Source organism: Mobula hypostoma, chromosome 12 (assembly GCF_963921235.1).
Source record: "Mobula hypostoma chromosome 12, sMobHyp1.1, whole genome shotgun sequence".
Lineage (NCBI taxonomy): Eukaryota > Metazoa > Chordata > Chondrichthyes > Myliobatiformes > Myliobatidae > Mobula > Mobula hypostoma.
This window is the reverse complement of record NC_086108.1, coordinates 17872530-18870056: the sequence shown is the minus strand read 5'-3', so window position 1 is coordinate 18870056 and position 997527 is coordinate 17872530. Positions and strand designations below refer to the sequence as shown.

Here is a 997527-nt window from a genome sequence, read left to right as displayed (position 1 = left end):
ATTTTTCTTAGTGTTTTTGAATACTTGATTTCATTCCTTCATGTCTTACCATTCATGTCCAAGGGCAGTGGGCTTATAGAATATTCTCAATACCTCCTGACGAGACAGAAGGAAATCATCCAGCTTCTATGCCCGCTCCCACAGCACTATCATCAGTGTTGTGTTGCACAGAGATAAAAATTACATTGCACTGATAGACAGCTTTCCCCTCACACACCTGTCCAAACATAGCCGAGCCTTAGATTCTCTCTCCCCTTTCTCTATCTACTGTCTCCAGTTATCCCTCTCTCAACCTCCCCCCTCTATCTATTTCTCTCTCTGCTTTTCTGTCTCTTTTTCTCTCTCTCTTTCTCTCTCCCTATCACTCTTTATAATGGCCAGGCAAACCAGACTATACATATTCTTGGAAATTTGATCTCATGACCTCTACTTTCTAACTGTCCCAACCAGTTGAAGAATGCTTATGTCCCACTCCTCTCCAATATGTTTGCAACTAATGAACTACAATGTTTAAAGAAGATGAAGAGCTCACAGTTGTGTTTAAATGCCTCTATTATTTTACCTCCAGGATGTTTAGCTTGCAGCTGTGCCCTGGAGATTAAGTATTAATTCGCAGGGTCTCTGGGAAAATCCTGGAAATCTGTGTGTCCCTTGCTTTGCTGTTGATATTCCTCGGATTCTATGGAAAACTGTAGGGATCTTCTATTTTCAAAGGGATTAGTGAGTAGTTTTTCTAACCCAGTCGTGGTTTTGTGGAAACTGGAAGTGACCTGATCAGGTAAAGCCTGGAATAAAAGCATATGGGCCACAGGCTACCCCAGCTGGGAGAGAGCATCTCAAGCAAAGAGAGCCTGCCTCAAGGACTGACTTCTCCCTTTATTCATCTTGACTGCTAATAATTCTGAAACATTCCTTTCCATTGCAGAGAGAAAAAAACATGAGCTGAGAAGGCATCCCTGAGCTCAGACAAGCAGTCTTTTTTCCTGGGGAACAGTTCAAAGGGCAAAGATCAAGAAAATATATGTAAACTTTGGAAACAAGCTCTCGACGCTGGGGGACGACACAAAGGGCTGGAGTGAATTGCTCTTGGCAAAGTGTTTACCTTCACTGATCTCCACTCAGTCTTTAAGCCCTCTCCTTTTAATTAAACTTTTTATCACACTCCTTCTGGAGATGGGGGTGGGGCTGGTGTTCGGTGGTAGAGAGGATGCATTCCCCATTTCATTTTAAACAAGAAACATCTTTAAAGCCCTGTGAGGAGGTGTCCAGTGATATTGTGGGGTTGCAGAGTTGGCCTATTTTTCATTAGGGGTGGTGGTGTGGGGGGAGGGGGGAGATGATGCAGGAGGAATTTAATAACTTTGACAGAATTTACTATTCAACTCACATCAGGCCTGAGAAATCTCAGGACACTTCCAGCCATGGCTTTCAGAGCGGCTTCACCCAGAAGTTACAGAGCACCAGAATCAGGTTTATTATCACTGACATATGTTGTGAATTTTGTTATTTTGCGGCAGCGTTTCAGTGCAACACATAAAATTTACTGTAAATTAAAATAATATATATGTTAAATAAGCAGAGCAAAAAGAGTGAGGTAAATAAGTAGTGCTAATAAGAGAGAAAGGTAGCAAAAATGGTGATGTAAAGAAGATCATGGGTTGACAGAGGTCTTGTGAGGTTGCCCCCTTTCCTTCTATCCTGAGCTGGGAATTCTAGAAACACTTATCTTACTGTATCAGAAAGCATCCTTCTGAACAAACACATTGCTCATAGGACGGGACATCGGAGTGCTGTGAGGGATCACGGAGCCCAGCTGCAGCCTCAGGGCACGGAGCCTAATATGGGATAAAGGTTGGGGATGCTGAAGGAAGTTTCCCGGGGGAATGGCATGGTCCAGGGGCTGAGAGTTTGGTGGGTGGGGGGAAGGGTTCAATAATCCCAATGGTTGATTTACCAGCTTTGGTCCTTCTTGAGCTGTGTGGAAGTAAATCCTGCTGTCCCAGAGTGAACACTGCTCTGTGACAGGACAGAGTGAGCAACTCCCATCCTGCAGAGCCACATGGGGAGTGATGTGATCACGTTTCGTACCAGGGGCTGAAGTCACCCTTCACCCTGGCTGGGAATATCCAGCCGAATTTCCTGCGAGTAACATTGGGAACGAAAAATACAGGCGTCCCCCGCTTTTCGAACGTTCGCTTTACGAAACCTCACTGTTACGAAAGACCTACATTAGTACCCTGTTTTCGCTTTGAGAAGGTGTTTTCACTGTTATGAAGAAAGGCAGCACGCGATAAAAAATCAGTGCGCGAAAAAATCAGCGTGCGATAAAAGGCAGTGCGTGCCCCGAGCAGCCGCTCTCCCCAGATTCGGAACGGCATTGCTTTAACACATGCCTCTGAGCAGCCATTTGCAAGATGAGTTCCAAGGTGTTGGAAAAGCCTGAAAGAGCTCGTAAGGGTGTTACACTTAGCGTAAAACTAGACATAATTAAGCATTTCGATCGTGGTGAACAAAGTAAGGACAAAGTCAGTTTAGCTTGTGGAAGTTGACGAAGATGATGTTGAAGAGGTTTTGGCATCCGATGACCAAGAACTGATAGATGAAGAGCTGATGCAATTGGAAGAGGAAAGGATAACAATCGAAACCGAATGCAGTAGCGAAAGTGAAGCAACTGCGTGAGATTTTTGACTTTAATTTTGAAAGGGTACGTAGGTTTAGGGGATATTTGCAGGATGGTTTGAGTGCTTACAAATAATTGTATGATAGAAAAATGCGCGAGGCTCAGCAGTCAAGCAAGCCTTCCACATCAGCCACAGCAGACAGCGAACCTCGACCTTCGACATCGAGGTGGGCAGTCATAGGAGAAGATGAGCTGCCTGCCCTGATTGACGATGAGATGACACCCCCATGTCCCACCATCCCAACCCCCAGGCTCCGGACAGATACTGTACCGATTCACGGAGAATGCAGCGGTAGCCGGGAGGCACACAGCACATCTTTAAGAAAAAATCCGAAATAAACTTGCTAATTAATTAGGTGCTGCCTAGCACATAATTGTCAGCCCAGATCAGAGGCAATGCAATCTGCAATCGCCTCTGATCTGCACCAACATTTACGTTCCGGGCAGCGCCTAATTAATTAGCATGTTTATTTCGGCTTTTTTCTTAAAGAAGTGCTGTGTTCCTCTTGGCTACCGCTGCATTCTCCGCGGCAATGCATCGGGTCGACGACCCAGAGGGTGGGGGCCACTGCACCACCCAACCTGCAACGACTCAGTCTAACACACCATCATAGTGTGCTCGGCGCTGTTTTCCCAATTCCGGTAAGTGAACTACGCGGTACATACATTATTTCTATTTTATATAGGCTGTGTATTTTTATGTGTTATTTGGTAGATTTGGCAGCTTCATAGTTTAAAGGTTACGGGAGAGCGCGTTGATACCAACAGCGCTTGCGTGAGATTTTCTGCCGAGAGCGCTTGCGTGAGATTTCCGCTATGGAGATCTGTGCAGGCAATCGTTGTAGAGAAGTATTTCTACTTTATATAGGCCGTGTATTTATCATATCATTCCTGCTTTTACTATATGTTACTGTTATTTTAGGTTTTATGTGTTATTTGGCATGATTTGGTAGGTTATTTTTGGGTTTGCGAACGCTTGCAAAGTTTTCCCATATAAATAAATGGTAATTGCTTCTTCGCTTTATGACATTTCGGCTTATGAACCGTTTCATAGGAACACTCTACCTTCGGATGGCGGGGGAAGCCTGCAGAAATTCTCACATTAATCACCTGCGAAGACACTGGTGATTGTACTCAACACAATCTCTTAATGGTGTGGTAAAGGTCGTCACGGTTACCAGTCACTATACATGCCACAATCTGAATTGAACTACCACTCTCCAGGTGTGACTGAAGTGTTCGGATGTAGGTCTGGGTCCGGTCATCCTTCAGCTCAACGTAGGCAGGCTGCAGGAAGGTCATACCGATGGGCTGTGCCACCTTTGACATCAACTTTACCAGCTCCTTGGCATATGTGGCACTTTGCTTTGGGAAAAAGAGAGCCCAGCAATGCATTGGAACCCCATAGAAATCACATGCAGGGAGTGAAAACAGAAGCTAGAAGTTCTGAATTTAGGATAGTCCAGATCCATGCATTCATTTTTCAGCTGGAAACACTGCACTTTCAAAGAGAAGGTCCACATCTGGAATGGTCTTTATGGAGCAGCAGAGGCCACAATGGAGATGGAGATGTGTTGAACTAAAAGGTTTGGAACCTTCAGCAGAATATGTTAAAAGAGTCGGGGGAGAAAGAAACCTGAGCACTGTACATAGGGATATGGGGAAACAAAACCAAGACGGGAATGAACAGTTATGGTACAGATTGATAACCAGATTGTACTCCAAATCCGGTTCACCAGTTCAGTGAGGAGACTGACTGTTAGGAAGCTGTGTGGCCTCAGTTGTTGTGGGTACCAAACCCTTATGCTGCGGCCTCGTCTGCTGCAGCTGCATGGAAGAGTAGACGCCGAAGGCAATGTGGGAGAGAGCAGGGGCGTGGTGGGTGTGCTGGAGTCTGTGCTGGGATGGGGGCTGGCCCCTCTCTTCACTGCTGCTCTCCAGCGTTTGCTCAGTGGAAGCCAAGCTGGATTGTGTTCATCTGCAGCCACATTCGACTGTGATGGGGAACTGCTGCATGCTTGGTCTTGCAGAAACATGGCTCCAGGATATCATCCTGTGCACCCCCAGTCTGCAGACCATGCCAGTCATGGACTTGGGCTTCATTTTTTTTTTGTGACTGTCTGTTTTCGTATTACAAGCTGCACCTTCTGGGATTTAGACACTCAAAGTGCCCAGAGTACACTTAGCTGACCCTTTAAAAGTTCAGGACGGTCCCGTTAATTGGTAATCATGTTTCGAGCGCCAAGAATTGAGTATTTAAGTAACACTGAATTAAGATTCGATGCTCAATCATAAACCTACTAGTAATATCACCTAGCATTTTCTTCGTTCCCTGATCCAGTTTGATGCCTTTTCTTAAACCTTTCTTTGGATACCCCAGCCTTTGGGTCCAAATCACCCTCGTCACAATACGTGTTATGTGTGCTATGTGCTGTGTGACTGTTGCTACTGTGTTTTGCACCTTGGCCTGGAGGAATGTTGTTTTGTTTGGCTGGATACATGTGTATTGTTGAATGGCAATTAAACTAGACCAGACCCAGAGATGGTAACAAATGGGGTTAAATGCAGACTGACTGCCTTTCAAATAGTGGTACTGTGTACGGGGGAGGGAGTGGGTGGGGCCACCTTCCAGTTACTAGTTGATGCTTGGAATATCAGTGGCCACAGGGATGGCAAATCCAGGTTACTTTAGACTTGGAAACTTCATCCAACAGTATCTAAACCCTAAACTTCCCACGGAGTCAAGCAGACTATTGTTTCTTCTCTCCAAAACATATGAAGACTTTCTCTCACTGGTTAGACAGAATATTATACATAGATACACAATTTTGATGCAGGAAATGATGCTGCTCCTGAATATGTAACAATGGAAAAACCAGAAAACCTAACAACGAGGAGGAACACATTGCTATCCCCCTTCTTCCCTCTATTTCCATGGTTTCTGGAAGAATCACCACGATCCTGAAGAAATACCGGATTAATACCATTCACAAACCCGTAAGGAAGCTGAAATCACAGTTTACGCGGGTCAAAGATGACCTGGGACACAGGATGGCTGGCGTTTACAGAGTTCCCTGTGAATGTGGAACAGCATATATTGGCCAGATGGGATGCACGGAGGAAATCCACATCAAGGAATATAGGAGGTGTATCTGTTTGGGTTACTTGGAGACATCGGCGGTAGCAGAACATTGCATACGCAATGACCACAGGATTCACTTTGACGGCACAAAACTCCTCTGCCGTGCTAGTGGTTCTTGGGATGCCCTGGTGAAGGAAGCCATTGAAAAAAGACTAGAGAATAAGAATTTCAACAAAGACAAAGGTCTTTCTCTAAATAAGAACTGGAATACAATTTTTAACAAGGTGGGACAGCAGAAGCCTGATTGGTTGAGGACTAACCAATCAGGAGGGTCAGACGGCAGGAATTGAGTATATATACCACAGGACTAGGCATGCCCTGATGAAGATGGCAGAGTTTGAAATCGAAATATCGGTTCAAGTCAACACCTATACCCAACTGGAAGCCCAAGAAACATTTATGCGCCCTTACATTCATGATGAATCCTACCCTGGTTTGATTTCCTAAAATGCGATTCTCCACATTTATCTGGATTGAAACCCACTGGCCAATCCTCAGTCCACATACTTAGCTGATCAAGATCCCCTGTCACAATGGGGAGCACTGGGAACGGACCCAAATGTGAGACACAGACACTGAAGTACAAGGAACAGGACTTGACTAGAGTAGGGACGTGACAGGATATAGACAAGGAGCAGGGACAAGAACGCTGACTAGGGCTTGGACCCCGAGCTAGAGACTGAACAAGGACCCAGACCTGGGTCTTCCCTCGGGCTCGGGCCCCAAAACCAGGCATGGATATGACATGACTGCAGGACTGGAGGCTGGGGTCTTGAGGCTTGGAGCCAGGCTTGGGGTCTTGAGGCTTGAGGCTGGCGTCTTGGTCTTGAGGCTTGAGCTTGGAGACAGGCTGGGGCCTTGGTCTTGAGGCCTTCAGGCTGGGGTCTTGGTCTTGAGGCCTGCAGGCTGGGGTCTTGGTCTTGAGGCCTGCAGGCTGGGGTCTTGGTCTTGGGGCCTGCAGGCTGGGGTCTTGGTCTTGGGGCCTGCAGGCTGGGGTCTTGGGTCTAGGGTACTTCGAGGTTTGGGTATGGATTCCGAGCCAGAGACTGGGCAAGGACCCAGAACCTGGGACTTGACTCAGGCTCAGACTCCAGAACTAGGCGAGGACAACACGAGGCTACAGGACTGGACATGGCTTGAGTGTGGAACTCCTGGGTAGGGCGAGACACAAGGGCAGGTAAAGGCATATGGACAGGACTCGGATAGGACTGGACTAGGCACGGACTGGACGAGGGCCTTCAGGAGCACAGAGCCTTGGACTAGAAGAGACAGGAGCACGGAACACAGAGCTGGGACCCCTCCTTGGGAACAGGACGTAGGGCCGGGACTCACAAACATAACACAGAGCCAGGACCCCTCATTGGGAACAGGACCAGGACTCATACACAGAACACTGAACATGAAGAGACGGATCCCAACACAACGTGGCAGCAAACAGCCGGACCCACCTAGCGAAGGCGTGGACACAGAGAGACAATTCCACACAATGAAAGACAGTTCCTTATCTTGACCTAACAAGGCTCCAGTCTTGCTCTGGCGGTAAGACTTCAGCGATACAGGCAGGGTATACAGGCGGGGTATCCAGGCTAGATGAGCAGGTAGAGAGTCAGGCGAGGGGGGAAAAGACAGGGAGGGGAACAAGACAGTCCAAAAGCAAATCCCTGGTTTGCAGAGGTATTTATGTCTCAGCCCCAAAACGAGAAACGTGTGCCCACAACAGAAACTGAGGAAAACCAGAAACCCTGGAACAAGGAACCATGGACCAGACCGTGAACCGGGACACAGACTTCACGGACCGGACTATGACACCCCCAGCAACTTTTTTATAACCTGCTACACTGCCTATTTCAGTACCATGCAGTGGACAAACTTCACGTCACATGATAATAAACCTGATTTTGATTCTGATTGTGAAAATATCCAAATTGTTTAGATAAGTGCAAACAACAAAGGTCCCAGCCCTGACCCCAGTGGCACATGACTAGACATAGCCTCTACTCTGAGAAACAACCTGAGTCCATCACACTTTGCTTCCTTCCACTGAACCAATTCGCTATCATCCTTTGAATCCAATGTAACCTAACCTTCCAGATGAGGAACCTCGTAAAAGTCCATCTTGAAAGCATCCATCTCTATGCTCATTGACCTTCTCAAAGAACTCCAAGTGATTTGTCAGACATGACTTCACACGGACAATGCTATGCTGAGTGTTCCGAATCAGGCCCTGCCTCTCCAAATGCTAGTGGGTCTTTTTCTTAGAATCCCCTCTTGCAATTCTCCCAGCACTGATATCAGACTCACTGGCCAGTAGTTCCTGGCTTGTTTTTACTGCTCTTTTTTTTAATCATGCTACCATTTTAGCCACTCTCCAGTCTCCAATGAAGCAAAAATCATTGCAAGCATCTCTGCAATTTATATCTGTAAAACTGAAGCATTAATGGTGGAGAGTGGGAGGGGATTGAACCAAGATAGTTAAAGCTCAGTGCCCACCAAAGTAATGTGCTGTGGTGAAGTGGGCACAGAAACCCAGACCGAGGGTTACAGTCAGGCACTGTAGCATTGTAGAAGTATAGTCTCTGAACACCAGTGCTTTGAGGAAGCCGGTACTGCAGGCACATCCCTGCCTGCTTTAGTTACTCATATGATCTGAAGAAAGAATAGGTAAGGTATTCTCTTCCTGAGTCTGGAGGACATCTCTAAAATAGCAGTGAGCAGCAAAACTGTCAAATGTGTGCGGTCAGCACTAGTAACCTGGAATGTTCCCAAGGCCTGACCCCTGACCCTGCCCATGACCACCACAAGAAGAGTGGTTCAGGCATCTACACACACCAGGCTGTGTATCAAATGAAGCAAAATCTCAAATCTCAGTCACACACACACACACACACACACACACACACACACACTCACACACACAGCACACACACACAACACACACACTCTCACACACACAGCACACACACACACACACACACACACACACAACACACACACTCTCACACACAGCACACACACACACACACACACACACACACACTCACACACACTCACACACACACACACACACTCACACACACTCACACACAGCACACACACACACACAGCACACACACACACACTCACACACACTCACACACACAGCACACACACACTCACACACACACACAGCACACACACACTCACACACACACACACACTCACACACACAGCACACACACACACACACACACACTCACACACACAGCACACTCACACACACACAGCACACACACACACACACAACACACACACACTCACACACACTCACACACAGCACACACACACTCACACACACACACACACACTCACACACACACACACACACTCACACACACAGCACACACACACACACACACACACTCACACACACAGCACACACACACACACACAACACACACACTCTCACACACACACACACAGCACACACACACACACACACACAGACACACACACACTCACACACACAGCACACACACACACACACACACACAGACACACACACACAGCATACACACACTCACACACACAACACACACACTCTCACACACACACACACACACAAAGATACACACACACACACAGACACACCACACACACACTCACACACACACTCTCACACACACACACACAGACACACACACACACACACACACACACACACACACACACACACACACACACCAGCATATGTTCCAGGTTGAACAAGATCTCAAATCTCAGTGAGCTTAAATCCCGACCAAGTGTTAAATAGTAAGGCCTTGCGGTGGTGTAACACCTAGCTTCTCTGTGTGTAAATAAGTATTATTACATCTTAGGCTGAAAACCCCACTAAAGGTGACAGCATCATTAGCATCATATGGGTAAATCTTATGCCAGTTAAAAAGGGCCTAGAGTACAATGACATTTTCCTGAGAAATCAGGAGTGGAATTTTCTGTGGGTCACAAAACAGTTTGGAAAAGGATCCAGTACTGTTCTCTCCTGTTCTAAAACTTCAGCTGTGCGTTTCTAAGTTCAGGAATGTCTCCCTTAAAGTCCTGTCAGTTTTTGTCATCCTCGCCCTGACCAATGCCCCTTTCTCCATTATCCATGGTCCCTGCTCTTTGAACTTTGACCCAGGGGCTATGTTATTTGGTCACTTGCAACAGTTCCTAATTACATTGCAGTTTTCTAATTGTCTCATTGTTTCTAGCACAAAGAAGCAACTAATAAGCTGCTTGGAGAAAATCATCCATTTTCACTCTCTGATTGGTCCAATCTTCTGTGGGGGAGGGGGAAGAAAATAATTATAACCATATAACCATATAACAATTACAGCACGGAAACAGGCCATCTCGTCCCTTCTAGTCCGTGCTGAACTCTTACTCTCACCTAGTCCCACTGACCTGCACTCGGCCCATAACCCTCCATTCCTTTCCTGTCCATATATCTATCCAATTTAACTTTAAATGACAACATCGAACCTGCCTCACCATTTCTGCTGGAAGTTCGTTCCACACAGCTACCACTCTCTGAGTAAAGAAGTTCCCCCTCATGTTACCCCTAAAATTTTGCCCTTTAACTCTCAACTCATGTCCTCTTATTTGAATCTCCCCCATTCTCAAAGGAAAAAGCCTATCCACGTCAACTCTATCAATCCCCCTCATAATTTTAAACACCTCTATCAAGTCCCCCCTCAACCTCTTATGGTCCAAAGAATAAAGACCTAACTTGTTCAACCTTTCTCTGTAATTTAGGAGATGAAACCCAACCAGCATTTTAGTAAAATCTCCTCTGCACTCTCTCAAATTTATTGACATCTTTCCTATAATTCGGTAACCAGAACTGTACACAATACTCCAAATTTGGCCTTACCAATGCCTTATACAATTTCAACATTACATCCCAACTCCTATACTCAATGCTCTGATTAATAAAGGCCAGCATATAAAAAGCTTTCTTCACCACCCTATCCACATGAGATTCCACCTTCAGGGAACTATGCACTATTATTACTAGATCCCTCTGTTCTACAGCATTTTTCAATGCCCTACCATTTACCATATATGTCCTATTTTGATTAGTCCTACCAAAATGTAGCGCCTCACATTTTTCAGCATCTGCCATCTTTCAGCCCACTCTTCTAACTGGCCTAAATCTCTTTGCAAGCTTTGAAAACCTACTTCATTATCCAGAACGCCACCTATCTTAGTATCATCTGCATACTTACTAATCCAATTTACCAACCCATCATCCAGATCATTAACATATATGACAAATAACATTGGACCCCATACAGATCCCTGAGGCACACCGCTACACACCCTCCTCCAATCTGACACACAATCTGACCACTACTCTCTGGCATCTCCCATCCAGCCACTGCTGAATCTATTTTACTACTTTGATATTAATGTCTAATGATTGAACCTTCCTAACGAACCTTCCATGTGGAACCTTGTCAAAGGCCTTACTGAAGTCCACATCCACCGCTTTACCCTTGTCAACTTTCCTAGTAACCTCATCAAAAAATTCAATAAGATTTGTCAAACATGACCTTCCATGCACAAATCCATGTTGACTGTTCCTAATCAGACCCTGTCTATTATTATCAATAATAATATTATTACCCAAATTATCAATACATTTCCTACATCAAATCCTTGACAACTTCCATATTGTCTTAAAACAGTGACAGAAGCAATGAGCTCATTGCGTCTGTGGCCGCTCACAGGCCGTTCTTATTCCCTCACTTCTCTGTAACATTCTCTCCACATTCCAGTCAATTTTTTTATTACTCAAGGCTTCCCTTGACACTGTGAAATGCCCGTCTCTACTAGCTGAAAGTTAGCCCAACATCACTCAAACTCCAGAATGCCAGAAGCATCCCTTGGACCAGGCAGTGTTTGTGGAGTCAATATTTCAAGTTGAAGACTCTCCATCACAACTGAAAAAGAGAGGAAACGTTGATTTTACAGTTGGGAGAAATGGGTTGGGTAAAAGGATCTGCAGTCTTTGATTTTCAAAGCCTCAAACCAACTACTTAATTGCATCTCATTTTTGCTGTGAGATCTTCTCTTTATATCTGTACTGCACATCTATAAAGTGCCTTAGGACACCTCAGGGCCGTGAAATGTTTGATTGAAAGACAAACTGTCTTCTGTCTTGTCTAGGCAACCAAGGCAGTTTTAAATTACAGTTTATTTTGGTTAGGTGCTGGTGCTGACTTCCCCTCTCCACAGTAAATGTCTCTCGAATATATACAACTGCTCAGCTTCCTCAGCTCCCCTGGTTCAGGAAGTCCATATTCCAAACTTGGGCACCATGGTAGTGTAGCAGTTAGTGCGATGCTATTACAGCTTCGGATGTTCTCAAGTTCAGAGTTCAATTATGGTGCTGTTTATAATGAATCTCTGCACATCTTCCCTGTGGAATGTGTAGGTTTTCTCCAGGTGCTGTGTTTCCTCCCACAGTTCATTGGTCATTGTAAATTGTACTGTGATTCGGTCAGGGTTAGAAAAAACCATAGAAACCATAGAAACTACAGCACAGAAACAGGCCTTTTGGCCCTTCTTGGCTGTGCTGAACCATTTTCTGCCTAGTCCCACTGACCTGCACACGGACCATATCCCTCCATACACCTCCCATCCATGTATCTGTCCAATTTATTCTTAAATGTTAAAAAAGAACCCAGATTTACCACCTCGTCTGGCAGCTCATTCCATACTCCCACCACTCTCTGTGTGAAGAAGCCCCCCCTAATGTTCCCTTTAAATTTTTCCCCCCTCACCCTAAACCCATTTCCTCTGGTTTAAACAGGTTTGTCAGGGGTTGTTGCAGCGATGTGGCTCCAAGGGCCAGAAGGGCCAACTCCTCACTGTATTGCTAAATAAATAAAATACGTTTACATCCCTCACATTAAAAGGCGGCTGTTAGAGAATGACACAGTGGCACATCTGCTTCCAGCGCCAGAGACCCTGGTTCAATCCCGACCTTGGGCACTGTCGGAGTGGAGTTTGCACATTCTCACTGTGATGGCAAGGGATTCTAATTTCTCTCACATCCTAAAAATGTGCAAAGCTGATCTGCGATGTTGAGGAATCTCCAGAGATTACCCCGTAGGACATGATCCAACTTTCAACAATGGCTGTAAATTCTGGAATTGCTCAGTAGGTCACTCAGCACCTGGAGACAGTAAATTTTCTGAGTTCTGTTTATGAGTGATGATGCTCATAGTTGTTCCCAGCATACATAACAGTGATCTAAGGTACACTATATTGAATGGCCACAAATCCAGATCATTACTTCAACACACAATGTGCTGATGAGGTGCTTATTCTGCCTCATCATGTGGAGTTCATAGTTCAGTTGCAGGCTGTCTGAGTTTCCATGACCCAGTGAACCATCCCCTTCACTAGGAGTAGCTACTAGGCTCCAATCACTACTGCACATGTAGTCGTTTAAAAGACTTGTTCATTGGTGCCCATACGAGAACGGTGAACATAGAAAGTACAATGCAGAACATGGAATATGGAACCCAGACCGTACAGCACAGGAACAGGTCTTTCAGGCTACAAAGCCTGTGCTGTCCGTGATGCCAATTTAAACTAACCCCATCTGCTAGCTCATGATCCACATCCCTTCTTTCTCTGCCTGTTCATGTTTGTCTAAATGCATCGTAAGACATTCCTATTGTATTTGCTTCCACTGTTTTCTAGGCACGTACCATTCTCTGAATTAAAAATTTGTAAAGTAAATCTCCTCTAAACTTCCGTGCCTCTCCCTATCTTTAAGCTATACCCTCTGGTATTTTACATTACCACTCTTGGAAAAAGTCAGTGACTATATAACCTATTTATGATTCACATAATTTTATCTAAGGGCACCTCTCAGTCTTTATCTCGCACTCCAGAGAGAGCAATCTAAATTGGTTCCACCTCTCCTTACAGCTAATACACTCAAATCCAGCCAACATCCGAGTAAACTTTTTTGTACCCTCTCTAAGCCTCCACATCCTTCCTCTAATGCAGTGACCAGACTGCACACAAACCTCCAAATATAGCCAAACAAAAGCCATGACATGACTTGCCAACTTTTATATTTAATTCACTGACTGTTGAAAACCAATATGAATGATGCCTCCTTTACCACTTTATCCAATTGTGTGGCCATTTTTAGGAAGTGATGCACCCCAACCTCCCACTGTACATTAATGTTCCTTGGGGTTCTGTTGATTACTATATATTTTCCTCTTAATTTGACCTCCCAGAGTGCAACACCTCCCACATCCAGATTAAGCACTACACAAGACCATAAGACCATAAGACATAGGGGCAGAATTAGGCCATTCAGCCCATCGAGTCTGCTCCGCCATTCTATCATGGCTGATCCTGGATCCCACTCAACTCTATACACCTGCTTTCTTGCCATATACTTTGATGCCCTGACCGATCAGGAAATGATGAATTTCCACCTTAAATATCCCCACGGACTTGACCTCCACCGCAGTCTGTGGCAGAGAATTCCACAGATTTACTGCTCTCTGGATAAAAAAATTCCTCCTTACTTCTGTTCTAAAAGGTCACTCTCAATTTTGAGGTTGTGTTCCCACTAGAGGAAACGTCCTCTCCACATCCACGCTACCTAGTTCTTTCAATATTCTGTGGTTTCATTGAGATCTCCCCACATTCTTCTAAATTCCAATGAGTGCAGGTCCAAAGCTACCAAACGCTCCTCATATGTTAACCTCTTCATTCCTGGAATCATCCTTGTGAACCTCCTCTGAACCCTCTCCAATGACAACACATCCTTTCTGAGATATGGAGGCCCAATACTGTTGACAATACTCCAAGTGCAGCCTGACTAGTGTCTTATAAATGCTCTGTATTATCTCCTTGCTTTTATATTCTATTCCCCTTGAAATAAATGCCAACATTACATTTGCTTTCTCTACCACAGTCTCAACCTGTAAATTAACCTTCTGGGAGTCTTGCACGAGGACTCCAAGTAAATGATATCCACTGCCTCCTCTTTGTCCACCCTGCTTGTTACTTCCTTGAAGAACTCTAAAAGATTTGTCAGACAAAATTTCCCTTTACAGAAACCATGCTGACTTTGACTTATTTTATCATTAGTCTCCAAGTACCCCAAACTCTCATCCTTAATAATAGTCTTCAACACTTTCCTAACCACTGAGGTTGGGCTAACTGGCCTATAATTTCCTTTCTTTGCCTTCCTCCCTTCTGAAAAGGTGCAGTGAAATTTGCAATCTTCCATTCCTCTGGGGTCATGCTAGAATCAAGTGATTCTTGAAAGATCATGATCAATGCATCCGTTATTTCTTCAGCAACCTCTGTCAGGACTCTGGGATATAGTTCATCTGGTCCAGATGGCTGATGGTCGATTGAGACCTTTCAGTTTGTCTAGCACTTTTTTTCCCTTTGTAATAGCAATGGCACTCCTTGACACTCCCAGACACTGTTTGTGTCTTCCACTGTGAAGAATGATGCAAAGTATTTATTTAGTTCATCAGTCATTTCTTTGTCCCCCATTACTATCTCACCAGTATCATTTTCCAGTGGTCCAATATTAACTCTCACCTCCCTTTTACTCTTTATATAACTGAAAAAACTTTTGGTATCTTGCCTTATATTATTGGCTGGTTTGCCCTCATATTTCATCTTTTCCCTTTTTATAGCTTTTTTAGTTGCCTTTTGTTGGATTTTAAAAGCTTCCCAATCATCCAACTTCCGACTTACTTTTGCTCCCTTATATGCCCTTTCCTCAGCTTTTATTTAGTCCTTAACTTCCTTTGTCGGCTACAATTGCCTGCACCTCCCATTTGAGAACTTCTTCCTCTGTGGGACATATTTATCCTGCGCCTGTGAACTATTCCCAGAAACTTCAGCCATCTCTACTTCAGTCATCCCCACCAGTATCCTCCTCCAATCCACCTAGGCAAGCTCTTCTCTCATGCCTCTGTAATTCCCTTTATTCTATTGTGATACTGATACATGTGATTTTTGCTTTTCCCTCTCAAATTCAATAATATTATGATCACTGCCTCCTAAGGGTTCCTTTACATTAAACTCCCTAATAAGATCTGAGTTATTACACAACACCCAATCTAAGATAGCCTTTCCCTGAGTAGGATCAAGCATAAGCTGCCCTAAAAAGCCATTTGGTATGCATTCCCCAAATTCCCTCTCTTGCGATCCAACACCAACCTAATTTTCCCAATCCCCTTGCATGTTGAAGTCCCCCATTACAATTGTGACATTACACTTATTATATGCCTTTTCCAGCTCTCTTTGCAATCTCAACCCAACATCTTGGCTGCTACTTGGAGGCCTATATATGATTCCCATAATGGTTTTTTTTTACCTCTGCAGTTTCTTAACCCTACCCACAAAGGTTCAACATTCTATGTCACTTCTTTCTAAAGATGTAATTCCATCTCTTACCAACAGAGCCACGCCATCGCCTATGCCTTCCTGCCTGTCCTTTCAATACAAAGTATATCCTTTGATGCCATTTCTCTACCCACATTACCAACTGGCTTACAAACTGCTAAATTGTTTAATAATCTTCCCCACTAGACCCAAGAGCTAGCAGATACTGGAATCTGGAGCAACACACAATCTGCTGGAAGGTACAAAATCATCAGTGGAGATGTGAGATGGACATCATTGAGGGGGTTCCACAGAGAGACCACATAAAAACTTGGCCTGCAAAAGTCTGTGAACATTTTAGTTTTCCCCTATCCACAGGGCTACTTGCAGTACAGCCTCCACAGACAACGCTGAAGGAAAGACCTGGCATTCTCATGCAATTGTTCACCACTGCACTCAAAACAATGGACTAGGGGTGAAAAAACTGAGATTGATACCCAAGGTTCACTCACACCAATGAACGACTTTTGAATGTAGTAGACATGCTGGACGTCTGAAATCAAAATAGAGACTGTAAGAGATACTCAACACATAAGCTGGCATCTACAGAGAGAGAAAGAAAGGAACATTTCAGATCAATAATTCTGCATCAGTAAATGTAGACATGTTGAGTACCTTGAACATTTTCTGTTTTATTGTCAGATAGATTTGAAGTAGATTCTTGTGGTAACTTGGGAAAACACTATCTGTCTACAGGCAGACCTTTGTCAATGGGACAGGGGCTGGCAGAAACTAAAGGAATAGGTTGATTCTTGAGCTATGAGGGGTGTGTGTGTAAGAAGGAAAGGAAGTGTGAGGAGAGTGTAAAAAGGAAAAAGGACAACTGTCATTAATGGATGAAAATATTAATGGAGAATGAGAGAGAGAAAGAGGGGGGAAAGGAAAGAAAGTGGGATTGTCAGAGAGAAGATAAAAGGGAGAAGGGGCGAGAGTAGGAGAGAGTGATGGGGAGAAAATAAGAGATATAGAAAATGAAGAGGGTGCGAGAGTGGAGATGTGTGAGAAGGAGAAAGAGGTGGTGAGAAAGAAAAAAAGAGAATGGGGGAGAGAGAAGCATGGGGGATTGATGTGCACCAGGCAGATGGATACCTTGAGGCTCTCCCTGGCAAAAGATAGGAAGACACCTAACAGTGTTGGATATGAGTACTGTCCCCTCACACCAGTCAGATCTGTGTAGTGACAGCAATCGAGATGCAGTCCTCCGTTACTTACCTTTCAACTTGCTGAACACACACCCGTACTTCAAGTGGTAATTAGGGCATCCATGACATTACAGAATTCCAGGCAGCTTTGTGTCATTGTATCCGAAGTAGCCCAGGGCTGGTATGTTAAATCAGCACCATCAGCTTGACTGCTTACCAAGAGCCTGGAGCCCAAGGGCAAGTGAGCTTGCTTCTCTTATTTCGATACGACTGTCAACAAGTATCTTCATTCAATGAGCTTTGGTCCTGAGCAGCAATATCTGGGACTCTGCCAGCTCACCACCTGAAACCAGATATGTGAGCAGGACAACGGCTCATTGTACAGGAGATCCTGATATCAGGGAGCAAGGCCTGTCTGACATGGGCAATCAGCCAGCATGCTAACCTGCAATACCATTGTCTTGGATGGAAGGGCAAGTGAGGTGGGATCAGGTTCGGCTTAATCTGAGTTCATCTGACACACTGTGTGTGCTGCAGCTGACAGGTTTACTGGGGCTTTGGGATGTGTTCCTAGAGACTGACAAAGAGCAGAGCATTCAGATTCCACTCTCTCTGTCTCTCTAAGATGTACACATCTTATGCACACACACACACACACACACACACACACACACGCGTGCGCACATACACACACACTGACACACTCACATGCACTATACACACACACAAAAATACTGTACACACACATACACACACACGTACTATACACACACACATACTATATAAACACAAATACTGTATACACACACATACATACACTCACACACATTACACACATACACATATACACCCACACCCACACACACATACACTGTACACACATAAACACACGCACGTGCCACACACACACACACACACACACACACACACACACTGTACACAGATAAACACACACACACAGGCATGTATGTACATACACATACTCACATGCAGATGCTTGCATACTTGCACACAACCAGGCATCCCCTCAAATTCTTCCCACTAACACACATGCATAGATCTTCTTCCCTTCTCCTCATCCTGGTGCTCTACTGTAGGGCAGGCAATGGCTACACCCACATTATCACAAAGGGTTGAGGATGGATTGGGATACCCTGCACAGACCTGGCACCAAAGTGCCTGCTTGTCAATTGTCTTCATATTGCTTATTGGTTGTGATAATGATTATGTTTGGGAACCTACAGAGGTGAGCCATGGATGTAGGGTGATCTTTCTCTACTGAGAACTTTATCAAAGGGTTTCAGCCCACAATATTTTTGCTGACACTATATTGAATTAAATTAAATTCCTTCTCTTTGTTTATGATCCATATTCCACTATTCCCTGAATATTCATATTCCTATCTGTGCTTCTATTGCATCTGCTTCTGCCACCACCCCGCCGGATTTTCCAAGCACCCATCACGCCATGTGTAAAAAAAACCTTGCCTTACACACCTCCTTTGAAGTTTCCCCTTTCACCTTAAAATACATGTGTTCTATATTAGACATTTCTACTCTGACTGTCTACCTTATCTATACTTCTCATAATCTCCCCTCATCCTCTGCTGCCTCAGAGGAAACAACCCAAGAATCTCCATCCTCTCCTCATAGTACATGCCCTCTACTCCAGGCAGTATCCTGGTAAACCTATTCTGCTCCCCTTCCAAAGCCTCCACATCCTTCCTGTTGTGTTCTTATTTTTATACGTACTGTGGGTTAACAATAAAGAATCATATTCTGGAAGAATTAGAACTTTTATTTACAGCAACAAAACCAAACCATGTTTTTACCAAGCCATGTTCCAGATCATTCTAACATTTCTGCTCATGCTCAGAACTCTTTCCAATCACGTTCTGACACGTCATATCACCACATCTTCCTTTCCTTAAAAAGAAAAACAATTAGCAACATTGCCCAAAGCAAATGCATAATTTAACATGTCTCTATCAGTCTCTCTGGGGGTTTACAAACACGAGTAGTCTTTCTAAGTGGTTCACACAGTTCTTGTGTTTCATTGTTATTTCCATGTTTTGTCTGGTCTGCACCAGTTAACTGAAACTCTGAAGTTGGCTCTTTCTTGAGGTCTTTGCAATTTCTTTTTAACACTGCTCCTTCTTCTGTTCGGACCATGTATGATCTGGGTCAAGTACTGTAGCTTTCTCTGTCCATGTGTTCATTTTGTCTTGTATCCTTACTTCATCTCCTTGGTGCAGTTCAGGTAATGGACGAGAACATCTGTCAAAGTATGTTTTCTGCTTGGCTTTGTGTTCATCTTTCCATCTTTCCACTTGTTCACCTCCCTCTGTTCTCAGAAGGCTCTCATCTATTGGCAGATTGGATCTCAAATGGCGTCCCATCAAGAGCTGAGTAGGTGAAAATCCACATTCAAGTAGAGTACTGAGATAGGCTAACAAAGCTTTATAAAAATCACCTCCACTATCTTTTGCTTTGTACATTAGTGTTGTACTGTACCGGCAAGTTTGCCTCTGTCCTCCTGCAGAGGTGAGATTGTGACGGAATGCATGGCCCCTTGATGCATGTGCGTTACTTCCAGAGGGCAAAATTGCAACTCCTGGTTTTGGTGGCAATGCTTTGTCAGATGCTGGTGTTACGTACCAGCAGCAATAGATTGTACACTGAGTTAGGTTTTAATGTTAAAACCACTATCTTTATTAGTATCTACTTAAAATATAGTAACTTAAACAAAGTAAACAGAAGTTAACAGTGTTATGCATATATATGTGTGTGTATATGTAGCTCCCAAACTATCAAGTTTGGGAACAATTCTTAAAGTCTTAAGATGGCAAGTTAATAAAATTCAGTAATCCACGAAATAAATGAGTGACGGGAGAGATTTGTAATCCAGGATATAATGGAGAGAGTAGGCGATTATGAGGGAATTCCACGAATTCCCTCTGGGTAAATGAAATAACCGTCATCGAAGATCCTGTCTGTCGAGCTGTTCCGAAATCCACTTAGAAATATCACCAGGTGACCGTCACAGGAGTATTGTCTTCAAGTGGTTACCACCACACCCCGATTCCAGGTAAAGGGCCAACAAAAGTGGTACCACAGGATACTCCAACAAATCCACACATATGGATTAAGTGACAGTCACACATCGTTTGTGCACTACGTGCCGATAATCAACCCAACTATTTGGTCACCATAGCAGTGACAAGCTGAAGTTCTAACAGCTTGTCCAGTCTCTCTCTCTCTCTCTCTCTCTCTCTCGGTGTGTTTAAGTCCACAGCAGGCTGCCACAGCCTGTGACTAATGTCATTGTCCCACCTCACTCAGGCGCTCTTAAAGTAACACTCACAGTACGAGCCTGCGTTTCTCATAACACTGGTGATGAAGGGATGGGTCTGGGAGCTTTCTTTATGACTTCAAGCCATTCCATTCTGTCATTGTATTCTGACTCTGTGTCACTGACCAGGACTACTACTCTTTTCACCAAATTCAGTCTCTCACAGGCAGATAGACCCAGTATTGACTGTGCATTCTTTGGCACCCCCACAAATGAAAGCGTGTGCACAATATTTTTGTGTGATACTTTTGCCACACATGTTCCTTTAACTGGAATGTCTGCACCTGAATACCCAGCCACTTTTATATTTGTCTTTTGTAACTTTGGTCTTGGCTTTAATGCATTAAACTCAGATTCTGCAAGAACATTTACTTGTGCTCCAGTATCAAGTTTAAACAGAATATTGTTTTGGTTCACTTGCAATGGAATAGTCCAGTCATTCCTACTTTGTTTTCACAAAACACATCTATATAAAACTCCTCAAGTTCATTTTCAAGCACTGCATTTACTTGTTTTATATTCTTTCTATTTCTGCAACAGCGTGAAAAATGGTAACTCTTACCACAGTCGTTGCACATTTTCCCATACGCTGGACACTATTTTGGCTGATGCTACCGCCTACAGCGATCACATAGCTTTTTTCTCTCAGATAACGTCTTGCTTTCTGTCGGTTTTGTTGTCATTTTATTATTTTTTCTAATATGTTTGCGTTTTTTTACAGCATCTATGTTGTAGCTTTCAATGAAAAGTTCTGTAGCCTGCGACATCGTGGTTTCCAAAGCTTTGCAGAGCATCAAAGCTTTTTCCGAATCTAAGTCTTGTTCTCATAACAGTCTTTCTCTCAAACCATTATCCCGAATGCCATAATCAATTCTGTCTTTAATGAGAGAGTCTGTCAGTTCTGCAAACTCACATGTTTTACTCCGATGTCTCAATTCAGTAACATATTGATCAATTGTTTCAGCAGATCTCTGCGCACATGTAAAAAATTTGTGCTTTTCATACGTCACATTACACTTCGGTATACAAAATGCTTCAAATTTGTCCATTATGGATTCCAGCTTTAAATTATCTCCATTTTCAAAAATAAAGTGATTATATACCTCAATTGCGTTGTCACCTATTACATGGCGCAACTTTCATTTTTTCCGGTTTTTCATCAGCTTCGACCGCCAATAAAAACAATTCAAAACCCTGTTTAAATTTTCTCCAGTTCTCAGCTACATTCCCAGACAATTGAAGTGTTGGTGGAGGTTGCAGCCCTTCCACTTGTAAAACTGTTAGCGCACCAAAACAGTTCAAACTCTTTTCGATTATCTTCGATTCTCCCGTGTTAGGTAATGGATTATTCTTCCAGAACGACTTCTGACACCATGTTGTCTTCCAGACCCACTTCTAACACCATGTTGTGTTCTTATTTTTATACGTACCATGGGTTAACAATAAAGAATCATATTCTGGAAGAATTAGAACTTCTACTTACAGCAACAAAACCAAACCACGTTCTTACCAAGCCATGTTCTAGATTATTCTAACATTTCTGTGCATGCTCAGAACTCTTTCCAATCACATTCTGACATGTCATATCACCACACTTCCAGTTGTTAAGAGTTGAACTTCCAAAACTGCTTCAAGTGAGGGTGTCCTGGAAGACTAAGATCTGCCACAAGCACCTTCATGGTGGTTGTGCAGCTCTTAAACAGTCTGTGTGTACCAATCTGTCTTGTCCATGAGCAGCCCACTTCTCATGCGTGGAACCCATACATTACATGCTATCATAAGCCTATGAACCCAGGCTCAATGTTCTCCATTGTAGGAAAAGATTACTCCTCTACTTCATCAATGGAATGTTGTGAATGCAGCAACGAGTTAGACTCTGCAAAGGATGCGAGAGATCAGAAGGCACACCCTGAATGACCTCAAGGTGAAGTGGCTCAGTTCTTCTAAGGTCCTCAGGTCCAGAGGCATGAGTGCCAGGTTTGAGTTCTGTCTGCAATGCTCAGTGATCACTTACTGTTGGGACATAAAGTCAAAGCTGAGTTTATTGTCATATGCACAAGTACATGTATCATCAAAACAAATTGATGAAGGTAGAGTGGTGGGTGTAGTGTATATGGATTTTAGTAAGGCATTTGACAAGGTTCTCCATTGTAGACTCATTGAAAAAGTCAGGAGGCCTAGGATCTAGGGAAACTTGGCTGCTTTTTTATTTAAAATTGGCTTGGCAAAAGATGGCATAGGTTGCAAGTAGGTGGAGTGTATTCTCCCTGGAGGTACATGGCTACTGGCGTTCTGCAAAGATTTGTTCTGGACACAATGATTTTTATAAATGACTTAGATGAAGAAGTGGAACGGTGACTCAGCCCAAAATGCTGACAGTTTATTCTGTTCCATAGTTGCTGCCTGACCTGCTGAATTTCTCCAGAATGTTGTGTGTGTTTATCTGGATTTCCAGCATCTATAGAATCTCTTGCGCAAACGTTGGGTTAATAAGTTTGTAGATGACGTAAAGGCTGGTGGTGTTGTGGATAGTGTCGTAGGTTTTTTTTATAGGTTACAACAAGGCATTGATAGAATGCAGAGCTGGGCTGAGAAGTGACAGATGAAATTCAAGCCAGAAAGCACTTTGGAAGGTTGAACTTGATGGCAGAGTACAAAGTTAAAGGAAAGATTCTTACCAGTGTGGTGGAACATCAGGATCTTGGGGTCCAAGTACCCTAGATTCCTCAAAGTTGCTGCACAACTTGATAGGGTGGTTAAGAAGGCATATGGAGTGTTGCCCTTTGTTAAGATGAGGGATTGAGTTCAAGAGCAGCAAGGTAATGTTGCAGCTCTATAAAACTCTGGTTAGAATATTGGAATATTGTGTTCGGTTCTGGTCTCCTTATTGTAGGAAGGAATTGGAAGCTTCAGAGAGAAGACTTACCAGGATGCTGGCTGGATTAGACAATATGAGCAAGCAAGGGCTTTTTCTTTGAAGCGAAGGAAGTATAAGGAGATTGGATAGAGGTGTACTGATAAGGAAGATAAGAGGCATTAATAGAGTGCACAGCCAGTGCCTTTACCCTTGTTTGAGAGGACATATTTTTAAGGTGATTGGGGGAAAGTATGGGGGAGGAGTCAGATTTAGGTTTTTATTACACAGAGTGGTGGGTGCCTGGAATGCACTGCCAGGGGTGTTGGTAGAGACAGATACATTACTGACATTTAAGAGACTCTTAGATAAGCACCTGGTTGAAAGAACAATGAAGGGCATGTGGGAAGGAAAGATTAGGTTGATCATAGAGTAGGCAGAAAAGATCAACATTATGGGCTGAAGGGTTTGTAATGTACTGTAAATGTTCTATGTATGTATGCATATGTACAATGAATAAGCCCGAATTAAGCATAAATTGTCAAAATTGTACAAGAAAGAACACAATTGGATCAAAATAAAACCAAGTACATTGTTGTGTAAAGTGATCGAAGTGGTCACAGTGTGTTTATACTGAGATAGTGATTAGGGTTCTGTAGATTGATTCAAGATGGTTGAAGGGAAGCAATTGCATTGCTTCTCAGAAGCAAAGATAGGAACACTCAGTAAAGGCCCAGGCATGATTGTTCGAGATGGTCAGGATCCTTCTCCCTTCCTCCTTTGCTCACCTTTATCTAGCATTTAACCCTTTCTTCTGGTCAGATATCCAAAACCAACAGAAAACCTCCCATTGTTCCCATAGGAACAAGCCTGTGTGACCTTTGCAGCTCCCGTGCTTTTCTCCATTGAACACAATAAGGTCTTCTCAAACTCAACCCCAATAAACCTGAAAGTAATTGGCTACCCTTCTGAATGCTGCAAGTGGAGTGTACTTCTTGCCATTCAGCCAATTTAACACAGGCAAAGAACGTTATCCAATCTCAACTCTGCCATTATTTTATGCTATTAAGGATATTCACTTTGTTTCACCCATTGCTGTCTCCACTAACTCTGCTACCTGGACTAAATTGTTTCCTCTCTGTCTCAGTTCCTATAAAGACTCTCAGACAGTAGTTTGTCTTTTTTATACTTTTTCAACTATTTCCATGGAACTTCAGCAAAATGGGGCAGATGCTTAATTGGATCAAAATGTACTGATTCCAATGTGTCCCAACTAATGGAATCCATTTCAGAACAGTTTCTAACTCTGCTTTCTAACATTTCCCTCCTTTAGAACAATTCCTAACTCTGTTTTCCAACATTTGCCTCCCTCAGAACAATCCCTAACTCTGTGTTCCAATATTTCTCTCCTCAGATACTTTGGAAGCCACTTATTCATCTTTCTCCAAGATGACAGCTTTGAATATGAATTATAAATTCAGTTTCCTTTCCAAAATATTCCCAAATTGCTTTTTGTTGAGATGACGATGGACAGCAGAGCTCCCAGAGCTACAAGAAGGAACCATTATCTCTTGTTTCAAAGAATTCCCAGTCAGCTGAAATGTTCTTTTCACAGTCCTACTATTTTTTCCCAGCTAGCTAATAGTTATTCCACAGTGCTATTGTGTTGCTTATGATCACTACAAAGGGCTTTACAAAAGGTCCAAGCACAAAACAATCAAACCCTGATTACCTGGCCTCCTCAGGACTTCAGTGGTGGTGAACTAGCAGAAATTCTGGACTACAGGCCATCCCTGGGCAACAAACAGTTCTGCTTTTTCAGATATCCTTGAATTGATTTGGCCATTAGGTTGGAAAACACACATCAACATGAATCGCATCAAAAACACATTAGACTGATATAAAAGGACAACTACTATAAGAAGAGAGAGAAAGGAAACTAGTTGTAGCTTTTATGGGAACTAATGTATTATGAATGTCAGACTTTTGAATTTAATAATATTATGGGAGCTCATTTATATTTTGGGGTGCCTGTAAATTTAACTTTCATAACCTGGGGTCAGCCAGTAATTGGTGTTTCTGTAATTAATATTGTTACACACATTTATTTTGCTTTCTTTTTAAGATCTTACTCAGCAGTATAATCAAATTTTCAGTGTATTGGAGATGTTTAAAGGGACTGTAAGACTTCTCCCCCCCCACCACCGAGTTTAAAGGGAGATTTGGAAACAAAGCCCCAGTGAATTTAAGGGGAGTGTGAGAAACAGGGCCCTGGCGAGTTTAAAGGGTATATGGGAAATGGGGCTACAGTGAGTTTAAAGGCAGTTGAGGAAAGAGGGCTGCAGCGAGACAGGTGCCAAACTATTGACATTTCTGATATCAGATTATCAAAGTTTTGTTGTACGTTCAATGTCCTCGTCAGGTCATGATCTACATTTTGGTAATGACCTACTCTTGTTCCATTAAAACACTGTTCTCTGCACAGCAATTACTCCCATTAACTGAGGCATGAGGAAATCTTCTTCCCTTCACAGTTTTCTTCCCATGCCATAAACTTTCCAGCAAAAATCTGCCCCATTATACAAATTCCTTAACTAATGCTTATATAACTTCAGTCTGATAAATCAGATTTCAACATTTTCGGAAACCTGACCATCCCCGTAAGGCCTGTTAACCTGGCACACTTCATCCTGGCATCCACACAGCTTACTCATTCATACACAGCTTAATTCTTCATTAATCTTAGAGTCATAGAATCATGAAAAACTACAACACAGAAATGGGCCATTCTGGCCATCTAGTCTGTGGCAAACTAATTAAACTGCCTGCTCCCATCAACCTTTTCCAAGCGAATAGCCCTCCATACCACTTCACCCATGTACGTAACAAACTTCTCTTTAACGTTGAAATCAAAATAACATCCATCACTTGTGCTGACAGCTCATTCAATATCCTCACGACCCTCTGAGTGAAAAAGTTTCCCCTCATGTTCTGCTTAAGTCTTTCATCCATGACTTCTAGTTGTAGTCTCATCCAATCTTGCTGCAGTTGTGCTTAAATCAGTAAAGACTTTACATTTACATCATTGCCTTCATATTTTTAGTTATGGATATGCATCAGACTTCAACACAGCTTCCATTATCGATATTATTAATATAAAATTCAATTGCTGCATGTTTCAATGTCTGTAGATATTCAATATCTATAATTCAACATTCACACTCTCCAGGTGTCATATAATCTTTAATTGTCTATACATTTCAATGTACTTTGGTGTCTACATTTTTAGCAACTATTTATTGGAGTCCATCCGCTCTGAGCTCCAAACATTCCAGTGACAAGAGATTGCAGAGTATGTTATTCCAATATTTGTGTATTTCATCATCTAAAGCATTCCACTATCTGTATATTCCAGCATTTATATATTTTCAGATGTCTATATATTCAGTATTATTTGCTCCATGATTTCTATAACTCAGTACCCATTTATTCTACTAAATTTTCCATCAACATTTTGAACTTCTATATATTTCATTAAATGTATGTACAGTTTCAGTGTGCAGATAATCCACAAGTATATGTAGACCATGTGTACACCACTTGTACACCATGTGCTTATATTCAATATATTTACAGTATATTCCAAGGTTGCTACAATCATGCCTTGTGAATTAAAATTCAAATACTCATTAATTTTTGAAGCACATCAGAGAAAGACAGCAATCCAAATCTTGCCTAAGAAAAAGAGTTTGAAGGAACATCTCAAAGACACAGTGTATTTGGGAAGAATTCTGGAGCTGGGGGCCATGACTGCTAAAGGAACAGTTACGTGTGGTGGAGTTGTGATAATTGAAGATGTACAATAGAACCAGTCCATGTGGGTTAGCGTGTTAGTGAAGAAGTGGGCTGAACTGTGAAGCAATGATCTTGAAAGAGACAAGAATTTAATCCAAGCCTGACAGACTTACTTTGGAACTTGCAGGACAGAACCTCACAAATATGTCTATAATCAGTTCCAATGTTTACCCAACAATAGATCAAGTCAACAAAACTAGAGCTTATTTGATACAGGACAAAAGAAAGATATGCTTATTGGCTTTGTGAGTTAGTGATTCCATTTTCTATTCAACTCCACTTAAAACTCACTGCTCAAGTGTTCATTTCCCTCACAGTTATAGACCTGGCAAGACATCACACTCACATTCCTCCTAGACTGAAAATTGTGGTTCTACTCTGTTTCCCTCCTCCTCGTCCATCCACAACCCTATGCCTTCACCAGCCTTGTCCTGGTGGCACTTGGAAAGAAATCTCATCTGGCATTTTGATGCAGTACTTGAGTGTGACAGAGCTTTGAGTGAGAGAGATGTTAAATCCATATTCCTCTAACTGGCAATGGAAGATCAAGTTGCAGTGAAGAAGTCAAGGAGCTCTTCTGCTATCCAGGTCAATATTTACCCTTCAACATCAGAATTAAGGAAAATCTGTTCATTATCTCATTGACCTCATGTGACACAAATTGGATGGAATGTTTCCTACACCGTAATGACAAATGTACAAAAAGCATTTCATTGATTGAATGTTTTTTGGGGAAAATCCTCAAATTAGCAATAAAAATCCATCCTTCTTCCTATTTGGTCTTTCTGATGATTAATCAGTTTATTGGGATCTTGAATTTATCTGGTCAATAATTGGTTTATGGCCTGGCTTGGAAGGACAATATACAATCTATTAATGATCTGTGCCCCATAGTGTAGTTGCTTATTAGATCTACCCAGTAGAGGCTCTCAGACTCTCCTGACCCTCCCCAAAACCTGTGGAAACTGTTCAGTCCTGAAGAGCCTCAGCAGGAGGCAGGTTCTCATATGTAATACCTTATGCATCTCTTGTAGCATGCACGTTCAACACATTGGATCCAATACCCATTAAAGAGACTCTGTTCATTATCTCCAACTAATAGGATCTGTGCACTTGCACTTAAAACAAATTACAGCATGGACTGCAGTCAAGGTCCATAACTCTTGCATTCCCCCTTGAAAACAAACTGTATTTTCTCCCGTATCATGGTGACTGTCATCGATCCAATCAACAATTAACAATGGAGAATTATCAGTATATAAACCAGCACCCAATAGACTGTTCATGGGAATATCAGCACCCATTCTAACATGCATTAATGGCAGATAAGGAGGAATTTCTTTAGCCAAAGAGTGGTGAGCATGTGGAATTCATTGCCACAGGCACTGTGGAAACCTGTGTATATTTTAGCAGAGGTTGATAGATTCTTGATTGGTCAGGGTAAGGAGGGATATGAGGAGAAGTCAGAAGGTTGGGGCTGAGAGGGAAAATAGATCAGCCATAATGAAATGGCGGAGCAGGCACGATGGGTCAAATAGCATAATTCTGCTCCTATATCTTACGGTCTAACCCCTTACTATGGCGACTGCCATCTTCACTCCAACAATCAATAAGCTCCAGCTTCTTTTGAACTTTGCCCTGTCATAAAACCAAAGTCTGCTCTCAATGTACATTTAGGATCCCATGATAATGGTCAAGTTTACACCTGTGGCTATCAAGAATTTGTGGGAGGGTTATGTATGTCCTGGGTGTTGTGTGGCAGGTTACTTTATACTTGTAGAATCCCTGAGCACCCAGGTGATGGGATTTTTAAAAGGTAAACACATTCGTTGACAGACAGGTGGGAGAGTGAATAGTAGGACCACTCTCAGTGTCTGTGTGGAGAAAATAGGCTGAGAGTCACATTTTTTTAGCCTGAAGTAAGTTGACAAAATATATTTTTACTCTGTGAAATTAGGATCTGGGATGCTCTCCCTGAGACCTGTGTGGTAGAAACACATTGCTGCTTTTTAGGAGGGAACTGAATGGAAATAATTAGCAGGATTAAGGGAAGAGAGTGTTGAGTAGGGTAAATTGGTTTTCTTTTGGCTCTTACAGTGCAAGTATATATGACTCTATACCATGAAAGAATCTAATATTTAAACATGAATGTCAGACAGAATCTAACTTGATGTTATCTTTTGCCTTTCAACAGTCAATTTTATTGATGATATACACAATAAATACAATTGGGACACACCTTTCCCTCTTTCCCTTGTTTCATTAGTTCAATACAACCTATTGAAATGTGTCAATGCCACTCACGTTTCCTCCTTTTCCTTGGATTCCTGGTATTGTCTGGACAAAGATGTCCAATATTCCATGTAAAATCACAACAAGAGTCTGAAATTCATCCTCCCTTGAGTGCAAGTGGCTCAGACTCTCTCACGTGTGATTAATTTGTAGTCAGTGGAATCTTGCTGAGTGCATGTTGAGAGCTAGGGTTTCCGATTGAGAAAATTGGTGAAAATATTGTCTGCTGGCTTTTCATGGTGCTTTTCGGTGCAATGGATTCATGGAAGTCTCTTCTAAAATACAGGTTCTCTGACTAGTGTTAACCTGTCGTATGAAGAAATGTTAGAGAGTGCAACAGTCCCAGTACTACTGATCTGGGCATGGACTAGAGGCTGAAGCCCCAGTAGCAGGTGAGATGATATTGTCCATTCACCTGCGAAAGTTAAAAGGAAAGAGGAAATGTGGGAGACATGCAAGAGGAAGTCGTTGCCTTCTTTTCTAAATTTCAAATCAGCAGGGGTGGGGGAAGAGAAGACACAAATAAATGGGAAAGCTTATGGTCTGCTATTCGAGTCCAAATGTTTTAATAAAGAGGGAATGTGTAAGGCCACATCAGGGCCAGGGACTGGCAGTGCACAGAGAAGCAATAAAAAACAGGGCTTTGAGGAATGACAGATTGACATTTCAGCTAAACCTCGTATATACATAAACCCCTCTCTGTGCACGTTTTGGTATCTTAATAAGGTGGCTCGTCTGACAGACTTTTCAGCTGGTGAGTGGGGTCTTTCATACCTCAAGGGGAACTACTGTGATTATTAAGTCTATGATTATACAAATTTAGGCCTTTATTAGTCCTCTGTGCCTTCTCTCTTGAAGTTTGCCAGATAATGTCATCTCCTCTGTTCCCTTTTGAAGCTCAGAAGGACTGTCTCCCTAATTAAAGATAAATTGATACAAGCTGCTTTCAAATTGAATGCCTTAACAAGTCAGCACCAGTGAAGGCAGGCTTTGTGGCTATTCCTTGGAGGAGGCCAAGGATGGGGTGGAAGGTTGTTGCAGAAGACTCTGCCTAATGTAATTAAAACTGCCTTTTCTCTTTCTCACTCAAGCAGGAGGTTCAGCAGCCATCAGATAACCAAAAAAAAGGGAAACAAATAAAAGCAGATCATCATTTGAAAGGATGCGTAATTCTGTCTGGATGTGAGAACTCAGCTTGGTGAACTGTTGGAGGCCAATCTTGTAAAGATTGTTCTAATAGCTTTGAAGAACTACATTGGCGAAGGTAACAGCTCTCCAAGGAACCCGGGAATGGAATCACACTCTTACCTCCCACGCTGGAGAGCTGGACAGGGTCTGGGAGGCTTGACCTCAGCCCAAGGGGTTCAACAGCAGATTCGGAAGGTTAGTGAACTAGACTGAACTTCCAGTGTGATACTGAGGAGGTGCTGCTTTGTCAGAGATACTGGTTATTAAGTAAAGTCTAAAAATAAAGCCCCAGCTGCTCTCTCACATTGACTTGTTACCATCATAAGGAAGAACAGGGAGTTATCCAGATGTCTATGTTAACATATAGCCCTCAGCCAGAATCATAGCAATGGGCACTCTAATCATTATTAGACTCCTCTTGGAGATCCTGAAGATCAGAAGGTGCTACATAAATACACGAGTTTCCTTTCTGCAGAAGATAACTCTAAACCTGCTGTTCTGCTGGAGATGGTCTCAAACTTCAGTTCCAGGACTTTTAATAATATTTCAGAGCTTCTCCAGAATTTCCTTGGATAGGGGACTGTAATGCTGCCATTGTTCTGACACACTGCAGGACAGTCTCTGGTGTCCCATTGGAACTTGTCTGTAGCAAATCTTCATAACTAACCATCACTGATGCTCCACTGGGATCACAAGGCAACTCGTTCTGAGCGATCAGAGAATAAGGTAGCGTGCTGGTTGAAGCTTCTCTGTTGCATATTCTTCTCTCTCCTCAGTTCACTGTCTTCAGACCTGAGTAATGCCCAGTCTTCCAACTTGCCATGGCTGTTCCCACCCTCCAAGCAGAAAGTGATGTGGTGTGTTTGGTGTCTCCTGTACTGATTCACAGAGAGGTCTCTGGTGTAGATGAACAAGACTTGTGCCTAGATTGTAAGTCTTTCACTGGATACCATTCCTTAGAGAGGCAAGAGTTACCCCACAATGTTAAGCATGGAACTCAGCCACGGTCTGGAAGGTAAGGATAAAGATTTGACTTTTCCTGTCAACGGTACCAAGACTTTGCAGCCTTATTTAGTTTCTGTGAGCAAATTAAACCCTTGCAAATGACAGTGCTAAAGACCTTGTTGACAGATCCTAAACTAATTGATATTAATATTGATGAAAATTACTGCATTAAGTATTTTGCTATAGTTATTCTGTCTTTCTAGCTTGTTTCTGTTTTTCTGACCTAGCACCATGAAGTGTCTGCGCACATCTCCAAAGGGTCGTATTAGAACTATCTGGTAAGACATGAGTGTAAAACAAACCTCTTTATCACAATGAATACACTTTCTAAACTACAGTTTTGAAGCACACAGAAAATAGAGCTGGGGTTGCTTCATTCAGTCTGTAACAATCTGTGGATCTCAGTCTTAACCACAACACCTTCAGCTGCAGGGTAGGGAATTACATTGGTTGGAAGTCCTCATGTTGGAGACATTCCTCCTTGTTCAGTCTTGTCCTGACACACTCCTGCTGGAGCAGTCAGTCTGTTGTTAGTTATTGCAGGTCCTATAAGACAAGGGCTCAATCAAATTCAGTTTAGACTGGTGGCTCCTGTCCTTCAATGGTCTTGGTGTGAATTGCTAAGTTTACTCAGCTTATTCTGAGAATAATATCAACATTTGAGTTAACCTATCTAGTTGGAGCAGAAACTGGGCAACATGCTCCATTGAGATCTACAGTCCATTGGAAAAAAATAATTACATCTCCAGCTTTCAAAAGTGACCATTGCAGATTTCCTGAGTTCAGCCTGTTGGCCATGGGTAACACTCACTCCAGTTTGGGAACAACAACCCCTCTGAGTCAGTGTTGTCACCAGTAGAGCATTATCACAATGCAGCTCTGCACAGTCAACAATCATCAAGTACACACACACACACACACACACACACACACACACACACACACACACACTTACACACGTACCAAATTACAGAAACATGCAAACTTGCACAAACACACATAAAGATGCACGAACATGTAAATATACCGTATATAGATGCAGACATACAGACTGATACACTCAAACAAGTGTGCACCCACAGACCCGCTTGCATACACACCCATGCACATACACAAGCATATGTATATGCTCTCAGAGACACTCTCTCATATGCACACCATTCATGAACACACACATGCACAATCACACACCAGATCTCTGATATGTACATATAGTGCATGCACATGTGCTCGCTCATGTATGTTCATACACAAACACACATATGAACATAATAAACACGGCTTTGACAGACACATTGAATGGACGCATGTGCACACACACTCACTGACACGTGCACCCATAGTTGGCAGTGAGACCCCACACCACACTGACTGCACTAGGCATATTGAGGATATGTTGCTGCAGCACCTTCCAATTCAGCAAACACCCATAAATGCTGGAGGCTTACATAAAATCCTGGCTTCCTTGGCTGGTACACAGCATCCCATCAGCTTGCTAACTGGAGAGTCATGAGCTCTCCAAACTCTCATAAAACTTTATTACCTCAGCTCGTAAGTCTGTTTATATGTAGTCCTGATCAAGGTAACTACACTTTGTTTCTCGAACTTCACTGGCCCAGTAAAGCTTTATGGACAGGAGCACAAAGGTTTTCTAAGTTTGTAAATAAATACATTAGCAACTGTTCTTTTCCAGGAAACAGAAGGTAGTGTTTGTTTGCTTTTAAAGGGACATTGTGCCTCTTTAAGGAATGGTCTGCTGATTTTTATTTTACTTCCTCATTACATCACACCCGCATGGTTTGTTGCCTCCCGGGTGCCAGGGTCCGGGATGTCTCTGACCGGGTGCACGACATCCCGGTACGAAAGGGAAAGCAACCAGAAGTCATGATACATGTTGGGACCAATGACATAGGCAGCAAGAGGGATGAGGTCCTGAATTGTGAGTTTCGGGAACTAGGCAGAAGGTTGAAGAACAGGACCTCAAGGGTGACGTTCTCAGGATTGCTGCCAGTGCTGTGTGATAGTGATGGTAGGAATTGGAGGAGATGGCAGTTGAATGCATGGCTGAGGAATTGGTGCAGGGAGCAGGGTTTTAGATTTTTGGATCATTGGGATCTCTTCTGGGGAAGGTGGGACCTGTACGGATTGGATGGGTTGCATCTGAACCCGAGGGGGAGGTAGGTTGCAGGTAGGTTCGCTGGCATGGTTCGGGAGGGTTTAAACTAATTTGCGAGGGGGATGGGACCCAGAGCGATAGAGCAGTGAAAGAAGTGCATGGAGTAAAGCCAGATCTAACATATAGAGAGGCTTTGAGGAAAGAGAAGCAGAATAAATGGTGTAAAGACAGTAAGGTAGAAGGGCTGAAATGTGTGTACCTCAATGCAAGAAGCATCAGGAACAAAGGTGATGAACTGAGATCTTGGATACATACATGGAATTATGATGTAGTGGCCATTATAGAGACTTGGCTGGCACCAGGGCAGGAATAGATTCTCAATATTCCTGGATTTCAGTGCTTTAAAAGGGATGGGGGGGGAGGGGAGGAGGGGTGGCATTACTGGTCAGGGATACTATTACAGCTACAGAAAGCGTGGGTAATTTAACAGGATCCTCTTTTGAGTCAGTATGGGTGGAAGTCAGGAACAGGAAGGGAACAGTTACTCTACTGGGGGTATTCTATAGGCCCCCTGGTAGCAGCAGAGATGCAGAGGAGCAGATTGGGAGCAGATTTTGGAAAGATGCAAAAATAATAGGGTTGTTATCATGGGTGATTTTAACTTCCCTAATATTGATTGGCACCTGATTAGTTCCAAGGGTTTAGATGGGGCAGAGTTTGTTAAGTGTGTCCAGGATGGATTCCTGTCACAGTATGTGGACAGGCCGACTAGGGGAAATGCCATACTAGATCTAGTACTAGGTAATGAACCGGGTCAGGTCACAGATCTCTCAGTGGGTGAGCATCTGGGGGACAGTGACCACCGCTCCCTGGCCTTTAGCATTATCATGGAAAAGGATAGAATCAGAGAGGACAGGAAAATTTTTAATTGGGGAAAGGCAAATTATGAGGCTATAAGGCTAGAACTTGCGGGTGTGAATTGGGATGATGTTTTTGGAGGGAAATGTACTATGGACATGTGGTCGATGTTTAGAGATCTCTTGTGGGATGTTAGGGATAAATTTGTCCTGGTGAGGAAGATAAAGAATGGTAGGGTGAAGGAACCATGGGTGATGAGTGAGGTGGAAAATCTAATCAGGTGGAAGGCAGCATACATGAGGTTTAGGAAGTAGGGATCAGATGGGTTTATTGAGGAATATAGGGAAGCAAGAATTGAGCTTAAGGAGGGGCTGAGAAGAGCAAGAAGGGAGCATGAGAAGGCCTTGGTGAGTAGGGTAAAGGAAAACCCCAAGGCATTCTTCAATTATGTGAAGAAAAAAAGGATGACAGAAGTGAAGGTAGGACTGATTAGAAATAAAGGTGGGAAGATGTGCCTGGAGGCTATGGAAGTGAGCGAGGTCCTCAATGAATACTTCTCTTCAGTATTCACCAATGAGAGGGAACTTGATGATGGTGAGGACAATATGAGTGAGGTTGATGTTCTGGAGCATGTTGATATTAAGGGAGAGGAGGTTTTGGAGTTGTTAAAATACATTAGGACGTGTAAGTCCCCGGGGCCTGATGGAATATTCCCCAGGCTGCTCCACAAGGCAAGGGAAGAGATTGCTGAGCCTCTGGCTAGGATCTTTATGTCCTCGTTGTTCATGGGAATGGTACCGGAGGATTGGAGGGAGGCGAAAGTTGTCCCCTTGTTCAAAAAAGGTAGTAGGGATAGTCCGGGTAATTATAGACCAGTGAGCCTTACGTCTGTGATGGGAAAGCTGTTGGAAAAGATTCTTAGAGATAGGATCTATGGGCATTTAGAGAATCATGGCCTGATCAGGGACAGTCAGCACGGCTTTGTGAAGGGCAGATCGTGTCTAACAAGCCTGATAGAGTTCTTTGAGGAGGTGACCAGGCATATGATGAGGGTAGTGCAGTGGATGTGATCTATATGGATTTTAGTAAGGCATTTGACAAGGTTCCACATGGTAGGCTCATTCAGAAAGTCAGAAGGCATGAGATCCAGGGAAGTTTGGCCAGGTGGATTCAGAATTGGCTTGCCTGCAGAAGGCAGAGGGTCGTGGTGGAGGGAGTACATTCAGATTGGAGGATTGTGACTAGTGGTGTCCCACAAGGATCTGTTCTGGGACCTCTACTTTTCGTGATTTTTTATTAACGACCTGGATGTGGGGGTAGAAGGGTAGGTTGGCATGTTTGCAGACAACACAAAGGTTGGTGGTGTTGTATATAGTGTAGAGGATTGTCAAAGATTGCAGAGAGACATTGATAGGATGCAGAAGTGGGCTGAGAAGTGGCAGATGGAGTTCAACCCAGAGAAGTATGAGGTGGTACACTTTGGAAGGACAAACTCCAAGGCAGAGTACAAAGTAAATGACAGGATACTTGGTAGTGTGGAGGAGCAGAGGGATCTGGGGGTACATGTCCACAGATACCTGAAAGTTGCCTCACAGGTGGATAGGGTAGTTAAGAAATCTTATGGGGTGTTAGCTTTCATAAGTTGAGGGATAGAGTTTAAGAGTTGCGATGTAATGATGCAGCTCTGTAAAACTCTGGTTAGGCCACACTTGGAGTACTGTGTCCAGTTCTGGTCACCTCACTATAGGAAGGATGTGGAATCATTGGAAAGGGTACAGAGGAGATTTACCAGGATGCTGTCTGGTTTCGAAAGTATGCAGTATGATCAGAGATTAAGGGAGCTAGGGCTTTACTCTTTGGAGAGAAGGAGGATGAGAGGAGACATGATAGAGGTGTACAAGATAATAAGAGGAATAGATAGAGTGGATAGCCAGCACCTCTTCCCCAGGGCACCACTGCTCAATACAAGAGGACATGGCTTTATGGTAAGGGTTGGGAAGTTCAAGGGGTATATTAGAGGAAGGTTTTCTACTCAGAGAGTGGTTGGTGCGTGGAATGCACTGCCTGAGTCAGTGGTGGAGGCAGATACACCAGTGAAGTTTAAGAGACTACTGGACAGGTATATGGAGGAATTTAAGGTGGGGGCTTATATGGGAGGCAGGGTTTGAGGGTCGGCACAACATTGTGGGCCGAAGGGCCTGTACTGTGCTGTACTATTCTATGTTCTATGTTCTATCACCTGTGCATGAAGCCAGGCCATGGAAATCACACAGATGTGTTCCAAGTAAAGTTAAAATTAAAATTTATTATCAGAGTGCATACAGGTCACCACATACAACCCTGAGATTCTTTTTCCTGTGGGCATACTCAGCAAATCTATAGAATAGTAACTGTAAACTGGATCAATGAACAACAAACCGTGCAAATGCAAATATAAATAAATAGCGATAAATAACGAGAGCATGAAATAACGATAAAGAGACCTTAAATTGAGATTAGTGGTTGTAGGAACACCAGAAATAGAATGAGTGTAGTTGTCCTCTTTTGTTCAACAACCTGATGGTTGAGCAGTAGTAACTGTTCTTGAACCTTGGTGGTGTGAGTCCTAAAGCCTGATTTATACTTCTGCATCAACTCGACGCCGTAACCTACGCAAGTGACCGACGAGCATTGTGAGCATTTATACTTGCGCATTGGTGTGTCTGCGTCGCTCTGCAATTCGCGCACATCATGCATGCGCACACACCTGCCCGTGCAGGGCTTCATGGCCATTGTAGTCTTTCTCGGGGTAAACAAGAAATGAGCGTCTTTTTTCATAAAAGCAAAATGTGTCCTCCATAATTTCGGAGGTCTGTAAAGCTTTATGGAAAGTATTGCAGCCAGAGTTTCTTCCCTGCCCTTCAGTCGCCCAATGGGAAGCTATTGCAGCGTAGGATGAAATGCGATGCTACCAAGCGGACCAATCACAGCTGTTGCGTTCTGCGTTACTGTGACGCGTAGTTACATTTTGGGAGAGGTGCACGTCAGGCTACGGCGTAGGGATCCGCGTCGGCTATGTGTAGGATTTGCGGCAACGCAGTACTTACGGCGTCGAGTTGACACAGAAGTATAAATCAGGCTTAAGGCTCCTGTCCTTTCTACCTGATGGCAGCAGTGGGAAAAGAATTGAATTGACTTTATTTCTTACATCCTTCACATACATGAGTAAAAATCCTTACGTTACATCTCTGCCTAAATGTACAATATGCAATCATAGTAATTTATAATAACTTATAATAAGTAGAACAGTAACATAGAAGTACACTCAAATCAGCAGGAGTTAATCAGTCTGATAGCTTGGTGGAAGAAGCTGTCATGGCCTGGGTGGTGAGCGTCTTTGATGATGGATGCTGTTTCCTACGACAATGTTTCATGTAGATGCGCTCAATGGTTGGGAGGGCTTTACCCCTGATGTACTGGGCTGAATCCGGTACCTTTGGTAGGATTTTCCACTCAAAGGCATTGTTGTTCCCATACCAGCCACACTATTTACATTATAACTTCCTGCCTTTGTGTTGGTAATGCTTTATTACTGTTCCATGCACTGAGATTTTTTGGACAGCAGGCCACTCAAACAAATCATTCCAGATACAAGTACATCAAAATTGCAAAGAAGGTGAGGTGCTGCGCTGAGGTGAGTGATACACAGTAAATGCAGGAAATATGATTGCAACTATAGAGGAAAGACAGAACAGGTGGACAAATAAAGTACAAGAGCCACAAAGGGTAGTTGGTGAGATTAAGACTTCCTCTTTAATGCATGAGAGGCCTGTTCAAGAATCTGATAACACTTTGGTAAAAGCTGTCCTTGAACTTGGTTGTACATACAGTACTTGCAAAATTTTTTATCTTCTGCCTTTTAGGAGGAGAGAGGAGAAGAAATGACCAGGTTAGGAGGAGTCCTTGATTTTGTTGGTTGCTTTCCCAAGGAAGTGGGAAGTGTAAATGGAGTCAGTGAAGGGCAGGGAGCTTTTTATGATGGACTGGGCTGTGTTCACAGCCCTGTACAGTTTGTTGAGGTCTTAGGGAGAGCAGTTGTAAACAGAGGCTGGGACAAATTATGAACAATCTTGAAGAGTTGGCCATCTCCTTTGGGGACGGTGTTTTTAGTTACTTTGGGCTGATGGACATCCTGGAGAAGGTATAATTGCCAAGGATGTCTAGAGAGAGCCCATAGGTGTTTCTGGAGCAGATTAGCAGAATGGCGGGTTCAGTATTGGCTTGGAATGTTGGTCCCCACTGCATTCCTCAACTGATCTGCTCTTTGCACTGACTACAGCCCAGAGAAACACCCTGTCACCCTTAGAGTCACAGAAACAGGCCCTTCAGTCCAACTCATCCATGCCACAAGACCATAAGTCCATAAGATATAAGAGAATTAGGCCATCTGCCCATCGACATTGTTCTGCTGTTCAATTATTTTTGAATCTTTGTTCCATCCCGTTCTCTCGACTTCTCTCTGTAAACCTTAACCCTCCTTACTATTCAAGAACCAGACAATCTCTCTCTTAAATACACCTAATGATGGTCTTACAGCTGTCTGCGGCAATGAATTCCACAGATTCACCAACTTTTGGCTGCCGAAATCCCTCCATATCTTAGTTCTAAAGGGATATTCCTTGATTCTGGGGATGTGCCCTCAGATCCTACACTCTCTTACTAATGGAAACATCCTCTCTTTGCCCGTTCTATTCAGATTGGTGACCAAGATGCACATCTGAATCTGCCCATTTGCCTATGTTTAGCCCATGTACCTGTTCACTGTTAATCCTCTGTAGAGGAAACTTCTCTAAGGAAAGGGCAGCTTGTGAGGTGGCTGTTGGGTGGTAATGGAAGTGATCTTCTTTACAAAATAGCAGTGATGTTGTTGCTCTGGGCTCCAGAGGCACTGTTCATTATGTATGCAGTTTGTTCTGTATGAGCATCACTTCCTGTCTGTAAGCGTAGTAGATATATTTGGAAGGAATATGAAGGAAGTATTATGCATATTGTTTGTCATTATTATTGTGCCACAAATTTACTCTCGTTTACATGGTATAATGGAGTGTTGCATGTGTGTGTTACCTTGGTTAAAACCAGTTGTGAGAATAATTAACAATGTTCGTATATTTGGGTGCACGGTGGTTCTTTCGAATTTCCCTCTCTCTCTGGCTATCCATCCCATAGGATGATGATGGTTCCTTTCAGTCAGTTAGTGGGGTGGTACTCCACTCCTCAGAAACGAACAGCATGTGCGTGAATGGATTTTAGGTGAGTAGGGCATTGCACAGGTCCAGACCCACCGTCTTGACATCCCCTCCCGGATACAGCAGCATGGCGGGGTTCAAGACAGCTGGGGGAAGTTCTGTTGCAGTGAATGGCCAGACCAAGCTTCGATACAAGGGATGCCCTTTCCGCGCTTTACAGCACGTGTTCGCTAGATGGCCGTTGACCCTACAAGAGGGTTCATCTGCCCTTTGACAGGTCCTATTTTTCATCCTGTAGGGTGTCAAGCCTGGGGGGGAGCCGGTTCAGTCGCCGACCACCCGACCATGCAACAGGTAGTACCGGGTTACGTGGTACCAGTAACACTCAGATGAGTGACCTGAGCAGAAGTTAATACGTGTTTTACTTAACTTTCTGTAGGTTCACAAGTAAGATCTCATTTAAAAAACCCTGAAGGAAGTTTCTGTCTGGTGCGATTTTTGAGAAGGTGTTTAACTCACTGCATAGCTTTGTACATGTGCACTGCAAGAGCTATAGTGTAAGGTTTAAATAGTAGCACTGCAGAGCTGGCTCAATGAGAGTCAGAAGAGACACCTGAAAACAATACTAGAAGGAGTTTTGTCTATGCCCTGGCTTGTTCATAGGTGGTGGTGGTACCAAGCAGCACTTGTTTTGAGGAGCTCACTGACTGTGCAAAGAGGTCTCTCTGGAAGTGGGATCCCAGTAAAAACATTGCCTTCCCCTCCATGCCCTGGCAAGACAGCAGAGCTCCTGACTAAGCATGGAAGCATCTCCCTCTGGAGCTGCCTTCCTACTCTTGCAGGGTTCCTGCTGGTGCCTCCCAGATGCCATGCTCTGAAACTGTTCAGATATTGAGCATCATGATGTCCTCACCATCATCATAACTTGCACAGTTTGGAAGCAGAAACCTTCTCTATTGAAGACAAGGTCGGGCTTCTTCAAGGGCGCCAATGTGAGGTCATTAGGGTAGTTAATGAAGGCAAAGGAAGAGCAACAACACCAAGCAATCCTACGACCTAAAATCCCACCAATTCCTCACTGAAATCATTCTACACACTGAGATTTTTCCATTCAGCTAATGGCCTTACTGGAACAGTTTGATCTGGAAATGACTGCTCACACAGTTTACTCTGTGGAAAATTGTGTGGTATAGTGCTGAAGAAAACATTTCTACCTGATCCGGTTTCTATCCAGCAATTTATGTCAAACATTATTCCCTCATACCCATTCATACACACACACACACGCAGACACACACACACACACACAGACCCACACTCTCACACATGCACACACACACACACTCACCCACCCACACGACACACACTCACACAGACACACACACACATGCAAACGTACACACTCATACACACACACAAACATACACACTCAAACACACACACTCACACGTACACATTCTGACACTCACACTCATACACCCACAATCACACTCTCACATTCACACACACATACCCACTCACACAAACACACACACACTTATATAATCACACACACTCACACAAAGACACACACACTCACTCATGCAAAAGTGCACACTCATACACACACACAATCACACTCTCACATTAAAACACATACTCACACAGACACACAAACACATATGCACACATATAAACACATACACTCTCACATGCAAATATACACACTCATACACACTCATCCACACATAGACACATGCTCACACATGCAAACATACACACTCATACACACACACACACACAATCACACTCTCACATTCACACAAACACATGCACACGCCCTCACTCACAAATTCACACACAAACTTATACTCACACACACACAAATATACACACTCATACACATACACAATCACACTCACACATTTGTGCACACACACACTCTCACACTCACTCACACAAACACACACTCACACACACACACTCATACATGTACACTCACACAAACACGTTCACAAACACTCTCACATATTCCCACATATGCACATGCATATACACACACACACACACACACACACATCAGAGAGGGTTTGATAATGATCTCATCTCTCACAAATCTCTCCCTAGACCACGTGAAGAGAGCTGTTACCAAAAGTTGGGCACACTTTTATCGCAGTATCATAAAAAAAATAGAGGAGGAATGAAAGCCAAAGATGTTTGTGGGTCTGCTTTTCCACAAATCCCTCTGGATTGTTCGAAAGACAAGGGTAAAAGTTCAGACCAATTTCCTCCAGAGTCTGAAGTTTTCTACCATGTTTACTTGAACCATGTCCTTGCCCCGATCCCCCTCAAGATTCATTTCCTGTGCAGTGTTAATGGGATCTGGAGGTGGGAAAACTCTGTGTGTTACAGTAAATGTGACAGATCATTGATTGGCAACAGGTTTGACTTTGCATTCACCTCGCAAACTGGCCTTTGGGAGCACTACAACACCTCTTCCTCTCCTTCATAGCCACACATGCAGGGTTTTGGGAGGTTACGTTTGAAGCTGTTGGCTCATGCTTTTATTGAGGAATTTCAAACTTTTTTGTGAGCCCTAATCACCTTCACACAACATGAAGCCCAGAGATAAAGATCTGCGCAGTAGTGGCTTAGGGGCCAGACACTGGAAATTGCTACTGGTGGTTCCCTGTTGGGGAGTGTCAGGCAGTTAATCAGAGCTGCCAGTGTAAGCACAAGTTCAGTGCCATCAGATGAATGGGTTTGTGAGGCAGTGAAGTGGTCGCATGTTAGGGAATGCTCACCTGAAAGAATATCGGACTTGAGGCTAGCCAAATGATCTTGCTCCAAATATCACCACGTGGATACAGTACCATGCAAAAGTCTGAGACACATGTATATAGCTAGGGTGCCTAAGACTTTTACGCAATACTGTAGTAATTTTATGTACTGCACTGTACTGTTGCCGCAGAAAAAAAAACAAATTTCATGAAATATGTGAGTAATGATAAACCTGATCTGGGTCTCGATTATGGACTAAGAGTGGGAAGTGAGTAGGGAGAGGGGAATCATGGTTGGGAAAAGGGGAAGGGAGAGGGGAGGAGTGGGAAGTCACACTGTAATGATCGATAAATTGATTGTTTTGAATCAAATGACCTTGCCTGGTGTCTCAGAGCTGGGTGTGTCTGCACCGGCACCAACCCCTGCCCCTGGCACTCCTTCTCTGCCACCTGTCCCACACCCCTCCCACGGTGCTCCACCCTTGCCATTCCCAACATCCTTTGCTCCCACCAGATTTACAAACTTGCTCTCCACTTCATGCTGACAAATACAGTGCTCTGCAAAAGGCTTAGGCTATATATATATGTGCCTAGAACTTTTGCACAGTACTGTAGACAAATTGATATATTAGGTTATAGTTGGATTTATTTATTGACATATACACCAGGGTGCAATGAAAATCCTTGTTCACATGAGGCTCACAGGTAAAGAGTGTGCATAAATACAACAATGAACACAAAACAGCAGGAAGGTGCAAAGGCAGTTGTGCAATTTGAAGTAGGGCAAAAAAGAAATGCTGAAGTGACAATAATGGAAGAGGTAGAATTAAGAACGTGAACATGGCTGAACATCTGGGAAGGGAGTGTGATTAGTTCAGAAATCTGATAGCAGTGGGGAGAAGGCATTATTAAGTCTGGATCTCCAGGCTTTTAAGCTGCTGCCTCTGCTCCCAGAATTGTCACGAATTTCCCAAACTGGTTTCCTCCTGACACTCCCACTGTCACAGCCACCAGCCTCCACCCAATTTCATTCACTTACAAGAAAGGGCTGAGAATATCCAATATACAAAGGCTAGGGACCAGTCAACATCCTGACCTGACCCTTCTGAAGAGCTGTACTCCAGAAATAGCTGCACCTCTAATTATATCTCTGGGCCAACCCCAGCAAATCGGCAATTGCCCAGTTGTGCCCTGATCATAAACAGCAGAATGAATCCAATCCAGTAATGCCATAAAACACAAGAGAAGAGTTAGACCATTCGTCCTATCGAGTCTCCTCCGCCATTCAAACATGGCTGATTTATTATCCCTCTCAACCCTATTCTCCTGCCTTCTCTCCATAACCTTTGACGTCCTGATTAATCAAGGGCCATTCAACCTGTGCTTTAGACATAGTTAATGACTTGGCCTCCACAACTATCCATGGCAAAGAATTCCACAGATTCACCACCCTCTGGCTAAGCAAATTCTTCCCCATCTCTGTTCTAAATGGACATCCCTCTATTCTGAGTCCGTGCACTCTATCTTGGCCTTTATTTGATAGGTTTCAATGAGATTCTCCTTCATCTTCTAAACTCCAGTGAGTACAGACCCAGAGTCATTAAGCGCTCCCCATACTTTAACCCTTTCATTCCCTGAATTATTCTCATGAACGGTTTTCAACTTTCATCAATGCCAACACATATTTTCTTAGATAAGTGGCCCAAAACTGCTCATAATACTTCAAGCTTCAGCTTTATCCTTGATCCTATATTCGAATCCTCTCAAAATGAATGCTAACATCGCATTTGCTTTCTTTACCATCAACTCATCCTGCAGGTTAACCTGTAGAGAATCCTGCACAAAGACTTCTAAGTCCCGTTGAACTTCTGATTTTTGAATTTTCTCCCCATTTTGAAAATAGCCTGAGCCTTTATTCTTTCGAACAAAGTGTGACCATACACTTCCCTACCTCTTCCATCTGCCTCTTCTTTGCCCATTCTCCCAATCCGACTAAGTCCTTCTGCAGACTCCCTGCTTTCATTACACAACCTGCTCCTCCTCTTATCTTTGTATTGTCAGCAAACCTAGCCACCAAGCCATCAATTCTGTCATGCAAATCTCCAAATCATAGACATATAATGTGAAAAGAAGCAGTGTCAATACCACATCCCCCAACCCCCGTGGAACACCACTAGTCACTGGCAGCCAACCAGAATAGGTCCCCTTTATTCCCACTCTTTGCTTCCTGTCAGACAGCCAATCTTCTATCCATGTTGGTATATTTCCTGTAATACTATGGGCTCTTATCTTGTTAAGCAGTCTTATGTGTGGCTGCTTGTCAGAGGCCTTCTGAAAATCGAAGTCAACAACATCCACTGACTCTCCTTTGTCTATCTTGACTGTTACTTCCTCAAAGTATTCCAACAGGTTTGTCAGACAAGATTTCTCCTTGAGGAATCCATGCTGACTTTGGCTTTTTTTATCATGTCGCTCGAAGCACCCCGAAACCTCATCCATAATAATGGATTTCAACATCTTCCCAACCACTGAAGTCAGGCTAACTGGTCTGTAAATTGCTTTTTCCTGCTTCAATCCCTTCTTCTAGACTCATCAGTAAAATGATGGAAAGTGTCAATGCTATGGTGGCATCTCTTTACCAATAACCTACTCATACATGCCCACTGTGATTTTTGCCAGGAGTACTCACCTCCAGACCTCGTCATGGCCTTGGTCCAAACTTGAACCAGAATTGAGGTGGCTGCCCTTGACATCTAGACATTTGGCCAAATGTGGTGTCAAGGAGCCCTGATAAAACTGAACTCACCGGGCAACAGGGGAATAACACTCCAATGACTGGAATCACAACGCACACCTGCAGTTGTTGATGGGTCTATCATCCCAATCCCAGGACATCTTTACAGAAACAAGTCTTACCCATGGCTAAGAGAGTGGGACAGCAGGCTGAGTTCTGGAAATATTCAATGGTCGTTCTGCCAGACTCCATTGTGATGGGTCAACTTGAACTTCAGTAGTATTCTCAGAGTGAGCTGAGTAAGTTGTGAGGCTCATACTAGCAGGATCAGAGGATTGGAGCCACCAATCTAAAATGATTGGTGATTCCAATCCTCAGTCAATTCATAACCTGTAGGACCTGTTGTAATCAACAACAGACCAATTGCCCTGGCAGGAGAGTGTCAAGACAAGAAATGTCTTCATCAGGAGGACTTCTGACTGATAGAATTCCCCATCCTGGGGCTGTAGGTATTGGGCTTTTATGGTTAACATTGAGATCCAGGACTGATGAAGGTTCTTAGCCCGAAAAGTTGACTATACTCGTTTCCATAGATGCTGCCTGGCCTGCTGAGTTCCTCCAGCATTTTGTGTGTGTTGCTAATAATCTGGAAAACCTGCCAAAATCCGAAGAATGCTGGATTAGGAGTGTTTTACTTCCTGTCTGGATGGCAGTTAGTAGGCAGTTTGGCATTCACTAGTTCAGGATGTTTATCTGTGGTTCCTACAGGGGTATGGAGTTCTGTGAGCGATTGATGCAGCTGGACCTGGGTTGGAGCCAAGGCAACATCAATTGGTTCTGGTGATGTGATGTATTACTGTGAGTCAACTCAAGCTTAACTCCTGAAAGAGATAGGCCATCAGGGAGAAGAGAACCAGATGAACATTTGTTTATTGGATGATGCACGATCTTGGATGAAATAAAAATGGAGGGCTATGTGGGATGGGATGACTTTATTGATCTTGGAGTAGATTGAGTGGTTGGAACAACAGTGTGGGCTGAATGGCCAATACTCTGCTGTGCTGTTCTGTGCTCTGTGTTCTTATAACAGTAGTGGTTCAATGTTGCAGCTCCCTCATTGTTGGGTTCAGTCCTGACCTCGGGTAATGTCAGGGTGGAGTTTGCACATTCTCTCTGTAATCACCCATGTTTCTGGGTGCTTGGGATTCCTCCCACACCCCAAAGATATTGGGTTGGAAGGTCAATTGGCCACTGTAAATTCTCCCTAGTGTTTGTGACTGAGACAATCTAGAACAGATAATGTGGGGAGAATAAGGATTAGTTTTGGGCCAGAGTAAATACATGCTTGACATTCATCATAGTCTAAAGGGCTTGTCCTCATCTGTAGACTCCAGAACCATCTGGTTTATATTTTCAAGGAGTTTTTCAACAAAGCCACAGTGTAAGCCCTCTGCATCCCTCAAACAACAGTCATAATGTTCTGGTCTCTGCCCTAATAAACCTTTGATATCAACCTCCTGTGTCATGTCACCTAGCACACACCTCACTTCCAGCTGGAATTTTATCCAACATGCAGTCCTAACACAGTTGATGTGCAGAAGCATTGCAATGCAATCAATGGTCAACATTTTATAGATATCTGTCTGGGAGTCCCCTTTCTGACTAGTCAGCCCTCAAGCCGTGCCTCACTGGAACTGAACTCAGTTCAGTAAATGGGTGAGAAGAAAGGATTCCAGTGAAGCAGGTGGATTCGATGAAAGTCATAATATAATCATCTGCCATACTTCAAGCACTCTGGCCTAATGGTTTCACTAATACGCAGTCATCAGGCGTGTCACTTACCACCTCAGGCACGATAACATTCCACAGGCATAGTCAGAATGTTTGTTCAGAGACAAATGGAATGTACACTGCAAAATCTTTGGAGGAATGAAAATGAAGGGATTTGACACTACTCGAAGGAAAAGCGTATATTGTTCAAGGGTATGTGTAGGGCTCTATGTATGAGTTTTGTACACTTGTCAGAGGGAGGTTATTAGGATTCTATACCTGTGTGTGTGTGGTGTCTGTGAGTGTATGTACGTATAAGGTGTGTGTGTGTGTGTCAATGCATATCTGTGCATGTACGTGTGTGTGAGAGGGTATGCATGGAGCTGTGTAAATCTGTGGATACTATTGTGTATTTAGTAGAGAGTATGAACTGATGTATGTATGTGTATATGTGTGCACATGTGCATATCTGTGTGTGTGTGCGTGTGTGAGTGGGTGTGTGTGTGTGTGTGTGTGTGTGTGTGTGTGTGTGTGTGTGTGACTGAATATCGACCTAACAGGGCAGGATTATGTTTGTTATACTTGGTGCAGTCAAAACCTATGCATGAAGCAGTCTTTTCTGGAAGCCTCCCCAGAGCCTACAGAAATAGGTTATCAATGGCATCCAAATGCTGTCAGGGAGGGTCTGTGTTAAGAATTCTTCCTTAAAGGCTTCCTTCTTCTGTGCTGTTGTTGCTGCCTAAGCATCCATTGGTATTTACCCCAATCTCTGTTCCTCACCCCTATCATTGCTCAGCTCCCCGTCCTTCAACCTTTGCACCAACTCTTGCTCCAGCGCCGTGTGAATCGCCTCCTGAATCGCTGTCACCCCATTTCCTATCTGTTACTCACCCGCTGGCCACTCACTGAATTGGTTACCAGCCAATGCTCCCTGAGCAAATTCCTGCCATGATTACTCCTTCCTCCTGAAGTTCTCTTTACTCTCCATGGTGATCAGGCAGTGCCAGGAATGGGTGCTGCTCTGGATACCTGAAAGAGAAAGGAATAGTTAATGTGGAGAGAAGTGAGAGGAGGCTGATGTGTACCTAATCATAGCACCACCTTCTTGGGCTGAATAGTCTTTCTCTATTTTGTCAGTTCTACTGATGTTTAATGTCCAATTAGGTATCTTGGCCCTGTGGGCATCCATATAAATGTGGTCAGTGTCATCAGATTGTGATTGGACACGCGACATGTTGACTTCCTTGTCTTCTATCCCTGAATATGGTGTTGTCTAGTGGGGCAGCTGGTAGAGCTGGTGTCTTACACTTCCAGAGACCCAGGTTCAATCCTGACTTTGGGTGCAGTCTGTGTGGAGTTTGCAAGTTCTCACTTTGACTGTGTGGGGTTCTCCCATTCCCCCACAGCACCACATCCTAGGGACGTGTGGGTGAATAGGTTAATTAGCCACTGTCAATTGCCCCTACTGTGTCAGTGAACAAAGGATCTGGGGAGAGTGTGGAGTTGATAGGAATGTAGGAAGAATATAAGAAAGGATTAATGTGAATGAGTTGGTGTGGAAAATGGTATGTGTGCACATCTACATACATTAACACCTCCCCCACCCAGCCTACAACCCTCTGCCCCCTGTGGTTCCTGCAGCTCACTCTCAGTCTGTTACGTGCTTGAGCACTGAATTAGTCTGGATCCGATGCCAGTGTGAGCCAAAAGAGGTGAAGTCCCACTCCAGTGAGTTAACCTCAGTACTGACTGAAAGTCACACTAATGGAGGGGCCAGCCTTCAAATGAATGGTTCATCTGTCTCCCTGTGCAAATGAGCATTAAATATTCTGTGGTATTACTACATTAAGAGATATCTTGTGACAACATCCATTGCTTAGCTAGCATGTCAGTTCTGTGCTTCTAGTCCTCTTGAAATGAATGAAAACATTGCATTTGCTTTTTTGACTGCTTACTTAACCTGCAAGTTAACCTTAAGGGAATCCTGAACCAAATTTTTTACATCCTTTTATGTCTTTGATAACTGAATATTCTTCCCATTTATTTCCCTTTATTCTTCCTATCAAAGAGCATAACCTTACACTTCACTATTCTGTATTTCATCTGCCACTTCTTTGCCCACTCTCCCAACCTGTTCATGAGCTCCTGCAGTCTCCCTGCCCCTGCAACACAGTCTATTCATCCACCTATCTTCATATTGTCTGAAACCTTGACCACAATACCATCAATTCCTTCATCCAGATCACCGATGCCCTGAAGCAGCTCGGCATGTTTGTAAAGAAAATCATAAAGGCTTTCTACCTTTTTTGGTCACAGTATGACCGGCAGTCTCGAGGCACAATGGCTTCAGACCCTGCTGCTTTGCTTTGAGTAACAGATGCTGTTTAAATGGCCTTTTGACTGAATGTAGTGTATCTCTGTGGTCAGCTTTATGTCTGACAGTCCGATTCTGTAAATCAAGTGGAGAAGTGACTTGGATCAACTTCTATTATTAGACAGGGGCTTGACCTCTTTTCCCATCCATCTCTTCTTGCAGGTTGCCCCCCACCCCCAACTACGATCAATCCCCTCCTCTCCACCATCACACCCACACTCCAGCTCTGTAGGGATGTCTTTTACGGAAGAGACCAGGGTCATTGGTCAAAGGTCAGGATCTCGAAGAAGTGCATTGCACAGCATGAGGAGAATCCAATCCTGTCTCTTCAGCTGTTTTTATGTGCTTGGGTCAAGTCAACTTTACGTGACATCTCTAGAGTTCAACCCTTGGAGATTCCTTTAATATTTCACCTCGAAGCTTGGCAAATTGAGTTTGTCAGATACGCTCATATGGCAAAATTTTGCAAGTATGAGGTACAGGATGTTCCACGCAGAGTGGAAGCAAGTTATCCTAATTTTCATATTTACCAGTGATATAAAAGTGTCTTTCTGGTGTGGCAACAACTTGCATTTACATGGAATCTTTCATATGCAGACCACTCTATAGGAGAATTGTCAAACAAAGGTTGACACCCAGATCAAGAAGGTGATTAAAAAATGCTGATCAAAAACGTATTTGGAAGGACAAATATGGCCGGACTGTCATATGTCGAAAGATTGGAGCGACTGGGCTTGTATACTCTGGAATTTAGAAGGCTGAGAGGGGATCTTATTGAAACATATAAGATTATTAAGGGATTGGACACGCTGGAGGCAGGAAGCATGTTCCCGCTAATGGGTGAGTCCAGAACCAGAGGCCATAGTTTAAGAATTAAGGGTAAGCCATTTAGAACGGAGTTGAGGAAAAACTTTTTCACCCAGAGAGTGGTGGATATATGGAATGCTCTGCCCCAGAAGGCTGTGGAGGCCAAGTCTCTGGATGCTTTCAAAAAAGAGATGGATAGAGCTCTTAAAGATAGCGGAATCAAAGGTTATGGGGATAAGGCAGGAACTAGATACTGATTGTGGATGATCAGCCATGATTCACAGTGAATGGCGGTGCTGGCTCAAAGGGCCGAATGGCCTACTCCTGCACCTATTGTCTATTGTCTATTGACAGTAGGATTTAAAAGCCAGAGTAGGCTATTTAGCTCCTCATATTTATTCTGTCAATTAAAAAAGTCATGGTTGACCTTTAACCTCAGCGTCGTCTGCTGTTCCAACCCCATATCCCTCCGGTGATTCTTTTAATATCCAAAATTAATCTATGTATCCAAAATTCCAAGAAAGTTAGTGGAAGTGAGAGTGTGAAAAACCTGGAGAGGCTGAAGGAGGGAATTCCAGTATTTAGGATTCTGATAGCAGAAGCTGCAAATGCCAGATTCTGGGTGATCGGTATGGGATTGGGGGCTGGAGGGGCTGGAAACGGAGGAGTGCAGGAGGAGTTAGAGAGCCTATTTGTAGACTAAAAGTCAATACTGTAGAGGGGCAGGGTTGGTGTTTGGAAAAGTATTTCAGAAGCAGGAAAGATAAGATTAGGCTGGAGTCATGTGGAAATTGGTGATATTAGTGATGGAAAAAAGAAAGCTTGATATGATGCCAAGAATACCTAGTATTGTGTAAGTTCAAACGAATAGCAAAGGATAAGTAGGGCCCAGTAGGGAGCATATGAGGAATTTGTGCGTGGAGTCAGGAGGTATATAGTAGATTAGGTCCTAAAAATTGTACATTTCATGAGTATTCACAAAGGAAATAGACATGATAGTTGGAGGGTTCACTAAAAAGGTAGGTGAAAATCTCCACAAATAAAGAGTAGCTAGTCGAAGCCTTTGCAGATTTAGTGAACCAGTGGTATTTATCCTTAGGAAGGTTGCTATGGGATGAAGGCGAGGGTTGCTATGGGAGTTTGATGGGGCTCTGGCTGAGATGTTTAAGTATTTGCTGGACACAACTGAGGTACTAGATGACTCGTGAACAACAAATGTGGTCTTTTTTCAAACAAGGAAAAGACTGGTTGTGTGGACCAGTGAGCCGAACATCAGCAGTAGGGAAGGTGCTGGGAAAAATTCTGAGGGACAGGAGTAATGATGGGCAGAGATTAATTACAGGCAGCCAGCATGGCTTTGTCAAAAGTAGATCTTGTCTGGTCAATCTGATTGCATTCTTTAAAAGTGTGAATTATATTAATGATTGCAGGGTAGTAGATGCGATTTACATGACTTTAGTAAAGTATTAGATGAGGTCCCACATGGGAGACTGGTTCAAAAGGTTAGGGGGCTTCTGGGATCTAAGGCAAGCTGATGGAGGGCAATAGAGGATTGTTTTGTGGTTGGATGCCTGTGACTACTGGTGACCTACAAAAATCGTCACTTGCTGTTTCTAATACCAGTTAGTGACGTGGGTGTGGATATGGAAGGAGTGAACAGTAAGTTTGTGCATGACATGAAGACTAGTGGAGTTATTAATGGTGTGGAAGATATTTTTAGGGCGTAGAGAGATAATCGAGGGGAATTGCTGACATGGGTTGAAATATGGCTGATGTGTGAAATGATACATTTAAGTAGTACTAATGAGGCTAGGACACACATTGTGGATGGTAAGGCCTTGGGGAGCATTGAAGAACTACGAGACTTAGAGTACTGTAACATAGAAACATAGAAAATAGGTGCAGGAGTAGGCCATTCGGCCCTTCGAGCCTGCACCACTATTCAGTATGATCATGGCTGATCATCCAACTCAGAACCCTGTACCAACCTTCCTTCCATACCCCCGATCCCTTTAGCTACAAGGGCCTTATCTAACTCTCTCTTAAATATAGCCAATGAACTGGTCTCAACTGTTTCCTGTGGCAGAGAATTCCACAGATTCACCACTTTCTGTGTGAAGAAATTTTTCCTAATCTCGGTCCTAAAAGGCTTCCCCTTTATCCTCAAACTGTGACCCCTCGTTCTGGACTTCCCCAACATCGGGAACAATCTTCCTGCATCTTGCCTGTCCAATCCCTTCAGGATTTTATATGTTTCAATAAGATCCCCCCTCAATCTTCTAAATTCCAATGAGTATAAGCCTAGTCGATCCAGTCTTTCATCATATGAAAGTCCTGCCATCCCAGGAATCAATCTGGTGAACTTTCTTTGTACTCCCTCTATGGCAAGGATGTCTTTCCTCAGATTAGGGGACCAAAACTGCACACAATACTCCAGGTGTGGTCTCACCAAGGCCTTGTACAACTGCAGTAGTACCTCCCTGCTCCTGTACTCAAATCCTCTTGCTATGAATGCCAGCATACCATTCGCCTTTTTCACCGCCTGCTGTACCTGCATGCCCACTTTCAATGACTGGTGTATAATGACACCCAGGTCTCGTTGCACCTCCCCTTTTCCTAATCGGCCACCATTCAGATAATAATCTGTTTTCCTGTTTTTGCCACCAAAGTGGATAACCTCACATTTATCCACATTAAATTGCATCTGCCTTGAATTTGCCCACTCACCCAACCTATCCAAGTCACTCTGCATCCTCTTAGCATACTCCTCACAGAAAACACTGCCGCCCAGCTTTGTGTCATCTGCAAACTTGGAGATGCTGGATTTAATTCCCTCATCTAAGTCATTAATATATATTGTAAACAACTGAGGTCCCAGCACTGAGCCTTGTGGTACCCCACTAGTCACTGCCTGCCATTCTGAAAAGGTCCTGTTTATTCCCACTCTTTGCTTCCAGTCTGCCAACCAATTCTCTATCCACATCAATACCTTACCCCCAATATCGTGTGCTTTAAGTTTGCACACTAATCTCCTGTGTGGGACCTTGTCAAAAGCCTTTTGAAAATCCAAATATACCACATCCACTGGTTCTCCCCTATCCACTCTACTAGTTACATCCTCAAAAAATTCTGTGAGATTCATCAGACATGATTTTCCTTTCAGAAATCCATGCTGACTTTGTCCGATGATTTCACCGCTTTCCAAATGTGCTGTTATCACATCTTTGATAACTGACTCTAGCATTTTCACCACCACCGATGTTAGGCTAACCGGTCTATAATTCCCCGGTTTCTCTCTCCCTCCTTTTTAAAAAAGTGAGGTTACATTAGCCACCCTCCAATCCTCAGGAAGTAGTCCAGAATCTAAAGAGTTTTGAAAAATTATCACTAATGCATCCACTATTTCTTGGGCTACTTCCTCAAGCACTCTGGGATGCAGGCCATCTGGCCCTGGGGATTTATCTGCCTTTAATCCCTTCAATTTACCTAACACCACTTCCCTACTAGCATGTATTTCCCTCAGTTCCTCCATCTCTCTGGACCCTCTGTCCCCTACTATTTCTGGAAGATTATTTATGTCCTCCTTATGAAGACAGAACCAAAGTAGTTATTCAATTGGTCCGCCATGTCCTTGTTCCCCATAATCAATTCACCTGTTTCTGTCTGTAGGGGACCTACATTTATCTTGACCAATCTTTTTCATTTAATATATCTATAAAAGCTTTTACAGTCAGTTTTTATGTTCCCTACCAGTTTTCTCTCATAATCTTTTTTCCCTTTCCTAATTGAGCCCTTTGTCCTCCTCTGCTGGACTCTGAATTTTTCCCAGTCCTCAGGTGAGCCACTTTTTATGGCTAATTTGTATGCTTCATCTTTGGAATTGATACTATCCCTAATTTCCCTTGTCAGCCACGGGTGCACCCTGATTTATTCTTTTGCCAAGCTGGGATGAACAATTGTTGTAGTTCATCCATGCGATCTTTAAATGCTTGCCATTGCATATCCACCGTCAACCCTTTAAGTGTCATTTGCAAGTCTATCTTAGCTAATTCACGTCTCAAGTGTCATTTGCCAGTCTATCTTAGCTAATTCACGTCTCACTTCAAGGATCTATGGACACACCTCTGTATGTCCATAGGTCCTTGAAGTAACTAACATATGGGACACTGACCTTCACTAGACAGAGCAATGAATTCAGAAGTAGGGAGGTTATGCTCCAACTTTATAAAGTCTTGGTCACGCCTCAGCTAGAGTATTCAGTGTAGTTGTGTCCACGAGGATGTATGAAGGATGTGATAGTGCTGGAAAAGATGCAGCGGAGATTCACCAGGATGTTGCCTGGGATGGAATAGTTCAGTTATGAGAAGAGATGGGAAAAGCTAAATCTGCTTGTCTTCATTGCTCAGGGCATTGGGTGCAAGAGTTGGGACGTCATCTTACAGATGTACAAGACTTGGATAGGACAGTACTTGGAGTGTTGTATACATTTCTGGTTGTTTAGAAATAGGAATGATGTCATTAAGCTGGAAAGGCTGCAGAAAGATTCTCAAGGTTGTTACTAGGATGGATGGGCTTGACTTATAATGAAAGACTAGATGTTGGCTCTGCTAGCTTTCAGGTCACCTGCTTATCCCCCCAACCCCTGATCACAATCATGTGAAACCATGGGAGCAGGTAGTGGATGGTTGTATGAGCAGCTGGTGCATATCATAAGCCCTGGTTCTACAACCTCTGGTGCCAAGCAGACAATCTCGGAAGAGTATTGATAATGCTTGGGGTCAGATGGGTACAGATGGCAGATGATGATCGCCCACATCATAGGACATGGCACAAAATGATGGTGTAGGAGGCTGAGGGGTGACCTCTTAGCCAAGTGTGGGGGGGAAAGGATTAACATGGAAGGATGGAGACTCAGTCACCGAGGATATTTAAATTGGAGAGTGATAGGTTTTTAGATATTAAAGCAATCAAGGCTTATGTAATATTCCCCAGCTTGATAACTAATTCTCACTCCACACTTTTCCCTTGTTTAATTAGTAATTCTCGCTTTGCACTGATCCCCAGTGTAATAAAGAAATATAATATTGCACTATGAAAGCATATACACAGTTAACCAGTGTAACCATTAACTCCTCTCAAACCAAGTGTAATGACTGTTCTGAAAATGCTCCACTGAATTCTACACTTTTGCTCATTTCACTTTTCCAGTGTAAGGTTTGCATTGCTTTCTACTGTAATAATTAATTCTTACACGATGCTGTTCTCCCGTGTGGTAACTAAATCTTACACTGCATGTTTCCACAAGGCATTCTCACAGAATTAGAAACTGGTTTATTGTCATGGACATATGTCATGAAATAGAAACATAGAAAACCTACAGCACAATACAGGCCCTTTGGCCCACAATGCTGTGCCAAACATGTACTTATTTTAGAAATTACCTAGGGTTACCCATAGCCCTCTATTTTTCTAAGTTCCATGTACCTCTCCAAGAGTCTCTTAAAAGACACGAGTGTATCCACCTATACCACAGTCGCTGGCAGCCCATTCCATGCACTCACCACTCCTTGCATAAAAAATTTACCCCTGACATCCCCCGCTACCTATTTCCAAGCACCTTAAAATTGTGCCCTCTCGTGTTAGCCATTTCAGCCCTGGGAAAAAGCCTCTGACTATCCACACGATCAATGCCTCTCATCACCTTGTACAACTCTATCAAGTCACCTCTCATCCTCTGTCGCTCCAAGGAGAAAAGGCCAAGTTCAATCAACTTATTCTCATAGGGCATGCTCCCCAATCCAGGCAACATCCTTGTAAATCTCCTTTGCACCCTTTCTATAGTTTCCACATCCTTCCTGTAGTGAGGTGACCAGAACTAAGCACAGTACTCCAAGTGGGGTCTGACCAGGGTACTATAAAGCTGTAAAATTACCTCTTGGCTCTTAAACTCAATCCCATGGTTGATGAAGGCTAATGCACCATATGCCTTTTTAACCACGGAGTCAACCTGCACAGCAGCTTTGAGTGTGCGGTGGACTCAGACCCCAAGATCCCTCTGATCTTCCACACTGCCAAGAGTCTTGCTATGAACACTATATTCTGCAATCGTATTTGACCGACCAAAATGAACCTCCACACACTTATCTGGGTTGAACTCCATCTGTCACTCCTCAATCCAGTTTTGTATTCTCTCATTGTCCCGCTGTAACCTCTGACAGCCCTCCACACTATCCACAACACCCCCAACCTTTATGTTATCAGCAAATTTACTAATCCATCCTTCCACTTCCTCATCCAGGTCATTTATAAAAATCTCGGAGAAGGGATCCCAGAACAGATCCCTGAGGGACACCACTACGCAGAATATGACCCATCTACAACCATTCTTTGCCTTCTGCAGGCAAGCCAATTCTGCATTCCGGTCCCCTTGGATCCCATGCCTCCTTACTTTCTCAATAAGCCTCGCATGGGGTATCTTATCAAATGCCGTGATGAAATCCATACACACTACATCTACTTACTCTATCTTCAACAATATGTTTAGTCACATCCTCAAAAAATTCAATCAGGCTCGTAAGGCTCGACCTGCCTTTGTCAAGGCCATGCTGACTATTCCTAATCATATTATGCCTCTCCAAATGTTCACAAACCCTGCCTCTCAGGATCTTCTCCATCAACTTACCAACCACTGAAGTAAGACTCACTTGTCTATAATTTCCTGGGCTATCTCTACTGCCTTTCTTGAATAAGGGAAAACATCTGCAACTCTCCAATCATCCAGAACCTCTCCTGTCCCCATTGATGATGCATAGATCATTGCCAGCAGTCAGCAATCTCTTCCTCGCCTCCCATAGTAGGCTAGGGTACGTCTCAAGCAACACACATCAAAGTTGCTGGTGAATGCAGCAGGCCAGGTAGCATTTCTAGGAAGAGGTGCAGTCGACGTTTTGGGCCGAGACCCTTCGTCAGGACTAACTGAAAGAAGAGACAGAAGGGTACATCTCGTCCGGTCGCGGTGACTTATCCAACTTGATGCTTTCCAAAGCTCCAGCACATCCTCTTTCTTAATGTCTATATGCTCAAGCTTTTCAGTCTGCTATAAGTCATCCCTAGAATCGCCAAAGTCCTTTTCCATAGTGAATACTGAAGTAAAGTATTCATTAAATACAAAGCATTTGTTGCTTTGTGGTAGCAGTCTAGTGCAAGATATAAAAATTACTATGTTACAAAAATAAATAACTAGTGCAAAACAGTGTAATAGTCCTATGTACTACCACATTGTTTGCCAGAGTAATTACTTTTTCTCATACTGGACTATTCCGTACTCAGTAACACAGGTCTGGCAATAACTTAGTAACCAGTTCATTCCTGCACTCACTGCTCCCAGTTCAATCATTCTTTTCCACACTCACTGTTCTCAGAGTAATAATTCATTCCCAACTCACCATTTCTAGTCAGATAATTCATTTGCACACTCACCATTCTGGTGTAATAAATCACTCACACTCACTGTTTCGATGTAAGAAATTATTCCCACACTCACAGTCCCCAGTGCAATAATTGATTCCCATCTCACCATTTCTAACGTAACAATTCACTCCCACACACAATATTCCCAGTGTAATAACTCAATCACATACTCAAAGCTCCCCAGGTAATAATTTATTCTTGCACTCACCATTCCTAGTATAATAATGTATTCCCTCTCACACCTTTCCCCAATGCAATAGTTCATTCCAAACTCACCACTCCCAGTGCATGAACAGTGATTTTCCTAACTTCAGTAATTTCTCCCCCCTCCCTTCCCCCTTTCTCCATTCCGCACTCTGGATTTCCTCTTACCCATTCTCTTTTCCTTACCTCCTGGTACCCCCTTTCCTTCCATTTCTCCCATGGTCCACTCTCCTCTCCTATCAGATTCCTTCTTCTTCAGCCCTTGAGCTTTTCACCTATCACCTCCTAGCCTCTCACTTCACCCCCACTCACCTATCTTCCCCTTACATAACACTTTCCAGCTTGCACTCCTTTCCAGCACCCCTCCCCCATCTTATTCTGCTTTTTCTCCCTTGCTTTCCAGTCCTGTTGAAAGGGTTCAACCTGAAATAGGCCCCTCCAAAGATACTGCTGAGTTCCTCCAGCATTTTGTGTGTGTTACTCTGGATTTCCAGAAACTGCCAAATCTCTTGTGGTTATATATTTACAGGCATCCGTTAGTCTCATGAGACCATGGATTTGAGCCTTGGAAGGTTTCCAGGGCGCAGGCCTGGGCAAGGTTGTATGGAAGACCAACAGTTGCCTATGCTGCAAGTCTCCCCTCTCCACTCACTGATATGGTCCAAGGGAAGGGCATTAGGACCCACACAGCTTGGCACCAGTGTCGTCACAGAGCAATGTGTGGTTAAGTGACTTGCTCAAGGACACACGTGTTGCCTCAGCCAAGGCTTGAACTAAAGACCTTCAAATCACTAGACGAATGCCTCAACCACTTGGCCACGCACCAACACATATACAGTGGCATGCAAAAGTTTGGGCACCCCTGGTCAAAATTTCTGTTACTGTGAATAGTTAAGCGAGTAAAAGATGACCTGATTTCCAAAAGGCATAAAGTTAAAGAAGACATATTTCTTTAATATTTTAAGCAAGATTACTTTTTTATTTCCATCTTTTACAGTTTCAAAATAACAAAAAAGGAAAAGGGCCCGAAGCAAAAGTTTGGGCATCCTGCATGATCAGTATTTAGTAATACCCCCTTTGGCAAGTATCACAGTTTGTAAACACTTTCTGTAGCCAGAGAAGAGTCTTTCAATTCTTGTTTGGGAGATTTTCGCCCAGTCATCCTTGCAAAAGGCTTCCAGTTCTGTGAGATTCCTAGGCTGTCTTGCATGCACTGCTCTTTTGAGGTCTATCCACAGATTTTCAATGATGTTTAGGTCGGGGGACTGTGAGGCCCATGGCAAAACCTTCAGCTTGCGCCTCTTGAGGTAGTCTATTGTGGATTTTGATGTGTGTTTAGGATCATTATCATGTTGTAGAAGCCATCCTCTTTTCATCCTCTTTGCCTCCAACTTTCACCCTGCCCTCAAGTTTACCTGGTCTATTTCCGACACCTCCCTCCCCTTTCTAGATCTTTCTGTCTCTGTCTCTGGAGACAGCTTATCCACTGATATCTACTATAAGCCTACTGACTCTCACAGCTATCTGGACTATTCCTCTTCTCACCCTGTCTCTTGCAAAAACGCCATCCCCTTCTCGCAATTCCTCCGTCTCCGCCGCATCTGCTCTCAGGATGAGGCTTTTCATTCTAGGACGAGGGAGATGTCTTCATTTTTTAAAGAAAGGGGCTTCCCTTCCTCCACTATCAACTCTGCTCTTAAACGCATCTCCTCCATTTCACGTACATCTGCTCTCACTCCATCCTCCCACCACCCCACTAGGAATAGGGTTCCCCTGGTCCTCACCTACCACCCCATCAGCCTCCGGGTCCAACATATTATTCTCCGTAACTTCCGCCACCTCCAACGGGATCCCACCACTAAGCACTTCTTTCCCTCCCCCCCTCTCTCTGCATTCCGCAGGGATCGCTCCCTACACAACTCCCTTGTCCATTCGTCCCCCCCATCCCTCCCCACTGATCTCCCTCCTGGCACTTATCCGTGTAAGCGGAACAAGTGCTACACATGCCCTTACACTTCCTCCCTTACCACCATTCAGGGCCCCAAACAGTCCTTCCAGGTGAGGCATCACTTCACCTGTGAGTCGACTGGGGTGATATACTGTGTCCGGTGCTCCCGATGTGGCCTTTTATATATTGGTGAGACCCGACGCAGACTGGGAGACCGCTTTGCTGAACATCTACGCTCTGTCCGCCAGAGAAAGCAGGATCTCCCAGTGGCCACACATTTTAATTCCACATCCCATTCCCATTCTGACATGTCTATCCACGGCCTCCTCTACTGTAAAGATGAAGCCACACTCAGGTTGGAGGAACAACACCTTATATTCCGTCTGGGTAGTCTCCAACCTGATGGCATGAACATCGACTTCTCTAACTTCCGCTAAGGCCCCACCTCCCCCTCGTACCCCATCTGTTACTCATTTTTATGCACACATTCTTTCTCTCACTCTCCTTTTTCTCCCTCTGTCCCTCTGAATATACCTCTTGCCCATCCTCTGGGTCACCCCCCCCCGTCTTTCTCCCTAGGCCTCCTGTCCCATGATCCTCTCGTATCCCCTTTTGCCTATCACCTGTCCAGCTCTCGGCTCTATCCCTCCCCCTCCTGTCTTCTCCTATCATTTTGCATCTCCCCCTCCCCCTCCAGCTTTCAAATCCCTTACTCACTCTTCCTTCAGTTAGTCCTGACGAAGGGTCTCGGCCTGAAACGTCGACTGCGCCTCTTCCTATAGATGCTGCTTGGCCTGCTGCATTCACCAGCAACTTTGATGTATGTTGCTCTTTTCATCTTCAGCTTTTTTACAGACGGTGTGATGTTTGCTTCCAGAATTTGCTGGTATTTAATTGAATTCATTCTTCCCTCTACCAGTGAAATGTTCCCCATGCCACTGGCTGCAACACAAGCCCAAAGCATGATCGATCCACCCTCGCGCTTAACAGTTGGAGAGGTGTTCTGTTCATGAAATTCTGCACCCTTTTTTCTCCAAACATACCTTTGCTCATTGCCACCAAAAAATTCTATTTTAACTTCATCAGTCCACAGGACTTGTTTCCAAAATGCATCAGGCTTGTTTAGTTGTTCCTGTGCAAACTTCTGACACTGAATTTTGTGGTGAGGACGCAGGAAAGGTTTTCTTCTGATGACTCTTCCATGAAGGTCATATTTGTGCAGGTGTCACTGCACAGTAGAACAGTGCACTACCACTCCAGAGTCTACTAAATCTTCCTGAGTGTCTTATGCAGTCAAACGGGGATTTTGATTTGCCTTTCCAGAAATCCTCTGATATTGTAGGATCTCTCAAAAATTTTTCTTGGTCTTCCAGACCTCAACTTGACCTCCACCGTTCCTGTTAACTGCAATTTCTTAATTACGTTACGAACTGAGGAAACGGCTACCTGAAAACACTTTGCTATCTTCTTATAGTCTTCTCCTGCTTTGTGGGCATCATTTATTTTAATTTTCAGAGTGTTAGGCAACTGCTTAGAGGAGCCCACGGCTGCTGATTGTTGGGACAATGTTTGAGGAGTCAGGGTATTTATAAAGCTTTGAAATTTGCATCACCCAGCCTTTCCTAACGATGACTGTGAACAAGCCATAGCCCTAACAAGCTAATTAAGGTCTGAGACCTTGGTAAAAGTTATCTGACAGCTCAAATCTCTTAGGGTGCCCAAACTTTTGCATGGTTCTCCTTTCCTTTTTTCCACTCTAAAATTGTATAAAACAAAAATAATACACTAATCTTGCTTAAAATATTGAAAAGAATGCTTCATCTTTAACTTTATGACTTCTGTAGATCAGTTCATCTCCTACTCACTTAACTATTCACAATAACAGAAACTTGGACTGGGGTGCCCAAACTTTTGCATGCCACTGTATATTGAGTATGTTCATTTAAATTTATATTATCTTTTGTCTGTGTTGGCCTTCTAATGTACTGTGCTTTTGCTGCAAATCACTCACTGTCTAAAAGTATTGTTCCTCCTGTTATTCTTAATTCTCTGTGCTGTTATGTTACACCTGTAACTTCTGGTCCTCAGTAAAGGGAACAATTTCCTCATATCCACTATGCCCCAACCCAAACTTCAAAGTTCAAAGTAAATTTATTATCTAAGTATATATACAGTATGTCACTATATATATATATACACACACACACACATATATGTCAACCTTGAGATTCATTGTCTTGTGGGCATTCACAGTAGGTAAAAGAAACACAATCGCATCAATGAAAAACCGCACACAAGACAGATCAATAACCAATATGCAAAAGATAATAAATTGTGCAAATACATAAAAAACAAAAATACAAAATAATAATAATACATATATAAACAATAAATATTGAGAACATGAGATGGAGAGTCCTTGAAAGTGACTCCATAGGTTGTGGGAACTGTTGACATATTAGATAATTTCTCCAGATCTTCCTTCAGCCTTCTCCAAAGAACAAAGAGCTGGCCTCCCCTTGTAAATGTAGTTCTTCATCCTGGGAATCATTCTCATAAATCTTTTCTGGACCCTCTCTGGTGCCTTCACAGCCTTCCTGTAAAATGAACTCAGTATTCCAGCTGAGTTTGAATCGGTGCTTTATGTAGGTTCAGTATACAGTATAATTGCTCCTTGCACTTTTATATATTCTATGCTTCTATAGATAAAGCCCAGAATTGTGTATTCATTGTTATCTACTTTCCCAACCTGCTCTGTTACCTCAAATTCCTCATTCCTTTATTCTCTCCTGTCTCTGCTCATTCTTCCCAACAAAATGCATCACTATTAATTTCCCTACATTAAACTCCAGCTGGCATATATTTGCCCATCCCTATCACTTTCCTTTTTTTTTGCATCATCCCCAAATTTAGAAATTGTAGACACAAGAAACTGTAGGTACTGGAATCTGGAATTCTGCTGGAGCCTTAGGAAAACAGACAATATGATCAAGGACCTTGTCCACTCTGGTTATTCTCTCTTCTCCCCTCATGCATTAGGCAGAAGATACAAGTGTGAAAACACATACCACCAGGCTCAAGGACAGTTTCTTTCCCACTGTTGAATGGAATAATAAGGATGAGCCCTCAGTCTCTCAGTCTACCTTGACATGGTTCTTGAACTTTATTTGTCCACCTACACTGTACTTTCTCAGTAACTGCAACATTATATTCTGTATTTTGTTATACGTTTTCCTGTTTTACTAACCCAATGCATGGAATGATCTGTCTGGATGGCACACTGACATCTTGGTACACGTAATAATAATAACCAAATTACCAATTACTTCTAAGCAGCACTGGCCAGAATTCCTCCATGTCTTTGTAAACACCTTCGTTCAACAGAAGCAATGGGAAGGCACAGGCAACTTCAGGAAGCTTCAAAATGGTGCTGGTGCTTCTGTTTGCTGCCATGACCTGTCTGACAGAGCACACATGATCACACCCCTTTACAAACATGGCATCTGCTGCCAGGATGTGTGCACGCTCCAGAGGTGCCTTTCTGGAATCCAACAGGGCTTTGCATTACCCAGCACTCAACTAGCATTGAGATGTAGCCTGTGCTAAAACATTCCCAGCGTTAAGAAATATGTTTTGCTTAAGTGGATCTGGCATAGAGAAATATGGTTCATTCAACCAACCCAGGGACTGAGAATTATTCGACTGGCAAATATCTCTACGTGAGGAAGCTGAGTGCTTCCCTGTGCACTGATTAATGAAATTGCCAGCCATGAAAGTACAGCTCTGTATGTTGCAATGATTAATGATTGCAATAGTGGGTTTCCACTAACTGAATTTTACCAGGGAATGATTAGTGCTGCTGTTGGTGCAGGAAGACACCAGGTCAAAATGTTAGGGATTATCCAGTGCTCTCCCACTGCCTCCTGGAATGAGGCCTTGGAGGAAAATCCCAACTGTAACTTGACTTGATGATAGGATGGAACTGTGCCTGGTTCTTGAGTAAATGGTCAGATGTAATATCTGTTTTTGCTAAGACTATTTTTCCTCTCCATAGTGAGGCATGCTGTTGTGGTGGTAGTAAGTTGTCACTAAGTTAAGCATTCCCAGCAGTCTGGTGCAGGTACAGCTCACTTTATATACACCCATGCATGCAGGCTTGGCTCAGTGGAAGACAGACTGTCAAACTATTTCCTGGCCTTTGGTTTACAATATAAAAAACCCTTTAGCTTTCCCCACTCACCTGTCTGCCTCTACAAGAGGCAATGAGTTAGGGTGTGTTATTTCTAGTTAAGGGTGTGAATGATAACAATCTGCTTATTTTCCTATTGTTTAGTGCCTATTGCCAACAAGAATGCAATCAGTTTCCTGGGATTCAAACGGAAAACTCTGGAATTACTCAGTGGGTCTGGCTACTTCTGTGGGAAGAGAAACACCTTAAAGTTTCAAGTTGAAGTCAGTTCATAGAACAGTACAGATCAGGAACAGGACCTTCAGCCCATGATGTCTATCCCGTCCCTCCAATATAACTGCCCATTTTTCTATCGTCCATCTGCATATCTAAGAACATAAAAACTTAAGGAATAGGAGCAGGAGTAGGCCATCTGGCCCGTCGAGCCTGGTATGCCATTTAATAAGATCATGGCTGACCCTGGATTCATCTCCACCTACCTCCCTTTTCCCCATAACCCTTAATTCCCCTACTATGCAAAAATCTATCCAATCTTGTCTTAAATATATTTACTGAGGTAGCCTCCACTGCTTCATTGGGCAGAGAATTCCACAGATTCACCAGTCTCTGGGAAAACAGTTCCTCCTCATCGCCATCCTAAATCTACTCCACTGAACCTTGAAGCTATGTCCCCTATTTCTAATCTCACCTACCAGTGTAACCAACTTTCCTGCCTCTATCTTATCTATCCCTTTCATAATTGTTTATGTTTCTATAAGATCTCCTCTCATTCTTCTGAATTCCAGCGAGTACAGTCCCAGGCGACTCAATCTCTCCTCATAGTCTAACCCCCTCGTCTTTGGAATCAACTTGGTGAACCTCCTCTGCACCGCCTCCAAAGCCAGTATATCCTTCCTCAAGTAAGGAGATCAGAACTGAATGTCGTACTCGAGGTGTGGCCTCACCAGTACCCTATACAGTTGCAGCATAACCTCCTTGCTAATAAATTCAGGAGTTTCTTAAATGCCCCTAATGTACCTACCTCTACCACCACCCTTGGCAGGGCATTCCACACACCCACCAATCTGTATAAAGAATGACATCCTTCTGGCATCCCCCTATACTTTTCACCAATCACCTTAAAATTATGCCCACTTGTATTAGCCATTTCTGCCAGTGAGTAAAGGTCTCTAGTAAAAAGAACTCACAAAGCTGTCTCATTTTTAGTCCATTGAGTCCACATCAAACATCAAGTAGGGGTTTGGGAGATTTCAGGGTAGAAATAAACAGCAGTAGACTGCAAGGCCGTGCATAGGCACAGCTGTCCCACAATTCCAGTTGTGCAGGCTAGTAGCTTAACTGGCTGCTGTAAATTGGCCCTTGTGTGTAGGTGAGTGGGAGAGGGTGGAGTTAAGGGAAAAGTGAAAGGGTAAGTGGAAGCGAATGCTTAAGGTTTGAAGCAGTGGGCTGAGGAGCCTGTTTCTGTGCCTAAAATGCGATGATTTGGTGAATTTCTGACCATTTGGTGAATTTCTGTACATGAGCTTCCAACTCAGTCAAATTGTCATGAAGGGCAGGGCTTCTCCCGATCATAGAAACCATAGAAACCATAGAAACTACAGCACAGAAACAGGCCTTTTGGCCTTTCTTGGCTGTGCCAAACCATTTTCTGCCTAGTCCCACTGACCTGCACACGGACCATATCCCTCCATACACCTCCCATCCATGTACCTGTCCAATTTATTCTTAACTGTTAAAAAAGAACCCACGTTTACCACCTCGTCTGGTAGCTCATTCCATATTCCCACCACTCTCTGTGTGAAGAAGCCCCCCTAATGTTCCCTTTAAACTTTTCCCCCCTCACCCTAAACCCATGTCCTCTGGTTTTTTTCTCCCCTTGCCTCAGTAGAAAAAGCCTGCTTGCATTCACTCTATCTATACCCATCATAATTTTATATACCTCTATCAAATCTCCCCTCATTCTTCTACGCTCCAGGGAATAAAGTCCCAACCTATTCAACCTTTCTCTGTAACTGAGTTCTCAAGTCCCGGCAACATCCTTGTAAACCTTCTCTGCACTCTTTCAACCTTATTTATATCCTTCCTGTAATTTGGTGACCAAAACGGAACACAATACTCCAGATTCGGCCTCACCAATGCCTTATACAACCTCATCATAACATTCCAGCTCTTATACTCAATATTTTGATTAATAAAGGCCAATGTACCAAAAGCTCTCTTTACTACCCTATCTACCTGTGACGCCACTTTCAGGGAATTTTGTATCTGTATTCCCAGATCCCTCTGTTCCACTGCACTCCTCAGTGCCTTACCATTAACCCTGTGTGTTCTACCTTGGTTTGTCCTTCCAACGTGCAATACCTCACACTTGTCAGTATTAATCTCCATCTGCCATTTATCTGCCCATTTTTCCAGCTGGTCCAAGTCCCTCTGCAGGCTCTGAAAACCTTCCTCACTGTCTACTACACCTCCAATCTTTGTATCATCAGCAAATTTGCTGATCCAATTTACCACATTATCATCCAGATCATTGATATAGATGACAAATAACAATGGACCCAGCACTGATCCCTGTGGCACACCACTAGTCACAGGCCTCCTCTCAGAGAAGCAATTCTCTACCACCACTCTCTGGCTTCTTCCATTGAGCCAATGTCTAATCCAATTTACCACCTCTCCATGTATACCTAGCGACTAAATTTTCCTAACTAACTTCCCATGCGGGACCTTGTGAAAGGCCTTACTGAAGTCTGTGTAGACAATATCCACTGCCTCCCCTTCATCCACTTTCCTGGTAACCTCCTCGAAAAACTCCAATAGATTGGTCAAACATGACCTACCACGCACAAAGCCATGTTGACTCTCCCTAATAAGTCCCTGTCTATCCAAATGCTTGTAGATTCTGTCTCTTAGTCCTCCCTCCAATAACTTACCTACTAGCGACGTTAAACTTACCGGCCTATAATTTCCCGGATTACTTTTCCATCCTTTTTTAAACAACAGAACAACATGAGCCAGGAACCTAACAATTTCAGAACAGACGGCAACGAGACTGAAGCCAGAAGAGTTAGAAATGTACTCACCAAATACTTTGACCCATAGCTTACTGAATAAATAAGTATACTCGCTTTGCCCTGTTTTCTGTCCTTGCTTGTATGAAGGTGGTTTACCTTTTTATGTAAGTACTTCTCTGACAATAGATGTGTTACAGCCTAATGTAACATTGTATGGAAATGCAAGATAACACTGATGCAGACATACTTTGTACATTTAACAAAGTGCTTTATTAATGCAACAGAGTTAGTCAGTTTTTCAATGTTCGTCATCAGACCGGTCATACTGTTGGTTGCCTCCATACGCTCCAGTATTTGTTTTTTTCAGTTTTAAGTCCTCCTGCATGAGAGCCAAGAGCAATTCCTTTTAAGTTTGTCTACTCTGTAACTGGACAAACGCGCACCAAGTACACCGTTTCCTCTTCGCTTGTTTTCGCTTGGTTAGCACATGTCACAATAACTTTAACTGATTTCAGCCACTAGTCTTCAGATTCACATATGAAATGTGGATTAAATCTAAAATTCAGCTCTGAACAATGGGTTCCTAAGAACTGTGAACCAATTTAGTTGGAAGAACAGACAATGCTGATTTAAATTCACTACTTCTGTGTATTTCTGTTCTGTAATATAGGTGCGAACACAGAGGTGTGATGGTGGGAAGATCCAGGCATTTGAAACTGTTACATGTAATTCAAAGAAAGCATTGTAAATATGGAATTGTCCTTTGATCTTTAGCATATAAAATATCATGTAGTGTACAGCTAGGCAGATCTCTTGCTCCAAAAGTGTCTCTCTCTTTCTCTCCTCTCTCTGTGTCTCTTCTGACTCCAAAGGCGTCAGCTTATTTGTGATATTGTGATATAAAGAGACCGCTTCATATCTACCAGGACTTTCCTCCAGTGACTTAATTCATGCAACAAAATCTGGTGTCAGGAGTGCAATGCCTTCTTGCAACCCATCGTATGGTCAGTGATCTCAGCAGGCTAAGTCTAAGTATTTTTAAAATTAAAACTCACACTTGGACCAGATTGGGTTGGTGTTTACGGGATCTCTAGGAATCATAAACACGACAGAGAGCTGAACTGGTAGATATAAAAGTAGTGTGTGCGTGCCTGCATGAGTGTTTATGTAAGAGGACGTAACTTATGAGAATAGGTTGAGTGAACTTGGCCTTTTCTCCTTGGAGGACGAGGGGTGACCTGATAGAGGTGTATAAGATGATGAGGGGCATTCATTGTGTGGATAGCCAGAGGCTTTTTTCCCAGGGCTGAAATGGCTAACATGAGGGGGCATAGTTTTAAGGTGCTTGGAAATAGGTACTGAGGGGATGTCAGGGGTAGGTTTTTCACACAGAGAGTGGTGAGTGTGTGGAACGCATCTCCGGCGGCGGCGGCGGTGGAAATGGAAATGGATACAATAGAGTCTTTTACGAGCCTCTTAGATAGGTACACGGAGCTTAGAAAAATAGAAGGCTATGCTGTAGGGAAATTCTAGGCAGTCTCTAGAGTAGGTTACATGGTTGGCACAACATTGTAGGCCGAAAGGCCTGTGATGTTGAGTAGATTTCTATGCTCTATGTTCTATGTAAACTTTGTTAATTTGGTGAGATGGGGCCATCAGTTGTGAAGGGTAGTTATTGAAGGTTCAGGACACCAGTGGGGGCATGTATGATTGATCTGGGAACTGTATTTTAGCAAACGCATTTGTGAGTGTGTGTACCTCGGTGTAACAGTTAGATGCAAAGGAATAGAGCACGCATGAGTTTAGACGCACTTTTCCAAGTGGCAAATTGCAGCATGCATACTCTGTGGTTTTAAGCGTGTACTGTTTAACTTGTATCCATCATTTGTGTTTTGCATTGTTTGGGAATTGGTGTGGAGATATTTCAGGGAGAGGGTTTCCCCAGATGTATCTTTCAGGATGACACCTACTGAGGTCAGGCAATGTCAGGTTGAGAATCCTGAAGACCTTTCTTGTTGCTCCCACAGACACAGCATGGTCCAAGCGTACTCAGTGACCATATAATTACAGAGAACCTAAGAGAGGAACACCAGACCTGACCACAGTTGATAGAAACACATCCACAGCAAACACAAAGGCAGAAGACACTGTGAGTGTGAGAGTAATGGTGACGGTACTCTGTAACGAAAGTTGGTTGCTGAAGGTAGATGATTAGTTGAATAGCATAGAATAGAAAAGATATTGAGGAAAACAGATGGGGAGAGATTTAAGTTAAAGCAAGTTCCACAACTTCAATAGCCTGGCAGACTGAGAAAATTTGCACATGGCTCCTGAAGGCACACTCCCCCTGCCTCAATGGGGAGTGAATTCAAATGAGCTGGGCCCTTTCAGCATTTGGGGCAGTGATGGACTGGATAGTTCGGAATGGAGTGCCACTGGGAAGAGGTCTTTGCAGTCTTTCAAATAGACACTGCCCCAAACTCTTCCTGTACATTGATGAGCAGGTCTGTAAGCCCAATTCATTTATCTTGCAGGTGTCCCTGGAAAAAGAGAGTTTTAGCTATCAGAAAATGAATGGATTTAGACAAGGAATGTGATTAAGCTGCAATCGGCTATCAGGGAAAGAGCAAACAGGCATTTGAACGAAGCTGCATTTCTAAAGACAGTGTTCAAATTTTTGGGACAATCTCTCTGTTTAACATTTTGTAGCACTGTGGAGGGACCTTGGGGTCCAGGCTCATCATTCCCTCAAATTTGTCATGCAAGTTGATGGGGTGATTAAGAAGTGTGTATCATGTGTTGGGCTTCATTAGTTGGGGTATTGAATTCAAGAGCCTCTTTAAAGGATGGATGTAGAAGCAGAGAAGGTTTACCAGGGCACGGCCTGGATTAGAGAGCATGTCTTATGAGTGAGCTAGGGTTTTTCTCTTTGGAGTGAAGGAGGGTGAGGTGACTTGATGAAGGTGTACAAGATGATAAGAGGCATAAATAGAGTGCACAGCTAGAGACTTTTTCCCAGGGTGGAAATAACTAATATGAGTGGTTATAATTTTAAGGTTGGAGGAAAGAATTGGGGGGAGGTCAGAGGTAGTTTTTTTTATATACACAGAGAGTGATAGGCTAAAGCATCTCACTGCCAAGGGTTGTGGTAGAGGCAGATACACTAGGGACATTTAAGAGACTCTCAGATAGGCACATCATTGGAGACTATGTGGGAGGAAAGGATAGATTGACCTTGGGGTAGGTAAAAAGGGTTGGCACAATATAATGGGTGGAAGGGCACATACCATGTTGAAATGTTCTATTTTCTCTCCATGTTTTCTATTGTAGAGCCTCACCATGCCCAAAGGATTCCAAAATAGCTGGGAGGGTTTTCATATTCAACTTTTGAATGTAGGCGATTAAATTCCATTTATATCCTCTGAAAATAATATCATTCTTTTTGATTTCCCCAAGTGTGCTGGTTTTACTAAAATGTTGCAAAAACATATTGTTCTGAATCCATACAGCCAAGTTTCCCTGTATCCCATACGTCCTGACTTTCTCAATGGTGAGCCTACTATGGGGAACCTTGTCAAACACGTTACTAAGCTCCATTACACCACATCCACTGCTCTTTGTTTTGTCACTTCCCCAAAGAACTCAATCAGGCATGTTAGACATGAACTGCCCCTCACACAGCCATGTTGTTGATCACTAATCTAGTTATGTTTCTCCATCTGCTTATTAATCCTGCCTATAAGTCCTCTCAAACAATTTGTCCACTACTGACGTAAGACCCACTGGTCTATAATTACTGTATATGTTCTCTATCTTTTTCCTGTACTCTGACATATCGTTATTTTGAAATGCAGGTCACTGCAGTGGTATCATCTGTAACACTGTGGTTAGAGATAGAGCAGAATCTGGCCACACAGTCCTGATTGTTTGTGAGTAGTGTGACAGCTAAGGATGTAGCCTTGTGAGTCACCAGTGTTTAGAATAATCATGGCAGAGCTGTTACTGCCTATCTTTACTTATTGTGCTCTATTGGTCAGGAAGTCAAGGATCCAGTTGCAAAGGGAGATGTTCAGTCCTGGGTCTCGGAGTTTGGAGTGTTTAGAATTACACTCAGTGGCCACTTTATTAGCTACATCTGAACACCAGCTCGCTAATGCAACTATCTAATCAACAGATCATGTGGCAGCAACTCAATGCATAATAGCATGCAGACATGGTCAAGAGGTTCAGTGTTGTTCAGACCAAACATTAGAATGGGGAAGAGATGTGATCTAAGTGACTTGGTGCCAGATGGGATGGTTTGACTGTCTCAGAAACTGCTGAGCTTCTGGGATTTTCACACACAACAGTCTCTAGAGTTTACAGAGAATGGTGCCAGAAGCAAAAAAAACACCATCCAGTGAGTGCAGTTCTGCTGGTGAAATTGTTGTTAATGAGAGGGGTCAGAGGAGAGTGCCCAGACTGGTTCAAGCTGACAGGAAGATGTCAGTAATCCAAATTACAACAGTAGTGTGTAGAAGGGCCATCTCTGAATGCACACCACATCAAACGAAGTGGATGGGTTGCAGCAGCAGAAGACCATGAACGTCCGCTCAGTGGCCACTTTGTTATGTACAGGAGGTACCTGACAAAGTGGCCACTGAATGTGTAATACTGAAGGCAGAGCTGTAGTCAATAAACAAACATAAGTGCTGTTACTCTCCAGATGCACCAGCACCATAGAGCTGGTATCCACCTAGAACCCTTCAGTTAGCAGCAAATTTCAGTGTGCTGATGTTATCTGGAGGTTGGAGCTGGTGTATGTCACGATTAACCTCTCAAAGCACTTTATGATAGAGGATGTCAGAATGACTGAGTGGTAGTCATTAAGACACACTTCCTTGCTTTTCATAGGTACTGAGAAGTTAATGGTCTTAAAGGAGGTGGAAGATTGAAACAGGGAGAGGTTAAAATATCTAGTAATAACCTTGCCATATGATCTACACAGGATCTAACAGCGTGGCCACGGACATCATCCAGGCCTGATGCTTTCCCCAGTTTCATTCTCTGGAAGGCCGATCCTACGTCTGCATGCTTTTATGCATTGAGTTGCTGCCATGTGATTGGCTGAATAGATATTTGCAATAACGAGAAGATGTAAAAGTGTACTTAAGAAAGCAGCCACGGAGTGTGAATTCTGCCACACTGATAGCTAGTCTGGGTCTCACTGTGAGATGGGTTTGTCTCTTGGGATCCCTGATGGCTTTATGGAGGTCATATCTCAATTTGTTGTACAGGTCAGGGTCACCTAATTTGAACCTGAGAGTCCTAGACTTCAGTAGAGAGTTAATCTCTGGTTCATCCATGGTTTCTGTTTTGGGATACCTGGGTTGTCCTCTTTAGTACACAGTCCTCAACACATTTGCTGATGAAGTCCACTAAAGTTGCTGATACAGTGCTCTGCCTGTGTTGCTTCTGTGAGTGAGTTTCCCATTGCTCTTGTGCATACATGTACTTGATAATATAACAATAAACTCGACTTTGACTCTTTGACTTTGAAGAGCTACCCATTGGTTTGCCTGCACAGATGCTGCCTGACCTGCTGAGTTCCTCCCGTAGTTTCTGTTTTGCTCCATATTCCAGCATCTGCTGGCTCTTGTGTGCACACTTTGCCAAAACTGTCCAGGAGATTAAATAATTTCAGCAACAGTGTCAGAGTAGAGAAGCTTAGATTGTTGCCCTTGGAGCAGGAGACATTGACAGAGAGGTGGACAACACCACAGCAGGTTACAGAGAGACAGAGACTGCTCCCAACAGAGTGCAGCATAGAAACAGGCCCTGTGGCGTATGCCAACCTATTTACCTATCTGAACTAATCCCACTTGCCTGCATTGGGACTGCAACCTTCTGTACTTTGCCTAGCTGCATGTTTACTTAGTGGTTGGTTTAAAAGCAGGTAGAAGAGATTTACTTTGAGCTAAAGTCACAATGTGGCTCTGCGGAACAACATTATTACTGAGAGTGGTTTGTATCAGGAACTCACTGACTCTAGGAGGTGTCCCACAATATCTACTCCAAACAGAAACCTGAATTAAACTTCTGTCTGCATAGCCCTCCATTCTCTGCTTTTTCTCGTGTGTCTATTTAACAACTATTTAAACACCTCTATTGTAGCCGGTTATACCCTCCTCTGGCAGTCTGTTCCAGATCTCACAACTCTGCACATCTCCCTTAAACTTTCTCCTTCTCACCTTCAATACATGTCTTCTAGTATTTGACATTTCTACCCTTAGAAGAGATTCTAACTGTTTGATCTATCTATGACTCTCAAGGATAACATGGTAGCGTTGCAGTTAGCATGACCCAGCTTGGGAGGGTCGGAGTTCAAAGTTCAATTCTGATGTCATCTGTAAGGAGCCCTTAAGTTCTCTTCTTGATCACTTGAGTTTCCTTTGGGTGCTCTGGTTTCCACCCACAGTCCAAGACTGTGTTAGCAGGCTAACTGGTCCTCGTAAACTGACCTGTGATTAGACTAGGATTAAATTGGGTTGCTGGAAGGTGTAGCTCGAAGGACTGGAAGGGCATATTCCACACTGTATCTCAATAAATCAATAAATCAATCAATAAATTAATTTATAATCTTCTCTCAGGTCTCCCCTCAGATCTGATGCTCCAGAGAAAACTACTCAAGATAGTCCAACTGCAGTTTACAACACACACCATTTAATCTAGGCAGCCTCTTCTACACTCATTCCAAAGTCTCCACAATAAAAGGCTCCTGCTCTAACTCAGCAAAGCACCTACAAACTTATCCTTAAAACTGCTCCAAGCTCATTGGAAATATTACAACTTCTTCTGACTGACAGGTAGGTAATAATTCGTTTTATGTAGTGCACAAGTGCAACTTGCCCCTGCCTGCAGAGCCCATCCCCTGCGTGTGACCCATGAGGTATATGATCTACGGCCATGACCCCCGCAGTTTGTCCGTCCATCATTTTCATGCGACATCAGTAATGCTACAGCAAAAAAAAACAGAGAATGTTGAAAATACACATACTGGAGGAGCTCAGTAGGTGAAAAGATCATTAGGCCGTAAGGCATACAGTAGGAGTAGAATTAGGCCATTTAGCCCATCGAATCTGCTCTGCCATTCTATCAAAGCTGATTTATTATTCCTCTCAACCCTATTCCCCTGCCTTTTCCCTGTAATCTTTGACTACATGACTAATCATGAACCTATCAACCTCTGCTTGAAATATATTCAATGACTTGTTATTTCTGTCTGCCATGTCTTTGTCCTCCTATACTACCTCTCCAGAATCATTTTCCAGTGGTTCTAATATCCACTCTCACCTCTCTTTTGCTCCTTAAATATCTGAAAAAACTTTTGATACCCTTGTTTATATTATTGACTAGTTTAACTTCATATTTCACCTTTTCTTTCCTTGTGGCTGTTTTAGTTGACTTCTGTTGGTTTTTAAAAGCTTCCCAATCCTCTGACCTCCCATTAAGTTTTGCTATATTATATACCCTCTCTTTTGCTTTTATGCTTTCTTTGAATTTGCTTTGAATTCTCCCTTTAGAATACTTCTTCATCTTTATTCAACCTGTGTCTTCTGAATTGTGCCCAAAAATTCCAGCCATTGCTGTTCTGCTGTCATCCCTGATAATGTCTCCATCCAATCAACTTTGGCCAGCTCCTCTCTCATGGCTCTGCAATTCCCTTTACTGCACTGTAATGCGAATACATCTGATTTTATCTTCTCCCTCTCAAACTGCAGGGCAAATTCTATCATATTATGATCACTGTCTCCGAAGGGTTCCTTTACCTCATGCTTCCTGAACAAATCTGGTTCATTACACAACACCCAGTCCAGACTTGCTTTCCCCCTAGTGGGCTCAACCACAAGCTGCTCTAAAAAGCCACCTTGTAGGCATACTATTGAGCTACCTCTTTTGGGACCCAGCACCATATCTGTTTTTCCCAATCCCCTATGACTTTCATAACATTGTCCTTATCTCCCTTCCATTGCAATGTATATCCCATATTTTGGCTAGTGTTTGGAGGCCTCTATATAACTCCCATAAGAATCTTTTTACCCTTGCAGTTTCTTAACTCTACCTACTATGATTCTAATCCCTCTGGTCCAATGACACCTCTTTCTAAGGATTTGAATTCATATTTTACCAAAAGGGCCACCCCACTCCCCGTGCTTACCTGTTTGTCCATTCAATACAATGTTAATCCTTTGGCTGTTAAGCTCCCAACTATGATCTTCAATCAGCCACGTAATGATACCCGCCAATCTCTAACCGCGCTACGGGATCATCTGCGTTATTCTGTATACTGCGCACATTGAAATATAAGACTTTCATTTCTGTAGCCATCACCTTCTTGTCCCTATCCACATGTCGCACTTCAACTCATCCCACTGTCTGCAATTTTGCCCTATCATCTATCTGTCCTTCCTCACAGTCTCATCACACACACTGCATTTAATTGTACACCAACTGCCCCATCCTCAGCTCTGTCACTCCTGTTTTCATTCCCTGCCAAATTAGTTTAAACTCTCTCCAACAGCTTTAGCAAACCTGCCTGCAAGGATGTTGGTCCCGCTTGGGCTCAGGTGTATCCCATCTTTTTTTAGAGGTCATACCTTCCCCAAAAGAGATCCCAATTATTTTGAAATCTGAAACCCCTCCAATTATTCAGCCACTCTTTCATTTGTACCATCATCCTATCCTGCCCTGACTAGCATCTTGGATATTGCTCTACAATCTCTTCCCTAACTCCCTATACTCTCTGTTCAGCACCTCTTCCCCCTCTCTATGTCTGACATTGGTGCAAATGTGCACCATGATCTCTGGCTGTTCTATGCTCCCTTTTGAGAATATTCTGCATCACTCTGAGACATCTTGGACCCTAGTACATGGGAGACAACACACCATCCAGGCATCTCTTTCATGGATACAAAATTTCTCATCCATCCCCTAACTATCAAATCTCCTGTCGCTACTACTCTACTTGACTGCACCCGTCCCTGCTGAGTCTGGCTGCTGTTGCTGTGTCCATAAGATAGGTAGCATTTATGGTAAGGAATAAACAGTCAATGTTTCGGGCCGAGATCCTTCATCAGGACTGAAAAGGAAAGGGGAAGAAGATACTACTCTCAGTGCTGGAAATACTCAGCAGGTTAGTCTGCAGCTTTGGGAAGAGAAGCAGAGTTTAGCAGTTTGAGTCAGAGGACAGGGAAGGACTAGTAAGGAGAGAAAAACAACTTGCACAGTTGCTGGGAGGTTGTACATGGGTGCTGGTTGGGATAAAGTGAAACCAGAGTTCCCATGGGATTAAACTATTATTGAGGTTATCTTCTCAGTGTGTGAATGGCAGCAGTTAGAGAATGAGAACATAGACCAGAGAGTATAGGAGTTGCAAAAGGCAGAGCAGGAGGATGCCTGGCAGATCAGGCTGGACATGTCCTCCACTCCCAGATGGAAAATAAAAACCTCCCAGGGATTAGAGACTAGGGTAGAGGCAGGGTGGAGTCCCTACAAATGGGTTGAAGGGGGAGGTGGGACATTGAAAATAGAGGTGTTCTGGAATGTTCCCCATCATATTCCCTTGAAACCCAGAAAATAGGGGAGGTGTGGGAGGATACCAGGTAAAGTAATTCTGGGGGAGATGGGATAGTGGAGGACAGCGATTCTGGGGAATAGAGGAGGTGGAGGAGGATCCCAGGGATTATGAGAAACCAGCCTCCACCAGATGACTATGTTGGAATGGATGCCAAAACCAGGCACAGCGTGGCAGAGCTACAGGAATGACAGAAGCAATTGTCTTTGCCACTGAAGAATGTCACAGAAAGTTAGCCAACTATCAGAACACCAATGAGGAGCCTCTAGAAATAGCATACAAATTGCCAGTCCACGCACTGCCTCGCCATCAGTGGCTAGATCACAGAAAATAAAGAACACTAATAGACGTAACATTTGTTTTACAACATTCCTATTTCAAAGAAGCTTATGTGATTGGGTCATGTTGTCACATGCTGCTGGCAACCCACAATGAACTCCGGAATCTAGATCTGCTAGACAGTTGCTTCAAGTCCAGGCTTCCTTAAAGAAGAGTTCTTATACCTGGAGTTTGTGCTGAATGGGTAAAAGTTTGAAACATGAGTGCTGATGCAGGGTGTTAACCCAAGGACATCGACCATCCCTTACATCCACAGGTTGGTATTGGTTGATTATTGTCACATGTACCGAGAAAGGCTTTTTTCATAGACCATGCCATGCACGAGTATATCAGGTAGGAAAAAGGAAACTATGCAAACAATATTGGAGATACAAGAAACTGCAGCTGCAGATACATTGTTGTGGTTACAGTAAGTGCAGTGCAGGCAGACAAATAATCTGCAAGGGCCATGTCAAGGTAGATTGGGAGATCCAGTTTTCATCTTCAGCATATGAGAGGTCTGCTTGAGAGTCTGATAACAGCAGAAAAAAAGACATCTTGGAGTTTAGTGGTACATGCTCCCAGACTTTAGATGCTGCCCGATCCACTGAGTTACTCCAGCCAGTTGTTCCTTTCCATTGTCTGATTTGCTATTGGCTGCTTTGACAGTGGCATGAGAGATAATAGATACTAGAAAACTGGAGCAACATCCAACACATTGGAGGAACTCAGCAGGCCAGGCAGCATCTATGGAAGAAAGTGAACAGTCGACATTGAAGTGGCCCAGAACGCCAAACTGTTCATTTTCCTCCATAGATGCTGCCTGACTTGCAAAGCTCTTACAGCATTTTGTGTGCTGCTTTTGACCGTGGTTACAACCTCTTAGGCAATTTATCATCCTGGAAAGGCTTCCACTACTACAGAGAGCAGAGAAGTGAAAAACCTGAAGGTAGGGTAACAGAAGGAGGCAAACTCGACAGCTGGAAGAGGAGGGAAGCTGTGGAATTGTCAGTTTTTGGCATAGCCCACCTACTCACCTCTGCTCTTCCTCTAATTTTGCCCTGGGTGTACTCCGCCATCAGCCACTGTAACCCACCTTCTCAGACCTACTAAACATCTCTCTCCTTTTGAGATTCCTCTTTATCTCCAAACCAATATCTGCTTTGCAAGACTTGCTGTCAAACTTTGCCTGATTATTCTTTCCAAGGCAATTTACAATACTTTTGGACAATAAGCAGTCTGCATTCCCATGTTTGCTGGTGTCCCATCAATAAAGGGACACCCTCTAGCTCAAGAATAGTGGTGAAGAGGCAAGGGAGGGATTACACTGCCTGTTCTAAGTTCAAGACGCAGACATACTCTCTGGGTGAATCAGTGCCTCAGTGACAATGTTTTCCTCTGAGCTTCCCTGGGAAGTAAGAACGAAAGCCCTGTGTATTTGTAAGATAAATAAGCCTAGCAGCATGCATGAAATAGCATCTAAATGAACTTGATAGCTTGGATCATCTGATTATTGTTGTAACCTTTCCCAGACTGAATGAGTTGTTGGGGGGTGGTGGTTGGGAATGAATGGTTCTACAGCCTTGGAGCAGTACTGTCACACACAGGGCTTCCTGTGTTACTGCACTTCACAAAAGGATACTGTAAGACAATATGATAATAGGAGCAGAATTGGTCCATTCAGCCCATTAAATCAGCTCTGCCATTTAACTGTGGCTGTTTTTCTTCTCAATTCCCATTCCCCCACATTCTCCCAACATCCATCAACCATTTACCAATCAACAACTTATCAATGCACTCAATGGCTTGGCCTCCACGGCCTCTGTGGCAACAAATTCCACAGATTTATCAACATCTGGCTGAAGAAATTCCTCCTTATTTTAGTTCTAAAATAATGTTCATTTATTCTGAGACTATGACCTCAGATCTTAGATTCTCCCATTGCTGGGAATATCCTCACTATTTTCACTCTATCCAGGCTTTCCTTATTTGGTAGATTTCCATGAGGTAACTCTTCATCCCTCTGAATTTCATCAAGTAAGGCCCCAGAATCATGAAATTCTGCAAAAGGCAGCGATTTGAACTCAAACATTTGGTTACATTCCTGCATGTTGTAGGGGAACAGTGCAGGGGAAAGTTGGCTGATTGACTAGGCCACCATTTTCCTGCTCCTGGTCTTTGGCATGTGAAATGAAACCTGTGGAAAGACCCTTGTATTTTATACACTGCTTGAGTTCTAGTGAAATAAGACCATAAAACAATAATACAGGAGCAGAATTAGGTCATTTGGCCCATCAAGTCTGCTCCACCATTTCATCATGATTGATCCAATTTACCACTCAGCCCCAATTTCCTGCCTTCTCCCCATACCCCTTCATATCCTGACTAATAAAGAATCTATCAACCTCTGCCTTAAATATACATACAGACTTGGCCTCCACAACTGCCTTCAGCAACAAATTCCACAGCTTCACCACTCTCTGGCTGAAGGAATTCCTCCGTATCTCCATTCTAAATTGATGCCCCTCTATTCTGAGGCTGTCCCCACTGGTCTTAGACTCTCCCACCATAGGAGACATCCTCTCCATATCCACTCTATCAAGGCCTTTTGATAGGTTTCAATGAGGTCACCCCACATTCTTCTGAATTCTAGAGAATACAGGCCCAGAGCCATCAAACGTTCTGAATAAGACAAACCATTCAATTCTGGAACCATTTTCGTGAACTTCCTTTGAACTCTCTCCAGTTTCAACACATCCTTTCTAAAATAAGAGCCCCAAACTACTCACAATACTCCAAGTGAGGCTTCACCAGTGCTTCATAAAATCTCAACATTACATCCTTGCTTTTATATTCTAGTCTTCTTGAAATGAATCCTAACATTGCATTTGCCTTCCTCATCAACAGACTCAACCTGTAAATTAACCTTCAGGGAATGCTGTACAAAGACTTTTAAGACTCTTTTTGCCTCAGATTTTTGCATTTCTCTCTATTTAGAAAATAGTCAACCCTTTCATTTCTTCTAACAAAGTGCACACTCTTCCTGACACTATTCCATCAGCCATTTCTTTGCCCTCTCTCCTTCTGTAGCCTCTCTATTTCCTCAAAACTACCTGTCTGTCCACCCATCTTCATATCGTCTGTGATCTTTGCAGCAATTCCATCATCCAAGTCATTGACATATAAAGTAAAAAGAATCAGTTACTGTGGAACACCATTAGTCACCAGCAGCCTACCTGAAAAGGCTCCCTTTATTCCCACTCTTTGCTTCCTGCCAATCAGTCACTGCTTTATCCATGCTAGGATCTCTCCTGTAACACAATGGGCTCATAGCTTGTTAAGCTGCTTCATGTGTGGCACTTTGTCAAAGGTTTTCTGAAAATCCAAGTACACAACATCAACCAATTCTCCTCAGTCTTTCCTGTTTGTTGTTTCTTCAAAGAATTCCAACAGATTGGTCAGGCAAGATTTTCCCCTGAAGAAACAATGATGACTATGGCACATTTTATCATGTGCCTGTAAGTACCCGAAAGCTACATCCTGAGCAACATTTTCCCAACCATTGAGGTCAAGCTAACTGTCCTATAATTTCCTATCTTTTGCGTCTCTCCCTGCTTGAAGAGTGGGGTGACATTTGGAATTTACCAGAACCATTCCAGAATCTAGTGATTCTTGAAAGATCATAATAATGCCCCCACAATCTCTTCAGTCACCTCTTTCAGAACCCTGGGGTTCACATCATCTGGTCCAGGTGACTTAACTATCTTCAGACTTTTCAGTTTCCCAAAAACCTAGTCTCTACTAATGGTAACTTCACACACTTCATGACCCCTGACACCTGGAATTTCCAGTATACTACTTGTGTCTTCCACAGTGATTTAAGATACTTACAACACGCTGGAGGAATACTTATTCAGTTCGTCCATCATATCCTTGTCCCCCATTACTACCTCTCCAACATCGTTTTCCAGTGGTCCAATATCTACTCTCATCTCCCTTTCACAGTTTATATATCTGAAAAAACTTGAAGTATCCTCTTTATTATTATTGGCTAGCTTACTTTTGTATTCCATCTTTACCTTCTTAATGGAGTGTTTTAGTTGCCTTTTGTTGGATTTTAAAAGCTTCTCAATACTCCAACTTCCCAGTAATTTTTGTTCTATTATAAGCCTTTTCTTTGGCTTTTATGTTGGCTTTGGCTTGTCTTGTTAGCCATGGTTGTGTCATTTTGTCCTTAGAATACTTCCTCCTCTTTGGGATGTAAATATCCCGGGCCTTCTGAATTGCTTCCAGAAACTTCAGCCATTATTGTTCTGCCGTCATCCCTGCCAGTGCTCATTTCCAATCAATTATGTCCAACTCCTCTCTCATGCCTCTTTAATTCTCTTTACTCCACCGTAATACTGATACATCTGACTTTAGATTCTCCTTCTTAAATTTCAGGGTGAATTCGATCATATTTGGAGTATTGTGTGCTGTTTTGGGCTCCTTGTTGTAGAGAGGATATATTGACACTGGAGAGATGGTTCAGAGAAGATTCACAAAAATGAAAGCATTACCATATGAGGAATGCCTGGCAGCACGGGCTGTCTTCACTGGAGTTCAGGAGAATGATGGGGGATCTCATAGAAACCCCGAAGGTTAAAAGGCCCGCACAGATTAGATATGGCAAAGTTATTTCCCATGGTAAGGGAGTCTAGGACAAGAGGGTACAACTTCAGGATTGAAGGACGTCCATTTAGAACAGAGATGTGGAGAAATTACTTTATTCAGAGAGTGGTAAATCTGTGGAATTTGTTGCCATGAACGGCTGTGGAGGCCAAGTAATTGGGTGCATTTAAGGCAGAGATAGATAGGTTCTTGATCAGCCACGGCGTCAAAGGGTATGGGGAGAAGGCAGGGGAGTGGGGATGACTGGAAGAATTGGATCAGCCCATGATGGAATGGCAGAGCAGATTCGATGGGCCAAATGGCCTACTTCTGCTCCTATAACCTTATGGTCTTATGGCATTATATTATGATCACTCCTCCCTAAAGGTTGTTTTACCTTAAGTTCTCTAATCAATTCTGGTTCATTGCATGACACCCATTTCAGAATAACTCATCCCCTAGTGGGTCTCTACCATGAGTTGCTCTAAAAAGCCATCTTGTAGGCACTCTAGAAATCCCCCCTCCTGGAATCCAGCACCAACCTCATATTCCCAATCCACCTGCATACTGAAATCCCCCATCATATGGCAATGTTGCCTTTATGGCATGCATTTTCTATCTCCCGTTGTAATTTGTAGACCTCATCCTTATTACTGTTTTGAGGTCCATATACAACTCCCATTAGGGTCATGTTAGCCTTGTAGTTCCTTAGCTCAACACACAATAATTCAACACCTTCTGACCCTATGTCACCTCTTTCTAATAATTTGATTTTAATTTTTTACCAACAGAGCAAAGCCACCCCCTCTGCCTCTTTGCCTGTCCTTTAGATACAATATGTATCCTTGGACATAAAGCTCCCAACTATAATCTTCTTTCAACCATGATTCAGTGATGTCTATAACATCATACTTGGCAATTTGCAACTGTGCTACGTTCATCTTCCGTATTACTTATACTCTGCAATTCAAATGTAACATCTTCAGTCTTGTATTCACCCTTTTTGATTTTGTCCACCTTCTATGTTGCAACTCATCCTGTTGACTGCAATTTTGCCCTATCAACAGCCTCTCCTCACTACAAATTGCTTCTGTTTATAAACCAGCTACCTTATATTTGGCACTATCATCTGTCTTTCCTATAATACTTCTTGCATTGAAATATATGCAGCTCAGGACTCTAGTTACACCACACTCAACGTTTTGATTCCTAACTTTGTCGAGGCGAAAAGACTGCAACTGGCGGGGCACTGTCTACGCCACCCCGAGCTACCTGCCAGCCTATTCATCATACGGGAGCCCAAGCATGGGAGGATGAACCCTGGGCGCCCTCCCAAGACTATGGTCAACACGCTCCTAGAAGACAGCAGCGTGGCTAATGTAGATGAACTGAACACACTGATGAGGGAGAGAGAGAAGTGGAGAGTCCGTCATCGTGCCCAATGCCGGTCCCCTAGGCCTGAGTCGACGTAGTTAGTTAGTTTGTCTGTGGTCTTACCAATATTTGCCTCCACAACCTCTCCACTAACTGTTCTGGCACTCTGGTTCCCATCACCCTGCAACTCTAGTTCAAACCCCACCATGCAGCATTAACAAACCTTCCCACAAAGATTAGTTCCCCTCCTGTTCAGTTGCAAGCTGTTCTATCTGTACAGGTCCCATCTTCCCTGGAAGAGAGCCCAATGATCCAAACTTCTAATGCCCTCCCTCCTACACCAACTCCTTAGCCATGTATTAAACTGTGTAACCATCCTATTTCTGGTCTCACTAGCATGTAACATGGGTAACAATGCTGATATCACAACCCTGGAGGTCCTACCCTTTAACTTAGCACCTAATTCCCTGAATTCCCTAAGCAGAACCTTGTCATTTGTACTACAAATGTCATTGGTACCTACATGGACCACAAATTTTGGCTGTTCACCCTCCCATTTCAGAATGCTGACAACTTGGTCTGAGATATTCTGAACCCTGGCACCTGGGAGACAACTACCATCCAGGAATCTTGTTCTTACCCACAGAATCTCTTGTCCATTCCCCTAACTAACAAATCCTCTATCACCACAGCCTGTCTCTTCTCCCCTCTTCCCTTCTGAGTCTGTTAAGTCACTGTGCCCAACATTATCCAAAGTGATATATCTGTTGTTGGGGGGATGGCCACGGTACTCTGCACTGGCTCCTTAACACCTTTTTCCTTCCTGACTGTTACCCATTTTCCTGTGTCCTGCACCTTGAGTGTAATTACCTTTTTATATGTCCTATCCATCACCCCCTCAGCCTCCCGAATGATCTGGAGTTCATCCATTTCTAGCTCCAACTCCTTAATGCGGTTTGTTAGAAGTTGGAGCTGGATGCACTTCTTGCAGTTGCAGTTGTCAGGGACACTGCAGGTCTTCCTGCCTTCCCACACCTTCCAATAGGAGTGTTCAACTATCCTGCCTGGTGTCTTTACTGTACGATATTCAAAGATGGGAAGGAGAGAAAAAAAACTTAACCTTGAGATGTTCTTTTTTTGCTTTCTCTGAATTAAGCCTCCCTTCACTGATAGCTCGAAGAGATCACCACTCAGACATTGTCTATTCAAACAACAGTTGCTGCGCTTGCTCCTGCCTTCCTTTAATGTGCTCTTGTTAGTCAATCTCAAATGCTGATTGGTCACTGGTCAAAGGTCCTTTTCGCTTTTCGCTCCTTTTGGCTTTTCTACTCGGGCAGTGGACCTGAGTGAAATCCCTTCAGTCTGAAATCCAGAAATACCGGTACAATCTAAATCTTGATGCACAACTGGTAGTTAATATGAGGACTAGATTGTCAGCTATTCAAATTCTTTTTTTTTGTAATTTATTTTTTATTGAAGTTCATCATCAAACAAACATTTCCATAAGATGTATTTCAGATATTGTACATATATATCATACAGTCATATTTGCCACAAATCTTCACATAATATTTATCTGAGGTACACACTTATAGAAAAGAGAGGAAAGAAACAACAAGCAAAATGAGAAACCTATGTACAAGTAGGGAGTGATTTTTTTTTACAACATATTCATTGATTGGTGAGAATAAAATCAGGCCTATGAGGTGTTATGTAATTAAACCATTTTTCCCAGTATGAATCAAATTGTTCCAACTTATGATTAACAGATGCTGTTATCTTCTCCGTTTTGCAAATGTCCATTGTAATTTCCATCCATGCATTTAAGGTTGGGCTCTCCTGTGATAACCATCAAATTCTAAAGTAAATTGATTATCAAAATACATATATGTCACCACATACAACCCTGAGATTCATTGCTGGCATACTCAATAAATCAATGAAAGATCACACTAACAGAGCGGACAACCAGTGTGCAAAAGACAACAAACTGTGCAAATATGAAAAGAAGAAATAATAGTAATAATAATAACAATAATAATAAATAAGCAATAAATATGAAGAACATGAGATGAAAAGTCCTTGAAAGTGAGTCCATAGGTTATGGGAACGTTTCAGTGATGGGGCAAGTAAGTGAGTGAAGTTATTCACTTTTGGTTCAAGAACCTGATGGTTGAGGGGCAACAACTGTTCCTGAACCTAGTGGTGTGTCCTAAGGATATTGTACCTTCTTCCTGATGGTAGCAGTGAGAAGAAAGTATGACTTGGGTGTTGGGGGGGGGGGGGGTCCCTGATGATGGATGCACCTTTCCTGCGACAGCACTTCACATAGATCTGAATGATGGGAGGGTTTCACCTAAGGTTTGCTAGTGCTACTCTGGGGGGGGGTTTAAACAAGATTTGCAGTGGGAGGGGAACCAGAGTATTAGAGCAGATAGTGAGGTGGAGGAGGATAAAGGTCATGAGAGAACTGCAAGTATAGTGCATGGAGTAAAGCCAGATCTAACATATAAAGAGGCTTTGAGGAAAGAGAAGCAGAATAAAGGGTGTAAAGGTAGTAAGGTAGAAGGGCTAAAGTGCATGTACTTCAATGCAAGAAGCATCAGGAACAAAGGTGATGAACTGAGAGCTTGGATACATACTTTATACTTTATTGTCGCCAAACAATTCATACTTGAACATACGATCATCACAGTGATATTTGATTCTGCGCTTCCCGCTCCCTGGATTACAAATTGATAGTAAATATTAAAAATTTAAATTATAAATCATAAATAGAAAATAGAAAAATGGAAAGTAAGGTAGTGCAAAAAAACCGAGAGGCAGGTCCGGATATTTGGAGGGTATGGCCCAGATCCAGGTCAGGATCCGTTCAGCAGTCTTATCACAGTTGGAAAGAAGCTGTTCCCAGATCTGGCCGTACGAGTCTTCAAGCTCCTGAGCCTTCTCCCGGAGGGAATAGGGATGAAAAGTGTGTTGGCTGGGTGGGTCGTGTCCTTGATTATCCTGGCAGAACTGCTCTGACAGCATGCGGTGTAAAGTGAGTCCAAGGACAGAAGATTCGTTTGTGTGATGTGCTGCACCATGTTCACGATTTTCTGCAGCTTCTTCTGGTCTTGGACAGGACAACTTCCATACCAGGCTGTGATGCACCCTAGAAGAATGCTTTCTACAGTGCATCTATAAAAATTAGTGAGGGTTTTAGGGGACAGGCCAAATTTCTTTAGTTTTCTCAGGAAGTAAAGGCTCTGGTGGGCCTTCTTGGCAGTGGACTCTGCTTGGTTGGACCAAGTCAGGTCATTTGTGATATTGACCCCAAGGAACTTAAAGCTTTTGACCTGCTCCACTTCTGCACCACCGATGTAAATTGGGTTATGTGGTCCGCTACTCCTTCAGTAGTCAACAAGCAATTCCTTCATCTTGCTGACGTTGAGGGATAGGTTATTGTCTTCATACCATGCCACCAGGTTCTTAATTTCCTCTCTGTACTCAAACTCATCATTACCCGAGATACTGCCTACAATTGTTGTGTCATCAGCAAACTTATATATTGAGTTCGATGGAAACTTGGCTGCACAATAATGGGTGTACAGTGAGTACAGCAGGGGGCTGAGTACACAATCTTGTGGGGCACTGGTGCTCAGAGTGATTGTAGAGGAGAGCTTGTCCCCTATTTTTACAGCCTGGGTCCTGTCTGTGAGGAAGTTGAAGATCCAGCTGCAGATCTGAGTGCTAAGGCCCAGGTTCCGGAGCTTAGGAATCAGTTTATTTGGAATGATGGTATTAAAGGCAGAGCTGTAGTCAATGAAAAGGAGCCTTACGTATAAGTCTTTATTCTCCAGGAGTTCTAAGGGGGAATGTAGGGCCAGAGAGATGGCATCTGCCGTTCACCTGTTGCTTTGGTAGGCGAATTGCAAAGCATCGAGGTTGACCGGTAGGCTGTGGTTGATGTGTGCCATAACCAATTGTTCGAAGCACTTCATAGCAATTGATGTCAGAGCCACAGGTCGATAGTCATTCAGGCATGCCACCTTGCTCTTCTTCAGCACTGGGATTATCGTTGCCTTCTTAAAACACGAGGGGATCTTAGACTGAAGCAAGGAGCAGTTGAAGATATCAGCAAACACTCCAGCTAGCTCGCTTGCACAGGCCCGGAGAACCCGTCCTGGGATGCCATCTGGGCCCGTCGCCTTCCTTGGATTTATCTTCAGGAAGGCCCTTCTAACATCCTCCTTGATGATGATGAATCTTGATGCCACCAGGTCTAGTTCATCCGGAGGGAGCAGGACGCTCCTCTTCTGTTCGAATCTTGCGTAGAATACGTTAAGTTCCTCAGGAAGAGAAGCGCCACAGTCACTGATATGCCCAGTCTTTTCTTTCCGCCCAGTGATCTCATTTAGACCCTGCCATAATGGCCACAACATACATGGAATTATGATGTAGCGACCATTACAGAGACTTGGCTGGCACCAGGAGAGGAATGGATTCTCAATATTCCTGGATTTCAGTGCTTCAAGCGGGATGGGGGTGGTGGGGGAAGGGGAGGAGGGATGGCATTACTGGTCAGAGATACTATTACAGCTACAGAAGGGTGGGTAATGCAGCAGGATCCTCTTTTGAGTCAGTATGGGTGGAAGTCAGGAACAGGAAGGGAACAGTTACTGTATTGGGAGTACTCTATAGGCCCCCTAGTAGCAGCAGAGATACCGAGGAGCAGATTCGGAGGCAGATTTTGGAAAGATGCAAAAATAACAGGGTTTTTATCATGGGTGACTTTAACTTCCCTAATATTGGTTGGCACCTGATTAGTTCCAATAGTTTAGACGGGGCAGAGTTTATTAAGTGTGTCCAGGACGGATTCCTGTCACAATATGTTGACAGGCCAGCTGGGGGAATGCCATACTAGATCTAGTACTAGGTAATGGACCGGGTCAGGTCACAGATCTCTCAGTGGGTGAGCATCTGGGGGACAGTGACCACCGCTCCCTGGCCTTTAGCATTATCATGGAAAAGGATAGAATCAGAGAGGACAGGAAAATTTTTAATTGGGGAAGGCAAATTATGAGGCTATAAGGCTAGAACTTGTGGGTGTTAATTGGGATGATGTTTTTGCAGGAAAATATACTAAGGAAATGTGGTCGATGTTTAGGGATCTCTTGCAGGATGTTAGGGATAAATTTGTCCCGCTGAGGAAGATAAAGAATGGTAGGGTGAAGGAACCATAGGTGACAAGTGAGTCAGGCTGCTCCACGAGGTGAGGGAAGAGATTGCTGAGCCTCTGGCTAGGATCTTTATGTCCTCATTGTCCACGGGAATGGTACCGGAGGATTGGAGGGAGGCGAAAGTTGTCCCCTTGTTAAAAAAAGGTAGTAGGGATAGTCTGGGTAATTATAGACGAGTGAGCCTTACATCTGTGGTGGGAAAGCTGTTAGAAAAGATTCTTAGAGATAGGATCTATGGGCATTTAGAGAATCATGGTCTGATCAGGGACAGTCAGCATGGCTTTGTGAAGGGCAGATCGTGTCTAACAAGCCTGATAGAGTTCTTTGAGGTGGTGACCAGGCATATAGGTGAGAGTAGTGCAGTGGATCTACATGGCTTTTAGTAAGGCACTTGATAAGGTTCCACACGGTAGGCTTATTCAGAAAGTCAGAAGGCATGGGATCCAGGGATGTTTGGCCAGGTGGATTCAGAATTGGCTTGCCTGCAGAAAGCAGAGGGTCGTGGTGGAGGAAGTACATTCAGATTGGAGGGTTGTGACTAGTGGTGTCCCACAAGGATCAGTTCTGGGACCTCTACTTTTCGTGATTTTTATTAACGACCTGGATGTGGGGGTGGAAGGGTGGGTTGGGAAGTTTGCAGACGACAGAAAGGTTGGTGGTGTTGTAGATAGTGTAGTGGATTGTCGAAGATTGCAGAGAAGTGGCAGATGGAGTTCAACCTGGAGAAGTGTGAAGTGGTACTCTTTGGAAGGACGAACTCCAAGGCAGAGTACAAAGTAAATGGTAGGATACTTGGTAGTGTGGAGGAGCAGAGGGATCTGGGGGTACATGTCCACAGATCCCTGAAAGCTGCCTCACAGGTGGATAGGGTAGTTAAGAACGCCTATGGGGTGTTAGCTTTCATAAGTCAAGGGATAGAATTTAAGGGTCGCGATGTAATGATGCAGCTCTATAAAACTCTGGTTAGGCCAGAATTGGAATACTGTGTCCAGTTCTGGTTGCCTCACTATAGGAAGGATGTGGGAAGTTTTGGAAAGGGTACAGAGGAGATTTACCAGGATGCTGCCTCGTTTAGAAAGTATGCATTATGATCAGAGATTAAGGGAGCTAGGGCTTTACTCTTTGGAGAGAAGGAGGATGAGAGGAGACATGATAGAGGTGTACAAGATAATAAGAGGAATAGATAGAGTGGACAGCCTGCACCTCTTCCCCAGGGCACCACTGCTCAATACAAGAGGACATGGCTTTAAGATAAGGGGGATATTAGAGGAAGGTTTTTTACTCAGAGAGTGGTTGGTGCGTGGAATGCACTGCCTGAGTCAGTGGTGGAGGCAGATACACTAGTGAAGTTTAAGAGACTACTAGACAGGTATATGGAGGAATTTAAGGTGGGGGGTTATATGGGAGGCAGGCTTTAAGGGTCGGCACAACATTGTGGGCCGAAGGGCCTGTACTGTGCTGTACTATTCTATGTTCTATGGTGGACTGGGCCGTATCCACTAATTTCCACTCAAGGACATTGGTGTTGCAGTACAGTTATGGGAGGGATAGCAGTGAGCAACACCATCCTTTTCTGTCCCTGAATCCCTGTATCAGGACTATTCAAGTGAAAGCTCCACATGCCTCAGAAAGCAGCAAGGGCATAAGAGTGGACAAGGCCAGTCAGTTCATTAAATTCACAATATGTTTGAATCCGGAAACTCAGTCCATTGGAATCTTATATAAGCTGCAATTAGATCTTTGTTGATCTGTATTTTTCAGTTCAGTTTTTGTTTATTGTCATTCAGAAATGCATGCATTAAAAAAATGATACAACGTTCCTCCAGAATGATATCACAAGAAAACACAGGACAAACCAAGACCAAAACTGACAAAACCACATAATTGTAACATATAGTTACAACAGTGCAAAGCAATACCATAATTTGATAAAGAGCAGACCATAGGCATGGTAAAAAAAAAAGTCTCAAAGTCCCGATAGACTTATCATCCCACTCAGGCGGCATAAGGGAGGAACTGTCCCCGCCATGAACCTGCAAGCGCCACCAACTTGCTGATGCAGCACCATTGGAAGCACTCGACCGCAGCTGACTCTGAGTCCGTCCGAAAACTTTGAGCCTCCGATACAGCCTCTCCAAGCACCATCTTCGACTGAATGCTTCAACCCCACCCGGCTGTCGAGCAACAAGCAAAGCCGAGGACTCGGGGCCTTCTTCTCCAGAGATTCTGGACCACACAGTAGCAGTAGCAGCGAAGCAGGCATTTCAGAAGTTTCACCAGATGTTCCTCCGTGCTCTCACATCCGTCTCCATCAAATCAGGATTGTGCACGGCACCCTACTTGACAAATAACAGATATCACCACCGAGTGGCCGCTGCGAGCTACGTCATGCCACCATCTTCCCATATTTCTTCCCATATTTTAACTCCAGGTATCTGCTTTGTATTTGAAATTTCCCCCAAAAAAAGATCAATTCAGTTTCCAAATCTTTTCCCCAAGACTCAACAGCTTTCAGGGGAGAGATTTGGTAATTCCTGTGCCCTTTGGACATGAAAAAGCTAGGTCCTAGACATCACAAGAAGAAATCAGAAGTATTTGCACTATTAATCCCTTCAATCATCTGCAGCACTTGGTTTGGATGACCTCGACCTTCTGTACCCTGTGAGATACAAGCTTAGTCATTGCCACCTACGTTCATAATCTAAAACCTCTGGGACTGGGGTCTTTATGGATAGCATTCTCTCCAAATCTAGTCCATCATTCCCAAGGCCCCATGGACAGACTGAATACAATATCCAGAGTAGGTGTCAGTAGAATTTTGGGGAACCATTGGCATTTCCAGTCTCTTTGAGATAAAAGACAAGAAATAATCCATTTTCTGCAGCAAAAAGCAAATTTCTGGAGAGTCAAGCAATATCTATAGTGGGATTGGAATTGCCAACATTTTGTTTCAAGACTCTGCATTGGTCCCGATGGCAGCAGATAAATGGGTAAACCACTATCTACAGGTTCCTCTTCAATCTGTCATTAATCCTTCGTTGTCACTGGGTCTAAGTCCTGGATCTCCCTCTTGAACTTCACCATAGAGGCCCCTTTACTAGAAGGACTATAGGATACAGCAGCACCAGCACCTTCTTGAGGACAAAGAGAGAGGAACAATAAATATTGGTCTTGCCAACAGTCCTCAGATCCAAGAAAGTACATAAAGGTCATTAAATATTGTGTAACATGGATTTGGAAGATGGGCTAAAACCCAATGTCTTGTCACTCCAAATGCGTGGCTGGATTCTTCTCTAACACTATCTACAAATGTGAGATGACATCACCGTAGGGGCCATATCTCAAAATATGGTGCAACAAATTATAGAAAGATGGTAAAGAGCTTAGTGACATGGTGTCAAGACTCCATCTTCTCCCTCAATGTCAGCAAAACAAAAGAGCTGGTAATAGACTTCAGGAATCAGGGCAGAGTACATGCCCCAGTCTGTATTGTATTGAATTGAATTGACTTATTTCTTACATCCTCCACATACATGAGGAGTAAAAATCTTTACGTTATGTCTCCGTCTAAATGTACAACGTGCAATCATAGTCATTTATAATAATTTAAATAAATATAGCAGTCAATGTAACAGAAGTACACTCAAATCAGCGTGAGTTAATCAGTCTGCTGGCTTGGTGGAAGAAGCTGTCCGGGAGCCTGTTGGTCCTGGCTTTTATGCTGCGGTACTGTTTCCCGGATGGTGGCAGCTGGAATAGCTTGTGGTTCGGGTGACTCAGGTCCCCAATGATCCTTTGGGCCCTTTTCTCACACCTGTCTTTGTAAATATCCTGAATCATGGGAGGTTCACAACTACAGATGCGCTGGGCTGTCCGCACCACTCTCTGCAGAGTCCTGCGATTAAGGGAGATACAGTTCCCATACCAGGCAGTGATGCAGCCAGTCAGGATGCTCTCAGTTGTGCCCTTCTAAGAAGTTATTAGGATTTGGGGGCCCACACCAAACCTTTCTCAAACGTCTGAGGTGAAATAGGCACAGTTGTGCCTTTTTCACCACACAGCTGGTGTACACAGACCACAGGAGGTCCTCGGTGATATGGGTGCTGAGGAACTTAAAGCTCTCAAACCCAGATCCATGATCCAGATCAATGGTACTGACATGGAGATGGCTGAGAGCTTCAAGTTCCTAGATGTAAATATCACTATCAACTTGTCCTGGTCCAGCCACATAGGTGTTGTGGTCAAGAAAATGCACCAGCATCTCTAATTCCCCTTAAGGCTAAGGAAATTTGGCATGTCTCCAATGACACTTGCCAATTTTTACCAATGTCTCATAGAAAGCATTTGAGATGGATGTATCACAGGTTTGTATGGCAACTGCTCTGTCAAAGACCACTAAGAAGTTGCAGAGAGTTGGAATGAAGTCTAATCCATCAAGAAAGCCAAGCTCCACTCCAGTAAATATCTACAATTCCTGCTATCTTGGGAAAGCAGCCTCCCACCCCAGTCAGCCTCTCCCCATTCCCTTGGGCAAAAGATACAAAAGCTTGACCATATGTTCCACAAGGCTCAAGGACAGCTTCTATCCTGCTGTATAAAGACTCTTGAATGGACCTTTGATACAACAAAGTTGAACTCTTGAACTCCAAATCTACGTCATCTTGGCCCTTGCTGAAATGTTGACCTGCTCTGCAGTCTCTCTGTAACGTTATGTTCTTGTTTTTCACTCTGTACTACCTTCATGTACTTCTGTATATATGGAATGATCTGTGCTGATGGCACACAAACAAAAGCTTTTCACTGTAAAGTTCAAAGTTCAAAAATTCAAAATACCTTTATTATCAAAGTATACATTCACAATACATCTTTGAGATTTGTCTCCTACAGACAGCCACAAAGCCAAGAAACCCAAATGAACCCATTAAAAAAAGACTGTCAAACACCCAATGTGCAGAGAAAAATAAACAAACCATGGAAACAATAAACACAAGCAAATAGCGTTCTGAAGTCCACAAAGTGTGTGTTCCCAGATCCTTAATTCAGCACAGAGCTGAGTGGCGAGCTGAACTGGCCCATCGCTTGCCTCAGACACCGGCACCCTGACAATTTCAACATTGGGTTCAGTCCCTTCAGTACATCAGTGGCTTGTACCCCGTCGCCTCTATTCGGCCTGTACCCGACCATTCCAACTTGGCCTGGCACTTAAATCGATCAATCCTCAGGTCTTCCTTGCTCTGGGTAATGAGCCCACTGCCTCACCTCGCCTCGTCTTGGTCCTGCCACAGCGAATTGCCTCCAAGGTTTCAGAGTGCTTGGACAAAAGGTGAGAGGCTATGAACTTCCAGCAAAGCGCATAGCATGTGAAATAAAGTCAACAATCTCTCCAGTATTGTCTCTCCTTACTGCCTATCCAGTGCTGTCTCCCCCTGCTGTCTCCCCCGCTGTCTCTTCCTGCTGTCTATCCCTATTGTCTCTCACTGTTTTCTATCCCTGCTGCCTCTCCAATGTTGTCTATCCCTGCTGTCTCTCCAGTGCTGTCTATCCCTGCTGTCTCTCCTGTGTTGTCTATCCCTGCTGTCTCTCCCTGCTGTCTCTCCTGCGCTGTCTATGCCTGCTGTCTCTCCAGTGCTGTCTATCCCTGCTGTCTCTCCAGTGATATCTATTCCTGCTGTCTCTCCAGTGATGTCAATTCCTGCTTTCTCTCCAGTGCTGTCTCTCCCTGCTGTCTATCCCTGATGTCTCTCCTGTGCTGTCTATCCCTGCTGTCTCTCCAGTGCTGTCTATCCCTGCTGTCTCTCCTGTGCTGTCTATCCCTGCTGTCTCTTCCTGCTGTCTATCCCTGCTGTCTCTCCTGTGCTGTCTCTCCTGCACTGTCTATCCCTATTGTCTCTTCCTGCTGTCTCTCCTGTGCTGTCTATCCCTGCTGTCTATCCCTGCTGTCTCTTCCTGCTGTCTCTCCAGTGCTGTCTATCCCTGCTGTCTATCCCTGCTGTCTCTCCTGTGCTGTCTATCCCTGCTGTCTCTCCTGTGCCGTCTATCCCTGCTGTCTCTTCCTGCTGTCTCTCCAGTGCTGTCTATCCTTGCTGTCTCTCTTTGCTGTCTCTCCTGTGCTGTCTCTTCCTGCTGTCTCTCCAGTGCTGTCTCTCCTGCTGTCTCTCCTTGCTGTCTCTCCTGCGCTGTCTCTCCTGTGCTGTCTCTCCCTGCTGTCTCTCCAGTGCTGTCTATCCCTGCTGTCTCTCCTGTGCTGTCTATCCCTGCTGTCTCTTCCTGCTGTCTCTCCAGTGCTGTCTCTCCTGCGCTGTCTCTCCTGCGCTGTCTCTCCTGCGCTGTCTCTCCTGTGCTGTCTCTCCCTGCTGTCTCTCCCTGCTGTCTCTCCAGTGCTGTCTATCCCTGCTGTCTCTCCCTGCTGTCTATCCCTGCTGTCTCTCCAGTGCTGTCTATCCCTGCTGTCTCTCCTGTGCTGTCTATCCCTGCTGTCTCTCCTGTGCCGTCTATCCCTGCTGTCTCTCCTGCGCTGTCTATCCCTGCTGTCTCTTCCTGCTGTCTCTCCAGTGTTGTCTATCCCTGCTGTCTATCCCTGCTGTCTCTCCAGTGCTGTCTCTCTTTGCTGTCTCTCCTGCGCTGTCTCTCCTGTGCTGTCTCTTCCTGCTGTCCCTCCAGTGCTGTCTCTCCTGCGCTGTCTCTCCTGTGCTGTCTCTCCCTGCTGTCTCTCCAGTGCTGTCTATCCCTGCTGTCTCTCCTGTGCTGTCTATCCCTGCTGTTTCTCCTTGCTGTCTCTCTTTGCTGTCTCTCCTGCGCTGTTTCTCCTGTGCTGTCTCTCCCTGCTGTCTCTCCAGTGCTGTCTATCTCTGCTGTCTCTCCCTGCTGTCTATCCCTGCTGTCTCTCCTGTGCTGTCTATCCCTGCTGTTTCTCCTTGCTGTCTATCCCTGCTGTCTCTCCTGTGCTGTCTCTCCCTGCTGTCTCTCCTATGCTGTCTATCCCTGCTGTCTCTCCTGTGCTGTCTATCCCTATTGTCTCTCCCTGCTGTCTCTCCCCACTGTCTATCCCTGCTGTCTCTCCCTGCTATCTCTCCTGTGCTGTCTATCCCTATTGTCTCTCCCTGCTGTCTCTCCTGTGTTGTCTATCCCTGCTGTCTCTCCCCACTGTCTATCCCTGCTGTCTGTCCAGTGCTGTCTCTCCCTGCTATCTCTCCTGTGCTGTCTATCCCTATTGTCTATCCCTGCTGTCTCTCCTGTGCTGTCTATCCCTATTGTCTCTCCCTGCTGTCTCTCCCCACTGTCTATCCCTGCTGTCTCTCCCTGCTAGCTCTCCTGTGCTGTCTCTCCCCACTGTCTATCCCTGCTGTCTCTCCAGTGCTGTCTCTCCCTGCTGTCTCTCCTGTGTTGTCTATCCCTGCTGTCTCTCCCCACTGTCTATCCCTGCTGTCTCTCCAGTGCTGTCTCTCCCTGCTGTCTATCCATGCTGGAGGAAGCCACCTGGTTTGTGACTACTTCGTCTTTTTTCCTTGAAGGTAGGAAAAAGGTTTGAGCTGCGAGCTGGAGGGTTCACATTTCATGTCCTTTGTCCACCTTCAATGCCAACTTGAACTTCACAGTCAATCTACCTTAGCTCCTAAAAAGCCATGAATTAAACCTTTTCCCTCCTTTAGGGAATGTTTGCCTGTCTTGTTCCTGGCCACTCAGCTGCTAGTAATCTTGTTGATGGGAAAATCTCAGTGGGTGACACTTTGATACTATGTTGACCCATGATCAATCTTAATTCCAATTTCATTCCTGATTATTGTCCTGATTCTGATATTCGTAAGGCCAGTGATGTTGTAGGGATGGAACTGGACTCTCTCACGGTGGTGTCTGAAAAGAGGATGCTGTCTAAGTTGCATGCCATCTTGGTCAATGTCTCCCATCCACTACATAATGTACTGGGTGGGCACAGGAGTACATTCAGCCAGAGCCTCATTTCTCCGAGATGCAGCACAGAGCATCATAGGAAGTCATTCCTGCCTGTGGCCATCAAACTTTACAACTCCTCCCTTGGAAGGTCAGACACCCGGAGCCGATAGGCTGGTCCTGGACTTATTTCATTATTTACTGGCATAATTTACATATTACTATTTAACTATTTATGGTTCTATTACTATTTATTATTTATGGTGCAACTGCAACGAAAACCAATTTCCCCCGGGATCAATAAAGTATGACTATGACTACTATTGATCCCAACCCCTGTTGCTGGTGATAGACCCTCGTTCAGTCAAGAGAACAATTTGTTGGGAACTATTTCATTAGGAGCTTGAGGAGATTTGATTTGTCACCTAAAACACTGGAAAACTTCAACAAATGTACTGTGGAGAGCATTCTGACTGGCTGCATCACCATCTGGTATGGAGAGGCTGCTGCGCAGGATCAAAGTAAGTTGCAGAAAGTTGTAAAATTGATCATGGGTACGAGCTTCTGTTGTACCCAAGACATCTTCAAGGAGCGGTGCCTCAGGAAAGTGGTGTCCATCATTAAGGACCCCCACCAAACAGGACATGCCCCTTTCTCACTGTTACCATCAGGAAGGAGGTATAGAAACCTGAAGGCACACACACTTAGTAACAGCTTCTTCCCCTTTGCCATCCTTTTCCTAAATGGACATTCAGGAACAGCTTCTTCCCCTCTGCCATCTGATTCCTAAATTGACATTGAACACTACCTGACGAAGGGTCTCGGCCTGAAACGTCGACTGCACCTCTTCCTACAGATGCTGCTTGGCCTGCTGCGTTCACCAGCAACTTTGATGTATGTTGATTGAACACTACCTCACTACTTTTTAAAATTTATTTCTGTTTTTGCATTACTTATTTTAACTTAACTATTTAAGGTACATACATACATATATACTTACTGTAATTCAGTTTCTTTCTATCATTATCATGTATTGCATTGCATGGCTGCGGTAAAGTTAACAAATTTCACGCCATACGCCAGTAATTCCAATTCATTCAGCATGGTCAGATTCATACCTTGTACCTGGTTGTGATTCGGAGCAAGAAAGGGCTAGGCTGGGGGAGGGAGGAGGGGGTGCTGGAGGAGATGAAAGGCTGCCAGGCAGCAGCGAGTAATATTCCTGCCTGACATTATACAACACTGATCGACAAGCCTGACAGATCCAGTGAAGGATGTGAACAATTGGACCACTGTCTTCAATCTTCAGCCTGTGCAGGTGTTCTGTGGTCATGGTCTGGGGTTAACCCTACCATACCTGAGATGCTTCCAGCCCAACCAGGATCTGGCTCTAACAAAAGCTGTGCGAATGGGAGGGAATCAACTCTGGACCAGGGTGCTTAACATAGGTAAAGAAATGAAGGCAATAGGCACAGCACAGTAGAGTTCTCTGGCTGGTGTTTGTAACTTTCCTTTGTCTTTATGTTGAACTGTTCTACACACTGCCCGATCCCCTCCATAAATAACAGTGACTCAGACCCTGGCCTTCAGTCACAAGCTTGAATGCATTTCAAACTGCTCTGATCCAGATGGATCCTAGTCCTAATCCTGATTGAAATTCCGTCTGTCCTTCATCCTCATTCCAGCTCAAATCCATTCTTTATCTTGATACTTATCCTGATCCTGATGCCTACTCCAATCCCAATTCTGATCCCAATCTTGAATCTGATCCCACACCAAATGCAACTCTGATCCTGATCGTAATTCTGATTCTGATCCAAATCCTTGTCATAATGCTGATCCCAATCTCAGCCTCAGCCTTAATCATGTTCCACATTCCAAACCCAATTTTAAACCTTCTCTCAATCTTGATTCAATTCCAATCCTGATCACTGTCCTGACCTAGATCCTGGTCTTGATTCTGACCCTGATCCCCATCCCACTCGAGATCCAGATCTTGATCCCGGTCACAATCCTTCTCTCGTGATGTACCCACACACTGCGATACACCTTGTTTCAGTGTTACGCACCATAGCCCACAGCCTTGCAAAACACAACGATTTCCCTAAACTCTGCAGTACACACCTATTCCCTAAGCCCTGCAGTACACACCTATTCCCTGAGCCCTGCAGTACTACCCTTGTCTCACACATACCTTGTCCCACAGCTCTGTATTACACATTTTGCCTCACAGCTCTGCGTTACACATTTGGCCTCACAGCTCTGCGTTACACGTTTTGCCTCACAGCCCTACGTTACACGTTTTGTCTCACTGCTCTGCATTACACATTTTTCCTCACAGCTCTATGTTACACATTTTGCCTCACTGCTCTGCTTTACACATTTTGCCTCACAGCCCTGCGTTACACATTTTGCCTCACAGCTTTGTGTTACGCATTTTGTCTCACAGCCCTACATTACATGTTTTTTCTCACAACTTTGTGTTACACATTTTGCCTCACAGCCCTGCATTACACGTTTTGCCTCAGAGCTCTGCATTACGCATTTTGCCCCCAGCTCACTTAACACAACTTGGTGGATCTGTTTGTAACCTTGACTCACATTCCTGTTTGCACATGGCAACCTTTCATATCCTTGATTATCAAGAACCCATCTACCTCTCCATTAAGTATACACTGAATTCTGTTTCCACTGTTCTTAGAGGGAGAGACTTCCAAAAACACATAATTCTCTGACATGAAATTCTCTGAGAATTCTCTGAGATGAAATTCTCCTTTCATCTCTGCCTTAAATAGTCAACTCCTTATTTTAGAACAGCTGCCTAATTTTCTCATAAGAGGAGGTATTCTTCTTCACATATAATCTTCAGGATTTTACATATTTCAATCAAGACCTCTTTCACTTTTCTAAGCAAATATTTGTGGAGACATGCCTGGCCTTTCCAAGTTTTCCTCAAAAGACAACTAGTCCACTCCAGCAGCAAGTTCAAGTCTATTGTCAAGTACAAGTACATACACACACAGGTTGTAAGTGCCATGAACATGATCCTTTTGCAGCAGCAATTCATTAGAAGATGAGGACAAACATAAATGAACATAACTTAAATTATCATAAATTATTCATAATTTATACATGTGCAAAACTAACAGCAAGTAAATATAATGATGCGTACAAGATTGAAAGAGAGGAAAAATGACAATTTGAGGTAGTGCATGGGCTTTCCAGATCAGTTCAAGATCCTGATAGTGGTAGGTAGGGAAGAACCTGTTGTTGAACCTTGAGGGGTGTATTTTCAGGCTTCTTTTGTATCTCTTGCCTGATGGCAGCACTGAGAAGAGAGCATAAGTCATTGATCATGGATGCTGCCTTCTTGGGACTGCCTCTTGTAGATGTCCTCACCAGTAGGGAGAGTTGTACCCGTGCTGGGAATGGTTGAGTTCACCGCTCTCTATCGGCTCACTAGGAGACCCAGTCTGAAACGTTAACTCTTCATTTCCCTCAATAGGTGCTGCCTGATCTGCTGAGCTCTTCCTTCTTTTTGTGTGTGAGGCCACAGGTTAACGGTATTTGCCGTCTCCAGTGTGACTCTCTGCAGTCACTTGCATTCTAGAACATTTAAATTTCCATACCAGGCCTTGATGCAACCAGTCAGAATGCTACCAATCATCAAAGACTTACTTTTAAATCTTTTATTTTCATACTCCCCTCCTTTAATGTGCTTGATGTGATCAAAATCTGTATCCAAGCTTTCTGCCATCTATCCTTATTGGGAGGAATGTTTGTGTGAGGAGCAAATGGAGCAGGTGTGGAAGGGAAATAAATTGAGAGGTAGGGGTGTTGATTGGTGGGGGTGGGGCCAAGAGTGCTGCAAAGATGTGGCTTTGTGATGGGTCAGGAGAGAGAAAGACAGAGGGGGAGCAGGTCTCTTGAAAATGGAGAATTCAGATGGAAGATGAGATTCTGTTCAACACACATCAAAGTTGCTGGTGAACGCAACAGGCCAAGCAGCATCTCTAGGAAGAGGTACAGTCGACGTTTCAGGCCGAGACCCTTCGTCAGGATGAAAGGTCCTGATGAAGGGTGTCAGCCTGAAACGTCCACTGTACCTCTTCCTAGAGATGCTGCCTGGCCTGCTGCGTTCACCAGCAACTTTGATGTGTGTTGCTTGAATTTCCAGCATCTGCAGAATTCCTCTTGTTTATGAGATTCTGTTCTTCCAGTTTGTATTTGATTTCATCCTGGCTGTGGAAAGTTGGAGAACACTCAAGCTAGTGTGGGAATGGGAAAGGGGGTTAAAATAAGACAAAGGAGCAGAAGTCAGCCATTCGGCCCATCGAGTCTGCTCCGCCATTTTATCATGAGCTGATCCATTCTCCCATTCAGTCCCACTCCCCCGCCTTTTCACCATAACCTTTGATGCCCTGGTATCAATCTCTGCCTTAAATACACCCGATGACTTGGCCTCCACTGCTGCCCGTGGCAACAAATTCCATAGATTCACCACTCTCTGGCTAAAAAAATTTCTTCGCATTTCTGTTCTGAATGGGCGCCCTTCAATCCTTAAGTCATGCCCTCTCATACTAGACTCCCCCATCATGGGAAACAACTTTGCCACATCCACTCTGTCCATGCCTTTCAACATTCGAAATGTTTCTATGAGGTCTCCCCTCATTCTTCGAAACTCCAAGGAATACAGTCCAAGAGCGGACAAACGTTCCTCATATGTTAACCCTCTCATTCCCGGAATCATTCTAGTGAATCTTCTCTGTACCCTCTCCAACGTCAGCACATCCTTTCTTAAATAAGGAGACCAAAACTGCCCACAGTACTCCAAGTGAGGTCTCACCAGCGCCTTATAGAGCCTCAACATCACATCCCTGCTCCTATACTCTATTCCTCTAGAAATGAATGCCAACATTTCATTCGCCTTCTTCACTACCGATTCAACCTGGAGGTTAACCTTAAGGGTATCCTGTACAAGGACTCCCAAGTCCCGTTGCATCTCAGAATTTTGAATTCTTTCCCCATTTAAATAATAGTCTGCCCGTTTATTACTTCTGCCAAAGTGCATAACCATACACTTTCCAACATTGTACTTCATTTGCCACTTCTTTGCCCATTCTTCCAATCTATCCAAGTCTCTCTGCACTACCAGCCCCTCCACCTATCTTTGTATTGTCAGCAAACTTAGCCACAAAGCCATCTATTCCATAATCCAAATCATTGATGTACAATGTAAAAAGAAGCGGCCCCAACACGGACCCCTGTGGAATACCACTGGTAACCGGCAGCCAACCAGAATAGGATCCCTTTATTCCCACTCTCTGTTTCCTGCCAATCAGCCTATGCTCTATCCACGTATGTAACTATCCCATAATTCCATGGGCCTTATCTTGTTAAGTAGCCTCATGTGTGGCACCTTGTCAAAGTCCTTCTGAAAATCCAAATATACAACATCCACTGCATCTCCCTTGTCTAGCCTACTGGTAATTTCCTCAAAAAATTGTAATAGGTTTGTCAGGCAGGATTTTCCTTCAAGGAATCCATGCTGAGTTCTGCCTATCTTGTCATATGCCTCCAGGTACTCTGTAACCTCATCTTTGACAATCGAGGATGATCCGGGGAGATCCTGGATCATACTGGGAGATCCAGGTGGCCATTGTGGACAATGCTTGTTTCTTTGGCTTTTTTATTTGTAGACTCAGGTATATCACTTACAGGGAAAGATCATCTTTGTCTCAACTTAACCACACTGAACATAATCTCTGATCTTGAATCAGGTGGAGCCTAACTGTATTGTCGAACTGAATTATGAGCTGCAGTGTTGAGTACTCACCTGCCTCCTGTAGTGCAACAGGACACGTACATATGCATCCAAAAACACACATACCCAGTCGTGCAAAGCCACCCTTGTTTACACTGAGCTCAGTCTGAGCAATAAGCACAGACGAATGAGCAAACACTGCCTTGTTAATTAATGCTGAATAACAAAGGGAAGTGAGAGGCTAGTCTTTATACAGAGAACAGGGAGCAGATTTAATGAGTGAACCAGACAAATATTTGTTGATGTGCTTCCTGCCTCATTCAATCCATTTATGGCACTGGGATCTGTTCAGTCCAATATCTCGCAATCAACTCAACTTTAATCCCTTCATCCAGAAATATTGGCCCAGGTGAAATTAAATAGAAACTAGTCAAAGTGATGTCAGACTCCTGTAAACTACCACTGCCAGTCCAAATGAATATCATAGCAATAAAGTAAATCACAAATCCACTTTGTATCTGGTTATTAACATTTAATTTCAAAAATAAGGAAGTCATTAATACCACTCTATGTGTAAAAACTTCCAGGCAATGGCTCTGTAGTTTATGTGTAATAAAATGGTAAATGTCACTGGCTAGCTCTCTGAGTTGCAGTGTTGTGTCCTGAGTCTCATGCCAGAGTCAATAGTTTGACATAAGGCCTTCAGATAAGTCATGGAGTTCAGACCTGATGGGAACCAACACATCTTCTGCCCTCTCTGGGAAAGGAGTTATCCCCAGAGACAGATTCAAGATGTATCCATATTATATATGAAGTTCTGCTTCTGAAGGTATTTCTTGGGATTGAGAATTACCTGCTTCCCCTCCTGTTCTGTGGGTTCTGATGTGTCTAATGTCACAAAAGGGTTAGGAGGTACTTGACAAGACAGGAGTGGAATGGAAACTCAAGAGACTGCAGATGTACTGGATGAACGTAGTAGGTCAGGCAGCATTTTGGAGGAAAATGGACAGTCAATGCCCTTCATCTGGACAGTGTCCCTCCAGCACTTTGTGTACTGTTGAGGACAGTTGTATACTTTGTGACATGGTCCATTTCTTCTGCCACTTACACAGGGCCTCCATGTGCTCTTGGTGTATGTATTCAAGGTTCTCTGTCATTTCAGAGTCAGGGCAGGAAAATGGATGAGACGGCGAGTGGGAAACTTGTGAATTGGCATGCTCCTTCTACCCTTACACAGACTTATGTGAACTCCCATTTCAAGGGTTCAACACAACCCCAAATGCTCCTTCTGCACTTCAAGTGGTCATTGGTCAAGGATTCCTTGGGGATATTGGGAGAACTGCCCAAAAGGAAGAAATATGTTGACAGATTGATTTTGAACAGGTTTCTGTGGATAATTTGTGGGAAGCATGGTATTCAGTTAGTAGAGCTGTTGGCTTACTGTGCCACAGGCCAGAGTTCAATCCTGATTTCAGCTGCTATGTTCAGTTTGATTTTCCCTGTGGTATGTAGGTTTCCTTTGGGCATTCTGTTTTCCTCCCACATCCCAAAAATACATGGTCTGGTAGGTTAATTAGCGCCTGTAAGTTGTCCCTAATGTGCAGGTGAGAGAGAGCATTTGGGAGGGAGTCGATAGGAACGTAGTGAGAATATACAGTGGGATTAACGTAGATTAGTAAAATGGTTGATTAACGGTAGGTGCTTCTGTATTATGAATCTATGACTCTAATTTTATTGAAATGTTGAGGATAGTACATTTCTTCAAGAAGCTTTTGATTGTGTCCTCTGTCCACCTGGTAATCTCATAAAGTTTAGAATCGTTTGTTCCAGAAGTTCAGGGTCATGTGAACACCGTTGCTTGCCCTGGATTCATTGTCTTGGGAAAGACCACTGACATTGCTTCACTTAAACATGCAGTGGATTTGGAGGATTTTGAGGAGATTTTATTTGTGGCATTTTCTGGGTGCATTGGTGAGCCTGCTATAGGTAGTAGAAGCCTGCAGGAAGGCAGGGAGCATAGTTAATGTATCATCAAAACCATTCCTGGGTGGTTTTCTTTGGAGCGTTGTAGGCTGAGTGGTGAGCTGCTGCATGCGTATCAAGTTATAAGAGTCTTGACAGTCAAGTATTGATATGGTGAATGGTCACAGTCTTATTGACAGTGTGGAAATGTCAAAATGCTAGAGGGATAGAGAAGTGATATGTTTAAGGGAGTTGTGGGAGGCATGTTTTTGACATAGAGTAGTAGATGCTAGCAACATATCGCTACAGGTAGAAACATTTATGAAAGTGATTTTTAGGAAGCATTTTGACAGCCATATGAACTGGGTGGAAATAGAGAGATATAGATTGTTTACAGGCAGATGTGCTGCTTAAGCTGATGGTCAGCACAGACATGGAGAGCCAAAGAGCATGCTTGGGTGCTCTATTGTTCAATGTTCTATGTTCTGTGTTCCATGACAATGAGTCAGGGCGAAGGACACTTGTGTGCTTCTTGAAAACATGGCATAGACTACGAGGAAGTTTCTCTTCTGGGGGAAATGGGAACAACAGGCAATACAGCGATTGCTGCCTCAGTGAAATTCCCCAAATTAATGAGACAGGAAACATGGCAGCACAGCACCTCTGGTTAGCAAGCTGGGCAGGACATGTTACCTATATCCCAGAATAGATACCAGAAGCAAATGGTCTTTTCGGAGATCTGCCATGGGAGATTTGACGATATGCTCAGTGTTTCCATAAGGAAGACCAGAATTTTTTTTGGAAAAAATGAGCAATAACCACTCAAAATGGAAAGAAGTAGCATTCAGAATTGAGTTGAGAACCTTGCACTGGGAGTTCACAGAGCCTGGTGTAAGGAGGAGGGGCAGTCCACTTCATAAGCTACCATTATCCACTATCTACTATCATTCAGTTCCTGTCCTGTCTATGATTCCAACATTAGTCTCATCAGGAAACTCATAACCCCCAGTCCCGAAGGACTGCCTGAGCAGGAGCAGATAGTCAAACAGAGAACTCAGTACCAAGTGAAATAAAGAATGTTGAGAAGTAAACAGGGAGTTGAATGAAAAGGAAATAAGACGAGTGAGAAGCATTTAAAAAACATAAGGAGGGAAAAGATAAAATATGTAGGTAAGCTAGCCAACAATATCGAAGTGGATACCAGAAGCTTTTCAGCTATATAAAGTGTAAAAGAGAGGCAAGAGTAGATATCAACCACTGCAAAATGTCACTGGAGAGGTAGTAATGGGGGACAAGGAAATGACAGATGAACTAAATAAGCATTTTACATCTGTCCTCACAGTATGCCAGAAGTTTGAGAGTGTCAGGGGGGCAGAAGAGAGTGTGTTGCTATTACTAAGGGGAAGGTGCTTGGGAAGCTGAAAGGTCTGAAGGTAGATAAGTCACCTTGACCAGATTGACTGCACCCCATGGTTCTGTAAGAGCTAGCTAGAGATTGTGGAGGTATGATCTAGCTTCTGGAATGGTTCCGGAGGACTGAAAAATTGCAAATGAGACTCCAATTTTCAAGAAGGGAGGGAGGCAGAAGAAAGGAAATTACAGGTTTGTTAGTTTGAACTCAGTGGTAGGGAAGATGTTGAAGTCAATTATTAAGGATGAGATCTCAGGGTACTTGGAGGTATATGATAAAATCAGCATGGTTTTCTAAAGGGAAAATCTTGCTGGACATATCTATTGGAATTATTTGAGGAAATAACAAGCAGGATAGATAAAGGAGAGTCAATGAATGTTCTTTACTTAGATTTTCAGAAGGCTTCCGACAAGGTGTTGCACATTAGGCTGCTTAACAAGATAAGAGTCCATGGTATTGTGGGAAAGTTACTAACATGGATAGAGGATTGGCTGATTGGTAGGAGCCAAAGAGTGGGAATAAAGGGAGCCTTTTCTAGTTGGCTGCCGGCGAAAGGTGATACTCCACAGGGGTTGGTGTGGGATCACTTCTTTTTACATAATATTTCAATGACTGGATGATGGAATTGATGGATTGTGGTCAGGTTTGCAGATGATACAAAGATAGGTAGTATTGAGGAAGCAGGGAGACTGCAGAAGGACTTAGACAGTTTATGAGAATGGGTAGAAATGGTAGATGGAATACAGTGTTGGGAAGTGTATAGTCATGCACTTTGTCAGAAGGAATAAAAGCATTATTTTCTAAGCAGGAAGAAATTCAAAATCCAGAGGTGTAAAGGGACTTGGGAGTCCTCATACAGGATTACTTAAAGGTTAACTTGCAGGTTGAGTCAGTGGTGAGGAAGGTAAATGAAATGTTCACGTTCATTTTGAGAGGACTCAAATATAAAAAGAAGGATGTAATGCTGAGTCTTTATAAGGCACTGGGTAGGCCTCACTTTTGGGGCCTACTTTGGGCAGTTTTGGGCCCCTTGTCTAAGAAAGGATGTGCTGACATTGGAGATGGTTCAGAGGATATTCACGAGAATGAGTCTGGGAATGAAAGGATTATTGTATGAGGAGTGTTTGATGGCTCTGGGCCTGTACACACTGGAATTTAGAAGAAGGAGGGGAGATCATATTTGAAACCTATCGAGAATTGAAAGGGCTAGATAGAGTTGATATGGAGAGGATGTTTCCTATAGTGGGGGGGGGGTCTATACAAGAGAGAACAGCCTCAGAATAGAGCGATGTCCATTTAGAATGGAGATGAGGAGGAATTTCTTTAGCCAGAAAGTGGTCGAACAGGACCCCACTAAGGAGCACCAGGACATTGTCTCTCACACCTTCACCAGCCTTATTAACTCTGGGGATCCCCCATCCACCGCCACCAACTTCATAGTTCACGCACCCTGCATCTCCCATTTCTACCTCCTACCCAAGATTCACAAACCCACCTGTCCAGTTTGACCCATTGTTTCAGCTTGTTCCTGCCCCACTGAACTCATATCTGCATACCTCGACTCTGTTTTATCCCCCCCTAGTTCAGTCCCTTCCTACCTACATCTGTGACACTTCACACGCTCTGGATCTTTTCAATGATTTCAGGTTCCCTGACCCCCATCTTATTTTTACTATGGAAGGTTTCAAAGCTCTCCGTTTCTTTCCGAACACCAGACCCAACCAGTTCCCCTCCACCACCACTCTTCTCCATGTAGTGGAATGTCCTCACTCTTAATAATTTTTCCTTTAGCTCCTCCCACTTCTTTCAAACAAAGGTGTAGCCATGGGCACTCACATGGTTCTGAGCTATGCCTGCCTGCTTGTTGGCTGTATGGAACAGTCTATGTTCCAAGCTTACACTGGTGACTGTCCCGCACTTTTCCTAAGCTGCATCAACAACTGCATTGGTGCTGCTTCCTGCGCCCATGTGTAACTCGTCGACTTCATCTACTTTGCCTCCTACTTCCACCTTGTCCCCAAATTTACCTGATCCATTTCCGACACCTCCCTCCCCTTTCTCGATCTCTCTGTCTCTGTCTCTGGAGACAGCTTACTTACTGATGTCTATTACAAACCCATGGACTCTCACAGCTACCGGGACTATACCTCTTCTCACCCTGTTACTTGTAAAACCACCATCTGAATTCCTCCACCTCTGCTGCATCTGCTCTCAGGGTGAGGTTTTTCATTCCAGAATGAAGGAGTTGTCTTCATTCTTCAAAGAAAGGAGCTTACCTTCCTCCGCCATCAACGCCGCCCTGAACCGCATCGCTTCCATTTCACATACGTCTTCTCTCACCCCATCCTCCCACCACCCTACCAGGGATAGAGTTCCTCTTGTCTTCACCAGCCTATGCATCCAGCACACAATTCTTTGCAGCCTCTCTCACCTCCAATGGGATCCCACCACCAAGCACATTTTTCCCTCCCTCCTACTTTTGGCTTTCTACAGGGATCGCTCCCTTGTCCATTTGTCCCTCCCCACTGATCTCCCTTCTGGCACTTATACTTGCAAGCATAACAACTATTACACCAGCCTCCTACCCCTCCTCCCTCACTACCATTCAGGGCCCCAAAGGGTTCTTCCAGGTGAAGGGACACTTCACCTGTGAGTCTGTTGGGGTCATCACTGTGTCCAGTGTTCCTGGTGTGGCCTACTGTATATCAATGAGGCCTGACGTAGATTGGGAGACCGCTTCGCTGAGCACCTACGGTCCGAATACCAGAAAAAGTGGGATCTCCCAGTGGCCACCCATTTTAATTCCACTTCCCATTCCCATTCTAGGTTGGAGGAACAACACCTTATATTCTGTCTGGGTAGACCTAATGGCATGCACATCAATTTCTCGAACTTCGGGTAATTCCTCCTCCTCCTTCACCATTCCCCAACCCCTTCTCCCTCTCTCACCTTATCTCCTTGCTCGCCCATCACCTCCCTCTGGTGTTCCTCCCCGCTTTTCCTTTCTTCCATAGCTTTCTATCCTCACATATCAGTGAACTCCTGATTACTGCATGTCTTCCCTCATATGCAGAACAGGAGGGAAAAGTGTGTGAACTACTGGAGAAACTAGACCATGGACAGAATGAGGAGGAGTGACCAAACAGGCAAAGGGGCAAGGTTAGCGGGAGAATTAGCATTGCCAACCTGATCTGTCACGGAGGGAAAATGGATCAGCTATGATGGAATGATGGACCAGACTCGATGGGCTGATTGGCCTAATTCTACTCTTATCTCTTGTGGTCATATGGCCATTTTAGTATGGAAGGAATAATTGGTATGGACTGGACTAATACAAGAAGTAGAACAGAAAATTAAAGTAACCAGAGTATAACTCAATGTCACATTTCAAAAATGTCTAGGAATAGATATTAGCAGAAATTATTCTAAGATGAAAGGGAGAGATTTAATGTGATCCTGGGGTCAACTTCTTCACTTAGACGGTGGTGTGGAAATGGAATGAGCTGCTAGAAGAAGCGGTAGAGGGAGGTACATAAAGAACATTTAATGGGCACTTGGACAAGTACATGGATGGGAAAGATTAAGAGAGATATACTGTAGGCCAAACGGACTAGATTAGATATGAATCTTTTTCAGCTTGGCCCAGCTGGGCTGAGGAGCCCACTTCCCCTGCTGTATGGCTCTGTGACTGTATGACTCTAAATGTGAGTGTGCAGAAAAATTGCTGATTTGGGGCAGAGAGACTGCAAGGAGGTGAAATTAATTGGAAAAGAAAGAAAACCAGTGGCAGTGTTGTTTGACATTGATGCTATTTTTCAGCAGCAGGTAAGATTTGTGTTCACAAGGCAAATCCCCCAACTTCTTGAAAGTTAGATGGTGAGCAGTGGTTTTGTATATGAGGGAAGACGTGCAGTAATCAGGGGTTCTACTCAGAACAGAATAGGAGTGTTTAGCAAACTTGCTGCCAAGCCTTCACTTAGACAGCGGAACAAATACGATGGCCTGCCAGACTGGTGCCAACAACAGGATTAGTGAGAAGGAGTGATTGGGGGTCAGGACAGTAGGAAGGTGGTTAATTTGAGGTGACAGGCGACATATGTTAACTGAGTTTACTCCACAACTACAGAAAATCATAGTCCAGATGACGGATCTTGACCTCAAATGTTGACTGTCCATTTCTCTCCACAGATGCTGCCTGATCTGTTGACTTCCTCCAGCTGTTTGCTTTTATTGAGAACAGCATAACCTGGTGAGTTAACAGTAACTCTTGGCCATGATTTCAGAGTTCATTCATAGCATCCTTTAATGAATTATTTCTATTTTTTAATGTTCGATGTTGTATATACAAATCAAGTAATTTGTTTAGTCAGTAAACCACATTTATGGAACATCATTTAACTTGGCTGGCAGGTCTTTGCTTCACTTGATCATGTCCATAGTGACGCACTTTAAGTGTTTACAGCTCTAACAATGAATATTTCCAATCATTTTGTTTTACTGCCTGGAGAACATATCCTTTGGATGTTCATGGTAAACAGTTATAAAGTATTTTTAATCACTGTCATTCTGAGGGTGACAGGCCATTACAAGTCTCCATGGAAACGGTATCAAGCTGGTTCTATTTCCTAAAGGTTTCTCCACAGGCACAAAGTTAGCCCAGCTGTTACTCCACATTGCTTTTAAAGTACAATGTTCCTCTTTGTACCCAGACCACGGCAGTGTTTTGCTTTCCTCAGGCGAGTTTAAGGAGGAAAGATATCGCCAACTCATGACGGAGGAATGTGCATAGCTAACTCATATGGAGAATTATTAAATTAACTCATGACAGCAATGAATTCAAACTCAGGAAAATATGCAGTCAATGCAGAATAGGTGACTTGCGACTCGTGAAAGAGGTGAAATAGTACCCACTGGATAATTGACCCACATTAGCATTCCTGACATTGTTTCATTGTAACATGTCCACCTAATTAATTCACCATTTGGACTATTTCTATTTCCTGTGTCTTTGACATATGAGGGGTGATTGATAAGTTCATGACCTAAGATAGAAGGAGTGAATTTTAGAAAACCTAGCACATTTATTTTTCAACATAGTCCCCTCCTACGTTTACACACTTGGTCCAGCGGTTGTGGAGCATACGGATCTTGAGCCTCCAGAAAGTGTCCACAGCATGGATAGTTGATAAGTTCATGGCCGAAGGTGGAAGGAGATGAGTTATACAGCTCTCGTTACATGCACATGCATTTCAACTCTTTGAGTGATTATGCAGAAAGTTTGAAGTTAATAACTCATCAGGGGTGATTGATAAGTTTGTGGCCTAAGGTAGAAGGAGATGTTATTAACTTCAAACTTTCTGCACAATAACCCAAAGAGTTGAACTGCACGTGCATGTAAAGACAGCAGTATAACTCATCTTCTTCTATCTTAGGCCACAAACTTATTAATCACACTTGCTGTGGACCACTTTCTGGAGGTCCAAGACACCGACTTCTATGAAGAAGGGATATTTATCCTCCATGACCGCTGGACTAAGTGTGTAAATGTAGGAGGGGACTATGTTGAAAAATAAATGTGCTAAATTTTCTAAAATTGACTTCGTCTACCTTAGGCCACGAACTTATCAATCACCCCTCGTAGATTGGAGTTCAAACGTGTCATCGATAACATTTTTGACATAGTTTCTTGGAGAAATTATTAGCAGAATATGTCCCCCTGTTACCCATCCCAGCTCACGATTCCACTACGTCCTCTGGTTACCCAGTCTTCAGCCTGTGGAAATGGTCACTCTGTTTTTTGTTCAATCAAATCAATTAACAATTGGAAGCTCCTTTATTGAACCATCTTTCATCTTCTAAGGGGAAAATTTCCAGCTTTCTGGTGATCGGGTCCTTGACTTGGACTGAGAGGTCCTGATTGAAGTTGGCAATCAGACCAACTTTAGTGCACTGAGTGACAGGGTTATGTCAATGGATCACATAGGTTCACAGCAGAGCAGGAAGTAGAATTCAACCTAGAGAAATCTGTGATAAGCTTGAGCCTCTGTATGGCCAGTATTTAATCTGGAGTTGAGGTAGATACATCTTTGAAAGAAGGGGTGATTGAGGGAATAGGGGATCTGACACAGAGGAAAGCACAGGGCAGCATACACTCAGTGACCACGTTATTAGGTACCTCCTGTACCGAATAAAGAGGCCACTGACTGTATGTTCATGGTCATCTGCTGCCACTACAAGGTTCATTGTGTTGTGCATTCAGAGATGCTCTTCTGCACACCACTGCTTTAACACGTGGTTATTTGAATTACTGTTGCCTTGCTGTCAGCTTGAACCAGTCTAGCCATTCTCCTCGGGCCATTAACAAGGCATTTTTACCCACAGAACTGCTGCCCACTGGATGCTTTGTGTTTTTTTGCATGATATTCTGTAAACTCTAGAGACTGTTGAGCATGAGAAACCTAGGAGATTAGCAGTTTCTGAGATACTCAAACCACCCTGTCTGGCACCAACAATCATTCCATGGTCAAAGTCACTTAGATCACATTTTTTTCTCCATTCTGATGTTTGGCCGGAAAAACAGCTGAGCTTCTTAACCATGTCTGCATGCTTTTATGCATTGAGTTGCTGACTCATGATTGGCTGATTAGATATATGCATTAACGAGCAGATGTAGAGGTGTACCTAATAAAGTGGCCACTGGGTTTCAACCAGCCATGATCTTATTGAATGGTAGATCAGGCTTGAGGATCTAGTTGCTCCTATTTTCTAGTGTTCTTCTTGTGTTCTTGTGAGGTGATGAATTATGGAGGTAGACAAGAATGGGGATACATGGGGTGCAAGTAACACTCACTAAGCCAAGGCTGACGCTAATCAAGTCACTGCCAAGGCATTATGAATTCAGTACTGACCTCAGTAAATTGACTAGTAAATCATCAGCTGAGCTGTTGTTCCTTGAGTTTGGACTGTTTTTATTGAAATGGTACTGAAGACATGGATAGAGTGGACAGACCATCCTTTCTTCTCTACTTCTTATGATTCTATTCATGCCTCCTTCATGGTTAAACTTCCAAATTCACCTTTCTTCCCAACTCACTCTATTGACCATGACCATTTCTTCCCTGTATAGAAACAGGTAAAGTACAGAGTCTCTGGATAGAGTGGATTGTGTTGCCCCAGTATTTTGCAAATAGGGGATTCAGGATTTCAGGAGAAAGGGTCAAATCAAGTTAAGTCAAAGTAGAGCTTATTGTGATACTCTCAAGTACATGTATGCACAGGTGCAGTATCTTCACATGTTCATAACATTCACAAGCTAAACATAAATTAAAAATAAATTATACAGTAAAAACACAATGAGAACAGTCCATGGTAATGCAAAGTGGCCACAATGGTCATGATGTTGCTATGAATGAATAGGGTTGTGCAAGATGGTTTAAAATATGAATAGTTGAAGAGAAGTAGCTGTTACATAGAACATATAACAGTATAGCACAGTACAGGCCTTTTGGCCCATAATGCTGTGTTGGCATTTTAATCTACTGCAAGATCAATCTAATCTTTCCCTCCAATATAATCTTCACTTTTTTCATCCATGTGCTCATCTATAAGATATCTGCCTCTACCACCACGCCTGGTAATGCATTCCACGCACCCACCACTCTCTACATAAGAAACCTATCTCTGGTGTCTGTCCATAATTTCCTTCAATCATCTTAAAATTATACCCGCCATTATATCAGCCATTTCCATGCTGGGACAAAGGTGCTGCCTGTCCAGTCTATCAATGCATCTTATTATCTTATGCACCTCTATCAATTGGGGACCTTTTCTGGTTGGCTGCCAGTAACCAGTGGTTTTCCTCACTTGCCAGTGTTGGGACTGCTTCTTTTCATGTAATATGTCAATGATTTGGATGACAGAATTGATGGCTTTGTGGCTAAGTTTGTGAATAACACAAAGGCAGATGGAGGGGCAGGTAGTGTTAAGGAAGCAGGGAGTCTGCAGAAGAAAATAGACAGATTAGGAGAATGGACGAAGAAGTGGCAGATGGAATATAGAGTAGGGTCATATACTTCGGTAGAAGGAATGTACTATTTTCAAAAAGGGGAGAAAATTCCAAAATCAGAGGTACAAAAGGGCTTGGGAGTCCTTGTGCAGGATTCCCCTAAAGGTTAATATGTTGTTCGAGTCAGTAGAAAGGAAGGCAAATGTAATACTGTATTAGCATTCATTTGGGGAATACTGGAATGTAAAAGCAAGGATGTGATACTGAGGCACTGGTCAGACCACACTTGGAGTATTGTGAGCACTTTTAGGCCCTTTATTTTTTAAAAAAGTACTGGCATTGGAGGGGGTCAAGAGGAGATTCATGACACAAAGCCATCGATTCCATCATCCAAGTTATTGACATATAATATGATTAGAAGTAGTTCCAACAATATCTCCACAAAAGTCACTGGCAGCTAACCAGAAAAGACACTCTTTATTCCCACTCTTTCCATCTTGCCAGTGGTACGTCCTGTACATTTCCTGGCCTGTGTTTCCTCATTAACCTGTGTTGCAGTTCCCTGGGACACCTACAATTACCTTTCAATTGCCAACACCTGCTGGGGACTGATGAAAAACAAGGGCGCTCCCGCTCCCATTCCCATTCCCACCCTCTCTCTCCTATTCTGCAGCCAGCACTACCACACCACACATCATCCTTTTCCTTTTACCATGTCTTTAATTTAATTTAATATCTTTTGTGTGCAATTCCTGTTATGGTCTGACTCCATTGTGTTACTTCCTGACAGCTGAGGTTGTAACATAAGGGGGGGGGCCTCCTCCATTTTTTTTAATTTTGAAAGGATGGGCTAATTTGTGTTTGCCCCTAGATTTTTTTGTAGTGTACAGGCCTTTTGTTTGGTTGTTTCTTTATTTTGTGATGTATTGTTGCTTTGCTATTCATCTCCCTTTTGGTACAACTGCTGCTGGGTGAGCACGGTTGTTAGAGTGCTGTTATGTTAACCAGTGCATGAGTAATCCGGTAAATTAGGGGAGTGTTCCAGCTGGACTGAGTAACCAGTTCTTCCTACAGTTTACTCCTTTATTATTTTTCCTTTATTGTTTTCAAAGTTATCCCAAGTAGTGACTTGTTCTTTGGTGGGAGTAAGTGTTTCAGTACTGCATGATCATTAGCCTGAATGCCTATGCTTCCTGAAGTTTACTTTTGCTCAGTTGACCTCAGAAGATAAGTTGGACAAAGCAAAGGCTAGGCAGGTATCTGGAGGATTGCTCATTTGTATGTTTCTTTTGATTTTCACTTATTTTGTATTGTTTAAATTAGTACTCAATGGCCATACTCACTTTACACTTTGAGTGTGCACTTAGTCATTTGGTTAGAGTTGCTTTGTATTAAACTCCCCATTCATATGTGTGTGCTGATCTCTACTTTGTCAGTACTTTAGTGTGGTATAGGAAAGCTTTTTAAATATGGCATCTCTTCAAGAGTTCATTAAAGAATCTCTGAGGAGCTTCTTGAGCTGCTTACAAATTATCAACTTTTGCAGCTGGCTCCCCATTACAAAATTGAGCTTACTAGCACTAAAAACGGTTAAAAGGGAGTGTAAGAACTGTCATCAGGGAAGTGTTGATAAACACTGGGGTTCTTGAGGTTAGTTCAGTACCCCCAATGCCTAAGCCTACTCCTTTGTCAGAGGCTGCCATTGAGTTGAGGCTAAAGGAGATGACACTGCAAGAGAAACAGTTAGATGACAGACACAAGGAACAATTGTTAAGGGAACACCATCTGCATTTAGAACATGAGTATTTCCTTAAGGAATTAGAGTTTAAGAAGGCCGATGTCTGATCCTTCTGTATTTGATGTAGGTAGCCATATTGTTAGTTCCACCATTTGCAGAGAAGGACATAGAGAAATATTTCTCTCATTTTGAACAGGTGACTACAAATTGGCCTGAACATGTCTGGACTCCGCTTTTGCAGAGTGTTTTCAAAGTTAAGGCTCAGGTAGCCTACTCTGCTCTAAGATTTGAAAAGAACTCAGATTATGATGAGGTCAAAGTGGCTATCTTGAAATCTTACAAGTTGGTTCCTGAGGCTTACTGCTAGCGCTTTAGGAGCGAAAGTAAGTTTGATCAGCAAACTACATTGAGCAACGCACATAAAAGTTGCTGGTGAACGCAGCAGGCCAGGCAGCATCTCTAGGAAGAGGTATAGTCGACGTTTCTGGCCTGACGAAGGGTCTCGGCCTGAAACGTCGACTGTACCTCTTCTTGGAGATGCTGCCTGGCCTGCTGTGTTTGCCAGCAACTTTTATGTGTGTTGCTTGAAATTCCAGCATCTGCAGATTTCCTTGTGTTTGTGTTTTTAAACATACGTTGAGTTTGCCAGAGAGAAAAAGAAACTGTTTGCGGTGGTGTTTTGCTTAACAAGTAGAAATATCCCTGATATTGTCCTCTGTGGCACCCCTATGGCCAAAGGTGACATAGATCTAACTGGGCTTGGCCAAGTGTTTCCCTCTCTTGAACAGCTGGTGCTTGAACAGAAAAGGTATCCTTCCCTGTCTCCTCTGTATGAAGAGGTGGTCTCACAGGAAGCAATTGTAGAGTCCTCCTGTGACTATTTTAGCAATGGCGTGTTAGTGAGACTGGCCTGACATATTGTGTTTGGCTAATGATCATTGCTTTGGTGGTCATTTAGGCACTAGGAAAACTCTTGGTTGGGTGTATAGGGATTTCTTCTGGCCTGCTGTGAGGCCTGATGTAGCACAGTACTGTAGGTCACGTCAGGTTGTTGGTAAGTCTAATCAAAAGATCCCTGTTGCTGCTCTAATCCTATCCCATCCTATGGAGGAACAATGTATCATTTCTTAATGCATGCTTTAATAAATGACAATAAACGAGGACTGCGTGTCTTCATTAATCTAATCTAATCTAGTATAATATAATATAATCCCTGCCTTTTGAATGAATTTTAGCTGATTGTGTTGGTCCTCTTCCCCGTGCCAAGTCTGGTAACCAGCATTTGCTGACCATTATGTGTACAGCTACGTGGTTTCCTGAAGCTGTTCCATTGCATTAAATTTCTGCCATTTCCAAAACTCTAACTAAATTTTTCATAGTATTTGGCTTACTGAAGGTTGTCCAGTCTGACCAAGGGTCAAATACATCTCACCTCTTCTTCCAAGTGCTAAAGCAGCTATCTATACAGCATTGTACCTCATCTGCTTACCATCCAGAATCACAGGGGATGCTTGAAAGATTTCATCAAACCTGCAAGTCAATACTATGAGCCTACTACAAGGAGTTTAAGAGGGACTGGGGTGATGGCATGTCCCTTTGTCTTTTTACAGTGAGGGAGGTGACTCAGGAATCTCTCAGTTTCGGTCCAGCTGAGGTCATATTCAGCCACACTCTGAGAGGGCCTTTGAAATCATTGAAAGAGAAATGAACCTTCTCCTACTAACTTGTTAGATTACGTATCTAACTTTTGCTTTAGGCTTAGTGGGGTATGTGAGCTGGTTAGGGAAAGCCTGAAGACAGCTCAGGAGAAGATGAAAACTTGGTATGATCAGAAGGCACTGCTGAGTGGAAGGGATAATGCACTAGCAGATGCCCTTTCGAGGTTGGAAGTGTACCTGGCATCTCCATACACCCTATATCCGTTATTGAACATACTGTGGGCATCATTGGGCAGTTCTAATTTGTCCCAGAGCAACCTTTATCAGGACCATAATATCTAGTAGCAGAATTCAGCTATGTGGCCCATCAAGTCTGCTCTGTCAATTCATCATGGCTGATTCAATTTTCCCTTCAGCCTCAGTCTCCTGCCTTCTCCCAGTAACCCTTCACGCCCTGACCAATCAAGAATCTATCAACCTCTGCCTTAAACATACATATTGCCATAGAGGGAGTACAAAGAAGGTTCACCAGATTGATTCCTGGGATGGCAGGACTTTCATATGAAGAAAGACTGGATGAATTGGGCTTGTACTCATTGGAATTTAGAAGATTGAGGGGGGATCTGATTGAAACGTATAAAATCCTAAAGGGATTGGACAGGCTAGATGCAGGAAGATTGTTCCCGATGTTGGGGAAGTCCAGAACAAGGGGTCATAGTTTGAGGATAAAGGGGAAGCCTTTTAGGACCGAGATTAGGAAAAACTTCTTCACACAGAGAGTGGTGAATCTGTGGAATTCTCTGCCACAGAAAACAGTTGAGGCCAGTTCATTGGCTATATTTAAGAGGGAGTTAGATATGGCCCTTGTGTCTACGGGGATCAGGGGGTATGGAGGGAAGGCTGGGGCGGGGTTCTGAGTTGGATGATCAGCCATGATCGTAATAAATGGCGGTGCAGGCTCAAAGGGCCGAATGGCCTACTCCTGCACCTATTTTCTATGTTTCTATAAACACTTGGCTTCCACAGCTGCCTGTGGCAAAGAATTACACAGACTCACCACTCTCTAGCTAAGGGAATTCTTCCTCATCTCTATTCTAAAAGGATGCATCTCTATTTTGAGGCTGTGTCCTCTGGTCTTAGACTTTCCCACCATAAGAAACATCCTCTTCACATCCACTTTATCAAGGTCTTTCACCATTTGATAGGTTTCAATGAAGTCACCTAGTTCTTCTGAATTCCAGTGAATATGGGCCCAGAGCAATCAAACGATCTTCACATGACAAACCATTCAATCTCAGAATCATTTTTTGTGAATCTCCTTTGAATCCTCTCCAGTTTTAGCACATCCCTTCTCAGATAAGGGGCCCAAATCTGCTCACAATACTCCAAGTGAGGACTCACCAGTGCTCTTTAAAATTTCAATATTGTATCCTTGCTTTTATATTCTAGTCTTCTTGAAATGAATGCTAACATTACATTTGCCTTCCTCACCACAGACTCAACCTGCAAATTAACCTTTAGGGGAACCTGCACAGGGACTCCCAAGTCCCTTTAAACCATAGTTTTTTTGTATTTTCCCTTCATTTAGAAAGTAGTCATCTCTTTCATTTCTTCCACCTAAGTGCATGACCATACACTTCCCAACACTATATTCCATCTGCCATTTCTTTGGCCATTCTCCTAAACTGCCCAAGTCCTTCTGTAGCCTCTTTACTTTCTCAAAACTGCCTGCCCCCACCCCACCTATCTTCCTATCATCTGCAAATTTGCAACAAAGCCATCAATTCCATCAATCAAATCACTAACATTTAAATTAAAAAGAATCGGTCCCAACACAGACCCCTGTGGAAAACCACTAGTCACCGGTAGCCAGTCAGAAAAGGCTTCTTTTATTCCCAGACTTTGCCTCCTGCCAATCAGCCATTGCTCTATCCATGCTAGAATCTTTCCTGTAATATCATGGACTCATAGTTTGTTAAACAGCCTCATGTGTGGCACCTTGTTAAAGGCTGTCTGAAAATCCAAGTACACAACATCAACCGATTCTCCATTGTCTGTCCTGCTTGTTATTTCTTCAAAGAATTGTAACAGATTTGACAGACAATATTTTCCCTTGAGAAAACCATGCTGACTATGACCTAATTTATCATGTGATTCCAAGTACCCTGAAACCTCATACTTAATAATCGATTCCAACATCTTCCTAACCACTGAGGTCAGACTAACTGGCATATAGTTTCCTTTCTTACCTTAGGTAATTTCTAAGTCAGTACATGTTCGGCACAGCATTGTAGGCCAAAGGGCCTGTATTGTGCTGTATGTTTTCTATGTTTCTATGTTTCTCCAGCCTTGCGTATTCCATCTTTACCTTCTTAATGACTTTGTTAGTTGCCTTCTGTTGGTTTTTAACAGCTTCCTAATCCTCTAACTTTCTACTATTTTTTGCTCTATTATATGCTCTCTCTTTGGCTTTTATGTTGGCTCTTGTTCACCACGGTTGCATCATCCACTTTACAATACTACAAAGGGTGAGGTGATATGTCCTGTACATTTCCTGGTCTGTGTTTCCTCTTTAACCTGTGTTGCAGTTCCCTGGGACATCTGCGACTACCCTTCTATTGCTGGCACCTGCTGGGGACTGCGTAAACACAACACCACGGCCACTCCACTCCCACTCTCTCTCTCTCTCTCCCATTCTGCAGCCAGCACTACCAAAACCACACATCACTCCTTTTCCTTTTACCTTACCTTTATTTTAATAACTACCTTTTGTGTGTAATTACTGTTGTGGTCTGAGTCCTTTGTATTACTTTCTGAGAACCGATGTTGTAACACTAATCAACTAATTTTCTATCCATTCTAATATCTTTCCTGTAATACTACGGGCTCTTATATTGTTCAGCAGCCTCATGTACAGCACTGTGTCAATGGCCTTCTGAACATCCAGGTCATCCACATACTCTTTCCTTTGTCTTCACTTTTCTTTCCTCAAAGAATTCCAACAGAGGTGGATCATAACGCCATAAGACACAGGAGCAGAAATAGGCCATTCAGCCCATTGAGTCTGTTCTGTCATTCCATCATGGCTGATCCACAAACTTTGCCACAAAGCTATCAATTCCGCTATCTACATCATTGACAAACAATGTGAGAAGTAACAGTCCCAATACTGAACCCTGAGGAACAGTACTAGTCACCAGCCCCCTTTAATCCCACTTGCTGCCTCCTGCCTGTCAGCCATTCCTCTATCCATATTAGTATCTTTCCTAGAACACCATAGGATTTAATCTTGATAAGCAGCCTCCTGTGTGGCACTTTATCAAATGCCTTCTGAAAATCCAAGAAAATGACATTCACTGCTTTGTCCACCCTGCTTCTTACTTCCTCGAATAATTCTACCAGATTTGTCAGGCAAGATTTCCCTTTACAGGAACCATGCTGACTTTGACTTCTTTATCATTAGTCCCCAAGTACACCGAAACCTCATCCTTAATAATAGACTCCAACACTTTCCTAACCACTGAGGTTAGACTAACAGGCCTATAATTTCCTTTCTTTTGCCTTCCTCCTTTCTTCAAGGGTGGAGTAACATTTGCAATTTTCCAATCCTCAGGGACCATGCCAGATTCAAGTGATTCTTGAAAGATCATGACCAATGCATCCATTATCTCTTCATCAACCTCTCTCAGGACTCTGGGATGTAGTCCACCTGGTCCAGGTGACTTATCCACCTTAAGACCTTTGAGTTCACTTAGCATATTTGCCTTGGTAATAGTAATGGCACTCACTTCTGCTCCCTGATAGTCAAGGACCTCTGGCACTCTGCTCGTGTCTTCCACAGTAAAGACTGATACAATGTGCTCATTAAGTTCATCTGTCATTTCTTTGTCCTCCATTACTAGCTCACCAGCATCATTTTCTAGTGGTCCAATATCAACTGCTTTACATTATTGGCTAGTTTGCACTCATATTTAATCTTTTCCCTTCTTATAGCTTTTTAGTTGCCTTTTGTTGGATTTTAAAAGCTTCTCAATCATCCAACTTCCCACTCACTTTTGCTGTCCTTAACTTCCCTTGACAGCCACGGTTACCCGCTCCTGCCATTTAGGAGCAACTTCTTCTGTGGGACATATTTATCCTTCACTTCGTGAATTATTCCCAGAAACTTCAGCCATCTCTGCTCTACCATCATCCTGCCATTACCCTCCTGGGCAAGCTCCTCTCTCATGCCTCATAATTCCCTTTATTCTAGGCAAATTCCCTCCCTTGCAATTCATCACCAACCTCATTTTCCCAATCCCCTTGCATATTGAAGTTCCCCGTAAAAATTGTGACATTAACCTTATTGCATACCTTTTCCAACTCCCTTTGCAATCTCAGCCCCACATCTTGGCTACTATTTTGAGGCCTATATATGATTTTCATATTGTTTATTTTACCCTTGCAGTTTCTTAACTCCACCCACAAAGAATCAACATTCTCTGACCCTATGTCACCTCATTCTAGAGATGTAATTCCCTCTCTTACCAACAGAGCCACACCACCACCTATGCCTTCCTATCTGTCCTTTCAATACAAAGTATATCCTTTGATGTTAAGGTCCCATGTTGATGCCTTCTTTCAGCCACAACTTGGTATGTCCACAATGTGGTATACTGATCTCTAATTGTGCCACCTTATTTTGAAAGTTATGCACATTTAAATACAGCACCTTCGGTCCTGCATTCTTGACCCTTTTGAATTTTGCCTTCATGGTACAATTTAACTCTTTGCCCTGTCTGCATTTGTACCCAATCATTGGCTTGTCCTTCCTTACATTCATGTTATATCCATCATCTCCTTGTAAGCCTACTGGCCCAGCCTCAGCTCTATCATACTGGTTGCCATCCCCCTGCCATGTTAGTTAAAACCACTCCCAACAGCTCTAGTAAACCTGTTTGTATGAGTATTGGTCCCCCTTAGATTCAGGTGCAACCTGTCTCTTTAGTACAGGTCATACTTCTCCAAGAAGAGGTCTCGATTATCCAGAAATATGAATCCCTGACCCCGTTTCAATTCTCCAGCCATACGTTTATCTGCCACCTCATTCTACTTCTATCCTCACAGTCGCATGGCACAGACAGCAATCCCGAGATTAGTACCCTTGAGGTCCTGCTTCTCAGCTTCCTTCCTAACTCCCTGTATTCTGTTTTCAGGACCTCCTCTTTTTTTCTACCTATGTTGTTGGTACCAAAATGTACCATGACTTCTAGCTGCTCACCCTTCCATTTCAGGCTATTGTGAACACGTTCAGAAACAACGTAGACCCTGGCACCTGGCAGGAAAACTACCATCTGTGCTTCTTTTATGCATCCACAGAATCGCCTATCTGTCCCCCAACTATTAATGCTGCTATCCTCTTCAGTTCCCTACCCTTCTGAGACACAGGGCCAGACTCAGTGCCAGAGGCACAGCTGCTGTTGCTTCCCACAAGCAGGCCATCTTCCCCCCTCCCCCTAACAGTACTCAAAATGGAGTACTTATTGTTGAAGGGGATGGTCACAGGGGTGCTCTCCTCTATCTGACAGTCACCCCTTCCCTCGCCAGACAGTCACCCATTTATCTGTCTCCTGTAGCCTTGGGGTGTCTACCTCCCTGTAGCTCCTGTCTATCACTTGTTACGTACCCCGTAACTGGGTTGCCAAACCAGCAGAAATGGATCACTCAGTTGGAGTCTGGATTACTAGAACTAAGAAAGTTTTATTAAAGAAACAAGCAACACTGTAGTCGAAAGGATAATAAATGCAACAGTTCAGCAATGATAAACACACATGTGCACAGAATTAAGATAACAGCATCAATCAAGCTCTATCGTTGTCTAGGGATAAATGACCAATTTCAAAGTGACACAAAAGTTCAGTCCAATTTAGTTCAGTTCGCAGTAATCGTTGCCATGGCGATGGACAACGTGGGGGGAGGGAGAGAGAGAACGACTGACCATTCAGAATGGCTTCCACTCACAGACCGGCGATATTGCTCACAAGCAGCTTTCCGGGTGGGTCCTTTGTGATGTCACCTGAGGTCACCGACTGTGACCCCTCCTCCAGATGCGGTCGATCCTCTGCAGTGAACCCGGCACCCAAGCGAGGGTGGACACACACCGGGTTCCCGCTGATCGTACCTTTCCACCCTGTGCGTTTAAGGTCCAGTACTTCCCACCGACTCGTGAGAGGCGCACCGCTTCCAGGGTCTCGTTACCTCGGGTGTCGTGTGTGTCCTGCCTTAGTGAACCTGTCCCTTTTTATCCCCCTGCTGGGGTATCGCCTGTCCATCACTTCAAACAGTTCAGGGTTCAAAGGGGGGAGCCGCTCCAGACAGCTCTCTCTCTCCCATCCCTTCATTACACATCTCCAGATGCTGCTTCATTGTTCCTTATCTCTCCTTCCCCTGGGGACAGGTGGCAGACCAACTGCTGATGCCACTGATGCTAACCCAGGCCAGCAAACATCTTAATTTTATGTGTATTCTCGTCACACACTGCAGAAAGTTTTTGAGCTGCAGCCCCAGTTCCCTAAAACGGTCTCTAAAGAGCTATATCTTGATGCACCTGGTGCAGATGTGGCCATCGGGGAGGCTGGTAGTCTCCTGGAAATCCCACATTTGACCTGCAGAACAGAATACTTTAAGATGATTCTAAACTGTGCCTTCTGAAATGTTTCTAGAAATTTCAGCCATTGCTGATTTGCCATCATTCTTGCTAGTGTCCCCTTCCAATCAACTTTGGCCTGCTCCTCACTCATACCTCTGTAATTCCCTTTCCTCCACTGTCATACTTATAGGGCAAATTTTATCATATTATGATCACTGCTCCTAAGGATTCCTTTACCTCAAGCTCCCTAATCAAAGCTGGGTCATTACATAATACCCAATCCAGAATTGTCATTTTCCTGGTGGGCTCAACCACAAGATGTTCTAGAAAGCCAACTCATAGGTATTTTACAAATGCTCTCTCTTGGGATCCAGTACTAATATGATTTCCCCAATCTACCTGCATATTGAAATTCCCTATGACTAACGCAACATTGCCCTCTTTACACACTTTTTCCATCACCTGTTGTACCCTAAAGCATATCCAGGCTACTGTTTGGAGGCCTGTATATAACTCACATCAGGGTCTTTTTAACCTTGCAGTTTTTTTATCTCTACCCACAAGGATTCTGTCACGTCCAATCCTATTTCACCTTTTTCTGAGGATTTGTTTTCATTTTTTACAGAACTCCTTTGCCTACCCACCTGTCCTTTCAATCCAATGTGTATCTTTGGATATTAAGCTCCCAACTCTGATCTTTTCAAAACCACGACTCAGAGTTGCCCACAACATGATTCCTGCCAATCTCTTACTGCTCTCCAAGATCATCTATAGTACCTTATTCCATAAACTGTGTGCATTCAAATATAACACCTTCAGTCCTGTATTTGTCACCCTTTTCGATTTTGCCTCGATGTTACACAGCAATTCATCCTTCTGATTGCAATTTTGCCCTATCCTGTCCTTCCTCACAGCTTCACTACATGCTGCATCCACTTGTATAACATTGTTGAACATTGACTTCTCTAACTTCCGTTTATGCCCCACCTCCCCTTCGCACCCTATTTATTTATTTATTTATTTATCTATTTATCTATCTAGCTATCAATTTATTTATTTATTTATTTATTTTTCTTTTCCCTTTTTTTCTCTCTTTTTTCTCCCTCTGTTCCTCTCACTATAACTCCTTGCCCATCCTCTGGGCTTCCCCCCTCCCCCTTTCTTTCTCCCTAGGCCCCCCCTGATCCTCTCCCTTCTCCAGCCTCGTATCCCTTTTGCTAATCAACTTTCCAGCTCTTAGCTCCATCCCTCCCCCTCCTGTCTTCTCCTATCATTTCGGATCTCCCCTCCCCCACTTTCAAATCTCTTACTATCTCTTCTTTCAGTTAGTCCTGACGAAGGGTCTCAGCCCGAAACGTCGACTGTACCTCTTCCTATAGATGCTGCCTGGCCTGCTGCGTTCACCAGCACTTTTTATGTGTGTTGCTACCAATATTCTGTTGTAAACCTATAACAACTATCCACCACACCACCTACCTTTGTATCATTTGCACACTTATGAATCCACCATTCCAATTCCTCAACCAAGTTATTTATAAAAATCACAAAGAGTAGGGATCCCAGAGCAGATCCCTGTGGAACACACCAGTGTCTGACCTCCAGGCAGAATATGGTCCCTCTACTACCACCCACTGCCTTCTGTGGGCAAGTCAATTATGAAACCATACAGCCAAGTTTCTCTGGATCCCATGCTTCCTGACCTTCTGAATGAGCCTACCACGGGGAAGCTTGGCAAACACCTTTTTAAAATCCATATATATCACATCCACTGCGCTATCTTCACCAATTTGTTTTGTCCCTTCCTCAAAGAACTCAATCAGTCTTGTGAGGCACATACTACCATTCACAATGCCATGCTGACTAACTCTAATCAGCCAATGCTTCTCAATCCTGTCTATAAAAATCTTCTCCAACAGTTTGCCTTCCACTAATGCAAGAACCTCCGGTCTATAATTCCCAGAATTATCTCTATTACCTTTCTTTCTGGTACAAGTCCTGTGGCTAGTGAGGATGCAAAGATCATCATCATCGAAGACTTCCTGTAGTAACCTGGGATATGTCCTGTCTGGCCCCAGGGACTTATCTATCCAAAGTTTTTCAAACGTTCTGGCACATCTTCTTTCTTAGTCGACATTTTTCGGCATATTAGCCTGCTCTATGCCATCTTCAGATTTGTCAAGGTCCCTCTCAGTGGTGAATACTGAAGCAAAATATTCATTAAGGACACCCTCTTCAGACTCCAGACACATGTTTCCTCTTCTATTCCTGATTTATTCTACCCCCACTCTCGTCATCCTCTTGTTCTTCATGTATGTGTAGAATGCCTTGAGATTTTCCTTAATCCTTCTTGCCAAGGCCTTGTCATGTCAATTTCTAGCTCCCCTAAATACCTTCTTAAGCTCCTTCCTGGCTACCATAGCCAAGAACTTTGTCTGATCATTTCTTTCTAAATATCAAGTACGCTTCTTTCTTCTTCTTGACTGGAGGTTCCACATTTTTTGTCAATTATGGTTCCTTCACCCTACCTACCAAACTTTCCCTGCCTCAATGGGCACAACCTATCCAGAACCCCATACAAGAGCTCCCTAAACAACCTCCACATTTGGACTATTCCTCTTCTCACCCTGTCTCTTGCAAAAATGCCATCCCCTTCTCGCAATTCCTCCGTCTCCGCCGCATCTGCTCTCAGGATGAGGCTTTTCATTCTAGGACGAGGGAGATGTCTTCCTTTTTTAAAGAAAGGGGCTTCCCTTCCTCCACTATCAACTCTGCTCTCAAACGCATCTCCCCCATTTCACGTACATCTGCTCTCACTCCATCCTCCCACCACCCCACTAGGAATAGGGTTCCCCTGGTCCTCACCTACCACCCCACCAGCCTCCGGGTCCAACATATAATTCTCCGTAACTTCCGCCACCTCCAACGGGATCCCACCACTAAGCACATCTTTCCCTCCCCCCCCTCTGCATTCCGCAGGGATTGCTCCCTGCAGAACTCCCTTGTCCATTCGTCCCCCCCATCCCTCCCCACTGATCTCCCTCCTGGCACTTATCCATGTAAGCGGAACAAGTGCTACACATGCCCTTACACTTCCTCCCTTACCACCATTCAGGGCCCCAAACAGTCCTTCCATGTGAGGCATCACTTCACCTGTGAGTCGACTGGGGTGATATACTGCGTCCGGTGCTCCCAATGTGGCCTTTTATATATTGGCGAGACCCGACGCAGACTGGAGACCGCTTTGCTGAACATCTACGCTCTGTCCGCCAGAGAAAGCAGGATCTCCCAGTGGCCACACATTTTAATTCCACATCCCATTCCCATTCTGACATGTCTATCCACGGCCTCCTCTACTGTAAAGATGAAGCCACACTCAGGTTGGAGGAACAACACCTTATATTCCGTCTGGGTAGTCTCCAACCTGATGGCATGAACATCGACTTCTCTAACTTCCGCTAAGGCCCCACCTCCCCCTCGTACCCCATCTGTTACTCATTTTTATGCACACATTCTTTCTCTCACTCTCCTTTTTCTCCCTCTGTCCCTCTGAATATACCTCTTGCCCATCCTCTGGGTCACCCCCCCCCCTTGTCTTTCTTCCCGGACCTCCTGTCCCATAATCCTCTCGTATCCCCTATTCCCTATCACCTGTCCAGCTCTCGGCTCTATCCCTCCCCCTCCTGTCTTCTCCTATCATTTTGGATCTCCCCCTCCCCCTCCAACTTTCAAATCCCTTACTCACTCTTCCTTCCGTTAGTCCCGACGAAGGGTCTCGGCCTGAAACGTCGACAGCACCTCTTCCTACAGATGCTGCTTGGCCTGCTGCGTTCACCAGCAACTTTGATGTATGTTCCACATTTCCATTATGCATTTCCCAGAGTACATCCATCCCCAATTTACACACCTAAAAACCTGCCTAATAGCAGGGTCATGGAAGCCTTTGGAGCAGGTGGTCGATGGTCTTATGAACAGCTGGTGCATATCACAAGTTCTAGTTATGTGACAACTGACACCAAGCAGGCAGTCTCTGAACAGTATTGATAATGGCTGATGTCACCCGTCTTGTAAGGTCACTGCCCAGAAGAAGGCAATGGCAAACCACTTCTGTAGAAAATTTGCCAAGAACATTCATGATCATGGAAAGACCATGATTGCACATGTCAGGACACAGCACATAATGATGATGAATAGCATCATAATTCACACCAACTCTTCAGATTAAAATTTTTCAAACCAGCTGATCCTATACCTCCCCATTGCTATGGTAAAGGTCAGGGAATTTTGTTCACTGTCCCTATAATGGTCATCCACCAAGAGAACTGACACCTGACCAGCTTCATTGCCTCATACTAGATTCAGTTCTTGAACATTATGGTATGGGACTTCAGGCTTCTGAACCTCTTGCCCAGCTATAGTTGTGAAAAAATGATGGTGGGGATCTTTGATTATAGATGTTGCCTTCTTGGCACAGCACCTACTGTAGATACTACCAATGGAGGAGAGGGATGTGCCATGAGTCCTTGAGATGAGTCCACTGTCTGCAGCTTCTCATGTTCCTGTGCATTCGAATTGCTGTACCAGACCATGATGTAGCTGGTCAGGAGAAATTCAGTAGATGGAAGTGAAGAGTTATTTTTACTTTCATGGGTTAGTGAACAGTACTTGTGCCAAGCAAGTCCCATGTTGTGGATTCAAATTCAATTTTAAAGTCTCCAGCACAATATTCTGGTGTAGCAGTATCTTTCAGGTAGGATTTTAAATGTGGGCTCCCAGGTGAGTGTGTTAAAAAAAAGAAAAAAATCCCTCTGCCATTTGTGAACTCCAGCTCTACTTATAAAAATCTCTGACATCTGCTGGGAAATTGGTCTGATTTTCCTCCAACACTTTGCTAAGTAATTGGGGTCTGTTAGGTTCCACCTGGTAGTGTGGAGACACAAGAGACAGCAGAGACTGGAATATGTAGTAATACACAAGAGGAGCTCAGCAGGTCAGAAAAGAATTGTGGGAGGAAAGGACAGTAGATGTTTTGGGTGAAGACCCTTCAACTGATGTGTTCAGATGAAGCGTCTTGATCCCAAATGTTGACTACCCGGTTTTGCCTGACCTGCTGAGTCCCTCCAGCATCTTGTGTGTTGTTCCACCTGGTGGTATGTTTGATACAGTTACTGGGCTCTAACATCATGGTTAGTTTCATAAAAGTGACCTAAGTGATGCTGTTCTATCAGCACAGATCAACAAACAGCCTTACTTGTTACCTCTCTTCCTGGGCTTTCAGTTGCACTTGTCTGTATTGCATCTCATGAGTTAAATCTCACAAACTGGAATTGCCTGTGGTTCCCTGAGGGTACTGCCACTGTTGCCTGAGCTGTATTTGGATTTTATGAGTTTCTGTGGTTTATCTAGTGGTTTGAAAGCACAAAGGAGAGTGAATTTCAAATGCATACTTGGAATAGTTTTGGATTTAGGACCTAAATCAAATGTTTGATTTTTGGTTTAGTGAAGGAGCCGAGGGCAGGTGTCTTCCTGTCTTTAATTTGCAACCTTTCCATCCTTGAAGTCATATTGCAAACTGCACATCTCAAATGTTGTGTACTCTAGCCCCTTGCATCTCTCTCGTTCCCTGTCTCAACTTCAGCTGTCCTTCCTGCCTTCCTCCCTTCAGCTGTTCTCTTGTCAACCTATCCTTCATTTCCTCAAGTGGGTTGATAGGCATGACGGGGAGTTCAGCCGTCCCATAGCTCCAACTGCCCAGGTTCAATCCTGGAAGGGGTAAGGACCTGACATATTAAATATTGGTGAAGGAGAGCTCATCACTGAACTGGGAGCCACTGGGATTGGGCAAGCAGCAGCTGATATGTGAAAAAGGGTGTGGTCAGATTGCGAAGCAACAGAGTGGAATGGGAAAGGGTAACGTATTGGAATAACACACTGTAATGTGAAGATGGATCATCAAGAATTTGCCTAAGGCAGAGAGGGATGACAGAGATGAAGAAGGCCATTTCAGTGATGACATGGATTTGTGATAAGACCTTAAGACCATGACATAGGAGCAGAATTATGCCATTCAGCCCTCGAGTCTGCTCTGCCATTCCATCATAGCTGAATTATTACCCCTCTCAACCCCATATTTTTGCCTTCTCTCTGAAGCTTTGACACTCTAACTAATCAAGAACCTATAAATCTCCATTTTAAATATAACCAATGATGGCCTCTACAGCTGTCTTTGACAATGTCTTTCACATATTCACCTCTGGCTAAAGAAATTCTTCCGCATCTCTGTTCAGAAAGGATGTCCTTCTATTCTTAGACAGAAGATTGTGAGGAAATTTTTGATTTCCTTATTTGCAGACCCAGGGCGGTTTGGATTAGCAACATCTCCTCCACATTAGCACAGGTGCACCACAATGCTGTGTGCTTAGTCCCTGCTCTACTTGCTTTACACTTATTACTGTGTGGCTAAACACAGCTTCAATACCATATTCAAGTTTGCTGATGACACTGCTGTTGCAGGCTGAAGCAAAGGCACTGATAAATCAGCATATAGGAAGTCGATTGAAAATCTGGCTGAGTGGTGCCATAACAACAACCTTTTACTTAATGTCAGCAAGAGCAAGCAGCTGATTATTTGACTTTAGGAGAAGGAAACCTGTGCTCTTTGGGGGATCAGAGGTGGAGAGGGTCAGCAACTTTAAATTCCTTGGTGTTATTATTTCGGAGGACCTGTCCTGGGCCCAGCTCAGAAGTGCAATTACAAAGAAAGCTTGGCAGTGCCTCTACCTACTTAGGGAGTTTGCAGAAACTCACTTTCAAGGACTCTTCATCTCATGTTCTCAATACTTATTGCTTATTTATTAATTTGTTATTTACTTATTTTTGTATTGGCAGTGTTTATTATCTTTTGCACACTGGTTGAATGCTCATGCTGATGCGGTCTTTCACTGATTCTATTATGGTTACTATTCTATTATGGAGTATGCCCCCAAGAAAATGTATCTCAGGATTTTATATGCTGACATATATGCACTTTGATAAGAAATTTACTTTGAACTTTGGAATACTGTTACCAATCTAAACTGACTGGGGTCTGCCAGTGAGGAAATCAAGGATCCAATTGCGCAAGGAGCTACGGAGGCCAAGATCATGATACTTGTTGATTAGTTTTGAAGGGACTGATAGTATTGAATGCTGAGCTATGGTCAATAAAGAGCATCCTGATGTATGCATCTCTGCTGTCCAGATGTTGCAGGGTTGAGTGAAGAGCCAATGAAATAGCATGTGCTGTGGACCTGTTGTGCTGGTAGGCAAATTGGAACAGATCCAAATCACTTCTGAAGCAGGAGTTTATATGTTTTATCACCAACCTCTCAAAGCACTTCATCACAGTGGATGTAAGTGCTACTTGACGATAGTCACTGAGGCAGGTTGCCACATTCTCCTTGGGTACCAGTATAGTTGAAGCCTGCTTAAAGCAGGTGGATACCTCAGACTGCCAAAGCAAGAGACGAAAGATTTCTGTGAACCCTCCAGCCAGTTGATCAGCACATGGTCTTTAGTACTTGGCCAGGTACCCTACCTGGACCAGATGCTTTCTGTGGGTTCACTCTCTTGAAGGATCCTCTTATATTGGCTTCAGAGACTGAAATCACAGGATCATTGGAGGCTGTGAGAGGTCGTGATGGTTCCTCCATGTTTTGATGGTTAAAGCAAGCACAGAAGGCATGGAGCTCATCTGGAAATGAAGCCCAGCTGTCTCCTATGTCACCTGATTTCACTTTGTAAGAGGTGATAGCCCTGCCACAGCTGTCCAGCATCCTTTATTGATGCTTTTAGTCTGGAATTGCCACTTGGACCATGAGGTGGCTTTCTGGAAATCATACCTGGACCTCTTGTAACTTTCTTGATCACTAGATTTGAATGCCACCGATCTTGATCCCAGCAGATTGCAGATTTCATGGTTCATACAGGGCAGGGATGTCCAACCTATGGCGCATGCACCAAAAAGTGGTGCATTGGATGATTAGAAGTGGCGCATTGCACCCCAGTGATAATAATAAAAAAGTAAGCCTACTCATGCAAAAAGTATTAACCAAAAACAGATTTGTAGAAAAAAAATCTATAACAGGAATTCAAGTAGCTTAGAGCTAGAAATGGGTTTTACTGAGAATAAATCTAAAACTTAGCAATTATCTTGAGCGATTTTATTATTTCGTGCACATCTTTTGGCGAATGTTATCTTCTTTCACATTAGTCTGTTTTCAATTTAAAAAAAATGTTCAATGAGTCAAACTAGGAAAGAAGGACTTTTGTTCTGCAGTCGTTCCATAACTGTTCAATACACATTTGATACTTGTTTGATCCTGAGGTGCCAGGCGTCTGCACCAGCGCCGCGTCACAGGTTTATGCCAGTCAGTTTACAATAGACACTCGTGCGCTACGGAGTTGTGCTTTGTTTGTCCTTTGTGAACATCTGCAGTTTTGTACTTTTTTGAAAATTAAGCCTTGTTTTTACATTCAGTTACCCATCACAGTGTAAAATAAAATGAGCAAAAGAAAAGCAGAAAGTGATAGTAAGCGTGAATTCAATGAGCAGTGGGAAAATTAGTTCTTATTTATAGCGGATCCGTCAGGAAAACCGTTGTGCATTGTTTGTGAAAACACTTTTTCACATAATAGAAGACATGATCTTAATAGACACTATAAAACACAACATCAGACTGAAATAGAAGGAAAACTAAAGCTAGTGCTTGGGTCTGAGTTACGGAAAGAATATGTGATTAAGAAAAAGGAAGATATCAAAAGAAGACAAAATATGTTTGTTAAAAGTCTCATTAAGGTAAGTAATGTTTATTTTGCTTTTATATTAAATCAATATGTCATGTAAAAATGCTAAATATGTCTATATTAACATATTTTTACAAGAATTGAATGGGGGTACAAGAGTTGTATGGCACATCTGAACTCGTGCGTGAAAAAATTGACGCATGAAATGTGGAAGGTTGACCACCCATGATCCAGGGCTTCTGGTTGGGGGGGGAACTCTGAATGATTTAGCAGGAACACACTCATGTACAACATTTATGAAGTCTTTGACAACCATACTGTATTCATTCAGATCCACAGATGAGACCTTGAACATGACCCAGTCCACCGACTGGAAACAATCCCATTGCCAGTCCTCTGCCTCCAGTGACCACTTTTTTGTTGTCCTCATCTCTGGAGCCTTGCTCTTTAGCCTCTGCTTGTATCCAGGTAGGAGATGAACAGCAAAATTCAAAGGAGACGTCAAAATATGTACATACAACCATAGAACCATAGAACACTACAGCACAGAAAACAGGCCATTCGGCCCTTCTAGTCTGCGCTGAAACTATTCCGCTAGTCCCATTGACCTGCTCCCAGTCCATAACCCTCCAGACCTCTCCCAGCCATGTATCTATCCAATGTATTCTTAAAACTTAAGAGTGAGCCTGCACTTACCATGTCAGATGGCAGCTATTTCAACACTCCCACCACTCTCTGAGTGAAGAAGTTCTCCCTAATGTTCCCCCTAAACCTTTCCCCTTTCACCCTAAAGCCATGTCCTCTTGTATTTATCTCTCCTAATCTAAGTGGAAAGATCTACTCGCATTTACTCTGTCTATACCCCTCATAATTCTGTAAACCTCTATCAAATCCCCCATCATTCTTCTACGCTCCAATGAATAAAGTCCTAACCTGGTCAATTTTTCCCTGTAACTCAACTCCTGAAGAGCTGGCAACATCCTAGTAAATCTTCTCTGCACTCTTTCAATCTTACTGATATCCTTCCTATAGTTAGGTGACCAGAACTGCACACAATACTCCAAATTTGGCCTCAGTAGTGTCTTATACAACCTCACCATAACAACCTTGAGATTCCTTTCCTTACAGATAGCCACAAAAAAAGAAAACCAATAGAACCCATTAAAAAAAGACCACCAAGCACCCAATGAGCAGAAATAAAAAGCAGATCATTCAAACAATAAAAGTAAGGAAATGCTATGTTTGGTACTGAAGTTCACAGTGGTGAGTCTTCAGCTATCACTGCAGCTGATTCAGGAGCCTGTTAGTTGCAAGACACAACCTCGGTTCTGTGCAGAGATGAGTAAATCTTGCAGAGCAGTGAGCTGAACATCAACTTGTCCCTCGACTCTGGCCTCGACACCCTGACCTTTTCAATCTGGCCTGGCACTTAAGGACTCCCAAATCCATTTGCACCTCAGATTTTTGAGTTTTCTCCCTATTTAGAAAAGAATCTATTTTTTAATTCCTTCTACCAAAGTGCATGACAATACCATCTTGACACTGTATTCCATCTGACATCTCTTTGCCCATTCTCCTAATCTAAGTTCTTCTGCAACCTCTCTGCTTCCCCAACACTACCTTCCTCTGTATTGTCCATAAACTTGGGCCCAAAGCCATCAATTTCATCATACAACGTACAACAGACCTCCGTGATCACCAATAGTTACTGGCAGCCAATCTGAAAAAGATCTATTTCTGCCAATCAGCTAATGCTCTATCCATGCTAGTATCTTTCCTGTTACATCCTGGGCTCTTATCTTGCTTAGCAGCTTCATGTGCAGCACATTGTCAAAGGCCTGAAAATTCAAATGCACAATATCCACCACGTCTCCTTTGTCTATCCTGATTGTTATTTCCTTTGGAGAATTCCAACAGATTTGCCAGGCAAGACTTTCCCTTCAGGAAACCATGCTGATTTTGGCCCATTTTGTCATGTGCCTCCAACTACACTGAAACTACATCCTTAACAATTGACCAATATCTTCCCAACCATTGAAGTCAGGCTTACTGGCCTATAATTTCCTTTCTGCTGCCTCTCTCCCTTCTTGAAAAATGGAATGACATTTACAATTTTCCAATCCTCCAGAGCATGTCGGACTCTTTTGATCCTTGAAAGATCATTACTAATGCCTCCACAATCTCCAATTACTTCTTTTAGAATGCAGGAGTGTAGTTCATCAGGTTCAGGTGACTTATCTACCTTTAGACCTTTCAGTTTTCCAAGCATCATCTTGCTAATAATAGCAACTGCACTCATTTCTGCCCTTTGACACTTTCGAACTTCTGGCATACTACAAGTGTCTTCCACAGTGAAGACTGATGCAAAATACTTACTTATTCAGTTCATCCGCCATTTCTTTATTCCACCCCCCCCCATTACTATCTCTCCAGAATCATTTCCTAGTGGTCCAATATCTACTCTTGCCTCTCTTTCACTCTCTATATATCTGAAAAAACTTGCTATCATGTTTGCTATTGGCTAGTTTACCTTCATATTTCATGCTTTCCCTCCTTGTGGCCTTTCTAGTTGCCTTCCAGGCGAAGTTGTGTAATCCTGCCTTTAGAATACCTCCTCTTTTTTTGGGATGTAGTAATCTTGTGCCTTCTGAATTGCTCCCAGAAACTCTAGTTATTGCTGCTCTGCCGTCATCCCTGCTAGTGTTCCCGTCTAATCAACTTTGGCCAGTTTCTCGCTCATGCCTCTGTAATTCCCTTTACTTCAACTGTAATACTGATACATCTGACTTTAGATTTTTTCTCTCAAAATGAGGGTGAATTCTATCATACAGGTGTCCCCTGCTTTTCGAACGTTCACTTTATGAAACCTCACTATTACGAAAGACCTACATTAGTTACAGAAGACCTACAGAAAGACCTATATTTTCACTAACAGAAGATAACTTCACTGTTACAAAAAAAAAATCAGCGCGCGATAAAAGGCAGCGCGCACCCCAAGCAGCCGCTCTCCCCCAGATTCGGTACGGCATTGCTTTAACATGTGCCTGTGAGCAGCCATTAGCAAGATGAGTTCTGAGGTATTGGAAAAGCCTGAAAGAGCTCGTAAAGGTGTTACCCTTAGCGTAAAACTAGACATAATTAAGCGTTTTGATATTGGTGAACGAAATAAGGACAACGTGAGTTTGGGTTGTGGAAGCTGACAAAGATGATGTTGAAGAGGTTTTGGCATCCCATGACCAAGAACTAATAGATGAAGAGCTGATGCAGTTGGAAGAGGAAAGGATAGCAATCGAAACTGAATGCAGTAGCGAAATGAACGTGAAGCAACTGCGTGAGATTTTCGCTGCAATGATAAAGTATGACTTTAATTTTGAAAGGGTACGTAGGTTTAGGGGATACTTGCAAGATGGTTTGAGTCCTTACAAAGAACTGTATGATAGAAAAATGCGCGAGACTCAGCAGTCAAGCAAGCCTCCCACACCAGCCACAGCAGACGACGAACCTCGACCTTCGACATCGAGGAGAAGATGAGCCGCCTGCTGTAATGGAAACAGACGACGAGATGACACCCCAGTGTCCCACCACCCCAACCCTCGAGCCACGGACAGATACCGATTCGCGGAGAATGCAGCAGTAGCCGGGACGCACACAGCACATCTTTAAGAAAAAAGCCAAAATAAACATGCTAATTAATTAGGTGCCGCCCCACACGTAAATGTCGGCCCAGATCAGAGGCGATGCAATCGGCACTGATCTGGGCCGACAATTACGTGTCGGGCGGTACCTAATTAATTAGCATGTTTATTTCGGCTTTTCTTAAAGATGTGCTGTGTGCTTCCCAGCTACCGCTGGACCCCTGCATGCTTCGTGGCAATGTACCGGTCGGCAGCCTGGAAGGTGGGGGCCACTGCACCACCCAACCTGTGACGACTCAGCTTAACACACCATTATCAGTGTGCTCTGCGCTGTCTTCCCAATTCCAGTAAGTAATACTGCACTGTACATACATTATTTCTACTTTATATAGGCTGTGTATTTTTATGTGTTATTTGGTATGATTTGGCAGCTTCATAGCTTAAAGGTTACTGGAGAGCACTTGCGCCGTGTTTCTGTGGAGAGCGCTTGCGTGAGATTTTCTGCCGAGAGCGTTTGCGTGAGATTTTCGCTTCGGTGAACAGTGCTGGCAATGATTAAGGAAAAGTATTTCTACTTTATATAGGCTGTGTATTTATGATATCATTCCTGCTTTTACTATATGTTACTGTTATTTTAGGTTTTATGTGTTATTTGGCATGATTTGGTGGGTTATTTTTGGGTCTGTGAACGCTCACAAAATTTTCCCATATAAATCAATGGTAATTGCTTCTTTGCTTTACGACATTTTGGCTTACGAACCATTTCATAGGAACGCTGTACCTTCGGATGGCGGGGAAACCTGTATTATGATCATTGTTACCTAAGGGCTTCCATTACCTTAAGCTCCCCAATCACATCTGATTCATTACACAACACCCAACCCAAGACTGCTGATCCCCTAGTGGGCTTAACCACAAGCTCTTCCAAAAAGCTATCTCGTAGGCATTCCACAAATTTTCTCTCTTGAGATTCAGCATCAACTTGATTTTCCCAATCCATCTTGCATATTGAAATCCCCCATGTCTAATGTAACATTGTCTTTATGACATACTTTTTCTATCTCCCACTGTAATTTGTAGACCACATCCTAGCTGCTACTATCTGAAGGTCTGTATATAACTCCCATCAGAGTCTTCTTACCCTTGCATTTTTTTAACTCTACCTACAAGGATTCTATATGTCACCTCCTTCTAAAGATTTGATTTCATTTTTTACCAGCAGAGCCGCTCCTCCTCCTCTGCCTTCCTGCCTGTTCTTTTGATAGATTGTGGTATGTAAATTGTGGTCAGGATTATGGAGGAGAACTCTCTTGGTAAATAGAGCAGTCAGCATTCGATCATTAGGTGCTCAAGGTCAGAGGAACACAAGTATGACAAAATCGCCACTTCGGAGCACCACAGAGAGTTTATCATGAAGCGTACACCTCCAGATCAGCCTTTTCTGAATCAGCAGTTTGGACCATCCTGTTATAGAGAAGCCTTCAGGTCTGATCACCATATCTGGCATACTCTTGAGTAGGCTATGTCTCGGTAAAACCCTGAACACAACAATTTCTCATTCCTTTTGAAAGAGCAATCTTGCCCTCAGGCCCTCAGTTTTGTTCTCCGGTGACGGTACGTTTGCCAACAAGATGCTGAGTAGAGGGGGCCTCATCCTTCTGGGTTTCAGCCTGGCTGAGAGACCCCCTCCTGCCTTGCTTCCAGCCATAGTGATGAACCTTCATCTGCTTAAAGGAGCTGTACCTGCTTGCTTGAGAATTAAGTCCACCAAGTCCTTCAGAAGACTCTGAAATCTGTGTTCATTAAGTCGATTTAAAAGTATGTTGCTTAAAGGAAATTATATGCTGCAAATTGCAGTGATAGAAATTCAGAAGAGGCGTATTTAGAAATATTGTACATAGCCTGCAGAATGTCACTGTGGTTCATTGGCACCATCTTGCCTCTCTTTTACTCTTTATGTATCTGAAGAAACTTCCAGTGTTATAATACAATATATTAAAAACTACTTTACCATCATGTTTCATCTTATCTTTCCTAATTGCTTTTATAGATGCTTCTGTTGTTTTTTTAAAAGCTTCTCTATAATCTAAGCTTCCCATTTTTTGCAATATATATGCCTTCTCTTTTGTTTTTATGCTTCATTTGACTTCCCTTGTCAACCATGGTTGCCTCATTCTCCCTTTAGAATATTGCTGCTTCTTTGGGATGAGCTGGCCCTTCATCTTCCAAGTTAATCCCAGAATCTTCTACCATTGGTGCTCTACCATTATCCCTGCTGGGGTCCTCTTCCAATCAACTTTGGCCAGTTCTTTTTTTACACCTCCGTAATTACACTGGACAACAAAGATTTTGCTTCCTGAATACTTTTGGGTATCTCTTATGGATTTTGGCAGCTGATCGTGAAATCATCGTGAAATCATACACCATTTTTTGAATTTGCCTATATTTATTATGTCAATTCATAATTCAATTCAGAATAACAGATGTCAAGATTAAGGAAGGCATTTTTTGTTGGTCTACAAATCAAACAGGCCATCAATGACAGGTAATTCAAAGAACAAAGAATAATTTCTCTAGTGGGACTGGAGAAAATCACATGGAAGGCATCCAAGGAAGTTGTTGAAAATTTTCTTGGCAACTACAGAGCAGCAAATTACGTGCAGCTGGTTTACAATATGCTTCAAACATACAAAACCATGCTGTGCAAAATTTCACTAAAGATTCATTTTCTGCATTCCCATTTAGAATTCTTCTCCACAAATCAGTGATGAGCATGGTGAAAGGTTTCACCAGGACATTGCGATCGGAGGGGAACAGTAATAGGGCAACTGGAATCCATCTATGCTGGCTGATTATTGTTGGACACTTAAGCAAGAAGCCTTAGATACTGAGTACAAATGAAAGTCACCAACAAAACATTTTTAGCTTAGATGTACTATTGCAAAGCGATAGCACCATTATGCACGTAAATATTCAATAAAAGTCTCTCTAAATTTCAATGTGATACAAATATTCCAAAATTATATTTGTGCTCAGTATCATAAACAAAAAAATTATGAAAAAGCAACACTTTCAAAAAATTTGTAGTCCAGTATTACCTTTTCTCAAATGTAGACCATAAGACCATAAGACAAAGGAGCAGAAGTCGGTCATTCAGCCCATTGAGTCTGCTCCAACATTTTATCATGCGCTGATCTGTTCTCCTGTTTAGTCCCACTCCCTCGCCTTCTCACCATAACCTTTGATTCCCTGGCTACTCAGATACCTATCAATCTCTGCCTTAACTACACCCAGTGACTTGACCTCCACTGCTGCCCGTGGCAACAAATTCCACAGATTTACCACCCTCTGGCTAAAAAAATTTCTTCGCCTCTCTGTTCTGAAAGGGTGCCCTTCAATCCTTAAGTCATGCTCTCTCGTACTAGACTCCCCCATCATGGGAAACAACTTTGCCACATCCACTCTGTCCATGCCGTTCAACATTCGAGATGTTTCTATGAGGTCCCCCCTCATTCTTCTAAACTCCAAGGAGTACAGTCCAAGAGAGGTCAAACGTTCCTCATATGTTAAAACTCTCATTCCGGAAATCATTCTAGTGAATCTTCTCTGAACCCTCTCCAACGTCAGCACATCCTTTCGTAAATAACATAGAAACATAGAAAATAGGTGCAGGAGTAGGCTATTCGGCCCTTCGTGCACCGCCATTCAGTATGATCATGGCTGATCATCCAACTCAGAACCCTGTATCAGCCTTCCCCCCCATACCCCCTGATCCCTTTAGCCACAAGGGCCATATCAAACTCCCTCTTAAATATAGCCAATGAACTGGCCTCAACTGTTTCCTGTGGCAGAGAATTCCACAGATTCACCACTCTCTGTGTGAAGAAGTTTTCCCTAATCTCGGTCGTAAAAGGTTTCCCCTTTATCCTCAAACTGTGACCCCTCATTCTGGACTTCCCCAACATTGGGAACAATCTTCCTGCATCTAGCCTGTCCAATCCCTTTAGGATTTTATACGTTTCAATAAGATCCCCCCTCAATCTTCTAAAGTCCAATGAGTATAAGCCTAGTCGATCCAGTCTTTCATTATATGAAAGTCCTGCCATCCCAGGAATCAATCTGGTGAACCTTCTTTGTACTCCCTCTATGGCAAGAATGTCTTTCCTCAGATTAGGGGACCAAAACTGCACACGATACTCCAGGTGTCGTCTCACCAAGGCCTTGTACAACTGCAGTAGTACCTCCCTGCTCCTGTACTCGAATCCTCTTGCTATGAATGCCAGCATACCATTCGCCTTTTTCACCGCCTGCTGTACCTGCATGCCCACTTTCAATGACTGGTGTATAATGAGCCCAAAACTGCACACAGTACTCCAAGTGAGGTCTCACCAGCGCCTTATAGAGCCTCAACATCACATCCCTGCTCCTATACTCTATTCCTCTAGAAATGAATGCCAACATTGCATTCGCTCTCTTCACTACCGACTCAACCTGGAGGTTAACCTTAAGTATCCTGTACAAGGACTCCCAAGTCCCGTTGCATCTCAGAACTTTGAATTCTTTCCCCATTTAAATAATAGTCTGCCCGTTTATTTCTTCTACCAAAGTGCATAACCATACACTTTCCAACATTGTATTTCATTTGCCACTTCTTTGCCCATTCTCCTAATCTATCCAAGTCTCTCTGCAGACTCTCTGTTTTCTCAGCACTACTGGCCCCTCCACTTATTTTAGTATCATCAGCAAACTTAGCCACAAAGCCATCTATTCCATAATCCAAATCGTTGATGTACAATGTAAAAAGAAGCGGCCCCAACACGGACCCCTGTGGAACACCACTGGTAACCGGCAGCCAACCAGAATAGGATCCCTTTATTCCCACTCTCTGTTTCCTGCCAATCAGCCAACGCTCTATCCACGTATGTAACTTTCCCATAATTCCATGGGCTCTTATCTTGTTCAGCGGTTTCATGTGCAGCACCTTGTCAAAGGCCTTCTGAAAATCCAAATATACAACATCCACTGCATCTCCCTTGTCTAGCCTACTTGTACTTTCCTCAAAAAATTGCAATAGGTTTGTCAGACAGGATTTTCCTTTAAGGAAACCATGCCGAGTTCTGCCTATCTTTTCATATGCCTCCAGGTACTCCATAGCCTCATCCTTGAGAATCGATTCCAACAATATCCCCCCCACCGATGTCAAGCTAACAGGTCTATAATTTCCTTTTTGCTTCCTTGCCCCCTTCTTAAATAGCGGAGTGACATTTGCAATCTTCCATTCCTCCAGAACCATGCCAGAATCTATTGGCTTTTGAAAGATCATTGACTTTGACTTGACTTGATATAATAGCAACTCATCTGATTTTAGCTTCTCCCTCTCAAACCGCAGGGTGAATCTTATCATATGATGATCACGTCCTCTTCAGTGTTCATTTACCTTAAGCTCCCTAATCAAATTGCACAATACTAAATCCAGTATGGAGTCAAAGACAAGCTGCCCTAAAAAGCCATATCAGAGGCATTGTACAAATTTCTTCACTCTGGATTCAGTGCCAACCTGATTTTCCCTGTCTACCTGCATACTGAAGTTCCTGATGCAGAGTGGTACTGACAGGGAAGCCGGGGTCATCACATAGAACATAAAACATAGAAATTTACAGCATGTTACAGGCCCTTCGGCGCACAATGTTATGCCAACCATGTAACCTACTCTAGAAACTGCCTAGAATTTCCCTACCGCATAGAACCTATATTTTTCTAAGCTCCAGGTACTTATCTAAGATTCCCTTAAAGGACCCTATTATATCCACCTCTACCATTGTCGCTGGCAGTGCATTTCAGGCACCCACCACTCTCTGTGTGAAAAACTTACCTCTGTCATACTCCTTGTACCTACTTCCTAGCACCTCAAAACTATGTCCCCTCGTGTTAGTTATTTCAGCCCCGGGAAAAAGCCTCTAGCTATCCACACAATCAATGCCTCTCATCATCTTATATACCTCTATCAGGTCACCTCTCATCCACCAACGCTCCAAGGAGAAAAGTACAAGTTCACTCAACCTATTCTCATAAGGCATGCTCTCTAATCCAGGCAACATCCTTGTAAATCTCTTCTGTACTCTCTCTATAGTACCTTCTTGTAGGGAGGTGACCAGAACTGAACACAGAACTCCAAGGGGGTCTAATTAAGGTCTTATTTAGCTTAAACATTACCTCACGGCTCCGAATTCAGTCCCAGAGTTGATGAAGGCCAACACACCATACGCCTTCTTGACAACACTGTCAACCTGTGCAGCAGCTTTGAGTGTCCTATGGACATGGACACCAAGATCTCCCTGATCCTTCACACTGCCAAGAGTCTTACCATTAACATTATATTCTGTCTTCAAATTTGACGTACTGAAATGAACAACTTCACACTTATCTGGGTTGAATTCCATCTGCCATTTCTCAGCCTAGTTCTGCATCCTACTGATGTCCCGCTGTAACCTCTGACACCCCTCTAGCCTATCCACAACACTCCCAAATTTTGTGTTATAAGCAAACTTACTAACCCACCCTTCTGCTTCCTCATTCAGGTCATTTATAAAAATCACAAAGAAGAGGGGTTCCAGAACAGATATCTCTGGAACACCACTGGTCACCAACCTGTGTTCTGTGTGGACACAGAATACCAATCATTTATAACTACCCTTTGCCTTCTGTGGGCAAGCCAATTCTGTATCCACAAAGCAAGGTCTCCTTGGATCCCACACCTCCTTACTTTCTGAATGAGCCTTGCATGGGGTACCTTATCAAATGTCTTACTGAAGTCCATATCCACTATATCTGCCATGGTCCTGACCGTTAAATCCCCTATTTTCTCCTAATTCCCTTTGATTGTGCCACAGTTCCGACCGTTAATTCCCTATGTGCTCTTAATTCTCTTTGATGATGGCACACCTGGTTTCCATCAAGGCCTGCAGCATTAAAAACCCCAGCTTTACAACCACTAGTTGCCAGATTGTTGGTTTTGCCTGTGTGGTAATGAAGGTTTCCCAGCCGCTTAGGACTGTGCGTTCTAAGTTTTGCTCCTGTACCGAGAATTACCTGTGAAACTTAGTCTCTTCGTATCAAGTCAGTTTTCTAAGTTCTACTCCAGGTCCGAGGTTTACCTCTGAAACCCAGCCTCTCCGCGTCAAGATAAGTCTTCTAAAGTTTTACTTCAGTACCAAGGTTTGCCTGTGTAACTCCGTCTCTCCGTGCTAAGAAGAGTTTTGCCTGCTGTTTCCCTTTCTATTGTTGGGCACGTGGCCAAGTGGTTAAGGCGTTTGTCTAGTGATCTCAAGGTCGCTAGTTCCAGCCTCAGCTGTGGCAGCGTGTTTGTGTCCTTGAGCAAAGCACTTAATTGCTCTAATGTCTGTTCAAGGAGTGGCGCCCCACACAGACTTTGAATCTACGCCTTGTAAGGCATGAAAATGCCCGATGCAGGCCTCTCATGGTCTGAGTCCACGTTCCTTCCTTCCTTCCCTTCCTATGCTCCATGTCAAGATAATTTTGCCTGTCTCCTGCCTTCCTGCTCTCCCTCCTGTTTGCCGTTCACGTCTGCATCCTAACTAAATCTCTGTGCCTGTGTCCTGCACTTGGGTCCGTCTCATTCGTTGCAACAGAACGATCTGGCCACAATGGACCCAGTGAACATGAATACCCTGCAACAAGCCCTCACCAGCCATGGCTCCCTACTGAGTCTGCTCGATCAGCTTCTCTGGGATGTCACAGAGAACCTCCGTTCCCTGTCTGCTAAAGCAAAGAAGATCGGTGACCAGGTGGACCGTATATCCACTCATTTTACCCCATCCACTCCCAGAACTCTGTCTAACCAGCCCAGACAGCCTGTAGAGGCAACCCCTTATGTGTCAGCAACACCCCCGCCAAGAGAGCTGCACGTACCTGAACCAGAACACTACGTTGCGGATTTGGGGAAGTGCCAGGCCTTCCTTCTGCAATGCTCCTTGGTGTTCGAACAGCAGACATCCACGTACTCCATGGATAAGTCAAAGATAGCTTTGGGGTTGTTGTGGGGAAGTGCCTTAGCGTGGGCTGCAGTTGTTTGGGATAGTCAACTGAGATATCTGCTCTTCTTTCCCCACCTTTATCGCGGAAATGAGAAAGATCTTTGACCACCCCATTCATGGTAAAGATGCTGCTAAGCATCTACTCACTCTCCATCAGGGCTCACCCAGTGTTGCGGAATATTCTGTGGAGTTCTGGATGTTAGTGGCCGATTTGGGGTGGAACGATGAGGCACTCCAAGAGGTATTTCGGAATGGTCTCAGCGACATGGTGAAAGACAAGTTGGCGGCAAGGGATGACACCGAAAGCCTGGATTCCTTGATCTCCCTAGCCACCAGGTTGGACAATCATCTTCAAGAACGCTGTAAGGAAAGAACTAGTCGTCCACCACCTTTGGCCACTCCATGGGACTTATTACCGTCTCCCACCAGCACAAGCCTCTCTTTTCCTCCTGCTCCTAGAATAGCTCCCAGCCCGGCCGTTTCCACTGCCCCGGGAGAGGAACCCATGCAGCTGGGATGAAACCATCTTTCTCCCACAGAGCGACTCCAGAGATTGAGAGTGGGGGAGTGTCTCTATTGCAGCCAGTCCGGCCACTTCCGTGCTACCTGCCCCCTTTGGCCAAAAGGGAAGGCTCACCAGTAGAAAGGGGGACCCTGGTGAGCCAGACAACATTCCCTTCCATCCCCCGAACCCGGATGCAAATCCAAGCTACTTTACGTTACAACCAACAGTCCCTGCCTCTGTCAGCTCTAGTGGACTCCAGGGCTGAGGGAAACCTTTTGGATGAAAACATAGCTTCCCGGGCCGGAATTCCTCGGGAGTCCTCTGGAAGCCTGGGCACTGGACGGTAGACTCCTGGCCCGAGTCACACACTGCACACCACCCCGTCTCTTATTCTGTCCGGGAACCATTGGGAACAGGTACAATTTAACTTAATTTCCTCTCCTCAAGCTCCTATAGTTCTTGGGTACCCCTGGTTAAGCCGCCATAATCCCCACATTGACTGGTCCACCGGGAAGATAGTCAGCTGGAGTCTGTTCTGGCAATCCACTTGTCTACAATCGGCCCTTTCCCCTGTGAAAGTCACCGTGACCTCATCTGCCGCTGAAACCCCCGATTTATCCAAGGTTCCAGCAGAGTATCACAATCTGGGAGAAGCTTTTAGCAAACAACGGGCTCTTTCCCTGCCTCCACACTGCCCTTACGATTGCACAATTGACCTTCTCCCCGGAATCCCTCTACCCTCCAGTTGGCTGTATAACTTGTCCCGGCCAGAAAGGGAAGCAATGGAGGCTTACCTTAATGACTCTCCCGCGGCTGGCATTATCTGACCCTCATCTTCCCCTGTAGGCTCAGGGTTCTTCTTTGTGGGGAAAAAAGACGGCTCACTGCATCCTTGCATTGACTACCGTGGCCTGAATAGCATAACCATAAAAAATAACTATCCGCTGCCCCTTATCAACTCTGCTTTCGAACCCCTTCACGGAGCCGCCATCTTCTCTAAGTTGGACCTACGAAGTGCCTACCACCTGGTCAGGATAAGAGAGGGAAATGAGTGGAAAACAGCTTTTAACACCCTCCTCGGTCATTTTGAATATCTGGTCATGCCATTAGATCTCACCAATGCCCCCACCGTTTTCCAAGCCCTGATAAATGATGTCCTTAGGGACTTTATTAACCGTTTCATTTTTGTTTATTTGGATGACATCTTAATCTTCTCCCGCAGTCTTCAGGAACACACCCACCATGTCCGTCAGGTTCTGCAGAGATTTTGGGAGAACAAACTATTCGTGAAGGCTGAGAAGTGCGAGTTTCATGTCCCTTCTGTCAGTTTCTTAGGGTACATCATCGAGAGCAGGCAAGTGAGGGCGGATCCCAAAAAGAGGTGGAGTGGCCAAAACCCATGACACTCAAGCAACTCCAGTTTCTTCTGGGGTTTGCAAACTTCTACTATCGCTTCATCAGGGATTACAGCCGGGTGGCAGCGCCCATTACTCAACTCATCTTTTCACTGACCCCTTTTCACTGGGACCCCGAAGCGGACTCAGCCTTCTCGGAGCTGAAGAGGCGTTTCACCTCCGCTCCCATCCTGGTCCAACCTGACCCCTCTCGTCAGTTTATTGTGGAAGTCCACACTTCTGACTCTGGGGTGAGAGCAGTCCTCTCCCAACTCTCCGGCCCAGACCAAAAACTCCATCTCTTTGCCTTCTTTTCTCGCCAAACAGAACTACGATGAAGGGAAGCGGGAGTTACTGGCCATCAAACTTGCTTTGGAGGAATGGAGGCACTGGCTGGAGGGAGCAGAACATCCATTCATCATCTGGATAGATCACAAGAATCTCGCATACACCCAAACCGCCAAATGCCTGAATTCTCGACAAGCCCGTTGGGCATTATTTTTTGGCCGTTTCAGATTCACACTCACCTATCATCTGGGGTCCAAGAATGGGAAGCCTGATGCTCTCTCCCGTCAATACGTCTCCGAGGAGGGCCTTCCCAATCCCGAGACCATCCTTCCACAATCCTGTGTAGTGGCCGCCCTCATCTGGGAGATCGAAATCCATAGTCAAAGAGGCCCAGTGGACTCAACCTGACCCAGGCAAGGGGCCCCCAGTCGCCTCTTCGTGCCTGACTCTGTTTGGTCTCAGGTCCTCCAGTGGGGGCACACTTCTCGTTTCGCCTGCCATCCCGGAAGTGACCGAACTCTGTCCCTTTTGAAGAGACATTTCTGGTGGAACTCCATGGACACTGACACCCGTTCCTTCGTCTCTGCCTGTCCTGTTTGTGCCCGCGGAAAAGCCTCCCACCGAACACCTGCTGGGTTGCTTCATCCCTTACCTGTCCCTAGTTGCCCCTGGTTTCAAATTGCGCTGGATTTCGTTACTGGGCTACCCACTTCACATGGGAACACTGCTGTACTCACCGTGGTGGGCCACTTCTCCAAATCTGTGCACTTCGTAGCCCTTCCCAAACTCCCCACAGCCCTTGAGAGAGCCGACCTCCTTGTTCATCACATCTTCTGCCTTCATGGTATTCCCTCTGACATTATTTCTGACCAGGGTGCCCAATTCATCTCTCAAGTCTGGAGATCCTTTTGTCAAGCCCTTGGAGCCTCAGTAAACCTGTCTTCCAGCTTCCATCCGCAGACTTAATGGTCAAACTGAATGAGGAAACCAGGATTTGGAAGTAGCACTGTGCTGCATAACCGCCAACAACCCCTCATCCTGGAGCACCCATCTCGTTTGGGTTGAGTACACCCATAACTCCCTGGTCAGCACTGTCACCGGAATATCTCCCTTCGAATGCTCCCTCTGTTTCCCACACATGAAGATGACATTGCTGTGCCTTCTGTTCAGGCCCATCTCCACCAGTGCCGCAAGATCTGGAAGGTTGCACGCGCGGCCCTGCTCCACTCAGCTGACCGCAACTGGAGGATTGCCGATTGCCATCAAATTCCTGCACCAAATTATCGGCCTGGGCAGAAGGTTTGGCTCTCGTAAAAAGACATCCCCCTCAAGAATGAACCCAAGAAACTCGCCCCTCGCTACCTGGGACCATTCAAAATTGAGAACATAATCAACCCCTCGGCAGTCAGACTCAAACTGCCTAGATCTATACACATTCATCCCACGTTCCATATCTCCCAAATGAAACCTGTGTCTGTCAGCCCTTTGTGTCTGTCTCCAGTACCTGGTCGATTGGGAGGGATACGACCTGGAGGAATGCTCCTGGATTCCCTGCTCCTTCATCCTGGACCCTTCCCTCATCTGAGATTTCCATCAAGACAATCCGAACAAGCCTGGTGGTTCGCCTGGGGACTCCCGTTGAGGGGGGGCGGTGGGTATTGTCAAGGTTCTGACCTGCAGCATAAGAACCCCAGCTTTACAACCACTAGTTGCCAGATCGTTGGTTTTGCCTGTGTGGTAATGAACGTTTCCCAGCTGCTTAGGACTGTGTGTTCTAAGTTTTGCTCCAGTACTGAGAATTACCTGTGAAACTCAATCTTTTCGTATCAAGATCAGTTTTCTAAGTTCTACTCCTGTTCTGAGGCTTATCTTTGAAACCCAGCCTCTCTGTGTCAAGATAAGTCTTCTCAAGTTTTACTTCAGCACCGAGGTTTGCCTGCGTAACTCTGTCTCTCCGTGTTAAGAAGCGTTTTGTCTGCCATTTCCCTTTCTACACTCCATGTCAAGATAATTCTGCCTGCCTCCTGCCTTCTTGCTCTCCCTCTTGTTTGCCATTCACATTTGCACCCTAACTAAATCTCAGTGCCTGTGTCCTGCACTTGGGTCCGCCTCATTTGTTGCAACAATATCTACTGCTCTACCTTCATCAATGTGTTTTGTTACATCCTCAAAGAGTTCAATCAGGTTCGTAAGGCACAACCTGCCCTTGACAAAGCCATGCTGACTATCTCTAATCAAACTACGTCTCTCCAAATCCTCATAAATCCTGCATCTCAGGATCTTCTCCAACAACTTGCCCACCACTGAAGTAAGATGCACTGGCGTATAATTTCCAGGGTTAGCTATACTCCCTTTTATGAACAAGGGGACAACATTTGCAACCTCCCAATCCTCTGGTACTTCTCATGGCTCTAATAATGATGCAAAGAGCATTGCCAGAGGCTCAGCAGAAGCTTCCCACAGTAGCCTGGGGTATATTTTGTCTGGTCTCAGCATCTTATGTGACTTAATACCTTCCAAAAACTCTAGCACATCCTCTTTCTTAATGTCTATACGCTCAAGCGTTTCAGTCAATTGCCAAGATCCCTTTTCCCTGGTGAATACTGAAGCGAAGTATTTATTAAGTACCTCCACTACCTCCTCCAACTCCATGCATGTTTCCACTATTGCTCCTGGTTGGTCCTTTTCTCACACAGCTCCTCACATACTTGTACACGCTGACACTGACACTGTACTTCTGGGGCAGGAATGGGTAGAGTCTCAATGAGAAACAGGGAGTGACCAAGGGTGAGTCCTTTGTGCAACCAGAGATAGTGGAATTGGAGCAGAAAGAGAAGAAAGTGTTTGCAGTCCTTCAGCTACCACAGGATGGGTCTGGATTGTTGCAGCCAATGTGGTCCCACCCAAATGTAAGAATTGGTTTGGAATAGTGCACCATTGCGGCAATCACATGGGATGCTTAGTGATGGCTTTGGTAAGTGGCCTCTGACTGTGGAACACTGGAGAGATGGAGTCTGGCAGAGATGGATGATAGAATAGATCATTCGTAATTGGTAAAGTGCGAAAACCATGAGTCTAAGAGAGGAAAGAGAAGGAATCACCATCCTGCAGGCAGAACTAAAGACATGACTGTTGACTCTAAAGAGGGCAGAAAACCTCAGGCTTTGAAGAAGGAATAAAGAACACACTCAGACAAGATTCTATAAGGACCCCTATAGGTCTGTGAAAAGATTTTCCATAAAGCAAAAGAATGGAATTGCTAAGATGTCAAAGGAAGAGTTGGAAAATCATCTGAAGCTGACATACTCAGACAGCCAGAGAGCTGAACACATCTCAACACCTTCAGATATGCCAGCCATCCTCCCTCTACATCATCAGTTTGACATCAGTCACCCCAGATTTAGTGAGATAATAAAAGCAGTAGAGTGGACAAGGGCTGTTTCAGTACCAGAGTCAAATGGAGTTCCGTATAAACTCTACAAAAAATGTACCAAGAGTCCTGGACTTCTTATGGAAACAGATGAAGGTGGTCTGGAAGAATAAATTTATTCCTAGAGCTTGGTTGCGGACAGGAGGAATTTTACTTCCTAAAGGAAAAGATTCCTTGGAAATTGGACAGTTACAGCAAATAAATCTATTAAATGTTGAAGGGAAAATATTTTTCAGTGTCATAGCACAAAGGTTGTTTACTTATCTGGAGGAAAACAACTTCATCGACGCATGTGCAGAAGGCAGGGATACTGGGTTTCTCTGGCTGCTTGTAATTTGGCATCAGATACAAACTGCTAAAAGGGAAAGAATGACCTCCATGTCTTGTTCTTGGATCTAGTCAATGCCTTTAGGTCAGTCTCACATAACCTCCTGTGGTCTTCATTAGAATTCTTCCGTGTACCAGAACGTGTTACAACCCTGGTCAAAGCCTACTTTTGAGATCTCCAGTTCTCACTGATAACCACAGAGTACATCACAGCCTGGCAGCCTGTGGAGATAGCATAATGACAGGTTGTACCATCTCTATGCTGGCCTCTACCATGGCAATGGAGACAATCATTAGAGCTTCTAAATGGGTAATAGGAGAAGAACAACTGGTCAGGTCTATACCTGCCACCAATCTGGGCATTTATGGATGATTTAACCATCCTGACAACTACCATCTCATGTATCAAACAGTTGTTTGAGAAGCTCCATTCAAACATCAAATTGGCCCAAATGACAATTAAAACAAAGAAGTCTAGGATCATTTCGAAAGTCAAGGGAAGGCTAGTCAACTATAAGTTCCATGTGGATGGGAACGTAATTCCTACTGTGTCAGAAATACCAGTTAAAGCTTGGGGCGTTGATACGACATCAATCTCAGTAATACAAATCAAGTGAAATTGCTGAGAAAAGAAAGGGCTTAAAGACATTAATAAGACCTTGCTGCTGGGAAACCTCAAGCTCTGGTGGCTTCAGTTTGGATTGCTCCCTTGGTGTTGTGGTCACTGACTCTATATGAAGTCCATCACTCCTGTTGAAATGCTGGAGAGGACATTTAGTTCCTTCATTAAGAAGTGGATGGACCTGACAAGTCGCCAAGTAACGTCTACCTATATGGCAAATTAACAGGAGTTGCCTGTTACAGGGCTGACTGAAGAGTTCTAGTGTGCCAAGGTGAGCATTAAGATGACTCTCTCAGAATCTCGTGACAGTGTTGTCCAGGATACTGCACCTAGGACCTCAACAGGGAGAAAGTAGTGTCCAGCTGAGTTAGTAAAACAGGCACTCAGATTTGCAGACATGGTGGGCCAGGTGCAATCTGGAAGAGGGGGCCTTGGCACAAGCTCAAATAGGTCTATTTGACAAATGGTGACAACACAAAAGAAAAGGTGAGTTATGGTGGTAGAGGAAGTACCGTGACAGGAGGAGCAGATGAGATGTGCAAGAGCAGTGTCTCAGGCAAAACGGGGACAGTGCACAAGGTGGGAAAACATTGAGAAAAGAAAATTCAGCTGGAAAGACTTATGGGAAAAGGAAGGAAGAGAGATTAGCTTCCTTATAAGGACTGTTTATGATGTTCTCCCAACTCCCTAAAATCTGAACCACTGGCTCAGTGAAGACCCAGCTTGCCATTTTGTGGAAGAACCGCAAATCTCAAGCACCTCCTCTCATCTTGCAAAGTAAGTCTCACTCAAGGAAGATGCACATGGAGACACAGCCAGGTCCTTGGATATTTGACATCCAGTGTGGAGAAGCAAAGGCTGAATAACAACTCTAAACCCCATATGACTATAAGAATCGCTAAACCCTTTATCCGGCAAAGACAGACAGCGCCACCCTCAGTGACACGGTTGGTGTCAGGCATACTAGAGACTGTCTGTGACTGGAACATGGCTATCAACCTTGACAAAATACCAATATTTTCCCTGGAAATAGCCACTGCCACCCTCAGACGAGACTTGGTCTTGTGGTCCAACAGTCTGAAGGCTGTAGTAATCTCACAGCTCACAGTGCCCTGGGAAGATACAGTCTGTGAGGTGTATGAGTGGAAACATCTAAGATACGCTGAAGAGATGCTAAAGAGTGTGGATGGAAGGTGCAGATTTTCCCAGGGAAGGTTGGCTGCAGAGGATTTGTGGCTACTTCCATGGTCAGATTGCTGAAGGGATTGGGAGTCTGAGGCCAGGGCCAACAACATGCTATAAAAGAACTCTCGGAGGTAGCCGAGCGAAGCAGCCACTGGTTATGCCTGAAGAGGAGTGACAGCAGCTGGGCCCTAAAATGACCCATGGATGGCCAGATGTGAAGGGGGGTGCATCTGGGATGCCGGGTCGCATTATTGAGCCCTCTGGAGATATAGTGGGCTTAAATTGACAAAATATCTAAGAAGAGGGGTGCCCACCTAATGACCCCTGGGAAGCATCTGCCAGCCACCGAGCCCCACCTCAAGATCTCTATGCTATGACCCGAGTTAGGACCTGTTTATCAAAGGGATTGAAGCAACTAGTCCTATGAGCACGAACAAAAATATCGTATGAGAAATCTGTTCAATAATCTTACAATAGTAAGATGGAATCTGTCCTTGAGGCTGGAACTACTGTACATGTTCTCAAGTTTTTGTATCTTCTGCTCAGAGGGAGGGGTTAGAAGAGAGAACGACTGGGTGGGATGGGTTCTTGATTAAGTTGGCTGCTTGCCAGAGACAAGTGTATGTCAATGAAGGGAGGCTGCTTTCCATGATGGACTGGGCTGTGTTCAAACTCTCTGCAATGTCTTCCAGTCTTGGGCAGAGCAGTTGCAGACTAAGCTGTGATGCATCTGGATAGGATACTTTCTGTGGTGCATCTGAAAAACACTTGGTGAAGGTCATCCTGTAAAGAACTTCAATGCATTTGGAGAAGGAATGGCAAAGGAGACACGCAGAACTAGGTTACATAGGAACACCAGATTCTCTTAATGAGCTCCTTCAGCGTTCTTGAATTCCTGCTTCCAGTCTCTTTTCAATTCACCCTGTTGAATAAGCCAAACCCTGTTAACCATGATACAGTAACAGCACCATCTACTGCTGAGACGACATAACTGCAACCTGAGGGCAGACAGACTTCCTGAGGTCCTACAATCAAAGCAGTGTCCAGCTTTCCAATGTTTACTCTATTGAGCAGTGATCACCAGTTCTTCAGGTGCCCATGGACAGGGAGGTCACATCTCTGAACCACCAGGGACCAAGAGCCATTTGACAATGGAACAAATGAACAGCTGGTGTTGCAGATCCTGTTAAAGGAAAGCATGCGAAGTTCACAGCAGAACTGAGAAACTGTTAGACACACTAAGTAGTTCAGAAGTTAATGCAAGTGTCTGACAGGTCCAGGGACTTCAGCAGCTGTCTGCATAGAGACTGCAGTTTTTCTTAGTGACCTTATGATTATTTTGCCTGGCTGCTCTGATTTTCAAGCACATCCCAAAGATGAGCGAGTTGGTTGATTGGCTACTGTAAATGACTAAACTTCCTTATCGGTGGAAGAAAAACCTTAAAAAGAAAGGCAATAAGCACAGTATGAGAGAATAAGGTTCAGGGATACCAAGAGATAAGGGGGCTAATGGATAAGATCATAAGACATAGGAGCAGAATTAGGCCATTCAACCCATCGGATCTGCTCCATCATTCTATCATAGCTGATTTATTATCTCCCTCAAACCCATTCTCCTGCCTTCTCCTCATAGCCTTCGACACTCTTACTAATCAAGAACCTATCAACCTCTGTTTTAAATATACCTAATGACTTGGCCTCCACAGCCATCTGTGACAATGAATATTGCAAATTCACAACCTTCTGGCTAAAGAATTAGTTCCTTATCTCTGTTCTAAAGGGATGTCCCCTAGTCTTAGATTCCTCCACTATAGGAAACATCCTCTTCATATTCACTCTATCTTGGCCTTTCAATATTCGATAAGATCCCTCCCATCCTTCTAAACTGGAGCAAATATAGGCCCAGGGCCACCAAACGCTCCTCATATGTTAACCCTTTAGTCCCGGGATCATTTTCATGAATCTTCTAAAGACCCTCTTCAATGGCAGCACATCCTTTCTTAAATAAGTGGCCAAAACTGCTCACCATATTCCAAGTCTGTTCTGACCAATGCCTTATGAAGCCCCAGCATTACATCCTTGCTTTTATACCCTAGCCTTCTTGAAATGAATGCTAACGTTCCATTTGCCTTCCTTATCACTGACTCAACCTGCAAGTTGTGCGAATCCTACACAAGGACTACCAAGTTCCTCTGCTCTTCTGATTTCTGAGTTTTTTCCCCATTTAGAAAATAGTCTATGCCTTTAGTCCTTTTACCAGAGTGTATGACCATATACAACTGCCACTTATACCACCTGCCATTTCTTTACCAATTCCCCACATCTGTCCAAGTCCTCCTGCAGTCTCCCTGCTTCCACAACAGTACCTGAACCTCCACCTATCTTCAGGTTGTCTGCGCACTTGGCCACAAAGACATTAATTCCATAATGAGCAAATGGTATTGGTTTATTGTTGTCAATATAATTGCATATTATCCTGGCAGATTGTTCCATATATAAGGAAAAAAGAACATATGTCATCAGAGCAGGAGTAGGTCATCTGGCCCATCAAGTCTACTCTGCCATTCAGTGAGATCATATTTGATCTGACTGTGGGCTCCACTCCATCTCCAAGGAGGGGGTGACTGGCTTTCTTGGTAGACTGTGACTTCTTTTGACCAGGTGGGGGTTTCTCCAGCTGGTCTGGTTTCATCCCACAGTCCAAAGGCTAACTGGTTGCTCAGAAACAGGATTGATCAGATGGGCTGAATGGCCCCTGCAGCAATGATTTAAGTATAAGATTAGATTATGTGTGACTTCCTTACTTTCTTCCTTATTTCAAAGGTTTCAAAGGTACATTTAATGTCAGAGAAATGTATATAATATACACCTTGAAATGCTTTTTCTTTGCAACCATCCACGAAAACAGACGAGTGCCCCAAAGAATGAATGACAGTTAAATGTTAGAACCTCAAAATCCCCCAACCCAGCTCCCCTCCCTCCTGCGTGAAAGCAGCAGCAAGCCCCGATCCCCCCTTTCCCACCAGCAAAAAAGCATCAGCACCCACCACCGAACACTCCAGCATGCAGCAAAGCAACAGCAAAGACACAGACTTTCAGTACCCTAAAGACTACTCGTTCACCCAGTGTTCGACATACCACAGGTTCTCTCTCTCCCTGATAAGAGAAAAAGAGATGTCTCAGTTTCACAGTGAGATGGGAGACATAACAAACAACTCGCTGGTTTACGATGTTAAAAGTCCATTGCGTCGTTTTTTCCGAGCTCTGTGCCTAAAGATCTCAGGTCTCTGGGCACATAGCCAAGGATCTTTCAACTTCCACAACACACCCATCTGCCTTGACACCGACCTTCGGTCTGTCCATCTCCAGAGCTATAAAATCTCAGACCCCCGAAGGTGAGTGAAGCTCTTAGGCTGTGCCCTTGGCATGTCGAATAACGGCCAGTCATGAAACCCCTAGAGCAGGTCCCATTCCCACAAAGAACCACAGTTAGCATGTAACTCCAGGTCAGGCCATTCAAAAGAACCCTGAAATGGAAAAAATAGAGATATTAAAGATAGATGTAAGCAAAAGAGTCGCTTTTAGGCGCCATTGACTCTCCTCAGCTCTCTCTTCCTCTTACCCTCCAGGCTTTCTGAAGATTTGAGCCCTCACCTTCTGCAAAAACCTGGACTTTTTGCTATATATGCTGCTCCTAGGCCTCTGTGGGGACTGGAACTGGGTGCTATTCTTTTCATGAGAACATCAGTCCTTGCATCCTCTCTTTGAAAATGGTTCTCACAATCTAGCAGTTTCCAATTCACGGCCACATTATATCCCAGCTTTGTGGGTGTGCCCACACCTCTAGGACTGCAGTGGTTCATGAAAGCAGCTCACTACCATTTTCTCAAAGACAACTAGGTGTGGGAAATTAAAGGAACTTACAAAATGCTGAAGGAACTCAGCAGGTCAGACAACATCTGTGGAAATGATGTTTCCGGCCAAGACATTTCTTCAGGACTGAGAAGAAGGGGGGAAGAATAAAAAGGTGGGTGGAGAGGAAGGAGGATAGTTGGAAGGTGATAGGTGAAGCCAGGTGGGTGGGAAAGGTCAAGGGCTTGAGATAAAGGAATCTGAAGGAGAGGAGAGTGGACCATAGGAGAAAGGGAGGGAGGAGGGGACCCAGGGGGAGGTGATAGGCAGATGAGAAGTGGCAAGAGGCCACAGCAGAGAATAAAGAAAGTGGGGAGGGAGGAGAAATTGATTTTCATGCCATCAGGTTGGGGGCTACCCTAATAGAATATGAAGTGTTGCTCCTCCACCCTTAGGGTGGCGTCATCATGGCACATAGACCGATGTATCAGAATGGGAATAGGAATCGGAATTAAAATGTTTGGCCCCTGGGAAGTCCTGCTTGTGGTGAACACTGAGGCTGTCTACAAGAAGGGTCAGAGCTATCTCTATCTCCTGAGGAGACTGAGGTCCTTTAACATCTGTTGGACGATGCTGAGGATGTTCTACGAGTCTGTGGTGGCCAATGCTATCATGTTTGCTGTTGTGTGCTGGGGCAGCAGGCTGAGGGTAGCGGACATCAACAGAATCAACAAACTCATTCGTAAGGCCAGTGACGTTGTGGGGATGGAACTGGACTCTGTGACGGTGGTGTCTGAAAAGAGGATGCTGTCTAAGTTGCATGCCATCTTGGACAATGTCTCCCATCCACTACATAATGTACTGGTTGGGCACAGGAGTATATTCAGCCAGAGACTCATTCCACCGATATGCTACACTGAGCGTCATAGGAAGTCATTCTTGCCTGTGGCCATCAAACTTTACAACTCCTCCCTTGGAGGGTCAGACACCCTGAGCCAATAGGCTTATTTCCATCTGGCATAATTTACATATTATTATTTAATTATTGATGGTTTTATATTGCTATATTTAAACTCTATTCTTGGTTGGTGCAACTGTAACGAAACCCAGTTTCCCTCGGGGTTAATAAAGTATGACTATGACTATGACTAAATGGTGCAAAGGTGCTCGACAAAGCATTCCCCAAATTATGCTGGAACTCACCAGTGTAGAGAAGGCCTCATCGGGAGAATTGGACACAATAGGTGACCCCAGCTTCATGGGAAATTAAATGCCATCCAGCCTGTAAAGCCTACATTCATTGGATGAATATTTAAAAAAAAGCCAGGCCAAACTTTCCATAACTCAGGTTTGAACTTTTAGTCAAGATCAAGTGGCAAGTGGAGCTCCTCGCACAAAATCCTGCCAAATGGGTCAGTAAGTGATAAACTATATGGGTATAATTATATGTTAGGTCATTCAAACCAAGAGCTGAAGTTATGGCTCTTGAGTAACAGGATAGTCTAGGAGGGAAGATATGCCAAACTTACATGAGTTTAATTATTTTTAGAGTGCTGTATATGATTTTGGTTATCTCATTATTACAAAAAAAAATGGAAGGTAAGGAGAAACTGCCAAAATGATTTAAAGGACAGTGTTCTGCAAAGTCTTATAGTTTCTGGTAGCGAATTTCTGACACAGATGTAAATCTGCTTTGGTTCCCAATGGCACAATTTCAGATGCCAACTTGAGATTTTATGTCATAAATCCAACAGATTGAAGTAATCTCCCAGTAGGACTGAGTCTTCAGCCTATCAAGGAAGAAGGGTTCTTCTTCTTGAAAATGAGTGGCCCAGGAGTGATAACAGAGGTAAGATCTTGAGTTTTATACAAGCTTTCAAATTAGAAGCAGGAGTAGGTTATTCTGCTCCTGGGGACTGCTCTGTCACTCAGCAGGATCGGACTGATCTGATTGTAATCTAGGCTCTGCATTTCCATCTAATCCTAGTAAATCTTCATCCCATTGCTTGCCAAATACCTATCTACCTCAGCCTTAAGAATATTAAATAGGCTCTTCAAGTTCCCCTTAAAAGGGCAATCTTTTAAATAGTGACTCTTAGTTCTAGATTCTATGCCAAGGAATCATCTCTTCCACATCCACCCTATTTATAACCTTCAGGACCTTACATGCTTAAATGAAGTCCCCTCTGTGTTGTCAGTAGCAGCACAGCCAACTAGAGGATTTAGGTTTAGGGCAGGAGCAAGATGTTTAGCGGGAATCAATGAGGGTCTTTCTTCAACAAGGGAATGATTGGAACGTGGGGCACACTGTCTCACAACATTTAAGATCTAGATGAGCGCCTGAATCACTTAGTAATCACAGTAAGTTGATGTGTTTGTGAGAGAAACTAGTGCAGGGTGATTGGACAATTAGCAGATGGGGAAGAAGATTGAAGGACACAAACACGAGGAAACCTGCAGATGCTGGAATTTCAAGCAACACACATAAAAGTTGCTGGTGAACGCAGCAGGCCAGGCAGCATCTCTAGAAAGAGGTACAGTCGACGTTTCGGTCTAAGACCCTTTGTCAGGACTAACTGAAAGAAGAGGTAGTAAGAGATTTGAAAGTGGGAGTGGGAGGGGGAGATCCAAAATGATAAGGGAAGACAGGAGAGGGACAGATGGAGTCAAGAACTGGACAGTTGATTGGCAAAAGGGATATAAGAGAATCATGGGACAGGAGGCCTAGGGAGAAAGAAAAGGGGGAGGGGGGGGAAAGCCCAGAGGATGGGCAAGGGGTATAGTGAGGAGGACAGAGAGAGAAAAAGGAGAGAGAGAAAAAGAATGTGTGTATATAAATAAATAACGGATGGAGTATGAGGGGGAGGTGGGGCATTAGGAGAAGTTAGAGAAGTCATGTTCATGCCATCAGGTTGGAGGCTACCCAGATGGAATATAAGGTGTTCCTCCAACCTGAGTGTGGCTTCATCTTGACAGTAGAGGAGGCCTTGGATAGACATATCAGAATGGGAATGGGACGTGGAATTAAAATGAGTGGCCACTGGGAGATCCTGCTTTCTCTGGCGGACAGAGCGTAGGTGTTCAGCGAAATGATCTCCCAGTCTGCGTCGGGTCTCGCCAATATATAGAAGGCCACATCGGGAGCACCGGACGCAGTATATCACCCCAGCTGACTCACAAGTGAAGTGTTGCCTCACCTGGAAGGACTGTCTGGGGCCCTGAATGGTGGTAAGAGAGGAAGTGTAAGGGCATGTATTGCACTTGTTCTGCTTACAAGGATAAGTGCCGGGGGGAGATCAGTGGGGAGGGATGAGGGAGACGAATGGACGAGGGAGTCACGTAGGGAGCGATCCCTGCGGAAAGCAGAGGAGGGGGAGGGAAAGATGTGCTTAGTGGTGGGATCCCGTTGGAGGTGGCGGAAGTTACGGAGGATTATATGTTGGACCTGAAGGCTGGTGGGGTGGTAGGTGAGGACAAGGGGAACCCTATTCCTAGTGGGGTGGCGGGAGGATGGAGTGAGAGCATGTTAAAAATGCAAACACGAGGAAATCCGAGAAGATTGAAGGTGTCATTTTACAGAGCTAAAATGACCTTATCTTGTATTATAATATGAGACCAGATCAGGTGGTTATTTTTAAATGGCCTAGCTAGCCATTCAGATATTGGGCAATTAAGGATGGGTAATAAATGAACATTATAACAACCTTGCACTACAATTTCAATTCTTTTTCAACACACAAAATGCTGGAGGAACTCAGCAGGCCAGGCAGCATCTATGGAAAAGAGTAAACAGTCGACGTTTTGGGCCGAGACCCTTCATCAGGGCTGGAAAGGAAGGGGAGAAATCATAATAAGAAGGTAGCGTAGAGGGAAGGAAGAAGCACAAGGTAGCAGGTGATAGGTGAAACCAGAAGAGGGGGAGGGGGTGAAGTAAGGAGTCAGGAAGTTGAATGGTGAAAGAGATAAAGGGCTGGAGGAGGGGGAAAAATGCTTGGGGCATTTCTTTTCATTCTGCTTGTGTTCTTTATTGTAAAAATTGTGTGCATTTTATGTTTAATTTTGAATGCTGGTTATCTGATGCTATGTGCCTGTGACACTGCTGCAAGGACGTTTTTCATACATGCACTTGTACAGTTAACAATAAACTTGTTTAACTTTGAGAAATGCCTGATTTCAACTTCCATTTAGGGACATAAGAATGCAGTGATGACACAGTGGTTAAATTAATGGAGTCAGAATCCAGAAAACTGAATTCAAATCTCACCACAGCAACTGTGGAATTTAATTCTTTATATAGTGGGGGTGGGGAAAAAACAGTGCTTAAAAAGGATGACTGCAAAAACCCATTTGCTTCACAAATGGGAGGAAGGCTGTTGTGTTTACCTGGACTGGTCCATGTGTGAGTCCAGGACCAGATCATATGGTTGATTTTAAAATGGCCTAGCAAGCCATTCAGATCTTGGGCAATTAAGGATGGGCAAAAAATGATGGCCTTCACAGATGGCCAAAAAAGAGACAAAATAAGTCTTCTGAATTCAACCACTTCATATACCAGCCAATCAAAATTATGTTCAGAATTACTTGTTCCAAAAGAAGGCTACTGACCTGGAATGCCATCTCTGCTTTGCTGCACAGATGCTGCCTGACCTGCTGAATGTTGCCAACATTTCCTTTCTTAGACAAGGAAAGTTGGGAACAGAGCCACACACTTGGTCCACTGCCCCTCCTGTGATAAGGATACCTGTATGTGCTTCTGAAAAACTTGTCCAAAGGTGGAGTTATATCATTCGACAGGAGGATGTTTGGTGAAAGTAAAAAAGATAGGGGTGTGAGGGGAAGGATATATATTAGAATCAGATTTATTATCACTAACCTAAATGACATGAAATTTGGTAATTTGTAGCAGCAGTGCAGTGGCAAGACATAAAATTACTATAAAATAAATAAATAGTGTAAAAAAAAGGAATAACAAGGTAGTCATGTTCTCACACCATTCAGAAATTTGATGGTGGAGGGAGAAAAAAAACTTTTCCTGAATCATTGAGCGTGGCTCTTGTATCACCTCTCTGATGGTAGTAATGAGAAGTGGTCATTTTCCAGATGGCGAGGGTCCTTAATGATGGATGCCTCCTTCTTGAGGCACCACTTCTTGAAGGTGTCCTGAATGGTGGGGAAAGTTGTACATGTGATGGAGGTGGCTGAGTTAACAAACGTCCATAATCGCTTACAATCCTGTGCATTAGAGCCCCATACCAGGCTGTGGTACAACCAGCCAGAATGTTCTCCACCATCCATCCACAGAAAATTGTAAGAATCTTTGGTGACATACTCAAATTCTATTGAATGGGATTACAAACAATTACACATAAAATATTCAACAATGCACTCCTGTGTATTCCGTACAGAGACACACATGGGCTGCACAGTTGGGACTGGTTTAATTGCTGAGTACCCAACCAATATAACAGGACACCTGATAGGAATGAGGTTTCAGATTTTATTGATCCTATTCTGCCTGCAGTGGTGAAACCATCTGTCTGAAGGGTGTGGTGTTGGATAAACACTCTGTACTCCAGTAATGTTCAGCCTTGCCTTTTTTGCCACATCTTTCACTGCACACCTTTGCTACTCTCCTCTGCAAAGACACCTAGCACTGGGCTAAGTATGGCTGTCAATGCTCTGGAAGATGGAAGAACTGGAGGTGGTGACGGATGGGTCCATGGAAGTGTTCTCACTTGTCCTTTCAGCTAAAGTAGGAAGATGTGTGGCTGAAATCTCTTCCAAAGAATCAGTATCTTGAGCAGCCTCCAGCGCCATGGCACATCATCACTCTCTTCAGTCAGCACCTCTCGTATATCTTTCAGTCTTTGATTTTGTGATCTGTGCATTCATAAAGGGAAGAGACATTGAAATCATGACTGGAAGAAATCCAGGAGCACGTATATAGCACAGGCAGAAAGGGAGGAAATCTTGTTCAGCATGTTTAGAATTCCTTCCAGAGCAGCGATTAAATAAACAGTAAGCCTTCCTTCACATTATGTCATCATATTCCTCCAGAACATGGTTAGATAATGAACTATCCCATACATTGTCCTTTCAAACCCTTTCAGAGATATAATTAGATACACTACCCTCAGAAACGGTTGGATACATAGCCAATGATAACTGTAGCACAAAGATGAGAAAATCTGCTGATGCTGGAAATCCAAGCAACACACATAACATGCTGGAGGAACTCAGCAGGTCAGGCAACATCTAGGGAAAAGAGTAAACCGTCGATATTTCGGGTTGAGACCCTTCATCAGGACTTAGCATATTTTTTTCCAGTCTTGATGAAAGGCTTGGCCCGAAATGTCAACTGTTTATATTTTTCCATAGATGCTGCCTGGCTTGCTGATTTCCTTCAGCATTTTGTGTGTGTTACAATGATAACTGCATCTCACTTCTTTTCCTTCCTTTGTTCAATAACCTTCCTCTTTCCATTCACCCTCAATCCTTTCAGACTGCAAATGGCAGCAAACTCATTAGGAATCAAAAGTCACACTTCCCAGTCTGAGAAGAAGTTCCAGTACATGATGCCAAAGGTGAACAGTTGCTGAATTAATCACAGAGGGTGAGATACTTAAGGTAATGTGGCTTCTGTGTGACTGAGATATCGTGCAGGGTTAGAGTCTCAGAAGTGAGATGGTGTGGATACAAACAAGCTGATGATCCCTTGAGAGTGATATAAAAGTAAGTGAGTAAAGCTGAAGGACTTAATGTGTAACTGAAAGTGAAACTTGAAGTAAAAACAGAGAATATCCTGCAGGTCAGGCAGCATCTGTGGACAGAGAAATAGGGCTAACGTTTCAGGTTAACAACCAAACTGGAGGAACTCAGCAGGTCGGGCAGCATCCGTGGAATCGATCAGTCAACGTTTCGGGCCGGAACCCTTCATCAGGACTGAAGAGGGAAGGGGCAGAGGCCCTATAAAGAAGGTGGGGGGAGGGTGGGAAGGAGAAGGCTGGAAGGTTCCAGGTGAAAAACCAGTAAGGGGAAAGATAAAGGGGTGGGGGAGGGGATAGGCAGGAAAGGTGAAGAAGGAATAGGAGAAAGCACAATGGGTAGTAGAAGGAGGCGGAACCATAAGGGAGGTAGTAGGCAGCTGGGGGAGGGGGCAGAGTGAAACTGGGATAGGGGAAGGGAGGGGGAGGGAAGTACTGGAAGTTGGAGAATTCAGTGTTCATACCAAGGGGCTCGAGACTACCCAGACGGTAAATGAGGTGTGGCTCTTCCAACCTGAGTTGAGCCTCATCATGGCAGTAGAGGAGGCCATGTATGGACATATCCGAATGGGAATGTGAAGCAGAGTTGAAGTGGGTGCCAACTGGGAGATCCTGTCTGTTGTGTCTGCGGAGGTGCTCGATGAAGCGGTCCCCCAGTCTGCGTCGGGTTTCATCGATGTAGAGGAGGCTGCACCGGGAGCACTGGATGCAATAGATGACCTCAACAGACTCACAAGTGAAGTGTTGCCTCACCTGGAAGGACTGTTTGGGTCCTCTACATATCAGGAAGGGAATGGTGGGTTATGGGCTGAGTGCAGGTAGATGGGACTGGGTGAGAGTAAGCGTTCGGCACGGAGTAGAACGGCTGAGATAGCCTGTTTCCGTGCTGTAATTGTTATATGGTTATCAGTATATTGAGGTAGCACAAGGGAAACCAATAAGAGAATGTAGAATAAAGTGCTACAGTTACAGAGAAACTGCAGTGCAGGCAGACAATAAGGTGCATGGCCAGAATGAGATGGATTGTGAGATCATGAGCCCATCTTATTGTACATGGCTTCTGTTCAATAGTTGTATGAAAGTGGGGCAGAAGCTGTCCTCGAGCCTGGTGATACGTGCTTTCGAGCTTTTGTATCTTCTGCTCAATGGGAGCAGGGAGAATATTCCTGGTGGGAGGGGTCTTTAATTATATTGGCTACTTTAGAGTCATAGAAAACTACAGCACAGAAACAGGCCCTTTGGCCCATCCAGTCCATGCTGAACCATTTAAGCTACCAACTCCCATCAACTTGCACTGGGACCATAGCTCCCTATACCTCTCTCATTCATGTACCTATCCAAACTTCTTTTGAACATTGAAATCGAGCTTGCATGCACCACTTGTGCTGATAGCTCCTTCCACACTCTCACCACTCTCTGAGTGAAGAAATTCTTCCTCATGTTCCCCTTAAATATTTCACCTTTCACCCTTAATCCATAATCTCTAGTTGTCATCCTACCTGAACTCAGCCTGCTTGCCCTATCTACACCCCTCATAATTTTGTATACCTCCATCAGTTCTCCCCTCTATTTTTTACCGAGGCAACAAGTGTAGACAGAGTCCTTGGAGGGGAGGCTGGTTTCCGTGATGTGCTCATCTGTGCCCACAACTCTCAGCAGATTTTTGCAGCCTCAGTTGCCAAGCTGCAGGCAGAATGTATCATGTATATTATTCTATTATATATGTTATCTTAGAATCAGAATCACAATCAGGTTTATTATCACTGGCATGTGATTTGTTAATTTAGCAGCAGAGGTTCAATGCAATACGTAACATAGAAAAGAAAATAGCAATAATAAATAAATAAGTAAATCAATTACAGTATATGTATATTGAATAGATTAAAAATGTGCAAAAAACAGAAATACTGTATATTAAAAAGAAAATGAGGTGGTGTCCACTTAGGAATTGGATGGCAGAGTGGAAGAAGCTGTCCCTGAATCGCTGAGTGTGTATTCATAGATTCATAGAATAGTAGAGCAAATTACAGGCCCTTCGGCCCACAATGTTGTGCCGACCCTCAAACCCTGCCTCCCATATAACCCCCCACCTTAAATTCCTCGTATATACCTGTCTAGTAGTCTCTTAAACTTCACTAGTGTATCTGCCTCCACCACTGATTCAGGCAGTGCATTCCATCATTCCATAATGTATATTATTTTATTTTAGTATCCACCTCTAATTTGAAAAACTCGACACATTATCAAAAATGGGGAATTCAGTGGTCTTTGAGTCAAAAACTGTTAATCTAATTCGCTTAGAACTTTGAAGATGCCAGACAAAGAGATTTTCAGATTATCTGGAGTGTCCGATGTTTTGGTAGCAACACTCCAACACATCATGAAATCAATTTCTTTAGATGTTACATGGTAGAACAGTCAATTTTCTTGTGAAGCTGGTGAGTTTTATGGAAGAGCCCGAAACAAGGAGCACAGGAAGGGAGGCCCTGGTGGCTGGGTCGGGAGAATAGAGTGTACTTTTTGGTGAGCCAGATGCTAAACCAATGGGATTTCAGAATAATTAGAGAGTGGGTTATGGGAGTTTTCCTGTTCTTGTTGTTTAAAGGGAAGTGATGTTTACTGACAATATGTTAGTTTGATTGCATTGGGTGAGTGAAGCTGGAAGTATTCCTGGAGATTCCCACATTTCCGTATTTCCTTACAACACAGAATAAAATCATTTACCCCACTGATTCACAGAGCAGTCTCATTTCCCACCAATTCTCCTGCCATCCATTCTCCCCATATTCCCATCAATTCCCCCTGGAACCTACCATTCACAGAAGGGATAATCTACTATGGCCAATGGACTCCCCTAACCCACACATCTTTGGGATGTTGGAGGAAGTCAGTGCACCTGGGGTAAAGCCACCCGGTCCCAGGGAGAACATGCAGATTCCACGCAGAGAGCACTGGAGGTTGGGATTGAGCCAGAGTCACTGGAACTGAGAGGTACCAGCTCTGTCAGCCATGCAGCTCTCCACGGCCAGGGAATATAAAACAGGATGAGCAATAGAAAGAAAAATCAGCATCCAATCTGTGTGAGTATCATGCTCTGAGGAACGAGCATGGGGTTGGGGAGTTGGTGGAGTTGGGAGTTGGTGATGCCTCTATGGACACCCTCCTGCACAGAACATTAGGAAAGAACCCATAAATGCAGACACCTATAAAGGCATCTGTTTCAAGTGCCTTTAAGAGCAACTATTTAAATTCCGAGCATGCCTTTGCTTCTGGTCGAAGGGTAAAAAGACCTATGATACCGTGTGATCCCTCTACAAGCACGGACAGACAGCTGATTGGGAGAACCCTCCCGAGGACTCTCCTTCTGGAATATTTTCACTGCAGGTCAGGTGCGTCACACATTGCCATTTCCCCCAAAGAGCTCTTGGACTTTTCAGTACTGTTCTTAAGAGAGCAAAGGGTTCGAACAAACTCTGGATTAATTACCTGCGAGAGAAGCTGAGGTTGGTCTAAATGAACTGTTACAGGAGGCAGGCTGGGAAAGTTGACCAAATTCACAAAGTGTTATGCAGACTGTCTGGGGAACGTGGAGTCCAGGAGAGACTGTGGGAACCGTCTAAGCACCAGGTGCTGTTTGAGCATGTCAGAATGTATAACCACAGGAGAGAGGCAATGGAAATTTAATGCAAAGCTCACTTTGTCTGCCTGAGTTGCACATGAACAGCTATTTTGAAAAGAAGGCAGGAGACGTTTGGGACCAGTTTGAGTGAATTTAGATGGATTAATCACCCTTAGGAAAGACATGGCCATTCTGGATTTCGAGCTGCTCTTACATTTATCTCCATATGGGTCTCCACCTGTAGAGCACAGAAACTGATCTTGCAGTACACTGAGTGAATGAATTATTGTGACCTGGGGTGGGAAGTGTTGCAAACAGCAGATTCCGAAATTGCTTTCTGGACTCTCTGGTATTTCTGTGGCTGGGAGGAGTCAGTGTATCATGTGTGAGAGGTTGCAGCCTTTACTTGAGTATCTGAGGGGCCTGCTCCGCAAGTTTTGGCTGCACTTCGGCTCCCTGCTCCTGATCTTGGCCATCTAGTGCGGGGTTGGGTGGGCATTTGGAGCGGCTGGTGGGGGTATGTCGGGTATCTCCCTTGCTGGTTTGCGCCTGGCCAAGGTGACCATGGGTCTGGGTGGTGGGAAGTCGTAGGTTCTGCCAGAGCCGATTGCTTGCCCCTTGTACCTTTGGAAAAGGAGCATGGGTACAATGGGGGATTTCCAACATTGGTAAGCACCAGAGGGGCTTGAGTGCACTCTGGATAGAGATGTCTATGTTGTAAACTGAAGCTACTGACTGTAAGTAGTGTGAATCATGGAATATTGCAGGACTATATTATGCAATGCTGTAATCAATGAATAATTCTCTTTTGAAAAGGAAAAATATAATCAGACCCCATTTTCACTACTCTAATTTCATTTTATTCTCCCCACCTTCCCAGGCCATTCCAGCCCACACTGCCACATGGAACAATCCCCTTTCCTAGCTAATTTTTCGGGCAACCTATGGATTAGCAATTAGATGGATTACAGAAGGATGTAGATGACTAATAGGAGATTCCGGAGTGGAGCAGGAATGAAGCAGTAGATGAAGAATGGGAGTGCGATTGGACTGTATAGATTCAGTCTGGAAGGCAGTTATAGAGTCATACAGCACTAGAACAGTCCCATCGATCAATCATTTTCATACTGCCCGTTGTATCCATCTACACCATAGGTTCCCAACCTTTTTTTATGCCATGGACCCTTACCATAACTGAGGGGTCTGTGGACTACAAGTTGTGAATCCCCGATCTACACTAACCTCATTTACTAGCACTAAGTCAAGTGGCCTTTCTATGCCTTTTATGTTTAGAAATCTATCTACGTCCTTCTTGGTGTGTGTGGGGTGTATAGGTAGGGGTAGCACCTCTGTGAAGGGGCTTGTTGAGTCCATTCTGGGGCAGTTCTGTCACCATTGGTCCCCACTGGATTCTCAGCTTTCATCCGTGGCTCCAAGCAGCTGTTTGGTTGTGAGAGCGGCCACTCTTCGGTACACTACTTTGACAGACAGGATAAACCAGGTGAGGGTAGCCAGTGGCATACCTGTCCTAGCATGTGAAGTCAGCTCTGGTGGTCTGGCTGGATGAGATCTACAGTGAGATCCAACGGCCAGGAAGGTGGTAGTGTAAAACTCCGTGGAGAGCGAAGGGCATGACAAGTACAGAAGACATCATGGTCATCCACTGTAACCAAGGAAGACTCCAGTTTGTGATGCTTGATTGTACCACTGGACCCAGACTTCTGAGGTTGAGAGAGTGGGACTAGCCCAGTGCAATGGCTTTTCCACTTTAAAAACTCTCCCACACAGTTTTCCTGTCATCATCGGACATGATGGACAGCCACAACCTCCTTCTTAAATATAGTCAGTATCTTGGCTTCCATAGTCCTGGGGCAGTAGCAAATTCAAAGGGTTCACCACCATCTAAGCAATTAAATGTCTTCTCAACTCAAGCCATAGTCTCTTGCCCTATGATTTATAATAACAAGCATAAATAATGAACAGACAAATTTGTGTTATTTTCTTTGGAGTGTTGCATGCTGGGGGGCAATGCGTTTGAAGTATATAAAATTATGAAAGGCAAAGATAGGGTAGATTATCTATTTCCCAGGATGGAAATGTCAAACACTGGAAAGTATACACTTAAAGTGAGAGGGAGAAAGTTTAAAGATTTAAAAGGCAGTTCTTTTTTGCATAGTGAGAGGTAGGTGTCTGGAACATGCTGCCAGGGTAAGTGTTAATAGCAGATTCAATAGCAATGATTAGGAAGCATTTGGACAGGCAAATGACCCAACAGGGAATAAGGGGATAGGATCAGTGCACAGGCATATGTCAAGTTTAAATTAGCATTTCCTTGTGAAAGGAAAATCATGTCTGACGAATCTCATAGAATTTTTTGAGGATGTAACTAGTAGAGTGGATAGGGGAGAACCAGTGGATGTGGTATATTTGGATTTTCAAAAGGCTTTTGACAAGGTCCCACACAGGAGATTAGTGTGCAAACTTAAAGCACACGGTATTGGGGGTAAGGTATTGATGTGGATAGAGAATTGGTTGGCAGACAGGAAGCAAAGAGTGGGAATAACCGGGACCTTTTCAGAATGGCAGGCAGTGACTAGTGGTTCAGTGCTGGGACCCCAGTTGTTTACAATATATATTAATGACTTGGATGAGGGAATTAAATGCAGCATCTCCAAGTTTGCGGATGACACGAAGCTGGGCGGCAGTGTTAGCTGTGAGGAGGATGCTAAGAGGATGCAGGGTGACTTGGATAGGTTGGGTGAGTGGGCAAATTCATGGCAGATGCAATTTAATGTGGATAAATGTGAAGTTATCCACTTTGGTGGCAAAAACAGGAAAACGGATTATTATCTGAATGGTGGCCGATTAGGAAAAGGGGAGGTGCAATGAGACCTGGGTGTCATTATACACCAGTCATTGAAAGTGGGCATGCAGGTACAGCAGGCGGTGAAAAAGGCGAATGGTATGCTGGCATTTATAGCAAGAGGATTCGAGTACAGGAGCAGGGAGGTACTACTGCAGTTGTACAAAGCCTTGGTGAGACCACACCTGGAGTATTGTGTGCAGTTTTGGTCCCCTAATCTGAGGAAAGACATCCTTGCCATAGAGGGAGTACAAAGAAGGTTCACCAGATTGATTCCTGGGATGGCAGGACTTTCATATGATGAAAGACTGGATGAACTAGGCTTATACTCGTTGGAATTTAGAAGGTGGAGGGGGGATCTGATTGAAACGTATAAAATCCTAAAGGGATTAGACAGGCTAGATGCAGGAAGATTGTTCCCGATGTTGGGGAAGTCCAGAACGAGGGGTCACAGTTTGAGGATAAAGGGGAAGCCTTTTAGGACCGAGATGAGGAAAAACTTCTTCACACAGAGAGTGGTGAATCTGTGGAATTCTCTGCTACAGGAAACAGTTGAGGCCAGTTCATTGGCTATATTTAAGAGGGAGTTAGATATGGCCCTTGTGGCTAAAGGGATCAGGGGGTATGGAGGGAAGGCGGGTACAGGGTTCTGAGTTGGATGATCAGCCATGATCATACTGAATGGCGGCGCAGGCTCGAAGGGCCGAATGGCCTACTCCTGCATCTATTTTCTATGTTTCTACGTTTCTATGTTTCTATCATGGTCACACAGATATTATGGGTTGAATAGCCTGTTCCTGCAGGGTACTGTTCTATGTTCCATGTTCAGTGTTCTATGTTCTATAATTTAAGATTGTGATCTCTCATTCTAGATCTTTACTGCCAGGGGAAACATCCTTCCCATATCCCATCCTTCCAGTAATTCCCTCCCCCCCCCGCCCCTTCCTCTATCCCTATTTCACATCACCTCCCTCAAAGTTCCGCCTCCTTCTACTACTGCGCATTGTTCTCCTGCCAATCACCTCCCTGCTTCCCCTCCCCCACCCCTTTGTCTTTCAAATTACTGTTTTTTTCAACTAACAGCATTCTTCAAACCCTCCCCAAAGTTCTTCCTTCAGTCCTGATGAAGGGTTTTGGCCCGAAACGTCGACTAATCTTTTCAACTGATGCTGACTGACCTGCTGAGTTCCTCCAGCGCATTGTGAGTGTTCCTTTGACAACAACATCTGCAGATTATTTTGTGTTCCCATATCCAGTTTGTCCAGCCCAGGGGTACCCAACCTGGGGTCCACAAACCCCTCAGTTAATGGTAGGTGTCTTAGAAAAAACATAGCCCTTTAGCCCACAAAGCTGTGCCGGACATGACCATAAGACCATAAGACAAAGGAGCAGAAGTCAGCCATTCAGCCCATCGAGTCTGCTCCGCCATTTTATCATGAGCTGATCCATTCTCCCATTCAGTCCCACTCCCCGGCCTTTTCACCATAACCTTTGATGCCCTGGCTACTTAGATACCTATCAATCTCTGCCTTAAATACACCCAATGACTTGGCCTCCACTGCTGCCCGTGGCAACAAATTCCATAGATTTACCACTCTCTGGCTAAAAAAATTTCTTCGCATTTCTGTTCTGAATGGGTGCCCTTCAATCCTTAAGTCATGCCCTCTCGTACTAGACTCCCCCATCATGGGAAACAACTTTGCCACATCCACTCTGTCCATGCCTTTCAACATTCAAGATGTTTCTATAAGGTCTTCCCTCATTCTTTGAAACTCCAAGGAATACAGTCCAAGAGCGGACAAACGTTCCTCATATGTTAACCCTCTCATTCCCGGAATCATTCTAGTGAATCTTCTCTGTACCCTCTCCAACGTCAGCACATCCTTTCTTAAATAAGGAGACCAAAACTGCCCACAGTACTCCAAGTGAGGTCTCACCAGCGCCTTATAGAGCCTCAACATCACATCCCTGCTCCTATACTCTACTCCTCTAGAAATTAATGCCAACATTGCATTCGCCTTCTTCACTACTGACTCAACCTGGAGGTTAACCTTAAGGGTATCCTGTACAAGGACTCCCAAGTCCCGTTGCATCTCAGAACTTTGAATTCTTTCCCCATTTAAATGATAGTTTGCCCGTTTATTACTTCTGCCAAAGTGCATAAGCATACATTTTCCAACATTGTACTTCATTTGCCACTTCTTTGCCCGTTCTGCACCTTCCGATCCTATAGCACCTCTTTCTCATGATTTAATATCATTTTTTACCAATAAAGCCAAGCCACCCCCTCTGCCTACCTTCCTATCCTTCCGATACACTGTGTATCCTTGGACGTTCAGCTCCCAGAGACATGCATCATTTAGCCACGTCTCAGTGATGGCCACAATATCGTACCTGCTGATCTGTAGCTGTACGACAAAATCATCCACCTTATTTCTTATGCTGCGTGCGTTTAAATATAACACCTTAAGACCAGTATTTGGTACTTTTCACTTTGATTTCACTGCAACTTTATTGCACTGCAACTCATCCCAATAGCTACAAATTTGCCCCATCACCTGCCTGTCTTTCCTGACATCTTTACTGCTCACTATCTTAGATTTATTTTTGTTTTCCCCTTCCTCTGCTCTGTCATTCCGGTTCCCATCCCCCTGCCAAATTAGTTTAAACCCTCCCTAACAGCTCTATTAAACTTTCCCGCCAGGATATTGGTCCCCTTCAGGTTCAGGTGTATCCTGTCCTTTTTGAACAGGTCATACTTCCCCCAGAAGAGATTCCAATTATCCAAGAATCTGAAGCCCTGCCCCCTGCACCAGTCTCTCAGCCACGCGTTCATCTGCCTGATCCTACTATTCTTGCCCTCGCTAGCACGTGGCACAGGTAGCAATCCCGAGATTACTACCTTGGAGGTCGTGCTTCTCAGCTTCCTTTCTAACTCCTGGAAATCTCTCTTCAGGACCCCCTCCTTTGTCCTATCTGTGTCATTGGTACCAACATGTACCAAGACAACTGGCTGCTCACCCTTCTCCTTCAGAATATTCAGGACCCGATCCAAGACATCCCGTACCCTGGCACCTGGGAGGCAACACACCATGTGGGTATCTCTATCAGGCTCACAGAATCTCCTGTCCGTTCCCCTGACTATGGAATCCCCTACGACTACTGCATTCCTCTTCTCCCTCCTTGTCTCCTGCAGAACAGCGCCAGGCTCATTGCCAGAGACCCGGTCACCGTGGGCGTCCCCCATCAGGTCATCCCCCTCAACAGCATCCAGAACAAGATATCTGTTGCTGAGGGGGACAGTCACAGGTGTGTTCTCCACTATCCGGGCATTTCCCTTCCCTCTCTTGACAGTGACCCAGTTTTCTGACCCCTGTAGCCTAGGGATGACTACCTCCCTGTAGCTCCTGTCTATCACCTCTTCACCTTCCCTGATAAGCAGTAGGTCATCAAGCTGCAGCTCCAGATCCCTAACACGGTCTCTGAGGAGCTGCATCTCAGTGCATCTGGCGCAGATGTGGCCATCAGGGAGGCTGGAGGTCTCCCAGGATTCCCACATCTGACACCCTGAACAAAGCACGAACCCTGCAGGCATGCTATCTAATTCTACAGGAATGAAACAGGAAAAATGTCTACTCACCCACTTACCTCGCCAAACAGACGAACTTTTTAAACCGTTAGCTCGAACCATTAGCTGTGAGAGCCCTGCTGTTCCTGTCTGTCCAGGCCGATTCGCGAAAGGTGGGGGGGGAGAAAAAAAAGAGTTGGTGCCTTGCTCTCGCCTCTTCCCGTTTACCGCCGAAGCCCGTTGAAGCCAAAGCCCTACACTCTGCTCCCACTCACCCCGCTGCCCACTCCGACAGCTGCCCGCTGTATAGGGTGGTCTTCTTTTTAAACTCTCCATGCTGTCCTGTTGACGTCACGTGCCTGTGCAGTCTCGTCCTTCTTTCACTCAAAGAAGTTTTTAAAACTACTTGACCTCACTTTAGAAATTATCTAGGCTTACCCATAGTCCCCTATCTTTCTAAACTCCATGTACCTATCCAGGAGTCTCTTAAAAGACCTAATGGTTTCCGCCTCCACCACTGTCGCCGGCAGCCCATTCCATGCACTCACGATTCTCTGTGGAAAAAAACTTACTCCTGACAGCTCGTCTGTACCTACTACTAAGCACCTTAAAACTGTGTCCTCTTGTGCTAGCCATTTCAGCCCTGGGAAAAAGCTTCTGGCCATCCACACGATCAATGCCTCTCATCATCTTGTACACCTCTATCAGGTCATCTCTTATGCTTTGTTGCTCCAAGGAGAAAAGGCTGAGTTCACTCAACCTATTCTCATAAGGCACGTTCCCCAATCCTTGTAAATCTCCTTTGTACCCTTTCTATGGTTTCCATGTCCTTCCTGTAGTGGGACGACCAGAAATGAGCACAATACTCCAAGTGGGGTCTGACGAGGGTCCTATATAGCTGCAACATTACCTCTCGGGTCTTAAACCCAATCCCACGAATGAGGAAGACCAATGCACCATATGCCTTCTTAACCACAGAGTCAACCTGCACAGCAACTTTGAGTGTCCTATGGACTTGGACCCCAAAATCCCTTTGATCCTCCACACTGCCAAGAGTCTTACCATTAATGCTATATTCTGCCATCATATTTGACCTACCAAAATGAACCACCTCACACTTATCTGGGTTGAACTCCATCTGCCACTTCTCAGCCCAGTTTTGCATCTTATCAATGTCCCGTTGTAATTTCTGACAGCCCTCCACACTATCCACAACACCTCCAACCTTTGTGTCATCAGCAAATTTACAAACACATCCCTCCACTTCTTCATCCAGGTTATTTATAAAAATCACGAAGAATAGGGGTCCCAGAACAGATCCCTGAGGCCCACCACTGGTGACCAACCTGCATGCAGAATATGACCTGTTTACAGCCACCCTTTGCCTTCTGTGGGCAAGCCAGTTCTGGATCCACAAAGCAATGTCCCCTTGGATCCCATGCCTCCTTCCTTTCTCAATAAGCCTTGCATGGGGTACCTTATCAAATGTCTTACTGAAATCTATATACACTACATCTATGGCTCTACCTTCATCAATGTGTTTAGTCACATCCTCAAAAAATTCAATCAGGCTCGTAAGGAACGACCTGCCTTTGATAACACCATATTGACTATTCCTAATCATATTATGTCTCTCCAAATGTTCATAAATCCTGCCTCTCAGGATCTTCTCCATCAACTTACCAACCACTGAATTTTCCAGGGCTATCTCTACTCCCTTTCTTGAATAAGGGAATAACATCCACAACTCTCCAATCCTCCGGAACCTCTCCCATCCTCATTGATGATGCAAAGATCATTGGCAGAGGCTCAGCAATCTCCTCCCTCACCTCCCACAGTAGTCTGGGGTACATTCCTTCTGGTCCCGGTGACTTATCCAACTTGATGCTTTCCAAAAGCTCCAGCACATCCTCTTCCTTAATATCTACATTCTTAAGCTTTTCAGTCCGCTGTAAGTCATCTCTATCATTGCCAAGACCTTTTTCCATAGTGAATACTGAAGCAAAGTACTCATAGAGTACCTCTGCTATCTCCTCCAGTTCCATACACACTTTTCCACTGTCACACTTGATTGGTCCTATTCTCTATCCTTTTGCTCTTCACATACTTAGAACCATAGAACCATAGAAACTACAGCACAGAAACAGGCCCTTTGCCCTTCTTGGCTGTGCTGAACCATTTTCTCCTAGTCCCACTGACCTGCACACGGACCATATCCCTTCATACACCTCCCATCCATGTATCTGTCCAATTTATTCTTAAATGTTAAAAAAGAACCCGCATTTACCACCTCGTCTGGTAGCTCATTCCATACTCCCACCACTCTCTGTGTGAAGAAGCCCCCCCTAATATTCCCTTTAAACTTTTCCCCCCTCACCCTTAACCCATGTCCTCTGGTTTTTTTCTCCCCTTGTCTCAGTGGAAAAAGCCTGCTTGCATTCACTCTATCTATACCCATCATAATTTTATATACCTCTATCAAATCTCCCCTCATTCTTCTACGCTCCAGGGAATAAAGTCCTAACCTATTCAACCTTTCTCTGTAACTGAGTTTCTCAAGTCCCGGCAACATCCTTGTAAACCTTCTCTGCACTCTTTCAACCTTATTTATATCCTTCCTGTAATTTGGTGACCAAAACTGAACACAATACTCCAGATTCGGCCTCACCAATGCCTTATACAACCTTATTATAACATTCCAGCTCTTATACTCAATACTTTGATTAATAAAGGGCAATGTACCAAAAACTCTCTTTACAACCCTATCTACCTGTGACGACACTTATAGGGAATTTTGTATCTGTATTCCCAGATCCCTCTGTTCCACTGCACTCCTCAGTGCCTTACCATTAACCCTGTATGTTCTACGTTGGTTTGTCTTTCCAATGTGCAATACCTCACACTTGTCAGTATTAATCTCCATCTACCATTTTTCAGCCCATTTTTCCAGCTGGTCCAAGTCCCTTTGCAGGCTCTGAAAACCTTCCTCACTGTCTACTACACCTCCAATCTTTGTATCATCAGCAAACTTGCTGATCCAATTTACCACATTATCATCCAGGTCATTGATATAGATGACAAATAACAATGGACCTAGTACTGATCCCTGTGGCACACTATTAGTCACAGGCCTCCACTCAGAGAAGCAATTTTCTACCACCACTCTCTGGCTTCTTCCATCGAGCCAATGTCTAATCCAATTTACCACCTCTCCATGTGTACCTAGCGACTGAATTTTCCTAACTAACCTCCCATGCGGGACCTTGTCAAAGGCCTTACTGAAGTCCATGTAGACAATATCCACTGCCTTCCTTTCATCCACTTTCCTGGTAACCTCCTCAAAAAATTCCAACAGATTGGTCAAACGTGACCTACCAGGCACAAAGCCATGTTGACTCTCCCTAATAAGCCCCTGTCTATCCAAATGCTTGTAGATTCTGTCTCTTAGTACTCCCTCCAATAACTTACCTACTACTGACGTTAAACTCACCGACCTATAATTTCCCGGATTACTTTTCAATCCTTTTTTAAACAACAGAACAACATGAGCCACTCTCCAATCCTCCGGCACTTCACCCGTAGACAGTGACATTTTAAGTATTTCTGCCAGGGCCCCTGCAATTTCAACACTAGTCTCCTTCAAGGTCCGAGGGAACACCCTGTCAGGTCCCGGGGATTTATCCACTTTAATTTTCCTCAAGACAGCAAGCACCTCCTCCTTTTCAATCTGTACAGTTGCCATGGTCTCACTACTTGATTCCCTCAATTCCATAGATTTCATGCCAGCTTCCTTAGTAAATACAGACGCAAAAAACCTATTTAAGATCTCCCCCATTTCCTTTGGTTCCACACAAAGCCGACCACTCTGATCTTCAAGAGGACCAATTTTATTCCTTACAATCGTTTTGCTCTTAATATACTTGTAAAAGCTCTTTGGATTATCCTTCACTTTGACTGCCAAGGCAACCTCATGTCTTCTTTTTGCCCTCCTGATTTCTTGCACTTCTTATACTCCTCAAGCACCTGATTTACCCCCTGTTTCTTATACATTTCATACAACTCCCTCTTCTTCTTTATCAGAGTTGCAATATCCCTTGAGAACCAAGGTTCCTTATTCCTATTCAAGTTGCCTTTAATCCTGACAGGAACATACAAACTCTGCACTCTCAAAATTTCCCCTTTGAAGGCTTCCCACCTACCAATCACATCTTTGCCAGAGAACAACCTGTCCCAATCCATGCTTTTTGGATCCTTTCTCATTTCTTCAAATGTGGCCTTCTTCCAGTTCAGAACCTCAACCCTAGGACCAGATCTATCCTTGTCCATGATCAAATTGAAACTAATGGTGTTATGATCACTGGAACCAAAGTGCTCCCCTACACAGACTTCCGTCACTTGCCCTAATTTGTTTCCTAACAGGAGATCCAATATTGCCTCCCCTCTAGTTGGTCCCTCTATATACTGATTTAGAAAACTTTCCTGAACACATTTTACAAACTCTAAACCATCTAGACCCCTAACAGTATGGGAGTCCCAATCAATGTATGGAAAATTAAAATCCCCTACCACCACAACTTTATGTTTCCTACAGTTGTCTGCTATCTCTCTGCAGATCTGCTCTTCCAAGTCTCGTTGACTATTGGGTGGTCTATAATACAACCCCACTAATGTGGCCATACTTTTCCTGTTTCTCAGCTCCACCCATAAGGACTCAGTAGACAAGCCCTCTAATCTGTCCTGCCTGAGCACTGCTGTAATATTTTCCCTAACAAGCAATGCTGCTCCCCCACCTTTCATTCCTCTGCCTCGATCACACCTGAAACATCGGAACCCTGGAATATTAAGCTGCCAGTCCTGCCCCTCCTGTAGCCAAGTTTCACTAATTGCTACAACGTCATAATTCCACGTGTCAATCCACGCCCTCAACTCATCCGCCTTCCCCGCAATACTCCTAGCATTGAAATATATACACCTCAGAAGATTTTTACCACCACTCACAGAATGCCTGTAGAATGCCTTGGGGTTTTCCTTAATCCTGTCCACCAAGGCCTTCTCATGGCCCCTTCTGGCTCTCCTAATTTCTTTCTTAAGCTCCTTCCTGCTAGCCTTATAATCTTCTAGATCCAGACAGTGTGATTGAGGAACAGTCACAGCAGGAGGAGGAGCAAGAGGCTCGGGAGAGCGCTGAGTGCTGTGTAGCAGCTCAGGTGAGTGTGCTTTAAAAAGGAGCATGGAGGGCAACTGAAGGGTTAAACAGTATTGATTAGTTGATTAGAGGGAGTGAGTACTTGAGATAATTGGCAAGGACAAATAAAAGGAGAGGTAATTGAAGAGGAACAGCCAGTGTGTGATAGGCTCAGGAGGAGTGGAGCATTGAAGCTTTGGCTCAAGAGACTTCAGAGGTTGAGGATGAGCCTGCTCCCAGTGAGGTAAGGCCGGGTAAGTTCCTTTAATTAATTTAATTAACAGGGGTAGGTAATGGAGGCAGCAGTTAGAGCAGTCGAGTGGTCTGTTTGCAGTATGTGGGAAGTCAGAGGCAGCACAATTGTCCCTGATGACTACACCTGTAAAAGGTGCATCCAGCTGCAGCTTCTGACAAACCGAGTTAGGGAGCTGGAGCTGGATGAACTTCGGATCATTTGGGAGGCAGAGGCAGAAACAGACAGGAGTTTCAGGGAGATAGTCACCCCTAAGAGTCAGGAGGCAGATGGCTGAGTGACTGCCAGGAGAGGGAAGGGGAAGAGACAGAATGAACAGAGCATCCCTGTGGCCATTCCCATCAATAATAAGTATACCATTTTGGATACTGTTGGTGGGGATGACTTACCAGGGACAAGTTGTAGTGGTCTGTCTCTGGCACTGAGACTGGACCCTCAGCTCAGAAGGGAAGGAAGGAAACAAGGAGAGCAGTAGTGATAGGGGGACAGATAAGAGGTTCTGTGGGAGAGACGAGAATCCCAGATAGTCTGTTGCCTCCCTGGTGCCAGGGTCTGTGATAGCTTGGATCAAGTTCTTGGTATTCTCAGGAGGGAGGATGAGCAGCCAGATTACGTGGTCCATGTAGGGACCAATGACGTGTCTAGGAAGGAGGAGGAGGTCCTGCAAAGAGAGTTTAGGGAGTTAGGTGCAAAGTTGAAGGACAGGACCTCCAGGGTTGTAATCTCAGGATTGCTACCCATGCCATGTGCTAGTGAGGCTAGAAATAGGAAGATAATGCAGTTAAATACGTGGTTAAGGAGATGGTGCAGGAGGGAGGGCTTCATGTTTCAAGACAATTGGGTTTTGTTCCAGGGAAGGTGGGACCTGTTCCGACAGGACGATTTGCACCTGAACTGGAGGGTGACTAATATCCTTGTGGGTAGGTTTGCTAGTTCTGCTCAGGGGGGTTTAAACTAGATTTTCAGGGGGAGAGGAATCAGTATTAGAGCAGATGGTGAGATGGGGGATAAAGGTCATGCAAGGACAGCGTGTATAGACAGCCTGTGGATCATCCAGTGCACTCACATTGACCAATATTGACTGTCTGTTTCTCTGTTACTCAGAGTGGGTCATTCTACACTTGTCACTGATGTGTCATTCCCTGTCAGGTCGCAGAACTCATGCCCTCCCCACTCATTGTAACCCCTACCCTCGTTACAAGACCTCGTCTTCATCGTTCACATCTTTAACCTATCTCTCAAGTGAAGTGTGATCACTTCTCTCACCCAAGCCCCTCAGCAAGCACACTAGGTCCCCTCCCCCCACTGTCCCTATCTGTCCTCCCCACCACCTCACTTGATTTCATGCTCCACCTTCCTCTCATATCAGACTCCACCATCGTCCTTTGTCACATCTAACTCTCAACCAGCCTCTATCACTATTCCCATTCTCCCTTCCCCATCCCTCTCACCTGGATCCACCTAGAACTTGCCAGTTCTTGCTCCACTCCTTCTCACCTATTTGTACTAGCTATCTCTCCTCTATTTTTCCAGAAGGGTTTTGAACCAAAACATCAACTGTCCATTTCCCTCCACTGATGCTACCTGAACTGTTGAGTTCCTCCAGCATTTTGTGTGTTGTGATGAGCCTGAAGAGTCTGCTGCTTTTGATCTCTTCTGGCGAATGATCTTGGACTTGAAATGTTAGCTGCTTCTCTGTGGTGCCTGACCTGACAAGTGTTTCCAGCATTCTCTGGTTTTAGTCCAGATGCCTGATCTGCAGATTTTCTTGTGACACTTGTGGGCTGCCCAGCACAATTCTTGCTGATTTGATTTGGTGTAAAATTGTGCATTTCACTTTGTTCCAATGTACATCAGACAAATAAAGCTAAACTTTTAAGGTTGTACCTTAACACAACACCAGCTTATCAAATCATTTGGGCTAGAATTCCTTGGTCCCTGCTTCCCTAACGTTAAACTGTTTAACCTCTCATGACCTGACTAAAGAATCTCTCGTACTGAGAAGATGCAGCAAGCAATAATATAAATCATGAAATGTGTTACCATAAGGAAAAGGATAGATCCTTCGAAAGCCAGACAAATTGATCTTATTTGATGCAGGAGTTCAAACACAGTTATTTTAGGATTAATATCATTTTGTAAAGGGATAATGATAAGCTTCAATGATGGTGAATTATCTGCTGTTGATATTCCTGCTCTTTCATGTAGGGGATTATTGTTATGGACCCCTCCTATGTACCTGCTCCTACCTGTATATCTGTAGTCCTGCATATTTCTGTTTTCTTGCTTGAAGTTGATTAACTCATCATTTCCTGGATGCACTCAGGACCATCTGGGAGGCTCAAAACCTCATAGATGAGACTTTTACTGAGGTGGTCAAACCCAGAGTGCAGATAGTAGTTGGGTTACCACCAGGAGAAGCAAGGGAAGTAAGCAGTCAGTACAGGGTTTCCCTGTGGACATTTCCTTCAGCAACAAATATATCCCTGTGGATACTGCTGGGGGAGAGATGTCCTATCATGGAGCAGCAGCAACAGCAAGGCCAGTGGCACTGTGGCTGACTCCAAGGCTCAGCAGAGAATGGTGAAGTCTGGCAGAAGGATAGTGACAGGAGACTCAATTTCTGTATTACTCCCAGTACCACATACTAGTCAGGGTAGGATAAGTGACTGAAAAACTGGTGCAGGGGTCAGGGTTCCAGATTTTTCAATTATTGAGATCATATCTAGGGAAGATATGATCACAAGGACAGGTTACACCTGAATCTGAGTAGGATCAATATCCTTGTTGGCAGGCTTGCTAAAGCTATTGGAGAGGGTTTAAATTAATTTGGCAGGGGGATGGGAACCAGAGTGATAGGGCTGAAGATGGGGCATTTGGTAGACAAGTCGAATCATTGTGTAGTGAGGTTGTGAGGAAGGAGAGGGCAAAATTGCAGTCAATGAGATGAGTTGAAGTGTAACATGGGGGCAAAATCATAAAGGGTTTAAAGAACAGGATTGAAGGTGTTGTATTTGAATCCATGCAGTATACAGGATAAGGCAAATGACCTTGTAACATTGTTAGAGATTGAAAGGTATAACATCGTGGGCATTATTGAGTCATAGTTGAAAGAAGATCACAGTTGAAGCTTAACATCCAAGGATACACATGATGAGAGTTGTAATCGGCTTCTGAACAAGGATGTGGGAAATAAATTACAATGGGAAATAGAAAAGGCACTTAATAAGGATAGTGTTATGACAGTCATGGGAGATTTCAATATATAGGCAGGTTAGGAAAATCAGGTTGGTGCTGGATCCCAAAAGAAGGAATTTGTAGAATGACTGAGATGGCTTTTTAGAGAAGCTTGTGGCTGAGCCCACTAAGGGAAAGGCAATTCCGGATTGGGTGTTTTGTAATGAACCAGACTTGATTAGGGAGCTTAAGGTAAAGGAGATCTTAGGAAATAGTGATCATAATATGATAGAATTCACCCTGCAGTTTTAGAGGGAGGAAATAGTCAGATTTATCAGTGTTACAGTGAGTAAAGTATGAGAGAGGAGCTGGCCAAAATTGATTGAAAGAGGGCAATAACGGGATGACTGCAGAACAGTAATAGCTGGAGTTTCTGGGCACAATTTGGAAGACACAAGATAGACGCATCCTAAAGATGAAGAAGTATTCTCAAGAGAGGATAAGGCAACAATGGCTGACAAGGAAAGTCATGGACAACATAAAAGCAAAAGAGAGGACATATAACACAGCAAAAATTAGTGGGAAGTTAGAGGATTGGGAGTTTTTAAAAAAAAAACAACAAAAGGAGACAAAAGAAGCAATAAGAAGAGAAAAGATGAAATTTGAAGGTAAGCTAGCTTAATATAAAAGATGATACCAAAAGTTATTTTTCAGAGTAAAAGAGAGGGGAGTGTGGATATCAGACTACTGGAAAATAATCCTGGAGAGGTAGTAGTGGGGAACAAGAAATGGCAGATGAGCATAATAAGTATTTTGCATCAGTCTTCACTCTGGAAAGCACTAGCAGTATGTGAAAAATTCAAATGTGTCAGGGTCAGAAGTGAGTGCTATTACTATCCAGGATGGTTTGTTGCCTCCTGGGTGCCAGGGTCAAGGACGTCTCTGATCGCTTGCATGACATTCTGAAGTGGGAGGGTGATCAGCCAGATGTCGGGTAAAGAAGAAGAGGGGGTTGTATGACATGTATAGGAAACAGGGAGTAAATAAGGTGCTTGAGGAGTATAAGAAGTGCAAGAAAATACTTAAGAAAGAAATCAGGAGGGCTAAAAGAAGACATGAGGTTGCCTTGGCAGTCAAAGTGAAGGATAATCCAAAGAGCTTTTACAGGTATATTGAGAGCAAAAGGATTGTAAGGGATAAAATTGGTTCTCTTTAAGATCAGAGTGGTCGGCTATGTGTGGAACCAAAGGAAATGGGGGAGATCTTAAATAGATTTTTTGCGTCTGTATTTACTAAGGAAACTGGCGTGAAGTCTATGGAATTAAGGGAAACAAGTAGTGAGATCATGGAAACTGTACAGATTGAAAAGGAGGACCAATGACAATGAAGAGTGAGGAGGTCCTGGAGAGTGAGTATAGAGAGCTTCGTAGGAAGTTGGAAAAACAGGACCTCAAGGGTGGTAATCTCAGGATTGCTACCTGTGCTATGTGCCAGTGAGGGTAAGAATAGGATTCTCTGGAGGATGAACAAGTGACTGAGGAACTGGTGTAGGGGACAGGGTTTCAGATTTCAGGATCATTGGGACCTATTCTGGGGCAAGTGGGACCTGTAGAGACGGGTTACACTTGAACTACAGGGGGACCAATATCCTTTCAGGGAGGTTTGTTAGTGCCATTGGGGAGGCTTTAAACTAGATTTGCAGGGGGATGGGAACCAGAATGTCAAAACTGACAGTGTGGCTGGGGTGAAAATAAATGATGTTAAAAGTTCAAGCAAATCTGCTAATAGAAAGGTTGTGAGTGGTGGTAAAAATCTTGAGGTGTATATATTTCAATGCTAGGAGTATTGCGGGGAAGGCGGATGAGTTGAGGGCGTGGATTGACACGTGGAATTATGACGTTACAGCAACTAGTGAAACTTGGCTACAGGAGGGGCAGGACTGGCAGCTTATTATTCCAGGGTTCCGATGTTTCAGATGTGATCGAGGCAGAGGAATGAAAGGTGGGGGAGTAGCATTGCTTGATAGGGAAAATATTACAGCAGTGCTCAGGCAGGACAGATTAGAGGGCTTGTCTACTGAGTCCTTATGGGTGGAGCTGAGAAACGGGAAAGGTATGGTCACATTAGTGGGATTGTATTACAGACCATCCAATAGTCAACGAGAATTGGAAGAGTAAATCTGCAGAGAGATAGCAGGCAACTGCAGGAAACATAAAGTTGTGGTGGTAGGGGATTTTAATTTTCCATATATCGATTGGGACTCCCATACTGTTAGGGGTCTAGATGGCTTAGAGTTTGTAAAATGTGTTCAGGAAAGTTTTCTAAATCAATATATATAGAGGAACCAACTAGAGGGGAGGCAATATTGGATCTCCTGTTAGGAAACGAGTTAGGACAAGTGACGGAAGTCTGTGTAGGGGAGCACTTTGGCTCCAGTGATCATGACACCATTAGTTTCAACTTGATCATGGACAAGGATAGATCTGGTCCTAGAGTTGAGGTTCTTAACTGGAAGAAGGCCAAATTTGAAGAAATGAGAAAGGATCTAAAAAGCAAGGATTGGGACAGGTTGATCTCTGGCAAGGATGTGATTGGTAGGTGGGAAGCCTTCAAAGGAGAAATTTTGAGAGTGCAGAATTTGTATGTTCCTGTCAGGATTAAAGGCAAAGTGAATAGGAATAAGGAACCTTGGTTCTCAAGGGATATTGCCACTCTGATAAAGAAGAAGAGGGGGTTGTATGACATGTATAGGAAACAGGGAGTAAATAAGGTGCTTGAGGAGTATAAGAAGTGCAAGAAAATACTTAAGAAAGAAATCAGGAGGGCTAAAAGAAGACATGAGGTTGCCTTGGCAGTCAAAGTGAAGGATAATCCAAAGAGCTTTTACAGGTATATTGAGAGCAAAAGGATTGTAAGGGATAAAATTGGTTCTCTTTAAGATCAGAGTGGTCGGCTATGTGTGGAACCAAAGGAAATGGGGGAGATCTTAAATAGATTTTTTGCGTCTGTATTTACTAAGGAAACTGGCATGAAGTCTATGGAATTAAGGGAAACAAGTAGTGAGATCATGGAAACTGTACAGATTGAAAAGGAGGAGGTCCTTGCTGTCTTGAGGAAAATTAAAGTGGATAAATCCCTGGGACCTGACAGGGTGTTCCCTCGGACCTTGAAGGAAACTAGCGTTGAAATTGCAGGGGCCCTGGCAGAAATATTTAAAATGTCGCTGTCTACAGGTGAGGTGCCGGAGGATTGGAGAGTGGCTCATGTTGTTCCATTGTTTAAAAAAGGATCGAAAAGTAATCTGGGAAATTATAGGCCAGTAAGTTTAACATCGGTAGTAGGTAAGTTATTGGAGGGAGTACTAAGACAGAATCTACAAGCATTTGGATAGACAGGGGCTTATTAGGGAGAGTCAACATGGCTTTGTGCGTGGTAGGTCATGTTTGACCAATCTATTAGAATTTTTCGAGGAGGTTACCAGGAAAGTGGATAAAGGGAAGGCAGTGGATATTGTCTACATGGACTTCAGTAAGGCCTTTGACAAGGTCCTGCATGGGAGGTTAGTTAGGAAAATTCAGTCACTAGTTATACATGGAGAGGTGGTAAATTGGATTAGACATTGGCTCGATGGAAGAAGCCAGAGACTGGTGGTAGAGAATTGCTTCTCTGAGTGGAGGCCTGTGACTAGTGGTGTGCCACAGGGATCAGTGCTGGGTCCATTGTTATTTGTCATCTATATCAATGACCTGGATGATAATGTGGTAAATTGGATCAGCAAGTTTGCTGATGATACAAAGATTGGAGGTGTAGTAGACAGTGAGGAAGGTTTTCAGAGCCTGCAAAGGGACTTGGACCAGCTGGAAAAATGGGCTGAAAAATGGTAGATGGAATTTAATACAGACAAGTGTGAGGTATTGCACATTGGAAGGACAAACCAAGGTAGAACATACAGGGTTAATGGTAAGGCACTGAGGAGTGCAGTAGAACAGAGGGATCTGGGAAAACAGATACAATATTCCCTAAAAGTGGCGTCACAGGTAGATAGGGTCATAAAGGGAGCTTTTGGTACATTGTCCTTTATTAATCAAAGTATTGAGTATAAGAGCTGGAATGTTATGATGAGGTTGTATAAGGCATTGGTGAGTATTGTGTTCAGTTTTGGTCACCAAATTACAGGAAGGATATAAATAAGGTTGAAAGAGTGCAGAGAAGGTTTACAAGGATGTTGCTGGGACTTGAGAAACTCAGTTACAGAGAAAGGTTGAATAGGTTAGGACTTTATTCCCTGGAGCATAGAAGAATGAAGGGAGATTTGATAGAGGTATATAAAATTACGATGGGTATAGATAGTGAATGCAAGCAGGCTTTTTCCACTGAGGTAAGGGGAGAAAAAAAACCAGAGGACATGGGTTAAGTGTGAGGGGGGGAAAAGTTTAAAGGGAACATTAGGGGGGGCTTCTTCACACAGAGTGGTGGGAGTATGGAATGAGCTGCCAGACGAGGTGGTAAATGCGGGTTCTTTTTTAACATTTAAGAATAAATTGGACAGATACATGGATGGGAGGTGTATGGAGGGATATGGTCCATGTGCAGGTCAGTGGGATTAGGCAGAAAATGGTTTGGCACAGTCAAGAAGGGCCAAAAGGCCTGTTTCTGTGCTGTAGTTTTTCTATGGTTTCTAAGGTGCTTGGAACATCTGAAGGTAGATAAGTTGAGGTGGACAGGTTCTTGATTAGTCAGGGTGTTGAAGGCAGGAGAATGGGGTTGTGAGGGATAATAAACAAGCCATGATGGAATAGCGGAGCAGACTAAGTGGGCCAAATGGCCTAATTCTGCTCCTATATGTTATGGTCTAATGGTCTTATTTCCACATTTTAATCAAAGAAGCATAAGGTGCAAAATATGTACATGGGATGAAATCTGTCCAGTTATAATTGAAGGAAGGATTGAACCAAGAAGGCCCTCATTTGAAAAAGGTTCAGTGAGGTCACTCCTGGACTCTCCCATTTGCTGTCTTTTATCAAAGCATCTACAGATCTATTCAATCCCTTTTACACAACTGGAAATAGTCAATGGACCTGGCTTCCCAAGTGCTATGTAGATATAATAGATATCCAGGAATAGATATCATCAGCCCAGCAATGAATGGACATCAAGCAAGATATCTGACAACTCCAATGCTATGTTGGCACTGAAAGCATGGCGACACCTGTGGGCTATCCAGCACAATCGTCACTGATTTGAGCTGGAGTAAACTATGCATTTCACCATGTGCTTTGATGCTTTAATGTAAATGTTAGATATAAAGCTCATTTTTAATCTTCATGTTTATTGTCATTTTGGATATTGATAAGAGCTTTCAATATAAGGGCTACAGGAGAAATGGAACCTTGATTAGAAGGTGTCAAATGTAGAGTTGTGGGAAGGAAGGAGAGATATTTGATGTAGGAGTGGATAATGGTGCAGTGTGCATAGACAGTTGAGGAGATGGGAGTCAAGAAAAATCTAATAAATCAAATTTATTCCTGTGCCTAGTTACTCCTTAATTTCAGTCCCTCTGTGCTCCACCACATTACATCAAAATGACTCATCTTGTGTAACTATTAAGATAATTAAAAGTTATTAGTCTAGTGAGACTTGTCATTGCAAGGCAAAACTTTGCAGAAGTAAAACCACAAAGTGCATCTTGGGTATGAGGTATGTCATAACAGTGAGCAACCTTTGGAGCAACTTATCATGTGGAAGCTGGATAAGAATACTAAGGTGTCAAAGGTATTTCTCGAACACAAGTTGAAATACTGTTGTGTCATAAACTGAGCACTATTGATTTTGGAAAAAAGGTCTTTGGTTAGAATCAGATTTTGTATGCTGATCTCTATCAGTGCATCAAAATAGAATTGCATTTGGGATTTATTCATCAGTATCCACAGGCCTTCCTCTCAGATGGGGAAGTGTTGTGAAAAACCAGAATAAGAAGAGAGCTGATATCATCAATCAGGAAAGAGCAGCTGAAACTTCTGGGACATGTGCTGAGTGATGGGAAAAATTGTTGGAAGAAAAAGTTGCGGAGAATGGCGCATGACATTTATAAGTTACATCAAGGGATGAACAAGCAAAGTTTTGAAGACCTTATCAAACTCCTCAAATTAAAGACAGATGGAAGACCATGATCGCCTACGGCACATAACGATAATGATGATCCACAAGCCTAAATGGAAGGCATCCCTCTTGCTTGGTTTTATGGGTACTTTGTCTACTTGGCCTGGGTAACCTTGGTTTGTAGATAATTAATTGGTATGAGCTTGTTACAATTCACTGATGGTTGACCTGGAAGTGCCAATTTCACTCCCATCAGACAGGTGGCATTTGCAATCAAAAATTGATCCTGAGCTTTGACATTTTACAAACTAACAGGTAGATTAGGGATAAGAAAAGACTGCCTGGCGGGTAAAACCTATTCCACCCCTCATTTAATAAAATTGTGGCTGTTATGATTGCAACCACAGCTTCACTTTCTTGTCTAACTCCTGGCCTCACTTAGGTATTTGCCAGGACCCATCAGAAAATTAAATTCTGCAGATACTGGATTTCAGTGAAATCACTGTACTTCACTGCCTACAATCATTGCACATCCATGCAACAGCAACAGGTGCAACATGTCCTTTCACCTCTAACCTTTCCCCCACTCATTCCCAAACATTCTCTCCAGTCCAAGCAATGATTAACTTGCTCTGTTTCCAATCTGGGTACTGCATTCACTGTATAGTCTCCTCTCTGTTGGAGGAACCAAACACAGATTAGTTATACATTTTGCAGTGCACCTTTGTTCAGTCTGCAGGGATGACCCTGTTTCCTATTGCCTTCCATCAGGGATGACCCTGAGTTTTCCATTGCCTACCATCAGGGATGACTGAGTTTCTCATTGCCTACTATTTATAAATGACCTGGATGAAGATGGGTGAGTAAGTTTGCGGTTGAACTAAGATTGGAGGAATTGTGGATAGAGCTGTAGGTTGTCGAAGGTAACAAGAGGATATAGACAGGATGCAGAGTTGGGCAGAAAAGTGGCAGATGGAGTTCAATCCGGATAAGTGTGAGGTGATGCATTTTGGAAGGACAAACCAGAAGGCTGAGTACAGGGTTAATGGTTGGTTACTTAAGAGTGTGGATGAACAGAGGGACCTGGGGGTTCAAATCCATACATCTCTCAAGGTTGCTGCACAGGTTGATAGGATAGTTAAGAAGGCCTATGGAATGCTACGCTTCACTAATAGGGGGATTGAGTTCAAAAGTAGAGAGGTCATGTTGCAACTCTACAAATCTCTGGTGAGACCACACTTAGAGTATTGTGTTCAGTTCTGGTCACCTCATTATAGGAAGGATATGGAAGCTGTGGAGAGGGTGCAGAGGAGATTTACCAGGATGTTGCCTGGATTGGAAAACAAGTCTTATGAGGCAAGGTTAGCAGAGCTGGGACTTTTCTCTTTGGAGCGTAGAAGGATGAGAGGGGACTTGATAGAGGTCTACAAGATTATGAGAGGCATAGATAAGGTGGATAGCCAGTACCTGTTTCCCAGGGCATGAATAGCAAATACCAGAGGGCATATGTACAAAGTTAAGGGAGGGAAGTTTAGGGGAGTCATCAGGGGTAAGTTTTTTACCCAGAGGGTTATGGGTGCCTGGAATGACTTGCCAGGGATGGTGGTGGAGGCTAAAACATTAGGGGTATTTAAGAGCTTCTTGGACAGGCACATGGATGAAAGAAAAATAGAGGGTTACGGGGTAGTGTGGGTTCAGTACTTTTTTTTAAGGAATATATGGGTTGGCACAACATCGAAGGCCAAAAGGCCTGTACTGTGCTGTAGTATTCTAGTGTCTAGTACCATCTGGGATGACCCTGAGTTTCCCATTGCCTACCATCTGGGATGACCCTGAGTTTTCCATTGCCTACCACCTGATTTCTCCATCCCACTCCTTCTCTCACCTTTTGCCTGTGGGATTTTGTTTTGTTTCCTCAGCTCAAGCCAGAGGAACTACATCTTCTATGAATCCTTCAGGGACTCAGTACTGAATCCCCCAACCTTTGGTAACTCTTTATCTCTAAGTATCAGAACTAGCTATTTATACCTGTCTTTATTTTGTCTCAGCTGTTCTTTATATAGTCTGACCTGCTGTGGATGCCCCATAGCCTTAACATTGGCAACGCATTACACAGACAAAGAAGTTTAATCTATTCTTAATTTAATTAACTAAGTCACCTGGTCTCACCCTACCAGAGATATTTATTTTTCTTTACCCATTCATCTCCCACTTTCTCTGCTATTCTATCAAGCTGAATCTTGATCTGAAACATTAACTCTGGTTCTCTTTCCACAGACTATCAGGCCTGCTGACTGATTCCAGCATTTTCTATTCTTCTCTCCTTCTCATGTTTTGTTCAAGCCTTCTCTTATTAAACTTCAGGGGATGTAAAGCCAGGCTATCCAACTTTGCCCCAAGATACAAGCTTCTCATTTCATGTATTAGTCTAGAAAACTCTTTCAAAGCTGCTTCCTGTCATTAACATTCTTAAATAAGGAGACAAATGTTGTATGCAGTGCTCCAAATATTTTATGTATGATTTATGTTTATTTATGTTATGTTAATGTTAATTTAAGTTTATGTTAACGTGTTTTTAATGTACTTTTGCAGCTGCTGCAAAAAGCTAATTTTCATGGCATTTGTAAATTGTATACATATGTCGATGACAATAAACTTGGTTTCTGAGGCAATGTGGTGCTTTAGACCATACATGATTGTTTGATGCTCAGGGGTTCTTAATGGGAAAGTTTTTTTTTCCTCCCTAGATTTGTGACACGACTTCTCAAGAAGGCAAAGTTAGATAAAATTAAAGTTTTTTTCAATAGCTGAAATATAACTTTTAACTTTGGTTGAAGTCAGTTGGTAGACAAATGCTAAGAATGCTAATCTGAATAGGATCTAATCGGATAGTCTCTCTCTTCATTGACTTCAATAGAGATAGAGGGATAGTTATGCTTTATGGAAGGTAGTAGTACAGGCAGCTTTGTACACAACCTTGCACTTCACAAAACACCTTTAGCATTGTCAAATGTTGCAAGGGATTTAGCAGGAATATTATCAAGCAGAATCTAAGACTGAACCACATTAGAGGATAACAGAGCAAGTGACGGAAAGCCTGAACAGAAAAGAAGATTTTGAAGAAGGTGACAGAGAAATGGGAGAAATTGAATCAGAGTTCCAGAGCTTAATGCTGTAGGACTGTTGTACTTACAATGGTGGAGATTGAACTACTCCTGGCTGTGGAACAGAGGGATTTAATAAACAGCATATTTCTTATTCTATGGTGTTAACCATGGAGAGGTTACAGCAACCTTAATGTAACTGCAGACACTTACAATAACTACCAACTCTCTTTACTCTGATCACTATGAACCAAACCCTGAGTGCTCACACACTTATGTTCAATCTCTGGAGAAGGTAATGAAACATGACTGCTGGACACTAATCAGGCCACCCATTCCTGACTATTCTCGTGATGAAAAGGATATACCAATAAGGAAGAACCCCTCTCAGTGCCCCTTGTTTTGCATACTTCCATTCCTCATCTAAGCAGTCTGAAAGTCCCACCTCTTTGTCACACCTCATTATATTAGTCTCAAATGCCCACCATTGTTGCTGTTGGCTTTCATTTTCTGTATTATGGTCACAATTGAATTACATTTCAAGTAAACATTTTCAGTGGGAAAACACAGTGGCAATGGAGCAGGAATTTAGATAAGAAAATATAATTTCCAATATTCATCCTCCCTACCTCCTTTCATTGGTTGCACTCTCTGTTTTGTTTGTTGAAAAAACCCAAGTTAATTGATCTATTGAACTGAGCTATATGGACAGGAAGGGAATGGAGGGTTATGGGCTGAGTGCAGGTTGGTGGGACGAGTTGAGAGTAAATGTTCGGCACGGACTAGAAGGGCCGAGATGGCCTGTTTCCCTGCTGTACTTGTTATATGGTTATATTATTACTGAAGAAATGCAATTCTGTAAACAAAGTGATCTTAGCCACACATTTATGGCTTCCTTTGAAGGAGCTGCACATTTATTTTGAAGTGCTGTTCCTTTGGTTTCAACTCAATGACCATCTGTTCCTCTAAGATGCCTAAAGCCTTTTGGGATGAATCTAGACTCTGGATATTTTTGTCGTTACATTGTGATTTTCAGTCTTGTGGATAGTCAAAAAAAAAATACAGACAGAAAATCAAAGAGATGTTGAATTATAGAAAATGTACAAGATGCATCATGGTCTCCTTCCTCTCTCAATATGTTTACCTACAAAGTTTTCTTGGTTCTCTCAAACCTGTAATTTGAGTGTCAAAAACTGCCTCTTGCTGCCTGGTCCTGCTCACATATACGTGTGAACTTCTTGCAGAGGCCGGATGATTCAGGTCAGACTAGCCTAGGCTGCGATGAAAGATCCATGTACAGGAGACAAACTTGAGCAGTAAATAGGCAAGGTATGAATGATTATATGGCAAGGAACAGAATTTTAATTTAAGTGATGATATAATGTAGTGTTATACTTTGTAACTTTGATAAAGTCTCATTGTTAAGAAATATGCCAGCTGATTAATTATTGCAGGGGTGGGGAACTCTTGCATGTAGAAATGAGCCTATTAATTATGATCTGCAGTATTTGGCATCAGTGGATGTTATATTGCTCAGTACACTAACGTGTGTGCGTGCATGTGTGTATCTGTATGTTTGTGCACATGTCTGTATTTTTGTGCATGTGCACATGTGTGTACGTGTTTGCATCTGAATGTCTATGCATTGGTGTGTATCTATGTGTCTGTATGTGTGCCAGACGGAGTGTTTTGAGTATCTCAGAAATTGTTGATCTGCTGGGATTTTTACACAAAACAGACTCTGGAGCAGGGGTTCCCAACCCTTTTTATGCCACGGACCAATACCATTAAGCAAGGGGTCCACAGACCCCAGGTTGGGAACCCCTGCTCTAGAGTTTATGGTGTAAAAAAACAAAAACCATCCTGTGAACAGCATTTCTGAGGGTGAAGGTGCCTTGTGAATGAGAGAGGTCAAAGGAGAATGGCCAGACTGGTTCAAGCTGACGGGAAGTCGACAGTGACTCAAATAACCATGTGTTACAACAGTGATGTGCAGGAGAACATCTGAACACACAACACATCGAGTCTTGAAGCAGATGAGCTACAGCAGTAGAAGACCATGAACATTACACTTAGTGGCCACTTTATTATATACAGGAGATGCCTAATAAAGTGGCCACTGAGTGCATATAAGACAGGGGTTCAAATCTGAGTGCATCCCACACAAACCAAAGTGTTGCCCATTGTGAGTTGCCATTCTAGTTAGCAATGCGTACAATGGATAATGGCTTGCTTTCTACTCCATGTTCTCTATTTTCCATTTACTGCTGTTCTTTTCTGATACAACCAATACTGAGGGACAGGTAATGAGATCCCTACTATAAGCAGAAGGATACACAAGGCCTTCAAAAAGTCCTTCATTCTATCATCTCTCATCACTTCAGGGTGTCTCAGTGATGTTTACAGTGGAGAAAATGCTCTGCATCTGTGGTCATATACAGATTGCTGCTTTGATGCAGGGAAGGGAAAAGCAATGTGAACTGAATGCTTTATAGGTCAGCACCTTCACCAGAACATGGACAACAGAATCACGTTTTCATTCTCTCTGATGTATTCTTTGTGTCATATAATATATTCAACCTCTTCTGTAGTGGAACCTGCATTCCTAATAGTCTTAATCTTCATCATTCCTTGTCAACAGGCTTGAGGCAGTGATAGTGTTAGAAAAAGTGTCAACTCTCTTCCACAACAACCAAAGGGTTTTCATCTACACTGCTTCCAATGATGAGAGTCACTGCCTATTTTGGACCAGACTTGTACTGCACTGGAGCAAGTGAAGAGTGAAACCAATTCCAAGAGGAAAGAAGAACTGTGCAGAGGGAGTATATGTAAGGAAAAGAGAGAGCATATTTTTCGCAGGAATTCTTGCATAATTGTGAGTTATTGTACACAGGGTATTATAGGGATACAGGTAGTTCTGCTGTAATGCAATTGTAAGAAATGTTGCTTTATAAAAAGTTGTATTACAACAGGACAGCTGTAGTTGCCTTCAAAGCATTGATTTAAATAGGTTTCCTGATTGTTATCACACTATAATCAATGTGACTTGTGTAATGCAAATAGTGTTTCTGAATCCATCAATCTCATTATAACCAATCTGCATTATGAAAATACGTTATGGCAGAACTACATTAGTTTTAAAGATAGTTTTAAGTCTGTAAAAAAAGATTAAATGTGGATTATCATCTATAAACCTGCCACACTCTTGACTTGCTTGGCATTGATTCCATCTGGTGAGCAGTTCTAGTGAAGCAATAATTTTCCCATCTTTCACCTTTAACGTTTCATCTCCTTCACCAATTAAAACTGCACACATAACTTGATGAGTTGCAGCAATTCTAATGTCTTGCAATTTCCCTTCAGTGTCCCGGCTCTAGATTTATCAGCTATGACTAACTGGTATACTCTCGCTTCTCTTCGACAGCACAGTGTCAACTTGGCTTCACTCCATCACAGACATTCATTCTGCTCTGTCCAAACCTTGCTCTAACTGCAGCATAAGATACATCAGTTTTCTTATTTTTCTAGTCCTTCATGGATATAAAACGTTGCTACAGTCTGTCTCTGTCTGTCTCTGTCTCTCCCCCCCCTCCCCCCTCCCCAGATGCTGGGTGCTTCTATTTTGCATTTCCAGACCTTGTTTTCTTTTTTTGGCTTTCCCCCTCATCCAATGCTCTCCTCCCAAGCTTCCCACCTGCTTTTCTACTTACCCAATTAAAGCTGGCTTGGCCAAGGCAATGTGACAAGGGTTATACCTTGGTCAACTATCACCCTCTTATTGCTTATGTACATTAGGACCATAGGCTTAAGATCATCTTTCTTGGGCTTTCCCCTTAAGTCACTGAAGATAGTGGTGATTTATAGGCACTCTTAAAGCTTGGGGTTAAAGTATCAAGGGTAGAAATCCCTCTTGAGAGGCTTAACATAAAGATGAGGCTGATATTCCAGTACCACCCTAAAGGAGGTGGTACTTTCCCAATGAGGTGTTACTCTGACATCCACGTTACCCTTACAGGTAGGTGTTGAAGATATTATAGCAATAAGAATAAATTGGAGCATTGATTCAAGAATAAATGAGGATCATTTATGAGGCAAGAGTTTTATGTAGACATTTCAGACATTGACAGGACTGAATCTGGACCTGAAAGTTTGACTGACACCTTTTGCCCCCACAGATGCTGTTTGACCCAGTAAGTTCTGGTTTGGGCACCACGATAGCGCAGTGGTTAGTGCGATGCTATCACAGCTCGGGGAGTCAGAATTTGGAGTACGATTCTTGCATCCTCTGTACAGAGTCTGTATGTCCTCCCCATGGAATGCCTGGGTTTTCCCCAGGTGTTCTGATTTCCTCCCACAGTCCAAAGAATGTACTGGTTCGTAGATTAATTGGTGATTGTAATTTGCCTTGTGATTAGACTAGGGTTTAATTGGGGGTTGCTGGACAGCATGGCTCAAAGGCCAGAAGGGTCTGTTCCACACTGAATCTATAAATAAATAAATAAAATTCTCTGCTCGGGAAGCACAAAGATAATTCAGACTGAATGAACAAATAACGCTGCAAAGAAGTGACTAGAAATTCAATTTTTGTAGTTGAGAAATTACTTTTCAATTGAGAAACTTTTTTATGGAGTGCAAAACACACAAATGGACTGCTTAAGTTCAGAATGGAAATTTAGCTAGCCACTTCTGGTTATGAAACACCCTTACAGGGAGATTTCTGCCGTTCTCCCTTAAGGAAGGTCATGTGGAAGACGACTGGTACTACCTGCATGTACCAGTGACTGGGTTGTTCTGAGAAAACTGCTCTCCCAGCATAGATATGGATAGTGACTTGTGGCAAGACGGCCACAGCATTACATTAACCCACATTACATTAAGCCCTATGCCCAGCAATCATGGTGCTTCAAAGAAACCTCAACACAGCCACAGATTCTGTGATTTCCTGGATAGATCAGTTGAGTGAGTGGGCAAATAAAAATGAAATTGGGAAAAGTATGAGGCTATGTTCACTTGGAGTCTAAAAACAGAGTTTTATTTTTCCATTGAGAGTGGGGCAGATTCAAACAAGTGGACATGAGTTGAGAGTTAAAGGACAAAAATTTATGGGTAACATGAGAAGGAACTTCTTTACTCAGAATGTTAGCCGTGTGGAACGAGCTTCCAGCAGAAGTGGTTGAGGCAGGTTCGATGTTGTCATTTAAAGTTAAATTGGACAGCTATAAGGACAGGAAAGGAATGGAGGGTTATGGGCTGAGTGCAGGTCGGTGGGACTAGGTGAGAGCAAGAGTTCGGCATGGACTAGAAGGGCCCAGATGGCCTGTTTCCGTGCTGTAATTGTTATATGGTTATATATCCAAATTAAGAATAAATTGCAGAAGAGCCAAATATATTAAGACCTATATGTTCTTGTGCAGGAACCCAAAAAAAGTTAGCAGGTAGTTGCAACAAGTGATTAGGAAAACAAATGACCATATTTGTCTCTACTGCAAGAGGTTTGGAGTTTGGAAATAGGTAAATGTTGTTAAAACTTAACAGAGTATTGGTGAGGCCACAAGTGGAATACAATACATGGCTTTGATTTGCTTATTTAAAAATCCAAAAGAAATTCCAGAGTCTATTCCCCGGGTTGAAAGTTTTGTCCTAGCATGATTAGCTAAATAAATTAGATCTGTATTCCTTTAAGTTTACAGGAATAAAGGATGATCTGACTAAAATATTTAAGATTCTGAGAGTGCTTGATAGGGTTAATGCTGAGATGTTCCCACATGGAGGAATCTTGTGTAATGCCCTGGTTCATATTTTTCCTGTTATGCTGTATGTGTTTCATTTTGGCAGCTCTGTAGAAGCAGTCTGTTCTGTTTTCATGCTTGTTTGGGTCACTGTTGAAGATGAGAGATAGGAGAAATGTGTGCCATCCAATTGGGATGATCGGATTAAGGGGAGGCTTCCCTGGTGAGGGACATGAAGGTTGGGCTTGGAGCTTTTGTTCAAGAGAAGATGAAGTGAGAAGACCCTGAGGACAACCGGTTGTAGCATACGATCCAGTGGAAGACCCATTTGTTTGAGATGGATTGTGAGCGATATTCAGATGGTGATGCGTGCTTTCATGTTGACCAAGGGCCCAGCGTGTGAGTGACAGAAGTTCAAGATGAGTTCCAACTTGTGAACATTTGACTGTTTAATTATAATGAGCCCTTTTCTTTTTGTTATTCCTTACTAACCCTTTAGTTAAGATTCATAAATATTATTCCTTTAACCATATGCAGTGTACTGTCTGTTATTCTGTGGCATTAACTTGTAACAGGGTAACAAATGACACAGCATCCACACAAACTGGGGTTTGGGGTGGGATTGAGCATGTTTGGTGGGGCCGGTGGTTGTCTTTCCTAGACTTGTGCAGCCAGGGAAATCAGGGTGTTTCATTTGAATGAAGGGACACGGCTACAAGATTAGGTGTGTATGAACTTCTTCTCAAAGAGGGTGATGGATCCCTGGAATTCCCTACCCCGGTGGGATATGGAGGTTAGATCATTTGGGGAAGTAGATAAATGTTTGGAAGAGCAGGGGGTCGAGAAATGTGGAGAACTGGTGCAGGATGAGATTAGGTGTGAGATGAACCAGCCACGATCATATTGAATGGTGGCGCAGGGTTGAGATGCCAAGTGGCCTACTCCTGTTCTATCTTATTATGTCCTTATCTCCCGGTCCTAAAGCCTCATTTCTCAGTGATTCCACTCAGAATATATCTGCCATGATAAGGCTTTTAGATCCTAAGACCATAAGGCCATAAGATATTAGATTAGATTATGGATACACGCAGTCCTCTTTTATTGTCATTTAGTAATACATGCATTAAGAAATTATACAATATTCCTCCGGTGTGATATCACAAAAACACAGGACAGACCAAGACCAAAAAACTAACAAAAACCACATAATTATAACATATAGTTACAACCGTGCAACAATACCATAACTTGAAGAACAGGCCATGGCACAGTTAAAAAAAAAGTTCAAAGTCTCTCAAAAGTCCCACATCTCATGCAGACGGGAGAAGGAAGAAAACTCTCCTTGCCATGCCCGATCACAATCCGACTCTGAGTCGTCCAAAAACTTCAAGCTTTGATCAGCCCTCCGACACAGAGTACCGAATACCATCTCTGCCGAATGCTTTGACTTCAGCCTCGGTCGCCAGCAGCAGGCAAAGCTAGGGATTTTGGGGCCTTCCCTCTGGAGATTCTTAATCGCGCAGCAAAGCAAACCGGGCATTTCAGAAATTCGTCCAGAAGTTCCTCTGCTTCTCACATCTGTCTCCATCAATATAGGAGCAGAATTAGCCCATCTGGCCCATTGAGTCTGCTCCACCGTTACATCATGGCATTTTTTCCCTCAGTCCCAATTTTCTGCCTTCCTCCAATGCTATGCTTCATCCCTTCATGCTATGACCAATCAAGAATCTCTCACCATCTGCCTTAAACATACATAAAGACTTGGCCTCCATAGCTGCCTGTGGCAACAAATTCCACAGATTCTCCACTCTCTGGCTAAAGAAATTCCTCCTCATCTCTGTTTTAAAAGGACCTCTGTCTTTTCTGAGGCTATGTCCTCTGGTCCTAGACTCTCCCACTGTAGGAAATGTCCTCTCTACATTCACTCTATCAAGGTCTTTCAGTCACCCCTCATTCTTCTAATTTCGATGAATACAGCCCAAGGGCCATCAAATGCTCTTCATATAATAGTACGTTCAATCTTGGAATCATCTTTGTGAACCTAGTTGAACCCTCTCCAGTGTCAGCACATCCTTTCCAAGGGATGCAAAACTGCTCACAAAACTCCGTGAGGCCTCACCAGTGCCTTATGAAGCCTCAGCATTACATCCTTGCTTTTATATTTCAGTCGTCTTGAAATAAATGCGAACATCGCATTTGCCTTCCTCACCACAGACTCAACCTGCAAATTAACCTTTAGAGAACCCTGCACAAGCTCTCCCAAGTCCCCCTTGTGCCTCAGATTTTTAAATTTTCGCTCCACTTAGAAAATAGTCAAACCTTTTATTTCTTCTACTAAAGTGCATGACCACACACTTCCCAACACTATATCCCACCTGCCACTTCTTTGCCCATTCCCCTGTCCTTGTGTAGCCTCTCTACTTCCTCTAAACTACCTGCCCCTCCACCTGTCTTTGTATCATCCACAAACTTTGCAACAAATCCATCAATTCTGTGAAGTCTGTTGCAAAATATCTATTCAGCTCATCCGCCATTTTCTTGTCCCCCATTACTAACTCTACAACATTGGTTTCCAGCAGTTCGATATCTACTCTCATCTCCCTTTTACACTCTATGTATCTGAAGAAACTTTTGGTATCCTCTTCAATATTATTGGCTAGCTTACTTTTGTATTTGCAGCAGGCCAGGCAGCATCTCTAGGAACAGGTACAGTTGACGTTTCGGGGCGAGACCCTTCGTCAGGCCACAATGGTTCAATGCCTTCTGACCCCATGTCGCCTCTTTCTAATGACTTTTTCATTTTCTACCAACAGAGCAATGCCACACTCTCTGCCTTACTGCTCAGCCTTTTGATACAATGTGTACCCTTAGACATTAAGCTCCCAGCTATAGTCTTTCAGCCATGATTCAATGATGCCTACAACATCATACATGCCAATTTGTAACTGTGCTACGTTCATCATCCTTATTCCATATACTACATGCTTTCAAATATAATACCTTCAGTTGTGCATTCACCCTTTTTGATTTTGTCCACCTTTTACATTGCAACTTATCTTGTTGACTGCAATTTTGCCCAATCATCAGACTCTCCTTGCTAGGAGTCTCTGCTTCAACATCCCTAATCAAATGGACAATGCAGCCTGTGTGGAGACCAATTGACTTGAAGCATGCTCATTATTTAGAGGTCTCTGTGAAATGAAATATGGGCTAATGATTAACCTCTGGCCTCTGCTTTCAGAGATATAGTGGGGGATCCAGGGGAGGCTTGACTAGGAGGTAGAAGGAGAGGACAGTTAGGACAATGGATTCCATGGTGTTTTGGGTATAGTACTTTGACCAGGAGGTAGAATGAGAGGACAGTTAGGACAATGAACTCCATGGTGTTTCAGTATGGTACTTTGAAGTTGAACTCCTGTTCTTTTTAACTCCATGTCCACATCAAGAAGGTGGCATCCATTACTAAAACTCTCACCACCCAGGACATGCCTTCTTTTCAGTACTACCATAGGGTAGGAAGTACAGGAGCCTAAAGACCCACACTGAATGATCAGATATAGCTTCTTCTCCTCCACCATCAGATTTCTGAATAGTCCATGAATATAGAAACAATACCTGTTTTTACTTTATTTGAACTATTTATTTTTGTAATTTTTAATAATTTTGTCAGTTTTGCATTGTATTGTTGTTGCAGTTATCTATGTCAGTGATAACGAACCTGATTCTGATTTTGATTCCAACTGTTGTTCCCTCTAAGTGCTGGCTGAATTGCTAAGTGTCTCCACCATTTTAGACCATAAGACCATTTGACTAAGGGGCAGTAATAGGCCATTATACCTCCTGAGTCTCCATCATTTCATCATGGCTGATTTATTATCTTTCTCCACCCCATTCTCCTTCCTTCCCCCTGTAACCTTTGACACCCTTATTAATCAAGAACCTATCAAGCTCCACTTTAAATATGTCAATTGATGTGGCCCCACAGCTGTTTGTGGCAATAAATTCCACAGATTCACCATCCTCTGACTCAAGAAATTCCTCCTTATCTCTATTCTAAAGAGATGTTCTTGTATCCTGAGGCTGTCCTATTTGGTGCCCCACTATAGGGAACATCACTATATGTTCACTATACATCACTATATAGACTCCCCCACTATAGGGAACATCCTCTCCACATCCACTCTATCTAGACTTTTCAATATTGGATAGGTTTCAATGAGATCCACCCTCATCCTTCTAAACTCCAGTGAGGGCAGAGCCATCAAACACTTCTCGTACATTAACTATTTCATTCCCAAGATCATCCTCATGAACCTCCTCTGGACCTTCTCCAATGTCAGTACATCCTCTCCCATAAGGGCCCAAAACTGCTCACAATACTCCAAGTACTGTCTGACTGATGCCATTATAAAGCCTCAGCATTACATCCTTACTTTAATATTCTAGTCCTCTTGAACTGAATGCTAAAATTGCTTTTGCCTTCTTTACCACTGAGTCAACCTTCAGAGGATCCTACATGAGGATTTCCAAGTCCCTCTGCACCTCCGATTTCTGAATTTTCTTCCCAATTGGAAAATAGTCTTTATTCTTTCTATCATACACTTCCCTACACTATATTTCATCTGCCACTTCTTTGCCCACTCTCTTAATCTGTCCAAATCCTTCTGTAGATTCCCTGCTTCCTCTACATTATCTGCCCCTCCATCTTTCTTTGTATCATCTGCAAACTTGGCCAGACTTTACATCATCCAGATCATTGACATAAAACATGAAAAGAAGCAAACAGCACTAACCCCTCTGGAACACCATAGTCATCGGCATCCAACCAGAAAAGGCCCCCTTTATTCCCACTCTTTGCCTTCTGCCCATCAGGCAATCTTCACTCCATGTTTTATCCATGAGATAATAAAAAAAATTACTGTTTCCAGCATTTGCCTGGTTTTGCCTTTGGTTATGTGTTGCCTTGATAAGGCTGTCCTTCTTCCCCACCCATGCTGAAGCTAAATTTCACACCAGCCTGAATATTATATACGGGTGCTCCTACTCAAAACCTAGTTTGCATAAAAGCCGTAGGCCATCATCAAACTGAAAGGGTTTCCAAACAACTTTGCCCAAGCAGACATTCTTAAAGTCTGGATCACAAATCTTAACTGGCCCCTTCTTGCATTGGATATCCCGTGCCAAAGGAGAAAGGAAGTGAGCAGTTAAAAAAATCGGCACACCTTGCTGTCAAGTTCAGTGTTGATTTGCCAAAAATTTATGTCTGTTCCCATTTGCTGTCTCAGCTTCAATGGTTGCTAGCACTTGTGTATTATGTTATCTGCCTGAAAATCAGTCTGAGAAACAAATTCTAAACTATCAATCAGTCCCTCCCAGTGTTGTATTGAGAGATGCCTGAGGCTTGTGGGCTGTGGTGGGACATATTCCTCCTTTCTCTTCCTGTCTGACTCAATCTCCCTCTCACTGTAGTTGACTCTTTACTTTCCACCTTGCATTTCTTCTTCAGTTTTACCCTACCTTTTATTTTCACATAGACTCCTATAGCTTTCTAGGAAGGTGAGAGGTAGAAGGAGAATAAGTAATGTAGAACCCAGAAACTAGAGGCAAACATTTATAAAATGTGAAAAATGTCCTCTGTTCCCCAATGCTCACCTTATTCTGGAGATTGTCAGTATACTTGGATATATCTTGCTTACCAAAGTGTAAATATCATAGGTAAACATACCTAAATGTAATTGTACTTTTTGTCCAGAGGTGAGTCACTTTCTTGCAGGAGATAACCTCAGCAATATTTAAGAGGACAAAATTCAAGAAGGCTGGGGTCCTGCACCTATTGAACAGCCTCTTCAGCTTTTCCAAGCTCAATTTGTGGCACAAAGTGATGTTAAATGGCACTTCAAACCACTCACCAGTACTGTTTAAAGGGACAGAGAACTCTTACAGCTGAGAGTCACGGTGTCATAATTTAATGTAGCACAGAAATAAGCTCACCTACCACCATGTCTATGAGACCACCATACCCATCTATTCAACCCCATTTTCCAGTGCATGGTCCACAGCTCTTTAGAGCTCTTTGTGAGTCAAATGCTCATCTAGGGACTTCTTAAGACCATAGGGTAATTGGTGGAAACATAGATAATTCACAGCCACTTAAGTTAAATTGGGGTCACTTTAAGAGGCTAGTCTGACGAGGTGGCATAATTATGTAAAGCACTTTTACTGAGCTTTGTGTTCAGTGTATGGAGTTCAATGAATGAGTTGTTAGTTTTTCTTGACCATATAACAACTACAGCACAGAAACAGGCCATCTCGGCCCTTCTAGTCTGTGCCGAACTCTTACTCTCATGTAGTCCCACCGACCTGCACTCAGCCCATAACCCTCCATTCCTTTCCTGTCCATATAGCTGTCCAGTTTAACTTTAAATGACAACATCGAATCTGCCTCAACCACTTCTGCTGGAAGCTCGTTCCACACAGGTACCACTCTCTGAGTAAAGAAGTTCCCCCTCATGTTACCCCTAAACTTTTGCCCTTTAACTCTCAACTCATGTCCTCTTGTTTGAATCTCCCCTACTCTCAATGGAAAAAGCCTATCCACGTCAACTCTATCTATCCCTCTCATAATTTTAAATACCTCTATCAAGTTCCCCCTCAACCTTCTACATTCCAAAGAATAAAGATCCAACTTGTTCAACCTTTCTCTGTAACTTAGGTGATGAAACCCAGGTAACATTCTAGTAAACCTTCTCTGTACTCTCTATTTTGTTGACATCTTTCCTATAACTTGGTGACCAAAACTGTACACAATACTCCAAATTTGGCTTCACCAATGCCTTGTACATTACATCCCAACATTCTGTACGCTCAAAATTTCACCTTTAAATGACCTCCATTTCTCTATTACATCCTTCCCATAAAACAAATTGTCCCAATCCACTCCTCCTAAATTCTTTTGCATCTCCTTAAAGTTAGCCTTTTTCCAATCAAAAATCTCAACCCTGGGTCCAGATCTATCCTCCTCTATGATTATATTGAAACTAATAGCATTATCACTGGACCCGAAGTGCTCCCCAACACAAACCTCCGTCACCTGACCTATCTCATTCCCTAACAGGAGATCCAACACCGCCCCTTCCTTCATTGGTACCTCTATGTATTGCTGCAAAAAACTATCTTGCACACATTTTACAAACTCCAAACCATCCAGCCCTTTTACAGTATGGGCTTCCCAGTCTATGTGTGGAAAATTAAAATCTCCCACAATCACAACCTTGTGCCTACTACTAATATCTGCTATCTCCTTACAAATTTGCTCCTCCAATTCTCACTCCCCATTTGGTGGTCTATAATACTCCCCTATAAGTGTTACTGTACCTTTCCCATTCCTCAATTCCACCCAAGAAGCCTCTCTAGACAAGCCCTCTAAACTAACCTGCCAGAGCACCACTGTAATATTTTCTCTGACATGCAATGCAACGCCTCCCCCTCTTGTCCCTCCAATTCTATCACACCTGAAGCAATTAAATCCAGGAATATTTTGTTGCCAATCACGCCACTCCTGTAACCATGTTTCACTAATAGCTACCACATCATACTTCCAGGTATCAATCCATGCTTTAAGCTCATCCACCTTTTTTACAATGTTCCTAGCATTAAAATAAATGCATTTAAGAAATTTTCCACCTCTTACGCTCTGTTTATCACTAACTGTGCAAACAATTTTACTATTTTCTTCTTCTTCCTCCTTCCCTACATCTGTTCCTACACTCTGGTTCCCCTCCCCCCTCGTATCTAGTTTAAATCTACCTCTAGCAAACCTACCCGCAAGAATATTTGTCCCCCTCCAGTTCAGATGTAGACCGTCCCACTGGAACAGGTTCCACCTTCCCTGGGAAACAGCCCAATTATCTATAAATCTGAAGCCCTCCCTCCTGCACCATGCCTTCAGCCATGTGCTGATCTGCGCTATCTTACTATTTCTTAAACCCCCTTGCACGTGGCACTGGTAGCAATCCTGAGATTGCTACTCTGGAGGTGCTGTCCTTTAACTTGGTGCCTAACTCCCTAAACTCACCTTTCGGGACCTCCACACTCTTCCTACCCACGTCATTGGTCCCTACATGGACCACGACATCCGGCTGCTCACCCTCCCTCTTGAGAATACCGAGAACTCAATCCGAGATATCGGGGACCTTGGCACCAGGGAGGCAACAGACCATCCGGGATTCTCGATCTCTTCCACAGAACATCTTATCTGTCTCCCTAACTATCGAATCCCCTGTCACTACTGCTCTCCTCTTTTCCCTCCTTCCTTTCTGAGTTGAGGGTCCCATCTCTGTGCCAGAGACACAACCCCTGCAACTTGCCCTGATAGGTCATCCCTATCAACAGTATCCAAAACAATGTACTTATTATTGGTGGGAACGGCCACAGGGGTGCTCTGCTCATTCTGTCTCTTCCCCTTCCCTCTCCTGACCGTCACCCAGCTACCTGTCTCCTGACTCTTAGGGGAGACTATCTGCCTGTAACTCCTCTCTATTTCTGCCTCTGCCTCATGTTACGAGAATACACATAAAATTAAGATGTTTGCTGGCCTGGGCTAGCATCAGTGGCATCAGCAGTTGGTCTGCCACCTGCCCTCAGGGGAAGGAGAGATGAGGAACAATGGAGCAGCGACTGGAGATGTGTAATGAAGGGATGTGGGAGAGAGAGCTGTCTGGAGCGGCTCCCCCCTTTGAACCCTGAACTGTTTGAAGTGATGGACAGGCGATACCCCAGCAGGGGGATAAAAAGGGACAGGTTCGCTAAGACAGACACACACGCCACCCGAGGTAACGAGACCCTGGAAGCGGTGCGCCTCTCACGAGTGGGTGAGAAGTGCCAGACAACGACAAGGGTGGAAAGGTACGATCAGCGGGAACCCGGTGTGTGTCCGCCCTTGCCTGGGTGCCGGGTTCACTGCAGAGGATCGACCGCATCTGGAGGAGGGGTCACAGTCGGTGACCTCAGGTGACATCACCAAGGACCCGCCCAAATGCTGTTTGTGAGCCATCTCGCTGGTCTGTGAGCCATCTTGCTGGTCTGTGAGTGAAGCAGTGTTCTGAATGATCAGTTGTTCCTATTCTATCTCTCTCTTCCCCCACGTTGTCCACCGCCATGGCAACGATTACTGCGAACTGAACTACTAACTGGACTGAACTTTGAGTCATTTTGAAATTGGTCATTTACCCCTAGACAACGATAGAGCTTGATTGATGCTGTTATCTTAATGCTGTGCCCATGTGTGTTTATCATCACTGAACTGTTGCATTTATTATCCTTTCGATTACTGTGTTGCTTGTTTCTTTAATAAAACTTTCTTAGTTCTAGTACTCCAGACTCCAACTGAGTGATCCATTTCTGCTGGTTTGGCAACCCAGTTACGGGGTACGTAACACTCACAAATGATCCAAAGTTCATTCAGCTCCTGCTCCAGTTCCCTAACTTGGTTTGTCAGGAGCTGCAGCTGGATGCACCTTTCGCAGGTTTAGTCATCAGGGACGATTGTGCTCACCCTGACTTCCCACATCCTGCAAATGGAGCACTCAACTGCCCTAACTGCTGCCTCCATTACTTAAGGTAATTAGATTTATTAAAGGAGCTTACCTGGCCTTACCACACTTGGAGTGAAGCTCTTCCTCAGCCTCTGCTCGCCGAAGCCTTAGGAGCCAAAGCCTTCCTACTCTGTCTTTAAAACACGCGGAAGAGAAAGGGGAACTATGTGTCACACCATGGGGTTTTGGTGAGGGTTGCGTGCCTTTATGAAGGTGTGGACCTTAAAGAACAGATGGTAGGCACATTCAGTGCAAAGGTGTTTATTGTGTGTCACAAGTAAGAAAAATAGAAAAGTGCAAAAAATATTTACAGTGCAGAAAATTGGCAAAATGACAAGAGAAAATACAGACATATCCAAGCTAAACTGCACACTACTGGAGTGATGCAGTAAGGCTGCTGTCAAACAGCTCCGGAGACCTGCTTTTGAGTGTATGTTTAATTTACCTTGGGACTACATGTGTTTCCTTTGGGTGCACTGTTACCCCGGGAGGGTAATTACCTGCTATAAATTGCCCCCAGTGTTGAGGTGAATGGTAGAATTTTGAGGGCCATTGATGAGAATCTGAGGGGAATAAAAGGGATGGTGGCATTGCCGTACATGGCTAGTTAATAGCCACTGTGGTCTGAAATGTCTGTTCTTTGATAACCCTTTTCCAGTAGGCTAATCTCTCAATGAGTTACTTAGAAATTTAATGGAACTATCCAATTATCCTATGGGGGTTCCAGTGGAACTTTCAGCAGGCTTGCTTAGTGGTGTAGACATTGGGTAACACAGTAAGCCGTGGGTTGGGATGACAGTGCAGTTATTAGCTTGTTCCCCGTGTGACATGGGGCAACGTGTAGACAGAGCTAGAGCTTCCTTTTCATTTCCATGACTGGTCCATTAAGCCAGCAGCAGCCACACTAGTTATCCGGGGAACGGGTTATCAGTCAATAGTTGTGTAATGCTCATTTATGATTGACAGCCTGCCCAGCCTCTGAGTGAGGTCCAGAGGGTGGTCTCCTTAGGGTGGCAGTGAGGGAGCAGAAGTCATATAACCAGTTGATGTCAGCATCAAAGCCATCCGCCTGTCGTGTCTATCACCTTGACAGGCTAAGTCTGAGTCTCCATTGCAAAAGTACACAGAAAATGCACCAGTGTTGATCAGTAAGAGAGCTCATTTTTGTTGGTTGGGGCTTGGAAACTGAAGACAGAAAGATGGTGAAGAGAGCGCTACTCATTCAATAACCATTCAGCAGTATACGGTAAGGAAGAATACAGTAAGGTTAGGGAAGGTGTCTTTAAAACACGCGGAAGAGAAAGGGGAACTATGTGTCACAGCATCGGGTTTTGGTGAGGGTTGCGTGCCTTTATGAAGGTGTGGACCTTAAAGAACAGATGGTAGGCACATTCAGTGCAAAGGTGTTTATTGTGTGTCACAAGTAAAAAAAATATTTACAGTGCAAAAAAATTGGCAAAATGACAAAAGAGAAAATACAGACATATACTATCCAACCTTTAGGTCTCGAGTGAAGTAATACAGACCACCCTACCACACCCTCTCTCCTTCTCTCACACCAAAACGAGCCTTTCAGGATCGCCTCCTTAAGGAGATAAGGGATGGCCCATTCTTTGGAATGCGGTAGGGGGAGTTATCATGAGTCTGAACAAATACACAAAGACCAAAACACAGAAATTCACATCCTTCTTCACAATCATAAATGTCCACAAGTACATGCATTATGATAAGCTCACAATGATATTTCACAACCAAAATCATTCAATAACTAACCATTTTCCAGGAGCCAGCACTTTGGCTCATCCCTGAAAATCAACTCTTCCACTGAGCCAGCACTGACCACCACAATTGGGCACCTTTTTAAAGACTCCCACCCATCACTCAGGTCGTGTCAAAGAACCTTACTGCCCTGCAGTGTGCAAGTCTGTAAGTTCATGCTGCATGTTAGCTTCGTACATGCACCCAATGTCAGCTCTGCTAGACAGGGATAATGAAAATATTATTATTTCGGGGGGAGGGGAAGAAATTCTTGTGGCAGACCGTCTCTGTCACACCACCAACTTGAAGCTAACTATTTGCACCAAGTTCTCGCTCATTATTTGTGAAGGCAAAGAGTTCCTTGGTTAACAAGAAAATGCAGATTCTACTATGTATGCTGGCAATGACACTGTGGTTGTAACGCCACACGGTGGTCAACTCTTCGTTGGACAGAACAAGTTCTATGTAAGTCTCCGCTTGTCAAAATGAACTGAAGTTTAGATTGATTCCAGATCCCAGCTGCAGCTGCTGAACACACCCATGTTCCCTCCCCCTGGTTTCTGCAAACTCGGCTCTGACCCCAGTCTAAGCTCCAGCCACACTCCAATCAGTTCCATTTGCAAATACAGCCCGACCTCTTGAGTACCTCGATTGCTACCCTATCCGCACTGGAACAAGTCTGAAGTGGTGGATCTCATGCGGGTTGTAAATCAGCAGGTACCAAGGGCTCTGTGCATTTACTTTCCAGCACAAAGCATTCAAATGCAATTTGTCTCAAGGCCGATAGTGTTGATCAGACACTATAGGAGAGTGTTGGGGTATGTGCACGTTTCCCATCACTCCCAGTTACACACAGTTTACATGGAGAGTACATAGATCCATTGATCGTAGGCCAGTGGTAACAAGGAGGTGTTGTAAACATTCTTTAAGCACTCAGGAAAAGATAAAAGACATCAGTCAGACTAAAATTTTCAGCAGTGGCAAGGGATATGACACAATATTCCTTCTCCTCCGGTGTTGAGCAGGGATCAGGAGCGGAAGGTGAAAATAAAAATGATGTAGCTGCATTTAAAACGAACATGGAAGGATTAAGCAAACTAACCAACCTCAACAAAGGTAAGTAAGTGTGATCTGAATGAACTGCAGATTCAGAAATAGCAGGGAAAGTGCTAACAAGTCAAGTCACTTTTTATTGTCATTTCGACCATAACTGCTGGTACAGTACACAGTAAAAACGAGACAACGTTTTTCAGGAGACCATAGTGACCAATGTTGTTCAGGCCCAAACAATACAAAAACTACACTGAACTACATAAAACAACACAAAAACTAAACTATACTACAGACCTACCCAGGACTGCATAAAGTGCACAAAACAGTGCAGGCATTACAATCAATAATAAACAAGACAATAGGCACAGTAGAGGGCAGTGGGTTGGTGTCAGTCCAGGCTCTGGGTATTGAGGAGTCTGATGACTTGGGGGAAGAAACTGTTACATAGTCTGGTCGTGAGAGCCCCAATACTTCGGTGCCTGCTGCCAGATGGCAGGAGGGAGAAGAGTTTGTATGAGGGGTGTGTGCGGTCCTTCATAATGCTGTTTGCTTTGCAGATACAGCGTGTGGTGTAAATGTCTGTAATGGTGGGAAGAGATGATCTTCTCAGCTGACGTCACTATCTGCTGCAGGGTCTTGCAATCCGAGATAGTGTAATTTCCGAACCAGGCAGTGATGCAGCTGCTCAGGATCCTCTCAATACAACCCCTGTAGAATATGGTGAGGATGGGGTGTGGGAGATGGACTTTTCTCAGCCTCCGCAGAAAGTAGAGACGCTGCTGGGCTTTTTTTGCTATGGAGCTGGTGTTGAGGGACCAGGTGAGATTTTCCGCTAGGTGAACACCAAGAAATTTGGTGCTCTTAATGATCTCTCTGGAGGAGTCATCAATGTTCAGCGAAGAGTGGTCAGAGACAGAGACTTGATTATATTTTCCAGAAGAACAGTTATTACCTGAAAAAATTGGGACAGTTTCAGAAGACCAGTAGATGGCCATTGTATATGGAGATCTGAGATAAAGAATGGAACATGCCCTGGGAATTATACATAGGGCAGCTTAATATAAGGGATGGAAAAACTAATAGAACCATACTACAGGGAGATACGCAGGTTCTTCTTGGGATGCAGGCTTAGACTATTTGGGTGCCACAGGGATTCGGGTGCTGTCCCAATTAGTGACAATCTGTGTGAACAATCTTGTCAAGTGGATCAATTACAATGTTTTCAATTTAGCTAATTACACACTGTATTTTATTACTTTATTATTGTCACTTGTAATGAAATACAATAAAAGGATTTTGTTTTGCATACCATCCATACAGATTATGGTATGATGTAAAGAGGCTTCAAGGAGATACTGATGAAGTGTCCTGATGAAGGGTCTCGGCCCGAAACTTCGACTGTACCTCTTCCTAGAGATGCTGCCTGGCCTGCTGCGTTCACCAGCAAATTTGATATGTGTTGCTTCAAGGAGATACAAACAAGTTTAGTGAATGTCAAAAACATGGTGGGTGGAGTTTGGGAAAATGCAAGGTACTCCTCTGGTTAAAAACACTGACATGTTGAGTTGGAAAGGGTGCAGAGCAGATTTACAAGGTTGTTGCTGGCACTTGAGGAACTGAGTTATGGAGAGAGTTAGCAGTTTGGAACCTTTTTCAATGGAGCTTAGCATAATGAGGGGCAATCTTACAAAGGTACATAACATTATGAGGGGCATAGATAGTACAACCCTTTTCTTGGTGTCGAGGATTAGAGAGGACAGATTTAATAGGAATCTAAGGGACAACTCTTCACTCAGAGGGTGGTCTGTACATGGACTGAAGAGCCAGATGAAGTGGTTGATGTAGGTATATTAATGGTGTTTAGAAATTACTTCAACAGGTACAGGGATAGGAAAGGTCCAGAGGATATGGGATCTTTCAATTTTGTCTTTTATATTCTGTGTTTTTCCCTCTTTAATTGCCGTTTGCATGATTTTTTTTGCTGGGAGGTGGGGTTTGTTGATGTTTTTCTCTGAACGGGTTCCATGGTTTTCTTTGCTTTGTGACTGTCTGTCGGGAAGACAAATCTCAGTTGTGACTGCATGCATACTTTGATAATAAATGTACTCCAAACCCTTTGAAATGTGTGCAAGGAAGACTAGTTTAGATGGGAATTATGTTTGGAATGGATCAATTGGAAGGGCCTGTTTCTATGCTATACAACTTGATGACTACTTGCTAATTGGCGAGAGATTGTGAAATGCTGATGTTCTAGGAATTTCCTTGTGCACAACTCATTACACAGTTAGGATAACAAATGGTACAGCATGCTGGCATCTATTGTTCAATGCTTTAATCACGAGAATAAAGATGTCTCACTCCATTTAATTGGTTGCTGTTCAGAAATACTCAAAGTATTGTGGGTTATATTAACGGTTTCACTTAAAAAAGAACATATTTGCACTGGGGGTGGGGCAGCAAGGATTATCTTGGGGTGGTGGGATTTCCTTATGAATGAACATTAAATAACCTGTATTTGCTTAATTTCAGAGGAATAAGAGGAGATCTCATTATGGTATGCAAATCCTTAGTAGGTTTGGTAAGGTGGAAGTGGGGAGGATGGCTAAGAAGGCTAAAATCAGAGTCACAGTCTTGGAATAACAAGTAAACTATTTATGTATAACTGAGATGTGGAGAGATTTCTTCACGCATGAGGGTCATCAGCCTTTGGAATGCACTACTCTGGACTGCAGTGGATGCTTCTTATAGACTGCATCAACAGAAATCAATGAATTACTGCGCATTAGATGAAAAACACAAGGATAACTAGAGTGAGGGTAGGATCACTCAAGGATAAAAGGGGAAACGTGCTTGAGATGGAGGAGGGAGAGGAGGTCCTTAATGAATACTTTCCTTCAGTGTTCACCGGAGAGAGGGACTTTGAGGAATGTGAGGTCAGCATAGAACAGGCTAGTTAAGGTTAAAAAAGAAGTAGTGTTAGTTTTTCTGGAAAATATTAAGATAAGTAAGTTCCCAGGGCCAGATGGGATATACCCCAGGTTACTATCGAGGAGATAGCTGAGGAATTAACGATAATCTTTGCATCTTTTCTGGCCAAAGGAGTGGTATTGGAGGATGGCAAATTTTGCTCTGTTGCTCAAGAAAGGGAAAAGGAATAATCCTGGGAATTATAGACTAGTGAGTTTTACATCAGTGGTGGGTAAACTATTCGAGAGGATTCTTAGGGATGTGATTTATATGCATTTGGAGAAGCATAGTCTTATTTGGAATAGTCAGCGTAGCTTTGTGGGTGGCAGGTTGTGCCTCACTAGCCTAACTAGATTTTCTGAACAGGTGACAAAATGAAGGTATGATGGTGAATGTAGGTGTATATGGATTATTTGAAAGTCATAAGTCCATGGGAACTTGATTGTGTGGATTCAGAACTGGCTTGCCCAGAGAAGCTAGAGGGTTCTTGAGGGTACAGTATCTTCTGCCTGGAGATCTGTGACTAGTAGAGTTCCACAGCAATCTGTTCAGGAACTCTGGCTTTTTGTGATTTTGATTAATGACTTGGATGAGGAAGTGGAAGGGTTGGTTCAGAAGTTTGTAGGTGCAGAATGTTGTTGTTGGTTACAATAGGTTATAGAAAGGATGCAAAGATGGGTAGAAAAGTGGTAGATGGAGTTCAATCCAGAAAAGTGTGAAGCGATACACTTCAGAAGATCAAACTTGGAAGGCAAATGGCAGGATTCTTGGCCAGGTGGGGGGAATGGCGATCTTGGAGTCCATGTCTATAGATCCCTCAAAGCTGCTATGCAAGTTTATAGGGTGGTTAAAAAGGTATGTTTGCCTTCAGTAAGTCAGGGGTCAGTGAGTTCAAAAGCCATGGGATAATACTGCAGTTTGATAAACTCTGGTTAGACAACATTTAGAGCATTGTGTTCACTTCTGCTTGCCCCGTTATATGTCAATGATTTCGATGAAGGAACTGATGGCTTTGGGGCCAAGTTTGCAGACAATACGAAGATAGGTGGAGGGGAAGGTAGTGTTGGGGAAATAGGGAGTCTGCAGAAGGACAGACAGATTGGAGGAATGGGCAAAGAAGTGCAGGGAAGTGCATGGTCATGCGCTTTGGCAGAAGGGATAAAGGCGGGGACTATTTTGTAAATAGGATACAATTCAAAAATTAGAGGTGCAGAGAGACTTGAGAGACCTTGTGCAGGATTCCCTAAAGGTTAATATGCAGGTTGAGTTGGTGTAAGGAAGGCAAATACAATGTTAGCCTTCATTTTGAGAGGATTAGAATACAAAAGCAAAGATTTAATGCTGAAGTTTTATAAGGCACTGGACAGACTGCACTTGGAGAATTATGAGCACAGTTTTGTGCTGTTATCAATGAAAAGATGTGCTGGCGTTGGAGATAGTGCAGAGGAGGTTTCACGAGAATGATCCCATGAAGGAAAGGGTTAACATATAAGGGGAGTTTGATGGCTCTGGGCCTGTACTCGTTAGAGTTTAAAAAACTGAAGGGGGATCTCTTTGAAACCTATGAAATATTGAAAGGCCTCCATATAATCAATATGGAGAGGATGCTTCCTAAATGTGGGGGAGTCTAGGACCAGAGGGCACAGCCTCAGAATTCAGGGACGTCTATCTAGAACAGAGATGAGGAAAAATTTCTCTATAGTGGTGAATCTGTAGAATTCATTGCCATGGACAGCTATACAGGCCAAGTCATTGGGTATATGTAAGGCAGAGATTGATAAGTTCTTGGTTAATCAGGGCATAAAAGTTTATAGGTAGAAGGCAGGAAAATGGTGTTGAGAAGATTCATGATGGAATTCTAGAGCAAACGATGGGTGGACTGGCCTATTTCTGTTCCTATGTCTTATGGTCTTATTTTAGGTAGGATGTGGACACTTTAGAGAGGACGCAGAGGAGATTTACCAGGATGCTGCCTGGATTAGAGAGCGTGTCTTATAAGGAAAAGTTGAGTAAGCTAGGGCTAGAGCTATTCTCTTTGGAGTGGAGAGGCAACTTGTTAGAGGTGCACAAGGTAATGAGATAAACTGATGGAGTGGATAGTCAACACCTTTTTCTAATAGTCCCTTTGTACCTCTGATTTCTGAATTTTCTCCCAGAAGACACTTGTTTAAGTTAAGTGGAGATGGGAGATGTCAGAGGTAGGTTTTTTACACAGATAGGGGTGGGTGCCTGGAATGCACTGCCAATTGTGGTGGTAGAATCTATAACAAAAGGAACATTTACAAGACTTAGATAGATGCATGGATATAGGGAAATAGAGGGTTATGCAAGGGAAGAGTTAGACGATCATGGAGTAAGTTTATCAAGGACGTGGTCGGCACAACATAGTGGGCCAAAAGGCCAGTACTATGCTGTACTGTTCTACATTATTTGTTCTCTGTAAAGGGATATGAGGACAATGCAGGAATATAAAGCCCAGATCAAAGAGAAACCACAGTCCTGATGAATGAGCAGCAACAGTGAGCCAGATGGGCAATTTCTCCCCATATTTCTTATGATTTTAAATCAGTACACACTATGTTTTAAAACAGAGCAACACTTTAATCTTGACCTTTCCCTTCTGTAGGTTTTGTTCTTCTGATATATATACTGTATATAATTCTCTTGTGATTCTTATGCATTTTTACAGATTGTGGCACTATTGGGGGTTGCTGAAAAATGAATTGTAATTACAGTGGTGATGGTTAAGTATCAATTCCTTAAAGTTGACCAGAATATGCTTCATTTAAATTCCTATTTGTGTTTTTGTACCAATGAGACAAAACCAATCTAAATTAACTGCTTCACTGCTTTCAAAGTGGTAACAGGGAAATTTTACACATATTTACACCCGTGATTCCCAAATGGCAAACTGCCATAAAAATGCCAAGATTTAGGCTGAAGTGCTGTGATGCAATAGTGTCCATCTCCAGGGAGAGAGACTCTTCAATAGATGAGCAAAATTGGGGTGAAGCATTTTAAGTCCCTTCAGAGCTGACTGATAAATTTTCCTAGGTTGGTCTTCTGTATAATAGACCATCAGACCTTAAGACATAGGAGCAGAATTAGGCCATGTAATTCATCGAGTTTGCTCCACCATTACATCATGGCTGATTTATTATTCCTCTCAACCCCATTCTCCCACCTTCTTCCCATGATCTTTGACACCCTGACTAATCAAGAATCTATCAACCTCTACTTTAAATATATAAATGATTTGGCCTCCACAGCCATCTGTGGCAATTAATTTCACAGAATCATTGCCACTTGATTAAAGTAATTCCTCCTCATCTCTGTTCTAAATGGAAGACCTTCTATTTTGAGTTTGTGCCCTCTGGTCCTAGACTCCCACACTGTAGGAAAAATACTCCACATCCACTCTATCTCAGCCTTTCAATATTTAATAAGTTTCCATGAAATCTCCCCTCATTCGTCTAAACTCCAGTGAGTACAGGCCCAGAGCCATCAAATGCTCCTCATATATTAACCATATCATTCATAGAATCATTCTCGCGAAACTCCTTTAGATCCTCTCCAATGCCAGCACATCCTTTCATAGATAAAATGTTCAAAATTGCTCATAATATTTGAACTGCGGTCTGACCAATGTCTTATAAAGCTTCAGCATTATATCCTTGCTTCTGTATTTCAATCTTCTTGAAATGAATGGGAACATCGCATTTGCCTTCCACACCACCAACTCAACCTGCAAGTTAATCTTTAGGGAATCATATATAACCATATAACAATTACAGCATGGAAACAGGCCATCTTGGCCTTTATAGTCCATGCCGAACTCTTATCCTATCCTATTTCCACTGACCTGCACTCAGCCCATAACCCTCCATTCCTTTTCTGTCCATATATCTATCCAATTTAACTTTAAACGACAACATAGAACCTGCCTCAACCACTTCTGCTGGAAGCTCATTCCACACAGCCACCACTCTCTGAGTAAAGAAGTTCCCCCTGATGTTACCCCTAAACTTTTGTCCTCTAATTCTCAACCCATGCCCTCTTGTTTGAATCTTCCCCACTCTCAATGGAAAAAGTCTAACCACATCAACTCTATGAATCCCCCTTATAATTTTAATCACCTTTATCAAGTCTCCCCTCGACCTTCTACGCTCCAAAGAATAAAGACTTAACTTGTTCAACCTTCCTCTGTAACTTAGGGGATGAAACCCAGGCAACATTTTAGTAAACCTCCTCTGTACCCTCTCAATTTTATTGACATTCTTCCTATAATTCGGTGACCAGAACTGTACCCAATACTCCAGATTTGGCCTTACCAATGCCTTATACAAATTCAACATTACATCCCAACTCCTATACTCAATGCTCTGATTAATAAAGGCCAGCAAAGCAAAAGCTTTCTTCACCGCCCTATCCACATTGGATTCAATCTTCAGGGAACTATGCACCATTACTCCTAGATCCCTCTGTTCTAAAGCATTCTTTAATGCCCTACCGGTTACCATGTATGTCCTATTTTGATTAGTTCTACCAAAATGAATCCTGCACAAGGAATCCCAAGTCCCTTTGCACCTCTGATTTCTGAATTTTCTCCCTGTTTAGAAAATAGTCTATGCCTTTATTCCTTCTACCACGCACTTTCTGACACTATATTCCATCTTCACTTCTTTTCCCATTCTCCTAATCTATCTGTTCTTCAGTAGACTCCCTGTTTTCTCAACACTACCTACCCCTCCACTTATCTTCATATCATCCACAGACTTAGCCACAAAGCCATTAATTTCACATCCAAATAATTCACATTATTACATGACATATAGCAGTTCAAACATCAACTCCTGTGGAACACCTCTAGTCACTAGCAGCTACCCAGAAATGGCTCCCTTTTCTGTACCTTTCTGGCTATACCATGGGATCTTATCTTTTTTGTAGTCTCATGTGCGGCACCTAGTCTAAGGCCCTCTGAAGATCAAGTACACAGCATCCACAGACTCTCCTTTGTTTATCCCCTTCAGGAAAACATGCTAACTTTGAACAAAACCTATCCTTAATAATGGACTCCAACACCTTACCAACCATTGAAGTCAGGCTAATTGGCCTATATTTTCCTGTCTTCTGCCTCCATCTCCTCTTAAAGAATGGAGTGGCATTTGCAGTTTTCCAATCTTCAGGAACCATCCAAGAATCTAGTGATTCTTGAAAGACTAATGCCGCCACAATCTCTTTCAGCTACCTCTTTCAAAACCCTGGGATGTAGTCCATCTGGTTAAGTTGACTTATCTAACCTCAGATCTTTCAGTGTCCCTTGCTCCTTCTCCTTAGTAATAGCAACTGCATTCACTTCTATCCCCTGATAATTCTTGAATTTTTGGCATTCTGTTGGTGTCTTCTACATTGAAGACTGACGCAAAATACTTACTGGGTTTTTCGCTATTTCTTTGTCCCCCTTTACGACCTCACCGGCATCTTTTTCCAGTTGTCCAGTATCCACTCTTGCTTCTCTTCTACTCTTTATACCTGTATGTCTGAAAAGTCTTTTGGTATACTCTTTCATATTATTGGCTAGTGTCTATATTCCATTTTTTCCTCTCCTTATTGGTTTAGTTGCCTTCTGTTGGTTTTTAAAAGTTTTTCAATCCTGTAGCTTCCCAATAAATATTTCTATATTATATACCTTCTCTTTTGCTCTTATGCTGTACTTGACTTCCTTTGTCAGCCACTATTGCCTTATCCTCCTTTTGGAATATTTCTTCATCTTTAGGATGCATCTGTGCCTTCCAAATTGCTCCCAGATACACCAGCCATTACCGCTCTGGCAACATCTCTGCCATTGTCTCCTTGCAATCAACTTTGGCAAGCTCCTCTTTCATGTGTGACAAGAATACACATAGGTTAAGATGTAGCTGGCCTGGGCTGGCACCAGTGGAATCAGCAGTTGGTCTGCCACCTGTCTTCAGGAGAGAGAGAGATAAGGAAAACAATGAAGCAGCATTTGGAGATGTTAATGAAGGAAGGAGAGCTGTCAAGAGCGGCTCACCCTTTGAACCCCGAACTGTTTGAAGTGATGGACAGGCGATACCCCAGTAGGGGGATAAAAAGGGACAGGTTCGCTAAGGCGACACACACGACACCCGAGGTAACGAGACTCTGGAAGCGGTGCGCCTCTCACAAATCGGTGGGAAGCTTTTGGACGGCTGATCGCGGGATCAAGCCATAGACGCTCAGGGTGGAAAGGCACGATCGGCGGGAACCTGGTGTGTGTCCACCCTTGCCTGGGTGCTGGATTCACTGCAGAGAAACGATCGTATCTGGAAACGGAGGGGTCACGGTCGGTGACCTCAGATGACATCACAAAGGACTCGCCCGAAAGCTGACTGCGAAGGTCTGTGTGGAAGTCGTTTTGAATATTCATTCGTTTTGCTCTCTCTCTCTCTCCTTCCCCCCATTGTCCATCGCCACGGCAGTGATTACTGCGAACTGAACTGAACTAAATTGAACTGAAATTTGCATCACTTTGAAACTGGTCGTTTACCCCTAGACAACGATAGAGCTTGATTGATCCTGTTATCTTAATTCTGTGTACATGTATGTTTATCATTGCTGAACTGTTGCATTCATTATCCTTTTGATTAGAGTACTGTGTTGCTTGTTTCTTTAATAAAACTTTCTTAGTTCTAGTAATCCGGACTCCAACTGAGTGATCCATTTCTGCTGGTTTGGCAACCCAGTTACGGGGTACGTAACACATGCCTTTGTAATTCCCTTTAATTCACTGTAATACTGTTATATTTGATTTTAGCATCCCCTCTCAAGCTGCAGGATGAACTCTATCATATTATTTGGAAGGGAAATGAAGAAAAATGGGCAAGCTTTGTGAGTAACTTACAACACAATTAAAAATCTTATCCACCTTTCAATGAAATAAAATGATATGATGCAGTATGTCAGACAATGTCTATAAAAAGTGGAACAAGGACACCATCAGAATAATGGATATACTGCAGGCCAGAGGGCAATGATGTTTGCTGCTTAATATAGGAGACCAAGATTTTGGTAGATGGGTAAATTTGTTTATTATTGTCACAGTAGGCAGTGAAAAACTTTGTACTGCATGCCATCCATACAGATCATTCCATCAAATATAAAAGTTGCTGGCGAATGCAGCAGGCCAGGCAGCATCTCTAGGAAGAGGTACAGTCGACGTTTCAGGCCGGGACCCTTCGTCAGAACTAACTGAAAGAAGAGCTAATAAGAGATTTGAAAGTGAGAGGGAGAGGGGGAGATCCGAAATGATAGGAGAAGACAGGAGGGGGAGGGATGGAGCCAAGAGCTGGACAGTTGATTGGCAAAAGGGATATGAGAGGATCATGGGACAGGAGGCCCAGGGAGAAAGGAAAGGGGGGGGGGGAAGCCTAGAGGATGGGCAAGGGGTATAGTGAGGGGTATAGTGAGGGGGACAGGGGGAGAAAAAGGAGAGAGTGAAAAAGAATGTGTGTGTATATAAATAAATAACGGATGGGGTACGAGGGGGAGGTGGGGTATTAGCGGAAGTTTGAGAAGTCCTTGTTCATGCCATCAGTTTGGAGGCTATCCAGATGGAATATAAGGTGTTGTTCCTCCAACCTGAGTATGGCTTCATCTTTACAGTAGAGGAGGCCATGGATAGACATATCAGAATGGGAATGGAACGTGGAATTAAAATGTGTGGCCACTGGGAGATCCTGCTTTCTTTGGTGGATAGAGCATAGATGTTCAGCGAAACGATCTCCCAGTCTGCGTCGGGTCTCGCCAATATATAGAAGGCCACATCAGGAGCACTGGACGCACTATATCACCCCAGCCGACTCACAGGTGAAGTTTTGCCTCACCTGGAAGGACTGTCTGGGGCCCTGAATGGTAGTGAGGGAGATCGGTGCAGAGGGATTGGGGGACAAATGGACAAGGGAGTCGCGTAGGGAGCAATCCCTGTGGAAAGCCGGGGGGGGGGGGGGGTGGAGGGAAAGATGTGCTTAGTGGTGGGATCCCGTTGGAGGTGGTGGAAGTTACGGAGAATTATATGTTGGACCCGGAGGCTGGTGGGGTGGTAGGTGAGGACAAGGGGTACCCTTTTCCTAGTGGGGTGGCGGGAGGATGGAGTGAGAGCGGATGTGCGTGAAATGGGGGAGATGCATTTGAGAGCAGAGTTGATAGTGGAGGAAGGGAAGCCCCTTTCTTTAAAAAAGGAGGACATCTCCTTCGTCCTGGAATGAAAAGCCTCATCCTGAGAGCAGATGTGGTGGAGACGGAGGAATTGCGAGAAGGGGATGGCATTTTTGCAAGAGACAGGGTGAGAAGAGGAATAGTCCAGATAGCTGTGAGAGTCAGTAGGCTTATTGTAGACAGCAGTCATAGTCATACTTTATTGATCCTGGGGGAAATTGGTTAAGTAGATAAGCTGTCTCCAGAGATAGAGACAGAAAGATCTAGAAAGGGGAGGGAGGTGTCAGAAATGGACCAGGTAAACTTGAGGGCAGGGTGAAAGTTGGAGGCAAAGTTAATGAAGTCAGTCCTTCCAGGTGAGGTGACACTTCACCTGTGAGTCTGCTGGGGTGACATACTGTGTCCGGTGCTCCCGATGTGGCCTTCTATATATTGGCAAGACCCGACACAGACTGGGATACTATTTCACTGAACACCTATGCTCTGGCCACCAGAGAAAGCAGGATTTCCTGGTGGCCACACATTTTAATTCCACGTCCCATTCCCATTCTGATATGTCTATACACGGCCTCCTCTACTGTAAGGATGAAGCCACACTCAGGTTGGAGGAACAACACCTTATATTCCGTCTGGGTAGCCTCCAACTTGATGGCATGAACATTGACTTCTCAAATTTCTGCTAATGCCCCACCTCCCCCTCATACCCCATTTGTTATTTATTTATATACACACACATTCTTTTTCTCTCTCTCTCTCTCCTTTTTCTCCCTCTGTCCCCCTCACTATACCCCTTGCCCATCCTCTGGGCTTTCCCCCCTCCCCCTTTTCTTTCTCCCTAGGTCTCCTGTCCCATGATCCTCTCATATCCTTTTTGCCAATCAACTGTCCAGCTCTTGGCTAGATCCCTCCCCCTCCTGTCTTCTATCACTTTGGATCTCCCCTTCCCCCTCCCACCTCCCACTTTCAAATCTCTTACTAGCTCTTCTTTCAGTTAGTCCTGATGAAGGGTCTCGGCCCGAAATATCGGCTGTACCTCTTCCTCGAGATGCTGCCTGGCCTGCTGCATTCACCAGCAACTTTTATGTGTGTTGCTTGAAATTCCAGAATCAGCAGATTTCCTCGTGAGATTGTTTCATCACATCAGTATGTTGAGGTAGTACAAGGGAAAATGATAACAGAATGTAGAATAAAGTGTTATAATTATAGAGAAAGTGCAAAATTATAATGCAATAGATTGTGAGGCCAAGTATCCATCCATGGTAACAGAGGACCACTCAATAGTAATATAACAGCAGGGTAGATGTAGTCCTTGAGCCTGTTCATATGTACTTTCTGGCTTTTGTATCTTCTGCTTATTGCAAAGTCCCTGACCAATGATCAAAAGACATGAGTTTAAATCCATGTATGGCTTCCAGGGATTTACTAATCAGGTAAACCTGCCCTCAACAACAATAACTGTGAAACAGGTAGATGATTGTAATATCCTACATCTATTTTTATACCCTTCTAGAGAAGAAATGTTCTATCCTTAACACTTGCTGGATGTGCAAAGGATGTGGGCAATGTCAGATCAATGTGGGTGCCCTTTCCTAGAGGACAATAAAAGCCAGCAGTGTCCACATTCTGTGACTGACTGAACAGCCCTCCCTCTGCACCCCAATACAACTTCTCACTGTTGTTCTGACTCCACTATCTATTTGGCCAATTTTTCCTCTGAATCCACTTGTGTTGCACAACTTAATGTTATACAATGAAATGAAAATGATTATCTTTCCCCTATCTTTCTCACCAGGCTGAACTAGTTCTGTGATATAAAGTGAGCACCCTTTACAGAGGAGCCTTTGCCCTGCAGTACCTTGTCGACTTGAGCTGTTAACATATCTTTATTTAATATGGTCATGATGCACAAATGATCGTTCATTTGCTGCGTGTGCTAGATAACTGAAGTCCATCAATGGACCCCATCTCTGCATATTTGACAACTATGTGTGCTGTCATGCCAGTTATTGTCAGGACTTCATGCCTGAGAGTTGTAAAGTAACTGGAGTTCACTGCCATTCCCAAGAAGTACCTGCTCTCTCCAGGGTGGACGGTGCTATGAGTGGTTTTGGATAAACTAGAACTGTGCAATCAGTGCTAGGTGGGGCTCATATGTAGAATAGAATGAGTGTAATGTCCAGTGAAGTGGGACTGATATTGATTAGATTAGATTATGAGGACACACAGTCCTCTTTTATTGTTATTTAGTAATACATATATTAAGAAATGATACAATGTTCCTCCAGTATGATATCACAGAAACACAAGACAGACCAAGACTGAAAAACTGACAAAAACCACATAATTCTAACATATAGTTACAACAGTGCCAAGCAATATTGTAATTTGATAAAGAGCAGACCATGGGCTTGGTAAAAAAAAAAAGTCTCAAAGTCCCTATAGCCCCAGTATCTCATGTAGACGGCAGAAGGAAGAAAAACTCTCCCTGCCATGAACCTCCAGCGCCGCAAACTTGCCGATACAGCACCCTGGAAGCACTTGACCACAGCCGACTCTTGAGTCCGTCCAAAAACTTCAAGCCTCCGACCAGCCCTCAGACACTGAGCACTGACCACCATCTCTGCCAAACGCTTTGACCCTGGCCCCGGCGGCCAAGCAAAAGGAAAAGCTGAGGATTTGGGGCCTTCCCCTCCAGAGATTCTCGGTCGCACAGTAGCAGCGGCAGCGAAGCGGGCATTTCAGAAGTTTCTCCAAATGTTCCTCCGTGCTTCCCATGTCTGTCTCCATCAAATCAGCATTATGCACGGCATCCTACTTAACAAAAACAGATATCATTCAGAGTGGTCACGTGTGCTGCGTCGCGGCGCCATCTTCTCCTCCCCTCCAATAGTGGAGGAGAGTCTAGGACCAAGAGGGCACAGCCTCAAAATAGATGCCCTGGAATACAATTGAAAAGACTGGTCAGGATCTAGGAGTCTGAGCTGGAATAGATGGCTCTTTAGCTTAATATATTTAGTCAAAAACCATTCAAGTAATGTGCCAATTATTCGGCTACATTAAAGCAACTCACAAATTTGCCTGTATGCTGCTTAATCCCAACTTTCTCTTCCCCATGACTTCCTGATCTACTTCCTCATCTCAAGAAATCAAAGTTTATCCCTCTCTGTAAGTCATTCTATAACACACTACTTTCTATTTACCTCTGTTTGGTACAGTTGGGCCAGTTTCTGCTGGGTTACCGTGGCCTTGCACTTGGTGTTGGGTAAAGCACATCCTTGGTTGATTGCACTAAAAGTTCACATTCTGTAGCAACTGCTGCCTCTATGTGGGTGTAAATCAAGGGTAATATGAAGATTCAAAGCTTGCCCAAATTTGTCCAATGTTACCTTTGTTGTGCTACCTAGTTTCCAAAAAGCTGGCATGTTAAGAGCTTTCTGTGTGAGATGATTACACCATGGGTTTGGCATTGTAGGCACAATTTCTTTGTTTCTTTTATCTTTTCTTCCCTAAAGACCATAAATCATAGGAGCAGAATTAGTCCATTTGGCACATCAAGTCTGCTCCACCATTTCATCATGTCTATTTATTATCCCTCTCAACCTATTCTCCTGCCTTCTCTCCATAACCTCTGATGCCCTTAATAAACAAGAACCTATCAACCTCTGCTTTAAATATACTCAATGACCTTGCCTCCAGATCCTCTGTGGCAATGAATTCCACTTACTCACTACTTTCTGGATAACAAAATTTCTTCTCATCTCTGTTCTAAATGAGCTGTGCCCCTTGGTTCTAGACTCACCCACGATAGTAATCATACTCTCCTCATCCATTCTGTCAAGACCTTTCAATATTTGGTGGGTTTCAATGAGATCGCCCCTCATTCTTCAAAACTCCTGTGAGTTCAGGTCCAGAGTGATCAAACACTTTTCATTCTTGGGATCATTCTAGAGAACCTCCCCTGGACCATCTCCATTGACTTCTTTGCCCTTTCTCCTAATCTGATGCTGTTCAAAGAATAGGGTTTCTCTTGCTTTACCATTGATGCTTTTCAAAGGACAGGGTTTCCTTTCCACCACCATTGATACTGCTCTATCTGCATCTCCTCCATTTCCCGGACATCCATATTCATCCCATCTTCCTACCTCCTTAACAGGGATAGAGTTCCTCTTGTCTTCACCTCCCACTCCATGAGCCTCTGGATCCAACACATCATTCTCCACAAATTCCGCCATCTTCAATGGGTTCCTACCACCAAGCACATCTTTACTTACCCCAACTCCCTACTTTCCGCAGGGATCACACCCTCCCTTGTCCATTCATCCCTCCCCATTAATCTTCCTTCTGGTGCTTATCCCTACAAACAAAAGAAATGCTACATCTACCCACTAACTTACTCCTTCACCACCACTGAGGGCCCCAAATGATGATTAAACTTGAACTTGACTCCAGCATCTTTCCAATCACTGAAGTCAGGCAAACTGGTCTATAATTTCCAGTCTTTTGCCTTGCTCCTTTCTTAAAGAGTGGAATGACTTTTGCAATTTTCCAGTCCTGCGGAACTATTCCACAGTCTGGTGATTCTTGAATGATCACTACTAATGCATCCCAAATCTCTTCAGCTACCTCTTTCAGAACCCTGGGGTGTAGTCCATCGGGTCCAAGTGACTTATCTACTTTCAGACCTTTCAGCTTCCCAAGCATCTTCACCTTAGTAGTACCACTACACACACTTCTGCCCCTTGATATTCTCAACTTTCTGGCATACTGTTGGTATCTTCCTCAGTGAAGACTGACACAAAATTCTTACTGAGTTTGTCCTCCATTTCTTTGTTTCACAGTACAACCACTCCAACGTAATTTCCAGCGGTCCGATATTCACTTTCATCTCTCTTTCACTCTTCATATATCTGGGAAAAAACTCTACTATATTGTAAGCTATCTTTCTCCTCATTGCTTCTTTTTTAGTTTTTTTTTAAAGGCTTCTTCAAATTTCCTCTAGCTTCCCACTAATTTTTGCTATGCTCTTTTGTTTTTGACCTCCCTTGTCCTTCCTTCTCTCTCTTACTTCACTCTCTCTCACTCCTTTCTATTGTTCTTTTTATCTCTTTCTGCCCTCCCTCCCACCTTGCTTGGTGCTTCTCCCTCCTGCTCTTTCAGCTTTTTCTTGTGGCTAAAGAACAAGAACTCTATCAATGAGCACGTACCAGCATTGACTGCTATAGAAGCTGGCCAAGATACTCAATACTGATCAGAGGCAAGTGGAAGGTGGGCTGTTATAGAGTGACCTGCATAGAGAGAGGTACTTTGATTTCCTGAGATGGGGAAGTGGATCAGGAGGTTGTGGAGAAGAGAAAATTGGGATTAACCAATGTGGGGAAAAAAAACATTTATTAGAATTGCTTTAGTAAAGCTATATCATCAGCATATTATTTGGATGTTTATTTTTCAGCAAATAGATTGCACTAATGACAAGAGTAAGGAGTGAGGAAATCAGAACCCTGGATAACAGAGTGGCAAGAGCTTACAGAACTTTTACTGTTTCAATCTAATGTTCCTTATATTCCCTTGTGACAGAAGAAGGAGACATTTGGCCCATTGAGCAATCCCTTTGATCCTATTTCCCCAAATATCCCTGGCATGTATATGTATGCCCATGAGCTGACTAAGTTTTGATCTCCAATGGGAGTTATAGAATCATAGACACATGCAGCTTGGAAACATGCCCTTTGGATCATTGATTCCTTGATGAACACCGAGCATCCATCTACATTAATCCCACATACGCTCTTATTGGGTGCCTCCTCTGCCTCATAAAGTGGGCACTGAGTGTATTTTTGGAAGTTCGTGGTCTTCTGCTGCTGCATCCACTTCAAGGTTCAATGTGTTGTGCTCTTCTGCATACTGCTGTTGTTACTGTCACCTTTCTGTCAGCTTGAAACAGCCTGTTCTTCTCCCCTGACCTCTCTCATAATAACACATTTTCACCCACAGAACTGCTGCTCTCTGCATGTTTGTTTGTCACACCATTCTCTGTAAACTCGAGATTGTTGTGTGTGAAAATCCCAGGTCGTGAGAAGGACACCCGCATGGTTTGTTGCCTCCCGGGTGCCAGGGTCCGGGATGTCTCTGGGTGCACGACATCCTGGTACAAGAGGGAAAGCAATCAGAAGTCATGATACATGTTGGGACCAACGACATAGGCAGGAAGAGGGATGAGGTCCTGAAGTGTGAGTTTCGGGAACCAGGCAGAAGGCTGAAGAACAGGACCTCAAGGGTGACGTTCTCAGGATTGCTGCCAGTGCTACGTGACAGAGATGATAAGAATTGGAGGAGATGGCAGTTGAATGTGTGGCTGAGGCGTTGGTGCAGGGAGCAGGGTTTTAGGTTTTTGGATCATTGGGATCTCTTCTGGGGAAGGTGGGACCTGTACAGATTGGATGGGTTGAACCTGAACTCGAGGGGGAGCAATATCCTTGCAGGTAGGTTAGCTGGCATGGTTCGGGAGGGTTTAAACTAATTTGCGAGGGGGATGGGACCCAGAGTGATAGAGCAGTGAAAGAAGTGCATGGAGTAAAGCCAGATCTAACATAAGCCAGATCTAACATATAGAGAGGCTTTGAGGAAAGAGAAGCAGAACAAACAGTGTAAAGACAGTAAGGTAGAAGGGCTGAAATGTGTGTACCTCAATGCAAGAAGCATCAGGAACAAAGGTGATGAACTGACAGCTTGGATACATGCATGGAATTATGATGTAGTGGCCATTACAGTGTCTTGGCTGGCACCAGGGCAGGAATGGATTCTCAATATTCCTGGATTTCAGTGCTTTAAAAGGGATAGAGAGGGCGGAAAAAGGGGAGGAGGGGTGGCATTACTGGTCAGGGATACTATTACAGCTACAGAAAGCATGGGTAATGTAGCAGGAACCTCCTTTGAGTCAGTATGGGTGGAAGTCAGGAACAGGAAGGGAGCAGTTACTCTATTGGGGGTATTCTATAGGCCCCCTGGTAGTAGCAGAGATACAGAGGAGCAGATTGGGAGGCAGATTTTGGAAAGGTACAAAAATAATAGGGTTGTTATCATGGGTGACTTTAACTTCCCTAATATTGATTGGCACCTGATTAGTTTCAAGGGTTTAGATGGGGCAGAGTTTGTTAAGTGTGTCCAGGATGGATTCCTGTCACAGTATGTGGACAGGCTGACTCAGGGGAATGCCATACTAGATCTAGTACTATGTAATGAACTGGGTCAGGTCACAGATCTCTCAGTGGGTGAGCATCTGGGGGACAGTGACCACCGCTCCCTGGTCTTTAGAATTATGGGAAAGGATAGAATCAGAGAGGACAGGAAAATTTTTAATTGGGGAAGGGGAAATTATGAGGCTATAAGGCTAGAACTTGCGGGTGTGAATTGTGATAATGTTTTTGCAGGGAAATGTGCTATGGACATGTGATCGATGTTTAGAGATCTCTTGAAGGATGTTAGGGATAAATTTGTCCCGGTGAGGAAGGTAAAGAATGGTAGGGTGAAGAAACCATGGGTGACAAGTGAGGTGGAAAATCTAGTCAGGTGGAAAACGGCAGCATACATGAGGTTTAGGAAGCAGGGATCAGATGGGTCTATTGAGGAATATAGGGAAGCAAGAAAGGAGCTTAAGAAGGGGCTGAGAAGAGCCAGAAGGGGGCATGAGAAGGCCTTGGCAAATAGGGTAAAGGAAAACCCCAAGGCATTCTTCAATTAGGTGAAGAAAAAAAGGATGACAGGAGTGAAGGCAGGACTGATTAGAGATAAAGGTGGGAAGATGTACCTGGAGGCTATGGAAGTGAGCGAGGTCCTCAATGAATACTTCTCTTTGGTATTCACCAATGAGAGGGAACTTGATGATGGTGAGGACAATATGAGTGAGGTTGATGTTCTGGAGCATGTTGATATTAAGGGAGAGGAGGTGTTGGAGTTGTTAAAATACATTAGGACAGATAAGTCCCCGGGGCCTGACGGAATATTCCCCAGGCTGCTCCACGAGGCGAGGCAAGAGATTGCTGAGCCTCTGGCTAGGATCTTAATGTCCTCGTTGTCCACGGGAATGGTACCAGAGGACTGGAGCGAGGTGAATGTTGTCCCCTTATTCAAAAAAGGTAGTAGGGATAGTCCGGGTAATTATAGACCAGTGAGCCTTACGTCTGTGATGGGAAAGCTGTTGGAAAAGATTCTTAGAGATAGGATCTCTGGACATTTAGAGAATCATGGTCTGATCAGGGACAGTCAGCATGGCTTTGTGAAGGGAAGACCATGTCTAACAAGCCTGATAGATTTTTGAGTAGGTGACCAGGCACATAGATGAGGGTAGTGCAGTGGATGTGATCTATATGGATTTTAGTAAGGCATTTGACAAGGTTCCACATGGTAGGCTTATTCAGAAAGTCAGAAGGCATGGGATGCAGGGAAGTTTGGCCAGGTGGATTCAGAATTGGCTTGTCTGCAGAAGGCAGAGGGTCATGATGGAGGGAGTACATTCAGATTGGAGGATTGTGACTAGTGGTGTCCCACAAGGATCTGTTCTAGGACCTCTACTTTTCGTGATTTTTATCAACGACCTGGATGTGGGGGCAGAAGGGTGGGTTGGCAAGTTTACAGATGACACAAAGGTTGGTGGTGTTGTAGATAGTGTAGAGGATTGTCAGAGATTGCAGAGAGACATTGATAGGATGCAGAAGTGGGCTGAGAAGTGGCAGATGGAGTTCAACCTGGAGAATTGTGAGGTGGGACACTTTGGAAGGACAAACTCCAAGGCAGAGTACAAAGTAAATGGCAGGATACTTGGTGGTGTGGAGGAGCAGAGGGATCTGGGGGTACATGTCCACAGATCCCTGAAAGTTGCCTCAGAGGTAGATAGGGTAGTTAAGAAAGCTTATGGGGTGTTAGCTTTCATAAGTCGAGGGATAGAGATTAAGAGTCGCGATGTAATGATGCAGCTCTATAAAACTCTGGTTATGCCACAATTGGAGTACTGTGTCCAGTTCTGGTCGCCTCACTATAGGAAGGATGTGGAAGCATTGGAAAGGGTACAGAGGAGATTTACCAGGATGCTGCCTGGTTTAGAGAGTATGCATTATGATCAGAGATTAAGGGAGCTAGGGCTTTACTCTTTGGAGAGAAGGAGGATGAGAGGAGACATGATAGAGGTGTACAAGATAATAAGAGGAATAGATAGTGGATAGCCAGCGCCTCTTCCCCAGGGCACCACTGCTCAGTACAAGAGGACATGGCTTTAAGGTAAGGGGTGGGAAGTTCAAGGGGGATATTAGAGGAAGGTTTTTTACTCAGAGAGTGGTTGGTGTGTGGAATGCACTGCTTGAGTCAGTGGTGGAGGCAGATACACTCATGATATTTAAGAGACTACTAGACAGGTATATGGAGGTATTTAAGTTGGGGGCTTATATGGGAGGCAGGGTTTGAGGGTGGGCACAGCATTGTGGGCTGAAAGGCCTGTACTGTGCTGTACTTTTCTATGTTCTCTGTTCTATGAGATCAGCAGTTTCTGAGATACTCAAATCATCCCGTTTGGCACCAACAATCATTCCATGGACAAAGTCACTGAGATCACATTTCTTTCCTATTCTGATGTTTGTTCTGAACAACACTTGAACTGCTTGACTATGCCTTCATGCTTTTATGCATTGAATTGCTGCCACATGATTGGTTGACTAGATGTTTGTGTTAATGAGCAGGTGCACAGGTGTACCTAATAAAATGGCCACTGACTATAAGTACCATTATCATCACAATTCCATCATTTCTACCACTTACCCTCACACTATGGGTAATTCACAGTACTGATTAACTTTCCAACCTGCCCCCTTTTGAGATGTGTGAGGAAACAGGAAGTCCAAGAGGGACCATATGAAAACTTTATACAGACAACTCAAGACATCAAGATTGAACCAGGGTGGTTTGAGGCAGCCAACTGTGCCTCTACTATGGATCATATTTTAAAGCATTCAGGCCAGCTTGGCTCTATCTGTGGGACCACTCTTTCCTACACCTCATTGCTTAGCGCAGACCCGTACTGAGTCTTTACAGAGAAAAATGAATTACTTTGAAGTGGATGGCTTCTTGTCAACACTGATGCAGCTCTTTGAAACAATGAAGGGCATGTATAATGTATTTGTAAGTAGCTTGTCATAATTAGCTGTGATTATAGAGGTAAAAGATCGAAATACAAAATAAGTGAGCCTCAAGCATAAATAGAGATTAAAGTGATTTCCTTTTCCAGAGCAGTCGTTTATCTGTGGAATATAATCCTGTGAAAGCCCTTGGTTTCCTTGGCTGCGTGAGTCTAGGGAAGACACTCTCCGGTCCCGCCAAACCCATGAGATTGAGATGGCTCTCCCACCCCAAACGCCGATTTGTGTAATTTGCTACCCTGTTACAAATTAGTGCCACAAAATAGCAGACAGTACGCTGCATACAATTACGGGAATTATATTTATGAATCTTAACTAAATGGTTAGTAAAGAAAAACAAAAAGAAAAGGGCCCATTTTAACTAAACAGTCAAATGTACACAAGTTGGAGCTCAACATTTCAGCATACTCATCGATCCTTCATCGATCTCAAGACCTGGCTTCATCAAATCCTACAACCTGCTTTCTCCAGCGTCTTCTCTCTTCATCTCTCATCGAGCAAAATCCCTGAAACCAGCCTTAGTGTCCCTCACCAGAAAAACCTCCCCCCAGTTCCACTGACCTAATTGGATAGCACACATTCTTCATCAGCCCTTAACTTCAACAATAACCCAAACAGCTGAAAGCAGAACAGACTGCTCTTACAGAACTGCTAAATGAAATACCTACAGCATAGCAGTGAAAATGTGAACCAGAGCATTACACTTGTGTTGATGTAACTTTCAAGAATGACCAAGATAGCTATCTGGTGATGGATAGATATGAATGTGGTACAGATTGGCACAGGTAACCAGGAACACCCTGGAAGACAAAGATTTCTGCACCATTAAGATTCTGAAGGGGTCAGGGGTGGGAGAGAATACTGCTGAGTCTTTAAATTAGATTGGGGTGTGGAAAGGGCACTTACTGTGGATTGTTGGCTTTGGGTGTTGGGCCAGGGTAGCTGCAGGATTTGATGTAGTCTATTGTTTGGAATGGCATACCTATGTGCCCATAGCCACAAGAAAACTCCGTGCTCCACATAACCACAGATTAACAATTTTGAATGTGGACATTGCCCCATGCACTTTACACACTCCTTGCCCTCTGTGAGAGGTTGAGAAGGGTTGGGGTATAATAGGAAGGCATAGTGAAGTTTAACTATACTTCTTGCTGCTGGGTACTGCAACGGCCCGGCTCATTAAACTTCGACACCACCTGTGTAAAGAACTGTGAGCCTCTTGAGAACTCCGAATTTTGCCAGGTAAGGCTCTTTCTAGGGAATGACTGACATTTATTCCACATTCATTGCAGTCTCAGGGCATTCTGAAGTGTGTTGGAGCTGAGCGACATTGGAATGGAAGGATCGTAGCGTTGATGTGCTGAGCACAAACAACTGGGACCTCCGTCCGTTGTCAGCAGACAGGAAAACTAAACTCCCAGTTTGCAGAACAGATCAGACTTCTGGCTGAAAATAAAGTCATATACCATGGAAGCAGGCTCTTTAGCCCATTGAACCACTGGGGATAGGGTTAGGAAGTTGTGGGCATGCAGTGTTGGTACCAGAAGCGTGATGGCCCCCAGCACATCATCACTGATCTGAATTGATGCAAACTACAAATTTCACTGTATGTTTCAATGTACATGACAAGTAAGACTAACCTCTTTATGTACCAAGCTACAGTGACAAACTTTGTTTGTGTGTTATCCATACGGATCATTCCTACATCACGGTAGAGCAAAGGGAAAGTGCAGTGCAGGTAGACTGTAAGATGCATGAGCCATAATGAGGTATTCTGTGAGATCAAGAGTTTGTCTTTATTGTACAAGTGGTCAGTTCAAGAGTCTTATAACAGATGATATTAGCTGTCCTTAAGTCTTGTGGTTTGTATTTTCAAGCTTTTGTATCTTCTGCCTGATGAAAGAGGGGTGAAGAAGGAATAAGGTGAGTGGGAAAATAAGTCAACCATGATCGAATGAGCAGAGTTGATGGATCAAATGATCTAATTCTACTCTTCTGCATGCCACTCTAGCAATGTATGGCGATTTGAAAGTCCCAGGATATCAGCAGTTTCTGAAATACTCAAACCACCCTTTCTGGCACCAACGATCATTCCATGGCTAAAGTAATAGTCATGCAGTGAGCCTCTAACACCAGAATGGGAAGCAGATGTGGCCACCCCCAGCTCTGCATTCACTATTGGAGCTGGTGTAGTCCCAGAATGGTCTACACAGGTTTGTCAAGGGACCCTTTGATATTTGGACACTCATAGTGTATCAGTAAGGGAGGTACAGTATAAGGGAGCTTCCTCTAAACCTGTTCTAGCTTCTAGCAGAATAATACACTGGCATTTCAACTCACAACTGTAGGGCAATTTAAAACTCTTAATACAATAGGGGCATTTAAAAGACTCAGGCAGAAGGATGTAAAAAATGGAAGGTTATGGGCTCTGTGGGATGGCTAAGGTTAAACTTGTGGAATAAATCATGAACTGAAGGGTCTGCACTGTCCTGTACTGATCTATAGAGTCATAAAGCACAGAAACAGGCTATTTGACCCATCTAGTCCATGCTAAAATATTATTTAGCCTCATTCCATTGACTTGTACCTTGACCATAGCCCTCCATACCCCTTCTCATCTACTTACTTAGCCAAACTTCTCTTAAATGTTGAAATCAAACCTGCATCCACCACTTCTGCTAGATGATCATTCCACACTCTCACTACCCTCTGAGCGAACAAGTTCCCCTAAGGTTTCCCTTAAATATTTCACCTTTCACCTTAACCCATGGCCTCTAATTGTAGTTTCTTTAACCTCAGTGTAAAAAGCCTGCTTCCATTTACCCTATTTATAACATGGATGATTTAATATATCCTTTATCAAATCTACCCTCACTCTCCTACACTGGAGGGAATAAAGTCCTACCTAGTCAAAATTTCCCTACAACTCAGGTCCTCAATTCCTGGCAATATTCTTGTAAAGTTTCTCTGTACTCTTTCAATCTTATTGATACCTTTTTTGTAGATAGGTGACCAGAACTGCACACAATACCCCAAATTAAGCCTCACCAATGTCTTATACATCATCAACATAACATCCTAGCTCCTGTGCTCAATACTTTGATTTTTGAAGTCTAATGATGAAGGTAGAGCAGTGGATGTAGTGTATATGGATTTCAATAAGGCATTTGATAAAGCTCATACAGAAAGTAATGAAGCATGGGATCCAAGGAAACCTTGTTTTGTAGATCCAGAATTGGCATGACCACAGAAAACGAAGGGTGGTTGTGGATAGTTCATATTCTGCATGGAGGACAGTGACTAGTGGTGTTCCGTAGGGATCTGTTCAGAATCAGAAACAGAATCGGGTTTATATCATGTGAAATTTGTTAAATTAGCAGCAGCAGTTCAATGCAGTACATAATATAGAAGGAAAAAAATAACAATAAATAAATAAGTAAATCCATTACAGTATACGTATATCGACTGAATTAAAAATTGTGTAAAAAAACAAATAATATATATCAAAAAAGTGAGGTAGTGTTCAAAGGTTCAATGTCGATTTAGGAATCAGATGGCAGAGGGGAAGAGGTTGTTCCTGAATCGCTGGATGTGTGCCTTCAGGCTTCTGTATTTCCCACCTGATAGTAAAAGTGAGAAAAGGACATGCCCTGGGTGCTGAAGGTCCTTAATAATTGATGTTGCCTTCTTGAGACACTGCTCCTTGAGGATGACCTGGGTACTTTGTAGTCTAGTACCCAAGATGGAGATGACTAAATTTACAACTCTCTATAGCTTTGTTCGGTCCTGTGCAGTAACCCCCTGTTGTGATGGAAATGGACAGATTCTTTGGGTCTCAAAGGCAAGGATTCTGGACACACAGTTTTAACAATAAGGAGTTTATTTACAAGGGGAGAAGAGCTTGGGGACATCACAAGTGGCTACAATATTCGCACAAACGCACTTAGAATAGACGAGCGTGGGAAAAGTCAGGTCGGCAGTACAATACATGGAAAAACGGTGTGGGGACAGAGTACAGGTACATATACAAGCAAGGGAAAAGTAACTACGATACTTGCCACCCCTTGACAATGGGCAGGCATGGCTCTTTGCTACAGGGACAACAATAAACGCTCCCAAAACCCTATTCAATGCATAGCTCACCACGTGTCTCCAGCGCTGTTCTGCAGTCTTCAGCCTGGAGTGAAGCAGGGTGGTCCCTCGAGGATGGCAAAAAAAAAGAGAGCGAGCCAAGCACATGTAGCACCCTTTATAGGTAAGGGGGCTGGAGCGTCCAGCCCAGGTGATTCACCAGGGAGCCAACAGCTTGGTGCTAGACGGGTTAATCCAATTAAGGTGGCCAATGGTTAAGTGTGCATTAATTAGTTGGGAGGGGTGAAATGTTGACTGGCATGTGGTGTGCCTTCTGACCAGGTAGAGGGCAGTGCTGAGCCGTGACTGGCACAGCTCTCTGGATACACCCCCCTATACCAGACAGTGATGCAGCCTGTCAGAATGCTCTCCACGGTACATCTATAGAAGCCCTCTGGGACCCCTCCTCTTTGTGATTTTTATAAATGACCTGGATGAGAAAGTAGAAACACACTTAAAAGTTGCTGGTGAACATGGCAGGCCAGGTAGCATCTCTAGGAAGAGGTGCAGTCGACGTTTCAGGCCGAGACCCTTCGTCAGGACTAACTGAGAAAGTAGAAAAGTAGGTTAGTAAGTCTGCTGATGATGCAAAAGTTGGGGGTGTTGTGGATAGTTGGGAGGGTTGTCAGAGGTTACAGTGGGACATCAATAGGATGCAGAACTGGGCTAAGAAGTGGCATATGGAGTTCAACCCAAATAAGTGTGAAGTGTTTCATTTTGGTAGGTCAAATTTGAAGACAAAATATAATATTAATGGTATAACTCTTGGCAGTGTGGAGGATCAGCGAGATCTTGCGGTCCATGTCCATAGGACATTCAAAGCTGAGGCTCAGGTCGACAGTGTTGTTAAGAAGGCATATGGCGTGTTGGCCTTCTTCAGTCATAAGATTGAGTTCAAGAGCCATGCGGTAATGTCACAGCTATAGAAGGCCTTAGATAGACCCCACTTGGCGTACTGTGTTCAGTTCAGGTCACCTCATTACAGGAAGGATGTGGATGCTATAGAGAGAATGCAGAGGCAATATACAAGGATGTTACCTGGATTTAAGAGCATGCCTTTATGAGAATAGATTAAGTGAACTTGGCTTTTTCTTCTTGGAGCGATGGAGGATGAGGGGTGACCTGATAGAGGTGTATAAGATGATGAGAAGCATCGATCATGTGGATAGCCAATGGCCTTTTCCCAGGGCTGAAAGAGCTAACGTGGAATGCACTGCCAGCAAAGGTGGTAGAGGCGGATGCAATAGGCTCGCTTAAGAAACTCTTAGATAGGTACATGAATCTTAGAGGGCTATGCAGTAGGGAAATTCTAGGCAGCTTCTAGAATAGGTTACATGATCAGCACAACATTGTGGGCTGAATGGCTTGCAATGTACTGTAGATTTTCTATGTTTCTACGTTTCTAATGTAACAAAAGCTCTCTTTATGACCCTATTTACATGTGACATCACTTTTAAGGAATTATGGATTATTCCCGGATCCCACTGTTCTACCACACTCCTCAGTGCCCTACCACTTATAAGACCTACCCTGATTGGTCCTTCCAAAGTAAAACACCTCACACTTACTTCATTAAATTCCATCTGGTATTTTTCAGCCCATTTGTCCAGCTGGTCCAGATTCTGCTGCAAGCTCTGATCATCTTCCTCGCTGTCCACTACACACCCAATCTTGGTGGAGTCCACAGATTTGCTCATCCAGTTTGCCACATTACCATCTAGATCATTAAGACAGGTGATAACAACAGAACCAGAACCAAATCTACAGCACTCTATGACCTCTGTGTTCTAAGTTCTATGTTGTAACCTATGCCCATAATGTGATCTTGTAAAAAAAAATTAGTGACATGATGCATTGCACTAGGCCAATGCAGGAGTGTCACATGGCATGCTGACACCTGCCTCTTTAAACCTCCTGCACTGACATCTGCCCTTGAGGAAAGGAGCCGGCTGATGTTGTGTGTTGGAAGTAGCACATATCTTTGTGAAGGAAGTTCTGGCCTTACAAATGATTTCCACAGGACCTGTCCAAGCTGTGTTCCATCTGGACCTCACTGTCCACCTTAGTGGCCACTTTATTAGGTACACATGTACACCTGCTCATTTATGCAAGTATCTAATCAGCCAAACATGTGGTAGCAACTCAATGCATAAAAGCATGCAGACATGGTCAAGAGATTGGTGCAAAAAACAAAAAAATATCCAGTGAGCAGCAGTTCTGTGGGTGAAAATGCCATATTAATGAGAGAGTTCAGAGGAAAATGGCCAGACTGGTTCAAACTGACAGAAAAGTGAGAGTAACTCAAATAACCACATATTGGAACAGTAGTGTGCAGAAGAGCATCTCTGAAAACACAACATGTTGAACCTCGAAGTGAATGGGCTACAGTAGCAAAAGACCACAAACTTACAATCAGTGGCCACATTATTAGGAACAGGAGGTACCTAAAAAAGTGGTCACTGAATGTGCAAATTGCTTTTTTTTGCTCTAATTGCTCACTGATGAGATGGCTGTTGGGCAGGGCTTCTTTGTGCTTGGAGTTGATGGGAATATGGGGAGTAGGGAGTGGATTTAATGGAGCATTAATGTTAATAGGTGTCACGTACCCTGTGACGGGAATAAAGAAAGCAGCAGAAATAGAAAGCACTTTGGAGTCTAGTATTGCTATAAACTATTAATATTTATTAATAACTACGTAATACAGTAAACTAAGTGAAGATAAATCAAACAGGTTAGCAAGAATTATATATATATATGTAAGAAAATCAGTAAGGGTGGAGAAATATGTATGAAAACCAAACACGAGGAATTCTGCAGATGCTGGAAATTCAAGCAACACACATCAAAGTTGCTGGTGAACGCAGATGCTAGGCAGCATCTCTAGGAAGAGGTACAGTCGACGTTTCAGGCCGAGACCCTTCGTCAGGACTAACTGAAGGAAGAGCTAGTAAGAGATCAAGCTCTTCCTAGAGATGCTGCCTGGCCTGCTGCGTTCACCAGCAACTTTGATATGAAAACCAAGCTTCTTTAAGTCTAGGGGTAAAGAGATACAGTCTTACGATGTTGAGTAAAGTTCAGTTCAGTTCAGTTCGTGGTATTTAGTTGAATGGCGGTGGAGAGTGAGAGAGATTGAGTTGAGTCTTCAGGTGAGCTGTTGCCGTCGATTTCCTCGTCATCCTCCGAAATCCTTCACAAGTCACCGACTCTGACTTTAACAACAAAGGGGACCATACTTTGGTGTGGTTGAGCTGTCTACCCAGGCCAGGGTCGGACACATGGACAACTCCCCACTGGTCTTGCCTTTGAATTTTCACGGGCAGAGCACTTGGATCAATCCGCCTGATCGATCCTCCAAAACCCTTTTTCTGTGCGGGCACAACAATGCTCATTCAGTGTCCAGATCATGTGTCTGAGGTCTGTACCATCTGACCTCCTATTTATCTCACCAGGCTGAGCATCACCTGTCATCCAAAGAGTCCCTCCTTCCTTAGTCTGTAAAGGAATGCGAGCAGGCAACAAGTCCTTGGAAGTAACATCAATAATGTCCTGTTGGTCGCCATAACAACCTTCGAGCTGCTCAGTTTTGACCTCCAAAGTAAAACTCCAAAGTTAACTCCCGTGTCAGTCCAACCGTCAATCTTTGTCTCTCTCTCTTTTTCAAACAAACCATCAATGATAAATGTCTCTCTCTCTCTCTCTTCAAACAGTTAATAGGGCACTCCTGGATTCCCTCACATAGGTACTTGATGTTTTACACTGACAGTGGACAAAAGCACATGTAGTCTCCCAGTGACAGTATGGTTGGTTGGTGTACAGGGAGGGCATGTCTGTTGGTGGGAAAGACACTATTTTATACACACCAACGTTGACATCTTTAGTGTGATGCTTTCTGTCTAAAACCTCATAGGATTAATAGCAAGTGCTCAAATAGATTTAAGTGCCATCTGATTTCTCCTGCCGAGTTAGTATCTTGTGTAGGCTAAAAGCATTCTCAAGCATTGTCCAGTCCTTGACTTTGATGCAATTTAGAGTAATTTAACCAGAGGATCTCACGAAAGGTAACATGGAATAACCTTTAGACAGAGGTCAAAGTTCTGAGCACTTTAATGAACAGTCAATAGGGGGACAATGCTTCTGCAAGTAGCCCTCTCAGTATTTTTAGAGCTCCTGGGGAGTTAAAGACAGTAATGGGAGCCAGAGCTCTGCACCCTTGCCTCAGACAAGAAGATCATCCAGGATCTACTTGAAGGCTGTGCGCACTGCTGTCATGAAGGAGCATAAATATCCCCTTGTTTCTCTTTTTAAATCCCACTTCACCCCAGCTACCTCTAAACCTCTGAGCACCAGATAAATTCCAGACACCAAACTTTTTTTTTGGATTGAAGTTGCTGCAAATGAAGAAAAATGTACCTAAGTACTGTAAACACAAGAAATTCTGTAGATGCTGGAAATCCAAAACAACACACATTAGATGCTTGAGTCCTCGGCAGGTCAGACAGCATCTATGGAAATAAACAAGCAGTCAATGTTTCGGGCTAAGACCCTTCTTCAGACAGGATATGAGGTGTTGCTCCTCCACCCTGAGAGTGGCCTCATTGCGGAGCAGGATGAGGCTATGGACCGACAATGAGAATGGGAATTAGAACTAAACGTTGGACTACTGGGAAGTTCCATTTCTGGTGGATGGAGTGGAGTTGCTTGACAAAGCAATCCCCAGTATAATGAGCTCTTCAGCCCTGTGTGGGGTGCCAGACAGCATTGAGCTCCAAAGTTTTTAGAGCACCAGAATTGGTTAATTGTTGTTTAGTGAGAATCCTTAATTGTTTAGAGTTCCTTGTGTTTTCCTCAAGTGACATCCTCTTTGTAATGTAGTCTCCTGGTGCTTTCTGTTTAAGCTGGCTAAGTTTACTTTGATAGGCTTGGGGATTCAAAATCAGAATCAGAATCAGAATCAGGTTTATTATCACCGGCATGTGATGTGAAATTTGTTAATTTAGCAGCAGTAATTCAATGCGATACATAATCTAGCAGAGAGAGAGAAAAAATAAATTAAATAAAACATAATAAGTAAACAAGTAAATCAATTATGTATATTGAATAGATTTTTTAAAAATGTGCAAAAACTGTATATTAAAAAAGTGAGGTAGTGTCCAAAGCTTCAATGTCTATTTAGGAATCGGGTGGCAGAGGGGAAGAGGCTGTTCCTGAATTGTTGAGTGTGTGCCTTCAGGCTTCTGTACCTCCTACCTGATGGAAACAGTGAGAAAAGGGCATGCCCTGGATGCTGGAGGTCCTTACTAGTGGACGCTGCCTTTCTGAGACACCGCTCCCTAAAGATGTCTTGGGTACTTTGTAAGCTAGTGCCCAAAGTGGAGCTGACTAGATTTACAACCTTCTGCAGCTTCTTTCCGTCCTGTGCAGTAGCCCCTCCATGCCAGACAGTAATGCAGCCTTTCAGAATGCTCTCCACCATACAACTATAGAAGTTTTTGAGAGTATTTGTTGACATACCAAATCTCTTCAAACTCCTAATAAAGTATAACTGCTGTCTTCCTTTCTTTATAACTACATCGATATTTTGGGACCAGCATAGATCCTCAGAGATCTTGAAGCTGCTCACTCTCTCCACTTCTGATCCCTTTATGAAGATTGGTATGTGTTCCTTCATCTAACCTTTCCTGAAGTCCATAATCAGCCCTTTGGTCTTACTGATGTTGAGTGCCAGGTTGTTGCTGCGGCACCATTCCACTAGTTGGCATATCTCACTCCCGTACGCCCTCTCGTCACCACCTGAGATTTTATGAACAATGATTGTATTGTCAGCAAATTTATAGAAGGTACTTGAGCTATGCCTAACCTCACAATCATGTGTATACAGAGAGTAGAGCAGTGGGCTAAGCACACACCCCTGAAGTGTGCCAGTGTTGCTCGTCAGCGAGGAGGATATGTTATCATCAATCCGCACAGACTGTGGTCTTCCGATTAGTAAGTCGAGGATCCAATTGTAGAGGGAGTTACAGAGGTAATTTCTGCAATTTCTCAATCAGGATTGTGGGAAGGATGGTATTAAATGCTGTGCTATAGTCGATGAACAGCATCCTGACGTAAGTGTTGTCTAGGTGGTCTGAAGCCGTGTGGAGAGCCATTGAGATTATGTCTGCCGTTGACCTATTGTGGCAATTGACAAATTGCAATGGGTCTAGGTCCTTGCTGAAGCAGGAGTTCAGTCTACTCATAACCAACCTCTCAAAGTATTTCATCACTGTCGATGTGAGTGCTACTGGGCGATAGTCATTAAGGCAGCCCACATTATTCTTCTTAGGCACTGGTACAATTGTTACCTTTTTGAAACAAGTGGGAACTTCCGCCCGTAGCAGTGAGAGGTTGAAAATGCCCTTGAATACTCCCGCTAGTTGGTTGGTACAGGTTTGTAGATCCTTACCAGATACTCCATCGGGACCTTCTGCCTTCATGCTCTTTAAAGACAGTCTAACATCGACCTCTGAGATGGAGATCACAGGGTCATCAGGTGCAGCAGGGATCTTCACAGCTGTAGTTGTGTTCTCCCTTTCAAAGTGTGCATAGGAGGTGTTGAATTCATCTGGTAGTGAAGCATCGCTGCCATTCATACTGTTAGGTTTCGCTTTGTAGGAAGTAATGTCTTCTGTATTACTTGTATTATTTTTAGGAGATGCCTGATTAGCTCTAATCACTTGGTCCTAATTTTGACAATGTTACTTCTTGTGGTGTTGCTCAGCCGAGCTGCTGATGTCCTTTTGGAATTATTATGAATAAACTCTCATCACTGTCTCTATATTGGAGTCCTGGGTTCCAATATTGCCAACACACACCGTGTTACCCCAATTTATGTCGGGTCTCTTGACAGAGCAGTTCCCTAATTTACAACAGGTCTCTTGGTGAATCCCAAATATTGTAGTTGAAGTTGCAGCAAAGAGAGAAAGGGTCATTCACCAGATCCTGAAGGGACATCTATTGTGCCAAACTACTCATTGGAGGAGGAGGCTGAGATCCCAGCACTGACCTGTTCTTGCTGCTATAGTGATTGGCACAAAGCTTTCAGTCAACATTCTGTTCTACTGGCTGGACTCTTCCACCCCTCTGATGATGCTCCCCACCTCCAGCAGGACACTAGTGTGGAAAACTGTGGCCTGAACTTCTAGAACCCTGTAGTCCAGTCAGTGTCTCTGGTCACTAATGAAAGTTCTGTTGATCAGTTCCTTTCACAACATGGTATACACACTCTACATGAGTACATAAACTAAAGCACTATGGAAGAAAGTCCTCATAACAACCTACTCTCTCAGTATCATGTTTATTCAATAAAATGAATTTTGTCATGCAATCTTCCATGAATGAGGACAGGCAACAATGAGATAACTTCCACTTTATATGCCAGAAACACAATCCAAGTTCCTGATAAGTTGAGCACAATCAATGGTGAATATCCAGGAGGTTATCTTTGTGTGATCAGCTTTCAGAGGAATGTTTCAAAAGCACACCACAGCAGGCAGAGGGAAGCAAAATCCTGGGAATGCACTCCCCTCCCTGTGTTTTGGTAGATAGGTTCATTTTAAGCCACCTTTCTCTCTCTGGACTTGAAGAGCAACTACTGAGCTTGAGCAATACACCTGGTGTTTAAGGGCTTAAGCCGACTGGTGAAGGGTTAACAATTGCCTGAGCCAAAAATCAAAGGAAAAAGCAGCCGAGGGATTCTGTAGAACACACAGAAATATACAGGCTGTGGAAGCCGTGCTATCTGGAGCACTGCTCTCAGGCTCTGTTCGAAGCAAACTAGAGTGCAAAGGGGAAGTTGCAACACGTTGCACCCAGTCAACCTATCCAACTGCTTCCAGTCAGCTCTCACCTATGTTCGCTTGCCGTCTGACCTAACCCAGCTCAGCCAAGTCCAGTCTTTATAGGGTTGTTACCTCTGCATCATCTGACCTGCTTACTAAAGGGGCATTTACAGGCCAGTGCTGAGAAGGTGCTCCTCTTTCCGTGAGGCTATCTAAAGACGTGTGTCAGTTTATGAAATGGGTCATCCACTTATGAGAGAGCTGAGCTGGAATTTCTCCTTTCAGATGGTGGTGAAGCTTTGGAATTCTCTAACCGTAAGACCATAAGACAGAAAAGCAGAATTAGGCCATTCAGCCCATCGAGTCTGCTCTGCCATTCCATATTATCCCTTTGAACCCAATTCTCCTTGCCTTCTCCCTGTAACCTTTGATGCCCTTACTAATCAAGAACCTATCAACCTTCGCATTAAATATACCCAATGACTTGACCTCCACAGTCCTCTGTGGCAATGAAATACAAAAATTCACCACTCTCTGATTAAAGAAATTCCTCCTCATCTCTGTTCTAAAGGGATGTCCTTTTATTTTGAGGCTGTGCCCTCTGATCCTAGTCTCCCCCAGTATAGGAAACATCCTCTGCATGACCACAGTATGTAGACCTTTCTATGCCTGATAGGTTTCAGTGATATCCAACCTAAACTACAGTGAGTACAGGCCCAGGGCCATCAAATTCTCCTCAAGTCCTTTCATTCCTGGGATCATTCTTTTGAACCTTCTCTAGACCCTCTCCAATGTCAACACATCCTTTCTTAGATAAGGGACCCAAAACTGCTCACAATACTTCAAGCATGATCTGACCAATGTCTTATTAAGCCTCAGCATGACACTCTTGCTTTTATATTCCAATCCTCTCAAAATGAACACAAACGTTGCATTTGCCTTCCTTTTCACTGAGTCACCCTGCAAATGAACCTTTAGGGAATTCTGCACAAGGACTTCCAGTCCCTTTGCACCTCTAATTTCTGAATTTTCTCTCCATTTAGAAAATGGTCTGCGACTTTATTCCTTCTAATAGAGTGCATGACCATACACTTTCCGACACTGTTCCATCTGCCTCTTCATTGCCCATTCTCCTAATCTGTCTAAGTCCTTCTTCAGACTCCCTGCTTCCTCAACACTACCTACCCTACTGCCTATCTTTGTGTCATCCACAAAGCCATCAAATTTGTCTTCCAAATCATTGACACTTATGGAACACCACTAGTTACTGGCAGCCAACTAGAAAGGGCCCCCTTCATTTCCACTCTTTGCCTCCTGTCAGTTAGCCATTCTTCTAACTATCCTGGTATATTTCCTGTAATACCATGGGCTCTTGCTTAGCAGCCTCATGCACAGCACCTTGTGAAAGGCCTTCCAAAAATCTAAGTTAACAACATCCGCTGTCTCTCCTTTGCCTATCCTGTCTGATATTTCCTCAAAGAATTCTAACATCTTTGTCAGGCAAGATTTCCTGTTAAGTAAACCATGCTGGCTTTGGCCTATTTTATTATGTGCCTCCAAGTACTCCAGAGAGTTGTGGAGGTGAAGACATTGAAATGTTATGATGAGGTTGTATAAGGCATTGGTGAGGCCGAATCTGGAGTATTGTGTTCAGTTTTGGTCACCAAATTACAGGAAGGATATAAATAAGGTTGAAAGAGTGCAGAGAAGGTTTACAAGGATGTTGCCGGGACTTGAGAAACTCAGTTACAGAGAAAGGTTGAATAGGTTGGGACTTTATTCCCTGGAGCGTAGAAGAATGAGGGGAGATTTGATAGAGTTATATAAAATTATGATGGGTATAGATAGAGTGAATGCAAGCAGGCTTTTTCCACTGAGGCAAGGGGAGAAAAAAACCAGAGGACATGGGTTTAGGGTGAGGGGGGAAAAGTTTAAAGGAAACATTAGGGGGGGCTTCTTCACACGGAGAGTGGTGGGAGTATGGAATGAGCTGACAGACGAAGTGGTAAATGCGGGTTCTTTTTTAATATTTAAGAATAAATTGGACAGATATATGGATGGGAGGTGTATGGAGGGATATGGTCCGTGTGCAGGTCAGTGGGACTAGGCAGAAAATGGTTCGGCACAGCCAAGAAGGGCCAAAAGGCCTGTTTCTGTGCTGTAGTTTCTGTGGTTTCTATAGTTTTAAATCATCCACGGTGGAGTTTGATAGGCATTGATTTGACATGGGAATCAAGAGGTGAATGGTAAAGTAGATTGTGCCCAAGACTGGATCAGTTATCGATAGTATTCTGTGCATTTGACAAAGCTAGGGCTTTATTCTTTGGAGAGAAGGGGGATGAGAGGAAACACGATAGAGGTATACAAGATATTAAGAGGAATAGATATAGTGGACAGCCAGCGCCTCTTCCTCAGGGCACCACTGCTCAATACAAGAGGACATGGCTTTAAAGTAAGGGGTGGGAAGTTCAAAGGGGATATTAGAGGAAGGTTTTTCACTCAGAGAGAGGTTGGTGCGTGGAATGCACTACCTGAGTCAGTGGTGGAAGCAGATATACTAGTGAAATTTAAGAGACTACTAGACAGGTATATGGAGGAATTTAAGGTGGGAGTTATATGGAAGGCAGGGTTTAAGGGTCGGCACAACATTGTGGGCTGAAGGGCCTGTAGTGTGCTGTACTATTCTATATTCTATGTTCTATGTATTATCGGCACAAGTGACTCAGATTCAACCCAGTCCTCTGCTGCTGTCCATGTGTGGAATCTGCACCACGTGGCTATAGCTCAGGTGCTCCAGTTTTCTCCCACACCCCAAAGACATGCAGATTGGTGGTTAATTGGCTTCTGTAAATTATCCCCAAGGTATGTGTGAGTGATGGGAATGTGGGGGGGAGAGTTGATGGGAACACGAGGAGGATAAAAAATGGGAGTAAAACACACGTAAACAGCAACTATGGAGAAAAATAAATAGATGACATTTATGGTAGAAACCCTTCATCAGGACTGATCTAAACTGCTAAGTTCCGCTAGTATTTTGTGTTGTGTTACTCTGGATTTCCAGCATCTGCAGAAGCAGTTGTCTTTTTAAAAAAAAAAGGATTAAGTTAGAATGAAAGTAAATGGTGGTGTTTAGTGCATATTTAGTGGGCCAAAGGGCTTCTTTTAGTGCTGTATCTAATAAAGTATAAAGTATAAACGGTATCTCTCCATATCTCTATGAGCTAGGATCTTATTGAATGACAGATGAAGCTCAAGAGACCCAGTGGCCTCCTCTTGCTCCCATTTTCATGTTCCAATACAGACCTTGCGCCAGGGAAACCTGCCCTGGCATTGGGTGGGTAGCAGGAAGTGCTCACAGAGGACTGGCTGAAACTCTATTTTATTGAATATAGTGTGTCGAATATATAATAAACAGTATCACATCAGTCAATCTGTGCTGCTGTGTGCAGTTGGAACTCAATTGTGACTGAGTGGGAAGAAATTTTGTAAGCTTTGGCTCACTGGTAAAAACTTTACCAGTGAGCCAGGGAGGGCATTCCAGCGTGAATCCCCAAGGATTCATTCTGAAATATTTGCAGTAATCTTCTGAAAAGAAAAGCTTTATTTGATTGTGAGCTAGTTTCGCAGATGTAAATAATTTATACTCATTTAAGCTTACGTTAACTTGTGCTTTTCCTTGTCTCGTAATATACTCTGTAGAAAAAAAACAATTTTCAATTTTATTTGCCTAGTAGTACGATAAATATGGTAGACGGCAGGGTTGGGTTTCTCTCCTATCTGCATTGCAATCACCATAAATGCTAACCTGCAGCATCACCACCAACATCATGATTAACATTACTATACCTCCCATGACCATCATTACTATTATTATTACAGATGTGCAAAAGCAGAGTGGCTACCTTCCTGTAGTCACATTCATCCAAAACAACTGTTCTAATCCTACAGCAGAAACTTAACAAAACCTACAACTAACAATGAAATTATCAGATTATTGCTGATAAACCCATCACATTCTTGAACCTCACTCCACCATGGATGGTCCCAAGTCCGTCTGCAAAAGGAGGAGGGTTGGGCACAGGGCTAGCAACCCAAACCTGTAAAACCCAGAGCTACAGAAATGCCAACAGAAGATCCAAAGACCTCACCCCTGGGGGTGGAAGGATACACCAAGCATGGAGACAACTTGAAAGACTCAACCAGGACAGATGACTCTGGTAAACTGCTGACAATGGCCTATGCCCCAGTAGAGGTGATGGGCTTAAAAGAAAATTCTTAAACCTAATGCAATCTTAATCACTAGAGTTTAGAAATGCTATGATCCCTTCAATCACTTTGCACTAAAATGGACTTCTTTCAAATAATGTTCTTTCTTGTAAAAAATTTGTATAATTGATTATTTAATTTATGTTCTTCTTGTGAATGGAATGTTCTGGAAGTTAGTTTTTCATTGTACCTGTGCATACATGTACATGTGACAATAAACTTGATTTTGACAAATGTCTTATAGGAGATAATTCTTCAAAATTTATTCACATTTTAGTATTTTGACAAGGCCAGCCTCTACTGCCCATCTGTAACGACTCTTAAGAAGGTGGTAGTGAGCTTCCATCTTGAACCACTGCAGTTCTTCTGATGAAGGTGTTCCTCTGGAGTTGTAGGAGAGGGAGTTCCAGGGTTCAGACCCAAACCCAATGGAGAACCAGAGAGGTTACTTCCCAGTCAGAATGCTGTTTAACTCTGGGTAGTGGTGTTCCTAGATGGTTGTGTTCCTGACAATCAAGTCGGCTTTGTTCTGAACGGGGTTGAAGCTTCTGATGAGTTATTGGCAATGCACTCATCTAGGCAGGCAGGAAGGAGAATGTCTCATCATAATCTTAATTTGTGCTTTCTCAATTATGGAGGTGAGTCACTCACCAAAAGACACGAATCCTCTGACTTGACGATATAGACACAGTATTTATGTGGCTGGTCTAATTGATAATTGTGGTGACCATCAGGGACTCAGACATTGTGGTGACCATCAGAGAACCCTGTGGAACCCAGCACTAATGATGCCACTGAGTGTTAAGGAATAGCTTTCTCTTGTTGGAAATGGTCATTAGATATTTGGCATTGCTGAGTCACAGATGTTCTTTACGACTTGGCAACCCAATCCTGAATATTTTCACAGTGATGTTCATTAAACCACCAACTGACAGTCAAGATCAAGTTACCCCACGTGAACCAGTGTGATCATAGTCAGTGACATCAGAATTAATCATTGTGGCCCAAGTCTAGCACTGTGACCTTTATTGACCACTACTCCACCAGCACATCTCAAACCTTGAAACTCTACTATCAAGTTGGTAATAGGTAACACCACCATCTGCATGTTCCCTTCCGAACACATGCCGACCCTGACTGGTTCTTCATTGCTGGATCTAAATCCTGGGTCTCACTCCCCTATAACACTGTGGGAGAACCTTCACCAGAGCAGCAGTTAAAGCAGGAATCCAGATTCCAAACATCCCATAAACTATATCCTTGCAATGAAAGATTGCAGTGTGTTACCACCATCTGCCTGACAATGTCTGATGGTATTCATGTACCTCAGCTTTTCATTTAGATGAAGCATCAATATACATCTTAAGTTACATGTTCATGGTATTTTACCTGAATTTAAGTTTTTCTACTGTTAAGAATACTGTATTTAAAACAGATTCATTGCCATCTGCTTGTTGACCCAGACAACATAACTTAATTTCTGTGTCAGACATTTGATGTAGTTTGGAATATAGATGTTATCTCTGCCTGTGCTGGAATTTCTGATTTTTGCCCCAACATGAGATGCTTAAAGGGGAGGGGGGGGGGGGAGGAGAGAGAGAGAGAGAGACAGACAGACACAGTCACATACGTATTGACATGTGGCATTATACAGTGCCTCAGAGCACCCCCAGACATTCAAGATTTGCTGTATTTGTCCTGGTAATAAAAGGAGGTCAACTGAAGGTATCACACACAGTTCACTTCTCCTAAATTCAATCATTGTTGACTTCCCCAGCTGCCTGAAAAGCACAGAGTCAGGATCAAGCAAGAGGTGAGATGTTGGTACAACTGACCTCCCATCTGCCTCTGAACAGCATCCAACAATGAGACACCGATATCTGGAGTTAAGCAACTTGAATGCATTTGGTTGGGGCAAGCGCTTACCCTCGAATTCTCTCTTCTCCCCCTTTCCATTGGGCAGAAGATACAAAAGCTTAAAAACACGTGCCACTGGGTGAAAGACAGCTTTTACCCCACTCTTATAAGACTCTTGAACAGACCTCTTGTATGGGAAAGAGGGACTGTTGACCACATGATTTAATTCATCATGGCATTTGCACACTATTGTGTACCTGCATTGCACTTTCTTTCCAAATGTAAAACTATATTTTGCCTTCTGTTATTACTTTTCCCTTTGTACATTCTTTGGTGCATATGTTTTGAAATAATCTGTCAGCATAGCATTCAAATTAATTTGGTTTGCAGATTTTGACCTTGGTACATGTGGCAATCAATTACCACTTTGCTCCTGAGACCTCCACCTTATTCTTGCCACAACTGCTTTCTAGAACCACCATCCTTGAAGAAAGGGGTGACATTACTATTTTTTAAAATTTGCCTAATAGTTGGCAATGCTAAGTAAATTAATCTTTTAAACTGTGAACTGCTAATAATGTGAATTGCTTTTAATGTGCTTGAGCCATTTTAAAACTCTGTGGCAATTAAGTAGAATTAGAATCACTTAGTAGTATGAGCTGTCAATGGGTCATCAGGGCATTACAGGGACTGACCCTAAATGTCCACCACCTGAGCTCAAGTTCGTGTTCTTCTCTGTATGATGGGATGTCTGCCAAACCCTAACCTCCAGATTGATCAGTCCCACCGAGCTTAAAAGGAATGTACAGCCTGAGAAATGCATGGGGTGAGGGTGAGGGAAGTCACACACAGTAAGGCCTGATTTGTTGGTCTATTTTAGTGAAGAAGTATAATGATGTAGTTAAATGTGGTAATGCACCATTAAGCTGGATGCCAACCGCCGTAAAACAAGATACAGATGTAGTTCAATTGGAAGCAAAGCATTCTGTAACTTATAGGCTGGACTCAATCTCTGTAATGACAAAATGTCATCTCTGACATCAATTATAGCAAGCAATTTGTGTACAGCAAATTTACACAGACCATAAACAAAATATAGGAGACAATCATCTTTTCAGCAGAATGTCCTTGCTGACATAATGGCAGTTTATCTTTAACATGTACCAAACTGGCTTGCTACATTCTCAGTTTAAAATCCTGTTAATGCACAGCTCCAATACTACAGCACTCCCTCAGCCCAAGGATATTAAGGTGAGGGCTTAGGTATCTGGAGTTAGTCATGAAGCTATAACGTCAAACTAGCCGTTGTGTTTTGTAACTCCAAAACATAAAACTTCAAAAGAAAAATAAGGAAGCCCAAGAGATGTTTTTTCACTTTTAAGTGAGGTGCATGCAACTGATATGGTGGCGTAATGACGTATGCCATTCACATACTTTTACATACAATCGATAATGAATTATTTAAATGAACAAAGAATGCTTAATCAATATATTTACAATATTACTCAAATGCTATTGAAATATTAAACACTCCACCTTGCTTATCTGTAGACACCAAGTCAATATAGAATACATTTCGGTGCTGAGATATATCCTAGAATGCACTGGGGCACATCATCAGTGATGTAACCTGGAGTCATTGGGTGTTTCAGGTCTTGCGATATCAAACACCCTCACCCAGGTGACCTAGCCAAGGCTGATCAGGCTGTGGCTTGTGTTGCAACAATAATGGTCCATAGCCATCTGGAGACTCGCTCAGCAGCCTCTGTGATGGTCCTGATGGCTCTTTTCTTTACAGTCCCTATAATGCCAAGGAGAAAGTAAGCTCTGTAAAGTGAGCAGCCAGCAAAACCTCTACACTTTAGCTCTATAGACTCGCATCATGCCCTTCACCCCTGTCTCTGGCACTCCCCTACCAGCTCCTGGTATTTGGCTTTCTTATGCTCAAGCACCTCCTCAATCCAATCTTCACAAGGCAATTTCAGTTCTACCATGACCACTTGCTTTGAAGTTTCTAACTGTATGGGCATTTCAACATCTATGTATATAAAAGAAGGGGTGGGGTCCCTCTGCCTTGCAGGTGAGACTTGTGGCTGTGAAATAATCTCAGGTTCTGAGGCATCCTCTGTGGTGGTTTGAGGAGTCAACTCTGGGACTGCAGGAAGTGGTTCTGACAGCTCTAGACACTTTTCTTCTCTAACAATTTTTGCTCTCCTCAACTGATCGATGTGCTCCCAATGACATCAGCTGCAATCTCCACTATGTAGGAGAGGGGTCCAATTTTGTCTTTAATCTTTCCAAATATCTACATTCATTCACTTCTGTAGTCTCTTGCCAGGCCTGTTTGTCCAGGAATGAAGCATTGAACCTCCTTGTTTGAGGAGCCTTCTATTTGCCTCAGCTGTTCGTCCTCCATACTTCTGAGATTGGGTTTGAGGTGATCCAGACACGAATGCAAGGGACAGCATAACTGGTGATGTTTTGGTTGTGGAATGTGTTGCATTATGAAGGCAAGCTTCTGATTCAGTGTCATTGTACTGTACTCTGCTGATATTGCTCACAGTGCAATCTTTAGACTCTGGACAAATTTTTCTGCCAAGCTATTTAGAACATAAGAAGATAGAAACTTACAGCACATTACAGGCCCTTTGGTCCACAATGTTGTGCTGACCATGTAACCTACTCTAGAGACTGCCGAGAATTTCCCTAGCGCATAGCCCTATATTTTTCTAAGCTCCATGTACCTATCTAAGAGGCTCTTAAAAGACCCCATTGTATCCACTTCCACCACCGCTGCTGGCAGTACATTTCACGCACCCACCACTCTCTGTGTGAATAACTTACCTCTGACACTTCCTTGGTACCTTTCTCCAAGCACCTTAAAACTATGCCCCCTTGTGTTAGACATTTCAGCCCTGGCTATCCACATGAGTACAAGATAATAAGAGGAATAGATAGAGTGGATAGCCAGCGCCTCTTCCCCAGGGCACCACTGCTCAATACAAGAGGACATGGCTTTAAGGTAAGGGGTGGGAAGTTCAAGGGGGATATTAGAGGAAGGTTTTTTACTCAGAGAGTGGTTGGTGCGTGGAATGCACTGCCTGAGTCAGTGGTGGAGGCAGATACACTGGTGAAGTTTTAGAGACTACTAGACAGGTATATGGAGGAATTTAAGGTGGGGGCTTATATGGGAGGCAGGGCTTAAGGGTCGGCACAACATTGTGGGCTGAAGGGCCTGTACTGTGCTGTACTATTCTATGTTCTATGTTCTATGATCAATGCCCCTCATCATCTTATACACACCTCTATCAGGTCACTTCTTATCCTCTGTTGCTTCAAGGAGAAAGGGCTCAACCTATTCTCATAATGTATGCCCTCCAATCCAGGCAACATCCTTGTAACTGAATGGTACAGTGCAGATGTAATATGTCTTATTCCATTCATTTTCTGGAATGACTGAAAGTGTTCTCCTATAAGTTGTGGTCCGTTGTTACTGACTAAGTGTTCTGGAACACTAGTCCTTAAGAAGAGGGTTATCAACATATCAACAGTGTGTGAGGCTTTATTAGAGGATATTGAGAGCACTTCTGGTCTCTTTGTAGCTGCATCCACTACTACTAAGAACTGTTTGTCCATGAATGGTCCAGCAAAATCCACATGAATCCTCTGCCAGGGCAACATAGGCGATTCCCAAGAATGGAGAAGCACTGCTGTTGGCATCTTCTGGATGTGTTGGCATCTCAAACAGTGCATGAAATCTGCTCAGTCTGATGATCTACCCCAGGCTCCAGACAAATCTTTGAACCAACGTTTTCATTTTGACCATGCCTAGATGATCCACCAGCACTTTACTTATAGCTTGGATGGTACAATTCTCAAACCCTAACTAAGGCAGCATTCATCAAGGGCAAGTTAATCCCGGTGCTGGTAAAAATGGAGGAACTGGAATTCCTGCTGCACATTCTAGCCATTTTGAGCCATCATGTAGACCTAAGACAGTGTGGGTATTTTCTGGTTTCCCTTTGGATAATCTCTGCTGTAATAGGGAAATGTTAGATTTGCATCAGGGAGAATACATCAAGAGGAGTGCCCTCTTTGTAATTTTTCAAGTATTTCCTTTTCCAAGGGTAAAAAGGACAATTCATCAACACTTCCATAATTAGTTGTCCTATTGAATTCGATCTTGAAATTGTGTCCTCCCAGAATAAGAGCCCATCTCTGCATTTGTGCTGCTGCTGTTAGTGGACCACCCTTCTGTGGATTGAAAATGGACACTAGTGGTTGACGATCAGTAATGAGGGTAAGCTCTCTCTAATGCAAGTACTGGCTGAAATGTTTGACACCCCAAACCAGACTCAAGGCCTCTTTGTCAATTTATGCACAATTTTTTTCTCTGCAGCAGTAAGGGAACATAATGCAATGTGTTCACTCCCAGCACTCATACGATACGACTGCATTTATACCATTAGGCAGGATGTCACAGGTAAACTTCACTGGATGGTGTGGATCATAATGCGTAAGTACAGTGTCTGATGTCACAGCTTTCTTTACCTTTCTGAAAGCAACCTCACACTGCTTTGTCCATCACCATTTCTTCCCAATCTGTGGTAATGAGTTCAAGGGGCGCAACAAAGTAGTCAGGTTTGGCAGGAATCTATTATAGTAATATTATAGTACCGTTCACAATGATGTTATCCAGGTAACAAGCACTGAGTACCTGGATGGTCGTGCAGCACCTAGTCCATAGCTTTCTGCCAGAGTGCAGGTGCAGGTGCTACTCCAGCCTGTTATAGTGATAAAGCCCTTTTGGGTGATTATGGTGAGAAACACTTTGGACTGTTCTTCCATCTGTAGGTAGGCCTCAGCTAAGTCAACTTTGCTGAAGTGTTTTCCTCCAGAAAGGTTTGCAAAGATATCTGCTAACCTGGGCAACAGGTATTGATCCTCTTTCAGTATTGGGTTGGCGGTGACCTTAAACTCACCACAGATCCTGACAGACCCATCCTTCTTGGCTACTAGGGCCACTGGCATTGCCAATGGGCTCTACTCAAACTTGGAAAGAATTCCTCGGCCTCCATGCAATCTAGCTCACTGCCTACTTTATTGTGGATGGTGTAAGGAACTTTGGTGTGACATTTTCGTTTAACACTATTTTACCCTTCAGTTTTCCAATGCCACTTCTGAACACTGCTGTGGCGTCATCAAATACCTTTCTCAATTTGTGTTCAGTTGACTCTTGCAGGGGGTGTGGCAAGCAAATTGTGGATGGATCTCCAGTCAAGTTGTAGTTGTCTCAGCCAATCATGACCCCACAAAGCTGGATCTCCTGTTTTTACCACATGCAAGCCCAATGTGGCTTGGTGGATGCTTTCCTGGTGTCATGGATCCTTGATTACCTGACCGGCAGACCACAGTACGTGTGTTTGCAACACTGTGTGTCCGACACAGTGATCAGCAGCACTGGGGCTCCACAGGGGACTGTCTTGTCTCCCTTTCTCTTCACCATTTACACCTCGGACTTCAACTACTGCACAGAGTGTTGTCATCTTCAGAAGTTTTCTGATGACTCTGCCATAGTTGGATGCATCAGCAAGGGAGATAAGGCTGAGTACAGGGCTACGGTAGGAAACTTTGTCACATGGTGTGAGCAGAATTAACTGCAGCTTAATGTGAAAAAGACTAAGGAGCTGGTGGTAGACCTGAGGAGAGCTAAGGTACCGGTGACCCCTGTTTCCATCCAGGGGGTCAGTGTGGACATGGTGGAGGATTACAAATACCTGGGGATATGAATTGACAATAAACTGGACTGGTCAAAGAACACTGAGGCTGTCTACAAGAAAGGTCAGAGCCGTCTCTATTTCCCGAGGAGACTGAGGTCCTTTAACATCTGCCGAACGATGCTGAGGATGTTCTACAAGTCTGTGATGGCCAGTGCGATCATGTTTGCTGTCGTGTGCTGGGGCAGCAGGCTGAGGGTAGCAGACACCAACAGAATCAACAAACTCATTCATCAGGCCAGTGGTGTTGTGGGGATGGAACTGGACTCCCTGACGGTGGTGTCTGAAAAGAGGATGCTGTCCAAGTTGCATGCCATCTTGGACAGTGTCTCCAATCCACTACATAATGTACTGGTTGGGCACAGAGCACATTCAGCTAGAGTCTCATTCCACCGAGATGCAACACAGAGTGTCATAGGAAGTCATTCCTGCCTGTGGCCATCAAACTTTACAACTCCTCCCTTGGAGGGTCAGACACCCTGAGCCAATAGGCTAGTCCTGGACTTATTTCCTGGCATAATTTACATATTACTATTTAACTATTTATGGTTTTATTACTATTTAATTATTTATGGTGAAACTGTAACGAAAACCAATTTCCCCCAGGATCAATAAAGTATGACTATGACTATTGCTGTATTTCACTGTCACAAATGTCATTTCCACAGGAGTTATAGTTGAATATCTTCAATATAGCTGTGCTTCAGTTATGAGCCGCCATTGAATGCTTTCTTGTAAGATTCCACAAACTTAAAGATCTCTTAGTGTATCATTAAGCCCATCATCGAGCAGACAATGTGCAGACAATGTTAATTCAGCTATATAAGCTGAAATGGACTCCCCTTCTTTTTGATTTTCTTTATGAAACATAAAGTGTCCTGCAATCATCAATGGTTTTGGTTCTAAATGTTCCTGCATTATTTTTACAATATCAGCAAAGCTCATTTTGGCTGGTTTGGTTAGAGCTGTCAAATTTCTAAGCAAACCTGTATGTTTTCCCACCAATAGCACTCAGCAAAATTGGCATTGGCTATTTCATTTGCGTCAAAATACTGTTCAATTAGCTCAGTATACATTAACCAGTTATCTCTTGTGAAATCAAATGCATCTGTCTTGTTGATGTCGCCAGCCATTTCTGCTTTTTTAAAATTTATGACTATTATCAATCAGTACTCGCCCATTTTATAAACCCACGAATTTATCTGTTTGCTGATTATTTTTAATTCGATCACCTCTTTCTCTCATTTTTGAAGAGGCACATGCCGTGCTTTATTTTTTACACAGCCGTCTCACTCTCACAGTTTGTGAAGAACAGGCAGGTAGTCATCTTGGACTCACTTCAAAACTTACGACCACTGTTGTGGTTTGTAACTCCAAAACATAAAACTAATTGAAAGAAAAACAAGGGAGTCCAAGAGATGCATGTAGACTTCGTTTTTAATTTTAACCGAAGCGCGTGCCTATGATATGGTGGTGCAATGACATATGCCATTATACTTTTAAATATAACCCGCAATGAATTATTTAAACAAACAAAGAATGCTTAATCAAACAACATATTTACAATATTTCTCAAATATTACTGAAATATTAAATACACAGCATTAACAAATCTAAATGGGGATAAAGGAAAGCAGAACACTTCAGGAGATGGATCTCTACAGATTCAAGGGCTAACACAACATCAAAAGTTTTTGCAATCTTGACTGTTTATTCTGTTCACAATAATAAGATCACCAATGAGGGTACTAGGATTTTCTTCAAAAGGTACTTTTTTAAGCAGTTAGGAAAAAGTAGATTTATAGGGGAAGGCTGAGCTCACCATTTCTGATCAATCAGCTATAGGTAGGATGTAAATAAGATGTAAAGGGCTCAGAAAAGATTCACAGGGATTGTAAATGGGTCTGGAGGGCTTGATATATAAGGGGAGATTGGGTAGGCTGGGATTGTTTTCTTGAGAATGAAGGAGACTGAGGGTGACCTGATAGAGGTTTATACAATAGTCAGATTCATAAATAAAGTGGATGGTCATGGTCTTTATCCCAGTGTTCATTAATTCATTATGTACTGTATGTATAACATGGGGACTCATGGTCTTTCCATGACCATGAATGATCTTGGCAATTTCTTCTACAGAAGTCGTTTGCCATTGCTTTCTTCTGGGCAAAGTCTGTACAAGATGGGTGACCTCAGCCATTATCAATAGTTTTCAGAGATTGTCTGCCTGGTATCAGTGGTCGCATAGCCAGGACTTGTGATAAGTGCCAGCTGCTCATATGACCATCCACCACCTGCTCCCATAGATTCACGTAACCCTGATTGGGGGTGGGTGGAGTGCTAATTAGGTGATAACCCTTGCCGAAGGGTGACTTGCAGACTAGTAGAGGAAAGGAGCACTTTACACCTCCTTTGGTAGAGACGTGTCTCTACCCTGCCACCGTATCCCAGGGTAGGGGAGTCAAAAACAAGATACAATAAATTTAAATTAAGAAGGATAAAATTTAAATAGGAAATGAGGAGTACGTTTCTTACAGAGTAGATGGTTGATATACAGAAGAAGCTGCCAGAGAAAGTAGAAGAGAGGTACATTGATAAATTTAAAAGACAAGTATACGGACTGGAAAGATTCAGAGCAAGGGTTCCCAACCCAGGGTCGATGGGTCCTTTGCTTAATAGTATTGGTCCATGGCATAAAAAAGGTTGGGAACCCCTGATTTAGAGGGCTATTGTTCAAACATAGGCTAATGAGACTGGATCAGCTTGGTTGGCGCAGATAAAGTGGGATGAGGGGCCTGTTTCTGTGCTGTGTAACTCCATGTCCCTAGAGCATCACTTCACCTGGAGTGTTCCTTGAATATTATGTTTACGCCCAGCAATCATGGCTGTAGAACACCACTAGCTTGACTGGTGAAATCCATCAGCATCACACAAAAGACATATGGGAATCAGTTGTAATAACCAGATTGATTTAGATCCACCACCTTAGCCTGCCAACATGCATAGAGAGCATCAAGATGGCATGGCAACCATCCAGTTAGCATGGCATCCATAGAACTGTACAAATGTACAAACACTCCCACTGTCTGAATGATGCAGAGTGTAGCACTGGTAACTGGTCAAAAGATATAAGATGTAGGAGCAGAATTAGGCCAGTTGGCACATGGTCCAATCTGCCATTTAATCATGGCTGATCCAATTTTCCTCAGCCCTAATCTCCTGCCTTCTCCCCATATCCCTTTATGCCTTGACCAGTCAAGAATTTATCAGCCTTTACCTTAAATATACATAAGGACTTGGCCTCCAGAGCTGCTTGTGGCAAGGAATTCCACAGTTTCACCACTCTCTGGCAAAAGAAATTCCTCCTCAACTCCATTCTAAAAGGATGCCCCTCTATTCTGAGGCTGTGTCTTCTGGTCTTAGACCCTCCCACCATAAGACACATCCTCTCTACGTCCACTCTATCGAGGCCTTTCACCATTTGATAGGTTTCAATGAGGTCACCCCTCATTCTTCTGAATTCCAGAGAATACAGGCACAGAGCCATCAAATGCTCTTCATATGACAAGCCATTCAATCCTGGAATCATTTTCGTGAATCTTTTTTGATCCCTCTCCAGTTTCAGCACATCCTTTCTAACATAAGAGGCCCAAACCTGCTCACAATGCTCCAATTGCGGCCTCACCAGTGCTTTATAAAATTTCAACATTACATCCTTGCTTTTATACTCTAGTCCTCTTGAAATGCATGCTAACATTGGTTTATTGTTGTCACATATACTGAGATGCAGTGAAAAACTTTTGTTTTGCATGCCAATTAAACAGATCATTCCATACATAAGTACATTGAGATAATACAAAGGCAGCAGGAGAATATAGAATACAGTGACAGGTAAACAATAAAGTGCAAGACCCATGATGTTGTAGACTGCAGAAACAAGAGTTTGGCTTTATTGCACAAGAGGTGCATTCAACTGTCTGATTGCAATGGATATAAGTTATCCTTGAGTCTGGTGGTGTGTTCTCAAACTTTTTTATCTTCTTCCTGATTGGAGAGTGCAGGAAATGTAGGATGGGTCATTATTAACATTGGCTGCCTTCCCCAGATACTGAGAAATAGTCATAGATAGAGTTGTAGAACACTACAGCACAGAAGCAAACCCTTCAGCCCATCTAGTCTGTGCTGAACTATTAATTAGCCTAGTCCCATCAAATTGCACCCAAATCACTTCCCTCCATATCCCTCCCATTCATGTACCTATCCAAATTTCTCTTAAATGCTGAAACCTAGTTCACATCCACCACTTCTGCTGGCAACTCGTTCCACACTTTCAGTGAAGAATTCCCCCTCATGTTCCCTTTAAACATTTCACCTTTCACCCTCAACCCATGACCTCTAGTTCTAGTCTCAATGAAGCTTAGTGGAAAAGTCCTGCTTCCATTTATTCTACCCATACCCCTCATTATTTTGTATACCTCCATCAAATCTTCCCTCATTCTTCTGCACTGTTGGGAATAAAATTAACCAATTCAACTTTTCCTCATAACTCAGGCCCTCAAGTCCTGGCAACATCCTTGCAAATTTTTACTGTACTCTTTCAATCTTATTGACATCTTTCTTCCAGGTATGTGACCAAAACTGTACATATAAAACCTCACCAATGTCTTATACAAATTCAACATAACGTCCCAACTCCTGTATTCAGTACTTTGATTTATGAAGGCCAATGTGCTAAAAGCTTTCATTATGACCCTACCTACCCGTGATGCCACTTTCAAGGAATTATGTATCTGTATTCCCATATCCCTCTGTTTTACCAGACTCCTTAGTGCCCAACCACTCACCATGTAAGTCCTACCCTGGTTCCTCCTCCCAAGCTGTAACACTTCTCACTTGTCTATACTAAATTCTATTCGCCATTTTTCAACCCTCTTTTCCAGCTAGTCCAGATCCTCCTGCAAGTTTTGAAAGTTTCCCTTACTGTTCACTACCTTGGTGATCCAGTTTACCACATTATCATTCAGAGCATTGATACAGATGACAAATAACAATGGACCCCGCACCGATCTCTGAGGCATACTACTAGTCACTCAGAGAGGTAACTACCTACTACCACTTTTTGGCCTCTCTCCAATCTGCTCGGGAGATGGAACTAGATATAAAAAGAAAGTGTGGCCTGTTGAGACGTCTGCAGAGTGGAAGATCACGGAGTGAGTTGGAGACAGTTCCTTGTGGACTTCGCACACCAGTTTTAAAAAGTGAGTGAGGCCTCTTGGAACTAGTCTACAGAGCAGGAGGTTTCTTGGGTTAAAATAACATAGCAAGAGCCAATTAGAAGAAATGAGGTTTAAGTGGAGCTGTCATTGTTAGAATGGGCCAGTGTTGAAGTGGTCCGGCTTTGGCTCGACAGGCTTTGAGAAGAACAGGCAGAGGCTTGAACTTAAGTTTGAGATGTTAGAGGCATAACAAGTGTAGTCAGGATGGCAGATCTGGCACTTGTGGGAAGTGATAACTCAGGGTACCTAGCAGTCTTCCTGATGACTACATTTGCAAAAAGTGCACCCAACTTCAGCTCCTGACTGGCAAGATCAAGCAACAGGAGCTGGAAATAGATGCACTCAGGACCATCTGGTAGGCTGAAAACTTCATGGGTGAGTCTTTTACTGAGATAGCACATCCAGAGGGCAGGCTTCAAGTAGTGGATGCATGACGATCAGGAGAAGTAAGGGGAGTATGCAGTCATTGCAGGGTTACCCTGTGACCATTCCATTCAGCAACAAGTGTACCCCTTTGAGTACTGCTGGTCAATATGATCTATCAGAGCACAGCAGCAGCCAGGCCAATGACACTGTAGCTAGTTCTAAGGCTTAGAAGGGAAAGGTAAAGTCTGATAGAGCAGTGGTGTTAAAAGATTCAGTACTTAGGGAGACAGATTCTGTGGCCACTGAAGAAAAGCCTCAATGCTGTGTTGCCTTACAGGTGCTCGGGTCTAAGCTGTCTCAGAGTGGCTGAAAAGATTCTCAAGAAAGTAAGCAGCCAGAGTTTGTGGTGCACGTTGGCACAAATGTATAGGTACAAAGGGGAAGGAGTGCACAGTGAGTACAGATGAATGAGTGGCTGAGGAAGTGGTGCAGGGGGCAGGATTACAGATTTTCAGATCATTGGGATATCTTCTGGGGAAGGCATTGTTGTGTCTGTGCACAACTACATATTGATTAAATAAAAGCACAGATGCGGGAGATAGCTTTAACTAGTGTACTCACATTGCAGTGAGAGAGAGAAAGAGAACAAAGCACATATATAGACAACAGATCAATACATAGTGCTGGGGGGGCAGGTGGGGTCATTGCTCTAAAAGAAATAGATTAATACACTACACTTCCTCCCCCTTTAGATTAATGCAACATAAAGCTGTATATGTACAAAACATTTGGTTTCCCTTTCATCAACTCATATTTCAAACAAACATGCTTTCATAATAACAGTCCACAACCATCTTCACAGTTCCAAAGGTTCAGTCTTTTGGGTGGTGCTCTGTTTCTTTCAGGATGGTGCCTCTGGACCTGTGGAGTGGCATTGGGTTTGGTAGGTGTCTTGTCAGATACAACGTTCTTGGTTTCCGGTGTCACCTTGCTGTGAGTGACATCATCACTGAGGGGTAAGTCCCAGTGACTGCAATGTGTCCATCGTGTTGGATGCAGTTGACTCAGGTGTGTCTTTTGGTTGAGCATCCAGTACCTGGTCCACATGATGTCTCCATGTCGGATCTCCAACATCCGCTGTGTACACCAGTGGTCCAGTTCTTCTAGCTATCCTACCGGGTGTCCACTTGTCTTCTTGGTAATCATGTGCTAGGATTTCTGGTCCAGTCCAGAAGCTCCTCGCCGCTTCACCTGGCAACTAGCTGAACTGTTTATTCTACACTTCCCTCTGGAGGTCTAGATCCAGGAGCTTTATGCAAGGTCTCAGATTCCTGATCATGAGCAGCATTGCAGGTGTTTGATTTGTCATTACATGAACAGAGTTCCGATATACAGAAAGGAAGTTGTCCACCTTATGCTGTAGAGAAACATCCTCCTTGTCCATCACTTTAATAGACTACCTGAAGGTTTGGATATACCTTTCAGCTAACCCATTCATTGCTGGGTGGTGAGGAACTGACTTGAAATGTCTGGTGCCATTTTTCTTCATGAACAGTCAAAATTCTTCTGATGTGTATTGTGGTCCATTGTCACTCACTCATAATTTCTTCTGATAAGCCGTTTCTGGTGAAGATAATCCTCAGAGCGGAGACAGTCTCTGCTGAGTTGGTTGATTTCATTGGTATAACCTCCAGCCACTTTGAATGAGCATCCACAACAATCAGAAACATGGAGTCCATGGATGGCCCAGTAAAGTTAATATGTGCTCTTTGCAATGGTGAAGAAGGCCACACCCTTGGGTGTAACAGAGCCAGGGAGGTGCATTTCGAACTTTTTGGCATTCCGAACAGCTTTTGGCCAAGTCTTCGATCTGTTTATCTATTCACTTCTCAAACATCTTCTAAACAGGTGATTAGCATTAAGCCGCTGTGACAGCCTTTGGTTAGTACTACCATTTGGGTTGCCTTTGCCTGTTGATAACACACTGACAGCTTTTACTGAGTGCCAGTCTAGTTGGATTTTTCTCAACCACTCTTGTCCACAAATTACTGTCGCTTTTCAATACGTAAAGCTCTAACTTCTGTGTTTGGCCTCCATATATTAAATATACCTTCAGTTTGTATTTGGGAGACACTTTTCAACCTGTGTGGGTCTTTAGCATCACTGAGGTCTTCTCTGATGTAGCTTAGAAAACAATCTGTTGTAGTCAGCCTCTAAAATTATAGACAAAGCTGACGCTGTGTCCAGCTCCATTTTCAGTTTTACACTGGACACATCTATTGTGATCCAGATGATCTTGTATTCTGCTTCAGTTGTACTATGCGATTCTAGGCATACCAGTTCACCTTCGTCAGACTCTATGGTGTCTGATTCTGTTTTACATTTGGTTACTTTATGCATTTGCTTAGTTTTGTGTTTGAGACTTTTTACTCGGTTGTGCTTTCTGTTTGCCTTGCTCATTCTCTCCCTGTGACCTTGTCTGTGGCTCTTTCTGCAGACTTTTTCTTTGAACCAACAGTTATTTACACTATGGAAGAATTTGCCACATCGATAACATCTTTGGCTTTTTGCACCATTCAGGGATATTTTGTGCATTTCAATTTCTAACCTCCTTTTCTGTAGTTCTGCTGTATCCAATGCCCATTTTAAGGTCGGCCTCTTTCCAATAATAGCTTCTTTTGAGTGTTTTGACTATACCATAAGACCATAAGACAAAGGAGCAGAAGTCGGCCACTAGGACCATCGAGTCTGCTCCACCATTTTATCATGAGCTGATCCATTCTCCCATTTAGTCCCACTCCCCCGCCTTCTCACCATAACCCTTGATGCCCTGGCTACTCAGATACCCGTCAATCTCTGCCTTAAATACACCCAATGACTTGGCCTCCACTGCTGCCCGTGGCAACAAATTCCATAGATTCACCACCCTCTGGCCAAAAAAATTTCTTCGCATTTCTGTTCTGAATGGGCGCCCTTCAATCCCTAAGTCATGCCCTCTCGTACTAGACTCCCCCATCATGGGAAACAACTTTGCCACATCCACTCTGTCCATGCCTTTCAACATTCGAAATCTTTCTATGAGGTCTCCCCTCATTCTTCTAAACTCCAAGGAATACAGTCCAAGAGCGGACAAAAGTTCCTCATATGTTAACCCTCTCATTCCCGGAATCATTCTAGTGAATCTTCTCTGTACCCTCTCCAATGTCAGCACATCCTTTCTTAAATAAGGAGACCAAAACTGCCTACAGTACTCCAAGTGAGGTCTCACCAGTGCCTTATACAGCCTCAACATCACATCCCTGCTCCTATACTCTATTCCTCTAGAAATGAATGCCAACATTGCATTCGCCTTCTTCTCTACCAACTCAACTTGGAGGTTAACCTTAAGGGTATCCTGTATGAGGACTCCCAAGTCCCATTGCATCTCTGAACTTTGAATTCTTTCCCCATTTAAATAATAGTCTGCCCATTTATTATTTCTGCCAAAGTGCATAACCATACACTTTCCAACATTGTACTTCATTTGCCACTTCTCTGCCCATTCTTCCAATCTATCCAAGTCTCTCTGCAGACTCTCCATTTCCTCAGCACTACCGGCCCCTCCACCTATTTTCGTATCGTCAGCGAACTTAGCCACAAAGCCATCAATTCCATAATCCAAATCGTTGGTGTACAATGTAAAAGGAAGCGGCCCCAACACGGACTCCTGTTGAAAACCACTGGTAACCGGCAGCCAATCAGAATAGGATCCCTTTATTCCCACTCTCTGTTTCCTGCCAATCAGCCAATGCTCTATCCACATATGCAACCTTCCCATAATTCCATGGGCTCTTATCTTGTTAAGTAGCCTCATGTGTGGCACCTTGTCAAATGCCTTCTGAAAATCCAAATATACAACATCCACTGCATCTCCCTTGTCTAGCCTACTGGTAATTTCCTCAAAAAATTGTAATAGGTTTGTCAGGCAGGATTTTCCTTTAAGGAATCCATGCTGAGTTCTGCCTATCTTGTCATATGCCTCCAGGTACTCTGTAACCTCATCCTTGACAATCGACTCCAACAACTTCCCAACCACCGATGTCAAGCTAACAGGTCTATAATTTCCTTTTTGCTTCCTTGCCCGCTTCTTAGATAGCAGAGTGACATTTGCAATCTTCCAGTCCTCCGGAACCATGCCAGAATCTATTGACTTTTGAAAGATCATCGCTAATGCCTCTGCAATCTCCACAGCTACTTCCTTCGGAACACGTAGGTGCATTCCATCTGGTCCGGGAGATTTATCTACCTTTAGACTATTCAGCTTCCTGAGTACTTCCTCTGTCGTAATTGTGACTTTGCACACTTCTCTTCCCTGCCACCCTTGAGTGTCCGGTATCCTGCTGTCTTCCTCAGTGAAGACTGATGCAAAATACTCTTTCAGTTCCTCGGCCATCTCCTTATATCCCATTACAATTTCTCCAGCATCATTTTCTATCAGTCCTATATCTACTCTCACCTGTCTTTTATCCTTTATATACTTGAAAAAGCTTTTAGTATCCTCTTTGATATTATTTGCTAGCTTTCTTTCATAGTTAATCTTTTCCCTCTTAATGACCTTCTTGGTTTCCTTTTGTAAGGTTTTAAAAACTTCCCAATCCTCTGTCTTCCCACTAATTTTTGCTTCCTTGTATGCCCTCTCCTTTGCTTTAACTTTGGCTTTGACTTCTCTTGTCAAACCACGGTTGCATCCTTTTTCCATTTGAAAATTTCTTCTTTTTTGGAATATACCTGTCTTGCACCTTCCTCACTTCTCACATAAACTGCAGCCACTGCTGCTCTGCCGTCTTTCCCGCCAGTGTCTCTTTCCAGTCAACTTTGGCCAGTTCCTCTCTCATGCCACTGTAATTTCCTTTACTCCATTGAAATAGCGACATCAGATTTCGGCTTCTCTTTTTCAAATTTCACAGTGAACTCAATCTTGTTATGATCACTGCCTCCTAAGGGTTCCTTCACCTCAATCTCTCTAATCACCTCTGGTTCCTTACACAATACCCAATCCAGTACAGCCGATCCCCTAGTGGGTTCAACAACAAGCTGTTCTAAAAAACCATCTCGCAGACATTCTACAAATTCTCTCTCTTGAGATCCAGTGCCGACCTGATTTTCCCAATCCACTCGCATGTTAAAATCCCCCACAATTATCATAACACTGCCTTTCTAACAAGCCTTTTCTATTTCCTGTTTTAATTTGTAGTCCACATCCCTGCAGCTGTTTGGAGGCCTATAAATAACTGCCATCAGGGTCCCTTTACCCCTGCAATTTCTTAGCTCAACCCATAAAGATTCTGCACCGTCCGATCCTATATCACCTCTTTCTAACGATTTACTATCATTTCTTACCAATAAAGCCACACCTCCCCCTTGGCCTACCTTCCTATCCTTCTGATACACCGTGTATCCTTGGACGTTCAGCTCTCAGAGACATGCATCCTTTAGCCATGTCTCAGTGATGGCCACAATATCATACCTGCCAATCTGTAGCTGTACGACAAGATCATCCACTTTATTCCTTATGCTGCGTGCATTTAAGTATAACACCTTAAGACCAGTATTTGGTACTTTTCCCTTTGATTTCACTGCGACTGTATTGCACTGCAACTCATCCCAATGGCTACAAATTTGCCCCATCACCTGCCTGTCTTTCCTGACATCTTTACTGTTCACTATCTTAGATTTATTTCTGTTTACCCCTTTCTCCGCTCTGTCATTCCGGTTCCCATCCCCCTGCCAAATTAGATTAAACCCTCCCTAACAGCTCTATTAAACCTTCCCGCCAGGATATTTGTCTCCTTCGGGTTCAGGTGTAACCTGTCCTTTTTGAACAGGTCATACTTCCTCCAGAAGAGATCCCAATTATCCAAGAATCTGAAGCCCTGTCCCCTGCACCAGTCTCTCAGCCACGCATTCATCTGCCTGATCCTACTACTCTTGCCCTCGCTAGCACGTGGCACAGGTAGCAATACTGAAATTTCTACCCTGGAGGTCCTGCTTCTCAGCTTCCTTCCTAACTCCCAGAAATCTCTCTTCTGGACCTCCTCCTTTGTCCTATCTATGTCATTGGTACCAACATGTACCAAGACAACTGGCTGCTCACCCTCCCCCTTCAGAATATTCAGGACCCGATCCGAGACATCCCATACCCTGGCACCTGGGAGGCAACACACCATGCGGATGTCTCTATCAGGCTCACAGAATCTCCTGTCTGTTCCCCTGACTATGGAATCCCCTACGACTACCACATTTCTCTTCTCCCTCCTTCTCTCCTGCTCAACAGCGCCAGGCTCATTGCCAGAGACCTGGTCACCGTGGGCATCCCCTATCAGGTCATCCCCCTCAACAGCATCCAGAACAAGATATTTGTTGCTGAGGGGGACAGCCGTAGGTGTGCTCTCCACTATCTGGGCATTTCCCTTCCCTCTCTTGACAGTGACCCAGTTTTCTGACCCCTGTAGCCTAGGGATGACTACCTCCCTGTAGCTTCTGTCTATCACCTCTTCACTTTCCCTGATAAGCAGTAGGTCATCAAGCTGCAGCTCCAGATCCCTAACACAGTCTCTGAGGAGCTGCATCTCGGTGCACCTGGCGCAGATGTGGCCATCAGGGGGGCTGGAGGTCTCCCAGGATTCCCACATCTGACACCCTGAATAAAGCACTAACCCTGCAGGCATGCTATCTAATTCTACAGGAATGAAACAGGAAAAATAAGTCTACTCACCCACTTACCTCGCCAAACAAATGAACTTTTTAAACCGTTAGGTTGTACCATTAGCTGTGAGAGCCCTGCTGTTCCTGTCTGTCCGGGCTGATTCACGAAAGGGGGTGGGGGAGAAAAAAAAAGAGTTGGTGCTTCGCTCTCGCCTCTTCCCGTTTACCACCAAAGCCCGTTGAAGCCAAAGCCCTACACTCTGCTCCCACTTACTCCGCTGCCCGTTCTGACAGCTGCCCGCTGTATAGGGTGGTCTCCCTTTTAAACTCTCCACGCTGTCCTGTTGACGTCATGTGCCTGCGCAGTCTCGTCCTTCTTGCACTCGAAGAAGTTTTTTTATAAAACTGCCTTCCTTCAGAATTCAGCTCCCATGACGCTCTGTAGTCCCGATCCAAAAGACAGCCGTTGGTAGCAACCTTCCTTTTTAAACTCTCTGCGCTGTCCTGTTGACGTCACACGCCTGTGCAGTCTCGTCCTTCTTGCGCTCGAAGAAGTTATACATGCCACTTACAAGCCTGACCTTTAATGCATCTGGAAGTCCATCTCTAAAGTCACTGTACTGGGAGTCTTTGTGCAGAACACCTAAAAGGTTAACTTGCAGATTGAGTTGGTGGTGAGGAAGGCAAATGCAATGTTAGACTTCATTTCAAGGGCTCTAAGATACAAGAGCAGGGATGTGATGCTGAGGTTTTATAAGGCAGTGGTGAGGCCTCAATTTGAAACAGTAAATACTTTTGGGTTCCTCATCTCAGAAAAGATATGCTGGCAAAGAGGGTCCAGAGGAGGTTCACAAGGATGATTCCAGGAATGAAAGGGTTATCATACGAGGAACATTTGATAGCTCTGGGATTTAGAAGGATGGGCTTTGGTTCTCATTGAAACCTTTCAAATGTTGAAAGGCCTAGACAGAGTAGGTGTGGACAGGATGATTGTTATAAATGACCTGGATGAGGAAGTGGAGGGATGGGTTAGTAAGTTTGCTGATGACACAAAGGTTGGAGGTGTTGTGGATAGTGTGGAGGACTGTCGGAGGTTACAGCGGGACATTGATGGGATGCAAAACTGAGCTAAGAAGTGGCAGATGAAGTTCAACCCAGATAAGTGTGAAGTGGTTCATTTTGGTCAGTCAAATATGATAGCAGAATATAGTATTAATGGTAAGACTCTTGGCAGTGTGGGGGATCAGAGGGATCTTGGGGTTTGAGTCCATAGGACACTCAAAGCAGCTGCGCAGGTTGGCTCTGTGGTTAAGGAGGCCTATGGTGTATTGGCCTTCGTCAATCGTGGAATTGAATTTAGGAGCTGACAGGTAATGTTGCAGCTATATAGGACCCTGGTCAGACCACACTTGGAGTACTGTGCTCAGTTCTGGTTGCCTCACTACAGGAAGGATGTGGAAACCATAGAAACGGTGCAAAGGAGATTTACAAGGATGTTGCCTGGATTGGGGAGCATGCCTTATGAGAATAGGTTGAGTGAACTCGGCCTTTTCTCCTTTGAGCAATGGAGGATGAGAGGTGACCTGATAGAGGTGTATAAGACGATGAGAGGCATTGATTGTATGGATAGTCAGAGGCTTTTTCCCAAGGCTGAAATGGTTGCCATGAGAGGACACAGGTTTAAAGTGCTGGGGATTAGGTACAGAGGAGATGTCAGGGGTAAGTTTTTTACTCAGAGAGTGGTGAGTGCATGGAATGGGCTGCTGGCAACGGTGGTGGTGTCATAGGGTGGGGTGAGAGCGGACCCAAATGCAAGACACAGACACTGAAGTACTAGGAACAGGGCTAAGCGTGACAAGGAGGCAAGGAAAATGGGGACTAAAGGACACTGGACATGACACAGGCCCTGGACGAGACAAGGATACAGGGCCTGGGCTAGGACGAGACAAGGATACAGGGCCTGGGCTAGGACTTGACAAGGATAGTGGAACTAGGACATGGAACGTGGAACTAGGAGCCTGGGCTTGGACTCCGAACCAGAGACTGGACAAGGACCCAGAACCTGGGTTTTGATTCGGACTTGGACCCCGGAACTAGGCGAGGATATATCATGGCTTGGGTACTTCATGTCTGGACTGTTCTGCCATAGTGTGGGGCAAGAGCGGATTCAAATGCAAGACACAGACACTGAAGTACTAGGAACAGGGCTAGGCGTGACAAGGAAGCAAGGGAAGTGGGGAAGAAAGGCCGCTATTTGTGAGGCCAGCCAAACGAGAATCAGCTGCCTCAACAGAAATTGGGGAAAACTGGAAAACCTGGAATAAGAAACATGGACTGGACCGTGAACCGGAATGCGGATTTCATGGACCGGATCATGACGGGTGGATGCGGATATGATAGGGTCTTTTAAGAAACTTTTAGATAGGTATATGGAGCTTAGTAAAATAGAGGGCTATGGGTAAGCCCAGTAATTTCTAAGGTAGGGATATGTTCAGTACAACTCTGTGGGCCGAAGGGCGTGTATTGAGCTGTAGGTTTTCTATGTTTCTATATTTCTAACTCCTCATCTTGTTCAACACCTGAGAATCTATCTCATTTGGCCCAGGTGTCTGTCCCAATGCATTTGGCCTTTCTAACACTCCTCTACATCTTCTTTTGCTGTGATGCTGCAGAATCTCCTTCCTCGGAAAAGCTCTAATTTAACTCCTCAACTAAATCCATCAATACATTGCTTTTGGTCTTTCATCTGCCCCTAAGGAACGGTTGTGAGTTACAGAAATAGGAAAGAGTAGTTGATGGGGACTGTTAAAGAAACAGTGAGCAGTAATGTAGATCTTTGGTTTAAACAATCCTTCTCCAATGTCACTACCTGTCTGTTGTTCCTATGTTTCTATGTTTCCCATGTGGAGGAGTCTAGGAAAAGAGGGCACAGTAGGATAGAGGGGCGTACATTTAAAACAGAGATGCAGAGAAATTTCTTTAGCTGGAGGGTGGTGAATTTGTAGAATTTGTTACTAGAGGCAGCAGTGGAGGCCAGGTCATTGGGTGTATTTAAGGCAGAGCTTCACAGGTTCTTGATTGGTCACTGTTCAAAGGTTACAGGGAGAATGCTGTGGAGTGGGGCTGAGGAGGGGAAAAATCAGCCATGAATGAATGGTGGAGCAGATTTGATGGGCCAAGTGGCCTAATTCTACTCCTATGTCTTATAGTCTTATGGTCGATATCACAAAAAACTGACATAGTAAAAAGCATTTTTGCTTCTTCATCATTCTGAATTTTGATAATTTCTTCTTGCAAGCTCTCATCCTGTTCTTCCTCCTTTACAGCTAATACACTTCAGTGTGAAGAAGCAAGCATTCAAAGTCTTAATCATTACCTTGGCATAACTGGGAAAATATTCTGCCATTTAATGGATGAGCTCTAATTTTGTTGATATCAGATGTTACGGGAGTTATGCTTGAAAAAAGTCACTGGTGAAGTTTTTGGCGGCAAGATATTGATGATGAGTTACACAATGAATTGTAAACAGACTTGGAATTTCTTTTTTCATAAATGCCACTAAACCAGCATGGTGACCTGTCATATGTGGTGCTCTACCTGTTGCAGAAAAGTCATGTTCTTAATTGGAACACTTTTATCTTCAATATACATTTTCAGCTCGTTGTAGATTGATTCTCCACTGATACTTGTTTTTAACTTTTTGCAAAGGAGTATATCTTCATAAACTTAAAAACAAAAGAAAATCTGCAGATGCTGGAAATCTGAGCAATGCACACAAAATGCTAGAGGAACTCAGCAGACCAGACAACATCTATGGAATAAACTACAGTCGACGTTTCAGACCGAAACCCTTTGACAGGACTGGAGAAAAAAAAGCTGAGGAGTATATTTGAAAGGTGGAGGTAAGGGAGAGAGAAAAATGCCATAAAACATAAGACCATAAGACATAGGAGAAGAATTAGGCCATCTGGCCCATTGAGTCTGCTCCACCATTCTATCATGACTGATCCTTTTTTTTTCTCCTCCTCAACCCAGTTCCCAGCCTTCTCCCCATAACCTTTGATGCCATGTCCAATCAAGAACCTATCAAACTCTGCCTTAAATACACCCAACAACTTGGCCTCCACAGCTGCATGTGGCTATAAATTCCACAAATTCACCACCCTTTGGCTAAAGAAATTGCACCACTTCTCTGTTTTGAAAGACCGCCACTTTATCCTGAGGCTGTGCACTCTTGTCCTAGACTCTCCTATCATGGGAAGCATCCTTTTCACATCTATTCTGTCTAGGCCTTTCAACATTCGAAACATTTCAATGACTCCCCCTCAGCCTTCTGAATTCCAGTGAGTACAGACCCAGAGCCATCAAATGTTCCTTGTATGATAACCCTTTCATTCCTGGAATCATCACTGTGAACTTCCTCTGGACTGTCTCCAATACCAGCACATCTTTTCGAAGATGAGAGGACCAAAACTATTTACAATACTCAAGATGAGTCCTTACCAGTGTCTTATAAAGCTTCATCATCACATCCTTGCTCTTGCTTTTGCCCACCCAGCCAATACACTTTTCATCCCTCTTCCCTACTGGAGAAGGCTCAGGAGCTTGAAGACTCGTATGGCCAGATTTGGGAACAGTTTCTTTCCAAATGTGATAAGACTGCTGAACTGGGCCGGATCTGGGCCGTACCCTCCAAATATCCAGACCTGCCTCTCAGTTTTTTTGCACTACCTTACTTTCCCTTTTCTATTTTTTATTTATGATTTATAATTTAAATTCTTATTATATTTACTATTGATTTGTACTCCAGGGAGCGCGAAGCGCAGAATCAAATATCACTGTGATGATTGTAGACTCTAGTATCAATTGTTTGGCTACAATAAAGTAACAAAGTAAAGTAATAAAGTATTCCAGACCTCTTGAAATGAATGCTAACATGGCATTTGCTTTCCTCACCACTGACTCAACCTGCAAGTTAACCTTCAAGTCGCAAGTTTACACCCAACTCCCTTTGTATCTCAGATTTTTGGATTTTCTCCCCATTTAGAATATCGTCCGCACATTTATTTCTACTACCAAAGTGCATGACCATGCATTTTCCAACATTGTATTTGATTTGCCACTTTCTTGCCCATTCTTCTAATCTGTCTAAGTTCTTCTGCATCCTACCTGTTTCCTCAACACTACCTGCCCCTCTGTCAATCTTCGTATCATCTGCAAACTTGGCAACAAAGCCATCTATTCCATCATCTAAATCATTTATATTCAGCATAAAAAGAAGTGGTCCCAACACCGACCCCTGCAGAACACCACTAGTCACTGGCAGCCAACCAGAAAAGAAACGTGCTGCCTCCAACCAATCAACCAACGCTCTAACCAGTAACTTTCCTGAAATACCATGGGCTCTTCACTTGTTAAGCAGCCTTATGTGTGGCACCTTGTCAAAGGCTTACTGAAAGTCCAAATATACAAATTCCACTGCATCCCCTTTATCTATCCTACTTAAAACCTCCTCAAAGAATTCCAGCAGGTTCATCAGGCAGGACTTTCCCTGAAGGAAACCATGCTGACTTTGTACTATCTTGTCCTGTGTCACGAAGTACTCCAATAACTCATCCTTAACAATTGGCTCTAACATCTTCCCAACCACTGAGGTCAGGCTAACTGGTTTATAATTTCCTTTCTGCTGCCTTCTTCCTTTCTTAAAGAGTGGAGTAACATTTGCAATTATCCAGTCCTCTGGCACCATGCCAGAGTCCAATGATTTTTGAAAGATCATTTCTAATGCCACCACAATCTCTAATGCTACCTCTTTCAGAACCCTAGTGTGCAGTTCCTCTGGTCTGGGTGACTTATTTACCTTTAGGTCTTTCAGCTTTTTGGCATCTTCTCTCTTGTAACAGTAACTGCACCCACTTCTCTTCCTTCACACATTACAACATCAGGCATACTGTTAGTGTCCTCCACAGTGAAAACTGATGCAAAATACTTATTTAGTTCTTCAGCCATCTCCTTGCCCCCTCCATTATAATTTCTCCTGATTCATTTTCCAGCGTCCCATATCCACTCTCATTTCTTTTTTATTTTTAACATACTTGAAAAAAACTTTTACTATCCACTTTGATATTGTTTGCTAGCTTGCTATCATATTTCACTTTTTCCCTTCGAGTGATTCTTTTAGTTGCTCTCTGTAGGTTTTTAAAAACTTCCCAGTCCTCTATCTTCCCATTAAGTTTTGCTTTGCTCTACACCATTTCTTTTGATTTTACAATAGCTTTGATTTCCCTCGTCAGCCATGGTTGTACTATTTTACCATTTGAGTATTTCTTCATTTTTGGAATACACATGTCCTGTACCTTCCTCATTTTTCCCAGAAATGCACGCCATTGCTGCTCTGCTGACATCCCTGCCAGCAGTTCCTTCCAATTTACTTTGGTGAACTCCTTTTTCATATCACTGTAATTTCCCTTACTCCACTGAAATACTGCTACATCAGACTTTACTTTCTCTCTATCAAATTTCAAGTTGATATGCCAGGTGATCAGGTGATAGGTGAAACTTGGAGGGGGAGGGATGAAGCAGAGAGCTAGGAAATTGATTGGTGAAAGAGACAGAAGGCCATGGAAGAAAGAATAAGGGGGGGGCGGGAGGGAGGAGCACCAGAGGGAGGCGAGGCGATGAATGGGTAAGGAGATAACATGAGAGAGGGTCAAAGGGATGGGAAATGGTGAAGGGGGAGCATTACTGGAAGTTTGAGAAATTGCTGTTCATGTCAAGAAGTTGGAGGCTACCTAAATGGAATATAAGGTGTCGTTCCGCCATCGTAAATGTGGCCTTATCTTGACAGTAGAGGAGGCCATGGATGGACATATTAGAATGGGAATGGGAAGTGGAATTAATATGGGTAGCCACTGGGAGATCCCACTTGTTCTGGCAGACAGAGCATAGATGATTAGTGAAGCAGTCTCCCAATCTATGTCCCAATCTCTTCATAAGCTTTTCCATTTCTGATAAACTATACATATGCCATTAACAATACCCAATGTCTCGCACAGTTGACTCATCCTGTTGTATCCCAAAATTTGTTTTTTGTAGCTCTGTACATAGTTGATACTCAATATCTTCAATCATTTCATCAATATGATGAGCCACAGAGTTATTACTCAGAGAATTGATTTTAAAACACTGATATCCATTTTGTGAACAGTAGTGAGCACTTCTGATACAGCAGGCATTATTAATCTTTCATCAATTGTATGAGATTTTCCACCCATTAATACCATTTTGAAAATGAGACCGCTATCAAAGTCATTTTTAGCTTTCTTGGCAAATGACTTGAGTGTGCATTGCTTTTCAAATGCTACTTTCATCTTCTGGAACTGAGTAATAGCATAAGTAGCCTTTTCAAGGCGTCTTTGATGGAAATGTTCCTGGAATCTTGATGGTTTCATGGCTTCATCAGACAGTACAGTATTACAAATAAGGCACATGAGGTGTCGCTGATCTGACAGGAATGGAATAAAACCATACTGCAGGTATGTAATACTGTATTGATGTTCTTTCTGTAGTTTCTGTTTCTTAGCAGAATTAGAATCCAAGGCTTCACTGCTTTCAAACTCATAGAGATCACACAGTACATTTTTATCCATCATTAACGGGGCTAAATTAAAATTAAAAATTAACCCAAACTGGGATTGCCTATGGGATGAGGATGATGGCAGTGAGTTGGCACAGATGGAATGGTGGTGGTGGCATGCAAAGGAATGACGAGGCGAAGATGAAGATGATGACAACAGCAAAAATTATGTTGACGAAGATTCAGATTGGAATCTCAATGTTAGTCAGGATAGAGTTGCCTTTTTACTATTCCAGTTAGTGTGATTCACCAAATACACAAGATCTCATACTCCCCAAAGATGGTTCTTGACTGCACATATGAAGCCAGGGTCACTTTGAACCCCTCAAGAAGAATCCTTGAAGTTGGCAGGTTCACTGATTGGCTCTATTTTACTGTTTGGTTCCAGCCAGCACTGTACTATTGCACTAGCTGTTTCCCATAGTTCTGTAGAAAAAGTTGAGTGTGTGTTCTTAACTTACCAACTGTTAAATTGCATGAACTCATTCCATGCTGTGAGTCAAGGGGAGCTGTTGGGCACCCTGGTTGCTAATTTATGCCTCCCCCGTAATGTCCATTTGGTTGGTAAGGTCGGATAAGATTGTCGAGTTTCAGATGTGCTGTGATTTTGAGTGGTCACAACCTGCAGACCTAAGTTTTTTTTTTGTGTTCCAGTGCTTCATCCTCTTTTTGGAAGTGCCTGATCTACTAATGGTTCGTTAGGTTTCGTGCCTCAAGTTAGGGTGCTGCTTACTACACCCCCCAAGAATCTTGAATGCTGCCCGACAAATTCTAGTTCCCCTAACATCCCCTTAGGACACATATCTACCCCCTTGAGGGTGTGGTACCACTCCTGCTGGGAATCACTGCACTAGCAGAATGCAAGAAATTTGAGAGTGTCAGGGGCAGAAGTGAGTGTAGTGTTAATTTCTAAGAAGGTGCCTGGGAAGCTGAAAGGTCTGAAGGTAGTTGTCACATGGACCAGATGGACTACAGCCCAGGGTTCTGAAAGAAGTAGCTGAAGAGATTGTAGAAACATTAGTAATGATCTTTTGAAAATCATTAGATTCTGGAATGGTTCTGGAGGACTGGAAAATCGCAAATGACATTTCACTCTTTAAGGGGAGGGGGAATGCAGAAGAAAGGAAGTTATAGGCTCTTTAACCTGACTACAGTGGTCGGGAAGAAGTGGAGTTCATTATTAACGATGAGGTTTGGGGGTATTTGGAGGTGTATGATAAAGTAGGTGCTTGAGATTTTTGATTGGAGAAAGCCTAACTTTGAGAAGATGCAAAAGTATTTAGAAGGAGTGGATTGGGACAATTTGTTTTATGGGGAGAATGTAATAGAGAAATGGAGGTCATTTAAAAGTGAAATTTTAAGGGTACAGAATATTTATGTTCCTGTTAGGTTGAAAGGAAAGGTTAAAAAGTTTGAGGTTTTCAAGGGATATTGGAAACTTGGTTCGGAAAAAGAGAGATATCTACAGTAAGTATAGGTAGCATGGAGTAAATGAGGTGCTCGAGGAATATAAAGAATGTAAAAAGAATCTTAAGAAGGAAATTAGAAAAGCTGAACGAAGATATGAGGTTGCTTTGGCAAGCAGGGTGAAAATAAATCCCAAGGGTTTCTACAATTATATTAATAGCAAAAGGATACTGAGGGATAAAATTGGTCCCTTAGAGAATCAGAGTGGACAGCTATGTGTGGAGCCAAAAGAGATGGAGGAGATTCTGAACAATTTCTTTAATTTGGTATTCACTAAGGAGAAGGATATTGAATTGTGGAAGATAAGGGAAATGGGTAGGGAAGTTATGGAAACTATGATGATTGAAGAAGAGGAAGCACTGATGCTTTTAAGGAATATAAAAGTGGATAAGTCTCTGGGTCCTAACAGGATATTCCCTAGGACCTTGATGGAAGTTAGTGTGGAAATGGCAGGGGCTCTGACAGAAATATTTCAAATGTCATTAGAAATAGGGTGGTGCCAGAGGACTGGCATATTGCTCACGTGGTTCCATTGTTTAAAAAGGGTTCTAAGGGTAAACCTAGCAATTATCGGCCTGTGAGTTTGACATCAATGGGGCCGGTAAATTAATGGAATATATTCTTAGAGATGGTATATATAATTATCTGGATAGACAGGGTCTGATTAGGAACAGTCAACATGGATTTGTGCATGGAAGGTCATGTTTGACAAATCTTACTGAATTTTTTGAAGAGGTTACAAGGAAAGTTGACGAGGGTAAAGTGGTGGATGTTGTCTATATGGACTTCAGTAACGCCTTTCACAAGGTTCCACACGGAAGGTTAGTTAGGAAGGTTCAATCATTAGGTATTAATATTGAAGTAGTAAAATAGATTCTGCAGTGGCTGGAAGGGAGATGTCAGAGAGTAGTGGTGGATTACTATTTGTCAGATTGGAGGCCAGTGTCTAGTGGTGTGCCTCAGGGATCTGTGCTGGGTCCAATGTTGTTTGTCATATACATTAATGATCTGGATGATGGGGTAGTAAATTGGATGAGTATGTATGCAGATAATACTAAGATAAGTGGAGTTGTGGATAATGAAGTAGGTTTTTAAAGCTTGCAGAGAGATTTAGACCAGTTAGAAGAGTGGGCTGAAAGATAATAGATGGAGTTTAATGCTGATAAATGTGAGGTGCTACATTTTGGTAGGACTAACCAAAATAGGACATACATGGTAAATGGTAGGGCATTGAAGAATGCAGTAAAACAGAGGGATCTAGGAATAATGGTGCATAGTTCCCTGAAAGCGGAATCTCATGTGGATAGGGTGGTGAAGAAAGCTTTTGGTATGCTGGCCTTTATAAATCTGAGCATTGAGTATAGGAGTTGGTATGTAATGTAATGCATTGGTGAAGCCAAATTTGGAGTATTGTGTACAGTTTTGGTCTCCAAATTATAGGAAAGATGTAAACAAAATAGAGAGAGTACAGAGAAGATTTACTAGAAAATTACCTGGGTTTCGTCACCTAAGTTACAGAGAAAGGTTGAACAGGTTGGTTCTTTATTCTTTGGAGAGTAGACGGTTGAGGGGGGACTTGATAGAGGTATTTAAAATTATGAGGGGGATAGATAGAGTTGACGTGGATAGGCTTTATCCATTGAGAGTGGGGGAGATTCAAACAAGAGGACATGAGTTGAGAGTTAAAGGGCAAAAGTTTAGGGATAACATGAGAGAGAACTTCTTTACTCAGAGAGTGGTAGCTGTATGGAACGAGCTTCCAGCAGAAGTGGTTGAGGCAGGTTCGATGTTGTCGTTTAAAGTTAAATTGGACAGCTATATGGACAGGAAGGGAATGGAGGGTTATGGGATGAGTGCAGGTTGGTGGGACTAGGTGAGAGTAAGAGTTCAGCATGGACTAGAAGGGCCAAGATGGCCTGTTTCCGTGCTGTAATTGTTGTACGGTTATATGGTTATAAAGTCAGCTTGAATTCCTCAAAGGGGAAATCTTGACTGACAAATCTGTTGGAATTCTTTTAGGAAGTAAGAGGCAGGATAGACAAAGGAGAGTCAGTGAATGTTGTTTATTTGATTTTCGGAAGGCCTTTGGCAAGGTTCCACACATGTGGCTGCTTAACAAGGTAAGAGTTTGTGGTTTTACAGGAAGGATACTAGCAAACATAGAAGATTGGCCTACTGGCTGGCAAGAGGCAATCAGTGGGAATAAAGGGGGCCTTTTCTGGTTGGATGCCAGTGGCTCGTAGTGTTCCACAGGGTTTGTATTGGAACCACTTCTTTTCATGTTATATGTCAATGATTTGGAAAGCAGAATTCATGGCTTTGTGGCCAAATTTGCAGATGATAAAAAGATAGGTATAGGGGCAGATAATGTTGAGGAAGCAGGGAGTCTGCAAAGGATTTGGACAGATTAGGAGAATGGACAAAGATATGGCAAATGGAATATAGTGTACGAAAGCGTATGGTCATGCACTTTGGTGGAAGGAATGAAAGCGTAAACTTTTTTTTAATGGGTAGAAAATTCAAAAATCGGATGTATAAAGAAACTTGGAAGTCCTTGTGCAGGATTCCCTAAAGGATAACTTGCAGTTTGAGTCGATAGTAAGGAAGGCAAATGCAATGTTAGCATTCATTTAAGAACAAGGATGTAATGCCAAGGCTTTATATGGCATTGGTCAGACCACACTTGGAGTATTGTGAGCAGTTTTGAGTCCCTTATCTACAAAAAGGTGTGCTGGCATTGAAGAGAGTCCAGAGGAGGTACACGAGAATTATTTTGGGAATGAAAGGGTTAACATATGAGGAGAGTTTGATGGCTGTGGACCAGTACTTAGTGGAGTTTAGAAGAATGGTGGGGGGGAGGGGGGGAACTAATTAAAACATAGTACCTGAGGTCACAGCCTCAGAACAGAGGGACATTTATTTAAAATGGAAATGAGAAGGAATTTCTTTAGCTAGAGGGTAGTAGATCTGTGGAATTCATTGCCACGGATGGCTGTAGATTAAGTATACTTAAGGCAAAGGTTAACAGGTTTTTGGTTGGTCAGGTTATGGGGAGAAGGCGGGAGAATGGGGTTGAGAGGGATATTAAATCAGCAGACTCGATGGGCTGAGTGGCCTAATTCTGCTCCTATGTCTTATGTTCTCTGGCAAAGCCAATATCTAATCTAATTTACTAGCTCATCTTGAATGCAAAGCGTTTGAACCTTCTTGATCAACCTCCCATGCGGGACCATTCTACAGTCCATGCAGCCAATATCCATTGCTTTGCCTTCATAAACTTTGCTGTAACTTCCTCGAAACACTCTATGAAATTGGTTAGATGTGACCTTCCAAACACAAAGCCACATTGACTCCCCTAATCAGTCTTTGTCTATCCAAATGCTTTTATATCTGGTCCCTTAGAATACCTTCCAATAACCTACCCACTACTAATGTCAGGTCACAGGCCTTTAATTTCCTGTCTCATTCTTAGAGCCTTTCTTAAACAATGGAATATTATTATTAACTAACATCCAACCCTCTGGCACCTCAACCGTGACTAAGGATCTTTTAAATATCTCTGCTGGGGCCCCTGCAATTTCTGCACTTGCCTCTCACAGGGTCTGAGTGAACACCTTGTCAAAGGGAACAGCTTGTCAGGCCCTGTGGATTTATGCATCCTAATTTAGATTAGATTCAACTTTATTGTCATTGTGCCGAGTACAGATACAAAGCCGATGAAATGCAGTTAGCATCTAACCAGAAATGCAAAGAATAGTGTTATTTACAAAATAACTGCGAATAAAAAGTAAGTGCTACAGCACACAAATACAAAAGTACTGAGACAGTACAATATGGGTGCAATACCGCTTAGCGCTGTGATATGAGGTTCAGCAGGGTCACAACCTCAGGGAAGAAGCTCTTCCTGTGCCTGCTGGTGCGGGAGTGGAGGCTCCTGTAGCGCCTACTGGATGGGAGGAGAGTAAAACGTCCATGGTTAGGGTGAGATGCATCCTTGATAATGTTTTTCGCTCTGCCCAGGCAGCGTTTATGGTAGATGTTCTCAATGATGGGCAATTGGGTGCCGATAATGCAGCACATCACACAAACCAATCTTCCGTCCATGGATTCACTTTACACCGCAAGCTGTCGGAGCAGTGCTGCCAGGATAATCAAGGACACAACCCACCCAGCCGACACACTTTTCGTCCCTCTTCCCTCCGGGAGAAGGTTCAGGAGCTTGAAGACTCATACAGCCAGATTTGGGAACAGCTTCTTTCCAACTGAGATAAGACTGCTGAATGGATCCTGACCCGGATCTGGGCCGTACCCTCCAAATATCTGGACTTGCCTCTCTGTTTTTTTTGCAATACCATACTTCCCATTGTTCTATTTTCTGTTTATGACTTATAATTTAAAATTTTAATATTTACTAATTTTAACTATTTTTAATATTTTAATATTTAATATTTGTAATCCAGGGAGTGTGAAGCGCAGAATCAAATATCGCTGTGGTGATTGTACGTTCTAGTACCAGTTGTTTGGCGACAATAAAGTATGAAGTATAATCCGCTGGGCAGTTCACCACACGCTTTGCGGTCTGATATGGGACAATTGCCATACCACACTGAGATGCAGTTGGTGAGTACGCTTTCAATGGTACAGCGGTAAATTTGCTTCAGAACAGCAAAGACCTCCTCCTCTGTAATCCATGTACAGTCTCTAAATTCGCTGCTGCTTTGTCTCACTTCTATGGACTCTGTATCTGTCTCTCAAGTAAATAGAGTTGCAAAAAATCCATTTAGGATTTCTCCCATCTCTTTCAACTCCATGTATAGATGACCACTCTTATCTTCCAGAAGACTAATTTTGTCCCTCGCTATCCTTTTACTCTTAGTATATATATAGAAACCCTTGGGATTTTCTTTCATTTGTCTGCCAGAGCCAATCTCATGTCTTTTTTTAGTTATCCTAATTTCCTTCCTAAGTGTTCTTTTGCATTTGTTATACTTCCCAAGTACCTCTTTGCTACTTCCTGCTAATACCTGTAACGCACCCCCTTTTTATTTTCTTAACTAGGGCCTCAAATGCTTCTTGAAAACTAAGGTTCACTAAACCTGTTATCCTTGCCTTTTATTGAGACAGGAATATACAAACACAGAATTCACAAACTTTCACTTTTGAAGACCTCCCCACTTACCAAGTACATCTTTGCCACTAAACAACCTGCCCCAATCCACACTTGCCACATCCTTACTGATATCATCGAATTTGGCCTTTGTCCAATTTAGAATTTCATCCCAAGGACCAGACTCATCCTTCTCCATAATTATCTTGGAACTAATGGCATTATGATTTCTAAAGGCAAGATGTTCCCCTATACAAACCATTGTCACTTGTCCTTTCTCCCTAATGGGAGATCTGGTATTGCACTCTCTCCAGTTGGGACTTCTATGTACTGATTAAGGAAACTTTCCTGATCACATTTGACAAATCTTATCTGATCCAATACTTTTACAGTATGGGAGTCCCAGTCAATAGGTGGAAAGTAAAAATCACCAGCTATCACAACCTTATGTTTCTTGCAATAATCTGCTATTTCTCTACAAATTTTCTGCTCTAAATCCTGTGTACTATTGGGTGGTCTATAATATAATCCTATTGACGTGATCATCCCTTTCTTTTTCCTCAGTTTTACCTATATAGCTTCAGTAGACAAGCTCTGCAGTCTGTCCTGTCTGAGCACTGCCATGAGATTTTTGCTGACTAGTAATGCCACCTTTCCTCCTTTAATCTCCCCCTTTCTATCCCATGTAAGATAATGGAAACCTGGAACACTGAGGTGCCACTACTGTCCCTCCGGCAACCAAGTCTCACTAATAGCAGCAGTGTCATAATTACACATGCTGATCCACATCCTAAGCTCATTCACCTTTCCTATAATGCTCCTTGCACTGAAACATATGCAACTCAGAATATTAGTCCCACTAAGCTCAATTTTTCGATTCCTGACTTTGCATGTAGGCTTAACACTATTTTTCCCCATAATCACGCTACTATCTACTCTGGCACTCTGGATCCCATCCCTCCCTCATCCCCCTGCAACTCTAATTTAACCTCCCCCAATCACCTTACTTACAGAGGTGCAGCATTAGCGAAGCCTCCTGCAAGGATATTCGTCCCACTCCAGTTCGGTTGTAACTGTCCCTTCTAAACCCGTATCACCTTTCCTTGAAAGAGCCCAATGATCTAAAAGTCCGAAGCCCTCCGTCCTGCACCATCTCCTTAGCCACATGTTAAAATGTATAATCATCCTATTTCTGGCCTCCCTTGCACATTGCATGGATAGCAAGCCTGAGATCACAACCCCGGAGGTCATGCCCTTTAGTGAAGCACCTAATTCCCTGAACTCACTTTGCAGGAACTTGTCACCCATCCTGCCCATGTCATTGCTACCAACATGGAACATGACCTCTGGGCTACTCACCTTTCCACTTAAGAATGCTGTGGCCTCGATCTCTCCCCTGGCACCTGGGAGGCAACATACCATCCAGGAATCTCGTTCTCATCCACAGAACCTCCTATTTGTATCCTTAACTAATGTCACTACAGCTCTTGGAGTCAAAGTCCATATCTCCCTGAATGTAGCAAAGTACAAAGTTTGTAGATAGAATGGTAAAGAAGGAGCATGAAATCCTCACTTTAATTGTTGGGGATATGAAGTATAAGAATCAGGAAATCAAGATGCAGTAGTATAAATATTTGGTTAGTCCGCACTTAGAATATCGTGTGCATTTCTGGTCACCTCATTACAGGAAAGACGTGTAGGCTTTGCAGAGTGTTGCCTGGATTGAAGGTATGTGCTGTAAGGAAAGGTTGAACAAACTTGTTTTCTCTAGTATGTCAGACTGAGGGGAGAACTGATAGAAGTTTATAAAATCATGAAAGACAAAGTTATGGGTCAGAATAAAAATGCTGAATCTGAGTGGGTCTAGCTTTAGGTGAGGGGGAGTTTGTAAAGAGGACATGTCAGAGTAGTGGATGTGTGGAAAGGGTGGTGGTGGAAGCAGACACAATAGTGGCATTCAAGAGTAGGCACATGAATATGCAGGGTTGTCACACTCTTCCCCACAACTCTTGGAGCGACGGAGGATGAGAGGTGACCTGATTGAGGTGTATAAGATGATGAGAGGCATTGATCGTGCAGATAGCCAGAGGCTTTTTACCAGGGCGGAAATGGTTGCCACAAGAGGACACAGGTTTAAGATGCTGGGGAGTAGGTACAGAGGAGATGTCAGGGGTAAGTTTTTTACTCAGAGAGTGGTGAGTGCATGGAATGGGCTGTCAGCAATGGTGGTGGAGGCAGATATGATAGGGTCTTTAAGAGACTTTTGGCTAGGTACATGGGGCTGAGAAAAGTAGAGGGCTATAGGTAAGCCTAGTAATTTCTAAGGTAGGGACATGTTCAGCACAACTTTGTGGGCCAAAGGGCCTGTATTGTGCTGTAGGTTTTCTATGTTTCTATGTTACTAACTCCTCATCTTGTTCAACACCTGAGAATCCATCTCGTTTGGCCCAGGTGTCTGTCCCAATGCATTTGGCCTTTCTAACATCTTCCTTTGCTGTGATGCTGCGGAATCTCCTTCCTTGGAAAAGCTCTAATTTAACTCCTCAACCAAATCCATCAATACATTTCTTTTGGTCTTTGATCAGTCCCTAAGGAACGGTTGTGAGTTACAGAAATAGGCAAGAGTAGCTGGTGAGGAAGGTTAAAGAAGCAATGAGCAGTAATGTGGATCTTTGGTTTAAACAATCCTTCTCCAATGTTCGTTGTGAAACTGATATATTAATTTTGATAATATTAACCCATAAAGTTGTAAATTCACCACTGAGAATTCGGGAGCAGAATGGCAGGAGCTTTAAGGTGTTACCTTTTAAGGCAACTGTTTATCAGCAGAAAAATACATTCCATGAGCAATACAGATTAATTTACTTGCATCTTCCCTGGCACCAGAGCAAGATGAATAGAAACACACAGATGTTGAGACAAAACACATACATGCATGTGCATTTTATGCACACTTGTGCATGCACACACATAGAAACACACAGTGAGACATTGACGTTTGGACACATGCCATTATATAGAGAGACACAGACCTATGGAAACACAAGCAGAAATGCAAAAGTGCACATACACACACACACACTCTCTCTCTCTCTGTCCCTCACACACTTTTGCTCTCGCATACTCTCAAATGTTCTCACACACACAATTTCATACACATTCACTCTCACGCATGTACACACATATTCTCTCACACGTTCATGAACAGACATATACTTACACACGTTCACCTTGTTTCACATTGCCTTACAGAAGTACACATGCATGCACAATCTCTCACATTCTCTTTCATACAAACCCACACACGAACTCTCTCACATACTGTATACTCCCTCATACTACATATGTACTGTCCCTCACACACACACTCTGTCATACATACACACATGATCATGCAGATACTCACAGATGCAAGCAGGATAGATGGTTGTATGGAGTAGGTTGACATGCTGACAAAAATCCATGCACAAACAACAAGCTTTCTCTGTTTGAGGAGACCCAAACTCCAGCCTCTTTACTGCTGATATGGTCCGGCTGTCAAGCTCCCCCAGGCATCCTTGGGCTTGCCCATGTTCTGCCACAATGATTGACGCACGCAGTGCCAGTCCCAGAGACTCGGATCTAGCGTCTTCACACATTCCCACAGATTTCTAATGTAACACTCTCAGCTGGCTCCCCGACACACTGCCTTCCTCTCCAACAGATCAGCCTATCTGTTACTTGGAGCTGCCAGACACGTCAACAGGCCATCTGTCATGGCCATAGGTCCATCTTCCATGGGCACCCAGTATTCAAGGTGTACAGCTCAGGAAGGTGCACTAGCCTCCAGAAAGGCTACAAGCTCCTGATAAACCATGGGGTTGGAAAATTTGCGCTTGGTGAGCTCTTTCTGTAACAGCAGGATGTAGCAAAAATGTTCCTTTTGGGGGATTTATTCAATCATTCATTATGTACCAGGTCTTGACGAGGATTGTTCTTGGCATCTTTTATATAAGTTTTCTACAGAAGCTATTACCATCTTCTGGGCAGTGTTTTTACAAGATGGGTGACCCCAGCCATTAACAATACTTCAGAGATTGTTTGCCTGGTGTTGATGATCGCATAACCAGGACTTGTGATATGCACTAGCTGCTCCCATGGTTTAATAGAAACATAAAAACATAAAACCATCTACAAATTTGCTGATGATACAACCGTTGTTGGTAGAATCTCAGGTGGTGACGAGAGGGCATACAGGAGTGAGATACGCCAACAAGTGGAATGGTGCCACAGCAACAACCTGGCACTCAACATCAGTAAGATGAAAGAGCTGATTGTGGACTTCAGGAAGGGCAAGATGAAGAAACATGTACCAATCCTCATAGAGGGATCAGAAGTGGAGAGAGTGAGCAGCTTCAAGTTCCTGGGTGTCAAGATCTCTGAGGATCTAACCTGGTCCCAACATATTGATGTAGTCATAAAGAAGGCAAGACAGCGTCTATATTAGGAGTTTGAAGTGATTTTTCATGTCAACAAATATGCTCAAAAACTTCTATAGTTGCACCATGGAGAGCATTCTGACAGGATGCATCACTGCCTGATATGGAGGGGCTACTGTACAGGACCGAAAGAAGCTGCAGAAGGTTGTAAATCTAGTCAACTCCATCTTGGGTACTAGCCTACAAAGTATCCAGGACATGTTTAGGAAGCAGTGTCTCAGAAAGGCAGCGTCCATTATTAAAATCCTCCAGCACCCAGGGCATGCCCTTTTCTCACTGAGATACAGAAGCCTGAAGGCACACACTCAGCAGTTCAGGAACAGCTTCTTTCCCTCTGCCATCCAATTCCTAAATGGACTTTGAAGTTTTGGACACTACCTCATTTTTTTAATATACAGTATTTCTGTTTTTGCATATTTTTAAAATAATCTATTCAATATACACAATTGATTTACTTGCTTATTCATTATGTTTTTTTCTCTCTCTCTGCTAGATTTTGTATTGCATTGAACTGCTGCTACTAAGTTAACAAATTTCACGTCACATGCCGGTGATAATAAATCTGATTCTGATTCTGATTCTGATTGATCTGAACAACAAATGAACCTCTTGACCATATTTGCATGCTATTATGCACTGAGTTGCTGCCACATAATTTGCTGACTAGATCATTGCACAAACAATCAGGTGTACATGTGTAGCTAATAAAGTGGCCACTGACTGTACGTAAATTGCAAGTTTGGGGCAGTGGGGAAGAAGGCATTGCTGAACCTGCATGTCTGGGTCTCTTGGCCCACATGAAGTCATTTGGTCTTTTACACACTGGTTGAACACCCAAGTTGGAGAGGTCTTTCATTGATTCTTTTATGGTTATTATTACGTAGATTTATTGAGAATGCCCACAAGAAAATGAACCTCAGGGTTGTGTATGATGACATATGTGTACTTTGCTAATAAATTTACATTGAACTTTGGTCTCTTTCTATTTGAGATATTCCCCTTTGTTCTACCCAACCCCTTCCTTCCCCGCTATTGAAAACTCACTTGATTTCCCTCTTCCTTCATTCTGGACCTGAGACGTTAACTCTGATTCTCTGATGCCTGAAGTCGCTTGTCCTGCTGAGTGATTCCAGCATTTCCTGTTTTATGTCCAAAGTAAGCATACAAGTGCACCAAGTAATTATCAATGCTAATAGAACGTTGTCCTTTATTTCCATGTAAGAGTATAAAAGTGGGGAAGTTTGAACTGTATATGGTGTTGGTGGGACTATGCTAGAATTAATGTGGAGAGTTTAGGCCTCTTTAAGTAGGGATATGATTCCACTAAAATGATTCATCTAAATCACAAAAAGCAAGGGAAGAGCTAAAGCCCAGTTGGAAGCAGGACTTCAGTAACAAAAACACATATCATTACGCAAACACGAGGAACACGAGGTCCTAACGAACGGTCTCGGCCCGAAATGTCGACTATACCTCTTCCTATAGATGCTGCCTGGCCTGCTGCGTTCACCAGCATTTTTTATGTGTGTTGCTAACAAGCATTACCCTTTCCTACTTATGGAAATTGTGTATAATGAATGATTAATTTATGTATGCCTTTTGAATGATCCTATTTCCTTGTGAAGCTGCTGCCAGTAAGTTTTTCATTGCACCTTTGCAAACGTACGTATACTTGTACTTCTGACAATAAATTTGGCTTTGACTTCCATTTTGTTTCCTCCACCTGAGACTATCAGGGAAGCAATTTGACACTGTCTCTTGAATTCCATGGGTCTTTACTTTTATGATTAGCCTAGTCCTTGTCAAAAGTGTTGGCAAAATCCATGTAGACAACAACACAGCACTGTAGTCCACCCTCCTTGTTGCGTCATCAGAGAAGTCAATCAAGTTAGTCAAATATGATCTTCCCTGAACAAACTTATACTTACAGACCTTGATTAGTCCTCACCAATGTCCTTTACAACTGACCCATGACCTCTCGTCTTTCATACTCAGTGCCCTGACTGATAAATTGGGGGCCAACTTGCTAAAAGTTTTATTCACCACCCTGTCTACCTACAATCTCCATGTTGTGTCTACTATTGCCATTACTCTGTACCACTGATTCACAGTGTCTCTGACCCAGGACATCTCCCTGCTTGTTCACAGTGTCTCTGACCCAGGACATCTCCCTGCTTTGTTCACAGTGTCTCTGAATCAGGGCATCTCCCTGCTTTGTTCACAGTGTCTCTGACCCAGGACATCTCCCTGCTTGTTCACAGTGTCTCTGACCCACATTGTCCCAGAGCAGCTTGCTGTATAGTGACAGTGTCAGGAGGCAGCTCTATCCCAACACCTTCTTGCCACTTTAATAGTTCCTGTCTCTAACAGTCAACCAGGACCCTTTCATCTCTTGTTGATTGTGCCACAAATCACACTGAAACAGTACGTACCACCTCATAAAAAGATGGTGTGGATACCTTTCTTTCATTGTGTAAGTGCCTGGAGCCCACATTTGCTCAGAGGTTGCCTGTAACCAACCGTGTCCATGGACAGCACCCTGCCATGCTAGCCTAGACAGGACAGGTCCCTGACACTATAGCCAATGCAATTGAACACATTAACTCAGGATACCATCACACCACATTGTCCATGTTAAGTGCCTGCTCTGTTGAAGGATACCTCCCTGCCTTGGTGACTATGACAGCATCCCAAAGTCATCCAATATGCCATGAAATTCAAAGAATTGTACACGTTGAAAAAAAACACAAAAAGAAATGCTGAAGAAACTCAGCAAGTCAGGCAGCATCTGGAGAGGGAAACAGGCAATATTTCAAGTCTGGGGCCCTCCATCGGAAGCCGGAGAAGGGTGGGGGCTAATGGGTAGCTGAAACAGAATATCTCTGATGGTCTAACACTGAGTACCTTAATGTAACATTTACTTTCTTTGTCTGTGTAATATGTTGCTAATGGTAGGACTGGGGGACAGGTGGTATAATAAAAAGGAAGCAGGAGCTTAAAGGGTACAGGAAGAAATGGCCGGTTCTGATACAGAATAAGTTATTCGGATGCTGAGTTCCATTTACAGCTTTTACCTTCAGAGATGCTGTCTGACCTGCTGAGTTTTTACAATTTTCTATTTTTGCTGTGTTCAAAGTGCCAATAAGTTACGTTGACCCTGCATACCTGCCAATGTTACAACACAAAAACATATTGATACAGAGCAACCCTGGTCTTGGTGAGGGCTCTAATACCTTATACATCATCCTTCCATGGTGTCAAAGCCAGGAGCCTGCACTGACCTAGGCCACCTCAGTGCCACAGTACAATGCCAATCACACATGGACATAAGCAGGAAGTCAAAATGACACAAAGCAATTGGTTACAATGAACATTACATCCTGTGACCCAGCACGCTCCCCCAGCCATATTATAGAGTGAGGCCCACACCATCCTGGGACCCTTTGCAGACACATCGATGGTGCCAGCAAGACATACTGAGTAAGGACCTCTGCCAATAAGACATATTGACCCAGAACCCAACCACACTGACAGTACCTTGGGCCTTGACTGCCATTGTCAAGGTCATCATGCCAATTACACAGTAGCACATGTTTACGCCAGAGGTTTATGTGTCAGGAGGATTTTTCCCTGCTGTACAACATCCAAACTGGACCTTCAGCCCACTGAGTCCACACTGAGTTCAATCACCCATCTGCACTAATTTTACATTAATATCTTTTATTTTAATTCTCCCTGTATTCCCATCAATTCCATCATTCCCAGATTCTCCCTCACTGGCCAATTAACCTATATATTAAGAGCAAAAGGATAGTAAGGGATAAAATTTGTCCTCTTGAGGATAAGAGTGGTTGGCTATGTATGGAATAAAAAGAAATGGGGGAGATCTTAAATAGTTTTTTTTGCATCTGTATTTATTGAGGAAATTGGCATGGAGTCTATGAAAATAAGGCAAACAAGTAGTGAGTCATGGAACCTATACGGATTGAAGAGGAGGAGGTGCTTCATATCTTGAGGCAAATCAGAGTAGATAAATCCACAGGTAAATCCAAGGTATTCCCTTGGACCTTGAAGGAGACTAGTGTTGAAATTGCAGGGGCCCTGGCAGATATATTTAAAATGTTGGTATCTACAGGTGAGGTGCCAGAGGATTGGAGGATAGCTCATGTTGTTCCATTGTTTAAAAAAGGCTCTAAAAGTAATCCGGGAAATTATAGGCTGGTAAATTTGACGTAGTAGGTAAATTATTGGAAGGAGTGTAAGAGATAGGATCTACAAGTATTTGGATAGACAGGGACTTATTAGGGAGAGTCAACATGGCTTTGTGTGTGGTAAGTCATGTTAAACCAATCTATTAGAGTTTTTTGAGGAGGTTACCAGGAAAGTGGATGAAGGGAAGGCAGTGGATGTTGTCTACATGGACTTCAGTAAGGCCTTTGACAAGGTCCCGCATGGGAGGTTAGTTAGGAAGATTCAGTCGCTAAGTATACATGGAGAGGTAGTAAATTGGATTAGACATTGGCTCAATGGAAGAAGCCAGAGAGTGGTAGTGGAGGATTGCTTCTCTGAGTGGAGGCCTGTGACTAGTGGTGTGCCACAGGGATCAGTGCTGGGTCCATTGTTATTTGTCATCTATATCAATGATCTGGATGATAATGTGGTAAATTGGATCAGCAAATTTGCTGATGATACAAAGATTGGAGGTGTAGTGGACAGTGAGGAAGGATTTCAAAGCTTGCAAAGGGATTTGGACCAGCTGGAAAAATGAGCTGAAAAATGGCAGATAGAGTTTAATACAGACAAGTGTGAGGTATTGTACTTTGGAAGGACAAACCATGGTAGAACATACAAGGTAAATGATAGGGCACTGAGGAGTGCAGTCGAACAGAGGGATCTGGGAATACAGATACAAAATTCCCTAAAAGTGGAGTCACAGGTAGATGGGTCATAAAGCGAGCTTTTGGTACATTGACCTTTATAAATCTGAATTTATAAGGCTGAATTTGGAGTATTGTGTGCAGTTTTGGTCACCAAATTACAGGAAAGATATTAATAAGGTTGAAAGAGTGCAGAGCAAGTTTACAAGGATGTTGCTGGGACTTGAGAAACTGAGTTACAGAGAAAGGTTGAATAGATTAGGACTTTATTCCCTGGAGCATAGAAGAATGAGGGGAGATTTGATAGAGGTATATAAAATTATGATGGATATAGATAGAGTAAACGCAAGCAGGCTTTTTCCACTGAGGCAAGGGGAGAAAAAAACCAGAGGACATGGGTTAAGGGTGAAGGGGGAAAAGTTTAAAGGGAACATTAGAGGGGGCTTCTTCACACAGACAGTGGTGGGAGCGTGGAATAAGCTGCCAGATGAAGTGGTAAATGCGGACTCACTTTTAACATTTAAGAAAAACTTGGACAGGTACATGGATGAGAGGTATATGGAAGGATATGGTCCAGGCGCAGGTCAGTGGGACTAGGCAGAAAAATGCTTCTGCACAGCCAAGAAGGGCCAAAAGGCCTGTTCTGTGCTGTAATGTTCTATGGTTCTATGGTTCTATGACTTTGAGAAGTGGGAGGAAACCAGAGTACGGTGTAAACCCATAAACCTATGTGGTGACAGGAATAATGTACAATCTCCACACAGACTGTGCGAAAGGTTAAGATTGAACCCAGATATCTAGAGCTATTTTGGGAAGTGGCTCCACTAACTATGCTGCTGTGTCATGCTCCAAACACTCACACTGGAGAAAAACCTCTTTCTCACAGACAGAGTCAGGTGCCCACACTGTTGCAGGACTGCCCAATACTCAGTGACCCACAACATCTCCTGGTCACACAGCCTAGAGCAGGAGCCTGCATTGACAATGTCACTGGCTATCTGTGCGATAAATTACTCTGTCTCTGAAGTTGCCAGTGGTAGAATCGCAGCCCTCTAGTTGATGTCCGATCAATCCCCTACCATGACAACACCTCAGGATTCTGGGCAGAGCTGGTTGGGAGTTTTAGCCTTTGGTCTGGCCGGCTTCTCCAGCACCAACATCTGGCTGCCGTCCGGCAAGAAGGAGCAGGGAACCAAATGCTTCTATCCATCTTCAGCAGAAGACAGAGGTCCTCACTGGTCAGCAGGATAGGACAGCAGGCCAGTAATAACCAACAGGTTAATGTGCCTCCCCCTGCCCAGACTGGTGATCATGCCTCTCTCCCACAGCCTGTCCTGTACAGCACTGAGCTGGGAGATTCAAGAGACAGCAGATACTGAAATCTGGGGCAACACACAAAATGATGCAGGAACTCCATAATAATTATGTGGCTGGCCCACCCGAGTTTCTGGTCATGGTTACCACAAGAATTATGATGGTGGGTGGCTTGGGGATGTCATTGCTGTTAAATGTCGAGGGTGGGTGGTTGGACCAACAAAAACAATGCTGGAGGAACTCTGCTGGTCAGGCAGATCTGTGGAAGGATATGGACCAGTGGCGGTTTTGGGCTGAGACCCCTCAACTGGACTGAAATATGGAGGGAAAGTAGCCAATCTAAAGAGGAAAGGGGTTGGGTGAGAGCTCTAGGCTGACTGGTGGATCCAGGTGTGAGGGTGTGGTGATAGGCAGGTGGAGGAGGGGGGGTGGATGTAAGAAACATAGAAAGTGGTCAGAGCGTGAGTGGGCCAGTGAAGGAGTGGAGCTTTGAGGCTTTGACTCGAGAGATTCTGGCAGTTTTGGCAGTTGGTCTGTGCAATCAAGTCAATCAAGATTTGAATAGATCAGCAGAAAGCCGTTGATTAGACAATCAAGATTTGAATAGCTCAGACTCAGCAGAAAGCAGCTGATTGGGCAGTCGAGGTCAGGTGACCAAACATTTTGAAAAGCTCAAACAGGTAAGTAGAGGGATAGCTCAAGCGAAGCGGCCAGAGCGTGAGTGGGCCAGTGAAGGAGTGGAGCTTTGAGGCTTTGACTCGAGAGGCTTCGACGAGAAGAGGCAGAGGGCAAGCTAGCTCGCAGTTAGTTTTTACAATGTCTCCTGAGACGGTGATGTGTCTCTCATGTGAAATGTGGCAGTCTTGGGGGAACTCCCCTCTCCCTCAGAGTCACATTTGCCAGAAGTGCATACGGCGGGGCGAGCTGGAAGACCGTGTAAGGAATCTGGAGCTGCAGCTGGATGACCTTCAACTCATAAGAGAGAATGAGGCAGTCATAGATGAGAGCTACAGGGAGGTCGTCACACCTAGGGTGTCGGAAGCAGGTCGTTGGGTGACAGTCAGAGGGGGGAAAGCGAGGGTGAGCAGACAGGTAGTGCAGAGCACCCCTGTAGCCATTCCCCTGAATAATGTTTACCGTCCTGGATACTGTTGGTGGGGACGACCGACCAGGTGTGAGCCATGGTGGCAGGGCCTCCGGCACTGAGTCTGACCCTGTGGTGCAGAAGGGTGGGACGGAGAAGAGGAGAGCTGTCATCATTGGAGACTCTATAGTCAGGGGAGCAGACAGGAGATTTTGTGTACGTGAGAAGGACACCTGCATGGTTTGTTGCCTCCCGGGTGCCAGGGTCCGGGATGTCTCTGACCGGGTGCACGACATCCTGATACAAGAGGGAAAGCAACCAGAAGTCGTGATACAGGTTGGGACCAACGACATAGGCAGGAAAAGGGATGAGGTCCTGAAGTGTGAGTTTCGGGAATTAAGCAGAAGGCTGAAGAATAGGACCTCAAGAGTGACGTTTTCAGGATTGCTGCCAGTGCTACGTGACAGAGATGGTAAGAACTGGAGGAGATGGCAGTTGAATGCGTGGCTGAGGAGTTGGTGCAGGGAGCAGGGTTTTAGATTTTTAGATCATTAGGATCTCTTCTGGGGAAGGTGGGACCTGTACAGATTGGATGGGTTGCACCTGAACTCGAGGGGGAGCAATATCCTTGCAGGTAGGTTTGCTAGCATGGTTCGGGAGGGTTTAAACTAATTTGCGAGGGGGATGGGACCCAGAGCGATAGAGCAGTGAAAGAAGCGCATGGAGTAAAGCCAGATCTAACATACAGAGAGGCTTTGAGGAAAGAGAAGCAGAATAAACAGTGTAAAGACAGTAATATCGAAGGGCGGAAATGTGTGTACCTCAATGCTAGAAGCATCAGGAACAAAGGTGATGAATTGAGAGCTTGGATACATACATGGAATTATGATGTACTGGCCATTACAGAGACTTGGCTGGCACCAGGGCAGGAATGGATTCTCAATATTCCTGGATTTCAGTGCTTTAAGAGGGATAGAGAGGGTGGAAAAAGGGGAGGAAGGGTGGCATTACTGGTCAGGGATACTATTACAGCTACAGAAAGGGTGGGTAATGTAGCAGGATCCTCTTTTGAGTCAATATGGGTGGAAGTCAGGAATAGGAAGGTAGCAGTTACTCTACTGGGGGTATTCTATAGGCTCCCTGGTAGCAGCAGAGATACAGAGGAGCAGATTGGGAGGCAGATTTTGGAAAAGTGCAAAAATAACAGGGTTGTAATCATGGGTGACTTTAACTTCCCTAATATTGATTGGCACCTGATTAGTTCCAAGGGTTTAGATGGGGCAGAATTTGTTATGTGTGTCCAGGATGGATTCCTGTCACAGTATGTGGACAGGCCGACCAGGGGGAATGCCATACTAGATCTAGTACTAGGTAATGAACCGGGTCAGGTCACAGATCTCTCAGTGGGTGAGCATCTGGGGGACAGTGACCACCGCTCCCTGGCCTTTAGCATTATCATGGAAAAGGATAGAATCAGAGAGGACAGGAAAATTTTTAATTGGGGAAAGGCAAATTATGAGGCTAAAAGGCTAGAACTTGCAGGTGTGAATTGGGATGATGTTTTTGCAGGGAAATGTACTATGGACATGCGGTCGACGTTTAGAGATCTCTTGTGGGATGTAAGGGATAAATTTGTCCCGGTGAGGAAGACAAAGAATGGTAGGGTGAAGGAACCATGGGTGACAAGTGAGGTGGAAAATCTAGTAAGGTGGAAGAAGGCAGCATATTTGAGGTTTAGGAAGCAAGGATCAGATGGGTCTATTGAGGAATATAGGGAAGCAAGAGAGGAGCTGAATACTGAATACTTCAATGAATACTTCTCTTCGGTATTCACCAATGAGAGGGAACTTGATGATGGTGAGGACGATATGAGTGAGGTTGATGTTTTGGAGCATGTTGATATTAAGGGAGAGGAGGTGTTGGAGTTGTTAAAATACATTAAGACAGGTAAGTCCCCGGGACCTGACGGAATATTCCCCAGGCTGCTCCACGAGGCGAGAGAAGAGATTGCTGAGCCTCTGGCTAGGATCTTTATGTCCTCGTTGTCCACGGGAATGGTACTGGAGGATTGGAGGGAGGCGAATGTTGTCCCCTTGTTCAAAAAAGGTAGTAGGGATAGTCCGGGTAATTATAGACCAGTGAGCCTTACGTCTGTGGTGGGAAAGCTGTTGGTAAAGATTCTTAGAGATAGGATCTATAGACATTTAGAGAATCATAGTCTGATCAGGGACAGTCTGCATGGCTTTGTGAAGGGCAGATCGTGTCTAACAAGCCTGATAGAGTTCTTTGAGGAGGTGACCAGGCATATAGATGAGGGTAGTGCAGTGGATGTGATCTATGTGGATTTTAGTAAGGCATTTGACAAGGTTCCACATGGTAGGCTTATTCAGAAAGTTAGAAGGCATGGGATCCACGGAAGTTTGGCCAGGTGGATTCAGAATTGGCTTGCCTGCAGAAGGCAGAGGGTGGTGGTGGAGAAAGTACATTCAGATTGGAGGATTGTGACTAGTGGTGTCCCACAAGTATCTGTTCTGGGACCTCTACTTTTCGTGATTTTTATTAACGACCTGGATGTGGGGGTAGAAGGGTGGGTTGGCAAGTTTGCAGACGACACAAAGGTTGGTGGTGTTGTAGATAGTGTAGAGGATTGTCAAAGATTGCAGAGAGACATCGATAGGATGCAGAAGTGGGCTGAGAAGTGGCAGATGGAGTTCAACCTGGAGAAGTGTGAGGTGGTACACTTTGGAAAGACAAACTCCAAGGCAGAGTACAAAGTAAATGGCAGGATACTTGGTAGTGTGGAGGAGCAGAGGGATCTCGAGGTACATGTCCACAGATCCCTGAAAGTTGCCTCACAGGTGGATAGGGTAGTTAAGAAAGCTTATGGGGTGTTAGCTTTCATAAGTCGAGGGATAGAGTTTAAGAGTCGCAATGTAATGATGCAGCTCTATAAGACTCTGGTTAGGCCACACTTGGAGTACTGTGTCCAGTTCTGGTCACCTCACTATAGGAAGGATGTGGAAGCATTGGAAAGGGTACAGAGGAGATTTACCAGGATGCTGCCTGGTTTAGAAAGTATGCATTATGATCAGAGATTAAGGGAGCTAGGGCTTTACTCTTTGGAGAGAAGGAGGATGAGAGGAGACATGATAGAGGTGTACAAGATAATAAGAGGAATAGTTAGAGTGGATAGCCAGCGCCTCTTCCCCAGGGCACCACTGCTCAGTACAAGAGGACATGGCTTTAAGGTAAGGGGTGGGAAGTTCAAGGGGGATATTAGAGGAAGGTTTTTTACTCAGAGAGTGGTTGATGCGTGGAATGCACTGCTTGAGTCAGTGGTGGAGGCAGATACACTAGTGAAGTTTAAGAGACTACTAGACAGGTATATGGAGGAATTTAAGGTGGGGGCTTATATGGGAGGTAGGGTTTGAGGGTTGGCACAACATTGTGGGCCAAAGGGCCTGTGCTGTGCTGTACTATTCTATGTTCTATGTTCTATGAAACATAGAAAATAGGTGCAGGAGTAGGCCATTCGGCCCTTCGAGCCTGCACCGCCATTCAGTACGATCATGGCTGATCATCCAACTCAGAACCCTGTCAGGACAGAGGCTGGGAGGTGACGAAGGGCTGCAGATGGTGAAATCTGATTGGAGAGGAAGGTGGGGCATGGAACCAAGTGAGGGAGAGGTAGCAAGGCAGATGGGAACAGTGGGTGTGGTGGAAGGAACTAGTTTCAAGGTGGACTCGAACTCACATCCTTGCACATTCTTGTCTATCTGCGCTGCACTTTCTCTGTAACTGTAACATTTTATCCTGCATTCTGTTATTGCTTTTCCTTTGTAACACCTCAGTGTACTGAGGTGATGAAATGGATGCTATAAGAATTTAAGTTTTCCACATGTGACAATAATAAACCAATTTACCAGTGGGAGGAGTATGTGAGTGATGTCCAACTGGAGTGGGTAGAAAAGCAGGGTGAAAGAGGTTGGGGTGAATGTGGGAGAGAGAGAGAACAGATACAGAGGAAGAGCAGATTACGAGGTTGGAGAATTATATATTCATACCGTCAGGCTGCAGACTATCCTGGCGGAATATGTTCCTCTAGTTTCTGTTTAGCCTCATCCTGGCAGTGGAGGAGGCCGAGGACAGACACGTTAATGTGGGAACAGGGAGGAGGATTTAAGCTGGGAGCCCTGGAGTAGAATACCTTGCCAATTAGCTTCCTGCTGCTTCGCTGGGGAGGCAGATGTGGCCATGACACGAAAACTTCAGAGGTCCGCACCCCTCCCCCCACCCCTTTACCCCTGCACCACCCCTGCATGCCCACACTTGCACGGGTGATAATTAAGACTTCTCTAGCAGAAGCATTGCCCCACTGTCCTGCACGGAGCTGTCACGTCGAGTTAGTCACAGCCAGGCTAGTGTGGCCAAGCCCAAGCTGGCTCCCTGCAGCTCACCCTTCTGTCAATGCACCTCCCTGCTCCTCCAACTACAGAAACCCAAATCACACTGCCCATTAGTCATTGCTTTGTCCCTTTCCAGTCCAATGATAGATACCTTTAATTTTTAAATCCACTTTGCTGCCAGTTCGGGATGATTCAGTCTGGTGTTTGCCCTCATCACAGACTAGCAGAGGCAAAGAGTGGAAAAGGTTGTGTTTAAATAATCACAATCAGGTCTTGGTTGCTTTGGAGAGTCAGGTCCTATTTACGTGAGTTCCTGGCACATCAATGTATTTCCACTACTGTTGCTCTCAGCTCATCACCTCTGATATTCAGATAGTGACAGTAACATGCTAAACTTCAAATATTGTGGGCTGGTTGTTCTGCATCAAGCCTGCTCCAACACTAAGAAGCATGCACTCATGGAAAGCTATGCAAAAGAGCGCAGGAGGCGACAGAGGGAAGTGGACACAGCTTGGTCCATCACGGCTACAGCCTTTCCCCACTATTGAAACTATCTTGCGAAGGCAGCAGCTATCATCAAAGATCCCTACTATCCAGGTCACATCATCTTCTCACTGGTACTATCACTCAGAACATACAGAAGCTTTGTGTTACACACCAGCAGGTTCAGGAATGTACAGAAGCCTGGTGTTACACACCAGCAGGTTCAGGAATGTACAGAAGCCTGGTGTTACACACCAGCAGGTTCAGGAATGTACAGAAGCCTGGTGTTACACACCAGCAGGTTCAGGAATGTACGGAGGCCTGGTGTTACACACCAGCAGGTTCAGGAATGTACAGAAGCCTGGTGTTACACACCAGCAGGTTCAGGAATGTACAGAAGCCTGGTGTTACACACCAGCAGGTTCAGGAATGTACAGAAGCCTGGTGTTACACACCAGCAGGTTCAGGAATGTACGGAGGCCTGGTGTTACACACCAGCAGGTTCAGGAATGTACAGAAGCCTGGTGTTACACACCAGCAGGTTCAGGAATGTACAGAGGCCTGGTGTTACACACCAGCAGGTTCAGGAATGTACAGAAGCCTGGTGTTACACACCAGCAGGTTCAGGAATGTACGGAGGCCTGGTGTTACACACCAGCAGGTTCAGGAATGTACAGAAGCCTGGTGTTACACACCAGCAGGTTCAGGAATGTACAGAAGCCTGGTGTTACACACCAGCAGGTTCAGGAATGTACGGAGGCCTGGTGTTACACACCAGCAGGTTCAGGAATGTACGGAGGCCTGGTGTTACACACCAGCAGGTTCAGGAATGTACGGAGGCCTGGTGTTACACACCAGCAGGTTCAGGAATGTACGGAGGCCTGGTGTTACACACCAGCAGGTTCAGGAATGTACAGAAGCCTGGTGTTACACACCAGCAGGTTCAGGAATGTACGGAGGCCTGGTGTTACACACCAGCAGGTTCAGGAATGTACAGAAGCCTGGTGTTACACACCAGCAGGTTCAGGAATGTACGGAGGCCTGGTGTTACACACCAGCAGGTTCAGGAATGTACAGAAGCCTGGTGTTACACACCAGCAGGTTCAGGAATGTACAGAAGCCTGGTGTTACACACCAGCAGGTTCAGGAATGTACGGAGGCCTGGTGTTACACACCAGCAGGTTCAGGAATGTACGGAGGCCTGGTGTTACACACCAGCAGGTTCAGGAATGTACGGAGGCCTGGTGTTACACACCAGCAGGTTCAGGAATGTACGGAGGCCTGGTGTTACACACCAGCAGGTTCAGGAATGTACAGAAGCCTGGTGTTACACACCAGCAGGTTCAGGAATGTACGGAGGCCTGGTGTTACACACCAGCAGGTTCAGGAATGTACAGAAGCCTGGTGTTACACACCAGCAGGTTCAGGAATGTACGGAGGCCTGGTGTTACACACCAGCAGGTTCAGGAATGTACAGAAGCCTGGTGTTACACACCAGCAGGTTCAGGAATGTACAGAAGCCTGGTGTTACACACCAGCAGGTTCAGGAATGTACAGAAGCCTGGTGTTACACACCAGCAGGTTCAGGAATGTACAGAAGCCTGGTGTTACACACCAGCAGGTTCAGGAATGTACAGAAGCCTGGTGTTACACACCAGCAGGTTCAGGAATGTACAGAAGCCTGGTGTTACACACCAGCAGGTTCAGGAATGTACGGAGGCCTGGTGTTACACACCAGCAGGTTCAGGAATGTACGGAGGCCTGGTGTTACACACCAGCAGGTTCAGGAATGTACAGAAGCCTGGTGTTACACACCAGCAGGTTCAGGAATGTACAGAAGCCTGGTGTTACACACCAGCAGGTTCAGGAATGTACAGAAGCCTGGTGTTACACACCAGCAGGTTCAGGAATGTACGGAGGCCTGGTGTTACACACCAGCAGGTTCAGGAATGTACAGAAGCCTGGTGTTACACACCAGCAGGTTCAGGAATGTACAGAAGCCTGGTGTTACACACCAGCAGGTTCAGGAATGTACAGAAGCCTGGTGTTACACACCAGCAGGTTCAGGAATGTACAGAAGCCTGGTGTTACACACCAGCAAGTTCAGGAATGTACGGAGGCCTGGTGTTACACACCAGCAGGTTCAGGAATGTACAGAAGCCTGGTGTTACACACCAGCAGGTTCAGGAATGTACAGAAGCCTGGTGTTACACACCAGCAGGTTCAGGAATGTACAGAAGCCTGGTGTTACACACCAGCAGGTTCAGGAATGTACGGAGGCCTGGTGTTACACACCAGCAAGTTCAGGAATGTACAGAAGCCTGGTGTTACACACCAGCAGGTTCAGGAATGTACAGAAGCCTGGTGTTACACACCAGCAGGTTCAGGAATGTACAGAGGCCTGGTGTTACACACCAGCAGGTTCAGGAATGTACAGAAGCCTGGTGTTACACACCAGCAGGTTCAGGAATGTACAGAAGCCTGGTGTTACACACCAGCAGGTTCAGGAATGTACAGAAGCCTGGTGTTACACACCAGCAGGTTCAGGAATGTACGGAGGCCTGGTGTTACACACCAGCAAGTTCAGGAATGTACAGAAGCCTGGTGTTACACACCAGCAGGTTCAGGAATGTACAGAAGCCTGGTGTTACACACTAGCAGGATCAGGAATGTACGGAGGCCTGGTGTTACACACCAGCAGGTTCAGGAATGTACAGAAGCCTGGTGTTACACACCAGCAGGTTCAGGAATGTACGGAGGCCTGGTGTTACACACCAGCAGGTTCAGGAATGTACGGAGGCCTGGTGTTACACACCAGCAGGTTCAGGAATGTACAGAAGCCTGGTGTTACACACCAGCAGGTTCAGGAATGTACGGAGGCCTGGTGTTACACACCAGCAAGTTCAGGAATGTACGGAGGCCTGGTGTTACACACCAGCAGGTTCAGGAATGTACAGAAGCCTGGTGTTACACACCAGCAGGATCAGGAATGTACGGAGGCCTGGTGTTACACACCAGCAGGTTCAGGAATGTACGGAGGCCTGGTGTTACACACCAGCAGGTTCAGGAATGTACAGAAGCCTGGTGTTACACACCAGCAAGTTCAGGAATGTACGGAGCCCTGGTGCTACACACCAGCAGGTTCAGGAATGTACAGAAGCCTGGTGTTACACACCAGCAGGATCAGGAATGTACAGAAGCCTGGTGTTACACACCAGCAAGTTCAGGAATGTACGGAGGCCTGGTGTTACACACCAGCAAGTTCAGGAATGTACAGAAGCCTGGTGTTACACACCAGCAGGTTCAGGAATGTACAGAAGCCTGGTGTTACACACCAGCAGGATCAGGAATGTACGGAGGCCTGGTGTTACACACCAGCAGGTTCAGGAATGTACGGAGGCCTGGTGTTACACACCAGCAGGTTCAGGAACAGGTACTCTGCTACAACCATTAGGTTCTTCAACTGACTTAAACAACTCTAATCCAATCTTAGCAATGGAGCAGCACAGACCTCTTGCACTATCATCAACTTGTCTCTGATTGTGTTTTCATTTTGCACTAACACCTTGTCTTTTTTCCTTCAATATCTTGTATAATTTCTATTCTTTTTGCTGTCCGTATCTACATACCTGATACGCTTCTCCAAGCAAATTTTTCATTGTACTCACACATGGTGACAAACTCAGCTATTGATAACTGCTTTGGCAATGGGTCATGCGGAAATTGTGGACATAGAACATAGAACATAGAATAGTACAGCACAGTACAGGCCCTTTGGCCCACAATGTTGTCCCAACCCTTAAACCCTACATCCATATAACCCCCACCTTAAATTCCTCCATATACCTGTCTTGTAGTCTCTTAAATTTCACTAGTGTATCTGCCTCCACCACTGACTCAGGCAGTGTATTCCATGCACCAACCACTCTCTGAGTAAAAAACCTTCGTCTAATATCCCCCTTGAACTTCCCACCCCTTACCTTAAAGCCATGTCCTCTTGTACTGAACAGTGGTGCCCTGGGGAAGAGGTGCTGCCTGTCCACTCTATCTATTCGTCTTAATATCTTGTATAACTCTAACATGACAAAGGATGACAGGAGTGAAGGTAGGACCAATGAGAGGTAAAGGTGGGAAGATGTGCCTGGAGGCTGTGGAAGTGAGCGAGGTCCTCAATGAATACTTCTCTTTGGTATTCACCAATGAGAGGGAACTTAATGACAGTGAGGACAATATGAGTGAGGTTGATGTTCTGGAGCATGTTGATATTAAGGGAGAGGAGGTGTTGGAGTTGTTAAAATAAATTAGGACGGATAAGTCCTCAGGGCCTGACGGAATATTCCCCAGGCTGCTTCACGAGGCGAGGGAAGAGATTGCTGAGCATCTGGCTAGGATCTTTATGTCCTCATTGTCCATGGGAATGGTACCGGAGGACTGGAGGGAGGCGAATGTTGTCCCCTTGTTCAAAAAAGGTAGTAGGGATAGTCCGGGTAATTATAGACCAGTGAGCCTTAAGTCTGTGGTGGGAAAGCTGTTGGAAAAGATTCTTAGAGGTAGGATCTCTGGGCATTTAGAGAATAATGGTCTGATCAGGGACAGTCAGCATGGCTTTGTGAAGGGGAGATCGTGTCTAACAAGCCTGATAGAGTTCTTTGAGGAGGTGACCAGGCATATAGCTGAGGGTAGTACAGTGGATGTAATCTACACGTATTTTAGCAAGGCATTTGACAAGGGTTCACACGGTAGGCTTATTCAGAAAGTCAGAAGGCATGGGATCCAGGAAAGTCTGGTCATGGTGGAGGGAGTACATTTGGACTGGAGGGTTGTGACTAGTGGTGTCCCACAAGCATCGGTTCTGGGACCTCTACTTTTTGTGATTTTTATTGACGACCTGGATGTGGGGGTAGAAGGCAAGTTTGCAGACGACACAAAGGTTGGTGGTGTTCTGGAAAGTGTAGAGGATAGTTGAAGATTGCAGAGAGACATTGATAGGTTGCAGAAGTGGGCTGAGAAGTGGCAGATGGAGTTCAACCCAGAGAAGTGTGAGGTGGTACACTTTGGAAGGACAAACTCCAAGGCAGAGTACAAAGTAAATGGCAGGATACTTGGTAGTGTGGAGGAGCAGAGGGATCTGGGGGTACATGTCCTCAGATCCCTGAAAGTTGCCTCACAGGTAGATAGGGTAGTTAAGAAAGTTTATGGGGGTTAGCTTTCATAAGTCGAAGGATAGAGCTTAAGAGTCATGAGGTAATGATGCAGCTCTACAAAACTCTGGTTAGGCCACACTTGGAGTACTGTGTCCAGTTCTGGTCGCCTCACTATAGGAAGGATGTGGAAAGGGTACAGAGGAGATTTACCAGGATGCTGCCTGGTTTAGAGAGTATGGATTAGATTTAGATTATGGTAACACTCAGTCCTCTTTTATTGTCATTTAGAAATGCATACATGCATTAAGAAATGATACAATGTTTCTCCAGAGTGAAATCACAGGAAACAGGACAAACCAAAGACTAACACTGACAGAACCACATAATTATAACATATAGTTACAGCAGTGCAAAACAATACCATAATTTGATGAAGAACAAAACCATGTGCATGGTAAAAAGAGTCTCAAAAGTCCCAGAGTCAATCGACTCCCGAGTACCCGATAGCAGGCGGCAAAAGGGAGAAACTCCCTACCATAAACTTGCCGATGCCTTGGAAGCAGACGACCACAGCTGACACTGAGTCCATCCGTCCGAAAACTCCGAGCTTCCGAGCAGCCCCTCCGATACAGCCTCTCGAGCGCCATCCTCTGCCGGGCGCCTTCGACCTCGCTTCGGCTGCTGAAACACGCAAAGCCGAGGATTCAGGGCATTCTGCTCCAGGGATTCTGGTTACCACACAGTAGCAGCAGCAGTGAAGTGGGCATTTCAGAGGTTTTCCAGATGTTCCTCCATACTCTCATGTCTCTCCATCAAATCAGAATTGTGCACGGTACCCTACTTGACAGATAACAGATATTCATCACTGGAGAGGCCGCGCGCGCTGCAGTCATGCCACCATTTTCTCCTCCTCTGATTATGATCAGAGAGTAAGGGAGCTAGGGCTTTACTCTTTGGAGAGAAGGAGGATGAGAGGAGACATGATAGAGGTGTACAAGATATTAAGAGGAATAGATAGAGTGGATAGCCAGCGCCTCTTCCCCAGGGCACCACTGCTCAATACAAGAGGACATGGCTTTAAGGTAAGAGGTGGGAAGTTCAAGGGGGATATTAGAAGAAGGTTTTTTACTCAGAGAGTGGTTGGTGCATGGAATACACTGCCTGAGTCAGTGGTGGAGGCAGATACACTAGTGAAATTTAAGAGACTACAAGACAGGTATATGGAGGAATTTAAGTCTAGGGGGTTACATGGGAGGCAGGGTTTGAGGGTCGGCACAACAATGTGTGCTGTACTATTCTATGTTCTTTTTTTATTCGCAGTTATTTTGTAAATAACACTATTCTTTGCATTTCTGGTCAGATGCTAAATGCATTTCATTGGCTTCGTATCTGTACTCGGCACAATGACAACAAAGTTGAATCTAATCTAATCTGTGTTCTATGTTCTATCATGTCTCCTCTCATCTTCCTTCTCTCCAAAGAGTAAAGTCCTAGCTCCCTTAATCTCTGATCATAATTCATACTCTCTAAACCAGGCAGCATCCTGGTAAATCTCCTCTGTACCCTTTCCAATGCTTCCACGTCCTTCCTATAGTGATGCGACCAGAACTGGACACAGTACTCCAAGTGTGGCCTAACCAGAGTTTTATAGAGCTGCATCATTACCTCGCGACTCTTAAACTCTATCCCTCGACTTACGAAAGCTAACACCCCATAAGCTTTCTTAACTACCCTATCCACCTGTGAGGCAACTTCCAGGGATCTATGGACATGTACCCCCAGATCCCTCTGCTCCTCCACACTACCAAGTATCCTGCCATTTACTTTGTACTCTGCCTTGGAGTTAGTCCTTCCAAAGTGTACCACCTCACACTTCTCCGGGTTGAACTCCATCTGCCACTTCTCAGCCCACTTCTGCTTCCTATCAATGTTTTTCTGCAATCTTTGACAATCCTCTGCACTATCCACAACACCACCAACCTTTGTGTCGTCTGCAAACTTGTCAACCTCCCCTTCTACCACCACATACAGGTCGTTATTAAAAATCACAAAAAGCAGAGGTCCCAGAATGAACCTTGTGGGACACCACTAGTCATAACCCTCCAATCCAATGTATTCCCTCCACCATGACCCTCTCCTTTCTGCAGGCTAGCCAATTCTGAATCCACCTGACCAAACCTCCCTGGATCCCATGATTCTGACTTTCTGAATAAGCCTACCGAGTGAAACCTTGTCAAGTGCCTTGCTAAAATACGTGTAGATTACATCTACTGTACTACCCTCAGCTATATGCCTGGTTACCTCCTCAAAGAACTCTATCAGGCTTGTTAGACACGATCTCCCCTTCACAAAGCTATGCTGACTGTCCCTGATCAAACCATTATTCTGTAAATGCCCATAGATCCCATCTCTCAGAATCTTTTCCAACAGCTTTCACACCACAGACGTAAGGCTCACTGATCTATAACTACCTGGACTATCCCTACTACCTTTTTTGAACAAGGGGACAACATTCACCTCCCTCCAATTCTCTGGTACCATTCCCGTGGACAACGAGGACATGAAGATCCTAGCCAGAGGCTCAGCAATGTCTTCCCTCACCTCGTGGAACAGCCTGGGCATATTCCGTCAGGCCCCAGGGACTTATACATCCTAATGTATTTCAACAACTCCAACACCTCCTCTCCCTTAATATCAAAATGCTCCAGAACATCAACCTCACTCAGATTGTCCTCACCATCATCAAGTTCCCTCTCATTGGTGAATACCAAAGAGAAGTATTCATTGAGGACCTCGATCACTTCCACAGCCTCCAGGCACTTTTTCCCACCTTTACCTCTAATCGGTTCTACCTTCACTCCTGTCATCCTTTTGTTCTTGACATAATTGAAGAATGCCTTGGGTTTTTTCCTTTACCCTACTCGCCAAGGCCTTCTCATGCCCCCTTCCTGCTCTTCTCAGCCCCTTCTTAAGCTCCTTTCTTGCTTCCCTGTATTCCTCAATAGACCCATCTGTTCCTTGCTTCCTAAACCTCATGTATGCTGCCTTCTTCCACCTGACTAGATTTTCTGCCTCACTTGTCACCCATGGTTCCTTCACCCTACCATTCTTTATCTTCCTCACCAGGACAAATTTATCCCTAATATCCAGCAAGAGATCACTAAACATTGACCACATGTCCATAGTACATTTCCCTGCAAAAACATCATCCCAATTCACAACCGCAGGTTCTAGCCACATAGCCTCATAATTTGCCCTTCCCCAATTAAAAATTTTCCTGTCTTCTCTGATGCTATCCTTTTCCATGATAATGTTAAAGGCCAGGGAGCAGTGGTCACTGTCCCCCAGATGCTCACCCACTGAGAGATCTGTGAACTGACCCGGTTCATTACCTAATACTGGATCTAGTATGGCATTCCCCCTAGTCGGCCTGTCAACATATTGTGACAAGAATCCATCCTGGACACACTTAATCAACTTTGCCCTGTCTAAGCCATTGGAACTAATCAGGTACCAATCAATATTAGGGAAGTTAAAGTCACCCATGATAACAACCCTGTTATTTTTGCACCTTTCCAAAATCTGCCTCCCAATCTGCTCTTTGGTATCTCTGCTGATAACAGGGGGCCTATAGAATACTCCCAATAGAGTAACTGCTCCCTTCCGGTTCCTGACTTCTACCCACACTGACTCAAAAGAGGATCCTGCTACATTACACACCCTTTCTGTAGCTGTAATAGTATTCCTGAACAGTAATGCCACCCCTCCTCCCCTTCCCCCCGCCATCCCTTTTAAAGCACTGAAATCCAGGAATGTTGAGAATCCATTCCTGCCCTGGTGCTCGCTAAGTCTCTGTAATGGCCACTACAGAGTGGAGTGAACCTTATCAAGGACTGAGGGTGTAAATCACAGCCTGAATTCTGTCTCAGGGGTGGGTAGTTTAATGAACGGAATGCCTGATGCCTAGGATTGTGTAAGAGGTCTAAACTCAAACATAGGTTTACAGATAAATGACAGACATCCAGGAGTGAATTACAGACTAGAACTTAATTAAGGATTACAGGGGATTTAAATATAGAATAACATATAACCTGGAGTATGTTAATAAAATACAGGTTGGAATCTAGTTGAGGGGATTCAGGGGGATTATATGTAGAATAACAGATATCCAGGAGTGAATTATAGACTAGAATCAAATAAATTGATTTGGCATTTTATACAGTATATGGAATAACAGATATCTGAGAAGTGAACTACAGGCTGGAATCTAATCGAGGAGTTTGAGGGAATTATGTATAGAATAACAGATATCCAGGAGTGAGTTATAAACTGGCATTTAATCAAGAGGTTCAAAAGGATTTTATATGGAATAACAGACTGAGTTACAGGCTGGAATTGAATTGAGGAGTTCAGGAGTTTATGCAGAAAAACATAGTTAAGAGTGACTTACTGAATGGAATATAATCAAGATACTTGGGACAGTTTATATGAAGAATTACAGATCCCCAGGAGTGTGTAACTGACAAGAATCCAATTGAATGGTTCAAAGATTTAAACATAGAATACAGATATCCAGAGATGCCTAACTTGCTGGAGTCTAATCAAGGGATCTGGGTGGTTTTATGTATATATAGAATAATAGATACCCATGAGCCACTTCCTGGTTGGAACTCAGTAAAACATTTTGTGTAGTTTATATATAGAATAAACTCCCTGTGAGTGAATTCACATTTTAACTTTATCAAACTATGTGAGTCTAAATTTAGAAGATTAGAAGATTTCTAACAAGAAACTCACTGCTTACACAATCTTTCAAGTGTCTGTCATCCGCACTTAATCTTTTCACAGTAAATTAGAATATGATCTCTTCTCTTTTGCCAGAGATACAAGACAATTGAAATATGAAGACAATGATATAAGTATTATCAAAATACTTACCTGATAGTTTGCCTGGCGGGATAATTGCTCAAGCCTGGTTGTGTTCAAGACTGCCTTTCATGATGCAGTGTCAAATATTGTTTTCTAAGACTAGGTGACACAGAAACATTTCTCTTCAAAAGCAATCTCAATGGGGATTTGAAAACAGAACAATGAGGATGTTCCTGCCCCAAACCCAAGTCGTGCTTCAGGCTGTGGTAGGGCTGCTTTCCTTATACCCACCACCCACTTTGGAGTAATAAATCTGGGGCAGGTTGGGTGGGGTACCTGCTTAGTAATAGATGTGTTATCTCTGGATTGGAGTGATGTAAATCAAGAAGATCTATACAAAACTTAGAGTGCAACAAACTTTAAGTAAGTGCTGAGATGGAATAGAGGAGAAGAGGAGAAAGACAATATGACTCTACAAAACAGTTCTCACCAAATGAAGTGGATACGTGCTCCTTAATGTCTAGATACTTGCCGTCAAACGTCCCACACACAATGCAACACTCACCTGCACAAGGCTGCTCCTATATATTTCACAATACAGTACTCCTATACATTTTGGTCTGTTCCCATGCATCACATGTTGATTCTATATCTAATATTCGTAATGCCACAGCTGGTCATCTGTCACAACTCTACTTTCAGGTCCAATCATCTATTTCTTGATCTTTTGGAACACAAAAATCTATCAGTTTTGAGATTGGACTGAACACCCCTCCCTGGAGTAGGGTATTCTAAGGAATCAACTTCACTAAGTGAAGAAATTTATGCTCAACTCAGTACATAATGTCCAATGATCGCAAAACGTTGACTACCTTGGACATTTTTTTTCCTCCTCTTCCCATCGGGCAGAAGATACAAAATCTGGAAAGCATATTCCACTGGACTTGAGGACAACTTCTAGACCACTGTTATCAAACTTTTGAATAGTCCCATAATACAATATGAATGGCTCTTGATCCTGCAACCTTCTTCATCGTGGTTTTTCACCTTATTGTCTGCTTGAACTGCATTTTCTCTCAAGTGTAATACCGTATTCCGTATTCTGTTCTTACTTTTCTCTTTGTACTTCTTAGATGTACTGATGTATTGATTGTATGCAAATCTATTTATCACTGTACCTCAATACATACGACAATAATAAACCAATTAAAAATTACCTTGCTTCTCAGTTCATTAGCCAAGGAAAACGTCATCATCCCTTCACTGAATCTTACGTGTTTCAATGAGATCGGCTCTCATTTCTTTACTCGAGTGAGGATGGGTCTATCTCAATCAATTTTGAGTGACTGCCTCATCAAGAGTTAATCAAGTGAACCTCTCTCTTCTTCCCAAGACAAGTATTCACCTTTGGAAATGTTAATTCCGCAGTTGACCAAGACATTTTTATTCGTATACTGCATACTGTAGGTGCGAATACCAATCCGTTCCTTATCTCTTGTTGTACCTGCATGTTGACATTTGCTCTTTCATTCATATTGGCATCCAAATCCTTCTGAACATCAGCTTCATACAGTTCATTAACACTTAACATTTCATTACAACCGGGACTGATCAGTGACAATGAACTAGTTATAGTTTGACAAATTCACTATGGCCCACTTATTCATGCTGCCTACTTTCATTTCATGCACATAGTAAAAAAGGTGGGCATTGACTTCAGGATGGAGAGCAGTGCACACACACCTGTCTATATCAACAACGCTGAGGTTGAGAGGGACTGAAAACGGTTCCTAGGAACGAACATTACAATAGCCTGTCCTTGTCCAGCCAATGATCTAGAAAGCTCACCAGTGTCTCTACTTCCTCTGGAGGTGCAAGCAATTTGGCATGTCCCATTTGACTCTCACAAATAAAACACATCCTCTCTAGATGCATCATGGCTTAGTGTGGCAACAGCTCTGTATATGATCGCAACAAAACTGTGGAGAATTGTGGACATAACTTAGCACATTGCAGGAACCATCCTCCCTGCATGGACTCTGTCTTCATCTCTCACGGCCTTGGTAAAACAGACAACTAAATCAGAGACCCATTCCACCCAGGATATTCTCTCTTCTCCTCACTCCCACTGGGCAGAAGATGTCTGAAAGCACACACCACCACGCTCAAGGACAGCTTCTACCCCACTGTTATAAGACTATTAAATAGTCACCTAGTATGACAAGGTGGACTCTTGACCTCACAGACTACCTTGTTGTGCCATCTTTATGGATGGCTTGCAAAACTAAGTTTTCCTCTTGTGCCTCAGTACATGTGACAATAATAAACCAATTTACCATATTACCAATTCCCCAGTTCTCCATCCATACTCAAACAGTGCATACTACCAGCTCCCTTTCACCACCGTAGCACAGCTGGTAGTGTTGCTGCTTTACATCTCCAGTTATCTGGATCTAATGCTGTTTATGTGGAGTTTGCAAGCATTCCCTTTAACCATGTGGCTTTCCCCTAGATGTCCTGGTTTTTTCCAACATCCCGAAGATGTACAGGTTGGCAGGTTTACTGACCACTCTAATTTGCCCCCAGTGTGCAGGTGAGTGGTAAAATCTGGGTGAGTTAATGGGAATGTGGGAGAATAATGAATAGGATTAAGGTGGGATGAGCACAACATGTATGATACTACAAATGTGCTCAATGGGACAGATTCAAAATAGATCCGACAGCTAAAACTGGGCATCCACAGTGCATAGTGAACCATCAACAGCAGAAGAAACATGAATATGTATCATTCCACTTTTACTCTCAAACCAAAGACTGTTCAATGATGAGTGCAACAGGGCATGTGGGAGCAGTATCCGACATACCGAACAACAGCAAGGTACCAGTCCACTGAAGGAAACAGAACCAAGTGTTATCAAGTATAACCAGTATTCTATAAACTGAGCAAGGATTAGGCTGAAGCATTTCAATCCCAGCATATCGGGTCATGAATGATGGTAGACAATCAGATTTCTAATGGAAGGATGAGGCTCTGGAAATATCTCCGTCCTCAGTGATGGGAGGAATCCACACATGAGTGTTAAAGATAAAGTCTGAATACTTGGAGACTTACTCAACCAGAAATGTTGATTGGGTGACCCATCCTGGCTTCCTCCTGAGATCCCCATTATCATGGACAACAATCTCCAGCCAATGTGATTCATGGCAGGAAATGGCTGAGAATTGATGCATACAGTAAAGGCTATGTGACCAGAAAACATCCCAGCTATAGTATCTGCTTTCCAAAAAGAGCTGGGCCTTTAGCCAAGCTGTTTCATTATGGTTACAACACAGGCAGTTGCCCAGCAATGTGGAACATTGCCTAGGTATGTCCCATCCCCAAGAACAGGAAATATCCAAACACAAAATAATCTGCAGATGCTGGGGTCAAAGCAACACTCACAACATGCTGGAGGAACTCAGCAGGTTGGGTAGCATCCGTGGAAAAGATCGGTCGACGTTTCAGGCTGGAACCCTTCGTCAGGACTGTAGAGGGAAGGGGCAGAGGCCTATAAAGAAAGTGGGGGGAGGGTGGGAAGGAGAAGGCTGGTAGGTTCCAGGTGAAAAACCAGTAAGGGGAAAGATAAAGGGGTGGGGGAGGGGAAGCAGGGAGGTGACAGGCAGGTAAGGTGAAGAAAGAATAGGGGAAAGCACAACGGGTAGTAGAAGGAGGTGGAACCATGTGGGAGGTGATAGACAGCTGGGGGAGGGGGCAGAATGACATAGGGATAGGGGAAGGGAAGGGGAGGGAATTACCGGAAGTTGGAGAATTCTTTTTCATACCAAGGGGCTGAGGACTACCTAGACGGTATATGAGGTGTTGCTCCTCCAACCTGAGTTTAGCCTCATCATGGCAGTAGAGGAGGCCATGTATGGACATATCTGAATGGGAGTGGGAAGCAGAGTTGAAGTGGGTGGCCACTGGGAGATCCTGTTTGTTTTGGCGGATGGAGCGGAGGTGCTCGACGAAGCGGTCCCCTAATCTGCGTTGGATTTCACCGATGTAAAGGAGGCCGCACCGGGAGCACCGCATGCAATAGATGACCCCAACAGACTCACAAGTGAAGTGTTGCCTCACTTGGAAGGACTGTTTGGGGCCCTGAATGGTGGCAAGAAAGGAGATGTAGGGACAGGTTTAGCACTTGCGCTTACAGGGATAAGTGCCAGGTGGGAGATCCGTGGGGAGGGACGTGTGGATCAGGGAGTCGCGGGGATCCCTACGGAAAGCGGACAGGCGTGGAGAGGGAAAGATGTGCTTAGTGGTGGGGTCCTGGTGAAGGTGGCGGAAGTTGCGGAGGATAATGTGCTGGATCCAGAGGCTGGTGGGGTGGTAGGTGAGGACAAAGGGAACTCTGTCCCTGATGTGGTGGCCGGAGAATAGGGTGAGAGCCGAAGTGCGGGAAATGGAGGAGATGCAGGTGAGGGCATCATTGACGACAGCAGGAGGGAAACCACGATCCTTAAAGAAAGAGGACATTTGAGATGTCCTGGAATGGAAAACCTCATCCTTGGAGCAGATGCAGCGGAGAAGGAGGAACTGGGAATAGGGAATGGGACAGCAGAAGGGAAACCACGATCCTTAAAGAAAGAGGACATTTGAGATGTAACAGCAGAGGGGAAACCACAGAGTCAACCTGCACAGCAGCTTTGAGTGTCCTATGGACTCGGACCCCAAGATCCCTCTGATCCTCCACACTGCCAAGAGTCTTACCATTAATACTATACTCTGTCATCATATTTGACCTACCTACCAAAATGAACCACCTTACACTTATCTGGGTTGAACTCCATCTGCCACTTCTCAGCCCAGTTTTGCATCCTATCAATGTCCTGCTGTAACCTCTGACAGTTCTCCACACTATCCACACCCCAACCTTTGAGTCATCATATTTAACAGCAATACCATCCCCAAGTGATGGTACGGTAGTGTAGTGGTCAGCGCCATCTGTAAATCGGGATTCTATTCAACTCCCACCACTATCTGTATGTTCTCCTCATGACATAGTGGGTTTCCTCTCACTTTCCAAAGACATACAGATGAGCTGTGGACATGCTATCATGGTGTTGGGGGCCCAGCACAATCCTCCTTAATTTGATGCAAATAACACATTTCACAGAATGTTTCAATGTTTTGATGTACATGTGACAAATAAAATTTATAAAACAGAAGTCCCCCACCATCATAGTTCTTGTGGTTACCGTGACCAGAGAGTCAGATGGGCCAGCCACATAATTATTATGGTTATAAGGGCAAGTGACTCTCCTCCTGCACCCCCAAAGCATTCACACCAGTTATAAGGAACCAGTCAGGTGTGTGGTGCAACAGTCTTCATTAACTTGGATAAGTGCAGCTCCAACAACTCTTAAAGACATTTGACACTATCTGTGATAAAAACATCCTGCCTGATAGGCAAGTTATCCACCACCTTAAACACTGACTCTCTCCAGCAGGAGGTGGCCACAGTCTCTACCATCCCCAAATTCCACTGCAGATTCTCATCTAGGCTATGCTGACAGAATCTTCCAAATGCACCACCTCCTCCACCAAGATGGACATGGACGGGAGGCACATTGGAACACAACCGCCTGCAGATTCTCCTCCTGAGGAACAAATCATCCCAATATGGGAATATACAATATCTATTGTTGTTCACTGTCGCTGGACCTAAATCCTGGAACTCACTCCTGCGGGAAGGCACCTTCGCAGTAAGGACTGAGGCAGCTCACGACCTTCTCTCTCAATGGCAATTAAAGTTGGAATCAGAGAATGGGCTGTTCCATTAAGATAATGTTCAGTGGGAGTGAATGGAATTGGAAGGGATTTGGACCACTGAACTGGTTTGAAGAGTAAAATGACTACCCATTGGAATTCCTTTATAATGAATTGCCCATGCTGATCACCATGCCTTACACAGAGAGCAGCAGTACTGTCTGATTTTGGATCAACCGTGTCGCTTAGCATGCTGGCACAGCTGCCGCACATGCCACTCTCAATTAGCTGCTTTGTAGGAAGTGATGCATTGCCAGCAACCAGGACTAAGAGGGTCACGTGACCACAGAGCAAGCAATGGCACATAGTCCTGGCTTCCAGGAATCATCCTTCAATTAATCACATGCGAAGTGATCTAACTAATGGGTGTCACTTAGACCTGAAGAAGGCTGGCCAGGCAGCTATACTGCAACTCCAATCAAGCCATGATTAATGAGTTCCTTTATTAACACTGGCAGTCCTGACATTGCTATAACACTGTCTTATAAGCCTTTCAACACCCAGGATGGGTGTGGAGAATTAAACCATCCCCTCCAACCACTCACACATGTTTGCAATGCATGAAGAAGATTCATCATCAAATCCCAGTGCAGGAAAGCAGCTTTATTTGGGCCCCTTTAAAAGAGGAATTTTATGCAACTGAAGTAGGATCTCTTTGAAAGAATATGAGTCAAATCTCTTTACTTAAATGGCTAATTAAGTTCAAGTGCATTTGTGGTTACACACCATTGGTTCAATTCACCATCCTCAATGAGGTTCGTCACTCCTTTCTCTTCCACAGTCTTACAGTTCTCTTCCACAATATCTTTCTTCAGCTCACCTCTACGGAATGTGTAATATGGGTCAGGAACAAAAAGATACCATGGTAAGTTTCCAGATTTAAACTCAAGAGCCCTGTTTCACATCAAATTTAGTGAAACAACAGCTAACCTTAGTAACAATGATAAATCTGGGTAGAAAAACTACCTTTTTTACATAGTCTAACCAATATATGACTCCAGTGTGACAGACCCATCAAAAGTCCTCTGAAATATCCCAGAAACCCGCAGCAAAATCTTGTCAAGGGGCAGTCTGTGGTCCCAGCAATGATCAAGGAGTGCTGATAATTGAGTGGAATATGGTGGGGTGGGATCTACAACTTTGTGGTGATATTGTATGTCCTCTGCCTTTGTCCATCTCAGTTGTAGTTTAGGAGGTGTGACTGGAGGAGAAGGGTGGTGGGGTGGAGATACTGTATGCCTCTACCCAAGGAGCTGTAAGGAGCTCCTTACCTCCTCTAGCCTGCAGGTCACCCTTGGGCAAGGTGTAGCATCTGCTTAGCACCCCTGATCAGGGTCATGTGAAGTCATGGGAGGAGGTGGTGGATGATCATATGAACAGCTGGCACATATCACAAATCCTAGTTATGCAACTGTCGATGCCAGGTTTACAGTCTCTGAAGAGTATTGATAATTGCTGAGGTCACCTGTTTTATAAAGACACTGTCCAGAAGAAGGCAATGGCAAGCCACTTCTATAGAAAAATTTGCCAAGAACAATCATGGTCTTAAGGGCCCTGCCATTAACTGTGTACTGTTCCTTTACATTTGACCTCCCAAAGGAAGAGCTGTGGATAGTGAAGAAGGTTGTCAAAGGATACATTGGAACATAGATGAGTTGCAGATATGGGTACTGCAATGGCAGATGGAATTTAATCTGGGCAAGTGTATGGTGTTGCACTTTGGGAAGTCAACTGTTAAGGAACAGTACACAGTTAACAGCAGGACCCTTAAGAGCACTGATGTACAGGAAGGTCTTGGAGTCCAAGTCCAAAGTTCACCAACAGAATCAGAATCAGGTTTACTATCACCGGCAAGTGTTGTGAAATTTGTTAACTTAGCAGCAGCAGTTCAATGCAATACGTAATATAGAAAGAAAAAAAAAGTTAATCAATTACAGTAAGTATATATGTATATTAAATAGTTAAATTAAAAAATAGTGCAAGACAAAAATAATATAAAAGAAAAAGTGAGGTGGTGTTCATGGATTCAGTGTCCATTTAGGATTAATATGGCAGAGAGGAAGAAGCTGTTGCTGAATCACTGAGTGTGTGCCTTCAGGCTTCTGTACCTCCTTTCTGATGGTAACAATGAGAAGAGGGCATGTCCTGGGTGATGGGGGTTCTTAATAATGGAAGCCGCCTTTCTGAGGATGTCTCTTTAAAGATGCCTTGGATACTATGGAGGCTAGTACCCAAGATGGAGCTGACTAATTTTACAACATTCTGTAGCTTCTTTTTGTCCTGCACAGTAGTCCCGTCACACACCCTCTACCAACTCCCCCCATACCAGACAGTGATGCATCCTGTCAGAATGCTCTCCGTGGTACACCTATAGAAGTTTTCAACTTCCATATTCACACTTCCAGCAATACCTTCAAGTTAGACATTTTTTACAAAACTATTTAAGTAATTTTCCTTACATTTTGGAGGCTGACCTGTTAGATACTATTATGAGTATGAATCTTTTGATCAAGGGTTCTATTGGAAGAATTTATAATTTATTATTACAATGGGATAAGCATCCTTTATCTAAGATTAAACAGGATTGGGAAAAGGAACTTAATTTGACTTTTATGACCGAGGATTGGATGCAGATTTTGAAGTTGGTTAACTCTTCTTCAATTTGAGCTAGCCATTCATTGATTCAATATAAAATTGTACATCGTTATTGTTTGACGAAGGAGACACTTTCTAAAATCTTTTCTAATATTGATAGTCATTGTGATAGATGTGAAACTGAGATAGCTACACTGACACATATGTTTTGGTCTTGTTCTATATTGGAACAGTTCTGGAAGTCGGTTTTTTCAACAATTTCTGAAGCACTTAAAATTAATCTACAACCTAATAAATTAACTGTGCTTTTTCACATGGGAGGTTAGTTAGGAAAATTCAGTCGCTAGGTATACATGGAGAGGTGGTAAATTGGATCAGACATTGGCTCAATGGAAGAAGCCAAAGAATGGTAGTAGAGAATTGCTTCTCCGAGTGGAGGCCTGTGACTAGTGGTGTGCCACAGGGATCACTGCTGGGTCCATTGTTATTTGTCATCTATATCAATGATCTGGATGATAATGTGGTAAATTGGATCAGCAAATTTGCTGATGATACAAAGATTGGAGGTGTAGTAGACAGCGAGGAAGGTTTTCAGAGCCTGCAGAGGGACTTGGACCAGCTGGAAAAATGGGCTGAAAAATGGCAGATGGAGTTTAATGCAGACAAGTGTGAGGTATTGCACGTTGGAAGGACAAACCAAGGTAGAACATACAGGGTTAATGGTAAGGCACTGAGGAGTGCAGTGGAACAGAGGGATCTGGGAATACAGATACAAAATTCCCTAAAAGTGGCATCACAGGTAGATAGGGTTGTAAAGAGAGCTTTTGGTACATTGGCCTTTATTAATCGAAGTATTGAGTATAAGAGCTGGAATATTATGATGAGGTTGTATAAGGCATTGGTGAGACCGAATCTGGAGTATTGTGTTCAGTTTTGGTCACCAAATTACAGGAAGGATATAAATAAGGTTGAAAGAGTGCAGAGAAGGTTTACAAGAATGTTGCCAGGACTTGAGAAACTCAGTTACAGAGAAAGGTTGAATAGGTTAGGACTTTATTCCCTGGAGCGTAGAAGAATGAGGGGAGATTTGATAGAGGTATATAAAATTATGATGGGTATAGATAGAGTGAATGCAAGCAGGCTTTTTCGACTGAGGCAAGGGGAGAAAAAAACCAGAGGTCATGGGTTAAGGGTGAGGAGGGAAAAGTTTAAAGGGAACATTGGGGGAGCTTCTTCACACAGAGACTGGTGGGAGTATGGAATGAGCTGCCAGACAAGGTGGTAAATGCGGGTTCTTTTTAAACATTTAAGAATAAATTGTACAGATACATGGATGGGAGGTGTATGGAGGGATATGGTCCGTGTGCAGGTCAGTGGGACTAGGCAGAAAATGGTTCGGCACAGCCAAGAAGGGCCAAAAGGCCTGTGCTGTAGTTTCTATGGTTTCTACGGTTTCTATAATTCCTCAAAATATTCATGGTATTTCTGTGTCTGACCAACATGTTATTGCATTTGTTACATTGATAGCTAGGAGGGCCATTTTGTTGAAGTGGAAGGATACATCAGCTCCCACTTTGTCACAATGGTTCTCTCAAGTGATGCTAAGTCTTAGTTTGGAGAAAATTAGAAGTCGAACCTTTGAACCTTTATTTGATTTTGAAAAAAGATGGGGCTCATTTGCTCATTATTATCATTTGAGCTAACTGATGTAATTTTTCCACGATCTAATTGTAAATTTTTTAGTATATTTTCTTTTCTTGCTGGCAGTTTGATGTTTATTTTTAGAAGCTTTTTGTATGACGCATGACTGCGTGGTTGTACACCTAACTGGTTCTTTTTTTTTTCTCACTTTTCTGCTTAGTAGGTTTTTTTTGTTATCACAAAATTTTTTTTCAATCTTTAAGATAATGTCTTTTTTGAAACATTGTAAGAGTTGTTATTTCAATGTACTCGTTATTTTTTCTGTATAATATAACAATAAAAAGATTTGAAAAGAAAGAAAGAAGTTTTCAAATGATTTAGGTGATCAACCCAATCACACAGTGGTAAAGAAGGTAAATGGCATACTTGCCTTTATTGGTCAGGCGAATGAGTATAGAGGTTAGGAAGTCACATTGCAGCTCTCTAAAACTTTGTTTCTGCTGCACTTGGAGCATTGTGAGCAATTCTGGTTACAATAAGGCTGCGGAGGGTTTGGAGAGTGTGTAGAAGAAGTTCTCCAGAATGCTTCCTGGATTGGTTGGTAAGAGGTACAAAGAGAGGTTACACAAACTTGGGTTGTTTTCTCTGGAGTGTCAGAGGTTAAGGGAAGTCCTGATAGAAACTTATAAAAAAAACTTGGTTGGCAGAGTCTTTTTTTCAACATTAGAAATGACAAATACCAGAGGACATACATTTATGGTGAGAGGGGCAGAGTTTAAAGGAGATGTGCGTGACATGCTTGTTACTCAGAGAGCAGTTGGTGGTCGGAATAGGCCACCAGGTATAGTGGTGGAAGCAGATACAACAGAGGTGTTTAAATAAGCACATCAATATGCAAGGAATGAATGGAGGGACATAGTTTAATTTGGCATTGTGTGAGACACAGACATTGTGAGCCAAAGAGTCTGTTCTTGTGTTGTACCCTTCTGTGTTCTAGGACATATCTGGCTGATTTTCTGTATTATCAGAAAATGCCAGAGATGTAACTGAATTGGAATGCTTGGTCAGAGGCACAACTAGCTGGGAAGTACAAGTCTTAACTGAGTACTACTTCTCTCCCTTGCAGAATACCTCAGATCAGTCCAGATAGATGGAGGGGCAGGTAGTGTTGAGGAAGCAGAGCGGCTACAGAATGACAGACAGATTAGGAGAATGGCCAAAGAAGTGACAGATGAAATATAGTGTCAGGAAGTGTATACTCATGTACTTTGGTAGAAGAAATAAAAGTGTAGTCTGTTTTCTAAATAGAGAGAAAATTCATGAATCTGAGGTGCAAAGAGACTTGGGCGTGTTCATACAGGACTCCCAAAAGGTTGAGTCGGTGGTGAAGAAGGCAACTGCAATGTTAGCATTCATTTCAAGAGGATGAGAATATAAAAGCAAGGATGTAATGTTGAGGCTTTTTAAGGCACTGGTAAGGCCTCATTTGGAGTATTGTGGGCAGATTTGGGCCCTTTATCTAAGAAAGTATGTACTGAAATAGGAGAGGTTCAAAGGAGGTTCACGAAAATGTTTCCGGGATTGAAAGGCTTGTCATATAAGGGACATTTGATGGTTTTGGGCCTCAATTCATTGGAATTCAAAATAATAAAGGGGACCTCATTGAAACCTATCAATAGTTGAAAGGACTCGATAGAGAGGATGTTTCCATGGCAGGGGAATCTAAGACCAGAGGACACAACCTCAGAATAGAGGAATGTACAGTTAGAATGGAGATGACGAGTAATTTCTTTAGCCAGAGAACGGTGAATCTGAGGAATTCATTCCCACAAGCAGATGTGGGGGCCAAGTCATTAGGTATATTTAAAGCAGAGGTTGATAGATTAGTCAAGCATGAAGGTACATGGGAGGAAGGCAGGAGATTGATGCTGAGAGGGAAAGCGGATCAGCCATGATGAAATGATAGAGCAGACTCAATGGGCCAAATGGCCTAATTCTGCTCCTATATTTTACAGCCTTATGGTCTAACTATTTTTCTGTTTAATTCTCCATCCCACCCTCATGCTAACCTTTCTAAGTTCCCCTGCGTATTTCCAATGGAGCTCAGTGGAAGCATGAGGGACAAACATCTCACCCTCCAACGAGGTACATTACAATTAACATTGTGTTTCAGAAAGTAAGACATTCCACTCCATTTGAACATTTCCAGTGTGAATTATTTCTTTCTCCCTTGTTGATAATTTCAGGTTTCATTTATCTCCCGAAAATCAAACAAAGACTGCAGAAGCCAGAAACCTGAAATAAAAACAGAAAGCACTGGAAACACTCAGAGGGTCAGGCTGCACCTGTGTAGAGGGAAATAGTGTTAATGGGAGTTTTTCTTGAAAGCTGCTGCAGTGTGTGATTCTGGGAGTTTGATTAGGTCAGCTGCCGAAAGCCAGTGTGTGGGAAAGCTCCCAGTTTAAGCATTAGCATCCAGATGTTCATATGGAGGATATTCTAGGCACTGTGCAGTTGGGAGCAACTTGCCAGTGTCTGAATCCAGTGCCATGTGAATGCCTCTTGTATTAGTTCAACTGAGACCATTTAACAGCCAACCATTTGCTGTGAGTCTGCAGCCACCTACTGGAAAGAGAAAGTAGTGAGCCAAATAGTCACCATATCTTACTTGACTGCTAAAAAATGAAATCCAGATTAGTTAACAACTGAATTTAACCTCTCAGGTCAAGTTAAGTTTATTGTTACTTACACAAGGACAGTCAAGTGCAGATCTAGTGAAAATCTTGCGCAGCATCCTAGACAACATGCAGAACACAAAGTTTCTTAAATTAAGCATGAAAGTGAAGAGGAATAGGAAGACTGCAAATCTAATAATGCAAAAGGAGGTCCATAAGGAGGCTGAGGATTAGGGTTGTTCAATGACCTGATGGTTGTAGGGCAGTCAATCTACCCTGGGCAATTCAAACTTGCCTCTGGATTGGCAGCCTTGTAATTTAACTGCTGCACTATTTCAGTAAACTTGGAGCCATTTTCAAGAATTTGATAGGAGAGATGCTGTGAGAAAGGACAGGAGGAAAAGGAGATGCAGTGGCCCGGAGATTACAGCCTGATATTCAGATATTACATCAAGGAGCAATTCTATTTCCAATGGCCAATCTCACAATTTAGTAGGTTATATTTCCTGCATCTTATTGTCTATCGGCACTGCACTTTCTCTGTTATACTAGCAATATATTCTGTATTCTCTTTTTCTTTTTGCTAATTCAATATATTTGTGTTTGTAATGATCTGTCCAGATAGCACAGGAACAAAAGCTTTACACTGCACCTCAGTACGTGTGACAATAATAAACCTATTTCCAGTTACCATGCTCGAAGGCGCAGATCCTTGTTCCCATCTTCTTATCCTGGAGCCACTTGGGCTGGAGGCTGTGAAACCAGGAAGCTGTAATGTCAGACACTTGCCTGGATTCACCCCGGCAAATAGAATTTCCACAGGAAATATCTCACTGCAGCTCCAATGTCGGGCAATGATAACCTCTGTGAGGGAAACCCGCCAGTAGGTGAATCCTATTAGTTCTACATTCAGTATTTTTCAGTCCACGCACATCTCACTCTGACAGGGTGTAGAGATGCCCAGAGGTGGGGGGGGGGGTGGGTAGTGGGGAGGGGGAATGGAGGGAGAGAGAGAGAGAGAAGGGGAGAGACTGACTGACTCAGCTGTGTACTGCCTGCTGCTCCCATATCTATAAGAGACCAGCAGATGTTCTACAGGCCACGTTGAAGCCAAGTTTGGGATACCCATCTACTGTCTATATAATTGATAAATGCAGAGGACTTAATGCACTTCCATTTCCCCTTCCCACTCTGCCCACCCATGTGTCTTTATAATGACATGGGTAGATAGGGCAGGGATCCACCAATGATAATTAATCATTGCCCATCTGAAATCAAAACTCCTTAGAAAAGTCCCATGTCAAAAGTAGTTCTCAACAAAAATCAATGGTTCAGCAGCCGTGTTGATCAAATTTCACTCTTTCTCAGCTAGCATCATTAACTTTTGTGTCATCCAGTCTTACTTATTCTCTCTGCACTCGCAAAGACATTCCCTTTGCTCTCTCTACCCCTCCCCTTTCCCTGTAACTTAATCCACACTTAATTCCTACCATTTCCCATTTCTGATAAAAAGCCATTGTGCTGAAACATTGACTCCACAGATGCTGCCTGATCTGAGCATCTCCAGAATTTTCCACTTGGCTCTCCTTACTTACCAACCTGATGGTCTGGATAGTCCCATTGTCTCCGCCTGCTCCTGCCCCCTGAACTCATGTCCTCATACCTTAGTTCCATTCTATCCCCCTTGGTTCAGTCCCTTCCCACCTACATCCATGACACTTCTCATGGTCTTGATCTCCTCACTGACTTACAGTTCCCTGGCCCTTACCACCACATTTTCACCATGGATGTTCAGTCCCCATACATTTCTATTACCCATTAAGAAGGTCTTAAAGCTTTCCGCTTCTTTCTCAATAAAACAACCAACTAGTTTCCCTCCACCATTATCTTCCTCCATCTGGCAGAACTGGTCCTCACCCTCAGCAATTTCTCCTTCAGCTCCTCCCACTTTCTCCAAACTCGAGGGGTAGCCATGGCCACCTGCATGGGGCTCAGCTATGTTTGCCTCTTCGTTGGCTACTTAGAACAGTCCATGTTCCAAGCCTTCCCTGGTAATGTTCCCCAATTCTTTCTCCGCTACATTGATAACTGCATTGGTGCTGCTTCATGAGCTAATCAATTTAATCAAATTTGCCTTCAACGACTCACCCTGCCCCTAAATTCACTTAGTCCATTTCTGATACCCTCCTCCCCCTTTTTAATCTCTCTGGCTGCATCTTTGAAGACAAAATGTTGACTGACATCTTTTATAAAACTATAGATTCCCACAGTTATATAGATTATGCCTTTTCCCACCCTATCTCCTGTAAACATGCTATTCACATTTCTCATTTCCTTTGTCTCTGTCACATCTGTTCCTAGGATTCAGTTTTCCTTTCCAGAACATCAGAGCCATCCTCCTTCTTCTGAGAAAGGGGTTTTCCTTCCTCCCCTATTGATGCTAATATCTCCTCCATTTCTTGAACGTCTGTGCTCACCACATCTTTCCCCTGCCTTAACAGTGATAGAGTTCCTCTCACCCTTAACTACCACCTCTGCATCCAACACATCATTCTCTGCATCTTCCACCATCTCCAAAGGGATCCTACCACCAAACATATCTTTACCATTCCCCCCACCCTGGGCTTTCTACAAGAATTACTCCATCCGTGATTCCCTTGTTCATTCTGCCCTCCCCACTAATCTTTCTCCTGGCATTTATCCTTGCAAGTGGCCTAAGTGTTGCACCTGCCCATACATCTTCTCCCTCACCTCTGTTCAGAGCCCCAGACAGTCCTTCCAGGTGAGGCAACACTTCACCTGTAAATCTGCTGAGGTTGTCTGTTGTGCCCAGTGCTCCCGATGCAGCCTCATCAATATTGCTGAGACTTGTCATAATTTGGGGGACAGCTTCGTCGAGCACCTCTGCTCCGTCCGTCAAAAGTGGATCTTCCCGGTGGCCTATCATTTTAATTCTGATTTCCATTCTGACATGAGGATCCATGGCCTCCTCTTGTGCCATGATGAGGCTACCCTCAGGGTGGAACACCTTATATTCCATCTTGGTAGCTTCCAACCTGATGACATGAATATCAGTTTCTCTTTCCAGGGAAAAAAATCCCTCCCTCTCTCTTCTTCTATTCCCTTCTCTCGCCCCTTACTTCTTCTCACCTACCTATTACCTTCCTCTGGGTTCCTTTTTCCTTCTCTTTCTCCTCTCCTCTCTTATTAGATTCCTTCTTCTCCAGCCCATGACCTCCTCCACCCTCCTGGCTTCACCTGTCACCTTCCAGCTATTCCCTGTGTTTATGATTTACTTAGTGTTCAGGTTTTTCTTCACTCTGTGTTCCTCAGTGAATAGCTTCTGTCCCATGTACACAGTCTGGGTACCACATCTCAACAAACCTCGCCAACATCCAGAACAAGGTGACATTATATTAAAAGTGAAATCAGAAAGCCTTCCTGTTGCACCCCATTCCTGTGAGTGTCATGGAGCTGAACCTCAGAAATGGAGATGCTGCTATAATTCTAATGCTGGTCATGGAATATTTCTTTACATCTATTGATGAAGGCACAATGGGTGTCACAGTGACACAGCAGGTAATGCTGTTATCTCACAGTTCCAGGGATCGGCGTCTGATCCTGCCTTTGGTGCTGACCATGTAGAGTTTTCATGGTCTCTCTATGACCATGTGTCTTTCCTCTTGGTGCTCACTGCTCATATCCCAAACACTTACGGGTTGTAGGGCTATTTGCTGCTGTATTTTACCCAGTGTGGAGGTGTCTTGTGGGAAAATGTGGGAAGTTAATGGATGTATGTAGGAGAATGGTTACAAGACAGTGAGTGGGGAAATGGGGTAGATGGATAACCAGCAAAAACTCAAGCTTATTGGCCTCATTCTACACCACAAGGAAATAAAAATTAAAGATAAGAAAAATACTCACACTGGAAATCTAACTGGAATACTGACGGATAGATTAGTACTTAAATATTGAAAGGTGGCAGCATAATGTTCTGTAGGGGGATCTGGAAGTGCTCATGCATGAATTACAAAAGGTTGGTTTACAGGTGCAAGAAGGCAAATGGAATGTTGGCCTTCATTGTGAGAAGGATTGAGTTTAAGAGCAGGGAGGTTATGTTGCAACTGTACTGGGTACTACACCTGGAGTGCTGCGTGCAGTTCTGGTCTCCTTACTTGAGGAAAGATATATTGGCTTTGGAGGTGGTGCAGAGGTTCATCAGATTAATTCCAGAGATGAAGGGATTGGCCTATGACCTAATTATGTGGAGCAGAGTCCCTGGCTGGATCATACAGATCTTATTGAATGCTGGATCAGGCCAGATGACCGACAGCTGCTCCTGTTTCTTACTTTCTTAACTGCTGCTCTAATGTTGTCATGCAAAAGGAATGAAGGGCTAAATAGCGGCCTCCTGTCCCTGTGTTCCTATCACCTGTAGAAGTGTCTGCCTGTGCCTGTCTGTCTGTCTGTCTGTGCATGCCTGTGTTCAGTATCTCTGGTCTAGAGAAGAATTTGCCTTATTACTTGCACCTCACGATGAACATACAGTGGCTGGTTGCAGCACTGGAGGAAGCCCTCCTTCAGTTTGTGTGTAATTTGCATTACATACAGGAGATGGTGCTAATCATTAATGGTGTGGTTCCAGAGACTGATCTCAGCAGGACTGTAAGCTCCAAGTCCAAATATTAGTGCCTAGGTTTGGAGCATCATACGTCAGTGTTCCAGATCTTGTCTAGCCATTTATAAACTCCAAATAACAAGGATGTTTCATACCAATGAGACAGAAGCCCTTACTTCTCTCTGGGACTCAGTCTGGTTCAGAATGCTGTTGGCTTGCTTCTATTGTTTGCACAATGTGTTTTATTTTTCTCTCTTGTTCTTTCTCTGTGCAGTGTTTTTTGGTTTATTTTGTTTTCTTTTGATTTTTATCTTGTAATTGGGTTATTTGAGTTTCTTGCTTTGTGGCTGTCTATAAGCAGACAAATTTCAAGGTGTGTAATTTATACATTCTCTGATAATAAGTGTGCTTTGAATCTTTGAATCATAACTGTGGTGCCATCTCTACAAGACAGTAAAAAATAGACGTGCATCATTCTGGCTCTATAACTGTTCACCATTCATCAAGATCACAGTTGGTGTTCTATATCAATACCACCTTTTCTGATTTATCCTTGTATCCACTGATGACTTAATATCTAGCAATATATCCATCCCATGAAACAGGAATAGGCCGTGTGAAGGCCTACTTCACCTTGTGCTCTACTTAGCAAATACAGTAGATTCCAGTTAATTGAGACACATCAAGACCAGTACATTTTGCCCCAATTAAGTAGCTGCGCCAATTAACTGAAGTTCCATGAAAATAGTTAAAGGAGTATAAAAAAGACAAATTAGCATTTAACTGAGTAACAAAATATATATTTGAATGAAATACAAAATGAATTAGAACATTACCAATACTGCCACAGTACTATAAGACTGTGTATTGGTTCCTAATAGTCACTGTTTGAGGAATCCATCCAGTGCACGCTGCTGTGTTCTTTTGACTGAGCGTATATGAACAAAATCAGTACAAATACCTAGTGCAGTTAGTGGATTTCCTTCATACAATGCTTCCAATTACTGCATTTTCCAAAACTTCATTTTCATTGTCGTATTCAAGTACTGAAATCATTTCATTTTCACTCACAGCCATTTCTGGCATCTCCAAGCCTGAATGCTTCAAATTGCAGCAAAACAGTCCAGACTTCTCTTACTGATTATTTCTTGCCAAATATCAGTGACAAAAATCATTGCATTTTGAACACAAACACACGCAACTGACGCTATTCAAAAACTGTTCACTCTAAGCATGGTGTAGCATCTAACAGTCATGCAAGTACACACAACTGGTTCTAGTTAGAAACTGTTTGGCAACAATCTCCTGTCCCAAGTAAGTGGCATAATGTCCAAATAAACAAATGGAATCCTGGCTATTTTCTTACTAGCTTTTGTTGTTTAAGAGTTATCCCAAATAAGCGCTGCCCCGATTAAACGATGGCCAATTAACTGGAATCTACTGTATATCTTTTCACACCAAAACTGTACACAATACTTCAAGTGTAGTCTCACCAATGTTCTGTGTAATTATATACATAAACTAGTTAAACAAATTTCATTAAATTACATTCAAAAATATATCAATCTGAAATGATATGTTTAATTTATATTTTTCTTGTGACTGTTGCTTATATTATGCCATGTGTCTGTGATGCTGCTGCAAGTAAATTTTTCATTTGCCCCTTTACGGTCATGAACTTGTGCATATGACAATAAATTCAAGTTTGACTTTAAATACAGTAAGATATCTTTGCACTTTTCTCAAATCCTATAGAAATGAAGATCAAAACACCATCTGCCTTCCAATTGCCCGCTCCACCTGAACGTTAACTTTCAGTGCCTTGTGTACAAGGACATCCAGCTTCCTTTCAACACTGCATTTTCCGATCCCCCGTTTAAAACATTCTTGGTATTTCCCTATTTCCTATTGGTCTCCACCCACCATGTTATTACTAAGTCACTCAGCTTGGTTGTGTTCTCTTGAAGTCTCTCTGCAAACTCACATTCTCATGTGTCATCAGCAAACATGGACATATTACATTTGGTTCCATCCCTTATAGATTGGACTCCAAGCACTGATTACTGTAGCACCCCATTCTTCACAATTTGAACAGGGTCCATTCCTTATTCCTGTTAATATAGCAACTCTCAATCCTTGCTGGTATATTGCTCAGATACAGTATTCTCCAACCTGGTTCACCAACCTCCTGTAATTTGCATTATCAAAAGCTCTTGAAAGTTCACATACACCATATCCACTGATCTCCTCTCACCTGCTCTACCAGATACTCCTAAATACTCCAATTGTTTTATTTCCCCTTCTTAAATCAACGTTAACTCTGTTCAATATATCATTATTTTTGTAGTATCTTGTTATCAGATTCTTTATTATATATTCCAACATTTTCTACTGGTACAAGATTATTAGAGCTCAACTTTCTGTCCCCATCATTTATTTAATAGTGGGCTTACATTTGTAATATTGCACTGGGACAAATCCGGAATCTATGCTGATTTGAAAGATGATAGCAGAGCATTCACCATCTCTAATGTCTCTTTCACAATGCTGTGATGTACAAACGTATATCATCATAATCGATTTTGCCAATCAACTGTCCAGCTCTTGGCTCCATCCCTCCCCCTCCTGTCTTCTCCTATCATTTTGGATCTCTCCCTCCCCCTCCCACTTTCAAATCTCTTACTAGCTCTTCTTTCAGTTAGTCCTGACAAAGGGTCTCGGCCCGAAATGTCGACTGTACCTCTTCCTAGAGATGCTGCCTGGCCTACTGCGTTCACCAGCAACTTTTATGTGTGTTGCTTGATGTGTATCATCATGTCCAGTTGTTAGTCATGTTTCTTTTTCTTATTGATAGATTTAATTTCCTTATTTGAACTTAGATCCTTGGTCCCTGTTATTTCTGGGAGGGATTTTGTGTCAGATGCAGAATATTTATGCAATTCATCTGTCATATCTTGATTTCCCATTGCAAACTCTCCCATCTGTAAGGATATCACATTTAACACTAACTGAATTTCCTGGTCTGTTTTACGTTTCCCAGTAGTTTGTTCTTATATTCCACTTCTGCTTCTTAATCAATAATGGTGATTTGCTTCAGGAAGGCTAATAGTATCATCAAGAATGCTTGCCATCTAGTCATTCCCTTTTCTCTCTTCCACCCCCTGGGAGAGGATGCAGGACCTAGAAAGTCCAGGTGACCAGATTCAACAACAGCATCCTCCCTACTTATTGACAAGCCCTTTGCCCCAGCTGATTGTGTGGAAAATCTTACCATCTCCTGACTGTGGCCTCAGCATCCACAGCACCTGTCCTCATAGACCAGCTGAAATCTGACAGACCTTTGGGAGTGTTTACCTCTTATAGATGTGCTGCAATTCCTTTATGTCTTATGAGGTGGTCTAGACTCCATCTGATGGAGCTGAGAAATGCATAGGGATTAGACTGAGACATAAGAACATGAGGAATTGAGAATGAATGTAGGGCATAGAAATAAGGCTTCCCATTCTGCGGGGGGGGGGGGGGCGAAGCTATATCTAGAGAAGACTACTTAAGTCACAGATGAAGCTTTTTTTTCATTCTTTTGAGTGATGTAAACTTTGGAACTCTTCCTCATAAGGTGGTGGAAGCAATATCTTTGAATATTTTTCAGACACACAGATTCTATAATAAATGGGGAGAAAGGTCATTTGGGTAGGCAGGACTGTGGAGATGAGTTGACAGCATCTACAGGAGATGCTGCTGCAAGAATGCACATCTGTTATCAAGGACCCCCACCATCCAGATCATGTTGCTACCATCAGTCAGGAGGTGCAGAAGCCTGAAGACCCAAGCCACCAGATTCATTAATACTTTCTTACAACCATCAGGTTCTTGAAACAATCTGCACAATCCTAATCCTTCCTCAGCAATAGAACACTACATGACCATGTTTCTGACTGTGCCTATTGCCTATTATTACTCTAATACCTTGTTTTGCACAATCTCTTTTTTCTTCACTGTTTTGCATAATTTATGTATAGTATATGCTCTGTGTTGTCTGCACTTATGTACTTGTGATGCTACAAACAAGCGTTTCATTGTACCTGTACCTCATTGTAAGTATTTGTAGTGCATGTTGTGTATCTAATATTTGAGTGATATTGTAAAGTATTGTTTGATTAAGCATTCTTATTCATTTAAATAATTCATTACGGCTTATATGTAAAAATATGTGAATTGCGTATGTCATGACACTACTATGTGACAAGTGCGTGCCTTAGTTAAAATAAAATGAAACTAAGACCCATTCTGCTGGTCTCCTGTCTTCATCTTATGATTAGTTTTATGTTTTGGAGTTACATAACATAACAGCGTATGTGACAATGAACTCAACTTGATGAGAATGCAAGAAACAACCTGTTTGAGGAATTCAGTGGGTCAGGCAGCATCTGCGGAGGGAGAGAAACTGTCGATGTTTCAAACTGATAAAATACACCAGGACTGAAAGTGGAGAGGTAGGCAAATGGGGGGAGTGGCAACTCGAACAATCCGTGGCAACCAGCCTAACAAAGCAGATTGCAGGATTTACTAGGCTACTCTTGCTCCTGTTCAACGTACCTATCCATTTGTATCAATGAACACCACTTAGCTCTTGGCTTCTCCAATAGAAGGATGGTGCAGGAGGGAGGGCTTCAGGTTTTTAGATAATTGGGCTTTGTTCCAGGGAAGGTGGGACAGGACGGTTTACACCTGAACTGGAGGGGTACTAACATTCTTGCAGGAAAGTTGGCTAGTGCTGCTTGGGGGGGTTTAAACTAAATTTGCAGGGGGCAGGGATCCAGAATGTGAGAGAGGATAGCGAGATGAAGTATAAAGGACAGGTGGGGACTACACGGTTCCGGAATATTAAGTGTGAAGTAGAGAAAGGTGAGGCGGAACGAATGATAAGGAGGATACATGTGCAGAGGGATGGTCTGACGGAGCATGGAGTTAAGTGTGCAGAAAGAGTAAGTAAATTTAAGAAGGACAACAAAATTCAAGGGGCGTATAGCCTGCTGAGAGTTTGGGGAGCTGGGTTATGCACAATAGGCAGCGATTTAAACAGAGAGAGGAGAAATGGGTTAAAAATTCTATATCTGAATGCACGAAGTGTCAGAAATAAAGCGGATGAGCTTGAAGCTCAGGTGTGAATGGGTAACTATGATGTTGTTGGGATAACGGAGACATGGCTGCAGGGGGATCAGATCTGGGAATTGAATGTACAAGGGTATACGTGCTATCAAAGGGACAGAAAGGTGGGCAGAGGGGGTGGGGTGGCCCTGTTGGTGAGGAACGAGATTCAGTCCCTTGCAAGGGGGGACATAGAATCAGGAGAAGTGGAATCAGTGTGGATAGAACTGAGGAACAGTAAGGGCAAAAAGACCCTAACAGGTGTTATCTACAGGCCCCCAAACAGTAGCATGGATATTGGGTGCAAGTTGAATAGGGAGTTAACAATGGCATGTGGCAAAGGAAATGTCGCAGTAGTTATGGGGGATTTCAACAGGCAGGTGAACTGGGAAAATCAGGTTGGTACTGGACCCCAGGATAGGGAGTTGGTAGAGTGCCTACGGGATGCACTTTTGGAGCAGCTTGTACGAGAGCCGACCAGGGATAAGGCTATTCTGGATTTAGTGTTGTGCAATGAACAGGATTTGATAAATGATCTTGAAGTAAAGGAGCCATTAGGAGGTAGTGACCATAATATGATAAGTTTTTACCTGCAAGTTGAGAGGGATAAGGGCAGATCAGAAGTGTCAGTATTGCAGTTGAACAAAGGAGACTATGGAGCCATGAGGGAGGAGCTGGCCAAAGTTGACTGGTCAGATATCCTAGCAGAAAAGACAGTGGAACAGCAATGGCAGGTATTCTTGGGAATAATGCACAAGGTGAAAAATCAGTTTATACCCCAGAGAAGGAAGGATTCAAAGGGGGAAAAGTGGCCACAGTGTTTGACAAAGGAAGTCAGAGATGGCATAGCATTAAAAAAGAAGAAATATAACAGAGTTAAGGTGAGTGGGAAGACGGATGATTGGGAAATTTTTAAGGAGCAACAGAACTTAACTAAAAAGGCAATACGGGGAGAAAAAATGAGGTATGAACACAAGCTAGCTAGGAATATAAAGGAGGATAGCAAAAGTTTTTTTAGGTATGTGAAGAGAAGGAAGATAGTTAAGAACAATGTTGGGCCCTCGAAGAATGAATTGGGAGAAATTGTTATGGGAAACAGAGAAATGGCAGACGAATTTAATAAGTACTTTGGATCTGACTTCACTAGGGAAGACACAAGCAATCTCCCAGATGTATGGATGGGCCAAGGACATAGGGTAACAGAGGAACTGAAACAGATTGACATTAGGAAGGAAACGGCGATGAGTAGACTGATGGAACTGAAGGCTAACAAATCCCCAGGTCCAGATGGTCTGCATCCTAGGGTACTAAAGGAGGTGGCTTTGGAAATTGCGGATGCATTGGTGATCATTTTCCAATGTTCCTTAGATTCAGGATCAGTTCCTGAGGATTGGCAACTGGCTAATGTTATCCCACTTTTTAAGAAAGGAGGGAGGGAGAAAACAGAGAACATCAGTAGTGGGGAAGATGCTAGAGTCCATTATTAAAGATGAAATAGCGGCATATCTTGATAGCAGTGATAGGATTGGGCCGAGCCAGCATGGATTTACCAAGAGCAAATCATGCTTGACTAATCTATTGGAGTTTTTCGAGGATGTAACCAGGAAGATAGACGCGGGAGATCCAGTGGATGTGGTGTACCTTGACTTTCAGAAGGCATTCGATAAGGTTCCACATAGGAGATTGGTGGGTAAAATCAGAGCTCATGGCATTGGGGGGAGGATATTGACATGGATAGAAAACTGGTTGGCAGATAGAAAGCAAAGGGTAGCAGTGAATGGGTGTTTCTCGGAATGGCAGGTGGTGACTAGTGGGGTGCCACAGGGCTCCGTATTGGGACCCCAGCTGTTTACGATTTATGTCAATGATTTAGAGGAAGGCATTGTGAATAACATCAGCAAGTTTGCTGATGATACTAAGCTGGGTGGCAGTGTGACATGTGATGAGGATGTTAGGAGAATTCAAGGTGACTTGGATAGGCTGGGTGAGTGGGCAGAAACTTGGCAGATGGCGTTTAATGTGAATAAGTGTGAGGTTATTCACTTTGGGAGCAAGAGCAGGAAGGCAGATTATTATCTGAATGGTGTGGAGTTAGGTAAGGGAGAAATACAAAGAGATACAGGAGTACTTGTTCATCAGTCTCTGAAGGTGAATGAGCAAGTGCAACAGGCAGTGAAGAAGGCTAATGGAATGTTGGCCTTTATTACAAAGGGAATTGAGTACAAGAGCAAGGAAATCCTTTTGCATTTGTACAGGGCCCTGGTGAGACCACACCTGGAGTATTGTGTGCAGTTTTGGTCTCCAGGCTTAAGGAAGGACATCCTGGCTGTGGAGGAGGTGCAGCGTAGGTTCACTAGGTTAATTCCTGGGATGTCCGGACTGTCTTACACAAAGAGGTTAGAGAGACTGGGCTTGTACACGCTGGAATTAAGGAGATTGAGGGGGGATCTGATTGAGACATATAAGATTATTAAGGGATTGGACAAGATAGAGGCAGGAAATATGATCCAGATGCTAGGAGAGTCCAGTACCAGAGAGCATGGTTTAAGAATAAGGGGTAGGTCATTTAGGACAGAGTTGAGGAGGAACTTCTTCTCCCAAAGAGTTGTGGAGGTGTGGAACACGCTGATTCAGAAGGCAGTGGAGGCCAATTCTCTGGATGCTTTCAAGAAGGAGCTAGATAGCTATCTTATGGATAGGGGAATCAAGGGTTATGTGGACAAGGCAGGAACCGGGTACTGATAGTAGATGATCAGCCATGATCTCAGAATGGCGGTGCAGGCTTGAAGGGCCAAATGGTCTACTTCTGCACCTATTGTCTATTGTCTATTGTCTATAAGGTAAGCAGACATCCCACCTCTCCCGGAAGTTCCGGGAGTCTCCCGCATATTAATAGTGGCTCCCTGATGCCCGCAAATTATATACCATATCACAGAAATCAATTTTTTGACAGCGAACGAGAGAAGCAAGAGAGAGCGCGAGAGCGAGCAAACAAGCGAGAGAGCGAGAGAGAACGCGCGAGCAAGAGTGAAAGCAAGCGAGAGCACTCGAGCGAGAGAGAGAGCGGGTGAGAGAGAGAGCAAGCGAGAGAGAGAGAGAGAAAGCAAGCGAGAGTGCTTGAGAGCCCGCGAGCGACCACGAGAGAGAGAGAGAGAGAGCGCGAGCAAGAGCGCGCCATGGCAGAGTGTTCCAAAAAAATATAAAACTTACATCACCCCAGACTACACTAAAGTGTATCCCTGCCTAATAGAGGTCAAAATAATGACAGTGTTGCTCGCAGCACTGTTTGCACCAATGACTTTTCTATTGCCCATGGTGGGTTAAGACTGTAAAAGACGTATTGAGGTGAGTTTAACAGGTGTCATTCGTTCATTAGCATAGCTAACATTATTTAAACTAGCTGGCCAGCTGCTAACAAGCTACTCTATTGCAGACATCCCACCTCTCCCGGAAGTCTCCCGCAAATTGATGCTACCTCCCTGAAATGAGTTTTTGCAGGGTGGGACGTCTGGGTAAGCATTGCCACGTCTGTGGTTCTGAATCAGTCAATGTAGGATAGGAGCTGAGTGAGGAAATAGTTAATGAAAAGATTGAGGGTTAATGTAAATTGGTGAATTGCTTTTAAATTGATAAATTTGTTTATGGTTGACACAAAAACTTTCTTCCATTTGCACTGACCTTTCTGAGCAGTTGAATAAAGATTCATATGCTGGGATTTTATCATGGGCAGAATCAGCACCAGTGAGCAGGGAGACTTTACTCCATGGCCTCTCACTGCCTGATACTGTCTCTGATAGCCTTATAGAGGTTGTATCTAAATTTCATGTAACCTGATTTGAATATTACAAACCTAGTGAACTGTGTAAAAGTCTTAGCCACATATATCTAGTTGGGTTGCCTAAGACTTTTTCACAGTACTGTATTTGGCAACATGGAGTGGACACTGAGTTTAAGTCTGGTGGGAGAGAAGGATGTTGGGAATAGTGAGGGTGAAGTGCTGCAGGAGGGCTGTGGGGCAGGTGGGAGAGAAGAAGGATGTTGGGAATAGTGAGGGTGAAGTGCTGCAGGAGGGCTGTGGGGCAGGTGGGAGAGAAGGATGTTGGGAATAGTGAGGGTGAAGTGCTGCAGGAGGGCTGTGGGGCAGGTGGGAGAGAAGGATGTTGGGAATAGTGAGGGTGAAGTGCTGCAGGAGGGCTGTGGGGCAGGTGGGAGAGAAGGAGTGCCAGTGGCAGTAGATGGCATGGGTGCAGACACACCCATCTCTGAGACACCAGGCAATTGATTGCAAGCAATTGGTTTATTGATCATTGCAGAATGTCTTTCTGGTGTTTCCTGCTCCCTCCTCTTTCCCTTCCCCTTTTCCCAACCAGGATTCACCTCTCCCTTCCACTTTTGGTCCACAATAAAAACCCATATCAGAATCACTCACATATGTCATGAAATTTTTTTTGTATTAGCAGCAGTACAGTGCAATACATAAAATTACTACAGTATTGTGTAAAAGTCTTAGGCACTCTAGCTATGTATCTGTGCCTAAGACTTTTGCACAGTACCGTAGACTTCTTCAGGGAATGGATCTCCTGTTTCATCCATGGTTTCCGGTTTTGGAGCACCTGTATTGTCCTCTTAGGTCCACATACTTGCTGATAAAGTGTGTGATGGAGGTAACATATTCATCTAGGCTAGAAGCTGAGTCTTTGAGCATTCTTTGAACCTGTCTACTGACTCAAAGCAGTCATGAGTCTGTTTCTGCTTTCCTGAGGCAGTGAGGAGTAGACAGAGTTCATAGAGAAGAGGTTGGTCTTCATGGTGTGCCAAGCTATATCCACAGTTCTGCATTTTCTTGCAGTCTCAGGCAGACATGAAGCAGAGGTGTTGGGTAAACATTCTTGGCCATGTCGTCTACGTAGTTGGGCCAGGATATTTTGTTGGAGAAACTTACACCTAGATGCTTGAAGCTCTCAACTAATTCCATCTCAGCACATTGGTAAAAACAGGACCTTTTGCAAGCCCTACTTCCTGAAGTCAATGACCAGCTCTTTTGTTTTACTGACACTGAGGGAAAGGTTGTTGTCATGAAACCATGTCACTGGGCTCTCTATTTCCTTCCTGTACTCTGACTCCCCCTTATTTGTCATTTAGCCCACATCAGCTGAGTCATCTGCAAACTTAAGCATGGAGTTAGAATAGAATTTAGTCAGGCAGTTGAGTGCATAGGAAGTAGAGCAGGGGGCTGAGTCTGCAGCCTTAGAGCCATTAGAGCCATTGCTCTGTTTATTATTCATTGGAGCAGATAGGAAAATAGCCACAGGAAGATTTCTGTTCTCTTGTCAGCGCCACAAGATGCCATCAAATGGTGTCAGCAATGATAAGCACTTGGAGCTAAACAAACTGAAGAAGCATAAGAGATCGGAAGCAAATAATCCCTGAAGAAGGAGCAAAGGAAAATGTTATGTATATATACTACAGCTATATATATACTATATACTGTAGTATATATACTACAGAGGGGAGACCTCATAGAAACATTTCGAATGTTAAAAGGCATGGACAGAGTGGATGTGGCAAAGTTGTTTCCCATGATGGGGGAGTCTAGTACGAGAGGGCATGACTTCAGGATTGAAGGGCGCCCTTTCAGAACAGAAATGCGAAAAAATTTTTTTAGTCAGAGAGTGGTGAATCTATGGAATTTGTTGCCACGGGCAGCAGTGGAGGCCAAGTCATTGGGTGTCTTTAAGGCAGAGATTGATAGGTATCTGAGTAGCCAGGGCATCAAAGGTTATGGTGAGAAGGCGGGGCAGTGGGACTAAATAGGATAAAATGGATCAGCTCATGATAAAATGGCGGAGCAGACTCGATGGGCCGAATGGCCTACTTCTGCTCCTTTGTCTTATGGTCTTATGGTCATTTAACTAAAAGCATATAAAGCCATGGGAAAGGATACTGCAACTTGAAGAGCAATAGTATCACATTCAAGCTGCGAGCTATTACAGCCAGGATATATTCTTCACGATTCTTCTGATCTTTAGACTGTTCATAGTTCTTATGGCAGTTGGGTCTTCTAGGATACATGGAAATTCTGTTTACTGCACTCCTGAGGAGGAATTCAAGTTCAATGGCTGAGCAAGCCTAGAATCTGCCAGAGCCAATAGGTGGTCCATGCTGAGTCTGGTGAACTTGGCTAGGGAACCAGCTGATTGCTTAATTTGGCTTCTGTGGATGTGATGGAGAGGTGAAATCAATTGAGTTAATACTGGCTTCATTGCCCATCAGTCAGTGTGGGGTAAGTTGGATCCAGAAAAGTGTGAAGTGATACACTTTGGAAGGTCGAACTTGAAGGCAGAGTACAGTGTTCATGTCAGGATTCTTAGCAGTGGAGAGGAATAGAGGGATCTTGGGGTCCACGTCCATAGATCCTTCAAAGCTGTGACGCTGTTTGATTGTAAGGTTAAAAAGTTGCGCTGATCCTCGTTACTATACTTGGAGGATCGAGTTAAAGAGCCACAAGGTAATGTTGCAGCTCTATAAAACCCTGGTTAGACCACATTGTGTTCGGTTCTGTTCACATCATTATAGGAAGGATGTGGAAGTTTTAGAGAGGGTACAGAGGAGATTTACCAGCAAGCTGCCTTGATGAGGAGCATGCCTTATGAGGACGGTTTGAGTAAGCTAGGGCTTTTCTTTTTGGAGTGAAGAAGTGCAAGAGATAATGGTAGAGGTGTATTAAATGATAACAGACATAAACAGAGTGGACAGCCAGCCACTCTTTCTGAGGGCAGAAGTAGCTAATATGATAAGGCATAATTTTAAGATATTTGGAGGAAGGTGTGGGGGGATTTTACACAGAGAGTTGTAGATGCGCCCCCTGCCAGGGGTGGCAATAGAAGTGGATACATTAGCAACATTTAAGATAGACATTTAGATAGACAAATGGATGAAAGAAAACAGAGAGCTATATGGGAGGGAAGGTTTATCTTGGAGTGGGCTTAAAAGAACCCTCTCAGCAATCCTCACAATTCTTTATAGGGTCTTATGGTCAGATGCCTTGCAATTCCTGTGCCAAATGGAGGAGGAGATGGCGGCGTGATGCAGCGCGCGCGGCCACTTCGGTGGTGATGTCTGTTATTTGTCAAGTTGGGGACCGTGCACAATTCTGATTTGATGGAGACAGACATGAGAGTACGTGACAGAAACTTCTGAAATGCCCGCTTTGCTGCCACTGTTACTGTGAGGTCCGGAATCTCTGGAGGAGAAGGTCCCTAATCCTCGGCTTTGCTTGTTTTGGCGGCCGGGCGAGGTAGAAGGCGCTTGGCAGACGATGGCGCTTGGAAGGCTGTATCAGAGGGGCTAGTCGGAGGCTCGAAGTTTTTGGATGGACGGACTCAGTGTCGGCTGTGGTCGGGTGCTTCCAATGCATCGGCAGTTGTCGGTGCCTGGAGGTTTATGGCAGGGAGTTTCTCCCTTTGCCGCTTGCTATCGGGGACTCGGGAGTCGATTGACTCGGGACTTTGAGATGTTATAATTATGTGGTTCTGACAGCGTTAGTCTTTAGTTTGTCCTGTTTTTCTGTGATATCACTCTGGAGGAACATTGTATCATTTCTTAATGCATGTATGCATTTCTAAATGACAATAAAGGAGGACTGAGTGCTCTCATAATCTAAAATGGTGATGCAGCTGGTCAGGACACTCTCAATGGTGCTCCTGTAAAAATTGGTTAGAATCGTGCGGGGGGGGGCACGGTTAAGCCTTGCTCAATTTAATCTGCTCAGGAAGTGAAGGCGCTGTTATGCCTAAAGGTGTGGTGTTGAGGGAGCAGATAGATAGTCTGTTATGTGCACTCTCAGAAACTTGGTGCTCCTATCTTCCTCCACAGAGGTGCTTTTTATGTGCAGTGAAGTGTCCAGCTTGCACCCTCTGAAAGTCCACAAACATCTCTTTAGTCTTGTCCACATTGAGACTCATGCTGTTGTGCTCACACCATTCTACCAGATGCTCTACTTCCTCTCTGCATGCAGTTTCATGTTCATTGTTGATGAGGCCAGCCACTGCGTTAATGATTTGGTTTGAGCAGGATCTAGCAGTGCAGCCATGCGTCAATTATGTGAGCAGCATTGCTGGTACTGGGTCACTGCTGCTCAGCATGATGAATCTAGAGATGTTTCTGCTAACATGGACATCAAAGGTTTACAGTACATTAATTATCAAACTATGTATGCAGGGTACAACCCTGAGGTTCGTCCTCCCACCAGCAGCCACAAAGTAAAGAAACACCAAAACGAAAACATCAAACATCCAACACTCACAAAAAAAGAACAAATCACACAAACATCAAAAATTGAGTGAATAACACACAGAATATTAAGCATCAAACCCCAGAGTCCTTGAAACAGTCTAGAAATGTTCACTTCAGTTCAGTTCAACTAAGCACTGTCTTATTCGTTGACAGCAGGCCACAGAGTCAGTCTGCCTCGATCAAAATAACACAAAATAACAATTAAAAAAAAGATGTAACCAGATACCAGAAACACATAAAACATGGAATGGAGTGCTCTAAAAATGATTCCAATTCACAAAGCACGACAATCAAACTCGATCAGCTTGAAACAGTGAAGTAATAAGATTTTTTGAATTGCTGAGACATGAATGATGACTATGTTCCTGTCAGTTGTCTTTCCCTCAGAGCTGAAGGTGTGTAGCTTACAGCAATTTGGCATCCTGAAATGTGAGAAGATAGGAGCACCAGTGAGAGGTCACTCAATAAAACCCAGGCGCTGACTGTCTGGTCTTACAGTTCCAAGAGACAGTATCAGCCAAAAATCAAGTCCCAGTCCAGCTCTTAGTTGTGGCAGGGCTTACATGCTAAAATAGGATACAAAAATAAATCAGGCAGCATTATTGACAACAGTCCATCACTTCCCGATGAACTTAGCACATTGTGTATATGCTTTGGGGAGAGGGGCATTGGTGTATCACCAGCCACCCTGACAACATCCAAAACATCTGAACCCACAGTCATCATCATGGACATAGGATCAGTCTTAAGGGAGTGAACTTGCAGAAAGCAACTGGCCCAGAGAGTGTCCCTGGCCATGTCCTTACATTCTATGCACATCAGCTGGTTGGAATATTTGTAGACATTTTTAACCTTCTCCTGCTTCAGCCTACTTTAATAGAACATAGAACATAGAATAATACAGCACAGTACAGACCCTTCAGCCCACAATGTTGTGCCCACCCTTAAACCCTGCCTCCCATATAAAGCCCCACCTTAAATTCCTCCATTTACCTGTCAAGTAGTCTCTTAAATTTCACTAGTGTATCTGCCTCCACCACTGACTCAGGCAGTGCATTCAACGCACCAACCACTCTCTGAGTAAAAAACAATCCTCTAATATCCCCCTTGAACCTCCCACCCCTTACCTTAAAACCATGTCCTCTTGTATTGACCAGTGGTGCCCTGGGGAAGAGGCACTGGCTGTCCACTTTATCTATTCCTCTTAATATCTTGTATACCTCTGTCATGTCTCCTCTCATCCTCCTTCTCTCCAAAGAGTAAAGCCCTAGCTCCCTTAATCTCTGATCATAATGCATACTCTCTAAACCGGGCAGCATCCTGGTAAATCTCCTCTGTACCCTTTCCAATGCTTCCACATCCTTCCTATAGTGAGGTGACCAGGAATGGACACTACTCCAAGTGTGGCCTAACCAGAGTTTTACAGAGCTGCAAAATTACCTCGCGACTCTTAAACTCTATTCCTCGACTTATGAAAGCTAACACCCATAAGCTTTCTTGACTACCCTATCTACCTGTGAGGCAACTTTCAGGGATCTATGAACATGTACCCCCAGATCCCTCTGCTCCTCCACACTACCATGTATCCTGTCATTTACTTTGTACTCTGCCTTGGAGCTTGTCGTTCCAAAGTGTACTACCTCACACTTCTCCGGTTTGAACTCCATCTGCCACTTCTCAGCCCACTTCTGCAACCTATCAATGTCTCTCTGAAATCTTTGACAATCCTCTACACTTTCCAGAACACCACCAACCTTTGTGTCGTCTGCAAACTTGCCAACCTACCCTTCTACCCCCACATCTAGGTCGTTAATAAAAATCACGAAAAGTAGAGGTCCCAGAACCGATCCTTGTGGGACACCACTAGTCACAACCCTCCAATCTGAATGTACTCCCTCCACCATGACCCTCTGCTTTCTGCAGGCAAGCCAATTCTGAATCCACCCGGCCAAACTCCCCCCCGGATCCCACGCCGTCTGACTTTCTGAATAAGCCTACAGTGTGGAACCTTGTCAAATGCCTTACTAAAAGCCATGTAGATCACATCCACGGCACTACCCTCATCTATATGCCTGGTCACCTCCTCAAAGAGTTCTGTCAGGCTTGTTAGACATGATCTGCCCTTCACAAAGCCATGCTGACTGTCCCTGATCAGACCATAATTCTCTAAATGCCCATTGATCCTATCTCTAAGAATCTTTTCCAACAGCTTTCCCACCACAGATGTAAGGCTCACTGGTCTATAGTTACCTGGACTATCCCTACTACCTTTTTTGAAGAAGGGGACTACATTTGCCTCCCTCCAATCCTCCAATACCATTCCTGTGGACAACGAGGACATAAAGATCCTAGCCAGAGGCTCAGCAATCTCTTCCCTCACCTCGTGGAGCAGCCTGGCCCCGAGGACTTATCTGACGTCTTTAAGAGGATCACTATCATTCAAGTACCGAAGAATAACACAGTAAAGTGCCTTAATAACAATCAGCTGGTAGTTCTGACATTCACCATCATGAAGTGCTTTGAAGCGCTGGTCATGGCACACGTTTCTGTTTAAGATGGCGCTGGTGAGGTGCAGCAACAAATAACTGGTAGCAATCAAAACAAATAAAACTACAAATGATTGTATTAATCACTGCAATCAATAGAGCCTGTAACTGCCCTTTCAGAGTTGAGGTTTTGTATCCCCTGCACCACCTGAAGTCTTGAAGGTGCAGGACAGTTGTGGTGTGGCAGGTATGGGCAGAGCTGAGACGGTGGGACCCGTGCCTGAAAGTAGGGAATGAGCCAATGTTTGGCCATTTCTGGAGTGGACTTGAAGGTGATTCAATGCAGAAGAATTGAGGCAAGGTGAGTGGAGTTGAGGCAGAGTTGAGGTGGCTGGGCCGTGACCCAGGCCCGACAATGAGAAAGACCCGAAGTTTGATTGATTTAAGTGCTGGGCCAAATTGGAAAAGTTGGGTATGGCCAAATAGAAGTGGCAAGACCCAGTCCTGAGAGTATGTCTAAGTAGCAGGGCCCGGGTCAGAATGAAAAGGCCAGGGTGTCAGGGCTGGAGGTGAGGGATGGCTTGGTTCAGCTGACTGCTCTGCGAGGTTTACTCATCTCTGCACTGAACTGAGGCTGTGTCCTGCAGATAATTGGTCTCAGATCGGCTGCAGTGATGACTGGCTTTCTGGCTCTCGACTCACTTTAGTGAACTTCTGTTCTGAACGTTATTTGCTTACACTTATTGTTTGCATGATTTGTTTTCTACACAATGGGGTTTTTAGCATTCTCTTTTTAAATGGGTTTTGTTGTGTTTCTTTGTGTTATGGCTGCCTGTAAGGAGACGAATCTCAAGGTTGTATATATTATACATACTTTGATAATAAATGTTCTTTGAACTTTGAACATTAAAAAAGGAGGGAGAGAGAAACCGGGGAATTATAGACCGGTTAGCCTAATGTCGGTGGTGGGGAAACTGCTGGAGTCAGTTATCAAAGATGTGATAACAGCACATTTGGAAAGCGGTGAAATCATCGGACAAAGTCAGCATGGATTTGTGAAAGAAAAATCATGTCTGACGAATCTCATAGAATTTTTTGAGAATGTAACTAGTAGAGTGGATAGGGGAGAACCAGTGGATGTGGTATATTTGGATTTTCAAAAGGCTTTTGACAAGGTCCCACACAGGAGATTAGTGTGCAAACTTAAAGCACATGGTATTGGGGGTAAGGTATTGATGTGGATAGAGAATTGGTTAGCAGACAGGAAGCAAAGAGTGGGGATAAACGGGACCTTTTCAGAATGGCAGGCAGTGACTCGTGGGGTACCGCAAGGTTCAGTGCTGGAACCCCAGTTGTTTACAATATATATTAATGACTTGGATGAGGGAATTAAATGCAGCATCTCCAAGTTTGCGGATGACACGAAGCTGGGCGGCAGTGTTAGCTGTGAGGAGGATGCTAAGAGGATGCAGGGTGACTTGTATAGGTTGGGTGAGTGGGCAAATTCATGGCAGATGCAATTTAATGTGGATAAATGTGAAGTTCTCCACTTTGGTGGCAAAAATAGGAAAACAGATTATTATCTGAATGGTGGCCGATCAGGAAAAGGGGAGGTGCAACGAGACCTGGGTGTCATTATACACCAGTCATTGAAAGTGGGCAGGATCAAGTTGAAAGTGATCAATGATTTGGATGAAAATGTAGATGGGTGGATGAGCAAGTTTGAGGATGATACTGAGATTAGTGGAGCTGTGGGCAGTGTTAAGGACTATCAAAGACTGCAGTGGGATATAGATCAACTACATTTATAGACAGATAGATTTTAATACAGAGAAGTGCATGAGCATTTCTCCAAAGTACCGACATCTGAAAGGTGTATTAAGACACAGCTAGGAGAATCTTAGTGTTTCAGAGTAGTAGCTACAGATTTCCTTTCTACTGGAACTTCGGCACAGCTAGAAGAGGTGCAGCTTTGCAACGCTAGAGACCCAGTCCTGACCTTGACTGCAGTTGTCATGGTGTTGGCATGCTGGTGAGTTTACTCTGGTTTCCTTCCCCATCCCAAAGGCATCCAGATTGGTAGGTTAGTCATCTGCTGTAATTTCCCCCAGTGACTGATAGAATCCGCAGGTAGTGAATGGGAATAAGGGGAGAATGGGATTAATGTACAATGAGTATAGATAGGTGATGATATGGACCCTGAGATCCAAAAGGGTTGTTGTTGTACAGTATGGAAAGGACATGTTTTGTTTCTCTGCACAAAGTTTACCCTCTCTATTTCTTGTATCTCATCCCCATTTTAGCTGCAATTCAACCAATTTATCGGTTATTTCCTGTAGCTGACAAAGAGGCCACAGAGTGTGTGTTTGAGGCCTTCTGTTGCTGTAGCCCATCCACTTCAAAGTTTGATGTGCCATGCATTCAGGGATGCTCTTCTGCACACCACTGCTGCAACACATGGTTACTTGAGTTACTGGTCACCTTTTTCTCAGCTTGAAACAGTCTGGCCATTCTCCTCCGATGTCTCTCATTAACAAGGCATTTTCACCCACAGAACTGCCATTCACTGGATGTTTTTGTTTCTCACACCATTCTATGTAAACTCTAGAGACTGGTGCGTGATTATCCCAGGAGATCAGACGTTTCATGCTGCCATGTCATTGGCTGATTAGAAATATGCATTAATGAGCAGGTGTACAGGCATACCTAATAAAGTGGCCAGTGCGTGTGTATCCCTTTTATATTCTCTCTCAGGATGTGGGCCCATAGGCTAAGTAAATTTGACGTGTAAAGTAGAAGGGAACTAGCAAGTGATGTTGGCTCCAAGCATAAGACCATAATAAGACCAGAAGATATAGGAGCAGAATCAGGCCATTTGGCCCATCAAATCTGCTCTGCCATTTCACCATGGCTGATCTATTTTTCCTATCAACCCCAAACTCCTGCCTTCCCCCTGTATCCCTTCATGCCCTGACTAATCAAGAATCTTCCTACCTCTGCATTAAATATACATAATGACTTGCCTTCCACAGCCGCTCGTGGCAACAAATTCCAGATTCACCACTTTCTAGCTAAAGAAATTCCTCTTCATCTCCATTCTAAAAGGATGATCATCTATTCTCAGGCTGTGTCCTCTGGTCTTAGACTCTCTTACTATAGGAAACATCCTCTCTACACCCACTGTATCAAAGCCTGTCACCATTTGATAGGTTTCAATAAGGTCACCCCTAATTCTTCTGAATTCTAGTGAATACAGGCCCAGAGACATCAAACACTCTTTATATGACAAGCAGTTCAATCCTGGAATCATTTTTGTGAACCTCCTTTGAAGCCTCTCCAATTTCAGCACATCCTTTCTAAGATGAAGGGCCCAAATCTATTCACAATACTCCAAGTGAGGCCTCCCCAGTGCTTAAAGTCTCAACATTTTTGTTTCCATCCAGGGGGCCAGTGTGTACATGGTGGAGGATTACAAATACCTGGGGATACGAACTGACAATAAACTGGACTGGTCAAAGAACACTGAGGCTGTCTACAAGAAGGGTCAGAGCCATCTCTATTTCCTGAGGAGACTGAGGTCTTTTAACATCTGTCAGACAATGCTGAGGATGTTCTACGAGTCTGTGGTGGCCAACGTGATCATGTTTGCTGTTGTGTGCTGGGACAGCAGGCCCCATCCATGCTAGAATCTTTCCTGTAATACCATGGGCTCATAGCTTGTTAAGCAGCCTCATATGTAGTACCTTGTCAAGGGCCTTCTGAAAATCCAGGTACACAGCATCAACCAATTCTCCTTTGTCTATATTGCTTGCTATTGTCATGGTCCGGATCGGGGTCTCTTTAAATTTACTTTGTTTATGTTACGATCCGGACCGTTGACTCCCTGTTTCCCTTTGGTTCCCTGTTTTCCCGTGTCCTTCGGCCTTGGTGATTAGAGGCAATTTACTCTCGGCTGAACCGGTAGTTTATAGTCTCCGGCTTTCAGCTGTTCGAGCGAGAGCGGTTGCAAAGTCACCAAGGTACTGCATGCCAATGTCATCTGGCCGGAGCAAGCCTGGTCTCCGCCCGAAGCGAGTGCCAGTAATTCGCCTTTCCTCACCAGAGCAACCCTGTCAAGTTACCTCGCCAAAGCGAGCCTGCAAAGTTTCCTCACCAAGGTGGGTCCGTCAGTTAACCCGCCAGAGGGAATCAAGAACCGCTGTCTACTGTTCCTGGACCGAGTCGAGAGCTCGCCACTACCCGGAGGCTCCAAGTCAAGTCCCGGCCCTGGCGGCATCCTCGTACCGAGTCAAGTCTCGTACCGAGTCAAGTCCCGTCCCTGGCGGCATCCAAGTACCGAGTCAAGTCTAGGCCCTGGCGGTCTGTGATTCCTGTCCTACCCTGCTGTCTGAATCCCTTCTCTGCCCCTCTCGCCTCTAGCCCTCAGATGCAGCCCTTGCCTGCACTTCGGTCTAGTTCTATCGCCGGAGCTAGATAGGTACTGTCTGGTGTTCTTTCGTGTTGGTCTTGTCTTGTCCTCATCTCCGTGGGGTAAGTCAGGCTGTCTTGCTGTTGTCCCGCAGGGGGTCATGAGTCCCGGCCCTATGTCCTGTACCCAAGGAGGGGTCCCGGCTCTCTGTTCTGTGTGTGAGTCCCAGCCCTAGGACCTGTACCCAAGGAGGGGTCCCGACTCTGTGTTCTGTGTATGTGTCCATGGTTCCAAGTACCTGCTCTCCCGAGACCGAGGCTCTGTTTTTCCATGTTCCTCCTCTCCCTAGCCCATGTCATGTCCATGCCTGGTTCTGGGGTCCGAGCCCGAGGCAAGACCCAGCTACTGGGTCCTTGCCCAGTCCCTGGCTCGGAGTCCATACCGTAACCTCTTCATGTCGCCTCTACTGGGATCCGATTCCGAGTCCTAGCCCAGACCCTTGTCCCAGCCTAGTCGTAGTCCTGAGTCCTTGCCCAGTTTGCTATTCCTGCTTCTGCTTTGCTCTCCTGATATCAAACAATAAACTCAATTTACTTAACCTCACAAGATGTGTCTTGCATTTGGGTCCACTCTTGCTCCCTATACCACCCCCCCCCCGGCCCCTTGTGACAGCTATACCTTCAAAGAATTCCAGCAGATTTATCAGGCAAGATTTTCACTTGAGGAAACCATGCTGTCTATGGCTCATATTATCATGTGCCTCCAAGTAGTCCCAAACCACATCCTTAACAGTTGACTCCAACATCTTCCCAACCACTAAGGTCAGACTAACTGGCCTATAATTTCCTTTTTTTTCTGCCTCTCTCCCTTCTTCAAGAGAGGAGTGACATTTGCAATTTTCATCATTACGAATGCCTCCACAATCTTTTCAGCCACTTCCTTCAGAACCCTGGGTTGTACACCATTTGGCCCAGGTGACTTATCTACCATCAGACCTTTCAGTTTCCGGAGAACCTTCTCCCTAGTAACTTCACACACTTCATGACATCTAACACCTGGAACTTCCACCATACTGCTGGTGTCTTCCACAATGAAGACTGATACAAAATATTCTGTTTGTCCACCATTTCCTTGTCCCCCATTACTACTTCTCCAGCATCATTTTCCAGCAGTCCAATATCCACTCTCACCTCTCTTTTATACTTTATGTATCTGAAGAAACTTTAGGTATCCTCTTTAATATTATTGGCTAGCTTACTTTCATATTCCATCTTTACTTTCTTAATGACTTCTTTTGGTTGCCTTCTGCTGGTATTTGAAAACCTCTCAATCCTCTAACTTCCCAGTAATTTTTGCTCAATTATTTGCCCTCACTTAGGCTTTTATGTTGGCTTTGATTTCTCTTGTTAGCCACAGTTATGTCATCTTGCCTTTAGAATACTTCTTCCTCTTTGGGATGTCTATATCCTGTGCCTCCCAATTTGCTACCTGAAATTCCAGCCATTGCTGCTCTGCTGATGATTTGATTTCATTTTTTTACCAACAGAGTAATGCCAACCCCTCTGCCTTCCTGTCTGTCCTTTTGATACAATGTGTATTCTTGGACATTAAACTCCCAGCTATAATCTTCTTTCAGTTATGATTCAGTTCACATCTGCAACTGTGCTGGAAGTTCATCTACCTTATTCCGTTCGATGCTGTGACAAGAATTCACATAGATGTTAGCTGTCCTGTGAGATCAGCAGTTGGTCTGCCACCTGTCCTCAGGGGAAGGAGAGATAAGGAACAATGAAGCAGCATCTGGAGATGTGTAATGAAGGGACGGGAGAGAGAGCTGTCTAGAGCGGCTCCCCCTTTGAACCCTGAACTGTTTGAAGTGATGGACAGGCGATACCCCAGCAGGGGGATAAAAAGGGACAGGTTCGCTAAGGCGACACACACGACACCCGAGTAACGAGACCCTGGAAGCAGTGCGCCTCTCACGAGTCGATGGGAAGTACCGGACCTTAAACGCACAGGGTGGAAAGGTACAATCAGCGGGAACCCGGAGTGTGTCCACCCTCGCTTGGGTGCCGGGTTCACTGCAGAGGATCGACTGCATCTGGAGGAGGGGTCACAGTCGGTGACCTCAGGTGACATCACAAAGGACCCGCCCAAAAGCTGCTTGTGAGCAATATCGCCAGTCTGTGAGTGGAAGACGTTTCTGAATGATCAGTCGTTCTCTCTCTCCCTCCCCCCACGTTGTCCATCGCCATGGCAACGATTACTGCGAACTGAACTAAATTGGACTGAACTTTTGTGTCACTTTGAAATTTGGTCATTTACCCCTAGACAACGATAGAGCTTGATTGATGCTGTTATCTTAATTCTGTGCACATATGTGTTTATCATTGCTGAACTGTTGCATTTATTATCCTTTCGATTACTGTGTTGCTTGTTTCTTTAATAAAACTTTCTTAGTTCTAGTAATCCAGACTCCAACTGAGTGATCCATTTCTGCTCGTTTGGCAACCCAGTTACGGGGTACATAACAATGCACACATTCAAACATAACACCTTCAGCCCTGTACTTGCCCTTTTTGATTTTGTCCACCTTTTACACTGCATACTCTTGTTGATGGCAATTTTTCCCTATCATTGGCCTCTTATTGCTAGAAGTCTCATTACACATTGCCTTTGCTTTTAAACCAACTATCTCATCTTCAGCATGATCACTCTAGCTCCCATTCCACTGCCAAATTAGATTAAACCCACCTGGACAACGCTAGCCAAACCTGCCCAAAAGGATACTGGAACCCCTCAGGTTCAGGTGTAGCTGATCCTTTTTTAGAGGTTTCTACCTTCCCGAGAAAGATCTCATGATCCATAAATCTGAACCCCTGCCCCCTGCACCGTGTCCTCAGCCATGCATTCACCTGCCAAATCATCCCATTCTTACATTCACTGGCACAGGGCGCAGGGAGCAATCCAGAGATTACTCACAACACGCTGGAGGAACTCAGCAGGTCGGGCAGCATCCATGGAAATGATCAGTCAACGTTTCGGGCTGGAACCCTTCATCAGGACTGAAGAGGGAAGGGGCAGAGGCCCTATAAAGAAGGTGGGGGAGGGTGGGAAGGAGAAGGCTGGTAGGTTCCAGGTGAAAAACCAGTAAGGGGAAAGTTAAAGGGGTGGGGGAGGGGAAGCAGGAAGATGATAGGCAGGAAAGGTGAAGAAAGAATAGGGGAAAACACAACGGGTAGTAGAAGGAGACAGAACCATGAGGGAGGTGATAGGCAGCTGGGGGAGGGGACAGAGTGGGATAGGGGAAGGGAGGGGGAGGGAATTACTGGAAGTTGGAGAATTCTATGTTCATACCAAGGAGCTGGAGACTACCTAGATGGTATATGAGGTGTTGCTCCTCCAACCTGAGTTTAGCCTCACCATGGTAGTAGAGGAGGCCATGTATGGACATATCCGAACAGGAATGTGAAGCAGAGTTGAAGTGGGTGGCTACCGGGAGATCCTGTCTGTTGTGGTGGATGGAGCGGAGGTGCTCGACGAAGTGGTCCCCCAATCTGTGTCGAGTTTCACCGATGTAGAGGAGGCCGCATCGGGAGCACCGGATGCAATAGATGACCCCAACAGACTCACAAGTGAAGTGTTGCCTCACCTGGAAGGACTGTTTGGGGCCCTGAATGGTGGCAAGAGAGGAGGTGTAGGGACAGGTGTAGCACTTACGCTTATAGGGATAAGTACTGGTGGGAGATCCGTGCGGAGGGACGTGTGGATCAGGGAGTCGCGGAGGGACCAATCCCTGCGGAAAGCAGAGAGGGGTGGAGAGGGAAAGATGTGCTTAGTGGTGGGGTCCTGTTGAAATTGATGGAAGTTGCAGAGGATAATGTGCTGGATCCGGAGGCTGGTGGGGTGGTAGGTGAGGACGAGGGGAACTCTGTTCCTGTTGTGGTGGTGGGAGGATGGGGTGAGGGCCGAAGTAATCCAGAGATTACTACCTGGACCTCCCTAAAATCCCTCTTCGGGACCTCCGCACCTTGTCTACCTTTGTCATTGGTGCCAATATGTACCAAGACTTTTAGCTGCTCACCCTTGTCCTTGAGAATGCTATGGGCCTGAGCCAAGCCATCCCTGATCCTGACACCAGAGTCAACATACTATCCAGATGAATCATCTGCTTCACTTCATCTTCATTTGTGGATTTAGGAGGTAGTGCTGAGGAAGATTTATTGAATCACTGCTCCACTCTGAACTACATTCTCTAAAGCAAAAACTAATTTTTATTTATTTATTTAGTGACACAATGTGGAGTAGGCTCTCCCGGCCCTTCGAGCCGCACCACCCCAACAACCCAAACAATCCTAATTAACCTTAACCGAATCATGGGCCAGTTTACCTACACAATGCATCTTTGTTCTGTGGGAGGAAACTGGGGAACCCACAGAAAACCACTGCATTCTATAGAGAGGATGTACAGAGACTCGTTACAGTATGGTGCTGGAACTGAACTCCAGAATCCTGAACACTCTGAAATGTAATAGCGTCGCGCTAACCACTATGCACCCAGAAGATACAGGATACACTAAGCAAGTCAGGTTGCATCTGTGGGAGGAGAAATGGAGTTAATGTTTCCGGCTGGAGATTCCTTGTTATTTTCTTATCCCTTGGTGTGAAAATGTTATTTGATTTTCATTATCTACTTGATAAACAGTTCTCTGCCAACTTCTCATCAATTCTTTTTATGGTTTCAGGTTAGACATCTTTCTCCTATTACCAAGGTCCATCTACGTGATTCACCTGAGGTCCTGGGTACCATTCTACTGAGCTATAATTAGCCTTTATTTTAGAGAGCTGGCGGACTGTACTGATCCTGTCATACACCTGTCATTGTTTTAGAGAGCACGCAGACCGTACTGATTCTGTCAGACACTCGTCATTGTTTCAGAGAGCATGCGGACTGTTCTGATACTGTCACACACTTGTCATTGTTTTAGAGAGCACGCGGACTGTACTGATCCTGTCACACACTTGTCATTGTTTTAGAGAGCACGCGGACCGTACTGATACTGTCACACACTTGTCATTGTTTTAGAGAGCACGCGGACTGTACTGATACTGTCACACACTTGTCATTGTTTTAGAGAGCACGCGGACTGTACTGATCCTGTCACACACTTGTCATTGTTTTAGAGAGCACGCGGACCGTTCTGATACTGTCACACATCCATCATTGTTTTTGAGAGCACGTGGACCGTACTAATCCCGTCAGACACTAGTCATTGTTTTAGAGAGCATGCAGACTGTACTGATCCCATCAGACACTCGTCGTTGTTTTGGAGAGCACGCTGACCGTACTGATCCTGTCAGATACACGTTTGTGTTTTAGAGAGCACGCGGATCGTACTGATTCTGTCACACACCTGTTATTGTTTTAGAGAGCACATGGACCGTACTGATCCTGTCACACACCTGTCATTGTTTTTGAGAGCACGTGGACCGTACTGATCTTGTCACACACCTGTCATTGTTTTAGAGAGCACGCGGACTGTACTGAACCCATCAGACACTCATCATTGTTTTAGAGAGCACGTGGCTCGTACTTATTCTGTCACACACTCGTGTTATGCTTCAGGATTCTAACTGAAGCAGAAAATATTACCACAATTTGGTTCCAGTCCCCTGACTGGTCCTGACACAGACAATGATTGGACCAGTGTCACGTCAGAAGGAACTGTCACCCCTTCTTTTGAGCTCCACAGTACACTGGGGTTTCCCTACAACTAAGCACATTAAATTTGTTCATTGCTGAGAACAGAAACCCGTTGGTAAAGGCAATGTTGGTGACAATGATAGGAAGAGACCACCCTCTTCTCTTGTTGCTGAATCTAACCAGAAGGTTTCCAAATGATGTTATTACGAGCCTGGTCATTAGTCAGTGGACACACTGTCTAATTCACTGTGACATTTACCTCATTACATTTGAAAAACAGATGAAGTACCAGCTGGAATCAACAGCAAGAACACTAATCTCCCCGGCTGGATGGCACTTTGTTTCATTGTGGAATCATTGGAAGTATCACTTTGTTGCTTATGGATGCCAGCCAGCTGATTATTTTGAGAGAACAGGATGACAATCAGCCCAGCTGGACAGACTTTGGCCTACTTGTATCTTTTCATCTGATATGCCAATCTGTGGGCAGAATCCCGAAAATCTCCACAGACACTGCTGTTTCCACTTAATCCTGTAGTTTTAACTAGAGCCCACTTTGAGGATACTGACTGAAGAACTCTGCTCAAAGAGTTGGGATCCCACCCGCACTTCACTGCTCCTTAACATTTACTTCCATCCTTCTTCCTCACAGAAACAAACCTGATTGTCCCCACTTTATTCCATGTCCCTCTGTCCATACCTTTTGGTCAAGAGGGAACGCTTCTGTTTGGTCAGAAAGTGATTGAGTCTTCAGGAAGTGGATAGTTTATGCTTTTGCCTGAGGATTTTTGGTACAACTTTAAGGTTTGGTCTTTAACTTTCGTTCACATCTATAAGACAGTGCTCCAGTATCCCATCACCATGGCCATTTTGTCTTTCCTGCATCAGTTGCATCATTTTCCTTCTCTTGCGCACTCTCTAGAGGGTTAATTCCTCAATGCTGAACTCCCAGTTGTGTTCTAAGAGAATGCATGAGATTGCTCCACCATGGCGCTTTATCTCTCTCTCTCTTTCTCTTTCTCCTCTCCTTCTCTCTTCTCTCTGTCCATCTCCTCTATTCACTCTCTCTCTCTCTCTCTCTCTCTCACTCTCTCACTCTTCTCTCACACACACAAATTGTAATTATAGATTCATATACAGTAGTTACTCAGCATATAAACAATCCTTTCAGATTAACTTGTCCTTTCTGATTGAGGTGCCCAACTGAGCTAGTCCCATTTACTTGCAACTGTCTGTATCCCTCTAAACCAGGGGTTCACAACATTTTTTTAAATGCCATTATGCAAGGGATCCATGGACCCTAGGTTGTAAACCCCAGTTCTAAACAATTCCTCTCTATGTATCTGTCCGAATGTCTTCTCCACTGACATTTTACCTACTTCTACAACTTCTTCTGGCAGCTTCTTCCATATCCCGGTCACATTCCATGCCAGATCAAAAATATTAACTTTTTGTTAGCATATTTGCGTAATTTCTCCTGAGTATATAAATTATTAAGCCAGTATCTCATTGAGATATTGAAGACTGAAGGAATTGAAGAACAATTGGAATCTGACTGGTGTTTACCTCAAGAACAAGGGAAAATGAGCCTACAATTAGACTTCTGGTGCTTAGAGATGTCAGGAGTGCTCTTTCCCCGAAAAAACTCGTAGAAATCTGAAATACTCCCAAAATAACAGCACAAGGGAAACAAAATCTTCACTCTGGTGGTTGTATTCCATTCACAGAGACATTTGGAGTATTGAGTGCAATTTTGGTCAACTACCTACAGCCAAGATGGTTGAACGAGTACAGAAAAAAAATGCAAAGATGTTGCTGGGACTGAATGACCTGAGTTATAAGGAAAGATTAAATAAGTTAGAACTTTATTCTCTAGAGCATGGAAACACTACCACTTGAGCCACTCAGACATGTATTTAAGGATAGGGGTATTCCACCCAACAACCAGAGCAGGTAAATGTGGTTCGAGGGCCTTGATCCCAGCGTTAAGTAGAGTGCTAGCCAGTGTCTGGCTGTGGAGAAGGTCACTTGAGGTTAGAGAGGTGCAGCAAGACTTCTCTGGACCGTGGTAAGTTCAGTTTGGCGCAAAGTGGAAGTTTGGTTCGATAGTTTTCTCCTAGCGGGATTTCCCACTCCTTTTACTGGGAATCCATTGCACCCCTCGAGAAGATTTACTAATTACTCTACAGTGTGTTTAATGATGTTCTATGTTCTTTTACATTGGGAATGTCCTTTATTAATTTTAAAAAGTAGACTTCATTCATCATAAAAATTAAATACCAAAAAAGTGCAAAACTTTTATATTCATGACGATTACATCCAGTACTGATAATTTTTTAAAAATTGTTAATTTACTGGATGTGAGCATCTCCAGCTAAGCCAGCACTTATTGCCCATCCCTAGCTGCCCTTGAGAAGGTGGTGATGAGCTGCCTTCTTGAACCGCTGCAGTCCCTCAGGTGACCCACAGTGCTGTTAAGGAGGGAATTGCATGATTTTGATCCAGTGACAATGAAGGAATGGTGATATATTTCCAAGTCAGGTTGGTGAGTGACTTGGAGGAGGATTTCCAAGTGGTGGTGTTCTCAGGTATCTGTTGTTCTTGACCTTCTAGATGCTAGTGGTTGTGGGTCTGGAAGGTGGGTTTCTCTTTTTTAAAAAACCATAGCATTATTCCAACTAGGTCACCTCCTGGGGTAATATACACTTCCATTGTTTGAGGGACTTCCCCACCCAGATCCACCTTTTCATGTGCAGTAATGGAAGGAACCTGAATTGTTGTCCTTCACCACAGAGCCGTAGTACATAGTCCTGCAACCTTGGCTGTGCCAGTCGGATGCATTCTTCACAGACATCTCACTATGCAGAAGACCATGTTGATGACCTTCCAGCAGCACCTGATGTCTGTCTCAGTGTGGGTCCCTGGGATCAGGGCGTCTTCTGTTATGCAGCTGCTGGGGATGAACTGGGATATGGACCCTTGCATCTGTCTCCACAATCTCCTAGTAAACCCACAGTCTGCAAAGAGGTGGGTGACTATTTCTTCTTACTGTAGCCATTCCGCTGCAGTTTGCATTGGGGATGAGAAGTTGTCTGTAAAGGTGACCCTTTTCACAACTAGCCAAGGAAGGTCTTGGTACTTGTTGGTGATATTTGCATTCTATAACCATATAACCATTCTGCCTGATGATTTGGTGAATGCAGCAGGCCAGGCAGCATCTCTAGGAAGAGGTACAGTCGACGTTTCGGGCCGAGACCCTTCGTCAGGACTAACTGAAGGAAGAGCTAGTAAGAGATTTAAAAGTGGGAGGGGGAGGGACGGAGCCAAGAGCTGGACAGGTGATTGGCAAAAGGGATATGAGAGGATCATGGGACAGGAGGCCTGCTGCGTTCACCAGCAACTATGATGTGTGTTGCTTGAATTTCCAGCATCTGCAGAATTCCTCGTGCCTGATGATTTGGACAGGTTGTTTAGGAAACTACCCTGATGTATTCATAGTGTCCCTGTCTCGCAGTGTCTGTTCTACATTCTGCGCTGACCACTATCTGATTCATGTGATCAAAAGTATTTAGAAGAATTCTTCCACAGAGGACAAGTAGTGCAGTAATGTCCAGCTGACTGTGGTGTTATATGGTAGAGGATCCAGGCCAATCTTCCATAGCAGAACCTCAGTACATTGTGACACGTGGTGGCCATGTACTATGGGTCCACACACTGACTAATACAGCCTACACCATAAGACCATAAGATGTATAGCAGGAGCAGAATTATGCCATTTTGCCTGTTGAGCCTGCTCTGCCATTCCATCATGGCTGGCTTATTATCTCACCAGACTCTATTCTCCCACCTTCTCCCTGTAACCTTTGCTGCCCTTTCCAATCAAGAACCTATCAAACTCTGCTTTAATTATACCCAATGACTTGGACTCCACAGCCGAATGCGACAATGAATTCCACAGATTCACCCCCCTCTGGCTAAAGAAATTTCACTTCCTCTAAAGAGATGTCCTAGTACTCTGAGGCTGAGCCTGATGTGTTAGACTCCTTCACTAAAGGAAACATTCTCTCCACATCCACTCTTTTGAAGCCTTTCAATATTCAGTAAGTTCCAATAAGAACCCTCCACCCCATTCTTTTAAGTTCCAGTGGGGACAGGACTAGAGCCCTCAAATGCTTCTCATACATTAACCTTTTCACTCCCAGCATCACTTTTGTGAACCTCCTCTGGACTCCGTCAAGTACCAGCATATCCTTTCTGAGATAAGGGGCCTAAAACTGCTCACAATATTCCAAGTATGGTCTCACCAATGCCTTAAAAAACCTTAGCATTAAATCCTTACTTTTATAATCTAGTCCTCTCAAAATGGATGCTAGCATTGCATTTGCCTTCCTTGCCACCAACTCAACCTGCAAATTAACCTTTAAGGAGTCCTGCACATGGACTCCAGTCCCTTTGCACCTCCAATTTCTGAACTTGTTCCCTATTTATAAAATAGTTTACGCTTCTATTCCTTCTATCAAAGTGCATGACCATACACTTATCAACACTGCACTCCATCTGCCACTTATTTGCCTATTCTCCTAATCTGTCCAAGTCCTTCTGCAAACTCCCAGATTCCTCAACACTATCTATCCCTCCATCTATCTTCATATTCTTCACAAACTTGGCCATCAATCCATCAATTCCATCATCTAAATCGTTGATGTATAACATAAAAAGAATTGGTCCCAATACAGACACATGTGAAACATTGCTAGTCACCAGAGAACTGGTTTCTTCTCACTCTTTGCCTCTTGCCAGTCAGCCAATCTCTTATCCATGCTAGTATCTTTCTAGTATTACCATGAGCTCTTATCTTGTTAAGCAGCCACAAGTGTGGCACCTTGTCAAATGTCTTCTGAAAATCCAAATAAGCAGCATCCACCGACTCTCCTTTGTCTACCCTGCCTGTTATTACCTCAATTCAAACAGATTTGTCAAGCAAGGCTTTCCCTTAAGGAAACAATTATGACTTTGGCCTTTTTTTTTTCATGTGCCTCCAAGTACCGAAACCTCAACTTTAATAATGGACTCCAACCACTGAAGTCAGACTAACCGGCCTATAATTCCCTGTCTTCTATCTCCTGCCCTACTTAAAGAGTGGGGTGACATTTGCGATTTTCTAGCCTTCTGAAACCATTTCTGCCTCTAGTGATTCTTTAAAGATCTCCACAATCTTTTCAGTTACCTCTTTCAGAACTATGGATCCATCTTGTCCAGGTGACTTATCTACCTTCAGTCCTTTCAGCTTCCCAAGCACCTTTTCCTTAGTAACAATGAAAGCGATCACCAGGTGAATACAATGCTAGATACGCTTTTGCCTCCATTCTCTGCGGATTTGTGCATGCTAATCCACTGGGCTTCCTCCATTTTGAACCTGTTGAATTGGAAGTCATTTCAGTCGAATACTGAAGCAGAGGAATGGAGAACAGACCATGCCTGTACCAAGTACAGCAACACTGAGATATATCGTACCTGATTCTCCCAGTTATTAACAAGGAGCACTATTTCTAATTATGCATTTTTTGTTTTACCTTTGTGCTCTCTGTAGTCTTTCTCTCACACAGATATGAATATCCTCAGTACGTCTGCCTGTGAGGATGCGACTGAGCTGTTGTCTTCCTCGAGGCCGTGGGTCACAGAGCTTCCCTTGTGAATGTTTTGGATGAAGAGGCATGAGCATGTCTTATCCTTTTCCACAGTGCAGACCCTGAACCTGAAGATGATCTTGGAGGATTCAAAGGCAAAGGATGCAGCTTGCTGGCTTGCCACCTCTCAGAGTTCTCTCACACCCACCCCCTAGATGACAGGAGAAATTTCTGCAAGTCTATATGGAGTTGGCACAATTCCCCCTGACTGTCAGAACAATTTTGAGGATGAAGAATCTCTTGGTTGCTTCGGACCAATGAATCCCTTGGTTCTCTAACTTGTGTAATCTCTCTTTAGTTTCTCCATGTCTCTTGGGTCAGCAATTCAACCTCCATGTCCCCCTGCCTGCCTTCTGGTCTTCCTGAAGGTGACAAGAGGCACAAAGGAGGCAGTGGTCAGAGCAGAACATTAATAAGTGAATCTTACTGTAACGGTCTTCAACAGGAAGAGGAAGCCTATCTGGGACTGTACTGAGCCATCCAACCTCAATCAGCTGTCGTGGTCCGGTCCGTGAAGTCTCTATTCCGGTTCACGGTCCGGTCCATCGACCCTTGCTCCAAGTTATCCTGTTTACCCTGTTTCTATTCATGTTTAGCTCTAATTGAAGCAGCTGATGCTCATTGGGGCTGGCTGCATAAATACCTCCAGAGACCAGGGTGTGGTTGCTGGATTGTTCTTGTCCTTACTCCTTGTATCCCTTCCTTTGCCTTCTGTTTCCTCGCCTGAAGCCCTGCCTTGTCTTGCCGGTAACTCTTGCCTCGCCTGAAGTTCTCGTCTCGCCTTGCTTTGCTGGAAGCCTTGCCTTGTCTTGCTGGTAACTCTCGCCTCGTCTCGCCTGCAGTCCTGTCCTGGAGCCACCCTGTACCTAGCTCCCTTCCTGTCCCTTGCCTCCATCGGGTAAGCCAGGCCGTCTCGCTGTTACCTGCAGTTGGTTCTGTCCCTTCCTGTCCCTTGCCTCCATCGGGTAAGCCAGGCCATCTCGCCGTTACCAGCGGTTGGTTCTGTCCCTTCCCGTCCCTGCCCAAGTGATCTGTACCCTGCCCAGGAGAACCGTGCCCTGCCCAGGTGAACTGCACCCTGCCCCGGAGGAGCCTGCCTAGCCTCAAGCCTGAAGACTCCAGCCTCCTGCTTAGCCTCAAGCCTGAGGACTCCAGCCTTCTGCCTAGCCTCAAGCCTAAAGACTCCAGCCTCCTACCTAGCCTCAAGCCTGAAGACTCCAGCCTCCTGCCTAGCCTCAAGCCTAAAGGCTCCAGCCTCCGGCCTAGCCTCAAACCTGAAAACTCCAGCCTCCTGCCTAGCCTCTAGCCTCGCCTCAGGTCTCTAGCCTCTAGCTTCAAGCCTGAAGACTCCAGCCTCCTGCCTCCTGCCAAGCCTCGCCTCGTCTCCTGCCTCCTGCCAAGCCTCACCTCAAGTCTCCTCCCTCCTGCCAAGCCTCGCCTCAAGTCTCCTGCCTCTTGCCAAGCCTCACCCTTGCCTGGTTCTGGGGTCTGAACCAGAGGCAAGACCCAGGTACTGGGTCCTTGTCCAGTCTCTGGCTCGGAGTCCAAGCCTGGGCTCCTAGCTCTTTTGTCCTGTCCTGTTCTGGGTTCTCGGTTTTCCTGTCCATGTCCTTGCCATCGCCCTGTATCCTAGTCCTGTCCCTAGTACTTCAGTGTCTGCGTCTTGCACTTGGGTCCGTTCCCAGCCAACGCCTTATGACACCGACAGGGGTGCTGAAGGTATCACACAGCCATGCACCTTTAACCATTTTTGTTGGCAATTTGGAGCTGTTGTTCAGCTCCTGTCAGCACTGTCTGATTGTCCAGATGAATCGATGATGCAGTTGATGTCTCAGCCAGAACAACTTGTAGGGATGTCACCAGCAATAGTGGGAGCTGCTGGAAGATGGCTAGCCCCTTGCTCAGCGTGCACTATGAGTACACATTGATTCACCAGAATGGAGTGTTATGGCATTTTAAATTTGCCACAAGATGCTGACCCCTGACCACTAACTCTTTGACTTCAGTAACTGAGAAGTTGCCTCCCTGCAGCAGAATCCCCAGCCTGGATGCTCTACAATTATTTCCTCCACCGCACCCTGATAATACAGACAATCGCTGGGCCTCCATTGTGACCACCTCTCACACCTGGTAGATGTGAGAGCCCATACTCCTGTAGGAAAATCAGATCCTGTACTTCCGGGGTGCCATCAAGAAGGTGATTCATGCGAGCAGCTCTGATGGATACCATCATATATTGCCATTTCAGTCTGCCACAGCTGAGAACCACAGCTACGTCTAAGGTCTGTACAGTTAGTAACATCTTTTTAAGATGATTAAAATACTCTATTGCTACTCAAAGTTGATGAAACCCGAATGGACTCTGCCCGTTGGAGTAATTCCCCTTTATGGCAGCAGAAGAGAGGTTGCCGCTCTGGTTTAAAAGTTCGTCTAAGGAAGTGTGGCTTTCAGCTCCCAATACCGGCCATCTTACTGGCAAACGTACAGTCTCTGGTAAATAAAGTTGAAGATCTCAGAGCTAGACTGCTGTTCCAGAGGGACAATAAAAGCTGTTGCATTTTTGTTTCACAGAATCTTAGTTATCCCTCGCCATTCCAGATACAGAAATACAGCTTGAGGATTTCACAGTACGCCATCAAAATAGGGCTGCTGAATCTTTCAAAGGCAGAGGAGGTGGAGCATGCTTTATGATCAACTCCATGTGGTGATCAGCATTGTGGTACTGTCCCAGTCTGCTCTCCCAGCCCCGAACATCTTGTGATAAAGTGCCGTTCATTTTACTTGCCATGGAAGATTTAAGTGATCATCTTGGTAGTGGTGTACATCCCACCTCAGGCCAGTGTAAAACAGACTCTAGACAAACTGAGGGATATAATAAATGGGCATAAAACAGCTCATCCTGATGCCTTCCCTATCATTTTGGGGGATTTTAACCGGGCCAGCTTGAAATGTCTCTATAAAAGGAGAAGATTTGGGTAAATCTGGTCTTTTATCAATGGCTCAGAAGCAGAAAGTTTTGGTGTAAGAGCCCTACCAAAGGTCAGGAGAGAGAGGTGTTAAAAAGATGCAGCTTCGGGTAAGGCCATTTTTTTTCCAGCTGCACAGGCGCAGTAAGTGCCGATGTTGGAGGCCTAAACTCAGTAGCAAATAAAAGGAAGTTAGGGACAAGTGGAGTGTCCAGTTTAGGTTAAGTGAAGCATCCAGTTAGGGTCAAGCGGAGTGTCCAGTTAGGGTCAAGTGGAGCAGCCGATGTTTGAATGTGCCAGTAATAGAGAATGGGTGAAGCAAAGCATCCAGTTAGGGTCAAATGGAGCATCCAGTTAGGATCAAGTGCAGCAGCTAGTTCGAGTCAAGTAGACCGTCCAGTTAGGGTCAAGTGGAGCGGCTGTTATTTGAATTTGACAATAATAGAGTATGGGACAAGCGAAGCATCCAGTTAGGGTCAAGTGGAGCGGCCATTAGGGTCAACCGGAGTGTCCGGTTGGGGTGAAGAGAAGCTTCCAGTTTGGGTCAAGTGGAGCATCCAGTTACAGTCAATCAGAGCATCCAGTTAGGGTCAAACGGAGAGGACAGTTATGGTCAAGCAGAGAGGCCAGTTAGGGTCAAGCGAAGCATCCAGTTAGGGGCAAGTGGAGTATCCAGTTAGGGTCAAGCAGAGCGTCCAGTTCGGGTCAAATGGAGTGTCCAGTTAGGGTCATGTGGAGCGGCCGTTGTCTGAATGTGTCAGTAATAGAGTATGGGTCAAGCAAAGCATCCAGTTAGGGTCAAGCAGAGCATCCAGTTAGGGTCAAGCGGAGCGTCCAGTTAGGTTCAAGTGGAGAGGTCAGTTAGGTTCAAGTGGAGAGGTCAGTTAGGGTCAAGCGAAGCATCCCGTTAGGGGCAAGTGGAGCGTCCAGTTAAGGTCAAGTTCACCATCCAGTTAGGGTCAGGTGGAGCATCCAGTTACAGTCAAGCTGGAGTGTCCAGTTAGGGTCAAGCGGAACGGCCAGTTAGGGGCAAGTGAAGCTTCCAGTTAGGGGCAAGTGGAGTGGCCATTAGGGTCAACCGGAGCGTCTGGTTGGGGTGAAGAGAAGCTTCCAGTTTGGGTGAAGCAGAGCAACCAGTTAGGGTCAAGCAAAGTGCCCAGTTAGGGTCAAGTGGTGCATCCCATTAGGATCAAGTGAAGCGTCCAGTTTGGGTCAAGCAGAGTGTCCTGTTAGGGTCAAGTGGAGAAGCCATTAGAGTCAACTGGAGTGTCCAGTTAGGGTCAAGAGAAGCATCCAGTTTGGGTCAGGTGGAGCATCCAGTTAGGGTGAAGCAGAGCATCCAGTTAAGGTCAAGTGAAGCATCCAGTTAGGAGCAAGTGGAGCGTCCAGTTAGGGTCAAGTGGAGCAGCCGTTCTTTGAATGTGCCAGTAAAAGAGTATAAGTCAAGTAAAGCATCCAGTTAGGGTCAAGCAGAGTGTCCAGTTAGGGTCAAGTGGAGCTGCCGTTGTTTACATGTGTGAGTAATAGAGTATGGGTCAAGCAAATTGTCCATGTAGGGTCAAACGGAGCAGACATTAGGGTGAACAACAGGAATTCTGCTGATGCTGGAAATTCAAGCAACACACATCAAAGTTGCTGGTGAACGCAGCAGGCCAGGCAGCATCTCTAGGAAGAGGTGCAGTCGACGTTTCAGGCCGAGACCCTTCGTCAGGACTAACTGAAGGAAGAGTGAGTAAGAGATTTGAAAGTTGGAGGGGGAGGGGGAGATCCAAAATGATAGGAGAAGACAGGAGGGGGAGGGATGGAGCCAAGAACTGGACAGGTGATTGGCAAAAGGGATACGAGAGGATCATGGGACAGGAGGTCCGGGAAGAAAGATGGTGGGGGGGGAACCCAGAGGATGGGCAAGGGGTATGTTCAGAGGGACAGAGGGAGAAAAAGGAGAGTGAGAGAAAGAATGTGTGTATAAAAATAAGTAACAGATGGGGTACAAGGGGGAGGTGGGGCATTAGCGGAAGTTAGAGAAGTCGATGTTCATGCCATCAGGTTGGAAGCTACCCAGACGGAATATAAGGTGTTGTTCCTCCAACCTGAGTGTGGCTTCATCTTTACAGTAGAGGAGGCCGTGGATAGACATGTCAGAATGGGAATGGGATGTGGAATTAAAATGTGTGGCCACTGGGAGATCCTACTTTCTCTGGCGGACAGAGCATAGGTGTTCAACAAAGCTGTCTCCCAGTCTGCGTCGGGTCTCGCCAATATATAAGTGGAGCGTCCAGTTTGGATCAAGTGGAGTGGCCGTTGTCTGAATGTGCCAGTCATAGAATATGGGTCAAGCAAAGCAACCAGTTAGTGTCAAGCAGAGCATCCAGTTAGGGTCAAGTGAACAGGCCAGATAGGGTCATGCGAAGCATCCAGTTAGGGGCAAGTGGAGCATCCAGTTCGGGTCAAGTTAACCATCCAGTTAGGGTCAGGTGGAGCATCTAGTTACAGTCAAGCTGGAGCGTCCAGTTAGGGGCAAGCGGAGCGTCCAGTTAGGGTTAAGTGGAGCGGACACTACGATCAAGTGGAGCGGCCGTTGTTTGAATGTGCCAGTAATAGAGTATGGGTCAACAAAGATTCAAGTTAGTGTCAGGCGGAGCATCCCGTTAGGGTCAAGTGGAGCATCCAGTTAGGGTCAAGTGAAGTGTCCGGTTTGGGTCAATTGGAGTGTCCAGTTAGGGTCAAGCGCAGCATCCAGTTAGGTTCAAGTGGAGAGGTCATTTAGGGTCAAGCGAAGCGTCCCGTTTGGGGCAAGTGGAGCGTCCAGTTAGGGTCAAGTTAACCATCCAGTTAGGGTCAGGTGGAGCATCCAGTTACAGTCAAGTTGGAGCGTCCAGTTAGGGTCAAGCGGAATGACCAGTTAGGGGCACGCGGAGCATCCAGTTAGGGGCAAGTGGAACATCCAGTTAGGGTCAAGTAGAGTGTCCAGTTAGGGTGAATGGAGCAGCCATTGTTTTAATGTGCCAGTAAAAGAGTATTGGTCAAGCAAAGCATCCAGTTAGGGTCAAGCAAAGTGTTCATTTAGGGTCAAGTGGTGTGCCCAGTTAGGGTCAAGTGAAGCGTCCAGTTAGGGTCAAGCAGAGTGTCCAGTTAAGGTCAAGTGGAGCAGCTGTTGTTTGCTTGTGCCAGTAATAGAGTATGGGTCAAGCAAATTGTCCATGTAGGGTCAAATGGAGCAGCCATTAGGGTGAACCGGTGCATCCAGTTAGGGTCAAGCAAAGTGTCCAGTTAGGGTCAAGCGGAGTGTCCAGTTAGGGTCAAACAGAGCACCCATTAGGGTGAAGCTGTGCGTCCAGTTAGGGTCAAGCGGAGCGTCTAGTTAGGGTCAAGCGAAGCATCCATTTTGGGTCAAGCAGAGCATCCAGTTAGTGTCAAATGGAGCGGCCATTGTTTGATTGTGCCAGTAAGAGAATATGGGTCACGCGAAGCATCTAGTTATGGTCAAGCGGAGCATCCAGTTAGGGTCAAGTGGTGCGTCCAGTTAGGGTCAAGTGAACCGTCCTTTTTGGGTCAAGCGGAGTGTCAAGTTAGGGTCAAATGGATCAGCCACTAGCGTCAACCAGTGCGTCCAGGTAGGGTCAAGCGAAGCTTCCAGTTTGGGTCAAGTGGTGCATCCAGTTAGGGTCAGATGGAGCATCCAGTTACAGTCAATCGGAGCATCCATTTAGGATCAAGCGGAGAGGACAGTTAGGGTCAAGCGAAGCATCCAGTTAGGGGCAAATGGAGCATCCAGTTAGGGTCAAGTTAACCATCCAATTAGGGTCAGGTGGAGCATCCAGTTACAGTCAAGCTGGAGCGTCCAGTTTGAGTCAAGCGGAATGGCCAGTTAGGGGCATGCGGAGCATCCAGTTGGGGTGAAGTGGAGCGGACATTACGATCAAGTGGAGCGGCCGTTGTTTGACTGTGCCAGTAATAGAGTATGGGTCAAGCGAAGCATCCAGTTAGGATCAAGCGAAGCATCCAGTTAGGGTCAAGTGCCGCATCTAGTTAAGGTCAAGTGGAGCGTCCAGTTAGAGTCAAGAGGAGCGGCCGTTGTTTGAATGTGCCAGCAATAGAGTATGGGTCAAGCAAAATGTCCAGTTAGGGTCAAGTGGCGTAGCTATTAGGGTCAAGCGGACCCCCAGTTAGGGTCAAGCAAAGTGTCCAGTTAGGGTCAAGAGGAGCGGCCGTTGTTTGCATGTGCCAGCAATAGAGTATAGGTCAAGCAAAGTGTCCAGTTAGGGTCAAGTGGCATAGCCATTAGGGTCAAGCGGACCCCCAGTTAGGGTCAAGTGCAGCATCCAGTTAGGGTCAAGTAGAGTATCCAGTTAGGGTCAATGGAATGGCCATTGTTTTAATGTGCCAGTAGAAGAGTATGGATCAAGCAAAGCATCCAGTTAGGGACAAGCAAAGTGTCCATTTAGGGTCAAGTGGTGTGTCCAGTTAGAGTCAAGTGAAGTGTCCAGTTAGGGTCAAGCAGAGTGTCCAGTTAAGGTCAAGTGGAGCGGCCATTTTTGGAATGTGCCAGTAATAGAGTATGGGTCAAGCAAATTGTCCATGTAGGGTCAAACGGAGCACCCATTAGGGTGAAGCTGTGCGTTCAGTTCGGCTCAAGCGGAGCATCCAGTTAGGGTCAAGTGGAACGGCCATTCAGGTCAACCAGAGCATCCAGTTAGGGTCAAGCGAAGCATCCATTTTGGGTCAAACAGTTAGTGTCAAATGGAACGGCCATTGTTTGATTGTGCCAGTAAGAGAGTATGGGTCAAGAGAAGCATCCAGTTAGGGTCAAGCGGAGCATCCAGTTAGGGTCAAGTGGTGTGTCCAGTTAGGGTCAAGCGAACCGTCCTTTTAGGGACAAGCGGAGTGTCCAGTTAGGGTCAAATGGAGCAGCCAGTAGGGTCAACCAGTGCATCCATGTAGGGTCAAGAGAAGCTTCCAGTTAGGGTCAAACGGAGAGGACAGTTATGGTCAAGCTGGAGTGTCCAGTTAGGGTTAAGTGGAGCGGACATTACGATCAGGTGGAGCGGCCGTTGTTTGAATGTGCCAGTAATAGAGTATGGGTCAAGCAAAGCATCCAGTTAGGGTAAAGCAGTGCATCCAATTAGGGGCAAGTGGAGCATCCAGTTATGGTCAAGTGGAGCGTCAAGTTAGGGTCAAATGGAGCATCCAGTTAGGGTCAAGTGGAGCGGCCGTTGTTTCAATGTGCCAGTGATAAGAGTATGGGTCAAGTGAAGCATCCAGTTAGGGTCAAGCGAAGCATCCATTTAGGGTCAAGCAAAGAGTCCAGTTAGGGGCAAGTGGAGCATCTAGTTAAGGTCAAGTGGAGCATCCAGTTAGAGTCAAGAGGGGTGGCCGTTGTTTGAATGTGCCAGCAATAGAGTATGGGTCAAGCAATGTGTCCAGTTAGGGTCAAGTGGCATAGCCATTAGGGTCAAGCGGACCCCCAGTTAGGGTCAAGCAAAATGTCCAGTTAGAGTCAAGTGGCATAGCCATTAGGGTCAATCAGACCCCCAGTTAGGGTCAAGCAAAGTGTCCATTTAGGGTCAAGTGGTGTGTCCAGTTAGGATCAAGTGAAGCGTCCAGTTAGGGTCAAGCAGAGTGTCCAGTTAAGGTCAAGTGGAATGGCCGTTGTTTGCTTGTGCCAGTAATAGAGTATGGGTCAAGCAAATTGTCCATGTCGGGTCAAACAGAGCACCCATTAGTGTGAAGTTGTGCGTTCAGTTCGGCTCAAGCGGAGCATCTAGTTAGGGTCAAGCGGAACATCCATTTTGGGTCAAACAGTTAGTGTCAAATGGAACGGCCATTGTTTGATTGTGCCAGTAAGAGAGTATGGGTCAAGAGAAGCATCCAGTTAGGGTCAAGCGGAGCCTCCAGTTAGGGTCAAGTGGTGTGTCCAGTTAGGGTCAAGCAAACTGTCCTTTTTGGGTCAAGCGGAGTGTCCAGTTAGGGTCAAATGGAGCAGCCATTAGGGTCAACCAGTGCATCCAGTAGGGTCAAGAGAAGCTTCCAGTTTGGGTCAAAAGGAGAATCCAGTTAGGGTCAAGTGGAGTGGCTGTTGTCTGAATGTGCCAGTAATTGAGTATGGGTCAAGCGAAGCAACCAGTTAGTGTCAAGCAGAGCATCCAGTTAGGGTCAAGTGGAGAGGCCAGTTAGGGTCAAGCAGACAAGCCAGTTAGAGTCAAGCGAAGCATCCAGTTAGGGTCAGGTGGAGCATCCAGTTAGGGGCAAGCAGAATGGCCAGTTAGGGTTAAGTGGAGTGGACACTACGATCAAGTGGAGCGGCCGTTGTTTGAATGTGCTAGTAATAGAGTATGGGTCAACAAAGCATCAAGTTAGGGTCAGGTGGAGTGTCCAGTTAGGGGCAAGTTGAGCATCCTGTTAGGGTCAAGTGGAGTGTCCCGTTAGGGTCAAATGGAGAATCCAGTTAGGGTCAAGTGGAACAGCCGTTGTTTGAATGTGCCGGTAATAAAGTATGGGTCAAGGGAAGCATCCAGTTATTGTCAAGCAAAATGTCCAGTTAGGGTCAAGCAAAGCGTCCATTTAGGGTCAAGCGGAGCAGCCAGTTAGGGTCAAGTGTGGCGGCCAGATAGGGTCAAGCGGAGCATCCAGTTAGGGTCAGGTAGAGCATCCAGTTACAGTCAATCGGAGCATCCAGTTAGGGTCAAACGGAGAGGATAGTTATGGTCAAGCGGATAGGACGGTTAGGGTCAAGCAAAGCATCCAGTTAGGGGCAAGTGGAGTGTCCATTTAGGGTCAAGTGGAGCAGCCATTGTCTGAATGTGCCAGTAATAGAGTATGGGTCAAGTGAAGCAACCATTTAGTGTCAAGCAGAGCATCCAGTTAGGGTCAAGCGGACAGGCCAGTTAGGGTCAAGCAGAGAGGCCAGTTAGGGTCAAGTGAAGCATCAAGTTAGGGGCAAGTGGAGTGTCCAGTTAGGGTCAAGTTAACCATCCAGTTAGGGTCAGGTGGAGCATCCAGTTACAGTCAAGCTGGAGTGTCCAGTTAGGGTCAAGCGGGATGACCAGTTCAGGGCAAGCGAAACATCCAGTTAGGGGCAAGTAGAGTGTCCAGTTAGGGTGAATGGAGCGGCCGTTGTTTTAATGTGCCAGTAAAAGAGTATTGGTCAAGCAAAGCATCCAGTTAGGGTCAAGCAAAGTGTTTATTTAGGGTCAAGTGGCGTAGCCATTAGGGTCAAGCGGACCCCCATTTAGGGACAAGCAAAGCGTCCAGTTAAGGTCACATGCAGCATCTAGTTGGGGTCAAGTAGAGTGTCCAGTTAGGGTCAATAGAGCTGCCGTTGTTTTAATGCGCCAGTAAAAGAGTATGGGTCAAGCAAAGCATCCAGTTAGGGTCAAGCAAAGTGTTCATTTAGGGTCAAGTGGTGTGCCCAGTTAGGGTCAAGTGAAGTGTCCAGTTAGGGTCAAGCAGAGTGTCCAGTTAAGGTCAAGTGGAGCGGCCGTTGTTTGCTTGTGCCAGTAATAGAGTATGGGTCAAGCAAATTGCCCATGTAACGTCAAATGGAGCAGCCATTAGGTTGAACCAGTGCGTCCAGTTAGGGTCAAGCAAAGTCTCCAGTTTGGGTCAAGCAGAATGTCCAGTTAGGGTCAAACAGAGCACCCATTAGGGTGAAGCTGTGCGTCCAGTTAGGATCAAGCGGAGCGTCCAGTTAGGGTCAAGCGAAGCATCCATTTTGGGTCAAGCAGAGCATCCAGTTAGTGTCAAGTGGTGCGTCCAATTAGGGTCAAGCGAACCGTCCTTTTTGGGTCAAGCGAAGCATCTAGTTACAGTCAAGCGGAGCATCCATTTAGGGTCAAGTGATGCGTCCAATTAGGGTCAAGCGAACCATCCTTTTTGATCAAATGGAGTGTCCAGTTAGGGTCAAATGGATCAGCCATTAGCGTCAACCAGTGCGTCCAGGTAGGGTCAAGTGAATTTTCCAGTTTGGGTCAAGCAGAGCATCCAGTTAAAGTCAGGTGGAGCATCCAGTTACAGTCAATCGGAGCATCCAGTTAGGGTCAAACGGAGAGGATAGTTATGGTCAAGCGGAGAGGACAGTTAGGGTCAAGCAAAGCATCCAGTTAGGGGCAAGTGGAGCATCCAGTTAGGGTCAAGCAGAGCGTCCAGTTCAGGTCAAATGGAGTGTCCATTTAGGGTCAAGTGCAGCATCCAGTTAGGGTCAAGTGGAGTAGCCATTGTCTGAATGTGCCAGTAATAGAGTATGGGTCAAGCAAAGCAACCATTTAGTGTCAAGCAGAGCATCCAGTTAGGGTTAAGCGGACAGGCCCATTAGGGTCAAGCAGAGAGGCCAGTTAGGGTCGAGCGAAGCATCCAGTTAGGGGCAAGTGGAATGGCCAGTTAGGGGCAAGCAAAACATCCAGTTAGGGGCAAGTGGAGCATCCAGTAAAGGACAAGTGGAGCGGCCGTTGCCTGAATGTGCCAGTAATAGAGTATGGGTCAAGCGAAGCATTCAGTTAGGGTCAAGTGAAGCATCCAGTTAGGGTCAAGCTGAGCATTCAGTTAGGGTCAAACTGAGCATTCAGTTAGGGTCAAACGGAGCAACCAGTTATGGTCAAGCGTGACGGCCAGATAGGGTCAAATGGAGCAACCAGTTAGGGTCAAGCGGAGCATCCAGTTAGGGTCAGGTGGAGCATCAAGTTACAGTCAATCGGAGTGTCCATAGTTATGGTCAAGCGGAGAGGACAGTTAGGGTCAAGCGAAGCATCCAGTTAGGGGCAAGCAGAGTGTCCAGTTCAGGTCAAATGGAGTGTCCATTTAGGGTCAAGTGCAGCATCCAGTTCGGGTCAAGTGGAGCAGCCATTGTCTGAATGTGTCAGTAATAGAGTATGGGTCAAGCGAAGCAACCATTTAGTGTCAAGCAGAGCATCCAGTTAGGGTCAAGCGAAGCATCCAGTTAGGGGCAAGTGGAATGGCCAGTTAGGGGCAAGCAAAACATCCAGTTAGGGGCAAGTGGAGCATCCAGTTAGGGACAAGTGGAGCGGCCGTTGCCTGAATGTGCCAGTAATAGAGTATGGGTCAAGTGAAGCATTCAGTTAGGGTCAAGCGAAGCATCCAGTTAGGGTCAAGCTGAGCATTCAGTTAGGGTCAAACGGAGCAACCAGTTAGGGTCAAGCGGAGCATCCAGTTAGGGTCAGGTGGAGCATCAAGTTACAGTCAATCGGAGTGTCCATAGTTATGGTCAAGCGGAGAGGACAGTTAGGGTCAAGCGAAGCATCCAGTTAGGGGCAAGTGGAGCATCCAGTTAGGGTCAAGCAGAGTGTCCAGTTCAGGTCAAATGGAGTGTCCATTTAGGGTCAAGTGCAGCATCCAGTTAGGGTCAAGTGGAGCAGCCATTGTCTGAATGTGCCAGTAATAGAGTATGGGTCAAGCGAAGCAACCATTTAGTGTCAAGCAGAGCATCCAGTTAGGGTCAAGCGGACAGGCCAGTTAGGGTCAAGCAGAGAGGCCAGTTAGGGTCAAGCGAAGCAGCCAGTTAGGGGCAAGTGGAATGGCCAGTTAGGGGCAAGCAAAACATCCAGTTTGGGTCAAGTGGAGCATCCAGTTCGGGTCAAGTGGAGCGTCCAGTTAGGGTGAAGTGGAGCGGTCGTTGTCTGAATGTGCCAGTAATAGAGTATGGGTCAAGCGAAGCATTCAGCTAGGGTCAAGCGTAGCATCCAGTTAGGGTCAAGCGTCCAGTTAGGGCCAAGTGGAGCATCTAGTTAGGGTCAAGTGGAGCGGCTGTTGTTTGAATGTGAAGCGAAGCATCCAGTTAGTGTCAAGCAAAGAGTCCAGTTAGGGTCAAGTCTTGCGTCCAGTTAGGGTCAAGCGAAGCGTCCGGTTAGTGTCAAGCGGAGCATCCAGTTAGGGTCAAGTGCAGCATCTAGTTTGGGTCAAGCGGAGTGTCCAGTTAAGGTCAAGTGGAGCAGCCGTTGTTTGCATGTGCCAGTAATAGTCTATGGGTCAAGCAAATGGTCCACGTAGGTTCAAATGGAGCAGCCATTGGGATGAAGTGGTGCGTCCAGTTAGGGTCAAGCGAAGCATTCAGTTTGGGTCAAGCAGAGTGTCCAGTTAGGGTCAAATGGAGCACCCATTAGAGTGAAGCTGTGCATCCAGTTAGGGTCAAGCGGAGTGGCCATTTGGGTCAAGTGGAACAGCTGTTGTTTGAATGTGCCAGTAATAGAGAATGGGTCAAGCGGAGTGTCCAGTTAGACTGAAGTGGAGTGGCCGTTGTTTGAATGTGCCAGTAATAGAGTATGGGTCACGCAAAGTGTCCAGTTTGGGTCAAGTAGAGTGTCCAGATAGGGTCAAGTTGAAAAGCCGTTGATTAAGTATGCCAGTAATAGAGGATGTGTCAAGCGAAGCATCCAGTTAGGGTCAAGTGGAGCATCCAGTTAAGGTAAAGTTCAGCATCTAGTTAAGGGCAAGTGGAGCGTCCAGTTAGAGTCAAGTGGAGTGGCCATTGTTTGAATGTGCCAGTAATAGAGTATGCGTCAAGCAAGGTGTCCGGTTAGGGTCAAGTGGAGTGACCATTAGAGTGAAGCGGACCCCCAGTTAGGGTCAAGCGAAGCATCCGGTTTGGATCAAGCGGGGTGTCCAGTTAGGGTCAAGTGGAACAGCCGTTGTTTGAATGTGCCAGTAAAAGAGTATGGGTCAAGCAAAGCATCCAGTTAGGGTCCAGCGGAGCATCCAGTTAAGGTCAAGCGTGGCGGCCAGTTCTGGTCAAGTGGAGCATCCTGTTAGGGTCAAGTGGAGCGTCCAGTTAGAGTCAAGTGGAGTGGCTGTTGTTTGAATGTGCCAGTAATAGAATATGGGTTAAGCGAAGCGTCCAGTTAGGGTCAAGTAAAACATCCAGTTAGGGTCAGGTGGAGCATCCAGTTACATTCAAGCCGGAGTGTCCTGTTAGGGTCAAGCGGAACAGCCAGTTAGGGTCAAGCCGAGCATTCAGTTAGGGTCAAGCGGAGCAGCCAGTTAGGGTCAAGCGTGGCAGCCAGATAGGGACAAGTGGAGCATTCAGTTAGGGTCAAATGGAGCGGCCATTGTTAGAATGTGCCAGTAAAAGAGTATGGGTCAAGTGAAGCGTCCAGTTAGGGTCAAGCAGAGGGTCCAGTTAGGGTCAAGCGGTGTCCAGTTTGGGTCAAGCGGCGTGTCCAGTTAGGGTCAAATAAGCACCCATTAGGGTGAAGCTGTGCATCCAGTTAGGGTCAAGCAAAGCGTCCAGTTTGGGTCAAGCGGAGCATCCAGTTAGGGTCAGGTGGAGCATCCAGTTAGGGGCAAGTGGAGCGTGCAGTTAGGATCAAGCAGAGCGTCCAGTTAGAGTCAAGTGGAGCGGCTGTTGTTTAAAAGTGCCTGTAATAGAGTATGGGTCAAGCAAAGTGTCCAGTTAGGGTCAAGTGGAGTGGCCATTAGGGTCAAGCGGACGCCCAGTTAGGGTCAAGCGAAGCATCCGGTTTGGGTCAAGCAGAGCATTCAGTTAAGGTCAAGTGTGGCGGCCAGTTGTGGTCAAGTGGAGCGTCCTGTTAGGGTCAAGTGGAGCGTCCAGTTAGAGTCAAGTGGAGCAGCTGTTGATTGAATGTGCCAGTAATAGAATATGGGTTAAGCAAAGCATCCAGTTAGGGTCAAGTAAAGCATCCAGTTAGGGTCAGGTGGAGCATCCAGTTACAGTCAAGCTGGAGTGTCCTGTTAGGGTCAAGCGGAACAGCCAGTTAGGGTCAAGTGGAGCGGCCATTGTTTGAATGTGCCAGTAATAGAGTATGGGTCAAATGAAGCATCCAGTTAGGGTCAAGCGGAGCATCCAGTTAGTCTCAAGCCGAGCAGTCGGTTAGGGTCAAGCGGAGCAGCCAGTTAGGGTCAAGCATGGCAGCCAGATAGGGACAAGTGGAGTGTTCAGTTAGGGTTAAATGGAGCGGCCATTGTTAGAATGTGCCAGTAAAAGAGTATGGGTCAAGTGAAGCGTCCAGTTAGGGTCAAGCGGTGTCCAGTTTGGGTCAAGCGGAGCATCCAGTTAGGGTCAGGTGGAGCATCCAGTTAGGGGCAAGCAGAGCGTGCAGTTAGGGGCAAGTGGAGCGGCCAGTTAGGGTCAAGTGGAGTGACCATTAGTATCAAGCGGACCCCCAGTTAGGGTCAAGTGAAGCATCCGGTTTGGGTCAAGTGGAGTGTCCAGTTAGGGTCATGCGTGGCAGCCAGTTGTGGTCAAGTGGAGCGTCCTGCTAGGTTCAAGTGGAGTGGCCGTTGTTTGAATGTGCCAGTAATAGAGTATGGGTCAAGCAAAGTGTCCAGTTAGGGTCAAGTGGAGTGACCATTAGTATCAAGCGGACCCCCAGTTAGGGTCAAGTGAAGCATCTGGTTTGGGTCAAGTGGAGTGTCCAGTTAGGGTCATGCGTGGCAGCCAGTTGTGGTCAAGTGGAGCGTCCTGCTAGGTTCAAGTGGAGTGGCCGTTGTTTGAATGTGCCAGTAATAGAGTATGGGTCAAGCAAAGTGTCCAGTTAGGGTCAAGTGGAGTGGCCATTAGTATCAAGCGGACCCCCAGTTAGGGTCAAGTGAAGCATCCAGTTTGGGTCAAGTGGAGTGTCCAGTTAGGGTCAAGTGGAGTGGCCATTAGGATCAAGCGGACCCCCAGTTAGGGTCAAGTGAAGCATCCAGTTTTGGTCAAGCAAAGTGTCCAGTTAGGGTCAAGTTGTGCATCCAGTTAGGGTCAAGTGAAGCATCCAGTTAGGGTCAAGCAGAGTGTCCAGTTAGGGTCAAGTGGAGCGGCCGTTTTTGGAATGTGCCAGTAATAGAGTATGGATCAAGCAAATTGTCCGTGTAGGGTCAAACGGAGCACCTATTAGGGTGAAGCAGTGCGTCCAGTTAGGGTCAAGCAAAGTGTCCAGTTTGGGTCAAGCGGAGTATCCAGTTAGGGTCAAATGGATCACCCATTTGGGTGAAGCTGTGTGACCAGTTAGGGTCAAGTGAAGCGTCCAGTTTGGGTGAAGCGAAGCATCCAGTTAGGGTGAAGCGGAGCATCCAGTTCAGGTCAAGCGGAGCAGCCAGTTAGGGTCAAGTGGAGCGTCCAGTTAGAGAATAAATCTACAGCTGTGAGGATCCCTGCAGTACCTGATGACCCTGTGGTCTCTGTCTCGGAGGCCAATGTCAAGCTGTTTTTCAAGAGGGTGAACCCTTGTAAGGTAACAGTGGAGTACCTGGTAAGGGTCTGCAAACCTGTGCCAACCAACTGGCGGGGGTGTTCAAACACTTTTTCAATCTCCCACTGCTACGGTCAGAAGTTCCCACCTGATTCAAAAGGGCAACAATCATACAAATGCCCAAGAAGAGCAGGGTGAGCTGTCATAATGACTATCATCCACTAACACTCAGATCTATGGTGATGAAATGCTTTGAGAAGTTGGTTATGGCTAGAGTTAACTCCTGTCTCAGCAAGGACCTGGATCCACTGCAATTTGTCTATCATCACAATAACTTTGCAGTTGATGTGATCCGATTGGTTCTTCATGTGATCTTGGATAATCTGGACAATACAAATACCTATGTCAGGATGCTGTTTATTGACTACAGCTCAGTGTTTAACACCATAGTTCTGATTGTAAAGCTCCAGAATCTGTGTCTCTGTACCTCCCTCTGCAACTGGATCCTCAGCTTCCTAACTGGGAGACCACAATCTGTGCTGATCGGAAATAACATCTCCACCCCGCTGACAATCAACACTGGCGCACCACAAGGATGTGTGCTTAGCCTACTGCTCTACTCTCTCTTCACCCATGACTGTGGGAATAGGCATAGCTCAAATGCCATCTATAAATTTGTTGACAATACAACCAATTTCAGATGGTGATGGTGACCAACTTCAGAGTGAGATATACCAGCTAGTGGAGTGGTGTTGCAGCAACAGCCTTGCATTCAGTGTCAGTAAGACCAAAGAACTGATTGTGGACTTCAAAAAGGGTAGGACGAGGGAACACACTCCTGTCCTCATAGAGGGATCAGAAGTGGAAAGGTGAGCAATTTCAAGTTCCTGGGTGTCAATATCTCTGAGGATCTATCTTGGATCCGATGTACTGATGCAGCTGCAAAGAAGACATGACAGTGGCTATAAGGAGTTTGAGGAAATATGGTATGTCACCAAAGACACTTGCAATTTCTACAGATGTACCTGAAGGCACACACTCAACGATTCAGGAACAGCTTCTTCCCCTCTGCCATCCGATTTCTGAATGGACATTGAACTCACAAACACCACCTCACTGTTTTTTATTTTTATTTTTGCAGTACTTATTTAGTTTAACTATTTAATACATTTCTATATACACCCTATCCTCGTTATATACATCTTCAGACTATGCGGATTCACAGTCACGCGAGGAACCAATTTCTATCAACGTCTCGTTACATGCGTCCAAAACTCACAGTTATGCGAGGAGCACTGCCTTCCCGCCAATACAAGTCAGGTGCGCACACTTCACAGTCTCTCTGTTGGGATGAGAAGCACCGCTTTCCCGCCAATACAAGTCAGGTGTGCGCCTCACAATCTCTCTCCCACCACTCTCGCATTGGTTTTGGCAAGGTGTGGATGCGCGATCTTAAACTTCTGTTGGTTTTACCTATGGTGCAGTGATTTTGTGCTTGAAATATTTAACTATGCCTCCTAAGCGTCCGATGTCATGTTTTGGGCCGTCAGCCGAGCGGCAGAGAACCGCTTTAACACTTGGAAAAAAGTTGGAAATTATAAACTGCTGAACGTAACACAGCTCTGGGACGCTACTGCCAGCAACAGAATCTTGCCTTTAAAGTTCTTTTGTTGCTTGACAATGCGCCAGTCCATCCTAAACATGTGGACAGCATTCATCCTAACATTACAGTGCGTTTCCTGCCGCTTAACACAACATCGCTGATTCAACCATTCGACCAAGGTGTAATCCACATTCAAGGCGTGCGTATTTTTTTTTTACCGCAAACTATCTCACAGATGCTGCAAGCAACAGAAGATTTTAAAAATCCCAGGAGTTTGCCAACAGTGAGGGAATGGTGGAAGTCGGAACACTTGGCACAAATGGCGATGGACATGGACCCAAGTTTTGAACGGAGTCAGCATTTCAGTCGTTCTCTGCCGTCAACCCTTCTTCCCTACAAGCAAATTTATGCTGAAAAACAAAATGCTGCCAAGCAAACAATCCTCACCATTTTTACGCAAATCACTGTAATCTTCTGCTGCTGGCAGTTCTAAGAGTTCTGTGAGTCTTCCTTCACCCCTTGCTGTGCTTGATATGATCCTGACGACCACAACCATCCACCTTATCCGTGTAAAGCTGCCCGACACCACAACAACCACTCATCTCCCAGAGCGAACACACCTGCCACTGTTGGTGAGTACTGTACACCAGAGGATGTTAACTTTCTATGATTTATTACATTTAATATTACCTTAAATTGATTAAATATAATATAAATATTGTCTTGTAGTACTGCTTTTGTGTCATATTGGTATAAAAATGTGAATAAATTACAGATAAAACATATTTAGGAAGTCCTCTGAAGCCCTCTCTATTTAAATAATTATTGACATTATGCGATGTCACATTGTGCGTCAACTTAGAGGAACGTATCCCTCGCATATAAAGAGGATAGGGTGTACTTACTGTAATTCACATTTTTCCCTGTTATTATGTATTGCATGTACTGCTGTAGCAAAGACAACATATTTCACAACATATGTTGGTGATATTAAACCTGATTCTGATTCTGATGTATTTTGACCTAGGCCAGGTCCTGCAAAGTGTTAACACATCACTCTTCACACTGCAGATATTTACTGAGGCTAGTTTTATCTTCATAATTACTTTCAAGTACAGGGTTGACAAATGCAGTCCATTGTCTATCAGCCTGGGCCCTTGTGTCAGTAGCCTTGGTGAACCACCGCACCATTTTCGGGCTCAGTTTTTGGGAATGAACTCCGCAGGATGTGTGGTCCCTTCTGGTGATGCTGCTGCTTTCAAAGCGAGGTGGGTGGGGGGGATTATTCTGTGTACCTGTCCTGGCCTCAGTACCCGCCATCTTCTAGAGCTGGGGTATGTTAGACTTGGTGCTTCTCCTGGTCTCCCAGAGCTGAGGAGTGGAGGGCAAACTCCTTTCATCACTTGGGTTTGTCTGCAAACTTCCCTCCTCCTCTTTATCACCTCGGTTCTGATGCTTCCTCTGTCTGTTTTGTCAATTTCATCTCCAGGTGAGGAAAGGTTGCTGATGTCTGTCTGTAGCACTACGCTTTTCTTCCTAATACTTTCACTCTCAGATGCCCATTGTCAGAGGTGGTGTTTATCTTCCTTTTCTCCACCCACCATTCTGCTTCTTGCCTTTCTGCCCTCCCCTCTTCCATTGACTCCCCCCTATGGCTAGGGTTTGGGAGCTCAAGGCAGTTTATCTTTCCTCATCTTCTAGTCTCAGTCTGACCTAGGGGATCTACATTGTTAGGGTGTGTGTCAGCCTTTCTCTGAACACTGTTAATTGTTCATCTTTGTTCCCCGCGGTCCGTGGTTTGGTAGCTTTTCCACTCGCAATTCTTGCAGATGACTGAATTGCATTGGGTGCTACTTGCCTGGGTCTGTAGCAGTTACGACAACCCAGTCTGGGTTGTTTTGCATATCACATGTACCTACGGTTGCCTCTGGTGGTGAATACAGAGTATGAGTGGGTAATAGCTCTATCTCATCCACCTTTAGCCTGATCTTCACCTGGTGCTTTCTGGTCCAGATCAAAAACACCTCTTGATCTCCACACAGCTTCCTGCTTCCTGGACATAACGAGGCAGGATGAGGACATCCTCCATGGTCTCATGTGGGTTACGCATGTGTATCATTACCTCGCGCTCCTTCTGGTGGGGAGGAGTGGTTGTGCCTTCAGCAGTGACAATGAAGCCTGAAAATACTGCAGCACCTTCTGATATCCCAGCACTCCAGCAGGACCTCCTGGGTAAAGAGGTCATGATGAAGGGGCTTTCCTCACTGAGGAACTTCACTACCACTTAACAGTACTTCAAATCTCCCATCTTCTTCCCAAGGCACCTGTCACTACAGCCACCCTGATGGAGCTGGGTGGTTAGGACTGAGACATTAAATTGGCTTCTAGTCAGCATCAGGATCGACCCAGGGTAGTGCCTTGTCAGGCAGCCACCTGAAAGCAGAATCACTGTTGTATTCCTTCTTCTTCACAGAGATCACCTACAAATATACCTCTGTGATTTGTGTCCTTGGAAGCTGAGGCTGTTGATCACCAGGTTCTCTCCAGCCAAGCACTGAACAGGGTAAAGTTATGCAGAAGGAAGTGACTGCATCTCCCTGGCCCTGCTTGGATCCCCTCTCACCAGAAGTCCTTGGAGGAACAGAGAGATCTTGGGGTTGATGTCCATAGATCCCTCAAAGTTGCAGCAGAAAGTGATAGGATGGTTAAGAAGGCGTATGGTGTGTTTGGCCTCATTAGTTGGGGGATTGAGTTTAAGAACCATGTGGCAATGTTGCTGTCTAATACAACTCTGGTCAGACTTCACTTGTAATATTAGCTCAGTTCTGGTTGCCTTGTGATAGGAAAGATGGTGAAGTTGTAGAAGGGTACAGTGGAGATTTACCAGGATGCCACCTAGATTAAAGAACATGTCTAGGTTGAGTGCGTTAGAGTTTTTCTCTTTAGAGTGAATAAGGACGAGAGGTGACTTGATAGAGGCATAGATAGACTGGAGAGCCATGGAGATTTTCCTGGGGTGTAAATGGCTAACACAAGAAGGCATAACTTGAAGGTGATTTGGAGGGATGTATACGAGGGATGGCAGATTTTTTTACACAGAAAATGGTTGGGGTGTGGAACGCACTGCCAGGGCTGAAGGTATTCATGAATGTTAAGGTGCATAGAATCTTAGTTATTCACAAGGATACAACAAAATGCTGGAATTCTCACTTATCAAGCACAGCCGAATATAACTGCAGTGTCTGACTTCCCTACCCGTGTAACTACAAATTCACTTAAGCAGCTGAAAACAGGGCTGCCCCACAAGGCAATAGACCACAAGGTTGTGTATTGAGTCCCATACTCTACTTCCTCTTCACTTAAGACTGTGTACCTGCATTTAACACCAATACCATCGTCAGATTCGCAGATGATACAACAGTTATCAGGTTGATCTCCAACAGAGATGAATCAGCTCACAGAGCGGAGGTACAGAACTTAGTGAGCTGGTTGTACAGCAGCTGATTGGAAAGCACTTCAGCGGGTCGTCTCTAACGCACAGAAGATCATTGGGATACAGCTTCCAGCCCTAGAGGACACCTACAGCTCACGCTGCCTAAGGAAAGCTACAAGCATCTGTAAGGACAATACACACCCATACATTCATCTGTTTGAACTTCTTCCATCTGGCAGACGTTATAAGATTTTCTATGCCCGCACTTCTAGACAGAAAAATAGCTTTTTCCCCAGAACTATAATTGCTCTGGACCAATCGATCATGCATCATCCATAAATTGTTATATTGCTACTTTTAATACTGGTTTTATGGCTGTCATGCATCTGAGTTGTGCTTTTGTACTGCTGGACATTTTACTGGCTGGTTACTTGATTTTATTGTTTATTTATTTTATTTGTTATTTTATAACATTGAGTACGAGAGTTGCAAACTCATTTTCGCATGACAAATTGTACTATGCAATGACAATAAAGATATTTCATTCATTTCATTCAGATTTCCCCATTGACCAGTCAGGTATTCCAGACACTTGCCATTCTGCCATTTCACCACATGAGGGCAGGATTGGCACTGATACCAGTGAGAGAGCCTGTCTCCAATGCTCTTCTGCCTTCCAGCCATCAATTAAATACCTCTCCATGGGCTCCCCAATCTGTCAAGGATTTTTAAACTTTTTTTCTCTCTCTACTGAGGAGTGATTTATTGGCAATTATGTCTGAATCTGGTGAAATCAACAAAAATTCAGAGAAAAAATCAGAAAGGCGTCAGAGTTTGTACCTCCTTCACAGCATTACTCGAAGGCCAATATTTCTGTTGTCTGTGCAGTCAGCCTCTCTCTGACTGTCACCTGTCTGCCAGCCATCTCAGGGACATAATGGACCATATTAAGGAATGACAGATACACAGGAATGGGTCACAGCACACTGTAACCAAAGCACAAGACTGTTCAATATGGGGTTTCATGATTCAGAACATTTATAAAGACAGGTGTGAATAAAGTGCCTGAAGGATCATTGGGGACCCGAGTCACCCCATCCACAATCTATTCCAGCTGCTACCATCAGAGAAACAGTACCGCAGCATAAAAGCCAGGACCAACAGGCTCCGGGACAGCTTCTTCCACCAGGCCATCAGACTGATGAACCCATGCTGATTTGAGTGTATTTTTATGTTACATTGACTGTTCTATGATTGCACATTGCACATTTAGACGTAACGTAAAGATTTTTACTCCTCGTGTATGTGAAGGATGTAAGAAATAAAGTCATAGAAACACAGAAACATAGAAAACCTCAAACAACAGGAATTCTGCAGATGCTGCTGGACGAAGGGTCTCGGCCTGAAACGTCAACTGTACCTCTTCCTAGAGATGCTGCCTGGCCTGCTGCGTTCACCAGCAACTTTGATGTGTGTTGCTGGAACATAGAAAACCTACAGCACAATACAGGCCCTTCGGCCCACAAAGCTGTGCCGAATATTCTACCTTAGAAATTACTGGGCTTACCTATAGCCCTCTATTTTTCTAAGCTCCATGTATCTATCCAAAAGTCTCTTAAAAGACCCTATCGTATCCACCTCCACCACCATTGCTGGCAGCCCATTCCATGCACTCACCACTCTCTGAGTAAAAAACTTACCCCTGACATCTCCTCTGTACCTACTCCCTAGCAACTTAAACCTGTGTCCTCTTGTGGCAACCATTTCAGCCCTTGGGAAAAAGCCTCTGACTATCCACACGATCAATGCCTCTTATACACCTGTATCAGGTCACCTCTCCTCCATCGCTCCAAGAAGAAAAGGCCAAGTTCACTCAACCTATCCTGATAGGGCATGCTTCCCAATCCAGGCAACATCCTTGTAAATCTCCTCTGCACCCTTTCTACGGTTTCCACATCCTTCCTATAGTGAGGCGACCAGATCTGAGCACAGTACTCCATATGGGGTCTGACCAGGGTCCTATATAGCAACATTACCTCTCGGCTCCTAAATTCAATTCCACGATTGATGAAGGCCAATACACTATACGCCTTCTTAACCACAGAGTCAACCTGAGCAGCTGCTTTGATTTAATTCAATATCAGATATCCAGGAATAAGTTATAGGCTGGAATTTAATCAAGGAGTTGGAGTTTATATATAGAATAACAGACATCCTCAGATGAGTTAAACATAAGAATCATGTTGAAGGCATTTGGAGATTTTTATTTAAAACCCAGGAATGGGTTACAAGTTGAAGTCTAATCAAGGGGCTTGGGGTATACAGAGAATAACATATCCAGGACTAAGTTACATAACTGGAATATAGTTGAGTGATTTTGGGGATGATTACATAGTATATCGGATAATGGATGTGCAGGAGTGACCCTCAGGCTAGAATTGAATCAAGCAGTTTGGGGGCATGGGAGTAGTTACATATACCCAGGAGTGAGTTAAAGTCTGGAATACAATTGAGCTGTTCAGGGGGCTGGATTGGGACTGTATACAGAATGACAGTACAGGACACCACAAACAAGAAGGTGAGAGTGGATGAGGAATTAAAGCTCTGATTAATAGGACCTTGTGGGTAAATGGAGGTGTTCCACACAGTGGTCACCCAATCTGCATCTGGTTTCTCCCATGCAGAAGAGACAACATTGTGACCTTTGAACGCAGTACTCTAGAGTATGGAAATGAATCGCTGCTTTACCTGGAAAGACTGTGTGGGTCCTGAGATGATGGGCGGACAGGGAAGAGATGAACAGACACATGTTGCACATCCTGGGGTGGGAAGCAGTCAGTGGCTGTGAAAGAGTAGGTCATCATTAGAGGATAGAGAGGGGAGGTTGAGTGGAACTTCTCTGAGGCTGGCAGAAATTGTGCAGGGTAACCTACTGAGCACAGTGGCTGGAGGTTTCGGTGACTTGCCGTATGTCTGAGATGCCTAGCAGTTAGTGCCTGGAAGCAGCACAGTAGCACAAAGCTTTACAGTGCCATTGGCCCAGGTTCAATTCCCATTGCTGTTTATAAGGAATTTGTGCATTCTCTCTGTGACAGCGTAGGTTTTCTCTGGGTGCTCCAGTTTCCTCCAACAGCCCAAAACATACCAGATGGTAGGTTAATTGAACATTGTAAATTGTCCCATGATTAAGCTAAGGGTAAATTGGGACTGCTGAGTGATGTGGCTTGAAAGGCTGGAAGGGCCTATTCTGTGCAGTATCACAATAAATAAATAAACTAAGTAATGAAGAGAGAAAACTGAGAAAAACTGGAAACTTTCAGCAAGTTAGGCAATGTTGGCAGAGAGAGAAAACAGGTAATATTTCAGCAACACACATCAAAGTTGCTGGTGAACGCAGCAGGCCAGGCAGCATCTCTAGGAAGAGGTACAGTCGACGTTTCGGGCCGAGACCCTTCGTCAGGACTAACTGAAGGAAGAGCTAGTAAGAGATTTGAAAGTGGGAGGGGGAGGGGGAGATCCAAAATGATAGGAGAAGACAGGAGGGGGAGGGATGGAGCCAAGAGCTAGACAGGTGATTGGCAAAAGGGATATGAGAGGATCATGGGACAGGAGGCCCAGGGAGAAGGAAAAGGGGGAGAGGGGGAAAAAAACCCAGAGGATGGGCAAGGGGTATAGTCAGAGGGACAGAGGGAGAAAAAGGAGAGAGAGGGAAAGAATGTATGTATATAAATGAATAACGGATGGGGTACGAGGGGGGAGGTGAGGTATTAGCAGAAGTTTGAGAAGTCAATGTTCATGCCATCAGGTTGGAGGCTACCCAGATGGAATATAAGGTGTTGTTCCTCCAACCTGAGTGTGGCTTCATCTTTACGGTAGAGGAGGCTATGGATAGACATATCAGAATGGGAATGGGATGTGGAATTAAAATGTGTGGCCACTGGGAGATCCTGCTTTCCCTGGCCGACAGAGCGTAGGTGTTCAGCAAAACGATCTCCCAGTCTGTGTCGGGTCTCGCCAATATATAGAAGGCCATATCGGGAGCACCGGATGCAGTATATCACCCCAGCTGACTCACAGGTGAAGTGTCACCTCACCTGGAAGGACTGTCTGGGGCCCTGAATGGTAGTGTGGGAGGAAGTGTAAGAGCATGTGTAGCACTTGTTCCGCTTCCAAGGATAAGTGCCAGTTTCAGGTTGTGATCTCATTGAAAGGATGTCAACATGAAGTAATAACTCTTGGTCTCCCACTGCTGGGAGACAACCATCCAAGACAGTCATCCAAGCTAATGCCAACCTGACCCTTGTTCCTTTAAGCCTGGGGTTCCCAACCTGGGGTCCACAGACCCCTTGGCTAATGATAGGGATCCATAGCATAAAAAAAGGTTGAGAAACCCTGCTTTAAGCCTTTCCTATTCATGTACCTGTCTGAATGTTTTCGAATGTACTTATTGTATCTGGCTCAACCCTTCTTCTGGCAGTGCATTCTACATATGGACCACACCTTGTGTTAAAAATTTGCTTTTCAAGTTCCAAATAAATCTCTCTCCGCTCACCTCAAAGCTTTGCCCTCTTGTTCTTGATTTCCCCAGACCTGTGTAAAAAAAACTGAGCAACTGAGTGCACTCACCATGTCTATATCCCACATGATTTTATGCATCTCTGTAAAAACACCCTTCAGTCTCCTACCCTCCAAGTTAAAAGTGGCTGCAGGTCAAGTACCTTAACTTTCATGCCAGCCAGACTAAGATACCTATGTTTTCTAGAGAGGCATCAATGAATCAGCACAGGGGTTGACACACCTGTTCTTCAGGGAGTGTGTACAGTGCTGCTGGCAATTATGAGGTCCTCATGTTGATAAACTGCAGGCTGGGGGACCAGGACTTGTTAATATTCAATAATAACTTCAAAGCGCAAGTACATTTGCTCTCAATGCAAAGGTCCTTCAGAAGTTTGGGGAGAGACAAGAGAATTGGAACATCCTCCTAGCAGATACATGCGGATGAACAGACTCCTTCAGTACTCTCCACACTGCACAGGAATTGTCCTCAGTGCCTTGGCTGTTGTTGTATCTGACTGTTTAATTCTCCAATTAGACTGTTGAACTGTCATTTTCTTTGTGGCTTAACAATTAATTATCTGCTTGTATTTTGTTTAATACTTACATACAAATAACTATGATTCCCAGTGGCTATAGTATGCATGTAAGGAGGATAAAGGTCATGCGAGAACTGCAAGTATAGTGCATGGAGTAAAGCCAGATCTAACATATAAAGAGGCTTTGAGGAAAGAGAAGCAGGTAGAAGGGCTAAAGCAGCGGTCCCCAACCACCGGGCCGCAAAGCAGGAGCTACCGGGCCGCTAGGAAACGATATGATTTGGCGACATGAGTCAGCTGCACCTTTCCTCATTCCCTGTCACGCCCACTGTTGAGCTTGAACACACTCGAGGTCATTACCCGCGCGTCATCCCATGTCAGCGCGGGAAGGAGATCAACTCCTCGAGCTTGCAAATGACGGCGGGCTGAAAAGTATGTTTGACATAACATCTCTGCCGGCATTCTGGATCAAAGTCAAGGCTGAATATCCTGAGATAGCCACGAAAGCACTGAAAATGCTACTTCCATTTCCAACATATTTCTGCAATGAATGCAACGAAAACTAAATCGCGGAATAGACTGGACATAAAGAACCCCCTTCGAGTATCGCTGTCTCCCATCACCCCTCGATGGGACGGGCTTGTTGCAGGGAAACAAGCCCAGGGCTCCCACTGATTCAGTGATATAGGTGCGTTGCAATGATTTTATATGTTCATACCGGGAAAATATGTGCTGTGTGTTTAATATCCAAATGTTACTTAAAATGTGATGATGCTTTTGAATTATAAGTGACTTATATAACCATATAACATTCACAGCACGGAAACAGGCCATCTCGGCCCTTCTAGTCCGTGCCGAACGCTACTCTCACCTAGTCCCACCGACCTGCACTCAGCCCATAACCCTCTATTTCTTTCCTGTCCATATACCTATCCAATTTTTCTTTAAATGATAATATCGAACCTGGCTCGACCACTTCTACTGGAAGTTCGTTCAACACTTACTTCAAGCTCCCCTGTCCTCCCCTGATAATTGAATATAATTCCACTATATTCATGCGAGGAAAATATGCGTTGTGTGTTTAATGTTAAATTTGTTAGATAAACCCTTTTAGAAACGAAATTGAGTGTATTAGCACCTTATCATCTATATTCTGGTCGTGATTAACCCCCCTCCCGACAGAATCGCCATAAACGATTTGTAGAGAAAAATCGGCACATACACGCATTCGCTAGTCACGCATGTGCACTGGTGCCCACGCAAGGCTTCGTGGTCATTGTAGTCTTTCTCGGGGTAAGCTCAACGTATTTGACTGCTACTCTCGTCCGTTGGCAACCCTACGCCCCCCCGGATCGGCCGGTCCGCAAGATTATTGTCAATATTAAACTGGTCCGCAGTGCAAAAAAGGTTGGGACCGCTGGGCTAAAGTACATGTACTTCAATGCAAGAAGCATCAGGAACAAAGGTGATGAACTGAGTGCTTGGACACATACATGGAATTATGATGTAGTGGCCATTGCAGAGACTTGGCTGGCACCAGGGCAGGAATGGATTCTCAATATTCCTGGATTTCAGTGCTTTAAAAGGGATGGGGGGTGGAAGGGGAGGAGGGGTGACATTACTGGTCAGGGATACTATTACAGCTACAGAAAGGGTGGGTAATGTGACAGGATCCTCTTTTGAGTCAGTATGGGTAGAAGTCAGGAACAAGAAGGGAGCAGTTACTCTATTGGAAGTATTCTATAGGCCCCCTGGTAACAGCAGAGATACCGAGGAGCAGATTGGGAGGCAGATTTTGGGAAGGTGCAAAAATAACAGGGTTGTTATCATGCAAACACGAGGAATTCTGCAGACACTGGAAATTCAAGCAACACACATCAAAGTTGCTGGTGAACACAGCAGGCCAGCCAGCATCTCTAGGAAGAGATACAGTCGACGTTTTGGGCCGAGACCCTTCGTCAGGACTAACTGAAGGAAGAGCTAGTAAGAGATTTGAAAGGGGGAGGGGGAGATCCAAAATGATAGGAGAAGACAGGAGGGGGAGGGATGGAGCCAAGAGCTGGACAGGTGATTGTCAAAAGGGATATGAGAGGAGCATGGGACAAGAGGCCCAGGGAGAAGGAATAGGGGGAGGTGGGGAAAACCCAGAGGATGGGCAGGGGTATAGTGAGAGGGACAGAGGGAGAAAAAGGAGAGAGAGAAAGAATGTGTGTATATAAATAAATAATGGATGGGGTACGAGGGGGAGGTGGGGCATTAGCGGAAGTTAGAGAAGTCAATGTTCATGCCATCAGGTTAAAGGCTACCCAGATGGAATATAAGGTGTTGTTCCTCCAACCTGAGTGTGGCTTCATCCTTACAGTAGAGGAGGCCGTGGATAGACATATCAGAATGGGAATGGGATGTGGAATTAAAATGTATGGCCACTGGGAGATCCTGCTGGTTTTTCCACCCCTCCCCCTTTTCTTTCTCCCTGGGCCTCCTGTCCCATGTTCCTCTCATATCCCTTTTGCCAATCACCTGTCCAACTCTTGGCTCCATCCCTCCCCTTCCTGTCTTCTCCTATCATTTTGGATCTCCCCCTCCCCCTCCCACTTTCAAATCTCTGACTAGCTCTTCCTTCAGTTAGTCCTGACGAAGGGTCTCGGCCCGAAACGTCAACTGTACCTCTTCCTAGAGATCCTGCCTGGCCTGCTGCGTTCACCAGCAACTTTGATGTGTGTAGGGTTGTTATCATGTGTGACTTTAACTTCCCTAATATTGATTGGCACCTAATTAGTTCCAATGGTTTAGATGGGGCAGATTTTGTTAGGTGTGTCCAGGACGGATTCCTGTCACAGTATGTTGACAGGCCAACAAGGGGGAATGCCATACTAGATCTAGTATTAGGTAATGAACCGGGTCAGGTCACAGATCTCTCAGTGGGTGAGCATCTGGGGGACAGTGACCACTGCTCCCTGGCCTTTAACATTATCATGGAAAAGGATAGAATCAGAGAGGACAGAAAAATTTTTAATTGGGGAAGGGCAAATTATGAGGCTATAAGGCTAGAACTTGCGGGTGTGAATTGGGATGATGTTTTTGCAGGGAAATGTACTATGGACATGTGGTCAATGTTTGGGGATCTCTTGCAGGATGTTAGGGATAAATTTGTCCCGGTGAGGAAGATAAAGAATGGTAGGGCGAAGGAACCATGAGTGAGGTGGAGAATCTAGTTAGGTGGAAGAAGGCAGCATACATGAGGCTTAGGAAGCAAGGATCAGATGGCTCTATTGAGGAATATAGGGTAGCTAGAAAAGAGCTTAAGAAGGGGCTGAGGAGAGCAAGAAGGGGGCCTTGGCGAATAGGGTAAAGGAAAACCCCGAGGCATTCTTCAATTATGTGAAGAACAAAAGGATGACAGGAGTGAAGATAGGACCGATTAGAGATAAAGGTGGGAAGATGTGCCTGGAGACTGTGCAGCAAGGTCCTCAGTGAATACTTCTCTTCGGTATTCACCAATGAGAGGGAACTTGATGACGGTGAGGACAATATGAGTGAGGTTGATGTTCTGGAGCATGTTGATATCAAGGGAGAGGAGGTGTTGGAGTTGTTAAAATACATTAGGACAGATAAGTCCCTGGGGACTGATGGAATATTCCCCAGGCTGCTCCACGAGGCGAGGGAAGAGATTGTTGAGCCTCTGGCTAGGATCTTTATGTCCTCCTTGTCCACGGGAATGGTACCAGAGGATTGGAAGTAGGCGAATGTTGTCCCCTTGTTCAAAAAAGGTAGTAGGGATAGTCCGAGTAATTATAGATCAGTGAGCCTTACGTCTGTGGTGGGAAAGCTGTTGGAAAAGATTCTCAGAGATAGGATCTGTGGGCATTTAGAGAATCATGGTCTGATCAGGGGCAGTCAGCATAGCTTTGTGAAGGGCAGATCGTGTCTAACAAGCCTGATAGAGTTCTTTGAGGAGGTGACCAGGCATATAGATGAGCGTAGTGCAGTGGATGTGATCCACATGGATTTTAGTAAGGCATTTGACAAGGTTCCACACAGTAAGCTTATTCAGAAAGTCAGAAGGCATGGGATCTAGGGGGGTTTGGCCAGGTGAATTCAGAATTGGCTTGCCTGCAGAAGGCAGAGTGTGATGGTGGAGGGAGTACATTGGATTGGAGGGTTATGACTAGTGGTGTCCCACAAGGATCGTTCTGGGACCTCTGCTTTTTGTAATTTTTAATAACGACCTGTATGTGGTGGTAGAAGGGTAGGATGACAAGTTTGCAGACTACACAAAGGTTGGTGGTGTTGTGGATAGGGTAGAGGATTGTCGAAGATTGCAGGGAGACATTGATAGGATGCAGAACTGGGCTGAGATTTGGCAGATGGAGTTCAAACTAGAGAAGTGTGAGGTGGTACACTTTGGAAGGACTAACTCCAAGGCAGAGAACAAAGTAAATGGCAGGAGACTTGGTAGTGTGGAGGAGCAGAGGGATCTGGGGTTACATGTCCACAGATCCCTGAAAGTTGCCTCACAGGTAGATAGGGTAGTTAAGAAAGCTTATGGGGTGTTAGCTTTCGTAAGTCGAGGGATGGAGTTTAAGAGTCGCGGGGTAATGATGCAGCTCTATAAAACCCTGGTGAGGACACACTTGGAGTATTGTGTCCAGTTCTGGTTGCCTCACTATTGGAAGGATGTGGAAGCATTGGAAAGGGTACAGAAGAGATTTTCCAGGATGCTGCCTGGTTTAGAGAGATTATGATCATTATTATCAGATATTAAGGGAGCTAGGACTTTACTCTCTGGAGAGAAGGAGGATGAGGGGAGACATGATAGAGGTATACAAGATATTAAGAGGAATAGATAGAGTGGACAGCCAGCACCTCTTCCCCAGGGCACCACTGCTCAATACAAGAGGACAAGGCTTTAAGGTAAGGGGTGGGAAGTTCAGGTGGGATATTAGAGGAAGGCTTTTTACTCAGAGAGTGGTTGGTGCGTGGAATGCACTGCCTGAGTCAGTGATGGAAGCAGATACACTAGGGAAATTTAAGGGACTACTAGACAGGTATATGGAGGAATTTAAGGTGGGGGTTATATGGGAGGCAGGGTTTAAGAGTCAGCACAACATTGTGGGCCGAAGGGCCTGTACTGTGCTGTACTATTTTATGTTCTATGTAACAATTTAATGTGTTTCTTGTTATACAAAGCTAAATTCTGGAAACTTCTTTGTTCTGCATTAAGTGAATAAGTGTTTTCTCTTTTGTTATTTTTTACTGCAGTCTGGTCTTAGTACTTTCTAATTGGTTAATTATTAGCTATGGATTTGAATGGAATTCATTTTTGGGTATAGAAATAGCTGTTTTATTCTTGGCACAATCTTTAGTTTCTCCTTTCAAGTAATAGACCTCTGTCCCGTTAATGAAAAATCCCAATGAAATATACCAACAATGTTATGTTTATTAAGATCCAGAAAATGCCTGCGGGAAAGGAAGTGGCTGTTCATGATTTAGAGGTAAGACCACGTGGTCAGGTGGATTGAATTTGTGAGCGATTGAAAGAGTTAACTGGATGAGTAAAGCCTTTTACTAATTGAAAGCAATACAGAACTTGTGATAAATTACAAAAACAGCAGATAGAGACAATATAATGTCTAAAGAGCAAATCTTTGCATTAACTGAATTGGTGAAAGAACAACACAGTTATTCAATTGAAGTGAATTGTATGGAGTTTTGAAGTGAATTGAAACAATGTAAAAAACTGCAGCCATGACTTCAGGTGGCAGTCCTGCAAGTGATGCTGCGAGTGATGCTGCTAGTGATGCTGGCACTACTGGTGCTCTGCCCCTGGGAATCACCTACTTCTGAAGTTCCACCTGAGGAAATACAGCTCACACCAGACAGTCCCTGAGACAGTGACACCATCTGAACTCCAGAGATTTACAAACGGACATGACATGGAATCTACTGCGGCCTCTAGTGACTCAAGTGGAGATAGCAGTGATGAAACAATTAAGATTGACAGCTATGAGCAAGGGAGTGAAGGTGAAGCCATTGTTAATTAATGTATTGAAAAGCTAATGGCAGATCCATCAACTATTGCTCAACTACTCACCCTCTACTGAAGGACAGTAAGTGCTCGGACAATCCTATGACTCTTGATAAAGAACAACTGAAAGCATTTCAAACTTTTAAGGTGACATTGTGACTACACTTGCATTAGGAATCACTGATACAAGTAGACAATTCACCCCAGTGTGAAGCACATGATCGCAGTCTTAATTCAAGAACATGGAAACCAACAGCATCCTGATGGTTTATTACTCTGCCAAAGATCCGATCCTACATACTGATACTCAATGATTGAGAGAGAAATTTGAACGGTTGTTTCTGAAACTGAAATACTGGCATCAGGAAGCATGGCTCCTGGTACCTCTGCACACCAGGCAGAACTAAAAGCTTTAATTCAGTGGTTCCCAACCTGGGATCCATGGACCTCCTTGCTTAATGGTATTGGAGTATGACATAAAACAAATTGGAAACCCATGTTTTAATTGAAACATGTGAATTTGCAGAAGAAAGATCAGCTAATATTTATGCTGATTCTCACTATGCTTTATGAGTTGTTCATGACTTTGGAAACTTATGGAGACAAAGAGGATTTCTTACACTTGTAGGAACCCTAATCAGAAATGACCAGCTGGTGCAAGAACTTGAGGATACAACTGTCAACAGAAGTTGCTGTCTTAAAATGTAAATACCACTGGCACACACAGAGGAAAAACTCTGATCAAGGACTACATTCCCAGATTGGGGATTGCCATGTCACATTGACTCTGACCAAGGAACACATTTCACTAGGAGTGTTCCTCAGGAATTATGTTGACTGATGAATGGTCAACATAATGGTCTTTTTATTTTCCACATCACACAGAGTCATCAGAACAAGTCGAATGAATGAATGGAATCAACAAAGAGTGATTGACTAAGTATTATGATGAATGCGTACGATGGCCTATGATCCTATGATCTTGTGCAGCATCAGAGTAACCCCAAACAAGAAAAATAAACTAAATTCATTTGAGGTGGTAACAGGATGTCCTATGTTACTGCTGGGAGGCCTTGATCTCAGAGAGGCTGATATCCACAAATTGTAGACAGTTTACAATTTTGTGAAATAAACCCAAGCTGGTCAGTTTGCTTCTCAACAGATTTCATCCACATAGAGTGATTCAACATAGGAGGACACACCCTGATTCCTGCTGAATGGGTCCTGATTCAAAATCCACATGAGGATCCACCGGCTGCTGGATGGGAAAGTCCTCATCAAATGCTGTTAATCATCAACTCAGTGGTGAAAGTAGAAGGGAAAAGTAAATGGATACGTGCCAGCCACCGCAAGCACGATAAACTAATATCCAACGAGGACAATAGGGCTGTGGTTAATGTGCTAATGACTTCTTGGTCACAGTACCTGTTCTGCTGGGCTACAGTGAGCAAATCACTAACCAGCCAGGAAACTTCAGCAAGTCACCAACTACTGGGCATTATGAATTTTATTCTTATATTATTTGTTGTTGCAGCCATAGAAAGAGTAAGCAATGACACTGCTGAAGCCTTGGGGAAAGTAACAACAGAAATGGTTGCCATGCATAAAATGATCCACAGAACATAGAACCATAGAACATTACAGCACAGAAACAGGCCTTTTGTCCCTTCTTGGCTGTGCCGAACCATTTTTCTGCCTAGTCCCACTGACCTGCACCTGGACCATATCCCTTCATACACCTCTCATCCATGTACCTGTCCAAGTTTTTCTTAAATGTTAAAAGTGAGCCCGCATTTACCACTTCATCTGGAAGCTCATTCCACACTCCCACGACTCCCTGTGTGAAGAAGCCCCGCTAATGTTCCCTTTAAACTTTTCCCCCTTCACCCTTAACCCACGTCCTCTGGGTTTTTTCTCCCCTAGCCTCAATGGAAAAAGCCTGCTTGCATTCACTCTATCTATACTCATCATAATTTTATATACCTCCATCAAATTTCCCCTCTGTCTTCTATGATCCAGGGAATAAAGTCCTAACCTATTCAACCTTTCTCTGTAACTCAGTTTCTCAAGTCCCGGCAACATCCTTGTAAACCTTCTCTGCACTCCTTCAACTTTGTTAATATCTTTCCTGTAATTTGGTGACCAAAACTGTACACAATACTCCAATTCAGCCTCACCAATACCTTATACAACCTCATCATAACATTGCAACTCTTATACTCAATACTTTGATTAATAAAGGCCAATGTACCAAAAGTTCTCTTTACGACCCTATCTACCTGTGACTCCACTTTTAGGGAATTTTGTATCTGTATTCCCAGATCCCTCTGTTCTACTGCATTCCTCAGTGCCCTACCATTTACCTTGTATGTTCTACCTTGGTTTGTCCTTCCAAAGAGCAATACCTCACACTTGTCTGTATTAAACTCCATCTACCATCTTTCAGCCCATTTTTCCAGCTGGTCCAAATCCCTCTGCAAGCTTTGAAAACCTTCTTCACTGTCCACTACACCTCCAATCTTTGTATCATCAGCAAATTTGCTGATCCAATTTACCACATTATCATCCAGATCATTGATATAGATGACAAATAACAATGGACCCAGCACTGATCCCTGTAGCACATCACTAGTCACAGGGTCCTTCAAAATAGAATGGCATTAGATCTTCACTTAACAGTTAAGGTGGGGGGGAGGGTTATGTGCAGTTATAGGCAAAAAGAGTTTTACTTACTTGATGAATCTGAAGATATAACTAAGTTGGCTGATCATATTTGTAAAGAAGCAGTTAAAGTACATCGATCTGATAGATGGAATTTCTTTGATTGCATTGATTCAAGTCTCAGAAGCTGGGGTCACTCAATATTATGAGTCATATTATTCATATTATGCCTTAACATAAGTTACATTTTTTTTTTACTTGTTTAAAGGCGAACATAAACAGAATAGTTCAAACTCATGTAAGTGTGTCTACTAATCTGCCTAACCACGGCATTAAATGATGCTGATGTCTTTGAGGGGCTCAGATGCTTACCTGGTGTCAGAAGTCAACGCGAGGACTCAACAAGGAGAGTAAATGAATACTGTGCATGACTGAGAAAGAGACTACATGAGTACAAAAGGTGTTAGCAGTGAGAAATGATGTGTGAGATCATTCTCAGGATTGAACAGCAGTTCAGTAATATAATGTTCTAGTGTAAACCCATGCCCAGTTGTATTTACTTAGAACATAACATGACAAGAAATGGCAGACATTTTACATCAGTCTTCACTGTGGAAGACACTAGCAGTATGCCAGATGTTTGGCAGTGTCAAAGGGCTGAAGGGAGGGCACTTGCTATTATTAGGGGAAAGGTGCTTGAGAAGCTGTAAGGTCTGAAGATAGATAAGTCACCTGAATCAAATAGACTACACCCCAGAGTTCTGAAGGAGGTATTTGAAGAGGTTGTGGAGGCATTGGTAATGCTCCTTCAAGAATCACTAGGTTCTGGCATGATTCTGGAGGACTGGAAAATTGCAAATGTCACTCTACTCTTCAAGAATGGAGAAAGGCAGAAGAACAGAAATGATAGGCCAGTTAGCCTGAGCTCGCTGGTTGGGAAGATGTTAGAATTGATCCTTAAGGCTGAGGTCTCAGTGTACTTGGAGACACATGATAAAATAGGCCAAAGTCAGCATAAGGGAAAATCTTGCCTAGCAAATGTGTTCAAATTCTTTGAAGAAATATCAAGCAGGATAGATAAAGAAGATAAAGGAGTCCTGATGAAGTGTCTTGCCCCAAAACGTCAACTGTTTATTCCTTTCCATAGATGCTGCCTGATCTGCCGAGTTCCTCCAGCAGTTTGTGAGTGTTGCCTTAGATAAAGGAGGATATTGTGTACTTGGATTTTCAGAAGGCCTTTGACAAGGTTAGTTAACAAGATAACAGCCCATGTATTACAGGAAAGATTCTAGCATGGATAAAGCATTGGCTGATTGGCAGGAGGCAAAGAGTGGGAACAAAGGGAGCCTTTTCTGGTTGGATGCTGGTGGTGTTCCATAGGGGCCTGTGTTGGGTCCACTTCTTTTTACATTATATGTCAATGATTTGGATGATGGAATTGGTGGCTTTGTGGCCATATTTGCAGACGATATGAACATAGTTGGAGGGGTAGGTAGTGTTGAGGAAGCAGGGAAGCTACAGAAGGAGTTAGATTAGAAGACTGGGAAAAGAAGTGGCAGATGGAGTACAGTGTCGGAAATGTATGGTTATGCACTTTGGTAGGAGGAACAAAAGCATAGAATTATTTTCTAAATGAGTAAAAAATTCAAAAACCCAAGGTGCAAAGGGACCCTTGGATTCCCTAAAGATTAACTTGCAGGTTGAGGCTGTGGTGAGGAAGGCAAATGCAACATTAACATCCATTTTGAGAGGACCAGAATATAAAAGCAAGGCTGTAATGTTGAGGCTTTATAATGCATTGGTGAAGCCTCACTTGGAGTATTGTGAGCAGTTTTCAGTCCCTTATCTAAAAAAGGATACCTGGGATTGGAGAGGGTTCAGAGGAGGTTCGCAAGAATGATTCAGGGAATGAAAGGAGTGATTGATAGCTCTAAGCCTGTACAATTGGAATTTAGAATAAGGGGAGTGGTGGTAAAAATCTTCTGAGGCGTATATATTTCAATGCTAGGGGTAAGGCGGATGAGTTGAGGGCGTGGATTGACACGTGGAATTATGACGTTGTAGCAATTAGTGAAACTTGGCTACAGGAGGGGCAGGACTGGCAGCTTAATATTCCAGGGTTCCGATGTTTCAGATGTGATCGAGGCAGAGGAATGAAAGGTGGGGGAGTGGCATTGCTTGTTAGGGAAAATATTACAGCAGTGCTCAGGCAGGACAGATTAGAGGGCTTGTCTGTTGAGTCCTTATGGGTGGAGCTGAGAAACAGGAAAGGTATGGCCACATTAGTGGGATTGTATTACAGACCGCCCAATAGTCAAAGAGAATTGGAAGTGCAAATCTGTAGAGAGATAGCAGGCAACTGCAGGAAACATAAAGTTGTGGTGGTAGGGGATTTTAATTTTCCATATATTGATTGGGTCTCCCATACTGTTAGGGGTCTAGATGGTTTAGAGTTTGTAAAATGTGTTCAGGAAAGTTTCCTAATCAATATATAGAGGGACCAACTAGAGGGGAGGCAATATTGGATCTCCTGTTAGGAAACGAGTTAGGACAAGTGACAGAAGTCTGTATAAGGGAGCACTTTGGTTCCAGTGATCATAACACCATTAGTTTCAACTTGATCATGGACAAGGATAGATCTGGTCCTAGGGTTAAGGTTCTTAACTGGAAGAAGGCCAAATTTGAAGAAATGAGAAAGGATCTAAAAAGCGTGGATTGGGACAGGTTGTTCTCTGGCATGGATGTGATCGGTAGGTGGGAAGCCTTCAAAGCAGAAATTTTGAGAGTGCAGAATTTGTATGTTCCTGTCAGGATTAAAGGCAAGGGGAATAGGAATAAGGAACCTCGGTTCTCAAGGGATATTACAACTCTGATAAAGAAGAAGAGGGAGTTGTATGACATGTATAAGAAGCAGAGAGTAAATAAGGTGCTTGAGGAGTATAAGAAGTGCAAGAAAGTACTTAAGAAAGAAATCAGGAGGGCTAAAAGAAGACATGAGGTTGCCTTGGTAGTCAAAGTGAAGGATAATCCAAAGAGCTTTTACAGGTATATTAAGAGGAAAAGGATTGTAAGGGATAAAATTAGTCCTCTTGAAGATCAGAATGGTCGGCTATGTGCGGAACCAAAGGAAATGGGGGAGATCTTAAATAGGTTTTTTGCGTCTGTGTTTACTAAGGAAACTGGCATGAAGTCTATGGAATTAAGGGAAACAAGTATTGAGATCATGGAAACTGTATAGATCGAAAAGGAGGAGGTCCTTGCTGTCTTGAGGAAAATTAAAGTGGATAAATCCCTGGGACCTGACAGGGTGTTCCCTAGGACCTCGAAGGAGACTAGTGTTGAAATTTCAGGGGCCCTGGCAGAAATATTTAAAATGTCGCTGTCTACAGGTGAGGTGCCGGAGGATTGGAGAGTGGCTCATGTTGTTCCATTGTTTAAAAAAGGATCGAAAAGTAATTCGAGAAATTATAGGCCAGTAAGTTTAACGTCGGTAGTAGGTAAGTTATTGGAGGGAGTACTAAGAGACAGAATCTACAAGCATTTGGATAGACTGGGACTTATTAGGGAGAGTCAACATGGCTTTGTGCGTGGTAGGTCATATTTCACCAGTCTATTGGAGTTTTTCGAGAAGGTTACCAGGAAAGTGGATGAAGGGAAGGCAGTGGATATTGTCTACATGGACTTCAGTAAGGCCTTTGACAAGGTCCCACATGGGAGGTTAGTTAGGAAAATTCAGTCGCTAGGTATACATGGAGAGGTGGTAAATTGGATTAGACATTGGCTCGATGGAAGAAGCCAGAGACTGGTGGTAGAGAATTGCTTCTCTGAGTGGAGGCCTGTGACTAGTGGTGTGTCACAGGGATCAGTGCTTGGTCCATTGTTATTTGTCATCTATATCAATGATCTGGATGATAATGTGGTAAATTGGATCAGCAAATTTGCTGATGATACAAAGATTGGAGGTGTAGTAGACAGTGAAGAAGGTTTTCAGAGCCTGCAGAGGGACTTGGACCAGCTGGAAAAATGGGCTAAAAAATGGCAGATGGAGTTTAATACTGACAAGTGTGAGGTATTGCACGTTGGAAGGACAAACCAACATAGAACATACAGGGTTAATGGTAAGGCACTGAGGAGTGCAGTGGAACAGAGGGATCTGGGAATACAGATACAAAATTCCCTAAAAGTGGCGACACAGGTAGATAGGGTCATAAAGAGAGCTTTTGTTACATTGGCCTTTATTAATCAAAGTACTGAGTATAAGAGCTGGAATGTTATGATAAGGCTGTATAAGGCATTGGTGAGGCCGAATCTGGAGTATTGTGTTCAGTTTTGGTCACCAAATTACAGGAAGGATATAAATAAGGTTGAAAGAGTGCAGAGAAGGTTTACAAGGATGTTGCCGGAACTTGAGAAACTCAGTTACAGAGAAAGGTTGAATAGGTTGGGATTTTATTCCCTGGAGCATAGAAGAATGAGGGGAGATTTGATAGAGGTATATAAAATTATGATGGGTATAGATAGAGTGAATGCAAGCAGGCTTTTTCCACTGAGGCAAGGGGAGAAAAAAACCAGAGGACATGGGTTTAGGGTGAGGGGGGAAAAGTTTAAAGGGAACATTAGAGGGGGCTTCTTCACACAGAGAGTGGTGGGAGTATGGAATGAGCTGCCAGACGAGGTGGTAAATGTGGGTTCTTTTGTAACATTTAAGAATAAATTGGAGAGATACATGGATGGGAGGTGTATGGAGGGATATGGTCCGTGTGCAGGTCAGTGGGACTGGGCAGAAAATGGTTCGGCACAGCCAAGAAGGGCCAATAGGCCTGTTTCTGTGCTGTAGTTTCTATGGTTTCTATGGGAGGGGAGATCTCACTGAAACCCATTGAGTATTGAAAGCTCTAGACAGAGTGGATGTGAAGAGGATGATTCCTATAAAGGGGAAGTTTAGGATAAATAGACACAGCCTCAAAATAGAGGGTCATTCACTTGGAATGATGAGAAGGAATTTCTTTAGCCAGAGAATTGTGAATCTGTGGAATACATTGCCATGTACAGCTGTGGAGGCCATATCATTGGGTATATTTAAGGCAGAGGTTGATAGATCCTTGATTAATCAAGTTTACAGGGAGAAGGTGGAAGGATGAGGTCGAGAGGGAAAATTTCAGCCATGATGAAATGGTGAAACAGACTTGATGGGTCAAATAGCCTAATTCTGCTCCTATGTCTTATGGTCTTATTCATGGCATATTCTTAAACACCACTAATGTACCTGTTTCCAACACTACCCTTGGCAACCACTCTAGAAAAAGAAAGATACCAACTGTCTACTCTATCTAATCCTCTCATAAGTTTATAAGCTTCTGTCAGGTCTCCCCTCATCAAGCCATTCTTACCAAATATAACAGATCACACACTGCATACAATTATAAAGAAGTACATTTATGAGTGTTAACTTAACCATATAGTTAGTAAAGAAAAGAAAGAAAAATAAAACAAAAAGGCCCATTATAATTAAAAAGTCAAATGTGCACAGGTTGGAGTTCAAGTCTTCCAAAATCCATGTGTACTGATCCTTGGTAAACCTCTGCACGTTGGCTCCATCAACTTGCGTTTTCCCACCAGATCAAATCCTACGACCAGTTCCCTCCAGCATCTTCTCTCTTCTCCCACCGAACAAAAAACCAAGACCAACTTTAGTGTCCCTCACAAAACCTCTCCCCTCAGTGTTCTCTAGAACCTTCTCCCAGTTCCACTATCCTAATTGGATAACACGGATTCCTCAGCATCCCTTATCTTCAAAGATAACCCAAACAGGCTGAAAGCAGAACAGACCTCATCTACTTCTTCAGCTGCAGACACTCCTTGGGATCTTTCCTGTCCCATGGAGTGGTCTCCCCTTGTCCATTACTTTGCGTTTTGGCAACTCAGATCTCCCTGTCACTCGGCTGAGCTCAGCTTAATTCCCAGTTACTTTAGAGCCCAGTCTCCATTCATCCAACCACAAACCCGCATGTCCACTGCGAGCCCCCTCCCCCCGTTTCATCTGCGTCAGTGTGGGGAGGTTTAGGAATCAGTTATTGGGGAGTTTGCATAAGGTAGCATATACAATACTCCCATTTCTTCATCCTCTGAGTCCATGCCACATTCAGTGGTTAAGTCCCCTTCAGTTCTCTCCACTGCTTGTGTTTCTGTTCTCCTATGTCACCACAAAGTCCAGCTACTAGGTGTAGGATCTATGTTAGGCTCTGGGTCAACACGTACCTCTTGTCTCAAGGGTAGAAGTTGGTTCCGATGGAGAATTTTGACAGGTCTATTCCCACCTTCTGCCACATTTGGTATCTGACTCTTCACTACATAAGGCATAGCCACCCAGTGGTCAGCCAACTTGTGCTTCCCAGGTAGCCCAAATTCCTTATGAGAACTCTGTCTCCAGGCATCATTTGGGAGAACCTAATCTTTTGAACATATCTCATTCTTGTTTCCACAATCCTGCCTGTAGCAGAGACCTCCACTAGTTCATTAGTCTTTTGCAATTCTCTCCTCAGGTCAGACACATACTTAAGATAGGCAATTCTTCCCCACCAATCCCAAAGGAGGCAACAGGCAACCTTGCTTCATGCCCAAACATCAAATAATATGGTGAGTATCTAGTAGCTTCATTCTGTGTACATTTGAACCAAATACCTAATATTCTGACTCCATTTGCTTTTCTTGCTGAATTCCAGGATTCCGAACATGTCTAGCAGTGTCCGGTTGAACCTCCTGGGCTGGGGATCACCCTGAGGGTGATAAGGCAGTGTCCGAGAATTCTTGACTCCAAGCATGCTCAATAGCTCATGTATGAGGCTACTCTCGAAATCCCTTGCTTGATTGCTATATATCCATCTGGTGAGGCCATAATGAATGAAATACTTTTCCCATAACACTTTGGCTACAGTGGACACCCTCTGATCCTTTGTAGGGAAGGCTTGAGCATATCTGGTGTAGTGATCTGTAATAACCAAGACATTCACCGTGTTGCTGGAATCAGGCTCTGTGGAGATGAAATCCATACACACCAGATCAAGTGGCCCTGCACTCTGCAACTGTGATAAAGGAGTTGCCCTCGTAGGCAGCTTCTTCCTAAGAATACATCAAAAGCATGACTTACAGTACTTTTCAACTCGGACTTCATTCGGGGCCAATAGAAACAATCTCTGACCAATCCATAGGTCTTGTCAACCCCCAAATGACCTGAATAATCATGAAGTGACTTCAACACTATCCTCTGATATTCCTTAGGCAGAGCCCTGTCTGAAGGAAATGCGAACCGGTATAGAACCTGGTTCCTCAACTCCAGTTTGTTTCATTCTCTCAGCAGTAAGATACAGCAGGGTGTTTCATCTTGGCCATATCACCTTTTGCAACAGCTGACCAAGCGGTACCTATGAAAGGGTCATCACGCTGAGCGACTGCCACTTCCTCTAGACTCAGCTGAGGCAACTGCTTTGTATTCAGTGCAGTCAAGTTGCAATAAACTTGTGGAATGGCATAATCAGAAGCTCCCAAATGATCCACCGCTCTATCCTCCCTTTGCCTTGTCTCTGACTTCCCCATGACGGAAAACTGGCACGTTGCTTTAACTCCAGATACAGAACGCTCTCCCACTCTCCACCCATTTCCAGCCCTTCCTACACACGTTGGGATAACACATCTGCATCAGTGTTCTGGCACCATGGCTGGTACTTCAAGCTGAAATCACAGGCTACTCTAGGTGACAGAAGTGACAGGTCTCAATCCTGTGCCCTGACCTTGATATAGAACTTAGCCCTCTTGGTTGGCGTCTGTATGCAAAAGGCAACACAGGTGCTTTCGTCAGCAGCTCCTTCAGCAACTGACAGACCTCTTCACACTTTGTATCCCATCTTGCTCCAAAAGGCTCTGAAGAGCTAAAATAATCTTTACCATCTTTTCCTTTTGTCCTCTTCCCGTTCTTCCCAAAGAAGGGTAGCTGCACAGAAGCTGATTCAAAGGGTGACTCACTTTAGAGTAGTCCTTCATGAGCCTCTGATAGTACCCACAGAATCCAAAAAAAGACTGTAGGGCACTTACATTCTTGGGCCTTCGCCATGTGTCACCGCCTCTATCTTTGACAGAACCGTAGCTATTCCATCTGTGAGACTATGTGCCCAACATAGTTGACAGATGTCTTGCAGAACTGGCACTTGTCCAGTGACAGTTTTAACCCTTCAGCTCTCAGGTAGCCCAACACCTTCAGTAGCCTCCCCTCGTGCTCTTTCAGGGAGTTCCTGAACACTATGGGATCATCCAGGTACACCAGCACCTCAAGCAAGTTCATATCCTCCAACATTTTCTCCATGACATGCTGTAAAGTAGCTGGGACTGCTGATATGCCCCGGGGACTGTGCGTCGGTTCAGAGTCTGATAGTACACACACAGTTGCACCTTCCTATTCTTCTTCCTCATCACCACTATGGGGGATGCATAGAGATTTCTGGATTCAGTGATGATCCCAGCTTCCTTCAGCTTCTGCGGACACTGTCGACTGTCCTCCACTTCGGCGGGTGCCATTTGCCGATATCTTTCTCTGAACGGGATGTCCTCTGTGTGGCGAGTGCTCTTGGAACAACCCACATCAAACTCGTCAGTAGGAAAGACACCTTAGAATTTCAACAACTTCTCTGTCAATCTCCCCTTCCAACCTTCAGGTACTGGGGAGTCATCAAAGTTGAAGGACGGCTGTCAACTTTCCCTTTGAAGGAGATGGTTTCTCTTCTGCTTGTCTCACGGGAAAACTAGACATTCCAGTCACTGGAGGAAGACGTTCCATTAGCATTCTCCTCCTGAGGGTGACCTCCCTCTATGAGGTGTTCCTGACAATCACTGTTATCCTGTTTACCTGTACAACCAATGGCTTCTGCAGTTCGGGCCTCACCAGTACCCCAGCAGGTAAGTGTGACACCTCTTTGTGGTTTTCCAGAGCATCCACCAGAAGACCTCAGCATCAGGCATTCTGAGAAATTTGGGGCTTCCCATCACTCTATCTACTTCCCCAGGCCGTAACAGGACAGGTTTGGACTGGGTGTACCACATAGTTCCTCATTTGTGGTCATCATCCAGCCTAGGATAGGCCTGCAGTTCCTCAAAAACAACTCTGAACACCGGGTGAATGGACAAGGTTTTCAGAAAGCTCTCCCAACTCTCTCTTTGCAGGCTCCCAGTAGCCTCCTCACAATTTGTTCCTACAAGAATTGAAGCTTCACACTTCTCGACTGAGTCTGGACAAACCAACACTAATCAAGGACCTCAGCTACTCCCACATCTGCATCTGAAAACTTCAGCTTCAAAAATAAGTAGCCATCATAAGTGTAATCATCAGTACTAAGACCCCAAAGCTCTAGGGCACTGAGTTGGGTCAAATACCAGTTGTAGAAGGATCTGTACAGCAGAGTAACCCAAGAACCTGTGTCAAGTATGGCTCTTGCATAAATACCTTCGACCTGCAGCAATACACTGGAGCTTGGCCCCAGTGAGCCTTCAGGAATAGGGTTTTTCACTTTAGTTTTTTCCTTGATACCTTGATTGGAACATGTTCCCGTCCAGAACATCACGCTGTTCCCTCACTGGGTCTCTCCAAAGCTTCCCGACTTCCCATTCTGTTTACGCAACCAGGGGCTCACTTTCCAAAGTTTTCCCGTCTTTCACACTCCTGTCTAGTGTCCCTCCTCACCACAGTTGTAACAGACAATACTGCATGCTCCCCTTTTCAAGAGACCCCATTCAATAGCAACCTCTGCTTGGTACGGTCCATTAGTGAGTCTGGCTCCTGATCGGCTTTGTCATGCTTGGTGACAGCACCCACAGTTATCAACCGAGATAACTCAACTCTCAAATCTGTCATGAACTCCTGTAACACCCCTGGTTGTGGGATATCAGGAGTCACTTCAGCAACAGAAGCTACCACCTAGGACTGTACCCTGCTGATGGAGACCTCCCGCTCTTCCATCACATTTTCCTCCACAGCCGACGTAATTGTCTCTCTTGCCGAATATGTAGGCAGTAAGTTGCTCCCTTTTCTCCTAAAGCATGCTCTAAAATCCCATTATAAGCTTCAGTCATACCAAAATTTTTTCTATTGCTTGCTTGTGGCCTGCAGAAGTAGCTAAGGGTTCTATGCCTCTAAGAACCTCACTACTTCAGCAGCCAGACCTTTTAGACTCTCTACCAGTCACTGACTTTTCACATTATCACAGCACTGCTGCTCATCCAGCATCAGAGAGGTCTTCTCCGCCCATATTTCATATTCCTCCTCCCCCTTGGGGGGTGAGCTTCACTCTTGAGAACAGCTTCAGCCTACGATAACTTTGACTCTCCGCCAGTGCACTTTGCCCTTTATCTGCCAGGGACATAAGGGTCGATACCAACTCAGAATTTTCACCGCTCACTGGAGTACTATGTAGCCCCCTGGTAAGCCTCAGGCTCGCTCAGCTCGCTTTTGTCTAGGGGGAGCAGCCTTCGGCTCCGCCAAACTGGGTAATCAAGTTTGTGTAGATGCTGTGTGATGTACCCCACCGCACCAAATAACAGACAGTACACCATATACAATTCAATGATTACACCTTATAACTCATACTTTGACTATGTAGATAGTAAAGGAACAAAATAAGAACTGTTTAACTGTTAAAAGAAAAAGGCACCATTATTATTAACCAGTTTGTGCGTACATCGTTGGAGCTCTTACAGAACCGGGTCCCCCTTCCTCCAGTCAATGTCCTCCGAACTCCGCCAACCCTCGAATGGGACCACCCTCAGTAATCGACCAAACGCTCCACAGGAGTCTGTCCTCATCTCCTCTCCTCGCCGAAGACCCTGGGCTCGGATACCCGCACGGGGTCCGTTCCGTTGCCCAGCTTACAGCATCACGTTTCCTCTCTCTGTCCCCATCGCGCCTTCTGCACCAAAGCCCACAAAAACAATAGCTTACAGACACATAAGAAGGAATAACATCTATCCCAATCGGTTAACAAATGAATACAATTCTTGTTATCAGTAATTATAACCCAAACAAGCTGCTAGAGGGAGAGCCACTGTCTCAGCAGTTAACATCACAGACAAGCCATTTTATTGTTAACATAACAAAGAAGCCATTTTATTAGCCTTAGCAACAACATAAAAGAAGAAACCCCTTACACTCTTTCCCCCATCAAATTTAGTCATGTCCTCATGACTTCTAAATAACTCGCCAACCCTTCCTGCAGACACAAAAACCCAATCCAGGTACAAACAGTGACATTGCTTCCCAAACAGTAGACTTTACTGTTCCACATGTGCTACATAGGCCAACCTACCTGGGAGTTTCCTAATCCTCTGAGACTTCCATACCCCCTCACCTAAACCCTTCGGGCTCGGACACTACTAGGGATACCTTGGGTCTGCTTGCCAAATCCTCGCTCAATCTCTTACTGGTGCCCCCACTGTAACTCAGAGCCTCCTGTCCTGTGTCCAGGCACCCCTGTCTCTCCGTCAGGGTCCTGCAGTAACCGAGGCTGCCCACAGCTAGTTCTCCCCACTGCACCTGACTCATTGGGAGAAGGGCCAAAAGTCTCTTCTTCAATCAAGGGGAAGTTAGCGAAAGGCAGCATGTACCACACATCCAGCACATCATCCTTCGAACCTGTATTCTTCCCCATTTCCTCTATCAGTAGCTGCTGTTTGATTTTCTCCCAACTGAAGCATTTGGCCTGGGCTGCCTCTGCGGCCTCTTCAACCTCCTGCAATCGAGACGTCAGCTTCTTCTTTGACTCCTCTGCCTCCAGCTGCAGTCGCAGCAGTTCGGACTCATGCTTCGTGTTCCATATAATATAACCATATAACAATTACAGCACAGAAACAGGCCATCTCAGCCCTTCTAGTCCGCGCCGAATGCTTACTGTCACCTAGTCCCACCGACCTGCACTCAGCCCATAAACCTCCATTCCTTCCCTGTCCATATAGCTATCCAATTTTACTTTAACTGACAATATCGAACCTGCCTCAACCACTTCTGCTGAAAACTCATTCCACACAGCTACCACTCTCTGAGTAAAGAAGTTCCCCCTCATGTTACCCCTAAACTTTTGCCCTTTAACTCTCAACTCATGTCCTCTTATTTGAATCTCCCCTACTCTCAATGGAAAAAGCCTATCCATGTAAACTCTATCTATCACCTTCATAATTTTAAATACCTCTATCAAGTCCCCCCTCAACTTTCTACGCTCCAAAGAATAAAGACCCAACTTGTTCAACCTTTCTCTGTAACTTAGGTGATGAAACCCAGGTAACATTCTAGTAAATCTCCTCTGTACTCTCTCAATTTTATTGACATCTTTCCTATAATTCGGTGACCAGAACTGTACACAATACTCCAATTTTGGCCTTACCAATGCCTTGTACAATTTTAACATTACATCCCAAGTCCTATACTCAATGCTCTGATTAATAAAGGCCAGCATACCAAAAGCTTTCTTCACCACCCTATCCACCTTGAGATTCCACCTTCAGGGAACTATGCACCATTATTCCTAGATCCCTCTGTTCTACTGCATTCTTCAATGCCCGACCATTTACCATATATGTCCTATTTTGATTAGTCCTACCAAAATGTAGCACCTCACATTTAACAGCATTAAACTCCATCTGCCATCTTTCAGCCCACTCTTCTAACTGGCCTACATCTCTCTGCAAGCTTTGAAAACCTACTTCATTATCCACAATTCCACCTATCTTAGTATCATCTGCATACTTACTAATCCAATTTACCACCCCACCATCCAGATCATTAATGTATATGACAAACAACATTGGACCCAGTACAGATCCCTGAGGCACACCACTAGTCACCGGCCTCCAAACTGACAAACAGTTATCCACCACTACTCTCTGGCATCTCCCATCCAGCCACTGCTGAATCCATTTTACTACTTCGATATTAATACCTAACGATTGAACCTTCCTAAGTAACCTTCCATGTGGAACCTTGTGAAAGGCGTTACTGAAGTCCATATAGACAACATCCACCGCTTTACCCTTGTCAACTTTCTTAGTAACCTCTTCAAAAAATTCAATAAGATTTGTCAAATATGACTTTCCATGCACAAATCCATGTTGACTGTTCCTAATCAGACCCCGTCTATCCAGAAAATTATATATACCATCTCTAAGAATACTTTCCATCAATTTACCCACCACTGACGTCTAACTCACAGGCTGATAATTGCTAGGTTTACTCTTAGAACCCTTTTTAAACAATGGAACAACATGAGCAATACGCCAATCCTCTGGCAACATCCCTATTTCTAATGACATTTGAAATGTTTCTGTCAGAGCCCCTGCTATTTCCACACTAACTTCCCTCAAGGTCCTAGGGAATATCCTGTCAGGACTTGGAGACTTATCCACTTTTATATTCCTTAGAAGTGCCAGTACTTCCTTTTCTTTAATCATCATAGTTTCCATAACTTCCCTATCTGTTTCCCTTATCTTACACAATTCAATATCCTTCTCCTTAGTGAAAACCAAAGAAAAGAAATTGCTTAAAATCTCCCCCATCTCTTTTGGCTCCACACGTAGCTGCCCTCTCTGATTCTCTAAGGGACCAATTTTATCCCTCACTATCCTTTTGCTATTAATATAACTGTAGAAACCCTTTGGATTTATTTCACTTTACTTGCCAAAGTAACCTCATATCTTCTTTTAGCTTTTATAATTTCTTTCTTAAGATTCTTTTTATATTCTTTATATTTCTCAAGCACCTCGTTTACTTCATGCTGCCTATATTTATTGTAGATATCTCTCCTTTTCCGAACCAAATTTTTCAATATCTGTTGAAAACCATGGCTCTCTCAAACTTTTAACTTTTTCTTTCAACCTAACAGGAACATAAAGATTCTGTACCCTCAAAATTTCACCTTTAAATGACCTCCATTTCTTTATTACAGCCTCCCCATAAAACAAATTGTCCCAACCCACTCCTTCTAAATCCTTTTGCATCTCCTTAAAGTTGGCCTTTCTCCAATCAAAAATCTCAACCCTGGGTCCAGACCTATCCTTCTCCATCATTATACTGAAACTAATGGAATTGTGATCACTGCACCCGAAGTGCTCCCCAACACAAACCTCTGTCACCTGACCTATCTCATTCCCTAACAGGAGATCAAACCCTGCCCCTTCTCTAGTTGGTACCTCTATGTATTGCTGCAAAAAAAGTATCCTCCAAACCATCCAGCCCTTTTACAATATGGGCTTCCCAGTCTTTGTGTGAAAAATTAAAATCTCCCTCAATCACAACCTTGTGCTTACAACAAATATCTGTTATCTCCTTACAAATTTGCTCCTCCAATTCTCGCTCCCAATTTGATGGTCTACAATACACCCCTATAGGTGTTACTGCACCTTTCCCATTCCTCAATTCCACCCAAATAGCCTCCCTAGACGAGCCCTTTAATCTACCCTGCCAGAACACCGCTGTAATATTTTCTCTGACAAGCAATGCAACACCTCCCCCTCTTGTCCCTCTGATTCTATCACACCTGAAGCAATGAAATCCAGGAATATTTAGTTGCCAATCACTCCCCTTCTGCAACCATGTTTCACTATTAGCTACAACATCATACATCCGGGTATCAATCCATGCTCTAAGCTCATCCACCTTTCTTACAATGCTCCTAGCATTAAAATAAATATATTTAGGAAATTTTCCACCTCTTACTCTCTGCTTATCACTAATGGCGCAAACAACTTCATCCTTCTCCCCTACATCTGTTCCCACACTCTGGTTCCCCTCCCCCCTTGTATCTAGTTTAAATCCACTGGAGCCTGTCTAGGAAACCTACCTGCAAGAATATTTGTCCCCCTCCAGTTCAGATGTAAACCGTCCCACTGGAACAGGTCCCACCTTCCCTGGAAAACTGCCCAATTATCTATAAATATGAAGCCCTCCCTTTTGTACCATGCCCTCAGCTATGTGTTGATCTGCGCTATCTTACTATTTTAAACCCCCCCTGCACGTGGCACTGGTAGCAATCCTGAGATTGCTACCCTGGAGGTCCTGTCCTTTAACTTGGCACCTAACTCGCTAAGCTCGCCTTTCAGGACCTCCTCACTCTTCCTACCCATGTCATTGGTCCCTACATGGACCACGACATCTGGCTGCTCACCCTCCCTCTTGAGAATACTGAGAACTCAATCCAAGATATCGCGGACCTTGGCACCAGGTCCATCTCCATCTGGGACGCAATTTCACCACCAGCTTCTTCTAATCTGTTCTGGATTGGTTTCTTGAGTTTCTGCTGATCCTTTCGAAGATTGGTCATTGTTTCGTCTCTCTGGATTAATTCATCAGTGAATGACCGTCGTTTTCGCTCAGAATTCCGTTTCCCCATCTCCACTTTGACGATCGTGGACTCCAATTCTTCAATGGTTGTCCCAAAATTGCAGCATTCGGTCTCCAGCCTGCATTTCTGAGCGTTCAGTTCAGCGGTGCAAATCTCCTCTCTCAGCCAAACACTCGGGATCTGTATCCTTCTCCAGACCTGGCACTCGTCCAAAGAAAGTTTTACTTCATTAATTCTTTGTCGCCCGGGTTCCGGCACATGCCTTGCATCATAGTTCTCCAAGGCGAATCCAAACCCTAAGCGATCATCCACATATGCAAAAACTCCAAAAACCTCCACATACCCCATGGTCTTCCCCATGCCTCGCGGGAAGGTTGCAAGGGCTCCGGATATGCCCTGTGGCATCTTTTCGGGCCAGAAGAATCGTAGGGGACCTATAACGGCCGTCTTCTCCTTGTTGGCCTCACTCATTGGGATCTGGCAACATCCACTCCTCAGATCCAGCACATTAAACCACGTTGCACCACTCAGACAGACCATCGCGTCTTCGGCCCTCAAGGCCGTATACTGGTCAATGACAGTGCGCCTGTTCAGAGTCCTATAATCCACACACATGCTGCCTACATCTTCCACGGCTGCAGGGGCCATTTGCCGCGACCTCTCTCTCACCGAGGTGTCTTCAGCGATCAACTCCCCTCCCTCGTGGTATTCCAGAGCGTCCACTAAGAGGGTCTCACTCTCAGATACTTACCCCAGGTCGTACCACAATTGGCTCCCGTTTAAATTTGGTACTGGCCCAACACGTCCGCACAAGCAGCTCGAAACACAGGGTGCACAGACAATGCCCCCAAACAGCTCTCATCCGCCTCCTCCTGGCAGGCCCCCATGCGCCTCCTCATCAGCGGAGTGTTGGTCCCCTCCAGAATCGAAACACTGCCCATCGCACCAGGGTCCGGACACATCAGAATTAATGATTCACGACCCTCTGACACCCACACATTGGCCTCCAAGAACTCCAGTTTCACTGACCAATAACCATCGTCTGGATAATCACTGGAATTGGTACCCCAAATCTACAGTGCCCTTAATGTTGTCAAGGGTAAATGTTTCAAATACCAGTTGTAAAACAAACTGTACAGCAACTTCACTTGTACCCCAGTGTCGAGGATGTCTTTAGCATAGCTTCCATCTATCCGTAACAACACCCGAGGGCATGGTCCCTCTAAGCCTTCAGGAATAGGGTCTTTTCCTTTCAGGAGTTCCTTGGTACATTGCTGGGAACTTGCACTCCCAGAGACCCCAAGCCGTTTTCCCACTGGTCCTCCACTAAGTTTCCCGACACTTCTCTGATCAGCTGAACAACTGAGGGAGGGGCTGATCCCCTTAAATGATCCCACTAGCACTGCAAGCAATTTAGCTGCCCTCCTAGCCAGAGAAGATACATTGAAAGCTTTCCCCAATCTCCTGACACTGGTACAGAAAGCCCCCTAGGTGCTGCATTTTACTTTCAGTCGAACCAAATCCATTTTCCCCGGCTTTCAGATAGCTAGCAGCTGTCACTACAGGGTAATTGGCCCTGACAGTTCTGACAACGTCAAAAGCCCGCCTATCCAAACCTCCAACCAATCTCTGTAGCTTTCCTTCAACCGAGCACTGCCACTCATCTAACAACTGAGAGGTACGTTCCACCCGCATCTTGTACGTCTCCACTCCCTCCCTCCTGACAGTATGGACAGCCCCTGGCCCCACCTCACCCGGGGCACCAATAGACACTGGCAATCCCACCTCCGTGACATCAGCGCTAGCCCACACTGAAGCACGGTCTGAGCCCACCATTTCATCAACTTTTTGCTCTGCAATTTCAAACTCGCCATCAGCTTTAAACATACTCAAAAATTGAATTATCAACTCCTCTGGGGTACAACTATTCACCCCACCCACGTTACTTACATCCATCCCACGGAGGTAGACATCACTAACTGCAATCTCACAGAGACACAGTGCCACTGATTTAAACAGGCCGATCACACAGCACGCTACCAAAATCCATATCCCGGACAAGCCCCTACATTGTAGCCCCCTGGAGAGCCTCAAGCTCGCTCAGCTCACTTTCATCTAGGGTAGTGGTCACCAACCTTTTTAAGCCCAAGATCCCCTACCTCGACCTTAGTGAAAGGCAAGATCTACCTACCAAATCGTTTAGAGAAAAACAGCTCAGATTGTACTGCCAACTTGAGGCCTTTTATTTGGGCTAATTGTATTTGAATTACACAAAATACTTTTGTCAAACTTTCAAATTAATTCAAAAAAGAAAACACTGTAACTGGCATATCTTTCTTTAAGAATATTACAATACTTCACACCTTTAATTCTAAGTTTCATTATTTAATTTATTTCAACATGAAAAATAAATGAATAAAAATTGACTGTTGCACTCAGTGTGATGACTGGGGCTGAATACTTATTGCTAGTTCCCTGAAATTTGGCTCATAACTACAGACAGACAGTCTGAGACAGTCCGTGAGGTGTCAGTAAGACAGCTCCTGTACTTAGATTTAATAAATTTTCATCTGTGAAAATGCAATTTCATATAGATAAGTTGACCCAAAGTAGGCACTGACTTTTAGTGCTATAAAACCAACACGCACACTGTGCATTGCTGGGGCCCCATCAATAGTAATTGCCACCAGTTTATGAATGGGGTTGTCATTTTCACGGACATATTTTAAAAAATCATTGTAAATATCCTCACCCCTCGTTCTCTCCTTTAATTGCAAAAGAGTGAGGAAGTAAAATGTTGGTGTCTACGGGTGAGGTGCCGGAGGATTGGAGAATGGCTCATGTTGTTCGGTTGTTTAAAAAAGGATCGAAAAGTAATCCAGGAAATTATAGGCCGGTAAGTTTGACGTCGGTAGTGGGTAAGTTATTGGAGGGAATACTGAGAGACAGAATCTACAAGCATTTGGATAGACAGGGACTTAATAGGGAGAGTCAACATGGCTTTGTGTTTGGTAAGTCATGTTTGACCAATCTATTGGAGTTTTTCGAGGAGGTTACCAGGAAAGTGGATGAAGGGAAGGCAGTGGATGTTGTCTACATGGACTTCAGTAAGGCCTTTGACAAGGTCCCGCATGGGAGGTTAGTTAGGAAAATTCAGTCGCTAGGTATACATGGAGAGGTGGTAAATTGGATTAGACATTGGCTCGATGGAAGAAGCCAGAGAGTGGTGGTAGGGAATTGCTTCTCTGAGTGGAGGCCTGTAACTAGTGGTGTGCTGGGTCCATTGTTATTTGTCATCTATATCAATGATCTGGATGATAATGTGGTAAATTGGATCAGCAAATTTGCTGATGATATAAAGATTGGAGGTGTAGTGGACAGTGAGGAAGGCTTTCAAAGCTTGCAGAGGGATTTGAACCAGCTGGAAAAATGGGCTGAAAGATGGCAGATGGAGTTTAATACAGACAAGTGTGAGGTATTGCACTTTGGAAGGACAAACCAAGGTAGGACATACAAGGTAAATGGTAGGGCACTGAGGAGTGTAGTAGAACAGAGGGATCTGGGAATACAGATACAAAATTCCCTAAAAGTGGAGTCATAGGTAGATAGGGTCGTAAAGAGAGCTTTTGGTGCATTGGCCTTTAGAAATCAAAGTATTGAGTATAAGAGTTGCAATGTTATAGTGAGGTTGTATAAGGCATTGGTGAGGCTGAATTTGGAGTATTGTGTACAGTTTTGGTTATCAAATTACAGGAAAGATATTAATAAAGTTGAAAGAGTATAGAGAAGGTTTACAAGGATGTTGCCGGGACTTGAGAAACTCAGGTACAGAGAAAGGTTGAATAGGTTAGGACTTTATTCCCTGGAGCGTAGAAGAATGAGGGGAGATTTGATAGAGGTATATAAAATTATGATGGGTATAGATAGAGTGAATGCAAGCAGGCTTTTTCCACTGAGGCAAGGGGAGAAAAAACCAGAGGACATGGGTTAAGGGTGAAGGGGGAAATGTTTAGAGGGAGCATTACGGGATCTTCTTCACACATAGAGTGGTGGGAGTGTGGAGTGAGCTGCCAGACGAGGTGGTAAATGTGGGTTCTTTTTTAACATTTAAGAATAAATTGGACAGATACATGGATGGGAGGTGTATGGAGGGATATGGTCCGTGCGCGGGTCAGTGGGATTAGGCAGAAAATGGTTTGGCACAGCCAAGAAGGGCCAAAAGGCCTGTTTCTGTGCTGTAGTTTTTATATGGTTTCTATGGTTTTCTAAGTCTTCCTTTGTTGTAAAATCCTGGAAAGCTATTCTGACAAATACAACAAGCTGAGCTGTTTGCATTACATCCAGGAATTCATCGAATTGCAGTGAAAAATATCCACGTCCTCTGACAGTGACTCTGCCCACCTTGTCACTGTTGTAGGGCCAAGTGGTATATTATGTATTGCAGTTGTGATGTCATTTTTGTTTTTAAAGGCATTAAAAACAGTCCCTGCGGTAATGGCCATTAGTTCCTTGAATAAATCGCCATCTGTAAAAGGCTTCTTGTGTTTAGCCAAAAGGTGATTTACACGAAATGATGCTTCAATAGCAGACAACAGGAATTCTGCAGATGCTGGAAATTCAAGCAACATACATCAAAGTTGCTGGTGAACGCAGCAGGCCAAGCAGCATCTATAGGAAGAGGCGCAGTCGATGTTTCAGGCCGAGACCCTTCGTCAGGACTAACTGAAGGATGAATAGCAGCTTTATTTTGAGCAGCATGTTTTGTGAAAAATAATTTCTGGGCCTTCAACCCTGATTTCAGCTCCTCAACTTTCCTGGCACGAATTGCGCTCTTTGGGGGGTAGGTGTCTTTAAATTTCTGGTGGTTGGTGTTGTGGTGCCGTTCTAGATTCCCTCTTTTAGTCAGTGTTTGTGTTTGGTGGCACAACATACATACACACTTGTCTTTCACCAAGGTAAATAGAAATTCCTCTTCCCATTCTGGATGGAATTTGTACGTTTTTGCCGCCTTTTGTGGAGCCTCTACCATGCTATCAGGATATCATGAGCGAGTGCCGTATATTGATGTTTGCGACATTCTGTACTCTTATCCAGTGGTCCCTAACCTCCGGGCCGCGAAGAATGCAGCGGTACAGTGGTGGCCGGAACTCACCCAGCACATCTTTAAGAAAAAAAGCCGAAAAACAAGCTAATTAATTACGTGCCAGGCAGCACCTAATTAATTAGCTTGTTTATTTCAGCTTTTTTCTTAAAGATGTGCTGGATGTGTTCCGACTACCGCTGTACCGCTGCATTCTTCACGGCCCGGTGGTTGGGGATCACTACGTATCTAATTTAATTGGTCACTTTGATGCAGCACAAGCTACGCTGAAAACGCAGTTCATGGTAGGGGTGCTACACACATGAGCACTGGGCAGAAAGAACGGAACTAAAACCCCACAACCCAGAAACAATCTCTCTTTACAAGCAGCTTTGTAGCAAAAGTATTGCTATATTATCAGTATTACTTATTTTTATAATGCTCACATTACAACAGTATTTGTGTATTTATTTTTGATTTTTTCGGGATCTATTGGAAAAGTCTCAAAGGTTGACCGGTCGATCGCGATCGACGGGTTGGTGACCCCAAGTCTAAGGGGAGCAGCCTTTGGCTCCGCCAAACTGGGTAATCAAGTTTGTGTAGATGCTGTGTGATGTACCCCACCACGCCAAATAACAGACAGTACACCATATGTGATTAAATGATTACACTTTATAACCCATACTTTGACTATGTAGATAGTAAAGGAACAAAATAAGAACTGTTTAACTGTTAAAAGAAAAAGGCACCATTATTACTAACCAGTTTGTGCACACATCGTTGGAGCTCTTAAAGAACCGGGACCCCCTTCCTCCAATCGATGTCCTCAGAACTCCGCTGACCCTCGAATGGGACCACCCTCAGTGATCGACCAAATGCTCCACAGGAGTCTGTCCTCATCTCCTCTCCTCGCCGAAGACCCTGGGCCTTGGATTCCCGCACAGGGTCCGTTCCGTCGGCCAGCTTGCAGCATTACGTCTCCTCTCTCTGTCCCCACCGCACCTTCTGCACCAAAGCCCATGAAAAGAATAGCTTACAGACACACAAGAAAGAATAACATCTATCCCAATTGGTTAGCAAATGAATACAATTCTCGTTATCAGTAATTATAACCCAAACAAGCTGCTAGAGAGAGAACTACTGTCTCACCAGTTAACATCACAGAGAAGCCATTTTATTGTTAACATAACAAAGAAGCTATTTTATTAGCCTTAGCAATAACATAAAAGAGGAAACCCCTTACAATTAATTAGACTTTCCACATCAGACCAGTCCTTTCATACGCTTCAGAGAAATGAGCGCAACTTGTCTTTGATGTCTCTGCCCCCAGCTTCACGAAACTTGGCTTCTTATTTGGCACCCTCACCTACATACACTGCAGTGTCCATAACCACATTTCTTAATCACTTTATTGGACAATAGTTTAACACAAGCTTAAACACAAACCCATTTAATCAATTCTTAGGGCAATCACACATGGTCAAACAAATTCAATCCCAGATGAGCCCCCATAATGAAACTCCCTTTCTCTGGGTGTCTCTGGAAATGCACCTTGTTAACACCTCGCTTACAGCCACTGGATTCTACAGCAGGAACCCCCCTTTCTCTGGCTTTGTACATCTACGGAGTATATGACTTTGGTCCTGCCAAATCTGTGGGGTTGGGATGTCTCGACCACCCAGATCCCGGATTGTGTGAACACTTTGTGATTTACTGCCTCTGAAAATGCCTATTAGCATTAATTAACAGATCACACACTGCATACAATTATAAATAAGTGTATTTATAAACATTAACTTAACCAAAGAGTTAGTGAAGAAAAGGAAAAAAAACAAAAAGGGCACATTATGATTAAACAGTCAAATATGCACAGGTTGGAGCTCAAATCTTCCAAAATCCATATGAACTGATCCTTTGGTAGACCTCTGTGCCTTGACTCCATTGAATCATGTTTTTCAACCGGATTGAATCCTACAACTGGTTTCCTCTAGCGTCTTCTCTCTTCTTTTCCCACCAAATAAAAAGCCAAGACCAACTTTAGTGTTCCTAGCATAACCTCTCCTCTCAGCATTCTCTGAAACCTTATCCCAGTTCCTAATTGGATGACGCACATTCCTCAGCATCCTTTTGTCATGGTCCGGTTCGTGAAGTCCGTATTCTGGTTCACAGTCCGGTCCATCGACCCTTGCTCCAGGTTTTCCTATCTACCCTGTTTCTGTTCTTGTTGAGAAAATTGAAGTAGCTGATGCTTGTTGGGGCTGGCCGCATAAATACCTTCAGAGACCTAGGCGTGGCGGCTGGATTGTTCTTGTCCTTACTCCTTGTATCCCTTGCTCTGCCTTCTGTTTCCTCGCCTGAAACCCTGCCTTCTCTTGCTAGTAACTCTCGTCTCGTCTCGCCTGCAGTCTTGTCCTGGAGCCACTCTGTACCTAGCTCCCTTCCTGTCCCTTGCTTCCACCCAGGTAAGCCAGGCCGTCTTGCCATTACCTGGGGTTGGTTCTGTCCCTTCCTGTCTCTTGACTCTGTCGGGTGGTGATCCGCGCCCTGCCCAGATGATCCGCATCCTGCCCAGGAGTACCACGACCTGCCCAGCAGGAGCCTGCCAAGCTTCGCCTCAAGTCTCCTGCCTCCTGTCGAGCCTTGCCTCAAGTCTCCAGCCTCCAGCCTCGCCTCATCTCCTGCCTCCAGCCTCTAGCCTCGCCTCAATTCTCCTGCCTCCAGCCTATCCTCGCCTCGTCTCCTGCCTCCAGCTGCCAGCCTCGCCTCAAGTCTCCTGCCTCCAGCCTCACCTCAAGTCTCCTGCCTCCAGCTTCCAGCCTCGCGTCGCCTCGTCTCCTGCCTCCAGCCTCCAGCCTCACCTTGCCTCAAGCCTCCAGCCTCGCCTCGCCTCAAGTCTCTAGCCTCCAGCCTCGCCTCGCCTCGTCTCAAGTCTCCAGCCTCCTGCCAAGCCTCACCTCATCTCTTGCCTAGCCTCAAGCCTGAAGACTCCAGCCTCCTGCCTAGCCCTAAGCCTGAAGACTCCAGCCTCCTGCCTAGCCCCAAGCCTGAAGACTCCAGCCTCCTGCCTAGCCCCAAGCCTGAAGACTCCAGCCTCTAGCCTGTTGCCAAGCCAAGTTTCTAGCCTCTGGCCTCTTGCCAAGCCATGCCATGTCTCTAGCCTCTAGCCGCAAGCCTGAAGACTCCAGCCTCCTGCCTCCTGCCAAGCCAAGTCTCTAGTCTCTAGCCTCAAGCCTGAAGATTCCAGCCTTGTCCTGCCTGCCTGCCAAGCCTCGTCCTTGCCTAGTTCTAGGGTCCGAGCCAGAGGCAAGACCCAGGTACTGGGTCCTTGTCCAGTCTCTGGCTCGGAGTCCAAGCCCGGGCTCCTAACTCTCTTGTTCAGTCCTGTTCCAGGTTCCTCGTTTTCCTGTCCATGTCCTTGCCATCGCCCTGTATCCTAGTCCTGTCCCTAGTACTTCAGTGTCTGTGTCTTGCACTTGGATCCGTTCCCAGCCTCCCTCCGTATGACACCTTTATCTTCAATGATAGCCTAAACAGCTGAAAGTAGAACAGACTGCCCTTATAGAACTGCTAAAATGAAATACCTACAGCATAGCAGTAAAAATGTAAACCAGGGCATTACAAATATATCGTGCACCTGCACCTTGTACAATTACAAAAAAAATCCAAACTTCTGTACTCAATCCTCGACACCATGACAAGTGTCTTCTTCACCACCCTGTCTTCCTGTGACACCACTTTCAGGGAACCATGTACGTGTAGTCTGTCTGTTCTATGAAGGACCCTACTGTTCTGTGAAAGTCCTACACTGACCTATCTCCCCAAAGTGTCACACCTCGCACTTGTTTGAATTAAACTCTATTTATCATTCCTTGGCCCACTCAACCAGCTGATTAATTCTCGATAATGTTCTTCACTGACCACTCCTCCCCATGTCACAAACTCTGCCCAGCCAGTTTTGCTATGAGTACCTGTCCGAGTTCTCTGGAGATGGTGCATCACCACTTGTCAGCAAAGGAAGTCTACAGGCAGGTAAAACAACCATTGACATTACAGACCATTGGGGAGTTTGGGTTGCCCAGAGGGTCACTTCGTAACCTTTACCCAGACGAGTAGCAGAGGGGTTGACAGAGACCAGTCCTTATTGGAGGATCAGAGGTGGAGAGGGTCAGAAACTTTAAATTCCATGGCGTTATCATTTCGGAGGACCTGTCCAGGACCCAGTACTTAAAGTGCAATGACAGGAAAAGCACAGCAGCATTGTGTACTTCCTTAGGAGTTTGTGAAGATTCGGCATGATACCAAAATTTTTGACAAACGTCTAAAGAGGTGTACTGTCTGCATCACGGCCTGGTATGGAAACACCAATGTCCTTGAATAGAAAATCCTACAAAAATAGTGGATACAGCCCCGTCCATCATGGGTAAAGCTTTCCTCACCATTGAACACATCTCCATGGAGCTTTGTCACAGGAAAGCAGCATCCATCATCAGCGACCCTCACCACCCAGGGCATATTCTTTTCTCACTGCTGCCATCAGGAAGAAGGTACAGGAGTTTCAGGACTTGCGCCACCAGGTTCAGGAGCTGTTATTACCCCTCAACCATCAGGCTTTCAAACCAAAATGAATAACTTCACTCAACTTCACTTACCCCAACACTGAAATGTTTCCACACCAATAGACTCACTTTCAAGGAATCTTTATCTCATATTTTCAATATTTATTGCTTATTTATTTCTATTTGTATTTGTACAGTCTTTGACTTTTACACACTGGTTGAATGCCCAAGTTGGTGTGGTGTTTCATTGATTCTATTATGATTATTATAGATTTATAGAGTATGCCCACAGGAAAATGAATCTCAAGGTTGTCTATAGTGACATACTGTAAATGTACTTTGATAATAAATTTACTCTAAACTTAGAAAAACGACATCACTGGTACCTTATTCTAGGAGAGGAAGGGTGAGGGTGTTGTTGGTCCCCAGCAGATGGCACTGGTTATTAACTTACCGTCTGCTCCAGTTGAACAGTGCAACAACCTCAGAGAGCAACACAACTTCAGCTTGTCCGCAGATCCAAGGGCCTTGAAACTAGATGAGATCACCAACTTCCAAACTGGTGCAAGTGCATTTCATTCCCCAGCTGAGAATGCACTCATTTTACAGAATAATAAACCTCAATGGGACAGTGTATCTAACCTATCTCCCTGACCATTTTGGTTTACAAAAATACCTTCATTTCAAATTACATTCTACAATCCTACAAAATACTGCAACAAGCACATAGAAAACAATGGTGACTATCACAATTACTGACACCAACTAAATTAAATTAAAATGTTCCAATCTCTATCAAGGATGGTGTCTATCCCCTACAGTACCTAATGGACCTGGAACACTACTATGGTGCCCATGGACACCGTGTGTTCTCTCTCCATGGTTACCCGGGCAAAGGCATACCTCCAAAACATCACCAGGCAATCTGTCTGTGCTCAACATTCTGCTACCCATTTCCAGGACCCACAGGTCTTTGTCAGCCACAGGATCAAGTTTTCCAGGACATCCTCATCCCTCCCCATCCCCCCCCACCTTATTCAATACTACATGTAAATAGGGTGGGACTAAAACGCAACCAGAAGGCAAGGAGCAACCCCCACAGATATGCAAAAAGGGGCTGCATATCTATCTCTGCCTAGGGAGTATGTGATGGGGCAGTGTAGAGGGAGTGTTTTCTGTATCTAACCCTCTGTCCTTGCCTTGTGTGTGATAGTACAATACCAAAAACCTAAATATTATTTTAATTTAAATTTGTTTAATCTTATTCTTGACTTGAAGAAATTGCAAAATATTACTTTCATTGACTTGTGGTCCTTGTTCAGATTATGGGCATCACTGCCATTTACTGCCCTTGGAGAGGGTGTGGTGAGCTGCCTTCAACTGCTGCAGTCATTCTGGTGAAGCTGCTTCCAGGGCTGAAGGGCTGTTGGGGAGGGAGTTCCAGGCTTTAGACCAATGATGGCAGTACCCAAGAGTTAAGATGGTGCCTGGCTTGGAGGAGACCTGCAGGTGGCAGTATTCCCATGTGCTTGCTGTTCTTGGTGGTTGAGACCATGTGCTTGCTGTTCTTGATGGTTTTGAAAGTTCCGTTGGAGCAGAGTAGATTGACTGAAAAACTGTAATGCATTTGTTAAATGGTTCACAGTGCAGCCCCTGTGTGTTTAGGATGATGGATGGACTCCCATTGAATTATGTAGTATGGGAAAAGGAGCTATCTGATTCCAATACCTCCTTTGGCAGCACGTTACAGATATCAACCACACTCTAAAATAAAAGTTGCCTGTTTAAAGAAGCCCCTTTGAACCTCATTCCTCTTACCTTAAACTTATGACCTGCTGTTTTTTACACCTACATCAATGGGGAAAAATATTCTGAACATCTTACCCTATCTAGTTCTTTCTTAATGTTTTATACTTTTATCAGGCCACCTCTTAGCCTCCTTTATTCCAGAGAAAGCAACCCCAGCCTATCCATCCTCTCTCCACAACAAATGTCCTGATGAATCTCTTCTGCACTCTCAGCAGCACAATCAACCGCATCCTTCCTGCCCTGTGATGATTAGACTGCACACAATATTCCAGATAGTTAAAGGGAAGTAACTGTTCTTGAATCTAGTGGTGTTAGACTTCAGGTATCTGTAACTGGTGGTAGCTGCAAGAAGATGGCAAGGCAAAATGGTGGGGTTTGTTGATGATAGATGTTGACTTCTTGAGGCAGTGCCTCCGGTAGATACTACTGATGGTGGGGAGGGATGTCCCTGTGATGAATTGGACTGTTTTCACTATTCCTTGCAGTTCTTTATGTTCCTGCACGTTCTCTGTAATACAACCAGTCATGGTACTTCCTACAGTACATCCGTAGAAATTGGTTGGAGTATTTGGAGAAAAACAAAACCTCCTATGAAAGTAAAGATGCTGGTGTGCCTTCCTTGTGATTGTAGCTATATGCAACACCAAATTGCTGGAGGAGTTCAGTGGATTAGGCAGCCTCCATGGAGAGAAATGGACAGTTGGCATTTTGGGCTGAGATCTTCATTTGATATCTAGAGTGGGAGTGTGAAGACTGGAAGTTCAGATAATCACTCTAAAGTGTTGAATGGAGAGCAGAGATAAGTAGGAAAGCAGATCTGAAAGGCCGGAAGAACTTGACAGCTGAAAGATCAGTGCTGAGATTGAGCCCTATCCCTCCATATATTTTCAACCAACAGCATCTGAGGTATTGATTAACAATGTCAACAGTTTACCAGCTGTTACTAAAGATTGATGTGGTGTATTCTATATTTCAGTAATATTTGACAATATTGTAAATATATTGTTTGATGTGGCATTCTTTCTTTGCATAATTCTTTATGGGTTAAATGTAAGAAGTACGTGAATGACACATGTCATTACATCACCACAACATGTGTGAGCACCTTACTAAAAGGAACGTAAGTAGACTCGTATGCCTGGCTCCTGTATTTTTATTTTGATTAAGTTTTGGAGTTACAAAACATAACAATTGAGGTAACTCTCTAAAGTAATTGTTTTTATGCAAATATTATGCAAGAATCAATACTAGCATTACTGATGCAGTTACTGATTCAAAGCAATAAAGGATTCTCATAAGCCTCTTGAGTGAAGAAGGTTTAAAGGCTGCAGGACATAAAGATAACAGCTTTCTTGCTGTTCTGTTGATAACAAGCATGATTTGCATTGAAGAGAAAGATAGGAGCTGGTTTTGCCATTGTGTGATGGACTGTTTAAAAAGGCAACTGTGAAGCCAGGCTGATTAGCACTGGTGAGGTGCAAGTAGGGAGATCACCGACTGATGTGGCTCGATTACAATGAAAGCACTCTCACTGCAGTGGTTAGCATTGTTGGGCGAGAAATCAGGCTGTTTTCTGGAAGGAAGAGTAGTCAGTTGTCTGTGGTTGGCATGGTGAGAAGAGCTCCAATCAGGTGGAGGCAATGGTATGAACAAGTGAGATACTTCACCCCTTCATGGTCAAAGTCTTGGAATTCCCATCCATGGAACTACCTCCGACAGAGAGGACCGAATAATTTCCTGCCTTAGTTTGATTAATAGGACTGGATGTTACAATCCCAAAAGTTTCTGCACTGCACTTGACTTGAGTGGAAGTAGCTCTTAAAGATGACTACTAGATGATGTTATTACCATTACGACACATCTCAGTTGTGTACCTCGACATCACTGGGTGTACGGCCTTTTATCACAAGACACCTTCAGCCGAGGCAGGCCCAGCACAGGCTGATCAGACTTGTGTGTGTGTAACATGGTTAGTCTCTAGATAGTCACTTGGCAGGCCAGACAGCATCCCTTCTTTTCAGCCACAGCTAGTGACTGCTCATTTTGGTGGCATTAGCAAGTGCTTTGATTGCCTTCCTATGGGCCTGCGCTCTGACTCCTACTTCCCTCAGCAGCCTTACGGTGGAACTGGCTACAAAGCTCCTGTACCCCACCTCAACTGGGCGCACTTTTACATTCCAGCCTCGCTCCTCTGCTTCAGCTGCAAGTTTGGCATATCACAGCCTTTTCCGTTCGTAAGCCTCATCCACAGCATCCTCCCAGGGGACCGTCAGCTCAATGATAAGGAGTTGGACCAAAGGACCAGGTCAGGCCGCAGGTTGGTCATTGCAATTTCAGATGGGAAGGTAAGTTTCTGGCCTAAATCAACACGCATTTCCCATTCCCTGGCTGCACTCAGTGGGCATGAGTCATGAGGCAAGGGGTTAGCACCCGGTTTCTCTCCTTCCCGCATGAAGGATAGTAGTTGTGGAGCCGTTGTCTGGGCATTGAGAGGCCTGGTGTTGGTGGTTACTCTCTTACACTCAAGTTCAGCTGCCAAACACCTCAGCACTTGGTTGTGTCACCTTGAGAAACTACCGATGGGTACAATCTGTGGTTTTGTCAGTGATGTTCAAACTTCTGCTCCTTGAAAGTGATTAAAGTGGGGAAGATGAGATTATGGAATGTTATTTAAATTAATATAGCATTAATTAATGCCGGCCGGAGGTGTAGTGGCATCCGCACTGGACTTTCGAGATGACTAGTCCTGGGTCCGAATCCAGCCAGCTCCTTGCATCAGTGCTGGGTTGAGCATCAAGCTAGCATCTCAGCCTTGTAAAAACAGACAAAAATGCTGAAGAAATGGCAAGGTTGCCACCCAATGTGCTGCAAGGCATGGAAAGGAACAATAACAATAATTCCTCCCCTATTATTATACTCAATTCAGGTGCATTCTCAGCCCCCTTACTTTATATTCAATACACTCACAGCTGTACGGACAGGTTCTTCTCTTACTCCATTCACAAGTTCACAAATGACACCATTAAAATCGGTCAGACCTCAAACACGACAAGATGGAGTGCAGGAAGGGGATAGAGGGCATAGTGGCATGGTGTCAAGACAACAGCCTTTCCCTCAGCAAAACAGAAGAGCTGAAAAGGAAGTGGAGTGGAGCACATAGCTCTGTCTGTATAAATGGTGCCTGCAGCCAGCATTGATTCATAGGGACTGTCAAGAAACAGCAGATGCTGGAAAGCTGAAAGAGAAAATTCTGGAAACACTCAGCAGGTCAAGAAGCAACTGTGGAGAGAGAAACATAGATTTAATGTTTCAGGGTGAAGTCTCCTTGTTAGAATTACAAAGTTAGCTTTAACCTGCAGAAAAGAATGGCAGGATGGGGTGGGCGGGTAGCTGGAAATGACAAAAGGAAAATCTTAGTTAGGCTGGTTCTTATTGCATGGACTACTCCTCGGAGTTGGTCAATTGACTTCAATTCTCCTGAGACGGTGAAGATGGTACAACACCTTTGGCTCCATTTGGAGAGTATGACTCTACCTTCACAGAGAAGGAACTGAGTATATGAGGGTAATTGTATTGAAGAGTAGTAGATTTTGTCAATAGTGGTGGAGGGGTGCTTGTTGTGACATGGGCATGTCTGCTCTGGTGGTTCTGATTGTCATATTGAACTTGTTGCATATTCTACATCGGAAAACTTGTTCATCATCACCGATTGCTCATAGGCTGAGCTGTAAATGAGGGCAGCAACATTTGTAGAATCTGAACAAGGAACCAGGCTCAAAAACCACTCAAAGTTGATTAAGTTGCATGCCATCCTTAATGCCAATAAAGAACTGAACTAATAGCTTCCAAAGGCAGATGCAGAATGAAAATATTGAGAGTGGCTAGTGTAAGGAAACCAGAACACCCACAGGGAAAATGTCTGAACTCTACATAGATAGCCTTGGAGGTTGGGATTGAACCCAAGTCATTGGAACTGCAAGACCAGGGCTGTGCTAGCTATGACAACTTTGACTCTCACAGGACAGCAGGTAAAAGGACTGAATGGTCTCCTTCTGTTCCCATGCAATCTTAATTCAGATCAGTCTAGATCAGGGGTTCTCAACCTGGGGTCCTTGGACCCATTGCTTAATGGTAGGGGTCCATGGCATAAAAATGTTTGGGAAACCCTGGTCTAGATCATATTTGGAATTAGCTGGATCCAGAATTAATCATCCCATTTGCTCCATGGGCTTAAGGAGTATGGGGATGTGATTAAGCAAATTCTGTGTGAGGAGACTGGCCTCTTTTACTCCCGCACCAAAAGGGGGCAAATAAATAGCTTTCAAGAAGGAAAATTGGGCCAAGTATTCAAGTATCAACGTGTGACACTTGAAAACCATGTAGGTCTGATAGAATTGAAGGTAAGGATCAAGAGCCTCAGAACTATAGGGTGATTTGGTGAAGAAGCAGGTCCTTCAGCCCACCAACTTCATTCTGACCTGCAACCACCTATTAACCTAAGTTTCCACCAATCCCATTTAATCTACCCCTCCCACAACATTCTCAGTGATTCCTCTACTCATTTACCCACTGGAGTCAATTTATCATAGTTAACTAACCAATCAACCTGCATTTCCTTCAGATGTGGGAGGAAAGTGAAGCATCCATAGAGTCACAGGGAAAATGTGCAAACTCCAAATAGGTGACAGCTGGAGTTGGAATAAAACTAGGGTCTCCATTGCTGTGAGGTAGCAGCTCAACTAACTGCACCATTGTGCTATTTTTGGCTGAAGCACTCTCGCCTCCCCAACGTGCAAACACTCCTATAGCCTCTGCTCATGTAGTATTCCAAGTGCCCCTCCTCATCCCACAGAAAAGGTCATCATGCTTTCTCCTTTCCTCATTGTGTCCCATTCCAAATCCAAAGCCATTCTTGACCCCATACTGTTCTGATTGTCCCCTCTTCCCACCTTTACCCATTCCCCATTTCCTCCTCTTTTTGTCCTTAAATCCTTCTCTCTCCAGTCTCAATTTTCATTCCTGACCACAATCTGTTCCTGAGCTTGAATTCCTCCCAAATTCTCATGGCATTCCCTAAGCCCTCCTCTCCCAATTTTGTTCACTGCCACTGTCATGGGGTTGTCCCATCATTACTGTCATATCCTTTCTCCCCCTCTTGAATCCGGGCCATTTCTGAACTCTTTCCACTGCTGTTAATCCTTGTCTCTTCCTAATCTCATGGCATTCCCATACTCATCCCATTTCCAATTCCAAGTGTCATTCTCTATCTCCCTTCCTGGGTAGTTTCTCTCATCTCCCTACCAACCTCAACACTGATCACTCCACAAACACTGAGTGTCATTTCCAACCCCAGTTTACCAATCTCCCATCTGATCTCCCATCTGTCAGTCCCCTTATCTTGACATCTCCCTGGTCTCCCCAGATTTGCCATCTCTTGCACTATTAGCCAGGGTAACACTTCAAAGTAAGTTACAAGGCTCCACCTAGCCCCAAGTTATGTCTAATCAAGGCCCAGGATCAATCCTGATCTCAAGTTTTGGCTGAAAGAAATTTGTGAGTTCTCCCTGTGTCCATGAAAGTTTCTTTTCATATCCCATGCTTGGCCATGCTAGGTTTAATGGCTGCTGTAATTTGCCCCTAGTGTACAGTTGAATTCAAGATGAATCAAAAGGGAGTAGAAAACAGTTTCAGGGGAACAGGGAAATAAGGAGAAGATGTAAACCAAACGATGGGATTGCTCTCCTGCAAACTGGAGGTATTGAGACAATGAGCCTTAATAATTAAGTAGGCAAACTTGAAGGATTTTGGAGGAGCAGAGACCCAGGACTAACAAGGCAGCTATTATTATAGAGGTAACACAGATATAATGGGAAAATAGCCTCCATCTAGCAATGAGATTCTACTACTCCTATTCAAGCAACAATATAATGTGTGGTGTGCAGAGAGAGCTATGAGCACAGAAGGTAACTGCAGTGCCAACAGGCAATCAGCAAAGCCAGTGTTATTATGATCATTGGTACAATGGATTTTGGAGGCAAGACATGCTGAGAGAAAGCAAGCCTATGCTAGGGCCACAGTTGCTCCACTGTGTGCAGTTTTGGTTTCTGCATTCAAGGAGGGAATCCTAGGTCTTGGTTCATCAGCCTGAGTCCTGGGATGAGAGACTTGTATGAGAAGAAAAGCTTAAGTTAGACTTGTTAACACTCATAGGAGGCTGGCACAATGAGAGGGAATATCAGAAGGATTTTGGGGATTCTAGGTGGGTTAGAGAGTATAGAACATAGTACAGTACAGCCCAGGAATTCAGGAATAGGCCTTTTGACCCACAATATCTATGCCAATTATGTTGCCAAATTAAACTAAATCTCTTCCACTTGAACTTGATGCACAACCCTCCATTTCTTGCATATTCATGTGTCTATCCAAAAGCCATTTGAACATCAGTACTGTATCTGCATCCACAACTATCCCTGGCAGTCCATGTCAGGCACCTGGCATGCTCCATTTAAAAATTTGCTCAGCACAAATCTTTTAAACTTTCCCCCTCTTACCTTAAAGCTATGCCCTCTCATATCTGACACTAGAATTAAGATTTCAACTACCTACCCTATCTATGCTTATCATCATTTCATAAATTTCTGTCAATTTCTCTCAATGCTCCAGAGGAAATAACCTAAGTTTGTCCAGTCTCTCCTTACAGCTCAACCATTGAATCCAGGCAATATCTTGGTGAACTTCCCTATGTCCTTCCCAAAGATTCCACATCATTGCTGCAATAAAATGAACAGATCTGCTTACAATAACTGAAGTGCATCTGAACCAAAGTTTTCTACAACTGCAAAGTGACTTCCTGACCCATACACTCGATACCCCTAGTGACAAAGGCTAGTATGCCATATACGTTCATTACCACTCTATCTAGTTTCATTGCCCCTCTCAGGGAGCTATGGACTTGGACCTCAAAATCTCTGTGCATCAAAGATCCTGCCATTTACTTCATAGTTTCACCTTATCCTGATGCGGGTTTCAATCCGAAATGTTGACAATTCCTTTTCTCCCTCAGATTCAGCTCAACCCACTTGTTCCTTCAGCAGATTTTTTTCCCCACTTTTTTTGAGTGCACAAAACAGAAAAACAGTGTTTTTAAAATGGTGGCACACTAGTAGATGTTGAAATTCAAAGGAACCTGTGCACAAGGCACTGAAAACCAACATGCAATTATAGCTGGTAATTCAGAAGGCAAGATTTATATTGGCATTTATTGCAGGAGGATCTAAGTAATAGAGTGAAAATGCCTTTCTACAATGTTATTAGATCTAGGAAAGATCGCAACTGGAGGACTGTGTACAGTTTTAGATTCGCATCTGAGTCAGGATCTACTTACCACAGAGAGAGTTCATCAAAGATTCATCAGTCTGGTTCCTGGGATGATGCGTTTATCAAATGAGGAGAATTTGAGCAACCTTAGGAGAATGAGAGGAGATCTCATTGAAGCTTACAGAATTCTTACAGGGCTTGAATAGCTGGATGAAGAAAGGATGTTTCCCTGAGTAGTGGAGGATATGATCGAGTCTCAGAGCAAGAGGTTGGCTGATTCTTCACTCAGTGAGTGGTGAATCTTGAGAATTTTCAACCCCTATAGGCTGTGAGGACTCAGTCACTGAGTTAGTTCCAAGCAGAGATTGATAGGCTTCTGATATTAAGGGATATGGGGAATCTGGAGCTGAAGTAGAAGATAAGCCATAAGCTTGATGAATGGAAAGACAGAACAAGAACTACATCATATACATGTTGTTGAGGACAAAACAAAGGAATGGTGCAAAATACAGTTATGTAAATTGAAGTGGAAATGGTATGGTGCCACAATGGAAGAGATAGAATTAAGGGTTTGAGAATGTGCCTGCAACACAGGGAAGGGGATGTGAAAAGCGGGGTGGTTCAAGAATTAGGTAGCAGTGGGAAATGAATCTTGTCTTAATTCTGGTCATCTGGGCTTTCAAGTTCCAATATCTCCTCCCAGAAGGTGGAAAGGGAAAAAAGGAATGGCCAGGATGGTACTTCCTAATGGAAGAAAGAGCTGCTCATGCTCATCAATCTTCTCATGAACCAGAGTGTTTAAGGTTTAGAACTCTTAAGACTTGAGTTCCCTTTAACAAAGAGTTGTTATAGGTTTTATAGCATGAGTGTGGGACAGGGTACTGTTCTATTCACTCCACACTGCATTCATTCTATATCAATAACCAGCAGCACACCAGCTGTTTGCAACAAGTGGAACAATTTATTTGCATTATGCATTAACAAATACAAATTCAAAGCCCAACAAACCTACACCTCATTACCGTGTGTGCCCTAACCTGGCATTATTTGTAGTTCAAAATGATGCATTACCCAGTATTGACTGCTGAACATGAAAATACAAAGAATTTAAATTAATTACAAATGGTTCTATTGCAGTGAGAAAATAAAAGCAGATCATCTCTGTGGTATTATACACTGAAAAACAACATGCTAATGTTACACGATTCTTCTGAAATAATAAGCACTCCCACTCAAAATTAATTTAAACCTGTCTTCTTAATTGTACCAGAAGAATAAAATATAATTGCTTGCACTTTGGAAGCTTCTTGTGAAAGGTGATGTGTAAAGCAGAGGGCTTCTGAGGCAGCTCTCCATGGTCCTGATGTATTTACTTTTCCCACTGCTACTGTAACCCTGCTGCTGCATGCTCCCAGTCTGACAGTTGAGGTTCCCACTATGACCCCTTGCCCAACTCCCTGCAATCTTTCTCCACCTCCAGCCGTAGCTTGCTGAACAGTTTCCCCTTCCTCTGCTCCATTTCTGTTTTCTGTGGAATTTCTAGTATAAAACAAATATGCCTTGTTTAACTTGTCTGAACTTCAGTAGACTCGGCAGATGGCTGACCCAAAAAAGTAGCCATAATGGGCAAGATTATGGGATTGTCTGTAATGTGTGCACTGTGGAAAATTGGAGAGAGCAGAAGAAAGCAAAATTCTAGGGGTTACAATGCTAAGAATTCAGAGCCTCTTAACCCACAGTCAATCATACTTCAGTGAAGTTGCTGCTTTCCACATCACCTAAGGAGTTAGTCGTGAGCACAAGATAAAAACAATGGGAACCCAAAGTCCTCCACTCAGTCACCACTAAACCCAAGAAGCTATCGGAAATGTGGGTTGTTCAACACAAGCAAGAGATTCACATAGAAATGGAGCACTGCTAGTAGGACAGAATTCCACTTGTGACACAGAGATTGGCAAACAACTGTCAGATTGGATTCACATGCCAGTGAGAGTCAGAATTACACGTGGTATTCATGACAATTTTTGGTTCATTGTTTAGCTCCCCACCCTCTCCCAACCCACTCCCCTCCTGTCTTTTCCCTCCCCCGTCCCCTGTACAAGAACATTCACACTTAAATGTTCGAACGATTGCTGCAAAAATTAACTCTGGGGTGGGGAAATGTGTGAGGAACATTTCTGTAAAGCTGCAAGGAGACCTACGTCTAATGTTTTTAACCTTTAAATGTCCTTTCTGTCCTTTCGCTTGCCTTTTATTTGGTTACTTTGATGGTCTTGGTGGATGTGTTTGACGACATGACATTGGTGCAGTATCTACTGGGAATCTTTAGCCCATCACTGGTCTCAGCAGGGAAGGAATATTCAAATGGGAGCACACAGAGGCTCCGCACAAGTATCAGAAGAAGTAAACCACCTCACTGCCTATCCACCCAACCCCATCTCTGCGACTGTCACAGCACTAACTGCAGATGCCATGCCTCTGCTTCCGCTTTCCTGCACTACTTCTGAGTAAATAGCAAATGTTGGAGGAGGGGGAAGGTGATCGGAGGGGGTTTGATCCTATGTTTAGCCGAAGTCAAAAGAGAGAATTGTTGGGCTTGGGAGCAGAGGTTGGCTACAAACCAGCTGTACTGCAGGATACTGGCCAGCATCCAGGCACAGAGGGATAACACAATGTGTTCCAGGTCACTGACAGTGCAAGGTCCCATTGGTTGTTAAGGAGGGTCTCACTGCTGAGAAAAGCTTTAAGGACAGGCAGGACCAGAGCATCTTATTGTCAGCAAAACCAATGAGTCACTTGCTGGCAAAGAGGAAGGACCAAACTGTAGGCCAGTCGTGAGAGGCAAAGGTCATATAATACCTGCAGCCCAGTACACAATGTCACCAGAAAGTCTTCTTAATCAACCCAAAGAGTTTTCCCAGGCACCTACTTTCTCAGTAGGTTTGGGAAGTACAGCTGCTGTAGATTGGGTCACTAATTGCTGTACCTCTTGAAGATGGTGCACATTGTAGCCACCATGCATTTTGTAGATGGTGCACACTGCAGGCACTGTTCACTGGCTGCAGAAGGGATGAACATTTAGGGTGGTAGATGGGTGCAATTCAAGTGGGCGGCATTGTCCTGGATGGTGTCAAGCTTCTTCAGAGTTGTTTGGAGTTGGATTTATCCAGGCCAGTACTTCTGTACCCGGACAGAGAAAAGACTGAAAGGACTGTCTCAATTGGCCATCACCCACTAAAAACAGAAAGCTGATTGGGTGTTTAGTTGAGTTGGCTCACTGACCCACCCCTCCCCCTGGACATCCTCCACCCCTCCTCCTTTCCCTTTGTCTGATTGGCTCATTGGTTGTCATGATGCCCTGTTGTGAGGAGATCAATTGGAGGTATCAGACTGGGCACTTCCAGGCCCTTCTGTTGGTGAAGTCACTGAGGATGGAGTGGCTGCATCTTGCCAGCTGCCATTGGTCTGCAGGGAGAAAGAAACATCTGAGAGAACAGCAAATGTCAGCAGTATCAACAGTCAGGAAATCATACTGATGAAATATTTAAAATGGTCCTGCAGAAATAGCTTTGTAACAGTTCAAATTCACCATTTCCTGTTGCCCCGGCATTGTACAGGATTTACTGAAGGCTATCTATACCCTAGACCTATTGCTTCACTAAAGTTATGAATGACTTACAGTAGTTCACTAGAGCGTAGGAGAAGAAAGAGTGATCTTACAAAATCATGAGGAGAATATACAGACTTTTTCCCTAGGGTTAGGGAATCAAGAATTAGAAGATATAGGGTTAAAGTGAGAGGGGAAAGATTTTATAGGAAGCTAAGGTGGTCAGTATATACTGTATGATGTGCTGGCCGAGGAAATAGTTGAGGCAGGTGCATTAACAACCTTTAAAAGCTACTTGGACAGGTATGTGCATTGGAAAGGTTGGGAGTGATATAAGCCAAACATGAGCAAATGGGACTCGCTTCGATGGGCATCCTGGACCAGTTGGGCTGAGGGCTTGTTTCTGTGCAGTATGACTCTACAACTATATTTGTTGTAACCTACTGAGATGTAGGAGCTGCAAAGCCCAAATGTTTGGTGGAATCCTGAACAAGGGGACAGAGTTTCAGGAGGCTGGTCATTTAAAACTGAGGTACATAGACAATTTTTCTTGCAGATGATGATAAATCTTAGAGATGTCAGCCACAGTGTTGGATTTAAATTGGAGGTGGATACATTTTCAAGGGTCAGAGAATTGAAGGTTATGAGGATCTGACAGATGGGGAAATGAGGCCTGGGGTAGATCAGCCACATTTGCACTGAATGCTTACTTGTGATGAGTCAGTTTCCTTCTGTTTTTTTTTTCATTGGAGACCTCTTACTCATGGTGCTGGATTGTTGGACGTAATGTTCTGCAGGAATACAGGATCATAAAGGCAGGAGTCTACCATTTAGTCTCTTGAGCCAGCCCTCTCAACTTTGCACTGCCGTGACTTCTAAATCACATGCTCTGATCTCTGAAATGAACCTTAAACCGTAGCCCAGAGCCACAAAGCCAATGCAGACACATTTGCGGAATGGATGGTTCCTGAGTTGGCCTTTGGTGTCCACGCCCTTTCTCCTTAATTGCTACCTCTTTCAATGAAACTAAGCATTTCATTTAATGTTAAACACCACAGCAATATTTGTACATGTAGTTAACACACAAAAAAACACTGTAAATCCCTTTACTAGTAATGCATGGACCAACCCCACACACTACGCAAAGGAAAGGTGGTGCAGGTGATTACATTCAGCAACCTTCTCCCTCTGGGCCTTTGTATCACACATCTTGACTGTGAGAGGGTCTTGCAACAGGTTCTGCTGGGGTCTGGAGGGGACTTGTTGATATCACACAGACATAGATTGTTTCTTCTGCAAGAAGGCAAGGAGGCTATGGACAGAACACAGGGTTACTAAGCTAAAGGCCTTCCATCCGTCCCTGGTACTTGTCAAGCCTTTGGGGTTCAGAACCTTGTGCTACTGAGCATGGGAGAGGAGAGCCAGGACCAGTCCCTGCAGGCCTGGCATCGAGACGGGTTTCAGCAGGAGCTGGATGATGGTCCCACCGTGACATGGAGAACCAGCTGCTGAATGAAGTGAGGGACAGAGAGAAAGCATTCATCACTATCATCAACATCCTAGAGCCAAATAAAGACAGAGGCATGATGAATGACTCACCTCCTGATACACCAGTCCTTTTCCACCATCAGCAGAGGAGGCCAGGAGTATGATGGAACATTCTTTGCTTACCTGGATCAGTGTAGGTCCATCAACTCTCAAGAACCTTGTGGGACAAATTAGCCCACCTGACTGGCATCCTATCCATCTGAAATAGTAATTCCCTCCATCACTAATACACAATAGCTGCAGTGTGTGCTCTGTCACTCACCCAGATTCTCCTCCAAGTCACACACTTTCCCAGTTTAAAGTTATTTTATGATCCTTCATTGATACTGTGTCTAAACCTCAGAAGGCCTTCCCCAACAGCACTGCAGGAGCACCTTTGCAGTGCAGCAGTTTACTCTATCATCTTCTCAAGGGAGATTTGGGGACAAGAATGAGATACAGGTCTTGCCAGCAATATCACTAAAAACTCAATGAAAGAGAAATCATTGAGGCCTCTCCTTGGTGCTCTTGGAGCAGTTCCAATGAGTAAATGTGGGTGTATTTTTGAGCTGATTGATAAATAGTGTAGGTAAAGGTAAAGGCTCAACCTTTCCTTTCCCTGTGGGGCTGCACACACACCCCAACCCTGCATCACCTCATGGCTTTGCAGGTTGAAGCCCAACTCCACATGGGGATGGTGAGGAGCTAGTTCAACTTGATAGACACCCTAGGTCTGTTCAGTTACTGTGGTGCCAGATATTGTGGGTGAGAGGGGCCAAGTATTTCCTGATGTGAAGTAATACACTGAGCTCCCTGCAGTCTGAGACAGGTGTCAGGAGTAATGCAGCAGCAATGAAGTTGTTGCTCATATTGTTGGGGCCCTGTTCATTATATCTATGTGGGCAGGTTGCACCTCGAACCTCCATCCTTTGTCTTGTGCTGACATCACTTCATGCTGTCTGACAAGGAGACTCTGTCCCTTTAAAAAGGAACGTATCCTGCAAGCCCTCTCACAAAAGGTCATGGTGGAACAACTCTGCAAACAGCCTATTACAACAAATTATTGCTTCACAATGGCAAGCTAAGTATATGGGGCAGAAAGCAGAATCAATCTGGTGTCTGAGAGCAGGCAGATTAACGTGCACTGGGGACATTAGTCAAAATTTAAATGGCATCATTTGACCAGAACTGGTAAATGTCTCTTGGCAGTCTCTCACTGAGAAGCCTATTATTTTATGGTAAGGAGAGTCCATCCCAATTTTAGCTAATACATGCAGGCACACATCTGCATCTGTAGACACGCTAAGACACACAGAAGACACACAACAACACGTTCAGGATACACCAATGCATTTATACAAAAAAAAAACACACACACACACACATACTTCTTTCTCTACAAATGATGGAAGTGTTTAAACACAGGGCTTATGCTGACTGATACCTTGGTTTCACTGACCATTAGCTCCTTGGTGGCTGAAGTAATTTAGTCCCTGAAGCACTGAATATTAATAAAACAGTTCTGATTGGGTCATGGGACTCTATAGATGGCTGATGGGCACTTCTCCATTTAATCTGTTCAGTGCTTGTGTTTTCAATATTTTTACTGATTTTTCTCTCTGTATTTTAGAATAGTAGCGCTGGTGATTTAGTTTGCTACAGTGACTGTAACACAGAGAAACACTGAGGTGTAATTACACTGAGTTACATTGTATTTTACAGACCATTTGCCCTAGTTGATCAACGACAATGTTTCTGCTTCACCGGAGCCTCATCCACTTTCCTTCATCACCTCCCATCAGTGTACCCATTCGTAATGGCCCCAGCAAGCTCCTTTTTATGCTGAGCACTGAGGTATGAGGGGGAAAGCACCAGAAGGGATCTTGTCTCTCATATGTACAGGGACATTATTCACAATTCTGGGCTCTAGTTTACACATCATGGAGTCTTAAAGCAGAGAGGAGAGCCCCTTGACTATACGACCATAAGCTCTGATCTACACAAGTCCCATTTACCTGCATTTACTCTGCAGCCTTATGATTATTCAAATAGTTAACTTCAATATTGTGAGGTCACCACCTACATCACAACCAATTCCAGATGTAACTAACAGGAATTCTGCAGATGCTGGAAATTCAAGCAACACAGATCAAAGTTGCTGGTGAATGCAGCAGGCCAGGCAGCATCTCTAGGAAGAGGTGCAGTCGATGTTTCAGGCTGCGACCCTTCGTCAGGACTAACTGTGAGTGAGTAAGGATATCCTGACCAGATGTAAATGATTCTTTGTGTGAAATATCTGCCAGAAGTGCATACGGCTGGGCGATCTGGAAGGCCATGTGAGGAATCTGGAGCAGCAGCTGGATGACCTTCGACTCATAAGGGAGAATGAGGCAGTCAAAGATGAGAGCTACAGGGAGGTAGTCACATCTAGGCTGTCGGAAGCAGGTCGTTGGGTGACAGTCAGAGGGGGGAAAGCGAAGTTGAGCAGACAGGTAGTGTAGAGCACCCCTGTAGCCATTCCCCTGAATAATAAGTTTACCGTCCTGGATACTGTTGGCAGGGATGACCAGCCAGGTGTGAGCCATGGTGGCAGAGCCTCCGGCACTGAGTCTGACCCAGTGGAGCAGAAGGGTGGGACGGAGAAGAGGAGAGCTGTCGTCATTGGAGACTCTATAGTCAGGGAAGCAGACAGAAGATTTTGTGGACGTGAGAAGGACACCCACATGGTTTGTTGCCTCCCGGGTGCCAGGGTCGGGGATGTCTCTGACCGGGTGCACGACATTCTGGTACGAGAGGGAAAACAGCCAGAAGTCATGATACATGTTGGTACCAATGACATAGGCAAGCAGAGGGATGGGGTCCTGAAGTGTGAGTTTCGGGAACTAGGCAGAAGGCTGAAGAACAGGATTGATGCCAGTGCTACGTGATGGTGATGGTAAGAACTGGAGGAGATGGCAGTTGAATGCGTGGCTGAGGAGTTGGTGCAGGGAGCAGGGTTTTAGATTTTTGGATCATTGGGATCTCCTCTGGGGAAGGTGGGACCTGTACAAATTGGATGGGTGCACCTGAACTCGAGGGGGAGCAATATCCTTGCAATTAGGTTTGCTAGCACGGTTCGGGAGGGTTTAAACTAATTTGCAAGGGGGATGGGACCCAGAGCAATAGAGCAGTGAAAGAAGTGCATGGAGTAAAGCCAGATCTAACATATAAAGAGGCTTTGAGGAAAGAGAAGCAGAATAAATGGTCCCTAGTATCCCAGTCCTGTCCCTAGTACTTCAGTGTCTGTGTCTTGCACTTAGGTCCGTTCCCAGCCACCAACTTATGACAGAACGATCCAGCCAACCATGGACCCAGCGACACAGACACTGTCGTTTTCCTCTTGCACCCGGGGTTCCTTTCTGTTACATACCCTCCCACCTGCCCGGGTCGTCCATAGTCTGGATACCCTGTTTGGTCGCCCGGAGGCTCCCGTGGGGGGGTGGGGGCGTGGGTACTGTCATAGTGTCATAGTCCGGTCCGTGAAGTCCGTATTCCGGTTCACGGTCTGGTCCATCGACCCTTGCTCCAGGTTTTCCTATTTACCCTGTTTCTGTCCTTGTTGAGCTAATTGAGGCAGCTGATGCTAGTTGGGGCTGGCTGCATAAATACCTCCAGAGAGCAGGGCGTGGAGGCTAGATCGTTCTTGTCCTTACTCCTTGTATCCCTTCCCCTGCCTTCTGTTTCCTCGCCTGAAGTCCTGCCTTGTCTTGCCAGTAACTCTCGCCTCGCCTGAAGTTCTCATCTTGCCCTGCTTTGCCAGTAGCCTTGCCTTGTCTTGTCTTGCTGTCTGGTCCTGGAGCCACCCTGTACCTAGCTCCTTTCCTGTCCCTTGCCTCCACCCAGGTAAGCCAGGCCATCTTGCCGTTACCTGGGGTTGGTTCTGTCCCTTCCTGTCCCTTGCTTCCGCTCAGGTAAGCCAGGCCGTCTTGCCGTTACCTGAGGTTGGTTCTGTCCCTTGCCTCTGTTGGGTGGTGATCCACGCCCTGCCCAGGAGGAGCCTGCCAAGCCCCGCCTCAAGACTCAAGCCTCCAGCCTCTCCTCGCCCTGCCTCCAGCCTCTCCTCACCCCGCCTCCAGCCTCCAGCCTCGCGCCTCGCCCCTAGTTTCAAGTCTCCAGCCTCGCGCCTCGCCCCTCGTCTCAAGTCTCCAGCCTCGCGCCTCGCCCCTCGTCTCAAGTCTCCAGCCTCGCGCGCCTCGCCCCTAGTCTCAAGTCTCCAGCCTCGCCCCGCCTCGCCCCTAGTCTCAAGTCTCCAGCCTCGCCCCGCCTCGCCCCTAGTCTCAAGTCTCCAGCCTCGCCCCGCCTCGCCCCTAGTCTCAAGTCTCCAGCCTCGCGTCTCGCCCCGCCTCGCCCCTAGTCTCAAGTCTCCAGCCTCGCGTCTCGCCCCGCCTCGCCCCTAGTCTCAAGTCTCCAGCCTCGCGTCTCGCCCCGCCTCGCCCCTAGTCTCAAGTCTCCAGCCTCGCGTCTCGCCCCGCCTCGCCCCTAGTCTCAAGTCTCCAGCCTCGCGTCTCGCCCCGCCTCGCCCCTAGTCTCAAGTCTCCAGCCTCGCGTCTCGCCCCGCCTCGCCCCTAGTCTCAAGTCTCCAGCCTCGCGTCTCGCCCCGCCTCGCCCCTAGTCTCAAGTCTCCAGCCTCGCGTCTCGCCCCGCCTCGCCCCTAGTCTCAAGTCTCCAGCCTCGCGTCTCGCCCCACCTCGCCCCTAGTCTCAAGTCTCCAGCCTCGCGTCTCGCCCCTAGTCTCAAGTCTCCAGCCTCGCGTCTCGCCCCGCCTCGCCCCTAGTCTCAAGTCTCCAGCCTCCTGTCAAGCCTCGCCTTGTCTCTTGCCTAGCCTCGAGCCTGTAGACTCCAGCCTCGAGCCTCTTGCCAAGCCAAGCCAAGTCTCTCGCCTTGAGCCTCTTGCCAAGCCAAGTCTCTCGCCTCCAGCTTCTAGCCTGGAGACTCCAGCCTCGTCCTGCCTGCCTGCCAAGCCTTGTCCTTTCCTAGTCTGGGGTCCGAGCCAGAGGCAAGACCCAGGTACTGAGTCCTTGTCCGGTCTCTGGCTCGGAGTTCAAGCCCGGGCTCCTAGCTCTCTTGTTCAGTCCTGTTCCAGGTTCCTGGTTTTCCTGTCCATTTACTTGCCATCGCCCTGTATCCTAGTCCTGTCCCTAGTACTTCAGTGTCTGTGTCTTGCACTTCGGTCTGTTCCCAGCCACCAGCTTATGACAGAAGGGCCTGTTATGTACTGTACTATTCTATGTTCTATATCTTCCCACTGAGATTCCCTTTAAATCTCCAACTTATCTTAAACTTACACCCTCTTACTGCCAAGGGAAAAAGATTCCATCTTCCCTTCTATCCCTGCTAAAATTAGATTAGATTATTAGATGTATTTAAGATGATGAAAGAGCTGGGCTTTTGGATGTGAGTAATCCAATGTTGGAGAGCTATAGAGATAATCATCAATATGGGAATATGGAACATGGTGAGGATGAAGAGTAATGATGGGTTTAAGGAGAAGCCATATGGGGAAGGGTTCCAGGATGGGTGTTCAGTGAAGGGGAGTATGAGGAGGGTGCGAATAGCCAGCTTCCGTATTCTGAATCACCGGAGCTCTTCCTGTTCAACTTTCGATGTTGCTTCAGGAACCTGCGGCTTGTGAATGGGTTTAGGTAGGCACCAGTCTTTTACAAGGTTGAATGGCTTCGGTGGGCCATTGGAGGTGGAGACTTCTAACCTGCAGGTCTGGCCCTAGGATACAGTCTACGGAGATAAATACTGACGGGGACTGTGGAACACTCTTTTCAAGCAACTCACCCAAAGCCAAACTGCTGTAGAGGTTGGGGATCTGAAATAGAACAGTAAAGGCAGGAAATACTTAGTCAACCAGGCAGCATCTGTGGAGAGGGAAAGGTTACGGGTGAATGACCTTTCATCAAACAAGCCTGGCATTCCTCACTGAGAGATGACCCAATTGGACATAGTTTCCCAGGAGCTACCAGTGGAAGCAAGGTCTCTTTCACACCATGCTAGCCACATGCCACCAGCCTCAGTGCCTTTCTACTGGGGAGAAGAAACAGCCTGGTATGGTATGTCTGATTGCTAGTATATCTGCTTGAGACAGCCTCCAGTGAAAAGCAGAAAGATTAGACATAGCTTCCAGTCAAACTGGTGAGAAAAGCATGTAAATGTGACACAGATCACTTGGCTTGTGATCTTCCTGCAGATCCCAGTAGATTTGATGCAGCCAGAACCCTGGGGTCTTTCTTTTAAAACCAGGTGATTTGGAATATGTTCATTTCATCAACCAGTTCTGGGATCAGACCCCCACTGTGGAATAGGGAAAAATGAAGAGGAGACTCTGAAGGCCATGTGTGCCTGATGGAATTCAATTGAGCTTTCACAAACAAGGATTGACTGCAATTAAGACAGTGATGGGGAAGGCAGATGCTGAGCATAATCTATGGATATCAGTTAATCACTCTCACCTGTCACATGTGAGATTTAATACATCAATCTATTACTTAATCTTTAAACAAGGAAGATGCACCAGCATCATTACTTTTGAAAGTTCTGTTTTTCACTGAACGTGCAACAAAGTTCTACAGATGTACTATAGAGATTGTATTCTGAATGGCTGCAACATGGTTGGCACACCAATTCAAATGTACAGGAATGCAAGAAACTGCAGTGGACTCAGCCCAATAATCACTCCCTATTAATGGTAGTACCTACATGAAGTGCTATCTCAATAAGGCAGCATTATTCATCAAAGGTCACCACCATCTGGACCATGCTATCTTTTCACCATTGGGTAGGAGGTACTGAAGCCTGCAGTCCCACACTATTAGATTCAATAACAACTCGTAGATAGATCTATAAAATCTCACAGAAGCTCACTTTGGGTTCTGCCCTGACCTCATTACAGCCTCAGCTACATCAATCGCCTTCCTTCAACTGCAAGGTCAAAAGCAGGAATGCCTGGTAATTATTGCACAATGACTCCTCAGATAATGAAACAGTGACATCCAAATGCAATAATTTCTGGACAATATGGAGGACTGGGCTGATAGGCTGAGGCAACGGTGGTATTCAAAAAGAGAAAATTTGGCTACTACCACCCCCCTGACAGTCAATGGAACCCCCACTAAAAATATCCTGGGGTTACGATTAACCAGAAACTGCCTGTTATGCTGCTGGTGTTTAGGGCAGTGAAACTGAATTGGACTACCTATAAACACAATATGGCTACAAGAGCAAATTAGAGGGTCAGAATGCTGTGATGAGAACTTACCTACTAACTCCCTAAATCTAACATTGTGATGGAATACTCTCCACTTGTTTGGATAAGTGCAGTTTAACAACTCTCAGCACCATTCACAGGGCACAGCATGTTGCTTGACAGGCACCCTGTCTACAACCGTTCACACTCTCCACTACTGATGCACAACATCTGTAGCATCTGCAGGATCGATTGCAACCAATCACTACGACTCCTTAGATAGCACCTTCATAACCCATGACCTCTACCAGCTGGAAGGGCAAGGGCACCAAAAGCATAGGGAACACCATCACCTTGAAGTTGCCTTCCAAGTCACACACCATAACCACTTGGAAATATATCACTGCTCCCTCACTGAGTGAGTCAAAATGCTGGAACTCCTTGACAATATTGTGGGTGTACCCACACCTGCATTAGTTACTATCACCTTCTCAAGGGGAATTTGGGATGAACAATAAATTCAGCCTGTGAAGGCCACATCTTTGGAAGATAGAAGGCTTATGGGCAAAGCTGTGAAGATGTGATTAGTATAGATGGGTGGCCACCGGTTAGAATGGAGATGGTGGGCTGAATAGACTGTTTCCAGTCAATAATTCTTATAACTTAAAGCTTCTCATCCCTCAGAAATATAATCGTTTTGGTACTGGCAAATTTTTAGATGTTATTTTATAAAAGCTCTGCCCTTTATATTTCCTCCCCACTGCTCATTTATTCACTGCACAAACTTGATAACAAAAGATATTTGAATAGTCAACAGACCTAACCAGTTCCTTGCCCCCATCACCCTCTTCCATCTGGTGGAAATGGCCCTCATATTCAACAATTTCTCTTTTGACTCCTCCCACTTTCACTAAACCCTAGCTATGCCCCTAGCATAGACCCTAGCTATGCCTACCTTTTCATTGGCTATGTGGAACAGTCCATGTTCCAAGCCTTCATTCATAATCCTCTCCAACTCTTTCTGCATTACATTGCAGACTGCATTGTGTTGCTTCATGAACCTATAGTACTGTGCAAAATGTCTTAGATACAAATAGCTCAGAAGCCTAAGCCTTTTGCACAGGTCTGTATTTGTCAACGTGGAAAGAAAAGCGAGTTTGTAAACCTGGTGGGAGCAAAGAGAATGGTGAGGGTGGAGCACTGTGGGAGGGGTGCAGGGCAGGTGGCAGAGAAGGAGTGCCTGTGGTGGGGATTTGCATGGGTGCAGATACACTGATCTCTGAGACACCAGGCAAGATCCTTTGATTCCAAACAATTGGTTTATTGATTATTACAGAATGTCTCAATGTCTCTGTGGTGCTTCCTTCTCCCTCCCTTCTCCCTTCCCCTTTTCCAAACCACGACTCCCCTCTCCCTGGCCCCTTCCCAATCTCAGTCCACAATAGAGACCCAGATCATCACTCACATATCTCATGAATTTTTTTTTGCAGCAGCAGCAAAGTGCAATACGAAAAATTACCTCAAAGGTCTTAAGTAGGTCAGTATGTAAGCTGAGCTTGTAAATTTCAACAACTTTGTCTCCAGTTTCCACCCTGCATTTAAGTTCAGGTTCAAGCTCAATTTCCAGTTCAGGTTTATCATCATTCAATCGTACACATGTATACAGCCAAAGAAAACAATATTCCTCTGGACCAAGGAGCACAAGGCAGCACATACAACTCACCCACAACACAAAGTAATATTACCATAAGTGAATTAACAAATACTAAAATATATTCATGAAGACTGACACTTAGCATAAGAAGCTTTCATGACACATTTTAAAAAGTAAGCAGTATAATGCTACCGGTGCTTCACATGGGACAAACTTGGGTGTTCAGTAGTCTCACAGCCTGGGCAGAAGATATTTCCCATCCTAACAGTCCTTGTTCTAATGTTATGGTACCTCCTGCCTGATAGTGGGGTGGGGGTCAAAGAAATTATGGGATGGATGTAAGTGATCCTTGACAAGTCTAAGGGCTTTGTATAAACAGTGCTCCTGATAAATATCTCAGGTGGGTGGAAGAGGGACCTTGATAATCCTCTTAGCAGTGCTTGCAATGCTTTGTCAGGTCTTAACAGTTAGATGTCTTGCAATTCTCGTACCGGACAGTGATGCAACTGGTTGGGGCACTCTCAATGGTGCTCCTCTAAAAATTGGTTAGGCTAAGGTTGGTTGGGGGGGTGGGGGTGGGGGGAGCCAAGTTCACCTCAATCTCCTCAGGAAGTGGAGACGCTGCTGTACTTTCTTGACTAACGAGGTGGTGAGATTGTCCGTTATGTGTACTTCAAGAAACTAGGTGATCCTAACTCTCTTCATGGAGGAGACATTCATGTGCTGTGAGGAGTGGTCAGCCTGCACCCTCCTACAGTCCATAATCATCTCTTTAGTTTTGTCCACGTTGAGGGTCAAACTGTTTGCACCACTCAATAAGCTGCTCTACCTCCTTGCTGTACACCATCTCATCATAGAAACATAGAAAACATAGAAAAGTACAGCACAGTACAGGCCCTACGGCCCACAATGTTATGCCGACCCTCACAACTTGCCTCCCATATAACCCCCCACCTTAAATTCCTCCATATACCTGCCTAGTAGTCTCTTAAACTTCACTAGTGTATCTGCCTCCACCACTGACTCAGGCAGTGCATTCCACGCACCAACCACTCTCTGGGTAAAAAACCTTCCTCTAATATCCCCCTTGTACTTCCCAACCCTTACCTTAAAGTCATGTCCTCTTGTATTGAGCAGTGGTGCCCTGGGGAAGAGGCGCCAGCTATCCACTCTATCTATTCCTCTTGAACAACAGGAATTCTGCAGATGCTGGAAATTCAAGCAACACACATCAAAAGTGCTGGTGAACGCAGCAGGCCAAGCAGCATCTGTAGGAAGAGGTGCAGTCGACGTTTCAGGCCGAGACCCTTCGACAGGAATCTTCTCGTATCCCCTTTTGCCTATCACCTGTCCAGCTCTTGGCTCTATCCCTCCCCCTCCTGTCTTCTCCTATCATTTTGGATCTCCCCATCCCCCTCCAACTTTCAAATCCCTTACTCACTCTTCCTTCAGTTAGTCCTGACGAAGAGTCTCGGCCTGAAACGTCGACTGCACCTCTTCCTATAGATGTTGCCTGGCCTGCTGCGTTCACCAGCACTTTTGATGTGTGCTATCTATTCCTCTTATTATCTTGTACACCTCTATCATGTCTCCTCTCATCCTCCTTCTCTCCAAAGAGTAAAGCCCTAGCTCCCTTAAACTCTGATCATAATGCATACTCTCTAAACCAGGCAGCATCCTGGTAAATCTCCTCTGCACCCTTTCCAATGCTTCCACATCCTTCCTATAGTGAGGCGACCAGAACTGGACACAGTACTCCAAGTGTGGCCTGACCAGAGTTTTATAGAGCTGCATCATTAAACTCTAAAACTCTATCCCTCGACTTATGAAAGCTAACACCCCATAAGCTTTCTTAACTACCCTATCTACCTGTGAGGCAACTTTCAGGGATCTGTGGACATGTAACCCCAGATCCCTCTGCTCCTCCAAGTCTCCTGCCATTTTGAACAAGGGGACAACATTCGCCTCCCTCCAATCCTCTGGTACCATTCCCGTGGACAACGAGAACATAAACATCCTAGCCAGAGGCTCAGCAATCTCTTCCCTCACCTCGTGGAGCAGCCTGGGGAATATTCCGTCAGGCCCCGGGGACTTATCCGTCCTAATGTATGCTAGCAACTCCAACACCTCCTCTCCCTTAATATCAACATGCTCCAGAACATCAACCTCACTCATATTGTCCTTACCATCATCACGTTCCCTCTCATTGTTGTTGATAAGGTCAATCTTTCTTGTGTCATCAGCGAACTTAATAATTTGGTTTGAGCTAGATCTAGCAGAACAGTCATGTGTCAGCAGTGTGAACAGAAGCGGGCCGAGTATACAGCCCTGGGGTTGCCAGTGCTCAGCTTGATGGACCTAAAAATGTTTCTGCCATCATGGACTGACTGTGGTTTTTCTGTCAAAGATCCATTTACAGAGAGAGATTTTGAGACCCAAAGAGGATAGTTTACCCAGCTTCTGAGGGATATAACAATTACAGCACGGAAACAGGCCATCTCGGCCCTTCTAGTCTGTGCTGAGATTGTACTAAACACCACGCTGGTCGACAAACAGCGATCTGGTATATGAGGAATCATTTTCTGGATGGGACAGAATAGAATGGAGGGCAGAGGCAATGGCATTGTCAGTGAACCAATTTGAGTAATAATCAGACTGGAAAGGGCCCAATGGAAGATAGGATTTAATATGACCCATGACCAGCCACTGAAAGGTCTTCATTATTGTTGAGGTCAGTGCCTTTGGATGGTGGTCATTAAGACAAATCCACTTTAAATTCATTTGGTCCATTTCTGACACCTCTCTCACCTTTCTCATTCTCTCTGTATCAATCTCCGGAGACAGACTCTCTACCTCTTATAAATCTATTGACTCCTACAGCTATCTTGACTATACCTCATCCCATCCTGTCACTTGTAAAAATGCTGTTCCCTTTTCTCAGTGCCTCTGTTACTGCAGCATCTGGTCTTAGGATGAAGCTTTCCTTTTGAAAACATTTGAGGTGCCCACCTTCTTAAAAATTGGGGTTCCCTTCCTCTACCATTGATGGTGCCCTCACCCACATCTCTTCCCTTTCTCATCTCCAACTGCCTTAACAGGGATAGATTTCCTCTTGTCCGCACCTTGTCCCCATGAGCTTCCACATCCAGCACAATATTCCACACAACTTCCACCATCTTCAATGGGATTTGACCATCAAGTACATCTCTGTTTTCCACAGGAATCACATCCTCTGTCCTTCCCCATTGACTCCCCTCCTGGCACTTATCCCTGCAAAGTGGAACAAGTGCACAACTGTCCATTCACCTCCTCCCTCCCCAACATTCAGGACCCCAAACCATCCTTCTATGTGAGGCAATACTTCACCTGCAAGTCTGTTGGAGTTATCTATTGTACCCTGTGTTCTCAGTGCAGCCTGCTCCATATTGATGAGACCCAGTGTAGATCAGGGTACCACTTTGTTGAGCATCTTTACTCCATCTGCAACTGGCAGGATTTCCTGGTGGCTAACTATTTTAATTCAACTGCTCAGTCCAATTCCAACGTCAGTCCATGGCCTCCTCTGCTGTCATGATGAGGCCACTCTCAGGTTGGGGGAGTAACACCATATATGAGGTTAGGTAGACTCGAAACTGATGGCATAAATATTGATTTCTCCTTCTTCCTGTAACCTTTCTTCCCCTCCCTTTCTTTGCTTCTCCATTCACTATTCTGGCTCCTGTATTACCCCTTCTCCTCCCTTCACCTGTCTATCAGCTGTTCCCCCCCCCACCCCACCCCACCCCACCCCACCCCAACCCCAACCCCAACCCACCCCAACCCCAACCCACCCCAACCCCAACCCCAACCCCAACCCCAACCCCTGTGTCCCTCTCCCTCCATTTCTCCTGTAGTCCACATTAATCTCCTGTCAGATTGCTTTTTCTTCAGCATTTTACCTCTTACACCTATCACTTCCATGCTTCTAACTTTATCCTTCCTCCTCAACTCACTGACCTTCCTCCTCATCTGGCTTCACCTATCACCTTCCACTCATCCCACACCCAATTCTTATTCTAGCTTCTTCTCCCTTCCTTTCCAGTCCCAATGAAGGGTCTCTGCTGAAATGTTGATTCTTAATTCCTCTTGGTTAATACAGCCTGACCTGGTGAGTTCCTCCAGCGTCTTGTGTATGCTACCCTGGATTTCCAACATCTCTTATGTATTTGAATAGATATATGGCACACATTTGGAGTGGTAGCCACTCTTAGCTATGCAAATATGATAATCTCAAGTCTCTTGGTCTGGCCCTGGCTAAGTTTATTCATCTTTGAGTAGTAGCCCACTCTTCCTTTAAATTTGCTGCTCTCCTCACTGAATGCTTCATCAATTAAGGAAGAGGAAGGTAAAATTCATTGCTATTAATATTGTTCATATCACATGTACAGAAGTATAATGAAAAACTGCTTTGCATGCCAGATCATTTTATCACATCGAAGAGAGGGGATAGAGATTTAATAGGAACCTGAAGGGCAACTTTTTCACCCAGAGGTGAGTGGGGTGATCAATGAACTACCAGGGGATGTGGTTGGGCCAGATACAAGAACAACATTTAGACCATAAGACAAAGAAGCCATCGAGTCTGCTCTGCCATTTTATCATGAGCTGATTCATTCTCCCATTTAGTCCCACTCCCCCGCCTTCTCACCATAACCTTTGATGCCCTGGCTACTCAGATACCTATCAATCTGTGCCTTAAATACACCCAATGACTTGGCCTCCACCGCTGCCCGTGGCAACAAAATCCATAGATTCACCACCCTCTGACTAAAAACATTTCTTCGCATCTCTGTTCTGAATGGGCGCCCTTCAATCCTTAAGTCATGCCCTCTCGTACTAGACTCCCCCATCATGGGAAACAACTTTGACACACCCTCTCTGTCCATGCCTTTCAACATTCGAAATGTTTCTATGAGGTCTCCCCTCATTCTTCTAAACTCCAAGGAATACAGTCCAAGAGCAGACAAACGTTCCTCATATGTTAACCCTCTTATTCCCCGAATCATTCTAGTGAATCTTCTCTGTACCCTCTCCAACGTCAGCACATTCTTTCTTAAATAAGGAGACCAAAACTGCCCACAGTACTCCAAGTGAGGTCTCACCAGTGCCTTATAGGGCCTCAACATCACATCCCTGCTCCTATACTCTATTCCTCTAGAAATGAATGCCAACATTGCATTTGCCTTCTTCACCACAGACTCAACCTGCAGGTTAACCTTAAGAGTATCCTGTACGAGGACTCCCAAGTCCCGTTGCATCTCAGAACTTTGAACTCTTTCCCCATTTAAATAATAGTCTGCCCGTTTATTTCTTCTGCCAAAGTGCATAACCATACACTTTCCAACATTGTATTTCATTTACCACTTCTTTGCCCGTTCTTCCAATCTATCCAAGTCTCTCTGCAGACTCTCCGTTTCCTCAGCACTACTGGCCCCTATCTTCGTATCATCAGCAAACTTAGCCACAAAGCCATCTATTCCATAATCCAAATCATTGATGTACAATTTAAAAAGAAGCGGCCCCAACACGGACCCTGTGGAACACCACTGGTAATCGGCAGCCAACCAGAATAGGATCCCTTTATTCCCACTCTCTGTTTCCTGCCAATCAGCCAACGCTCTATCCACGTATGTAACTTTCCCATATTTCCATGGGCTCTTATCTTGTTAAGTAGCCTCATGTGTGGCACCTTGTCAAAGGCCTTCTGAAAATCCAAATATACAACATCCACCGCATCTCCCTTGACTAGCCTACTGGTAATTTCCTCAAAAAATTGTCATAGGTTTGTCAGGCAGGATTTTCCTTTAAGGAATCCATGCTGAGTTCTGCCTATCTTGTCATATGCCTCCAGGTACTCTGTAACCTCATCCTTGACAATCGAATCCAACAACTTCCCAACCACCGATGTCAAGCTAACAGGTCTATAATTTCCTTTTTGCTTCCTTGCCCCCTTCTTAAATAGCGGAGTGACATCTTCAATCTTCCAGTCCTCCGGAACCATGCCAGAATCTATCGACTTTTGAAAGATCATCACTAATGTCTCCGCAATCTCCACAGCTACTTCTTTCAGAACACGCGGGTGCATTCCATCTGGTCCGGGAGATTTATCTATCTTTAGACTATTCAGCTTCCTGAGTACTTTCTCTGTTGTAATTGTGACTGCGCACACTTCTCTTCCCTGCCACCCTTGACTGTCCGGTATACTGCTGATATCTTTCTCAGTGAAGACTGATGCAAAATACTCGTTCAGTTCCTCCGCCATCTCCTTATCTCCCATTACAATTTCTCCAGCATCATTTTCTGTCGGTCCTATATCTACTCTCACCTGTCTTTTACTCTTTTTTTACTTGAATAAGCTTTTAGTATCCTCTTTGATATTATTTGCTAGTTTCCTTTCGTAGTTAATCTTTTCCCTCTTAATGACCTTCTTAGTTTCCTTTTGTAAGCTTTTAAAAACTTCCCAATCCTCTGTCTTCCCACTAATTTTTGCTTCCTTGTATGCCCTCTCCTTTGCTTTATCTTTGACTTTGACTTCTCTTGTCAACCACGGTTGCATCCTTTTTCCATTCGAAAATTTCTTCTTTTATGGAATATACCTGTCTTGCACCTTCCTCACTTCTCGCATAAACTCCAGCCATTGCTGCTCTTCCGTCTTTCCCGCCAGTGTCCCTTTCCAGTCAACTTTGGCCAGTTGCTCTCTCATGCCACTGTAATTTCCTTTACTCCACTGAAATACCGACACATCAGATTTCAGCTTCTCTTTTTCTAATTTCACAGTGAACTCAATCATGTTATGATCACTGTCTCCTAAGGGATCCTTCACCTCAATCTCTCTAATCACCTCCAGTTCATTACACAATACCCAATCCAGTACAGCCGATCCCCTAGTGGGCTCAACAACAAGCTGTTCTGAAAGGCCATCTTGCAGACATTTTACAAATTCTCTCTCTTGGGATCCAGTGCCAACCTGATTTTCCCAATCCACTCGCATGTTAAAATCCCCCACAATTATTATAACACTGCCCTACTGACAAGCCTTTTCTATTTCCTGTTGTAATTTGTAGTCCACATCCCTGCAGCTGTTTGGAGGCCTATAAATAACTGCCATCAGGGCCCTTTTACCCTTGCAATTTCTTCTCTCAACCCATAAAGATTCTGCACCTTCCAATCCTATATCACCTCTTTCTAATGATTTAATATCATTTCTTACCAATAAAGCCACGCCTCCCCCTCTGCCTACCTTCCTATCCTTCTGATACACCATGTATCCTTGGACGTTCAGCTCCCAGAGATATGCATCCTTTAGCCATGTCTCAGTGATGGCCACAATATCATACCTGCCAATCTGTAGCTGTACGACAAGATCCACCTTATTCCCTATTCCTTATGAATTTAAAGGGTATGTGGATGGGTGCATCGATAGGAAAGGTTTAGATGGATTTGGGCAAATGTGACTAGCTTAGATGGGAATTTTGGTCACATGGGACAATTGGGCCAAAGGGCTTGTTTCCATACTGTCTGATTCTATAACTCTGATATCAGTACACTGACGTAGGACAAGGGATAAACAACAAGAGAATGCAGAATATAGTATTACAGGTACAGATGAAATACAGTGCAAGCAGACAATAAAGTGTACAGCCATAATGAGTTATATTGAAATAGTAGGTCTATCTTACTGTACAAGAGGTCCATTTAATAGTCTCATGTTGTTGTTCGTCCATTGTTGATGTCGAAGAGGACCTCAACACCATAATGATGGTGTCGAGACTAGCGCTTGATTTGGATTTAAGTGAGGGAGAGTTGCGCAGCATCAACCTCACTCTCTCTTCCCAATTCCCATCTGGATCCAGTGGCAAGACAGAGTCTAGGCGGCTGGAGATGGGACTAGGCGCAGTGGATGACCAGGACGTCTTCTGTGTCTTGTCCTGCTCTACACGTTCCACGATGCTTGCAGAGACCGCCTTCTTGACAGTTGGACCTTCCGCTGGTCTCGTCCACTCAATCCGCCGGAGTATGTCTTCACATGCTGGGACAGACAACTCCCTATCTCACCGAGGGTTTGAGACCCGTCGGCTATCCTCACCTGGTTTAGCCGGCTTGTCGAAGCCGTTGCCCGGGGTGTGTCCGCTGTCGCATGCAAACAGCTACGGGGAGCCACAGGTGAGAGCTAAGTGCCAGGTGGGGACCAAAGGTGGAGTAATAGTCTCATAACAGTGGAATAGAAACTGACAACTTCAAATATCCCAGCTATACAAGCCATTAATTTGCAGAGGTAATCAACTTAGAACAATGTTGTATTTTTCTCCAACATTCAATAAGCTCAAAAGAACATAACCAGGCCCAAAAATAACACAACAACAGCAATGCAGAAATTTCTAAAGTATGGCTCCTGGAAGGGAAGCTTTGACTTCTGAAAAGAGATTAAGCAGACTGGGCCAAACTCTTTCAGGTTACTGGAATTCACAGAATTCTTACGGGTCTCCAAATGTTACTCCTAACTGGTGCATCTAAGATCTCAATGTAAAGGGTTAGCCATTCATGACAGAGGAGAAGGGAAACAGCTTCACCACCACTTCCTTTGGAATTCTTTACACACAAGGGCTGTGCAGACTCAGTTGTTGTGTGTGAGTGTTAGCAATGGCTAAATTGTTAGGAATTAAGGGGATGAAGAGTTATGGGATCAGTGTAGGAACATGCATAGAGAAAGACCAGCCATGACCAAATTGAATTGGTCCATACTGGCCTATACTCCCCACATTCTGATTAAGAGTTTAGGCCACCTGAGTGAATCCTCCTAAGCAAATCCATCTTTTTTTAAATCTCATATCGTGCTACATTGTCCTGTATTAATTGAGTGGTAATGGATTCCTGCACTGCCAGCTGGCTGTTAGATACTATGAAGGCCCATACCATAGTCATACAGTATGGAAACAGGCCCTTCAGCCCAACTGGCCCATGCCGACCTAAACTCCCATCCAATCCAATCCCATTTGTATGCATTTGGCCCATATCTCTCCAAAACATTTCATTTCTTCACCATCCTGTCTATCTGTAACACCACTTTCAGGAACATAATTATACATAATTACCACATTATTGTACTCCTAGCCCACTCCGTTCCTACAACACTCCCCAGGGTTTTACTGCTCACTATGAAAGTGTGACTCTGATTTGACTTTTCAAAATGCAACACCTTGTACTTACTTGAATCAAACTCCATTTGCTATCCCTCTGCTCAGTTGATCAAGATCCTCCTGTAATTTTTGATAGCATTCTTTATTGCCCACTATTCCACCTGTTTTAGTCATTCTTTATCTTTCCTCTGGTTAGGGTCAAAGCTGGGTACAATAGATTTATGTTCTATTTGCATTCATATCCTTATGGGTGAGCTGAGAGCACATGGGGGTTGGAGAATGAAGGTATCTTCAATCTGTGCTCCCTATAAGACGAGCGCACTGAAATCCCAGCCACTCCATTGAAGTGTAAATCGTGTTGGCCATCTTTACCCAATGGACCCATTCATGTCACATCTACAGGCCCGATTGGGATGATGTATGCCCACCACAAGCCAAATACAAGGTACCTGCCCCATGCCTCACTCCGCAATGATTGGCATCAGGCAGAGCTACAAGCAGTGGCCTGGAGGAGATCTGGTGACCAGCATCCTCACGCCTTACCCACATCCACTTTCAAAAGACTGGATATCATCCATTGGGACAACCTGAATCCACTTTGTACTGGTGCACAGAAATAAAAAAATGAGACCCTTCATCAGAAAATTGAATTGAATAAAGGCATTTCAAATCAATTGTGAGCCCTAGCCCTTCACCAGAATGATTCCAGGAATAGGAGTGGGGTGTCTGTCGTAGGAGCAGAGGTTAGGTTGACTGGGCATGGTCTCATTAGCATTCAGGAGAATGTGAGAGGAACATATTGAAATCAATACAATTCTGAAGGGGGTGGGAATACTGGAAGCAGGGAGGGTGCTTCCCCTGGGCTAAGTGGCCTTGAACCTAGGGGCCTTTTTCCTTGGATGGGGGAATCTTCCCAAGACCACTAGAAAGTGCAAGGAGCAGTGAACACAGCCCAGTCCATCACTCAAACCAGTCCCTGCTCCAGTGACTCTGTCTACAATTTCTGCTGCCTTAGTCATGGACCCCCCCCCCCCCACCACCCCTTCCACCCTGGTCATTCTCTCATCTGCCCTCTCCTGTTGGGAAGAAGATAGTGAAAGGCTTGAGAACACATGCTACCAGGCTGAAGGACAGCTTCTATCCTGCTGCAATCAAACTCCTCAACGCTGAAGACAAATTCTTGACTTCCTAATTTGCTTTTTATGGTCCCTGCACTTTATTTGTCTATCTGCACTACGTTCTTTCAGCAGCAATAACTCTATATTCTGCATTCTGCATTCTTTTTACTGCCTTGATCTAATCATATATGGCATGATCTGTCAGCATGGCATGCAGAGTTTTTCATTGCAACGTGCTATATTGTACATGATAATAATAAACCAATACTGATAGCAATTGACAGCCGAATAGTTTTGAGTGACAGGAGGAACTGTGACTGAGAGGAAACCAATCAGTGCAGTGGGGATTGAGCAGAAAGTAAGGAGTAATTCCGAACTCCTTCAGAAAGCTGGCACAGGCATGTGTGCTGCAGGACCTGGTGAGCTGAGATTTGACGGCTCATTACTAAGTGAAACTACAAATGCTGGATGGGTTCTTTCAGACACATTTCATTGATCTCTCCTGATATTGGTCATTATTGTGACTTTCATTTACCATGACAGGACTCCACTACAAAAGCTTTCGTACAACCTTATTGACTAGCTTCTGATGTGATACCATACGATAGGTCGACAAGGGTGTTTGCCTCCATGACATCTTCTTGCCCTCCTGACTGTCAGTGTCTACAGTAGGAGATGTCAACAGGGCAAGTGGGGGCTGGGAGAAGCTATGTAAGGAGGTAGAGAGGACGAGAATGAAGGAGAGAGGCATGGAAGTAAAGGTATTGAGTTGACACCACACACATTCTGGTCATAACTGTGAGACAGCGGTCACATTCAGTAACAGACTGCTGGCTGCTGGCAAAGCGTGAATGAGTAGTTGTGTGTGTGGATCACTAGAGACACACATGCACAATAACACAGGGTGCTGAAAAGAGGGTTTAATGTACAGAGGAAGATGGATTAAATTCAGTCAAACTACAGAGATGCTGGGGGTAGGAGTTAATGAGTGACTATGCCTTGGAACTAGATTAACATCAATAGAGAAAATAGATCAAATCAGCCATGTCAAAAAAATGGCTCACGTCAAGCTCCTCCAACCTAAAGAGAATAATAATAGCAATAGCAAAAAATTGTTTGCTTTGTTCTGCTCCCAACATCCTACCGCCATATTGGAACTGTTAACTAATCAATATAATAAGCAGGTACAGTATCAGGGCAGACCCCAACACAGGGTAAGGAAAGTGAATGAATTTGGGATCCAAAAGCATCAAATAACCCATTCTTTACAATCATTTACCTCAGGGCAGTACAGTGGCACGTCAGTAGAGCAGTTGCCTCACAGTACCAGCGACCCAGTTTCAATCCTGATCTCTGGTGCTGCCTATGTGGAGTTTACATGTTCTCCCTGTGATTGCACCGGACTTTTCTAGGTATTCCAGTTTCCTTCCACATCCCAGATTTGAGTGGGATAACTGGCTGCTGCAAATTGCCCCTGATGTGTTGGTGAATAGTAGGTTCTGGGAGATGTAGTTGGGAATTCTAGTGGTGTAAGTGAGTGCTGGAATTTGGGAGATGTTGACAGGAATGTGGGAAAATAAAACAGGATCAGTGAAGGATTTAGTGTAAATGGAGCTTGGTGGTTGATATGGACTCAGTGGACTGAAGAACTTGGTTCAGTGAGATCATATCTCATGGTACTCTTAGCACATTCTGAAGTAAGTTCTGAAACAGAGAATTCCCTTTGCATGAGACTGTCAGTGGAAATTCAGATAAGTGACAGGCAGAAAAAAGACTCAATGGCCATTACAACCCAGTCAGGAATAAACATCTATGTCTTGTGGTTGTAATAAGATAATCTTCTCTTTAAAAAGTGCTGTGATTCCACCTCAGTTCTCCATCTGTTAAAGTGGATTGTATTTCAACCTGAACCCATTGCCTCCTCAAAGCCTACAAGTCCCCAGGATCTCTGTTGTGGTTCTACTCTCGACTTCAGCCATGCCTTCAACACTCTCTGGATGTTCTGATGTTCCCCTTTCCCTTCTGCTTGGAGACATTCTAAAAATCCAACTTCAATCCTTTCAGGTTCCATGCAAATTTCACATTGAACACTTACTGTGGACAAACACACGCTTCATTGTTAACCTCATCAACGAAGGAGATGCTTGATCATTTCTAATTTGCACACACTCCACCTCCAGTAACACGCCAGTCATCCGGCAGCCATTATGCATTCTGGTGGCCCGTATGTGCTAAGCGGTTGTGGGAATGTCAAGATCCCATTATTCTTTAACCCTTTGTTGGAACTGATGAAGGACTTTGGGGCAGCCCTCTCAGACAAAAACCATGACAGCTTGGCAAGGGCAAAGGATGTGAAAACAATTGCAAAGAATCAGGAGGAAGGTCTCAAATTTGCAAATGTTATTCTAAAATATATTTTTAAATATGGTGAGAGTACCTAATAAAAAAATTCTTCAACATCTCCCAGCAAAACAGAAAATTTGATCCTGAGCGATGTCTGGCAAGGGGGACTTGAGTAGTGTGTAATGGGTTCAGCCGGCCTGTCCTGGTGTAGTGTGTGTGTGAGTGGACTACACTCCCTCCGGCTTGCTGTCACACCCGCTGAGAGGTGGGATGTGTGATCTGAGAAATGCAATTCGATTGCTGTCCTCTTTGGAACCAGGCTCTAGCTGTCTCTGTCTTATCAATTTTCCCCAGCACCACACAGCTTGTCGCTGTGAATTTGCAAGCCCACGCAGCACGAGCAATACAGCAAAGTGCTGGCATGGCCTGGAAGGTGGAGGGGGGTGAAGATCAGAGAGGTCTGTGGGAGGAGTGGGCTGCTGTGTTCAGTCTTTGTTGAGGAGAGGATGGGTGAAGCAATGGAGGGAGTGGTCATATCAGAACAAAAACACCTGGAAACAAGGCTTTGTCCTTACATTTCTAGTCCACTCTTGCCCTCTCTTCCCTGCTCCTTCCACATGGTGCTCAGCCTGCACCCGCTGGGGCTGACACGGATGAGGCACTTCAATAGTCTGGCTTCTCTCGCCTTCCTGCTGTCAGCTCTGTCCCACCCCCTGCCGCCACACAGCAGCGCAGCTGTTTCAAGTGAGCTCTCGGCAAGCTCCTTTGTGGCATCCGGGCAAATCGTCTGACAGGCACGGTTCAGGAGACATGACAAGTGGTGCTTCTATAGGGTGCCAGCTCTGCCCTCCAGCTTAGAAATACTGTGGTGTGGGAAAGGGACAGCGAGGGACATAGAGGGTGTGGGGAAGAAGACAGAGACGATGAGGAGGAGAAGATAGAAAGAATCTGGGAGAGAAGAGAGAAAGAAGGTGAAAGGGAAGGGATAGTATGTGTGGAAGAAGAAAGTGAGAGTGTTGAAGAGAATAGGGAGTGTTGAAGAGTGTGAGTGCAGGAAAGAGAGGACTGTGAGGGAGAAAGGGAGAGAGAGAGTGTGGGAGAGAATAGGGAGTGTTGAAGTGTGTAGAAGAGGGGACTGTGAGGGAGAAGGGGAGAGAGAGAGTGTGGGAGAGAATAGGGAGTGTTGAAGTGTGTAGGAGAGAGAGGACTGTGAGGGAGAAGGGGAGAGAGAGAGTATGGGAGGGAATAGGGAGTGTTGAAGAATGTGAGTGTAGGAGAGGAGAGACTGAGGGAGAAGGGGAGAGAGTGTGGGAGAGAATAGGAATAGTGCGTGGGAGTGTAGCAGAGATGAGAGAGAGAAGGAAGAAAGAGAGTATGAGAGCAGAGGACAAAGCGGGAGAAAGAGAGTGAGAGGAGAGAGGGAGGAAGAAAATGAGAGAGTGAGTAAGAGTAGGAGAAAGCAAAAAAAAGAAAAAGGGAGAAAAAGGAGAGTTGGAGAAAGAAAAAGAGAGTAAGAGAGGAGAGCGAGAGTGAGAGTATGAGAGATCATAAGGCGAGAGTGAGATAGAAACTGTACAACTTTCCACAACTGAAGATAGAGTGGCATGCAAAAGTTTTGGCACCCCGGTCAAAATTTCTGTTACTGTGAATAGCTAAGCAAGTAAAAGATGACCTGATTTCCAAAAGGTATAAAGTTAAAGATGACACATTTCTTTAATATTTTAAGCAAGAGTACTCTTTTATTTCCATCTTTTACAGTTTCAAAATAACAAAAAAAGGAAAAAGGCCTGAAGAAAAAGTTTGAGCACCCTGCATGGTCAGTACTTAGTGACACCCCCTTTGGCAAGTATCACAGCTTGTAAACGCTTTCTGTAGCCAGTGAAGAGTCTTTCAATTCTTGTTTGGGGGATTTTCACCCATTCTTCCTTGCAAAAGGCTTGTAGTTCTGTGAGATTCTTGGGCCATCTTGCATGCACTGCTCTTTTGAGGTCTATCCACAGATTTTTGATGATGTTTAGGTCGGGGGATTGTGAGAACTATGGCAAAACCTTCAGCTTGCGCCTCTTGAGGTAGTCCATTGTGGATTTTGAAGTGTGTTTAGGATCATTATCCTGTTGTTGAAGCCATCCTCTTTTCATCTTCAGTTTTTTTACAGATAGTGTGATGTTTGCTTCCAGAATTTGCTGGTAATTAATTGAATTCATTCTTCCCTCTACCAGTGAAATGTTCCCTGTGCCACTGGCTGCAACACAAGCCCAAAGCATGATTGATTCACCCCCGTGCTTAACAGTTGGAGAGGTGTTTTTATCATGAAATTCTGCACCCTTTTTGCTCCTGACATACTTTTGCTCATTGTGGCCAGAAAGTTCAATTTTAACTTCATCAGTCCACAGGACTTGTTTCCAAAATGCATCAGGGTTGTTTAGATGTTCCTTTGCAAACTTCTGACGCTGAATTTTATGGTGAAGATGCAGGAAAAGTTTTCTTCTGATGACTCTTCCATGAAGGTCATATTTGTGCCGGTGTTGCTGCACAGTAGAACAGTGCACCATCACTCCAGAGTCTGCTAAATCTTCCTGAAGGTCTTTTGCAGTCAAACGGGGATTTTGATTTGCCTTTCTAGCAATCCTACAAGCAGTTACCTTGGAAAGTTTTCTTGGTCTTCCAGACCTCAACTTGACCTCCACCATTGCTGTTAACTGCCATGTAATTTCTTAATTACATTATGAACTGAGGAAAACGCTACCTGAAAATGCTTTGCTATCTTCTTATAGCCTTCGCCTGCTTTGTGGGCATCATTTATTTTAATTTTCAGAGTGCTAAGCAACTGCTTCGAGGATGCCATGGCTGCTGATTGTTGAGACAAGGTTTGAGGAGTGAGGGTATTAAAAAGCTTTGAAATTTGTATCACCTGGCCTATCCCAACGATGACTGTGAACAAGCCATAGCCCTAACAAGCTAATTAAGGTCTGAGACCTTGGTAAAAGTCACCTGAGGGCTCAAATCTCTTAGGGTGCCCAAACTTTTGCATGGTGCTCCTTTCCTTTTTTTCACTCTAAAATTGTACAAAACAAAAATAGCACACTAATCTTGCTTAAAATGTTGGAAAGAATGTTTCATCTTGAACTTTACGGCTTTTGGAGATCAGTTCATCTTCTACTCACTTAACTGTTCACAGTAACGGAAATTTTGACCAGAGGTGCCCAAACTTTTGCATGCCACCGTATCTCCACATCTAACCTATCAAGCCCTTTTAAAATCTTTTATGTTTGAATGTTTCAATCTTTTATGGTTGTTCTCTGGCATGGATGTGATCGGTAGGTGGGAAGCCTTCAAAGCAGAAATTTTGAGAGTGCAGAATTTGTATGTTCCTGTCAGGATTAAAGGCAAGGTGAATAGGAATAAGGAACCTTGGTTCTCAAGGGATATTGCAACTCTGATAAAGAAGAAGAGGGAGTTGCATGACGTGTATAGGAAGCAGGGAGTAAATAAGGTGCTTGAGGAGTATAAGAAGTGCAAGAAAATACTTAAGAAAGAAATCAGGAGGGCTAAAAGAAGACATGAGGTTGCCTTGGCAGTCAAAGTGAAGGATAATCCAAAGAGCTTTTACAGGTATATTAAGAGCAAAAGGATTGTAAGGGATAAAATTGGTCCTCTTGAAGATCAGAGTGGTTGGCTATGTGCGGAACCAAAGGAAATTGGGGAGATCTTAAACAGGTTTTTTGCATCTGTATTTACTAAGGAAATTGGCATGAAGTCTATGGCATTAAGGGAAACAAGTAGTGAGATCATGGAAACTGTACAGATTGAAAAGGAGGAGGTCCTTGCTGTCTTGAGGAAAATTAAAGTGGATAAATCCCCGGGACCTGACAGGGTGTTCCCTTGGACCTTGAAGGAGACTAGTGTTGAAATTGCAGGGGCCCTGGCTGAAATATTTAAAATGTCGCTGTCTACAGGTGAGGTGCCGGAGGATTGGAGATTGGCTCATGTTGTTCCGTTGTTTAAAAGAGGATCGAAAAGTAATCCGGGAAATTATAGGCCAGTAAGTTTAACGTCGGTAGTAGGTAAGTTATTGGAGGGAGTACTAAGGGACGGAATCTACAAGCATTTGGATAGACAGGGACTTATTAGGGAGAGTCAACATGGCTTTGTACGTGGTAGGTCATGTTTGACCAATCTATTGGAATTTTTCGAGGAGGTTACCGGGAAAGTGGATGAAGGGAAGGCAGTGGATATTGTCTACATGGACTTCAGTAAGGCCTTTGACAAGGTCCTGCATGGGAGGTTAGTTAGGAAAATTCAGTCGCTAGGTATACATGGAGAGGTGGTAAATTGGATTAGACATTGGCTCGATGGAAGAAGCCAGAGAGTGGTGGTAGGGAATTGCTTCTCTGAGTGGAGGCCTGTGTCTAGTGGTGTGCCACAGGGATCAGTGCTGGGTCCATTGTTATTTGTCATCTATATCAATGATCTGGATGCTAATGTGGTAAATTGGATCAGCAAGTTTGCTGATGATACAAAGATTGGAGGTGTAGTAGACAGTGAGGAAGGTTTTCAGAGCCTGCAGAGGGACTTGGACCAGCTGGAAAAATGGGCTGAAAAATGGCAGATGGAGTTTAATACTGACAAGTGTGAGGTATTGCACGTTGGAAGGACAAACCAACGTAGAACATACAGGATTAATGGTAAGGCACTGAGGAGTGCAGTGGAACAGAGGGATCTGGGAATACAGATACAAAATTCCCTAAAAGTGGCGTCCCTAAAAGGGTCGTAAAGAGAGCTTTTGGTACATTGGTCTTTATTAATCAAAGTATTGAGTGTAAGAGCTGGAATGTTATGATGAGGTTGTATAAGGCATTGGTGAGGCCGAATCTGGAATATTGTGTTCAGTTTTGGTCACCAAATTACAGGAAGGATATAAATAAGGTTGAAAAAATGCAGAGAAGGTTTACAAGGATGTTGCCGGGACTTGAGAAACTCAGTTACAGAGAAAGGTTGAATAGGTTAGGACTTTATTCCCTGGAGCGTAGAAGAATGAGGGGAGATTTGATAGAGGTATATAAAATTATGGTGGGTATAGATAGAGTGAATGCAAGCAGGCTTTTTCCACTGAGGCAAGGGGAGAAAAAAACCAGAGGACATGGGTTAAGGGTGAGGGGGGGGGAAAGTTTAAAGGGAACATTAGGCGGGGCTTCTTCACACAGAGTGGGGTGGGAGTATGGAATGAGCTGCCAGACAAGGTGGTAAATACGGGTTCTTTTTTAATATTTAAGAATAAATTGGACAGATACATGGATGGGAGGTGTATGGAGGGATATGGTCCGTGTGCAGGTCAGTGGGACTAGGCAGAAAATGGTTCGGCACAGCCAAGAAGGGCCAAAAGGCCTGTTTCTGTGCTGTAGTTTCTATGGTTTCTATGGTTTAATGAGATCACCTCTCATTTTTCTAAGCTCCACAGAATACAAATCTAAACTGCCCTTTCTTTCTTGGTAGAACAGCCCTCTCATCCTAGGAATTATTCTGGTGAATCTTATTTGGACTGCCTCCATCCATACTACATCTGTTTTGGGCAAGAGGACCGAATTGTATGTAGTACTCAGGGTGTGGCTTCATCAACACCCTGTATAACTGTAATAAAACTGCATCAATTTTAATCCCTCTTTGCGAAGAAGCTCAAATACCATTTGCTTTCTTACCTACTTAATAATAATAATTATTATTATTATTAGCACCTTTATATAGCACCTTTCATACATTATGATACAGGTTCAAAATACTTTACATAAAATGTAACAATAAAGTAATATAGTCATAAAAATACAATTAAAATCATAAGATAAACATTATATAGAATAAATGTAATTGAATATACCAAATTATATAAGTGCAATCAACATCTTCAGGCATTAAATAACCCTATAAATAGGCTAAAAGCCGGTTTTTAGAAGTGTTTTGAAACATTCCACAGTACTAGCCTGGCCTATGTCAGTCTGTAAGAGCATTCCACAATTTTTGGGGCGTAAAAACAAAAGGCTGCATCACCAGTTCTTGTATGCTTGGTTCTTGGACTTCCTGTCAGATTGCCGGCAGGTGGTAAGAGTGGGAACCTCACCTGCACCCTTCTGAATCTCAATACAGGAGCCCCTCAGTGCTGTGTGCTAAGTCCCCTCCTTTACTCGTATACCCATGACTGTGCCGCCACCCACAGTTCTAGTCTGCTAATTAAATTTGCGAATGACACTACATTGATTGACCTTATCTCAAACAATACAGAGGGGAAGAAGAAGTACAGGGAAGAAGTCATCTCTCTGACACAGTGGTGTCAAGAAAACAACCTCTTCCTCAATGTCACAAAAGCAAAAGAGCTAGTTGTGGATTACAGGAGGAATGGAGACGGGCTAACCCCTACTGACATCAATCTACCTGGGACTGAGAAGGTAAACAGCTTCAAATTCCTCAGCGTCCACATCACCAAGGACCTCACGTGGTCTGTACACACCAGCTGTGTGGTGAAAAAGGCACAACAGCACCTCTTTCACTTCATACGGTTGAGGAAGTTTGGTATGGGCCCCCAAATCCTCAGAACTTTCTACAGGGGCACAATTGAGAGCATCCTGACTGGCTGCATCACTGCCTGGTATGGGAAATGTACCTCCCGTAATTGCAGGACTCTGAAGAGAATGGTGCGGACAGCCCAGCGCATCTGTAGTTGTAAACTTCCTATGATTCAGGACACTTACATGGACAGGTGTGTAAAAAGGGCCTGTAGGATCATTGGGGACCCAAGTCACCCCAACCACAATCTATTCCAGCAGGCTCCGGGACAGCTTCTTCCACCAGGCCATCAGACTGATTAACTCATACTGATTTGAGTGTATTTCTATGTTACTTTGACTGTTCTATTTAATATAAATTATTATAAATTACTATGATTGCACATTTAGACGGAGACGTAACATAGAGATTTTTACTCCTCATGTATGTGAAGGATGTAAGAAATAAAGTCAATTCAATTCTCTAGGAAATCTAAGCAAATCAGTATTTCTGGATCTAAGATTACGATTCAGGATGTAACACTCCAAAATATACAGAGGAGCTATATCATTCAGAGCCTTAAATATAACTGAGTATCAGGCAGCCAGTGTAATGATGCCAAAATTGTGAAATACAGTAGGTTTGATTATATTCAGCTTTTCTAAATAATTGATTATTCTTTCTTTCATTTTTGACGAAAGCATCTTGGCAATTATAAATGTTACAGTCACTGGTTTATTGTTCCCTGCATTCTGCCTTTCTCTTTTTTTAAGCAAGTTTTGGCAGTTTTCCAATCTTTTGGTTCCCTCTTGGAGTTTAGCAAAAATATTTAAATATGTCTACTATCTTGCAGCCACTTCCTTAGAAGCCCCAGAGTGCAATCCATTGGGTCCTGCCCATCTTTACACTCTCTCTCAACCGGCCCCCCCACCAAGTTTCTCCAAAGTTGTACCCAGTGCAATTGGAATTATTGTAATTCCACCATGTTATTTCAAATTAGCCCATGTGATATTTTAAGGGATACCAACAATGTGTTCCATGGTGAAAACTGAGCAAACAATTCATTCAATTATCTTTCTTTTCAATTATTAATTCACCAGCCTCATTCTTTAGTGCATGAACCCCAACCATTGCAGTCAACAGGATGAGTTGCAACAAAAAAGGCAGACAAAATCGAAAATGGTGAATACAGGACTGCAGATGTTATATTTGAATGCGCGCAGTATATGGGAAAAGGTAGATGAACCTGTAGCATAGTTACAGATTGGCATATATGATGTTGTTGGCAGGGAGGAGAAGATGGCCGCGCAACGCAGCGCGTGCGGCCTCTCCGGTGAATGATATCGGTATTTGTAAGTAGGATGCCGTGCACAATTTTGATTTGATGGAGACAGACGTGAGAAGCACGGAAGAACATCTGGAGAAACTTCTGAAATGCCCGGTTTGCTGCCGCTGCTACTGTGTGATCAAGAATCTCCGGAGGGGAAGGCCCCAAATCCTCGGCTTTGCCTGTTTCTGGCGGCTAGGGCTGGGGTCGAAGCGCTTGGCAGAGATGGTGCTTGGTGCTCGGTGTCGGAGAGCTGGTCGGAGGCTCGAAGTTTTCGGACGGACTCAAGAGTCGGAATGTGGTCGGGTGCTTCCAGGATGCTGCATCGGCAAGTTTGCGGTGCTGGAAGCTCATGGCAGGGAGAGTTTCCTTCCTTCTACCTGTCTGCGTGAGATAATGGGACTTTCGAGGGACTTTGAGACTTTTTTTACCGTGCCCATGGTCTGTTCTCTATCAAATTACAGCATTGCTTTCACTGTTGTAATTATATGTTATAATTATGTGGTTTTTGTCAGTTTTTCAGTCTTGGTCTGTCTTGTGTTTCTGTGATATCACACTGGAGGAACATTTTATCATTTCTTAATGCATGCATTACTAAATGACAATAAAAGAGGACTGCGTATCCTCATAATCTAATCTAATCACTGAATAATGGCTGAAAGAAGATTATAAACGGGAGCTTAACATACAAGGAAACATTGTATCAAAAAGATAGGTAGGAAGGCAGAGTGGGTGGCATTGTTCTGCTGGTAAAAAATAAAATCAAATTTTCAGAAAAAGGTGAAATAAGGTTGGAAGGTTTTGAAGCGTTGTGGATAGAGATAAGGAACTGCAAGGATAAAATGATGGGAGTAATGTACAAACTCACAAACAGTAGTAAGGATGTGTGTGTGTGTGTGTGCGCGCCCTTAACTCCTGGTGGAGTCGTTAGGGCGCCATCATGACAAGCTTTTGGTATGCTCATCATATGGCGTGCCTTGGGCATATGAAACCTGACAGAACCCATCCCTCGCCAGGCTTTTTTTTAACGAGGTTGTGTTGTTAGCTCGACACTCAACCCTGGCACAGATGGAAGGCGTGCAAGGGAGCCGATCGGATTTGAACTCGGGATCTCTCACCCCAAAGTCCAGCGCTGATGCCACTACGCCACCAGGATGTGATCTACAAATTACAATGGGAGATAGAAAATGCATGCCAAAAGGGCAATGTCACAATAGTCACACACACAAAATGCTGGTGGAATGCAGCAGGCCAGACAGCGTCCATAGGAAGAAGAACAGTCGACGTTTAGGGCCGAGACCCTTCGTCAGGACTAACTGAAAGAAGAGATAGTAAGAGAAATCTTGCTTGAATTTCCAGCATCTGCAGATATCCTCGTGTTTGAATGTGACAATAGTTATGGGGGATTTCAGTATGGATGTAGATTGGGAAAATCAGGTTGGTGCAGGGTTTAAGAGTGTGAATTTCTAGAATACCTACGAGATGGTTTTTTAGAGCAGGTTGTGGTTGAACATACTAGGGGATCAGCTATTCTGGATTGGGTGCCGTGCAATGAATCATAATTCATTAGCAAGCTTAAGGTAAAAGAACCCTTAGGGGAATGTGATCATAACATGATTGAATTCACCATGAAATTTGAGAAGGAGAAGCTAAAGTCAGATGTAGCAGTATTACAGTGACGTAAAGGGAATTAATGAGGCATGAGAAAGGGTTTGGTCAGAAGTGATTTGAAAAGAACACTGGCAGGGATGATGGCAGTGCAGCAATGGCAGGAATTTCTGGAACCATTATGGAAGGCACTGTATATATATGTCTCAAAGAGGAAGAAGTATTCTAAAAGAAAGAAGACACAATTCTGGCTAACAAGATAAGCCAAAGCCAACATAAAAGCCAAAGAGAGGGCACATAATAGAGCAAAAATTAGTGCAAATTTAGAGGATTGGGAAGCTTTTAAAAACTAACAGAAGGCGACTAAAAAGTCATTAAGAAGGTAAAGATTGAATATGAAACTAGGCGCCAATAATATTAAAGAGGATACCAAAAGTGTCTTCGGATGCATAAAGTGTAAAAGTGAGGCAAGGGTGGATATCAGACCATGGGAAAATGATGTTAGAGCGGTAGAAATGGGGACAAGGAAATGGCGGATGAACTGAGTAAGTAATTTCCATCCGTCAACGTGGAAGACACCAGCAGTATGGTTGAAGTTCTAGATGTCAGGGGTCATGAGGTGTGTGAAGTTACCATAAACAGAGACAAAGTTCTTAGGAACCTGAAAGGTCTGAAGGTAGATAAGTCACCTGGACCAGATGGTGAACTCCCCAGGGTTCTGAAAGAGGTGGTTGAAGAGATCGTGGAGGCATTAGTAATGATCTTTCAAGAATTACTAGTTTCTGGAATGGTACTGGAAGACTGGAAAATTGCAAGTGTCTCTCCACTCTTCAAGAAGGAAGCAAGACCTCAGGTCTGACCTCAGATGGTAGGAAATGAGGTCTCAGGGTACCATGACAAGTAGGCCAAAGTCAGCATGGTTTCCTCAAGGGAAAATCTTGCCTGACAAATCTGTTGGAATTCATTAAGGAAATAACAAGCAGGAGAGACAAAGGAGAATGGGTTGATGCTTGTACCTAGATTTTCAGAAGGCCTTTGACAAGGCGCCACATGTGAGGCTTCTTAATAAGTTATGAACCCATGGTATTACAGGAAAGATTCTAACATGCAAAAAAAAAGGCTGATTAGCAGGTGGAAAAGAATGGGAATAAAGCGATCCTTTTCTGGTTGGCTTCCAGTGACGTGGTGTTCCACAGAGATCTCTTTTGGGACAGATCCTTTTTACGTTATATGTCAATGATATAGAGGATGAAATTGATGGCTTTGTTGCAGAGTTTGCAGATGATATAAAAATAGGTAGAGGGGCAGGTAATTTTGAGGCAGTAGAGAAGCTACATAAGGACTTAGACAAATTAGGAGAATCAGCATTGAAATGGCAGATGGAATACAGTGTCGGGAAGTTTATGGTCATGCACTTTGGTAGAAGAACTAAAAAAGTATACTATTAATTGAGGTGTCTGTGGCTCCTCATTGGGAACCCCTGCTCTAGGGGCTCAATTCTCACCTTAGCTACCTTCCTCTATTTATACAGTATATTCACAGAAATGTGAGTGTTTTTAATTGTCTGCTGCAAGACCTTTAGAAACATCTCATTCCTCTGGTCTACCATTAGTCCTTGCTGGATTGTGCATCCTACTTTTCAATTTAACATTATCCTTGAGCTCCTTTGGACCATCTCATCTCATTGAAGTTTTCCTTTTGTTTGGGGTAAACTCTGGCTGGGCATAAGATTAGTTGTCTAAAACCAGGAAGGGTCCAATTGTAGCTAATCACAGATTAGTGTTTTATCAATGTACTGTGGATCTAGTTTGACTCAAGGTTTATAAGAGCTGTGAAGAAAATAGCTGTGACTTCATGGAATGACAGAAGAAGATGAGGAGCTGAATGGCCTTCTCTCGCTTCTGTTTAGTTCAGGAGATTGTAGAAGTGTACATGAAGCAGCTGGTGTATGAAAGTCCCATTGAAGCATGCAAGGTGGCTGCTGAGCAAGAGGGTGAGTTATGCTGCAGTTAGGAGGAGAGGAGGAGATCAACACCTAAAGGTTGGGCTTTTTGCTACAGGCTGTATGACTGAGGATAGAGAGGAGGAGGGGACAGTTTCCTTACATTCAAGGGCTGTGGACTGTACATCCGACCTGTTCCCAGGGTATCGCTGTATCCTCCGGTTTGGTTGATGACATGACGCAAGGAATCCACCTGGAAAAGAAAGAAGAGTCTGCTATGGCTGTGACCTTGCACTGTTCTGCTGCAGCCAGCAGAAGGTAGGACTTCTGACACCACAAAGACTTACAAACCTTTTGCACCCCTTTTCCACCTCTCGTGGGCTCCTGTGGTCAAATAAAGATCTTTTGAGCCTCTGTCTTGCAACACCAACCCCATTGCCAGCCTTGCTGGACAGATGAACATTGAATAATATAGCGCAGGGTCAGAGCCTTCAGGCAATAATGACTGTGCTGAGAATGATGGCAAATTAAACAAATCCCTTCTGCCTGCAAATGACCCATACCCCCATTCCCTGCACATTCATGTGTCTATCTGAAAGCCACGATTGTATCTGCTTCCAATACTACATGACCTGAAAATACAGAAAATTTTTTGGTGCAAAGAGTAACAAGTTAGAGACGCCTACTGTGGAAGGTGGTAAGTTCCTTTAAACTTCCCCTCCTCCCTACTCCCACCTCACTGAAAGCTATGCCCCCTAGAACTTGATGTTTCCACCCTGGGAAAAGACCCTATCTACCCTATGCCACTTATCATTTCATAAATATCTACGAGGTCTCCTGATGCTCTAGAGAAAACAGTCCAAATTCGTCCAACCTCTCCTTACTGCTAACTCCTTCTGCCTGCTTATGATCCGTGTTCCCCCCATTCTCTGCATATACATGTACCATTTAAAAGCCTTTTGAAAGCCATTACTGTATCAGCCAACACCAATTCCACCCTCCCCACCAGCAGCCAATCTCAGGCACCTACCACTCACAGTCTAAAAAACCTTCATCCCCTTTAAACTTCTCCTCCCTCATCTAGGGACATGTGGGGACATGTTCGGCACAACTTTGTGGGCCGAAGGGCCTGTATTCTGCTGTAGGTTTTCTATGTGTCTACCTCAAAGTTATGTCCTTTGACATTTTTATTCTGGGAGAAAGATAACGACTATCAACCCTCTGAACATTTCTCATGACCTTATAAACTTCCTTCAGGTCTGATAGATGATCACCCAATCGTGAGGCCAGTCTCCCCTGTGGACACGATGCTCCACCCTCCCAATCTCTGAAACTATTTTGATTTCCTTGCATTTCCCAGAAGGGAATGGCAGTGGAGTGGTAGTAAGCTGGAATCGGACTACAGATGTCAAAACATCTGCCTCCTTGCTAATGGGAGCCACACTCATTCCTGGTTCCGCTGCCCTTGTAAATGGAAAGGAATTGGACCGTACCAGTGGTGCAGGAAATGGGATGGGACAATTGTCTACAATAGGAGAATGGCCTCTGGGTGTTCACGTTGTTGGATTGAACTGTTCAGAACTATCCACTGTCCATGGCATTTTACAAACCAGCCAAGTTCAGGATATCACTGGCCCGTGAGCACGGGGTTACATCTGTGACTGCTAACAGAAGGGTTGAAGAGTGGGGCACATGGTGGGACATTGGTCTGTAGTAGTCTATAGTCAGGCAGCACATCGATCTCAGCCCAAAGCATGCAATGTGGGCTACTATTAGAAGGATTTGATGATGGAGCAGCTACTAAGGAACCAGACCATTAAGTAACAAAGCTGGGACTAGCACCATGACATGCCAGGGCTTTGGGACCAAAGGCAAAGTGATTCAACATCACAGAGCTGCTTCACAACCCCATAATGAAATGAAGGGCTGGATATAAGGTTCTGAGACATTTTTACCTATGGGTGTCCCTGTGTAGAGTACTGACACCATCACCTTCGGGTGCCAAGGGAGGCTGCTTAGTGTCCCTGGGGTCTGGCACATGTGGAACCATCCGGTTATTCCCCCATGATGTGCTTCTCAGTCGGCCCTGTCTGCACTGGACAGTTGCTGGTTGACCATTGGTGAGTGATGAAGTGAGCACCATTCTCATCTTATGAAGGAATGGGGAGCCTCGCCATCCATCCCTGCCATTTGAAGCAGTTTGTGTGATGCCCTACCTGTGATTGCACATTTGCGCCGACCTGGGTTTGCTGGAATGTGTCCCCATTAAGTGCCTGCATGCTCATGTACAGATCTCCAGTGCTTGCCAGGTTATACGAAACCAATGAACCTGTAGAGAACAAAGGGTTGTACCTCATTGACCAGTCTGCAGATAGTCTCTCTCACTCTCTATCTCTATCTCTCTCTCTGTCTCTCACACACACACACATTCCCTCTTCATTCTCTCACTCTCCCATTCTGTCTCTTTTCCCTTTTTCTTTCAATCTTGCTATCCTCTCTGACTTTGTCTATCTCTCTTTCTCCATTTCTCTCACTTTCTTTTCTCCCTCATCTTTTTCCTCTTGTCCTCCTCTCTCATACTTTATCTTTCTCTTATCTCTTCTTTTCTCTCTTACTCCATCTCACTCTATGCCCTCTTTCTCCCTCCCCCGTCCCTTTCTCATTCTCATTTCTTTATTCTCCCTTCCTCACTTTCACAAAGACACACTATACCTGGAAATTGAATGTACAAGGGTATACGTGCTATCGAAGGGACAGAAAGGTGGGCAGAGGGGGTGGGGTTGCCCTGTTGGTGAGAAATGAGATTCAGTCCCTTGCAAGGGGGGACATAGAATCAGGAGAAATAGAATCAGTGTGGATAGAACTGAGGAACAGTAAGGGCAAAAAGACCCTAATAGGTGTTATCTACAGGCCCCCAAACAGTAGCATGGATATTGGGTGCAAGTTGAATAGGGAGTTAACAATGGCATGTGGCAAAGGGAATGTCGCAGTAGTAATGGGGGATTTCAATATGCAGGTGAACTGGGAAAATCAGGTTGGTACTGGACCCCAGGATAGGGAGTTGGTAGAGTGCCTACGGGATGCATTTTTGGAGCAGCTTGTACGAGAGCCGACCAGGGATAAGGCTATTCTGGATTTATGAACAGGATTTGATAAGTGATCTTGAAGTAAAGGAGCCATTAGGAAGTAGTGACCATAATATGATAAGTTTTTATCTGCAAGTTGAGAGGGATAAGGGCAGATCAGAAGTGTCAGTATGCAGTTTAACAAAAGAGACTATGGAGCCATGAGGGAGGAGCCGGCCAAAGTTGACTGGTCGGATATCCTAGCAGAAAAGACAGTGGAGCAGCAATGGCAGGTATTCTTGGGAATAATGCACAAGGTGCAAAATCAGTTCATCCCCCGGAGAAGGAAGGATTCAAAGGGGGAAAGTGGCCACAGTGGTTGACAAAGGAAGTCAGATAGCATAGCATTAAAAAAGTATAACAGAGCTAAGGTGAGTGGGAAGACGGATGATTGGGAAATTTTTAAGGACCAACAGAACTTAACTAAAAAGGCAATACGGGGAGAAAAAATGAGGTATGAACACAAGCTAGCTAGGAATATAAAGGAGGATAGCAAAAGTTTTTTTAGGTATGTGAAGAGAAGGAAGATAGTTAAGAACAATGTTGGGCCCTTGAAGAATGAATTGGGAGAAATTGTTATGGGAAACAGAAAAATGGCAGATGAATTTAATAAGTACTTTGGATCTGTCTTCACTAGGGAAGACACAAGCAATGTCCCAGATGTATGGATGGGCCAAGGACATAGGGTAACAGAGGAACTGAGACAGATTGACATTAGGAAGGAAACGGTGATGAGTAGACTGATGGGACTGAAAGCTAACAAATCCCCAGGTCCAGATGGTCTGCATCCTGGGGTACTAAAGGAGGTGGCTCTGGAAATTGCGGATGCATTGGTGATCATTTTCTTTAGATTCAGGATCAGTTCCTGAGGATTGGCGAATGGCTAATGTTATCCCACTTTTTAAGAAAGGAGGGAGGGAGAAAACAGAGAACTATCGCCCTGTAACAACAGTAGTGGGGAAGATGCTAGAGTCCATTATTAAAGATGAAATAGCAGCATATCTTGATAGCAGTGATAGGATTGGGCCGAGCCAGCATGGATTTACCAAGGGCAAATCATGCTTGAATAATCTGTTGGAGTTTTTCGAGGATGTAACCAGGAAGATAGACACAGGAGATCCAGTGGATGTGGTGTACCTTGACTTTCAGAAGGCATTTGATAAGGTACCACATAGGAGATTGGTGGGTAAAATTAGAGCTCATGGCATTGGGGAGAGGATATTGACATGGATAGAAAACTGGTTGGCAGATAGAAAGCAAAGGGTAGCAGTGAATGGGTGTTTCTCGGAATGGCAGGTGGTGACTAGTGGGGTGCCACAGGGCTCGATATTGGGACCACAGCTGTTTACGATTTACGTCAATGATTTAGAGGAAGGCATTGTGAATAACATCAGCAAGTTTGCTGATGATACTAAGCTGGGTGGCAGTGTGACATGTGATGAGGATGTTAGGAGAATTCAAGGTGACCTGGATAGGCTGGGTGAGTGGGCAGAAACTTGGCAGATGGCGTTTAATGTGAATAAGTGTGAGGTTATTCGCTTTGGGAGCAAGAACAGGAAGGCAGATCATTATCTGAACGGTGTGGAGTTAGGTAAAGGAGAAATACAAAGAGATCTAGGGGTACTTGTTCATCAGTCTCTGAAGGTGAATGAGCAAGTGCAGCAGACAGTGAAGAAGGCTAATGGAATGTTGGCCTTTATTACAAAGGGAATTGAGTACAAGAGCAAGGAAATCCTTTAGCATTTGTACAGGGCCCTGGTGAGACCACACCTGGAGTATTGTGTGCAGTTTTGGTCTCCAGGGTTAAGGAAGGACATCCTGGCTGTGGAGGAGGTGCAGCGTAGGTTCACTAGGTTAATTCCTGGGATGTCCGGACTGTCTTACGCAGAGAGGTTAGAGAGACTGGGCTTTTACAAGCTGGAATTGAGGAGATTGAGGGGGGATCTGATTGAGACATATAGGATTATTAAGGGTTTGAACAAGATAGAGGCAGGAAATATGTTCCAGATGCTGGGAGAGTCCAGTACCAGAGGGCATGGTTTAAGAATAAGGGGTAGGTCATTTAGGAAAGAGTTGAGGAGGAACTTCTTCTCCCAGAGAGGTGTGGAGGTGTGGAATGCGCTGCTTCAGAAGGCAGTGGAGGCCAATTCTCTGGATGCTTTCAAGAAGGAGCTAGATAGGTATCTTATGGATAGGGGAATCAAGGGTTATGGGGCAAGGCAAGAACTGGGTATTGATAGTAGATGATCAGCCATGATCTCAGAATGGCGGTGCAGGCTCAAAGGGCCGAATGGTCTACTTCTGCACCTATTGTCTATTGTCTATACAGTGTCAGCAGATCAAAATGCCAGGATCAGGGGACAGGACTGTGTTTCACTTTGGACTGCCTGAAGAGCTGGGTCACTCCAGCTCTACTTATTAATGCTTTGAGGTCCAGACCTTTCATCTGCACAGAGCCCACTTCCTCCACAGATGCTATCTGACTCATTGAATTCCTCCAGCATCTTGTGTCTTGATCAATTGCTAAGGCCAGTTCAAACTGTATATTGATAAATCCGTGGAGACATCCACACATCAAGAGGGATTATTCCATGTTTTCATACTGAGGAACTGCATAATTTAAGTGGACATCCTGTGATTTGCTTCTCTGTGGTCAGAAAGCCCTGTCCTACCACTGTGCAATTCAATGTAAAGAGTAACCAAGACTGCTGCGTCTCCATCCCATATTATTCTTTATCAAGACAATAGAACCATCTGCGTTTTTTCCTGGTGCTCCATCTCCGTGTGGCTGGTGGATTAATTAGCTGCAACACATCCTGATTGTTGAACTCAATACCTTGACCTTAAAGATACCTTCTTTATTGCCCTATCAATTTGTGCACTGACTTTGAGGGTGCTATGGACTCCAAGCTTGTTTAATTTTTGGATGGCACAGCAGGCAGATCCACTGCCTCAGAGCTCCGCAGTTAGGAGTTCAATCCCAATTTGGATGCAGTTTGTGTGGAGTTTGTACATCTTCTCTGTTTATGTGTGTGCAAGACAGTCGGTTAATCACCAACTGTAAATTGCCCATGTGTGTAGGCGAGTGGGAGAATCTCAGGGGGACAATTAATGCCAATGTGGGGAGAATCCGGGGGGGGGGGTGGGAATGAGTGGAGGTTTGCTGTAAATAGGTGGTCGATGGTTGACTCAGACTTGATGGGCTGAAGGGTCTGTATGACTCCATGAACTGCAAGCTTCAACAAAAATAGCAAAAGCAGGGATGGCAATGATCAGTTGAACACTCTCAGGCACCAGCATCATAAGACCATAAGACAAAGGAGCAGAAGTCAGCCATTCGGCCCATCGAGTCTGCTCCGCCATTTTATCATGAGCTGATCCATTCTCCCATTTAGTCCTACTCCCCCGCCTTCTCACCATAACCTTTGATGCCCTGGCTACTCAGATACCTATCAACATCTACCTTAAATACACCCAATGACTTGGCCTCCACTGCTGCCCGTAGCAACAAATTCCATAGATTCACCACCCTCTGACTAAAAAAAAATTCTTTGCATTTCTGTTCTGAATGGGCACCCTTCAATCCTTAAGTCATGCCCTCTCGTACTAGACTCCCCCATCATGGGAAACAACTATGCCACATCCACTGTCCATGCCTTTCAACATTCAAAATGTTTCTATGAGGTCTCCCCTCATTCTTCTAAACTCCAAGGAATACAGTTCAAGAGCGGACAAACGTTCCTCATATGTTAACCCTCTCATTCCCGGAATCATTCTAGTCAAATCTTCTCTGTACCCTCTCCAACGTCAGCACATCCTTTCTTAAATAAGGAGACCAAAACTGCCCACAGTACTCCAAGTGAGGTCTCACCAGCGCCTTATAGAGACTCAACATTACACCCCTGCTCCTATACTCTATTCCTCCAGAAATGAATGCCAACATTGCATTCGCCTTCTTCACCACCGACTCAACCTGCAGGTTAACCTTAAGGGTATTCTGTACGAGGACTCCCAAGTCCTGTTGCATCTCAGAACTTTGAATCCTCTCCCCATTTAAATAATAGTCTGCCCGTTTATTTCTTCTGCCAAAGTGCATAACCATACACTTTCCAACATTGTATTTCATTTGCCACTTCTTTGCCCATTCTTCCAATCTATCCAAGTCTCTCTGCAGACTCTCCGTTTCCTCAGCACTACCAGCCCCTCCACCTATCTTTGTATCATCAGCAAACTTAGCCACAAAGCCATCTGTTCCATAATCCAAATCGTTGATGTACAATGTAAAAAGAAGCGGCCCCAACACAGACCCCTTTGGAACACCACTGGTAACCGGCAGCCAACCAGAATAGGATCCCTTTATTCCCACTCTCTGTTTCCTGCCAATCAGCCAATGCTCTATCCACATATGTAACTTTCTCATAATTCCATGGGCTCTTATCTTGTTAAGTAGCCTCATGTGTGGCACCTTGTCAAATGCCTTCTGAAAATCCAAATATACAACATCTACTGCATCTCCCTTGTCTAGCCTACTGGTAATTTCCACAAAAAATTGTAATAGGTTTGTCAGGCAGGATTTTCCTTTAAGGAATCCATGCTGAGTTCTGCCTATCCTGTCATATGCCTCCAGGTACTCTGTAACCTCATTCTTGACAATCGACTCCAACAACTTCCCAACCACTGATGTCAAGCTAACAGGTCTATAATTTCCTTTTTGCTTCCTTGCCCCCTTCTTAAATAGCAATCTTCCAGTACTCCGGAACCATGCCAAAATCTATCAACTTTTGAAAGATCATCACTAATGCCTCCGCAATCTCCACAGCTACTTCCTTCAGAACACACGGGTGCAATTCCATCTGGTCCGGAAGATATATCTACCTTTAGACTATTCAGCTTCCTGAGTACTTTTTCGGTCATAATTGTGACTGTGCACACTTCTCTTCCCTGCCACCCTTGACTGTCCGGTATACTGCTGATATCTTTCTCAGTGAAGACTGATGCAAAATACTCGTTCAGTTCCTCCGCCATCTCCTTATCTCCCATTACAATTTTTCCAGCATCATTTTCTATTGGTCCTATATCTACTCTCATCTGTCTTTTACTCTTTATATACTTGAAAAAGCTTTCAGTATCCTCTTTTATATTATTTGCTAGCTTAATAGTTAATTAATTATAGTTAATCTTTTCGCTCTTAATGACCTTCTTAGTTTCCTTTTGTAAGCTTTTAAAAACCTCCCAATCCTCTGTCTTTCCACTAATTTTTGCTTCCTTGTATGCTCTCTCCTTTGCTTTAACTTTGGCTTAGACTTCTCTTGTCAACCACGGTTGCATCCTTTTTCCATTCGAAAATTTCTTCTTTTTTGGAATATACCTGTCTTGCACCCTCCTCACTTCTTGTATAAACTCCAGCCACTGCTGCTCTGCTGTCTTTCCCGCCAGTGTCCCTTTCAAGTCAACTTTGGCCAGTTCCTCTCTCATGCCACTGTAATTTCCTTTACTCTACTGAAATACCGTCACATCAGATTTTGGCTTCTCTATTTCAAATTTCACAGTGAACTCAACCATGTTATGATCACTGCCTCCTAAGGGTTCCTTCACCTCAATCTCTCTAATCACCTCCGGTTCATTACACAATACCCAATCCAGCACAGCTGATCCCCTAGTGGGCTCAACAACAAGCTATTCTAAAATGCCATCTTGCAGACATTCTACAAATTCTCTCTCTTGAGATTCAGTGCCTACCTGATTTTCCCAATCCACTCGCATGTTAAAATCCCCCACAGTGATCATAACACTGCCCTTCTGACAAGCCTTTTTTATTTCCTGTTGTAATTTGTAGTCCACATCACTGCAACTGTTTGGAGGCCTATAAATAACTGCCATCAGGGTCCTTTTACCCCTGCGATTTCTTCGCTCAACCCATAATGATTCTGCACTTGAATCCTAGGGGGCCAATATCCTGGCGGGGAGATTTGCGAGGGCTACTGAGGTGACTTTAAACTAGAATGGTTGGGGGGGTGGGTGGGAATGAAATTAAAGAGACTATGAGAGAGGAGGTTAGTTCACAACAGGGGGATGGGAACAAGTGCAGAGAGACAGAGGGGTGTAAAATGAGGGTAGAAGCAAAACGTAGTAAGGTGAAAGTAAAAGTGGCAGGTTGGCAAATCCAGGGCAAGAATCAAAAAGGGCCACTTTTCAACAAAATTGTATAAGGGCTAAGAGTGTTGTAAAAGCAAGCCCGAAGGCTTTGTGTGTCAATGCAAGGAGCATTCGTAACAAGGTGGATGAATTAAAAGTGCAGATTGTTATTAATGAATATGATATAGTTGGGATCACAGAGACATGGCTCCAGGGTATGGGAGCTCAACATTCAGGTATATTCAATGTTCAGGAGGGATAGACATGAAAGAAAAGGAGGTGGGGTAACATTGCTGGTTAGAGAGGAGATTAATGCAATAGAAAGGAAGGACATTAGCCGGGAGAATGTGGAATTGATATGGGTAGAGCTGCATAACACTACGGGGCAGAAAACGCTGGTGGGAGTTGTGTACAGGCCACCTAACAGTAGTAGTGAAGTTGGGGATGGCATTAAACAGGAAATTAGAAATGCGTGCAATAAAGGAACAGCAATTATAATGGGTGACTTCAATCTACAAGTAGATTGGGTGAACCAAATTGGTAAGGGTGCTGAGGAAGAGGATTTCTTGGAATGTATGCGGGATAGTTTTTTGAACCAACATGTCGAGGAACCAACCAGAGAGCAGGCTATTCTAGACTGGGTACTGAGCAGTGAGGAAGGGTTAATTAGCAATCTTGTCGTGAGAGGCCCCTTGGGTAAGAGTGACCATAATATGGTGGAATTCTTCATTAAGATGGAGAGTGACATAGTTAATTCAGAAACAAAGGTTCTGAACTTAAAGAAGGGTAACTTTGAAGGTATGAGACATGAATTAGCTAAGATAGACTGGCAAATGATACTTAAAGGGTTAACGGTGGATATGCAATGGCAAGCATTTAAAGATCGCATGGATGAACTACAACAATTGTTCATCCCAGCTTGGCAAAAGAATAAATCAGGGAAGGTAGTGCACCTGTGGCTGACAAGGGAAGTTAGGGATAGTATCAATTCCAAAGAAGAAGCATATAAATTAGCCAGAAAAAACGGCTCACCTGAGGACTGGGAGAAATTCAGAGTCCAACAGAGGAGGACAAAGGTCTTAATTAGGAAAGGGAAAAAAGATTATGAGAGAAAGCTGGCAGGAAACATAAAAACTGACTGTAAAAGCTTTTATAGATATGTGAAAAGAAAAAGATTGGTTAAGACAAATGTAGGTCCCCTACAGACAGAAACAGGTGAATTGATTATGGGGAACAAGGACATGGCAGACCAATTGAATAACTACTTTGGTTCTGTCTTCACTAAGGAGGACATAAATAATCTTCCAGAAATAGTGGGGGACAGAAGGTCTAGTGAGATGGAGGAACTGAGGGAAATACCTGTTAGTAAGGAAGTGGTGTTAGGTAAATTGAAGGGATTAAAGGCAGATAAATCCCCAGGGCCAGATGGTCTGCATCCCAGAGTGCTTAAGGAAGTAGCCCAAGAAATAGTGGATTTATTAGCGATAATTTTTCAAAACTCTTTAGATTCCGGACTAGTTGCTGAGGATTGGAGGGTGGCTAATGTAACCCCACTTTTTAAAAAAGGAGGGAGAGAGAAACCGGGGAATTATAGACCGGTTAGCCTAACATCGGTGGTGGGGAAAATGCTAGAGTCAGTTATCAAAGATGTGATAACAGCACATTTGGAAAGCGGTGAAATCATCGGACAAAGTCAGCATGGATTTGTGAAAGGAAAATCATGTCTGACGAATCTCATAGAATTTTTTGAGAATATAACTAGTAGAGTGGATAGGGGAGAACCAGTGGATGTGGTATATTTGGATTTTCAAAAGGCTTTTGACAAGGTCCCACACAGGAGATTAGTGTGCAAACTTAAAGCACACGGTATTGGGGTAAGGTATTGATGTGGATAGAGAATGGGTTGGCAGACAGGAAGCAAAGAGTGGGAATAAACGGGACCTTTTCAAAATGGCAGGCAGTGACTAGTGGGGTACCGCAAGGCTCAGTGCTGGGACCCCAGTTGTTTACAATATATATTAATGACTTAGATGAGGGAATTAAATGCAGCATCTCCAAGTTTGCGGATGACACGAAGCTGGGCGGCAGTGTTAGCTGTGAGGAGGATGCTAAGAGGATGCAGGGTGACTTGGATAGGTTAGGTGAGTGGGCAAATTCATGGCAGATGCAATTTAATGTGGATAAATGTGAGGTTATCCACTTTGGTAGCAAAAACAGGAAAACAGATTATTATCTGAATGGTGGCCGATTAGGAAAAGGGGAGGTGCAATGAGACCTGGGTGTCATTATACACCAGTCATTGAAAGTGGGCACGCAGGTACAGCAGGTGGTGAAAAAGGCGAATGGTATGCTGGCATTCATAGCAAGGGGATTCGAGTACAGGAGCAGGGGGGTACTACTGCAGTTGTACAAGGCCTTGGTGAGACCACACCTGGAGTACTGTGTGTAGTTTTGGTCCCCTAATCTGAGGAAAGACATTCTTGCCATAGAGGGAGTACAAAGAAGGTTCACCAGATTGATCCCTGGCATAGCAGGACTTTAATATGATGAAAGACTGGATCGACTGGGCTTATACTCGTTGGAATTTAGAAGATTGAGGGGGGGATCTTACTGAAACGTATAAAATCCTAAAGGGATTGGACAGGCTAGATGCAGGAAGATTGTTCCTGATGTTAGGGAAGTCCAGAACGAGGGGTGAAAGTTTGATGATAAAGGGGAAGCCCTTTAGGACCGAGATGAGGAAAAACCTCTTCACACAGAGAGTGGTGAATCTGTGGAATTCTCTGCCACAGGAAACAGTTGAGGCCAGTTCATTGGCTATATTTAAGAGGGATTTAGATATGGCCCTTGTGGCTAAAGGGATCAGGGGGTATGGAGGGAAGGCTGGGGCGGGGTTCTGAGTTGGATGATCAGCCATGATCATACTGAATGGTGCTGCAGGCTCGAAGGGCCGAATGGCCTACTCCTGCACCTATTTTCTATGTTTCTATGTTTCTATGCAACTTCCAATCCTATATCACCTCTTTCTAATGATTTAATATCATTTCTTACCAATAAAGCCACGCCTCCCCCTCTGCCTACCTTCCTATCCTTCCGAGACACCGTGTATCCTTGGACGTTCAGCTCCCAGGGACATGCATCCTTTAGCCACATCTCAGAGATGGCCACAATATCATACCTGCCAATCTGTAGCTGTACAACAAGATCATCCACCTTATTCCTTATGCTGCGTGCATTTAAGTATAACACCTTAAGACCAGTATTTGGTACTTTTTGCTTTGATTTCACTGCAACTTTATTGCACTGCAACTCATCCCAATGGCTACAAATTTGCCCCATCACCTGCCTGTCTTTCCTGACATCTTTACTGCTCACTATCTTAAATTTATTTCTGTTTTCCCTTTCCTCCGCTCCATCATTCCGTTTCCCATCCCCCTGCCAAATTAGTTTAAACCCTCCCTAACAGCTCTATTAAACTTTCCCGCCAGGATATTGTGGCATGTGTGGTGAGAGCAAGAGGTACAAGTAACCCACTCCCTGCAGGGCATGAGGGAGAGTAGGCTCATACCAGGGATTGGTAATAAAGCCTTCTTTGCCCACTGCAATGGGACGACTGCCAGGGAACCCATGTTCATCTCCAGGCAATGCAAAAGAAAGCCCCTTCAGAGCCTGACAAAGCAGAAGCAGTGATGGACATTTGGCCCCTTGAGGGCTGTAGCCCCAGCAATGAGCAATTGCTGGAGGAACTCACTGGGTCAAACAGCTTCTGCTTAGTAGCTCAAATGAAGTTAGTGTCATAGTATTTCCAGAGAAGGAAGTATTTAAAGTCGATTCAGAGATCACCCCTCTTCTGAGTATTGCTGTGTAAGGTCACACACATTAAGCTGGCATTAAGCAAGTGAAATCTCTTTAGTTTCCAGTGGTGGAGCTGGTATTCAGTGCTGCACACTGGTATCCCTGCAGACAATGGACAATGCCTGAACTCCTAATACATCTTGTGATAGAACATCCTCCTCCAACCACCTCCACTGCTGGTCTCTGACAGGGGTGAAAGTGAGCCAGTCTTTGAGAGGACTCGGAATTACATTACAATGGACAGAAAACTCTGAGATGTTTGCAGACATTTCCAGCTTGAAGTGCGGCTCCTTGTTGATGGGTGGGAGCTATTGTGATGGTCACCCCGCTCTGTGGTTCCAATCACAGCCATGATACACAAAAATCACACCAAGGATTTTTGCTGCTGGTGAGCTACTACCCACCCATAGTCGAAAAGGGTCTTCAGCTGCAAACCATCTTCACTTGCCCCTCCTTCATCCAGCACCTCTGCATGATCCCTGCACATTACCCCAGTCATATTGGTTCCCAGTGGAAATGCTGTCTAATACCAACGTATATTCATTCCAGTAAGAATGAATCCGCAACCTACACTGTAACTCACTCCCGACCCCCCCCGCCCCCTTAGGATAACACAGCCTGCAACCACCATGGCAGAGTGGAGTTGAAGCAGACAGAAGGAAGAAGGAGTGATAGAGCTGAAGTGAACCTGAAAGGGTGGTGTCCAGTGACCCATGCTGGGTGAACCAGGAGCAGCAGGAGCAGGGTGACTGGAAGTGGACTTAGCAATGTGAAGAGGGAGCTGAAATGGCAGGACGAAGCTGAAATGACATGGATAATAGGTTTAGTGTAGATAGTACTTGGTCAGCCTGGATATCATGGGCCAAATGGCCTGCATCCCTGCTGTACAACTATTATCTGTACCCAAGCAGGACATAAGCCAGAGCTTTGTGGTACATATTGTGGCATTGTCAGTCTGCCCTTTTTTGTGGCAATCTCCTACCCAAGACAAGCACCTGGCATCATGCCAGCTGAAGTTGTAACTCCATTCTTTTTAGGTCTGCATTTAAATAATGGACACTAATAATCTCAATTTCTAATGATTTGGCTCCTATTATGTTGCGATGTCATCCAATATTTGTTTAATATAAATATTGATACCTCACCTGTTTGTACACAAAGCAACAAAGTATCCATAACCCATGGGAGGCATAGTGGCACAGCTTCCTCACAGTTCCAGAGACCCAGGTTCAACCCTGACCCTGAGTGCAGATGCTGTCTATGTGGAGTTTACACGTTCTTCCTGTGACTGCAATGTATTCTGCCAGTGCTCTGGTTTCCTCTCACCTCCCAACCACCATGTGGGCATGTAGGTTAATTGGCTGAAGCAAACTGCCCCTCGTGTGTAGGCGAGTGATAGAATGTCGGGAAATAGGGGAGAATAGAGGAGGTTGATGGTCAGTGGACTGAAGGGCCCATTTCTGTGCTGTATCTCTCTAGGGCAGGGTTTCCCAACCTGGGGTCCACTTACCCCTCGGTTAATGGTAGGGGCTCATGGCATGAAAAAGTTTGGGAAACCCTGATCTAGGGTCAATAAGCATCCAACTTTCAGCCTGTGATGCTTGAAATGCTGAATACTTTGCTCCTGTAGCATTCTCCCTCTTGCAGCTGCATCTGGCAAGCATTCCTACACTGCAGACTCAGTTGGTTGTCCACAGCGCCAGTTCACACCTCGAATTGATAGTTTATTGATAAATCTGTATCTACCTGTCCCAAAACAGGAAGGCAGAGGCTTATCAATGCAGCTGTGGTTTCGGAACTGAAGATTTGATCCTTGGATTGTGAATGATGGGTGAGGCTGGAGTTCTAAAGTTTCTTCCTGGTTGTCAGGGTGGCTGGGGAAGAAAGTGGCACCTTGCTGCTGTTCAGTGCACTGGATGACATGGCCCCTGGCGATGGTGCTGGTTCTGTAGCCCGCACCCCCAACTTTGAGACCAGCCAGTAACACTCACTCTCTAAGCTTGTGCACGATGAGCGGCCAGCAGGGCGCGGAGCAGGAGGGCTGCAGGAGCCCACCGATCTGTAGCGTGTCTCTGTACCTTCAGATGAGAGAAGGGGAGAAGATTAACAAAAGGCATAGAGGTAGCACACATTGTGGTCATTCTAGACAAAGCTGATGATGGAAAAGTCATTGTCAGATGGGAAGGGTGGGAAGGTTGGGAGAGGGAACATTGCAACATAACTCCAGTGATGCAGAGAGCTTGTAGTTCTCTGCATCACTGGATGCACCAAGCCCATGTAATCTGACAAACTCATTCAAAAGCATTTATGGTCTCACTTACACCAACACAACCAGCCACTGCTTTCCTGTTGACAGGAAGAGGTGCACAAAATGATAACCCAACGGGCAGATCTGTTGCCATTCATACAGTTACATAGAGCAGTACAGAACAAGAACAGGCCCTTCTAATTCGGATAATGATAGCTAATTAAACTAATCTCTTCTGCCTGCACACAGTCTACAACCTTCCCCATTCCACATATTCATGTGCCTACATAGAAGCTGCTTACAACCTCTTTCATACCTGTCTCCACCCCTTCACCTGGCAGCACACTCCAGGCACCCACCACTCTGTGTTTAAAACTTGCCCTGCATATCTCCTTTGAGCTTTCCCCACTCACCTGAAATGCATGTCCTTTAGAAACAGACATTTTGACCCTGGGAAAATGATACCAGTTTTCTAATCTATCTATGACTTTCAGAAACTTATGCACTTGTATCAGGTCTCCCCTCAGCTTCTGCGACCCAAACACAACAGCCCTAGTTTATCCAACCTGTCCAAGTCCAATTTATGGGATGTTGCTTCAGAACAACAGAGATTGCTGTCTCATTCTCTTACAATGCCCCAAGTTGCCTCATTGTATGTGTGACGTTTTTCCAAGAGCTATGTGCTGAGATAGTTCACAACTACGCTAGTCTATCACTTCTTTTCGAACTATGGACCTAATGACTGAGTTTAACCCACCACACTTACTATTAGTGATTGCTGGTAAAGTTCAAGTTTCAAAGTAATCCTTGGCAGAGAATTCCACAGATTCACTACCCTCTGTCTAAAAAAAATATCCTCCTTACCTCTGTTCTATAAGGCTGCCCCTCAATTTTGAGGCTGTGCCCTATAGTTCTGGTTATCCCCACATGGGAAACATCCTCTCCACATCCACCCTAGTCCTTTCTACATTCGGTAGGTTTCAATGAGATCCCCCTGCATTCTTCTAAATTCCCTCTCTGATGACAACACATCCTTTTCACCATATCATTTGATGCTCTGACCAGTCAAAGTACATACATGTCACCGCACACAACCCTGAGGTTCTCTTTCTGGAAGGTATATTTAGCAAATCAATCTATAGAACAGAGTCTGTAAAGAGCAAACATCAGGAACTGCATGAATAAACTCTTCTTGGGCTTCCAGCTGAGTACAGATACCAATTATAACCGATGTTTCAATGACAAACTCTGGATGATAGCAGAGTTGATCATTGAATCGTCAATTCTAATTGATACCTGTACCTAGCCTGAAGCCAGAGAAGAGTTTATTTGTTATATATGCCAGGAAAGCACTAGATCCTTTTTCATCTGGAACTGTAAACTGTAAACAAACTGTGCAAATGCAGATACAAATAAATAGCAACAAATAAGGAGCATTAAGTAACAATATAACAGAGTCCTTAAATGAGTGTAGCTATCCCTTTTTGATGGTTGAGTGAATATAACTGTTCTTGAAGCTGGTAGTGTAAGTCCTGAGGCACCTGTACCTTCTACCTGAGCTCTAACTTCAATTGGAATTGATTTTTTGCTCTTAAAATAGTCTTCTCTAGGTGGTACCTGGACTTCTTGTATATCACCAGTCTTGAATGTCTCAGCAGGCTATGTTGGTTTATCACAACTTCTGGTTTGGGTATGTCCGACATGACCACCAGATGTTCCAGGACAGGTGAGCAGGATTGAGACGAAATCGCCACATCTGTGCACCACGATGGGTTAATCATGAAACATGCTTCACCTCCTCTACCTTTAAAAGAGTAAGCTGTCCTGTTTATTGGTGAATGGTGAAGCCTTCTGACTGCAGCCTGTGCTGCGTCCGAAATGGTAGTGCTGAACCATGTTTTCGTGAAGCAAAGTACACAACAATCCTTGATGTCCCTCTGATTCTGTAATCTTGCTCTGAGATCTTTAGTTTTATTTTCCAGCAGATTAGTCAGGAATGGGGACTAAGGCCTCTGCAATTCAATCGTACCTACAGACCGGCCCCCTTGCCACACTTCTGTTTTCTTAAAGAGGAATGGCACTGATGACCTGAGCCTGCTATCTGGGGTCTGCTGTATTTGATGATCAATAGATTTTGTAAACATCTTAAAACAACATGGCTGGGACAGAGGACTTCAGCTGTAGTAGTACTAAATGAGATATTTGATGATTCCCATTGGAGCTGCTCACAAAGTGTTGCCACTTATCAGTGCCATCTTAAACTTTTGATGATTGCATCTTCTAAATCTTCATCTTCATTGTAGCATTAAAGATAAATGTTGATCCTTTCAAGTTCTTTATAGTCCCTAACTTGTTGAAGTAGTGAAATCATTTCATTTTCACTCTTGGCCATTTCTGGCATCTCCAAGACTGAACGCTTGAATCCTCAGTGAGCAAAACAGTTCTGAATTGCCTTACTGCTTAAATCCAAATCACGCGCTAGTCTTGACACCATCATAATGGTGTCGAGGTCCTCATCGACGTCAACGATGGACGAACAATTTCTTACCAACTATCAGTGACAAAAATGACTACTTTTTGAACCCTAACACACACAAATGGACTATTTTAAAATTTCTGTTCTCTCTAAGCATGATGTAGTGTCGAACAGCCACACAAGTGATCATTTCGGAGCATCTGCCTTGGGTGCCATTACAAAGAAAGCACGGCAGCACCTCTACTTTCTTAGAAGTTTATGAAGATTTGGCATGTCATCTAAAACTCTGACAGACTTCTATAGATGTGTAGTGGAGAGTAGACTGACTGGTATGGCCTGGTATGGAAATACCAATGCCCTTGAACAGAAAAGCCTGCAAAAATTAGTGGATATGGCCCAGTCCATCATGGGTAAAGCCCTTCCCGCCATTAAGCGCAACTACATAGAATGCTCTCACAGTAAAGCAGCAACCATTATCAAGGACCCCCACGACCAAAGCCATGTTCTCTTCTCACTGCTACCGTCAGGACGGTGGTACAGGAACCTCAGCACTCACACCACCAGGGTTCTGGAATAGTCATTATCCCCAACCATCAAACTCTTGAACCAGATGGGATAACTTCACTCAACTTCACTCACCCATTATTGAACCGTTTCCACAACCTCTTCATCTCCTGTTCTCAATAATTATTGCTTTTTTTTTTCAGATCAAGCAGGTAAAACCTAAGCTACAGGTATAGCAAAACACCCTCATTTCTCAATTGCTAGGAACTTTTGGACTATTCTAGTGGTGGTTAGTATTGTGCCTTTCTGGAGATTTATATAAATATTGCAGTATTGGCCTAATTGTTTAATGTTATTGTGTAGTGACTTTGGGATGATATCAGTTGTAGATATTAATACTGGAGCAATGTATATCTTGTTCATGTTCCATAGTCTTTCAATTTCCTCTTTTAATTTGGCATTTTACTGTTGTTTTTTTACTTTCTGATTTCTATATGTTATGTGTGTTTGGAATGGCTGTATCTATTTAGTAAGTTGTTCTGTTTGTTTACCCTGTAATATTATATCTAGACAGTTAATATGGATTGTATGAACTGTGATAATGGATCGGTCATAATATAATTTGTTGGACTCTGACTCAAGAACTGGATCAGGCTTGATTTATTGTAAGGTATGGTGTCTTTTATGGGTTTGTATTTTAAAGCAAGATTTTGGTGAATGATGTTTGCCACTTGATTGGGCCTGTGTAAGTAATCAGATTGAGTTAAACTGCTGCAGGATCCTGTAATGTGTTAAAGTTTTTCTGGTTTCTCACAGCATTTTCTGTATTTATCACTTTGAATTTGTTGGACTTTTATTATGTATTTTTGATCAGTTTAGTGCTGACCACTTGGTCCTGTACTGCCACACGGAACTCTTCTGTTTCTGGGAAGAGGTCTCCAACTGTGAGCCAGGCATTTGACGCTTCCTTCTCAACATCTATTCTGCTCAGATTGTGGGGATGTCTTCTATGGGGAGTCATGCTCTTGCATTGGTTAACTTTTTCTTCCATGGGTGATAATTTCTTCACTTTTCTGGGTTGTGGTTTCATTTGAATTGAATTGAATTGAATTGAATTGACTTTGTATTTCTTACATCCTTCACATACATGAGGTGTAAAAATCTTTACATTACATGTCCATCTAAATGTGCAATATGCAACCATAGCAATTTATAATAAATAGAACAATCAATGTAACATAGAAATACACTCAAATCAGCGTGAGTTAATCAGTCTGATGGCCTGGTGGAAGAGGCCTGGTGGAAGAAGCTGTCCCGGAACCTGTTGGTTCTGGCGTTTCCCGGATGGTAGCAGCTGGAACAGTTTGTGGTTGGGGTGACTCGGGTCCCCAGTGATCCTTCAGGCTCTTTTTTCACACCTGCCTTTGTAAATGTCCTGAATCCTGGGAATTTAGTGGTATGTACTTCTTATCAGAGTTCCATACGCTCTCATTGAGTGCTGAATCCTGCTTTTGTTGATGAAAATATATCCTTAGAAGTTTTATTTGACTGTTGTGTAATTTCATTTTTATGTCAGTTATTCCTCTTCCTCCTTCTGTGCTGGGTAGTGTTAATCTAAGTGTGTTTAAGTGTACGTAGTGTTTTATTATTCTTAGATCGTTTTTCTTTCCTTTTGTATTTGTATAGTTTGTTGTCTTTTACACACTATTTGTCCATCCATTTGTGATTCTCGTATCTACTGTATCTCGGGAGGAGAAGATGGCGGCGCGCCTGCGTGTGCACAGCCCTCCGGTGAAAAATGATATTGCATCTGTTAAATAGGGGCCGTGGACAATTCTGATTTGATGGAGAATGGACGTGAAAACATCTGGAGAAATTTCTGAAATGCCCGTTCGCTGCTGTCGTTACTGTGTGGTCGGGAATCTTCCGGAGGGAAGGCCTCAAAATCCCCAGCTTTGCCTGCTTTTGGCGACCAAGAAGGAGGTCGAATCGTTTGGACAGAGATGGCGCTGAGTACTCGGTGTCAGAGAGCTGATCAGAGCTCGAAGTTTCCGGATGACTCAGAGTCGGTTTGTGGTCGGCATGGACGGGAGAGTTTTTCTTCCTTCTTCCGTCTGCGTGAGATCTGGGACGTTTGAGAAACTTCGAACTTTACTGTGCTCATGAACTTCTTCATCAAGTTATGGTATTGTTGCACTGTTGTAACTATATGTTATAATTATGTGGTTTTGTCAGTTTTTTCAGTCTTGGTCTGTCCTGTGTTTTGTGATATCACACCGGAGGAAATAATGTATCATTTCTTAATGCATGCATCACTAAATGACAATAAAAAGAGGACTACGTGTCTTCATAATCTACTGTGAATGCCCATAAGAAAATGATTCTCAGGGTTGTATATATATGGTGACATATGTACTTTGATAATAAATTTACTTTTAACTTGAACTTATCCAAACCGTGCTAGATACCAGTGGACCATGAATACCTAAAGGACCCATGCTCTACAGTCAATTCCCTCACTTTCTGCATTAGCAGAAATCCATTCTGTTTGCTCTCCCTTCCTTTTTTCCTTTCATCCAATATGTCAATGGTCCGGCTTTTAGCGTTAAGGGAAGTTTTGTGTATCAGCTAAAGAGGAATAAGAATCTGTGATGGACGTGGAAGGGGCTATGCCCACGATTAAAAAAGAAGAGGAGAAAGCTTGTGGTATAAGGGTTCTGAGGGAATACAATGTCACGTGATGGAGTTTAACAGGAAGAGGTTAGTTCTCTCCAATTATATATTGTTTGATAAATGTTTGAGAGCCAGCTACCTGTAGAGTGGCTGAGTGTGTGGTAAGTACAGCCAATCAGCTGCCTCAGCAGAGACATCATGTGGGGTATTGTGCACAGTTCTGGTCATCCAGCTATACGAAGGATTTCATTTAGCTGCAGAAGAGTTGAATGAGGATGTTACTGGGGTTGGAGGGCTTGAGTATTGAGGAGAGGCCAGACAGGCTAGCGCTTTTGTCCTTGGAACATTGATAGCTGAGTGGTGATCTTATCGAGCTTTATAAATTCATTAGAATAGATAAAGTGAATAGTGTTTTTCTCCAGGATAATATGAGGTGGGGTGTCTGAAACTAAGGAGCATAGATTTAAAGTGCAAGGAAAAAAGATTTAAATGGACCTTTGGACAACCTTTTCACAAAGAATCCATTTGGAAAGAGCTGCCAGAGGAAGGAGTGGGTGTAATTATAACATTTAAAAAACATTTGAATGGGGACGTAGATAGATAGATGTATATAGGCCAAACACAGGCAAGTAAGACTAGCTCAGGTGGGCAACTTAGCTGGCATGGAAAAACTGAATCGAGCAACCTAGTGCCTTGCTGTAGTACTCTGTCAAACTGAACCACTGAAACTACAGCTGTAATCACACCTAGCCCATGTAACCTCCCAGACTTACCAACAAGCAGCCAGCTGTGTCAGTCAATTACCAGCGAGAAGCAAAAGCAATGAAGAGGATGGATTGATAAAAATTACCTGGGGACGAGTACTTGGAGAAAAGGTGAGGTAAAAATCTGTCCAAAGCAGCATTGCCAAGGAATCTTTTGGCACTCACTTACTCTAAGCTGGATCAGCCTAACCTTGGCATTGAAGAAGTGGGAGCAGCTTCACTGTTAGCAGTAGGAGAGAGCTGAGTCAATGCACAGAGATCCAGCAGGGTCATTCAATCTCCCTTCTGCTTGTAAATACACAATGGCCATCTACTGGGCTTCATGTAACTGCACCCTCTGGGGAAGGTGGTCAGAAAAATCAACCTCTCTTCAATATCCCATTTCCGCAATGGTCCAATGCTTAAGATATCTTGTTGCGAAACATGGAAGGAGACTGGGAAGAGAAGAGGGCTAAGGAAAGTGGAGGAGAGATGGAGACAGAGATAGATACAGGGAGAGGGGTCAGGTTGAAAAGGGAGATGCAGAGTAGAGGGAGGAGTGGAGACGTGGAGGCAACATGAGTGGAAAGGAGGATTGGAGGTGAGGGAAGGGAAGGTGAGGATAGGTAAGATGATCGGACAAGACACAGCAGTCCAGATACCACTGTAAATGCAGGTGAAAGGGAAATGTAAAATAGGGAAGAGGTAAAGTGACAGTCAACTTCGTTGCTGTGGTAACAGGGCTTTCAGGGTATTTACAGATGTTAATGAATATGTCAGACTTAAAACCTGGAAGAAAACTGCATATTCAATAAAAAGTTGCAAGCAACCCGTAGCTTGAGAACCTCTGTCCCCAGGTAAGAGTCAAGGTTAACATTGGCCTGATAGTTCCTCATGCTGTTATGGTAGAGATATGGGTCATATCCATACAAGAAATATCCAGGGGCTGTAAGCAGAAGGGAGAGTAAGTTCCAGGTGTGAGGCTGGTGGGGAGATTGCAGAAATGTGACACATTTGGGATGAATGTGATCCCAGGGGTTTGACAGCCAGATGTGAGATGTGTTTTTGAACTGATACTGATGAAGTTTCTTTTGTGATTTTGTAAATCATATACTTACCCTGATCCACTGTGGTTGCTGTTACCAAATCATTGCTGTTCCAAGACCTGCTGGTTGACCCAACAGTCAAGCATTGAAACCTAATGCCAATCCCACAAAGACATCACTCTATTCATCATAACATCAGCCAATCACATTGCAGTGAAGAGGGTGCAACTCCACACTAAGAGCAAGATGGGCTGTATTGTCACATACAACTGTAGTTATATTGGATCATCGATAAGTGTGGTTGCAAGAGACGGAGCCAGTAGCCATTTGTTCACAGAGGAGGAAGTTGACAGGAATCAACCAAACTGGTGGTTTGGGACACAATCCATCCAGACTGGGTAACGTGGCAATTTACTTTTCTGTGACAGCCACATGGGCATACAAACTCACATTGTATGTTGCTCTCTGTGAAAACAGTCATAAAGATACAGATACACACATTCAATCTCATTTTTACTCACAGACACAAGAGATTAAGAATGCTGGAAATCTTGGGCAACACTCACAAAATGCTAGGGGAACTCAGCAAGTCAGGCTAAGAGGAATAAACAGTCGATGTTTCATACCAAGACCTAATGAAGGGTCTCAGCCTGAAACGTTGAATCTTTATTCACCTCCATAGATGCTGCCTGATTTGCTGAATTCCTCCAATATCTTATGTGTGGTTCTTAATCTCAGTGTATCTCTCAGGCTCACACATAAACACACATGTTTTCCCTCATATACTCACATGCACATTTTGTCTCACGTAAGCACACAGACACACATTTACACTCTCATGTGCACACTTTCACATACACACAAAGCCTCTCTTTCATATATACACACTCTCATTTACTAACACACAGTCTTCCACACATTTACATGCATGTGCGCGCGTGCACACACACACACACACACACACACACAATCTCAGATAGAACTGCAGACACAAGGACACACACAGAGACACCTAGGCATGAGCATTAATTGATTGTGATATGCATCTTTCCCTCCTTTCTCCTATCTCTGTATCAGGTTTTATGTGGAGAACTGAAACACACGCAAGGAATCCATGAACACAGCCAAGTATTATTAACTGAGCCAAGCCAAACACTGTGAGGCAAAGAACCACCAGCTGGGCCTCAGCATTAACATTACTTCTCAAATACCACTTCTGTCCAAGGAGTCTGACTTTACTTGGTCCTCTGTGAATGTTTACTCTGAGCAGCTTCAAGACCATAAGACCATAAGATTTTAGGCAATTTGGCCCATCAGATCTACTCTACTATTTCTTTTTGGCTGATCCACTTTTTCTCTCAGCCCCAATTTCCTACCTTCTGCCCATATCCCTTCACACCCTGACTAATCAAGAATCTATCTGCCTTAAATATAACCAATGGCTTTGCAGCCATCTGTGGCAATGAATTTGATAGATTCACCACTCTTTGGATGAAGGAATTCCTCCTCATCTCTGTTCTAAAAGGATGCCCCTGTCTTCTGAGGCTGTGTCCTCTGATCCTAGACTCCCCCACCATATGAAATATCCTTTCCACATCCACTCTACTGAGGGCCTTCAACATTTGATAGGTTTCAATGAGGTCACCCCTCCTTCTAAATTCCAGGGAGTATAGGCCCAGAGTCATCAAATACTCTTCATATGATAAGCCTTTCAATTCTGGAATAGATTTTGTGAAACCTCCAATGAACCTTTTCCAATGTCAACACATCCTTTCTTAGACAAGGGGCCAAAAACTGTATGTTTTGATGAATATTTGATAAACAAATAAATTAATCTGAATCACACATACTCTCATAACACCACGCACATATAAGATCAAGCACATGCACACAAATAATACCAAACACACATTTTTTCACTATATACTGAATTCTGAGAATGTTTTACTTTGTATTCCCTCAATGCATTGTGTAATAAATTGAGACCACTATGGAAAGACAATTCTGGATTGGGTATTGTGTAATGAACCAGGTTTGATTAGGGAGCTTAAGGTACAGGAACCCTGAGGAGTCAGTGATCATGATATGATAGAATTCATCCTGCAATTTGAGAGGGAGAAGATAAAGTCAGATGTATCAGTATTGCAGAGGAGTACAGAGAATTACAGATGCATGAGAGAGGAGCTGGCCAAAGTTGATTGGAAGGGGACACTAACAGGGATGATGGCAGAGCAGCAATGGCTTGAGTTTCTGGGAGCAATTTGGAAGGCACATGATAGATACATCCCAAGATGAAGAAGTATTCTAAAGGGAGGATGAGACAACAGTGCACAAGAGAAGTCAAAGACAGTATAAAAAGAAAAGGGAGGGCATATAATATAGCAAAAATTAAGCCTGAGGATTGGGAAGCTATAAAAACCAACAAAAAAAAGCAACAAGGAGAGCAAAGATTAAATATGAAGGTAAAATAGCCAATAAAATAAGAAGATACCAGAAGTTTTTTCAGATATGTAAAGAGTAAAAAAAAGACAGGAATGGGTATTGAACCACTGGAAAATGCCACTAGTGAGGTAGTAATGGGGGAGAAGAAATGACAGATGAACTTTTATGTCAGCCTTTACTATGGAAGACACCAGCAGTATGCCGGAAATTCAAGAGTATCAGAGGGCAGAAGTGAGAATAGTTGCCATTACTCAAGAGAAGGTGCTTGGGAAGCTGAAAGGTCTGAAGGGTAGATGAGTGACCTGGACCAGATGGACTACACACCACGGTTCAGAAGGAGGTAGCTGAAGAGAAATTAGAGGCAAAAGAAATGACCTTTCAAGAATCATTAGATTATGAAATGGTTCCAGAGGACTGGAAAATTGCAGGTGTCACTCCATCCTTCAAGAAGGAACAAAGGCATAAGAAAGGAAATTATAGGCCAGTTAAACTGTATTGAGTGGTTGTGAAGATGTTGGAGTCTATCATAAAGAATGAGCTTTTTAGGTTCTTGGAGGCATATGATAAATTAGGCCAAAGTCAACATGGTTTCCTTAAGGGAAAATGTTGCTTGACAAATCAGTTGGAATTCTTTGAAGAGAGATAGCAGGCAACTGCAGGGAACATAAAGTTGTGGTGGTAGGGGATTTTAATTTTCCACATATTGATTGGGACTCCCATACTGTTAGGGGTCTAGACGGGTTAGAGTTTGTAAAATGTGTTCAGGAAAGTTTTCTAAATCAATATATAGAGGGACCAACTAGAGAGGATGCAATATTAGATCTCCTATTAGGAAACGAGTTAGGACAAGTGACGGAGGTGTGTGCAGGGGAACACTTTGGTTCCAGTGATCATAACACCATTAGTTTCAACTTGATCATGGATAAAGACAAATCTGGTCCTAGTGTTGAGGTTCTAAACTGGAAGAAGGCCAAATTTGAAGAAATGAGAAAGGATCTAAAAAGCATGGATTGGGACAGGTTGTTCTCTGGCAAGGATGTGATCAGTAAGTGGGAAGCCTTCAAAGGAGAAATTTTGAGAGTGCCGAGCTTGTATGTTTCTGTCAGGATTAAAGGCAGGAATAGGAATAAGGAACCTTGGTTCTCAAGGGATATTGCAACTCTGATAAAGAAGAAGAGAGAGTTGTATGACATGTATAGGAAACAGGGAGTAAATAAGGTGCTTGAGGAGTATAAAAAGTGCAAGAAAATACTTAAGAAGGAAATCAGGAGGGCTAAAGGAAGACATGAGGTTGCCTTGGCAGTCAAAGTGAAGGATAATCCAAAGAGCTTTTACAGGTATATTGAGTAAAAGGATTGTAAGGGATAAAATTGGTCCTCTTGAAGATCAGAGTGGTCGGCTATGTGCGGAACCAAAAGAAATGGGGGAGATCTTAAATGGGTTTTTGCGTCTGTATTTACTATGGAAACTGTCATGAAGTCTATGGAATTAAGGGAAACAAGTAGTGAGATCATGGAAACTGTACAGATTGAAAAGGAGGAGGTGCTTGCTATCTTGAGGCAAATTAAAGTGGATAAATCCCCAGGACCTGACAGGGTGTTCCCTCGGACCGTGAAGGAGACCAGTGTTGAAATTGCAGGGGTCCTGGCAGATATATTTAAAATGTCGGTATCTACGGGTGAGGTACCAGAGGATTGGAGAATGGCTTATGTTGTTCCGTTGTTTGAAAAAGTTTTGAAAATTAATCCAGGAAATTGTAGGCCGGTAAATTTGACATCGGTAGTTGGTAAGTTATTGGAGGGAGTACTAAGAGATAGAAGCTACAAGCATTTGGATAGACAGGGACTTATTAGGGAGAGTCAACATGGCTTCGTGCGTGGTAGGTCATGTTTGACCAATCTATTGGAGTTTTTCAAGGAGGTTACCAGGAAAGTGGATGAAGGGAAGGCAGTGGATGTTGTCTACATGGACTTCAGTAAGGCCTTTGACAAGGTCCCGCATGGGAGGTTAGTTAGGAAAATTCAGTCGCTAGGTATACATGGAGAGGTGGTAAATTGGATTAGACGTTGGCTTAATGGAAGAAGCCAAAGAGTGGTAGTAGAGAATTGCTTCTCAGAGTGGAGGCCTGTGACTAAAGGTGTACCACAGGGATCAGTGCTGGGTCCATTGTTATTTGTCATCTATATCAATGATCTGGATGATAATGTGGTAAATTGGATCAGCAAATTTCCTGATGATACAAAGTTTGGATGTGTAGTGGACAGTGAGGAAGGTTTTCAAAGCTTGCAGAGGAATCTGGACCAGTTGGAAAAATGGGCTGAAAAATGGCAGATGGAGTTTAATACAGACAAGTGTGAGGTATTGCACTTTGGAATGACAAGCCAAGGTAGAACATACAGGGTTAATGGTAAGGCACTGAGGAGTACAGTAGAACAGAGGGATCTGGGAATACAGATACAAAATTCCCTAAAAGTGGCGTCACAGGTAGATAGGGTCATAAAGAGAGCTTTTGGTACATTGGCCTTTATTAATCAAAGTATTGAGTATAAGAGCTGGAATGTTATGATGAGGTTGTATAAGGCATTGGTGAGGCTGAATCTGGAGTATTGTGTTCAGTTTTGGTCACCAAATTATGGAAGGATATTAATAAGGTTGAAAGAGTGCAGAGAAGGTTTACAAGGATGTTGCCGGGACTTGAGAAACTGAGTTACAGAAAAAGGTTGAATAGGTTAGGATTTTATACCCTAGAGCGTAGAAGAATGAGAGGAGATTTGATAGAGGTACATAAAATTATGATGGGTATAGATAGAGTGAATGCAAGCAGGCTTTTTCCACTGAGGCAAGGGGAGAAAAAAACCAGAGGACATGGGTTAAGGGTGAAGGGAACATTAGGGGGGCTTCTTCACACAGAGAATGGTGGGAGTGTGGAATGAGCTGCCAGACAAGGTGGTAAATGCGGGTTCTTTTTTAACATTTAAGAATAAATTGGACAGATATATGGATGGGAGGTGTACGGAGAGATATGGTCCATGTGCAGGTCAGTGGGACTAGGCAGAAAATGGTTCGGCACAGCCAAGAAGGGCCAGAAGGCCTGTTTCTGTGCTGTAGTTTTTCTATGGTTTTTATGGTTTCTGAGAAATAACGAGCAGGACAGATAAATGAGAGTCAGTAGATGATACTTACTTGGATTTTCAGAAGGTCTTTGACAAGGTGCCTCACAAAAGGCTGCTTAAAAAGATATGAGCCCATGATATTACGGGAAAGTACTAGCATGGATAGAAGATTTGTTAACTGGCAGGAGACAAGGAGTGGGAATAAAGTGGGCTTTTTCTGGTTGGCTGCCAGTGATAAATGGTTTTCCACACAGTTCGGTGTTGGGACTGCTTCTTTTCACTTAATATTTTAATGATTTGGATGATGCAATTGATGGCTTTATGGCCAACTTTGTGGATGATGGAAGACAGGTGGAGGGGGAAGGTAGTGTTGAGGAAGAAGGGAGTCTACAGAAGGACTGAATCAGATTGGGAGAATGGGCAAAGAAGTGGCAGGTGGAATATACTGTAGGGAAGTGTCAGGACATGCACTTTAATAGAAGGAATAAAGGTATAGTCAAAGGCTAAACAGGAAGAAAATTCAAAAAGCAGAGGTGCAAAGGGATTTGGGAATCTAGGATGGTGTTGAATATTGATAGCTTGGTTTGAGGCGTTTGATGTTACAGTGTTCACTGAGCTTGGCAATTAACTTGCAGAGATTTCATTGCCAGTTGTGGTGACATCCTCAGTGTACAGTTGTTGGTGTTTCTCTCTAGGAGTGCTTGCATTGAGTGTACTCCGAGAATGTCACCTCAATTGGTGATAAAATATCTGCGAGCTTAATTGCCAAGCTCAGCCAGCACTGCAATATCAAATGGACATAGGAGTCCCTGTGCAGGATTCATTAAATGTTCAATTGCAGGTTGAGTTGGTACTAAAGAAGGAAAATACAGTGTAGCATCTATTTCGAGAGGACCAAAATATAAAAGAAAGGATGTCATGCTGAGGCTTTATAAGGCATTGGTCAGACTGCACTTGGGATCTTGTGAGCAGTTATGGACCCCACATCTGAGAAATGATGTGCTGACATTAGAGAGGGTCCAAAGGAGATTTACCAAAATGATTCCAGGAATGAAAGGCATGAGTAGCACTTTGATGGCTCTGGGCTTGTACTCTCTGGTGTTTAGAAGAACTGAGGAGAGATCTCAATGAAATCTATTGAATGTTGAAAGTCCTAGATAGAGTGCATGTGGAGAGGACATTTCCTGTAGAGACTGTGTCTAGAACTGGAGAGAACAGCCTCAGAATAGAGGGACACCCATTAAGAACAGCAATGAGAAGGAATTTCTTTAGCCAGAGGTTAGTGAATCTGTGGAATTCAATGCCACAGATGTCTGTGGAGGCCAATTCATAATTGAAGAGGAGGTTGATAGGCAGGGTGTCAGAGGTTACAGGGAGAAGGCAGGAGAATGGGATTGATAAGGATAATAAATTAGCCATGATAGACTGGTGGAGCAGACTCAAAGGGGCCAAATTACGTTCCTGTATCTTATGGTCTTATCTGTGTGAATAGTACGCAAGACAAGTTTTTCCACTGTTCATCAGTACATGTGACAGTAATAAATCCACTTCAATCCACACACATCGGAATACCAAACACAACATACAAATACGCACACACTCGTGCGCGTGCACACACACACACACACACACACACCGACACATGCGCGCACACGCATACACACACACACACACACACACACACACACACACACGCGCACGTATACACACAAAACTACAGACAAAGCTTAAGTAACATATAAATTGCATCTACTGAGAACGTTGGCAGGAAGACCAGCCAGGCCCCTGCCACTCGACCATCATTGCAACAACCATTGTGCTCACTCTTAATTTGCCTTTAAGCACATCTCCAGAGACCCAGTGGATGCACAGGATGTTAAACTATGGCCTCATTAATGTGTGCGTTGTGTTCTGCCCCATTTGCACTCAAACCTACAGCTGGGAAAACAAGCCCACATAGAAGTATAAACCTTACCCTCACCACCCTCCTACACCACCTGCACAGCTATGGTACCAGTGCTGCTTTGACAGTCAAAGGTTAGGTCAAGAAGACAGAAACAGAGCTCATGGATTCAGTTCCCATCCTAACTGAAACACACACACAAGGTTGGACCTCAGCTCTGTCTTGTGAAATCCATCCTGTGGACCAGTTCACTCCAGGAAAGGAACCACATCCACATCCAAGGGAGAGAAAGGCTTTGTCTATAAAATGCCCCTGAAGTCCAACCTATTGGATTTACTGTCATGTTCTTCTTGTCTCAGTGTCATGTTTGACCTCATCTCGGTGCAAGACTCTGAGGCTTGATTGAAAGCAATAAGTCAATGCAGGCAACAGGGAGGGGGTGGGGGGTGCAGAAAGGCTGGGAGACTACCGGACATCATCACGTGGAATATGACTGATGCTGAATGGGCTGGCTAGGCTCTTTAATAATAAATAAGAAAGTTAAGGATTGAAGGCCAATGCTGGGAAGACATCAGGACACCATCAAAGAACATTCCCTTTTCCAACGAGAGAGTTCAAAGAATCTTCTTGGCAGGGGGCATTCATACCCTGAGGATCCAGCAGTGGTTACTTGGCACAAAAGAAACAATGATGGTGATGGTGAAAGCTCGAGTGCTCCATTTAAAAATCACCTGGAGATGGAGTCCCATTCCCTAGTGTTTCCACCTCTGGACAGCAGTATAAGTAGTGGCAATAAATCCGGTTGGGCTGCAGTTGGTTATAGTGTTCTGCCTTTGGCAAATGATCCTGCCCTTTCCATCCTTTTTTCCTTCCAGAAACACAACACCTATGAATTCAAAGATTGCAGAATGCCAGTGTTCAATGTACAAAGGTGATGCAGTTGCCTGCTGCTTTAATTCCTTGTCCCATAAATAGGCTTAAGGAAAAGGCATATTCCATCCTTCATATCCCCAAATTGAATTCAACAATTTTAGGTAGCATGATGTCCTGATTTGTATCAGAAGTGGACATTCCTGCAGTAAGGCAAACCACCTGTAACATAAACTCAACATTCACCTGTCGGGTCTGCTGAGATAGGCAGCATTCTCCTTTTAGCTGCAGGCTCCAAAAAACTGCATTTCACAGCTTTCAATGTCTTTACCCCTAGGTAGGGTAACAAAGACAGGAGGGATAGGTAAGAGGCTGGAAGTTTAGAGGTAACCAAAGTGTGGTTGGAGGATACAATATGAAGCCTGAAGAAATGTGGAGGCAGAGACACTCAAAACATTACTGAAACATCTAAACAATCACCTAGATGGAGAAGACTATGACCGTAAAGGGGGAGCTGTTGCATTGCTGAGGGGGAGGTGTTGTCAGAGAAAATATAACAGCGGTCCTCTGGCAGGATAGATTAGTGGACTCGTCCAGGGAGGCTATTTGGGTGGAATTGAGGAATAGGAAAGATGTAGTGACACTTATAGGGGTGTATTATAGACCACCTAATGGGGACCGTGAACCAGAGGAGCAAATTTGTAAGGGAATAGCAGATATTTGTAGTAAGCACAAGGTTGTGATTGTGGGAGATTTTAATTTTCCACACATAGACTGGGAAGCCCATTCTGTAAAAGGGCTGGATGGTTTGGAGTTTGTCAAATGCGTGCAAGATAGTTTTTTGGAGCAATACATAGAGGTACCAACTAGAGAAGGGGCAGTGTTGGATCTCCTGTTAGGGAATGAGATAGGGCAGGTGACGGAGGTATGCGTTGGGGAGCACTTCGGGCCCAGTGATCACAATATCATTAGTTTCAATCTAATTATGGAGAAGGATAGGACTGGACCTAGGACTGAGATTTTTGATTGGAGAAAGGCTAACTTTGAGGAGATGAAAAAGGATTTAGAAGGAGTGGATTGGGACAATTTGTTTTATGGGAAGGATGTAATAGAGAAATGGAGGTCATTTAAAGGTGAAATTTTGAGGGTACATAGGCAGCTTGGAGTTAATGAGGTGCTTGAGGAATATAAAGAATGTAAAAAGAATCTTATGAAAGAAATTAGAAAAGCCAAAAGAAGATACCAGGCAGCTTTAGCAAGTAAGGTGAAAATAAATCCAAAGGGTTTCTACAGTTATATAAATAGCAAAAGGATAGTGAGGGATAAAATTGGTCCCTTAGAGAATCAGAGTGGTCGGCTATGTGTGGAGCCAAAAGAGATGGGGGAGATTTTGAACAATTTCTTTTATTCAGTATTCACGAAGGAGAAGGATATTGAATTGTGTAAGGTAAAGGAAACAAGAAGGGTAGTTATGGAAAGTATGACGATTAAAGAAGAGGAAGTACTGGCGCTTTTAAGGAATATAAAAGTGGATAAGTCTCCGGGTCCAGACAAGATATTCCCTAGGACCTTGAAGGATGTTAGTGTGGAAATAGCAGGGGCTCTGACAGAAATATTTCAAATGTCATTAGAAACGGGAATGGTGCCGGAGGATTGGTGTATTGCTCATGTGGTTCCATTGTTTAAAAAGGGTTCTAAAAGAAAACCTAGCAATTATCGGCCTGTGAGTTTGACGTCAGTGGTGGGTAAATTGATGGAAAGTATTCTTAGAGATGGTATATATAATTATCTGGATAGACAGGGTCTGATTAGGAACAGTCAACATGGATTTGTGCGTGGAAGGTCATGTTTGACAAATCTTATTGAATTTTTTGATGAGGTTACTAGGAAAGTTGACGAGGGTAAAGCAGTGGATGTTGTCTATATGGACTTCAGTAAGGCCTTTGACAAGGTTCCACACGGAAGGTTAGTTAGGAAGGTTCAATTGTTAGGCATTAACATCGAAGTCGTCAAATGGATTCAGCAGTGGCTGGATGCGAGACACCAGAGAGCAGTGGTGGATAACTGTGTGTCAGATTGGAGGACGGTGTATAGCGATGTGCTTCAGGGATCTGTACTGGGTCCAATGTTGTTTGTCATATATATTAATGATCTGGATGATGGAGTGGTAAATTGGATTAGTAAGTATGCAGATGATACTAAGATAGGTGGCATTGTGGATAATGAAGTAGGTTTGCAAATCTTGCAGAGAGATTTAGGCCAGTTAGAAGAGTGGGCTGAAAGATGGCAGATGGAGTTTAATGCTGAAAAATGTGAGGTGCTACATTTTGGTAGAACTAATCAGAATAGGACATACATGGTAAATGGTAGGGCATTGAAGAATGCAGTAGAACAGAGGGATCTAGGAATAATGGTGCATAATTCCCTGAAGGTGGAATCTCATGTGGATAGGGTGGTGAAGAAAGCCTTTATTAATCAGAGCATTGAGTGTAGTCATAGTCATAGTCATAGTCATACTTTATTGATCCCAGGGGGAAACTGGTTTTTGTTACAGTTACACCATAAATAATAAATAGTAATAGAACCATAAATAGTTAAATAGAAATATGTAAATTATACTAGTAAATTATGAAATAAGTCCAGGATCAGCCTATCGGCACAGGATGTCTGACCCTCCGAGGGAAGAGTTGTAAAGTTTGATGGCCACAGGCAGGAATGACTTCCTATGATGCTCTGTGCTGCATCTTGGAGGAATGAGTCTCTGTCTGTACTCCTGTGCCCACCCAGTACATTATGTAGTGGATGGGAGACATTGACCAAGATGGCATGCAACTTAGACAGCATCCTCTTTTCAGACACCACCGTGAGAGAGTATAGGAGTTGGGATGTAATGTTGAAATTGCATAAGGCATTGGTAAGGCCAAATTTGGAGTATTGTGTACAGTTCTGGTCACCGAATTATAGGAAATATGTCAATAAAATTGAGAGAGTACAGTGGAGGTTTACTAAAATGTTGCCTGGGTTTCATCTCCTAAGTTACAGAGAAAGGTTGAACAAGTTAGGTCTTTATTCTTTGGAGCGTAGAAAGTTGAGAGGGGACTTGATAGAGGTGTTTAAAATTATGAGGAGGATTGATAGAGTTGACGTGCGTAGGCTTTTTCCATTGAGGGCGAGGGAGATTCAAACAAGAGGACATGAGTTGAGAGTTAAACATAGAAACATAGAAAATAGGTGCAGGAGTAGGCCATTCGGCCCTTCGAACCTTCACCGCCATTCAGTATGATCATGGCTGATCATCCAACTCAGAACCCCGCCCCAGCCTTCCCTCCATACCCCCTGATCCCTTTAGCCACAAGGGCTATATCTAACTCCCTCTTAAATATAGCCAATGAACTGGCCTCAACTGTTTCCTGTGGCAGAGAATTCCACAGATTCACCACTCTCTGTGTGAAGAAGTTTTTCCTAATCTCAGTCCTAAAAGGCTTCCCCTTTATCCTCAAACTGTGACCCCTCGTTCTGGACTTCCCCAACATCGGGAACAATCTTCCTGCATCTAGCCTGTCCAATCCCTTTAGGATTTAATACGTTTCAATAAGATCCCCCCTCAATCTTCTAAATTCCAACGAGTATAAGCCTAGTTGATCCAGTCTTTCATCATATGAAAGTCCTGCTATCCCAGGAATCAATCTGGTGAACCTTTGTACTTCCTCTATGGCAAGGATGTCTTTCCTCAGATTAGGGGACCAAAGCTGCACACAATACTCCAGGTGTGGTCTCACCAAGGCCTTGTACAACTGCAGTAGTACCTCCCTGCTCCTGTACTCGAATTCTCTTGCTATGAATGCCAGCATACCATTCGCCTTTTTCATTGCCTGCTGTACCTGCATGCCCACTTTGAATGACTGGTGTATAATGACACCCAGGTCTCGTTGCACCTCCCCTTTTCCTAATTGGCCACCATTCAGATAATAATCTGTTTTCCTGTTCTTGTCACCAAAGTGGATAACCTCACATTTATCCACATTAAATTGCATCTGCCATGAATTCCCCACTCGCTTAACCTATCCAAGTCACCCTGCATCCTCTTAGCATCCTCCTCACAACTAACACTGCCGCCCAGCTTCGTGTCATCCGCAAACTTGGAGATGCTGCATTTAATTCCCTCGTCTAAGTCATTAATATATATTGTAAACAACTAGGGTCCCAGCACGGAGCCTTGTGGTACCCCACTAGTCACTGCCTGCCATTCTGAAAAGGTCCTATTTATTCCCACTCTTTGCCAACCAATTCTCCTGTCTGCCAATCAATTCTCTATCCACATCAATACCATAACAAGGTCCATAACTGACTCTAGCATTTTCCCCACCACCGATGTTAGGCTAACCGGTCTATAATTCCCATGTTTCTCTCTCCCTCCTTTTTTAAAAAGTGGAGTTAAAGGGCAAAAGTTTAGGGGTAACATGAGGGGGAACTTCTTTACTCAGAGAGTGGTGGCTATATGGAACGAACTTCCAGCGGAAGTGTTTGAGGCAGGTTCGATGTTGTCGTTTAAAGTTAAATTAGATAGATATATGGACAGGAAGGGAATGGAGGGTTATGGACTGAGTGCAGGTCAGTGGGACTGGGTGAGAGTAGGAGTTCGGCACGGACTAGAAGGGCCGAGATGGCCTGTTTCCGTGCTGTAATCGTTATATGGTTATATAAAATGTGCAAAAGGAATTAGTGCAGATCGGTTTAGTGGGCAGCATGGAGATCATGAACTGAAAGTATGGCTCAAGCACTGACAAATATGACCAGCTTGGATGGCGTGCCTTAATTGGCATGGACTAGATGGACTGAAGGAACTTTTTCTGGGCTGTACAGTTCTATGGCTATACAAGTATACTTCTGTACTGTATGACTCTCTAATTCTACGAGTCTATATCTGTACTTTATGACGTCCCGATTGTATGATCCTGTTTCGATACTGTATGACCCTCTGAGTCTACAACCCTGTTTTGTACTGTATGACCGTCTGATTCCGCAAGCCTGTTTCTGTACTGTATGACTCCCTGATTCTGTGATCCTGTTTCTGTACTGTATGACCCTGATTCTATGAGCCTATCTCTGTACTACATAACTTTGATTCTCCAAGCCAGTTTCTGTACAGTATGGTTCTCTGGTTCTATGATCCTGTTTCTGTACTGTACGAATGTCTAATTCTGTGATCCTATTTCTATGCTGTATGACTCTCTGATTCTACAATCCTGCTTCTGCACTGCATGACCCTCTAATTCTATGTGCCTGTTACTGTACTGCATGACTCTCGGATTCTATGATCCTGTTTCTGTAGTGTGTGGCCCTCTGATTCCAGCAGCTTATTTCTCTACTGTGTGACTCTCTGATTCTATGGTCCTATTTCTCTACTGTGTGACTCTCTGATTATATGTTCCTGTTTCCGTACTACAGGACTCTCTGATTATATGTTCCTGTTTCCGTACTATAGGACTCTCTGATTATATGTTCCTGTTTCCGTACTATAGGACTCTCTGATTATATGTTCCTGTTTCCGTACTATAGGACTCTCTGATTATATGATCCTTTTTCTGTGCTGATTGCCTCTCTGATCCTACTTTACGACTCTCTGTTTCTATGAGCCTGTTTCTGTACTTTGTGACCTTCTAATTCTACTTGCCTATTTCCGTACTGTATGACTCTCTGACTCAATTATCCTGTTTCTGCACTATATTTCTCTCCAATTCGATGAGCCCAATTATGTACTGTATGTCTCTGATTCTACGATCCTGTTACTGCACTGTATGACCCTCTGATTCTATGTGTTTATTTCTGTACTGTATGACTCTCTGTTTCAATGAACCTGCTTCTGTACTGTATGGTTATCTGATTCTATGAGCCTGTTCCTGTACTGCATAACTCTCTGATACTATAAGCCTATTTCCGTACTGTATAACTCTCCAATTGTATGAGACTGTTTCTCTATTTTATGACTCCCTAGTTCTATGATCCTGTTTCTGCACTGCATGACTCTCTGATTCTATGATCCTATTTCTGTACTATATGACTCTCTGACTCTATGAGCTTGTTTCTGTACTGTAGGACTCTATGATTCTGTGATCCTGTTTCTGTACTGTAGGACTCTCTGATTCTATGTGCATGACTCTTGGATTCTATGATCCTGTTTCTGTAGTGTATAGCCCTCTGATTCTACCAGCCTATTTCCGTACTGTAAGACTTTCTGATTCTATGATCCTGTTTCGGTATTGTATGACACCAATTCTATGATCCTTTTTCTGTACTGTATGACACTGATTCTATGATCCTGTTTCTGCACTGTATGTCAATCTGATTCTACAAGCCTGTTTCTAGTCTTATTCTGTGATCCATTTTCTGTACCGTATGACCGATTCTACGAGTTGTATTTCTGTACTATATAACTTGTTGATTCTGCAAGCCAGTTTCTGTACTGTATGACTCTGATTATATTTCAGTATTATTTGACACTCAGATTCTATGATCGCATTCCTGTAATGTATAACTCTCTGATTCTATAGTCCTGTTTCTCTACTGTACAAGTCTCCATTTCTATATGACCTTCTGAGACTATGATCCTGTTTCTATACTGTATGACAGTCTGGTTCTGTGATTGTATTTCTGTACTGTCTGATTCTCTGTTTCTGTACTGTATGACTCCCTGATTCTTCAATCTTGTTTCTGTACTGTATGATGCTCAGATTCTGTGAAGCTGTTCTCTACTGTTTGACTCTCTGATTCATTGATCCTGTTTCTCTATTGTATGACTCTCTAATTCCATGATTTCTGTATGGTATGACACTGATTATATGACCCTGTTTCTGTCTGGATGACTCTCTGATTCTGTGATCCTGTTTCCCTACTGTATGACATTCAGATTCTACAAGCCTGTTTCTGTATGTTGGACTCTGATTCTGTGATCCAGTTTCTGTTCAGTATGACTCTTTGATTCTATGATCCTCTTTCTGTACTGTATGACCCTCAGATTCTATGAGTCTATTCCTCTACTGTATGACTCACTGATTATATGAACCTGTTTCTGTACAGTTTGACTCTGATTCTACAAGCCTGTTTCTTTATTGTATTACCCTCTTATTCTAGGATCCTGTTTCTGTACTGTATGACCCTCTGATTCTATGTGCCTCTTACTGTACTGCATGGTTCTCTGATTCTATGATCCTGTTTCTGTACTGTATGACCCTCTGATATGACAAGCCTATTCCTGTACTGTATGAATTTCTGATTATATATTTCTGTTTCTTTACTGTGAGCCTGTTTCTGTACTCTGTGACTCTGAGATTTTACATGCTGATTTCTGTAGTATAGGACTCTGCTTCTATGATCCTGTTTCTGTACTGTATGACTCTTCGATTATATCCTGTTTCTGTATTCTTTGTATCTGAGATTCTTTGCCCTATTTCTGTACTGTATGGCTTGTCAGAAGGGCAGTGTTATGATAATTGTGGGGGATTTTAACATGCGAGTAGATTGGGAAAATCAGGTCAGCACTGGATCTCAAGAGAGAGAATTTGTAGAATGTCTGCGAGATGGCTTTTTAGAACAGCTTGTTGTTGAGCCCACTAGGAGATCGGCTGTACTGGATTGGGTATTGTGTAATGAACTGGAGGTGATTAGAGAGATTGAGGTGAAGGAACCCTTAGGAGGCAGTGATCATAACATGATTGAGTTCACTGTGAAATTAGAAAAAGAGAAGCCGAAATCTGATGTGTCGGTGTTTCAGTGGAGTAAAGGAAATTACAGTGGCATGAGAGAGAAACTGGCCAAAGTTGACTGGAAAGGGACACTGGCGGGAAAGACAGCAGAGTAGCAGTGGCTGGAGTTTATGCGAGAAATGAGGAATGTGCAAGACAGGTATATTCCAAAAAAGAAGAAATTTTCGAGTGGAAAAAGGATGCAACCATGGTTGACAAGAGAAGTCAAAGCCAAAGTTAAAGCAAAGGAGAGGGCATACAAGGAAGCAAAAATTAGTGGGAAGACAGAGGATTGGGAAGTTTTTAAAACCTTACAAGAGGAAACCAAGAAGGTCATTAAGAGAGAAAAGATTAACTATGAAAGGAAGCTAGCAAATAATATCAAAGAGGATACTAAAAGCTTTTTCAAGTATATAAAGAGTAAAAGACAGGTGAGAGTAGATACAGGACCGATAGAAAATGATGCTAGAGAAATTGTAATGGGAGATAAGGAGATGGCAGAGGAACTGAACAAGTATTTTGTATCAGTCTTTACTGAGGAAGACATTAGCAGTATACCGGACACTCAAGGGTGGCAGGGAAGAGAAGTGTGCGCAGTCACAATTACGACAGAGAAAGTACTCAGGAAGCTGAATAGGCTAAAGGTAGATAAATCTCCTAGACCAGATGGAATGCACCCTCGTGTTCTGAAGGAAGTAGCTGTGGAGATTGCGGAGGCATTAGCGATGATCTTTCAAAAGTCGATAGATTCTGGCATGGTTCTGGAAGACTGGAAGATTGCAAATGTCACTCTGCTATTTAAGAAGGGGGCAAGGAAGCAAAAAGGAAATTATAGACCTGCTAGCTTGACATCAGTGGTTGGGAAGTTGTTGGAGTCGATTGTCAAGGATGAGGTTACAGAGTACCTGGAGGCATATAACAAGATAGGCAGAACTCAGCATGGATTCCTTAAAGGAAAATCCTGCCTGACAAACCTATTACAATTTTTTGAGGAAATTACCAGTAGGCTAGACAAGGGAGATGCAGTGGATGTTGTATATTTGGATTTTCAGAAGGCCTTTGACAAGGTGCCACACAGGAGGCTACTTAACAAGATAAGAGCCCATGGAATTACGAGAAAGTTACATATGTGGATAGAGCATTGGCTGATTGGCAGGAAACAGAGAGTGGAAATAAAGGGATCCTATTCTGGTTGGCTGCCAGTTACCAGTGGTGTTCCACAGGGATCAGTGTTGGGGCCGCTTCTTTTTACATTGTACATCAACGATCTGGATTATGGAATAGATGGCTTTGTGGCTAAGTTTGCTGACGATACGAAGATAGGTGGAGGGGCCAGTAGTGCTGAGGAAATGGAGAGTCTGCAGAGAGACTTGGATAGATTGGTAGAATGGGCAAAGAAGTGGCAAATGAAATACAATGTTGGAAAGTGTATGGTTATGCACTTTGGCAGAAGAAATAAACGGGCAGACTACTATTTAAATGGGGAAAGAATTCAAAGTTCTGAGATGCAACGGGACTTGGGAGTCCTCGTACAGGATACTCTTAAGGTTAACCTGCAGGTTGAGTCTGTGGTGAAGAAGGCGAATGCAATGTTGGCATTCATTTCTAGAGGAATAGAGAATAGAAACATAGAAACATAGAAAATAGGTGCAGGAGTAGGCCATTCGGCCCTTCGAGCCTGCACCGCCATTTATTATGATCATGGCTGATCATCCAACTCAGAACCCCGCCCCAGCCTTCCCTCCATACCCCCTGACCCCCGTAGCCACAAGGGCCATATCTAACTCCCTCTTAAATATAGCCAATGAACTGGCCTCAACTGTTTCCTGTGGCAGAGAATTCCACAGATTCACCACTCTCTGTGTGAAGAAGTTTTTCCTAATCTCGGTCCTAAAAGGCTTCCCCTCTATCCTCAAACTGTGACCCCTCGTTCTGGACTTCCCCAACATCGGGAACAATCTTCCTGCATCTAGCCTGTCCAACCCCTTTAGGATCTTATACATTTCAATCAGATCCCCCCTCAATCTTCTAAATTCCAACGAGTACAAGCCCAATTCATCCAGTCTTTCTTCATATGAAAGTCCCGCCATCCCAGGAATCAATCTGGTGAACCTTCTTTGTACTCACTCTATGGCAAAGATGTCTTTCCTCAGATTAGGGGACCAAAACTGCACACAATACTCCAGGTGTGGTCTCACCAAGGCCTTGTACAACTGCAGTGATGCTCTATAAGGCACTGGTGAGACCTCACTTGGAGTACTGTGGGCAGTTTTGGTCTCCTTATTTAAGAAAGAATGTGCTGACGTTGGAGAGGGTACAGAGAAGATTCACTAGAATGATTCGGGGAATGAGAGGGTTAACATGAGGAACGTTTGTCTGCTCTTGGACTGTATTCCTTGGAGTTTAGAAGAATGAGGGGAGACCTCATAGAAGCATTTCTAATGTTGAAAGGCATGGACAGAGTGGATGTGGCAAAGTTGTTTCCCATGATCGGGGAGTCTAGTACGAGAGGGCATGACTTAAGGATTGAAGGGCGCCCATTCAGAACAGAAATGCGAAGAAATTTTTTTAGTCAGAGGGTGGTGAATCTATGGAATTTGTTGCCATGGGCAGCAGTGGAGGCCAAGTCATTGGGTGTATTTAAGGCAGAGATTGATAGGTATCTGTGTAGCCAGGGCATCAAAGGTTATGGTGAGAAGGCAGGGGAGTAGGACTAAATGGGAGAATGGATCAGCTCATGATAAAATGGCAGAGCAGACTCGGTGGGCTGAATGGCCGACTTCTGCTCCTTTGTCTTATGGTCTTATGGTCTTTGAATCAGCGAGTCTATTTCTGTCCTGTATCTCTCTGATTCATGATCCCATTTCTGTACTGTTTGACTCTCTGATTCTACAAGGCTGTTTCTGTATTGTATGACTCTCTGATTACAGTATATCCCTTTTCTGTACTGTACATCGCTCTGGTACTATCAGCTAGTTTCTGTACTCTGTGACTCTTTGATTCTACATGCCTATTTGTGTAGTACAGGACCCTCTGCTTCTTTGATCCTGTTTCTGCACTGTTTGACTCTCTGATTCTGCCCTGATTCTGTACTGTATGACTCTTTGATTCTACGATCCCTTTCCTGTACTGTATGACTCTTTGATTCTATGAGCCTGTTTCTTTCCTTTGTGACCGTCTGATTCTATGTGTCTATTTCTATACTGTAGGACTATAGCATTAGCAGTGGCCCAATTGATTCATAGAGAGAGAGCTTCACACAGTTCGTAGATAAAAATTTAAAAACGGAGAATTTTGTGGGGCTCAGCGCATTAGCGGCGGACTAATCGATTGGAAGAGAGAGAGAGCTTTGCATAGGTCGGGGAGAAAAGTTTTAAAAAGGAGCTTTTCATGGGGCTCGGTGCATAGTGGGTATGACTATGAGGCCAGTTCTCTATTCTGGGTGTCAGATATGGGATGTCTGGGAGACTTTCAGCCTCCCTGATGGCCACATCTGTGCCAGGGACATCGAGCTGCAGCTCCTTAAAGACCGGGTTTAGGGAACTGCAGCTCGATGATCTTCGGCTTGTTAGGGAAAGTGAGGAGGTGATAGACGGGAGCCATAGGCAGGTAATCAGCCTGGGGCCACAGGAGACAGATAAATGGGTGACCGTCAGGAGAGGAAAAGCAGGGTGTCATGTAGTGCTGTTCCCCTTAACAATAAGTACTCTATTTTGAATGATGTTGGGAGGGAGAGGGGCGACCTACCTGGGGGAAGCAATAGAGCCCTGTGGCTCAGAAGGGTAGGGAACAGATGAGGAGTGCGGTGGTAATACGGTACCCTATAGTTAGGGGGACAGATAGGAGATTCTGTGGACGTGTAAAAGGAACAAGAATGGTAGTTTGCCTCCCAGGTGCCAGGGTTTGTGATGTTTCTGATCGCGTCCACAATATCCTGAAATGGGAGGGTGAGCAGACAGAGGTCGTAGTACATATTGATACCAATAACATAGATAGGAAAAGGATGGAGGTCCTGAAAGCAGAATACAGGGAGTTTGGATGGAAGCTGAGAAGCAGGACCTCAAGGGTAGTAATCTCGGGATTGTTGCTTGTGCCACGCGACAGTGAGTAGACGAATAGAATGAAGTGGAGGATAAATGTGTGACTGAAGGTTTGGAGCAGGGGGCAGGGATTCAAATTTTTGGATCATTGGGATCTCTTCTGGGGCAGGTGTGACCTGTACAAAAAGGACGGGTTGCACTTGAATCTGAGGGGGACCGATATCCTGCAGGGGAGGTTTGCTAAGGCTATTGGGGAGGGTTTAAACTAGATTTGAAGCGGGCTGGGAACCGAAGTGAAGAGACAGAGGATGGGGAGTTAGTGAGGAAGGACAGACAGATGATAGAGCAAAGATGCACTCAGCCAGATGGTTTGAGATATGTCCATTTTAATGCAAGGAGTATCATAAACAAGGCAGATGGACTTAGACCATGGATCAATACGTGGAACTGTGACATTGTGGCCACTACAGAGACTTGGATGCCTCAGGAACAGCAATGGCTGCTGAGTGTGCCAGGCTTTAGATGTTTCAAAAAGAACGGAGAGGGAAGCAAAAGAGGTGGGGGTGTGGCATTGCTAATTAGGGATAGTGTCACAGCTGCAGAAAAGGAGAAAGTCATTGAAGGATTGTCTACAGAGTCTCTGTGGGTGGAAGTCAGAAACAGGAAGGGGGCAATAACTCTACTGGGTGTTTTTTATAAACCCCCCAATAGTAACAGGGACACCGAGGAGCAGATAGGGAGGCAGATTCTGGAACGGTGCAATAATAAAAGGGTTGTTAGATGGGAGACTTAACTTTATAGAACATAGAACATAGAACATAGAATAGTACAGCGCAGTACAGGCCCTTCGGCCCACAATGTTGTGCCAACCTTTAAACCCTGCCTCCCATATAACTAATATTGATTGGCATCTCCTTAGCACAAGGGGTTTAAATTGGGGTGGAATTTCTTAGGTGTGTTCGGGAAGGTTTCCTGAAGCAATATGTGTAGATAAGCCAACTAGAGAAGAGGCTGTACTTGATCTGGTATTGGTATTGAACCTGGTCAGATGTCAGAGTGAGTCAGGTGATGTCAGGTGAGTGACCACAACTCTATCTCCTTCACCATAGTGTTGGAGAGGGTTAGGAGCAGACAATTTGGGAAAACATTTAATTGGGGTAGGGGGAAATATGATGCTATAAGGCAGGAACTTGGGAACATAGATGCCCCAAGACCCGGGATCTTTGTGACCTTTGGGAATAGATCTCGGAAAAAGCAACATTACTGACTTTTAACATTGTAAGCCAGCGAGTTGTTTGTTATGTCTCCCCGCTCGCTGGGAAAATGGAGACACCCACCTCCTTCTCCCTTATTAGGGAGGGAGAGAACCTGTGGTATTTCAAATGCAGGGTGAAATGCGAAGTCTTTGGTTGCTATGGAGCTCTTACACATAACTGTCGTTCATTCTTTGGGGCCCTTCTCTGTTTCCATGGATGTTTGTGAAGAAAAAGCATTTCAGGATGTATATTGTATACATTTCTCTGACATTAAATTGGACCTTTGAACCTTTGAAATTGGGAGCAGATGTTAGAAACATAGAAAGCCTACAGCACAATACAGGCCCTTCGTCCCACATAGTTGTGCTGAACATTACCTTGGAACTACCTAGGCTTTACCCATAGCCCTCTATTTTTCTAAGGTCCATGTTGCCATCCAGGAGTCTCTTAAAAGACCCCATTGTTTCCACCTCCACCACCGCCGCCGGCAGCTAATTCCACGCACTTACCACATTCTGCGTAAAAAACTTACCCCTGACATCTCCTCTGTACCTAAGGGAACAGAGAAACGTCCTCAGGGAAATGCACAGCAGAAATGTGGCAAATGTTCAAGGAACATTTGCATGGAGTTCTGAATAGGTATGTTCCACTGAGCCAGGGAAATGATGGTAGGGTTAAAGAACCATGGTGTACAAAGTATGTAGAAAATCTAGTTAAGAAGAAAAGAAAAGCTTACAAAAGGTTCAAAAAACTAGGTACTGTTAGAGCTCTAGAAAATTACAAGGTTGCTGCGAAGGAGCTTCAGAATGGAATTAGGAGAGCCAGAAGGGGCCATGAGAAGGCCTTGGTGAGCAGGATTAAGGAAAACCCCCAAGGCATTCTACAAGTATGTGAAGAGCAAGAGGATGAGCCGTGTAAGAATAGGACCAATCACGTGCGATAGTGGAAACATGTGTATGGAGTCAGAGGAGGTGGCGGAGGTACTTAATGAGTACTTTGCTTCAGTATTCACCAGGGCAAAAGACTTTGTCAATTGTAGGGATGTCTTACAGCAGACTGAAATACTTGAGCATATAGACATTAAGAAAGAGGATGTGCTGGAGCTTTTGAAAAGCATTTTTAGATAAGTCACCAGGACCAGATGAGATATACCCTAGGCCATTGTGGGAAGTGAGGGAGGAGATTGCTGGGACTTTTGTAATGATCTTTGCATCATCAGTGGGGATATGAACAGTATCAGAGTTGGAGGATTGTAAATGTTGTTCCCTTATTCAAGAAAGGGAGTAGGGATAACCCAGGAAATTATAGACCAGTGACTCTGACTTCAATAGTGGGTAAGTTGTTGGAGAAGATCCTGAGAGGCAGGATTTATGAGCATTTGAAAAGACATAATCTGATTAGGGATAGTCAGCATGGCTTTGTCAAGGGCAAGTCGTGCCTTATCAGCCTGATTGAATTCTTTGAGGGTATAACAAAACACATTAATGAATGTAGTGTATATGGATTTCAGTAAGGCATTTGATAAGGTTCCCCATGCAAGGCTCTTTCAGAAAGTAAGGAGGCATGGGATCCAAGGAGGTCTTGCTTTATGGATCCAGAATTGGCTTGCCCACAGAAGGCAAAGGGTGTAGTAGATGGTTTGTATTCTGCGTGGAGATCGGTGACCAGTGGTATTCTGCAGGAATCTGTTCTGGGCCCTCTCCTCTTTGTGATTTTTAATAATGACCTGGATGAAGAAGTAGAAGGGTGGTTTAGTAAGTTTGCTGATGACAAAAAAGTTGGAGGTGTTGTGGATAGTCTGGAGGGTTGTTAGAAGTTACAGCCGGACATTGATTGGATGCAGAACTGGGCTGAGAAATGGCAGATGGGCTTCAACTTAAATAAGTGTGAAGTGGTTCATTCTGGTAGGACCAATTTGAAGACAGAATATAATATAAATGGTAGGACTCTTGGCAGTGTGGAGGATCTGAGAGATTTTGTGGTCCGTGGTGATAGAACACTCAAAGCTGATGCCAAGGTTGACAGTTTTGTTAAGAAGATGTATGGTGTGTTGGCATTTATCAACCATGGGATTGAGATCAAGAGCCATGAGGTAATGTTACATAAGACCTTGGTCAGATCCCACTTGGAGTACTGTGTTCAGTTCTGATCACCTCACTACAGGAAGGATGTGGATACTATAGAAAGAGTGTCAAGGATTTACAAGGATGTTGTCTGGATTGGAGGGCATACTTTATGAGAATAGGTTGAGTGTACTTGGCCTTTTCTCCTTGGAATGCGGAGGATGAGAGGTAACCTGACAGAGGTGTATAAGATGATGAGGGGCATTGATCGTGTGGATAGTCAGAGGCTTTTTCCCAGGGCTAGAATGGCTAACATAAGGGGCATAGTTTTAAGGTGCTTGGAAATAGGTACTGAGGGGACGTCAGAGGTAAATTTTTCACACAGAGAGTGGTGGGGGCATGGAATGTACTGCTGGCAGCGGTGGTGGAAGTGGATACAACAGGGTCTTTTAAGAGCCTCTTAGATAGGTACATGGAGCTTAGAAAAATAGAAGGCTATGCGCTAGGGAAATTTTAGGCAGTCTCTAAGAGTAGGTCACATGGTCAGCAGAACATTGTGGGCCGAAGGGCCTGTAATGTTAGTAAATTTCTATCTTCTATGTTCTATGATGCTTTGATTCTATGATCCTGTTTCTGTACTGTATGACTCTCTGAAACAGTGAGGCTGTTAGAGTACTCTGTGACACTCTGATTGTACGAGCCTATTTCTGTACTGTATGACTATGATTCTATGTTCCTGCTCATGTACTGTATGACTTTCTGATTCTATGATCTTATTTCTGTTCTGTAAGTTGAGTATATTGTCATCTGTGCAAGTACCTGTATGCACAGTTGCAATGAGAAACTTACTTGCAGCAGTACCACAGGCCTGTAGCATCATATAAGCAACATATGAGCTCCCCTCAAATCTGTCCTCCATTTGATTTAAATCTCTACTCCCTAGTCATTCACATTTTGTTCACGGTAAGCAGGTGATAGTCTTCAAAGATGGAACAAGAGGCTTCATCCATTGTATCCATGCTGACAATAAAGTATCCATGTAGGCAAATCCCATTTTCCAGGACTTGATCCATATACTGTACACGTAATTGGATGGGGAGCAATGAAAGTCTCACACAATAGGCTACAGTACTATAAAGGTTATGTCATGGATTGGTCCTGCCGAGGCAGACATTAAGTATTTGGACACATCAGGTTACTGACAAATTTAACTTCAATTAGTTACTCCAGATTCTTAATTTCCCACTGCAATTAAGACCCTTGGGTCTCGGCCTGAAACGTCGACTGTACCTCTTCCTAGAGATGCTGCCTGGCCTGCTGCGTTCACCAGCAACTTTGATGTGTGTTGCTTCCTTTACCATCCCATCTTGGTTGATCAGATGCTCATTGCTGCTTCTTGGTATGTTTCCAAATAGTCGTACAACATGAGGAATATTGTTCAGTCCAACACTCCATGACGGCAGAACAGTGTGGAGCATTCAGTTCGCTGGGACCAGGACTGCAGCAGAAAGTAAACAGATGGAGGGAGTTCTGAATGGAAGACAATTGACACCAGATTGGACAGGTGAATGATAAACAATGAATGCTCCTAGTGATGTTGAGAGAAGCATGTGGTTTCCTCTCCCAGACTGGAGCACATGCTGCTGTTACCCAGTGCTGAAGACAACTTGATCTGAAGCTCTAGGTAAAGGAGGAGAAATGTTGACCACGTATTAGAAGGATCCGTCACTTGCCAGCTCCTGCTGGTTGTTACTTTTGCTATCGTTAACTCAAAATGCGATACATCAAGAGACAAGTTGAAGGGTTTTGTCCTTGCAGGTCCTTCATTCACAGGATTGGATAGGGAAAAGTCCACCTGCCAATCACCTATCAAAAACCACCACCATTCGCACCTCAAGAGGACCTCAGTCAAGTAACTCACAAGTCTACCGGACAACATATTCCCAGGAAACTCAGAAAATGAGGAGCAATGAGTAACAGAGTGATGGGTGATCTGGTACTCACACAGTGCTAACCAATGTCTGAAAAAGCAGCTTAGGTTTGGTAGCTGTGGAGGGGATATCCATCATCTTCTGCTCAGCACCCATCCTGAATCATCCAGGCTTAATAATAAACTGACAACTCCTATCAAATCACAACTGTGCCCAAGCTGAAAGGTCACTCAACATTGTAGTGATGTTTTATCTGAGCAGCCAGTTTCCAAGTAATCCAAGGATAGGCCAGTGAATTTTCATCTTCAGAAACAAAGATGGAATGGTGCTAGGGTTGCTTTAGTGTTTGGAGAAGATCATTTAAACCCATAGCAGAAACTTCTAAAGAAAATCAGCCAGTCAGGCAGCAGCCATGCAGAGAGAAACAGAGTTAACACCCAAGCTCTGCTTTTCCCTCCGCTGAATGACCTGCTGAGCATTTCCACAATTTTCCGTTATTTCAGGCATTCTGAATTAGTCATGAATATTTTTGTCTGAGACTGTTTCAGCCATAACAGGGTAAAGCTGCTGAGCTCATGATTTCCTATGCACCAATTACAAGAATCCCTACAATGAGAACTGGCCTTTCAGCTTATCCATAGTGCGGGGTGGAGGTGTCCTTTAAGAGTTGTTCGAATTGAAGACCTGATTAGTGTCTGGCTGTGCAAGGTGGCCCATAAACACTCACCAGTGGAGTTGGGAGTGGACGGGGAGTTGGCTTGACTTCCTTGAGGTGTCGCGTTTGTCGCAGTTACCGCTGTTTTGGCGGCGTACAGATTTGCTTCCTCTTGGAACTTGCCTATGTTTTTCTTGTATCGAATTCGCTTGTTACCAAACCAGTTTGACACCTGCCAGAGAAATATCAAAGAAATTAAGACATAAAGTTAGCAGTCTTTGAGGTTGACCAGAGACAGCCAGAATTGGAAAGTGTGGGACACAAGTAGAAATACATCATGAACTGCTTTGTACCACACATCTGGAGGGAAGGTTGAAAGAGCTTTTAGCCAGAGTAGAAAACTGACTTTCTCCCCATGGTTTCATTCCGTCTCCTTCCTCTTTCTTCATTCATTCATGGCTCTTGCCATTGAAACCAGACTAATCATCTGACAATTGTTTGAGGCTGTTGTAGTTGGAGTTATTGGATATTGGAAAGTCATTGATTCTGGACAAGGTAATTCAGCCCATCAAGTCCATGCCAGCTACCCAGACAATCCCACTCCTTCTCCATACCACTAGTCCTGCAAGACTCTTTCCTACAAATGATGATCCAATTTCCTTTTGAAATAATTGATTGTCCCTATTTCCACCAATCTTCCATCCAGGCCATTAGGCTTCTGAACTCCCTGCCACATCGTATTCGAAGTATCACTGGTAATCTATTCCATACCTTACAATATATAATATTAATGGACTTCAGTTTATCTTTGTGTGATTCATCTGCACATTTTATTTTTACCTTCATAAGTTATAGAACATAGAACATAGAATACAGCACAGTACAGGCCATTCGGCCCACAATGTGCCAATCCTCAAACCCTGCCTCCCATATAAGCCCCCAACTTAAAGTCCTCCATATACCTGTCTAGTAGTTTCTTAAACTTCACTAGTGTATCTGCCTCCACCACTGACTCAGGCAGTGCATTCCACGCACTAGCCACTCTCTGAGTAAAAAACCTTCCTCTAATATCCCCCTTGAACTTTCCACCCCTTACCTTAAAACCATGTCCTCTTGTATCGAGCAGTGGTGCCCTGGGGAAGAGGTGCCAGCTATCCACTCTATCTATTCCTCTTATTATCTTGTATACCTCTATCATGTCTCCTCTCATCCTCCTTCTCTCCAAAGAGTAAAGCCCTAGCTCCCTTAATCTCTGATCATAGCGCATACTCTGTAAACCAGGCAGCATCCCGGTAAATCTCCTCTGTACCCTTTCCAATGTTTCCACATCCTTCCTATAGTGAGGCGACCAGAACTGGACACAGTACTCCAAGTGTGGCCTAACCAGAGTTTTATAGAGCTGCATCATTACATCGCGACTCTTAAACTCTATCCCTCGATTTATGAAAGCTAACACCCCATAAGCTTTCTATCCTATCCACCTGTGAGGCAACTTTCAGGGATCATGTACTATGTGTGTTATGTGTATTAATATCCTTTACACCCCAGTTCAAAGAACGTTGTCTTATTTCTATATACATTATATATATGTTATATTCATGTACAGTATATTGTTAAGTGACAATAAACTTGACTTGACTTGTGTCATTGTCAGCCATGGTATAAAATAGTTCTTTCTCATCCTTTATCCTTTGCCTAAAGCTAAACCAAAGTTGGCATCCCCCTTCCCTCCCCACTTTGTCTTTCCTCCATAAGGACTGGTGTAAATTGGTAACTGATGGTCAGTATCCACAATGGGCTGACTGCAGTCATCTCATGTATGACCTGGGACTCTATCCAAAGGGCCAGCAATTTCTTGTGGCCTTTGGCAAAGCAGTTGCAATCCCAAGCTGGGATGGATTCGGATAGGATTCTTTCTATGATCCATCGGTATTTTTCTAGGGTAGGAGAGATGAAAACTCGAGGTGAGAGGGGAAAGGTTTAAAGGGGACCTGAGGGGCAGGTTTTTCCACACAGAGTGGTAGGCATCTGGAATGAGTTGTCAGAGGAAGTGGTGGAGGTAGGTACAATTGCAGTATTTAAAACACATTTGGACAGGTACAATAAATGGATAAGAAAGAGATACGGATCAAACACATGCAAATGGAACTGGTTTAGTGAGGCAACTCTATCAGTCATGGCTCTAATAATAACCTTACAAATATGGTGGAATATGCAGTGACCAATCAAGATTCTAAACAAGGATATTTTATGCTTTGGTACCCACTTTGAAATCAGCAAGAGATGTTGCAAAGTAAATACTTCTGATCAATCCTTTACGAATGTATAATCTTCCAGAGTGTCTCCTAAAAACTGTAACTATCCTCCCCATTACCCTCCCCTGGCTCCATTGTCAGAGTGGGGCATGGTTGCTCTATGTTACCTATCCTCCCCATTACTCTCCCCTAGCTCCATTGTCAGAGTGGGGTATGGTTGCACTATGTTACCTATCTTCCCCATTACCCTCCCCTAACTCCATCAACTGTGTGGAGTGTGGTTGCTCCATGGAGTTCTCTCCTTCAGTTACATGCCTCAAAAAAGAGGATGCTTTTGATTTATACCATGGAAAGAAGAACTAGCTCTTTAGTTCTCAGAATGCTCATTGTTTATTTGTGGGAGCTTACTGACCACAAATCGGTTGCCACACTTGTTTATAAAGTTACAGTGATCATACTTCAAAGGGAAGAAATCCAAATATCTTGAAGATTAATAAAATTCTGTATAACTTCGACCTCTTTATCTTGATCAACATGAGAATACATTATTGCTCGCACTGGTCCACCAGCCACTGTATTTCAACAACTTGTGCAGTTTTATGTTCTGACTCCACAGCCATAAACCTTTGCTTCATCAGTAATTGGAATCCCTTTCTTCAACGTCTGTCCATCCCCACTCCCCAATGAAAGGCTGGTATTAGCACAAGTCAGATGAGGTCACACTTGCAGTATTGTTCTCATTTGTGGTTGCCAGGTTACAGGAAGGATGTCATTAAACCAGAAAGGGTGCAGAAAGCGCGCAGTGAAAGATTCACAAGGATTTTACTGGAAATAGAGCCTGGAGTTATACAAAAAGGATGAAAAGGCTGGGTCTTCACTCCCTTAGAGCAGGGGTTCTCAATATGGGGTCCATGGACCCCTCAGTTAACGGTAGGGGCCATGCATAATAAAGCTTGTGAACTCTTGCCCCAGACTGAAGGAGGTTAAAGGGTGACTTTTTAGAGGTCTATAAAATCATGGCTTTACATCTGCGCCCTGCACCTTTACAAATACGAGGCCACAGGTAAAATGTGCAGCTCTCTCACCTGTGCCACTGTGATGCTACACTTCTTTGCCAGTTCCTCCTTGGCTTCTTCACTGGGGTAGGGGTTGTTGAGGTGTGAGTAGAAATACTCATTGAGGATCTCTGTTGCTTGCTTGCTGAAGTTACGTCTTTTTCTCCTGAAAGTAAAAAGATTTCAAAAAAGAAAACAAAAAGAAACCCACTCCTCACCAAGTACTTCTCCCACCCTGTGACCACCTCCAGCTCTCACTGCATTCCCTCTTCTCCAACTTTCCATCACCCCAACAAGGACCATCTCTAGACTCTCATATTTCGGCATTTAATTCACCTGTGCCCCTTACTGGCCAACATGATTTGTCTCAAGATGTCTGCAGCCTGATATAGTTAGTGGTCTGAAGTGGGGTAGCCTACAAGTGAGCAGTCTACAGACTGTGCAGTGGTAGAGCTGCTGACCCATGACTCCAGTAAACCACGTTCAATCCTGAACTCTGGTGCGGTCTGGTGAAGTTTAGCGTGGGAGGAAACTGGAGCATCGGGGTATGTGTGGGAGGGAGCCCAGAATGGTCACGAGAAGAACATGCAAACCCCACACAGACAGCATATTTCGGTAGTTCAGTGGGACCTAGGAAATCTTTAAACATGGGTGGAGGTAGAGGAGATCCTTTGGATAGGATTGGAGGTGTATGGTGGGATCAGAGGCAAATCAACCTCACTTGAATCAGGTTGAAAAGGTGAGATAGTGACATACAATGAGGAAACGGGCCCTTTGACCCCACTCATCCATGCTGAACATGGTGTCCACGTAGGCCAGTCCTATTTGCCTGCATTTGGCCCATATCCCTCTAAGCCAAGGGCTCCCAACCTTTATTATGCGATGGACCCCTACCATTAACCAAGAAGTTGGCTCACCACAGATTGGGAACCCCTGCTCTAAGCCTTCCTATCAATGTACCTGTTCAAATGTCTCTTAAATTATTGTACCCACCTCAACCACTTCCTCAGGCAGCTTGTTTCATATACCATAACCCCACTTTTTAAAAAAGGAGGGAGAGAGAAACCGGGGAATTATAGGCCGGTTAGCCTAACGTCGGTGGTGGGGAAACTGCTGGAGTCAGTTATCAAGGATGTGATAACAGCACATTTGGAAAGCGGTGAAATGATCGGACAAAGTCAGCATGGATTTGTGAAAGGAAAATCATGTCTGACGAATCTCATAGAATTTTTTGAGGATGTAACTAGTAGAGTGGATAGGGGAGAACCAGTGGATGTGGTATATTTGGATTTTCAAAAGGCTTTTGACAAGGTCCCACATAGGAGATTAGTGTGCAAACTTAAAGCACACGGTATTGGGGGTAAGGTATTGGTGTGGGTGGAGAATTGGTTAGCAGACAGGAAGCAAAGAGTGGGAATAAACGGGACCTTTTCAGAATGGCAGGCGGTGACTAGTGGGGTACCGCAAGGCTCAGTGCTGGGACCCCAGTTGTTTACAATATATATTAATGACTTGGATGAGGGAATTAAATGCAGCATCTCCAAGTTTGCGGATGACACGAAGCTGGGTGGCAGTGTTAGCAGTGAGGAGGATGCTAAGAGGATGCAGGGTGACTTGGATAGGTTGGGTGAGTGGGCAAACTCATGGCAGATGCAATTTAATGTGGATAAATGTGAAGTTATCCACTTTGGTGGCAAAAATAGGAAAACAGATTATTATCTGAATGGTGGCCGATTAGGAAAAGGGGAGGTGCAACGAGACCTGGGTGTCATTATACACCAGTCATTGAAAGTGGGCATGCAGGTACAGCAGGCGGTGAAAAAGGCGAACGGTATGCTGGCATTTATAGCGAGAGGATTCGAGTACAGGAGCAGGGAGGTACTACTGCAGTTGTACAAGGCCTTGGTGAGACCACACCTGGAGTATTGTGTGCAGTTTTGGTCCCCTAATCTGAGGAAAGACATCTTTGCCATAGAGGGAGTACAAAGAAGGTTCACCAGATTGATTCCTGGGATGGCAGGTCTTTCATATGAAGAAAGACTGGATGAACTGGGCTTGTACTCGTTGGAATTTAGAAGATTGAGGGGGGATCTGATTGAAACGTATAAGATCCTAAAGGGATTGGACAGGCTAGATGCAGGAAGATTGTTCCCGATGTTGGGGAGGTCTAGAACGAGGGGTCACAGTTTGAGGATAGAGGGGAAGCCTTTTAGGACCGAGGTTAGGAAAAACTTCTTCACACAGAGAGTGGTGAATCTGTGGAATTCTCTGCCACAGCAAACTGTTGAGGCCAGTTCATTAGCTATGTTTAAAAGGAAGTTAGATATGGCCCTTGTGGCTACAGGGGTCAGGGGGTATGGAGGGAAGGCTGGGTTCTGAGTTGGATGATCAGCCATGATCATAATAAATGGCGGTGCAGGCTCGAAGGGCCGAATGGCCTACTCCTGCACCTATTTTCTATGTTTCTATGTTTCTATGTATAAGACCATAAGACAAAGGAGCAGAAGTCAGCCATTCGGCCCATTGAGTCTGCTCCACCATTTTATGATGATCTGATCCATTCTCCCATTTAATCCCACTCTCCCGCCTTCTCACCGTAACCTTTGATGCCCTAGCTACTCAGGTACCTATCAATGTCTGCCTTAAATATACCCAATGACTTGGCCTCCACTGCTGCCCGTGGCAACAAATTCCATAGATTCACCACGCTCTGACTAAAAAAATTCTTCGCATTTCTGTTCTGAATGGGCGCCCTTCAATCCTTAAGTCATGCCCTCTCATACTAGACTCCCCCATCATGGGAAACAACTTTGCCACATCCACTCTGTCCATGCCTTTCAACGTGCGAAATGTTTCTATGAGGTCTCCCCTCAATCTTCTAAACTCCAAGGAATACAGTCCAAGAGCAGACAAACGTTCCTCATATGTTAACCCTCTCATTCCCGGAATCATTCCAGTGAATCTTCTCTGTACCCTCTCCAACGTCAGCACATTCTTTCTTAAATAAGGAGACTAAAACATTACTCACAGTACTCCAAGTGAGGTCTCACCAACGCCTTATAGAGCCTCAACATCACATCCCTGCTCCTATACTCTATTCCTCTAGAAATGAATGCCAACATTGCATTCGCTTTCTTCACCACCGACTCAACCTGCAGGTTAACCTTAAGGGTATCCTGTACGAGGAGTCCCAAGTCCCGTTGCATCTCAGAACTTTGAATTCTTTCCCCATTTAAATAATAGTCTGCCCATTTATTTCTTCTGCCAAAGTGCATAACCATACACTTTCCAACATTGTATTTCATTTGCCACTTCTTTGCCCATTCTTCCAATCCAAGTCTCTCTGCAGACTCTCCATTTCCTCAGCACTACCGGCCCCTCCACCTATCTTCGTATCATTAGCAAACTTAGCCACAAAGCCATTTATTCCATAATCCAAATCGTTGATGTACAATGTATAAAGAAGTGGCCCCAACACGGACCCCTGTGGAACACCACTGGTAACTGGCAGCTAACCAGAATAGGATCCCTTTATTCCCACTCTCTGTTTCCTGCCAATCAGCCAACGCTCTATCCACGTATGTAACTTTCCCGTAATTCCATGGGCTCTTATCTTGTTAAGTAGTCTCATGTGTAGCACCTTGTCAAAGGCCTTCTGAAAATCCAAATATACAACATCCACTGCATCTCCCTTGTCTAGCCTACTGGTAATTTCCTCAAAAAATTGTAATAGGTTTGTCAGGCAGGATTTTCCTTTAAGGAATCCATGCTGAGTTCTGCCTACCTTGTCATATGCCTCCAGGTACTCTGTAACCTCATCCTTGACAATCGACTCCCAACAACTTCCCAACCACTGATGTCAAGCTAACAGGTCTATAATTTCCTTTTTGCTTCCTGGCCCCCTTCTTAAATAGCGGAGTGACATTTGCAATCTTCCAGTCCTTCGGAACCATGCCAGAATCTATCGACTTTTGAAAGATCATCGCTAATGCCTCCGCAATCTCCACAGCTACTTCCTTCAGAACACGAGGGTGCATTCCATCTGATCCAGGAGATTTATCTACCTTTAGCCTATTCAGCTTCCTGAGTACTTTCTCTGTCGTAATTGTGACTGCGCACACTTTTCTTCTCTGCCACCCTTGACTGTCCGGTATACTGCTGATGTCTTCCTTTTTCCATTCGAAAATTTCTTCTTTTTTAGAATACACCTGTCTTGCGCCTTCCTCACTACCCATGAAACTCTGTGTGGAAAAGTTGCTCCACGAATCCCTTTTAAATCTTTCCTCTGTCAGCTTCAACCTATGCCCTTTCCTACATTCAAGGAATGAAGTCCTAACCTGTCCAACCTCTCTCTATAACTCATGCCTTCAAGTCCTGACAGTATCCTCAAATCTTCTCTTCATTCTTTCCAGCTTCATGATGCCTTTCCTGTAACAGGATGACTGAAAATGTACATACTGGTTGCAGCTTGAAAAAAAAGTGCCTTGGTCAGCCCAGTGCTGTCATTCTGACCCCTGAAATAACAGCACTGCAGTCATAGAAAAAAAATATCTGGGGAATAATTCTAACAACTAAACCTCTGCTGAGTGAATACAAAATTTCAGTCACACGTTCATCTATCACTGACCTACAAGGTTAGTCTGGCAAAGTCTCAGGTTTGAACTTGTTTTCAAATCTCTGCTGGCTCTCATGCTTCTGGTTTCTGCAGTCTCCTCCAGCCCTTCAGCTCTGGCTGTTCTGCTGTTCGCCATTGTTACTAGACCTTTGGCACTCTGAGCCCTGAAATTTCCTCCTTAACGCCTTGTTCCTGTCCCTCCCTTTCATCTGTTATATCACAATTTAAAATCTACTTCACAGACCAAGCTCTCAGAGCACCAGAGAACAGCAGCAGGATTTGGCTTCAATTATATCTACATAAACTGATGTTATACTTCATTTACAAACAATCATACTCTAATCTACTAACAACATCCTTGATTTGAGACTTAGCCATGAGCTGAGACGTCTCATATCTACATTACATGCAAGCCCCACAGGATCTCATTTGTCTCAATAAGATCACCATCTTAAAAAATACTGATAGGACCATAAGATGTAGAAGCAGAATTTGGCCATCGAGTCTGCCCTGGCATTCAATTGTGGCTGAAATTTTTAACTCATTCCACTACCTTCTCCCAGTAACTATCAATCTCTTTACCAAACAAAAGGCTATGTCTTAAATGACTTGGCCTCTACAGCTGTCCGTGGCAACAAATTCCAAAGGTTCATCACCCTCTAGTAGAAGAAATTCTTCCTCCTCTCAGTACTAATAGGATGTCCTTTCACTCTGAGGCTGTTCCTACAGATCCTAGACTCTCCTACTAATGGAAATGTCCACAGTATCAAGGCATTCAATGAGATCTCTCCTCACTTTATACCGCACGCTGTCGGAGCAGTGCTGCCAGCATAATCAAGGACACGACCCACCCAGCCAACAGACTTTTCGTCCCTCTTCCCTTCGGGAGAAGGTTCAGGAGCTTGAAGACTCGTACGGTCAGATTTGGGAACAGCTTCTTTCCAACTGTGATAAGACTGCTGAACGGATCCTGACCCAGATCTGGGCCGTACCCTCCAAATATCCGGACCTGCCTCTCGTTTTTTTTTGCACTACCTTACTTCCCAGTTTTCTATTTTCTATTTATGATTTATAATTAAAATTGTTAATATTTACTAATTTTAACTATTTTTAATATCTTCAATATTTTAATATTTGTAATCCAGGGAGCGTGTAGCGCAGAATCAAATATCACTGTGATGATTGTATGTTCCAGTACCAATTGTTTGGCAACAATAAAGTATAAAGTATCTTCCTCAATGAGAGACTTCAATGAGATCTCTCCTCATCTTTCTGAACTCCATCAAATGCAAACCCAAAAACATCAAACACCTCTCATAGGTTAGGCTTTTCAATCTTGAGATCATTCTTGCGAACATCTTCTATACCCTCTAACTCTCTGAATCTAATTGTTTTCAGTCTCATTGAAAGTCCTGGCAATCTTGGGCTTTCTACTTGGCCTTGAACCACAAGGATAATAGCAATCATAGCAGCAATTAGGCTGCTCTTTATTGATTACAGCTCAGTGTTCAACACCACCATTCTTTCATTATTAATCTACAAATTTCAAAACTTTGGCCTCTGTACCTCCATCTGCAACTGGATCCTTGACTTTCTCATCAGGAAATTACAGTCAGTGTGAAATGGAAGTAACTACTCTTGCTTGCTAACAATTAAGACAGACGCACCTAAAGGATGCATGCTTTGCCCACTGCTCTACTTTCGCTACACTCAACACAGTGTGGCTAGACACAGCTAAGGTGCCCGTAAATTTGCCAATGACATATTTGTTGTTGGCAGAATCTCAGATGGTGACGAGGAGGCATACAGGAGTGAGATAGATTAGCTGGTTGAGTGGTGTTGCAACATTAATCTTACACTCAATAAGATCAAGGAATTTATTGTGGACCTCAGGAAGGGGAAGGTTGGAGAACACACATCAGTCCTAATCAAGGGGTCAGCTGTGGAAAGGGTAAGCTGTTTCAAATTCCTGGGCGTCAACATCTCAGGGGATCTATCCTGGGAATATCATACCGATGCAATCATAAAGAAGGCACACAGTGACTATATTTCATTAGGAACTTGAGGAAATTTGGTTTGTCACCAAAGACACTGGCAAATTTCTGTAGCTGTACCCTAGAGAACATTCTGACTGGTGTATCACTGTCTGGTATGGATGCACAGGATCAAAAAAGCTGCAGAGTGTTTTTAGACTAAGCCAGATCCATCATGAGCACTAGCCTCCCCTCCATCAGGGACACCTTCAGAAAGTGGTGTCTCAAGAAGGCAGTGTCTGTCACCATCCAGGACATGCCCTCTTCTCTTTACTACCGTCAGTGAGGAGGAATGGTACAGGAGTCTGAATGCACACACTCGACATTTTAAGAGCAGTTTCTCCCTCTCCGCCATCGGATTTCTGAATGGTTCATGAACCCATCAACATTACCTTACTCTTAAGTTTTCTTTTTGCACAATTTATTTAGTTATTACTTTTTGTAACTTTAAGTTTTTTATATATTGAGCTGTACTGCTGCCACAAAACAACAAATCTCACAACATATGTCATTAATAATAAATCTGATTCGAATTCTTTAGTCACATTTGATAGCATAACCCTCTCATCTCAGCCCAGTAATTAGCCCAGCAAATCTCATTTGGACTAACTCCAATGTCGGTCTCTCTTTTGGCCATCTATTTATAACTCTTCTGCCAAATCTTGTTTCATAACATTATGTCAAAAGTGCCTTATAAAATAACTGTAGTTGTTGCAGGATTAGGCTTGCACGTCCCAGAGTTGAACAGTTTCTTCAGTAAGCTCAACTCAGTAAGTGAGGCAAATAGATGGAATATTCGCTGATGAATACATAGAATTCAGGTATCTTTGAGGCAAGGTGGGTGAATAAGTAAAGGAGATCGGACACTAATAGCCTCACTGCCTCCATTTTCAAAATAAAAATTGAAAGCTTGTGGAGAAGTTGCCATTCCAGTGTCAATGGTCTGTGGGAAGCTCCTGGGCAAATGCTCTCAGTGAGGAAAACGCCGAAGGTGACAGATTGGTAAATTGGTTTATTAATGTCACATGTACCAAGATACAGTGAAAAACTGTCTTACATGCCATTCATACAGATTATTTATTCACATCAGTACATTGAGGTAGTACAAAAGAATAACAGAATAGAAACATAGAAACAGAGAAAGTGCAATGCAGGCAAAGTGCAAGGCCACAATGAGGTAGATTGTGAAGTAAAGAGCCCATCTTAATGTACAAAAGGTCCATTCTATTGTCTTATAACAGTGAGACAGAAGCTGTATTTGAGCCTGGTTGTACGTGCTTTCATGTATTTGTATCCTCTTCCTGATTGTGGGAGAGGAAAAGAGAGTATGTCGAGAGTGGGTGGGAACTTTGATTATGTTGGGTGCTTTCCTGGGGCAGCAAGAGATATATTTCTTATTGTAACTTAAGGTAAGTTTTACATCTGGCACTATACTGCTGTCACAAAACAACAAATTCCATGACATATGCCAGCGATAATAAATCTGAATCTGATCCTTGTCTTCCTGACCAACAGACTGCAAACAGTAAATAGGCAACAACACCTCCGCCACAATTATCGTCATCATCAGTACCCCTCAATGCTGCAACTTACTGTATTCCTTATATACTCATGACCTTTTTGACCAGGTTCTGCTCTCAATGTATTTACAAGTCTGCAGATAACACCACCATGCTGGGCTGAATCTCAGACATATTCTGCAAGTTGTCTTAATCTACGTTACTGTGACAATGCTGCAAGCAATTTGTTTTATCGTGCCTGTACCTCACTCTACTTGTGCATAGGACAATAAACCATTTAAATACTGTACTCCTCTCCAACATCACTTCTCTCAACTTTTCATTCTTATTCCAATATGGTCGCTATCTGTACTCAACCTGAAAACCAAGACAATGGACAATAAGCGATGTGGTGGTACAAAGGTGAAGAGAGCTGCCCTATTTTCTCTTGGACCACAATAGGGTGACATACACCAAATGCACCTACCGTGCATCCAGGAACCGCGAGCGAAGGATCATCACTGCCTCACACGTGCTTTGCTTCAGCTGCATCTGGATGGAATTGAACTTTCGGTGAATGATGTTGACCATCCTCTCAATTTCCTTTGGAGAGATGGGCCGCGTCCGGCTCTGCTCCCGCAGCAGGTTCATGACGTGCGTGGTGAACTCGTTGCAGGCCTACCGCAAACAAGGTGGCAAGGTGTGAGAGGGCTCGCATCTCTGTTAAACAAGCTGCTACCTTGAGTTAAGGTCACAGTTTAGCTACCTGTCTCTGAGCTCCCACATTGGAATATTTTCATACTGGAATACATACACCAGATACTTTCACCCAAACCATGAGTGTGATGTTGTGGAGGGTCTAATTATTGTGGGTAGTGTTGAATTTTGGGGATCATGTATTGTGGGAGAGTTTGATATTATGATATTATTTCTTCAGTCCTGAAGGAAGGTCTCAGCCTGAAACATTGACTGTTTATTCTTTTCCATAGATGCTGCCTGAACTGCTGAGTTCCTCCAGCATTCTGCATGTGTTGCTTTGATATTATATAATGGGTGGACATTCGCGTTATAGAGTCATACTGCTTGGACACAGGTCCCTTGCACTCACACCAATCCTACACATTCCATTTAATTCTCAAACATTCTCATTGACTCCCCCCAGATTCTGTGCTCATCCACACACTAGGGACAATCTACGGTGGCCATTTAACCAACCGAATTTCATGTCTTAGGGATGTGGGAGTAACTAGGGCAACCGGGGAAAACCCAAATTGTCACAAGAGAATGTTCAGATTTCACACAGACAGCATCTGAGATCAAGAGTGAACCTAGTCACGTAATTGTGAGGTGGCATCTTTACTAGTAGTGTTGCACTGTTACTCTGATTTACAGAAACTCTGCCACTGAGCGAAACATTTAACTTATTTTCTTGGCAAACGTGTTTTTACTTTCCTAATGATGTTGGATATGAAGCAAATGTTAAGAATAGATATATACTACATCAAATATTATACCCACATTGATCCTTCTTGTTCCCTCTTCACAAAATTGGTCCACGATAGTCAAACACAAATATCCCTAACGTTTGAAAAGAAAATGCTAGACATGCTCAGCAAGTCAGTTAGCGTCTGTGCGAAAGAGAAAAGGAGTAAATGGCTCCAGTCACAGATTCACGTCAATTGTTCCTGGTTAACTTTGTCTTTTTAAATGCTGATTTAAGCCATCTTTCTGTATTTGTCCAATAGTTTGGCACATTGTTCAACATAGTGCTTAGCAAGATGGTGACCTCAAAATAAGCCACAGCTAGGTTTTAGTTTTTTTTTCACAAACACAAGAAAATTTGAAGATGCTGGAAATCCAACCAACACACACAAAATACTGGAGGAACTCAGCAGGCCAGGAGACATCTGTGGAAAAGAGTACAGCAGACATTTCGGGCTGAGACCCTTTCAGCCTGAAACATCGATTATAATTTTTTTCCAGAGATGCTGCCTGGCCTACTGAGTTTCTCCAGCATTTTCTGTGTCTTGTTTAGTTGCATTTTTGTGTCTTTTAGATTGGTTCAGGTGACAGAGAGGAGAATTAGAGATCAGGTTAGGGATTACCGTTTAGGGACAGGGACTTGGAGGGAATTAGAGGAGAGGCTAGAGACTTAAGTCTCCGCTTGGTGTTTAAAGGAGAGCAACGCAGACATGGGACATCTTTATACTGGGCCGGGATGTCCAGCTGGATGTTGGGCCAATAGACCAGCATGGGTGAAGGTCAGTGAGTTGTCAGTGGAGGCGGAGTTCTGTGCAGGCAGGAGGAAAGAGGTCTAATGACTCCCTGTGTTTGCGAATTGGTGAGATCGGAGTTCGAACCCAGTGCTCAGGATTCCATCATCGGTGAGTCCAAAGTTCGACACCTGTCATTTGGTGATCGGCGAGTCCTGTGGTCACTGCCAAGGAATGAGGCCTGAGGATCGAATCAGAAGTCTGGAAATCGAAGCCCGTTGGCGGAAGACCTGGGTCTGAGAATCTCGGTGAGTTCACTGGGGTAATCAAAGGCCCAATATCTGTGTGTCCAAGTCTGAATCTGAGTCTGCAGGAGGACGAAGATGGCTTGTCTTGGGGTGAGAGGATTATATATGTATCTGAGTGAGAGGGAAAAATAAGGCTTTGTTAGTCCTGACGAAGGGTCTCGGCCTGAAACGTTGACTGCACCTCTTCCTAGAGATGCTGCCTGGCCTGCTGCGTTCACCAGCAACTTTTATGTGTGTTGCTTTGTTTTACTGTTGTTTTGTTGCTTGTGTGTTCTGCTTTCTTGTGTTCTGTGTTGATCTGCTGAGCATTGTGGGCATTGCACTGTGTTGGGGCCAGCCTGCAAGTGTGGAGACTGCCACCAACACACACTTGGGTATGTTGGTTGATAACTCAACTCACACATTTCACAAATGTTTTGATGTACATGTGATATATTTTGAATCCTATGTCAGACTGTCAGCCCTATTATGACTTCCTCTATCTCTTGAATCTGCTGGAGTTGTCTATTGTGTCCAGTGCTCCCGATGTGGCCACCTCTGTACAGGTGAGACCCATTGTAAATTGAGGGACTACTTCGTCAAGCACCTCCACTCCATTTGCCAAAAGCACTGGCAAAACATTTTAATTCCAATTCCTATTCCTGTTCTGACATGTCAGTCCATGGCCTCCTCTTGTGCTATGATGAGGCCACATTCAGGGTGGATGAACAATACCTTATTTTCAGTTTGGGTAGCCAATCTGATGGCATGAATATTGAATTCTCTTTCCAGTAAAAAGTTTTTCCCTCCCCCTCCCTTTGTCTTCTATCCCCCACTCTGGCCTCTTACCTCTGCTCACCTGCCTATCACTCCCCCCCCACCCCAGGATCCCCTCCTCCTTCCCTTTCTGCTATAGTCCACTCTCCTCTCCTATCAGATTCCTTCCTCTCCAGCTCTTGACTTTTCCCATCCATTTGAATTCACCTATCACCTTCTAGCTATAAACACTATATAGTCTACAAGCACTGGGTGCAATAGATGACTCCAACAAACTCACAAGTGAAGTGTTGTCTCACCTGGAAGGACTGTTTGGGGCCCTGAATGGTTGCAAGAGATGAGGTGTAGGGACAAGTGTAGCACTTATGCTTACAGGTATAAGTGCAGGGTGGGAGATCAGTGGGGATGGACTTGCGGATAAGGGAGTCGTGGAGGGACCGATCCCTGCGGAAAGCGGAGAGGGGTGGAGAGGGAAAGATGTGCTTAGTGGTGGGGTTCTGTTGAAGGTGGCGGAAGTTGCGGAGGATAATGTGCTGGATCCGGAGGCTGGTGGGGTGGTAGGTAAGGACAAGGGAAACTCTGTCCCTGTTGTGGTTGTGGGAGGATGGGGTGAGGGCCGAAGTGCGGGAAATGGAGGAGATGCGGATGAGGGCATCATTGATGACGGTAGAAGGGAAGCCACGATCCTTAAAGAAAGAAGACATTTGAGATGTCCTGGAATGAAAAGCCTCATCCTCGGAGCAGATGTGGCGGAGACGGAGGAACTGGGAATAGGGAATGGCATTTTTGCATGTGGTGGGGTGGGAAGAGGTATAGTTGAGGTAGTTTTGAGAGTCAGTGGACTTGTAGAAGATGTCAGTGGACAGTCTGTCTCCAGGAATGGAGACCGAGACATCGAGAAAGGGGAGAGAAGTCCGAGATAGAGTAAGTGAATTTGAGGGCTGGGTGGAAGTTTGAAGTAAAGTCGATGAAATTGACCAGCTCAGCATGGGTGCAGGAAGCAGCACCAATGTAGTCGTCAATGTACCGAAGGAAAAGTTGGGGAGCAGTACCAGAATAGGTTCAGAGCACAAACTGTTTCACATAACCAACGAAGAGGCAGGCGTAGCTGGGTCCCATGCGAGTTCCCATAGCTGCACCCTTAGTCTGAAGAAAGTGGAAAGAGCCAAAACAGAAGTTATTAAGTGTGAGAACCAGTTCCACCAACCGGAGGAGGGTAGTGGTGGTGGGGAACTGGTGAGGTCTATTATCCAGGAAGTAGTGGAGGGCTTTGAGGCCTTCTTGATGGGGAATGGAGGTGTATAAGGATTGGACATCTATAGTAAAAATGTAGCAGTTGGGACCGGGGAATTGGAAGTTATTGAAGAGGTGAAGGGCATGGGATGTATCCTGGATGTAGGTGGGGAGGGACTGAACTATGAGTGACAAAATGGAGTCCAGGTAGGCAGATACAAGTTCAGTGGGACAGGAACAGGCAGAAACTATGGGTCTGCATAGTTTATAGTCTCCTCTTCGTTGGTTATGTGGAATAGTCTGTGCTCCAAACCTATTCTGGTACTGCTCCCCAACTTTTCCTTCGGTACATTGATGACTACATTGATGCTGCTTCCTGCACCCATGCTGAGCTGGTCAATTTCAACGACTTTACTTCAAACTTCCACCCAGCCCTCAAATTCACTTGCTCTATCTCGGACACTTCTCTCCCCTTTCTCGATGTCTCGGTCCCCATCTCTGGAGACAGACTGTCCACTGACATTTTCTACAAGCCCACTGACTCTCATAACTACCTTGATTACACCTCTTCCCACCCCACCACATGCAAAAATGCTATTCCCTATTCCCAGTTCCTCCGTCTCCGCCGTATCTGCTCCGAGGATGAGGCTTTCCGTTCCAGGACATCTCAAATGTCCTCTTTCTTTAAGGATCGTGGTTTCCCTTCTACCGTCATCAATGATGCCCTCACCCACATCTCCTCCATTTCCTACACTTCGGCCCTCACCCCATCCTCCCGCAACCACAACAGGGACAGAGTTCCCCTTGTCCTTACCTACCACCCCACCAGCCTCCGGATCCAGCACATTATCCTCCGCAATTTCTGCCACCTTCAACAGAACTCCGCTTTCCGCAGGGATCGGTCCCTCTGCGACTCCCTTATCCACACATCCATCCCCACTGATCTCCCACCCGGCACTCATCCCTGTAAACGTAAGTGCTACACCTGTCCCTACACCTCATCTCTTGCAACCATTCAGGGCCCCAAACAGTCCTTCCAGGTGAGACAACACTTCACTTGTGCGTCTGTTGGGGTTATCTATTGCATCCGGTGCTCCCGGTGCGGCCTCCTCTACATCGGTGAAACCTGACACAGATTTCGAGACCTCTTCGTTGAGCACCTCCATTCCATCCACCACAACAGACAGGATCTCCCGGTAGCCACCCACTTCAACTCTGCTTCCCATTCCCATTCAGATATGTCCATACATGCCCTCCTCTACTGCCATGATGAGTTGGAGGAGCAACACTCATATATCGTCTAGGTAGTCTCCAGCCCCTTGGTATGAACATTGAATTCTCCAACTTCCGCTAATTCCCTCCCCCTCCCTTCCTCTATCCCTATTTCACTCTACCCCCTCCCCCAGCTCCCTCGTGGTTCTGCCTCCTTCTTCTACTACCCATTGTTTTCAGGGCTATGATGTCAATACTTCCCCTCCCCCATCCCTTTGTCTTTCAAATTACTAGTCTTTCAACTGAAGCTACAAGCTTTCCCACCTTTCATTCTTCAGTCCTGACGAAGGGTTCTGGCCCGAAACGTCGACTCATCATTTCTAACTGATGCTGCCTGACCTGCTGAGTTCATCCAGCATACTGAAAGTGTTACCTTCTAGCTATACTCCCGCCTCCCCCCACCACCTTTTTAATTCTGTTGCCTTCCCCCTTCCTTTCCAGTCCTGAAGGGTCTTAGCCCAAAACGGCGACTGTTTATTTATTTCCATAGATGTTTATTGTTTATTTCCTGACCTGCTTAGTTTCTCTAGCATTTTGTGTGTGTTGCTTTCAATTTCCAGCATTTCTTGTGCTTATGGTCTATCTCTTTCCCTCTTTCTAAAAAATGTACGCTTCCAGCCCTATGGAACCAGGGGATAGAACACCACAAACATGGAGTTATATGGCATGGAAACATGCCCTTTGGCCTAAATGATCCACGCACATCAAGATCCCCACCTAAGCTAGTTCCATTTATCTTAATTTGGTCCATATCCCTCGAAACGTTTCCCATCCATTTACCTTTTAAATGCTAATGTACCTCCTTCAACCACTCCCCCTGGCTGTTCGTTCCATATCCAGACTACCCTCTGGGTGAAAAGGTTGCCCTTCAGGTTCCTACTAAATCTCTCCCCTCTGACCAAAAACCTATGCCCTCTAGTTGGTGATTTTCTAACCCTGTGTACAAATACCCTCTTTATGTCCCTCAAATACATCTCCATAAGATCACTCCTCATTCCCCTACACACCATTGCAAAACAGATTCCAACTTTCACAAGCTCTCTCCATAACTAAGGTCCTGGCAACATCCTCAGAAATTTCCTTTACATTCTTTCCAACTTAATGCCATCTACCCTCTAACAAATCATGTGGGATTGGAGATCCATGCAGTCAGGAGATAAGAGAGCTGGTGACCCCTAAGTTTGCGAATCAGTGAGCCTGGAGTTTGAAGCCTGAAGTTTGGAGTCCTCATCCAGGGTCCTCATTCATCATCAGTGAGTCTTGAGGTCAATACTGAAGATCAAAGCTCGAAGGTCAATCCAAAGTCCAGAAGTAGAGACCCAACAGTCGAAGCCCTAGGTCTATTAGTCCACTGGAGAAGTCAAAAACCAATGTCCATGAATCCATTGGAGGCTGGAGGCTCGGCCTGTCTTGGGATTGGAGGACTGTATGTTTGTATGAATGGGTGGATGAACATAGAACATCAGACACAGTACAGGCCCTTCTGCCAACAATATTGAGCTGACCTTTTCACCCACTCTAAGATCAATCTAATACTTCCCTCCTACAAGCCTTCCATTTTTCGTTCATCCATGTGCTTTTCTAAGAATCTCTTAAATATGCCTAATGTATCCGCCTGTACCAGCACTCCTGACAGTGGGTTTCATGCACCCACCGCTCTGTGTGAAAAAAACCTACCTCTGACACCATGTGCAAGTACATTCTTCCAAACACCTTAATTATCTCCCATCGTATCGGCCATTTGTGCAACTAGGAAAAACGTATCTGGCTGTTCACTCTTGTCTATGCCTTTTATTATCTTTAACACCTTCCTCTCCAAAGGGAATAGCCCTAACTCATCAACCTATTCTCAATGTGGATATCCAAGTATCTTTCAATGAGCTGATATATCTTTAATTGGTTGAGCCAAATTGTGACATCATAGAATAAGCCTCAATTTGATACTTGGTGCTATAATGAGATCAGGCATCATAATAGGTGTACACTGATTAAATTTGAGAGAGGAGATGAGTTGACATAAAGGTGGGTGGACGGCAAAGAGAAAAAGGTTTTGTTGCCGTTGTTCTGCTGAACATTGTGGGCATGCTATGCTGATGTCTGAAGGTGTGGCTGCCCCCAGCACTTCATTAGGTTGTGTTGGTTGTTACACAAATGACATATTTCACCTAATGTCTCAATGTATATGTGATAAATAAATGAATTTGAGTCAGAGTCTGACAGTCAAAGACATTTTCCAAGGCTGAAAATGATTAATAGCAGGGACATAATTTTTAGGTGATTAGAGGAAAGTACAGGGGGATGTCAGAGGTAAGTTTGCTTTGACAAAGAAAGCGGTGGGTGCATGGAATGCACTGCCAAAGGTGTTGGTAGAGGCAGATATATCAGGGACATTTAAGAGATTCTTAGATAATTACATGGATGACAGGAAAATGAAAGGCTATGTAGGTGGGAAGAGTTAGATTGATCTTAAGAGTATGTTAAAAGGTCAACACAACACTGTGGGGCAGAGTGGCCTGTCCTGTGCTGTATTGCTTTATGATCTGGTTTCTGAGATTGTCTAAGGATCATCAGTTAAAACTATCAAGTGGAAAGTTGGGCAGATTGGTGGCAAATGGAATTTAATTCAGATCAATGTGAGGAAATACTCTTGAAGTATACAGTAAATTCTGATAGCATATATAAAGTAAGTGGCAGTAACTTTACAAGTGTTGACGTACAGAGAGGCCTTGGAATAAAAGTCTATAGCTCTATGAAAGTTGTGACACAGGTGCATAAGTTAGTGAAAAAGATATTTGGCATGCTGGCTTTCATAGACTGAGGTATTGAGTTGAAGAGTTGAGACATCATTTTGCAGTTCCTTACATCCATGTAAGTGTCTCTTAAATGCCCCTAATGGGTATTTGCCTCTACCAGCATACCAGGCAGCACATTCCAGGCATTCATGACTCTGGCTAAAAAACTTACCCCTCACATTCCCCTTGAATGGACTTCCTCTCACCTTCAATGCATACCCTCTGCTATTGGACATTTCTACTCTGGGAAGCAGATACTCCCTGTCTACTCTATCCATGCCTCTCATAACCTTATAAACCTCTATCAGATCTTACCTCAGCCTCTGCCACTCCAGAGAAAACAGCTCAAGTTTATCCAGCCTCTCATGATAGCACATGCCCTCTAAACCAGGTAGCATCCTGGTAAACCTCTTCTGCAACCCTCTCCAAAATCTCATCATCCTTCCTATAGTGGGGTAACCAGAACTGGATGCAATATTCCAGATGTGGCCTAATCAGAGTTTTATAAAATTGCAATGTTACCTTATGATTTTTAATTCAGTGCCTCAACTAATAAAAGCAAGCATTCCATAAGCCTTCTTAACCACCTTATTGACCTGTGTAGCTACTTTCAAGGACATATGAACTTGGATCTCAAGGTCTCTCTGCTCAGCAACACTGTTACGGACCCTGCTGTTAACTGTGTACTGTCTCCTTGCATTTGCCCTACTGAGGTGCAACACCTCACAATTTTCTGGGTTAAGCTCCATCTGCCATTTCTCTGCCCTTATTTGCAACTGATCTATATTGTGCTATATTCTTTGCCAGTTTTCTATACTATCCACAACTCTACAACTCAACTCAAATTGTGGTATCATCTGCAAATTTACTCACCACCCATCTACATTTTCATCCGGATCATTTCATCCAGATCCCTGTGGAACACCAATAATTACAGACCTCCAGCTCAACTAAGTCTTTTCACCACTACCCTCTTTTCTATGCGTAAGCCAGTTTGAATCCAAACAGCCAATATGCTGTGGACCCCATGCATCTTAATCTTATGGATTAGCCTCCCATGAGGGACTTTGTCAAATGCCTTACTAAAATCCATATAGACATGTGACAAAAGTACAGATAGACTAAGATGTTAACTGTCCTGTGCTGGCACCAGTGGGATCAGCAGTTGGTCTGCCACCTGTCTTCAGGAGAAAGAGAGATAAGGAAAACAATGGAGCAGCATTTGGAGATGTTAATGAAGAGATGGGAGAGTTTAACGGAAGGAGACACGGTCTGAGAGCTGTCAAGATCTTTGAACCCTGAACTGTTTGAAGTGATGGACCGGCGATACCCCAGCAGGGGGATAAAAAGGGACAGGTTCGCTAAGGCAAGACACACACGACACCACGAGGTAACGAGACCCTGGAAACGGTGCACGTCCCACAAGTCGGTGGGAGTTTTGGAGGGCTGATCGCGGGACCAAACCATAGACGCACGGGGTGGAAAGGTACGATCGGCGGGAACCTGGTGTGTGTCCGCCCTTGCCTGGGTGCCAGGTTCACTGCAGAGAAACGATCGTATCTGAAAATGGAGGGGTCACAGTCAGTGACCTCAGAAGACATTACAAAGGGCTCGCCCGAAAGCTGACTGCAAAGAATATCGAAGGTCTGTGTGGAAGCCGTTTGAATATTCATTCGCTTTTGCTCTCTCTCTCCTTCACCCCCCCCAACCCCCCGGTCCATCGCCACGGCAGTGATTACTGTGAACTGAACTGAACTCAATTGAACTGAACTTTGCGTCACTTCGAAACTGGTCATTTACCCCTAGTCAACGATAGAGCTTGATTGATCCTGTTATCCTAATTCTGTGTACATGTGTGTTTATCATTGCTGAACTGTTGCATTTATTATCCTTTTGATTAGAGTACTGTGTTGCTTACTTCTTTAATAAAACTTTCTTAGTTCCAGTAATCCAGACTCCAACTGAGTGATCCATTTCTGCTGGTTTGGCAACCCAGTTACGGGGTACGTAACATAAGTGGGGTTCTCGTCCGGGATTTTGAACGCTAAATTTGGGACGGAGTAAATTGATTGGGTTAAAATTCCCGAAAGAAAGAAAAGGCAAACAGCAGAAATGGAGACTGAGGAATTTCTAAAGGCGCCAACCTTGGAGGCATTAGAGGATGCCAGGAAAGTGGAATTGGCAGCTGTGGCCAAACGGTTGAATCTTGTTAAGGGGAAGTCGACAATGAGGAGAGAGGAGATACACAGAGCTATCGTAGAGCACTATGTATCTAAAGGTGTGTTTCCCCAAAGGGAGCTGGAGGTGGTGTCTATCGAAAAGCCTGCTGGAGACGCGGTACAGGTACAGCTTGAAAAACTGAGACTCGAGCACGAGTTCTGGGTACGGCAGTTAGAACACGAAGAGAAGCAGTTAGAAAGGCAGGAGAGAGAGAGAGAGAGAGAGAGAGAGTTAGAAAGGCAGGAGAAAGAGAAACAGTTAGAAAGGCAGGAGAGAGAGAGAGTTAGAAAGGCAGGAGAGAGAGAGAGAGAGACACAGTTGGAGCGAGAAGAGAGGCAGTTGGAGAAACAGAGGGAAAGGGAATTTGAGCTGGAGAAGTTAAAGATGATGGCAGCGCAGGGGCCCATGCCGAACCAAGGTGGAGGGTTCAGGGCGACCCAGGAGGTTAGGCTGGTTCCCCCATTTGATGATACCGATGTGGATCGGTACTTTCTCCATTTCGAAAATGTTGCTACAAGTCAGGACTGGCCGAGGGATAAGTGGGCTGTTTTGCTTCAGAGTGTACTTAAAGGGAAGGCCCAACAAACTTACTCAGCTTTGTCCGCGGAAGATGCCCAGAGGTATGAGGTGGTGAAAGAGGCCATCCTCAGGATTTATGAGTTGGTCCCGGAGGCATACCGGCAGAGGTTCCGGAATGCGAGGAAGCAGTGGGACCGCACGTATTTAGAGTTTGCCCGTGAGATGCAGACATATTGTGAGCGTTGGTGCGCCTCGAAGGGGGTAGATGGGGATTATGACAGACTGCTACAGCTGATCCTGATTGAGCAGTTTAAAGGTTGTGTCCCTGAGGGTATGAGGCCCTACCTAGATGAGAAAGAGGCAGCCACGTTAGCCGCAACTGCTAAGTTAGCGGATGAGTACACATTGATGCATAAAATGAAGTTTGCCCCGAGTAAAGGCTACCAGAAGGGTAGTCAGGACGGCGGGGAGAGTCCACCAGAAAAGTCAGAAAGTAAGCTGGGGACTAGTGAGAAGAATAAGGTAGACCGGGAGCAGTCTGGTAGGAAGTCTCCTGGGGTCGTTTGTTATAATTGTGGGGAAGTCGGACACTTTACGTCCAGGTGCTTTGCCCCAAAGAAGGAGACGGGAAAAGGAAAAACGGTGATTTTGACTGGCTGTATCGAGCTGGTAAACGAACTGCTAGGAGAGGAAAGGTCTGCCAAAGTTCAGGAAGGGCGCGAGAGGTTTATCTCGGCCGGATTGGTGTCGGTGAAGGAGGGGTTAAAACCAGTTCCAATGCGGATCTGGAGAGACACGGGAGCGTGTCAGTCATTGATATTGAAGAGTGTATTAGAGTTTAGTTCAGAGACCCAGACTGGGGAGGTCAAGGTCAAAGGTATTGGGGAAGGGACAGAGGCAGTCCCTTTGCACCAGATACACCTACAAAGCAACCTGGTCTCTGGACTAGTCACAATCGGGGTGAGGCCCGAATTACCGATGAAAGGCGTGGAAGTCTTGCTCGGTAATGACCTCGCCGGAGGAATCGTGTTCCCAGCCGTGAGATTGACAGGTCAGCCTGCCAGCCCATGGACTCACAGGTTCATCCCGGGACTGCTGAAGTAAATTTAGCTGAGACGTACCAGGAGGAGGTAGAAAGTGAAAAGAAGGAGTGTAGTGAAACAAGAGGTAGTGAGAGAGCTGAGACAGACTTAGCATTAGCCAGGAAAGAATTTGTGCAGGCGCAGGAGCGAGACGAGGAGCTGATGGTTTTGGCGGAGACAGCTCTCTCTGACGCAGAGTTAAGAAGGGAGCCAGTAGGCTATTGTGTGGAGGAGGAAGTGCTAAGGAAGAAAGGGAGACCAAGTACCGTACCCGCAGATGAGGAATTGGGCGTGGTGCAAAAGAGTTATGGGGATGAGATTTTTAACCTGGCCCACAAGGTACCCCTCGGTGGACATTTTGCGGTGCTGGAGGAAACAGTTGGTGGAAACGTGAAAGAGGTTTACCAGCTGCACAGGAGGAAGGATGTTATTGATTATGGCAGATGCGAACTGAGACAGTCACAGGCTTTTGATATGCTAACAAACCTAGTTGGTGTTAGCGCGGAAATCAATGAAGCTAGGGTCCCCCTGATAAGAGAAAAAAACCATTTTGAAAAGATGAGTATGGTATCGACCAGTTGGGAGAAGGCTATTGTTTTGGCCAGCTCTGCTGATAAGGTCTCTCCCTTAATCCCCGAACAAAGCGACTCTATAGGAGAAGTAATTAAACGGCTCGCACACGTGTGTTTGATTGTCCCGAGGCGATGCAAAGAACTGGGACGTTGGGTGGTGTTTGTCACGCTAGGTCAGCCTAGTGAGCAACACCCCTATAGAATGAGTAATTCAGTGACGAAAGGGCTAACGAACACAGAGGTGTGTATTGGCGATGTAATACGGCTGTCTGAAGCCAGCTTGATAGTGAACCTTGAAAAAAATGAGTTCGGCCACACGAAGGTCACTTATCTGGGAATTGTGGTGACACAGGGGCAGCTGGCAGCGATGCAAGCTAAGGTGCGGGCTATCTCTGACATCCCAACCCCGACAGACAAGAGGGCCCTCAGAAGGCTCTTGGAGATGGTGGGGGACTGTAGGAAGTTTTGCAATAACTCTGCGGTTACTACCCCTCCCCCTCCTACTAAGCCCTTGCGAAAGAAAACTAAGTCGGGATGGGACGACCCTTGTTATTGTGGTCCGGGACGAAACCCAATGAGAGGTTACATTGATCGCAATTCATCAGTGTTTTCGGCCACTATGAAGTTTGCTAAGTTGGAGCCTGGTTTAAGGGATTATTAATAACACATATAAAAGGAACAGAAAATGTGATTGCTGACTGTCTGTCAGGTGTTGACAACTTCAAATTCGCTGTATTAGCCAAATAGCTGATGAAGATGTATATTTGTGTGTATCAAATAATGTATTCATGTTTGTAATTTTTACCCTGGTAAAAATCCTTAAAGTTGAGGGGTGTGACGAAAGTACACATAGACTAAGATGTTAACTGTCCTGTGTTGGCACCAGTGGGATCAGCAGTTGGTCTGCCACCTGTCTTCAGGAGAAAGAGAGATAAGGAAAACAATGGAGCAGCATTTGGAGATGTTAATGAAGGGACGGGAGAGATTAACGGGAGGAGACACGGTCTGAGAGCTGTCAAGATTGGCTTCTCTTTGAACCCTGAACTGTTTGAAGTGATGGACAGGCGATACCCCAGCAGGGGGATAAAAAGGGACAGGATCGCTAAGGCAAGACACACACGACACCACAAGGTAATGAGACCCTGGAAGCGGTGCGCCTCCCACAAGTTGGTTGGAGGTTTGGAGGGCTGGTCGCGGGACCAAGACATAGACGCACGGGGTGGAAAGGTACGATCGGCGGGAACCTGGTGTGTGTCTGCCCTTGCCTGGGTGCCAGGTTCACTGCAGAGAAACAATCGTATCTGAAAACGGAGGGGTCACAGTCGGTGACCTCAGAAGACATTACAAAGGGCTCTCCCGAAAGCTGACTGCAAAGAATATCGAAGGTCTGTGTGGAAGCCGTTTGAATATTCATTCGCTTTTGCTCTCTCTCTCCTTCCCTCCCCCCACCCCCCGTCCATCGCCACGGCAGTGATTACTGTGAACTGAACTGAACTCAATTGAACTGAACTTTGCGTCACTTTGAAACTGGTCATTTACCCCTAGTCGACGATAGAGCTTGATTGATCCTGTTATCCTAATTCTGTGTACATGTGTGTTTATCATTGCTGAACTGTTGCAGTTATTATCCTTTTGATTAGAGTACTGTGTTGCTTGTTTCTTTAATAAAACTTTCTTAGTTCCAGTAATCCAGACTCCAACTGAGTGATCCATTTCTGCTGGTTTGGCAACCCAGTTACGGGGTACGTAACAGACAACATCCACTGCTCTACCCTCATCAATCTCTCTCATCACCTTGTCAAAAAACTCTATTAAGTTGGTAAGACACGACCTAACCCACACAAAGCCTTGCTGGCTCCTCCTAATTAGGTGAATTCCACGGCATTCTTTTATGCCTGACCATTCCAAATGCTCATATACTCCATCCCTAATTATGTTCTCCAACAATTTCCCTACAACCGATGTGAGACTCATCAGTCTATACTTCCCAGAATTCTTCCTTGTTCCCTTCTTAAAAAGAAGCTTAACATTAGCCACACACCAGTCATCTGGGACCTCACCTATGGCTAGAGAAGACACAAAGATCCTGGTCAAGGGCCCAGCAATCTTGTCTCTTGCCTCCTTCAAAACCTGGTGTAAATCCCCTGGAGACATATCCACATTAATACTCATTAGAAGGCCCAACACTTCCTCCTCCTTGAACTCTAAACGTCCTAACATATTTATACGCTCAGCACTGATCTCCTAGTCCTCCATTTCCTTGGTAAATACTGAAGCAAAATTCTCATCTGGTACTTCACTCACATTCTCCACATCCAAGCAAATGTTCCCCTCTTTATCCATGTGTGGTCCAACCCTCTCCCTAGTTATCCTAGTTAGGAAGGTAGGCAGACGGGGTGGTGTGGCTCTACTGGTAAAGAATGGCATCAAATCAGTAGAAAGGTGTGACATAGGATCGGAAGATGTTGAATCCTTGTGGGTTGAGTTAAGAAACTGGAAGGGTAAGATGTTGATGGCAGTTATATACAGGCCTCCCAACAGTGGTTGGGAGGTGGACCACAGGTTACCACAGGTAATAGAAAAGGCGAGTCAAAAGGGCAAAATGTTATGGTAGTCATGGGAGATTTTAACATGCAGGTCAATTGGGAAAATCAGGTTGGTAATGGATCTCAAGAGAAAAAGTTTGTTGAATGCCTAAGAGACAGCTTTTTAGAGCAGTATATTGTTTGAGTCTACTAGGGGATCATCTATACCAGATTGAGTGTTGTGTAATGAACCGGAGATGATTAGGGAACTTAGAGGAAAAGAACCCTTTGGAACCAGTGATCAGAATATGATTGAGCTCAACTTGAAATTTTTTAGGGAGAAAGTAAAGTCTGATGTAGCAGTATTTCAGTGGAGAAGGGGAAATTATAGTGTTATGAGAGAGGAGTTGGCCAAAGTAGATTGGAAGGAGCTGCTGGCAGGGATGTCAGCAGAGCAGCAATGGCATGCGATTCTAGGAAAAATGAGGAAGGTGTATTCCAAAATACATGTGTATTCCAAAAATGAAGAAATACTCAAATGGCAAAATAGTACAACCATGGCTGACAAGGGAAGTTAAAGCTATTGTAAAAGCAAAAGAAAGGGCATACAACAAAGCAAAAATTATTGGGAAGATAAAGGACTGGGAAGTTTTTAAAAACCTACAGAGAGCAACTAAAAGAATCATTAGAAGGGAAAAGATGAAATATGAAAGCAAGCTTGCAAATAATATCAAAATGGATAGTAAAAGTTTTTTCAAGTGCATGAAAAATAAAAGAAAAATTAGAGTGGATATAGAACACTAGAAAATGAGGCAGAGAAATAATAACGGGGGACAAGGAGATGGCTGATGAATGAGTATTTTGCGTCATTCTTACATGTGGAAGACACAAGCAGTAAGCCTGATGTTGCAGTGTGTGAAGGAAGAGAAGTGGGTGCAGTTATTGTTACAAGAGAGAAGGTGCTCAGAAAGCTGAAAGACCTAAAGGTAAATAAGTCACCCAGACCAGAAGGACTGCACCCTAGGGTTCTGAAAGAGGTAGTGTTAGAGATTGTGGTGGCATGAGAAATGATCTTTAAAAAAATCATTGGACTTTGGCATGGTGCTAGAGAAGTGGAAAATTACAAATGTTACTCCACTCTAAGTAAGCAGGAAGGCAGCAGAAAGGAAAAATGTAGACCAGTTAGCCTGACCTCAGTAGTTGGGAAGATGTAGAGTCAATTGTTGAGAATGAGGTGATGAGTACTTGGTGACACAGGACAATATAGTACAAAGTCAGCATGGTTTCCTTCAGGGAAAACCTTGCCTGACAAACCTGTTGGAATTCTTTGAGGGGATTACAATTAGGATAGATAAAGGGGATGCAGTGGATGTTGTATATTTGGACTTTCAGAAGGCTTTTGACAAGGTGCCACACATGAGGCTGCTTACCGAATTAAGAACCCATGGTATTTCAGGGAAGTTACTAATATGGTTAGTGCATTGGCTACTTGGTAGGAGGCAGCGAGGAATAAAAGGATCCTTTTCTGGTTGGCTGCCAGTGACTAGAGGTGTTCCACAGGGGTCGGTGTTGGAACCACTTCTTTTTATGCTGTAAATAAATGATATTGATGATGGATTAGATGGCTTTGTTGCCAAGTTTGCAGATGATACGAAGATTGATGGAGGGGCAGGTAGTGTTGAGGAAACAGGTAGGATGCAGAAGGGCTCAAACATGAGGAAATCTGCAGATGCTGGAAATTCAAGCAACACACACAAAAAATGCTGGTGAACGCAGCAGGCCAGACAGCATCTATTGGAAGAGATACAGTCGATGTTTTGGGCCGAGACCCTCTGTCAGGACTAACTGAAAGAAAAGATAGTAAGAGATTTGAAAGTGGGAGGGGGAGGGGGAGATCTGAAATGATAGGAGAAGACAGAAGGGGGAGGGAGGGAGCTAAGAGCTGGAAAGTTGATTGGCAAAAGGGATACAAGACTGGAGAAGGGAGAGGATCATGGGACAGGAAGCTTGGGGAGAAAGAATGGGGGAGTGGAGCCCAGAGATTGGAGAGCAGGCAAGGAGTTATAGTGAGAGGGACAGAGGGAGAAAAAAGAGAAAAAGAAAAAAAAGGGGGGGGGAGGAGAGATAAATAAATAAATAAATAAATAGCTAGATAGATAAATAAATAAATAAGGAGTGGGGTATGAAGGGGAGGAGGGCATTAACAGAAGTTAGAGAAGTCAATGTTCATGCCATCAGGTTGGAGGCTACCCAGATAGAATACAAGGTGTTGTTCCTCCAACCTGAGTGTGGCTTCATCTTGACAGTAGAGGAGGCTGTGGATAAACGTATCAGAATGGGAATGGAACGTGGAATTAAAATATGTGGCCACTGGGAGATCCTGATTTCTCTGGCGGACAGAGCATAGGTGTTCAGCGAAATGGTCTCCCGGCCTGCGTCGGGTCTCGCCAACATATATATAGAAGGCCGCACCGGGCACACCGACTCACAGGTGAAGGACTCACAGGATCTCCCACACCCTCCACATGTCTGATGTGGACTTGCCAGAGAAAAGGAGCTCCCAATTAACTCTTAGTTCCCTCCTTTCACCCTCATAATTTGCCCTGCTCTAAATTAAAACTTTCTTACAATGACTATAGCTATCCTGAAAGTTAAGGAGTGTGGTCACTGTCCCCTAAAAGGTCACATGGCCGGGCTTATTATGCATAACAGGAGTGAGATTTGAAAACAAATGCGTCCAGGGTCAGTTGAAACATTCTGCTCTCCACAGATCACAGGTTTAAGTGGAGCAGCCATTATGAGAGTGACAATTTTGTGTGAGTGGGATGGTGTTGGAGTCAGGAGTTTTGAGGCTTTGGCAAGGAGAGGCAGAGGCTGTAGGCAGATTTCAAGTAACTTAATTTCTTCCTTTCTTATTGCACAGTTAGAGCAGTAGGAATGCTTCTTTTGCAGGATGTGGGAAGGCAGAGAGACCACCAGTGCCCCTGATGACTATACCTGCAGGAAGTGCATCCAGCTGCAGCTTCTAACAGACTGCATTAAGTTATTGAAACTGGAGCTGGATAAACTTTGGATCATTTGAGATTTTGAGGGGTTAATTGACAAGCAAATCAGGGATGTAGTTACACCTAAGATACAAGACACAAGTAACTGGGTGACTGTTGGGAGGGGGAAAAGGGATAGGCAGGCAGTAGAGAATACCACATACAAAATGCTGAGGGAACTCAGCAGACCAGGCAGCACCTATGGAAAAGAGTAAACAGTTGACATTTGGGCTGAGACACTTCATCAGGACTGCTGTGGTAACAGGTCTGGGTGAGCACATGGTTGAAGAATCAGAGGGCATCAGACATCAAAGAGGGGGAGCAGTGAGAGAGGGTTTCACTGAACTCCCATCAAAGAGAAGATTTAAATTTCTTCAGGGTAGGCATCCCTGGAAGACACTTTGCAGAGTAGTCATCCAATCACAAACAAGACAAAATCTGCAGATGCTGGAAATCCAAGTGTAACATGCTATAAGGTTTCACTGCTAATGTAATAGCCCTTCTGCAATGTTTCACTGCTAATGTAATGGTTTCTCTGCAATGTTTCACTACTAATGTAATGGTTTCTCTGTAGAAGCAATGTTTGGGTTATGATTAGAGATAACAGGGCTTTGGAATGTATATTATTCAATGGGAGAAATGTTGTTTTTTCTTGTGAGTCTGGAAGAAAGATTTTCAGGGCCTTTTGTTAGGGAGAGAAGAAGAAGGAAGATGCGTGTGGAGAAAGCTGGTAGACCACTGGATGGAGTGGACTGGGAACGAGGGTCTGAAGGTCGGCGACGCTTAGAGGAGGTCGATGGTTGATGAATAGCCGTATTAGTGAGCTCCAACGTGCACTTTTGACTTTTTTCCTTAAAATGGGACCTTTTACTTTTCTATTCAGATTAAGATTTATAAAGTTCAATCATTTAATTGTATATGGTGTACTGTTTGATATTTTGCAGTGCGGATTTATAACCGGGCAACACATCACACAGCATCCACACAAATGAGATTTCTCAGTTTGGCGGGGCCAGAAGCTGTCTTCCCCTACACGAACACGTGCTGGCCGAACTTGAGGGTTACACAAGCTACATACACAAAATGCTGGAGGAACTCAGGAGGTCAGGCAGCGTCTATGGAAAAGAGTAAACAGTCGACATTTCAGGCCGAGGCCCTTCATCAGGACTCAAGTACCTATCAGTAAAGAGTACTCCTGCAGCTATTCCTCTCAATAACAGGTATACTGCCTTGGGGGATGACATAGCAGAGGAAAGCCATAGTAGTCAGGTCTCTGGCATAGAATCTGGCCCTGTGGCTCAGAAGGGAAGCAGGGAGAGAAGGCAAGCTGTTGTGTAGGATTCACTGGTACCGGGAACAGAGAGGAGGTCCTGTGGATGAGAATGAGATTCCCAAATGGCATTTTATGCATGGTAAGTGAAGATGGTAAGTGACTGGGTTGATCCGATGGAGAACCTTGAATGGTCCAATGTAGTATGACGCCAGTTTCCAAGGCACAATGCTTATAGTAAGGTCTTGTTGGAGAACCAGACCCTTTGACCAGCACAGAACAAAGGCCTCAGCCTCTTTCAGTTGTATGCATGCTGCTGTTGCTGCAGAAAGACCTTCAGCAGAATGCCCGAGCTTTCCTCCACTTCCACCAGCACAATGGATCAGCTATTCAGCAGATTGGACTCCCACCTCAGACTTGGACTCAGGAAATAGAAGGTGTGAATAACTAAACTGACATTTAATGGGAGAGTGACATAGAATGCTAGGAACAAACTCTGCCCAGAGCTAATAATCACTCCAAATTATTGGGTTGGCCAACGCAGTCTTCTCCAGGTCCTGGATGGTTCTGTCCATCTGCCATTTGGAGTTGGGAGAAGACAGGGGTGAAATCCCAATGAGAGGCTGACTGTAGCTCCAGTGAGCTGATAGAAGGCCTTCTAAAATCAAGAGGTAATCCGAAGGCCTTGGTCAGAAACGACATCCTGGGTAGGGCCATGTACTACTCTAAACATGTGTTGGAACATGAGGTTTGCCATCTCCCGAGCTGAGGTAAGCTTGAGTAGAGGCACAAAGTGGCAGGACTTGGAGAACCGGTCCGCACTATGGACAGGGAATGAAGTCGATGGAAATGTGGGACCAGGGTCAGGCAGTTAAAGCTCAAGTTTATTGTATTCTGACTGTACATATATCGAACCAAATGAAACAATGCTCCTCTGGACCACATTGCACCCACAAAACACATCACACACAACACAAAAACAAAGTATTCCCACAACGAAGTTAACTCAGAGTATATGTAGTGTGCAGTAAAGGTGTCAGCAGTGTTTTATGATCATATAAAATATAAACAGGATGAACTGGCCAAGAAATTGCACCATTGATTGGAGCCAGAGAGTCTGCTACGACCATGTGCGCCGCCATCTTACGTGGGTGTAGCAGCTTTTGTGGACATGATCTGGTTCGCTGCTCTGAGCACAGATGTGAAAGGCTGCTATGAATGATTTAATGTCCGGATCCATGCCCAGCCACCAGAACTGCCTCTTGATAACCTCTGCTGTTTGAACAGTCCTCAGATGTCCAGAGATCCAGAGACTAGGAGAGAGGAGGTTAGTTCACAAATAGAGAAAGCAGGTAGACAGTGTGAGAGGGAGGCTAGGCAGGGGACAGAGATCAGGAGCAGTCAGACCAAAGATGTAGGGGCAAGGAATTAAAAGATAACAAAGTTGTTTGCTCCATTAAGGATAAACAGAGAGTAGGAGTTGGAGAGTTTCTTAAATGCATCTATTTTAATGCTAGGAGCATTGTAAGAAAGGTGGATGAGCTTAGAGCATGGAATGATACCCGGAAATATGATGTTGTAGCTATTAGTGAAACGTTGCAGGAAGGGTGTGATTGGCAACTAAATATTCCAGGATTTCGTTGCTTCAGGTGTGATAGAATAGGAGGGGCAAGAGGTGGAGATGTTGCATTGCTTGTCAGAGAAAATATAACAAAGGTGCTCTGGCAGGATCGATTAGTGGACTCATCTACAGAGGCTATTTGGGTTGGAATTGAGGAATAGGAAAAGTGTTTTGACGCTTATAGGGGTGTATTATAGACCACCTAATGGGGACCGAGAACTGGAGGAGCAAATTTGTAAGGAAATAGCAGATATTTGTAGTAAGCACAAGGTTGTGATTGTGGGAGATTTTAATTTTCCACACGTAGACTGGGAAGCCCATTCTGTAAAAGGGCTGGATGGTTTGGAGTTTGTCAAATGTGTGCAAGATAGTTTTTTGGAACAATACATAGAGGTACCAACTAGAGAATGGGCAGTGTTGGATCTCCTGTTAGGGAATGAGATAAGGCAGGTGACGGAGGTATGTGTTGGGGAGCACTTCGGTACCAATAATCACAATATCATTAGTTTCAATATAATTATGGAGAAGGATAGGACTGGACCTAGGATTGAGATTTTTGATTGGAGAAAGGCTAACTTTGAGGACATGCGAAAGGATTTAGAAGGAGTGGATCGGGACAATTTGTTTAATGGGAAGGATGTAATAGAGCAATGGAGGTCATTTAAAGGTGAAATTTTGAGGGTGCGGGATCTTTATGTTCCTATTATGTTGAAAGGAAAGGTTAAAAGTTTGAAAGAGGCATGGTTTTCAAGGGATATTGGAAACTTGGTTCAGAAAAAGAGAGGGATTTACAAAAGGCAGCTTGGAGTTAATGAGATGCTTGAGGAATATAAAGAATGTAAAAAGAATCTTAAGAAAGAAATTAGAAAAGCTAAAAGAATATACGAGGCTGCTTTGGCAAGTAAGGTGAAAATAAATCCAAAGGGTTTCTACAGTTATGTTAATAGCAAAAGGATAGTGAGGGATAAAATTGGTCCCTTAGAGAATCAGAGTGGACGGCTATGTGCGGAGCCAAAAGAGATGGGGGAGATTTTGAACAATTTCTTTTCTTCGCATTTTAACGAAGGAGAAGGATATTGAATTGTGAAAGGTAAAGGAAACAAGAAGGTTGGTTATGGAAAGTATGACAATTAAAGAAGAGGAAGTACTGGTGCTTTTAAGGACTATATAGTCTCCGGGTCTGGACAAGATATTCCCTAGGACCTTGAGGGAAGTTAGTGTGGAAATAGCAGGGGCACTGACAGAAATATTTCAAATGTCATTAGAAACGGGGATGGTGCCGGAGAATTGGCATATTGCTTATGTGGTTCCATTGTTTAAAAAGGGTTCCAAGAGTAAACCTAGCAATTATCGGCCTGTGAGTTTGACGTCAGAGGTGGGTAAATTGATGGAAAGTATTCTTAGAGATGGTATATATAATTATCTGGATAGACAGGGTCTGATTAGGAACAGTCAACATGGATTTGTGCGTGGAAGGTCATGTCTGACAAATCTTACTGAATTTTTTGATGAGGTTATTAAGAAAGTTGACGAGGGTAGAGCGGTGGATTTTGTCTATATGGACTTCAGTAACGCCTTTGATAAGGTTCCACACGGAAGGTTAGTTAGGAAGGCCCAATCATTAGGCATTAATATCGAAGTAGTAAAATGGATATAGCAGTGGCTAGATAGGAGACGCCAGAGAGTAGTGGTGGATAACTGTGTGTCAGATTGAAGGAGGGTGTGTAGCGGTGTGCTTCAGGGATCTGTACTGGGTCCAATGTTGTTTGTCATATATGTTAATGATCTCAATGATGAGGTGGTAAATTGGATTAGTAAGTATGCAGATGATACTAAGATAGGTGGCGTTGTGGATAATGAAGTAGGTTTTCAAAGCTTGCAGAGAGATTTAGGCCAGTTAGAAGAGTGGGCTGAAAGATGGCAGATGGAGTTTAATGCTGAAAAATGTGAGGTGCTACATTTTGGAAGGACTAATCAAAATAGGACATACATAGTAAATGGTAGGGCATTGAAGAATGCTGTAGAACAGAGGGATCTAGGAATAATGGTGCATAATTCCCTAAAGGTAGAATCTCATGTGGATAGGGTGGTGAAGAAAGCTTTTCGTATGCTGGCCTTTATTAATCAGAGCATTGAGTATAGGAGTTGGAATGTAATGTTGAAATTGTATAAGGCATTGGTAAGGCCAAATTTGGAGTACTGTGTACAGTTCTGGTCACCGAATTGTAGGAAAGATGTCGATAAAATTGAGAGAGTACAGAGGAGGTTTACTAAAATGTTGCCTGGGTTTCATCTCCTAAGTTACAGAGAAAGGTTGAACAAGTTAGGTCTTTATTCTTTGGAACGTAGAAGGTTGATGGGGGACTTGATAGAGGTGTTTAAAATTATGAGGGGGATTGATAGAGTTGACGTGGATAGGCTTTTTCCATTGAGAATGGGGAAGATTCAAAAAAGAGGACATGAGTTGAGAGTTAAAGGGCAAAAGTTTAGGGGTAACATGAGGGGGAACTTCTTTACTCAGAGAATGGTAGCTGTGTGGAACGAGCTTCCAGCAGAAGTGGTTGAGGCAGGCTCGATGTTGTCGTTTAAAGTTAAATTGGATAGATATATGGACAGGAAAGGAATGGAGGGTTATGGGCTGAGTGCAGGTCGGTGGGACTAGGTGAGAGTAAGAGTTCAGCACAGACTAGAAGGGCTGTGATTGCCTGTTTCTGTGCTGTAATTGTTATACGGTTATATGATATGTGATGCATGCCCCACTGTAACACATCTGAACAGACAGTGTTGGAGATTAAAAGGGAACACAGTGGGCTGTTCCCTGGGTCTGCTTCTCGAGGATGGTCTGAACATCCCATTGGGCCAGTGTGATCAATGTAAACCTCTGGAGGATGGGTTCTGGAATGGCAATCAGATTGTTCAAAATCCTGGAAAGGGCATCGGACTTCCAATTCTTCAAACCAGAACAGAAGTAATGATAAATTCAAAATGGTTAAAAAAGAGAGACCAATGACCCTGACATGAACTTAACCACTTCACCTCTTGAATAGAAGCCAGGTTCTCATGGTCTATCCAGACTACAAATGGATGTTTGGTCCCCTCCAGTCAATGACTCCACTCCTCCCAGAGCTAACTTGATCACCAACAGCTCTCTATTCCCCATATCATAATTCCTCTCTGCAGGAGAGAGCCATCAGGAGAAGAAAGTACAGAAATGGGGTTTCTGGTCAGGTGGGGTTCATTGTGAAAGAAACATCTGAAGCATCTACTTCAAAAATGAAGGGCAGCACTTCAGGGAGGACAAGGACAGGAGCTGTTGAAAAGGAATGCTTCAATTCCTGGAAAGCTATAGTACCTCGGCGTCTGGGGTCCAACAAAATTGGCCGAAGGTTCTCTTAGTCAGAGCAGTAAGGGGTGCAGAGGCAATGGAACTGGAAGTGTGGATGAATGTCCAGTAATAGTGAACCCCAGAAAACACCGGAGCTGTTTGATTGTGGAAGGTTGTGGCTTAGGTCTTGCTAGGTTCCCCTTAGGAAAATAAACCCGAGGAAGGAGACTGTAGAGATGTGGAACTCAACTTCTCCAGTTTGACAGCTAGTTGATTCTGGAGTAAACATTAAGGAACTCAGAATATGTTGAATGTGTTCATAGTATGTCTTGGAGAAGCTGAGTATATCATGAAGTATACAAAGTGATTTAGCATCTCTCAGAATATGTCATTAATAAGGGCCTGGAAGACCAGCTGGGGTATTGACTAAACTGAATGGCATCATGAGATATTTATCATGGCCATTTAAAAGCATCTACTCCACATCCTCCCAAATGCAGACCAGGTTGTATACATTTCGGAGGTCCAGTTTAGTCAAGATGGTTGCTCCTTGCAATAACTTGGATGCCATGGACATCAGTAGCAAGGAGTACCAGCTCTTCACTGATCTTGTCAAGGCCTTGATAAACCATACATGGTCGGAGTCTACCATCCTTTTTCACCATGAAGAAGAACCAGGCGATGTGGAGGGGTGGATGAAAACAGATGCTAGGGCATCTTCCCCCATGGCCACCCTTTTTGGAGCTGACAGGGAGTAGAGTATTGCTCAGGCTGGACAGGTCCCAAGTAGCAACTCAATTGTACAGTCATAGGTGTGATGAAGTGGGAATGTTGTGGTCCTTTTCTTACTAAAAATGTCCAGCAGGTCTTCATACTTGTGCGGAACCCGGGACAGCTTTGGAAAGACAGGAGGTGGCTTGGGAGGGGCAAGAGGCAGCCCGGCAGTGAGAAGACCATCTGTGGAGTGTACCCCATGGACCAGTCAATTTGTGCGCTGTGGAGGGCTAACCAGGGATCAATGGGAACTCAGGAGACTGAATAAGGTGAAACTAGATAGTCTTGGTATGCTGTTCTATATGCAGACAGATGGGAGCAGTGAGGTGGCAGATCCTCCCAGGGCCTAGAGGTCTTCTGCACAGAGCTCTGGCTTCACCAGTTGGTTAACATGGGCCAGGCCTAAGCTTAGAAGGAAGAAACTGCCTGCTGCAACAGAATTCACAAAGGCTCTGAGCATGTTTTTGTTAGCCACAGGAAATGGAGGTTGATAGCACAACCCCAGACCTGGGAAGAATGGTGGAACCAGTCACAGATCTCTCTTCCTGGGATGAGTCTGGATGTTTTCTTGACCGATTAGGACATGCAGAACGGAAATGGGCTGGCTCACCACTGTAGAGACAGCACTTTCCCTTCATTCTCCATCCCCCTCAGCTGGAGAAAGTCAGGTTCAGCCCAGTCGTATCAGCTCCTCTAGAGGAAGTTGAGGGAAGTTGGAAGGTGTGCATGACTGCACTGAGGACAATGAGGCTGGAGGGGCTTGGAACCTGGCAGCCCTTGAGGACTCACTGCAGTGCCTTCCTCTCCTTTCCTGGAGATAATTGCCAACCTGGATGGAGGTATCAATGAGAGTCTCGAGATCTTTAAATGGATCTCTGGCTGCCAATTCATCTTTAATTTCACCTGATAACCCATGGTGAAACATGGCTACGAGGGCTATAAAGTGTTCCAACCACTCTCTGCTGCAAGGTTGCAGAACTCAATGGTGCAGTCAGCCGCACTGACAAAGTACCCTTACAAAGTTGGAAAGGTTGGTTGGCCACCTATTGTCCACTGACTGGGTGCTCAAACACCCTTTTCATCTTTCTGGTGAAGAGGGATACATCAGCACAATTTGAAGAGTTCTATTCCCAGATTGTAGCACAAGCGAGAGCTTTGCCAGAGAGGAGAGAGGTGATATATGCCACTTTTCAGCAGTCAGAGGGGAACTTGGTAGGTTGCAACTCGAAAGCCAGAGAACACTGAATAAGAAATCTTCTACAGGTCCCTGGGTTGCCTTCAAATTGCTCAGGTGTTGGAAGGTTTGGAGACTCGGGAGCTGGGGTGGCAGCGAGTTCAGCTGGATGATCTCGATGAGCATCCGCAAGGCTGTTAAGATCTACTTGAGCACACACTCATGTCCACTCACCGTGCTATGACTTCCAGCTGGCCAACACTGATCAGAAAGGCTCATACTCTACTATGTCCATGTTGTGGCTCAGTCTTGCTGTCAGGATGGGTAGTTGCCAGGTTGGGTTTGACCTGGGGTTGTTATGGTGTTATCTTCACCCCAGGGACTATCAGGAGAGGCAGGTGGACCTAAGCGCAGAGAAGACCAGAGACGAGGATGGAATTGAACAAAGCTTTACTTGTGGGTTGGGTCATATAAAGAGCACAGACTAGGACTCAAGAATCACCACACAAAAGGCAGGTATACACAATGCTGAGGAAAGACAAACAAACCAGGTGGAACTTAAATAGACAAACAAAACAACGGACAGGTATACAGATAACTTAAACAAGATGCAGGAGAAAATAATCATCTAATGATCAGGGGAGGAGAGGCATTGGAGCCTAGTGGACACTGGCACCCACAGGTGGCCAGACCAAGGCATGACAGAATCCCATGGGCTTCTGTATAGATTAAGAAAAAAACTACAGCAAAGGACAAAATCAATCCTTTGAAGATCAGCATGGTAATCCATGCATTGCCCTGAAAGAGATGGGGGAGATTCCTAAATGTTTTTTTTTGCATCTGTATTTACATAGGAGACAGAAGCTGAGGTATTTACAACATCCTTAGCCACAGTTGAGGTGCTGGAGGATTAGTGCAAAACTAATGTGGTTCCATTGTATTCCTCTGAGAATAAGTTGGGAAACCATACAGCAGTCAGCCTGACATCTGTAGGGGATAAGTTTTTGGAAGGTATGCTAATGGAGTGGAGGCAGAATTTATTTAGGATGAATTGTACAAAAGGGACAGGTTGCATCTTAACAGGTGGGGGACCGGCATTCTGGCAGGCAGGTTTGCCACTGCTACACGGTTGTGTTTATACTAAGTAGTGGGGGGGAGGGAACGAACTGGAAATATAAGAATGGAGTTAAAGGGAAAGAGAGAATAAGGAAAGTTAAGAAAAGCAACAGAATTAGTGGTGCAGAAAGCTCAGGAAAGGATCGGCGAGTATGGCCAAGTGCAATAGGAATCGATGTGACAGGTGAGGGGAGTAATGGATTAAAAGTATTATATAGGAATACACAAAGTATAAGAAATAAAGTGGATGAGCTTGAGGCTCAGTTGGAAATTGGCAAGTATGATGTTGTAGGAATAACAGAGACATGGCTGCAAGAGAACCAGGGTTGGGAAATGAATATTCAAGGGAATACGTCCTATCGAAAGCACAGACAGGTGGGCAGAGGGGGTGGGGTGGCTGTATTGGTGAGGAATGAAATTCAGTCCCTTGCGAGGGGCGACATAGAATCAGGAGATGTAGAGTCAGTATGGATAGAACTGAGAAATTCTAAGGGTAGAAAGACCCTAATGGGAGTTATCTACAGGCCCCCAAACAGTAGCCTGGATGTAGGGTGCAAGTTGAATCAAGAGTTAAAATTGCAACGTCGCAAAGGTAATGCTACGGTTATTATGGGGGATTTTAACATGCAGGTAGACTGGGAAAATCAAGTTGGTACTGGACCCAAAGAAAGGGAGTTTGCGGAGTGCCTCCGAGATGGATTCTTAGAGCAACTTGTACTGGAGCCTGCCAAGGAGAAGGCAATTCTGGATTTAGTGTTGTGTAATGAACCGGATTTGATAAGGGAACTCGAGGTAAAGGCGCCATTAGGAGGTAGTGACCATAATATGGTAAGTTTTAAACTACAATTTGAGAGGGAGGAGGGAAAATCGGAAGTGTCAGTATAGCAGTTGAACAAAGGGGACTATGGAGCCATGAGGGAGGAGCTGGCCAAAGTTGACTGGAAAGGTACCCGAACAGGGATGACAGTGGAACAACAATGGCAGGTATTTCTGGGAATAATACAGAAGGTGCAAGATCAGTTCATTCCAAAGAGGAAGAAAGACTCTAAGGCGAGTAAGGGGCGACTGTGGCTGACAAGGTAAGTCAAGGATAGTATAAAAATAAAAGAGAAGAAGTATAACATAGCAAAGATGAGCAGGAAGCTAGAGGATTGGTAAACTTTTAAAGAGCAACAGAGGATAACTAAAAAGGCAATAGGGGGAGAAAAGATGAGATACGAAGGCAAGCTAGCCAAGAATATAAAGGAGGATAGTAAAAGCTTCTTTAGGTATGTGAAGACGAAAAAATTAGTTAAGGCCAAAGTTGGGCCCTTGAAGAGAGAAACGGGTGAATTTATTATGGGGAACAAGGAAATGGCAGACGAGCTGAACAGGTACTTTGGGTCTGTCTTCACTAGGGAAGAAACAAACAATCTCCCAGATGTAATAGTGGCCAGAGGACCTAGGGTAACGGAGGAACTGAAGGAGATTCACATTAGACAGAAAATGGTGTTGGATAGACTGATGGGACTGAAGGCTGATAAATCCCCAGGGCCTGATTGCCTACACCCCAGGGTACTTAAGGAGGTAGCTCTAGAAATCATGGACGCATTGGTAATTATTTTCCATTGTTCTATAGATTCAGGATCAGTTCCTGAGGACTGGAAGGTAGCTAATGTTATCCCACTTTTTAAGAAAGGAGGGAGAGAGAAAACAGGGAATTATAGACCAGTTAGCCTGATATCAGTGGTGGGGAAGATGCTGGAATCAATTATATAGGATGAAATAGCGGCACATTTGGATAACAGTAACAGGATCAGTCCGAGTCAGCATGGATTTACGAAGGGGAAATCATTCTTCACTAATCTTCTGGAATTTTTTGAGCATGTAACTATGAAAATGGACAAGGGAGGGCCAGTGGATGTAGTGTACCTAGACTTTCAGAAAGCCTTTGATAAGGTCTCACATAGGAGATTAGTGGGCAAAATTAGAGCACATGGTATTGGGGGTAGGGTACTGACATGGATAGAAAATTGGTTGGCAGACAGGAAACAAAGAGTAGGGATTAGTGGGTCCTTTTCAGAATGGCAGGCAGTGACTAGTGGGGTACCACAAGGCTCCGTGCTGGGACCGCAGCTATTTACAATATACATTAATGATTTAGATGAAGGGATTAAAAGTAACATTAGCAAATTTGCAGATGACACAAAGCTGGGCGGCAGTGTGAAATGTGCGGAGGATGTTGAGATAATGCAGGATGACTTGGACAGGTTGGGTGAGTGGGCAGATGCATGGCAGATGTAGTTTAATGTGGATAAATGTGAGGTTACCCACTTTGGTGGCAAGAACAGGAAGGCAGATTACTATTTGAATGGTGTCAAGTTAGGGAAAGGGGAAGTACAATGAGATCTTGGTGTCCTTGTTCATCAGTCACTGAAAGTAAGCATGCAGGTACAGCAGACAGTGAAGAAAGCTAATGGCATGTTGGCCTTCATAGCAAGGGGAGTTGAGTATAGGAGCAAAGAAGTCCTTCTGCAGTTGCACAGGGCCTTCGGGAGACCACACCTGGAGTATTGTGTACAGTTTTGGTCTCCAAATTTGAGGAAGGACATTCTTGCTATTGAGGGAGTGCAGTGGAGGTTCACGAAGTTAATTCCCGGGATGGCGGGACTGTCATATGTTGAAAGATTGGAGTGACTGAGCTTGTATACACTGGAATTTTGAAGGATGCAAGGGGATCTGATTGAAACATATAAGATTATTAAGGGATTGGACACGTAGGAAATATGTTCCCGATGTTGGGGAGTCCAGAACCAGAGGCCACAATTTGAGAATAAGGGGTAGGCTATTTAGAACGGAGTTGAGGAAAAACCTTTTCACCCAGAGAGTTGTGGATCTGTGGAATGCTCTGCCTCAGAAGGCAGTGGAGGCCAATTCTCTGGATGCTTTCAAAAAAGAGTTAGATAGAGCTCTTAATGATAGCGGAGTCAAGGGATATGGGGAGTAGGCAGGAACGGAGTACTGATTGTGGATGATCAGCCATGATCACAGTGAATGGCGGTGCTGGCTCGAAGGGCCAAATGGCCTACTCCTGCACCTATTGTCTATTGTCTATTGTTTATCTATCCCACAATGTGAGGGAATAAAAATCTTTGTGTTTATGACTCAGTCGCAATGTATGGACATGTGAATTTAAAAGTCTAAAGGCTTGTAGAAAGAAGCTGTCTCATAGTCTGTTGGTCCTGGCTTTAATGCTGTGGTACCGTTTGCCAGATGGAATCAGCTGAAACAGTTTATGGTTGGGTGACTGGTGACCCCAATGATCATCCAGGGCTTCTTTCTGCACCTGCAGCTGTAAATGTCCTCAATGGAAGGAAGTTCATGTCCACAGGTGCACTGGGATGTCCAGATGTGTAGCAGTGCCCAGCAATCAAGGTTGGTGCAGTTCCTGTACCAGGTGGTGATACAGCCAGTCAGTATGCTCTTAGTGGTGCCTCTGTAGAATGTCTTGAGGATTTGAGGGCCCATGCCAAACTTCTTCAGTCGCCTGAGGTGGAAGAGATGCTGTTATGTTTTTTTTGCCCTAAAGCCAGTGTGTAGAGTCCAGGTGAGATCTTCGGTGATGTGTATACAGAGGAACTTGAAATTACTCACCCTCTCAACTGCAGTCTCATTGATGTTGATTGGAGTGAGCCTGTCTCCATTCCTCCTGTAATCCACGATCAGCTCTTCTGTTTTTTGGATTGAGGAAGAGGTTGTTATCTTGGCCCCACTGTGTCAGGGTGTCAACCTCTCCTCTGTAGGCTCTCTCATTACCACAAGAAATAAAGCTGATCAAAGTCGTGTCATTTGTGAACGTGATCAGCAGTTTGGAGCTGTGTGTGGCAGTACAGTCGTGAGTGTAAAGGGAGTAGAGGAGGGGACCCAGAACACAACCCTGAGGGGCACCTGTATTGAGGGTCAGAGGGGTAAAGGTGAAGGAGCCTATCCTGACCACCTGTCGGTGATCCAATAGGATGTCTAGGATCCAGCTGCACAAGGTGGGGTGTAGACTGGTGTCTCTGAACTTCCTGTCAAGTCTGGAGGGAATAGTGGTGTTGAATGCTGAACTGTAGTCCAGGAACACCATTCTACCATATGCATCCCTCTTCTCCAAGTGAGTGAGGACAATATGTAGTGCTATGACTATGGCATTATTGGTAGACCAGTTCTGTTAGCAGGCAAATTGTAAGGGGTCCAGTGTGGGTAGTAGCATGCTGCAGATTTAGTCTTTAACTAGCCTCTCAAAGCATTTGCTTATAATTGAGGTGAGTGCAATAGGGCGGCAATCGTTCAGGGATGCTACCTTGGTTTTCTTAGGTACAAGGACGATGATGGATAATTTGAAACAGGAGGGCACAACACACTGGGAGAGGGAGAGATTAAAAATATCTGTGAACACACCAGCCAGCTGTTCAGCACACACTTTGAGGACGTGCCCTGGAATGCCGTTTGGCCCTGCTGCCTTGCGGCCGTTGACATGTGGGAAAGTTCTATGTAGCTCACCTTCGGAGATGATCAAGGTACAAGTCTCGTCAGTGGCTATCCTTGGGGGTTCAGGCTTATCAACCTCGAATGAAGGGTAAAAAACACTTAGCTCATCCAGGACTGAGGTGGCACTGCTGTGTTTCCTCTTGAAGTCATTGCTGGTGTACCATCCTTGCCATACGCAGCGTGTGTAATTGTTGCAGAGTTGTTACTGGATTTTGTCCCTGTGTTGCTGTTTTGCCTCCTTGATGGCTCTTCATAAATCATGAGGCATCTGTTGAGTTCCTGTTAGTCTCAGGAGGTGATGGCTTTATCCCTTACGCTGAGAGTAACACACACTGAACTATTTATCCAAGGCTTCTGGTTTGGGTAGACCTGAACTAATTTTTGAGGAACCATGCACTTCCAAATGAAGCTTGTGACCACTTGCATGTATTTGGAGATGTTCTCAGTGCAAAATATCTCCCAGGTGACGCTATCAAAGCAGTCTTGTGATGCTGAGTCTGATTGGTTGGACCAGCAGTGGATGGTTTTCACTATGACTGCTTCCTGCTTCAGTTTCTGCCTGTAGGCGGGCAGGAGCAAGATGGAGGAATGATCAGACTTTCCAAAAAGAGGGCAGAGAAGTGGTTTGTAGGCATTGCAGAAGGGAGAGTAGCAGTGGTTGGGTATGCTTCCTCCCCATGTACTCAACTCGATGTACTGGTAGAACTTCGGGTAAGCTGTAGTCAGGGACACTTGGTTAAAGTCTCCAGCGATGATGAAAGCAGCCTCTGGGGGAGTGGTTTCATGGATGATGATGGTTTTGTAAAGCACATTGAGAGCCAGGTTGGTATTGGACTGTGATGGAATGTACATAGCTGTAATAAAAACTGATGTGAATTCTCTAGGCAGTCAGAAAGGTCGACATAGCAGCACAAGGTACTCCAGACCTGGGGTGCAAAAAGATTTGAGGGTATGCACGCTACCTGTGTCACACCAAGCATTGTTCCCCATGAAACATACTCCCCCACTTTTACTTTTCCCAGACAGGTCTTTAGACCTGTCTGCTCCAAACACAGAGAACCCGATGGGTTCAATGGCTTGGTCCGGTATCTCCTCCAACAGCCAGGTTACAGTAAATCATAAAATGCTACAGTGCTCTGTTTCCCATTGGTAGGATATTCTGGCTCTCAGCTCACACAGCTTGTTGTCCAGGGACTGTACTTTGGCCAGGAGTATGCAAGAGAGCGGTGGCCGATTTGCATGCCGTCTTAACCTAACCTAGACGCTGGCCGTTCCTCCTCACCTCCATCGCCACTTCCTCGGCAATGCCAGTGTGGTGAATGAACCTCCTGTGGGTCCTGGGAGCAAGAGGACCCAGTGGTAGAAAAGTAGCATATTAAGACTGATTGCTGTCTTTCCGATGTTCAAGAATCAATCGATCATATCTAATGTGTCTTCCAGCTTCTTGTAAGAGAAGTTCAGAAAGAAGTAGAGAGATAAGCAGAAAATGACAATGCCAATTCGGAGTACACAACACGGCTGCTGTACATGGCGTCATCTTGGCTTGATGAAGGAAAAAAAATGGTATTAGTATTTGGGACTTTTTGGGGATAGTCAGCATTCCTTTGTGCATGGCAGGTCATGTCCAACTAATCATATAGAGTTTTTCTATAGAGTGGACTTTAGCAAAGCCTTTTACAAGGTCCCACATGGGAGGTTGGTCAAGGAAGTTCGTAATCTTGGCATTCATGCTGAGGTATTAAATTGAATTAGACATTTGCTTCATTGGAGAAGCTAGAGATTGGTAGTAGATGTTTGCTTCTCCGACTAGCAGTCTGTGACTAGTGGTGTGCTGTAGGAATCAGTGCTGGGTTCATTGGTGTTTGTCATCTGCTGTATATCAAGAATCTGGATGATAATGTGGTAAACTGGATCAGCTGGATGTGGTAAACTTGTCACGTGGCCAAGTGGTTAAGGCGTTCGTCTAGTGATCTGAAGGTCACTAGTTCGAGCCTGGGCTGAGGCAGCATGTTGTGCCCTTGAGCAAGGCACTTAATCACACATTGCTCTGCGACGACACCGGTGCCAAGCTGTATGGGTCCTAATGCCCTTCCCTTGGACAACATCTGTGATGTGGAGAGGGGAGACTTGCAGCATGGGCAACTTGCATCCTGGAAACCTTCCAAGGCACAAATCCACGATCTCACGAGACTAACGGATGCCTATAAAAAAAACTGGATCAGCAAATTTGTGGAAGACACCAAGATTGGGAGCATAGTGGATTGCGAGGAAGACTATTGAAGCTTGAAGTAGGACCTAGACCAGCTGAAAAAATGGGCTGTAAAATGGCAAATAGAATTTAATGCAGACAAGTGTGAAGTGCTGTACTTTGGGAGGACCAACCGGGGTAGCTCTTACACAGTGAATGACAGGACACTGAGGAGTATGGTAGAGCAGAGGGATCTCAGAATACAGATCCATAATTCCATGAAAGTGGTGTAACATGATAGGGTCATAACAAAAGCTTTTGGCACATTGACTTTCGTAAATGAATGTACTGAGTGCAGGAGTTGGGATGTTATGTTGAAATTATATAAGACATGGTAACAATTATATAATTTTTACTCCAAATTGTAATTTGGTTGATTGTGTGCAGTTGTTGGTCATATACCTACAGGAAAGATACAAATAAGATTGAAAGAATACTGAGAAATTTTATAAGGATGTTGCTGGGACTTGAGCAACTGAGTTATAAGTTTGAATAGGTTTGGACTTCATTACCTAGAGTGTAGAAGATTGAGGAGAGATTTGATAGAGATATACAAAATTATGAGGAGTATAAATAGGGTAAATGCAAGGAGGCTATTTCAATAGAGGTCATGGGTAAAACATGAAAGGTGAAACACTTAAGGGAAACATGAGGGGGAGCTTTTTCACTCAGAGATTGGTGGGGGTGTGGAATGTGCTGCCAATGCACGTGATGGAAGCCTTTCGATTTCAACATTTATGAGATACTTGGATAGGTATATGGATGGGAGGGGTATGGAGGGCTATGGTCCGGTTGCAGGTTGATGGGACTAGGCAGATTAATGGCTCAGCATGGACTAGATGGGCTGAAGGGCCCGATTCTGTGCTGCAGTGTTCTATGACTCTATGACTTAGGCACAGTTGTTTCCATACCAGGACTGGTGCATAGACCTCCGGTTTATCCTGTAGTCAATAATTAATTCTTTGGTTTTGCTGACATTGAGTGAGAGGTTGTTCTGGCACCATTCAGCCAAATTTTCAATCTCCCTCCTATACACCAATTTGTCACCACCACTTATTCGGCCAACAACAATGATGTTGTCAACAAACTTATATATGACATTGGATCTGTACTTAGTGATAAGCATAAAAACACGTAAAACGGGGGCTAAGCACATTGCCTTGTAACGCACCTGTGTTGATGGTGGTTGTAGAAGAGATCTTGTTGCCAATCTGTACTCACTGGGGACTGCAATTGAGGAAATGAACTGGAGCTTATTGATTAGTTTCAAAAAGATGGTAGTATTGAATACTGAGCTGTGGTTAATGAAGAGCATCCTAATGTATGCATCTTTACTGTACAGATGTTCCAAAGTTGAGTGGTGAGCCAATAAAATGGCATCTGCTGTTGACATGTTGTGATGGTAGGTGTTCAGACTGGTACTTGGAGAGGAATGCCATTGAGGGATAGGAGCCTTATGTGAGAGAATGGGATTAGCATCGGCATGTATCACAATAGTCAGTAATGAGGAGGATCGAAAAGGCCTATTTCTGTGCTGTACAATTCTATGAGAAGTTGTTCAAGGTGAAGTTCAGCAAGGTTAATGAGCATACTAGTGGAGAGGAACTGGTTGGATCTCTGCTTAAGGAAGAAGTGGAGAGCCCTCAGCCACTCCCTTTGTGGGATAAATGTGGTGGGAGGGCAAAGGGACTGTGGGGGTGACACTGGGGTGGAGGGGTGAGTGTGGGACTTTAGGGACTGAGTTGCATCATGTATTGTATTATCATCTTGTGCGTACACAGGATTTCCCATAGGTGCGAGGGGTTGTGATGATGTATTGGGAAGGTGGGTGTGGAAGCTCTTATCCTGCAGTTGATCTGTCTCCAGCACTGGAACACCCATCAATCCCCTAAATCACCGCCGATGGTATCAACACTGTGGCCGGACACCTATTTACCCTATACCCATGTCTCTGCCCAGCCCCAGCTCCAGCCAAGAAAACCAATACAGATGCTGCAAATATGACAAAAAGAGAAAATATAGGAGAACTCCAGCAGGTCAAGGAAACAGTGCTCTCCACTTAACATTTATGAATGAACATATATTTTCCCAAATGTTTGACTGCAATGATATGGGTGATTCTATATCATTGAAAAACAGTCAGGAGCTCACTGTACATGGTTTACAGTGATTCCTCTTTCAGTTCTTCTCTGTCTTCTTTACAGCAGAGAATAAGAACACTCAACTGTCAGGATGAGATTCCTCCTCCAATTAATACCTTCCAAAACAGATTAACAGTCCGTTCCCCTCAAAGCCATTTGTGGGATCATGCCATGCAAAAAATGGTCATCACCTGACAGATGTGGCAAACAACTTCCCTTACAGTAATGCTAGAGACATGGAACACTTTGAGGTATTTCTGTGGAATGTCTTGAGACAAGCCTGTGCACATTTAATTGAATGCATTGTCAGAAAATATTTGGTAAATCTCTTTTCATCTTCTCCCAAGCACTTGACACACTGAAGTGAATCTTAGCGAAATACTCCTCTCAGTAATCTGTAAGTGTCATCACTGTGATGAGAACTTCAAACTAAAATACTCTACCCTTTCTTCCTCAGATCAAATTTTAAATAGGATGCTTACATCGAATTTAACATGAACCTTTGTTAGTTTCTTTCAGTTTAGTGTCTCGGTTAATGCGATATGTAAACATAGCTTTCTAAGGACCTTGGGGCACTTCTCTACATATGTGGGTCCACATTTTCTGTTTTCATCAGCCCTTCCTCTCTCAGAGTGAAGCAGAGACTCTCACCAGCCAGGTGAGCAATAGATAAACCAAGGTGCAACACACAAGATACTGGGGTACCTCAGTGGGTCAGGTAGCATCTGTGGAAGGAAATGTAATATCAACATTTAAAAGCGATAGCCTTAGATCTTCACCCAAAACATCAACTGTCCATTTCCTCCTTCATCTTGATCCTTGCTTCAGGTTCCAGTGCCTGCAGTCACCAGAGGGAAATAATCAGTCAATATTTCAGGCCAGGAATTGAATTGAACTGACTTTATTTATTTCTTTCACATACTTCACATACATGAGAAGTAAAAATCTTTATGTTACGTCTCCGTCTGAACGTGCAATGTGCAATTATAGAACATAGAACATAGCCCAGCGCAGTACAGGCCCTTTGGCCCATAATGTTGTGCTGACCCTTAAACCCTGCCTCCCATAATAACCCCCCACCTTAAATTCCTCCTTATAACTTGTCTAGTAGTCTCTTAAATTTCACTAGTGTATCTACCTCCACCACTGACTCAGGCAGTGCATTCAACGCGGCAAATACTCTCTGAGTAAAAAACCTTCCTCTAATATCCCCCTTGAACTTCCCACCCCTTACCTTAAAGCCATGTCCTCTTGTATTGAGCAGTGGTGCCCTGGGGAAGAGGCACTGTCTGTCCACTCTATCTATTCCTCTTAATATCTTGTACACCTCTATCATGTCTGCTCTCATCCTCCTTCGCTCCAAAGAGTAAAGTCCTAGCTCCCTTAATCTCTGATCATAATGCATACTTTCTAAACCAGGCAGCATCCTGGTAAATCTCCCCTGTACCCTTTCCAATGCTTTCACATCCTTCCTATAGTGAGGCGACCAGAACTGGACACAGTACTCCAATTGTGGCCGAACCAGAGTCTTATAGAGCTGCATCGATACCTCGCAACTCTTAAACTCTATCCCTCGACTTATGAAAGCTAACACCCCATAAGCTTTCTTAACTACCCTATCCACCTGTGAGGCAACTTTCAGGGATCTGTGGACGTGTACCCCCAGATCCCTCTGCTCCTCCACACTACCAAGTATTCTGCTATTTACTTTGTACTCTGCCTTGGAGTTGCCCTTCCAAAGTGTACCACCTCACACTTCTCTGGGTTGAACTCCATCTGCCACTTCTCAGCCCACTTCTGCATCCTATCAATGTCTCTCTGCAATCTTCGACAATCCTCTATATTATCATAGTCATAGTCATACTTTATTGATCCCGGGGGAAATGGTTTTCGTTACAGTTGCACCATAAATAATAAATAGTAATAGAACCATAAATAGTTAAATAGTAATATGTAAATTATGCTAGTAAATTATGAAATAAGTCCAGAACCAGCCTATCGGCTCAAGGTGTCTGACCCTCCAAGGGAGGAGTTGTAAAGTTTGATGGCCACAGGCAGGAATGACTTCCTATGACGATCTGTGCTGCATCTCGGAGGAATGAGTCTCTGGCTGAATGTACTCCTGTGCCCAACCAATACATTATGTAGTGGATGGGAGACATTGTCCAAGATGGCATGCAACTTGGTCAGCATCCTCTTTTCAGACACCACCGTGAGAGAGTCCAGTTCCATCCCTACAACATCACTGGCCTTACGAATGAGTTTGTTGATTCTGTTGGTGTCTGCTACCCTCAGCCTGCTGCCCCAGCACACAACAGCAAACATGATAGCACTGGCCACCACAGACTCGTAGACCATCCTCAGCATCGTCCGGCAGATGCTAAAGGACCTCAGTCTCCTCAGGAAATAGAGACGGCTCTAACCCTTCTTGTAGACAGCCTCAGTGTTCTTAGACCAGTCCAGTTTATTGTCAATTCGTATCCCCAGGTATTTGTAATCCAGAACACCACCAACCTTTGTGTCATCTGCAAACTTGCCAACCCACCCTTCTACTCTTCTAACGAGGGAGGAGAAGATAGCGGTGCAACGCAGCGCACGTGGCCGTTCCGAATGAATATTGTATGTGTTAACTAGGGGACCATGCACTATCTGGATTTGATGGAGACAGTGTGCATGGAAGAACACCTGAAGAAACTTCTGAAATGCCTGCTTCGCTGCGGCTGCTACTGTGCGATCGAAAATCTCCGGAGGGGGAGGCCCAAATCCTTGGCTTTGCCTATTGCCTGTTGCTGGGGCCGGGGTCCAAGCGCTCAGCGGAGATGGTGTTCGGTGCTCGGTGTCGGAGAGCTGGTCGGAGGCTCGGAGTTTTCGGACGGACTCAGAGTCGGACTGTGGTCGGATGCTTCCAGGATGCTGCATCGGCAAGTTTGCGGCGCTGGAGGTTTACTGTCTGCGTGGGATGATGGGACTTTCAAGAGACTTTGAGACTTTTACAGTGCCATGGTCTGTTCTTATCAAATTACGGTATTGCTTTGCACTGTTGTAACTATATTTTATAATTATATGGCTTTTGTTAGTTTTTAAGTCGGTTTGTCATGTATTTCTGTGATATCATTCTGGAAAAACATTATATCATTTCTTAATGCATGCATTACTAAATGACAGTAAAAGAGGACTGCATGTCCTCATAATCTACCCACACATCTAGGTCGTTAGTAAAAATCATGAAGAGTAGAGGTCCCAGAACTGATCCTTGTGGGACACCACTAGTCACAACCCTCCAATCTGAATGTACTCCCTCCACCACAACCCTCTGCTTTCTGCAGGCAAGCCAATTCTGAATCCACCTGGCCAAACTTCCCACGATCCCATGCCTTCTGACTTTCTGAATAAGCCTACCGTGTGGAACCTTATTAAATGCCTTACTAAAATCCATGTAGATCACATCCACCACACTATCCTCATCTATATGCCTGGTCACCTCCTCAAAGAACTCTATCAGGCTTGTTAGACATGATCTGCCCTTCACAAAGCCATGCTGACTGTCCCTGATCAGACCATGATTCTCTAAATGCCCATAGATCCGATCTCAGAATCTTTTCCAACAGCTTTCCCACCACAGATGTAAGACTCACTGGTCTATAATTACCCGGACTATCCTTATCCCTATCCCTATCCTCTTTTTTGAGCAAGGGGCAACATTTACCTCCCTCCAATCCTCCGGTACCATTCCCATGGACAACGAGGGCATAAAGATCCTAGCCAGAGGCTCAGCAATCTCTTCCCTTGCTTCGTGGAGCATTCTGGGGAATATTCTGTCAGGCCCCGGGGACTGATCTGTCCTAATGTATTTTAACAACTTCAACACCTCCTCTTCCTTAATATCAACATGCTCCAGAACATCAACCTCACTCATATTGTCCTCACCGTCATCAAGTTCCCTCTCATTGGTGAATAATGAAGAGAAGTATTCATTGAGAACCTTGCTCACTTCCACAGCCTCCAGGCACATCTTCCCACCTTTATCTCTAATCGGTCCTACCTTCACTCCTGTCGTGATTTTGTTCTTCACCTAATTGAAGAATGCCTTAGGGTTTTCCTTTACCCTACTCGCCAAGGCCTTCTCATGTCCCCTTCTTGCTCTCCTCAGCCCCTTCTTAAGCTCCTTTCTTGCTACCCTATATTCCTCAATAGACCCATATGATCCTTGCTTCCTAAGCCTCGTGTATGCAGCCTTCTTCCACCTGACTAGATTTTCCAGCTCACTTGTCATCCATGGTTCCTTCACCCTACCATTCTTTATCTTCCTCACTGGGACAAATTTATCCCTAACATCCTGCAAGAGATCTCTAAACATCAAACACATGTCCATAGTACATTTCCCTGCAAAAACATCATTCCAATTCACACCCACAAGTTCTAGCCTTATAGCTTCATAATTTGCCTTTCCCCAATTAAAAATTTTCCTGTCCTCTCTGATTCTATCCTTTTCCATGATAATGCTTAAGGGTCAGGGAGCAGTGGTTATAGTAACTTATAATAATCTATAATAAATAGAACAGACAATGTAACATAGAAATATACTCAGATCGGCGTGTTAATCAGTCTGATGGCCTGGTGGAACAAGCTCTCCCGAAGCCTGTTGGTCCTGGCTTTTATGCTGCGATACCATTTCCCGGATGGTAGCAGCTGGAATAGATTGTGGTTGGGGTGACTCGGGTCCCCAATGATCCTACGGGTCCTTTTTTTCACACCTGTCTTTGTAAATGTCCTGAATCATGGGAAGTTCACAACTACAGATGCACTGGGCTGTCTGCACCACTCTCTGCAGAGTCCTTGTGATTAAGGGGGGTACAGTTCCCATACCAGGCAGTGATACAGCCCGTCAGGATGCTCTCAATTGTGCCCCTGTAGCAAGTTCATAGGATTTGGGGGCCCATACCAAACTTCCTCAACCAACTGAGGTGAAAGAGGCGCTGTTGTGCCTTTTTCACCACACAGCTGGTGTACAGAGACCATTTGAGGTTCTCGGTGATGTGGATGCCGAGGAATTTGAAGTTGTTTACCCTCTCAACCCCAGATCCATTGATGTCAATAGGGATTAGCCCGTCTCCATCCTCCTGTAATCCACAACCAGCTCCTTTGTTTTTGCAACATTGAGGGAGAGGTTATTTTCTTGACACCACTGTGTCAGAGAGTTGACTTCTTCCCTGTAGGCCACCTTATATTGTTTGAGATTAGGCCAGTCAATGTGGTGTTGTTGGCAAATTTAATTAGCTGATTAGAGCTGTGGGTGGTGACACAGTCATCGGTGTACAAGGAGTAAAGGAGGGGACAGTACACAGCCCTAAGGGTCTCCTGAGACCCGATGAAGAGTTCTGGTGAAGGGTCTTGGCCCGAAACTTTTTCCTCTCCATAGATGTTGCCTGACCTGCTGAGTTCCTCCAGAATTTTGCGTGGGTTGCTCAAGATTTTCAGCATCTGCAGAATCTCTTGAGCCTGTGGTCCTTTTTGTCTCCAGATAAATCAATGTGTACTGATGGTAAAGGGCAGAAGCTGAGCTCGGGGCAGAGGGATGCGATGGTGCTGGGTTAAAGTCGTGTAAAGATGGGTGTACATTGAATCAGTGGGCCCCTAATGGGATGAGCATTTGCAGAAAGCTCCCTCCTGTTGAGGACACTCTCCAAGGAGTTCAGTAAGCCTGTGGTCAGGCATGGAATGAGAGTCTGGGCAGGTGTGCTTTGTGTGGGGTTGGAGGAGTCGGCCTTGTGTTTCAGTGCTTCCTTCCCCTGTGTATGCACATGTACAGGCAGCATTGGGTATCAACAGGAACCCTAAGTGGTTCATTGGTTCAATGTTTCTATTTTATCTCACAGAATGTATACTGTATACTACCTGAAATTCTTACTCTTCAGAGACATCCACAAAAACAGAAAAGAACCCCAAAGAATGAATGACAGAAAAGCATTAGAAACACAAAGCACCCCTCCCCCTCCCATACACAGACAGCACCAATGCATCAACTCTCCCCCCTCCCTCTTCCCCACTTATTTCAGCAGAAAGCATCAGCATCCACCACCCACCAAGCAAGCAATAGCAAAGCCCCCAAAGAGAGACCGTGACCTGTAGTTCACTCAATAATTCAACAAGCCACAGGCTCTCTCTCTCTCTCACGAACAAGGGACAGATAGGTGACGTCCTTTCACAGTGAGAGGGGAGACCTACACTTTTATTCTGAGTTCCCCAACTTGAGAATCGGCAGCAAACTCTCCCCCACCATTGGTGGAATTTATTCTTCCCATTGCCCTCCCTCTCAGAGCACTATTTTGACCTATACCCTGGGTTCACACTCTACCCTCCTGTAGCAGTCGACAAGCTCTATGGGGTAGGCATCTGGTGATGGTGGTTGGCAGGTTTACCTGTTCGTACTTCTCAAGCTCTGTGTGGTAGATCTGCCGGATTTGTGTCAGTTTAGCCCGGTAGTCAGTGTGCTCTGCTGAGTTGTCTGTGCTCGAGCCCCCAGAGGTGGCAGCAGCGGCAGCTGCAGCAGTAGAGGCAGAACCTCCGCCCTTCTCCGGTCCAGCCACACCCTCTGCCAGCAGCATGTTGTCCAGTCGCAGGAGCTGGGGGTCTGGTGGATCCTCTTCCTGTGCTCCCCGAATACTCAACTCTGCAATACAATGCAATGCCTTTTAGTGCACTGAGTAAATCCCCAAGCCCGCCTATCCCCCCTACCCACTCCAGGGAAAGACCAATGGCCACCTGGTTCAATATTACCTAGGACAATCATTGGAAAGGGTATGTCACCAAATTGTCTAAACTTCAGCAGAAGCACCAATGGAAGCATCTTGAGTGAATCCACAATGACAAAACACAGTAATCCCAACGCACAGTAACACAGAGGCTGAATAGCGTAGTGGACACAGCCTGGTCCATCAATGGCACAGCCCTCCCCACAATCTTCAGCACCTGCAGAAGGTGCTCCCTCAAGAAGGCAGCATCTACCATCGAGGATTATCAACCATCTGGGTTATGCCTTTTTTCACTGCTACCATCAAGCAGGAAGTAGAGAAGCCTCAAGTCCCACACTACCAGGTTCAAGAACAGTTACTCTCTTACAACCAAAAGATCCCTGAACCAATCTGCATAACTCTAACACTATCTCAGCAATGGAGCCATACAAATCACCTCTTGCACTAATCTGGAACTGTCTCTGATTGTGTTGTTTAACTTACTTTTTGTTTTGCAGTCTTTTTTTCTTCACTATATATAATCTATGTATAACCGATATCCTGTATTGTCTAAATTGATGTGCTAGTGATGATACCGCAAGTAATTTTTTCTCAGTACCTGTACCTCACTATACTTGTACACAAGAGAATAACTTCAACTTAGCATTTTAGTTGACTAGAGGTTTTAACGATGGGTGATACTACAAGATTCCCAATGTCAATCACTTCCATGGACTAAGAAACAGAGATACTTCACTCATTCGTCTTGGGATTCTGAACCTGCAAATCTGCTGGAAAGAAGTTTTATTTGCATAACTTGTTACCCAAGCTACTCCTTCCTGAGAATTCCCAAACTGGCTCAGGAATTCCTGAAAGGTGTCAAATCTGTCCAGCGAGGGTGGGCTTGGAAGCAGGTGTGCAAGCAATGCAGTGGAAGTTGCATGTCTTGCTCCAACATGATGGCCTTGCTTCAAGCATCAAGTTGGGGCGGTGAAGGCACTGAAATTTTGTGCCACAGGCTGAGCTGAAGAAACACAAATGGCCTTTTTCCTCTGGAGAGCTGATAACTTGAAAGGGAACTTGAATGAGTACCAGTTTGAAGCTGTTTCATGTCACTACACAGTATGTACCAGTGGGCCATAAGGAGCACTCTGACAACATGACCTACAAAAGACACTGCCCACAGAGAAGGACTGTGAAGACAGATCATGTCTACAGAGGCAATGTCTACAGACAGCACAATCCACACTGTTCACAAAGACTACTGTCTAATGAGATCACAATCCAGAGGTCATGTCTAGAGAAGACAATGATTATAATCTCTGCCTACAGAGGGCATTGATTACAGAGGGAGCACCATGTGCTGTACACAATGGACATTGATTACTGAGGTCTCTGTAATTATACTTCTTGCTGCCTCAGGAAAGCAGCGAACATAATCAAAGACCCCTGCCCTCTTCTTTTCTCCCCTTTCAATCAGGCAAAAGATGCAAAAGCTTGAAAACATTTACCAGCAGGCTAAAGGACAGCTTTTGTCCCACTGTGATAAGATTCTTGAGTGGACCTCTTGTACAATAATGATGAACTCTTGACCGCACAGCTCTAACACATCTAAAAATTTGTCAATAACTCAACAATTGTTGGCAGAATCTCAGATAGTAGCAAAGAGATGTTCAAGAGAGTGATAGATGGACTGGCTGACTGGTATCACAACAACGGTCATGTACTCAGTGTCAGTATGACCAAGCAATTGATTGTGGACTTTAGGAAGTGGAAGCTTAGAGAGATCATCAATTAGCATATCCCTTCTGGTTGTTCCACCACAGAAGGTCCAACCTTTCTCTGAGATATACTCTGTCCCCATTATCTGCAAATACACACTCACCAGTCCACATCAAGAGGTCAGCAGTGGAAAGAGTGAGCGGTTTCAAGTTCCTGGGTATCAACATCACTGAAGATCTATCCTGGGCCCAATATATCAATGTAGTTATGAAGAAGGCATGGCAGTGGCTATATTTCATTTGGAGTTTGAGGAGATTTGGTATGTCACCAAAGACTCTAGCAAATTTCTACTGATATCCCATGGAGGGCATCGTCATCTGGTATGGAGGCTCCAATACACAGGGTCAGAAAAAGCTGTAGAGGGTTGTAAACTCAGCCCGCTCCATCATGGGCACTAGTCTCTCCACCATTGAGGACATCTTCAAAAGGCACTGCCCCAAGAAGGCGGCATCCATCATTAAGGACCTTCACCAACCAACACATACCTTATTCTCATTACTACCATCAGGGAGGTTGTACAGCAACCTGAACACCCACACTCAACGTTTAGGAACAACTTCTTCCCCACTGCCATCAGATTTCTGAATGGTCTATGAACCCATGAATATCACCTTACTATTTTGCTCTTTTTATGCACTACCTATTTACTTCCTTTTACTTCATATTGTAACATATAGTAATTTGTTATGCATTGCACTCTACTGCTGATGTAAAACAACATATTTCACAGCATATGTCAGTGAAAATAAACCTGATTCTGATCTCCTTCAAGCAGTCACTGCCTTCCAGGAGGCAGTGGAGCTCCCATCGCTCCACCAGCACTGCACCCACAATTACAGGGTATGTTTGCGCTTGTTACTGGTAATGACCACTTTACAATACTCCAGACATCAAATTGCTCACCTGGAAAGAATTACAAATGAAGCCACCATGAAAGTCCTGAATATTGGGCCCAAACCACTGCATCAGCCCCAGAACCATGCGTGTTCTTACCTCAGTGGCTGATGACCATTCCCAGAGACTGTTCCAAAATACAGCTGCTGGAGGAGATCAGGAAGGCAAGGAAGATCTGTAGAGGCACGGGATTCCTCTGCTTCCACAGATGCTGTCTGGTCTGATGTGTTCCTCCAGCAAAATATTTTGCACTCTAAATTCCAGCATCTACAGTCTCCTGTAGATTTCCAAAGACTGTTGGTAAACTCACCAGTGTTATTCTCCAACAGTCAGTACACTCTAAATCCTTGTCTACAAGTGAGAGTGACATTCATAACAGAGATAACAAAGCAATGCTGATGACACTAAAACATCTTTTGAGCCCATTAATAAGTAGATTAAAAAGCCAAGACACTAAGAAAGGAAAAAATATTAACTAACTAATTCCACTGAAACCCACAAAACAGTGGGGTCAGTTTCAAAACTGGTGTAGCTTTGTAAAATGGCCTTTCTGTTTGAAAACAACGAGCAAAAGAGAGTCACTTGACGAAACAGACCTATTAACTGATGCCTTATTTATATAGGCAATGACTGGTTCATTCAAGAGCATATGTACATATACATGTTGGAAAACAGTTTGAGATGGGATTTGAATCCATGAACAGCAAATTTGAAGATAATGGGGACAGAGTATATCTCAGAGAAAGCTTGGACCTTCTGTGGTGGAACAACCAGAAGGGATATGCTAATTGATGATCTCTCAAGTCTTTTGGTTCCTGTCTCCAGTAAATTCCCATTCAGGAAGCAACATCTTAGCCTTGAACAGCAACCATGAAACAACTGATCTCCTAGGGTCATAGAACACTACGGCAAAGAGAGAATCCATTTGGCCTATCTAAACCATGCTGAAGCATTAATCTGCCCAGTCCCATTGACCTGCACCCAGACCATAGCCCTCCATACCCCTCCCATCCATGTACCGATCCAAGTTTCTCCTAAATGTTGAAATCGAACCCACATCCACCACTTGCACCTGCAGCTCTTTCTATGCTCTCACCACCCTCTGAGTGAAGGAGTTTCCCCTCATGTTTTCCTTAAACACTCCACCTTTCACCCTTAACCCATGACCTCCAGTTGTAGCTTCACCCAACCTCAGTGGAGAAACCTGCTTGCATTTACACTATCTGTATCCCTCATAATTTTGTATACTTTTATTAAACCTCCCCTCAATCTTCTACATTCTAGGGAATAAGGTCCAACCTTATTGAACCTTTCCCTATAACACAGGTACTCAAGTCCCAGCAACACCCTTGTAAATTTTTTCTGCACACTTTAAATCTTATTTTCATCTTTCCTGTAGGTAGGTGACCAAAACTGCACACAATACTCCAAATTAGGCCTCACTAATGTCTTATACAATTTTAATATACATCCCAACTCCTGTACTCCGTACTTTGATTTACAAAGATTAATGTGCTGAAAGCTTTCTCTATAATCCTATCTACATGTGATGCCACTTTCAATGAATTATGGATCTGTATACCTAGATCTCTGTGTTCTACTGCACAGCTCAGTGCCCGATCACTCACCATGTAAGACCTACCCTGCTTGGCCAATCCTGATGTCATCTGCAAATTTGCTGATCCAGTTAACCACATTATCATCCACATTATTGATATAGATGTCAAACAACAACGGACCCAACACTGATCCCTGCAACGCTAGTGCAAAAATTGCAGGGGCTCTAGCAGAGATATTTAAATCATCCTTAGCAACAGGTGAGGTACTAGAGGATTGGGGGTTAGCTAATGTTATTCTGCCTCCAGTCAGAGAAGCAACCATTCTACACCACTCTTTGGTTTTCCCCCAAAGCCAATGACTAAACCAATTTACTACCTCATCGTGAATGCCAAGCAACTAAACCTTGTTGACCAACTTCCCATGCAGGACCTTATCCATGTAGACAAAATTCACTGCCTTGCCTTCATCAAAATTCCTGGTAATTTCCTCAAAAAACTCTTGAAATTGACTGGACATGACATACCATGCACAAAGCCATGTTGACTGTTCCTAATCAGTTTTCGTCTATCGAAATACTTATATATCTAGTAGCTTAGAATACCTTTCAATAACTTTCCCACTTCTGATGTCGGGCTCACCAGCCTATAATTCCCCAATTTATTCTTGGAGCCTTTCATGAACAGTGGAACAATATTAGCTAACCTCTAATCCTCCGGCACCTGACCTTTCACTAAGGGCTATTTAAATATCTTTCCTAGGGTCCCTGTAATGTCTGCATTTGCCTCCTACAGGGTCTGAAGGGACACCTTGTCAGGCCCTGGGGATTTATTCTCTCTAATTTGCCTCAAGACAGCATACACCTTTTCCTCTGTAATCTGAAAAGGGTCCACAACCTCGCTGCTACATTGCCTCACATCTTTAGATTTTGCATCCATCTCCTGAGTAAATACAGATGCAAAAAATGAACTTAAGATCAATTTAACATCTCTTTTGACTCCATGCATAGATTAACATTCTGATCTTCCAGAGGACCAATTTTGTCCCTTGCAATCCTTTTGCTCTTAATATATTTGTAGAAGCCCTTAGGATTCTCCTTCAGCTTGTCTGCAAGAGCAATTTCATGCCTCCTTTAGCCCTGATTTCCTTCTTAAGCGTTCTCTTGCATTTCTTATACTTATGAAGTACCTCATTTGTTCCTATACCCACTATGTACCTCCTTTTTTTAACCAGGGCTTCAATATTTCTTGTTATCTTGTTATTCTTATTCTTGCCTTTTATTCTGAAAGGCACATACAAGCTTAGTACTCTCAAGCTTTCACCTTTGAAGGCCTGTCACTTACCAAGTACACCTTTGCCAGTAAACAGCTTGTCTCAATCCACACTTGCCAGATCCTTTCTGATACCAGCAAAATTGGCCTTTCTCCAATGAAGAGTATCAACCCGAGGACCAGACCTATCCTTTTCCAAAATAACTTGAAACTAATGGCATTAGATCACCAGATGCAAAGTGTTCCCCTTCACAAACCTTTATCACCTGCCCTGTCTCATTCCATAATAGGAGATCTAGTATTGCACTCTCTCTTATTAGGATTTTGATATATTTACTGTATTAAGGAAATTTTCCTGAACACATATGTCGAACTCTTAACCCATCCCATCCAGTTCTTTAACAGTAAATATGTGGAAAGTTAAAATCACCTACTAACACAACTGTATGTTTCTTGCAACAGTCTACGATCTTTCTACAAACCCTGTGGACTGCTGAGTTGTCCATATTATAACTCCATTAACATGGTCATAAATTTCTTATCCTCGGTTCTACCTATAAAACTCTTCAGATGAACTCTCTAGTCTGTCCTGTCTGAACACTGCAGTGACATTTTCTCTGACTTCTTTAATTCCACCCACTTTATCACATCTAAAACAACAGAACCCTGGAACACTGAGCTGCCAGTCCTGCCCCTCCTGCAACCAAGTCTCACTAATGGCGTAATTCCACATGCTGATCCATGCCTAAGCTCACCCACCTTTCCTATGATACTCCTTGCATTGAAATATACGTACCCAGGACATTAGTCCCACCTTTCCTGACTTTGTATGTAGGCTTAACATCTTTCTTCACAACCACGCCACTATGTGTTCTGATGCACTGGTTCTGCAACCCCCTTGTGCAGTACAAGCAAACCTTACCACTAGGCTATTAGATCCCCTCCAGCTCATGTGCAGACCATCCCTTCTGTACAGGTCCCACCTTTCCTGGAAGAGAGCCAAATAATACAAAAATCTAAAGCCCTCCTTTCTGCACCAACTCCTTAGCTATGTGTTAAACTGTATGATCTTCCTGTTTTATGTAGGAACAAGTTTCTAGATCTAAGGTTTTGAATATTTATAGTTCTGAATTTTCCGAAGCATCTGATAACAGAATATACTAATACTGTGGCACAGCTAGTAGATCTGTTGCCTCACAGGTCACATGAAAAAGCCTTGATCCTAACTTCTATCTGTGTGGAGTTTGCATGTTCTCCTTAAGACCACAGGGTTTCTCCAGAGTGCTCCACTTTCCTCTCAGATCCCAAAGACATGCAGGTTGTAAGTTGTTCAGCTGTTGTAAGCTGCCCTGGTTTGTAGGGGAGTGATATAATCGGGTGGGGGGGGGGAGAATATGGAGTTGATGCCAATGTGGGGAGAATAAAACAGGATTAGTGGAAATGGGTGGTTGACTGCAGGACCGGGTTTCCACACATTGTCCTATCATTTTACCATTGGTTCAGAGTATTCCCACTAATATCGTGCCTTTCACATGTTTGACCTCTCAAGGAGATCCCCAAGACTAAATCTTGCACTAAGCCTCAAAATTAAAACATTTAACCGCAATTTTGTGTAAGGGTGCATGTTCAGAGTGTCAGAGAAAAGAAAATTAGTGGAAAGGAAGAGTTGGAGGGAATGACTATCAGTTATGACCCATGTAAAGCCACCAACACTGAAGGGATTAAATCTGGTTTCTTAAGAGGCTAAATGTCAGGGAGCTTAGATTGCCTTTGAATTATCAGTATTGAACCAAGTCTATACAGACCATCAAGAGCCTATCAACGCTATGCATGGTAAAGATATCAGATCTATCTAAAGAGGAATTGGCATCTCATGGTAGATGCACTGGCCACATTATACATACAGTCCAAGGAGTCAAAACAGCCTCATGTTATAAATTTCAGAAATTGTATAAAATTATTAGTCTCATGGGAGATTAGTCTAGTGGATGTTAATGGCTTTGTCAAAGGCAGGTCATGCCTTATGACCTTGAATGAATTTTTTGAGGATGTGACGAAACACATTGATGAAGGTAGAGCTGTAGATGTAGTGTATATGGATTTCAGCAAGGCATTTGATAAGGTACCCTATGCAAGGCTTATTGAGAAAGTAAGGAGGCATGGGTTCCAAAGGGACATTGCTTTGTGGATCCAGAACTGGCTTGCTCACTGAAGGCAAAGAGTGGTTGTAGGCGGGTCATATTCTGCATGGAGGACGGTGACCAGTGGAGTGCCTCGGGGATCTGTTCTGGGACCTCTTCGTGATTTTTATAAATGACCTAGTTGAGGAAGTGGAGGGATGGGTTAGTAAATTTGCTGATGACACAAAGGTTGGAGGTGTTGTGGATAGGGTGGAGGGCTGTCAGAGGTTACAGCAGAAATTAATAGGATGCAAAACTGGGCTGAAAAGTGGCAGTTGGAGTTCAACCCAGATAAGTGTAAGGTGGTTCATTTTGGTAGGTCAAATATGATGGCAGAATATAGTATTAATGGTAAGACAGTGTGGAGGATCAGAAGGATCTTGGGATCCAAGTCCATAGGACACTCAAAGCTGCTGCGCAGGTTGACTCCATGGTTAAGAAGGCAGACAGTGCATTGGCCTTTATCAACTGTGGGATTGAACTTAAGAGCCGAGAGGTAATGTTACAACCATAGTTCCCTCTAAGCTGTGTGCGTGTGCATGCATACGTGTTTTTCAACCAGTGCACAAAGGAAATTAATGTGTGCATAAAAGGTTAGTTACCTCAAATAATGTAGTAGTTAATAATTATACTTACTCAAAATAATCTCTTAGCTAACTGTTTCTGTTAACTAGTTAGTCGGTTTATCAAATACCACAATGCACGTCACTAATTTACGTCACCTCACCTATCCTGTTCCAGTTTGTAAAGCTGCATCACGGGGGCAGCCATGTTTGGCGGACAGTGTTCATATCGTAAAGTTCACAAAGATCTGTTTCAAATCCTGTAGATGGCTTACTAAGTTTTTATTGGAAAAATATTGATTCACAATGTCGAATTCAAAAGAAGCGAAGGTGTGAAGCGCAAAAGAACTACAAATCTGTTTAAAGTTGAATGGCTTAACAATATAGTAGAAACTGTGACACTGAAAGCTCATGAGGTCATGAACATTCAGCTACGAGAAATATTTATGTATGATTCGGAAACTGGAGTTATCTGTTTGATTTGTTGTCGTGATGTGGAAGTTGCTGGAGAATTTGCTAGTGGAAAGAAGAGGGATGATATTTGGAAACTTGACTTTTTGAAGCGCCATTTGGCAAGTAAATCACATTTGGACTGTGTACAAAAGCTCAGGCAACAGAACCTGTCATTACCCGTTACAGGAGTGCTACGCATGTTACGGTTGAGTGTAGATGAGCGAGAGCAAAAATGATCAAACTCAGAGGAGATCTAATTTGAGGTACTAGAATGGTCAGCTTTTGATTTCTCCATAATTGCAGACCTCACATTTGGCAATGAACAAGTTAATGCCTTATGTCTAAAATATCATGAATTTCTAGCTGAAAATATTGTAACAGTTTAATGATTTCAAATTTTCCGTGCAAGAAAAAATTAAATCCAAACCGATTTCAAACTTTGCTCAAATAGTGGCATTTGTACTTCAAAATGAACAGATTTGTGACCTTGCATGATTGATGGACATTGGGGGAACCTTTCTTGTGTCTAGTGCGGACTGTGAATGAGGTTTTAGCCTAATGAATCAACTCAAAAACAAGCTGAGAAATCGTTTAGGTGAATGTCATTTGGATATGTTAATGAGAATCAAAGGCTATCAATAGGATGGAAGTTCTATTAGTCGAGATAGAGTTTACTAAGAATGGGTAAATGCCAAAGACAGGAGAGAGAAAAACTAACTGAGTGACTTAAATATGATAAAAATTAAATATCTCCAACCTGATGGTATGAACATTGAGTTCTCTAACTTCCGTTAATGCCCCTCCCCCCCGTCGTGTCCCATCCCTTATTTATTTGTTTGTTTGGTTGTTTATTTATTTATTTATTTATTTATTTATTTTCTTTCCCCTTTTTTCTCTCTTTTTTTGTCCCTTTCACTATAACTCCTTGCCCATCCTCTGGGCTTCCCCCCAACCTCTTCGCAGGCCTCCCGTCCCATGATCCTCTCTCTTCTCCAGCCTCGTATCCCTTTTCCCAATCAGCTTTCCAGCTCTTGGGTCCATCTCTACCCTCCTGTCTTCTCCTATCATTTCGGATCTCCCCCTCCCCCTCCCACTTTCAAATCTCTTACTATCTCTTCTTTCAGTTAGTCCTGACAAAGGGTGTCGGCCCGAAACGTCGACTGCACCTCTTCCTCTAGATGCTGCCCGGCCTGCTGTGTTCACCAGCATTTTTTGTGTGTGTGATATAAATATGTATGTTATTTTGGTGTTCTTCTCTGCAGTTTTATGTCAAATATTTTGTAAACCAACATAAACTGTCCCATGTGTGCATTCAGTGCGTACATACTTTTGTCACAGGAAAAAAATTTGCACAACATAAGATTTTTTCGCACACTGACTACTAAAAATTAGAGGGAACATTGGTTACAACTATATAGGACCCTGGTCAGACCTCACTTGGAGTATTGTGCTCAGTTCTGGTCACCTCGCTACAGGAAGGATGTGGAAACTATAGAAAGGGTGCAAAGGAGATTTACTAGAATGTTGCCTGGATTGGGGAGCATACCCTATGAGAATAGATTGAGTAAACTTGGCCTTTTCTCCTTGGAGCGACAGAGGATGAGAGGTGACCTGATAGAGGTGTATCAGATGATGAGAGGTATTGATCGTGCGGATAGGCAGAGTCTTTTTCCCAGGGCTGAAATGGCTAACATGAGAGGGCACAGTTTTAAGGTGCTTGGAAGTAGATTCAGAGGAAATGTCAGAGGTAAGTTTTTTTACGCAGAGAGTGGTGAGTACCTGGGATGGGCTGCCGGCAACGGTGGTGAAGGCAGATACGATAGGGTCTTTGAAAAGACTCCTGGATAGGTGCATGGAGCTTAAAAAAATAGAGGGCTATGGTAACCCTAGGTAAATTCTAAAGTAAGTACATGTTTGGCACAGCATTGTGGGACAAAGGGCCTATATTGTGTTGTAGGTTTTCTATGTTTTTCTATGTTTTCTATACTTGCCCCATGTAGTATATCAGCTCCAATTCTTCTGGAATTATTGGCATCCCAAACAGTGCGTGGCCAGCTGCTCGATCTGGTGATCTATCCCTGGCCATCAGAAACAGCTTACAGCCAATGCTTTCATTTTGACCATACCAAGATGACCAGCATGTAGCTCACAGTTTGTTCGGTATAACAACTCTCTATTCCCACATAAGGCAAGTTCATCCTGGCGCTGGTAAAAAATGGGGGAACCGGTATTTTTGCTGCAGGTTTCAGCCATTTTAGTTGGCCATCAAGACCTGAGACTGTGTGGGGTCTTTTCTGGATCATCTCTGCTGTAATAGGAAGACTTTTGATTTGCATTAAGGAGAATACATCAAGAGGAATGTCCTCTTTTGAAAATTTTTCAGGTATTTCCTTTTCCAAGGGTAAACAGGACAATGCGCCAGCATTTCCATAACTAGTTTTCCTCTGAAATTTGATCTTGTAGTTATCTCCTCCAAGAAACAGAGCCCATCTCTATATTAGTGCTGCTGCTGTAAGTGGAACACACTTCTGTGAATTGAAAATGGACACTAATGGTTGATGATCAGTAATGAGAGTAACCTCTCTCCCATACAAGTACTGACAGGTATATGGAGGAATTTAAGGTGTGGGGTTATATGGGAGGCAGGGTTTAAGGGTTGGCACAACAAGGTGGGCCGAAGGGCCTGTACTGTGCTGTGCTGTTCTATGTTCTATGTACTGGTTGAGACATTTTACAGACTCAAGGCCTCTCTGTCAATCTATGCATAATTTTTTCCTCTGCAGCGGTAAGGGAATGTGATGCAAAGGTGCAAAGGCTATAGGGTACTCATTTCCATCACTCATAACATGTGACATGACTGACCTATAGCATAATGCGAGGCATCACAGCAAGCATCACTGGACAATATGGATCATAATGTGTGGCTACAGTGTCTGATGTCACCATTTCTTTTGTCTTTTGGAAAACCACCTTATGCTGCTTTATCCATACCCATTTCTTCCCAATCTGTAGCAATGACTTCATGGGGTGGATTTCATCCATTTTCTGCCATTTTTTTAACTCAAACATCTCTCTCCCGTCTTGCTTAGAAAAAAAATGTTCTGCACTTCAACAGGTAGGTAGTTGACTCTGGTTTGTTTTTTAACTTACTCATTGCCACTGTTATGGTTTGGAACTCCAGAATCTAATTGAAAGAAAAACACAGGAGCCCAGGAGTGAGCCATGTATCCGTGAAACATAGAACACAGCAATCCCATTTCCTTCTGATACAGCAATCTTGCCCGTCGTCCATCCTCAATCTTGTTCCCCAGTGACTGTACATTTGTTAACAAGATGCTGGGTAGAGGGGGGCTTATTCCTATGTGTTTCAACCTCACTGGACTGACAAAATTCACTTCAGTTAAAACTTCATGCAGTTAAACCCCTAAGCTTTGTTTAGAGACTGCAGCCAATGTCTGAGCATTTTATCAGATATTAAGTTGATTCCTCTTTGTAGATCCATCTCCAGAAAATAGCAAATGAACCCAAATGTATAAAGTCCAAATGTTTGTTAAAGTCTTGCCACACAGCTGCTGCACGTTTGCAGACAACTGCTTAAATTATTGAAGCTGCAGACCTCCTGAAGTTTGAAAGCCTTCATCAACTGTTTGGAAAATAAAATAAAAATCACCCATGACCTTGTTTAAGAGCCCAGCGGGTTAATTTATCACTTTAGGCAGAACATCCATTTGAAATAAATCTATTTGAACACAAGAGCTGTCAGTGGTAAGGGTTAATCTCTCTGCAGTTTATCAACTTCGGCAGCACTTCAACTTAGTGGGTCATATTCTGGTGAAGGGCGTCAGACCTGAAATATTTACTGTCATTCTCTCTCCATAGATGCTGCTGGAATGTTTGCAGCAGTCTGTCTTTGTTTCAGATTTATAGCATCTGCAGTTGTTTGATTGAATTTGATTCAAATAATTTTATATTAATAGAAAAGTTATTGGCACTTCCGAAGATGTGCAATACCTTACTGGTGGATCTTAAGGCAAGAGACTCGACTGAAAACAATAGCTATATTGAAGCATATTCTGGTGAACTATCGCTGCAGACAGCGAGGAGGCAGGTGGAGGTGAAGCTGTTTCGGAGGATGAGCCGTGCGGCACAACATGTTCAAGCTGGGTTTGCAGACAGAGTTCATAAAGGTGGAGTGAGCAATTTAGAGAGCAGTCGGTGTGTAAGAGGTTTGATGTCCATCCATCTAACCTGGGTGCGAGACTGGATCGCTCCAAGCGCCCAGCTGATTTGGTGAGATCGAGAATAGCTTTGGAATGGGCAGCCCAAGCATATTGGGCACCGGGATCTGGGTCCTAGCAAGTGGCTCTGTCTAGTGCTTGAACAACTTAAATGTCAGCCCAGATAGACTGGAAAGCCCAAAGCCCAAGTGTCAGGACAGAGGTGAGTGTTGGGCTAATTTCCCTCACTCTCCGGTAAATGTTCATCCCTTTCTCCGCGGCACTGAGGCTGTGACCTGATCTGGCTGCTGTGTGTTTCTGCTTTGCTGGTGTGATGAACTGGGGGCCGAGACTTGGCTTGGTTCTACTCCAGCTATTCCGGGTACGGAGCTGGGACTCAGTCTGGTTCAGAATGCTGTTGGGTTGCTTCTACTGTTTGCATGGTGTGTGTTTTTTTCTCTCTCTCTCCCTCTCTTTCTCTGCACAGTTCTTTTGGTCATTTTTTAAATTGGGTTATTTTGGTCTTTTACTTTGTGGCTGTCTATAAGCAGACAAATTTCAAGGTGTATAATTTATACATTCTTTGATAATAAATGTGCTTTGAATCTTTGAATTTGAGTAAAATACAAATTTGATATTTAACAGACACTTCTGGGTTTCTGCAGAAAAATAAGCTCAGTTACAAAGTTAAGATTATTTTGCCTGAAGGATAAAAAGAGCAGCCTGAGTGACATGGCTGATAGAGCCTCAGAGGAGCAGAGAACCGGGTTCAATTCCTGCCCTCGGGTGCTCTCTGAGGGGAGTTTGCACAATCTCCCTGTGTCTCTGAGAGTTTCCTCCGGGCTCACCAGATTCTCTCCATAAGTTAATATAAATTGCCCTACTGTGTGGAAATATGGAGAACTCTATGGGCATTTGGGAAAGGTGAATAAAAGGAGATTAATGTAGGATTGGTTAGGTGAGCGCTTCATGCTTGGTACCACAGCAAAGACAGGATTATGAACGGTTAACAGATTTTCAATGATGTATTCTGAACCGAAACAACAGACAGGTGGAGTCTAGGGCAATTCTCATATTCATACTACTTCTTAACGAGACTGTTTCTTATTTTTATGAACACTTTGAGGCTTCTGACTGAATATTCAAACAGAGAGAACAAAAGATTGATTTAAAGACTGTATCTTCCCAACAAACACTGTTTATGATATGTATAAATGATCTCAATAAAAATGGGGAATGGGTGGGTTATTAATTTTGCAGACACTGGACTGGTGTTGTGGATGGTGTTGCTGAAAGGTATAGTGGGATACAGATCAGTTGCATTCCAGCCAGATGTGATGTGTTCTGCTGTGACAGATCAAATGTAAAGAGACACTGTTAATGGCAGGACTCTTGAAAGCATTTTCATACAGAGGATCTTAGGGTACGTCCATAGTTCACTGAAAAAGGCTGCACAGGTTGATAGGGTGGCAAAGAATGCAAATGGCATTCTTGTCTGTATTAGTCAAGGCATTGAGTTCAAGAGTCAGGAAGTTGAGTTGCAGCTTTATAAAATCCTGGTTTGGCCATATCTGGAGTACTGCATTCAGTTTTGGTTGCCCCAGTATAGGAAGAATGTGAAGGCTTTGGAGAGGGTGCAGAATGTTGCCTGGATTAGAGGGCATATGTTCTGGAGTAGTAGAGGCTGATAGAAGTTTATAATATTTTGAGGAGCATTACATCCTAGTCTTCTCAAAATCAATGTTAATGTTGCTTTTGCCTTCCAATGAATAATCCACTGAGTTGTGATTCATGGCCCATGAAAATCCACAAGGCTTTCAGTAGTGATTGAAGTGATGGTCTCTAACTGCCCTGGCAGCCCTGTGGTAGTGATAGCAGCCCTGGGACCTGGGCTGGAAAAGGAGTGCAGAAAGCCAGTAGCTTAGGAAACTGGATAGAGTGAGGGAAGCATGAGTTACACACTTAGCAGGAAAAGCTTAAATGTCCAGCTGATCACCTCCTCACTGCATCAGAAGACAGAGCTCCAGTGGTGACATCTAGATTCAAAGTGTAGCACAGATGAGAGGAAATAGCTGATTGGTAGGTACAATGACAAACAAGAGAAAATCTGGAGATGCTAGAAATCCAAAGCAACACACACAAAATGCTGGAGGAACTCAGCAGGCCAGGCAGCATCTATGGAAAAGAGTACAGTCAATGTTTCGGGCCAAGACCCTTCGGCAGGACTTGGGTAAGGCATTCACAAGGGATGATATGGTTATAACGAGTGTGGTACCTGGAGTAAGGCATTTACAAGAGTGATATGGTTATGACAGGTGTGGTAACTTGGGTAAGGCATTCACAAGGAATGGTATAGTTATGACGGGCGTGGTAACTGGGGTAAGGCATTCACAAGGAATGGTATCATGATAACAAGTGTGGTAACTCGGGTAAGGCATTCACAAGGAATGGTATCATGATAACAAGTGTGGTAACTTGGGTAAGACATTCACAAGGAATGGTATCATGATAACAAGTGTGGTAACTTGGGTAAGACATTCACAAGGAATGGTATAGTTATGACGGGCGTGGTAACTGGGGTAAGGCATTCACAAGGAATGGTATCATGATAACAAGTGTGGTAACTCGGGTAAGGCATTCACAAGGAATGGTATCACAATAACAAGTGTGGTAACTGGGGTAAGTCATTCACAAGGTATAGCTACAAAGAGTGTGGTAAAACAGAGGAACCTGGAAATACCGATTCATAATTCCTTGAAAGTGGCATCACAGGTAGATGGGGTCATAAAGAGAGATTTTAGCATATTGCCCTTCATATATCAGGACATTGAATACAGAAGTTGGGACGTTAAGCTGAAGGTGTACAAGACACTGGCAAGGCCGAGTTTGGACTATCGTGTGCAGTTTGTTCAGAAACTTTTAGATAGGCATATGATGACAGAAAAATCGGGGCTAAATAGGAGGGAAGAGTTAGATTTATCTTACAGTTGGCTAAAAGACCGTCTTTTCCCCTCATATTGGGTGAGGCAATAATTGAAGTTCACCGGTTAATGGTGAAAGATGCTACTTCCTCTCTTCTGTGCTACACTTTAAATACTTGAAGGGAAATGTCTTCACTCAGAGGATGAAGAGTGTGGAACAGTTCGGGTTAAAAACAGCAATGCTTCACTTAATTGCAATGGAATGAGGAAAGAGTTGGTTAAAGTGGACTGGGCCTTAGAGTTTCAGGAAAGATGGAAGACGAGCAGTAGCAGAGGTGACTCAAGACACCTGCTAGAAATAGTTCCCAGTAGGAGCAGAGGTTGTGAAGGGGTAAGGAGGAATGACACAACATGGCTAATTTAAGCAAGTTAAAAGAGGAATTATAAATTGGAAGGGAAAATGCACACAAATTGCTCTCAGACTGATGTTATCAATCAATCTCAATCCCCATTTGTTTTCCTGTTATTAAGTTTCTCTTACTTGCTCGGCAGTTTACAGTCGCTAGTCAACAACCAGCATATCCTCAGATGTGGGAAGAACTGGGAGCACTCAGGGGTAACCCATACAGTCAGAGGGATAATGCGCAAACTCACCTATCAGGATCAAACTGAGGTAGAGGGAACTGTGAAACAGTATACATGCTCCAAATACTAGGGTCCCCAGAAAGGAACTGGTCCTTATTGAAAGTGTTCTGTGGCAAACATCGAAAGTTAAAAGACTAAATGACATTCAGGTGGGATCCTGAACACCAGGAAGAAGGATGTATATAATGACAAGAGTGTATAAATACCAAAGTCTTGATGAAAACTTTGAACTAAACACTAAACTTTATAATTTAATTACAGATATTGGCATATTGTCTATCAATATAATTTTAAACTACTGAAGAAAAGAGAGATCAAAATTCAGCTTTTGTGTCTGGTAGTAAGTGAATGGGGCTTCAAAACAGTATTTCAATTTAATTGCAATAAAAAATTTGTTTCATCTTCATTCCTTCCAAGGATTAGTTTACAAATTTAGACAATAATATAACTGTCTGAAAACTTGAGAAGCGTTAACAACTTCAAGCTCACTTTTAAAGATGTGCTTCTCACACTAAGAATTGACTAGGCAAATATTCAAAAGCATTTTAACATAATCTGAATTTAAGCACGGTTTACTTGAGCTAATACATGTCTGAGATGTATTAGCTCCTTCCACAGGGAGCCTTTGTTGGAGAAGAAGGAACTATAAATTTGATTAAGCATGTTAGTTGTAGTTATAAATGTTCTAATCAATTCTGGATTCTCCAGAGAGATTTTATAAGTCAAAAATAGCTAAAAGGATTAATTTGTTGTAATGTCAAATTCACACTGGAGGGAGACCAGTGCCAATCTTCTACTTAGAAGTTACCAGTAATAATTAGTGGACCCCAAAAGAGTGGATACCTCAAGAAAGACCACAACCAGGACTCGAGTCTGGATAATGGGACAGAGCCAATACTCAGAATGCTTCTGACACAGCTTCTAACATGCAACAACATTGGGGTACATAAGGTGATGACAACCTCCTCTCAAATCTATGCGGATGTTTGCAAGGACAAAAAAAAAGAGGAGGAATTCAATTGCTTATGAAGGAACAAGGAGCTCAGCTGAGATAGTGGTACTGCAGATCCACATATACACCAATTATATCTGTAATTCTGACTCCGATATATAAAGGATTACCAATTGTACCTAATGCTGGCATGTACAGTCCATTGGAGAGCATGTTTGTGTTGTACTGATATTGCTACTGAGGAAAGCTAATCTTCATGGAATTTGTACCATGTGTATGTATGCCTACTGTTACGTAACCGGCAACAATGATTATTAATCGAGACAGGTTTTATAAAAACAACCAAACATTTATTAAACACGTATAAACCATAGGGGAAAAAAAACAAAGGAAAACTTTAACCGGAGGTTAACAGGTACGCAGCCGTGCACCATCTCCACTCCACTCGGCTCTGGTTCTTAAAGCGTTAAATGCGAAAACAGTTCTTAAAGCGATACAGTCAGATATAGTTCTCAAAGTGATAACTTCGAAAGTCCAACAGTTTTACACATTCAATTGGGAGAGACTTCTCTGGAGAAGGATTCCTTCACAGACGCACCTTTACTGCTGGTTCTGTCCACAGGATTCCCAATGCCAAAAATAAATAGTTTAAATCGACTGACTTTATATTCCTTTTAGAGAGAGAGCACCTTTTTGCATGAACTCATTGCCCTTTTGCAACAGTTATCTCAATGCAGGTTCTGTCCAACGAAGACTCAATAAGGTCGATTCTTTATTAAACTGCTGAATGATGCCGACTTCTCTCGATCCCTCACTTCGATGAATTCTTCACTCTCCCTTCAAAACTGTCAGAATTGAGTAAATTGGCACTTCCAGCCACAAATTTCCAGTTCAATACTGCAATATCTTGTAAGAGAATGCACCTTCCTTTTTAAAAATGAAACTGCGTCACAAAAACAAACATGCAACAGAAATGGAGGCACAACATGTTCTATCTGGAAATCTACAAACTCAAAAACCACTGCGTCACCTGGGTCGACCCTTATAGAGTCACGGGGGGCGGGGCACATGTCAGCACGTGACCTCACATCGGCGGGAAAATCACATCAGGTGACCTCCAAAAGACCATTACATCATTCTCACAAAAAAACCCTCCTTGAGCATGTAACACTACAATAATAAACTTGAAACTGAAGGGTCAGGTAACTTGTTGATTTCTTTGTGTTAGCTGAGATGTCATTAGTGTAGTGACAGGTTCCAAAATGAAGCTTGGGAGCAATGCACTTGGAGACTTAGGCTTTGCATAGCTCATTACTGAAAGACGTGATGTCCTCAAGGCAAACCCCCAACACCTTCTCCATCCAGACTGGAGTTCAAAGTTAGGTTTGCTTTCAATTTTATTGCCAAATGATCTTTCCAAGCAACTGCAGTAGATCCTGTTTTAGACCTCCGGTGTGTATGTATCCTTTAAGAACATAGAAGAATCGAGCACAGAAATAGACCCTTAGTATCAACCATGATGCCAGTTTAAACTGCACATTTGCTTGCATGTGGTCTATATTCCGCCATTCCATTTATCTGACTAAGTGCCTCTTAAATCATGTCATCCCCTGACAGTGCAATTCAGATGCCTACCACTCCCTCCAAAAACATTTGCCCCCCAAATCTCCTTTCAGATTTCCTCTTCTCACCCCAAAGCTATGTTCTCTCATATTTGACATTTCCACCCTGGGGAAAACAGTGTATTTTAATATCTCTCTGACCAGTTTCATGATCAACAATGGCTATTACTTTTATGGTTAACACCATAATATCAAGAGATGACGTGACTCTAATTCCTAGGCAATCTGCCTTGTCTCCATGTTTTCACCAGGAGCCCTGGGTCTTGGAAGATAAGGAATATCCATCCTTGTTTCTAATATCCATCTGGACTGTACATCACAAGTACTGTTCCTCATCTCCCATTGTAAAAGGTTTTTCAAGGATAATGCCAAAATTAAAGTGATGTAGCAGACTGGGGCTCTGTCATAATTGTAGCCTCACATGGGCCTGTAAAAGGACGATTTCCTTCGTCCCTTACAGCCTCCATAATGACAGCCCCAGGACCAGAAGGAATCAGAATCAGAATCAGGTTTAATATCATCGGCATATGTCATAAAATGTGTTGTTATACGGCAGCAGTACATTGCAATATACAAGAATAAAAACTGTGAATTACATTAAGAAGTGTGTACATAAAGTTAAAGTAGTGAGCTAGTGATCATGGGTTCAATGTCCATTCAGAAAGGAGTGACCATAAGACCATAAGACAAAGGAGCAGAAGTCAGCCATTCGGCCCATAGAGTATGCTCCGCCATTTTATCCTGAGCTGATCCATTCTCCCATTTAGTCCCACTCCCCCGCCTTTTCACCATAACAAGAGTGGCAAGAGTTATCTGGATCCTGAAGTGACAGCTCCAGGGTGAAGAGGCATTCAGCCATATTCTCGTCCTATTCCTTATGCACTCAAATTTTGCATCCAAGTTCAATTACTGTTTCACTGGAAGGAACTCAAGTCAATGGCACCAGCACAAACTACAGCCTGCCCTGCTTCAGGAAGAAGGGACAAAAAAAAAGCAGAGATAAACAACCCATAATTAACTCCAAAATAAAGACAAAGTGACTCTGGAGAGCAGCAACAGAATTAAATTACTGCTTATGTCTTCCAAGACAGAAATTTTCCTTTGATGTTATGTGTCTCTGTCTTGACGATTTTACCAAAGGACAAATCTAAAAACACAAGAGTAAAAAATATCCAACTCTTCTGTTCACCACTGTGCATAATTAAATGAACAAGACTCACAGATCTAAATGAGGCTTGACATTTATGGAATATAATGGGATCCAAGGGGAATTCAGTAGAACTGCACAGCTTTTAACCAACAAGACATGATACCAACAGTTATTGTTGGCACTAACCATGCCATGAGAACCTGCTGTTCAGAATCAAATTCAGATTAGTTTATTGTCCTATACACTAGGGTGCAATGAAATTCCTTGCTCGCGTGAAGCTCAGAGAATACACAGCGTACATGATAATAATAAATACAACAATAAATACAGCGACAAGTGCATAAAACAATGGTATCAAGGTGCAAACAGAGGAATTGCAAAAAGAAATGCTGATGTGATTATAATGGAAGTGGTAGAATTAAGGGCTCAAGAATGTGGCAGCACCACTGGGAAGGGAATGTGAAAGTGGGGATTGGTTCAAGAGTTTGATAGGAGTGGGGAAGAAGCTATTTGCCAGTTTAGTCATCTGGGGCTCCTGCATCTTCTCCCAGAAGGTAGAAGAGAGAAAAGGGAATGGCCAGAGTGCCAGGCACCTAACAAAGATTAAAACAGCCCTTTATTTTAAAGTATTGATTGTCAGGAACTTGAATGTAGAGTTTGGGAGTTCAACAAATAGGCACTCAAAGAGCTGTATGCTTTTTTACTGTAAGGATCTGTCCGCTCCATCCTGCTGTAACATTTTATTCCACTAACTCCTTAGCCACTGACTCATTATTATAGCTTGAGGCTAGCTGCTGTGTGACTGCACAGGCTTTGACTAAGAAGAAAAGAAAGAAAGGAAGGAGCAAGAGGAAGAAAGGAAAGAGAAATATTGGGGGAGGGGGATTGAAGTACCAGAGAGAGAAATTTCACAACCTCGGGACATCAAGAGCAGCTCATGGATAATTAGCTACTTTGAAGTAAGGCACGGGCTCTAGACAGGAGTAAAACTGACAATATGCAAGATCAAAGAAACTGCAAATCAGCAAAAAAATCTCAGCTTCTAAGAACAATAACAAAAGAGTCAAATGTCAGTAAAATCACCCAAATGTTGGGCAAAACATTTTCATTTATACTTTGGCTTCTGATTACATTGACATAGGAGCAGAATTAGGCCATTTGGCCCATCGAGTCTGCTCTACCATTCCATCATGTCTGATTTATTATCCCGCTCAACCCCATTCTCCTGTGTTCTCCCTGTAACATTTGACATCCTGACTAGTCAACAGCCTATCAACCTCCACTTTAAAAATACTCAAGTACTTGGCCTCCACAGCCATCCGTGGCAATGAATTCCACAGATTCACCACCCTCTGGCTAAAGAAATTAATTCTCATCTCCGTTCTAAATAGACATCCTCTATTCTGACGCTGTGTCCTCTGATCCTGGACTTTCCCACTATAGGAAACATCCACTCTATCTAGGCCTTTCAATATTCGATAGGTGCCAATGAGGTCACCCCTCATTCTTCTAAACTCTGGTGAGTACTGGGCCGGAGCCAGCAAATGCTATGCATACATTAACCCTTTCATTCTTGGAATCATTCTCATGATGCTCCTCTGCTGTCCAATGAAAATACATTCTTACTCAGATAAGGGGCTCAAAACTGCTGATAATGCTCCATGCGGTCTGACCAATGCCTTATAAAGCCTCACCATCACATCCTTGCTCTTATATTCCAGTCTACTCAAAATGAATGCAATTACCTACCTTACCGCCAACTCAGCCTGCAAGTTAACCTTTAGGAATCCCAAGTCCCTTTGTGTCTCTAATTTTTTTTAAATTTTCTCCCCATTTAGAAAGTAGTCTATGCCTTTATTCCTTGTATCAAAGTTCATGACTTACACTTCCCTACTCTATATTCTATCTGCCACTTCTTTGCCCATTCTCAGCAGGACCTGGAGATGACACTCCTGGCATCTTTCAGTGGCTTTATGAGGCTTGTGACATTGTCTCTGATCCTGCTGTATCCTGCCTGAGAGTTGAACAACAGATCAGATGTCTGCTTGTATCTTGGATTAGCCTAGCCCATCTGACCCAGCTCCAACATAGTGTGTCCCATTCCAGTAACTGCCCAATCAAAATTTTTCTCCATTTTAGCATTTGTTTAATATTGTCACATGTTCTCAGGTACAGTGAAAAGCGCTGTTTATACAGATCAGATAATTGCACAGTGCATTGAGATAGAACAAGGTAAAATAATAACAATGCAGAATGAAGTGTAATAACTACAAAGAAAATGCAGTGGCAAGTTAAAACTATAAAGAGGAAGACCATAACAAGATAGATTGTGAGGTTAAGGGTCAATTTAATTGTTCAAGATGTCTGTTAAAGAGACTAATAACAGCAGGATAGAAGTGATCCTCGAGCCTGGTGGTACGTGCTTTCAGGCCTGATATAAGAGGGGAATTGAGTGAATGTCCAGGGAAGATGGGGTCTTTGATGATGCTGACTGCTTTCCTGAGGCAGGGATAAGTCGGGACAGAGTCCATAGAAGTGAGGCTGCTTTCCATGTGGTACTGAGCTGTATCCACAACTTTCTGCATTTTCTTGCAGTACATGCAGAGCAGTTTCCATGTCATGGTGTTCTGCATCCAGTTAATATGCTTTCTATGGTACATCAATAAAAATTCGTAATGGTTGACAGAGATACGTCAGATTTCTTTAGCCTCCTGAGAAAGTAGGGACATTGGTGAGCTTTCTTGGCTGTGACATTGTCATGATGGGACCAGGAGAGGCTATTGGACAGAAATTTAATACACAACAAGGTCTTTTAAAAGTATGCTCCCTTTGAAGATGTTTTTCTCCTCCTCTCTTCAATAGGAGTCTTTATCTTTCACTCTCACTAATCACAGTCTGTAGTTTTTACTGCTCTCCTGTTTTTGAACCACACTCTTCCTCCACTTATTGCCTGCAAGTCCATTTCTCATCTCTCTTTATACTGCTATTTCCCCTCTACACTCTCAGTCCTGGTGCAGGGTCTCAACCTCAAACATTGACTGTTGCTGTTTCCCCCCAGATGCTGCCTGACCTGTTGAGGCCTCTCACCATTTATTTTTCCACTCCAGATAACAGCATTTACTGTCCTTAGTGTCTAAATTGCCCTTGGTTACATAACTACATGTCCGTAAATATGTCTCTGCTTACCATTACAGAATGTCGCTCTGGTGCTTCCTGCTCCCTCCCTTGTCACTTTCCCCTTTTCCCCACCATGACTCCCCACCTCGTACCCCCTCAGTTCTTAACAGAGATCGTTATCAGAATCAGATTTGTCATCACTCTCATGTCATGAAAATTGTTTTTTTTCTTGTGGCAGCAGTACAGCAGAATATAAAAAATAACTACAGCTCTATGCAAAAGTCTCAGGAACCCCAACTATATATATATATGCCTAAGACTTTTGCAGTTTCAATGCATTTATTCAGTTCATTGCTGGATAAACTGCCTAGAACCAGAAAGTTTAATCAGCATTGAAAGATGACGAAGCTGCCCGTGAATTGATAATGTTTCTGGTACTGAGAGAAACTCAGTATCGTATAATATTGGTTGTATCTCCTCTCTTAGGTTGTACTTCAAACATACTGTACCTTCAAAGGTTACAGAACTGAAGCAGGTAAGTTGACGTTAGGCACTGAACCCTACAAGGACCAGAATGGTATCATGATCCTTGCTGTTCCTGACCTGAGATGACTGCTTGGTGGAGAACAGAGCTCCAGAGGTGTGGGGGGTACTAATTTTTGCAATCAGCCCGTGGCATTCGTGCTAATGTATATGAACAAGCCCACACACCATTCCAAAGGATATCGAAACATTTCTCTCCCGTTTCCAGAAAAGTCTGTTTCCCAACATTCTTAGAGGCTTCTAACAGAACTCTCCCTGAGGAGCTAGGTTTGTGTTTAGAATCTGCAGCCTGAAGCGGATTCACGTGAAGTGAAACTGGTTCATCGCACTCTGACTACTGTGTTAGTAGGTGATTCATTTGGCCTCACCCCGCAACTGTGGTCTTCTATGAGTTCAGTACTAGACACTTTTCTGATGGGGGTACTGGGTCTCCAAGGAGCAATAAAGCTGAAGCTCTTGGGACCATCACAAAGGGTCCTGGAAGTGATCAAAGAGCTCTCTCAGACCTTATCTTATTTTAATTTTCAAGCAACAATACTATCCTCCTCCCACCCCATAAATTCCCACTGGAAACTAAATGATTTCTTGCTGGATTGTGCAGATCTCCAGAATAATCTGTTACAAGCAGTTTCCAACACAGTGGCTTTGCAGGCAACTCCCTTGACTGCTCCCATTCATGAGTGTTATCTGTATGGTACTGCAGTGCTACTTCGCTTATAAACAGTCCAATATCTACCTACTCAGTAATGGTTAACACCACTTCAGTTGACAGAGATCAATTTGCTTGTTTGAACCCAATCTGTCTCTCTCACCCTGGTTGTTCTTTTTCCTTTCTTTAGCAACTTCTCAATTTGGGATGAGGTAGTTTTCAACCTGAAGATAGTCCTTGGGATTCTACAGTACACACAGACACAGGCCTCAGCCAATAGGAAGTAATGACTGCATTAATCTAGTTACATCATATCAGTCTTCCAGAAATCCACAGAAAGCATCTGGCCCTGATGAAGTCACTGGCTATGTCCTCAGATCCTGTGTAGATCAGTTGGCAGGGGTATTTGCAGACATTCTCCTTGCTCCAAGCTGGGGTTCCCTTCTTAAATCTACAGTGCTGTGCAAAAGTCAGAGGCACATATAAATAGCTAGGGTGCCGAAGACTTTTTTTCAAAATACACTATTTATCAAAGTGGAGCTGAGAGCGAGTTTGGAAATCTGGTGGGAGCAAAGGATGTTGGGATTGGCGAGGATGGAGTGCTGCAGGATGGGTGTGGGGCAGGTGGCAGGGAAAGGGGGGGATTTGGTTTGGGTGCAGATTCACCCAGCCCTGAGGCACCAGGCAAGGTAATCTGATTCCAAACAATTGTTTTTTTAAAATCACTACCGAATGTCTCTCTGGTGCTTTCTGCTCCCTGCCTTCTCCCTTCCCCTTTTCCCAACCATGATTCCCCTCTCCCTGCCCCGTTCTTAATCTCAGTCCACAATAGAGACCCATATCGGAATAAAGTTTATCATCACTCACATATGTCATGAAATTTGCTTTTTTTTGCAACAGCAGTACAGTACAATACATAGAATTACCACAGTACAGTGCAAAAGTCTTAGGCATTTTAACTATTTTACTCATGTGCCGAAAACTTATGTGCACAGTACTGTATGTTCTGTTGTTTTGATTCCCTTTCATGCAAAAAAGTCAATGTTCATGCACCCTATGTCTGTTCCTCACAATATTATACACCCTATATGGTCACCCCTCAACCTTCTACACGCCAAAGAATAAAGTCCTTATCTGCCCAATCTCTCCTTGTAATTCAGCCCCTCAACTCCTGGCACATTCTCGTAAATCATTTTTGCACTCTTTCCAGCTTGATGACATCTTTCCTGTAACAGGGTGACCAAAAATGTACACAATATTTTTCAATGTGGCCTCACCCCCTTCTTGTACAACTGTGACATAACAAACCAGATTCTATACTCTGTACCCTGAATGGTGAAGGCCAGTGTGGCAAGCACCTCCTTTACTTTCAGAGAATTATGTACTTATACTCCTGGGCTCCTCAGAGAGCCAAAGCCATGCTGGGGCACAGAAGGTGATGGTGAATTCTGAAGTCAATGTCTGCCTTTTTGAAATAGAAGAAGTTGCCCACCTTTTCCAGGAGCAAATGTTACTACAGTTGGGAGAAGTTAGTAAAGGGCCTTGGTTTTGCAGATGTTGCCTGGAAGGTCTGTCCTCAGCAGGGGTTCCCAGCCTTTTTATGCCATGGACCAATACCAATAAGTAAGGGAACCCCTGTTCTACAGGAACAAGACCACGATGACTTAGAATTCAGCCTCTGAATATACGCATGAGTGCAGTCTGTGTTTACAAATTAATGACTGAGATCGGACTCAAAATTTAAATAAAAACAACAGAGGCTGGAAAACTAATGCATAAGCTGTAAAGATGGAATACAAGGTCCTGCCCCTCAAGTTTATATTGGACCTGATTGTAGCAGTATAAAGTGGGATGGCGGATTATAATGGCAGCCAATGGGAAGGTCGGTATTGCTCCTGTGGACTGAAATAGAGGTGCCCTGCAAACTCTCACTCCATCTGCAGTTGGTTTCTCCAATACAGAGAATGGTTGGAGTTACTCTGGTTGCAGAGGCTAAACAATATTCCCACAAAAGCCCAGGCTATCTCCACCCCAGTGGAAAATTTGTTGGCAGTTAAAATGCCATACTAGAGCCAGGGAGACGGTGAACGAGTTGAGAACTCAGTCTGCACTGGGACTGGTGCTGAGGCAGACACATTGCTCGGGATTATGCATTGCCTGACATCGTAGAGGAAAAAGAAAATGGAGACAAAACTCGAAGGACAGTACACTCCCACCCTGCCGATAACAATGTCTCCGTTAAATATTTTCAGCAACCTCACAACTACAATAGCTGCATAGGCCTTGGCAATGTGTAGACATGTAAGGCAGAACTCCTGTGTGTTGAGGGCAGATTTCAGCAAGGAAGCAAATCTGTTATTGATAAAATTAAAAACTACTCTCCCTCCCCAGTGGCTCTGCAAGGAGATAGTTCCCCTTGCCCACAAAGTCAGGCAACTGTCTTAATTAAATGGAATATTGTGCCACCTTCAGCAAGATTCATTGCCTAGTGAGCTGGCCCTGATACTTGTAAGATGAATGATAAAAGGTGTGGAATCACAGAATGGAGTACAGTGTGGCTCCTGTACACTTCCTCAGATCCATCACTGTCGCTTTGTATGCCACTCTGCTGTAGCACTGTGTGACAAATGAGAACAGCCTATCGCTCTTTCCTCTCTGCTACACAATTGGTCAAAGGCTGCTCTGCCTTCTAATTAAAAGGTTAGAGTGAAGGGCAGGACTTGGCCTTCCTCACGCTCACCACTCCTCTGACAGCCAGCTGTCAACACTGGGTTATGACTTTTCCCTCTGTGTGATCTTTGGAGAGCCAGACTTCACAACATCACCTTCACTGTCTCTCTGTAATTCATGGTTAAAAGCCTAATGCTCCTCCAAGCCTCACCCACGCCATGCTCTGTTTAATTCCTCCCTGAAGAGTCACACCTTACCGCTTCCCCTGTACACATCTCAAACTCCCAACAGTCTCACCCTACCCCTTCCCCAATATACCTACATACCTCCACCTCCCTACAGTCTCAAACTACCCCTTCCCCAATGCCCCCACACACCACTACCCGCCTAGTTACACACTCTTCCTCCTACAGATTTACACGCTACCCCTTCCACAATATACTCACACATCTTCCCACACCCGACCCTTCCCGATTACCCTACAAACCTCCACCTCCCGACAAGAATCACATCCTACCGCTTCCCTGTAGCCCCACACACCCACCCCCTACAGTCACACCTACCCATTTACCAATACCCCACACACAATCACCCCCCCTTACAGTCACAGCCTACCCCTTCTGTAATATCTCCAAACACCCCCAACCCCCCTACAGTCACACCCTACCCTTCCCACAATATCCCCACACACCTCCACCCCCTACAGTCACACACTACCCCTCCCACATATTCCCACACACCCACACCCCCTTAAAGTCACACTCTACTCATTCACCAGTAACCCCACACACAACCACCCCCCTGCAGTGCCACCCTACCCCTTGCTCAATACCCCCATTCAACACCACCCCAACAGTCACACCCTATCCCTTCCATAATATCCCCAAATACCCCCAACCCACCTACAGTCACACCCTACCCCTTCACCAAAACCCCCACCACAGTCACACCCTACCCCTTCCCAAATACTCCCACACATCACCCCCCTACAGTAACACCCTATTGCTTCCCCAATACCCCAACACACCCCCAATACCCCAACACACACACAACTCCCTACAGAGTCACACTCCACCCCTCTTCATACCCACACATAAATCCACCCCCTTACAGCCACACACTACCCCTCCCCCATATTCCCGCACACCACCACACCCCTACAGGTTATCACCCCACTTCTGCAATAACCACGCACACCTCCGCACCCTACAGAAATACACCATACCCCTTTCCTAATATCTCCCAACAGAATCACCCACTACCCATTTCCCAATACTCCCATACCCCTCCACCTCCTGACAGAGTCACACTCTACCTCTTCCTCTATACCCCCACATTCCTCAACCCCCCTACAGTCACACTCTACCACTTCCCCAATACCCACACCCAACACTACCCTCTACAGTCGCACTTGACACCATCCCCAATACCCCAACCCAACACCACATCACTAGTCACACCCTACCACTTCCCCAATAGCCCCACACTCTACCACCTCTTTTACAGAATCACACCCTACCACTTCCCCAATACCCACACACACCACCACCACCCTACAGTCACACCCACCCTATCCCTTCCCCAATACACCCACACATTTCCTCTCCCCCTACAGTCACACCCTACATCTAACACAATACCTCCACACACCACCACATCCCTGCAGAGTCATACCCTACTCCTTCCCCCATACCCCCCACACCTGCAATCCTTACAGCCACACACTACCCCTCCCACATATTCACATATTCCCACACACCCACATCGCCTTAAAGTCACACCCTACCCCTTCCATAATAGCCCCACACACCATCAACCCCTACAGTCACACCCTAACCCTTCCTCAATACACCCACACACCCCACCTCCCAGCAGTCACACCCTACCCCTTCCCTGATACCCCACACTCCCCACCCCTCTCCAGTCACACACTAACTCTTTTTGCCAATTCCCACACTCTACCCCTTCCTCAATACCCCCACAGCCACACCTACCCCTTCTCCTATACCATAACACACACAAACTCCATACTGTCACACCCTACCCCTTCACCAATACCCCCATACACCAACACATCACTACAGAGTCACACCTTACCACTTCCCGTATACCCACACACACCTACACCCCCCTACAGAATCACACTGTACACTTTCGCAATACCCCCATCTCCACCTTGGTGCAGAGTCACACCCTACCCCATTCCCAATATCATCACACCACCAACTCCCTACTGAGTCATACCTAACCTTCCCCCATACCACCACACGCCTCCAAACCCTTAAAACCACTCACTACCTCAGCCCCATATTCCCACACACCTTCACCCCCCTACAGTCACAACCTACCCCATCCCCAAAACATCCACATCCCCCAGCCCCTACCCCTTCCCCAATACCCTCACTCAACACCACAACCTATAGTCACACCTACCCCTTCTGAAATACCCCTACATTGACATCCTACCCCATCGCCAATTCCACACACCCCCATATCCCTACAGTCAAACCCTACCCATTCACCAATAACCACCACCACAGTCACACCCTACCCTTTCCCCAATAACCCCACACACCACCACCCCTTAGTCACACCCTTTCACCAATAACCCCACATGCCTCCACCTGCATACATTCACACCCTATCCCTTGCTCAATACAATACACCTCCACCTCCCTACAGTCACACCCTATTCCTTCCTCAATTCTCCAAACACACCCCAACTCCCTCCTGAGTCACACGCTATCCCTTTCCCATACCCACATACACCAATACCCCCTTACAGCCACAAACTACCCCTATCCCACTACCCCACACAGCACCACATCCCTACAGTGTAACAGCCTACAACTTCCGCAATAACCCCACACACACCTCCACCCCCAACAGAGTCACATCCTACCCCTTCCCCAATATCCCATGTGCCCCACCTACCTAGTCACACCTACCCTTCCCCAACACCCCACACCTTCCACCCTCCTACAGACACACCCGACCACTTACCCAATACCTAATACACCACTAACCCTACAGTCAGACCCTACTCCTACCCCAATAACCCCAATCAACATCACCCCCTTACAGTCACAACCTACTCCTTCCCCAATACCCGCACACACCTACACCCCCCACAGAGTCACACCCTAACCCATCCCTAATATCATGACACACCACCAACTCCCTACTGAGTCATACACCACCCCTCCTCCATACCCCCACACATCTCCAATCCCTTTAAACCACACACTACCCCAGTCTCATATTTCCACATACCCACACCCCGCTACAGTCCTTCCCAAAACACCCACTTCTTCCCCAAAACACCCACTACAGCCACACTCTACCACTTCCCCAATACCCACCACCCCCACCACCCTACTACAGTCACTCCTTACCCATTCCGCAATATCCTCTCACACAAAATACTCTGCAGATGCTGGGGTCAAAGCAACACTCACAACACACTGGAGGAACTCAGCAGGTCGGGCAACAGATGACTCCAACAGACTCACAAGTTAAGTGTTGCCTCACCTGGAAGGACTGTTTGGGGCCCTGAATGGTGGCAAGAGAGGAGGTGTAGGGACAGGTGTATCACTTATGCATCTATTGCATCCGGTGCTCCCAGTGTGGCCTGCTCTACATCGGTGAAACCCAACGCAGATTGGGGGACCGCTTCGTCGAGCACCTCTGCTCCATCCGCCACAACAGACAGGATCTCTTGGTGGCCATCCACTTCAACTCTGCTTCACATTCCCATTCGGATATGTCCATACATGGCCTCCTCTACTGCCATAATGAGGCTAAACTCAGGTTGGAGGAGCAACACCCCATATACCATCTGGGTAGTATCCAGCCCCCTGGTATGAACATTGAATTCTCCAACTTCCGGTAATTCCCTCCCCTTCTCTTCCCCTATCCCAGTTTCACTCTGCCTCCTACCCCAGCTGCCTACTACCTCCTTTTTGGTTCCGCTTCCTTCTACTACCCATTGGGCTTTCCCCTTTGCCCTCTTTACCTTTCCTGCCTATCCCTCCCTGCTTCCCCTCTCCCACCCCTTTATCTTTCCCCTTACTGGTTTTTCACCTGGAACCTTCCAGCCTTCTCCTTCCCACCCTCCCCCCACCTTCCTTATAGGGCCTCTGCCCCTTCCCTTTTCAGTCTTGGTGAAGGGTTCTGGCACGAAACATTGACTGATAATTTCCACCGATGCTGCCCGACCTCCTGATATCCCCTCACACCACTCCCGCTACAGTCACACCCAACCCCTTCCCCAAATACCTGGGGATACGAATTGACAATAAACTGGACTGGTCAAAGAACACTGAGGCTGTCTACAAGAAGGGTCAGAGCTGCCTCTATTTCTTGAGGAGACTGACGTACTTTAACATCTGCTGGACGATGCTGAGGATGTTCCACGAGTCTGTGGTGGCCAGTGCTATCATGTTTGCTGTTGTGTGCTGGGGCAGCAGGCTGAGGGTAGCAGACACCAACAGAATCAACAAACTCATTCGTAAGGCCAGTGATGTTGTGGGGATGGAACTGGACTCTCTGACGGCGGTGTCCTGTGCGGGTGTGAGATGGTATTTGGGACAGGTTAGTGTGTAACTCTGTAGAGTGGTGGGGGTGTGAGTTGGTATTTGGAACAGGTTAGTGTGTGACTCTATAGGGTGGTGGGCTGTGAGATGGTATTGGGGATGGGGGAGTGTGTGACTCTGTGGAGTGTGGGGGTGTGAGATGGTAGTGGAGATGGGGTAGTGTGTGACTCGGTTGGGTGTGGGGGTGTGAGATGGTATTGGTGATGGAGTAGTATGTGACTGTGTTCGGTGTGGGAATGAGATGTTCTTGGCGATAGTGTGGTGTGTGACTCTGTAAGGTGTGCGGGTGTGAGATGGTATTGGGAATGGGGTTGTGTGTGAGTCTGTGGAGTGCTGGGGTGTGAGATGGTATTTGGGATGGGGTAGAGTGTGACTCTGGAGTGTGAGGGTGTGAGATGGTATTGGGGACAGGGTAGTTTGTGACTCTGTAGGGTATGGTTGTGTGAGATGGTAGTGGAGATGGGGTAGTTTGTGACTCTGTAGGCTGTGGGGGTGTGAGATGGTATTTGGGACAGGTTAGTGTGTGACTCTGTAGGGTGGTGGGGGTGTGAGATGGTATTTGGGACAGGTTAGTGTGTGACTCTGTAGGGTGGTGGGCTGTGAGATGGTATTGGGGATGGGGGACTGTGTGACTCTGTGGAGTGTGGGGGTGTGAGATGGTAGTGGAGATGGGGTAGTGTGTGACTCGGTTGGGTGTGGTGGTGTGAGATGGTATTGGTGATGGAGTAGTATGTCACTGTGTTGGGTGTGGGAATGTGAGATGTTCTTGGCGATAGTGTGGTGTGTGACTCTGTAGGGTGTGGGGATGTGAGATGGTATTGGGGACAAGGTAGTGTGTGACTCTGTAGGGTGTAGGCGTATGAGATGGTCTTGGGGATGGGGTAGTGTGTGACTGTAGGGTGTGGGGAAGTGAGATGTTATAGGAGACGGTGTAGTATGTGACTCTGGACTTATTTCATAATTTACTGGCATAATTTACATATTACTATTTAACTATTTATGGTTCTATTACTATTTATTATTTATGGTGCAACTGCAACGAAAACCAATTTCTCCCGGGATTAATAAAGTATGACTATGACTATGCCTATGACTACTAATACACCCACACACCACCAACCCCCTACATTCACCCCCTATCCATTCCCAATTACCCCACACACTTCCACCTCCTGACAGAATCACACACTACCCCTTCCCTGTAGCCCCCATCCCATCTCCACTACCATCTCACACAACCATACCCTACAGAGTCACAAACTACCCTGTCCCCAATACCATCTCACAGCCCCACAGCCTACAGAGTCACAAACCACCCTGTCCCAAATACCATCTCACACCCTCACACTCCACAGAGTCACACTCTACCCCATCCCAAATACCATCTCACACCCCAGCACTCCACAGACTCACACACAACCACATTCCCAATACCATCTCACACCCGCACACCTTACAGAGTCACAAACTACCCCATCTCCACTACCATCTCACACAACCATACCCTACAGAGTCACAAACTACCCTGTCCCCAATACCATCTCACACCCCCACAGCCTACAGAGTCACAAACCACCCTGTCCCCAATACCATCTCACACCCTCACACTCCACAGAGTCACACTCTACCCCATCCCAAATACCATCTCACACCCCAGCACTCCACAGACTCACACACAACCCCATTCCCAATACCATCTCACACCCGCACACCTTACAGAGTCACAAACTACCCCATCTCCACTACCATCTCACACAACCATACCCTACAGAGTCACAAACTACCCTGTCCCCAATACCATCTCACACCCTCACACTCCACAGAGTCACACTCTACCCCATCCCAAATACCATCTCACACCCCAGCACTCCACAGACTCACACACAACCCCATCCCCAATACCATCTCACACCCGCATACCTTACAGAGTCACATACCATCACATCCCCAATACCATCTCACAGCCCCACACACTACAGAGTCACAAACTACCCTGTCCCGAATACCATCTCACACCCCCACAGCCTACAGAGTCACAAACTACCCTGTCCTCAATACCATCTCACACCCTCACACTCCACAGAGTCTAACTCTACCCCATCCCGAATACCATCTCACACCCCAGCACTTCACAGACTCACACACAACCCCATCCCCAATACCATCTCACACCCGCACACCTTACAGAGTCACATACCATCACATCCCCAATACCATCTCACAGCCCCACACACTACAGAGTCACACATTAAACTGTCCAAAATACCATCTCACACAACCACATCCTATGGAGTCACAGACTACCCCATCGTCAATGCCATCTCACATCCCCACACCCTACAGTCACACACTACCCCATCCCCCAAACCATCTAACATCCCCACACCCTACAGAGTCACAATCTACTCCATCCCCAATACCATCTCACACTCCCACACGCCACAGAGGCAGAGAATACACGGTCCCCAAGACCATCTCACATCCCCACACCCTACAGTCACATACTACTCCATCCCTAATACCATCTCACACCCCCACACCAAACAGTCACACACTACCCTATCCCCAATACCATCTCACACCCCCACACTCCAGTCACACACTCCCCCATCCCCAATCCCATCTCACACCCCCATACTCCACAGAATCACACACTACCCCATCCCCAATACTATCTCACAGCCCCACACCCTACAGAGTTACACATTAACCTGTCCCAAATACCATCTCACACAACCACACCCTACAGAGTCTCAGACTATCCCATCGTCAATACCATCTCACATCCCCACACCCCAGAGTCACACACTACCCCATCCACAATACCATCTCATATCCCCACACCCAACACAGTCACAGACTCCCCCATCCTCAATACCATCTCACACTCCCACACCCTACACAGTCACACACCACCCTGTCCCCAATACCATCTCACATCCTCACATCCTACAGAGTCACAAACTACCCTGTCCCCAATACCATCTCACATCCCCACACCCTACTGTCACACACTACCCCATGCTACCTACCATCTCAGCCCCTACACCCTGGAGTCACATAATACCCCATCCCCAATACCATCTCACAATCCCACACTCTACATTCACACACTACTCCGTCCCCTATAGAATCTCACATCACCACACCCTACAGAGTCATATACTACCCCATCCCCAAAACCATCTCACATCCCCACACGCAACAGAGAAACAGACTACCCCATCCCCAATACCATCTCACACCCACACACTCCACAGAGCCTGCACCGCCATTTATTATGATCATGGCTGATCATCCAACTCAGAACCCTGCACCAGCCTTCCCTCCATACCCCCTGATCCCTGTAGCCACAAGGGCCATATCTAACTCTCTCTTAAATATAGCCAATGAACTGGCCTCAACTGTTTCCTGTGGCAGAGAATTCCACAGATTCACCACTCGCTGTGTGAAGAAGTTTTTCCTAATCTCGGTCCTAAAAGGCTTCCCCTTTATCCTCAAACTGTGACCCCTCGTTCTGGACTTCCCCAACATCGGGAACAATCTTCCTGCATCTAGCCTGTCCAATCCCTTTAGGATTTTATACGTTTCAATCAGATCCCCCCTCAATCTTCTAAATTCCAACGAGTACAAGCACAGTTCATCCAGTCTTTCTGCCATCCCAGGAATCAATCTGGTGAACCTTCTTTGTACTCCCTCTATGGCAAGGATGTCTTTCCTCAGATTAGGGGACCAAAACTGCACACAGTACTCCAGGTGTGGTCTCACCAAGGCCTTGTACAACTGCAGTAGTACCTCCCTGCTCCTGTACTCGAATCCTCTCACTATAAATGCCAACATGCCATTTGCCTTTTTCACCGCCTGCTGTACCTGCGTGCCCACTTTCAATGACTGGTGTATAATGACACCAAGGTCTCGTTGCACCTCCCCTTTTCCTAATCGGCCACCATTCAGATAATAATCTGTTTTCCTGTTTTTGCCACCAAAGTGGATAACTTCACATTTATCCACATTAAATTGCATCTGCCATGAATTTGCCCACTCACCCAACCTATCCAAGTCACCCTGCATCCTCTTAGCATCCTCCTCACAGCTAACACTGCCGCCCAGCTTCGTGTCATCCGCAAACTTGGAGATGCTGCATTTAATTCCCTCATCCAAGTCATTAATATATATTGTAAACAACTGGGGTCCCAGCACTGAGCCTTGCGGTACCCCACTAGTCACTGCCTGCCATTCTGAAAAGGTCCCATTTATTCCCACTCTTTGCTTTCTGTCTGCTAACCAATTCTCTATCCACAAAAATACCATCTCACACAACCACACCCTGCAGAGTCACAGACGACCCCATCGTCAATACTATCTCACATCCCCACACCCTACAGTCACACACAACCCCATCTCCAAAACCATCTCACATCCCCACACGCGACAGAGGAACAGACTACCCCATCCCCAATACCATCTCACATCCCCACACCCTACAGAGTCACAAACTATCCCATCCTCAAGACCATCTACACTCCCACACCCTACAGAGTCAAACACCATCCTGTCCCCAATAGCATCTCACATCCCCACACCCTACAGTCACACACTACCCCATCCCCAATACCTTCTCACACCCCCACACCCAACCGAGTCACACACTACTCCATCACCACTACCATCTCACATCCCCACACTCTACAGAGTCACACACAATCCCATCCTTAATGCCATCTCACACTCCCACACCCAAAGAGGCACACAACACCTTGTATCAAATACCATCTTACACACCAACACCCGACAGAGTCACACACCACACTATCGCCAAGAAATCTCACATCCCCACACCCAACACAGTCACATACTACTCCATCCCCAATACCATCTCACACCCCCCACACCCAACCGAGTCACACACTACCCCGTCCCCAATACCATTTCACACAAACACACCCTACAGAGTCACACAGTACACCATCCTCAATACCATCTCAAATCCCCACACCCTACAGTCACACACTACCCCATCCCCAAAACCATCTCACATCCCCACACCCCAAAGTGTCACAGAGTACCCCATCCCCAATAACATCTTACATCCGCACACCCTACCGAGTCACACTCTACCCCACCCTGAATACCATCACACATCCCCACCCCTACAGAGTCACACACCACCCTGCACCAAATACCATCTCACATCCCCACACCCGACAGTCACACACTAATCCGTCCCCAATACCATCGTACCCTACCGTGTCACAAATTACCCCATCCCCTATACCATTTCACACCATAGTATTCCACAGAGTCACACACTACACCGTCTCCTATAACATCTCACTTTCCCACACCCTACAGTCACACACTACCCCATCCCCAAGACCATCTCACACCCCCACACCCTACAGAGTCACACACCACCCTGTCCCCAATACCATCTCATACCCCCACACCCTACACAGTCACAAACTACCCTGTCCCCAATACCATCTCACATCCCCAAACCCAACCGAGTCACACACTACCCCATCGCCACTACCATCTCACACCCCCACACTCCACACAGTCACACACTTCCCCATCCCCAATACCATCTCACAGCCCACCACCCTACAGAGTCACACACTAACCTGTCCCAAATACCATCTCACACAACCATACCCTACAGAGTCACAGACTACCCCATCACCAATACCATCTCACACCCCCACACCCTACAGCGTCACGAACTACTATGTCCCCAATACCATTAAACCCCCACAGCCTACAAAGTCACAAACTACCCTGTCCCCAATATCATCTAACACCCTCACACTCTACCCCATCCCGAATACCATCTCACACACCAGCACTCCACAGACTCACACACAACCCCATCCCCAATACCATCTCACACCCGCACACCTTACAAAGACACATACCATCACATCCCCAATACCATCTCACAGCCCCACACACTACAGAGTCACACACTACCCTGTCCCCAATACCATCTCACACCCTCACACTCTACCCCATCCCGAATACCATCCCACACCTCAGCACTCCACAGACTCACATACAACCCCATCCCCAATACCATCTCACACAACCACACACTACAGATGCACAGACTACCCCATCGTCAATACCATCTCACATCCCCACACCCTACAGAGTCACACACTACCCCATCCCCCAAACCATCTCACACCCCCACACGCTACAGAGGCACAGTCTACACCATCCCCAATACCATATCACATCCCCACACCCTACAGAGTCACAGACTACTCCATCCTCAACACCATCTCAGACTCCCACACCCTACAGAGTCACACACCATCCTGTCCCCAAGACCATCTCATATCCCAACACCCTACAGTCACATACTACTCCATCCCCAATACCATCTCACACCCCCACACCAAACAGAGTCACACACTACCCCATCCCCAATACCATCTCAAACCCCCACAGCCTACAGAGTCACAAACTACCCTGTCCCCAATCCCATCTCACACCCTCACACTCTGCCCCATCCCGAATACCATCCCACACCCCAGCACTCCACAGACTCACACACAACCCCATCCCCAATACCATCTCACACAACCACACCCTACAGATGCACAGACTACCCCATCGTCAATACCATCTCACATCCCACACCCTACAGTCACACACTACCCCATCCCCCAAACCATCTCACACCCCCACACGCTACAGAGGCACAGTCTACACCACCCCCGACACCATCTCACACTCCCACACCCTACAGAGTCACACACCATCCTGTCCCCAAGACCATCTCATATCCCAACACCCTACAGTCACATACTACTCCATCCCCAATACCATCTCACACCCCCACACCAGAGTCTCACACTACCCTATCCCCAATACCATTTCACACCCCCACACTCCACAGAGTCACACATTCCCCCATCCCCAATACCATCTCACACTCCCACACTCCACAGAGTCACACACTACCCCATCTCCAATACTATCTCACAGCCCCACACCCTACAGAGTCACACATTAACCTGTCCCAAATACCATCTCACACAACCACACCCTACAGAGTCACAGACTACCCCATGCTCACTACCATCTCACCCCCTACACCCTACTGAGTCACATACTACCCCATCCCCAATACCATCTCACACCACCGCACCCTACAGAGTCACACATTTCCCTGTCCTCAATACTATCTCTCACAACCACACCCTACTGAGTCACACAGTACACCATCCTCAATACCATCTCACATCCCCACACCCTACATTCACACAGTACCCCATCCCCAAAACCATCTCACATCCCCACACCCCAAAGAGTCACAAACATCCGCATCCCCAATAACATCTCACATCCCCACACCCTACAGAGTCACACACTACCCCATTCTGAATAACATCTCACACTCCCACTCCCTACAGCGTCATACACTACCCCATATTCAATACCATCTCACAACCCCACACCCTACAGAGTCACAGTCTATACCATCCTCAGTACCATCTCACACCCCAACATCCTACAGAGTCACACACTACTCCGTCCCCTATAGAATCTCACATCCCCACACCCTACAGAGTCACATACTACCCTGTACCCAATACCTTCTCACACTCCCATACCCGACAGAGTCACACACCACTTTGTGCCAAATACCATCTCACATCCCCAGACCATACAGTCACATACTAATCTGTTCCCAATACCATCTCACACCCCCACACCCCACAGAGTCACACACTACTAAGTCCCCTATACAATCTCACATCCCCATGCTCTACAGAATCACACACTACCCTGTCCCCAATAACATCTCACACCCCCACACTCCACACAGTCACACACTTCCCCATCCCCAATACCATCTCACAGCCCACCACCCTACAGAGTCACACACTAACCTGTCCCAAATACCATCTCACACAACCATACCCTACAGAGTCACAGACTACCCCATCACCAATACCATCTCACACCCCCACACCCTACAGCGTCACGAACTACTCTGTCCCCAATACCATCTCAAACCCCCACAGCCTACAAAGTCGCAAACTACCCTGTCCCCAATATCATCTCACACCCTCACACTCTACCCCATCCCGAATACCATCTCACACCCAGCACTCCACAGAATCACACACAACCCCATCCCCATTACCATCTCACACAACCACACCCTACAGAGTCACAGACTACCCCATCGTCAATACCATCTCACATCCCCACACCCTACAGAGTCACAGACTACCCCATCCCCAATACCATCTCACACCCCCACACCAAACAGAGTCAGACACTACCCTATCCCCAATACCATCTCACACCCCCACACTCCAGAGTCACACACTCCCCCGTCACCAATACCAGCTCACACCCCCACACTCCACAGAGTCACACACTACCCCATCTCCAATACTATCTCACAGCCCCACACCCTACAGAGTCACACATTAACCTGTCCCAAATACCATCTCACACAACCATACCCTACAGAGTCACAAACTACTCTGTCTCCAATACCATCTCAAACCCCCACAGCCTACAGAGTCAAAAACTATCCTGTCCCCAATACCATCTCACACCCTCACACTCTGCCCCATCCCGAATACCATCCCACACCCCAGCACTCCACAGACTCACACACAACCCCATCCCCAATACCATCTCACACAACCACACCCTACAGATGCACAGACTACCCCATCGTCAATACCATCTCACATCCCCACACCCTACAGAGTCACACACTACCCCATCCCCCAAACCATCTCACACCCCCACACGCTACAGAGGCACAGTCTACACCATCCCCAATACCATCTCACACTCCCACACCCTACAGTCACACACCATCCTGTCCCCAAGACCATCTCATATCCCAACACCCTACAGTCACATACTACTCCATCCCCAATACCATCTCACACCCCCACACCAGAGTCTCACACTACCCTATCCCCAATACCATTTCACACCCCCACACTCCACAGAGTCACACACTCCCCCATCCCCAATACCATCTCACACTCCCACACTCCACAGAGTCACACACTACCCCATCTCCAATACTATCTCACAGCCCCACACCCTACAGAGTCACACATTAACCTGTCCCAAATACCATCTCACACAACCACACCCTACAGAGTCACAGACTACCCCATGCTCACTACCATCTCACCCCCTACACCCTACTGAGTCACATACTACCCCATCCCCAATACCATCTCACACCACCGCACCCTACAGAGTCACAAACTTCCCTGTCCTCAATACCATCTCACACAACCACACCCTACTGAGTCACACAGTACCCCATCCCCAAAACCATCTCACATCCCCACACCCCAAAGAGTCACAAACATCCGCATCCCCAATAACATCTCACATCCCCACACCCTACAGAGTCACACACTACCCCATTCTGAATAACATCTCACACTCCCACTCCCTACAGCGTCATACACTACCCCATATTCAATACCATCTCACAACCCCACACCCTACAGAGTCACAGTCTACACCATCCTCAGTACCATCTCACACCCCAACATCCTACAGAGTCACACACTACTCCGTCCCCTATAGAATCTCACATCCCCACACCCTACAGAGTCACATACTACCCTGTACCCAATACCTTCTCACACTCCCATACCCGACAGAGTCACACACTACTTTGTACCAAATACCATCTCACATCCCCAGACCATACAGTCACATACTAATCCGTTCCCAATACCATCTCACACTCCCACATCCCACAGAGTCACACACTACTAAGTCCCCTATACAATCTCACATCCCCATGCCCTACAGAATCACACACTACCCTGTCCCCAATAACATCTCACATCCCCACACCCTACAGAGTCACACACTACCCCATCCCCAATACCATATCACTACCACCACCCTACAGAGTCACACTCTACCCCATCCCCAATACCATTTCACACCCCCACACTCCACAGAGTCACACTCTACCCCATCCCGAATACAATCTCACACCCAACACTCCACAGTCACACACAACCCCATCCCTAATACCATCTCACACCCGCACAGCTTACAGTCACAGACTACCCCATCCTCAATACAATCTCACACTCCCACACCCTACAGAGTCACACACCATCCTCTCCCCAATACCATGTCACACCCCACACTGTACAGTCAAAAACTACCCTGTCCACAATACCATCTCACACCCCCACAGCCTAGAGAGTCACAGACTACTCCCAACTGAGTCAGAAACAACCCTGTCCCCAATACCATCTCACATCCCCACACCCTACAGTCAGAAACTACCCCATGCTCACTACCATCTCACCCCCCACACCCTACAGAGTTACATACTACCCCATCCCCAATACCATCTCACACCACAGCACCCTACAGAGTCACACACTACCCTGTCCCCAATACCATATCACATAACCACACTCTACAAAGTTAGTCACTACACCATCCTGAATACCATTACACACCCCCACACCCTACTGAGTCACACACTACTGCGTCCCCAATACCATCTCACACCCCCATTTCCTAGAGCGTCACACACTATTCCTTCCTCAATACCATATCACATCCCCACACGCTACAGAGTTACAGACTACCCCATCCTCAGTACCATCTCACACCCCAACACTCCACAGCGTCACACACAACCCCATCCCTAATACCATATCACACCCGCACACCTAACAGAGTCACATACCACCACATCCACAATACCATCTCACATCCCCACACCCTACAGTCACACACTACCCCATCCCCAAAACCATCTCACATTCCCACCCCCTACAGAGTCACAATCTACCCCATCCACAATACCACCTCACACCCCCACACCCTACACAGTCACAGACTCCCCCATCCCCAATAGAATCTCACACCACCGCAACCTACAGAGACACACACTACGCTGTCCCCAATACCATCTCACACGACCACACCCTACAGAGTCACACACTAACCTGTCCCAAATACCATCTCACACAACCACACCCTGCAGAGTCACAGACGACCCCATCGTCAATACTATCTCACATCTCCACACCCTTCAGTCACACACTACACCATCCCCAAAACCAGATCACATCCCCGCACGCGACAGAGGCACAGACTACACCATCCCTAATACTATCTCACATCCCCACACCCTACACAGTCACAGACTCCCCCATCCCCAATAGAATCTCACACCACCGCACCCTACAGAGACACACACTACGCTGTCCCCAATACCATCTCACACGACCACACCCTACAGAGTCACACAGTACACCATCCTCAATACCATCTCACATCCCCACACCTTACATTCACACAGTACACCAAACCCAATAACATCTCACATTCCCACAGCCTACAGAGTCACACACTACCGCATCCTAAATACCATCAAACACTCCCACACCCTACAGAGTCAAATACTACTCCGTCCCCAATACCATCTCACACCCCCACTCCCACGAGAGCCATACACTACCTCATGTTCACTACGATCTCACCCCCTACACCCTACAGAGTCATATACTACCCCAGCCCCAATACCATCTCACACCCCAACACTCCACAGAGTCACACACAACCCCAACCCCAATACCATCTCACACCCGCACACCTTACAGAGTCACACACTACCCTGTCCCCAATTCCATCTCACACCCCCACGCCCTACAGATTCACACACCAGACTATCTCCAAGAACATCTCACATCCCCACACCCTACAGTTACACACTACTCCATCCCCAACACCATCTCACACCCCGACACTCCACAGAGTAACACACTACCCCATCCCCAATACCATCTCACAACCCCACACTCGACGGAGTCATGACAACCCCATTCCCAATCCCATCTCACACCCGCACACCCTACAGAGTCACATACCACCATATTTTCAATACCATCTCACAGCCCCACACCCTACAGAGTCACTGACGACCCCATCGTCAATACTATCTCACATCCCCACACCCTTCAGTCACACACTACACCATCCCCAAAACCAGATCACATCCCCGCACGCGACAGAGGAACAGACTACACCATCCCCAATACCATCTCACATCCCCACACCCAACAGACTCACAGACTACCCCATCCTCAATACCATCTCACACTCCCACACCCTACAGAGTCAAATGCCATCCTGTCCCCAATACCATCTCAAACCCCCAGACACTACAGAGTCACACACTACCCCATCCCCAATACCATTTCACACCCCAAAACTCCACAGAATCACACACTAACCTGTCCCAAATACCATCTCACACAACCACACCCTGCAGAGTCACTGACGACCCCATCGTCAATACTATCTCACATCCCCACACCCTTCAGTCACACACTACACCATCCCCAAAACCAGATCACATCTCCACACGCGACAGAGGAACAGACTACACCATCCCCAATACCATCTCACATCCCCACACCCAACAGACTCACAGACTACCCCATCCTCAATACCATCTCACACTCCCACACCCTACAGAGTCAAATGCCATCCTGTCCCCAATACCATCTCAAACCCCCAGACACTACAGAGTCACACACTACCCCATCCCCAATACCATTTCACACCCCAAAACTCCACAGAATCACACACTAGCCCATCCACAATACCATCTCACATCCCCACACTCCACAGAATAACACACTACACTATCGTCAAGAACATCTCACATCCCCACACCCTACAGTCACATACTACTCCATCCCCAATACCATCTCACACCCCCACACCCTACAGTGTCACAAACTACACGGTCCCCAATACCATCTCACACCCCCACATCCTACAGAGTCACAAACTACCCTGTCCCCAATACCATCTCACATCCCCACACCCTACAGTCACACACTACCCCATGCTCACTACCATCTCACCCCCTACACCCTAGAGAGTCACATACTACCACATCCCCAATACCATCTCACACCCCCACACCCTACAGAGTCACAAATTACCCTGTCCCCAATACTATCTCACATTCCCACACCCTACAGTCACACACAACCCCATCCCCAATACAATCTCACACCCGCACGCCTTACAGAGTCACACACTACCCTGTCCCCAATACCATCTCACACCCCAGCACTCCACAGAGTCACATACTCCCCCATCCGCAATACCATCTCACAGCCCAAACACTCCACAGAGTCACATACTACCCAATCCTCAATACTATCTCACACCCGCACACCCAGACTCCACAGAGGCACACAGAACCCCATCTCCAATACCATCTTACACCCGCACACCCTACAGAGTCACATACCACCATATCCCCAATACCATCTCACAGCCCCACACCCTACAGAGTCACACACTAACCTGTCCCAAATACCATCTCACACAACCACACCCTACAGAGTCACACACTACCTCATCCCCAAGACCATCTCACATCCCCACACCCTACAGAGTCACACACTACCCCGTCCCCAATACCATTTCAAACCCCAACACTCCACAGACTCACACACTACTCCGTCTCCTATGACATCTCACATCCCCACATGCTACAGAGGCACAGAGTACACCATCCCCAATACCATCTCACATCCCCACAACCTACAGTCACAGTCTACTCCATCCTAAATACCATCTCCCACTCCCACACCCTACAGAGTCATACACCATCCTGTCCCCAATACCATCTCACACTCCCACACCCCCACACCCTACAGTCAAAAACTACCCTGTCCCCAATACCATCTCACACCCCCAGACTCTACAGAGTCACAGATTACCCTGTCCTCAATGCCTTGTCATTCCCCAACACCCTACAGAGTTACAAACTACCCCAAGCCCAATACCATCTCACACCACCACACCCTACAGAGTCACAGACTACTCGTCCCCAGTAGCATCTCACACTCCCACACCCTACAGAGTCAGACACAACCCTGTCCCCAATACCATCACACATCCCCAGACCCTACAATCACACACTAATCCATCCCCAATACCATCTCACACCCCCAGACCTTACAGAGTCAGACACTGCCCCGTCCCCAATACCATTTCACACACCAACACTCCACAGAGTCACACACTACTCCGTCTCCCATGACATCTCACATCCCCACACCCTACAGTCACACACTACCCCATCCCCAAGACCATCTCATACCCCCACACCCTACAGTCACACACTACCCCATCCCCTATACCATCTCATATCCCCACACCCTACAGAGTCACACACTAACCTGTCCCCAAAACCATCTCGCACCCCCACATCCGACAGAATCACACACTATCCCATCCTCAATACCATCTAACACCACAACACCCTACAGTCACACACTACAATGTCCCCAATACCATCCCACATCCCAACACCCTACAGTCCCATACTACTCCATCCCCTGTACCATCTCATACCCCCACACCCAATAGAGTCACACATTACCCGTTCCCCAATACCATCTCACATCCCCACACTCCACAGGGTCACACAGTACCCCATCCCCTGTACCATCTCACACCCGCGCACCTTACAGAGTCACATACCACCACATCCCCAATACCATTTCGCACTCCCACACCCTACAGAGTCACACACTAACCTGTCCCAAGTACCATCTCACACAACCACACCCTACAGAGTCACAGACCACCCTATCGTCAATAGCATCTCACATCCCTACACACTAGAGTCACACACTACCCCATCCCCAAAACCATCTCAGATCCCCACACCCTACAGAGTCACAATCTACCCCACCCCCAATACCATCTCACACCCCCACACGCAACAGAGGCGCAGACTACACCATCCCCAATACCATCTCACATCACCGCACCCTACAGTGTCACACACCATCCTATCCCCAATACCATCTCACACCCCCACACGCTACAGAGTCACAATGTACCCTGTCCCTAATACAATCTCACACCCCCACACTCTACAGAGTCACAGACTACCCTGTGCTCAATACCATGTCACTCCCCCACACCCTATAGAGTCACAGACTACCTCAAGCCAAATACCATCTCACACCACCACACCCTACAGAGTCACAGACTACTCCGTCCCCAGTACCATCTCACGACCTCATACCCTACAGAGTCTGACACAACCCTGTCTCCAAAACCATCTCACATCGTAACACCCTACAATCACACACTACCCCATGCTCACTACCATCTCATCCCCCACACTCTACAGAGTCACATACTTCCAGATCCCCAATATCATCTCACACCACCGCACCCTATAGAGTCACACACAACCCTGTCCCCAATACCATCTCACACAACCACACCCTACAGAGTCACACAGTACACCATCCTCAGTACCAACTCAGATCCACACACCTCAAATAGTCACAGACTACCCATGCCCAATAACATCTCACATCCCCAGACCCTACAGAGTCAACCGCTACCCCTTCCTGCATACCATCACACACCACCACACCCTACAGAGTCACACACTACTCCGTTCCCAATACCATCTCACCCCCCCACACTCCACAGAGTCACACACAACCCCATCCCCAATACCATCTCACACCCGCACACCCTACAGAGTCTCATAGCACCGTATACCCAATACCATCTCACAACCCCACACCCTACAGAGTCACACACAAACCTGTTAGAAATACCATCACACACCACCACACCCTACAGAGTCACACACTACTCCGTTCCCAATACCATCTCACCCCCCCACTCCCTAGAGTGTCACACACCGCCCCATCCTCAATACCATCTCACATCCCCACTCGCTACAGAGCCACAATCTACCCCATCCCCAATACCATCTCACATCCCCACACTCTACAGAGCCACAATCTACACCATCCCCAATACCATCTCACATCCCCACACTCTACAGAGCCACAATCTACCTCATCCCCAATACCATCTCACATCCCCATACGCTACAGAGGCACAGACTACACCATCCCCAATACCATCTCACATCCCCACACCCTACAGAGTCACAGACTACTCCATCCTCAATACCATCTCACACTCCCACACTCTACAGAGTCACACACCATCCTGTCCCCAATACCATCTCACACCCCAACACCTACAGAGTCACAAATTACCCTGTCCCCAATACCATCTCACACCGCCACACTCTACAGAGTCACAGACTACCCTGTCCCCAATACCTTGTCACTCCTCCACACCGTACGGAGTCACAAACTACCCCAAGCCCAATACCATCTCACACAACCACACCCTACAGAGTCACAGACTACACCATCCTCAATACCATCTCACACTCCCACACCCTACAGAGTCACACACCATCCTGTCCCCAAAACCATCTCACACCCCAACACCTACAGAGTCACAAATTACCCTGTCCCCAATACCATCTCACACCGCCACACTCTACAGAGTCACAGACTACCCTGTCCCCAATACCTTGTCACTCCTCCACATCGTACGGAGTCACAAACTACCCCAAGCCCAATACCATCTCACACAACCACACCCTACAGAGTCACAGACTACTCCGTCCCCAGTACCATCTCACGACTCCATACCCTACAGAGTCTGACACAACCCTGTCCCCAAAACCATCTCACATCGTAACACCCTACAATCACACACTACCCCATGCTCACTACCATCACATCCCCCACACTCTACAGAGTCACATACTTCCCGATCCCCAATACCATCTCACACTCCAACACCCTACAGAGTCACAAACTACCTGTCCACAATACCTTGTCACTCCCCCACACCCTACAGATTCTCAGAATACCCTATCCCCAATACTATCTCACACCCGCACACCCTACAGAGTCACATACCGTCATATCCCCAAAACGATCTCACATCCCCACACCCTACAGAGCCACAATCTACACCATCCCCAATACCATCTCACATCCCCACACCCTACAGAGTCACAGACTACTCCGTCCCCAGTACCAGCTCACGACCTCATACCCTACAGAGTCTGACACAACCCTGTCCCCAAAAGCATCTCACATCGTAACACCCTACAATCACACACTACCCCATGCTCACTACCATCACATTCCCCACACTCTACAGAGTCACATACTTCCCGATCCCCAATACCATCTCACACCACCACACCCTATAGAGTCACACACAACCCTGCCCCCAATACCATCTCACACAACCACACCCTACAGAGTCACACAGTACACCATCCTCAATACCAACTCAGATCCACACACCTCAAATAGTCACAGACTACCCATGCCCAATAACATCTCACATCCCCAGACCCTACAGAGTCAAACACTACCCCTTCCTGCATACCATCACACACCACCACACCCTACAGAGTCACACACTACTCCGTTCCCAATACCATCTCACCCCCCCCCACACTCCACAGAGTCACACACAACCCCATACCCAATACCATCTCACACCCCCACTCGCTACAGAGCCACAATCTACCTCAACCCCAATACCATCTCACATCCCCATACGCTACAGAGGCACAGACTACACCATCCCCAATACCATCTCACATCCGCACACCCTACAGAGTCACAGACTACTCCATCCTCAATGCCATCTCACACTCCCACACCCTACAGAGGCACACACCATCCTGTCCCCAATGCCTTCTCACACCCCAACATCTACAGAGTCACAAATTACCCTGTCCCCAATACCATCTCACACCGCCACACTCTACAGAGTCACAGACTACCCTGTCCCCAATACCTTGTCACTCCTCCACACCGTACGGAGTCACAAACTACCCCAAGCCCAATACCATCTCACACAACCACACCCTACAGAGTCACAGACTACACCATCCTCAATACCATCTCACACTCCCACACCCTACAGAGTCACACACCATCCTGTCCCCAATACCATCACACACCCCAACACCTACAGAGTCACAAATTACCATGTCCCCAATACCATCTCACACCGCCACACTCTACAGAGTCACAGACTACCCTGTCTCCAATACCTTGTCACTCCTCCACACCGTACGGAGTCACAAACTACCCCAAGCCCAATACCATCTCACACAACCACACCCTACAGAGTCACAGACTACTCCGTCCCCAGTACCATCTCACGACTCCATACCCTACAGAGTCTGACACAACCCTGTCCCCAAAACCATCTCACATCGTATCACCCTACAATCACACACCACCCCATGCTCACTACCATCACATCCCCCACACTCTACAGAGTCACATACTTCCCGATCCCCAATACCATCTCACACTCCAACACCCTACAGAGTCACAAACTACCCTGTCCACAATACCTTGTCACTCCCCCACACCCTACAGAGTCTCAGAATACCCCATCCCCAATACTATCTCACACCCGCACACCCTACAGAGTCACATACCGTCATATCCCCAAAACGATCTCACATCCCCACACCCTACAGAGCCACAATCTACACCATCCCCAATACCATCTCACATCCCCACACCCTACAGAGTCACAGACTACTCCGTCCCCAGTACCAGCTCACGACCTCATACCCTACAGAGTCTGACACAACCCTGTCCCCAAAACCATCTCACATCGTAACACCCTACAATCACACACTACCCCATGCTCACTACCATCACATCCCCCACACTCTACAGAGTCACATACTTCCCGATCCCCAATACCATCTCACACCACCGCACCCTATAGAGTCACACACAACCCTGTCCCCAATACCATCTCACACAACCACACCCTACAGAGTCACACAGTACACCATCCTCAATACCAACTCAGATCCACACACCTCAAATAGTCACAGACTACCCATGCCCAATAACATCTCACATCCCCAGACCCTACAGAGTCAACCGCTACCCCTTCCTGCATACCATCACACACCACCACACCCTACAGAGTCACACACTACTCCGTTCCCAATACCATCTCACCCCCCCACACTCCACAGAGTCACACACAACCCCATCCCCAATACCATCTCACACCCGCACATCCTACAGAGTCACATAGCACCGTATACCCAATACCATCTCACAGCCCCACACCCTACAGAGTCACACACAAACCTGTTAGAAATACCATCACACACCACCACACCCTACAGAGTCACGCACTACTCCGTTCCCAATACCATCTCACCCCCCACACTCCACAGAGTCACACACAACCCCATCCCCAATACCATCTCACACCCGCACATCCTACAGAGTCACATAGCACCATATACCCAATACCATCTCACATCCCCACACCCCAAATAGTCACAGACTACACCATCCCCAATACCATCTCACATCCCCACACCCTACAGAGTCGCAGTCTACCCCATGCTCACTACCATCTCATCCCCCACACTCTACAGACTCACATACTACCCGATCCCCAATACCATCTCACACCCCCACACCCTACAGAGTCACAAAATACCCTGTCCCCAATACCATCTCACACCCCCACACTCTACTGAGTCACAGACTATCCTGTCCGCAATACCTTGTCACTACCCCACACCCTACAGAATCACAAACTACCCCAAGCCCAATACCATCTCACACCACCACACCCTACAGAGTCTCAGACTACCCCATCCCCAATATCATCTCACACCCGCACACCCTACAGAGTCACATACCGTCATATCCCCAAAACGATCTCACATCCCCACACTCTACAGAGTCACAGACTACCCTGTCCCCAATACCTTGTCACTCCCCCACACCCTACAGAGTAACAAACTACCCCAAGCCCAATACCATCTCACACAACCACACCCTACAGAGTCACACAGTACACCATCACACCATCCTCAATACCAACTCACATCCCCACACCCCAAATAGTCACAGACTACACCATTCCCAATACCATCTCACATCCCCACACCCTACAGAGTCGCAGTCTACCCCATGCTCACTACCATCTCATCCCCCACACTCTACAGACTCACATACTACCCGATCCCCAATACCATCTCACACCCCCACACCCTAAAGAGTCACACACCACCCTGTCCCCAATACCATCTCACATCCCCACACCCTACAGTTACACACCACTCTGTTCCCGATACCGTCTCACACCCCGACACCCTGCAGAGTCACGCACTACTCCATTCCCAATACCATCTCACATCCCCACACCTTACAGAGTCAATGACTACCCCATCCTCAACACGATCTCACACCCCCAGACCCTACAGAGTCACAGTCTAACCTATCCCCAATACCATCTCACACCCCCATACCTTACAGAGTCACACACTACCCTACCCCAATAGCATCTCACAACCCCACACAATACAGATTCACACACTACTCTGTCCCCAATACCATCTCACACACCCACCCCCCACAGAGTCACACACTACTGAATCTCCATTAACATCTCACATCCGCACACCCTACAGTCACACTCTACCCCATACTCACTACCATCTCATCCTCCGACACCCACCGTCACATACTACCCCATCCCCAATACTATCTCACACCCCCACTCGCTAGAGCGTCCTACACTACTCTAACCTCAATACCGTCTCACATTCCCACACCCTGCAGAGTCACACACTACCCCATCCCCAATACCATCTCACACCCCAACACCCTACAGTCACACACAACCGTGTACCCAATACCATCTCACACCCCCACACCCTACAGAGTAACAAACCACCCTGTCCCCAATACAATCTCACACCCCCACACTCCAAAGAGGCACAGACTACTCTGTCCCAATACAATCTCACACCCTACACACTACAGAGTCACAGACTACCTCATCCTCAATACCATCTCGAATCCCCACAGCCTATAGTCACACACTACTCTGTCCCCAATACCATCTCAAACCACCAACTGTACTGGGTCACACAGCACCCTGTCCCCAATACCATCTCACATCACCACACCCTACAGTTACACATGACTCCGTCCACAATACCATTTCACACTCCCAGACCATACAGAGTCGTACACTACCCCATTCCCAATAGAATCTCACATCCCCGCCACTCCACAAGGTCACACAATACCCCATCCCCAGTATCATCCTGCAGAGTCACAGACTACCCCATCCCCAAAATATCTCACACCCCCACACACTACAGGGTCACACACCACTCTGTCCCCAATACCATCTGACACCCCCACACCCTACAGAGTCACATACCACCCTGTCCCCAATACCATCTCACATCCCACACCCCACAGACACACACTACTCCGTCCCCCATAGAATCTCACGTCCCACACCCTACAAAGTCACACACTACCCTATCCTCAATACCATCTCACACCACAACACCCTACAGGGTCACACAACACCCTGTACCCAATACCATCTCACTGCCCCACACCCTACAGAGGCACAGACTACCCCATTCCCAATACCATCTCACATCCCCACACCCTACAGTCACACAATACCCCATCCTCAATACCATCTCACACCCCGATACCCTACAGAGTCACCATCTATGCCATCCCCAATACAATGTCACACCACCACACCATACAGAGTCACACACCACCCTGTCCCCAATACCTTCTCACATCCCAACACCCTACAGTCACATACTACCCCATCCCCAATACCAGCTCAAACACCCACACCCTACAGAGCCACACACTACCCCATCCCCAATACCAACACGCACTCCCACACTCCAAAAAGTCACACACTACTCCGTCTCCAGTAACATCTCACATCCCCACACCCTACAGTCACACACTAACCTGTCCCCAAAACCATCTCACACAACCACACCCTACAGAGTCACAGACTACCCCATCCACAATAACATCTCACATCCCCACACCCTGCAGAGTCACACATTACCCCATCCTGAATACCATCTCACTCCCTACAGAGTCACACACTACCACGTCCCCAATACCATCTCACACCCCCACTCCCTAGAGCGTCACATACTACCCCATCCGCAATACCATCTCACATCCCCACACCCTACAGAGTCACAGACAAACCCATCCTCAGTACCATCTCGGACCCCGAAATCCTAAAGAGTCACACAGGACTCCGTCCCCTATACAATCTCACATCCCCACACTTTACAGAGTCACACAGTACCCTGTCCCCAATAACATCTCACATCCCCACACTCTACAGATTCATACACCACCCTGTACCCAATTCCATCTCACACCCCCACACCCTACAAACACACACTACCCCGTCCCCAATACCACATCACACCCCAACACTCCACAGAATCACACACTACTCCATCTCCTAGAACATCTCAGATCGCCTCACCCTAGAGTCACAGACTACCCCATTCCCAAGACCAACTCACATCCCCACATCCTACAATCACACACTACACCATCCTCAATACCATCTCACACCCCCACACCCTACAGAGTCACCGTCTACGCCATCCCCAATACCATCTCACACGCCCACACTCCACAGAGTGACACATTACTCCGTCTGCAATAACATCTGAAATCCCCACAGCCTACAGTCACACACAACCCCATCCTCACTACCATCTCACACACGCACACCCTACAGAGTCAGATGCTACACCATCCATAATACTATCTCACACCTCCACACCCTACAGAGTCACACACTACCCCATGCTCAATGCCATCTTACATCCCCACACCCTACAGTCACACACTACCCCATCCTCAATACCATCTCACACCCCGACACCCTACAGAGTCACCGTCTACGCCGTCCCCAATACAATGTCACACCCCCACAACATACAGAGTCACACACTCCCCTTCCCCCAATACCAACTCACACCACCACACCATACAGAGTCACACACCACCCTGTCCCCAATACCTTCTCACATCCCAATACCCTAGAGTCACACACTACCCCATCCCCAAAACCATCTCACAACTCGACACTCTACAGAGTTACAGACTACCCCATTCCCAATATCATCTCACACCCCTACACCCAACAGAGTCACTGTCTACTACATCCCCAATACCATCTCACACCCCCACACCCTACAGAGTCACACACTACCCCATACCCAATACCATCTCGCACCTCCACACCCTACAGAGTCACACACCACCCTGTCCACAATACCATCTCACACCTCCACACCCTACAGAGACACTCACTACCCCATCCCCCAATAACATCTTACACCCCAACACCCTACAGAGTCACAGACTACCCCATCCTCAATACCATCTCACACTCCCACACCCTACAGAGTCACAGACTACCCTGTCCTCAATAACATCTCACTGCTCCACACCCTACAGGGTCACAGACTACCCCATCCCCAATACCATCTCACATCCCCACACCCTAAAGAGTCACAGACTACTCCGTCCCCAATAACATCTCACATCCCCATACCCTACAGTCACACACTACCCCATCCGCAATAACATCTCACACACCAACACCCGACAGAGTCACACACCACTCCATCTCCCATAACATCTTACATCCCCACACCCTACAGTCACACACTACCCCATCCACAATACCATCTCACACCCCAACACCCTACAGAGTCACGCACCACACTTTCCCCAATGCCATCTCACATCCCCAGACCCTACAGTCAGACACTACCCCATCCCTAATACCATCGCGCACCTCCACACCCTACAGAGTCACACACTACCCCATCCTCAATACCATCTCACACCCCCACATGCTACAGAGTCACAGTCTACCCCATCCCCAATACTATCTAACACCACCACTCCCTACAGTGTCACACTCTACCCCATCCCCAATACCGTCTCACACCCCCACACCCTACAGAGTCACACACTACCCCATCCTCAATTCCATCTCACATCCCCACACCCTACAGAGTCGCACATTACCCCATATTCAATACCATCTCACACAGCCATGCCCCATAGAGTCACAGTTTACCACATCCCCAATACTATCTAACACCACCACACCCTACAGTGTCTCACTCTACCCCATCCCCAATACCATCTCACACCCTGACACTCTACAGTCACACACCACCCTGTCCCTATACCATCTCGCATCCCCACACTTTACAGTCACAAACTACTCCGTCCCCAATACCATCTCACACCCACACACCCTACAGAGTCACACACTACACCATCCTCAATACCATCGCGCACCTCCACACCCTACAGAATCACACACCACCCTGTCTTCAATACCATCTCACACCTCCACACCCTACAGAGTCACACACTACCCCATCCTCAATACCATCTCACACCCCGACACCCTACAGAGTCACACATTAGTCCGCCTCCTATAACATCACACATCTCCACACCCTCCACTCACACACTACCCCATCGCCAATACCATCTCACACCCACACACCCTACAGAGTCACACACCACCCTGTCGCCAATACAGTCTCACACCCGCACACCCTACAGAGTCACACACTACACCATCCTCAATACCATCTCACACACCCACACCCTACAGAGTCACACACTACCCCATCCCCAATACCATCGCGCACCATCACACCCTACAGAATCACACACCACCCTGTCCTCAATACCAACTCACACCTCCACACCCTACAGAGTCACACACTACACCATCCTCAATACCATCTCACACACCCACACCCTACAGAGTCACACACTACCCCATCCCCAATACCATCGCGCACCTCCACACCCTACAGAATCACACACCACCCTGTCCTCAATACCAACTCACACCTCCACACCCTACAGAGTCACACACTACACCATCCTCAATACCATCTCACACACCCACACCCTACAGAGTCACACACTACCCCATCCCCAATACCATCGCGCACCTCCACACCCTACAGAATCACACACCACCCTGTCCTCAATACCAACTCACACCTCCACACCCTACAGAGTCACACACTACCCCATCCTCAATACCATCTCACACCCCCACACGCTACAGAGTCATAGTCTACCCCATCCCCAATACCATCTCATATCCCCACACTCTACAGTCACAAATTACACCATCCCCAATACCATCTCACACCCCAACATCCTACAGAATTACAGACCACCCTGTCCCCAATACCATCTCACATCCCCACACCCTACAGTCACACACTACCCCATCCCCAATACCATCTCACACCCCGACACCCTACAGAGTCACACATTACTCCGTCTCCTATAACATCACACATCTCCACACCCTCCACTCACACACTACCCCATCCCCAATACCATCTCACACGCCCGCACTCCACAGAGTTAAACATTACTCCGTCTGCAATAACATCTGAAATCCCCACAGCCTACAGTCACACACAACCCCATCCTCACTACCATCTCACACCCGCACACCCTACAGAGTCAGATGCTACATCATCCATAATACTATCTCACAACTCCACACCCTACAGAGTCACACACTACCCCATGCTCAATGCCATCTTACATCCCCACACCCTACAGTCACACACTACCCCATCCCCAAAACCCTCTCACCACCCCACACCCTACAGAGTCACAGTCTATCCCATCCCCAGTACCATCTCACACACCTACACCCAACAGCGTCACACACTACCTCATCCTCAATAACATGTCAGACCCCTACACCCAATAGAGACACACACCTCCGTCTCCGATAACATCTCACATCCCCACACTGTACCGTCACACACTACCCCATCCCCAATACCATCTCACACCCCCATACCCTATAGAGTCACAGACTACCCCATCCCCAATACCATCTCACACCCCCACTCCCTATAGTCACACACCACTCCGTCTCCAATAACATCTCAAATCCCCACACCCTACAGTCACACACTACCCTATCCTCACTACTATCTCACACCCGCACACCCCACAGTCACACACTACTCCATCCTCAATACTATTTCACATCACCACACCCTACAGTCACACAGTACCCCATCCCCGAAACAATCTCACATCCCCACACCGTACAGTCACACACTATTCCGTCCCCAATACCATCTCACACCGCCACACCCTACAGAGTCACACACTCCACCAATCTCAATTTCATCTCACACCCCCACACCCTGCAGAATCACACACGACCCCACCTGAGTAACATCTCACACCCCGACACACTACAGAGTCACACACCACCTTGTCCCTAATACCATCTCACATCCCCACACCGTACAGTCACACACTATCCCATCCCCAATACCATCTCACACCACCACACCCCATAGAGTCAGAGTATATACCCCATCCCCATTACCATCTCACACCCCCACACCCTACAGAGTGACACACAACCCTGTCCCCAACACCATCTCACACCCCCACACCCTCCACTCACACACTACCCCATCGCCAAAACCATCTCACAACCACACACCCTACAGAGTCACACACCATCCTGTCCCCAATACCATCTCACATCCCCACATGCTACAGTCACACACTATTTCGACCCCACTACCATCTCACACACACACTCTGCAGGGTCACACACTACTGCATCGCCAATACCATTTCACACCCCCCACACTCCACAGTGTCACATACTACCCCATCCCCAATACCATTTCACACCCTCACACACTACAGCGTCACACACTACCCTGTCCCCAATACAATCTCACACACCCACACCCTAGAGAGTCACACACTACCGCATCCTCAATACCATCTCAAATCCCCATACCCTACAGTCACACACTACCCCATCCCCAATACTATCTCACACCCCCACACCCTACAGAGTCACACACTACCGCATCCCAAATACCATCTCACACCTCCACACCATAGAGTCACATACTACCCAATCCCATATACCATCTCACACCCCCACACCCTACAGAGTCACACACCACCCTGTCCACAATACCATCTCACATCCCCACACCCTACAGAGTCACACACTACCCCATCCCCAATACCATCTCGCACCTCCACACCCTACAGAGTCACACACCACCCTGTCCTCAATACCACCTCACACCTCCATACCCTACAGAGTCACACACTACCCCATGCTCAATACCATCTCACACTCCCACACGCTACAGAGTCACACACCACCCTGTCGCCAATACCATCTCACACACATACAGTCCACAGAGTCACACACTACTCCATCTCCAATAACATCTCAAATCCCCACATGCTACAGTCACACAATACCCCATCCTCACTACCATCTCCACCCCCACAACCTACAGAGTCGCATACTACACCATCCCCAATACCATCTCACACCCCCACACCCTACAGTGCCACACACCACCCTGTCCAAAATAAAATGTCACACCCCACACCCTACAGAGTCACACACTACGCTCTCCCCAATAACATCTCACTCCCCAACACCCTACAGAGTCGCAGTCTACCCCATCCCCAAAACCATCTCAGATCCCCACACCCTACAGTTACAGACTCCCCCATCCACAATACCATCTCACACCCCCACACCCTACAGAGTCACAGTCTACCCCATTTCTAATACCATCTCAAATCCCCACACCTTACAGTGTCACAGAGTATCGCATCCTCAGTACCATCTCACACCCCCACACTCTACAGGGTCACACACTACCCCATCTCCAAAACCATCTCAGATCCCCACACCCTACCGAGTCACACACTACCCCATCCCCAATACCATCTCACACCCCCCACTCCCTACAGAGTCACACACTACCCTATCCTCAATACTATCTCACACTCCCACACCCTACAGAGTCCCATACTACCCCATCCCCAATACCATCTGACCCCCCCACCCTACAGTCACACACTACTCCATCCCCAATACCATCTCACTCCCCCATACTCTACAGACTCACAGAACACCTTGTCCCCAATACCATTTCACACACCCACACCCTACAGAGTCAAACACTACCCTGTCCTCAATACCATCTCACACCCCCACCCTCCACAGAGTCACACACTACTCCGTCCCCTATACGATCTCACATCCCCACCACCCTGCAGAGTCACAGACTGCCCCATCCCCATTACCATCTCGCACCTCCACACCCTACAGAGTCACACACCACCCTGTCCTCAATACCACCTCACACCTCCATACCCTACAGAGTCACACACTACCCCATGCTCAATACCATCTCACACTCCCACACGCTACAGAGTCACACACCACCCTGTCGCCAATACCATCTCACACACATACAGTCCACAGAGTCACACACTACTCCATCTCCAACAACATCTCAAATCCCCACATGCTACAGTCACACAATACCCCATCCTCACTACCATCTCCACCCCCACAACCTACAGAGTCGCATACTACACCATCCCCAATACCATCTCACACCCCCACACCCTACAGTGCCACACACCACCCTGTCCAAAATAAAATGTCACACCCCACACCCTACAGAGTCACACACTACGCTCTCCCCAATAACATCTCACTCCCCAACACCCTACAGAGTCGCAGTCTACCCCATCCCCAAAACCATCTCAGATCCCCACACCCTACAGTTACAGACTCCCCCATCCACAATACCATCTCACACCCCCACACCCTACAGAGTCACAGTCTACCCCATTTCTAATACCATCTCAAATCCCCACACCTTACAGTGTCACAGAGTATCGCATCCTCAGTACCATCTCACACCCCCACACTCTACAGGGTCACACACTACCCCATCTCCAAAACCATCTCAGATCCCCACACCCTACCGAGTCACACACTACCCCATCCCCAATACCATCTCACACCCCCCACTCCCTACAGAGTCACACACTACCCTATCCTCAATACTATCTCACACTCCCACACCCTACAGAGTCCCATACTACCCCATCCCCAATACCATCTGACCCCCCCACCCTACAGTCACACACTACTCCATCCCCAATACCATCTCACTCCCCCATACTCTACAGACTCACAGAACACCTTGTCCCCAATACCATTTCACACACCCACACCCTACAGAGTCAAACACTACCCTGTCCTCAATACCATCTCACACCCCCACCCTCCACAGAGTCACACACTACTCCGTCCCCTATACGATCTCACATCCCCACCACCCTGCAGAGTCACAGACTGCCCCATCCCCATTACCATCTCACATCCCCACACCCTATAGAGTCACAGACTGCCCCATCCCCATTACCATCTCACATCCCCACACCCTACAGAGTCACAGACTACACCATCCCCAATACCAGCTCACATCCCCACACCCTACAGCCACACACTATCCCATCTCCAATACCATCTCACTCCCCCACACCCTACAGAGTCATACACCACCCTGCCCCAATACCAACTCATATCCCCGCACCCTACAGAGTCACATGCTACCCGATCCTCAATACTATCTCACAGCCCCACACCCTACAGAGTTGCAGAGTACTCCGTCGCCAATCCGATCTCACACCCCCATATCCTACAGAGTCACACACTACCCCATTCCCTATACAATCTCACATCCCCACACCCAGCAGAGTCACACACTACTCCGTCCCCTATACCATCTCACACCCCCACACTCGACAGAGTCACAGACTACCCCATCCCCAATACCATCTGACACACCCATACTCCACAGAGTCACACATTACCCGATCCCCAATGCCATCTCACACCCCCACGTCCTACAGAGTCACACACTACCCTGTCCCCAATACCATCTGACACCCCCACACCCTACAGTCACACACTACTCAGTCTCCAATATCATCTCACTCCCCCACACCCTACAGAGTCACACACTACCCCATCCCCAAAACCATTTCACATCCCCACACCCTACAGTCACATACTACTCCATCCCCAATACCATCTCACACCCCCATACCCTACAGAGTCACAGACTACCCCATCCCCAATACCATCTCACACCCCCACACCCTACAGAGTCACAGAACACCCTATCCCCAATACCATCTCACACCCCACACCCTACAGAGTCACACACTACCCCTCCTTCTTACCCACAAACCCCTCCTACCCCATATCCACACACCCCTCCTCCCCTTACCACACACACATCCTCCCCCATACCCACATACACCTCCTCCATACCCACATACCTCCCCCCCTTACCCACACACACCTCCTCCCCCTTACCACACACTATCCCTCCCCCATAATCACATACCCCTCCTCCCCCATACCCACACATCCCTCCCTCATATTCCTACAAATGACCACATCCCTCCACGGTCACACCTTACCCCTTCCCCAATACCCCCACAAACCTACCCCTTTCCACAATATCCCCAAACACAATCACCCCATTAACTCGCAACCTACTCCTTTCCCAATATCCCCAAACACAATCATCCCATACAGTTGCAGCCCACCACTCTCCCAATATCCCCAAACACAATCACCCCATTAAGTCACAACCTACCCCTTTCCCAATATCCCCAAACACAATCATCCCATTAAGTCGGAGCCTACCCCTTTCCCAATATCCCCAAACACAACCACCCCATACAGTTGCAGCCTACCCCTTTCCCAATATCCCCAAACACAACCACCCCATAGAGTCGCAGCCTACCCCTTTCCCAATATCCCTAAACACAACTACCCCATACATTTGCAGCCTACCCCTTTCCCAATATCCCCAAACACAATCAACCGATACAGTCGCAGTCTACCCCTTTCCCAATATCCCCAAACACAACCATCCAATACAGTCGCAGCCTACTGCTGTCGAAATATCTCCAAACACAACCACCCATACAGTCACAGCCTACCCTTTTCCCAATACCACCACAACCCCTCACCTCCCTACAGAGTCGCACTGTACCTCCTCCGCTATACCCCACACACCTCGACCTCCCTACCTTTTCCCCAATACACTCACACATCTCCACCCCGCTACAGTTACGCTCTACCCCTTCCCCATACCCCCACATCACCATCCCCTTCAGTCACACTCTATCCTTCCCCAGTAACCCCACATCCCCAAACTCTGCAGTCACACTCTACCCCTTCCCCAATACCCCTGCATTCCTACTCCTGCAGTCACACTGTATCCTTCCCCAATACCTCACATCCCCAACCTCTGCAGTCACACTGTATCCTTCCCCAATACCCCACATCCCCATCCCCTGCAGTCACACTCTATCCCTTCCCTAACACACCACATCCCCATCCCCTACATTCGCACTCTATCCCTTCCCCAATATCCCACATCACCAACCCCTGAAGGCAACTATATCCTTCCTAAATAGCCCCACACACCCGCCTCCCTAGAGTCACACCCTACCCCTTCCCCAATACATGCACACACTAACAACCCCTACAGTTACATCCTACCCTTTCCCAATACCCCGACACACCTCCAGCCCTCAACAGAGTCACACTCTACCCTTTCCCAATACCTCCACACACTTCCACTCCCCAACAGTCACACTCTACCCTTCCCTATACCAACACACATCTACAGTCATGCTACCCTCCCCCATACCGCACATAGCTCTACCTCCCCCAGCCCAGTTCTAGATCTCCGAGCATTCCTGACTGTTACTCAGACACTGTAAATCATCCATCCCTACAAAATGGAAACAACCCTTCATGGCAGCTCATCCATGCCAACCAAGGTACCCACCTGAGCTTGTCCCATTTGTTTGTGTTGCCACAGATCCCTCTAAACTTTTCCTATCAGTGTGCTTATCCTAATGTTCTTTTTTAATGTGGTTCATATACATGCATTGTCTGTCTGTTCCATATAGGTACTACACTCCACATAAAAAGGTTGCTCACTCAGGATTCTTTTCAAAGTTTCTCCTCTCACCTTCAACCTCTATGCTCTGTGTTTTTTGCCTCCCTGTCCCTTAACCTCCCTGCCTATTCCAGTGTTTTCTAGTTTTGTTTCAGACTTTGAGCATCAGCAATTTATTGTTGGTATTTTACTGCCATAATGGTGCCATGAGAATGTATCCTGCTGTTAATGATCTTCACATTGATTGTGGAATGTTCTTGACTAACTAAGTTGACAGATATAGTTATATATCTAGGGAAAGGGGAAGAGGGGAGAGAAAGGGGAGGGGAGAGGGTGCTGAGGGGAGAGTGGGAAGGTAGTGGAGGAGAAGGGAAGGAGAGGGGGAGAGGGGAGGAGAGAGAGGGGAGAGAGGGAGTGAGCGGGGAGGGGAGAGAGGTGGTAGGGGAGAGGAGGGAGGGAGAGATGGAGGGGAGGGGGAGAGAGTGAGAAGGGAGGGGGAGAGAGGGGGAAGACAGGCAAGGGGGAGAGAGGTGAAGAGGGGGAAGAGTGGTAAATTGGGACAAGGAGAAGGTAAGGGGAGAGGGGATAGAAAAGGGGAAGAGGGCAGATGAGGGAGAGAGGTGGGGAAGGAGAGGGGAGGGGAGAGAAGATGGGCAGAGTTAAGGGCGGGGGAAGGGAGAGAAATATGGAGGAGAGAAAGACATATTAGCTAAAGTTTGACCATATCACTTCTTCTTTGATCTTCTGTAGTTTTGACTTGTTGCAAATGTATGACATTCACAATATAGTTATAAATATAGGTTCTGTATGTCTGGCTTCACACCAGAAGCATTTGAAATGCTAATAGCCAAAAGCTGTTGAGTTCAAAAAATAGACTGAATACATCAGCTGAGGAAAGAGGCAGAGAGGCTTACAATTTAGAAGCTGCGGTGTGTCTGAAGGACCTGAATCAGGAATATTATCACTTCTTGTAAGATGTGAAATTTGTTGTCTTGTGGGAGCAAGACATAAAATTACAGTAAATTTCAAATAAACGTGCAAAGGAATAATGAGATAGTGCTCATGGACCTTTCAGAAACCTAATGGTGGAGAAGAAGCTGTTTCTGAATCATTGAGTGTGGGTCTTCAGACTCTTATTCCTCCAGCCTGGTGTAGTAATGAGAAGTGGGCATGTAGTAAGTACTGAGGATCTTTAATGAGGCACTGCCTATTGATGATGGCAAGGGTTGCGGCCTTGGCGGGCCTGGCCAGTCTACAACGCTCAGCAGCCATTTGGAATCTGGTGCGTACTCTCTGCCATATATCTGTAGAAATTTGCACCCCATTGCAACTCCTGACATTGTTTTAGACCACCTTCTATCTAATTCAAAATTGTAACTTATGAAACTTATATCAAACAGCTGGCACAGATGCCAGACAGTTTAAGACTGTGTTCAGGCCTTGGGAAACAAAGGGAGTACATAATGTGGAGATATTTCAGAGGAGAAGTTGCAAATTTAGCTGTTAATAGGTTTTATTTTCAGAGGTTGATAGAAGAATATAAAAGCGTGAGAGCTATATAGTATTGCTTCCCCAGGGTGGAAATATCAAATAGTAAAGGGTAAATCTCTAAGATGAGAGAAGAAAAGTTTAAAGGAGATGTGCAAGTATTTTTAGATGAACACAATCACATAATGGAAGCTGCCAGAGTAAGTGGTGGAAACAGATATGACAGCAACATTTAAGAAGCATTTGAACAGGAACATGAATTGGCAGGATGTGGAGGGATACAGGTACAGAAGACCATGTGCAGACATTCAGTTACTGGCAGATATTGGCAAGTGAGCAACTGAAACTCAGATGGGAGTCAGGAAAGGTGACATAATTGGTCACTGGAAGTCATGCTACACTGGGTTGTTGGAAGATTGACCCCTGAAAATGATTGTGTATACGCAGGGTTCAGTTTGCAGTATAAAGGAATAGAGAGAGAGAGAGAGAGAGAGAGTGGGTGTCATAGTATTAAATGTTTTGCTGTATGTAAGCTGCGGGTAAAGGTATTCAATAAGGCATTCTTGTGGTTGAGAGTGCAGAAGCAGGCTTTCCAGCCCACCAACTCTGCATGAACCATCAAACACTCTTTTACTCTAATCTCACTTCTTTATATTCCACCCCTTACTCACACAATTCAAGGGGCAATCTACAGCAGCCAATTAACCTATGTACTTGCACGTCTCTGGAATGTGCGAGGAAATCAGGGCACTCAGAGGAATCCCACAAGGTCTAAGGGAGAATATGTAGACTCCACACAGACAGCACTTAAACTCAGGATCAAACCTGTGAGGCAGTGTTTTGATCAGCTGCACCACTGTTATTTACTAAGTCAGGACTTCTGCACAACTGGGGAAATTTAATTCAATTAGTATACAGTTGCAAATATAGGTAAGAAGGAAAAGACGTGTACCAAACCCTGGGCACAAAAACCATGGGTAGTGTCTGCTCTAGAGTGATACAGCATGGAAACAGGGCCTTCAGACCAACTGGTCCCTGTCAACCAGGATTTCCATTTCAATTAGTCCAATTTGCCTGCTTTAAATCTTTCCTGTCCAGCTACCTGTCCCAGTATTGTACCATTAATGTACCTGCCTCAATCACTTCCTTTGGCATCTATTGACCATTGGCTGAGTGAAAAAGTTGCTCATCAGTTCCCCAATAAATCTCTCACCCTTTACCTTAAACTGGAACTCTCTAGTTCTTAACTATTCAACCCTAAGAGTGAACGCTCTGTTACCTAGCTGGCATTCAGGTAGGGAGTACAGTATGTCTCCAGATTATAATACAAAATAGAACACCATACTATTACTGAATATAAGAGTCTGATTGGCTGAACTGACGTAGCCAATCAGATGGCACAGATTATGGCTATCCCTTTAGTCAGACCAACATGGTTTTTCACTCCCTGCTGTGGGCCTGTGGTGAGGAGTTTCTGACTAACCTAAAGAGATCTGAGTGCCAGTCACCTAGAATGCAACAGAAGGGCAGAACACTAAATGAAAACTAGAGGAAAAGCACCTCACATTCCCCTTGGATGGTCTACGACCCAATAGGATAAATACTGAATTCCCCAATTTCAAGTAAACTGTTCCCCATCTAACCTTTCTCTCTCCTCCTGAGCTACCACCTAGTTCCTCCTACATATTTTCCAGCCCCCATCGCCTTCTCCATCTCCCCATCACCCACACCCTACTCCCACTGGGCTCCTACCCCTTACCCCACTCATCCCACATGATCCACCTTCCTCATCCATCACATTTGATCACCTGCAGGCCTTTGTCACTTCCATCCATTACCTCCCAGCCTCTGTCGCTATTTCCACTCCTCCCTCCTCAAGGCCTATCACCGCTCCTCACCTGGATTCACCTATCGCTTGCCACCCCTTCACTTTGCCTCATTATACAACCATCACCCCCTCTAACTTTCCATCCAGATGAAGGGCCTTGACCCGAAACATTGGCTCCACAGATGCTGCCTAATCCATTGCTCTTTGCTCCAGACTCCAGTATCTATGGTCTCTCATCTCCTGAAGAGTCGAAAAGATTGAGACAGGCCAGGGCAGTTGTAGCTGTCTAGCAGAATGAACGGGCCTGCCAGCTGCTTGTGAGCTAATGTTTGTCTCTCTGGCAGTTCTCATAAGGCTTAATTCTTTGACTTGCGATGAGCAAATAATTAATGGTAATTAATCCTCAATTACCATAATTAAGCAAGTCACTGAAAATTAAGTGGCATCTGGAAGACTCTTGAGCTGAGACAAAGAGAGCTATCCCAGACAAGTTCAGACAGATACTTCCCACAGAAGCTCAAATGCTCCCTTTTCTCCTCAAACTTCCACCTCCTGGACACTTCAGCCTCTGATGGAAGGTGCTGGGTAGAGTGGAAAAGGGGTGTAGTGGTCAAAGCAGAGAGAGTCAAAAAATAAACTAGGATTCCTAATTCCACCTCTCCCTCTGCTTCTCCCCACAAATAACACTCACTACCCTGCACTGCTGCTGCCCAGCCAGTGGTGAGGAATTGGGTGTAATCCCAACAACAACCGGTATCTGTGGGAGAAATAAAAATCCTGCTTGCATTAAAGAATATAACCTATAAGGAGAAGGAAGACAAACTTGTTTCTCTGGAGCATTGGAGGCTGGGTGGACACCTGACAGAGCTACACACAATTATGAAAGGGGAGAAAGTCAGTCATTTTCCCCCAGGATGGAAACACCAAATACTAGAGGGCATATATTTGAGGGAAGAAGGGTTAAGCTTAGTAGTGATTTAAGGGGCAAGTTTTATTATTTATTTACATAGCGAGTGGTATGTTCTGAAATAAGCTGACAAGGGAATTGAAGCAGATCCAGTAGCAATGTTTAAGAGGCATTTAGTTAGAAACATGAATGGGTAGGGAATGGAGAAATATGGACCGTGAGCTGTTAGATGTGATTAGTTTAAATTAGCATTATGGTTGGCACAGACACTGTGGGCTGAAGGGTCTGTTCCTGTGCTTACTCTTCTATGTTTTATGACTCCACTGATGCCTGGCATTTTCTGGGGGTGGATCCCACCCCTCTGGGACACCTCAGACTCTCTGCACAGTCACATCCCACACTGCTGGGATCTGTGGTTAGTGCTGATTCTGTGTATTATAATTGTACCCATGTCTGGTTGAAATTCAGATCATCAGGCTAAGCCACTCCAGAGAAGGGCAGTGGGTGAATTCTGTTGCTGGGGGAAGTGGTGGTGTCGGCCACAGCAATGTTGACAATGAGTGGGACACAGCGTACAGATACACTGTGGCAATGGCTTAAGGGACCAATTTACTGCCAGCCCACTTGTCAGAATCAGAATCAGGCTTATTATCACTGACAAATGTAATGAAATTTGTTGTTTTGTGGCAGCATTGCAGAGCAAAATTAAAAGAAAAATTACTATAAGTTACAAGAAGAAATATACAAAAAATAAGTTGTACAAAACAGCAAAAGAGTGAGGTAGTACTCATGCACCATTCAGAAATCTGAGGGCAGAGGTGTTCCTAAAACACTGGGTGTATGTCTTCATGCTTCCTGATAGTAGCAATGAGAACAGGGCACGTCCTGGGTGGAGGGGGTCCTTAATGATGGATGTTGTATACTTGAGCATCGCCTTTTAAAGATTTCCTCAACGGTAGGGAGTCTAGTACCCATGATGGACCTAACGGAGTCCCTGCAGCTTTTTCCAGTCCTGTGCAGTGACCCCGCCACACCAGACGGTGATGCAACCAAGTAGAATGCTCTCCATTCTACACCTGTCAAAATTTGTTAGTCTTTGGTGACATTCCAAACCTCCTCAAACTCCAAATTAAATATAGCCACTGGTTTGCGTTCTTCATAATTACATTAATATGTTGGGCCCAGGACAGCTCTCAAATATTTACACCCCAGGAACTTGAAACAGCTCACTCTTTCCACTTCTAATCCCTCAATATTGACTGGTGTGTGTTCCTCGACTTCCCCTTCCTCGTCCACAATCAATTCCTCATTCTTACTGATGTTGAGTGCAAGGTTGTTGATGTGACACCACTCAACCAGTCAATCTATCTCATTCCTGTATGTCTTTTCACCACCATCTGAGATTCTGCTGACAACTCCTGTATCATCGGCAAATTTATAGCTGGCATTTGAGCTATGCCTAGCTACACAGTAATGAGTGTAGGGAGAGTAGAGCAGCAGGCTAAGCACGCATCCTTGTAATGTGCTTGTGGTGATTTTCAGCAAGGAGGAGATGTTATTACTAATCTGCACTATCATCTCCCAATAAGGAAGTCAAGGATAGAGTTGCAGAGGGAGATACAGAGGCCCAGGTTCTGAAGCGTGTTGATTAGTACTGAGGGTATGATGGTGATGAATGGTGATCAATAAACAGTCAGGACCAACAGGCTCCAGGACAGCTTCTTCCACCAGGCCATCAGACTGATTAACTCACGCTGATTTGAGTGTACTTCTATGTTACATTTTTTGTTCTATTTATTATAAATTACTATGATTGCACATTGCATATTTAGAGACAAAACGTAAAGATTCTTACTCATCATCTATGTGAAGGATGTAAGAAATAAAGTCAATTCAATTTATTGATGCAGATATTGCTGATATCACCAATGGTCCAAGACTGAGCGGAGTGCCACTGAGATTACAATTACTGTAGACCTATTGTGGTGGTAGGCAAATTGCAGTTGTTCCAGATCCTAGCTCAGGCAGGAGTTAATTCTACAGATGGCCAACTTCTTTAAGAACTTTATCACAATAGATGTGAGTGCTACTGGGCAATACTCATTGGCAGCTTATCCTGCTCTTCTTGGGTACAGGTATGATTACTGATGTCCTTTTCAGTATCTTTGGTTGTAAACCTTCCCTGGGTACTACTACAGGGAAAGTTTGGTGATAGACACACATCCAATTGAAATCCAGAGTGCAATTAAAAATGACCCATTTGACTAAGCCAGTGGATACCACTGAAATCAGTTCTTAGAAAGCTCCTTTACTCACCTGCCAGTTTAAATTAGCCTCATTGGCCACCTCAGGCCAACCAAAACATAAAGGGAGCAAGTCTTTGTTTATTCAAGAAAAGACTTCAAACATTTTCCAGTGCACACTACAGGTTTGCAGAACTTTCACAATGTAAGTTAAATACAATCCGTCTAAATGTAATATGCTCTAAAAGAAGCAGTTTAAAGTGAAATTCTCTGGAATTCTTTGATTCAGAGGGAAAGTACACCACAATTCCTGGAGAGGGAAAGAACAGTTACATCCATCTAAATATCTGGCCCATGTCTTTCCAAACCTTTCCTATCCATGTATCTGTCCAAGTACTTTTTTAAAACATTGTTACTGTATCTGCCATAGACCACTTCTCAGGCAGCTTGTTCCACTCTCCAGGTAGAAAATTTGCCCCTCAGGTTCCTATTAAATCTCTCCCCTCTCACTGTAAACCTATGCCCTCTAATTCTTGATTCTCCAACCCTGGAAAAAAGACTGAACTTATCTATGCCCTCACAATGGTATACACCTCTGTCAGGTCACCCCACATTCTCCGACAATCCAATGATAAAAGCCCCAGCCAGCTCCACCTCTCTCCATAACTCACTCCCTGATCTGCAGTATGTTTCCATCTTTTGCCAATAAACCAAGAGGTGACTTGCTGCTATATCTCATCAAGGGACCTTGTCAAGTCTGTTCATTGACTCCATATTCCTACATCTCTGAGCTCCCAATCCATACACTAACGTAAATGGTACTTACCCCTGCTTGCTTGTATGGTTACTTTGTGACTTTTTATGATCTCCATTTTGCTCAATACTTAAGAGAGCTGTTCTGAGATTTATTATATCATAGATTAATTGCCAGATACCACAAGTTCCAAGTCAGAATCATACAGCAGAGAGACAGGCATTTTTGACCCACAGTGTCCATGCTGACCTTTCTGTGCATCTGCACTAATCCAGTTTAGGACATTAGATTCATGTCCTTCTAAGCCTTTGCCTAAGTCTCTGTATAAATATCTCTTAAACACCATGATTATATCTGATTCCACTATCTCCTCTGGCAGCGACTTCCAGATTTCAATCACTCTATGTAATAAAAAAATGTTCCCCTCTGATCCCCTATAAAACGCCTTCTTTCACCTTTAAATCTCTGTCCTTGTGTTTTTTTTAAATACCAGCTGACTGTAAGTTAAGTCATTGTAGCTGTTTGTATAATGAACTGCAAGGGTCATATTATCACACTTTCTACTACTGTACTTGGAAAGTACAGGGTGAAGAAACTCGATCAGAAAGTCAAAAATGAGAACAATCCAACACTCCCTACATCTGACTGTGCACTCAGTTGACACCACAAAGAATACTGAAACATGCTCTGCTTTAACAGAATCCATTGGTTTACATTCACAGATGAGACAGCTAGCAATAACAGTAAACAAATTTTAGCTACTTACTATTTTTAATAATTCAAAATCAACGCTCAATATTTACACAGCAAGTATAAGTGACAGCCCTCCTTCCCTACAAAAAATAATTGCTGGAGCATCTGTAGCGAGAATACGTGTGCCACATTCTCATGCCCTCTCTTTCTCTTTGTTCATTGTACAGTAGGTTAATTGCTCATTGTAAACTGTCCCATGATTAGGTTAGCGTCAAATTGGGGTTTTCAGGGGCTGGAGCAGCAAGGCTCAAAGGTCCAGAAGGGCCTAAACTGCGTCATATCACTAGATAAATAAGTAAATGAATCCAATTCTTTCTCGTACAATGTAACAATTTCCTCCTCAGACAATGCATCCATGATTGCAGGAGAGGTGGCAACACAGGGCCTAGCCCCTCTGTGCCCAGTTGCCGGAGATGACTGTGGCCCATCCACACAGAACCTATACAGTGGTTGTACTGAGCTTCAGTGTATTCTGGCACCCATGCTCCCAGCAGAGTAAACCCATCAGCTCCATTCCATTCTTGTTCTCCCTATAGTTGCGTAATTCTGGCCCATCCACTCACTTTGAGTCTTTTCTCACCTGCCTACAACTGCAGCAACTTAACCTGCAGCATACCTTTGTTAAGGGAGAAAACGAGAGCTCATGTTGTCACAGGAAGAGCAAGCAAACTCCACATTGTCAGCACTGGAGGTCAGAATCAAATTCAGTCTGCTGTAGCTATGAGGCAGCAGCACTAATTCTGTACTGCCCTTGATGTAGTATCAAAGGTTTCATCACATGACTTCCTGCCTTTGGAAACTTCTTTAGCTCACCATCACAATTTTTGGGCCACAGGCAGGAACATGATGAGAAAATCAATTGAATTGAATTGACTTTATTTCTTACATCCTTCACATACATGAGGAGTAAAAATCTTTACATTTATGTGCAATGTGCAATCATCGTACTTTATAATAATTTATCATAAATAGAACAGTCAATGTAATATAGAGTACACTCAAATCAGCTTGAGTTAACCAGTCTGATGGCCTGGTGGAAGAAGCTGTCCCGGAGCCTTTTGATCATGGCTTTATTCTGCGGTACCGTTTCTCGGCTGGTAGCAGCTGGAATACATTGTGATTGGGGTGACTCGGGTCTCCAATGATCCTTCGGGCCCCTTTTACACACCTGTCCTTGTAAATATCCTGAATCATGAGAAGTTCACAACTACAGATGTGCTGGGTTGTCTGCACCACTCTCTGCAGAGTCCTGCGATTCAGGGAGGTACAGTTCCCATACCAGGCACTGATGTAGCCAGTCAGGATGCTCTCAATTGTGCCCCTGTAGAAAGTTCTGAGGATTTGGGGGCCCATATGAAACTTCCTCAACCATCTGAGGTGAAAGAGGCATTGTTGTGCCTTTTTTACCATGCTGCTGGTGTGTACAGACCACTTGAGGTCCTTAGTGATCTGGATGCCGAGGAATTTAAAGCTGTTTACCTTCTCAACCCCAGATCCATTGATGTCAATAGGGGTTAGCCCGTCTCCATTCCTCCTGTAATCCACAACCAGCTCCTTTGTTTTTGCGACATTGAGGAAGAGGTTGTTTTCTTGACACCACTGTGTCAGAGAGTTGACTTCTTCCCTGTAGGCCACCTCGTTATTGTTTGAGGTAAGGCCAATCAATGTTGTGTCATCAGCAAATTTAATTAGCAAATTAGAGCTTGGTATTTTTTGGTACAGGGACAATCGTGGATAATTTGAAGCAGGAGGGCACTCTACACTAGGTGTACTTTATATGTAGGTTGTGAGATTTGACATTAGACAACGCCAAGCATACACAGTGACATGAGAAAAAATTTACAAAGGCCATTTGTGTGTGATGCATTCATATGTGTGTGTGTGTGTGTGTGTGTGTGTGTCCAGAGAGGGGGTCTGACACTAATTCTCCATCCCACTCTGACTATTGGTCTCTGGTCTATTGCATTGTTACAGTAAGGACCAATGCAGTAAGTATCGAACTCTACAATTTCAGGTAACCTGATGTTTGTTCACCTGTGATATTGGGTGACTCAGTAATGTAGCAGTTAGCGCAATGCTATTACAGCTTGGGGCGTTCCGGAGTTCAGAGTTCAATTATGGTTCCATTCTGTATGGTAGTGGTCGCCAACCTTTTAAGCCCAAGATCCCCTACCTCGGCCTTAGTGAAAGGCAAGATCGACCTACTAAATCGTTTAGTCACACACATGTGCACCGGGCAGAAAAGACCGGAAGTAAAACCCCGCAACCCGGAAACAATCTCTCTTTACAAATAGCTTTCCATAGCGGGAGTATTGCTATATTACCATTATCTTAATTAGTATTACTTATTTTTATAATACTGACATTACAACACCTTTAAGTCTATGTTTCATTATTTGATTTTATTTCAACACGAAAAATAAATGAATAAAAATTGACTGTTGCACTCAGTGTGATGACTGGGGCTAAATACTTTCTGCCAGTTCCCTGAAGTTTGGCTCATAGCTACAGACAGCCAGTCTCAGACAGTCTGTGAGGTGTCTGACAGTAAGATAGCTCCTGTACTTAGATTTCATCATTTTCATCTGTTGCAGCACATTGCCCTCGCAAACCTCCTGACAGACTGAATATTTGCATGGACAGTTTCCTTTGTTAGACTGAATGTTGAATCTGCCACGTTTTTCAGGGGTTTTGTATTGGTAAGCTGTTACTGAGACACTAGTATAAGTTTCAGGGGCACGCAAGATAATGACACCACTGTTTTTTTGTTTCCCAGTTATTTACATTTGGGAAATGTTGGAATTTAAAGGGGGAGAAGTGTTGTAACGTGAGCATTTTAAAGATAAGTTAACACAAATCAGGATAATGGTGATATAACAATATTCCCGCTACAGAAAGTTGTTTGTAGAGAGAGGTTGCTTCCGGGTTGTGGAGTTTTACTTTCGGTCTTTTCTACTGCGGCGCATGGCGGAGGAGCTATACACACATGTACTGGGCAGAAATAACGGAACTAAAACCCCGCAACCTGGAAACAATCTCTCTTTACAAACAGTTTTCAGTAGCGGGAGTATTGCTATATTACCATTATCCTAATTAGTATTACTTATATTTATAATGCTCACATTACAACAGTATTTGTGTATTTATTTATCATTTTTTGGGATCTACTGGGAAAGTCTCAAACATCGACTGGTTGGCGACCACTACTAAGGAGACTCTGTCCATCCTCCCCATGCACTGCGTGGATTTTCCCTGGGCGCTCCAGTTTCTTCCCCCAGTCCAAAGATGTACTGGGTAGGTTCATTGGTCATTGTAAATTGTCTCATGATTAGGTTAGGGGTTGTCAGGGGGTTGCTGGGGAGCAAAGCTCAAAGAGCCAGAAGGGCTGTATCACTAAATAAATAAGTAAATATTAGCTTTTTCTTTATCACTAAATAAATAAGTAAATATTAGCTTTTTCTTTATCCCTCCCAACCCTTAACCCAACAACCCCTCCACTTGCCAGAGCAGAGGAAATGCCCAACCTGATCTGCTGGACACATCTCTCTGTTCTGCATTTCCCACCTCCCACATTCCCACACTCATTCCTCTGTCTGTGTTCACCACTCTCTAACTGCTCCCATGCACCAGCTAAGCCTATTTACAGCTTATTTCCATGGTAAACCGGTTTTACCCTATCAGAGATAGCCCCTCCACTATTCTCCCTCTAGCTGTTTCTTTGTTTTCTTTTTTCAAATCTGAAGAGGTTCTCAATCTAAAACATTGATGTTGTTCCTCTTCCGTTGCTTGTCTTCTCAATATTGACCTTCTTAGTATTTGGCGAACTTGAAAATTGGTTTCTTATTGTCACATATACCAAGGTACAGTGAAAAGCCTGCCATCCATACAGATTATTTTATCACATTAGTACATTGAGGTAGTACAGGGGAAAAGCAATTATAGAATGTAGAATGGTGTGCAACAGTAACAGAAAGTACAATGCAGGCAGACAGTAAGGTGCAAGGTACACTGTGAAGTCAAGAGCCCATCTTATTGTACAAAGGGACCATCTTATTGCCCATCTTATTGTTCAAGAGTCTTATTAACAGTGGGATTTAATTAATGAATTGCCCATTACGCCACTGATGTTTAGGATAGCAGTGAACACCCTCCACCTGTCTGTCGTTGGCCACAATGGATTAAATCTGCATTGTTCTTTCCATAACAATTTTTTGACCAGTTGTGTTGTTAGCCCTGAGCATAACAAGCAGAAAGAATTGCCACTGAGCCTGGTTCTATGTGCTTTCAGGATTTTGTATCTTCTTCCTGATGGGAGGGAAAGAAAGGGTATTTCCAGCATTTTTTGTTTTTGTTTTAGATTTAAGAAACTTTCCCACATCCCAAATATATGTCTGACCTCATCTTTTCTCCCCAGTCCTGATGAAAGATCTCAGCCTGAAACATTGACTGTTTATTCATTTCCAGAGATGCTGTCTGACCAGCTGAGTTCCTCCAGTATTTTTTGTGTTTTATCCCAAATATGTGCTGCAGGTTAAAATGCCAGAAAACAGTAAAGGCAGGTAAAATAACAGCAGTAGAAGATATCTAGGAAAGGGTCAGAGGGATAGATGTTAACTCTAGGGAAAAGGGACTAACCCTTTCTTTCTGGTTTTTTAGAACAGCTTGTTGTTGAGCCCACTAGGGGATCGGCTGTACTAGATTGGGTATTGTGTAATGAACCAGAGGTGATTAGAGAGATTGAGGTGAAGGAACCCTTAGGAGACAGTGATCATAACATGATTGAGTTCACTGTGAAATTAGAAAAAGAGGAGCTGAAATCTGATGTGTCGGTATTTCAGTGGAGTAAAGGAAATTACAGTGGCATGAGAGAGGAACTGGCCAAAGTTGACTGGAAAGGGACAATGGCGGGAAAGACGGCAGAGCAGCAGTGGCTGGAGTTTATGTGAGAAGTGAGGAAGGTGCAAGACAGGTATATTCCAAAAAAGAAGAAATTTTCAAATGGAAAAAGGATGCAACCGTGGTTGACAAGAGAAGTCAAAGCCAAAGATAAAGCAAAGGAGAGGGCATACAAGGAAGCAAAAATTAGTGGGAAGACAGAGGATTGGGAAGTTTTTAAAACCTTACAAAAGGAAACTAAGAAGATCATTAAGAGGGAAAAGATTAACTATGAAAGGAAGCTAGCAAATAATATCAAAGAGGATACTAAAAGCTTTTTCAAGTATATAAAGAGTAAAAGACAGGTGAGAGTAGATATAGGACCGATAGAAAATGATGCTGGAGAAATTGTAATGGGAGATGAGGAGATGGCAGAGGAACTGAACAAGTATTTTGCATCAGTCTTCACTGAGGAAGACATCAGCAGTATACCGGACACTCAAGGGTGGCAGGGAAGAGAAGTGTGCGCAGTCACAATTACGACAGAGAAGGTACTCAGGAAGCTGAACAGTGTAGAGGTAGATAAATCTCCCAGACCAGATGGAATGCACCCGCGTGTTCTGAAGGAAGTAGCTGTGGAGATTGCGGAGGCATTAGCAATGATCTTTCAAAAGTCGATAGATTCTGGCATGGTTCCAGAGGACTGGAAGATTGCAAATGTCACTCCGCTATTTAAGAAGGGAGCAAGGAAGCAAAAAGGAAATTATAGACCTGTTAGCTTGACATCGGTGGTTGGGAAGTTGTTGGAGTCGATTGTCAAGGATGAGGTTAGAGTACCTGGAGGCATATGACAAGATAGGCAGAACTCAGCATGGATTCCTTAAAGGAAAATCCTGCCTGACAAACCTATTACAATTTTTTGAGGAAATTACCAGTAGGCTAGACAAGGGAGATGCAGTGGATGTTGTATATTTGGATTTTCAGAAGGACTTTGAGAAGGTGCCACACGGGGCTACTTAACAAGATAAGAGCCCATGGAATTATAGGAAAGTTACGTACGTGGATAGAGCGTTGGCTGATTGGCAGGAAACAGAGAGTGGGAATAAAGGGATCCTATTCTGGTTGGCTACCGGTTACCAGTGGTGTTCCACAGGGTTCCGTGTTGGGGCCGCTTCTTTTTAAATTGTACATCAACGATTTGGATTATGGAATAGATGGCTTTGTGGCTAAGTTTGCTGACGATACGAAGATAGGTAGAGGGGCCGATAGTGCTGAGGAAACGGAGAGTCTGCAGAGAGACTTGGATAGATTGGAAGACTGGGCAAAGAAGTGGCAAATGAAATAAAATATTGGAAAGTGTATGGTTATGCACTTTGGCAGAAGAAATAAACGGGCAGACTATTATTTAAATTGGGAAAGAATTCAAAGTTCTGAGATGCAACGGGACTTGGGAGTCCTCGTACAGGATACCCTTCAGGTTAACCTCCAGGTTGAATTGGTGGTGAAGAAGGCGAATGCAATGTTGGCATTCATTTCTTGACGAATAGAGTATAGGAGCAGGGATGTGATGTTGAGGCTCTATAAGGCGCTGGTGAGACCTCACTTAGAGTACTGTAGTCAGTTTTGGTCTCCTTATTTAAGAAAGGATGTGCTGACGTTGGAGAGGGTACAGAGAAGATTCACTAGAATGATTCCGGGAATAAGAAGGTTAACATATGAGGAACGTTTGTCCGCTCTTGTACTGTATTCCTTGGAGTTTGGAAGAATGAGGGGAGACCTCATAGAAACATTCCGAATGTTGAAGGGCCTGGACAGAGTGGATGTGGCAAAGTTGTTTCCCATGATGGGGGAGTCTAGTACAAGGGGGCATGACTTAAGGATTGAAGGGCGCTCATTCAGAACAGAAATGCAAAGAATTTTTTTTTAGTCAGAGGGTGGTGAATCTATGGAATTTGTTGCCACAGGCAGCAGTGGAGGCCAAGTCACTGGGTGTATTTAAGGCGAAGATTGATAGGTATCTGAGAAGCCAGGGCATCAAAGGTTATGGTGAGAAGGCGGGGGAGTGGGACTAAATGGGAGAATGGATCAGCTCATGATAAAATGGCAGAGCAGACTCGATGGACCGAATGGCCGACTTCTGCTCCTTTATCTTATGGTCTTATGGTTTTATGGTCTAAATTATGTTTTGTATCAAATGCTACATTCTTGTGATGCTTCTGCAAATACATTTCTCATTGCATCTTCCACAAGGCCATCAGACTGATGAACTCACGCTGAGTTGAGTGTACTCTATATTACATTGACTGTTCTATTTATTATAAATTATTATAAATTACAATGATTGCACATTGTACATTTAGATGGAGACGTAATTAATGTGAAGGATGTAAGAAATAATGTCAATTCAATTCATTTCAATAAAACTTTGACTAGCTTAGATGGGCACCTTGGTCAGCATGAATGAGTTGGGCTGAAGGGCCTGTTCCCATGCTGTATTAGACCATAAGACAAAGGAGCAGAAGTTGGCCATTCGGCCCGTCGAATCTGCTCCGCCATTTTATCATGAGCTGATCCATTCTCCCATTTAGTCCCACCCCTCGCCTTCTCACCATAGCCTTTGATGCCCTGGCTACTCAGATACCTATCAATCTCTGCCTTAAATACACCCAATGACTTGGCCTCCACTGCTGCCCGTGGTAGTGTATGAACATTGTATGAATGTATAATAATATATAATATATTTATATTATATAGATAATAATAATATAATAATATATAATAATAACAATGTATGCTCACTGAATTCTCCAACTTCTGGTAATTCCCTCCCCCTCCCTTCCCCCATCCCAGCTTCGCTCTGCCCCCTTCTCCAGCTGCCTACTACCTCCCTCATGGTTCCACCTCCTTCTACTACCCATTGTGCTTTCCCCTATTCCTTCTTACCTTTCCTGTCTATCCCCTCCCTGCTTCCCCTCTCCCACCCCCTTATCTTTTTCCTTACCGGTTTTTCACCTGACACCTACCAGCCTTCTCCTTCCCACTTTCCCCCCACCTTCTTTATAGGGCCCCTGCCCCCTCCCTCTTCAGTCCTGACAAAGGGTCTCGGCCCGAAACGTGGACTGTTTGTTTCCACGGATGCTGCCCGACCTGCCGAGATCCTCCAGCATGTTGTGTGTGTTTCTTAAATGACGTTACTGTTCCTGCCTCCAGCACCTCTTCTGTTAGCTCTTCCAAGCACTAACTGTACTGTGTAAAAAACGTTTCCCTCTCACCTTAAACCTATGACCTATTACTTCAATACCAGCACTTTTTTTATTATCAAAGTAAATTGAAAAATCTTTTATTGCCTGTGATCTTATCGGAATTTCCTGAGATGGTAAGGGCAGTAGAGAAACAAGAACCTTTGAAGTAGGTGTTACCAACCTTTTCATGCCATGGAACCTTGCCATTAACTGAGGGGTCCATGGACCCCAGGATTGGAACCTCTACTTTAAAGGAACAACATTCAGGGAAGTGGGGAGTAAGTCAGGGACAGCCATCAAAAAGGCTAAGGGGGTGGGAGCTGGAAGGAAGTTAGATGCATAGATGACACTGCAGGAATGGGTGGAAAGGGAGCTTCAATTTAGGTAATTCCAAATGTCCTCAGGACAGCTACAGTACAAAACTCGTCTCCCAAACACAATCCCTTGTGATTAATTCACCGTCTGCCTATCTGTAACCTGCAAGAAGCACAGGCATTACAATGAAGAATACAAGGAACCAGAGCCTGGAGCTGCTGATTGGAATTGGGCAGCCAATCAGCTAGTTCGAGGTAAATCTCAGCCTTTGATAAACCTGCTAGCCAGCCAGCCTTTTACTGAAGCTTTCCCGCAAAAAATAAATGTGCTGCAGTCTGATTAGGAGACTCCACTCTGCCAACACAATAAAGAGCTATTATCTGTCCCCTTAACAGGATAATCCCAATTCGCTATCAGCTCACAACCATATGGACACGCAGGGAAGATAGGTGTTGATGGACACATCATTTCCATTGTAATGAGCTGCAGGGAGACTCACTTGAACCTGCAGCTGATAAGGGCGGCTACTGTCTGACACAAACCACTGCTTTGCAAAATCAGCCAATTTTTACAAGCTGCAAAGTCCCTCATAAAATCTAACTCTTTCTCCATCTTCTAATCACCCTTTCCTTCCCAACAGCTCAGCATCATTGGTAGTTAATTGGATGGGGCCATGGTAGAGCTAGCAGAGCTGCTCCACGATAACACTGGAAACCGGCTTCCACCCACAACCCAAACACACATAGGTTAAATGCCGACGATAAATTACCCTTAGTATGCAGGTGAATGGCAGAGTCTGGGGGCAGTTGATTAGAATATGGGAGTAATAGACAATGCAGGGACACAAAAGGATTCTGCAGATGCTGGAAATCTTGAGTAACACACACTAAATGCTGGAGGAACACAGCAGGTCAGGCAGCATGGATGGAGGGAAATAAACAGTCCACATTTCAGGCTGAACCCTTCATCAGGACAGGAGCAGGAACCATAATCAGGTTATGGGAAGAGAAGAAGCACGAGCTGACAGGTAATGGGTGAGAGCAGGTGAGGAGGAGTGCAAGTCGGAGAATGGCGATGATGTGAGAAGCCAGGAGGCGATAAGTGGAAGTTGTAAAGGGCTGAAGGGAATAGAATAGGAGAGGACAGGAGAGCACGGGAGAAAGGGAAGGGGACGAGGAACCAGAGGGAGGTGATGTGGAGTTGAGCAGAACAGAAAGGGTGAGAGGAAACCAGAATGATGGGAAACAAACAGTGGGGAATACAGAGAGGAGTTAGAGAAATCGATGTCCATGGCATCAGGTTGGAAATCTGTGGTCTCTGGCCAAGGTCTACAGTCTGTGCTCTGCGGTCTGTAGTCCATGGTCTCTGGCCCAAGCTTGACGGAATTCACAGCTGTTGCTTCTTCAACCTGTGTTTGGCATCATTGTGGCACTAGAGGAGGCTGGGGACAAAGGTGTCGGTATGGAAATGGCAAGTCCAATTGAAATGGGTCACCATTGGGAGATTGTCGCTGCTTTTTCAGCCGTGCAAAGAGAAAGATGTGTCTGGTGGTGGAATCCGTTTGGAGATGGTGGAAGTTGCAGAGGAATTTCCTACCACAATGAGGCCAAACTAAGTTTGAGGAGAAATACCTTATAATTACATTTGGGTAATCTCCAACCTGGTGGCATGAACATCGATTTCTCTAACTTCTGGTAAACTCATGCCACTGTTTCCTTTCTGTTTTCCCTCTTTCTGGTGGCTCTCTCATCCCTTTTCTTCCCCCTCCACCCTCCCAGATGGGGTCGCTAATTCCTCCCCTTTATTCCTCTCCCTCTCCAATCAGATTCCTTCTTCAGCCCTTAACCTCTTCTATTTATTACCTCCCATCTTCTCAAATCATCTCCCTTCCTCCTCACTTGGATTTACTATATCACCTCCTCATGTGTACTTCTCTCCCCCTCCCACCCACCTCCTCATTCTGGCTCCCTCACCCTTCCTTTTCAGTCCTAATGAAAGGCCTTGGCTCGAAATGTCGACTGTTTAATTCCCTCCACGGATGCTAACTCATATTCCTTGGTGCCAAAATATTAGAGGATCTATCATACGACCAGCATATAGATGTCATCACAAAGAAGACACAATAGTGTTTCTACTTTATTAGAAATTTGTGTCGTTTCGGCATGTCACCTAAAATTTTTACAAACTTCTATGGATGCACACAGGAGAATATCCTAACTGGTTACATTACAGCTTGTTATGAAAACACCAATGGCCAATGGCCAGGAACAGAAAAGGATACCATGCAAGTATTGAAAAAAATCAATCAAACATCGGAGGTTACATTGAAAATCGGGAACTATTTTTTAACTCTCAGACACCTCTTCTTAGGCTACATCCCACTACGCCGGATAATTTTGAAAACGCCGGTTTCAGGTAGAAGCGACAGGTGTCCGCACTAAGCATTTTTCAAAATATCTCAGTCCACATTAGGCGGATATTTGGGCGAATCTCCTCCTACTGGGCATGCGCAGGACACACAGAAAACAAGCGAAGAGGAAACAATATACTTAGTGCGCGTTTGTCCAGTTACAGAGTAGAAAAACTTTAAAGGAATTGCTCTTGGCTCTCGCGCAGGAGGACTTAAAACTAAAAAAAAACAAATACTGGACCGTATGGAGGCAACCGACAGGGAGTTCACGGACAGTATGACCCAGCTGACGACGAACATTGAAAAACTGAATAACTCTGCTGCATTAATAAAGCACCTTGTTAAATGTATAAAACGTCTGCATCAGTGTTATCTTGTATTTCCATACAATGTTACATTAGGCTGTTACACATCTATTGTCAGAGAAGAACTTGCATAAATAGGTAAACCACCTTCATACAAGCAAGGACAGAAAACAGGGTGAAATGAGTATACTTATTTATTCAGTAAGCTATGGGTCCAAGTATTTGGTGAGTACATTTCTAACCCTTCTGGCTTCAGTCTCGTCCGTCTGTTCTGAAATTGTTAGGTGGTGGCGTTCAAGAAAACGAACGTCTGTTCCGGCACGTCATGACAGCGTTTTTAAATAGTCAAAAAAGCTCACTTTACAATTTAACTCCCACGCCGTTCACACCGACTGCGCGTTCTAACAACTTGCGCAGTACCAAGCAGAAGCAGAAAAAAGCATTGTTGTTGTGGTGTTGTCATGACAACATTTTTAAATCTCTCCGTTTACCCCGTACACACTACAACGGATATTAAGCGTTTTCAGATTTATTCACTCTGGAGAGTGTTTTCGAAAATCTCTGTTTTCGGGGGCTGAAAACACTGGCTCAGTGTGGACGGGAGGGCAAAACGAAGAGAAAAAGCTTCGTTTTCAAAATTATCCGGTGTAGTGTGGACGTACCCTTACTTACCACTTGAAAAGGACCCCACTTAGAACCATCAGGACATCATCTCCAACATCATTTACCTTGGAGCTCTCCCATTCACAGTAACAACTTTATAGTCCCCTTACCTCACACTGCTCGTTTCTACCTCCTACCCAAGATCCACACACCTAACTGTCCAGTTAGCCCATTGTTTCTGCCTGCTCCTGCCTCACTGAACTTCTCTCCACATACCTTGACTCCATTTTATTCCCTTGGTTCAGTCCTTTTCCACCTAAAGCCATGACACTTCACATACATTCGATCTCCTCAACGACTTTCATATCCTTGGCATTTTCACCATGGATATTCAATCCTTATACACCCATCCCCATCAAGAAAGCCTTAAAGCTCTCAGCTTCTTTCTTGACAACAGTCCCAACCATTTCCCCTCCACCACGACTCTCTCCTGTCTGGCAGAACTGGTGCTAACCGTCAACAATTTCTCTTTCGGCTCTCCCCACTTTCTCCAAACACAAGGTATAGCCATGGGCCCCAGCTATGCCTACCTTTTCGTTGGCTACATGGAACAGTCCATATTCCAATCCTTCCCTGGTAATGCTCCCCAACTTTTTCTGTGCTACATTGATGAATGCATTGGTGCTGCTTCATGCACCCATGCTGAGCATGTCAATTTCAGCAACTTTGATTTCAACTTCCACCTTGCCCTTAAATTCAGTTGGTCCATTTCTAGCACCTCTCTGTCCTCCTCAATCTCTCTATCTCCATCACTGAAGACAAACCGTCTAATGATATCTTTTATAAACCCACCTATTCCCATGGCTATCTTGACTATATTTCTTCCCAACGTGTCTCCTGTAAAAATGCCATTCCCTTTTCCCAGTTCCTTCATCTCTGCTGCATCTGTTCCCAGAATGAGGCTTTCCTTTCCAGGATTTCAGAGGTGCCCTCCTTCTTCAAAGAATGGGGTTTCCTTTCCTCCACCATTGATACTGTCCTCACCTACATCTTCTTCATTTCCCAGACACCCATGCTCACCGCATCTTCCCGCTGCCTCTTGTTCCTCTTGTCCTCACCTACCACCCAATAAGCCTCTGCATCCAACATGTCATTCTCCACAACATCTCCGCCATCTTCAAGGGGACCCTACCACAACTTAGATCTTTACCTTCCCCCCACCTCACTCTCCACTCCTTTTGTGATTTCCTTGTCCACATATCCCTCCCCACTTATCTCCCTCCTGGCACATATCCCTGCAAGTGACAGAAATGTTACACCTGCCCATTCACCTCGTCCCTCACCTCCACTTAGAACCCCAAACAGTCTTTTCAGGTGACACAACAGTTCACATGTGAATCTATTGGAGTTGTCTACTATATCTGGTTCTCCCAATGTAGCCTCCTCTAGAAGTGGAAGTCAGGAACAGGAAGGGAGCAGGTACACTATTGGGAGTATTCTGTAGGCCCCCTGGTAGCAGCAGAGATACCGAGGAGCAGATTGGGAGGCAGATTTTGGAAAGGTGCAAAAATAACAGGGTTGTTATCATGAGTGACTTTAACTTGCCTAATATTGATTGGCACCTGATTAGTTCCAAGGGTTTAGACGGGGCAGAGTTTGTTGAGTGTGTCCAGGACGGATTCCTGTCACAGTACGTTGACAGGCCGACTAGGGAGAATGCCATACTAGATTTTGTATTAGGTAACGGACCGGGTCAGGTCACAGATCTCTCAGTGGGTGAGCATCTGGGGGACAGTGCCAACCGCTCCCTGGCCTTTAGCATTATCATGGAAAAGGATAGAATCAGAGAGGACAGGAAAATTTTTAATTGAGGAAGGGCAAATTATGAGGCTTTAAGGCTGGAACTTGCAGGTGTGAATTGGGATGATGTTTTTGCAGGGAAATGTACAATGGGCATGTGGTTGCTGTTTAGGGATCTCTTGCAGGATGTTAGGGATAAATTTGCCCCTGTGAGGAAGATAAAGAATGGTAGGGTGAAGGAACCATGGGTGACAAGTGAGGTGGAAAATCTAGTGGAAGAAGGCAGCATACATGAGGTTTAGGAAGCAAGGATTAGATGGGTCTATTGAGGAGTATAGGGTAGCAAGAAAGGAGCTTAAAAAGGGGCTGAGAAGAGCAAGAAGGGGGCATGAAAAGGCCTTGGTGAGTAGGGTAAAGGAAAACCCCAAGGCATTCTTCAATTATGTGAAGAACAAAATGATGACAGGAGTGGAGGTAGGACCGATTAGAGATAACGGTGGGAAGATGTGCCTGGAGGCTGCAGAAATGAGCGAGGTCTTCAATGAATACTTCTCTTCGATATTCACCAATGAGAGGGAACTTGATCACAGTGAGGACAATATGAGTAAGGTTGATGTTCTGGAGAATGTTGATATTAAGGGAGAGGAGGTGTTGAAGTTATTAAAATACATTCAGATTGGAGGGTTGTGACTAGTGGTGTCCCACAAGGATCGGTTCTGGGACCTCTACTTTTCGTGATTTTTATTAACGACCTGGATGTGTGGGTAGAAGGGTGGGTTGGCAAGTTTGCAGACAACACAAAGGTTGGTGGTGTTGTAGATAGTGTAGAGGATTGTCAAAGATTGCAGAGAGACATTGATAAGTTGCAGAAGTGGGCTGAGAAGTGGCAGATGGAGTTCAACCCGGAGAAATGTGAGGTGGTACACTTTGGAAAGACAAACTCCAAGGCAGAGTACAAAGTAAATGACAGGATACTTGGTAGTGTAGAGGAGCAGAGGGATCTGGGGGTACATGTCCACAGATCCCTGGAAGTTGCCTCACAGGTAGATAGGATAGTTAAGAAAGCTTATGGGGTGTTAGCTTTCATAAGTCGAGGGATAGAGTTTAAGAGTCGCGAGGTAATGATGCAGCTCTATAAAACTCTGGTTAGGCCACACTTGGAGTACCGTGTCCAGTTCTGGTCGCCTCACTATAGGAAGGATGTGGAAGCATTGGAAAGGGTACAGAGGAGATTTACCAGTATGCTGCCTGGTTTAGAGAGTATGCATTATGATCAGAGATTAAGGGAGCTAGAGCTTTACTCTTTGGAGAGAAGGAGGATAAGTGGAGACATGATAAAGGTATACAAGATATTAAGAGGAATAGATAGAATGGATGGTCAGCGTCTCTTCCCCAGGGCACCACTGCTCAATACAAGGGGATATGCCTTCAAGGTAAGGGGTGGAAAGTTTAAAGGGGATATTCGAGGAAGGTTTTTTATTACTCAGAGAGTGGTTGGTGCGTGGAATACACTGCCTGAGTCAGTGGTGGAGGCAGATACACTAGTGAAATTTAAGAGACTACTGGACAGGTATATGGAGGAATTTAAGGTGGGGGGTTTGAGGGTTGGCACAACAATGTGGGCCGAAGGGCCTGTACTGTGCTGTACTGTCCTTTGTCTATGTCTATGTCTATGTTTGATGTAGATTAGGGGACCACTTTGTTGAGCACCACAGCTCCATCTGCAAAAAGCGTAATTTCCCTGGCCAACCACTTAAATTTCTATCCCCCTTCCTATTCTGATACAAATTGTCCATGGCCTTCTCATCTGCCACGATGACTCTCAGTCTGAAAGAGCAACACTTTATATTCTGTCTAATTAGCCTCCAACCTGATGGCATGATCAAAGATTTCTCCAACTTCCAGTAATATTTTTTTCCACTCCCTTTTCCCCGTTCTTCATTTCCCCACTCTGGCCTCTTACTTCTTTTCTTCACCTATCACCTCCCCCACTGCTCTTCCTCCTTCCCTTTCTCCCATGATCCACTCTCCGCTCCTATCAGAGATTAAGGGAGCGAGGGCTTCACTCTCTGGAGAGGAGGAGGATGAGAGGAGACATGATAGAGGTATACAAGATATTAAGAGGAATAGATGGAGTGGATAGCCAGCGCCTCTTCCCCAGGGCACCACTGCTCAATACAAGAGGTATGGCTTTTAAAGCCATGGTATACCATGGCTTTAAGGTAAGGGGGGGCGGAGTTCAAGGGGGATATTAGAGGAAGGTTTTTTACTCAGAGAGTGGTTGGTGCGTGGAATGCATTGCCTGAGTCAGTGGTGGAGGCAGATACACTAGTGAAATTTAAGAGACTACTTGACAGGTATATGGAGGAATTTAAGGTGGGGGGTTATATGGGAGGCAGGGTTTAAGGATCAGCACAACAATGTGGGCTGAAGGGCCTATACTGTGCTGTACTGTTCTATGTTCTATGTTCTATCTATCAGATTCCTTTTCTCTCCAGCCCTTTGTCTTTTCCACATTATCTCCCATCTTCAAACTTCAACCTCCACTCCCCACCCTCCTGGCTTCACCTATCACCTTCTACCTTGTCCTCCTTCCCCTCCCCCCACATTCCTATTCTGGCATCTTCCCCCTTTCTTTCCAGTCCTGAAGAGTGATCTTATTCCATAATGTCATTTTCATAATTTTGTTTGTGTTATTCTTGGATTTCCAGCAACTGCAGAATCTTTTGTATTTACCACCTTGACTAAGTGACTTAGCTCAATCCATTAGAAGTATCTACATGAGGCACTGTAGCACAGCAGTTAGTGTGACACTATTACAGTTCAAGGCATTGGAGCTTGGAGTTCAGTTCTGGTGCTGTCTGAATGAGTCTCTGAATGTCCTCCCTATGGAATACATGGGTTTTCACCAGGTGCTTCAGTTTCCTCCCACAGTACACAGATGTGCAAGGTAGGTTAATTGATCATTGTAAATTGTTCTGCGATTAAGTTAGGGTTAATCAAGGTTGCTTGAAGAGCCCACTGTGTTCCGTATCGCTAAATAAATAAGTAAACTCAATTTTGACTTTAACCATCTCTATCATATTCTGATCTGGCATGGCTTGTGTCGTACAGGTCCTTGGATCCCTGTCTGGTCTGAAATGAAGAATTAACAGGGGAGAAGATTCATTATAGCTAGCCTCGGTGTCTCCAGGCTAGCTAAAGAATATTGGTCAAGTGGATAGGTTTAAAAAATGTGCGTGGCTGCACAACTGTGATGCCCTCCAAGTCACGTGTCTTGGGGGCAAAATTTAATTGTGATAAAGCTCAAATTCAGATTAGCATGAAGAGCAGACTAGATGGGGTAGGAGTGGCTCTTGTAACTTGAATTCAATCTTTTTGATTTTACTGAATCTACCACTGGCAGATGTGCCTTCAGTTTCATGTCCCACAGTGAAAGAAATCTGACTGCATATTCTTTGTTTTTCAACCTCGTTTTGTCTGATACACCTTAAAATTTAACCTATCAACCAAAATTTTCTCTGCCCCAATATCTTATCTGATTCATTCCTTAATGGGAGCTGTAGAACTGACAATTTCTAATAATAGGATATCTACTGTAGTTACCAACATTGCAAGCAATCACCAGAGTTCTAGAAAATTAACACACGTCAGCCGATGACCCTTTGGGTAACTCAGACATTTGTAGTGGGTCATGCATATTTGATGTCGCCATTGTTGAACATGTCAGACTCTGTTCTGAGCTCTGTCTTGGGACCAGGCAGACAGAGTAAAAGATTTCAAGGATGTGCTGAAAATCTCAACGAGAACTGCAGCATCCCCACAGACTCCTGGGAATCTCTGACTAATGAGTGCTCAGAGTGTAGAAGGAGCATTTGAGATAGAATTATGGCCATTGGGTCGTAGAACACTGAAACAGGCCATTCAGCCCACACTGCCCAGCTATGTCTACATTTTATTGTTCATTTACTAACCCCATCTGCTTGTATCTTCTATATTTGGCCAATTTAAGTGCAGTCTAAATTCCTCTTAAACCTAAGTGCTTGTATCTGATAACTCCACCTTCTCTAGCAATGAGTTCAAATATTCTGTAAAATCTGTGTCCTCTTGTTTTCAATACCTTTTCAATGGGAAAAAGATTCTGAACATTTCCCCTGTCTATGCCTCATATACTTCTATCAGTTTGCCCCTCCATGGAGACAAGCAAACATGGATTACCTCCAAGCTCTTTGCCTGGCTACTCTCTTGCTCCTACTACAGAATATCTTGGGTCTTCTTTCATTGTTTGCCAAGAATATTTCATTATCTTTTTTGCCCCCACCCCCAATTTCTTCTCTTCTACACACTCAATAGTTTTTAAGAGATTCCTTTTGGTGCCAGTTACCTCCACATTTCCACTTTTCTCCCTCCAATTAAGCCTTGAATATTGTTTGTTATCCAAGGTTGCATAATCTTGCAATCTGGGTTTTATGCCTTTATCAGAATGTACCATTCTTGAACTTTATTGAATCTTAAAAGATTCCCACATCAACCTCTGTTTTACCCACAAGCATCTCCTCTCAATTTACTTTTGCCAGGCCCTCTCTTATACTTCCGAAATCTGCTTTACTGTAGTTCAAGTTCTTAACTTGATGGCCAACCTTTTCCCTTTCCATAACTGCTGTCTAACTAATAGAATTATGATCACTGTTTCCCAAGTGTTTCCCTATAGGCATTTCCACCATGTGTCCAGTCTCCAGCCCCCACAGATAAGGTGGTCTATTCTATTCTAGGATTCTCTTGGATGCATTTAACAACTCTGACTGATCTAATGCCCTTACATTAAGGCAATCTCAGGGAATATTAACAAAGTTAAAATCACCCACTTTTGCATCCATAGGCAATTTGCTTGCATCTCTGTTCTTCTAATTCCTACTGCCTATTGAAGGGCCTACAGTATAACTCCAGCAAAGTGATTGTCCTCTCTCAGAACTCAGTTCTACTTTTATGGCCACACTGGACGGATATCCTACTTTGTTCACTGGACTTGCTTGTTTCATCCTATACATTATTTTCCCTACCTAGTTCATAATTACAGTCTTTCCCAAACTCCTGCCAAATTAGGTTAAACCTCCCAAATTGCTTGAACAAATCTCCCTTCCAAGGATATTTGACCCCTTCCAGTTCAAGTGAAGCATGATCCACCTGTACATATCCCACTTGTCCCAGACGTACCCAAACCTTCCCTTCTGCACCAACTCTTTAGCCATGACCTCGACTGCCCAATCCTCCACTTTACAGTCAGTAGCACCAGTATTGATAACTTTGAGTCTGTGCATTGTAAGTAAACAGACTCAAGTGTAAATTGTGGAAGGAGTGGAGCACTTCACAAATTGCCCATCCTCCTGCCTACTCAGCCACTAGCTGCCCTATAGTAAGATTTGCAATTCCCACATCAGCTCAGAACCCACAAAACCAGCATGAAAAGTCATCCTCATTCTCAAGGAGATGCCTCAGAAGAAAAATCATGTCAGTTTTGTATCTTAGCAAGCAACATGTTCAAAGTAGCCACAACTCCTCCCTAAACAGCTATCACAATTCCCTGATGGTTATTGTATGCATTCCACCAGTGATTATGGGAAGACAGTGCCATAACTCACATCACGAGGTCTGTGCTGTGTGCGCAAGAGTGTGAGAGTCTCCTCACTGCTTTAGCAAGGCCTTTTACAAAATCGCATGGGACGATAGTCAAGGGTCAATTGCTTGGCATTCAGGATGAGATAGTAAATTGGATTCGACATTGTCTTTGTGAGAGAAGCCAGAAAGTGGAAGTACTGTAGAAGGCACAGTAGAGTAACAGTTTGCACGACACTTTTACTGCTCCAGCAAAACAGGGTTCAACTCCTGCCGCTGTCAGCGAGGAGTTTATTCTTTTCCCCCGTGACCATGTGGGTTTCCACCAGGTGCTCCCGTTTTCTCCTCATTACAAAGGCATACAAGTTAGTAGGTTAGTTGGTCACAAGGCTGTAATTAGGTGGCGCAGGCTTGTTCAGCCAAAAAGGTTTGTTACTGTGTTGTATCTTTAAAATAAATAGTTGCCTCCCTGATTGGAGGCCCGTGACTAGTGTTGTGCCACAGGGATCAGTGCTGGGTCCATTCTTGTTCATCATCTATGTCAACAATTTGGATAATAACCGGGTAAACTGGATCGGCAAACTTGTGGAAGACACCAAGATTGGGGGCAACGAGGAAGGCTATCAAAGCTTGCAGCAGGATCTGGACCATCTGGAAAAATGGGCAGAAAATGGCAGATGCAATTTAACGTCGACAAGTAGGACAAACCAGAATAGGACTTACAGAGTAGGCCACTGAAGAGTACAGTAATCGCTTGAAAGTGGTGTCGCAGCTATATAGGTTTGTAAAGAGAACCTTCGCCATAATGGCCTGATTAAATCAAAGTACTGAGTACAGGAGCTGGTATAACATGTTGTATTTGTATAAGATGTTGGTGAGGCTATATTTAGAGTATTGTGCGCACTTCTACCTACAGAAAAGTTATTACTAAAATTGAAAGAATACAGAGAAAATTTACAAGGATGTTACCAGAACTTGAGGACCTGAGTTATAAGGAAAGGTTGAATTGGTAGGCTTTATTCCCAGGAGCACAGGAAAATGAGGGGAAATTTGATAGAAGTATATAAAATTATGAAGGGTTAAGACATGTCTATGAAGGTTCTCAGTCATCCAGGTCATTATAATCAAGCAGTAGTAAATCAAGGCAACTGGACTTGATGTGAACAAGTTGCCTTGATTTACTGCTGCTTGGTAAGGGTTAAGATAGGCTTAATGTAAGCAGACTTTTTTCACTAAGGGTGGGTGAGACTAGAACTAGAAGTCTTAGGTTAAGGAAGGAAGGTGAAATATTTAAGGGCAACCTCAAGAGGAACTTCTTCACTCGGAGGGTGGTGTGAGTGTGGAACAAGCTGCCAGTGAAGGTGGTGGACACGGATCTAATTGCTACATTTATGAGAAGTTTAGACGAGTACATGGGTGCGAGGGGTATGGAGGGCTATTACCCTGGTGTGAGTCGATGTGACAATTCAACATAGACTAGCTAGGCCAAAGGGCCTGTTTCGGAGTACTCTAGGTTCATGTTCAACCTGTTTCTATTTGTGATTAGTTTGTTACCTTACAGAGACAGAACAGCAGTTTGCTGAATTATGACTTTGATTTTGCTTTACCGTCATCTCCATGGTGACAGCATTCGCATTCACATAACAAGCTTGCTGCTCCTGACCTTTTCCTTTCTGAAGGGTTGTTGGTTGGAGGAATGGGATGGAGCAGAAGGTCATCAGAAGGATACAACAGCCCTAGCTGATGTGTGTCATGACAGTGCACACTCTTGCAGCTTGACATTTTGTGCTTGCTGTCAGAAGTGTTAAATAAAAGAACTACAGTTTATCATCTGTCACAACTCCAGATTTATGTAGTCATAGAAATATGCAGCATGCCTTTCAACCCACCATCTGTGCTGACCATCAACTTTCACCTGCACTAATCCTCATCCCAGTCCTTCATCTGGGTCTTTGATTATGCTGACTGCTGTTGCAAGACAGCGGGAAGTGGAGATGGAGTAAATGGAGGGGAAGCCAAGTTTTAATGCCTCTGTAAGGAAAGAGCCTGGCATTCCTCTGGCTGAGTTAGAGTAAGACAAGAGAAAATATTGCTGAAGGCTTGTTCGTTCATCACATTGACTGGTGTGCCCAACTTGTTGGTCACAGGTGCAAATACTGAATGATCTGGCCATCACAGTGAACAACATGCTCAGGGTCCGCAAAATTGCTGATAAAGGCTGCACAGACTGATGAGTTCTGATGCATGAGATTCATTGGTTGCCCTCTCTTTTATCTGGTGGGTTTCCTACCTACAGAACATTCTGCTCCAAAGGAACAACTGCCTGATGGTTGAGGGGCAGTAACTGTTCTTGATCAAATAAAAAGACTCTAAAATGATTTGAATTAGAATAATTGGACCCATGTGTTACTCAACTGATATTTAATCAAATCAATACATGATTACGAACATAGAACATAGAAAGTACAGCACAGTACAGGCCTTTCGGCCCACAATGTTGTGCCAACCCTCAGACTCTGCCTCCCATATAACCCCCCCACCTTAAATTCCTCCATATACCTGTCTAGTAGTCTCTTAAATTTCACTAGTGTACCTGCCTCCACCACTGATTCAGGCAGTGTATTCCACGCATCAACCACTCTCTGAGTAAAAAAACCTTCCTCTAATATCCCCCTTGAACTTCCTACCCCTTACCTTGAAGCCACGTCCCCTTGTATTGAGCAGTGGTGCCCTGGGGAAGAGGTGCTGACCATCCATTCTATCTATTCCTCTTAATATCTTGTATACCTCTATCATGTCTCCTCTCAACCTCTTTCTCTACAAAGAGTAAAGCCCTAGCTCCCTTAATCTCTGATCATAATGCATACTCTCTAAACCAGGCAGCATACTGGTAAATCTCCTCTGTACCCTTTCCAATGCTTCCACATCCTTCCTATAGTGAGGCGACCAGAACTGGACACAGTACTCCAAGTGTGGCCTAACCAGAGTTTTATAGAGCTGCATCATTACCTTGTGACTCTTAAACTCTATCCCTCAACTTATGAAAGCTAATACCTCATAAGCTTTCTTAACTACCCTATCTACCTGTGAGGCAACTTTCAGGGATCTGTGGACATGTACCCCCAGATCCCTCTGCTCCTCCACACTACCAAGTATCCTGCCATTTACTTTGTACTCTGCCTTGGAGTTTGTCCTTCCAAAGTGTACCACCTCACACTTTTCCAGGTTGAACTCCATCTGCCACTTCTCAGCCCACTTCTGCATCCTATCAATGTCTCTCTGCAATCCTCAACAATCCTCTACACTATCTACACCACCACCAACCTTTATGTCATCTGCAAACTTGCCAACCCATCTTTCTACCCCAACATCCAGATTGTTAATAAAAATCACGAAAAGTAGAGGTCCCAGAACCGATCCTTGTGGGACACCACTAGTCACAACCCTCCAATCCAAATGTACTCCCTCCACCATGACCCTCTGCCTTCTGCATGCAAGCCAATTCTGAATCCACCTGGCCAAATTTATATATATATATATATATATATATATATATATATATATATATAACCTCAAACTTTTATTATACCGAATAAAAATCTGACTGGTGAATAATCCACATGACAATAAACTGATTAAGTGTGGTTTCATTAAACTACAATTAGATTAGCAAATTAATGCTGGAAGTTTGTAACTATTGACTGATCAAACCGAAGAATGATTATACATACATAGACCGGTCAATGACTAGAGTAGCAAAAAGTAGGTTGAGTGAACTTAGCCTTTTCTCCTTGGGGCGACGAAGGATGAGAGGTGTCCTGATAGAGGTGTATAAGATGATGAGAGGCATTGATCGTGTGGATCGTCAGACGCTTTTTTCCAGGGTTAAAATGGTTGCCACAAGAGGACACAGGTTTAAGGTGCTTGGGAGTAGGTACAGAGGAGATCTGAGGGGTAAGTTTTTTTACGCATAGAGTGGTGAGTGCACGGAATGGGCTGCCGGCAACAGTGGTGGAGGCGGATACGATAGGGTCTTTTAAGAGACTTTTGGATAGGTACATGGAGCTTGGAAAAATAGAGGTCTATGGGTAAGCCTAGTAATTTCTAAGGTGGGGACATGTTGGGCACAACTTTGTGGTCCAAAGGGCCTGCATTGTACTGTAGGTTTTTTATGTTTCTATGTTTCTAATTAATCCAATCAATTATAATGACCAGTAATCTGACTTGTCAATGAATTTATTGAGCAATAATAAGTAATCAGTCAGTCAGTCAGTGGGTGCCATCCCGAATCCAGGGTTGGCGGCTATGCACCTCCATCTTCTTCGATCTTGCGACAGCACCGAGTACAGCCTCTCCTCTAGTTTGTTCTTGCTGGCCGTCTTGGCACCGCCTGCCGCAACCCCAAGGCCGTGTCGGCCTCCAGCCACGGCCCCTTCTTCGAGCTCGACCCTTCCTTAGGCAGACACCTTGGGCAGGTCCAGGCACATGGTGCAGTGCCCAAGTTCATCATGTCGCTTATAACTAGGTGCATAGCATACAATTCGTAGATACGTGGTGAGGTTTTAATCTCTTCCATGGAAGATGGCCATTGGCTCACAAGGAGCTGATCCGTCCTTTGTCAGGTCTTGCTTTTTCCTAGTCCTGCTGGGTGTCCTCACACCCTCCTAACCAGACTAAGTCCGGTGGGGGAGCCAGCCCAAGTTGTTGACCACTCGACCACGGCCCCCGGCCGAGCGCTGGGCGCCCGCCCCCTGTCGAATCTCTCTGAGAGTCTGGCGCCGGACCGAAAAACCATGGTCGAGTAATACAACTGATCAATAATCAGACCAAAGAATTACACTGCTGGCTATAAATCTGACCCAAGTATAAATCTCCTATATTAAGGCTGATGAAGATTCTAAAGATTGATTATCAAATCAGTGTCATTCCAACTGATTAATATTATGCTGCAAATTCAATCCACGGACAAATAATCAGATTATACTGATTAATGATAAGAGAGGTGAGTGACTACAAACTGGTAATCAGACATTAAATATTGGGATTGAGAGCAGTGCCAAGGACCATAAATAGAACCATAGAACCATAGAATCTACAGCACAGAAACAGGCCTTTAGGCCCTTCTTGGCTGTGCCGAACCATTTTCTGCCTAATCCCACTGACCTGTACACAGACCATATCCCTCCATACACCTCCCATCCATGTATCTGTACAATTTATTCTTAAATGTTAAAAAAGAACCCACATTTACCACCTCGTCCGGCAGCTCATTCCATAGTCCCATCACTCTTTGTGTGAAGAAGCCCCCCCCCTAATGTTCCCTTTAAACTTATCCCCCCTCACCCTTAACCCATGTCCTCTGGTTTTTTTCTCCCCTTGCCTCAGTGGAAAAAGCCTGCTTGCATTCACTCTATCAATACCCATCATAATTTTATATACCTCTATCAAATCTCCCCTCATTCTTCTACACTCCAGGGAATAAAGTCCTAACCTATTCAACCTTTCTCTGTAACTCAGTTTCTCAAGTCCCGGTAACATCCTTGTCAACCTTCTCTGCACTCTTTCAACCTTATTTATATCCTTCCTGTAATTTGGTGACCAAAACTGAACACAATACTCCAGATTCGGCCTTACCAATGCCTTATACAACCTCATCATAACATTCCAGCTCTTATACTCAATACTTTGATTAATAAAGGCCAATGTACCAAAAGTTCTCTTTACGACCCTATCTACCTGTGACGCCACTTTTAGGGAATTTTGTATCTGTATTCCCAGATCCCTCTGTTCTACTGCACTCCTCAGTGCCTTACCATTCACCCTGTATGTTCTACCTTGGTTTGTCCTTCCAACATGCAATACCTCATGCTTGTCTGTATTAAACTCCATCTGCTATTTTTCAGCCCATTTTTCCAGCTGGTCCAAGTCCCTCTGCAGGCTCTGAAAACCTTACTCACTGTCTACTACACTTCCAATCTTTGTATCATCAGCAAATTTGCTGATCCAACTTACCACATTATCATCCAGACCATTGATATAGATGACAAATAACAATGGACCCAGCACTGATCCCTGTGGCACACCACTAGTCACAGGCCTCCACTCGGAGAAGCAATTCTCTACTACCACTCTTTGGCTTCTTCCATTGAGCCAATGTCTAATCCAGTTTACCACCTCTCCATGTATACCTAGCGACTGAATTTTCCTAACTAACCTCCCATGAGGGACCTTGTCAAAGGCCTTACTGAAGTCCATGTAGACAATATCCACTGCCTTCCCTTCATCCACTTTCCTGGTAACCTCTTCGAAAAACTCCAACAGATTGGTCAAACATGACCTACCACGCACAAAGCCATGTTGACTCTCCCTAATAAGTCCCTGTCTATCCAAATGCTTGTAGGTTCTGTCTCTTAGTACTCGCTCCAATAACTTACCTACTACCGATGTTAAACTTACTGGCCTATAATTTCCCGGATTACTTTTCGATTCTTTTTTAAACAACGGAACAACATGAGCCACTCTCCAATCCTTCGGCACCTCACCTGTAGACAGCGACATTTTAAATATTTCTGCCAGGGCCCCTGCAATTTCAACACTAGTCTCCTTCAAGGTCCGAGGGAACACCCTGTCAGGTCCTGGGGATTTATCCACTTTAATCTTCCTCAAGACAGCAAGGACCTCCTCCTTTTCGATCTGTACAGTTTCCATGATCTCACTACTTGTTTCCCTTAATTCCACAGACTTCATGCCAGTTTCCTTAGTAAATACAGATGCAAAAAACCTATTTAAGATCTCCCCCATTTCCTTTGGTTCCACACATAGCCGACCACTCTGATCTTCAAGAGGACCAATTTTATCCCTTACAATCCTCTTGCTCTTAATATACCTGTAAAAGCTCTTTGGATTATCCTTCACTTTGACTGCCAAGGCAACCTCATGTCTTCTTTTAGCCCTCCTGATTTCTTTCTTAAGTATTTTCTTGCACTTCTTATACTCCTCAAGCACCTTATTTACTCTCTGCTTCTTATACATGTCATACAACTCCCTCTTCTTCTTTATCAGAGTTGCAATATCCCTTGAGAACCAAGGTTCCTTATTCCTATTCACTTTGCCTTTAATCCTGACAGGAACATACAAATTCTGCACTCTTAAAATTTCTCCTTTGAAGGCTTCCTACCTACCGATCACTTCCTTGCCAGAGAACAACCTGTCCCAATCCACGCTTTTTAGATCCTTTCTCATTTCTTCAAATTTGGCCTTCTTCCAGTTAAGAACCTCAACCCTAGGACCAGATCTATCCTTGTCCATGACAATAGAGAAGGTACGATTTGTTTTTCTGTTTACTGTTGTCAGGAGTCCACAACAGTTTGGGGGTAGTTTTTTTTGGATATTTTTGGGAGAACCTTGAGTGATATTAGGAGCTATTAATGATTCTTATATTTGATGGTCTCCGATAGCAAAAGGGATACGAAAATTCTATTTATTTTAATAGGGCAAAGCATTTTCTCTTTGTTACTAATTGTTTAATTAAAAAAAACCCTCAAATCATTAGATCAGAATCAGTGTAACAAACTTCCCTTTTGCAACACTGAGCAAGAATTTAATGATTCTACCAGCCATAATTGGACCAATACCTAAATCTACCAACCCAATATATTCAGAATCAGTGACTAATTGATCAAACTAATCTTGAATGTGAATCTGTAGTTTTGCTGATATTCTTCATGTCTAACCACATTGTTCAACACTATCTACTTCTCCACCCATCTTCATCTTGTCTGCAATTTTAGCCACAAGTCCGTCAATTCTGTGATCTAAAACACTGACATATAACATCAAAAGAAGCGGTCTCAATACTGCCTCTGTGGACATCACTAGTCACTGGCAGCCAACCAGAATAGGCCCCCTTTATTCCCACTCATGCCCCCGGCTGGTCAGCCAATGTTCTATCCATACTAATATCTTTCCTGTAATACCAGCCTGATGTTCAGTACCTTGTCAAAGGCTTTCTGAAAATCCAACAATGTTCAGAGACTCTCCTTTGTGTATTGTGCCAATTATTTCCTCAAAGAATTCCAACATTTTTGTCAGGCAAGATTTCCCCTTTGGCCTACTTTATCTCAAAGCATCTCAAAGTACCCCGAAACCTCATCCTTAATAATGGACTCCATTTTCCCAAACTCTGAAGTCAAGCTAACTGGCCTATAGTTTCCTTTTTTCTTCCTCCCTCCCTTCTTAAAGAGTGGAGTGACATTTGCAATTTTCCAGTCCTCCGGAATTATTCCAGAATCTAGTGATTTTTGAAAGATTATTACTAATGCCTCCACAAACTCTTTAGCTCCCTCTTTCAGAACCCTGTGGTGTAGTCCATCTGGTCCACTTGACTTATCTACCTTCAGACCTTTCAGCTTCCCTAGCTCCTTCTCCTTAGTAATAAAAACTACTCTCACTTCCACCCTGATACTCCCGGTTACTAATGAAACTGCACAATAATCAGAATGATGAGTAAATTTAATGCGAACAATGAATTATTCTGTTTATCAATATTCAAAAAAATAACTTTACTGATCTAAATTCAAAATAATCTTATTGACCAATAATAACACGCATGAATAAATCCATTAACCAATAATCAGATTGGTGCCTGATTCATTGATCAATAACCAGACCAGTAAATGAATCATTGACTAATGACTGATGAATAATTATTTTATTAACCAATAATCAGATTACTTACACTAACAAGTAATCAATTTGATAATTAGGTTATTTCAATTCTTCTACCAACCAATAATAAGGCTGGGGAATGATTTTAACCAGCAGAGTCAGAGTCAAATATTATTTTTTTTATTCAATCATAAATAAAATTAATTATTCTGAACAATATCCGCACTGCTAAATCAATCTATTGACTATTAATTTAACTGAGTGAATGATTCTACTGATTGACGAAAAAATCATAACAGATTAGTCCAATGATTGTTATGCTATGCAATAGAGACACATAAATTAATCTAAGTTCAAAATACATTTTTTATTAAAGTACATATGGTATATATCACCATACTATCCTGATATTAGTTTTCTCACAGGCATTCACACAAAATGCAAAGAAACACGGTAGAATCAATAAAAACATGCGCACAAAACAAAGATGCACAATGTACAAAATACCAACATACAAAAGACAAACTGTGCAAATATAATAAAAGAAACAAACAATACTAATAAATAATTAACAAATAAATATCAAGGGTTGCAGAGTCCTTGAAAGTGAGTCCATAGTTTGTGGAACCAGTTCAGTGTATGGGGTGAGTGAAGTTGGGTGAAATTATCCTCTTTATTTCAAGATCCCGATGACTGAAGGGAAATAACAATTCCTGAATCTGGTGTGAGGGGACCTCAGGGTCCTGTACATCCTTCCTAATAACGGCATCAAGAAGTGAGCATGGCCTGGATGTATGGGGTTCCTTGATAATGGATACTGATCTGCTGTGACAGCACTCTTTAATTTGACCCATAATTTGATGAATAACCAAAGAATGATTCCATAAGACGATAAGACATAGGAGAAGAATTATGCCATGCAGCCCAGCAAGTCTGCTCTGCCATTCCATCTTGACAGATTTATTATCCCTCTCAACCCCAATGTCCTGCTTTCTCCACATAACCTTCGACAACCTTACTAATCAAAAACCTATCAAAATCTGCTTTAAATATACCCAATGACTTGGCCTCCAGAGGGGCCATGGCAATAAATTCCACAGAATCGCTACCATCTGGCTAAAGAAATTGCTTCTTATCTCTGTTCTGAAGGATGCCCCTCTATTACGAGACTGTGCCCTTTGGTCCTAGACTCCCCTACTATAGGGAGCATCATTTACACATCCACTTCTAGGCCTTTCATTAGTTGATAGGTTTCAATGAGATCACCACTCATTCTTATAAACTCCAGCCATCAAACATTCCCCATATTGTATGTTAACCCTTTCATTCACAGAATCATACTTGTGAACCTCCTCTGGACCTTCTCTAATGCTAGCCAATCTTTTCTCAGATAAGGAGTCCAAAACTGCTCACAATACTCCAGGTATGGTCCGACCAATGCAATAAAACCTCACCATTACATCCTTGTTTTTACAGGTATATTCTAGTCCTCTCCAAATGAATATTAAATTGTATTTGCCTTCCTTACCACGGACTCAACCTGCAAGTTAACCATTAGGGAATCCTGTATGATCTGTCAGGCAAGATTTACCCTCAAGGAAACCATGCTGTCTTTGGTCTACTTTACCATGCAACTCCAAGTACCCCAAAACCTCATCCTTAATAATGGACTCCAAGAACACTGAGGTCAGGCTAATTAGCCAATAATTTCCTTTCTTCTGCCCCCCCCATTCTTAAAGAGTGGAGTGACATTTGCAATTTTCCAGTCCTCCAAAACTATTCCAGGATCTAGTGATTCTTAAAAGATCATTAACAATGCCTCCACAATCTCTTCAGCTGCCTCTTTCAGAACACTGGAGTGTTGTAATCTATCTGGCCCAATGGCCAAGATGGCTTATCTACCTTCAGATCTTTCAGCTTCCCAAGCGCCTTCTCCTTAGTAATAGCAAGTACACTCACTACTACATCCTGACACTCTTGCATTTCTGGCATACTGCTAGTGTCTTCCACAGTGAAGACTGATGCAAATTACTTATTAAGTTCGTTTGTCATTTCTTTGACCCCTCTAGTACCTCTCCAACATAATTTTCCAGTGATCTGATATCCACTCTTTCCTCTCCTTTATTTTTTATATAATTTTTGGTGTCCTCTTTTATATTACCGGCTACCTTACCTTTATACTTCCTCTTTTCTCTCCTTTTGGCTTTTTCACAACAACAAGAACATCAAACCCCAAAGCCCCCAGCCCACTAATTGGCAACAAGAAAGAAAAGGTAAGAACACAAAAAAAGACAAAACTGAAAGAGACCAATATGAACTACAGACCAATCCATTAATCTCAGAATTTCAATAACATCTCCGAGAGCATTGGGGAGAGCAAGCGCTCAAACCCAGCTGCCGGTCTGTGGGGAGCGACTCGAACCCAGCAGCCATTCTATGGGAAGCAACTCGAACCCAGCAGCTGTTCTGTGAGAAGCAACTTGAACCCAGCGGCCGTTCTGTGGGAAGCAACTTGAACCCAGCGGCCGTTCTGTGGGAAGCAACTTGAACCCAGCAGTCTTTCCGGTGCCACATCTGATGAATAAGCTGTGCAAAGTATGATTCAACTGACTAATTAACAATAGAGAAAATAATGCTATTGTCCAACCAAAAGAGTCTCCCAAATTTAAATCGCTGTAGATACTGGAAATAAAACAGAAAATCAGCTTCCATTGTTCGTTGATTAGAGGAATGAGGGAGATTGAAGCATCAAAACAAGTGCCAAGGATGAGGACGAGCCTATCTGTTGATCGGTTGCTCTGTGCTGGAGAGGGGAGAGCTGGCTGCTGTACCCAGAGATTGTTGTCCAGGTTTTTTTCTGCATTTTGGATGTGTACTTTAGACTACAGACTCAAATTTTCAGTCGTATAGTTTTTATATTCTGTTTTTTCACCCAATCTTCTCAGGTTTTTTGGTGCGGGGAGGCTGATGTGCCAGATCCGTTTTGTTTGTTTTTTTGTGTGGGATGAGGGACTTGGGGGTCAATGTGCCTGGTCTACTTTGCTTGGTTTTGGTGCAGGAGAGGGGATTTGGTGGTGAGTGGAGCTGTTCTGTTTTTGTTCATTTCTTTTTGCGGGCAGGTGGTATTTGGGAGTCGATGATTGTGCTGCCTTTCTTTTCTTTCTTGGTTTCACGCCTACCTGGAGAATTGAAGAATTTCAGAGTTGTATACTTTGATAATAAAGGAACCTTTGAACCTTTAAAGCAATCTTTGAAGCAAAAAAAAATGGAAAGACAGCAGGTTCCCGGAGCAAGAAACATTGTATTTGTTCAAAGTAATGGACTTTCAAAAGGAGCTGGTAAAAATTATTACAATCCACACCAATAATTTGACTGAATCAAAAAACAAATCATTACTTTTTACTTAGTAATAATGATTACATTGACATTGAGTAACGGAGAAAGAAAAATCAAATTGATGATGATGTTAACTTTGGAGTACCATACACAGTCAGCCTGTCAAGGGACAGATGCAGTGGCACTGGAAGAAGTCCAAAGAAGATTCACTAGGCTAATTTCTGGGATGAGAATATTACTCTGTTAAAGGAGATTAAGCAATTTGGATCTGTATCGGGCAAGTTTAAAGGATGGGGTAAGGTGGAGGGTTATGTAGTCGAGGATGAAATGTTTTCAGTAGTGGAAGCATCTTGAATGATGGGGAATGGATTTAAACGTGCACCAGCATTAAAAAACTGAGCTAGGTGGAAATTTATTGTCTGAGGATGAATCTCTGGATTTCTTTATCTACTATCAGTTTATCTACTATCAGTATTTAAACTGGAAGTATATCAATGTCTGGAATCTCAGGATGATTTTGGGCAATGGGGAATTTGACACAGAACCAATGAGGCCTGCCGTAGACCAAATCATAATGATATTGAATGGTGAGGCAGGTTTGAGGGGCCATGTAACCAACTCCTGCTCCTATCTTTCTGTACTGTTGTGCTTGAATAGAGTAATTCTGCCATTGATCAGAATAAATAAAAATTTCACAAATGACAAATTATTTTATATTATTTTATAAATTAAATAAATAATAGTGCAAAATGAGAGCAAAAAATGGTGAGGTAGTTCAATATTCATTATCTATTCAGAAATCTGATGGTGGTAAGGAAGAATCTGTTCCTAAAACACTGAGTGTGTGTCTTCAGGCTTCTGTACCTCCTGCTTGATGGTAGCAATGAGGAGGGGGCATGTCCTGGGTGTGAAGGATTCTTCATGATGGATGCCTTTCGAGTCATCATCTTTTGAAGATGTTCTTGATGTTGGGAAGGCTAATGCCCATGATAGAGCTGGCTGAGTTTGAATCTTTCTGCAGCTTTTTCAATTCCTATGCAATGGCCACTCCATACCACACTGGTTAGACTAATCTCCACAGTACATCTGTATAAATTTATGAGACTCTTAACAAGCCTCCACAAACTTCTAATGAAATATAGCCTTCTTTGTGTAAGGGGTTTCTTCTTTTATGTTATTGCTCAGGCTAATAAAATGGCTTCTATATGATGTTAACTGCTGAGACGGTGGTTCTCTCTCTAGCAGCTTGTTTGGGTTATAATTACTGATAACGAGAATTGTATTCATTTGCTAACCAATTGGGATAGATGTTATACCTTCTTGTTTGTCTGTAAGCTATTCTTTTCGCGGGCTTTGGGGAGAAGGCGCCTTGGGGACAGAGAGAGGAGATGCGATGCTGTGAGCTGGGCGAGGATCGGACCCATGAGGGAGTCTGAGGCCCAGGGCTTTTCGGGAGGAGAACCGAAGAGGAAGGACAAGCTGGACGTGCTCTGGTCGACCACCGTGGTTGGTCCCAGGCGGCGGGTCGAGAGGTCGGAGGGGATCGAATGGTGGAAAGAAAACTCCATTAATTGAGCTCCAACGGTTGTGCACGAAGTAGTTGAACTTTGATAAGTCTGGCACCTTTTACTTTCCTTTTATACTGTATCTCTATTAATTACATACTTCCAGTAAGATCTATAAAGTGTAATCATTTAATCGCATATGGTGTGCTGTCTGTTAATTGGTGGGGTGGGGTACATCACATAGCATCTGCACAAACTTGATTACCCAGGTTGGTGGGGCCAAAGGCTGCTCCCCCTAGATGGAAGCGAGCTGAGCGAGCCTGAGGCTTATCAGGGGGCTACATTTGTAATTGCACCAATATGTTAACCCAGGATAGATCCTCATATGTTGACACCCAGGAACATGAAACTGCTGAGCCCTTTCCACTGCTGATCTCTTGATGAAGACTGGTGTGTGTTCCCTCGACTTCCCCTTCCTGAAGTCCACAATCAATTCCTTGTCCTTACTGACGTTGAGTGCAAGGTTGTTGTGGCGAAACCATTCAACCAGCCGAGTTAAAATTGGCATGTCGCAAAGGTAATGCTACAGTTGTTATGGGGGACTTCAACATGCAGGTAGACTGGAGGAATCAGGTTGGTACTGGACCCCAAGAAAGGGAGTTTGTGGAGTTCCTCCGAGATGGATTCTTAGAACAGCTTGTACTGGAGCCTACCAGAGAGAACACAATTCTAGATTTAGTGTTGTGCAATGAACCGGATTTGATCAGGGACCTCGAGGTAAAGGAGCCATTAAGAGGTAGTGACCATAATATGATACGTTTTAATCTACTATTTGAGAGGGAGAGGGGAAACTCAGAAGTGTCAGTATTACAGTTGAACAAAGGGAACTATGGTGCTATGAGGGAGGAGCTGGCCAAAGTTCAATGGAACAATACCCTAGCAGGGATGACAGTGGAACAGCAATGGCAAGTGTTTCTGGGAATAATGCGGAAGGTGCAGGATCAGTTCATTCCAAAGAGGAAGAAAGATCCTAAGGGGAGTAAGGGGAGGTCGTGGCTGACAAGGGAAGTAATGGACAGTATAAAAATGAAAGAGAAGAAGTATAACATAGCAAAGATGAGTGGGAAGCCAGAGGATTGGGAAACTTTTAAAGAGCAACAGAAGGTAACTAAAAAGGCAATACGCGGAGAGAAAATGAGATACGAAGGTAAACTAGCCAAGAATATAAAGAAGGATAATAAAAGCTTCTTTAGGTATGTGAAAAGGAAAAAAATAGTTAAGACCAAAATTGGGCCCTTGAAGACAGAAGCGGGTGAATTTATTATGGGGAACAAGGAAATAGCAGACGAGTTGAACAGGTACTTTGGATCTGTCTTCACTAGGGAAGACACAAACAATCTCCCAGATGTAATAGTGGCCAAAGGACCTAGGGTAATGGATGAATTGAAGGAAATTTATATTAGGCAGGAAATGGTGTTGGATAGGCTGTTAGGTCTGAAGGCTGATAAGTCCCCAGGGACCTGATGGTCTGCATCCCAGGGTACTTAAGGAAGTGGCTTTAGAAATCGTGGACGCATTGGTAATCATTTTCCAATGTTCTATAGATTCAGGATCAGTTCCTGTGGATTGGAGGGTGGCTAATGTTGTCCCTCTCTTCAAGAAGGGAGGAAGAGAGAAATCAGGGAATTATAGACTGGTTAGCCTGACGTCAGTGGTGGGAAAGATGCTGGAGTGAAAAGATGAAATTACGACACATCTGGATAATAGTAACAGGATTGGTCCGAGTCAGCATGGATTTACGAAGGGGAAATCATGCTTGACTAATCTTCTGGAATTTTTTGAGGATGTAACTATGAAAATGGACAAGGGAGAGCCAGTGGATGTAGTGTACCTGGACTTTCAGAAAGCCTTTAATAAAGTCCCACATAGGAGATTAGTGGGAAAAATTAGGGCACATGGTACTGGGGGCAGAGTACTGACATGGATTGAAAATTGGCTGGCTGACAGAAAACAAAGAGTAGCGATTAACGGGTCCCTTTCGGAATGGCAGGCGGTGACCAGTGGGGTACTGCAGGGTTCAGTGCTGGGACCACAGCTGTTTACAATATATATCAATGATTTAGATGAGGGAATTAAAAGTAACATTAGCAAATTTGCAGATGACACAAAGCTGGGTGGCAGTGTGAAATGTGAGGAGGATGTTATGAGAATGCAGGGTGACTTGGACAGGCTGGGTGAGTGGGAAGATGCATGGCAGATGCAGTTTAATGTGGATAAATGTGAGGTTATCCACTTTGGTGGTAAGAACAGGAAGGCAGATTATTATCTAAATGGAGACAAGTTAGGGAAAGGGGAAGCACAACGAGATCTAGGTGTTCTTGTACATCAGTCACTGAAAGCAAGCATCCAAGTACAGCAGGCAGTGAAGAAAGCTAATGGCATGCTGGCCTTCATAACAAAGAGGTCCTTCTGCAGCTGTACAGGGCCCTGGTGAGACCACATCTGGAGTACTGTGTGCAGCTTTGGTCTCCAAATTTGAGGAAGGACATTCTTGCTATTGAGGGAGTGCAGTGTAGGTTCACAAGGTTAATTCCCGGGATGGCGGGACTGTCATATGTCGAAAGGTTGGAGCGACTGGGCTTGTATACTCTGGAATTTAGAAGGTTGAGAGGGGATCTTATTGAAACATAGAAGATTATTAAGGGATTGGACACGCTGCAGGCAGGAAGCATGTTCCCGCTGATGGGTGAGTCCAGAACCAGAGGCCACAGTTTAAGAATTAGGGGTAGGACATTTAGAACAGAGTTGAGGAAAAACTTTTTCACCCAGAGACTGGTGGATATATGGAATGCTCTGCCCCAGAAGACTGTGGAGGCCAAGTCTCTGGACGCTTTCAAAAAAGAGATGGATAGAGCTCTTAAAGATAGTGGAATCAAAGGTTATGGGAATAAGGCAGGAACTGGATACTGATAGTGGATGATCAGCCATGATCACAGTGAATGGCGGTGCTGGCTCGAAGGGCCAAATGGCCTATTCATGCACCTAGTGTCTATTGTCTATTATCTATGTCACTCCTGTGCACCATCTTGTCACCATCTGAAATTCTGCCAACAGTAATTTATGTGTGGTTAGGCTTTTGAGCTTTGTCTAACCACATAGCTGTGGCTGTAGAGAGTAGAGCAGTGGGCTAAGCACACATCCTTGAGGTGCTCCAGTGTTAATTGTCAGCAAGTATTAGATGTTATTTCTGATCCACACTGACTATGGTCTCCCAACAAGGCAGTCAAGCATTCAGTTGCAGAGGTTGGTACAGGGGCCCAGGCTTTGGAGCTTACTGATTAGACCTGAGAGTATGATTGTGTTGAATGTCGAGCTGTAGTTAATAAACAGCAGCCTGATATAGTATTGTCTAGGTGATCCAAGGCTGAGTGGAGAACCAGTGAGATTGCATCTGCTGTAGACATTGTGACAATAGGCAAATTGCAACACATTCAGGACCTTGCTTAGGCAGGAGTTGATTCTGGTCATGACCAACTTCTCAAAGCACTTCATCACAACTGGGCAATAGTCATTGAGGCAGTTCACCCTATTCTTCTTGGGCATTGGTATGACTTTTGCCCATTTGAAGCAGATGGAAACCTCCAACTGCAGCAGTGAGAGATTGAAGATGTCCTTCTGCACTCCACCAGTTGGCTAGCACAGGTTTTCAATGCTCTCCCATCAGGGCCTGATACCTTGCAAGGGTTCACCCTCTCAAAAGACGTTCTGACATTGGCCTCCGAGACAGAGATTACAGGGTCACCAGATGGAGAATAGTTTTATTCTCCATTTCAAAGCATGCATGAAAGGTGTTTTGTTGATCCAAGAGTGAAGCATCACAGCCATTCAAGATATTAGATTTTGCCTTGTAGGAAGTAATGGCCTTCAAACCCTGCCACTGTTGGCATGCACCTAATTCCATCTCAACCTCAAGTTGAGTTGTTTTATTATTCTTAAAATAACCTTCCATAGGTCATACCTGGGCTTCTTGTGTAGTTCTGGACCACCAATCTTGAATACCACCGATCTAGCCCTCAGCAGACTATGAATCTTCTAGTTCATTCCATGGTTTTTGGTTTGGGTATATCTGGGTATGTTTTTGAAGGCACACTACTGATAATTGATGATCAATAGATGTTCAAAGGTCAACTGATAAGCATCAATTAAAGACCATGAATGATTTCACTGCCCTGCATTAAGTTTGTGAATGGTTATCTAAACATTAATCAACGACATGATTAAATTCCTAAGAGAAAATCTTTGAATAGTAGAATAATTGTTATCAGAACATTGTATGATTCAATTGGTCGATGATTATACTAATCAATGAATTTCCTGGATAATAAACACTCCCATGAATTACTAAAGTTAACTGACATTGAGACAAAAGACTAATTCTATTGCCCAAATACACAAACTATTTTATGAATTTATTAGCTGATAAATGATTCAGTTGACAATAGCTGACCAGTCAATAATTCCACAAAACATGATGTCTAATCAGACAGACAAACAATTCTACAGATCAATAATTATATCCATCAACTATCAATACAAAGAATGATTCTGCAAGCCAATAACTTATAATTAATTAATTCCCTGTTCAAATGCATTTTCAAAGAATAATCTAGGCCCATAATCAGATCAATAATCAGGCTGATAAATTAATCTCCTAGCCATAGCCTTTCTGATCAATAAACAGACCAAACTGTAATTCTACTGACCAATGGATCCTCTGATGATAATCATTACAATTGATGCTGATGATGAATGATCTGATCCATCCACCAAAGTGACCTCAGTGAACAATAATCACCCAATGAATCAAAAAATGATTTCACCAATCACAAGTCAAAGAATCATTGATCAGACTAATCAATACCAAAAATAAATGTCAGATTGTCAACAAAAAAGTAATCAGGGCTGAGAAATGATTCTATTCTCAATAATCCGATAGGGAAGATTATTCCAATGGCCAATAATAAAAACAAAAAATTCCACTTAGATACTGTGCATGATTCCACAAAAGGTTGGTCCGCGTACTTACTGAAAAATAATCAATCTATTAAGAAACCATGCAGTCCAATAAAGTGATGAATGATTGTACTAACCAATAAACAGATTGAATGATTCTCCTCATCAATAATCAGACTAATGATTGATTCTGGTGACCAATAACCAATCCAATTAATCATTTCTCTGTGTTTTCATCAGACAAGCCAATCAAATGCCTTATTATTCTGATGTTATCATGAAAGTTCATTGACCTGAAACTTTATATTTTTCTCTCCCTAGATGCTACCTGACTGCTGAATATCTCCATCAGTCTTTTTAAATTTATTTCTTGAATCAGCATTCTATGCTTTTTCATAATTATTCTGCAGCCCCATAACCAAAACAATCAACAATACCACCAATTAATGAATCAGAATGAAAACTAGTAACTAATGAATCTGCACGACTGATACTGCTGAGCAATGAATTACAGAACAACAATGAAACTGGATGAAGGTTATCAGAATAATTGCTTATACTATGAACAGGTAATCAGAGCAATAACTGATGATGAGATCAGTGAGTTGTTTTACTAATGAGAATTGTTAGAGTGATTTTTGGGTTTAGAACGTTTACAGTTAGCAAATTATTTCGGCCACCAGTCTTTGGGTCTGAGTATAAATTATAGATTTAATTTGGAGTGCAGTTCTGAACAATGTGTCTCTAAAAGCCGTGAATCCCAGACCAGACAGTACTGATTAAAATTCACTTGGATATCTCTGGTGTGGATGCAAATTGGGAAGTGTGGAGTTTGTGCGTAGTTTCAAAGAAAGCATTGTAAATGCATTGTCAATAGGAAGATGTTCTTTGATGTTTTGCACATAAATTATTGGGCCCCAAGTTGGACCTTTCCACTGAAAGCATCTCTATAAAATGCCTGCTGGATCTTGTTTGGTTCAATAAAGAAGCTACTTTATAGCTAGCCATACTTCTCTCCAGTGAATCAATTCACGTACAACAAGAATCAATCCATTTTGTAATGCTTTTGTGAATAATTCATCTAAAGAATAGATCAATGAATATTTCTACTGATAGTTTGGAACTATTGTGGGATTCTGCTGCATCATCATAAGGTCAATGCATGATCGTTCTTACCAATGTTTGGACAAATGAGCCTTTGATAAGGTCCCACATAGGAGGTTAGTGTGCAAAATTAGAGCAAATGGTATTGGGAGTAGGGTACTGACATGAATAGAAAATTGGTTGGCAGACAACAAACAAAGAGTAGGGATTAATGGGTCCTTTTCAGAATGGCAGGCAGTGACTAGTGGGGTACTGCAAGGCTCGGTGCTGGGACCGCAGCTATTTACAATATACATTAATGATTTAGATGAAGGGAATTAAAAGTAACATTAGCAAATTTGCAGATGACACAAAGCTGGGTGGCAGTTTGAAATGTGAGGAGGATGTTATGAGAATGCAGGGTGACTTGGACAGGTTGGGTGAGTGGGCAGATCAATGGCAGATGCAGTTTAATGTGGATAAATGTGAGGTTATCCACTTTGGTGGCAAGAACAGGAAGGCAGATTACTATCTGAATGGTGTCAAGTTAGCAAAAGGGGAAGCACAACAAGATATAGGTGTCCTTGTTCATCAGTCACCGAAAGTAAGCATGCAGTGAAGAAAGCTAATGGCACGCTGGCCTTCATAACAAGGGGAATTGAGTATAGGAGCAAAGAGGTCCTTCTGCAGTTGTAAAGGGCCCTGGTGAGACCACACCTGGAATATTGTGTACAGTTTTGGTGTCCAAATTTGAGGAAGGACATTCTAGCTATTGAGGGAGTGCAGCGTAGGTTCACGAGGTTAATTCCTGGGATGGCGGGACTGTCATATGTTGAAAGATTGGAGCGACTGGAGTTGTATACGTTGGAATTTAGATGGAAGAGAGGGGATCTGATTGAAACATATAAGATTATTAAGGGATTGGACACGCTAGAGGCAGGAAACATGTTCCCGATGTTGGGGGAGTCCAGAACCGTAGGCCACGGTTTAAGAATATGGGGTAGACAATTTAGAATGGAGTTGAGGAAAAACTTTTTCACACTGAGGGTTGTGGTTCTGTGGAATGCTCTGCCTCAGAAGGCAGTGGAGGCCAATTCTCTGGATTCTTTCAAAAAAGAGTTAGATAGAGCTCTTAAAGATTGCGGAGTGAAGGGATATAGGGAGAAGGCAGGAAAAGGGTACTGATTGTGGATGATCAGCTATGATCACAGTGAATGGTGGTGCTGGCTCGAAGGGCTTAATGACCTACTCCTGCACCTATTGTCTATTGTCTATGAGCATCAGGCTGTTAAAGAATTTGTACTAGCAAGTGATCAAAGTACATATATATCACAATAATGGGGCAAGTGAAGTTACCTCTTTGTTCAAGAGCCTGATCATTTAGGGAGAGTAACTGTTCCTGAACCTGGTGGTGTGAGTCCTGAGGCTCATGTAGATGTGCTCATTGGGAGGTCTTTATCCATGATGGACTGGCCCATATCCAGTACTTTTTGTAGAATTTTCTGTTCAAAGGCATTGGTGTTTCTATACCAGGCTCTGATGCAGCCAGTTAATATACTCTCCACAACACACCGATAGAATTTTTAGATGTCATGCCAAATTTCCGCAAATTCCTAAGGAAGTAGTAGTGCTGCCATGCTTGCTTCATAATTGCACTTATGTTCTGGGCCCAGATTGGTTACTATTCCATTAACCAAAAATAAATGAAACCAATTAATAGCTGATTTATGCATTATTCTAATGTTCAATGATTTTATGGAACAATTATCCTAGTCACCAATAAACAAACTGACAAGTGATGCTGATTTAAATAGTCAGGACAACGCATAATAAGGATTTCAGTTAATGATCTTTTGGTATATATTGACTAACAACCCAACTGCTGACAATAATCAGACCAATGAAATATTGTACTGACCCCCAACAATATGAAATAGCAAATATGCTAACCAATAATCAGACCTAAGGATGTGTCTAGTAACCAATAATCAGACAGAAGTATGATTTTAATGATACCAATCAGATCCACAGCATTTTCTTTCAACCGTTACTCCAATGATTTTGATGCCATTAGTCAGAGAAGTCAATAATTCCATGGAAAATATTTAACTAACAATACTCCAATGGATGAATGATTTGTCTAATGTCAATCAATGATTTTACTAAAAATTAATTCTGATCTTATAGGGTAATAAAAGATAATATTCACTCACAGATTTTTACTATCATATAATTAAACAGAGGGATGATGTAAGCAGCCTGATGAATTATTAAGCTGCCAAGTAATAAGATGCCATATGTACTCAGACCTGCAAATAATTGGATTGATTGATATAATAATTCAATTTGGCCAAAGATCACACTAATCAATTATTTGACGGTCAACTGATCAAGCAAGCAGATAAATCTATTGGCTAATAAGCAAATGAGTGAATAAATAAACCACTTAATCCTGCTGATTAATAATTCTCACACTAAATGTCAGATCAATCAATAATTCAGCTGATCAACCAGCAAATGACCGTGTCAACCAATACATGATTCTAGAGCAAACACACAGATCAATGTATTTTCTATAAACAGTAACCTGTCCTGATTTAATCAGTTTCAGATTAAATTATCAAAGTATATTGAAACATACAGTGAAATGCATTGAAGTGTACAGTCCAATGGATAACTCTAGGATGAATAACCTGACCCTTTTACCCAATATTCAAAATAACGGATGTTCATATTGACCATGGTAGTGATGGCATTAGGTTCTGTGTCTGCAAAACCCTAAATTTCATATGAAAATTTTAAGCCCCATCTAAGATAGATATCTATGGATACCCTCACTAAAGGGAGGTTATATTGTATCTACCTACTCTTCAAAGACTAGCTTACTTACATGCAACTGTGATGTTGTGACCATTACAGAGACTAGGTTGTGAGAGGGACAAGAATGAGTGCTTATTGTTCCAGAGTTTCAATGTTTTAGAAAAAGAGAGAGGTAAAAATGAGGAGGGGGGAGAAAAGAGTTGCACTACTAATCAGGGACAATATCACAGCTGTACTATCACAGGAAACATAATGGAGAGCTTGTTCACTGAGAACTCAAAACTAGGAAGGGTCCAATCACCCTGATCGAATTTGTACTATAGAACCCCACCCTCTGATAGCCACTGAGACATTGCAAAACAGATATGAGGGCAGATTAAGGAAAGATGCAAAAACAATAGGGTCATTGAAGATCTTCTTAGTTCAAGAGGTTTAGATGGGGCTGAATTTTTTTAGGGGCATCCAGGACAGTTTCTTAAATCAATATGCGGACGGTCCAACAAGAGGAAGGGCAGTACTGGACCTGGTGTTGGGTAATGAGCCTGACCAATCTTTCAGTTGGTGAGCAGTTAGGGAACAATGACCACAGCTCCAAAAGTTTTAAGATAGCTATAGATAAAGATAAATATAAACCTTGTGGGAGAGTATTAAATTGAAGCAGGGTAAATTATGAAAACACTAGACAGGAACTAGGGAGAGTTAATTGGGAACAGCTGTTTTTGGGCATCCATGTGTAACTTGTGGAGGGTGTTTAAAGATCAGCACCACAGAGTACAGGATAGATACATTGCAGTAAGAAGGAAGGACAAGGATATCAAGGGAGGTGATGAATTTAGACAAGAAAAAGGAATTGTATGCAAATCCTAGGACAGTAGAATCAAACACAGCTCTGGAAGATTACAAAGAAACCAAAAAAGAACTCAATGGAATTAAGAAAGCCAGGAGGGACCATGAAAAGTTCTTGGTAACTAGGTTTAAAGAGAAACCTAAAGCATTCTATACGTACGTTAGAAGCAAGATGATAAATAGGGAGGGGATAGAGCTCTCAAGGGTAAAGGGGGGAACCAATATCTTTGTCTCTTTTCTAGCCACAGATAAGGTTACAGAAAACTAGCAAGGAACTAATCTTTTTCCATTATTCAAGGGAAACAGGGATAATCCGAGAAACTACAGACTTCTGAGTTTCACATCAGTGGTAGGTAAATTGCTGGTGAGCATTCTTAGGAATAGGATTTATGAGCATTTGCAAAACCATCGCCAAATTAGGAAGGGCCAGCATAGCTTTATGTGGGACAAGTTATGTTTTTCCAACTTGAATATGGTACAGCTGTAGATGTTGTCTACCCGATTTTAGTAAAGCATTTGACAAAGTCCCTCATGGGAGACATGGGAACCATGATGAATTGTCCGTTTGGATTCAGAACTGGTTTGTCCATAGATGGAGGGTAGTGGTCAAAGGAACGTTCTAGCTGGAGTTTTGTAATTAGTGGTGTTCCACAGGGATCTGCAATGGGACTTCTGCTGTCTGTGATGTACATAGCTGATCTGGATGGAAATTTACATGGGTTTGCAGATGATATAAAGAGCTGTGCATGGCATAGAAGACTGGCAAACAATAGAATGGAATATAGATCATTTGCAGATGTGGATAAATGGCAGATGGAGTTTAACCTGGCTGAATATTAAGTGTTGCACTTTGGTAGGTCAAATGCAAACAGACAGTACACTGTTAGTGACAAGACCCTTAACAGTGTTGATCAGCAGAGGGATCTTGGGGGTCTAAATTCATAGCTCCCTGAAAGTGGCTACACAGATTGAAAGGGTGATTTACAAGGTATATGGTATACTTGATCTTATTAGTCGAAGCACTGAGCTCAAAAGTCAGGAAGTTATGTTGCAGATTTATAAAACTCTGGTCGCTTCATTACAGGAAGGATATTGAGGCTTTGAAGAGAGTACATTAGAAGTTTACCAGGATGCAGCCTGAATTAAAAAGCACGTGCTATATAAAGAGGTTGGACAAACTTGGGTTTTTTTCTCTGGAGCAGCTGAGGGGAGAGTTCATAGAAATTCAAAAGATTATGAGAGGCATAAACAGAGTAGACAATATCTTATTCCCAGGTTTGAAATGCCTAAAACCAGAGGGCATGCACTTAAGGTGAGAGGGGATAATTTCAAAGGAGAAGTGAGGATCAAGTATTTTTAAAAAAACAGAGTGCTGGGTGCCTGGATTGCACTGCCTGGGGTGATGACAGAGACTTCAAAGAGATGTTTAGCTGGACATATGAATATGAGAAAAATGAAGGATATGAACATTGTGTAGGCAGAAGGGATTAGTTTAGAAACATAGCTGGCCATTAGATTATTAATTTATTTGGCTCGGTGCTTAGGGCACTTAGTACTGTTCTCTGTGTTCTATGTTCCCTGTCTAGCCTCTGCAGTAAGGTTTAGCTGCCAATGCCTACTGGTTGAGTGATAGGATACCCTCCCTACCAAGATACTTCCAGCTAATGAAGTAGCTTAACCAATTATTTTATTTTTATTAGTACATGTTTAAATCACACAGATAGTTTTTCACACACATTTAACACACAGAAAATTTCTAATTTATAAACAATTTCCAAATTTTTTTATAACATGGCACCACCAAAGATGTGCAACAGCTGACTGGTGGTTTGAAAACAAAGGAATTCAATTAAAACATTATTAATAACACTTTTTTGAAGTAAATTGTGGTGACCTATCACCACAAAAAATGAAAGGGTGAGAGAGAGGGCAAAGCAAACTCAAGAGATGTGTCTTTCTAGTGCACTGCAAAGTCGACACACTTGGAGTTAGAGCTGTGTTCACTGGAGTGGATGATTCAGAGGGGAGAAGGTGGGATGAGGAATTCCAATGACTGTCCAGCTAGCCTGAGTGCAAGGGAAGATTGCTCTAAGCACGAAGCTGATATGGAGAGTTTGAGAACAGCTTCTTTGGCAGCAAAATCCAATTCCAAAGCGAATTGCTGGGCATTGTGTTCTATGGAGCGATTCACCACGGCAGGGCCTGGGTCCTAATGCAAGGTACAATACCCTGTTTGGACAATCTAAGCACCGGCCCAGATAGACTGGAAAGACAGGATGTTGACAATCATATGGGATTGGATTGCACTGGGTTCTGAACCATTTAGAGAAGTTGAGAATAGCTTCTCTGGTAGTGAAATTGAGGCCCAGAGCGATTTGTCACAGTGGGGCTTGGGTCCTAGTGCGAGGATCGGACAATTAAAACACCAACCCAAATAATCTGAGGGCTCCTCTCTCCATGATGCTAAGGCTGCAAGACTACTGCCAGCTGCTGTTTTGTGACTGTGAACTTTGCAATGATTTGTCCTGTTAATATGATAAACTGAATAGAGACTTTTGGCCTACTCTGAGCTGCTCCAGGGATTCGGATCCAAGGACTCAATTTGGTTTGGATGCTGTTGTTGTTCGCTCCCATTGTTTGCATGATTTGTTTTTTTCTCTTTCTCTGTATGCATAGGGAGCGGGTCTTATTTTTTTTAAATTGGGTTCTTCAGATTCCTTGTAAGCAAACAAATCTCAAGTTTGAATAATTTATACATTCCTTGATAATAAATGCATTTCGAATCTTGAATCTTTGAAATACAGGTTCACAATCCCTTATCTGAAATTCTGAAATCCAAAAAGCTCTGAAAACCAAAGCTTTCTTCGCCAACAGCTGACATAGCAGCACTAGCAGAGGCCACCAGACGTCAGTTGTGGCTCAGCGCTCATACTGGTTATACGTGCATTTGCTGCTCGCTGATATTTGGTGTTACTGTTGACTTTCTGTTTAATTTCACTGTGAAAATGTCAAAAAGAGCTGCAGATACCCGTATGGGTAACAATGAAAAAAAGAGAAGGAAGCATCTATCATTATTAATAATGCAGAAAGCAGAGTTATTGCTGAAGCTTAATGGTAGTGTGTCTGTGCAGCATCTTACTGAAGAATATAGTGTCGGAACTACCACTATATATGATTTAAATACACAGAAAGACAAGTTACTGAAGTTTTATAGTGACAGTGACGTTCTACATTTATTCCAATAAGTTATTTACCATGTATTTGATTCGGTTCGTTTAAAGCTGTATATTTTTATGTTTTATTGAAAGTTTTTTTCTTGTCATCATTCCCTAAACAATACAGTACAACTATTTACATAGCATTTACATTGTATTAGGTATTAGAAATGATTTAAAGTATACGGGAGGATGTGTGTAGGTCAAAGAAGGGACTTGAGAATACGTGTTTTTTGGTATCCACAGGGGGGTCCCGGAACCAATAAGGAGGGTTTTTTAAATCCAAAATATTCTGAATTCCAAAATGCATCTGGCCCCAAGGATTTCGGATAAGGGATTGTGGACCTGTACGAAATGTACAAACTACAAAGGCATTTCCAAACACAGATACAATTCTTACATCCTAGAAAAACATACCAATAAGTTGCAGATGAATGAGTCATCCATCACAAAAACCAAAATTTGAAGAATAAATTTTAGTTCTTTTTTTAACCTCATCTTCCTTTTGTTCTTCTCGTCATTCCTAACAATCTACAATTTTTTAAACTATTTTCTTCAAGATGATATCATCTGCATTTATGTTTTCCAAATACCTTTGCTAGGACAAAGTAACTCATTCACAATGCTGTGTGGGCTGGCCTTCTGAGTACATAAACATATAGAACATAGAATAGTACAGCGCATTACAGGCCATTCGGCCCACAATGTTGTGCCGACCCTCAAACCCTGCCTCCCATATAACCCCCCACCTTAACTTTCTCCATATACCTGTCTAGTAGTCTCTTAAACTTCACGAGTGTATCTGCCTCCACCACTGACTCAAGCAGTGCATTCCACGCACCAACCACTCTCTGAGTCAAAAACCTTCCTCTTATCCCTCTTGAGCCTTAAAGCCAAGTCCTCTTGTATTGAGCAGTGGTGCTCTGGAGAAGAGGCGCTGGCTATCCACTCTATCTATTCCTCTTATTATCTTGTACACCTCTATCATGTCTCCTCTCATCCTCCTTCTCTCCAAAGAGTAAAGCCCTAGCTCCCTTAATCTCTGATCATAATGCATACTCTCTAAACCAGGCAGCATCCTGGTAAATCTCCTTTGTACCCTTTCCAATGCTTCCATATCCTTCCTATAGTGAGGTGACCAGAACTGGACACGGTACTCCAAGTGTGCCCTAACCAAAGTTTTATAGAGCTGCATCATTACATCACGACTCTTAAACTCTATCCCTGGACTGATGAAAACTAACACCCATTATCTTTCTTAACTACCCTATCTACCTGTGAGGCAACTTTCAGGGATGTACCCCCAGATCCCTCTGCTCCTCCACACTACCAAGTATCCTGCCATTTACTTTGTACTCTGCCTTGGAGTTTGTCTTTCCAAAGTGTACCACTTCACATTTCTCCGGGTTGAACTCCATCTGCCACTTCTCAGCCCACTTCTGCATCCTATCAATGTCTCTCTGCAATCTTCGACAATCCTCTACACTATCTACGACACCACCAACCTTTGTGTCATCTGTAAACTTGCCAACCCACCCTTCTACCCCCACATCCAGGTCATTAATAAAAATCACGAAAAGTAGAGGTCCCGGAACAGATCCTTGTGGGACACCACTAGTCACAATCCTCCAATCTGAAAGTACTCACTCCACCATGCCCCTCTGCCTTCTGCAGGTAAGCCAATTCTGAATCCATCTGGCCAAACTTCCCTGGATCCCATGCTTTCTGACTTTCTGAATAAGCCTACCATGTGGAACCTTGTCAAACGCCTTACTAAAATCCATATAGATCACATCCACTGCACTACCCTCATCTATATGCCTGGTCACCTTCTCAAAGAACTCTATCAGGCTTGTTAGACATGATCTGCCCTTCACAAAGCCATGCTGACTGTCCCTGATCAGACCATGATTCTCTAAATGCCCATAGATCCTATCTCTAAGAATCTTTTTCAACAGCTTTCCCACCACAGACGTAAGGCTCACTGGTCTATAATTACACGGACTATCCCTAATAACTTTTTTGAACAAGGGGACAACATTTGCCTCCCTCCAATCCTCCGGTCCCATTCCCGTGGACAACGAGGACATAAAGATCCTAGCCAGAGGTTCAGCAATCTCTTCTCTCATCTCATGGAGCAGCCTGCGGAATATTCCATCAGGCCCCGGGGACTGATCCATCCTAATGTATTTTAACAACTCCAACACCTCCTCTCCCTTAATATCAACATGGTCCAGAACATCAACCTCACTCATATTGTCTTCGCCATCATCAAGTTCCCTCTCATTGGTGAATACCGAAGAGAAGTATTCATTGAGGACCTCGCTCACTTCCACAGCCTCCAGGCACATCTTCCCACCTTTATCTCTAATCAGTCCTACCTTCACTCCTGTCATCCTTTTGTTCTTCACATAATTGAAGAATGCCTTGGGGTTTTCCTTTACCCTACTCACCACGGCCTTCTCATGCCCCCTTCTTGCTCTTCTCAGCCCCTTCTTAAACTCCTTTCTTGCTTCCCTATAATCTTCTGATCCTTGCTTCCTAAACCTCATGTATGCTGCCTTCTTCCACCTGACTAGATTTTCCACCTCGCTTGTCACCCATGGTTCCTTCACCCAACCATTCTTTATCTTCCTCACCGGGACAAATTTATCCCTAACATCCTGCAAGAGATCTCTAAACATCGACCACATGTCCATAGTACATTTTCCTGCAAAAACATCATCCCAATTCACACCCACAAGTTCTAGCCTTATAGCCTCATAATTTGCCCTTCCCCAATTAAAAATTTTTCTGTCCTCTCTGATTCTATCCTTTTCCATGATAATGCTAAAGGCCAGGGAGCAGTGGTCACTGTCCCCCAGATGCTCACCCACTGAGAGATCTGTGACCTAACCCGGTTCATTATCTAGTACTAGATCTAGTATGGCATTCCCCCTAGTCGGCCTGTCCATGTACTATAACAGGAATCTGTCCTGGACACACTTAACAAACTCTGCCCCATCTAAACCCTTGGAACTAATCAGGTGCCAATCAATATTAGGGAAGTTAAAGTCACCCATGATAACAATCCTGTTATTTTTGCACCTTTCCAAAATCTGCCTCCCAATCTGCTCCTCCGTATCTCTGCTGCTATCAGGGGGCCTATAGAATACCCCCAATACAGTAACTGCTCCCTTCCTGTTCCTGACTTCCACCCATACTGACTCATGTAACCGTGTTTGATGTGCTTAGTGACATCACCTCATTGTCTTGTGTTTGGCTAACAAAGTAAGAAATTTCCTGGTCAAGTCATTTTGCAACTTCAAACTCCAACTTCAAACTGATTGATGCTTACATTGAGAACTGGGTCTGGCTCTGCAAATACTTGTTAAGTTTAACTTTACCACCAACTCCTAACACTTTGGAAAGGTCATGTAGATGCGCTGGAAAGCTGAATTTAGCAACAAGCCTCTTGGATCCTGGAAAGTGAATATCCATCACAGTAGAACTGTTTTGCTGAACCAAAATGAAATCTAGACTACTGTGTAAAAGTCTTAAGCACACATTAATTAGAGTGCCGTAGACTTTTGCTCAGTACTGTAATTTTATCTATTGCACTGTACTGCTGCCACAAAAAAATCATGAAAATAATAATAATAATAATAATAATAAAGTACTTCATTGATCCCAAAGGGGAAAAACCTGAGTGATGACAAACTTGATTCTGATTTTGGTCTCTATGGTGGAAATCATGGTTGGGGGAAAAAGGGAAAGGGAGAGGGGAGGGAGTGAGAAGCATCAGAAAGACATTCTGTACTGACCAATATACCAAACTGTTTGAAATCAAATGACTTTGCCTGGTGACTCAGGAGTGGGTGTGTCTGCACCTTCTCCACCTCTGCTGCTGGTACTTCTGTGCCACTTGTCCCACACCCGACTCTCACCATTCCCAATATCCTTTGCTCCCTCCAGATTTACAAACTCACTCTACATCGACAAATACAGTACTGTGCAAAGGTCTTGGTTGCCCCAGCTATATATATGTGTGCCTAAGACTTCTACACAGTACATACACATGATTCTTTTGGTTAATTGTTGAATTAGTAAATATATTCACATGACCAATCATTTTGAAAGTGATTAGACCAATGAAAAATTCAACTGTAAATCACAAATATGAATGATGAAAGATGAAAGATCGCAATGGAATAAAGGGAATTACAGAAGTATTTGAAAGAGGAACTTGCCCAGGTGAATAGGAAGGGGCTACTGGTGGGGATGATGGCAGAGTAGGGATGGCTAAAGTTTCTGGGAATAGTTCACAAAGCGCAGGATAGACATGTCCCACAGAAGTAGTTTTCAAATAACAGAGGTAGGTAACTGTAGCTGACAAGGGATGTTAGGGACTGCATAAAAGCCAAGGAAAGAGGTTACTTTGAGTGCCAGGCTTTAGATGTTTCTGAAAGGACAGGGAGGGAGGCAAAAGAGGTGGGGGCTTGGCACTGTTGATCAGAGATAGTGTCACGTCCGAAGAAAAGGAGGAATGACATGGAGAGATTGTCTACGGAGTCTCTATGGGTGGAAGTTAGGAAAAACAAGGGGTGAATAACTCTACTAGGTGTTTTTTAAAGACCACCCAGTAGTAACAGGGACATCAAGGAGAAGATAGGGAGACAGATTCTGGAAATGTGTAATAATAACAGGGTTGTCATGCTGGGAGAATTTAATTTCCCAAATATCAATTGGCATGTCCCCAGAGCAAGGGGTTTAGATGGGTGGAGTTTGTTAGGTGTGTTCAAGAAGGTTTCTTGATACAATATGTAGATAAGCCTACAAGAGGAGAGGCTGTATTTGATCTGGTATCGGGGAATGAACCTGGTCAGGTGTCAGATCTCTCAATGGGAGAGCATTTTGGAGATAGTGATCACAACTCTATCTCCTTTACCATAGCATTGGAGAGGGATAGGAGCAGACAAGTTAGGAAAGTGTTTAATTGGAGTAAGGGGAAATATGAGGATATCAGGCAGGAACTTGGAAGCATAAACTGGAAACAGATGTTCTCAGGGAACTGTATGGAAGAAATGTGGCAAATGTTCAGAGGATATTTGCGTGGAGTTCTGCATTGGTACATTCCAATGAGGCAGGGAAAGAATGGTAGGGTACAGGAACCGTGGTGTACAAAGGCTGTTGTAAATCTAGTCAAGAAGAAAAGATTATGAAAGGTTCAGAAAGCTAGAAGATAGAGAGCTAGAAGATTATAAGGCTAGCAGGAAGGAGCTTAAGAAAGAAATTAGGAGAGCCAGAAGGGGCCATGAGAAGGCCTTGGTGGACAGGATTAAGGAAAACCCCAAGGCATTTTACAAGTATGTTAAGAGCAAGAGGATAAGACATGAGAAAATAGGACCAATCAAGTGTGACAGTGGAAAAGTGTGTATGGAACTGGAGGAGATAGTAGAGGTACTTAATGAGTACTTTGCTTCAGTATTCACTATGGAAAAGGATCTTCGCGATTGTAGGGATGACTTAGAGCGGACTGAAAAGCTTGTGCATGTAGATATTAAGAAAGAGGATGTGCAGATGGTTTTGGACAGCATCAAGTTGGATAAGTCACTGGGACCGGACGGGATGTACCCCAGGCTACTGTGGGAGGCAAGGGAGGAGATTGCTGAGCCTCTGACGATGATCTTTCCATCATCAATGGGGACAGGAGAGATTCTGGAGAATTGGAGGGATGCGGATGTTGTTCCATTATTCAAGAAAGGAAGTAGAGATAGCCCAGGAAATTATAGACCAGTGAGTCTTTCTTCAGTGGTTGGTAAGTTAATGAAGATCTTGAGAGGCAGGATTTATGAACATAGGGAGAGGGACAATATGTTTCGAATTGTCAGCATGGCTTTGTGAAGGCAGGTCATGCCTTACAAGCCTGATTGAATTTTTTGAGGGTGTGACAAAACATATTGACGATGGTAGAGCAGTAGATTAGTGTATATGGATTTCAGCAAGGCATTTGACAAGGTACCCCATGTAAGGCTTATTGAGAAAGTAAGGAGGCATGGGATCCAAGGGGACATTGCTTTGTGGATCTAGAATTGGCTTGCCCACAGAAGGCAAAGAGCGGTTGTAGATGGGTCATACTCTGCATGGAGGTCGGTCACCAGTGGTGTGCCTCAGGGATCTGTTTTGGGACCCCTACTCTTCGTGATTTTTATACCTGGATGAGGAAATGGAGGGATGGGTTAGTAAATTTGCTGATGACACTAAGATTGGAGGTGTTGTGGATAGTGTGGAGGGCTGTCAGAGGTTACACAGGACATTGATAGGATTCAAAAATGGGCTGAGAAGTGGGAGATGGAGTTCAACCCAGATAAGTGTGAGGTGGTTCATTTTGGCAGGTCAAATATGATGACAGAATATAGTATTAATGGTAAGACTCTTGGCAGTGTGGAGGTTCAGAGGGATTTTAGGGTCTGAGTCCATAGGACACTCAAGGCTTCTGTTCAGGTTGACTCTGTGGTTAAGAAAGCATACGGTGCATTGGCCTTTATCAATCATGGGATTGAGTTTAGGAGCCCAGAGGTAATGTTACAGCTATATAGGACCCTCATCGGACCCCACTTGGAGTACTGTGCTCAGTTCTGGTCACTTAACTACAGGAAGGATGTGGAAACCAGAGGAAGGGTGCAGAGGAGATTTACAAGGATGTTGCCTGGTTGGGGAGCATGCCTTCCGAGAATAGGTTGAGTGAACTCGGCCTTTTTTCCTTGGAGTGACGAAGGATGAGAGGTGACCTGATAGAGGTGTTCAAGATGATGAGAGGCATTGATCATATTGATAGAGGCTTTTTCCCAGGGCTGAAATGGCTAGCACGAGAGGGCACAGTTTTAAGGTGCTTGGTTTGCCAATCAACTTTCCAGCTATTAGCTCCATGCCTCCCCCTCCTGTCTTCTCCTATCATTTTGGATCTCCCCATCCCCCTCCCACTTTCAAATCTCTTACTATCTCTTCTTTCAATTAGTTCTGACGAAGGGTCACGGCCTGAAACGTCGACTCTTCCTATAGATGCTGCCTGGCCTGCTGCGTTCACCAGCATTTTTTGTGTGTGTTGCTTGAATTTCCAGCATCTGCAGATTTCCTTGTGTTTGCACTACTGTTACGTTTATTTCGCTGTGCAATTTATGTCTACTTCATGTGAAATTAAGATTATTTTAATGTACCTTTATAATATCTTGTATTGCTGTTACAAAAAGTTAATTTTCATGACATTTGTATGATGATAAGAAGGGGGCAAGGAAGCAAAAAGGAAATTATAGACCTGTTAGCTTGACATCGGTGGTTAGGAAGTTGTTGGAGTCGATTGTCAAGGATGAGGTTACAGAGTACCTGGAGGCATATGACAAGATAGGCAGAACTCAGCATGGTTTCCTTAAAGGAAAATCCTGCCTGACAAACCTATTACAATTTTTTGAGGAAATTACCAGTAGGCTAGACAAGGGAGATGCAGTGGATGTTGTATATTTGGATTTTCAGAAGGCCTTTGACAAGGTGCCACACATGAGGCTACTTAACAAGATAAGGCCCATGGAATTATGGGATAGTTACATACATGGATAGAGCACTTGCAGTGCGCTGGAGGAACTCAGCAGGTCAGTCAGCAACAGTTGAAAAGATTAGTCAACGTTTCGGGCCGAAACCCTTCGTCAGGACTGAAGGAAGAACTTTGGGGAGGGTTTGAAGAATGCTGGTAGTTGCGAAGAGTCGGAGAGAGGCAGAGATCACAGAGGGGGAGCAATGAGAGAGGGTCTCACTGAACTCCCGTGGAAGAGAGGATTTAAATTTCTTCAGGGTAGGCATACCTTGAAGAGGCTTCACAGCTGAGTAGCAAATCATAAACACAAAATAATCTGCAGATGCTGTTGTCAAGGGAACACTCACAATGCACTCACAATACATGGATAGAGCGTTGGCTGATTGGCAGGAAACAGAGAGTGGGAATAAAGGGATCCTATTCTGGTTGGCTGCCGGTTACCAGTGGTGTTCCACAGGGGTCCGTGTTGGGGCCGCTTCTTTTTACGTTGTACATCAACGATTTGGATTATGGAATAGAGGGCTTTGTGGCTAAGTTTGCTGATGATACAAAGATAGGTGGAGGGGCCGGTAGTGCTGAGGAAACAGAGTCTGCAGAGAGACTTGGATAGATTGGAAGAATGGGCAAAGAAGTGGCAAATGAAATACAATGTTGGAAAGTGTATGGTTATGCACTTTAGCAGAAGAAATAAACGGGCAGACTATTATTTAAATGAATTCAAAGTTCTGAGATGCAACGGGACTTGGGAGTCCTCGTGCAGGATACCCTTAAGGTTAACCTCCAGGCTGAGTCAGTGGCGAAGAAGGCGAATGCAATTTTGTCATTCATTTCTAGAGGAATAGAGTATAGGAGCAGGGATGTGATGTTGAGGCTCTATAACTTGCTGGTGAGACCTCACTTTGAGTACTGTGGGCAGTTTTGTTCTCTTTATTTAAGAAAGGATGTGCTGACATTGGAGAAGGTACAGAGAAGATTCACTAGAATGATTCCTGGAATGAGAGGGTTAACATATGAGGAACGTTTGTCCGCTCTTGGACTGTATTCCTTGGAATTTGGAATATTGAGGGGGGACCTCATAGAAGCATTTCGAATGTTGAAAGGCATGGACAGAGTGGATATGGCAAAGTTGTTTCCCATGATGGGGGAGTCTAGTACGAGAGGGCAGGACTTAAGGATTGAAGGGCGCCCATTCAGAACAGAGATGCGAAGAAATTATTTTAGCCAGAGGATGGTGAGTCTATGGAATTTGTTGCCACGGGCAGCAGTGGAGGTGAAGTCATTGGGTGTAATTAATGCAGAGATTGATAGGTATCTGAGTAGCCAGGGCATCAAGAGTTATGGTGAGAAGGCAGGGGAGTGGGACTAAATGGGAGAATGGATCAGCTCATGATAAGATGGCAAAACAGACTCAATGGCTGACTTCTGCTTCTTTGTCTTCTGGTCTTATGGTCTAAACTTGAACTTACTCTGCAGACTGAAAAACAGATTGATAAATAATTCCACCATCAAATAACCAAGTGATGAATGATCTTGCCGACTATAATCAGTCCCAGAAAGAAATCACCCTGTAATCAATACAAACACTATGCTATTCACTAAAAGTATGATCAGTAATTATCTGGAGGATTACATTCCTGAGCAATAATCAAGGCTGATGAATGATGTTACTGAGCAATAATTATATTGTTAAATGAGTCCACTGACCAAAACAATGGATCAATGAATGAAAGAATGAATGAGTGAATAAATATCACAAACAAGAGAAAATCTGCAGATGCTGGAAATCTGAGCTACACACACCAAATGCTGGAGGAACTCACCAGGCCAGGCAGCATCTATAGGAAAAAGCACAGTCGACGTCTTGGGCTGAAACCCTTTGGCAGGACTGAAGGAAAAAAGGGTGAGGAGTAGATTCGAAATGTGGTGGGGGGGCGGGTGGGAAGGGGAGAGAGAGAAACACCAGGCGATAGGTGAAACTTGGAGGGGGGGGGACGAAGCAAAGAGCTGGGAAGTTGATTGGTGAAAGAGACAGAAGGCCATGGAAGAAAGAAAAAGGGGGGGGGGGTGGGAAGGAACACCAGAGGGAGGAAATAGGCGTGCAAGGAGATAATATGAGAGAGGGAAAAGGGGATGGAAAATGGTGAAATGAGTGTTTTTTTGGGGGTGGTGAGGCATGACTGATAGTTTGAGAAATTGATGTTCATGCCATCAGTTTGGAGGCTACCCAAACGGAATGCAAGGTCTTGTTCCTCCAAACTAAGTGTGGCCTTATCACGACAGTGGAGGAGGCCGTGGATGGACATATCAGAATGGGAATTGGAAGTGGAAGGTCCCGTTTGTTCTGGTGGATGGAACATCTATGCTCCGTCCCCCAGAAAATGCAGGATCGGGATTTCCCAGTGGCCACCCAGTTTAATTCCACTTCTCATTCCCATTCCGATATGTCTGTCCATGACCGCCTCACTCTGGTTCTCCTCCCCCCCCGCCCCACCTTTTTCTTTATTCCATGGTCTCTTTCACCAATCAATTTCCCAGCTCTTTGCTTCATCCCTCTCCCTCCAAGTTTCACCTATTACCTGGTGTTTCTCTCTCCCCTACCCCACCTTTCAAGCCTACTCATCAGCTTTTTTTTCTCCAGTCCTGCGGAAGGGTTTTGGCCCGAAACGTCGACTGTTTTTTTGCATGGATGCTGCCTGACTGTTGAGTTCCTCCAACATTTTGTGTGTGTTGAATGAATGAAAATACTGGGCCATAACTAGATGAAAGAAACTATTTCACCTGTCAATATTTAAACAGAAAATTTGTTTTATTTAACAATAATAATATAGACATAGACATAGAATAGTACAGCACAGTACAGGCCCCTTGGCCCACAACGTTGTGCGGACCCTCAAACCCTGCCTTCCATATAAGCCCCTACCTTAGGTTCCTCCATATACCTGTCTAGTAGTCTCTTAAACTTCACTAGTGTATCTGCCTCCACCACTGACTCAGGCAGTGCATTCCACGCACCAACCACTCTCTGAGTAAAAAACCTTCCTCTAATATCCCCCTTGAACTTCCCACCCCTTACCTTGAAGCCACATCCTCTTGTATTGAGCAGTGGTGCCCTGGGGAAGAGGCGCCAGCTATCCACTCTATCTATTCCTCTTATTATCTTGTACACCTCTATCATGTCTCCTCTCATCCTCCTTCTCTCCAAAGAGTAAAGCCCTAGCTCCCTTAATCTCTGATCATATTGCATACTTTCTAAACCAGGCAGCATCCTGGTAAATCTCCTCTGTACCCTTTCCAATGCTTCCACATCCTTCCTATAGTGAGGTGACCAGAACTGGACACAGTACTCCAAGTGCGGCCTAACCAGAGTTTTATAGAGCTGCATCATTACATCGCGACTCTTAAACTCTATCCCTCAACTTATGAAAGCTAACACCCCATAAGCTTTCTTAACTACCCTATCCAACTGTGAGGCAACTTTCAGGGATCTGTGGACATGTACCCCGAGATCCCTCTGCTCCTCCACACTACCAAGTATCCTGCCATTTACTTTGTACTCTGCCTTGGAGTTTGTCCTTCCAAAGTGTACCACCTCACACTTCTCCAGGTTGAACTCCATCTGCCACTTCTCAGCCCACTTCTGCATCCTATCAATGTCTCTCTGCAATCTTCAACAATCCTCTACACTATCTACAACACCACCAACCTTTGTGTCGTCTGCAAACTTGCCAACCCACCCTTCTACCCCCACATCCAGGTCGTTAATAAAAATAATGAAAAGTAGAGGTCCCAGAACAGATCCTTGTGGGACACCACTAGTCACAATCCTCCAATCTGAATGTACTCCCTCCACCACCACCCTCTGCTTTCTGCAGGCAAGCCAATTCTGAATCCACCTGGTCAAACTTCCCTGGATCCTGTGCCTTCTAACTTTCTGAATATGAATGAATGATTCTGCTGAAAAGTTGTCCGAATAAGGAAAGAATCTATTGACCAAGAGACAACACAGTGAATGAAATCTATGACCAGTAATTAAGGCGGTGAATGATTCTACTGATCAAGTAATCATTCTGCTAACCAATAATATTTATTCAGAGATATGGTGCAGATTAGGCCTTTCGATCACAAGCAACTTCCAATTTACCCCTGGTGTAACCCTAGCCTAATCAGGGAACAATTCTGAATGACCTATTAATGTACTAACCAACATGTCTTTGGATTATTTGGAGGAAACCCATACACTCCACAGGGAAGATGTACAGATTGGAATGTAGGTGAGTTAAATAAGATGAATATAGGATTAGTGTAGATAGGTGGATGATAACTGGTGAGGATTCGGTGGGTGAAGAGACTGTTTCCATTCCGTACAACTTAATAATGAAATAAATTAATGATTCTACTAGCTGATAATTTAATTTATAAATAAATCCATCCTATCAAAACCAGATGAGTGAATTATTCCACAAAACAATAATTGGATCCGTGGAGACTTCATCAGGTTGATGAATGATTCAGTAAACAAATTAAAAACTGATCAGATCAATGTATGAATCAACTGACAGCAACTGAGCTGACGATTTATTCGTCAATCTATTCATCTAACAGAAGATGCATCTACACACACTGTGACTGCATGGAACAACAAAGAAATAATTAATTACACTGCATAATAATGAAGCTGATGAAAGAGTTGTCAGTGAATAATTAGACCAATAAATAATCTTACTTATTTATAATCAGATCAGTATGTGATCTCACCATTGTTCTAATCACACTTGCCAACATACGTTCTGAAAATTGATCCAAATGTTCTGAAAATGGATCTGCTGCCCAAATGTCAGAAAAATATGATTCTACCTAGCAATAATCATTGAAGAGTGGTTCTTCTGACAAGTCATCTGATTAAATGATATTGTTAAATTATTTTGCTGTCTTAAGACCACTGAACAATTCACCTAATCAGTCAGATTGATGAGCAATTCCACAAATCAATAATCAGGACAATGAGTGATGCAACTAACAAAGGCTCACATTGGTAGTAATCAAACCAATGAAGAACGTTACTAACCAAATCATGCAAGTTGATATCAATGAACACTTCCATATGTCCACTAATCAGCCTGAGCCTGATGAATAACTCTACTGAACACGATTAAACTGTTCACTTTTCTATAGATATCTTTATCTGACCACTGGAGGGTTCTTCTAATCAATACTTTGATGAGTGAGTTTAAGAGACTACTAGACAGGTATATGGAGGAATTTAAGGTGGGGGGGTTATATGGGAGGCAGGGTTTGAGGGTCGGCACAACATTGTGGGCCAAAGGGCCTGTAATGTGCTGTACTATTCTATGTTCTATGAGTGATAAACTGAATTATACTGCAATACAGGCCATCTCTGGATAATGAATAAATACTGTTTATATTGGGTGGTGGGGTAGAGACACATCTCTACCAAAGAGGTGTAAGGTGCTCCTTTCCTCCACCAGCCTGTAGGTCATGCTTGGGCAAGGTGTAGCATCTGTTTAGCATCCCCTGATCAGGGTCACGTGAAACAACGGGAGCAGGTGATGGTGGTCGTGTGAGCGGCTGGCACATATCACAAGTTCTGGTTATGCGACCACTGGTGCTTAGCAGCCAGTCTCTGAAGAATGGCTGGGGTCACCCATCTTGAAAAGACACTACAAGAAAAGAGTGGTAAAACACTTCTGTATAAAAACTTGCCAAGAACAACTGTGCTTATGGAAAGACCACAATTGCCCATGTCAAGCGACACAGCACATAATGAAAAATCCACTTATATAAGTCAGAAATTAAACAAAAATCACTCCGTGTGATATCTGTACCTCCATTAAAACACTAAAAGCATTGAAAAGACTGAGTGATAAGAGTGAACAATTGCTAAAAGTGGCAAGGGAAAGGAAACATGTTCTGTTGTTCGTGGGAACAAAGAATGCACACACAGTACTGGGCAAAAGTCTTAGGCACTTTAAAAAAAATCTGTAAAGTGAAGATGCTTTCAAAAATAATAATGAAATGAAATGTTCCTTAATATCAAAAAAATACTATAAACAGCAGTGAACAGTAAAAAAACTAAATCAAATCAATATTTGCTGTGACCACCCTTTGCCTTCAAAACTGCATCAATTCTCTTAAACTGTCATGCAGCTTTATAAGAAAATCAGCTGATAGCTTGTTCCAAGCATCTTTGAGAACTTGCACAGTTCTGCAGACTTTGGCAGTCTCGCTTGCTTCTGACTCTCCATGGAATACCAGAGGACATTAATGATATTGAGATCAGGGGTCTGTGGAGGCCATACCTTCTGTTGCAGAAGTCTTCTTCACTGATAACTCTTTATGACCTTGACCATGTTTTGGGGATCATTGTCCTGTTGCAAAATGAATTTGGGACTCATCAGCTACGTCCCTAAAGGTATAGCATGATAGATCAGAATTGGCTTGTACTTCTCAGCATTGAGGATTCCATTAATTCTGACAAGATTACTAAATCCATTTGCAAAAAACCTACAAAGAACCTTCACTTCACTGTTGGCTGCAGGCACTCATCCATGCAGACACTCTCCAGCTCTTCTATGTAAAAATGACCTCCTGTTTGAGCCAAAAGTTTCAAACTTGCAATCAACAGTCCAGAATACTAGCTGCCATTGTTCAGCACCTCAGTCCTTATGTCTCTTGGTTTTGTTTCCACTTTGGAGGAATGGCTTTTAGGCAGCAACTCTTCCATGAAGACCACTTCTGACAAGACTTCTTTGGACTGTAGGGGGTGTACTTGACTGCCAGGGGTTTCTGAGAGTTCAGAGCTGCTATCAGTGCTGGATTTCTTCCGATTTTGAAGGAATATCAGTTTGATGTACTCAGTTTTCACTGCTTCTGGTCTTCAACCTTGCTCAATTTTTTGTGCTTCTTCAGAAGAGCTTGGACAATACATCTTGAAACTCCTGTCTGCCACAAAACTTGTGCTATGGAGAGACTTTGCTGATGGAGGATAACCACCTTGTGTCTTGAGGCGATGCTCACTGTTGCTCATGGCTTAGGAATTGACAATTTGAAGATTAAACTGTCACATCTGCCACACTCTCACCCATTAGTTTCATTGTCCTTTGCCCAGTTCAATTCCTTCTATCCCCATTTCTATTTCAGTTCATTAGCTTAACTCATTCAGCTCATTATGTCATTAACCATTAGCACCTATTTGTTACATTTGTTTAACATGCTCTATACATGTACCTACTAAGAGAGTAAGTTTTTATTTGAAAAGCAGTCTGTTACTTAATATGTTACATTCTTTAATGAAATACAAACATTTCTCTGTAACATTTAATTTTTTTGGAAAATAGTTTGTAAAAATTTGCAATTTTCTACTGACACACTAATGGATAAGTCAAAAAATCCTTTTCAAAAAATCCTTTATAATTTTTCAGACTGCCAATTTGATGAATAATACTATTGACTCGATCAGATTAATGAATGATTTTATAAACGAATAACTGAATTTATGAATAATTCCATTGACTAATAATCAGATTAATGAATGATTCTGTTAAGCAATAAACAGACTATTTTGATTACATTCAGTCAAACCAATGAATGCATCCAGCGACTGATAGCCTGTCACATGAATGTTCCACTAATAATTAGATTGACTCCTGATAATTATACTGAATAATTATTCCTGAAGTCAGGATGATAAATGTTTCAGACTTTTGAATGGCTCAATGAGCACTAATCAGACTGATAATCGATTCTATTGGAAAAATATCACATTCAAGTTCGTTGTTATTCAACTGTACATATGAAAACCACCAAACACAACAATGTTCCCCACACCAAAGTGCACACCACAGTACATATAGTTACATACACCACATAGTAATATTACCGCAAATAAACTGATGGATAACAAAATATATTCCAGAAGATTAACAACTAGCATAAGGCTCACTTACAATACAATTTTAAAAAGATAACAGTATAATTCTACACATTATATACTTCACATTTGATGAGACTTGGGTCATGGCAGGGAGTTCAGTAGTCTCATAGCCTGGGGGAAGAAGCTGTTTCCCATCATAACAGTCATTGTACTAATGCTAAATTACCTCCTGCCTGATGATAGGGGATCAAAGCGATTGTGGGACTGATGGGAGAGTTTATTGACAATGTTAAGGCTGTGCATACACAGCAGTACTGATAAATCTCTCTAATTTGTGAAAGAGAGACTCTGATGATCCTCTCAGCAGTCCTCATAATCTTTTTTAGATCTTGCAGTCAGATGCCTTGCAGCTCCCACACCCAAAGGTGATGCAGCTGGTTACGACATTCTCGATGGTACTCTTATAAAAATTGGTTGGAATGGAGGGCTGGGGGAGCATCACTCACATAAGTCTCCTCAGGAAGTGGAGACTGTGCTTTCTTGACCAAAGAGGTGGTGTGAGGGACTAAATGAGATTGTCCATTATGTGCACTCCCAAAAACTTGGTGCTCCGAACTCTCTCCACAGAGGAGTAGTTTATGTACAGTGAGGAGTGGTCAGCCTACACCTTCCTAAAGTCCCCAATCATCTCTCATCATATCCACACTGAGATTCAAATTGTTGTGCTCACACAGTTCCATAAGCCACTCTACCTCCAGTCTGTACGTCGCTTCATCACCAATGTTGACGAGGCCAAGCACTGTTGTGTCAGCAGTGAACCTGATGATTCGGTTTGAACTGGATCTAGCAGTATAGTCATGTGTCATCAGTGTGAACATCAGCGGGCTGAGCACACAGCCCTGGGGGGATGTCAGTGCTCAGTGTGATGGAACTAGAGATGTTACTGCCAACACAGACTGACTGTAGCCTTTCTATCCAGGATCCAGTCAGAGAGAGGGAGCTGTTTAGCCCCAACGAGGACAGTTTACCCACCAGCTTCTGAGAGATGATCATATTAAACATAGAAAACCTACAGCACAATACAGGCCCTTTGACCCACAATGCTGCGCCGAACATGTACTTACTTAAGAAATTACCTAGGGTTACCCATAGCCCTCTATTTTTCTAAGCTCCATGTACCTATCCAGAAGTCTCTTGAAAGACCCTGTCGTATCTGCCTCCTGCACCGTTGCCGGCTGCCCATTCCATGCACTCACCACTCTTCTGCATAAAAAACTTACCTCTGACATCTCTTCTGTACCTATTTCCAAGCAGCTTAAAACTATGCCCTCTTGTGTTAGCCACTTCAGCCCTGGGAGAAAGCCTCTGACTATCCACACGATCAATCTTCATCTTATACACCTTCATCAGGTCACCTCTCATCCTCCGACGCTCCAAGGAGAAAAGGCCAAATTCACTCAACATATTTTCATAAGGCATGCTCCCCAATCCAAGCAACATTCTTGTAAATCTCCTCTACACCCTTTCTATAGTTTCCACATCCTTCCTGTAGTGAGGTGACCAGAACTGAGCACAGTACTCCAAGTGGGGTCTGACCAGGATCCTATATAGGTCCTAAACGCAGAGCTAAAGTTAATAAACAGCATCCTGGCTTTGAGGCACCATTTTCCTGATGGGACAGGATGGAGTGGAGTGCAGAGGCTATGGCATCATCAGTAGACTGACTTGAGCAATAAGCAAATTGGAAAGGGTCCAATGTAGCAGGAAGATGGGGTTTAATACTAACTATAACCACTTCATTATTGTTGAGGTTGGTACCACTGGACGATAGTCGCTGAGGCAGGTTACTGTTGCCCTCTTGGGCACTGGGATGATGGTGGCCATCTTGAAGCCTGAGGGGACAGGGAACTCTTTCAGAAAGATGTTGATGTTTGTTAGAACTTCTGTCAGCTGGACTGCATGGTCCTTCAGCGCCTGACCAGTTATGTTAACAGGCCCCACAGCTTTACGTGGATTGACCCTGGCTTGCTCTTAAGGGGGAGGGGTGGCCTTTCTCACTAGCACATTGTTCCGTGCATTGAGAATATGCAGACTCCTAGACGATTCGCATTGAGATAGGTATGAGCTGCATGTCTTCATGGAGCTTGGAGGCAGCATTCCAGAGATAACAGCAGGATGTCAAATGTGCTACAAAGCAGAGAAGGCAGCTGATTGGCAAATAGGATCAGATTGATATCTTCATTCCTCCACAGGGGACTGTCTTGTCTCCCTTTCTCTTCAACATTTACACCTCGGACTTCAACTACTGCATAGAGTCTTGTCATCTTCAGAAGTTTTCTGATGACTCTGCCATAGTTGGATGCATCAGCAAGGGAGATGAGGCTGAGTACAGGGCTACGGTAGGAAACTAGAATTATCTGCAGCTTATTGTGAAAAAGACTAAGGAGCTGGTGGTAGACCTGAGGAAAGCTAAGGTACCAGTGACCCCTGTTTCCATCCAGGGGATCAGTGTGGACATGGTGGAGGATTACAAATATCTGGGGATACGAATTGACAATGAACTGGACTGGTCAAAGAACACTGAGGCTGTCTACAAGAAGGGTCAGAGCCGTGTCTGTTTCCTGAGGAGACTGAGGTCCTTTAACATCTGCCGGACAATGCAGAGGATGTTCTACGAGTCTGTGGTGGCCAGTGCCATCATGTTTGCTGTTGTGTGCTGGGGCAGCTGGCTGAGGGTAGCAGACACCAACAGAATCAACAAACTCATTCGTAAGGCCAGTGATGTCGTGGGGATGGAACTGGACTCTCTGACGGTGGTGTCTGAAAAGATGATGCTGTCCAAGTTGCATGCCATCTTGGACAATGTCTCCCATCCACTACATAATGTACTGGTTGGGCACAGGAGTACATTCAGCCAGAGACTCATTCCACCGAGATGCAACACAGAGCGTCATAGGAAGTCATTCCTGCCTGTGGCCATCAAACTTTACAACTCCTCCCTTGGAGGGTCAGACACCCTGAGCCAATAGGCTGGTCCTGGACTTATTTTCTGGCATAATTTACATATTACTATTTAACTATTTATGGTTTTATTACTATTTAATTATTTATAGTGCAACTGTAACGAAAACCAATTTCCCCGGGGATCAATAAAGTATGACTATGACTATGACTATGACCATGTGGTTTCAATGATTTAGAAAAAGTAAAAAATTATAGTTGGTGGAGGTAGTGTTCCAATGTCAATAGGACATCCCATGTAGCTAGTTTTGTTTAATTTGAACAATGAAAAGGGAGCAATTTGAAAGTGAATAATAGTTATTCAATTTCCCTTATATGATGTAGAAAGTCAAGGAAATGTCTTCAGAGGACAGCGAATCTCTGGACCACTGAGTGAGCATGGTGGAGGCCAAATCATTAGATATATTTAAGGTGAAGATAGATAAATATTGTGTTGGCACATGGCCAAGTGGTTAAGGCGTTTGTCTGGTGATTTGAAGGTCACTAGTTCAAGCCTTGGCTGAGGCAGCATGTGTGTCTTTGAGCAAGGCACTTAACCACACATTGCTCTGCGACGACACCGGTGCATGGCTCCTAATGCCCTTCCCTTGGACAACATCGGTGGTGTGGAGAGGGGAGACTTGTAGCATGGGCAACTGCTGGTCTTCCATACAACCTTGACCAGGCCTGCGCCCTGGAAACCTTCCAAGGTGCAAATCCATGGTCTCATGAGACTAACAGATGCCTATTATTATTATTATTATTAGATAAATATTGGAAACATGTTTGAATTGAGGGTTATTTACTAGCAGAGAAAAAGTCCAGCATAGATCAGCCATGATCACACCGATTGATGGGGCAGGCTCGAGGGGCCTCGAGGTCTATTTTCTTGCTCCTATTTCATGTGTTGGAGGGTGAGCCCTGTGCAGGAAATGTCTCCCGCTGCACAACTGGAAAGTTGCACTTCAAAGTGGAAGCTGCAGCCATCGTAACATCAGAGCATTGGCGAGGCTGAGATCTTCATAGCCAGTACATTTAAAGAGGTGGTCACACCCCAGGCTAAGAATGCATAGACAGGAAGGGAATAGATTAGTGTCAGGTGGAATATAGGAAGGCTGAAACTACAGGTATCTCCTTTGGCTAACACCTCTCCATAAGAAACACTGCTTTGGATACTGTTGAGAGGATTAGCTCTTCAGGGCAAGGTAGGAGCATCCAGCTTTGCAATACCACTTGTGGTTCTGCTACACAAGAGAGGAGAAACAAGACTGGGAGATCTATGGTGACCGAAAAATCAGTCAATGCATTCAATATAATCATGGACTCATCTATGGTGGATTCCTCTTCTGTGCTACAAAGGGAATGATAGGCACTTTTGCAGAAATAAATGTGACCCACATTGGCATGTTGCCTTCCTAGTGCAAGGGTCAAGGAAAGGGAGGATGATAGGGAAGGCCAGTGATCATATCAAGTACATGTTGATTCCACTGACATTGATTGAACTGGGGGCAAAGTGCTACAAGGTGAATTGATATTACAGAACAACACGAGTAATTTTACTGATCAATAATCAGACTGATGATTGAATTTAATTACCCATAAACAGAATGAAGAATGACTGCATTGACCCATCATCAGATTAATGGGTAGATCTACTGAGGAACACTCTGATTCAGCCCAATAATCAAAATGATACCAAATGAATAATAATCTGACTGATTCCACTAAATATACCAATCAGACGTGATTCTATGGAACCTGATTAATGAATGATCCTACTGGATATAAACTAACAGAGGTGTACTTATCAGAATAAATAGATCACAAATGATTCCATCTCACTTTGAAATGAACAATCTCAGTGATCAGATAGGTGAGTGATAGAACAGACCAAGATTAGATCAATGGATGTTTCAACACACTGATATAAACAGGTGCACAAGATACACTTAAAATTGATTGCAGGGAGTAAATAATGACAGAAATTCTATCTGAAATACTGTAACCATTATAATAGTGGCAGTCTTTTTTCTGTGCTACACTATCAGAAGAAAACAATATCCTTCACCAGATTTTATAGCAGTGGTGAGGATATGATTATTGACAATATGGTTAGAGGTTATTGGCACATGTTAGGAGTGAAAATGTGTTTTTATCTATTCAGTTATTTTATTGAATCATTGCAGTAAAATCAGAGCTTCCTGATAGGTAGGAACTGAACAGAAATCTTGCATCTTCAAATGGGATTAATGTAGACAAGAGCCTGACTTTTGTTTGGTCTCCAGGGAATGAGTCCTGGTTGTGTCAACGTAGATAAATTCAGAAACCCCTAACCAGATAAACATTGGTGGCATATATCCTCTGCCCAGGATTGGAATAAGTAATGTATGCTGATGTATTTTCCAGTGTTCACAACTCAATATAATATTTCTGTAAATTAGCTACATGCAGAGAAATGAAACTAACTACACTTAACAATATTTGTGCCATGTTGATTCATTAATTTTCTCAAACAATACATCGGCTAAAATCGTCATATGGCTCTTTAATTAGAATAGGTGACCAACACTTACACATAAAGATAGAGATACACAGAAACATGTCCTTCAGCCCAACTAGTTCATGCTTACAAGGCTGTCTACCTGAGCATGTCCCATTTGCCTGTATTTGGCTCCAATCCATGTAAGTATTTTCTATGTAAATGTATTTTAAACATGACAATCGTATCCACCTTGATCACCTCTGCTGGCAGCTCATTCCATATACGTACTTACCACTGTGTGAAAAATGTGCCTTTCAGTCCTCTGAGAAATCTTTCCCTTCTCAGCTGAAGTCTATGCCCTTTAGTTTTGAACTTCCCTGCCCTGGGGTAAAGACTGCAACCATCCAACATATTTATATAAATCATATTTATATGAATGGCATAATAACTCCTTCCTTGTAGAGGGGTGACTAGAACTGTACAAAAAACTTCAAAGATGGTTACTGTACACAGCAATGGCCTGAACATTTGAAACATGACATGCCAAATCATAGTCAATTACCTGAATGATGAAGGCCAGTGTGCCAAACACCTTCCCCGCCTGTCTTCCCATGTCACCATTGTGTGCATACACCTCCAGCTTTCCCTCTTCCACAGTAAAGGGTACCACATTGTGAACAGTGCACATGTTATATTAAAATGGAAAAAATGCAAGCCACTCATTACTTCAACTGCAAAGAATTTCTGAGCACTGAATGGTAGGAAGAGAGGGTAATGCAGGTGTAGCATCTGTCGTCATCATGAGACCGAAATGAAAAAGTGACACTCCCTGCAGTAGGATATGCTTTAATAAATGTACAGGTGTCCTCCGCTTTTCGAACGTTTGCTTTATGAAACTTCACTGTTACAAAAGACCTACATTAGTTACCTGTTTTCGCTAACAGAAGGTGTTTTCGTTGTTATGAAAAAAGGCAGTGCGCGAAAAAAGCAGCGCGCGCCCCGAGCAGCCACTCTCCCCAGGATTCGAAACGGCATTCTAGCCGGCATTGCTTAAACACGTGCCTGTGAGCATCCGTTAGCAAGATGAGTTCTAAAGTATTGGAAAAGCCTGAAAGAGCTCATAAGGGTGTTACAATTAGCGTAAAACTAGACATAATTAAGCGTTTTGATCGTGGTGAACGAAGCAAGGACAAAGTGAGTTTGGCTTGTGGAAGTTGACGAAGATGACGTTGAAGAGGTTTTGGCATCCCATGACTAAGAACTGATAGATGAAGAGATGATGCAATTGGAAGAGGAAAGGATAACAATTGAAACTGAACGCAGTAGCAAGCGGACCAAAAGTGAAGTCGTCCAGGAACAGAACGTGAAGCAACTGCATGAGATTTTTACTGCAACGATAAAGTACGACTTTTAATTTTGAAAGGGTATGTCGGTTTAGGGCATATTTGCAGGATGGCTTGAGTGCTTACTGTGACAAAAACCAAGTTATCAGAAGATTAATGCTGATGAGAGAGATAAAGGAGACAAATGGAGAAACGTTCAAAATGTTAATGAGAGAGGAGAGAGACAACGAAAAGAGACACAACTCAGAGTATTGACAGACCAGTTGCTTTGAACCTGAACTGCTTGAAGTTTGATGGACAGGCGATACCCTAGCAGGGGGATAAAAAGAACAGGTTCGCTAAGGCACGACACACACCACGAGATCACGAGATAACGAGACCCTGGAAGAGCGGTGTGCCCCCACAAGTTGGTGGAATTTGGGGGTCCAATTCGCGGGAACCAACCATAGATGCACAGGGTGAAAAGAGTACGATCAGTGGGAACCTGGTGTGTGTGTCCACCCTTGCCTGGGTGCCAGGTTCACCATGGAAGAACAGTCGTATCCGGAACGGAGGGGTCACAGTCGGTGACCATAGAAGACATAAAAGGGTCCGCCCAAAACCAGCTGTTGAACATCAAAGGTCTGCATTCTCTCTCTCTCCAACGGCACAACAGCGATTACTGCGAACTGTACTAAGCTGAACTGAACTCTGCATCACTTGAGACTGATCATTTTACCCCGAGACTGCGGTAGAACTTGGTTGATTCCTGTTACCCTAGTTCTGTGTACACGTGTGTATTATCATTGCTAACCTGTTGCATTTACATCCTTATGATTAGAGTACTGTGTTACTTATTTCTTTAATAAAACTTTATTAGTTTCTGTTAAACCAGACTCCAACTAATGGTCCATTCCTGCTGGTTTGGCAACCCAGTTATGGGGTACGTAACATTACAAAGAATTGTATGATCTAAAAATGTGCAAGGCTAAGCAGTCAAGCAAGCCTTCCACATCAGCCACAGCAGACGACGAACCTCGACCTTCAACATCAAGGCAGGCAGACATAGAAGATGATGACCTGCCTGCCCTGATGGAAACAGATGATGAGATGACACCCCAGTGTCCCAGCACCCCAACCCCCGGGCCGCGGAATGCAGCGGTGGCCAGAATGCACCCAGCACATCTTTAAGAAAAAAGCCGAAATAAACAAGCTAATTAATTAGGTGGCCGCCCAGCACGTAAATGTCGGCCCAGATCAGAGGCGATTGCCGATTGCGTCGTCTCTGATCTGGGCGACATTTACGTGCCAGGCGGCACCTAATTAATTAGCTTGTTTGTTTCAGCGTTTTTCTTAAAGATGTGCTGGGTGTGTCCTAGCTGCTGCTGTACCCCTGCATACTTCGCAGATCAGTATCGGTTCGCTGTCCAGAGGATGGGAGCCACTGCACCACCCCAACCTCCAACGACTCAGCCTAACACACCATCATCAGTGTGTTCGATGTCTTCCTGATTCCCATAAGTGATACTACACTGTACATATATTATTTCTACTTTATATCGGCTGTGTATTTTTACGTGCTATTTGGTATGATTTGGCAGCTTCATAGCTTAAAGGTTACTGGAGAGTGCTTGCGCCGTGTTTTTGCTGACGGCGCTTGCACCGTGTTTCTACCGAGAGCGCTTGTGTGAGAGTTTCACTAAGGAGAACAGTGCAGCAATGATTATGGAAAAGTATTTCTACTTTATATAGGCTGTGTATTCATCATATCATTCCTGCTTTTACTATATGTTATTTTAGGGTTTATGTGTTATTTGGCATGATTTGGTAGGTTATTTTTGGGTCTGCGAATGCTCACAAATTTTTCCCATATAAATTAATGGTAATTGCTTCTTTGCTTTACGACGTTCCGGCTTACGAAGTGTTTCATAGGAACGCTCTAACTTCGGATGGCGGAGAAACCTGGTATTCTGTAGTGGCTGCAGAATTTAAAAAGAAAATTGACTCCCACCCCCCCCCCCACAAGAGATAATACTTGACTTTGAAGTCTTAGTTCTACAGTTACTATAGCAGAATTGTGACTGTTTTTATCAACAAATGAATTTTTGATATGTTTTTTTAAAACATGTTACAGATGGAAATCGCACTTGTAATTGAAATTAAAATCAGCAATCATGCTAAAATGCATTCAGTAAAAGCTCCAGTAATTCAGTCACTGAGCCTGTAGTTTGCCACTTCTCATTGATACCCACACTGAGTTTTAACACTAAATAGATTGAAAGAAGATGTATGAAATCAGTGTGATAGATTGTGTCAAACAAGGGGAATCCCATTTCTTTCCAATTTTAAGGTGCAGAACATGTTTCACATACATTTTAATTTCATTTCATAAAAACATACTTAAATTTCTCAGATTTCACAGGCTGTGCAATTCGTTGTCCTCAATTATGTTTAGGGAGGGTTACTATAGGGAGCTCAAAACATAGAACAGTACAGAACAAAAACAGGCCAATCAGCCCATGATTAGCCGAACTAAACTAGTAATTAAATGCCTAATGAAACTCATCTCTTCTGCTTACACAACAACCAGATTCCTCCATTCTCTGCACACTCATTTGTATGTTCAAGAATCTGTTAAGCATTCCTATTGTATCTGTCTCCTCCACCACTTGCCCAGCACACCTCCTTTGAACTTACACCCTGTCACCTTAATGCATGTCCTTTAGTATTAGACATTTTGACCCTGAGGAAAAAAGATACTGGTTGTCTTCTCTACCTATATCTCCCATAATTTTATAAACTTGTATCAGTCTATGCTACTCCAGAGAAAACAACTGAGATTTGTCCAAATTCTCCTCATAGAACGTGCTCTCCAGTCCAGGCAGCCTACTGTTAAACCTTCAAAATCTAAATATCCTTCCTGTAATGGGGTGACCAGAGAAGAAAACGGTGCATCAAGATTCCCCTGCAAGAGCTCCCTTAACAACCTCCACAATTCCATTGTGCATTTCGCTGAGAACATCCCCTCCCAATTTATGCTCCCAAGATTCTACCTAATAATAACTCCTGCATTATAATTAGCCCTCCCCAATTAAATACTTCCCCATATTGTTTGTTCCTATCCTTTTCCAAGGTTATGGTAAAGGTCAGGGAGTTGTGGTCACCTAGCGGGTTGACACCTGACCTGGTTCATTTCCTAGTATCAGATCCATTATGGTTTCTCTTTTAGACCCATCTAAAAATGTTGCCCCATCTAAACCTTTTGCATTGAGGTGCCAATCAATATTAGAGGTGTTGAAGTCACCCACGGCAAAAACTTTGTATTCTTCCAAAGTCTTCCTCCTGATCTGCACTTCAATGTCTCATCTGTTATTGAGGAATCAATAGAATGCTCCCAATTGAGTGATAGCACCCTACCTGTGTCTGGCGTTAAACAGGATCAGCCCTTGGAGGCTGGTGGGTAAACTGTCCTCATTGGGACTCAACACCTCTCTTTGTCACTGCACTCAAGTCTTCTTGATGGAAAGAACCCAGCCAGTCTTAATTGGTAGCAACATCTCAAGCTCTATCACATTGAACACTGGTGCTCCCCCAGGGCTGAGTGCTCAGTCTGCTACTGTTGACACTACTGACTCACAACTGCACAGCCAGATCCAGCTTAAACCGCATCAGGCTCACTGATGATACAGCAGTGGTTGGTCTCATCGTCAGCAATAATGAATCAGCATACAGAGAGGCCTGTCAAATGATGCGAACACAACAACCTGTGTCTCTACCCGGACAAGACAAAAGAGATGATTGAAGTCTTCATGAAGGTGCAGGTTGACCACTTTCCTTTGTACATCAGTGGCTTTGCCGTGGGAGAGTGACAAATGCCTCGTGGGAGAGTGGGTCTCGGCCCGAAACGTCGACTGTACCTCTTCCTAGAGATGCTGTCTGGCCTGCAGCAACTTTGATGTGTGTTGCTTGGATTTCCAGCATCTGCAGAATTCCTCATGTTTACCATTGAGCGGACTGATATTTTGATCAAAATCTGTTTCAGCAGACTAGTAATCAGATCAATAGACTTATTAACAACAAATAATCAGATGAGGGAAACAATCAAAACATTGAATGATCAAACAAGCAGCTGTCAGACCAATGTACCAACAATCAGATCAATTAACAACTCTAGAGAGTAGTAATGTTTAGATTTTAGAGTATGAGGACACTCAGTCCTCGTTTATTGTCATTTAGAAATGCATGCATGTATCAGAAATGATACAATGTTCCTCCAGAGTGCCCTCACAAAAAAACAGGACAAACCAAAGACTAACATTGACAAGACCACATAATTATAACATATAGTTACAGCAGTGCAAAGCAATACCATAATTTGATAAAGAACAGACCATGGGAACAGTAAAAAAAGAAGTCTCAAAGTTCCGATCGACTCCCAGCAGTCCCCAATAGCAGGCGGCAGAAGGGAGAAACTCTGTCTGCCATAAACCTCCAGGCACCGACAACTGTCGATGCATAGGAAGCACCCGACCCCAGCCGACTCTGAATTCGTCCAAAAACTTCAAGCCTCCGACCAGCCCTTCGACACCGAGCGCTATCTCTGCTGAGCGCTTCGACCCCGTCCCAGCCGCTGAGCAACAAGCAAAGCCAAGGATTCAGGGCCTTCCCCTCTGGAGATTCAGGATCACACAATAATAATTTGTTAATGTTGTGCTAATTATTATTAAACAGACCAGCAATCAGATCGCTAGATCACATTTCAGATCAATGAAGATTCAACAAATGAATGCTGCTTCAGATGTGTTAGATTCATAAATCTGTTGATTTATTAATGAGTTATTTTTATTGATCTATTAATTTACTGGCTGAAATTAATGTTGTGCTTACATAGTCATTCACAGTCCTGATTATTGGCCTGGTAGTGGTCCACTGGAAGATAGTAGCCAGATTGTGCCTACTTGTGTTTGACAATTCCAGAGGTCTGTTCACCCGTGGTTTCTGCATGTGCTAATCAATACATCTGACTTTCTACTCCAACAAAGGACTCAGCACCAAGTGCAGGGCTGCAGTACAATTGAGCTGTGAGTCATGATGGACATTGGTTTAAATGGAATCACTGACACCAAGTGAAAGTAGATGTGCAAAAGTACGTTTTATATTTTGTATTTTTTAAATTGATTTTCAGGACTTTAATATGATTGAATTCATTTTAATTATTCTTTTCTTTAATAATGTTTATCAATTTGAACTATTTCAATCTTAATTGGCTTTGAATATCCCATATGGTCAAATGACAGCAAGCATTCAAGGGGATATCTCTGGATCCTCCACCTGAGGCCTAGTCCTGTCTCACAACAGAGCCTAGACTTGCCAATGAATGGCAAAAATGCAAATAGTAGCTCCAGAGAAAATGCTGGATGAATGGGTGGAACATCAATTGAGAATTGCCTAGCTGATTGAATTAATTTTCCAGTCTTGGCTGTCTTTTACTGGATTGATTACTGATCTCTTAAACAAGACAGGGAAATTGTTATGGGTCTTTCACTGCCCTAACAATTAGCCTGTTGAATCATTCATTCAATCATTTTATTGCTAAATTGATTCAATATTTTCAATTGTAATGGCTATTAGTCTACAGAATCATTCAAGGATCACAATATTGTTTGGATGAATAATTCATTAATCTAGTTATTAGTCATTTGATTAATTCACAAAGGTGAACTACAGTCTGTATTTTCAAATGACCAGTAATAATATCAGTGAATGATTCAACATGACAATAATTATTGACTGAATCTACTACACAGTAATCAAATCAGTGTAAAATTATTAGGCATATAAAGTAGTCACCAGCAAAAGGAATAAATAATATTAACCAAGTGACCAATAATCAGATCAATAAATGATTCAACAGAAAAATAATAAATCAGTTCCTTCAATGATTTTAAATGTGAAAAATCAGAGCAATAAAGAATGATATGAATTTATACCCCATCGTAGAGCCTTGGGGTTGTAAACTTAAAAACAGGTCCTTTGGCCTATTCTTTTTTTTTTAAATAGGCTTTCATTAGTCTCATCAGATCATGGATTTGTGCCTTGGAAAGTTTCCAGGACGCAGGCCTGGGCAAGGCTGTATAGAAGACCAGCAGTTGCCCATGCTGCAAGTCTCTCCTCTCCACGTCACCGATGTTGGCCAAGGGAAGGGCATTAGGACCCATACAGCTTAGCACTGGTGTCATCGCAAAGTAATGTGTGGTTAAGTGCCTTGCTCAACGACATACACGCTGCCTCAGCCAAGGCTCGAACTAGCGACCTTCAAATCACTACACGAATGCCTTAACCACTTCGCCACGGGCCAACACATGGCCTACTATACCTCATGAAAATGGACATAACAATAAAGCAACCTGATAATGAAACAATGGATAATAATGAGTAGACGAATAATCTCTTCAAAAATTGGAGTTTATTTAGAGATACAGCACAGTAAACTGCTCTTCTGGCCCAAAGAGCTCTCCCTGCCCAATTACACCCAAGTGACCAATTATCCTACTAACCTGTACATTTTTGGAATGTGGAAGGAAACCAGAGCACCTAGAAGAAACCCACACAGCCACGGAGAGAATGTATGTTCTTACAGACAGCAGCAGAATTAAACCTGGATTGCTGGCATTGTAATAACGTTGAGCTAATGGCTGTGCTACTGGGCCATCCCAAATTGTTTTGATTGTTATGAGTTCAACAGTTCAATCACTTGATCAGCCAATAATTCAACTGCTCAATAATCAGATTAGTTAATGACTTCACAGAAGTATACTATGATCAAAAAATACATCAGCAAACTTTGTTCCCTTGTACAATAGGAAGTTAAAATCAAAACAACTGAAGATGCTTGAAATCTAAAATCAAAACAGAAAAAGCTGAAAACACTCAGCAAGTCAGACACTATCTGTAGAAAGAATTAACACTTAAAATCTGGGATCCTTTCTCAGACTGACCTACTGGCTGTTCCCAGCAGTTTCTGTTCACATTACAACAGATCTGTAAAACAGATTAGTAAACATTTCCAAGGATCATAGCAACAGATAGTTCAAACAACTAATAATCAGATTCAATGTTGCAAGAACAAAAGTCAGTGACTTAGACAACCACATATATGTCAGCTCAACTGAACCTTCAGTGGAACAATAATTAGATCAATGTATTGAAAAAACAGATGAATCTGATTATTAATCAAAGGAGTGAGGTAGTATGTCAACAAATAGTTAACATACAATTAATCTGACCGGTGAATGGTTTGGAGAACCTGATCAATGGAGAATTCCAACAATCCATTAATCAATTAACTATTCCACAGGCGAGGTTAATAAATGAACTGGTTGATGTATGAGCGAACAAGCCAATGATCAGATCAATGGTTGCTTTATCAAACCAACAAGAACAATGAATAATAATTTCGGATCAATAATCAGATCAACCAATAATTCAAGAATCATCTGGCCTTTCAAATCAAGCCAGAAGTAAAATCTTAGGTGCTATTATTAACTCTGAGCTGAATTTCAAATCATATTTTAACCATATTATTAAGACTGCATTCTTTCATTATTGAAACATGCAAAAGGTCAATTTCTTATAACATCTCAAGATGCAGAAAAATTGATGCAGGCTTTTGTTTTAGCCAATTAGACTACTGTAATGCACTTTTTTTTAGGACTGCCTAAGATATAAATTCGCTGCAGCTTGTTCAAAGTGCAGCAGCAGGAATCTTAAACAAAAAAGAAAATCTGGCATCCTTGCGCTGGCAGTCTGTGTCCTTTAGGATCAATTTTAAACTACTCTGAATTGTGTACAAGGCTCTGAATAGTCCAGCTCCTCCGTATGTTTTGGAGTGTCCATCCCCTTACATCCCTAGTCATAGTCTTAGATACATGAATACTGGTTTGCTTAGTTTCCCCAGAGCTAAGCAGACAAGAACTGGTGATGTGGCCTTTTGCTCTTAAGCACCAGAAATTGTGGAATACTGAGATACAAGGGGCTAATACTGTGAAACATTTCAAACCACTTCAAAAAATCTGCTTTTTTAATTTGGCCAATTTATAGGATTACTTAATGCCTGTTGATATTAATTATATTTACATAATTTGGTATATTTCATTACATTTTATTACCTAGAATTTACAATCTATGTGAAACACTTTGAGATTGCATCTTAATGTATGAAAGGTGCTATATAAATAAAGTTAATATTATTATTGTTAAGAAACCATTAATCAGGTTAGTGAACAATTTAACAGATGAAAGGTAATTTCAGCAAATTATTCCAGTAATTAACAACAACTGTGGAAAAGAGTAAACAGTCGATGTTTGGGCAGGGACACTTGTTCGGGACTGAGGGGGAACGGGGGGAGATGCCTGATTCAAAAGGTGGGGGGAGGAGAAAGAGTTGGAAGGTGACAGGTGAGCAACACACACAAAATGCTGGAGGAACTCAGCAGGCCAGGCAGAATCTATGGGAAAAAAAAGTACAGTCGACATTTTGGACTGAAACCCTTCAAGACTGGAGATAAAAAGCTGAGGAGTAGATTTGGAAGCTGGGGGGTGGGTGGGGGGGGGAAGGGAGAAAGAAACATCAGGCGATAGGTGTATCTTGGAGGGGGAGGAATGAAGCCAGCAGCTAGGAAGTTGATTGGTGAAAGAGACAGAAGGCCATGGAAGAAAGAGTGGAGGAGTATCAGAGGGAGGCAATGGGCAGGCAAGGAGATAACAAGAGAGAGGGACAAGGGATGGGAAATGGTGAAGGGGAGGGGGGTGGTGGAGGCATTACTGGAAGTTAGAGAAATCGATGTTCATGCCATCAGTTGGAAGCTAGCCAAATGGAATACAAGGTGTTGTTCCTCCAACCTAAGTGTGGCCTTATCATGACAGTGGAGGAGGCTGTGGCTGGTTGTATTGGAATGGGAATGGGACGTGGAATTAAAATGGGTAGCCACTGGGAGAACCCGCTTGTTCTGGTGGACGGAGCATAGATGCTCAACAAAGCCATCTCCTAATCTACGTTGATTCTCACCGATATTTGAGAGGCCACACCAGGAGGACCGAACATAGTATATGACCCCAACAGACTCAAAGGTGAAGTGTTGCCTCACCTAGAAGGACTGTTTGGGGCCTTGAATGGTAGTGAGGGAGGTGGTGTTGGGGTAGCTGTTGCACTTGTTCCACTTGCAGGGATAAGTACCAGGAGGGAGATCAGTGGGGAGGGACAAATGGACAAGGGATATCCCTGTGGAAAGCAGAAAGTGTAGGGGGGGGAAGGGAGGGAAAGATGTGTTTGGTGGTGGGATTGTTGGAGATGGCGGAATAAGGCCACACTTAGGTTGGAGGAACAATACCTTATATTCCATTTGGGTAGTCTCCAAATTGATGGCATGAACTTCAATTTCTCAAACTTTCAATAATGCCTCCACTCACCACCCCCCAACATTTCCCATCCACTTTTCCCTCTCTCGTGTTATCTCCTTGCCTGCTCAATACCTCCTTCTGGTGCTCCTCCACTCCCTTTTTCTTTCTTTCATATCCTTCTGTCTCTTTCACCAGTCAACTTCCTAGCTTTATGCTGCATCCCTCCCCCTCCAAGTGTTACCTATCGCCTGGTGTTTCTCTCTTCCCTTCCCCCACCTTCCAAATTTCAGCTTTTTTTCTACAGACCTGCTGAAGGGTTTTGGCCCGAAACATTGACTGTACTTTTTTCCATAGATGCTGCCTGGCTTGCTGAGTTCCTTTAGCATTGTGTATGTATTGCTTGGATTTCCAGCATCTGCAGATTTTCTCTTGTTGGTGATGGGTAAAGTCAGGTGGGTGGGAAAGTTTATCTGAGAGGACAGCGGAGTGGACAATAGTAGAATGGGAAGGAGGAATGAACAGGACCTATAGTCCATGATGACTGAACATGAGGCCAATTTAAAATAATCCTGTTTATTTGCATCAGGCCCAAATCCCTTCATTCCCTGCTTATTCATATGCCTTTCTAAATGCCTCTTAAACATTGCGCTGAATTTTGCAACAAACCTATAAACTTGTTAATAACTTATTTTTACAAACCAATAGACATACCAACAATTGATTTAACGTTGCAATGTCAATAAGCACACTTATGAGCGAATGTTCAATATACCAATAAATAGTTAATACATGTGGGCAGACCTTCCATTAATTAAATTAAGTATTTGCCAATATTTATCTACTGGCCTCAATAGCTATCTTGGTCTCTTATGCTTGAAGTTTGATATGGAGAAAGTAGTCTGATGTAGCAGTAATTCAGTGGAGTAAGGAAAATTACAGTGGGATGAGAGAGGGGTTGACCAAAGTAAATTGGAAGGAAATGCTGGCAGAGATGTCAGCAGAGCAGCAATGATGTGCGTTTCTGGGAAAATTGAGGAAGGTGCAAAACATGTGCATTCCAAAAATCAAGTAATATTCAAATGGCATATAGTACAACCGTGGCTGACAAGGGAAGTCAAAGCTAATATGAAAACAAAAAAGAGGGCATACAACAAAGTAAAAATTAGTGGGAAGATCGAGGATTGGGAAGTTTTTAAAAACCTACAAAGAGCAACTAAAAGAATCATTAGAAGGGAAAAGATGAAATATGAAAGCATGCTCACAAATAATATCAAAGTGGATAGTAAAAGCTTTTTGAAGTATGTGAAAAAAAATTAAAAAGAGAAATGAGAGTAGATATATGACCCCTAGAAAATGAGGCAGGGGACAAAGAGATGGCTGATGTATTTTGCATCAGTCTTTACTGTGGAAGACACTAGCAGTGTGCCAAACATGTGTGAAGGAAGAGAAGTGGGTGCAGTTACTATTACAAGTGAGATGGTATTCAAAAAACTGAAAGACCTAAAGCTACACAAGTCACCCGGACTAGATAAACTGCACCCTAGGGTTCTGGAAGAGGTAGCATTAGAGATTGTGGCAGCATTAGCAATGATCTTTCAAAAATCATTGGACTCCAGCATAGTGCCAGAGGACTGGAAAATTGCAAATGTTACTCCACTCTTTAAGAAAGGAGGAAGAAAGCAGAATGGAAATTATAGCCTTAATACCACCTGTCCCTACCCATTAGCCCGACCCCAGTGTTTGGGAAGATGTTAGAGTTAATTGTTAAGGATGCATTGATGGAGTACTTAGCGACACAGGACAAGATAGGACAAAGTCAGCATGGTTTCCTTCAGGGAAAATCCTGCCTGATGAACCTGCTGGAATTCTTTGAGGGGATTACAAGTAGGATAGATAAAGGGGATGCAGTGGATGTTGTATATTTGGACTTTCAGAAGACCTTTGACAAAGTGCCACACATGGGACTGCTTACTTGATGGGCCAAATAGCTGACTTCTGCTCCTTAGTCTTATCGTCTTACCAAGTTAAGAGCCCGTGGTATTACAGGAAAGTTACTAACATGGCTAGAGCATTGGCTGATTGGAAGAAGGCAGCAAGGGGGAATACAAGGATCCTTGTCTAGTTGGCTGCCAGTGACTAGTGGTGTTCCACAGGGGTCGGTGTTGGGACCACTTCTTTTTATGCTGTGTATAAATGATTTAGATGATGAAATAGATGGTTTTGTTGCCAAGTTTGCAGATGATATGAAGATTGGTGGAGGGACAGGTAGTGTTAAGGAAGCAGGTATATGCAGAAGGACTTAGACAGATTAAGAGAGTGGGCAAGAAAGTGGCAAATGAAATATAATGTTGGAAATGCATGGCCATGCACTTTGGTAGTAGAAATAAATGAGCGGACTATTTCTAAACAAGGAGAAAATCCAAAAATCTGAGATGCAAAGGGACTTGGGAGTCCTTGTGCAGAACACCCTGAAGGTTAACTTCCAGGTTGAGTCGGTGGTGAGGAAGGCAAATGCCATGTTAGTATTCATTTCAAGAAATCTAGAATACAAGAGCAAGGATGTGATACTGGACTTTATAAGGTATTGGTGAGGCCTCACCTTGAGTATTGTAAACAGTTTTGGGCGCATCATATTAGAAAAGATGTGCTGACATTGTAGAGGATCCAGAGGAGGTTCACTAGGATGATTCCAGGAATGAAAGAATTATCAAATGAGGAACGTTTAATGACTCTAGGTCGTAACTTGCTGGAATTCAGAAGGATGAGGGAGATCTCATTGAAACCTTTTTAATGTTGAATGGCCTAGACAGAGCAGATGTGGAAAGGATGTTTCCTATGCTGGGAGAGTCAAGGACAAGAGGGCACAGCCTCAGGATATAGGGTGTCCATTCAAAACAGAGATGCAGAGAAATTTCTTTAGCCAGAGGGTGGTGAATTTGTGGAATTTGTTGCCACATGCAGCTGTGGAGGCCAGGCCGTTGGGGGTATTTAAGGCAGAGATAGATAGGTTCTTGACTGGACATAGCACCAAAGGTAATGGGGAGAAGTCTGGGAAATGGGGTTGAGTAGGAGAAAAAAAGTCAGCCATGATTGTATGGTGGAGCAAAATTAGGCCATATTGCTTTAAATCTGCTTCTATGTCTTATGGTCTTAAACAGATGGTTGGAACTGTAGTTTTTCCACTGCATTCTGATACTGGATGTCTTAGCCAAATCAAATTTGTTCTAAGTGTGGATTGTTGCTACAGTGTCAAAGGTATCTAATAAGAGTAGTAATAACGGGGACACCTCGTCTCCCTTATTAGAGAGAGAGAGCCTGTGGTATGTTGAATTACTGGGTGAACAAGTAGTCTGTGTTTTTATTGATGCTTTGCTGCACACTTAAGTGCTCGGTGGAGGGTGCAGATGCTTTTTTTGCTGGGGGTAGGGGGTTGTCACTTTGCTGCTGTTTATGCGTGGGAGGGAGAGCTTCGGGGTTCTAACATTTAACTGTCATTCACTCTTTGGGGCACTACTCCGTTTTTGTGGATGTTTCCAAAGAAAAAGAATTTCAGGATGTATATTGTATACATTTCTCTGACATTAAATTGAACCTATTGGAAAAGAAAGAACGGAAGTTGCTGTAGAAGTTGAAAAACTAAACAAATTACTACAAAACTCCTCATTTCCTACACCTAAATATTACCAACAATGTATTCTGCTCCAGCCATGTAGACACCTTGGCCAAGAAAGCACACCAGTGCCTCTACTTCCCCAGAAGGCTAAAGGAATCTGACATGTCCCCAAAGACCCTCACCAATCAAGCCAGGCACTGAGCCTGGCGCTGTTGTACAGGATGCAAGGAGGGAGAAAAGGAATGCGGTAGTCATAGGGGATTCCGTAGTCAGGGAAACAGACAGGAGATTCTGTGAGCCTGATAGAGATACTCGCATGGTGGGTTGCCTCCCAGGTGCCAGGGTACGGGATGTCTTGGATTGGGTCCAGAATATTCTGAAGGGGCAGGGTGAGCAGCCAGTTGTCTTGGTATATGTTGGTACCAATGACATAGATAGGACAAAGGAGGAGGTCCTGAAGAGAGATTTCTGGGAGTTAGGAAGGAAGCTGAGAAGCAGGACCTCCAGGGTAGTAATCTCGGGATTGCTACCTGTGCCACGTGCTAGCGAGGGCAAGAATAGTAGGATCAGGCAGATAAATGTGTGGCTGAGAGACTGGTGCAGGGGGCAGGGCTTCAGATTCTTGGATTATTGGGATCTCTTCTGGGGGAAGTATGACCTGTTCAAAATGGACAGGTTACACCTGAACCCGAAGGGGACCAATATCCTGGCGGGAAGGTTTAATAGAGCTGTTAGGGAGGGTTTAAACTAATTTGGCAGGGGGATAGGAACCAGAATGATAGAGCGGAGGAAGGGGAAAACAGAAATAAATCTAAGATAGTGAGCAGTAAAGATGTCAGGAAAGACAGGCAGGTGATGGGGCAAATTTGTAGCCATTGGGATGAGTTGCAGTGCAATAACGTTGCAGTGAAATCAAAGCGAAAAGTACCAAATACTGGTCTTAAGGTGTTATACTTAAATGCACGCAGCATAAGGAATGAGATGGATGATCTTGTCATACAGCTACAGATTGGCAGGTATGATATTTGCCCATCACTGAGACGTGGCTAAAGGATGCATGTCTCTGGGAGCTGAACATCCAAGGATACGCGGTGCATCAGAAGGATAGGAAGGTAGGCAGAGGGGGTGGCGTGGCTTCATTGGTAAGAAATGCTATTAAATCATTAGACAGAGGTGACATAGGATCGGAAGGTGCAGAATCTTTATGGGTTGAGCTGAGAAATCGCAGGGTAAAAGGACCCTGATGGCAGTTGTATACAGGCCTCCAAACAGCTGCAGTGATGTGGACTACAAATTACAACAGGAAGTAGAAAAGGCTTGTTATGATAATTGTAGGGAATTTTAACATGTGAGTGGATTGAGAAAATCAGGTCAGCACCGGACCTCAAGAGAGAGAATTTGTAAAATGTCTGCGAGATGACTTTTTAGAACAGCTTGTTGTTGAGCCCACTAGGGGATCGGCTGTACTGGATTGGGTACTGTGTAATGAACCGGAGGTGATTAGAGAGATTGAGGTGAAGGAACCCTTAGGAGACAGTGATCATAACATGATTGAGTTCACTGTGAAATTTGAACAAGAGAAGCTGTAATCCGATGTGTCAGTATTTCAGAGGAGTAAAGGAAATTATAGTGGCATGAGAGAGGAACTGGCCAAAGTTGACTGGAAAGGGACACTGGCGGGAAGGACAGCAGAGCAGCAGTGGCTGGAGTTTATGCGAGAAGTGAGGAAGGTGCAAAACAGGTATATTCCAAAAAGGAAGACATCAGCAGTATACCGGACACTCAAGGGTGCTAGGGAAGAGAAGTGTGCGCAGTCACAATTGCAACCGACAAAGTAAGACCATAAGTCCTTCAGACAAAGGAGCAGAAGTCGGGCATTCGGCCCATCGAGTCTGCTCCACCATTTTATCATGAGCTGATCAATTCTCCCATTTAGTCCCACTCCCCCGCTTTCTCACCATAACCTTTGATGCCCTGGCTACACAGATACCTATCAATCTCTGCCTTAAATACACTCAATGACTTGGCCTCCACTGCTGCCCATGGCAACAAATTCCATAGATTCACCACCCTCTGACTAAAAAAATTTCTTCACATTTCTGTTCTGAATGGGCGCCCTTCAATCCTTAAGTCGTGCCCTCTCGTACTAGACTCCCCCATCATGGGAAACAACTTTGCCACATCCACTCTGACCATGCCTTTCAACATTCGAAATTTCTAAACGATTTGGATTATGGAATAGATGGCCTTGTGGCTAAGTTTGCTGATGATACGAAGATAGGTGGAGGGGCCAGTAGTGCTGAGGAAACAGAGAGTCTGCAGAGAGACTTGGATAGATTGGAAGAATGAGCAAAGAAGTGGCAAATGAAATACAATGTTGGAAAGTGTATGGTTATGCACTTTGGCAGAAGAAATAAACAGGCAGACTATTATTTAAATGGGGAGAGAATTCAAAGTTCTGAGATTCAACGGGACTTGGGAGTCCTCGTACAGAATACCCTTAAGGTTAACCTCCAGGATGAGTCGGTGGTGAAGAAGGCGAATGCAATGTTGGCATTCATTTCCAGAGGAATAGAGTATAGGAGCAAGGATGTGATGTTGAGGCTCGATAAGGTGCTGGTGAGACCTCACTTGGAGTACTGTGGGCAGTTTTGGTCTCCTTATTTAAGAAAGGATGTGCTGACGTTGGAGAGAAGATTCACTAGAATGATTCCGGGAATGAGAGGGTTAACATATGAGGAACGTTTGTCCGCTCTTGGACTGCATTCCTTGGAGTTTAGAAGAATGAGGGGAAACCTCAGAAACATTTCGAATGTTGAAAGGCATGGACAGAGTGGATGTGGCAAAGTTGTTTCCCATGATGGGGGAGTCTAGTACGAGAGGGCATGAATTAAGGATTGAAGGGCGCCCGTTCAGAACAGAAATGTGAAGAAATTTTTTTAGTCAGAGGGTGGTGAATCTATGGAATTTGTTGCCATGGGCAGCAGTGGAGGCCAAGTCATTGGGTGTATTTAAGGCAGAGATTGATAGGTATCTGAATAGCCAGGGCATCAAAGGTTATGGTGAGAAGGCGGGGGAGCGGAACTAAATGGGAGAATGGATCAGCTCATGATAAAATGGTGGAGCATACTCAATGGGCCGAATGGCCGACTTCTGCTCCTTTGTCTTATGATGTTTTGGTCTATTTCTATAGATGCAAAGAAAACATTCTATCCGGGAGAACCACAGTTTGGTATGGCATCTGCTCTCTCCAAAACCACAAGATGCTGCAGAGAGCTGTGAACTTTGCCCAGTCCATCACAAAAAAAAACAGCCTCACTTCGATTGACCCTGTCTCTATTTCTCGCTGCCTCAGGAAAGCAAACCCTTCCCAACCCAGTTGTTCTCTCTTCTCCCCTCGTATATCACACACAAGATCCAACATGCACTATCAGGTTCAAGGACAGCTTTTAACCTGCTGCTAAAAGGATGTTTGCTATGGAAAAATGATCTCACAATCTACCACATCATTGCCCTTGCACTATATTTGGCTGCACTTTTGTTGAAACTGTAACAATATATTCTACATTCTGTTTTGTTTTGCCTTTTGTACCACCTGGATGCACTCCTGATCAGTCTGGATTGCACAAAACAGAAGCTTTTCACTGTACCTTGCTACTGGTGACAATAATAAACAAATTTCCCAGAGGGAGAAGCTGCAGTTCGGAGAGAGTCCTGTCCCAGGTTCCAGACTTGGAAGGCTGCTTTGAGATAGCCAGAGCAAGTTGTACCTGATCCAGAAGTGTGCAAGATTGGGGGTGCATCCATTTGATGTAAAATATCTGTCTACACTTTGTGCTACCCCAAGTAGAGGCACCTCAAAATTACCAACAATTAGGTTGCAGAAATTCATCCTGACAGAATTTGAGCAATGGAATAACATACACTCTCATGGAATTTACAATGCATCGCCGACCTGAAATGGCAACTCTGCTTCTCCCTTCAAAGATGCTGCCCTATACCAGAATTATATTTCCGGTTTCCAGAATCTGCAAGATTCACCCTTGGAGATCATATTCCAGTCTCTGATTCCCAATTCACTGCTCCTTGTATCATTGATTAATTTTTGTTCATTTCACTGCATACTCCTGATTCTTATATGATATGAGCAATATATTTTAAAGGAGATGTATTTTTAAAAAATTATTGTAATCCACTTCAACTAATTTAAGATATCCCCCAGTTACATGTATACAGTACTAGGACAAGTGCAAATAAGATGGATGTTCCAGTCTTCCTCGCAGGGCAGGGGAGTCTAAAATTAGAGGGCGTAGGTTAAAAGTGAAAGGGAGATGATTTAATGTGGACCTGAGTGCAAAGTTTACACACAGAGGGTGGTAGGAGTGTAGAATGCAGTGATAGAGGAGCAGACAAAGGCAATGCTTAAAAGGCACTTGGACAGGTCCATGAATAGGAAAGGCTTAGAAGGATAAGGGCTAATGCAGGCAAATGGGACCAGCTCCAATTCAAAGTCAGCTTGTTTGTCATGTACCAACTACAAAGAAATGTTTACTTGCAGCCGTATCATGGGAACATAGCATTAAAGACACAGTATTCACAAGAAAAACAAAATTACCCAAAACCATACAAGAAAAAACAATTAGAACATAAACAAATTCCATTGTAATGCAAAGTAGTCATGGTGTCATTGATCCCAGTCCTGATGAAGGGTCCCTTTTATATTTAATATTTCAGTAATATTTGAGTAATTTTGTATGTATATATGTTGATTAAGCATTCTTGTTTGTTTAAATAATTCATTATGGATTATAAATATGTGAATTGCACATGTCATGATGCTGCCACGTGATATGCGCGCACCTCGCTTAAAGTAACCACAAAGCTAGACTCACATTTCAGGCTCCCATGTCTTCCTTTGAATTACTTTAATGTTTTGAAGTTAGAAAATCTAAGAGTCCTAGACGGATATGTTAACTACTTATTCCTCTCCATAGGTGCTGCATGACCTGCTGAGTTCCTCCAGCATTTCGTGCGTGTTGCTCTGGATTTCCAGCATTTTGCAGAATCTCTCTTTTTTTAAAAAAGTGTTGTCATCATACTGAGGCGGTGATTAGGGTTGTGCAGGCTGGTTGAAGAACCAAATGGTTGAAAGGAAGTAGCTGTTCCTGAACCTAGTGGTGCGGGACTTCAGGCTTCTATATGTCCTGCCGATGGTATCTGCGAGAAGATGACATGGTCCAGATGGTGAGGATCTTCGATGATGGATGTCGCACATGGTCATCGGCGAGTTGAACTGAAGGGCCTATTTCCATGCTGTACAACTCTATGACGTATAAAACAAGAAAAAACACCACGGCAGTCACAAATCCATGGAAAGCTTGCGGGGAGGACGACCCCAGCAGCCCACTGACTGCCAAACATTGACACCAAGTAGAACAGCGTGAGCCTGCCCATGATTTTCCTCATGGGACTCAGTGGAAAATGAGTAAAGCAAACCAAAAACATAAGGAAACAACAGGAATTCTGCAGATGCTGGAAATTCAAGCAACACACATCAAAGTTGCTGGTGAACGCAGCAGGCCAGGCAGCATCTGTAGGAAGAGGTGCAGTCGACGTTTCAGGCAGAGACCCTTCGTCAGGACTAACTGAAGGAAGAGTGAGTAAGGGATTTGAAAGTTGGAGGGGGAGGGGGAGATCCAAAATGATAGGAGAAGACAGGAGGGGGAGGAATAGAGCCAAGAGCTGGACAGATGATAGGCAAAAGGGGATACGAGAGGATCATGGGACAGGAGGTCCGGGAAGAAAGACAAGGAGGGGGGCGGGGACCCAGAGGATGGGCAAGAGGTATATTCAGAGGGACAGAGGGAGAAAAGGGAGAGTGAGAGAAAGAATGTGTGCATAAAAATAAGTAACAGATGGGGTACGAGGGGGAAGTGGGGCCTTAGTCGATGTTCATGCCATCAGGTTGGAGGCTACCCAGACGGAATATAAGGTGTTGTTCCTCCAACCTGAGTGTGGCTTCATCTTTACAGTAGAGGAGGCCGTGGATAGACATGTCAGAATGGGAGTGGGATGTGAAATTAAAATGTGTGACCACTGGGAGATCCTGCTTTCTCTGGCGGACAGAGCGTAGATGTTCAGCAAAGCGGTCTCCCAGTCTGCGTCGGGTCTCAGCTTGCTAACCTGCCTGTCCTGGCCGACCTATTGTCTCAGCTTGCTAACCTGCCTGTCCTGGCCGACCTATTGCCTCAGCTTGCTCCTGCCCCACCGAACTCGTTTCTGCATACCTCGACACGGTTTTATCACCCCTTGTTCAATCTTTTCCGACCTATGTTCGTGACACTTCTCACGCTCTTAAACTTTTCGATGATTTTAAGCTCCCTGGCCCCCACCGCTTTATTTTCACCATGGATGTCCAGTCCTTATATACTTCCATCCCCCATCAGGAAGGTCTCAAAGCTCTACGCTTCTTTTTGGATTCCAGACCTAATCAGTTCCCCTCTACCACCACTCTGCTCCGTCTAGCGGAATTAGTCCTTACTCTTAATAATTTCTCCTTTGGCTCCTCCCACTTCCTCCAAACTAAAGGTGTAGCTATGGGCACCCGTATGGGTCCTAGCTATGCCTACCTTTTCGTTGGTTTGTGGAACAATCTATGTTCCGTGCATATTCTGGTATCTGTCCCCTACTTTTCCTTCGCTACATCGACGACTGCATTGGCGCTGCTTCCTGCGCGTATGCAGAACTCGTTGACTTTATTAACTTTGCCTCCAACTTTCACCCTGCCCTCAAGTTTACCTGGTCCATTTCCGACACCTCCCTCCCCTTTCTAGATCTTTCTGTCTCTGTCTCTGGAGACAGCTTATCCACTGATGTCTACTATAAGTCTACTGACTCTCACAGCTATCTGGACTATTCCTCTTCTCACCCTGTCTCTTGCAAAAACGCCATCCCCTTCTCGCAATTCCTCCGTCTCCACCACATCTGCTCTCAGGATGAGGCTTTTCATTCTAGGACGAGGGAGATGTCTTCCTTTTTTTAAAGAAAGGGGCTTCCCTTCCTCCACTATCAACTCTGCTCTTAAACGCATCTCCCTCATTTCACGTACATCTGCTCTCGCTCCATCCTCCCGCCACCCCACTAGGAATAGGGTTCCCCTGGTCCTCACCTACCACCCCACCAGCATCCAGGTCCAACATATTATTCTCCGTAACTTCCGCCACCTCCAACGGGATCCCACCACTAAGCACATCTTTCCCTCCCCCCCCCTGCATTCCGCAGGGATCACTCCCTACGCAACTCACTTGTCCATTCGTCCCCCCCATCCCTCCCCACTGATCTCCCTCCTGGCACTTATCCGTGTAAGCGGAACAAGTGCTACACATGCCCTTACACTTCCTCCCTTACCACCATTCAGGGCCCCAAACAGTCCTTCCAGGTGAGGCAACACTTCACCTGTGAGTCGACTGGGGTGATATACTGCGTCCGGTGCTCCCGATGTGGCCTTTTATATATTGGCGAGTCGACGCAGACTGGGAGACCGCTTTGCTGAACATCTACGCTCTGTCTGCCAGAGAAAGCAGGATCTCCCAGTGGCCACACATTTTAATTCCACATCCCATTCCCATTTTAATTCCACATCCCATTCACATTTTGACATGTCTATCCACGGCCTCCTCTACTGTAAAGATGAAGCCACACTCAGGTTGGAGGAACAACACCTTATATTCCGTCTGGGTAGCCTCCAACCTGATGGCATGAACATCGACTTCTCTAACTTCCGCTGTCCCCACCTCCCCCTCGTACCCCATCTGTTACTTATTTTTATGCACACATTCTTTCTCTCACTCTCCTTTTTCTCCCTCTGTCCCTCTGAATATACCTCTTGCCCATCCTCTGGGTCCCCGCCCCCCTCCTTGTCTTTCTTCCCGGACCTCCTGTCCCATGATCCTCTCGTATCCCCTTTTGCCTATCACCTGTCCAGCTCTTGGCTCTATTCCTCCCCCTCCTGTCTTCTCCTATCATTTTGGATCTCCCCCTCCCCCTCCAACTTTCAAATCCCTTACTCACTCTTCCTTCAGTTAGTCCTGACGAAGGGTCTCGACCTGAAACGTCAACTGCACCTCTTCCTACAGATGCTGCTTGGCCTGCTGCGTTCACCAGCAACTTTGATGTGTGTTGCAAAAACATAAGGAACTGTTTTGATGGATTCAGGGCAAATGAGCTAACTCTTATCCAGCTGATATATAGCTGCTGGACACAGGTTAGTGATAACTGAACATAGAACATAGAATAGTATAGCACAGTACAGGCCCTTCGGCCCACAATGTTGTGCCAACCCTCAAACCCTGCCTCCCATATAGGCCCCCACCTTAGATTCCTCCATATACCTGTCTAGTAGTCTTTTAAACTTCACTAGTGTATCTGCCTCCACCACTGACTCAGGCAGTGCATTCCACGCACCAACCACTCTCTGAGTAAAAAACCTTCCTCTAATATCCCCCTTGAACTTCCCACCCCTTACCTTAAAGCCATGTCCTCTTGTATTGAGCAGTGGTGCCCTGGGGAAGAGGCGCTGGCTATCCACTCTATCTATCTGAAGGAAAGGGAAATCAAAGAAACCTCTGAATGAGTGAGGGGAGCTTGGTTTCTGTTTGCTCAGCTGACGTGTAGCCAGCCAAACTCACCTGGATAATGTCTGCAGTGCAACAAAAACGCACAAACAGTTGAACTTCCACACTCAGTTCAGCAATAACTACAGTCCTGTGCAAAAGTCTTAGGCACATAAGGTGCTTCAGACTTTTGCGCAGTTACCATAACCATAGAAACTACAGCACAGAAACAGGCCCTTTGGCCCTTCTGGGCTGTGCCGAACCATTTTCTGCCTAGTCCCACTGACCTGCACACGGACCATATCCCTCCATACACCCCCCATCCATGTATCTGTCCAATTTATTCTTAAATGTTAAAAAAGAATCCGCATTTACCACCTCGTCTGGCAGCTCATTCCATACTCCCACCACTTCTGTCATAATTTTATGTATTTCACTATACTACTGCAAAAATAAACAAATTTCATGAAATATGTGAGTGATAAACCTGATTTAGATATGGGTCTCCACTGTGGACTGAGAGTGGGAAGGGGGCAGGGAGAGGAGAATCATGGTTGGAAAAAGGAGAAGGAAGAGGTCAGGGAGTGGGAAGCACCAGAGAGACATTCTGTCATGATCAATAAACCAATTATTTGGAATCAAGTGATCTAGCTAGGGCTGGGTGTGTCTGAATTTGCGCACCCCCCCCCCACCTTTGGCAGTCCTTCTCTGCCACCTGTCCCACACCCCTCACGTGGTGCTCCACCCTCAGCAACCTCAACATCCTTTCTTTCTGCCAGATTTACAAACTCACTTTCTGTTCCACGTTGACAAATACAGAACTGTGCATTCGTTTAAATCATCTTAATTTACTACATTAATATCCACCATAATGACGCCAACTAATAGGAATTCCTCTGCCAAGAATTACAGCAGTTTCATTTCCTTTGTGTTATTCTCATGTTTGTGCACTTGTTATAGGGAATCAAATGAAAAGGCCGAGAATGGCTGTCACAATTGTAATGCTGCTCTTACCCAAGGGACAGCTGCAGAAAGCAAGCCAGATGAGCCAAACAATCTTTCATCAACTTTGAATGACAATAGACAGGGCTTGTGCTACAAAATGATTCTAGAATAATGGTGCAATACTCCATTCACGAACAATGCAAAATCCTAAATCCCTACAGATACATACAGTTGACCAAGGGGTTGGGGACTACACTTGGAAAGTCAGAAACAATCAGTTGGAAGAAAATATCAGGTCAATGTCAACAATTCCTTTCCCCACCACAGGTGCTGCTTGACCCTCTGAGTTTCACCACCAGCTTATGAGATGCTCCAGATTCCAGAATCTGCAAGCTCTCATCTCCATCTCATCAACCTTTACAGCATTTCCATCTTGATGAAATGATAGATCTCTGGCCTTCTATCAGTTTACAAGCATCAGTCCCTGAGGCTGCTGCTGTTCTACAAAGGAATCAAACAATAAATCAGTTCTGTTTACAAACTGCACAGGGAAGGGGCATTCACACTCCTTGAATGTGACAAACCCTTGTGATATACCTCTGTACATCCTCTCTGAAAATGCTGAACACTGCATAAGAACACAGAGTTGTAGAGGCACATATCATGGGAATGCACCATTTGGCCCATCAAGACAATACCAACTAGGCTGTACCAAAGTACATTTGCTGTAATATTCAGAGGCATTTGGGCATCCTTACATAAGCAATGGCCGATAGCATTCAACCATAGGCTGATATTTCATTCCTGATATGAGAAATGACTTGGTATACATCCCAGTGTGGCAAGTAACAGAAAGAACAAATTGCTAACATTACGGTGTTGGTAACCAATCAGGTCACTCAACTTCAAATACTGCAAGGGGATGAGTTGCTTGCACTCTTTGGACCCTGCAGAAGGCTTAGCCTTTTATCAACAAAACACATCTGTGCAGAAATGGACCCTGTGAACAATTCCAATGAGCATCTTGTTGTTAAATTCCCCAATTGAGCTTGAAATCCTGCAGCAGAGAGTGTTATGCGTTGTTGCAAACACTCAGAAGTTCAGGTCACATCCATAGAAAGAGAAACAAGGTTAACTTTTAGGGTCTGAGACACTTAATCATAATTGACCAGTTAATTTGACCCAAAATGTTAGTTGCTTCTCTGTCTACAGATGCTGCCTGACTTGTTAAGTGTTTCCAGTATTCCAAACGAGACTATTTTCCAAATGCTCTGGTGAATTTTTATTTACACTGGGAAGGAAAGTTATCAAATGCAATATTTTATAAAAATAAAATTGTTTTTCTTTTATTAACGTAAACAAAAATTATTTTGAAAACTCACATAAATTCCTTGTTACTGAAAAAATGTTGATTGCAATTATAAATGGCTCTGGACTACTTGAATATTTCCACTTGGAAAACTAGTACAAGTTCATGACACAACTGCTGTCTCCATAATTATGGGGGTTTGAAGGTATCATCTTGTCTCTAACAGAGAAATAGTTGCTAAGAAGAAGCAAGTAGACAGGTGTACTTTGCTAGAGATTGTCCCCTTCTATGTCCTGCCTGTCCACTCCAAGGTCATGACTGTACTACCCAACCACAGTGAACTCTGAAGTCATATGCAGCTGCATGAAAGTCAGCAGCTTCTGGCTCCTGGGCATGTATTTGTCTCTTTGGTGGGGGTTGTAGGGATTGCAAGGCTTTGCTGGGGTGGGGTTATCACGCACAGCACAGCCATGCCTGGAGGAAGGAAGAGGCTTGCAAACTAGCTAATGCCACTCAGTCTCTAGTGGAGTTCTGATTCAGCAACAAAATGCTCCTAGTCCTGAACACTGCACACCATTGTGTGAGGGGAGTGAGCTGCACAATTAAGTCTGGTTAATGAAGTCCTCAATGAAGTCATGCAGCTGTCAATGATATGACCTCCTTCCATGCTGGGTTCAAATAGGAACACCATCTTCCATGTAATATTGAGATCCAATGCCTATCAACTTTACCCAGCCCCTTCAAAACCTCGCTGATACATTACACTTGGATAGCACATAGAACATTGAATTTTCCAGTATCACTTCCTTTGTATTTCTCCCACTCCATCCAAGCTCTTTCCCATCACCCACACACCTATCCACTTGTGTTTCTGCACCCTTGACTTACCCTTCCTATAGCTCCCACCCCACTGCTCAAGTTCTATGTGTCCATTACCCCTCCCTTTCCACCAATTCCCTTCAGCTTCTTGTCTTAACACTCCACCACTGCTCACTGATCTACCTGCCCATCATTCCCTAGCTCACCTGGTTCCAACCGTCTTCTACCAGCCCTCTCCCTCTCTCCTCTTTGTACCAGACCTCTCCGCTCTACATCCTTAAGACTTGTTGCAGGGTCTCAAGCTAAAATATTAACTGCCCCTCCACTTCCATAGATATTGCTCAAGCTGCTCAGTTCTATCAGTCTTTCGCTCCAAATTCTTGCACCTGCAGTCTCAGGTCTCAAAATTTGTCCTTTCGCTGCTTGCCTCTTGCAGTTTCTGCACAGCAGTTGGCAAATTGTACAGATGGTGAAAAGAGATCAGTTGTGCACATCACTATCAAGCCCTCCTCTCCTGCCCCACCTCCTACCCTTGCCCATTGGTTTTCAGATACAGTGTGACTGGGTGGCCATGTCCTAGGATAACCTCCCTCATAACCTCTCTCTCTGTTCCTAATACAATCTGGCCTCGTTTATCTTCTTGGGAAACCATTGGCCTTTCTTTCCAATTGGATATCTGGGGCCATCGCAACTTTCTGTAGCCACCTCTGCATTCACAATATGTCGTTCGCCTGTTTTGGGGAGAGAAGTTTAAGCATGTTGACCCTCAGATGATTGCATGCTCACTTTACACTGTCTTATGCAAAACTGCACCAGCAGGCAGGATCTATACACTCACCTCTCCACAGTCCAATGCCTGACTGCCCAACAGGCACTACTACTGACAGTAGTCGGCCAGTGCTCTTCCCAACTCTTTAAACATCGCTGTCTTGTTGGTCCTAGTGTTCTCTCTGGAGGTGTGCACCATCTTTCTCTAAACATAAATGGAAAATAATGATGTCAGTTTCTACCCAAGTGGTGTGGTCAGGGGTTGGGGCGGGAGAGTGCTGGTTGTATCAAAGACAGGGGATGAGCTACCGCTTGTGATTGAGTATGTTACGTTGCATGTGGTGCTTGAACTCTGGTCTGTTACTGTGGCCAGTCAGTGAACTCTGACTCTCACGACAACTGAAGCTGATAGAACTGACTGAATGTGGATATACAGAGAGATCATGAGCTGCCCTTCCACAGGTCCTTGAAAATGGTGGCATAGGTGAAGAGGGTTGCGAAAAATTCATTTGGTATGCTTGCCTTCATAGGCTGAGGTGCTGAGTACAAGACTGTGATGTCATGATATAACATTGGTTAGACCACACTTGGAGTATTATGTGGTTACCATGTTACAGGAAGGACAGTCATACAGCATAGAAACATGCCCTTCAGTCCAACAGTCCATACTGAACATGGTGCTACCAAGCTTGTCCCATTTACCTACATTTGGCCCATATCCTCCAAGGTCTTCCCATCTCTGTATTTATCCACATGTCTTTAAAATGCAGTTATTATACCTGCCATATACATACCATATTCTATATGAAGATAATGTCACTTACATCCCTTTTGAATCTTTCACTTCTTATCTTAAAACTATGCCCTCATGTTTTTAGTTGCCCTTCCCAGGGAATAAAACTATGTGCATTTACCCTATATCTATACAGTCACCTCTCAACTTCCTACTCTCCAAGGAATAAAGTCCTGGACTGCCCAACCTCTCCCTGTACTCAGGCCCTCGAGTCCTTGCAGTATTCTCGTTCAAGGATGACATTTCTATAGCAGGGCGACCAAAACTGATTGCAATTCTCCAAGTGCGGCCTCACTAATGAATAGCACAACTGCAACATAATATCCTAACTTCTAAGCCCATTTCCTTGACGGATGAAGGGCAGTGTGACAAAAGCTTTCTTCACCACCCCATCTACCTTTGTCACCACTTTCAGAGAACCATTTACTTGTACTCCTGTTCTACAACACTCCTTAGGGCCCCACCATTCCCAGTAGTGGAGCAGTTAGTGTGCTGCAGTGTGGTGGTTAGTGCAACATTTTACAATACCAGCAACCTGAGTTCAATTCCCACCGCTGTCCCTAAAAAGTTTGTACGTGCTTGCTGTAAATGTGTGTATATCCTCCGGGTGATCCAGTTTCCTCCCACAGTCCAAAGACGTACCGGTTAGTAGGTCATTGTAAATTGTTCTGTGATTAGGCTAGGGTTAAATCTGGGGACTGTAGTCTGGGGACTGCATGGCTCGGAGAGCTGGAAGGACATACCCCACGCTTAATCTCAAATAAATAAATAATTTATAAAATAAAATTCACTATGAAAGCCCTACCTTGATCTGACTTCCCAAGTGTATTCCCAAATGAATTCACACTTCTCCACACTGAAAACCATTTGCCAATCCTAGTTCATCAATATCCAACTGTAATTTTTGAAAATCTTCTTCACTATCTACAATACCACTTACTTTAGCATCATTCACAAACCTACAATCTATGCCTTATACATGTACATTCGAATCATGCATCCAAATAATGAGCAGAGGTCCCAGCACTGATCTCTGTGCCACACCACTAGTCACAAGTCTTCAGTCTGAGAAACAACCCGTAATCATCACTCTCTGCTTCCTACACAAAGCCAATTACAAATCTAATATTCTTCCCCCTCCCCCCCCCAACCACTCCCAAGCAATCTAACCTTCCCTGCCATGCAGGAACTTGTCAAAAGCTTTACTGAAGTCCATATTTGGTAACATTTGAGACCACACAGAAGATACTCACCAGGATGTTGCCTGTAATGATGGGCTTTACATATGAAGAACTGAATGGGATCAGTTGATCCTCAATGAAACATAGGGGGCTGAGGTTTATCAAATTATAAAGGAACATACGAGGCTGAAGTTTATCAAATTATAAAGGGGCATACATAGGACGAATAGTCAGTTCTTTTCCGAGGGTGATGAATCTAAAACCGAAAGACACAAGCTTAAGGTGAAGTGGGGAGAAAAGTTGAAGGAGTTCTGAAGGGTAGGTTTTTGCACACAGCAGTGGTTACCTGGAAAAAGCTACCAAAGAAGGTGGAGGCAGATGTAGCTATAATATTTAAAATCCATTCAGAGAGGTATTTGGATAGTAAAAGAATACAGAAATATAGCCCTAATGCAGGAAAATGAGATTAACAGATAGTCATCATGGTTAGCATAGACATGGTGAGTGGAAAGGACCCATTCCTGAGCTGTATGATTCTATGATTATAAATAGATATCATACAAAATTTTGAAACCAAAGCCACACGTATCACTACAAGGCACCATGCAGTTCACAATAGTTGTTTTGGCTAATAATTCTCAGCTAAAATTGCTCACTCTACATAGTGTACTGGCATTAGTGTACCTCTACAACCGAACTCTCATTGCCTGCACCGCACACAACAGTATACAGAGGTCTTTCTTCACACAAATATCAACTGCGGCAACTTCCATAGACAGATCACTGATTCGCATTTCACTTGAGATGAATGGCATCTTAGAGACAGGTGTTTTAATGGCTTTTTAGACATTATGAACAAAACTCAATCCTCAGGCTCTTGGACCAGAGCGGATAACTTCACTTGTCCCATCACTGAACTGTTCCCACAACCAATGCACTCACTTTCAAGGACTCTTCATCTCATGTTCTCGATATCTATTGCTTATTTATTCATTATTTCTTTTTTTCTTCTTTCATTTACACAGTTGTTGCCTGCCTTGTTGGTGTGTCTTTCATTGATTCTATTATGGTTATTGGCTTTATTGAGTATGCCCACAAGTAAATTAATCTCAGGGTTCAATATGATGAGATAGTACTTTGAACTTTGAAAACTATACCTTCCATTGCTTTATATCATCATAGATATCAGGTTTTGTGCAACTAAAAGGGGAAAGGTTGGCTGAAAAGCAGATGAACTGCCAGCTATGAATAAAGTATTGTGATGAGTATCATTGAGAGACATGATTTGAAGAGAGATTAATGATTCCCTGCTTCCCTGGTTTAAATGGCAACAGAGGAAGTTGTGATAAAGATATTGACTGTACTGTACTTTGAATTGATTATACTGGAGCTCAAAGTACAATTTATAGCACATTTAAAAATAGTACTGAGAGGAATAAGTCAGTGAATGCAAGAACTGGTTCAGCCAATTATAGACCAAACACTGGATAAATGTATTATTAGATCACACAACTGTTCAACAACCAGAGTAATGAACAGGATAATGGTTTAATTCATCAAAAATAATTTTATTACTGAAAAACGAGAACAATAGAATGATTCAGCAGGCCAATAATCAGATTAAAGAAAGACTCAAAATAATCAAAGATTGATTCAACTGATACAAGATTTAAAACAAGCCAACAGACCAATAATCAAATCAATGGTGTATTCCATAAATAATTAGAACAACCAGTTATTTAATTTAATGGTAAACGTGTCAACCAACCAATAATTTGATTATTAAATGATGATTCAACAGTCCAGCAAATGAGTCAATCAGGTCAATGAATCAATAGATGAACAATTGATCAAGTCAATGAATCACGGACTGAACTATAACTTACTGCAGTGATTGAAACAAGTTCATTCATTCCCATATTTTCATGATTTTTTAATCAAAAATAATCAACATTTTAATTATCTCATCAATGGTTGATGAGAAAGGCCAATAATTCAAGCATTAAATCAATTTGCTTTAGATTACATCAACAAACAATGCCTGACACAGTGAATAATCTATAATCAATAATCTCGGGAATATGACAACAGTCCAATGAATGATTCATAGACAAACGATTAGAACCGATTTAGTAGGCTAGAGATCAGATCAGCAATTGTTATATCAGATTCATTCAAAGTAGACCCAACAGTCGGCAAACTGGGGCGGTATGCTCATTTGGAATGCAGCAACACAAGCTGGTTGGGGCCTGCCAATTTGAAATGAATAACAACATGCACAACATGCTGGAGGAACTCAACAGGTCAGGCAGCATCTATGGAAATGAAGAAAACATTTGATGTTTTGGGGCAAGACCCTTCTACAGGTTTTCATTGAAATGTCTTTTGTGAGCAACTTCTGGAGACGTGACTGGAGAGGAGCTGGCAGGAAGTGAGCAGGAGATGGAGTATGGAGGCAGATGCAGGAAGGACAGCGATGTGTGGTGGGAAGTCAAAGGACATAGGAGAAAGCAAGGACATAGAGAAGGGAACAAACTTAGTGATGGTGAGGAATGGTATGAAATTGGAAGAAGAGGAACCAGGAACTTAAGGTACTGAAGAAACTTGACTCTTCTCCTAGTAGCTCTCTTAATCTGTTTTCGTTAACTTCTGATCTTAAAGCACTGGGGGATACAGTTAGTGTTGATCCATTTCGAGTTGGGAAGTTGCTTATGATATGCAATGATGGTACAGAAAGAGCTGGTGTTTGAAATCTGTTAATGGCATCGCTATTTCTGAAAAGACAGTGGATGGGTGGAGTGTTATTAGAAGTTCCTAGATGTTTCAATGGACCATATAAAGGAGAATTTAAAAAGTGGAGGGGTGGGGGGGACTGTTGGAAGCAAAATAAGATTTCAGGCTATGTTCAACAACCAGAGTAACGAATTACTCAACAGGATAATGGTGTGGTGATTTTAATGTACACAGTACACTGTTGGTTAGCAGTAGAACAAATGCTAATGGCTTCATGGAATATCTTTTGGATAGTCATTGTTTGGTGTGACTTAATGATGGTAGAGGAACTGGATTTGAGATTTGGAAAAAATCAGTATCTGATATTGATCTCATCTGATACTATTGAAGGAATCACAGAGCAGGATATTTACAAGGAGAATTAGTTAGCAATCATTTCTTGATCAAGTATATGGTAGGTGTGGAACTGTACTGGAAGATTGCAAATGTCACTCCACTATTTAAGAAAGGGGCAAGGAAGCAAAAAGGAAATTATAGACCTGTTAGCTTGACGTCGGTGGTTGGGAAGTTGTTGGAGTCGATTGTCAAGGATGAGGTTACAGAGTACCTGGAGGCATATGACAAGATAGGCAGAACTCAGCATGGATTCCTTAAAGGAAAATCCTGCCTGACAAACCTATTACAATTTTTTGAGGAAATTACCAGGAGGCTAGACAAGGGAGATGCAGTGGATGTTGTATATTTGGATTTTCAGAAGGCCTTTGACAAGGTGCCACACATGAGGCTGCTTAACAAGATAAGAGCCCATGGAATTACAGGAAAGTTACATACGTGGATAGAGCGTTGGCTGATTGGCAGGAAACAGAGAGTGGGAAGAAAGGGATCCTATTTTGGTTGGCTGCCGGTTACCAGTGGTGTTCCACAGGGATCAGTGTTGGGGCCGCTTCTTTTTACGTTGTACATCAACGATTTGGATTATGGAATAGATGGCTTTGTGGCTAAGTTTGCTGACGATACGAAGATAGGTGGAGGGGACGGTACTGCAGAGGAAACGGAGAGTCTGCAGAGAGACTTGGATAGATTGGAAGAATGGGAAGAGAATTGGCAAATGAAGTACAATGTTGGAAAGTGTATGGTTATGCACTTTGGCAGAAAAAATAAACAGGCAGACTATTACTTAAATGGGGAAAGAATTCAAAGTTCTGAGATGCAACGGCACTTGGGAGTCCTCGTACAGGATTCCCTTAAAGTTAACCTCCAGGTTGAGTCGGTAGTGATGAAGGCGAATGTAATGTTGGCATTCATTTCTAGAGGAATAGAGTATAGGAGCAGGGATGTGATGTTGAGGCTCTACAAGGCGCTGGTGAGACCTCACTTGGAGTACTGTGGGCAGTTTTGGTCTCCTTATTTAAGAAAGGATGTGCTGACATTGGAGACGGTACAGAGAAGATTCACTAGAATGATTCTGGGAATGAGAGGCTTAACATATGAGGAACATTTGTCCGCTCTTGGACTGTATTCCTTGGAGTTTAGAAGAATGAGGGGAGACCTCATAGAAACATTTCGAATGTTAAGAGGCATGGACAGAGTGGATGTGGCAAAGTTGTTTCCCATGATGGGGGAGTCTAGTACGAGAGGGCATGACTTCAGGATTGAAGGGCGCCCTTTCAGAACAGAAATGCGAAAAAATTTTTTTAGCCAGAGGGTGGTGAATCTATGGAATTTGTTGCCACGGGCAGCAGTGGAGGCCAAGTCATTGGGTGTATTTAAGGCAGAGATTGATGGTATCTGAGTAGCCAGGGCATCAAACGTTATGGTGAGAAGGCGGGGCAATGGGACTAAATAGGATAAAATGGGTCAGCTCATGATAAAATGGCGGAGCAGACTCGATGGGCCGAATGGCCTACTTCTGCTCCTTTGTCTTATGGTCTTATGGATAGGACTGTGAGCTCTTTGAACCATAGAACCATAGAACATTACAGCACAGAAACAGGCCTTTTGGCCCTTCTTGGCCGTGCCGAACCATTTTTCTGCCATGTCCCACTGACCTGCACCAGGACCAAGTGACCCCACGTTTACCACTTCATCTGGCAGCTCATTCCACACTCCCACCACTCTCTGTGTGAAGAAGCCCCCCCTAATGTTCCCTTTAAACTTTTCCCCCTTCACCCTCAACCCATGTCCTCTGGTTTTTTTCCTCCCCTAGCCTCAGTGGAAAAAGCCTGCTTGCATTTACTCTATCTATACCCATCATAATTTTATATACCTCTATCAAGTCTCCCCTCATTCTTCTACGCCCCAGGGAATAAAGTCCTAACCTATTCAACCTTTCTCTGTAACTCAGTTTCTCAAGTCCCGGCAACATCCTTGTAAAACTTCTCTGCAGTTTTCAACCTTATTTATATCCTTCCTGTAATTTGGTGACCAAAACTGTACACAATACTCCAAATTCGGCTTCACAAATGCCTTTACAACCTCACCATAACATTCCAATTCTTATACTCAATACTTTGATTTATAAAGGCCAATATACCAAAAGCTCTCTTTACGACCTCATCTACCTGTGACGCTACTTTTAGGGAATTTTGTATCTGTATTCCCAGATCCCTCTTCTACTGCACTCCTCAGTGCCCTACCATTTACCTTGTATGTTATACCTTGATTTGTCCTTCCAAAGTGCAATACCTCACACTTGTCTGTGTAAAACTTCATCTGCCATTTTTCAGCCCATTTTCCCAGCTGGTCCAAATCCCTCTGCAAGCTTTGAAAACCTTCCTCACTGTCCACTACACCTCCAATCTTTGTATCATCAGCAAATTTGCTGATCCAATTTACCACATTAGCATCCAGATCATTGATATAGATGACAAATAACAATGGACTCAGCACTGATCCCTGTGGCACACCATTAGTCGCAGGCCTCCACTCAGAGAAGCAATCTTCCACTACCACTCTCTGGTTTCTTCCATTGAGCCAATGTCTAATCTTCTGTTCCTAGATGGAACTTCAGGTGTGCAGAATCACATAAATTTGGGAAATTTTGTGAGAAGTTACAGTATAGTCTTTTAGAGGGGGATGTTGATAAATAATTTTTAGTAACATCCTATAGGAAATTGCTGCAGACAATTACTAAAGTAGCTGGTTATGGCAGCAGAAATGTTGCGTATTGGTAGGTAGTGCTCAAGCAGTAAAATATAGAAACAAGCCTTTTAAGAAACTATGTTTTATTAAAAACAAAGAAGAGGCCATTCAGCCCACAATTTTGTGCCGAACCAGCTAAAAAGTAAATCAACCACCCAAAAAAACTAATCCCTCCTACCTACACAATATCCATATGCCTCCATCTTCCTCATATATATGTGACATATCTAAATGTCTCTTAAATACTTCCGATGTATTTGCCTCTACCAATTGAATCGAATTGACTTTTACGTTACGCCTCCGTCTAAATGTGCAATGTGCAAATTATAGTAATTTATAACAAAAAGTATGTACAACAGAAAAGTCAATATAACATATAAAATAAAATTGTATCAGCATGAGTTAATCAGTAGCCTGGTGGAAAAAGCTGTCCCTGAACCTGTTGGTCCTAGCTTTTATGCTGCAATACCATTTTCTGGATGATAGCAGCTGGAACAGTGTGTAGTTGGGGTGACGGGTCCCCAATGATCCTTCATGCCCCTTTTACACACCTGTCTTTTTAAATGTCCTGAATCATGGCAAGTTCACAACTACAGATGTGCTGGGCTGTCCACACCACTCTCTGCAGAGTCCTACGATTGAAGGACATATAGTTCCCATACTAGGCAGTGATGCAACCAGTCAGGATGCTCTCAATTGTGCCCCTGTTGAAAGTTCTTAGCATTTGGGGGCCCATACCAAACTTCAACCGTCTGAGGTGAAAGAGGCGCTGTTGTGCTTTTTTCACCACACAGTTGGTATGTACAGATCACGCGAGATCCTTGGTGATGTGTATGCTTAGTAACTTAAAGCTGTTCACCCTCTCAACCTCAGATCCATGGATGTCAATAGGGGTTAGCCCATCAGCATTCCTCCTGTAATCCACAACCAGCTCCTATGTTTTTGCAACGTTGAAGGAAAGGTTATTTTCTTGACACCACTGTGTCAAGGTGATGACTTCTTCTCTGTAGGTTGCCTCATTATTATTTGAGATTAAGCCAATCAGTTTAGTATTGTCAGCAATTTTAATTAGCAGTTGGGGACTGTGGGTGGCGACACAGTCATGGGTGTGCAGAGAATAAAGGAGGGGGTTTAGGACACAGCTCTGAGGGGCTCCTGTGTTGAGGGCAGCACATTTCAAGCATCCAAAACCAAGGTAAAAAAAACTTACCCCTCATATCCCCTTTAAATGTACTCCTTTTCACCTTCAATGTATGCCCTCTGGTACTAGACATTTCTATCCTGGGAAAGAGATACTCCCCGTCTACTCTATCTGTGCCTTTCAATCTTATAAACCTCCATCAGATCTCCCCTCAGCCTCTGCCACTCCAGAGAAAACAACCCAAGTTTATCTAATCTCTCATGACAGCACATGCCCTTTAAATCTGGCAGCATCCTGGTAAATCTCTTCTGCACCCTCTCCAAAGTCTCAACATACTTCCTAATGTGGAACAGCCAGGACTGTATGCAATACTCCAGAAGTGGCCTAACCAGAGTGTTATAAAGTTGCAACATAACCTCCTGATTTCTGAACTCAATGCCCTGACTAATAAAAACAAGCATTCTATTAGTATTCTTAAACACCCTATTAACCTGCGTCACTTCTGTTATGAAACTATGAACTTGGACCTCAAGATCTCTCTGCTCAACAACAGTGTTAAGGGTCTTGCCTGTAATAGTGTACTTGCTCTAACAAGGTGCAACACTTTACATTTACGACAAACTCTGCAGTTGTGGGAAACCCAAGTAGCACAGACACACACACAAAATCCTGGAGGAACTCAGCAAGCCAGGCAGCATCTATGGAAAAAGAATAAATAGTATACATTTTGGGTTTAGACCCTTCATCAGGGCACCTCAGATTTATCTAGATTAAACTCCATCTGCCATTTCCTGTGTTGGGCGCATGGCCAACTGGTTAAGGTGTTCGTCTTGTGATTTCAAGGTCGCTAGTTCGAGCCTCAGCTGTGGCAGCGTGTTTGTGTCCTTGAGCAAGGCACTTAATCACACATTGCTCTAGTGTCTGTGCGAGGAGTGGTGCCCCACACAGACTCCCAATTTGGCATGAAAATGCCCAACGCAGGCCTCATGGTGTGAGTCGAATTTCCCCCTCCCCCAACATTCCTGCCATTTATTGGCCCATATCTGCAAATGATCTATATCACAGTTTATTAGTCTCCAGTCTTCTACACTATCCACAACTCCACCAATCTTGGCATCATCAAGAAATCTGCTAACCCACTTACCTACATTTTCATCCAGGTCATTTGTATCAGGGATTCCCCAACCTTTTTTGCACCGCGGACCGGTTTAATATTGACAATATTCTTGCGGACCGGCCGACCCGGGGGGGGGGCGCGGGAGGGGGGCGTGGTGTTCAAGTAGGGTTAAACTCACCTCAACATGTCTTTTACAGTTAGGTTTGCCAGCCTTCTCACTCCCAAATAAGGGACAAAAGTAGCAGTCAAATCCCAGGACACTTTATTCCTGGAAAGACTACCATAACTATGAAGCCTTGCACGGGCATCTGTGCGCACATGCATGGCATGCGCATAGGATGTACGCATGTGCGTACGTGCCGATTTTTCCCCCCCCACAAATCGGTTTTGCCTTCATCTTCCCGACTATACTGTACATACATTGTTTCTACTTTATATAGGCTGTGTATTTATCATATCATTCCTGCTTTTACTATATGTTAGTGTTATTTATTTTCGGTTTTATGTGTTATTTGGTATGATTTGTTAGGTTGTTTTTTGGGTCTAGGAACGGTCAAAAATTTTTCCCATATAAATTAATGGTAATTGCTTCTTTGCTTCACGCCATTTCAGCACAAAAGGTTTCACAGGAACGCTCTGCCGTTAGCGGGGGAAATACGGGACAAACCAATTTAGCCCGATGTCCCAGCTAATACAGGACAGTTGGCAACCCTATGTTCAAGTTCAACAGTGCGTGACAGGGAATGAGGAAAGGTGCAACTGACTCATATCGGTTCCTCACGGCCCGGTAGCACATGCTTTGCGGCCCGGTACCAGTCCGTGGCCCGGTGGTTGGGGACCGCCGATTTATATACATCACAAACAGCAGAGGTCCCAGCACAGATCCCTGTGGAACACCCCTATTTACAAACCAAGCTCAAATACTTCCTTTTAACCACTACTCTCTGTCTTCTGTGCGTGCCAAAACTCAATCCAAACAGCCACTGTGGTGCAGACTCCATGCATTCTAACCTTCTGGGTTGGCCTCCCATGAGACTTTGCCAAATGACTTACTAATATCCACGTAGTCAACATCCATTGCTCAACCTTCATCAATCTTGTGTCACCTGGTCAAAAAACTCAATCAAATTGGTAAGACATGACTTGTCCTGTGCAAAGCCATGCTGGCCTCTCGAATTAGACCATGGGTTTCCATATGCTCTTATATCCTATCCCCAAGAAATTTCTCCAGCAAACTCCCTACAACTGACGTGAGACTCACTGGTCTATAGTTTCCAGGAATTTTTCTTGTTCCCTTCTGAAATAGAGGTACAACATTAGCCACTCACCAGCCTCTGAGAACTCTTCTGTGCCTACAGAGGACACAAAGTTACTGGTCGGCCCCAGAAAACTCATCTCTTAGCTCCCTTAATAACCTGGGGTAAATCTCATCAGGCCCTGGGTACTTAGCCACCTTAATACTCATTACTCCAGCACTTCCTCCTCCTTGACCTCTAAGCAACCTTACATATATGATGGACTATTTGATTCTGTATAAAAGGGCACGTGTTGTGACGAGAATACACATAAAATTAAGATGTTTGCTGGCCTGGGTTAGCATCAGTGACATCAGCAAGTGGTCTGCCACCTGCCCTCAGGGGAAGGAGAGATAAGGAACAATGGAGCAGTGTCTGGAGATGTGTAATGAAGGGACGGGGGAGAGAGAGCTGTCTGGAGCGGCTCCCCCTTTGAACCCTGAACTGTTTGAAGTGGTGGACAGGCGATGCCCCAGCAGGGGGATAAAAAGGGACAGGTTCGCTAAGGCAGGACACACACGCCACCCGAGGTAACGAGACCCTGGAAGCGGTACGCTTCTCACGAGTCGGTGAGAAGTACCAGACAACGGCCGGGGTGGAAAGGTACGATCAGCGGGAACCCGGTGTGTGTCCGCCCTTGCCTGGGTGCCGGGTTCACTGCAGAGGATCAACTGCATCTGGAGGAGGGGTCACAGTCGGTGACCTCAGGTGACATCACCAAGGACCCACCCAAAAGTTGCTTGTGAGCCATCTCGCCGGTCTGTGAGTGAAGCCGTGTCTGAATGATCAGTTGTTCCTGTTCTATCTCTCTCTTCCCCCACGTTGTCCATCACCATGGCAACGATTACTGCGAACTGAACTACTAAACTGGACTGAACTTTGAGTCACTTTGAAATTTGGTCATTTACCCCTAGACAACGATAGAGCTTGATTGATGCTGTTATCTTAATTCTGTGCACATGTGTGTTTATCATCGCTGAACTGTTGCATTTATTATCCTTTCGATTACTGTGTTGCTTGTTTCTTTAATAAAACTTTCTTAGTTCTAGTACTCCAGACTCCAACTGAGTGATCCATTTCTGCTGGTTTGGCAACCCAGTTACGGGGTACGTAACATAAGTGGGGTTCTCGTCCGGGATTTTGAACGCTAAATTTGGGACGGAGTAAATTGATTGGGTTAAAATTCCCGAATAAGAAAAGACAAACAGCAGAAATGGAGGCTGAGGAATTTATAAAGGCGCCGACCTTGGAGGCATTAGAGGATGCCAGGAAATCGGAATTGATAGCTGTGGCCAAACGGTTGAATCTTGCTAAGGTGAAGTCGACATTGAGGAGAGAGGAGATACACAGAGCTATTGTAGAGCACTATGTATCTAAAGGTGTGTTTCCCCAAGGTGAGCTGGGGGTGGTGTCTATTGAAAAACCTGCTGGAGACGCAGTACAGGTACAGCTTGAAAAACTGAGACTCGAGCATGAGTTCCGGGTACGGCAGTTAGAACACGAAGAGAAGCAGTTAGAAAGGCGGGAGAAAGAGAAAGAGAGTGAAAGACAGTTAGAGAGAGAGGAGAAAGAGAGGGACAGACAGTTGGAGAGAGAGGAGAAACAGAGGGAAATGGAATTTGAGCTGGAGAAGTGAAAGATAAGGGCCGAGCAGGGGCTTGTGCCGAACCAAGGTGGAGGGTTCCGGGCGACCCAGGAGGTTAGGCTTGTTCCCCCGTTTGACGATAACGACGTGGAACGGTACTTCCTCCACTTCAAAAAAGTGGCTATAGGTCAGGACTGGCCGAGGGATAAGTGGGTTGTCTTACTTCAGAGTGTACTGAAAGGGAAGACCCAAGAAGCTTACTCCGCTTTGTCCGCGGAAGATGCCCAGAGGTATGAGGTGGTGAAAGAGGCCATCCTCAGGATTTATGAGTTGGTCCCGGAGGCATACCGGCAGAGGTTCCGGAATGCGAGGAAACAGTGGGACCACACGTATTTGGAGTTTGCCCGTGAGATGCAGACATATTGTGAGAGTTGGTGCGCCTCGAAGGGGGTAGAGGGGGATTATGACAGACTGCTACAACTGATCCTGATTGAGCAGTTTAAAGGTTGTGTCCCCGAGGGTATGAGACCCTACCTCGATGAGAAAGAGGCAGCCATGTTAGCCGCAACTGCTAAGTTAGCAGATGAGTATGCGTTGACGCATAAAATGAAGTTTGCCCCAAGTAAAGGCTACCAGAAGGGTAGTCAGGACGGCGGGGAGAGTCCGCCGGAAAAGTCAGAAAGTAAGCCGGGGACTAGTGAAAAGGATAAGGTAGACCAGGAGCAGTCTGGTAGAAAGTCTCCTGGGGTCGTCTGTTATAATTGTGGGAAAGTCGGACACTTTGCGTCCAGGTGCTTTGCCCCAAGGAAGGAGACAGGGAAAGGAAAAGCGGAAATTTTGAATGGCTGTATTGAGCTGTTAAGCGAACCGCTAGGGAAGGACAGGTCTGAAAAAGTCCAGGAAGGGCGCGAGAGGTTTATCTCGGCCGGACTGGTGTCAGTGAAGGAGAGGTTAAAACCAGTTCCAGTGCAAATCTGGAGAGACACGGGAGCGTGTCAGTCACTAATACTGAAGAGTGTATTAGAGTTTAGCTCAGAGACCCAGACTGGGGAGGTAGAGGTCAAAGGTGTTGGGGAAGGGACAGAGTCAGTCCCTTTGCACCAGATACACTTACAGAGCAACCTGGTCTCTGGACTAGTCACGATCGGGGTGAGGTCCGAATTACCGATGAAAGACGTGGAAGTCTTGCTCGGTAATGACATCGCCGGAGGAATCGTGTTCCCAGTCGTGAGATTGGCAGGTCAGCCTGCCAGCATTGAGGCCCCACCCATGGACTCACAGGTTCATCACGGGCCCGCGATAGTGAATTTAGCTGAAACGTTTCTGCCCACCCTGTACGGGGGGGAAAATAAAAAGTGAAAAGACGGAACGAAATGAAACAAGAGGCAGTGAGGGAGCTGGGACGGACGTAGCAGTAGCCAGGAAAGAATTTGTGCAGACGCAGGAGCGAGACGAGGGGCTGATGGTTGTGGCAGAGACCGCTCTCTCTGACACAGCCTTGACAAGGGAACTAGTAGACTATTGTGCGGAGGAGGAAGTGCTAAGGAAGGAAGGGAAATCAAGTACAGTATCCGCAGATGAGGAGTGGGGGGTGGTGCAAAAGAGTTATGGGGATGAGGTTTTTAACATGGCCCACGAGGTACCCCCCCGGTGGACATTTTGCAGTGCTGGAGGAAACAGTTGGTGGAATCATGAAAGAGATTTACCGGCTGCCCAGGGGGAAAAATGTTATTGATCATGACCGACGCGAACTGAGACAGTCACCGGCTTTTGATATGCTAACAAACCCAGTCGGTGTTAGCGTGGAAATCAATGAAGCTAGGGGCCCCCTGATAAGAGGAAAAAACCGTTTTGAAAAGATTAGTATGGGATCGATCAAATGGGAGAAGGCTATTGTTTTGGCCGGGTCTACTGATAAGGTCTCTCCCTTAATCCCCGAACAAAGCGAATCTTTAGAAGAAGTAATTAAACGACTCGCACCCGTGTGTTTGATTGTCCCGAGGAAATGCAAAGAACTGGGACGTTGGGTGATGTCTGTTACAATAGGGCAGCCTAGTAAAGAACACTCATATATAATGAGTAATTCAGTGACTAAAGGGCTGATGAACACAGAGGTGTGTATTGGTAATTTAATACGGCTGTCTGAAGCCAGCTTGATAGTGAACCTTGAAAAAAATGAATTCGGCCACACGAGGGTCACTTACCTGGGAATTGTGGTGACACAGGGGCAGCTGGCAGCGATGCAAGCTACAGTGCAGGCTATCGCTGACCTCCTAACCCCGACGGACAAGAGGGCCCTCAGAAGGCTCTTGGAGATGGTGGGGTACTGCAGGAAGTTTTGCAATAACTCTGCGGTCAATACCCATCCCCCTCCTACTAAGCCCTTGCGAGAGAAAACTGAGTCGGAATGGGATGACCCTTGTTATTGTGGTCCGGGACAAAATCAAATGAGAGGTTACATTGGTCGCAATTCATCAGTGGTTTTGGCCACTATGAAGTTTGCTGAGTTGGAGCCTGGTCTAAGAGATTATTAATAACACGTGTAAAAGGAACAGAAAATGTGATGACTGTCTGTCAAGGTGTTGACCGCTTCAAACTCGCTGTGTTAGCCAAATAGCTGATAAAGATGTATATTTGTGTATGTATCAAATAATGTATTCATGTTTGTAATTTTTACCTCCCGGTAAAAATCCTTAAAGGGGGGAAGTGTGACGAGAATACACATAAAATTAAGATGTTTGCTGGCCTGGGTTAGCATCAGTGACATCAGCAAGTGGTCTGCCACCTGCCCTCAGGGGAAGGAGAGATAAGGAACAATGGAGCAGCGTCTGGAGATGTGTAATGAAGGGACGGGGGAGAGAGAGCTGTCTGGAGCGGCTCCCCCTTTGAACCCTGAACTGTTTGAAGTGGTGGACAGGCGATGCCCCAGCAGGGGGATAAAAAGGGACAGGTTCGCTAAGGCAGGACACACACGCCACCCGAGGTAACGAGACCCTGGAAGCGGTACGCTTCTCACGAGTCGGTGAGAAGTACCAGACAACGGCCGGGGTGGAAAGGTACGATCAGCGGGAACCCGGTGTGTGTCCGCCCTTGCCTGGGTGCCGGGTTCACTGCAGAGGATCAACTGCATCTGGAGGAGGGGTCACAGTCGGTGACCTCAGGTGACATCACCAAGGACCCACCCAAAAGTTGCTTGTGAGCCATCTCGCCGGTCTGTGAGTGAAGCCGTGTCTGAATGATCAGTTGTTCCTGTTCTATCTCTCTCTTCCCCCACGTTGTCCATCACCATGGCAACGATTACTGCGAACTGAACTACTAAACTGGACTGAACTTTGAGTCACTTTGAAATTTGGTCATTTACCCCTAGACAACGATAGAGCTTGATTGATGCTGTTATCTTAATTCTGTGCACATGTGTGTTTATCATCGCTGAACTGTTGCATTTATTATCCTTTCGATTACTGTGTTGCTTGTTTCTTTAATAAAACTTTCTTAGTTCTAGTACTCCAGACTCCAACTGAGTGATCCATTTCTGCCGGTTTGGCAACCCAGTTACGGGGTACGTAACAGTGTGCAAAAATCATACTGGAGGAAATACGGTAGCAGTATTGCTAGGGAGATCCCAATAGATGAAGTATGATTCAGAAAATGGGAGTTGTGAGATGGAGCAGAACCCTTCCAGTCCTGTGTTCTAGGAAAAAGGATTGTTACAGATTTGGAAAAGGCAGAATTTTTGGCTGGAGCTTTTGTGAACGTGCTCAGTTTTGAAAAACTGAATGAAGAGTCTAAGCAAAATAGGAGGGCATTTACTGATAATAATCCTGGAGTTAATAGACAATAGGTGCAGGAGTAGGCCATTCAGCCCTTCGAGCCAGCACCACCATTCATTGTGATCATGGCTGATCATCCACAATCAGTACCCTTTTTCTGCCTTCTCCCCATATCCCTTCACTCCGCTATCTTTAAGAGCTCTATCTAACTCTTTTTTGAAAGAATCCAGAGAATTGGCCTCCACTGCCTTCTGATGCAGAGCATTCCACAGAACCACAACCCTCTGTATGAAAAAGTTTTTCCTTAACTCCGTTCTAAATTGTCTACCCCTTATTCTTAAACTGTGGCCTCTGGTTCTGGACTCTCCCAACATCGGGAACATGTTTCCTGCCTCTAGTGTGTCCAATCCCTTAATAATCTTATATGTTTCAAATTGATCCCCTCTCATCCTTCTAAAGCCCAGCGTATACAACCCCAGTCGCTCCAATCTTTCAACATATGATAGTCCCGCCACCCCGGGAATTAACCTCGTGAACCTAGGCTGCACTCCCTCAATAACTAGAATGCCCTTCCTCAGATTTGGAGACCAAAACTGTACACAATATTCCAGGTGTGGTTTCACCAGGGCCCTGTACAACTGCAGAAGGACCTCATTGCTCCTATATTCAATTCCCCTTGTTATGAAGGCCAGCATGCCATTAACTTTCTTCACTGCCTGCTGTACCTGCATGCTTACTTTCAGTGACTGATGAACAAGGACACCTAGATCTCGTACTTCTCCTTTTCCTAACTTGACACCATTCAGATAGTAATCTGCCTTCCTGTTCTTGCCACCAAAGTGGATAACCTCATATTTATCCACATTAAACTGCATCTGCCCACTCAACCAACCTGTCCAAGTCACCCTGCATTCTCATAACATCCTCCTCACATTTCACACTGACACCCAGTTTTGTGTCATCTGCAAATTTGCTAATGTTACTTTTAATCCCTTCATCTAAATCATTAATGTATATTGTAAATAGCTGCGGTCCCAGCACCGAGCCTTGCGGTACCCACTAGTCACTGCCTGCCATTCCAAAAAGGACCCATTAATCCCTACTCTTTGTTTCCTGTCTGCCAACCAATTTTCTATCCATGTCAGTACCTTACCCCCAATACCATTTGCTCTAATTTTGCACACTAACCTCCTATGTGGGACCTTATTGAAGGCTTTCTAAAAGTCCAGGTACACTACATCCACTGGCTTTCCCATGTCCATTTTCATAGTTACATTCTCAAAAAATTCCAGAAGATTAGTCAAGCATGATTTCCCCTTTGTAAATCCAAATCCATGCTGACTCGGGCCTATCCTGCCACTGCTATCCAAATATGCTACTACTACATCTTTTATAATTGATTCCAGCATCTTCCCTACCACTGATGTCAGACTAACTGCTCTATAATTGCCTGTTTTCTCTCTCCCTCCTTTCTTAAAAAGTGGGAAAACATTAGCTACCCTCCAATCCGCATGAACTGATCCAGAATCTATAGAACATCAGAAAATGATTACCAATGTGTCTACGATTTCTAGAGCCACCTCAAATATCCTGGGATGCAGACCATCAGGCCCTGGGGATTTATCAACCTTCAGTCCTATCAGTTTATCCAACACCATTTTGCGCCTGATGCGAATTTCCTTCAGTTCCTCTGTTACCCTAGGTCCTTTGGCCACTATTACATCTGGGAGATTGTTTGTGTCTTCCCTAGTGAAGACAGATCCAAAGTACCTGTTCAGCTCGTCTGCCATTTCCTTGTTCCCCATAATAATTTCACCCATTTCTGTCTTCAAGAGCCCAACTTCGGTCTTAACTAATTTTTTCCTCTTCACATACATAAAGAAGCTTTTACTATCCTCCTTTATATTTTTGGCTAGCTTACCTTTGTACCTCATCTTTTCCCTCCCTATTGCCTTTTTAGTTATCTTCTGTTGCTCCTTAAAAGTCTCCCAGTCCTCTGGCTTCCCACTCATCCTTGCTATGTTATACCTCCTCTCTTTTATTTTTATACTGTCCTTGACTTCCCTTGTCATCCACGGTCACCCCTTACTCCCCTTAGAACCTTTCTTCCTCTTTGGAATGAACTGATCCTGCACCTTCTGTACTATTCCCAGAAATACCTGCCATTGTTGTTCCACTGTCATCCCTGCTAAGGTATCTTTCCAGTCAACTTTTGCCAGTTCCTCCCTCATGTGTCCATAGTCCCCTTTGTTCAACTGTTATACTGACACTTCCGATCTTCCCTTCTCCCTCTCAAATTGTAGATTAAAACTTACCATATTATGGTCACTACCTCCTAATGGCTCCTTTACCTTGAGTTCCCTTATCAAATCTGGCTTATTACACAACACTAAATCCAGAATTGCCTTCTCCCTGGTTGGCTTTAATACAAGCTGCTCTAAGAATCCATCTCTGAGGCATTCCACAAACTCCCTTTCTTGGGGTCCAGTACCAACCTGATTTTCCCAGTCTACCTGCATGTTAAAATCCCCCATAACAACTATAGAATTACCTTTGCGACATGCCAATTTTAACTCTTGACTTAACTTGCACCCTATATCCAGGCTACTGTTTGGGGGCCTGTAGATAACTCCCATCAGGGTCTTTTTGCCCTTACAGTTTCTCAGTTCCATCCATACTGACTCTACATCTCCTGATTTTATGTCCCCCCTCGCAAGTGACTGAATTTCATTCCTCACCAACAGAGCCACCCCACCCCCTCTGCCAACCTGTCTGTCCTTTCATTAGGATGTATAGTCCTGAATATTCATTTCCCAGCCCTGGTCCTCTTGCAGCCATGTCTCTGTTATTCCCACAACATCATACTTGCCAATTTCCAACTGAGCCTCAAGCTCATCCACTTTATTTCTTATGCTCCGTACATTCACATATAATACTTTTACTCCTCTCACCTTTCACATCGATTCCTATTGCACTTGCCCATACTCTCCGATCCCTTCCTGATCTTTCTGCCCCGTTAATTCTGCTGTCTTTCTTAACTTTTCTTATTCTCTCATTCCCTTTAACTCCATTCTTATATTTCCAGTTCATCCCCTCCCCCCCCACTACTTAGTTTAAACACACCTGTGTAGCAGTGGCAAACCTGCCTGCCGGAGGATCAGATACAGGCCAGTTTCTTTGACTTCCAATATGTGTAAGCTTATGAAGAGGATGGTGACTCTTTCATCTAGTCCTGACGAAGATTCTCAGCCTGAAACGTCGACTGTACCTCTTCCTAGAGATGCTGCCTGGCCTGCTGCGTTCACCAGCAACTTTGATGTGTGTTGCTTGAATTTCCAGCATCTGCAGAATTCCTCGTGTTTGCGAGGTTACTGAGCAAGTTCTAGTGGCAGTCTTATTTGATATTACCTACAGGTAATTGTAGTCCACAAGGAAGTGTTTGTAGTCCTGTCCAATATTATGATAAATGATATTTTTTCTAAAGTGGATCCTGACATTTCTGGGTCCTTGTATGCTGATGATGGGGCTGTGTGGAAAAAGGATAGGAATCTAAATTTGGTAATTAATAAGGTTCAGGTTGCTGTGCAGGAAGTGGAGAAATGGGTTGAGCAGTGGGGGTTTAAGTTGTCAGCAGCAAAAACTCAGATTATTTGTTTTAGTGAATGGATAATCAGCCCATTGTTGACCTTAGACTGTATGGACAGATATTGGAACAGGTGTCAGCGATGAGGATCCGCAGTACATGGATGGATGTGAAACTTGTGTAATACCCTGGGAAAAGTTTCACTGCTAATGTAATGGTTTTTCTGTAGCAGCAGTGTTTGGGTTATGGCTAGAGATAACAGGGGCTTTGGATTGTGTGCCTTCCAATGAAGGGAGTATTCTTTTTCTTGTTGTGTGCCTGAGACTCAGGTGATCTGAGACTTCTGTTTGGCAGAAAATGAAGAGAGAAGATGCCAGAAAGGAGAGGTCATAGACACAGAAAGGAGTGGACTTGGAGTGGGGCTGGGAGTTGAAAAATCAATGGAGGAATCAGTGGAAGGGAAGCCGCGAGCTTCAGTTTGTGCACATTAGATTGTTTCATTAAAATGGGCCCTTTTTTTACTTTTCTAACCCCTTAGTCAAATTAAGTATAATAAAACTAAATCGTTTAACTGCATATGGTGTACTGTCTGTTATTTTGTGGTACTGATTTGTAACAGGGTAACAAATCACGCAGCATCCACACAAACAGGAGGTTGTGCATCTCAATATCATATTGTTGGTGGGGCCAGAGATAGTCTTCCCTAGACTTATGCAGCAGACAGAATCAGAGGGTTACACTTGCTTGGAAGCTTCATGTCAATAAAATATTTGGGAGATACAAGGTTGTCCTTAAAGTGCTTCTGTGTTTGGTGGGATATGACTGAGGATTTAATAGGGCATCACGATTACAGTGCATTATGCATTGATTAGAGCAGTCTTAGATTATTCTGTGTTGCAGATGGTTGTGCCGCCTCCTCATTTTTGATATTGCTGGATGTTATTCAAACCCCAGGCTTTATGTCTGCTGGGTCTTCTCCTGTTTCTGCTCTGCAGATGTCATTGTATTTGCGAAGATTGCAGATGGCTGTGATTAATGGGTACACCTCAGTGGTCATGAGGATGATCATCCAACTAAGAATATATTGAAAGAGTGTTGGGATCATCAAGACTGCAAGGTTTGCGTGGAAAGGAACTGATCAATATAACCATGCTCCTAGTGGCCTTATTCATTACTCCTCCCTGGCAACTTCCTTTACCTCGGGTAGATTCGAGTCTTTGGGAGAGGCTGTCGGAATGTGCCCAATGTGTATCCTGAGGGGTAGCATTGACTCTGTATATGCATCAATATGATAGAATGGTTCCAGTGATTAAGATCCTGTGTCTCATTACACTGTTGCTGCAGCCTATGTCCCAGAATTTCAGGTGTCAATGAGAAAAAGCTTATCTAATAAACTTTCAGTTTATGCTATTGAAATGGTGGCAATCTTTCTTGCATTGCAGTGGATAGAGGATGTACAGTCTAACTGTTGTTGTCTGTTCTGATTCCTTCTCTGTATTGTGGAGTCTGAAGGTGTGTGTGTGTCCAATAATCATCCGGACGTTTTGTTGGAAGTTAGACAAACATGGTTACGGCTACAGCTTTTAGGAGTGCGTATCTGCTTTTCGTGGATTCCATCTCCCAGATGGAAGGCGATGAAGCAGTCTGACTAGACAATCCATGAAGGTTGGTGCTGCTGATATTGATATTCCACTGCATTAGGGCCATGTTTTAATTAAGGACCATGTTCTCTCAATCTGGCAGCACCTGTGGGATACATAATTGAAGGGGAGACATTTATATGGAATTCAGAAAAAGGTTACTTCACTTTGGAGGAGAGGAAGGCCCAGAAGGAAGGAAGTTATAATTACTCAACTTACTATACCATACTAGTTTAAATGCCACAATGCTTAGTCTTGATAAACATACTTCAGGTGAATGCAGACGGTGTTGACTTCCAGAGATAGTCTCACACGTGTTATTGGAATGTAGGGCATACGAGTGGGAGAGAACGCAGACCCTGGGAAGCAACATTGTTACTTTAGATAGTTTGGTGCATCTGGTCAAGAAGCAAGAAAAAAGCACAACTATTTAAATTCTTGAAACTTGATTGGGTAGTTTAATGCAATTTAAGTCAGTAGCATTGGGCGATATATATATATTTATCCTTATCTTTAGTATTATTTCTTCTAGAGGATGGTGATGGTAGGAGCATAGCACTCTCCTGAATCCTCCTCACACTCCAGTTCAGTAGGTGGCAGTAAGGCACCTTTTTAATTAGCCTGCCAACTGCAAATATAAAGCAATAGAAGTAGAGCAACAGTCAAATAAGAAACAATTTACAACACTAATGGCCAGAACAGTGACCAATTCAACAGAGGAATAACACAAAAAAACCAGAACAGGAATCGGCCCCTTGGCCCCTCATCTGCTCAAGCCTTTCCCAGCATTCAATATCATTATGGCTGATTTATCCCAGGCCCCAATTCCTTCTGTGACAGGTCCTTATCGTCAATTGCCTGGTCTTTCAAAAGTTTATTTACCTCCACTTCAAATGCTTTGAACAACCCAGCCTCTATAACTCTGTGCCAGAGAATTCCAAAAGTTCATCATCTGCTACAAGAAGAAATATCAGTGTACTTGGTTTAAAAGGCTGGCCCATTGATTTAAAACTTGTTTCTCATAAGCAACAAAATTCCCACTATAGAAAATATTTTCCTTAGGAGGCTTATATATTTCAAAGAATATAGAATTAAGATGTTTGGCTTTTGACAGGGCAACTTCTCATCCTAGGATTTAGCCCAGTAAATCTCTTTCAGACTTCCTCTAATGCTATTGGAACTGAGCACAGAAACCTGATCAATGAATTATGTAATAGTTCAATAAAAAGATTAATGAATATGTCTACAAATAACATGATGAATGAACTAGACAACAAATAAAAGTCTATCCATAGATAGATCCACAACAATATTAATTATCTGAACAATGATCAATACAGATTTGTGATGAGACAGACAAATAATCAGAGAGAAGTAGCAAAATGAAAGATTTGTGTATAAACCATCCTCAAGTCCAAGACCCCAGCCTCAAGACCCAATTCTCTAGACCCCAGCCACATCCTGTCCTGTAATCATGTCATGTCCTTGCCTAGTTCTGGGGTACGAGCCCAAGGCAAGACCCAGGTCCTAGGTCCTTGTCCAGTCTCTGGCTCGGAGTCCAAGCCCAAGTCTGCGTTCTTGTCCCTGCTCCTTGTCTGTATCCTCTCACGTCCCTACTCTAGTCAAGTCCTGTTCCTTGTACTTCAGTGTCTGTGTCTTACATTTGGGTTCGCAACCAGACACTGTGACAGATATAGATTATTAAATTAATTAAATGGCCAATATACACGTCAATGATTGATTTACCATATCAATAACTCGGGACGAACAGATTTAATTTGATCAGTGATTCAAACTAACCAGATCCGTATATGAATCTACAGACTAATAATCTTCCAACAATATGAGAACAATAAAAGATTCAAAAGATCAAAAAAAATCAGGTCTCTGACAAATAAATCAGACCGTTGGGTCAGTCATGTAACAATGATCTGTTCAAAATCCATTGGAGATGATGGCCTGATTCTCAGGCGTAACATCACCAGCATATGTTGTGAAATGTGTAGTTTTGTGGTTGCAGTACATTGCAACACACAGTAATAAAAACTATAAATTACAATAACTACATATAATAAATTAACTAAGTAGTGCAAAAAGAGAGGTGAAATATACCGAGCAAGTGTTCATGGGTTTATTGTCTATTCAGAAATCTGATGGCAGAAGAAACTGTTCCTGAAACATTGAGTGTGCGCCTTCAGTCTTCTGTACCACCTCCCTGATGGTAGCAATGAGAAAGTGGCACATCCTGAATGACAGGGATTTTTAATGATGGATGCCACCTTTTTGCATTTTAAAGATGTCCTGGATGCTGGGGAGGCTAGTGATGAGGCTGGCTGAATTTACAACTTTCTGCAGTTTTTTGCCAGTCCTGTGCAGTGGCCCTTCTATCAGATGGTGAACAACCAGTTAGAATGCTCTCCACAGTACATCCGTAGAAATTTCTGTGAACATCTTCAGTGGCATACCAATTCTCCTCAAACCCCTAATGAAATATAGCTGCTGTCATGCCTTCTTTGTAATTGCATCAGTATGTTGGGCTTAGGATAGATCCTCAAAGATGTTAACAGCCATGAACATGAAACTGTTGATCCTTTCCACTTCTGATCCCTCAGTGAGGACTGGTGTGTGTTTATTGAACTTTCCCTTCTTGAAATCCACTATCCTTGTTCTTACTGTTGAGTCAAAGTTGTTGCTGTAACACCACACAACTAGCTGATCTATCTCACTCCTGTAAGTCTCTTGCTCACCATCTGAAATTCTACTAACAATAGTTGTATCATTAACAAATTTATAGATGGCGCTTAAGCTGTGCTTAGCCACACAATGTAGAGATTAGTGCAATGGACTGAGCATGCATTCATGAGGTGCACCAGTGTTGATTGTCAGCGAGGAGGAGATGTTATTTTCAATCCACTCAGACAGCGCTCTCCTGGTGAGAAAGTCAATGACCCAGTTGCAGAGGGATGTACAGAGGCCCAGGTTTTGGAACTTGTTGATTAGAACTGAGGGTATGATTGTGTTGAACGCTGAGCTGTAATCAATAAACAGCAACCTGACTCAAATATTACTGTTGTCCAGATAATCCAAAGCCGAGTGGAGAGCCAGTGAGTTTGTAGCCACTGTAGATCTATTGTGCATTTGAGAAATTGCAGTGGATCCAGGTCCTTACTTATAGACAGGAGTTAATTCTGACCATAACCACTCTCTCAAAGCGTTTCATCATCGTAGCTGTGAGTGCACTGGGCAATATTCACATCGGGAGTTCACCTTGCTCTTCTTGGGCATTGGTTATGATTATTGCCCTTTTAAAGCAGCTGAGAACTTTCTACTGCAGCAGTGAGATTGAAAATATCCTTAAACACTCCTGCCAGTGGGTTAGCACAGGTTTTCAGTGCCTATCAGAGCCTGATGCCTTGTGAGAGTTCACCCTTTGAAAGATGCTCAGACATTGGCCTCCAAGACAAAGATCACTGGAGGCTGCAGGGCCTTGCATAGATGTGGTTTTATTCTCCCTTTCAAAGCCTGCATAAAAGGCATTAAGCTCATCTAGGAGTGAAGCCATTCATGTTAGGTTTCACTTTGTAGAAAGTAATGGTCTGTAAACCCTGCCATAGCTGAGTGCATTCGATCCCATCTTTAACCTCAATCAGAATTGCTTTATCGCTCTTATACTTCTGAATCACCAGTCTTGAATGCCATACAGTGGCCCTCAGCAGACCACAAATCTCCTGATCCATACACAACTTTCGATTTGGCTCTGTCTGGAATGCTCTTGAAGGCACACACTCATCCACGTAGGTCTTGATAAAGTGGGTGACAACTGAGGCATATTCATTCAGACTCGAAGATGAATCCCTAAATATTGTCCAGTCCACCAAAGCAAAGCAGCCCTGTTGGCACTTATCAACACTTCTACTTTATATGTCAAGAAATAATTCAATAAGGCAATCAACATATCAGCAAATATGACTTGATTTACCACTATCTGATTAGTATTTAATAATACATAGAACATAGAATAGTACAGCACAGTACAGGCCCTTTGGCCCACAATGTTGTGTCAACCCTCAAACCCTGCCTCCCATATAAGCCCCCACCTTAGATTCCTCCATATACCTGTCTAGTAGTCTCTTAAACTTCACTAGTGTATCTGCCTCCACCACTGACTCAGGCAGTGCATTCCACGCACCAACCACTCTCCGAGTGAAAAACCTTCCTCTAATATCCCCCTTGAACTTCCCACCCCTTACCTTAAAGCCATGTCCTCTTGTATTGAGCAGTGGTGCCCTGGGGAAGAGGCGCTGGCTATCCACTCTATCTAATTCCTCTTATTATCTTGTACACCTCTATCATGTCTCCTCTCATCCTCCTTCTCTCCAAAGAGTAAAGCCCTAGCTCCCTTAATCTCTGATCATATTGCATACTTTCTAAACCAGGCAGCATCCTGGTAAATCTCCTCTGTACCCTTTCCAATGCTTCCACATCCTTCCTATAGTGAGGTGACCAGAACTGGACACAATACTCCAAGTGTGGCCTAACCAGAGTTTTATAGAGCTGCATCATTACATTGCGACTCCTAAACTCTATCCCTCGACTTATGAAAGCTAACACCCCATAAGCTTTCTTAACTACCCTATCCACCTGTGAGGCAACTTTCAGGGATCTGTGGACATGAACCCCGAGATCCCTCTGCTCCTCCACACTACCAAGTATCCTGCCATTTACTCTGCCTTGGAGTTTGTCCTTCCAAAGTGTACCACCTCACATTTCTCCAGGTTGAACTCCATCTGCCACTTCTCAGCCCACTTCTGCATCCTATCAATGTCTCTCTGCAATCTTTGACAATCCTCTACACTATCTACAACACCACCAACCTTTATGTCGTCTGCAAACTTGCTAACCCACCCTTCTACCCCCACATCCAGGTCGTTAATAAAAATCACGAAAAGTAAAGGTCCCAAAACAGATCCTTGTGGGACACCACTAGTCACAATCCTCCAATCTGAATGTACTCCCTCCACCACCACCCTCTGCCTTCTGCAGGCAAGCCAATTCTGAATCCACCTGGCCAAACTTCCCTGGATCCTATGCCTTCTGACTTTCTGAATGAGCCTACCGTGTGGAACCTTGTCAAATGCCTTACTAAAATCCATATAGATCACATCCACTGCACTACCCTCATCTATATGCCTGGTCACCTCCTCAAAGAACTCTATCAGGCTTGTTAGACACGATCTGCCCTTCACAAAGCCATGCTGACTGTCCCTGATCAGACCATGATTCTCTAAATGCCTATAGATCCTATCTCTAAGAATCTTTTCCAACAGCTTTCCCACCACAGACGTAAGGCTCACTGGTCTATAATTACCCGGGCTATCCCTACTACCTTTTTTGAACAAGGGAACAACATTCGCCTCCCTCCAATCCTCCAGTACCATTCCCGTGGACAACGAGGACATAAAGATCCTAGCCAGAGGCTCAGCAATCTCTTCTCTTGCCTCGTGGAGCAGCCTGGGGAATATTCCGTCAGGTCCCGGGGACTTATCTGTCCTAATGTATTTTAACAATTCCAACATCTCCTCTCCCTTAATATCAGCATGCTCCAGAACATCAACCTCACTCATATTGTCCTCACCATCATCAAGTTCCCTCTCATTGGTGAATACCGAAGACCAAACATTAGATAAATATATGATTTATCAAACCAATATCATAGCAACTAATAATTTAAGAGTATTAATCAGATTAGTGAGTCAGTCAACTATTTAAGAGTCAGGTCTGAAAATGCTTACACCAACTAATAAGGCACATTAATGAATGATTCAGCAAATGGAGATCATTAATTGATGCAAAAATATAATAATTCAGATTGATTTCAACAGATAAGTGATTTGCCCAACAATATAGACTTATTAACAATAATACAATTTAAAAAGTGATTCAGCTTTGTTTAAGAGACCATAATGCAGGGAGTGAATCAACATCTCAATCATCGGGTCATTTAATGATTCAGCGTTCCAGTATTCAATCCCATGAATTACTCACCAAATCAATAGCTCAGTAGACAAGTAGTTAAGTGAAAAACTTGATCAATTAACATGCTGACAGACATCAATTTAATTCAATAGATTAATAATCCAAGCAATTACAGTTTCTGAGCACAAATGCTTAGATTACAAATGGGACAGACTGATCAACTGATTAAACAATTGCCAGACCAATAATTCATTCAATAATTGATAGATCAGACAAATTAATGAAGTACTAGCAATCAAAACAGATGGTTTCTGGACCAATAATCAGATCAGTGAATGATTCACCAAACTAATAACACATAGCGAGGAAAGATTCAGCAGACCCACAGTAACATCAGCAAATTAGCACACAAACTATCAGATAAATAAACAATTCAAAAGACCCACCATCAGACCAATAATCTCAAAAAGTCGAAAACAAAATCACAGATTGAACACATTTCATTTGATTATTTAAGAACCCAATACTCATATTACTGATTTATTCCCTCCGGTCAGTGAAAATGTCAACAGTACAATATTCAGATGTTCAACAGAATAATAGGAAATTTCAAAATGTTAACAGACAGGTTAGAGCTTTGAATGATTCAATTGGCCAGGAAATTATTAATCAGCACAATATTTAGAGTGTTTAGGCAAGGTACTCCATGCAAGGCTTATTGAGAAAGTAAGGAGGCATGGGATCCAAGGGATCCAGAAATGTTTTGTGGATCCAGAAATGGCTTGCCCACAGAAGGCAGAGAGTGGTTGTAGACAGGTCATATTCTGCATGGAGGCCGGTGACCAGTGGTGTGCCTCAGGGATCTGTTCTAGGACCCCTTCGCTTTGTGATTTTTATAAATGACCTGGATGAAGAAGTGGAGGGATGGGCTAGTAAAATTGCTGATGACACAAAGGTTGAGGTGTTGTGGATAGTGTGGAGGGCTGTCAGAGGTTATAACGGGACATTGATAGGATGCAACATTGGGCTGAGAAGTGACAGATGAAGTTCAACCCAGATAAGTGTGAAGTGGTTCATTTTGGTAAGTCAAATATAGTATAATGGTAAGAATATAGTATTAATGGTAAGGCTCTTGGCAGCGTGGGGGATCAGGCTGCGTGGCTATGGTTAAGAAAGCATACAGTGCGTTGGCCTTCATCAAACATGAGATTGAGTTTAGGAGCCGAGAGGTAATGTTGCAGTTATATAGGACTCTGGTCAGACCCCACTTGGACTACAGCGCACATTTCTGGTCACCTCACTATAGGAATAATGTGGAAACCATAGAAAGGGATAGAGGACACTTACAAGGACGTTGCCTGGATTGGGGAGCATGCCTTCTGAGAATAGGTTGAGTGAACTTGGCCTTTTCTCCTTGGAGCGATGGAGGATGAGGGGTGAGCTGATAGAGGTGTATAAGATGATGAGAGGCATTGATCATGTGGATAGTCAGAGGCTTTTTCCCAGGGCTGAAATGGCTAGCATGAGAGGCAGTTTTAAGGTGCTTGGAAGTAGGTACAGAGGAGATGTCAGGGGCAAGATTTTTTTTAATAAACGCAGAGAGTGCTGAGGCGTGGAATGGGCTGCCAGCAGTGGTGAGGCGTGGAGGCGGATACGATAGGGTCTTTTAAGAGACTCCTGGACAAGTATATGGAGCTCAGAAAAATAGAGGGCTATGGGTAACCCCTAGGTAATTTCTCAGGTAAGGACATGTTCAGCACAGCTTTGTGGGCCAAAGGGCCTGTATTGTGCTGTAGGTTTTCTATGTTTCTAATTCAGTCTTGCTGATTCAATAAAGCAATGCAGAACTGTGATTGAAATGCACCATTTTTCAGTTTAATAAGTGGTTCAACAGACAATTAGTGAATGGTTTATTGCATTAACAGTCAGTTCAGTGATAGGTATAGAAGAAATATTTCTTAAGAAATAAAACAATTAACTATATCAATCAATAATAATTTGACAGACCAATAATCAGCTGAGTGAAGGAAATAACAAATTGATGACCATACTGAGCAGCAAACAATGTGCTGGAGGAATTCAGTGATCATGTCATGCAACATCTGTATGAGGAAAGAAATTGTCAATGTTTTGATCTCAAAAGAAATTGTGGACCAAAACATTAGCTATTTATTTCTCCCACAGCTGCTGCATGACCCATAAAGTTCTTTCAGAGCAGTGTTTAGTGTTTTACATTCCAGCATCTGCATTCTGTTGTCTCTAATAATCATATTTACGTAGTAAACATAAAATCGTAAACAGCCAGGCAGAGAGAAAACCTGAACATTCTACAGAGTGGTAATATCAATGAACAAATAAACCAATGAATGGTGAGAACCATGAATTTAGCAGATCAACAATCCATTTGGCAGATAAATCAGGCCAGTAATTGGATACTAACTGATGTAAAAAAAAAATTGAACCACATTCAGAGCAATGAAATCTGAACAGACCATAAAATTACTGAATGAATGAAAAAATATGCCAATTGTCAAAGTTACAAATACTCAGCACAGTATTAACCAGACCTGAATGATGAAGCAGTCTAATAGTCGAAGAACAGTGATCAATACTTACATTAACAGCTGAATCAACAAATTATTAAAATTCAAATAAGGGGTCAACTGAAGATCAAAACTGACTTCAGTAACTTAGTTGAGTGAAGGAATGGCTCAAAGGATAGCTTCTGCCACATTTACATGTTGATGCTACAGGTTTCCAATCACCTCAATCACAGCCTGTGCGATCCAAGAGATTTTCCACCATTTCAAATTGCCTCTGAAAGTCAGAAACACTGAGAAATTACATGCATATAGTTTTGAAAATAACAAAACTTTCAATAAATTAAAATATAATAACCTACTAATTGCAACATTTCTATGAAGTAATATAAATAAAACTGAACACAAATTACTTACCTTCCCTGGATGGCTGACAGCCGAGAGTCTGCATAAATGTTTATTGCCTCTGAGGTCATTGATGTTAAAGAACTGAACAAGAGGTCAGAGGTCAGATCAGTTGCAAATGACCTCAAGCATAGACCATACCTTTGCATTGGATATAGATACAACGATGCGCTGCTGATAGCCAACAGTTTTACATGGAACGGGTAATCAAACAGTCCAATATCTCACCAGAATAATAGACCAGTGAATGTATTCAGAGACAAATAATCAAATCAATAAATTAAGCAGACCAATACTCTGACTTGTATAAGACATAGTAGCAGAACCAGACATTTAGCCCATCAAGTCTGCTCCATTATTCCATCAAGGCTGATTTATTACCCTTCTCAACCCTGTGTTCTCCCCATAATATTTGACACCCAATATATCAACCTCTGCTTTAAATATGCCTTGGCCTTCCCAGCCATTTGCAATGAATTCCACAGATTCAGTACCCTCTAGCTATAGAAATTCCTCTTCTCTTCTCCATGGACGTCACTCTATTCTGAGGCTGTGACCTCTGGTTCTCAACTCCCCCACTATAGAAATCATTTTCCCCACACCCACTCTGATAGGCATTTCACTACTTAATAGATTCCAACAAGATACCCCCTCCACTCCATTCTTCTAAACTCCAATGAGTAATGTCTTCTTTTTTGAAGTAGGTACAACATACTTACTGGAGATCTCTGCCATTTCCACATTCCCCCATTATTAAGTCCCTCATCTCAAGGAGGAATCAATGTTACTTTTGCTGTTCCCATTTTATATGCATGAAGATGACCACACTGGTTTCTTTTTCTCTCTTACCTCTTTTACCAGATTACTTTCACAGCCTACATTTTTCTCTCTTGTCACTTTTAATCATGAATTTGCTGGTTTCTAAAATGTTACCAGTAGTCAAATTTATTGGTAGTCTTTACAACATTATAATCTCTTTTTGTTGAAGTTGATACCATCCATAGCATCATGAATCAAAACATAGATTATCTCTTAGTGATTTTATTTCTCAACAAACATTTATACATTCCATTGACTATGACCTTATAGAAATGTATACAATTATGATGGATGTGGATAAGCTGAATGCAGATTGTCTTTTTCCCAGGGAGGGGAATCAAAATCTAAAGTGCACAGGTTTAAAGTGAAAGACTTAAAGAGACCATGAAGGGCAACTCTTGCATGTAGAGGGTGGTGCATATATTAAATGAGCTGCCAGAGAAAGTTGTTGAAGTACACTAACAATATTTAAAAGACATTTGGATAAATACATGAATAAGAGGTTCAGAGGAATATGGGATAAACACAAGCAAATGGGGCTAGCTTGGTGGGTACTGTGTTTGGCATGGACAAGTTAGGCTGAAGAGTCTATTTTTCTGCAGTGTTTACTTTATTATAAAGCCATAACTGGAAACCTCATCATCATTATGTGCCGTGTCATATGATAGAGGTGATCATGGTCTTTGACCATGATAGCTCATGGCAAATTTTTCAATAGAAGTGTTGCCATTGCCTTCTTATGGGCAGTGTCTTTACAAGATAGGTGATTCCCCGCCTCCCCCCACCCCCCGCAAGCCAATATCAGTACTCTATAAAGACTGTCTGCCTGCTGTCAGAGGTCGCATAACCAGGATTTGTGAAATACACCAGCTGCTCCCACAGCTTCACATGACCCTGATCAGCTGGTGGGGTGGTGGGGTGGTGGGGTGGTGGCTGCTAAGCAGCTGCCACATCTTACCCAAGGGTGACTTCCAGGCTAACAGAGGGAAAGAGCGTATAACACCTCCTGAAAACCAAGCTGCCCTTTGGATCCATAACATCTCCCAGATCAATGCCATCCAAGCTATTCCTGTTTGTTTCCCGTAGGTTCTGCAATCCATTCTCTATCATGCCACCTTAGAAAGGCTCCTTTGATTCTTCTCCTCCCTCTGTTAACATACAGCAACCTATATTGGCAAAATAATCTACATTACTACTTTCAGTGTGGGAGGAAACCAGAGCATCTGGGGGAAACATTGTCACAAGGAGAATGCTCCTACTCCACAATGACAGCACTCAATGTCAGGATTGAATTTGACACCCTGGATCTGGAAGCTAAACCCCTGTTGACAATGTTCACATATTTCCATTAGCATCTGCCATTTCACATCTACCATTTTACCTTCTAATCTAACTTCCCGAAATACTTCAGCTAATGATGCCTGCAAATTTTTGTCATTATCTTTAACTAAGTTAGTTTTGTTCTCAAATCAGTTGTGAAATTCAATCTTGTGATCACTCTTCCCTAGAGGATGCTTTATAATGGATTTGTGGACAAACAATTATATCAGTGATTTATACCATAGAACAATTATTCACTAGCTACTCAATGATTCAAACAATACAGCAAACCAAACTTCCAGTCAATGAGCTACAAGAAATAACAGCAGCAGTAGGCCATTTAGCCCTTCAAGTTGTCCCAGCACTCAAAATCTCAGCTAATCTTTCATTTCAGCAATATTTTTTTCATTATTTCCACAACCCTGATTTCCCCAAGTCCCAGAAATCTATCATTCACTATTACAAAACTGAACCTCAGTTATTAAACCTCAATGATCCTCATGGACAAAGAATACCAAACATTCACCAACCTCTGAGTGAAGACATTTCTTTGCACCCCAGTCCACAATGGCTGCCCTAATTTTCAAAATATCCCCTACCTCTAGTCTTAGAGTCCTTGGCCAAGGTAAGCACTCTCCCAGTATCTTCTGACAATCCCTATGAGAATTTTGTAAATCTTAGAGATTACACCCCCCCCCCCACTCTATTTCTTAACTCTTCACAGTACAAGTTGACTCAGTCTCTCCACCTTTGCAAATCCACCAGCTGGTAATTCTTCATTGCATGGTAAGAAAATGAAAACTGTACACAATGTTTCAAGTACAGTCACACAAAGGCCCTCTCTGCACATGTGCAAACAGATAAAATGATTCTTCTGACAGTGGAGGGTTAACAATGAATAAAGCAACAAGTTCAGTGGATGTTTCAGAACTGTAACAATGATTAGTCACAAGTACCCAAATGAATGAATCAACAAATGATTTGACATTGAAATTACTGAATAGCCGAATAATCAAGGTGATTAAATATTCAACGCACCAATAATACAATCAGTGATCATGGTAAAAGAGGAATCAGATTGAGCAACCCAATAACAGACCAAGTAATGCCACAACCAATAATCATATCATTTGCTGTGTTAACACAGTCCATTGACAACTTTCCAAGAATTAATGACATCTATCAATGACTAACCAGTTCAATCATCAGGTCAGTAAATGATTCATAGTTATCAGATGTCTGTTAAAAAACAATGAGAAAGATGACTGGTTAGATCAGAGAATGAATAAATATACCAATAATCTACTCAATGAAGCTTTCAATAGTGCAATAATTGTGTTGATGAACCCAATTAACCAGATTGCGGTATAATTCGGAGTATAATTCTATGATTACATATGAGTAAATCATTAAATCAGCAATCAGATTATTCAATAACCTAATAGACTAAATCAGATAATCCACATTCTATTCTTATCAGACATTCTATAAAACAAATATCAGGGAATGGTACAGAAGATGCACAATCAGATCTATGCATGACATAGAAATCAGTTACTTTCTCAGGAAATTGTTTAACTGGCTAATAATCAAATCAGTGACTAATTCAGATTATTAATGATCCCCCATCCCAATAATCAGACGAGTGAAGTGCCGGAGATAATAATAAAGTTATCATTGAACATTTGACCTGACTGATAATCAGAACATTCAATGATTCAACAGCCTGCTAATTAGATCTGTGAGTCACTTAACACCACCATTCCAGTGAATGATTCAACAGGAAAATAACTTGGCCAGTGAAATCAATACTCTTAACAAACAGGTTACTGAATGATTCAATGGAACCACAAAGTAGAATACCCAATATTCCAGTAACTCGAGATTTTAAAGACTTAGCAGACAATCAAATGAATAATCAGTTCAGTTAATGACTGAACATAAAAATACTTGAATCATTCGATGATCTGATTATTGGCTTGTTGAAGCTTCATTTGTTTCATCATAGCTTTGTTAAATCATTCACCAATTAATGCTCTGCTGTATTTTAATGGTGAGATGATTGGTTTGTTGAACGATTCACCCATGTTTTGTGACTGACCTGTTAATCAATCCGATTGCATTATTAGTTTATTTACTTCTTGCATTTATTAATTTGATTTTTGGTCTATTGAATGATTAACTGTTGGCTATTAGTCTGTAAAATAATTATTTGATTAGTGGTTCTCTGCTGCAATTATTTATGTGTTAATAATTATTTTATGCTTGCATCATTCACTGATCTATAGAATGATCTACTGATCTGATTATCTTTTGATAATTTCATTTAAGTGACTGCGGATCTGATTATCATTCAGTACAACTGTTTACTAACATTTCTAATGGATTGTAGAGTTATGCTTTTTCCAATTACTGACCCATCATCTCAGCGATTCTGATGTTGGCCAACTGTTATTAACTGATATAACCATTGTTGAGATGAATGGCTCAGCAATCTGATAGTTGTACTGCATATCTATCAGTAATCTCATTGGTGGTAGGTTCAGTTACTCGTAGGTCAGATTTATTCATTGGTCTGAGAACTAATTTGTTTGAAGTCGTTCATTGATTAGAATATTAATCTGCTGATTCTTTCATTGAATTAATTAATGGTCTATTGATTTATTTATTCACATGGTTACTGCATAATTACAATATTAAATCTAATTGTTTCTCATGAATTACTCAATGATCTGATTATGGTCTGTTCAGTAATGTTGAGATTGAGACATTCATGAGTCAATCAGCTCAATGAACAAATACAATTATTGGTCAGCATTGATCCAATTAATTGGCCAATACCTTATTTATTAATCTGTACATTGGCCTATTCAATCACTGACACATTATGGGTTAGTTGTTTCATTCATTGATTGTAGGTAGCTAGCATTTTGTCACTCACTTGCAACCCTACACAAATTATTAGTCACTGATCTAATTACTGGTTTGTGAAACCCACCGTACTGAGCCAATTATTCGCTCAGTAGCTAGATCACACTGGCTCTAATCCACTGCTCGCAGAGGCCCCTATGTCCACTTTACCCTTTTACCTCCTCAAAACTTAAGTGTTTCTGCATGTTGTAACTCCTTATGAATATTCAAAGTTAATTTAAATAACTAAAAAATACAATATTTATTCATTGACTTGGTTATAAGCTTGGTTATTGAGTGAAGTGACACATTTTGGCAAGTTAAACCGGGGTAGGTCATAAGGCCCTGGGAAATATTATACAAGGGAGAACTTGGGGTACAACTATATAGTTCGTTGAATGTGTTGATGACACAGATAGACAGAGTGGTAAAGAAGCTGTTCAGCACATTTGCCTTCATTGATCGGGGTACTAAGTACAGGAGATGGTATCTCATATTGTAACTGTACAAGTCATTGGTGAGAGCACACTTGGAGTTTGCGTGCCGTTCTGTTTACCGAGCTAGGGCAAGGATGCCATTAACCAGGAAGTAGTGCAAAAAAGATTACCAAGGACTATAGGGCTTATGAAGAGAGCTGAGGCTAATCTCTGTGAAGTGGAGGAGGCTGAAGGATATAGTGTTATAATTTCATGAGGGACATAAAGTGGATGCCCAAAGTCTTTTCTCCAGGACAGGAGCGTCCAAAACTAGAGAGCATAGGTCAAAGGTGAGGGGGAAAAGGCTTGAAAGGGAAAGGAGGCACAGGATTTCCATATAGAAGGTGGAGCTGTGTAGAATCAGTTGCCAGAGGAAGTGGTAGAGGCAGGTACAGTTATAACATTTAAAAGATACCTGACAAGTATGTGAAGAGGAAAGGTAGAGGGATATGGACAAAACACTGGCAAATGGGATTAGCTCAGGAAGACATCTTGGTCAGCATGGATGAGTTGGACTGAAGGGCCTGTTGCTATGGTGTACAATTCTCTGACTGTTATGAACTTGCTGAAACATGGATTCATTTAATCTTAGATACTTTTATTAGTTGAAATCAGTTCTATTAATCCATTCAACACACATCAAAGTTGCTGGTGAACGCACTGACGAAGGTCTCGGCCTGAAACGTCGACTGCGCCTCTTCCTATAGATGCTGCTTGGCCTGCTGCGTTCACCAGCAACTTTGATGTGTGTTGCTTGAATTTCCAGCATCTGCAGAATTCCTGTTGTTTGCTATTAATCCATTCATTACTATCATTTTCATCAACTAAGTTATTCATTGTTTTCGTTATAGGATTACAGAATCAATTTAAGCATCTGGTTTCTGACCAGTAGCGTACACATTAATGATCAGCATTCAGAAGATTCAGTCACTGTGGTTACAGCATTCACTGAGAATCTATTGCATCATTAACTCATCTTAATATTCGGTATATTACGATCAAGGAACGTGTTTGCAGACTGAATATTGAACTTTTCACTGTTGGACTTCGACCACATTCCACCGTGATACAACACTTGGCGGCACGGGAGGTCGTTCCTGCCTGTGGCCATCGAACGTGCAGCTCCTCCCATGGAGGGTCAGACACCCTCAGCCAATAGACTGGTCCTGGACTTATTTTCCATCTGGCATAATTTGCATTTTGGTGTTTGATTGTTGGGATTTTTTTTGTATTGCTATATCTACACTCTATTCTTGGTTGATGCGGCTGTAATGAAACCAAATTTCCCTCGGTGGATGGTTAGAGAATTAAGGTGGGAGCTGATGGGCAGATAAAGGGCAATAAAAGATGGGAAAGCATATGAGCAGGTTGGATTAATGGTGATGCTCTGAGTTTGTGTTTGGCCAAAATTGGTCTTTAGTAAGAAAAGAAAGAAAAGATGGGGAAACATGAACTGCTTTGAAATGCAAATCTGAGCTGTTGCTGAAACCAGAAACCAAATGCTGGAAATGACCAACAGATCAGCCAGTGTCTGAAGAGAGACAACAGTAGTGTAGCAGATAGCCAAACACTTCACAACGTCAGTGATCAGATGATCATGGTTCAATTCCCACTGCTGTCTGTAAACTCTTTGTATGTTCTTCCCATGACCACATAGGGTGCTCCAGTTTCATCCCACATTCCAAAAAAAAGGATTAGAGTAAGTAAATTGGGGATATGCTAGGTTTGTACCAGAAGCTTTGCAACTCTTGCACATGTTCATTGATACAAAATGATGTACTTGATTGTTTGTTTCCATGCATATGTGGCAAATAAAAGCTAATCACTAATTACATGGGATGACCAACAGTATAACCAGCCAAACAGACAAGGTTAATTATTTGAAAGCCTAGAATTCAATATTGAGCCCAGAAGTTGTAATGATCCCTGACAGAAGACAAGATCCTTATGTTTGCATTGGGGTTTGTTCGAAAAGTGTTTGAGGCAACAGAAAGATAAGAGTTTGAGCAAGGTCATGGAGATGGAGTGAGAAGCAACTGAAAGCAGAGGTCAAACTTGTGCACGGAACCCAATTGAATGATTGAGTACAATTACATAATTTATAAATGATCTAATTGACTAATTGTATTGTTGAATAATTTTAGGCTAATACATTGGTCAAACAAATTTGACAAATAAAACCAATTAATGTTTTAACAGATCAATAGTGAGAATGTGTTACTCAGATGAAAATAATTAGTACAATTCATTGGTCCAATAAGTGATTGATTAAACATACTATTAATTAAATCAATGATGACTAAATAGTGCAATGATCAGTGTGCAATTTGACAGAAAAATACTGGATTAGTGAATGTTTCAATAGATCAATGATTCATTCAATAAATTACTCTGCAGACTATTTCTTAAATGAAAAGCCACACTACTGAATAATAGAATCATTGTAGAATTCAAAATGCAATACCAGATCAATAAGTAATAAAGCAGACCTATGATTAATACAAAGAAGACTTCAAGGGACAAATTTCTAATTCATATGCTTATTCAACAAATCAATAACCAGGCCACTCAATGATTTAATGGATAAAATGCATGAACAGATGGCCCCTATGTTGTTAATTGGGTGAATCTGGGGTCAAATACATAAAACACTGATTTGATAAACAAACCTCTGGTCAATGACCAATCAAATGGCTAATATTCATACTTGTAAATGATGAACTACTCAGACCATAAGCAAACCAATGAATTAATCAACTGTCCTAATCTTAGAATTATTAAGATGAACAATGCCAAATTCAGTCAATGATGAAACAGAACAGTAACCAGGGTCATGTGTTTTAATCAGAAAATAATGCAACTAACCAATAATTGAACTAATGGGTCAAAGTTGTGGACTCATGGACAGATGTACCAACAGTTAAACATTTTAATGAATAATGATCAATAATATCAAAATTGATTAATTTTTGATTGTTTTAATGAATCGTTGAAAGCAATATTCCTGTTAAGATTCAGAAGGCCAATAATTAGGTTAATTGTTTCCAGAGCACTCCATAGATCTATGAATAATTCAATAATTTGATAATCAGATAACTCAGTGCATCAACTTATCAATAACTAAAATTCACACACATAATAAAACTCTCAACTCAGTAAATGACACAACAGTGGAATTATCCATCATTATGTGAACAATATGAATGGCGAGTGATTCAACAGAGCAGAAACCAGATAAAGCCCTTGGCAAATTGTCAGATTCATAAATACTTTAACAGACTGATCAGTTAAACAAATGATACAATTGACCAGTAGTCACATCACTGATATGATAGCCAATTGATTGAATGAGTGAATAATTTGACAAATCAATAACCAAATCCATGAAACAGATACATCAATGATTGATGCCACAGATCAAAGGAATGCAGTAGTTTAACAAATAAGCCAATTGACTAAGCAACCTACCAACAATAAATAAAGCACGATTCAACAAACCAATCACTAGATTAAGTTGTGACTCAGAGCAAATGATTTAATTAACCATACTGATATTCAGTTTAGTTAACAATTTTACAAACCAATAACCATTTTAGTTTATTTGAAAAGGCTACTAATCAGATTAAGTGATTTGATAAAGCATACTATGACAGTGAATACAACAGACCAATATTCATTAAGGCTAATGATTAATTGAACAGAACAATAATCAAAGAATCAAGCAGAACCTCAATAACTAGATTGAAACAAATGACAGAAGGAATAATTGAACTGATTGATATTGGTAATAATTAATGATTCATCATATTGACATAACAGGCTACATGATTCAAGTATCAATAGAGACTAATGATAGAATAAATCAATCAAATCAGAATAATTCAACAACAAAGAACAAGCAGAGCAATAATTAAAATAATTATTCACATGGTAGTTCCATCCTCTAATCAGTCAATAATTCAAAAAGGATAATAACTAAATCATTCAGTGCTTCAACAGATGGGTAATAGTGTCAGGGAGTGGTTCAACAGAACACAGTCTGTAAATACCCAGATCATGGACTAAGTTAATAGTGAGATCAACTAATTATTTGCTCAAAGAATGATTATTGATTGATGTATTGAATAATCCACTAAACCAATGCCACGGTCACTAAATAGTAAAATAAAGCAATGATCACACCTATCAATATTCAATGTGGTCATTAATAATTCACTGCATCAATAACCAGATAAAAGGTCAACTCAGTAGAACAGCAATTGCATTATGAATTATTCAAAGTACCAATAAACAGATTAGCAATGGAGTTAATGAAGACATAATTAGATCATGATCATACGAATGGTTGGTGAATAATTAAGCAGGTAAGTGAACCGATCAACAAAAGCTTCAATTCTATTGATATAGTTAATAGTGTAAGTAATGAGATCAGTCAATAATTCAATGGAACAATAATCATATCCACAATTGGCTCTATGAGCTAGTCAGTCAACAGAGACAGTGATTGTATCAATCATGAACTTATTGAATACCTTTATTCCAAAAGGTATGGAATACTAAAGTAGGAAATCTTGTAATAATATACAGGTTTCAGTTAAGGAATGGTATACCCACCTGGAAGATATGGACAAAAATTGCTTGATTGAGTTCAAGGTGTCACCTTGCAATGAAAGATTGAATAGAATGGGTTTATGTGATCTGGAGATGAGAAGTGAACCTATTGAAAGATATGATACAAGTGTGGGGGCTTGTGATGCTGACATGAGATGGTCTCCTTATTTAAGAAAGGATGTGCTGACGTTGGAGAGGGTACAGAGAAGATTCACTAGAATGATTCCGGGAATGAGAGGATTAACATATGAGGAACGTTTGTCCGCTCTTGGACTGTATTCCTTGGAGTTTAGAAGAATGAGGGGAGATCTCATAGAAACATTTTGAATGTTAAGAGGCATGGACAGAGTGGATGTGGCAAAGTTGTTTCCCATGATGGGGGAGTCTAGTACGAGAGGACATGACTTAAGGATTGCAGGGCGCCCTTTCAGAACAGAAATGTGAAGAAATTTTTTTAGTTAGAGGGTGGTGAATCTATGGAATTTGTTGCCACGGGCAGCAGTGGAGGCCAAGTCATTGGGTGTATTTAAGGCGGAGATTGATAGGTATCTGAGTAGCCAGGGCATCAAAAGTTATGGTGAGAAGGCGGGGGAGTGGGACTAAATAGGAGAATGGATCAGCTCATGATAAAATGGTGGAGCAGACTCGATGGGCCGAATGGCCTACTTCTGCTCCTTTGTCTTATGGTCTTATGTTTTGAAGGGTAGATATTCTGTGGATGTCTCAACTAATAGGTGAACTAAAGTCAGGGTGCAGAGTCTTTAGGTAAAGACCAAACACTTAGGAATGAAATGAGAGGGAATCTCCTTACTTAAGCCATAATAGTTGACAGATTTCTTTTTTCTTTTGAATTACAAGGGAATCAAAGACCAGAGTTTCAGGCAAGAAAGTAGCATTATGACCAATAACCATATATCATTTATTGCATGAAAGAGCAGCTCAAAGCCCAATATGGTTTTAATTTCTGCTTGTATTACACATATCCACATTCTTAAGATTTAATAGGGCCACAAACATACCAATGAATGATTCAGAACCCAAAATCAAATCAAGAAATAAATCAACAGACCAAAAATCAGATCATTCATCATCCCACACCCAAGATTCAGTTCAATGAATGATTCAAACTGATAATATTGCCAATGTGTATTTCAATAAATCAACAATTATTTCAATGATGAACATTGCTTTCAAAGACAGATAATCAGATCTGGCAGTAATTGGACTGAAAAATAACCAGCAAGTGAAGAATTCAACTGGGCCAATAATCAGGTCAATAAAATTATCACAGGCAAATAACCAGATCAGTGAATGAGTCAATGGTCAAATCAATGGATCACTGCACTAGTAAACAGACCAATAAGTGAACCAACAGACTAATAAACCAATCAGAAAATAATTCAATAGGCTAGTGGTCACCAACCTTTTTAAGCCCAATATCCCCTACCTCGGCCTTAGTGAAAGGCAAGATCGACCTACTAAATCATTTAGTCACACACATGCGCACCAGGCAGAAAAAACTGGAAGTAAAACCCCGCAACCCGGAAACAATCTCTCTTTACAAACAACACACATCAAAGTTGCTGGTGAACGCAGCAGGCCAAGCAGCATCTATAGGAAGAGGCGTATCCCCTTTTGCCTATCACCTGTCAGCTCTCGGCTCTATCCCTCCCCCTCCTGTCTTCTCCTATCATTTTGCATCTCCCCCTCCCCCTCCAGCTTTCAAATCCCTTACTCACTCTTCCTTCAGTTAGTCCTGACGAAGGGTCTCGGCCTGAAACGTCGACTGCACCTCTTCCTACAGATGCTGCCTGGCCTGCTGCGTTCACCAGCAACTTTGATGTGTGTTGCTTGAATTTCCAGCATCTGCAGAATTCCTGTTGTTCTCTTTACAAACAGCTTTCCGTAGCAGGAGTATTGCTATATTACCATTATCTTAATTAGTATTACTTATTTTTATAATACTCACATTAGAACACCTTTGTCTATGTTTAATTATTTAATTTTATTTCAACATGAAAAATAAATGAATAAAAATTGACTGTTGCACTCAGTATGATGACTGGGGCTGAATACTTTCTGCTAGTTCCCTGAAATTTGGCTCCTAACTACAGACAGACAGTCTGAGACAGTCTGTGAGGTTACTGTCAGTAAGACAGCTCCTGTAGTTAGATTCCATAATTTTCATCTGTTGCAGCACAGTGCCCTTGCAAACCACCTGACAGGCTGAATATTTGAATGGACAGTTTCCTTTGTTAGACTGAATGTTGAATCTGCCACGTTTTTCAGGTGTTTTGTATTGGTAAGCTGTTACTGAGACACTAGTATAAGTTTCAGAGGTGCGCAAGATAATGACACCACTGTTTTTTTTTATTTACCAGTAATTTACATTTGCGAAATGTTGGAATTTAAAGGGGGAGAAGTGTTGTAATGTGGACATCTTAAAGATAAGTTAATACGAATTAGGATAATGGTAATATAGCAATACTCCCACTACGGAAAGCTGTTTGTAGAGAGAGGTTGCTTCCGGGTTGCAGGTTTTACTTCCGGTCTTTTCTACTGCGGTGCAGAAAGAATGGAACTAAAACCACAAGTGAGCAAAAGTCCGTGAGACAGCGGGAGAGTTTAAAAGCGAGCAGATTAACAAAGCAGGTGATGTTGGAGCGGGTGACGGAGTAGTGGGAGACAGAGTAGGAAGGCTTTGGCGAGCAGAGGCTGAGGATGAGCTTCACTCCAAGTGCGGTAAGGCCAAGTAAGTTACTTTAATTAATTTAATTACTTTAAGAGTAGGTAATGGAGGCAGCAGTTAGGGCAGTTGAGTGCTCCGTTTGCAGTACATGGGAAGTCAGGGCGAGCACACCCTGATGACTACACCTGTAAAAGGTGCATCCAGCTGACAAACTGAGCCAGGGAACTGGAGCTGGAGCTGCAGCTGGATGAACTTCAGATCATTCATGAGGCACAGGCAGAAATAAGCAGGAGTTACAGGGAGATAGTCACCCCTAAGGGTCAGGAGACAGGTAGCTGGGTGACTGTCAGGAGAGGGAAGGGGAATAGACAGAATGAGCAGAGCACTCCTGTGGCTGTTCCCACCAATAATAAGTATATCATTTTGGATACTGTTGATGGGGACGACCTACCAGGGACAAGTTGCAGTGGTTGCGTCTCTGGCACCGAGACAGGACCCTCAGCTCAGAAGGGAAGGAGGGAAAAGATAAGCAGTAGTGATAGGTGATTCGATAGTTAGGGGGACAGATAAGAGGTTCTGTGGAAGAGATCGAGAATCCTGGATGGTCTGTTGCCTCCCTGGTGCCAAGTTTCGCAATATCTCGGATCAAGATCTATTCTCAAGAGGGAGGGTGAGCAGCCAGATGTCGTGATCCATGTAGGGACCAATGATGTGGGTAGGAAGAGTGAGGAGGTCCTGAAAGGTGAGTTTAGGGAATTAGGTACCAAGTTAAAGGACAGGACTTCCAGGATAGCAATCTCAGGATTGTTACCAGTGCCATGTGCAGGCAGGTTTAGAAACAGTAAGATAGTGCAGATCAACACGTGGCTGAAGACATGGTGCAGGAGGGAGGGCTTCAGATTTATAGATAATTGGACATTTTTCCAGGGAAATTTGGGACCTGTTCTGGCAGGATGGTTTACATCTGAACTGGAGGGGGACAAATATTCTTGCAGGTAGGCTTGCTAGAGAGGCTCCAGTGGATTTAAATAGATACAAGGGGGGGAGGGGAACCAGAGTGTAGGAACAGATGTAGGGGAGAAGGAAGAAAAAGAAAATAGTAAAGTTGTTTGCACCGTTAGTGATAAACAGATTAAGGAGGTGGAAAATTTCTTAAATACATTTATTTTAATGCTAGGAGCATTGTAAGAAAGATGGATGAGCTTAGAGCATGGATTGATACCTGGAAGTATGTTGTGGTAGTTATTAGTGAAACATGGTTGCAGGACGGGTGTGATTGGCAACTAAATATCCTGGATTTCGTTGCTTCAGGTATGATAGAATCAGAGGGACAAGGCGGGGGGGGGGGGTTGCATTGCTTGTCGGAGAAAATATTACAGTGGTGCTCTGGCAGGATAGATTAGGGGGCTCGTCTAGGAAGGCTATTTGGGTGGAATTGAGGAATAGGAAAGGTGTAGTGATGCTTATAGGGGTGTATAATAGACCACCTAATGGGGACTGAGAACCAGAGGAGCAAATTTGTAAGGAAATAGCAGATATTTGTAGTAAGCACAAGGTTGTGATTGTGGGAGATTTTAATTTTCCACACATAGACTGGGAAGCCCATTCTGTAAAAGGGCTGGATGGTTTGGAGTTTGTAAAATGTGTGCAGGATAGTTTTTTGCAGCAATACATAGAGGTACCAACGAGAGAAGGGACAGTGTTAAATCTCCTGTTAGGGAATGAGATAGTGTTGGGGAGCACTTCGGGTCCAGTGATCACAATGCCATTAGTTTCAATATAATTATGGAGAAGGATAGGTCTGGACCCAGGGATGAGATTTTTGATTGGAGAAAGGCTAACTTTGAGAATATGCAAAAGGATTTAGAAGGAGTGGATTGGGACAATTTGTTTTATGGGAAGGATGTAATAGAGAAATGGAGGTCATTTAAAGGTGAAATTTTGAGGGTACAGAATCTTTATGTTCCTGTTAGGTTGAAAGGAAAGGTTAAAAGTTTGAAAGAGCCATTGTTTTCAAGGGATATTGGAAACTTGATTCAGAAAAAGAGAGGGATCTTCAATAAATATAGGCAGCATGGAGTAAATGAGGTGCTCGAGGAATATAAGCAGCATGGAGTAAATGAGATTCTCGAAGAATATAAAGAATGTAAAAAGAATCTTAAAGAAATTAGAAAAGCTAAAAGATATGAGTTTGCTTTGGCAAGTAAGGTGAAAATAAATCCAAAGTTACTACAGTTATATTAATAGCAAAAGGATAGTGAGGGATAAAATTGGTCCCTTAGAGAATCAGAATGGACAGCTATGTGTGGAACCAAAAGAGATGGGGGAGATTTTGAACAATTTCTTTCCTTCGGTATTCACTAAGGAGAAGGATATTGAATTGTGTAAGGTAAGGGAAACAGGTAGGGAAGTTAGGGAAACTATGATGATTAAAGAACAGGAAGTACTGGCGCTTTTAAGGAATATAAAAGTGGATAAGTCTCCAGGTCCTGACAGGATATTCCCTAGGACCTTGAGAAAAGTTAGTGTGGAAATAGTAGGGGCTCTGACAGAAATATTTCATATGTCATTAGAAACGGGGATGGTGCCGGAAGATTGGCGTATTACTCATGTTGTTCCATTGTATAAAAAGGGTTCTAAGAGTAAACCAAGCAATTATCGGCCTGTGAGTTTGACATCAGTGGTGGGTAAATTGAAGGAAAGTATTCTTAGAGATGGTATATATAATTATCTGGATAGACAGGGTCTGATTAGAAACAGTCAACATGGATTTGTGCATGGAAGGTCATGTTTGACAAATCTTATTGAATTTTTTGAAGAGGTTGCTAGGAAAGTTGATGAGGGTAAAGCAGTGGATGTTGTCTATATGGACTTACAGTAAGGCCTTTGACAAGGTTCCACACGGAAGATTACTTAGGAAGGTTCAATCATTAGGTATTAATATTGAAGTAGTAAAATGGATTCAGCAGTGGCTGGATGGGAGACACCAGAGAGTAGTGATGGATAACTGTGTGGCAGGTTGGAGGCCAGTGACTAGTGGTGTGCCTCAGGGATCTGTACTGGGTCCAATGTTGTTTGTCATATACATTAATAATCTGGATGATGGGGTGGTAAATTGGATTAGTAAGTATGCAGATGATACTAAGATAGGTGGCGTTGTGGATAATGAAGTAGGTTTTCAAAGCTTGCAGAGAGATTTAGGCCAGTTAGAAGAGTGGGCTGAAAGATGGCAGATGGAGTTTAATGCTGAAAAATGTGAGGTGCTACATTTTGGTAGGACTAATCAAAATAGGACATACATGGTAAATGGTATGACATTGAAGAATGCTGTAGAACAGAGGGATCTAGGAATAATGGTGCCTAGTTCCCTGAAGGTGGAATCTCATATGGATGGGGTGGTGAAGAAAGCTTTTGGTATGCTGGCCTTTATAAATCAGAGCATTGAGTATAGGAGTTGAGATGTAATGTTGAAATTGTACAAGGCATTGATAAGGCCAAATTTGGAGTATTGTGTACAGTTCTGGTCACCGAATTATAGGAAAGATGTCAACAAAATAGAGAGAGTACAGAGAAGATTTACTAGAATGTTACCTGGATTTCAGCACCTAAGTTACAGAGAAAGGTTGAACAAGTTGGGTCTTTATTCTTTGGACCATAGAAGGTTGAGGGGGCACTTGATAGAGGTATTTAAAATTATAAGGGGGATAGATAGAGTTGATGTGGATAAGCTTTTTCCATTGAGAGTAGAGGAGATTCAAACAAGAGGATATGAGTTGAGAGTTAGGGGGCAAATATTTAGGGGTAACATGAGGGGGAATGTCTTTACTCAGAGAGTGGTAGCTGTGTGGAATGAGCTTCCAGCAGAAGTGTTAGAGGCAGGTTCAATATTGTCATTTAAAGTAAAATTTGATAGCTATATGGACAGGAAGGGAATGGAGGGTTATAGGCTGAGGTAGGTCAGTGGGACTAGGTGAGGGTAAGTGTTCGGCACGGACTAGAGGGGCAGAGATGGCCTGTTTCCATGTTGTAATTGTTATATGGTTAACCCGGAAACAATCTCTCTTTACAAACAGCTTTCAGTAGCGGGAGTATTGCTGTATTACCATTATCCTAATTAGTATTACTTATTTTTATAATGCTCACATTACAACAGTATTTGTCTATTTATCATTTTTTTGGGGATCTACTGGGAAAGTCTTAAAGATCGACCAGTTGGCGATCACTACAATAGACAATCAACATGTTCAAAGAATGACTTGAATCGACCAAGTATTGGAAGCAATAACCAAGTAAAAATTAAGTAGCAAAAAGCAGAAGTTTTGGTTAATGAAAGAAAACCAGGATAGATTCATAAAAAGAAAATTGTGCTTGAATAACCTGGTAAAATTTTTGATGAGGGTTCTTGAATAGAAGGATGCAAACTTGCATGTGCATTTTCAGACAGTCTTGGGTAAAGCCCATACTAAAGACTAGCTAGGAAAATCAAAGACCACAGAATTAAACAGTTAAAAGCAATATTGACAGGAAATTGGTTCAAGTGTAGAAAATAGAGAACAATGGACGTTTTGATTCAGGGGATGGAGACAACAACATACCCCAGGAAGAGTTGTGTTTTTTCTTAAAACAATAGTCAGGTTCACACAGGGTAAGATTTCTAACCTTCAAACTTCACTAACTTTCTAACTTCACAGAAAGTGATCAACAGCGAGGACAGAAACATACTGAAGGAAAATTAATCATTGGTTTTTTATTGACTTATATTAAGATATCATGAAAAGGTTTGTTTGCATGCCATCCAGACAGATCTTCCCATACACAAACGGTGGTGGCATCCGTTAGTCTCGCGAGACCATGGATCTGCGCCTGGGAAGTCCACTGGAGTGTCCTTTCCAGGGCACAGGCCTGGGCAAGGTTGTATGGAAGACTGGCAGTTTTCCATGCTGTAAGTTTCCCCTCTCCATGACATCGATGTTGTCCAAGGGAAGGGCAAAGGCTGATACAGCTTGGCACCAGTGTCGTCGCAGAAGTTGCCAGAACAAGGTTGAAGGCAACGTCAGACTGCCTTCGGGACTCCCGATCCGAATTTGTCCTCAGGGTTTACTCCCGAAGCCTTTCTCAAGAGTGGGTGTGGCCGCAAGGCAGCAAAGTTTTGGAATCAGAGTTTTCCCTCTCTTAGATGGACTGCCTTCCTAGGCTGACGAGCTCCATCTACCTGAAGCACTGGTTTTAAGGTGCCAGGACCCGCCTTCACCCCTTCTCCTGTCAGTAGAAACAGTTCCGCCGGGTTTAGAGGCTAAGCCACATGAGAAGGCCAGGAGTTGGACTTGGTTGTCAGAGGCTATTTGAGGTGCATGCTGTGAGGAGCACTTTTAGGTAGTGGGAGCTTGTTCCCACTACCACTCCTCAGCTTGACAACCAATAAACCTCAGCTTAGGCATACAAAAATTAGGATGCAGAAAGTAGTGTTCTAGTTGCAGAGAAAGTGCAGTCCAGGCGCAAAAAAATAAAGTTTAATGGTCATTATGACGTAGACAGAGATTGAGAATTTATCATTGGCATATGAAATGAACTCTTGATGTCTCAAAGCGTTGATGGCTAACTAGTGTGTAGACAAGCAGCCGATGCTGAATAATGCAAGGATTATGGCAGAAAGAATAAGAGCAAGCACAACCTAAATAGTGCAATATCAAGCAATAGTGTGGGATGACATGGTAGCATAGTGGTGACAATACAGGTGAATTGGGTTCAATTGCTTCTGCTGCCTGTAAGGAGTCTGTACTTTCTCCCTATGACAGCATGGCTTTCCTCTGGGTGCTCTGGTTTCCTCCCGCAATCCAAAAATGTACCAGTTGGTAAGTTATTGTAAATTGTCCCGTGATTAGGCAGATTAAATCAGGGGAATGCTGGACGGCATGGCTTGAAGGGCCTATTCTGCACTGTATCTCAATAATAAAAAAAACAAGCAGCTTGCAGGAACAGTAGAACCCATATCTATATATCCAGTGACTTACCAGAGTGACAGAGCATGGTGAGAGAGTGGTTAATAACATATGAAATTCTTTTTTTTTTTCCTTTTTTTTCCTTCAGTAAGGTTTTTTCCTTTTTGTCACCAAAAAGTTTTCAATCTTTTAATATGAATGTCTTTTTTTTTTCTCTTCTCTTTGAGGCATTGTAATTGATGTTTACTTCAATGTACTCTTGTTCATTTTGGATTGATAATAATAATAAAAAATATTTGAAAATAAAATTCTGTGATTCACCAACAAAGGCACAGGGTACAAAAGCAGGGCTATTTTGTTGAACTCATGTAACACTAATTAGATCACAACCAGAATATTGCATCCTATTCTGGTCTCCTAGATTTAGAACAGGAAGATCCTAGAGAGTGTACTCTCACTCAGATGGTTCTGGGCACAAGTCAGACAGGTAAAGCTTTCTCTATTCTCTTTTGAGCGCAGGGGAATACACAGAAGAGGAATAAATATGTTTTTTTGGGGTGATTAGTGAGATACCATAGGAATCAGTGCTTGAGCTACAACTGTTCACAAAACATATCAAGATTATGGATGAGATTTTGGATATGCAATTGGGGTCTCTTGGAGTTCAAGTACATAGTCCCCCAAAAATAGGGTCACAGATAGACACGGTGATTAAGATAGATTTTGGTACTCTGCCTTTGTCAGTCAAGGCACTCAGTACAGAGACTGTGAGGTTATGCTGCAGTTGTATAGGATACTAGTGAGCCTAGACTTGGGAGTAATGTGTTCATTTTGGTCACCCTGCTAAAAGGGAGAGATGTTACTAAACTGGTAAAAATACATAAAAGATTTTCAAGAATGTTGCCAGAACATGTGGGACTGAGTTAGACAGAGAGGTTGGACAGACTAGGACTTTTTCCTTGGTGCAGAGAATGAGAGGTGAAGTTGTAGAGGTGTATAAAATCATGAGGGCCATAGACAGAGAGAAAGCACACAATCTTTTCTAGGTTTGAGGTATCAAGAACTAGAGGGCATACATTTAAGGCAGAGGGGAAGGAATTAATAGGAACTGGAGTGGCAACATTCTTTATTTAAAGAGGGTGGTCTGTTGTATGGAATGAGCTGCTAGAAGGAAAAACTAAGCCAGTTACAATAATAGGTTTTAAAAGCCAGTAAGAATGGTTTAAGAAGGATATAGCCAATCCAATACAGGCAATGGGCCTAGCTTAGAAGCGTATTCATTTAGAGTGGACAAGCTGAGCCAAACGGCCTCTTTCTATACTCTGAACGTGTATTTTTAAGTTTGCTGATGGTATGAAACTGGATGGTTATAACAAGATGTGGATCAGATACAAAGAGGACTCAAGATATTTTAAATTTACTGAATTATATGTGTGATCATATGGAACAACAGTTATTGCATTGCTGGGTAAAGCAGGATGGCAGAGAGTTATTTAAATTGAGAGAGAATGGGAAGTGTTGATGAACAAAGGGAACTATGTGTCCTTGGTCACTAAAAGCAAGCATGCAAATGCAGCAAATGTATGCTGTCCCCACTGCAAGACATTTTCAGTAAAGATAGCTGACGGTAATTAAAAAGAGCTTTGGTGAGACTGCTCTGGAGTATTGATCACACTTATTTTGAGAAGTGCAAGGTTTATCGGACAGTTTCTTGAAACATCATATGGGTGCTGGTGGAGGGGGGAAGATTGAAGTGCTAGGGCTGTATTTAATACAATTTGGAAGAGCCAGGGAGAGAAAGGATCTCTTTGAATGTACTAAGTTCTAATAGGATTACACAGACTGCATGGGGTAGTGGGGGACATTTCCCTAGTTGGGAGGTTTAGAACAGTATGATTTCTCTACTCCAAGAATAATATAACTAATAATCAGTCTAATTAATTAATCTATTGACAATAAATCAATCTGTAGTTGATTTTATTGTCAAATGTTTGGAATGGCAAATGATTCCACCGTCTCATGAATGCTTTTATTCAACATGAAACAGATTCATGTGGGATTTGGTACAATGCATTTTGCCTGCTTCAAAGAAGTACATATATAGATGAGAGCCACAACTCTACTGTCCTATCACACTTTAGATCTGTGCCATTAATTCTGTATAGCTCTTCCCATTCCTTCTTCCAAAAATGACATCACGTTATACTTCTCAATATCAAATACTACCTGCCTGCTGTCTGTCCAGCTAATCAGTGATTTATTGCAGATGGTTGATAATAACCTCAGATTTCCATACTTCCAAGTCTGGTGTCCATAGCAAGTATTGAATTTTTACCTGATATTCTGACATGAAGATAATTTTATATGAAGGTATCAAAAAGAGCAATTGCCCTCTAGGAACCCCACTGTCTACCATCCTCCTTTGTTATCTGGGCTGCAAGCATACAGAGCAAGGTCTCCCCATGTTATGTATAGCCAGCCTCAGCAATACAGCTTTCAATTTACCTGTGTTCCCTTTGCTTCTACAGAACACCAGTCAGGTTTGTGAACTAATCTGCTGAGCAATATTCACATAAATTGACCAAAAAAAAAAAAAAAAATCAGGCTGATGAACTATTTTCTGGCTATTTTATGAAGGATGGCTTAAAATCTGCCAACTGTAACTGAACTGATTAATAGTTTAAGGTTATAAAAAGATTAATGAACGATTCTATTGGCAATAGTTCAATCAATGAATGGTTCCTCCACACATGAATTATACCACTGATTGGTAGTTAAACACAACAAAAGATCCGCTGGACAATAACCAGACTCTTAAATGATGAAAATATTCAATCTGGTACAAGTCAAAACAAAGATCAATGGATGATTCTGCTGAATTATTGCAAAAAGTGAATCGTACTCCACATGAATTATCAGAATAGGTCACTAACCAATTGTTAACTGAAGAATATTTCTTCTGACCAATAATGAGACCATTCAAAGATTCCATTGACAGCAACAAGATCACTGAACAAATTTATTAAATACATTGACAAAAAAAATCAGATCAAAGAATGATTCCACTGTCAATAAGTATACTGTGGGGAGTAACTCTCAAAAGCTTGTCCGTCTTCTACAAGACTCAGGTCACAACTCTGACGGACTACTCCCTACTTACTTGGATGAGTGTAGGTTCAACTACATTAAAGAAGATTGACATCATACAGGACATATCAGCCTGCTCGATAAGCACCCTATCCATAACCATTCACTCACTCCCATCACCAACATAAAGAGCAGTTTCTACCACCTGTAGGACACACTGCACCAGATCACAAAGAATCCTTAGACAGCATCTTCCAAACCCATGATGTTCATCATCTAGAAGGACAAGGACATGTAGACACCATCACTTTGAAGTTGCCTCCAAGCCATGCACCATCTTTACTGTATAAAGTATCATTCTTCCTTCACCATCACTGGGTTAAGATCCTGGAAATCTCTTCCTCATAGTATTGAGGGTAACCCTAACTTCAAGGGCTGCAGTTGTTCACCACCACCTTCTCAAGGGCAACTAAGGCATGGGCAATTAAACATTGGCTCTGCCTGTGAAGCCCATATTTAAAAATACCAGGCTAATCAATAATCTGACAAACAATCATATCAATAAATAATCAAAATCAACTGAATTCTCATGCTGACTAATAAAAAAAGTTAATGGATGATTCTACTGACAATTATCTGATCATTGAATGATTCTGCATGTCAAAGTCCAGATTAAGACTTCCTCTACTGACCAATAATCAGACTGGTGAACAATTCTACTCACAAGTAAATATTTCAAGATACACTTCCCCAGGGCAGCAATCATATGGACAAGTATCTTCAGACTAAAATTACTTCACTGTCTGAAAACCCAGCCTTCAAATGGCTCTATTTAAGCATTAACTGGGTGAAAGAGATTCCAATGACCAATAATCACACCAAATGACCCTTGCAATTTGAATGAAAATAATGAGATTGATGCAGGTTGCTCCTAAACAATACTCAATATGTTGATTCTATTGATCAATGAACACAACTATTAACAACTACTGCAATTGTTCAGCTCTATGAATAAAACAACAGACTTATAGTTAGAAAAAAATTATTATATTGACCAAAAATCATACTAATACACAAGTCAACCAGCATTAGTCAGGTGAATGATTCAGTTGACTATAATCAGGTCAGTGAATGGTTCAATCATTCAGAAATTAGATCAATGAATGATTTTTTTTCAATGATCTGACAATAAATGGATCCTTTCACCATTAAAGCTAATATATAATCAGTTTGGTGCATTATCCTGCTGACAATAATCCAGTCAATAGTCAAATAAATCAATTTCATTAGTCTTTAAACAGGTCAGCGAGTCAATACTCAGACATATTAATAATACTACCAAGGCAACAATAAAATAAATGCAACACACACCAAATGCTGGAGGAACTGAGCAGTCCAGACAGTATCTATGGAAAAGGGTAAACAGTTGACCATTTAGCCAAGACCCTTCATCAGGACTGGTGAAGAGTCTCAGGCTAAAATAATGATTGTTTACTCTTTTCCATCGATGCTGGCCTGCTGAGTTCCTCCAGAATTTGGTGTGCATTGCTTGGATTTCCAGCATCTGCAGATTTTCTCTTGTTGTATTCCCTAACCGAAAACCTTGGATGAATTATGAGGTCAAGTCCCTTTTAAAGGCTAGAACTGCGGCTTTTAGGTCCGGGGATACCAGTCGCTACACGGAATCCAGGCGTGAACTCCGGAAAGCCATTAAGGGTGCCAAGAGGCAATATCGAACCAGAGGGATGCCAGTAGACTATGGCAGGGTCTAAATGAGATCACTGGGTGCAAAGGCTAGGAATATCAATAACTGTGGCGCTTCTTTTCCTGACAAACTTAACGTATTCTACGCAAAATTCGAACAGAAGAGGAGCGTCCCACTCCCTCCAGATGAACCGGACCTGGTGGCATCGAGATTCATCATCACCGAGGAGGATGTTAGAAGGGCCTTCCTGAAGATAAATCCAAGGAAGGCAACTGGCCCAGATGGCGTCCCAGGACGGGTTCTCTGGGCCTGTGCAAGCAAGCTAGCTGGAGTGTTTGCTGACATCTTCATCTGCTCCTTGCTTCGGTCTAAGATCTCCTCATGTTTTAAGAAGGCAACGATAATCCCAGTGCAGAAAAAGAGCAAGGTGGCATGCCTGAATGACTGTGGCTCTGACATTAATTGCTATGAAGTGCTTCGAGAGATTGGTTATGGCACACATCAACCACAGCCTAACGGTCAACCTCGACGCTTTGCAATTCACCTACCGGAGCAACAGGTCAATGGCAGATGCCATCTCTCTGGCCCTACATTCCTCCTTAGAACACCTGGAGAATAAAGACGCATACGTAAGGCTCCTTTTTATTGACTACAGCTCTGCCTTTAATACCATCATTCCAAATAAACTGATTCCTAAGCTCCGGAACCTGGGCCTTAGCACTCAGATCTGCAGCTGGATCTTCAACTTCCTCACAGACAGGACCCAGGCTGTAAAAATAGGGGACAAGCTCTCCTCTACAATCACTCTGAGCACCGGTGCCCCACAAGGCTGTGTACTCAGCCCTCTGCTGTACTCACTGTACACCCATGATTATGCAGCCAAGTTTCCATCAAACTCAATATATAAGTTTGCTGATGACACAACAATTGTAGGCCATATCTCGGGTAATGATGAGTATGAGTACAGAGAAGAAGTTAAGAACCTGATGGCATGGTGCGAAGACAATAACCCATCCTTCAACATCAGCAAGACGAAGGAATTGGTTGTTGACTTCAGAAGGAGTAGCGGACCGCCCAACCCAATTTACATCGGTGGTGCGCTAGTGGAACAGGTCAAAAGATTTAAGTTCCTCGGGGTCAATATCACAAATGACCTGACTTGGTCCAACCAAGCAGAGTTCACTGCCAAGAAGGCCCACCAGCCCCTTTACTTCATGAGAAAACTAAAGAAATTTGGCCTGTCCCCTAAAACCCTCACTATTTTTTATAGATGCACCGTAGAAAGCATTCTTCTAGGGTGCGTCACAACCTGGTATGGAAGTTGTCCTGTCCAAGACCGAAAGAAGCTGCAGAAGATCATGAACACGGCACAGCTCATCACACAAACCAATCTTCTGTCCTTGGACTCACTTTACACCACATGCTGTCGGAGCAGTGCTGCCAGGATAATCAAGGACACGACCCACCCAGCCAACACAATTTTCGTCCCTCTTCCCTACGGGAGAAGGCTCAAGAGCTTGAAGACTCGTACATCCAGATTTGGGAATAGCTTCTTTCCAACTGTGATAAGACTGCTGAATGGATCCTGACCCGGATCTGGGCCATACCCTCCAAATATCCAGACCTGCCTCTTGGTTTTTTTGCACTACCTTACTTTCCATTTTTCTATTTTCTATTTATTATTTATAATTTAAATTTTTAATATTTACTAATTTTTACTATTTTAATATTTTTAATATTTAATATTTGTAATCCAGGAAGCAGGAAGTGTAGGATCAAATGTCGCTGTCATGATTGTACGTTCTAGTATCAATTGTTTGGCGACAATAAAGTATAAAGTTTGTGCTAATAAAATATATGATTCTATTGATAATAGGAATATTTATTCTGCTGCCCAATACTTAGAGAAAATAATGTTCCTAACTAAAAATCAAACTGAGTGATGAATCATTCCACAGGTGAATATTTCTACTGATTCATTAACAGATGATTGCCAACTAATAATCAGAACAAGTGATTCTATTGACCAGTATTGAGAAGCTGTCCTGAAGGGTCTCGGCCCAAAACATCGATTGTTTATGTAGTTCCATAGATGGTGCCTGAGTTTTGCCTTCAGATAGCCGAGTACTTCCAATGACTTTTGAATGGATCTGCTAACCAATGACCACACCGACCATATACAGATCAACGAATGAATCCATTGATTGACAAGTTAATGAATGCAGAATTCTATTACCACTGAGTAGTGAATCTGTGGAATGCTCTGCCATAGACTGCAGTGGAGACCAAGTCCATGGGCATACTTAAGGCAGAAGTTGATTGTTTCCTGATCGGCAGGGCATCAAAGCATATGGTGAGAAGGCAGGTGTACAGGGTTGAGTGGGATCTGGGATAAGCCATGACAGAATGGCGGACCAGGCTCAATAGACTAAATGGCTTAAATTCTGCTCCTATGTTTTATAGTCTAATCCAGCTCATGAATGATGTGAGCAAATAATCAGTAGAAGCGGATTTCTACTGAGCAATGATTAGAATGATGGTTCATTCAACAGATCAATGAATGAATGGATTAAAAGTATAAGGCAACAAATGAATAATCAGACCAAGCACTGACAGAACAATAATCAAAGTGATGAAGAATTTTCCCAACCAATAATTCAATTATTTCACAATTACACCAGCAATATTCAGACCAATAAATGATTCTGACAATAACAAAAAAGTTGTATGATTCTACTGAAAATTATCAGAATGGGTAATGATTCTACCTCTAATAATCAAAATGACTAATCTGCAAATTACTTTACTTTTCAATTATGCAATTGATTAATGAGCCTACTGACAATGCCTGTGCACATAATCCGATTTTTGGTCAATAATTAGAACATTAAATTGTTCTATGTAGTAAATTGATAATTACTTTTAAAGTTTAATAACTTATTGATAAATAACAGTTGTGTTTAATCGGGTCAATGAAAAATACTACATGTGAATATTTAGATTTATTCTACTGTTTTCTAATTATGTTAAAATTAATACTCCAAATATGAAACTGATCAATGCACAAAGCTACTATTCAGATCAATGAATGATTCAACTACAGAATAATCAGAAAAATGATCAGGTCAAACCAATGAATAACTTCATTAACTAGTAATTAGAATGACCAATGATTGCATTGATCTATTTAAACCAGTAAAAAATATTCTGCTGTTGAATAAACCATTTGTTGAATGAACTGGGCTAAAACAATACCACTGAATGATTTCTTCACATTGTGAATGATTTTATCAGCTCATCAGCAGTAGAGTAACTGATTTTATGTCATAAATCAGATCAATAGGATTTTTCTTGTCCTACAACCAATTATTAAACCAAAGAATGGTTTTACAGACTAATAATGATAATAAATGATTCTACAGATAAGTCTGAAAGATTTATGCAATTATGAGAGGCATAGACAGGGAGATGGTCAGAATGTTATCCCCAGGGTAGAAATGTCAAACATACATTTAAGTGACAGGGGAAAAGTCTAAAGGAGATGGTTGAGGCAAGTTTTTCTCTTTACACAGATAGTGGTACATGCCAGGAATGGGCTTCGAAGTGGGGTAGTGGAAGAATGTATAAAAGTGGTAGTTAAGTTAATTTTAGATAGATACATGGATATGCAGGGAATAGAGGAATATTGATCCTGTGCAGGCAGAAGAGATTTTAAGTAATTGGGCATTAAGTTTGGTGCAGACATGGTGGGCTTAAAGGCCTGTTCCTGTGCTGTACTCTTCTATATTCTAATCTGTTCAAGGAACAATGAATATTCTATATTCTACTGGCCAATAATCAGACCAATGAATACATTTACTATCAATATTTACTGATCGATAACTGAACCAATGAATGAAACCATTGATTGATAATCAAGTCAATGATCATAATATAGAACTGTTATTCTACCAACTAATAATAAGACCAAAGATTGATCACATTAACAAATAATCACAATCCTTCTTACTACATTTCAATAAGCATGTTAACAAAAATGATTCTGATAAAAGTCAGATCAATGCAACTACTATTCTAGAACAAGGAAAGTTAAATATTTTTTAAACTGGTGATCAGAACAATGGATAGGATAATAGGTCAATAATCAGATGAATGAACATTTTGACTGACTTTTAAAAAATATGGACAGAATAGAAGGTAGGGTAACCCTAAAGTAATGGAATAAAGACAGTGGAGAGGAGCAAGTGTCCTAGCTTGGAAAATAAACAGCAAAATCAGTTTTGAGCTTCTAAATTTCTACGTGGTTAATTAGTCAGAGTCAATATTAGGGAGAACTGCAACAAACTACAGAAGAACAATGAAATAGGCAAATAATTAGCATTTATTAAAACTGAAGTGGAAATTCAACAAAGATAACTGCCTAGTAGGAAAAGCAGAGTGCTGGCTCATTCCCTGGTGGTTATGGGTCCAAGAAAGCTGGAAGAACAAAAGGACCTTGGAATACAATAGAAGCCACAAAGGTTTAATCGCAGGTTAGCAACACCATTAAAAATCAGAGTAGTCACTAGGATTTATTTCAAGAGGGTGGAATTGTAAAGAGCTAGTTATGTTAATTATATCAAATTATATTTGGACCAAACTGCAGTTCTTGTTGCCAGGTTAGCATTAGGATGCAAAGTCACTGGAGAGAATGGAGAGATGACTTACAAGAGTGATAAAGGAAATGGAACAGTATACGCTTCAGGAAAGGATGAAAAGAAAAGCGGTCTGAGGAATGGCCTTACCGAGGCCTTTTAATTTTTTTAACACTTTTGATCATGAATATAGAAAGAATGGTTTCACGTGCATGAAGAAATATTACTGGAGCAATCAGCAACAAATTCAAAAGGAGTTCAGATCGACTCTCTCACTCAGGAGTGGTGACTCATTGCCAGAAAAAAGGGTTGGGGTGTAAAGCTTTATGGCAAGTAGACAACAATGCCAATACATTTAGATGAGAAAGGATGAGAAAAAAATAAAACAAATGTTAAATGGCCTCTTTCAAGTTCAACTTCACTTGACTATATACCTGTATACAGATAAATGAACCATTGTTCCTCTGGAGCCAAGGTGCAAAACATAGTACATACAGTCACATACAGCACATTTAGTTAATTCTAGCACAGTCACAAATTAATGTTAGCACAAGTCCCTGAGTGGAATGGCCTGAAGACTGAAAAGCCGACAAAGTGTGAGGTTCATGCTTATGTGAGACAGTAAAATGTTCCTGACACTATTACAAAAATACAAGCAGTCAAGTAAACATGTGAAACAGCAACAATAAAAGATGAAAAGTGACCAGTGCAGTTTGAGAGTGTGTCTGTGAGTAAGGGAAACAGTCGAGGGAAGAAGCTGTAACCCAGCCTGACAGTTCTGGTTCTTATGCTGTGGTACCTTCTGCCTGACAGCAGGAGGTCAAAAAGATTATGGGAAAAGTGTTTGACAATGCTGGAGGCACTATATATATATGTGTGTGAGATATATATATGTATGAAACTTCTGATATATATCCTGGTTGGGGGGTGGTGGAGAAAGACCCTGATGTTTTCAGCTGTCCTCATTATCCATTGCAGCATCTAGTGAACTGATGTATTGCGATTCCCATACTAGATGGTAATGCAGTTAGTCAGGATACTATTGATTGTGCTGCAATCCTATGTGATTCACCTAATCAATAATCTAATCAATAAATGACTGCACTAGCCTAATGGTCAGGGCAATGAATGTTTTCTGCTGTCAGTAAAGGGATCAATGAAGGACCATCATCTGTCACATCAGTTCATTGTCCAATTGTACAACAAATCATTCTCCTGATCAATATTCAGATGGATGAATGATCCCAATTACAATAAAGAGAAAGTAATGAATAATTTCTGAGCTATATCAGTAAACAGATTGCTGAAGGACTTTACTCTTGATGATCATTGATTAACTAATGGTCCAATATTTAGAACGTTACACACCATTCTACAGAGAAAAATAATAGTGCAAGATAAATCTATTGAGCAACAGTCAAATCAAGGAATATTTCTGCTGATTAGCAAACATTCTTTAATAAATCAGATTATTGGTCCATAGTGACTCATCAATGAACTAAAGAAGGATCGACCTATCAATAACAAAATCAACACAGCTATTAAAGATTCTGCAACCTATAATCAAACTACTAAAAAAAACTGCAAGTATCAGTGAAATTGTGGAATGGTCTGATTTCTAGTCAACAGAATAATTTATAAGCTTGATCACTGAGAATAAAATCATTCATCAGACTGATAATATTGTTGCAGTCACAGGAATTAGAGCTTTCAGTCATTCCAACTAGCAATCATATTAACTAATGATGAGATTAATGTATTTCAGGTATCTCAATGGCTTTTCCAGACTAGTAATAGATGAATGTATAATTCTACTGAAAATATACAAATTAGCTAATAATCAAATCAATGAATAATTCTATTGATAACAATCAGATCAAGTCCATAGAGCATGAATGCCGATTTGAGATTCTGGTGGAAATAAACCAAGAATTATGCTGATAATATTCACATCCATGAATGATATAACTGATTAATAATTATGCCAACCTCTGATTCTGCTGACAATTCTTCTTAGAAGGATTTGTCTGACCATTTAGATCAGTAAGTAGCAATCAGAAACTGATAGGTCAATAACTTAACTAATAAAGATATCAATGAACGCCTTTAAAATGATTATCATTTACTGATTCTGGTCAGAATGACAAAAATCAATAAACATTTTCACAGTCCAATTATTATATCAATGAATCATTCTGGTTAATAAACAGATCAATGAGTACTCAGACTGTTGATTGTACTGACCAATAACCACATGCTACAATCTACAATAACGTCAATAAATAGTAAAGAACAGACTTATTATTCATGAAACAAAAAAAACATTTATTTATAACACTACTGTTATGACTGGGTTGACAAATAATTCTGCTGATAAATTAAAACATTGTTGATTGATTCTAGTGACAATGATCAAATCAATGAATAATTCCACTGACCAATAACTGGGGCGTATACTGATTCTGTGCCATTAATCACACTGATGAATACTTCTGCTGACAATAAATAGATCAATGGAGAATAATCAGATTTTAAAGTAATCTCACCGCTGGATTCGACTAATTAATTCTGATTGCCTGGCAGTGACTATGGTGTTCTGCAGTGGTCAGTGTTGGGACCGCTTTTTTATATTATGTGTCAATGATTTGGATGCCAGAATTGATGCTTTTGTGGCCAAATTTGCACACATGAGAAAGATGGGCGAGAGGGGCAGGTGGTGTTGAGGAAGCAGGCTGTCTACAGAAGGACTTAGACTGAGAAAATAGGCAAAGAAGTGGCAGTGTAGAGAATTGTATGGTCATGCACTAAATGGGGAAAAAAATCCAAAAATAAGAGGTGCAAAGGGACTTGGGAGTTCTTTGGTTAAATTGCAGGACAAGTCAGAAGGCAAATCTGATCTTAAGCATTCATTTTGAGAAGACTCGAATACAAGATCAAGGATGTGATGATAAGACTTTATAAGGCATTGATCAGACCACACATTGAGTATTGTAGGCAGTTTTGAACCCCTTATCCAAGAAAAGATCTGCTTGCATTTGACAAGGGTCCAGAGTAGGGTCACGAGAATGATTCCAGGAATGAAAGGGTTAATGCATGATGAGTATTTGATGGCTCTGGGCCTATACTCAAAGAAGTTTAGGAAAACGAGGATGGGTTTCACTGAAACCTATCAAATACTGATTGGCCTAGATAGAGTGGATGTAGAGAAGATGTTTCCCAGTGGGTGAGTCTAGGACCAAAACACACAGCTTCAGAATAGAAGGATGTCCATTTTCAACAGAGAAGAGGAGAAATTTTGTTAGCCAGAGGTGGTGTGTCTGTGGAATTCACTGCCATAGATGGCTGTGGAGACCAAATCATTGAGCATATTTAAAGTGGAGGTTGATAGGTTGATTAGTCAAAGTTAATATAATTAGTCAGTGCAAAGGTTACAGAGAGAAGGCAGTGTTGAGAGGGATAATAAATCAGCCATGATAGCATGGTGGAGCAGACTCAATGGGATGGGTGGCCTAATTTAGCTCCTCTGTCCAATGGTCTAATCACAAACAAGAGAAAATCTGCAGATGCTGAAAATCCAAGCAACACACACAAAATGCTGGAGGAACACAGCAGGCCAAGCAGCATCTAAGGAAAAGAGTATTGTTGATGTTTCAAGCTGAAACTCTTCAGCAAGTCCTACTGAAGGGTTTCAGCCCAAAACATTAACAGAAATTTCCATAGATGCTATCTGGCTTACTGAATTCCTCCTGTATTTTTTTTATGTGTTGCATGCCTTATTACTGGTTAATAATTTAATGAATATTAATCAGTTCAATTAGTGACTTTTCTATTCCAATTGATGGTCAAATATATATTTCAACTAGCATCATAAAACAAAGGTCTTTTCTGTATTAAAGCACTAATGATGTTGCTAAATTAAATTGTTGATTATAAAATAAAGTGTGTTAAGATTGTGAAAGGTAGTATCAAAATGGATACATTTTATTAATAATCAACTCAATTAGTTCTACTGACCATTATTTAGTCTAATTAGTTAAAATGCCATTGTGATAACTAATGATTAGGTTCAAAATCAGAATCATGTTTATTACGACTGATGCATTTTAGAACCATAGAACCATAGAAACTACAGCACAGAAACAGGCCTTTTGGCCGTTCTTGGCTGTGCCGAACCATTTTCTACCTAGTCCCACTGACCTGCACTCAGACCATATCCCTCCATACACCTCCCATCCATGTATCTGTCCAATTTATTCTTAAATGTTAAAGAAGAACCCGCATTTACTACCTCATCTGGCAGCTCATTCCATACTCCCATCACTCTCTGTCTGAAGCCCCCCCGCAATGTTCCCTTTAAGCTTTTCCCCTCTCACCCTCAACCCATGTCCTCTGGTTTTTTTCTCCCCTTGCTTCAGTAGAAAAAGCCTGCTTGCATTCACTCTATCTATACCCATCATAATTTTATATACCTCTATCAAATCTCCCCTCATTCTTCTACGCTCCAGGGAATAAAGTCCTAACCTATTCAACCTTTCTCTGTAACTGAGTTGCTCAAGTCCTGGCAACATCCTTGTAAACCTTCTCTGCACTCCTTCAACCTTATTTATATCCTTCCTGTAATTTGGTGACCAAAACTGAACACAAGACTCCAGATTCGGCCTCACCAATGCCGTATACAACCTCATCATAACATTCCAGCTCTTATACTCAATACTTTGATTAATAAAGACCAATGTGCCAAAAGCTCTCTTTACAACCCTATCTACCTGTGATGCCACTTTTAGGGAATTTTGTATCTATATTCCCAGATCCCTCTGTTCCACTGCACTCCTCAGTGCCTTACCATTAACCCTGTATGTCCTACCTTGGTTTGTCCTTCCAACGTGCAATACCTCACACTTGTCTGTATTAAACTCCATCAGCCATTTTTCAGCCCATTTTTCCAGCTGGTCCAAGTCCCTCTGCAGGCTCTGAAAACCTTCCTCACTGTCTACTACACCTCCAATGTTTGAATCATCAGCAAATTTGCTGATCCAATTTACCACATTACCATCCAGATCATTGATATAGATGACAAATAACAATGGACCCAGCACTAATCCCTGTGGCACACCACTAGTCACATTTTGTGAAATGTTGTCATTTTATGGTACTATACAGTGCAGTACCTTAAAAATACTATGTTACATTAGAAATACAAAACAAACGTGCAAAAAGAGAACAAAATAGTGAGGTAGAACATAGAATAGTACAGCACAGTACAGGCCCTTCGGCCCACAATGTTGTGCCAACCCTCAAACCCTGCCTCCCATATAACCCCCCACCATAAATTCCTCCATATACCTGTCTAGTAGTCTCTTAAACTTCACTAGTGTATCTGCCTCCACCACTGACTCAGGTAGTGCATTCCACGCACCAACCACTCTGAGTAAAAAACCTTCCTCTAATATCCCCCTTGAACTTCCCACCCCTTACCTTAAAGCCATGTCCTCTCGTATTGAGCAGTGGTGCCCTGGGAAGAGGTGCTGGCTTTCCACTCTATCTATTCCTATTATTATCTTGTACACCTCTATCATGTCTCCTCTCATCCTCCTTCTCTCCAAGAGTAAAGCCCTAGCTCCCTTAATCTCTGATCATAATGCATACACTCTAAACCAGGCAGCATCCTGGTAAATCTCCTCTGTACCCTTTCCAGTGCTTCCACATCCTTCCTATAGTGAGGTGACCAGAACTGGACACAGTACTCCAAGTGTGGCCTAACCAAGAGTTTTATAAAGCTGCATAGTCACATCGCGACTTTTAAACTCTATCCCTTGACTTATGAAAACTAACACCCTATAAGCTTTCTTAACTACCCTATCTACCTGTGAGGCAACTTTCAGGGATCTGTGGACATGTACCCCCAGATCCCTCTGCTCCTCCACACTACCAAGTATCCTGCCATTTACTTTATACTCTGCCTTGGAGTTCATCCTTCCAAAGTGTACCACCTCACACTTCTCCGGGTTGAACTCCATCCGCCACTTCTCAGCCCACTTCTGCATCCTATCAATGTCTCTCTGCAATCTTCGACAATCCTCTACACTATCTACAACACCACCAACCTTTGTGTCGTCTGCAAATATTTCAACCCACCCTTCTACCCCCATGCCGAGTGTTGTGTTCATGTGTTCATAAACTGTTCAGAAATCTGATGGTAGAGGAGAAGCAGTTCCTAAAACATTGAGTGTGGGTCTTCAGTCTCATGTTTTCAATGGTGAGGGTCTTTGATAATGGATGTCACCTTTTTGAGGCATCTTTTAAAGATGTCCTTAATGGTGGGGAGGCTAGTACCCATGATGGAGTTGGGGAAGTTTGCAACTCCCTGCAATTTTTCTCTTCCTGTGCATTGGCACCCCCATTTCAGACAGATGTAAGCAGTTAGAATGCTCTCTACAGTACATTTGTAGAAATTTGCTAGAATCTTTGGTACCATACCAAATCTTCTCAAACTCCTGAAGAAATATAACCATCGGCATCCCTTCCTCATAATTGCATTAATATATTGGGTCTAGGATAGATCTTCAGAGATGTTGACCGCCAGGAACATGAAACTGCTCACCCTTTCCACTCATGACCCTTCAATGAGGACTGATTTGTGTTTTCCCAACTTTGCCTTCCTGAAATTCAGCTAATGAATTTACTGTGTACGATTTTGATTGTCGTTGTGACGTCACTCAACCAGCTAATCTATCTCACACCTGTTTGTCTTCTCTTCATTGACATCTGAGATTCTGCCAATAACAACTGTGGCTGTGGCATGTTTCAGCTGTGTCTAACCACACAATTATGAATGTAGAGAGGGTAGTGCAGCAAGCTAAGCACTCATCCTCGAGGTGTGCCTGCGTTGATTGTCAGCAAGGAGATGCTTTGTCTGATCCACACTGATTGTGGTTCCTGCAGCGGGTGGCACAGAGGCCCAATTTTTGAAACTTTTTGATTAGTTCTGAGGAGATGATGGTATTGACCAGTGAGCTGTAATCAGTAAACAGAAGCCTGATGTAGGTATTGCCGTTGTCCTGGTGGTTCAAGGCCAAATGGAGAGCCAATGAGATTTGATCTGATATAGACATTGTGGCTGTAGGCAAATTGCAGTAGGCAGGTCCAGATCCTTGCTCAGGTAGAAGTTAATTCTATCCATGACCAACCTCTGAAAGCACTTCACTACTGCAAGTGTGATTTCTACCAAGCAAAAGTTTGTGAGATCTATCACCCTTCAGCACCAATATGATTGATGATATATTAAACTGCTGATAAACACTATTATTCAGATAGGTTAACAAATTTAATGAATTATTGTGTTTGTCAATAATCAGAATCCTATTGATAAATAGTCAGACTTCAGAATATCCCCATTGGCCTCATCCATAATAAGTCTCCTGACCAACAATCATTGATCTGTCTGTCTGTATCTTGTTTTACGGCGGTTGGCATCCAGCTTAATGGTGCATTACCGCCACCCTCTGCTCCAGAGTGTGCACTAGACATACATTCTAAATCCCTTCACCCAATCTCTCTCACACACACACACACACACACACACACACACACACACAAACCTAAACTTCACCCTCCCATCTTTGACCATCCTAGTATCCTATTCCTGTTTATTCGTCATATTCTATGAAAAACCCCTGTACCCCTTAAAAACGCTAAAAATACCCGGACTTGTGCTCTCTCACCCACGCCCAGCAACCCTTTTAATGTGAATTCCTGCATCCCCAACTCCCTTAATTTATTTCTCATCATCTCTCTCTGTATCCCATACTTCCTGCAACACAAAACTACATGTTCTCCTGACTCATCTTCCTGACATTCCTCACACAATCCTGTCTGGTGTTTCCCTATCATTTTCAGTTTTGTTTAATGCACAGTGCCCCAGCCTTAACCTAGTCCACACAATTTCCTCTCTTCTGTTTCCATTACCTACCCTAGTAACTGCAACATTCTTTTGTATTTGATATAAATGCCTCCCTTTCCCCTCCCTGTCCCATCTTTCTTGCCATATTCGGTTGACTTTTTCCCAGATTACACACTTAACCTCTGCTTTACTGATACTAATGTGCATTTCCACATTTTCTTTCTTTAACGCCCTCTTTGCCAACTCATCCACCCTCTCATTCCCCTTCACCCCTACATGTGCTGGAACCCATAGAAATTTTACCTGACCTCCCTGATTTGCAATTCTTGTAACTAACTGAAGGACTTCACAAAGTACATCTTGCCGACTGTTTGTGTGAAAAGACCTTAAACTTGCTAGAACTGAGGATGAATCTGAACATATCAATGCTTTGGCTTGTCTGGCTTTCTGCACCCATTGCAACGCAACCAACACCACCAGCATCTCCACTGTAAACACCCCTAACTTATTAGATGTTCTTCTGCTGATTCCAATTTCTTTTGCTGGTATTACCACCCCAAACCCTGTCACTTCTGTTTCAGGTTCCTTCGCACCATCCGTATAAATGTGAGTATAATCACTATACTTTTCCATCACATGACAGTTAAATGCATTTACCAAATCTGTTTTATATCTTTCTTTCCTTTTTACCTTTAACAAATGCCAGTCTATGTCAGACCATACAAGCTTCCATGGAGCTACAACCAGATAAACTACTGAAGGACTTATCCTCAGATCAAATACTCCACATTCTTTCGCGATATCATTCCCTACCCGACTAAAGGTATCTCTCTGAAACCTCCCATTTTCCCAGCAGTCCTGCAACACTCCTTTAGTAGGGTGAGAATCATTGTGCCCCTGCAAGTTAGCCCAGTAGTTTGCCATCAGTTGCATCCTTCTTAGTTCCAAAGGGATTATTCCCATTTCTACCTGTAGGGCTGACACTGGTGACGTTTTAAAAGCTCCACTGCACACTCTCAAGGCCTGACCCTGAATCACATCCAGTTTCCTTATAAGAGACCTAGCTGCTGATCCATATACTATATTTCCATAATCCAGTACAGATCTTACTAAAGCCACATACATTCTCTTCAAAGCTGAACAACTTGCTCCCCATTCCCTACCAGTCAAACATCTCATCACATTTGTTACTTTTTTACATTTCTCCTCAACTTTCCTGATATGGTCTGCCCATGTTAATTGTGAATCAAATATAACTCCCAGAAATTTAAATGATGCAACCCTTTCTAATTCAACCCCATACATCCTTAACTTCTTCCCTACCTCGACCCTTTTCCTGGTAAAAAAAATACAGTTTGAGTTTTGTCTACTGAAAATCTACATCCCCAATCATAACCCCACTCCACCACTTCATCAATTGCTTCTTGTAGTTTCCTGATTATATGGTCCATGTTCCTGCCTCTTTTCCACAAGGCCCCATCATCCGCAAACAGTGACCTACCTATATCCACTGGTACCTTTGTGAAGACATCATTGATCATAATCATGAAAAGTAATGGGCTAATCACACTACCTTGAGGTGTGCCATTTTCCACTATGTACTGTTTTGATAATTCTGATCCAATCCGAACTTGAATTTTTCTACCAAACAAAAAATCTTTAATCCAATTAAAAACTCTCCCACCAACCCCCATCTTGTGCAGTTTAATTAATAATCCTTCCTTCCACATCATATCATAGGCTTTTTCAATGTCAAAGAACACTGCCACTACTGACTCTCTATTTGCCTGGGCCTTCCTTATTTCAGTCTCTAACATAATCACTGAGTCCATGGAATTCCTTCCCTTTCTAAAACCACTCTGATAACTTGCCAGCATTCCCCTTTTCTCAAGCTCATATGATAACCTTTCTGTTATCATCCTTTCCATTATCTTACATATACTTGATGTTAATGTAATTGGTCTGTAGCTAGTGGGTTTTGACAGATCCTTGCCAGCTTCCTTATTGGAATTACTGGTAATGCACTTGGTAATCTTCCCTCCTCCCACACTCTGTTATAAAAATGCAGCAACTTCAGGAGCGCTCCTTCTCCCAGATTTTTTAGCATCACAGAGCATATCAGATCTTTCCCTGGGGAGGTTGGTCTCGATCTCTTTATTGCTCTCACCATTTCTGCTAATGTAAATGGATCATCAATTATATCATCTGTTCCTTCCCTCCTGCTTAACACACCTGGGTGTTGGCTCATTATTCTTTCCCTTCTTCTTCTCCCTTCTTCAGACAAATTTTCTGAACTGTGTATCAGTACAAATGATTTGGCCATGACCTCAGCCTTATCCCTACTGGAGACTGCAGTTTCCTCCTCAGATATCATTACTGGATATTCCCATTCCCTTCTATCTCCTCCCATCCTCTTAATCATTCCCCATATCTCTCCCACAGGTGTTGTTCTTCCTACCTTGTCGCAAAAACTCCTCCAACTTGCCCTTTTAGCTTGATGTATAGTTCTTCTCACCACTGCCTGTGCTTTCTTATATTGAACCAAATGCTGCATATTATGGGTTCTTTTAACTAGCCTGAATGCTCTATTTCTGTTTTTTACAGCCTGACAACATTCCTCTGTCCACCATGGTACCAGTTTTCTATTCATCCTATTTTTACTCCTAGGTATAGATCCTTCTGCTGCCATAATTGCTGAAGTCACCTGACTGTTTAATTCATCTACATTTCCAGAAATATCAATCTTTGTCAACCCTTCTTCACTCAACTTCTGGAACTTTCCCCAATCAGCTTTTTCAAACACCCACTTTGGGGTTCCGCCACCTGGTCTTACCTCAACTCTTTCACCCACTGAACACAAAACTGGGTAGTGATCACTGCCTACTGTTGAAGCAGTCCAAACTCCCCAGTTCCTAACGCCAGCCAAGGTATTAGACACTAACGTAATATCTAACACTGACTCAGTTCCTGTTGTTATATCTATCCTTGTGCCGCTACCATCATTCATACACACCAAATCCCTTTCTTCCATCAAATCTTCAATTACCTTCCCATTTGGATCTGTAATCTGATCCCCCCATATTGTGCTATGAGCATTGAAATCTGCACACCACACTACTTTATGTCTGTTTTGTCCTTGTATCTTTAATAGGCTGTCCAAATCCAACCTTTTACATGGATTGTAGTAGTTAATTATAACCACTCCTTCCCCTCTCTCCCACACTTCCACCACTATGTATTCCTGATCATCTCCTTTTTCCAGTACCCTATATGGTATACCTTGCTTGATTAACATAGCACAACCCCCTCCTCCCCCTAGATTTCTATCTTTCCTTATCATTGTATACCCATATACCACAAAGTCTAAAGTTGGTTTCAACCAAGTTTCCTGAATACACACTACATCCGGTTTTACAACCATTTCTTTAATAAAGTGCTTGAATTCCTGGCTATTGGCCAGTAAGCTCCTTGCATTCCATTGTAAAAGAATCACCATAATTAGTATTAACCAACTCAAGACACTTCCTCGCTTGACTGATTACTGAGGTTCTCCCTCACTTCCTCCCATGTCAGTCCTACTAACCCTAAATGGTTTAACTGCTGCTTTTACCACCAGCTGAATTTTGTCACTTTTTGACTTTACCTCAGCAGTACTATTAATCACTCCTGCAATGAATGTTACTAGAGCCCTTTTGTCTACATAAATCCTGTCATTTGTTCTTTGTTGCATCTCTCGTATCCCTATTGCTCCCTGTTCATTAGGAACATTATTCTGTTCTCTTGATATTCTTACACCTTCTGCATAAGTGATCTTTCTTTTCACTCTTATTTCTTGAATTTTAGTCTCCCGTCTCACAACCTCACACCCACTATATGCAACATTATGAGCTCCTCCACAATTGCAGCATTTTGGTTGAACTCCTGTTCTGCACTTTCCATATTCATGATCACCCCCACATCTAGCACATCTCCTCTGCCTTTTACAGTTTTTAGCCACGTGTCCAAACCTTTGACAATTATAGCACCTCAATGGCTTTGGCACATACACCCTTACTGGGTAACTCATGAAACCCAGGAACACCTTCCTTGGCACTCTTTCTTCTTCAAAATCAATCAATACAGATTCACTTTCCTTTTTCACTCCCTCCTTTGTTGTTTTCAGTCTTTGAACATTCATTACTTTCCCTCCTTTGATATTCCTCTTTATCTCCTCCATATTTATACTCATTGGTATCCCCGTAATCACTCCTTTACAACCACTGTTTTGTGCTCCCACCCTCCCAGTGTATTCCACCTTGCATTTTCCTATCTCTTTTAGCTTGAGTGCTTTCTCAAGTTGTTCCTCATTCGCACATCTTACCAGTAAGTTGCCATCATTAAGGACTTTTGCAAATACTATTTCTCCTATCTTATTTGTCAGAGTTGTTGTTAGCACAAACGGGTTAATTTTCTTCATATGTCCCTGAGCCTTCTCATTAAACCTAATTATGACAACACCTCCTCTCTGAGCTTGTTCATCTTCCTCACTTTCAGAGCTTTCTCCACTATCATTTCTTATTCTTTTATTCCCTTTGTCTTGGTTTTTATTCATCCAACCCCTCACTACCTCCTCATTCCCTTTATTTCTCCCTTCACAATAATCCACCTCTCTCCAGCTGCCTACCTCTGGTCCCAAGTCTCTATCCCTCTCCTTCTCCACTTTCTTTCCCTCAACCCCACCTCTTATCTTGTCCACCATTACCAGACCCACACGACCCCCTCCCAGCAATTTCCGTTCCTTCCCCACTCTCTTTCCCTCAACAGGTTCCAAAACACAGCCAGCTTCCAGTCAAGCCAACTCAGGACTCATCAACAATCATTGATAAACATTTACCGTTATAATGCTGAAATTGATGAATGAATCAATTGAATAATAATTAGATCAATAATTGCTTAATCTGATCAATGTGACTCATGATTACACTGATTATTAAAAGAGAATCAATGTTTCCAGCTACCAATAATCAGGTCAATTTCCCCAAAATTAATCAGGCCAATGCAAGTTAATTCAGTCCAAAATCAAGATTAATAAATATTTCCAGCATCCATTTGACCAGTAATCAGTTGAATGATTTCACTCACCAGAAAATTGTTCCATTGAGGAATAACCAGGGCAGTACATGGCCCTACTGATAGATCACCAGATCAGTTAACCACTGAACAGCATAATTGCCAGCTCTATTAAATGATATTAAGTTTGAAGAGACTCAACTCAGAGTAATGGAGCAATACTATATTGATACAGACCCAACCAAACCATAACCACCATGTGGTCCACCTAGTTAATCCCAATGTCCTGCAGTCAGCCACTATCCCTCCAAGCTTCGCCCCTCCATATACTCACCTAAGTGTTTAAATGATACTATTGTACCTGCTTTAAACACATTCTCTGGCAGTTTAACATACTATACTTTTATAAATTCACCACCATCTACATGAAGAAGTTGCTCCTCAAGTCCTTTCCAAATCTGTCCCCTCTCACTCTGAACTTAGCCCCCCAGCTTAGGTCTCACCCTATTCTGGAGGAAAGAGAGTCATCTATATCTATACCTTTCATAATATTAAACACTTCTATAAGGTAGTCCCTCATTGTCTCATGTTCCAAGGAATAAAGACCTAGCCTGGCTAACCTCTCTCTATAACTTGGCCCTTTAATCCAGGCAATATTCTTCTAATCTTTTCTGCATTCTTACCAGTTTAACCACAGGTCAACCAAAACTGTAGACAGTACTCCAAGAGCAGCCTCTCTCAAAGCTGTTTAACTGTAACATAATGTCCCAACTCCTGAACTCAGTACCCCAACTGATAAAAACCATCATGCTAAACGCCTTTTCCATCACACTGTCTGTCTGCAACGCTGCTTCCAATTAACTATGCACTTGTACTTTTAGGTTGCTCTATTCCATTATACCTCCTACTGCCCCACCATTCATCATACAATTTGTATACTGGTTTGATTTTCCAAAAGGCAAGATCTCACACCTATCTGTATTGAAATCCAGTTGCCATTCCCAAGCCCACTTCCCTGCACTCTTCAGAATGATTTATTCCAACTGAGCAATTATCAGGATTACTTATTACTTTATTCTCTGTTGAACAATAATCAGATTTATCATTGATTTTATTGATCAGAATTATGATCAATAAATACTCCTGTTGACCAAATGATGAATGATTCTATTTGCAGAACATTGAATAACTGAGCTCCATGATAAATGGTGAATTCTTAGGGTTAATTATTTGTTTGATCACAAATTTCACTGAACAGGGAATATACGAGAATTAGTCCATTGATCAACTAGAATATCAATAAATTACTTCATTATCCAATACCAGTGTGGCCAAAGATCAGATTCCTGATTGATTGTAAAACATGAACTGGGAAAGGTCAGCACATCAGCTGTCAGCTGTGGAGAGGAAAACAGAATTAATAACTCCCTTCCAATGAAAGGTTATCAACCTGAAACATTAACTCTGTTTCACTCTGCAGACCCTCCTTGACTTGTTGGTATTTCCCAGCAATCTCTGGTTTTTATTTCTGATTTCAGCACCTGTGATATTTCACTTTTCCATTACTGAACAAGAATCAGACTGATGAATGCTTCTCTTTAACCTTTCATGCCTAAGCCAAAACTCTTTGCCCATCTGTCAACTAAGAGGGCAATTAAGAGTCAATCACCTTTCCGTGTATTTAGAGCCACATATAGGCCAGAGTGGTAAAAAGAATTATCTCCTTCATAAACGACAAGGCAGGATTAACATGAAAAATTGACAGTGTCATTATCACCATTATAATTACTCATTGCATAAAATAAATGTATCTAACTAAGTGAATTTATGTAACTAAGTGAATTTAAATTGCTATAGTTGGAACTTGAATTCTGGTCTTAACACTATAAATGCAGACACCTTTATTAACTCAACAACGGTGCAGCTATATCATTTAATCAATGTAATCATTGATCAATAACCATATTGAAATACAATTTTATTGTCTGATATGTACACCAGTGAATTAACAAAGATAGCAATAAGCATGAAAATACATGATTGTATCGTCAATCAATACCTAACGATCAGGTCAATAAATTAATCTAATACTGTATCCAATTTTGGATCAATTAATTCACTGAATGTTAAACTAGTTCATTAATGATTTTCCTGACTTATAACATTCAACTGTTCAATAATTGGTTCAAGATATAAACCTATCCGGTCGATGAATGAATTAGATCAGGTTAATGATTCTCCTGGAGAACAGTCAAAGTGATGAATGATGCCATCAATAAATCACAGCATTAATCAATGATACTTTTAACCAATTCTTGAGTCAATGAATGATTCTACTGTGAAAAAATGCCCAATGGCAAAAAATACAATTGATCATTATTCCAACAGAGAGTGATTTTATTGACCTATGTTCCTATCTACTAAATAATAGTGAAACAGTTGAATTATTTTAGTAAATAAATATTGAGATGAATACACAGTGGTGTAACTAGTAGAGGTAAATTTATTCATTATTGTTACATGTACTGAGATACAGATCCATACAGATCTTTTTATCACAACAATCCATCATTGTACAAATGAAAAGTACTAACAGAACACAAAATATTTTATTACAGTTATAGAAAAAGTGCAGTGCAGGCATAAAATAAGTGGCAAGACGATAATGAATACACTGTGAGGTCAAGGGTCTATTATATTGGTAGATGAGGTCTGTTCAGTAGTCGTATAATCACTGCTTCATAGGTCTAGTATCCTGAATTCACTCCATAGGTTTCCCTTGTGTGATCCAGTTTCCTCTCACATCCCAAAGATAATCAGGCTGGCGGGTTAATTGTCCACTGGACACAGAGCCTGGGATGTGTAGGTGAATGACAGTATGTGTGAAGTGCTGATGGGAATGGGGGGAGAATAAAATGGAATTAATGTAGGATTAGTGTATATGTACAGTTGACAGTCAGTGCGCTAAAGCAGGGGTCCCCAACATTTTTTGCACCGCGGATCTGTTTAATATTGACAATATTTTTGCGGACCGGCCGACCGGGTTGCGGGGTGGGGTGGTTGGGTTGCCAACGGACAAGAGTAGCAGTCAAGTATGGGACACTTGTGCTTACCCCAAGAAAGACAACCATGACCATGAAGCCTTGCACGGGCACCTGTGTGCGCATGCGTTTATGTGCCAAATTTTTGCTACAAATCGTTTTTGGCGATTCTGTTCAGTGAAAGTAAACTGTACGTACATTATTTCTACTTTATATAGGCGGTGTATATATCATATCATTCCTGCTTTTACTATATGTTCGTGTTATTTCAGGTTTTATGTGTTATATGGTATGATTAGATAGGTTATTTTTTGGATCTGGGAACGCTCAGCAATTTTTCCCATATAAATTAATGGTAATTGCTTCTTCACTTTATGCCATTTCAGCACGAAAAGTTTCATAGGAACACTTTACCTTAGTGGGGGAAATACGGGACAAGGGCAGTCCCGTATGGAACAAGCCAATTTAGCCCAATATACAGGATGTCCCGGCTAATACGGGACAGTTGGCAACCCTGGCGGGGGGGGGGGGGTGTTAATCACGACCAGAATATGGGTGATAAGTCAACTATAAGTCACTTACAAGTGGCTAATACACTCAATTTCGTTTCTAAAAGGGTTTATCTAACAAATTTAATATTAAACACATAGCGCATATTTTCCTCACATGAATGTAGTGATAAGTCACTTATAAGTCAATAGCATCATAACATTTTAAATAATGTTTGGATATTAAACACATAGCACATATCTTCCCTGTATGAACATGTAAAATCATTGCAACACACCAATATCGCTGAATCAGTGGGAGCCCTGGGTTTGTTTCCCTGCAACAAGACGGTCCCATCGAGGGGTGATGGGAGACAGCGATACTCGAAGGGGGTTCCTTATGTCCAGTCTATTCCACAATTTAGTTTTCGTTGCATTCATTGCAGAAAAACCCGCTTCGCAGAGATATGTTGGAAAAGGAAGCAACATTTTCAGTGCTTTCGTGGCTATCTCAGGATATTTAGCCTTGACTTTGATTCGGAATGTCGGCAGAGATATTATGTCAAGCATACTTTTCAGCCCGCCCTCATTTCCAAGCTCAAGGAATTGCTCTTCATCCCGCGTTGACATGGATGACGCGTATGTAATGACCTCGCGTGTGTTCAAGTTCGACAGTGGGCGTGACAGGGAATGAGGAAAGGTTCAGCTGACTCATATCGCCAAATCATATTGTTTCACTGCTTCATAGGTCTAGTATCCTGAATTCACTCCATAGGTTTCCCTTGTGTGATCCAGTTTCCTCTCACATCCCAAAGATAATCAGGCTGGCGGGTTAATTGTCCACTGGACACAGAGCCTGGGATGTGTAGGTGAATGACAGTATGAACATGCTTTGCGGCCCAGTACCGGTCCACGGCCCAGTGGTTGGGGACCACTGCGCTAAAGGCTCTTTTTCTTTGGTGTGTGAATCTATGGGAAGTGATAGAACCCAAATATTTTACTGGAGAAAAAAATCCACTGAAAATAGCTGGAAATAGATGACTTTTTTTGGGCAAAAATTAGATGAATGAATCATACTATTGTCCAATAATAAAACCAATGAAAGGTCAATATCTATTCAAATTAATAATTATGTTGATGCAGTTTGTAGTGGCAAGAATTCAGAGTGATGAATGGTTCTGCCCATCACTTTTCAAATTTTTCAACAATACTGAACCTACAGTCCAATATTATTTATTCTTTTAGTCAAGACAAGTATCTATGACATCATTGCCTTGAAGATCCCACCAGGTCTGGTTGGTTGCACAGAGGTTTTGTGGAATTCTGAAGGTGAGGAAGGTTATGTGGATAGTGGACAGGCAATGGAAGTATGGGATGCCTTCTGCAGTCCGTAACTGGAAACAAATAACACTTTGCCCTCTACAAGCTTACTGACCTTTTCCACTCTGTCAGTCTGGACCACAAAGGATCTTGTGCTGGGATTAAACACAGTTAAGAATGGTATGGTGTGCATCTCCTCAAACACCTTGCCATCTGCAGCCCTCCTCCTCTGAATGTGATTGTAAGCAGTGCGGTTTGATCCCGGGAACCATGGAAGAAGAGGTGGTCAGTAGACTGTGATATGGGCATGGTCAAGCTGGGCTGCCCATCCATAGGTTTCAGACATGGGACACAGTATGTTAACTGTACAAGATCCTCAGGGTGAGGAGTCTGTTGCTTCTGCACAGCCTGACTGTTGGCTGAGAACCATGCCCTTGTCATAGTCCGGTCCATGAAGTCCATATTCCGGTTCACGGTCAGATCCATCGACCCTTGCTCCAGGGTTTCCTATCTACCCTGTTTCTGTCTTGTTGAGCTCTAATTGAGCCAGCTGATGCTAGTTGGGGTTGGCTACATAAATACCTCCAGACACGAGGCCATGGCTGCTTGTTGTAGGAAGTATGGGATAGATAGATAGATAGATAGATAGATAGATAGATAGATAGATAGATAGATAGATAGATAGATAGAGATAGAGATAGAGAGATAGATAGAGAGAGAGAGGAATTTACATTAAAAGGGTTGCTGGGCATGGGTGAGAGAGCACAAGTCTGGGTATTTTTAGTGTTTTTAAGGGGTACAGGGTTTTTTTTATAGAATATGATGAATAAACAGGAATAGGATACTAGGATGGTCAAAGATGGGAGGGTGAAGTGTAGGTTTGTATATATGTGTGCGTGCGTGAGCGAGATTGGGTGAAGGGATTTAGAATGTATGTCTAGTGCACATTCTGGAGCAGAGGGTGGTGGTAATGCACCATTAAGCTGGATGCCAACTGCCGTAAAACAAGATACAGAGAGAGAGAGAGAGACATGGCTGCTGGATTGTTCTTGTCCTTACTCCTTGTATCCTTTGCTCTGCCTTCTGTTTCCTTGCCTGGAGCCCTGCCTTGTCTTGCTGGTAACTCTTGCCTTGCCTGGAGTTCTCGTCCTGCCTTGCTTTGCCGGAGGCCTAGCCTTGCCTTGTCTTGCCTGCAGTCTTGTCCTGGAGCTACCCTGTGCCTGGCTCCCTTCCTGTCCCTTGCCTCTGCCCAGGTAAGCTAGGCTGTCTTGCTGTTGCCTGGGCTTGGAGGCTCCAACCTGATGGCATAAACATCGACTTCTCTAACTTCTGCTAATGCCCCACCTCCTCCTTGTACCCCATCCATTATTTATATATACACACATTCTTTCTCTCTCTCTATTTTTTTCTCTCTCTATCCCTCTGACTATACCCCTTGCCCATCCTCTGGATTTTTCCCCCTCCCCCTTTTCCTTCTCCCTGGGCCTCCTGTCCCATGATCCTCTCATATCCCTTTTACCAATCACCTGTCCAGCTCTTGGCTCCATCCCTCCCCCTCCTGTCTTCTCCTATCATTTTGGATCTTCCCCTCCCCCTCCCACTTTCGAATCTCTTACTAGCTCTTCCTTCAGTTAGTCCTGATGAAGGGTCTCTGCTCAAAATGTTGACTGTACCTCTTCCTAGAGATGCTGCCTGGCCTGCTGCGTTCACCAGCAACTTTGATGTGTATCTTAGATTTATTTCTGTTTTCCCCTTCCTCCACTCTGTCGTTCCAGTTCCCATCCCCCTGCCAAATTAGTTTAAACCCTCCCTAACAGCTCTATTAAACTTTCCTGCCAGGATATTGGTCCCCTTTGGGTTCAGGTGTAACCTGTCCTTTTTGAACATGTCATACTTCCCCTAGAAGAGATCCCAATGATCCAGGAATCTGAAGCCCTGCCCCCTGCACCAGTCTCTCAGCCATGCATTCATCTGCCTGATCCTACTGTTCTTGCCCTCACTAGCACATGGCACAGGTAACAACCTGGAGATTACTACCCTGGAGATCCTGTTTCTCCTGGAAATCTCTCTTCAGGACCCCCTCCTTTGTCCTATCTATGTCATTGGTACCAACATGTACCAAGACAACTGGCTGCTCACCCTCTCCCTTCAGAATATTCTGGACACAATCTGAGACATCCTGTACCCTAGCAACTGGGAGGCAACACACCATGCGGGTATCTCTATCCGGCTCACAGAATCTCTTGTCAGTTCCCCTGACTATGGAATCCCCTATGACTACCGCATTCCTCTTCTCCCTCCTTCCCTCCTGCACAACAGCGCCAGGCTCAGTGCCAGAGACCTGGTCACCATGGCTGTCCCCTGTCAGGTCATCCCCCTCAACAGCATCCAGAACAAGATGCTTGTTGCTGAGGGGGACAGCCACTGGGGTGCTCTCCATTATCCGAGCATTTTCCTTCCCTCTCCTAACAGTCACCCAGTTTTCTGGCCCCTGTAGCCTAGGGATGACTACCTCCCTGTAGCTCCTGTCTATCACCTCTTCACTTTCCCTAATAAGCAGTAGGTCATCAAGCTGAAGCTCCAGATCCCTAACACGGTCTCTGAGGAGCTGCATCTCGGTGCACCTGGCGCAGATGTGGCCATCAGGGAGGCTGGAGGTCTCCCAGGATTCCTACATCTGACACCCTGAACAAAGCACTAACCCTGCAGGCATGCTATCAAATTCTACAGGAATGAAATAGGAAAAGTAAGTCTACTCACCCACTTACCTCGCCAAACAGACGAACTTTTTAAACCGTTAGCTTGTACCATTAGCTGTGTGAGCCCTGCTGTTCCTGTCTGTCCGGGCCGATTCACCAAGGGGGAAAAGAAAAAGAGTTGGTGCCTCGCTCTCGCCTTTTCCCGTTACCGCCGAAGCCCATTGAAGCCAAAGCCCTACACACTGCTGCCACTCACTCAGCTGCCCGCTGGATAGGGTGGTCTCCTTTTTAAACTCTCCGTGCTGTCCTGTCTACGTCACGTGCCTGCGCAGTCTCGTCCTTTTTGCACTCGAAGAAGTTTTTAAAAAAACTACATTCCTTCAAAATTCAGCTCCCACGCTGCTCTGTTTGTCCCGATCAAAAAAAAATATGTTCCTACCTTAGAAATTACTAGGCTTTGTTTTACTGTTTTACTAAGCTCCATGTACCTGTCTAAAAGTCTCTTAAAAGACCCTATCGTATTCACCTCCACCACCGTTGCCGGCAGCCCATTCCACGCACTCACCACTCTGAGTAAAAAAATTTACCCCTGACATCTCCTCTGTACCTCAACCCCAGCACCTTAAACCTGTGTCCCCTTGTGGCAACCATTTCAGCCCTGGGGAAAAAGTCTCTTATTATCCACACGATCAATGTCTCTCATCATCTTATACACCCCTATCAGGTCACCTCTCATCCTCTGTCACTCCAAGGAAAAAAGGCCGAGTTCACTCAACCTATTCTCAGAAGGCATGCTCCCTAATCCAGGCAACATCCTTCACCCTTTCTATGACGTCCACATCCTTCCTGTAGTGAGGCAACCAGAATTGAGCACAGTACTCCAAGTGTGGTCTGACAAGGGTCCTACACAGCTGCAAGATTACCTCTTGACTCCTAAATTCAATTTCACGATTGATGAAGGCCAATACACCGTACGCCTTCTTAACCACAGAGACAACCTGCACAGCTGCTTTGAGTGTCCTAAGGACTCGGACCCCAAGATCCCTCTGATCCTCCATACTGCCAAGAGTCTTACCATTAATACTACATTCTGGCATCATATTTGACCGACCAAAATGAACCACTTCACACTTATCTGGGTTGAACTCCATCTGCCACTTCTCAGTCCAGTTTTGCATCCTATTAATGTCCCACTGTAACCTCTGACAGCCCTCCACACTATCCACAACGCCTCCAACCTTTCTGTCATCAGCAAACTTACTAACCCATCCCTCCACTTCCTCATCCAGGTCATTTATAAAAATCACGAAGAGTAAGGGTCCCAGAACAGATCCCTGAGGCACTCCACTGGTGACTGACCTCCATGCGGAATATGACCTGTCTACAACCACTCTTCGCCTTCTGTGGGCAAGCCAGTTCTGGATCCACAAAGCAATGTCCCCTTGGATCCCATGCCTCCTTACTTTCTCAATAAGCCTTGAATGGGGTACCTTAACAAATGCCTTGCTGAAATCCATATACACTACATCTACTGCTCTTCCTTCATCAATGTGTTTAGTTACATCCCCAAAAAATTCAATCAGGCTCGTAAGGCATGACCTGCCCTTGACAAAGCCATGCGGACTACTCCTAATCATATTATACCTCTCCAAATGTTCATAACTCCTGCGTCTCAGGATCTTCTCCATCAGATTATAGACTCACTGGTCTATAATTTCCTGGGCTATCTCTACTCCCTTTCTTGAATAAAGGAACAACACTCGCAACCCACCAATCCTCTGGAAACTCTCCTGTCCCCATTGATGATGCAATGATCATTGTCAGAGGCTCAGCAATCTCCTCTCTCGCCTCCCACAGTAGCTTGGGGTACATCTCATCCGGTCCCGGCGACTTATCCAACTTGATGCTTTCCAAAAGCTCCAGCACATCCTTTTTCTTAACATCTACGTGCTCAAGCTTTTCAGTCTGCTGCAAGTCATCACTACAATCACCAAGATCCTTTTCCATAGTGAATACTGAAGTAAAGTATTCATTAAGTACCTCTGCTATTTCCTCCGTTTCCATACACACTTTCCCACTGTCACACTTGATAGGTCCTATTCTTTCACGTCTTATCCTCTTGCTCTTCACATATTTATAGAATGCCTTGGGATTTCCCTTAATCCTGCCTGCCAAGACCTTCTCATAGCCCCTTCTGGCTCTCCTAATTTCCTTCTTAAGCTCCTTCCTAGTAGCCTTTTAATCTTCTGGATCTCTTACATTACCTAGCTCTCGGAACCTTTTGTAAGCTTTTCTTTTCTTCTTGACTAGATTTATTACAGGCTTTGTACACCACGGTTCCTGTAAACGTCCCTGTCTCATTACCTATGCAGAACTCCACACAAATATCCCCTGAATATTTGCCACATTTCTTCCGTACTTTTCCCTGAGAACATCTGTTTCCAATTTAAGCCTCCAATTTCCTGTCTGATAGCCTCATAATTCCCCTTATACCAATTAAATGCTTTTCTAACTACTCTGTTCCTATCTCTCTCCAATGCTATTGTAAAGGAGATAGAATTATGATCACTATCTCCAAAATGCTGTCCCACTTGGAGATCTGACACCTGACTAGGTTCATTTCCCAATACCAAATCAAGTACAGCCTCTCCTCTTGTAGGCTTATCTACATATTGTGTCAAGAAACTTTCCTGAACATACCTAACAAACTCTACCCCATCTAAACCCCTTGCTCTAGAGAGATGCCAATCGATACTTGGGAAATTAAAATCTCCCATCATGACAACTTTGTTATTATTACACCTTTCCAGGATCTGTTTCCCTATTTGCTCCTCGATATCCCTGTTACTATTGGGCGACCTATAAAATACATCCAGTAAAATTATTGACCCCTTCCTGTTCCTAACCTCCACCCATAGAGACTCTGTAGACAATCCCTCCATGGCGTCCACCTTTTCTGCAGCCATGACACTATCTCTGATCAACAGTGCCACACCCCCACCTCTTTTGCCTCCCTCCCTGTCCTTTCTGAAACATCTAAAACCCAGCATTTGAAGTAAACATTCCTGTCCCTGAGCCATCCAAGTCTCTGTAATAGCCACCACATCATATCTCCAAGTACTGATCCACGCTCTAAACTCATTTGCTTTGTTCACAGCACTCCCTGCATTAAAATAGACACATCTCAAACCTTCGATCTGAGCGCATCCCTTCTCTATCACCTGCCTATCCTCCCTCTCGCACTGTCTACAAGCTTTCTCTATTTGTAAACTGACCTCCTCTTCCCCAGTCTCTTCAGTTCAGTTCCCACCCCCCAACAGTTCTAGTTTAAACTCTCCCCAGTAGCCTTAGCAAACTTCACCGCCAGGATATTGGTCCCCCGGGATTCAAGTGCAACCCGTCCTTTTTGTACAGATCACACCTGCCTCAAAAGAGGTCCCAATGATCCAGAAAACTGAGTCCCTGCCCTTTGCTCTAATCCCTCTGCCACGCATTTATCCTCCACCTGATTCTATTCCTATTCTCACTGTCATGTGGCACAGGCAGTAATCCTGAGATTACTACCTTTGTGGTCCTGCTTCTCAACTTCTTTCCTAACTTCCTGTAGTTTTTTTTCAGGTTTTTTTTCCCTTTCCCTACCTATGTCATTGTACCAATAATGTACCACGATCTCTGGCTGTTCTCCCTCCCACTGCAGGATATCTTGGACGCGATCTGAAACATCCTGGACCCTGGCACCTGGGAGGCAAACTACCATCTGAGTTTCTTTCCTGCGTCCACAGAATCACCTGTCTGACCTCCTAACTATAAAGTCCCCTATCACAGCTGCCATCCTCTTCCTTTCCCTACCCTTCTGAGCCACAGGGCCAGACTCTGTGCAGAGGCACAGCTACTGTTGCTTTCCCCAGGTAGGCTGTCCCCCCCAACAGTACTTAAACAGGAGTGCTTATTGTCAAGAGGTACAGCCACAGGAGTACCCTCTAGTACCTGACTCTTCCCCTTCCCCCTCCTGACTGTGACCCACTTGTCTGTCTCCCATGTCTCTGGTGTGACCACCTGTTTATAACTCCTTTCTATCACCTCCTCGCTCTCCCTGACCAGGCGAAGGTCATCGAGCTGCATCTCCAGTTTCCTAACTCGGTCCCTTAGGAGCTGCAGCTCAACACACCTGGTGCAGATATGGCCATCCAGGAGGCTGGGAGACCCCAGGACCTCCCACATCTGACACCGAGCACAGAAAACTGGCCTCACACACATGCTTCCTCCTTTCCACAAATAACACAGGTCGACCTTCCTGGACTCGTCCTGTTACTGCCTAAGCCCATTGAGCCAAAGCCCTATCACTCTACTGCCTCCCACTCCGCTACCCGCTAGATATGGTGGTCTTTTTAAACCTTTTGCGCTCTACTGGCTGACGTCACATGCCTGTGCAGTCTCGCCTCTCTTTTACCCCGAGTAGTAAAAAACTCCATTCGCTCTGAAAAATCAGCCGTTCACTTACAACCTTCTTGCTCCGAATCAAAAACTATTGAAGATTCCTTGCCTTTTTAAACCTTTTGCGCTCTATTGGCTGACGTCTCGCGCCTATGCAGTCACGCTTCACTTCTGTATTCAGCATTTAACATTGCTTTACCTAAAGACCACACCTGGCCTTATTCTTTCCCACAACAAAACCATTGATAATAGGCATTACAAATAAATGTCTTCTTCATTTTGGTGAAAAGCAAATGAGCTGAAGCATGAAATCTATTTTTCTTTCCACACATGAGACCAAACTTGCTGAGGATTTCTCTGTAGTTTTTGTTTTAGATTTACAGCATCTTTGGTCTGTGACTGTCTCCTTTACATGGAAAGTCCAGTAGTGGCAGACATTTTCTGTATTCAGGCCGTAACAAATTCCACTCAGCACTCTTTTCACAGATGCATTGATTGCCCATTGAATAAACAGGAGAGGAGCAAGGAGCAATATTAAACAAAACTGGGCCAATTCCTTTACTAGAACTGTGCCAGACTGTTGAGAGAGAGATCAAATTTGTCCTACTTATCTTCTCTCCACTTGAACCTCTCACTTTCTGCATTGAAGCAATGAGGAATTTTAGGAGCACACATAAAGCTGCAAATGAATCCACTATTGGGACCCTATGCAGTATATACATAAACACAAAATTAGTTGAAAAACTTTATTTTTATTCGCGAAAGGAAGAGAGCAGATAAAACTTGGATAATTTTCATTATGATGATGTATGCACGTGTAGCATCAGTATGCTCTGAGGCATTTTACATCACCACTTTATTTAGCAACAAATGAGTAAAAGTTTCTGGAATAATTTCCTGAAGACTATACTACTGGGAGCCCTGCAGCACTTAGTACCTGAGCTTTGAGGTGCTTTATGATGTCAAGGAGTTGCTGTGATGTCAGAGACATTTCGGTGGTATCAAAAGAAATCAGTGCTTTCACTGTGGCCAGCCAGTTCAGTTTATTTCACGGAGCAACAGTTAGCACAGATACTAACCTCATGTGGAAGAAAGGTCATCTTTGACTGGAGCTTGCCCAGACTGGAGCACTCTATAGAGACTTCACCAAACTGCAGGAAAGGATTGAAATTCTTTAGCACAACTGTGATCACAGACTCTGAGGTGGAAATTCTGCAGGTGAAATTGACAGTAATTGTGTTTTATGCAAATATTATTCCTTTGTTCAAGAAAGGTATAGAGTAGGTATAACCCTGGGAAATATAGATCAGTGAGTCTTAATTCAATGGTTGGCAAATAATTGGAGAAGATTCTTAGAGACAAGAATTATTTGGAAAAGCATAGCCGAATAAAGATATTCAGCATGGCTTTGTGAGGGGCAAGTCATGCCTCACAAGCCTGATTGACTTCTTTGAGGATGTGAACAGACATATTGATGAAGGTAGAGCAGTGGATGTAAAGTATTTGATAAGGTTCCCAATGGTAGGCTCAGACAGAAAGTCAGGAGGCATGGGATCCAGAGAAACCTGCCTGCATGAATTCATGCAACACACATCAATGTTGCTGGTGAACGCAGCAGGCCAGGCAGTATCTCTAGGAAAAGGTATACTCCACGTTTCGGGCCGAGACCCTTCGTCAGGACTAACTGAAGGAAGAGTTAGTAAGAGATTTGAAAGTGGGAGGGGGAGGGGGAAATCCAAAATGATAGGAGAAGACAGGAGGGGGAGGGATGGAGCCAAGAGCTGGACAGGTACTGGACAGGCAAAAGGGATATGAGAGGATCATGGGACAGGAGGCCCAGGGAGAAGGAAAAGGGGGAGCGGGGGAGAACCCAGAGGATGGGCAAGGGGTATAGTCAGAGGGAGAAAAAGGAAAGGGAGAGAAAGAATGTGTGTATATAAATAAATAACGGATGGGGTACGAGGGGGAGGTGGGGCATTAGCAGAGGTTAGAGAAGTCAATGTTCATGCCATCAGGTTGGAGGCTACCCAAACGGAATATAAGGTGTTGTTCCTCCAACCTGAGTGTGGCTTTATCTTTACAGTAGAGGAGGCCATGGATAGACATATCGGAATGGAATGTGGAATTAAAATGTGTGGTCGCTGGGAGATCCTGCTTTCTCTGGCGGACAGAGCATAGGTGTTCAGCAAAATGATCTCCCAGTCTGAGCCGGGTCTCGCCAATATATAGAAGGCCACATCGGGAGCACCGGACGCAGTATATCACCCCAGCCGACTCACAGGTGAAGTGTTGCCTCTCCTGGAAGGACTGTCTGGGGCCCTGAATGGTGGTAAGGGAGGAAGTGTAAGGGCATGTGTAGCACTTGTTCCGCTTACAAGGATAAGTGCCAGGATGGAGATCAGTGGGGAGGGATGGGGGAGACAAATGGACAAGGGAGTCGCGTAGGGAGTGATCCCTGCAGAAAGCAGAGGGGGGAGAGGGAAAGATGTGCTTAGTGGTGGGATCCCGTTGGAGGTGGCGGAAGTTACAGAGAATAATATGTTGAACCCGGAGGCTGGTGGAGTGGTAGGTGAGGACCAGGGGAACCCTATTCCTAGTGGGGTGACGGGAGGATGGAATGAGAGCAGATGTGTGTGAAATAGGGGAGATGCGTTTGAGAGCAGAGTTGATGGTGGAGGAAGGGAAGCCCCTTTCTTTAAAAAAGGAGGACATCTCCCTCTTCCTGGAATGAAAAGCCTCATCCTGAGAGCAGATGCGGCGGAGACGGAGGAATTACGAGAAGTGGATGGCATTTTTGCAAGAGACAGGGTAAGAAGAGGAATAGTCCAGATAGCTGTGAGAGTCAGTAGGCTTATAGTAGATATCAGTAGATAAGCTGTCTCCAGAAATAGAGACAGAAAGATCTAGAAAGGGGAGGGAGGTGTCAGAAATAGACCAGGTAAACTTGAGGGCAGGGTGAAAGTTGGAGGCAAAGTTAATGAAGTCAACGAGCTCAGTATGCGTGCAGGAAGCAGCGCCAATGCAGTCGTTGATGTAGCGAAGGAAAAGTGGGGGACAGATATCAGAATAGGTTTGGAACATAGATTGTTCCACAAAGCCAACAAAAAGACAGGCATAGCTAGGACCCATACGGGTGCCCATAGCTACACCTTTAGTTTTGGAAGAAGTGGAAGGAGCCAAAGGAGAAATTATTAAGAGTTAGGACTAATTCTGCTAGACGGAGCAGAGTGATGGTAGAGGGGAACTGATTAGGTCTGGAATCCAAAAAGTAGCGGAGAGCTTTGAGACTTTCCTGATGGGGGAATGGAAGTATATAGGGACTGGACATCCATGGTGAAAATAAAGCGGTGGGGGCCAGGAACTTAAAATCATCGAAAAGTTTAAGAGCATGAGAAGTGTCACAAACATAGGTAGGAAGGGATTGAACAAGGGGGTGTGCAGAAACGAGTTTGGTGGGGCAGGAGCAAGCTGAGACAATAGGTCTGCCAGGACAGGCAGGTTTGTGGATCTTGGGTAGGAGGTAGAAACAGGAAGTGCGAGGTTGGTAGCAGTGGATGGGAGATCCCCTGAGCGGATAAAGTCAGTGATGGTGTGGGAGACAATGGCCTGGTGCTCCTTAGTGGTGTCACGATCGAGGGGTAAATAAGAAGAGGTATCCAAGGTGCATGAATTCATAATTGATGTGGCCATAGAAGGCAGACGATGGAGCATATTCAGCCTGGAGGTCAGTGACTAGTGGTGTTCCGCAGGGATCCTATCTGGGATCCCACTCCTTATAATTATGATACAATTATACCGTGATACAACACTTGGCGGCACGGGAGGTCGTTCCTGCTTGTGGCCATCGAATGTGCAGCTCCTCCCGTAGAGGGTCAAACACCCTAAGCCAATAGACTGGTCCTGGACTTATTTTCTATCTGGCATAGTTTGCATTGTGTTGTTTGATTGTTTGTGGTTTTTGTATTGCTATATTTACACTCTATTCTTGGTTGGTGCGGCTGTAACGAAACCAAATTTCCCTCGGGATTAATAAAGTATATCTATCTATCTGTCTATCTATCTATCTTATAAATAACTTGGATGAGGAAGTGGAAGGGTGAGTTAGTAAGTTTGCAGATGTCATGAAGGTTCGTGGTGTTGTGGATGGAGTAGGTTGTCGTAGGTTGCAACATGACATTGACAGGATACAGAGCTGGACTGAGAAGTGGCAGATGGAGTTCAACCTGGAAAAGTGTGAAATGATTCATTTAACAAGGTAGAATACAGAAATTCTTAGTAATGTGGAGGAATAGAGAGATCTTGGGGTCCACATCCATAGGTCCCTCAATGTGGCCGCACAAGTTGATAGGGCTGTTAAGGTGTATTGTGTGTTGGTCTTCATAAATTAACAGATTAAGTTCAAGAGCCATGAGGTAATACTGCAGTATTATAAAATACTGGTTAGACCACACTTGCAATATTGTGTTCAGTTCTGGTTCCCTCATTATAGAAGGATGCGGAAGCTTTACAGAGAGGAGATTTACCAGGATGATGCCTGGATCAGAGAGCATGTCTGATGAGGGTAGGTTCAGTGAGCTAGGATTTTCTTCTTTGGATCAAAGGAGAATGAGAAATGACTCGATAGAGCTGTAAAAGATAATGAGGCATAAATAGAGTGGACAGCCAGAGACCTTTTCCCAGGATGGAAAATGGCTAATATGAGGGGCCATAATTTTAAGGTAATTGGAAGAAAGTAAGTGTGAATGTCAGAGGTAGGATTTTTAGGTAGAATAGACTGGTGGATGCAAGGAACATGCTGCCAGGGGTGGTAGTAGAGGCAGATAAACTAGAGATATTTAAGAGGTTCTGAGATAGGCACATGGATGAAAGAAAAATGGAGAGATAGGTTAGATTGATCTTAAGAGTAGGTTAAAGGATTGGTTCAACAGCGTGGGCCACTGTGCTGTACTCTTTTATGTTCTACATTGTAAAAATTGAATGTGATTTATCTCAACCTTTGTTAATGTATTCATTTGTTGGCATCTAGCCAGAACTGCCCTTGAGGAGGTGGTGGTGGACTGCCATCATGAACCTCTGTGGTCTTTCTGGTGAAGGTCCTCCCATGGTGCTGTTGGAAAGGGAGTTCCATGATTTAGACCCAACAACAATGAAGTACTAACATTTCAGGGTGGTGTCCAACTTGGAGAGGAACCATTGTTTCCCAGCTCCTGCTGCACTTGTCCCTCTTGGTGGTAGGGGTATTGGGTTGGGCAAGTACTGCAGAGTAGCCTGGGTGAGTAACTACTTTTATAGGTACTACACATTGTTGCTACTGCACACTGCAGTGGAAAGAATGAATACTCAGCGTGCTGGACAAGATGCCAATAGGGCAGGCGGCTTTGTTGTGGACATTGTCGGCCTTCTTGAGTTCTTGAAGTATGTCCAGAGTGTTCCATCTCACTTTGGATGTTTATTATAGATGATAGAAAGCTTTGAGATGTCAGGGGCAAGTCATAGACAGGCATAGACGTAGAAAAGTACAACACAGGAACAGGCTATTCGCCCCACAATGTTGTGCCAAACCAGCTAAAAAGCAAATCAAGAACACCCGAACAATAATCCCTCCTACCTACGCCATGTATCCCTCCATTTTCCTTTTATCCATGTGTCTATCCAAACATCTCTTAAAAGTCTCAAGTGTATTTGCCTCTATCACCATACCCGAGAGTGAATTTCAGGCATCCATAACTATCTGAGTAAAAAAGTTACCCCTCATATCGCCTTTGAACCTACTCCCTCTAACCTTCAATGAATTCCCTTTGTTATTAGACATTTCAACCCTGTACACTCTATCTATGCCTCTCATAATCTTTTAAACTTCTATCAGATCTCCTCTCACCCTCTGGCATTCCACAGAAAACAACTCAAGTTTACCCAGTCGCTTGTGATAGAACATGACCTCTAAATGTTGTGTATTTGAATTTTCAGAAGGTCTTTGACAAAGTGCCACGTATGAGGCTGCTAAACAAGATAAGAGCCCATGGAATTACAGGAAAGTTACATACGTGGATAGAGCATTGGCTAATTGGCAGGAAACAGAGAGTGGGAATAAAGGGATCCCATTCTGGTTGGCTGCCGGTTACCAGTGGTGTTCCACAGGGGTCCGTGTTGGGGCTGCTTCTTTTTACGTTGTACATCAACGATTTGGATTATGGAATAGATGGCTTTGTGGCTAAGTTTGCTGATGATACAAAGATAAGTGGAGGGTCCGGTAGTGCTGAGGAAACAGAGTCTGCAGAGGGACTTGGATAGATTGGGAGAATGGGCAAAATAGCGGCAAATGAAATACAATGTGGGAAACTGCATGGTTATACACTTTGGCAGAAGAAATAAACGGGCAGACTATTATTTAAATGGGGAGAGAATTCAAAGTTCTGAGATGCAATGGGACTTGGGAGTCCTCATACAGGATACCCTTAAGGTTAACCTCCAGGTTGAGTCGGTGGTGAAGAAGGCGAATGCAGTGTTGGCATTCATTTCTAGAGGAATAGAGTATAGGAGCAGGGATGTGATGTTGAGGCTCTAAAAGGCGCTGGTAAGACCTCACTTGGAGTACTGTGTGCAGTTTTGGTCTCCTTATTTAAGAAAGGATGTGCTGAACGTTGGAGAGGGTTCACAGAAGATTCACTAGAATAATTCCTGGAATGAGAGGGTTAACATATGAGGAATGTTTGACCGCTCTTGGACTGTACTCCTTAGAGTTTAGAAGAATGAGGGGGGACCTCATAGAAACATTTCGAATGTTGAAGGGCATGGACAGGGTGGATGTGGCAAAGTTGTTTCCCATGGTGGGGGAGTCTAGTATGAGAGGGCGTGACTTAAGGATTGAAGGGCGCCCATTCAGAACAGAGATGCGAAGAAATTTTTTTAGCCAGAGGGTGGTGAATCTGTGGAATTTGTTGCCACGGGCGGCAGTGGAGGTCAAGTCATCGGGTGTATTTAAGGCAGATGTTGATAGGTATCTGAGAAGCCAGGGCATCAAAGGTTATGGTGAAAAGGCCACATCCACTCTGTCCATGCATTTCAACATTCGAAATGCTTCTATAAGGTCCCCCCTCATTCTTCTAAACTCCAAGGAATACAGCCCAAGAGCGGACAAACGTTCCTCATATGTTAACCCTCTCATTCCCGGAATCATTCCAGTGCATCTTCTCTGTACCCTCTCCAACGTCAGCACATCCTTTCTTAAATAAGGAGCCCAAAACTGCCCACAGTACTCAAGTGAGGTCTTACCAGCGCCTTATAGAGGCTCAACATCATATCCCTGCTCCTATACTCTATTCCTCTAGAAGTGAATACCAACATTGCATTCGCCTTCTTCACCACCGACACAACCTGGAGGTTAACCTTAAGGGTATCCTGCACAAGGACTCCCAAGTCCCGTTGCATCTCAGAACTTTGAATTCTCTCCCCATTTAAATAATGCTTTAGGATTCACCTTAATTCCTACTTGCCAAGGACACTTCATGGCCTCTCTTGGCTTTCCTAATTCTCTTCTTTACTTATTTTCTGGCTTGTTTATTCTCCTCATGTGCTTCGTTCGATCCTAACTTCCGAAGCTTTACATACTTTTCCTTTTCCTTCTTGACTAAATTCATTGCCTCTCTGGACATCAAGGGTTCTCTTACCTTTCCATCCCTGTTGTTTCTTCTAACAGGAACATACCTTTCCTGTACTCTGTGCAATTGATCTTTAAACACACTCCACATGTCTGATGTGGACTTGCCAGACAAAAAGATGTTCCCAATTAACGCTTCTTAGTTCTTGCTTAATGCCCTCATAATTTGCCCTATTCTCAATTTAAAACTCTCCCATGAGGACCATACCTATCTATAGTTATCTTTACCACAGAATATCTAGCTGTTGATCTGCCCTTGTGCTGGCACAGCTGAGTTTCTGACACCCAGAATGCCAATGGTTGGAATAAAATTATGTCCTTTTTGATTAATTTTGCGCAGGTTTATGCTCAGTATGCAAGGGATTAAAAATTCCTCCTCTTCCACTCCCAACAACTCATGGGAATGGACTGCCATTGAATATTCCTTCAGGAAATTTAACCGGGAACACTGTGAGCTGGGGACAGGTGAGATGAAATGTTAACTCACCTTCCCCTACCCCCATCTTCATCCCTATATTCTCGTGATCATATGGTCAAATTCTGCTCTAACTCCATCTACAAGTTGGAGGCTGACAGCACTGTTGTGGCTCTGACTTTGAAACAGGATAGAAATAGAGAGCCCTGTTAAATGTTGAGGTCAAGAGGGTGGAGAGTTTTAAAGTCTTATGGGTGAACATCCCTAACAGCCTGAACTGGTCTACGCATATGGCTATCAAGGTCAAGAAAGCACATTTCCTCAGGAGTCTATAGAAATTCAGCATGTCCCTATTGACCATCACCAATGTTTGCAGATGAACATCAAAAGCATCCTTTCAAGATGGATCATGGCTTGGAATGGCAACTGCTCTTCCCAACACCACAAGAAACTACAAAGAACTGTGACACAACTCAGTACATCACAGAAACCAGACTCTCCTCCATGGACTCTGTTATACTTCCTGCTACCTTGATAAAATAACCAACATAATCACAGACCCCACCCACCCTAAACATTCTATCTTCTTCCCCCTCCCACTGGAGAGAAGATATACCTGATATGCAAGTACATACCCCCAGGCTCGAGGACAGCTTCTACCCTGCTGTTATAAGGTCCTCTTGCATGATGAGATGGACTCTTGCCCTCATAATCTAGATCGCCGTGGGCTTGTATCCACCTGTACTGCACTTTCTCTGTAATGGTAACAATTATTCTGCATTCCATTATTACTTTTCCCTTACACTACTTCAATGTACTCATGTCATGAAATAATTTGCATGGATAGTAAGCAAAACAAAGTTTTTCACTGTATCTCAGTATAAGAGACTACAATAAACCCAGGAACAAGCTATAGGGACATAAGGACAGTGTTCTAGGACTCAGAAATTTTATTCAAAATATTTCTTTATTACTGATTTCTTTAATCAAAGCAACTAAACTATCCTAGCAGCTAGTTGGATTTGAACTCTCATCTCCAAAGAAGTATGTATCATAACATCCTAATGAAATAGTGATCCAGCTGGTATTAAGATACAAAAACAGATCAACTAGAATTTAGTGAAGTGAGAGAAAGTGCTGGACTGATCACACTGTCACAACCTCTTTACATTCTGTTCCAGTCACCAGCTAACAGGGAAGGGGAACCATGTGGCCAGAATGTTGGGATAGAACTGCCAGCAACTATACAATGGGCAGGAGTTACAGATTCCCAGGAGAAGGGGGAAAACCTTTGCTATGGTCTGCTCACAAAGGGCTGTGTTGTGCCATGTCTCAAAAAGTAGCAAGATATAATGTGCGGAATAACAGGAAAACCACAGCCAGTAATGGTGGAAGAAGAAATGTTTGCAGTCAATAATGATAGGAGAGGGATTGGGCAGTAATGGTGAGGGAAGGGAGGGTTACAGTCAGTAATGGTATGAGAGGGATGGAGAAATCTAGTAATGGTCAGGAATGGTATGATCACGGTAAGTAATGGTGAGAGAATGAATAATTGATCAATAATAGAGGGAAAAAGAATAATGGCGGTCAATAACAGGTCAGGCCTAATGAGATAAAATTAGACCTAGTCAAACATTCAGCTTGGAGCGCTCTTGCTCAAACAATTTAACTCTTGACCACTGTTGGAACTGAACAAGAATCTGCAACTCATTATATGTGTCAGAAAATCAAAGCACCTCTATGTATCACAAAGTGCTTTAAACACCATAACCACAGTGTGGCTGATGCTAATAATGTGTCTCAGCAAGAAACATTTTGCCACTGGTTAAAAGCTTGTGAGTTCAAACCTAATCTTGGCTGATGCTTCCAGGATAGAACTATGTTGCACTGACATTCAGATGGGTCATTAAACCAAGTCATCTTTGTCCAAGTACAATTCTCGAGAGTCCCAGGAATATTTTTGACTAATATTTTCTCCTCAAGCCCATTATCATATCAGTCACAAATTCAACGTTTGGGAAAGATATTGGAGCAACAATGGATTTGTGCTGTAGATATTTTGTGGTAAACATATCACATATAGAATCGAGAAAGCCAGTAAGATTTCATCCTCAGCCCCATGACCAGTACTTGGATTGTAAGTGCAAAGCTTTGGGTTTGACCCAGCATCTTTCTTAACTCCTGCAAATAACAAGTCTCTGTGGACTTTGTTGCATCTTTGATGCTAAGTTTGTGTTTATACACAGGCTAGCTTCATCTTCATCTTCAGAAGGTGGTGCTTCCATTATTAATGAGCCTCACCATCTAGGACCATGCCCTTTTCTCATTACTATCATCAAAGAGGGGGAACAGAGCCTGAAGACCCATATTTAATAACAGGAACAGCTTCTTCCCCTCCACCATTAAATTTCTGAATGGTCCATGAGCTCATGAACACCATTTCATTATTCCTCTTATTTCTGTGCTATTTATTTATTTTATAATTTTTATGTCTTTGACTTTGTCTTTGCACTGCACTGCTGCTGCAAAATAACAAATCCCTTGTCAGAAAATACAGTGATATTAAAATCCAATTCTACTTCTGAAGTTGGTCAAAGCATAATTCAATTGGACACTGGAAATTCTGCAGCCTGAATTTTGAAAGGTCTGAGCGTCAGCTCACTGTAAAGTCACCAGGTGAGGAAGATGGTCAAGGTGGACAATAGTTCTGAGCATCATCTCACTGGAAAGTCACCAGGTGAGGGAGATAGTCAGGTAGATGTAGACAGTAGATATAATGCAAAGCCTGTGCTAAACAAAGGTGAGAGTGAGATTCAGGCCATTCATACTGTGCAGAGTGCATTGTTAGAGAGATCACAGTATGCTGTCCCATGCTAACTTTTGTGTCTGTGACTCCTCACCATGGTAAGGGTCCAGTACTGTTTGGAAAAGATATGATGGAATATTCATGCTGCTGAAATCTTTATCTGTTTCAGACTGTGTTGATTTTTTATCCGTGTGTGTGGTTCATTGTTTGTGATAGGCAGGGTCCAAATTGCTCCAGTTTGATTGACTTCCAGTTAAATCTTCCCTCTCTCTGCTATGCACCTTTCTCTTTCTTTTCCTCCCTTCACTTATTATTTCTGTGCTCTCATTTTTTAAAATTCTGGTCTAATTCTCAATTCAGTCTGATTTCCCCATTGATTTCAGTTTGTCATTTCTTTTTCTCTCTCCCCCCCCCCCCCTTCACCTGTTTGGGCTCCCTTCCTATGCTTGAATTGTTTCCATCTTCTTCGTTCCCCTCTTTCTTCTCTCTCTTACACTCATGTACACACAAATATGGCGCAGTATATGCACATGCTAATGCAGCTAATACAGGAATACATATACAGACATGCAGACGCTAACACACACACACACACACACACACACACACACACACACACACACACATGCTTAACCTTATTTGTCTTCACTCTTTTGTATAAATCACATATAATTTATATTTTGTGGTGGGGTGTATGCGGTGTCAGGGAGGGGTAGCACCTCTGGTGGGGTAACATGCCGCGTCCTTTTCAAGGCGGTTAGTCCACCTTTGGTCCCCACCTGGCACTCAGCTCTCACCTGTGGCTCCCCGTAGCTGTTTACATGTGACAGCGGCCACACCCCGGGCAACGGCTTCGACAAGCCGGCTAAACCAGGTGAGGGTAGCCGACAGGTCTCAAACCCTCGGTGAGATAGGGAGTTGTCTATCCCAGCATGTGAAGAAGGCTCCGGCGGATTGAGCGGACGAGACCAATGGAAGGTCCAACGGTCAAGAAGGCGGTCTCTGCAGGCGTCGTGGAACGTGTAGAGCAGGACAAGACACAGAAGACATCCTGGTCATCCACTGCGCCTAGTCCCATCTCCAGCTGTCTTGACTCTGTCTTGCCACTGGACCCAGATGGGAATTGGGAAGAGAGAGTGAGGCTGATGCTGTGCAACTCTCCCTCACTTAAATCCAAATCAAGCGCTAGTCTCGACACCATCAATAATGGTGTCAAGGTCTTCATCGATGTCGACGATGGACGAACATATTTTGTGGTTGTCTGAAACTGCCTGTGATGCTGCTGCAAGCAAGGTTAGTTTGTAATGATACTTGTACCTCACTATATGACACATGACAATAAACTCAATAGCTACATCTGCAATGAATGTACTCACTTGCACATACATGGAAGCATATGCATGCACTGGCACACAATTATACAAACACACTAAGGATTTACAAACATGCATACATGTGCACACATGTCCCACAGAGGCCTTTGAATGTGACAGTCATGAATTTCCCATTATCTCTACTAAGATCATACAAGAACTTGTTGATGTTCAGCCTGCATTGACTCTCCTGCTGTTCCTGCCCATCGCTGCAGGTTTACCTGAGAGTCCATGCAGAGACTAAGCCTGTGCTTCGTGGTCAGTCTTTATAAGGACTTGAACTGCCAGGAGCCACAGCTGGACAGAAGAAGCAACAAACCCTATCTATTGTTATGAGAACTAAGCATTGTGCTCCTCTAGAGAGTATCTCCGGGTATCTTTGAGCTGATGCCCTGCCTGTTCCCTCAAATGCCCACAAGAAATCCTATTTTCAAGATGACCATAGATATTAGTCTTGATATCCGAAAAAAAGTTATTGTTCAAGCTGAATCCCTGAAAACAGATGAACTGGTTGTTAAACCTTTACTGCTGTTTATATGCAAATTAGCTGCAGTATGTGTCACTCTGCTCCTGTGGGTATATTGTGTGTAACATACTCTGAGACTGTAAGTCCAGGATCTCATGTTTATAGAACAGTGCACTAAGGAACAGGCCTATCAAGCTATTAAGTATGTGTTGACCATCGTATCAATCTAACTCATCTTAGAATAGAAAGAACATAGAATAGTACAGCACAGTACAGGCCCTTCAGCCCACATTGTTGTGCAGATCCTCAAACCCTGCCTTCCATATAACCCGCCACCTTAAATTCCTCCATATACCTGTCTAGTAGTCTCTTAAATTTCACTAGTGTATCTGCCTCCACCACTGACTCAGGCAGTGCATTCCATGCACCAACCACTCTCTGAGTAAAAAACCTTCCTCTAATATCCCCCTTGAACTTCCCACCTTAAAGCCATGTCCTCTTGTATTGAGCAGTGGTACCCTGGGGAAGGGGCGCTGGCTATCCACTCTATCTATTCCTCTTAGTATTTTGTATACCTCTGTCATGTCTCCTCTCATCCTCCTTCTCTCCAAAGAGCAAAGCCCTAGCTCCCTTAATCTCTGATGATAATCCATACTCTCTAAACCAGGCAGCATCCTGGTAAATCTCCCCTGTACCCTTTCCAATGCTTCCACATCCTTCCTATAGTGAGGTGACCAGAAGTGGACACAGTACTCCAAGTGTGGCCTAACCAGAGTTTTATAGAGCTGCATCACTACCTTGCGACTCTTAAACTCTATCCCTCAACTTATGAAAGCTAACACCCCATAAGCATTCTTAACTACCCTATCTACCTGTGAGGTAACTTTCAGGATTCTGTGGACATGTACACCCAGATCCCTCTGTTCCTCCACACTACCAAGTATTCTGCCATTTAATTTGTACTCTGCCTTGGAGTTTGTCCTTCCAAAGTGTACCACCTCACACTTCTCCAGGTTGAACTCCATCTGCCACTTCTCAGCCCACTTCTGCAACCTATCAATGTCTCTCTGCAACCTTTGACAATCCTCTACGCTATCCACAACGCCACCAACCTTTCTGTCATCTGCAAACTTGCCAACCGACCCTTCTACCCCAACATCCAGGTCATTAATAAAAATCACAAAAAGTAGAGGTCCCAGAACCGATCCTTGTGGGACACCACTAGTCACAACCCTCCAATCCAAATGTACTCCCTCCACCATGACCCTCTGCCTTCTGCAGGCAAGCCAATTCTGAATCCATCTGGTCAAACCTCCCTGGTTCCCATGCTTTCTGACTTTCTGAATAAGCCTACCGTGTGGAACCTTGTCAAGTGCCTTACTAAAATCCATATAGATCACATCCACTGCACTACCCTCATCCATATGCCTCGACACCTCCCCAAAGAACTCTATCAGGCTTGTTAGACACTATCTGCCCTTCACAAAGCCATGCTGACTGTCCCTGATCAGACCATGATTCTCTAAGTGCCCATAGATCCTATCTCTAAGAATCTTTTCCAACAGCTTTCCCACCACAGACATAAGGGTCACTGGTCTATAATTACCCGGACTATCCCTACTACCTTTTTTGAACAAGGGGACAACATTAGCCTCTCTCCAATCCTCCGGTACCAGTCCCGTAGACAACGAAGACATGAAAATCCTAGCCAGAGGCTCAGCAATCTCTTCCCTTGCCTTCTGGAGCAGCCTGGGGAATATTCCATCAGGCCCCAGGGACTTATCTGTCCTAATGTATTTTAACAACTCCAACACCTCCTCTCCCTTAATATCAACATGCTCCAGAACAGCAACCTCACTCATGCAGCTCCTCCCGTGGAGGATCAGAGACCCTGAGCCAATAGGCTTGTCCTGGACTCATTTCCATCTGGCATAGTTTGCATATTGTTGTTTGATTGTTTGTGGTTTTTGATTTGCTATATTTATGCTCTATTTTTGGTTGGTGCAGCTGTAATGAAACCCAATTTCCCTCGGGATCAATAAAGTATATCTGTCTATCTATCTATATTGTCCTCACCATCATCAAGTTCCCTCTCATTGGTGAATACTGAAGAGAAGTATTCATTGAGGACCTCGCTCACTTCCACAGCCTCCAGGCACATCTTCCCACCTTTATCTCTAATCGGTCCTACCTTCACTCCTGTCATCATTTTGTTCTTCACATAATTGAAGAATGCCTTGGGGTTTTCCTTTACCCTACTCGCCAAGGCCTTCTCATGCCCCCTTCTTGCTCTTCTCAGCCCCTTCTTAAGCTCCTTTCTTGCCACCCTATATTCTCAATAGACCCATCTGATCCTTGCTTCCTAAACCTCATGTATGCTGCCGTCTTCCACCTGACTAAATTTTCCACCTCACTTTTCACCCATGGTTCCTTCACCCTACCATTCCTTACCTTCCTCACCCGTACAAATTTATCCCTAACATCTTGCAAGAGATTTCTAAACATTGACCACACGTCCATAGTATATTTCCCTGCAAAAACATCATCACCACAATTCATACCCACAAGTTCTAGCCTCATAATTTGCCCTTCCCCAATTAAAACTTTTCCTGTCCTCTTTGATTCTATCCTTTTCCATGATAATGCTGAAGGTCAGGGAATGATGGTCACTGTCCCCCAGATGCTCACCCTCTGAGAGATCTGTGACCTGACCCAGTTCGTTATCTAATACTAGATCTAGTATGGCATTCTCCCTAGTCGACCTGTCAACATACTGTGACAGGAATCCATCCTGGGACACACTTAACAAACTCTGCCCCGTCCAAACCTTTGGAACTAATCAGGTGCCAATCAATATTAGGGAAGTTAAAGTCACCCATGATAACAACCCTGTTATTTTTGCACCTTTCCAAAATCTGCCTCCCAATCTGCTCCATGATCATGATCTAAATTCCTCCATCTCCTACCTGATCATATGCCTGTCTAAATGTCTCTTAGGTGTTGCTCTATGTCTGATTCCAGCACCTTCCCTGACAACACATTCCATTACCCTGTAAAACAGCTTGCTTCATATTCCCTTTCAAACTTTCCTCCCAAGTTATATCCTCTAGTATTTGACATTCCACTTGAGGTAAAAGACTCTGACTTTCTACACACACGTAATTTTATAAACTTCTATCAGCCTCCAGTGCTCCAGAGAAAACAGTCCAAGTGTGTCCAATCTCTCCAGATAGCTAATTCACTCCAGTCTAGGAAAAATCCCAGTGAACTCTTTTACCCAGGTTTGGAGAATTGAGAGCTAGATTTACACAGCTGTAACAAGGCTCCCTGACCTTGAAATTCAACACCTGGAAGGCTTTCATCCAACTTTGGTATAGGTATAACAGACCACAGAGCCGTGTACATCTGGGAGCAAGCAAGGCTTCAAGAAGCAACACAAGAAGAGTACATTCCTAAACAATCTATCCGCACAAAGCTGTTAACACTTCTAAGTTTTGATTTTGACAATTCAAAGTACCTGCTGTGACGAAAGAGGGTTACAAAAAGTACACATAGATTAAGATGTTAACTGTCCTGTGCTGGCACCAGTGGGATCAACAGTTGATCTGCCACCTGTCTTCAGGAGAAAGAGAGATAAGGAAGACAATGGAGCAGGATTTGGAAATGTTAATGAAGAGACGAGAGAGTTTAACGGAAGGAGACACCTGTCTGAGAACTGTCAAGATCGGCTCCTGTTTGAACCCTGAACTGTTTGAAGTGTGATGGACAGGCGATACCCCAGCAGGGGGATAAAAAGGGACAGGTTCGCTAAGGCAGGACACACACGAGACCACGAGGTAATGAGACCCTGGAAGCGGTGCACCTCCCACAAGTCGGTGGGAGTTTTGGGGGGCTGGTCGCGGGACCAAGCCATAGACGCACAGGGTGGAAAGGTACGATCGGCGGGAACCTGGTGTGTGTCCGCCCTTGCCTGGGTGCCAGGTTCACTGCAGAGGAACGATCGTATCTGAAACGGAGGGGTTACAGTCGGTGACCTCAGAAGACATTACAAAGGGCTCGCCGGAAAGCTGACTGTGAGGAATATCGAAGGTCTGTTTGGAATCCGATTTGAATATTCATTCGCTCTCTCTCTCTCTCTCTCTCTCTCTCTCTCTCTCTCTCTCATGGCGCCGGCGATTACTGCGAACTGAACTAAACTGAACACTGTCACTTTGAAACTGGTCATTTACCCCTGGACGACGATAGAGCTTGATTGATCCTATTATCCTAGTTCTGTGTACATGTGTGTTTATTCATTGCTAACCTGTTGCATTTATATCCTTACTATTAGAGTACTGTGTTGCTTATTTTTTTAATAAAACTTTCTTAGTTCCAGTAATCCAGACTCCAACTGCGAGGTCCATTTCTGCTGGTTTGGCAACCCAATTACGGGGTACGTAACACTGCTTAGAAAGATGTGAAATGAAAGCTGGAAAAAGCATTCAGCCCTTCTAACCTGCTCCACAATCATGGCTGTCCTGGTAACTTTTCACGACCACACCCCACATTACTAATCAAAATTCAAAGCTTGACTCATTGGTGGGCACCATTTTCTCAAGCCTCAGTCAAGGATCTGAACAGAGAGCAAACTGGCTCTTCAGGATAGTTCCAAGGAGTGTCAAGGTGCCAATTGGTAGATGAGGGTGAGACACCATTAATCTGCCATGGCTATTTAGAATGCTGGTGGAGCTGCTGTCTCACAGGTCCAGTGCTCCCTGGTCCTGTCTGTGTGGAATTTGCATGTTCTCATGTGACTGCATGATTTGAGTATAATAATCAACAAAGTGTCTCTCCATACCTGGAGTTTGCAACTTTCCTTGGAATGCTGAGCTGAGGTTGGTTTATAATTGAATGGAAATGGTTTCGAACAGGCCCAAATAGAGAGAGAATTTAAGGTGCAGCAGGAAGACAGGGCAAGAGGAACGAAAGACATGGTTAGTTGGCAGCTGCAAATTGCCCCTAGTATACAGCTGAGTGGTAAACTCTGGAGTGTGGATGATGGGATTGGAGAGAGTTTATGAAAATAGCACAGTACAGGACAGGAGCAGGCCCTTCAACCTACAATGGTATCAATGTTTAGATGTACATGATGGTAACAGGCTCTTACAACCACTTGAGCCTGCATCGTCCAATTAAACCCATGGGACCAATTAACCCACTAAGCCATTCATCTTTGGAATGTGGGAGGGAACCAGAGCAGCCAGAGGAACCCCATGAGGTCATGTGGAGAACCCTAATTATCAGGTATGATGAACTAAACTGCTAATTAAACAATTCCATTCTGTCAATACAAAATCCTTACCCCTCCATTCTCCATATGTTCAGGTGCCAGACCAAGAGCCTCTCAAGCACTTCTGTCATACCTGCCTCCTGCACCACGTCTGGCAGTGCAGTCCAGGCATTCCATGCCCTATGTAAAAAAACGCCCTGAATATCTCCTTTGATCTTCCCCTCTCTCACTTTACATGCATTCCCTCTAGGATTATACATTCCATCATCAGGAATAAAATGGAATTAGGATAGATTTGGTAATTCAAGATTCAAGATTGTTTATTGTCATTCATCAGTATAATTGGCTAATAATAATCACATATAGAGTTAAAAACTTTGTTTGCATGCCATCCATACAGATCATTTTGAAACATAAGTACAAAGGGAAAATCGATAACCTCCTTTACCCAATAAAGTGGCCACTGAGTGTATGTTTGTGGTCTCCTGCAGCTGTAGCCCATCCACTTCAAGGTTTGATGTGTTGTGTGTTCAGAGATGCTCTTCTGCACGTCACTGTTGTAAAGTGTGGTTATTTGAGTTTCTGTTATCTTCCTGTCAGCTTGAAACAGTCTGACCATTTTCCTCTGACCTCTCTCATTAACAAAGTGTTTTCTCCCACAGAACTGCCACTCACTGAATGTTTTTTTCATTTTTTGCACCATTCTCTGTAAACTCTAGAGTCTGTTGTGTGTGAAAGTCACAGGAGATTAGCAGTTTTTTGAGATATTCAAACCACCCCGTCAGACACCTACAATTATTTCATGTTATTTAGATTACATTTCTTCCCCAATCCAATGTTTGGGCTGAACAACCACTGAACCGTTTGACCATGCCTGCACGCTTTTATGCATTGAGTTGCTGATTTGATATTTGCACTAATAAGCTGGTGTATAGGTGTACCTAATAAAGTGGCCACTGAGTGTATACTGTTACAGTTACAGGGAGAATCCAGTGCAGGCAGACTATAAGGGAAGTGATGAGGTAGATTATGAGTACAAGAGTTTAGCTTTACTGTACAGTTGTTGTAAATGGGTGATTGACAGGTAGAGTGGGCTTGAGAGCATGGTCTCAGAGTTTCTGGCTCTGAGAATGGGAAAAGGCAGAATGCAACATCAACAGCTTAACAGTGATAATACCAGGAGATTGTATGTATACCATGCCCAGACCAAGGTGTTAGAAGTGGAGATAGGTAGCACCGGAGAAATGAGGCTGAAAAGGAGATGTCTTGCAGAGGCCAGGGAAAACCAAGCACGTGTAAAGTAATCCAATCACAAAGAAGAGGAAATCTGCAGATGCTGGAAACCTAAGCAACACACGCAAATACTAGAGGAACGCAGCAGACCAGGCAGCATCTATGGAAAAGAGTAAACATTTGACATTTCAGGCTGAGATCCTTCTTCCTGATGAAGGGTCTGAAATGTTGACATGTGAAGTAGTCCAACCAGATAACAAAACCTGCTTATACACCAAACGGAGTCAAAGTGAACAAAGAGGAAGGAAAGATGCTGACTGGTATGTTGGAGGGCACATTGGGATGGGGGTCAGGCATCAAAGACCAACTTGAGCAAGTGGATGAAGGGAAAAACAACCTCATCTACAACAGTGCAAGGATTGTTTTATGGAGGAGTGTAATGTCAAAAGTTACTGCTATATTCATTATAATTCAAACAGAGAAATGGATAATGAGTTGGTGAATGTTACTAAACAAACAGAAAACAATAAAAAACATTCATAGAAATGAGAAAGCAAGCAGGCTAACTCCTTCTATATTTCATAGCCTTTCTCTCTCTCTCTCTCTCCCCCTCTCACTCTATCCACCCCCCCCCCTCTCTCCCCCCTCTTTCCCTCCCTCCCCACCCCCTTCCTCTTCCTTGTCCTGTCTTGTTTTTGCACCTTGAATTCCCAGCCTACTTGGGGCTGGTCACCTCCCATTCTATTCAACTGATGAACCAAGCTCAACCTAGCATTCTCAAGAAAGTGGCAGACTAGAAACATCAGTTATCTGAGAAACACATCTTAGTTGAGTAATATACTCATAAAGGCTTTACAAGTCATGTCTAATAAAGTTTAAACAACTGCACTGGGCCAATAAACACACAGCACAGTTCTATGGAATGGCCAGGGGAAAGCCCTGTCACTGTAAATATCTTCATTGTGAGATGGTACTATAAACTTTAACATCTGCCAGCTCACCTTCAAAGGCTTGTGGTTTTTCACTTTGGGATAAATCTGTCATCTTTATGAGGAGTTGAGGCAGCAACTTGTGCCTTCGGCCGTGGTGTGTATCAGGCCTGCCCTGGGAATGTTTGACGAGTCAGGGTACAGAGCCCATTTCCTTTTCATTTAATTTGTGTATGACATAAAGTACAGGGAGCTCTACACTATATCTAACCCTCTGTCCCTGCCCTGGGAGTGTATGACAGCCCTGGCAGAGTGTGTTGGAAGTTCAGAGAGTGCCTTACTCTGTATCTAACCCCTCTGGCCTTGCCATTAAAGTGATATCAGTGCTGAAAGTTGCTTTTCATTATCGAAAGTATTGAAAACAAATAAAATTGATTTTGGTTGTGGGGTCGCTAAGTAGCAACTGTAAACATTTTTCTTAAGTTAAATTGTTCGTTGATCCAATTGTATTGTCCGTATTAACTCAAACATAAGTGTTGATTTCCAGTTTATTACAGTTCACTGACTGTCTCGGGATTTAGCGCCCATTAACTTAAAGTAGCTGTATAATTTCTTGATCATTTTACCTGAGTGGATCTAAGTTCCCAGTTCCTGTTTCTGAATGGGAAATAGTATCATTCCTACTCAAATATTGATCTAGAAGGTTCATAATCGAGAAAAATAACTCTGAAAATATCTATCCCTTTCTAAAAAAACACAGTAGAAGCTTTTCTAAGGCTGTGTCTGAGCTGGGTTTCAACCAGGTTTCACCCAGTCCTGATGAAAACTTGGATACCAGTGGCTGATAATGGTTTTAGTCTGGTATCTCCTCAAGAAGCTCACCTGCTTTGAGCAAAATCCACCCAATTACCTTTCTCACTGAGTGACTACAAAGAGTGCAGATGAAACAACACAGGTACACCTACACAAGAGGTTGTGTGCTTAGCCTACCGCTCTGTTCTCTTTACACCTACAACAGTATAGCTGTGCACAACTCTAGTGCCAGCTACAGATTCACTGATGACACCTCTGTTATTGTAGAATCACAGATGATGACAAGAAGGCATATAAGTTTGATAGGTCAGCTGGTTGAGTGGTGTTGCAACAATGTCATTGCACTCTACATCAGCAAAACCAAGGAAATGATTGTGGACTGTACAAAGGAGAATTCAGGAAATATGCACCAGTACTCATTGAAGGGCTAGCAGTGAAATGGATGAAAAGCTTTAAGTACCAAGGTGTCAACATCTTAAAGGAACTACCTTGGTCCCAGCACATAAATGCAACCATGAAGAAGGCACACCAGCATCTCTAATATGTTAGAAGTTTAAGATTCAGCATGTCTTTGAAGAATCCACAAGTGTACAGTAGAAAACATTCTGATTAGGTGCATCATTGAATGGTATGGAAACTCCAACGCACAGGAATGTGAGAGGCTACAGAGTGTGGTGTGTTCAGCCAGTTTCATCACAGCTAGAACTCCCCCGTGATCAAGAACATCTACAAGAGCCGATGTCTCGGGAAGGCACCATCTACCTTCAAGGAGCCCCAGAGACATGCCCTCTTAGAGCTGCCACCGGGTAGATGTACAAGAGCATGAAGAGCAAGATGGAAGAGGATAGGGCAGGTCCACGGGTTAGAGTCCTAAACTAGAGCAGGCCAATTTTTGTGTGAATTTGACAGAATCCAACAGAGGAAGATTGGGTGAGTGAGATTGTTTGATGGAAAAGGAAGGAATGGGAAGTGGGAAGCTTTTGTGAGTGTGATAGCAAGTGTCCAGGAGCAGCATGTTCCAGTTAGGGTGAAGGGTAAATTTGGAAGTTTAGGGAAGGTTGACTGATGAGAGTTATTGAAGTTCTGATCAAAAAGAAGCAAGCATGCATTGGGTTTAGGAGGCCAGGATCAAGTGAATTTCTTGCTGACTATGAAAAAAATTAAGAATACTCTTAAGAGGAAAATAAGGAGAGCAAAAAAAAAAAGATCTGGCAGGTAAGGTTAAGGAAAATCCCAAGAAGTTCCATAAGAGTAAAAGTATGGTGACGGAGAGAGTAGATCCCGTTCGAGCCATAGAAGACAGAAGATGGGTGAGATTTTTAATGAATAGCTCTCCTCAGTGTATATGAGAAGAAAATCATAATTGCTCAAAACACAAGGGAAACAACTGCAGATATTTTGGAGGACATTGATATAGCCAAGACGAGGTATGTATTTGCAGCCTTACAGCACATCAAGGTCGATAAATCCCCAGGCCCTGATTGAGTACATCCTCAGACTTTGTGGGAAGCTAGAGAGGAAATCACGGAGGCCTTTACGGAGATACTTGCTTCATCATTAGCCACCACTGAAGTTTCCGAAGAGTGAATTGTGGCTGGTGTTGTTCCATAGTTTAAAAAAAAGGTAGCAAGGACAAGCCAAAGAACTGTAGGCCTGTCAGCCTGAAATCAGTAGTGGGGAAGTTACTGAAGAGAATTTTGAAGGACACGATCTATGAGCATTTGGATAGGCAGACTGGTTAGGAGGAGTCAGCATGGCTTTGTGGATGGAAAGTCATGCTTGATGAATCTTTTAGAGTTTTTTGAAGACGTAACCATAAAGGTAGATGAGGGGAGGGCAGTGGATGTTGTCTATCTGGATTTTAGCAAAGCCTTTGACAATGTCTAGCATGGTTGCTTGGTCTGGAAGGTTAGGTCCCATGGAATCCAAGAGAGGTACTTAAGTAGATACAAAATTGGCCTGGTGGCAGGATGCAGAGGATGGTGTTTGAAGGTTGTTTATCAGAATGGAGGCCATTCTGATGTGCCTCAGATGCCAGAGTTGGAGCCCTTAGTATTTTTTATTTATATAATACTTTGAATGCAAATGGACAATGCTTGATCAATGAATTTGCGGGTAACATGAAATTATGAGGTGTTGTTAATAGTGAAGCAGGTTATGTAGATTAGAAGGGGACCTAGATCAGTTTGGGAAATAGGCCGAGGAGCGTCAGATGAATTTTAATAAAGATAAGTCTGAGACAATGCATTTTCCCCAACAGTTTATTTATTTTTTTCATTTTTTATATTTGCACAGTTGGAAAAGTAGGGATGTCAGGCAGATTGTTGAATGCTCCTCTTGCAGGATGTGGGAAGGCAGGGATGAAGGCACCTGTAAGAAGAGCATCCAACTGCAGCTTCTAATACTCCATGTTAAGGAGTTGGAGCTGGAATTGGATGAACTCCAGGTCATTCAGGAAGGTAAAAGAGTGACAGATAGGACATATAGAGAGGTAGTTACGTCCAAGGTGCAGGAAGCAGGAAACTTGGTGATAGTCAGGAAGGGGAAAGCCATTAAATAGCCAGTGGAGCACCCTGTGGGCATCCAACTTAACAATTGGTGTACCATTTTGGATAATGTTGGGGGTGGGGGGGGAGTGGAAATGACCGAGCAGAGGAAAATCACAACAGTAAAGTATCCAGCTCTGAGACTCAGAAGAGCAGGGGGGGAAAGAAGCACGCTGTGGTGATAGTGGATTCATTAGTTAGGGGGACGGACAGGAGGTTCTGTTGGCAAGATTGAGATTCCCGGATGGTACATTGCCTCCTGGTTGCCAGAGTCGAGGACATCATGGATTGAATCCTCAGCATTCTTAAGAGGAAGGGTAAGCAGCCAGAGGTCTGTTTGCATCTGAACTGGCGGGGGACTAATATCTTAGCGGGAAGGTTTGTGATTGCTAAGTTTTATTGCTGAGTGTGATTGCTAAGTGTGATTGCTGAGTTTTAAACAAGAGTTGCAGGGGGATGGGAACCAGAATGCCAGAACAGTGAGTGGAGGGGTTGTGGAGACAGCGGTTGTAACGACCTCAGACAAAGTCAGGAATCAAAAGGTTGATCATGGTGCAACTAATGTCCTGAGCTTTGTATATTTCAATGCAAGAAGTATTGTAGGAAAAGCAGATGAGCTTGGGGCATGGTCAACATATGGAATTATAATTTTGTAGCCATAAGTGAGATTTGGTTGCAGGAAGGGCAGGACTGGCAGCTCAATATTCCGGGGGTCTGTTGTTTTAGACATGACAGAGCGGGAAGGATTAAAGGGGGAGGGGTGGCGTTACTAATCGCGGAAAATGCCAAGGCAGTGCTCAGTCAGGACAGACTGGAGAACTTGTCTAGTGAGGCTTTATGAGTAGAACTTTATGAGGGATAAGCAAGGTATGACCACATTAATGGGGCTATATAATAGACCACACAACAGTCTATTTAGAGGACCAAATTTGTTGAGAGATCACAGACTGTTGCAAGAAATATAAGGTTATTGTAGTTGGTGATTTAGACTGTCCACATATTGACTGGGAATCCCATACTATAAAAGGACGAAATGGGATAGAGTTTGTCAACTATGTTCAGAAAAGTTTCCTTAATCAGTACATAGAAGTCCCAGTGGGAGAGTTCACAATACCTGATCTGCCATTAGGGAATGACACAAGGCAAGTGACAGAAGTTTGTATAAGGGAACACTTTGCATCTTGTGATTATAACACCATTAGTTTCAAGGTAAATATGGAAAATGATAGATCTGGTCCACGGGATGAGATTCTAAACTGAAGAAAGGCCAGCTTGTGTACAGGCTAGAAAAAATGGGCTGAAAAATGGCAGATGGAATTTAATGCAGACAAGGTGTTACACTTTGATAGGACCTACCAGGATATCTCATACACAGTGAACGGTAGGGCACAGAGGAGAGTGGTGGAACAAAGGGATCCGGGAATACAGGCCCATAATTCATTGACAGTGGCAGCACAGGTAAAGTTTTTGGCACACTGGCCTTCGTTAATTAAAGTATTGAGTACAGGAGGTGGGATGTTATGTTGAAGTCCAATAAGATGTTGGTGAGGTGAAATTTGGAGTTTTGGTCACCTACCTTCAAGAAAGATGTAAGTAAGGCTGAAAGATACAGAGAAAATTTACAAGGATGATGCTGGGAGTGGAGGACCTGAGTTATAAGGAATGATTGAATGATTTTATTCCTTGGCATGTAGAAGTGAGAGCAGATTTGATCGAGCTATACGAAATTATGAGGGGTATAGGTAGGATAAATGCAAACAGGCATTTTCCACTGAGCTTGGGTGAGACTACAACTAGAGGTCATGGGTTAAGGGTGAAAGGAGAAAAGTTTAAGGGGAATATGAAGGGAAACTTCTTTCACTCAGGTTTGAGGGAGTGTGGAATGAGCTGCCAGCGCAAGTGACATATGCGAGTTCGATTTCAATGTTTGAGAAGTTTGAATAGGTACATGGATGGTAGGGGTATGGAGGGTTATGGTCCCGGTGCAGGTCGATGAGAGTAGGCAGTTTAAGTGGTTTGGCATGGACTAGATGGGCTGAAGGGCCTGTTTCTGTGCTGTGCTTTTCTATGACTCCATGACACTAGATTTGAAAACTGCTACTTCCCAAGTACCGTCAGGCTCCTGAACAGAACTGAAAATCCTTAATTCTACCTTGGACAATACTTTTTCTCTGTGTCAAGTTTGCACAAATGTCACCCTATTTATTTTGTTGTGTCAGATATATATTTTATGTTAATTTAAGTTTATGTTGACTTCCATGTCCTTATAATAGACTGTGCTGCTACTGCTGCAAAAGCCAATTTTCAATGCATTTTTTTCACCCAGGGTAGGTATGCTCACAACAATAATATTGAACTACACACCCCAACCTGTCAACACCACTACACCTACTGAAGGCACACACTTGGCGAGGTGTCCTGATGAAGGGTCTTGGTCTGAAGCATGAACTGTTCATTCTTTTCCATAGATGCTGCCCGGCCTACTGAGTTCCTCCAGCATTTTAAGACCATAGGAACAGAAGTAGCCACCATTCAATCATGGGCTGATCCAATTCTTCCAGTTATCCCCACTGCCCTGCCTTCTTCCCATACCCTTTGATGCCCTGGCTAATCAAGAACCTCTCTATCCATGCCTTACAAGCACCTAATGACTTGGCCACCACAGCCACTTGTGGCCACAAATTCCACAGATTTACCACCCTCTGACTAAAGCAATTTCGCTGCATCTCTGTTCTAAATGGATGTCCTTCAATCCTGAAGTCATGCCCCCTTGTCCTAGACTCCCTACAACGGGAAATAACTTTGTCATATATAATCTGTTCAGGCCTTTGTTGTGTTCAGGTTTTGTGTGTGTTGCTTTGGATTTCCAGCAGCTGCAGATTTTCTTGTGCTTGGCATGAGGTACTGCACTATCTATTACCATCCCAGCTTCTCAGAATGGCACCAGGCACTGTCCATTCTGTACTTCTGAATATTCGACCATGTGAGCCAATGCATCATTATCCACAGCATGCACACCTTCCAAAAGCAGATCACTCCAGGTTCCATCAGCATGACATGAACTTCCCAGGGGCAGAGCCTGAGTCTTCCAGCCCTTGAGCATGTACTTTAATCAGGACTCCCAGTTCTTGCCTTTGCTAAATGCTAACTAACTCTTGGCCTAGATTTTTCAGTCTAGTGAAAACGTCTTAAAACTCCAGGTCAGACACTGCTAAAATCCGCACCAGGTTTTGAGCTGACTTAGTTCCATTTTCCCGACAACCTACAGAGTCACACACTACTCTGTCCCCTATACAATCTCACATCCCCACACTCTACAGAGTCACACACTACCCCATCCCCAATACCATCTCACACCCCCACACTCCACAGAGTCACACACTACCCCATCCCCAATACCATCTCACACCCCCACACTCCACAGAGTCACACACTACCCCATCCCCAATACCATCTCACACCCCCACACTCCACAGAGTCACACACAAACCTGTCCCAAATACCATCTCACACAACCACACCCTGCAGAGTCACAGACTACCCCATCGTCAATACCTTCTCACACTCCCACACCCTAAAGAGTCACACGCCATCCTATCCCCAATACCATCTCATACCCCCACACCCTACAGAGTCACAAAGTACCCTGTCCCCAATACCATCTCACACCCCCATACTCTGCAGAGTCACAGACTACCCTGTGCCCAATATCATGTCACTACCCCACACCCTACAGTCACAGACTACCCCAAGCCAAATACCATCTCACACCACCACACCCTACAGAGTCACAGACTACTCCGTCCCCAGTACCATCTCTCACCCCCACACCCTATAGAGTCAAACACAACCCTGTCCCCAATACCATCTCACATCCCAACACCCTACAGTCACACACTGCCCCATGCTCACTACCATCTCATCCCCCACACCCCACAGAGTCACATACTACCCGACCCCCAATACCATCTCACACCACCGCACCCTATAGAGTCACACACTACCCTGTCCCCAATATCAACTCACATCCCCACACCCTACATTCACACACTACCCCATCACCAAAACCATCTCACATCCCCACACCCCAAATCATCACTGACTACCCCATGCCCAATAACATCTCACATCCCCACACCCTACAGAGTCACACACTACCCCATCCTGAATACCATCACACACCCCCACACCCTACAGAGTCACACACTACTCCATCCCCAATACCATCTCACACCTCCACACCCTACAGATCACACACTACCCTATCCCCAATACCATCTCACACCCCGACACCCTACAGAGTCACACACAACCCTGTACCAAATACCATCTCACATCCCCAGACGCTACAGTCACACACTAATCCGTCCCCAATACCATCTCACACCCCCAGACCATACAGAGTCATACACTATCCCGTTCCCAATACCATTTCACACCCCAACACTCCACACAGTCACACACTACTGCGTCTCCTATAACATCTCACATCCCCACACCCTACAGTTACACACTACCCCATCCCCAAGACCATCTCATTCCCCCACACCCTACAGAGTCACACACTACCCTGTCCCCAAAACCATCTCACACCCCCACACCCGATCGAGTCACACACTACCCCATCCTCAATACCATCTCACACCCCAACACCCTGCAGAGTCACACACTACCCTGTCCCCAACACCATCTCACATCGCCACACCCTACAGTCACATACTACTCCATCCCCGATACCATCTCACACCCCAACACCCGACAGATACTTGGATGTGTGTCCTGCAGTCTGACCAGGGTCGGGGAGAGGTTATGCAACAGAAATATCGGTGCAGTCACACTATACTACGCGCACTGACATCCCCTAATCCCTGTTCACTGTCTACATCACAGATTCTGATAACTCAAGTCTTACAGGGATCTGCAACTCCTGACTCGAATTCTCAGGAGGAAACAAGAGATTTTTCAGAAGCAGAGGTAATGCCAGTTTACTGTATGCTTTGGAGCACACCTTACAGGAATTCAATTGCAGCTTTATTTTTGTTTTCTTGACAACTGCACTGCTCAGAGAGATCGCAATTAAAGAGAAACATCCTGGGACAAGCTGAGCCCTGTGTCTTCAGATTTCCACATCATAACCATTCCATCTTGCAATGCCTCCTGCTTCTTTGCAAATTCAAACATGCTTGAGTTCTAATTGCATAGTTACACTGGGTATTTACAGCACAGAAAGAGGCCATTTTGGCCCATCATGTCAATTCTGCTATTTCCGTTATAATAATCCTAAGAAACCTTGTGTTATAGACTGTCACATTATTGGTAATTGGTTTACTATTGTCACATGTACTAAGGTAATGCTAAAAAAATTTGTGTATGCCATCCATTCATAATTTCATAACATTGAGGGTAAAACAATAGCAGAGTGCTGAAGATCCTGTTACAGTTACAGAGAAAGTGTAGTGCAGGCGGACAATGTGCAAGGGGCAAGATGAGGTAGAATGCGATGTCGGCAATTCATCTTTATTACACAAGAGGTGCATTCAAAAGTCTAACAGCAGAACTGACCATGAGCCTGGTCGTGTTGTTTTCCACCTTTTGTATCTTCTGTCTGATGGATGGGGTTTTGTTGGCTACGTAGAACAGTTCACATTCAAAGCCTTCCTCAGTAATACTCCCAACTCTTCCTCTGCTAAATTGATGACTGCATTGGCGCTGCTTCATGCACCTATGCTGAGCATGTCAATTTTATCAACTTTGCCTCTTCCACCCTGCCCTTAAATTCACTTGGTCCATTTCTGACACCTCCTTCCCCTTTCTCAATCTCGCTGTCTCCATCTCTGAGACAAATTATCAATTGACATCTTTTATAAACCTATTGATTCCCACGGTTATCTTGACTATACCTCCTCCCACCCTATCTCCCTTTAAAATGCTATTCCCTTTCCTCAATTCCCTTGCCTCTATTGCATCTGTTCCCAGGATGTGGCTTTCCTTTCCAGGATGTCACAGATGTCTTCCTTCTTCAGAGATCAGGATTTCCCTTCCTCCACTATTGATACTGCCCTCACCCACATCTCTTCCATCTCCTGGATATCTGCACTCATCCCACTGCCTTAACAGATAGAGCTCCCCTTGTCCTTACCTACCACCCCATCTCACTCCGCATCCAACACATTATCCTCCACAACTTTCACCATCTCCAAAGGGATCCTACCACTAAACATATCTTTACCATCTCCCACCCCCCGCCTTCTGCAGGGATCGCTCCCTCCACAATTCCCTTGTCCATTGATCCCTCCTCACTATTCTCCCTCCTGGCACTTATCCCTGAAAGCAGTCTAAGTGCTACACCTGCCCATTCATCTATTCCCTCATCTCCATTCGGGAGCCCAAACAGTCCTTCCAGGTGAGATAACACTTCACCTGCAAATCTGGTAGGGTCGTTTATTGTGTCCAGAGCTCCTGATGCGGCCTCCTCTACATTGGTGAGACCTGTCATAAATTGGGGGACTGTGTCGAACATCTCTACTCCATCTGCCAAAAGTGGAATACCTGGTGGCCAGGCATTTTATTCCGATTCTCATTCCCATTCCAACATGTTGGTCCATAGCCTTCTCTTGTGCCAAGATGAAGCCACCCTCAAGGAGGAGGAGCAACACCTTATATTCAGTCTGAGAAGCCTCCAGCCTGATGGCATGAGTATCAATTTCCCCTTCTGGTAAAAATTGTTTCCCTCCCTCTCCCTTCTACTTCTGTTCCCCACTCTGACCGTTTACCTCTTGTCAGCTCCCTATCACTTCCTCTGGGTGCCCCTCCTCCTTCCCTTTCTCTTATGGTTCACTCTCCTATTAGATTTCATCTTCTCCAGCCTTGACCTTTCCCACCCACCTGGCTTCACCAATCACCTTCGAGCTACTCTTGTCCCCTCCCCTTCACCTTTTTATTCTGGCATCTTCCCTCTTCCTTTCCAGTCTTGAAGAAGAGTCTCAGCCTGAAATGTTGACTGTTAATTCATTTTCATAGATGCTGCCTGACCTGCTGAATTCCTCCAGCATTTTGAATGTGTTCCAGAAAGAGAAGGCTGGTTTCTATGATGGACTGAGTTACATCCATATTTCACCACAATTTCTTGCAGTCTTGGGTTATAGCATGATGGCCTATAATTGTCTTCAAAGCATAGAATTAAACAGGCTTTCTCAATCACGTTTGCATGATACTCAAAGAGGCTCACATAATGCAAATAGTGTTCTCTAATCTATCGATAGTGTTATAACCAATCCACATCATGGGTACAAGTGTCATAGCAGAATTATCTGTGCTAACTAAATGTAAACACAGTCTGCTAATCCTAGACCCTTGCTTCCTTCCTACAGACTTGCAAAAGCTTCCATTCAGGTAAGCACCCAGTTCCCTCTTGAATGCCGAATTGAATCTGAGATACAAGTGATTCTGTAGATGCTGGAAATCTTGAGCAACATACACAAATGGCTGAAGGAACTCAACAAATCTAGTGGCAGTGGTGGAGGAAAATGCAGGCAATGTTTCCGGCTGAGACTTTCATGAGGGGTCTGCCTCCTCCACTCTTTGTGGCAAAGGATTCCAGATCCCAACTACTTGCTGCATCAAAATTCTTTTTGATTACTATTCTGTGTCACCTGGTTCTTGATCCCTCTGCTAACAGAGACACTTTCTCTCCATCGATTCTGCCTGTACTCTTCATGTTGCTCTGTGGGTGGTGAAGCTTCTGGTAATCTCTGTCCTGAATGGACGGCCGCTTATACTGAGGCAGTGGTTTGTGCTCTGTTCAGCCTGGAAGGGGAGCAGGTTAGTCTGCACGTTGAGTATTGTGTGCAGTTCTGACTGTCAGACTAAAGGAAAGATGTGATTAAGCTAGAGAGAGAATGCAGAAAAGACTCACAAGGACTGGAGGGCTTGAATTATAAGGAGTCTCTGGATAGGCTGAGATTGTTGTCACTGAGGGATGACATATATATGATTATTAGAGCATGAGGGGCATGGATAAGATAGATAGCCACAATCTTTTTTCTTAGGGAAGGGGCATCTATAATAAAAAGGCATAGATTAAGGTGAGAAAGAAAGATTTAAAAATGATCTGAGGAGCAGGTTTTTAAACATAGAGGGTGATGGGATATGGAATGATCTGGCAGAGGAACTGACAGAGGGAGGGACAATTACAATATTTAAAAGGCATTTAGACAGGTACATGGATAGAAAAGGTTCAGAAGTACAATATATGGGCCAAATGCAGGGAAATGGGATGAGTTAGATTGGCATCTTGGTCAGGATGGGTGAGTTGGGCTTAAGGGCCTGTTTCTATGTAATTATGTCTCTTTGACTCCCCAGCTCACCTACCAAGCCCAAGGAATAGTCTACATTTCAATGCAATCATCTCATTATTCCAAACTGCAGAGACAACAGGACTGATCTTAAATATTCCTCTCAGGATAAACCTGCCACACAAGGAATCAATTTGATGAACCTTGGATGCATTCGTTCCATCATGAGTATATTCCTTCCACAGTTACAGAGACCAGACCTGCATATAATATTTCAGGTATAAAACTCAGGTAAATAAAGGTAACTGTCAAAGTCGGGGTCGAAACGCTCGGCAGAGATGGTGCTCGGTGTCGAAAAGGTGGTCGGAGGCTCGGAGTTTTCGGACGGACTCAGAGTTTGACTGTGGTCAGATGCTTCTGGGATGCTGCATCGGCAAGCTGGCAGCGCTGGAGGTTTACCGCCTGCGTGAGATGATGGGACTTTCGAGAGACTTTGAGACTTTTACTGTGCCATAGTCTGTTCTTATCAAATTACGGTATTGCTTTGCACTGTTGTAACTATATGTTATAAATACATGGTTTTTAGTTTTTAAGTTGGTTTGTCATGTGTTTTTGTGGTATCATTCTGGAAAAACATTTTTATCATTTCTTAATGCCTGCATTACTAAATGACAATAAAAGGGGACTGTGTGTCCTCATAATCATAAGTGGGAATCTCAGAACAAGAAGAGAAATTCTCAAACCCTGAAGATGGTGGTGTCAGATCATTATGTGTTTAAGCTGGAGATAGAAGATGGAATAATTCGGAGTTATAGGGAACTGGACAGAAGAGGAATGGATGATAGATCTGCAATGATCATATTGAATGGTGGTGTTGTTAACACCTACTCCTATTTTATCCTGTTGTATATTCCCAGATAATGAAAAAGTTTGGAGGCTGAGGGGATACCTGAAAAATGTTTATCAAATTATGAGAAGCATAAATAGGATAGAAAGAAACTTTTTGCCTGCAGAAGGTGGTGGGGTGGAGATAAGTCTCTATCAAAGAAGGTGTAAGGCACTCCATCCCTAAGCTAGCCTGCAGGTCACCCTTGGACAAGATGTAACGCCTGCTTAGCCCTTGATCAGAGTCATGTAAGACCATGAGAGCAGATGATGGATGGTCTATGAGCAGCTGGTGCATATTACAAGTGCTGGTTATGTGACCATTGAAGCCAAGCAGGCAATCTCTGAAGAGTATTGATAATAGCTGGGGTCACCCATTTTGTAAAGACACTGCCCAGGAGAAGGCAATGGCAAACCTCTTCTGTAGAAAAATTTGCCAAGAACAATCATGGTCATGGAAAGACCATGATCACCCACATCATATGACATGTCACATAACGAATGAAGAAATGTCAAATACTGCAGGGAGGGCATAGCTTTAAGGTGGGGGAGAAAAGTTTAAAGGGAATGTGTACAGAATAAGTTTTTTTTTTACACAGACCACGGTGGGTGCCTGGAATATGCTGCCAGAGATAGTGGTGAAAGCAGGCATGATGGCCGTGTTTAAGAGGCTTCTGGACCTATGAATCTGCAGGAAATGAAAGGATATGGATCATGTGCAGGCAGAAAGAGATTTAGTTTAATTTGGCAGCATGGTTGGCACTGGCATTTTAGGCTGAAGTGCCTGCTCCGGTTCCCAAATGTCCTCCCAAGCCAGAAATGCCCCTTCCCAAATAAAGCTGCAGGCAATGGGGAGCTGGGTAATGGAAATGCTTTCCCTGAGCTGCCTGTCTCCTTTGACAGCTGAATCTGACACGTTTTATTTCTCTCATGTGTTCAGTTGGAAAGCACATTCTCAGGGGCTCAACATGCTGAGGGAAAGTTAATGGAGCCCAGGGGGACACATCCACATCTTGGAAATCATTCAGCAGTCAAAACAAACAGGAGATGAACAGGAGTGGCAGTACACTGAATGAGAGACACGGCCTTCCATGCAGAGGTGGAGGAAATGCTGCTGCCATGTGAGGATGGATTTGGCTCAGCACTACAGTTGGCTGACCCCTGGGAACGATGGGCTCTCTCAGTGGAACAGGAAGCAGAGGTCATGGACAGATAGATTGAGTGTCATGTGTGGTTTTAAAATTCCACAGGATGAGCCCCACACACTGTAGCCTGTGACCCTCACTCTGACCTACATCACAAAGTGAGCCACCATCAGATTGTGATCACACTGTCCATCAGAAAGATTGATTGTCTTATTTCCAAAATCTTTTAACAGTAATAGAGTGCATTTTTACTTATTATTGCCATTACTTGTTTACATAGAACAGTACAGCACAGGTCCTTCAGCCCACAGAGTCTGTGCTGACTGAGATGCCAAATTAAACTACCAGCACTACACTCCCCCCAGGCAGCACATTCCAGGCACCCACCACTCTCTGTGTAAAAAAATTGCCGCATAGACCTCCCTTAAGTTTCCTCCCTTTCAACTTAAATGTATGTCCTCTAACATTTGATCTTTCCATTGTGGATTAAGACTCTGACTGTCTACCCTGTTTTTGCCTCTCATAATTTTATAAATGTTTTTATTATTAGTTTTTTCTTCAGCCTCTGCCATTCTGAAGCAATACGGAGCTAATATATTTCATCAAGGACCCTTTGTCATAACCGTTTTAACCTGTTGAAGTGGAGTGGGCAGTGATTGGGATGTCAGCATGTACAGTTCTGTGCAAAAATCTTAGGCACATACATATAGCTAGGGTGCTTAAGACCTTTGCACTGTACTGTGATAATTTTATGTATTGCACTGTTCTGCTGCCACAAAAAAAACAAAGTTCATGACACATATGAGTGATGATAAACTTGATACTGATATTAGTCTTTATTGTGGACTGAAAGTGGGAAGGGATTAGAGAGAGAGGAATCATATTAGGGAAAAGGGGAAGGGAGAAGGAGGGAGTGGTCAGCACCAGAGAGACATTCTGTAATGATGAATAAACCAATTGTTGGAATCAAATGACCTTACCTGGACACTCAGAGCTGGGTGCCCTGATAGATAGATATATATATATAGTTAGGGTGCCTAGTTCCCCATCTAGTTTTCCATACTCCGAGTTTCCCTCCTCGCTTCCTTCCTTCATTCCATGGTCCACTGTCTCCTCCTATTGTATCTGTCACTTCATCGCTCATCTCCCAGTTTCTTACATCATTTCCTCTCTCCTTCCCTCCACCCACCTACCTTCCCCTTCTCATCTGGATCCATCCATAATCTGCCAGCTCTCATTCCACCCACTCCCCCCCCCGACACCTTTATACTGGTTTCTGCCCTTTTTTCACCACCAAAGAATAGGGTGCCTTATCCAAGCCCAGTAGATAGCTCATTCTAAGGTGGAGAGGGTCAGCCTTCTGTATCCTGGGTTATAGACCAAGGAAATCACCTTGAGGATTTGAATTAATTCATTGCTGAAGCTCGAGGTGCTGAACAATTCACCAAGAAGCCATAAAGAAGTGTTATTCGCATTGTTGTTCCCATTATTGTTCTGTTATTCCCATTTGGAAATCAGAGGAAGCTTGGTACTTAAAATGTTAATTAGGAACAAAATGGTTGCAAGGGAGGGGAGGGGTGTGTTTGTGTGTCTGTGTGGGTGTGTGTTTTAAAGTTCAAGTTCAGTTTATTATCATTCAACTGTACACCGCTAAATGAAACAATGTTTCTCCAGACTAAGGTACACACATAACATATAAAGTAATACAGGTTTTCCCCGCTATCCAAAAGTAGAGCGTTCCTATGAAACCTTTTGTAAGCCGAAATGGCGTAAAGTGAAGAAGTAATTACTATTAATTTATATGGGAAAAATTTTTGAGCATTCCCAGACCCAAAAAAAATCCACCAAATCATACCAAATAACACATAAAACCTAAAATAACACTAACATATAGTAAAAGCAGGAATGATATGATAAATACACAGCCTATATAAAGCAGAAATAATGTATGTATGGTGTAATTTCACTTACCGGAATCGGGAAGACAGCGAGCACACTGGAAGGTTCACGCATTTTTTGATCATACAGTTATTTGTAAGCACTCAAAACATCCTGCAAACCTGCCCTAAACCTACATGTCCTTTCAAAATTAAAGTCATACTTTTCTGCAATCATTGCAGCACTATCAATTGTAGTGAAAATCTCACGCAGTTTAAAGCTGCCTCTATAACGGCTCACTGCAAAACAAACGTTGAACGCTATTTACGCTTTTCGCCTTTTTCGTAGAAGCAAAAATCCTCTTCGGATTTCTTTCGGTTAGCGAAAACAGGTACTAATGTAGGTCTTTCGTAAAAGCGAAGTGGCATAAAGTGAACTTTCAAGAAGCGGGGGATACCTGTATTACCACAAATAATAAGGTGCATTTATGATACAAATTAAAAAGTAAGCAGTAGAATAGTACTGGCATTTCATGTGTGATGAGACCTGGGTGGTGGCAGGGAGTTCAGTAGTCTTACGCCTGGGGAAAGAAGCTGTTTTCCATCCTCACAGTTCTTGTCTTGATGCTACGCTACCTCCTGCCTGATGGTAGATGGGTCAAAGAGATTATTGGACAGATGGGAGGGATCATTGACGATGCTAAGGGACCTGCATACGCAGCGCTCTTGATAAAGATCTCTATTCAGCAGGCTGAGGGTACCAGACACCAACAGAATCAACAAACTCATTCGTAAGGCCAGTGATGTTGTGGGGATGCAACTGGACTCTCTGACAGTGGTGTCTGAAAAGAGGATGCTGTCTAAGTTGCATGCCATCTTGGACAATGTCTCCCATCCACTACATAATGTACTGGGTGGGCACAGGAGTACATTCAGCCAGAGACTCATTCCTCCGAGATGCAACACAGAGCGTCATAGGAAGTCATTCCTGCCTGTGGTTATCAAACCTTACAACTCCTCCCTTGGAGGGTCAGACACCCTGAGCCAATAGGCTGGTCCTAGACTTACTTCATAATTTACTGGTATAATTTACATATTACTATTTAACTATTTATGGTTTTATTACTATTTATTATTTATGGTGCAACTGTAACGTAAACCAGTTTCCCCCGGGATCAATAAAGTATGACTATGACTATGACTATGACTAATAGGTTGAGAGGGGATCAGATAATCCTATCAGCAGCCCTTGCGATACTTTGTAGGGTCTTGTGGTCAGATACCTTGCAAATCCCATACGAGATGGGGAACATCTGGGCAGTACACTCTCGATGGTGCTCCTGTAAAGATCGATTAAAATCAGGGAGAGGGAGCCTCATTTGCCTCAAAATCTCTCAGAAGTGAATACCCTACTGTGCTTTCTTCACCAAAGACATGGTGTTGAGGGACCAGGTGAGAACGTATGTTATGTTCACTCGCTGAAACTTGTGCTCCTAACTCTTTCCATGGATGAGCCATTTATGAACAATGAGGAGTGGTCAGCCTGCACCTTTCTAAAGTCCACAATCACCTCTTTAGTCTTGTCCACGTTGAGCCTCAAGTTTTTGTATTTACACCACTCTACCAGCCGCACTACTTTCTCTCTATACGCCGTCTCGTCATTGCTGTTGACGAGGCTAACCACTGTTGTGTCGTCAGTGAACTTGATTCAGTTTGAACTGGATCTAGCAATGCAGTCCTACAGCAGCAGCGTGAACAGCAGCAAGCTGTGCATGCAGCCCTGGCAGGCACCGGTTGCTCAGTGTGATGGAGCTAGAGATGTGTCTGACAACACGGACTGACTGGCCTTTCTGTCAAGAAGTCCAGGATCAAGTACATAGAGAGGTGTTGAGACCCAGTGAGGACAGCTTACCCACCAGCTTCTGAGGGACAATCATATTAAACACTGAGCTGAAGTCCATAAACATCCGAGCGTATGAGGCACCATTTTCCAGATGGGACATGACGGAGTGAAGGGTAGAGGCGATGGCATCATCAGTTGATCAATCTTAGCGATATGAAGGATATGTAAGTATGTGTTCTATGTGCATGCAATTATATGCATGTATGTGTGCATACACATAGAGATCTGCATATGCGTGTGAGTCCATACATGTGCACACCACACGTCAGTCTTTTACCTGATGTCCAGAAATATTTGGAGGTGTTATTGCTTACGGGTTGGGCTCCTGATATCAGCCAAGTTTGAATCCTACCATAGTAGCTTGGGAATTTCAATACAAGTAATAAACACAGTATTAATAAAAAGACTGAATCATCTGAGAAATCATAACCAAAAAGTCCTCCAGTGAGTTGTGTAAAAACCCATGGGGATCACTAACATCCTTCAGGTGAGGGAAATTGCCAGCTACGCCTATCCTGGCCTGTAGGTGACTCCTAACCCAGACAATCTCGTTAACTGATAACCGCAAAAAAAAAGGTAACAAATGCAGGCATTGGCTGCAGTACTTGCAGGCCACCTTTGTGTACGTGGTTGTTAATGGAACAGTTTCAAGGCAAGCTGTGCACAGAAAAGTTTTTTTATGAGATTAAAAACTATCCCATGAATGAACAATAATTAGTGGTGGATTCAGCATTGATGTGTCAACAAGCCGACTCCAGTGCCAAGGAGCAGATGGTTGGATGGGTGCCTTCACTGGATGCTATGCTCACTCCTGGCAAACAGTGCAGAGAAGATTGGAAAAGAACATAATTACACTGAAGTAACAAAATGTGAGGCTGGAGCTCTGTCAGATTCACTTCACACAGAGACAAAAAAAAGAGTGGGTGAGTGTATGTGGAAAATTACAGATTCAGAAGGCAAGTCAAGGACCTGGTTTCTGCAGTCACAGAATAAACCTATACTTAATTTATACCAATGCAATTATAATCACAAAAGCTATTTGATGGACCCATTAACCTCCTTCAATGGAAGAGTCTAGCCTTGAAACTGCTCCATTAACATGGCAGGTTTATTGTAGCTTGCTGCTCTAAGTCTCACAGAGGCACACAGCTCTCTCATTCACTCAGCTCTTCCATAAAGTCAGCCTGAATTATTGATCCTTTGACATAATCAGTACAGCAGTCACGTCAGTGGATCAGGCCTTCACAGCAGTGCACTGTCCCTTGGCTGCCTCCTATGAAATAATTAGGAGAAATTTTTATTAAACCGCAGTGAAAGGTTTAGTGCCGAGGTAATGGGGAGAGATCTACAAGGTGATTAATGTCTTTGCAATAGTGAATTGTTGCAGTGATCGAATCCCACAGTCAGGGAATGGGCAAGGGGGTGGAGTGGCAGTCCGGTTGTAATTGCTAAATTTTATAAAAGTGCTGATTTTAAATAGACTAATATCCAAATGGAGACAGAGACAGACAAAAGAAAGGAAGGAGAGGGATCCGGACAGAAGGAAATGAGAGATAACTACACAAAGGCAGGGCAAATACACAGAAACACACACACACACACCAAGGGAAGAGAGACAGATACACAAAGGAAGGGGAGCGTGGAGAAAGACAGAGAGAAGGAAGACAGAGACAGACTGACAATGGGAGACAGATTCAGAGGGGGACAGAAACACAGAGAGATGGGGAGAAAGAGAAAATGGTATAAAAAGGGAGAAAGAAAAAGAGAAAAAGATGAGACACAGACAAATAGACAGGGAGAGGAGGTTAGACATAATGAGAGACAGAGTAAGAAACAGACACAGAGACAATGAAAAACAATAAAAGACGGGAATGGTGAAGCAAAAGAGGTGGATGAGGGAGACAAATAGGCAAAGAGACTGGGACATTGAGAGACAAGATACAGAGAGGCAGAAAGAAATACACAGATAAAGAGAGAATGAGTCAGTCAAAGATAGATAGACAAAATCAAAAGAGATGGGGAGAAAGAGAGACAAAAGCCAGAACACTGAGTGGGGCACGGTGATAATAAACCAGACATACAGACAACGAGACATTGGAAAAGAGAGAGAGAAAGGAAGGGGTGAAGGGAAGACTGGCAGAGATCCATGCTGAGAGGTGAGAGAGTGAGCAGACTGAAAGATGGTGGGAAACCCAAGAAAGTGAAACAGAAAGGAAAGGGAAGTGAAAGGCAGAGAAAAAATAAGAGTGAGAAAGTGAGAAATAGAAAATAGATATATAGACAATGAGGGCCTTTATCACAGAGGGAGGAAGATGGGGAGAAATATCCTTTGAACACAAAACAGCTAAATTCCAAAAGGCACATAAAGATTTTGCAAAAAAGATTGACTTTATTTTTTAAGGCTGAAGTATTTTAGCCAGCAGCTTAATTCTGACACCAAGTTCGTAAAGCTAATGAAAAAAATTGTGAATTTCTTTATCTCTGTGCCACGATTCATAAACATAAGAAAATGCAGCAGAGAAAGATCTTTTTGAAGTATAGTCACTGTTGCAATTTTAAAAAGCAGCAACCAATGTGTACATAGCATGTTTTCTCAAGCAGCACTACCATCAAAGAGGAGCTACAGGAGCCTGAAGACATACACTGAATGTTGCAGGAACAGCTTCTTCCCCTCTGCCATCAGATTTCTGAATGGACAATGAACCAATGAACACTACCTCACTATTTATTTGCTCTCTTCTTGCACTATTTCATTAATTTAATTTATATATTTATATGTGTGTGTGTGTGTGTGTGTGTATATGTACCTTACCGTAATCTTTAGCTGTTTATTATATAGTGCATTGTACTATTGCCACAACACTACAAATTTCATGACATATGCCAGTAACATTAAACCTGACTCTGATAACATTCATGAGACAAAATCTACAAAGCAGCACTGTGGAAGATTTAACATGTTTCACCATTATTTCCCTCTCTCCCTCAGGCTGAGGAAGACTAGGTTCCTGTCAGGCTCCATGGGTTTAGAGGCAGCTGAGGAGCCCTGCATACTTTGCCACATGTAGGGTAGGAGGTGTTGATGGGTTGGGAATATGGGGACTTCGGGAGATACTGTGGTCGTTCCATAATTTACACTGGGCTTCTGTGCTCTTCCAATAACTGACCAGGTTTTCAATATCAATGACTTGGAAGGCTGAGATTTTGTAAATTCCATAGCACTGGAAGGAGGAATTTAGCAATATCAGAAGGTTCACCTAATCTGAAATAATATTGTTACCAGAATCAAAGAGTCATACAGCCATTTGGCCCACGCATCCTTACTGACAAGTGGGCACCATCCTGCATTAATCCTTCTTCCACTACTTGGCCTGTAACGTTCTATACCTTGGCAATTCAAGCACTTGTCTGGACACTTCTTAAATGCCAACTTTGCTTTCACCACTACCTCAGGCAGTGTAAGCTCAGTACTCCTCCAGGTCGCTGGCACTGAGGGACAGTGGCTCTACAAGCTGCACCACTGCCAGCCTAGCCATCTTCCAGGACATCCTGACATTACACCTAACAGCTCCCCCAGAGCCATCACCCTGCGTTTCCCCACAGTGATTCCCTTGTATTCGAAAAGGGAGGCTCTGAATCATCCACTATTCCTGGGAACAAATGTTTACTAGACAGAAACCGAACTCCCTGTGGGCAGTCCTAGTCTTCACATAATAAAAAGCACATGGTAACTTTAAATAATCTATACATATTATACATATAATCCTGGATCTGAAAGAGTATCACTATCTAGAAGAGGAATCGCTGAATGACAGCCTGATTTACTGGGAACTAACATGGTTTCTACTCTCCACTGCCATGGGGATATTTGCTATTCTTCTCCTCTAATGAAGAATATTAAAGATCACTAATAAATCCAATTTATTTGGAGAATGGTAGGTCTGTGGAATGTGTTAGGACACAGGGTAATTGAAGCACATAGTATTTAAGTGGAAGTTAGACAGGTACGTGGAAGAGGTAAATGAAAAGTGATGAGTTGATAGGATGAGGCAAAGAGTTATAGAGTCATGAGTCCTGAAGAAGGGTGTCATCCCAAAAAGTCTACTGTTTATTCATTTCCACAGAAGCTGTCTGACCTGCTGAGTTCCTTCAGCATTTTGTGTGCATTCCATAGAGTTATAGATCTGTATAGTGTGGAGAAAAACCCTTTGGCTCAAACTGACCAAGATTCAAGCTAATCCCATTTCCCAGCATTTTGCCCGTATCCCTCTAAACTCTTGTTATTTCTGTATCTGTCCACATACTTCCTAATTGTATCTAATGTACCTGCCTCAACCACTTCCTTTGGCAGCCATTCCATATATCTGCCACCCATAAAAACTGTTGCCCCTTAGGTTCTTCTTAAACCTTTCACCTTTAACCTTAAAACTATGTCCTCTAGTTTCAATTAGATTAGATTATGAAGACACGCAGTCCTCTTTTATTGTCATTTAGTAATGCATGCATTAAGAAATGATACAATATTTCCTCCGGTGTGATATCACAAAACACAGGACAGACCAAGACTGAAAAAACTGACAAAACCACATAATTATAGCATATTGTTACAACAGGGCAGCAATACCATAACTTGATGAAGAACAGTCCATGAGCACAGTAAAAAGTTCGAAGTCTCTCAAATGTCTCACATCTCATGCAGATGGGAGAAGGAAGAAGAACACTCCCTGCCATGCCCGACCACAGTCCGACTCTGAGTCATCCGAAAACTTCGAGCCTCCGATCAGCCTCCAACACCGAGTACCGAGCGCCATCTCTATCTGAACAATTTGACCTCAATCTCGGTCACCAGCAGCAGGCACAGCCGGGGATTTTGAGGCCTTCACTCCAGAAAATTTCTCGATCACGCAGTAACAACAGCCGCGAACTGGCGTTTCAGAAATTTCTCCAGATGTTCCTCTGTGCTTTCACTTCTGTCTCCATCAAATCAGAATTGTCCACAGCCCCTATTTAACGGATACGATATCATTTTCACTGGAAGGCTGCGCACACACAGCGTGCAGCTCTCTCTCCACCCACCAATATTTATGGCAAATAAATATGAGGCAAATATTTATGTGTATCTCCTCTAAATTCATCTACTCCATTCATCAATCCTGATGTGGCCTCCTCTGAGTCCAAGCACAGACCAGACAGAGCAACAGCCATCTTCAGCTTCAGGTAGTTTTTCATTACAAGTCCTCTTCCCATTCCTACACCAACCTGTTTGCCCACGGTCTTCTCCATTCCCATGGTGAGGCTGAACGTAAACTGGAAAAACAGCACCTCATATTCCACTTGAGTAACCTAAATAGTCTGAACATTGAATTTTCCAATTCAAGTAACCTACACTACCTATCATAGAATTATACAGCATAAAAACAGGCCCTTTGGTCCAACTCATCTGTGCCAATAAAGGTGCTTACCTGTACTCATTTGCCATTTACCTGTGATTGGCCCCATTCATATAAACTTTTCCTATTCACATGTTTTTTTTAATGTTGTAATTGTACCTGCCTCTACAGCTTCCTCTGACAGCTCAATCTATATACCCACCACTCTGTGTGAAAAACCTGTCGTTCAGCTTCCTTTAAATCTTTCCCCTCATCTACACCCCTCATGATTTTATAAACCTCAATAAGGTTACCCTTGGCCTGTTTTGCTCCCAGTCTCTGATGTCTCTTCTTATGATTGAAGTACTCCAATCTCAGCAAAGTTCTTTGGAACTTTCCTGCACCACTTCTAGCTCAGTCACATCCTTCCTGCAGCTGGGCAATCAGAACGACACACAGTACTTACTTCATTGTGATCTTACCAATGACTTGTACAGTCGAAACATGACATCCCAACTCCTGTAGGCAATACTCCATTTTCACCACCTTGTCTACCTCTGTTACCACTTTCAGCAAATTGTGAATTTGAATCCCTTGATCTCTCCAATCAACAACACTCCCAGGGATCTGACATTCACTGTGTTTGTCCTATCCTGGTTGAACTTCCTAAAGTTTACCACTTCACATTTGTCCTAGTTAAATTCAAACTGCCATTCCTTTTCCCACTTTTCCCAGCTGACCCAGATCCTGTTGCAACCTTAGACAATTATCTTTACTGTCCACTGTACCATCAAATGTGGTGTCAGCTGCAAACTTACTAAGCTCCTACATTCTTGTCCAAATTGTTAAAGCAACAGATATTAAACAGTGCTCCCTATGGTATGCCACCGATCACTGGCTTCTAATCTGGAAAACAACCCTCCATTACCTTTCTTTAATCTCTACAAGCCAAATTTGTAGCTATTTGGCTAGCTCAACATGGATCCCACATGATCTAGATTAGCCCACTATGCAGGTCATTGTCAAAGTTTTTGCTAAAGTCCATGAAGACAATTTATAAAGCCTACCCTCATCAATCGTCTTGGCCACCTTTTCAAAATGCTTAAACAAATTCATGAGACACAATTTCCCATGAACAAAGCCATGATGACGATCCCTAATTCACCTTGCCTTTCCAAATGCAGATATATCCTGAATCTCAGAATCCATCCAGGAACTTCCCCAATGCTAATGTTACACTCACAGTCTCTAGATGCCAGGTTGTTCTTGCAGTCCTTCTTAAACAAAGTGGCTTCCCATAAAGTCCTGGGACACACTTGGTCTGGTTTCAGGAAGTTATCCACCTTTATCTGCCTTGAGACTGCCAGCATCCCTTCTTTCATCATGTCAATCTCTGTCAGGACATCACTGTTCTCTTCCCAAACTCACTAGCTTCCATATTATTCTCCCAGAGATAACTTCCTATTCCCAACAGTCTGGCTGGGTTCCCACTCCATTCCTTCCTCCTCGTTACCCAGACTCACCCCTTTCCCCCACTTGGCTTCCCCTACCCATCACCAACATACCTATCTCTTGGTTTTCTTCCTCCTTGGTTCACCTTTCCTATCCCTACCCCTCCCCCTCCCCCTCCTGGCTTTGACTACCCACCATCCCTCACTTATACGGTTCCACCTATCATTTACCTGCCTCTATTGCGCTCCTCCCTTTTGTTTCTTCATACTGGTTACCTTCCCCCTACATTCTCAGTCCTGGTGTAGAGTTCAGACCTGATTTATCTACTATCCCTTTGCTTCCACAGATACTGCTTCATCTGCAGAGTTCCTCCAGCAGTTTATTTTGCACAAGATTCCAGCACCTACAGTCTTACATGTCCCCATGACCTATTTTACCTTCCCCATGTTCCCATAAACTCTATGAAGATACGATAACTCACCTACACTCCAGGAATATTTTACAGAAGCCTAGTAAATGACCAACCATCACTTCATTGTGATGTGGGAGGAAACCAGAGCACCCAGTGAAGCCCGAGAGGCCACAAGGAAAACATGGAGACTCCACAAAGAATAAAAATCCACAACTGAGTGGTTGTCGTGAGCTAGCCAAATTGATACAAATTGGCGTGGTGATAGGAGTCAGAGGGCAGCAGTGGAGACTTGTTTCTGTGCAGCGAGTACAATATGTCAAGGCTGATCTACTTCTCAATTGTATGGATGAAAGAAAAATGGCCTATATAGGAGGAAAGGATTAGATTGACCTTGGAGTATGGCAAAAGGTCGATTCAATACCGTGGGTGGGTCGAAGGGCCTGTACTATTCTGTACTTTTCTATGTTCCATCACAGGCACACATTACAGACACAACATTCACAAGAAATATAAAAATTGAATATAAATTAAACAAAATTATACAAAAGCACAATTGTAAGGAAAAAGTCCATCATAATACAAAGTGGTCACAGTGGTAAAAAAGTGTTGCTTTACTGAGATAGTGATTAGGTTCTGCAGGTTAGTTCAAGAACCAAATGGCTAAAGGGAAGTGACTGTCCTTGTACCTGGAGTGTGAATGGGATTATTTTTGATTGGCATTATGGGCAGCACAGACACGGTGGGCCGAAGGGCCTCTTCCTGTGCTGTACTGTTCTATATTTTAACAAAAGGAATGTCTGTAATAAGACTATGCCAAATGGCTTAATAGCAACAGTGACCAGTGCTTTAAGTATCATGGTCTGTGAAATGGGCTGTTAATGGTTAGCTGGTGAGACCTAGGATATCATCTGAATTTTTAGTACTTGTCCATTACGACCCATCTGTCATCTATAGTCTATATTCAAGGCTCATCAGCTTCAACTCTAATAATTTTCACTTCCCAGCTCTTACCAATCTCTACCACCATTCTGCATAATAACCTGACGTACCTACAGTCTGTCAATTTTGACCTCTTGAACATCCTAGAATTTCTTTGCCCTGTCACCAGACTCTTTACTCCAACAAGGACTATCCTTGGGAATGTTCCCATGGAAATGTAAAGTCTCTGGGCTTCCTGAGGTCAGAAAAAAAGTGAGATACAATTGCAAGGCTTGTTTTGTTATTGATTGGAGAGTTTAATTTTGAAATCGCTAGTTGAAAATTATTGTCGTGGAGGTGAGGGGTAAAGCCCCTGAAGGTTTGTGAGCAATACATGCAAAGTGCTGGAGGAACAGCAAATCAGGTAACAGCAATGGAGAGAAATAAACAGTCAACATTTCAGGCCACGACCCTTCACTGGGACTGTTCATTTCAACTAAGACAAGGAAATCTGCAGATGCTGGAAGTCCAAGCAACACATGCAAAATGCGTGTGTGTTTTTTTTAACTCAGTAGACCAGATAGTATCTATGGAAAAGAGTATACAGTCAACATTTCGGACCAAGACCCTTCATTAGGCTGCAGCCCGAAATATTGACTGTTTATTCTTTTCCATAAATGCTGCCTAGCCTACTGAATTCCTCCAGCATTATGTGTGTAGCTCAGCAGGCCAGGCAGCATCTGTGAAAAAGAGTAAACAGTCAATGTTTCGGACCAGGACCCTTCTTCAGGCTTTGGCCCAAGACCTCAACTGTTTACTCTTTTCCATAGATGCTGTTTGGCTTGCTGAGTTCCTTCAGTATTTGGTGTGTGTTGTTCAAGATTTCCAGCATCTGCAGATTTTCTCTTGTTTCTGAAGGTTTGTTAGGATTCTGAGAGAAAAGCCCTGTAGTTTTAGGCAAATACCCTTGCTCTGTTTCAGATAATGTCATGGGATATTAGACGTCCTCTTGAGAGGAAGATTGTCAGTTGTCTATCTGTCTTGTTCTCACCAGGGCCACACTTTATGGAACCCACCCTTGGACATGAACATCTCTCCCTTTCTTCACCCCACTCTCTCAAAACACCTTCATGCCTTCATTATGACCAATCTCTAACTTCAGCTTTGTGTCTTTTCTCCAATAAGGTAACCTTCATTAGTGAGTATAGCTCAGCTCTGTGAAGCTGATTGAGATTGCTTTGTTAAATCTTTAGCAGAACAAGCTTTTCCAGTTTCATAGACCATAGAACAGTACAGCACATGAACAATTCCTTCGGACCATGATGTGCCGAATTAATTAAGCTTATTCGTTCTGCCTGCACAAGGTCTACATCCCTCCATTCACTATATATTCATGTTCCTTCCATTACAATTCACTTTCCCATCCATTGTTATCTTATGTTCTCATTATTTATTACTATATATTTATATTTGCATTTCCACAGTTTGTTGTATTCTGCACTCCGGTTGATCTTTCATTGATCCCGTTATAGTTACTATTCTATAGATTTGTTAAGTATGCCTCCAGGAAAATGAATCTGGGCTGTATATGATAGAACATAGACACCTACAGCACATTAAAGGCCCTTCGGCCCACATTGTTGTAACGACCATATAACCTACTCTAGAAACTGCCTAGAATTGCCCACTGCATAGCCCTCTATTTTTCTAAGATCCATGTACCTATCTAAGAGTCACTTAAAAGACCCTATTAGATCCACTTCTACCATCGCCGCCAGCAGTGCATTCCATGCACCCACCACTCTCTGTGTGAAAACTTTACCCCTGACATCCTTGCTGTACCAATTTCCAAGCACCTTAAAACTATGCCCATCATGTTAGCTATTTCAGCCCTGGGAAAAAGCCCCTGGGAAAATGTCTCCCACCATCTTATACACCCCTATCAAGTCATGTCTCCTCCTCTGTCGCACCAGGGAGAAAAGGCCAAGTTCATTCAACCTATTTTCATAAGGTATGCTTTCCAATCCAGGCAACATCCTTGTAAATCTTCTCTGCACTCTTTCTATAGTACCTACATCCTTCCTGTAGCGAGGAGACCAGAACTGAACACAGTACTTCAAGAAGGGTCTAACCAAGGTCCTATATAGCGGCAGCATTACCTTACGGCTCTTGAATTGACCTTCCAAAATGAAGCACTTCACATTTATCTGGGTTCAACTCCATCTGCCACTTCTCGGCCCAGTTCAGCATCCTATCGATGTCCCTCTGTAACCTTTGACACCCCTCCAGACTATCCAAAACACCCCCAACTTTTATGTCATCATCAAACTTACTAACCCACTCTTCTATTTCTCATCCAGGTCATTTATAAAAGTCACAAAGAGGAGGGGTCCCAGAGCAGATCTCCGCAGAACACCACTGTTCACTGACCTCCATGCACAATACAAACCATCTACAACCACCCTTTGACTTCTGTCAGCAAGTCAGTTCTGGATCCACAAAGCAAAGTCTCCTTGGATTCCATGCCTCCTTACTTTCTGAATGAGCCTTGCATGGGGAACCTTACCAAATTCCTTACTGAAATCCATATACACTACACACACTGCTCGACCTTCATCAATGTGTTTTGCTCCATCCTCAAAGAATTCATTCAGGCTCATAAGGCACGACCTGCCCTTGACAAAGCCATGCTGACTATCCCTAATCAGATTATTCTCCCCAAATGTTCATAAATCCTCCCTCTCAGGATCTTCTCCAACAACTTGTCCACCACTGAAGTAAGAAATATGATGACATACATGTATGTGTATTTTGATAATAAAATTTACTTTGAACTTTCTTAAATTCCTTTGTCATCTTTGCTTTCACTAGCACCCAGACAGCACATTCCTGACATCTACTGTTCTTTCCGTTAAAAAAAAACTTGCCCTGCACAACTCCTTTGAGTTTGCCTCTACTCATGCCTCCAGTGTTGGTATTCACATGGAGAGAGTTTAACTTCCCAACCCTGTTAAACCCAGGCACAAGGGGAAGACATGGGTTGAAATCCAGTGCAGAGAGTCATACTCAAGAGTAATGCACACAGAAACAACCCTTCGGTCCATCAGATCAATGCTGATCAGCAAGTGTCCATCCATGCTAATTTCATTTACGAGCACGTAATCCGTAGCCTTTTGTGTCTTGTTCTAAAATTACAGCTGGTCTTTCAAAGCTAAGTGGAGTAGAAATTTTTTTCTAGTGGGTGATGAATCATCAGAATTCTCTGCCCTCAAGAGTCATCTAGCCAGATCTTTAGAATACTTAAGGTGGCTAGATATCAGAAAGCTCAGGAGTTAAGAGTTATGGGGAACTGGCACAGAAGAGAAATTAAGGCCAACATAGATCAACCAAAATCATATTGAATAGTGGTACCGATTTGATGGGCCAATAGGACTATTATTATTATTAGTTTATTATTGTTACATGTGCTGAGATATAGTGAAAACTGTTTGTCTTGCATGCTATCCAGATGGATCATGCCATACGTTACTGCTCTGAGGTGGTAAAAAGGAAAGAAAACATGTTGTAATTACAGAGAAAAGGCAGTGCAGATAGACAAATAAATTGCAAGGGCCATGACAAGGTAGATTGGAAGATCAAAGCTCCATCTTTTAGTGCATGAAAAGTCTTCAAAAATCTTATAACAGTGGCATAGAACTTGTCTTTGAGTCTCGTGGTGCATGCTCTCAAACTTTTGTATCTTTGCTCGATGACAAGGGGAGAAGAAAGAATGACTAGGGTGGAGGCATCCTTGATTATGTTGCCAACTTTCCAAAGGCCACGAGAAGTGTTAATGGAGGGAAGGCTGGATTGGGCTGTGTTGAAGTTTCTTGCGGCCTTGGCCAGAGCAATGGCCAAACCAAGCCATGATGCATCCGGGTAGGATGCTTTCTATGGTGTATTTATAAGAATTAATAAGAGTCACCAGGGACATGATGAATTTCTGTAGAACCCAGGAGCTTGGGAGTGCTGCCATAGAACTGTAGTTGACTTTTTGGCAAAGAGTTCCAAAAAATAGCCCAGAAATATACTATCATTGATTCCACACCACCCCCTCCCCCAGCTATCTCCCACTCTACTTCCCAATCAATTATAGCAGTGTTTGCCTGTCTGTCTCCATTCTCCCTGTATTTTATTGGAGCTAAAGAACGCACTGTTTTAATTAATGATGTGTAAATATCCTTGTATGAATGGTATTTGCATATTAAGATAGACGGGCAGAATTTGAAGAGTAATATATTTTAATTAAGGATTAATTTAAAATAATGAGGTTTTCATTTAGAGCCCATTTTTAATCCTAGTGCATACTGCTTCACAGTACTGTACTGCCTCATTCATACTTAAAGCACAGGAGGTACAGAAAGTTTATGCCTCTGGAATCCATCCTGGAAAAAGGATGGCTGAAACACAAGGGACCTTATTTCACCTTGGATTTTGGGATGATTTCGGTGTTGCTCAGGCTTGAGGTTTGTTATTAGCTTAGAGGTGCAGAGTACGAGCAGTGTAACAGAAGACATTAGGCACTGAATGTTTATAGGCTGCCATGGAGCAAGCAGTGAATAATACCCACGTTTAGCTCGTAGATGCTGTTTCGAGATATTGTTTCAGCTTCATTGCAAGTAGTAACTGAAGTGACTTATCACAGCTTCAGTTCTTTTATGATTTATTTCAATCCAATGTCTCCCCTCTACCTGCCAAGTCCCCCTGCCTCCCCTTCCCCTGGAATCTTATGGAAACCAAGCTGAGAACAGTCCTGGTATCCCTTATCTAAGAGTTGGGACTTGCTTTTAGGGTTACTCTTTCTTTTGTGTGCTTCCTGCCAGTTCTTGACTGCTCATGCATATCCAAAGGTTTCTTGTGGACAGTGTAAACTTCCAGTCATTTTCAAAATATGCTTTTTTTGGATTTTTGGCCTCTGATGAGGACACATTCTTAACATATTCCCACTCCTTTGATGTTGACATACAGTACATGGTCACTTCTCCTTTGGCTAATACAATATATTTTTGCAGCCTGTGATCAGACATTAATAGGAAAAGTGTAGAGCACAGGATCCCAACTTGAGGTCCATGAGCCGCTTGGTTAATGGTAAATGTCCGTGGCATAAACAAAAGGCTGGGAACCCCAGATGTAGAGGGAGATGCACTCTATATCTAGCCTGTCTTGCGAGTGTGTGATGGAACGGTGTTTGATGGAGCTTTGCTCTGTATCTAATCCGTCTGTTCCTTCCCTCTGAGTGTGTGATGGGACAGTACAAAGGGAACTTTACCTTGTGTCTAAACCATCTATCCTGTACTGGGAGTATGTGATGGGACAATGTATCTAACCTCTGCTATCCTCCTTGAGGATGTTTGATGAGACAAATGTGACACAAGTTTTTCTATGCGCTTTATCTACTCGTGGATGGTATAAGAAAGTGTTTCTTCATGCGCAATGTAGTCAGATAATGAATGTCTTTTCTCCAAAAGACTGATGAGGCTGGGAAGTGCATTGAACATATATTACCAAAGATCAATCATGTTTTGTTGATTGGGTTATGGTCCTACCATAGTACCAAGGTAGCTCTGACATTTTTGCTGCCTATTTGTGTACATATCTAAATGTCTCTAAAATGTTGCTATCATATCTACTTCCACCATTTCCCCTGCAGCATTCTCGGCACCTACTGCTCTATGCAAAAAGCTTGCCCTGTAAATCCCCCTCAGACTTTCAGAATCACTTCCTTGCCAGTAGGTGAAACATGGTGGAACTGATTGTGGTTCGGTGCCAAGCATAAAACACAGGACAATACCATAACAGACAAAACAATAGCAACCAACAATTTAAAGGCAATAATTCAGTCATGAGCAATCAACAATTAACAGAATGTTCACATGTTCAAAAGTCAATAGTCAAACTTAAATAAATGTGAACATATGAACAGATTAAATATTTACAGAATGAGGAGAAGAGGAAAGACCATTAACAGATGTTGAGCAGGGACAGGTAGGGTATTACATCTGAGTAAGTTTTGTTGAGAAACTGGATAGCTACAGGAAAGAAGCTTCAGGGTTGACGTGTAGTCCTGCTTGTGATGGATTTGTAGTATCTCCCTGATGGCAATTTGGGTGAATTGGTGATGGCTCAGGTGGATTGAATCATTGACAATCTTTTCAGCTCTTTCCTTTTCTCTGGCAATGAACAGGAATTCTAATGTCAGTAGTTGACAGCCAATAATCTTCTCTGCTGAATGGACCACGCACTGCAACCTGGACCTGGAGAAGGAGGAGACAGCAGGAAACCAAATGTTGATGGAGGTGGTCACAACACTCTCAATGATTGCTGAGTAAAAATTCATCAGGATACAACCTGATATGTTAAGTCCTAAACTGGCGTAGGAAGAATAATCTTAGCTGGGTTTTCTTTGTGACGAGTGTAATGTTTGTGTCCCACTTCAATGTATTGGTAATGGTCGTCCCCAGGAATTAGAATTACTCAACCACAGACACAGCCTGACCATTAATTTCCGGCGGATAGGGGGTTGTCAGTGGAAGTCAATCTTCATTTCCACTGCATTTAGCTTCAATTTGTTACAAGCACACCATGCTGCGAGATGGTCTACCTCTCTTTGATAGCAGGTCACATAATTATTAGAGATGAGACCAACTGCAGTCGTGTAATCCGCAAACTTTATGATTTTAATGGATTTGTCTGTGGAGGCAGTCATTTGTATTAAGTGAGAGCAGGTGGGGTAAAAGAACACAGCCCTGTGGAGAGTTTCTGTGTACAGACATTGGATTGAACAAGCAGGAGCCCAGCCTTACATACTGCTCCTTTCCTGTCAGGAAGTTCATAATCCACTAACAGATACTGTAGGCTACAGCTCGCTGGGTTACCAGAACAATAGTGTTGAAGGCGGAGTTAATATCCACAAACAAGATCGTCATATACAGTAGGTGTTGGGGGGGAGGGGGGAGTCCAAATGTTGAAGAATGTGATGAAAGCACACAGTAACTGTATCCTCAACTGAGAAATTTGCTCAATAAGCAAATTGTAGGGTCAAGAAGAGGATCGGTGATGGACTTACCAGATGTTCAAAAGTTTTCGTAACTACTGAAGTCAGAGCAACTGGCCTATAATCATTAATCAATCCCTCGCACATCTTATACATCTGCCCTCTAGTATCTGACATCTCTAAACACCATTACTCCACTTCCACAGAAACTGAAAATTATCAGGTTTCTTCCCCAGTCCACCAGAGGGTCACAAGTTAGAAATGTTGCCTGTTTTTTGCTCTCTGACTTGGGAATGTTTTCAGCATTCCCTATGTTTGCTTCTGGAAACTTACTGATGATAACAAAAAACAGGCTTAGCATTCCAAACAAACTACAAATGTTTCTGCTTCTTCTTAGTCAGGCGTCTGAATTTCCAATTCCAAATTCATTATTCCATCCATCCCTTGTCCTTTCCTCTCAATTCTTCCTCCCATTGGGCATGTTTTAATTTGACACCTTTGAGCTCTGTAATGAGGTGAGGAGATTTTGTGTGTGTACAGCCACAGAGGAATTCATTATAGAGCAGCTCTCTAAATCCTGCACTGCTTGTGTTAATGGAGAGAGGGTTTGGGAGGAGGGGGTGGGGAAAGACAGACAGACAGACAGACAGATATCAGCAACATGGGATGAAAGAAACATGAGCCATGTTAGAGTCACAGCAGGTAGAGAAAGATGAAGAGCTGGTGAGAAGCCTTTCAAACATAGAGGCAGAAGAAACCCTTTGTTGCTCCTATAGCATTGGAGCTCCCTGATCCAGCATTGGGCACAGTGTGATCAAAAGGCAAATTCAGAACCATCACAAGATGCATTAAGTGCAGGAGTGGGTCAGCAAGAGTCCCTCTCCAGGAAGAGCACAGTTTGTGACTCGCAGATCTGCAACCTTACACCTCCGGTAACCTATGGTGCTGTCTATGTGGAGTCTGCACAAGTTGCTGTGACCTCGTGGGCTTTCTCCATGTGCTCTGGTTTCTTCCCACATTTCTAACAAATGTGAGCTGGCAAATCGATTTACTGCTGTAAATTGCCTCTGGAGTGTAGGTGTATAGTAGAAGCTGCAGAGTGTTAGAACATAGAACAGCGCAGGCACAGGTCCCTCAGCCAATAATGTCTACATCAAACAACAGACCTGATTTAACTAAACTCTTCTGGCTACATATCCCTGCAATCCCCACATATTCATTTGTCTAACAGCCTCTTGAAAGCCATTATCATATCTGTTTCTACCACCATCGCAGGAGCAATTCCAGGCACCCATCACTCTCTGTGATACACACATCTCCTTTAAACTTTCTCCCCTCACCTTAAATGAATGCCCTCCAGTACATAGTAGTCTTAGTCATACTTTATTGATCTCGGGGGAAATTAGTTTTCGTTACAGTTGCACCATAAATAATAACTAGTAATAGAATCATAAATAGTTAAATAGTAATATGTAAATTATGCCAGTAAATTATGAAATAAATCCAGGACCAGCCTATCGGCTCAGGGTGTCTGACCCTCCAAGGGAGGAGTTGTAAAGTTTGATGGCCACAGGCAGGAATGACTTCCTATGCCACTCTGTGCTGCATCTCGGAGGAATGAGTCTCTGGCTGAATGTACTCCTGTACCCACCCAGTACATTATGTAGTGGATGGGAGACATTGACCGAGATGGCATGCAACTTAGACAGCATCCTCTTTTCAGACACCACCGTGAGAGAGTCCAGTTCCATCCCTACAACATCACTGGCCTTACTAATGAGTTTGTTGATTCTGTTGGTGTCTGCTACCCTCAGCCTGCTGCCCCAGCACACAACAGCAAACATGATAGCACTGGCCACCACAGACTCGTAGAACATCCTCGGCATCGTCTGGCAGATGTTAAAGGACCTCAGTCTCCTCAGGCAATAGAGACAGCTCTGACCCTTCTTGTAGACAGCCTCAGTGTTCTTAGACCAGTCCAGTTTATTGTCAATTCATATCCCCAGGTATTTGTAATCCTCCACCATGTCCACACTGACCCCCTGGATGGAAACAGCTCTCCTCAGGTCTACCACCAGCTCCTTAGTCTTTTTCACATTAAGCTGCAGATAACCTGCTCACACCATGTGACAAAGTTTCCTACCGTAGCCCTGTACTCAGCCTCATCTCCCTTGCTGATGCATCCAACTATGGCAGAACATAGAACTCCAGCATGGTACAGGCCCTTCAAGCCCATCTGCAAAAAACAGCGTAATTCCTCTCTTTATTGTCTCTTTATTTGTTTTTAAGGTGGTTGGCGTTCTACTGGGGTCCTGTTCTGCAAGTAGCACTCAAAACTGTGTTTTTTTATAGTGGATGAGAGCCCGCTCCTGGAGCTCTTTGGCCAACTGTTTTCCGATATTCTCCAGGCACAAGTTGGAAGATGGCGCCTCCAGGATGCGGCCTTGTGGATGGCCAATTTCAGGCTGGTGTTGCTGACTGAGGTGTCGCAGGAGATGGAAGCTCAGGATTTCACTGTGGTGGATGTATGGAAAAGGGATGTGACAGACTATAATATTGTAACAACAACTATCACTCTCCTCTTTCGCTGTGAAAATAGATGACATCTCTCTGAAAACACGAGGGATTCTGCAGATGCTGGTAATTCAAGTAACACACATCAAAGTTGCTGGTGAACGCAGCAGGCTAGGCAGCATCTCTAGGAAGAGGTACAGTCCACGTTTCGGGCTGAGACCCTTCGTCAGGACTAACTGAAGGAAGAGCTAGTAAGAGATTTGAAAGTGGGAGGGGGAGGGGGAGATCCAAAATGATAAGAGAAGACAGGAGGGGGAGGGATGGAGCCAAGAGCTGGACAGTTGATTGGCAAAAGGGATATGAGAGGATCATGGGACAGGAGGCCTAGGGAGGAGGGAAAAAACCCCAGAGGATGGGCAAGGGGTATAGTCAGAGGGACAGAGGGAGAAAAAGGAGGGAGAGAGAGAGAGAAAGAATGTGTGTATATAAATAAATAAGGGATGGGGTACGAGAGGGAGGTGGGGCATTAGTGGAAGTTTGAGATGTCAATGGTCATGTCATCAGGTTGGAGGCTACCCAGACGGAATATAAGGTGTTGTTCCTCCAACCTGAGTGTGGTTTCATCTTTACAATAGAGGAGGCCGTGGATAGACATATCAGAATGGGAATGGGATGTGGAATTAAAACATGTGGCCACTGGGAGATCCTGCTTTCTCTGGCGGACAGAGCGTGGAGATCTCCCATAGAGATCGTTTTGCTAAACACCTACGCTCTGTCCGCTCTGTGGGGGGAGGGGGAGGGGGCCTTTGGAGTTCTATAGTTTTTCTGTCATCCATTCCTGTTGGGTTCGTCTGTTTTTCATGGATGTCTGCGAAGACGGGTATTTCAGGTTGTATACTGTATACATTTTCCGATAATAAACTAAACACTTGAACCATTGGAACCTTTTAACCTACTCTAAGATCAGTCTAGCCTTTCTCTCCCACACAATCCTCCATTTTTATTTCGTCCATGTGCTTGTCTAAGAGTCTCTTAATTGTCACTTTTGTATTTACCTCTATCACTACCTTATCAGTGCGTTCCAATCACCTATTAATCTCTGTGTGAAAAACTTAGCTCTGAAACCCACTCTACTTTCCTCCAATCACCTTAAAAATATGTCCCCTCATATTAGAAATTTCTGCCCTGGAAAAAATGTCTCTATGCCTCTATGCCACGCTAACTATGCCTCTTATCATCTTGTACACCTCTGCAAAGTCACCTCTTATCCTTCTTCGCTCCAAAGAGAAAAGCCCTACCTCATTCAATCTTTCTTCATAAATCATGTTCTCCAATCCAGGCAGCATCTGGTAAATCTCCTCTACAGCCTCTCTAAAGCTTCCACATCCTTCTTATAATGAGGTGATCAGAACTGAGCATAATATCCTGTGTGGTCTAACCAGCGTTTTATAGAGCTATAACATTACCTCGCAGTTCTTGAACTCATTCCTCGACATAGAAAAAGCCAACACACCAATCGACTTGTGTGGCAACTCTGAGAGATCTATCAATATGGACCCCAAGATTCTCTGCACTGCTAAGAATCCTGCCATTAACCTTGCTTTCTGTCTTGAAATTTGAAATTGTGTTTGACACTTCGACCCTGTGAGAAAGTCTTTGACTGTCTGCCCTATCTTTGCCTCATTATTTTATTAAATTCCGTTGGGTTTCTCCTTAGCCTCCAATGTTCCACAAAAACAGATAAATTCTGTCCAACCTCTTTTTTCATAGCTCATAACTTCTAATCGAGGCAGCATCCTGGCAAAACCCTTCTTTACCCTTTCCAAAACTTCCATATTCTTCCTCTAATGGGACAACTAGAAATGCACACGATAATTTGATAGGAATGCAGGAAGAATAGATTACAGGATTACAAAGGGATAATGGGATTACCCTAGGCATGAACATACTCAATAGACTCTAAATCATAATGAGATATGGAGTATGGCAATATAGAGCATTCCCAGTACAGTATAGCAACAGTATTTTTGCATCAGTATTTACTCAGGAAGCTGGCATAGCATATATGGAAGGAAGGGAAACAAGCAGTAGTGTCATAGAACATATAGAGATTAAAGAGGAAGAGGTGCTTGCTACCTTACAGCAAATAAAGGTAGATAAATCCTTCGGGCCTGACATGATATTTCCTCAGACCTTGAGAGAGACTAGTGTAGAAATTGCAGGGGCCCTGGCAGAAATATTTCAAATGTCCTTAGCCTCAGGTGTGGTGCCAGAGGTTTGGAGGGTAGCTCATGTTGTTCCGATGTTTAAAAAAAGCTCCAAAAGTACACCAGGTAATTACAGGCCTGTGAGCCTGACATCAGTAGTAGGTAAATTATTGGAAGGTGTTCTGAGAGATCAGATATTGGACAGCCAAGGGCTGATTAAGGATAGTCAACATGGCTTTGTGCATGGTAGATCATGTTTAACGAATCTTGCAGAATTTCTCGAGGAGGTTACCAAGAAAATAGATGAAGGAAAGGCTGTGGATGTTGTCTACATGGACTTTAGTAAGGCCTTTGACAAGGTCCCACATGGGAGGTTAGTTTAGAAGGTTCAGACACTAGGTATCCATGGAGAGGTCGTAAACTGAATTCGAAATTGGCTGTGTGGGAGAAGACAGAGAGTGATAGTGGATGATTGCTTATCAGACTGTAGGCCTGTGACTAGTGGTGTGCCTCAGGGATCTGTGCTGGGACCATTGTTGCTTGTTGTCTATATCAATGATCTAGATGATAATGTGGTAAATTGGATCAGCAAGTTTGCTGATGACACTAAGATTAGAGGCATTGTGGACAGCAAGGAAGGCTTTCCAAGCTTGCAGAGGGATCTGGACCAACTGGAAAAATGGGCCAGAAAATGGCAGATGGAATTTAATGCAGACAAGTGTGAGGTGTTGCATTTTGGAAGGACAAATCAAGATAGGACATACACAGTAAATGGTAGGGCACTGAGGAGTGCGGAGGAACAAAGGGATCTGAAGTTCAGATACATAATTCCCTGAAAGTAGTGTCACAGGTAGAATCGGGTTGTTAAGAAGGCTTTTGGCATCCTGGCATTCAAAAATCAAAGTATTGAGTATAGGAGTTGGGATGTTATGGTGAGGTTGTATAAGACATTGGTGAGGCCAAATTTGGAGTATTGTGTGCAGTTCTGGTCACGTAACTATAGGAAGGATATCAGTAAGATTGAAAGAGTGCAGAGAAGATTTACTAGGATGTTGCTGGGTCTTCAGGAGTTGAGTTACAGGGAAAGATTATACAGGATTAAACAAGATTAAAGATTAAACTTTATTCCTTGGAGCGTAGAAGAATGAGGGGAGATTTGATAGAGGTTTACAAAATTATGAGGGGTATAGACAGAGTAAATGCAAGAGGGCTCTTTCCACTTAGATTTAGAGAGATAAATACAAGAGGACATGGCTTTAGGGTGAAAGGAGAAAGGTCTAGGGGGAACATTGGGGGAACTTCTTCACTCAGAGAGTGGTGGGAGTCTGAAACGAGCTGCCATCTGACGTGGTAAATGCTTAAGTTTTAAGAATACATTGGATAGATACATGGATGGGAGAGGTCTGGAGGGTTATGAACTGGGTGCAGGTCAATGGGACTAGTGGAGTAAAGTTTTAGCACAGACTAGAAGGGCCTAATGGCCTGTTTTCTGTGCTATAGTGTTCTGTGGTTCTATGGTTCTATGAGGACTTTACGTAAATCACTGGGAAACCTCATGTATTTAGTTTTGAATGAGATTTAATCCAACTCCCATCTATGTTCTCAAGGTTTCAATAGGTACATTTAGTGTCAGAGAAATGTATGAAATATACATCCTGAAATTCTTAGTTAAAAGATAAAAAGGTACAAGTTCCAACAGATGCAAGTGAGTTCTCCCTATCTTCCTGAAAGTTAGTTTTGAACCAGAAGTGAAAAAGCAAATTATCTTGACAGCTGTCAGATCATTGTTGGTGGGTTTTGGCCTTGTGGCATGTACAACACAGGATGATAATGAATATACGTCATTGGTTGTGAGGTAGGCTGGGATTTCCTGAGACTGGGAGTGCTACCATCTAAACATGATTTCCTTCTTTATCATTGCTAGAGTGCCCTGCCAACCTAACATCACCTTGGCAGCATCTCCACCAATGACAACCACCTGCTTCACTGGGCACCACAGAAGGTAGGATGAAGGTTGACCTGTCTTGATTGCAAGAGTGAAGTATCATTAAAAGCTTAGACTAGGGGTTCCCAACCTAGGGTCCGCAGACTCCTTGCTGAATGTTATTGGTCCATGGCATAAAAAAGTTTGGGAACCACTGGTTAAGGGCCAAATGGGAGTCTGAACAACATTAATTTCCCAGAGAGAGAGAGACTCTGAGGTGGAATATGATTGGCAATGTCCTACCTACATACAAACCACCACATCTTTACATTTGAAGAAGGGAGAAGCAAAACTTCCAACACAGGTGAATTTTAATGACCTACCCTGGACATTCATAGAACATAAAACAGTCCAGTATAAAATCTGACCCTTCAGCCTACCATGTCGTACTGAACAAATTGAGCTAATGACAACCAAAACTAATCCCTTCTGCTCTTACATGGTCCAAATCCCTCCATCCTCTGCATACTCATGTACCTGACAGCCTCTTCAGCACCTCTATCCTCTCTGACTTCACCACTACTCCCTGTGTAAAACATTTACCCTGCACATCTCCTTTGAGCTCTCTTTCTCTCACCTTTAATGCATACCCTCTACTAATAGGTATTTCAACCCTGGGGAAAAGATATCAGCTGTCTACTTTGTCTATGCCCCTCATAATTTTGTACAGATGTATTAGGTCTCCCCCTCAGTCTCCGCTGCTCCATAGAAAAAAACGCTGGTTTGTCTAGATGTCCTCTTATAACCCACCAATCCAGGCAGAATCCTGGTAAATCTCTGCTGAACCCTCTCCAAAGCCTTGAAACACTTGGGTGACCAAATATGAATGCAACACTCCAGATAGAGGCTAGCCAGAAGTATATAAAACTGCTACATATCTTTCTGAAGAAGTACAGTTGATGTTTCGGGCCGAGACCCTTCGTCAGGTCTTGGCCTGAAACGTCGACTGTACCTCTTCCTAGAGATGCTGCCTGGCCTGCTGCATTCACCAGCAACTTTTATGTGTGTTGCTTGAAATTCCAGCATCTGCAGATTTCCTCGTGTTTACATATCTTTCTGACTCTTGAACTCAATGCGTTGACTATTAATGTCATACACCTTCTTTATCCCCCAACAACCTGTGCAACCACTTTCAGGGAGCTATGGACTTGGTCCCCAAGATCCCTCTGTATACCAACACTGTCAAAGGTCCTGACATTATGGTGTACTTTCCCTTTACATTTGAAATCCCTAAGAGCAACACCTCCCAGTTCAATGGGTTTACTGTCATCAATTCTCCTTTGTCAACCACCTGGGGGGGGGGGTCACCACTGACCAGAAACTCAGCTTGAACTAGGATCATAAATACTGTGGCTTTAAGAGAATGCTGAGTATCCAGCACTGAGTGACAGTCCAAAACCTTGCCACCATCTACAAGGCATGAGTCAGGAGTATGAAGGAACACACTTCATTTGACTGGATGAAACATAGAAACATAGAAAACCTACAGCACAATACAGGCCCTTCAGCCCATAATGTTGTGCTGAACATGTACTTACTTAGAAATTACCTAGGGTTACCCATAGCCCTCTACTTTTCTAAGCTCCATGTACTTAACCAGGAGTCTTTAAAAAGACCCCAACGTATCCACCTCCACCACCGTCGCCAGCAGCCCACTCCATGCACTTCGTGTAAAAAACTTACCCCTGACATCTCCTCTGTACCTTCTTCCAAGCACCTTGAAACTGTGCTTGCAGTTGGTCAGTTTTTTAAAACAATGACTTCAGGTTCATCAATATTCAACAACATGCAGGACAAAGCAGTCCATATTACTGGCACCCCATACACTACGCTAATCATTTATTCCTTCCACTACTGATTCACAGAGGCTGCACTGTTCACCATCTATACCCTCACCTCCTTACTCATCTAAGCTACTCCAACTACATCTCTCAAGCCAGTGACCTAAGCAATGGTAGCAGGATCATGAGTTCTGCAGATGTCTATCCAAGTCAAAATCTATGTTAGCTTTGTAACATATCAGTGTTGCTTCATTGTTGAAACCCTGGAAATCCCTCCACAATAGCACTGTGATAGCACCTTCAACAGAAGGACTGCAGCAGTTCATGAGGGCAGCTCACCATCACCTCTTCAAGGGCAGTTGGGGATGGCAATAAATACTGGCTTTGCCAGCAACACTAACATCCAGAAAAAATGATTATAAAAGGAATGGAAAGGAATTTATTTTCACAAGGCAGGTGATTGACAGAGATATTAAAAGGAGAGGTGCATCGTGGGATGTAAGGTGGCAGTAGCTTGTGTGATCAGTAAATAGGAATATGACTTGACAGGGAATGGAGCTTTCTGATGGAGATATGCAGAATCAATTAAGAATGTAATTGCAAAGGAGCACATGAGTGAAGTCTGTTTTGCACCAATATGAGACAGGATCACTTGGGGTTGAAGAGAAGACAACTTGTCTTTCCCTCCACTACTTGTGTATACTATTGACTGTCTACCCCTCCTCTCCTACCCGCTTCAACTAAAACTTTTCATTAACTTATGACAGAATTCAAGAATAAAAAGTGAATGGCAAACTTTCCTCTTAAGACCATAAGACAAAGAAGCAGAAGTCGGCCATTCGACCTCTCGAGTCTGCTCTGCCATTTTATCATGAGCTGATCCATTCTCCCATTTAGTCCCACTCCCCCGCCTTCTCACCATAACCTTTGATGCCCTGGCTACTCAGATACCATCAATCTCTGTCTTAAATATACCCAATGACTTTGCCTCCACTGCTGCCCGTGGCAACAAATTCCATAGATTCACCACCCTCTGACTAAAAAAATTTCTTTGCATTTCTGTTCTGAATGGGTGCCCTTCAATCCTTCAGTCATGCCCTCTCATACTAGACTCCCCCATCATGGGAAACCACTTTGCCACATCCACTCTGTCCATGCCTTTCAACATCCGAAATGTTTCTATGAGGTCTCCTATCCCCTCATTCTTCTAAACTCCAAGGAATACAGTCCAAGAGCGGACAAACGTTCCTTATATGTTAACCCTCTCATTCCCGGAATCATTCTAGTGAATCTTCTCTGTACCCTCTCCAACGTCAGCACATCCTTTCTTAAATATGGAGACCAAAACTGCCCACAGTACTCCAAGTGAGGTCTCACCAGTCCCTTATAAAGCCTCAACATCACATCCCTGCTCCTTTACTCTATTCCTCTAGAAATGAATGCCAACATTGCATTCGCCTTCTTCACTACCGATTCAACCTGGAGGTTAACTTTAAGGGTATCCTGTACAAGGACTCCCAAGTCCCGTTGCATCTCAGAACTTTGAATTCTCTCCCCATTAAAATAATAGTCTGCCCGTTTATTTCTTCTGCCAAAGTGCATAACCATACACTTTCCAACATTGTACTTCATTTGCCACTTCTTTGCCCATTCTTCCAATCTATCCAAGTCTCTCTGCAGACTCTCCATTTCCTCAGCACTACCGGCCCCTCCACCTATCTTCGTATCATCAGCAAACTTAGCTACAAAGCCATCTATTCCATAATCCAAATCGTTGATGTACAATGTAAAAAGAAGCAGCCCCAACACGGACCCCTGTGGAACACCACTGGTAACCGGCAGCCAACCAGAATAGGATCCCTTTATTCCCACTCTCTGTTTCCTGCCAATCAGCCAATGCTCTATCCACGTATGTAACTTTCCCGTAATTCCATGGGCTCTTATCTTGTTAAGTAGCCTCATGTGTGGCACCTTGTCAAAGGCCTTCTGAAAATCCAAATATACAACATCTACTGCATCTCCCTTGTCTAGCCTACTTGTAATTTCCTCAAAAAATTGTAATAGGTTTGTCAGGCAGGGTTTTCCTTTAAGGAATCCATGCTGAGTTCTGCCTATCTTGTCATATGCCTCCAGGTACTCTGTAACCTCATCCTTGACAATCGACTCCAACAACTTCCCAACCACTGATGTCAAGCTAACAGGTCTATAATTTCCTTTTTGCTTCCTTGCCCCCTTCTTAAATAGCGGAGTGACATTTGCAATCTTCCAGTCCTCCGGAACCATGCCAGAATCTATCGACTTTTGAAAGATCATCACTAATGCCTCCGCAATCTCCACAGCTACTTCTTTCAGAACACGAGGATGCATTCCATCTGGTCCAGGAGATTTATCTACCTTTAGACTATTCAGCTTCCTGAAGACTTTCTCTGTCATAATTGTGACTGCGCACACTTCTCTTCCCTGCCACCCTTGAGTGTCCGGTATACTGCTGATATCTTTCTCAGTGAAGACTGATGCAAAATACTCGTTCAGTTCCTCCGCCATCTCCTTATCTCCCATTACAATTTCTCCAGCATCATTTTCTATCGGTCCTATATCTACTCTCACCTGTCTTTTACTCTTCATATACTTGAAAAAGCTTTTAGTACAGGTGTCCCCCGCTTTTCAAACGTTCGCTTTACGAAACCTCACTGTTACGAAAGACCTACATTAGTACCCTCTTTCTGCTTCCAGAAGGTGTTTTCACTGTTACGAAAAAAAATTCAGCGTGCGATAAAAGGCAGGGTGCACCCCAAGCAGTCGCTCTCCCCCGGATTCGGAACTGCTTTGCTTTAACACATGCCTGTGAGCAGCCATTTGCAAGATGAGTTCTATGGTATCGGAAGAGCCTGAAAGAGCTCGTAAGGGTGTTACACTTACATAAATCTAGACATAATTAAGCGTTTTGATCGTGGTGAACCAAGTAAAGACAACGTGAGTTTGGCTTGTGGAAGCTGACGAACATGATGTTGAAGAGGTTTTGGCATCCCATCACCAAGAACTGACAGATGAAGAGCTGATGCAATTGGAAGAAAAAAGGGTAACAATCAAAACCAAATGAGTAATGATAAAGTACAACTTTAATTTTGAAAGGGTACGTCGGTTTAGGAGATATTTGCAGGATGGTTTGAGTCCTTATTAAAGAACTGTGTGATAGAAAAATGCGCAAGGCTCAGCAGTCAAGCAAGCCTTCCACATCAGCCGCAGCAGACGACGAACTTCGACCTTCGACATCGAGGCGGGCAGAGATAGAAGAAGATGAGCCGCCTGCTCTAATGGAAACAGACGACGAGATTGCACCCCAGTGTCCCACCACTCCAACCCCCAGGCCACGGACAGATACTGATTCGCGGAAAATGCAACGGTACCTGGGACGCACCCAGCTCATCTTTAAGAAAAAAAACGAAATAAATATACTAATTAATTAGGTGCCGCCTAGCACATAATTGTCGGCCCAGATCAGTGCCGATGCAATCGGCAATCGCCTCTGATCTGCGCCAACATTTACGTGCCAGGCAGCACCGAATTAGTTAGCACGTTTATTTCAGCTTTTTTCTTAACGATGTGCTCTGTGCCTCCCGGCTACCCCTGCGTGCTTCACGGCAATGTATCAGTCAGCGGCCTGGGGAGTGGAAGCCACTGCACCACCCCAGCCTGCAACAGTTCAGCCAAACACACCATCATTAGTGTGCTCGATGTCTTCTCAATTCCGGTAAGTGATACTACACTGTACATACATTATTTCTACTTGATATAGGCTGTGTATTTTTACGTGTTATTTGGTAGATTTGGCAGCTTCACAGTTTAAAGGTTACTGGAGAGCGCGTTTATGCCAACAGCGCTTGCGTGAGACTTCCTGCCAAGAGCGCTTGCGTGAGATTTTCGCTACGGAGATCCGTGCAGGCAGTTGTTGTAGAGAAGTATTTCTACTTTATATGGGCTGTGTATTTATCATATCATTCCTGCTTTTACTATATGTTACTGTTATTTTAGGTTTTATGTGTTATATGGCATGATTTGGTAGGTGATTTTTGGGTCTGCGAATGCTCACAAAATTTTCCCATATAAATAAATGGTAATTGCTTCTTCACTTTATGACGTTTCGGCTTACGAAACGTTTCATAGGAACACTCCACCTTCGGATGGCGGGTGAAATCTGTATTCTCTTTGATATTATTTGCTAGCTTCCTCTCATAGTTAATCTTTTCCCTCTTAATGACCTTCCTAGTTTCCTTTTGTAAGCTTTTAAAAACTTCCCAATCCTCTGTCTTCCCGCTAATTTTTGCTTCCTTGTATGCCCTCTCCTTTGCTTTAACTTTGGCTTTGACTTCACTTGTCAACCACAGTTGCATCCTTTTTCCATTCGAAAATTTCTTCTTTTTTGGAATATACCTGTCTTGCATCTTCCTCACTTCTCACATAAACTCCAGCCACCACTGCTTTGCTGTCTTTCCCGCCAGTGTCCCTTTCCAGTCAACTTTGGCCAGTTCCTCTCTCATGCCACTGTAATTTCCTTTACTCCACTGAAATACCGACACATCAGATTTCGGCTTCTCTTTTTCAAACTTCACAATGAACTCAATCATGTTATGATCACTGCCTCCTAAGGGTTCCTTCACCTCAATCTCTCTAATCACCTCTGGTTCATTACACAATACCCAATCCAGTACAGCCGATCCCCTAGTGGGCTCAACAACAAGCTGTTCTAAAAAGCCATCTTGCAGACATTCTACAAATTCTCTCTCTTGAGATCCAGTGCCGACCTGATTTTCCCAATCCACTCGCACGTTAAAGTCCCCCACAATTATCATAACACTGCCCTTCTGACAAGCCTTTTCTATTTCCTGTTGTAATTTGTAGTCCACCTCACTGCAGCTTTTTGAAGGCCTATAAATAACTGCCATCAGGGTCCTTTTACCCCTGCAATTTCTTAGCTCAACCCATCAAGATTCTGCACCTTCCGATCCTATATCACCTCTTTCTAATGATTTAATATAATTTCTTACCAATAAAGCCACAACTCCCCCTCTGCCTACCTTCCTATCCTTCCGATACACCGTGTATCCTTGGACGTTCAGCTCCCAGAGACATGCATCCTTTAGCCACGTCTCAGTGATGGCAAAAATATCATACCTGCCAACCTGTAGCTGTACGACAAGATCACCCACCTTATTCCTTATGCTGCGTGCATTTAAGTATAACACCTTAAGACCAGTATTTGGTACTTTTTGCTTTGATTTCACTGTAACTTTATTGCACTGCAACTCATCCCAATGGCTAAGAAATTTGCCCCATCACCTGCCTGTCTTTCTTGACATCTTTACTGCTCACTATCTTAGATTTATTTCTGTTTTCCCCTTCCTCCGCTCTATCATTCCGGTTCCCATCCCCCTGCCAAATTAGTTTAAACCCTTCCTAACAGCTCTATTAAACTTTCCCGCCAGGATATTGGTCCCCTTCGGGTTCAGGTCCTTTTTGAACAGGTCATACATCCCCCAGAAGAGATCCCAATTATCCAAGAATCTGAAGCCCTGCCCCCTGCACCAGTCTCTCAGCCACACATTCATCTGCCTGATCCTACTATTCTTGCCCTCGCGAGCACATGGCACAGGTAGCAATCCCGAGATTACTACCCTGGAGGTCCTGCTTCTCAGCTTCCTTCCTAACTCCCAGAAATCTCTCTTCAGTACCTCCTCCTTTGTCCTATCTATGTCGTTGGTACCAACATATACCAAGACAACTGGCTGCTCACCCTCCCCCTTCAGAATATTCTGGACCCGATCCAAGACATTCCGTACCCTAGCACCTGGGAGGCAACACACCATGCGAGTATCTCTGTCAGGCTCACAGAATCTCTTGTCCGTTCCCCTGACTATGGAATCCCCTATGACTACTGCATTCCTCTTCTCCCTCCTTCTCTCCTGCACAACAGTGCCAGAGACCCGGTCACCGCGGGTGCCCCCTGTCAGGTCACCCCCTCCACAGCATCCAGAACATGATATTTGTTGCTGAGGGAGACAGCCACAAGTGTGCTCTCCACTATCTGGGCATTTCCCTTCCCTCTCTTGACAGTGATCCAGTTTTCTGACCCCTGTAGCCTAGGGATGACTACCTCCCTGTTGCTCCTGTCTATCACCTCTTCACTTTCCCTGATACGCAGTAGGTCATCAAGCTGCAGCTCCAGATCCCTAACACGGTCTCTGAGGAGCTGCAGCTCGGTGCACCTGGCGCAGATGTGGCCATCAGGGAGGCTGGAGGTCTCCCAGGATTCCCACATCTGACACCCTGAATAAAGCACTAACCCTGCTGGCATGCTATCTAATTCTACAGGAATGAAACAGTGAAAATAAGTCTACTGACCCACTTACCTCGCCAAACAGACGAACTTTTTAAACTGTTAGCTCGTACCATTAGCTGTGAGAGCCCTGCTGTTCCTGTCTGTCTGGGCCGATTCGCGAAAGGGGGGAGAAAAAAAGAGTTGGTGCTTTGCTCTCGCCTCTTCCCGTTTACCGCCAAAGCCCGTTGAAGCCAAAGCCTTACACTCTGCTACCACTCTCTCCGCTGCCCGCTGTATAGGGTGGTCTCCTTTTTAAACTCTCCGCGCTGTCCTGTTACGTCACGCGACTGCGCAGTCTCATCCTTCTGGCACTCGAAGAAGTTTTTTAAAAAAACTGCCTTCCTTCAGAATTCAGCTCCCATGACGCTCTGTAGTATCGATCCAAAAGAAAGTCGTTGGTAGCAACCTTCCTTTTTAAACTCTCCGCACTGTCCTGTTACATCACGTGCCTGCACAGTCTCGTCCTTCTTGCACTTGAAGAAGTTTTTTAAAAAACTGCCTTCCTTCAGAATTCAGCTCCCACTTCACTCTGTAGGTCCCGATCCAAGCTAATTTCTCCCATACTTAGAATACAAGTAGTTCTGCTTTCTACATATCGTGATAGAATTTGCCCTCAAATATACACACATCACTCTGCAGTAAGAGTCCAGCAGCATCCTTAAATCTGGACGGTGAGAGAATTCCCCAGGGCTTGCAATCAGATTCTGCTATTGCAGTGACCAGGATCAGCCATGAGCTGAGACAGGATAACAGAGGAAGCAGAAGGAGCTGGCTGTCCAAGGGAGAGAATTCCAAAGATTTATTTATGTATTTATCTATTTAGTGAACCTGTGTGGATTAGGCCTTTCTGGCCCTTTGAACCACACTGTGCCAGCAACTTCACAACCCGAATTAACCCTAACCAAATCACAGGAGAATTTACAATGACCAGTTAATCTACCTTGTCTGTCTTTGGACTGTGGGAAGAAACTGCAGCATCCAGGGAAAATCTGTACACGCATTCCACAGGGCGGATGTACAGGGACTCCTTCCAAAATAGCACCGGATTTGAACTCCAAGCTTCAGAACACCCCGAGCTGTAAAAGCATCGTGCTAACTGTTATGTTACCATGGCACCCAAATCCAGAGTGAAGAAACTTCCCACAATCGCTGTACTAAAGAGCCTACCACCCATTCTGAGAATACCCTGATTCAGGGGTTTCCTACGTTTTTTTATGCCGTGGAACCTAACCATTAACTGAGGGGTCTGTGGACCCCAGGTTGGGAACCCCTGCGGCCTGATTCTAGGCTCTTACATCATTGTTCAAAGTTCAAAGTAAATTTTATTGTCAAAATACATACATGTCACTATATACAATCCTGAGATTCATTTTCTTGTGGGCATACTTAGCAAATCTATAGAATAATAACTATAACAGAATTAATGAAAGAGTATCCAACTAGAGTATTCAGTCAGAGTGCAGAAGACAACCAACTGTGCAAATACAAAAAGAAGAAACAATAACAATAAATAAATAAGAAATAAATATCTTGGGAAGTACTTTGGGCATCACTCAAGGCTGGGTACAGAGAGAATCAATGCAAAAATAAAAGGCTATCAGACCATCAACCACCACCCCTCCTCAATTACATACTGTCCTACCACATAATTAGTTAGGGACCTGAGTCATAAGTCACTTACTGATCTACTCATCTCTCCCCAGACATTTTCTATATCACCCCGCCAACCACTGTTTCCAGGACTTGGGTCAGCCCTCCCAATTTCTCCAAGACCATCATTAATTAACCAAGTCCCAGCACACTTCTATCCAGCTTTCTGCTGTGGTTAAGTATTCTGACCTATCAACTTTCAGGTTCCAATCTTTGCAGTTCTGCAATTACTTGTTTCTAAAGGCTGTCAGATCAAATTTATTTCCATCTGCACTCCAAATTCATCTGGTAAAATAGTTCATTACAGGGGTTCCCAACCTTTTTTTATGCCATGGACCCCTACCATTAACCGAGAGGTCCGTGGAACCCAGGCTGGGAATCCCTGGTTTATTATTGTCCTGAGGAAGGGCCTTGGCCTGAAACATCAACTATTTATTCATCTCCATAGAAGCTACCTGACTTGCTGAGTTCCTCCAGGTGTTGCTCTGGATTTCTAGCATCTGAACATAGAACACAGAATAGTACAGCACAGTACAGGCCCTTCGGCCCACATTGTTGTGCCAACCCTCAAACCCTGTCTCCCATATAACCCCCCCCCCACCTTATATTCCTCCATATACCTGTCTAGTAGTCTCTTAAATTTCACCAGTGCATCTGCCTCCACCACTGAATCAGGCAGTGTATTCCACGCACGAACCACTCTCTGAGTAAAAAACCTTCCTCTAATATTCCCCTTGAACTTCCCACCCCTTACCTTAAAGCCATGTCCCCTTGTATTGAGCAGTGGTGCCCTGGGGAAGAGGCGCTGGCTATCCACTATATCTATTCCTCTTAATATCTTGTATACCTCTATCATGTCTCCTCTCATCCTCTTTCTCTCCAAAGAGTAAAGCCCTAGCTCCCTTAATATCTGATCATAATCCATACTCTCTAAACCAGGCAGCATCCTGGTAAATCTCCTCTGTACCCTTTCCAATGCTTCCACATCCTTCCTATAGTGAGGCGACCAGAACTGGACACAGTATTCCAAGTGTGGCCTAACCAGAGTTTTATAGAGCTGCATCATTACATCGCGACTCTTAAACTCCATCCCTCGACTTATGAAAGCTAACACCCCATAAGCTTTCTTCACTACCCTATCTACCTGTGAGGCAACTTTCAGGGATCTGTGGACATGTACCCCCAGATCCCTCTGCTCCTCCACACTACCAAGTATCCTGCCATTTACTTTGTACTGTGCCTTGGAGTTTGTCCTTCCAAAGTGTACCACCTCACACTTCTCCGGGTTGAACTCCATCTACCACTTCTCAGCCCACTTCTGCATCCTATCAATGTCTCTCTGCAATCTTCGACAATCCTCTACACTATCTACAACACCACCAACTTTTGTGTTGCCTGCAACTTGCCAACCCACCCTTCTACCCACACATCTAGGTCATTAATAAAAATCACGAAAAGTAGTGGTCTCAGAACCGATCCTTGTGGGACACCACTAGTCACAACCCTCCAAACTGAATGTACTCCCTTCACCACGATCCAATTTTGAATCCACATGGCCAAACTTCCCTGGATCCCATGCCTTCTGACTTTCTGAATAAGCTTACCGTGTGGAACCTTGTCAAATACCTTACTAAAATCCATGTAGATCACATCCACTGCACTACCCTCATCTATATGCCTGGTCACCTCCTCAAAGAACTCAATCAGGCTTGTTAGACATGATCTGCCCTTCACAAAGCCATAGTAACTGTCCCTGATCAGACCATGATTCTCAAAATGCCCATAGATCCTATCTTTAAGAATCTTTTCCAACAGCTTTCCCACCACAGACGTAAGGTTCACTGGTCTATAATTACCCGGGCTATCCCTACTACCTTTTTTGAACAAGGGGACAACATTCGCCTCCCTCCAATCCTCCGATACCATTCCCGTAGACAACGAGGACCTAAAGAAAACGAGGACTAAATCTCTTGCATTTTTGATACCTTTCCATCAGGAAAGGAGAAGTGAAACCCTGGCTGCCCATTCCAGGCACCCAACTCTCTCTATTTAAAACTGTCCCACACATCTCCTTTCAATTTTCCCTTTCGTAATGTTCTGCTGTCCAGTATTGAACATTTCAAACCAGGGAAAGAAGACTCTCTTTGCCCTATTTATGTTTCTTGTAATTTTATAAACCTATCAGTCACCACAAAGAAGCAACCACCATAGTTTATCCAGCATTATCTTATAGCATCTGCCCTCTAATCTAGGCAGCATCCTGGTAAACCTCATGAATGATCAATGAATATAAGATAATTCAGCAGAATTATATTGCTTCTTTATAAGAGAAAAGAAGAATTCAATCAGTTGCACTGATACTGATGAGATCCTCAGGACACCCCATGCTTGCTGTACAGCCAAGCAAGTATACGCTGTCTTGTAATGCATAATACATGGCAGCTAAACTGTGCACAGCAAGATCCCACCAGCAGCAATTCAATCGTGCCCAGTTAATTTTGACCACTGAGCTGATTGAAAAAACCAATCATGACATCAGCTCTTCCAAATTTACCAACCCAACAGAACATGCCCTGGACTCAGCAATGGAAATCAGATGGAAACAAATGCCAAGCTGCTTACCAGTCCTTACCAGGAATGGCTAAACCAGGCAAGGAAAGAAAACAGAAAGTTCCTCTTGGTACCTAGGTGCATAACCCCAACCGGCGGGAGTGGGCATTGAAAGCAGAGAGGCTCCCTATCAGCTTCCACTATCCTTAGCTGGGAGAAAGCTATTCTGTGGGCATGGAGTGGGAAAGCAATTGATAAAGATCACCGCCCCCCCCCCCGCTTCCAATTGACACATCTGCCTAAAACCACACAGAGAAAATGGAAACAACAGGAATTCTGCAGATGCTGGAAATTCAAGCAACACACATCAAAGTTGCTGGTGAATGCAGCAGGCCAGGCAGCATCGCTAGGAAGAGGTACAGTCGACGTTTCAGGCCGAGACCCTTCGTCAGGACTAACTGAAGGAAGAGTTAGTAAGAGATTTGAAAGTGGGAGGGGAAGGGGGAGATCCAAAATGATAGGAGAAGACAGGAGGGGGAGGGATGGAGCCAAGAGCTGGACAGGTGATTGGCAAAGGGGATAAAGCCCATCCTCTGGTTCCCCACCCCCCCTTGTCTTTCTCCCCGGACCTCCTGTCCCATGATCCTCTCATATCCCCTTTGCCATTCACCTGTCCAGCTCTTGGCTCCATCCTTCCCCCTCCTGTCTTCTCCTATCATTTTGGATCTCCCCCTCCCCCTCCCACTTTCAAATCTCTTACTAAGTCTTCCTTCAGTTAGTCCTGACGAAGGGTCTCGGCCTGAAACGTCGACTGTACCTCTTCCTAGAGATGCTGCCTGGCCTGCTGCGTTCACCAGCAACTTTGATGTGTGTTGCAGAGAAAATGGACACCTCTTCAGGTACTCAAGAGTAGCCAACAGTCGTATTATCCACAAAGAAGATCAAAGGCTTTAGAGCAGGGGTTCCCAACGTTTCGTTAGGTCATAGACACCATGAAGCAAGGTGTCAGCGGATCCCAGGTTGGGAAGACTTGCTTTAGAGGTTTAAGATGGACAGTTGAGGCACCTTGCATCTGTTCTGAGTTGGTGATTCAATTTAAATTATTGCATTAATCAGAATGCTCCCTGATTTGATGCTTTTAAGGGTTAACAATGGGTGACTGTTCTAATGACTGAGGGAGGAAGGCAGATTATTGCACCCTCCTTAATGTGTGGAAGTGATTCAAGCAGGGAGGCTTCAATCTTACTGAGGAGTTAAACAACTTCAGTCAGTTTTCTAGGCTCCAGAAGCTCTGGTCTCCATCTGTCAATGATCTGTGTATCAGATCACGATGATCCTCATTTCCAGTATCGATCTCTCGACGATCTGCATCTCTAGTATCCACCTCCCGATAATCTGCGTCTCTGGTATCCATCTCTCGATGATCTGCATGTCAATTACTGGGCAGCTTAATTAACTGCAAATCTGACTGTCAAATGTGGATTTGATGCTAATTGGAAAGCAGGGAATCTCAGTGGGAGAGGCTACCCATCATGTTCAATAATGTGGAATGCAGAAAAAAGGCACAGCGAGAGGCCTGTCACCAAAATACTTGGGCTGGGAGGGAGATAACAAGCATCTTGAAATTTTCACAGCTCATTATTTCTACATGTCATTTGCAGACAACATGATGCCTGCACACTCGCTCTGCAGAACCAGGTGGAAATAAAGAGCAGTTATTAAACAGGGTAAGGTTACCCACTATAGAACAGTGCAGATCCACTGCCAGTAGTCAATAAAGTAAGACTTACATACTGCATAATAGCACAGCAATGCAATACTGTAACTACACACACCAGTCAGCAGAGTAAGAGTCATTCACAGAGCAATGGCAAGATCAATTTTACCTCCTGGAATCTGGATTGTTCACTTTGCAAGGTTACTGCTCATTCAGAAGAGCTAATGGTATTTCCAAACCAGTTAAAGTAGTTTCCCAGTGCTGCCCTATAAATATGTAATTGGAATAAAGATTATTTTTAATGTTGGAAAGACTCAGCAGGTTAGCCAGTATCTGTGAAGAAAAACCTTCAACATGATAAGTTAACCCTGTGGGGGGGGTGAGGTTACAGGATAATCAGATGCAGGAGTAGGCTATTTGGTTGTTGTGTCATACAGTGCACCAGCATTGTGACTGGTTACTAGCAAAGGGTTTGGTCTTGCGACTAGCTTGGGGCGCACCAGTGTGGCAGGACGGGGAGTTGAGAATTTACCTGACATAGGCTGTGGGGGCTGAGGGATTAGTTAGGAGTGGGTTCCCAGAGCCTGTCTTGACAGTGAACACCTATTCAGGCAGATATTCTCGAACCAAAAACATTGCAGAGAGCACCATACCTTCAGGCCCCCCTTTAACATCACAATACCACAGACCACAGTCTATGAGATAAACCCTTCATTTTCTTTGGTGGAAACCTTTCTTGAGAAGATAAGGCTTGCTTGCTTTAATAGTCAAGGCATTGAGTTCTAGAGTCTAGAAGTTATGGTGCAACTTTATAAAACACTGGTTAGGCCTCATCTGGAATATTGCATTCAATTCTATGGGAAGGATATGGAGGTTTTGGAAAAGATACATGTAAGGTTAAATCAGGATGCTGCCAGGATTAGAGGGTATGTGCTACAAGCAGAGGTTGGACAAATTTGGGTTGCTTTCTATCGAAAAACGAAGGCTGAGGGGAGATCTGATAGAAGTTTGTAAAATTATAAAAGGATGTAGATAAAGTAGACAGCTGGTATATTTTTCCTCAGGATAGAAATATCTAATCCTAGAGGACATGCATTTAAGGAGAGAGGGAGATAGTTCAAAGGAGAGGTCCTGTTCAAATTCTTTTTACACAGAGAGCAGTGGGTGCTTGGAATGCACTGCCAGGGATGGTGGTGGAGGCAGATATGATAGATGGAGGCACTTAAGAAGCTCTTATATCGGCATATGAATATGTAGAGAATGGAAGGGTAGGGGCAATGTGCAGGCAGAAGGAATTGGGTGCCATTACTTCCACACAACACTGTGGGCCAAAGGGCCTATTCCTGTACTGTAATATACATTCTATATTCTGTGTAACATAATTACATTGCACATATAATTGTTTCACTGGTTGATGGAATGCCTAAACTTATGTCTATGAGTGAATATCACAGGACAGGAATTGGCATGTGAATGTGTACATTCTGGTGAAATGGTCATCATAAGAAAATAGGCTGATCAGCACTGATGCATAAGTGTTACCTTCAGCCCCAATTGTTGGGAGCCCTGAAACAGGTGGCTGTGTGGTCTTAATATGTAAAGTAATAGTCTAAAGGCTGATTATATATGTTTCACAGAGATGGGTAGCCAGTGCACAGCAAAGTTATCTCTGACTCATGATGATCTGTTGCACCCAAGTGAAGTGAGGTCTCATTATCATTGACTCCTAGAGTCGTAGAGCTGAGACAGGCCCTTATGCTCACAACATCCAAGCTGGCCTTTTCATCCATCTACATCAGGAGTTCCCAATTCGGGTCCACAGGCCCCTTGCTTAATGGTATTGGTTCATAGCATTAAAAAGGTTGGGAACCCCCGATCTACAAACCCCATTTGACTACATGAGGAATATATCGTCCTTTGCCTTGTCTATTGAGTTGTCTGTTTAAAAGCCCCTTAAATGCAATGATTAAGTTTTCCATCTCCTCAGGCAGCATGTTCCAGATATTAACAATTCCCTGTGTAAAACACTTTATGTTCAGACCCCCTTTAACACCCCTTTTCTCAGCTTACACCTATGCCTTCTTGTTTTTGATACCCCTCCAGAAATTCTGCAAGAGATTCTGAGTACTCTATCCATGCCACTTAAAATTTTATTTATCTCTCCAGGTCATCTGTCAGCCTCCCTTGTTCCAGAAAATCAGGCTGAACCTGTTAAATCTCTCCCCATAAACAAAATCCTCCAATGCAGGCAACATTCTGGTGAAACTCCTGTGCACTCTCTCCAGTACAAGCATACACTTCCTGTAGTGTGGTGAAGAGAAGTGTACATAACACCCTAAGTGCAGCGTAATTAAAGTAGAGTGAAGTTGCAATATAATGTCCCAACTCTTCTATTCTTATAGTGCTTAAATGGATCTTGGTTCCTGCTCTAAATCCCAGGGCCAGCCCATCAACTGTATCACTGTCCCACCACCACAAGGTAAAGCACCTCTGTTACTCCTGCTCAAAATAGCACGTGGTTTACCAATATAGACACAAGCCATTCAGCCTGACTGATCCATACTGGTACTTGGTCTCCAACTCCCAATTTCTTTACCTCGCCCTATGAGTATAGACCTCCTTCTTCCCCCTGTACTTACACATCTCTACTGTTTTACTTTACCTTCCATCGCTGAAAGCAATTTGCCATCATCCTGAGTTCTGCCCTCAGAAGCTTTATCGTTAATTTTCCTTTCCTAATGGGATCTTCCCATGCTCCATACAGGTACTGTGTTCAAATAAATCAATCAGGAACTTTCCTTCAAAAGTATTTAATCAATGCTCAACTTTTTAGGGGGTGTTGAAAGATCGGTTTCAGGCTATTTCCCTGTAGCCACAGGAAATGAGCTTTGTCTGAGGCAATCAGAGAGGGGGCTTTAACATGACCCTGGGAAGGGTAAATGTAGAGATATTTCTTCCTCTGAGGGCATCAGGAACAAGGGTTATAAGCATAAGATGATCAGCCTGGCCTCCAAACGCTGACTTCGGTTCTTTGTGGGAATGGGACCTGCTCTCAGGACCACACAACTGGCTTAGAAGACTAGCGCGCTTTCAGGGTGCCAGATTTTCGTGGCTCTGGAGGCGGGCAGGTTCAAGGTTGGTGCCGCCACAGAAAACTGGTATGTCGTGGGAGTTGGAAGATCACAAGCAGCAAGCTGGTGACTGGCTGTGTGCCCAGAGACCCGAGATCTTAAGGCACAGAGCTCCGAAAAGGCAACACAACAGATTTTTAACACCATAAATCAGAGAGTTGTTTTGTTAGTCTACCCTCTCACTGTGAAATGGGGACACCTCTTTTTCCCTTATTAGGGAGAGAGAGAGCAAGCCTGTGGTATGTCAAATTTTGGGTGAATGAGTCATCTATGAAGTACTGCAAGTCTGTGTCTTTATTGATGCTTTGTTGCACGCTTGAGTGCTCGGTGGAGGGTGCAGATGCTTTTTGCTGGTGAGGAGGGGGATCATCGCTTTGCTGCTGCTTGTGTGTGGGAGGAGGAGCTGGGGGGGTGGGGTTTGGGGTTCCAAAAATTAACTGTCATTCATTCTTGGGGCACTCCTCTGTTTTCGTGGATGTTTGCGAAGAGAAAGAATTTCAGGATGTATATTGTATACATTTCTCTGACATTAAATTGAACCTATTGAACTTATTGATTTTGGAATGTTAATACATTGGAATGCATGCTGAGGGATTTCATGGTGCCACAGGAGCCAAACTACCTGCTGTCGCCTTTTCCCTATCAGCCACTCCCTTGTTATGTTTTGTAACCCCAGAAATTAATTTTAAAAAACAAGGAGCGGGATGTTCATCTACTTAGTTTCTCTTGAGTACGCTGCTCACATATGACGTGGTGGCGTATGACGTATGCCATTCACGTACTTTTTACATAAAACACATAATGAATTATGTAAACAAACAAAAAATGCTTAATCAAACTATTTACAATATTACTCAAATATTACAGAAATACTAAATACTCTACACTCCTCCCTGCTTAGCTATACACTCCATGAGTATAGAATTCATCTCAACTCAAATACGTAATGTATCACTCTCTAGTCATCTTAACTATACACTATATACACTTTACTATATAATACAACTACTATACAGATATCCACAACTTTGTAAATTTTAAATGGTCCCATTCAGGCCTAAAGATTTAATCACAGCGGAGTATTTCATATTCTTGTGGGATAACATCTTTTCTCTCAGTGGGGTTCACTCTGCTTGGCGAACGATTTGTGGCTGTGAAACGATCTCAGGTTCTGGGGCCTCCTCAGTGGTGGTCGTAGGAGTTGACTTGGGGACTTCAGCAAGAGATTCTGACAGTACTGTACACCTTTTCAAACAATTGATTCTTCCCTTCTCAACAGATCGATGTGTCATCTACAGATAACATCAGGTACAATCTCCGCTGTGTAGAAGGATGGTCCGGTTCTGTCCTTAAACTTTCCAAGTATCCACTTTTGATTACCTCTGTAGTTCCTTGCCAGGTTTGCTTGTCCAGGAGTGAAACTGTCATGGTCTGGTCTGTGAAGTCTGCATTCCGGTTCATGGTCCAGTCCGTCGATCCTTATTCCGGGTTTTCCTGTTTTCCCTTGTTCCATTAGGTGCCTTAATTGAGGCACCTGATTCTCGTTTTGGGCTGGCACATAAATACCTCTCAAATCAAGGATTCCCTGCTGGACTGTTACCTTCCTCTCCCCATCTGAATCCCTGGCAGTTAATTTGGCAGTTTATCTCAACAGTTACTTTGGCACTAACCTTCGTCTGTTACCTTCGCCTGCTACCTTGCTTGTGTCCCTGTCTGTATTGCCGTTTAATTCAACTGCTGGAGTGAGACTGGAGCCTTGCCATGCCAAGATAAGGAACTATCTATTGTTGAGTTTAGAACTGTCTCTTTGTTTTCCTGTATTTAGTGTCTGTGTCAAAGAAGAGTCCTGGCCCTAGGTCCTGTCCCCAAGGAGGGGTCCTGGCTCTGTTCTGTGTTCCTGTGCTCAAGTCCAAGGCTCTGCGTTCCGGTGTTCCAAGACCAAGACCAGGGGCCATGTTCCAGCTCTGTCCAAGTCAGAGCTTTGTGTCCTCTTTCAGTCCATGTGCCTTGGCCAGCACAGGAGTACCTCTCCCACCCCAGTGCTGGAGACTCCTTGTCCCCATCTGAATCCTCTGCAGTTTACCTCGGCAGTCATCCTGGACCTGCGTCCTAGAAAGGGTCCTGGCCCTGCGCTCCAAGGAAGAGTCTCGGCTCCGTACCCAAGAGCCTAACTAAGCTGAGTCCAAGAGCTTCGCCCTACCCTGGAGTACCTCGTCCAGCCCATGTCCAAGGCTCTGTGTTCCAAGACGAAGTCCAAGCGCCGTGTTCCAGCCCTGTCCAAATCTGAGTTTCGTTTCCTCATCTAGTTCCAGTTCCTCGCCCAGCCAAGTTCCTCACCCAGCACAGTGCTGGAGATTCCTCGTCCTGTCCTGGGGTACCTCATCCTGTGCTGGAGTACCTCATCCTGTCCTGTAGCCACGTTCTGCGCTTGCCAAGATCTTAGTCCCGAGTCCTTGCCAAGATCCTAGTCCCGAGTCCTAGCCTAGACCCGGGTTCCGGTTCCGAGTCAAGACCCAGATTCCGAGTCCCAACCAAGACCCAGGTTCCGGGTCCTTGTCCGGACTCTGGTTCCGGAGTTCTGAGTTCCTAGTCCAGGCTCCTTGTTCCTAGTTCCACATCCAGGTCCTGTGCTTCTGGCCCAAGTCCTAGCCCAGGCCCTGAATCCTAGTCTTGTCCAGGGCCTGTGTCAATGTCCAGCGTCGTTTTTCACCTTGCTATTGTGATAAACCTAGTCCTGTTCCTAGTACTTCAGTGTCTGTGTCTTGCATTTGGGTACACCATCAAAGCCCACCATGCGACAGAAACATCAAACCTCTTTGTTTGAGGAGCTTTTTGTCTCAGCTGTTTGCCCTACATACTCCTTCTGAGATTGGCCTTGAGCAAGACTGAGTGCAAGGGGCAACCAGCATAGTCAAGGCAAGTCACTTTTTATTGTCATTTCGAACACAACTGCTGGTACAGTACACAGTAAAAATGAGACGACATTTTTCAGGACCATGGTGCTACATGAACAATACAAAAACTACACTGAACTACGTAAAATAACAAAAAACTACACTAGACTACAGATCTACCCAGGACTGCATAAAGCACACAAAACGGTGCAGGCATTACAATAAATAATAAACAAGACAATAGGCACAGTAGAAGGCAGTAGGTTGGTGTCAGTCCAGGCTCTGGGTATTGAGGAGTCCGATGGCTTGGGGGAAGAAACTGTTACATAGTCTGGTCGTGAGAGCCCAAATACTTTGGTGCGTTTTGCCAGATGGCAGGAGGGAGAAGAGATTGTATGAGGGATGCGTGGGGTCCTTCATAATGCTGTTTGCTTTATGGATGCAGCATGTGGTGTAAATGTCTGTAATGGCGGGAAGAGAGACCCCGATGATCTTCTCAGCTGACTTCACTATCCGCTGCAGGGTCTTGCGATCCGAGGTGGTGCAATTTCTGAAACAGGCAGTGATGCAGCTGATCAGGATGCTCTCAATACAACCTCTGTAGAATTTGGTGAGAATCGGGGGTGGGAGACAGACTTTTCTCAGCCTTCACAGAAAGTAGAGATGCTGCAGGGCTTTCTTTGCTATGGAGCTGGTGTTGAGGGACCAGGTGAGATTCTCCGCCAGGTGATCACCAAGAAATTTGGTGTTGTTAATGATCTCTACGGAGGAATCATTGATGTTCAGCGGAGGGTGGTTGTTCCACGTCCTCCTGAAGTCAACAACCATCTCTTTTGTTTTGTTCACATTCAGAGCCAGGTTGTTGGCTCTGCACCAGTCCGTTAGCTGCTGCACCTCCTCTCTGTATGCTGACTCATTGTTCTTGCTGATGAGACCCACCACGGTCGTGTCATCGGCAAACTTGATGATGTGGTTCGAGCTGTGTGTTACAGCACAGTCGTGGGTCAGCAGAGTGCACCGTCGTGGACTGAGCACACAGCCCTTGGGTGCCCCGGTACTGAGTGTGATGGTGTTGGAGATGCTGCTTCTGATCCGGACTGACTGAGGCCTCCCAGTCAGGAAGTCTAGGATCCGGTTGCAGAGGGTGGTGCTCAGGCCCAGTAGGCTCAGCTTTCCAATCAGTTTCTGAGGAATGATTGTGTTAAATGCTGAACTGATGTTGTGTTGATAGCTGGTGAGATGTTGGTTGTGAAGTGTGCTGCATTGCAAAATGTAAAGAGGAAAGTGGTGAGCTTCTGATTCAATGTCAGTGTAATGGTTCTACTGACATTGTTTGCAATACATTCTCCAGACTCTGGACCAACCTTTCTGCACATCCATTTGTAGCTGGGTGGCACGGTGTGGATGTAACATGTCTTATTCTATTCATTAACAACAGGAATTCTGCAGATGCTGGTCAGCCTGAAACGTCGACTGTACCTCTTCCTGGAGATGCTGCCTGGCCTGCTGCGTTCACCAGCAACTTTGATGTGTGTTGCTTGTTATTCCATTCATTTTCAGGATTGACTTAAACTGTTCCACAACAAACTGTGGTCCATTTTCCACAGTTGTTCCACATTGTCCACATTGTTCTAGAACACCAATCCTTGAGAAGAGGTTGTACAACATATCAGCTGTGTGCAAGGCTGAAGTGGAAACTATTGGGAACACTTCTGGCCACTTTGTATCTGTATCCACTACTACCAAGAAACTTGTACCCATGAATGGTTCAGCAAATCCACATGAGTCCTCTGCCAGGACAATGCAGGACAATCCTCTGCCCAGGGATAGAGAGGCATTGCTCTGAACATATTCGCATCCCAACCAATGCGTGGCAAGCTGCTCAATCTGCTGATCTATCTTAGTCCTCCAGACAAAACTGCAAGCCCATGCTTTCATTTTGACCATGCCTGGATGACTGGCCTATAGCCTCTCCAACACTTTAGCTGTCCGCTTGGATAGTACAACAACTCTCAGTTAAGGCAATGACTGTCAAGGGAAGGTTCATTACGGCACTGGTATAAATGAGGGAACTAGAATATCTGCTGCAAATTAGACATTTTGTTTTTCCATGTAGACCTGAGGCAGTGTGGGGTCTTTTCTGGATTACCTTTGGACCATCTTGCCATAATAGGGAGACTTCCAATATGCATTCTGGAGAAAGTCCTCTTTTGTAAATTTTTTTCAGGTATCTCCTTTTCCAAGGGTAAACAGGACAATCCATCAGCATTTCCATGATTCAGTCTTGTAGTTGTGTCCTCCAAGAAACAAACCCCTCTCTTTATATGTGCTGCTGGTGTTTGTGGATTGAAAATGGATACTAGTGGTTGATGATAAGTAATGAGGGTAAATTCTCTCCCATACACATATCAGTTGAAACCTTTTACACCCCAAACCAGATCCAAGGCCTTTTTGTTGCTGGTGAACGCAGTAGGCCAGGCAGCATCTCTAGGAAGAGGTACAGTCGACGTTTCAGGCCGAGACCCTTCATCAAGACGAAGGGTCTCGGCCTGAAACGTCAACTGTACCTCTTCCTAGAGATGCTGCCTGGCCTGCTGCATTCACTAGCAACTTTGATGTGTGTTGCTTGAATTTCCAGCATCTGCAGAATTCCTGTTGTTTCCAAGGCCTTTTTGTCAGTCTTTGTGTAATTATTCTCTACAGAGATAAGGGAATGTGATGCAAAGTTTATGGGCTTTCCACTTCTTTCACTCATAACATAAAACAAGACTGCACCTTTACCATGAAACAAGGCATCACAGGCGAGTTTCACTGGATGATATGGATCATAATGTGTGAGTACACTGTCTGATGTCACCACTTTCCTAAACTTTTTGAAAGCCACCTCACACTGTTTTATCCATTGCCACTTCTTCCTATGTATGGGAAGAATGAGTTCAAGGGGTGGAGCACAGTAGCCAGATTTGCCAGAAACCTGTTATGCACACATCAACCACAGCCTACTGGTCAACCTCGAAGCTTTGCAATTCACCTACCGGAGCAACAGGTCAACGACAGATGCCATCTCTCTGGCCCTACATTCCTCCTTAGAACACCTGGAGAATAAAAATGCATACGTAAGGCTCCTTTTCATTGACTACAGCTCTGCCTTTAATACCATCATTCCAAATAAACTGATTCCTAAGCTCCAGAACCTGGGCCTTAGCACTCAGATCTGCAGCTGGATCTTCAACTTCCTCACAGACAGGACCCAGGCTGTAAAAATAGGGGACAAGCTCTCCTCTACAATCACTCTGAGCACCGGTGCCCCACAAGGCTGTGTACTCAGGCCCCTGCTGTACTCACTGTACACCCATGATTATGTAGCCAAGTTTCCATCAAACTCAATATATAAGTTTGCTGATGACACAACAATTGTAGGCCATATCTCGGGTAATGATGAGTTTAAGTACAGAGAGGAAATTAAGAACCTGGTGGCATGGTACGAAGACAATAACCTATCCCTCAACATCAGCAAGACGAAAGAATTGGTTGTTGACTTCAGAAGGAGTAGACCCAATTTACATTGGTGGTGCTCAAGTGGAACAGGTCAAAAGCTTCAAATTCCTCGGGGTCAATATCACAAATGACCTAACTTGGTCCAACCAAGCAGAATTCACTGCCAAGAAGGCCCACCAGCACCTTTACTTCCTGAGAAAACTAAAGAAATTTGGCCTGTCCCTTAAAACTCTCACTAATTTTTATAGATGTACCGTAGAAAGCATTCTTCTAGGGTGCGTCACAACCTGGTATGGAAGTTGTCCTGTCCAAGACCAAAAGAAGCTGCAGAAAATCATGAACACAGTGCAGCACATCACACAAACCAATCTTCCGTCCATGGACTCACTTTACACCGCACGCTGTCAGAGCAGTGCTGCCAGGATAATCAAGGAGACGACCCACCCAGCCAACAGACTTTTTGCCCTCTTCCCTCCGGGAGAAGGTTCAGGAGCTTGAAGACACGTACAGCCAGATTTGGGAACAGCTTCTTTCCAACTGTGATAAGACTGGTGAACGGATCCTGACCCAGATCTGGGCCATGCCCTCCAAATATCCGGACCTGCCTCTCGGTTTTTTTGCAATAACTTACTTCCCATTTTTCTATTTTCTATTTATGATTTATAATTTAAATTCTTAATATTTACTAATTTTAACTATTTTTAATATTTTTAATATTTAATATTTGTAGTCCAGGGAGTGTGAAGTGCAGAATCAAATATCGCTGTGATGATTGTACGTTCTAGTGCCAGTTGTTTGGCGACAATAAAGTATAAAGTATAAAGCATAGTAATCGACAAATCCTAAAAATGACCACAACTATGATACATCCAGTGGCCTTGGGACATCCACCACTGCTTGAAATTTGTAAGCACACTTGTGCGTCAATGTCGTGACTACAGTAAGTGATGCTTGGTTGAAAGAATTCACACTTGTTGCATTGTGCTCTGAGCCCATAATCTTCTAATATTTATCACACTGTTTTGAGGATTTTGGAGATGTTCCTTGTCATCCTCATCAGTAACAATGATATCATCCAGGTAACATTGAGGGCCTGAGCCCTCTTGCAGCACCTGGTCCATAGCTTTCGGCCAGAGTGCAGGTGCAGATGCTACTCCAAAATTAAGCCGATTATAGTGAAAAAGCCATTTGTGGGTGATTATACTGAGAAACATTTTGGACTTTTCTTCCACCTCCACCTGTAGGTAGGCCTCAGCTAAATCAACGTTGCTGAAGTGTTTTTCTCCAGAAAGGTTTGCAAAGATCTTCTCTATCCTGGGCAACAGATATTGATCCTCTTTCAATACTGGGTTGGTGGTGACCTTAAACTCACCACAGATCCTGACAGATGCATCCTTCTTGGCTACTAGGGCTACTGGCATTGCCAATGGGCTCCATTCAAACTTGGAAAGAATTCTTTTGGCGTTCATGCAATCTAGCTCACTGCCTACTTTATTATGGATGGTATAAGGAACTCAACAGGCTTTGTAAAGTTTGGGTGTAGAATTTTCATTTAACACTCATTTAACATGTTTGTTTTAATTTAAGATGTTTGTTTTCCAGTGCCATCCTTGAACACTGCTGTAGCATCATCCAATACCTTTCTTAATTTACTTTCAGTTAACTCTTTTGCAGGGGACATGGCATGCAAAAAGTAGATGGATCTACAATCAAGTAGCAGTTATCTCAGCCAATCACAGCCCCACATTGCTGGCCCTACTTTTTTTTAAACCATGTACAAGCCCAATGTAGCTTATTGGTTATTGGATTTCACTGACACAATGTCATCCTTACAACAGTTATCGTTTTTCCAGTATAAGTTCTTAGTTGGATATCTGCAGGCTTAAGTTTGGTATATTTGACATGCTGTTCAAACTCATTTTATGGAATGACTGAAACAGATGAGCCAGTGTCCAATTTCATTTCAGTTAATTTGAAAGTCACTTCTCCTATAAACCATATTGCTTGTCTATTGTTAGTTTTCCCTTTGTAAATCTCAAGACAACTCAGTCCTGTGTCACTCTCATCATTATCAGATTTTTCATTAACAGTGTGCAGATTAGTGCATTTTTTTGAAACTACAATTTGACTTTTTTTAAATCTGTTTTGTCTTCCCTGTTTTTGTCATTTATTTTTGTTGCCCAGCATATTCTTTTTTTATATGTCCTACTTTGTTGCATGTTCTGCAAGTTTTGCCTTTAAACCTGCCTTGGTCTGGTGTATGTGAGCCCTTGCCACAACAGTAACACAACCTGCTCAGCCAGGCAGGTTTCTGTTTAGACATTGCAATTTTGTTCACACTTTCTTCCATTTCTGATTGCAACTCAATTGAGTCTCTGGCTTCTTTTTCTATTGATACAGTGATTTCAACTTCTCTTTTAAAAGTGAGCAGTGCTTCAGTTAGAAGCCATTTTTGAAAACTTTTTTTGTAAGATTCCAAAAATGAACCAACCTCTCAGTGCCTCATTAAGCTCATTACTAAACTGTCAATGCTCAGACAATGTTGTCAATTTAGCAATGTAAGCTGACTCCTTGTCCTTTTGGTTCTGCTTATGAATCTGAACCTTTCAACAATCAACAATAGTTTCAGTTTTAAATGATCTTGCATGACGTTCATAATATCAGCAAAGTTCAGTTCAGCTGGTTTGGTTGGAGCAGTCAAACTTTTCAGCAAACTGTATGATTTTCCATCTATTACACTCAACAACCCTGGCACTTGTTTCTTATTAGCTATTCCATTTGTTTACTCAATTCATTCAGTATGCATCATCCAGTTATCTGTTATGTACTCAAACGTGCCTATCTTTTTGATGTAGTTAACCATTTCTGCTTTTTTTAATTTATTATTATCACCCAGTGCTCACTGTTTATAAACTACTTGTTAACTTTGTCCATTTTTTGGCCTTTTCTTTTAACTTAACTGTCTCCCCCTCCTTCAGAAGAAATGCATGCCGTGCTTTTTCTAAAACTCAAATGTCCCTCTCTTTCCCCTTCCAAAGAAAAAACATGCTGTGTTTCAACAGATAAGTAGTCATCTTGAGTTTGTTTTAAAACTTCCTCGTCACTACTGTTATGTTTTGTAACTCCAGAAACTAACTGAAAGAAAAACACAGGAGTGGGACATTCATCCACTTAGTTTCTACTTAGGTGCTCACATATGACATGGTGGCATAATGACGTATGCCATTCACATAATTTTACATATAATCCATAATGGATTATGTAAACCAACAAAGAATGCTTAAGCAATATAGATACAATATTGCTCAGATATTACTAAAATATTAAGTACATTACACCCCTCACCCCTAGTTGTAATGCTGCAAACTGCAACTGATTTTGAGGCTTCTCATTTCCAGAGAGCTCTCGAAGTACCGAGCATGTGGTTAATCAGTAAGGAGTACAGCACATATTGGAGCTTTAAGAGTCCACAGGAGCAGCAGACAATAATAGGGCTAATCAGAATTTGTTTGTAACAGTAGAATCACTATTACTGCTGGTAGTCCAGTCTCTCCAGGATGATCTGCAAGTGTACCCCACTTCTGCTGCCAACATAGCATGCCCACAACTCACCCTACATCTTTGGAACTTGTGAGGAAACTGGAGCCCCCAAAGGAAAGCCATGCGGTCACAGGGAGAACATACAAACTCCTTACAGACAGTGGTGGGAATCAGACTCTAAAGGCTTATCTATGATGCTGTAAGGTGATTGTGCTAACTGCTACACTACCATGCTGCCCCCATGGCAGGAGACCATTCAGCCCCTTGTCCACAATGGCCCTCATATAATTCCCATTCTCCCATTTATTTCCCTGTAATCCAAACTCATTCAAGAGCCCATCACCTTCCCCATTACCCTTCCTCATCTCCACCCCCCAAAGATTCTACCACTCACCCACATCTAACTTACAGTGACCAGTTAACCTATTCTAATCTTTGGGAAGCGAGAGGAAACAGGAGCACTCGAAGAAACATCAGGGGGAGAATAATGTAGACCCCCAAACAAACAGTACCAAAGGTCAGGATTGAACTCAGGTCACCCTGGCTGTGAGGCCACGGCACTACCAACTGTACCACTGTGCTGCCCTGACTCAAAAGAAAGACTGATTCAAGATAAACATTTAAGTTCTCTACAAATACAAGTTACCATCTGACAGGTCATCAAGCCCAAAAAAACAACTGGTTTGCTAGATTGGGGAATAGCGTTTCCTGAAAATAGAATATTAAGGGTTGATTGATTGAGAAAGCATTGCTTTGGTGCTGTGATTGATTGCAATCTCTCCTGCATTCTCTCTGCTAGCCCTGCAGGCCACCCACACCTCAGAGCACTCTGCAATGTTGCTGTAACCTTCAGCAGAGAGAAAAGCCACCACTGCGGGAGGGACCTGCACGACATTAATCTTCATCAATCATCACAAGGATCAGATATGCAAATGAGATTCCATTAACCATCATGGAGGATTTGGGTGACTAGTGTGCACAGCCGCTAATGTGGCCCGATCTGACAGCAAAGATTTTTTGCAGAGTCCTTAATGCTTCTTAACCTTTTACTTGCCTTCAGGGAAATGTACATTCACTAACAGAAACATAAGTGAATTGCTGGATTGCCTCAGTGGTGGTACTCACTCCTTGGTCAGAATTTTCACTTACTCTAAACAGATATTCCCAGTTAGTATAGAGGTAGTGGAGGAACAATGCTGGAGGACTCTGGTAGGTCAGGAAGCATATGTGGGGGGAAATGGGGGTGGGGCAGGGTAATAATCTGGGCTGAGAGGAAAGAAGCCAGTATAGAGAGGGAAAAGGGTATGTTAAGAGCTAGCAGATCATTGATGAATCCAGGTGAGGGGATGTGGTGATAAGCAGATGGAGGAGGGGGAGTGGAAACAGTGACAGAGGCTGGAAGGTGCTAGGTGGAGGTGACAAAGGGCAACAGATGGTGGAATGTGATTGGACAGGAAGGAGGAGCATGAAATTAAGGGAGGGAAGGGGGAAGGTCACCAGTTGGAGGAGTGTGTGAGTGATGGCAGATGGAGTGTCGGTGGGGGGGGGAGGGGGGAAGAAGAGAAATGAGGGCTGGATATGGAGATGATGTTTCCTGTAGTGGGCATATCTATGACCAGAGGGCACAGCCTCAGAACTGAGAGACATCCATTTAGAACAGAGATGAAGAGGAATTTCTATAACCAGGTGGTGATGAATCTGTGGATTTTGTTGCCACAGATGCCATAGGAGGCAAAGTCATTGAGCATACTTAAAGCAGAGTTTGATAGGTTTTTGATCAGTAAAGGTGTCAAAGGTACAGGGAGAAAACTAGAGAATGGTGGAGAATCAGCTAAGATGGAATGGCAGAGCAGTCTCGATGGGCTGAATAACCTAATTCTGCTCCTACATCTGATGGTCTTATGGACTCTGCCTATTCTTCTTATTGCCTCAGTAAAACACCTAACCCCGACATTCTCTCTTATCCTCCCAACCAACAGGCAGGATGCAAAAGCTTCAAGCTTCTATCATGCTATAAGACTATTGAACAATAAGACAGATTCTTGACATGGCAGAGCTTCATGAAGAATAATACTGGTATGCATTAACACACTGATCATAGCAATATAAAGGGGCCCAAATAAAGTAGCACCAAAACACAGATATAAAACACACACACTCATATACTTGTGTATTTGTGTATACAAGTTGAAACATAACAATTGGATTTAATTAAAGTTAGTTAAAAATTTTCAAACTGAGTTTTGACAGCAGGCCAAAGGAAGAGAATATCATTACCAACAAACCAGCCAACCAAGATTTATTTTTAAGGAAAATTTTGAGAAGCATCTTAAAGGAGAGTTGTTGGGGTACATCTAAAAGACAACTCAATGTGCAAAAAGAAATAATAATAATAGTAAATAAAAGAGCTATAAATATTGAGAACATGAGATGAAGAGTCCTTGAAAGTGAGTCCATAGGTTGTGGGAATAGTTCAATAATGTGGAAAGCGAGGTTAAGTGAAGTTATCCCCTTTGGTTCAGGAGCCAAAGGGCTGAGTGGTAATAACTTGAATGCGGTAGTGTGTGGCCTGAGGCTCCTATAGATTCTTTCTTACGGCAGTAGTGAGAAGAGAGCACGCCCTAGGTGGTGGGGGTGCCATTGAAGTTACCATTGCCTTGGCATACCACTCTGATTTCCTTGGGTCACGCAGACACAGCCCACTGAAGTATCCACTGCAGGTGGCATTATGGGAGTTAGACGTTCAGATACAGGAGCAGAATTAGGCCATTCAGCCTAACAAATTTGCTCTACCATTCAATCATGACTGGTTGTTTTGTTTCAAATCAACCCCATTCTCCCTGTAACGGTTAACACCCCTCTTACCAGTCAAGAAGCTATCAATTCCAGTCTTAAATACACAGAATGATATGGCCTCCAGAGCCCACAATGGCAATGAATTCCACAGATTCTCCACCCTCTTGCTGAAGAAATTGCTCCTCATCTCATGATTTCACAACACATGCTGGTGATAATAAACCTGATTCTGATTCTGAATTCTAAAGGGACACCTGCGTATTCTCCAGTTGTGTCATCTGGTCCTAGACTCTCCTAGAAACATCCTCTCCACGTCCACTCTATCCAGGCCTTTCAGCATGCGGTAGGTTTCAATGAGATTCCTCTGTTATCCTTCTGAAACGCATTGAGTACATGCCCTGATCATCAAACACTCTTCAAGCATTCAAACTTTCATTCCCAGGATTATTCTTCTGAACCTCCTCAAAGGTCCAGAATATTCTTCAGCAGATACAGTCCAAAAATTGTTCATATATTCCAAATTCATATCCTGATTTCCTTGGCATTGTGTTCCTCTAGCCAGAGCAAGCTGATGGAGATAGAAAAGTGCATTAGACAGCCGTCAGAGCAGCAGTCTCAGGTACCTGGCACCCTGTGTGACATTGCCTAGACAAAAATATAATCTAAATTCAGGCATAAGCTGGGGTATGGACATCAGGTTTTGTACCACTGACTAAACAGGGTGTTGATTATAACAAAACCATGCTCCACACATCATCAGCAAGAGGAAGAGGACAGGGCTAGTGCTGCTGAAGGGTTTGAACCCAAAGCATCAACAGTTTCTATTTTCCCACCGATACTCTTCAACCCACTGAGATCTTCCAGCAGATTATGTGGTAAACATCTTTTTGTTCTTTAACACCTCCATCCCTCACAGCCTATCCCTACCACTCAAAAGTCCCTTGTTTATTGTTTCATTCCCTCCTCACACACCATTCTCTCCCATTTCAGGCTTTTCACACTCTACTGGGGTAAATCCATTCCATTGCCTCCCTCCTGACCTTCCAGCCCTCAGTATGATGCTCAGCACCTGGGACTACGGAGCTCTCACAGACAATCCTTGCTGTACGTCTCCACCATCATTGGGGGGGGACTTCAGACACAGTGACATCAGCATTGCCATCCCCTCTGGTGTGGAGTCCATTGATCAGTCAGGAAAGGGTTAATAGATTTTGATGTGGGTTACCCAACCGATGGTGTGGAGTCATCCTCTGCCAATAGGCATGTTAGTTGACAAATGTATATCAACATGGATAGAAATAACATTCTTTCACACACACACACACACACACACACATACACACACACACACACATTGCTACACTTCATCTCAAGTCCTCAATATTTATTGCTGTTATTTATTATTATTTTGTTTGTTTTTTTTTTCTTTCTGTATTTGCACAGTCTGTTTCTATTGCACATTGGTTATTTGTCTGTCTTCTGTGTTTTATTCACTGATTCTATTAAAGGAATAGATTTAATATAATCTATTAGATTCTATTCAAGCCAACAGATTCCATTAAATCTTTTCCATTCAATCAATGTACTTTGTACTTACTGTGGATTTTATTTAGAGATTCGGTGTAGAATGGGCCGTTCTGGCTCTTCAAGCCGCTCAACCTACTGATTAATCCCAGGGCCATTTACATTGACCAATTAACCCACTAATGATACATCCTTGGACTGTGGGAGGAAAGCAGAGTACCCAAAGGAAACCCACGTGCACACATAAGGAATGTACAAACTTGCTTACAGCGGACACCAGAATTGAACTCTGAACGCCGATGCCCCAAGCTGTAATAGTGTTGCACTAACCACTACACAGCCGGCCAGTGGTGTAGTAGCATCTGCTCCGGACTTTGAGGCAAATGGTCCCGAGCTCGAATCCAGCTTGTTCCTTGCACGTTTTCCATTTGTATAGATACAATGAGCCCACACGGTTAGTAGACACAGACATTGTGCATACACAAACACTCAACATGTATGCAGTCACACAAAACACATTATACTGATGTGCCCGTACAGATCATATACATGTGCACAAACATACATGTGTGCATGCACACCCATAAACCCACATAGGAACCTACACATGGACACACACACCGATTAGCACCACATAGACAAAACACACCAGACGCCCCACCAACATACGCACACACCCACACAAACACACACACAAACTAAAGACCGAGCTGTACAATGGTCAGTGGTGCAGCACAAACACAGTGAGCTCCCTCCAAATACAAAAGATTAAGAAAAATAGATGTAAATTGAATGAGAAGATCCATCATGTAATCTAATGTACCTTGAAAGTAAAATACATGCAGTTCATAAAACAGGAGCATTGCTGAGCTCGGTGATGTATGGAAAGACAGGATGAAGACTGAAGTGTGTGTCAAGGCACAGCCCATTCCTCCTGCTCCATAGAGCTGGCAGCTACAGGAGAATGAATGTCGATTATTGTTACTTTGTGCAACTGGTACCTGACAACTGACAGTTGGACTAAGCTTCTGTGAAGCCAGGCCATTAATCACAGCCTGGTTTAAGTAGTGGATATTAATTTATGTCATCTCTGGTAAGTCTATTTCTGAAAGGCTTGTTACGACTCGGAGTGTGGTTCTGTTCAGGTCAGCTTGCTCAGGAGGTGTTCCTAATATCTGTCGCATCAAATTCTAAAATATAAACATTGTACTGCCAAGAAAAAGCAATAAAGGGAGCAGCAAGGGTACAAGAGGAGACCATTCAGCCCTTTGAGCCTGAACTACCATTAGCTACATGATTGGTGCTCCATACCTTATCTTTATCTGCCTGTTTTGTTTCGTAACCATCAACACACCAACAAAAAACCTATATTGCAATTGCGTACAATGTTGGTGAGGTTGCATTTACAGTTTGGTCACCCTGCTGTTTAGCTGAAAAGGGTGCAAAGAAGATTTATGAAGATGTTTTTGGAGCTGACTTATGAAGAGAGGTTGAAGAGGCTGGGATTTTCTTAATTGGAGCAAAAAAGAATGAAGGGTGATACTATAGAGCAGGGGTTCATAACCTTTTATATGCCATGGAACCTTACTGAAACCCCTGTTTACCGGGCATCTCTAGAGATACAGCTTGTTAGCCCCTCACTAACAGCCATCGGACTTAGCGGTGAGAAAAACACCTTTCTCAGACTCCGTATGTCTAGGGTCAATACGACCTGGGTCCCACCAAACCTGGGGGGGGTTGGGACATCTTGCCAATGTGAACCCCAATCTGTGTGAATACTGTGTAACTACTGCTCCTATGCAATTGTCCATCGGCAAGAAATAACAGACCGTAAACTGCATACAATTACAAAGTATATTTATGAATGTTAACTTAAACAATTATTAAAGAAAAGAAAGAAATAAACAAAAATGCCCATCATAAATAAATGTACACATAAGTTGGCGCTCATCTTGAAGTGGTCTTTAACTCATGCGCTGGACCTTTGGTCTGCGTGAAAACATACATCATCTTCTGAATGTTGCTCAAAATTCATCCTGAACAAATGGGCTGCCGCCACTATATTTGTCCTTCCTCCTTATAGCCATTCATCTGCACAAACCCCTTAGTGCAACAGGGATGGCATCTTCAGCACCCTGCTGTGTTGTCCCAGCTTCCGCCAGTGTCCGTCACAAAAACCTCTTCACCCAGTATTTTCTGGAACCTTCTAATTCCACCATCCTATTTGCCTGACACAACATTCCTAAGTTGAACAATAAAGCCCCTTATCTTAGCTCAAACCCAAACAGAATGAAAGTAGAACAGACTGCTCTTACATAACAGCTAAAATTAAGTACCTTAAATGAAATAACATAGTAGTGAAAACCTTAACCAGGTTGTTACATTACCATTAACTGAGGGTCCCATGGACCCCAGGTTGGGAACCCTTGCAAACAAGTGTGCATGAGGGGCATAGATAGAGGGTGAATACACAGGTCTTTTTCCCTAGGTTGGGGAAACAAAAACTAGAGGCTTAGGTTTAAGGAAGGGGAGGGGAGATTTAGTTGGAACTTGCAGCAACATTTTCACCCAGATAATGGTCAGTATGTTGATTGAGCTGCCAGGGTAAGTGGTTGAGGCAGGTACATTCACAACATTCAAAAGGGACTTGCACAGGTAAGTGGATAGAAAAGGATTAGAAGGATTATGCAGCCAATTGGGACTAGCCTACTTGGGGGTTTTGATTGGCGTGTGGGGAGCGCTGGCAGAGACTCTTGTTGCCATTGACAAACCTGAAGTAGCACTGACTTTTTGGACAGCATAACTCTGGCTGATCTATGGATTCACACATGATTAGCTTCCCTCTGCTGCTTCAGTACACAGTTTTGTAATGTTGAATCTCTACTTCCTTCCACAGATGCCTGACCCCCTGCCCCCTAGAGGCAGCATCTCTAGGAGGAGGTACAGTCAACGTTTCAGGCCGAGACCCTTCGTCAGGACTCGTGTTTGTGATGTTATGGCCATTATCAGTTAAAACTGCCATAGCCCGTTAGCGATTTTTTTTGTTGACTCCACTTTTTTTGTGGTCAGTGTACAATTTGGAAACTCCAGAATCTCTCACTCAGAGATCAGCTGTGAGAACACTTACCTGCCAGACTTGCTTGGGAGCTGAACGGTTAAATTCAATGTTGTAGCCAGGAAGAATATTCAGAACTTCTCTGTGGGATGGCAAATGAACTCAGGCAGATTCTACAATGGGCTGCTGATCTACAGCAGCAGCATTACAGGCAGTTACGCACTTGAATTGTACCCCAGTGATTTTAACAGTTTGGAACGATCAGGCTGGTTTTATGTGGCTTTCCCCCAGCACAGAATCCAAGTCACAGAATATTTCTTTAGTCTTTTCCCTCTGGTTCTGGCTCTGATCTCAGAGCTTCCCAAACTGTTCTCCAAAATTCTCCCAAACCTCAAGAGTCTTGGTCCAAAACATTGACTGTTTATTCATTTCCATAGATGCTACCTGATCTGCTAAGTTCCTCAAGCATTTTGTGTGGGTTGCTCTGGATTTCCAGCATCTGCAAAATTTCTCATGTTACGGAACTCTAATGCTGTTTAACCAAACTCTTTATCACTCATTTTCTCTATCTCGAACACTATCCTTTCTTTTCTTTGTTCTCTTCAGACTCTCTCTATTTTATTTCCCTTGTCTGGTATATTTACTTGCTTTCTTAGAGAGCAAAAGATACTCCCTCCCCACCCCCTTCTCTTTCTCTGTCTTTCTCTGTTTTCCTCCATCCCCCTCCCCCCCTCCCCCTCTCCCTCCCTCCCTCTCTGGTCCTGCTGAGTTAACAGGAGCTGAAATCACCAAATGCTTTATGTAAATTGTGAGATATGCTACACAAAAGGAACAGAATGATGTGGAAGACACCACAGCAATTAAGTGGTCCTCGTCATTAAGCAGCAGTGTAACCTCCACAGTGCATTCCATCCCATTCCTCTTGTCAGATTTCAACCTTATTATTCTGCCTCAAGCAATTTGGGTCTTTTTTCTTCTGTAATGTGCTCCTCCACAGAGAGGAGGCCAGCTTCTCCCGTTGCCTCCCCCAACCACCCAACCCAATATAAACAGACTCAGTCACAATGTTTACCTCCCCTCCCCCACTGCTCATTCCACCATCACTGCGCCCACTGGCGGAATATTTGACTGCTTAGCAAGAGTGACCGACTTTGCACAAAATCTGTGGGACAAAGCAGTGAGAAGTGACTAGAATACAAAAGGATAAGATGACCAAAAACAGATGGATGTTAATATTACTGCCTGACTAGTAGGCAAAACATGACAAAACCATTTTACACGAAAAGATTTAGTTCCAAAATTACTATGCACCAGTACTCTTTATTTTCTTTATTAGCATTAATTACATAATTAGGGATAATTATTTATCTAATTCCCTCTCCACCTCTCCTATCTCCCTACACTATGCCAACCCACTGCCCTGTACCTGGCAGGCTTTGCCAGCTCCCATTACACTAGGGAGTGAATATAATCCTTGGCACCCTCCACATTATGTTATGCACGTGTCACAGCCAATTAACAAGTCATGAGCTCAATTAGAACTCCTTTGGCAAATTAACCTGCTTATTGAAGGAAAAAGTCATTGCACAACAGCTTATTGTCATAAACAATGAGAAGTGCCGGGCACAGGGCTGCCTATCCTTTGGGAATTAAGTTCTAAATCTATCACCAAGACCTTGCAGGAAAAAAGCATTTTTATTTGACACAGATTTTTTTGATGATTTTAATCATGGAAGCAATGGCTATGGTCAGTAGTTGAGAGTCATCCAGCTCATATTTTTATTGAGATATATCCCAGAACAGGTCCTTCTAGCACCACCCAGCAACTCCCGATTTAACCCTAGCCTAATCACAGGACAATTTACAATGACCAATTAACCTACCAACCAGTACGTCTTTGGACTATGAGAGGAAACCAGAGCACCCAGCGGAATCCAACACAGTCAACCTCCTTACAGACAGCAGTGGGAATTACACCTGGGTCACTGGTGCTGTAAAACATTGGGCTAACCACTATGCTACTGTGAACCTTTCTGATACCAGAGTGCAGAAATTATTTTTATTTTATTTAGAGTTACAAGTGGAATAAACCTTTCTGGACCTTCAAGCTGCGTTGCTGCAGCAGCCCCTGACACCAGATTTAACCCTAACCTTAACACAGGACAATTTACAATAACCAATTGACCTACCCACAATGTTTTTGGACTGTGGGAGGACACTGGAGTAACCGGGGAAAACCCATGGGGAGAACGTACTGAGACTCCTGACAGAGCATGCCTGAACTGAACTCTGATGCCCAGAGTTGTAATAGCATTGCACTAACCGCAACACCTAATTTAGGGTGAGAGGGACAAGACTTTGAAAGGACCTGAGGGGCTGCTTCTTCATCCAGAGGGTGGTGGATACATGGTGTGAGCTGCCAGAGCAAGTATGTTGAAAACATTTAGAAGATATTTGGACAGGTACTTGGATAGAAAAAGTTTAGAGCAGGGATTCCCAATATTTTTTATGCCATGAAGTCTTAACTTTATCTGAGGGATCTGTGGACCACAGGTTAGGAACCTCTGGTTCAGAGGGATGTGTGCCAAATGTGGGAACATGGGAATGGTGTCCTGAGGTAGGGTTTGGAATTGAAACATTGACTCTTCCTTTCTTCCTGCAATGTTGCTCGACCCACTGAGTTCCTATAGTGGTACAGCTGCAAGAAGATGGACTAGCTTAGATGGCCGCCTGGGTCGTCTTGGACTAGTTCAGCTGAAAGTCAAAGGCAATGTCAAGTCTCATAGGAGCACATGTTTGCAAAGTTGCAATTAAAACTTATTTGCAGCATTATCACAGCCACCTAGCATCAGATACACAACAATCACAAGAAAAACATAAATTACAAATAAATTATACAAGAAAGAACACAAAATAAAGTCCATCGTAGTGTGAAGTGGTCAAAGAGGTCATACTATTGCTATACTGAGGCAGTGATTAGGGTTTTGTGAGTTGTTTTAAGAACTGAATAGTAGCTGTTCCTGCACCCAGTAGTGTGGGACTTCAGGCTTCTGTACCTCCTGCTCAATGGCACCTGCAAGAAGATGGCATGGCCCGGATGGTGGGGATTTTAGAAGACAGACTTCACTTTCTGGAAGCAGCACCTTCTTACGATACAACAGATGGTGGGGAGGGAAGTGCCCATGATCGATTGTGCTGAATCCACTGCACGGCGGTCTATTTCTAAGCTGCGTTACTCTATGATTCCAGGTGGGGAGCCCCGGGAGCAGGAAAATTAACATGCTGGACATCAATGGCAGGAAAGCGGCAGGCAGACACAGGACCATGTCAGATGCTCCAGAGAACTATCCACCCAGTGTTGGTGTTCCTGTCTGATGTAGAAGGTGGTCAAGTCTCCTTGGGTTAATAGCAGAACTGTCCTGGTACTTGTGGTGGAGAGAACGTAGCAATCATTTTACATAAAAGCAAATCATCCTTCACAAAATAAAATGTATTATGAAATGTGGACTGAATTTTCAAGGCTGAGGAAAAGCCGTCTCTGGCTATAATCCAGCTCTGATTCCCCAACAGCCTATTTAACAATATGCGGCAATTAAACTAAATGGTTTTCATTTCTTTGATAAACAGTCTTGCTCATTAACACCCCTGCAGGGTTTACAGTCCTAAGGGACACTAATAGATCTCAAACCTAACGATTCCTTGTGTTGTCATCTGTTTCAACTGATCAAGTGCAGAAAGAACCTATCATATTCCTTAAAGGTGGAAATGCCACAGACATTCTGTAATTAAAGGCAGAGTTCACTCTGTCATACACCAAAAGCACAAATGGGACTCCCTGTGAGAGAGAAAGGAAGAGAGAGTGTGGAGGAAAGAGGGAGAAAAGGGAAAGAGGGGAGATGAAAAAAAGGGCAGAAAAGGAACCAGGAGGGCAGAAAAGAGAAGAAAATCAGTGGGGGGTGTCAGAGAATAATGCACCATTAAAACAGCCCTTCAGCCCATCTCTTCCATGTTCATTTCCCTCTAAATCTTTCCTAGCCACATACCTATCCAATTTAAAAATATATTGTTATTGTACCTACATACTGTGCAACAGTCTTAGACACATGTATACCTAAGGTGCCTAAAATCTGTGCATATTACTGTATTTGCCAACCTGGAATGGAGAGCAAGTTTGTAAATCTGGCAGTACAAAGGATGTGGGGAATGTGAGGATGGAATGCTGTGGGAGGGGTGCGGGACAGGTGGCAGAGAGGGAGTGCCGGGGCAGGAGGTGGTTTAAGTGCAGACATACCCATACCTGAGACACCAGGCAAGGTAATTTGATTCCAAACAATTGGTTTACTTATCACTACAGAATGTCTCTCTGGTGCTTCCTGCTCCCTTCCCTTTTCTCATCCTTGATTCCCCTCTCCTTGCCCCCTTTCCTCTCTCATTGAGCAACAGAGACCCATATCAGAATCAGGTTTATCATCACTCACATATGTCATTTTGGGGCAGGAACAGGGAAGAATAAAAGACCGAATCCCCTCCTTGACTATCAAAACACCCTCTCTCTGCCAATGCACCTTGTCTCTAAGCCCATTCTTTTGCAGTCCTCTGCACGACACATCATGTCTTGGGATGCCTGTTCTCAAAGTATCCGTGATCCAACACTCATCTACAGACCAAGCAAAGAATTGCTTTCATTAAATTTGGGTGACAGGCCACATCCTTCACTCTACTTCATTCCTGTGCAAAAACATGTTTCGTATAAAAGGAAGTGTATTTACTTATTTGCATTACTTTCATCAGAATATTTAACAAATTCTCAAATTATAACACCACCATCCTTGTCCAGGACATACTCTCACCCCCCTGGCACTCACCTGCCTCAGAAGCCTCCAGTGAGCCAGTGTTCAGAGGAGTATCGGGGTGGAATGCCCCAGGCTCAGGAACAGACCAATGATGAAGTCCCCCCCCCCTCAACCCACAAATGACTCACCTCCTTCTACACCAGGCTCCCAGAAATTGAACAGCAAACATTTGTTTGGTCTTGAGGAGCCCTCAAGCAGAGGCTACAATCTCTCACATACTGTGTAGCCATAACACACAGACTCCTCCAAGCTATAGAGATGGTAGGTGGACTGTGAGTTTTCTGAAGCAACTACTGCTCTGATCCACACTGTCTGCGCCAGATCCCCAGTTCTCTCAACTCCAATGTCAAGAAATCTCCCAGAAAGCAGGATCTCCCAGTGGCCACACATTTTAATTCCACGTCCCATTCCCATTCTGATATGTCTATCCACGGCCTCCTCTACTGTCAAGATGAAGCCACACTCAGGTTGGAGGAACAACACCTTATATTCCGTCTGGGTAGCCTCCAACCTGATGGCATGAACATTGACTTCTCTAACTTCCGTTAATGCCCCTCCACCCCTTCATACCCCATCCCTTATTTATTTATCTTTTATTATTATATAATTTCTTTTCTCTCTTTCCTTTTTCTCCCTCTGTCCCTCTCACTATACTCCTTGCCCATCCTCTGGGCTTCCCCCCTTCCCCTATCTTTCTCCCTAGGCCTCCCGTCTGTCCCATGATCCTTTCATATCCCTTTTGTCAATCAACTTTCCAGCTCTTAGCTCCATCTCTTCCCCCTCCTGTCTTCCTCTATCATTTCGGATCTCCCCCTCTCCCTCCTACTTTCAAATCTCTTACTACCTCTTCTTTCAGTTAGTCCTCATGAAAGGTCTCGGTCCGAAACGTCATCTGTACCTCTTCCCATAGATGCTACCTGGCCTGCTGCGTTCGCCAGCAATTTTTATGTGTGTTGCGTGAAATTCCAGCATCTGCAGATTTCATCGTGTTTGCGTTTTTAAGTTGGCAAGTGCAGAGTTCCCACCAAAAAACATCAAGGGACAATACACTGTCTTTTGTCAACACTGTGACTAAATCAGCCTGCAGGTACATTGCAACACACAGTGTGACAGACCTACAGGATAATGTGGTCATATTCTCTGTATCCATTTAGAGTTTCAGTAATGCCTTTGACGCAAGGAGTGCAGATGAAACAGCCCAAGGCGTTACTCCTGGTAGAGAGAAGTAGGTGATCCGTAAATGGGGATTGATTGCTTTTCCCATAAGCAACCACTTATAAGAGTAATATACTTAGGATATACCAGATAATCAAAGCAGCAATAAATTTGAACCACGAGCTGCTGGTGTCGATATTTGATTTCAATCAATGGCCACATTCCTTTTGTCTTTACACAGTGTAATCGACAATATCAAAATGTATACAACAGGAATTCTGCAGATGCTGGAAATTCAAGCAACATACATCAAAGTTGCTGGTGAACGCAGCAGGCCAAGCAGCATCTATAGGAAGAGGCGCAGTCGAGGTTTCAGGCCGAGACCCTTCGTCAGGACTAACTGAAGGAAGAGTGAGTAAGGGCTTTGAAAGCTGGAGGGGGAGGGGGAGATGCAAAATGATAGGAGAAGACAGGAGGGGGAGGGATAGAGCCGAGAGCTGGACAGGTGATAGGCAAAAGGGGATACGAGAGGATCATGGAACAGGAGGTCCGGGAAGAAAGACGGGGGGGGGGGAGTGACCCAGAGGATGGGCAAGAGGTATATTCAGAGGGACAGAGGGAGAAAAAGGAAAGTGAGAGAAAGAATGTGTACATAAAAATGAGTAACAGATGGGGTACGAGGGGGAGGTGGGGCCTTAGCGGAAGTTAGAGAAGTCGATGTTCATGCCATCAGGTTGGAGGCTACCCAGACGGAATATAAGGTGTGGTTCCTCCAACCTGAGTGTGGCTTCATCTTTACAGTAGAGGAGGCCGTGGATAGACATGTCAGAATGGGAATGGGATGTGGAATTAAAATGTGTGGCCACTGGGAGATCCTGCTTTCTCTGGCGGACAGAGCATAGATGTTCAGCAAAGCGGTCTCCCAGTCTGCGTCGGGTCTCACCAATATATAAAAGGCCACATCGGGAGCACCGGACGCAGTATATCACCCCAGTCGACTCACAGGTGAAGTGATGCTTCACCTGGAAGGACTGTTTGGGGCCCTGAATGGTGGTAAGGGAGGAAGTGTAAGGGCATGTGTAGCACTTGTTCCGCTTACACGGATAAGTGCCAGGAGGGAGATCAGTGGGGAGGGATGGGGGGGACGAATGGACAAGGGAGTTGTGTAGGGAGCGATCCCTGCGGAATGCAGAGAGGGGGGGGAGGAAAGATGTGCTTAGTGGTGGAATCCCGTTGGAGGTGGCGGAAGTTACGGAGAATAATATGTTGGACCCGGAGGCTGGTGGGGTGGTAGGTGAGGACCAGGGGAACCCTATTCCTAGTGGGGTGGTGGGAGGATGGAGTGAGAGCAGATGTACGTGAAATGGGGGAGATGAGTTTAAGAGCAGAGTTGATAGTGGAGGAAGGGAAGCCCCTTTCTTTAAAAAATGAAGACATCTCCCTCGTCCTAGAATGAAAAGCCTCATCCTGAGAGCAGATGCGGCGGAGACGGAGGAATTGCGAGAAGGGGATGGCGTTTTTGCAAGAGACAGGGTGAGAAGAGGAATAGTCCAGAAAGCTGTGAGAGTCAGTAGGCTTATAGTAGACATCAGTGGATAAGCTGTCTCCAGAGACAGAGACAGAAAGATCTAGAAAGGGGAGGGAGGTGTCGGAAATGGACCAGGTAAACTTGAGGGCAGGGTGAAAGTTGGAGGCAAAGTTAATAAAGTCAACGAGTTCTGCATGCGTGCAGGAAGCAGCGCCAATGCAGTCGTCGATGTAGCGAAGGAAAAGTGGGGGACAGATACCAGAATAGGCACGGAACATAGATTGTTCCACAAACCCAACAAAAAGGCAGGCATAGCTAGGACCCATATGGGTGCCCATAGCTACACCTTTAGTTTGGAGGAAATGGGAGGAGCAAAAGGAGAAATTATTAAGAGTAAGGACTAATTCCGCTAGACGGAGCAGAGTGGTGGTAGAGGGGAACTGATTAGGTCTGGAATCCAAAAAGAAGCGTAGAGCTTTGAGACCTTCCTGATGGGGGATGGAAGTATATAAGGACTGGACATCCATGGTGAAAATAAAGCGGTGGGGGCCAGGGAACTTAAAGTCATCGAAAAGTTTAAGAGCGGGAGAAGTGTCACGAACATAGGTTGGAAGGGATTGAACAAGGGGTGATAAAACAGTGTCGAGGTATGCAGAAACGAGTTCGGTGGAGCAGAAGCAAGCTGAGACAATAGGTCGGCCAGGACAGGCAGGTTTGTGGATCTTGGGTAGGAGGTAGAAACGGGAAGTGCGGGGTGTGGGAACTAAAAGGTTGGTAGCAGTGGATGGGAGATCCCCTGAGCGGATAAAGTCGGTGATAGTGTGGGAGACAATGGCCTGGTGCTCCTTAGTGGGGTCACGATCGAGGGGTAAATAAGAGGAGGTATCCGCGAGTTGTCGCTGCGCCTCGGCAAGGTAGAGGTCAGTACGCCAGAATACAACAGCACCCCCCTTATCAGCGGGTTTAATAATAAGGTTAGGATTAGTGCAGAGGGAGTGGAGAGCAGAGCGTTCCGAAGGAGTGAGGTTGGAATGGGGACAAGGTGCGGTGAAGTCGAGACGGTTGATGTCCCGTCAGCAGTTAGCAATAAAGAGAACCAGAGCAGGCAGAAGACCAGAGCGGGGTGTCCATGAAGAAGAGGAGGGTTGAAGACGGAAGAAGGGGTCATCGGTGGGGGTGGAAGAGTCCTTGCCAAAGAAGTAGGCTCGGAGACGGAGACGGCAGAAGAAAAGTTCCGCATCATGGCGAACACAGAACTCGCTGAGGTGTGGGCGAAGGGGGACAAACGTGAGGCCCTTACTGAGAACAGAGCGTTCTGCCTCCGACAGTTGAAGGTCGGAGGGGATGGTAAAGACCCGGCACGGATGAGAGCTGGGATCAGAGGGGGGAGGGGGGAGGCTGGGTGTGTCAATGGAGAGGGGAGGGTTGGGGTGAGAGGAAAATGGAGCCTCTGAGGGCCCAGGAGCTGACGGTGGGATCTGAGGGAGACGGGATTGCAGAGTATTGGTGGGGGAAGGGGAGACGGGAGTCACAACAGCAGTACATAAAGACCCGGCCTGGAGTTCAAGGCTGGAGTCTTGAGAGCTGGGATCAGAGGGGGGAGGGGGGAGGCTGGGGGTGTCAGTGGAGAGGGGAGGGTTGGGGTGAGAGGAAGATGGAGCCACTGAGGGCCCAGGAGTTGACGGTGGGATCTGAGGAAGACAGGGCTGCGGAGTGGTGGTGGGGGAAGGGGAGACACAAAATGTATGCTGTGTCTCGTCTCAGCTACCTGCTATCGATTAATTCAACTGAAAAAAATACACAAGAGTGCAGGTTTAAGAGAGCAAGGGGAACTGTTTCATGCCTGTTATGCAAGAGGAGACAGAGCCAGCATTTGGAATCAAGTGGGAGAAATGGAACAGATAGAAACCCCTACTGAGTTTTTAAATTGAAATGAATTTCAAACGGGAATGTTTTTAATGAAACATGACTTGCTTAGTAGATGGTTGGGCTCAGTGGAGTGGGGGTGTGGATGGTGGGCAGGAAAGAGGGACCAACCTGTCTTATTTTAAATCGGGTTACTTTCTTTCACTCATCTGCTCCTGGATCACAGATCGATTCCCACCTGATCCAATAACCACCAATACTTGTCCATCTACTACGGTAGCATAGTAGTTAGCACAGTACATTACATGGCACAGTTGCATAGAGGTTTGCGTAACACTTTACGATGACAGATATCAGCATTCGATTCCCAACACTGCCTATAAAGAATTTGTACATTCTCCCCGTGACTGTGTAGGTTTCCTCCCACTGTCCAAAGACGTACTGGTTAGCAAGGGTTAGTAAGCTGTTGGTATCCTATGTTGGCACCAGAAGCATGGTGACACTTGTGGGTTGCCCCCAGCACATCCTCAGACCTCAGACATTTCACCTCAGGCCAACTTCAGGCAGGCACTGGACGAAGTGAGAAGTGTAATCAGCAGGCACAAAACAGCACACCCTGATGACCTCCTGATTATTGCAGGGGGTTTCAACCAGGCCAGTTTGAAGAAGTCTCTGAACGACTACCACCAACAATTTAACTGTGGACGAGAGGAGGCAACACATCTCATCACTGCTCTACCACTATTAAGAGCACTTACTGTGCCATCCCATGCCTACACTTTTGGAAAGTTTGATCACCTGGCTGTACTTCAGCTCCCAACGTATAGGTAGAGACTGAAGACTGCATATGCCAGTGTTACTAAAACAGATTCTGATCTGATTTTGTTTCCACATGTTATTTGTTGCTTCAGATTCCAGCTTCTGCAGTCTCCATTCTACTGTCAACTCCTGCACCATCCATCTGTACTCAGCTCTCAAGTCATTGACAACCTTTTTCTTTCAACCATTGGACCAATTCATCACCTTTCACTGGAATCCAAGGGCTTTAATTGTCCCGAACATGCTAAACCTTGACAAGTATCTTATTAAGATCCACACACCTTGTGCAATGCTCCATCTCACCTCCTCAAGGTCAAGTCAATTGTCACGTTCACAAGGACAATGAACGACAGGTACAATGAAAGACTTGCTTGCAGCAGCATCGCAGGCACAGAGATTCAGACAACATACGAAATATAAATTATTCGTAAACTGTACATAAATTATACAAGATAGTAAAAAAAAGACTGCAAAACAAGGCTTTAGAGTAAAAATCAAAATTAGATACAAATCCATGGTAGTTCAGGAGGAGATCTGCAGTGTTGTAGGATTCGGGTTTTATAGAACCGTCTGACATGACATTCCCATCAATCCAAGCTGCCAGTAACTTGCAGCTATCTAAACACTAACCCTCAGAGTGTTTTCCAGCCAATGCTACACATCAGTTATTCCATCTAACCCCTCCTCCTTTTAGCAGCAGATTTCCATAGATTACTACTTAAACAGAATATTAATGAAGGATTTGCATAAGTGCTAGAATTTAAGGGTTGATTTCTTCCTATAATTTAGTTAAATTTTCCAGTCAAAGTTTAGCATATAATTTTATCCTTAACTGGTAGCTTATTTCATAGTTGTTAGTCAGCGGTAAACAGCCTGCTTACATTGGTCAATCCATTTATTTATTTATCTGTTTATTTATATTTCTTGAGATACAGTGTGGAGTAGGCCCTTTCTCCGCTCCGCCCAGCAACCCTCAATTTAACCTTAACATAATCATGACACAGTAAATCTTTGGACTGTGGGAGGAAAGCGGAGCATCTGGAGGAAACAGGTGTGGTCACAGGGACAGCATACAAATTCCTTACATGCAGTAGCAGTAAAACGTCACTGATTAACTGGGGTAAAATTCTGGAGTATTTTAAACAGGATATCAAAACTAGAATAATAAACTTCAGCTTACAATATTGTGCAAAAGTCTTAGGTATATATATATATAAAACCATATAATAACCATATAACAATTACAGCACAGAAACAGGCGATCCTGGCCCTTCTAGTCCATGCCAAATGCTTACTCTCACCTAGTCCCACTGACCTGCACTCAGCCCATAACCCTTCATTCCTTTCCTGTCCATATAGCTATCTAATTTTACTTCAAATGACAATATCGAGCCTGCTTCTGCCACTTCTACTGGAAACTCATTCAATATAGAGCTAGGGTGCCTAACACTTTTGCACAGTACTACAGTAATTTTATGTATTCCACCGTCCTGCTGCAGTAAAAATAAACAAATTTCATGGCATATGTGAGAGATGCTAGACCTGATTCTGACATGGGGCTCTATTGGGATTGAGAGTGGGAAGGGGGCAGGGTGAGTTGTATCATGGTTGGGGAAAGGGCAGGGAGTGGGAAGAACCATATTGTAATGATCAGTAAACCAATTGCTTGGAATCAGCCTTACCTTGCCTGGTGTCTCAGGGCTAGATGTGTCTGCATATGCAACAACTCCACCCCAGCATTCCTTCTCTGCCACCTATCACACACCGCTCCCACAGTGCTCCACCCTCACCATTGCTAGCATCCTTTGCTCCCTCCAGATTTACAAACTCACTATCTGCTTCACATGTCACAGAGTTGTCGAACGATACACCATGGAATCAGACCCTTCAGCCCAATAAGTCCATGCCTGTCAAGCTGCTCATCTATACTGACATGATTAGTAAGTTTGAATGACACTAAAACTGGTAGCACAGAGGACAATAAAGAACTTTGTCTTAGGTTACAACAGAATCTAGATCAAATGGGAAAGTGGTCTGAATGGCTGATGGAATTAAACTCAGGCAAGTGCAACATGATACATTTTGGTAAGATAAGCCAGTTCACAACATACACATTGAAAGACAGAGCCCTGGGGAGTGTTGTTGAACAGAGAGCCCACGGGTACATGTGCTTAGTTCCTCAAAAATGTCAACACAAATAGACAGAAAAGTGATGAAAGTGTTTGACATATTAGCTTTCATCAGTCGAGGCACTGAGTAAAGAATTGGAACATTATGTTGCAGTTGCATGAACAATGAGTTAGGCTACACTTGAAGTACTGTGTATAGTTCTGATCTGCACACTCAGTTAAGCTTGGTTAAACTAGAGAGCTTGCAGAAAAGTTTCACAAGAACATTGCCTGGATTTGAAGGCTTGATTTACAAGGAGAGATTACACAGCCAGGGTCTGTTTTCCTTGGAGTGAAGGAGACTGAGAGGTGACATGATAGAGGTATATAAAATTATGACAGTCATAAGTAGGGTAGATAGACAAACACACACAAAATGCTGGAGGAACTCTGCAGGTCAGGCAGCATCGATGGAAATGAATAAACAGTCGACATTTCCAGTCAGCTGAGACGCTTCTTCAGGACTGGAAAGGAAGGGGAAAGACACCAGAATAAAAAGGTGGAGGGGACGGGAAGGAGGATAGCAAAATGGTGATACGTGATATGTGGGTAGGAAAGGCAAAGGGCTGGAGAGGAAGGAATCTGATAGGAGAGATCAGTGTACCATAGGATAAAGGGAAGGAGGAGGGGACCCAGGAGGAGATATTAGGCAGGTGAGAAGAGGTAAAAGGCCAGAGTGGGGAATATTTAGGATCTCCCAGTGGCCACACATTTTAATTCCACATCCCATTCCCTTTCTGACATGTATATCCACGGCCTCCTCTACTGTAAAGATGAAGCCACACTCAGGTTGGAGGAACAACACCTTATATTCCGTCTGGGTAGCCTCCAACCTGATGGCATGAACATTGACTTCTCCAACTTCTGCTTTCTTCCTATAATTTAGTTAAGTTTTCCAGTCAAAGTTTAGCATATAATTTTATCCTTAACTGGTAGCTTATTTCATAGTTATTTCATAGTTTATTTCATACATAGCAGCGGACCGAGGATGCCCTGAGGGAATTGTTTAAGTACGTCAGCAACATGCCTGATTCTGCCAAAAAGAAGAAACTGCCAAAAAGAAGAAGACAGTTTAATAAAAGCTCTGTGGTCGGAACTCCTGAAGGATTTGCTTCACCTAGAACCAAGAAACATGTGCGCTCCCGGTCGAATGGTCATAACACAGGAGTCGGCCATGTAGCCCCAGTAAAATGGTGAAGATTCGTCTGAGACTCAAGACAGCCACTGATGTGAACTGAAATATTGGTGTTTACAAAGACGTTATAGAATTAATTCCCTGTGGAAAAAAAGACAAATTTTATACAGTCTGGGATGAAACTGGCTGATGACTATCAAGGGACAATGGATCATTGGTTAAACAACTCATCTCCAGGGATGAGCTTGGATACGTGGATTTGAAGGGCTTGGGTGTGAGCAGTGAGCGTGAGCGGTAAGTTGCAGAAAGATGGTGAGTGACTGAAAATGAGCCTGCTGCTTTGACAGTTTTTTTCAGAACATTTAGATTATTGGCTGTTACTACATAAAATACTACCTGTGCAGAATATTACACCACCTTTCACCAGGTCTTAATACAGAAAAACATGGAACCAAAACAAAAGCTCATCAGGGTGAGGGTGGGAGCTCGAGGCAGTGGGGTGGAGGTCAGGAGTGTGGTGGTGTTGTGAAGAGAATTGTGGATTGCTTCCATGTCATTGAGGGTCTGAATTCTAGACGGTATCTTAGGCTGAGCTAGAGCCAGTATTTGCAAAGCTGCCCCAGCAGACCATTGACTGATGTCATTAATTTACTGGGGGGTCTTTATTTTGTGTTATGGCAAATATATTTGCCCATCTCGTCTGCCTGGATTAGCAGGGCCAGGCAATACAGAGGTGTGTCGGTAACAGTTTAAGTGAGACACCTCTGCTGCCTGCCTGCAGAGAAATACAACCGAGAAACACTGGTCTTTCAAGTCAGTGGGAGAGTTTAGTGTCTTGGTGCAGGGAAGATGCAGTGAGCTTATGGAAAGAGGTCATGTTGGAAGGTTGATGTTAAAGGTCAAGAGATAATAGTGGAAAGTATAAACTGGTAGAAATCCATTGATAAAATACTTACTTAATTTTTACTGAATCAATATGTTTTTCTTCCCTAATGCCCCACCTCCCCCTCGTACCCCATCCGTTATTTATATACACGCATTCTTTTCTCACTCTCCTTTTTCTCCCTCTGTCCCTTGCTCATCCTCTGGCTTTTCCTCCCCTCCCCCTTTCCCTTCTCCTTTCCCTTCTCCCTGGGCCTCCTGTCCCATGATCCTCTCATATCCCTTTTGCCAATCACCTGTCCAGCTCTTGGCTCCATCCCTCCCCCTCCTGTCTTCTCCTAACATTTTGGATCTCCCCCTCCCCCTCCCCCTCCCACTTTCAAATCTCTTACTAGCTCTTCCTTCAGTTAGTCCTGACAAAGGGTCTCGGCCTGAAACGTAGACTGTACCTCTTCCTAGAGATGCTGCCTGGCCTGCTGCGTTCACCAGCAACTTTGATGTGTGTTGCTTGAATTTCCAGCATCTGCAGAATTCCTCGTGTGAGAGTGGGGAATAGATGGGAGGGGCAGGGAATTTTTTTTTTAAACCAGAAGGAGAAATCGATATTCATACTGTCAGGTTGGAGGCTACCCAGACAGAATATGAGGTGCTGCTCCTCCACCTTTACCTTGGCACGAGGAGCCCATGGGACATGTCAGAATGGGAATTAAAATGCTTGGCCACCAGGAAATTCCACTTCTGGCAGATGGAGTGGAGGTGCTCGATGAAACAGTCTCCCTATTTACAACCAGTCTCATTAATGTAGAGGAAGACACATCAGAAGCACAGGAGACAAAGACGATCCCAGAGAATTCACAGGCGAAGTGTTGCTTCACCTGGAAGGACTGTTTGGGGCCCTGAATGGAGGTGAGGGAAGAGGTGAATTCCCTCATGTAGCATTTGGTACAAAATGTAGCATTTTGGCCACTTGCGGGGATAAGTGCCAGGAGGGAGATGGGGAGGGGCGAATGGACAAAGGAATTACAGAGGGAGCAATCCCTGCCAAAAGTGGAGCGAGGGGGGAGGTAAAGATATGTTTGGTGTTCGGATCCCTTTGGAGATGGCGGAAATTGCAGAGGTGTTGGATGCGGAGGCTCGTGGGGTGGTAAGTAATAACAAGAGGAAAGTTTATCACTGTTAAAGCAGTGGGACATACAGTCTGTTTTTCTTGGTGTGGTGTATAAAACAAGGGAATGTAGTTTAAAGTGGAGCAAAGAAGTTTAAAAGGAATTCGAGAGAAAAAATTTTCACACAAAGAGTAGTGGTATTTGGAATGAGCAGACGAAGGAGGTGGCACAGGCAGGAACAGTAACAGCATTTAAGAGGCATCTGGATAGGTACTTAAATGAGCGAGGCAGAGAGGAATATGGAATTGATGCAGGCAAGTGGATTCGTATAGATAGGCATAATGGTTGGCACCGATGTGGTGGGCCAAAGGGCCTGTTTCTACGCTGTACTGTTCCAACTCAACAACGGTGTCAGGACTAGGCATTTAACGCTAGACCTCCTGACTCAGAGCAGAGAACTTAGTTCACTACAAAGCACAGAAGAGTCAGATGTGGGAAGATTTTCCCGGGAAAAGCAAAAGCTGAAGGAGCAGCAACAGAAGGTGACTGATTTGGATTTCTTTTCCTCCGTCTATCTCTCTCTCTCTCTTTCTATGTCACACACATGCACGCCACACATGCACACTACCAGTCCCGTCTGGTAAATGCTAACTGAGTGCGCTGCCATTAAAGGAGGCTGCAGGAGTGCCTGATGAAGTGTGAATGCATTATCACGTAGAAAGAAATGTCTCCCATTTATCATTGCACTGCCTGCATGGCAGCTCATATTTCACCCAAGTCTAAGCCCTCCAACTGAGAGCAGACTACTCACTCACTCACTGAGCCACTCAGAGTTCTGGTAGAGTGAACAAGCAAAGCACAGCCCTGCTCTGCAACCCCAATGAGAGGAAGATTATTGGAATAACCGGCTTTCATGCAAGGAACGCTGGTATGCCCTTTCCTGTAATAAAGGATAAGTGCCAGGAGGGAGATCGGTGGGGAGGGATGGGGGGGGATGAATGGACAAGGGAGTCGCGTAGGGAGCGATCACTGCGGAAAGCGGGGGGGGGGGAGGGATAGATGTGCTTAGTGGTGGGATCCCGTTGGAGGTGGCGGAAGTTACGGAGAATTATATGTTGGACCCAGAAGCTGGTGGGGTGGTAGGTGAGGACAAGGGGAACCCTATTCCTAGTGGGGCGGCGGGAGGATGGAGTGAGGGCAGATGTGCATGAAATGGGGGAGATGCGTTTGAGAGCAGAGTTGATGGTGGAGGAAGGGAAGCCTCTTTCTTTAAAAAAGGACATCTCCCTCGTCCTGGAATGAAAAGCCTCACACTGAGAACAGATGCGGCGGAGATGGAGGAATTGCGAGAAGGGGATGGCATTTTTGCAAGAGACAGGATGAGAAGAGGAATAGTCCAGATAGCTGTGAGAGTCAGTAGGCTTATAGTAGACATCAGTAGATAAGCTGTCTCCAGAGATAGAGACAGAAAGGTGGCATGAAACAACACCTTATATTCCATCTGGGTAGCCTCCAACCTGATGGCATGAACATTGACTTCAGAAACTTCCGCTACTGCCCCACCTCTCCCCGTACCCCATCGGTTATTTATTTATATACACACATTCTTTTTCTCTCTCTCCTTTTTCTCTCTCTGTCCTTCTCACTATACCCCTTGCCCATCCTCTGGGTTCCCCCCCCTTTTCTTTCTCCCTGGGCCACCTGTCCCATGATCCTTTCATATCCCTTTTGCCAATCAACTGTCCAGCTCTTGTCTCCATTCCTCCTCCTCCTGTCTTCTCCTATCATTTTGGATCTCCCCCTCCCCCTCCCACTTTCAAATCTCTTATAGCTCTTCTTTCAGTTAGTCCTGACGAGGGGTCTCGGCCCGAAACCTCGACTGTACCTCTTCCTGGAGATGCTGCCTGGGCTGCTGTGTTCACCAGCAACTTTGATATTCTGAAAGAGTCTTTTTTTCCCTATGAAATTACCTGTCCCATTTCTGAACCCTGAAGCAGATTGACCCAATCTTAATATGATAACCAGCCAAAATAGATATCAATGAGGTGAACTTTCGCTGCGTTCCCACTCTTGTCGGTACATCACAATGTTCCAGGTGTGGCCTGCGTACATATTCATACAGTTATGGAGCTGTAAACTACAGAAATAAGCTCTTCAGCCCATCAAGTCCATGCTGACCTTGTTGCCCATCTCTTCCAAGAAGTCTCTAACTGGTAATCAGACTCTTCACTGATATAGGGCAATATACTTTTGGCCCCATTGCTTATTGTTGTATCTGAATGTTATCATTCAATGACTGGTGTATAAGGATGTCTGGATCCCTCTGAACACCAACACCTTTCATTATCTCGCTATTTACACAATGTTCCTCCTGTTCTATTTTTTTCCCACCTCACAAGTTTCCACCCGCCGTGCCTTTGCCTATTTATGTCCTGTCTATATCCTCCTGAAGCTTTTGTGCAACGTCATTCCAACCTAAACTTTCACCAGCATTGGGTCATCAGCAAACTTGGACATATTACACAGTCCCTTCATCCAAATCATCAATGGTGAACTGAAGGGACTACAGTCATAGTTTTCCAAACAGAATATAATCTATTCCTTCCTACTCTCTTCTGTTCCACGGACTGCAATGAATATAATTATATTGGGTTGCATGAAAGCATGGTAGTTTTCCCAATCACATTATGGAGCTAGGAATCACCAATTGGGGTTAGATCCCCTAAGGAGCTTGCATGGGTTTCCTTTGGGTGCTTTGATTTGCTCCCACATTCCAAAGACGTACAGTTAGGTTTAGGGTTAGTGAGTTATGGGCATGCTATGTTGGCGCTGGAAGTGCACTGACACTTGCACACTCCTTAGACTGTGTCGGTTGGTGACGCAAAACAACACATTTCACCTTAAGTTTTAACATTTTGATGTACATGTAACAAATAAAGCTAACCTTTGCCTTTATCTTCAATGTTCCCTGCCAATACTGCATTCCTTAATTTTGATAAATAGCTTCTTTTGTGGCATCTTATCCAAAGTCTTCTTTAAGTTCAAGCAGATCTGGAAACACAAGGGACAGCAGATGCTAGAATCTGGAGCACAAAATGACCTTCGGGAGGAACTCAGTAAGTTGAGTAGTGTTTGTGGGAGGGAAGGAATTGTTGACATTTTGGGTTGAAACTCTGTTTCAGGATCATATCTATTATTTTCCCCTAATCCACGGGTTCACAACCTTTTTTATGCCATGGACCCCTACCATTAACCAAGGGGTCTATGGACCCCAGGTTGGGAAACACTGCTCCAATCTGCTAATTAAACCTGTTAGCATTCATTTTGAGAGGATGAGAATATAAACACAAGGATGTAATGCTGAGGCTTTATAAGGCAACATGACTTCTTGACTCTTATATCCAATGCCCCAACCATTGAAGGCAAGCTGCCATTTTCCATTTTCCACATTGTCTATTTGTTTGGCCACTCTCAGTGAGCTGTGAACCCCAAGATGCTTATGTACATCTTAACCTATGGCTGGTGTTTGGCTTTTAAATGCATACCTTCCCCTTTCATCAGAATTTCCTTTCTTTACACAAGGTGGACAACAACTTCAGCTGGGAGCAAATGCATACATAAGCACAGACACCAAAAGTACCATGTCTGAGATGGCTTGTTGCTCTATAAGCTGTGTGAAAGTACTGCTTCATTCTCTGGCTCCCCATTCATCTATAATGAACAGTGAGAATTCACTGTACTTCCAGAATAGTTATACACCCAGCTCATTACTGAAGGTCAAGGCTTATTCATTTCAGTTTTCTGTTTAAATTGGCTCTTGAGGCTTTAATTACTATCATGTAACCTCTCCTGTACTGAAAATTAAACTTCAATTTTTGTCTCTCACTCTAATTTTCAATTATTATTGGAGATACGTTTTAAAAAGCAGCAAATGAAGGAATAGGCAGAATCAACATGAATTTATAAAAGGGAAATCAAATCTGGCAAATCTGTTTTTTTTAGGTTTAGACCATAATATCTTAAGACATAGAAGCAGAATTGGGCAATTCGGTCCGTCAAGTTTGCTCCATCTTTCCAGCATGACAGAATTCTTATTCCTCTCAAATCCAACTCCTGCCTTCTCCCTGTAACCTTTGACGCTCTGATTAATCAAGAACCTATCAACCTCTGCTTCATCACCACTTTCTGGCTAAAGAAATTCCTCCTCACCTCTGTTCTAAAGGGATGTCCTTGTATTTCGAGTCTCTGTCCTCTGGTCCTAGACACCCCCACTATAGGAAACATCCTCTCCACGTCCATTCCATCCAGGCCTTGCAATATTCGATAGGTTTGAATGAGATCCCTTCAGGCCCAGAGCCATCAAATGTTAACTTACCTCATACCTTTCATTCTCGTGAACCTGCTCTGGACCCCCTCCAGTGCCAATGCGTCCTTTCTTAGGAAAAGGGCCCAAAATTCCTCACAATAATCCAAGTGCCATCTGCCTTATAAAGCCTCAGCATTGCATCCTTCCTCTTATATTCTAATCATCTTGAAATGAATGGTAAAATTGCATCCGTCTTCCTAAACAACGACTCAACTTGCAACTGAAAGTGCAAGTAAAGGAGTTGAGCTGTTGGTTCAGAATTATTTTATCGTGTTTTGGCCCACTGCATTGATGGCATATGTATCTCCCATAATATTCAGTCACGGTGAGACCATCACAATTCATTCCACCAGCACTGTAAATATCAAATTGTATCCTCTAACCCCATTTAGATCCCTCGGACCTTGAAGGAGACTAGTGTTGAAATTGCATGGGCCCTGGCAGAAATATTTAAAATGTCGCTGTCTACAGGTGAGGTGCCGGAGGATTGGAGAGTGGCTCATGTTGTTCCGTGGTTTAAAAAAGGATCGAAAAGTAACCCGGGAAATTATAGGCCGGTAAGTTTAACATCAGTAGTTGGTAAGTTATTGGAGGGAGTACTAAGAGACAGAATCTACAAGCATTTGGATAGACAGGGACTTATTAGGGAGAGTCAACATGGCTTTGTGCGTGATAGGTCATGTTTGACCAATCTATTGGAGTTTTTCGAGGAGGTTACCAGGAAAGTGGATGAAGGGAAGGCAGTGGATATTGTCTACATGGACTTCAGTAAGGCCTTTGACAAGGTCCCACATGGGAGGTTAGTTAGGAAAATTCAGTCACTAGGTATACATGGAGAGGTGGTAAATTGGATTAGACGTTGGCTTAATGGAAGAAGCCAAAGAGTGGTAGTAGAGAATTGCTTCTCCGAGTGGAGGCCTGTGACTAGTGGTGTGCCACAGGGATCAGTGCTTGGTCCATTGTTATTTGTCATCTATATCAATGATCTGGATGATAATGTGGTAAATTGGATCAGCAAATTTGCTGATGATACAAAGATTGGAGGTGTAGTACTCAGTGAGGAAGGTTTTCGGAGCCTGCAGAGGGACTTGGACCAGCTGGAAAAATGGCAGATGGAATTTAATACAGACAAGTGTGAGGTATTGCACATTGGAAGGACAAACCAAGATCGAACATACAGGGTTAATGGTAAGGCACTGAGGAGTGCAGTGGAACAGAGGGATCTGGGAATACAGATACAAAATTCCCTAAAAGTGGCATCACAGGTAGATAGGGTCGTAAAGAGAGCTTTTGGTACATTGGCCTTTATTAATCAAAGTATTCAGTATAAGAGCTGGAATGTTATGATGAGGTTGTATAAGGCATTGGTGAGGCCGAATCTGGAGTATTGTGTACAGTTTTGGTCACCAAATTACAGGAAGAGTATAAATAAAGTTGAAAGAGTGCAGAGAAGGTTTACAAGGATGTTGCTGGGACTTGAGAAACTCAGTTACAGAGAAAGGTTGAATAGGTTAGGACTTTATTCCCTGGAGCGTAGAAGAATGAGGGGAGATTTGATAGAGGTATATAAAATTATGATGGGTATAGATAGAGTGAATGCAAGCAGGCTTTTTCCACTGAGGCAAGGAGAGGAAAAAACCAGAGGATGTGGGTTAAGGGTGAAGGGGGAAAAGTTTAAAGGGAACATTAGGTGGGGCTTCTTCACACAGAGAGTGGTGGGAATGTGGAATGAGCTGCCAGACGAGGTGGTAAATGCAGTTTCTTTTTTAACACTTAAGAATAAATTGGACAGATACATGGATGGGAGGTGTATGGAGGGATATGGTCCGTGTGCAGGTCAGTGGGACTAGGCAGAAAATGGTTCGGCACAGCCAAGAAGGGCCAAAAGGCCTGTTTCTGTGTTGTACTTTTTCTATGGTTTCTATGGTTTCTATCATTTCTCTGATGGCATAATGAAATGAAAACAAAGCAAGCAGCTGAGAAGAAGGGAGTACAGAAATCGGGTAGAAAAAGTTGTTTTTTTTAAACACTGCTTGGGGAGAAGGGTCTGCACTGCGCAGGCGCGTGACACAGCGCGCCAAGGTTTAAAAAGAGAAATTTTCAATGGTTCTTGTTTCAGTTGAAGCAAGCAGCTGAGAAGAAGGGAGTGAAGAAATCGGGTAGAAAAAGTCAGGTTTTTTTAAACACTGCTCGGGGAGAAGGGTCTGCACTGCGCAGGCACGTGATGTAGCACACCAAGGTTTAAAAAGCAGAACACCATATACAGCGGCCATCGTCGGAGTGGACTGAGTCAGAGTGGGATGGCTTTGGCTCAACAGGCTTCGGCGAGAACAGGCAGAGGCCAGGGTAGGTTCCGGTAAGTTTTTTGTTCAGATTCTTTAGAGTAGAGAGAATGCCAGGCAGGATGTTGGAATGCTCCTCTTGCAGGATGTGGGAAGTCAGGGAGCCCTCTGGTGTCCCTGACAACGACACCTGCAGGAAGTGCATCCAGCTGCAGCTCCTGACAAACTGCGTTAGGGAACTGGAGCAGGAGCTGGATGAGCTGCGGATCATTCGGGAGAATGATAGATAGTAGCTACAGGGAGGTAGTTACGCCAGAGGTGCAGAGGACAGGAAATTGGGTCACTGTCAGGCGAGGGAAGAGGAAAGGGCAGGTAGAGCAGGGTTCCCCTGTGGCCATTCCCCTCAACAACAAGTATACTGCATTGGATACTGTTGGGGGGGATGACTTACCTGGGACAAGCTGCAGTAGCCAGATCTCGGGCACTGAGTCTGGCTCTGCAGTGCAGAAGGGAGGGTGGAAAAAGAGGAGAGCGGTAGTGATAGGGGACTCGATAGTTAGAGGTGCAGATAGGAGGTTCTGTGGTCGTGACAGAGAATCCAGGATGGTTTGTTGCCTCCTGGGTGCCAGGGTCAAGGATGTCTCTGATCACTTGCATGACATTCTGAAGTGGGAGGGTGACCAGCCAAATGTCGTGGTGCACATTGGTACCAGTGACATTGCAAGGAAGAGTGAGGAGGTCCTGGAGAGTGAGTATAGAGAGCTTGGTAGGAAGTTGAAAAGCAGGACCTCAAGGGTGGTAATCTCAGGATTGCTACCTGTGCTACGTGCCAGTGAGGGTAGGAATAGGATGCTCTGGAGGATGAACAAATGGCTGAGGAACGGGTGTAGGGGGCAGGGTTTCAGATTTCAGGATCATTGGGACCTCTTCTGGGGCAGGTGGGACCTGTACAAGAGAGACGGGTTACACTTGAACTACAGGGGGACCAATATGCTTTCAGGGAGGTTTGTTAGTGCTGTTGGGGAGGCTTTAAACTAGATTTGCAGGGGGATGGGAACCAGAGTGCCAGAGCTGACAGTGGGGCTGGGGTGAAAATAAATGATGTTAAAAGTTCAAGCAAATCCGCTAATAGAAAGGTTGTGAGTGGTGGTAAAAATCTTCTGAGGTGTATATATTTCAATGCTAGGAGTATTACGGGGAAGGCGGATGAGTTGAGGGTGTGGATTGACACGTGGAATTATGACGTTATAGCAATTAGTGAAACTTGGCTACAGGAGGGGCAGGACTGGCAGCTTAATATTCCAGGGTTCCGATGTTTCAGATGTTATCAAGGCAGAGGAATGAAAGGTGGGGGAGTAGCATTGCTTGTTAGGAAAAATATTACAGCATATCAGGCAGGACAGATTAGAGGGCTTGTCTGTTGAGTCCTTATGGGTGGAGCTGAGAAACAGGAAAGGTATGGCCACATTAGTGGGATGGTATTACAGACCACCCAATAGTCAACGAAACTTGGAAGTGCAAATCTGCAGAGAGATAGCAGGCAACTGCAGGAAACATAAAGTTGTGGTGGTAGGGGATTTTAATTTTCCATATATTGATTGGGACTCCCATACTGTTAGGGGTCTAGATGGTTTAGAGTTTGTAAAATGTGTTCAGGAAAGTTTTCTAAATCAATATATAGAGGGACCAACTAGAGGGGATGCAATATTGGATCTCCTGTTAGGAAACGAGTTAGGACAAGTGACGGAAGTCTGTGTAGGGGGGCACTTTGGTTCCAGTGATCATAACACCATTAGTTTCAACTTGATCATGGACAAGGATAGATCTGGTCCTAGGGCTGAGTTTCTGAACTGGAAGAAGGCCAAATTTGAAGAAATGAGAAAGGATCTAAAAAGCGTGGATTGGGACAGGTTGTTCTCTGGCAAAGATGTGATTGGTAGGTGGGAAGCCTTCAAGTAGGCGGGAAGACTTCAAAGGAGAAATTTTGAGAATGCAGAGTTTGTATGTTCCTGTCAGGATTAAAGGCAAAGTGAATAGGAATAAGGAACCTTGGTTCTCAAGGAATATTGCAACTCTGATAAAGAAGAAGAGGGAGTTGTATGAAATGTATAGGAAACAGGGAGTAAATCAGGTGCTTGAGGAGTATAAGAAGTGCAAGAAAATACTTAAGAAAGAAATCAGGAGGGCTAAAAGAAGACATGAGGTTGTCTTGGCAGTCAAAGTGAAGGATAATCCACAGAGCTTTTACAGGTATATTAAGAGCAAAAGGATTGTAAGGGATAAAATTGGTCCTCTTGAAGATCAGAGTGGTCAGCTATGTGCGGAACCAAAGGAAATGGGGGAGATCTTAAATAGGTTTTTTGCATCTGTATTTACTAAGGAAACTGGCATGAAGTCTATGGAATTAAGGGAATCAAGTAGTGAGATCATGGAAACTGTACAGATTGAAAAGGAGGAGGTGCTTGCTGTCTTGAGGAAAATTAAAGTGGATAAATCCCCAGGACCTGACAGGGTGTTCCCTCGGACCTTGAAGGAGACTAGTGTTGAAATTGCGGGGGCCCTGGCAGAAATATTTAAAATGTCGCTGTCTATGGGCGACGTGCCAGAGGATTGGAGAGTGGCTCATGTTGTTCCGTTGTTTAAAAAAGGATCGAAAAGTAACCCGGGAAATTATAGGCTGGTAAGTTTAACGTCGGTAGTTGGTAAGTTATTGGAGGGAGTACTAAGAGACAGAATCTACAGTTGTATAAGGCATTGGTGAGGCCAAATCTAGAGTATTGTGTTCAGTTTTGGTCACCAAATTACAGGAAGGATATAAATAAGGTTGAAAGAGTGCAGAGAAGGTTTACAAGGATGTTGCCGGGACTTGAGAAACTCAGTTACAGAGAAAGGCTGAATAGGTTAGGACTTTATTCCCTGGAGCGTAGAAGAATGAGGGGAGATTTGATAGAGGTATATAAAATTATGATGGGTATAGATAGAGTGAATGCAAGCAGGCTTTTTCCACTGAGGCAAGGGGAGAAAAAAACCAGAGGACATGGGTTGAGGGTGAGGGGGGAAAAGTTTAAAGGGAACATTAGGGGGGGGCTTCTTCACACACAGAGTGGTGGGAGTATGGAATGAGCTGCCAGATGAGGTGGTAAATGCGGGTTCTTTTTTAACATTTCAGAATAAATTGGACAGATACATGGATGGGAGTTGTATGGAGGGATACGGTCCGTGTGCAGGTCAGTAGGACTAGGCAGAAAATGGTTCGGCACAGCCAAGAAGGGCCAAAAGGCCTGTTTCTGTGCTGTACTTTTTCTATGGTTTCTATGGTTTCTAGGATGTGAGGGATCCACTTGGGAAGTCCAACCAATTCCCCACCCAGATTATTTGAATAATCTAATGAGATTCCATTAGTAAAATCCCATTTCAGAGAATTTTAGGCAAAAGTACAACTTTCTTTCTTCAGGATTAATTGGGCAGTTCTCATTGAATGCTTTCTGCTTGAAATAATAAGATGTTTGGCAAGGAAACTGAAAGCCTTGAATCCCATTCAATTAGACTGTGTGTTTTATGTACTTGTACAAAGTTCCAATAGCATAGAGCTCACAACAATGTTAAAAATTGTGATGGTTAACCCCTGCTGAAATGTTTGAAGTGCTCGATAGATGTCTTCCATACTGTGGGAGGGATAGATAAAAATGATTTCTCTCTGACCAACAATGCTTGAAGTTTCCCAGAAATCACACAGACACACAGTTGTCTTCAAGAGAGCCTGGGCTTGTTCTGTGTGAGCTACTTTCTACTCAGTGCTGACAATGGTCGCTGCAACAGGGAGGGTGGGAATGAAAAAGGGTGAAAAATACTAAGGAAGAACAAGATGATCAGTGTGCCTTCCATCGAGCTAATTACAAACTACAGAGGATTTGAAAATGGAGAGTGACCTTCTCATTCAGAAAGTCATTCTCATCCTTCACTCTCCACAAACTTGGACTCCTTTCCTCACCTAGTCCTGACCAACCCCTCATTGTCCCGCTGCAGGGTTTCAACGAAAAACGTCAACCATGCCTTTCCTTCCACAGATGCTCTCAACTCATGGAGTTCTTCCAGCAGACTGTTTGTTGCTCTCAAATCAGCTTCTCAATACTCATTTTTACTGACTCGCCCTTCCTGACCTCAACTATCTCCTCCATGGTTCTCCACCTGTCCTTCTACATTACCTTCTTGTAACCCAGCTTAATTAAACCCAAAGATGTAATGTTAGAAAGTTCCACCTGTGGAGGGATGAAAATGAGGTTTACCAATTTTAAAAAAAGAGAATTTGAAAAAAAACGCTATGCGAGGGCATAGCTATGCAGGTCAGACAAGGAGAGAAACACTGCAACGATTAGAATCTGAAAACATGAACTGTTAAAAGTGGAATTACTAGTGAGTATCTTTATCCTACTAACTTGAAAACCTCAGGGTGAAACCCCTGGAGGAGAGACGATAGAGATAGCCACCCAAGATGAAGAACCAGCGCGGGAACGAAATGTGTAATGAAGCAGAGGATTTAATACTATTGGATGTATAAGTTATTTTCATTCGAAGAATCTGAATTTGATTTTCTGCAAAAACGAATTATTTTTGCAAAGACTTTGCTAAGTAACTGAATGAGATTTACTTTGTTTAAGTGTTGTGCTGTTGGAGAATTGTCATAAAAGGAGTATATAATGAGTATATATAATTTTTGAATTTGAATTTAAACTTGTACATATGCTGACTGGAACTGAAACTGAAGTTAACTATAATACTTGAGAATATTTGTTTTTTTAACTAACTGGGGTAAGTAAAAAGGAAAGTTTAGTTTGTAAAATTTTAAATAGAGAATAACACTAGATCTAATGAGGTAGAAAGATTAGAGTAATAAAAGAATCTCACTGATTCTAATTAAAAAGGAATTTGCTTTGGTTTGATATCAAAGATTTAGAAATTGAACAGAATGTTGGCATTTTGAATTGTTCTTGCTCATGTAACTATTTTGTGCATTTTTTTTTAAAATATATTTATTTTTATTGAAGGAATGACACAATACAGAATATATAATGGATTACATTTTCCTCCATTTTGCTTTAGTATCGTACCCCCAAAACAAACCTCCCCCCCACCCCCCACCCACCCTCCCTGAACATATCATGGCAGCTAATATATCTACAACACAACAATTCACAAATACAAGTATGGACATTTCACAACCGTACCCCCACACTACTTCAATACGACAGCTCATACACATCTGCAACATGTCAGATGATCCAAAATACACTCATATTTACAATTCATCAACCACCCTGTGAGGTAAATTATAAGTGTGTTAAATGGGAGGCAACTTCCTAAGTACAATCAAATGCCCTCAACTAGTAGGTAATTCCTTAAGACTCCCAAAATATGATAAGAAAGGTCCCCATTTTGAATAGAACTTTTTCACAGACCCCCTCAAAGTGAATTTAATCTTTTCTAATTTCAGAAAAAACATTACATCTTCTAACCAAGCAGCAGCAGTTGGGGGAGTGGCCGATTTCCAAACCAGCACAATTTTCCTACGGGCCAATAGCGATGTAAATGCAATGATATCCGACTGGCTTGCATTTAAACCCAAATCATCATCTGCCACACCAAATACAGCTATAAGTGGGCAAGGTCTCAGTGTCACCCCCAAAACCTCACTGATAATTTTAAAAACCAGTGCCCAATAGTCATCAAGCCGAGGGCATGACCAAAATGCATGTATTAAACCAGCCGGAGAGAAGGAACACCTGTCACAGCCAGCGTCTGTCCCAGGGTATATGTCTGCCAGTCTGGCTTTACTTAAATGTACCCTGTGTAAAACTTTGAATTGTATGAGCCCCAGTCTAGCACATGATGATGAGAAATGAACCCTATTCAATACTTTTGCCCAATATTCTTCCGCAAGGTCCATACCGAGGTCGTCCTCCCACCTACTCTTAGTTTTGTTTAGATCTTGAACTCCCAAAGACATCAGCTGAGAGTATAGTTCAGAAATCAGCCCCTTATTGTTAAAGCTAAGAGTGAATTTTTCCCATAACATAGCAGGTGGTAGAACAGGAAAAGAGGGAAATTTTTCCTTGGCAAAGTGGCGAATCTGCAGGTATTTAAAAAAATGATTATGCGGAAGGCCATACTTACCGCGCAGGTTATCAAAACTATCAAATATGTTATCAGTATACAAATCCTTAATGCGCATAAGACCATTCAAACCCCATTGTCTAAAAGCTGAATCGAATGTGGAGGGAGGAAATAAATGGTTTTTATGAATGGGGCCCAAAACTGAAGCTGATAGGAACTTATAGTGGCAGCGAAATTGATTAAAAATTTTGAGGGTAGAGAGCACGACCGGGTTAGATGTGAATTGAGAGGATTTCAATGGTAAGGAAGAATACACCAAAGCTGGGAGAGACGAGGAGTGGCAAGATCGTGACTCAAGCAGGCACCAGATTATATCTGGCCGGTGAAGCCAAAATAATACTTTTTGAATGTTCGATGCCCAGTAATAATGAATAAAGCTGGGAAGACCCATTCCACCTATGTCACGACCTCTTTGAAGAATGCACTTATTAACCCTTGGGACCTTATTTTCCCAAATAAAGGAGGTTATAGCTTGATCAACTGATTTAAAAAATAACTTAGATAAGAAAACTGGCAAACACTGAAACAAATAGAGAAATCTAGGAAGTATAGTCATTTTCACTGACTGAATTCTCCCAGCTATAGTAAGGGGTAAACTGCGCCATCTCTCGAAATCAGCCTTCATTTGGCTAACCTGAGGCCTGTAGTTAGCTTCAAACAGAGATGTAAAAGAGCGAGTAATATGTATTCCTAGGTATACAAAACCATCTTGAGATAAAGGAAAGGGCAAGGATTCCTGTCGGATCTGTAGGGCCAAGTTATTAATGGGAAAGCATTTGCTTTTTTGAAAGTTCAGTTTATAGCCAGAGAAGGCTCCAAATTGACCTAATAATGACACAATAGCAGGACTACTACCTATAGGGTCGCTAACATAAAGTAAGAGGTCATCAGCATATAGGGAAACACGGTGTTCCATGTCCCCTCTTATAACACCTTGAAATAATGTAGTTGACTTAATTGCAATAGAAAGAGGCTCAATTGCAATTGCAAAAAGAAGAGGGGACAGTGGGCAGCCTTGGCGAGTGCCACGTTTTAATGGGAAATAGCCAGATCGAAAATAATTTGTCTGTATACACGCTGAAGGCGAGTGGTATAATAGCTTAACCCAAGCTATAAATATTCTGCCAAATCCAAATTTCTCCAAAACACTAAATAAATATACCCATTCCACTCTATCAAATGCCTTCTCTGCGTCCAAGGCGATAACAACCTCTGGACTTGGAGAATCACTCAGTGAATAAACCACATCAGCCAGTCGACGGATATTAAAAAAAGAATAGCGATTTTTAATAAAACCTGTTTGATCATCTGAAATTATCTTGGGAAGGGGATGTTCTAAACGACATGCAAGCACTTTAGCCAAAATTTTCACATCTACATTCAAAAGTGAAATGGGGCGATATGATCCACATTGGGTCAGGTCCTTGTCCTTTTTAAGAAGTAGTGAAATAGCTGCCTGTGAAAGAGAAGGGGGTAAGGAGCCATTCTCCAAAGATTCCTGAAACACTTCTAGAAGGACCGGTGTGAGCTTATCCTTAAATTTCTTATAAAATTCTATTGGATAACCATCAGGACCTGGGGACTTACCACTCTGCATAGCCATAATGGCATTATTAATCTCTTCCTGCCCAAGAGCCCGATCTAGGTTCTCCACTTCCTCTGGTTCAAGAGTTGGTATTTCCAAATTATCTAAAAAACGTTCCATATTTGTTTTATCTGAGGGGAACTCTGAGGCATACAGAGAGGAATAAAAAGTTGCAAAGATGTTATTAATCTCTTTTGGATTGCTTGTCAAGTTCTGGTGCATGTCTCTTACCTGAGGAATAAGTCGTGATGCAGCTTGACGTTTCAACTGATGAGCCATAAGCCGGCTCGCCTTGTCACCATATTCATAATAGAGGCCACGTGTCTTAAGAATTAATTGTTCTGATAGGTTTGTAGATAGGAGATTAAACTTCGCTTGCAAATCAACCCGGCTTTTATATAATTCCGCAGTGGGTGCCTCAGAGTATTTTCTATCCAGGTCCCAAATAGATTTCAATAACACTTGCATTTCCTTCCTACGCTCTTTATTGGCATGTGAAGTATAAGATATTATTTGACCCCTCAAGTAAGCTTTTAAAGTTTCCCAAAGTAAAGAGTACGATACCGACTCAGTTTTGTTAGTCTCGAAGAATGTGTCAATGTTAGCCGATATATAACTACAAAATTTCTCATTAGAAAGCAAAAGGGGGTTAAGTCTCCACAGAGGCCGTTCTCTAACGTTTAAAGGAAAACATAGGTCCAGTTTCACGGGCGAGTGATCAGATATAACTATAGCAGTGTATTCAATTTGTCTAATCATAGGTATCAAGGAATTATCTATAAAGAAATAGTATAGCCTGGAATAGGAGTGGTGAACATGAGAGAAGAAAGAGAATTGCCTAACTGATGGATTCAAAAATCTCCAAGGATCCATATAGCCATTTTGTTGCATAAACATCGAGAAGGCCTTTGCCATACCAGAAAATGTTCCCCTAGGGCAAGACCTATCAAGCAGTGGGTCAATAGCACAGTTCAAATCTCCGGAAAAGATTAGCTTATGTGTATTCAGGTTAGGTATTAATGACAAAACCCTATTTGCAAATTGGACATCGTCCCAATTAGGAGCATAAACATTTACCAAAATAACAGGTATCTGAAAGAGAGAGCCAGAGACTATAATAAAGCGACCATTAGGGTCACTGATTACATCAGATGGTGTGAACTGCATTCTTTTGGTGATTAATATTGCCACCCCCCTGGACCTACTATTAAATCTGGAATGAAAAACCTGACTAATCCATGCTTTACGAAGTCTATTATGGTCCTCCACTCTTAAATGTGTCTCTTGTAGAAATAGTATATCAGCTTTTAATTGTTTCAGATGTGAGAAAACTTTAGCTCTTTTAACCGGACCATTAAGCCCCTTTACATTCCAAGAAATAAACCTAACAGGGTGGCCTCCATCAGCTGCACTCATGTTAACCATATCAAAAGACACACAGGGCCTACAATCCAAAACAGTGTGAGGGTATAAGTTGCACACAATAACGCACAATAAAAAGAAAGTCTGATCAATCCGTAACACACAAAAGAATAAACTGCCATGGTAATCCCCCAAAACACTCCCCCCACCCCTTTACACAAACAAAAAAACCCAATTAACCCCCGAAGTCTAGATCTACCTCCCCAATTGAGGATGATCGCAGGCAGTACCCAACAAAAAACTTCCAAGGCGTCCCCCATACAACCCAATTTTCAATCTAATCTAGGGTGGCTCCCCTCCCTAAAATTTATCCTATCACTTATACTACCTTTAATATAACATATAGGCTAAAGATAACACAGGTCAAGCTAAGCATTAAAAACATAAAAAAACACACTGGGCAACTTAAACACCCGAGATATAAATCCCAAATATTTACATTTTGCTGGTTGAAAGTTTTTGTTAATCAGTTTCGGCAGCATAGCAGTTCGACTCGATCGCGTTCCACAAATTAAACTGGAAAAAATGAACAAAGAAGTGAATTGTGAAAATTAACAGTTTGCTTCGGCATGAGGCCCCTTCAATGCTGCACGAATAACCTAAAAAAAAAGTCATTGCTCTTCTCGTTCTTGTTCTCCCCAGCGTGAATGGTAAAACTCTTTGGCCGCCTCTGGTGTATCAAAATAATGCTTTTTACCTTCATGCATGACCCGGAGCTGGGCAGGATACAAGAGGCCGAACCTGACCCCTTTCCCGTAAAGCAGGGATTTCACCTCCTTGAAAGCTGCTCGTTTTTTACCCAGCTCCGCACTAAAATCTTCATAAAAAAGCACGCGGTGTCCGCGGAAATACAGCTCCTGCTTCCGTCTGTTGATGATGCGTTGCTTATCTTGAAAGGAGTGAAAGCAAACCAGGAACATTCTTGGTCTCGTTTGCTTGGCTCCAGAGACACCGGATGGTTTACGTCCGACTCGGTGAGCACGCGAAAGTACGAGAGGACTTGGGAAAAAATCTGCCCCCAGCACTTCGTCAAAAAACTCGGTCATAAATTTAACAGGGTCCGAACCTTCCAAATTTTCAGGAATGCCGACCACTCTCAAATTAGATCTCCGCGACCGATTTTCGAGGTCATCTAGCTTTCCCTTCAGAACTGCGTTTTCGCTCTGCAACGCTGCAATGGCGGCTTTGGCGCTCACCAGTCGGTCACTGTAATCATTCAGGCCGTCTTCAACCTCACGAATGCGTTCGTCGTGTGTCTCGTAAGCAGACATAATTTGTTCCATGGTAGCAGTCACTGGTGATAAAGCATCTTCAAGTTCCCTTTTTAGGGCAGAATGCACCGCTTGCGTCATGTCAGTAATAAGCACTAAACGAAGCCTCTCCAAGTCATCGGGTAGGGCAGGTCCGGGACCAGCTCCAGCAGCGTGCAACGGCGCCATTTCTGTAACATCAGTCTGCTTGCTCGAGGCTTCGCTATCTTTTTCCCCAGCTTTACTTCGAAGGTACATTCTACTTGCCATTTCAATGTCCAGCTATGTCCCGCGTTGTTCACAATGGTAAGTATCCAGTTATCTCGAGCATACGGCAAAGATAAACAGGTAGATTTTCAATAAAAATCGGGAGCCACACTCACACGCACCAACTCACTCCATACTCGACGCCGGAAGTCCCGTGCATTTTTTTTTAAAACAAACATTATCCCTGGAAGTGTGTAGTTTGAATTTACTGCCTCTTTCCGAAACCAGAAACCTCTGATGACTTACTAGCACTTAGTGTAATTTGATTTTCTCAAAGTGCGGTGAGTAGTCACACATAATAAGATCGGTGCTACACAGGTGTTACACTCTTGTAAAACCTACTTGGACAGATACACAGATAAGAAAGGCAGAGGGGTCTCCAAATGTGGTCGAATAGGACTAGCTTAGGTAGCAATCTTGTTTAGCATCGCTGAAGGGCCTACTTCCAAGCTAACCAAGATGGCCACTCTATGACCTACAGTTTGTGACAATACTGCTAGCATTTTATGCATCCATTTCTGGATGATGATACTCTTGTGAAGTGCCACAGGGCCATGTTAAAATTCCCACACAAATGCAGTTTGTCCAGAACATCTAAGAACCTTACAACCAACGAAGAAAAGATGTGCACTGAACATGTACAAAAGATGTACAGTGGAGCTAAGCAGGGCACACTGTTACGTACCCCGTAACTGCCAAAACCAGCAGAAATGGATCACTCAGTTGGAGTCTGGAGTACTAGAACTAAGAAAGTTTTATTAAAGAAACAAGCAACACAGTAATCGAAAGGATAATAAATGCAACAATTCAACAATGATAACCACACATGTGCACAGAATTAAGATAACAGCATCAATCAAGCTCTATCGTTGTCTAGGGGTAAATGACCAATTTCAAAATGACTCAAAGTTCATTTCAGTTTGTAGTTCAGTTCGCAGTAATCGTTGCCATGGCGATGGACAAGGTGGGGGAAGAGAGACATAGAATAGGAACAACTCATCATTCAGCACAGCTTCACTCACAGACCAGCGAGATGGCTCACAAACAGCATTTGGGCGGGTCCTTGGTGATGTCACCTGAGGTCACCGACTGTGACCCCTCCTCCAGATGCGGTCGATCCTCTGCAGTGAACCCGGCACCCAGGCAAGGGCGGACACACACCGGGTTCCCGCTGATCGTACCTTTCCACCCACTCGTGAGAAGCGTACCGCTTCCAGGGTCTCGTTACCTCGGGTGGCGTGTGTGTCTGTCTTAGCGAACCTGTCCCTTTTTATCCCCCTGCTGGGGTATCGCCTGTCCATCACTTCAAACAGTTCAGGGTTCAAAGGGGGGAGCCGCTCCAGACAGCTCTTCCTCCCACATCCCTTCATTACACATCTCCAGACGCTGCTCCATTGTTCCTTATCTCTCCTTCCCCTGAGGGCAGGTGGCAGACCAACTGCTGATGCCACTGATGCTAGCCCAGGCCAGCAAACATCTTAATTTTATGTGTATTCTCGTAACACTTCCCCCCTTTAAGGATTTTTACCGGGAGGTAAAAATTACAAACATGACTACATTATCTGATACATACACAATATACATCTTTAACAGTTATTTAGCTAATACAGAGAATTTGAAGCTGTCAACACCTTGACAGACAGTCATCACATTTTCTGTTCCTTTTACACGTGTTATTAATAATCCCTTAGACCAGGCTCCAACTCAGCAAACTTCATAGTGGCCAAAAACACTGATGAATTGCGACCAATGTAACCTCTCATTTGGTTTTGTCCCGGACCACAACAACAAGGGTCGTCCCATTCCGACTCAATTTTCTCTCGCAAGGGCTTAGTAGGAGGGGGACGGGTATTGACCGCAGAGTTATTGCAAAACTTCCTGCGGTACCCCACCATCTCCAAAAGCCTTCTGAGGGCCCTCTTGTCTGTCGGGGTTGGGAGGTCAGCGATAGCCTGCACTGTAGCTTGCATCACTGCCAGCTGCCCCTGTGTCACCACAATTCCCAGGTAAGTGACCTTCGTGTGGCCGAATTCATTTTTTTCAAGGTTCACTATCAAGCTGGCTTCAGACAGCCGTGTTAAATTGCCAATACACACCTCTGTGTTCATCAGCCCTTTAGTCACTGAATTACTCAAAAAATATGGGTGTTGTTTACTTGGCCGCCCTATTGTAACCACAATCACCCAACGTCCCAGTTCTTTGCATTTCCTCGGGACAATCAAACACATGGGTGCGAGTCGTTTAATTACTCCTTCGGGGATTAAAGGAGAGACCTTATCAGTAGATCTGGCCAAAACAATAGCCTTCTCCCATCTGACCGATCCCATCCTAATCTTTTCAAAATGGTTTTTTTCTCTTATCAAGGGGCCCCTAGCTTCATTGATTTCCACGCTAACACCGACTAGGTTTGTTAGCATATCAAAAGCCGGTGACCGTCTCAGTTCGCGTCGGTCATGATCAATAACATTTTTCCCCCTGGGCAGCCGGTAACTCTCTTTCATGATTCCACCAACTGTTTCCTCCAGCACCGCAAAATGTCCACCGGGGGGTACATCGTGGGCCATGTTAAAAACCTCATCCCCATAACTCTTTTGCACCACCCCCCACTCCTCATCTGCGGATACTGTCCTTGATTTCCCTTTCTTCCTTAGCACTTCCTCATCCGCACAATAGCCTACTAGTTCCCTTGTCAAGGCTGTGTCAGAGAGAGCGGTCTCGGCAAAAACCATCAGCCCCTCGTCTCGCTCCTGCGTCTGCACAAATTCTTTCCTGGCTACTGCTACGTCCGTCCCAGCTCCCTCACTACCTCTTATCTCACTACACCCTGTCTCATACAAGGTTGGCAGAAATGTTTCAGCCAAATTCACCATCGCGGGCGGGGCCTCCATGCTGGCAGGCTGACCCGTCAATCTCACGACTGGGAACACGATTCCTCCGGCGATGTCATTACCGAGCAAGACTTCCACGTCTTTCATCGGTATTTCGGACCTCACCCCGATCGTGACTAGTCCAGAGACCAGGTTGCTCTGTAAATGTATCTGGTGCAAAGGGACTGACTCTGTCCCTTCCCCAACACCTTTGACCTCTACCTCTCCAGTCTGGGTCTCTGAGCTAAACTCTAATACACTCTTCAGTATTAGTGACTGACACGCTCCCGTGTCTCTCCAGATCCGCACTGGAACTGGTTTTAACCTCTTTTTCACTGACACCAGTCCGGCCGAGATAAACCTCTCGCGCCCTTCCTGGACTTTTTCAGACCTGTCCTTCCCTAGCAGTTCGCTTAACAGCTCAATACAGCCATTCAAAATTTCCGCTTTTCCTTTCCCCGTCTCCTTTCTTGGGGCAAAGCACCTGGACGCAAAGTGTCCGACTTTCCCACAATTATAACAGACGACCCCAGGAGACTTCCTACCAGACTGCTCCCGGTCTACCTTATCCTTTTCACTAGTCCCCGGCTTACTTTCTGACTTTTCCAGTGGACTCTCCCCGCCGTCCTGACTACCCTTCTGGTAGCCTTTACTCGGGGCAACCTTCATTTTATGTGTCAACGCATACTCATCCGCTAACTTAGCAGTTACGGCTAACGTGGCTGCCTCTTTCTCATCGAGGTAGGGTCTCATACCCTCAGGGACACAACCTTTAAACTGCTCAATCAGAATCAGCTGCAGCAGTCTGTCATAATCCCCCTCTACCCCCTTCGAGGCGCACCAACGCTCACAATATGTTTGCATCTCGCGAGCAAACTCCAAATACGTGCGGTCCCACTGCTTCCTCGCATTCCGGAACCTCTGCCGGTATGCCTCCGGGACCAACTCATAAATCCTGAGGATGGCCTCCTTCACCACCTCATACTTCTGGGCATCTTCCGCGGATAAAGCGGAGTAAGCTTGTTGGGCCTTCCCTTTCAGTACACTCTGAAGTAAGACAACCCACTTATCCCTCGGCCATTCCTGACTTATAGCCACCTTTTCGAAGTGGAGAAAGTACCGATCCACATCGGTATCGTCAAATGGGGGAACCAGCCTAACCTCCTGGGTCGCCCGGAACCCTCCACCTTGGTTCGGCACGAGCCCCTGCTCGGCCCTTATCTTTAACTTCTCCAGCTCAAATTCCCTTTCCCTCTGTTTCTCCTCTCTCTCCAACTGTCTTTCTCTCTCTTGCCTTTCTACCTCTTTCTCTCTCTCCCGCCTTTCTAACTCTCTCTCTTTCTCCCGCCTTTCTAACTCTCTCTCTCTCTCCTGCCTTTCTAACTCTCTCTCTTTCTCCTGCCTTTCTAACTCTCTCTCTTTCTCCTGCCTTTCTAACTGCTTCTCTTCGTGTTCTAACTGCCGTACCCGGAACTCGTGCTCGAGTCTCAGTTTTTCAAGCTGTACCTGTACCGCGTCTCCAGCAGGTTTTTCAATAGACACCACCCCCAGCTCACCTTGGGGAAACACACCTTTAGATACATAGTGCTCTACAATAGCTCTGTGTATCTCCTCTCTCCTCATTGTCGACTTCACCTTAGCAAGATTCACCCGTTTGGCCACAGCTATCAATTCCGATTTCCTGGCATCCTCTAATGCCTCCAAGGTCGGCGCCTTTATAAATTCCTCAACCTCCATTTCTGCTGTTTGTCTTTTCTTTCTTTCGGGAATTTTAACCCAATCAATTTACTCCGTCCCAAATTTAGCGTTCAAAATCCCGGACGAGCCCCCACTTATGTTACGTACCCCGTAACTGGGTTGCCAAACCAGCAGAAATGGATCACTCAGTTGGAGTCTGGAGTACTAGAACTAAGAAAGTTTTATTAAAGAAACAAGCAACACAGTAATCGAAAGGATAATAAATGCAACAATTCAACAATGATAACCACACATGTGCACAGAATTAAGATAACAGCATCAATCAAGCTCTATCGTTGTCTAGGGGTAAATGACCAATTTCAAAATGACTCAAAGTTCATTTCAGTTTGTAGTTCAGTTCGCAGTAATCGTTGCCATGGCGATGGACAAGGTGGGGGAAGAGAGACATAGAATAGGAACAACTCATCATTCAGCACAGCTTCACTCACAGACCAGCGAGATGGCTCACAAACAGCATTTGGGCGGGTCCTTGGTGATGTCACCTGAGGTCACCGACTGTGACCCCTCCTCCAGATGCGGTCGATCCTCTGCAGTGAACCCGGCACCCAGGCAAGGGCGGACACACACCGGGTTCCCGCTGATCGTACCTTTCCACCCACTCATGAGAAGCGTACCGCTTCCAGGGTCTCGTTACCTTGGGTGGCGTGTGTGTCTGTCTTAGCGAACCTGTCCCTTTTTATCCCCCTGCTGGGGTATCGCCTGTCCATCACTTCAAACAGTTCAGGGTTCAAAGGGGGGAGCCGCTCCAGACAGCTCTTCCTCCCACATCCCTTCATTACACATCTCCAGACGCTGCTCCATTGTTCCTTATCTCTCCTTCCCCTGAGGGCAGGTGGCAGACCAACTGCTGATGCCACTGATGCTAGCCCAGGCCAGCAAACATCTTAATTTTATGTGTATTCTCGTAACAACAGTCATAGACAGATAATTCAATGCCACACAGCACAGCAGTTAAACTTTCACACCAGAGTGTCCTGCTTAGTAAATCATTCACTTTTATCTGATATTTGACTGAAATCTCGCACTGATCCAGTCCTTTACTCATCATTGCCAAGGGCCCACCCTTTGATCATCATAGCCCATCCCTGGAGGGACAATGCGTATCTCTCCCCCCTCCCACTTTGATCATCATAGCTCAAGGGAAATGTGAATCTGCACCCCCCCCCCCGCTTTGATCTGTGCACTCAGATGAGTGAGAGACCAGTGACCCCTGAAACATGAATGGGGGCTTTACCTCCCTGCAAATAGGAAAGTGCCGGCTATCTTCACAGTACTCTAATGATGTATTCAAGGAACACCCTCACCTCCCCAGAGGTACCTGTCAATATTTGCCAACTGACCACTTTCCCACAGGCTGGAATTTTTGTAGAGTTTTATTAAACCCAGCCTGATATTTGTTGGTTGGCTCATCTCGCGCTCTGGAGACTTTCAGTAACATTTACTCAACTGCAGCTTGCTGAGCCTCAAAGTCAAACATTTTCACTTCATACTTTCTGCTTTAAGGACAAGTAACCTCTGAAATGCAGAACAATCCTTGACCTTTTCATGCACACAACCGTCACCCCCTGCTCTAGGCTACCTGTGCATACCCATGGGTCTGAGTACATAATTTGGAACACCACCAATGGGCTCTCACAGGTGTGAGCATCACAAGAATTTAAAGGACAGAAGGCAAAGTCACTCTGAAGCCCCAGATAATGTTATTCCTCAGCCTGATCACTCAACAGATGGAGTGGGAAAGTAACTCAAGTTGATAATCTTTAATCACAATCCAATTCCCTGACCAAACAGATCCCAGATATAACCCTTAAAACTTGGTCAACATGGGAGCTTCACACACTCCCTCAGCCCCACCCCAAGCAAAGCCCCAGCTCTCACTATGATGGTAATGGGATGCAAGCCTATTCCGTCCCTCACTGAGCAGTAGGAGCTATTGGGAAACATTTGCATCAACTCAGACCAGTAGAGCTGAATGGATTGCGAATTCAACTGCAAGGGCCCAAAGAATCCCTCCAGGGCCTGCAATGGTGTTGAAGTTCACACACACACACACACACACACACACACACACACACACACACACACACACATCCACCAGGAAAAATGGTGAGACTTGCTTTGGGACTCTCCCAGTATTGCCACCAGGTAAGAAGAACCCTGGGAAGGATACTCATTGGGTTCAGTGACTTTCCAACTGAAGTAAAATATTAAACCAAATACTCAGAGAAGTCTTCTCATAACATCCCCTGATCCCTCAGCCCCCCCACACACACCCTCACCGTTGACCTCTCCTTACCCCTACACCTTCACCTCCTATCCTGGAGTTTCCAAAGTATTCACATTGGATTGATGAACCCCCTCCCTTCCCTTCATGCATCCAGCATTGCCAAAACCAGCTTGCATTTCTCTAACTGATGTAACACAGAGAAATCCCAGGTGTGAATGTGGATGAAGCTTGATCTGGTAAGGGTCAAACCAATAAACCAGTTATTCCATCTACCACATTTCCACCCTTTGAGTGTAACATGCATTGTACTGATGATCTCTCTGCACTAGAAAACAAAGCAGAAGACCAAGTTACAGCATCTCAAATGGGTGCAAGAGCAGCCCAGACAATCCTCCCATCCAAGTTGATCAACCAGAAACCACAGACCCATTCCCATGTGTGCAATGGACACTCAGGCATGTGCAATAATGCACAAAGATCACCCTTTAGAAATAATCCCCAGGGCCTCACTATTACTGCTCCAGGATAACTTCAGTCCTTCATTAACCTGCATCAGGTCTATTTAGAGGTCAGCACAGACAGAGAGCTACTTCACCAGCAGATCCTGACTACCCTGCTACCTATTCCTTGCTTTCAATCACTCACAATTAACGGCTTAGCTTTTAATTAATTATTTATTTGTTTGTTTCATTTATTTAGCAATACAGCACAGAGTATGCCCTTCAAGCTATATCATCTGAGCAACCCCAGAACCCTGATTTTACCCTAATCCAATCATGGGACAATTTACAATGACCAATTAACCTACCTAGTCTGTCTTTGGACTGTGGGAGGAAACTGGAGTACCAAGGGAAAGCCCACACTTTTCACGGGGAGAACCTAAAGAGACTCTTTACAGAATGGTGCCAGAATTGAACTCTGAAGTCCAAAACGCCTTGAGCTGTAATAGCCTCACACTAACTGCTACCCTGCTGTGGAGAAGTTCCAAGTAACATGAGGTATGTCATTGCTACCATTTTTATTATACTAGTTGCTATTAACAGTGGGCAAGTAAATGCAATTCTCAAATACACAATAGTAATAGTATGAGCCACTTAATTGCTAACTATTTATTCATTAAATTATTTTAACAACACAGCAACATTGGACCAGTTACTATAAAGTAACACACCTTTCATAGGCTGTATCAGTGATATGCAAAAAGTCATGCAGAGAACATTTCCATTAGAGGGAGAGTCTAAGATCCAAGGGCATAGCCTCAGAATAGAGGGACATCCCTTTAGTACAGAGATGAAGAGGAATTTCTTCAGCCAAAGGTTGGTGAATCTGTGGAATGCGTTAGCACAGATGGTTGTGGAGGCCAAGTTATTGGGTGTATTTAAGGCAGATTGACCGGTACTTGATTGGTAAAGCGTGTTACAGGGAGAAGACATGAAAATGGGGTTTGAAAAACATCAGCCTTAATTAAATAATGGGGTAGATTCATTGGGCTGAATATCCTCATTCTGCTCCTATGTCTTATTGCCTTATGTCCTATGGTGTATTAATTATATTAGGTGAGATATTTAAGCATGAAACATCCTGATCATACTGAGTCAGACATCGCAATCGAATACATCAACAATATACTATACATTAGTAATATGGGTCAGCTTTTATAGTACCCTACATTATTAATGTGTGATTACTGTAATATTATGCATGCTTTAAAACTATCAGAAATACTGGATCACTTACTGTAAAATAACTCCTTCCAAAGCACTAGCCGTGATGCCAGTTTACAGAGTGAGGACAAACCGAATCAGTTCAGGAGCCTGTGAGTAATGTTAGTCTACAGGAAGCAAAGACAGCCACTGGGCTTCTCTTTCAGTTCATCAGTGAATGATCGAGATTGGTACTGAGCTCCATCTCCGGTGTGACCTGTGCAGAGTTCCAGCCCACTGCGAGTCCAGCTCACTTGCGAACACATTACTGTTCCAGTTTTCACATGAGGTCACTGTTGTGAAACTTACTGACGTTCTGAATTCACATCACAACTGAGTTCTGATCTAGAGAACACTGTTGACAAATGGGCATGTGGCTTCATTGACCCCACAGACATAGTTTTCAAATAATCAGCAGCCCATGTGTGGTTCTATGTCACCATGACTCTTGCACATTATTGCCCATCTACACTGCACTTTCTCTGCAACTGTATCTCTGCATTCTGTTGTTGATTTTCAATTGATACCACCCCGATGTACTTGCGGTTTGAAATTATCTGCATGGATGGCATCCAAAACAAAGTTTCGAACCACATGTGACAATAATAAACATGTGACAAGATATCAAACTTACACGCTTTATCCAGACGCAGTCTATGTATAGACTGAGCAGAGACTACAGCCTACGTGAGCACAGGTCACATGTGGACAGTAACAGAAGTAATAAATACAGACAGCCAAGACGCTGAACCTGCTGTTGTCATATCATCCCTGCCTGTGTGTGCTTCCCCTATATGTACATTATTAATCAATACATATATCCTACATCGTCCTCTACAGAAGACACAGTGAATGACTCAGCAGGCATATACATACATTAACTAATGCCCCAGTTGTTACAGCAGTTGTATTGCACAGTACTGAGGAATTTGTGTAACTATTTATTTCTATTGCTGAGGATTTCTCTCAGAGCCATGGACAGAACTCCAGCAAAAGTCCTGACACAATCACCCATCGCTTTTACTTGCAATCTCATCCCATGCAGATGTTCAGCTGTTATCTGGTGTCACATCGTTTCTGTGACTTCCAAACATTGCATTGTGATCTCATTTAAAACCTCTGTGCATACTAGCTGTCATTTGTCAAAGAACTGAGCAAATAGAACTGTTCCTTAAAGACACAGGGGTCCAATTATTCCCACCCAGCTGTTGTGTGTGTTGTTCATGTGTGTGTGCGTGTTTGTGTGCATGCCTGTGTGTATGTGTGCGTGCATGATGCATGTATGCATGTCTGTGTGTGTGTGTGTGTGTGTGTGTGTGTGTGTGTGTGTGTGTGTGCGCGCGCGCGCATGCGCATCCCCATCCCCTATTGCAATGAAATTTGTTCCAATGAATGAAAAGCAGAGAGGAATATTTGAAAAAGAAGATCAGGACTATAAGGTGTAATAAAAACCTTGTATACAGTAAACATATCGTAAACACGAGGAAATCTGCAGATGCTGGAATTTCAAGCAACACACATAAAAGTTGCTGGTGAACACAGCAGGCCAGGCAGCATCTCTAGGAAGAGGTACAGTCGACATTTCAGGCCGAGACCCTTCGTCAGGACTAACTGAAAGAAGAACTAGTAAGAGATTTGAAAGTGGCAGGGGGAGGGGGAGATCCAAAATGATAGGAGAAGACAGGAGGGGAAGGGATGGAGCCAAGAGCTGGACAGTTGATTGGCAAAAGGGATATGAGAGGATCATGGGACAGGAGGCCTAGGGAGAAAGAAAAGGCGGAGGGGGAGAAATCCAGAGGATGGGCAAGGGGTATAGTGATAGGGACAGAGGGAGAAAAAGGAGAGAGAGAGAGAGAGAAAGAATGTGTGTATATAAATAAAAAAATAACAGATGGGGTACGAAGGGGAGGTAGGGCATTAGCGGAAGTTTGAGAAGTCAATGTTCATGCCATCAGGTTGGAGGCTACCCAGATGTTGTTGCTACCAGATAAGGTGTTGTTCCTCCAACCTGAGTGTGGCTTCACCTTGACAGTGGAGGAGGCCGTGGACAAACATATCAGAATGCGAATGGGACGTGGAATTGAAATTTGTGGCCACTGGGAGATCCTGCTTTCTCTGGCGGACAGAGCGTAGGTGTTCAGCAAAATGATCTCCCAGTCTGTGTCGGGTCTCGCCAATATATAGAAGGCCACATCGGGAGCACCGAATGCATTATATCACCCCAGCCGACTCACAGGTGAAGTGTCGCCTCACCTGGAAGGACTGTCTGGGGCCCTGAATGGTAGTGAGGGAGGAAGTGTAACGGCATGTGTAGCACTTGTTCCGTTTACAAGGATAAGTGCCAGGAGGGAGATCAGTGGGGAGGGGTGGGGGGGAACGAACAGACAAGGGAGTTGCGTAGGGAGTAATCCCTGCGGAAAGCTGGGGGGGGGAAGGAAAGATGTGCTCAGTGGTGGGATCCCGTTGGAGGTGGCAGAAGTTACGGAGAATTATATGTTGGACCCGGAGGCTGGTGGGGTGGCGGGAGGATGGAGTGAGAGCAGATGTGCGTGAAACAGGGGAGGTGCGTTTGAGAGCAGAGTTGATGGTGGAGGAAGGGAAGCCCCTTTCTTTAAAAAAGGAGGATATCTCCTTCATCCTGGAATGAAAAGCCTCATCCTGAGAGCAGATGCGGTGGAGACGGAGGAATTGCGAGAAGGGGATGGCATTTTTGAAAGAGACAGGGTGAGAAGAGGAATAGTCCAGATAGCTGTGAGAGTCAGTAGGCTTATAGTAGACATCAGTAGATAAGCTGACTCCAGAGATAGAGACAGAAAGATCTAGAAAGGGGAGGGATGTGTCGGAAATTGACCAGGTAAACTTGAGGGCAGGGTGAAAGATGGAGGCAAGGTTAATGAAGTCAATGAGCTCAGCATACATGCAGGAAGCAGCACCAATGCAGTCGTTGATGTAGCAAAAGAAAAGTGGGGGACAGATACCAGAATAGGTTTGGAACATAGATTGTTCCACAAAGCCAACAAAAAGGCAGGCATAGCTGGGACCCATATGGGTGCCCATGGCTACACCTTTAGTTTGGAGGAAGTGGGAGGAGTGAAAAGAGAAATTATTAAGAGTAAGGACTAATTTCGCTAGACGGAGCAAAGTAGTGGTAGAGGGGAACTGGTTAGGTCTGGATTCCAAAAAGAAGTGGAGAGCTTTGAAACCTTCCTGATGGGGGATGGAAGTATATAGGGACTGGACATCCATAGTGAAAATAAAGCGGTGGGGACCAGGGAACTTAAAATCATCAAAAAGTTTCAGGGCGTGAGAAGTGTCAAAACATATGGTCGCAGGTTTTCACAAAAGTAGACTTTATTTTCTTAATGATAAAATAGAATGCTGTCTGATCTGATGATTTACTTCAAGTCTTTATAGAGATGAGGTGCATTAGGTGCAATCAAATTCTCAGAGAGGAGTTTGGGGTGGCAAGGGCAGTTAAGGTAGTGGATGGAAGAAAAGAGGAAAACTCACAGTTGAGTGAAGAGAAAACTAAAAAGTAAAGTGGGATAGAGAAAGGGAAACAATGAAATGAAAGGAGGTAAAGAAAGATTGAGGCATAAATACAGAAGTAAGGTTAGAAATAATAGAGGTATGTGAAAGGGGGTGGGTAGGTAAAGAGGAAAGCAAAGAATGAGAGTGGAAGACTCTGAAGTTGTGTTTGATTCTAATTTACCTTAATGCTGCATCCAAACACAGATTAGGGGAAAGGTAAATGATGGGAAGGTATTATAGACACATATTTCTCATCCTCAGAGCAACACGCTGACCAATTTCTCACCCAGAAAGCCCCCTTCCTCCACCCAAACCCACTCCTGGCAAACCATCTGAAATCCACGTCAGTGATCTCTGACTTCATTGCAAGAGATTGAGCTAATTGTGCAGGGAGGGAGATGCCACCTCTGCTGCCTAACTCATCCCCTGCAATTAACTCACTTGCAATAGCTCTCCACCAGCCCACTACAGGGAGAGGATAAAGTCACCTAATATGTAGCACATTCCATTCTCCATCTACATTTTAGGTGACCTTGCTTTAAATTCAGAGACTTGAACCAACAATCTAACATACTAGTGCCATATTGAGGGAGCTTTGCTTTGACAAATGAGGCATCTTTCAGATGAGACATGAAAATACAATCCTGTCTGCAGATTTCCTCGTGTTTGCATCTTCAGTATGGCATTGTTTTAAACAAGGGGAGAAGTGTTGCCAGTACATTTCCCTCTATCCACCTTGTCGTAATAGATAGTTGTGATCGCCTTGCTTCTCGTGGGAAAACCCTGTGCATAGTTCAGATGTTAATAGGTTCCCTACACTCCCATAATAAACACAAATAAAAAAGCCTTCCATTTGTTGTAAAATTTTCTGGGACATCCTAAGATCATGGGAGGCATTCTACTAATTCAGGTTCTTTCATTTCCTTGTTCTAGAAATTCATAGAAAATTAAAAACAGCTTAAACCTCAACATATACATACAGGTGTCCCCCACTTCTCGAACGTTCGCTTTACGAAACCTCACTGTTACGAAAGACCTACATTACTACCCTGTTTTCGCTAACAGAAGGTGTTTTCACTGTTACGAAAAAAATCAGCACGCGATAAAAGGCAGCCACTCTCCCCCGGATTCGGAACGGCATTGCTTTAACACGTGCCTGTGAGCAGCCGCTTGCAAGATGAGTTCTGAGGTATTGGAAAAACCTGAAAGAGCTCGTAAGGGTGTTAAACTTAGAGTAAAACTAGACATAATTAAGCGTTTTGATCGTGGTGAATGAAGTAAGGACAACATGAGTCTGGCTTGTGGAAGTTGACGAAGATGATGTTGAAGAGGTTTTGGCATCCCATGACCAAGCACTGATAGATGAAGAGCTGATGCAATTGGAAGAGGAAAGGATAACAATCTAAACTGATTGCAGTAACGAAATGAACGTGAAACAACTGCGTGAGATTTTCACTGCAATGATAAAGTACAACTTTAATTTTGAAAGGGTATGTAGGTTTAGGACATATTTGCAGGATGGTTTGAGTGCTTACAAAGAACTGTATGATAGAAAAATGCGCTAAGCTCAGCAAGCCTTCCACATCAGCCACAGCAGACAACAAACCTCGACCTTTGACATTGAGGCGGGCACTCACAGGAGAAGATGAGCCGCCTGCTCTAATGGAAACAGACAACGATGAGATGACACCCTGGCGTCCCACCATCCCAACACCCAGGCCGTGGACAGATACCGATTCGCGGAGAATGCAGCTGTAGCTGGGACGCACCCAGCACATCTTTAAGAAAAAAGCCCAAATTATCAAGCTAATTAATTAGGTGCTGCTCGACACGTAAATGTCGGCCCAGGTCAGAGGCAATGCAATCGGCAATCGGCACTGATCTGGGTCAACAATTACGTGCCAGGCAGCACCTAATTAATTAGCATGTTTATTTCGGCTTTTTTCTTAAAGATGTGCTGTGCGCCTCCCGGTCACCGCTGCATGCTTCGCCGCAATGTATCAGTCAGCGGCCTGGAGGGTGGGGGCCACTGCACCACCCCAGCCTGCGACGACTCAGTCTAACACACCATCATCAGTGTGCTCTGCGCTGTCTTCCCAATTCCAGTAAGTGATACTACACTGTGCATATATTATTTCTACTTTATATCGGCTGTGTATTTTTATGTGTTATTTGGTATGATTTGGCATCTTCATAGCTTAAAGGTTACTGGAAAGAGTGTTTTTGCCGAGAGCGCTTGCGTGAGATTTTCTGCCAAGAGCGCTTGCGTGAGATTTTCGCTTCGGAGAACAGTGCCGGCAATGATTGTGGAAAAGTATTTCTACTTTATATAGGCTGTGTATTTATCATATCATTCCTGCTTTTACTATATGTTACTGTTATTTTAGGTTTTATGTGTTATTTGGCATGATTTGGTAGGTTATTTTTGGGTCTGCAAACGCTCACAAAATTTTCCCATATAAATAAATGGTAATTGTTTCCTCGCTTTACGACATTTCGGCTTACGAACCATTTCATAGGAACACTCTACCTTCGGATGGCGGGGGAAACCTGTACACAACATGTTCAAAGAATAGTAATCATAGTGATACATATGCAGAAAAAAAGGTGACATGCTTTATCAGTGCATGAATACAATAAGCAGATGCAGACAGGCATAGCAACCATTTTTTATTTTGTGAACGGTAGGATTCCACAAAAGCAGCCATTGACAGGAATGGGTAGTTAATGCATTTTTGCTGGAGCAGGTGTGTGAGTGTTGGCTGGAAGATCTATCCCACCCTAGCAGGAGGACAGGGGCTTAATAACCATATAACCATATAACAATTACAGCACGGAAGCAGGCCATCTCGGCCCTTCTAGTCTGTGCTGAACTCTTACTCTCACCTAATCCCACCGACCTGCACTCGGTCCATAACCTTCCATACCCTTCCTGTCCATATATCTATCCAATTTAACTTTAAACAACAACATCGAACCTGCCTCAATAACTTCTGCTGGAAGCTCCTTCCACACAGCCACCACTCTGAGTAAAGAAGTTCCCTCTCATGTTACCACTAAACGTTTGTCCTTTAACTCTCAACCCATGTCCTCTTGTTTGAATCTCCCCCACTCTCAATGGAAAAAGCCTATCCACATCAACTCTATCAATCACCCTCATAATTTTAAATACTTCTATCAAGTCCCCTCTCAACTTTCTACACTCCAAAGAATAAAGACCTAACTTGTTCAATCTTCCTCTGTAACTTAGGAGATGAAACCCAGGCAACATTTTAGTAAACCTCCTCTGTACTCTCTCAATTTTATTGACATCTTTCCTATAATTTGGTGACCAGAACAATGCTCTGATTAATAAAGGCCAGCAAACCAAAAGCTTTCTTCACCATCCTATCCACATGAGATTCCACCTTCAGGGAACTATGCACCATTATTCCTAGATCCCTCTGTTCTACAGCATTCTTCAATGCCCTACCATTTACCATGTATGTCCTATTTTGATTAGCCCTCCCAAAATGTAGCACCTCACATTTTTCAGCATTAAACTCCATCTACCATCTTTCAGCCCACTCTTCTAACTGGCCTAAATCTCTCTGCAAGCTTTGAAAACCTACTTCATTATCCACAACGCCAGCTACCTTAGTATCATCTGCATACTTACTAATCCAATTTACCACCCCATCATCCAGATCATTAATATATATGACAAACAACATTAAACCCAGTACAGATCCCTGAGGCACACCGCTACACACTGTCCTCCAATGTGACACACAGTTATTCACCACTACTCTCTGGCGCCTCCCATCCAGCCACTGCTGAATACATTTTACTACTTCGATATTAATTCCTAGCAATTGAACCTTCCTAACTAGCCTTCCGTGTGGAACCTTGTCAAAGGCCTTACTGAAGTCCATATAGACAACATCCACCGCTTTACCCTCATCAACTTTCCTAGTAACCTCATCAAAACATTCAATATTATTTGTCAAAGAAGACCTTCCACGCACAAATCTATGTTGACTGTTCCTAATCAGACCCTGTCCATCCAGATAATTATATATACCATCTCTAAGAATACTTTCCATCAATTTACCCACTACTGACGTCAAACTCACAGGCTGATAATTGCTAGGTTTACTCTTAGAACCCTTTTTAAACAATGGAACCACATGATAAATACGCCAATCCTCCAGCACTATCCCTGTTTCTGATGACATCTGAAATATTTCTGTCAGAGCCCCTGCTATTTCCACATTAACTTCCCTCAAGGTCCTAGGGAATATCTTGTCCGGACCCGGAGACTTATCCACTTTTATATTCCTTAAAAGCGTCAGTACTTCCTCTTCTTTAATCGTCATACTTTCCATAACTACCCTTCTTGTTTCCTTTACCTTACACAATTCAATATCCTTCTCTTTAGTGAATACCGAAGAAAAGAAATTGTTCAAAATCTCCCCTATCTCTTTTGGCTCCGCACATAGCCATCCACTCTGATTCTCTAAGGGACCAATTTTATCCCTCACTATCCTTTTGCTATTAATATAACTGTAGAAACCCTTTAGATTTATTTTCACCTTACTTGCTAAAGCAGCCTCATATCCTCTTTTAGTTTTTCTAATTTCTGTCTTAAGATTCTTTTTACATTCTTTATATTCCTCGAGCACCTTATTAACTCCAAGCTGCCTATATTTATTGTAAATCCCTCTCTTTTTCTGAACAAGTTTCCTATATCCCTTGAAAACCATGGCTCTCTCAAACTTTTAACCTTTCCTTTCAACCTAACAGGAACATAAAGATCCTGTACCCTCAAAATTTCACCTTTAAATGACCTCCATTTCTCTGTTACATCTTTCCCGTAAAACAAATTGTCCCAATCCACTCCTTCTAAATCCTTTCACATCTCCTCAAAGTTAGCCTTTCTCCAATCAAAAATCTCAACCCTGGGTCCAGTCCTATCCTTCTCCATAATTATATTGAAACTAATGGTATTGTGATCACTGGACCCGAAGTGCTCCCCAACACATACCTCCGTCACCTGCCCTATCTCATTCCCTAACAGGAGATCCAACATCGCCCCTTCTCTCGTTGGTACCTCTATGTATTGCTGCAAAAAACTATCTTGCATACATTTGACAAACTCCAAACCATCCAACCCTTTTACAGAATGGGCTTCCCAGTCTATGTGTGGAAAATTAAAATCTCCCACAATCACAACTTTGTGCTTACTACAAATACCTGTTATATCCTTACAAATTTGCTCCTCCAGTTCTCAGTCCCCATTAGGTGGTCTATAAAACACCCCTATAAGCGTCACTACACCTTTCCTATTCCTCAATTCCACCCAAATAGCCTCCCTGGATGAGTCCACTAATCTATCTTGCCAGAGGACCGCTGTTATATTTTCTCTGACAAGCAATGCAACACCTCCCCCTCTTGCCCCTCCTATTCTATCCCAGGTTTAGCTTTTAAACTTGAGCTGATATGAACTAGAGCCAGGGTGCTTTCAAACTGTAAAGTTAGATAGGACTACATGACAAGAAGCCATAGAAAGGTCAAAGTACATTTATTTTAAATGGCAGACACATTAGAATTTGAATGGTTGGCTCGAATCAATGCAGCAGGTAAATAAGTGCAAATGGCGTGAAGCCTAGGAAGAGCTGTAGTTTCACAGGTCTTTGGGTCAGAGTGCCTCTTCATTTTATTGCACAGCAGCCAGCATTGACAAGCAATCAAATTGGTATCACTCCTTTCCTTCTCAGTTCTCCCATCCTACCTGCCCACACCCTCTTCCTCCTTGGCACTGAGTTCACATTTACCCAGGCACCAGCAAGCCACCAAGCACTTGTCCTTCCTGCCTGCCTGTCAGCTATTCAACCACGGCTCAATATGGTTCACTGTCTGTTTTGTAGAGGAGGGGGTGAGGATGAACATATGTGGTGGTAGAGTAGGCCATTCTGCCCCTCAGGTGCAGAACTGGCTGATTTTTAATGAGGGGTAATGCTAGAATGCAAAAAGCTGCAAAACTCAGCCCAGCCTTCTCCAACTCCACCACTGATGGTGTGTTTGCTGTCTCGAATTTGACAGTTAAATTCTTCCGGGAGGTTACATCTCAAACCTCCAGCAGTAATGTTAATTGTACAAACCACTGAGCATTATCAGACAACACACACCAAAGTTGCTGGCTCGTTCACCAGCAACTTTGATGTGTGTTGCTTGAATTTCCAGCATCTGCAAAATTCCTCGTGTTAGCATTATCAGACATTCATTTTATTTGATACAATTTATCTAATAATCCAGCACTATTAAATCTACCGCAATGATGGGCCGTTTGGTCTGTTACATAACGATAATAATTCTGCACTATTTACTTTTGTAATTTCTAGATATTTATGTCTTTATATTGTACTGCTGCTGCAAAATAAATTTCACATTATAACAATGAATCTGATTCTGATTCTGATTTCCAACAAGGAAAACAAACCAGCCACTATACAGCTAGGACAGTTAAATTGAATTTACTCACCACTCTTCACAGATGCTGCCTGACCCACTGAGTGTTTTTTGCTTCTTCTGTTGTTTACTTGGAAAGCAGAAAAACTGCATCTTGGTCTGCCAAATAAATGAGTTAAGAATCCCAAAACCTCCATGTGATAAATGTAAATAATTCAGATATAACAAATCAGACCCTCTGATTAGAAAGCAGGCCCAAGGAGCTCTTACAGAAAACAGTGAGGCCAGTTTTGTGTTGCCTACATTTTCCGCTTTGAGCTGCTGTTATTAAAGAGCACCCTGAGGTGTAAGCAGAGACAGGTATAGATATCATGAGAAGCAAACTTTAAGTTGTTAGTTATTTGGTTACTTGGAAATACAGAGTCAAAACTAGGTAAGTGGATAACATTTTACAGAAATTGGAAGCATACTAATTAGCAGGGGTCCCCAACCTTTTTTGCACTGCGGACCGGCTGACCCGGGGGGTGGGGGGCGGGTTACGGTTGCCAACGGACAAGAATAGCAGTCACATACGTTGTGTTTACCCAGAAAAGACTACAATGACCATGAAGCCTTGCGCGGGCACCAGCGTGCATGCGTGATTTGCACATGCCTGCACGTGCAGATTTTCTTTCCGCAAATCGTTTTTGGCGATTCTGTTCGGGGGCGGGGGAACAGTGTTAATCATGACCGGAATATAGGTGATAAGTGGCTAATACACAATTTCATTTCTAAAAAGGTTTATCTAACGAATTTAATATTAAACACACCATATTTTCCTCGCATGAATATAGCAATACCGGGAGGACAGAGGAGCTTGAAGTAAGTGTTGATCGAACTTCCAGTAGAAGTGGTAGAGGTAGGTTCGATATTATCATTTAAAGTTAAATTGGACAGCTATATGGACAGGAAAGGAATGGAGGGTTATGGGCTGAGTTCAGGTCGGTGGGACGAGGTGAGAGTAGCGTTCAGCATGGACTAGAAAGGGAGAGATCGCCTATTTCCGTGCTGTAATTGTCATATGGTTATAGAATTCACTTATAATCAATAGCATCATAACATTTTAAGTAATGTTTGGATATTAAGCACACAGCGCATATTTTCCTTGTATGAACATATAAAATCATTGCAATGCACCAATATCGCTGAATCAGTGGGAGCCCTGGGCTGAATACTTCGTTTTCCTGCAACAAGACGGTCCTATCGAGGGGTGATGGGAGACACTGATACTCGAATGGGTTCCTTATGTCCAGTCTATTCCGCAATTTAGTTTTCGTTGCATTCATTGCAGAGATATGTTGGAAATGGAAGCAACGTTTTCAGTGTTTCTGTGGCTATCTCAGGATATTTAGCCTTGACTTTGATCCGGAATGCCAGCAGAGATGTTATGATAAACATACTTTTCAGCCCGCCATCATTTCAAGGCTGGAGGAGTTGATCTCCTTCCCGTGCTGACATGGATGACACGCAAGTAATGACCTCGCGTGCGAATGGCTCAACAGTGGGCGTGACAGGGCCCAGTGGTTGGGGACCGCTGCTAATTAGGATGGGCAGCAGGCCTCTCTGTCCCACCAGCCTGCTTTATTATTTAACTTGTTTGCAACATTTATTCTGTATTCCCAGCTACTCTCTGGCAGCCTTTCACTCCTCTATATATCAAGTATCTGAATATCTCTGCCTTAAGAATATTCAGAATGCCCTTGAGGAGAAGATTCCCAAAGATAACACACTGAAAGAAATACAAATCTCCTAATTTCTTAAATGGGCGATTTTTAAAAAGTATATAAACAGTGACCCCTAGTTTTAGATTCTCTTGCAAGAGGAAACATTCCATCTGCAAACATCCCATCACAACAACATGTACCAAGTCCACTATGTCTGGGCAATTATACAGAATAAAGCACAAGTATAAATGATTCAACACACTAGCATTGCATAGATGTCAGAAACTACTTGATAGCGTTCGCTCTCCACGTCATTTCATATTCCATCACGAGTATACACTCTGCATACACAGTCACTACATATACAGATGGTAACAACATACTATGTGTAAATATGACAGTATAGCCGGCATACTTTTCTATGAAACACTTCAAAGGGCAACTTTCTTCGCCAACACTTGTCTGGCAACATCTCTATCTTTTTTTTAATTCTCAGTCCCTGAACTAAAATCCATATATCCTTAAAGAGCAACCCTACCACAGAATGTTCCTAATCAAACTCCAGAGCAAACCCATCTTTCGAAAGTCAGTACGCCCTCGTTATTATTTCAGAACAATAATATCAATGGGAGGGAACGCGCACTTTTCTACTTAACCCTCTCCTTACCGAGAACTGATAAGCCCCAGAAAACCCTTTGAACAACACGGCCCACAGCAGACGCTCATGAACGTTAAAGCATGTCTAAATTACGAAGTTTATATAAGAATTGGTTTCAGGTAGGGTGTTAATGTAAAGTTGGCTTTAGAATAAAATAACAAAAGGCAAGAAGCAGCATCTGTAAGGACGTCCTCTACTTGTCAACAAACTCTTCCCCTAAAAAGCCAGTTGAAGTTTCTTTTCCAAATACTCCGGCAGTACCGAGATCACCCCACCTCGAGCCAGCTAAACTGACCGATTGTGCACCTCTCACTCCCCTAGCTCCCTCCACAACCATCAAGCACACAAACAGACCCAGCAGACAGCAGGCGTGGCGAAAGCATAAACAGTTTTCCCTGACCTGTTTTCTCTTTGATCTCACACAGCACGTTGAAGAGCGCCGGCTTCATTCTGTGGCAATTCAACGCGTGTTTCCTGCAATGTAAATCGTCAGTGATCAGATTGTCAGTTTGCCGCACGTTTAAACTGGAGTTTGTTGGAAGAAGTGGGGGCAGTTATTCTACCCCTTCTCCCTCTCTCTCTTACACACACACACACACACACACACACACACACACACACACACATATGCAAACTCACCGCGCCTGTGCTTCGTCCAAGCTCTGGTCCGTGATGGTCATTATTTGTTGTAAGATGTCTCCAATGTCCTGCTTCCTGCCCTCCGCCTCTCCCCCGGTCTCTTGAAGGTGCTGGGGCAGCCCTGAGATACTGACCCCGGCGAGGGGGTGTCGCAGACGGGACTGATCTTCCATCTTCATTCACAGCCTTTACGCTGCCTTTCTCTCTGACCGCCGAGATACAAAAGGCTCTCTCGGACACAACCGAGACCACCAGTCGGCTAGAGCCAAGACGGAAAAATCAGCCAGCTCTCTCCTCCTCCCCCACCCTTCCGCCTTTCCCCCTTTAACCTCTGCAGAAAGCCACACCAGTTGGGGTAACAGTGCAGGAGAAAGCCCCCGATTTCCGCTCTACCTTTGCCCACACTCTCCCAGACTTCCTTGTCTCTTTTTCTGCCTCGCTCTCTTATTCTGCAGTGCAAGCCCAGGAAGATGCTTCCTTTAGCAGTTACTATTGATTCCTGTGTAATTAAAGATCTTTTTTTCTCTTTTTCTGTTTTTTTTTGTAGCTGAAGGTGCCACGCTTCTGATCCTGGCTGCAGAGAGAGAGATAAAAAGCGAGGTTTCAACAGTTAGACACAAGTAGATGCCTGTCTGGGGCTTACAGAGCTGTGCTGGTGTGACTTGGAGTGCTCGCCTTCTCTCTGCCAGCCCTCTCCTGGCTCCAGCTGCCCGCGTTAGGGCTTTGCTTTGTGTTTTTTTTTGGTGCTCTTGGAAACTGTCAGCAGCCCGAGCTCCTCCTACTCCCCGCCCCTTGATTGACAGCCCGGGAGGATCAGGCCACGCCCACTCAGCTGCGCTATGACGACAGGAGAAAAAAAGAAAAAAATCCAGACGATGATGTCATATAGCATCATTTCAAAATGAATGAGTCGTTCCCAAGTTTACATTCATTAATGCGGGGGGGGGGTGGGGAGATGCACAATTTGGATGCATCACAGCTTGGTATGTCAACTGCTTTGCCTGTGACTACAAGAAACTGCAGAGTTGTGGGCTGAGTCTAGACCATCATTTGAACCAGCCTCTCCTCCATAAGCTTTGTCTACACTTCTCCCTGCCCAGTATAGCAACCGACATATGGATCTACAAATCCCAGTCATTCTCTTTTCTTCTCTCTCCTGTCAGACAAAAAATGTATACCAGCAACCTCATTTCATCTGCAAGTTACATCGCAGGCACAACCCTCCTCGCTATCATGTACGTCTTCAAGAGATGGTGTCCCAAGAAGGTAGCATTCATCGTTAAATACCCTCACATTCTGTCACATGCCCTCTTCACGTTACTACCATTGGGGAAGAGGAAGACCCACATTCAATGGTTTTAAAACAGCTTCTTTGGAATTCGAATTTATTATTGTTGCGTGTACTGAGATACTGTGAAAAACTTGTCTTGCATACTGTTCATACTGATCAGTTCATTACACAGCACATTGAGGTAGAACAAGGTAAAAGAATAACAACACAGGTTATAGAGAATATAGCCACAGCTATAGAGAAAGTGCAGTGGGGGCAAATATTAAGGCACAAGATTATAACGAGGCAGATTGTGAGGTCAAGTGTCCAATTTATTGTATGGAAACTATTGAGTGGCCTTATAACAATGAGTTAACAATGGTGTTGGCGCTTGGCCAAGTGGTTAAGGCATTCGTTTAGTGATCTGAAGGTTGCTAGTTTAAGCCTTGGCTGAGGCAGGTGTTGTGTCCTTGAGCAAGGCACTTAACCACACATTGATCTGTGACGACACCGGTGCCAAGCTGTATTGGTCCTAATGCCCTTCCCTTGGACAACATCAGTGGCATGGAGAGGGGAGACTTGCAGCATGGACAACTGCTGGTCTTCCATACAACCTTGCCCAGGCCTGCAAGGCACAAGGAAACCTTCCAAGGCACAAATCCATGGTCTCACGAGACTAACGGATGCCTATAACAATGAGTAGAAGCTGTCTTTGAACCTGTTTTCAGGCCTTTTTATCTTTTTCCTAAGGGAAGAAGAGAGAATGTCCAGGGTGGTGGGGTTTTTGATTATGATGGCTGTCGCAACAAGAAGTACAGATGTTCCAGGACAGGTCCTTTGAGATAGCGACAGCCATGAATTTAAAGTTACTGACCCTCTCCATCTCTGATCCTCTGATGATTACTGGCTCATAGACCTCTAGTTTCCCTCTCCTGAAATCTACAATCAGTTCCTTAGTCTTGTTGACATTGAGTGAGAGGTTTTTGTTATTACACCACTCAACCAACATTTCAGTCTCCCTCCTGTATGCTGATTTATCACCACCTTTGATACAGCCCATAACCGTGGTATCATCAGCAAACTTGTATATGGTGTTCGAGCTGTACTTAGCCACACAGTCATAGGTGTAAAGCGAGTAGATCAGGGAGCTAAGTACATACCCCTCAGTGCTCCTGTGCTGATGGAGATTGTGGAAGAGGTGGTTTTGCCAATCTGAACTGATTGGGGTCTACAAGTGATCAAATCCAGGATTCAATTGCACAAGGAGATATTGAGGCCCAGGACTTACTGAGTTTACTGATTAGTTTTGAGGGGATGGTGGTGTTAAATGCTGAGCTGTAATCGATAAACAGCATTAGGAAGGTGAACTCAGTAAAAACATCTGACCCAGATGGGTACATGGCCACGTATGGAAGACCTGTGCTGATCAACTGACTGGAGTGTTCACTGAGATCTTTAACCTCTTGCTTTGACAGTCTGAGGCATCCAGCTACTTCAAGCAGGCTTCGATTATACTGGTGCCCATGAAAAACATGATAACCTACCTTAATGACTATCATCCAGTAGCACTTACATCCATAGTGACGAATTGCTTTGAGAGGTTGTAAAACATATCCACTCTTGCCTGAGAAGCAATTTAGATCCACTCCTATTTGCCTACCAGAGCAACAGGTCCACAACAGGTGCCATCTCATTGGCTCTTCACTCAACCCTGGAACATCTGGACAGCAAAGATGCATATATCAGCATACTCTTTATCAACTACAACTCAGCATTAGTGCAATGACCCCCTCAAAACTAATCATTAAGCTCCAAGACATTGGTCTCAGTATCTTGGTGTGCAATTGGGACCTTGATTTCCTCACTTGCAGACCCCAGTCAATTCGGATTAGCAGCAGCATCTCCTCCACAATTTCCAACAGTGCAGGTGCATCACAAGGCTGTGTGCTTTGACTCCTGCTCTACACACTTTATACTTATAACTGTGTGGCTAAGCAGAGCTCCAATACCATATACAAGTTTACTGATGACACCACTGTCACAGGCCAAATCAAAGTTGGTGATGCATCATCATATAGAAGGGAGACTGAAAATCTGGCTGAGTGATACCATAACAACAACCTCTTACTCAATGTCAGCAAGACAAAGGAGAGTCTTGCTATTAACTTGCTATTGACTATTAACTGCAGGAGAGGAAAACCAAAGGTTCATGAGCCAGTCCTCATCACAGGATCAATCAGAGGTGGACAGGGTTAGCAACTTTAAATTTCTTGGTGTTATTATTTCGGAGGACCTGTCCTGGGCCCAGCACATAAGTGCAATTACAAAGAAAGCATGGCAGTGCCTCTACATCCTTAGGAATATGAGAAGATTCGGTATGACATCTAGAACTTTGACAAACCTCTATAGATGTGTAGTGGAGAATATATTTCTCAGGTAGTTGGTAGGGGTTCAAGTTGACTATTTGTTGTTATAAAACAGGAATCTGGTGTGTAATTCTGTTGCCATTTAGCTGAGAAGAATGTCCCTTTATCTTTAGGATTTTATAGTAGTTGAAGGTCATTATTAAATGCCCAACAACTGATCACTTCGCCGGCTGTGTTGTTTTCTGAGCATCCCCAATCTGTATGTTGACTGTTGAAGTCTCAGATATTGCTACGTGTTTAATTTTTTGTAATGGTGGATTTGCAATTCCTCATTTGGAGGTTTATAGATATTTACTAGAGTTACATTCTCACCTATTTCAACAGTAGTGTTTTGGATATTGTTATATGGTGGGTGTGCAGGAGTGAGATATGCCTACTAGTGGAGTGGTACCGCAGCAACAACCTGGCACTCAACATCAGTAAGACAACAGAGCTGTTTGTGGACTTCAGGAAGGGTAAGACGAAGGAGCACATACCAATCCTCATGGAGGGATCAGAAGTGGAGAGAGTGAGCAGCTTCAGGTTCCTCGGTGTCAAGATCTCTGATGATCTAACCCTGGTCTCAACATATTGATGTAGTTATAAAGAAGGCAAGACAGTGGCTATACTTCGAAGTTTGAAGAGATTTGGCATGTCAACAAAGACACTCAAAAATGTCTATAGTTGTTCCGTGGAAAGCATTCTGATAGGCTGCATCACTGTCTGGTATGGCGGGTCTACCTCACAGGACCGAAAGAAGTCGCAGAAGGTTGTAAATCTAGTCAGTTCCATCTTAGGTACTAGCTTACAAAATTCCCTGGACATCTTTAGGGAGCGTTGTCTTAGAAAGGCAGTGTCCATTATTAAGGACTTCCAGCACCTAGGGTATGCCCTTTTCTCACTGTTACCATCACCTAGGAGATACAGAAGCCTGAAGGCACACACTCAGTGAATCAGGAGCAGCTTCTTCCCCTCTGCCATCTGATTCCTAAATGGACATTGAAGCTTTGGACACTACCTCACTTTTTTAATATTTCTGTTTTTGCACAATGATTTAAATCTATTCAATATACATAATTGATTTACTGTTTATTTATTATTATGTTTTATTTTATTTATTATTTTTTCTCTCTCTCTCTCTCTGCTAGACTATGTAATGCATTGAGCTGCTGCCGCTAAGTTAACAAATTTCTCGTCACCTGCTGGTGATAATAAACCTGATTCTGATTCTGATTCCGATTCTGTTAGAGCTAGTAACTGAAATGTAAGTGAATATGTTTTTAGCATAAATGGCTATCCTGTATTTTTTGTGGAATACAGCTGTCACTCTATTATATGCTCATATCCTATCCCTAGATGGAGCTGAGGTCTTGGTAATGTAGGTTTCTTGGTGGGCAACTTTGTGAATGTTATTATCTGTCAGAATTTTAGAGAGGTTTTCGCATTTGGCCACTGACGTGCCTTCAACATTGAGTGATAATATTCTGATTTGAGTTTCCAGTGATCATGGTACTGGTTTGTTGTCAGGAAAGTTACTGACTTGCTTTCTGGTCGCTGATGGAGTAATAGGTCTTTCCCGGTGCTCCTAGTTTATTTCCTTTTTTGTTTCCAACCTTTTGAAATATTACTGTTACACGTGTTATTATCTTATTATGGCTACCAAAGCAGCTTTGGAATCTATTATGGGCTTGCTTCAAAAGCTTTCTACAGATTCGCAAAAGCTTACCGAGGAGTTTCATCAGTTCAGAAAAGAAGCGTCGGCCGATTCACAACAAATCAGCTTTGAAGGTAAAAAAATAGGTATAAAACTGGATGTTATTCAAGAAACTTTAATTGAGCACGATAAGAGGATAAAAGAGCATGAAGGGATTATAACGATACTGGATAAGAAAACTGATGATCTGCAAAAGCTGTATGAAAAACAGTCCAAGTCCAACGGAAAACTGAGACAGAAGATTATTGATTTGGAAAATAGAAGTAGGAGAAACAACTTGCAACTCTTGGGACTTAAAGAGTTAAAGGAAGGAGTAATCCTAAGGAATTCTTTGCAAACCTTCTGATGGAATTATTCCCTGATATTATACAGTACTTACCTTTGATTAATCGTGTTCACAGATCACCTAGTTATAGATCGACGTCAGAATCAAGACCAAGATCGGTCATTATATGCTTTCATGAATTTCAAATAAAGGACCTTTTGGTTCGTGAATCCCGTTCGAAAGGTATGATTGAGTACAAGGGTCAGATGATTCATATTGTTGAAGATTTCTCATCGGAAGTTATGGAAGAACGTGCTAAGATTTTCTTCAAGAAACTCATGTATGTAAATGTGACAATTCACACCTTTTTAATCAATGGAGAGAATCTCATTTCCATTCTTCGTTTCAGGCCAAAGCCAGAGAAGTTTCGATCCTTATAGATAATAAAGTTTCCTTTGTTCAACATAAAGTAATTTCTGGTACTAATGGGCATTTTGTTAAAGTATCAAGAAAGCTAGATAACAAATTAATGGTATATGCCAATGTGTATGCTCTGAATATAGATGACCCAGGCTTCTTTGAGCATTTTTTTTTCATTTTTGCCAGATCTGAATTTGTACACATTGGTGATGGGAGGAGATTTTAATTGTTGTTTAGATCCAGCTTTAGATTGTTCATCTTCTAAGCTAGTGATACGAAATAAATCAGCTGTGTTTATTAAATCTTCTCTAATGAAATGTGGTATTATTGATGTTCGGTGCATTTTCTCATCCAGTAGACAGGGAGTATTTGTTTTTCTCTCATGTTCATCATATATATTTCAGGATTGGTTACTTTTTTATTGATAGCCAAATGATTCAATTAGCTCGATCCTGTAAATATAAAGAGATTGTTGTCTCAGATCATGCTCCTGTGCTCTTATCTTTAAATCTCCCTGGCCTTCTTCAAACAAACAGGTTTTGGCATTTTAATCTAACCTTGTTATCTGATAAAGATCTTTTAAAGTTTATAGAGAGACAAATTACACTTTTTAAAGAGAATATGTTAGAGGAGACTTCTAGTTTTATCAGATGGGATGCCTTTAGGGCGTATACTGGAGGACAAATTATTTCTTATACTGCAAGTATTAAGAAAAAAGCTAATAAAGAGAGAAGTGATTTAGCTAACCAGCTGAAACAATTAGACCAACAGTATGCCTTGGTTCCAGATCCTGCTTTATATAAAAGGCGTGTTGAAATTAAAACTAAATATGATCTCCTTTTAACGTATCCAATTGAAACTCAACTCCTAAAAGATAAAAGTCAATTTTATATTCATGAAGACAAAACAGGTAAATTATTGGTGAATCAAATTAAAACCTTTATAGCTAAACATCAGATTAAAGAAATACGTAAAGCTAATGGTGGTAGGGCAATTAATCATTTAGAAATAAATGATACTTATAGAGAATTTTATTCTAGAATCTATAGCTCTGACTTTCCTAAGGATAACACTGTAATGAACAATTTTTTAGACCAATTAAACGTTCCCACAATCTCTGTTGACAACAGAAAGCAGTTGGAACAACCTATTTCTTTTGAGGAAATTGTCGAGGCTGTGCGCTCATTACACTTGAAGAAAGCTCTGGGTCCAGATGGATTTTCTGGAGAGTTTTATAAGACCTCTTCCTCACTGTTTATACCTCATTTATGTTCAGTTTTTTTCGGATTCATTTAAGTTGGGCAGGCTGCCTCAATATTTTTATGAGGCTTCCATTCCACTTATCCACAAAAAGAATAAAGATCCAGTTGAATGCTCTTCCTATAGACCAATTTCTTTACTTAATGTTAATACTAAGATTCTATCTAAAGTTTTGGCCTGTAGGATTGAAAATATTTTACCATCTGTCATTTCTGATGAACAGGCTGGATTTATCAAAAATCGATATTCTTATTTTAATATTCATCATTTATTAAATGTTATCTATTCTCCTTCTAAGGAGATATCAGAATGTGTGGTATCCCTAGACACTGAGAAGGCTTTTGACAGAGTTGAGTGGAATTATTTATTTAAAATTTTAGAAAAATTCAATTTTGGACCTGATTTCATTCAATGGATTGAATTACTTTATTTAGCTCCCTCCGCTAGGCTTATTACTAATTCTCAGAACTCCAAACCATTTTAAGCTTCAATGTGGCACCAGACAAGGCTATCCGTTGAGTCCTTTGAGGTTTTTGATCTGGCTTTAGAGCCCTTAGCCATAGCTTTTCAAGAATCTAATGATACCACTGGCATTTTAAGGAGAGGCACTATCCACAAAGTTTCATTTTGTGCTGATAATCTATTGCTCTTTATTTCTAATGTCGAGACTTCATTATCCCATGCGCTTTCTTTACTCTCCTGTTTTAGCCAGTTCTCAGGTTACAAACTGAATTTACATAAGAGTGAACCTTTTCCTTTGAATAATTGGATATCAACTAATTCTAACCGTCCTTTTAAAATTGCAAGAAACCAATTTACTTACTTAGGTATAACAATTACTAAAAATTATAAGTGCTTATTTAAAGAAAATTTTCTTACCCTATTGAATTATGTAAAAAGGACACTATCAAATTGGTCACCTCTTTTGTAATCATTGATTAGTCAAATTAATTCTATTAAAATTAATATTTTACTTAAATTTATATATCTTTTTCAGGCATTACCTGTTTTTATCCCTATATATTTTTTTGATTCTCTTGATTCTATTATATCATCCTATATATGGAAAAATAAGCATTCTAGACTAAACAAAATTCATCTTCAGAAAGCTAAGAAGAATGGAGGGCTGGCTTTATCAAATTTTAGGTTTTATTATTGGGCAGTTAATATACGTAATCTTACATTTTGGTTATATTACATTAATCATGAGGATTGTCTGATGTGCGTTTCTTTAGAAGCTAACTTCGTTAATAAATTCTCTATTATTTCTCTTCTTGGATCCTCACTTCCTTTATCCCTGAGTAATTTAACTGACAATTTGGTAGTTAAACATATTATGAGAATTTGGGTACAATTCCGAAAATACTTTGGCTTATTGAGATTTTCTCTTTCAAGTCCCATTTTTTCTAATTATTTTTTAAAATCTTCGATGATAAATGTGGATTTAAAGAATGGGATAGATTAGGTATTAAATGCTTCCAGGACTTCTTTGTGGAGGGAAGTCTCCTTTCATTTGAGCAAATGTCAGCTAAATATAGCTTACTCAAAACTCACTTTTCTCGATACCTACGAATAAGAGATTTTTTACGGTCTCAAATATGTACATTTCCTAAAAGTCCTGATAAGAATCTACTCTGTCATTATTAATTTGAAACCTTTTATAATGGATCTATATCTAATATTTATAATATGTTGCTGGGAATGAGAAGTTTTCCTTTAGGTAAAATTAAAATTCTTTGGGAACAAGACTTACAGAATTCAATTTCTGAGAAAACTTGGAATGAAATTTTTAAGTTGGTTAACACTTCATCGTTATGCGCTCACCACTGTCTCCTACAATTTAAAGTGGTCCATAGGGCCCACATGATCAAGGATAAGTTGTCTCACTTTTATTTGGATATATATCCTTATTGTGATAAATGTAATAATGGAGAAGCTTCACTCATTCATATGTTTTGGACATGTCCGAGTCTTGAAAAAATATTGGAAAGAAGTATTTCAAACCCTCTTGGTACTTTTTAAAGTAAATTTTAAGCCTAATCCTTTGACCACTTTTTTTGATATTATTGGAGGAAAGGATATTATTTTGGAGAATTTGATTTGCACATTTTGGCTTTTATTTCTCTTATGGCTAGCAGGGTGCTCTTGCTTAAATGGAAAAATGTGGTCCCACCCACTCACGTTCAATGGCTGCATGATGTGATGCCATGTTTAAATTTAGAGAAGATTCAGTGTTCAATTTCTGAATCTAATCAAGGCTTTCAAACATTGTGGGGACCTTTTTTGAACTATTTTCAAAACCTTTGATTTGCTGCTAAAGCACAGAAAATAGCTAATAATATACTTTTTTTTTCTTTTTTCTTCTTTACTAATCAGCTTCGGTCTTGGTAGTGGGTTGGATTTTTCCGTACAATAAATTTGCTATATTTCAATATTATGAATTAATCAATTTGTATGAATATAGAGTAAAGAGTTTGAATGTGTGATTCAGTATAATGTATTTGATATATTTCTTTTTTCTTGAACTCTGTATTCTCCTATGTAGAAAATTAATAAAAATATTGAAAAAGAAAAAAGAAAAGTTACTTTTGGGTGTTGAGTTTGTACAGTCTGGTATACTTTTCAAACACGATGGACTCTGGGCAGTGTAAATGCAGATCTTTTCATTCCACATGACGACTGAGCCAGAATATATTGAACTTCTTGAGCATATTATTTTATCCAGAATACTACCTCTGATAGATCCTTGTGTACAAATCAAACAAGCTGGCTTCACACAAAATCATAATAGTCATAGTCATAGTCATACTTTATTGATCCCGGGGGAAATCGGTTTTCGTTACAGTTGCACCATAAATAATTTAATAGTAATAAAACCATAAATAGTTAAATAGTAATATGTAAATTATGCCAAGAAACAAGTCCAGGACCAGCCTATTGGCTCAAGGATACCAGAATGCCAGAATACCAGAAACCAAGTTCTCGCACTCACATCGTACATTGAATCAGGCTTTAAACTCAAGAAAAACCTGGAGCAATATTTATCAATTTATCTGATGCATACCACAGCATTTAGAACCAAGGCTTAATGTTAAAACTAGTTGAATCACCCCATGTGAAAAGATCCTGCAGTACGTCTCCTCCACAGAATGACAGGCACCCGTTCTTTCTTCACTTGACTAGGAAGTGACACCAGTCACATTTTGAAATTCTGCAGTGGCATCCCCCAACTGTCAATTCTGGCTCCAATTTTGTTCAATCTGTACCTCAGTGACTTCCCAGAAACCAAATCTTTTAAATTTAGATTCATTGATGACTTGGCCATAGCCTTCCAACTGAACAATATAAAATTCAGTAAAACAAATCCTTACCAAAGATATCAACTCTCTATCCAACGACTTCTCAAAATGGTACCTAAATATGGATCTCAGCAAACCAGTAACTTCCATATTTCATCTGGACAACTGACCGACCAAACCTAAACTTATTATCAAACTAGAAGCCAAACAGCTTCCCAATGATCCACACCCAAAGTACTTAGAAGTCACATGAGATTGAACCCTCTTATACAAGATCCACTTTCAAAATTTTGCAAAGAAACTAAAATCCAGAATGGCTATGATCAAGATGACAGCAGGAACCAAATGAGGTGCTAACCAGTCAGTCGTCTGAACAATGTGTTGCTCATTCACCAAGTATTGCATCCCCACCTGGGAGGGAAGTGCTCACACAAGCATCATCAATACACAGCTCCATACAATAATCTCAATAGCCCTAAAATGTACACTTGTCCAATGGCTCCCAACAATAAGTGGAATAGCACTCCGGAGATCTGCAGAAGAGCAGCTTCAGCAAAATTCTACCAGCGTATCCAAAATATGCCAAACAAAGTTCCAGTTCATAAACTAATCAAAAATGCTCCTACATGCTCCCAAATTAAATCAGTAAAACCTTTCTACAACTTGAAAAACCTTGACTCCGAAGACAATTGCACCGAATAGTGCTAATGCAAGCACACCAACACGCCCCCGGCGGAGATCTGATCAACGATGCCACCTCCTTCCTCCCAGGCTTTCCTACAGCTATCAGAAAATACTTGACAACACAAATCTGTGCAAACACTACACTAATGGGCCGCCTGACAAACCCTAGCTTGCCCCTGTGGTGCCCCAACCCAGAATATCCTCCACCTGGTACAAACATGTCCTCTTACTAAGATTGGATGGGCTTTGCTGTGGTCCATCAATGCAGCCAATAAATGAAGGAGTGGTGGCTTGACAAAACCCAATTAGAAGTGTGAAGAGAAAAACACCTTCCATACGAAACAACAGCAATTCTGACCATAATTCACTCTCACTGTAACCAACTGACTGACCGGAATCACCTCACTCACCTCAGTTACCATCCCACTCTGACTGTAACCATCTCACCTGACCATAAACAACTCACTGTGACTTTACCTAGCCCACTCTGACTCAAAACAACTCACACTAGCTCTAAACAACTCACTCAAATGTAACCAAATAACTCTGACAGTAAATTCACTCTAATTGCAACAACACACTACTATAAAAACTCACTCTGACTGCAACTCACTCATTCAGTTGTAACCAACTCTGTCTCATGTAAACAAATTACTCTGACTGTAACACACTCTCACTGTAAGCAACTCACTCCGAATCTAAATCTCCCTCTCACTATAAGCAAATCATTGCAGAATAACCAACAGACACTCACTGTAACCAACTCACTCCATTGCAAATACCTCACTCTGACTTTAACCAAACCACTCAGACTCAAAACAACTCACTTGAACTGTAACCAACTCACTGTAACAGTAGCCACTGACTCTGACAATAATCAGCTGACTTTGACTGTAACCAACTCACCCATGGAATCCAACTCACTTTAACTAGAAACAAATCAGTCTGACTTTAATTTGAGTGTGAACAACTCACTCTACTGTAACCAACTCACTCCACTGTAAACAACTCACTCTGACTTTAACCAACACACTCTGACTCAAAACAAATCTCTTTAATTATAAGCAATTCACTCAGTTTACTCTGAAACAAACAACTCACTCTAACTATACCCAGCTCACTCTGACTGCAACTAACTCATTCTACTGTAATGAACATAGTCTGCAGGAACAATCCTCTCTACTCACCCTAACTGCAATGAATTCGCTGAACTGAAACCAAATCGCTCCAACTCGAAACAACTCACTCTAACTGGAACCAACTGATTCTACTCTAAGAAACTCACTCTGACTGGAACCAATTCACTCAGACTGTAAACAGCACACATGACAGTAACCAGCTCACTCTGAAAATAATCAACTCTCTCTCACTGTAACTAACTCACACTCATTGTAACTAACTGTCTGGTTTCGATGGGACTCAAGTGCAGACCACTGAATACTTTTTCACCAGGATTTATTAGGGAGCGCAAAGGCAACAGTCTTTCAAAAACAGAAGGCAGGCACGAATCCGAAATGGCAGGCAGAGGTCTTACCAGGAAAGGCAGTCAGGCGAGGGCAGACAATCCAGAGTGCACAGGCAAAAATCAGGTCCACAAACGGGCAAAATCCAAAACACAGAATCAGGCAAATTCGGTTGGCAGGAGTCGCAATGACAGGCTAGAATGACACAGGTCAGAACTGGCAGAGAATGCTAGTCAAGGCAGGGTTTAAATGGACAGGGTAATGAGTGAAAATTAGAAAATTAGCAAATGAGGAGACAAGTAGGTAATTGGAGGAAGTCCAAAAAGGAAAGGGGCTGGGCCAGAACCTCCATGGTCAGGTGAAAGAAAACAGAAATTAAAGACTGCGTGATCCAGAGCTACCAGCAGAGGCCCTTCGACCCAGTGTTCAGGCCAGATCCTTAACACTAACTCACTCCACTGTGAAAATCTCATTCTGACTTTCACCAACCCACTCTAACTCAAAAAAACTTACTCCAACTGTATCCAACTGACTGTAACATTAGCCACTGACTCTGATGGCAACCAACTCACTTCAGTGTAACAAACTCACAGTAACAGAATCCAACTCACTTTAACTAGAATCAAATCAGCCTGACTATAATTTGCCTGTGATCAACTCACTCTACTGTAACCAACTCTTTCGACTGTAAACAGCTCACATGACAGTATCCAACTCACTCTGAAACTAATCAACTCACTCTCACTGTAACACTGTTGTAACAAACTCACTCTAACAAATCAATTTGCTCTAATTGTATCAACTTACTTTAACAGCAACTAACTTGAACCAAGTAATTCTATTCTAAACAACTCACTCAGACTGTAAACGTCTAACTTGAGGTTAACCAAGTCATTCCATGCTAACCAGCTCACTCCAATGGGATCCAACTCACTTTAACTGGAACCAAATCAGTCTGACTGTAATTTGACTCTGACTAACTTACTCTACTGTAACCAACTCACTCCACAGAAAACACTCAATCTGATTTTAACCAACACACTCTGACTGAAAACAAATCACTCTAATTGTAAGCAACTCACGTAGCTGACTCCAAAGGTAAACAGATCATTCTAACTCTAATCAATTCACTCTGACTGTAACCAGCTCATTCTACTGTAACCAATATATTCTTCTATATCCAACTCTCTCTTCTCTAACCAATTCACTCTAAATGCAGCAACATCACTGGACTACAGTCACTTCACACCAAAGGGAACCAACACAATCTAACTGGAACCAACTGATTCTACTCCAAGCAACTAACTCTGACTGTAATCAAATCACTCAGATTGTAAACCGCTCATATGACAATAACCAGCTCACGCTGAAAATAATCAGCCTCCTCTCACTGTAACTAACTCACACTGTTGTAATGAACTCATTCTAACAAACCAACTTGCTCTGATTGCATGAGCTCACTCTAACAATAACTGCTACACAAAGTTGTTTTGAGTTAGAGTGGGTTGGTTAAAGTCAGAGTGTGTTGTTTACAGTGGAGTGAGTTGGGTTCAGAGAGTATGAATTGGTTGCTGTTCAATGATTTGCTTACAGTGAGAGAGGGTTAGAGCCACAGTGAGCTGGTTGCAGTGAGAGCGAGATACGGTCAGAGTAATTTGTTAGATGTGTTCAGGAAAGTTTCCTGACACAATATGTAGCTAAGCCTATAAGAGAAGAGGTTGTACTTGATCTGGTATTGGGAGATGAACCTAGTCAGGCGTCAGGTCTCTCAGTGGGAGAGCATTTTGGAGATAGTGATCACAATTCCCTCTCCTTTACCATAGCATTGGAAAGGGATAGGAGCAGACTGTCAGACAGGGGTGGCTGGGAATGGACCCAAGTGCAAGACACAGACACTGAAGTACTAGGGGCAGGACTAGGATACAGGGCGAGGGCAAGGATATGGACAGAAAAACTGGGAACCCAGAACAGGACTGGACAAGAGAGCTAGGAGCCCGGGCTTGGACTCTGAGCCAGAGACCTGGGTCTTGCCTCTGGCTCGGACCACCAGAACTAGGCAAGGACGTGACTTGGCTGGCAGGCAGGATGAGGCAGGAGTCTTCAAACTTGAGGCGAGGCTTGAGACTAGAGGTTTGAGGCTTGGGATCTTGAAGCTTGGCTTGGGGCGAAGCTCGAGGCTTGGGGTCTTGAAACTCCTCCTGGGCAGGGCGTGGTACTCCTGGGCAGGGCGCGGATCACCTGGGCAGGGCACAGATCTCCACCTGATGGAGGCAAGGGACAGGAAGGGACAGAACCAACTGCAGGGTAACGGCAATACGGCCTGACTTACCCAACGGAGGCAAGGGACAGGAAGGGACAGAACCAACCATAAGTAATGGCAAGACGGCCTGGCTTACCTGACAGAGGCAAGGAACAGGAAGGGAGCTAGGTACAGGGTGGCTCCAAGACAAGACTTCAGGCGAGGCGAGAGTTACCGGCAAGACAAGGCAAGGCTTCAGGCAATGCAAGGTGAGACAAGAACTTCAGGTGAGGAAACAGAAAGCCGGGGAAGGGATACAAGGAGTAAGGACAAGAACAATCCAGCAGCCGTGCCCTGGTCTCTGGAGGTATTTATGCAGCCAGCCCCAACGAGAATCAGCTGCCTCAATTAGTGTTCAACAAGAACAGAAACAGGGTAGACAGGAAAACCTGGAGCAAGGGTCGATGGACCGGACCGTGAACCGGAATGTGGACTTTACAGACCGGACCATGACACAGACAAGTTAAGAAAATGTTTAATTGGAGTAAGGGGAAATATGAAGCTATCAGGCAGGGACTTGGAGGTATAAATTGGGAGCAGATGTTCCCAAGGACATATACAGCATGAATTTGGCAGATGTTCAGGGATATATGAATGGCGTTCTGCATAGGTAGGTTCCAATGAGACAGGAAAAGGATGGTAGGGTACAGGAACCATGGTGGACAAAAGCTGTTGAAAAACTAGTCAAGAACAGAAAAGCTTATGAAAGGTTCAAAAAAGTAGGTAATGATAGAGATCTAGAAAATAAGAAGGCTAGCAGGAAGGAGTTTAAGCATGAAGTTAGCAGAGCCAGAATAGGCCATGAGAAGGACTTGGCGAGCAGGATTAAGGAAAGCCCCAAGGCATTCTACAAGTATGTGAAGACCAAGATGATAAGCCATAAGAAAATAGGACCAATCAAGTATGACAGTGGAAAAGTGTGTATGGAACTGGAGAAGATAGGAGAGATACTTAATGAATACTTTGCTTCAGTATTCACTGTGGAAAAGGATCTTAGCAATTGTAGGGATGACATACAGTGGACTGAAAAGCTTGAACATATAGACGTTAAAAAGAGGATGTGCTGAAGCTTCAAGTTGGATAAGTCACCGGGATCAGACGAGAAATACCCCAGGCTACTGTGGGAAGTGAGGGAGGAGATTGCTGAGCCTCTGGCATGATCTTTGCATCATCAATAGGAACAGGAGAGGTTCCAGAGGATTGGAGGGTTGCTGATGTTGTTCCCTTATTCAAGAAAGATTCTATAATCATATCTTATATTTGCAATAACAAAAATCATAGATTAAGTAAACCTTTATTACAGAAATTAAAAAAGGGTGGTGGTATGGCTTTGCCAAATTTTAGAATGTATTATTGGGAAATTAAAATTCGATATATTACTTTTTGCATTCATTACTCAGACACACATGAATGTCCTCATTGGTTGGATTTGGAGGAAAACTCAGTTAAGGGGTTCTCTTTGGCCTCTTTACTGGGAGTTCCTCTTCTCTTTTTGTTTGCTAAGATTCGTAGACAAGATATTAATCCTATTATTAAACATAAATTAAGAATTTGCTTTCACATTCATAGATTTTTTGACTTAAATAATTTTGTTCCTTCTAGTAATATCCATTTTAATTATGGAGAGTTAAGTTCCGATGTTTCCATCAGATTGCACTCAGTAGTTTAGAGTAAAATTGAAATATATACTTCTTATAATGACTATATACTGTATGCACTGAGAAATCAACTTTTTTATCTTGAGCGGCTCGGTAATAAAACAGGTAAAAAAAACAACTCAGAATCACATGGGGAGTTAAGTTCAGATGTTTCCATCAGGTTTGCACTCAGTACTTTTGAGTAAAATTGAAATCTATACTTCTTATAATGTCAAAGCAGTGTATGCACCGAGAAACCAACTTTTTTTTATCTTGAAGAACTCAGTGATAAAACAGGACTCAAACAACTCAGAATCATGTAGGGAAATAAGTTCAGATGTTTCCATGAGGTTTACGGTCAGTACATTTGAGTAAAGTTGAAATGTATACTTCTTTTAATGTCAAAGCACTGCATGCACTGCGAAATCAACTTTTCTATCTTGAACAGCTCAGTGATATAACAGGTCAAAAACAACTCAGAATTATATGGGGGGGGGGTTCAGTTCAAATGTTTCCATCAGGTTTGCAGCAAGCAGCTGTGAGTAAAATTGCAATGTATACTTCTTTTAGTGTCAAACCACTGAATGCCCCGAGATATCAACTTTCTTATCTTGAAGAGCTCAGTGATAAAACAGATCTCAAACAAATCAGAATCATTTGGGGAGATAAGTTCAGATGTTTCCATGAGGTTTGCAGTCAGTACTGTTGAGCAAAATTGAAATCTATACTTCTTATAATGTAAAAGCAGAGTATGCACTGAGAAATAAACTTTTTTATCTTGAACAGCTCAGTGATGAAACAGGACTCGAACAAATCAGAATCATGCAGGGAGTTAAGTTTAGATGTTTCCATGAGGTTTGTAGTTAGTACTTTTGAGTAGAATTGAAGTGTATACTTCTTTTATTGTCAAGGCACTGTATGCACAGAGAAATCAACTTTTTTTATTCTGAAGAATCAGTGATAAAACAGGTCTCAAACAACTCAGAATCATTTGGGGAGTTATGTTCAGATGTTTTCATGAGGTTTACAGTCAGTACTTTTGAGTAAAGTTGAAAAGTATACTTCTTTTAATGTCAAAGCACTGTATGCACTGAGAAATCAACTTCTTTATCTTCAAGACCTCAGTGATAAAACAGGTCTCAAACAGCTCAGAATCATATGGGGAGTTAAGTTCAGATGTTTCCATCAGATTTGCAGAAAAAACTTGTGAGTAAAATTGCAATGAATACTTCTTTTAATGTCAAAGCACTGTTTGCCCTGAGAAATCAACTTTTTTATCTTGAATACCTCAGTGATAAAGCAGGCCTCAAACAGCTCAGAGTCACTTGGGGAGTTAAGTTCAGATGTTTCTCTGAGGTTTGCAGTCAGTACTTTTGAGTAAAGTTGAAATGTATACTTCTTTTAATGACTAAGCACTGTATGGCCTGAAAAATAAACTTTTTTGTCTTGAAGAGCTCAGTGATAAAACAGGTCAAAAACAACTCAGAATCATATGGGGAGTAAAGTTCAGATGTTTCCATCAGGTTTGCACTCAGTACTTTTGAGAAAGTTGAAATGTATACTTCTTTTAACGTCAAAGCACTGTATGCCCTGAGAGATCAACGTTTTTATCTTGAAGAGCTCAGGATAAAACAGGTCAAAAACAACTCAGAATCATATGGGGAGTTACCTTCAGATCTTTCCATCAGGTTTGCACTCAGTACTTTTGAGAAAAATTGAAATCTATACTTCTTATAATGTCAAAGCACTGTATGCACTGAGAAATCAACTTCTTTATCTTCAAGACCTCAGTGATAAAACAGGTCTTAAACAGCTCAGAATCATATGGGGAGTTAAGTTCAGATGTTTCCATCAGATTTGCAGAAAGAACTTATGAGTAAAATTGCAATGAATACTTCTTTTAATGTCAAAGCACTGCATGCACTGAGAAATCAACTTTTCTATCTTGAAGAGCTCAGTGATATAACAGGTCAAAAACAACTTTATTACCTTGAATACCTAAGTGATAAAACAGGTCCCAAACAGCTCAGAATCATTTTTGGAGTTAAGTTCAGATGTTTCCATGAGGTTTCCACTGAGTACTTTTGAGCAAAATTGAAATCTATGCTTCTTATAATGTCAGAGCAGTTGTATGCACTGAGAGACCAATTTTTTTATCTTGAAGAGCTCAGTGATAAAACAGGACTCGAACAACTCAGAATCATGCAGGGAGTTAAGTTCAGATGTTTCCATTGGGTTTGCAGCAAGTAGCTGTGAGTAAAATTGCAATGTATACTCCCTTTAATTCCAAAGCACTGTTTGCCCTGATAAATCAACTTTTTTATCTTGAATACCTCAGTGATAAAGCAGACCTCAATAAGCTCAGAATCATTTCAGGAGTTAAGTTCAGATGTTTCTATGAGGTTTGCAGTCAGTACTTTTGAGTAAAGATGAAATGTATACTTCTTTTAATGTCAAAGCACTGTATGGCCTGAAAAATCAACTTTTTTGTCTTGAAGAGCTCAGTGATATAACAGGTCAAAAACAATTCAGAATAATATGGGGAGTTCAGTTCAGATGTTTCCATCAGGTTTGCAGCAAGTAGCAGTGAGTAAAATTGCAATGTATACTTTTTTTTTAATGTCAAAGCACTGTATGCACTGAGAAATCAACTTTTTTTATGTTTAACAGCTCAGTGATAAAACAGGACTCGAACAACTCAGAATCATGCAGGGGTTTAAGTTCAGACGTTTCCATTGGGTTTGCAGCAAGTAACTGTGAGTAAGATTGCAATGTATACTTCTTTTAATTTCAAAGCAATGTTTGCCCTGAGAAATCAACTTTTTTATCTTGAACAGCTCAGTGATAAAACAGGTCTCAAACAGCTCAGAATCATATGGTGAGTTAAGTTCAGATGTTTCCATAAAATTTGCAGAAAAAACTTGTGAGTAAAATTGCAATGAATACTTCTTTTAATGTCAAAGTACTGTATGCACTGAGAAATCAACTTTATTATCTTGAATACCTCAGTGATAAAACAGGTCCCAAACAGCTCAGAGTCACTTGGGGAGTTAAGTTCAGATGTTTCTATGAGGTTTCCGCTCAGTACTTTTGAGCAAAATTGAAATCTATGCTTCTTATACTTCTTTCAATGCCACTGCACTGTATGTACTGAGAAATCAACTTTTTTCTCTTGAGGAGCTGAGTGATGTAACAGGTCCTGAACATCTCAGAATCATGTGGTGAGTTATATTAAGATGTTTCCATGAGGTTTGCATTCAGTACTGTTGAGTAAAATTGAAATACATACTTCTTTCAATGCCAATGCACTGTATGCACTGAGAAATTAACTTTTTTATCCTGAATAGCAAAGTGATATAACAGCTCCCAGACAACTCAAAATCATGTGGGGATTTATATTAAGATGTTTCCATAAGGTTTGCAGTCAGTACCTTTGAGTAAAATTGAAATACATACTTCTTTTAATGCCAATGCACTTTATGCACTGAGAAATCAACTTTTTTATCTTGAGGAGCTGAGTGATGTAACAGGTCCTGACCAACTCAGAATGATGTGGGGAGTTATGTTAAAATGTTTCCATCAGCTTTGCAGTCAGTACCTTTGAGTAAAATTGAAATGTATACTTCTTTCAATGCCACTGCACTGTATGCACTGAGAAATCAACATTTTTATCTTGAGGAGCTGAGTGATGTTACAGGTCCTGAACATCTCAGAATCATGTGGGGAGTTATATTAAGATGTTTCCATGAGGTTTGCAGTCAGTACTACTGAGTAAAATTGAAATACATACTTCTATTAAAGCCAAAGCACTGTATGCAGTGAGAAATCAACTTTTTCATCTTGAATAGCAAAGTGATATAACAGCTCCCAGACAACTCAGAATCATGTGGGGAGTTATATTAAGATGTTTCCATAAGGTTTTCAGTCAGTACCTTTGAGTAAACTTGATATACCTACTTCTTTTAATGCCAAAGCACTGTATGCACTGAGAAATCAACTTTTTTATCTTGAGGAGCTGAGTGATGTAACAGGTCCTGAACATCTCAGAATCATGTGGGGAGTAATATTAAGATTTGTCCATCAGGTTTGCATTCAGTAGTATTGAGAAAAATTGAAATACATACTTCTTTCAATGCCAATGCACAGTATGCACTGAGAAATCAACATTTTCATCTTAAATAACAAAGTGATATAACAGCTCCTAGACAACTCAGAATCATGTGGGGATTTATATTAAGATGTTTCCATAAGGTTTGCAGTCAGTACCTTTGAGTAAAATTGAAATACATACTTCTATTAATGCCAATGCACTTACTTCTTTCAATTCCACTGCACTGTATGCACTGAGAAATCAACTTTTTTATCTTGAGGAGCTGAGTGATGTAACAGGTCTTGAACATCTCACAATCATGTGGGGAGTTATGTTAAGATGTTTCCATCAGTTTTGCAGTCAGTACCTTGGAGTAAAATTGAAATGTATACTTCTTTCAATTCCACTGCACTGTATGCACTGAGAAATCAACTTTTTTATCTTGAGAAGCTGAGTGATGTAACAGGTCCTGAACATCTCAGAATCATGTGGGGAGTTATGTTAAGATGTTTCCATCAGGTTTTCAGTCAGTACCTTGGAGTAAAATTGAAATGTATACTTCTTTCAATACTACTGCACTGTACGCACTGAGAAATCAACTTTTTTCTCTTTATGAGCAGAGGCATGAAACAACCTTCAAACCACTCATAATCATGTGGGACGTTAACCTAAGGTGTTTCCATTAGGTTTGCCTTAAGTACTTTAGTGTAAAATTGAAATGTAGACTACTTATTGAAAAAGCACTGTATGCACTGAGAAAACAACTTTTTTATCCTGAATAGCAAAGTGATATAACAGCTCCCAGACAACTCTGAATCATGTGGGGATTTATATTAAGATGTTTCCATAAGGTTTGCAGTCAGTACCTTTGAGTAAAATTGAAATACATACTTCTTTTAATGCCAATGCACTTTATGCACTGAGAAATCAACTTTTTTACCTTGAGGAGCTGAGTGATGTAACAGGTCCTGAACAACTCAGAAACATGTGGGGAGTTATGTTAAGATGTTTCCATAAGGTTTGCAGTCAGTACCTTTGAGTAAAATTGAAACGTATACTTCGTTCAATGCCACTGCACTGTATGTACTGAGAAATCAACTTTTTTATCTTGAGGAGCTGAGTGAAGTAACAGGTCCTGAAAATCTCAGTATCATGTGGGGAGTTATATTAAGATGTTTCCATGAGGTTTGCATTCAGTACTATTGAGTACAATTGAAATAGATACTTCTTTTAATGCCAAAGCACTGTATGCACTGAGAAATCAACTTTTTTATCTTGAGGAGCTGAGTGATGTTACAGGTCCTGAACATCTCAGAATCATGTGGCTAGTTATATTAAGATGTTTCCATGAGGTTTGCATTCAGTACTAGTGAGTAAAAATGAAATACATAGTTCTTTCAATGGCAAAGCACTGTATGCACTGAGAAATCAACCTTTTTTATCCTGAATTGCAAAGTGATATAACAGCTCCCAGACAACTCAAAATCATGTGGGGATTTATATTAAGATGTTTCCATAAGGGTTGCAGTCAGTACCTTCGAGTAAAATTGAAATACATAGTTCTTTTAATGCCAATGCACTGTATGCACTGAGAAATCAACTTTTTTCTCTTCATGAGCAGAGTCATGAAACAACTTTCAAACTACTCATAATCATGTGGGACGTTAAACTAAGGTGTTTCCATTAGGTTTGCCATAAATACTTCAGTGTAAAATTGAAATGTATAAAACTTATTGACAAAGCACGGAATGCACTGAGAAATAAACTTTTTTATCCTGAATAGCAAAGTCATATAACAGCTCCCAGTCAACTCAGAATCATGTGCAGATTTATATTAAGATGTTTCCATAAGGTTTTCAGTCAGTACCTTTGAGTAAAATTGTAATACCTACTTCTTTTAATGCCAAAGCACTGCATGCACTGAGAAATCAGCTTGTTTACCTTGAGGAGCTGAATGATGTAACTGGTCCTGAACAACTCTGAATCATGTGGGGAGTTATGTTAAGATGTTTCCATCAGCTTTGCAGTCAGTACTTTTGAGTAAAATTGAAATGTATACTTCTTTCAATGCCACTACACTGTATGCACTGAGAAATCAACTTTTTTATATTGAGGAGCTGAGTGATGTTACAGGTCCTGATCATCTCAGAATCATGTGGGGAGTTATATTAAGATGTTTCCATCAGGTTTGCATTCAGTACTGGTGAGTAAAATTGAAGTACATAGTTATTTCAATGCCAAAGCACTGTATGCACTGAGAAATCAACTTTTTTTATCTTGAATAGCAAAGTGATATAATAGCTCCCAGACAACTCAGAATCATGTGGGGAGTTATGTTAAGATGTTTCCATAAGGGTTTCAGTCAGTACCTTTGAGTAAACTTGATATACATACTTCTTTTAATTCCAAAGCACTGTATGCACTGACAAATCAACTTTTTTATCTTGAGGAGCTGACTGATGTAACAGGTGCTGAACAACTCAGAATCATGTGGGGAGTTATGTTAAGATATTTCCATCAGGTTTTCAGCCAGTACCTTTGAGTAAAATTGAAATGTATACTTCTTTCAATGCCACTGCCCTGTATGCACTGAGAAATCAACTTTTCTCTCTTGATGAGCAGAGGCATAAAACAACTTTCAAACTATTCATATTCATGTGGGAAGTTAGTCTCAGGTGTTTCCATTAGGTTTGCCGTAAGTACTTTAGTGTAAATTTGAAATGTATACTACTTATTGACAAAGCACTGTATGCACTGCGAAATCAACTTTTTTTATCCTGAATAGCAAAGTGATATAACAGCTCCCAGACAACTCAGAATCATGTGCAGAATTATATTAAGATGTTTCCATAAGGTTTTCAGTCAGAACCTTTGAGTAAAATTGTAATACCTATTTCTTTTAATGCCAAAGCACTGCATGCACTGAGAAAACAACTTGTTTACCTTGAGGAGCTGAATGATGTAACTGGTCCTGACCAACTCTGAATCATGTGGGGAGTTATGTTAAGATGTTTCCATCAGCTTTGCACTCAATACTTTTGAGTAAAATCGAAATGTATACTTCTTTCAATGCCACTACACTGTAGGCACTGAGAAATCTACTTTTTTATATTGAGGAGCTGAGTGATGTTACAGGTCCTGAACATCTCAGAATCATGTGGGGAGTTATATTAAGATGTTTCCATGAGGTTTGCATTCAGTACTAGTGAGTAAAATTGAAATACATAGTTCTTTCAATGCCAAAGCACAGTATGCACTGAGAAATCAACTTTTTTATCTTGAATAGCAAAGTGATATAATAGCTCCCAGACAACTCAGAATCATGTGGGGATTTACATCAATATGTTTCCATAAGGGTTTCAGTCAGTACCTTTGAGTAAACTTGATATACATACATCTTTTAATGCCAAAGCACTGTATGCACTGAGAAAAGAACTTCTTTATCTTCAGGAGATGAGTGATGTAACAGGTTCTGAACAACTCAGACTCATGTGGGGAGTTATGTTAAGATGTTTCCATGAGGTTTGCATTCAGTACTATTGAGTAAAATTGAAATACATACTTCTTTCAAAGCCAAAGCACTGAATGCACTGAGAAATCAACTTTTTTATCTTGAGGAGCTGAGTGATGTAACAGGTCCTGAACAACTCAGAATGATGTGGGGAGTAATCTTAAAATGTTTCCATCAGCTTTGCAGTCAGTACCTTTGAGTAAAATTGAAATGTAAACTTCTTTCAATGCCACTGCACTGTATGCACTGACAAATCAATTTTTTTCTCTTGATGAGCAGTGGCATGAAACAACTTTCAGACAACTCAGAATCATCTGGGAAGTTAACATAAGGTGTTTCCATTACGTTTGCTGAAAGTACTTTGGGGTAAAATTGAAATGTATACTAGTTGTATTGTCAAAGTTTTGTATGCACTGAGAAAACAACTTTTTTGTCTTACACTGCAGTGGCATGAAACAACTTTCAGACATCTCAGAATCATGTGGGAAGTTAACCTAAGGTGTTTCCATTAGGTTTGCAGTAAGTACTTTGGTGTAAAATTGAAATGTATACTAGTTGTATTTTCAAAGCATTGTATGCAGTGAGAAAACAACATTTTTGTCTTACACTGCACAATCATGAAACAACTTTCAGACATCTCAGAATCATGTGGGAAGTTAACCTGAGCTGTTTCCATTAGGTTTACTGTAAGTACTTTGGGGTAAAATTGAAATATATACTATTTGTATTGTCAAAGCATTGTATGCACTGAGAAAACAACTTTTTTGTCTTACACTGCAGTGGCATGAAACAACTTTCAGACATCTCAGAATCATGTGGGAAGTTAACCTAAGGTGTTTCCATTAGGTTTGCAGTAAGTACTTTGGTGTAAAATTGAAATGTATACTACTTCTATTGTCAAAGCACTGTATGCACTGAGAAAACAACTTTTTTGTCTTCCACTGCACAGGCATGAAACAACTTTCAGACATCTCAGAATCATGTGGGAAGTTAACCTAAGGTGTTTCCATTAGGTTTGCTGTAAGTACTTTGGTGTAAAATTGAAATGTATACTATTTGTATTGTCAAAGCATTGTATGCACTGAGAAAACAACTTTTTTGTCTTACACTGCACAGGCATGAAACAACTTTCAGACATCTCAGAATCATGTGGGAAGTTAACCTAAGGTGTTTCCATTAGGTTTGCAGTAAGTACTTTGGTGTAAAATTGAAATGTATACTACTTGTATTGTCAAAGCATTGTATGCACTGAGAAAACAACTTTTTTGTCTTACACTGCAGTGGCATGAAACAACTTTCAGACATCTCAGAATCATGTGGGAAGTTAACCTAAGGTGTTTCCATTAGGTTTGCTGTAAGTACTTTGGGGTAAAATTGAAATGTATACTATTTGTATTGTCAAAGCTTTGTATGCACTGAGAAAACAACTTTTTTGTCTTACACTGCAGTGGCATGAAACAACTTTCAGACATCTCAGAATCATGTGGGAAGTTAACCTAAGGTGTTTCCATTAGGTTTGCAGTAAGTACTTTGGTGTAAAATTGAAATATATACTATTTGTATTGTCAAAGCATTGTATGCACTGAGAAAACAACTTTTTTGTCTTACACTGCAGTGGCATGAAACAACTTTCAGACATCTCAGAATCATGTGGGAAGTTAACCTAAGGTGTTTCCATTAGGTTTGCTGTAAGTACTTTGGTGTAAAATTGAAATGTATACCACTTGTATTGTCAAAGCATTGTATGCACTGAGAAAACAACTTTTTTGTCTTACACTGCAGTGGCATGAAACAACTTTCAGACATCTCAGAATCATGTGGGAAGTTAACCTAAGGTGTTTCCATTAGGTTTGCAGTAAGTACTTTGGTGTAAAATTGAAATGTATACTATTTGTATTGTCAAAGCATTGTATGCACTGAGAAAACAACTTTTTTGTCTTACACTGCAGTGGCATGAAACAACTTTCAGACATCTCAGAATCATGTGGGAAGTTAACATAAGGTGTTTCCATTAGGTTTGCTGTAAGTACTTTGGGGTAAAATTGAAATATATACTATTTGTATTGTCAAAGCATTGTATGCACTGAGAAAACAACTTTTTTGTCTTACACTGCAGTGGCATGAAACAACTTTCAGACATCTCAGAATCATGTGGGAAGTTAACCTAAGGTGTTTCCATTAGGTTTGCAGTAAGTACTTTGGTGTAAAATTGAAATGTATACTACTTGTATTGTCAAAGCATTGTATGCACTGAGAAAACAACTTTTTTGTCTTACACTGCACAGGCATGAAACAACTTTCAGACATCTCAGAATCATGTGGGAAGTTAACCTAAGGTGTTTCCATTAGGTTTGCTGTAAGTACTTTGGTGTAAAATTGAAATGTATTCTATTTGTATTGTTAAAGCATTGTATGCACTGAGAAAACAACTTTTTTGTCTTACACTGCAGTGGCATGAAACAACATTCAGACATCTCAGAATCATGTGGGAAGTTAACCTAAGGTGTTTCCATTAGGTTTGCAGTAAGTACTTTGGGGTAAAATTGAAATGTATACTATTTGTATTGTCAAAGCATTGTATGCACTGAGAAAACAACTTTTTTGTCTTACACTGCAGTGGCATGAAACAACTTTCAGACATCTCAGAATCATGTGGGAAGTTAACCTAAGGTGTTTCCATTAGGTTTGCTGTAAGTACTTTGGTGTAAAATTGAAATGTATACTATTTGTATTGTCAAAGCATTGTATGCACTGAGAAAACAACTTTTTTGTCTTACACTGCACAGGCATGAAACAACTTTCAGACATCTCAGAATCATGTGGGAAGTTAACCTCAGGTGTTTCCATTAGGTTTGCTGTAAGTACTTCGCTGTAAAATTGAAATGTATACCATTTGTATTGTCAAAGCATTGTATGCACTGAGAAAACAACTTTTTTGTCTTACACTGCAGTGGCATGAAACAACTTTCAGACATCTCAGAATCATGTGGGAAGTTAACCTAAGGTGTTTCCATTAGGTTTGCAGTAAGTACTTTGGTGTAAAATTGAAATGTATACTATTTGTATTGTCAAAGCATTGTATGCACTGAGAAAACAACTTTTTTGTCTTACACTGCAGTGGCATGAAACAACTTTCAGACATCTCAGAATCATGTGGGAAGTTAACCTAAGGTGTTTCCATTAGGTTTGCTGTAAGTACTTTGGGGTAAAATTGAAATATATACTATTTGTATTGTCAAAGCATTGTATGCACTGAGAAAACAACTTTTTTGTCTTACACTGCAGTGGCATGAAACAACTTTCAGACATCTCAGAATCATGTGGGAAGTTAACCTAAGGTGTTTCCATTAGGTTTGCAGTAAGTACTTTGGTGTAAAATTGAAATGTATACTACTTGTATTGTCAAAGCATTGTATGCACTGAGAAAACAACTTTTTTGTCTTACACTGCACAGGCATGAAACAACTTTCAGACATCTCAGAATCATGTGGGAAGTTAACCTAAGGTGTTTCCATTAGGTTTGCTGTAAGTACTTTGGTGTAAAATTGAAATGTATACTATTTGTATTGTCAAAGCATTCTATGCACTGAGAAAACAACTTTTTTGTCTTACACTGCAGTGGCATGAAACAACTTTCAGACATCTCAGAATCATGTGGGAAGTTAACCTAAGGTGTTTCCATTAGGTTTGCAGTAAGTACTTTGGTGTAAAATTGAAATGTATACTACTTGTATTGTCAAAGCATTGTATGCACTGAGAAAACAACTTTTTTGTCTTACACTGCAGTGGCATGAAACAACTTTCAGACATCTCAGAATCATGTGGGAAGTTAACCTAAGGTGTTTCCATTAGGTTTGCTGTAAGTACTTTGGTGTAAAATTGAAATGTATACTATTTGTATTGTCAAAGCATTGTATGCACTGAGAAAACAACTTTTTTGTCTTACACTGCACAGGCATGAAACAACTTTCAGACATCTCAGAATCATGTGGGAAGTTAACCTAAGGTGTTTCCATTAGGTTTGCAGTAAGTACTTTGGTGTAAAATTGAAATGTATACTATTTGTATTGTCAAAGCATTGTATGCACTGAGAAAACAACTTTTTTGTCTTACACTGCACAGGCATGAAACAACTTTCAGACATCTCAGAATCATGTGGGAAGTTAACCTAAGGTGTTTCCATTAGGTTTGCTGTAAGTACTTTGGGGTAAAATTGAAATGTATACTATTTGTATTGTCAAAGCATTGTATGCACTGAGAAAACAACTTTTTTGTCTTACACTGCAGTGGCATGAAACAACTTTCAGACATCTCAGAATCATGTGGGAAGTTAACCTAAGGTGTTTCCATTAGGTTTGCAGTAAGTACTTTGGTGTAAAATTGAAATGTATACTATTTGTATTGTCAAAGCTTTGTATGCACTGAGAAAACAACTTTTTTGTCTTACACTGCAGTGGCATGAAACAACTTTCAGACATCTCAGAATCATGTGGGAAGTTAACCTAAGGTGTTTCCATTAGGTTTGCTGTAAGTACTTTGGTGTAAAATTGAAATGTATACCATTTGTATTGTCAAAGCTTTCTATGCACTGAGAAAACAACTTTTTTGTCTTACACTGCAGTGGCATGAAACAACTTTCAGACATCTCAGAATCATGTGGGAAGTTAACCTAAGGTGTTTCCATTAGGTTTGCTGTAAGTACTTTGGGGTAAAATTGAAATGTATACTATTTGTATTGTCAAAGCATTGTATGCACTGAGAAAACAACTTTTTTGTCTTACACTGCACAGGCATGAAACAACTTTCAGACATCTCAGAATCATGTGGGAAGTTAACCTAAGGTGTTTCCATTAGGTTTGCAGTAAGTACTTTGCTGTAAAATTGAAATGTATACTATTTGTATTTCCAAAGCATTGTATGCACTGAAAAAAACAACTTTTTTGTCTTACCCTGCAGTGGCATGAAACAACTTTCAGACAACTCAGAATCATGTGGGAAGTTAACCTGAGGTGTTTCCATTAGGTTTGCTGTAAGTACTTTGCGGTGAAATTGAAATGTATACTATTTGTATTGTCAAAGCATTGTATGCACTGAGAAAACAACCTTTTTTTGTCTTACACTGCAGTGTCATGAAACAACTTTCAGACATCTCAGAATCATGTGGGAAGTTAACCTAAGGTGTTTCCATTAGGTTTGCAGTAAGTACTTTGGGGCAAAATTGAAATATATACTATTTGTATTGTCAAAGCATTGTATGCACTGAGAAAACAACTTTTTTGTCTTACACTGCAGTGGCATGAAACAACTTTCAGACATCTCAGAATCATGTGGGAAGTTAACCTAAGGTGTTTCCATTAGGTTTGCAGTAAGTACTTTGCTGTAAAATTGAAATGTATACTATTTGTATTGTCAAAGCATTGTATGCACTGAGAAAACAACTTTTTTGTCTTACACTGCAGTGGCATGAAACAACTTTCAGACATCTCAGAATCATGTGGGAAGTTAACCTAAGGTGTTTCCATTAGGTTTGCTGTAAGTTCTTTGGTGTAAAATTGATATGTATACTATTTGTATTGTCAAAGCATTGTATGCACTGAGAAAACAACTTTTTTGTCTTACACTGCAGTGGCATGAAACAACTTTCAGACATCTCAGAATCATGTGGGAAGTTAACCTAAGGTGTTTCCATTAGGTTTGCAGTAAGTACTTTGGTGTAAAATTGAAATGTATACTATTTGTATTGTCAAAGCATTGTATGCACTGAGAAAACAACTTTTTTGTCTTACACTGCAGTGGCATGAAACAACTTTCAGACATCTCAGAATCATGTGGGAAGTTAACCTAAGGTGTTTCCATTAGGTTTGCAGTAAGTACTTTGGGGTAAAATTGAAATGTATACTATTTGTATTGTCAAAGCATTGTATGCACTGAGAAAACAACTTTTTTGTCTTACACTGCAGTGGCATGAAACAACTTTCAGACATCTCAGAATCATGTGGGAAGTTAACCTAAGGTGTTTCCATTAGGTTTGCTGTAAGTACTTTGGGTAAAATTGAAATGTATACTATTTGTATTGTCAAAGCTTTGTATGCACTGAGAAAACAACTTTTTTGTCTTACACTGCAGTGGCATGAAACAACTTTCAGACATCTCAGAATCATGTGGGAAGTTAACCTAAGGTGTTTCCATTAGGTTTGCAGTAAGTACTTTGGTGTAAAATTGAAATGTATACTACTTGTATTGTCAAAGCATTGTATGCACTGAGAAAACAACTTTTTTGTCTTACACTGCAGTGGCATGAAACAACTTTCAGACATCTCAGAATCATGTGGGAAGTTAACCTAAGGTGTTTCCATTAGGTTTGCTGTAAGTACTTTGGTGTAAAATTGATATGTATACTAGTTGTATTGTCAAAGCATTGTATGCACTGAGAAAACAACTTTTTTGTCTTACACTGCAGTGGCATGAAACAACTTTCAGACATCTCAGAATCATGTGGGAAGTTAACCTAAGGTGTTTCCATTAGGTTTGCTGTAAGTACTTTGGGGTAAAATTGAAATGTATACTATTTGTATTGTCAAAGCATTGTATGCACTGAGAAAACAACTTTTTTGTCTTACACTGCAGTGGCATGAAACAACTTTCAGACATCTCAGAATCATGTGGGAAGTTAACCTAAGGTGTTTCCATTAGGTTTGCAGTAAGTACTTTGGTGTAAAATTGAAATGTATACTATTTGTATTGTCAAAGCATTGTATGCACTGAGAAAACAACTTTTTTGTCTTACACTGCAGTGGCATGAAACAACTTTCAGACATCTCAGAATCATGTGGGAAGTTAACCTAAGGTGTTTCCATTAGGTTTGCTGTAAGTACTTTGTGTAAAATTGAAATGTATACTATTTGTATTGTCAAAGCATTGTATGCACTGAGAAAACAACTTTTTTGTCTTACACTGCAGTGGCATGAAACAACTTTCAGACATCTCAGAATCATGTGGGAAGTTAACCTAAGGTGTTTCCATTAGGTTTGCTGTAAGTACTTTGGTGTAAAATTGAAATGTATACTATTTGTATTGTCAAAGCATTGTATGCACTGAGAAAACAACTTTTTTGTCTTACACTGCAGTGGCATGAAACAACTTTCAGACATCTCAGAATCATGTGGGAAGTTAACCTAAGGTGTTTCCATTAGGTTTGCTGTAAGTACTTTGGGGTAAAATTGAAATGTATACTATTTGTATTGTCAAAGCATTGTATGCACTGAGAAAACAACTTTTTTGTCTTACACTGCAGTGGCATGAAACAACTTTCAGACATCTCAGAATCATGTGGGAAGTTAACCTAAGGTGTTTCCATTAGGTTTGCTGTAAGTACTTTGGTGTAAAATTGAAATGTATACTACTTGTATTGTCAAAGCATTGTATGCACTGAGAAAACAACTTTTTTGTCTTACACTGCAGTGGCATGAAACAACTTTCAGACATCTCAGAATCATGTGGGAAGTTAACCTAAGGTGTTTCCATTAGGTTTGCTGTAAGTGCTTTGGTGTAAAATTGAAAAGTATACTAGTTGTATTGTCAAAGCATTGTATGCACTGAGAAAACAACTTTTTTGTCTTACACTGCACTGGCATGAAACAACTTTCAGACATCTCAGAATCATGTGGGAAGTTAACCTAAGGTGTTTCCATTAGGTTTGCAGTAAGTACTTTGGTGTAAAATTGAAATGCATACTAGTTGTATTGTCAAAGCATTGTATGCACTGAGAAAACAACTTTTTTGTCTTACACTGCACTGGCATGAAACAACTTTCAGACATCTCAGAACCATGTGGGAAGTTAACCTAAGGTGTTTCCATTAGGTTAGTAGTAAGTACTTTGGTGTAAAATTGAAATGTATACTATTTGTATTGTCAAAGCATTGTATGCACTGAGAAAACAACTTTTTTGTCTTACACTGCACTGGCATGAAACAACTTTCAGACATCTCAGAATCATGTGGGAAGTTAACCTGAGCTGTTTCCATTAGGTTTACTGTAAGTACTTTGGGGTAAAATTGAAATGTATACTATTTGTATTGTCAAAGCTTTGTATGCACTGAGAAAACAACTTTTTTGTCTTACACTGCAGTGGCATGAAACAACTTTCAGACATCTCAGAATCATGTGGGAAGTTAACCTAAGGTGTTTCCATTAGGTTTGCTGTAAGTACTTTGGGGTAAAATTGAAATGTATACTATTTGTATTGTCAAAGCATTGTATGCACTGAGAAAACAACTTTTTTGTCTTACACTGCAGTGGCATGAAACAACTTTCAGACATCTCAGAATCATGTGGGAAGTTAACCTAAGGTGTTTCCATTAGGTTTGCAGTAAGTACTTTGGTGTAAAATTGAAATGTATACTATTTGTATTGTCAAAGCATTGTATGCACTGAGAAAACAACTTTTTTGTCTTACACTGCACAGGCATGAAACAACTTTCAGACATCTCAGAATCATGTGGGAAGTTAACCTAAGGTGTTTCCATTAGGTTTGCTGTAAGTACTTTGGGGTAAAATTGAAATGTATACTATTTGTATTGTCAAAGCATTGTATGCACTGAGAAAACAACTTTTTTGTCTTACACTGCAGTGGCATGAAACAACTTTCAGACATCTCAGAATCATGTGGGAAGTTAACCTAAGGTGTTTCCATTAGGTTTGCAGTAAGTACTTTGCTATAAAATTGAAATGTATACTATTTGTATTGTCAAAGCTTTGTATGCACTGAGAAAACAACTTTTTTGTCTTACACTGCAGTGGCATGAAACAACTTTCAGACATCTCAGAATCATGTGGGAAGTTAACCTAAGGTGTTTCCATTAGGTTTGCAGTAAGTACTTTGGGGTAAAATTGAAATATATACTATTTGTATTGTCAAAGCATTGTATGCACTGAGAAAACAACTTTTTTGTCTTACACTGCAGTGGCATGAAACAACTTTCAGACATCTCAGAATCATGTGGGAAGTTAACCTAAGGTGTTTCCATTAGGTTTGCTGTAAGTACTTTGGTGTAAAATTGAAATGTATACTATTTGTATTGTCAAAGCATTGTATGCACTGAGAAAACAACTTTTTTGTCTTACACTGCAGTGGCATGAAACAACTTTCAGACATCTCAGAATCATGTGGGAAGTTAACCTA

General features: G+C 43.7%; 1 protein-coding gene across 4 annotated transcripts; it reads right to left on the bottom strand.

The window, feature by feature from the left end:
- Nucleotides 1-427135: 427135 nt before the first annotated feature.
- Nucleotides 427136-964709, bottom strand: LOC134355119 (pre-B-cell leukemia transcription factor 1-like). Of its 4 annotated transcripts, none has more exons than XM_063064869.1 (10): nt 964029-964709; nt 963790-963863; nt 566510-566760; nt 523861-524051; nt 515257-515392; nt 511989-512148; nt 478203-478289; nt 465313-465425; nt 463260-463349; nt 427136-428494 (listed from the first exon to the last, which is right to left on the bottom strand). In XM_063064869.1, exons 1-10 carry the CDS (start codon nt 964205-964207, stop codon nt 428402-428404), a joined length of 1374 nt encoding a protein of 457 aa, XP_062920939.1. In that variant the 5' UTR covers nt 964208-964709; the 3' UTR covers nt 427136-428401. The 4 variants fall into 4 exon arrangements, with proteins under 4 accessions (XP_062920939.1, XP_062920940.1, XP_062920941.1 ...); XM_063064870.1 differs by having other exon boundaries at nt 512100-512148; XM_063064871.1 differs by lacking the exon at nt 465313-465425 and having other exon boundaries at nt 512100-512148.
- Nucleotides 964710-997527: the final 32818 nt, after the last annotated feature.

Bases quoted from the DNA above. Each gene is read 5' to 3' on its own strand.
- LOC134355119 (XM_063064869.1), bottom strand. From the start codon at position 964,207: ATGAAGATGGAAGATCAGTCCCGTCTGCGACACCCCCTCGCCGGGGTC. The intron at 465,426-478,202 runs GTGAGTGTTACT...TGTTCTCTACAG, and splicing joins ATCGTGCACAAGCTTAGAGA to GTTCATTGGTTTCGTATAAC. The intron at 463,350-465,312 runs GTAGGGCATCAC...TTTCTTTTCCAG, and splicing joins GCGCAAATGTGCAATCACAG to GTGGATTCCTTGCGTCATGT.